The 1,022,714-nt window shown below is 41.6% G+C and overlaps 4 protein-coding genes, 3 long non-coding RNA genes and 1 other non-coding gene across 25 annotated transcripts; 3 read left to right on the forward strand and 5 right to left on the reverse strand.

Moving 5' to 3' along the window:
* Positions 1–37,413: 37,413 nt before the first annotated feature.
* On the forward strand, positions 37,414–785,284 carry RARB (retinoic acid receptor beta). 12 transcript variants are annotated; one of them, XM_053221534.1, is made up of 12 exons: positions 37,414–37,518; positions 66,676–66,751; positions 258,406–258,457; positions 306,942–307,033; positions 383,452–383,808; positions 642,804–642,952; positions 682,772–682,913; positions 756,745–756,905; positions 769,307–769,483; positions 781,050–781,254; positions 782,085–782,243; positions 783,792–785,284. In XM_053221534.1, the coding sequence occupies exons 5-12, from the start codon at positions 383,631–383,633 to the stop codon at positions 783,986–783,988; spliced, it is 1,368 nt and encodes a 455-aa protein (XP_053077509.1). In that variant the 5' UTR covers positions 37,414–37,518; positions 66,676–66,751; positions 258,406–258,457; positions 306,942–307,033; positions 383,452–383,630; the 3' UTR covers positions 783,989–785,284. The 12 variants fall into 12 exon arrangements, 11 of the variants coding, with proteins under 11 accessions (XP_053077509.1, XP_026896734.1, XP_014942176.2 ...); XR_008298027.1 differs by lacking the exons at positions 37,414–37,518; positions 66,676–66,751 and adding an exon at positions 120,968–121,084 and having other exon boundaries at positions 783,792–784,485; positions 784,963–785,284; XM_027040933.2 differs by lacking the exon at positions 306,942–307,033.
* LOC113594166 (uncharacterized) lies at positions 525,692–531,376 on the reverse strand. The gene is made up of 3 exons (XR_003414492.2): positions 531,193–531,376; positions 526,862–526,973; positions 525,692–526,519 (listed from the first exon to the last, which is right to left on the reverse strand). It is a non-coding gene; the product is annotated as an uncharacterized LOC113594166 (long non-coding RNA).
* On the reverse strand, positions 572,880–581,895 carry LOC113594164 (uncharacterized). Of its 3 annotated transcripts, none has more exons than XR_008298029.1 (3): positions 576,799–581,895; positions 575,277–575,433; positions 572,880–574,695 (listed from the first exon to the last, which is right to left on the reverse strand). It is a non-coding gene; the product is annotated as an uncharacterized LOC113594164 (long non-coding RNA). The 3 variants fall into 3 exon arrangements; XR_008298030.1 differs by having other exon boundaries at positions 572,883–574,695; positions 575,277–578,947; positions 579,581–581,895; XR_008298028.1 differs by having other exon boundaries at positions 572,883–574,695; positions 575,277–577,043; positions 578,666–581,895.
* LOC128315316 (uncharacterized) lies at positions 582,120–588,575 on the reverse strand. The gene is made up of 2 exons (XR_008298031.1): positions 583,425–588,575; positions 582,120–583,180 (listed from the first exon to the last, which is right to left on the reverse strand). It is a non-coding gene; the product is annotated as an uncharacterized LOC128315316 (long non-coding RNA).
* A 47-nt stretch (positions 785,285–785,331) lies between the features above and the next one.
* On the reverse strand, positions 785,332–850,067 carry TOP2B (DNA topoisomerase II beta). Of its 2 annotated transcripts, none has more exons than XM_027040930.2 (36): positions 849,356–850,067; positions 835,573–835,728; positions 834,612–834,702; positions 833,209–833,272; positions 828,188–828,333; positions 827,220–827,317; positions 825,876–826,088; positions 823,714–823,887; positions 821,951–822,052; positions 821,730–821,867; positions 819,965–820,103; positions 819,459–819,616; positions 819,083–819,208; positions 813,250–813,360; positions 813,063–813,168; positions 811,436–811,545; positions 810,994–811,086; positions 810,788–810,902; positions 808,627–808,748; positions 808,279–808,427; positions 807,508–807,739; positions 805,762–805,896; positions 804,991–805,191; positions 803,797–803,992; positions 803,561–803,652; positions 800,617–800,772; positions 800,384–800,467; positions 798,361–798,555; positions 796,027–796,171; positions 795,396–795,557; positions 793,752–793,953; positions 792,718–792,797; positions 791,189–791,299; positions 788,273–788,395; positions 786,703–786,797; positions 785,332–785,824 (listed from the first exon to the last, which is right to left on the reverse strand). In XM_027040930.2, the coding sequence occupies exons 1-36, from the start codon at positions 849,416–849,418 to the stop codon at positions 785,657–785,659; spliced, it is 4,851 nt and encodes a 1,616-aa protein (XP_026896731.1). In that variant the 5' UTR covers positions 849,419–850,067; the 3' UTR covers positions 785,332–785,656. The 2 variants fall into 2 exon arrangements, with proteins under 2 accessions (XP_026896731.1, XP_026896730.1); XM_027040929.2 differs by having other exon boundaries at positions 835,573–835,743.
* A 45,238-nt stretch (positions 850,068–895,305) lies between these two features.
* Positions 895,306–957,228, reverse strand: NGLY1 (N-glycanase 1). 4 transcript variants are annotated; one of them, XM_027040921.2, is made up of 12 exons: positions 956,997–957,224; positions 946,425–946,539; positions 941,700–941,945; positions 928,041–928,206; positions 917,759–917,981; positions 913,708–913,829; positions 912,587–912,732; positions 910,100–910,210; positions 908,654–908,818; positions 904,422–904,607; positions 896,375–896,552; positions 895,306–896,005 (listed from the first exon to the last, which is right to left on the reverse strand). In XM_027040921.2, exons 1-12 carry the CDS (start codon positions 957,125–957,127, stop codon positions 895,830–895,832), a joined length of 1,965 nt encoding a protein of 654 aa, XP_026896722.2. In that variant the 5' UTR covers positions 957,128–957,224; the 3' UTR covers positions 895,306–895,829. The 4 variants fall into 4 exon arrangements, with proteins under 4 accessions (XP_026896722.2, XP_026896723.2, XP_026896726.2 ...); XM_027040922.2 differs by lacking the exon at positions 904,422–904,607 and having other exon boundaries at positions 956,997–957,228; XM_027040925.2 differs by lacking the exon at positions 896,375–896,552 and having other exon boundaries at positions 956,997–957,228.
* Positions 957,229–963,288: 6,060 nt separating this feature from the next.
* On the forward strand, positions 963,289–968,621 carry OXSM (3-oxoacyl-ACP synthase, mitochondrial). The gene is made up of 3 exons (XM_015086691.3): positions 963,289–963,852; positions 964,431–965,543; positions 968,136–968,621. Exons 2-3 carry the CDS (start codon positions 964,564–964,566, stop codon positions 968,536–968,538), a joined length of 1,383 nt encoding a protein of 460 aa, XP_014942177.1. The 5' UTR covers positions 963,289–963,852; positions 964,431–964,563; the 3' UTR covers positions 968,539–968,621.
* A 37,996-nt stretch (positions 968,622–1,006,617) lies between these two features.
* LOC113594174 (U6 spliceosomal RNA) lies at positions 1,006,618–1,006,720 on the forward strand. The gene has a single exon (XR_003414503.1). It is a non-coding gene; the product is annotated as a U6 spliceosomal RNA (small nuclear RNA).
* Positions 1,006,721–1,022,714: the final 15,994 nt, after the last annotated feature.

The following is a 1,022,714-nucleotide window of genomic DNA, read 5'->3' on the forward strand; positions in this document are numbered from 1 at the left end:
AAGAGCAGATTCATGAACAAAGTATGACAATATGACTTTCCCTTCACTTGTAATTTTCACCAGAGTGATATAAAACCAGAATAAAATATTTGGAGCTGATTCATCCCAGTGGCAGCCTGACAAGGCTGTTGTCATGGCTTCAAAATACGTCTTCAAATGCTTTGACACTTCTCCCTTTAAAAGGTGGAATTTCTTACCTTTCTCCATGCATTTGGGCCACATCTAGTGCCTTGCCTCTAATGTAGAGAATGTATAGTTTCTATCTAATTCCCAATGTTAAGTCATAAAAAGGATACAGCTTTTACCTGGTTCTCTCTCTCTCTTGCCGTCTTGCCTCCCTCCCTCCCATCCTCTCCTCTCCTCCCTCCCTCCCCTCCCTCTCCTCCCCTCCCCTCTCCTCCCCTCCCCTCCCCTCCCCTCCCCTCCCTCCCCTCCCCTCCCCTCCCCTCCCTCCCCTCTCCTCCCCTCCCTCTCCTCCCCTCCCCTCCCCTCCCCTCCCCTCCCTCCCTTTCCCTTCCCTACCTTTCCCTTCCCTTCTCTCCTTCTAGGAGGAATAAGCCACCATAATGTGAGGATACCCAAACAGATCTGGAAGAGTCCACATGAAGAACTGAGACTCTTTCTAAAAGCCATCACTAGCTTGATAGTCAGGAAAGTAAATCAGCCTTAGAAGCGGATGTTCTAGCTCTAACTTGCAGATGACTACAGCTGTGACCAACATCTTGACAACAACCTCATGAGAGACCCTGAGCCAGAAATACTCAGTCAAGCCACTCGCAAATTATTAACCATTCCAATTGTGAAATATAACAGTTTTTGTGTGGGTTTTTTTGTCATTTTGAGTGATGACATTTGGGGTTAATCTGCTAAACAGCAATAGATAATTAATGAAGTTGTGGACCAACCCATGCTACTAATGCTTTTCGAAACTTCTTTGTTTCTTTTCATTTCTTTGATCTCCTTCAGTCTTCCCTGTGATTCGATTAGCTCCTCCCCAGCTCCACTCTGCTAAAGTCAGTTTTGATGGCTTATTATTAAAGGAGAAAACTTTAAGGAGTATAATTTATTATTAATTTAAAAAATTTTGGGGGGCTCCTGGGTGGCTCAGTCGGTTAATGTCTGACTTCGGGTCAGGTCATGATCTCATGGTTTGTGAGTTCAAGCCCCGCATTGGGCTCCTTGCTGACAGCTCTGAGCCTGGAGCCTGCTTCAGATTCTGTGTCCTTCTGTCTCTGCCCCTCCCCCACTTGTGCTCTGTCTCTCTTTGTCTCTCAAAAATAAATAAATGTAAAAAAAAATTTTAAAAAGGGTGCCTGGGTGGCTCAGTCGGTTGAGCCTCCGACTTCAGCTCAGGTCATGATCTCGCAGTTCGTGGGTTCGAGCCCCGCGTGGGGCTCTGTGCTGACAGCTCAGAGCCTGGAGCCTGCTTCAGATTCTGTGTCTCCTTCTGTCTCTGCCCCTCCTGCACTTGTGCTCTCTCTTTGTCTCTCAAAAATAAATCTAAAAAAAATTTTTTTTAATTTTTAGTCTGAGAAATTTTAATTCAATACCTTGGTTTACTGTGGATGTACCTACACGTTACACATTGTCAAACGAAGAGCAAAAGAGTTCACTTTATCTACTTTCGTTTTATGTCAAAAGTGATTTACCACCGATATGTATGTTTCTTGATGAACATTCTAAGACTATGCAGCAGTTTTTTTTATCACATATCATTTACAAAGAATTATGTGATCATCAGCTATAAAGAATGCAAGTATAAGCTTGTAAAATGAAATCAGATGCTTGGTTATTTAAAAATATATTCATTGTAGATTTAATTATTGAATAGTTATTTTGACTTATCCACACAAGTCATTATTTCAGATTTACAACTTTGGATATCCTGAACTTTAGCACATTACCCTCATGAGTCTGTATTAATATTATTTTATTCTTTACCACAAATAGGTAAAAACCTCAAGGAAAAAAAAAGAAATCCACATACAATGAAAACGTATGCCCCTCCCATTAAATCAAATGATTTTGTTTAGTTTATTTAAAATAGCAGTGAAGGGGCGCCTGGGTGGTGCAGTCGGTTAAGCGTCCGACTTCAGCCAGGTCACGATCTCACGGTCCGGGAGTTCGAGCCCCGCGTCGGGCTCTGGGCTGATGGCTCAGAGCCTGGAGCCTGTTTCCGATTCTGTGTCTCCCTCTCTCTCTGCCCCTCCCCCGTTCATGCTCTGTCTCTCTCTGTCCCAAAAATAAATAAACGTTGAAAAAAAAAAACAAAACAAACAGCAGTGTTTTTGCCAAACTCAGGAAAATTTTGGCCATTATTCTTCAAATATGTTTTACTGTCCTATTCTCTCTCATCGTCCTCCTCATCTGCCTTCTCTTCTCCTCTCCTGAAACTCCAATAATTTCTGTGTTACAATTTTTGATATTGTTGCACAGATCCTACCTTGTTCGTTTTCTTTTATCTCATTTTCTCTCTGTAGTTCAAATTTATAATACAATACTGCTTTCATTGAGCTCAGTGATATTTCTTATGTTGCCAATCTATGATTAAAGCTATCTTTTTTTTTCAAATATTATACTTTTCAATTCTACAACTTTCATTTGGTTCATATTTATGGTTTCCATTCCTATTCTGAGATGACCTATCAGTGTTTATTCATCATGATCATATTTTCCTTGAAAATATTTATAAAAGCTGCTTTAAATTCCCTGTCTGCTAGGGGTTCCTGGGTGGCTCAGTTGGTTAAACGTCTGACTTCAACTCAAGTCACTATCTCGGGGTCTGTGGGTTCGAGCCCCGTGTGGGCTCTGTCCTGATAGTTCAGAGCCTAGAGCCTGCTTTGGATTCTGTGTCTCCCTCTCTCTCTGCACCCCCCTCCCCTGTTTCTCAAAAATGAATAAAAGTTAAAATAAATAAATAAATTCCCTGTCCACTAATTTCAACATCTAGGTATTTGGTATTGGTTTGTATAGACTACCTATTCTCTAAAATAGTGTTCACATTTTTTTTTTTTCTATTTTCTTACTTGTAGTAACTTCTAGTTATATGCTGGACATAGTGGATCATAAATTATAAGGGATCCAGGGGCGCCTGGTTGGCTCAGGCGTCTGACTTCGTCTGACTTCGTCTGACTTTGGCTTAGGTCATGATCTCATGGTTCGTGGGTTCCAGCCCAGCGTTGGGCTTTATCTGACAGCTTGCTCAGGGCCTGGAGCCTGCTTTGGATTCTGTGTCTCCTCCCTCTGCCCCTCCCCTGCTTGCACTCTGTCTCTGTCTCTCAAAAATAAATAAATGCTAAAAAAAAATTTTTTTTTAATTACAAGTAATCTGGATTATCTCTTCTTTAAACAATAATAACTTTTTTTAGGCTTATTTATTTTGAGGCAGGGGAGGGGCGGAAAAAGAGGGAGAAAGAATCCCAAGCAGGCTCCCAGCTGTTGGTGCAGAGCCCAGTGAAGGACTTGAACTCACAAAGTATGAGTTCATGACCTAAGCCAAAATCAAGAGTCTGAGGCTTAACTGACTGAGCCACCCAGGCAACCCAACAATGTTAACTTTTTTTTTTATGGCTGATATATATATCACCAGTAGATACTTTTGTTCTTCTCAGGCTTGAATTTATTCTTTATTAGAGCTTTATCTACATTTATGTTTTTTAAATGTTTACCTTTGAGAGAGAGAGAGAACAAGCACGAGCAAGCAGGGGAGGGGTATAGAGAGATGGAGACACAGAATCCAAACAGGCTCCAGGCTCTGAGCTGTCAGCACAGAGTCCGATGCGAGGCTCGAACCAACCGTGAGATGATGACCTGAGCTGAAGGCAGACACCCAACTGACTGAGCCACCCAGGTGTCCCTATTTATGTTTAGTTTTTAACTTTATCCCGGGGACTATCCTTACTCTACAGCCTGGTCTTTACTCTTAAGATCTAATTTCTCTGAATCTCAAGTGAGTGGAGTGTGAGTGAAGATGCTTCGCTTCAGTGGGGCTGGGCCTCCAGTGAGTTCCAGCATGGTATGACCTCCAGTATTACTGTTTGGCTCTCAGTCCTGGAAAAGCAACCTTGGCTAGGCACGTGGAGTCTCTCTCTGCCCTTGGCCATAAGAACCCATAGTCAATTCCCACAGGCACTGCTGGGCCCCGCATCACAATAGCTTCTCTTTTCAGATAACAGCCTAGTGAATGGCGGATGTTTCTGTAGCCTGGATCACCCATCTCATCTTCAGATCAGTTAAGCCCATCAATCCTGTTAGCTGTATTTTCCTGCTTTGGGGAAAGACGAGGTGGGGTGATCATGGGGCTCATGTCTTCTATTCCTCTTGTTTCAAGGATCACAGTCTTATGCAGACTTTGTTCACTTTCTGAAACAATGATGTCATATTTTTTTTTCCCCGACGTAATAGTTCTTTTGCCAAGAGGACATGTCTGGTACCGGTTACTTTGTCATGGTTAAAAGTTGAACTTGCTTTCAAATGAATACCTTAAGCCAGTTTGCTACAACATTTCTGGACTTAATAGTAAAATCAAATAGCATATGAGGATGTTTTCAGTAATCTTCCAAAGAAACAAACAAAACCTAGTAACCTTTAGTACACAAACACATGCCAGGTATATTATCAAAATAGAGAACTCCCGTAGACTTTTTTGTATAACATGGATTAAACATATTTTAATAAAAATAAATTAGCTTACAAATTGCTTTGCAATTTGATCAATGTCATTATTTTATATTTATGCACATATGAGAATAGAAATATGTCATAGGAACCCTATATATTTACATTTATGTATTATATTAATCATTATATTTTAAAATATTGGTATATTTCAGTAAGAAGAACTCAATTACTTTGATATCTCTGCACATCGCCCTGTACAGAGTCTACAAATTATGCCTAATTTAGGTGCAGACCTTTGTCTCTTAAAGACAGGATTCAACTTACCAAACCAATTTCTACCAGGACCTTTACTCTCAGTAGAGAAAACTCAATAAATGATTTTGCCATTAAGCTTTCTGTATGTCTATATTATAGTAGCAACCTACTGAAAATTTAAACCTGTACCCAAAACTATATGGTATCTCAGATATTCAAGCTGAAATTTAAGTCAGAACACCACCTGAAAGAGTTTCAAAACTATTTACAACATATTTTACAGATTGTTGCTAAGAGCTTTGTACAATTCATCTTCCAGATATAGACACATTAATGAATTTAAGTGTATTAATTTTCCTCTAGCATTTGCAATTTATTATTGGCTTGGTTTGGCAGTGAGATGTTAAAAGGGGTTCAAGGTCCAAGTGAAATGATTTTTAAGTGCATCAGGAATGATGAGTTATATTCATTTTAACATCGCCACGTCCTTTTAAAGGCTCCATGTTGTCAATGTTAAGGTTTTTAAATAAGATTTTCCTTTGATAAATGCCTCACTGAAACACAAAAGATTAGGGTAGGCATTTAACAAACAAGAAAATACATTAGGCCAATAAACTTATGAAAAACGCAGTATTTTAAACATCCCCATCAATAAGCAGGGAAATGCAAACTAAAACTAGAAGGACGTATCTTTGCCTGCCAACAGATAGGCAAAAGATTTTTAAAGTCTGACAGTATGAAATGTTGCAAAGATGTGAAGCAACAAAGATGTTCATGCACTTCTTTGGGGAGTCTATGCTGGTAAATCATTTTGGAAAATGGGCTTTCTCTCTCTCTCTCTCTCTCTCTCTCTCTCTCTTTTAGTAAAATTGACTGTATTGAAGACCTGGAAAATCCACTGAATCCTTTGAAAATCCTCTGAAAGTGCATATATTAACATCAGGACACATATATGAGTAACATCAGCATTGTCTGCAACAGGCAAAACCTAGGAATAGTTCATTATCTGCCCATGGCACAGCAGGTAAAGAAATTGTGTGATATACAATTGGAATTACTATACTAAAAAGCAACCACAAAAAATTACCTGCAGCTACTCAAAATAACATGACAAAATCTCACAAACATAATATTGAGTGAAAGGAAGCAGTCGTAATATAATACATGAATATTTACAATCATTTAAATTCAAAAGAGTTAAATCAAACTACATTCTTTAAGCATGCATGTATAAGTGGAAAATCTATACAGAAGAGCAAAGAAGTGAATATTGTAGAAGTTAGGAGAGTGGTTACTGCCAAGGGGAAAGACAGGGTTGTATTGGAGAGTGGTGTTTTGAGGCTTCTGAAGAGGTGCTAGTGTTTTATTTCTTGCTTTATAGTAATTCATTATACTCTACATTCATGTTTTATTTTAATTATTTTACTTTATTTTATTTGCAACGTTTTTATTTTATTTTTTGAGAGACAGAGAGAGACAGACCATGAACAGGGGAGGGGCAGAGAGAGAGGGAGACACAGAATCCAAAGCAGGCTGCAGTCTCTGAGCTGTGAGCACAGAGCCCAATGCGGGGCTCCAACTCACAAACGCCAAGATCATAACCTGAGCCGAAGTCGGATGCTCAACCCACTGAGCCACCCAAGTGCCCCTACATTCATGTTTTGATCATTTTCTGAAAATATGCTATCTTTCATTAAAAAAAAAAAACACAACAAAAAACTCAGTACTTTCCAGGAATGAGGAGTGATTCCATAAATATTAGTTATTTTTATAATTGTTTTTAATATGTTTTTAAAAATAAATTTTAGGAGCACCTGGGTGGCTCAGCGGGTTGAGCGTCTGATTTCAGCTCTGGTCATGATCTCACCGTTCGTGAGTTCCAGCCCCACATTGGCTCACTGCCGTCAGTGCTGAGCCCTCAGGATCCTCTGTCCCATCTCACTGCCCCTCCCCCACTCGTTTGCATGCTCTCTCGCTCTCTCTCTCGCTCTCAAAAATAAATAAAACATTTTTAAAATAATTAAAATAATAATAAATAAATAAAAACAAACTTTATTCTTTGGAAAAAGTTCTAGGTCTACAGAAAAATTATATACTACAGAGTTCCCAGAAACAAGGCACCCAGTTTCCCTATCATTAACATCTTATATTAGTATACACATCTGTTACCATTATCTAATATCGACACATTGTTATTTTTAAAATATTGATACATTATTATGAACTGAAGTCCATGCTATTCAGATCTCCTTCCTTTTTATCTACTGTCCTTTTTCTGTTCCAGGATGCCATCCAGGATACCACATTGCATTGTGTTGTCATTGTCTTTACCTTCTCTTGGCTATGGAAGTCACTCGGACTTCTTTATTTTTGATAACTTTGACAATTTTGAGGAATTCTGGTCAGGTGTTTGGTAGAATGCTCCTCAGCTGGAATTTGTCTGATATTTTTTTCATGATTAGACTGGGGCTATGAGTTTCGGAAAGGAAAACCACAGAGGCAAAGGGCCATTCTCATCACGTCATCTCAAGGGTGTATACCATCAACATGAGTTATGACTCCTCATGTTGGTCGGAGGTCGTGTTTGTCAGGCTTCTCCACTATCACTCTTTCTATAACCCATTTCCTTACTATACTTTTTGAAAGGAAGCCACTATGAAAAGTCCATCCTTTAGAGTGGGGGTTTACATTCTTCCTTTTTTCCTCGAGACAAACTAATGTACGTAAATTATTTAGAATTTTCCTAATGGGAGATTTGTCTCTTCTTCCATTGATTATTAATTCAACCATGTATATTTGTACGGACTCTTTATTTTGCATGTCGATTTTTGGTCATAATCTAATAATACTTCATTTTGTTTAAATTGTTCCAGCTTTGGAACTCTTTCAGCTGGTTTCTGTGTCCCTTGGACACAGCACCAACATCCTGGGCTTTATATACCCTTTTTTCCTAGCACTTCATTCTTTTCTGGCCTCGTAAGATACTCCAGGCTCATCTTCTGTATTTTCTGCCCCGATCCTAGAATCATCCATTTCTCCAAAGAGCCCCGATTCTGTTTACAGGGGACTGGTGTTAGAAACCAAGCTCTGGGATCTAGGTGTGCTCATTGCTACTGGGGTGTCTTTGCTTCCAAATCCACTCAGTTGACAGCAAAAGGATATGCATGTGATTACTAATCAGTATATATTAATATTTCTATATGAAACTATCATAATACATAGTAAGCTATACAGGAGCTTATACTAACATCTCCACCTCCAATCCATTGATTCATGAATCATTCAAGTCTCCTCTCCTTGCTTATCTATAACCTCCCACTCTAACAGTGAGAAAACTGGCTTCCACATCTGCCATTCATTGACTTATTCCAGTATACATGTGTAGTGGTATCAGAATTATTAATCTGTACTCCAACAACAAGATTTTTAAAACATTTTTTAAAAAGTTTATTCCTGGGGCGCCTGGGTGGCTTGGTCGGGTAAGCGTCCGACTTCGGCTCAGGTCACGATCTCACGGACCGCGAGTTCGAGCCCCGCGTGGGGCTCTGTGCTGACAGCTCAGAGCCTGGAGCCTGTTTCCGATTCTGTGTCTCCCTCTCTCTCTGCCCCTCCCCCATTCATGCTCTGTCTCTCTCTTTCTCAAAATAAATAAACGTTAAAAAAAATTTTTAAAAAAAGTTTATTCCTTTATTTTGAGGGGTGGGGAAGGGCAGAGAGACAGAGAGAGAGAATCCCAGGTAGGCTCCATGCTGTCAGTGCAGAGCCCAATGCAGGGCTCAATCCCACAAACTGCAAGACCATCACCAGAGCTGAAATCAAGAGTCAGACTCTTAATAAAGACTGACCCACCCAGGTGCCCCATGTACTCCAATAATAGGATTTTATAATATTTATTAATTAAAAATTTTTAATTCCAGTATAGTTAACATACAGTGTTAGATTAGTTTCAGGTACACAGTGTAGCTATTCAACCATCCTATACATTGCTCAGTGCTCATCATGAGAAGTGTACCCTTTAATTTCCATCACCTATGTCACCCACCCACCCCCACCTCTCCTCTGGTAACCATCAGTTTGTTCACCGTAGTTAAGAGTGTATTTCTTGGTTTGTCTCTCTCCCTCTCTTTTTTTTCCATTGTTCATTTATTTTGTTTTTTAAATCCCACATGTGAGTGAGATCCTATGGTATTTGTCTTTCTCTGACTAATTCATTTCACTTAGCATTATACTCTTTTTTTTTTAAGTTTCTTTATTTATTTTGAGAGAGAGCGTGTGTGTGACCATGAGTGGGGAAGGGGCAGAGAAAGAGGGAGAGAGAGAATCCCAAGCAGGCTCTGCACTGTCAGCACAGACCCTGATGTGGGGCTCAGTCTCACAAACCATGAGATCATGACCTGAGCTGAAACCAAGAGTCAGACATTTAACTGACTGAACCACCCGGACACCCTAGCATTATACTTTTTAGATCAATCCATGTTGTTGCAAATGGCAAGATTTCATTCTTTTTTTTATGGCTGAGTAATATTCCATTGTGTATATATAACACCTCTTCTTTATCCATTCATCTACCAATGGGCATTTGAGTTGCTTCCATAATTTGACTATCATAAATAATGCTGTGATAAATATAGGGGTGTATGTATCCCTCTGAATTAGTGTTTTGTATTTGGGGGGTAAATACCCAGTAGTGCAGTTACTGGATCATAGGATAGTGCTATTTTTAATTTTTTAAGGAACCCCCATACTGTTTTCCACAGTGGCTGCACCACTTTGCATTCCCACCAACAGTACATAAAGGTTTCCTTTTCTCCACATCTTCATCAATACCTGTTGTATCTTGTGTTTTTGAATTTAGCCTTTCTGACAGGTGTCAGGTGATATTGCATTGTTGGTTTGCATTTCCCTGATGATGAGTGATGTTGAGCATCTTTTCATGTGTCTGTTGGCCATCTGGATGTCTTCTTTGGAGAAATGTCTGTTGATGTCTTCTGCCAATTTTTAATTAGATTATTTGAGGATTTTTTTGGTGTTAAGTTGCATAAATACTTTGCATATTTTGGATACTAACCCTTTATCAGATATGTTGTTTGCAAATATCTTCTCCCATTCTGTAGGTTGTCTTTTAGTTTTGTTGATTGTTTCCTGTGCCGTGCAGAAGCATTTTATTTTAGCATAGTACCAGGAGTTTATTTTTGCTTTTCTTTCCTTTGCCTCAGGAGACATGTCTAGAAGGATCCTGCTATGGCCAATGTCAGCGAAATTACTGCCTGTGCTTTCTTCTAGGATTTTCATGGATTCATGTCTCACATTCATGTCCTTAATCTATTTTGAGTTTATTTTTGTGGATAATGTGAGGAAGTGGTACAGTTTCATTCTTTTGCATGAAGCTGTCCAGTTTTCCCAACACCGTTTGTTGAAGATACTGACTTTTTCCCATTAGCATATTCTTGCCTCCTTTGTCAAAGATTAATTGATAATATAATTGGGGGTTTATTTCTGCATTTTCTCTTCTGCTCCATTGATCTATGTGTTTTAATGCCAGTACTATCCTTTGATTACTGTCGCTTTGTAATAGAACTTCAAGTCTGGCATTATGATACCTCCAGTTTTTTTTTTTTTTTTCAGGATTTCTTTGGCTACTTGGGGTCTTTTGTTGTTCCATCAAAATTTTAGGGTTGTTTGTTCTAGTCCTGTGAAAAATGCTGTTGGTATTTTGATAGGGATAACACTAAATATGTAGATTGCTTTGGGTAATATAGACATTTTGACAATATCTGTTCTTTCAATCCATGAACATGGAATATCTTTCCATTTCTTTGTGTCATCTTCAACTTCTTTCATCAATGTTTTTATAGTTTTCAGAGTCCAGGTCTTCTATTTCTTTGTTAAGTTTATTCCTAGGTATTTCATTGTTTATGGTACAATTGTAAATGGGATTATTTTCTTAATTTCTCTTTCTGCTACTTCATTATTATTGTATAGAAATGCAACAGATTTCTGTACATTGATTTTGTATCCTGTGACTTTAGTGAATTTATCAGTTCAGTTTTTTTGGTGGTGTCTTTAGGGTTTTCTATATATTTAGTATCATGTCATCTTCAAAATTTACTTCTTCCTTACCAACTTGGATGCCTTTTATTTATTGTTGTTGTCTGATTGTTGTTGCTAGGACTTCTAGTACTATATTGAATAAACATGGTGAGAGTGGACAAACTTGTCTTGTTCTTCACATTAGGAGAAACGCTCTCAGTTTTCCCCCACCGAGTATGATGTCAGTTATGAGTTTTTTGTATAAGGTCTTTATTATGTTGAGGTATGTTCCCTCTAAACCTACCTTGTAGAGGGATTTTATAATGAATGGATGTTGTACTTCGTCAGATGCTTTTTCTCCATCTATTCAAATGATCACATGGTTTTTATGCTTTCTCTTGTTGATGTGATGTATCACGTTGATTGATTTGTGAATATTTACCACACTTGCATCACAGAAATAAATCCCACTTGATTGTGGTGAATGATTTTTTTTAATATATTGTTGGATTTGGTTTCCTAATATTTTGTTGAGGAATTTTGCATATGTGCTCATCAAAGATATTGCCCTGTAGTTGTCTTGTTTTTTGTGGTGTCTTTATCTGGTTTTTGGTATCAGGGTAATTCTGTCCTCACAGAGTGTATTTGAAAGTTTTCTTTCCCCTTCTATTTTTTAAAGTAGTTTGAGAAGACTAGGTGTTAACTTTTCTTTAAATGTTAGGTAGAATTCTCCTGTGAAGCTGTCTGGTTCTGGACTTTTGTTTGTTGCAGCCTTTTGATTACTGATTCAGTGTCATTGCTGGTAATTTGTCTGTTCAAATTTTCTATTTCTTTTTGTTTCAATTTTGGTAGTTTATATATTTCTAGGAATTTATCCATTTTTCTATGTTGCATATTTGTTGGCATATAAATTTTCATAATATTCTTAAATTATTTGTATTTCTGTGGTGTTAGTTGTTACCTCTCTTCTTTCATTAGTGATTTTGTTTATTGGTATCCTCCCCCACCTCTCTCTCTCTCTCGATGAGTCTGGTTAGAAGTTTATCAATTATGTTGATTTTTCCAAAGAACCAGCTCCTGGTTTCATTGATTTGTTCTATTGTTTTGTTTTTGTTTTTGTTTTGTTGTTGTTGTTTTGTTTTTTATATCATTTATTTCTGCTCTCATCTTTAGTATTTCCTTACTTCTGCTGGCTTTGGGTTTTGCTTGTTCATCTTTTTCTACTTCCTTTAGGTGTAAAGTTAGTTTATTTGAGGTTTTTTTTTTGAGGTACGGCTGTATAAATTTCCCTCTTAGAACCATTTTTGCTGCATCCCAAAGGGTTTGGACAAGTGTGTTTTCATTTTCATTTCTCTCCATATAATTTTTTATTTCTTTTTTGATTTCCTGGTCGACCCATTTATTGTTTAGGAGCTTGTGATTTAGCCTCCTTATATTTGTGCTCTTTCCAGATATTTCTTGTCGTTGATTTCTAGTTTCATAATGCTGTGGTCAGAAAGGATGCATGGTATAACTTCAATCTTTTTGAATTTTTTGAGACTTGTTTTGTGGCCTAATGTGTGATCTATGCTGGAGAATGTTCCATGTGGACTTGAAAAGAGTATATTTTGCTGTTTTAGGGTGGAATGTTCTGAACATGTCTGTTAAATCCATCTGGTCCAGTGTGTCATTCAAAGCCACTGTTTCCTTCTTGATTTTTTGTGTGCATCATCTTTCCCTTGATGTAAATGGGGTATTAAAGATCCTTACTGTTTTTGTATTCCTATTGATTTGTTTCTTTATGTTTGTTATTAACCGTTTTAGGTATTTTGGTACTTCCATGTTGGATGCATAAATATTTACCATTGTTATATCTTCTTATTGGATTGTCCCCTTTATTATTATTAGTGCCCTTCTTTGTTTCTTGTTACATTCTTTGTTTTAAGTCTATTTTGTCCAAATAAATTTTGATACACTGGCTTTCTTTTGACATCTATTTGCATGATAAATGTTTCTCCATCCCTCACTTACAATTTGCAGGTGACTTCAGGTCTGAAATGAGTCTCTTGTAGGCAGCATAGAGGTGGTCTTTTTTTTTTTTTTTATCTACTCTGTCACCCTATGTATTTTGATTGGAGCATTTAGTCCATTTTCATTCAAAGTAATTACTAATAGATATGTATTTATTGCCATATTGTTACTTGTTTTGTGGTTATTTTTGTAGTTTTTCCCTGAATCTTCTCTTGCTGTCTTTCATGCTTTTCTGGCTCCTTTTAGTGACATCCTTGGAATTTTTTCTCTTTACTCTTTGGGTATCTATTATTGGTTTTTTATTTGTGGTTACCATTCATTTTATATCTAAGCTACTTTTGCGTATAGCAGTTTATATTAAGTTGACAGTTGGTTGAGCTTGAACCCATTCTTTACTCTTCTCCCCCTTGTTTCAGGTCTATACTATCATATATTACATATTTTCATTTTGTGAACCTGTTGCCTGATTTTTATAGACATACTTATTTTTTTAATGTTTATTTTTGAGAGAGAGAGACACACAGAGTATGAGTGGGAAAGGGGCAGAGAGAGAGGGAGACACAGAATCTCAAGCGGGCTCCAGGCCCTGAGCTGTCAGCACAGACCCCGTCACGGGACTCTAACTCATGAACAGTGAGATCATGATCTGAGCTGAAGTCGGACACTTAACTGACTGAGCCACCCAGATGCCCCCAGATATACTTATTTTAACTGCTTTTGTGTTTCCTACCTTTCATAGTCTGACTTATGGTCTTTCCACTCAGAGTTCCCTCTTAACATTTTTTGGAGAGCTGGTTTAGTGGTCATGAACTCTTTTAGTTTTTGCTTGTAGGAGAAGTCTTTATTTCTCCTTCTATTCTGAATGATAGTCTTGCTGGATAGACTTCTTGGCTGCAGATTTTCCCTATTCAGCTCTTTGAATACATCATGCCACTTTTTTCTGGCCTGCGAAGTTTCTGCTGAAAAATCTGCTGGAAGCCTTATGGGGTTTCCCTTATATGTAGCTATCTTCTTTTCTGTTGCTGCTTTAAACATTTTTTTCTTTATCATTACTTTTTGCCATTTTAATCACTATCTGTCTTGGTAGGGATCTCCTTGGGTTGGCTTGTTGGGGGATCTCGTGCCTCCTGGATCTGAATATCTGTTTCCTTTACCAGATCAGGGAAGTTCTTGACTATTACTTCTTCAAATAAATTATCTTACCCCTTTTCTCTCTCTCTACTTCTGGGATCCTTATAATCTGAGTCTTATTACACTTGATGGAGTCACTGAGGTCTCTAAGTCTATTCTCATTTTGCATATTTTTTTCTCTCACCTGCTCAGCTTTATTACTTCCCATTACTCTGTCTCCAAGGTTATTAATTTATTCTTCTGCTTCCTTTAGCCTGCTCTGTGTTCTATCTAGTGTATTTTTAATTTTATTTGTTGTGTTCTTCATATCTGATTGGTTCTTTTTATCTTTTTGTGGAGGTTCTCACTGATGTCCTCCAGTCTTTTCTCAAGTCCACTGACCATCTTTATGATCATTATTTTAAATTCTCTATCAGGCATATTACTTATGTCCATTGACTTTAGTAAGTCTCTTGGTGTGGTTTTGTCCTATTCTTTCGGTTGGGACATATTTCTCTGTCTCCTTATTTTGACTACCTCTCTGTGTCTGTTTCTGTGTGTTAAAGAAAGTCAGCTACATGTGCTGATCTTGAAAGTAGTGGGTGGGGCACAGACTTTTTTAAAAGTAAGCTCTATGCCCAACATGAATCTGGAACTCATGCCCCCAGTATCAAGAGTTGCATGCTCTACTGACTGAGCCAGTCAGGATCTCCCAGCATGCATACTTTTAACAAGGTGGTACTGGTCATCTTCCATGGGGAACAGGCAGCTGCTCTGGAGACCAAGGCTGGTCAGGGCTGATCTGCTAGCCGGCAGGCTGTTCAGTTTTCACAAAGTGTGCTCGTCTTCCTGGGAGATGACCAGTCACCACTGCTAAGACCCAGGCCCCCAAAACATATGGGTCAGGAGATGCAGTGTTGGCAGAGTTTACTCTGGTCTTTGGGAGAAGAGGACCTGGAGCCCTGGGACTGAGGCAAGCATGACTGGAAAAGGCTGATGTGCAGAAGTGCAGGGGGCAAGGCCTGGTGAAATCAAGTTGGGTAGTGAGTATAAGTGCCATGCTGGCTTATATCTCACAGATGGCTGTGAGAACCAGGGGAAGGAAATGGCTCCTTTGTTACTGGAGGGGTCTCCCTTCTATCCCTGCCTCTCTGGACAGGCTCAGACATGGGTAAATAACTGTCCCCTCCATATGCCCCAGGCGTTCTCCAAACTGCCCCTTCTGTGCTATACTCAGTGGGATATTTGTCATTCTATCTCTTTAAGAGTTAGGACTCAGCTTCCTACTTCCCTAGGGCTCTCCAAGAGCTCTGCCCACTGAGTTTTAAAATTCCTGGCTTTAAGTCCCACTGGTTGTAAGAACTCATGAAATTTGCCCCTCTCACTTTCAGCCCCACATGTTATGGGGACTCGTCTTCCTCCTGTGGGCTCCCTGGTGTGATAGCCTGTTTCTTGCCCTTCTCTGTGCCCACAGTTGCCTTTAGCCCTTGGAAGGCCACAGTTTGTTTCACTCCCCACCACTTCTCTATCCTCCATACCTTCTTGGATGTGCCCTCTTCCGTACCTTTACTGGTGGAGTTTGTTCTACCCCTATTCACTTAATTTCTGGGTTATTTACACTGATGTGAGTGTTATCAAGTTGTATCCATGGGATGAGATGAGCTTAGGGTCCTCCTACTCCACTGTCTTCCCAGCCTCCAACCCCTATAATATGATATGGAAAATCAAAATAGATGTTAAAAGGACTTCTTAGAAGAACAGGTACAGAATTCAAATGTAATAATAAATATCTGGGTTTCACATTTTGCAATTTTTTGTTTTTATTTGGAATACTTTGTGGGGAAGAGGATAGTATAAAGGTAGACAAAGTTGTCATCTCTCAAAATCATCTTTCTTTACTAGAGATGTTTCATTCTTGGTAAAGATAATAAATTATAGGTTAAGGTACCAATGAATGATGTAGAATAATAATCGGTCATTATTACTTCTAAATCCCTAGAGAGAGTGAGAGGAGAAATACTTAATCCTTCTAAAAGAGGAATTTTAAAAATTAAAACAAGATTTTAATTTCAAAATTATATCTGTAACAAATTAATAAATTTTAGCAAAATTCCCAAAGAATTTTTTTTGGCATTTTACAGCTATAATTTTAAAGTTCAGCTGGAAAAAAAAAAAACACCTCTTTATAATTGCAAGTGTCAAGAAAAATATGTTTCACTTTGGAATATACCGATTATGAAGAATTATCACCTTCATCTGTGTAAGAGTTTAGATGCTCTGGAATTATGGTCCTAAGTCCACAGTGAGCAAGGAGGGCTGCCCTTGTTCATCTTTGTATAACAGCCATAGAACACAGTGAGCACTTAGTGAACATTAAACTAAAGATGACCTTCCTTTATTTCCATTTAAGCAAAGGTGCTTGATTGTTCATAGCTTTATGTAAAATCAAGTTAATTGTGCTAAAGGATATACATGTTGCAAAAAATATATATAGTTTAGAATCGCTGGAGAGTTTTCATAGACTCTTAACAGCATTTTGAAATTCAAGCAGAAATGTGTTTATAACTTAGAAGTGATTATTAACATTAAAACAGAATTTACTCCAGGGACCCTTTAAATTGGTGGATACCACAAGTGCATTTATGTGTTGATTTTACAGAGCATTAAATACTTCGCGAGGAGACTTGATTTGATTGTAGGCAGATGTCTGAGAAGCAGAGAAGGAAAAAGGAAAAAAGACACTTGAAGCTGAATGATCAGGATTCGAATGTGGTCTTCTAGGGGCACCTGGCTCACTCAGTCAGTGGAGTGTGCGACTCTTCATCTTGGGGTCATGAGTTTGAGCCCCACTTTGGGTGTACAGATTAGATAGATAGGTAGATAGATAGAGAAGGTAACTTTAAAGAAAAGAATATGGTCTTCTAAAACTAGAGTTAAATTATCTGAATATTATAATGGAAATCAGTTACATAACTGGTATATAATTTATAGAAATTTGACAAATCTTTTCAAATACATTTTTTTGTGCGTGTTAATTGAAATTGACTTAATTTCATCCTTTTCTTAAAAGCTAAAAAAAATAGAGTAAGATCTTTTTAGGGCCAACTAAATCGTTGGATGTTTTACATATACAGACACATACGCTGTATATGCTACAGTGCCTCCAATGTGGGATATTATCTATATAATTTTAATTGAGCTTAATAATTTATGCATAAGTATAATGTGAGTTTACATTTGAAAATTTGTGTTGCATCTTTTATCTCCATAAATGTGTGTTATGACTTACATTTTAACTTTTTAGCATCTTATGGAATATTGGTTTTCAATCTGTCCAAATATTTCATGAATAGTATTATTATATACTTTGAAATCAGTCAGAATTTCTCAGGGCACCTGGGTAGCTCATTCAATTGAGCATCTGATTCTTTATCTCAGCTCAGGCCGTGATCTCATGGTTTGTGGGTTCAAGCCCCACATCAGGCTCTACGCTGACAGCAAGGAGCCTACTTGGAATTCTCCCTCCCTCTCTCTCTGCCCCTGACCCAATTGTGTTCTCTCTCTCTCTCTCTCAAAATGAATAAATATACTTCATAAATTTTTAAACATAGATCAGAATTTCTCACTGTAAATTTTTCTGTGAAAGTATATCTGATTGAAATCTAAAAATTCTTTTCTGAAAAAGTATTGCTTTACCCTCTGTAAACCCAAAAGTATTGCTTTACCCTCTGCTACTCCTAACTAGGACAGTGCCAATCAAGCATGATTCATGGAATGGCAGCATCAGCATTATCTGGTACATGTAAAAAATACAAATTATTAGAATCTACCCTAAGTCTGCTGTATCAGAGACTCCTGGGTGGGGCCCAGGTGTCTGTATTTTCATAAGCTCTCCAGGCAGTTATGGTGCATGTTAAAGTTTGAGAAGCACTGGGTTTTAGCGTGTCTAGCTCTTTCCCAAACTTCATGTCCTAGCATAAATGTCACCTCTTCAGACAGGTCATTCCTGATGATCTTCTCTAAAGTAAAGCCACTTATTTCTTTTTTATTTCATAATTTTAAAATTTGGAAATAATATTAGATTTGCAGAAAATCTGCAATAGTAAAAATATTCCTGTATGCACTCTGATTATCTAATAGTTAATATCACTGTATTTGCTTTATCATTTTTCACACACACTCACACACACACCTGTATAAACATTTGAGAGTAAGGTGCACACACATTCCTTCTCTATCCCTAAATACTCAGTGTGCATTTTCTAAAAACAAGGACAGTCTCTTTTATAACTGTAGTATAATTATCAAAACCAAGAAATTCACACTGATATAACTATTTAATCGGTAGGCTTAATTACCTCATCACTTGTTTAATATCCTATAAAGCAAAAAGAAAAAGACTGATCCCAAATAAATATGATGCTCTCGGTTTTACTGATAATTAACACAAGGACAGCCGGGGGGAAAAATTGCTTCTTTATTCGCTGTAAGGCTATTGGGAAAAAAACAGTCCATGAAATTTTTAATATTTCCCGAGAACCCAATGATAAGTTGCTTTTAGAGCTTAGAACCAGGAAAATATTTCTATCCCTTAAAAGTTTGTGCTTTTTCCAGAGAACGGAAAATTTCCCTTCTTGTCCTGTCAGGAAGTTCAAAACTAATTTTGTGGCTTAATAATCTTAACAAGATTAGCTTTCTCTGCTAATAGTTTTCTCTTTCATAGTTTTGATATTACATTTCTATTTTAACGATAATCATCCATCCACTTATCTCTATGCGTTCTGTTGTGATCTACCTCTAACACAGAAGCAAATACAGTGAATAATAATGTATAAACATAACAAATAACAATATACAAATAATTAAATCTGCTTCTACATATTCTCATTGTTCTTTAAGTGAGAAAAGTACTGAATTCCAAGGATTGTTTTGCATTTTAAAAATCTTAGTTATTGAAATTTGAAATGATCAATTTGCCTTTAAATTTTTTTTAACGTCTCTATATTTTTTTGAAACACAGAAAGAGACAGAGTGTGAGTGGCGAAGGGGCAAAGAGAGAGGGAGACACAGAATCAAGCAGGCTCCAGGCTCTGAGCTGTCAGCACAGAGACCAACATGGGGCTTGAACCCATGAACCATGAGATCATGACCTGAGCTGAAGTCAGTGCTTAACCGATTAAGCCACCCAGCACCCCTCAATATGCTTTTTAAATTGACTTTAAAAATGAACACATAGGGGCACCTGGGTGACTCAGTTGGTTGAGCTCCCAACTCTTGATTTCAGCGCAGGTCGTGATTTCATGGTTCATGGGTTCAAGCCCTGCATCCAGCTCTGGGCTGACAGTATGGAACCTGCTTAGGATTCTCTCCCCATTTCTCTCTGCCCCTCCTCTTCTCTCTCTCAAAAACAAACAAACAAATAAATAAGTAAATATACATTTAAAAATGAACACATAAAAATGGTCAAACAATGTAATAAATGAACACTATTATTTATCACCTGCTGCAGAACATATTGCTGCAAAAGTTAGCTGCTGAAGCTAAAATTATTTATTATCGCACACCATTTCCAAGGGTCAAGTATCTGGGGGGAGATGGATAGTTCTGGCTCAGCTTGCAGCCAAAGCTGCAGTCATCTCAAGAGGGCCAGAGCTGGAGGGTCCATTTCCAAGCTTATGCAGGTGGTTGTAGGCAGGCCTCAGTTCCTTACCACCTGGGTGTCCCTAGAAGGCTGCTCATGACATAGCAGCTTACTTCTATCACAGAGAAAAGGAAAGGGAACCCAAGACAGAAACTGCAGTGTTTAATAACCAAATCGGGAAGGTTGCCATACTGTATGCCAACCACCTTCATCTCTAATTGTAGAACATTTGCATCACCCAAAAAAGAAACCCTGAAAACCTTTTGCTGCGTCAAAGACACTATGCAGAGAAAACAAGCCACAGACTGAGAGAAAACGTTTGCAGAAGATTTATCTGATATTCAAGATACACAAAGAACTCTTAAAACTCAACAATAAGAAAATGAACAACCTAATTAAAAACGGACAAAAGGTCTGAACAGACATTTCCTCAAGGAACATATACAGATGGCAGGTTAGCATATGAAAGAAAATATCCTCCACATCTGAAGTCGTCAGGGAAACACATATTAAAAGAATGTTGGGATACCCGTGCACATCTATTAGAATGACCCAAATCTGGAACCCTAACAACACCAAATTCTGGCAAGGATGCAAAGAAAAGGAAACTCTCATTCACTGCTGGTGCTTTAGATGACACTTTGGCAGTTTCTGATCCTCTTCGGTTATGATCCAACAATTCTGCTCCTTGGTATTTACCCAAAGGAGTTGAAAACCTGGGTCCGCACAAAAGCCTCCACATGGATATCTATAGCAGCTTTTTCCATAATAATCAAAACTTGGAAGCAACCCAGATGTCCTTCTAGGATGAATGGATTTATAAACTCTAGTTCATCCAGACAGTGGACCATTATTCAACGCCTTTAAAAGACTATCAAGCCATGAAAAAACACGGAGGAACTTTAAAGTGCATATTAATAAATGGAAGAAGCCAGTCTGGAAAGGATATATATTATATGATTCTAACTGTATGACATCCTGGAGAAGGCAAAACCGTGGAAACAAAGGATTAGGCAAAACTGTGGAAACAAAGGATTAGTGGTTGCCAGGGGTTAGAGGGGTAGAAAGGAGCATGAAAGATATTTAGAGCAGTGGAACAACCCTGTATGATACTCTAATGATGGACACATGTCACCCTACATTTGCCAAACCCATAGAACGTACAACAGCTAGAGAGAACCCCAATGTAAAAAATACGGACTTTGGGTGATAATAAGGTATCAATGTGGGTTCATCAACTGTAACAAGCATATCACTTTAGTGTGGGATTTTCATAATGGAAAAGGCCATACATCTGTGAAGGCAAGAGGTATATGGACAATCTGTACCTTTTGCCCAGTTTTGCTGTGAACCTAAAATGACTCTAAAAAATAGCCTATTTAAAAACCAAAGCAAAACAAAAGAAGGAAGAAAAAGAGACTTTGAATCTATTAACAAGTACTCACTATTCATTCCCTGCTGCCACCAGCCCCTGGAAAACGCTAATTTACTTTCCGTCTCGTTGGGTTTGCTATTTGGGGCCGTTCTCATATAAATTGAACCTTACAGTATGATCCCTGTGTGTCTCCTTTCTTAACTTAGTATAATGTTTTGAAAGTTCTTTCATGTTACAGGCTGCATCAGTACTTTATTCCTTTCTTTATCTGAATATTGGTCTATTGTATGGAAATACATTTGTTTACCATTCCTCACTTTATGGTATTTGTTTCCACTTCTTGGCTATTATGAATAATGCTTTCATAACATTCATGTACACATTTTTGTGAGCATGTTTCCTGTTTTCTTGGGTATATATCTAAGATAGGAATTGCTGGGTCATTTGGATAACTCAGTACTTAGTATTTTGAGGAACTTCCAAGCTGTTTTCCACAATGGCCATACCGTCTTATATCTTCACCAGCAATGTGTGAAGGTTTTGGTTTCTCAACATCCTCACCAGTGCTTACTATTGTCCATATTTTTAAAAAGTATTATTATTCTTATTATACCCTTCCAAGTAGATGCAAAGTGGTATCTCAGTGTGGTTTTGATTTGGATTTCCGCGATGACTAATGATGTTGAGCATCTTTACACGTGCTTATTGGACATTTGCATATATTCTTTGGAAAAATGTCTACTCAAACCTCTTGCCAACTTTAAAATTTGGTTATTTGTCTTTTTTTTTCCATGGAGTTGTGTCATTTATATCTTCTGTATATAAAACTCTTTATTAGATATATGATCTGCAAATCATATACCTCTAAGGGTTAGTGGAGGATTTTAAAGGAAGTGGAAAACAGCCTATCTTTATGGCATTTTTGTAACACAACAAATCACTTTTACTTTCATAATTGATGCTACCCCTGGAAACCCTCCATGAAACGACTATACTTTCTTGAATCTCAAACTGTAGACCATTCATTATGCTGTCTATTTTCTACCCAAACCTGATAATGATGTATACTTGTGTTTAATGAATCATATCTATCACACTTGGTTTTGGCATAGAATGTATCTTAGAGTCATGGTCCACGTGGGAAATAGAGCAAGTGAGGCCTGGGAACAGAATCAGCTAGAAGGCAGGTGAGGGAACTCAAACAGGAAGAAGGAAAAGAGAAAACTTGAGTGGGATTGTCCAGCTGGACTATGCAGAGCATTCCAAATACTTGTGAAAACCAACAGTGGGATCATGCCATCTGCAAGGTGGCGAAATGACAATGTCTGCAAAACCGGAAGTCCTCCCAGCTTCAGATTAGCATCCGAATCAATTTCCAACTGATGGTTGTAACAATTTCCCCAAGAGTTGAGCCCATGTGCATATAACTAGAGCCAACCGTTCTAAGCAAAATAAAAAAGTATTTATGTAGATATTCTAAAGGAAATTACAGATGAAAAGTAAGAAGTGGAAACCATCCTATGCAAATTTCTAAACCAGTTTTCTTTTTTTAAGAAACGTAAAATAATTAGACTTACCCAGGGTGTTTAACCACTTGTAATTATAGCTTTTCCTTTGTGCCTTGCCTTGCTAATATTTCCACCATTTCAGAGGATGTGATAATTGGGCAGGACATGTCCTCAGGCAGTGGATAAGCCTTGCCAAGCCACAGCCATCCCAGTAAACACTGGTGTGGAGGCCCACCTAAGGTGGAGGGAGTTACTTGAGGACACATCACAGGTGGCAGCCAGGAGAAGTAAATAATTCCAAATATAACCAATTTATTGTACAAAGTGAAGTATAAACATGAAACTATTATATTTTTCTCAAACCACTGGTCCCAAATGCCTAAGTCAAATCTCTCTTCTTTACCAGGTGCGAGATCTCTTAACAAGTTCTTTGGGTAGATTCCTTAACTTCTGGGGTACTTTCAGTTACTCACTTTCACCTATTTAAAATCCATCGAGTTTAACTTTTCATTGCATCTCCCATTCAGACCTCTCTCCCTGATCACAAGCCAGTCTTTGAGCTGAGGAGCTTTAATTGGGAGAGACCATGGCCTGTGCTTACTTCTCTTCTCAGAGAAGCACCTAGGACTCAGTATTTGCTTTTGGGAGATCTCTTTTTCTTCCATTTTCAAGGCAAAACTCCCTTCTCCTCTGGTCTTGGGGGCTGGGAGGGGAATGGAGGAGGAAGGGCAAATTCTCAAAATTTAACTGCTTTTGAGGCACCTAGGTGGCTCAGTCAGTTGAGTGTCTGACTCTTGATTTTGGCCCAGGCCATCATCTAATGGTTTGTGAGATTGGGCCCTGAATCAGGCTCTGTGCTCAAAGTGTGGATCCTGCTTGGTATTCTCTCTCCCCCCACCCCCTCTCTGCCCCTCTTGTGCCTGTGCTCGCTTGCTCTCTCTCTCTCTCCCCACGCCTTTCTGAAAAATAAGTAAACGAACTTAAAAACAATATAACTGCTTTTGTGTGTGTGTGTGTTGTCACAGCTTCTCTGCTGGCATTTATACATTTCCAGGCCAGGTGGGCAAATGCTGGCTCTCACAGGTGACCATGTTATGGGGACACTGCCACATCAGCCTATAACTCAGCTCCCTGACATGACTCAAGCCTGTCCAAGATTCCTCAATGCCCCTCACCCCTGGGATGTCCCATAGCTACTTGCTGCTTTTCCAGTGTTGACCCCTCATGGGTAGGGTTTCAGCCACTCAGTTCATGCTTTGGTACATGAGCTGGGTACATATCGGAAGACACATATTGAAACAGACAAAGTCAGTGCTCAGTTCAGACCATCTAAAATCCTTTTTAGTATTTTTGTGTGATATCCCACCTCCCCCATATTTCTGAGCCCCATTGCTTTCAATAGCAACACGGACTTTTCTTTAAAGGACTACCCTCGAGCTGCTGGAGCCTACTTAAGTGCCAAGGAGTTTATTTCCCCTGGGAGGTTGTTAACCAATAAACTGTCCTGCAAAGGAATATGAATGCCCAGCTCTCTTGGCTCAGTTTGAGACAAATTAGAAGCTAAAACTCCAGACCTTCCCTGCAGAATGAGTCCAAGGCCTACTCACTATGGGACTTCGAGACTCTTGTTTGGCTTTCCCCTCTTCCCAGTCCCTCTCACCCCCAATTCTCTTCGTGGTTTTCCCTGGGAGTACTTTCTTCATAAATCACTTGCGCATAAATCCTCACTCAGGGCCTGCTTCTTGGAAACTGACCTAACAACCCTACCCTTGACAAATGGCTGGGGAAGAATGGAGCTCTGGTCTCCTTGCCCCATGATAGTTAATTTTATGTGTCAATTTGACTGGATCACTTGATGCCCAGATTTATGATTAAATATTGCTTCTGGATGTGTCTGTGAAGGCGTTTCTGGAAGAGACCAGCATTTGAATGGATGGACCGAGAAAAGCAGATGGCCCTCCCCAGGATGAGTGGGAATCCTCCAATCCCATAAGAGCCTGAATAGAACAAAAAGGTGGACAAATAGAGAATTTGGCCTCTCTCTGTTTAACTGCTGGAGCTGAAATATCAGTCTTCTCTTGCCCTCATTGCTTCTCAGGCCTTTAGACTCTGGCTGGAATGTACACTATCATCTCCCTAGTTCTCAGGCCTTCAAATTATACCACTGGGTGTCCAGCTTGGGGCAGGAGATGGTGGGGCTTCTCAGCCTCCATAATCACATGAGCCAATTAAAATAATTCTATCTCTTTCTCTATCTCAACTCTGTCTCTGTCTCTACCTCTGTCTCTTATTGGTTCTGTCGCTCTGCAGAGCCCTGACTCAACACACCTCCTCTTTTACCCTGCCATCTCCTTTCAATTTTCTTTTTGATTAACTTCTAAGGCCTGAGTAGCAATTATTGTTCCTTCCTCCTGACCTTCCTTTTTTTCTCCCTTCCTTTCGTTCTTCCTCCCTTCCTGTCCTTCCTTTGTTCATTCTTCTTCTTCTTCTTTGGTCTTTATTTTCCCTTCCTATTCTATATCCCATCTAGAATAAGCCCTGTGATGCCAGATTTCTAGATCTTTCTCTCGCAACACTAATGGAATTGAAGGGGGGAGAAGTTCTGGATTTTTGATGGACTGGATCTCTTGATAATGATGTTCCCTTTTCATTACTTAAAATGGTAATGTTACTAGTGCTGAAGCAGGTTGCCTATATATATATATATATATATATATATATATATATATACACACACACACACACACACACACACATATACATATATGTGTATATATATGTGTGTGTGTGTATATATATATATATGTATATATAAATGTTTATTTCTGAGAGAGACAGACAGACAGAGTGTGAGCAGGGGAGAGGCAGAGAGAGAGGGAGTCATAGAAACCAAAACAGGCTCCAAGCTCTGAGCCGTCAGCACAGAGCCAGATGTGGAGCTCAAACCCATGAATCATGAGATCATGACCTGAACCGAAGTCGGATACCCAACCAACTGAGCCACCCAGGCACCCCTGCCATTTTTGATGAAAAAGGAAAATAAAAGGGATGGAAAGGAGGTTTCCTGAAGGTCTGCCTGTTCTGGATACCACTGACCAGGCTTCCCTGAAGACCCAAACTTCCAGTTTCCAAATCTACCCAAAATAACAGTTCAAAGCCAGAATCAATTTCTAGAGCTAGCAGTGGAAACCAAGGCGGTCCCCTCATGTCCTCCTTCTGACAAGCCATCATCCGTTTCTCCAATATTTACTAAGGTGTGAAGTTCTGAAAAGTAGAATAAAAAGGGTGGGGGGGCTCACGACAAATAAAATGGTAAGGTGACTAAATGGCTAACTTTTGGGGGTGCCTGGGTGGCTCAGTCAGTTGAGCGTCCGACTTTGGCTCAGGTCATGATCTTGTGGTTCACGAGTTCGAGCCCCGCGTCAGGCTCTGTGCTGACAGCTCAGAGCCTGGATCCTGCTTCGGATTCTGTGTCTCCCTTTCTCTCTCTGCCCCTCTCCCCTCATGCTCTGTCTCTCTCTCTGTCAAAAATAAACATTAAAAAAATTTTAAAAAATAGCTAACTTTTTATTTGGCTTTTAGAGTATGAGCCAAGTGATGCCTCAGGAAGTTGAGAGAAAGCTGGGACAACAGTGGGGTGGTTAAAATGGCTACATTGTCAGGAGATGGTTCCCCCTGTCTCTGATGAGTAGCATTTATGAATGAAAGTGCTCCGCATCCCGGTGGCTCTCCTTTTGAACTGGCTCATCCATTACTGGGGTAATGATTTTCCATCTGGGCAACAGCAAAGCCAAAGGCTTATTACACAGGCAACATAAAGTTAAAAAGACATTATGAATAAAACGTTGGCTCATGCCGGCTTTTGCCAACTCTCTTCAGAGAAGATTGTCTGATGCCGACACGTGTTTATTACACTTAATAATGTTTACATAATTCTTCCTTGAGCTCATTAGAGCTGTCAGATCAGAAGTAAATGTGTTCCCCCCTCTGTTTATCTCTAAAGACTTCGCAGTCAATAAAGCAAGATGAATGACATCCAGGGCGCAGACAGCGTTCTCTCGGGCTTTGCAAATGCTGCCAAGTTAAACCTTCGTTCGGGTGGGCTCCTGGATCTTAGGACTGCATCTGATCAAGCCCTTAGCTCTCTGAGCAAAAGAGTAGTGCTTCTCCAACTTTAATGTGCTTGGAATCATCCCAGGAGCTTGTTAAAATACTCATCGTTAGGTCTTCTCCCTAGAGATTCTGATTCCGTTCATCTGGGATGGGGCCCATAAATTTGCATTTCTAGCAAGCTTTCTGGTGATGCTGACTCTGCTCCTGCATGGACCATGCTCCCGGTGTTCTAGAGGTCACTTCAATCATCTGGTTCCTTGGGGGGGTACCCCTTGACATTTCGGGGCTTCCTAGTCTATGCGGTGCAGCAGCAACGGCGGCGACGACTGCAGCAAAGGCGGAAACAGGGGCAGCCGCCGCTTGCCACGGCTCGCGGGCCAGCAGTACCCGGGGCCCGCGTGGCTCCGCGAGGGTGCCGGCCAGCGTGGAGGGGCGGGGCCTGGTGCTCGGGGGCGGTGCCTGGCGCTCGGGGGCGGGGCGCAGCGAGCCGGCTCCCGCTGCCTGCTCTCCGCGGCGGCGGCGGCGGCAGGGGCTGAGGGCACAGCCAGCGGGCGGCGCGCCGCGGACTCCAAGGCAGCCCGCGGAAAGGTAAAGCCAGGAGAGCGCGCTGGCGGGTCTTCCTGCCGGCAGCTGCTGTCCAAGTCCCGGAGCGTCCCCCGCGCCCCAAGCTGCGTCTGGGCTCCCAGGGTATTTGCATAGCATCCAAGGACCGCTGCTGAGCCAGGGTTTTGCGTGTTCTGCGGCGGGGCCCGGGGCTAGGGGTTTGGGGGTATGCAGCGGGAGCCTGCGGCCATCCCAGGACATCCGGACTCGGAGACAACTTTGCGCAGTGGTTCTCTTCCAAGTTCCCTTTATTGCTATTGTCTTAGCGCCTCCCGGCTGACAGTCTCCCCGGACTCCAGCTTTGTTCTCATCAGGCCAAACCCGCGGTCCCCTAGGGCGTGAACCCGGGAGTCGCTGGCAAGTTGCACCTGCCAGCCGGATCCGCCCAGGCTCCCTTTGCATCCCTGCAGGGTCCAGCGCCGTCCTGTACACAGTAGGGCTAGGCACCGTGAGACCTGGAGCCCACGGCGGGGGCAGCGATACTCGCCCCACTCCCCTGTGTTCTGGGATACCGGCTAGGGCGTCCGGCCTCTGGGATGCGCGTGATTTGGGGCTGGAGAAAGGGCGAGAAAAAGTTTGGAGCCTGGGCTGGGGCTAAGGAGCCGGTAGCGCTGGGCTGCACATGGCAGGAGTTGGAGAGAGTGCCCGGGCCTGGTGCCGGGCACAGGGACACGGACAGAACCCTGGAGGCTGAGGTTCCAAGCCTGGACTGTCAGCAGAGATGGGATGCTTGTGTGCGCGCGTTAGCGGGGAAAGGCCGGGTGTGATTGCAGAGAAGGTGGGCGAAAAAAAGAGAGGAAGAGGGCTGTACCAGGGATATACGTAATTGCAGTGTTCCTACTGTGCACTTTTCCCCCTTTCAAATATTTTGGAGAAAACTGTGCCACAGGATGCCTTCGTATACCCGAACTCCCGGAGGTGAGGGTGGAGGTGGCGGGGGTGGGAGGGGAGGGGGGATAAGTTTCACTTAGCTCCAGAGCTGGCTTTGAAAGCGAACAGGTGACAGAAGACTTCTCAGTGTGTGTGTGTGTGTGTGTGTGTGTGTGTGTGTGTGTGTGCGTGCGCGCGCGCGCGTGTGCGCGCAGCGGTGGGGATGCTGGACCGCCCGCGGAGCCTCCAGCCCTCCCTCCTCCCCCTCCAGCTCGCTACAGCGGTGTGAGTTTTTCTGTCACTCTTCGCCCAAGGCTGGCAGGAGAGAGGCTAAGCGACGGTTGCGGAGTGGAGCAGACAAAAGGGTGCACTTGGGCGACCCTCGGAGGGCGAGGCGACTGGGTGTGTGTGTGTGTGTGTGTGTGTGTGTGTGTGTGTGTGTGTGGAGGGCATCCCCTTCCTGCCGGCTGGAGAGAAAACACTGGGAGCGGAAGGATGAGTTTTGATCAGGAGGAGGGTGAGAAAGAGCACAAGAGAAGAGACAGAACGGGAGGAAGAAGGAGAGCAGAGATTGAAACGCTTCTTGCCCGATTGGCTGTAAAATTATAATTTAATTTAAAAAGAGATGTTGGTGGGGGGCACTGAAACTAAAATTTAAGGAATGGGGGCGCATTTGGTTCGATCAATAAAGGTATTGTAGTGAGCGGTGTTATTAAGTAAGTCTGAAATCTTCGCTGAAGTTGATTGCTGGTTTTAGCTAACCTCCTTGACACGTCTTTCCAGCGCCTACTTTGCAAGTACCTTTTGACTGTCAGAAAGAAGTAAAAGGCATATATACACAAATAAAATGCAACTAAAATGAAGTTTAAATGAAGCTTTGAGCAGGATTAAATGGCTTGTGTAACTGCTGAATGTTGCTAAAGTACTGTCAGGGCTATAAAATAGCCAGACAAAAATAAAGGAAAAAATAATTGTAACAAGAAAATGAAGGCTTTACAAGAACTTCCGTAATGAACACATAACAATTGATGGTATGATGCAGTAATTATTTTCGTATTTACGCCATTAACGATTGTAATTTAACGTTAATGTCCTGGTATTTTATTCCTTCTCATTTGCAGACAAAAGCACATCTGAGACACCATCAGGGAGTAATTTGGTAATATAAAGTCATGAATAGAAAACACTAAACCATGCTCAGAACTCTGACAACATAAAGCGTGAAACAAAATAACCTCATTTGCTGTTTATTATCTGTCTTTATAATTCTGTTTACCATCATTTGCATAAATGAATAGCTAAATTGTATAGTATATCCTTTTTAGGAAAAAAATACTTGATGCTTATAGATATGGGGGGTGGGGGGCTAAAACTAGTTGGTAATGCTTACATTAAGCAAGAAAAGGATAGGAAAAAAACTTTGTGGGTTTAGGAGTCATCTGGAAATAATCAGAATGCAAATTCAACCCACTTTAGGCATCCTTATTTTATTTAACTTGCTTCAAGTAGTTTTTAACAATATATATGTAATTAGTGGATGGGCAGATCTTTAACTTCTTTCCTAGCTAATCTTAAACAAACCAAAGTACTGTACCTTACATCATGAAATAATTTTGTTAACCTGAAAAGCTTTTTTTTTTCCATTCAGACTTTCAAAGGGTAAATTTTCTAAAATTGAGAAGGAAAGAATGTATTGGAGGAAGCTCAAAACAAAATTATTTCAGAAGAAACTTAAGTTATTAACATATTAAGGCAAATAAACATCAGAGTTCACACGTTTTCAAGCTGTTGTGGGTTATTTTAACTTTAGGATCGTTGCTAAAAGTGCCTCACTCATATGATAAAGAGAACAATTAATAGCTGTGTTAAAAAGCTCTGAAGTAACATGCCAGCAAAACATCTGAGTGAAACATGTAGTGATTGGGAGGAATCAGTCAATCACATGAATGTTTTAAAAAAAAATCCATTTATTCTTGTGAGGGACACAGAATATCACAATGACTGAATGCACCTTTTCCTTTCCATGCTACACATACATTGGTTTCAAGAGCACAATGAAATCAGTATTGTCTGAGAATGGATTCCATGTGGGAATAAGGATCTCGTATGTGTTTTCACCACTGAGGGAAAAACAGTGTAAGTGGCAAGCAAGCTGTTCATTACGGTGGAGACTGGTGACTGTGTAAGATTAGGGCAAGTTCTTACAGTTTTGCTGGTTACAAACTTAGGAAATGCAGCGGTGTGAACAAATACATTTTGAATACCGGTCTAATAATTATATTCACCCTTTCAGAAAGTCACTACTCCTCTGTTACCACTTTTGTATTACAAATATTTCAGGGGCTCCCCAATTCCTCTATATTTATCTCTTGTTCTTTAAATCCTTGTTCTGTAGAGAAGTTCTGTGTCAATGGCTGAAATCTGACTTTTGGTTCATTCGTTCATTTTTGCGACGCATTTACTAAATACCTGTTATTAACAGCCATTTTAGTTGCATTTTATTTGGGTATATATGCCTTTTCTTTCTGACAGTCAAAAGTCACTTCCAAAGTAGGTGCTGGAAAGATGTGTCAAAGAGGTAGATGCTGGGGATTCAAGGATGAGTTAGAATCAGTTCCTGCACTTAGAAAGTGAGGGAGGCGGTTATTGGATAAATACGTGTAATAAAATGTAATAAGTGGCCGTCTATGCCAGTGCTTCGGAATCAGATAGACTGGGTTCAACTTTCAGCTCGGCTTCTTACTAGCTGTGAGGCCTTGATCAAGTTCTTAAACCTCTCTGAGCCTTACTGTTATCTGGTAAGTGAGGGAAATAATACCTCTCTAGATCACAGAGTTGTGTAGATTACATGCCAACATATTTTAACCTCTTCCATACTTCAGACATCCCTCACTCCATTTCTTTACTCCATTCCTTGTCAAATTTCTGGTGAGGCTTGGCCATGTAAGCTGTTTTCACTTTCTGTCCCCTTTTTACTACGCATCCAACTCCAAGGTGGCTTCTGCTTCCACTGGAAACAACTTCTGTTGAGATCAGCAGTGACCCCTGTGTGGTCCGATCCAGTGAGCTGCATTTTTCCTCAGCTTCTTGGAGAATTTGATAGAGTTGACTGGTCTCTTTTCCTCCATGAGTTCCCTTTTTGTTGGCCTCACTGAGTCTGGTGTGGTTTCTGTGACACCATATCTCCAGTTTTCCTCATTAGGCTTTTATTAGTTCTCAGCCAACTCCCTTGTTATTAGTCCATCCCTAAATGAAGGTTGGATCTTTCCAACTTTGGGAGTCTATCCTGGGCCCTCTTCTTAGTCCCCCAGGCCTTTAAGTAATTTCTTCCATTCTCATGGCCCTAAATCATACTTAATGTGCTGGCTCAGTGATCCCTCTAGTTCATTCCCGGCCTCTGAGCTCCGGAAACACCTATTCAACTCTATACTTAACTTCTCCATTTAGTTGTTTCCCAAGCATCTACAGCTTCTTACATTAGAAATTAGAATCTATATTACTCCTGCGACAACAAACTCAATTTATTTTCCCTTCAGTCTTTCTCATTTGGGGAAATGGCATCACCATACACCCCATTCTGCATTTCAGGAGTTTTGCCCCTTTACCACCAACATATTTCTCAATTCTTCATCATGTACTTTGTGTTCTGGGTGGGTATTTACTGACACACAGAGATAAGCCTGCCAGTTTCCATGGCTTATAGTCTGTATCTGTTCTGACTCAGTGCTCTGGCTATGCCTGCTGATAGATATGTGTTACTATTACTCCTACTTGTATCTACATGCCTCTGTCCTTTTCCATTTCAACCTCCAGAGTTTAGGTCAATATCACCTCTCAGCTTTTTTTTTTAATTTTTTTTTTATTTTTTAATGTTTATTTCTTTTTGAGAGAGAGAGAGAGAGAAAGAGAGACAGAGCGTGAGTGGGGAAGGGGCAGAAAGAGAGAGGGAGACACAGAATCCAAGCAGGCTTCAGGCTCTGAGCTGTCAGCACAGAGCCCGACGCGGGGCTTGAACTCACAAAGTGTGAGATCATGACCCGAACCGAAGTCGGACGCTTAACCGACTGAGCCACCCAGGCGCCCCTCACCTCTCAGCTTTTATTTTTGTCCAGATGTGATGATGGGTTTGTGTGTAAAGTATTAGTATCACTCTTTGAAGCTAAACTGACTTGCTTCATTTTACATTCTGTACGAAATACATTTTACACAATTGATTGCTATCGTGTCCATAAAGAAAGGCATCTGCTTTGCAAGGTATCCCCCCAATTTTATACTAAGTGATGGGACACCTGATAAGAAGGATGTCCTTTATGGGGAAGGAAATATGCTTGGTTGACTTCTACACATAAACAACAAATTATGGAATTTTAGGTCATCCACTTTTTGCCAAATTCGGAATGCTATTCCTGCCTTTCATTTTAGGTAAACGATGCAGGTGAGGTTCTGCACTAGAGAAAGTAGGCTTAAGCATTTGTCATCTTTAATGGTTGGTTGAGTTGTGTTTGTTTGTTTGGGCCAACAGAGTACATTTAGTCAAAGAGTCCGTCTGGAAACGGAATGAAGAGATTGAGTATACGGCATGTGCACGTTGAGGTACAGATTTTTTGACCAACAGTAGAAAATGAAGGCAGAACTGGATGAGATGAGGTGGATTGTCAGTGGACTCCAGAAGTCTTTGTTGTTCCAGCCGGAAGGCCGGTGTTCTTAGCAAAATGGGCGTCCTGGAGTGAACTTCTCTTTGTGTTCACTCCCTCCGGCCTTACAATATTTTACTTGAAAGGGGTGGCGGTGACATCCACGTTACCATGTAAACAAGACTCAAGTGATTACTCAGTGATGTCATTGGAACTCAAAGATCCGGAGAAGTCTAAGTTTTAATTTTCCACAGACAGAGACATTTCCCTTTACAAAAGAGGGACAGAAATTCAAGAATTAGTTCAGTTGTAAGTGCACTTTGTATTCTCTCCTAGTTTTACACGCCGATCCTGGCTTTAACCTTTGAATTACCCCGGGCTGTAGTCTCAGCCTTTTAGTTTATCTTTTGTTTTCTTTTTTGTCTCTTCCTTTCTGATTCTCTTCCACTGTTATTTCCTTCTTTCCCCCTCCCCTGTCCTCCTCCTCCTAGCCCCCCCCCCTTACCCTCCTCCTCCTCCTCCTCCTTCTTCTTCTTGTGTGTCTCTTTTACTTCACTTTCTTAGCCCTTTCCTTTCTTTCTCTTCTCCTTTCCCTCATCCTTTATCTTTTCTCATTTTTCTTTTTCTTTTTGTAACTATTTATTTATTTTGACAGAGAGAGAGCGAGCGTGCACAGGCAAGGGAAGGGTAGAGAGAGAGAGAGGGAGGGAGGGAGAGAGATTCCCAAGCAGACTCCACACTGTCAGTGCAGAGCACGATGCAGGGCTCAATCCCATGAACCATGAGATCATGGCCTGAGCCGAAATCAAGAGTCAGATGCTTAACTGACTGAGTTACCCAGTCACCCTTCATTTTTCTTATATAAGCAAGCCAAACAAAATAGAGAGATCTACATTAGCTTTTGTCTCTTCTGTTATCACCATTACAGGATTTAAATTACCACATAACCCCTACCTTTTGTACTTGGTCTTTGCGTCTATCACTTCAAACGTATCTCAACAGTAAGTAAGATATCTTAAGGTATTTGAAACTCTTGCCTGTTTTCCCTCTGTCAACAAATAAACATGTAAGAGATAAAAGAAAGGGATTGGTAAATTACTTTGTGGATCCATGCTCCTATGCTCTGGAGTGACCTTTTTCCAGCAACTAGTCTTTATTACCAGGTGATAGAAAGGTAGTATGCCTGCTTCCTGAACCCAGGTGCCATTTTGGAAAATGCATGGCCACCTTCACAATGATGATGGCAACTAGAAAAATGGCTTAAATACTTACTGAGTGCTTGCTATGTGCCGGCCTCTATGCCCGATACATGTTGTTTTATTTATTCCTCACGCTCAGCAGGCCCATGTTGTAGGTGAGGAAACATTAAAGAAGGTTAAATTACTGAAGCAAAAGTTGCAGGATTAAAAGTATGGGAGTGAAAACTCAGATCTTCTGAGCTGCATTGCATGCTCTATCCTGCAGAAGAGGAGCTTCCTCAGCAATACTCAGGTTCTATATCTGTGAATATATTCCAGTGAGCTGCTGGAATGCCCCAAAGCTATAGTAGCTGCTTAAATATAGGCACACCACAAAGAAATGATGTGTGAGGGGCATGGCATTCATTGGTCCTGTGGGCTCAACTTGTACAAGTCAGTCGGATAAATCTTAAGGTTAGATACTTCATAGGAAAGCATGGTAAAGGCAACTCATCACAGTCTGCTTTCCAGTGTGGTTAGTGGGAGAGTTTAAAAGCTAGTGGGATTTTTAGGGTGGGATGACATAAGCACGATAGGCTTTGGAAGAGACTTAAGAGATCTAAGTGGCTCCCTGCTCTTTGTCTTTCTCGAGGCAATGTGCTTTTTAATTTGGGGGTAAACATGTTATAGTCTTTAGTGAGAATGAAACCCTGGGTTTGAGCAGAGGACAAATAAGATGTCATCATGTAGATGAAATGAACCTTGATCAAGGAATGAGCAAATGGAGCCTCCTCTCCTGTAAACTGAGGCAGTTGAAATTAGTGGTGCCGAATGTCTTCCAAGGGATTCCCAAACAAATCCTGTGCTCTAACAAAGTTCATCACAGAACTTAGTTTGAATTCCATGAGAACCTGGGCAGTCAAAAAAAAATTAGTACCCCAACAATTGCATGATTGGTGACCTTGTTTCTACCATGCCTCATATAGTAACTAGATTGCCTTTATTTCAAATGTTAATCAGAATATGACACTTACTGTGTGAGGGTCCTCCAGTGGCTTCCCACCTCTCACTCTTACTAAAAGCCGAAGACTATACACTAGTCATGAAGGTTCTTCATGATCTAGACCCCTATTCTTCTGACTTCATCGACAGATTTCCTTTGTTGAATGAATGAATGAATGGATGGATGACTCTTGAGCCAGGGAATATCCAAGGAGCTCAGTATTATTGTTGAATAACTAAGGAAGGAGAGACATACTGTTTTAATGGAGACACTGGAAAAATTAAGGTTAGAAATGAAAGGCATAGGAACAATTTAGTGAGAAGATGAATGAGGATAAAATTAGCATATCAGAACTAATGAAAGATGACCTAGAGTTTTCATTATTTATTTTCTCATTCACTTAACAACTATTTATTGAGAATCTACTATGTACCAGGCATGTTTGTAAAGGCTGGATGTCCATCAATGAACCAGAAGGCAGAGTCATTGGCCCCTTGTGGCTGACATTCTATTAGGAGACATATATTGCAATAAAGTGGACACATAAAACTATAATTTCAGGTAACAATACATCCTATGAAGAAAACTAGCAGAGAGTCAGGGGAGGATAGGTTTAACTGCAGATCCCGTACCTTCCTTTCTGGTTTTAAACACCGAGTAATGTGGTCATCAATCCCCCCTCTCTCTGTGTTGAAAATGGTACTGCTCTCAGAGATGAATACAGTTTAAACAGTCTTGTATTGAGTGAATATATTATCTTGTCTTCCTTAAGAATTTTCCACTAGTAAAATAAGCCTTACTTTTAAGATATTTAAAAAACAGAGTTTGACAAAAGAAGGTCCCAAATTGATGGTCTGTGAATGTGCTCTGCATTTAATTTTAAACCTGTAGCAAATGTTTCACTGATACAATGGCAATCACAGTATTCTTTTGATAAATAATTTAAGAAAGAAGTCAAATTTAGAGTAGAACATTCATTCTTGCCTCACACATCAATACATTCAACGTTATAGTTAAAAGAGATAATTCTGAAAAATTTAATTTGAAGAGGTTGAGTTTCCATGTGATTCATACATTACTTAATTAATTTTCTCAGTATCAGTTTTGGCCCGTTTATTTTTTGGTTTGTGTTAATTTGTTAGGGCAGTGATAGAGAATGGATACGGGCTCCAAATCAATATGATTGGCTCAGAAACATAAAAGATTAATGACAGTGTCACATCAACAAAGAAATAATGATTGCTATGGATGAAGCATTCAGATAGCATCTACTGGGGTCAGTAGTGACCATGGGGCCTGTATTAGTTCTCTATCACTACCTTAACAAATTAACACAAACTTATTGGCTTATAGTATCGCAGTATTATATCAGTTTCTGTAGGTGAGAAGTCCAGGCATGCATGGCTGGATACTCTGCTTAGGGTCTCACAAGACCAAACAATTAAGATATTGGCCAGCCTGAGTTTTTAGCTGGAAGTTCTGGGAAAGAGTTTGCTTCCAGGCTCATTCATGTTGTTGGCAGAATTCAATTCCATGTCATTATAGGACTGAGGTCCCCATTTCCTTGCTGGCTGTCAGCTGAGAATCATTCTCAACTTCTAGACGCCCTTCTTGGCTCATGGATCCTTATGTCTTCAGAACCAGCAACAGTGAGTTCAGCCATCTCTCACTTCCCATCTCGGACTTCTTTCCCTATGTCTCATCTACCTCCAAACACAGGAAGTTCTCTGCTTCCTTAAGGGCTCACATGATTAGATTGGGCTCACCCAGATAATCCAAGATAGTCTCCCTGTTATAAAGTAAACTGATTAGTAATCTTGGTTATATCTGCAAAGTCCCTTTTTCCAAATAGGGTGACATTTACTGGAATGGTATCAGGGAGTGCAAGATTTTGCCTACCACAGGGACAGACCCCATGATCTGACTAAATTAATAGGAAACCTGCAACTTTTGGTGAACAGGAATGTGGAGTTCTTTTAGTGCATCCTGTAACAGAGCCAGTGCAGATTGAAAACACTCACAGTATTGTTAGGGTCAGGCTTCGGGCAGGGTAAAGATAGGAGTCAGAGGCTAAAAAATTATAGCAAAGGCTTTATTGGGAACTAAGGTCTCGGGCGAGGTTCCGTGACTCGGAGAGAGAGAGAGAGAGAGAGAGAGAGAGAGAGGAGTCAGGGAAGTCGCGCCCGGGTGTGGTGGGAGAGGGTTTTTAAGCTGCAGCGGTTCTGGGTTTAGGTCCCGGTGGGCCTTTTTCACACCAGGTCGTGCTGTGGCTCGGTGATTGGTTGACCTCCAATTCGTTTTGGCGCGCTGTTCAGGGCTTTCTGTTGGGTTGTGCTGGCAAGATGGCCGTCCCCTCCACTGTGGTTCCAGAGACATCCTAACATTCCAACCTCTTATTTGTGATAATGGGCGACGGATCTGATCTGGCTGCTTCCTGCGGGTGTAAGGGCGACGTCATGGTATGTGGGGTCTGAGGTTGGAATGCGGGAATATGGCCAGACCACCATCTGGTGAAATGCACCTGGGAAACTTCATGAATTCGTTTCTGTACAAAACGGAGAAAACAAGGTAAGAGCATAAGTATTATACAGATAGCAACTAGTGGGGTGACTATGGTGAGGAGCCAAGTTAGGAGGGGTGATTGCCACCAGGAGGTTGGGGGGTCTGAGGATCCTGGGCGGGCGGATAGGGTTTTTTGGATTTCTTTTAGGTGTTCTATATTGGTTTCAACTAAGCCTGATTCATTGAGGTAGTAGCAACATTCCTCTCTCAGGAATAGGCATGTTCCCCCCTTTTTCTGCTGTCAAGAGATCTAGGGCCTGTCAGTTTTGTAGAGTGACCTGTGCTAGGGTGTTGATCTGTCTTTGTAAGGTGGATAGGGAAGTTGCTGAGGCTTCTATTGCAATTTGGAGCCTGTCTGACAGATCCCTGGAGGAGCTAATGGAGTATATTAGAGAGCCGGTCCCAACCCTGGCGGCCAATAGGGAGGTGGCCAGGGATAGTCCGACCGTTAGTGGGAGGAAAACAGCTCGTTTTTGGAGACGGAATTCGAGGAGTTGATGGAGTTCTTCCTGTCCATATAGGGTGAGTTGGGGGATGATGGTGACTGGGAGACAGATAGAAGCATTTTTGGGCAGTTGTTTATAAGCTGTGCCATTACACCAATAGAATCCCCCTGGGGGGGTCATGGCTAGGCATAGGCAGGGGGGAGGGGCAAGTTGGGGAGGCATGAGAGGAGTAGCATATCGGGTGAGATGTGTTGTATTGGGGGGGGGTTCTCAGTGAGGACGGGAACCTGTAGGGAGGTTTGACTTCTGGGGTGGTTGATGGAGTTAGTGACATTGGGACAGGGGTTGGGTAATGGGACGGCTATTACTGGATCCCACTGGAGGGATGTGCAAAGAAAGCAGTGTGACAGGTTAGTTAAGCCTGAGTGGTTAAGCAGGATTGCTTCTTGTCTGATTAGTGTAAGCCATGAGAAGGGATGTGGTGCAGGGGGTGTCTGTAGTCGGGTGTTGAGCTGGTTTTCTTGGTCTGTGATTACTTGGGTAAGATCTTTAAGGTTGGAGAGGGAAGGATCCATTGAGGGTTCGTAGGTTCGATAAATGGTTAAAGAGGAGATGGGGTTAGAGTGATGGCCGTTCTGATACAGTTTGCCCCTTGTTCCGGTTTGCCAGCGGATATCCCATGGATCAGGGATAGTAAGGGTAAAGTTGCCATTTTTTAAGCAGAAGCGGCCCGTCCTTGGTCCTGTGAAACAGTATAGGTTGAGCCAGTGTATGTTACAATAGTGATAGGGGCATCCTCCATATTGGTCGGGAGAGGTTTGGGAGCATATATTGTCGGTTTGGTCATGTAAAAAGCAAATGGCGGGAGTAATCTGTGTAGAGGCTTGGAGGGTGTTGAAGGAGGGAAATTTAAAGGTGACTTGATTTTGGCACCCAACAAGGGGGCAAGGGGTAGAGGATATGATAGAGGTGCGTCCATTAAAAGTTTCGGATAGGTAAAAAATCCACCTATAGGACGGTCGTGAGGGTATAAGGGGGAAGATGTTAACAAGGAGTAACAGGGGAAGTATCATCATGATATGTAAGTATGGTTAGCAAAAAGGTAAAGGAGGAGATTTCGACGGGGGAGAAATCAGAGAGAGTTCCCTGAAGCCAACAATTGGAGACCCAGGAGAGGGATGAGGGGAGGGTGGTAGGGTTGGATGAGTGGGAGAGTTGTAGCTCGTGTAGTATTGTGAGCGTGAAGGTGGAAAACTGAGGGGAAGGGTCCGTCATGAAGGGGCATGTCGGGTTAGTTTGAGGGTGAGGGGGCCGGTTGGTTGGGAGGTCCACGACTCTTCTGGTATGGGGAGTAAAGGGGGGGCCCGCTTGAGGTTGGAGGTGTGAACCCACGGGGTGTGGCCCAATAATTTAGCAGCCGTGGGGGTTGTATGACCGTGTAGGGACCTTCCCATCGGGGGGCAGGGGTTGGTTTTTGTCTTACTCGAAGGAGTACCGAGTCTCCTGGGTTTACAGATAATGGGGCAGAGGAGAGATCGGTGGGAGCTGGTAGAATAAGGTCAGCGTGCTGTCGGATCAGGTGGCAGAGCAGGCTAAGGTAAGGGAGATAGGCAGCCAAAGGAGGAGGATCTTTTGGTAGGGGTTGGGGTAACAGGAAGGGTCGCCCATATAGGAGTTCAAATGGGCTGAGGCCTGTGGGTCTTCGGGGAGCGGCTCGGAGTCGGGTGAGTGCTATCGGTCAGAGTTGAGGCCAAGAAAGCCAAGTCTCTATGGAGAGTTTAGTGAGATGGTCTCTTATGAGGCCACTGGCCCTTTCAACCTTACCTGAGGACTGGGGGTGGTATGGTATGTGGAGTTTCCAAGTAATACCCAAAGCTTTGGAGACCTGTTGGGTGACTGCTGAGATGAAAGCAGGCCCGTTGTCAGACCGTATCCTTCTCGGCAGACCAAAGCGGGGAATGATGTCCCTGAGGAGGACCTCAGCCATTGTGGAGGCCCCTTCAGATGAGGTGGGGAAGGCTTCTATCCACCCTGTAAAGGTGTCGATTACAGTAAGGAGATACCGTAATTTTTTGTGTTTTGGCATGTGAGTGAAATCTATTTGCCAGTCTTCGCCCGGGAGATGGCCCCGCACCTGAGGAGTGGGGCCTGGGCGCCTCATTCTCCCTTGGGGACTGACTGCGGTGCATCGGGTGCATCGTTGGTATGTTCTGGTGATCAGTTGTCGTAGGTGGGGGTGGTACATAATGGGCTCAAGGAAGTGGAAGGTGGCCTCCAGCCCCATGTGTAGGGTTTTGTGGATTTTTGTTAGTAGGGAAGGGGCTAGGCTATTTGGGAGGGCCAGTCGGGGGCCCAGCATGATCCAGCCTGCGTTGGTGTGGGCATCGGGATGGGCCATGTATTGTTTTTGTTCCTCTGGGGTATAATCGGGAGTTGTATCTTCGGTGGGGATGCCCATAGGAACTGGGTCGAGAGAGAGAGCTGTTTGTCGGGCAGGGTTGTCAGCCTTGTGATTTCCTATAGCTATCTCTGTGGTTAGGGGTTGGTGGCCCTTGCAGTGGACAATGGCCACTTCCTGTGGGAGTTTGAGGGCCTCAAGGAGTTTCGCCATGAGTGGCCCGTTGATGATGGGGGTACCCTTAGTTGTGAGGAATCGTCTTTCTTCCCATAAGTGGGAGTGTGTGTGTGCAATAAGGAAAGCGCATTTTGAGTCTGTGTATATTGTGACCCTTTTGTTTTTGGACAATTGGAGAGCCCTAGTGAGGGCTGTGAGTTCAGCCTTCGGGGATGTGGTTCCTGTGGGTAGTGTCTGGGCCTCTAGAGTTTGGTTTAATGTAACTACAGCGTACGTTGCTCGTCGGTGGCCCTTGCAGTCAACTAGTGAACTACCGTCTATAAATAGGGTGAAATCAGGGGGAAGTGAGGGGAAGGTTCTTTAAGTTAGATGGAGGTTTGGAGAGAATATCTCTAAGTTCGGTGCAAGAGTGGAAGGGTGGCTGTGAAGTGTCTTTGGGGTTGATTTGTGGAAGTAGGGTGGCAGGATTGAGTCTGGGGGAGAGTTGGAGAGATATCTCAGGATTTTCAACAAAGAGCAGATGGAACAATTGTATGCGTGATGAGGAGAGGTGTGCCAGGGCCTTATGTGTAAGGATTTCAGATTGACGGTGCGATGAAAGTACCGTTAGGGGGCAGTGTAGGGTGAGTTTGAGTGCCTCTTTGGTTAGGGTGGCTGCTGCTGCAAGTGCTCTGAGGCAGGGTTACCACCCCCTGATGGTAGGGTCCAGTTGTTTAGAGAGATAGGCGACAGCTTGTAACTTAGGGCCACATGGTTGGGCCAGGAGCCCTGTCGCAATTCCAGCCCTCTCATCTGTGTATAAGAGGAAAGGCTTTGAAACATTGGGGAGGGAAAGGACCGGTTGAGTGACTAGAGATGTGACCAACTGTTGGAAGGCCCTTGTTACCGATCCCGGGCTGGAGAGTGGGCCTTGGGGGGTTTCTTTGGCTGCTTTGTATAGGGGGGCTGCATGTATAGCAAAGTTAGGGATCCAGTGCCGGAAGAAGCCCACTAAACCCAGGAAGGAGAGGATTTCGTCTGCATTGGTAGGTGGGGACAGGGTTTGGAGGGCTTGGAGACGGTCTTGGGTTAGGGCCTTGGTGGTAGGTGTGAGTGAGACTCCCAGGAATGTGACTGTATTAGTACAGATTTGGGCTTTGTGTGGGGAGACTCGATACCCCAGGTTAGCCAGGAAATTTAGGATATGGATTGTATCTTGTTTGGTGTGGTCGAAAGAGGTTCCGCATAGTAGAAGGTCATCTACGTATTGTGGTAGAGTACAGTGACTGGAGAGTGGGGCTTTGAGGAGATCCCTGGCCAAGGCCTGCCCAAAGAGATGGGGACTATCACGAAACCCCTGGGGAAGTACCGTCCATGCGAGTTGGCAGGCCAGAGAGGTGACTGGATCTTGCCACGTGAAGGCAAAGAGGAATTGGGATTCGGGATGTAGGGAAATGGTGAAAAAGTCATCTTTGAGATCAAGCACTGTAAAATGGGTTGTGGGTGAGGGAATTTGGGAGAGGAGGGTGTATGGGTTGGGCACTACTGGGTGGATGGGAATTACAGCTTCATTGATTATTCGGAGGTCTTGTACTAGTCTATATGAGCCATTTGGCTTTTTTTACAGGCAAGATCGGGGTGTTGCAGGGGGAGTGACGTGGGATTAGGAGGCCTTCCTTGAGTAGGCGATCGATGATGGGCTTTAGGCCTAGTCGGTGGTTGTGGTAGATTGGGTATTGGGGTCTAGACGGGAATTGCGATGGATTTTTGAGTTTAATGAGGACAGGTTGGTGATGGGTGGCGATTGTTGGGTGGATGTATCCCATACGATTGGGTCTACTGGGAGGTCTGGGTGTGGGTTGAGGCTGTGGTCTGTGTTGTCTGTGATAACAGCCAGCAGGAGATGAGCGGGGGAGGGAGAGGGGCAGATAGCTGGTAGATGTATAGAGGCTCCTAATTTACTGAGGATGTCTCGGCCCAACAAGGGGACGGGGCAGGAGGGGATGACTAGGAAGGAGTGGGAGAAGTGGAAGCCATCCAGGCAGCAGGTGAGTACTGGTGTGCGTGGGGGAATGGAGGGGGTGCCATTTATGCCCATGACCGAAACGGAGGACGGCGTGGTGGGTGGGGCCGGAATAGCTCGGCAGGATGGAATAGGTAGCCCCCGTGTCCAACAGAAAGGAGATGGACTTACCCGCTACCTGGAGTTTTACCCTGGGCTCAGCGTGGGTCACCGGAGTTACTGAGTCTGGGCCTCGTCAGTCGTCATCCTCCCTCTCCGGCAGCTGGAAGGCAGAGTCCAATCGGGGTGAAGCCTCGCCACGTGGGGGCGTCGCGAGTCTGTCCTCCCCTGGGTTAGGACAATTGGATTTCCAATGGCCCATTTGCTGGCACAATGGGCATGGACTGGTAGGCTTTTGGGGATGGGGACACTGATGAGACCAATGGCCTTCTTGGCCACATTTAAAGCAGGGCCCCGGAGGGGGCCGTGGTCCAGAAGGCTTTACTGCGGCTGGCCTCAGGGCAGCTACCAAGGCTTGGGTCTGTAATTGTACCTTTTGTTGGAGACGGGCCTGTCGCCATTGTTCTTGAGCTTCCTCTCGGCCATTAAAAACTTGAAAAGCCATCTTTACCAGGTCGGCCATAGGGGTTTGAGGACCATCTTCAGCCTTTTTTAGTTTTTTTTGAATATCAGGGGCTGATTGGGAAATAAAATAGGTGGCCGATACCGTGGCCCCGGCGGGGGTGGTAGGGTCTAGTCTGGTATACTGGGTAAGGCTACGGGGTTTTCATTGGGGTCCTGTATTATTTCTTGAAGTTTGTTAAAATTTACCGATTTGTTTGAGGTTGTCCTCATGCCTGATAGTAGGCACTGGATCATCTGGTCCCAGCGCCGGTGCCCATTGCCTGCATGTTGGTAGTTCCAATGGGGGTCGGCCGCTGGCACAGCATCGGCCCCTACGGGCCTAGTGGGGTCGGTCACATGGGTTTGGTCTGCATGTTCCCTGGCTGCGGCCTGGATGCGCTCCCTCTCCTCGGGGGTGAGGGTAGAGGTGAGGATCACATGGATGTCATGCCATGTGAGACTGTGGGCTTGGGCGAGGTATTGGAATTCCTTAATGTATTCGGTGGGGTCTGCCGAGAATGACCCTAGTCACTTTTCGATGGCGGATAAGTCTTGGAGGGAGAAGGGGAGGTGAATGCGAACCAGGCCTTCAGGTCCTGCCACCTCACGGAGAGGTAAGATGGCCGCTGGGGTCTGTTCACTGGGAGGGGCCTGAGCATGAGTTCTGGACGATATGGGAGGTGAGGGCGGGACGGCTGGGGGCTGGGAGTACGGAGGGGGGCGAGGGCCGGTGGGCAGCGTGTCCAGATCCTCTAACGGGTCGGAGATCGGGGAAGTTGGTGAGGTGGGGTCGTCGGGGGGGTTGTGGGCGGGCAAAGAGCATGCGTGCAGAGGGGCAGGAGGAACATAGGTGGGGGCGAGACCTGAGGTCCCAAAAGGCCATGACGTAGGGTATTTCTCCCCGTTTTCCCAGCCGATGGCAGAAATTGTCCAGATTGGTTAAGATTGGGTATTGTAAAGACCCCTCGGGTGGCCATTAAGGATCATTATCTAATTTGTACTGAGGCCAGACTACCGTGCAAAGGCGGATGAGTCAGTTACGACCGAGTTCGCCTTGCAAGCCCAGGAGCCGGAAGTTTTTTTAACAGACATTGGAGGGGGATAGGAGATCAAGGCAGTTTAGACTCGTTACTCCCCATTGGCGTGGCAGGGCGAGGCGTCCCTCGCACTGCAGTAAGGGGCCTATTGGCGTGTGGACCTTGAGGCGTGCGGAGGGAAGGAGACTGACTTGAGAGATGTCTCCCGTGGGTGTCAGCGGTAGTTGGAGGAGGGAAAGAGGGGTCTGTCCTACTTAGCAGCTCCTGTAGGCGCTTTAAAGTGGGGTGGTTGGCGTCTGGCTTGGCGAGGAGGGAGCTCAGCCAAGGGAGGCGAGCTACAACCCCCCCGGGTTTCGGCACCAAATGTTAGGGTCAGGCTTCGGGCAGGGTAAAGATAGGAGTCAGGCTAAAAAATATTAGCAGTCAAAGGCTTTATTGGGAACTAAGGTCTCAGCCGAGGTTCCATGACTCAGGGACAGAGAGAGAGAGAGAGAGAGGAGTCAGGGAAGTTATGCCCGGGTGGGTGTGGTGGGGTAGGGTTTTTAAGCTGCAGCGCTTCCGGGTTTAGGTCCGGGTGGGTGGGCCTTTTTCGAGCCAGGTCGTGCTGTGGCTCCGTGATTGGTTGACCCTCGGTTCCTTCTGGCACGCTACTAGGGGCTTTTCCTTGGGTTGTGCTGGCAAGATGGCCGTCCCCTCCACTGTGGTTCCAGAGACATCCTAACAAGTATAAAATAAAACAAAACACAAAACGATTATTTCATTTTGCAAGACATGGCCTCCAAAAAGCAAGCTTAAAAAAGCAAGGAAATTTTCATGTCCTAGGGTGGAACATTCAAAATCCTTCAAGGGCCAAAAGTCAAAACGGGAAGGCAGCCAGGATAATATGGCAATAGTGTGGACTAAGAATGTGAAAGAAGGTAGTCGTAACCCAGCTCCAGGCGCTTGATTTGCTCTGGAGCAATTTCTGCCTCATAATGGCAAATCTCTGACTTGAAATGAGGGTTTAGAAATCTGGGTTTTTGTGCAAATCTGGAGATCTGTATGAAATATCCAGGTTTTTTGATGCCAACTAAATCAAAATTAAGAATAATAAGATCATGAAAACCTAATATATTTGAGATTAAACTTGCATCGTGGGCTGCCAGTTGGCAATTTATGGTTTTACTCATACTAGGTAACATGCATTCAAAAGTATTGAATATGATAAACAAAAATACTCAATTTAGGAATTGCCATTGACAAAGGTATTAAAATACTCCAATATAGGACCTTTTTGGCTGTTGCTTCTGGCTGCGACAGTATGACTTAATGTTCTACTTTTGTTAACCTATCCGGACAAAAAAGGAAGATTTCTGGAGTAATCTTGTTTCTGGAGTGTTTGACTTTACATGAATGTTTAGAATACCACTTATTCTCGGTTTATACTTCCCAAGTTTACACAAGCAGAAGGAATCAGCAAAGGGTGTGATGAATTATCGACTGAATTTTAAGGAGCGTGAAGGAACGATTTGGATAATTCAAGTACAGATCTCAGTCTAGACAAAATTGCATTTACAAAACTGCATTTGTCTTCAGTGTTCACCTTACGAAGAAAAGTCAGTTATTTTACCAGCGAAAGTGGGTTTATTTTCGAGTAACAGACACTTGCGGTTTGGGACATGCAAACTATGGCAAAACCATGAGCAACGAAGAGAGAGGAACTTTATTTTACAGGGAAGGAGGAGGAAGTTGGGAAGGGTTGTTTATTTTTGTTTGTTTATTTTTTTTTTAAATGTCTATTTATCTTTGAGAGAGAGAGACAAACAGCATGAGCAGGGGAGGGGAAGAGAAAGAGGGAGACCCAGAATCTGAAGCAGGCTCCAGGCTCTGAGCTGTCAGCACAGAGCCTGCCTGACACAAGCCTCGAACTAAGGAACCATGAGATCATGACCTGGGCAGAAGTCAGACCCTTAACCAACCTAGCCACCCAGGAGCCCTGGGATGGGTTGTTTTGAGTGAAAGTCCATTGGAGACAAGCAGGAGTTCAGGGTGATGAGGGTTTCTCACTGGCTGAGTTGCAGGGTAGTCAATTTCTTGTCCGAGATGCAATGTACATCTTTACCTTTTGGGGGCTATAATTGATGATTCTTTATTGTTGAGATTCTTTTGTTAGGGCCTGCAATTGACAGTTTTTCCCGTAATTGACCTTCCGTGGTATGGCTCCCCCTTCTAGCCTTCTGACTTCACCTAAGGAGGTTTCCCTTTAGTAATTTTCAGGAAAGATTGGGAGAACATCCTTTTAAAAAACCTGATTTACAAGGAGACTTTATTTTACAATGTACCAAAGTCCATGAAGGGGCCTACAAAATTCATTGTACAGATTGAGTTTGAGATTCCTAAGGTTTTTATAAATGTCTCCAACAGGGTGGGAGCAAAAGGTGATAGGATTGTGGGATGGTTGAGAGCACAGCTCCATCAGTCCAACTAAGTGGACTTTGAATCAAGGCTCTGTCGTTCACCACACGTGTGACTCCCTTGACACTCAGTTTCCTCACCTGCAAAATGGGATCATTCCCACCACTTGGGCTCTCGTTACATGATTTTAGATGGGGGCACCCAGCATTTCATCACCTACAACCAATTCTTGTGCTGTGGATTTAAAACTGATAGAATAGTTAACTGCCTAGATTGGAACAGTTTTTTTACCTGTCCCTCATTAAATGAAGTGGTAAAGTTGTAAAGGAATGCAAGTTAGAGTTTGAATCCTGGGTTGATGGTTCATCTCGTCTCGGCCCCTTGCTGCCTTAGTGATGGACAGAGGGTTTTCTGTCTCCCAGAAGTTCCCTGCATGGAATGTTGCTTGTGGTTTCATAGCAATGCATTTGGATTTGGTGCTTAAGGACCTAGATGCAAATGCTGCTCTTACAACATTCCAGTCAAGTTTGTTTGAATATGGGCCATACACACACGTTCTCTGAGCTGTAGATTCCCTTCATATGAAAGAGAAATCCAAGTTTCCTAACTCACAGTGGGTTTCCAAGGATTGCTTGAAGAATGTGCATAAATACTTTGTATAGATTTGTAGTCTAAGTGGCTAGTATTTGCTACTATCCCAATTTCCTTTGACCTGGCATGAGTAAGAGGAAAGGAGAATGTGAAGATGACACCCAGCATAGCCACTACTGAATCATTAATGAATATTTATTGAGCACCTATCCTGTTTGAGCTATACAAGGTGCAGGGGATAAAAGCAAAAGAAACAAACAAACGCAAGCCAATCACACAACGATTTGTGGAAGTCCTGTTCTCGCTAGGAAGATAAACATCGTAACACACACTGATTCAGATTCTTGCCAACTGTTTTGGAGAGCAGTAGGGCAGTAGTGTGGGGAGAGAATCCAGGAAGACACCCTAAATGAAATATCGTTACAGTATTTTTTGGCTGGAGATCAGTAACCGGGAGCTGTTCTAAAAGACAAAAACAACCAAACTAAAACAAATGTTTCCCTATTTGCTTTCTCGAACTTCAGATACTGTATATTCAGTTGAACTAATCCATGGACATAGTGCCGGTTTTTCCACCTAAGGTCAAATTTCAAAAAATCTTACCGGGGCGCCTGGTTGGCTCAGTCGGTTTAAGTCTCTGACTTCGGCTCAGGTCATGATCTCATGGCTTGCGAGATCGAGCCCCAAGTCAGACTCTGTGCTGACAGCTCAGAGCCTGGAGCCTGCTTCAGATTCTGTCTCCCTCTCTCTCTGTCCCTCCCCCTCCCATGCTCTGCCTCTCAAAAATAAATAAACATTAAAAAATATTTTTTTTAAATATTACATATACTTTAAAAATACAATTAGAAAAAAAAAATTTACCTGACATAGCCCTAGTGATAACATCAAGGTAGATTGCACATAAAAATTCATACACAGGGCGCCTGGGTGTCTCAACTGGTTAAACATTTAACTTTGGCTCATGTCATGATCTCATGGCTTGCGAGTTCGAGCCCCAAGCCAGACTCTGTGCTGACAGCTCAAAGCCTGGAGCCTGTTTCAGATTCTGTGTCTCCCTCTCTCTCTGCACCCTGCCCCCTCCCCACTCATGCTCTGTTTCTCTCTCAAATAAACATTAAAAAATTATTTTAAAATGCATACCAAACCCTGTTCTTCAGTCATAGCACATGGACAAGTGCTTGTAATTGGTCAGAATTGCTGCTTACGTGGGGATTACTGCAACCTTGGTAAACTACAATAGTGAATCAGAAAGTCCTTACTTAATTTAGAATATTCCAGAAGGTGTGTTGTAGTTTGGTGACTGTAAAATACCGTCTAGTATTTTAGTAAAGTCAAGCTCAGAAATAGATTTCAAAGAAAAAAAAAAAATCAAGCCATATTTATAGTAACCCCTTACATCAAAACTGGATGCTATTGCGTCTCTCATATTTTAGATGAGTAGAAAAATTAGACCAACAGAAGGCAAGTTAATTATGTAATTCTAATCCTAATAGTTTTTTTTAATATAGCAAATAACAAGTAATACAATGGTTTACTATTAACGAAATCATTAGCACACATTTTGTAATTAGAAATAGGAGTTTTTATATTGATTAGTGATAATGGATGTGCAGTAGGGATAGAAAGTATGTAATATGGAAGTTTTAGAAGTTACTCTTTTGAACTTATTTATTAATGTGTATATTTTGTGATTTTTATAGCTAGTGTCTGTTATATTATTATGTGGAGCTAATGCATAAAATAACACATGAAAAAAAACTATTAAAAATGATGCTTTTTGAGTTTTAATAACCAGAAGACAGAAAATAAATGCCAGGACCCTTGTTTTTAATTGATGCAGTCCGTTTTTGTACTCCAAAGGCCTAATGATGCATTAACAATTCTCAATTTTTGTTGGTTCGATTTTCTATTGAGCAACATTCCCGAAAGTAATCGAATGAAGCAGGGGAGGGACAAGATTGAGGACTGCCTATGACTGGCTACAGTTATGGAAATAAGCAAATGATGGGAAATAATTCAGGTTATTTTCATTTTTAGTTCTTATCAGAGATTCATTGAATTTAGATATAAAGCATGGAAACTATCCCATTATAAATTCAAAGCTATAGTTAGATCAGCATATTAAAAAGTACTTCAGAATGAAATTATTTTATCATTTTGAGTTCTTTATTTTCCTTATAGAAAAATGAATGCCAATTGGGCTGCAAATTATAGAGGATTATCTTCTCTTCTTTTAAGAGTTAGTAATATGAATATTATTTTGTAGGGACATTTGATTTGGGGATTGAGGGAATGATCTTATTAGCACCAGACTCCCTTGGCCAATAATTTCATGACTATGGGATATATATTAAATCCTTTTCTATTTATATTCTTTGGCAGGCCATTATTCATTGTTATTGTGGAAATTTTGTTAAGTAATAGTTCTCTTGAGAAATCATGGGTGCTTTTTTGAGGTCATGATTTTCTATGAGCTTAAAGAGTGGGCTATCTATCCTCTCTTTGGTTAAGAACCCACTCTGTACCCATTTTCTTTAACATGTACTTTATTTGTAAGGTTTCTGACATTCCTTTCTTCCGAGAACTTAAGAGTGATATATCACTCTTTATTTCGCGAAGTAAAATTGATTAGAGGAAACAATAAACATAACTCTTTAAGCATGAAAGTCAATATATTTTGAATACTGGGCTGGGCTGCCATAGCCGCCCCTGTGGCCATTCTCCGGAGAATGCTGGCCTGTGACATAGGCCTCCTGGTAAACACACCTCACAGTATTTCTTCTTATGGTGAGAGGAATTTCACCCTTGGCCTTTACTATTATTGCTTTGCTCCGACATGACAAAAATTCATCACTTCTAGATATTGATACCTGTTCATTGCTGTCAAGTTATTGCCAGAGGGAAAAACCAGCTAATTTGGGGGATGTGTGTGTGTGTGTGTGTGTGTGTATCTTTTTCAATGTCTAGCTAGAGGTTTTAATGGTATCCATATTTTATTTATTTTAATGTTTATTTATTTTTGCAAGAGAGCAAGAGAGTGGGGGAGGGGTAGTGAGAGGGGGAGACACAGAATTGGAAGCAGACTCCAGGCCCTGAGCTGTCAGCCCAGAGCCCGACGCCGGGCTCGAACTCATGAACTGTGAGGCCATGACCTGAGCCGAAGTCGGACACTCAACCGACTGAGCCACCCAGGCGCCCCTGGTAGCCATATTTTAAAAATTGGCTTAACTGAGAAGTGCTGTGGAGAAGAGAATCACATATTAGATTTTACTGCGTTTCAAGGGTCACATGACAGCAACTCCCATTTCTACATCTGTGGTGCTTCGATCTGTTTGCAGACAGAAGTCAGCCTTCGTGGATGAGGGGACGACGGAAGGCAGTAGGTAAAACGTGAACTTTCAGGGTGCCTGGGTGGCTTGGTCACCTAAGCACCTGACTCTCAATTTCAGCTCAGGTCATGGTCTCATGGTTCACGAGACGGAACCCCATATGGGGCTCTGTGCTGATAGTGCAGAGCCTGCTTGGGATTCTCTCTCTGCTCCTCCCCTGCTCATGCTCTGTCTCTCTCTGTCTCTCAAAAAATGAATAAATAAATATTTTTTAAAAAGCCATGTATTTTAAAAGATAGGGAGACTTTATTTCACACCTTACCTTTACTCCTTATTAGCTATGGGACAGCAGACAAGTTGCTTCTGAATTTAAGCGTTTTCACCTTTAAAGAGATGTAATAGCACGTACCTGCGAGGCTTTGTTGAATTTACACAGGCAGCGTACCTGGCACCTTACAGGCTCATTATACAGTGAGTTCCATGTGCCCTCAGCTCCTTCATGGGCCCAAGTAGATTTGATTCAGACACATTCCTCCTGCCTGCTCGTACAACCGCAGGCTCATCGATCACGTCCTCATGAAGGATACGTGTTTCACTTCTCTAAGTAGGCTCCTCACACAGGCAGCCTCGGCGTCGCTTGGGAGCCTGTTAGGAATGCAGAACCCCGGGCCCCACCCCAGACCTGCTAAATCTGAACCCGCTGGGCCTGGAGTGATTGTGTGCACAGCCAAGTTTGAGAGGCGCTGATATCGTCCATGACATTTCTCTCCTGACAAGGTCGGTCCCTTGTGCTATTTGTTGTTCATGTCTTTCCACCATTCACCTGTTGTTTCGGTGATGTCTGGGGGGGGCGGACGCACGCACAGGTATGCTCTCCACACCTGTACCTTGGGGCACATCAGTGCCTGCTCACTGCCATACACGTCGGCGGAACATCCCTCAGCGTAGGGCCTGGCACAGGTAGAACCTCAATAAATGTTTATTGGGTGAAATAAAACAGCCAACAGTCAGACAAGCAGACTCTCCCATCTGTTCTGCAGACGCACAGCAGCCCTAGAAGGGCCTGGAGAGAGATGAATGTGCTTGAGGTCTTTGCCAGGAGGCATTACCCATACCCAGTAGGGGAGGGGGGGGGTTGCTCACTGCTGTTCTTGCCAGGAGATCTGCTGAGGTTCTGAAAGCCTGTCAAATGTGTGCAGCCAGAACAAAGGACAGGGAGCTTCCTTTCTATTTTATTTCCCTTGCCTGGCAAAGCTCATGCCACGATGCTCTGGGAGCAGTTTCCTTCCAGCGGTGGCCTTTCTTGCTCATGAGGGACAAAGGAGTAGGTACAAAGGCAGTGCACCGCGGTCATATTTTCCCACCCCTGTGACTAACCGGCCGATGTCTCAACATTTCTCTATTGATTTCAGATCGTGAGGCCGCTGGTTCACAGGCTGGCATGGGGAATGGTGGCTTGTAAGGGAAGCTGGGAAGCTGATATTGCCCAGAGAAAGATGAAGTGGCCGGAGAGGGCTTGCTCTCTGGGGCACTGTGAGAAACAGGAAGCTGTGGCCTCCTCAAGGTTTGGGAAGTGAATTGTACTGCCGGGGTCTCGGCCAGATCAAACGTGGTGCTTTCCTAACGTATCGAGTTGTGATCAATATATTGAGATCAAGTTGTATCGACCCAAACCCACACTGTGTTTCCGTGAAGTTCACACAGCAGGGTCCCCGGGCCCTCGAGATCTGGAACCTGCCTCCTGGTTGGCTAGCACTCTACCGCCCCTCTGTTCCCACTCCCAAAGCCAGTCTTGGCAAAATTGCCAGGTGGAAGACGTGGAGCCCTCCCATCTCACTTTCTGACTCTGCTTAGTCTTAGAAATCTGGTGCATTCAGAATGACGAACGTCTTCCTCTTCGGCAGACTCCTCCTCCATCCTTGCTGCCAAATCTCCCTCCCTGTTCTTCTGTCCGACAATCCAACTCCCGTCTACCCAGTGTGGGCAATGCCAGTAGAAAGTCCGGAGGAAAACCATGAGATTAACGTACATTCAAGAGTATAATCTCCCTTAATCCTTTTAAGGATAGTTTTCCTTTTTAACCTAGATGGAGTCTTTATTCTTGGGAATTTGCAATGATCTGAGTGACATTTAAAGTAGCCTATAGCAGATTTTTAGGGAAAAGGGACATTGACCAGTATCAAATTTGGCTAATACCAGCTACAGTAACAGACAGGTCCCCACATTTCTGTTGATTAATCACATTAACTGTACGTAATATGGAGGCGGCTGTGTAAAGGCAGCATACCTGGACTGGGGAGATAAGAAAGACCGTTCCATGCATTCACTCAGGAGCCCAGGCTGACGAAGACTCTGCTATCTTCCACGCCTGGTTTTCTAGGTTGCCCTGGGTATGGGTATTGGCGTCCATTTATCAGATGAGGGAAGACAGAGGATCGTGCATGGGGGGTATTCATGGGGTACAACTGGTGGAGGTATGCATGACTTTTGCTCACTTTCCATTGTCAAAACCTGAATCACGTGGCCATGCTTAATGCAAAGGAGGCCGGGGAATGCAGCGAGCTGGCTGCCAGATTTGGTGATCATCCATTCATCATTGCTGCTGTACATGTAGGATCTGCTCTGTTCCTTTTTTCTTTCTCCTGCAACTCCTCAGAAAGGTTTGACATTCCCTCCCTGTCTTGAGAGTCAGTTCTCTGCGGCAGAAAGCCCCCTTCCACCCACCTGAAGAACAAAAATAGCACCTTGGCATGCCACGTTTTGATGGTTGCCGCAGTTAATCCAGACTCAATTTCTTGTATTTCACAAGGATGTTGTGAGAATTAATGAATTATTTTAGGTGATTATCATCCCTTTGATCATTGTCTTTGTCCTGTGCTTTTATAGTATATACAATGCAGGCATAGACTTACACAATACCTCAGTGAGAGGCAGAGTGATTTTTTTATTATCCTACCTGCCACAGGAGGAAGCTGAGATACACATAGAGTAAAAGACATATTCTGTCCAATGCAACAAGGTTTCTCCTGCTTTCAACACCCTTTCCATTATCATAATTTTTAAAAAGCTAGAATTTTATGGAAAGAAACGACGAGACCAAAATGATTGCATAATGCCTTTTTTATTTGTATGCTGGCTCTGGAATTTGACTGTGGGGTGGCTTTGGGTAAATTAATTAGCTACTCTGTCTCGAATTCCCTAATCTATAAAATGGGACTAATCACAATAGTTATCTCCTGGGTTTTGTGGAGTAAATAAGGTAGTGGATGTTAAGGGTTTAACATAATATCTTGAACATAATATGTGTTTCATTAATATTAGCTATTAATATATTTTTTTTAATTCCAGGAGAATTGGTATCTAGTTCAGGGAATCCAAAGAAGACAGTATAGGGTGTGTGACTTTATGTTCCTGGCAAAAGTGAAGTGGAGATAGAAAATGTGACAGCAGCGGGGCCCCTGGGTGGCTCAGTCAGCTAAGCCTCCAACTTCGGCTCAAGTCATGATCTCGCAGATCGTGGGTTCAAGCCCCGCATCAGGTTCTGTGCCGACAGCTCAGAGTCTGGAGCCTGCTTCGGATTCTGTGCCTCCCTCTCTCTCTGCTCCTCCTCTGCTCACACTCTGTCTCTCAAAAATGAATAAACATTAAAAAAAAATTAAAAAAAAAAGAAGAAAATGTGACAGCAGCATTACTTACTTGCAGGTGGGAACATGCTGCTTTTTTTAGTAAGCTCCTGAGGAATCGAACCTTCCTGTGAGCCACAGCCAATAAACGCCGCCCGTCATTCGGGAGGTGGAGGAACTTTTGCAAAGGGCAGGAATTTCTAGGTCTGGCTGTGGGCACTGGCCGTGTCCACATGTCCTTAATGGGCTATGGTGGCTTCCCCTGACTGGTTGCAGCCCTGGAGAGACCAGAAGACTGTGTTCCTTAAGCTGGTGCACGTGCTCCTTCGCTGTCAGCAATAGAGTTTTCTGTTCTTGTTGTTGAAGGTAAGTTGTGCTATCCCTTCTGACCAACGAATCTATGTAGGTATGAGAAAACGAACTTTCTTCTCCTATGGTTGACATTGCAAAAAAAAGAAAAAAATAAAGGAAGAGAAGGGCATAGAATACAGGCTCAGAGGACATGAAGCCGTTGTATTTATGGATAAGATGCAGATTTAACAGCCTCTTCACGGCCCCTGTATCAGTGCTTCTCTAACATTACTGTGCAAACAAATCACTAGGAGATCTTGGTAAAATATGGATCCTGACTCAGCAGCTCCACGGTGGGGCCTGAGATTCTGCATTTCTAACAAGCTCCCATCTGATTTGGAAGCTGCTCCTCTGGGACCATACTTTGAGCAGCAGAATGCCACATTGCTTTATTGCTGGGGTTTTGTTCAGCTTCCTGAACAGCGCATGGAATAAAAGTAGCCCTTTCTCTCAGAATGGAGAGAAGCTGGGACCCTTTACAACAGGGGTTCACGAAGTGTGAGGCTATGTGCCTCACGGAGGAACCTGTTAGGAAGGCAGACTGTTGGGCCCCTCCCCAGATTTCCCCATCAGATAGTCAGAGGGTGGGACCCAGCAGTCTGTTTACAAGCCCTGGGGCTGATTCTGACGTAGCTACAATTTGACAACCATTGCAAGAGAGCAGCTGACCCTGGCTTTGAAAGATCTGGTGATTAGGTCACCAGCCCTACAGAATGGCTCTAGCCTCCTGGAGCATGTCTCCTGGTCTCTTTCTGCTCAATTTCAAACCGGATTCCTTTGGGTTAGGGTGTCCTGGAGTGAAAGGATTTGGTGTGGAGGAAGATTGTTCTTCAGAGTCTTTGCTTTTTGTGAATCCTTACGTTCTTGTTCTGCATTATGTGGGGGCCAAAGAAAAGCAAATGTGCCTCCGAAATAAAGCCTGGGGAATTATTCCAGGGTGTGTGACCTCTAAGTGGCTGCGAGTCTCAAGTCTCTGCTGAGAACTCCCTTCGGTGGTGGGATTAGGACCAGTTGTCCAGATTGGCTGGAGACTGAGAGCTTTTCCACAGCCTGGGACTGGGAGTGTTCACGCCAGGCCCCAGGGTCATCCTAATTGTGGGCTATTGTGTGACAATTAGGGTCATCCTAATTATGCGCTATTGCTGTTCAGCTGTAAAGTGCGAATCACCTGGAGATTTTGGTACAATGCAAGCAGGTTCAGTACTTGCTGGTTGGAACCAAAGAGTGCATTTCCGACGAGCCCCCGGGTAACATCCAACTGCTGCTGTGTGGACCACACTTGAGCTGCAAGGCAGTTTGGCAGCCTTGGGATACAGGGTGGGCCTCTATACGGATAAATCGGGGTGTCCCATAACCGCTTACACCACCGATGGGCTCCTTGGCTCAACGTCAAAAAGAATTTTGGGGCCGTCTACAAGGCTTTAGGATTGTGGGTTTTGCCTGCAAATGTCCGGTATTGACAAATATCCACCCTTCTGAGCTGTGGGTCTTAAACCATCAAATCCAATGATTTGTTAAAAAAAATTGTTCTTTTTAAGGGGCAGGTAACTGCCGTTGACCTGTGAATAGGACGTTCTCATGCCTCCTATTTTCTTAGTATGTCTTTGAGTGGTACTTAATAACTTTCCTTGCTTGGGCTGAACATCTGCAAATGACCTGGGGTGGTGTATCTGTCATCTTTGGTCTTGTCTCTGCCTCACAAGTAGTTCATTTGCCCTTCAGTTTACAGCTGTGGTCGACCACAGGATCTTTTGCTATTTGCGGTGTTTCTGCTTTTCAGCATAATGAGTTTTGCTTTATCCATATCCTCCTTTACTAATTGCAACACAGCAGCACATTCTATATCCCATCTGTTTCCATGATTGATTGTCTTTTACTTCAGTGTGTCCTAGAGAGTTATTTAAAAAAAAAAAAAAAAAAAAAAAGCAGGCTTCCGTGTGACCTTTAAGATCATCATAAATTGTCTTTGTCTCTAAGTATACTGCTCTACACATGATGGCCACCCAAAGCACAGGAAATAATTTCTCTGATGTTGACTATGTGATTTCTCCTTACTCCTTATTCTGGACAGGCATGCACTGAGCCTTTTGCCCTGTTAGGTCTTCTTCATTTTGCTTTTATCCCCTGTAATTAGTATTCTTGTCTACACACTTCATCTTTTCGTTGATGAAGACAGAGAGGTCGTGCCTATGGCAGAGCATAGTAATGGCTCTCAGGAAGCTGCCGGTCCTAAGAGTTTCTGGTAATGTATAAAGTTGTTTTGATGCATAGTTAATTCTCATTATTCATGGTAGTTATGGTCTATAAAAATCCCTCAAATCTCAATTTAGCGAATACTGTACAGTTGCCCCTAGGGGAAAAATAATAGGGTTGGGTTCCTGGTCTTATGGTCACAACATTTTCATCAACTAATTAAATGTGCAATCTTGTGTTACATGTGCTTCTGTTTAAAGACACCTTATTTAATATATATTGTTGATTAATTAACATTGAACTCATGGCCAACAGCACTATAACTCATGCCTGAACAAAGCCTATCTAATATGTGTATTTTCTCTGTGAGGCATTTCCCACCCTTCTTGTCCTTAGGATAGACAGCACATAGCACTAGGCTTGGGAGTCATTTTAAACAGAGAAACCGACCAAAAGCACACAAAATGTGAAAATCATGACACTAAAAAGACCACAAAAAAGAGTATTTGTTTTCTGTGTGAGAGCTGAAACAAAAAAGCAGAATATTACCTGTACGACTTCAGTCGCTAACGTGTATAGGGTGGCCCAGATTTTTCATGGCTTTATCCATATTCACACATGACCATGAACGTGCCACAAGTATCGATTTGGGGGTTACAATTACAAATAAATTCTAGCACGTAGGCAGGTTCACAAATATGTACTCTGTGACTAATGAAGATTGACTGCACGTTGTCATATAACCATACTCTTCATCGCTGGCTCTGTGTAGTCTATGAAAAGACAAGAATTCATTGACTCTCCTTTCATGAAGGGGGGTAAGGACCTTTGCCTTCAGCCACTGAACGACTGCTGGAAGCATGTTGGTGGAGGCCTGCCTCTTACATAAATAACGATGTATCATCCCCTTGGGAGTACCTATCATATACGAGTACCCAGAGCCCTCATTTATAAGTAAACATGGCATCAGACTTTTGTCAGGTACCGTGTATAAGGCACTAAGGCCAGAGCATGGATCCCTGTGTTTCAAGGAGCTTGCAGTCTGTGTGAGAAAGGACGCTCCGATACAATATGGTAAACACTAAGAGCCTAACGGATAGTGCAGACGAAAGGTGTTAGAGCATTACAAAACCACCAAGGGTTGACCAGTCTTTGTCTTCTGTTAGACCAAAGTTCCCCATCTGTCTTTTTACCGTAGGGTTCCGGTGCCTCGCCTATAGTAGGGGTTCAAAATTATTTACTGAATGAATATGGAAGTGTTTGAGCTGGTATTTTAGGGCCTTACAAATATCAGTTTTTCAGACTCCGCTTGATAAATTGCCACGGGAGATCAATAGGTTAGGGATGAGGCTTGAAATTCTGCATTTAGTTCCCCCCCCTCATTTTATTATAAAAAATTTCAAATATACAGAAAGGCTAAAAGAACTTTACAGTGACTATCTATATAAGCCATTGTCCATTTTTTACAGTGAACGTTTTACTGTCTTTGCTTTTTCCCACACCTATCTGTCCATACCTTCACTGATTCATTTCCTCATTCATTAATCTATCTTATTTTTTTGATGCATTTCAAAGCAAATTGAAGGCATCAGCACATTTATTCCTCAATACCTCAGCTTGCATAACTTTAGCTAGAGTTCTGTTTATGTTCCTGGACATGACTTGTTAATTGAAATTGGGTAGCAGTTTCTTCATCTGTACACTTATAGGGCTGAGCTAAACTTTCAGGTGAAATTTCTGTGGTTTTGTGAGAACTTAATGTCTGGCTTAGAGGGGTTAGAATGTGGGATAAGTTAAGAATAGCCCCTACGTTTTGAACCTCGGACAAGGAAAGTTTTATCGGAACACAACCATATTCATTCATGTCTGGTAGTTTCTCACCATGCTTTCGTGCTGCCACGTAGAGGTGAGTAATTGTGAGAGAGACCATATGGCTTATAAAGGCCAAAATGTGGACACTTACAGAATACATTCACTGATCCCTGCTGTAAAGAAATAAAAATTGTTACGCAGACTGGGAGGATCCTGGAAATTAGAAGAATGATAACTAAAAAAATTTGGCAGGGTTGACAGAGAGAATGGGATAACCTAAGTTCTAAAGAATTTACATGTAAATGTATCTCTCAGTAAGATTCCTCTCTTTAAGGTATTTTTTTCCTATTTGTTCTTTAATTGTAACAGGGAAAAACAGTAGTGATTCAAGGTCCATCGGTCAACTTGTGCTAATGTGTGTTGTAATAAATGGACCCCAGATCTCCGTGGCTTTCTTTCTTTTTTTTTTTTTTTTTTTTTTTTAATTTTTTTAAATGTTTATTTATTTTTGAGAGAGACAGAAAGAGACAGAGCCCAAGCAGGGAAGGGGCAGAAGACAGGGAGACACAGAATTGAAGCAGGCTCCAGGCTCTGAGCCGTCAGCACAGAACCCGATGTGGGGCTCGAACTCACGAACTGTGAGATCATGACCTGAGCGGAAGTCGGAGGCTTAACCGGCTGAGGAACTCAGGCACCCCTGTGGCTTTCAATAGCAACTCTGCTTGCCCTCCATAGGTCACCTCTGGTTCTGCTCCATGTGGTCCTGTCTCTGCACTCAGGTGACAGAGCCTCCACCCTCTGGGCCATTGCCCACCTTGTGACAGTGGAGCAAGAGAAAGGGCAAGATGTTAACTGACTCTGAAAGCTTCTGCTTAGAAATGACACTTCACCACTTTCGCTTGCATTTCATTGGGCAAAAAAGCAAGTCAGGCTGGTAGCCCTGGATGGTTCAACTGGGGGGGGGGGCGGGGGGGGCTCTTTAATACTCTTCCAGAGAGAGGAGGCAGATGTACGTGAGCAGTAGTTCACTCTTCCTCACAGGGTCACAGGGTCAAGAGATTCTTGTCCTTGTTTAAAGGAAGTGGCTTCAGGGGCACCTGGATGGCTCAGTCGGTTAAGCGTCTGACTTCGGCTCGGGTCAGGATCTCGCGCTCGCTCTAGGAGTTGGAGCCTTACATCCGGCTCTGCTGACCGCTCCGAGCCTGGAGCCTGCTTCAGATCCTGTGTCTCCCTCTCTCTGCCCCTCCCCCACTGGCACTCTGTGTGTGTGTGTGTGTGTGTGTGTGTGTGTGTGTGTGTGTGTGTCTCTCTCTCTCTCTCAAAAATAAACATTAAAAACAAATTTTTTTTTTTTTTTTAAAGAGAGTGGCTTCACTTTTTGGAGGTGGAGGGAAGAAACCTCCGCAGAGAGCAGGAGGTGTTTTGTGAATCATAACTATCTCCTGCTGTTACTCATTGTAGGGGCAGATTTTTAGCTGGGTTATGTGAGGTTCTGGATCCGCGGGTTGGACCCGGGAGTCCGTACCAGCTACAGTTAACATAGGAATCACCTGGGGAGACAGTGCAGCTTCTCATCAGGAAATGAGGAATGAGGCTTGAAATCCTGCATTTCTAACAAGTTCCTAGGGGATGCTGATGCTATCAGTGTGTGGACCATAGTTTGTTACAACAGTGATTTTCATCACCGGATATTCTAAAACCAAAAAGGGAAGTAGGTGTTCATTAGCAAACCATAAGGCCGCCATTCTGAAATGTTGAATGTTTGTGGTCAGTGTTCAGAGCCTTTCCCAGGCAGAGAAGAGCCAGGTGTTGAGAGACCAGGACGACCTTTGGAACGATGATGAACCGGTCACATGCAGTCATGACTGGTGGTAGGGGAGTGAGCAGACCAAGAGGTGTGGCCAGAGAAGACTGAGTGACAAATTTTGAGCGAGAGCAGATCCATCCAGTGACTTTGGCCAACAGCCTCTTTGTAATGGAATGCGAGTCAGAGGAAACATCAATATACGTTAGTCACAGATGGGACTTCAGAAACTAGCAATAAATATTTTTTTGAGCACTCAGACACAAACAGTAGTTTTGTCAGAATTCCTGCCTTTAGATGGTGGCAAAGGATTCAGTGCAGTTAATAAAAACCATTGAGCAATTGCATTGCTATGCAGGATGTTTCATTTGAATTTCGATTCTCATAAATATCTTGCTAGTTAAATCTGAAGGGCAGGACTGTAACTAACTATAAGATTTGATGTTCGAAGAGAAAATGTTGGGGTGAAATTGTTCTCTAGAACTTCGGTATTGTTCCTTCAAAGAAACATCTGTAGTTATTAGGAAGAATTGAAGTTTTTTCTTTGTTATTTCCTCTTTTTAATGACATTGAGAGAAGTATTTTGGCCGTGATTCGCAAGATAAATCTTTCAAATACGTCTTGACTTATGCACGAATCACTCTTATATTTAGGTTTTGTGTCCCACAGTCTGGCATTGAATTCAGACTACCACCTACTTGCTAGGATTCTATGGGCAAATGTTTACACTCTCTGAGCCTTATTTCTTTATTTGTAAATTATGGATGATATCTTTTTGTGTTAATCATGGGCTAACCATAATCTATTTAAGGGACATAACACAGAGTGGGCACTCAAGGAATGCTAGGTGTATTTTTAGAATTGTGCTACAAATTCAAAATCACTCTTATTTCAGCATTAGAGTGAACCGTGTATTTGGCTTTAGAAAAAAACACTAGGCAATGGCAAATATTGGACAGGATATGGAGAAACTGAACCCCTCATACATTGCCGCTGGGATTTTAATATAGTATAGACACTTTGGAAAACAGTCTGGCATTTAAAAAAATGTTAAACATAGATTTACCATATGACCCAGAAATTCTACTTCTAGGAGTCTACCCAAGTGAAATGAAAATATGTTTACGAAAGGCTTGTGTGCCAATGTTCATAGCAGCGTTATTCTTAATAGACCAAGCAAAACAACTGTCCGTCAACTGGTGAATGGATAGACAAATTGTAATCTATCTATACAATGAACACTGTTTGGCAATAAAAAGGAATGAAGAACCGCGATATGCTACAGCATGGATGAAGCTCAAATAATATGCTAAATGAAAGAAGCTAGACACAAAAGATCACAGACTGTATGATTCCATTTATATAGCATCTCCATAAAAGGCAAATGTGGAGAGACAGCAAGTAGATTAGGAGTTGACTGTCACTGGCGGTGGATGCCAGTGGGTAACTGCAAATGGGCTCCAGGCTTCTCTTTGGAAATGGTCTAAAATGAGTGATGCTAAGTGCAGAGCTCTGTAAATTTACCAAAAATCATTGCATCGAACACTGAAACTGGTGAATGCAAATTATCATCCAGAAATGCTGTTTTTTAAATAAAGAATGTGTTCATTTTTTTTTAAGATTTTGATTGTTTCTGTGTAGATTCTCATTGTTGCAAGATGAAGACAGTTAGGGAAATGCTTTTTCGCTTTCCGAAACGAGTTGGATTCTGGAGCTCTTGTGACTGCTTCAGCCTCCTCAACTCAGTAAGGAAGCCTCTGGTTTTTCAGGACAGCAAGCTTAACCCTGAAACTAATAGCCTGCAGGCAGCAGCTGAGCATAGTAACATCTGAAAACAATAGAAAGTCCAGTCAGTAAATGCAAATCAATAACACTGGCTGATGATTCCACGTAAGTAAAAAGAGATTTTCAAGATGGAGTATCTTGACTCTGGCCATTAAACTTCTCATTCACCAGTTCTTCATTAAATGCCTGTCTTAACCAGGGCAATTGAATCTAAGGTATCAGACATTTTTGAATTATGGAGATCACCTACTTCGTTTTTGGCCTTGGGCGCATGATAAAAGGAACTGAATTGAATATTCCCCCCCGAAAATGATGTAAGGGGAAGTAATGGACAGTACCTGGAAGATACCACCTTGGAACAACTGCCACGGATGTGGTTACGGAAGCACAAATACATCTAAGAAGACACACTAAGTCCCGTTGTGTTACAATGCTAGGGACGTCACTCAAGCATCAGATTTAAGAGCTAGGTGTGTGTTATGCGCGCGTGCGTGTGTGTGTGTGTGTGTGTGTGTGTGTGTGTGTGTGAATTCTCTGACCTTATTTTTTGAAAATGGGCATTGCTTGACAGGTAGTTGTAGGACCGTGTGTAGTTGTTAGTTGTAGGACCACATTGTTCCATTATAAATACATAGAAAGTACAGAGACTTTCACGTTGACAATCTGTTGCTTTTGCAGGGATCTCACTGTGGGCATGCAGTCTTAGCATTCCCCGGGCATACAGACTAACATATGCACTTTATCAGACTTGCTTGCTTGGTGGTAAATGAGCTGAGGAGTCCATAGGAATAGAAGGGGTCCCCAAGTTGCCGCCCAAACGGCAACAAACAAAAACACTTCTTATTTCTCAGTGTGCGGTACAAAGATCACTGGTATGAGAATCACCTCGTGGGGGCAAGAAGTGTGGGTATCTTGTTCAAACGTTAGAAACGTGAGCGACTGTACTCTGCCATGCTCTGTTCCTGGGGTAGGAGCAGTGAGTAAAAGAAACCAAGGTCCAGGGAATGTTTTTTCTGCTAAATTGTTCTCCACGTGTAGGCCCTGAACCGGTAACATCTCCTTTACTTGGGTACTTAGAAATGAAGTTTCTGGCCTCATGATCAACCTGCCTAACCAATTAGAAACCATAAGGGTGCAGCTTGACAGTACAAATGCTAAGAAGCCCTCTGGGTGTTGGTGCCTGGTGTTTGAGAAGCACTCTTCAAGGGCAGGGTTTCTCAACTTCAGTACTATTGACATTTTGTGCTGGATAATTCTTTGTTGTAGGGCTGTCCTGAGCAGTGTAGGATTTTTAGCACACAAGAGGCCAAGTAGCTCTCCACCCTAGTTTTGACAGTTAAAAATGTCTCCAGATAGTATGAACAGGCCCTTGAGGGCCACAGTCATCCCAGGCAAGAAGCAATGCCTAGGGCCAGGCTGTTCAAAATGGCCTGCTGACTAGCATTGTTACCATCACCTTGATCAAGTCTCTGGGGGTGAAGTGAGGAATCCATGCTCTAAAAAGTCCTTCTGCTGGTTCTGACGCTGCTGAAGATTGAGAACCACCATCCTCATGGAAGAGATAAGTACACGTGTAAATCAGAGTGATTCGTGTGCTATACGTAAGATCTGTAAGATGGAGTGTCTTGACTTTACCCAGTGAACATCTCCTTTCAGAAGGATAGGGAAGATCGGGAAGGAGGACAGGGTGTTCCCGGGGAGAGGAGGGTTGTAATTTTAAACAATATGGTCACAGAAGGTCTCATTGGGAAGGTGATAATCAAAGAGGGAAAGGAAGTGAGGAGGGAGTGAAGAGAGAATGGGGAAGAATGCTCCAGGCATAAAGAAGTCAAAGATCAAAGGTCCTGGGGCAGGTGTGTATGTAGTAGGTTCAGAGGCTAGTAGGTAGCCCAGCGTGACTAACTGGAGGAGTGTATGAGGAAAGTGGTTAGAAAATAAGTAAGAGAAATAATGAATGAATGAATGAATGAACGAATTTACCTGTTTGTGGCTTTGACTTCTGTGTATATAAACCATGGCTTTGAGTATATTCTGTGGTCTTTTTGGACCTCAGCTTTCTCTTCTATAAAGTAGAATTAATACTTGTCCCCTAAGGTCTGCTGTGAACAATAAAATGCTCAAATGATGGCAGGCTTTGTGAGGGGATCATATACATTTATATTTCTGAATGTCCAGTGCATAGCAGATTACATTGCTTATAGCATGTGATCAATAACTTTTATAGGCATTATAAAAGAAAAACCTGGAAAAATTTAGACCTACCATATCAGAATCTCAGAGACTGGTAATCTACACTTCTAGTAAGTCCCGCCAAATGAGCCTTGACTATGCTATTTTGAGACTCTTTATTCTGCTCATATACTGTATTTGTATTCTCGTCCCCATTAATTATTTGAAATGCCATGGCAGTGGAATTTGCCAGGTGTGAATATTAACGCATAAGTTTCCAAGGCTTTGCTAAGAAAAGACCAAATTTTAGACCAACATGGCAGGCTCAGGGGATTACACTGAGAGTCTTTTAAGTCTCAATGGTGAAGTTTCCTGGGGTGAACATGCAGAAGATTACTCCAGGGGAACTGATCTCTTTTTGGTTTGCTCTACCCGATCAACAATATTAAGAAATACAAATACTTCCTGATTCACTGCGCAATGAAAATAACTGTGAGGTGAATACGGTATTATGTCCACCATGATGTCCCCGCGGTTGGTAAAGTTATATAAGCAAAAGATTGGTTGTAACCTGCTATCTTAAATTTTTGTTTGTTTGCTTTGTACTCACCTTTCCCTGATGGGTGGCCTGTGTCATTATGCTTTGGAACTTAATATGATAGCCTTGAACTTCTGTAACATCTTTCCTCTTAAACGCTCAGTGTTTGGGGCCATTTTCAGTTTTTAAAAATAAGCTATTCTTCAATATGTTACTCTCTGGTTATTTTGCTCAACCTTATTTGCCTTAGGGAACCTCAGAGATTAAATCTTACCAAATCTTGAAGCTGCGGTGATTTGAACTGCTAGGTTTTTCTGCCTTAATTTCCCCTCTGTGAGTTCAAGAGGTCAGACATAGTCTGAGGCAACACTTAAGGAGTCTGTGTCTTGAAAAAGCAATTGGATTAGTTGGGTTGAATCTCTTTCTTTTTTTTCCACATTGAAATGATGGGGTGGGAGAGTGTCAAGATGAGGTTTAAATTGGTTTATTTGGTAGATGAAATGCACCAAAGCTGAAGGGAAAATGCCTTCTCATTAGTTAGTTACTAAGCTGCACCTGTGAGTTCATGATGACGCCAGGAGTGGACCTGAAAGCTTTTCTTCATTTAATTCTCACATACATAAATATTACAAATTGATTACAATAATGTGTAAGATGTATGCCCAAGCAATTTAAGGGAGTTAAAAAAAATCAAGGATGTTGCAGTTTGTCTTCTGCTAGACTACATCATTACTTGTAACAACTTCTCATTGCAGGCACATGCACTATTTAATTTATTACGCCTCACGTTTCACCGACTGGGGAGCTGAGGATTCAGGATACTGTGGTCTGCTCCAAAGCTTTCATGGACTTTCACCTTCCAGGATTAGGTGTGACACAGTCCCCAAACTTTTGCTCTGCTATGTGTCCACCAAGAACCGTTTTCAATTAAAGTGGCTCCTAAGATTGTCGGAAAAACTAACAGGCAACCCGTTAAAACTAGAATTTCAGATAAACAACAAGTACATTTTTAGCACACATATTTTCCATGCACTAGCTGGGATATACTTCTCTTTGGGACATACTTACGCTAAAAATATATTTGTTGTTTATCTGAAACTCAAATTTAACTGGCAGGTCGTGCCGTTTTATTTGTTAAATCTGGAAACCCTACTTGCTTCTCTTTGGATTGAGCCTGTTGGACTTCAGGAATATCCAGTAGTGACTGTTAGGCCTCAGTCCAAAGGAATCTTGGAGAAAAGTTATTTGGCCTCTCTACCAGAAAGCAATTAAGAGCAATTTATATTCTCTGAGTAAAAGACAATTTAGAACCTAAGACTTCATTTTTTGAGGAAAAGCTATGGTCCAAAGCCATTGTCCTGCTTCCCTAAGATGGGTGAGACAATCATTTAGAGGGATTTCTCTGTCGGCCCTGGGACTAATTTTATCATGTGCAAAATGAACAAACCAAGCAAATCACAACATGTCTCTTTTTTCTTTTAAATCTTCTTGGGTCTGGGTTACGGTTGAACTTTTTATAGAATCTGCTTTCCATTTGCTCTGGGGTCAGAGATCCGTCCTACGGGTAGCTGCACTGTTAGAACATTCACCTGTGTGAATGCTTTTGCATCCTGAAGTACCTTAGTTACACCTGAGCCCAGTTAATATAAAGCTTAGCACGCAAAGGCTTCTGCCTCGTCACTTGCTTTCCTTCCTCCTGGCTGTTGGGGCTTCTGGAGACCGTCTGGCTTGTTTGGAGATTTAGCTAAGGGGCTCGGTGGTTTCTCCTCATTGTGACAAGGATACACTTGTCACATCATGGAAAAGGAGGTATCGTGAAGAAGCAGGGAAAGACTTGGAATGATGTCATCTACTTTCTTTTTTTGCCTTGTGTTGTTGAAGACTACTAACTTGAGGTATTTGTTGTTGCAGAATCGTGAATATGACTGGGCAGTGACAGTCGCCCATCTTTCGCACCCAGAGAACTGTCCTCGGGATCTGCAGAGAGGTTGGTTCAGATCGCCTTTTAAACTTCTTAATATTCTTGTTAGAATTTACCTTTGGTAATTTCCTTGGTAACCAGTCTTATCTGGCTTTTGGAGTATTTATTTCCATTAATCACTTTGATCCATGGTAACAATTTCTTGCCAGGCAAAGCTCAGAGGAAAGTATGGGGGTGGTTGTGCCATTTTATGTTGAAGTATCTCCTAAAGCAACGTGGTTTTGGGGGCTACCCAGCTTTGAGTCTGTTGAAAAAGGTGGGGAATTGAGGTGTTGCTGGTACAGTGAGGAAGGGATACTGGGGGGGGGGCATTTTGTGTTCAGAGCTATGTGAGAAAATCTGAACTAAATTTTTCTTACAAGTCCCACGTAGTGATAATAAACAGTTTAACGTTAGAAGGACCGCGGGCTTCATATTATTGGCCTCACCTGGAAGTGAAACAGGAAATCGATTTCTCACTCTGGAGGATTTTGGTTTCCAACCATGATACTCGGGCGGTCCTAAATGGGATTTAGAATTGTAAATTTTCCTGGTTTTAGCATATCCTACGAAATCCTAAACTCCACTGATATCCGTGTGTTTTTCTCAATTATTACATTTTTTCCAGGGTGAGATATGCAAAGATAATAAAATCTGAAATATGGGCTTTCTATGTTTGGTGTTGGGAATGGGAGGGCTTGAAAGTTTAGATCAGATGTTGGCAAACTTCTTCTGTAAAAGGACCAGATAGTAAATATTCTAGGCTTTGTGGCCCTTATGGTTTCTTGCACTCAATTCTGCCATTGTAGAAGGAAAGCAGTTTTAGACAAGATGTAAATGAATTAAGGACGCTGAGATCCAATGTTGATGGTCACACGTGTCCTGAATTTTTTTTTGTTTCATGGTTTTTATTATTATTATGTTTAGCATTCATTCATTTTTTGAGAGACTGAGCATGAGCAGAGGAGGGGCAGAAAGAATGGGTGACAGAGGATTTGAAGCAGGCTCCAGGCTCTGAGCTTTCAGGACAGAGCCCAATGTGGGGCTCAAACTCAGGAACTAAGAGATGATGACCTGAGCTGAATTTGGACACTTAACTGACTGAGCCACCCAGGTGCCCCTAATGTTTTTTGTTTTTGGCTAGATTTGGCCTTAGGTTGTAGTTTGCCTGCCCCTGCTTTAGATTGCTACAACAAGGCCAGTCTCCTGTGAACCTCTGCTTAGTTTGTACTCATTAACATTGCAGAAACCTTAGGCTATGCTTGTGTTCAAGTAATGGTTTCCCAAAGAGAACTGGGCCCATGGCAGGGCCAGTTGTCCATCATAGAGTCTGACAACATATCTTCACCTATGCCTTGTGCTAGAAGGAAGGAACATCCAATATTCCAGACCCTGGGAGCATCTTGGCTGTTCTTTGGTCCCAGCCTGTGGCCTGTCATCTTTCACCCACATTTAGCTTTGTTTTAGCTCTTAGATGAGTTAGCGGAATGTTACGGAGTTGTCAGCTTGGTAGCTGCTTTTCAACATAGCAGAAGGTCGTAAGTCAGAAGGTTTCTTTATATATTGTTTCTCTGTGATGAGAGGGTTTGATTCCAAACACTTGGCAAGGATTGTTTAAACCTAGATATGCTTCAACATAGGCAATCTTGAAAGGCCCAGAGTCTAAGAGACCCCCAAAAACGAACCACGAGAGTCCAGAGTCAAAGCTAAGCAGCAAGGGTCATTTATTGCAGGTTCGAACCTAGACCTCTGCGCCCCCGTTGCCGGTGATGCCAAGAGGCCCTGAGAGAGGTTTTTACACCCCTTTTATAGACAGGTACAAACAAGTCATGGGGAAATCAGGAATTTTCCACAGTTACAGAGCTGCGATTGGTTGGTGTTTAAAGTTGGACACTTAACAGTATTCGATTGGTTCCTGCCTTTAGGTCAGCCCACAACCGGGGGTACGGGTATCACAATGATTGATCAGGAGTACACGGATGTGCCAAGCAACAATGATTGATCAGGAGTACACGGATGTGCCAAGTAACAATGGTTGATCAAGAATATACGGATGTGCCAGGCAATAATGATTGATCAGGAATACATGGGCGCGCCAAGCAATTGTACAGAAGCGGAACAAGCTGGTTAAGCTTGGTTAGGTTTCAGTTTCCCATAACTTAAGCTTTTAAGTTTCAATTTTCTCAGGCCTCTCAATCTCAAGTGTAAGAGACTAAAAAACCTATGGACCTCCCATCTTTTATGCTCTGCATATAACTAAATGGACAAATCAACTGGGGCATGATAAATGAACCATAAGAATTCTTGACTAAAGAAGTAATTGCAAGCAGTTCTTAAATGTTCTCTTAATACCACTGCAAGCCTTCTCTACTCGTTGGATGTTGAAAATAAGACTATCTGTAAAAATTAAAAGCATCCCTTGTGTGAATTAGCAATGTGCTGTGTGACCTTAGATAAGTTACTTCACTTCTCTGTACCTGAGTTAAGTAAAATGAGGAATTTGAGCTGGGTGATTTCAAAGGATTTCCTGTGTACACTTGGATAAGAGAGTAGAGCATAGGGTGTAAGCTTTTAATCACCAGGAAGCAGAGAATTATTTTCTTAGCATGGTGATGGGGACTTGAGTTTCTCCACAAATAGTATATTCAAGTCCTAACACCCCAGTACCTCAAAATGTGACTGTATTTGGAGACTGGACTTTTAAAGAGGTGATAAAGGTTAAGTGGGGTTACATGGGTGGGCTCTAATCCAGGTGACAGTATTTGGAGAAAGGTCTTCAAAGAGGTGATTAACTGAGATCAAGAGGTGGGGCCCTAATCCAGTAAAGTTGGTCTTGTATTAGAAGAGATCCTAGAGGGCACCTGGGTGGATCAATGGGTGAACAGTGCATGTCTGACTCTTGATTTCGCCTCAGGTCATGATCTCCCCTTTCCCGAGACTGAGCAGCACGTTGGGCTCTGTGCTGACCGAGTGGACCCTACCTGGGATTCTCTGTTCCTTCCCTGCTCACACATGCGTGTTCTACTTCTCAATATAAATTAATAAGCTTAAAAAAGTACTAGGGGTGTTCTAGGACAGAGTAAAGGCCCTGTGAGGACACAGAAGAAAGGAACTTACTTTAATGTTTATTTTTGAAACAGGGTGCCAGCTGGGGGGGGGCAGAGATGGGAAGACACAGAACCTGAAGCAGGGTCCAGGCTCTGAGCTGTCAGCACAGAGCCTGACATGGGGCTCAAACCCATGAACCGTGAGATCATGACCTGAGCCCAAGTCAGACGCTTAACCGACTGGGCCCCTCTGGCATCCCTAGAAGAAAGGAATTTCCAAACCCAAGAGAGCGACCTCAGGGAGAAACCAGAACTCTTAATGCCTTGATGTTCCAGCCTTTAGAACTTTCAGAATTGTATCTCTTGAGGTGGCCCAGTCCGTGGTATTCGGTCAGGACAGCCTTAGAAAACTACCCATGGTGTCACAAAGGATGTGTGTGTGGCAGCATCCGCATGGAGCAGAAAACAGCGTGAACTGGTTCCCTCCCTGTTCCTTGTTCCACCTAACTCCCGGTCGGGAGTAGGATTTGAAAGCAGAAGTGATTGGACTGTGTTGACCTGATGGGTGGTATTTGGAGAGAATGCTCCGTGTTCTGGCCATCAAGGAAAGATGAAATGTTAGTCTGTTGTGAGTGTATTTTTCATCTGTCTTAGAATTCAGGCTGAAACTTACTTCTGTTTTGTTTTGTTTTGTTTGTTTTTTTGTTTTTGTTTTTTTGCTAAAAACTCCTTTCGTACCGTTACTGATCTGGAGGAGCCGTTCCCGAGTGTTAGTCTGTCTCTTCCATACTTTTCAGTCCTAGAGGACCTCAAGGTTCTTTTACATAAGGGTTTTGGCCACAGATGTTTACCATATTAGAAACTAAAAAGAAGAAATGTGCTGCTTCATCTAAAATAAGCCTATGATGCTAACATAAATAACATTTATTATGAAAAAGAATTTTCCCAAAGCAAAAACAGAAGCGTAACGTTTCCTCCAGTTTGCTAAGTTTCCTTAGCGTCTGGCTTAGTAGAAGGTAGCTGGATTTCGCATATCTGCTTCTGCTTTTAAGCTGTTGGGATGTCAGCTATTACAATGGGTTCCAAAGAACTGCAACATAGACGAGAGAGTGAAAAAGGCAGGTGACACCCTAGGATTAGGAGGAACGTCCTCGTGATTTCATGGATGTCCAGCACCGCCTCATCAGGACTTGATTAGATGAATCTGAGAACCTCTGGTAAGGCAGTATACAGAGGGAAAGGTGACTTAGGGTTTCTGTACTAAAACTTGATCACCTGCCCTTTTGACCAGGCATAGACTTCTCACTGTGGTTGCCTTTGTAAGATTGTGACCTAAGGGGCACACGGGCGGCTCAGTTGGTTAAGCGACTGACTTGTCTCAGGTCAGGATCTTGCCATCTGTGAGTTGGAGCCCCACAACAGGCTCTGTGCCGAGAGCCGGAACCTGCTTCAGGTTCTGTGTCCCCCGTCTGCCCCCCTCCGGCTTGTGCTCTTTCAAACAATAAATAAACATAAAAAAATAAAGTGTGACCTAAAAATGGTTGTCAGCTGAGCACCTTTAAAAATGTAAGTGGACATCTCAAAATCAACACTATTACCTGTGCAGGACACAGACTGCTCAACTTAAAAGTGTGGCTGCAAATAAGAGAAATGAAGGCAGAGAGGAACTGTCAGTTGTGACCCAGTTTGCCTATAAGGTGTGGTGGGGGCTATTTTTGTTTTTTGAAGTCTGGCCATAGATTTGTATTCATAGGATCTGTCTCCACCAGCCATGTGTTTGAGAGCTACTGAAGACTGTAGTGACTAAAAAAAAATAATAAAAGGCAAAGAATGAAAGCTGTTTGGCTTTCCATCTTCCAAATGAGGAAATGTCCAAACAGGTTAGATGCAGGGGTACCCAGCTAGGAAAGGTAATACAGCCAAGTCTCCATTTGTGAGACACCCCCTCCCCGCCCAACCATGGTTGCATAGGAGCAGCTGCCACACCAAGCTTGACAAGGATTCCCCCCAAGATTTTGGTCCTTTAACTCCATCGATGAACCAACTGAGCTAACCAGCCACAGATGTTTTGTTGATAACCAGAGGAATTCATGTGAGGTTGGTGATGACATTTCCCTGTCTATAAAATGCTGATAGTTAAACAGGGATACTGTGCACAGCACTTGGAATCTCTGTCTTGAGAGGCAGTTCTTAAGTGTAATGGCTTAATGGTCATTTAGCATGATGGGCCTTCGGAGTGTAATATCATTTGCCTGCCAGTTAAAATGAACACTTCTCCGTGGGAAGTCAAAGATCATGTCAGCATAACTTGGGTTAGGTGAAGGAGCCCATCAAGAAGTGAAAGCTAAAATAGAGAAGAGGGAATAAAATCGCTTGTATGCCTAGTCTGTTCATAAATCCAGTGTAATTAAAGAAGACCACAAATTCCTTCTAAAAGGGGGGGGGGCGGGGAGAGGTACTCTGAATTGGTGAAAAGTTTGACTTCCTCTTAAAGAAAGGATACTTGATTACTTTGTCTGTTCTCAGGTCCTCAACCTAATCCCTTTCTCATCTAATTTGTTGATGAGGTGGAGGTTAGTAAAAACACAAACGAAACAACAAAAGAGCTGGACTTGGTGCCCCCACTGAAGTTTGTGTCTCTCTTCTTGCTGTTGATGTGTAGGGAAGGAGGTGCACTTCCTGGTGCATAAGGCCAGTCCTATATCCTTAGGCTCTTCCTGCGACCCCTTCCCGATTCTTCAGGGACCTCTTCAAGTTACCCTTCTTTGTCCTGTTCTCTTGAATCAGTCTCTGCTCGTGGATTTTGTTTTTTTCCTTCCCTTAGATGAAAACATTCCCTCATTGTTTGGGGGGTGGGGGGAGGCTGGGTGGCTCAGTCAGTTAAGTGTCCAAGTCTTGATTTTGGCTCAGGCCACAATCTCCTGGTTTGCAGGATTGAGCCCTGAATCAGGCTCCCTGCTGTCAGTTCAGAGCCTGCTTCAAATCCTTGGTCTCTCTTTCTCTCTGCTCCTTCCCTGGCTCAGGCTTGCTTGTGCATGCTTTCTCTCTCTCAAAAATAATAAACCTTGAAAGAAGAGCTTCAAAAAAAATTACCTTGCTGTTGTACTGATTTCACCCTCTCCGCATAACTTTGAGGTATGCACATGGTCACTGGTGATGCCCTGACCGCTCCTGTGCTAGCTCCTGCTCTACGCTCGTGGCCCCACAGGGGCAGGAACTGGTCACGTCCACATTCTGGGCTGTGTGGTCAGGCTCACCATGTTTCTTGGTGTTTGTTCTTCCTTAACTGGTCAGTATTGGTTTTCCACCCCACTTGCTCATGCTCCATGTACACGATGGGCAATGTCACCTGTGCCCACCTTTTCATAAGCATTTTACCCTGCCTTTAAATCTATACCTACAGCCCTGCTAATTTTTTAAAGCTCCAGTCAGATACTCAATTGAAAATTGTCCAGATCTATCTCAAACTCTCCATCTCACAGCCAGCCTTAGTTTACCTTTCAACCTTGTCCTTCTTTATTGCCGGTCACTACTGCTGTCATCAGCCTCCTAGGGCAAGGGTCCGTGAACCAATAGCCAGTTGGCCACATCCAGCCCGGATGTAGTTCTGGAAATGGGTATGGATGTGTTCCAGGAAATCATTTTCTAACCTTTTTGAGGGAACCTAGTGACTTGCAAAACCAAAGATTATATCTGACCCTTTACAAAAGGAGTTTGCCAACTCCTATCCCAAAATGGCCAAGTCATTTGAAGAGCTTGAGAAGACCCATTGGTGGGTACTATCTCAAGGGTCAGAGACAGGAGGATTGGCATTTCCAGCACGTTCCCAGGTGAAATGCTGGTCCAGGAGCCACCCTTTAAACAAACGGAGAACGTTGTTCTCAGTTACATTGTCATTCACTTCGATCTCCCAAATGAGCTTAAATTTCTCAAGCCTATTCACTGAAAGAAGTTTTCAGAAATCTGTCTATGGCATGACGAGACTTCCTTTTACAGGTAGGTTTCATCCACTGGAACAAGTTATGGACCCCAAGGAAAGGAAAAAGATAGAAACCGCAATAATTAACAGCATGAGCTATCGCTTTTTTGTATCAAGCACTTGGCAGTGTTAACTCCCTGTTCACACTGACCTGGTGTGGTAGGAACTTGTATTATTCCCATTTTCCAGATGAGCAGACTGAGTGAGATTCAATGACCAGGTCATGGAAGAGGAAGGGATAGTAACATCAGTCCGAATCCAAGCATTTGGCTGCAGAACCAGAGTCAGAGTTCCAGTGAATCTCTTTATAGCCCGTCCCTCAACCCCTGCCCTGATCTTATTTTTGTTACAGTATTACTTTAATAGGTACAGTCATAAACCTAGATCTACTTTACTGTGCTAATAGTTCCTATACGAGTATAAAACCAAACCGAAGTGAACACAAAGACACAATTCGAATAAAATCTAAGTTAACACTAAATTGATATTCCACATGATGCTGAATATTTTCCTGGCTATTAATTGTCTTTTGCCACATGAATTAGTATGTTGGCTACAGCGAGGCTCTTGTGAGTTCAACCTAACTGCAGCCTGAGGCATGTTCTGTTATTACATTTCTTTTTCAAACTCCTGTGAAACCATTTTTATGCAATAATAGAATGATAATTTGCCTGAATATGTCATACAAATAGTGCGTTGACCTCATTTCCCCTCATTAAACTTTCTAGATCCTAAGATTTGCCACCCACGCTGCCATCCAGAAAGCAATGGCTCTGAATCCCACGGGGATTCTGGGCTCTCAGGTAGTGAGCCCTTGGCGCTCGTTTGAGGAACCCTCAAGTGGAGCTCCCAGGCGGACAAAGTTCTTGACACTAGATCCTAGCACATCCCTCCTGATTGCCTCTTAACTTTTCATCCCTTCTATTTCATCACTACTAAACTGTATGTAAGTGTAGGCATTCAGTGAGTTGCCTCATTCCTTCAGGCCTCCGTGCGAACCGATCCTCTGAAGGACTCTTCCAGTCCTCAAGCCCACCTCTCAAATCCACCGTACTCCCAAACCCTGTTCACCTTTAAAATTCTGCTTGAGCGTAGACCTCTCCTAAACCATCGCAGTGACCCGTATGCGGTGACACAAGCTAATGACTTGATAATGTCCGGTGAGGCCCTTGTGAGCAGTCTCCTGCCATACACCGTGCAGTTCAAGGTCTGCTCCACCGTGTCACAGCAAGGTTTAAGAAATCGGCTTGGTGGGAAAAGGGAACCCTTAAGAAGCCGGGATCAGCAAGAGAGGTTATGAGGGCCTCCCCCACTTTCCCTCAGCCATCAAGCGGGGCTGCCGGGTCACAGTACCTGCCGGCCTCACACTGTGGGTTTAGGTTTCAAATGTAAAGTATCCTTCCCTTTTTGCTCTTCCTTTTCTAGAGGAAGCTTCAGGGAGCATCTTGCTCACTGGAGGAATAATCGGACATGTTTGGCAGCAGGCTGACTGGACCTCTGAGTAGCAGCTATTCAGATTTGTCCGGGAAAGCCCACTGCCCGGCACCTGGATACCTTAAAACCCGTGGGAAGCTGCCTATCCCTCCCGCGGGAGGAAGGGAACATGATGAGGTTGGGCCATTGGTCCCAATGGAAGCCAACTTGGGGTGCAGTCCCTTTAATGGCCAAAGGGGGGGAACTGGCTCGATGTGCAGGCAACTCAGAATTAGACCTCCGTGTCCTTTTCAGATAGGTTTGCTCGCTCCTCTGCCCTCTTAGCGTCCAGGTCCTGTCGAGTCTTCAGTGGCCCATTAAGCTGAAAAAGCAACTTTGGATTTTCTTCTAAGAAAAAATGTACAGCAGTAACAAAAGAATGTGTAGCAGTCTGGGATTTTTCTGTTGACTACCATTGAAATCAAAGTGAGCACCAGGCAGATTTCCAAGTCATGTGTCAAATAATGATGCCCTATTGAGGGTGAGTAGTCACGGTGAGATTACAGGCGCCTGTGGAAGGGATCAGAGATTGACGACTCGTCTCTACCGAGGAAAGTGCAATTCCACGTCTCTGGATGGGTTGGGGAGAAAACAGGGCTTGATAGGTGTTCTGTAAGAACTATCAAATTAAAATAATTTTGCTGGGCCATGTTAGCACTGAAAATTCAATCTTTTCGATGCTGATTCAATAACAGTATAAAATGCATGTGTTATGCATGGGTGTTAGTCTCTTTTAAAATAGCGTCTGATAATGTTGGGATGTTGAAAATTGAGGGTTTTGAAATGAAAATAATTCATTGAATAGACAAGAATAGGAGACGCTTCAGAAACTCATCTATAACAAATGATAGCATACTTAGTGTTTGATCCGCTTAAAAAAAAAATTTTTTTAATGTTTATTTTTGAAAGAGAGCACGAGCTGAGGAGGTGCAGAGAAAGGGAGACACAGAATCAGAAGCAGGGCCCAGGCCCTGAGCTGTCAGCACAGAGCCTGATGCAGGGCATGAACTCACGAACTGTGAGATGATGACCTGAGCTGAAGTTGGACACTTAAACTGACGGAGCCATCCAGGCACCCCCCTTATTTAATCCACTTTTAAGGCTGATAAGCCTTTTAAAAAGTAAGTCACTGTCAAAATGTGTCGTATGTTACCAACACTTGTGGCTACTTTCCATTTTGTATTTCTGTGACGCAAGAAATGAACATTCAATATCTCCCTTTTGTCCAAAAATCTGAGTAATTCTTTGTATCTTGAAGCTTGTTTGAGAGAGTGCTAGCACGTGTGTATGAACATGCAAGCAGGGGAGGATCAGACAGAGAGAGAGAGAGGAGATAGAATCACAAGCAGCCTCTGGTCTCTTAGCACGGAGCCCGATGTGGGGCTCCAACTCATGAGCCGAGAGATCATGCTGTGAGCCAAAATCCAGAGTTAGATGCTTAACCAACTGAGCCACCCAGGCACCCCTCTGAATAATTCTTAATATGGTAGAGTCCTTTATTCCTTTATTCACTTGAGGTGTTGTTTTAAATGGTTTATTGTGAATGTATACTTAAAATCACGAATTGTAATTAATTGCATATGGGTTTTTTCATGATACTTACGAATCTGATGGACTGTATCATTTGTGTGCATTTTTATATACTGGAAAAATCTTAGAGGAGGCACAGAATGCACATATGGAGTTCAGAATATATGTGAAACCAATGTAAACCAACTACCGGGCTTTATGATCCTTATAACATCTAGTCTAATGCTTCCTTTCTTTTAATTAGGTAACGATAACGCACTCAACATCAAAATTTTGACAGAGGGAAAAATATAAATATGAATCACTCAAAAAAGATTCCAGCTTTCTAGAATGTACACATACGTGTTAATGCCCTCCCTGTAAATTACCACTGTGTAAGCGTATCAGGCAACAGTTCTTTAAACCGGTTGCCTGTCCTTAAATATCAGAAGTTATTTTGTTCATATCAAGATAATCATCTATCAAATGGATGTGTATTAGCATATACTATTCTTTTTTGTAGACCTAAAAATACTTCTAATTTTTTTTTTATCTTCTATGAAAATAACATAGTATGTGTTGATCATGATCATTCCTCTAGAATGGCCTTTTACAAATGGAACCAGGGGATCACTAAGTCAAAGAGGAGCTTCACTCGTTTGGCCACGTAGTTTTCAGAGAAGGTGAATGAATTTACATTGCTTTTAGTGTGTTACATTATTCATTTTACTACTTTGCCAGTGTAAAATTTTATGCTTCTTAAAAATGCCATTTGGTAAGCCATCTTTGCCATCGGTGAGATACTCTGTCATTGTGTCTATTCCTGGTTTTCTGTATTTGGCTCCATAGATGGATCTGTTGACTCATTAATTACTATAATTTATAACCTTTAATAATTGAGGATCCAATACCTCATTATTCTTGTCCGAATTTTCATGGCCAGGCAAGCCTGCCTACTTTTTCTTACTTTAAAATGTGATTCAAATTTGAATAGTTCAGGGACAATTGTTAAAGTTGTGGTGTTCAGTTTTTCCGACCCAGAGTAGATTGGCCTTTCTACTTACCTTGATAGCTGTCTATATATTTTTTTCATGTTTGAAACCTGGTGACTTTACCAAGATAGGCCTTCTTATTACTTAAAACATTCCCCTCTACCTGCTAGGACATGGTATAGATACTTGTCATTTGTTGGTTTAGACCTTCCTTTATTTCAGAAAAAAATCTTTTGAATATTACTGTTACTCCTTAAGAATATATTGATAATTTTAGGGAAGCCTGGGTGGCTTAGTCGGGTAAGTGATCAACTTTGGCTCAGGTCATGATCTCACAGTTGGTGAGTTCGAGCCCCGTTTTGGGCTCTGTGCTGACTGCTCAGAGCCTGGAGCCTGCTTCTGATTCTCTCTCTCTCTCTCTCTCTCTCTCTCTTTCTCTTTCTCTCTCTCTCAATCTCTCTCTCTCTCTGCCCCTCCCCTGCTCATACTCTCTCTCAAAAATAAATGTTAAAAAGAAATTAAGAATCAGTTTATAATTTTAGTAATTAAAATATATTTGCATTTCTTGTATAAACCTGATTTAGACCTCAGTTAAGGTTTTCTCCCATTTTATTTTTAAGTTTATGTTGACAGAGGGTGGGGGAGGGAGGGGCAGACATAGGGAGAGGGAGAGTGAGGGGAGAGGGGGAGAGAGAGGAGAATCCTAAGCAGGCTCCATGCTGTCAGCGCAGAAACCCGCTTGGGACTCCATGTCACGAACCAGGAGATGATCTGAGTGGAAACCGAGTCAGATGCTTTACAGACTGAGCCTCCCTGGTTCCCCTGTATCTCTCCATTTTAATGTATAAATTTGATTTTGCTGTTTTTCTTGGTCTGGTTTTTAAGTTGCTGATTGCTTTTTACTATGCTTGTCTGTTAAGTCTGATTTTTACCTTTTTAATAGTTTTGGTTTTTTTTTCACTTCCATTCTCTTCTGAGCTAGGCTTGATACATTTTCTCAAGATTTCTGTTGCCTGAGGTTTCTTCAAAATCTTGCATCCATATTTGTACTCCTGTTTCAGAGATGCTATTTGCTCTTTAATTGCTTTGAGATAATGGAGAGTTTTATCTAAGACGGTCTTTTGGCTTTGTACAATAAATGTATATGTAAAAATTTTTCAGAAGATTCTTTATAGTCAGAAATTTTGTGAAAGAATATGTAACAAGTAATAAAATGAAAAAATCTTTATGTTCTATAAATATAAAAAATAAAATAGCAAAACAATAAAATCCATAAATAATGGAATGTCAAAAATAATCAAATAGCAAAATACATAGTCCTAGACCAAACTACTCTCGTGTCTACACTCAAAGAACCAGAATGTTAAAAACAAAAAATAAAATAAAAACACCAGAATGTTATTACCTATGAAGTGTGAAGATTCCTGTGTACTTTTTCCACTATCTCTCTTCCTAACAGAGCCTTAGCCATGTCCTGAGCTGTGTATTCTTCCCTTGTTTAAGATTCTGTCATTTGTATGTCAGAATAACCTGTTGGACATATGAGTGTTTCTCTTCTTTTACATATTCACCAACACTTTGTATTAAACTTTATTTTTCTATATATGATTGGTTTAGGAAAATATTTTATTGTGGTTATAGTTAGCATTTCCCTAACCTACTAAAGATGTCTATTATTAGTAGCTTATCGATTGTAATGCATTCTAATTTTCTTTGACTTCAAGGAAATAAAAGTATTTTATTTTCTACAAACATCTTAATTTTGCCTTTCACATCATTCATTTGGAAGTTACTTCTGCAGATGGTGTGAGGTGGGGATTTTCTCTTTTTTTTTTTTTTTGGGGGGGGAAGCCAGTTGTTCCATAAAGTATTTTTTCATTCATCTTTATCTCAATGATAAATACCATTTGTATCATAAATCAGATTTCTGTGTGTGTTTATTTCTGGCTCTGAGTTCTGTCTCAGAACTTATAAACGTGTATTTATATAAACTATTCTTTGTAAGTTTATATTAATACTGTTTAATTTCTTTATACTGTTGATTTGATAGGTTAAGCCTCCTACACTATACTTCTTCAGGATTGTTTTGGTGTTTTTCTTTGCTTCTTGTAACTTTGAGAATCAGCTCAAGTTTCATGACAAACTCGGTAGAGATTTTTATTGGAATAGTTTAGCTGAAATCAATTGAGACAGATCTATATTGATAATATATTCATAAATAGGGTATTCTCATTTATGACTCATTAAAGGGTGTTTAAAAACTTACATTCTACATGGAAGTAACAAATTGTTTGACTTATTGTAGATACATTAATATTGCAAATGATAACTTTTAAAAAGTGTATTCTGCTAATTCACAGCATATAATTTTTATATCCAGAAAATTTTAGAAACTCATCAATTTTAATGTTTGTAGCTTCTTTGGTATAACATTATCTGTGATTCTTGTTCGCCTTTCTTTATCCTCTTACACTATATGCATACATGTAGGAGGTGGTGAGGCGTGGCTGAATGTATCTGACAGTACTGATTAAAACCTCTAGGACAGGGGCACCTGGGTGGCTCAGCCCATTAAGCGTCTGACTTCAGGTCATGATCTCCCGGTTCCTGAGTTTGAGCTCTGTGTTGGGTTCTGTGCTGACAGCTTGGGGCCTGGAGCCCGCTTTGGAATCTGTGACTCCCTCTCTGTCTACCCCTCCCCTGCTAATGCTCTGTCTCTGTTTCTCAAAAAGTAAACGTTAAAAAAAAATTAAACAAAAAATCTCTAGGACAATTTTTAAGAGGACTCATCATGGGGGCCAGCCCTGCTTATTCCTATTAAAGTTTTTTAATGTTTTATTTTAATATATTTTTGAGACAGAGATAGCGTGCGCACGCGAGCAAGGGAGGGGTTGAGAGAGAAGACCCAGAATCTGAAGCAGGCTCCAGGCTCTGAGCTGTCAGCACAGAGCCCGAGTGGGGTTCGAACTCATGAGCTGTGAGATGGTGACCTAAGTCAGATGTCGAATGCTTAACTGACTCAGCCACTGAGGTGCCCAACCTTATTCCTATTTTTTTAAGCAAATATTTTTAATCAGTTTCATGTGTCTTGTATAGTAACCATTAATTAGGCTAAGGAAGTTCATTTATATATTCTTGATTTTTCCAAGGATTTTTATAAGTGTAGCTCGTTTTTATTTTAGGCCTTTTTAAAAAATCTGAGACAGTAATGTTTCTATAAATTTTTTGAGCTGAATGATCCATTTTCATCCTTCAAGTGTAGGAGGAGAAGAAGGTAGAAGGGGAGAGAGAGGATCTTAAGCAGGGTCCATGTTCAGCATTGAGCCCAGTTGGGGGCTGGTTCCCACAACCCTGGGATCATGACCTGAGGCAAAATCGAGTCAGACACTGAACTGACGGAGTCATGCAGGTGCCCTGATCAGTCCCTCTTTTTTGATAAGAGTTCTTTCATTTGGCTGTCAAGACTCCCCTCCTCACCAACTCTCCCCTGAGTTTTTTCCCTTCTTGATCTTTCCTTTTCAGGTACTTTTCTAGTTATTTTGAGTGCCTTCGAAGTCAGTTCTTGGACTTCACCCCTTTACCAACATTGATTTTTCTAGACATTGTCTAGGTCTTTATGCTTACCTCTCTAAGTTTATATCTCCTAATTCATCCCCCCTCCCAAACACTAGACTTGAATATCCAGATAGAACTTATCACCTCTACTTGGATGACTAGTATTTTAATGTTGTTTTTTTGTTTTTTTTTAATTTTTGACAGAGAGAGAGAGACACAGAGAGACAGAGCATGAGCTGGGAAGGGTCAGAGAGAGAGGGAGACACAGAATCCAAAGCAGGCTCCAGGCTCTGAGCCATCAGCACAGAGCCCGATGCGGGGCTCAAACTCACAGACCGTGAGATCATGACCTGAGCTGAAGTCGGACACTCAACCGACTGAGCCACCCAGGCGCCCCAGGATGACTAGTATTTTAAGTGTAACAAGTCTAAAACTGAGCTCCTAATCGCTTTTACACACCACACCTGCTCCATGCATGGCTTCTTGATGACTATTAGTGACTTGATTCCTCAAAACAATCAGACCAAGGAGCACCTGGGTCGCTCAGTTGGTTAAGCATCTACCTCTTGATCTCAGGGTCGTGAGTTCCAGCCCCATGTGGGGCTCCAAGCTGGGTGGTGAAGCCTGCTGAAGAAAGGAAACAAAGTCCTACCAAGACCTTGCAACTATTTTACATCTATTTCTTTCTCTCGTACCTCATATCCAGTGAGTCGGGAAGTCCTGTTCACAGTTCATAACATATATACAGAATGTCACTACCTCCATTGGTTTTATCCTGGTCTGATCCACTGTCCTCTCTTGCCTCCCAAGGGGCCTATATTTCCAATGTAACCATTGGTGTTCCAGTAATGTAGGTACTGACACTCTTCAAAGTCCTGGAATGGTTCCGCATTTAACTTTTGTAAAAGCTAGAATCCTTACGGTGGCCTACAAGGACTTACAGACTTTCTATTCTCCTTCACCTCCCCAGAGCATACCTGTTACCTTTTTGCCCTCCTCTCCTGGTAGCATTATTTGCCTTGCACTCGATCCCAGCCTCACTTGACCATGCCTTAAACACAGAAGGTACTTGGCTGCTTTGCAGCCTTTTCCCTCTCTCTTCCTTCTACTTGGAATGCTCTTCCAACCAGATAGCCACTTAGCTAATGCTCACATTGCTTCAAGTTCTGGCACAAATCTCCCCTTCTCTGTAAAGACTACTCTACCCTACTGAACACCCCATGAACACCCCCTCCCACCCTCCTTCCCTCCCTGCTCTCTTCCTCTCCTATACCCTGCTTTATCTGTTGCTACGGTTCTTATTTGCTAGGCTTCTGTTTCAAACTTTCTCTAAGGACCAGATGTGAAGTTTTCTGCGTTGTGGACTATAACGGTCTCTGTAAAAACTGCTCAGCTTTGCCATTCTAGCATGAAAACCGTCACAGCATGCTTTATTAAAAAAAAAAAAAAAATTGGAGCTCTGCTCTAGTGGATCTTTATTTACAATAACGATGACAAGTCAAATTTGGCTCATGGGTTATTTAATATTTTGGATTTTATTACATTTGTCTTGTTCTAGGTTAATAGTATCTTACATGAATGATTAGCTTATAAAACCACACAGGCCTTACATTTTTTTTTAATGGAAAGATTTTTCTATTTTTTTAATGGTTCTAAGACCTTCCTGGTATTCTAGTTCTTTTAGAGTCTGTATTATTTATATTTAAATAGTTGATATGTTTCTTTTTAATCTCTCTACCTCTGGTTATGTTTTTTATTCTAAATATTAATATATTCCTTCTCTTGATTATTTGTGTCACAGATTTTACTGTTTTTAGTTTTCTCAGAGGATCAAAGGGATTTTAATGCTTTCTATAGTATGGTTTCCTAACTTATAATTTTCTTCTTTTTCATACTTGATTCTTTGGGCTTACTTTTTTTTTTTTTTGAATAATTAGCTCATTAATTATCAGCCTTGTTTCCCTCTAGAATTTATAGCTATAATCTTCTCTCAAATCATTTTACTTCATCCTACATACTTTGATATGTGGTATTAACAGTGTTGCCTTTATTTATTTAGACAGTTGGGTAAGGTGTGTTTCTAAGTGTAATTTTAAGATTTTCACTAATAATTAACTAAATTGTTTTTTTCATCAGAGACTAGGGTGGTAAGGAAATACTGAATAAATTAGCTGAGCCTGCTTTATGGGCTAGCATGCAATTTACCTTTACTGTTTTCTGTGTTGATGTAGATATGTATGTTTCATGCTGAAAGCATTCATTGAATTAACTGTACCAATTGTATTCCTCATTACGTATTCTTTTCACTTGCTAATATTAATTGCTAAGGCAGAGTTTTTGCAATCTTCCAGGATGATGGTGACTTTCTAAGTTTTGTTGGCATAGTTGTATTAAAATGCCCTTGAAATACTTGAAAGTCGTGTTTATAGGTGCAGGTAAGTTTACAATTTGTTTTATCTGCCTGATACATTGGCCCTTAACATTTTGCTGTGATGCTCTTTATTGCTTGCAGTACTTACTATGAAATCTATTAATAGGTCTATATAGATCACTTTGATTAGATTTTGATGTGTTTTCTGCCTTTATGCTTTTGATCCTATTTTGCTCCTTAGTTAAGTATTTTTAAGGGTTAATGTCATAAAACTGTATTTTCTTTATTGTCTTTATCTTAAACGTTAGTTCATTACTACTGATGGCAATCACTATGAAATTTCTAGCCTATTTTGTGTTTTATATTTGTCTTCATCTTTTTTTTTGCCTTTGTTAAAATTTTCTTTACATTTTTAATGGTGTACTCTGCTAGAAGAGATACTCATTGCCCTCCTCTTACTGATTGCTTTAGAAATGAATAATTATACCTAATAAATCAAAATCTAATGGAAATGAAAATCTTTACCTCTTCGCAGACAATATGCAAACCTTCAAATGCATCAACAGGAATAAATGTCTTTCCCATTTGATATTATTTTGTTAAAGAGAACTTTAATACTGTCTTACTTACCCTAATCCCACAAACTTAACATAATTCTACTTTTTTCAAAAACCTAAATGTGAGACCTTTCTTATTTTTTTAAAATATTTGGGGGATCTCATGGTTCGTGGGTTCAAGCCCCTCATCGGGTTCTGTGCTGACAGCCTGGAGCCTGCTTCAGATTCTGTGTCTGCCTCTCTCTCTGACCCTCCCCTGCTTACTTTCTTTCTCTCAAAAATAAACATTAAAAAAATTTTGTTTTTAATTTGAGCCAGAGAGTGAGAGAGCATGTGAGTGGGGTGGGGCAGAAAGAGAAGTGGGGAAGAGAATCCCAACAGTTTCTACCCTGTCAGCAGAGTCTGACAAGGAAGGGCTCTGTCTAAAAACCAGGAGATCAAGACAGCCAAATCAGGAATCTTAAGCTCTGGGCACCTGGGTGACTGAGACGGTTAAGTGTCCGACTTCGGCTAAGGTCGTGATCTCACAGCTTGTGAGTTCCAGCCCAGTGTTGGGCCTGCTGCTGTCAGCTTGGAGCCCAAAGCCTGCTTCAGATTCTGTTTCCCTCTCTCTCTGACTCTTCCATGCTTGTGTGCTCTCTGTCTTAAAATACACATTAAAAAATATTGAGAAGAAAGAGTTGCAAGCTCAACCGAGCTACTTAGATGCCCCTCTTCTAGTTTGGATTCCTTTCAGAATCTTTGTCCTTTTTAAAAAAAATTTTTTTAATGTTGATTTTTGAGAGAGAGCACGTGCACGAGTAGGGGAGGGGAAGAGAGAGGGAGACACAGAATCTGAAACAAGTTCCAGGCTCTGAGCGGTCAGCACAGAGCCCCATGCAGGGCTTGAACCGCCCCCCAGAGGTGAACTCAGCTGAAGTCGGATGCTCAACTGAATGGGCCACCCAGGCGCCCTGGAATCTTTTTGCTTCTTGATGTACATTCCTTTGCAGGTCTCTGGTGAAGGCTGTGTTGGCTGCCCAAGTTCAGTTTCGTAGCTAGGAAATTCGGGGTGTGGGCAGAGCCTGAGCGGACATTGACCAGACACTTAGCATGCCGTCTTCGGCCTTCTGTGGTGATGGAGGGTGCACAGCGAGCTTGCTGGCTCTGCCCTCAGGTTTCCTAGGGTCACATGGCAACTGTGTGATCTTGAGCAAGTTTCATATATCCTTTAAGCTTCAGTTATTTTGCCCTTATAGTAGGGATAGCTAGAGTACTCCAATGTATTGTGAGGATGGAGTAAGTTACTGCCTTCAAAGTGCTCAGATCACTACCCTGGCTAATGTGAACACTGAAATGTAAGTTCCTACATTAGTAGTATTAACTTACGTTGGTTACAACTTTTAAATGTTTTTAGGGGCGCCTGGGTGGCTCAGTCGGTTAAGCGTCCGACTTCGGCTCAGGTCATGATCTCGCGGTCCGTGAGTTTGAGCCCCGCGTCGGGCTCTGTGCTGACCGCTCAGAGCCCGGAGCCTGTTTCAGATTCTGTGTCTCCCTCTCTCTCTCTGACCCTCCCCTGTTCATGCTCTGTCTCAAAAATAAAGAAACATTAAAAAAAAGTTTTTTTTAACGAAATGTTTTCATTGTGCAATAATTACTTATAGAATGTCACCAAGATGATACGAAGTTCCCGTACGTCTTCGAGAGCATGCCTGATGTTAATGTTTCATATAACCATACTACAATTCAAAAAACCGGGGAAATGACACCAATAACAATAGTATTCACTAAATAACAGACCTTATTTAGATTGTACCAGTTTGGCCAATAACCTCCTTTTCCTGTTGGAGAATGTGATGCAAGATAACCCATATTACAGTTCAGTTGGCTTGTTGTCTGTTTCTTCCCCTCTGTGACTCTTCAGTGTTCCATTACCCTTTAAAATCTTGACACTCTTTTAACCTTGAATTTGGATGTATTTCATGACGGAAGATTGGATTGATGTTACGTATTGTGGCCAGAATACCACCGAAGTTCTGTGCCCTTCTCAGTGCCCTTCTCCTCCTACGATGCAGGATGCCAATATGCCCTCTATTTCTGATGATGTTAACTTTGGACCCGTGTAGGGGACTATGGAGATACCTTGTTTCTCCTTCAAATTTTGAGCCGCAAACTTTAGCATCTGGTAATCTCCACTGCAACACTCATTACGGGAGTGTTTGTTTAGTGGTGATTTTCTGTTTCCCACGCGTATTCTAGGTTCAGTAATTTTTCCCTATGAGAAAGAACTGTTTCTTCTTCACTTAACTGAATTGTTATAATCCAATAAAAATAAGTTAAAGTATTGCTGTGGAGGCGAGAACTGCCGACAGGTAGCTCAGAATTGTGGAGTATAATCAATGTTAATCAAATGAGCAATGTTCGAGTATGTGAACATAGTAGCCAAGCGTGTAACACTTAATTTTAAAATCCCTGAAACACTGGAATTCTAGGTATTATGAACTACATGTCTTCTGAAATGTAGTATAGACCAAAAATTTTAATTATATTGTAATTTTAGACATTTCTAAAGATGTACAGTATATTCATCGCTGGACATGTTTGGCTTTGGTAAACCAAATTTGCCATGTCCTATTATTCCGAAACATGTATGAGAAAATAGGATTTTCTCCTGTATGGAAACATAGTGCCAATTAGAAAAGTGGACTTTTGGGACACCTGGGTGGTTCGATGAGTTAGGCGTCTGACTTTGGCTCAGGTCATGATCTCACAGTTTGTGAGTTTGAGCCCCGCATCGGGCTCTGTGCTGACAGCTCAGAGCCTGGAGCCTGCTTCGGATTCTGTGTCTCCCTCTCTCTCTGCTCCTCCCCTGCTCATGCTCTGTCTCTGTCTGTCTCAAAAATAAATAAAACATTAAAAAAAATTTTTAAAAAGAAAAAGATTGCTTAAAAAAAAAAAAAAAACCCAGACTTTAAATAGTGGCATTTTGTTTATTACTATGGATTGATGTAACAACTATAATACATAGTCTCATTCCCAGGCCTAAGTATATTCAGAAGCAACATTTACATAAATTTATAGTAAAATAGTAGCAAGGCAAATAGAAGTTTATTAACCCTGGGGCTCTCTTGGAATAGTAATAAGAATATTTAGGACTGAGAGCTAATAGCACAAATTGGAATGATAGGTCTCTACTAAATGCAAACACATCTTGGTCTATCATGTATATTTCCTCTAATTTTTATTAGCAGTGCCCTCAGTTGTAAGAATAATTTAATGGTTAGATGTAGTATGTAAAGGTAATACCTATGTAACTTTTGGAAAATGGTTTCGATTTAAATGGAAGCATTCCTTAGCTACAGGTTGATTCTTAGAACTTCTCTTTTAGCCATTGAAATGTCTCTCAAGAAAGATCAATATATTGAAATTGGAAGTTTTGATCTATGTCCTTGTGTATCTGAAATTGGTCCTAGTGAGTTTTATATGACTGAGTTTTTTCAAAAACAGTATTTTTTATAAATTGTTAAATGCACAATCTCTCTACAACTCTGGAAAGGCTTAGTAATAAAGTCCCAAGAACCTTTAAAAAGCAGAGTACAGCTGTGGCCTGCTCTAGGATTTGTTGAAAGTCTGTGAAAGAAACAATCGCAAGGCCTTCAGCTTCCCGTGTAGAATCCTGAAGGTACAGTTGTGAAGGTGTTGATTGAATATGGTCACATGGTCACGGCCAAGCTACCAAATATAGCTAGGACTGAAATAGCATGCTAAGGGCTGGGAGTTTGAGTGAAAAATCTATATGCCCAGGAGGGAGATCGCCAGGTCCGCTTGTCCACTTACCTTCAGAGAACGGTAGCAGGTGGACTGAATCTTGGGAGGAGGGAGATGGAACGTCTCCTAAGGAAAATAAAAAAACCTGTAGGTAGTGACAATTGAGGGGCTGTTAATGAGATGGGAAAACTCCCTGTCTGGAGGGCTCCAGCATGCACGTAGAACTTTAATCAGCTGGTAAATATATTAACACGTTTTCCTTTGTATTTAGCTTTGAGAATAGATCCTTTGTTAGGTAGTTTGACAACACAGACATGCGTTCCAAATGAGAGGGGACCAGGCCCTTCTCACCACCCAGATAGCCCCATACTGACCTTAAGGGAAAATAAAAGTCATACTTGCACAAGGTTCCAAAATGAGAATGGTAAAGCATAGCACAGAATGAGTGTTTCAAGACTATGTTATCTGTATACATGTTTAGAATAGTTGTTTTGTCCTGGTGATAATTGTCCTCTATTCAAACTTCTGTCCTAAAGTTTCTGGTTTATATGAATATCAAATTGATTTATGTTATACTAATTTCTTTTTGTTGGTTGTTTCCTGGTATAGCTTTCCTTACCATTTAAAAAAATTTTTTTAAGTTTAAGAGTGGAGGGGGAGACAGAGAGAGACATAAACACACAGTATGAGTCGGGGAGGGGCAGAGAGGGAGACACAGAATCTAAAGCAGGCTCCAGGCTCTGATCTGTCAACAGCAATCCCGACACGGGGCTCGAACTTACAAGTAGCCACCTAAAAGTGGCCAAAGTCGGACATTGAACCGACGGAGCCACCCAGATGCCCCTTCCTTACCATTTTTTAACTTTTTTGTGCTTTATGTGTGCCCTTCATAAACCACACACAGTTCAGTTTTATTTGTGAAAATTTGTTTCCTACTTGGCATATTCCCTTCATGTTGCTTTTTAAAAATTATCTTTGATTCATCTTCCACTTAATCTTTTATTACTTAAAAAAAATTTTTTTTAATGTTTTATTTTTGCGAGAGAGAGACAGAGACAGAGTGCGAGCAGGGGAGGGGCAGAGAGAGAGGGAGACACGGAATCCGAAGCGGGCTCCAGGCTCTGAGCTGTCAGCACAGAGCCTAATGTGGGGCTTGAACCCGTGAACTGTGGGATCATGACCTGAGTCAAAGTTGGCCACTTAACCGTGTGAGCCACCCCGGTGCCCCCTTGATCTTCCGATATTTAAATTCTTTCCTCAGATAGTTCTTAAAAGTCTTGGTTGACTGTTGAGGATTTAGAGTGGGGGAAAGCTGGCTGGAGGCTCTGAGAGGTACCTGGGGCATATGGTTGGGAAGAACTGCAAAGTAGGAATTCTCAGTACCAGCACTGCTGACATTTGGGGCCAGAAAATTCTTTGTTGTCAGGGGCTGTCCCGTGTATTGCAGAATGTTGAGAAACATCGTTGGCCTCTACCCATTAAATGCCATTAGTATTCCCGGGCTGTGATAACCAACAATACCTCCAGACATGGACATACATTCTTTGGAGTGAAGGGTGGGGGGTGAAATCAATGTGGTTGAGGGCTGCTAATGTAAGATGATCGACATGCACAATTTGTCGGGGAGCCCCTAGTGTCAGAATTTTTGTGGTTCCTGATGGGCTGCTAGGATTTGTCTGTGGGTGGGGAAATGTACTATCTCCTGCCTGTAAAATAAAGACCTGGTTGAAAATTTTTTCTCCTTCTTCCATGTCTTCTCTTTGGGGGAAGGCTCATTTTGTTCACCAATATCCTCCCCCGCCCCTGCTCATGAACATGGCTTAGCCATAAATTGGCAGTCTCATTCTCTGACACATGATTGGTTGACAAATGCATGTGTGACAGAAATCTGACTAATTAGACCTAAGGGAGTGTTGTCACTGGTGATGGCAGAGTGTCTGGAAAAGGCTTCCTTATTATAAGAACACCTAGGATGGGTAGTTTTCTCATTGGATGGATGGTGTGGAGATTGAAGGTGAGGCCGGTTACTCCGTGCAGCTAAAGTTGAGCACACAGGACAGATGGAGAAACAACAAGGGTCCTCAGGACAACGATGAACCACTAAAAGAATCAACCCTGGAAACTAACTCTAGATTTGTTTGGCTTAAACTTCAATTTTATAAATTTCCTTACTTAATAGCTGTGCATTTGAGTCTGGATTTTTAAAAAATGGCACATGAAGCCATTTTTAACATTTTTCCAAAAGTAAGTTGCCGTTTATAGTTGTGTTGACCTCGAATAATTATTGTACATGCATCAGTCCTTTGATTCTCGGTGCTGAAAGGTATGCATATACGTACACCTATTTGAAGCCACTAAATACGGCTTTTTTTAGTCCACTAACGGCACAGTTTTTTAAACTGAAAAGAATAGTGGGTTAAGAAGAAAATGTGGTATTTTTTACTCCACTAAAGGAACATTTTTAAGCTCAAAAGAATGGTGGGCTAAGGAACAAATAAACTTTTAAATACCATAAAGAGCAAGAATCAAGAAACTGGCCAAAGCAGGAACACTATTGTTTTGACATTCTAATTATAAATACATTAGACTTGGTGCAAAACATCATCCAACCATCAGTCTTGGCGATGGTTAAGTTAATTCACTTTTTGAAGTTCAATAACTCATCTGTGAAGTGTCAGCAGCTGGGTCTTGTTAATGGTAAGCCTTTCATTCCTGTTGAATCAATTGTAAATAATAGAACCCCTCAGAGAACAAGGATGAAATAAGCATTGATTTCCAAATTGGGTGTCAGATACAGCATTAATAAAACACATTGCAACCAAACAAGTACCTAATATACTGTGATCACTGAAATAGTAATCAGGAGGAAAAAAAAATCAATGATTTTTGTGTAAGTTGCTAGTATTTTTACATTTCATTTGTGTCTATGTATCATGATACGAGATTTCTCATTTTAGCCCCTCTCTGGTTATTTAATTGTCATTATCCTTACCAACAGAAGCAGGTAGTTTTGTGTAATGTTAGATTTGTTTCACCCTTCTTCTAAATAGGTGACAAGGGTCTAGCCACGTGTTTTTGGTGTTTTTTTTTTTTTTTTAGTTGACTGATATCCATGATTTTGTTGGGTTTAATGTAATACAGTAATCATTTATAGCAAGGCACATAAAACTGCAGAAAAATGTAACCGCTCTAATAAAACTTTTAGGGAAAATAAAACTCCATAGCAGGTGTATATAAAAGTGCTTTATGCCTACAAACTCTATTTAATGTTAATGCCAGTGTGTTGAATACCACATGCGGGGTCTGGCTTGAAAGGAAAATGTGTCTGAACTGTTGATTCTCGAGCAAATGAGGTTGGAAGGGCAATGCCATGGTATCTATTAGACTGAAATATGAAAGCTGTTAGGGGCTCTGTTCATTAGGGATTTTATGAAGGCCTAGTTTGACGGAGAGTACATAATTTAAAAAAAATTTTTTTTAACGTTTATTTATCTTTGAGAGAAAGAGACGGAGCATGAGGGGGAGAGGGACAGAGAGAGGGGGACACAGAATTGGAAGCAGGCTCCAGGCCCTGAGCTGTCAGCACAGAGCCTGAAGCGGGGCTCGAACTCATGGTCCATGAGATCATGACCTGAAGTCAGATACTCAACCGACTGAGCCACCCAGGCACCCCAAGAGTACATAATTTTTTTTAAGCCATACATGGGACAGGGGTGGAAAGAGAAAGAGTGAAACTTTGATTTCTGTTTAATGTTTTAATGTCTTTTCATTTTTGAGAGAGAGAAACAGAGCCTGACTGGTGGAGAGGTAGAGAAAGAGGGAGAGACAGAATCCAAAGCAGGCTCCAGGCTCTGAGCTGTCAGCATGGAGCTGGATGCGGGGCTTGAACTCACAAGCTGTGAGCTTATGACCTGAGCCACCCAGGTGTGAAAGGGTGAAACTTTCAATAGAGCATCCTAAACTTCACCGAGTTAAAGAATATGGTTTTTTCCAAGGCTGTTCTCTAAAGATGCAGTACTGACACATAGTGGTGGTCCTTCTGGACTTGATTTTCTGTTTTAGTTCTGTCTCCTCACATCTCATTACTGATTGTGTTTTTGCCTCTTAGTCTATTGTGTTTTCCTTTGTATTTCTAGATTTCTTTAGAGAACTTCAAATAACTCTTTGAAATTATTCAAATAATGTTTTAACTGTTAGCAAATGGTCAAATACCACTGAATTGTAATCTAACGTCCTCCTTGACCTCAATCACAGACTAGTGACTCTTTATAGGAACTTCAATTCAGTGTAGATGGGATCCAAGAGTAGATGACATCCAGATGGTCACTGCAAAAATAGGAATGGAAATAACTATCCACAAGAAAGGAAATACTAGAAACTGAAGACAAGAGGTAAGGTGGCAAATGTAAAGCAACATACTTACAGAGTACAGAGAACGTGGGATCTGACCTCATTTTCTGAGCCCCCACACAAATCAACTACTGTGTATTCCGAAGAGGAAAACAGGATGGTTACAGACCTTAAATTATGCCAGGTGAAGAGTATTTGAAGGCCCTGGAAAATTTTAGCTGGAAGTAAAGAAGACTCAGACTCAGGCAGTAGTAATCTACCAGCGGCCAAAATCTGTTCCGTTAGGATGATAATAAAATATTCCAAACAAGGGGAACCTTTAATAAAAGGGAAATAGTGCCAATGACGAGGTTAGGACAACCATCATATACAAGGGCTGCCCTAAGCAGACAGGTTGTGTGATTATCCTCATTTTCAGGAGTGGTTTAAGGGTTTCAGTAGGAACAGTGGGTGGGGGGAGAGGAAAAGAGGAAAATGGATTGTTATATAAGGAAAGGATTTGTAAAGAACAGCAGGTGGGTGGCTGAAATAGGATTCCTATCTTGGGGAATTTCTAGCTAGTCAACGGCATTGCTCACATATCATTGTGGGCACATTTGTTTTATTTTTAGAGCACATGAGCAGTGGGGAGGGGCAGAGGGGGAGAGAGGTCATCTCAAGCAGGCTCCACGCTCAGTGTGGAGCCCAACGTGGGGCTGGATCCCACAACCCTGGGATCACGACCTGAGCTGAAATCGAGACAGATGTTCAACTGACTGGGCCATCCAGCCACCCCTAATGGTGAGGCCATTTAACAAGGACAGTTGAGTGGGGATTTGAGCATCAGAATTATGGTCTGACCAAATGAACTTAAATGATGATGCCAACCTTGAGAGACTATGGTTTTAAACTTTAAGTTTCATGGAGTGTTGTACTTTGTAGATCCGGTAGTTTTAAGATCCATTAATAGAATTGTATTCTAGAATGAGTGTACTCTAGCATGGCTGGAAGGTAGCTCTGAGTCGCTGACATCTGAATGAACTAATGTTTTGGTCAAAAATGAGCTGGACAGAAACCTCTGGATCCTAGTTTTAGGTGATGGGACCTACTGTTAGGACCAGTAGACTGAACTGGAAGACACAGTTAATGTATAGGTTGGAGACCTTGGGACATGCAGTAAAATTGCCTCCAAAGCAAGGCCTGTGATCCCTGGAATGCTCTTCCACTGGCCTTGTAGGGGGGCAGGATGATGATTCAGATAGCCCCTCTGAAATTCTTTACAGTGAAGTTGTATCATATGTGCGTTTCTGCAGTTTGAGCTAGATAGATCTATATGAAGTGGTGATGTAAAGCTGTCCTCTGGATTCATATGCATTACATGCCACCTATTTTATATGTTATGTGGTACTTCATAGAAGGATCTAGGGGCTTTTCAAGAATGAGCTTGACTTCACAATTTCGGCCTCATTTGCTGACCTAGCTCTGAACGCCCCCGCCCCCCCCACGCCCTCTGTACTAGGGTAGTCCTGACCTCTGTGCATCAACTCCATGAAACTGTAGGCTTCATATTCTTTGGGAAACCTTCCCCGCTAGTCATGGCCCAGAGTGGGCAACCCTATCTCGGCCTTTGGTGGCCCTTCTTGTCTATAAAACAAATCGTAGCATTGAAATGCACCAGCTCTGTGGTCTTCCATTTATGTTTTGGGTACTCCTGGCCTCTTGAACTAGACTGCCCACCTCCTGGTGGAGGGACTGAGTCGCTGATTTCGTTGGCATCCTCCAGAGTGTGGTACACCCTATGGGTGGTTATTCACTTGAGCTGGGATCCCCTCATCTTTAACTGAACAGACTGTCACGAGAGTCTCCAGATGCCCGATTTCCCAGATGAAAGTATTTAGAGATGAAACTTGGTACTTTTGGAGGCAGCCTGATTGATACAGAAAGAATAAAAATGTCTGTAAAGGGCAATAACGGGAAGGAGACCTCATTTGTGAATTTAGTTTTAGGCTGCTTTTCTGTTACGCTTGGGTGTCGGTGGTGTGTTGACCATTAGAAACAAAAGGTTTATTATTTTTAAACGTTCTCTCTCTCTCTTTAGGAGTTTTGCATACAAACTAGTTGATTTCATAATTAGGATTCATATTTGAAGTTCATATTTTTTGTAAAATAAAGTTATTAATAGTTAAAGTATTCTCACTTAAGAACCATAACATGAACTTCGCTAATTCCTGCTTTTTCAAATGACTGCCATGAAGGCATGAAAATTGGTGTTTTCTGAACACTTGCAGGTTCAGGCTCCATAAGAAAAGACCATCAATTACAAAATACTCTGTGCATAATGGGATTACAAAAAGGATTTAAAGTCACATTGCTTCCCTTAACTGGCATGCATGAGAAAAAATGATGGATGGAGAGCTTTTGGGGTTGGAAGAGAGGATACTTCTAGTAAAATGCAAAAAAAATCTGTACAAGCTATCTTTTCAATGTAGGATTTATATCTGTAGTATATTGGAAGGTAAATCTTGGCTGAGGCCAATTTATTGTAGCGCATCTCTACAGTGTATTAACTCTGAGCAGTGCTCCATAAATGGGCATGTTGAAGCTCACTTCAGGTTCCCTTGATCCTTTGTGTTGGATAAGTAATTGCACCTTCTTTGAAGCTTGGCACTATTTTCTGAAAGAAGGCATGGTTTTGCTTATGTAGAATATGAAATGGTAAGTACTTCATTAAGAGACACAGCAACAACTGAACAACAGATGGTTTCCACTTTAACGAAAGACTGATGTGCAGGCCAGCTTCTGGAATATTCTAACTGGCACAGCCGCTACTTGTAGAACTGATGGCCGCTATTATGGTTGACTGTGCATTGTGACCTCTTGAGACTTGTTTTTTCCTTCGAGTCTTTGCGTTGTGACGTAACCTTGCACCTGGCCCCTTGGGAAGACGGGATGTCCCTGACGACTCTGGCAGGTTTTGGCCTTGCCAGCAGTGGTTGGACTGTGGTGTTCGGACTCTGGCGTGTAGGAGGCGGCTAACCCCCTCAGAGGAGAGGCCGGTGCAGCGAGGATTGAGACCGAGTACCTGCAATGGCTTGTATCTGGATCTTGGCTCATACATGCTAGGTCACTAGCGGGTCCATCAGCAGTATTTGAGTGCCCATGGCATACAGGTACGTGTCGGATACTGTTAAGATTATGTGACTCTGTTAGTCCTTAAACTACTGTGAGTCTTCATTTTTAGGGATAAGGACCTTTTTTCTCGTGGTAATACCAGAATTGTCATATGTGGTCCTTTACCCACATGCTCCCACAGTTGTTTTACATAGTATATGAAGTTATTTTTTTTTTACAACATAATAGTAATGAAACATAATTATAATAGCAAATACTTGGGCAGCTCTTGGTACCTCCTAGGTATATATTTACTATATATTGACTTGTTAAGCTATCAGCATAACCCAATGAGAATGGAAGCCAGAAAAGTCACTTAGACAGGTACTAGTGGTGAAGCTCACAGTCAAGTTGCTGTTGCTGTTACTTTAAGTTTATTCATTTATTATTTGAGAGAGAGAGAGAAAGAGCGAGAGAGTGCGTGCACACAAGTGGGGGAGGGGTAGAGAGAGAGAGAGAGAGAGGGAGGCACAGAATTCGAAGCAGGCTCCAGGATTTGAGCTGTCAGCACAGACAGCGGCGCTTAAACTCACGAACCATGACATCATGACCTGAGCTGAAGTCGGAGGCTTAGCCATTAGAGCCACCCACGTGCCCCTCTGTTGTTCTTTTTAAATTTATTTATTTTGAGAAAGAGAGCACAAACAGGTGAGGCGCAGAGAGGAGGAGAGACAGAATCCCAAGCAGGCTCCACGCTGTTAGTCCTGAGCCCATGAACCGTGAGATCATGACTTGAGCTGAGATCAAGAGTCCGATGCTTCACTGACTGAGCCACCCGAGGTGCCTGTTAATTTGTTTAATCTGTAAAATGACGATGGTAATAGAATTTAACGCCAATGTTTTGGGAATTGTGGTATGTCTGGCATATGAAGTGCTTAATAAAAGTTGCGTTAGGATTTCTAATGATGGAAATAGAAGGGATACCAACTGGGTATAAAACAGTCTGATATGTATCCCATAGTCTATGGGCTTCGGTGGGGAAGGGACTGTGAGTGGTGTGGAGGATGGCTAAGCAGGGGTTGGGGAAGGTGAGAGGTACCCATGTTCTTATTTGGACCATGTACTTTAATGTGCTCCATTGGGTGACTACAACAGCAGAGTGCATAGAAACTTGACCACAGACCTCTGGTTTAACTTCATTTATAGCAAGTTCACTTTACAGCTGACAGTCCTGGATCTTATTTAACTGGAAAACAGCAACTGTCAGACTGATTTCCTCTTGATAATTTTGTAAGTTTCCTTCTCTAATTGGATAATAGAATTATTGGGAATTTTGCAAATAAAAAATGGGACAATCTGCTGAGGGCAGGAAGTGATAGCAACGTGTTGGACCACATGAGACCTACTGCACACAATCCAAGCCACATAATGTGGATTCAGCAAAATCCCTGGAGCTGCCATCTTGTTTTATTTTTTTTTTTTACTTCTCTCACATCGCTGGTATGAGTCCATTAACACAAACCATCATGATCTTTTAGTAGGTCTGCTTTTGAGTAACTCCTCCTGGGGCGGGTAAAGAAGATAGTCAACTTCATGCATTCAAATCTGGGTTTTTCCACTGGAACCATCTCACGAGAGAGAAATGTTGGCTTACAGAAAACCCTTGTGCTTGCAAACTCTAGTTCCTACACTGTTGACATTTTTTACTGTATTGGTTGAAGGGGGAACACTCAGATGAGGAAATAAGAGAGATGTATCATAACTTGATTATTTCTAAAGAAACCTATGTTGATGAAGTTACATGGTAGAAGTTGTTGACAATTACTGGTGATGTTGAAACTCAACCAAACATTGGCTTAGAAGGCTTTTAGATTTTAACTTTCTTTTTTTTTTTTTTTTAATTTTTTTTTCAACGTTTATTTATTTTTGGGACAGAGAGAAACAGAGCATGAACGGGGGAGGGGCAGAGAGAGAGGGAGACACAGAATCGGAAACAGGCTCCAGGCTCTGAGCCATCAGCCCAGAGCCTGACGCGGGGCTCGAACTCATGGACCGTGAGATCGTGACCTGGCTGAAGTCGGACGCTTAACCGACTGCGCCACCCAGGCGCCCCGATTTTAACTTTCTACTAGTGTTTGGGTAGTGTCTCCCTCCCCTCTTAAGATGTGTTAAAGTACCTCTTAAATAAGACCATGTATGTATACACAAACACATTTTTTTTTTTAAATTCATTTATTTTCGAGAACGAGAAAGAGTAGCTGGGGAGGGCCAGAGAGAGAGGGAAAGAGCATCCCAAGCAGACTCCATGTTATCAGCATGGAGCCTGATGTGGGACTTGATCTCAGCAACTGTGACCTCATGACCTGAGCTGAAACCAAGAGCCTGATGGAACTGACTGCACCATCTGGGCACTCCTACACAAACACATCTTAAAGGGATCTGCAGTTACGGGCACAAATTCTAATTTTTAATTCCTACTATGTGGTCCAAGATATGAAAGGGTTATGGAAAATAAATGTTTCATATTAAAAGAGTTGAGAATTTTGGCAAACCATTCAAAGAAGTTCCCTTCAGGCTATAAGAGTAAGAATGTAAAAAAAAAAAAAATCTGGAAAGTTTGGATTGCCATGAAAGAAATCTTTAATAATGAATCTTTGTGTAGCACATTGATATTTTCATGTGATCAGCACTACACATAATAAAGTCTGTTACCACTCTGTGTTACCCAGATGAAAATAGTGAAGAGTTAGGACAACCTAAGTATGACTATGGTTTACTTCTGTTTGCGTTAACAAGGATGTATTCTTTTCCCTTTTTTGAGGTTAACATTTTTCTGTCCTTGACAAGCAGTTGACTTAATGGTAGTGTCTGTTGTGGCTCAATGTCAACTCTGCTGACTCCTCAAGTCCCTGAGCGTGGCTGGTGTTGAATGAAGTTCCTTAGACCATTCTGTCGCAGTTACCGGTTGGGGGTTCCAGGAAAAGCAAGACCCACTACGTTGTTGATCATACGTCATACTCTGAGGATTTAAACTTGCGTATTTTGGGTAGCACAAAGGAGACTTTGAGACTCTGCCACGTTTCTGATAGAATATAGGCTTGAAATATGAGTCACCCCCCCCACCCCGTAGGATGTAAGGAAGACCTAGCTGAAAACAGCAAAATGGACTACCTTAAAGCAGTTCTTGCATAAGGAGGCTTGTGTTGTGTCCCCTCCTGACGGAAGAGTCGTTGTGTGGTCCTAGATGCTTCAGCGGTATCTCCTGATGCATGGTGGGGGCTCTGGAGTCTGACAGAGGCAATTTGAGTTTGGATTGACTTACCAGCTATGTGACCTGGACAAATGACTTAACCCTGATGAGCCTCCATTTCTCCAGCTGTGAAATGGGGATTATTAGGGTATTGGACGTATGCCCATCAGCAGCCTCTGTGAACTGTGGCTCAACACTCGTGAGGAATGTAGCACATGGAAAAGCTGGGTGCATTTACATCTGTCTGCAATGTTGTGGCCAATGCAGCCCATAAAATTTGACTTTATATCACTTAGTACCAAGGGTTCTGGAGCCCAGGGTGCCTGTGCTTGAATCTTAACCATAGGACTTACGAACGACTTGGGCAAGTTACTTGGCCTTGGTTGTGCTGCTTTTTTCCCATCTCCAAAATGGCAAGAATGACAGCAGCTCCATTAGAGGCTAGTTGTGAGCATTGTAACATCATGATTTAAAGGCTTTATCTGCATTTCGCCGCATGTGGTAAACATCCAGTCGGGGTTGCCTGCTGCTTACCTACCCCACTCCCTGTAAGTATAGAGTGAATCCTAATGAACATTAGCCATATTAGAACTTTCCATTGTGGCTAATTAAACACAGGCATTAATGGTTGGGGGAAGAGAGGCAATAGACACAGGGGTTGGTAAAGAAAAGTCTACCCATTTCCTGGCTTAGGAGAAATGAGGGACGAAGCAGTGAAACATTGTAGCCTTGGGTATGTTGAAGAGTTAGATGGAGCACGTACCTTCTTTACCTGTGAAGGACGCTGAGGAGCATCACCTCTGAGGCTGCCTGCAGCTGGGTGCATACCCCGAAATTTCAACTATCTTGAGTTGCCTTTGATTCAGCAGATGTGTCCAAAGAAGTAGGTGAGGCAGTGGCTGAGAGCCTGCCTGAGGGGATTGCTGGTATGAGGAGAGTGGAAGGCTGCCAAGAAGACCGTTCCTGGGGGCAAGTGAGTAGGTCAGTGGGTTGAGATCTGACATCGGCTCAGCTCATGATCTCCCAGTTCATGAGTTCAAGCTCCACATCGGGCTCACTGCTGTCAGTATGGAGCCTGCTTCAGGTCCTCTGCCCGCCCCCCTCTCTGCCCCTTCCTGCTTGTGCACACAGGCTTTTCCCAGCTGGACTTCGGAGGGAGTAGGAACTCTTCTCTGTTTACTTAACAAATGTGGGCAACCATATGTGGATGATGTCCTTTCAAAAAAAACCCCATATTTTTGCGGGGATAACGATCTGGTGGGGTAAGCCATCTCTGCACATCGGGGGATGTTCCAGGGCAAAAGTAGTCTGGTGGACCAGGACCTAGCCTCCAGGGAGCCCAACTTCTCTGTCCTGAGATGGGCATCCCTTCTCCCTTACTTGAATGCCATCTTAGGAAGAAAGCAATGTGGGTGACCCTCCCTAACCGCACTCCTGCTGCTCTTAGGGAGAAAATAGGTTGGAGGTAGAGGACTGAGAGCTTAGAGAGATGGTACCTTTTTATCCAAGGGAGCTGAACAGTGTCCCTGGAGACTTGTTAAAGCTTAGTCAAATTGACATCATAAACTGGTCAATTATTTCCCTCCGTCAACCAGATGGAGGGGACTTAGGGAGGAAGGCAGTTTAATTGAGACCAAATAAAAATACCTCCTTTTTCAACTTCCACTGTAAATTAAACTTTGCAATCAGGATAGGCAAAATGTGGCTTTTGTGAGTTTGTCTGTGAGCGTTTTCCAGGGAGAATGACCAAGACAGTCATTTCCTCGTCAGAAGAGAATGTGACTCAAAATCCAGAGTCTATGGTTTTGCCAAAGATTTACCAAGGAAATTTGGATGCTTCCTCCCCAATAAAAAGCAAAGGCCTGTGGTTACCTCTATTTTTGCCAGCATATATTCGTATCACATGTGCCACGAAAGAAACATACAAGATGCACACCAAAAAGCATATGTTAAATTCATGATCTAATGTAATAAAGGGATGGATGTTGAGAGGTCTGAGGCTTTCTCTGGGACAGAACGTTGTAAATGAACTTGGGGCAGTTGCTTTTCATACAGGACGGTATTCTGAGTCTTGATAGTGGCCATATTCAGAGTGGCTGATGGATAAAATTCTAGGTGTTTTTTCTGTGCCAGGCACGTGTGATACTGGGGTGGCATTCGGGTATTAAGGGCTAGAGTCCTTTATGTATCAGCCTAAAAGGGGAGATTCTTTGAGCCCAAATAAGGACAGCCACTTAATGACAACTTCTCACCATTCACATGGGATTAACTCGCACCTGAACTGTGCTGAAAGAAAGATTGTGTGAACCCATTCGCAGGCTTGACCTTGACAAACAATGTGGTAGTCCCATTGGAAAGGATTGCCTTTTTTTTTTTCCTAAGGGATATTATTTATGTATGGTTGCCCAGATTTGTTAAGTAAACAGAGCCTCAAAGCAGAGGAATAAAATGAGCTCTTGGAATAGGTGGTCTAATATTCATTTAAATGCTCAAGACGTTATTCACAGCTTTAATTTGTTGAACACCCACTCTGTACATGGTACTGAGAGAGATGAATAATACAGGGCTTTTGACCCTAAAGATCTTACCCTAGCAAAATAAAAATAATGCATGTATAAAAGGGCTTTTACGTATGTAGTCATGTGCATTTTCTAGGAGGAATGTTGGAGCTTACTAGCTTTTCAAACAAGCCAGTGACTCGAAAAGGTCAAGAGCAGTTGAAGTTTCAGTCTACGTAATGTAAGCCTGTGCTTTTCGGTGATCATTATTCAGAAAGTTCTGGGATTTAGTCTGCTTTAGGCTAGCCATGATAAATTTATATCCATAAGAAAAACATTCAATTATTTAGCCTATTTTTAGAGTAGCCACGATATCAAATAGGTGTTAGGTGCCAGAGAGACACGTAAGGAAGGCGTAGTACTTGCTCTCAAGGAGTCCGATGAGAACATGGGGTACAAGCTCTCGCAGAGGTTTGTGCTGAGGGGATGGGGAAGAGGAGAGGCAGTGAAGCTTCTCAAAGAAGTATCCTTTAAGTTGCAGAACATAGATGGAGGGGCTAGTTTTCCTCTTTCCTTCAGCCGGGAAGATGTACGTAAGTTATCCACTTTATTGAGTTAAGGAAGGTGAAAATGAATCATATAGGACTTACTCCTCTTTATAACACTTAGGAAAGGAACGCTGACTATTGATTACCAGGTAATATGCTAAGTGCTTTGCTAAGAATTATTTGATTTAGTCAACCTTTAAGATAAAGGAACTGAAGGTAAGAAATTTGTGGACTAGTATCACCCGGCTAATTCTTAAAACAGGTTGAGTAAAAGTAGATGTGATCAATTTATTTAGATTACAGGCAGCTCCCAGTTAGATTGGGATTATGTTTTTTTCAAAAGTTGCTTCTTTGCAACCTGAGTTCCAGATTAGTGGTTCTTAAACTTAGGTATGTATCAGAATCAGAGATCTCATTAAGCAGACTTAGGGGTCCTACTCAGTTTCTGACTTAGTGGGTGTGGGGTGGAACCCTAGAATTGGGGTCCAAAGAACATGGTTCAGTGCTATAAATGAGATTATTTTTCAGTGTTTAAAATGTACTCAAGGGGTTCTTGGGTGGCTCATTCAGTTGAACGTCTGACTCATGGTTTCAGCTCAGGTCATGGTCTCACGGTTTGTGGGTTCGAGCCCTGCACCGTGCTCTGTGCTGACAGCACGGAGCCTGCTTCACATTCTCTCCCTGCCCCTTCCCTGCTCGCTCTGTCTCTCATTCAAAAATAAAGTTTAAGGAACAATTTTTTAAAAAATGTACTCATGGACTAGTGATGAGCATACTATTTTTCTTTCCATATGCAAATGATCCCTATCCCATTTGATCCTTGCAATTGGGTCTATTCAAGGAAACTGAACCCTTTAGGATGAATATTGAAAACTACCCAAGGTAATAAGTGCTGTTAAGGATATGGAAGAACTGGAATGCATCTGTAGTAGAAGACAGTATGGAGGCTTACCCCCCGCCCCCCCCCCAAATCCAAAAAAACACAACAACATAGAATTAACATGTGTTGCAGCATTTCAATTCCCAGGTGTATTCCCAAAACAACTGGAAGCAGGGACTCCGATTTCTGTTTGCACGTCTATGTTCATGAGGGCAGTAACAGTAGCCAAAAGGTGGTAACAGCACACTGGTGTTTACCAGGGACTTGGGGGAGGGGAGAATGGAAAGTTAAAATTTGATGTGTACAGCTTCAGTGTAGGATGATGACGTTCGGGGGATGGGTAGTGGCGATGGTTGTACCACATGGTGAGTGTGCTTCATGTCACAGAATTGTACACTTAAAAAATCATTAAAATGGAAACTTTTAGGTCTATTTTTTTTATCATAAAAAAGGGACTGGAAGGAGTATTGCACATCTCCTCTGTCTAATCTCCCAAGTCATGGTTGCATAGTCTAGACCGTCTTGTTTGAATGACTGAAACTTAGGATGTATCTACCCCATCGTGGAAAGTAGACCTCTGTTTTAGACATGTCAAATACCACATTTTGAGCCGTTACGGAAACTAACCTTAGAAAAATGATGTGAATGTTGAACTTGCCCAGAAGTTAACCCTTCACATCCAGCCAGGGGGCCAGGCTTCCAGGAAAAAAACAGGTCTCCATTTGTCTGAATAGGAAGCCATTGTCCATTAAGTTGAGCTCATAGAACATGGCTGCAAGTCAGAGGCTGTCTCATTTGGCATCCCTGATGTCTGTCTCTGACACTTACGGCTAAATTACACTGCTGCTAATTAAATAAACTTGTAAAGCCAGCCTCATACCCTGCCTCTCCTCCTCCATAAAGCAGGGCATTGCCATTTTGGGTAGTTGTCCATATCTATCATCTCAGAATTTCTAACCTTAGGCATAGCTGTTTAACTCAATTAAATGTGACTGAAGTAAACTTGGTTGAAAAACCTAATCGTAAAATAAATACATAGAGTGAAATGCTCAGGGTGATTTCTGTAGCTCAACTTGAGGCTATGCATTTTGGGCAGCATGTGTGGTTCTTGATCATGGCATTTTTCAAAAGAAATCTCTTTTGTCTGAATTACCCTTTTTCAAAGGGGAAGATGGCTCCTGAATTAAATACTCTGCTTTGGCCTTAATAAAAATTTCATCACAGTAAAGTGACCAAGTTTAATCCTTGCAAATGCCATAAACTATATGCTCTAGAAGTATATTAAAAACCAAAGACTACGTTTTAAAAGATAAATTAGGGTTTAAGTATTAATCTCCTACCCAATATTTAACCTAATTTGATGTGGTTTTCATTCTTTCTGTGTCTTTCATTTGTTTTACCCAGTAAAATCTTAAAACCAGGAAGGACTTTTATCTAGGAAATACCTCGATGCGTTCCTTAGAATACGGTGTTCTGAGAGATGTCAATTAGTTTTTTCTCTTCAAGCAAGTCTTGTTTTGTCAGGTAACTATGACAAATTTTGGTTTAAATAAGACTTAAAAAACACAAACTATAGGACTTCTAAGAACCTTTACTTTCTAACTTTTACATGGTGAATTGCTGAGAAGAAACTTAAAGAATTAAGTCCTCCACAACATACTCATGGAACCTTTCTTTCCCAGAGACATCTTTTAGAGGTAGGGGAGAATAAAATGGGCTTTGAGAAGGCCCAACTTCCTTCCTAGGACAAATGGAGGAATTAAAGTCTTCAAGCTTTATGGTTTATTAGGTATTCTGTAACCTTGAGAATACATGGGTTTTCACTTCAGGGTAGAAAGGCATGGGCTGAGAAGCCAAGCCCAGAGTTGCAGTCCCTACTCTGTTAGTTGGCTGGCTGGGTGTCCTCAAACAACTCTGTAACACTGACGCTTCCTCACTGGGTTGGAACATTGGTCCCTCCCATACCTTTACTCAAAGCATTAAGATGATGCTTTCAAAGTAGCCTTGAAACCATCGAGCACATTTGCAGATCATTGTCCCGAGAATCAGTACAGTTGGAAAAACAGCTCTGATACTTTTTCCTTGATTATATTAAGATAAAAAACTTTAAACTATGTTATACTCCATGTAATCAGAGCGATGTCTAAAAATAACCCTACGTAGAGAACAAATAACATTGGAAGACTTGCAGCCCAGATGTTGACCATATTTTGCTTTGGTAACGGTTTGGGTTGAGTAGTTGTACTTTGTAACTTTCAGTAATTGAAGTACTATTTCTTCTGATCAGCTGTATTGTCTAGGATTCCTCCATCCCCTGCAGTAGAAGCTCATACTGTGGTGGCTGTTGGTAGCTTTGTGCTGCGCCATGTTCAACACGTTGTTTTTGTCTTGCTTATTGCAAGGTGTCTAGGTCCCACTACTTGGGGGAACACCAGGTCCCACAACTGCATCCTGGGTTGGAGGGATGGAAAAGCTACTTTTTGGAAGGGTTGTGCAAACTGAGCAAGGGAGGCCCTTCTCAATAAAATTGTACTCACAATTCATTGGCCAAACTTTTGTTTTATGACCACCTCTTGATTAGGGTGGCTTGGAAAATCAAGTGTGTTTCTGACTAACTGCACATAACGCTTTAAGTGTGGTCCCCAGACCAGCATCAGCATCACCCATGATCTTGTTAGGTAAAATCTTCCGCCTTACCCCTGACCCTTTGTCAGGACTAGCTACTTAATATGTGAGGTGCAGTGGAAAATAAAAACGTGGGGCCCCTAGTTCAGAAATGATTCAGAATTTCACAACAATAACAACAGAGCACTAAATCAAGTATGGGGTCCCATGTAGTGCCGAAGGTCACATACCCATGAAGCTGGCCCCGTCGTGTGTAATACAAGGTGTAAGCAGCCATGCTCAGGTTTGAGAACCACTCAAAGAATAGGTATTTAATTATTTCCCAGACCTTCCACCTTCTCAAGAAACCTGCTGGGCTATTCGTAGAAAGATTCAGTCACTGATGAGTCATGTGAGAGGCAGAATGTTCTATGATTTTCTTTTCTATCGGTGAAAAGCATCTCTTGACATCTGGGGACAAAAGCCCAGTGGGAACCGAGTAGGACCTGGAGGAGGTTCTGCCAGCCGACAGCTGTGGCCGAGGATAAATTTTAGCCTAAAAATCTGGATAGTGTTGCTCTCCTGATGAATGGCTGTTTCAAGGGGTTAAAAAAAATTGCAGATGAGCCTTCAATGAAAGTAAAATTAAAGTCATTTATCCCAGATCATTTGGAAATATCAACTTCCTTCTTAAAGAAAGAAAATATAATAAAGCCCTTTCATAAAGATATAAAATATTTAACATGTGACTTCTGCTTTGTACCAACATCCCCTCTTAATGGTCCCATTATTTTGTTGTGTTTAACTCCAATGAAAAATTTAGGAGGAAGGATGGGCAAATGGTGAACCCAAATCAGGATTCCCTCCCCCTCCAAATCTGTGATTACATCACTGGCCCATTTATATTGTAAGACATTTTTACGATATAAGCATTTTTTCATTTGGACAGCAACCATAATAAATTGAAATAAAATTCAGTCTTGATTGATGTTGTAAGTGTCATGTACAGGGCAAGTGCCATCTATTAAGTGTGGTTTGCCAGGGCAACAATAAATAGTAGCGTTTGAATGTTTTTCTTATTAAGGAGAAAACCAGTCAGTAACGTGGGTTTTGTGGACCCCAAGGCCTGCGGTAAATGGAAAATGCCTGCCGCCATGTGTGACTCCTTCCCTGGCTTTAGGACAAAGGTGGTCCAAAGGCTGCAAGAACGGGTTTTTTTTTTTTTTTTTTTTAAATTAGGATCAACTATTACAGTTTGTGGAATGAAAGCGAGAGGCTGATTACAACATAATGGAGTGTACCGTATTCATCTCTTTGAAATATGACCTCACCCGGCCTTTTCCATTTTACAATCGATTCTCTCATTCCCTTAATGAACCTTTGCGTTCATGAGTCTTCCTTGGAAGTATGCACATGAAATATTGCTGGAGCAAAGAATAATTGTCTGCCAAGTAAGTAAGAACAAAGTGCCTCTCTTGTCGTTTGGTTCAATAACATTAGAAACTGTTAATGCATCATGTTGGGCACCGTATTGTTTTGCTTAATAATTATCTAATTTGCCAAAGCTTGCTTTAAAAAATGTTTTTTGAAAGCTGGCACAATAGAGTCGTTTGCCTGTTTCTCTAAAGATGGGAGGAGAGGCTGATGTAAATGCATTTAAACACAACTTTCGTCCTTAAAAGTGTTGCCAGGCAGGTCTAATTTGGGCAAAGTAGCACATCGGGTTTGAGCAGATACTGTGAAAGGGTGTAATAAAACTGAAGGGAATAGTTATTGCTTGTAACAGAAAGGAATGCAAAACAAGAAGTATAATTCTTGGGTTTTTGAGTAATAATCCATTTGCATGATTTGGAATGCATACATACGAGGCTCATTGATCCAGTATTGGAAGACAATAGGATAGATTTTACATAACCCAAGACTTAAAATATATTCGAATCTCCTCTTTTTTCCCTCCACCAGGAGGAATTAAACTGTGCTCTCTTAAATGTTAGGTATGTGATTCTGTGTAAAGTTGGCAAAAAAGTTGGCGTGAATGGCATGAGAAAGGAAACCACAGGACTGAACTGTGATCGCACTTGTCCACGACATAAAAATTTCAAAGGCTTGTCCTTTCTCGGGAAGCAGGGCAATAGGACTGTCAGTGTGTGCCTGGCTGTTTAAATTGAGCCCAGGAATATTACAGGTGGACGCAAACCAGTGGAATTAGGAAATTCTTCACAGAAAATAAAAAGGAGATACAAGCAGTGATCCCTACTTGTAAGGGGCCCCTATCTGAGATAAGGGGAATAAGAGCCCAGAAATCTAAGCCTATGGGAAGAGTAAAAAGAACCACATAAGTGCAAGGCTACCAAAGCCTATGGTCATCAGTTCTTAAAAACATATATAAAGTGTAAACCATGCTCATGTTTGAGGATAGTGAATAACATTCCAAATACTGGTCTGGCATATCTGTTACCTCCTTTCTTGGTCTAAATCTCCTGATGCTTAGTTAGGTTTCCTTCAGGGAGCTTTTTCTGACTGGCAAGGGGAGGAAGCAATTCCTCTTTGATCTCACTTTCTTGGAGGTACTTGAAAACTATACAAGCATGAGGCCTTTATGTATAGTTGACGGTTTATTGAGCATATTTGCTCATCAGGCGCTAAATGTTTCTCCCTACGTTTTCGTCTAACCCCCTACATAGCAGACACTATTATCTATTTCACTGAGCTGCGGGAGGGTTAAGTAGCTTGCCCACGTTCCTACAGCTGGCAAGTAGCAGATCTAGAATTGGAGCACAGAATGATCTGTCTCCAGAGAGCATGAGCCCTGATTCCCCAAACACCTCTCCTTTAGTTAGGTTAGGTGTTTTGTTTGTTTGTTTTGTTTTTTTCAATGGATATGGCATGCCTCCCTACCTAAACTCTAAACCCTTCTAGAGAAGGTAAATGAATCATTTTGTCCACACTCACCTCAGCTGGAGCCAGTTCTTTCCCAGTTTTGGTCCACTTTACAAAAGATACACCACTCACTCTCCCGAATCTTGTCAGGGCTCATTGGTAGGGCATTGAGATCTAGACCTGTTGAGGGCCATCTGAAGTGATTGAATTGGGTCGTGTGTTGAATTTCTGAACTTAAACACATTGTAGAATTGATTGAGAATGATGAGGTGATTCAAGTACTTCCCCTTTTGTCTTCTGATAAAAAGGATGGTTGTCTCCTGGTTTGTCTCTAGCAGAAAATGACATGGTCCTCGAAGGAATGTGTGACCTGTGTGTTTGAAATAAAAATATTGAAATCCTACCTTCGGTAAATGTAATTTTGCTTATTGGTTTGACAGTGAGGACTGACCATGCTATAATTGGGTTATATTGTGGGTATTTATGTGAATTGTATGCTCCAAATTTGTAGTTGAGAGGTTTTAGTCAAAGTACAAAGTGCAGATGAGATCAAAGTATTTCGTCATCCTTACATGGGGAAAGGTGTTTTTAATTAACTTACAAATCTTTGAAAGTGTATGGAGATAAATCAAAGGTCTCTAAGCAAGAGTAATAGGAATAATTAAGTCATTTAAGTCTTAGAAACATGATTTAGATGCTTCCAAAGTTTACTGAAAAATTTAAAGCTTCACATCACTAAAAGGTTCTAATAAAATTCTTACGTGCAACATCTATAAGAATTTTTTCTTAATTTTTTTTAACGTTTATTCATTTTTGAGACAGAGAGAGACAACATGAATGGGGGAAGGTCAGAGAGAGGGGGAGACACAGAATCCGAAACAGGCTCCAGGCTCTGAGCGGTCGGCACAGAGCCCAACGCGGGGCTCGAACTCACGGACCGCGAGATCATGACCTGAGCCGAAGTCGGACGCCCAACCGACGGAGCCACCCGGGCACCCCAAGAATTTTTAATATTCAATGTTAAAAACAGGGTAATGATAATAATTTAATGGAAAATAATAATTTTTCACAGTAGGACAACCTTTTGACCATAGGAGATACCAGTCGAATGAGGCATGCTGGTAAGAAGTAGGATGGGACTATAAACCTACAAATACACAAAGACAAAATTCTGAAGTAGGTCACTGGAACACAGTAACTGCCGTCCGGTGATTCAGAGCTTCTCCAGAACATACTGTGTTCATGGCTGTGTGAATGACACCTATCTCGGGAAGCATTCAAACGATTTGGCATCTATGCTGAACCTTTGTTCAGAATCTCTCCAATGTTCTGGGCAGGTGATCTTACCAGGTTTAAACAGAATGGGCTGTAAGAGCCCAGGGACGCCCTGATTGATCAGGGTGATTTGCTTTGTGACTGAGCCCAGGATTACCAGCCAAGGTTCAGGCTCTTCCAGCCCTTTTCCAAGCCGAAACAAGTCTTCTGTTAAAATGAGAGTATAATGCATCAAGTTACACACATTAAATATATGTGGTCTTTTGTATCACAATTATACCTTAATAAAGCTGTTATTTAAAAAAAAAAATGAGAGTGTAACTGGGGGAAAGTGGCAAAGTGTTATCTTTTTTCTTTTTTTTAAAATATTTCTTAGTGTTTATTTTCGAGAGAGCGAGAGCCAGAGAAAGCGTGCAAGTGAGAGAGGGACAGAGGGAGAGAGAGACAGACACAATCTGAAGCAGGCTGAGCTGTCAGCACAGAGCCCGATGCGGGGCTTGAACTCATGGAACACGAGATCATGACCTGAGCAGAAGTTGGAGGCTTAACCAACTGAGCCACCAGGTGCCCCATTTAAAAAAAAAAAAATGTGTTTAATGTTTATTTTTGTGAGGTTTCTTCTTTTAATGGCATAAAGTAACTGAAAATGACCAGTAATGATGGACCGTTGGAAGAAAGTCAGTAAACTAATGTTAATGGATCACCTCTTAAGAGGAGAGAATTTTATACTAAATCTGTTCAGGCCCTTGATACTCCAGAATCAAGGGATATATCCTCTTTCTGATAACTTCTCAGGGCATGGCCAGTAAAGGGAGCTATATTTTAAGAAGCATCACTGTTTTGTGTTTGGGAAGATAAAAACTGACATTTATTTACCATGCATTTTAAAAGAGACTTTGGACTTGGGGAAAAAACAAACATTTTTGCTACTGTCATGTATAATATTTCTCGTAAGATGGACTACAAAACAGGAGTTAGGTAGGTACTCAAGTCACCAGTCCTAGAAGAAAGAAACACACTTTGAAGGAATGCTGCTACTCTGTAATTGTTGTATCCGGTCATGTTTGAAGTCATTACCAAGTTAGCCTCAACTTCCAGGTGTTTAGTGGAATCAGTCGTTTTCCTTACGGTGGGGAAAGTCGGATGTTAATTCCAAAACACTCCAAATGCTGGAATGCTTTACTCTGGCATTTGTTAACCCAATGGGGACTATGGCTGAGCAAGTTCTTTAACTTTCCTCACCCCTAAAGGGGGAAAGATCGCAGTATTTGGGGGATCAAACGGTGGTGTGTCAGTCTGTGTGTTCATCTGAGTCCTTGGAGAAGCAGATGCCGAAATGGGATCAAGTATGCAAGGATGGGCCCAGGAGACCTGCCTGTGCTCGACCATGGGGAGGGAGCTAGGGAACATCAGGAGAGCCGGGGTCTGCGGCGAGGCACAGCAGACCCCACGGCAGTCAGAGGGAGGAAGGCGTGTAGACCTCCGTACAGTCCAAGGAAAGCTCAGCACAGCAGCTGGGGGCTTTGGGACTGGAATGTTCCCATGGCTGGTGGTCTGTGAGGTGCAGTCAGTGACCCAGAACAGTTGAAAGGGTCTGGCATGGGGCAGGTACCTGGTTTCGGTTTGCATTGCTCTTTATGTTTTGAGTCCTGGTTCTTTCTTCCATGGCTTCAGTTTAGTTTGTTTTCTTAAGCTGTACTTTGCTCTCCTCCATTTAAAAAAATAAAAAAAAATTAACCAAAGCCTGTACCACCTTGCCGACTTAGAGAATGGTGAATCTCTGACTTTCTTCACAGATGGTAGAGTGAAAAGCCATCTCTTCCTTGTATTGGACCCTTGGGGGTTCCTGATTTGGTAGCTTCCAATGTGATTATAAGGGTAGTAAAAATGAGTTTCTAAAATACAAATCCAATTATATCTGGGTTTTTTTCCTCACCGTTGTCTTAAGGCCAAACGTAACCTTTTAGCACACCATGAAAACTTCTGCTTACTTCGTGTCTGACCACATCTGTTCTCACTTGGCTCATCTTTCTGCTCCAGTGATAGTGGTGATGTTACTCAGCATTCATGGACTGACTCACTCCTCTCTGCAGCCTCCTGCTCTTTGGGGATGGAAATGGACATTGCTCTGGGCAGAGCAATGCTGTGGAGGGGGGTGGGGGGATGACTGGGGCAGGGCTTGGGACAACCTCTCTCTCTCTCTCTCTCTCTCTTTTTTTTTTTTTTTTTACACTGGACAAAAGGATAGTTTAAGCTGTTGAGCATGTAAGCATTTTGTCCCTTGCCCTTCTCTCCTTCTTCCCCCTGGAAACCTGGAGAAGCAGCAGTTATCTTGAAAGAGACCACAAGATTGAGGAAGAATCCCACCTTATAGGGATTGTAAACCATAGACATTGATAGAGCCTAGATCCTTAAAAGCGTCATTGATCAGCTGTACCAGCCAAATATACCTCTTGTCAGATTTCTTCCATGAATTTGGTTAATATCTATCTATACTGGCTAGTGAGGTTTTTTGTTAGAAATGTAAGCTTGAGGGCACCTGGGGGGCTCAGTTGGTTGAGTGGCCTACTCTTGATTTCAGCTCATATCATGAGCTCACAGTGCATGAGTTCAAGCCTTATGTTTAGCTCTGTGCGGACCGTGTGGAGCCTGCTTGGGATATTTTCTCTCTCTCTCTCTCTCTCTCTCTCTCTCTCTCTCTCTCTCTCTCTGTGTCTGCCCATCCCCTGCTGTATCTTTCTAAGTAAGTAAACTTAAAATGGTAATCTTGACTATTTCACCATAGTTGTATTTCACATCTCAAAACATCTAAGATGTGATGTTTTTTTTAATTGTGGGTTTCCTTGTCTAGACAAGATAGTGAACTGACATTTCTTCTTCGGTTTACTATGTTCAAGGCATAGAGTTAATCCCTGAGACACAGAGATAAAGTCCCCAGTGCCTTTTAGAAAATAGGTACAACTTAACAAAAAATAAGACTGAAGGAATGAATTGTTGATAAACCCTACAGAAAGGGAACCTAATCAAGGCAGAGAGGGTGTTGTGGATATCTGAGTATAAAAACAGCCAAGTGGAAAGATTGAGTGATGGTAGTTAAGAGTATGTGCAATGTTCTGGAAGCCAGAGGGAGCACACCGTATTCAAGGAAGCAAAAGAAGTTGAGCATAGTTAGTGGCTAGAGCTGAAAGAAAACCGTGGTTAAGTGATAGAGAGGAATAGGAAAAAGGAGGCCTTGCAGCTGATCAGGAGTTTGGATTTTATTGGCAGTGTTGAGGATTAAGCTGGGATAGGTTAAAGAGGATTGTGTGGCCCCATTTGTGCTGTAACAAGCTTGCCGTGGCTAGTAGCTGGACAATAGGATGTATTTAGTGGAGAGGACTGTCAGATTCCAGGGAGAGATACTGGAGTTTTGAGATCTAGTTACAGCAGTGGGTTTGGAGAAGAGTGGGTGGGAACTAGTGTTTGGATTGACTGGGTGTCAATGACGGTGGCAGAAGGAAAAACCAGAATGTGTCCTAGATTTTTGGCTTAGACAAAAAAAGGTATTACTAACACTTGGTGAGAATGTAGATGAAGCGTGGAGCACAGGAATCACATTTAGCATTAACCATTTCTGTTGGATTGGGTTTAGTGAAGGAAGAGAAGGAGATGAATTTTGTATGGGGTGAATTTGAGAGGCCAAAAAATCATCAAGTGAAGAAAAGCAGTTGGAGTATTTGGTGCTGAGCTGGAGATACTCAGAATTACTCATTGAGTTGGCCAGTATTTATGGAACACCCACCATGGGATACGTATTGTACTAGGCACTGGTGTGTCAGTGGCAGTTGAATCCACAAGAAAAGGGCCATGGGCAAGCCCCTGAGGACCCAGAATATTTAAGGGTGACTGGTAGTTTTCAAACTTTAGTATCAGAATCCCCTGAAGGACTTATTACGACGAGTTGCAAGCTTCCACTCCAGAGATTGGACGCAGTAAATCTGAATTAAGGGCCAGGACTCTGCATTGGTAATGCTTCTGGTCTAGGGCTATACTCAAAGTAGACTGGAGAAGGAAGTTGGCTGTAGAGGACTGAGAAGGAAGAACTAAAAGGGATAGGGAAGAAAACAGAAGTTTTGAAAAGGAAGCAATAGGCCTGTTAAACATGGGTGACAGCGCCAAACAGTCAAACTAAATCAAAAACATGTGCATTTGGTAAATTGGACAAGAGAAGCCAAGCAGGTGGATGAGGAAGACGAGAGTAATGTGAGTAGTAAAGACAGATGGGATAATGTGGTAAGTCAACCTAAGAAATTTGCCTTTCTTCAAGTGGCTCACTCAGTTAAACATCTGACTCTTGATCTCAGCTCAGGTCATGATCTCAGGGTGGTAAGTTGAAGCCCACATGAGGCTCATTAGGGTGTGGAGCCTGCTTAAAAAAAAAAATGCTTCTCTCCCAAATAGACTTTGAACACATCAATTCCCCAAATTGCTTGGGTGGAGTAGATGAACTGTACTTAAATGGAAAGGTTCTTATGGGAAGTGTTTGGTAGGCAAATAGTTTACTATTTAACTACAGTAAAATTAACCACATTTGTTTTTAGCAACATCTCTCCGTGTTGCTACGCAAACGAACTGCGCACATTGCTACTGAAATCCACTGAGCAATGATTGCCAAAATTAATTGACAACGACACAACTTTTTGTATGACAGCCTTAGGGGCGACCAGTCCAAGAACACCCCTTGGAAATAATTCCTCTGCAACTTTGAAACTTACCTTGGATTGTGGAAGTCACTGAGGAGGAAGGTCTCATACCTTGATCCACCTCCCAGAAAAGCTTGGGATTTCAGTGGGATCCTTTGGTTCAGGGTAGGATTATGCATAAGTCAGAGACGTCAAGCAGCCTATCTGTGCAGTATTACAGTATATTCTAAGTCTTTGGATGGATGGTAGACACCTTGGAGAAAAACTGACTCTTGTCCAGGTATTTGGTCTCCTGGAGGTATACTTTGATTTTTATCATCGGAATGACTTAAAGCATTTCTTAAATTCTTCTTCTAAAAGGTGTCTGATGTAAAAGATAACCTATGTAACATACAGTAGCTATATATTTTAGTGTTATTTATTGCAAACACCTTTCTTCTTTAAAAGACCTAGCCAAATCTATACTGGAAGAGATTGCAGTTACCATATGCTCTGTACCTTGAAAGCCAATACGCGCACAGCTTCTGTCAAGGAAAATCAATGAAGCAAGAACCTTAACAATTGGGATCTTCTCATTGATAAGACTAATACTTCTTGTATGTGGCTTACTTCGACATAATGAACAAAATTCAGCTGCTTTGCTTTGGAAATGGTTTTCTGCAGAGCAGAAATAAGGTCAAATCAAGGACCTTCTTGAGAGGAGGATAAATCGAGTGGATAAATATAGGCCTTGACTAACTCTAAAATTCTGTAATTCTGGACAAGTAACCAGACCTATATTTTTGGGCAAAGAGCACTGTTAATTCACATCATACAGAAGATCTAGGGAGAAAAAATGAAAAAGGAAAGACTTTGACCTATACTGGTCCTTAGTGTCTGTCTTTACTTTCTGGTGATGTAAACTATCAATATTAACAGAACCAGGTGACTCATTGTTGTTTGAGTAAGATGTCAAATTTTACCCAGTGTCTGTGCCTTGACCCACCCTACCTTCCCATAGCCTTCACCTGTCCGGGTGCTGTCCCCCACCCTGATGTAACTGAATCCTCATTTCTCCGTGTGTTTCTTAAAAGGATGCAATGGACGTGCATGCTGTTAATATCGATCCCTATCAATAAGTTAGATGTTCTATATGTTACATATGTCTAACATATCTATCTAGAGATGTTCTACGTGTTAGAAACGTCAGAGCATTTTTACAAAGAGTATGTTTTTCATGATAACTTTGCAATCGTGATGGCCTGTTTATAGAGAAGGGGAGCAAGTTTACAAGAGGGTGAAGGCCAATAAGTGGTAAACTAGGGTCAACTCAGGATTTAGGCTACAAATTTTCTATTCCAGACTCTTACTTGCCTGTGTCTCTCCTCACTGTGCTACAGGCACTTACTTATACATTTATTCACTAAAAAAAAAAAAAAAGATGACTGAGCATCTATTTTATAATGTATCTTTCTACAATCTGAATTAGCACATACACAGTAAAACAGAAGAGTGACATTAAGGAAACATGGTGGTCATCTTAATTTTTTTTTTTCCCTCAGCATGTTGACGTTTAATATTTTAAAGTTGACTAACCGCTAAATGTAACAAGCTATGAGGAAGTGGGTTTTGCACATGGTGCCAATTTCCTATATTCTTCCTGAGTTGGTGTGAGTATGTCTTCTGGCTTAGAAACATTTATTCTCATCTTCATCTTTTCACATTTTTACTTTGTCTCTAAGGCTCAGTTTTGTTTTTTTTTTAATTTTTTTTTTTAACGTTTATTTATTTTTGAGACAGAGACATCGCATGAATGGGGGAGGGTCAGAGAGAGAGGGAGACACAGAATCTGAAACAGGCTCCAGGCTCTGAGCTGTCAGCACAGAGCCCGACGTGGGGCTCGAGCTCACGGACCGCGAGATCGTGACCTGAGCCGAAGTTGGACGCTTAACCGACTGAGCCACCCAGGGCACCCCTCTAAGGCTCAGTTTTAATGTGCTCTCAAATGTACTCCCATCCAGCTACTACTTTTTATGAGCTAAAGTCCTTCTATGTTTTTTTTTTTTTAATTTATTTTGAGAGGGAGTATGAGCAGGGGAGGGGCAGAGAGAGGGGGAGAGCGAGAATCCCAAGCAGGCTTCATGCTGTCAGCCTGGAGCCCGATGTGGGGCTCTAACATCCAAACCAAGGGATCATGACTTGAGCCGAAACCAAGAGTAGGTCGCTTAACTGACTGAGCCACAGGTGCCCCTTAAAGTCCTTTTATACATGACAGTTTCATTTACTAGGAATTCATCATGTCTTTCAACTGTGACGCTATTTTTTTTGAGATTGTTTTGGTTGTGCTCTGGTTACAAGGTTCATACATATTGAATGGTCTCCGCTGACCTAGTTTGTTCTATCCCCTTCTGATTTTGTACTGTATAATTTTGTAGGGCATAACGATTTTAATAACGAGTATATGGCATTTGCATAAATGCCTATATTTGTGGAGTAAATAATGAATATGCATATGTATAGTTGTTATCTGTAAGTGTATGTATTCACCACAGTAAAGTGTCTAACTTCCATACCTTTCCCCGAAATATGTCTCACAGAAGTAAATTGTTGGCTTTCAGTTCCATGTAGGAATTATGGAAAAGCTACCAGGTACTAGGTACTTGATTTAATTCTCAGAGCCAATGTAAATCTGGGTCTTTCCATCTCAATTTTTGGCCAAAAATTTGAACCTAGGGCAGTCTGACTATGTAACTCTTGATTTTGTAACATGTAACCTGTCATTTTCCATTTTTTTTAAAAGCTAAACATTGAATTTCGTATTATAAAAATTATTCACTGTCAGCCTAGAAACTGGGGAGGGATGCTGGCAAAAAAGTTACATTGTTTGCCTTTCTACCATCCCTTCAAAGACTTTCTAGTCAGTTTTACTGCTGCTTCCCTCGGGTCCGGTCTCTTTAACACTAATGTTGAAAGCTTTTTATTCTAAACACTCTAATAATGAAACTGCCGAGCAGAAATTCATTTTAAGAGAAACACAAAAATAACCATATGACATACAATGATCAAGTATAAATGAGCTTTGCAGTTTCTCAGGACCCACAGACCTCTGCTTATGTAAACGGGAGCCATGTTGGATCAAACAATGCTAGCTGCTGTGACAGATACCCCTCTGACTCCCTCAAATCTAAATCTCCGAGAAAAGGAAGAAAGGTTGGCCACTCACCTAACAGCCCAACTTCGGTGCTCTTGGTCTGACAGCTCTTTGCCAAGCTTGAATTCAGAAGCCTCCATTTCCTTCCATTTGCAACCCTTCAGTTGTCGATGTATGGGTCTCAGGTAGAGCTGGAGATGGCCTCCGTTGTAGCCAACTAGAGGCAGAGAAGACCAGGGAGAGTGGGGAGGGTTTTATGTGGAGACCCCAAATGACAGACATCACTGTTGCCCCGTGACAGTGGCTAAAGCTCGGTCATGTGGCTACTTAGAGCCACAAGGAATCTCCTGGGTGCACCCAAAGGAGGAAGAACTACTAGCTTGTGAGCACCTAGCCAGTTTCTGCCGCAGGGTTGACATAAGTTCTTTAACAGCTCAAGTTTTACGTCTAAAACTATTGCTTCCAGCAGAATAAATTTCTCCACGGCAAGCTGTGATAAATGTTATGACTTTATATTTTATTTTATAGCACCTCTGCTCCATTCCTGCTAAATTGCCTTACTGCGTTTCATTATGGGCACTAATGATGAATTAAGTTGGACTGCTTAATAATTAAAAGTATCTCTAGGATAAAACCGTATTTTCTCTAGGAGGAAATCTACTTGGCTTTGTTCACAGCTATAGGATTCCGTGTAAGAATTAGAATTCTTTAGAAATGAATGAACAGACCTCTCGGTAAGTGACATTGACAGGGTTATTCAGCTTGTTTGATAGTAGGGTAACTTGTATAAAAGATAAAGGGGAGACTTTTGCTAAGATAACACACAAAAATGAGTAGTACTGGGTGCCTGAGTGGCTCCGTCAGTTAAGCATCCAACTTCAGCTCCGGTCGTGATCTTGCAGTTTGTGAGTTCGAGCCCCGCATCGGGCTCTGTGCTGACAGCTCAGAGCCGGGAGCCTGCTTTGGATTCTGTGTCTCCCTCTCTCTGTTCCTCCCCTGCTCATGATCTTTCTCTCAAAAATAAATAAAGAATTAAAAAAAAAACACTTAAAAAAAGAGTGGTATGAACTTTCAAGAATAACTTTGGGAATACTAACCCTTAGATGAACAATCATGTCCAAAGGATAACTTCAGGAACCACCATTATCTTATGCATTTTTGGAGAAAGTTGGAGAAGGAATAGTCCAATGGATTGGGATGAAGCACAGGTATTACCTAACGTCAGAGTAGTTCACCACTCTGTTATTTTTTGTTTTTGCTATAAAGTGTAGTGTCTTGACATAGTAAAAATTTGATGACACTTCAACCATAGATTGACATGTTCTTCCATAGATGACGTCCATCTATGTTCCTCCCTAGATGACATTAGAGGATCCGTGTACCAGATTGGGGGTTAAAATGTGTCATTGGGGTGCATTTTTCTGAAAAGAGGGTCTATAGCTGTTTATTACATTGCCAAAGCATCTTGTGGTACTCCCCCAAAGGGCTTAGAACCTGCTGAAGTAAGGAGACTTGAATCTTAAGATTGGCAAAAACACAGAGCATATGGTTGCTTTAGTAAAGAAGTTCAAGTCTGTAGGCTAGAAGATATTCCAGAAGGCTAAACAGCATGAACATGGGACCTTAGAACCATTTTTAGTAACATTTATGCATGGACATATTCATCAAACATTGAGTGCCTTTTCCATGCCACATGCTGTGCTTGAATATTCTAATGGATGAAGGGGAAATTGCTACACATTTGAAAATGAAGGAGAGTGGTCAGGAAACAGGGCTCTATACTGGCATCCGAGAGCTCAAGTATGGGCCCTGGGTGTATCCAAGGGTTCAAAGCCCACTTACATTTATCTGTATCGTCTTGGGTGGATGGGGGAACCTCTCCATACCTCCGTTTATCTTTTTTCTTTATAAACAGAGGATAATGTACCTATGTCTTCGTGTCGTTAGGAAGAATAAATTAACAATACACATAAATACCTGGTGTGATGGTCCATGCATAGGAAATCTCAACTAGTGGTAGTTGGATTTGATGTCCCTTTAAACATTATAGCTGTCAGGTAGAAGATTGAATTAGGCTTACTATTGGGTGGCACTGGGGGTAGGATGGAAACTGAGTTATGGGAAGGCACAGTTCAGCTTAATATAGAAAATCTTGTAATAATTATAGAAACAGATAAAAAAAGAACCAGGGCACAGGGTAATGAGCTCCATCACTGGGAGTATTTAAATAGAAGAAGCCACCACTTCTCAGGGGAAGAGAAAATCCTTATAAGATTAAACTAAGTTGCCTCTGACATGTCTTCTAAAATTAGTATTCCATTAGTGTTTGCAATAACTGTCGTATCAGTGGTAGTTACAGAAGGAACTGAAATCTGGTTTTGGTGCTGTGTCTCAACTTCTCTAGGAAAAACAGGTCTTCAAAGAGTAGAACTCATTAAATGTCTCAACTCTAACAAACGACTGGAAGTCAGTCAGGAAAATTATCCCATACGGATATGTCTTCTTTTAAGAATGCTTCACTCGTGGAGGTCTGAGTGACAGTATATTAGGTAGGGATTGGCTTCACAGAGGGTTTTCCCACTAGTCTTAACTTCAATTTATAGACAACTCTATAAGGACACAGCAAATGGACAAGGTTATCTTATAAATTTTTTTTAGTCAGAGATCATATATAGTAGTGAATACAAAAATTAAATGAACACGTCTCAACTCAATTTATGTATTTCTTTGTAGAACACCAAGGTTGAAATTAAATGAATACTATATTTGAAAATATTTACAAACGCAGGTTCCCTTGTCTATCACATTTAGTAGAACACAATAAGTCAGGAAGTAGCTGGCCAAAACGAAATCACAGATTTTAAAGTAAAATGCCAGCAGTCGAAAACAAAAACAAAACAAAAAAGACCAAAGAAACTAAGTCTGTCATGGACATAGGTCCTTCGTGGTCCCATATTTTTAACGTTGGAGAAGTTTCAAGATGAATGATCAGGTCAGTAACTAAAAATGCATAAAGAAACCTGGAAGTAACGTAAGGGGATGGATGTCCAGCCCATAACAGTACTCTGGCGTCACCTAGTAACGTGGCTTTGCTTACTATCTCCTAGCGATAGAACCATTTATTTTGGAAATGAAATCTGCTTTGCAGAGCTCTTTGTAAGTCCAGCTTGTCTGTATCTATGCCATGTGAAGCAGGCAGAGGTCTGTCAGATGCGAAGGTTGTGACAGCCACAGGGAGATACATTGGCATGCTGGAGACCATGCCAGCCACGCAGGGGACAGTGTGGTCCATGACACTAGTTATACAATGTTAGAAAGGGGGGGGGGACCCGAGATGCCATCATCCCAAAGCCTATGTCATTCTGTCTTCTATAGGCCCCAAAATAATGTAGTTCAGGGATCTAAGGCATGGAATGCTGAAATGCTTTAACATTCCTTAGCAGCCCTGAAAGGACCCAAACGTGCCCAGGTCTCTTGACCAGTAACATTTTCCAAGGCTTTCCCGCAGTATCTCCATGACGAGAGGGGCCTTGGATTCCTGGAATATTCCCGCTCACGGAAGCGTCAGAGTTTGGGAAGGTGGGAGTTGATGACACAGTATTCCTGGTGGCAGGACAGGCATTTGTGCCTTCTCAGATGGGCCTCACCCTGCTCCCAGGAGCCAATTCCCCTGGATTTGGCACATACATCACCTTATGCCAATGATATTTGAAGTACAGTGGCCAGAAACCCGCGGAAATCTCCGTACTAACAGACACAAGTAACCTGTTTCAACCACATGTATGTTACAAATACAGTTCCCTGCGATCTGTTTCTGACATTGCGGGTTGGTTGTCTGACTTACTAACGTGGAGAGAATACCTTGGCTTTGCATGGGAGACACAGCTACTGTGTGAAGCTCTATGGAGATCCACATTGTGTGGCTGCAAAAGCTGATTTAAAGGTAGATGTGGCCTTTTAAAACTGTGCCCTTCGTGAAGAGGAGGGGGAAGCGACTTTCTAGAAAAGGTATTTCAGAAGCACTTGTTCTTTGGGCTTTAGATGAGAGATGCTGAGGTTGAAGTAAACATGGATAAACTATTTTGAAAGAAAGGCTTTCTTTTAAGATGCCCTAGATCAGTGCTGTCTGATAGAAATGTGATACAACTCCAGTATCGTTCTTAATTTGACTTAGAATCACATTGAAAAAAGACACAGGCGAAGTTAACTTACTCACCTTGGAATGTTGAAATATTTGGGGCATGCTATCGGTAGTTTTAAAAACGGGCAAATTGTACCTTTCTTGCTCTGTCTTGCAAGCCAGGGTACATTTCCCACTTGCGGCACATGTCAATTCTGAGAAGCCCCGTTTCTACTGGTCGATAGCCACATGTGGCTAATGGCTGTCATCATATGTAGGGCAGCTCTAGACAAAAGGCTGTGCTCCTGAATTGCTAAGAAATCATGCCTGATCCATTGAAGCGATTTCCGACTGGAGAGTAAATGCCCAAATTTTGTTTTATGAAAGAGCTTAAGCCCCTCGGAAAGGAAAAAACACCTTCAGGCTTTATGTATATGCTTGCCATGCAACATGGCCAGTGATGTGTGGCTTTGGATCTGCTCCAGCTGCCTTGTGAGATAACGTGACTTTCTCAGCCGTGGCGAGCTCACCTAACAGTACTCTTCTGGAACTGTAATCAGTTCAACCTCGCTCTGTACAAACACAGGTGGGGAAGTAGATCATTAAACTTGAGTGATCAACTGGTAGAGACAGCATCCAGTAGAAGGAAAGGGGTTTCGAGGCCAAGAAATGAAGCGCAGATTACAAAGCTGGAAAAGGGAAGGGAGAGGATGGACAGAAGCGAACTCAGAGGATTTAGGGAGAGAGGCAGCAGAATGTTACAGCGCTTCAGAAGTGGAAGGCGATCGGAAGCTCCAAGGAGGTTTGTTGACTCTGGTAGACATGGAGAGTTAATAAAAAAACAAGCTTGTCAATATCAGTTTACTTCTGTGTGATGAGAGCACAAGCAGAGATGTCTGTGTTTACCTCTGAGTTAAGAGGGAAGAAAAAAAGTACTCACAGAAGGCAGTAGGAGGTCACAGTAAAGAGAGATCTGGCTTTAGCACCGGGAGGGTAGCATGGGATTCTTCGCCGCTCCAGTCACAGCAGATAAAAGAAAGAGCTGGAAAGAATTCTAGGGACAAACAAGCTTGATGTTCTTCCACCCGTATTTTCGTAAGGCCCCACAGAGAGGTAGGAGAGTGAGATTAACATAATCTCCTGTCACGGGATGTTTTATTCCAGGGCTTGTGGTGAATCTTAGTGTCCCTTAGAGCACCTGAGGAGAAAGCTCTGGTCTCCCGTTTATTTTTATTTTTTTTAATTTATTTTTTAATGTTTATTTTTGAGACAGAGGGCATGTGCAGCGGAGCGGCAGAGAGAGGGAGACACAGAATCCAAAGTAGGCTCCAGGTTCTGGGCTATCGGCACAGAGCCCGATGCCGGGCTTGAACTCCCAGACCGTGAGATCATGACCTGAGCCGAATTTGGACGCTTTAACCGACTGAGCCACCAGGCGCCCATCTGGTCTTCCATTTATAAAATGGAAGGCTCGTCTACTTAAATTACCCATTCCCTCAAGACATGCTATAGAACTCTTCCTCTGTGTGACACTGATGATACCTGATATTCTAGCAAGTGATGTACACTCTCTGAGAAAGGGGGTTCGGGTTTCCCTCAGTCAGAAGGTACGCTGGTGGTGATGAGTAATAATTGGAAATACCTGCTACAGCTAGGAGTAGAAGATGATGGCACCAGCACTTAGGAAGAAGTCTGGTACTTGCTCATAAAATGCACATCTATTTCGGGGGCGCCTGGGTGGCTTAGTCGGTTGAGCATCCAACTTTGGCTCCGGTCATGATCTCGCAGTCGGTGAGTTCGAGCCCCGCGTCGGGCTCTCTGCTGACAGCTCAGAGCCTTGGAGCCTGCTTCCGATTCTGTGTCTCCCTCTCTCTCTGCTCCTCCCCCACTCATGATCTGTCACTCTCTCTGTCAAAAATAAATAAAGATTACAAAAACTGTTTTAAATAAAAAAAATACACCTCTATTTTATGACCTACCAATCTCCTTCCTAAGTGTTAGCTATCCAAAAAATTGTGTAAGGACGAACTTTGCAGGTTTTTCATACTCGTCCAAGATGGGAAATAGCCCAGGTGTCCAACAGGGGAATGCGTAAGCAAACTGCAGGACATCCGTACCGTGAGATGGTGTCCAGCAGCCATGTACAGGAATGTTAGAAATACTTTGCTGAGTGAAAGAATATCTACTAGAATGCACGAGAATATCTACTCGATCAGTGCATTTCTGTAAAGTCTTTATGAAGATGAAGGAGACACAGTACCAATACATGGGAAAACCAGAACAATGTTGGTTTGAGTTGGGGGGCTAAAACTAAATTTTTCAAAATGGAAACGACGTGGATTTGCTCAGTCGGTATATCTAAAATGTGTGCATGGCAACGTATGTGAATTTGACCTTAAAAAGAGAAGGGAAAACCGTTTCGAACTGAAGTGGATGATTAATGCGTTAAATTTTAATTAGTTAAATAGACTTTGAAATGCGTCAGAAAGACGAACTCACAGCTGGCTAGATAGATGAATAAAGGGACTCCATCTAACGTTACCAGAGTCTAAGTGATCTACCAGTATACACATTTTTTCAACTTTTCTGTATTTGGAAAACTTTGATAATTCTTGGGAGGAGGAGAGGGAAACAAGATTATTTGTAAACTCTGCTACTTTAGGGGGAACAAATTACTTTTATGTTCTTCCATAGACAAAAATCAATTCAAAATAGAGTATAGCCGTAAATAAAAGAGCGCTATACAACTTGTAGAAAAAAAGTTTTGCATGACCTTGTGTTAATTGGAGGTTTTAGGTAGGACACCAAAATTATTCACAGAAAAAAAATGGTAAATTGATAAATTGTTGAACTGATAAATTGAATGAAACTGAAGACTTTTATGCTTTTAACAGACCTTAGGAACGTAAGTACAAGTCATAGATGTGGGGAAAATATTTCCAAATCATGTGTATAGTAAACTACTTGTACCCAGAATATAGAAAGCACCATACAACTGAACAATAGGACGGCCCAATTAAATACGGGCAAAAGATTTGAATCTTCTTAAGAGGAACAACGATTGTCAGTGTTCTTAGTCTTTAGGGAAAACCACACCGATTTCCCAGCCACTGGACTAGTTAGGATTAAGAACACAAAGCAAATGTTGGTCAAAACATGGAGAATCCAGAACCCTCCTTACATTTCTGGTGGAAATGGAAAGAGGTACAGCTACTTTGGAAAAGAGGGGGTTTTCTAGAAGGCTAAACATTCTAATTTTATTATATGTGCTGCCAAGGTGAACACGCCAGAAGGCTAAATATAAACTGACCATCCAATCCAGCAAGTCTGCCCTTGAGATTTTACCCAAGAGAAATGAAACCACAAGTCCACGTAAAGGCTGAAGGGGAATGTTGAGAGTAGCATTATTCATAGTAGCAAAAATTGGAAAATCATCCACATGTCCAGCTGGTGAAAGGCTAACCATAATGTGGTATATCTATACGATGGAATATTGTGTAATAAAAAGGAACAAACTCCTAATACGTGCTATGACCTGGTTCACCCTCAATAGCATTCTTCCAGGTGAAAAGACCTCATCTTGTAAACTTTGGAGATTTGTAAAGAAATATTGTAAATATTCATTGCTCTGGAATGTCTAGAAAAAGCGAACTTAGAAAACATAAGTTAACTGCCTAGGAGGGAACCGATAGTAACTGAAAATGAGCAAGAGGGAGATTTTTGAAGTGATGGAAAGGTTTTACAGCTGGATTATGGCACTGGTTGGCCATTTGTGTAAATTCACTCAATCGCTGAATCGTACCTTTAAAACAGATGCATTTAATTTCTCATGTGACCTTCCCAGCTAAGACCAGCATTCGAAACTTCAAGACTGATAGCACTCAAAAAATAGATCATCTCTCAGTGATGGTTGAGTTTTGTCTTCATGAGGGTGGAATCAGGCGCATGATTTCCTTCGTCCTTACTGGGCGACTTGTAGAAATTAACCTCTTTGATTTACTTTACTCCTCTGTAGAATAGGAATAACAATAGTATCTACTTGAGACTAACGTTAAGAAAATTAAATTAGATAAACAGTACTTGGGCACACACATGGAGAGCTTAATAAATGCCAACTCTAATGACTATGATAATGATGATCTGGGAGGAGTGGCCATAGTTTCCCGGTTTATTTTTTGGCTCCAAGATCTTAAATGCATTTACTCTTAAGGGTTTGGCATAGATAGATTTCCTGAAAGAGCCTAGGATAGTATACTTCTCTAGTTCTTAAACTGACTTTTAATTTTACTCTCCCTCTTGGCCACAGTGCCTTTAATTTCTTCTCAGATTTTTCAGAGCGCCAACTAGAGCAACTTCTTACTCCTCCTCATTTGTGGCTTCCCGTGGTGCTGCTTAACTGTGAGCAGCCTTGATAAAGCCACGTATAAAAGAAAAGTCCAACGTAGCTACGTGAGGGTCCGAGGTCCTTGCCTACAAAGCGAAAAGCGTGGAATTTAATACTCCTTTGGCTATGACTTTGTTTCGACACTCATGCGGGTATTTTTTTGCATTGTAATTTTTGCTTGACCTCTTTAGAGACAGAGCCTCAGCTAGGAGAAATGGGCAGGGTATCGTGAAGCCTTTCTCGAAGTTCATGAGTATGGGGAGAGGGTAAGAGTTAAATTTCTGTTTACAGAATTGGGAGAATGCCAGTCATACAAACTGAAGACGGAATTTAAGATTATTTGAAAATGAAAAGCAGTTTTACTACTTTTCCCTGAACACTAACAATGTGAACTAGCTGTTAACCAAGTGTTTTCATGAAGAGGTCCTGCTGGGACTTCTTGTAATTTGGCAATTAGCAGCACCATTTACATACAAACAAAGAATGTGAAGTCCTTAAACAGTCTATCCCCACCCCCAATTAAGGTTATAGCCAAGAGAAATCTTCCTCTATTTGTGGAACAAATATTTCCTAAATCTAAAATAGAGTGATAGCCTCAAAGACAGCTTTGGAACAATCAGAGATTTAAGACTGGGAAGATTGGAATCAATAGATACAAATATTTAAGCTTATTGGTTTATTTTTGAGAGACAGAGTGAGCAGGGGAGGGGCAGAGAGAGGGAGAGAGAGAATCCCAAGCAGGCTCCACGCTGTCTGCCCGGAGCCCAATGCGGGGCTTGAGCTCACAAATGGCGAGATCATGACCTGAGCTGATACCAAGAGTCTGACACTTAACCGACTGAGCCACCCAGGTGCCCCATCAGATCTAAATATTGTATCAAAAATGATTATATTTTAACCATCCCCATTGTCCCCTCCCCATCTGAGGTCTCCATCACACATTGCAGCCTCAGCATTTACTTTTCCATGGCCTTAGGAGGTAAATTTAAAACCAGAGGTTAAAAATCTATATTCCATTCCCTCATTGTCAAGATAAAGTCACTAAGGAGAAGGTGATTTGACCTTCAGCACCTTCACATTACTTGCTGGCAGCTGCACCGGACAAGAACTCTTCCTGCCTAACACCCAATTCTGTCTTCTGTCCCACACATGACGGTGAGTTCCATCTGTGACTGTGCCACAGCCTGTTGCTTTGTTGGCAGATCCATGGGTCGTAAACTCCACGCCAGAGCCAACTTCTGCCTGTGGCTCAGCCTTTCATCAGTCACCATTGGTCGTGCTCAGCTTTGTCAGTCCTCTTTTAACTGGGTGCTAACTGGTCCTGCTTTTAACTGGTCCTGCTTTAGGTGATAGGGTTTCAGTGGCCAATCAAATTCCCTTTCACTCCTAATTGGCTTTCTGAGGTCCTCGAGGAAATCACTCTGCCTTCTTCGGTCTCTCATTCACAGTACTGGAGCCATGGATGTAGGTCAGGGCTTGCTGTTAGAGATGCCTCCAAAAGCCAAGGAGGTTAAAAACAGGTCAAGATGGCATCTGACCGTGTTGCTAGATATTTTTGAAAGATAGTTAAGCCCAGGTTTCTATGTAAAGTCTCCCGATTAGTAAATGCTGGGAGGTAATTCCTAATTTTTTATTTACAATTACCTAGTGATTTTTTTTATTTTTTTTTTTAACATTTATTTATTTTTGAGACAGAGAGAGACAGAGCATGAATGGGGGAGGGGCAGAGAGAGAGGGAGACACAGAATCGGAAGCAGGCTCCAGGCTCCGGGCCATCAGCTCAGAGCCTGACGCGGGGCTCGAACTCAGGGACCGCGAGATCGTGACCTGAGCTGAAGTCGGACGCTCAACCGACTGAGCCACCCAGGCGCCCCTACCTAGTGATTTTTTTTAAAACATCAAGCCGTCCGAGCAGATTCTGGGTACAGCCGGTGAACTATACGCTGTAGCGAGTGGGGGGAGGGTGGAGCTGCTTTCCCCAGTGTAATGAACTTCCTGCTGTCATATCTCTCTACTAGTTGAAGGTAGCAGTTACTGGAAGTCTTTGGTATTCTTCCCCCTCCTTTCTTCCAACTTCTCATAAGGTCAGCCCTGCCTCGGACTCTGGAGCACGTTTTGGTTTTGGTTAGATGAAAATGAGGTCTTCCTGTGATCTTGACAGAACTCTCTGGTCTTGCTGACCATGTGCCCACGTTGACCAACAAGCACCCTACCCTGTTCAGCTGTACGTTGGGTGCTGGGTTAAGGAAGAGGGAGGAATCCATCAGTGGAGGGGGTCTGTGCGGTTATCCTTCGAATCTCTGAAGCCCTCTTACCCCCCTTCCCCCTTTGCATACAGTCTAGTGCAGACGGTATCATCTCCCCCCCCCAAAAAAAAACCTAGACCAAGAAACAAAAATAGCAGAAAAAGAACTAATTTGTGCAGAATAACTGCAATTAGCGACCCCGTGCAGCAATTCTTAGATGATGGAGCGGTTCTTAAATGCAACAATTCTTAGAAATTGTACATCTCAGATGCCCTGAGTCTGGTATTGATTCATGCATTTGCTGACTAGGATAGTTGAAATTTGCCGCAGTCTTCTGTTACCTGCCCAACATGGCTGCTTTCCTTGTAGACCTCTGCACAGTCCTGGTCTGTGGCTTGTATCCTGAGGGTCAGGAGGTCAAGCTGAATCCCTAGTTCTGCCTGCTATGATCCCGTGAGCTGAGGTAAATTAATTTTGCTAAGTGCCATTTCCTCGTGTAAAACCAGGATCCCGCCACCTTCCTCGTGACGGGAAAGTGTTTTGTAAAAGAACTTCTGTGTCGGAGTTTAATAGCATAGGCACCAGAGTACAATAACCACGGTTCCTACCCCTGTTCGGCCGCTGCTGTCAGAGTAAGTTTGTAAAATGCAGATACATATGGTGGGGGGAGAAATAGTTTGCTAAGTTCTCAGTGCAAAACTGGATGCATAGAACTCTGCATTAGAGATGATGATGTTCAGGATTTTGGCAGTATTGGGTTTGGGCTGCTACCTGTACTCTTTTATTTGTAGGGAGAAGATAATAATGAAAACTAGTTTATGTATATCTAGCACTTAGACTTTTCTAGGTGCTGTGCCAAGGATTTAAAAATTCTTAAATGTTCACAGCCATCCCGTGCTGTAGGCATGTATAGGAGGTACTTTTTCCCTTTTCACAGATGAGGAGACAGAGTTAATAGATGTTAAGTATTTTGTCCAAACACCTACATGCCTTGGGAGAGCCCAGATAGACAAAAAGTCGACCTCCGATTCTATTCTCTTAACCACTGCATTAGGGTGTCTCAAGGGTGGTAGGGGGGAAAAAATGTATAGAAGGTGGGTCAAATCTGAGTCCAAACTACAGAGCCTTGCATTTGGAATGGAAAGATGAAATGCTCATTGCTACAGCTGGCTGTTTCCAGGTCTGCTGAGAATCTCCTCCCGAAAGGGGGGAGGGAGAGGGTTTCAGAGTATAAACCCTTAGGGTCTCCATCATCAACTTGGCTGGGGAACAAGAAAATCTTGGGACAATAGGAGAAGGCTAAATGTATCCGAGAAATCACTGGATAATTATAAACAAAAAATTGATGCAGATACTATATTCTTTGTTCGTGACTTCTTTATATCCTGCTGGCTTATAAAATGATGATTTGGGGCAGGTTACAACAAAAGACACACAAACAATAGAAACGTTCAGACAAGGGTAAAAGGTCAAGAGACTGGGTATTTGAACTATTCATTTAGTACGATATTTTCCCAGCTGGGAAATGTACTGCAAAACTGAACTAAGATCAGAAGGGTGCTTCATAAATATATAGGTTAATTCTAGCCATATATTTGAAGTGCTTAGATAGCAAACCTCTCCCTATTTCACTATAATGGCCCAGCTTAATTTGTCATCTTTTTTTCCCTCCTTTTAAAGCATTGCTGAGACTTTAAGATACTCATTGTGAATTAATTTGGGATTTGGCATAATAACATTAATCGTGCTAAAAGAATTCATTTGACAGTAATGCAGTATAATTAGTGATGTACTAAATCCATTGAGATCTACCAATAATTATAGAATCGCTATTTAAAACCTTATATAGACATTCATTTTTTTCTCCTCCTCACCCCCCCCCCCCATTTTGAACGTGCAGCATGTAGAGACAAAGTCATAGCTCTGACAATTTGCCTTTTGAAATACTGGGCATAGGTCTCCAGAAAAAACTTTAGTAGACTTAGCTCTAACCTTAAAGGTCCCTTGCTTAGGGCAACGTCTAAGAATTGCCTAAAAGAAGACTATTGAATCCTGAAGACAGCTGGCCCTGTCATGTGGAATTGCTGGGGAGCCTTAAGAATATGGGTCTGGAAAGACCTATAGGTGAACTTACAAAGCTTAAAGACTAGTAGAGTAGGGGCACCTGGGTGGTTCAGTCCATTGAGTGTCCAACTTCCGCTTGAGTCATGATCTCATTGTTCATGAGTTCAAGCCCCAAATGTGCTTGCTACTGTCAGCTCAGAGTCCACTTTGGATCCTCTGTCTCCCTCTCTCTCTGCCCCTTCCCCCCCCCTCCCCTCCCCTCCCCCCCCCAAACAAATTAAAATACTAGAGGAGGAAAGAATACTTGGAATTCCCATTCCTAGATGGGGGAAATGTTTCCTCTTAAAAGTACTAACAATCTAGGGTGAGAAGAGGTGAGGAAAATGTTTGCTGCTATTGTAGTTACTTAAAATTTAAATATCCCTACAACATCACGCTCCCCACCCCCCACCCCCCCCCCCCGGTATACTCAAGGAATTCAGATACTCACTACATGTAAGAATATATCCTTCTCACTTATTTTTAATCATTAATTGTAAAATTCTGGTAATGCTAGAAAACCACAGAAAACATGAGATTCCACTCACTAATAACTAGCTTGGTAGACCGTTGATATTTTGCCATATTTGTTTATAATATCTCCTTTTAAAAGAAATCTCTTCATGGTATATAGTTATGGAAGCCCCCTCCACTCTTCTAGCAATGCAGCAGGTTATCAGTAAAAATATATGTCTTGGGGTGCTCAGTGGCTCAGTTAAGCGTCTAACTTCAGCTCAGGTCATGATCTCACAGTTGGTGAGTTTGAGCGCTGTGTTGGGCTCTGTGCTGTAAGCAGAGAGCCCTCTTCAGATTCTCTGTCCCCCTTTCTCCTGCCCCTCCCCTACTTATGCATGCGCGTTCTCTTTCTTTCAAAATAAACATTAAAAAAAAGATATGTCTTGGCATTTTCTCGTACCATAGGATCCCAGTGCTTTCAATAAGGAGAATGAGGCAAAAGCAGTAGGATATTAGTATGTTAGAAAACAAGCAGAAAGGAGAATAGTAAGTGTTGGACCAGATTGCAGTGAACATAAAATTGAAACCTGGTTTCAGAGTAGAGGTTACCTTAAGTGGTGGGAATCAAAGCATGGTTTCAGAGCAATGAATTAATTCTCTACAACTTTTTAAGTTCTGTGGTGCTTTGAATAAAGATAATAAAGTCCTTGCCCTCAAATACAAGTTCATCTGGAGAAATAATACCCACAAATAGACATGCGTTGAGAAATGGAACAATTATTCGTGCACCAGGCCTTGGCAACTTAGGGTACAACTTTAGATAAAGTTTGAGCCTGATTGAGAAAAGGGGGTTGTCAAAGAAAGGGGGAAATCAAGCTATTTTTATAATAAGAACAAGGAGAATGTTGTAACAAGACCTGCAGAAAACAAGAGGGCAAGCATAAGTACATCTGTGGTATGCTTTTGAAAACCGAAGCCCCATGGGGCGCCTGAGTGGCGCAGTCGGTTAAGCGTCCGACTTCAGCCAGGTCACGATCTCGCGGTCCGTGAGTTCGAGCCCCGCGTCGGGCTCTGGGCGGATGGCTCAGAGCCTGGAGCCTGTTTCCGATTCTGTGTCTCCCTCTCTCTCTGCCCCTCGCCCGTTCATGCTCTGTCTCTCTCTGTCCCAAAAATAAATAAACGTTGAAAAAAAAAAAAGAAAAAACCGAAGCCCCAGTTTGACCTGGCTTGGCTTAGTTGGAAGAGATCTTGGGGTGGTGAGTTAGAGCCCTATGCCGGGTGCAGAGATTACTAAAAATATAAGTAAAAACTAAAACAAACCAAAACAAAACAAAAAAACAACCTGAAGCCCCTGAGTGCTATATTCTAGGCAGCTGTAAGAACAAATTATACTATTGAGATAGTTATATTATTGGATGAAGGGTAAATTACCCAAATGAGGCTTAATATGATACTCCCATCACTAACCTATTCTCAAGCCAAAGGCACTTGGCTTAAGTAATTAAGTGAAAAGGCCAGGCTTCATGTTTTCTTGCTATAACTCAGCTGAACTTCCAAATAGGAGCCATCAAGGATTGGTGGCATTAATTTATAGAGCACACACAACTCACTTAAAGATGAGAAGAATGGAGTCCTGTCCTCCTCCCTTTACTACACCAGCACGGTAGATTGATCCAGTAATACTGTTATCCCAACTGCCCTCATCCCTACATTACACTTTTCTTGCAGGACCGTTTTTGTCCTTAAAGTACCAAATCAAATATTTCATCCAATGTCTATGAGATTTAGCTAGATTCTTGGATCTGTGTAGAAAAAAAAAAAAAAAACCTGGAAATTTCCATGGAGGAGCTTAATTTTAATTAAATCTATTTATCATTCCATAGGACTACCTTGACTTGTTCTGAATTCCTCAATTCTGAATCTCAAAGTATGTGCTCCATTGTCCTAGAAGGATAATAAAAAAAAATGCATATAGTGGGATGGTTTTTATGAGGCAATTATGCATGCCACATGGCTTCCCCACAGCAGTGGGATGCAGTGACCATGATCTTTGTTTTTTGTTGGGGGATGTATGAGGTTAAAATCTCCATGTAACATCTGCTTATTTGTTGGATCTAAAAGACTTGAGTGTCTGCAGCTGTACTTATTTTTTTTTTAATGTTTGTTTTATTTTTGAGATGCAGAGAGTAAGCTGGGGAGGGGTAAAAGGGTGGGGGGTGGGGGGAGACATAGGATCGAAGCCTGACAGCAGAGAGCCCAATGTAGGGCTTGAACTCACAAATCGTGAGATCATGACCTGAGCTGAAGTCGGATGCCTAACTGACTGAGCCACTCAGTGTCCCTGCAGCTGTTCTAATATAAGCTGAAGATGTACGGTCAGAGCCCATAAACATGCAGAGGGACCTGTGACTTTGAAAGTTTCTGTAGTCAAGACCATTTACTCTCTGAACACATACTGAGAAATGCTGTTAGCCACAACTGATCTGTGTATCATGATCTGGACTCCCCAACCTGTTTTTTTTCCCCTCAACAACATGCTAATCTTGATAAAGTATACACTTTATATACTCTGAAGAGTAGATCCCTAGGCTGATTTTGATATGCATTCACACGAGTTGGTGTGAGAAGGTGCTAGCAGTTTTGCATGTTTTCTATGCACACTAATGCAGGCCTGCGGAGAATAAGGTAAAATTTACTGTGTTCTGCAGCAAAAGTGGCAAACACATCTGAGGAATCGCTTTGTTTCCTGTAATTGTAGATGCATTCGCACGCCTGATCCTCCCCAACTTTGTACAAAAGGATAGCTTTATTGCTGGGCTTAAGAGACTGCAGGGGTTATAAATATTTTTGGACAGAGCGTGTTACGTCCGAGTTCATCTTGATTGAGAGAGAAAACAACTTGGAAAGGCAGAAACCTCTCCTGATGGTGGAATTTTGAGGTGTAAGTGGGTTTATGCTGATTAGAGGTGATAACAATTGTCAATATTTCCATTGCTTACGCAGTGTTACCAACGAAGGGGTTAATTGACCCCTCAAATGTAACCCTGGTCTTAGTGGACAGGATTTGAAAGAGCCAATGCTTTTTGTACCCAGAGTATAATCCATCTGTTACATACTCAAAGTAGAATCCATACTCATACAAAGGATGATAACCCATCAATCAAGTAGACGTGAACAACTTTCTGTGCAATATGAGACATAAAGACGAAAAGACCCGAGGGCAACAGGTAGTTCTTAATTCTTGAAATGCTTTTCCACTTAAAAGCATCTTTTTCAGTTTGCAAGAATTTTTCTTTCAGCCAAGCTGATGGTTCTTTCTCTTCTTACAGGCTTAATCATTTTTAATTTAGACTCAACCCTGAAACTTCTTTTTCTGTGGTTCTGATTTGTCAATGCCTGGTGTTTTTCTCAGCAGAAGATGTTGCACTGTCTGCTTATGCTTTTCAGTTTCTCTTTGACATCTGAGTAAAGCCTGCTAGTCTCTCCAACTGTATGCTGCTGGTTAGTATACTTTCTCAGCCCCCAAATTCTCAGATTCCCTCCAATTGTAGAAGCATTTTTGTTCCATTTAGAGATGATCTCTTGTTTCTTGGTTCTCACGTTGTGATTTTAAATGCTTTGGTAAAATAGATTATCCTCATTTTGCTTAGTATTGCCTAGAAATTGGGTCTGTTTTAAGAGCATGGCTAGGTCCTGGGACCTAGCAAATTATCTTAACACTCAGGAATGATCACTATTAGAATATGGTCATGTTTTCTCCTAGTCTTTATTGTTACATTGAAATGCCTATTTTGTGTAGTAAAAGGGCTTTCTGATGGAACTGGAGGGTATTATACTAAACGAAATTAGTCAGAGAAAGACAAATCTCATATGACTTCACTCATATGAGGACTTTAAGATAGAAAACACATGAACTTAAGGGAAGGGAAGCAAAAATAATATAAAGACAGGGAGGGGGACAAAACATAAGAGACTTAAATAGAACAAACAGAGGGTTGCTGGAGGGGTTGTGGGAGGAGGGGTGGGCTAAATCGATAAGGGGCCTTAAGGAATCTGCTCCTGAAATCATCATTGCACTATATGCTAACTTGGATGTAAATTAAAAAATAAGTAAATTAAAAAAACACACACACAAAAAAGAAAAAGGGCTTTGGAAAACACATCATCTAAAAGCAGTGGTACGAATATTTTCTTATCTTGCCAAATTTAAAATCACATTTGAAGATGCTGCTTAGTTAGCGCACTTGCTTATAAAAAGAAACTATTTCCAAAAATTTCGAGAGAAAACTGAGGACAATAGGTCACTAATACAATCCCCTAAGAGATGAACGTGCATACTAGGCTTCCTTGATAGCGTAGTAAATGATTGGGAAGTTACAGTGCATAGTGAAATCTCTGTGTTGGCACATTGCACTAGCTTTTCTTACGGATAAATTATAGGAAGATCTCACCATGCTCTGAGAGTAAGCAGAAAAGTGACCGATGATCTTCAATAAAAATGCATTTTAAGGGGGAAAAAATGTCTTGAGCTGTAGTTTATAATATAATGGTTTGGAACTATCACTTTTCAAAGAGCAAAGAAGAGCAGTTTGATTCTGTTGGAAAATATGGTTTTAGGCAAAAAAAAAACCCAAAAAGCCAATAAAACCCTGGTCATTATTCATTCATTACACAAATGATTATTGAATCCCCTTAAATAATTATAAATACTATGTCCGTTGGTGAAGTTGTTGCCTTAAAAAACACCCAGTAATTTATGGCTCATTTTTTTTTATCAGCTAGATTGTTAAACTCTTACTACTCTATTCTTTTTACCCCGTCTCCAAGAGCTGCTCCTTAGCTCTTTGAAACAGAAATTCCAAACATGACCTGATGCCAAAATTTGTGTTGTTTGTATGGCCCCTGTCATGCCTCGGCAATGCTGCCGCGGGGGCCGCTGCTGCTTTGGATTGATTCCTTAAATATGTTCTTCATTATGGAAAACCAGGGGTGCCTGGCTAGCTCAGTGGAGACAGTGTGCAACCCTTGATCTTGGGGTTGTGAGTCTGAGCCGTAGGTTGGGTGCAGAGAATACTTAAAAATGAAGTCTTTAAAACAGCCATTATGGAAAAACAATTACAAAGAAGCAAAGAAGAATGCTTCTTGATTATGAAGAATAATGCATATCATTCTTATTGTAATATGCTACCTTCCTGTCCCTTCAGTCCTCGTTGTTCATAATCTGGCGTGGTTTATGGTAGCTCAGTAAATTACAAATTGAGAAATTTTAAGCAAGCGACAGTGTTGTGGAGCCTATTCAGTAGATTCTGTAAAAAATAGAAGGGAATATGACAAACAACAGCTGTCTGAATTTAGGTAGAGTGGAAAGAGCTCTCCTTTGAGGGCCGTGTGCTAGGGGTCTTCCCCTTTATGATTCTGAATGAAAGGGGAGTGGATAGGAGGTGAAATGCATCGAGGGACTGAAGCTTTACCACCATTCACTTTCTATCTATGTGTCCTATTGGAATTGAAAAATACGGCTGTACTTATGGTCTTAAAACTATGAACACAATTCCCCAAACCAAAGTAGTCTTGATGCAGTCATTAAAGAAAACCAATGAAAGCTACTAGATAGGGTCTTAGTCCTGTTTTTGCGAATGCTGTCAAAGCGAGTGGTTTCTTGTCTGTGTTTATCTTAACATCTCCAGTGCCTGGGGCATGATAGGAATTTAGTTAATACTTGTTTACTGTGTAACACTTAACACAGTGCCTACTGTGTGTCAGACACCATTCTAAACGCTTTTCAAATATTAGCTGTTAATTCTTAGAGCAACACTACGAGCTACGTATCCCTATAAAGGTGAGAATATTTAGATCCCAAAATGTTAAGTGATTTGCTCAAGATCGCCCAACTTGTAATTAGGGGAGCTGAGATTCTAAACCATGGCATTCTGACTCTCTACAGTCCATTGCTTTTAACTACCTAGGTATGCATCATTGAATTAAACGTAATTTGGGAGGAACCATTGGCTCACATGATCAATGCCTTCATTTTTCGTATATTTTAAGATATCCCTGATTATTTTTCTCTTCTGCCTGAAAAATTTCCCACCCTCCAACCGCATAAGGAAAGCTGATTTTTTCATGGCGTGTCATTATGACTTTTCTTAAGTTTACCTTTATTTTTCACCTTATTTCTTGCACTCCTCTTTGGCTAGATCCCAAGAAACATAAAGTATCCCAATGGCCTGAATAGGCTATTGGGCTTTATATCTCAGTGTTGATGACTTTATTTTGCCCAGCCTCAGTTCTACAGATTGGTCAAGAGCAGATGAGATGTCCTCTGTTCCGGGAAGTTGACAGGGAGCTGTCTAATTTGCATATATCGACTCAGAATCTGGCACCATGTCTGGTACAAAGGACTGATGGGTGCAGATACAAAAGCGTGCACTGAACAGTTCTGTAGACTTCACACAGGTCTTTGTAGGCATCTTCGCACATCTTCATTCACATCCACATTGTGCATGCTGACTCCTGGATTTGAGCACAAGGATCGAAGGCAGCCTGGCTGTTAAGTAGTTAGGGACTCAGTAAGGTTTTGCAGAATGAGCTAAGCACTTATTTTCTACCACAGACAATGTCCATTTGAGTAGTTTGGGGAACACTGACCATTGAGTCCATATCTGGACTTGATTCTAGTTTCATGTCTTGCACAAAATTTTATTTGGTAGAAGGACAGGATTCCAACTGAATGCCAAGCTGTGTCTTGAAATACCTTTGATTTCCACAACAGACAAAGATTCCCAAGTTTTGGAACCTGCTGGAAAGATACACTTTATCTTTTACCTATTCTGTGCACCGTATGCTTCGATGGGCCTCAGAGTTTGGACCTCTCACCCAGGGTGCTAGACATCGCTTCTTTGATCTCTAAGACCAGTGGAGGGAAAGAGAAGGAAGACCGTAACTCCTGGCAGTGTCTCAAAGGCACAAAATCACAGTTGTAAAATTCTCCCACTTGAAAAGCGCAGCTCCAACTTGGTGGGATAAGCACCAGGTGATGTATGGAAGCATTGAGTCACTACGACATACACCTGAAACTGATTATGCTGTGTGTTAACTAACTGAAATTTAAATTAAAAAGAAGGCAGCAGAATATGAGATGTGAAGAGATCAGGCATTGGTAACTGCAGTAGTTCTTGTTTGTGTAGTGGCCTCAGCCTGCTAGAATTGGTGAAGTGGCTAAATATATATTTTCTTCTATCTTTTCAATGGACATTAAATTCATGTTGAATAACAACTTGGAAGAGCTCATTACACCTGTGTTTTTTTAATTAAAAAATATTTTTAAATGTGTATTTTTGAGAGAGAGACAGAGTGAGCAGGGGAGGGGCAGAGAGGGAAGGAGACAGAGTCAGAAGCAGGCTCCAGGGTCTGAGCTGTCAGCATACAGCCCGACGTGGGGCTCGAACTCATAAACCATGAGATCTGAAGTTGGACACTGAACCAGCTGAGCCACCCAGGTGCCCCAAACCTGTCTTTGTAATGTGTGTTCTAAGTACATGTATACATTTATACATGTACATCAATAGACACTGAATTTTTCTGTTGTAATTTCTCCGAAACCTCAAAGTCTTCTGTGTTGATCATGGGCTATGTTTATTAAACTTATCAAATGTGACAGTTTTAATTAAAAATATAACATGGGGACAAATAGTGTTACATTCAACAAGTTATTCACAGAGAGACTGTTAGAGGCTTTGATATGTGGCCAGGAAAATATTATTTATTAATCAAGAAACATGCAGTCGGATTAAATCATAATTAATTGCTACTTTGGGTGAGAAAACTACCAGTGACTGACAGAATTCATGGAGGTGCTAATCTCTCCAATTTTTATTTCTCTCCCTGCTTAGAGAAAGTAATTAACCATTAGGGAAGAGAGGAAGCCTATATAATTTGTTTACCAATAAAATATCCTTAAATGGAGAACTAGAAGATTCATTTAAGTAGAAGAAATCCATCTTCTTTTGGAAAACTAAAATAAAATATGATTCAGATTTGTGACATTTCCGTGTGTGGCCATAATCTCATAAAAGGGAAAAATAATTTTCTAGGGGGAATGAAGACACATAATTGAACACATAAACAACTTAAGGTTATTTCCATGTATATGAATCTGTTTAAAAAAAAAACAAGGGTAAAATATGTAAATCCTGTGCAATATTCTTTCAGACAATTCTCTGCATCTTTTTTCATCTCTTAAAGGAGTACTTTTTATTTGAGGAAAAACGCAAAAATATTGCACTATAAATTTTCTTCACAGGTCTTCACGAAAATGTTTGAAATCTGAACGTATTAGGAAAGAATATTTTACGTCTCTGACAGGTTTTTTTCCAAGCCTATTTTTAAAACGTCCCTAAATGTAGTCTTTGAACACTGAGAAGGGATTGTTGGAGAAGCCAACTCAAATAAAACTGAGTGTTGAAACTTGGTAGTTTTCTTAGGCTGGTTACCGACTCACCTTTTACAGTTGGTCATTGAGCAGAGTTGTACATGTTCAGAGCATGACCCCTTGGAGCCAGGAGAGGTAGAATGGTCTGAAGGTGAGAGGTAGAATGGTCTGAAGGTTAGAGCTAGCTGGGGCTTGACGTCTGTGTGTGTGCAGCCACAACTGAGCTCGTCAGGAGCAGAAATGGTTAGAACGCTGAGCAACAGATGCTTGACAAGGTCAGAAACCTTATTCTTTATACAACCACTAGTTGAAGATTTCTAAACATAATTTACTTGAGAAATACACTATCAATAACTGGGTCTTTCATGATTACACTTTCCACCCTCCCTTTACTATTGTAACGAGTGAGATGTAGGAAAACATCAGAAAAAATATTCAACTATTGGCATTATAAACTCAAGTGTGCAAAGATATAAACGCATTTATATTTCTTCGTGTTTTCCAGTGAGCTAATAAACTACATACGTTCTATTAGGAGAATAGAAACCTTTCTTAATATCCTTGGAACCTTTAGAGAAGGACGTTTTTGTTTTCTTAAACAGACTTTACAGCTTCTCAATGAAGTTCCCTTTGAAGGGCATAATGATAAATAATGGAGCGATTTCAATTGTTATTTTGCCAAAAGGTATTGTCTGAGTTTTTGTGTTCATCGTGACTTGTGAAATTCAGCTGTGTCCTTGGTCCTCCTAGCTAGCCAGAGGAGGGAAAAGGCAAAGCCCTTCCATTGTGGCTCTCTCTAGAGTGAAAAATCAAATGCCATGCTTTAATGGTTGTTAGTCTGATAACTGCTTGCCTACCATTCTGACTGAGGGGTGGAAAAGTTACCAGCACATCTCAGTCTGAATCTTTGTAACCCAGAGATAATCTGGCAGATCTTTCTGGTAAGAATAGCTCTTTTTAATGCATTGTTTGGATGACTTTGAAGTTTTAAATTGCTTTGTCTTTCTTACTTACACATCTGCTGAGGGATCCTACCATACGCTATGAATTTCTTTTATTAAGCTGGATTTGGTCTGGGTCTATAAATTGTATATGAATAAAGCACGAAGTCTCCATTGATAGAAACTTCTGTCCTTTTGTAGTCTAGTGCATGAAACTGATAATTTCAAACCTCTTATGCTACGGCTATACTTATTTTTAGTGTTTTGGTTGCCTTCTTAATCAAAGTCTGAATTTTTCCTGTCACGAATATATCAATTTTAATATCAAAGAAGAAAATGCCTGGCTGTATTCCTTATATTGTTAGGACCAAATATCATTTTATTTCCAACTTTCTTATTGAGGAAATGGCACTGGAAAAAGTTTTTGAGTGAGCTATCGCAAAGCATAAAATGAATTTAGAGCCTATGAATGACGAATAAGATTTATCAAGCAGCAAAAAGAAAATTGGTACATTTAAAAGTTAATGGTATTTTGGAGTACCAAATTACAGTGGGGAGATGACAGAAATATTTTGCAATTCCAAAAAGCACCCTAAAGACTTGAAGTGTTTAACGAACCATATCATGTGGTATTATAATATTGGTTTACATTCCTTTTGGACCATGATTGCATTAACTTATGTTTTCCAGAGGTGGGTATTTTTGAAAGGCGGCTGTTTATTAATGTTTTGTCATTTTCTTCATAAAGCTCAGTAATGGGTTGTAGCTGGCTAATTTAATCCATAAGGCACTTTCATACTCTGTTGCAGGTTTTAAACAGAAGTCAAATTGCTTTGTTATATTTAGGAATAGAACAAAGGCATTATGTCATTCTGTATGTATGTACCCCACTGAGCTCCAATAGTTAAAGGAAAGAGGACTTAATTCCTTTCTCTCTAGTAATGATAGGTATACCACCTCCAAAGCAAACCAACAAAAACTATCGTGCCTTTAAACAAAACAACAACAATAAACAAAAATGATGCCGGTCTAGGAGAGCCTGGTAGCCTACCCTTTTCGAGCTGTGTTTCTCTCTCTCTCTCTCTCTCTTTTTCCTCTTCAACCCCTGCTCATACTGTAGTCTATTCTGACTTCACAGAAGTGGGGTTAATTTCAAAAATCTGTTAATGTTCTGAAACGTTTACACTTGTAATTCTATAGACAGATACTGGAAAACTAGCTTTGTGCTGATTTTTCACAATCCTTAGGATTTGGAATATGCTGCCATATGTTAGGGTAAGACTTGAGGGTGGGAAATCGGTAGACTGTTTTCAAGCAGGCCTGGCAGGATGAGAGAATCTGGTTTAGATTCAAAAATTGGATTGTTTGTTTTCACTTTTCTTACACGATTACTCTAATATGGCATAATCATAACAGAATTGCAGCAACATGGCAGTCTGTTGGCGTATTTTTATTGCAGGTTCATTGGCAGAGAGCTCTGATTGTTCATTGTTTCCACCCGTTTTTAATCTTTCTTGATTTCACCACCGATGAATTGGCACAGAGTAGGTGAATTTTGTTTCATGATATTTTAGGAGACTACATAAATTGAAAAATTAGCTGGAGAGGATCTGGATGTCTTTTGGAACTTAACTGTGGGAAACAGCAGAGTTGGCTGAAGAGCCAAAGTGTGCCTTCACAAAAAAGAAAAAAAAAATCCTCTTAGGGTCTCAAACTCAAAGTCTTAGAGGAGTCTCTCTAAACCTGTTTTAACTTCGCAACTCATATCGCCCTGGCCATGTTCGTGTGGAATACATGGGTTCGTTCAGATTACACAGGAACGTAAAAATATCCCAAGCCAAAATCTAGAATATAATAGTAAACCTTCTCAGGATACCCAATTTAAGGTAATCTTAGTTAAAAGTCCTAGAGTAGCATAGAGGATTGAAATCCAGAAAGGCACTTTTCACACCAGCTTAACCAAGAGTCTTATCTGAGGCAGCTAACAATCAGCCCAAATGACTAATTTGATTTTCTACTTTTCTTCCTTTCCTTAATCGGAATTCTGATAGAGGGATTAATTAGCAATAAAGCAACATGAGGAAGAAGGAAAGAGAATGAGGGCATAGATAATCCACAAACTATATATAATCATCCCTGCGTAATCAAAAGTTAACTGTCATTAACATGACATTTGCTTTTAAAGCCAGGCAGAAAATTATGATTTTTGGCACCAACCTAATCTTTAATTATAGCACAGTACCATTCTTTTCTTGTGTTAGTTCAGATAGCTATAAATTATATTAGTCTAGGGCTTTTGTGTCATTTCCTTTCCTTTTCCATGATTTATATAGTCAGAATACTGACCTATAATTAAGTGTCCTCGAGAATGGTCTCTGGTTAATGAAATGCCGTGGAGTGGGTAGGGTGTGTTTTGCTAAAATTCCAAGGGAAAAGGCCATCCTTGGGTTAAATATTTATGAGGAGTCTGGCTAAGTCTTCAGTGCTAGGGTTCTATGACATGAGCGGTACAAAGGAATTTTTCTTGACTATTGTCTGTAAAAGAATGCAAGGTTCATCTTTTTGTTTAATTAGAGGATATCATTTCAAAAAGTAATTGTGTCATGTGAGGCATGCCCTGGTTTTTCATAACCGGTGAAACAGATAAATCATACGGAAACAAAAATTACACTCTTGTCTTCTTCCTCCTCATTTTTGCCCTTGCATCTTTCTCTAGAGTAAATCTCCATTCTCAGCCGGGAGGAATTAGTTGCCACTCGGCTCGATTCAATATGTTTGAAAAGTCAATTGCGTGTGAGATGGAGAGGGGCTTTCAAGGCAGGCTACTCTTACCCGGAGAGCCTACCCACGTGCCAACAGTTGCCCTAACCCCAGGGCTAGGCTGAAACTGTGGCCCGCGCCATGCCATTTTCCCTCCCTACCGCCCTCGTTGAGCAGCATTGCTCCACCCAGATGCACGTGTGCACCAGATGGTATGGAACTTGTTTCTTTTCCAAGGTCCCCAGAGCAAATCCTAGGACCCAGAGAGGGAGCGCGGGGGAGAGGGAAAGAAGGATGTGGAGGGATGGGAAAGATTCTTGTTCCTCTGTGGTTGGATGTAGAAGGGAAACTCTAGAAGTGTCCAGGGGCTGCATCAAAACATTGATGCAGGCAGTTGCTCTGTATACAGCAGAGGAGAACACACACTGGCAGCTGAGTAGAGGGAGTTGGGCCTACAGATGTTTTCTTTGGCATGCGTAGTGTTTTAAAGAGTTGAGCCAACGTTTTAAAAATTAATATTTCAACCCCACTCCAGATTTTTGGCTTCTTTTGAAAAATTAGAAGATTAGCGACATCGCATCTGTGTACCTCTAAGCCTGAGCTGAGTGGCGGTCACAAGGGTGGCTATTCATTGATGATCAGCCTGATCCTTTAAATCACTACCTGGCCCCTGTGTCGATGGGAGTCCACAACTTCTCCCCTCCCACACACCCAGTTAACAACGTGGAGGTTTCACCCCCACACAGCCAGTTAACAACATGGAGGTTAGCGGGGATGTTTTGGATAGAGAGGTAGAGACTTGGAAGGGGATCAGCTTGAGCTGGGCCAATATTTAAGTTGAAGGTGGGGGCAGTGGCAAGGTAGCCTTCAGGTTCAGTTCAACCAAATGAAAGTGACCTCTTGATAGTTCAAAAACAATCCAGTATTGGCAGTTTCAGATGGTCACCTTCCCTTCCTTTTAAGAAATGTCTACCAAAACCCTAGAGCTTTCATTGTTCCATGCAGTTGTTACAGAACGGGTATGTTTTCCTTTTAGACCTCCAGGATTTCAGTTAGACGCTTCCATTTTAGGGAACGACTGATCCGTTCATTCCCCATAGGTTGTGTTTTTTTTTATACTCAGCCTAGTAGATGTTGTTTCTCTTTGGTTAAAAAAAAAAAAAAGGTAACAATTTATGGACAGACTCATGGCATTGTTATACTTCGATAACTTCAAACCCAGAAATCTGATTACATATGCTGTAGTAAAATACACATGACAAAATCTACCATTTTAACCATTTCAGATTTACAGTTAAATAGTATTAAGTACACTGACAATATTGTCTCACCATCCCCATGATCCACTTCCGCAACGTCTCGATCATCCCCAGGAGGAATTCTGTACCAATTAAGTAATTCCCCAATCATCCCTTCCCTAGCCCCCGGTATCCTGCATTCTACTTTCTATCTCTGTGAATGTGCCTGTTACAGGTACCTTGTTCGAGTGGAATCCTGTAATATTTTGCCTTTTGTGTCTGGCTCGTTTAGTTTGCATAATGTTTCGAGGCTCATCCATGTTGTACCATATATCAGAATTTCATTCCTTGTGAAGGCTGAATAATTCATTATATGTACATAGCCCATTTTATCTACTTTTCTGTTGGTGGACACTGGACTTATTTCCACCTTTTGGCTATTGTGAGTCATGCTGTATTGAACACTGATCGGCAAGTATCTGTTTGGAATCTTCTTTCAGGTCTTCTAGATACATATTTAGAAAGGGAATTACGGATCATGTGTTTACTTATTGTATGTTTAACTTTTGGAGGAGTGTTCAAACTGTTAAATAGTTTCACAGAAGGGACAAATGGAAATTGCCTGAATAGTCCTTTTATTTTATTTCTTGAATATTTTTTGTCAAATTGGCTAACATAGAGTGTGTGCAGTCTGCTCTTGGTTTTTGAGGTAGATTCTCGTGATTCGTTGCTTACATGCAATGTAAGCGCTCATCCCAACAAACCCATTTGCTCCTCTCCCCCCACCCCCCCCATCCACCCTCAGATTGTTCTCTGTATTTAAGAGTCTCTTATGGTTTGCCTCCCTCCCTCCCTGCTTGTAACTCTTTTTTTCCCCTTCCCTTCCCTTCCCCCCATGGTCTTCTGTTAAGTTTCTCAAGATTCACATATGAGGGTAAATACGATATCTTTCTCTGACTGGCTTACTTCACTCAGCAGAATACCTTCCAGTTCTCTCCATGTTGCTGCAAAGGGCATGATTTCATTTTTTCTCATTGCCAAGTAGTATTCCATTGTATATATAAGCCACATATTCTTTATCCATTCACCGGTTGATATTTAGGCCCTTTCCATAATTTGGTCTTTTTAAATCCCTGTAATTACACCATTTTCTATTAAAATAAAATCAGGTTGTTTTTTTTTTTCTTGTGCCATAGAAAATACTGTTCAGAGAAAAGGCAGGTTTTTCCTAGATATTCTAATTAGAGTTTTATGGGGGTCACGTATTGATCACCACTGTTTCCATTTTTCAAACCCCTCAGCAGTACTTTTTGGTTTCCTGATGACACTGTTCTTTGCACCACTAACAAAGTTAACTCTGGGCTTCTGTGCTTCTAATACCGGAAGTTAATTTATCGCATTATAACACTTAACACATAGACACCTTCATGCGATCATACATGAACTTACATAATAATATTATGTCACTAATACACAGACACACACACATTGAGGAAGAAGTTACATACAAGGCAATCTGTACACAAAAATGAGTTTGTGCCATGTTTTTCCTTGGAACAAATGTCATTAATTTTAGATAAATGGCAGGATTCTCAGCAAAACCATGTTTTCACTCATTGAAGTACACTTTAATCTTACTATGTAAATGGGTTCTGGGAATGGTTATGTAGATTTAAAGTAAGCCCTGAAACCCTTCCCTGTTGACTTCAGTAGCACAGACACGACCTTGTCGGCAGTAACCTCAACACGTCTCCTTTAAGTGGTGGCGGTGGTCTGTGTCTGCTTTCAAAGGTATAGCACATCATTTCATCTTTTCATAGTACAAAAGGAGTTTCATGTGACAATTTCATACCAAATAGTCCTTCTATTCAGCCATGGAAATAATGGGAGCAGCTCACTGGGTGGGAATGGCTTCATTGGTTCAAAAAGATCAGAAGACTAAGTAAGATACAGGTCTGTGATGTTGACAGTGTGGAGGGGAGAGTAATGTGGAAAGGAAGAGCCTTGTTTTTTGTTTGAAGATCTGCTTTCCATTTCCTCTCACTTCTTAGAATAGGTTAAGGGAAGAGGAAGGACTTGATGCCATTGTAGCTTTCAAAATAATGTTTCAAGTGAACTGTCTGCTTAGGCAACACCTCAGATTGTCTTGCCCTATAATTCCTTTGCTGGTTTGTGGTCTCATTGCCCATGGCAATATCGCATAGGGCACCCTCCTTGAGCTGGACCACACTGAGTTTCTATCCATGCATGTTCCCATGCACATGCTGGGAAAGGCATAAACCATACGATTTCATAATGCTATTCCTACAGTAAAGAAAGATGGGGAAGGTATGGGCTCTGGAGTTACAGGCTCTGAGTTTAAGATCTCATTCTGTTCCTTACTGACTTTAACTCTAGCAAGTCAATTCTTGGGACATTAAAAATAGTCACGTGATATATTCATGAGAAATGGAGGAGCTTGGGAAGAAAATGAAGTTCAGGAACCAGGGAGAGAAGGTCCTGAGGTGGAGCTGCTCAAGGGATTTGGAAGAGCAAATTCAGACAGCATTAAATTTTAAGTTAGCATCTCATACTGTAATGGAACCCCTCTGCCATTCCTAACCTCTTATTAAAAAATGTTTATTGCTGATACTTGAGAATGGGAATGAATTAAAGGAGTTCTACTTCTGAACTAACAAAGTCTGCCTAGTGGAAAAAAAAACAGCCATAGGTGAAGGATATAGGGTAGATGGGGGAATTCCTCATGAACAGAAAACTAATTATTAAGGGATTATTAAGGGAAATGGACTGTTCTTGAGCATTCTTCGAGATACTGGACTAACCGAAGATTGCTAATTTCCTTTCTTTCTTTCTTTCTTTTTTTTTTTTCACCATTTCCAAGGACGTTTTAAGAAAACATTTCTCTTAAAAGGTATTTTAAACACAAAAAGTAAGAAATAAAAGATCACAAAAGAGAGTCCCTTAAACTAGATAAATACAGCATTATGATAATTCTTTATTGTCATCTTTGAGTAATTTTCCTGTGGACTGTTGAATCCTTAATTTGTAGATCAGCATTTGAGAACTTGAGTCTAGATTCAAACTCCTTTCAAAGATGAGGAGACTGACATTTACATAAAGTAACTTGCCCAATTTATATGGTTGGGAGGCCCAAAACTCAAAGGAGTAATTCCAGGTTCTGGATTTGTAATTTTTTGTCTTACCAAACTTTCCCGTGAGAGGAAAGTGTGGCTAATGAGGATCTCAGGCTGATGGATATAATTTTTTTTTATTCTCCCGAAAGAGAAAGCAAAGTTTCCACACTACTGGAATGATTTGCTCATATTGGTGGGGAAGCTTTCTTAGATTTTGTTGGTCCTATTTCATTTTACTGACATTTTCATTTAAGTTTAGAAATGCCAAGTGATTTATTCCAGGTCACACAGCTATTTTATGGTAAAAATGGTTTGAACCGGGTTTTGTGGTTCCCAGTTCATGTAGACATTGATCCATTTTTAACACATCCTGGGTACTGTCATAGCACTGGGTTGTGCAGAAAGTGAATCAACCAAATGCTTTGTAGCCATGTTCATAATTGTTGGGAATAGAAAGATGGCATCGAGAAAGCAGTAATTGTAGATCTATCAAACGTTAAATTTAAACTGGACATTGGGGTTTATTTATTCTAATTCATATTTGAGATAATGAGGCCCTAATGTAATGAGGTAGCTTGGGATGAACAGACAGACTTGAGTAATTGTGGTGTTAAGAGTCAACAAGATGATGGCTAATTAACCATAAAGGCTGAAAGATAAGTGAAAAATATACATGGAATTAAGTTCTTGAGAGCAGAATAACATGGTGATGAAAAACAAGGCCTATGGAGTTCTCTGCCTTGAAGGGACCTTAGTTCAATTATGTGACCTCAGTTGACTCATTTGTGAAATGATGATTTCAGTTTGAGGAGATTTGTGAGCATTCGTGATACTGATTGAGAAGAAGTGAGGTGTGTTGGTTTAGAAGAATTATTTCTCCGTTAAAGATTCAGTTTTCGATTTGTGAAACCTCTAGGAACTTGACTCCGTCAACTCATTACTTTTCTTGAATCCTCCATCTGAAAGTTTTTGAATTATTAAAATAATCTCAGGGGAATATGTATATTTGGGCTACCAAGTTTTGGTAAGGCCAGCATTTGGAACAGGTGCAGTCCAGGGAATTGAATCACTGTGGAGGCCACAGTGTTGACTATGAATTCTTAAGTGAATGCCATCAAGAGGGTTTCTTGACATAGATACCTGGATCAGACCGTGTAGGGGAAAATTCTGTTGGGATAATCTTAGTTGTTAGTGCTAGTTTGTAAAATACTTCTGAGTTTAGGGGGAGAATTAGTAACCAAAAGCATCACATAAAACAAACTTCTATTTCCTTTTATTGCACTTGGTGAAAGTTATTAAGAATGTAATTCTTTCTGCTTGCTATGTGATTAGCAGCCAAACCTTTTGGGGGTAAATTTCCATTGCTCCGCTCTTGTTATCGCAAATGGAATTTGCATGCCTAATTCTCTTCCCTCCATATTGAATCCATACCCCTTTAGGTCTAACGGCATGCTAAAAATGATTCCAAATCTCCAATGTTGATTGTGGGCCATATGTTAGCACTAATTATATAAATGAGACTTGGTAGAAATGTGACATGCTAAGCATTCTGAGCTTAAGGAATTATCTAAATGAATTCTAGCTTGAGTTAGTGCTAGCAGAGGCAAGGAAATGCCAGCGCAGGTTTTGAGCAGATGTTAACAGGTCTGCATGGCTTTTCATTGTCATTATTTGTCTAACTACAAGGACTGCTGATAGAACATTGTGTCAGAGTATTTTAAGGTGCCATTTTCCTGAAGATTGCATTTTGCACCTACAGATGGATCCATTTTCTGAATAAGCAGAATGGAATGACAGAATATCAAAGATTAGAATCTGCAGCCTTGCTGTGAGTTTGAAAACTTAGCATTCATTGGGGTTACTTGCTATGGTCATGCTGTAGAAGCTGGAGATTTCTAGAAAGGCCTTTAATCTCAATATCAGACATTCTGGAATTTGAACTTTCAAAATGAAAGGGGGTGGGGGAGTAGTTCTGATTCCAAGCAAAAGTGAATCACAATATGAATACCTAAAACTCTGTGTAACACTCCAGGAAGATAGTGCTATGGTAGATGTTGATTGAAGTGGTCAGGGGAGCTTTGGGACCTTAAATCATGTCAAGGTGGAGCTCCCAACTCACCCCTTTACCTGGAACTCATGAAGTCGTGCATGTGCCAGTGATTGTCTATTTCAGAGCTCTTGGAAAACCTAACTTACGTCCTTGTTTAGTTCACTCAGACTTAAGATCAGATTGGATTGTTGTTTAAAAATGGCAAGAAACCAGCTGATAGGCAAAAAACCCCAGTTAACAAGTGTACTTTGCACATCTTTTCTAGCATGCCACATGTATCCTACTGTCCTGTTTTCTCCTATGTTTTCCATACACTTTGATCCCCCTTGAGGATGTAAATTCTCTTTTCTTCCTAGGTCCCCAGCACAAAGTTCAGTGCTTGACACACAGCAAATAATTGCTGAAGGAATGTTGGCAAAATCACAGAAATAACTAACATTTACCAAAGACTTACGGTGTATTAATATTTGACTCTCATTATCTCGTTTAATCCATACTGCTGTGTTCTTGTATGAGTGCTACACTTGTGGTTTTGCAGATGAGGAAACTGAAGCTAAGAGAGATTACACAGCTTGCTCAAAAATCATAAGGGAGTGATAGATATGGAATTGGAACCCAGAAACATCTGACGGTGGGTCTGTTGCTCACACTTGTAGGGTATGGGTTCTTTTAGATACTTCGTTGCTAAGTTGATGGTCCTTAAATCTGGGTCTCTAGGTATATGCTGGAGGGTTGCTGAGTTTCCTTGGGTGAGTTCCTCTGTATTGTTTGTTTGTGTGTTTGTTTTTTGCATTGGTAATCTAAGTAGAATGGATCTAAGCGTATTTGTGATCATCTGGATGACCATATTGTGATGCTGTTTACGATCACGTTAGTGCCAGCTAGTATTTAATTTTAGAGCATTATTCAGGGAGGAACAGTGGCAAACTAAATACGGAGATCATGTGTTTGTGCCAGTGAAGGTTCAGTAATATTAAGGTTTTGGAGCGGTATAAATTGAGAACTGGAGTGCAAAAAATTAATTTCCACAGAGCACAAAACCTTGGTGTTGGGATAATACCATAAAACTGCCATTCCAGTTTGGCCACATTCCCATGGGGATCAGTGATATCGTTTCAGTAAACTAGTATTACCCATTATATGGAAGATGGGTGGTCATTTTCATTTATTTTATAATCTTACAGCTTTTTCTTTGTAAACCTTTTGGTTTTATGGTTGGAGAGGACTTTGATGTTGGTGCTCATTTATGCAATAATCTGTCAAGATTGCAAGGGGAGCCATAATATTTTCTAACTTTCAATGGGATCTGTATACTTGTTGAGGTAAGAATGCTTATGTCAGCCTTTGGGTAACATGTGATCCCCAGGGACTGAAACGAAACTAGATCAGGGTAACTGGTGTGTGTCTGTGTGTATGGCACACTTCCATATCGGCTCATCTCCGTGAAACAAGTGTTGCCCCCAGGAGTTTGAAGGGGGTGGTTGGTTGACGATCATCTCCTGGAGCCCAACTTATCTAGACCTTGAGACCAGCAATGATCGTGAAGCACCTTTTTCTTAAAGTTACTGCTCTGCATGTTTTGTTTTATCAATTTCAAATGTATTAAAGCAAGATGGCTTCCTTGAGCCAGTATATTGCCAGGATCTTATTCTTCGTGATCCTCCTTTGCCAAGGATTAAAAGGAAGTTCTCTTGGTTGGTCACTGCAATATCTTCATATCCTGGCCTCTAACCAGACCACAAGCCTGAACAAAGATGCATTTCTTGTTCCTCCCAACACCTTTGACATTTCCCTATGGTATTACTCTCTAAAGTCCGGCCTCCAAGGGGCTCAGGGATAGTAAGCAAGGAAGCCAGTGTAGTGGTTAATATTCTGCTTTCAAACAGACACTATTTCATTCTTGAAGTTTATATGCTACTGTTCCCTTTGGACCTCAGACTCTAACATCTCAAGCCATCTTGAGAACCCTATACTATCCCTTAAGCATGGCTGTAATTGAAGTAGTTGTATAGTTACAGGACAATTTTTTTTAATTGAATGTTTTTACTAGAAGTTGGCCAGTTCAGAGTAATAATTGCATAGCCAAGCTCTTGCCTTTAAAAATTAAGAAGCAGTGGGGACAGTCAGCACATAGTGAAGAGAGTACTATGTGTTTGCTTGGAAGAATGTTGTTGGAAATAGGGTTACCAAGCTACAGCTAACACAGATGTTTCTGCTATAATACAATATATGCAACCCTGGAAAAAACTGGAGTTCTGGAAAATGACACATTAATAATGGCAAGGCTCACGGGAAAATAAAGTCAGAATAGACCACTCCAAAGATACACAACTTTGTAATCCTACCATAAACAAACCTAATTAAGAATTACTAGTGCTATTGAAAAGACATACTTCATCAGTCTTCTTTAAGGAGTAAATTATTTATGGAATGTTACCTTGAAAAACGTGAAAGTAACTTGTTGGTAGGGCTGAGACTGCTGAATTAAGGAACTCAAATTTCATGGGGTATACCACATAATTAGCCTTTCCAAGATGAGGCATATGGCCAAATTGAGGAACATGGGTAAATTGGGTGTATAGTACAATATTTATCAATAATTTTTGTGCTGGAATGTCTCATGTTCAACTATTACTTGCTACAAATTATTAATGTATTGGGAAAAGTCATATGTGACCCTATATAACTTCCTTAAGATGACATCATTCCTCTATTTACCAATCCCATAGTGCTAATTTGTTTTACAATTGCACATTTGTAACAAAACAGACTGTAAGCTTACCAGGATATTTGGGGGATAATCCACCTGATTGAATCTCAGACATTTTATGTTTGAAGAGGAATGTCTGAGCAATGCTCCATGTTGAGAAGCAGAATGTGTAAATCATGGAGTCAGGCTAAGGGAGCCTCAGGCTCTATACTGACACCATCTCTACTCCGTGAAAACATGTACATCCTTGTTGCATTTTATGACTGCAAGAAAGGCACATTTACACAGGATAACCATCAGTAATGGTGGTTTGTGGCAAAGATTCTCCACTTAGCCTAGAGGGCTTCAAGTGGTGTGGTTGGTTTCATTATCCTAATAAAGCATCATCCTTAAACATATCAAAAAGGTTATGTGCGATTTTTTTCAAAAGGTGATAAGTCACATGCGTGTACATCTCCTTAGCATGATTCTTTGTTCTATGTAGAATGGCATGTACCCACTCAATGTCCTTACCATAGTCCAAGTAATCCCATGCGCCTCCTTTGGATCCTGACTCAAGTCTCTTCTCTCAGGCTAGCTGACCTGAGGAATTGTGCTCAGATGATTAAAGATGGTTGAGGGGCACCTGGGTGGCTCAGTCGGTTAAGTATGTGACTCTTGATTTCTGCTCAGGTCATGATCTCGAGGTTCATAAGATCGAACCCTGTGTCAGGCTTTGCGCTGCCAGTGTGGAGCCTGCTTGGGATTCTCTGTCTCTCCCTCCCTCTCTGCCCCTCCCCCCACTCGGGCTCTCCTTGTAAATAAATAAATAAACATAAAAAAAATATGTTGAAAGGATATTTGAGAAGGAAGCAGCGCCCTCTTAGGACTTACAGTCTCAATGTATCCTTGAAGGAACACCAGTTACAGAAGCGGACCTCTCTGCCCACAGTGAGGTCAGAGAAATCCATACAAGGGGGAGAAGTTGGAGACAACTATGAGAAACACAGATAGGACCAAAATTCTGGGTTCAAGTCCTAGTTTCTCTGTTTCTAGGTGGGTGACGTTGCTTTCTTCCTCTGCTAGATGTGGAAAGTTGACCGCATGGTGTGTGGATGAAAAGAAGCTAGAAAGATGTTTCCATTGGATCCCTTTATCTTAGGCTAGGAAACCTCCGGGGTTTCTTCTCTATTTGCTTCATCAAGGCTGAAAGAAAATTTAAGAGGGAAAAAATACTTTAATTCTGTGACTTCGTGTTCTTTAATGTCCCATCCATATCACCCCTATAATCATCTCCTGTCCATTCCTGTAGGGAAAACACCCTCTTAGTTGTCATCTGTTTGAAAAGCCAGTTCAGAGAGATATGCCCTGATCCTGCTGGAGGATTGAGGCCTTCCCAGCCTTGCTTCACACTCTTTCTAAATAATCAGCTGCCCACCAACCTGGGAAACCTCACCGTACTTCGTCCCAATGTCAGAGGAACAGAGTAACTAGAATAACTCACACTGTAGAAGAGGACTAGAGCTATGTCCTGCTGGCGACCTTAGGTGGCAGAAGGTTAGCTCCCCGAGAGGGCGGTAGCCATGTTGCACATGACCCCACGGAAGGGAAGAACGTCACAGAACATACCTAAAGAACTTTTTCTCGAGTATGGAAAACATGTAATGCTCTTCTCCAGAGCAGATTGCGTGACGAGGTGGGCCCCGGTTCACCGAGGGGGAAGAGGGTGCACGTGAAATTGAGGGCCAAATTGGATGAAAGGCAAATTGTCGAAATACCTAACATTCTGGCAGTTAAAGGTGGTAAAGTGATGTCCTGTATCTTTATACTCTGGTAAGGACACATGTTAAAAAAATTAAAAATGAAGTATTACTGTTAAATATGAACATGAGAATATATACGCCTTGAGTCTTGATCTTAATTCTATGTAGATCCTTTTAAGCATCCCTGGGATTTTCCTGGGGCAGGACATAACACGAGAGCCTCTGAGATAGAATAGAGCTCTCGTCCATTCCCAAAGCGAGTTTCGAAATTGGATGCCTCTGAATGGACACATGATGAATTTGATTTGTTCCTTTAATTTTTCCTCCAATATCCGGCAACTGGGTAGAAAATACTAGCCTGGGTTGGCACAGGTGTAGGAAATTGATGCACGAGTCACCAGCCAGCCATATTACCGTACCTTTGGAACGCACCCAAGATCAGAGGGAAGAGTGAAGGAGCAGATTGCAGCAGTTGCAACAGTGTGTAACAAAAATATTGTGCCATTGAGATGCTAATGTGGGCGAGCATCACACTGTAGAATTCACATTGTTAGAAGGCAAGCCTAACCACTTGAATCACATAGACTGATTTTTATGGGAGACCTCTTATTTTATTCTTGGGGTATTTCATTTTCATCCTGTGTTTTCTTTGGAATTAATAGAGCCTCTTAAAAACGGCTGTCTATAAATTTTCTCTCCTACATATGTCTCGAAACAGTTTCATTTCTTCATTTAAAACATTACAGCCATTTCAAAATGCCCTATTTTGTATTTAATTTCACCATCTCATATAAAATACATGTTCTTCACATAATTATGTAAAAATGGGTTTGCAAATGCCCTAGAGATCCATATGATGGGCACATTATAGGATTCTAAGTAATAATAATCTCCTGTTTACATGAGACCTGATTTTCATGCCAGTTTTTACACTTTAATCTATCCAGAACACGGCTTTGCTCAAATATGCTAGTTTATTCTGGTCCATGAAATGCATTTGAAATATCACAGATTAGTTTGCCTGGCAGAATGTGCAGCTCTAGCTGGTATGTTAGAGGTGAGCATAATGGAGCCAGAGATGGAAGCCATTGTTGTCCTGTTGGCTTTTGAGTGCAGCTACACAAAGCCCAGCAGGGTGACTGGAGGGTGTAGGCGTGGGCAGGAAAGGAAGAAGCAGAAAAAGAAAAAGAAAAATTGGAAGAGAAAGTGGGTAACTGGGCGAAAAAGAAAATGGAAAGGGGGTTCTATTGCATAGATGAGAGCTTGAGTATGCCACAGGCAATTAATACGGAGAAAGCACAGTGTAGAACAGTGGTTTTCACTGTGGTCCTTGGACAGGCAGCTTCACCATCACCTGGAAACTTGTTAGAAATGGACATGCTCCTACTGAATCTGAAAACGATGGGCATGGGATCTAGGAATCTGTCCTAATGAGCCCTCCAGGTGATTCTGCTGTACATGTAAGTTTGAGAACTACCAGTCCACTGGACGTTTCCAGGAGCTTCGATTTGGTCTGCTGCTTGAAGTGCGGTGTCCATATGTCGGAGGGACACCAAGCCCAGTGACAGGAGGGGGAAGTCGGAGACCTGAAGAACATGTAGTTGGAGAGCAGAGTACAGCTAATGGAGAGAGATTGAAGTAGTCACTCCTTTTGGAGCAAATGCCTTTTCAGTGACTTCTATAGTAGTAACATGTCATGGCAGAGTTAAGACCATTGAAGGAGCTATATGAATGGCAGAGAGACAATCTTGTCCTAGGGGGTGGGGTTATGTGCTCATACCTACCAATCAGTGATGACCTTGCCCATCTCTTAATCATCATTGCCTAGGGCCGAGTTCATGGTGTAGCCAAATCTTTAGGAGGGGTGGCAGAAAGGAGGGTCCAGGTGTAAGACAGCCTATGCAGAAAGGGAAAACGATGGTCCCTTGGGAACTGGTTGGAATCAGGGCATCAGAACATAAAAGCATGAAGGGGCTGCTACCAGAGTCAAGGCTTAGGAGTCTTTAGACACCTAAGGAAGCAAATGAGCTTATGTGGGTCTTCTGAGAATTAAAGGAGTGAAACAAAATGCTCGTGGAGGTTTTGTGAGATTAGTGTTCCCAAGGACAGAGCTTTGGGTCCCATGGGAAAAGGGGACCAGTAGTTGCTTACAGCCCTCTGGTAGGAATGTCTTGTAGAGCTAGGGGGCCCACCTCTGGTACACTTACTCTGGAACACTTGACTTTGATTTGATCCACAGGGACTTGTCTAAAGATAGTTGAGAGAGTGAAAATCATTAGTCAGTAGAAAGCCAGTGCCAACTTCCTAAAGGAGCACAGGATACAAGAATAGAGATGCTGCTCCTTAGGACGTTCAGTTTTCTTATTCACCTTCATAAAAGTATTCAGGATAAACAATTTATCAACATTTTTGTTCATCATCTAGAGATGAAGAAAAAGGGAATTTGATTCATGCTTACTTGGTTAGGGAGCATAGTTTCTGAAAACTCAGAATATGGGAAACATATTCTGGTAAAATGCTTATGCTGTATGTGGTGCATTGCAATTCTGTATTTAGGGCCAATTATCAAAATATTTTACCATCTGTTTAGCCAGACAGAAAAAACTAATTGAGCCTTGTCCATAACTTTCCATTTTAAAAAGTAACATTTGCTTCTCTCAGTGTTTAAATTTAAACAATGATGATGGAAATGTATTGTAAATAATACTTTCATTGTATATTAACTGGGTATATTTTCCCCAACTTTACAGAATTAAACGCACACAGATTTCCTGAGATTTTTAAACTTGTCTTTGACCTCTTCTAGAAATATTTTCTAGGTTTTCCTTATCTAAAATGCATTCTATTCGCCACCAACCACCCAGTCCTTACCACTTAATAGCCCTTCACCCTTAGAATTTAAGTGGCCTCACCTCTCAGTTCTGTAAGGGCATGATTGTATGGACTTGGCTGATCTCAGCCTCTAGCACAGTGCCTGGCGCAGTAGGTGCTCAGTAATGGTTTATTAGACCAATTGCCATCAAAGATTGTTCTGCATACCTGCTTTTTAAAGCTTGTCTCTCATTGTCTTCTCTTGCCCTCTTTCCTCCCTTTCTCCCTGATGGATTCGTCACAAAGACATGATTAAACTCAGTCCTCAATTTCTCTAAATGGTACATGCAACGTGCTGAATTATATTAAAAGATAACAAAGCCCCACAGTAAAACTAATTTTTTTGCATCAGAAACAGTAATTTAGGTACCTAGCATCGTTCACTGTGCACATTAATTATGAAAGAATGTACAGTACCTACTATAGAAACAAAACATCATAGCGAAAAAAAATCTTTTTGGTTGTTTGGCGTCAAATGGACTCCCTTTAGTTGTGGCCTCTTCCAGAGAGAGACTAATAATAGAAACCACGAGCTGGGGATCGGGGGCATATAGATGCACGTAGATAAACGAGTTCACGGGCAGGGTTTCATGAAATTTGAAGGAGAAGTGGTATTATGCCTCTCTTTTATTTAAATAACCTAAAATGAGTAATTCACTCCCTAGAACATTTGATAAAAATCCTTGGAAGTTTGCCAGCAGGCACAGTGGGAGGAAGAAATGCATATTCAAAAGGAGAGGAGGAAAAAGGGGGAAATCAGGAAGCAAAAACCTAAAAAAGCAATCTATACCTGATAAGTTTTCTAAAATAAATTGAAGCATCTTGGCTACAATGACTTTAAAGGGCCAGAGCTTTACTTTACACTGCTAAGCAATGTAGTCTTCTGGAAATACTACCTTTGAAATACCAGTGCGTTTCAGGGAAGGACACGAGAACACGTTCTTTGCATTGTGTTCACCTTAGGCGGCAGATCCCATGAACTGGAAGCTTGGTTCTGGGATGTCAAAACACCTACGTGCAATGGTGATCGTTGCCATAGAGATAACTGGATGATAGATAGCTAGATGATAGATAGACACTGAATAGATAGTAGATAAATGATCTCATATGTCAGAAGAGGCCTTTGTGCCTAGGAAATTACAGATTTTTTTTTTTCGAAAACAATTCTTCTGTCAAAATCAAAAATAGAACTCTTCTTTGCAATACTCCCACTCTGTATGCATTCTTACTCTTCCAGACTTTTTTCTTATCACATTTATGATGTGTTACGCCCATTCGATTTCCTACCTGACTTCTTGTCTGGGAGATTAACTTTCTTCAGCGGGTTGAATGTGTACTACCTGTGCTAGGGGGCAAGACGGTAGACAGTGGACTGCTGAGGTTTCTTTGTTGTACAATAAATAAGGGTTTCATTTGTCCTTTTTTTTGTACTTAGACCAGCTTTGCCCCTTTTTGTTCATTTTCATTTTACTTGTTTCTTCCTTTCTATTCATCTTTTTGTTACCCCAACCCCTATCTCTTGTTCCCATCTCTGTGTCCCCCTGTCTTTTCTGCCTCCCTGTTTTCCATCCCTGCTCTTGTAATGGATCCCACTATGTATTTTTCTAATTCCAGATATTCTTAACACATGGTGAATCCACTTGATTCTTAAAATGACAATGGACAATTTCAGCAGACCTAAGCACTTTATAAAATGATAGTGAGATAGGACCTTGAAAAAGTCATCTTGAAATTGGTCATGTGCCCACTGGTCTGGATCCTGGAAAGGACTTTGTAGAATAAACAGGTAAGAAGATGAGTGCAGTCCTATTTCCTCTGCAGTGTTACTTCTGATAGCCTGAAAACTCAGACCCCATTTTATGGGCCATTAAAGAGCAACTGAGTCCTGGATTTTGCTAGAAGCCACAGGAAATCATGAAGAAATCAGAAGTCAAGATGTGTTCTTTGGGGCAGCTTTAGAAAATGGAGGAACAAATTCAATTCCTTCATTTTAGAGATTACGAACTATTGGGGTACAGAGAGCTTGTGATGTGCTCAAAGTTTTATAACTGACAATTCCAAGAATTTACAAACTGGGGATTCTGACATGTGAAGTGACTTTTCAGCCCACCCCATTACAGACAGGTGCAAGAGAGAAAAGAAAAAATAAGGGGTCATTATTGTTGATGTAGTAGAGTTTGGGTCCCTTCTCCAAGTTGGGGACAAGTAGAGAAAAATAATTAAGAGAGACATTTATGTTTATTCCGGGGCAGGTAAGGGAAGAGCAGGGACAAAGAAGATAATTAGAAATCTCTCCACATCTCTCTTTTCTCATTTGTCAAATACAGATATTTTCTTAAGTGGGTTGTCATGATTATGTAAGAAATTTAGAGGGTAAATATATAGAAGGCACTCAAGGTGGCTCAGTTGGTTAGCATCCCACTCTTGATTTTGGGTCAGCTCAGGTCATGATCTCATGGCCATGGGATTGGGCTTCATGCTGGGCATGAAGCTTGCTTAAGATTTCCGCTCTCCCCAGCTCATGTGTGTGCTTTTGCATGCATGCTTGCTCGCTCGCTCTCACCAAAAAAAAAAAAAAAAAAAAAAAAAAAATGTGTATGTGTGTAGAAGACACTCAAGTGTCTTTTTAACAACCCTTCTATGATGAGTGTAAGTCTCACTGTTCTAGAATTGCTGAGGCAGTTAAACCTCTTGAAAGTTCCGGAGGTGCGAACTAATTCTACCTAATTCTGAAACCAGAACCTGAAACCTGGCCCCAAGCTGTTTGCTCCTTGTCATTGTAACCCCAGCCACAGCCTGTTTGCTTAAAACTGTACCCAGGGAAGGGAACACACAGACAAAATGTGTGTCAAAAAGGTTGAACTGAAGCCGCAAGCATGGAAATATCCTTAACTTGGTCTTGAATTGATAGAGGCTGATACAGTGGATCTTCTTAACATTTCAGTGATGGAGCACGTTCACACAGAGGTTTCGGCAGTGGACTTAGTCTACTTCCCCAGGAAACAGATTGTCAGCTCTACACTCGCACAGGAAGGTTATTGGCATGTGCCCTAGGATTTCACCTATGAGAGAATAGGCAAGACCGGATTAGGTGGAAGGAGGAATTAGCACAGTTGTAAGATCCAGTGTGGTTCTCAGTCAATCCCTCAAGGAGTTACGGAGTTGGTTTTGTTCTTTTGAATGGTCCAGAACTGAGGCAAAGGGCTCAGGTCTTTATACTTCACAGCAACCACCCGTTTGATGCCAGCTGCCTCTGTATGGAAGGAGTGACATTGACCAAGGTGTCAGTCTTCTGAAACAAACCATCAGAGAGGGCCTGAGCCAAAAGCCAAGAGCAACCAACATTGCAGGCAGCAGGGGTTGTGAAGACCTCCCTTCTGAAGTAGGATCTGGACAGAGCACTACAGAAGCCAAAACAGAAATACAAATCTATCTTCTAAATAGACAGGAGCAGCTCGAAGAGTGGTGGCTTGTTCCATGAGTTCCAGAAAGGGACTAAGGGCTCTTGAAACCCAGGAGAACATATTTGTCCTTACTTGAGAACTGTAAAACCACAGCCCCTTGAGGTTTCAACAACAACAAACCCAAAGCATTTTTAAAATCTCACCAGTTGGACACTCATGGAAGCCTTTGGTTAAAATAGGCCCCCATCAGCGTTGTCAGTCTATGCAATTGCAGAGAATTCCTTGAATGTTCTTCCAGTTGGTTTCAACATTCTGTTGGGAGAGTGACCAAATGGCAGAGAGAAAAGTCCAGTGTATGCAATCAGAATTAAGAAAGGGAAGCCCTGGGACTGGTTCTGAGTAAAGCTATGACTCCTCATGGGATTTCCAAGAACAAAATTATTCAAATAGTAGGAGATGTACAGCTCATCGCTTACCTTCTTTGGAGGTTCCCAGGAAAGTTGTACGCTAATGAGAATTTTCTAGACAGCTTTTTCAAGTTTGGCTTCATTTTACTTATATAGATGAAGACCCTGGTTCTAGGATCCTAGCTCTAAACAAAGCCATAATCTTCTTGCATACTCCTCAAGGGTCAATAACCACCTCCTCCTAAGAGTTCTTTGTGTTAAGTCTAGTCTCCATTTCTTTGTGCAGCAATTGCCACATCAGTTGGATGGTGTTGGTTCAACTCACTCATCCATTGCAGGAGCAAAGTGAGATTAAGGCAAAGCTTTTGGTGTGGATGAGTTAAAGCATGTATGAACTCATGTGTCAATCTCCAAAGACAATTTGGATAATTCAGCCTTCACCCTGCTCTTGAGACCAAAATAGTTTTGCTAGAAATACTATTAATAATCAACTTTTTTTTTTCCATGGGTGATGGACTTACCTAATAGTCACTCTTTTAGAAAACTCAACTGAACCTAACTGAACACAGTTGAGCTCCCTGCCCCCTTCTTACCGTCTGCTCAGCTGATGCTGATCCTGCTTGGGCTTAGCAGTAAATTCTTGCTGAAACCGTTAAATCCACTGATCAGAATATAACACCATCTTGGACTCTGATGGCAAAGACAGAATGTGGGAATATTACACCTACTTTTCTCTTGTACTTTGTATAATAATGTGTCACCAGGTACTGCCCATTCTCTTTTCTAAATACCTCATGTGTATTATCTTCATATTTTTTTATTTGCACTTCCTTATTCTGGATCCAATTGACTGTTGCCTACTTATGGTAATAGGGAAATTCCTATAGCTGATTTGGCCCCCTCCCACCATCTTCCTTTCCACCGGTATAAGAATGATCTTAAACAAATCCTTCATTGTTGCCCCTTTATTTTTATTTTTATTTTTAATGTTTATTTTTGAGAGAGAGAGAGAGAGGGTAGGGAGGTGGGGGCAGAGAGAGAAGGAGACACAGAATCCGAAGGAGGCTCCAGGCTCTGAGCTGTCAGCACAGAGCGCAACGCAGGACTCGAGCTCACGGACCATGAGATCGTGACCTGAGCCAGAGTCGGACCCTCAACCAACTGAGCCACCCAGGCGCCCCAGTTATTACCCTTTAAACCCCTCGGGGTAAATGTTTGACCCCCGTGGATGTCAGACAGGTCTTCATGATGTGGCCCTTGTCTGCTTCATTCGATTTTTCTCACTCCTGGACTCCTGCTCCACCCACCCCAAACTATTTTCCCTCTCATCCCATGACATTTTTCACAGCCAGACGTGCTCTTCATCCCCAGGCCAACACCTATTCACTGCCCAAGACTCCACTTCAATGTTACCTCCTTCATAAAATGTTCCTTTGGTGTTCCCCAACCCACATTGCTTCTCTGCCAGATGGCTTGCCCCCTCTGTGCTGTCATATATGTGATAAAACATTCAAATTGTTTAAGAAATATGGTCTGTATACATGTCTTTATCTCCAATTAGAAGGGAAATAACTAAAAGGGCACAATTACCCTTTCCTCTCTACTTAGTGTCAGGAGCAGGGCTTGGCATTTAATACATGTCCAGGAAATGTTACAGCTCCTCATTTTAGCGGATAAGAATGTTGTACATAGTGCTTGTAGCTCTTTAAAGGCAGAGAAATTTGACTTTTAGTTAAAGCACAATATTAATCCCTTAGTCAAATGAAACCTAAGATAAAAATTATTTTCTGATAGGATTAATTAAGTGCTTAGAGTTCTCAGAGCTATGGATATAAGTTGATATTTTTCCTTCCATTCCCTGCAGAAAGAATGATCGATCAAAATAATTCCTTATTAGGTTCATTCTAGAATTTAATATGATTTAAAAACTTAGGCTCTGGATGATTGCGTTAGGTCTATTTTCTCCCCAAATCTGTATGGTCACTGCTTCAATTTGTATCCGGTTATATGAAAAGGAAGGGCATTCAGGGTATCACAGATGAAAATACTTAATCATAGGAGTGCATGTGGGGAAGCGGGGGCAGGGATACAAAGGGCCCCAGAAGAAGAGCCACTGTGCATTGCAGACTCAGTATGAAGCCAAGGATGTTCTGGACCAAGGTAGCTCTGCGAACATCATGGTATGCCATTCGCATGACCCAGGTCAGTGGCCAGCCAGTGGATTGGCTGCTATCGGGTCAGGTGCCCACCTCACCTGTCTGTGGGGAGAGTCCAGTCACAGAAAAATGTGGATGCCAAAGTGACCTGTGATGTGAGCAGATTCAATGTCTTGAGCAGAGCGGGTAGGTGGGGCAAAAAATGACTCCGGTCTCCAGCATAATCACCAGAGTCCTTATGCCATCATACGTGTTTTTACCTTGCAGACTAAAAAAAGATGTAAAGAAACCCCAAATAATAGTAAAATACAAAACAAACACAAAGTATAGTTAAATAGAAAAAAACAGTAAATGACGAATTTTGGTAATTACTTTTGTCTTCATATAACGTAATTGTAAGTGTACATAATAGAACTTGTAATAAACAATTGGCTCACCAAAATCCCTGAGAATTCAACATCCGGCAGTCATTAACTTCACGCCACTGGCAGGACCCTGGGAGCTCTCACTCGATAGCTTCTGACAGTTTTTTTTAACTTTGACAGTCACAGCCAAAGGTGTCATGTGTTGGGCTTGCTTAAAAATGCCACGGAAAGTGAGGAGGACTTGTGGCGTCCTCAGCCAACTGCAAGGTTTCTTCAGTCATCAGAAAGCACCCAGTCAGCTTGAGAATTAATAGTTGACTCAAAACTCATTCTCCTTATATGCCCTCTAATAAAGGCAAAGACAAAACTGCTTACTGTTCTTAATTAGCCATTTGGTTCCCAGACGTCTGCCAATGCGACCATAAACACAATTTAATTAAACAAACAAAAAAAAACCCCACAAAGAATCATTAAAATTCTCACACCCTGATTTTTAGACATGCATGCTGCTCTTTGGGGGTTTTCTTTTTTTTTTTTCTTTTTTTAATCGGTGGTAAACTTCCCCGTTGCTCTAGGATGACTACAGGCAGAGGTATTTGCCTTACACGTAAGGGGTGAACTTCATCCAGACTGTCACTAGGGTCAGCAAAGACACCAACCATGCAGTTAATTTAAGAAAATTGATAGGATCTTAGAGTTGATAAAATTGATACTCGCTAACGAGCCGTTTCTTGATGCCTGCTGGTATAAGATCTTTTGGCCATGAACACTGTACAGTCCCTCTTTTGGACATACACACCAGGATTTGCACTTGAGATTTTTCATTTCTTTTCTTTTTAAAAATAAAAAAAAAATTTTTAATGTTATTTATTTTTGAGACAGAGAGAGACAGAGCATGAGCAGGGGGAGGGGCAGAGAGAGAGGGAGGCACAGAATCCGAAGCAGGCTCCAGGCTCCGAGCTGTCAGCACAGAGCCCAATGCAGGGCTTGAACTCACAGCGGGTGAAATCATGACCTGAGCTGAAGTCAGATGCTTAACCGTCTGAGCCACTCAGGTCCCCCTCATGTCTTTTCTAACAATATTTTAAGTCTAAAAGGTACCTGGTTTTATAAAAACAAAACAAAGTAATTTTACAGTGACCTTTTTTTTTTTTAATGTTCATCAAAAAAAAAAAAAAAAGGACAAGGGGAGCGAGGCAGAGGAGAATGTACCTACTGTGTTCTTGCCCTTAATTTATATTCATCTTATTTCATCTCCACAAGAACCCTGTTGTAAGATCAAGAGTATTACCTTAGGGGCGCCTGGGTGGCGCAGTCGGTTAAGCGTCTGACTTCAGCCAGGTCACGATCTCCCGGTCCGTGAGTTCGAGCCCCGCATCAGGCTCTGGGCTGATGGCTCAGAGCCTGGAGCCTGTTTCCGATTCTGTGTCTCCCTCTCTCTCTGCCCCTCCCCCGTTCATGCTCTGTCTCTCTCTGTCCCAAAAATAAATAAAAACGATGAAGGAAAGAAAAAAAAAAAGAATATTACCTTATACTTTTAGAGTTGACAAAATGGCATTCAGAGAAGTTAGACTAATTCAAGATCTGGCAGTTGATAATTGGTTTTAAAATTTGGGTCCAAGTTTATCCGTAAACATTAAGACAGTGGCGAAACCGTGAAAGGAATGGTATAGAAACTGAAAGATCAATAAATCACAGCAAAAGAAAGGATTATGCTGACCGTGTGGAGATCATTTTTAATTTCAATCATGTTTTTTTCCCCCAGGTTCTGAACCTGAGTGTCTATTAATTATAATGGTGTATGGTCTATTTTCAGGGGCGGGGGGGACACTCATGTCATAGTAACATTGGAGTTTTTACTGCATGGATCTTTGAACATCAGAAGATTGCTTTCAAAGTGTTATTTAGATATGTGTTTTGAAATTGACACATTGGAGGAATATGTCCGTATAGTACAATGTACTAGAGTAAGTTACCCATCAGAGTGGACAAATGTTGCAATGTGTCCTGGAAAAAACAGTTTGACTTCTAGGGAAAACAAATGTTACTAGAAAGGTCTTTGTCCAATCTATGATGAGCTCAATTCTTTTCAACTGACGAGGCATCCTATTGGCTTGTGTCTGTGCATGTGGACCCACATGCTTATTATATGTACATTTGGGCTTGGGGAAGAACACGTCTGAGGGGGTATTGGCAGGAGACACTATGGGAAATAGAAAATTGTAGGAGTCTTCTGGGTATGCTAAATTCGATTGTTATAACCTCTTGCTCCTGATCAGAACAAACCTAAAATAAAATGCTGTGGGTGAAATAATTTTTGACAATGTGTCTGTAACCATAGAGTATGTAAAAGCATCGAAAATTGCAGCCTCCAGTTGAGAATTAGGCCTCCAGATATTTTCCCCCACCCTGTGTCCCATAACATTCCACATTTCTATGTATTTGGGGGTTAATGATATAAATTTATCAATTTGACTCTTCTCTCTCTCTCTCTCTCTCTCTCTCTTTTTAGTTATCTTGACAAAGAGCGAGCCTACACACACGTGGGAGGGGGCCCCGAGAGAGGGAGGAGGAAATCCCAAGCAGGCCCCGCAGTGTTCATGCAGAGCCCAGTGTGGGGCTCAAACCCATGAACTGTGAGATGCTGACCCGAGCTGAGATCAGGAGTTGGACGCTTAACCAACTGAGTCACCCAGACGCCCCTGTTTTTCTTTTTAATAAACCTTAGAATAAAACAGATGATGATAGGCAGACCATCTCTTGACATAAACATAAGATAGGTTTGGGAATGGGAACTTTGACCGGGAAAGAGAGCAGATTAAGGAATCTCTGACAGTAACAATCACTGGGGCCTGGGAGGGGGGTAGAAAGAGGGGAGGACTTCTCTTAAGTCCGTTTTCTTACTTGTCAAATGTAGTTCTTTGCAGTCTGTCTTGTTAAAATGCTTAAATGAGACAAGAACTGAGAAAGCATTTTTCAAGAACTGCAAAGCATTGTTCTATCTTGGTAAGCTAGTTTGCTCTTACAAATATTAATGATAAATGGGAACCTAGGGTCTATTGTTCAAAAAATATTTATTGAGCAACTACTGTGCTAGGCACCCTGCTAGGGTAGTTACACAACAGCTCTAATTTCCCCCTCCTTTTCCAGACCAGAAATAAATATTGTGCAAATATTGTGCAATGAATAACTGGAAATAACAGATTCACATTCTCACTGAAATCGTCCTAACAGCCTAATGGCTTCATTGCTCAGCTTTGTAGGTATTAACTGATGATGAAATTGATAAATCACATTACAATTGGCCATTTTCTATATCTGAGAGAGTTTGTAAAAGCGGAATTAATGTTTTTTAGATCAAGCAGTCTTCTACTAATAAAGGTAATAACTCATGATTTCTGTGTGACGGGTCATCTGAGACCCTTCAGGTCATTTGGAAAGAGGAATTCAGTGAAGCTCATCACAGTGTGAAGAGGAGGGTGGCGCATGGAGTTCTCATGATGATCGAGGTGTCTGAGTGTTGGAAACGAAGGACCAACTCAAAAGGGTGAGGGCTGAGGGTGGTCAGGACACAGGCTCCTAGAAGCCATGTGACCACCAACAAAGCACATGACTGGCACATAGGGTTAATTTGAGTTACCAAATAGAAGCTTGAGAACACCATGTACTCAATATCTAGAACAACAAAGCATTTTGGTTATCTAAAAGGTGTGTGTGTGTGTGTGTGTGTGAGAGAGAGAGAGAGAGAGAAACCTATCACAGACGTTGTATTCCATTTAGAGTGTCTTTGAAAGTATGTTCGTATAAAAAAATTGTTTAATGTTTGTTTTTGAGAGCGAGCATGAGAAGGGGAGGGATAGAGGGAGACCCAGAATCTGAAGCAGGCTCCAGGCTCTGAGCTGTCAGCACAGAGCCTGATGCAGGGTTTGAACCCACAAACTGAGATCATGACCTGAGCCGAAGTCAGACGCTTAACCGACTGAGCCACCCAGGTGCCCAAAAGTATGTTTTTAAATCAGGGTTTTCAGACCTTGGCATTGTTGACATTTTAGGTCAGATAATTATTTGCTGGGGGCTATCCTGTGCCTTGTAGGATATTTAACAACATGCCTGGTCTCTACCCACTAGATGCCAGTGGCAACCCCGGTCATGACAATCAAAAATATCTCTAGACATTGCCAAATATTGCCTAGGAACAGAAGCACCTCTGGTTAAACACTACTCCTTTAGCTGGTACACTAAATGCTAGAAATGACTATTATCAGGTGTCAGTCACCCTTCTAAGCCCTTTATATGTATTCACTAGTTAATTATCATGACTACTTGATAAAGTAGATTCTATTGTCCTCCCCGTTTTCAAAGAAGGAAATAATATCCAGAAAGGTAAGCAACTTGTGGAGATCACCCAACTGTAATTTTTTCAAAACCCTAAAAAGCACTATTTAAAAAACTTCAATGTTTTTAAATGTTTCTACTTTTTTAAAGAGAAAAGTTGGGTCTTTGTGGGGCAAGGTAGATCTCTCCTTGACCCCTTAGCTCTTTGAAGAGGGCTAAGCTCTAGACAAGTTCCTTTGCTATAGCAAACAAAGGAGCGCATGAATATAAATGCCAGGGAATTAAAGAGGCTCCCACAGGGGGCAGGACGCTGGGAACTCATCTATTTTCGTCCTTGGTCAGCTGTGCTGTGTCCAAAGCATTAGGGCCTAATGGCTTCCCCTCCTTCTTGTCACGCTCTTGGCTTCTTGATGTGGTCTGCCTTCTCAAGCTTGCTTTGGCCTTACGGTAGCCTCCTCTGAGAATGAGATTATTTTCTATTACATTATGGCTGTTATTTGCTTAATGAACCAAATTCAGGAAGCACAATAACTTTTTAGAATAAAACCCTCTGAATCCTCAAACACATGGTGGCCTCGAAGAATTCAAGAAAACTGGCGAAGTCTCACCGGTCAACACAGAGGAGAAACATTTCCTAAGCACCAAGTGAGGGGGAACCCACTGGGTTCCCCACCAGAGCATACACTTCATGTTCTCCGTCTTACAGATGCCCCCGTGAGAAAATGTCTAACAAAATTAGGAACCTAGAATAAATGACTCCTCTTTACAAGACAGCTTATTTAGGTTCAGTCAATATTTAATTAAGCTTCAAAAGAAAATTCAGGGACAAATAGAACTGCAAGTTGGGGGGACTTAAAAGAAAAAAAAGTCTTTTCCAGAATTCTAGTGAATTGCCTTGTATACTGTCTTGACCAGCAGAGGGCTTCCATACCTGACAAATGTTCCCTGAGTAGAACAAAAGGGACCTGGAAAATTTCTTAACGTTTCAACATGGCTTGTTGCTGCTGTTATTACCAGAGTCCTTTCAAGTTAAGTTTTTACTACAGTATAAAACACTGATATTTGACTGCATATCCTGTATAGGGTACAATCAGCCCTCCTTTGTGAAAACTAAGGTTAAAATTTTGGGAGTGTTTTCTGCCTACTTGGTTGGATGAAGGCTGTGCCTAGGGTGATTGAAATTTTAAAGGAGTTTTCAAATCAAACACATTCAAGCGAATCGGTCCATTGCTAATCCTTATTAAGAGCAATAACCTTTTCTGCATATATCACATGAAGCAATAGCCGTGGAATATCGTTAGTGTTTGTCTCCTGCCAACAGTTCTTGAATCTGCTTTGGTACCTGGCTGTCAAAGAGAACTTACTTTATCAGATCCCTCTTTTTCACGCCCCATTTTATACTCTAATTTTGTTGTTTTTTTTTTTTTAAACATTCCGGAAACTTGAGATTCTGAACGCACACACAAAGCTGGTAAGGGCTGGTGAGGGATTATTCCGAACAGGTAAAGGGGGGGTAGATCAAGAGGGAGTTCGAGGATGTTGCTGCACAGCCGTGCCCTGCGCATATAAGCTGGCGAAGTCGGAAGGGACCACTGGCCAATATGATGAACTCTTCAGTGCAGACATAATCATGTAGAGGGGGCACCCCAGCCCTTGTCTGTCTGCCAGGCATCCTGCCCACCTTGGTTGAAGTCCTGTGAAGGGAATGCCCTCCCTTGGTGTCCTTCAGAAGAGCTCTGTAAGAGCAAGCGCCTTGGGCTCCCTTAGCCTGGCGGTGAAGTTGTGGGCAGCCTCTTCACTCAATGTCACGTCGTTGGATGCTCATTGGTACTGGTCTCACTTAGGGCTTGTGTTCACAGTGATAGGAAATACTGCCAAAGGAAGATAATGTGAATATGAGGGGCCTTGTTTCAAGAAACAGAACTGGAGCTCAATTGTGGATTTATAAAAACTACGTCTTACTAATGAATTATCCTTCCTTCCCATGTTGGCCATTGTAAATGTCACAGCCACATTTGCTAGACTCAGCCCCAGTGAGGATATAGGATCTTAGGACAGCAAGTGTGCGCTCCTCATTTTTTCCGCGTACTTTCTTGTATTGAATGTATTTTTTTCAGGTATTTGGATCCTTTTGAGTGCCCAGGAGAGTCTAAAAATACAGAAATTCCAGATCCTGGAGTAGAATGGTCCTACTAAAGCATAACAAAATGTTGAAACACTAAAAAAGGGAAATACTTAAGCTGGAGTCATTTGGGGGAAGGCTAATGAATCATCCTCTCCTACTCTATGGAAAAAGTGGCATAATTTCTTCAAGGTTTGTGCATAAAATAATCAGAGCAGAGTTAAAAGAACAGATTTGGAAGCGGGAAACCAAAGTTGGCATTGTGAAGAGGCAAGATTTTATAGCCTTAGTTTTGTCACCTATAAAACACAGGAAAATTTAGTACCTGCCTTGCTGGGTTGTAAGGATTAATTAAAGTGTAATACAGGGGTGCCTGAGTGGCTCAGTCTGCTGAGCGTCTGACTTCGGCTCAGGTCATGATTTCATGCTTTGTGGGTTCAAGCCTTGTGTCGGGCTCTTTGCTGACAGCCCAGAGCCTGGAGCCTGCTTTGGACTCTGTGTCTCTGTCTGTCTCTCTTCCCCTCCCCTGCTCACGGTCTCTCTGTCTCTCTCAAAAATAAATATTAAAAAAAAAAAATGGAGGCATAATACATGGTAAAATATATTAGAAGGTGTCTGCGACACAAGAAAACATCAGTAACGGTTACCTGGTCCTGTTCCGTGATTGGAGCCATTACTATAGCTGAGTCCCAGTTTTCTCCTCCTCTCGTCCAAATAATAATAGTACCTTACAATCTTGTGAAGGTTGAGGAAGATAATTGTGAGAGAATCTGGGGGGGCAGAGCCCTGAGGAGTATGTTACAGCCTGGTTAGCTTCAGTACAGTAGATGAGTTGGAGGAATATGCAGAAAAGTTAAAAATACAGCTGCAGTGATTCCCTGTATCTTTGAAATTTTTCTTTGTTATTTTAGATTGTCAGTAAAAAATTTTTCTTAAGCACCGACCTTTGGCATTTTTAAAAACCTAATTGAAAGGCGTTCCAAAGCAGAGAGTTGACCTATCTCGATGATTGAATTTGGGGAGCTCAGAAGGAGAGGGAGAGAGGGAGGAAGACTGTTAGCCCAGCCAGGAGTAAGATGGAAGATGACGGAGGCGGGAAGTTTTGGAGGAGCTGTATCTAATCGCTTAAGGGAAACAGTTTTGGAAGTGAAAAGGAGGGAATGGGGTGTCGGTTTAAGACTTGGGGGTTTCTGTCCATATTTGTCTCTTGCTATCACTTGGGCAATATCAGCAGGTGGCTTGCATTTCTAACCAACCCTGCTCTCTCATTTCCCTAGTGATATTTTATGGTTTCCACACCTCAGTGTGTGTTTTTTTTAGCACACTCCTTGGTCTGATTAAGTACAGGAATGTCAAGGGTCACTTTACCATCATCTGTGTCTGACCTTGGTTTACACTCGTCTCTGTCTGTCTCTCTGAAGTCCCTAACAAGAAGCAGAGCAGTGAAGATATTGGGCAGATGCTTAACAGACCAGGAACATCTAACGTAATGGCTAACTCACTTTAAAGAAAAACAACTTCAAAATTCAGACTCTGCTTTTACCTTTTTGATTATAAAGGCTTTAAATACTCCAAAGATAACCTTAATAGGGTTCAGATGGCCATTACATACATTAACAATACCCTGGACCTTCCAACTACAGTGACGCCCCCTCTTGCCTGAGTTCACAATACATTTTTATTCCTCCATACTTTGCTCATCCCAGAACGCTTTCTATCACGGAAGTCACAAACCCGCTGCCTATGTTCAAAAGGAAATTCTTCGATATTCATCTTTTCTGTAGTTTTTTTTTTTTTTTAAGATTATATGTTTAGGTAATCAGTATACCCAACATGGGGCTTGAACCTACAGCCCCAAGATCAAGAATGGCACTCTCTACTGACCGAGCCAGCCAGACGCCCCTGCTTTTGTGTAGCTTTTTTAAAAAATTAGACTTTGCACATACTTCAGAAGGAAATGATTTCACATATAGTTACAGATTTTCCATATTAGCTTAAAAAAATCAAATCTGGCGACTTTGGGCCCAGGATCCTCTCCAGCAGTGGCCAGACGGTGGGGTGGGGTGTTAACTTTGACAGGGTATAAGCTCTCTAGTTGGTCCCAGTTGCCATCATTTGCTTTTCTTACCCGTGGCTGGATTGAGTCCCTGAAGTGTTGGCGTGTCTCCTGTAAGGTTTGGGTGTAGGACCATGAAGTAGAAGCTGGGCCATCCCCTCAGTGCTTCCTGGGTTTGTTCAGGCTTCTGTGTTTCCCTTAGCAGGTGGGTAGAGGAGCATTGATTTCTTTCAGATTGAGAAGAAGTTGCTTTATAAATTTGTCTCATCAATTCAAATGGCCATCTCTTCAGGGCAGAATCCAGTGCCTTCCCACTTAATTTCCGATAGCACCTCGTGTTTCTCCAACATACATGTGTCTTACAGCATATTTTCCTAGATGTAGAATGAACTGGTTGAATGATAGTAAGAGCCTAGGAATGAGTTATTGCCCTATCATGGGACTTTATGAGCTCTTCTGCAGTCATGTAATTAAGAAGGCATTCACAGTTTGCTTTATAGCACTATCAAAGTTTCCAAAATGAATAAAATAGCTTCATCATTAATAATTTGGATTCGTCATCTTTGACCCAAAGTCATCCCATGCTAGAGACTGCAAATATTATTTTAAGCAGTTTAATAGATTACTGGGAGGGTAACTAATGGATTAACAGGTCAAATAAATTAATGGGTAAATTGATGTGAACATGTGGTTGAACGACTTTCCAATTGTAATTGTAACTGTAAAAGGCAGACACCCTGAGGGGGAATTAAGCAGTAGCAACAAACACTATTATCATTAGAGTTTCCGGAAGCGAGCATAACAGACAGGATGTTTTCTAATGAAACTGTAAAACAATTATAATAGCTCTTTGGAGCTTTGGTGGGTTTTTTTTGTTTGTTTGTTTGGTTCGGTTTGTTGTTGTTTTCTTTTCTTTTTCTTTTTTCTTTTTTCTTTTTTTTTTTCCTGGAAAAAGGAAAAAGGAATCCAAAGGAAAAGGCTCTATTTGGAGTGTCAGCCAGTTAAAGCATTACAATTATTATAAATAACCATCTACTAGAGGGGCAAAAGATGGACAGCAAAGTAGACAATTAAGCATGTGCTACATAAATAACACATAAATCCAATACCATCTGCCACATTGTCCAATTTGACGAGTTGTCTTCATACACCTACCACATAAATCAGTTGAAAAGGGTTCCCTGAAGCAGTGTTCCCTGTAATGACTGGGTAAAAGATCTTCATTCTTTTAAGACTATGGTTTTCATGTTTCCCATGACAAAAATAACCTACTTTCCTTTTGGGGGTAGAGAATCCGTTGACTTTGCCACGTGATAAACCAACTTTGAACTTAATGGCTTAAAGTACCAACCAACTATTTAACTCAGGACTCTGCTAGCTAGTTCTTCGGTGCTGGGTTGAGTTCGCCTGATTTTAACTGGGCTGCCTCCTCCTTCTGTGGTCCACTGTCAGGTCAGCTCTGGGGGCTGGCTAGTCTTCCACGGCTTCACTCACACATTTGATGGTTGGTTGGCTATTGGCTGGGTCACATGATCTTTCATTTCCCTGCAGGCTAGCCCGAGCTTGTTCACATGGTGTTCTTGGGTTCTGAGAGCAGCAAGAGAGGCAAGCCTTAGCGTGCAAGCATATATTAAGTTCCCCTCGCAATTGCTATTAACCCTTTGGCTAAAGGAAGTCACGTGGTTAAGCCCAGAGTCCGTGTGGAAATGGTCTACCCTATGACACGGAGGTAGGGAGAGGTGAATGAATGAACACCATTACTCTGACTAGCTACCATAAGTAATATTTTAGATTCAACTCAAGTCACATTTATTGAATATGAATCATCTCTTCTGTGCCAAGCACATTTCTGAATAATCTTAAAATATATTTGGCCATTCTTTTCTTTCCTCTCTCTTTTTTTTTTTTTTTAAATTAAGACTTTATGTAATGAAGGAATTACCTCTTGAGGCACAGGGAGGGGAAAAACTGATGTGTGATTCTGATACAATATTCATTTTGAATGATTTAAAAAGAATGTATGAATGGTAAGTCTTTTGAATGTATGTGAATATCACACAACTATGAAAGTACTTGTCATTTTTATGCATGTTTCTTTCCCTGTCATCCTCAATTTTCTGATCTACAAAAACAATATGGTCGAAGTACCCTCCCCATAGAGTCGTGGTGAAATTAAAAGCTTAACACAGCGCCCAACACATAGTAAGCACCCTCCAAATGTTATCTGTGAGGGGCAATATGGAACAGCAGTGATGCCTTGCGACTGTTATTATTGTTAAACAGTAGTAATAAAGTCAGTTACAGCGTCTTTCCAAGAAGGGAGATTGTGATCCTATAAAAGCCACATACCGCATCTTTCAGATGTGAGGCTCAATCTTTGCATAATTGTGTACCACTTTTCCCTGGTCTCTTTTATTTATGTGCCATTTCATGTCGCCGTACCAGAGCTTGGATACTCATTATGTCTTTCTCAATACATCAAATTTCCAACTAATTTTGTGTTAAGAAGAAGAAGAGAGATAGAAAGTGGGTTGAATTTCAATTACTGTTTCCTCACTAAGCCCTCTGTGTAATTCCCAATGACTGTGATGAGACACGAAGTTCTGCTTCAGAGCTTTGGATAATAGGGGATGTGGAGAAGATGTCTCCTCAGAGTGTCCATTCAGAGCATTACGGTTGCATTGTTAAATATAGTTTTAGGTATGCATTTCTTTCCCAGCCAAACCTTGTATATAGCTCAAGAGCTCTGTCTACCACAGAATGCTCAAAGCTATCTGTAAATCTTCTATTGGACAGGATATAATATACATGACCTAATTTTAAAGGAAAAAATAAAAGGATCACCCCAAATAAGAGTCAGCAAACTTTTTTCTTTTTCTTGTCCTTTGCATTTTTTCCCTTTTTTTGGTTTTGTTTTGACTGATTGGGGGGGAAAAAAAAAAAGCCAGACAGTATTTTAGGCTTCATAGTCTGTAAGGTGTCTGTTATAACTGTTCAAATCTGCTTTTGTAGCAAAAGCAAGCCACGGACAATAGGTAAATGAAGGGTTGTAACTATCTTATAATAGAACTTCATTTAGCAGAATAACGGGGAGCCAGATTTGGCCCGTGGCCATAAATAACGCTACCCTGACCTAGAAGGAAATCTCTCTCTCTCAAGCAATCAGAGAACAGAACATGTATTTTCAAGAAAGTGTCAGATACAGATATGATACTTGTGGTGGCAGGAACTAAATCTGGCACCCGTGTGCCTGCTTCCTTCTGGAGTATGGTGTCATCAGTAAGCATTTAAGGTAACCAAAGATTATTTTCTTAATAATAATTCCATTGGCGGGGGAGGGGTCATGGCTGTGCATCTTTTAAATTTGGAGATGGATATTGATAATGGTGTATTTAACTGGACTTGTGGATGTCCCAGAGCAGTATGTTTAAATAAGTGTTGGACCAAGAGTTGTTTTTGTATTTCTTTTTTGAGAGAGAGAGAGAGAAGGAGAGGGAAGGGAGAGTAAGAATCTTAAAGCAGGTTCCGTGCCCAGCGCAGAGCCTGATGCGGGGCTCATTCCCACATCACTGGGATCATGACCTGAGTGGCTGACCACCAAGGCTCGAACGCTCGATGGACTGAGCCACCGAGGTGCCCCTGGACTAAGAGTTTTGATTAAAATAAGTTCTAAACTCATTGAAACTCTCTCCCTCCCTCCCTCCCTCCCTCTCTCACACACACGCTCTCACACTCTCACATACACACACACACACGCACACACGCACGCACACCGTCTTGTCCACCATCTACTCTCACGCCTATAAGAAAGGCATTTCATTTTAGCAGAGCGGAGAAGACTGCAAAGGGTGGTCCTTTGAGTTAGAAAAATGCGTGGTGTGTAAAAACATGGCCTGTATTTTCTTTATTGCTTACAAATACTTTGTCATGAAATAATTTAAGTTCGTAAACTTGTCTTTGAGGCTGCTCAGTCAGAAGACTGCCGTTCCGCCTACTCTGTTTGTCAGTCAGAATAGGAAGGCCTCTCCGGAGCTTGGTGGCTTTAATGTCAGTTGAATAACTTGGCACTGGGTGCCCAAACTGTTTGCTCTAGTGAGTCAGCTCTTTGCTTACAGACATGTACAAGAATTGTCCCCATTTCAGCTGCTAGTTGCAATCCTGAGGATTCTGACTGGATCGTTCTAAAAATCCTCTGAGGTAGGGGCACCTGGGTGGCTCAGTAGGTTAAGCGTCCAACTTCGGCTCAGGTCACGATCTCACGGTTCATGGGTTTGAGCCCCACGTCAGTCTCTGTGCTGACGGCTCAGAGCCTGGAGCCTACTTCGGATTCTGTGTCTCCCTCTCTCTCTGCCCCTCCCTCGCTCAGCTCTGTCCCTTTGTCTCTCTCAAAAATAAATAAAATATCAAAAAAAAAAAAAGACAATGAAAATCTGTGATGTAGGTATTCATTTGACTAATTGAAACATGAGGAAACTGAGGCTCAGAGCATTTGTGGACTTGGCCTAACTTCCAAGTTAATAAGCCAAGGTTTGAACCCACATCTGTGATAACAAATCTTTCTTTAGTTACTGGTGATCCTGTACCCTCAGAGGCCGACAGCTGTGATGTGACCCTCATACTGGGATTCAGCTCAGAGCTGGACACTTCCTGTTGCTCATGAATTCTGCACTTTGGTACTCTCAGTATCATTATTCTAGAATCCACTGCATCTGTTATCTGGTCATACTTAGAACTAGGCATCATTGACAAGATGACAACAATAATCAGAACCTAACAGATGAGGTCGTATAAATGACATCGCTCCTGATGTCTGCTGAAGGCTTATTATGATGTGCTGGGTACCACGCTCGTTGCTTGCATGCATTACGTCATTTAGTTTTCATGACAAACCTGAGGTTGATAAGATTCTCAATCAAGAGATAAGGAAACTGAAGTGAGGAGGTTAGTCATTTCATCCTTTGCTATTTGTTTTTCCCGTGAGCTTATTGTTTGGATTCTCACTTGATGTTACTTGGGGGAGAAAAAACTACATTGTGCACATAGCGTTTTGATGATGATCCTCTTCACAGAGTTTTGAACATAGATGGGACTCTAATAATAGAGTTAGAATAGCATTAGTGTTTTAAATCAGAAATAAACCAATTCCAGTCATTCCTTACGCGTCTGATATTGCGGAGTATTTCTGTAAGTGATGTTTCTAGATAATTAAAATTTACTCTGTAAGTGCCAAAACGTAAGAAAATTTTGAAGTGTTGTGTAGAGCTGTGTTTCAAAAATAAGTTGTACATATCTATCTAAGGAAGTATTAATGAAGGAGGTAAACATCACATTGGTGCCTTCAACTTCTGGGGGAAGTAAGGATATCAGTCTTCTGACTTCGTTTAATTTTTTTTTTATTTTGAGAGAGAGCACACGAGCAAGCACGAGCACACACACGAGCTGGGGAAGGGCAGAGAAAGAGGGAGAGAGAGAATCCCAAGCAGGCTCTGCAATGTCAGCACAGAGCCTGACTTGGGACTTGATCCCGCAAACCAAGAGATCATGATCTGAGCTGAAATCAAGAGTTGGATGCTCAACCAGGTGCCCCTCAACCTTCTGATTCTTAATCAGTGTTTTTTATTAGCACAACTTGGGCTTGGCTTGGTTGGCTTTTTGGCATACAAAGTATACTACCCTACTAACCTAAATCCAGAATATTAAAAAAATTGGTGAGTTCGTGTCATGTGTTGAAGTATTCTCAATATCATGAATAAAGATTAACTTTCATAACTGCCTTTAGAAAGAGCCTCCATGGGAGGGTAAGAGTTTGACTCAGTAACCATTCCATTCGCTTTTCACATCTCCTCCTTGGTGCTAGTTTCACAGAGGTTACCATTGATGATGGAGTGATGGGAACTAGCCCAGCATAAGCCTCTGAAGGAGAGCCAAAGAGAATCTCCCTATTTTATTCACTACCTCTTCAATCATTGCTGTTAAATAGTGCTGTACCCTCCCAATATCGTTCTCTGTGGAGTCATGTAGGCAAATTAATATATGTATAAACAAATGTACAATAAAATCCCTAAGCCTCAATACGGAAAGGAAATACATGAGAAATTGCAAATAGGTATCGGCACATGTAAAAATCAACGTTTTCTCTGCCACTGAAAGCCTTTAAAATTTTCAAAAGCATGAAATCTTTGGAGAGGTCGTGAGAGACAAGAAGCCATGCTACAGCACTGTCCAGTGTATTGTTTTGCCCTGATGGAGATGTTCTACGGTGTTTCTGGAGCTTCTACAGCTGCACTATTCAATATGAGAGCCATAGGTCGAGTGTGGCAATTGAATGGCCACTTAAAATGTAGTTAGTGTGACTGACGAAGTGAATTTTACATTTTAATTTTAATTAATCAATTGGGCTGAATTTTCAAAATAAATCAAGGATGCACGTCTCCATCGGAAATAGCGTAAGGATTTTAGGTTAGAATCTGATGAGTATCAGTTGAACTGTTGAAGTTAAAACCCGGTTTTCGTGGTGAGAGGTAGAGTGGCTTGGTGATTCCTGTTCCATGTGCCCTTAATGTTAATTGCTCAATAAATGATAGCTGTTAAAATTACTAGTAAGTATTATTACTAAAGGTAGTATTTATTCAGTAGTTATGTTGGCACGCCTACCACATGTCAGGCACTGTTTTGGGTGTTGGGAAACGCAACAGAGAAGAGATCTGATAACATCCCTACTTTCATGGAGTTTCCGTTCTAGTGAACTATTATTGAATTAAATTCTACTTAGATGATTTAATGAGATGGAAGTTAGCATGTGCTACACTGAGATGTGCAGAGATGACATAGGTTTAGCTTTCTTCTCATTAGATCTCCTATCCTTCCCTGCCTTACAGAATGGGGAAATATGGACAAGTTTCAATCCGTGTTTCCATCCAGCAGTTGTGACCGAGTCCAACGTGCTAATTTAAAGACTTTGGAGAGGGGGGGAAAAGGCTGGAGATAACTTACACTGAACCGGTTGAGGTAAAAATGCAGTGTTGGGTTTTGATCTTTTTGCTCCTAAACTCTAAGATGGTCTAGGAGCGTTTGGATGAGCAATTTAGTGAGTTGGTTGGGGGTGGTGGGGGGAAGGGAGGGAACGTTGGCGGTCCCTGGAGTATCCTTTTGCTATTCTCCAGGCCCTAACTGACCTCTCCTACAGCGCTGTCTCATGCTACCATGTGTGGTCGGATGACATCTACATGTGGTGGCACTGCTAACCCGGGCTCTTTCAGCTTGACCAGGGCCCAGCTCATTCCTTGCTGACTTGGCTGTGCCTCTGCTTTCCTTGGTTCCACACCCTCCCTGAGATGGGCTGGGACTCGGGCCACGTGGACCACCTCGCAGCTCTCTGCATCAGGCCACTGTGTTTTCCTTACAGTCACTTCTTGCAGCCTAATCCTTAGGCACAATCTTGGGTAATCTGTACCTCCCCTCTGAGTGTGTGGGACTTTCAGGCTCCTTTCCAGTCCAGAGGGACCAGGGCTAATTGAGAGCTACGCTCAGGCTCTCTTTCTGCCTGCCCAGCCTGAGCTGCTCAGGGAGCTTGGGTTCAGCCATTCTCCAAGTGAGAGGGGTTGGGGAGGAAGGCCCTCTCCTTTCATAGTCCTGGGTCTGCCGGCTCTACCCGTGGCTTTCCTATCTATCTGTGTAATAAAAACTTTCTTCCCTGGGCAGAAAAGAATAGAAGAGAGATGAGAGCATAAATGTCTTCACTGCTGCCCTTTTCTCCTCTTCCCATAATCCCCTGGAGTCGTTGCCAGTTAGTAGTTTTAAATGTTCCCCCTTGGCTCGGTCCCAACTCCCCTGTCCCTGGCTGTTAGTAGTCACACCATGCAGAGGGGATTTTAGAAACGTGTCAAGGTATTTTGTGGTTGGGGTATCATAATGATTGGGGGACTCTATGAGTATTTAGTCCGGGGATGTTGAACATCCTTCAAAGCGTGAGAATCCTATCCGGCAACACACATATCTTGTGTCCGCGTGACCTTCAGGTGTCCTTCCAGAAATTCACGTAGATGAGAACACTGTTCAAAATGATCTCAGCCTATGTTACAGCACCCCCCCCCCTTTACGGGCACCCATATAATAATATAAGTGTTGAGTTTTCCAAAAATGGAACAACCAAAGAAAGGGAGAGAATTTTACTTGATTTTGTTTGTAAATTTGCACGCATCACTGAGAGCAATGCTACTACTGCCATTTCAGTTGCCAATAAAACACACATGTGCGAGTCACAATTTGTAGCTGTCACATTCCTGATGATATTGCACATAGGTACACACATCTGCCAACCTCATTATATCTTCTAGTGGAATTATACCTGAGCACTTTTCATATGAAAATACCTATTTCAGCTTTATCACTTGCTTTCCTTTTGTTTTTCCTTTATGCTAGTGTTAGGGAATTACTAATTTTTTTAAAAATTACATTTGCAGATAGGTTGTATTTTCTATGAATTTAATTTCAGGCCATTTTATAAATGTTCAAGAGTATCTTGGGTTTAACCCCCCCCTTCCTTCCATGACCTGGGCCTCATGGCTAAATCATAATGTGTGGAAGAAAGTGATTAGCTTATAAAACATGGAAAAGGGGGATGGTCTTCACCTGTCTTAAGATACTAAAGGACATAACATGTAATCCTCAGTAGGATAAATGTGATTATAAAAGACATGTGGAAACAGACCGTGCAATAAACCCAAATGAGAAACCCAAACAATTTCTGATTAATTTCTATGTAGTTTTCATTTTTCGTGATTGTCGCTAATTCCAGTTACGTAGTGATAGAATTGTTCTGCTACTACTTCTGGTATCATCGTAGATGAATAAAATTATGTGGGAAAGCAATTTGGCTCATAAAATCCCGAGTTATTACAGTGTGCATTCCTATTGATCCAGCAAGCCTTTCCCGAAAATTTAAGCTAAGCCAAGTGCAAAGGGAGAAATCAAAGGTGTCCTTTGCAGTGTAAAAGTAACATAAATAGCAAAGTGAAGCACAGGTGAAAATGTTAACGGATATAAAGCAATAATAGGGAAACAGGCATAGAACAATTAGGCTCTAGAAATATGTTTGTGACCTGACCATTTAGTCACTTGTTTTTCATTTGTTCAACTGGTATTTGCTTAGTACTTGCTAAGGAGAAGCCTTGTCTTAGGTCCTGGGACTATTAGAAAAGGATAGGAGACAAAAGAATAATGCACAGGAGAGTGGGATTTTAAATAATTCACCTCGCATCTTTAGCTCAGTAAAATGTCAGTTCAAAAAGCAATAACCTATAACCTTCTCTTTTGAACTCCACTGCTCACCACCTGAGTGTTGCTGGGCAAGTCCCTTCCCCTCCTAGGGCTCAGTTTTCTCATCTGTAAAGTGGAGAGTTCGGCGTTCAAAATTCAGAGGGCTCATGTCATTTGTTGATTCTGTAGATGCCTTAAATAGACCCTTGCTTCTTCGGTCCTGACCGTTTCATAGACTGTGGTATCCACGTCATCTTGTATGGCAAAGATGAGGGGCTCTTTGCAAAATATTAGTAGTCAGTATGTCTTTCAATTCATAGCATTTTGCTTGTGGTTATTTTCGATGAGAGTGTTTCCCAACTGAACAATATCATGTTTGCGCTACGCCAAGGAGACCGATGGTGTGACTTTGCCAAACCCAAGCGGGACCCGCAAACAACAGACAAACCTTTGGCGCCACGGTGTACTTAATGTGTGATTTTACACGAAGCAGTTTTATCTTACAAGTTTCCCTCACCGGGAAAAATGTAAACAGAAATCATGATTCAAGAAACGCAAAATGCACGTCTAGTACCATTCGGTTTAGAACCTCTAGATGGGCCAAATAAGAAGAATCAACATTTCACATTTAGAGAACAGGGAAACGTGGGTCTTTTGTGTGCAGAAATTTTGTTCTTTTTTTTCCCCCCTATTTTACGCGCCATGCCTTTTCCAGAGCTCTTCCAGTCGTCTTGACTTCACACAGTAGCTACAACAGCTGTGTTAATTAAATAGATATGTCACCGCACCGAGGCCGGTGCCTGCCACCACGCTGGCAGCCAGGAGCCTCCATGCATGGCAGTGAGCTGCTGCAGTCACAGACTGACAGCAAGGACAGGGTGGACCGCGAAGAGAAAAATAATAAACTAGGAACAGAGACTTAGCGCTCATCTGTGTCCATATTAAATATACCATAAAATATTTATGGGATTAAATATGAGTGCTCTCTTCTCCCCAGCCTTGGAATATTTGAATATAATTCTAAGAACCATGGGTAAGATCACCTAGAGGGGTGACAAGCTGGTTTTAAGTGCTTGAACTATAAATTGTTTGGTTCTGAACACTGTGCGGTACAGCTCATTGACTCAGGAAATATTTATGGAATGCCCGTGTGTACCTGCCCTGTGTTGGGGCGGCAAATACAGAGGTGAATAAGGTAGAACTTTAAAATGACACAGAACATGTTCAATTCTCATAAATATTTCCAGTGTAGCAAAGATGCTAAATATTTTGTGTGCACGTGTCGTTATTCAATATTACTAACCATATGCCCCGCTTCTTGTTCGCAAGAAAATCTTTGTCTTGTGGTGAAGATCAAAGATCCAGAATATGAAAATGATGTCAGATACGTTTTTTAAGAAAATCGCACTTCTGCAGTTAATTCTTGCCAGAGTTGTGCTTCCCCCCCCCCCCCCCGAAAATTGGTCTTGGCTGTTTGTTGATTACTTTGGGATTAATGCCCAAATGGGTTTCGTGGTTTTAGTTAAAGAAATATTAATAGTAGTTAATGTTGTGTCGCTGAAATTTAATTTGTCTTCTTTGGATTCTGCTTGCATAATGCTATTTTTTGTTCTAATTGATTCATAAAGATCATTAAACAAGAGAATAAAAACAATTTGTAGTTAATTTCTGGGAGATTGCAGCGTGTGTGTTTTATGGTTCAAATAACAGATGTTATTTTGGAGAGGCTAAGCAGTCCTGTAACTTCACTGGAAATCAGCATGGTGATTCACACGGCCGTCCTCCCGTTATCTCCTGATAGCTGTGCAGTGAACTCCTGCCCCTTTGCCGAAAACAGTAGAAAAGCAAACCTCAACAATTTTACCTCTCCGTGGGGCTTTGTGCTTCAGCCGGGCTGAAGAAACCAAAAGCAGACTATCAAAACCTCATGACTTCAGAACATTCGGAACTCAGCCGTGATCATCTTTCCATTTTCAGCAATCTGAGACTCATTCACAAAATTAAAGGTTTGAAAACAAAATGTCTCTCATCCAAGAAGATTCTAATTTAACCACTCAGCTTTCAGCACTCGGACTGTTTACTAGCTTTGAGGAAGTTACTTGACTCAGTTTGGGGGCAATGAGTGGAATATATATTCACTGCACAGAGTGCAGAAGAAGTTATTCAGATAATAAGCCCTTAACAGCCTGCTGTTTCTGTTGTGCTGGAACCTGTATCTCATAAGCAACATTTGTGCTTTGAGTTTCCCTGCCCCATTTTTTATTAAAACATTTCGGGGTAAAGACTGGCCAACTAAAGCGTACGGAAGGGTCAACAGGATGGAAGTCTAGCAGGAAAGTCGTTTAGTGGCTATGAAAGGGGGACCAGCAAAGAAAAAAGGCCTTAAGAAGGAGAAATGATGTGGTGTGAAAAATGATGACCCCAGAGGGGCAGAAGGAATCTTTATCTTAAATACACTCTGCAAGGGGGGTCAGCGAAAGGAGAGGGTTCCTCTGATGTGAGGCTGTTATACTATTCACTTGCCTTGGGGCAACGTGAGAAATATATTCCATTTTTAAGACAAGAGACTTATATCCCTCCTGAGGGAATGTATAGCACAGCTAAAGGCCCAGCTTTGAAAGAAAAATATATGGAGAGATTATTTACGTCTAAATCCTTGTGGAAAATGGAAAAGAATTTCCGAATTTGACTCCACATACTTGAGACGGGTAAGTTGAAAGTAAGGTAACAGATTTGAATTTTAGCCACACACCTCTCTTTTGGCCCCCTATCCGAGCCCTCCTCCGAAATTAACATGAATTTTAAGAACTTTTGCTCATTTTCCCCATAATTATCGCCCTTAGTTGCAGTTGGAACTTTCTATAGCAAACATTAGAGAACTTGAGACATGTTCTTTATTTTGGAATGAACTTAACTGAGTTGCTAGATGCAGTTGTTATATGAGAAACCCTTAAGTAAGGCTTTTTTTTTTTTCCCCAAGTTCGTTTATTTTGAGAGCGAGAGCACAAGCAGGAGAGGGGCAGACAGGGCAAGAGGGAGAATGCCAAGCAGGCTTCACACTGTCAGCAAAAAGCCTGACATGGGGCTCAAACTAAGGAACCCTGAGACCACAGCTTGAGCTGAAACCAAGACTGGGGTGCTTAACCGACTGAGCGACCCCCGTGTCCCTTAACTAAGGGGTTTTAAACATCCTAATCACTGAATATCTCACGTCATGATATCTTCCTTGGTTACCATGTATTACCTGTTTCCTACTATATTTTTAACTCTATGATTAATACAATTCTACCTTTTTACCATTTGGGATGGTTGAATGTCAGGTCAAAGCCCTTCTCTGAGCTAAGGAGGTATGAGTAGGTGTGGGCATTGGGGTCCTGAAATGGATCTCTTTTAATAAAAGTGAAAAAAAACAAACAAAAAACAACAACAATGCAAAGCTTCTCAGCCATCTTTCTTCTTCCTGTGTATTGTTTATTTTTTTTAAGTTACAAAGTATTTCAAATATACTAGGAACTAATAAGAAAAAATCTCAGTCCTTTCTCTCAGACTTAAGATAGGTTAAATGAGAAAATGTAGATACTCCATGGGTAGTTCAAGCTTTTTCAATCTCTGTTCCTTCCTTTGCTCTGTAGATAGGTAATCCTAGCCCTGACTGTGTAAGTCTACTTCTAGCTCACATATTAATAAATTATTAATTTATTATGTTATAGTGATAGTTTTCAACCGTGCAGGATGAGCCATCCCGGCAGGATGGCATCCTGAACTTAGGAATGGACGCCAGCCATACACAGGTGTCAAAGCAGTATCCGTTAAAGTGAGACTCCTATGTTCTAGTGTTCTTCTTCGGTAAATACCCGAGACAGGAATGGTTGTGTCCTAGGGAGACCCCCAGCTACTCAGAGCTCCGACATTGCAGCATTCAGCATACACCTAGCACTACACTAGAGTTCCCACTTCCCTGGGTGCTCACCGATTCTGGATTTCACAAGCTACTTTAATGTTCACAAGCTGAGGTGTTTGAAGTATCCCCTTTCCTTGATGGTTTAATAGATACTGTTTTGATGATCAGTGACGGTGAACAGTATTTCATAGGCTTCCCAAACATTCACATTGCCCCGTCTGTGAATTACTTATTTGCTCTTTTTGTAGGCAGCCATTATTTTTCTTGCGATGATTGCTAGTTCTTTATGAAGTCTGTGCAGCGCAAACATAACTGCCCTTCCACAGTTGGATTTTCAACTTGATCTGCCACTTATTGTCATTTCTGTTTTGCATATCGGTATCCTTGAATTTTTTGTATGTCATTTTAAAAAATCACGTTTAATCTAACATCCTAAATCTACTCTGTTACACTTGTAAAATTTCAAAGTTTTGTAGTAATTATTTTTAACTCATTTGGTATTTTAAAATACATCAAAGAGGGAATCTGGTGGATTTGCTGTCTTCAAATTTAAGTCAAGTTTAAATAGGTATGTAGGTCTTTTCTGCTGCCTGTATTTTGTTCCATTATATCTATTTGTCTAGCTCTGTATTAACACTGCTGTGTACTATTACGTTGTTTCTCTATTACATTTTTTTCTTCGTTAATTTTTGTTCCGTCTCACTATTAACTCTTCTTCAAAATTTTCTTGTTCTTAGCACTTAACTCTTCCATAGGAATTTGAAATTAATTTGACAAGCATATAAGAAATCCCTGATAGGACTTTGGTTTGAAACTATATTTATAAACTGAGATATATTGACATCTTTTAATAATAAATCATTTAATCTATAACATAATATACCTTGCCACTTATTTAGGATTTTTTAAAATGTCTGTCACAATTATTAAATTTGCTTTATAGAGGTCTTCTAGTATTTTTATTAGACTGCTTCCTAACTACTTCAAGGCTCGTGTTGCTATTTTGAATGGAGTTACTTTATTTTATTTTTAAATTTTTTTAACTTTTATTCATTTTTGAGAGACAGAGTGGGGGAGGGGCAGAGAGGGAGACAGAATCCGAAGTAGGTTCCAGGCTCTGAGCTGTCAGCCAAGAACCCAACCTGGGGCTCAAACCCACGAACCATGAGATCATGACCTGAGCCACAGTCAGACACTTAACCGACTGAGCCACCCATGTGCCCCTGTGAGTGGAGTTATTTTAAAAGTCACATTTTCTAATTGGCAGTTTCTACTTCATAAGAATGTTATTGTTTGTATACTGGTCTGTAACCAGTATTCTTGATGATTTATCTTATTATTTCTGATTTTCTGCAAACGTTCTTGAATTTCTAAATGGACAGTTCTTAGGGACTAAATATTTGCGTCCCCCCAAATTCCTGTGTTGAGATCCTAACCCCCCAAAGTGAGAGTTATAGGTTGTGGGGCTTTGGGGAGACAGGTCAGGAGGTTGGAGCGTTCATGAATGGGATTAGTGCCCTTATAAAAAGGACTCAAAAGCTATCTTGCACATTTTCTAATCTTACTGTTGCTTATTCTTGCATTTTATTAATTTCTCCTTTCACTTACTTTCTTTGGGTTTATACTCTGATTTTTTTTTCCCTCATTTTTGAGTGAAAAACCATCTCATTGAATTTTTAGTGTTTCTTATTTCTTTGATATACATTTAAAGCTGCCAATTTGACTCCGAATAGCCCATAAATTATTACATGTAGTAGTTTAGTTCTTACTGAGGTGAAACTTTTGGTGTGATGCATTGTTGGGTTTATAAAACTTAACTGTATCTTAAAATGCTAGAACATAAGGATTTCTTTACTCTTTTTGTTATTTATTGCCATTGACAACATTTCTAATATAATTGAATTGAGTGCTAAATTTATTGCACTGTATACTCTTGACATAAGGGTATTTGTGGAAACTTTGCAGCCCGTTCAGCATAAATTTCTAAAATATTCTGTGTGTATATATTTTACATATATACTCAGAATATTTGGATTTTCTAAATGTTAGGTGTAATGTTTTATATATATATATATATATATATATCATTTTAATTGAGTTATTAGATCCTCCTTATTCTTTGAATTTAAATAAATGCATAGATGTTCTAAATTACTTGAATCTGATCAGTGAATGATTTCTAATTATGTAGTGGTTTTTTGTTGGTAGTAGTTTTAACTTAACAGTATTTCTTTTTTATCCAACATCAGGATAGTTACTTAAATGTTCTTTTGGTCTTCATGTGCCCTTTAATTCTAGAGATATTACTTGATTTTTTTCAAACTCATATAGTGTTGTTTTTCTTAGTCGCTTGTTCTTTGAGAATGTTTTTCAATCTTCATTTTTTAGCTTTTCAGGAATTATAAACATCCTTACAAGTGCTCATAGATTATTTTAGGTGGTTGGGTACTAATTCTCCCTATGGTTGCCCTCAGTTGACTTTTATCGGGGTTCATGTTCTTCTGATTTGTGACTTTGGGTATGTCTTTGGAGTATTGTGGACTCTGGGGCCCCAGGAGTTTTGAATCATACAAAAGATCTTGAATTTGTTAATGTGGGATCTTAGACCACTAAGTTGAAGCCCTGTGTGCATGTGATACAATTACAGTGTTGGTGGGGTTTGTGGAAGATTTTTTTGGTCACCACTGAGGTCCCTGGCTGAAAGTAACTGTCCTTTCTGCATTTAAAAATAGTTGTTACAATACTCTTTTGTGTGTTCAGCACAGCCATTTGAAAGCTTAAGCTCTAATGGGCCTGAGGTCACATGTCTGTTTCTTGGCTTTTACTTCACAGAGTTCTATCTAGTTCAATGACCTTGTTGTTTCTACAGTCTTTTGGGGATGATTAGGATTAGGTTTACATTTCTTCTTGACTTCTGTCTTCCCGAGGGTTTGTCTGTCTGTCTGTCTCTCTCTCTCTCTCTCTCTGTTTCTAAAGTTTACTTCTTTATTTTGAGAGAGAGAGCGAGCAAGCGAGCTGGGGAGGGGCAGAGGGAGAGAGAGAATCCCAAGCACTGACAAGTACAGAGCCCAATGCAGGGCTCAATCTCAAGAACCGCGTGATCATGACCCGAGCTGAAATCAAGAGTCAGATGCTTAACCTACTGAGCCACCCAGGTGCCCCCAGAAGGTTTCTCTTTTTATCCTTCTTAGAAACTCATCTAGTTTTCACATGCCTTTGTAAATTAGTTTGAAGTCCTAACATTCCTTCAAAAAAATTACTGCAAATTTGTGAAAACTCGATTGGCATCGATTCCATACCTTACTCTTAGAGTAATATTTATATATACTGACTACGTGCTGGGTATCTTGTTAGGAACTTCTGTGTGTCTGATTCTATTGTGCTGTAAAGGTCACCTGTGATTATTACCCTTACCCTGCAAATGAGAGATCTTGGATTCAACTTGTGCATAACACCAGAGCCCTAACCATCCCAACAGGAACGGAGCTTTGTCAGTCAAACTAAAACGTGCATAGCACTTTCCTGGATGGCATCAAGTTTCTTTGTATCTTCCGTATCTGTTACATTGATAAATAACCTTGAATTTGATTCAGAATGATAGACAAGAGATCGAAGTCATTTGTATATTCTTTGAATATTCATTTCCTGGTGTGAAATTAGAGATGGCTTGGATTATACCTTATGTAGCATGCATAATGTCTCCGAAAGCCTTTCCCACCCTATACTTCTGTATAAAAGTGATCTATTTCCATGAGGCAACAGATTCTGTTAGTTCAAGGGGTGCGTGGGTGACTCAGTCAGTTGAGCATCTGACGCTTGATTTCGGCCCAGGTCATGATCACACGGTTGTGAGCTGGATCCCTGCACGCATCTCTGCCCTGACAGTGCTGAGCCTGCTCGAGATTCTCTCCCCCTGTCTTTGCCCCTCCCCAACTTGTGCATGTGCTTTCGCTCTCTTTGTCAACAAAAGAAAAAGAAAGGATGCTGCTACCGTTCAGGACGGTAGTAAAGGCATCTTCTCCTCACTTACAGCCCACAACCTGTGATGGTTGTGCTATAAGGCATTTCTGGTTAAGGAATCAAAGCCTACAGATGTGCATCTGCTTTAATATGTTCTGGTCAGCAGCTGATGAAATCAAATGGTCAACCTAGGCAGAGAAGAAAGAAAGATGGGCATTGGCTGGACGGTAGTATGTAAATCAAGGACCAGTAAAACTGGTGTAATGAGGGTGCTAGAACTCGGTTCTGGTCATGTGCATTCGTGGTATAATTTAGACTTGCGTAAGCACAGAAGGACTTTGCTGGCTCCTATAGTTAAGCTCTCTGAGGGGTAGATGGGGCTTTGATCAGGGCACGGTGTCTCTCTCCTTCGCTTGCATCTGTCATGTGAACTTTAATTTCAGGTATATTCTCTCAAGTAGCAAAGATGGTCCTAGACAGCCCCAGTGTTAATACTACTGCATAGCCTCTGATGTGAGGAAAAAACAGGGAAGAGAAGAGGCAGATCCCTTTTTTTCCCCACCAACAGCCACATCAATCCAAGAAAATACTTTGACTAGCTCTGCTCTTCTTGAATCTTAAACTCACTCCTGATAGCTGCCTGTAGGCGAAAGAGTCTGCCTTGGCCAGAGTCACACACCCGGTTTGGTGGCTATGACTTCAAACACTAGAATGACAGATGGGTGATTAATGTAAGGAAAAAAGATGTCCTATTTCTAGAAGAGAGGATGCCGAGAAGTCGAAACAGATCTTAACCACAAAATTTCTACCTTGTAGATGGGTGCAATGACTGAGGAATTCTGGTACTTTCATGAATCTAAAGTACCTGGTACTTCACTTAATTTTAAAACGTAAGTGTTAGATTGACCCCATCGAATCTCGATGCAAAGTAATACAGGTGTTTCATAGACCTTACAGATTCGGGGGCGGGGGGGGCGGGGAAGAGGCAGGTCCAATAATGCCACGGGTACTCTCCTGATTCCTTTATGTACTAAATTATTATGGACCACAGTTATTTTAGCTCATTTCTCTTCATTTAAGAGGAAGATCTTCTTTATTTTGGCAGTTTTAAGGTTTCCCTTGAATTGCAAGGCTGGTTGTTGAAAGTCAAATTACCCCTGACTTTAAAATAACTTTTTTTAAACCAGTGAATGCGGTTTTGCAGTTTATATCCTTGGATTTTATTAAAATTAAAAACCTCTCCCTGAAAGGCAATGTCGAGAGAGTAAGAGAGGCCACAGACTGCGAGAGAATATTCGCAAGAGTCACATCTGATAAAGAACTGTTACTCGGAATATACGAAGAACACTTATAATGCAACAATAAGGAAATTAACAAATCAATTAAAAATGGACTAGGGGGTGCCTGGATGCCTCACTCAGTTAAGCATATGACTTGAGCTCAGGTCCTGATCTCACAGTACGTGGGTTCAAGCCCCATGTCGGCATCTGTGCGGACAGCTCAGAGCCTGGAGCCTGCTTCAGATTCTGTGTGTGTGTGTCTGTCTGTCTGTCTCTCTCTCTCTCTCTCAAAAATAAACATTAAAAACAAGAACTAAAGACCTTAGCAGACACATTACCAAAGAAGATATTTACAGATAGCAAATAAGCATATGGAAAAAATGGTTGCATATCCTATGTCATCAGGAAATGCAAATTTAACAATGACATGCCGCTGAACCCTAGAATGGTGAAAATCCAAAACTGTGACAACACCTGTAAGAGGAACTCTGATTCGTTGCTGGTGAGAAGGTAAAATTCTATTCTCTTGAACTCTGGAGTCGAGTTTATAATAGCGTAGCAGGACTATAGGGGTGTGTGTGCACACGCGTGGACGTGCAGACATACATATATGCATTTGTTCACTGCAAGTATTGGGACAGAAAATTTGGGGCATAGAGGAATCATTTCAGTTACGTGTAATTTACGCACTGAAGTTGATAAACTCGAGGAAATGAGTAGAATTTAGTCACTCTCCACAAACATGGACTCGAGCCATGAAAGAAAAAAGGATGTTTACAGACATCTTCTACAGCTTCAGTAACAACGTTATTTAGTGTTCTGTCTAATGCTTGGAAATTCATGGGGACGAGGCAGGAGAGAGACAAATGAGGGGTAAGTTAATCATGTTAAGGGAATGCCAGTTTTCTACTAACACTGCTAAAAGCAAACAAAAACAGGCAAGTCTTAACGTGTTTCTAACCAAAATATGTACTACAAAACCCGCTGTGGTTTTTGATTTCTAAAGGAAACACTTGCCAAGCATTAGCACTTCTTAGCAGTGGCCGTGTTTCAAGAACGTGAAGACATTCCATCCAGAATTCCCATTTATTCAAAGGAACAAATGTCTTTCATAAGAGGTTTTGGTATGTCCTCAGACCACGCAGAAGAGTAATACGGATATTTTTGCCTTCACTTTCAAGTGTCCCTTCTCCCCCAGGAGGGACAAAAGGGGAGTGGTAGAGATTGCCTTTACACGTTGATGTTGGCAAGCACCTCAGCGATAGACTGCAGGTCTGACCTCCTCGACTGAGCAGAAAGATCAGCTATTAGCCAAGCGTCTCAGTTTATATCCCCCATTTTTGGCTCTTCCTCCCCATTGTACTGAGGTGAAATCAACTCAGATGGGTTCGCCTGACTTGAGTAACACGGATAAACGTTGTTCCTTCTCATGTGTTGTGAATGCAAATGATGTGGACGATGTCATTTTGTATCTCACATTTTCTTGTATGTCTTTTGATTCTGGATAGGTGTTCACTAGATCCTATTATTACTGTCCAAACATGAGCTTCGTGGGGCGGTGAATTTAGGGAAGGAGTTTCACTTTAACCTGGGGCTTGTGAAGTTGAAGTGTAAAATCCGCGTTATACAGGGTAGTGTTCTCTCTTTATTGAACTCCCGACTGTCATTGTGGCAGGGTGCAGTGGCACTGAGCAGATGGCCTAGTTCCCACCTGCAGTAGGCTTCCTGTCTGCTTTGGGAAACAGACAAGATAAAACGTATGTCACTGTGAAACCTAGAACTTTCTCCTCGTGAGATGTTCACACGGTCCCTCCCCAGTGCTTAGAGTACCTGACACAAAGCCCTCACGAAACCAGGCGAGGATCATCGTGCAACCACATGCTGGGCATTGTTCAGCCTGAGATGCTTTTTAGAGTGTAATTCACTAGGTCTAGGGTTTATGTATCTTCTTCTTGGGATAACAATTTTTAGAGTGTAAGGCTTACCACAAGAAAGGATAGTTTTGAAAATAAGCAGAAAGTCACCTAACATTTGGACATAGGAGCTCTGGGAGGCTCAGTCGGTGAAGTGTCCAACTCTTGGTTTTGGCTCAGGCCGTGATCTCATGGGCTCTGTGCAGGCAGTGTGGAGCCTGCTTGGAATTCTCTCTATCTCCCTCTCTCTCTTGCCCTTCCCCCTTTACGCTGTCTCGGTCAAGATAAATACGTAAACTTAGAAAACCTGCCCCAATATTTATCAGCTGTTTGTGCTACATATATATTTGCATGTTTGTAAATAGAAATGTGTATATGAAGTACCTGCAAAATGAGACAAAATGGCATTGTATATGAAATACGTATGTAAATTGAGACTGTGCATTCTGCATTTTGTTTTACATACTGGCTCCACCATTTATCAGTTTAGGATCAGACAAGTAACTTGCAATGCCTTGGTTTCACCCATAATATGGGAGCAATGACAGTACCTGTCTCCCAGTTGTTGGGAAAGTCAATTGTGTTTATATATAAAATGCTTGGAAAAAACCCAGTTCCTGGTTACTGTTGCATAAGTATCTGCTATGATTATGCTTACGATGACTTTACAGTAGTTAAAGATGCTTGTGTATGAACTTGCTGTGCTGTATCCTTTGAATTGATGTAATGCAGTTTAGCTATTCAGTTTTTGGGCATTCAGTCATTTCTGATCTTTCTCTATTCTATAAAATGTCGTGATGGCCATCCTTGAGGTCCCTCCTCACAGTCTTTGCTTAGCTTTGCTCCTCTTTGTTTTCTGACTTAGCTTGAATTATTCTAAGGATAAAAGACGAATGTAAGAAAATTAAAAACACGCTATTGAAATGAAGCTTATTAGGATTAATTACAGGGTGTTTCATTTGGGAAGGAAAACAGAACAGATCTGAGATACAACCAGACCAGTGTGGCAGGGAACGCTCGGCATTATCAGTGGACCTGATGAGGCTGAGGTCAAGTGACGATAGCACTGAAATTACAAAATGAAGCCTGTTAACCAAAGGAAGGGGTGGTCTTCATTGTCGTCTCTCCTTTAGTCCAGAATATATTAGCACTGGTATACGTTTTTGCCAGTTCCATAGATACTGTATATATTAATGTTTTACGTGTTTGCTGAAAGTTTTCATTGCTTAGAACTACTGGCCATATTAATATGTCCAACATTTATTAGGTACTGTCTGTATATTAGGCACTCCTGGAAGCAGAAAAGACAGAGATCTTTCCTTGAAGGGATTCATAATTAGTTAAAATTAGATCTGTCTAGAATAAGGGTATTAACTAAACAACGTCTTATGAGACCAGGGAGTGAGGAACTATGCCTTGCCTGGTGGGGGGTAGAGATGAAAGGTATATAGATGAAGACCATGGAAAAGGCTCCAGATGTTTACCATGTTTTCACTGATGGGATAGGACAGGACCCATAGGACCTAGTAGGACCTATGTAGCAGGGAGAGGGTATGGTTTGGCAGCAATTTCCCGCTACCTTCTGGCCATGAAATCTATGTGAGAGATGAGATGGGTCTCCTCTCAACCTGGAGACTACTCATGGCAGCAGAGGGTAGGTTTGGCTGTGATGACAAACTCCAAATCTCAGCGGAGCCTATGAAAAGTTTCTTTTTGTCCCTTGCACAGTCTAATGCGAGTTCCTCCACCACGCTTTCGGTCTTACGATGCCACCGTTTCAAGACCTCGCAACAGTAGTGACGAAAGAGTATGAAGGCCGCATAGGTTGTTAAAGCCAGAGCTCTGTGTGATGACATCTGTCACAACCATCTTATTGGCCAGAATGCAGTCACTTGCCCCAGCCTCACAGCAGGAGCCCATAGAACATACTTTTTTCTGTATGCCTCTCCCCTCCCCCCCAAACTAGACTTTAGTGAAAATATAGTATCGTCGCTGGTGCTTTGTGGCATTTAGATTCTCATGAAACTGTTGTGCTTCCACCGGCTCTCAGCAGCTAGCCTTTCCCACATGTGGAGACATAAGAGAGGAGACAAGTGAAAAGCTTAAGTAGTTGACGTAGAAGTTTTATGTTATTATCTGTGAACGTCAACTACTGAGTAGTAGTTTTTACGGTCTGCTAAAACACGATTTTATCACTGATTTTTCAAACAGGCAACAAGGCAGTTTTGTATATTTGGTTATTTCCCATTGTAATTCTTCACTCCCGTTCTTCTTCTCAGCAGCTTTCTCTGTTCAGCCAGTGAAAACTCCATTGGTCACTGAGGTCAGAATCTTGGAGGCTATCCTGATTCCTTTCTATTTTCTCATCCCCTTTCTCAAATCCCTAAGCAAACTCTGGTCCTACTTGCATAATAAGCTGATCATCAAGCCGCTTCTCCCTGCCTCTGTTGCTATCAATGAGTGAACGAGTCCCTACTACCAGACCTCCAGCATTTCTGAAAGAGTCTCCTCTCTCTCGTATCGCCAAGCCCGGTGCTCTAACACATCCTTTGACTGTGCGGGTCAGGAATTCCGGTGCACCTTAGCCGGTGGCTCTGCCAGAGTCTCTTAGGTCACAGTCAAGTTGTCAACCAGGATTGTAAGTGTTATGTGGGGCAGGAGTATTGGCTTCCAGATGGACTCGAATTGCTGGCAAGTTAGCGCAAGCTAGCTGAGAAAGTTCCTGCTACATCGGTCTCTCTAACGGGCCTCATAGAGGTGCTCTGCCATGCGTTACGAGGAAATGATACAAGAGAGGAATAAAATAGAAGCCACGGTGTCTTTCATAACCCGGCCTTGGAAGTCGCACATTGTTTTCTCCACAATGTCTTTTTGTTTACATGGGTCGGCCCACTTCATTGTCAGGGAGCCACCCAAGAACTTGAATATTGGGAGGCAGGAAACACTGGCGCCATCATGAAGCTTGGCCACGATGCTCTCTGAGGTCTCTTCGCTTTCTAACAGTGAGGACTTTTTTTAAATATGTAAATCAGATTGTGTCCCATGTCTATTAAAAACTGCTCAGTGGTTTCCAGTTTCATTTAGTAGAAAAGGCAAGGTTCTAGCAAGTCACGTATTATGTAGCCCATTACTAACTCTCTGACTTTATCTCTCTCTTTTCCTTTTGCTCGTTTACTGTGAGTGCTCTAGCTTCCTTGCTGTTCCTGGAACAGGGAAATGGTAATCCCACCTCAGGGCTTTTGCCCCCCGTGTAGCCTTTACCTGAAATTGTCTTCATCTGGACATCCAAAGAGTTCATGCCCATATTTCCTTTTGGTCTCTACTCCAGTGTTAAGAGAAAAGCCTTTCGTGCCCACCTTACGAACTAGTCTTCCTTCAGCATACTCTCTGCTTTCACTTCACCCTACTTCATTTGTATTCATAGCATTGATATTTTAGTTGGTCTACCTCTTTAAAGTCAACCAAACTTTATGAAAACAAACCTTTTGTCTGTTTTGTACTCACCCTATCACAACGCTTGTAAGTATACCTGGGATATACTGTAGTTTGAGCCATAAGGAATTACCACATGATGCATTTTGTGTTCGTTTAAGTGGATAAAATCTTGACTCCAGGCTTTCATCTAAGGAAAGCCACATATTTTACAACGTGAATGGCTGTGGGACTGCAATTTTGATGTCCTTGTGGTTGAAAAAACTTTTTAAAAAACACCTTTTTGGCATTCTCTTCTGGTTTCCAGTTAGGAAACACAAAGTGTGTGTTGCACAAGATTTTGGAAATAGGATGGGGCCCCTGGGTGTCTCAGTTAAGTGTCTGACTTGGGCTCAGGTCATGATCTCCCAGTTCACAAGTTCAAGCCCCATGTCAGGGTCTGTGCAGGCAGCTCAGAGCCTGGAGCCTGCTTTGTATTCTGTGTATCCCCCCCCGTCCCCCCGCAACTCGTGCTCTCACTCTGTCTCTCAAAAATGAATAAATGTTAAAAAAAAAATTGGAAAGAGCACATTTCTTAAAAAAAAAAAAGGACTTTGGAAGTAGGGTATTTGAAGGTAAAATTTGATACTTCTATTTTTTAAATGACAAATACAAAATTAATATACAAAAGTCATTTGTTTTCCTATATATCAATGAGCAGTAAAGAAGTAGAAATAGAAATTAAAAACACAGTACCATTTATTGAAGAGACTGTATTGTCCCCATTCTATCTTTTTTGCCTCTTTTGTCATAGATTAAGTGACCATATAAAGTCTGAGTTTATTTCTGGGCTCTCTCTTTTGCTTCATTGATCCATGTTTCTATTTTTGTGACAGTTCCATACTGTTTAGATTACTACACCTTTGTGGTATATCTTGGAATCTATAAAATAAATAGTGCTGGGAAAACTGGACAGCAACATGTAAAAAAATGAAACTGAAACAATTTCTTACACACAAAAATAAACTCAAAATAGATTAAAGACCTGAAGGTGAGACCTGAAACTATAAAAGTCCTAGAAGAGTACATAAGCAGTAATCTCTTTGACATCAGCCATAGCAATATTTTTCTCCATATGTCTCCTCAGGGAAAAGAAACAAAAGCAAAAATAAACTACTGGGAATACATCACAATAAGAAGCTTTTGCCCAGCAAAAGTAACCAACAAAGCCAAAAGGCAACCTACTAAATGGGAGAAGATATTTACAAATGATATATCTGATACGTATATTTACAAATTATATAAAGAACGTACACAGCTCACACACACAAAATAATCTGGTTCAGGAAAAAAGACACAGAGGACTTAAATAGACACTGTTCCAAGGAAGACCTACAGATGACCAACAGGCACCTGAAAAGATGTTCAAATAAGTGATGGGGATTAAGGAGGGTACTTGTGATGAGCACTGAGTGTTGCATGTAAGTGTTGAATCCCTAAATTGTACCCCTGAAATGTATTATACTCTGTTAACTAAAAAAGGTTTAAATGAAAACTTAGAAAAATGGTCCACTAGGGAAATGCACACCAAAGCCATCATGAGATGTCACCTTACACCTGTCAGGATGACTAAACTCCAAAAGACAACTGGCATTGGCAAGCATGTGGAGAAAAAGGAATCCTTGTGCGCTGTTGGTGGGAATGTAAATTGGTGCATCCACTATGGAAAACAGTATGGAGGTTCCTTAAAAAATTAAGAGAAATACCTTACTGTCACCCTTAGTAATTCCACTACTGGGTATTTCTACTACTGTTTATCCTCAGAAATGAAAACATTAATTTGAAAAGATATCTGCTCCCTTCTCTTGACTGCAGCATTATTTACAGTAGCCATACTATGGAAACAGCCCAAGTGTCCATCAATGGATAAATGGATAAAGACGTGTGTGTGTGTGTGTGTGTGTGTGTGTGTGTGTGTGTGTGAGAGAGAGAGAGAGAGAGAGAGAGAGAGAGAGAGAGAGAGAGATGGAATATTACATGGCTGTCAAAAGGATGGGATTTTGACAAATGCAACAGCATGCATAGACTCACGGGGTATTACACGCAGTAAAATAAGTCAGAAAGACAAATATATGTTTTCACTGATGTTTCTACAGAGACAAACGAACAAGGAAAGAGGCAAATCAATTGTATAAGCGCAGAGAACAAACTGATGTTCACTAAAGGGAGAGGAGTGGGGGAATGGACAAAATGGGTCAGTGGGAATGGGGGATACACACTTCCAGTTACGGAATGTATGAGTCCTAGGAATAAAAGGCACAGCAGAAGGGATTTAGCCAATCATACTGTGACAGCATCACATGGTGACAGATGGTAGCTGCACCGGAGGTGCATATAGTATAACATACAGAGCTTTGGGGTCACTACATTGTATACGTGAAGCCATCCCGTTTCAACTACAATAAAACCTAATGAAAAAACCTTAAACCCACGACACCATTTATATTAGCACCCCCGAAAGAAATTTGTAGGTATAAAAATAGCAGTATATATAGGATCAATATGAGGAAAGTGGCAAAACTGGATAAAATCAGAGACATAACTGAGTGGAGAGAGATTCTTTGTTCGTGGTCAGGAAGACTCAATATTGGCAAGGTGTCTGCTCTTGCCCAAAGATTGAACACAATTCTAATCGCTATCCCAGTGAGTTATCGTGTAGATATTGACTCACTGATTTTAAAGTATATATGAAGAGGTAAAAGACTGGCCAGAATAGCCCACACAGTGTTAAGAAGAACAAAGTTGGCTGACTGATGGTACCCAGCTTCAGGGTCTACTCTAAGGTAAAGCTACAGTAATCAAGACAGCGTGCTATTGATGCAAACATACGCCAATCAGTGGAACAGAATAGGGGGCCCAGAAATATACCCTCCTGAATTAACTGATCTTTGGCAAAGGAACAAAGTGCAACGTAACGGAGCAAAGATGGTCTTTTCAACAAATGGTTCTGGAACAACTGGATCTTGACCTAAAAAAAAAAAAAAAAAAAAAAAAAAAAAAATCCAGGCGCCTGGGTGGCTCAGTCAGTTAAGTTTTTGACTCTTGATCTCGGCTCAGGTCACGATCTCGCGGTTTGTGTGTTTGAGCCCCGTGCTGGGCTCTGTTGACAGCTTGCAACCTCTTTGGGATTGTGCCCCTCTCTCTCCCCATCTGCATCTGTGCAACTCCAAAGGTACGACATAAATGTAGCAATACTTAAGACATCTGCGATAAAACAAAAGAGCATGGGATCTGACTCTTTTGATTGTTACATAAAGGAAGGCAAAGGAAATTAAAATATTTGCTCCTTTGATCTTATCCACATCAGTGGAAGTTACTGAGGGGTACCCGATGAATAAAGGATGCTATTCTAAATGTGGGGCTCAATGCTAGTTGCTGAAACCACACTGGTATTTCTCTGAAAACAGTGCATGCACTTGTTAGAAGATAAAATTATGGGAGGGAGGGCGTCTAGGTGGCTCAGTTGAGTGGTCAACTCTTGACTTGAGCTCAGGTCGTGATCTTGGGGTTTGTGGGTTCGGGCCCCAAGTCAGGCTCTGTCCTGGCAGTGCAGAGCCTGCTTGGGATTCTCTGCCCCTCCCCTGTTTGCCCTCTCGCTTGTTCTCGTTCAAAATAAATGAGCTTGAAAAACAAATCTTGTAAAAAAAAAAATATATGGGGGGGAAACTTTAAAAAGTTCTGATAAGTGCTGGTTTATCAAGTCTCAAGTGTCCACTGCACAATAAATAGGGGATCCTAAAAAGTAATTTATCTCTTTGGTTTAGGACTTGAAAATGCTTAATCTTCATTTCTGCTGCTAACACTTTAAGCCCTGAGAGGCTCTATACTCTGTGTTCCATGACTGTGGTACAGAATGGTCTGGAATTAAGGGTAGATGACCATGCTGACTGTGCTGTGCTGAACTCACAACGTTTCCCTGGATCTGTTAAGATAGGAAAATCGTGTAAGTCTTAATACAGCTTTTGGTGTGTAAAATGCTCTGTTTTCTTTTTATTTCAATCTTGAAACTTTTACATAGGAACTTGTATCTGTAACTCTTGTAATAGGTAACCTAGACACTGATACCTTGACCCACATGCTGAAATATGGCTCGTGAAAGTTTTTGGTTTGGCTAGTACAGAGTTGTTAAAAAGTGTGAATTTGAGTGCCTTTGGACAGGCAGGGGACACCTTAGTATTTTTTTTAACACATCCTATCATCCTCTGTGACTGTGTTATTTTTAGGTAGGAACCAACGCTGCGTAGCCCTGACCCATCCATTTATGCCTACATACTAGACCACCGCTAAAGAGTCATATCCCTGTTGGTTCATTTTGCTCTGGGGGCTTGACCTCTCAAGTCCTACTGTCTTAGCAGCTCCTAACTCTGGTTCCCTCTGGAGGGTGGCAAAAGGAGTCTGAGTAGCTGTCTTCTTATCTTTCAGCTCCTCAAGGGCGCTGCTGCAGACCCTTGGAACGGCTGGAGCAGAAAATCAATGCAGAATATTGGGCTTGCCTCAGTGAGGCTCCTTCTTAGTTCTTCCAGTCCTGGGTGCCCTGGTACTTCTCTAATGCCTTGAAACATAGGGTGGTGATGATCATCGTTATCACTATTTTATCCGAGTTTTCGAGAACTTATTCAACCAACAATTTGGTTCGTTCCAAATAAGTCCACCATTCCCAGAAGCAGCCAACTGTCTCTCTAACCCTGTCTGATTCACACATTTATTACCAGCCTATCTTCAAGGCATTTGATATGGACACTCCTGATTTAATGTAGCCAATCGTAAGTAGTTTGGTCATGTGAACAATGGTCTCCCCCCTTTCTATGCTTTCTAAATTCTTGTCAATTTTAGACTTTCAGTATATGGAAGTTTTACTAGTAAGAGATACTACAGTTAAATCTTAATTGCAGTAAGTACTATCTTCTTTGGTTTTAATTTGTCAAGAGAGACTATTACTAGGAATCCTGAATTGGCTTCAGAATTCAAAGCAATGAAGTCAAATGTGTTCGCCTAAAGAAGCAATGTCACCTGTGAGAAAGCCCTGATACATGAAGACCAGATACAGGCTTTGCCACAATCTCTTGGTGTCCTTGAGCAAATCACTTAGCTCTGGGTGTACCAGACTAACTAAAAATATCTCCAAATTTCTTTGCCTCTAAGAAGAGAAAGAAAGACCATGGGTGTGAGAGTGAGGGATAGAAAGACAGAAGATCTTTATCTACTCGGTTCAGTAGTTTGGTGACTGAGTTAATTGAGTAGTTCTTAGAAAATAATCATTCGTATGTTTCATCACATTGAAAATATGCTAATTATTTACATCTACAATTCTACGTAAACCAGTTGTCACCTTCAGTTTTTCTTCTCTTACCCTACAATTTTCCTCACACATAAAAATGGGTAGTTGTTATCAGCATAAAAACTTAAATACCATGGCTCCAGCGAGCAGCTCCAACTTCAGAGTTGAGATCTCTGGTTCCAGGTCATCCCCTTAAAAGTATGGGTGACTAGGGTGCCTGGGTGGCTCAGTGGGTTGAGCACCGACTCCTGATTTCTGCTCAGGTCGCGATCTCATGGTCTTGAGATCCAGTCCCACATCGAACTCCGTGCTGTGCGTGGAGCCTGTTATGATTCTCTCTCCCACTCTACCCTTCTCTCTCTTTAAAAATAAAAAAAAGAAGAACAGGGATCTCCTGATGGACAGGAGAAAAGTTCCTATTCACACTGTGCATTCATTGCTGGCCGTTCCCCGGAACGCTTACACATTCCAAGGGATCCAAGGTTCCGAGGGATCTCCACCCCAACCCTGGCATAGGTGACCTTTTTTCACCAGGCTTCTTTGGCCAGCTTCTGGGACTGTGAGCTGGGATGAGTCTTCTTCCAGAAAGCTTAGAAGGAAGAAGGGAAATAGGTTCATTTGCCTTGTTCTGTCTGGAAGAGGTCAGAGTGGACAGGCTCTGGTGTCAGGGTTAGGGGAAGCAGTTCACGGGAGACAGGCAGGAAGGAAGGGATAATTTAACTGAACCCAATCTGAACCTTTGAGCAGTTCAGTTCAGGGACACCACTGACGTCAAAGCTGTTTCTTATTTTATAAAAGCCAGGCTGTCTGATTTAAGGTGGCCCCTCTTACCTTCTGCCAGCCCCAAGTGCTGGGTCATGACCTTTGGTGGATTGTTGTTAATAACCTTAGATCAGGTAAAGGTTTTCCTAGGGTTACTTACCCCTTTCTTTCTAAGACAGGGTTCCAATAGGAGGGCCAAATGACAGAGGAACTCAAAAAAAAAAAAAAAATCACATCTGACTAGTTTTACATCCTTATCCCAACAGATTGTGTATCTGAATAACCACATCTCCTACGGTGATTCCATGCCTTCCCCAAACGTAAATATTCCTTTCTCTTCCCTGTTTAACATCAATAATTGAATTTTAAACATGAAATTAGGTTTTAAGTAATTGCTGTGCTAGTCCATTTTATAGCTGTGTGTATGCAACACAAGATGAAAATAAAATGGTAAAATACGCACCGAACCAGATACATGAAACATCCTTCTTGGAAAGTATGATCTTTTACTTTGCATGCAGACTTGTTATATAGCATAATATGTCCCCGTTCTAGATCTGTGTCTACTAGGTTTGACGCTTTTGAGAGCAACAAATTGTCATAGGGGTTCAGGTTCAACTAATATTGGGGAGTTTTCCATGTGGTGGTGCTGAGGTGCACATTTTAATTTAACCCTTAGAGTATCTCTGTGAGGGTAGTTTATTCTGTTTTTCTAGAAGAACAAACTGATGCTCCGGAGTTGTGACTTGCCCACGGTCCTGATTCCCCCAGGGCTTACGGCTATGACACCCCTTGCAAACCTTTCCTGATCCTTCTCTGGCCAGAGTTCAGTCCCTCATTCCTTCCAACTCAAAACACTGTGTGCAGCTCTGAGTGATAATAATGCAATTCTGCCTTGTATTGTCTTCCTATAACCCTGTCTCTCCCAGACTTGTCATTTTCCCCAGTGTGGGACCATCAAGAACAAGGCTTTCTACTTTTTCCGTGTCTTCCCCAATGCTTTCATGCATCATCACTATTGAAAACAGGCGCTTTGTTTCTTGAATCAAGTTAATCTGTAGCTATTTTATTACTTTTTGTTTATTCCTTTATTCAACAAGTCTCTACTGAATGCCTATAATATGCCTGGCCAGGTACCAGGGATGTAGAAGTAAATAAACCCGACAGAAGTCCCTATATTTGTGGAGCTTATATTCTAGTGAAGGGAAATAAGCAATAAATAAATAAATAAATAAATAAATAAATAAATAAATAAATCGCCTTGTATCAGATGATAATAGTACTATGGAGAAAAAGGGATAAGGGGAAATTTAGGGAGAGGTTGCAGCTTTATACGGTGTGGTCGGGTAAGATCTCATTCAGAAGGCAATAGTTGAATAAAATCTAAAGGAGGTGAGGTAGTGGGCTGTGTATATGTACCACTGATTTTTTGTTTTTAAATGTGATTTTTCAACTCAACAGTGAAGCCAAGTGGGGTGTTTCTGCTTCCAGTTTCAGCTACATTTTGTTAAAATTAGACTAAAAGGGGCCCTAAGAACCATCTTGACCTTCCTCCTCTTTCTCCATTTTATAGGTAAGGAAACTGAAGCACAGAGAGGTCAAGTATACATCTTTCTTTCCTTGCCCTTAGAAAGGAAACCAGTGAAAGGACCAATGAAATCTTAGCAGCTTGCTGAAAATACAGTTGAGCGTAAACATCTAGGTCATTCTTCCATTTACCCGCTTTTTCAGCAAACTCTTGTCTTCCACCTATTCTGGAAATTAATGCTTCCGGGTTGAAAACAGTGTAAAAGAAGCTGGCCTGTCCTTGGTGAGCCACACAGAGGACCAGCCCAAGGCAATCACTGAGGCATGGAGTTGGTCCAAGAGCTGAGTTTTGATCCAGTACCTAGAGAAAAGAGGCACCGTTTGGGGGAGAGAGAAGATCATTCTTTCCAGGCAAAGGACAAGACGCTGCAGTGCTGGTAGGCAAGGTGGACTGGCGTCTCCCAAGCTGGTTTGGAATTCCCACACCGAGAAATAGTGGCAACTCCTTTCAATGTAACCTACAAATTTAATGGCAGTGGGGAAAACCACAATTAAGCTTCTTTTAGTTTCTGACTAGCAGGGAGTGGATGTCTGCATGTCTCTGGATTAAAGAGGCCCAGCCTAAACACAGAACAGGAAATCAAAGTTACTTCAAAAGTGTCTGGACTCATCTGTTAAAGATTTCAAGCTGATATTAACAGCCTAGAACATTATTAATATGTAGGAAATCCGCTTTGATTTTTAAAGCAGTTTGTTTCTTATTGACGAGAAAGGGGTTCACAAATCTAGCTGACAGGCTGAATCACCTGGGAAGTGTTTAAAAAGCTATTCCTTGGGCCCCCACCCAGATGTTTTGATTCAGAAGGTCTTGAATAGGGCAACAGAATGAATATTTTTAACAAGCTCCACATGAATTCACATAATCAGGCAGGTTCAGAAATGCCCTGTAAGGAGGGGGCTCAGTATTACACAGGACTGTTAGCTGCTCACATCTACATTAGAATCTTGAATGATATACTGATTTCAATTTTAACTGTCTTATTACACTTTAGGAATGAAAAGGAAAATGTCCTGTATCATTACTTCCTCAGGTTGGCATATTTTGACTTTGTAATAAGCGAGCTTCTAAATGTTGTTTGAAGTGATTTAGATTTCTTTTAGGTAGTTGGACAAATGAGGCACCTTTTCTGAATTTTAGGGGAAGAGTAATCTACACAAACAAAATGATGTATGGGCACAAAGTCTGTGATCATAAAATGGAAAAACTTGATTTTTTTTTTTTTTTTTTTTGCCTTTAGCGTACATGAACGAGAGGATGGACACACTTGACCCTGAGAATAATGGTGAGGCCAATTCCGTAGGTCAATTAATAGATTTTATTGTGAGCCATCTGGTATAGTTTCTGGTACATTGTTAGGATATCTAATAGCAGTTACTATTATTTAAGAATCTCCTTAATATCTACTGCAGACGTGAAGATCTTACTGGACCAGAAACACAAAATAATAGGTCTATACGGAGGAAGGCTAGATGGGTGAGTCAGAGGTTTCAACTGCCACAGACCATTTTACTCTTGGAGACCTGATGGGTTCTGCACAAGTCCTAGCCCACTTGGATCAACAGTTTAATTTTGCTGAAGAATCTCAGAACTCTCTGAGATTCTTAGGTCAACCAGGGAACTACTTTTGTCCCCCTGAAATGGCCCATTTGAAAGATGCATTCGATCTTATCTGATCTTGTGTATTCCTCTAACCCCCTCTGGCACCTGCCTAGACCACGTCAGCGGTCATCACATAGGTCTTCAGAACCTGCTTTGGGTTTCATTGAATTCATGCCGAATCATTGTCCTAACGTGTTGTTTTCCTTGTTGTTCCTGACCGTCTCATTTGTGACTTTGTGATTCGTTTTTCCGTTTCCGTCTTTGCCCCGCCACGAAGACCTTCCGGTTGGTGCTGATACACGGGACTTGGCCTCTGACTTGGGCCCTTACCCGCTTTTTGCCATCACCTCATCCACAGTAGTGGAGTCCACTGTTCGAGGGGAACACTCACCCAGTTTTAATCGAGGATGATCAAGAACAACACAACCTGCATCCTGAAAGTAAACTTGCTGAATGTTAAGTGGCAAAATAAGGCCTGAAGGAGAGAGGAGCCAAATGCTGTTCAGACAGCTTTGTCTTACTCAGGGCTTTGAGGGAGTAACATAAAAGGGAAGGTTTTAAACATAAAAGGGAAGGTTTTCACTCAAAAAGTTGGAAAGTCCAGGATAGTACTAGATTTAGGGATCATTGTTCAGGTGCTTGAAGAATACTCCTGGGACTTAAGCTCGTTCCCTCTTTGAGCTCTGGGTGGACTCCACTCTCAGGTTCTCTACTCGTGACAAGATGGCAGCAAGCCCTAAATTAAATACTTTTTTTTTCCTGGTGGTTGAATAGCTGAGGTCTTTGATAAAGCATATCCCCCCCCCCCAACAAATATGGATTCAGGTTCCATGTGCTCTTTTAATAAAACCTTGTCTCGTCTTCCATCACAAGATGGAGCCTATTTTCCCACCCCCCGGGGACTGGGCTGGTCTTTTTATTTGTTTGTACCAATAGAATGTGCCAGAGTTGTCCTGGACCCGTTCTGGGCTCAGTTCTCAAGAGTCTTGGAAGCTGCGGCTTTCATTCTTTTTATCCCTTGAACCTCCATGTAAAAAGTTAAGACGCTCCATGTGGAAATAGAGGCCATTTAGAGGGAGAGGATCTGGAGGATGAATCAATGTGATCAGAACTGGAGCGGGGGGGGGGGGGGGGGTAGAGAACTGATTTTCTCTGCTAACAGCCAGCATCATGGCCCCACTTACGTGACAGTCTATTTTTGATCTTCCATTTGAACCAAGATGCCAGCCTGCAGCTGAATGAGTAAGTTCAGCCAATGCCACATGGAGTGGAGAAGGTCCAACCTCACTGAGCTCTGCCCAAATTCCTGATCAACAGACTGTGAGCAATCAAACAGTTATCATTTTATGCCACCACGTTGTAGGATATTGATCGATCTAGTAATAGACTGGAAAAGTGTTGTTCTTTTTTAATTAAAAAATTTCTTAGGTAAAAATGACACGGTATTTCAAGTCTATGTAATGATTTGATATTTGTATACACTCTGAAATGATCACCACAGTAAGTCTAGTTACCATCTGTCACCATATGCAATTATAAAATATTTTATAGTAATGACAGCTTTTAATATTTACCCTGAATAACTTTCAAATCTTCAGTACAATATGACTAATAACATATAGTCATCATGTTGTACATACATCCCCATGACTTCTGTTTTTAACCAGAAGTTTGTACTTTTTGACTCCATTCAGCCATTTAGAACATCCATCACCCGCCTCTCCTCTTGCAGCCAGCCACCTGTCCTTTCTTTGTATTTATAGGCTTGGGTTGTTTTAGTTCAAGGGGTTGTTTTGATTTGATTTTTTGTTTCATTGCACATATGAACAAAATCGTACATTATTTGTCACTTTTGGTATGACTTATTTCACTTAGCATAACACCCTCGAGTTTCATCAATGTTGTCGCAAATGGCAAGAAAGATTCGGTTCATTTTTACAGCTGAGTACTATTCCCGCCCCCCCACGCTTGTATGCGCACGTATCTATTGATATGTCTATACGTCATCTTTATTCATTCTTCAAAGGGTTATTTAAGTTTTTTTCATAACTTGGCTGTTGTAAATAATGCCCCGGTGAAAATGGGGTTGGAAATACCTTTTCAAGTTAGTGTTTTTGTTTTCTTCAGATGAAAACCCAGAATTGGAATTGTTGGTCATATGGTGTTTTAAGTTTTTGAAGAAACTTCATGTTGTTTTTTATAGTGATGCAGCAATTTACATTCCCACCGACAGTGCACAAGAGTTACCTTTTTTCCACACCTTACCAACACTTGTTATTTCTTGTTGTTTGATGCTAGGCATCCTAACAAGTGTTAAATGATACCTTGTTGTAGTTTTTATCTGCATTTCCCTGGTAATCAGCGATACTGAGGGGTTTGTTTGTTTGTTTGTTTGTTTTTCAATGTCTGTTGGCCATCTGTATGTCTCCTTTGGAAAAATGTCTATTGAGGTCCTGTGCCCATTTTTTACAATTCGATTGTTTGGAGGTTTACTTGTTTTGGGTATGTTTTTGTTTTGCTATAGAGTTATGTGTGTTCTCTATTTATTGTGGCTATTAGCTCCTTATTGGATATATGATTTGGAAATATATTCTCCCATATCGTAGGTTACTTTATCATTTCGCTGATGATTTCCTTTGCTGTGCAGAAGCTTTTTAGTTCAATGTAGTCCCACTTTGTAATTTTGTTACCTTTGATTTTGGTGTCCTATCCAAGACACCATCGCCAAGGCCAATGTCAAGGGGCTTATTGCCTTTGTTTTCTTCTAGTTTCATGGTTTCAGTTCTTTCTTTTAAGTCTTTAATCCATTTCAAGTTCATTTTTGTATAAGACATTAGTGTAGTTTCAATATTTTGCATGTGACTGTCCAATTTTTTTCCCAGCACTAATTATTGAAAAGGCTGTCCTTTCCCTACCTTATATTCTTGGCTTTTTAGTCATAAACTAACTGATCATACATATATACATGGGTTTATTTCTAGGCTCTTTATTACGTTTAACTAGGTGTTTGTTTTTATGCCAATACCATAGTGTTTTGATTACAATAGCTTTGTAATATAGTTTGAAATCAGGGAGTGTGATGTTTTGTTCTTAAGATAGCTTTAGCTATTTGGGGTCTTTGGTGGTTTTATAAGAATTTTAAGATTGTTGTATTTATGTGTCAAATGCCATTGAAATTTTGATAGGGATCGCATTGAATCTGTCGATTGCTTTGGGTAGTATAAACATTTTAGCCGTAATTGTTCAATCTCTGAACACAGAATATCTTTCCATTTATTTGTCATCTTAGATATCTTTCATCAATGTTTTAGTTTTCAGTGTACAGGTCTTTCACTTCCTTGGTTAAATTTTTTCTTAGGTATTATGTTTTTGATGGAATTATAAATGGGATTTTTTACATTTATTTTTTTATTAAATATAATTTACTGTCAGATTGGTTTCCATACAACAGCCAGTGCTCATCCCAACAGGTGCCCTCCTCAATGCCCATCACCCACCCCCCCCCCCCCGTCCCTCCCACCCCCCCCATCAACCCTCAGTTTGTTCCCAGTATTTAAGAGTCTCTTATGGTTTGCTTCCCTCCATCCTTGTAATTTTTCCCCTCCCCGACCATGGTCTTCTGTTAAGTTTCTCAAGTTCCACAGATAAGTGAAAACATATGGTATTTGTCTTTCTCTGCCTGACTTCACTTAGCATAATACCCTCCAGTTCGATCCACATTGCTGCAAATGGCCAGATTTGATTCTTTCCCATTGTAAAGTAGTATTCCACTGAATATGTAAACCACATCTTCTTTATCCATTCATCAGTCGATGGACATTTAGGCTCTTTCGATGGTTTGGCTATTGTTGAAAGTGCCTCTATAAACATTGGGGTGCAAGTGTCCCTATGCATCAGCACTGTATCCCTTGGGTAGATTCCTAGCAGTGCTATTGCTGGGTCATAGGGTAGATCTATTTTTAATTTTTTAAGGAACCTCCCACTGTTTTCCAGAGTGGCTGCACCAGTTTCCATTCCCACAGTGCAAGAGGGTTCCCGTTTCTCCACATCCTCTCCAGCATCTATAGTCTCCTGATTTGTTCATTTTAGTCACTCTGACTGGCGTGAGGTGGTATCTGAGTGTGGTTTTGATTTGTATTTCCCTGTTGAAGAGTGACGTTGAGCATCTTTTCATGTGTCTGTTGGCTGTCTGGATGTTTTTAGAGAAGTGTCTATTCATGTCTTCTGCCCATTTCTGCACTGGATTATTTGTTTTTCGGGTGTGGAGTTTGGTGAGTTTTTTGTAGATTCTGGATACTAGCCCTTTATCCAATATGTCATTTGCAATTATCTTTCGCCATTCAATCGGTTGCCTTTTAGTTTTGTTGATTGTTTCCTTTGCAGAGCAGAAGCTTTTTATCTTGATGAGGTCCCAGTAGTTCATTTTTGCTTTTAATTCACTTGCCTCTGGAGATGTTTCGAGTAAGAAATTGCTGCAGCTGAGGTCGAAGAGGTTTTTTCCTGATTTCTCCTCTAGGGTTTTGATGGTTCCCTGTCTCACATTCAGGCCCGTCATCCACTTTGAGTTAATTTTTGTGTATGGTGTAAGAAAGTGGTCTAATTTCATTCTTCTGCATGTTGCTGTCCAGTTCTCCCCGCACCATTTGTTAAAGAGACTGTCTTTTTTCCATTGGATACTCTTTCCTGCTTTGTCAAAGATCAGTTGGCCATACATTTGTGGGTCCAATTCTGGGGTCTCTATTCTATTCCATTGGTCTGTGTGTCTGTTCTTGTGCCAATACCATACTGTCTTGATGATTAAAGCTTTGTAGTAGAGGCTACACAAGTCTGGGATTGTGATGCCTCCCGCTTTGGTCGTCTTCAATATTACTTTGGCTATTTGGGGTCTTTTGTGGTTCCATACAAATTTTAGGATTGTTTGTTCTAGCTTTGAGAAGAATGCTGGTGAAATTTTCTATAAATTTCTATAAATTTATTTCTATAAATGGGATTTTTTAAGAAATTTCTTCTATGTTTTGTTTTTAGTGTGTTGAATACAACAGATTTTTGTTACTGACTTTGTATCCTGTAACAATTCATTTATTCTTATTGTTTTATCCAGAATTTTTTGGTGGAGTTTTTAGGGTGTTCTATATATAAATTCATGTCATTCACAAATTTTAACAGGTTTTTTCCTTTCCAATTTGGATGCCTTTTCTCTTTCCTGCCTAATTGCTCTGGATAGGATTTCGAATATTACGTTGAAATAAAGTGGTAAAGTGGCATCCTTGAGAGTGATGTCAGCTGTGGGCTTGTCATCGAAGCCCTTTTTTATGTTGAGGTATGTTGCTTCTATACCTACTTGTTGAGAGCTTTTATCCTAAATGGATGTTGAGTTTTGTCAAATGCTTTTTCTGCAGCTATTGAGATCATGTGATGTTTATCCTGCATTTTATTTATGTGCTATATCATGTCGATTGACTTGTGGACACTGAAACATCCTTGCATCTCTGGAATACATCCCAGTTGATCACAATACTCTTTTAATGTGTTGCTGAATTTGGTTTCCTAGTAGCTTGTCAAGGATATTTGCATGTATGTTCATTAGAGATCCTGGCCTGTGATTTTCTTATGGTCTTGTCCCATTTTGATTAGCAGGGTAATGCTGGCTTCATTAAACAAGTTTGGAAGCATTTTCTCCTCTTCAAGTTTTTGGAAGTTTGAAAAGGATTGGTATTAATTCACCTTTGAATGTTGATAAAATTCACCAGTGAAGCTGTCTGGTCCCGGACTTTGGTTAGTTGAGAGGTTTTTGATTACTGATTTAATTTCCTTACCTAGTAATCAGTCTATTCAGATTTTCTATTTCTTCATGATTCAGTCTTAGAGGGCTCCTAGAAATACTAGGAATTTATTCTTTTCTTCTTGGTTTCTAAATTGTTGCTGTATAACTTTTCATAGTAGTCTCTTAGGATCTTTGTATTTCTATGGTATCTGTTATAACTTCTTTCATTTCTGATTTAATTCGAGCCCTCTTTTTTTCTTGGTGAGTCTAGCTAAAGCTTTGTCCATCTTGCTTCTTTCAAAGAATCAGATCTTAGTTTCATTAATCTATTGTGTTTCTAGTGTTTATTTCATTTATTTCCACTCCGATCTTTAGTTTCTTCCTTCTGATTTAGCTTCATTTGTTCTTTTTTCTAGTTCCTTGAGATGTAAGGAGATTGTTTGAGATGTTTAGTTCTTAAGGTAGGCCTCTATCACAAAGACAATCCCTTTTAACACTGTTTTTGCCTGCTTCCTATAAATTTTGGTGTTTTGTGTTTTCACCTTCATTTGTTGGTAGATACTGTTTTATTTCTCCTTTGATTTGTTCATTGACCTCTTGGATATTCAGTCAGTTGTTTTTTAACTTCCACATATTTGAAATTTTTTTCATTTTTCTTCTTGTAATTGATTTCTGGTTTCATACCACTGTGGTTGGAAAAGATGTTTAATATGATTTCCGTCATCTTAAATTTATTGAGACTTGTTTTGTAGCCCAACGTATGATCTCTTTTGGAATATGTTTGGAATATGTTCTTCGTGTGCTTGAGAGGAATGCATATTATGCTTTCATACAGAATGTTCTAAATATATCAAGTCCCATCTGGTCTAATGTGTTAAGGCCGAAGTTTGCTTATTGATTGTCCATTTAGAAGATCTGTCCATTGATATGAGGTATTAAGTCCCTTACTATTATTAGGTTGCTGTCCCTTTAGGTCTGTTAATATTTGCTTTATGTATTTAGGTGTTCCTATGTTGGATGCATAAGTATTTAAAAATGTTATATCCTCTTGTTGGATTGATGCCTTTATTATGTATTATGTAATGCCCTTCTTTGTCTCTTATTACATACAGTCTTGCTTTTAAAGCCTCTTTCGTTTGATATAAGCATAGCTCCCCTAACTTTCTTTCGGGTTTCATTTGCATGGAAGATCTTTTTTCATCCATTCACTTTGTTTTGTGTCCTGACATCTGAAGTAAGTCTCTTACAGGCAGCCTATAGATGTGTGTGTGTGTGTGTGTGTGTGTGTGTGTGTGTGTGTGTGCTGTGTGTGTTGTGTGTGTTTTAAATCAGTCAGCACTGTAGGTCTACTGATTGGAGAATTTAGTCCATTTACATTTAAAGTAATTATTAATAGGTATGTACTTATTGCCATTTTGTTAACTATTTTCTGGCTGGTGTGGGGTTCTTCTCTGTTCCTTTCTTTGGCTCGTATTTTGTGGCTTAAGGACTTAGATTTATGCTTAGATTTATTTCTTACCTTTTGTGTGTCTACAGCATTTTTTTAAGTTTATTTTGAGAGCAAGTGCAAGTGGGGGAGGGATAGAGAGAGAGAGAGACAGAGTGAGAGACAGAGAGAGAAAGGGAGCATGAGTGCACACATGCATGAGAGTATCCCGAGCAGGCTTCATATTCAGTGTGGAGCCTGATGCAGGCCTCCATCTCATGACTAAGACCGAAATCAAGAGTCAGATGCTCAACTGACTGAACCATCCAGGCATCCAGGCATGCTTTGTGGTTACTTTGAGGCTTACATAACTACCTGTATTAATAAGTCTCTTTTATGTTGATAATTTAAGTTTGAACATACACTAAAAAAACACACTTTTACCCCCCTCCCCCACGTTTTATGTTTTTGATACGAGACTGGAATAGCTGGCCCCATTCCTGGAGGTGTTGGATGAGATCATCCCTCCTAGAAACATATGGACTGAGAATAAGGACTATTTTGACCAAGGAAAACTAGAATATTGTTATAGGATTAATTATGCAGACACAACCCTCAGATGCTCACCCTCCTGGTCTACTTTGGTTATATTTATATTTTTCTGACTTGAGCTAAACGACTGCCTTTATGGAGCCTTTAAAGAATAAAACCATCTCCACTTTTTTTTTTTTTGCATTTTTCTATGAGTATGACATATCTGGGAAAGAGCATTGTGTATAAGCATTTCAAATCTGTTTGTATATAATCAGAAACTTTCCACATTTTGTGTTCTCCTGTCTTGAAAAATCTGGCTTTCAGAGTGTGTATATAAGCAGATGGCCTCATATACATGCTGAATAATTGAAGTTCTGCAGCAAAAACAAAACAAACAGAGCAAAATAAAAACAGAAACACAGTGATGTGCCTTCCCCTCAGAAACACCCATTAATACCACAATAGCTTATATTAAATCACAAAGCAACAGGAGGCAATGGAAAGTGCTTATAGGATGGGATCTGTTAAACACAAAAAATTTTAACATTTGGGGTTTTTATTCTTTAGCTCATTCTAAATTTCTTACTACAGTGAGTTTTGTGAAGAGGTGTGAGAAATACTTTGTGCTTTCCAGAAACTGAATCTTTCATGGGGAGAGAATATTATCTTTACAACTTGTTAAAGCGACTGTGAAGTAAACTGAATTATTTTTGTCTTCAGAGTGGATGGGCTGGTTGACACCTTTCCTTATTTACGTGTCAGATTTTTTTTCCCCTCTGAAGTACGCATAATGGGAAACTCCTTAATAGGATCTATCGGTAATTCCAAAGTGATATAAAAAATTCATCTACTGTAATGTTTAGACATGGCCAACAAAATGAGCCTGATTCCCATATCCCCCGTCTTGATGCAGTCTAAAATTTCTAAAAGCCATTTATTCCTCTATGCACTGTAAGTTATTCCAAGGACAGAGATATTTTCTTTGTGGTCATAGATGCAATAGATTTAGTGCTTTTAGACTAAATGCACATGAATATGAACTGCAAGACATTTCAAGAAGTCAGTGGACCAGTATATAGAGTGAGAGCAAACAGCAGATTGTAAATATTATAAATACGGACCAGTCCAAGGCTCTTTGACTCCTCATAAGTAAATTTAGCTATGTCCTGTTGACTCCTCCCTCCACACTTCAAGGAACCCCAATGGATGATTCTTTAAGATTTTGCTTTTAACTCTTGTTACAGAAAAGCATTATACAAAATCATGGAATATATTCCATATTAATTTCTTTAATCTCTTGATAAGATCTTCAGACCTTTTGGTAGAAAAATTTGGTACATGCTATTTGTTGACTGAGTGTGTGGACAAGTGTTTGGAGTTGAGCCAGAGCGAATTCAGCCTGAGACAGAAGTCACCTGCTTGTAGTTGGTAACAACTTTCGCAAGTGCCAGTATTGTTGAGTCACATGTAGAATGCACTGTACTTGCAAATTTGCAGATTAAAGAAATGAGTCAGGAGTCCGGGATTAAGCTATTTCATGAGTATTTTTATTGGTATACATTTATTGGTATACACATGAGTATTGGTCCCTGTTAAACTGACTCATGTCTCAGGAAAGCTCATGAACAGTGTTTCTCAACCTCGGTGGTATTGACATTTTAGACTGCATAATTCCTTGTTGTGGGAGGCTGCCCCGTGGATCGTAGGAGATTGAGCTGCATCTCTGACCTGCTACGCACTAGCTGCCAGCAGCACCCTCTCAACCCAGTTGTGATAACAAATAATGTCTTTGGACATTGACCAGTTACTACTGGTGCAGAATGGGAGAGGAGGATCATTCCAGGCTAAGAACCGTTGGTTTGAAACATTCACAGACACCGCGCATATAGTTTTCAATCACCTGTCATGAAATACTCTGATTAGAATGTCAATAGAATTCATTTCTTATTGTCCAAGGTGGGCTCAGAAGAAAGTTTGTTCCGGGGGCATAGTCACCTGACCACACACTTAGCTGTTCTGGAAAGAAAACTTTCTGGAGGGGGGTAGTTTTATTTAATTTTTATTATGCTACTCCCTCCAGGCCCACTCCATTGGGGTGACAAAAATTTAATCACGGTCATTGTAGTTTTTTCCCCCAGAGTGTTAGGGACACAGTGCCCAGGAATTAAGGGCGGGGTCCAGCATCATTTGCCTATACTGGTATCCTTTGAAAGGTCCACTGTTCCATCTGGATCTCAGCCACTGGTCCTTGGTGATCAGTGCTAAGTCTTGCCTGTCCCCCATCCTCAAGTCTCCTCAGGTTCTGGTTGTTCTCTGCTACTTCTGTGCTATTTTTAGACACAAGAAAGTCTGCTTTCACAATATCCTGAGAGATGAGAAATTTCACAGGCTATCTAGTCATTTGGGATGGTTGGAATAAAGGTGAATATGATGGCTACAGCTAGAGGCCAATTTTGTTTTCCTAGAACCTTTTGGTTAAAGATCGACTAGCACCATATTCTATGTCATTTCCTTCCTTCCTTCCTTCCTTCCTTTTCCTCTCTTTCCTCTCTTTTCTCTCTCTTTCTTTCTTTCTTTCTGGCATCACTGGGTTTGGGGTTGTTTTTGCTTTCACTCTGTAACTGTTTCCATAGCAAGTGCTTTCAGTAAGTTACTATCTCTACTCTCTCTTGAATGGTGCTTAGTTTAGTTATCCTTAAATCAGACCCAAATTATTCTTATGCCCCAGTTTGTTCTTCATTTTCTGTCCCCTCCTTCCTCATCTCTTTCCCCTCTTCCCTTTACTTTCGCTATTCCTCCTCCTTCTCCCCCTTCCTTTCTCTGTCCCTCCTACCTTTTTAACATTTTGTCTCTATATCCTAAAGTACCTCTTTCAGAACTTGTCTTCCCCACCCTACCCTTCTGGATGGCACTTACAAGTAATAAATATTGATGATGGCTAGCCCAGACACTAGCATTTTATTTATCTCACTAGCTCCCCTACCTTCTCTGAATTCTGAGAAGAACATCCATTTCAGAAGACCAAGGCAGAAGTTGCAAGGTTTCTCTGACCTAGCCTTAGAAGCCACATGTCCCTTTCACTGCGTTTTATTGGTTACAAATGAGTCATTCCACAAGATGGAGAGAGTTCTCCATGTCTTGCTGGGGAGTGGCAGAGTCACACTGTAGAAGACGCTGTGGGATGAGAGACATTATTGCCGCCATCATTGGCAACTCCATTCACCACATCCATGTTTGATTGCTGGCCCTGTTGTTCACTAGTTGACCAATTTTTTTTCTTTTCAGAGGCTAAGCACCAAAATCTCTATAATGAGAGTTAACCTCCATTGTAACTAATTTCTCTTCTATTCAACAAAAAGTTCCTGTTTCCACAGAGACACCACATGACCCAGGTTATGCTTTCTTAAAGTTTAAACAAGTCATTCATCATGTTAACAAAGAAAAAAAAATGAAAGGAAAGAAAAATTCTGCCATTTTGATGAATCTACTGTCAACAATTAATTCAAATAGAAAATTTAGAAGGAATCTGAAGGTCAGGGTTCCCCTAGAGCATTGGCTTATCTGGAGCATTTTTCATATAGTATTCTAAGAAAGCAGTATACCTAACTGTCTTGGCTTCAGCTGTTTGATCAGATACTTTTGTGTTTAAAGATGAATGTCTAAAAAAACCCATGAATATCTATATGACAGGAGATGAGATAGAAACAGGAAGGCAGCTTGATAATACTGTGTCAACTCTAATTCTTTCTCTTTTAAGGTAAAATAAAAGGCACTCTTAAGAACTACTACTAAACTTAATGCCTCTGAGTCAGACCCAATCATTTCCTTTTTATTTATGTATGTATTTTGTTTGAGAGAAAGTGTGTGTGTGTGTGTGTGTGTGTGTGTGTGTGTGTGTGTGTGTGTGTGTGTGAGAGAGAGAGAGAGAGAAAATGGGGGGAGGGAAGGAGGGGGAGAGAGAGAGAGTCAGTCCCAAGCAGGCTCCACGTGTAGTACGGAGCGCAACATGGGACTCGATCCCATGACCCCAGGATCATAATGCAAGCCAAAAATCAAGAGTCAGACGCTCAACTAACTGAGCCACCCAGGTGCCCCCTCTTTTTCTAATTATTATTTTTATTATTTTTTTAGAGAGATGGTAATCGTTTCCTTTTTAAATGGAAGATCATACAGAATGGTCTTAACCCTTAATATGTAGATAGGTTTAAAATTTTAGAAGGCTTATTTTTCTGAGTTTAAGTGGATTGATGACATAATTACTAAAGCACCGATGGGTTGGAGTAGAACAACCTACTCACAGAGCATAGCAAATACAGTCAAATAATAATTACTGCCTGGAATACCAGTTGTGGAACTGGTTATCGTAGGCGAGAATCTAATATGTCAGTGATCGGAAAGACAAGTCAGCTTAGAAAGATGATTTCAGAGAGTTGCCAAGAATTTCAGTATCTTGACAAAGTGTTTCAAAGTCTTTAAGGAGATCCCCTTTATCACACATATTTTTCTCTTGGAAGCCTGTCGCTAATAATAGGCAGTTGTTAAGACGTTGACTCCTTTGACTTGTAAACCTAGGACATGTAAGCAAATAACGTTTATTTAAGAAGTTAGGAGATTCCATGGACAGTTGAGTTTTGAACAGCACTGGTTTAACTGCATGGGTCCCCATATATAATATATATAATTTATACGTATTATTTCCACTTTTCTTGTTATGGTTTTCTTAACTTTTTCTAGCTGAGTTTGCTATATGAACAGAGAATATAATACAAAAACCATAATTTGTGTTCATGGTTATCCGCATGGCTTTTAGTCAGCAGTAGGCTATTAGTCGTCAAGTTTTCTCGGAGTCAAAATTACACACTGATTTTCAACTACGCAGGGGATCAGTGCTCCTAAACCCAGTGTTCTTCAAGGGTCGACTTGGGTTGGAAAAACCACCATACATGAAGTCAGAAAGTTGAGAGAGCCTGGCATCGAGTCTGTAACTCATTCACGTCGGGTTAGTGCCTATCCTGCCCAAACTGCAGTTTGCTTATGAAGAACTCTGATTCCTTCTGGTTCTTAAGTTCTACCCCCTATGAAATTGTCCTTAAATAGCAAGTTTTCTTGGTGATTGATGTGCAAAGAGATTTTCATCAGCACGGGCACCAGGACCACATATTTTTGAACTCTCATTTCTGTCATTTTCTCTTACCTTCCTAACTAAAGAGTTGATGCTATAAACCCATTTAAAAACCTTAATGCTTCAAATTAACCATGTTCACACTTATGATTGGCTTAAAAGTATGGCCTGTTTAAACCATGAATAGAAGGAAAAACAGAACTAGTTTACATACGGAGCTACTTTTAAATGTCTTGACCTGAGAGATGACTCTTGGGAAATCACCTTTTCATGATAGCCATGGAATCCCTCCGTTCTACCTCATTTGAATGTTGGCCTGTAGCATCCTCTGAGATGTACTGGGTAGAGAGAATTTCACGCCTCGGATTATTGACCAATTATTTTTTAAAGTGCCCTAAAAATGTTGAATCAAATTTAGAACTGTACTTGGGCATAACAGAAAAATTTTTTTAAAAAGGCACAAAACCAGCATGATTGTTAGAGAAGCCCAAGAGAAAAATAGTATGGCATGGCACGTGAAGGATGACATAGAGCGAAATAAGCCCTGAAATTGTGGGTGGGGCCGGGTGGGGCCGGGTGAGGCTGAGCACATGAAATCTAGTTGTATGGGTGACAATACGGGTGATACCAGATTCCTTACACGTTTTTTTCTTCGTAGGTTTATAACCTTCGAAAAATAATTCTTTGTAGCTCAGGGTTCAGAAAGTTTACATTGCCTTGATACCTAATGCGTGGTGCATGTAGTATCAGACCTTTTTATCGATGCCTCTGAGAGGGAAGTGTAGACAATAGCCAGACCTGATGACTAGTTCAAAGGACAGACAGGTAGGGCATTCATTTCCATTTCCTTTTGCCGCAGAAGTCGGATGGAGGGGGCTGAGGCCTAACATGATTCTTCCCTTGCTTACTAAGAGGATCCCCAGCACGACACTCAAGGAGAGTGACAGGATGTTGTGGAAGGCAGTGTTCTCCCCCTCAGACTGACCCATGCCAAGCGGTTTGAGCTTTGGTTGGTTGGTTCCAAGCTGTGAAGTCCCCTGTGGGGAACCTTGCTTCCTAGGCATCAGGGCAGGACTCAGAGTTGGAGATGAAAGAGATTCTAGGTCATTGTCGCTTGTGAGAAGGCTGCCCCGGAGAGGCTGTTCTGTCATCCGTGTCTCCATCCGAGTCTCACTGTCTAAACTCTGGGGAACAGATCGTGTGGTGGTGATGGTTGTAGCTGCAGTGGTTGTAACTGCATCCCGCTGGGGACCTCTGCCAGCCTACACCAAGCATGCAGGCTTTCGTGCATAACTGAATGCAAATGGGAGATTTTGCCCCAAACAAGCCCTGAATAAAAGGTATAGGTTTATACTGAGGTCTTTCTAACGCATTTCACATGTGGAAGAGTCTCACGGTCACTTCATTTTGAACAACCAAGGATCCTGTTGGGATTAAACAGATTAGCCTAATACATCCTCCATTAATGCTGCTTTCGAATACCTGTAGGGGCCACGTGAGAAGAATTACTCTTTGAAAAAGAGACAAATGTAACACGGTGTTGGATTTCATTGGCTAAGAGGCTTTTGAAGTTCACTTTCAAAAGCCACAGAGCAAGTGCTAGTGTTGTGGAGATCACAAACACTTAAAGGATGAATAAATAAGTAGTGAATCCTTAGGTTTTACAAATGAGTGCTTAAGGCTTGACTTCAATTTTCCAGTGGTATCATTTTACGTGGACTCAAAAAGTCAGCCTCTCAAGTGGAAATAAAATGATAGACTGGAAAATTCTTAGCTGATGAAAGTATGGTTCTCCTGGTGGCAAAGACAGATTTAAAAGATGCATGTGGAATTTCAATAACATTGTTTGAAACGGGTAGTGTTTCTGAAAGTAGTGTATTACTACTGTAATAAATTTTACATCTTAAAGTAAGACATTTTACATCTTAAAGAAATGAAATATCCTAAATCTATATGTATTTAATCTCCATCCCTAAAAAAAACGTTCAACCTTTCTACGTTCAAGGCAGTCAAGAATTTTTTTCCAGTATTATCTGAATGGGAAAAGAAGATTGACTGACCGTGTCATCATTTGGAAACCATAGTTTATTACCTATTTCCCCAATTGGATCATAAGTGCCCTCAGGTGTCTCTTTGGAAGCAAGGTAGCAACCTGTAAATTCACAATCTGTAAATTCACCTGAACAACCAGATGCTGACGGCATCTGGGCCTGAGAGGTGATGAGAAGTGGACGTCGAGTCTGGCAGGGTGTGGTCTTGAGATTTAAGGAATGGGCTTATGAACTTGGGTGTGGCAACCAGGATGAGAGAAGTACTGATTCATCTTGGTGTTTTTGTTCACTTAAGGGTATTGTACGCCGAAAATGACACTTATTGCAATTTAATATTCATTGAGCCTTCCATTCACGCAACAAAGAGAAGCGCAAAAAAATCGAGGACCTGGACTGTTCCAAATACTGTACTACTTGCCCAAGAGACAGTGGTCAGCCAGAGACACAAGTAACTCCTTCGCTTAGCCGAATGTGTGTTCTTGCAGGATGAATTCTGGCGTGTAGGTCCTTGGCTTCCCAGTTTCACACGTCTGAGTTACTGAAGCGTGTTTATATAATCAAATCATCAGAGATTTGCAACGAGGTGTGAAAATGGGCAGAGGTGAGGAAGACGAGTATGACAGGAGTAGCCTGATAGAGCAAAAACCTTGGAGGTTTGTCTTTATACTTAGGACGACAGAAAGTCATCACAAGACTCTAAGCAGAGGAGATGATCATATTTGCTCACATTAGTCTGGCTGCTTCATGGAAGGGAAGTTAGAAGGAGCAGATGGGTGGCAGAAGGGAGATGAACACGCAGAGGCAGCTACTGTAATAGCCCAGGAGGACACCTCCAGATTTGGAGACAAGGGACTTCTTGTTGTGACTGTGTGCCTTAGCTGGGGCTTATCCCAGAAGTCCACAGAAGGCCTAATTTTAGAGCCTGACGTCACCACAACGTTGAGATCTTTTGGGATATGTGACCTATTCCTCAAAGCCATAAGGGGCTAGATTATACTCCATAGAAATTGTGAGAAAAGTCTAGTCACAATTCAAGCATGGGTCTGATTAGTAAAGAAATCCATGTTGTAATTTCTAGGCACTTTGAGGAGGAGATTGTTGATTGACTAACACAGTTACAGTGATTGGCTCCGATGTGTTTTCTTCACTTACGGGAGTGGAGATGAAAGCTGGTTCTGTCTTTTTAGTGATGAAGTCAAAGCCTGGGACAACCAGTTCAGTATGGGTTGATGAGGACTCCCAGGATATACTGATGCAGCCAAGCTTTGTTCCAACATAGAGGAATGGTAGGTCACAAGGCTGTGTGACAGAGGGAACTTATCTTTCTTGTGTTCCAGTCAAACCTATGGTGTGAATGTATAGGCCATGGGTCACTGTTATTAAGAATTTAGGATGATGTTTTGCCACTTTGTTTGGTCACGAGAGGATGAAACACGTAAATGTGGTATGTTGATGTTTCTACCCAGTATATCTAGGAAGGGATGGCGCGGAAGTTCTTTATGTGAGTTTTGGTAGGGAAACCTCAACAGATTAGAATAGCTATGTACGCAGTCATTAAAATGACAACATAATCTAGGGAAATTAATGAAGAGTAACACGAAGAAACCTCTCTGGATGTGGATGCCTTGGGGTATAGATGGAGGATATATCTGAGTGTGATTTTGTGCATGTACGTATGTGTTATTATCACGGACTGAAATTTATTATTTAGTCTTAGTGGACAGTTCACTGCTTCTCATCAGACATTGGTTTCTACATCTGTGAAATGAAGGAATTGGCCTTAGGTAATCCTTAAGGACTATCAAACTCTAATGTCTGGAGTCTTCCATTATTAATCAGCGGCAGAAACATGCTCTCTAATTAGCCCTCCAAAACAGTCTAGTTCCTTACTCTCAAATTAGAAAACCAGAATGGTTACAACATGAAGTGAATGCAATGTTCATAGATTTTTATTTGTAGCCTGAGAAAACCTAGACGGTTGTATTTTTGTCATTAGTTTTTGAAATGATTGTGAGATTTAGTGGCAGTAGCAAAAATGCAATGATTTGGTTAACATTAATTATTGATTGTTAGTCAGTAAAACTATCAGAGAATACTTAGGCCAATTCACACTCAGAAATGTTTCCGAACTTGGAGACCATATAGATGCATTGTGTTGTACTTTTCAATCCATATAAATTGACATGATTAAAAGTAATAACATTTGAACGCGATTATGGAGATTATCATAAACATTAAGGAGCAAATTGTGCCTTTGAGATCAATTTCTATTTATTTTCTTGGCTGATAAGAAACTTCTTTTAGCTGTCTTTTCTTATCAATACAGCAACTTAAAATAGGCCTTAAATATTAAAAGTAACCCAACTAACAGGCTAGAAAGGCATTGATTTAGACAGTGATTTCAGCTGCAGCATGATAGATGAAATGAGACCTTGAAATTGAAAAAAAATAGGTTAGAACCATATTGGCATCTATAAAATTTCTAAACATTTATATGCATGAAGCTTTGATATTTTTCCTTTGAGTTCCTTCTGAAATAGAATAAGCATGACATCTTCATCTACATAACACTTCTAAGGTAAACTCTGAGTGTCATTTAATTGTATTCATATGATACCAAATACTCATGGGAGTGATCAGCAAATTATTAATAACTTTGGCACCCATTGGTTTTGGGGTCTCAGAGCCTTTCTCCATTTGACTTCCGTACAGATATGAAGCAGTGTTTGTATCATGTTAAACAACCTTGTAGGGTTGCATGGAGTCCTGGAGAACCTACCCTTCTTGACCCTAGATGACTCTTCATCTCATTTTGTATGTGTCCTACTGGTTGATGAGATGTGAACCAGGTAAGGAAGTAGAAAGAGTAGGAAGAATATGTTTCAGACTTACCCATACAGATATACCTACGACTGGGCAGGTATTACAAATGGACAGCATGGCTTGTACAAGGGACTGGAACGTTCTGGAGAGTGTGCTCCAGGTTGAGGGACTAGTTGTCAGGAGTAACACGGGCACTGTATTGCCTGATCATTCATGTTCAAAAGGACCCAGAATCTCAACTTTCTTAGGGCATTTGCTCAGATTTTAAATATTGGGAGCTAAGTCAAATTGCAAATTAACACTTTGTGGGACAAACTATTTTTCTGTGGATCATAGGAATCCTACTTAGAATCTAAAGTTTGCTAAAACCCTGTAATAATGAGAAATCTGAACGAGGTCTCAAGCAGCACACGTTCTATGAAACTGAACCATAGGACATAGGTGTTCTCATAACTCAAAAAACAGTCAAATATTAGTAATTTCCTATGGTTCATATTAAATTTTTTAATGTTTTATATATTTTTGAGCGAAAGAGAGACCGAGTATGAGCAGGGGAGGGGCAGAGAGAGACAGAGACACAGAATCTGCAATAGGCTCCAGGCTCTGAGCTGTCAGCACAGAGCCCAATGCGGGGCACGAACTCGCAAACCTCTCGATCATGACCTGAGCCGAAGTTGGATGCTTAACCTACTGAGCCACCCAGGCGCCCTCCTATGGTTCATCTTAATAGTTTGCAGTTCCAAAATATTGAGAGGGATAGTTTGTGCTGTGAGAACCAATGTGCAAGTTAGATGGAATAGAATAACACATAGTGAGTTTTAAGTTCTTAATGAGAACTTTTCTCACTCTTTCTTCACCAATGAATTTGTTAAAAGCTGTGGACTTTCTTAGATACCTGCACTTTTGCATAATGTTGTGAGATACAGGGGAGGGGGAGTTACAAAACCTGTAAGTCAAGGATTTTAAATTTAGGAGCTATGTGTGAGCAGGCCTAAATACAGTGGTTGTATTAGTTTGCCCAAAGTACCATAACAAAGTTCTAATGAACTTTGGCTTAAACGATGGAAATTCATTTTCTCAGTTTGGGAAGCTGCAAGGCCAAGGCCAAGGTGTTGGCAGGTTTGGTTTCTTCTGAGGCCTTTCACTTTAGCTTACAGATGGCCACCTTCGCGCTATGACCTCACACGATCCTTTTTCTGTATGTGCGTGTTCCCGGTGTCTTTATCTCCATTTTCTTCTCGTAGAAGGGCACCAGTCAAATTGGATGAGGGCCCATCAGTAGGACTTCTTTTCATCTGAGTCACCTCTCAAAGGCCTATCTCAAAGCACAGTCGTGTTTCGAGGGAGGCACACGTCAGCCTCTAACGCGTGGCATGCTGATAAATTAGTAACAAATATCTCTCTGAGGAGAAAAATCCTTACTTACAGCATTTGCCAGTGTCTGTGGTGCAAATACTTTGACCATGGTTGGTCGCAGGTTACTGATAGGACTTCACCGAACGTGGCCTTGGGACAGTATGTGTGGCACCACACCCTTCCATAGCATTTCCACCATCCACATTCGAAAGATGCAAATAACCTCAAGGCTGTTAGATAGTAGTAAAATTTAATAAGTTAAGAGATGAGGTTTTAGTCTTTTTTTTTTTTGATAATACCATTTGGTTTCTTGCAAGTGAATACAATTGAATTTGTACTAACGGCTGTGTTTCACCATCGGGTAGAAACATTTCTGAAGAAATTAACCAAGGCTTCTCCAGAGCCAGTACAAACTAGCTTTTTAGCACGTGAGTGAGTCCTACAGTTCTTAAGTAGAATTCTATCATGAGGAATGGAAAAGGAGAACAACTTCCTCTGAAATTTTAAAGGGTGAATCTATTGGATACGACTAATAGGATTTGGGCAGAGGTAAGCAGGAAGAATCCGGAATGAATGAGAGGAGAAATGGGGTTTGGAAGGGAGAGCTGTTTAAGTAGTGCAATGAATTCAGTGAACTCAAAGGAATTCAAAGAGGGGCGCCTGGGTGGCTCAGTCGGTGGAGCGTCCGAGTTTGGTGCAGATCGTGATCTAAGGGCTCATGGGTTAGAGCCCTGCATTGGGTTCTGTGCTGACAGCTCAGAGCCTGGAGCCTGCTTCAGATTCTGTGTCTCCCTCTCTCTCTGTCTCTGCCCCACCCATGCTCTGTCTCTGTCACTCTCTGCCTCTCAAAAAATGAATAAACAAAAAGGAATTCAGTGAAGTCTTATCTTCTTTTTACCCAAATAAGTTGGTGATTTGGGACAAGAAGAGCTTCTCTGAGCCTCAGTTTGTCCTCTCTAAAATACATCCCCTGTATATGATTTCTCAGGTGACTCTCAACTCCAAAACTCTGACATCCTATCACTTATAATTGCCATGTCCTTTTCATTTCTCGGCCGGTACAAGCCAGAGACAGGTGTATATCTGCCTCTTACATACATTACGGTCACCCAGAAGAGAAATCTACTCTAAAGAAAAAAATAATTCCATTGCATCTCCTAGCAAGACTTTGATCAAAAAGATTTTTTTCAAAACATTTTTTTTTTCCCTTATGACCCTTGGTGGGAATTATACGTAAACCATTGAAATGTGTGTTTGGCTTAGAAGAACCAGCATGTGAACTGTGTCGGAAATTCAGGCAACCCCCGAAGGATCCTACTTTCAGCTCAGTAGTTAAGCCTCGGTGTATGGTTTATGTTTTGACCACATCACAGCAGGGTGTCTCATTGCTGTACTCTTGGAAATGTTTTCTAAAAGACAAGCCAGGGTTTTGCACCCTTAAGACCCTCTGGAAAAAATAAAACGTATTCTTTGGCTGGTGGATTTTTTTTTTAATTTTTTTAATGTTTGTTTATTTTTGAGACAGAGAGAGACAGAGCATGAATGGAGGAGGGGCAGAGAGAGAGGGAGACAGAACCTGAAACGGGCTCCGGGCTCTGAGCAGTCAGCCCAGAGCCCGACGCGGGGCTCGAACTCACATACCGCGAGATCGTGACCTGAGCCGAAGTCGGACGCTTAACCGACTGAGCCACCCAGGCGCCCCTCGGCACTTGTATTTTAATAATACAAGGGTGATTCTGTTGCAGGCCCTGGGGGAGAGGCTCTGCTACCAAAAACTGCATGGAGTCGGGACTTCTCTTGTTGGTTCATCATGTTTTTCATCTCCCAAGCTCAGTAGTTTTTAAAGTGAGGTTCCTGAACTAGCAGCATGAGCATCACTTGGGAACCTGCTGGAAATGCAGCTTCCTGGACCTCACTGGACTTACTCTATTAAGATTTTGAGAGACGAGGTTCAGCAAGAGGGGGAGTTACTGTCCAAGTGTGACTTAAAATAATAGACCTGGGTACCTCCGCTGGGATTGGGGAGAAGAAGATATTAGCCTGGTGAAAACACATCTGTTTTGGAGATAGAGTGGGTGTAGAAACAGAAGGAGGGAGGAGTAAGAAATGAGTCTGTGGTTTCAAGTATGTTAGAGGAAAGGGTAGTTAGCAGAGAGGAAAGCTGGCCCAAGAGTAGAGCCGTTCATGTGGAAGCAGGTTTCGCTGTCCCACCCCTTCCTGATGTTATTGTCCCAGCTCCCACCCCTTTTCTCTTCCAGTTCTGGCCTGTCACTGGCACAGGAGAACCCAGACATACTGTCACCACCATCCCAGGGACGGTGTTATTTCTTCTTCCCCAAAGTAAAGCCCAAGGAGGCACATTGTTGGACAGAACTTCGGGCAAAAGCCTGACTGATGTATATAATAGTGTCACCTCACCTTTCCTTTTGCAACCTGTTACAATGAGATGGAGCTGGCATGGGCATTGACAGGTTCTATACTCAAAAGAGGGCATTGGAGGAAAGAGGAAAGTATTTTGGAGAAGGACCTGCTCACAGTCTAACAGCTGAGTCTAAAATGCAACTCTTCTGTCCCCCAGGACTTCTCTCACTAATACCTTTTAATTCTCATTAAAAACACAGGTCAGCGTTGAGGAACCGAAGAGTCAAATGATACATGTTGTCCTCTTAAAAAGCAGAAGTTCCTAGCACCAAAAAAAAAAAAAAAAAGTGCATTCCAAGGATGAGAAATAAATTAAATGAATTGGTCTTGAGTTTGGCCCAACTCTGATTTGCATAACTGCTTCAGAACTAGTGACCTGGGGATAAATTCCAAGCGGAAAGTATTTCCAAGTTCTGTTTATAGATAAATGGCCCACGGGAGCCTTTTTCTTGGTCTTCACTGATGAGCCTTCTTAGCTTTTTAAAATGTGTGGCCGGTAGGGAGTTCCCTTTTCTCCATGTGATTCTGACCCATTTCTCAACCACTTCACCGACACCCTGAGGCACCATTTAGCACTCCAGGATACCTTGTGTATTAAAGATAATCCTTCGAGAGATCTAGGTCCATAAACCAGTGAATAAATCACGTGTGGCACAGCAGTGCTGCTTTTCATCTCAGGAATGGGCAGTAAGGGTCATGGTACTATTTCATCCAAATGGGAAAAGGAAATTAACATGGCACAGAGTAGAAGGCAGAAATCCTTTAGTTGCGTTTAGCTGCCATAGAACACCAGGTCCGAGAAATCCTACCAGAGTGAAAATACCTGCTTGATGATGTATGAGGCAGGGCTACTGAATTTGGGGACACGTGGAAACTGGTGTCAGGCAAGACAAATCACATCTTTCAGTTGTAGTGCAGTTGGAAAGCCCTTTACTCCTCTGAGAGACAGATATCTCATGCCATCAAATTGAGCTTTCGGCACTAAGAGTGGAGTCGTGCAGGGTGATCAAGTAGATTGTATTGCTGGTCAATACCCTTTCTATTATTATGTTACTGGAAAATAATTATTATCTTCTGCTCAAGCCTGTATGAGATTGAGAAAGATCAGGGAGAGGAAAAATAGTGCATTGTTCAACTTGACGATGACTTAGTATTTTTAAAATCCCCACCCTAGAGTAATTTCTTGTGCCTTTGTCTATGGTCATTAAGCTAGGTTGGGGAATGTGATGGTGAATTTTGTACTTGAGGAAAGAGTGTTGGACTTATCAATATTTAATTCCATATTCTTCCATAGATTTGGTTTTGGTTAAAAACTTGATAAAATAATGTCAAAAGACTTTTAACAAAATTGAGTGGGGAAAAATGTTTGTAATTGTATTACATTATCTCATGCCTCTTCCTGATAACGATTAGATAAATTTGGGCTCGAAAAGTTTAACCTTTTTCAGTTGGAGGGTATAAGGGAACATTCAATATTTGGTCACATAACTTGGAGGAAGTCCTGCAGCTTTCTGGAAAGGCTGTAGAAAACATGAGGCCCTGTTGAGGACTTGGTTTTTCTTTGTATCATGTTCTGGTGCCCTCTAGAAATTACTAAATGTGTCTGTCTAGTTGTTATCGTCCTAAACGTATGTCCTTCCAGAGCAAAGGGCCCTGAGGTATTTGCTTCTCGTTTGTCTTCAGTGCATTTTAGGTACTGAAATGTTAGTTAATTTAAAACTGAACAAAACAAAAACCCCTCTTTCCCCTTTCAGCAGGAATGTATGACAGAAAGTTAGTCTGAATACTCTCAACCCAAGATTTTTCTTCTGGAGGCTTCTTTGCAGTTGCCTTCTTTCACAGGGATGTAGATCCTTTGTTTTGATCAGCTCTGGTAAGGTTTCCTGATTTAGCCCTATTAACGGTAAGGGCATGATCACCTTGGCCGTGAAGGGCTGTCCTGCGTGTTGGTTGGAAGGTATGCAACCCTGGTCTCTCCTCACTGAGGGCCAGTGGCACTTATTTCCACCAAGGTGGGGCGACCAAAATAGGCCCGGATGTTGTCAAATGTGCCCCAGGGGTGCAATTGCTTCCTGCTCCCCACCTTCACGTTGAGAACCAAAGACTAGCGCGAGAGCCCCTTCTCGCGCGCGCGCGCACACACACGTGCAGGCACGCACGTGTGCATGGACGCTCACGCTACGAAACTGTTAGCAGGAGAAACATGGGCCAGTCTCTGAGAAACTTCAGTTGTCCCCTTCCTGACCCATTAACGTTCCTGCAGATTTCTGAGGGAAGAGGGCTGATTGTCTGAAGAAAAAGATGAGTGCTGCGTTTGACTACTTGACTTGCAAAGTGCAAATGTTGTGCTTATACCTGGTGTAGGGAATTTGGGAAGTGGGTGGGAAGGTCGGGAGAAGATAACATTGCAGAGAGAGTGAAGGACATACTGGGTAGCTTCATTGGTGTTTGCCTACTCTGTTGACCTCCAATTTCCTCTTAGCTAATGGATTATCTCCCCCCTCCCCCTCCTAGGTAGCTCCCACATGACTGGGGGGTGGGGGATCATCCGGAAGGGAACTATCTCTGGACAGAATGCAATAGCCACACCTGAGAATATCAAACTTGTGGTCTTATCCCGGTCTGAAGAACAACTGAAGAGGGTAGTTGTAAATAACTCCCTGTCTTTATACGCTTTTTCTAAACTCTTAACACATCATTAGGGGATCGTTCATGCTCACAAAGTAAAAATAAACCAAAAACCTAAGCCTGGCCTGAATAGAATCAGGATCAGGAAGAATACAATAAGAAAAGTAATAAATTTGACTTTCCTTATCATGCTATTGTTACAGTTAGTAACTTATTATTCCTGGGAGATCCAGGAATAATTCCTGATTAAAGTCATTAGAAGATTTTTTTCTCCCCCCTGAACACCGACATCTATCTACTAACCGTGTAATCAAGGCAGAGTGTCAATTAAGCTAAAAATATCCCCCCCCCCAAAAATATTAATAGGGCCATAATTCATCAATGTACTAGTTGTTTTTCTCATTATCAACACTAGCCAATGTTGGCAACAACAGCCACCACTGCGATTGCATTGTAAAAGACATCCGCAAACAGCGAACTGTCTTATTTATCTTAATTAACCTATAGTCGGCATAATGGAGCCTGCCTTTTCCACACCTTCCACTTACTTAATGCAAGAATGGTAAAACAAAGACAGTAAAAGCTAATGTCCCTATGGGCTGTGATAATTAGCAACAACACTTTTTTTCTGAAAGGCAGTTCCAGTCATTAGTTGAAGTGCTACATAAATGCTAAGTATCCCTTGTTGGTTTGTAAAGTTAATCCCATCCCAGGATGAGACTGGTTTATTGATTATTTGGATCTGAAGAGAAGCTGAGGTGAGAATTAAAGGCACTATTGCATATTCAAAAGCAGACTTAACTTTAAACCATATTGATACGCCATTATCCCCCTATCAGATTGGCAGAGATAAAAGACTTTGATCCTGTATCGCATCGATCAGGATATTTGGGAAACAGGCACTTTTATGCACCAATGATGGAAGTATAAATTGGCAGAACGTAGATGGAAGGTGTTTCAGCAGGCGGCAGGAATTACAACTGAGCCCTCTTACCCCAACCCCCCCACTTTGTTCTAGCAACTTGACTTCTGAGACTTTAGCCTGCAAATCTCACAAAAATGTAACTCAAGGTTATGCAGTTTGTTTTGTTTTGTTTTTAACAATACAGTCCTAGAAAAGAAAACTACACAATTGTCAATCATAAAAGAATATATTACCTCATGCAGTGGATACAGTGCTTTGTAACCTACAGGCACTCAATGAAACCTGTTTAGTTGAATTGAAAAGTCACGCATCACACGTTAACTTCTTCCTTCCTTCTGCTCATTTGCTCAATTATTAAATATGCTCTGGTTGCCAGGCATTCACTTGGGTTTTTGCAACTAACAAAATTTCTGCTGCTGTTTTCAAAACAGAGGGGGTGGTTTGATGGTGCAGATCATATTAATGTGTCTACTTTGTCAATATTTATTGAGCAGATACTATTATGAGGCTCTGGAGCCTTAAGGGGTAAAAGAATCCTGCCCCCCTAGGAATTCACAGGCAATAGGGTAGAGACAAAATAGCCATCTCTTAACTGGTGTAAAAGAGAGCTGTGTTAATCAGGGTTCAGTCAGGGAAAGCAGAACCCCCTACGAGTCTAGGATAAGGAATTCATCCTCGGAATTAAGCCTTAATTGTAGGAGGAACTGGAAAGCAAATGTTGGAAAGGGGGAAAGATGTTGAATCAGCGAAGTCGCCGACCAGTAAACATGAGTCAAAAGTAGCTCAAGTTTTCAACATGGGATGCAAAAGGAATTGCATAGAAAGACTTAGGGACGCTGTCTGTCTGCAGCTCCCAGTGTGCGGATCTCCTCCCAAGCCTCAGTGAGGAGCCTTGGAACACTGCCAGACAGTTCAGGTCAACAGTCAGTAAGAGCTCGAGGTGGATGGACATGGGTGAGAGCAAGGAGGAACCAGGACTGCGACTGAACACACGCGCTTCAGAAAGTAATGGCCGCTGCTTCATTTCTGCCTTCCAGGTCTCAGGCAGATTACTCTGATCACCTCTAACTTGAACTCACATAGAGAAAGGAGGTTCTCGGAAACAAACCTCAGCTTAGCTAATTTGGCTGAAGATAAAATACTACAAGAAATATTTGTTAGCTTAAGCCTTCTATCTCACATTACTGAAAAAAATTTATATTCAAGAAAAGTACATGGATGTTCTCCCAGACCTCATCTTACATGAAGGTTAAGAGTAGACAATTTAAGGGCGTCTGGGTGGCTCAGTTGGTTGAGCGTCTGACTTTGGCTCAGGTCATGATCTCATGGTTCTTGAGTTTGAGCCTCGGATTCTGTGTCTCCCTCTCTCTCTGCCCCTCCCCTGTTCGTGCCCAGTCTCTCTGTCTCTCTCAAAAATAAACATTTAAAAAAAGGGGGTGGGGGGGGGGGAGATAGGCAACTTAAATGTTGGTGAACTCTGTGTCTCCAGGCTACTCATTGTTAAAAATCAAGTTGTACTGAGGCTGGGAGGTACAGCCACCCTCGGAAGAACTTGTGTTGCCCTGAGGGTGTTTCAAGCTCTGCTCACGTGCTCACTTTAGGGACAAAGGATAGATGCTTGGATATATCCTATATCTGAGGTGCATGTCGGGAGCTCCAGAATGTTGGGGTTTGGAGGGTATCCAGCACAGCCTAAAAATACAGTGTTTCACATGGTCGCAAAATAAATGCTTGAATGGTTCCAGGTAGATGAAAAAGCGTAATAATGGACAGTGGTGTCTCTGGGCTGAGGAAGATGGCTGCCAGTTTTTGTTTAATGCTGCAAAGTTAGATGTGCGCCTAGCAAAACTTAATGAAAAAAGTTTTTGTTTTGTTGTCATGGCTGAAGGAAGGTACTCGATGTCAATTTCATATAAATATCTGCCATCTTCTGTGTTGGGTAGAAAAAGTCCTTCCCTTTCCTCCTCCCACTCTGTTTTACCCAGCCAGACTTCAATAACAGACAAAAGCAAGACTACCTGCCTGTATGTTGCTGTGGCTCACACGGAGATGGTAAACATTTTTAATAAGTTGCCAGCATTTAAAAATGGGCGATTTTTGTATAAGTATCCACATCTCCAGTGTCTTTCGGAAATCTGGAACACCCAGAAGTGCTGTCGCTTCCCTTCCCACAGGACAGCTTCGTGGCTGCTGCTCCCCTTGAGATAGAGGGCTCTCTGGACTGCCATGGTCCCCACTGGTTTGAATTGTCCCGTGATGGAGGGGCAGCACATCCTGTGCCATTTATCATTCCACATGTCCTAGGTGTCTTATAAGAACTGATGGGTGATGGGGATAAAGCTGCAGCAACCTATTTAACTCTTACTATGTGCCAGGCACTGTGCTAAGTGCTTTAACGCTGCAGTTTTTTCTATGATTTTTCTCACCCTTACGAGGTAGCTATTGCTTCCATCTTATGGATGGAAAACAAAAATGAAAGACCTTCCTTGAGTTAAAGGAAGACTACCGCCAGCATTTGGGTACGGGAATACAGCCTAACTTGAGAGGCCAGGTTCATGAGTAGGGTCAGCAGACCTTTTCCTGTGACGGGCAAGAGAATGAGTCATTCAGTTTTAGCTTTGTCGGCTCTGGAGTCTCTTTCTGTTGTAAAGTCTCAGCTCTGCCTTTGAAAGGGGGACAGGAGTATGTAAAGGAAAGGAGGTGGCTTATTTACGGAATCAGGCAGGGGCTGGGTTTGAACTACAGACTAGTTTGTCTACATGCACAGCCTGGGAGTGAATGCAACCACGGGGGGGTGGTTCCACATTCCGTAACCGAGTGGTCCGCTGCCACGGAGGGCGATGGATGCTGCAGCATGGTCCCTCTCGTGATCTCCCCCCAACCCCTCTCGCTGTAGTTGGTGCAACTGTATGAAATTACTGTTTGCACACATTAGAAATTTCATACCGCTCAAGTGCCATGCCAGTCTGTGGATGAAAACTGACTGATATTTACTTGGAATTCTTTATTACATACGGTTCCAAAGTTGAGTTGTTTCTGGCTCCTTCGCTTTTTCAAACACGTGAAACCCTGACCACGGGGGCAGAAGGAAAGGCATGAACACCCAAAGGCCTGTGGAGAAAGAAGAACTGTACTCTTGGAGTAGCTGCACGAGCTAGGCCTCTGTAGGTGCCTGGGCTGCACAGAGAGCTGAGGCTCCGGGTATGAGGAAGCACGTAGCCAGTCCCAGCACGCATCAGTCTACAAGGTGGAATTTGCACCTGCAGCTTTTTGTTCCCCTGGTCCAGGCCGTCTTCGTGTTACCGTGTAAATATCTGGTGTGTTTTTCCCGAATTCGCCATTACTAGGTATATCCCCCAAATAGAAACAAGTAGACCCCTAGTTCATTTCTTCTTTTCAATACGAAAGCCTGCTCCGTTACTTACTGGGAGCCTCCTGTGTGCCGGGCACTGGGAATGTGATGGCGGATAAGGTAGAAACACAGGCCTGGGGGTCAGATTTCAGTGGAAAGAGAGAGAGAGCAAGCAGATGTCTGTCAACAGCAGAACTCCCCAGCTGGCCATCTAGAGCTCTGGCGCTGGGCTCACGCCGGTACCTGAGTATGGTATCAACAGCGTGCACTGCCTTCATTTGCAGGGCAGCTTTGGAGCGGCAGTCAGTTTGCTAGGGTGTCACAAAGGTATCACTACAGGCCGTGCAGCCAACGGACTCCCAAGCGCGCTTGTTTGTGTTCAGGGCGGGGTATAGGATCTGGCCAGATTCTTCGGCATCTTGTCCAAGAGCTACATTCTTTTGCCTCGTAACTTAAGTATCGTCTTCTAACCTCTGGTACTTTTAAGGTCATGTATGAGAGGTGTCAGGTAGGGTCTGTGAAGATGGGGATTTACAAAACTTAGTGCGTTTTGTGGTTTTATCCCCCCCCCCTTTAAAAATGACCGCTGGCTCTAAGAGCGTCAAGAGCTCAAACTTGCCTGAACTCTTCAACACCTCTCCAAATTCAACAAAACTGACATTTATAGCTTCGTTGAAGCGGAGACATGGCATTTGCCTTCAGATTGTTTGGACTGTAGAGTGTCAGTATAAATAGCTTTGATTGACTTTTGTATCGTGCACATCTGGAAGCAATCTATGGCATTCCAGCTAGATTAAAGAGCGTTTTAAAGGAATTTCTTTTTTTCTTTTTCTTTCTTTCTTTCCTTTTTTTTTTTTTTTTTTTTTTTTTTCTGTTGGCCATGGTGAATAAAGTTTCAAAGAAGGTTTAGTGAGTGTTCTTAACGTAGACTGTGGTGAAGTCAAACTCAGGGCAAATGCTGGGTGGGGGGAAAAGGGAGGAGGGAGGTTTGTTTTGCCAAAAGAGCTGAACGCAGAAGCGACTTTTCCTCGATTGTTTTGTTCACACTGAAATGAGAGATAAAACATCAGACACCAGGAAGCTGCTATCACTGCACAGAAACCCTGAACTAAGTCCTTTTTAAAGAGAAGAATGGATTGACCCAGGAGAGGTGAAAATAGCTAAGTATGTGTCATTTGGCATGGCTACCAGAAGGGCCGGGAGGAAGCATGAACGCGGGCTTTCGCTTCTGGAAAATGTAGTGTGGTGCTCCTTTAGCGAGTATTTACAGGACGCCGTCTTCTAACCCGCGCCGCAGTCTAGCTGACAGCAGGAGCCAGTGGAGACGAGGACAGCCCTTGGTGCCCTCACGGAGCTTCTGCTAGAACAAAGCAGAGAGACATGACAAGGCACGCTCCCCACACATTATCTAATCACCTTTGTGATGAAATTACAGTGGAGAAGCACAGGTGTTCTGAGAGCCCGTGGACCCAACTTAGAGGGATCGGGGAAGTCTCTGGAAAGATAGGGAATTAGACACAAGCCAGGAAAGGATGGTACTCGAAGGAGAGAGGAGAAATAACATTCGGGGGGAGGGGGGGCTGGATTCTGATTCTTAAACCCCTAGAGATGGTAAGGAGCAACCCAGTTAAGTACTTTCGCATTGAGACAAGGGAAAAATGAGGCTCAAATTGGTTCTCACCTCCCTAGTTTCTCTCCCCCGTGAACTGTCATCCTCCCTTTACAGCCCCACCTACCTTGGTAGCCATTTGATCCCTTAGCGCTAATGGTCTGCACCGGGGCAAGCTGGGCACATTACATCTCTGGGCCTCGGCGTCCCCGTTTTTGTGATGAGGGCATTTGATAGATGCTCCATGAGGTGGACCTCTGGGGAAGTCCAGGCATTTACGTGAAAAATGAGGTAGCACGTAGCATCCCAAATGGATGCAAATGGAACGCTGTTGTTCACAGCGCTTAAAGGCCCTCAGGTGAACAAATTGGGAGAAACAGTAAAATTCTGGGAGGCATCGGAATGTACCCTCAAGTTTCTCTTAGATAAGAAAATGAAATATCCCTTATTAAATCAGACGCATGAACTTGGAGAGCCCGCCCCCACGCACATTGTTAGAGCTATAATATATAGGTCATCATGGCCCTTCTTTTTCTTCTTGTTGCTGAAGGAAAGTGATGAAGTGGTGCCAGGAAAGTGGCAAATTGCCCTAAAAATCACATAAAAGTGCAATTTAGCGCACACCGTTCTGCTGAAGAAAACCACCTTTGTTTCATTATTAGCTTCCCAGGGATTTCTTTCCTTGGTTGGCATTTAAGTGTGGAAACTTGTCCTTTTTTTTTTCTTAACATAATGAGACAGTTCTGATGTTTTAAGAACAATAGAAAAAAGCATGAAGAGGGATCGATACATTACCTGAGATTTATTAACTACCAACCGGAGCCTTATTGCCAACCTTTGGGTATGATTTGGAAAGACAAGGTGGCATAAACCTCTGTTGTTTTAAGTAAAAAAAAAAAGAAAAAGAAAAAGAAATCTAATCTCTGAGACCCTAGGATGAAAAATGTCCTATTAGGGATTTGCTTTGCCTTTTCCCCCCCTAATTCAGGTTCGGGCTTTGACCTATAGACAAAGGAGCAGCTACTTTGCTTAAAAGGTTTAGAACTAAGAGGAAGGTAAATGCTGAAGTTAGTTGTTGACCTCGTTTCCGGCAGTTTTTTCCCCAGCTTCTGTTGCAGTCTTCTTTCCACTTGTCTCTACAGGCTTGACAAAAATACATCAAAATAAAGCTGTGCTAATGTGATCCCATCTCCTATGTCATGCACCCTGCATTTGATTAGAAGGGTACTTAGGAGACAAAGCAGGGTGCAGTAGGGGGACAGCGGGAAAGTAGGGGTGTCGGGTCCTGTTGCTAGCAGTAGGTGGTCGAAGTTGAGACTAAATCATCAAAGGCAAGTGGGGTGTGAATTAAGACAGCGGTGCAGCAACTTAGGAAAGCCTTTATATACTGTTGGGGGAAAATAGGTGGTTCTGTATCAGCCTGGGCAGAGGAAGTTTATGGTTCAAAGGATGCATTCCCTCATCTGTTAATGTTTTAATTCAACAAATGCTAAGCGCCCCCCTTGTGGCAAGAATTCTATCGGGCATCGGAGACACAGTAGTGAGGCGCCAGATAGGATCTTGGAGCTCACGTTCTGGGTGAACGTGGACGTTGAGTAGCTGAGCACACAGTGGATTATATTGGTACGATTCGTTTATGCATTACAGAAAGGTAGGGGAAGCTAAGAAACCACTGGGGGATGAAATCTGACACCAAAAGGGTAATGAGCTCTTGTCTTTGCTTCCTTCGTTAAGAATGGTTATTGGAGGGGCGCCTGGGTGGCGCAGTCGGTTAAGCGTCCGACTTCAGCCAGGTCACGATCTTGCGGTCCGTGAGTTCGAGCCCCGCGTCGGGCTCTGGGCTGATGGCTCAGAGCCTGGAGCCTGTTTCCGATTCTGTGTCTCCCTCTCTCTCTGCCCCTCCCCCGTTCATGCTCTGTCTCTCTCTGTCCCAAAAATAAATAAACGTTGAAAAAAAAAAAAAAGAATGGTTATTGGAGGTAGAACTTTGGGAGTTGTGTATGATTTTGGCCTCTAGAGTCTTGCCTCTGTTAATAGCTTTCGCAGTCTGAGGAAGTGTCCAGTATGGAAGTAGGGATGTCTTTGGAGACAACTGGGGAGACTGGAGAAACGCTGACTTCTTGCAGAAAATCAGATGTGGCTGCTGGGCAATGTAATTCCACAGCATTCTTGGCTGGGCGGAAGACGATACAGTCTTGTAGATCAGGATAGAAAGTGCAGAAGCAACTGCTCACAGAATGGTTTAACCTGGCTTCGAAATGAGAAAGAGATGTTAACAGGAGAAAGTCAACTTAATGGTGACATTCTCCTGACGTCCTGAAGGTGAGCCCTGCCAGCCAGGCCAGGGGCATTTATGATAATATGGATTGTACATACATTTTTTTATTTTATTTTATTTTATTTTATTTTATTTTATTTTATTTTATTTTATTTTATTTTATTTTATTTTATTTTATTTATTTTTGGTCTGAAATGTGGAGACAGCGAAAAAAAATCCTGTCAACAGGGACAGATTGAAGAAAGCTATGGAGAAAAAAGTGGAATTCTTTGGGGAGCAAATTACTCAGTTTGAATGTTTCTGTGGTGACGGAATTGAGACATTCTCCGGCCTTTTTTAATACGGTCAGTGGAGTTACCATTCTCTCAACAGAATTGCATCAGATTTGGGTTAAGGTGAAAAGCAATAGAAATATTTTGTGGTTCGTAGGAGGATGGAATCCATTACTATGGGTTCCTCCACATCATGACTGTCCATGAGCTGAATCAGTCACTAAGACGTTAGAATTTGCAACAAAAGTTTGTATAGCCTTTGATGTTACAAAAAGCATTTTTCCCAGCCGTTGTCTCTAGATACTTACAACAGTCCGAGAAGGTAAATAGGCTGTGGGTGTAAAATCTAATGTCTGGTAAGCCTGAATTGGATTCAAAGACAACTCATCCACTGGAATGTGAGCTTCCTGAGGGCAAGAACTTTTGGCTGTTTGGTTCATGCTGTATCATCACCCAAAATAGTGTCTGGCCTAGAAAATGAACTCGATAAATATCTGTTGAATTTGTTGAACAATTAAAATTTTAATATGAATTTTGCCTGCTCCTTAGAAATTAAAAACGATGGGGTGATGGGCAATGGGACCATTGGTCCTATTGCGATGGTCTGTATTGTTCATTGTTTAATAACAAAAAAAAGATCTGGGGATTTTCAAATTTAAGATTGATTTCAAATTTAAGATTGTTGCCAAGGCCAGAGAGATGTCACTTACCTAGTCCCAATTCCCTACCTATGAAATGAAACCTCTTCTCTAGCTCTAACATTCTATGCCAGATTAATTTTTCTACATTTTGGTATATTTTGTTCATAAGTTTCTTTCAAGTTTGCCATTGAGCATTTAAATACTTAAATTAGACTCTCATTAAGGGATTGCATTTGAAAGGTTTCCAGAGCAAGGTCCGTGGATCTGACTCTCAAATATATATTCTGTTCTCTGCCCCCTAGCTCAAATAACATGTCTGATATCCTTAAAGGTGGGGTAGTGGGTAGGGGGGGTAGACACAGAGAACCTAGCTGAGGAGGACATAGGACAAAATTAAGGGTCTTGACCTTGCCCTCCTACAAAATGTAGAAGATCAGAATTTACGGTCTGACACATGGCTCTTTGGTGAAGATTTTTTTTTTTTTTTTGTAATCCCTGCTATTCTCTTCCACTCTAAACTCCTGTTTTAGGTTGTAGACCTCAATTTCTCTTGGGGTCAGAGATTGTGCGTTATACATCTATTTGCCCACCCCCCCCCATCTTCAGTTAGTATAAAATAATAGGTAAATATTTCTTGAATAAATAAATATGCAAGTAGTTGAGGGTGGAGTTAGAATTGCTGCAGAAATGCAGGAATTAACGAATAAAGGTGTTAAGTAAAATAGAGGTGATAATATAGCATCCATGGAACAGAATAAAATAAAATACCGAAAATCCTAGATTGTTTGTATTGATTGTGCAATTAAAGATTGAATTGATATTTACAAAGCAGCTGTCCCTAAATGCGGGGCATAATAAAGTCAGCGACTGACACCCACCTTGGCAACCTCCCCCACCTCTAGTGTAATAACATCAGCAATGGAAAAGCCTATCATAGAGCGGATGGCACATTACCATTTTAGAGGGAAGCTAAGCACCGCTGTGATCCTGCTGATTGATGCTAATATGAGAATATTGCCAGACTTTCCCATTTTTCAAAAAAAAAAAAAAAAAGATAATGTGGCTGGTTATGCAACATTTCACATTTAAGCTTTGCCATTGATTTCTAATATTTTAAAAAACATTGCATGTCTCTTCTAGACCATACTCCCTGACAAACAGATCTCTACTAATAAAGAGAAAGGATAGTACAGTATTTACAGAAGGCATTGGAAATGTAGATTAAGTTCTGAAATTGTGCCCCGGCCAGGATACACTGGCCGCTGTCTCATTCAAATGTTCTAAAATGGTATCTGCATTTTCATACCCGGTACTTTTTGACGCTGTATAGTCCTCCGGTTCGCAGAATGCCTGTCTGCCCTTGACTCTCCCTGTGGCTGGTTGATGTAGCCCTTTTGTATGATCTGAAGCTGCCGTTCAATGCCTAGACTAGAGAAATGACATTACGTTGGCATTCAGACTTCTCATGGGATGGAGCAGCTTGCTATGGAAATGACACTTCGGAGAACGTGCCACTTGATGGACATCAAATAACGCTTAACACATTTAGGACACTCTAATATGCGGTGTGATTACTTACCAAATATCCATCACCCCCAGGATATGAGCTCTGAGTTCCTCTCTGTCTCCTTCACTACCATGTCCCCATTATCTGATCCCATTTTCTCAGTTCCAATTTCAAGTGTTGTGGTTGTTGACAGACACAGCTTCAGATGTCTCACATCCAATACCTGCCTTCACAGGTGAAAATACTGAAAACACAAGGGCAGTGTTGTGATTTGGATGTGCCTTCATAATATAATGAATGAAGGTGGAAAAGTGGACTTCAGAGGTCACTGTGGAAAATAAGCTTCCACATTGTCTTCCTATAACGTGAACGTTTTCTTTTGTCCTTTTTTTTATGTCCTTAACCCACCAAAACCCTGTTTTGACAAATACTCTAACATTATTCGAGTCCATTTCTTTCTTTAATGTTGAATTCACAAGCTGTATTTCAATGACATAATTATTTAGCAGTCCCATAAAATGTGTATCTGGTCATTCTTAACAGGCTCATTTATACATGGGCCACATAAAATTTGCATTCTTACACCAGCGACTCATTTATTAATGGTAATAAATACACCCGGCAACAGACCCAAGCACACTTCAGAGGCTTGTAACCTGAGAATGGTCAGAGTAGATGTAAAATGTAATGTGTTTTTTTAAATAACATTAAAAAAAAAAAAAAGAAACACTTTCAACAGGACTTGGAAGTGAATCAAAAAAAAAAAAAAAAAAAGGAAAATTTGGAGTGATGTATTAATAGATTTGAAGAGAAAGTCTTTCTCCAGGAAGCAAGCTTACTCTAACAGAGAATTCAGGGAGAGGGAAGGAAAAGTAGGCATTACAGACGTTTTTGTTTCTTACAAAAGACTACTTATAATTACATCAATATGATTCCCATCTGAACAGCCTATTAAACCTTATAACTAAAGGCAGCCTTGACCGTTTTATGACTACTTGGTATGGTCCCTAAGATGCAAAAAGGTTCGCCCATGGGTCAGAAAAGTATAGGGAATCTTGAGACCATGGTAGGAGGTTAGACAATAAAAGACAATCATTTCATGAATATTGGTGAGAATTAATAGCAGTTTATTTTGTGGCTCACTGAGGAAATGTGTGGTTGATGCTGTTCAGAAGGGCTTCTCAATGGTTTTAATGGAAACCATGTGTGTGTGTGTTAGGACATGGCGAACAAGCCTTCCCCACTGGGGAAATGATGCTCTGCTCATTTCTCTCTCAGGCTCTCCCATTTCTCTCCTCTCCTCTCCTCCCTTCTCCTCCCCTCCCCTCCCCTAATATTTTAATTATAGTTTCAGTCCAATGAAATTTTTTTAATTAAAAAAAAAATCCAACAGAAGTTCAGGGAAGAAATTCAAACAAAAGAAACTTTGGTCACTCCTCAATAGACTGTTCCCTCTTCTTTAACCAATTTTTTATTTAATGCCTCACAGCTCTACCTACACACTCAAGGACTAATTCTAATTATGTTCTCACTTATAAGTTAAATTAAAATAAATTGAGCTCTTAAAACTACAGAACAGTGATTGCCAGAGGCTGGAGTGTAGGGGGAAAAGGGAGATGTTGGCCAAAGGATCCAAACTTCGAGTTGAAAGTTCTGGATGTCTAATGTACAGCATGGTGACTGTAGTTAATGCTGTATCTTATACTTGAATTTTCTAAAAAATATGTCTTGAGGGTTGGCCACACACACACACACACACACAAATGGTGAACTATGTGAGAAGTGATAGAGTAACATGATTATGGCAATCATTCCACAATGTATGTGCACATTAAATCATTACCTTATACACCTTCAAAAATCCTATTGTACAACGTAAATATATGCACATTTTGTTAATCATGGCTCAAAGTTAGGGGAAGAAGAGTATATCAAAGATGAATGACTAGAAAATTTAGATGTTTGTGTCATTTTCACATTAAAACCTTATTCCCAAATTGGATGCAACTTGAGAAATTGAACTTGTGTCAAGTTTTGTAAGTATGAAGCAAGAACCATACCTAGGTCTGCCCACTGTTGTATCCTCAGTACCCAACAATCTACCCTTCATTAATATATATCAGAATAAAGGATGGAAGGGAGGGATGGAGGTAGGAAGGCTATTTATATAAATCCTAGAGTTCCAAATAATCCTGGAGTTCTTCCTTGTCAGGCCCTACTATAGTAATCTGAACCTTGAACTGGTAGATCAAGGTTACTTGTGACAGGACCCATGGTGGGTGGCCAGCACGTGCCTGGCTTGTAATGAATATTCAAAGAAGGAAGTGAATGAATTGTGTCTTTAGTTCCTTGTAAACAGTGTCTTGAAAATAGTAGGCACTCAACTTTTTGTAGACTAATTAATAGTAAATTGAACTAAGTGTCTTTCTACTGTTACTGAAATACTCTACAACTTTTAAACTTATTTTTAGTAACCATGGAATCTGCAGGAAACAATAGCCAACCAACTGTATAAGGCCAGTCCTGGAATCTTTGAACCATTCCTGCCCCTAGAGAGTAGTCCTATCTCCCTGCGTCTCCATTATTTTCAGTGCATGCCGTTTGTAGCTTGGAGAGGCAGAGCTTTCTGTTCTAATCGGAGGAGTGGACCATAACCAATGACTTCGGAGAGACAAAGCCCCTAAACCCGTATGATCTAGTTTGGTGGTACCAAGGGGTCTGCAAAGAGAAAAGATGGCAGGTCTGTTGCTAGGAAATAAGTGGTCTAAAAGCTGAGGTAAGCGCAGGTCAAGTGTATCCCCGCAAAAGCAACTTTTCGCAGCTGTTTGATGGAGAAGGAGAGTCCTAAACTTCTAACAAGGAAAGAGAGTGAGATTTTGTGCATTTGTCGGTAGGTCCCTGAGTTTCCTGGCTTCATGTTCCTTTTCTTCTCTTTGCAAATTCACCAAGTCCTAAAAGATTGGGGGTCCAAGTTGGGGGAGGGGAGTGTTGATGGGGAGGCCCTTTCAGGAGAGAAAATGAGGTAACTATTGTTTTCCGAGAGGTTTAAGTTAATGGACAGTCTGTTGGCTCCCTTCCAGACATTCAAAGCCAGAGCTGCCTTCTCAGGGGGAGGGTACTGTTTCCATGTGTTCGTTGTTTGGGGGCTGTGTTTGTGTTTAACTGTCAAAAGGACTTCAGTGTTGCTACTTCTACAGCACATGCTTGGGGTTGCATTCCAGAAGAGTCAGACTTGACTGAAGGGTTTTTCAGATTTATTTATTTTTCCTAACACTGATAAAACTCAAAAAAAAAAAAAAAGTGTGCTATGAAGGTTCAGAATATAAAATTCCTGGTCATGGACCTGAATCAATAATTACTTCAGTAAATTACAAGCATATTACTAGGTTCAGCAGCGTTAGTGAAGCTTCAGAAGTTTTTCAGGTTCAATATTCTAAATAGAATTTAATGTGGCTTTTTTCTTAAAATGTTTTAATGAAGTGGAACTATAAAGGACAGTTCTAAATACAGCTGAATTATGAACATGACTTAGTATTTTATTATACATTGGAAAATGGCACGATCAGATTTAATATCGATTAGACCTAGCTGTTCAATAGCTTGGATAAATATGCATTTCTTTTTATTAGAAATCTATCATATCCAGGGCATAGGCCAACATGTTGGCTTTGTAAATCATGTAGCCTGCCCAACCCTTTAGACTGTAGACCAAAAAGAATCTTTCTATAAATCCACCATTCCTGGGGCCAGATGAGAAATTAGGGGAAGCAGAAGGTCAGGAAAGGCATGAAGAGAAGACTGTTGGGTCGGAGCCTCCCCTGGAAAATATCCTGGAGTAGACTGATGGGCTCACAGCCGGTGTGACTTTCCTCCATATTCCTTTTTAAAAGGGAGAAAAGAATCAATGTAGTCAGTCTCCTAATCTATTCCCTAAGTTAATAGAGACTGGGCAACTACAAGTTAATCATGGAGCAATTCTAGAACATACTGGAGACTTCAGTTTTCCAGAAGACAACATCCTCCAAAAGAATATATGCTAGGTTTTCACTGGGATATATCCAGCATCATTTCTCTTGGTATTGGGATTTTATCAAAACAGTTATTAAACTTTACTAGTAGTTAATATACGGGTCGACTATAGCAGATGCGTATGAGGTATAAATAAATACACATATACTGGGAATGCTTGTTAATTTCTTTAACTGATGAGATGTACACTCAGCCACTGCTGTTCTGGCTCAGGAATACTTATTTTCTAAGAACCAACAGGGAGAATCTGCCTCATTAACTTACCCCGTACCCAGAGTCTTCAATTTTCTCCCCAAATTTATTGGTGGTGTATCACTGGACCACCCTTGTCACCAGGAACTTCAGTGTCTCGTGGCAAATGATAATATTATTCTAAGTTCTCCTCCATTTTCAAAGACTTCTGGGGGAATTTCAGCCTTGAGCTTCACAGATTACTTACTGAAAAGATCCTGGGAGTTATTGCTATCCATTGGGTAATTAGGCAGTTCCAAGGAAAATAATAAAACTATTTTGTGCCTGGGAGATTAGAATGGCACACGGTGACTCATATTAGTCAGCTGAGTAATTATGTAATTACAAAGGAAGGGGAAGAAAACCCTTCAGATTGTTTTTCCTAAGAGGCCCTTTTGGAAGCGTTCCAGCCCATCAGGTACTTATGTAATTAGGTTGGGGGTGCAATCCATAAAGAAGGGCTGGGGAGGGGGATTCATTTAAAAAAATGTTTATGTAAAAGAACCTGGTAGAAGAAGAGAAAGAAGTTTGTTAAAAAAAAAAAAAAGTCTCCAGAGTGTATGAGAGAGGGCCTACCAAACATCAAGGAACATGGAGTTGCATATACGCATGTGGGCAAAGTACAATGAAGGCTGTGGTTTATTTTGGAGTAACGTCACTTGTTGTTAAGCCTATGCTAGGGCTCTTTTCTCATCACTCAGTACAGTGGCTCTTGCGTTTGCCCTGTTTCTGCAGATAAGTAAACTGAGAGGTTCAAAGAATTTAAACCTTGGTCTTTTGAGTTCTGATACCTGCTCCTCCCCCTGCGCCATGCTGCCTGCCAGCATTTCTGGACTGATTTATGCAGGTTGTTCTGCTTGTATAGATTAGCAGGACCATTGTTCATTTCATCCCTTCACTTTGTATAAATACTGTCCGCGCAGCGAGAAACAGGATTGAAAAATAGCTAAGGTGGTGATTTGGGCCATCCAGACTACCATTCTGGGCTTCCCGGATGGTTTACCTGACTTACAGAATACTTTGTACAAAGTAACTCCACCCTACGCTCCAATATGTAATACCCCAATTAAATGCATCCAACTTTCCCATAGTAATGCATGTCAATAAAAGCAGAATGTTGATATTTTGAAGGAATGCATTGTTATGATGTCAAAGGGCTTGCTTCACTGTACAAGTTTTGCTTTATACACATTCACTCAAGTTGTTAAAAAATGTTTATAATGGTGTCTGCATTTCTGAAACATTCTGTATGTGTTGATTAATCTTTATGGTGGCAGAGAACTGGTGTGGATTCTTGAGCCAGACACTTGCTCTCAGATTTCGTCACTCTTTATCTGATTGTTTTGCTTCATCCAGCCATGCTTTTACAGTTTTATGGGATAAAAAAAGATAAATCTGCAGAGAGAGAAATTAAGGCTGACGCTCTTTAGTTCAATAATGATATAATTTGTCCTTGGTGCAGAAATACAACCAGGCATATTTTTCAGCCAATTTGGAGAAGTCTTGGCGGGCAGGCCGGGTTGGAGTAGCTCCGAATTAAGCTGCGACTCTTCAGGGGTGCCTGTGCCATAACTTGAGATCCCAGGAACAGAAAGAAAGGAAATAGGTTTGGAAGGGCAGGCTGAGGCTCATCAACAGTCCTGTCCTTCTGCCAATTCTAGATAAATTTGTCATCTACAGATGCTAGCATTCGTGTGATTTGATTGAGACTTGTCAAAGGTCTGCCAAATATTGATGTAGAGTTTCAAGAATTTCAGCCTTGACTTGGAATATGTACAATTCACACTGGCAGTTTTTCCTTCTTTCTATCACTCTGACCCTTGTTTTTCCAATTTAGATGCTTGTCATGAAAAAGCTAGGAGACTGTCTCTGGGGTAGGCTGTGAGATTCATGAATGCAGGAGTGCATACTTGGAACATTTTAGCTCTGTAGGCAGCTTTGTGTAGCGTGCCTCTTGTGTGGTAAGAATGAAAGCGTGTTATCTAAGCTCAACATCTTCACATTGGCCAGACTTTCAGAGAGAAGCCGATGGTGAGCTATGGGTGATTTCCTGTAAGATTAATGAAAATTTCAGATATTTAATAGGAGCTGTCTAATTTCCTGAATCTATCTATTTGGTACGTTTTTTGGCACTGTGAATTAAAAAAAAAATTCCGTTCCCTCTCTCATATACCTCAAGGTCTAGTAAAGGGGAAGGCATGTAGAGTGGTAATTGGCCGTGTGTGATGTGAATGATCAAGCAAACAGGAAGTGGGCACCATTAATTATTTGGGGAGGAGAGTTTCATAGAAGAGGGAACATTTACTCTGGAGCTTTAAGGCCATTTAAGAATTTTCTAGGTAGTTGAGGAAGGGTTTTTCAAAGAGATGGAAGGGCATATGCCCAGCTTAATTAAGTATGGCTTGTCTCTAGAATCAGAGTTTTGTGTGACAGCCCTTAGATGGTAAGTTGAGGTGGCTGTGGAAGAATCAAGCCTGTGAAGCTGTCCCCCCACCCCACCCGCCCCACCTATTCCCAGACTGTGGTTATGGAAAGGGGTCTAGCAGGTGACATGTTTGCTATCACAGGACTGGTTTTCTTGGAACATACAAGACACGTTCATTACCTAACAACCAAAGTCTTCACAAAATGGTCAATATTTTATACAAGAAATAATCTTGCAAATGGGACCCTTGAGCTAATTTTTTTTTTAATTTTTAAATTTTTGTTTATTTTTGAGAGAGAGAGAGAGAGCATGAGCAGGGGAGGGGCAGAGAGAGGAAGACGCAGAATCCAAAGCAGGCTCCAGGCTCTGAGGTGTCAGCACAGAGCCCCACGTGAGGCTGGAACTCAAGCCTTCGAGCTGTGAGATCATGACCTGAGCCGAAGTCAGCAGCTCAACCAACTGAGCCACCCAGGAGCCCCGAGCTAATACTTTTTAAACAAAGCTTTATTTGTCAAAAGGCTCATAATTTTAGCAATATTCAAATTATGTCCTGTTACACTTGAGTTAAGTGGTGTCGTTTTAGAAGAAAACCGTTCTACGTATTCGGCTCAATAAGGGAAGTAGTTCTACGAGATGCAACAAGATATGGCAGTCGCATGAGCTACCATTTTCCAGCAGTGATTCCTGCCCTCTTGAGGCAACCATTTTCCACTTGCAGAAATTTTCTTTTATTCTAGCCTAATGTTTCTAATTTAATGGTACACACTTTGTGTTTCTGGTTATTGAAATGTAGAAGTCATTTCTGGCATCCGACGATAGAAGGTAAAGATGTATCTCTTCCGCATTATGCTTGTGTGTCCACTTTCCAATATAGTTATATCGCAGTTTTAATCACTGTTCAATATTATGCATATTCTTGTGTGTATATTGGCAGGGGGTGTCATATACTATGATTACGTTTCTCCTGGCATATAAATCGACTTGATTCTTGATGACCATCTGTTCCTGTCTGACCCGATCCACAGTTTATAATGTTTTCTCTCTGGTTTGCTAAGTTTTTCCCATAGGCTTTCCAGCTACTAATTTTTTTTTTTGATGTGTTTCACCTGGTATAACCCCTTCTCCCATTCTCTTTAACCTTACGGATTGATGCCTTTGGGGAGCAGGTAGAGATAAATGTGTGTCCTTGATATGCCATGTTAAACAAAAGTAGAGTAGAGCTTTCTGTGTGAGGCCACAGAAGAGGAAGGAGTTGAGTTTTACGTGATCATGTTTAATCCTTGCAGAGGAAAAGCAGGTGTTGAGATAGAGCAGAGTTTAAACTATTTGTCAGGGATATTAAGAAAGAGATAAAGTACATCCATGGAGGAGGAATAGAAAGGTGTAATTGTTGTGAATATTCTGTTGATAAACGTGGGAGAGAAGGGAGTGTTTGCAGCAATAAGACTGTGGGTTACAAGGGGGAAAAAAGCTTCCGAATACTTCCAAAGAAACGTCTTTTTAAAAAAAATTTTTTAACGTTTTTATTTATTATTGAGAGAGAGACACACACACAGAGAGCATGAGCAGGGGAGGGGCAGAGAGAGGGGGAGACACAGAATCCAAAGCAGGCTCTGAGCTGTCAGCACAGAGCCCGACGTGGGGCTCGAACTCACGAGCTGTGAGAACATGACCTGAGCCGAAGTCGGTCACTCAACCAACTGAGCCACCCAGGCACCCCTCAAAGAAACATCTTAAGGATGCTTCATGTCTAAAAACCAAAGTGGAGTCCAGCTTCTTTAAATTTCAAGGGCATAGAAATATGAGAAGCAAAAGGAAGCTACTGGTATTTGCAAAAATAAAGTCACAGAAATCCTTGAATTAGTAAAAGAAAAAGTTTTATTGTTAACCGAGCTCAGTTTACTTAGCTATTTTAAAATAAGCACACGTTCAATTCAGTCAGTGTTTTTGAGTATATTAATATTAATGCATTAGTGTGAGCTGTCAGACAACAGATACCCCGAGTTAAGTTACAGCCCAGAAAAGATGAGGCAAGTGCATAAAACATAAAATAAGATGAACAAACCTAAGTAAAGGGGAGGGAGAGAGTAGGAGGGAACAGGATGGAGCTGAGAATTTATGAAGATGAGGAACGACTTTCCTGCTTGAAGGAGCTAACGTCAGAAGGGCTCGGAAGCATACAGTTTCCCAGCCCTCCCTCCAAATGGTGGACCGTGGATTCTGTGCGAAGGGCTAGAACGCACGATGATGTAAGGGTATGGGAGGGCTTGATGCACTTAGAGGATGACCAGTAGTGAACTTGGATAAGAACCTTCAGGTTGATGTTTCAAAACTCTTGAAGAGACTCATGAGATCTACGGATGCCGAATTGCAAAGGGCTTTTATTGGAGTTGGGAGGGCATCGTCCATATTCCTTCACCTATGGGTTCTGAATGTTTTGACATGAATCCAAACCAGATTAGATACCAGCAGAATTGCCAATAAAGCTGGCATGGAGGGACACAGTGCGGAATAAGAGCTAAGTCATACTTCGTAACTTTGGCCTATTTGATCCCAATAGAGCCTGTCGATAACGCCAAGCCTCTAGACTCAAGGGTGGAGTAAGTGAATGAAAGGAAACTAGGGACACGTCACAGCAAACTGCTTCCAAAAAAATCAGCCTAGCCCATCTTTATCACATATATGTAGCAACATTTATCCCAGTCTTACCAGGCTTGGCAGAAAGGAGTACTCCTTCCAATGCTGCTTTTTCTTTAAAGAGGGACTGGAAATGAGAGTCCTTCTTGAGAAATGTGACGTGGAGAATTAAGCGTCTCCACAGCCACCAGCAGCGCTGACTGCCAGGCTGGAGAATTTGTATGGAGTTAGTCAAGCATGACGAGCCACTAAAAACTTTGGAGTAGGGGACAAGGGTAGAACTATGCCTTAAGGAAGAAAAAGCAGGCAACTGTGAGTACAATATTTTAGGACAGGCTCGAAGTACAGGCAGGATGAGAAGATACGATGCTAGGATGGGACCAGTAGAAAGAAGAGGCAGGGAAAATGTAAAGCAGTACACTGACAGAAGCTGTAGAAAGGTGGGACCAAAGTTGAGGAAAGAAGACAGAAAAGCACACCCTAGGACAGTCGGAAGTGGCGGACAGAAGGACTCAAATTTGCATCACTAGGTGATGATTCCATTCATAGAATTAGAGAAGTTATTAGAAGCAGGAACTGCAGAGGAAATGCATTGTTTGTGAGCATAACTTTGAGGTATCTATCGGCTGTCGGGAAATGTCCAAGGGAGTGTCGGAAATGTGGATTTACCTTCAGAAAGAATGTGACGGCTAAGAGTCCGCAAGGAGAGTAAGAAGCATCCGTAGGTCACTAGCCAGTATATGATGCACCACATCTTTAGCTGTTAAACTGTTGCTGGACACGTGGGTTACTTTCATGTCGTGGCTATTGGAAATAATGCTGCCACAAACATGGGGGTGGGTCTATCTTTTCAAATTAGTGTTTTTGTTTTCTTTGGGTGAATACCCAACAGTAGAATTACTGGATCATACAGCATTTCTGGCTTTAATTTTTTGAAATTAAAAATACGCTTTTCCTCAGTGGCTGAACCAGTTTGCATTCCCAGCAACAGTGCGCGAGGGTTCCTTTTTCTCCACGTTCTCGGCAACACTGGTGATGTCTTGCCTGTTTGGGTTTAGCCATTCTGACAGGTGTAGGGCGATGCTCCGTTGTGGCTGTTACTGGAATTCAAGTTTTACTGAATGTTCTGCCCTGTTTTGTGGCAACCCCACAGAGGAGCCTAAAATAGGATGGGGAGTATCTTCTCTCTCTTAGACGGACAATCGTACAGTACAGCCGTGTAGAGAAGTTGGTTACATTATAATTAGAAGTATTTTCCTGAGGAGTAGCAGGAAGTACCTTCAGGGAAAAATAGTAAAAAATGATAGCAAAGTACCAGTTATGTTCTCTCTTACCTTTACCCTAAAGCATCCTTTCCCCAGAGGGGGTTTCATGCTCTTTATCTGGAAAAAATACATAAGCTGGTGGCTTCTTGAGCACGACAGAGAAAGAGAAGCCAGGATTAGTGAGGATGGGGCCACAATTAAGATACGAAAGTCATTTAAAAAAAAATTTTCTTTTGAGAGGGAGAAAGAAAATGGGGAAGGGACAGAGAGAGAGAGGAGGAGAGAGAGAATCCCAAGCAAGCTCTGCACTGTCAGCATAGAGCCCAATGTGGGGCTTGAACTCACAAGCTTACACTGTCCCGCTGGGCATGTTTTTCTTACAAGCTGTTGCAACTTCCCCTCCCTGCCTTGTATCACATGTAATTATTTGAACCTCCTGGCCCTCCCTAAAGATGGTAAGCATTCTAAGGATAAGGAGGTGGTTCCTGTAGATTGATCCTTACCCTTATATATTTGTGTTTGCCTCATCCTAAATCCAAACACACCTTCCTTTGCTTAGCGGGCCCACAGTAAGCACTTCATGGACTGAACTGACTCTTGGGCAGCCGTCCGTGAGACCGAGATGCAGAGACTGTGCTGGCATTCCAGTTCGGACCCCAGTTAAGAGAAGTCACATGTCCTTTCCTCTGGGCACCTGTGATCCATAAGCAACTACAACATTCTTGCAAAGGCCTTGCAGGCAGATGAAAGGAAATCCTACACCAATAAATAGAGCCCATGTGCCCCCTAAATGTTGATGGGGTACTGAAAGGGGGTTTGGAAGTCCCTCTGCTTCGAATGGTAGGTAAAAACTTTCAAATCTTGTGTAGAGGACCTCAATCAGATCCCAGACCTCTGGGGCCAGGTTGGGGTTTGTGGGTAAGGCTCCCATCTCTCTCCCTCCCTGACCTTACAGTGGGACCTCTAACGCAGTGGTCCATGAAGCACCCTGCCTGTAATCCCCTTTTGAAGTGTGAACTTTGGAAAGAAAAACTGACGAAATCATAGGGTACCACGATCCTGTCCGTTGCACAGAAATGAACTGGAGCTCGTACTCGGGGCTTTGTGTGCCCTTGTCCTTGCCCTTGAGGAGTCCTCTGTTTAGTGGGGGCTGGGTGGGGTCTGCCTGGACACAGCACCGGTTCAACTTGATCAGAGCGGGAATCCGTGGAGAGAGAAAGGCTCTGAGGCAAGTGGGTCAAATTGCGGTGGAGGAACTGATGTGGCTTCACGTGGCTGAAATACAAGCCTCTTACCCCAAATAGTCATTAATTCCCCCACTAGTTTATTTATTCATTCAGACTTTTGTGACCAGGAATACAGCTAAGCGCTACGTGAGATCTGTAGATGAATGGCTTGTCATTTGTCACCTCGAGAAGCGGGTTGTTTAGTGGAGGGGAGAGGCATGTGAATACCTCTAACTCAGAGTCAGGAGATGAAGGGGGACAGAGGAGTCCAGTGGGGAGCCACCTGCTCCCTTCTAGCTGGGGACACGGCCAGAGGCTCTGTGGATCTGGTAGCCTGAGATGTGAACGGGGAACTCACTCCCTGGTGTATTTGGATATGCAGGCAGAGAAGGCTCCTTCAGGCACATGGTATGAGGATAAGCAAAGACAAAGAAGCCAGAAATGGTCCCCTGTGTTGAGTGAGTCCCTTGCCCCTGGGGCTGGGTGGGGGCAAAAGGCAGGGGTGGTAACTGCAGGAGAAGCCTGAGAAGTTGGAGGGACCCTACATGCCGAAGAGGCTGTGGCGAACGGGCCGACAGCACGGGGAGCAAACAGTGTCTGCTGAGTTCTTTTGCCAAAGGGCAGCTCTGCTTAAAAAATCCGAAAAGAAAACGGAGATTATTTATGTGCCACCGGTAGCAATGCATCGGGGGCCAAGAGGAGCGGAGAGTTATTGAGCTAGTTCAAAGCAATCTCGATTATTGAAAATGAATGAAATTGAATTCCACTTCCTACAGAGTCATTTATTGAGAGACAAAAGCAATTAATATTGAAAATAAAATAATTGTGAACTTCTGAACTAAATTACCATGCAGATATAATGTACTGTCTCATCAGTCTTTAAATACCTGATGTATTAGAAGATTGTAACACCAGTCTCCGAACCGCACTCCTCAACATCATGAGCATTTTTTCACTCTGCTTTGGCCAGAAAGCGGTTCTCAGGAGGCCCACATGAAAAGCCAGAGTTGCAGGAGTGCTTATTCCAAATTTAAAATTCACAACCATGTTGAGGTTTGGGATTTGAGTTTGTAAATGAATCCTGGCTTTTGGTAAATGAGAAGGAAAAAAAAAAAAAAAAGCAACAACACCAGTTCCTGAACTTGTAAGGCGTCTCACAGTTTATCGGTAGTAACAGTAATTTTTGCACATTATTACACATTCGGCATTGCCATGATGCAGTACATGCGGCCAAGTGTCATGGATGCGTGTGATGAGTGATTGTATTGTTCACCCCCAGCATCCTTGTGTAATTGATGTATATCCCGAAAGCCCTTAAGAACTGAAAGCACGATATATGTAGAGATGATACATACACTGTAACTCACACAACGTCCAACTTGAGTCACTTTGTTTTATGGGAACACTACAGGGTCTCCAGAGGGGCTGGTCGCCCGTTATCTTTGTTCCTCCACACTGGGGAAAATGAGCTGGCTCAGGTCTGCTTCCCCCAGCAGAGCTGATGAGGATTGGGAGAAAGTAACTAGGAATAGCTGGAGGGCAGTGGGACTGGGAAGAGAAGGCAGCTAACAAAGGGGCACTATCAAGAAGTCTCCAGTGGGGCGCCTGGGTGGCTCAGTTGGTTAAGCATCTGACTGCTGCTCAGGTCACGATCTCGCAGTTGGTGATTTCAAGCCCTGCTTCGGTTCTGTGCCGACAGCTCAGAGCCTGGAGCCAGCTTTGGATTTCTCTCTCAAAAATAAACAAATACGGGGGGGGGGGGGAGTCTCTAGAGAGTAACTTGGGTCCTATCTTGCTGGGCAGTTCTGGAACAAGTGTAGGACATATCCCAGAGTCCTCATAACGAGGGGCAATCAGCTGGCAGATTTATACCTCTTGTATCTGAAGATCAGCCCACAAAGTCATAGGTGCTGGCTGCTGGTGTGAAAGCACCTGGTGAACTTGTAAGAGTGAAGATGGGAAGGGATCGGTAAGAGTGCCACACAAGCCATGTCAGATATTCCTGGTTATCATTGACTACTGTGCCAAGAGAGTTTAATTTTTTTAATGTTTATTTATTTATTTTGAGAGGGCGTGAAAAGAGAGTGCACGAGTGGGAGAGGGGCAGAGGGAGAGAGATTGAGAATCCCAAGCAGGCAGCACAGAGCCCAAAGAGGGGCTCATATTCATGAGCTGTGAGATCATGACCTTAGCCGAAATCAAGAGTCAGATACTTAACCGACTGAGTCACCCAGGTGCTCCGAAGTTTAATCTCAAGCTCAGACTGTGGTGAGAATAAAGAACTCGCTATCCTCTTCCTGGGAAACATGCCCAAAACTTGGCCGTAGTCTTAGATTGAGAGCCTGATATGCAGGAAGAGGTTTCAAATGGGCCAGGAGACAGGCATCTCGGCGGCTAGGTCACACATGGTTGAGTGTCGGACTCTTGATTTCCTGTGGGTCATGATCTCAAGGTAGTGGGATCAAGCCCCACGTGGGCATGGAGCCTGCTTGAGTTTCTCTCTCCCCCTCCAGCCCCTCCCCCACCTCGACCCATGTATGTGTGTGTGTGTTTATGTGTGTGTGTATGTGTGTGTGCACATGCACACGCTTGTGCTCTCTCTCCGTAAAACAAAAGCAGAAAAACCCCAAAGGGGCTGGGAGATCAGTTTCCTGCTGGTAGTAGGCTGGTGGCAGAGGAGTGACACATGCTAGGCCCTCTAATTTAGGAAAACAGACCAGGAGAGGCGAGGTGGATACTGTCACTTTGAGAAAGCTTCCAGAAAGCTGGGTGTAAGGCTGTGGGGATGAGGAGTGCCTCTGAAAAGCCAGAGATGCACCCGTCTATAAAAGGATTGAAATTCAGTTATCAAGAGTACTGGCTGAAAACATCTGAGTGCACAATTAGACCTGTGGTCTACCAGTTTGCAACACTGAATGTCTAAAGGAAATGACCTTAATTATAAGCATAAATATGGTTGGACATTGATAGAAAACTTTTTTAGAATATGGAAACCAAGCATAAAGGGAGAAGAATGTTGTATCTACTACAGTCTTGTCACCTTGTCAGCTTGGTATTCATAGTAATGAAATCTTTAATATATTTCTAACACCTGCTTAGTTGTTTAATATTTACATGTATCTCAGGGAAGGTAAAGCTTTATTTTAGTTGAGAGTTTTGCCATCAGCATTTTGGGAGGATAAAATTCTTGGAGTCATTCAACCAAATATGGTGTTACTTGTATTTTAAAGAAAAAATACTGTCGTGGTGCAGTCCTTCCTCTTCAGAATTTCCTTGATAACCAATAACCCACTAAAGTGCATGCATATTGATTGAATGTAGCACTAATTACTAGGCTTGGAGGTAATATGAGCCTTTATTGTTAGATCTTTACAAAGTCCTATTTCAGAGTGGCATTCTCTCATGTTTATCCCCCAGACCGGGACTTTTTTGGGTTTTCACAGTGATTCACCATCAAAGATCGGGCAATTCATTGAAATGTTAGCTTCTAACCTTGAAGTTTATAGGCTGAGTCTGAATGGTTCCCCTCTGAGGTTTAAGTTTGATAAGGGTTCCCGCCAGAAACTTCTGTGCTTGTTGCATTCAACACACAAACCCAGGTGCTACTGGCAGTCATAAACCAGTTGGGGATAGACGTTTTAGGAATCCTTTGCAGTAAGCACTCTTGTGCACGGATTAGGACTTAAAGTAAGATATTCCATTATGAAGGGACTTAGGGTTACCTCTGTCACCTCACAAACTGTACTTGAGAATAGGGGTTGGCTTTTGCTATCTTAGTTACTTTTCCCCCACTTAAAATGTAAAACAAAAATTTTTATCCCGGAGACTGAATTTTAAGTCTTGAATCTCTTAGAAAACGCATAAGTAAAAATCGGTACTAAAGTAGAGCCTCATTCTAGGTTGGCTTGCCTCACTGACAGAATTTGCCAGATAACTGAGTAGTTTTCCACTTCAGTTTTTGCTCAGAAGACTTGGCATGGGAAAGGCTTACTCATTCAGGGACCCTATGGGATGAGAGCAGCTTCAAAGGAAAAAGGACGACTTTTGTTTCAGTTTCTTGGTCTTGGAATTATATTTGTGCTTGCTTTTATATTTTTAGAAGATGATGAACTGTTGTTTCAGACTCACTTGAGGAAGACTAGACCAAAAGATGGAGAAAGCTAAACTTTCAATTATTTTAAAAGAAACAGAATATCTTTACTATGGGCAGTACTTTCATTGTGGAGCTTGACCAATAAAGTCCTTGGAAAAGAGCTCTAATGTGGAACCATTGCCTAGATAAGAGTGATTTCTATAGAATTGTTTAAAGAAGCCCGTTGCTTGTACTACTAATTGCTTTGGAAGCCTGTCTTTATAGGTGATAGAAACACCTACTTCTGAAGAATAAGGATTCTATATATTTGTTTCTGAATTAAGCTATTTCTCTCTTGATAGCCCCCAAACTAATGCTTTATCATGCACTTCCACTTTGCTCAGGTTGTAAAAAATGGCCTTCAGCGTGAACTTCCTGCCCATTAACTTTCACCTGAACGGCACTGGGGTGCCATTTGGTTAATTATATTTGGAGTTCAAAGTTTTGATTAGGGCTGATTTATCAGCTGTAATCTTTTAAAGGCATAAAATTAAATAATGGGCCGTACATGTAGGGAAGATTAACTTTCCCTAAATCATCAAGATGGATAGTCTTGTTTTTCACAAATCTACTGGATGTTGATATAGTATACTTTCTTTTGTGCGTTAGGTTGCATAAGCTCCAACTGGTGAAACTCGGGGGATATTTTGCCAACCCGTGGGTCTCAGGAACAAACCAAACCAATCTAAGGACTTTGGATTTTAAGATGTTCTAAAGCCTAAGTAGTTGTGTCCTTTTATTTGGTCCCATTGAACTATCTAATGAGATCTGTGCTAAATGAAGCAAAAAGATAAACCTCCTGAACTCATGGAGCTTGGATGCGCACATCAAAACCAAGTAACAGGCACACAAGCACAGTTGTTATAATTTGTTCTGAAAAAGAGGAAGCAAACATAAAACTTAGGAACTAAAGACCAGGTGTCCTAAGATAGAGAATGAGATGGGTGTGAAGGGGTGGATGATGTTATTTTTATTTTCTTTGTTACCCATCATCGCTAATTTTAATTTTCTTCAGTACAAAGAAAAATGAGCAATTGTGCAATAGATCACAATTAGATTCAGCGAAAAGGAAATACGTGCAGAATCATTGAAATGACTAATTCCTTAAAGGTCTCTGTTACATGGCTAGGCATAATCTAGACACGATAGTTTACTGCTTCTAAATAATTTTTACAATGAATATGTGATCAGTGCAATAATCTTGAAAAGTACCAAAAGATCCACCTGTAATTCTTTGGCCAAGAGGTAACCAGTATTCACATTTTGGCAGATAACTGCTCAATCACTTTCTAACATGTGTAAATGTTTATATGTACGTATTTAAAAGAAATAAAAAAGGTAGACCTCACACCCAGCACAGAGCTCAACATGGGGCTTGAAGTCACAATCTCAGGATTAACACCAGAGCTGAGATCAAGAGTTCAAGCCTTGGGGCACCTGGGTAGCTCAGTTGGTTAAGCATCTGACTTTGGCTCAGGTCATGATCTCAAGGTTCCTGGGTTCAAGCCTGGAGCCTGCTTCATACTCTGTGTCTCCCTCTCTCTCTCTCTACCTCTACCCTGTTCACGTTCTTCTCTCTCTCTCCCAAAAATAAACACTAAAAAAAAAAAACACCAAAGAGTTGAAGCCTTGACCCACCGAGCCACCCAGGCACCCCCATAGGTATTTTTATAAGAAATAGGATCCTACTATACACATTATTTTACAGCCATTTTCTATTTTTTAAAATGAACATCTTCCCATGATCTTTTATGTTGCTTTACATTATAATTTTAATGTCTGTATTGTACTAAATTGCATCCTTGTATGTCTGTTGCTTTCACCAAGCCACTATTTATGTACATTGAAGTTTCCAGATTTTTGCTTCTGTAAGTGGGATTCCTATGTTTTCCTTTTAATTATTTCCTCAGGGCACACTCATAAAAGTGAAATGTGTTGGTTAAACTCTTAAGGCTTTGGATACATGGTTAACAACATCCCCTCAAAAGAACATACTGATGTACACACTTTGACTAGCGAGGAAACATGTCCCCCCTCTCCATATGTCACTTTAAGTACGTTCCTGTGTTGATGTTTAATTTTTGTCATTTTAACAGTCATAACAGGACTATAAAAATGATTACTTTTATGTGAAATTTAAATATATGTTTAATGATTTAGGATTTGTAATGTTGTTTTAAAATAAAACTAGAAACGAAATCTAATTTAGAGGAAATGGGAACTTCTGGGATTGGAGCATTCTGAGGACAAAGTTCAAGGTGATCCTGTTGACAAGAGCAAGTCAACAATATTACAAATAAGAACAGAAATATAATGGGAACAAAAAAGTCCTATTTAAAGAGAACGGATTTGAAATCAGGGTAGAGAATCTTTATCCCCAAGAATCCTAATTTGCTGTAATCTGATGAGAAATTTATTATTTTTTTTAAGTTTGTTTATTTTGACGGAGAGAGAGGGCGGGGGGGAGGGGGGTTGGCGTGGGGGGAGAAAGAGAATCCCAAGCAGGCTCCACACCATCAGCATGGAGCCTGACCTGGGACTCAAACTCAGGAATCGTGAGGTCACAACCTAAGCCGAAACCAAGAGTCTGGAGTGTAACTGACTGAGCCGCCCAGGCACCCCAGATGTTTATTTTTTTTAAATGTTTATTCATAAATCTCTCAGAGAGGGAGAGTGGGAAGGAGAAAGAGGAAGGAAGGAAGAGAGAAAGGAAGGAGGGAAGGGAGGAAGGGAGGAAGGAAGGAAGGGAGAAAGGAAGGAAGAGAGGAAGGAAGGAAGGAAGAGAGAAAGGAAGGAAGGAAGAGAGAAAGGAAGGAAGGAAGAGAGAAAGGAAGGAAGGAAGAGAGAAAGGAAGGAAGGAAGAGAGAAAGGAAGGAAGGAAGAGAGAAAGGAAGAAAGAATCCCAAGCAAGCTCTGTGATGGTAGCACAGAGCCTGGAGCCCGACCCAGGGCTCAAGCTCAGAAATAGTGAGATCATGAGCCGAAATCAAGAGTTGGATGCTTAACCGACTGAGCCCCCCAGGCGCCCCAAAATGTACTTTTAGATGGAATTATGAAAATATAATGATGGTATCAGGGTGCCTGCGTGGCTCAGCATCCAACCCTCGATTTCGGCTCTGGTCAGGATCTCATCAGCCCCGAGTCGGGCTCTGTGCTGACAGCTCAGAGCCTGGAGGCTGCTTCAGATTCTGGGTCTCCGTCTGTCTCTGTCCTCCTCTCTCTACTCGTGCTTGCTCACTCGCTTGCTCTCTCAAAAAGAAACCTTTTTAAAAAGTTGTTTTTCAGAAAATATGATGGTATCTTAGATTACCTGTAACTTTTCTCTTTAAAGAGATTATAGTGGAACAATCTGAGAAGTGTGCATTATCTACGAAGACTATATTCTAATAGAAACAGTAAATGAAAAATTTTAAATTGTAGGCTCTCCAGCAGACACCTGTGCTTGTGACTGGTCATTATCAAAGTTAAAGGATACTAAGAAAATTTAATTTTCATATTAAGCACAGTGACAGGATGTTGGAATTCAATGGAATTTGAAAGCTTGTCTAACCCAGCTTCTTATTTTACAGATAAAATTGAGTACTGCAGAGATACTGTGATTCGCCCAAGAAGCCACACCTGGTAAGTAAAGAAAGAAGAAATAAACACATTTAAACAATAAACATGGGCATAGATAGAAGAGGACTAGATCTGAGTTTCGATTATTTGCCGTGGGGAGAAAAGCAGAATTTTTGTAGTACGGGCATAGACGAAGCATTAGGGCAAGGAAGAATTGACCAAATTTTCTGTTACCTCAAGTCAAAGACTCGTCGTTAGGTAGATCCTCCGATAATTCACGTTTTCACATGTTTGGCAAAGATGGGTAGGCATGACTGTGCTCGAATGGTCCTGCGGTTTCTCAAGAAAAGATGAACATCCTGGGCATGGAATTTTGCAATAAAGGAAACACTGTCGTGTAATTCGTAGTGATTTAAGAAGGTGGAAGATTTTTGAGAAGGGAAATCTAATTACAGTGAATCTGAAATTTCATTGACCCATCATTTCCTCTATTATTCATTATTTTTTTTTAGGGAAGATAAGAATGTATAAGGAAGATTAAAAAGAAACGTATGAAAGTATACTGGGGAAAAAATAAAGAATTGATATAATGTTATTTAGCTATAAATTTCTCATAATCATATTTAAACTGAATGTTCAAGTGAACCTATTGGGTAAATTGGGTTGGTTATTTTAAAACAGAATTCCTATCGCAGTTCCAAGTAACTTCATTGCCTTGTTTAATTCATTTGGAATTTAATGAATTTTTAATGACTTACTACCTTTTCTTCTTCTCTATTTGGTGGAGTTATTAAATGCATTTCCTAATGACCTTAATAACTTTGTTTTCTTCTCTACTTGGTGTAGTTACACATTCTAATTGAAAACCTTAAGATTTGAATACAGTTTTCTTCTATTTCATTTTGTTGTTGGTTTTTCTTAGTTGGGAGCTGGCTTCTTCCGACTAAATTTAAACATTAACTGGAATAATTCTGATAATGTTGCCACTTAACACCAATATATTGATCTTTCATATTATATTCCAGAGAACAAGGCATTTTGTACTAATTAAATACTATTACTAATGATAATGGCTTACAATGTTGAGGAAAAAGTTAAATGACTCAAGCTGATAAAATGTGCCTTTGGGAGAATAAGTATGTGAAAGTGTCAAACATTTTAGAAAATGAAGAACTTCTCCAACTTGATAATCTCAGTACATATTATAATGAAGCTTAAGTAACGAAAAAATTTTGGCACGAGCTTAGAAATAAAGGAGATAAGTGAGCAGAATAGAGTCCAGGATGAAATCTAAATACAGGAATTCATTGTAGGAGAGAAGTGGCATCTCCACTTGGAGAAACAATGGCAGAGTCCAGAAGTAGTGAAGAGGAAAGCAGACAGCATAAAAGTATAAAATATCATTATGGCAAATGACAAAGCTAAAGCATTTTTGTCAACAAATAGGGAATATATATGTGTAGACATATCCTAACAATAAGATCGGCAATTCAGTGGGAAAATAGACAAATGATATGAATTGGATATTCCTAAAAGAAATACCAATGGCCACTCAACAAAATTAAAAAAGTATGTAAGTGTATTAACACTTAAATACATATAAAAATTATTTTGTGTTTTAGACTGGCCAAATGTATGCTTGGTAACCTTAATAATTGGGAAGACCATAGGGCTCTCTTCCACTGTCTTTCATTGTAGGTGGAAGTATAAAGTGAAATAACTTTTCTTGGAGTGAAATTGGCTTCTATCCATTCAAATTCCAGTCATAGGCCTCCTATGACCCAACTGCCTAATTTCTTAGGAAATTACTCTTAGAGATTTCTGACGTTCATAAGGTACATGTTCAAGATGTTCCTTGTGGTCTGTTTGTAATAGGAAAAAACAGAGTGGTTAAATATATCATGGTGCCTCAATATAATGAAATAATCTGTAGCTTTTATTAAAATGCAATAAATTGGGACACCTGCATGGCTCAGTTGGTTAAGTGTTTGACTCTAGATTTTTCCTTGGGTCATGATCTCACAGTTCGAGCCCTGAATCAAGCTGTCTGCTGCCAGTGTGGAACCTGCTTGGGATTCTCTCTCTGTCTCTCTCTCTCTCTGTCTCTTTCTCTCTGTCTCTCTCCCTCTGCCTCTCCCCAGCTTCCTCGCTTGTTCTCTCTCTCGATGTAAATAAATAAACTTTAAAAAGAATAATAAAATGCCGTAAATCTATGTCAGATGACATGGAAATATGTTGATAGTGAGAAATGCAAATTATATACATAGCATAATCTTATTTTGTTAAAATAACATCCTTTAGTTTTAAAGATACTTGTCTCTGGGTATGGAATTGGAGAAGTGAGTGGGTCAATCATTCATTCAGACATTCATGCATAGTCCACACCCAATGTTATATTAGTGTCAGGTGTACAATTCAGTGATGTGACAAGTTTATACTATGTTCACCAGAAGCATAGCTCTCTCTATCCCATTATATCACTATTAGAACAACATTGACTGCAATCCTCATGCTGTGCGTTTTATTTCCGTGACTTACTCGTTCCATAACGAAGGCCTACTGTGTTTCCCTCTCCCCTTCATTCATTTTGCCCAACCTCCACTCCTGTTGGCAACCGTCAGTTTGTTCTTTGTATTTAGAGTTCTGATTCTGCTTTGTGTACATTTTTTTTTTTTTAGATTTCATTAATGAATAGAATCAAATGGTATTTGTCTTTCTCGGTCTTATTTCACTTAGGATAATAACCTTTGGGTCTACCCATGTTGTCTCAGATGGCACAATCACATCCTTTTCTATGCCTGTCTAATATTTAATTGTATGTGTATGTACCACATTTTCCTTATTCATTCATCTATATTGGCAAAAAAAAAACCTGTCACTATTTTTAGACAACGTGATACTACACATAGGAAATCCTGAGGATTCTACCAAAAACCTATTAGAGGTAATAAATTCATTAAACTGGCAGGATGCAAATGGAATACCCAGAAACGGGTAGAGTTTCCATATACTCCAAAAAAAAAAGTCACAGAAGGAGAAATGTAAAAGCAATCTACGTATCCAATGCAACCCCTATCAAAATACCAACAGCATGTTTTTGCAGAACTGGAGCAAATAACAGTAAAATTTGTATAGAACCACAAAGATCCCAAATAGCGAAAGCAATTCTGAGAAAGAAGAACAAAGCTGGACGCGTCACAATTCCAGGTTTCAAGGTACAGGCCAAGCTGTAGTAATCAAAACCGTGTGGTACTGGTACAAAATAGACACATAGGTCAATGGAACAGGATAGAGGCACAGGATATACAGGAAAAGACCCTCACATAATCACTTGATCTATGACAAAGCCAAGAATGTATGATAGAGAAAGACTGTCTTTTCAATAAATAGTGTTGGGAAAACTGGACAGTATGTAGAGGAATGAAACCGGGCTTTTTTAAAACACACATAAAAATAAACTCAAAATGGATTAAAAACCTAAAAGTGAGGCCTGAAACCACAAAATTGCGGAAGAGAATACAGGAACGATCTCTCTGTCATCAGCCATAGCACCCTTTTTCTAGATACGTCCCCTAAGGCAAGGGAAACAAAAGCAAAAACTTATTGGGACTACCTCAAAGTAGAAAGCTTTTTCACAGCAAAGGAAACCATCAACAAAACAAAAAGACAACCTAATGAATAGGAGAAGATATTTGCAAATGATGCATCTGATAAGGGGTTAATATCCAAAATATATAAAGATCGCACACAACACCAAAAAACCAAACACTGTAGGGCACCTGGGTGGCCCAGTCGGTTAAGCATCCAACTTTGCCTCAGGTCATGATCTCCCGTTTCCTGAGTTTGAGCCTGGCATCGGGCTCTGTGCTGACAGCTGAGAGCCTGGATCCTGCTTCACATTCTGTGTCTCCCTCTCTCTGCCCCTCCCCCTGCTCACACGTGAGTGCTCGCTCACTGTCTCTCTCTCTCTCTCTCTCTCTCTCTCTCTCTCAAAAATAAACATTAAAAAAAAAAGGGGGGGGCAAACTATCTGATTAAAAAATGGGCAGAGAACCTGAATAAACTTTTTTCCAAAGAAGACCTCCAGATGGCCAACAGACACATGAAAAGATGCTCAACATCATTCACCATCAGGGAAATAAAAGTCAAAACTTCAATGAGATATCATCTCATGCTTGTTAGTTAAAGATAAGAAACCAGTGTTGGTGAGGATGTGGAGAAAAAGGGGCCCTGTTCGCTGTTGATGGGAATGTAAATTGGTATAGCCACTGTAGAAAACAGTATGGGGGTTCTTCAAAAATATTTTTAAAAATAGAAACAGCATATGATGCAGTAATTCCACTATTGAATATTTACCCAGGGAAAATGAAAAAACTAATTCAAAAAGATACGTGCACCCCTACTTTTATTGCAGCATTCTTTGAAATAGCAACCTATGTGTCCACCAATAGGGTACTGTCTTACAATCTGTTTTTAATATGCCTTCTGATTAAAGGTGCTTTTTAATTTGTTACAGTTCTCAAATGAAATATAGAATTAGCATATAAGCATAGAGAATAACGAAAGACTGAGAGAACAAAAAAATAATAGCCGTGGAATCCATTTTATTGTGGTAAGTCACTGGGAAATTACGTCTTGACGTATAACTTAAAATGAAGTAGTAATTAAGAATTAGGAATTCCGCTCTTGGGTATGTACCCAAGAAAAATGAAATATGCCTGTACAAAGCTTCCATTGACATGTTTATGGCGTCATCGTTCATAGCAGCAAAATAGGGAAACAACTCAGGTTTTCACCAATGGTGAGTGGGTAAATAAAATGTGGTATCTCCATACAATGAAATACTACAATAATAAGAAATGAAGTGCCAGTGCATGCTGTAACCTTAATAAACCTTGAAAGCACTGTTGCACGAAAGAAGCCAGTCACGACAGACCCACGATTTCAGTTATGTGAAATGTTTAAAACATATAAATCTACAGACAGCAAGTAGATGATTGGTTACCTGGCACTGGCGATGGAAAGATTCAGATAAGGAGTTGCTGCTAATGTGTATGGGGTTTCTTTCTGGAGACAGAAAATTGTTGTAAGAGTAGGTCATGGTGATGACCACACAACTCTGAATGTATTAGAAACATTGAATTGTCTGCTTCAAATACGTGAAGTGCGTGGTCTGAAAGTTATCTTCAGATTTTGTTGTGTTTTTTTTTTTTTAGTATGTAACTTTCCTTTGGCTTTTTAGTCAATAAGACAAGAAGCGTGTAAATGAGGACAATTTCCGAGATCATTTCCTAGACAGAAGTGAAGATTAAGAATAATAATGGATTTCAGTAATCTGAAGTCGAGTCTGGAAGGTTAACCTTCTCAGCAGCTGAGATCTATGCTGGCGGGTGTACCAGGGATGATATAAATCCCACAGTGAGGAAAGTTTTTTTTTTGTTTTTTTTTTTAATGTTTATTTTTTGAGAGAGAGGGCGCAAACAGTGGAGGTGCAGAGAGAGCAGCAAACAGAGGGTGGCGAGCTTCATGCGGAACTCGAACTCCCGAACCGTGAGATCATAATTTAAGTTGATCTCGTTGATCTCACTGAGCCAGCCAGGTGCCCTGAAAGTATTTTTTTTTTTTAGTTTATTTATTTATTTTGAGACAGAGCACTAGGTTGGGGGACGAAAGAGAGAGGACAAAAGAGAATCCCAAGCTGGCTCTGTGCTGTCTCTCAGAGACCAACACAGCGCTCGATCCCACAAATCGGGAGACCATGCCCTGAGCCGAAATCAAGAGTTGAACACATAAACTGACTGAACGGCCCAGGTGCCCCGTGAGGACAGTATTTTATGCCCCTTTCACTTCTCCTTCAAACTTGAGATTCTTCTGCTGTGAGAGGCTTTTTGATGGCATTTCCTCTTTTGTAACCCTTCTTAACAAAGATCAGTCCTGAGTCTCAGAGCTAAGCTCAGGCCATGCTATCTAACCAGGACTCATTTAAATGGTTTCCATCCTTTTCATAGTTTATCTTCTATCTGAGGTCATTGAAGCTGATATGTGGCTTGCAGATTATTATAACTTACCCACCTTAGATTTATTCAGCTAAAAAACAAGTGTGGGAACCTAAATGGAAATAATAAGAATGAAAGTTGTCGGCCAATCAGAATTCATGCTAGCGCAACCTGCTTACCTATAGTCAAAGGAGCAATTTAAAGACTATAGCAGACATAAAATCTTGGAGCTTGAAGCGGCCTGTAGATGATTTAGTTCAACACCTTTGTTTTACCTCTTTGGTCTCACAGACCCTGGGAAGTTGGGCCTTGGACAGGCTCACATTTTCATACCCAGCTTCAAAATCAGAAGCACTGGTAACTAAGAAGCAGTCTCAGAAGAAGGTGTATTTTGTGTGAGCCGAGCTGGTATTGATGACATTCCGTGATGCAACGTGCTCTATTAAGAAAGAGCTTCTTGACCAAATCCCACATTACAGCCATCTTCCCATTTCTGGTTGCATTTGGGTGTTTGTGAACTTCTGTTGTCAGGGCGGCTACAGAGCTAGAGAAGGGGGGAGTTATCAGAGGCAAGGGGGAGGAGAGGTAGGCCTCTCTCGCCTTTTCGTAAATGCCAAAGCTAATTTCAATGATTGCTTTAGCGATATAATGATAACCAAGATTAAAGCAAGCAGGAATCCACTTTAAGATATGAGAGCTGGAATTTTAGATTTCATTATAAGATTGGCATTTCAACCAAATAGTAATATAATGGCGATGGATTTCCATTTTTTCTCCATTTCTGTTGAAATATTATCTCATAAATATACTTTGATACAGAAGAGATCTCTCAATTTCATGAAAGCCCAAGAACCCTGTTTTATTCTTATGCTGACTTATCTCTAAAATATCTTTTTGATGTACAGCTTCAATATTCTTGCCAATGTCCATGACATCAGCAATCAAAAATGGTATCAGTTGTAGGTTTTTTCACATACAGTTGTAGGTTATCCAAAAAAAGGACTCCTGCTTAGCGCTCAAACATCTTTATAGTATTATCAAGGGATGTTACGGTTCATGCGGCTAATTGTTCCAAGAGGAGAAAAAAAAAATACCATCCATGAAAGGAGGCAACTTTACCCAGTGCTATTCTAAAATGTGTACATAGGGCACATAAGGAGGGAACTAATACTTTTATGTATCAGTATTTTTTTTTAGTTTTATTTATTTTGAGAGAGACAGAGTCAGTGCAAGTAGGGGAGGGGCAGAGAAGGAGGGTGAGAGAGAGAATCCCAAGTAGTCTCTGCACTGCCAACGACACAGCCCAATGTGGGGTTCAAACCCACAAAGCCACATGATCACAACCTGAGCCGAAACCCAGTCGGACACTTAACCGACTGAGCCACCCAGGCGCCCCAGTGTCTTTTAAACCAGAGGAAAGGTGGTATTTGCCCAAATTCTGTTGAGAAGATGGAAGTTGTGAGAGCACACACCTGGAAAGGAGTAGAGTTCTGCATTTCTCTACTCTGCCATGCTTACAGGTCCAAAAAGTGACCTGCAGACCACATCCATGTAGGCCGGCCTTCCCAGCCCTCAGAAATGAAATCTTTCACCCCCCAAGGTTGTTAGCTACACGGGTACCGACAAATGTCCCGATCAATGAGGATCACTTAGTTGGAGAACATAATAAATTGGTTAGGTACACTTGATTTCAAGTGCTATTCTAAAATTTCGTATTATTTTTAACTTGCTTCCCTTTGCTGGAGTTAATCCTACATTCTTGTTAAGTTCTTACTAGTGTTTTAGTTATGAAAACCCCTTGGAAGGAATCGGAGGTTCATCTGGTTTGCATGTAATTCCTATGTATATCAAATACTACTTTGGAGAAACTGGCTTTCTGAAATACTGGCATTAAAGAACTAATTGTTGGCTTAATAACAAAGCTTTTCCTCTAGACGGTCCATTTAAAAAGAAAGCTGAATGCTTTCCTCTTCAAGGAATCTGTTAAACTACAGAAAAACCTAAATGAACCTTTGAAGTGTATAAGAAACACTTGTCAGGGTTGATAGTGTTACAGTGATGAAAGCATCATACAGGTGTTTTCACTAGCTGTGCTACAAAGTCCGATCAATTTCTGTTGCTACACTCCTCATCATTTAACAACCATGACCAAGGTACAGACATGAATGTGACTGTTCCAGCCATAGCCTGAACAGAAATTCATGGCCACTTTCCTTATCATGGTAGGCAGAAACTGTAAGTCCCTCAAATGGGCAGTTAGGTAATATTTGGTACTGTATCTCGGGATCTAGGATGTGAATATCCTGTATAACCCTGCCCAACAAATGAAAAACAGTGCCGGAAAGGCTGGCTCATGGATGAAAGGCATTGGTGGTCTAACCCTGGAGGAAGAAGGAGCCACTATTACTTGGTCCAGCTCATGGTTTCACGCTTTAGCTTCGGAGATTGCTCTGTAGAATCCCTCTCTTTTAACAATAAGGAAATGATTTGTTGAAGGAATAATGTTGACGAGGGCGACATTGGTACCGCTTTCATCTGCAATCCATTAACTAGTGCAGCATCGTGCCCTCCCTCCTTCGCCGAACACAAGCATGGGAAAGTTGGACACTGCCGGCTATAGAATAAACATTTATTTTTTCCTGAATGACCCAAAGTTCCCTTATTCCTGTGATGTCTAAAGGAGCTGCTGCCTTTTCATTGTAACGTGAGAGACATAATTTTCTTGCTGTTTTCCAAGGCTGTCAGATAAGAGACAAATTGCCTTTGATAAAACATGCTTTCAATTTTTCCCATGCAATAATTCAATTTTCATTTTCATAAGGGATTGTTTATTTTGATGGCTTGAATTGGTTGACTAGGATGTCAGCATCTAGTACTCATCAGTAAAGATTGTAGTCTGGGTTATAATTCAGGAGAGCATATGTTACTATGAAATTTATTATGTACAAATGCTTTTCTGTGTTTAATTCTTGAAAATCAGGAGTGACAACTCATTTGAGTAAATGATTTCTCTTGGCTCTGTTTCTCCCTAAAAGTCACTTGGAAACAAAGGCGATTTGTGCAAGTATTTACTGAAGAATTTGGGCAGTGCTGTTTATTAAAGAAAAATGGATTTGACTCCTAGTATCTCAACTCCTATAATTTCTTCTAGTAGTTCATGTTCCTCTTTTTAATTTCACTACTCTGTGTGTACACACTTACCTTTTTCTCTGGCCCTCTCAATACATAAAGCAGGTCTCAAAAGAGCTTTAATTAAAAAAAAAAAAAAAGGTAGTGTGTATATATATGTATGTGTGTGTGTCTATATATGTATATGTGTCTCTATATATACACACACAGAGACACATGTGTATATATATATACAGTAGAAAATTTGGATATCAAAAAAAGTAAATATTCATTAAATTCCATGTTTACTTCTTTGTCCTCATTGATCTCTCTCCTAATTAAGAGATTAACATCTGAAAACTTCTGTTAACTGTCTTAGCTTGCCTGTCCGATCATGTATTCACTGTGCGAATGCAGAGGAACCCAGCACCCGACTGCGATGCTGTGTATCCTTCCCCCAAGCCCTGCCTTAATTCCAGCTGATAGCTGAGCAAACAGTGAACTCCTACCACATGCCGGATACTGTGCTAAACACCAAAGACACACAAGTAATTAATGCATAGGTCTTAACTGGCAGATAGAGACAGATGTGTACTCACTGAGGATGTGGCTAACCTTGAATGGGCATCTGGGAGAGGTAAGCATTTCACATAGGTTATAGAGAGAAGAGTCTGCCTGCAGAGATCATTTGCGTGTTCCTGGTGTATTAAAGGTAATTGAAACTGGAAGTTGAATTATATTCCCCGAGAGAGTATAGAGAAGAGAAGTAAGCACAGGTCCAAAACTTGGAGACGTTTAATGGTTGGCAAGAGGAGGTGAGCTTGCAAAAGACCGAAAAGAGACAGAAGGAGTTAGGAAACCAGAAAACGTGGTATCCGGCGGGCCCAAGGAAAGAATGTTTCAAGATGGAGGAAGTAGTAATAAGGTCTGAAATATAATCATTAGGTTTAGCCACATGAATGTTCTCGATGACACTGATGAGAGCGGTTATGTGGTGAGGTGTTACCCAGAAACCAGACAGAAGTAAACGCAAAAGTGTTAGCAGTATCATTGAAGGCCTATCACGTTTTAACATGTTGATGTAATGATTTGGTGTAGGGTTCCGATGTTTCCGCTCTTTAAAATGTGAGCTCCTCATGTGCGTTGACTGTCTTGCCTCTGATAGCCCTAGTCCTAGTGCTGTACCTGTCCTGTAGAAAGTGTTCAGTAAATACTTGATGAATAAGTCATCTTTCCCTTACCTGCTTCTCCTGTGCTTTCTCTACCATTTCCTTTTCCTGCATTTGAGGGGCTGCTAGGCTTTACCAGTTCTTCTGCAACAGCTCTCCATGTCAGTTTGTGGCTGGTCGCAGATGAACTCTTGTTCCTCTAAGAAATTAAATCTTCAGCTAAGAATTAAATTACAACATACATAAAATCCCTCTCCTTCCACTCTGTGTATCTCCTTCTTCCCCTGTCTCCCCTCGCCCTCTGTGTGAGTGTATGTAACTCCTCCCTCCCTCTCAACTGCTCTTCGTCCCTCGGTATCCTTTGCCTTTTAAAAGAAAAATTTTTTTCGTGTTTATTTATTTCTGAGAGAGAGAGAGAGAGAATGTGAGCAGGGGAGGGGCAGAGAGAGAGGGAGACACAGAATCTGAAGCAGGCTCCAGGCTGTCAGCCCAGAGCCCGACGCGGGGCTTGAACCCAGGAGCCGTGAGATCATGACCTGAGCCGAAGTCGCAGGCTTAACCGACCGAGCCACCCAGGCGCCCCTCCTTTGCCTCTTTGTAAGTATTTATATTCCATCTTGACCCAGAACACGTAGAAGTAAGGAAGAATCTCTAATGACTACACTTGTCCCACGAAGAGATATTTGAAAGCTCCTTTGAGAACCACAATAGATTGACATGAAAACTGGAATAAAGAGTAAAGGGGCAAAATCACTTAGGTTCGATAAAAAGGCATAGATTATCAAATGATGAAGATGTGAGTCTGCCTACGTCCCCTTTGGTTAATGACGCCAAGAGAATATTCCCATTTCCTAACAGAAGTTAGGGAATGGGAATATTAGCTACTGTTTTCTTTGTCCCACCCATGATGATGTTTTAATCCTTAGACACCCATTAACTAAAAGGATTTGACTGAGCTTCTGTGTCTTGTGGTGCGGTCCCTCAGTGCAGAGCGCTGCCCGGCCGCTGAAGGATGAATCTGATTGAGTCAAGAAGGACCATCTATAATGGCACCCGCCTTTACCTTCTGTAATGCTCAGGGGAGGAGCAGCTTATCTTCAGGATGGCCAATTCTTTATGGTTAGTATCAGAAATGAGCCTATCAATCAGCCACATGAGACTTTTAAAGGGGCACCAGGGCCATAAACTTTATGAAAAAGGCCAAAGATGGCATTCAGCCCTCAAGCAGATACACACTTACCTTTAAACCCAGTTCGGGGCTGGAAGATTACATCTTCTTTTTAAAAAAAAAACAACAAAACAAAACAAAACAAAAAAACCCTTACGAAGTCAAGACCCCCACACTTATCGAGGCGTTTAGAAGCTAAGAGGTAAGAGATAGCAGTTGTCGGCTTGTCCAACAAATCTTCCCTCCTACAGCAGCACAAAGGACAGAAGAAGAATGGCAAAGAAAGAAATGGTAGAGAGGAAGGAAAGAAATTGGGCTGGGAGGGGAAGAAAAAAGAAGACTAGAGAGAGATGTTCCTGGAGTCTGTAAATACTTGCCTGTTTATGAGATGAACTCATTGAGGGGACTTGAAAAATCTCATTGATTTATTCACTGTAGGCAGAAGTTAGAGAAAATCTCATTTTCATGAGCTTCCCTTCCTATCACTCAGTTCCCTGGTGACACAGAAAGTAAACCTTTTCTAAGGGTTTTCCCAGACAGGTTGACATTTTGTTGAATTAACTGGCATATATTGTACCAAATTTATATGCTGCATCTTTCCACCCAAGCAAGGAATGATTTTACATTGAATAGGGTTTTTCGGGCACCGAGAGAACTCTGGAAACTTTCTAGGGTGATCTTGCTTCTGAAGTCTAGCTGTCTGCCTCAAAAATCTCCCCCATGTCTCACTGCCTCCCTGCCTGGATATAAATGGTGAGGGCATTCTAAATCTCAGCGGAATTACTCTCTGACACCCGAGATCGGTCCCCTGAGGTTCCCTGTGTGTGCACTGTCACAATGTTTTATCTGGTAGATATCAGGAACATCTGAAATATTTGGAAAAAGGTGTAAGGAGGGAATGTTAGATGAATGAAGCATCATATTGCTGGCACAGCTGGGTCTGTTTTGATCCCAGTGGCAAATATTCCATATGTAAATGCTGAGCCAAAAACGAACAGTCTGTGTTTTGGTGTGTCTATTTAAGAAGCATATGCTACCCAATGACTGATACGAATGACTCTGGGAGGCAGAGTTGTGTCCATAGTTTCCTAGGGCTGCTGGAATGAAGCTACGTGAAGTGGGTGGCTTAAACAACAAATGTATCCTCTCTCTGTTCTAGAGGCTAGAGGTCTGGAGTCAAGGTGTCTGTAGGCGGGGGGACGATGTGGGTAGAGTCTCTACCTTTCCTATCACCCTGCAGTTTCCCTTTCTGTCCTCACGTGGCTGCCATCTTATAAGACAACAATCCTATTCTTACTTCACTGTGATTTTAAGGTAATTATATCCGCAGTAATTCTATTTCCAAATAAGATCACATTCAGTGATTAACACTTTATCCCCCCCCCTTTTTTTTTGAGGGGCAGGGACATAATTTAATCTGTATCAGCGACAACGAGAGATGTTTGTTTGCAGTCTTAATCAAATACACTTTCCTAGGTGCTGTTTGAGTTATAGGAGGTGATCAATATAAGACCCCTTCCCTGCCCCGCAAAACCTCTAGGTACCTGGAAATAGCAGTATCACATTATTATTTAAAAAAAATTTTTTTTTAATTTACATCCAAATTAGCTAGCATACAGTACAACAGTGATTTCAGGAGGAGATTCCTTGGTGCCCCTTCCCCATTTAGCCCATCCCCCCTCCCACACCCCCTCTAGTAACCTTCTGTTTGTTTTCTATATTGAAGAGTCTCTTAAGTTTTTTCCTCCCTCCCTGTTTTTATATATTATTTTTGCTTCCCTTCCCTTATTTTCATCTGTTCTGTGTCTTAAAGTCCTCATATGAGTGAAGCCCTATGATAATTGTCTTTCTCTGACTAATTTCACTTAGCATAATCCCCTTCAGTTCCATCCACGTAGTTGCAAATGGCAAGATTTCATTCTTTTTGATTGCCAAGTAATACTCCATCGTGTGTGTGTGTGTGTGTATATATATGTGTGTGTGTGTGTGTGTGTGTGTGTGTATACACACACACACACACACACACACACATATGCACACCACATCTTTATCCATTCATCCATTTGGGCTCTTTCCATACTTTGGCTATTGTCGATAGTGCTGCTATAAACATTGGGGTGCGTGTGCCCCTTCAAAACAGCACACCTGTATCCCTTGGATAAATGCCTAGCAGTGCAGTTGCTGGGTCATTGGGTAGTTCTATTTTTCATTTTTTGAGGAACCTCCATATTGTTTTCCAGAGTGGCTGCACCAGTTTGCATTCCCACCAGCAGTGCAAAAGAGATCCTCTTTCTCCGCATCCTTGCCAACATCTGTTGCTGCCTGAGTTGTTAATGTTAGGCATTCTGACAGGTGTGAGGTGGTATCTCATTGAGGTTTTGGTTTGTATTTCCCTGATGATGAGTGATGTTGGGCATTTTTTTTCATGTGTCGGTTGGCCATCTGGATGTCTTCTTTGGAGAAGCGTCTATTCATGTCTTTTGCCCATTTCTTCACTGGATCATTTGTTTTTTGGGTGTTGAGTTTGATAAGGTCTTTATAGATTTTGGATACTACCCCTTTATCTGATATGTTGTTTGCAAATATCTTCTCCCATTCTGTCGGTTGCCTTTTAGTTTTGCTAATTGTTTGCTTCGCTGTGCAGCAGCTTTTAATTTTGATGAGGTCCCAATAGTTCATGTTTGCTTTTGTTTCCTTTGCCTCCGGATTCATGTTGAGTAAGAAGTTGCTGCGGCCAAGATCAAAGAGGTTTTTGCCTGCTTTCTCCTCGAGCATTTTGATGGCTTCCTGTCTTACATTTAGGTCCTTCATCCATTTTGAATTTATTTTTGTGTGTGGTGTAAGAAAGTGGTCCAGGTTCATTCTTCTGCATGTCACCGTCCTGTTTTCCCAGCACCACTTGCTGAAGAGACTGTCTTTATTCCAGTGGATATTCTTTCCTGCTTTGTCGAAGATTAGTTGGCCATACATTTGTGGGTCCATTTCTGCGTTCTCTATTGTGTTCCATTGATCTGAGTGTCTGTGTTTGTGCCATCACATTATTATTTTTTTAAGTTTATTTATTTTGAGAGAGAGAACGAAGGGGAGAGGGGAAGAGACGGAGGGAGACAGCAGATCTAAAGCAGGCTCTGTGCTGACAGCAGAGGGCCTAATGTGGGGCTTGAACCCATGAACCATGAGATCATGGCCTGAGCAGAAGTTCAGATGCTTAATCGACTGAGCCACCCAGGCACCCCAGCAGTATTCCATTATTAAATGGGTTTCAGATATATGCAAATTTTAGTAGTTATAATATACAACACACAAAGGGTACAAACAGTCGCTAATATTTATATAGTACAAAAGTATCTGCGGGGCGCAATTCTAAGTGGTTTACATTCACTTACTGTTCATGACGGTCTTGTGTGGTGAGTACAAATCAGGTCAAGCCCTTTTCTCAGGGAACTTCTATTCTCGCAGTTTGTTTTCTAGTCCCTGTGGGTCTGAGTGGTTTCATTGGTATGAGATAAAATGAACTTTGAGAGCCTTTCCTGCATGTCTAATGCACTGGTACTGTTGTCTCCATTTCTTTGTTGCTGTGCTTTTGGGGAGGTGCGGGCACCAGAGGGTTTTAGCATTTAAAACATAGGTGGAGGGGCACCTGGGGGGCTCAGTCTGTGAAGTGTCTGACTTCAGCTCAGCTTATAATCTCACAGACCATGACTTTGAGCCCCATGTCAGGCTCTGTGCTGACAGCTCAGACCCTGGAGCCTACTTCGTGTCTCTACCCCTCTCCTGCTCCCATTCTGTCTCTCTCAAAAATAAATAAACATTAAAAAATTTTTTAAAAAAAGAAAACATAGCTGGCATGGCTTTCACTGGAGATCTTCCTTTGCCTTGGGCTGCTGAGTTGACATTTACCAGACTGAACAGACCATGTTTGTTTGAGGTCTTGAGTGCCACTGACAGAAACGAGTACAAAATAGGGTCGCTAAAATAGAAGACGACCATCTGAAAGTAAGCTCCATGACCACTAGAGTTTCTCTGTTCACTGCCATTTCTGTAGTGACTAAAAGAGTAGCTGGCCCGTTAGAAGATGTTCACTAAATATCTGTGGAACGAATGGATGATGGTAATTAGCAGGCATTTCAGACCCAAAGCTTAAATCTTGCCACGGAAAACAGAGGGTGTTCCTGGCTTTTGGTAGTCACCAACAAAATGTCGGCTGTGAAATTGACATTGTATATTACGCCCCTTTGGATAACTGATTTGAAACTTTGCTGAAACAAAACCACGCTAGAAGTCCAGCAATATTTCTTTCCCAGACACCCCAGCCAACACTTAATAATCCAAATATTTGGTCTGACCTGAGTGGTTGGTTTGTATGGCATTCCTTCTTTAAACTCCCTCACACCAAAGAAGGAAAATGTGAACCGGAAGCTCCTTTGCAACCCTAGTTATTTCACTTCTCCTCCAGACCATAGGTTATTTTCTTTTTGATGGCAGTATAATCAGTTGCCTTCGAAGGCCGATAATGAATTATGAGATGCTGATGTCCGGCATGATTAAAAAGGTGAAAGGTGCAAATGGGAAAATATTTAGAGTAGAAACCAATCTTCCAGTACAAGGAGAGACTGTGCTGAAAATCACTTTGGAGCCTAAGGAGATGAGTAAATTCAATGGTGGGACATTTGGGTAAAAAGCCAAACAAAAACAAATTCTCAGAGCCGCTTGGGAGCTATCAACATGATGTCTCAAATCCTGTCGGAATCTGCCGTTTTCAGGATAGATCATGCCATGAGTAACATATACTATTTGGAGAACACAAGTGGAGAACAAGCTGTCTCTTACCTTGCCCTGGAAATGCTCTCCTTTTGAAAAATTCTTGTTACTGAGGTGTCTGGGTGGCTCAGCTGGTTTCGCGTTTGATTCTTGATTTCGGCTCGGGTCCTTGATGTCACGGTTCGTCGGTTTGAGCCCTGAGTCAAGGCCATGTGCTGACAGAGCAGCACCTGCTTGGTATTCTCTCTCTCCCTCCCTCTGCCCCTCCCCTGCTTGTGTGTGGGCACGCACGCTCTCACTCTCGGTCTCGCTCCCTCTCTCTCTCTCTCTCTCTCTCGCTCTCAATAAACTTAAAAAAAAAAAAATCTTGTTTCTGTGTTTACCTTTGCTGCTAGAAGGTTGCGTGATGCTTATGTGCCAAATGGCCCCTGTGGCGCTTCCCCAGTGCCCCCCTCCCATGGTACAGGTTACAAACTAAAATATGTTTAATTTTAAATTTTAGAAAAATCGCTTTTTGTTTTCATTGACACATTTTTAATCACACATCTGGCCAGTTTATTATATTACCTCAGAACTGCCGGTGGTTGGAGTTTGAGCCTAAAAACATCTGAAATAAGAAATAAGGAAAGATCCCATTCAGAAGTAATGAGCCCTTTGTGGGCAGCACATGTGAACTACCTCAGTGATAATGTTGTATAACATCCCGAGATTCCTATATTAACAGGATTATGGCTTTGCAGATGCAGAAAAAAAAATGGGGGCAAATATGATTTGGATGCCAAGATAATGATATAGGCACCTTCTTTTTTGCTTGAAGTTGAGCAAAGATACTACCTCTAGGAGCTAAGAGGGGGATTTCGTACTACACTGACCTATTTTTTCCCCTGCCATTTAAATACTGGCATTCCTTTCTCCCTAAAGAGTAGTAGGGACATCTCAGTGATTGAGGTTCTCCAGGACAAGAGGTCCAAAGCCAAATATCGGCAGGAACCGGGCGAGTGATAACCACGAGAGGAATGATTTGGGGGGAAATAAATAAGAGAATGCCAGAGTCCTAATGAAGCAGAGAATGTTTGTTCCTTATAAGGGGATAGGATTGATGTTACGTAAGAATGTGGCCCTGGGTTGCCAGGATGTGCTGACATTTCTCCCTGTCCTCTCTCTTTGTGTGTGTGTCATTCAAGTTTAAAATGCCATGCAGGACATTAGTTTGTGATCACTGCTTTACGATGTGTCCCAAGGTATCACCTCAGAACATTACTTCTAAAGGAAAGTGGACACCATTCAAAATAGGTTCCCTGGGCCTAACAGTTTGAAAAACAGTGGGTTAAACAGTTATTGGCTTTCTTGACTGCAGGGCTTCTCAGAACCTTAAATAAATTACTTACGGAGTAAACCTCCAAGAGGAAGTTCAGGGTACCAGTCATTTCCCAAACCCATCTGACCTTTGGACCCCCTTGCCGTGGATACTTCGTCCAAGTACTTTGAAAGACTATGCAGTAATTTACTTTGCAGTAAATAATGTGAGTGTAATTCCTGTAAGTGAAAATCCAAGGGGGACGGTAGATGTTGAAAACAAATAACCTTCTGAAAATAAAGATGCTTGTGAGTGACCTTGACAGGTTGGAAACCAGGATTTCAAGCTGTAGAGTACAAGGGGAAACCATTGTGATTGATGGATTGATTGAGTTATGTTGGTCATCAGCTACCTTGTGAATTGGACTTTCTTGTGATTATTGGAATGTTTGCATTTTAGAATTTTGAAATGAGAGTGTGAGTGGAGATAAGGGCTAATCTATTCTGCAGTATTTGATGAAATCTTGACTTCTGATGGTCATTCATTCAACGAGTATTTCTCATGTACCTACTAAGTGCCTGGCATTGTTGCTCTCACTGAGGAGAGTCTGGGATTTCATTACTGGCCTCACTAATGCCAGTTTTAACTTAAACCCAGGCATCAACTTAAAATGTGCGTTTTCAATTCAGAATTTATCATGATGGAAAATGGCTAACACAAAAAGGAATAGCGTTTCCTTTCCTTAAGAGTGTCGCTGACATTATGGAAATGAATAGCTTGTTTCACAGCCATTTACTGAGTCATAATATGACCTGACTCAGTTTGTAGTTACCTAGATAGCTACAAACAATACTGGCTTCCCCTTCAGATGCTGATAATCAGAATGATAGGAGGGTGTTCACTTTTGCCCGGACAATTCCTCGTGACAATTCTGCATACCACTTCCCTTTCCTGTTAATTCCGAAGAATTCTCCACTTCTGTGTTCATACTTTGTTCATTCTCTGTGTCATTCTGAACCTCTAAATACTTGTAAATATCGAAGCCCAAGTCACATGCCACATCTCTGTAGAGTCCTCTTTGATCCTTCCTACCAGAAGTTTTAAAGCCCACCATTCACATCTATAACTTTGTTATGTCTGTCAATATTTCTAACCTAAGGGAGAAAATAGTAATTCAATAATGTGTTCAGTAAATGTATATTAAGGTTCTGTTGTGTATTACTGTACTACTGACAATCGGAGATGAAGTGGACATCGAGGTAAATGAGATGATCGTCAGCCTGACACTTGTAACACAGTATGTATTTGAATAAGTCTTTCCTGTGCTTACTTGAAGCTATAGAACCACTGACTAAACGATGTGATCTCCTATCTGGAGTACAGTGGCCAAAAAGTTGACCAAGTATGGGCTAGATTTTTTTCCACATTCCTCAATCTTAGTTTTCTTTTTTTTATATTAAAAGATTTTTTGGTGTTTATTTATTTATTTATTTTGAGAGAGAGAGAGAGAGAGAGAGAGAGAAACAGTGCATGAGAAGGAGAAAGCCACAGAGGGAGACACAGAATCCAAAGCAGGCTCCAGGCTCCGAGCTCTCAGCACAGAGCCCGACGCGGGGCTCGAATCCATGAACCATGAGATCGTGACCTGAGTCGAAGTCAGATGCGTAACCTACTGAGCCACCCACGCGCCCCCTTAATCTTAGTTTTCACTGCTACAGTTTGAGAATGCTTTGGCAAAGAAAGATAATCTTCCTGGAAATCCTATGTCCATTCCATTGTGAAATGCTATCGACTCCCTCTCTTTATGTGCTCTAATTTCAATTTCATTTACAGGTTAAAACAAAAAACAAAAAAAACAACCTTCTCTGTTCTTAGCCATCCTGTGCAGAGACTATGTAAGACGCTGGTGTGGGTTTCTTCCAAGAATTCAGCAAGGGCCTGCCACTTGACGAGAAAATTACAACTCCATTAGAATGTGTCTACTTAGGTTTTGTCCTCAAGTTTGCTCAGCTTGTTTTCCCGCGCAGATCCAGCTCTGTTTTCCTCTCCTCTACCCCATCTTTCTCTGTTAATGAAAATTGTCCTTCAATCTCTGTTTATCCTTTGAGCCAACAAACCAGTTTCCGTGGCAGCATTATGGTTACAGCACACAGAAACCTTTTCTGTGCAGTAATTTAGCTGTCAGTCTGGAAGTGGTAAAGCCGGAGAAAGATGGATGCTGAGCCTGGGGCATGCCTGAGCAGATCCCGTCATGTCCCTACTTGGATGTGCACTTATTAAAGTAGAAAGGAAAAAAATGTCCACCCCAATTTCTCTGGGCCATGACTACATTATAGCCGGGAAAGTATTATTTTTACTGGAACTCTGCTAACTGCTAGGAACCCTCTTATGATCCATAGAGAGGATGGGGTAGAAGGTGGAGATCATTTAGCGAGAGAATTGTCCTCAAAAACAACTGGAACAGCAAACGGCTGTGACATTTGTGGCAGAATCCCTGCATGCAATATTATATCAGTGCAATGTTTTGGCATTATTTGGCAGGGCAGAGAAAGTATGAACCTGGGAGCTTCCTGTAAAAGAATAAGTCTGCAAAAGAAATAATTTCAGGTCCATCCACTGACTAATGACCATGAGCAATCAACAAATTGACAAATTAACTCTCCTGACACTTGGGTTTGTAGACCAACAAGTTGTTTGATTGTACCATTAGATGTCTGAGAGTGCTGGAAAACCCACAGTCAGCATCTGGTCATCAAAGTAAATTTTGAATGGTTAATTCAGAGTTTATTACATTGTATTCTCAACATACTTTTATTAGGAGGAATCCGTCTATTCAGGATTTAAGCCCTCACTTAAAGTAACGAGCCCCAAAATTGAATAGTGTCTACACAAACAATTTATTTTTAAATTGGGAGCATTATATATGCCTTATACATGTAATGGCAATTACTAGGGTTCTGTTGCTTATTTATTGATCTTAAACATTTTTTTTTAAGTTCATTTGTTTTGAGAGTGAGAGAGATCACAAGCAGGGGAGCGGCAGTGAGGGGCAAGGGTGGGGAGAGAGAGAGAATCCCAAGTAGGCTCCACGCTCTGCTCTGAGACTGACCCGGGCTCAATCTCTAAACCGTGAGATCATGACCTGAGCAGAAATCCAGTCTGACGCTGTACCGGCTAAGCCACCCAGGCACCCCTCTGTTTGTTTTAGACTTGAATTTGCCCACATTTAGTTTTCTTTTTTTGAGCCCCCAAGAAGACACCAGATACTACTCTGCCCTACTATGCACCAAGTATATTTTCCCTGGAATTCCTCTTTGCTGAAATTTTTCACGAATAAATGATCCCGCGCCCAAGAGGGTTTGAAAAGTTTTCTCTATGTTCCCGTTTTGAAGAGTCCCTCTGAGCATTTGCATATTAAAGATTTTGAAGAGGTCATGCAATAAATTAAATCTTTATGGTTTTGTTTTTATACAGCAGTGTTCCCAAAACCTACTAAGCCACTGAAGGCTTTATGTAGATAAAACATCTACCGTGTGGAAGAACAGAGAACCTCACTCTGCTCTGAGAAGGAAGCTATGTTATGAACCACAGTGCTTCTTGTGAGGCAGAGAGTCTGAGGGCGGGGTTTGTAAGAAAACTCTGGTCCAGTATGACGAGAGCTATCTATGGACACCATGATACCCAAAGCCATCAGATCTCCTCTTCTCCTAGTTGTTTAGATCTTTGTGTGAGAAAGAGCCACTTCTGTCCATCATTTCCTGTGTGTCATCTACAGTAAGCCATCTCTACCTTTGGCCCCGGGAAGAAATATGTCGGTCTTCCTCACGTGTTCCAACCCAATATTGATCATTAATACGCTCCTCAGAGGAAAATCTTTTGTTTCCTTCAACTGTCCCTTTTGAACCAAATGCAAGTGAGCAACGTTTTTAATATTTCTGTTGAGGTATATTGTGCACACAGTGGAATACACATATCTTACTTAGAGAAAGCAGTGAGTTTGACCGATGTGTACATGGATGTAAACAATGTCCTTATCAAGAAATGTTTCCATCCCTCCAGAGAGTTCTCTCAATTTGACCAAACCCCTCTTCTCCACGTTCCAAGTCCACCAGGGCCCTAGTTTCTGTTATCAGAAGTTAATTTTGTCTCTTCTAAAACTTTTTAAGACAAATCCACCATCTTGTCTCTGCCTTGGTATATAATGCTTTTTAGATTCATCCACATCGTAGAGTGTTTGGGTAGTTTGTTCCTTTTCGCTACTGAGGAATATTCCATTCTACGAATGTACGTCAATTTGGCCTTGCATGTGTGGGTTTCTTGCTGTCCTCTTTGTTCTGTAGATCATTGTGTCAATTTTTCTCTCATACATACCATTTTAATTACAATAGTTTTCTAATCTAGTTTGAAATCACAAATTGTGATGCCTTCAGCTTTTCTTTTTCTTTTTTTTTTTAATGTTTATTTTTGAGAGAGAGAGAGAGAGAGAGAGAGAGAGAAAGTGACAGCTGGCAAGGGGTAGAGAGAGAGGGAGACACAGAATCTGAAGCAAGGCAGCTCAGAGCCTCGCATGGGGCTCATGCTCATGAACCATGAGATCGCGACCTCAGCTGAAGTAGGACGATTAACCAACTAAGCCACCCAGTCGCCCCTTGAGCTTTTCTTTGTCAAGACTGCTTTTGATGCCTAAGTCCAATGTTTCTCTTTTTGATCTTGGAGAGATTTTGCATCTGCTTTCATCAGGCATGTTAGTCTGTCATTTTCTCCTGGAGTCCTTGTGCTATCAGGGTAACACTGGCCTTCCAGAATGAATTTGGAGTATTCCCCTCCTCTTCCATTTTTTGGAAGAGTTTGAGAAGGATTGATATTTCTTAGTTTTAAGTTTATTTATTTTGAAAGAGAGAGTGCATATGCAGGAGTGGAGGGAGGGGCAGAAAGAAAAGGAGAGAATTCCAAGCAAGGCTCTGTGCTGCCAGTGCAGGCCAACGTGGGGCTTGATCTTATGAACTGCAAGCTCATGAGCTGAGCCTTGATAGGTCAAGAGTCAGAACCTTTCCTGACTGAGTCATCCAGGAACCCCTGGTATTTTTCTTTAAATGTTTGGTAGAATTCCCTGAAGCTATCTGGTCCTGAAATTTCCTTTATTGGAAGGTTTTTCATTACTGATTCAGTTTTCATCGCTAACTGATCTGCTCAGGCTTTCTGTTTCTTCTTGATTCAGTCTTGGTCATTGTATAGTTGTAGGAATTCATCCATTTCTTCTATGGTATCCAGTTTGTTGGCAGGTAATTATTTCTAGAAGTCCCTTATGATTCTTTATAATTTGTGATACCAGTTGTAACATCTTCTCTTTTATTTTGAGTCTTCTTTTTTGCTTGGTGAGTCTAGCTGAAGGTTTATCCGTTTGGTCTTTTCAGGAAACCAGTGTAGTTTCACCAACCTTTTTGACTCTCTATTTCACGCATTTCCTCTCTAGTATTTGTTATTTCCTTCCTTGTACTAACTTCGGACTTAGTTTGTTCTTTTTTAGTTTGTTAAAGCGTGAAGTTAGGCAGTTTGAGACCTTTGTTTCTTAATATTGGTGGTTATCACCATGAACTTCTCTTTTAGAACTGCTTTTGCTGCGTCCCGTTAGATTCGGCATGTTGTCTTTTCATTTTCCTTTGTCCCAATGTGTATTTTTACTTTCCTTTGGACTTCTACTTTAATCCATTGATGAGTAGCGTGTTATTTAATCTGCACGTAGTTGTGAATTTTCCAGTTTTCTTCGTAACATTGATGTTTATTTTTTAAATACTATGTTAGGAAAGGATGCTTGATATGATTTTAATCTTCTTAAATTTACTGAGGCTTACCTTGCATCCTAAAATACAACGTATCCTGGAGAATGTTCCATGTATGCTTAAGAAGGATGTATATTCTCTTTTAGATTGAATGTCTCATAATCGCCTGTTAAGTCTATCTGGTCTAACGTGTCATTTCGGTCCAGTGTTTGCTTATTGATTTTCTGTCTGATGATCTATGCATTGTTGAAAGTGGGATATTAAAATCCCTCAGTATTATTGTATTGCTGTCTATTTCTCCCTTTACATCTGTAATATTTGCATTACGTACTTAGGTGCTTCTATGTAGGGTACCTAAATATTTTCAAATGCTTTATCCTTTTGTTGCATTGACCCTTTTCTTATTATATAATGACCCCCTTTGTCTTGTGTTACAATCTTTGTCTCAAAGTCTTTTTTGTCTGGTGTCAGTACAGCTACCCGAGCTTCTTTAATTTTCCATTAGCCTGGAATAACTTTTTCCATCTTTGTACTTTGTCTATGTGTATTCATAAAGCTGAGGCAAGTCTCTTGTTTGGTGGTGTTTCGTTGGGTCTTGTGGGTTTTTTGTTTTTTGTTTTATTTTTATGTTCTTATCTATTCAGCTACTCTGACTTTTGGTTGGGGAAGTTATTCCATTTACATGTAAAGTAAATATTGTTAAGTATGGGCTTGCTGCCATTTTGTTAATTGGTATTTGTTTTTGTTTTGTAAGTCCTTTGCTCCTTTCTTGCCCTCTTTGTGATCTGATGACTTTCTTCAGTGGTAGGCTTACTTCCTTTATCTTTTTTGTATCTGGCATAGGTTTTTGTTTTGTGGCTATTACTCTTGAGGCTTATATTAAACATCATACATTTGTAACAGTCTATTTTAAGTTAGCAACCTAAGTTCATATGCGTTCTAAGGCTGTCCATTTTTTACTATGTTCTCCCATGTTTAATGTTTTTGATATCACAGTTTGTCTTTTTATCTTATGTATCCATTAAGATATTATTACACTTACTTTTTACTAATTTTGCTTTTCAGCCTTCTTATAAGATTTATAAGACCTTAATCTATCACCATAAGAACACTGTATTATTCCGAATGAATTAAACTACATATTTACCTTTGCCAGTGAGATTTATCCTTTCATGTGTTTCCCTGTTAGTAGTTAATACCCTTTTGTTTCAGCTTCAGGAAATCCCTTTACCACTGCAAGGGCCTGCTAGTGATGCTGAACTCTGGTCAGGCTTTGCTTGTCTGGAAAGCTTTTTCCCTCTCCTTCCATTCAGAAGGGCTGTTTTACCAAAGACGGTATTCTTGTTCAGCGAGTTTTTTTTCTTTCATCACTTTGGATATATTGTGCCACTCCCTTCTGACCGGCAGTTTCTGCTGAAAATTCTGCTTAAGGTCTTATTGGTGTTTCCTTGGATGTCACAAGTTTGTTTATTTTGAGAGAGACAGCGCCAGCGGGGGAGGGGCAGAGAGAGAGGGAGAGAGAATCCCAAGCGGGCTCCACACTGTCAGTGCAGATCTCACAAACCATGAGATCATGACCTGAGCCGAGACCAAGAGTTCGACACTTAATGGACCGAGCCACCCAGGCGCCCCTTTTCTTTTTGCTTCTCATTGGACAGTGCTCTTTGGGTTGGCCAATCCTTTCTTCTGTTTCATCCAGTCTACTGTTGAACCCCTTCATGGAATATTTCGGTTCAATAGTTGTATGTTTAGCTCTGTGATTTCTGTTCAGTATTCTTTAACATTTTCTATCTCTGTTGAGATTCTCACTTTGTTCATGCATTGTTTTCCTGGCCTCAGTGACCACTTTATGACTGTTAGAATTCTCTATCAGATAAGTCACATATCTCCGTTTCATTAAAGTCTTTTTCTGAGGGTTTATCTTGCTCTTTTGTTTAGAATATATTTCTCTGTTTCTTCATTTTTCCTAGCTCTCTGTGCTGGTTTCCATATATTAGATTTAAAAAAAAGCCACCTCTCCAAGTCTTGAAAGAGTGTACTCGTGCAGGAGATACACCTTATTTTTCAATCCTGCCCTGGCCCTGACTCTTGGTCGTCTTTCAGACCTTTGTGATTGTCCAAGCAGCCTTCACTGTTCTTAGTGACTCCAAGTAGTTGAAGTTGTGCCAAGACCTGTCAGTGTCCCAAAGGGGAGGATCTCAGCCATCATCTAGAAGCAGGTTGATTGGAAGCTGACTCTCAGGCAGCAGCTTTCCATGTGGGCGTGAATAGCTCTTTGAGTGGGAGACTGGGAGATGAGCATTTCTGTTGGTGCTCTCTGCACTGAACTTTGGAGGAACAGTCAGTTAAAAAACTTTATTTTTTCCTACTATCCTGTGGAACTAGTGAACATAAGTGCCACTGGCTACGAGAGCCAGGCTATCAAGGGATGCGTCCCCTGGGCGGCAGCCGCAAAACCTGGGAGGCCCCAGAGATGTACATGAGCTCTTTCTCAGAAGATACTAGAAACCTGGACTGAGGCAGACGGAGAGCCTGAGGATAACATCTTCTAGCTTCTGTAGTCCCTGGAGAATATTGCAGTCAGACCCTAGATGTGTGTTAAGTTAGAAGCCTGCTCCTTGGATGAAACTTTTCAGAAAAACAAATTGGCCTCTTTCACTGAGAGACTGGGTTTTTTTCAGTCTGCTTCCTCTTGCTGGGTGGTTAGCCATGGTGAGTCCATGCAAGCCTTGAAGAACTGTCTCTTAATTCACTGTAGCCCTGTAGGTCTTCTGGACGCAAGCCCCATTGGCTTTCAGAGCTGGATGTTTTAGGATCCTGTCCCTCAGGTGGAAGTCTTAACAGTTGGGTCACCAGATAGAGGCTTCAAACCCCTAACTCCTTAGAAGCTGAGAGTTTTGAGTTCCCATTATACGTTGTATGTACAATGACATAGACCTGGAAGGGATGGGGTTTATGGAAAGGTTGTGTCTTGTACTCTCTTATCTGTTTTTGGGGGGGTTTTGTCCTGTTCGCCCAATGTATGAGTCACTCTGTTTCTGGAGCTTTTTCAGGGGGAGTTGTTTTGTATGTAGCTATAGATTTGGTTTGTGCAAGAGAGAAGGTAAGTTCAGGAGTCTCCCACATCTTCATCTTGAGTTGAAACCTCATGAATTTACTGTCTTTCATTATGAATTATCCCAAATAGTGCTCTTTGTTTTGAAGTTTACTTTGCTGATGTTTATATAGCCACAGCAGTTTAAAATACCTGTTTCTAAGATATATTTTCTTCAATATTTTTCTTTTAAATTCTATGTCTTTGTTTTTTTCATGTGTATGTAGTTTAGAGAGAGCGGGGGAGGGGCAGAGAGAAAGAGGAAAGGAATCTCAAGCAGACTCCTCACTGTCAGCAAGGAGCCAGATGCAGGGCTCGAACTCCTGAATCGTAAGATCATTACCTAAGCAGAAGTCAAGAGTCAGACATTTAACTGACTGAGCCACCCAGGCGCCCCATTTATGTCTTTATTTTTAAAATGTGTCACTAGTAAAGAACATAGGGGTGAGACTTGGGTTTTTTTAAATTAGTCAATGTAGGGCCGCCGGGGTGGCGCAGTCGGTTAAGTGTCGGACTTCAGCCAGGTCACGATCTCGCGGTCCGTGAGTTCGAGCCCCGCGTCAGGCTCTGGGCTGATGGCTCGGAGCCTGGAGCCTGTTTCCGATTCTGTGTCTCCCTCTCTCTCTGCCCCTCCCCCGTTCATACTCTGTCTCTCTCTGTCCCAAAAATAAAAAAAAATAAAAAATAAAACGTTGAAAAAAAATAAATTAGTCAATGTAATTATGATATGGTTGGATTTATGTATGGCATCTTGCTCTTTGTATTATATTTCTTCCATTTTGTCTTTGTAGTTATCTTCCTCCTCTCCTTCATTTTAGAGATAATTGGAGAGGGTTTTATTGTTTTTCTCCTCTATATGTTTATTAGCTATACTTCCTTTTGTCTATTTTTGTACTTGTTTTAGGGATTATAATACATATCTTTAATTTATGCTAGTCTACTTTTTTTGGTTTTTTTTTTGTTTTAAAGATGATTTGGTTTGAGAGAGTGTGTGAGTGGGGGAGGGGTAAAGACGGAGGGAGAGAGAATGCTCCATCATGTGAGCGCAGAGACCAATGCAGGGCTCAATCCCACAAACCACGAGATCATGACCTGAGCTGAGACCGAGTCAGTGGCTCAACTGACTGAGCCACAGAGGCACTGCCATGTCTGCTTCCGTTTAATGTTGTATCTCTCCAAGTGCAAGGTGAAAAATCTTCCAGACCTATTCATTCCCTCCTATCCTTTGTGCTACGGCTCTCATATCTTTTATGTATTATGTGCACACTCAAGCACAGTGCTGTTTTTTTCTTTAAGCAACCATTTGTCTTTTAATACATTAAGAAACAAAATATATTATTTATGTTAACCCACACGTTCATCTTTATAAGAACTCTATTTCTTCGTGTAAACTTAAATCTCTCTGTACATGACTTTGACCTGAGGAAATTTATATGACATTTATTATAATGCAAGTCCCCTGATGCAGAAGTCTTTAAACTTCTGACAATAGCCAAGTGTTTTTGTATCACCTTTGTGTTTGAGCCAAGTATTTTTACTGGATATAGAATTCTGGTTTGTAACGTGTCTAGTTGTGTTTTGTTTTCGTAACTGCAGAACTTAAAGATGTTCCACTGCCTTCTTGCCTGCAATGTTTCTAATCAACACAGTTCTTATTCTCACCACTGTTTCTCGGTATGTAATATGTCTGGTCCCTTGTGGCTTCTTTTCAGACTTCTCTATTTATCGTTTGTTTTCAGCATTTTTAATGAGTACTTAAGGTTTGTTTTTTGTTGGTTTGTAGCCATTGTGTGTGAGATTCATTAAGCTCCTGGAATCTTGATAGTTTTTAAAAAGCGTAGTGTTTTGTAATATGAAATATTATTGACCATTTTTGTTCAAATATATTTCTTCCACCCCAATCTGTCTCTTCTTTATTTTGAGGACTCTTGTTTCATGTATGATAAGCCATTTTATATTGTCTTATAGATTGCTAAGTCTCTATTTTTTTCTTTTAATCTCTGTGCGTCAGTTTTAGAAAAATTCTATTGGTCTTCAAGTTCACTGGTCTTTTCTTTTGCCATTCCTCGTGTGCTATTGATCTCATTCAGTGATTCCGCCCACCCCACCCCCCGCCTTTCAGACATTGTGTTTTTTGAATTCTGGAATTTCCAGAAAAAATGGAATTTCCATTTGGTTCTCTTACAGTTTGTATGACTCCGTTGTGATTTGTCACTTGTTCACTCATGATGTCCATCTTTTATTTAAGTCACTGAAAATATTCATGATAACTTTTAAAATCCTTATTTGCTAATTCTAACATCTACGTGATGTCTGTGTTTCTATATTCCACAGTTTAAGTGTTTACGGTCATCCCCCCCCCACCCTCACTTTTATGATCTATAACTTAATATATGCTAGGTGTGATGAGTGTTTTCTTGTTGGGGTTTTGGATTATCATCCTTTAAAGATGGCTTTGCTCTAGTAGGCTATTAAGTAGCTGGAGTTTTAGGCTGGTTTTTGTCTTTGTTGGGACAACTCTACTTACAGGCCTTCTAGAAGAGTCGCCACACTTCTCCAAGGCATGACCTTTATAACGTCCCACCTGGATACTCTGGATATTCAAGTGTCAAGCCGCTTTGAACCAAATTGAAATGTCTTCCAGTCCTCTGTGACCTTTGGAATCTTCATTCATCTCTCCCCTGCCAGTAGCTGTTCTCTGCCGGACCTTAGCAAGTTTCAACCTCAGGATGAAAACCATATTTGGCTAATGATTCAGTAATTAATCTTTCGACAGTATAGAGCAAACTATTCTAAAACAATTGTTTATAACTAGAGAAGTATTGGCATTTGGGAGGGACTTACAAAATACTATTCAAAAGGGGATGTGTAAGCTGTTCTTTGAGAATTCATCAGAAAATGAAAGGAGGAATTTTTTGTGGCTGTTTGCCCAGCTCTAATTACATTGTGTTTGTATTTTCCCCCTTAATATGTTCCCTTTTAATTTTTTTTAGTATTTCCAGATCTTTGGGTTTGTTTCTATTCTGAAAATGTATACTTATTTTAATCTACAATTTTAACTAGATCGTAAAGTTAATTTGAGTACATTTTTTAAAGGAACAATTGCTAGTATAGACCCCACCATAAATCAGTTTAATCTCCTAAATATCAGCATTTTCACCACCATTTCACTGTATGTGGCAGTACGCCGTTATGTAAGGATCCTGAAAAACACATCATTTGTATACTGTCGTTTCCGTAGAAAATTAGAAGGTAGAGTTTGCACTTCTTTTAGTTAAATAGGCTACAGATTATTAGGATCTGTCATTTTGAAGATGGCGTAAGGCGTGCATCGTCCCCAAAGCACAATACCAAGAGGTTATGATTCTAGATATGCCATCTGAAGTTCAAAAATACGAGACCATTTTATCAATTGGGATTTATTCTTTGGCAAGCAATAGTGTCATCTATTTTATGAAGCAAGGAAATAAAGGATTTCTTTAACGCATGTGGCCAACGCCACAGAAAACAGAATGATTATATATGCTACTAAGAAGCATGAGAAAATCATTCTCAGGTTAGCCTGTTTTCAGGTTGTGTTCTTTTTTAATAATGGGTCTACGCTTATCTGTCATGTCATGGGATGGAAAAAAATTTGAATAAATTGTTCCTTAACGATTTTTTTTAGATTTTCGTCCAAAGTATGTTTGGGGAGGTTATTGGTAATTATATTTTACTACTTTCCCATTTCTGCCTTCTCTGCTTCCCTCTTCTTTCCTTATTCTCTTCTTTTCCTTATTCTAGCACCTCCTCAGCCCCCTGCCAAATTTTCTCACACCCTTACCCACTTAGTTCATTTCCTTTTGTCCTGAACACAACACTGAAGAATAAACACCACCAAATTTAAAACATCTAATTTCGTAGTCTTGATCAGCGCCCTCCCAAATAATGAATTAGACACTCAGCTTCATCATCTTCTTTCCATCTTACAAAGTAAGATCAGAAAGAAATTCTTGACCTGGCCCCTCCATAATTGTCCAGATCCGTCTTGAGCCCATTTGCCTGGTCTCCATTCTGAATGATATGATGAAATAATCTAAAGTGAAAGTGTAGTCACTTGCATTGTCATTGCAATAATCAGGGTAGGCAAAACCTCTGTAATAAATAGAGTGAAATATATAATGCTCAAACCAAGAAGTTTATTTCTTGCTTATATAACAACCTACCATAGGTGTTGGTTGAGGTTGGAGGCAGCTCTCCTCTGGGTAGTTATTCAGGGAGGGACTTGGGCTCCTTCCATCTGTGGCTTTGCCTATCCCCTGTACCCTGTGAGTCAGCATGCTCAAGATCAAGATCAAGATGCTTACCCCATCCAGGGTTTTGGTAGAAGAGAAAAGAGAACAAAAGAGGGTCACTCAACTCCTAATGGTCTGGCCCCAGAAATGGCCCCATATCATACCCAATCTCATTATACTCTGGCCGTGGGAGTAATGAATTGTCATTAGGCCTGCATCATATGCCCACCACTTGTCCACTTCCTACCAGAAGAACACGAAACAGGCAGTCTTCAGGAAGAAACAGACCCGTTATTAAGACGGAGAAAGTGATGGTGGACAAGGTAACTTCAGATCTACATTTCCCTTCCATATTTGTATGCAATATCATTTGATTTTCACAACTTGCTAAGGTAAGATGAGTTGGGCAAGTGAGGACTTTTTTCCTCAGGAATGAAGATTTTGAATCAGTTTTGAGCGATTGATTATGGAAGATACATTTAGAAAATTGTTTATTCTAAATGTGAGGTTTTGCATAGTGGTTAAGAAGCCCTACTTCCCGGGTTCAAGGCCACGATCCACGACTTCTTTCTTGTGTCATTTCTTAATCATGCTGCCTCAGACAAGTTAGCCTCGTTGTGCATCAGTTTCTTCTACCAGAAAATGAAAGGATAATAGTCAGCACTTCATAGGCTTGTTCCGCAGAATAAATGAGGTAATACACAAAAATTGCTTTGAAGCTTATCTGGCACATAGTAAATGCTCAATGAATGTTACAATACTAATAATAGTTGTTACTAGAATCATTCACCCAATTACATGCATGTTTTACAGGTGTGAGCACTTTGGGGGCTCTGATAGAGAAAGCTCTTGACAAATGTTCAATCTCAGGGGAAAAAAAAAACACCTAGAAAACTCCAGCATTATTTATTTAATTTCATGCCTTCTGCACTTGCTTTGCCTCCTCATGGTATTTCTATTTGTTTTCACAGAAGTCAATATTTTCCTGTTTCTCCTTATGAAATAGATTTTTATGTGGGGCATGTAAACAGTATCTGAAACAAGTGAAATTAAATTCTCCCAAGTGCAGGATCAAAATAGAAAGAAAAGTATGAGCCCGAAACCATGCTTCACAGGAAGGTTGTAAAGGCCAGTAATTTCGCTTACAGAGAACCCAAAAAGAAATGTGTGTGTGTGTGGGGGGGGGGGGGGGGGTGTATGTTTGATAATTAGGGATGTCACTGTAGGGATCAAAGGCAAGGGGTCAAATTCCTATGGATAAAAACAGTATTGGGCTAAACTCCTTTTCATCCAAGGAAGAGTTTCATTTGGTTTTATATTAGCTTATTCATACTTCTCCTTGCTGTTTTCTCAATCTATCCTCCAGCGACTTGATACACCATGTCTAATTCTTCATAAATCAGCTAAACTTTAGAGTGATATTGACAGGGGCTTGGCTGACTCCATTGTTTCCCGTCAAGAGTTTTATTCGGCTTCAAAACAATTTGCCGTGAACGCCCTTGTTTGCTTGCAACACTGGTCTTTGTTTGGACTGAAAACTTTGATTTATAACTGTATGTAATTGATGGCTGTGGGGTAGGGGGACTATAGCTCATGCTCCTCCTCTTTTAATCTAGCTTTGCCTAGAAATCCATGTAGTGGAGCATTCTCAAGGGAACCAGGCTGGGAAATTTTCCATATACCCAATGGGAGGCCATTAATCATGGTGAGGAGTGTGTTTGTGAAAGTAAAGAAAACAAAAGTCAGACCACCTCAAGATGGCTTATCAAAAGAATAGATGTTAAAGCTAATGTATTCATTGTGGGGTACTTATAGAGAAAAGCTGAGCAGTTTGGTGAACCAGATATATTTGCTATTCCAAAAGTGAAATTTGACATTAGGACTTCAAATTATTAATATTGAAAAGCCGCTCTGGAATCCCTAAGGAGTTGCTCAGTTGTTGACTGGGGAGATTTTGAAACCTCTTTTTAAATGGCACAAGTCTCTCTCTGTCTCTCTTTTTAAATGAAAAAAAAAAAAGAAAAGGAAAATACAGATTTTTTTTTTTGACAGCTGCATCACAATGTAGCTTGTAGAACCTGTCATTCTAGTATTTGCTATATTTAAGGCCCTGTTCTCTCCTCACCCTGCCCCTTTTAGGTTTGATTCACAAAGAGCCTGTGAAACTTTCTGAGGTGTACATTTCTTTAGAGTGCAAAGATTGATATGAAGATTCTGAAAGCAATTAGAGATTCTTCTCAAGGGTTGGAAAGAACTGTAAGCCGGTTGGATTTCTTTAGTATTCATCATGAAGATAACAGACTGGATCACTTATTTTTGGCTTATTTTGTTCCTTCATAAAATTATCTTGCCAGGTAAACACATTGCATGATATTTCAATAGCCTATTTAGGAAAAAAGCGATACGTGTATTTTTGCAAATGAATTATAATGACATCGTGAGAGTGATAACATCAGTAGATATGGCACATTTTAGGTGGTTTAGTTACAGAAGGTATTTGAGTGATGGAGAATGTAGCTCCAGGAGGGAGGCGCAAAGGAAGTAACAAAATCAAAGAGAGCTATAGGCACTAATGGGGACTGGATCCTATCCCACAAAAATATCCCAAATTATGACAAAAGCTATGTTGAAATACTGCTTAACATCAGGTCAGTTTCTTTACTAGCCAAACTTTTTATCATTGAAGTGGCATTTACCGTGGTCTGAGGCAACAATGTTGGAGGTTTTTTGTTGTTGGTGGTGGTGGTGGTGGTGGTTTTTTTCCATGCACCTATTGACAGAGGCATTATTTTTGTTTTGTTTTGCATTGTTTGCTTTCAGTGAGATTCAGCAATAGCAAGCCTCTCCTTGGCAGAGAAGCCAGGAATATTTTCCATTTATTTTTTCCTCTTTAAAGGAGTTTGAACTGATAAATAGTTCCCATGTGAAGGATGCTAAAGTCCAAATGGAAACAGTGCTTTTCATAGATTGTATTCCTTGTTAAATTAGAATCCTTTGAAATCAGGAAAAAGACCATTCCCAGATGTTGGTACCTTAGCACTCAGAGTCCCCACTTAATGACACAAGAATCAATGGGCCTTGGAGAACAGTTCCTTAACATTGACCTGATGTGGGATGTAACTTCAATCCAGGTCCACTGATGTGACTTATCAGAAGAATATTCATTAACCAAATGACAGAAAGCAGTAATTAAAATCCATAGTTAATCTGCATGAAAGCACAAAATAACACAGAGGTAGGACAACTTTGAAGAATTAAAAATCCATTTCCTGAAAGGGGCAAGAGACCAGCTTTGAGCTACCTTATCATCAGAAAGAACTTGGCGCTTTTGCATATCATCAGAAAGCCTTGCCCCAAATAACCTCCGTGTGGAGATGAGACACAAACCCTGAACTGTTTCTCATTAGTTCCTTCTGGAGAAAAAGGAGCGTTTGAGGAAAGACTCCAGTATGGGATACTTTTAAGCCTCTCCAAACTTCTGATATTTGTTCTTTGTTCTAACAGCTTTGCATTTCAAAACCAGTATTTGTTTTACACAAGTGTTCTAATCTTAGGAATTATTTCACTACCCATGTTTCATGTGTAACTTCCCTCCCTTACCAAAAAAAAAAAAAAAATCTCCTGTGACTGCACTCACCATCCCCTGTGCTCTTAAGAAGTTACAGCTTCAGAACAAAATAGGATTCTGGTCGTTTTCCATTGAACCACCTTCCCGTTGTCTGGTGCTGTCACATAATGTGGATGTTGTTGCCTTGGGGGACAAGATTTTTTATTAGACTTTCAGGATATAGCCTCTTAATAGACAGTCGATGAATCTCCTCTCACTTCCTGGATAAACAGTTCAGATTAGACAAAAATAAAATAAAATATTCATGGGACTAAAGAGACAAAAATGCCCCCAAATAAAGTATAATGTTTTAACCCTCAGTAGAGAAGACTCTTAGAAACAGCCAGTGTGCACTTAAATACATAATTGCTGTATGGTGTATCGTAACGGGCATCTCCTGTTCAAACTCACACTCCATTTTTCATGTGGGGGAAGAGATGGTTTCCTTCAAAAAATGTTTAAGATAATCCAGGATCTCAAAAGTACTAGATACATATTATTAAAATAAAATATGAAGGCAATTGGCTGTGTTCCAGAAAGGCTGAACTCTGTTAAAGAACATAATGAACAGTCATAGCTTCGCGTGCAATTATTTAATTGGGGAATAGATTTTTCTATCACTGTCCCTGGCAGTAGCAGCCATTTGATCCTGAAGCTTGGATTAAATGTTTCATCAGTAGTGCCTATTTAAGGATCTTTATGGAACAACAAGTCAGTCCCCTGGGCAAGCCCATGTCAACTGCAATAAAGAGATCTGCACAAGTGAGGGAGAGGTATTTTTTTTTTACAACATGTACAGAGAATTGAACGTGCACTGGGTTATCTGGATGCTTTCTGAGGTTTGAGGGCGCACAGTCTCCCGATGGCAAAGGTTGGAAGCTGACCTCAGTTTGTCCATGGGATTTTATGATTTCCTCAGGAACATGATTTCTCAAGCTACCACCCTCTTTCTAAGCACAGGTGAGTCCTTGCAAACAGGAAAATGGCACAGAAACTGTGACTTGCCTTTCTTTTTTAGGAAATAGCTGCTTTTGAACCTTAAGCTGGACGGCTGATTGCTTTATGCCTTCTGCAAAGGGTAGATGTAAATTTTATAGACTTGACAATGATCTTTTAGTTGGGTTAGGTTTTTTTCCCCACTTACTCTCTGAGTGATCATAGACCTAAGTGCACACGGATGTAGGACTAGATTATTTGTGGAGTGGGCACTAAAAGGCATTTGTTACATTAAAACAGCTGAATACATTTAAAAGCATTCCGAAAATTAAAATCTGAACATCTGCATACTTTTAAGAAGGCAAAAAAATGTAATGTGTTGTCGCTACTGTGAATAACCATGTAAAAGGGTTTAATTTGGGGTTTATTTTTCCCTCTTGATGTTGTGATCGTATTTTTTAGTCTGCATAGTCTGGAAGTTATCTCGAAATTGATAAAAATGCATCCTGCGACATGGTTGAATCCGAAGATGTTGCGTGGAGATTTATTTTCAGGATCTGGGGATGTGTTTGGGCACGCTGTTTCACTCAAATTAAGAAACCAATTGCAGCACAATGTTCTTTTATAGACTTCTAGTATTTGGATAATTGAATGGCTATGCTCTGTCTCACTCTAGCTTAAGAGGCATCTTTCCGAGATCGGGGGGGAAAAGTGGAAACGAGGGCTTTTACAGCCAGGCTCTAGGAATCTGCTGACGAGGCACTTAGGAGAGACAAGGCGGTCCTGTCGGTTGCTTAGAAAAGTTCACAAAATCTTTCCCATCTGTTAAGTGACGGGGAGAAAAGTATGCGACCCAAAAGGTTGCAAAGGATTGTGATGTTAGAGCCTTTTCGAGAACAAGACAAATACTCCAAGTGCCCTTTTCCCTCAGTTTCATGTAGGAATTTTTGTGTGTTCATTTGTTTGCCCAACATCTTTGAAAAAGAAAAAAAAAAATGAGGTTCTGTCCTGAATAAAGCATCTCTCAATTTGTAGGCGGGCATTCCTCCGGAATTTAGAAAAAGTTGAAATAGAAACTAGTGTCTCTCACTTTAATTTTTGCTGCTGCTTCTAATACCCTCTTTCCCAGTGGAGAAGAGAGGTGGGCTGGACTGGCCTGCCCTCTCCCCACACCACGGAAGGAAATTGTCATCTGGGACTCAAATTATGTCCTGGCTCCTTTCTTTTTCTTTTCTTTTCTTTTTTTTTTTTCCCCAGGAAATGTAAAGATAGCATTTACATTTGTGCCGAAACTTTGTGAACACCTTATTTATGATAAAATCTGTCTCTGAGAGGCATGTCGTCCTGCTCGGTTATTGCTGTTGGCTGTCCGAACAGTACTCCACCGAATACATTCCCAGACAATAATGTCACCTACTGTGTGAGTTCTAGGTGTGAGGGGAGGATGTGGTACGCAAGCCTCATTTTTCCTTGTGTCCTTAGTCCCTAATAGTAACTTAGGGAGGGGCCTGAGCCTACAGCTCAGAACAACTAAGGTGTTGCTCAGAGCATCCCAGGCGAGTGGGACCAGGGAGATTTTCAGTTACAGTGGTCTAGCTGCCACATTCACGTATATGGCGTCCGTCCTCACATCATGCACAAGTGTTGCTCGCGATGGTGTTGACCGTGGATTAATCTCATTTTTCCGTGGCCCCCTGCTCTGATGCCCATGGTGAGCCAGAACTCTCCTGCTCATTGTGGACGTGTAGTTCTTCATGACTTTTGCTACCATTTCCACCGGAAGATGACCTTCTACTTGTTTCAGTTTTAGTTGTGTGATCCAGGACTACTTAGAAATCTGTTTGCCTTTTGTATAGTGTCTGGGTTGGGTTGGATTTATGTTTGTGTGTACCTTAGTTTTTATCGACGAAGGTAAGGGGTGCTTCTCCGCAGGACCCCCTTTGGAGCCTGGAGTTTGTAAATCATCACCACCGTGTTCTCCAGAATAAAATACAGGATTCTGGGGCGTGTGGGTGGCTCGGTCAGTTGAGCACCCCACTCTTGATGGCTCAGGATCATGATTTCACTGTTTGTGGGATCGAGCCCCACATTGGGTTCTGCACTGGCAGTACGGAGCCTACTTAGGATTCTCTCTCCTTATCTCCCTCTATCTGTCTCTCAAAGTAAATGAATAAGCACTAAAAAAAAAAAAAAAAAAAATACAGGATTCCTCCTATGACTAGCATTATTCTGGGATTGAAGTATCTTTCGAGCACCTTCCCGTTAGCTAACGCGTGATGAATCATCCATATGCTTTCACTTACCACGTGCCTACCGCGTGCCTCTGTGAGAGTGCAGAGGTGTTCGGGACAATTATTCTCAAACGCTAGTATGCGTTCAAATTCCTCGGGGGTCTTGTTAAAATGGAGATTCTGATGCACAAAGTCTGAAGAGTGGCCTGAGGTTCTTTAGTCCTGGAAAGTACCCAAATGAAGTCAATGCTTCTGGTCTGTGGGTATTAAGGGTGTAAGATACCCTCCATGGACTTATACCATGCCAGGATTTATGAGATCTTGCACAAATAACTGAGGACCAGTTATGAGGAAGGAGACATTTAGCTAATGTTGGTCACCTATTGCTTGTAAGTCACGTGCTATGCTAAGTGATAATGGTGTGAACCCCGATATTTTTGGTACCCTCTGTCTGGTTTGAGAGGCAGGCATATAAACCACTAATTTCGTTAGACTGTGACAGATAGAGCTCAGTGGCAAGATGGCAGTGGAGCCGAGGGGAGGGAGAAGCTCTGCGTGTGGGGGTCAAGGAAGCATCACAGAAGTGACTTTGTTCATCTGAGTCTGGAAGGGTAAGAGGTTTCCAAACTGATGATGTAGGAAAGTGCCTGTTCAACAATATAGAGGCACAGTGCAGCATGCAGTGTTTGAAGGAGCTCACAATTCCTGGGGCAAGGGCTGCGTGTATAAGGAGATGCATGTGTCAGGAAATGGAGTTCATTAAAAAAAAAAAAAAAAAAAACATCAGGGGTGCCTGGGTGGCTCAGTCAGTTAAGCGTCCGACTTCAGCTCAGCTTGTGATGTCGTGGTTTGTGAGTTTGAGCCCCACGTTGGGCTCTTTGTTGACAGCCTAGAGCCTGGAGCCTGCTTTGGGTTCTGTGTCTACCTCTCTCTCTGCTCCTCCCCTGTTCATGCTCTGTCTGTCTGTCTGTCTCTCTCTCTCAAAAGTAAATAAATATTAAAAAAAAAAAAAAAGCATGTGCTAGCCATCTCACATTTATTAGTCCTTGTCTTACAACAAATCTGAAAGAAAGTACTATTATTCCCATTTTGTAGGTAAAGAAACTGAGGTTCAGGGAAATTACGGAATTCTTGGGCAGATGTAGAGTTTGTCAGAGGCTGGGCTGGATTTCAGCCCCTAATCTCAGCAACATCAAAGCCCTGGCTACTTTCTCTTTGCCAAGCTGGGGGAAGTCGGCAGAGGCCACACCACAACAAGCCTTATAAACTGCATTACGGAGGTTAAACTGGACCCCATGAACAGTGGGAAACCTTGGAAGACTTTTAAATAGCTAGCATTTGGATTGTCGAAGTATTCAATCATCCTGGGTAGGAGTAATTTTAAAGGAAGCCTTATGGAAATAGATGAGAAATTGATTACTGTTAAGCACCCAAAATTGTCAGCCCATGGGTGCTCTAGGAAAACATGAACCTCATGAAATTTAAGGAGCTTCAATCTAGTCCACAAGAACTTGTGTATACGAAACAAAAGACCAGCTACAAGCTCCGAAGCTACCTCCAAATTCAGACTGACCACCGGCATATAGGATACCCGAAGAGCAAACCATCTTGTAACTGGGTACTGGCCAGAAGCAGGAGGTGGAGCTCCGTAATTCTAAGGATGCTGCTGCCTCGAGACCCAGCCACTGAGTTATTTAAACTGAGTTGAATCTTCCCACACCCATAATTGTCTGTTGTCCACTTAAGTGAGGTCTATCTGATGCTATTTTTCAGCCTTTCCCCTGTTAATCACTAACCTCTGTTTGAAAGTCTTCCCAAGGCAAGGGCTTCTCTGTATCAAGCGACGATGGCATGTGTAATATATACACCCATCACATATGCCCTAAGAGTCCTTTCCGGAGCACGGACAAATAGCAAAATTGCTCTGGAGGAACCCCATGAGGAAGGTAACGACATCCTGGTTTTACAAAGGAGGAAAGTGCGACACCGGACAATTAAATTCACTCGCTCAGTCACAGAGCTAGTCGGAAGCTGGGTGCCAACCCAGGTCTTCGTGCAGCAAAGCCTTTATATCTCACCCAGGGCAGCTCTACCTCCCTTGCTACCCCTTACGTCTATAGGCTCCTTCCTAATGTTCAAAACCATTTTACTCATTTGATGTATTTTTCTTGCTGCTGCTGCTTCAGAGGCAAGTAAAAGGATAGTCCCCTTGTTTGACAGATGAGAAAGAGACTAGGTAAATAGGATTGTCCCAAGGTGACAGTTTATAAGGACTGTTCCTTCTCTTTCTGGCTTCTTATCTAATGCTCTTTCTCTTTATCTCCAGGCCTCCTCCCAAGGTTCAGTGGTTCTTAAATTTGGCTATATTTGGTGATCACCTGGAGATCTTTGAAAACGCAGATGCCTGGCTTTGAAAACAGCCAATGCCTGCACACACATTCTGATTCACTTGGTATATGATGTATCAGGGTTGTCAGAGTTGTCTTGGAGATTCTGAGACGCAGCAGAGTTTGGGAACCACTGCCTTATCTTTTGAGGTAGTGGGTGTGGGATTGGTTTAGAGCAGCGATTTTGAAAGCACGGTTCCTGGACCGGCAGCATCAGTATCACTTGGGAACTTACTAGAAATGCAAATTTTTGGATTTCACCCCAGACCTATGCATCAGAAACTCGGAGGGTGGAGCCCAGAAATCTGTGTTTTAAACAAGTTTGCCAAGCGACTCTGCTACAAGCCAACCCCCTTGGCCATACTTCCTCCCCACAGGTTTATGGTGTGGAACATGGTGACCAGCTGTCTGCTAGTTTTACTGAGGCCAGAGCCCAGGGGAAATATATTTAAGCCCAAATGACAGTACAAGGCCTTCAGATTTGTATTAAAGATGGGTATCCCGGTAGTGTAGGTTGCCAACTGCAGGAATAAAAAGCTGAGGGAGGATTCTGGAATCTTTCTGGGGGTGGCCAGAGCAATGCACCATCAAAAAGCAAAAAAAAAAAAAAGGAAAAGGAAGCAATGGGCCTCTGGAGAAAAAAGAAAGCATCTGACTTTACTTTTGTCATTTACAGCCCTTCCTTCCTGCACTTTGAAGTTAATGGTGATGTCTTCTTAACTGGCACCTCTTGTTTTCTCCTGAAAATCTCAATGCGGTTCGAGTCTCCGTCTTCCCAGTAGTTCCGAGGCAGAGGGCAGGCATGTATTGCCTGAGAAGTGAAGGGCTGAATTATGGATGGCAAAGTGACTTTTCCTCTGCCTCTTTCCTATTCCTGGGCCACTAATTGGCATCATTTCCCCGCTACCGCAATTTTTTTTTTCAACATTATAATTTTAAGTAATGCAGTATATTAGCCAATTTCCCTAATGCCCTCTGTTACATGTTCATTCAATGTGGCTGGTTTTTGTCATGTTTTTCCAAGTATTTCCACTGGAGTTCCCTCAGTAGCTGCCTGGGTTGGGTTAGAGGGACTCTTAGGACAATGGTTTGTGAAAGAATTAAGGATTTAGCATATTGAAGTGGGGAAGGTGTTAGTGGGTTATCATTGTTCAAACTGAGAATTTGTAAGACCCTCCCCTGGGGGGGTGGGGAAAGGGAAGTATTTATGCTAGGCTGGATACCGCTGTAGAGACTGTGGGAAGAGTTGGGAGACATTGCATCTAAATTAGTAAATTTAATACAGATTCAAGAAACTCAAGCTGGTTGACCTTAGTCATTAGTCACCAATCTTAAAATGCTTTATAATATATGCAAAATATTCCTGTCTAACTTAGTAAATTTTTCATTATTTTTAGTTGTACCTATTTCGACCAATAACTGACTTTGGGTTTTGACTCTGGCATCGTTTGACTTCCTCTGTTTTCATCATGCAGTGAGGGACCTGTGTTTAAAATGTGAAAATGCTACGAAAAGGGAGCAAAGACGAGCGGGGAAAAGGGCAGCCTAGCCTCTCTTACCTGGGCGAGGTGGGTGTTTCACCTCCTAGTATCTCAAGATGATTAATCTGGGGGTGGACCCTGCATATTAATCATCTGTCAGCTGAGGCTCCTGGGAAGACTAATCTATTCATAGACCAAACCTTGTCAAAAGAGAATAGGCCCCTCAGTAGACAAATGGTGAGTATTTCATCCGCCAAGAAGTGGTATGGGATATGAAATGATGTTTCATTTTAAGCTACCTGAAACCTCTCGAATAGAGGCTTCCCCAGCCTGAGGGATTGTGTAAGGAGGGACAGACAAACCTTTATTAATAGCCTTCAAGAATGAAATAAGCATCTCAGACATCCTGGCAACACGTTGCTTCGTGAGTTACTTCTTCTAGGTCTTTGTAGTGATTGAGCTGAGAAAGGGTGCGAGTGATTTGAAAGGTAGAGGAAGAGCAAACGGCGACAGTGCAGTGAAGATTCATGATGCCATTTTGGTACCGGAACTCAAAGACCCACTGGAACAAGAGGGTACGTGGCCTGATAGACCGATAGACAGTGCACTGAAACTCTGCAGGACATAAACCAAAGCATTTGGAGACCACGCCCAACAATTTAAAGCAGAGAAACTGAAAGAACAGCTAAAAAGGAAAGAACAAGAAACATACGTTAAAAAAGAAATCTAACCAAAGCATATCCCCAGGTGCTAAAAAAGAGTAACGTAAAACATTTGGGGTTTTACTTGAATGTTTTTATAACATAATCTTAGGACTTCATCAGGGGAGAGGAGGGAAATCGATTTCACTAAAATTGCATAGGAAAATGTCCGCAATTGAAATACTTTCCAACACGGTAATGACAAACAAGCTACTTCGCGGGGGACAGCGTCCACAGTAAAGTGACAATAGACTCCTGGGCATCATCCCATCCAGGTCCCAATGCTACTTGTGCTCCCCTACTCACTACCCTCACCTCTGTAGTCTCAGTGTCGCATCTATGTTCCAGGTCATAGTTGATTCCCCTTTTAGGGAATATCATTTTTTTTATTCTCATCCAAATCTCACCCCTATTTATGAATTTGGAAATGCACCTCATGAGTCCTGAGCAGTAGCACAAACATTGGGCTGGTCTCCAAGAGATGAAACGACACTTCCTACCCTTGAGTTGCTCATTGTGCTTTGGAGATTCAGACACGGAAATAACCAGTCTGTGGTACCATGTGATAAGCACTGTCAATTTTTGTTTGTTGGTTTTACTTTTAATAAGTATCCCATAAATGGAGTGGCTGGGTGGCTCAGTCAGTTAAGCATCCAACTTCGGCTCAAGTCATGATCTCAACAGTTTGTGGGTTCGAGCCCCGCGTTGGGCTCTGTGCTGACAGCTCAGAGCCTGGAGCCTGTTTCACATTCTGTGTCTCCCTCGCTCTCTGCCCCTCCCTGGCTCATTCTCTCCCTCCCTCCCTCCCTCCCTCTCTCTCTCTCTCAAAAGTAAACATTAAGAAAAAAAATTTTTAATAAGTATAATTTAAATGCAGAGGGGCTCCTGGGTGGCTTAGTGGGTCACGCATCCAACTTCAGCTCAGGTCATAATCTCATCACTCATGAGTTCGAGCCCTGCGTCGGCCTCTGTGCTGACAGTTCCAAGCCTGGAGCCTGCTTCGGATTCTGTGTCTCCCTCTCTCTCAGGTTCTGTCTCCCTCCCCCACTCATTCTCTGTCTCTCTCTCTCAAAAATAAATTTTAAAATGTAAATGCAGAAAAGATTGTGCATAGGACTGTGGGTTTTCACCAGGTGCAAGGAACCACTGTAGAGGGACCTCCGAGCGTGCCCAAGCATTCTGCGGTGGCTTCCCACTGGGGATAAAGCTGGAAGTGAGACCTGAAGAGTGAGTAGTTACAGGCAGGTAAGGGTAGGTAGGGGAAGAAAGGGTGGGTATTCCAGGTGAGGAATTCTTCCAGCTCACCTCCTCTGGAAAGATTTCTCTCACTGACCAAGATCTTATAATTGTAGCAGTCCAGTTAGAAATCCGAGACCTTCTAACATGCAGCACCTCCTAGGCTTGTTTTTCTCCATGTTTGTCTTATTTACCTACTAGATGAAGTTAGGGATGCAGGATGAGGTAAGAGTATTCTTACCTGTGTAACCTTAGGTAAAGGATTCTACCTAGTACAGGTTCAGTTTCTTCCTCATCAAAGGTTGTTGGGAAAAGATGAACCTAGGTCAGGATTGGCAGACCATTTATATGGGCCAAATCCAGCCTGCAAATTCTTTTCATGAAGAAAGTTTTATTGGGACACAGCCATGGTCATGTATTGGCATGTTGTGTGTGGCTGCTTTTGTGCCACAATGGAAAAGTTGACTAGTTGGGACAGAGACTATGTGGCCCACAAAGCTTAAAACATTTACTATCTTGTCCATTGCAAAAAAAGTTTGCCGACCACTGACCTGTGCTTCTTTGTCAGCATATGCTTGTTTGGGTGGTGATGGTTAGTTAGGGGTGAATCTAATTTGTAATGCTTCCTTTTTAAATTGCATCCTCCCCGACACCAATGCCCTACCCCCGCATCCAACTTAAATTATAAGTACTCTTCATTTTACTAGGCTTCGCGTTTAAGGGATTTTTAGAAATGTTTTCCTCTAAGATAGTTGAGAGACTGCAACCCTGTGGTACAACTGCTTTGAGCGGCTAGCATGTCAGTCCCATGAAAGAGGAATGTGGGGCCATTCGCTGCTGGAACCCCAAAGTATGGCTATGTGTCCAACACAGAGAGGGCGTGTAAGAATGACTCTGTGGGGGTGAAGTGATGAAGCAGTCACGACTGGAGCTGGTGAGTATAAAAAGAAAGATGGTGAGGCGCCTGGGTGGTTCAGTCGCTTAAGTATCTAGCTCTTGCTTCCAGCTCAGGTCATGATCTCATGGGTTGTGAGATCGAGCCCCATGTCAGGCTTCTCCTGACAGCAAGGGGCCTGCTTGGGATTCTCTCTGCCCCCTTCCCTGCTCGCACTCATGCTCTCTCTCTCTCAAAATAAGTAAACTTAAAAGAAAAGAGAGATGGTAGCAGAACAGGGAGGAACTGGGCCTTAAAGTGAGTTCACCTGTTAGGCACCCCAAGAAAGATTGCCCCTACCCTGCTCGGTTTTTCTGTTCCCTTGACCAAGGTCCAATGTTGCATGTCCACCCTTGTTTCAGAAGAAACAGTGGCAGACAGTGGGGTTGTTTTTGGTTTTTTTTGTTTTGTTTTGGTTTTTTATTTTTATTTTTTTTTTCAACGTTTATTTATTTTTTGGGACAGAGAGAGACAGAGCATGAACGGGGGAGGGGCAGAGAGAGAGGGAGACACAGAATCGGAAACAGGCTCCAGGCTCTGAGCCATCCGCCCAGAGCCCGACGCGGGGCTCGAACTCCCGGACCGTGAGATCGTGACCTGGCTGAAGTCGGACGCTTAACCGACTGCGCCACCCAGGCGCCCCATGTTTTTGTTTTTTTAATGGGGCATTGGGTAAAGAGGAGGTCTAGATTGCCAGAACGAGCGTCGCAAGGAAAAAAGTACTACTACGACAGAGTAAGAACATGCTGCATGAAGCATTTCATTTATAGTGTCTTAGAAAAGAAAAAAAAAAAACTTACCAGGGAAAAAGTTCATCTGAAAAATGCCAAGATTAAGATGCGTATGTATCATTGAATCAAATTACTTCTTCTAAGATATTATTACACTATTAACATTTTTCCATTACTGTCAATTTTCCTCTAACGTTTTCATGAGTGTTTTCAGAATTAAAACACACACACGGGCATACACACGCGCACAAAGGCTTTCATTATGCAGTGGATGATGACTAAACATCTGTGATGAGGTTTTATTGATCGAAGTCTGTCCACGGAAGGCACACTCCCTTTTGGCCGTTGCTGTCTATGGTTCATTTCTCCGGTGATTGGTGATCATGGTGTATCTCAGAACTACTTCAGGACAGCTGACCATACCTCCCCCTTCCATCGACTCTGGCCCTTTTTTTTTTTTTTTTTTTTTAATGTTTATTGATTTTTGAGAGACAAAACAGAGTGTGAGCTGTCCGCCCAGTGCCCGACGCGGGGCTCGAACTCACGGACCGCGAGATCATGACCTGAGCCGAAGTGGGACGCTCCACCCACCGAGCCACCCAGGCGCCCAGACTCTTGCCATTTTTTAACGTAGTCCCCTCGGTCAGATAGGCAGGAAAGCCGCAGAAACCCATTACAGGCTGTTAGCAAACACTTTTCCTAATGGACCACCTTGGCTTCTTGGCCTTTGGTTTTCATCCAGTTTAAAATATTGTCTCCTGGTTTTACCCAGCCTTTTCTCTACTAAACAGGAGTAGTACCTGCTTTGTCTTTTCCACCCCCCCCCAAAACCTCTGGCTTACCATTCTAGGGGATGGAAGCTGACAGAAAGTGTTCATTCGTTCACTCATTCCTCCATCAAAGGATTACTGAATATGTACTGTATTCTAGAGAAGATACTGGGATTAGAAACAGACGTAATTTCTGTTTTGTTTTGTTTTACAACATTTACTTTTGGGGGGGGTGGAAAACAAACCAACAATAATTGAATAAATAGCAAGCAAAGGAAATAAATGATCGTAAATAATATGTGGAAAATTTAAACATGACGGTACTTGATTGGAGGAACGAAGCTGGGTGCCATTAAAGCTGTGATCTACATAAAGAGAAGCCAACCTCGCAAAGATCATGGAAAAGAGTGTTCTTAAAGATAAGATCTTGGAAAAGAGTGTTCTACAGATAAGATCAGCTAAAGTTTGAGGTGTAGTTAGATGGTTTAAAAAAAAAAAATCTTTGAAGATGAGTGATTTAGGAAAAGCAGAGAAGAATTTAACTCGAATAATAAAGCCTGAAGGATATTCGGGCATCTGATTCTTTTTTTTTTTTTTTAATTTTTTTTTCAACGTTTATTTATTTTGGGGGGGACAGAGAGAGACAGAGCATGAACAGGGGAGGGGCAGAGAGAGAGGGAGACACAGAATCGGAAACAGGCTCCAGGCTCTGAGCCATCAGCCCAGAGCCCGACGCGGGGCTCGAAGTCACGGACCGTGAGATCGTGATCTGGCTGAAGTCGGACGCTCAACCGACTGCGCCACCCAGGCGCCCCCGGGCATCTGATTCTTAAGAATACATGTATCTGCCAGTGGCCTGACTAACTACATTGGGGTTTTTTTTTGTATGTTTCTACTGGACAGAACGAGTACTTTTAAACCTAATATTTATGTTCCAGCATTGAAAGGTAACTCTGTTCTTCATTGTCTTTCTAATCCAATTGGGATTCCAGATAAATTTAGGGCAGAGTTACGTTTTTGGATTGAATTTGAATGGGTCCATAGAGCTATTCATCCTGTGATCACTGTTCCAGTTAAACCGGGAGATTCTGGTCACCACTCAGGAAGTATTGGAGAGGATAACACACAGGTCAGTGTATATCACTGTGTTAGCCATCCATGTGAAATGCTGAGTGAGGTGGGCAGTGGGAAGTGGAAACACTTGGATCAATACAGTCAGGTTGAGATTCAGTTCATCACAGCCTCTTCTTGGTTCTTAGTGCCGCACCCAGAGCTGAAGCACAGATCATGCTGTTGGAGCAGCAAGGCAACGGTATAGTTAACATGCTTCACATGAGGGATCGTTGGAGGGGATTATTGGATTTATTTGGCCGAAGGTCATTTCTGGAATTCTGTGATGTCATCTGTGGAGATTCTTAGTACTGTAGGTCTCTGGTCTGTATTTAAAGGTCAGTGGAGATGAAGTTTAACTGGAAGGTGCTGGGAGTATTTGGTGGAGGGAGAATTCCTTTCACAGCACTCGCAGTCTCAGGAAAGATGCTTGGTGACCTCTACTGTATCTGAGCCTTTGAGAATTCCACAACCATTCTGGGAACCGATGAGAGCGGAATATGCATGTGGAAAAGACAAAGTTAAAAACCTATACCATGAAATGTGAAAGCTTTCTTCCCTCATTCTCCTCCCCAGCATTACCACCTGTGACTTTCCATACAAAGATGTGTACAGGGAAAACTGGCTCATCTAGAATACAAGTATATTCTCAGAAATTGTAAAGATCATATATACGTGTTTCTTATATGTTTACCGTTCTACAAATCGGTTGTTTCACTTCCAGATTTAGTTTGGAGACTTTTGCATATCGTTACGTGCAGGTCTACTTCATTTCTGGGTTTGGTTTTGTTTTTTTGAAAAAAACCGCATTGTATCATTTTGTGTGGTTACACCAAAATTTATTTCACCACTCTCTTCTTGATACACCTTTAGTTTATATTTTTGCATTCAATATGGCATCTCCCTGACATACTCTTTTGACTCTTTCCATGGGATACTCTGTTAGAGAATTGCTCAAACTACATAGGCATTTTAAATTCTCAAAATTGTAATAGCCTCTCCAAAAGTTGATGGAAGTATACATTTCCGCCAGTAGTGTATTTGGGCCTCTGCTTCCCATGTACATCCCCCGTACCTCCTCTTCCAACCCGGGTACTTGCAAATTTTAGTTTTTGAGTGCTCTATTGGGTGAAACTGTGTCTTTCTGTTAGGATTTTCTTCTCTTCAAAACAACTCCTATAATAGGGCAAACACGCAACAGGACATAACAGTTTGAAAGTTAGGCCTGTTATGAGCTTGATACATGTCTGTTGTTTCTCATCCAGTGCTCGTAGGGGCTGGACTTATTTCAAAATTCAAAATGTTTCCGATTTTGGAAGGTACCACGTATAGATGCCGTGAATTAGTATCACTCCCCACCCAGTGGGGAGCAGCACTTCCTAAAAGCACAGCCGGGCTTCTGTAGCAAACCGTATACCTTATCCCCACAAAGTGGACCAAGCAAAGATAATAAATACCCTCACATCAGTTTAGGGAGGGCTTTTGCCATGAGATGAGTTTGCATCAGGTAAGGTCTCGCCTCCAAATGAGTTATGAAAAAGAAACGTGGGGGTTCAGAGCTATTGGATTTCACAATTGCCATCAAGATATTGCGAGCTTTTGTAAACAAGTGCTTCATAAAGAGAGAAGGAAGAAGCCTGTGCCGGATGGGTAGATGGCACACAGGTAGAATCCTCTGCCTGCCTGTGAGAACAGGTCGAGGATATTGAAACCATGCAAAGGTTTCAATTGAAAGGAGTTGCCATGGAGTCTGATGGCTTTTCCTTCCTTCTGTAGTTTTCTTCCGGCAGGAGTGCCTGTGTCCCGTTGGCCAGTGGTTGATTTCAGTGTTGCTGGTGAAGCAGTCTGAGGACCTTGGCAAAGACGAGGTGAGTAGATGACTAGTCCACAGAGCATCAGGTATGATGTGCGCCTTCGGAAGTGTCAGGGAACGTGACCCCCCTCCTTCTGGTATTTCCATCCCTGAATCTTCCTGCATGTTTTATCATAGTTATAGATGAAATGACCCAAAAGTAAGTGTCTTGATGTAGACAAAAATCAGGAAAGACCTTGGTGACTCATGGTCATTGCCCACATTCCTGCTGTCTTCAGCAGGCTTTTAGGAAACGTACCGATTCCAGAGCAGGCAGATTCACAGCAATCATGAAAGATTTGTGCCCAGGAGAAAGCTGTCCTTGAACAAGGGGAAGGAGGTTGAGAACTGAAAATGGTACGAATCTTTTTTTAGGTAATCCTCATGGTACCACTTTCTTGGGATGAAGTAACTTGTCAGTATCACTCAGCTCAATGAATTGAACGTTGCTACCATAAAGCAAGTCACACCAACTTGAGAAAGGCCAAGGTGTCATAAAGAAAGATCTTCTTGTCTGCCCTTGTGAATGGCAGATCTGAAATTTAAACCCAGAGCAGTCTACCTTAGCCATTTCTACTAGTTCTGTCTTTCTGTTTCTGGTAAACTTCATCTGGTCAATAAGATTCCTCTTGTGAGTTGATTTTGTTTGCGTAGAACTGACCATATAATGAGTTGTATTGGGAAGGTTTTTTTTTTTTTTTTAATTTAAGTAGATTTATTTATTTTGAGAGAGAAAGAGAGGATGTGAGAGTGTGAGCTGGGGAGGGGCAGGAGACAGGGAGAGAGAGAATCCCAACAGGTCCTGCGCTCGTAGCGCAGGTTTGATGCGCAGGCTCAATCTTGCAAACGGGGAGATCATGACCTGAGTCGAAATCAAGAGTCGGACCCTTAACCGACTGAGTGAGCCACCCAGTCACCCTGGAAAGGTTTCTGAAGCTGAATCCAGGTCAGTGATCTATTGCCGTGTATTCTAAGGGTACAGGAGCGGGTGGTATGGGGGTTTAGTGGGGACAGATTTGCCACACAAATGCTGTCCCAGGAATGGGTCATCTTTGAGATCCTTTACTGTTTGAGAATTCTGTAAAATATACATTTATTTGAAACTATATCAAAAAGTCTCAGTCTGTGTAATATTATTAGTCAGCAGAGAAATGCAAATTCAGGTCATACTGCGAACGGCTACCTGAATGGCTAAAATGAAAAACACAGATCACACCAAGTTTTAGTTGAGGGTATGGAGCAACCAAGACTCCCATACAGTGCTGGTGGGAATGGAAGTTGGTACAACCACCTTGGAAAACTGTCAGTATTTACTAAACCTTCTGAACACGCATAGATCTTATGACCCATTGATGCTATAGATAGAAACCTACTAAAAAGTACTAGTGTGTGTTCACTAAAAGCATATTACACAAAACTCCTACTATTCCTAATAACGCTGGAAAATACCCAAAGGTCCGTTAAGAGTAGAATGGATTGGTGTGCCTGGGTAGCTCAGTCAGTTAAGCGTCCAACTTTGGCTCAGGTCATGGTCTCACAGTTCGTGGGTTCAAGTCTGGCTTCAGGCTGGAGCCTGCTTCAGCTTCTGTGTCTCCCTCTGTCTCTCTGCCCCTCCCCTGGCTCATGCTCTGTCTCTCTGTCTCTGTCTCTCTCTCTCTCTCTTTCAAAAATGAATAAATACTAAAAAAATTTTTTAAATAAAAAAATAAAAAGTAGAATGGAAAAATAAATTGGGGTATATTGACAACAACGGGCTATCGTATGCATCAGTGAGAATAAAGTCCAACTGCATATGACAATACAGATGAAGTTCATGTATATAAAAGTAGAAACTGATTCCAGTATGTAGATATGCACATGCAAAACTCATCTCCAGTGTTCAGAGTTCACGGAGTAGCTTCCCTGGTGGCGTGGAGGTAATGACTATAAAGGGAGCTTCTGTTTGTTGGTCGTCTTCTATTTCTTAATCTCAATTGATGGGCATAGAGGCGGTGAAAACTCATTGAGCTTAGAATTTGTGTGCTTTGCTTTAAGCACGTATCATGTCATAGTAAGTTAAAGCATTTTTAAAATTCTGAATGAAGAAAATAATCATTATCATTTTTGCGGGTTTACTCTAAAGGTACAAGATTTTCATAATGACATTATTTTCAGTGTTAGAGAATTTTTATTTTAGCTCCCTACAGTTTACACCACATACAAATATCCCGAGTCCCCACAGAGAACCTACACATGCTGGACGTTATTCCTCTCCTACCTAATGAGCTTTAGGATGTGCATCCAGGCTTCTCTGAGACCTACTGTAAAAGAAAAAAAAAAAATAAAGACAGTAAAAAGATAGTAAAACAAGTGCTTTGATAGCACTTTTAAAAAATTCATAACAGGTATAAAAAGAAGTGACAGCTGTTTAGTGTATACATGTGCAAAAAACAGAAAACAAAACAAAAAAAAAAGATTTGTGGTACCATAAAGGGTATCAGTCTTATGTTTTGCCAAGTAAGGCTCCACGGGTTCTGATACAACAGTCTTAGTTCCTTCTTTGGCCTTGTGAATAATGGATTCAGCTGTTTACAAGCCTCTGTGCATTTGGAAGGAGAGACTGGAAGAATGTGATCATCAGATTTGCACTCTCCTGAAATTTCTCTAGTATGTAGGTTCAAGCAGCTTCTATTATCTGCCTTGCAGTTGGGATTGCTTCCCATTCCACTGTTTTTACTTGTCAGTCTTTCCCCCCTTCCCCATAGGTTGGCTGGTCTAAATCATAAATGCACATTTGGTGGGACAAGCATTGCTATTCTAAAGCAAATCACACCCACTTTATAAAGTCAGTATCGTGAATAGATATCTTCTTTTTATGCATTATCAGTTTTAACGTAATAGGAAAATTAAAGCATGCCTTTCCCAAGAATAGAAATCAAATGTAATCTAAATGCAAGCCGCAGGTCGATTGCACAGTAATATTTGGTAGTATGGCTATTACTAATCCCAGCAGGAAAGCAGCACAGATCACTTACACAGTTTACAGTGTGTGCCCCAGAATGACAGCAGTGGAAAGATAACCAGCAAATAGGAAATGTGAGCCTAGGCAGCAGCTTCTGAGAATGAGCTCTTGTGATTCACATCGGCAGAAAAGGTGGTTTGTTTCCCGTAGAATGGGACAGCAGTAAAAAATGGAGACTGTTCCTGATATTCTGCATTTTATCAAATCTAAACCGCCATCTGAGTTTCCTACAGGATTTATCGTTGTGATGTTGCAAAGGACGGCTTCTTAGATAAACCAATGCACAGCAGTATTCCACCATTTAAAAATTTGCTGTTCCACCTAAGTAAATTTTCCAGCTAACTGAAACACATCCCTTAGGCGGCAGGATTCCCTTCCTTCCCTCCTGCCATTCTTTTTTTTTTTTTTTTAACCTTGACCATGTCAGTTGAAAAATATTCACAGGCATATGGTAGCACTTCCCTGCTTTCTTAAACAGAACTTGGGAAACGTGACTTTTTGGCCACTTAGTCATCATTATAAACATCAGTTGAGGGGAACAATTACACTGTGATTCCTTCGAAAACTCTAAGGGTGGGTGGAGCTCACCAAACGGTCCCACACTGCAGTTTTGTTGTTTTTTTTTTTAATATGGTTTCTATAGTCCGTCTGCCTCTTTCTTTGCCATCAAGCTATCAGCCGTTTATTGTGTGTTTCTAACGGTGATCTTATTTTTCTTACAGATAGATCTCTTTGTTTTCTTCCTCTAGCCTAATTTGAAGTGTAAGAGAATCAACTAGGCTCATTTTTGCCTCGTGCAAAGCGTAGAGAGGTTCTGAGTGAAGACCCGGCGAGGTCTTTTGCAAGTAAATACACGTAATATGCTAAGATCTAACGCCACACAGTTCCTAACAGTTTGACAAAAGCTTAATAAATATTAGCTGCCATGATTATTTTAGTATATAATATAATTATTAAAAATCATGTGTATATCGGTTAAGGGTACATGAAGCAGTGAATGCACTCAGCCATGAAATGGCTCAGTCATAATAGAAGTTTATTTCTCAAGTACAGAAAAGCCCAGGATCGGGGTGGAGGTCACTAGCAGTTAACCTTCCACAAGACAATTCATCTATCCAGGCATCTTCTGACTTGAGTCTCTTCCATCTTCTAAAGTTCAGATGTCCTCGGAATCCACCCAGAGAAGGAGGAAGAGAGGAAGGCAGGAGGGTTTTCTGGGCCAAATAAGGAAGTACGTACCACACAGCACTCCCCCTCACAGCCGATTAGCTGGGACTCAGTCATGTGGCCACACCTAACTGCAGGGGAGCCTGGGTCTGATTTAGTGCCCAGGAAGAGGGGGAGAATGGAGTGTGTGTGTGTGTGTGTGTGTGTGTGTGTGTTTATTTTAGAGCATGCAAGTGGGGGAGGAGCATAAGGTGGGGAGAGAGAGAGAGAGAGAATATCTTAATCAGGCTGCGTGCTCAGTGCAGAGCTGGATGCAGGGCTCGATCCCACGACCCTGGGATGTTGACCTGAGCCAAAACCAAGAGTCCGTTGCTCAAACTACTGAGCCACCCAGGCACCTCCAAGAATGGTTTCGATGGATTTCAGTCTCCACTGCTGTAACGTTTTGGTTTTGTTTTTCTACACGGAATATTGTGCCATTAATTTTAACGGTTTCGAAGCCACTTTGCTTCTCTGCAGTTTTTGCTATGTTCAAGTTGTGAAAGGTTTTAAACATTAACACTGTGCATGAGCTAATGTTAAAACGATTTTTTTTTTATAATTAGCTAACTTTAAAACGTTGCTACAACTGGTATCACTTGAAATTAGCTTCCCCATGTCAGTATTATTTCTGCACCTTTTCATTCAGATATTCCCTGCCAGTCTCCAGGCAGCAATTCCATACAGAATGAATCTTCATGTGGAAATCGTGAGATACGGGGCAAGATCTTGGGCTTTGCCATTATCCAGGCCAAATTTTATCCCCGCCTTGCCACATACATATGGTAGAATCTTGGATATGACACTTAAGCTGGCGAGGTCGCTCATAAATAAGTGTATGTAATATGCTGAGACCTAACACCAGGCCGTTCCTAACACTTTAATAAAAGCTTAATAAATATTAGCTGGTGTGACTGTTTTAGTATAGTTACTGTCATTGTTAAAGACGTGTATATCAGTTAAGGGGGCATGATTTGGTTTGCTTCCCTTCTTGGGAGCCCTACGTCAGCCATGCTTCTTCACCCAGGCAGCCCCAGTTTCTCTATTCGCTCCAGTCGATTCCAGCGTGTAGCTTTTCCGGCACTCCCAGAGCCGGTCTCAAAGCCACCAGCACCTGTCAGGCGGAGCCCTCTCCTCAGAGGTGTGGGTCCCTTCTTTGAGCTTTAAGTTGTGACAATTCCGACCTCTTCCCTTTGTTTCCCCAGCCTGTGAGTGAAAGCTGATTCCTGTAATTATTACCTATAACACTTCTGTTCCCTTTTTCCCTATTTGGAGAATTTTCAGTTCTCAAGTGTCTGGTTAAAAATGTTTGACATTCAGTCTTCTTAAACTATACCTGTATTGTTTTTGTCTCCTGACTGATTTCAGAAATTCTCGTCGGGACTGGTCTCAGGAACAGACCCCAAAAAATGGGAAGGTAGGAATGACCACGCTCATAGACTGACAGTTCATCATGTCTAGGCTAAATAAATGTCACCGTGTCTCAGTCTCTGGCTTTCACGGTTGCTGCTCCTGTTGTTAGCTAAATCACAAAACTAATATATTTATAGCATTCCTTAGTTTTTAAAGGGTATTCGTATGTGTTACGTTATTTAGTCCTTCCTGTCTCTGAGGAACTCCTCAAATGGGGAGACCCAGCTTCTGAGATGCTTGAAACCACTGAGTTAGTAACTGTAAGAGCCTAGGACTCAAAATCAGTTATTTCAATGCTTTTTTTTCCCTCTACCCTACAAGCTGACTTTTAGAAATGTTTTAAAAGCACCGACGGCTTCATGTAGAGCAAATTTTGTTTTAAATATTAAGCTTTCTTCCAATGAGAGAACACAGCGCCAGTTGACATGGTGAAGGGGAAAAATAATCCAATAAGTTGGCTTCGTTTAGTCATGTAGCTGCAGCCTTAGACGGCTTTAATTATGTCTTGCTCTGGAGGAGAAATAATTTTTGGCTTTTCCCATTTTTAAAAGATATTAAGTTTCAGAATCTCAGGAAGAAGGAGTATTTTCTGTATTGTAGCAGTTTAAGTTGATCAAGCATTAGTAGTAAGAATCTGTTCTTAATTACCCAACTCAAATTGAATAATCTCAGCATTGCCCCAGGTATCAAAATCTGTCATCCTCATTTCTCAGGAAAACAATGAGCTGCATTATGTGAAAGACACATAAAGCTCCAAATTTAAGTTTACTTTGACATAAATAGAGTGTGCTTTTACAAATGTGTGCGGATTATGTACATTTTTATGAGTTTGACAGAAAGGAGAACGGTGGAGTGGGGAGAAATTTGTAACATCTTGGCTCTTTTTCCAGCCTCTTGCGTTTTTCCAAAGCTTGGCAGCATTATTTTCATACCGTTTAAACACTTGTATGGCCGTGGCAGCAAGGAAGTCTAGAATACATAACAAATCCGTCCTGTTTTTTCAGATGCAAGTGATCCTTCCTAATACTGTGTTGATTTCATTTACTGAGATCTATATTTTTATAAAGGCTTCGAAGGAAAAGTTAGTGGCATCATCTTAGGAAGTGCCTCAATTATATTTGAGAGTTAAAACTATATTTAATTTTAGTTGTTAATTACCAGCTGCTATTTTTAAGTTCCCTACCATCTTTTTTTTAGGTAAAAAATGTATACGTTTAAGGGGTGCAACATCATGATTTTATATACATAGACATAGTGAAATGATTACTACAGTGAAGCTAAATTAACATATCATCTCTTCACATAGTTGCTTTGTTGTTGTTGTGAGAGCACCTGAAATCTTCTAACAAATTTCCAGTATTCAACGCAGGATTAACTCTAGCCATCATGCTCTACGTTAGATCTGTAGACTTGTTCATCCTACACGGCGGCAACTTTGTACCCTTTGACTAATATCTCCTTCCATTTCCACCCTCTCCCCGCCCTCGGCAACCACCGGTTACTCTCTGCTTCTGTGCATGTGACTTTTTTAGGTTCCACTTACAAGTGAGATCACCCAGTATTTTTTTTTCTGTGCCTGCTCGATTTTACTTAGCATGCTTCTCCTCAGGTTCATCCATGTTGTTGGAAATGTCAGGATCTCCTGTGTTTAAAAACTGAGCAATTAATAGGTGTTTAATTATGTGGACACACACACACACACACACACACACACACACACACATATCAATCAATCACAGTCTTTCAGCTCATCCTCCATCAAGAGCACTCACTTTGTTTCCATAGCTTGGCTATTGAGGCTAATGACCATAGACATGGGGTGCAGATATCTCTTTGAGACACCGATTTCATTTCCTTTGAATATATACCCAGAAGAAGTTTTGCTGGATCATTCACTAGTTATAGTTTTTGGTTTTTTGAAGAACTCTGTACCGTTCTCTGTAATGCCTGTACCAATTTACATGCCTACCAGCAGTGTTCAAGGGTTCCCTTTTCCCGATATTCTTGTCAACACTTTTATTTTTTTGATAATAGCCATCCAAACGGATGTCAGGTGATACCTCCTTGTGGCTGTGATTTGCATATCCCTGATCACTCTTAGTATATACATATTTTAGCCACCGAAATACTGTTGACACCTGCAGCCATATTTGTTGTGCATGTGGAAATGCTCTCCCTCGTTGCCTAGCAGACTGCTTTTTTATGAAATGCCACGCCCTTCCCTAAGAATTGTCAAAAGCAAACTGACAGCTCAATAATATGTATTGCAATCTGTGTTTCCTAAGTGAAATTATCTCCATTGCTACCAAATTTTATATTCCGTTTTCCTTTCTTTCACTCTGACAACAGATTAAACCTTTGATTTGGATGTGATTTGACAACAGGCATCTACTCTGGTGTGGTTTTCTGGTTTAGAATATCACATACACACCACAACCAAGGTCTTTGTGTTCGATTATAAACCGAACTGGGGGGGGCAGGAGTCCGCATTTCCATTTATAACCTAACCCGTCACACCCCGGGTATTAGGCAGTTGTTCAGTGTTTGGGTTATGAAAATTATTTTAAATAAAAGGGGAAGCAGGCTCTTATAGAGGCTAACAGTTATTTGGACATAGGTGATCCTAAACCAAAATACATAGTTGAGACCAGCCATGGTTCTGAGCTGGAACTTGGTCATCCTTTTCAGTTCACGTATTGCTTGTGAACGACTCCCCACGAGCAGAGGCCGCATGGTGAGCCTTGCTATTTAAATCATGGTCCACAGGCCAGCAGCCTCAACATCTTTAACCTAGAAGTTTGTTGAAATGCAGATTCTGGAGCCTCAGTTCAGACCTTCTGCATCATTCTGCATTTACGTGATCCCCCAAGTGATTTGTACACACTGCAAAGTTTGAGAAGCACTGATGCTAGAAGACCTGTTGATCTATTTACTGATTTGTAATTTAATATCAGCATCAAGTAAGCATCCTATTTGGAAACATAATCCACTTGAACTATTACACTGGAGTAGCAACGAGGTTTCTCAAGATCTTAGAAGATAAACATTTACCTTAACTTTGATACCAATATTAAAGAGGTATCTTCTTACATACTAATTTTTCTATCTGTACTGTGGGGCATTAAAAAACTAGCTTTTCCTTTATAAAAACTAATGGTTTTTCTAATCCTGGTGCATTGGAAATTAATGTTCAATGTCCTTTATGTTATGCTGAGTCTAACCAACCTCACGATACAAAAACCACAGGGATTATAAAATCTGTGTTCTTTTTAGATACATCCTCGATTTTTTCTTTCCCGAATGTTAGGGTATTTTCTATTTATCTAGTAAATACCTAATTTTTTTTTTTTTTTTGGTGTTTTGATAGATATTCAGCATCACTGGAAGCCAGTATTTTTTCATGTGGCTTTGTCCCGACTCACCATTTATCTTAAAACACATCCCGTTATAAAGTGATCTGTCACTTGGTTTATTTTTGTTCCGATCTTTTTCTTCTTGTTTCCATTTCTCCCTGATAATTTCCTTGCTTTTGCCCCTTTGTATTTGCATTATCTGAACTGACACAGTCTGGTACCACTGCTTTCAATTAGCTTCTTTCTGCTTTCCCTTCAGGAATTCCTCTTGGACTTGGGCACATTCTGTTCCCAGGTTCTCTTGGGAGACTGATAAGGAAATTAAATTGCTGCTGCTGCGATGCATTTCAGCAACACTGTAAATTTCCCAAAAGTCTGCATTTTCATATTGCGTCTATTTTGACAACCCTAAGACCCGATCCTTTCTTTCTTTAACAATAAATGTCCAGAGGAGTTATTTTTGGCTTGTTTGTTTTCTTATTCAGAGAATACAGTCATCTTTCAAATGCAAGGGCTAAAAAAAAAAAGATAATTACTTTATTTAGTAAAGGAGAAGGAGTTGCATCATTATTCTTTTCTGTACAACTTTCGGGTTATAATTGAGCTGTCACTTAATTCATCAAATCCTGCTAATCTCCATCGAATGCTAGTTTCAGGTCCTTGGAATCTTCTCAGCCAGAGACAGACCCAGGGTTTCACAGACAGTCTTGCCACCAAGCTGTGATGGAGACGATGGGTTTAGGAAAGAATTTTGAACTAAAGGCTGTTAAGTGGAACTCTGGCCAGAGAGTTCCCTAGCAACGAGTAGTGGCCACCAAGGCAGGAAGAGTAGAGAGTAGAGAGCAGGACAGTTTGGTTGTATGGGCATTGCCCACTCTCCCTTGGAAAATAGAGGCCGAGAGCATGTGTATATGGGACCATAAGGATAGAAAGGCCTGTCGTGTTCCCCTGGAAATTATTGGTATCGTTCCTGGATTTTATGCGTAAAAGAATTTGTGAATTAACCAAAACGTTTGAGTGATTTGAAGACGGTGTGTAAAAAAAAAATATATTCTTTGTTGGGGCACCTGGCTGGGTCAGTCAGTTGATTGACTTGATTTCGGCTCAGGTCATGATCTCACGCTTCATGGGCTTGAGCCCCACATCGGAGCTTGCTTGGGATCCTCTCTCTCCCACTCTGCACCTCCCCTGCTTGGGGTGTCTCTCAAAATAAACAAACTTAAAAAAAAAAAAAACGCTTTGTCTACCTACACTCCTACTTAACTAGTTTGTTTTCTTGGGTGTTTTAAAAGCATACATTTGTGTCGTTATTATGTATAAGGAAGGGTGGGGCTTAGGTAAGCAATGACGTGTTTAAACCAGTTGTGTTTCCAGAGTATCCTATTCCGTCCCCTCCATCGCTGTGTAGCTGGGAGAAGTGAGAAGTATTACCCTTCATAAGACTTCTGCCTCCTCTGGATCCAAGATAGCTTCTGGTGAAATTCCTCACACCAAAGACCCACGCACTCAAACTGGCCGGTTGGAACAATTATCAATTTGGGTTGATTCTATCACGAAGCTACTCTACATGCAAATAATGTAGAGTTTTAACTAGTTTGGAAATGCTCTAAAAGTATCTTTGAGTTAAAATACTTGTCTTAGAGTGAGAATAATCAAGCCTGTCTTAAAAGGATTTTACCTTGTTTCCTGGGATGAGTCTCTAAAGTTGCATTTCACGGATTCTAAGGCACACTCCCTTCCCTACCTCACACGCAAATTTTAGTATTCCTAAAATCAAGATACAGCTTTTATTTTATGGCGTCTTACAGGTGTTGTTGGGAGCAGCTGTAACACAATTACCGTTCTTTGCATGCGTAAACATGACGGTTATTTCTAGTTGCATGACCAGACAAAAGAACTTGTTCATATTTAAGATAGTCATTTAAGGACCATTGGATGAAAGGGTTAGCTTATTGTCTGACCAAGTTCTGTTGACACTGAGTAAGATCCAAAAAGCTCTTGCATGAAAACTGGCCAAATGGTTGGCAACTTAGAGACAATAATGGCACACTCTTTTTTAGAAATGCATAGTTACCGGGGCACCTGGGTGACTCACTGGAGCATCCGACTTCAGCTCACATCATGACCTGATGGCTTGCGAGTTCCAGCCCCACCTTGGGCTCTGTGCTGACAGCTTGGAGCCTGGAGCCTGCTTCAGATTCTGTGTCTCCCTCTCTCTCTCTGCCCCACCCTCTCTCATGCTCACTCGCTCTCTCTCTCAAAAATAAACACTAAAAAAAATGCGCAGTTATCAAAGATTGAATCGAAAAGTGATTTGGAAGGGTTGGACTCTGAGTACAAAGACATTTTAAGAGGACCTTAACCAGTGTATTCAACTCAGGTTTCCATTTGTAGGCAAAAGAATGACCCATGATAAAAATATGTGCCAAATCTGAAAAGAGCCGCTTGAAAGAGTGTAAAATAAAAAACAAGGAGTAAGAAGGGCTTATTTCACCGCTTGATCCACAGGATTTTTGTTTGTGTTTTAGTAATACATAGAAAACCATGTTACTTACTGTGAATGGCATTTTCAGTCTCTGAAATTCAGTTGTTCAAAAAGGGCAGACAATACCTTGGTGAGCGTGTGTACGTGTGTGAAGATGATTCCTTAATTGTGCTGAATCTGTATGCAGAAGAAGTCAGTGTTTCTAATTGTGCTTCACATGCTTTAATTTTTCATTTTTGAAGAGAATCATTTCTCTTTAGGGAGAGCCCAGACTCTCTCCCACAGAGATAATTTTGAGAAGTGATTTCTTTTTTCCTCTGTGAGCCTGTTCTGTAGACCACCTGTGTACCTGACGCCTTAGTAATGGAGTTTACTTGCTCTGCTGGGTGAGATTTTTCTTGATTGCGAGTTCGCAGAAGTCACTGAAGGAGAGCACAGAGCATCTCACAGAACTCAGGGCCTGAGATGTAGCAGAGTCCGAGAAACTGAGTCCTAGAGCAACCCAGAAGCCCCCTCTGCGCTTGCTTTGAGTAAGTGAACATTTTAACTAGTTTGGAAATGCCCCGTACACATCCTTGAGTTAAAATGTTTTATCAGAGATCACAGTAATCAGTTTGTCGGAATTTGATGGAGGTTATAACCTACGAGATCCTCCTATGTATGAAACAGGAGCATCTCATTAGAATTTATAAACGAGCCACAGTCAAGAATGCAGGAAGGAAAAGAAGTCAAACCAAGTACCTGTTGGACAATCTTAGGTCGACCTACACACTTCAGCCTCAGAATAGAAGTCTGTGATATTGCTTGGCTTTGTACTCTGTGTCCCCCCCCCCCCCCAAAAAAAAGGTGACAGTACAACTTATTTTCACAAAAAGGTATAAACCACTAATGTTATGAGCAAGTTCATACTTGCTGTGCAGGAGGAGTGGGAGGCTACCCAGTGACTTTGGCAGCTAAATCTCTATATGACTTGGTAATTATCTCTCTTCTCTGCTTTCTCTCAGACAACCAAAGTCTTACTTTAAGTCTAAATAACACAGTATCTTTTGAAAAATGGGAAGATCTCTGAAGATGCGCTTTGTCTTTATTGCTCCATTATCCTGGGTGACTTACGGCACCTGAATAAGCAATCGACCCAGGAATGACATGCTTGTGTGGATTCTTCTTTTCTCCATTTTAAAGGGAAAATATTGGGAGATAGAAAAGGACCAATCAAATATAATGAATTTGTTTTACATTAAGTAAGAGCACTTCTGCAGATTGTTTCATTACATGTGTGGGTCCACTAAAGACCCACTAACCGAGAATCTTACATTGGCATTTTCTGATTCCTCATGTTTAATGGTGATGTAGCTCATTCAGTCCATCAACCATTATTTTTTGAGTGTGCCAGGACCTGGACTAGAGCAGTGAACAAGACAGATGCAGTCCTTGCCCCGTAGTGTAGCAGAGAAAACAAGCTATTCAAGTAGTCACTGCAGTCAAATATAACAAGATATTCTTCCCAAACAATAACTCTTCTGGAAGGCATGTGTAACACAACATAAGAGTCTAGGAAAACTTCCCCCTTTGTAAGAAACAAAACAAAAACATTTAAATTGAGAACTGAGAACCAAGTAAAAGCCAGGAGTGTGAAATAAGAGTGTTCCAGGCAAAGGGAACAGCATGTGTAAATGCCCAAAAGAGGGAGGGGCGGACCTTGTACTTTTGAGGAAGAGACAGTCCGTGGGTTGTGTGAAAAAGTGCTCATTTCAGATTCTCCAGGGACTTGTAAGGTCTTTTAAGGCATCGAGACTATATCATAAGCCAATGTAGACTTTCCAGCATAGTTGAAACTCAGAGAATAGGTTGGATAAGGCAGTGGACCAGACATTGCTGATGTAGGGGTGTACTGCCTGCACCCCTTCTGCCCCACTGTAGGGGTGAACCATTGTAGGAGTACGACCAGTTAAGATACTGGAGTGCCCCAGAAGTGAGTTGCTGTTGGCCTGAAGTAGGGTGGTGACAGTGGAGTTATAAGTGAATGGATTTCAAACAGAATCAACTGTGTGGGCCTGAAGGCCAAGAAAGAGTCGAGCTTAGCTTTCAGGGTTTCGTGGTAGCAATTGGATCATTATTGGAGCTAGTCCCTTTGGCCGGGGGGAGGGGGGTTGCATATATGTACACTTCTTTATTCAGAAGATCTTAACTAAAATGCATTACTACAATCTGTTCAGTATCAGAAGAAAAAAATAGTTGAGGGGAAGAGAAAATTATAATGAAAAAATGAGATAGAATCAGGGAGACACCCAGCCCATCGCTGAAGTCAAGTCTCCTTTGTAGAGAAGGGCCACATATTGGACCCTGAGCCTTTCAGCAGCCCAAGAGAAGGGGCAAAGATGATTCATAGTGTTCATGAGTGAGATGAAACCCGTTGATTGGAGAAGCCCCATTCTGCCTGATATTGAGACCAACGAGAAAGTTCTCCAATAAGTCTTTCTCAAAAGACCTCAAATAGTGTCACAAACAACATCCTCATCAGAAGCAGTGATAACCTTCATCAGCTCTTTCCTATGATCTCTCAGTGTAGACCAGTGCAAAGGTAATTGAAAATCAATTCTGTGAGAGAAGGGAATACTCCCATCAGATTCAGCCTTACGTGGTTCTGATTGTCACTTCCTGATGATCTGTCATCAAGCCCGGGGCTGGCTGGAGCGTTGAGTGTTTTTTTCTTACATGGTGTCTGTGAGGTTCCTGAACTTGTATTAAAAAAAAAAAAAAAAAAAAAAAAAGAGTAAATGTATACCCTGTATAATTTTTTTTGGATATCAAAACAGGAAAGAACCTCTTTCTGAGGAATAGACCTGGGTTTGGGGAGTTGTCCAGAGTACATCGTCTCTCAACCAAGTTCCTGAAAGACATTACTGAATCTGTAATGAATTTAAGGTTATATTCTTGGGAAAGCACCTAGAGAAGAGCTGCTCTGTTTTTTCAGGAAGTGCTAAGCCGTGTGCTTTTTGTGTCCAGCTGGGGATAGAATTAATACCCTCCTGTGGAAGTCAGGGTATTTAACAATGAGATATGCCTCAGTAGAAGGGTACCTGGTTTTGCTTAACTATGAGCCATAAGAGTGTCCCAGGCAACACAAGATCCTCCCCCAGAAAGTCATTTTGAGTCCATTACAATGCAGGCAGATGGGAGATGGAGGTCCCAGGGTTCCTTGTTTTAAGGGACAACTTTAATCTTGATTTCAGAAAAATTTTAAAGCAGCTGTAACCAAATGCCCACTTTGGTCATAAAAATGAAAATCTCAGCAAATAGAGTATCCAGAGTATATCAGGCTTTGGGCAGTGTCATTCCCAATACAGACTGAAAAAATTGTAATGCAATTTTTAAAGGCTCCGTTAATTTTTTTTAACCAATTCCCCAGCTTCCTTCGGCCTAGGAATAGTAAATATGTATGTTTGTGTTGTTAGTAAAAAATGTGGGTAGTTCTAGAATGTAGTCTTATTGCCGTTAGATTTCAGGGTGATAGCTGAGTTAGTCGATTGCTAGCAATACCTTGGGTTTGAACTCACTTGAACAAGAAGCTTGGTTCTGCTAAAAGGCCATCTAGGAAGTGTGAGAGGGAGGGGGCTGTTGAGTTTAGTGGTCCGAGGAATATACGTTGAAATCACATTTCCTGGGTCCTCATCTGTGCTCCTCCATTTGACTTTGGCAAATTACCTTCTTGTGTCATTTCTCTTAGTTATAAAATAAATATAGTAACAGTGTGTACTTTATGACCGTATGGTGAGGAGGAAACAATAGATGTAAGAGATTTTAGGACGCCTGGCTATAGACAACGCTCCATAAACTTTGGCTGTTATTACAGGTCTTACTTGAACTGTATGCGCTGACCCGTTCCTTCCACCTCTAGCCCAAAAGCAGGCTGTAGGACACGAAGCAAGCTAGACTAATAGGTGTACCTCAGCCCAGCTCCTCTAGTGAGGCAGTGACCGTGAGGACATGTGCTCTTCTGCCAAAAGTAAGGGGGTTATCTTCATATTTGAAGTCCTGCTTATTCACTTGGGTATAGCAAGTGGCTAACATAAACGTTCAGATACACTTTCTTTCTTTCTTTTTTTAATATAATCTGTTGTCAAATTGGCTAACGTACAGTGTGTGTAAAGGGTGCTCTTGGTTTTGGGGTAGATTCCCGTGGTCCATCACTTACATACGACACCCAGTGCTCGTCCCAACAAATGCCCTCCTCCATGCCCATCAGCCATTTGCCCCTCTCCCCCAACTCCCTATCCACCCTCAGTTTGTTCTCTCTGCTTGTCTCTTATGGTTTGCCTCCGTCCCTCTCTGTGTGGAACTAATTTTTTTTCCCCTTCCCTTCCCCCCATGGTCTTCTGTTAAGTTTCTCAAGATCTACATATGAGTGAAAACATAGGATAGCTGTCCTTCTCTGACTCACTGATTTCACTCAGCGTAATACCTTCCAGTTCCATCCATGCTGCTGCAAATGGCAGGATTTCATTCTTTCTCATTGCCAAGTAGTATTCCATTGTATATAAAAACCACATCTTCTTCATCCATTCATCAGTTGATGGGCACTTAGGCTCTTTCCGTAATTTGGCTGTTGTTGAAAGCGTTGCTATAAACATTGGGGCACATGTGCCCCTATGAATCAGCACTCCTGTATCCTTTGGATAAATTCCAAGTAGTGTTATTGCTGGGTCATAGGGTAGTTCTATTTTTGATTTTTTGAGGAACCTCCACACTGTTTTCCAGAGTGGCTGCACCAGTTTGCATTCCCACCAACAGTGCAAGAAGGTTCCCGTTTCTCCACATCCTCGCCAGCATCTGTAGTTTCCTGATTTGTCTATTTTAGCCACTCTGACCAGTGTGAGGTGGTATCTCAGTGTGGTTTTGATTTGTATTTCCCTGATGAGGAGTGGTTGAGCATCAGATGCACTTTCTACTAGAACTGAAGATGCTGATGAGCTGGTGCCTGTATTTTATCATTAAAAACTAAAGGAGCATTTGCACTTTTTAAAAGAAGAATCTAGTAAGTAGATAAATGAGATCACACGAGAGGCTCACACAATCAGAAGGCAGAATCGGGGCTGGAGAAAAGCAGAAGTTGTGGTTTGAATGTGGGAAAAAAAAAGCCTGTTAGACCCCTCCCACTTTGAGGGATACAGGTATAAAATTCATTCATCACGAAAACTGGTCTGCCTACGGTGGGTGTGCAAGGAAGAAAAAATAAAACACGCATGGGTGCAAGGCAAGTCGAAGTCTTATGGTCTGAAATCTTCCAGGAGTTTTTAATACCTGTATCAGGGGTGGCAAACCCAAATGACCAGAGGACCCAGACATGTAACCTGAAGAAAGGGGCCGAGCACACGGGAGATTATAAATGGCAACTGACACTCACAAGCGGTGTTGGAGAACGATAGTGGTGGCGAGTGGGAACCTGGAGCTTCCGTGCTCCTTTTAAAAGAGAGCTACTACTCAGGTCTAATTGATGGTTACCATAAGGGAAGGTGGCTGGTATATGGCCACGTCTTCCAAGTTGTCAGGAAAGCCTTTTAATATTTTTAATAACTATTTAAAAATATTATCAATTAATCGAAATGTAAGACACTGTGTGGGCCAACATTATTGGCCAAAGTAAAAAACACATCTGTGTGCCCACTTGAGTGTGATTTCTTGAACAGGTAGCTTACCCACTTGACATTGGACGCAGATTTACATATGTTACGTAAACCCTTTCCAAAACTTCTCAGACAAAAATGGGTCTTGTTGTTCGGGTGTCCTCACAGAATTGGGAGAAATGGGTAAAGACCTAGCCTCTTTTAGGAAGATAAATGATCTAGGAGACTTTCTGAGCAATATGGGCTTCCCTGTCTTGAAGATTTGGATCACAGGTCATAAGCTGTTGCCCTTTGGCCTTCAGTCCAAACTTTACTGAAATTTAGCCACACCCAATCATTTGCTTACTGTCTCTGGCAGCTTTCCCACGGCCAGGGCAGAATCTGGTAGTTGCTCCAGAGACCCCACGGCCTGCACAGTCTCAAACATTTACCATCAGGTCCTCTACAGAAGAAGTTGGCTAACCCCTCATCCAAATAAACACATCAACCAGAAGTGGTTATATAATCCCAGAAGTACTGTAACAGAAGTACATAGACAGGAATTCATGCACGTGTAAAATCCAAAGTGCTGGGACAGCCTGAAAGAAGGGGAAGGATCAGCCCTTGTGGGAGGTGGTGTGGAAGGCTATCCTGGAAAGGTAATACTTGATTCTTGAAGGACAGGATAGAGTTTCCCCAAGTGCAGAAGGTAGAGCTTTCAGGCATTACATGTTTGGATCACAGCTAATGATTTAAGCTTGTGAAAGAGAGGAGGAGGCAAAAAAAAGGACTTAACACTTCCAGGAATATGTCAGGGAAGCAACAAAGAATTTTGCTCATGTCCCTTTCAGCTCTCAGAATCACTAGGTCCCTACTTAAGTTTATTTTTAAAATAACTCCTTTGACTCAACTTCAAGAGTCGAAAAGTAACCGAACATCACACGGCTGATCAACATGTGAATGACCCAGTAAAGATAGACAATGAATATGGTCCATAAGAAAAAAGTCTAACTGAAAAAAAAAAAAAATCTAATATTTTTTCAGGGAGCAATGTTGAAAACAGTGAACATTTGATTTTTGCTTTAATTTGATATTAGGATCCAGTTTGTCAAATGGATGCGGATCCGTTCTTCCTAAGAATACTTTGCAAAGAATATATTCTGTGTCTAGTGGTGGTGTGTATTTTCTATTTTAATACGCAGAAGTAATGGATACCTGGTGCTTAGTAAATACTGAATTACTAGAAGCCATTCAAAATCATTTGCGTTTATTCATTTCCTAATCATTCCTCAAGATTTGTCTAGGGAACACTCCAGAATTAGAATTTGATAAGAGAGCCAAGGATCAGAGACCCAGAAGTGTCTGGAGACCATCTGGAGCTTGGCCATGCTCTTTAGAGAGTTACATCCCAGAGGGCACTTGTTCGTTAGTGTTGTTGCTCGTACATTTACGCAGGTCCTAAAAAAGGGAATAGTGTACCAGGAAAACCCATGTCTTATTCTGATTTGGCATGACATTTTCTTATGTTTGAAGGCCATCCAAGAGTTTAGTCAGTCTACTAGTTAGAATAATGCTGATGGTTGCAATACAACAGCCCCAAATGCAACTACCACAGATGAGTTTCAACATCGGATCCCACGCTACACTCCTTTCGGTGATGCCATGTCTTTGCGAAGCTGGTTTTTCAGAAATGGTTGTGATTTTTAAAAGCCAGTATTGAGCAAAAGTCGAAATGAGGTACCAAGCGAGGTACCAAGTCAACAGACGCACAAATCTCATCAGTAAGTGATTACGGTTGCAGAGGAACAAGGATGCTTCTCAACTTATATGCGTTATTCTTTTCAAATGACCAGTAGGTCACGAAGACATGCATATTTAAGTGGTTTTCTTAGCACTGAATAAACATCCTCTTAATAGTTATATGACCAAATATACAACTATGCGTGCTTTGGTTAGCCGCTCTCTTCTCTTTTCTCTTTTTCACTAGCTTTTTACTTGGTGGCTTTTCTAGTTTTGCACTGATGGTTTCTGTTCTTATTTTCTTTGGATTCTTGGCTGGTTCTGAAACGATCATTTCTTTTGTCTGAGAGTACAGCAGGGGCATCTTGGCTTCTAGCATTGGAGACTTCTACTTCAGTGTCCCTTTTTATACTGTTAAGCATGATAGCTTCATGGCCGGCACCACCATTCTCCTCTTCCTTCTCAGTTTTCATCATCACCCCAGGCGTCTTCCATTCCCTCTCCAATTTGAGCAGTTACAGGAGTCCAAAGCACAGGTGTAGAAACCACTTCTTTTTTTTTTTTTTTTTTAATTTTTTTACACGTTTATTTTTGAGACAGAGACAGCATGAGTGGGACAGAGAGGGCTCAGCATAGAGCCCCATGCGGGGCTTAAACCCGCAAACCACAGGATCGTGACCTGAGCCGAAGTTGGACGCTTAAGTGACTGACTGAGCCACCCAGGCCCGCATAGAAACAACTTCTGAAGGAGGTTCAGCTTCAGCAATAATTTCTTCTGCTTTCTCTTCCACATTAGAGGTATCAATAGCGGCCTTTTCTACTGTTTTTTTTTTTTTTTAATGTCTCTCTCTTTTTCTCTCTCAAAAATAAACAGAGTGTAAGCAGGGGAGGGCAGAGAGAGGGGGAGACACAGAATCTGAAGCAGGCTCCAGGCTCTGAGCTCTCAGCTTCAAGCCCGACACAGGGCTCAAACCCAAACTGTGAGATCATGACCTGAACCGAAGTCGGACGCTTAACCAACTGAGCCAACCAGGAGCCCCTGGGGGCCTTTTCTACTTTAAATGCTGTGATTCTTTGATTTCCTATAGACCCTGCAAAGCCTAACCTTCCACCTTCTTTCTGAACTTTCCAGTCATTCTCCAAAGCCGTCTGTATTAGCTCTGTAATTTCTAGTCCTTTCACGCCGGCTATTTTACTGTATCTCAGGAGTTGATGTTTCAGCAGCGTTCTCCCACCACAGGACTGGCTAGTACAAATCTCTCGGTGCTTGTTCATGGCAATCACCAGCAAGCCATCCGTTACACGTTCGTCTCGTTTATTGGGATCCCCCAATAAATATGTACCTTGCCGGAAGAAAGCAAAAATGGCACCCATCGGCATGCGGTGGATGCTCACGGGTACAGGATCACACTCCTCAGGGGTGCACAGTGTTACTTCATCTCCTTGGACAGACGTCGGCTCTTCGGAGGTGTCGGAGGCTACGATTGGAGCGATCCTGGCAGCGTCGACCTCACTGCTTTTATTTGCCTTTAATTTCTTTCATGTTCATTTTTGGGAGAGAGAGAGAGAAAGACTGGGAGTGGGGGGAGGGGCAGAGCGCGAGGGAGACACAGAATCCAAAGCAGGCTCCAGGATCCGAGCTGTCAGCGCAGAGCCCGACGTGGGGCTCGGTCTCATGAATCATGAGATCAGGATCTGAGCCAAAGTCCGACGCGTACCTGGCTGAGCCACCCAGCTGCCCAACCTAACTGCTTTCAAATGAATCGTTCGGATGTTCCTTTCGGTCTAGGGGCACTGTGGAAAGATTACTTCGACCACATGGGCCGCCGCGAACTGTGAGAAGGTTTTGGAACCTCTGCCCCGAGGCATTCTCGCAAGCGGAATGCGAGGTCACGTTTGGCTGACGGGTGTGTCCTCGCTGAGGCTTAGGGCAAGGGAAGGGCCAGAGAGGCACTGCCCCTCTCTTGAAGGCCTCCACCTGGTACTCTCCTATCCTTGACCCATGTTCTATTAGTGATGTCCTTAAGTGATCATAAGCGGTGGCAGGCTGGGGGGTGTTCCATAGCTCGCTGACACGATCCAGGCGGCTACGTGAGAGGGGAGGATGAGTTTTGGCAAACAGCTAAGTCTCTACACTTCACTCCTCGACCCACATGTAGAGCGTTCTCCCTTTCCTAGAGAGAGAAAAAAAAAAAAAAGCAAAAGTCTTATGATGGTGTGATTTCTAATGAATACATACGTGGTTCATCCCATTTTTTGACACAGAGCTCCTAAAACCCTTGGAATTCCCTGAGGAAAGCGACAAAGGTGTCTTCTGTTATGTTAATGAGCTTTGGGGCCACACCTGGGTTGCCAGGACAAGTAACCAGGAAGTGGAGGGTTGGAACTTTCATTCCCACCCCCTTGACCTCTGGGGAGGGGAGGGGGGCTGGAGGCTGCATCACTTGCCAATGACCAATGATATAATCAATCATGCCTATGTAATGATGCCTCCACAAAAACCCCAGGAACTGGGTTTGGGGAGCTTCTGAGTGAGCGAACACGTGGAGATTTGGGGAGATCGGGGCCCTCGGGCAGGCCAAGGAAGCTCTGTGCCTTTTCTCTGTACCTTGCTCCATGCACCTGTTTCTCCTGGCTGTTCCTGGGTTGTATCTTTTGTAGTCAACCGATGATCTAGTAAGTAAAACAGTTCCTGAGTTCTGTGAGCCACTCTAGCAAGTTAAATCCGAAGAGAGGGACGTTGGGACCTCTAGTCTGTAGTCAGAAGCACAGTGATAACCTGGATTTGGGACAGATGTCTAAAGGTGAGGGAGCAGTCTCCTGAAACCCGATGCTATGTCGTGTGCACGGTGTCAGAATTGAGCTACACTGCGGGACACCCGACTGGTGTTAGAGAATTGCTTGGTGGTGTGGGGGGGGGAACCCCCTATTGACCAACAATAGACAAGAGTGCAAACCGCAAAATCAAATGTGCCCAATTATTGTGAGGCCTGAGGGACTGGCAGTCAGGAGACAGAGAGCGCACCGAAATTGTCAGTATGCTCCAGAGAGACAAAGGAGGTTAAGGTGATTTCAAGAGAAAAGAGGGAGTGTGTGAGTGGCTTTGAGCGAAATGTGAGTGGAGCTGGTATGGCTACAGTTATGCTTATCCATACATGATTGGTTGCTGGGGCTATTACTAGGCAGAAAGTCCATTTACGTCCATTTTAACATGCAGCAGATGCCTTGGCTTTCAGCTGAGTTCGGCAATGATTCCAAGAATCTTGAGACCGAAGGAAGATGTGCACAAGCCCCACTTTCACTAGGGCCTCCCGACTCCATATTAAAATGACTCTTTTAGCCATGCCTCCTCTATTTTGAATCTTCTTCCACACACCCCTTCCTCCCCCGCAGCTCTTTTGGAATTAGGTATTCTGCACCCTTGGGAGTCCCCAACAGCTTACCGCATCAAGCTCGAATCCAGAATCTCTGATAATGCCTGGTTGTTTTCATCGGGTGTAGAGTTGGCTGCTCCTGATCTGAGCATCTGTATAATAAAAGACAAGTTATCTACGCAACCCACCCCCCCCCCCCCCACACACACACACACACAGCCATACGCAAGTCACACAATACAGTGGTAACTCAAGGATGATATAACTGCGTTAACAAATTGCCGTTTAGGTAAAGAAAGAAATGGTCCATAGTGGTAATGTCAGTCTCCCGCACAGGCATTGGGGGCACACTTAGACCAGGCAGTGGGAGGTGGCAGTGGTGGGAGGATTAGCGTGTTTCTACTTCCTGGGTACAACTCTCTTGACCATTATTTTCTGTGGCCTCTGGCTCCATCCACTGACAGGTCCCTTTTTGCCCATTATCTGCCATTGTTTGATCTGAGGAAGACATTGCGACCGTCATCCAGTTTCGTAATCGAGTTTCTCCTCGTGTCCATCGAGGGCCTGAATCATCACACACGTTCTTGCAGACTAGTTCTGTGACTTCTTTGGCAGTATAATTTCCTCAGAATCATAGTAGGCTTCTCATCTGTTTATGTCCGGTAACTTCTCCTGCCAGTAACTATACCCAGTGTTCTGTGCTAGACCTATTTCCTCCATTTTCTTTGTTACCTTGCTCTAACCACGTCACTTTCACATTAATGGTGGTTCTGTTGAGGCCCCTGAAACATGAGACGTTGGTGAGAAAGCCATAACTGTATTCCCCTTTCCAGTCATGTAAATCCAGCACCCAGCCGCTAAACTACGTCCTTCCCTCATATCTCTGTTTGCGAACCAGGAACTTCTCTGAGCTTATCTCTTTTGTATTATTTTTCAGACACTCAACTGACTGGGCCATCCAGGTGCTCCACTTTTTTTTTTTTTTTTTAAAGTTTATTTTTGAGAGAGACAGACAGTGTGAGTGGGGGAGGGGCAGAGGGAGAGAGAGAGAGAGGAAGAGAGAGAATCCCAAGCAGGCTCTGCGCTGTCGGCACAGAGCCCGATGTGGGGCTCGAACTTACGAAGCCATGAGATCACGACCTGTGCCGAAATCAAGATTCGGACGCTTCATTGACTGAGTCACCCAGGTGCCCCTGAACTCCTCTCTTTCTTGGAACATTTTTGACAAATAGGAGCAAGCCAACACTCACTAATACTCTGGCTCGTTTAGATGGCTCTTCTCACATTTATAGGTTTAGTCTTTGCAAATTCATCAATTCGACCACATCATGTAGGATTTTTTTTTTTTTTTTGGTCTCTCTACCATCTTTGATGTTGATGTAGTTTTAAGGTTGTTGCTTTACATGACTATGCGAGACGCTTGCTTCCTGTGGCTTTCTCCAGAACTTTCCAAAAGGTCTGTAGCAAACATCTTCTCATAACTTCTTGGCCAGATGTCTCAGTCCTGAACTAATTAGTACCAAGGATAACTTAGAATAATCAGACATTACCCCTTTCGCAGAGGTAAATTCTTCAAACCACGTAACCAGTACTCAGGGACATGTGGGATGAGTATTCAAAACTTAAGTCTGTTATGGTGGTCCCTATACAAGACTTGTGAGAGCTCACAGATCCTAGCATGGTCAGCGTGATGGGCTAAACTGCCTTTCAAAGACTTTCCTAGTTCCAGACCCCTGACTATTTAGTGATGAAATTTGTGGAAAGCTAGGGAATATAAATGAGTATACTTAAGTTTTCCTTTCTTTATTTTCTTTCTTTTTTTTTTTTTAGCTTTCCTTTCTATTGAGTGTATTCGTTGCCATTCTTTTTAAATCAATACACTAAGCTCCTTTTAGTAGTGTTGGCAAGCAAGTATATTAAATGGACAAATAGAAGACAAATTCTATTTTTGTTATGCATTTTTACCAGCATCCATTAATCTGTGACCTCTGGTGATATTAGCAATTGTGGGTGGTGTCCTTTAATTTGCTACCTTTCATATTTTCTTTAATGATTGTTATTACTTTTAAAATGAAAAATACACATAGAAAATTAACAGATATATATATTTTTAAGTTTACGTATTTATTTTGAGAGAGAGGCAGCTGGAGCAGGGGAGAGGCAGAGAGAGAAGGAGAAAGAGACTCCCGAGCAGGCTTCTCACTGTCAGTAGGAGCCCAATACAGGGCTCACGCTCATGAACCGTGTGATCATGACCTGAGCCAAAAACAAGAGTCGGATGCTTAATTGACTGAGCCCCCCAGGCACCTCTCAAATATCTTTTAATTTTTAGGGCTCCTGAGTGGCTCAGTGGGTTAAGTATCCGACTCTTGGTTTTGGCTCAGGTCATGAGCTCATCGTTTATGAGTTTGAGCCCTGCATCAGGCTCCACACCGACATTGCAGAACCTGCTTGGGATTCTCTGTCTCTCCCTCTCCCTCTCTCAAGACCCTCCCCCACTCACACCGTCTCTGTATCTCAAAAAAAAAAAAACAAAAAAAAAAACTTAAAAGAAAATTCATAGATATTTGAACCTGAAATAGGAATTTTATGCAATGTACATGAGCTTTTCTGTTCACTACATTTACAGGCCTAGTAGATCTGGGAATTCAAATGGACTGTTGTAGAATTTCTTTTTTTTTTTAACCTTGGGAGCAAAATTGACTGTTTCAGTAATTTTTCTAAATAGTTCTCCCAGCCTCTCTGTCTTATTCCCTGTGAACTGATTAAACTTACCTACTGAAACGTAGCTTTGAGAAGTTTGGAGCTGGAGACAAATTTAGATGGAGGTATTTGCTTTCTCTTTTCACTTGATGGAAGGTTCCCGTTTGTGGCCCATTGGTTGATTTGCCCCTCTTTGGAGTCAGCTCGCCTGCAGCTGTCCTGTAGTCTGTGTATAAACCAGGAACCACTCCACATGGTCATGCTGGTGTGTGTTCCTTCCGTGCTTTCTCAACAGATTGATCTTTCCAAGTGTCTTCTTTGAAATAGATTATTCATTTGGCTAACACAGTAAAAGGCAAATAATTTTAATGGGAGGTTTTGGCATTGCTGAATTACATGTTGGACCTAATTGTTTAGCTTTTAGTAACTGATGAAGATCCCTGACCAAGTAAAGGCACGCAATTTACTACTGGCTTCCACGTCCAGATTTAAGTGAGAAAAATCAGAAATTAAACACAGCAATAAAAATGTACTAGTATTCTGTAATTGCCGGATGCTTAGGGCAGCTGACAGGTACAATCTGAGGCCTCAAACGAATGTGTTTCTTCTCTTTCAGGTAAGTGTCCTTAACACACATATGTACCTGGATACACATAGTATTTCAAGTGAATAAGCGGATGAGTAAGAAACATAAGGAAAGATGAGTTTTCCTAGGGCATCTGAAATAAGGAGGTGGTTACCAATGGGTCAGAGAAGGGATTTGGCAATTAACACCCTCCTGGATTCATTCTTCTATTCATTGGAGAGCGAATGGGACCACCCCTATTCTTAGGAGAAGTGATCTCATGGGAAGACAGAAAGAAAAAAAAGATACAAAACATGAGAGAATGTATTAAATGCCAAGAAAGAAAAGAAATAGGTTCTGTGAGAGAATAACAAGGGGAAACATTTGCCATTTGGTTGGGTGGACAGGAGAGATCTCTCATGAAGAGGGGATATTTAAGCAGTATCACCAGATTCAGATACTTGAAAACGGGGGGGGGGGGGGGGGGGGAAAGACCCAATAAATTTAATACTTCAAAAATAGGACTAAATCTTCATAGTGGTTAGTGTTTTCAATGAAGTTCACTCCTTTATGTCTTTGAAATTGTTGGTGTGGAAACTTCTCGACCAGCACCCCTCAGTAGCTCTGTATGCACATAATTAAAAATCGAAAAGCCTAACTCTTCTATGTGTCCAGTAAATGCTTGTTGAATTGACCTTTGAATTCAAAGTCTCTTCAAACTTTGGTTAATAACTTCTGCCCATGCCAATACAGAGACATCAGCACCACTGCTCCAGAAAACATCTTGACTGAATTTTGAAACAGATGGCTGTTGCACTCAGTTCTGAGGTGACTTTTTTCCAGGAAGGAAGCCCAGATTTCGAGGGAAATGCCCTTGTCAGTGAGGTTCCCCTCAACCCAAGTAAGAAATGAGCTCTATATAAACGATTCCTTTCGCAGTAGATTCACTGCCAGTTGAAAATACAGTTGAGTACATAGATTTTTTTTTTTATTATAATTTTTGCTGCTCTGGTGCGTGTGATATATTGAAGTGTTGGCGTCTTTGCCTTTTTTTCATTAAAAACATCATAAAACATTTAGGGGTCTGTGCAGGAATTGCTGTGACCTCTATTTATAATTGAAGAAAGTAACGTTTTCCTTAAAATATTACTCGAGAGCAGTATTCCTGGCCACGAGACCCTGAAGCCTGCTAACCAGATTTGTGTAGATTTCCATCCTCCCATGTGCAATTACCAAAATGACAGGAAAGGAAGACCCTTGGCAAGAGAAAGAAATCTGGTAAGCACACCGATTTGAAGCAAGCTTATGGGAGCTGGGTTTTATGTTTTGTTTTGGTATTTTTGTTGCTGTCCCAGTGAAAGCAGTCTCTATGTTTTAAGGTTGTTAATGCTAATAAGCATGGTACCTTTATATATATTTCTGAAAGCGAGGGATAGAGTCTCCAATCAGCTTGAACTTTGTGCCTCTGCATCTCCAACCTTCGTGTGTACAGGCATCCCCTGGGGATCTTGCTACAAACCAGATTCTGGTTCGGGGGGTCTGGAGTGTTGGGGGGACTCTGCATTTCCAACCAGGTCATTCAGTGCTGTTGTCCTCTGGCCATCCTTGAAGTAGCAAGGCTCCAAGCAGTGACTTGTGTCTCCTCAAAGGTAAACTGCCTCATGTGTCACTTGAACATGAGCTTTACTCCCTGTCTCGTTTTCTCCAGTCGTGGGACAGTGTCTTTCGGGTAACTTCCCAAGATCCCTCAGTCGAGTTACTCAGCAGTTGGCTGCTACTTCGTCTGAGAATTAGTCTCAAAACAGCCACAAGGCCAGGCAAAACTTAAGTCAGCTTTGATTCCCTCTTCTAACGTAACACGCTTAGTGGGTCAGCGAGTCCTGTCAGCTGTACCTTCGAAATATACCCAAATCCATCGCGTTCTCCGCTACCTCATCCCACTACATCATCCCGGTCAGATCCTTCACCATGTCTCACCTGGGCTCTGAGTGTCCCCAGGCTCCTCTCCCTACTTTTACCCTTGCCCTCTAGAAGCTAGGTGATCTTTGGAGAGTGTAAATCAAACTGTGTCACCTACTGCTCAAAACCCTCCAGTGGCTTCCCATACGCTCAGAACAAAACCCGGACCCGTGACCATGGCATGCAGGAGCTTCCTGATCTGACCCTGCAAACCTCCCTCACCTTTCTCCAGACCCCTCTCTCCATGGAGCCTCATTCCTGCCCACCAGCCTCCTGTTTACTTGTTGAACACAGCAGCCCAGCCTCCTCCTTTCCTCTGAGCTTTGCGCTGGTGCTTCTTACGTCGGAAGGCTTTTCCGGAAGGCTCTGGTGCCTTCTTACTCTTCGGGTTACCCCTTCTAAATGGCAGTCTCTGCAGCCCAGCTTAAATTAGCTGTGCCCCATTTTTCTGGATTGCATCTGCGTGCTTTATTTCATTTTTAGCCCTGATCACTCTCTGAAAGTATCTTTTTTTAAAATCTCTCTTCACTTATTTTCTGGCTCTACACCATCACACTAGACCATAAGCTCCTTGAGGACCTGGCGTTTCATAGATGGTTGTGTTGAGGGTGGGAGGGAGGGAGGGAGGAAGGAAAGAAGGAAGACAGCCCCCATTCCTTTGATCAAAATGTTCCCCATTTTTTGGTTTGATACTGAGTACTATTAGAAATTTTTCCTCTCTCGTGTTGTAGAAAAGACAGAAATCATCATATGTAATTTAAAGGCTTAAAAATATTTTTCTATAAAGAGTAGTTCCCTTCTATGTTGGGTTTTAGCAGCATCATTAACTTTTATTTCCAGAAACTCAAATGAGTTGAAAAAAAGGCACCATTTGGAGAAATTTACATAAGAACCATACTCTTAATGAAGTTTCTCCACTATGGATAGTGCATTTGTGCTGAGAGAGCTCTAGGACTGCTGGCTGGGCACACAGGGCAAACACTTGCTGCATGGCCAACTGAGGCTGGCGTGGTCCACGGTCATGGGGCAGGATGCAGTTCTCTGGCCCACTTTGGTGTCCAGTCCTTTCCTGCGTCCTTCTTAGTGGGGTGTTCTAAGCCACTGACTACCCAAGACCAGAAGAGCAGGCATCACCACCCCAGAGTAATTGAGTCTATGTTAGATGGTGCAAAGAAAGGGCCCTTTGGAGTCTCCCAGGTTGATGTTTGCATCTTGGCGCCTTACTTTGTCACATGACTCCGAGAGAGCCTTTCTGAGCGAATTCTCATCTGTAACGTGAAAACCAGAATCGGTTGTGGTGAGGTTTTTAAATCTTGAAAGTAGCTCGGCTTATATTTCTGGGGGCCCTGGGGTCTCTACAGTTCCACGAGACAGCCTTTATTCTGCATGCATGGAAATGGCATCACCACTTACACTTGATCGATGTAAATGGCTCCTAGGAGCACCAATTCAGAGTATAATTTTACATGGAATGTGGTATAAGTGGTAACCCTGGATTTATACAAGGAGGCAGGTCATGTTGAACTAGACACCTGTCATTGACTAGCAAGTCAAAATGCTGGGAGAGGTCTAAGTCAATCCCGGGGGGGGGGGGGGGATATGTGGTGGGAGTAGAGTTATATAAGTCTTGAGAGATTTAAGGAAAAAAATTAAAATTATTAAAAATGAAAACTTAATGGAATAGGTAGGCAACAGCTTGGATCCTGCTGGAAAAAAAAAAATTAAGGAGACTTTAGGTTTGAAGAAATTACAGAATTAGTTGAGGATGGCAAATAGAATACAAAACCGAAATTAAAGGTACAGAGGATACGATGAGAAGGCCCAACACAGATTCTAATGAAAAAGAGGCAGTATTTAGGGGGGAAAAAGGTTTCACCCATCCTATAAATCCAGTGAATTCGAATTTGGTATTTGGGGCATCTGGGTGGCTCAGTCGCCTAAGCCCCCAACTTTTGTTCAGGTCCTGATCTCACGGTTTGTGAGTTCGAGCCCCGCGTCAGGCTCTGTGGTAACAGCTCAGAGCCTGGAGCCTGCTTCAGATTCTGTGTGTGCCTCTCTCTCTGCCCCTCCCCTGCTCATGCTCTGTCTCTTGCTCCTTCAAAAATAAATAAACATTAAATTTTTTTTTTTTTTTTTTTAGAATTTGGTGTTTTGGAAACTCATTTTTTTTTTTTTTGTCCTTTTAGTATTGCACTAGATGTATTTCTTGCTGTTTTGTTGGTTACAGGCAATAAACTATTAAGACAGCAGGCAAGCTTAGTGAAAAATAATTCCAGTTGTATCTCCACATATTTTGGTCGAATATTTTCCTGTGTGTGAATATTGGAATTTGTGATTTTCATTTTTGTTTTTATACACAGATGGCTTTTGGTTTTTTGTTTAACCACATCAATATATATTTTAAACCATCAGTAGTCTGTGTCTTTTTTGGAGAAATGGTTCCAGGTTTCCTGAGCTTCCTTTTTTGAAAAAACAAGGTCTTCAGTAGAAATCTATGACTGGCACATTTAGAAGCAGATTAATTAGGTTCTATTTGTATTAAGATAACTAATCTCAAGGCCCAGGTGAAGTAGGTTCAATAATCTGAGTCTTTGCATTTAAACTTGCTTTCACTCTTGTCCACATTATAGACTGGGAAATACTTAATTGTAAATAAAACATCGGGGCTAAGATTAATCCTTAGCATATAGTTGCTGTTTAGTAAATACTTGTTGAATGACTGAATTAATGACTTCAAATTTTAGGAAGGTTGATTTAGAAAAATGGTTGTAAACCAAAGCACGTTTTTCCAGTTGTTTGGATTTGCTGTTTTCCTAAATGTTATAATCACCATTTGTCATCATTTAAAAACAATTTTTTTTAATGTTTATTTATTTTTGAAACAGAGCATGAACGGAGGAGGGTCAGAAAGAGAGGGAGACACAGAATCTGAAACAGGCTCCAGGCTCTGAGCTGTCAGCACAGAGCCCGACGCAGGGCTTGAACTCATGGACCGTGAGATCATGACCTGAGCCAAAGTCAGACGCTCATCATTTTTGGTGTTAATGACATACTCTTTCTGATGTAGACCGATAGAGGCAGGAAGTGATTAGAAAGTGTTTAGTAGTATTTCCTATTAAAAATTGATTTTTACATGGTTTTATCTTACAAGCCCCTCTTCATATGGCCTTCCCTTCACTGTACTCTCTCTCGTCCCCCAAATCAAACCTTTAGATTTGAAAACGTAGTTTGAAACATCAAAGCCTTGTTGAGATTTTACAACCCTTGAATGGGAAACTGTCCGTAAAAATGGTCTTTCTGCCCAGGTCATAAGGACAGACCGGCACATGAGAGGCCTGCTGAGTGTTTTGTCTGTTTTGTTCTTATGTAGCAGGGGAAGAAAGGAAGCGACTCTTCCTTTAGTAGGAGCCATCTTTGCTGAGCACTTTTGCTGTCTTGGAGTGCCCGCCCTCCTTCGGAATCTACCAGAACACTACTCATCTTGTAAAATTCAGCTAAAACCTCACCTCCAACGTGCAGCCTTCCCTGAATACTTTGAGCTCAAGTCCTAGTAGGAAATGCGTTGTCAGGTGAATAATACCCTGTGCGAATAACTTTGACAATCAGAGGCCAAAGAATTGTTCTGAGGTGCTGTTTTCTTGCACAGCTTTTGCAGAAAGACTGAGCATGTTGTGATATTTTTTAAAAATTGTGGCCAGATTAGTAATGCAGGGTTTTGCATTTATTCTCCTCCCTCCCTGCCTCCCTGTGTTTCTTCTTGTCTCTCACTCTTGCTGCCCTAGTATTACATCTCCTATTAAGCCTTAGTATATTAAAAAAAGAAAAACAAGTGGGGAAGATTTGATTTTTCTGTTCAAAATCAACACTGAACATTGCCAGTTATTACAATTACTGTTGTAAATGTCTTGACTTCCCTGCAGTAATTTTAAGAGCCAGAGTCTTGTCTCAGTCATCCTGTTATATCCCCAGTGCCATGTTTGCTAATAGAAAATGCTTGATCTGGAAGTTGGGAACAAACATATTGTGCATCCTTGCTTCTACAACCTGTAACATACCACCGTGTCCCAACCGACTTAGAAATACATATCATTAATTCTTCCAAGCCTCTCTATTGATGTATATGAAATCAACTTCTTTGTCTTCTGCAAAGCAAGCCTGGAGGGAGGGTTGATTGAGATCTTAGGACATGCGCGGAAGTAAGACCCAAAGTTATGCGAGGTGAGGTGCCGACAGAGTAAGCCACGTGTTGAGAAAAGCTCACAAGCTTAGAGCCAAGGACAACCAGAGCCAATGAAGGCCCACACCTTCCTCCCGAGCTGCTAATCATTTTGTGTTTCCCTTGAGTCCTTCACTCTTCAACATCAAGCTCTTCGGTGACTTGGCTCCTTCTGCAGATTTCACACTCAAAATAATGGGCTTTGGAAAATAAATTTGGCACAGCCTTGTTCCTTTTTAAACATTTTTTATCACATGTAGGGTTTTATGGTCACATTGTTTGTAAAATGCCCTTTCTGTACATTTTTATCATGGCAGTGTATATGTTGCATGTCTAATTAGCTTCAACATACCAGATGAATTGTTTAAACCCGTCTGGCGTGCTGTAATTTTTCGAAGTTCCTCATCTGCTTAGAAAAATACGTTTGCAAAGGTTTTAGATTTCAGGAACCAAAAGTCTATCATGGATCCTGGTCACCAGAAGAAACATTTCAAGGGAGGGAAATGGTACAGCCACTGGCCAGGCTAGCCAGTGGGAGAGAAGACAAGGCCCAAACATGTTTACAATTCTAATTTGAGACTCAGTGCCAAGATCAGCCCTCCTTCGGCTTCCCGCTCCCAGCCCTCCCTAGGATTGAGGGAAACAAATCATGGAACTGAGACGTTTCTTACCATTACCGGTGCTAAATATATTTGGGACGAAGGGAGCCAGAGGAAATCACAGGCTCTTGGAAGAAAGGGTAGGAGATGGGGTCAGGGGCGCAAAAGATGGTGAGGTTGGAGAAGAGGAGGGATTGGAGCCAAGCAGGGGCCTACAGGCTGTAGATCCATCCAGAATCAGGTTCTTGCATGCCACACATTCTTCAGTTTAACCGGTTATACAATCTCAACACATTAAACCTGATTGATACTCAATTTTTAAAAATCTTATAAATGGAAGGAAGAAATGATCTCATGCCAGGTTCTCCTCTTCTAAACCCCAGAAAAAGTTTCAATGTCTTACTTCTTTAGATCTTGGCTTGAACCCAGGGAGTATGTCCTTTTTGTACCAAGGCGCTCATAGCCATGGAAGATGGTGTCTTTGTTGTTTAATGGTGCCATTTGCTACTATAATTACAAACAATTTCATAGGTATTACTGCATTTGAACACCACAACAGCCCTATGAGATCAGACAGGAAGTTTGAGACTCAACTTGACAATTATGAAAACTCAGCATCTGAAAATTTTGTACCTTTCTCATATTAATACATATAATTCTAGCAGGAGCTAGCATTTAGAGAGTCCTCACTAAGTGCTAGGCATTGGGCTAAGGTGTTTTTCCTGCATTATTTCATTAATCCTCACAAAAACACTGTGATAAGTATTTTTATATTTTAATCTGAAAGATGGTAAAATTAAAAATCAGGGATGTGAAGGAATTCATCCAAGGACTCACGGGTAATGAGCAGGAGACTGAGGACTTACCCTAGGCTTGACTGATTTAGTGAGTCACTATGTTATGGTATTTCATCACATCCAAGATGGTATCACTCTAAGATACACCATTATTTTATGTATGTCCACTAAGAAAGAGAAGAATATTGTTTAATCAAACTGTGGCACTATGCTTCTTACCACTTAAAATTTTTGTTTCTAATTCATTAAGAGAGTTCTTTTGGACTTATTTTATTCATAGGTTCTTGTCAGATATAAAACATAGCCATGTGTAACAGGGAAGGTAGAAGTGAAACTGGTGAAGATGTCCCTAAACATCTCTACACTTAAAGACTGACTCTTCTCGATGACTTTTCAACTCAGAGTCACCAAGTGTCTCCCCAAGAGTATCATACTTTCTTTTGTCAACAACACCGGTGATACTGCACATTTTAATTTTTTTTTTTTAACGTTTATTCTTTTTTGAGAGACAGAGAGAGACAAAGCGTGAACGGAGAAGGGGCAGAGAGAGAGGGAGACACAGAATCCAAAGGGCTCCAGGCTCTGGGCTGTCAGCACAGACCCCCACGTGGGGCTCGAACCCATGAACTGCGAGATCATGACGAGAGCCAAAGTCAGTGGCTCAACCGACTGAGCCACCCAGGCGCCCCTAGGATACTGCATATTTTAAATAAGTGCTCCACTATTTTTGGATTTTTTATTCAAGTCTCTGGTACCCACTCCCCAAGTTTTGAGGTGCACACATAGGTACTGACGGCCACATCACATCATCACCCCCAGTGACGGGGATTGTAAGCAGAAATATTAAAAAGGGAGCAAATCTGTGGCTTAGAATCAATGGCCTGTGGTTTACTGCCTCCCTGCTTTAAGGCAGAGCTGAAAATAAATCCCAAGTATCTTGTATGTCTCTTAAGTTATCAAAAAACTTCACTCAAATCATAAAAGTCAACCTTTCTTTTTAAACTTATACTCATTTTTAAAGGCATTGTTTTCTGTAACCACACACGATCCTTAGGTTTAGTTTCTCATTTTTCCTCCACCCTTTAAAGAACTCAAAGAACAGCCTCATGAAGATGGGATAGAGTTTTGGGCAAAGATAAATCTACCTATTTTAAGACAAAAGGCCGATCAGCACTGATGAAAAGAAGTGTACGTGTCAATGGGGAGGAATGGGGGGGAGGGTTGGTGGAAAGATCGTTACCACTGAAACATTTAAGAAAAATGAGTATAAAATATCATCAATATGTTGATCCAGCTGTGAAGTTAATTAAATATTACAGTCCTGGTTGAACAAAAACAAAAACTGAGATTTCCTAGGGAGTACTGTTTTTGTTTAAAGAAAAAAGAAGAAGAAGAAGAAGCCATTTTGCCATTATTTAAAAGAGCATTCCTTTCCTTGCAGCAATTCCTGTCAATCCTGCTCTTCACGCTCTAATTTTCTATTTTCTGCCTAGTGCCAAAGTAGAGGAGTCGACCAGTTGCCTTATCTTTTGTTAACCAAATCTCTTTGGCATCAACATTCGTACAGATCATTAGTTGAGTAAAAATTGTTGTTCGTGCTAAAAATGAGGAGATCTGGTAACATCTGAACTGTTTTCTGAGCCGGTAAAGAAATAGTAAATGATACTTAGTAGAATTCTAGAACTGTATGAAATCTTTTAGCTGGCCAAGAATTTAAAAGATGAAAATGGTGAAGACACAGGTCCTAGAGTCAGCCTGCCTGCTTACAGTCCAGGTTTTACTGCTCATTAACTGTCCCCTGGGTAATTTCTTATCTTTTCTGTGCCTCTGTTCTTCAAGGGCCATCCGAGTATCTTCTTAAAAGGTTGTTATAAGAATAAAACGAGCTGATGTGTGTGGACTGCTGACACCTGGTAATCATTCAAAGCTATTATAGCTAGTACGTTAATATATGTCGTTACTCTTTGTCAACTAAAATATTTAATTTCTCTGAAAACCTGCTTTTTTATTCTTCCCATTAAGAGAATACAATTGGCCCTTGAGCAACACAGGGTTTAGGGGTACTGACCCTCCATGCAGTTGGCAGTCCATGTGTAAATGTGACTCCCCCCAAATTCACCAGCCTACTGTTGACCAGGAGCCTTGTGGCTAACAACATAAACTGTGGAGTAACACATATTTTGTGTGTTAACATGTTTTATGTACTGTATTTTTACCATAAAATAAGCTAGAGAAAATAAAATGTTAAGAAAATCATAAAGAAGACATAATATGTTTATAGTATTATACTGTAGTTCAAAGGCCAACATGGTTTACTTTAGGGGCAAAAGGCCCCAAAACCCTGTGAGGTCCATATTGGATTAGAATTGAATTTTCTTTCTTTTCTTTCTTTCTTTCTTTTTTGTTTTTTTTTTACCAGATTTATGCTTTATTTTATTTTAATGTTTATTTTGAGAGAGAGTGTGAGCAAGCCAGCAAACGGGGGAGGGGCAGAAAGAGATGGAGAGAGAGAATCCCGAGCAGGCTCTGCCCTGTCAGCACAGAACCTGACACGGGTCTCGATCCCACAAACCATGAGAGCATGACCTGAGCCAGAATCAAGAGTTGGACGTGTAACGGACTGAACCACTCAAGCACCCTGATATATGCTTTTTCTAAAGTCTTCATATCCATTATTGAGGAAACAGACCGTAGCCTGGAATGGATCTCACCTGAACGATCACCGCCTCTCCCTTAGTCTGAATCCTAAAACCACCATCACACCCGAAGCTCTTGTGCTGTTAAACAGACTTTTCCCCCGTAAATGGATTATTTATGCTATGAATTTTTAAGTTACTAATACTACATGAAGATTAAATTCTGTGATGCCATTGCTTAAATATGAGGTAAGGAGAATTTAGTACAGGCACCATAAAGGTCCTTTGGAGCCCATCATTTCTTTCCTTTAAGTAGTCTCTAATTTTTACCGGCCTGGAAACCTGTTTCTCCTAATCCTCCAAAGTAACACTGTCCAGCAGAACTTTCTGTCATGCCCGAAATGTTTTTTCTGCCATCTGATAAAGTAGCCACTAACCGTATGTGGCTGTTGAGTAACATACAGTTACTACAACTGAGGGACTGAATTTTTTATTTTAACTCTACTTTAAATAGACACATGTGGCCAGTGGCTACTATATTGGACAACACAGCTCTAAAGCGTTCTTCGCATCGTTGCTGTTTTTTTGGGAAATAGTCCCACTTATCTAGACGTCTGATTTTTAGGAAAGGTAAATATCTGCCAGCTGAAGGAGCAGAGGGACGTAGAAAAAACGTAGAATGACAAATGTTAGCCCTGCTACACATGATTCCTGGTGATGTCATAAGTGTTGTCAAACACTTTGAGGATAGGTTGCGTCACGCTGGGACTCTCACCTAAACGACTGTGCATAAAATAAGACAGCCAGGAAAGCCAGAAACACACTGATGTCAGTGAGAAGATAAAACTAAATGGTAGAAAAAAAGAGAGCCAAGACTTTTTTTAAAAGCAAGTGCTGCATTAAGTCATTTTTTTTTATTTTGAGACAGGAAGTGTATGAAGCACAAATAACAATGAAATAAAATAGAAAAAGTGGACAGTAGAACTATAAAAACGTATCAGTCTGGGACCATTTACCACGGGGAAAAGCTGGATTTAGGGCAAACTCCAGAGAATGTCACAGTATCATGGAGAGCATTCATTATGCCAAAACTAATTCGTTGGGGGACAAACAAACAAAAAAACCCCAAAAAACCTTGTTATCTTTAAAAAATTCCTGAAGAGTAAAGTATAAAATTTTAAATATTTTATACACAAATGTGTGTAAGAAAAGTCTTGGCTTTTGAAAGGATGAGCAATATTCGTATGTGGAACTACACCTTGTCTGACCCAACCGTTTTGGATTGAGCAGTTTTTATTTCTGGCTCCTTTTGTAATACGGGAGTAACATACAGTCTAAAACTCCCAGAATATGAAGTATTTTGGGCCCACTGGTCTCTGAGCATGCTAAGAGAATGGGCTGAACCCTTGACTGGCATATGTCGTGATGGGAAGTTTTATCCTAAGGGCTTATTGAAGGCACTATTAAAGGTAGTAGATACATCTGCCTGATAATACTCACCAAGAGCTAGGTCCAGAATGCATCTATATAAGCTCTTGTCTTTATGCTTTTACATAAAAGAAATTCCCTTAGTTTTCAATTAAGAGATGGTTGTATAAAAATTCATTATGCGGTCCCTCTTTGAATGTATGGTTCGTTGGGGAAAATGTGCTTGATTTTTTAACCTGAATTAGTGTACCTATATTTTGATAAACATTGCCCATAGAGCATGTTGGATTGGTTTGTTTCATAACTGGTTTGTTTCATAATCCAGGTTTGTTTCACCTGGATTTCTACATTGTTAGATTACTGCCTGAAAATATAATGCATGGCCAATTAGTGACAATGATTGAAATGGCCATACAAGACCTCAGTAGGAAAACCAGCACGAAACAGAATATAACCTGTGTTTTGTGACTCCAATTAATAGTACATATAATAGGCATTGTGATGAACTGGGTAGAGATGGTTTAATAGAGGTGATAGGGCTTCATTTCAGTGCTTAATGATGGGGAGAATTTGGGGATGAAAAAGAGGACCTTGGAAGAACCATCTTTGACTGAAAATTTGGTCCGGGAATGTGGGACGAGGGATTGGTGGTACCCTGTACAGATAGTTCAGTGGGGAAGCAGGAGGATATATATTTGGTGTGTTAGATTGGGCTGCGATTGTTAATGGCATTGAATACCAAATTTGTTGAGAGCCCAAAAGAGCCAACAATTTCTTTGTCCCTAGATTGTTGAAATAGAAAGTATTAGGGTGCCTGGGTGGCTCAGTCTGTGAAGCATCTGACTCTTGATTTTAGCCCAGGTTCTGATGTCAAGGTTCATGAGATTGAGGCCCGCCTCGGGCTCTGTGTGCTGACAGTATGAAACCTGCTTGGGATTCTGTCTCTCCTTCTCTCTCTGCCCCTGCCCTGCTCATGCCAGGCGCGGGCACGCGCTCTCTCCCTCTCTCTCTCTCTCTCTCTCAAAATAAATAAACTAGAAAAAATGTATTCAGGAATAGCAGATGGATTTTCAAGCTGTGTAATCAGTGAGGTGCTCAAATACTGCTTTCAGACGAAGGCACATTAGTCTCAGACTTTTTAATGTAGACCAAAATCCTATTGTTTTCTTCAAATACTGGACTTTTCCACCGTTTTAAACGTTATTATTTTTTGTTTGTTTGTTTTTGTGTGTTTGTTTACTGTGCTTAAGTAGTATTTAAAAGAATGGGTTTAGGGGCTCCTGGGTGGCTCAGTTTGTTGAGCATCTGACTTTGGCTTTGGTGGTGATCTCACGGTTCCTGAGTTTCAGCCCCGTATTCAACCCATTGCAGAGCTCGCTTCTTCAGATCTTCTGTCCCCCTCTCACTTCCCCTTCCCTGCTTACACTCCCTCAAAAATAAATAAATTTTTTATTTTTTTTATTTTTTTTTTAAATTTTTTTTTCAACGTTTTATTTATTTTTGGAACAGAGAGAGACAGAGCATGAACGGGGGAGGGGCAGAGAGAGAGAGGGAGACACAGAATCGGAAACAGGCTCCAGGCTCTGAGCCATCAGCCCAGAGCCCGACGCGGGGCTCGAACTCCCGGACCGTGAGATCGTGACCTGGCTGAAGTCGGACGCTTAACCAACTGCGCCACCCAGGCGCCCCTAAATTTTTTAAATAAATATAAATAAATACATAAAAGAATGGGTTTATATAGCCAAGGAAAACAAGCTTTAAGAAGTTAAAATTCAAGAAATTTTGAATGTAGCTAGAATGGTTATAATTTCTCCTTTCTCACATGGGATATATCTTGGTGATATAAGATAGGTTTTCTGCTTCAACACTGAGATGAGCTTCTGCAAAGAATGTGGTTTTTGTTTTCTTTGCCTTACCTTTAAAAAGCGTGGTGATGTTGAGATTCAGGAACACTGGATAGTGTGTATAGTAAGGTTTTGGTTTTGGTTGGTTGTTGATTAATATTTTACAGTGACTTATAGAAAAACTGAGTGAAATCGGTTTTATCAGATATGAAGAAAGCGAAGAAGTTTTGATTTCCATAAATAATCTTATTTTCCACATGGGTGTTGAAGTGTGAAGAGCTTTATAAACTATAAATGTATTTTTTTAATTTGACTGTAATTCTGTATTTCTGGTGGAAATTAATACTAGAGCAAAATTTACCAGACCTGTGAGTGCCTCTTAGCTGCAGCTTTATTGCCATTTAAATAACTTGTGTAATAAGAAGCCACATACTCAATGTTAAGGTCCCACCGGCATTTTTTTAGAGAATGTCTGCCAAAGAGTCCCTCATTTTAATCCCTGATTACCTCTGTCTTTTTATCCTTCAGCCTTGAGTGAGAGGTGGAGCCATTTTGTAAGACCTAAAAGCCAGGGTTCCCTGAGTTTAAACGAAGCTTCTGCTTTTGAAAGACTCTGAAATAGCCATTGTCTACACAGGAATAAAAAGGTACTCAAAACATCCTTTCAGCTCAGATCAATTTTGAGATCTCATTCATGGGATTCCTGGTGAGACAACTGAAGAAATAAAAGACTCGAAGCAGAACAAGTCAAAGAAATACAGCTTCGTTTTGACTTCGGATGATATACCTTAGGGTTACAGGGTATTCCAGTCTTCAGGGAACGTCAAGCCTTTTCTTTCAGGTAGTTCTCCAACATCTGGCATGGCCAGGAGTCAGGAGGCAACTGGAGACTGTTGGCGAATGCTCAAGTTACACTTACGTGTAGACGGAAGCAGACATGGCCGTGGTGAAGAAATTACTAAAAGTTAGCTGTTTATATCTTGCCGCCAGGCTATGATACAGCCTTTTAAAAGGAGCCCCTTAACTGCGAAGTTAAAAAAAAAAAAAAAAAAAAGTAGAAGAAGAAGAAAATGTTTCCAGTTTCTAGGTCGAACATTGGTTCAAATAGGCCACTCACTCAGCCCCTACCCCTGTTTTTTGTACCAAGGTACACAGGGTAATGCAAAACAGACAGATATGCAACTCGCATTTATGTCTTACTGTTTCTATTTCAGTTTGATGCCCACTGTTCTCATTAGCAATATGAGTCCTTATTCTGGATACGTTTGAACATGAGGGGAGCTTTAAAAACAGTATTAGTTTCTAAGAACAGAAAATCAAGGTGGCTCTTTGAGATTATTTTATGCTATTACACTAATTACCAATGATGTATAGAGATTGTCCACATACACAAACACTTTTCTGTATAGATTACTATTTTTAACTGAGGCCACGTATAAGCAAAAAAAGAATTCGTTTCGACCTTAACCCGATTAAATCAGAATTACTAATTAATAAGAGTTGTATATTTTAAAAAAGTATCTTTTATCATATCCTGTGTAAGATATGTTTTTGTTTTGTTTTTAATTTTTTTTCAACGTTTTTTATTTATTTTTGGGACAGAGAGAGACAGAGCATGAATGGGGGAGGGGCAGAGAGAGAGGGAGACACAGAATCGGAAACAGGCTCCAGGCTCCGAGCCATCAGCCCAGAGCCCGACGCGGGGCTCGAACTCACGGACCGCGAGATCGTGACCTGGCTGAAGTCGGACGCTTAACCGACTGCGCCACCCAGGCGCCCCGATATGTTTTTTTTTTTTTTTAATTTTTTAATGTTTATTTATTTTTGACAGAGAGAGAGAGACAGGGTACAAGCAGGGGAGGAGCAGAGAGAGAGAGGAAGACACAGAATCCGAAGCAGGCTCCAGGCTCTGAGCTTTCCGCGTGGAGCCCGATGTGGGGCTTGAACTCAGGAACTGTGAGATCACGAGCTGAGCCGAAGTCAGACGCTTAACTGACTGAGCCACCCAGGTGCCCCAAGATACGGTTCTTTGAGAGAAGGTTCACAAACACTGTAGGGATAAAAGTCATAGAATACCAGGCAACTGGTAAATATTCTCAAAAGATACGTGCTTCTCTGTGGATAACTTTTGACACTGACAAATAGACATTCTGCCAGCATCTGAATTAAAAATACTAGATGTGTAAGGATGGTACAAATAGGAATCAACTCTGGATTCCTTTGACTTGTTTTTAGCTTAACGTCGGATCTCTCGTGACTTACGAAGGGGCACCTGACCTATTTGTACTGACCCAATTCATTCACTTCCCAGGTGGCCACTAGTAGGTAGAGTGATTTGCCAATTTCAGAGACTCTTTGGAGGGTAGCCTCCACTGAAATCCTGCTACCAGCCGATTGTCTGGGAGTAGCTAAAAGCTTAAAGACTGTGACGGATTTAGCCAAATATGTGGTATTAACTTATAATATCCCAATTTTAGATTTTTGCCATTTTGTGAGTGGTTTCTTCTACTTGGATATTCAAAAAGTTTTTTAATGTTTATTCATTTTTAAGAGACAGAAGAAGAGTGGTGGAGGGGCAGAGAGAGAGAGGGAGACACAGAATCTGAAGCAGGCTCCAGGCTCTGAGCTGTCAGCACAGAGCCCGACACGGGGTTCAAACCCACAAACCGTGAGATCATGACCCGAGCCTAAGTTGGACGCTCAGCCGACTGAGCCACCCAGGCACCCCCTCAAAGTAGAACTTTTAAAAATCAACCCTTATTTTCCTAATAGAGGGGTTTTTTACTTCTAGGAGTCCTAAAGTGAGTGAGTTCCTTTTTAAGAGGTACAAAATCAATTTGAGAAATCCAGATTTGTTTTTCCTTTTATTTAAATCCAAGTTAGTTAACATATAGTGTAATAATGCTTTCAGGAGTAGAGTTTAATGATTCATTACTTACAGATAATACCCAGTGTTCATCCCAACACAGATTTTTTTTTTTTTAAGTTTCTTTATTTTGAGGGAGGGTGTTGCAGAGAGAGAGAAGACACAGAATCCCAAGCAGGCTCCCTGCTGGCAGTGCAGAGCCCAAACAGGGCTCAAACTCATGAACCATGAGATCATGACTTGAGCCGAAATCAAGAGTCAGCCACTTAACCGACTAAGCCACCCAGGTGCCCCTTCCAGATTTTCATCAAATGAAGTTGCTTTTATAATTGAAGTGTGTTTCTTACCTTCTACAGGCAGCCCAGTGATGACTGAGGTCCATGTGGTGTGTGACAGATTTATGGGTTGTAAGACTAGGCGTCGGAAATATTAATACTCCTGGTGATGTATATAGACTAGACACAGGATTCTTAGCTTTGCCACTCCAAGTATAGCTTGAGGACCAGTCACATAGGCCTTCTGTGCGAGCTTGTTAGAAATGCAGAATCTTTGGACCCAGAATTCCTGGATCAGATTCTGCATTTTAACATGTTCACCGGGTGGCTCACATGCGCATTAAAGTTTGAGGAGTCGTACTCTGCCTCTTTGTAAACTCTGCCCAACACGTAGTTCAAGTACTCCTCGCAATGATACCATGAGGCACAGCTGTGATCTCTGTGCACTCTGCTTTGGTGTTGGAATTCTCCTCTGTTGCAGGAAATCACTGCTATTATTTTTTTGAATAGCCCGTCGAGGGCATAACTGAGAACACATACATTTGCCATTATCATTAGCTTTGGGGAAAGGTAACTTCGGGTTAAGGAGGCAATTGGCGTTTCTGCCTTTTTAAGAGGTCACGCTGCCTCCTGGAGAGCCTGCAAGAACCCAGAGCAGAGCGTGATTGTCCGCAAACAGGCTGCAGTCCAGAGCAGACTGGTTTGTGCTTTATGTCAGGACCCGTGGTCAAGATGAGTGAGACGATGGGGCCACTGAGGGATTTGAGCTGTTTAGTACCTAAGACCAGAGCTATCTCTATGTCTAAGGCTCTTGCTGCGTGGGCGGATCCGATGTCAGAGACCATGATACATGCATGCAACATACATGATCATTTTCAATGTCATACCAGTGATATGAATCTTTTGGACTGTTGCTGAAGGATGAATTGATTACTGGGGCATGCTGATAGGTTAAGTCTTTAGCTGGAGGGCATTTATTCTCAGTAGAAGCTGGCCTGGAGTATCCACCGATAGTAGGTAAATCGTCTCTCACCAATGAGTTCTTTGCTCACCTCGCCATTCTGGAGTCTTTACCTAGACATGCACTCTTGACTCAACTAGCAGTCTCTTGAGGTTATAATTTAGCAGCTGCTAATGCATGGAGGCAAATGGAAAGAGGCAGCCACTAAGCTCCTCTGACAGTGAGGGATGATGAAGGAAGATGAACTGCTAAAGCACTTTAAGAGTTGGATTTCTTGTATAAATCCCGACTAGATTTACCATTTGTATGCTTTTTTTCCCCCTTCTTTAACGTTCCTAAAACCACTTTAGTATGCAGCTTACCTCAGCTGTGTAATTTAGTTTGGCCTAGTCTTTAGATTTAGCTTGAGGCTACCTGCTTCAATCCATAATAATGCAGCCTCCGTGGGGAGGCTCCTGAAAGTATGTGTCACACAAAGTCAGGTTAGATTTGGGTCCCTGGACGCTTCGCTGTGCGAACTAGTCATCTGCCATCCTAACGGTGCTCTGTGGCCCTCCTCCTTAGCCCCGAGGTTGCCCACAGAAAGGCTCGTTAGCCTCTTCTAGGTCTTTACCTTCCTTCCGTGATAGCACGGGGCCAGAAGGACCTAGAACTGAACCGCGAAGGACCTAGCCTTTGGGTCTATGAGCAGTACAACTCAGTAGATGAGTTCCCTCTTTGGAATTGGACTACGTGGGTTGAAGTGTTGTCTCAGCCCTTGGAATTGCACGTCTGGAAATAGGTGGCTTAACTTCTTTGTGTCCTCAACTTCCTGCTCTGTTCGCTGAGCTGGTGTGAGGGGTGAGGTAATAAACCGAAGATGCCTGGTACTAAGGGGGAAGAAAGCACAGTGTCTAAAGCCAAGCAATCAGTTTATCAATGTTCATTTATTTTTCCTCCAGTTTTAAATGGGTGAAATTGTGCTGGTTCACCTTAAATGAAAATACTTATGAACATTCAGAAGCCAATGGTCCTAGAAGAGAAACTTTTATTGTTGAAACCAATTTTTCCTCCTCTTGATCCACCTAGGAAGAATCACCTGGCATTGACCACCTTCGGTTCGGACATTCAGCAACATTTATTGAGCAACTATGCAATGTTTCTAGTCTCAGGATTAGATTACTTGCAGAGGTGATTTAACAGAAGTATCTAGAAAGCTAAAACAAAGCAGAATAGGTCAGGAGGCTTAAAAAAGGTACAGAACCAAGAAGCCAGAATCGTTAAAAGAGCCTTCTTAAAGAGAGTAGATAGTTGAATTGGGAAGCTAATGGTGTATCAGGATTTCAACCAGCACAAGTTGGGAAGCGGTTCAGAGAAGAGAAATGAGGCAAACTAGGGTTCATTGGCAGAAGGGAAAAGAAAACTGTTTGGAGGGCAAATACACCAAATGTGTAGCCCATGTGGGTTTCCCCATTTGCCCGGGAAAACGAGTCTGCCAAATCCAGAGCAGAATTTGAATGTATTCTTAGGGGAGGGTGAACTCTCTGCTTCGCCTTTCTGGGGCTCTGTGTGCTATGAGGAATGATAACCCGACCCTTGGAACATCCCGTTCCCTCTCTCTCCAGCCTTCGTCATTGCCTAAATCTGGACTTTGTAGATTGTAACATCAGCTGTAAGGTTTTAGGTCCTTGGTGGTTATCTATGCTTGTGACCTCACTTGGAAACCATTCAGATGAATGATTACTGCTCCCTTGGAATGTAGAGAAGAGGTTGCCACCCTTTGGGTGAAGAGAGGTCAGTAGTCCTTTCTGCATCCCGAGAGAGAGAGAAGCGTCATGGAAAAGGGTTCTGGAGTAGAGTTAGAGGTGGGGGCTACAAAGAAAGCTGTTCCCAAAGTGTAGAGTGGTGAGGGAGGAGAGGCTCCTCAGTGAATCAGAGACCAAAGTTCTCTGATTAAAGAATTCAGATCAAATCCACATTAAACATTAAAAAAAGAAAAAGCAGCAATGTGATATAGCAAGACCAAAAACGAAAAGTTCCACTGCTAAATGGAACATGCTTCAGATAAAACCTGCGTGGTGCCAGATCCTAAACAGGCTTGTCTTAACGGATATGAACATTGGGTAGACCTAGTCTAGCTCTTCCACTGGTGAGTAAGACCATTGTCGGCCTTCCCAGTGGCCTTACATTTTACATGTCTGTCATGCAGTAGTAACAAACACAGTTGGAATGTGATTTCCAGACAATATGAGCTTGTGGCCAGGCGTCTCGAGGCTATATAGGTCAATGAATAATTAATCAATGGAGAAATCTTGGTGGGAGAGCATGACTCAGGACTCTGTTCACCCTTCATTTACTTTAATTAGCATTTTGGCATATAATGTGCCTAATTTTAGGAACACAAAGTTTTGGAGTGCCAATTGATTAGAGAAACACAGACTTTTTGTGGCTTTTGTCCTTGCTCCTAAGATGATGTGTGCCCTACTGTGAGTGGCAGGTGATCCAGAAAACTACCCCTAAGGCTCTTTTGTGGGCTAGGTTATCTCAGCCTATAATTTATATGTTTCAATTGCTTTATTGGATCCCTGTAAAGCAAAATATTGACAATAAAATTGCTATTTTTGTCTTAGCAGCCACCGCATGATCTTTGTTCCTCTGTGTTTAATGGCTGCATGTTCTTCTCTTCCAACTGCTCCGCTGTTCCCCTGACAAACAGCCACAGCAAATGGAGATTCCAGAATAATGTCTAATCTTTACCAGCAAACTGTCTATCCTGCTGACCCTGTGGAAAACTGGGAACATATTGAATATATCACAGAACAAATTAAGGGTGTGAGGCTTAATGCAGCCAAGGAAGTGATCATAATGCCATATGTCTGGGAGCCTTGAGTGATTCTTAGAGCTCCAGCTTATAGAGTTAGTCATATTGAACACTGTAAATTTCCAGAAGAAAAAGAAAGTGTACAGTTCAGCACTTACCATTTTTCAAGCTTGAGAAAAGAATGAATCCTTTTCAGTCTGACTGCTCCAGCGGACTTTCGGTGCAAGGAAAAAGACAAGACGTGGCTTGGATTTTTCATCCATCTGTCCTCTTGAGTCACCCTTGCTCTTCTCACGCCTTGTCACAGAAGTCATGCCTAAGGACCATATTAATCCAATTTAAAAGGGACCTGCTGAGGTGCTGGAGTCATACAGCCTGCATTCACATCCTGACCCTGTCCGTTGCCAGCTCTGTGACCCTATATGAGTCTTTCAACCTCTCGTACCTTCAATTTCCTTACTGGGAAAATGAAGACTGAGTTAGTAGGCACGGAGCACTCAGCACCATGCCTTACGTATCATCAGAGTTTATTGGTGCTGGAATATCCTAGTATGTTAACTACCTATGATCCAGGTGCTTCCTGAGTTCAGGGATTGGTCAACTTTTTCTCCAAAGGGCCATAGAGTAACTATTTGGGGCCTGGTGGGCCACATGTGATCTTTCACAGCTGTTCAGCTCTGCAGTGGTTGGACAGAAAGCCGCCAATACGTAGAAAATATGTAAAGACGACATCGCTGTGTTCCAATAAAACTTTATTTCCAAAACAGGAAGAACACAGGATTTGGCCTGTGGCTTATAGTTTGACCCCTGATTTCATTCCTTTGGCTGCCTCAACTCCTTCTCTAAGCTGTTGTACTTAACATATGGATCTCTATGTCATAGCCCCCGCCTTGGTCAGATAGAGAGGTTTTTAAAAATGTAATGCTGGGCCTCATGTTCTGATAGTTTGGGTTCTCTCTGCTCTAATGAGCAGCCAGGTTTGAGAGCTACAGATGGTAAAAATGTATTAGGGCACTTGTTAAAGAAAAAAAAAAGCGGATTTTCAGGCCTCTGCCTGCAAATGGATTCTATTCCGGGTTTAGGACCGAGAATCTATATTTTTAATAAGCACTCCAAGTGATCGTCTTTCCCACAGTTGCCCTCACTTTGCTGTTTCCTCCATTAAATGCTACCTGTCCTGTAGTATCTTAACAATACCTAGGCTAGGATATCCATGTCAGGGAAGTCGATTGAGACATAGCCACATTTTGGGAAAACTATATGCTGGTGAAAGAAGTTAAATCTAGAGTAGGAATTCTGAAGTTTTTTCTGGTCTAGAGAGTATGACTACTATGTGATGTGGATTTTCCTGGGGATTGAGTTGAAGTGATAGGTCTCACTGACAGAATAAGAGTCCTAGTTTCATATTAAAGAGAAATGGTTGCTTTACCAACTAGGGAGATAGACAGTTTGGGACCACAAAGGCTTTCCATTTTTTTTTTTCTTGGGTATGGAAGCTAAACCAGAAATTACATGAGACCTGACATTTGTTTATAAGTAATAGTAACTCTTGACTGTGGAATACACAGTCATTCTATGAGTGGCAAAGGAAGTGACTGGAAAGTACTGTTCGTATGAAGTCAGCACTTTGGGTTATTTTTTGACTCTGACCCAGAGTTTTAAAAAGTAATTAGAGGGGTTCCTGGTGGCTTAGTCAGTTGAGCATCCAACTACTGCTCAGGTCATAATCTCGTGTTTGTGGGTTTGAGCCCCATATCATGCTCTATGCTGACAGCTCAGAACCTGGAGCCTTCTTTGAATTCTGGGTCTCCCTCTCTCTGCCCCTCCCCTGCTCGCACTCTGTCTCTCTCTTTCTCTCAAAAAATAAAATAAAACATTAAAAAAATTATAAAGGGAGTATAGATGAAGCTTCATATCAGGCTTTGGAAATTCTTGTACTATAAAAATAGGGTAACATGTATGTTTAAATCTGTGTCAAAACAATGTGTGATATTAACAGTCTGAAACAAATTACTCTTTTCAATCAGTACATCAATGAGGCACGTACTACCCATTGCCAACAGCCATATTAACCCTCTTCTCTCATATTGGCTTCCACTAAAGAGGCTAGAAAGCAGCTCATTTTCTCAGCTTCCCCTCCAGCAAGGTTTTGCCTAATGAGTCTCAAGCAGAAATCTTCAGAGTCCTTTTGAGAAAGCATTGGTTATCCTAGTTAACGATATATATATGTATATATACATATACATATATATATATATATATATATATATGTATGTATGTATACACATACACACACACACATACACCTTTTACACTCTCTCTTCTTCCTGCATTGGCTGTAGAGACCATCTGTGACCCCAAGGCAGAACATGTTAGTGAAGGTAGAAAGGAGATCGGGGGATCTGGGGTCTTTAATGATTTCCTTGAACTACACTCCTTTCCTGGTTTGCCTTGTCTCCAGACTGTTATCTACGTAACAAAGTCAAATACATTGACTACTTTGACCATTCAAAAATTCTGTTACATGTCGCCAAAAGAATTCCTAACGGGGCTATGTAAGCTACATGTTTCTCTGTTACAGAAGGTGCAGTGTTTAAGAGGCATCAATACCCTAATATATTGATGTAAGCCTTCTCCATGAGCCAGCCCGGAAAGCCCTCTGCCGACAAGTTTAAAAAGCACAAATTGCCCTGGCTAGAAGCAAGATCACTACCATTAGTCTTGGGCAGAAATTTGAAAAGAAAATGTAGTTGTTGACTAATACGGCAGTTATTTTTCAAAAATAGTTTTTAAATGCTTTTACAAGTGATAACTTTGATGTGTTACAAAATTATTGGGCTGGTAGATCTCATTGAATCGGTGAGGCTGGATCAGCGAGAGATGGCCCTTCCAAAGACTGGATCTTCTTTTAGTTTAACTTGCATTGAGGGTCATTTCTACAATGTATACTGTGATGATCGCTAACCTAAGTAATGACTGTGATGTTTCTTTCATGGAAGCAGCCAGTGCTGTGGGTAATGCAGGTGTTCAGACCCTGTGTAAAAACTTTGTACTTTTGTGATCTGAGCATGCTCATTGTCCCTGTGCCTCCGGTTCCTCATTTATAAAGTATGAATAATGATCCATTGGCTCTCAGCATTATTGAAAGGATTGAGTGAAATTACTATATGCCAAAATGCCATCCTAGGCCCTTTTCCCTAGAAAGTAATTGCTAGATACCCCCATTGCCTTTTCAAAACCACAGCTTGGATGCCTAGCCTTCCACAGCTTAGCCTGTGAACGTAGGGGTCGTGAGCTGTCTCCTCTGCTTTCTTTTCCAGCGTATCTCCGTCATCTCAGCTCGTTTCAAACATTGATTTCCATGTCTGGTCCATTTTCACAGCCTCTGAGCAGTAGAAAGACCCAAGATAGGAGTAAGGAATGAATTTTATGCTGAAGTGCTCTGGAGATGGACTGAAAACCGTCTAGCGACATGGCCATCTCATTACCTTTCTCTGGACATCATCCAGAAGCTCCTGAGCAGGGAAGAAAAATTAATTACCACTTGAATACTTTTAGAAGAGAGGAGGGGGAGGGGAGGGGTGGGGAGGATGATTCAGTAGGTAGGAAACACGTATATAGAGTGGCATTGTATTGAATCTTCCACAGGAATAAATTCTAAAATCTGAGACAAATGCCTCTGTTGACAATTGGGTATTATCAAAATTACCCTAGAAAATTAAATCATTCATAAAGACCATTAACGTGTGGTTTGCATCTACAATCCCTCGTAGTGATACACAGATATAAATACATAACCTACAGAATGATAAATGGCATATAATAAAGAGCATATGAGCTGACCACCATTTTACCAGACAATTTGATTGTGGACAAGTTACTTCTGTGAGCCATTTCTGTTATCTCCTACGTGGGGTGATGTTCATATATGTGCCACAAAAGCTGCCTGGGAAAGTAGGCCAAGTAAGCACATCTACGTTTAAGGCCCCCATTTCACCCTGGTGCTGGAACACAAACTCAAAAGAGAGAAGACAATCACCATCTAGTGTTTAAATTGATGGGCTCTGTCTCCCACTTACCTCCCACAGCCACAGTCCATATAGTTTAACTGTGCATGAATTAATGCGTGTACGATGCGATATTGCTCTCTCCAGTGAAGAGTGTCTCCATTTGTGCGTGTCATTCTTTGTCTGCAACTCTGCCATGGGCCTTAAGAGAGCAGGTTATCAAAAGCCTGCTGTTTATAAACTTAAGGAAATTATAAGCGCCGCACTCGTATTCGTGAGCATTAAAACTATTTGCAAAGACGCTTAAGCTTTAGATCTGAAAAATTGATCACATAGCATGTGAAAAGAGAGCAAAGGCTCAACAAAGACGCTGGCTCGTCTGACAGAAGAGCAAGCCTGGAACTGGTTTCAGGAGGAAGAGGGGCCTCCCCAGGCAAGAATAGCCTGTGTCTATAGCCCCAGTTGCCTTCTAGCACCAACTCCTAGAGCCCCGACGTTAGAGCCCCGTGCCTGAAGCTGGCACCGCTCAGTCTGTTCTCTGGACACTCAACACGGAGGAAAAGGCCAAGTTTTTTTTATTTCTCTTGGCTTAGACACTTGGAGTAGGGAGAGGCTCATGTACAGACCCCTGGACATTCCGAGAAACAGATGTAAAGAAATCATGCCCGTTCTGACCCGTGGTAAACCCTGGACAAATCAGAAGTTTTCTCCTTTACCCTCCTAAGACACCCAGCCCAGTTTCCTTATGCATGCACAGAGTAGAACCATTTGAGAAAACAGTCACAGATTGCACATTAGTGCACTGCTTGTACGTTCAAAATGATCTTTTTAAACAGAATTCCACAAGAGCAGGAAAGAACTTCTCTGACTTTCCCGGGAATAGAACAGTGTGTTGCAAAAATAATGAGAAATGCTTAAGGAATCAAGCCTTCTAGTGGTTTAAGAATAACCAACATGAGAGGCAGGACCCCGGTGGCGGCGCTAAGAGAGATGCCTGTACAGCTGTTTACGTGGGAACGAGCAATGTACACATTGAACATCTACTGCCCAAAAGGAATTTGCTCTCTTTTTTTAAAGGCCGGTCCGTGCTGTGTGTGGGGCAGGGTGCTGATCTACATAATATTTTTCCATTTACAGTCCGTGGGCGATTGGCTCAGAGGCTCGGTGTATGTACTCAGATCTCTTTTGAGTAGATTGGCCTGGAAAAACCATTCTCTGTTTTCTCTTTTATGGAGATACAGCTGGTCACATCACCCATTTTGCCCCATGGCTTCCCATTTGGCAGACACAGAATGCAGGTGCTGTATCTCTGAAGCGCTGCTTTGGTTGGAGGGGGCAGGATGGCACCTCCTGGAAATATTTAGAGTTACAGTTTGAGGGAGCATCTTTGGTCCTGCACGATTGTTTCGTTTTCACTGACTTTCTCTACGTTTTCCCAAGGCAAATAACAAGAATAACTTTAACACCTAGCCAGCTTTGGACATTTTTTTTTCCCCTACCTTTTCTTTAATCATCCGCAAAGGACCAAGTCCATTTATGCCAGGCAGGGGAAAGGCAAGAAATTAAGTTTCGCTTCATCAAAGAGAAATCTTCCCACATCTTGCAATACTTTTCTTTTAAGAGCTTCATTTCTTTTTCTCCAGATGCCTTCATCTCTTTGATACATAAGGGTACACTAAGTTGAATCTATAAACAGAACCCACTAATTAAGAGTGATTGCTTAGGAGATTGGTCCCGACGATTCAGCATTATACGCGTGTTCTTCTCAGATATCCATTAGCAGCTAATAAGATACTACAGACGTGCCAGTCTGTTTCCTGTTTCCGTCTATTGTACCTTTATTGCCATATATGGACCAATCGGATGGGCAGAACAATAAGTGGATGTCCTTTTGCTCCCTGAACATGTCTCAAAGGAATGTTTGTTATTAGATTGCTTTTTCTGTTTCACATCAGTATGTTAATAAAGAAAACATAACACTGAGAAAGTTTGGTGTGGTTTTTCTTTTCTTCACTTTTGTGACTATAACTGGCTTATTGTTTAATTAAATCCTCTTTTAAAGTAAGGACTGCAAATATGCCTGGGCAACGTGCACAGAGGGAAGATGACATTCTTCTTCCCGCTGTCTTAGAGAAAGTTTCCATCTAAATGTTTTAAGCACTTAAAAATTCAGCATGAATATCATGTTGCTATATTTGACTGATTTACACTTGAGACTTGGTAAAAAGCCTATGAATTATTCATTCCCAAGTGATTCTGTAAGCCAGAACACCAGAAATCACATCCCCCGTTGAAGTTTATAAAGTGAAATAGTTTAAATACTCTCTAGACATGTGGATGTCTGTAGAGGTGGTTTTCCCTCTGATTCCAAATCTCTGTGCTTTCAACTCACTTAGGTTTTTATTTTAGAATAACTTAGCTAAAGATCTTACCTCTTCGCACAGTAAACCTGGTTAACATATTTTTAAGAGGGTACAAAATACAATGCTATAAAGTAGATTCGTTTTTTTGTACCTTTTGTTCCTCCCAGGTCCGAAGAGATTTTATTTCATTACGAGAATAAAGCAACAGAAGGGAAAGTAATTATTGACTCTGTCTTTGATTTCTATGGAAGTAAAAGTGAGAGGAAGTGAACTGTAATTTATTAGATGGAATTAAACACTGTACCTGTGGAAGGAAACAGGTAAGGTCCCCCACACTCTCTGGACACATACACATGGTGATACCTACCAGCCTGGTACATTAAAACTACTTGCAGTATTAAAAGATTCTTTGTACTGCCTATACTCTGGAGTCTACGACTGTGGGTCTTGGCAGCTAACTTTTTGTGGGAGTATATTAATATCATTTAAAATGCTACGTACAGCAGTAACACTTTGACCTATGTGCTCATCAGAATTCATAAACTAAATAAGGTCAGGTGGGGCCGCTAGCTGGATGACACTTTCCAAGAATAGCCAAAGCTTCTAAAAATATGTAGTCTCTAGCAGTAGACAGGAGCTTTTCTACACATAATTTTGAGTGGAACTGTGACCAACCTTTAGAGGAGGGTGGAGGAGTGAAATTTCCTATGCGGAGAAGTACAGAGAATTTTGAATCTGTTGATGGGTGGGTGCCATTCCTTACTACGTTCATGGAATTCTTCACTTCTTGCCTAACATTCATAATCTAGACCGTTCAAATAGTAGATACAAGGTGTGTGTGTGTGTGTGTGTGTGTGTGTGTGTGTGGGCGCGCGCGCGTGTGTGCACGTGCACGGATGTGGAAGAGACATATCCTGAGTTATCCTTCACCAGGAAATGTGTACAGCAATTATACACACACAGAGGCACAAATGGGTTTGGTGCATATCGTTCCCAGACTCTTAATGAGAAATTTCCAAATAACATTAGTCATCAAAGTATCGCTAATAAACTGCCAAAACATGGCTCAAAATTTCATTCGCTACTAAGAACATGCAGGCGTAATTTCTTCCCAGAGAATTGATATAAAGTACCCTGACTCTGGTCCGTTTGTGCAACTTCTGTTAGTAAAGAACCAATCAGAAGCTGACAGTTCGGTGAAGTTGGGTTGGAAAGTCATGCCTTAAATTTTTGTGGGGACTGGGTTGATATCAAACAGCAATCAGAACTTATAGCTGTAGTTAAACAATGCAAATGTCTTCTAACTTGTTTTGATAAGTGGCTGCTACCGTAGTTCTTAAAGAATCTTCTATTTTACATTACTCGGGCAAACGTATATTAAATATTCACTGTGATCTGGGCACAGGCCTAGGCCCTGAGGATACAACAGAGCACTTTCTGGAAAGAACTCCAGGGAGCTTAGGGTCTAATGGAGGAGTCAGCAAACTCCAATTTTCGTTTTATGCTCAAAATATTTTCACTGGGTTCTAAAATGCATAGAACTGGTGGGGTATGGAAGGAAGGGATAGTCTTAATGAAAATTAAAAAAAAAAAAAAATACCTAGGTTACACTGGAAATTACCCTTCAATGAAACAAAATGTAAAATCCGAACTAAAGAATATCATCTATTTCCTGGTAATTCACCGTAGAGGATTTGCCCAAAAGGAAAGCGCTAATCATTGCTATTGGTTTGTTTTGAGGGAGGTGACTCTAATCATGAGACGAGTGAAGAGTAAGTCAGACACTTGAGTAACTGAGGATCAGGAAGTCACAATTTGGCCATGATGAATCCTAGTCGTTTATCTGTCCCATCTGAAATTTGGATAACTTTTCCTCAGCCAGGATTAGGATGACCCAAGTAGGGCACTCACCTTGGGTGTACAATTTAAGGTGGTGCCAGAGAACTCAACAATCACGATAATATTTTAATGCAAGAAAAAAAAAAGCTTTAAGAAAATTTAAACTAACACGGGGTGCCTGGGAGGCTCAATAGGTTGAATCTGACTTTTGGTTTGGGCTCAGGTCATGATCCCCGGGGTTGTGGGATCGGGCCCCATGTCAGGCTCTGTGCTGAGCGTGAACCCTCCTTGGGATTCCTATTCATTCATTCATTCTCTCTCTCTCTCTCCCTCTCCTCCTCCTCCTCCGCCCCTCTTTCCCACTCATGCTTCCTCTCTCTCTAAAACAAATATTTAAAAAATCAATGCAAAAAAATCTATGATGAAAAAATACCAAAAAGTGAGTAAGGACTCATTCCGTATTGTTATCCACTATTCACTTTGACTGTGTCTGCTGCCCACCCTGTTTTAAGCTCCCAAGACACTTTGTTCATTGCTCATCTCCCAGCAGGTGGTATTGTATGTTGTGGTCACTTCCATGTCTTGTTGACCACAGGGGTGACGTCTTGCTATGAGGGGCAAGGTCATGTCTGCTTTGGTATTCCTCACTTTACCCGCCATTGTACCCAGCAGCTGCTCATTCAGTGCTTGTGACGTCAGAGAGCTGGGCAAATTAGAGCTCTGAACCTGTTGACATTTACTGAGCCTTCTGAAGACCCCTTTCTGTGAAGAGATGGCTAAAAGATTGCAGAGAATCCATACTACGTGAAAGACTTTTCAATTTGAGGCTTTATCTTTTTGAGCTTTTCACTGTTACGTTCATTCTAGATTGCTGTGTTCTGTGATCATGCTGATTTTTGACGAGCCAGCTATGTTGGGGTGACTCAATTAGAAATACCTTGTTTTTCCCTTGTAAGGGATTTTGACTTATTTTAACATGGTTTTGTGCTAATGAGCATCTCTGCTAGTGTGGCCCACAGGCATCTGAGATTATTTTATCCCAAACTGGATTCATGTTTCCTTGAAACCTGTTGTTCCTTCTCTGTTCTCTGTCTTGATGAAAAGCACCATCGTTTACTTAGTGTCTAAAATAAGAACTCTGGATTGGTCCTTGATCCTTTGCTTCCCTTTAGTGCGCTATGTCCAATCCATGTCTTATTCTATCCACGCTACCTTGTTAATATTCTTGGGCTTAATCCTGGCCATGGACTGAAGTCTCAGGCTCTCTCATTGGGACCCCTGCAGTAGTCTCGTGTCGTGTTTTCCAGCCTTTGCCGCCAGTCCGGTGTCGATGCAGCTGCCAAAGTTGACTTTGTAAAATGCAAATCTGATAAACCTCACTCTCCTACTTGAAAACCACTGGTCATTACCTTCAGGAGAGCAGACTCGGTCTTCATAACAGTGTATTCTGGGTCCTTCTCTATCTAGTTCCTTCCTTGCCATTCTCATCTGGCACCGTCCCCCGGCTGATCCCCTGAATTTTCGCTGTATGGAAGGCCCTTCCTCTAGTTCAGTTGTTACCCTTCCCCTTCCATCCCTTGGCTGGCTTCAGGTCTTCACCTTCTGTGTTTCCATCATAATGGACGCATACTTGCATCAAAGCCTGGGGTAAACCCTAATGGGTTGCCTTTTCCCCCATCAAGATGTGAGCTATTTTGGCGGGTTTATGTGGCATGAATGTGTCTCTTGGTTTTGTGTCCCAGCATCCAGGGTAGGACCTCACACACAGCAATCATTCATGAAACTCGCCCAATTCATCCAACTGCTCCTTAAAATATATTATGCTCACATCTGTCCCCCGCCCCTTCCCCCCCATTTGCTCTCGGAGCCACCTTCTAGTTTAGATTTATGTCACTCTCTTCCCTCGGCGTGCTTTGTATTTGATCTAATCTGGACTAATGTTACTTCTCAAATGTATCTGTTTTCACTCATCTCTACCTGCTGAAATCCTTTTTGTATCTTTCAATATTCGTCTTCCATGGTGTCTGCTCCATCACGAATTTTCTGCTTTCCTGCCCGTGAAGATAAGCCCTCCTTTCTTTGAGTAGTTCTCTCCTCCCACCCCCCACCCCCCACCCCCAGCACACATATACTTTATTTGCATCGCATTGCTATAATTCCTGTAGCATTGGGCCTTCCCTCCTTTGAGTGTGGTCGGAGACTGTGCCTCCCTTGCTCTGTTCCCCCACAAGTCTAGCTCAGTGCTTGGTCATAGAAGGGGCTCAGAATTGAATTGGAACTGAACTGAATTGAATAAACTCTCCATTTATGAAATAATTTGCTTTAGAGTTGCCAGAATTAAATGGCTGCTCCAGTGGCAATATTACTCTAACTCAGCTAATATCATTTGATCCACTGAGGAGCTCGTTAATTAAGTAGGTGGATTAAAAATATAATCTGCTAGAGAAAGAATGTTTTGGCAGGGACCCATAGGTTGTGGTTTGTTTATTATTTTTTTTAAAAGCATTATGATCTCTCAGCTTTAGTTCCTCTTGCTTCCACCCAAAATAGCAATAGGAGTCTCAGCACATGACTGTTGATGCCTGGTTTAGGAATACAAGGTGCTCCGCAGCCTGTGTGCTACCCCAGTCCATCTGCAAAGCCCTACCCCATGCTGGCTCCTTTCTATAGAAAAGGGGGCATTGGTCCCCAGCCTTTTTACATGATAGGTTCCCTGGTGCTCGCCTGTTTTCCTTAACTTAAAACCCCCTTCATTGAATTTCAATGTCTTGGGTGACCTTTGCCAACACAAGAGGCCTGCGTCCACTTGCTTATCAGTGAGTCTGCTTTTTCTCTGCGTGTTTGATTTTTGCCTGGTGATTTTTTTTTTTTTTGACATGTTTCACCCCTTGTGCGAGCGCTCTTGGGTCTTCTGTAGCCAAACCAGCCACATCAGCATCGGCGGTAGTTAATAGCTGATCAAATCCTTAGGATTTCCACGCAATGCCTTAAGAGTGTCATCTGATATTGAATGTAGCTTTAACTGGAATGAATGGGCTTCAGTAACGAATGGGTCTGCATTGATGGGCACTGGAGACAGGATAGCTTTGTGATCTTCTTTGTTTCTGTAAGAATGCCTCTGCAACCGAATCCGGCCCATTTCTATGCCAATGTGCTAATAGTTGTGGAATCTCATTCATCTCAACCGAGGCCAGTTAGCTCCGGAATCCCATCTGTTTGAGTGGATGCAGTAAAATGTCATGGAAATGTGGCCATTCATTCCCATCACCAGTGAGAGCTTTCTCACTATTAATTTCCCTTCATTTCAAGTGACTCCAATCACACAGATTCTTCTACCCATTGAAAATGTTTACAGTGTTCACTTAATTTTTTATTTCGATTTTTAAGTGCTTGTCCACAAGAGAGAATTAAACAGTTATGAAAATATGCACAGAGTCTAAATGGAGACACCGCCATCCCTACAACAGATTCAGAAAAATGCTTCAGCCAGATTTTTCCAGTCCCTCTTAGCATACGATGCCCAAGGCTGTGTTTTGGCCCAGAGGAATTTTTAGGCTGATTTTTTTTTTTTCTCCTGAAAATAGAGTTTAAGTGGTAGGGAAACAGGAGGAATGTTAACCAGAACAGGGGTAAAAGAGTTGCTGTCTCTTACAGATTGCTGGGGTGACACAATAGTTAAGAAGGTGTCAGGCCTTCCAGTTAAACGCCTGGCTAGCTGGCCGGCAGAAAAACGAGCCAGTCTGGCTAGAAATTGTGGCAGGTGCTTGTAAAATCGAGGTCAGTAGGAAGTTTGACCGTTTTCATACGTTTGTCATTCCCTTGAGAATTGTCCTAAATTGACTTTTATGTCAAGAAATTTGACTTCTAAAAGAGAATATATGTGTATGTGTATGTATTCAAACATACTTCTGATATAAGTAGAGGGATAGATAAAGATTATAGGAGATAATCGATTATTCATGAAGAATAAATATGGGGGGAAAGAGCGTTGTTTTTTTCCAGCTACCTATGAGCATACATTTAAAGGATTTGGGCATTTTCACGGACTCAACAATGTGAAGAATAACAAACTAGTGCTTCCTAGGCTCAAGGCAGAATTCTCAGTATTTTATATGCATGAACTCATTTGATCTTTGTCGCAAAACCGTGAGCTACTGTTGTCATTTCCGTTTTATAAATCAGGAGAGTGAGACTCACTGAAATGGATGCTTCATCCGTTGCCTCAAAATTAGCTTTATTATCACTTGATTCTTAGGATGAGATTCACCTCTTTACTTGCAAGGTGTGAATTAAAGCAACGTGCCTACCAATATAAAGCAAACATGCCGGAATAAATGCGTCAGAGTACTGTTTACACAGAGTGTCTGTGATTCGATACGTTCTGAATTGATACCTTTGCCAAAATGTGGATATCTTGACTTTGAAAGAAGGCAACAGTTGATAGGTGGCATGGGATCCCCATAAGAGGATAGATATTTGCACAGCTGAAGCTAAACGCTTTGAATGTGATTTCCTGCCCAACACACGAACAACTAAGAAACATTCCAGCATGTGCATCACTAGCCAAGCTGTTAAGATACTCCTGTTATATTTTCTTGCAAACTTCGCTTGTTCTGAGGACTGGGCTGCCATAATTTCACCTGAGAGGTGGTACCGTCACTTCATACCATACATAAAACCAAACCATACGTCAGTGGCTATAATTATTAAAATGTGAACGATTTTAAGGTATTCTTATAATCCCATGGCCTGAATTCTTAATATGCTACAATTCCTTATAAATGCTGCTGTGTATTCAAGCGAACGGTTTTGGTTTTCAAAGATGATCCTTAAAGAAACTATCAATGTATTTTAATAGTGCTACAATGATCAAAATTTCTTTGAAATTCTTCTTTTGAATTTATAGCAATCATTAATTTATTTAGGAAGGTGACAACTCTTTATCCTTGGGATTTGCCTTATAAATATAATTTCTGGGGGCACCTGGGTGGTTCAGTGGGTTAAGCATCTGACTTCAGCTCAGGTCATGATCTCACGGTTCGTGAGCTCGAGCCCTGTGTTGGGTTCTGTGCCGACATCTCAGAGTCTGGAGCCTGCTTCAGATTCTGTGTCTCTTTCAAAAATAAACATTAAAAAAAATGTTAAACATTTTATATATATATATATAATTTCTAAAGACACAAATAATGAAAATATTGAATAATGAAAATATATATATAATATATATAATATAATTATGGTTATATAATTATATATATAATATATATATATAATTATAGTTATATAATTATATATATATATATATAATTTCTAAAGACACAAATAAATGAAAAGCTATTCCATGTTCACGGATTAGAAGAATGAACACTGTTAAAATGTCCATACTACCCAAAGCAATCTACAGATTAAATGCAATCCCTATCAAAATTCTGGATGGCATTTTTCACAAAATAGAACAAATAATACTAAAATTAACATGGAACCACAAAAGACCCCAAACAGACAAAGCAATCTTGAGATTCAAGAACAGAGCTGAAGGTATCATATTCCATGATTACAAACAACATTACAAAGCTATAGTAATCAAAACAGTATGGTGTCAGCATTTAAAACAGACATAGATCAATGGAACAGGACAAAGCCGCAAAATAAACCCACACATAGATGGTTGAATAATTTACAACAAAGAAGCCAAAAGTGATACAATGGAAAAAGGATGGTTTCTTCAATACTTGGTGTAGGGAAAACCATTAAATATATGCAAAAGAATGAAACTGGACCCCTCTCTTACATGATACACAAAAATTAAGTCAAAAGGGATTAAAAACTTGATTTTAAGGGCTGAAACAATAAAACTCCTACAGGAAAACATAAGCAGTAACTTCCTTGACATCTTGATGATTTTTTGCATCTGGCAACTAAACCAAAAATAAGAAAGTGAGACTACATCAATGTAAAAAGCTTCTACACGCGCGCGCGCGCACACACACACGCACACACACACACACACAAAATGGAATATTAGCCATAAAAAAAAAATCTTGCCATTTGGAGCAGTATGAAAGGACCTTGAGGTCATTCTGCCAAGTGAAATAAGTCAGAGGAAGACTAATACCATATGATCTCTCTGGTATGTGACATCTAAAACAACCCTCGTAGACACAGATTATTGGCAGAGGCAGTGGGTGGGGGACATGCAGAATGGATGAAGGGCATCAAAAGGTACAAACTTCCAGGTACAAAATAGGTCCTGGGGGTGTAATGTACAGCATGGTGTCTATAGTTCGTAATACTCTGTATTTGAAAGCTGCTAAGAGAGTAGATCTTAAAAGTTCTCATCACAAAGAAGTTTTTAACTCTGTATGGTGACACGTTAACTAGACATTATTTCAGAAGAAAGTCAAGAGGGGCAGGCAAGATTTGGGTGTCAAAAACAGAAGCACAAATATAAAGTCAACAAGTGATTATTTTATATAATCAATGATTTTATTAGTCTAGCTATAACATACGTTTCTAAATTTCAGCGCCTTCTTACAATACAGTTTCATTTCTCACTAACGTTACAATCCATTGCAGGTCGATGGGTATTCTCCAACCAGCCGTTCAGGGATCTAGACCCCTTCCATGCAGTGGCTCTACTACTGTCTAGGTTGCTAGAGTTCTGTAGGGACCCTCTGCATCCAGCCAGCAATTGAAAGAAAAGAGCATGCAGGATTCCACAGGAGGTTTGTGGAACGAGGCCAAGAAGTGACACACATCACGTCCATCCGCTGGCCAGAGCTCAGTCTCACGCCTTCATCTAGTAATGATAGGAGAAGTCGGGAGAGTCTTTCTGGCAGCGTCTCTGCCGTTTTACCTCTAGTGAATTTCTCTCCCCCCCCCCCCCAGAAAAAGTTTCAAAAAGTGCCTTGAGTGTAATCTAAACAAGGTGTTGAGCTACTTACTGTCACTGCCTTGAACAAGACGTGCCACTTGGAGGTACATTCTGGTAGATTTCTTATATTGGCTTTATGTTTTATTTATGGTGCGTGTGTGGTGCCTTTCAGATTGGGTAAGCAAAGCAGTTCCTAAATAGGTCTTTTTAAATGTACCAACTATCTTTTAGGGGTTTTTTTTGTGACAAATGGAGAGGCAGAGAGGGGGTCCCCTGATAGGATTGGGAGGCCACACAACAAAACTGCCAACCATAGAAGACAACTTAAAAAGGAAATAAACTGTTCCCTCGTGCAGGGGACCAAACTTTAGTTTTCAAGTGAGGTTGAACATTTCATTATTCTTCTAGGTACTACCTTTTTTTCCCCCAAATACAATAAGAGGAGATCTTTCAGACACATCTTTATTGAGAGAAAGAAGTCTTCACCCTAATTCTTTTCTCTCCTCTCAAGACTCTTGAGGACTAGCAATAAGATAATTAAGACAGTGAAGGAAAGTTTTAGTTGGAAAAAAAGTGAAACAAAAAAGTTGACAACAGCAACAACAAAACACTGAAATTTGCTAATCTTGTCCCAGACTCTCTACAAACGCACGCGCGCATGCCTGACCCTCTCATTCTTTCCTTTAACCTGAGCTCATGGCATCCATTTCCGCTTGAATGGCTCTATCATCTGTGTCTAAACTCTGGAAATTTTCAGGGAAGCTCTAAGGCTGCTGATAAAACAAAAACATGTTACACAGTGTTCACGTGACCTAGCAGAAAGGCACAGTAGTTCAATCAACATTTTACACACTTGTTCAGGAGTCATACGTATGTTGCCATCAAAGACAGCACACTCTTCCCTCTTCCCTTGGTACTACTCTGACCTTTGGCCTCTTGTTGAGCCCCTGTCTTCTTTAGAACAGACATCCCTTGGCTTCTCCTCTGCCTCAGTGTTGTAGGAAGTTTTCAAAGCCAACGGTGAGCATTTTCAAGATTTTCTCCCTGATGAACACCACGCATCAGGGTTTTCCCCAAGGCAGAAAAACTCTATTTTGGCAAAGCTAGCTACTGGTTTCAAGAAAAGTATTATGTCAGTGTTTGTGGTTACTGTTCTTGACTAGGTTGCTGGAGACTCCGAGTGGACTGGTGTATTCATTTCCTATTGCTGCTGTAAAAAATGACCACACACTTAGTCGTTTTAAAGCCACACAAATTTACCCTTTCAGCTCTGGGGGGTCAGAAGTCCAAAATCAGTTTCACTGAGGTAAAGGCAAGGTGTCTGCCAGGTGAGTTCCTCCTCTCTCAGAGGAGAGAATCTGCTTCCTTGCCTTTATCAGCTTCTAGAGGCTGAGTATATTCCTTGGCTTTTAGCCCCTTCCTCTGCCTTCAAAGCACATCACTCCAGATTCTGCTTCCATCATCCTAACACCTCCTCTGCTTCTGTATTCAGATGTCCCTTTGTCTTCCTCTTGTAAGGACCTCTGTGATTACAGTGGACCCCTCGAATAATCCAAGATAATCTCCCCATTTCAAGATCGTTAATTTTTAACCATATCTGCAAACTCCTTTTGGCCATATCGAGATCCTTAATTTTTAAACATATTGCAAAGTTCTTTGGGCCATAGAAGATCACATTCCTTGGTTTCATAAATTAGGACGTGGCCACCTTTGGGAGCCGTTATTTGGTCTACCTTAGCTGACTCCGTTACTGCAGAAGCCTAACTCTTTGTCTGCTGTAGCCTGAATGGTTGGGTGCCCCCCAAATTTGTATGTTGAGATCGTAACCCTCAGGGCGATGGTGTTAGGACGTGAGGCCTTAAGCAGGTGAGTAGATCATGAAGCTGGAGCCATTATAAGTGAGATTAGTGATCTTCTAAAAGAAAGCCCAGACAGCTAGCTTGCCCCTTCCACATGTGAGCACACAGTGAGAAGGCGCCGGCCATGAGAGCTGTCACCAGAGCAGGACCACACTGGCGCCTTGATCTTGGGCTTCCAGCCTCCAGAACTGTGAGAAGTTTCTGTTGTTTATAAGCCACCCAGTCTGGTGTTTTGTTAAGGCAGCCCAAAGAGACTAAGACAGTGCCCTCTTCATGTGAATGCAGGACTATAAGTCAGTAACACTTGTGTTCCTCCTTTGTGGCCTGCTCTGGCTCAGAAATGTAAAACTCCCATCATGCTCTCCCTTCCTTTTGCCTTCCCACTTTTCTTAGAACATGTTTTTGTGAATATCTTTTTGCAGAGCCAGTATTTTTTTAATTACGAGTTTTCAAAATGTTGACTGTATTTTAAGGAACACAGGCAGGTCTATTGACAAAATCCCAGGGAGAATGAGAGTGGAGAGTAACAGTAAACATACTGAATTTATGAATTTAAGAAAGCTCAGGAGAGGTAAGGAGGGAGAGAGCAGTTTTCCTAAAGGTAAATAGAGAACAGCAGTCCATGAGGCCTGTGAGTGGTGAGGACCCAGGCCTGTTCCTAATAGAATCCCCTGGGGATGAGAGCCTTTCCAGGGGAAATAGCCCTAGAAAGACTAGACCCTGTTCCCAGGGCACAGATACCAAGAAAGCCAGATGTACAGGCTAATCTAGGCTTGGGCCTTGGAAATATATCAGTAGAAACTGTGTGGACTAAATCAGTCTTCGTTGGTGGTTGGTTAATTTATGTGCCTATATCTCTTTTTTAATTTTCAAGATAGAATTTGCCTAACGTAAATTTAAACTTTTAAGTTGCGTAATCAGTGGTTCTTAGTATATTCACAAAATTAGGCCACTATCATCATTACTTAATTCCAGCGTACCTTCATCACCCTAAAAGGAAACCCTGTACCCATGAAGAGTCACTGTCTACTCCTCCTTTCCCCGAATTTCTGTCTAGGGATTTGCACATTCTGGACATTTTGTATAAATGGAATCACATAATATGTAGCCTTTATACCTCAGGCCTTTTCAGCCTTGTATGGCTTCTTCCCCTTAGCATAATATTTTCTGGGTTCGTCCGTGTTGTAGCGTAAATCAGTACTTGACTCGTTCTTTTGACCAAATAATATTCCATTGTAGGGATGGACCACATATTGCTTATCCATTCATCAATTGGCAGTCACTTGGGTTGTTCCTTTTTTGTGGCCATTATGGATAATGCTGCTCTGAATATTCACGTACAAGTGTTTGCTTGTATACCTTTTCAGTTTTCTTTCTCGTATGTTCCATTGTGGATTCCTGAGTCATATGGTAGCTCTGTGTAAATTTTTTTTTTTTTTGGCTTTCTTTTGTTTTATATTTTGAGTAACTATCAAACGGGCTTCCAAAATATGTCCATCGTTTTTTCTCTCACCAGCAATATGGAAGGGTTCAAATTTGTACATATTCTCTCCAGCGCGTGTTATTGTCTATTTTCTTATAGTCCACCCCCAGTGTTTGGCTTGCATGAGACCCCCAGGTCCTTTTCATAACCCTGCAAAAGAAAGAAAATCTTAACAACAGACCAAATTCTTTCTCTGTCAGGTGCTATAAAGATTTAGGATCCAATCAGATCTAATTTAAAGAATTTAGGTATTCTCCCACACCTGGAAAAACAAAAGTCTTTGTTTGGCTTGACCTTCCCTTTGTAGTATTGTGATTTTTTTTTTTAAGTTTGTTTTGAGAGAGCACGTGCACACGCAAGAGAACAAGAATGTGAGTGGGAGAAGGGCAGAGAGCGGGAGAGAGAGAATCACCAGAAGGCTCTGTGTTGTCAAGCACAGAGTCGAATGCAGGGCTTCATCTCACAGATCATGAGATCATGACCTGAGCCAAGATCAAGGGTCGAACACTTAACCGACTGTACCAGCCAGGTGCCCCTGTAGCATTGTAATACTAATGTATTGTTTCTCAACCTTTTTTCACATGATGCTATACTCAGATTAATAATACCTGCATGGCCCATGGTGGTAAACAAAGGAGTCTGCTAATGGATGAATATGTTGAGTCAAAGGCTTTGTTCCACCTCCTACATCCTGAGGCTCCGATCAGCCCCTGGAGGCTGAGGGGATCAGAGACAGGCATATTTCTTTTTTCAAATTTTTTTTTTAACGTTTTATTTATTTTTGAGACAGAGACAGAGCATGAACGGGGGAGGGGCAGAGAGAGAGGGAGACACAGAATTGGAAGCAGGCTCCAGGCTCTGAGCCATCAGCCCAGAGCCCGACGCGGGGCTCGAACTCACAGACCGCGAGATCGTGACCTGAGCTGAAGTCGGCCGCTTAACTGACTGAGCCACCCAGGCGCCCCATAGACAGGCATATTTCTAATCCATTGTTGAAAATCCACCGGAAAGCTCTATTCTACTGAACACAACTGTGATGTCTCTGACCTCAGGTGGGGGAGCAAGGGATGCGTGAATGTGGGAAAGAAGAAAACCTGAACTGTGATAAAGTGTCTGGCCATATAGCTTGTTTTCAGAGGCCTTAAGAGTATGACACACAGTGTCCAAAATGGGCCCTGATCCCTCTCCCTCTGCAAGAAGGCTCAATGTGAAGAAGGCTCAATCTACCAAGACTGCAGACAGGCAGATCAGGACTGTGTGGTGATAATTCCAGATTTCTTGTCCAGGTTGACATAGGCACAAAACCTAGAGACACGGGAATAAGATCTGGCTGTTGAAGAGAAGCAGCTGGCAAGAGCTAAGTAGAATATTTTCACCTCAGCCAGAGGTGCTGGGGAGTAAGGGAAGGTGATTAAGTATCAAAAATACTGGAGTTCCTGGGTGACTCAGTTAAGAGTCCGACTCCCGATTTTGGCTCAGGTCATGATCTCACGGTTCATGGGATTGAGCTCTGTACTGACAGAGTGGAGCCTGCTTAGGATTCTCTCTCCCTCTCTCTCTGCCCCTCCCCAGCTCATGCTCTCTCAAAATAAATAAGTAAACTTAAAAAAAAAAAAATCCTCTCCCAGGGCACCCGGGTGGCTCAGCTGATTGAGGGTCTGACTTCACCTCAGGTCCTGATCTCATAGTTTTTGAGTTTGAGCCCCACGTCAGGCTCCGTGCTGACAGCTCAGAGCCTGGAGCCTGCTTCGGATTCTCTGTCTCCCTCTCTCTCTGCCCTTCCCCTTCTTGCACTCGCGCGCTCTCTCTCTCTCTCGCTCTCTCTCTCTCTCTCTCAAAAATAAACAAACGTTATAAAAAAATTAAACATTGAAAAAAGTCCTGCCCTGGCTGATAAACTGATGAGAATGAGGGTATTGCCACAGGCCACTGGACATTGGATAACAACGGCAACATTGGCACCTTGCTTGTTGTCGTAAGAAGCACATAAAATGCCCTTAACCTGGTTCATGGGAGGAAGGAAACCAACATCAGTGCCAGAACCTGAGCAGACCTACAGTGGGCCTGGGCACAGTGTTGTGCAGTGGCTTTGACAATCCCCATTCCTTATAAAGGTGAAAACTCTGTGACCATTTCATTTCTGTGACCAACACAAATGTGCCTGGAAAAATTCATGCTCTTGCTGCCTTGACTTGGTAAAGGCAACTGTATAAATTTGGTAAAAATATTTTTTCAGGGAGATGGCCCGTTTTAGAGTAGATAGATACCCGCACCAGTTATATCCGTTTACAATACTTAAATATGATTGAACACTAAATACTCATTATTTAAATTCATGGCTTTGGGAATTCTATTATGACTTTTGTCACATAAATTCTTTTATAAGAAGAATAAGCAGACGATTATTTTGTTTTCAAATGTCAATGGACGTGCATACATACTGAGTTTGACTACAGCAAGGTATAGTCTCTATCCATTTTTATGATCTCCGTATCATTATAAATTGCAAGATTCCAGGGACCTCAACTGTATCTCTTTAGTGATTTTACAGCACTGTGCCATTTATGAATGGACACTTACAAATCGTACTTGATACCATTGTATCAGTCTTAATCCCAACAGGCAAGCTGACATGGTATCAGTGGTCTATTAACATAGTCACCCGAAGACTGGCCACTTTATCCTCCCAAAAGAGAAAGGGTTAAGTATTGGGATAAGAAGGATCTTCTGAGGTCTGAAGTCTAGCAGTATAATTTGGGAGTTTGTTCCATGCAAGAGAGAAAGAAAGACACAAAACAGTTGAACAAGTGAAGACTCAGGCCTCAGAAAAATCGGAATGCTGTTCTTCACACTACAGGTAACCTAGAGGCACAATCAAAGCTCTTGTGACCTGATGCATTCCTGTTTCTCTCAGTGTTTTGGTTCTCTGTCCCTCTCTGTCTCCTATTTCTTGCTCATTTAGCATCTCTAGCCTCGTGGCTTCTGCAAACTTAATATTCTGGGTATCTTTACATTTCTATGCTAATCTTTTACCTGTGTCTTTGTGTCCCACCAATGCTCAGACTGATGGGGGTAACTTGGCCACCATTCAACGTAGAGACTCCCATTGGGCAGACTACATCTTTTAGGCTACCTCGCATCCACTAACCCACCTACAGATGGCTGACTTTCCCCTCGAGAACCAAATCTTAATCCAGTCATTATGCTTGATATGGCAGAATTCCACGATGCAAAGCATGGAAACCATTGTATAAGGAGTGGTTTCCCGTCACTTCTCTTAAAAACGAGCCGTGGTACTGGCAGAAGTTTTGTCCTCTAGGTCCTCTATACCTTACCTTTTGGAATCTGTGTGAAAAGACCTTGGGAGAACACCTCTTCAGGAGGTGCATGCCATGCCAGCAGGTGTAACAACTTTGCTTTGAGGGCTGGCTCCTTAAACACTCCTGTATATGCTGCTGCTCCTATAATTTATGAAATTAAGATCTTAAGGAGTTTTCTGCTTTCTAATATACTATGTATTTCCTCATCATTTTCTGAGTCCTATTTTCACTTGGTGTTTCTTCAGCAGATGGAACCTTATAAAAAATGGTCCAAAAAGGAATGCAGGGACATTTTGTGTACGCTTTTAAAAATATGTCTTCGATATGCCAAATGACCTCCCCCTAAAGCAGTAGAGTGAGTCAGCTTTCACTTTGCTCACTTGGTGGTCTGAGGGACTCTTTGATGGCATCATTCTCTCTAAATGACTCTCTTCGCTTTCATTTCTAAATTAAAGAGCGGTAAGACATTTCTCTTTTTGGCCAAATTCAAGTTACTCGTTGGGGCATCCCCTTGGTTTAAGCTGAAGCTGATTTTACCAGTAACATTTATGAAGGAGACGGTGGTTATAAGAAAGGCTGAAAAACTACCAGACATGTAACACTGACTTCTTTATAGCCATGTTTCTATCGGGAAGGGCGGCAAAAGAAACTGCCAGAATTTGTGCTGAGTTTGGCATTTTTTGCTGAAAACAGGCGTTTGGCTGAATGCATTTGAGAAATTTTAAGTGGCATTACCTGGAACTAATGCCTTAAATAAAGAGGGAGGTTTGAGCTAAAACAAACTGGAAGAAGGGGCAATATGCATGTAGTGTCTGTCGAAGCAAAAATTTCCCCCACAACAAATTCTAAATGAGCTGAAGAAATACAGAACAGTTTTCTGTGCTTCACCGCGAGAAATTTAAAAATCTATCTTTTGTTCACTGTTGCTTGTTTTTTATGTTACCCACATCAGCCATGGTGCCACTTAATTTTAGTGGGAGGAAATGAATACAGTGTTTTCTACAAAAATCTTTTCTGCTCTGTCACTTGCATTATACGTGAAGGCAGCCTGGTGTAAAATGAACACTTCTCACCAGGTTAAAGTGTTTGGCTCCTGTGTCTCAAGGTAGACTCTCAGTAAGTACCCTCTCCCCAACTTGGAGTCTTTTAGAAAGCATATATCCAGTCATCAATGCATTAAATGGCACTTCTAGCCAGTATGCCTGTAGGTGCATGGGTAGGAGAGGTCAAATCACATCTTTATTGTATGTATTTATTAGTAGAAGGCATTTGACACAGCCCGCTGGCATGTCCATTATGGCAAGTCAGACCTCACTTTTTTGTTGTTCAGTTTCAAATTGAGACCAAACAAAAAAACCAACCCTTAAATACAGAGAACAAACTGGTGATTGCTAGAGGGCTGAGGGGCATCGGGGCGTGGGTGGGAGAAACGGATAAAGGGGATGAAGAGGTACAAACTTCAAGTTATAAAATAAGTCACAGGGGTGTCTCTCAAAAATAAATAAATAAACTTTAAAAAAAATGAAATATAAAAGGAACTAAAGGGTGCCTGGGCTGGCTGCTTTGGTGAAGTGTCTGGCTTTGGCTCTGGTCATGATCTCACAGTTCATGGGTTCGAGCTCCACTTTGGGCTCCACGCTGACAGTGTGGAAGCCTAATTGAGATTCTCTCTTTTCCCCCCTCCTCTGCCCTTCCCCCATGCACGCTTTCCCTCTCTCTCAAAAATAATTTTTTTTGTTTATTTGAGTCACAGGGGTGAAAAGTACATCATGGGGAATGTAGTCAAGATTGTAATAATGTTGTGTGGTAAGAGATGGTAACTACACTTATCATGGTGAGCACTGAGTATAGAATTGTCAAATCAATATGTTGTACCCCAAAACTAATATAACATTGTACGTTAATTATACTTCAGTAAAAGATTTCATGAAATATATGTTATATATTTATTTATTGAAATATATATATATATTTAACATAAAATTTAGTGAAATTCTAGTGAAATATGACGGATTAACAATATGTATTTTCTCCTATTCCCTCTTAAATCTTCACTAGAATGATAGGACAGGACGTAAAATGTAGAAACCATAAAATTAACGAGAGCATGAGGGACGATAATTGCAGACAATAAATGACAGTATCTTTTTTTGAAGACGAAAAGTAGATGGGCAGTAATGAATAAATTAGCCAAGTGCAGAGAGCAGAATGCTGAGTGCCTGAAGGGGAGACAGAGAAAAAGCAAGGAGATAAGCTGTAGGATTTTGGACGGTCCCAGAAAGTAGAAGCACCAGATGTCCAGAAAGATAGAAGTGATGATTGAGATAGTAAGATTGGTCGGAGTTCTGAACAAGGAGTAGTTGTTAAATTCACTCCTCCACCTGTTACATCCTGGTGATTAGTGTAATCCAACCCCGGGAGGAAAGATAAGTCTACTCTTTGAAGAAATTAAAGTAGAGAAGTTAGGGTTCTGGACACCAGGCATAAATACAGAGTGGGGCGGTAGTGTTAGACTGAATGCAGGAAGAAGAAGCGAGAGACTACATATTTCATAATAACCCCACCAGCAGCCTGAGCCTCACTGTTACATTCCCCTGCCAGAAGTCTTTTCAGTAAGACATTGTCTTTTTTCTCCATTCTAGGTAGAATCTGAGAGAATTTCTTAGTGGGTTTACTCAACCTATGGGGGGGGGGGAATCATTTCCCCTCTACCTTCTGAGTTCTTGACTGTGACCCCTGAAGTAAAAGATCAAGAAGGAAAAAGCAACAAAAGTGTACTAGCATGTATACCTCAGGTATACATGGGAGATATCCAGAAAAAAATGAGTAACTCCATGAGATGGCTTAGAATTCAGAATTAAATGTCACCTTGGTAGGGGAAGGGGAAGAAGGAGGATGTAGCATGTTACAAAAGAGTTAAGTAATTTTCAAGGAAGATGAATGGGCCTTAGAATAGACTGGAGGTCTGATAGTTTGTGACAAAGTTTGGGTGTGCTATTGGCTTGTAGTTTCCTCTCCTGTGACAAGAATCCATTGTTGCTGGTTGATTAAACTCCCAATGGAGGGTATTTATGATAATTGTATTCCTTCTGGAGGATGTGTATTTAGGCACATAAGGGAGTTCAGAAAAATTCTATCCCTACTTTTACTGTTTTTCAAGTGCTTACAACTCAAAATAATCAATATACTAAATCCTATGTTGGGGGGCATGTCCTGAACCCCTACAGTCATATTTTGGGACAGCTTATTCTACTTTTCAAGCCCCAAGTAAAAACCCCATAAATCTAACATTTGAGGAGTCTCCCAAAGAAATGTCCCACTTACAGTACTCTTTCATGAAACTCACCCATCTGACAAGGTTTGACCATGAAAACAGAGCTTGCAGTATATTCTTCCCTTTGGATATAAATGGGTTGGCCTAGATATGGACAGAAAATACAGTTGAGAAATGCATGTTATATTAAAACAAAACAACAGACAAAGTGGGAGGAAAAGTCAATGTGGAAAGCGGAGTAAAACATTCTTTTTAAGATAAGCTATTTAGAACAAAAACCAGAATGTATAAAGAAGAAAAAGAAAAAACGGGGGCACCTGGGTGGCTTAGTCAATTAAGTGTCTGACTCTTGATTTCAGGTCATGATCCTAGGGTCACGGGATCGTGCCACACTTGGAGCTCAGAACCGGGCATGGAGCCTGCTTAAGATTCTCTCTCTCTGCCTCTCCCCTACTCACACATGCGTGCACTCTCTGTCTCTCTCTCTCTCAAATAAACTAAAAAAAAAGAGTTATTTTCAATTCACAATTTCATACCTACCTAAACTATCAAATAAGTGTGAGGTATAGCATAAAAATATTTCAAAACATGAAAAGTCTCAAAAAATTTACTTCCCACACACCATCTCTTGGGAGAATCTTAGGGAAAAAACCATCAGATGAAGAAGTAAACCAAAAAAGAGGAGGACATGAGATCCAGGAAACAGGTTCCAGGAAAAAAGAAAAAAGAGACGCGATAATAGACATCTATGCATGAGACCAGGAAAGCTGCCAATCAGCCCTGGAGCAAGAGGAATGTCTCCAGTTATGGAACTACTATATCATATGACATGTCTGACAGAATTGTCAGGGAGTGGGGAAGAATTATTCATAGATGGAAAGTAATCCAATTATATAAACAAGGCAATTATTAACTCCAGGAAAAACAAAAAATTTTATAAGACCTGTAAATGTAGTATGTCATGTGGCTCAGCTGTAACAATATTTACCTAGTCATAATTAGGTAAAATTAATGTAATTGATTTCCATTGTTTTCATTGTGATGAAATTATGTTGGGAGTAAGAGAGAAAAGAGGGTTTTGCATGTGTGAGCAATAGCCTGTGAGATTTCAATCCTATTTATAGTAGAAACCAGTAGATAGTAAAGGAAATCTTACATAATTATGAAAAAAATAGTTTAAGCCCATTATCTAGAAATACAAATAACAGGAAAAAACCGAACTAGCATAGTTTCGAGTAGTTGCTTGTAGGGACGGGAGTTAAACAGTGGGCTGCTGTTTTTCTTTATTAATCTAAAGCTGGGGTCAGCCAGCTATGGTCCATGGGCCGAGTTCAGCAGGCTGCCCATTTTATTGGATTACAGCGACATCCACTCGTTTATCGATTGCGTGTGGTTGCTTTTGTCTCACAAGAAGTTGGTACAAAAGCAGAGTTGAGTATTTGTGACAAAGACTGGATGGCCTGAAATCTCAATTGTTTACTTTCTGGCCCTTTTCAGAAGAAATTTGCCAACCGAATGTCTAGGGCGGTGTTGCTCAAATGTCTGCTGCATCAACATCATCCGGAGAGCTTGTTAGAATGCAGATTTCTGCACCCACCTGAGACTCTGATTCAGTAGATCCTGTGCGAACACAGAATCTGTGTTTCTAATAAGTTTACAGGTGCTGTTGATACAGCTGGTTCAGGGACCCCGCTTTGAGAACCACTGGTTTAAAGGGAACTGGTTTTTTTTAAAAAATCATATGTAAGTATCATGTTTATAAAACAAATTTTAAGTCTTGAGAGGGACCAGCTTAGAAACCTGCCTGCAACTTTAAGCTGAAATAAATACAGAAACAACCTCTGGTAAATTAAGTGTGCCAAGAAATGATTAAAATGTACTTTAAGAACTTTTAATGGATTAAAACCATTAACAAATTAAAGTGGACAAAATATACTATGTCTTATTAAAATAATATCTCGTGGTTGTGGGCATAGATGTTAGCAGTTTGCAAGATCCCTGCCACTGCATGGGCACGTTTCTTCCAACAGCTAGTGTGTGGACCTATCATACTACGTCCTGTCATTCTGCTGTTTATCAAAGGCAGATAGATTATTGTATGACAATATCAACTATGCATGCAGTTATATAAATTTTTTTTATTTCCTCTTTTTTTTTTCATTTAAAAAAACTTTTTGTGTGTTTATTTTTGAGAGGGGGGGGTGGGGGGGTCCGAGGGCGGAGGGGCAGAGAGAGAGGGAGACACAGAATCCAAAGCAGGACTCCAGGCTCTGAGCTGTCAGCACAGAGCCCAACAAGGGGCATGGGGCTCAAACTCACGAACTGGGAGATCGTGACCTGAGCCAAAGTCGGAGGCTTAACCGCCTCAGCCACCCAGGCACCCCCTTTTTAGTTTATATCCTCTTAAATATTTTCAGTATTTTCATTTAATATCTCATAAAACACTTGTTTTCTGGACAGCACAGCCTGAGACACTTGACATAAAACCTGTTCCTCTCCCCTTAACCCGTTTCACAGAGGAGGAAACTGATGCCCAGGGAATCTCTAAGGTTGTAGATCCTCCTGATGGGAATCCCTACTTCCTTCCACTCTCTTCTATTCAGCTCCCGTTTGCTTTGCTTCGGGCTGTGAAGGAAGGAACCCTGAATGAGCCCCAAATCAAATCAGGCATAGAGGGGGGGAAAAAGCACTGCTAATATCATGAAACATCTCTTTTTTTTTTTTTTTTCGCAAAAAGCCTGAAACAAAGGAAATTCTCTGCTTCCAGGAATAGCCTTAATCAGTCACATATGTGAACATAGACCCAGCGACTGTTCAGTTTTCCAGCGACATAACAGGATTTTCCCAAAACACTGATTTTTTTTTCTTTTGCCCTATTACCAGTATAAGTAGTTTTCTTTCCTTTTTCTTTTTTTGTTTTTTTTTTATTTTCTTAAAGATCCTAGGCATGATACCAGACCTTTCATTCAGGCAGGCAGGATGCCGAAAATCGGCAGTGTTTGAAAGCAAAGAGAAATGAAGGATTATTGAGAGTAGAAGTAGTCCCTGGTTGGTAAAAACAAACAAACAGCTTTAAAAAATCTAAGAATTGTGCCCTGCGGGGGTGGGTTTGCTGAACTGTCAGCTCCACCAGTTAATGAGGTAGTTTATCTAATGGAGATAGAAAAGACCATTTTTAACAATGCTGGGCTTTGTGTGTGTGATTTAAAAATCAAATTGAGTGGAAATGCAGCAAATACTAAACGGCATTGTTTATTTTCTAATTAATTTGCTACAAACTACGAAATCACGATGTTAAATATATTAGATGGTGCATGATTTTTAGAAGAGAAAGCTCAGAAAAACATTCACCTCTTATAGTCCATTTACTTTATTTTCATCAGAGAAACAAGTTGTGGTTTTAAAGTGTGAAAAGGACATCGATATTTTGGGAGGGGCACTACTTTGGGGGTTAAGTGTGTTACATAAGCCAACGGGGACTATAGTCTCTTTTGTAAGGTTCAGCGGACTCCTGGGGAACCTGGGAGCATATGGCCTCACTGTTGATGATGCTCATTTTTAATATTAATAGGCCAGGGACTCAAGGCCCTGGGGAGAATGTCATCTAAGTGAGGACAGCCACTCACATCAGGACGGCCTGTGGACGTTTTCCTCTGTAGGGTACAACTAGGACAACTTCAGGCACTCAGTGACATAAGCACACAGCACGGTGGAGGGTAAAGCAAAGAGATCGTAGAACCTTCCAGATCTAGGTTCAAATTCTGACCTAGCCACAGGCTGACTCTAGGACATTGCGGCTAAGTCATTTAAACTCACAGAGACGTAATTTTCTCACCTGGAAAATTAAGATAATAACTGCCTCTTAGGCTATGGAGTAAGAGCTAGAGCTTGGAGCTCGTAAGCGAAGGGCCTGACACGTAGTAAACAAATGGAAGTTATTTGGATTAGAAAATTGTGAGGTTTGTAATCAAACTGGCTAATTGCACAAACTGAGAAATCCGTAAGCCTTAATGAGTCTTTGTTCTCAACTTTACCCGGATCCTACCTTTTCTTCCATGACAAAATTTGGAGTCCTAATATCTTCTTCAGGCAACTGTGATGTGATTCCCTACCCTCCCCGACCCCAGAGCCTCTTATCTTTTCCAGTAAGCTTGTTCTCAGAAGCCTATCATTTGGTGAGACAACACATATGTTAATAGCAAATTGTTACCTAGTGTTTACTCTGCCCCGGGCGCTCTTCTCATGGTATTAACCTCATTTCCTCATGGCATCCTCCCAACAGCCCACTGAGGTAAATTCTATTATGACCCCCATTTTACACTCAAAGCTGCCATATTGAGAAGTCAGATAATTGTTCATGGGGTAGGGGCATGATGTGAACGTAGGTGGTCCGATTCTGGAATCATGCCCCTGACACTTACTCTTGGCTGGCCTTGAGATACCGTTCTTGTTTTGTGTCACATGGGTTTACTTTTCAGTGCTTCCCTCAGTGGAGTCCAGAGTTTGGGGCTTTTACTGAATATTGGTCATCAGGGCCCAAATGAACCTGTGACGTCTACAGTCAGCCCACCCTAGAATCTGTTCCAGGCTTCTTCTGTCCCCAGTCTCGAGCAGTCCTAGGTGGTGCCGATCATTGCTTGCAAGTTCTTTGTAGGCGCAGGACAACTGAACCCTCCTTAACAACCTGATCTCAATTAGGAGCTGTTAAAACTAGACACTCCGTGATGGCAGGAGCCACATTAGCCTTCTTCCACACTAGTGGAAGTATATCACTAGTGACTACATCAGCACCTGGCATATAATAGTAAGTTAGGATTTTATTGATGGGTGGATGATTAAACAGACAAAGCAGTCACATGGATCAATGGATGGTGCTCTTACAAGGAAGGTGTATACTGTTGACAACAAGAAAAGATAGAAAGAATTTTGCCGATCTTTCGCTGTATCTCTTACTCACCTTTCATTAGGGTACGGTTTTCTCCTACAATTATATTTACCTTTTGGAGGTATGTCATTCCAGGGGGCTAGGTTTCAATCCCAAGTTTGTTCATATAAAATATTTAACATCTTGGAAGCACCTAGATTAGGACATGATTGCACAATCAACTTCTCTAAAAGACGCAAGAAAAAATATTCATTCACTCGGTGAATATTTAGTGAGTGTCTCTAGCCTGTCTGGTATCCTTTGAGGAGCTTGTAACATAGCATGTGATAAAACCAAAAAACTCTGCCCTCCTGGTGAGTTCATTCTAATGGGAGAGATGGACAAAAACACTCGCGTAAAAACTTAAGTGCCATGGAGAAAACTTACGCAATGTGAGGGAGATAGGGAAAGATTGGGTGTGGGGGGATGTTGCTATTTAATATTGGACAGTCAGGGCTACTTTGAAATTGTATATTTGTTTTATTCTATATCAGGATATAAGACTTTAAGAAAATAAAGGTAGTAAATATAGGGGAACAACTGGGAATTCGAAGACCTAGCTTAACATCTGAGATTTTTCACATAACTCGATAAAGAAGAAAATATTTTTGACTTATAAAATTTATATATATATATATGTTGTTGTTTTGTTTTTTTTTCCTTACAGAGTTAGCAGTTCTGGATCTTTAAAGTGCAAGGTGGTCATACATTGAACTGTTTTGCCTTTGCCCCAGAAGACAGCTCACCCTCAACCCTTGCCCTGAATTGACCTCCCTCACTTTGGTTCAAGACCTGGAGTGATGTGTTTCCACCCCAGAACACTTTTCATCCTGTGAGGCCTGAAACATGACCACCAGTAGCCACGCATGTCCTGTCCCGGCAGTGAATGGACACATGACTCACTATCCAGCCGCACCCTACCCGTTACTCTTTCCACCGGTCATCGGGGGACTTTCCCTGCCTCCCCTCCATGGCCTTCATGGTCACCCTCCGCCAAGTGGGTGCAGCACCCCATCACCTGCAAGTAAGTACCACTGCATCTTGTTCTTTTTTTTTTTTTTTTTTTATCTTGGTTGCTGGGCTTAATGGACGTGAGAAAACAGGATGCTTCATATCCAAGGTGAGTTCTCATTTTGTTAGGTTTTGGTTTCTCTCGCTCTGGAATTATACTTTTAGTTCTGTTGCAGAAATACAATTTGAATCTTGATACATGGTGCGGTTTTGAATTTGGTCTGTTCGAAGCTATGTTGTATTTTGCTTTCTTTTATAAAATGTAAACAAAAAGGAATCGGCGGCTATGACCAACGTTCTTGAAGAAGTTGGCCACTTGCTAAAAACTGTGAACAGTGAATTAGAAGATGATACTGTAAAAATCATTAATGATAATCCTGAATTTAACATAAGTTTTGACTGTGAGGTCTCCTTGAATCTCTAGCTCTTTTTCTGGGTACAGACAGTATCTTTAATTATTTAATTCATATCACATAAGCTTTCTTGAGTGTCTTCATCCACTTTTGATTCTGTATTAAGCTGCGTCTTACCTCTGATCTTCTCTAGAATGTTGGGTAGAAAGTACTATAAAATAAAAGTAGAGTTAGAATTCTTCAAGACTGATATGACTTAGTTATAGAAAGCATCCATATTATGTGATTTGGTTGTTTTGTTTTGTTTTGTTTTGTTTTGTTTTGTTTTGTTTTGTTTTGAATGTTCTGCCTGTTTAAGGACAAGCTGTCGTGAGGTCTTGCCAGTGAGCTCTTGCCCAACCTATTGAGAAGTAGGTTACGCGGTAGAGTACCTGGAGGTGAAAAAGCACATTTATTCCAGCGGGCTGCGTCATGGCACCGTAGCACCTTCTCCAGGTTCTTTCATAGCTCAACAGGAGCTCTTGAGAGCTCTACCTGGTGATTATTTCACATCTTGCTGTTCTTTAATGAGTTCCTCCACATCCTGGCTTGTTACTTGAAAGTTACTCTTGAAGTATTGCCTTCATTGTTGTGGTTTTGTGGTCTTTGTGCCTTCACTTCTTCCTTCTGCTACATTTTTAGCTCCCTGGGAGCAGGTAGCACCACCTAACCGGGGATTCTCAGCAAATGGTCCAGTACGTTCAAAAATAGTTTAGATATTCAGATGGTCTGGATGTTTGGGCAGATAGCTAGATGCATGGACAGAATTTTACTCCAGGGATGTTGATTACATTCACAGTATTATCATGCCTGGTGCATACTGACTGGTTTTCCTTCCTGGAATGACCTGATGATAAGTCTTCCTTTCTGTGTTGTGGCCAGAATGTGGGACCAATACAGGCTTTTCAGTTGCTTAATAACATTCTCCCACGCTTCTCAAGTTCAAATGGAAAATAGATATAGCCAAAGTAGTTTCTTCACTGTCAGGAGAAATAGAAAAAATGCCTGTATTCAAAATCTCTTGCTGACCCCAAGTGCCAGTTCAAACCCTGTTCATCCAACATGCAAATGATAAAATGAAGTTATATTCCTCTAACGCATGAAGGAGTCTGACTAAATGATTGTTAAAGCTATTAAAATTTCACCCAGGAGTGTCTGTACCTAATTCCATAGCTCAGGCAGTCTGATGGATAGCACATTCTAATGTATTTCTTTCCTCAGATCACAAGTATATTTTGTAGATTTAGCTAAGGAGTTAAGACGGTATTATCCCCGTCCTGAGTGATCTAATCTTGCAGTTGGCAAACCCTTAGACAGCTGTAGCCCCGAGGCCCCAGCGTCTTTGGGTTTCTTTAGGTACTTATTTTAAGGGAAATACAGAGGATAGTAAGATCTTTATGCTGAATTAGCATCCATGAACACTTGAGCACACTTTCAATATACAAATCCCTCACCCATCTGCTTGCAGATATTTTTAAGTCTAAGAATTCTATAGAGCAGTGCTTGGCAAACTACAGCCTGTGGGCCAAATCCAGCCTGCCATCTGTTTTTATAAATAAAGTTTTATTGGAACACAGCCCCATTCGTTTGTTTACATATTGTCTATGGCTGCTTTCATGCTACAATGTTAGATCCCGGTAGCCCACAAATTCTGAAATAGTTCACTGTCTTGCCCTTGACAGAAAAAAGTCTTCTGACCCGTGCCATGGAGATAAGAACATTGGGACAGGAGTCCAGTCATCCTGAATGTAATCGGGCTCTGTTCTCTAACTGTTGATGTTTGATCTTCTAATTCCTTGCTCCATTCCGAGTCTCAGTGGCTAGGCCTATACCTGAATAAGCTGGGCTAGATCCTATCTCGGACTCCTTTCACCTCAAATACAAGGTTATTTTTTTTTTCATTTCACTGTACTACTAGGGGACAAGATGCCATCACTACCACCCGTTTGAACCATAATGCAATTGCCATTTTTGTAGATCAAAATTGATCACATGTTGGCGATTTTATGTGATTCAACCTTTAGAAACAGCGGTTTTGCAGTTCAGAAAAGGGGGAGGGTGTAAATAATTACGATTTTTTTCTGAGGGCCTTGGGGAGAGGGTGCGAGTAACTTGTACACTGGAAGGTGGCTGGGGGGGTGGCAGAAAAAGGACGAGGTACTGAAAGTTCAGGCTGGAAACATCAAAATTGGCTAACTTGGTACCCTGGCTAATGTCTTACTTTATTATTTCTTGCTACAGACAAAGCACATGAAAGCCACTCAGATGAAATCACTAAAAGAAGCCACTGTTGATGTGCAGTCTGTTAGTCGGCCCTTATATAGAGAGTTGTCTTCGTCTTTGTTACAGCCTGGGGTTTAGAAAGACTGGGAACAAGGGTAAGGTCGTAAAAGTTCAAGGCAGACTTTCTCTTGGCTAAAATTAAACGTCAAGTTTTATTCACGTATTGAGGTTACTTAGGGAGGTAGCTGAATTCTATAAAGTCTCAATAACTAGCAAAACACATACTTGGGTGGAAAAGCCAGCTAATCTGGAATGCGTGTTGGGGAATGACTCCATAAAGAGGATCCTGTCATTGAGCCGTGGGATTTGCCGATGTTTCTTTCATAACCTATACACCTCTAGATTCTGCAGCTCAGCCAGAAAGAATAAATTTCCCTGCCCCAGTGACAGGGTTCTTTCAGCACCTTGTAATTAGAAAGGCTCAAGAACCTTCTACTTCAAGATCTAGTGAGAACAATTTCCATAGGAGCTACTGATATTATACCCATTCTGCCACCTCCCACCATTCAGTTCTGATTCTCTGGTCGGCCTGTTCTCCTAGGCCAGAACCTGAACTCTGCACATTAACCTCTTCCTTCCTATAGGATGCACGTTCCCCTTCCCACATACTGACATGTCCTTGACCTACCGTCTCATTTACGGTCATTTAGCCTCTGTGGATTTTTCTTTCATCAACTCTGAACTATGTTTATTTAAAGTCTGTATGATGTTTATTATAACGTAATGTAACTTTTTGTTACATTATTGTAATTACAATTATGGTAACGTAATTAATGTTATTGTAATGTAATTTACTGTGATGTGATTTCATGTAAATAACGTTTATTTATGTCCTTTATAGTAATAATATTCAAGTCGTTTAAGGACAATGGTAGGGTGTGAATTGGAAAGAAAAGTTGATCTATAAAGGGGTGAATTCAGATCATCTCCAAAGCCTTTTCAACTCTGGCAGGTGTGGATTCTGTATATTACAACTCCAGTGTTCTCCTGGTCCTCATGCCCTTTACAACCAAACAGCCCATCTTTTCTTGATTTGTGCCAATTTTGGACCCAGTTCTGCAGCAGGAGTACCTGGCCATTGGTATGACCATTTGTGACCACTCATAATTCTGAGGGAAAGATGTGGCCACTTTTTAGAAATTCTGCTCTCCAGAACTTTCTGACCTAAACGACGATAACTATGTGCAGGAGAGAAGTGAACTTAAAAAATCTCCTATGCATGCACGTTCTTGCCTTTGTATTCTGACATAATTTTTTTACATTTTGAAGTCCCCGTGAGGTTAGAAACCAGACATATTAGAAAAGAGAGTTCAGGTAAGTAATAAAAGCTACCATTACCATGTATTGAGCACCCTGTGTATAATCCACTGAGCACTGAATGTATATCATTCTTAATCTTTTTTTCCCCCCAAGTTTACTTATTTTGAGAGGGAGAGAGTGCCAGTAGGGGAAGGACAGAGAGAGAGAGAGGGAGAGAGAGCATCCCAGCCGTGCAGAGCCCTACGCGGGACTCAAACTCACAAGCCATGAGATCGTGACCTGAGCCAAAACCGAGAGTCGGACACTTAACCAACTGAGTCACCCAGGTGCCCCTTAATCTTTTTTAATCGCCTCCTGAGATCTCTGCCGAGCCATTAGCAGCACTTCCGTTTTGCAGAGGAAGACTGGGAGGCTTCGAAAAAGTAAAAAGCCAATACAGCTAGTTAATGTTGGCACCAGATTCCAAGCCCCCAAATCCCGGGGGTCCCTAAGCGAATGTCCTTCCCACTGTGTTGGGTAACAAGGCCAACTTAACCTCCCACAACTCCACCACGGGTATCTCTTTTCCATGATGCTTCAGGGAGCTTTTGGAGACGAAGGACATCTAAAGGACTTCACAACCTCTTTAGTTCCACCCATTACTGTGGAAGCAGCTGTCATTTTTCACCAACATAGGAACCGAGGGTGGATCCCATTGTCAGGAAGTCACTGTGGATGCCTCTGCTCGGCTCTTGTCCTACAGACACAGAGCCTGTCACTGCCAGGCAAGCATGACTCCCAACAGGAAGAAAGCCTGATATACTATGCCAGGGAACACTCAAAATTTAATGTTCCAGAGCCCTCTGTGAAAATTGGACAACTGTCCGTCTGTCTCTCTTTATGTTCCTTTCATGGTTGCTTGTTCTGTTTTATTGCCACACATGTGCTTTTTTATAGGTTGTTGTAAGCTGGAAAATATTATTAACAGTTTTGGCTTCAGAGACTCTCAGTTTAACTCCAGAATCTTAAGATGGGAGCTCTTTTTCCCTGCTTCTTCAGAACGCGCTCTCCTGTCAAAATCACAAAATAGGGAAAATAGGGTATTTCCTTTAAAAACTCGCAGCCTTTTGGAGAGACAGAGTCTCAGAGTTCACAATGATGGGACATAAAGTTAGTGTTATTTCTGTATCTTTTCTTAAAGAGAAACCATGATATTAAATACAGGCAGATTCATGGTAACTAAAACCTAGTTAATTCCTATTGTCCTTAAACATACACAAGGACCCTGCTGGACAGAGATCATCTCTAGTTTCAACATGTCTGGGGTTTAGTTGTTAATTGTTAGTGTTTAGGGAATGCCAAATACAATAGTATGGTCCACATACATGCATTCTAAATCTTTTTCTAGGCCAGATAAAAATAAGATAAAGTAAAAGAAACTTGTTAGGAATTTGAGTAAATAGAGTAAAACAATTTTGCTCATTTCCTCTGCCTTTGGTCAGTATCTCTAAATTTCTGAGGCTTAGGGAGGTCCAAGGCTTTCACCTGAATATTTTAGAAATAGTTTATGTTTTGGGCATGATGAAACACTTTTAGTGGTCTTAGGCCTACAGCCACATATGTCATAGGTAAGAGTGTATTCCTTAAGACTGGACAGGTATTGATTACTTGAATGCAATGCCTCTCTTCCCCAATAACAGAGGAATCTTTGTGTCTTCTTCTTGATGTCTTTACAATTTCCCCAGACTCTGGTCGAGTCCAACATGTAATCCTTTGAATAGTTCTAACGAGGAGCTGGGTTCATTGTGTTTGTTGAACTTTACCCCAAAGGGATCAGGAATATGTGAACATGAATTAGAAACAAAAAGATTATTGTTCAATTTCGTCAAATTAACTACAATGCCCAAAGGAGAGTCTCAACTCAGGAAGTACGTTCTTGAATAGAAATAGGCTCTCAGTCCACAGAGGCGATCATAAAAACAGGAATGGATTTTCCGCTGACTTATTCTTGCCAATGATTATTCCTAAGGAGAGCATGTTTGAAAGAATATATACCAAAAAAAAGACCAAAAATGGAGAAAAGAGAGAGATTAATGGTTTAGACGTAATATTAGATTCCTTTAGATATTCTGTTTATTAGATAGTTAAACAGAGACATTTTAAAAGAGCATTTTTGATCTTAGGAAAATTGAGCCTATGAAAATTGGAATCACCATAATAGCTCTGAGTTGGCTATGAGATACGAGACTTTCCATGTGTTCCAAATTTGTCTTGATGAATTCATCAATCTACAGCTCCTGTACATTTCAGATGAGCTATTTTGGTCCTACTGATGAAAAACTCATCCATATAACCTTGAGTGATAGGAAATTCAACTCCATACAGGTAGACTAACATGAGGACAGGTAGAATTAGCACCAGATGGCTGCCCCCTGGGCCGTCTTCACAAGGTGTCACCAGCAGTGTCACAGAAGCTCTGGTGATTTATTCTGTGTCATCACGGTGAGACAGCCCCCTTCCTCTGTCTTTGTTTCTCGGTTTTTCTATTTTGACTCCCACCAACGTTTGAATGGTGTTTTGGTAATTTAAATGGGGGAGAGAGAGAGAGAAGGGGGAGGAGGGTTGTATGGGAAGGAAGGAAGAGAGGGGAGAAGGAAGGAGGAAACTAGACAGACAAGAGAAAGAGAGAGACTCTAACCCCGTAATGTGATCTCCAGGCAACCTCCAAGACCTTGAGGCCACCAGACCAACCATTGGCCGGTGGTGCCATCAGCACTCTTACTTTTTTACTTTGCCATGAGAATAAGATTGAAAAGAACTGTCACCTCTCCCTTCTTCTCTCTGCCCCTCCTCTTCTCATGTGTGCTGTCAAAAATAAATATATAAACTTAAAAAAAATTTTTTTTAATGGGGGGTAGGGCACCTGGGTGACTCAGTCAGTTAAGTGTCTGACTTTTGATTTGGGCTCGGATGACGATCTCATGGTCCATGAGATCGAGACACATGTCGGGCTCCCCGTTGACAGCATGGAACCTGCTTGGGATTTCCTCTCTCCCTCTCTCTGCCCCTTCCCTGCTCATACTCTCTCTGGCTCTGGCTCTCTCAAAAATAATTTTTCTTTAATTAAAAATAAATTAATAAATAAAAGAGCTGCCACTCATGTAGTATGCTACATGCATTACCTCTGTCTAACACCCGGAAAAGAGAAATAGTGAAACAAAGACTGAGCTAACCAACTTTCCTAAGGTTGCTCAGACAAAAATGACGGGACCGGTTTCAATTCTGGCTCTGACCAATCTCTTCTTTTCACCCATCCGTGTTAGATGCAGACGTTGAGGCGATGCAAAGGTTTTTAAAACACTGTATCTGTCTTTAAAGATCTTGCACTGCTATGGGGAAATCATAATCACCTAAAACCACTTAGATCTAAAACTCTGTTCTCTGCTCTGTAAGGTGTTAGATTTCATAAAGCTTGTAACAACCCCTCCCACCCACGTACCTGCTGCTCATATGTTGATTTACTATACGTGTCCCGTCTCTGCTATCTTTGGTTGTTTTCCTAGCTTTCCCTCCTCTACTCCCGTGTTAACCTGATGCCTGGCACACAGTGGCATCTCATTTAAGGTTCACAGAATGACCAAATCAATAGTTCTTGCTGATGGGAGATTTCGACAATTTGTGGATGTCCTTTTGGATGTCACGATGATTGGCAGCATCGTAGGCATTTAGGGGGCAGCGGCTACGAGGCTGGATGCCGGGCACTGTGCACAGTAGTTGCAAAGAATAAAGAATTACCTCATACCCTCATTGACTTCCCACTGTCCCACCAGACGTTCCTGTTAAGAACCCTCCCTCCCAGATAAATGATGTTTAACTGAACTTAGCCATAACTCATTTTTACATATAAATGCAAACTATTACATGAATTTATTATACTGTAAATTATTTAGAGCTATAACTGCTGTGCAGATGGAGAGTAGGCTGCTCTTTTTTCCGTTTGGGACGTTTCTAAGGGGCGTCTGGGTGGCTCAGTCGGTTAAGCTTCTGACTTCAGCTCAGGTCATGATCTCGTGGTTCGTGAGTTTGAGCCCCGGATCAGGCTCTGCACTGACAGTGTGGAGTGTGCTTGGGATTCCCTGTCTCTCCTTCTCTCTCTGCTCTTCCCCACTTAGGTGTGCTCTATAGATAGATAAATAAACTTGAAGTTTTTCTTTTTTTTAATAGTTATTTATTATTGAGAGACACAGAGCGTGAGCAGGGGAGGGGTAGAGAGAGGGGGAGACGCAGAATCTGAAGCAGGCTTCAGGCTCTGAGCTGTCAGCACAGATCCCAATGCAGGGCTCGAACTCACAAACTGTGAGATCATGACCTCAGCCAAAGTCAGTCGCCCAACCAACTAAGCCACCCAGGCACCCCTAAAAAAATTAAAAAGGAATGTTTCTCAGAGTTATTTACTATTTCAGGTAATCATGTCACTGACGACAGGGTATTCTTCATTGATAGACTTACTCATACCACATGTTTTTATCAGTCTGCATTTGTAGGGAAAATAATCACTTTAATTCTGCATATTGAGGCAAGCATGTTACCACTTCTTTATGCCTGGACATTTATACTTTGAAATAGCTATTATTTTATTATAAATTACTTTGAATTCATCCTTGATATTGCAGTCAGGGCCATATATTGATTTCTTGGAAATTATATGTGTGGGTGGGCTATATTATCTATGGCTTTCATTTGGAAATAGTAAAGCAGATGTTATAAAACATGTTATTAAAAGAAGCATTACACCTTGAAGATTACTGGAATGAGTGGATGGATGGATGCATACATGAATGAATGAGTGAAAAATAATTAACAGGGTCAACTAAACTGCTTTGAACGCAAATGTTCTAGCCACTGAGAGGAAGTTTGTAAGGGACGTGGACAGGAAAAAGTTTGTAAAGCCAAATCCAATGATTATGCCAGGCATGGGCCAATGGGCATGGCCCTGGGGAAAGCCATATGCAGAAGAACGATGGACAGTAGGAAAGCGTTTGAAGTTTCCCATCTTGGAAGGCATGTGGGGTTAGCAAAGAGCCATCTAGCACTTGCCTCTATTTCTTGATGGGTAAACAGTGTCTCCAAGGTGTACAAAAGGGAATGAAATGTATCTTTATTCATGAATTTACTCTTCCAATCTTTATTTAACACATACGTGTTAGGTATTTGGAGTAGGCACCTTAGAATGTCTCTGATGGTTCGCTGGGTAAATTTATCCAAGTAAATGGTTCTTGTGTGTCAGGTCAGATTCTCTACCTCCAAAAGATGCTCAACATCACTAACCATTGGGAAAATGCAAATCAAAATAACAGTGAACTGGCACCCTATACCTTTCAGAATGGCTAAAATAAAAAACACAAGAGATAACAAGTGTTGGCAAAGATGTGGAGAAAAAGGAACCCTTGTGCACTGTTGGTGGGAATGCAAAGTGGTACAGCCACTGTGGAAAACACTATGGAGGTTCCTTAAAAAATTAAACATAGAATTACCATATGACCCAGTGATTTCACTAGTGAGTATTTACCCAAAGAAAATGAAAACACTAATGTGGAAAGATATGTGCACCCCTATGTTTATTGCAACATGATTTGCTATGGCCAAGATCTAGAAGCAACCCAAAGGTCCATCTATAGATGAATGAATAAAGATACAGGGTGTGTATACACACAGGAATATTATTAAAGTATAAAAAAGAATTAAATTTTGCCATTTCAACAACATGGGTTGATTTAGAGGGTATAATACTAAGTGAAATAAATCTATCAGAAAGACAATTATGATTTCACTCCTATGTGGAACTTAAGCAAACAAAGAAAAAAGGAGACCACAAACAGACTTAAATATAGAGAACAAACTTGTGGTTGCTAGAGAGAAAAGATATGGTGGTGGATGAAATAGGTGAACAGGATTAAGGGTACACTTACTGTGATGGGCATATAGAAACATATAGAATTTTTGAATCATTACATTGTATACCTGAAACTAATGTAACATGGTATTAATTATACTTGAATAAAAAAAATGCTACCTCCTATGCACCTCATCTTAGGATTTATCAGGACAAATGTTGGGAACTGTTATAGATTGAATGGCATATCCCAAAAGATGTTGAAGTCTTAACCCTCAGTATCCATGAATATGAATTTACTTTTAAAAACAGTCTTCTCAGATGATCGAGTTAAGATGAAGTCGTTAGGGTGGGTCCTAATCCAGTACGACTATGTCCTTATGAAGAGAGGAAATCTGGACACAAAAAGGGAGATAGGGAGAGAGCGCCGTGTGAAGGTTCGTGTTAGGCTTCCGGAAGACAAAGAATGCTAACGATTGCCAGCAAATGAGCAGAAACTAGCGGAGTGTCATGGAACAGATTTTTCCTCACAGCCTTCAGAAGCAAGCCTGCCTGCACCTTAATTTGGGGGTACTTCTAGTATCCAGGGCTGTTTGTGGTCCTTTGTTATTAGTTGCCCTAAGAAACTAATAAGGCTTCTAATTTGGAACTACACCTTCCTGTCACCGAAGAAGGAAAAACTATGCTTTTGATCTCTCCCTCCTCTGAAAGTATCGAGTTATTTAGCTATTTTCTCATAATTTTATGCTCACAATAACTCTTTTTCTGAATTATGTGGTTGCTTTGGCTTAGACTAATTCTATTTCAGGCAAGTTTTTGTTTTTGTTTTCCTTTATAGCCAGCCTTCCTTGATTCTGGTGGCTCCACGTCCATGGTCATGAATCACAGTGATCATATTTTTTTTAAAAAACAAGTGCCTCTCTTGGGGCACCTGGGTGACTTAATCCGTGAAGCATCCGAATTCGGCTTAGGTCATGATCTCACGGCATGAGTTTGAGCCCTGCGCTGGGCTCTCTGCTGAACAGCTCAGAGCCTGGAGCCTGCTTTGGATTCTGGGTCTCCCTCTCTCTCTGTCCCTCCCCAGCATGCATGCATGCATTCTCTCTCTCTCTCTCTCTCTCTCTCTCTCTCTCTCTCTCTCTCAAAAAGAAATAAACACTATTTTTTTTTAATGAGTGTATCTCTAATCCTCTGCTTTTATTTGGGTCCTATCCTTGGATCCTAAATTCCCACCCCCTTTCTTGACCTTTACATGTCTTCTTTAATATCTATTTTGTTCTTAATTTTAAACCCTCTGCCTCATGACTCTACCTACTCATCACCGTTATATATTGGAGCCTGTGGGACTCTCCAGAAGAAGCATTCATGTTACAAATTCACATTTCAAGTCCCGTCACTGCGAGATTATCAGTGGCAGTGATAGGATTCTAATTATTCGTTGCTTATTGTCTCAAATATCATGCTGTTGGCTCACCCGGCAACCTCTGGCACTCTTTCTTCAACCCTGTGCTCCTTGATTTTATACTTACGAGTAGTTTTGTCATATCGTTAGTTCTGTCGGTGGCCTGTTCTTTATATCTACCCCCCTTAGTTCTCTACATCTGGGATTTTTTTAGTTACTTCCGGCCAAAACCCTTTTAAAATATTTTGGAAGCCACCCAAGCTTGTACCACGTATAAATTTAAAGATCCTGGGCCTCACTAAATCCTGCCCTGGTTCACTTTGCCTTCAGTGAAGTGGGTGAGTCACCTTATATAATAACATAAATTTGATAATCTGAAAATCTGCATGTATACAGTTATTTTTTTTTTCAGTGTGTTAAAATTTCCACAAGCCATTTTACTGGTGAAAATGACTCCTTACCAATGAGCGTGCATATTTTTAATTTGGGGCTGAGATATTTTGCCAAATACCCATAGGTGTACAGATGTTTGGATAAAACAAAATTTCTAGGGAGTTTGGGGAAGAAGAACAGTGATTATCTGGGACCCTGTGGGCACCAATGACAGCAGTAAATTATGTGGCTCTTATTTTGGGGGGAGTGGCAAAATGTAGCACCGATGAGAGGTACTACTCAGATACTGCCCTTAGCCTTGGGGAGCTTACAGTCAGAGAGACGCATACTCATTAGGAAATGTTCATCCTGTTCACCCGAGAACAGTGTAATGCTGTAATTTGGGGGTGCAAGAGAGGAATCTAAAAATGGGGCAAGACAGGTTGCTCTTTGCAGGCCCCAACCCGGGTGCTCGAACATATTTTTTAACCTCTGTGTGCCTCAGTTTTCTCACCTGTAAAATAGGACAATAAAGGTACTCAAAGGGTTGTGATGAGACCTCCATCAGTTGATGCGTGTAAACTTATCTAGTGCTCGGCCACTAACAGTGCTTAGAGTATTTGTAACTGTGCTGTAACAATACAAACCCTAGAAATAGCAGTCATTATTAGTATCTGCGGTCAGAAGCTGTCCAGTCATAAGCAAAAACCTTTTCCGTCATGGGGCTGACATTCTCACAACCGTTTCCAAAACGTAAGGGTTGTTCTACACACACACACACACACACACACACACACACACATTTTTCCATATTTCTTAGAAGTCCATATCAGGCATATGGAAGATTTCACTTTACAGAGTTTGTACCCTGCCAAGATTTCCCTTTAAACCAGAATTCTCTAGCAGGTGGTCTTGCATTTGGGTATTGGAAAGGACTCTTTTGCCCGAGTAGCCATGGCCTGCTGAATAATTTTGTATTCATCACCAAGAGACCACATCCAAGAAATATGTGTGTATTTGAGGTTATCTTTGACAGATGAGCTCTTCTCAGAGTCAGGGAACTTAGGTAAGAGTTGAACTTTCCTGTCTTCCCAGAGCCTATAGGCTCTTCTGGTTACTTTTTCTTCAGAAACCATCTAATAATGCCTGGCTGAATTTTAGTGATGTGTTTAATAATGTACCTTTCTCAAGCATTGTGGTTTTTGCTTCTATTAATACCAAGCTACTCTCATATTAATCACGTAATGGTTATGAAGTTGGCCAATCCAAAAAAAACATACTTAAAGAAAAAAAGCTTATCTTGACCTTTCATAAAGTGAATAGCACTTTAATGATGACCATATGCTTAAAAAGAAAGCCAGCCTTCAGCATACTTAGTAAACCTCTTTTATCAGAATGGCGTAAAGTGATATTTTACAAAACAGGGATTAGGGATTTCCATGAGTTCTGATGGAAATCTTTGAAACGTGAGGTGAAATTCACACCACCCTTGACTCTTGCTCTGACTTGTAGGCAATTTTGGGATTTCTTTCTTTTTCCACAAAAAAATCTTATTCCAGAACCAAGGTCAGAATAAAGCAAAGGATGCATGTAGCACTATCGATAATATTTTGTTCAGTTCTGAATCCCTAAGGGGTCAAGTATACACCTATTGATGCAAAGGCGGACATCTTCTTTAGTACTGGCCACAATTTCTCGATCTCTGCTTTGAGGACAGAGAGCAGAGAGATGTGTCCAGGGTCGGGCAAACAAAGAAGTACTGTAGACTAACAGAAAACGACAAGGCCTGACACCTGGAGTCCAGCACTCCCACTGCAAACACAGCGGGCAAAGACAAAATGTGTAACAAACTTGTACAAATCAGAAGAAAAAAGACCAATCATTAAGGAAATCCAATTCAAGACCACATTGGATGCCATCTTCTATCCATGAAAGTTACATGAAGTAAGTGTGGTGACAGAACCAAATGTTGGAGGGAACGTCAGTCAACGGACACTCTGAGATATATTGCCGGTGAGAAGCTAAATTACTATCGTCATCTTGGAAATGGCTCACATTATCCTGTAAAATTGAAATATGCAGATTTCTTATGATCAAGCCATTTGTCTTCTCGGTAACTATCCTAGAGAAGCTCTTTAATATGAATACCAGGGTTTGGGGCGCCTGGGTGGCTCAGTCAGTGGAGTGTCCGACTTCGGCCAAGGTCATGATCTTGCGGTTTGTGAGTTCGAGCCCCGCGTCGGGCTCTGTGAGGACAGCTGGGAGCCTGGAGCCTGCTTTGGATTCTGTGTCTCCTCCTCTCTCTGCCCCTCCCCTGCTCCTGCTCTGTGTCTCTGTCTCTCAATAATAAATAAACGTGAAAAAAAAATTTTTAAAAATATGAATGCCACAATTCATCTTGAAAAAAGTTCATGGTAGTGCTGTTTGGAAATTGTAAAAAAAATAAAAAATAAAAATTGGATACCAACCAAATATTTATGAACAAATGCAAAAATTAAGCGGTGACATTGTCATTAAATTCAATCGTGTGCCTCACAGAAAGTGAAGCTACAGGCATCAACGTGCACAGATCACAGAAACACAGTGTTGAGTTAAACACAATTTTTGGCAATAGGACGTTAACATTTTTATAAATACAAGAGAAACAATTTTTGAAAGATATATGTAACAAAACTGTACATTAAGAAGTCAAGGCAATAATAAAGAACAAATCCAAGGTAATAGATACCTTCTAGAGGTTAAACAAAATAGATGAGTGGACAGGACCGAGAAGCAGCACAGGCGTGCACGCAACAGAGGTGATAGAGTTCTAACTGTCAAATATTTAGTGATGTGTTTTCTCCCACATGCACATATGTTTATTTTTGTAGGTGTTAAATGCACCTTAAAAAGATAAGCTATCACTCTATCCATATCACTGCTTGATGGCAGTATCCTTAAACGAAAAAGTCACATTCTGAAAAAAAGGCAAATGGACAGTGAAAATGTTTTTTTTTTAATTTGAGTCTTAAGAGTAATTGTACTAAACAGAAGAGACTCATAAAAATGGAGGACAAACAGAGGGCTACTGGAGTGGGGTGTGGGAGGGGGGATGGGCTAAATGGGTAAGGGGCACTAAAGAATCTACTCCTGAAATCATTGTTGCCCTATATGCTAAGTAATTTGGATGTAAATTTTAAAAAAATAATAAAATAAACCCTTTATTAGGATTCCGCCAGATACATTATTTTCTCACTAAAAATAAATGAACAAAATATGAAAAAAAAGTGTACTAATGCAAATTTGAAAGTGAGATGCAAAGTAAGACTTTATTTCTTATTTACAAGTAGGCAAAGATTTGAAAGAATGATCCCATTGTTATTCAGGCCGTATAGAGAAAAGAAGACTCTTGCAGCCTTGATGGTGAGAATGAAAGCTGATATATCCTTTCTATGGAATAATTTTACAGGAAATGACAGGGGCCTTAAAATATTCATACTGACGGCTTCACATTTTTGCTCCTGTGAATTTCTTTGCAAGAAGTAAATGTTTTAGTGTGCTTGGGGAAATAGGTATTAGCACAGATTTGTTTAATTAAAAAACAAAGAAACTGAAGGCAAACTTCCTCCGTAATAAGAGGTGATTGATTAAAGTAGAGAATGAAAATAAAAAGCAGACCTTTAAAATTTTGATGGAGAAACAAATATATTGACATGGGAAATGCTCAGTACAAAAGACAAGTTCCACAGCTAATAGAACGAAGTTTTCACTGTTAAGTATTCAGAATACTTAATATTCTTTATTTTAGCAGAAATATATTGTACTTATTTCAGGGTTTAGGACAGAGACTGGGGAGCATAGTTTTTAATTCTGGGTTTTAAATTCTGGGTCATGGATTATCCAAAATGTTTTCTTCATCTTTATTCAGGGGGAATGCTCACCCCGATCATCTCGCTGCTCGGTGCTTGACACATAGTAAACGTTCACTAAATGTTTGTTGTGTGAATGAGTGCATTAAATGGTAGTTCATGGAATTAACTAAACTAGAAGAAAGGAGACTTTCCATTGTGCTAATTCAGTTGCATTTACTTGAAACAAATATCTTACCTACATCAGTATCCTTGTCTTTCAAGTGTCCCATTAACGGGGTGCTCAGGGGCGCCTGGGTGGCTCAGTCAGTTAGGCGTCCAACTTCGGCTCAGGTCATGATCTCACAGTTTGTGGGTTCGAGTCCTGAGTCGGGCTCTGTGCTGACAGCTCGGGTCCTGGAGCCTGCTTTGGATTCTGTGTCTCCCTCCCTCCCTCTCTCTCTCTGCTCCTTCCCCACTCATGCTGTCTCTCTCTGTCTCTCAAAAATAAAACATTAAAAAAAATTTTTTTAAATACAAGGAAAAGGGTGTTTGTGCCTGATTCCATTTCGTTTCCAAGGAATTAGCCCTTCAGAGGTCAGAGGGACATTTGCATTTTGGAATAGTAACTTTTGAGCTAAATCCTGATTCCACAGTCGCAGAGACTCTGCAGTGGTAGGGTTTTCAAGGAGATAATTTGGAATAGGAAATTTATTCTCTCAGCTTCTTCAAAGCCTGTCCCATAGGGTATCCACATACTTGACCTGTGCCCAAGGCTTCTTCTGTTTTAATAGACTCCAGGTGGATTATAAACGTTATTAGCATCACTTTGTAAAAAAAAAAAAAATCATAATTATCAATCTTTGAGAAACTGTTATCTTGTTTTTTCACAACAAATAGGTGAGTACTTTTTAGTTAACTCACTTATATCCTATTTTATTTGGGGGAAAAAAATTTATGACAACTTACAAAAAAGTACAAGTATAACTTTTAAAAATTAGAAGTATATTTAGGAATGAGAAAATAAACACAGTGAAACCTTGGTTTGCAAGCATAATTCATTCTGGAAACCTGCTTGTAATCCAAAGCACGTGTATATCAAAGCAAGTTTCACGAACCATCGGCTCATTGGTGATCATGTGACGTTTGGCCTCACATACCCCGGGTATTGTGAGACATCGTTCGCTTATCAAGTTCGAATTGATTAGAAACGTTGGCTTGTTTGGGGGAACACTCGCAGAACAGGTTACTCGCAACCCAAGTTTTCGCTGTATTAGAAAAATGAGTTGAAACCAACTTGAGGCCAGTGCATTAAAATGCGTTGTCTGAGATAGATAATAAGTGTTGCCCGGATGTCCTGAAAGCCTGTCCCACGAAGAAGAAGGTCCATGCAGCCGTAGAGTTGATAGGGTTCCTAAAATGGAAGTGGCCCAGCTCTCAGGACAAGCGCAAGTGAAGCACATCCCAACCATACGGTAAGTCCAACTCTGTTTATGTGTTTGCGTTTTTAATAACATCCCTCATTGTGGGCCAAATTAATCATTCCGCAGCTCAGAGAAAGCAGGTCCCTGCGGGGGTCCCAAACAATGTCTCCAGGTACATAGCTCTCTCACCATCGGAACTTAATCCAAAAATAAATATTAGCGTGTCAAGATAAATAAATGGTCTTCATAGCCTTCAGGCACTTCTCCATGAAAACCCTTTCCCTCAGCCAAGGATTTTTGTGAGCATTTGAAGAGCCATGAATTTGGGGTTATACTCCCTTGACAAGGACTGAGAAGCCAAAGGCCAGCCCCCCACCCCCAACAGGGTTTTCGCTCACAGCACAGTTTTGAATCCGAGCCGAAGGGCACCAGATCATGGAAAATGTAGAGCAGTGTATTTGAAAGCATAGACCTCAGAGTCCGAAAAACCTCCGCGTGACCCAGCTGTGTGTCCCTTGGATAAATCAGCTTACCACTCCCTGTCCTCTTGGCATTGCTCTGCCCAAATCTTATCTGCCTGGAATGTAGGGCCAGCATGAGGACGGCGAGAAAGAATGCTGGAAAGTGCCCTGCACAGAGCTTCTGCTAAACCCGATTTATACCTTAGTCTGGGATATTTATAGGGAGGCAGGGAGTTGTGAGGAAGGGGGGAATGCGAAACCCTCCAAGAGAAAGTGGGAGTGGAAAGTCGTATGTGGAGCGAAGACTCTTTCTCATGGAGGGACAGCTACCTCAGCAGAAGCCACTGGACTCGAGGACGCATTTTCCTCAACTTGGGTTCGTTTTCTTTGGACGCTGGAAGGAATCGTCAGTGAATGCACTTACATGCCCCCTCACCCTCCCCACCCAGCCCCAGCCCCCAGACACACTCTTCCAAGGCTGATGGGAGGAGACGGTTGATGTTTCCAAATGTTGAAGCTGCCTTTTGTGTGGTCATTAAGGTCCCGATTTGTGCACTAGTGTGCGGTTGTTTTTATTTTGGGGGGAAATCTGAAGTATTCCCTAAGCGTCTTGTGGACTTGCATTACAGAGCACAGCAGGAGATATTTAACTGGCAAGTTCTCTCTGAGGTCACCGTGTGCCACATTTTTTTTCACGGAAAGCTTCAACTGCTCAACTAAAGAATGTGTTTCTTTAACAGGCAAATGAAAAAGCGACTGCTGGGTGATTCCTTGAGGTATGCTTAATTAATTCCAATCTATTAATGATGGCAATTTTCTAGTTTCAGATGATAAATGGCAGCCCTTCCTAAAAGGCATCTCGAAGAGAAAGGATCTTCTCCCCACCCCCAGATTTTTTTTTCTTTGTCCTTGGCTACTTCTGTCGCTTGCTGCTCAGAGTGAGCTCACGTCAGTAATAGTCATAAATGATTTACAAAAGTAATTCCTGTCTAATCACTTGGGACTTGGAGGTTTTATGATGTTGCCAGATGTGCCATCAAAAAAAAAAAAAAATCATCCGGTTCAGAAACTTGTGATAAATCGAGTCAGAATCCATTAATTCCCTGAAGGCAACTGGTTGGTTTGCATGGATTTGTGTCGGGGCCTCGCCCATCTTCATCGGCTTCTCTTTATCCTTCTGTTCAAGTGTGTAGAAGACAACAAAGAATTCTGTAAACACAAAGTTACTAAGGAACGGTTAGCATTTATTAAAGACCCTAGCACAACTTTTATGTTTGTCTCATGTGTTAAGAGGACATTTTAGTCCAATGAAAGGGGTGGGAAGGGAAAGTGTGAAAAGCCCCAGATGATCCCAGTTCTCGCATAGACTCTGTCTGTCTGTCTGTCTGTCTGTCTGTCACTCACTCACAGTGCCGGTGCCAACATTGCATAAATACTCAGTTGTTGCTTCTAATACTCTCCCCTTTTTTTGAAAGTTCCCTGCAGAATTCTTCTTTACTTCCTCTGAACCCTCACCGTATGAGCTTTCTGTCTCTAATAAAGAATTTTGGCTATTGCACCTTATAAGGGTTTAGTGGTTTAAACATTTTCCCCTCTCGTAAAATTGTCATCTTGTTGAGGGTGAAGCCCACGTTTTCTCCAACTTCACTTTGGATGATGTCTTTTCTTTCATTAGGAAGAGTCTAACTAATTTTGGTGAATGAAGGAAAGAATCCCGAAATGGATGACTGTGAATTTTCATTCCAAAACACATAGTGGGGGGGGGGGGGGGTGGTGGAAGGGGTGGACAAATGGAAAGATCCATACCGAGCTTTTTAAACCACTTTGTTGGACTGCATACAAATAACTAAGGAAGCTGAGCAATAGGAAACTTTAAATCAGCTTATATCGTCTACCCGAGGACCGAAAATGGTACCTTCCCAACCAGGAATTCTGTATTCCTAAATTACAATCTCTCCGTGGAGATTAAATGATCTGTAATCCAGTGTAACAAGGCACAGTAGTGCACTTTGATGACAACTCTCTGGGGGAAAAGTTCCCCATGTCATCTCTGATTACAAAGTCAAGGAATCCTGTGAATTTGCTGATGTATAGGTTCCCCTTTAATGTAAATGCAGGCAAGGAAGGGGGCAGGCAATGTGGAGTCCTTTAGGATAATAGACAAGTGTTGACATAATTCCGAATCTTAGCAGTTATTCTGGAAGTGCTTATTTAAACAGCTTCTCCGAATTGTCCCAGTGATGAGAGTTTTGAGTGTTCAGAATCTAACATTTGCATAATTCTTCATCTTTGGCTCTTCTCGGACGTAAAGGTAGTATTTTTGCCCAATGACTTCATAAATATCACAGTAGGAATCAGAAACCTTTTTGATATGATTCTTGAAGTGCAACTAAATAACCTCTCATAGTTTTAACAATTTATAGATCAAACAGAGGGAAGCACTCTAGCCTCTTGGGGCCCCTCATAAGCTAATGATTCTCCAGATTTCCTGCTACCCTTTTGAAAGATTTGATTGGTAGAAATCAATGTAATTGTTTTAAAACTATTAGTCAATCCTGTTGGGGAGTTAGCTCTGTTTTCAAGGACTAAATTTACAATGATACTTAGACATTGACCAATACAACTTAGATGATTTTCTCGTATTAACTATTAGTCTCGCCTATAATTTCTTTTAATGCCTGTGTTTACCGAATAGAAATAGCTCGTAAATGTCCCAGCATTGAGACATCAGAATGTATCAGAGTGTAATCTATCTAAAGTAGAACTCTAGAAAATTAAACTATGTTTTTCTCACTTGTCTATTGGTCTTGGTCCATATGCACAAACGGTTTTATATCATTGTAGTCATGGAGCAAAGTCAGTTTTTAATTATGGTTCTCTTTTTCTTTCCATTACAAATGCCTGCTCTTAAAAAAAAAATTAAAAAAAAAAGGGGGGGGCGCCTGGGTGGCGCAGTCGGTTAAGCGTCCGACTTTAGCCAGGTCACAATCTCGCGGTCCGTGAGTTCGAGCCCCGCGTCGGGCTCTGGGCTGATGGCTTGGAGCCTGGAGCCTGTTTCCGATTCTGTGTCTCCCTCTCTCTCTGCCCCTCCCCTGTTCATGCTCTGTCTCTCTCTGTCCCAAAAATAAATAAACGTTGAAAAAAAAAATTAAAAAAAAAAACAAATGCCTGCTCTTGCTGATTACCCTGTTGAATGTTGTTCAGGATATTGCTAACTGTATTCCACAATTGTGTCTTTATGAGCCATGCCAGGGGTAAGAGCTTTTCTGTTTTCTATAGCGCAAACATCACGTTTCTAGTGAGGGGGAAAAAAAATTATCTCATGGTCACCGAGGATCATTTGGCGATCACCTCTCCTTTTTGGCATGGCTTCCTGGAAGGCTTAGAGTCACCTTTGTGACTTTCCAGACTTGCCTCCCTTTGTGCATTACATTTTTCTCTGTCTCATCCAGTTCTCCTCTCTTCAACCAGTTTTCGGTTTTGTTCCAGTTTGTTTTATGTATATCATATAAAGCACTTAAAGTCTCTTTATAGAAATTTTCCTTGTATTATTTTAATATATGCTTCATAATTATTTTAGTTTCTGTGTGATAGTTTATGGAACGGAGGCAAATTATTTTATGCATCTTTGGCACTTAAGTGGTCTCTTTGTTTGTTTTGGGTTGTTGTTGTTTTAACTGATGCAGAAAGTAACTTTCACATCCAAGTTTTTTCTTAGGTCCATTTGTAAAAATTATTTTCTTCGGGTAAATTTTCAAGACTGAAATGGCTCATTCAAAAGTTTTCCTCTGACAACCAACCTCAACCTAACTTTGCCCTTTTTTGAAGGTAGGGAGGATTAATCCATGGTAAATCTGTGTTTACAGATGGGCTAAGGGATGTAGTTATTGCCGAAAATTTACTCCTTATAGGAAGTAATTGAAACTTCATGTTCCAGTCTGCTCAGTGAATATATCACTTCTGTGCAGAAATAGGCCAAAGTAAATCTGGGCTTCACAAGTCTCAACATAATGTAAAATCTTCCTTGCTTAATGGAAGAGAAACTACTGAAAATAAAATAAATTTACTGAGTAAAATATTACATAGACACTGATTTTTAATATGCCTATAATAGGAATTAAAACCTTTGTGGGGGGGGGTGGTGCCTGGGTGGCTCAGTTGGTTGGGCATCTGACTCTTGATTTCAGCTCAGGTCATGATCCCAGGGCTGCGGGATTGAGCGAGCTCCACGTCGGGCTCTGTGCTTGAGCATAGAGGCTGGCCGAGGTATTCATTCATTCTCTCTCTCTCTCTCTCTCTCTCTCCCCCCTCCCTCCCCCCCCGCCCCTCACCTGCTCAAGCATTATCTCTCTCACACACTCTCTCTCATTTGAAAAAAAGTATAGATATATAGGTAGGTAGGTAAATATTTATATGTATTTATTATATATTTATTATATACTTATATGTTTATATATTTATCTCTATATATGAATTAAACCGATTCAGCCCCTCATGAAACTTACTTTCTGAAAAGAGGCTCTTAATGAATGTTGCTTCAGGCCACACAGATGGAAAAGCAAAATGCAAAACTTCATTCACCATATTGCCAAATAAACATGCAAAAGGAAACTTGAGTTACAGGGATGGGACTCAAGTGGTAGCTAACATTCCAAGCAATTGAAAGGCATTGTGTCACTTGTTCTATCAAACCACCCCTTTTGATCTTGACCATTTTGGCTTAGTTGTATGTCTTTCTCTTCCACTGATCCCACCTTCTCCCAAACCTGTGATTTTACATGTTGTCTAAACCACAGAAAATCCATTTCTTGTGGAATGGAAGCCAACCTCCCTTGGGTGTTTAGATACCTCAAAGATTGTTCCAGTGTAGAAGGAAGTCTTCCAGAAATTAATTTTAAAGCAAAAAATAAATCTGTTAGCACTGGAGTGAAAGGAACATGAAAACATTAAGACCCTAAAAAGTTCAGAAATCACTTCTCTCTTACATTAAACTGCAATCAGATTGTGCTTTTTATTGTTTTATATCTTTCAATTAACTCAATTGTAATTGCTTGTCAGCATTTCATTCGAAGCAATAAATTTGTCATAAAAAAGAGTAGAAATAATCAAATTCCATTGTTCATCATTTTAGTGTTTGTTCCTCTTATCTGTTCTGCTCCTTCGGAATACATTCTTTTGCTAGCAGCTGTTGTGATATGTTTTATAGGGAGATGTTTCAACAATTTTCTTTCTAATTTTCTTTCACTTATACATGTAGATATTGCTTTTCAGAGTAAGAAAGGAAATGATCAGATGGGAAAGGAAAAAGGGAAATGGAGAATGGATAAAACATGGGCAATGCCTGCCTTTTATATGTTTATATGACATTGACACACTACTTAGTTTTAAAAAATATATCAATATTTTAACTTATGTATGTGATACACCAGCTAGTAAAATGATTATTTAGCTCTGCAATTTAAATAAAAATATTTGTGAATGAAGATTAGACCGCAGGATATTGTTGATATCGGCAGACCCCAGTATCAAATCGTCGCAGTGTTTTCTCTGGCCCAGAACTCTTTGAATTCTCCTCTCCTGACTGTCCTCTGACTTCTCATTAAGACATGCTTGAAAGAGGGTGGTGGAAAAGGATGCTCATTTATACTAAAGGGCAGGTGACCAATATGATTTACTATCTTAAACATCCCACAGATATTTTAACAGAAATACAGATTTTGACTGAAAATATTAAAATGTGACTCAAAAAATGCATAGTTGGCATCAGTCAGCATTTGGAAGGCAAGGGATATTTCTTGATACAAAAGATCTTTATGGTGCCACTGAAATTATATCACACAAACTGTGGCCTGTCGTTGTTGATAGAATTCCTTTTCTAAATATTTTTCACCTGCAGATATTTATTTCTTACAAGTGTACTATCTCCTTATCAATGCAGGCCTTAATCTTGAAATTATGTTACTTGAAAATACACTGTATCTTAAATGCCTAATTTCTGACACTATGATTTGTAAAACATTTTTTTCTAGCTATTCATGGGCTAAAGAAATAGATTTTTAATGTCATTGGATTTGCCTGGTAAGTTTCAGTAGTCACATGCTAAAACAATATTTCTTAATATGATTAAAAGAAAAAAAGACTTGTGGCATTAGCTTGGTTATCTCCAATATCATATTTGGTTTCTGCATTTATTCCAGATAAATCCATCAAATTCCATTCCCATTGCTCTTCCTTTCATCTCTACTGAATTTCCAAGCATTTTCTTAACACCTTGTAAAGTTCATGGAGTTTAAAATGCTTTTTATAGAACAAAGGTACATTAAAAACTTGATAGTGAATGTCAGTTCAGTGAATTGTGTTTTACCATTGACTTATTGTGAAATTGGTTACATTTTCAGAATGGAAACTAAAGGGGGATGTGCCAAATCAGAGTTAAAATTACATGTAGAAGTATTGTGAATCTAATCACATATTTAAAGAGAAAACCAGGGGCGCCTGGGTGTCTCAGTTGATTAAGTGTCTGACTTCCGCTCAGGTCATGATCCCACAGTTCATGGGCTCAAGCCCCACATTAGGCTCTGTGCTGACAGCTCAGAGCTTGGAGCCTGCTTTGGATTCTGTCTCCCTCCCTCTCTGCCCCTCCCCTGCTCATGATCTCTCTCTCTCTCTTTCTCTCTCTCTCTCTCTCAAAAATAAATAAACATTAAAAGAAGTTTTTTTAAATAAATAGAAAACCATAATGATTTCATAAAAGACTGGTAATAATATGATATAAAAATATAAACAACGTCCGTAAAATACCCAAAGATATATCAGAAGTATATGCAGTCTGTTATTTCCTAGAATCAGTGGATTCAGTGTTTGTGACTCTATTTTAAATCAATTATTTGGTTAGTGAACTAATGCCAACAAGGCTTTTGGGCAGTTTTATGGTTACGTTTCCTTTCTTCTGTTTGCTTCAAGTCATTTAAGAACCGTTCATCATGGTCATGGTCAGCATCTACCTGTAGAGTAAGTTATCAGGTGTACCGTTAATAGAATTTCACATTTCCAAAATCTCTTATATCTGTAGGTGAGATGTTCTCCTTAGTGCTTGCCTTTTAAGTGGGACATTCTTATGCCTTGCTATTATTATATCACTCAAGGGGAGCTTTAAGCAGGCCAGGAAAGAAAGGAGGAAAAAAAAAATTCCAGATGCATCTGTCAGTTTCTTAGTTTGGCTTCCCTTAGAAACAGACTCTGAGACAAAGATTTGAGTGCAAGTAATTATATTAGGTGGAGTTAAATTAGGGGAGTGGAGGAGCAGACTAGAAAGAGAAGGAAGCCAAGGACGTATGTATTATCATGCAAATTACCACGTGCTGGCACTTAACCCCTCCGGAGGACTCTGGGAGACCCTGTAGAATCTGCGTCTTTGAATGACCCCCTGCCCCCCACCCCCACCCCAGGGGCAGGCAGCTTGCTTCTTTACCCAGCATCCACTGACTGAGGTTGTCAGGTAAAGAGGCTTCATTGCCCAGCGTCTCCTGTTCCCACAGGCACAGTGGAAATGGACCCTGGTGGCCAGAGGACGCCCTCTCACAAAGAGATGCAGTTACTGGGGGTTGCAATGCTCTGGCCAGCTTCCCACCCCCAGTGACAGCGTCTGCTGAAGTAGTTACGAATTCCTGGCCACTTAGCCTTTTGATCATCAGAGAAATATCACACTGTCATCTCCCTGTAAAATCAAGGAGTCACCACAAATATTTTAAAAACAGCATGGGTACTACCTACCCAAAGATACTACCCACCTACCTACCCTAGAAAAGATGCCTTGTCTAGTGTATCTAATTGCCCCAATATCTATATACTATAGATGCTAATATCATAGCTAAGTGTTTGCCCGACTCCACTTTACCAGCCTTGGAAATAATCGATCTTGGATGACCCCCATCCCTGGTTCTGTTTGCCCATGAAGTAAAAGACCGCCCCCCGGAATTTAAATTCCTGGTGGCCTTTCTTGATGAAGTTGTAATTTTAAAGCTTCTCCAAGGGAACTTTCTAAAGAGGGAATCTCTGTTGCTCACTCGAGTTTTTACTCCTAAATCGTTCAGGTCACATTTGAACATTCAGGTAAAAATGTATGAATTGCTGATGTGTTACGTTGAATATTTTGCTGGTTGGTCCGAGAATAATGAGGTCGTTTGCCTGGGGATATAGCTTCAACTCAGGTCTACTAAGTATGTTTTTTTTATTTTGAGCCTTAACTGCAGAAATCTCTAGGGGTCATCCCCTGTGTCCATCTAGAAAACTCTTCTTTCTGTGCTTCACGTGCATTTCAGGAACCATTTCAAGAGAAGTGGATTACCATGTTAATAGTGTTTGGACACAGCAATGACACAAACCAAAGTTATGTTGGGATTCACTGTTGATTAGAGGTGCCCTCATTATTCAGTTATTCTTCTTGAAGAAAATATGTCAGGGTGAGTTCTGCCACGGTGCCAGTGTGCTCTTACAGATCCCCAGTCACGCTTGATAGCTTCCGGGAAATTTCCCAAACCCTGGCTTTACTTTTCCTCACCGACATTTCAAACTCCCCTGGACTGATGACTACCCTGAGTGGTGGAAACCATTTTTAGTGATTTTGCAGTAGTGGGTCCCAGGCATGTGGCATGGGGACCGTTCTTGAGCCCAGCTCTCCTCAACCACGTAAAAGTGGATGGATCACAAGGAATTCCGTGAAAGGAAGGGATTTGCCCCTGACAGCTTCCTTTTCCTGCTTGTTTCATTCTTTGAGTCCCAGAATCATGAGACTAAGATGAGAAGGAACTTTGAAAATACATTCTCAAGTTTTAAATGCCCTTATCCTAGAGATGAGAACCTTGAGATTGCCCAAGGAAACAGCAGATCTGGGACACATTTCCTCTTTCCTGGTTCAATATTCTTACATAGTCCACGAAATACTTACCAAAACACATAGAAAAACCAACTATTCATTTTAATAAGTGTTGATAGGTAGTAAAATTACAAAACAAAAATACAAATGCCAATATTCCTTTTATTGCTTGCCTCATTTTTTTTCCTGTACTGCTAAAACCTTTTAATATACGAGATCATGTACTTATTTATTTTGTTTCTCTGCCTCTGCTAGAATGAAAACTCCACAAGAGTAAGGATTTTTGCCTGTTTTATTCCCTGACGGTATTCCAATCACTTAGCACAGCATCAAGGTGCTCAGCAAATACTTGTTGAATGAGCGGATGTATGCAAACCAGACTCTTCATGGGGATAGTATATCTTACTGCTTTGAATTAAATCCTAAGGATCAGAAGGTATCTGTTTCTATCAGAAGAAGCTAATTTTAGAATGGGAGGAATTTCCTATTTTAATACTCTGAAAACTTGAATTATTAGGTATCAGAATAAATTCCCTTTGGATCATGATTCATCAAAAGCTCATCCACATAATGACATCAAATACTGATTGCTCAGCTTTATTCCAGGGACTCTGTTGGATTTCTGCTGTTGATTTTTTTTTTTTTTAATTTTTTTCTAATGTTTATTTATTTTTGACAGAGAGAGAGAGAGACACAGAGCATGAGGAGGGGAGGGGTAGAGAGAGAGGGAGACACAGAATCTGAAGCAGGCTCCAGGCTCTGAGCTGTCAGCACAGAGCCCGACGCGGGGCTCGAACTCATAAACCACGAGATCGTGACCCGAGCCGACGTCTGATGCTCAACTGACTGAGCCACCCAGGTGCCCTGTGCTGTTGATTTTTTAGGCAAGTTATTTGCTCTCTTTTGAGATTTCTTCTCTCGATTTCAAAATTCTGGAGGGTCGCCTGGGTGGCTCAGTCGGTTAATCGTCCAATTCTCAATTTCGGCTCAGGTCATAATGTCACAGTTCGTGAGATCAAGCCCCGAGTCAGGCTCTGCCCTGATGACAAGGAGCCTGCTTGGGATTCCCTCTCCGTCTCTCTCTGCCCCTCCCCCCACCTCTAAATAAAGAAAAATAACATAACATAAAATAAAAATGCTACCAATAAGGCCTACCTTAGGAGCTCCCCCTGCCCCCTGACCACCCAGTCCAGGGTGCAGTCTGATCCTAAACATCAGTACCACTCTTTTTTTTGTTTTTGTTTATCCTATAATCACCGTGCTCTACATTGGATCCCCGGACTTCTTATCTTGTAACTAGAAATCTATATCTCTTGACCGCATTCACCCATTTCACCCACTTGACTCCCACATGCCCTGCACCTGGAGTTGCCCTGCAACCACCAATCTGCTCTTGGTGTTTCTGGGGGTTTAAGATTCCACCTATGAGGGAGCTCATATAGTGTTGTCTGTCTCTGATTTATTCCACTTAGCATAACGCCCTGAGTCCATCCATGTTGTCTTAAAGGGCAGGATGCCCTTTTATTTTATGTCTAAATAATATTCATGTGTGTGTGCGTTTACATTTTCTTTATCCATTCATCCGTTCGCTAAGGTCGTGTCCGTGTCTCAGCTTTGGTAAATAATGATCCGGTGAACATGGGGTGCAGGTATCTTTTTGAGATAGTGATCACGTTTCCTTTGTGTAAATACCCGGAAGTTGAATTGTTGGATTATATGGTCACTCCTTTTTAAATTTTTTGAGGAAGCTTCATAGTTCCATAGTGGATGCACCATTTTACACGAACATTGCATGAGGGTGCCCTTTTCTCTATCTGCTTGCCGATACTTGTTATTTCTTGTCTTTTTGATAACAGCCATTCTAAGAGATGCGAGCTGTCTCTGGAGTTTTGATTTGCATTTCCCCGATGATTAATGATGTTGACCACCTTTTCATGTCCCTGTTGTCTTCTTTGGAAGGACGTTTTTTTCAGGTCCTCTGCCCATTTTTTAATTGAGTTTTTTCATTGCTTGAGTTGTTTCAATAGGTTTTGGAAATGAATCCCTTTTCCGATACATGATTTGCAGATATTTTCTCCCATTCTATGAGTCACCTTTCTGTTTTGTTGGTGGTTTTTCTTGATGACAGTAGCCCCATTCTCTGGAGATACATAACCGTCTCCTGTTTTGTTTTGCTCTTTTTTCTTAGGAAAAAGACAAGATGTCCACTGCACCATCCATTTAACCCAGCCCTCTGACCTGACATCTTTATCTTCTTTTCCTCATGTGTTTTCCAGAAGAACTGTATTTCCTTTCCTAAACAAAGCAGTGAGATCACACTGAACCCTTCATATTTGGCTGCCAATTCCCCAACCTGCTGAATTTGTACCTTTTCTTAACCAGCAAGGGAAAGTGACCTGGACAGAGAGCCAGCGACCCTCCTGGGAAGCACCCGACTGCTTCATTATCCTCGGAGTTCATGAAAAGGTCTTTCCTCTTATCAAGGAACTCTTCACTTAATAAAGTGTCCCACACAGAATACATAAGCAGCAAAGTACCCTGAGTTCAGTCTAGTGTTTGAAAACAAACATGAATCACTGCTCCCTGTGTTGAGATGAGGGCTTTAAGTCAAAAGGAAAACAGAAGGCTAAGGACGCGTCACCTATTCTCACGGTCATCGTGACAAGTAGCCACAAATATATGTGAGTCCACAGGCCAGTTGAGTCCCCACTTGGCTTCACGTTTCTGTGTATCGCAGCCACTTGACCCCTTCATCAGTCAGCTGGCATTCCGTTTGCAGGCAGCAGAGTCAGGTTAGTTATGCAAAGACTGCTGGAGAGCAGAAAAAGTTACTGACCTCTCCCTTTGTTGCTGCTTCCGGCTCACGATTACCTCATTTAACTTCTCTGTCTAAAAGCGTGAGCGCCTTCTTAGGCGCACATTCATTGTGGGTGCGCATTGAAGATACTCTGACGTTTATTCCTAACAGACATGCATGCAGTTGTGGTCATGAGGACCTGTAATCCTAGGCTGATCGCACACGTCGTGGCCATACAGTCATGATTCAGTCACAGATTGGCCGGGGTCCATGTCGTAAAGTCACAGATTGGCCAGGGTCCATGTCGTAACAGACGGTGGGTAAACCATAGGATGCCTTTGCTTTGTAAGAACTGAAAAAGGAAACAGTCCGGTGGGAGGCAAACCCCCTTAACTGGACACCCCCCCTCCTAGTGGGAGCAACACGCACAACTGTGCAGGATGGACCTGGGTTTTTCCTTCTCCATCCCTAGCTGTGTTCCTCACCACATCACTTTGGAAATCTAAAAACAAAGTTCTCAGACGTACATTGCGGTCCTATTCAAAACAAATTCAAAAGGCACTGAAAACAGCCTCTCCCTCCCTTGTGTTTGGAAGAAGGTTAGTTTGTCCTCAGAATGCATTTGGATCTTCTGTGCTCATTTGCCCTGTGGCGTAACTAAAAATACTGCCAGGAAGCTCTCCCCTGCCACCCTACTACATTCAACTTTGATGTCAAAGTTGGAAAAGAGAAACTCTGTCATACATAAGGTAATTTGATAATCCGATTTATGGTACATCACCGGAGTCAACATCCTACTGAAATTTACCCATGAATTGTTCCCAGGTATCTCTTACCAACATTTCCCTGCAGGGCTGCTGCTACTTTTAGAGATGAAGTTTCGGGATAGGCTCCATAACTTCTCAGGTTATCAGTTTGGGCCAGATGATAATAGCATTTGATACTAGCCAGCAGATAAGATTTGGGAAATAAGAAGGCTGCGGCTGGAGTCTCAGTTACAGCGCACACACTCTAAGTTGATTCCAGAAATGATGGCCATCACACTTTTCCTCTTTCAGATCCAACACACCCAGCACAGTGCTAGGCACAGAGAATAATCACATGTGCAGGTTAGCAGAGTTCTCTAGACCAAGGGTTGGCAAATTACAGCTGCAGGCCAAGTCTACACTGCATCCCGCTTTTTGAAAACAAGATTTGGGGGAACACAGCCTTGCCCATTGGCTTACGTATGGTCTGTGACTGCTTTCACGCTACAGAGTCAGAAGTTGCAGAAGGACCTCCTCTGACTCCCAAAGCATGACATATTTTTTTCTCTGACCCTTGATAGAAAAACAGTTTGCAGAATGAAATCTTGCCATTTGCAACTACGCGGATGGAACTGGACGGTACTATGCCAAGTGCAATTGGTCAGAGAAAGACAAAAATCATGTGACTTCACTCATATGAGGACTTTAAGACACAGGACAGATGAATACAAGGGAAGGGAAGCAAAAATAATAAAAAGAAGACGGAGAGGGACAAAACAGAAGAGGCTCATAAATATGGAGAACAAACTGAAGGTTATGGGAGGGTTTGTGGGAGGGGGGATGGGCTAAATGGGTAAAGGGGCACTAAGGAATCTACTCCTGAAATCAGTGTTGCACTAGATGCTAACTAATTTGGATGTAAATTTAAAAAAATTAAAAATTAAGAAAAACAGTTTGCAGGCTCCTGCTCTGGATCTGCCACATAAAAGTCTACTCAGTAAACAGTTTTTTAATGTTAACATGAATTCACTTTCTGACCCCGGGCCCTAATTGACTGTGTGACTTTGGGTGCGTTTCCTTTCCGCGTTACAGTTTCCTCATCTTGTTAAAATGAAGATAACTGTACCTATATGATGGAGTTGTGAGGATTAATTTATTAGTAAATGTAAAGCGCCCAGAGCCACACCTGGGACATAGTAAGCACTCGAAACATTAGCTTTTATTCATCAGATCCATTAGTTTTATTGGTCCTGAGGATACGGCCCTATTACCAAGGACCAAGACCTGTTCGAGGCATTTGATAATATTTTACTTCCGTGTGACAAGAACATGAAACAGGACAAGATCCTAAAAAGTACCTGACAACAGAGCCAGTGCAGCCGAGGGAAGGAATTTTTATAAGCTTTCTTGGTTAGCATACATTTGGGCCATTTCTACAACAACATGACAAATATTTTCTGAATGTATATCATCACAGTGCCTTGGTGATTAATGACAAAAGCAGCAGAAGGCATGGTGCTCTGCATATACTTATATTTTGTAATATATTGCAGAAGCCATTGTGGTCTGGTGGAAATTTATTAATGATGATCCATAGCACATAGGAGAAGATGTATGGATTTTACTGTAGCATGAGAACTGAAGCATCAAGAGAGAAAATAGCAACCTGGTTCATCTTCCCATGGTTCATACATGAAATCTGAAATCTGAGTGTATATGTTGTCCTTTCAACCAAGCGTCGGCCATCTTTTTCTGTAAAGAACCAGATAGTAAGTATTTTTGGCTTCGGGTATCATGTGGGTCTCTGCTACAGTTATTTAAACTGCTGTCGTCACACAAAAGCAGTTATAAACTATACATAAATGAAGTACCATGGATGTGTTCCAATAAAACTTTATTTATAAAAACAGGCAGTTTATAAATAAAAACGACAGCTGCCCCCAGAGGCCATGGTTTTCAGACCCGTGATTTTAGACAATGGCAAGTCAAATTTTATTTTTTTCTTTCTCTTTTCTCTCTTCTATCATACTCCCTTGCGCATACTACCTGCTTCCCCCAGTCAGATAGTCTCATTTGCAAGGAATATAAGGTCTGCCCGAAGGAAAAGAGGCCTCTTGTGCTATTTACATTTCACTTTGTTTTGTTAAGTATTTCTGTGCACCTGAGGTCCTGGGGAGGATGAGTATTTCTGTTTTCTTCTAGTACGTTGAAATGAGATCGTCAAACATGAATGGACCAAGAGGCAGTAGTGGGCTGAGGCTAAAACACTTATATCAAGTCCATTCCTTAGTCTATATTTTGACAATGGAACTGAAAGGAGAAAGGGTAAATTGCCTAACACAGAAATTAATTCAACAATATAGACTATGCCCAACTGAGCACCAATAACTCTAGCAACTTGCTGTTTAATACTGTGTTATATACAGGAATATGTATTTTTTGAATGACTTGAGATAGCTTTGGCATAAAGAAATTTCATGTCTATAAGGTATACAACTTGATGTTTTATTTATACACATGCATTATGAAAAGAGCACAAGCTAAGTGACTTACATCACCTCTCCATAGTTTGTGTGTGTGTGTGTGTGTGTGTGTGTGTGATGAGATTTAATGTAAAACGCGTCCTCTTAGAAGATCCCAAGTATACAATCCAATATTAGTAACTATTATTGCCATGCTACACATTCTATCTACAAGATTTATTCACCCCAAGTAACTGAACCTTTGTACCCTTTGACCAACATTTCCCTGACCTCTCAGCCCTTGGCAACCAACATTTCCTGCTCTGCTTTTATGAGTTCACCTTGTTGAGATTCCACCTAGAAGTGAATCTGTGGTGTCTCTGTGTCTGGCTTATTTCACTTGCTGTAATGTCCTCCAGGCTTACCCTTGTCGTTGGAAATGGCAGGATTTTCTTTTTTAAGGCTGAATAGTATTACTGTATATGTGTGTTGTGTGTATTTATATACCACTTTTTAAATCTGTTCATCCATTTATGGGCACTTAGGTTGTTTCCATGTATAGGCTATGGTCAACAATGCTACTGTAAATGTGGCAGTGCAGATATTTACTTGAGATACCAGAACTGTCTGAGATATTTCCAAGGAAATGAGTATCTTGTTAAATATGAGACCATGTACCATCCATGGCATCATGTTACTAAATCTGCATGTCATCTATCATATTATATCTTAACCTCGTGCTATTTTCATGACTGTGCCAATCATTCTGTTTACTGGATTTTTATGAATCTGGAAGAAAATAATCTATATTAAAACCTCTGATTATCAGCTTGAAGTCCACATGACCTAAAAGATGAAAGCACTTTCACTAAGGAAACTCCAGGTAGAGCTATGTGTAGTGAAATCTTAATTACCAGAGATCATTTACTTGGGAACCCAAACTAGGGCACAGAAAGGAAGTAAGGGATGTCCCCGAGCATCATGGCAGCTTATGCTCTCCTTTTTGGCTCATCAGCCAACCTCTCAGGCTTTCCTCAGGGTCCACATAGTTGAATTTAAATAGAATTCTTTGCTCTTTTTCTTCTTCTTGTTCACAACTTTTTATTTTTAACTTTTTATGGAAGTGTGATACATACACAGGGAAGTATGTGTATCATAAGTAAACCGTTCAATGAACTCGCAGTACCGGCTCATAAACCGGGTCACCAGAGCACCCTGGAGCCTCTTTTCTTCCCTCTTCCATCACTGCCCCCAGCAGTCTCAGTGCCCTTCTCCTAACAGCATGAATTTGTGTGGCCTGTTCTTGTACTTTACCTGCTACAGTCACACGGTCTGGGCCCTTTTGTGCCTGGCATCTTTGACTCAATGTGTTGGTGAGATCATGCCTATTGGCCCTTGTAGCTTTTCTTTCTTTTTCATTTCCGTATGGTATTCCATTGTACGTGAGTTCACCATAGTTTATTTACATATTTGATTGACGATGGGCCTCTGGGAAGTTTCCAGTCTGTAACCATTGCCAACATGGCTGCTGTGAGCTTCCTAGTATGTGTCTTTCGGTGACCACTTATGCACATGGCCACTGAGTATAGTCCTCTCTCTCTCTCTCTCTCTCTCTCTCTCTCTCTCTCTCTCTCTCTCCCCCCCCCCCCCGCAAGTGACACTGCGGAGTCATGACATATGAATATGCTCAGCCTTTAGTCCTTTTTACGAAGCACTTGCCTAAAGCTCACAGCCATTTTTAAATGGATTAGAAGTCAGTCCTGCTACAGACAGTCCTGTGACTGGCAACAGTGAGAGCTGGAGTGACATTTAAGAGTGCTTGGAACAGGGGCTATTGAGCGTAGGAGCATCGCTATACTGTGGCAGAGCAGTGGGTATTTGGTTTTAACTGTGTCGACCTTGACTCACCAAGAATGTCAAACCATGGTCAATCGCTTCTATTTGAAATGGCAAGAAAGGACACCTTCGATAACGTAACCATCATTTTTAAAATCTCCACTCTTACACTGATCAATGTCGTTTCTTGAAAAAGTCGTTCATGCAGCCCCTCATTGTCTGGAATGATCCACTCTTTCTCTGATGAGTAAATCAATGAATTCTGTGGTATATTTCTAAACTTTTGCCTTATTAGAACATAGTTACACTAATAAAACCTGTGACCGGGTAGTAAGCCAGAAGAGTCAACTCACCAAAATTGTGCATATAGAGTGTTTGGTACATTTCTGTGAAGCTGCAATATCTCTATTATAATTTCATAGTCCGAACAGATGACCTTGATCTAAGGACGTTTTAAGGTCTCCAAGCACAGCAGCAATTCAAAAGTTTGGGACTCTGAACTCTGGCGTGAAAGTGTGTGCCATGACTTCAAGGAAGAAGCTCTTCAGTGGGGTCCCATCCTTGGCTTTGCTTTCTTGCTCTGCATTGGCAGAGCTCTTGCTGACTTCAAAGAGAGAGCCTCTAGCCAGGTACAAGAAGTGCTCCTACAAGCATTCGAGTGGGGTGAGCAAATGGGCTGGGTGTGAGTTTTCTTCCCCGGTAGGGATTCTTGCTAATGGGGAGCACCTTGCTAACCCAGAGGAGTATTAGTGTTAGAGTATGTATGTCAACTACATGTAGGGAGACTGTATCTGAGGTAATGGGGTGCAGTGACTTCTTTTTCATTTAAAATAATGTCTAAGTAGATATGAATTAAAATACAAACATAAGCTATAAGTATTTGTGTAAGTCTTATATATTTTTCCACATTGAATTCACATGACTGCAAAAGAAGTCTCCCTGCTGAAGAACCCTGGGCATTTTGACAGGATGTCCTAAAATGCACTTGAAAGGACTTGAGACCTTGAGTGGGTCTGGCACAAATTACATGCTTTCCAAGGAGATTATAAGATTCAAAGTTCCCATGTTTTGTGCTCCTGACTATGGGCCAGGTTCTTTCTGAATATCATTTCTTATCTTGAAAGTAACCCTGAAACGATAACATCATTGTTCCCAATTTACATATGCAAAAACCGAGGCTAAGCCACTTTCCCAGGGCCATGTAGTTAACAAATATCAGAGGTATGTCCTTCACCAATTCCCGTTCCATTATCCCACCCTTTTTTTTTTAATGTTTATTGGGAGAGCACAAGCTGGGGAGGGTCAGAGAGAGAGAGGAAGACAGAGAATCCCAAGTAGGTTTTGCGCTCTCAATGCAGAGCCAGACGCTAGGCTCATCTCATGAAATCAAGAGTCTGACACTGGGGCCCCTTTGTGGTTCAGTCGGTTAGGCGTCAGACTCTTGATTTTGGCTCAGGTCATGATCTCGTGGTTTGTGAGTTCGAGCCCTGCATCAGGCTCCATACTGGCAGTGCAAAGCCTACTTGGGATTCTTTCTCCCTCTCTATCTGCCCCTCTCCCACTCAAGCTCTCTCTGTCTCTCTCTCTCTCTTGCTCTCTCTCAAATAAATAAATAAAAGCTATATGTGAAAAAAGAGAGATACACTTAAGTGACTGAACCACCCAAGCACCCCCCATTATCCCGCTCTTAAATTGGGGGATTTCAAAGGCTGTTTCTGAGGGTGCATATAAACTACAATGACCACAATAGGAATGACTCAGGAAGAAGGTGGTTAGAACATGTGAACCGTGAATACCAAATGGGAAATCTGAAAAGGAACAACAAAAAAAGCACCTATCAAATGGGCTGATGGATTTCAGCCACATGTGTAAAGATGCCAGGCAGGGGTTGTCATTCGCAGCTGCACACGGAATCACCCAGGGCCCAGAGTCCAGTGCCCCAAGTTTCTGTTTGGTTTGGGGTGAAGCCCCTCCGTGGTGTATTTGAAACACTGCCCAGGTGACTGTCCTCAGCCAGGGTTGAGAGCCACGGACTGCAACGAAATGCCCTTGTAGACTAAGCAATTAGATATAAATCATGAACGTAACTTTTTAAAGAAAGCATGAAAAGGAGAGCATGTACGTGAAAGGGTTTGACAAACTGCAAACTGTTCTACATATGGCACTTTAATGGAGAGATAAATGGCAAACATAATTTATGAAAGTAATTGGACACCTGGTCCATGGTGGCGAGGGGGAGGGAGAGATAAGGCATGTTGTAGGCTACCAAGGATAGAGATTTCTTTAGGCGATGATTTGAAGCCAGGCTTTCCTGGTGACTGGCCTATCACGGTCCTTCTGGCCCTCAGGCTATGGGAAGGAAACATGGGGTGAAGAGAGGCCATTGGTACCTCAGGGTGGCAAATACTGGGCTGCCTGTGTCTCAGGGTCTACAGGGCCAGGAGCGTTCCCTGGACTCGTCTACAAATGGAGAAGCTCCATGATGGAAGAAAGTAACTCCTGACATTGGGGTATGAATCTCCAGTATTTGCTAAACCAAACTGGAAGTGACAATTGATAAAAGGGACAGAACCTTAGAATTTTCATTTAGGTAAGTCAAGGTCTTGTCTTTGTTTTTGTCTTGTTTTTTAATGTTTAGTTTTGAGAGAGGGCGAGAGAGCTCATGCATGGGAGCAAGAGAGAAGCAGAGAGAGAGGGAGAGAGAGAATCTGAAGTAGACTCTGTCAGCACAGAGCCCAGCATCGGAAACCACGAGATCATGACCTGAGCCGAAGTCAGACTCTCAACCTACCGAGCCATCCAGGCACCCCATAAGTCGGGTTTTAAAAGAAATTCTCCTCAGAGGTGCATTTTACGCTTGAGGACACGGCCTCACTCTTTGAGAGCCTAGAGCCCTGAACTACCCCTTGAAAACGTGATCTTGAAGCAAGTCAGAGAGTACCAATCTCTCTCTCGGTCCCTCCCTACCCTCCTGTCTCCCTTTCCCAGTCTCTCTCTCTCTCTCTCTCTGTGGGTCTCTCACACACACAGCTGTATGTAAAGAGTCATTAAACAAAACCACGTAGCATAGTTATTAAAAGTGGATACCCTTATGACCACCACCCATGGAACGAGCTAGACTTCGCCACATACCACAGGAGCCCTCTACCTGCCCCTTTCTAAACACCCCCACGTCCAAGAGGAACCACTATCCTAACTTTGATGGTAATCAACTTTATACTTTAAAAATATATATTTCTGTCACCCAAATGAACATCCCCAGACACCAGAGTTAATACTGGTTTTTATTTTCTAACTATTCCTTCACATCTCTTTTAATCTCTAGTTTTGCCTCTTCATTTCTTGTTTACTCCCTTACAGTGTATTTGCTGAAGGAGCCAAGTCCTCTGTGCACAGTGTGGCTCGGCCTGGATTTTTGCCGGTTATGTTCCCACCATGTGGTTTAACACCTTTCTTTGGCCTCTGCGCTCCCTGCAAATCAGTCGGTGCATCTAAGGGGTTAATCACATTCGCCTTTGTTTTGTTTGGAGGAAGCAAGCGTCTGAGGAGGTGGGTGAGGTGTGTTCATCAAGAGGTCCCTGCGATCTAATTTTCTCTTTTTGTCTTGGAACTAGCCATTGATTCTCCACGCTTAAATCCTTCCTTCGTGAGGAGTAAGTGGTGATACTGCAGTCGTGTCGTTATCATTCTTCATTTGTTTGTTGAAATATTTCTGTGCAGAGAAACTTCCTCTCATCTCGTGTTTGCTTATCTGGTGGTGCAGTGTGTAGAAGAAAAACAGGATAAGTGCTTGACTATTTGATTTTTATATACCGGTGTTCACAATAAGGAGTCAGATCCCCCACATCTTCCCCAAAAGAAACCAATTAATTTCTTTTTATCATTAAGAACTCATGAATGTAAACATACATGATTTGTTTCAGTCTATCACGGTTATGATTTGTAGTCTCATTAGGAGTCTGCCTTCCGGGCTGCAAAAGGGCTAAAACTATGCCTGTGCGGTCATTCCTGCAGGGATGGGAGAAGGAGACAAACAGGGCCTGAAGTTTTCTACCCCTCCTTTCTGACCCCTGAATGTCCTCGGACCTAGGGAAGGAAGGTGGCCGGGTCACCAAGCGGAGACCTGGGCGTGAATCTCAGCTCTGTCTCCTCTCAGCTGTGTGACCTTGTTTCCCTCCCAAAGCCCGAGACTCTCTTTCCTCTTCTGTAAAAGTGAGAGGAACAACGCTTGCCTGAGCTTTCTGGAACAATTGAGAATGTGCACAAAGCACCGGGCCCAGTGTCCAACAGGTGGTAGGGTTGGGATACAAATTCCTTCTCTTTCCTTACCTCTGAAAAGCACAGCTCTGGGGGTACCCTCGGTCTGAGGGCAGAGACCCAGCTGGGGCCAAGTTTGTAAGAAATGGAAGTGGGGTGCCTGGGTGGCTCAGTCGGTTGAGCGCCCAATTTCAGCTCAGGTCATGATCTCACGGTTTGTGGGTTCGAGCCCCACTTCGGACTCTGTGCTGACAGCTCAGAGCCTGGAGCTTGCTTCGGACTCTTTGTCTCCCTCTCTCTCTGCCTCTCCCCTGCTTGTGCTCTCTCTCTCAAGAATACATGAACAAGCAACAAAAAGAGAAAACAATTTTAAGAAATAGAAGCACTTGAAGAACGGGGTCATCTCTTTGGAACCTGTTGTTCAAAGATTTAAGCCCGTCACTGCACACGGCTCTCCTTTTTTTTCTTTCCTGTCCTTGTTTGCTTTCACCCAAAGAAATTTTTTATTATTGCCATTCGATAAAATTTATTTTTACTTCCTGTGTTTTCTGAGGAAAGTTAACTGGTAGTTCCTAGAAGCCTTTTACTCTAACACAAACCAGCCTCTCTGACTTTTGAACAGGCTGATCTGAGCTACAGTGCTGTGGGCTCCCCAGGCAGACGAGGGACACCCTGGCGTGTGTGTATTTGGAAGGACTCCAGCTTGCAGGGAGGGCCGTTTTCTCTGGCTGCATTTCAGAAGCACCGTGACAGTCATCAGCCTTGCACTCCCTCTCTCCCCCCCCCAACATACACACACACACACACACACACACACACACACACACCCCACCACCGCCACCACCACCACCACTTAGGTTGCTTTTTTGTTTCCCCCTAAGGCCCTTTTCAATGCCCAGTGTGCTGCTCTACATTTTCCCAAGTTATTCCTTTTCATTTGTGAGACCATATCATCATAAAATATAAACACGCTTAGAAATTGCCATTTATTTCCAAAGAAAAAGAACTTCTGTCTGGGAAAGCTGTAACTAAAACCAGATGCACGTAGGTACATCCCAAGCAGCGGTTTACCCAGCCTGGACGACCTCTACCCAGTAGAAAAGGAGGATTCTGGGGCATTCTGCCACAGTAATATAAAACTTTATCGACACATAGATGTTTTTTCATGAGAGAGGCAGGAAGTCGTTTGCTAAGGTCTTATGTTGCTGTAGGGTTTGAGTGTATCAATGCAGAGATGTTCAAGTGCACTTGGGCCCGTGGTCCTTGCAATAATGCTGCAGAAAACTAAGGAGAGGCTTCTTTCCCATTTTATAAAAGAGAAAACCTTGAGCGGTGACTCAAGGTCACAGAGCTGTGACAGCCAGGACCAACAAACACCGAGTTATCCTTATGCCTTATCCAGTGGTCTCTGTGCTGCCCCAGCCTGGGTGTCCACTTACGTCGGGGCAGCGTGACTTCCTACCCTCACACGCACCTTGCTCCCCCCGAGGGATGGCTCCTGACCTCTGCGTTTGAACATCCAACCGATGCAGGCCTTTGAGTCGCCTCCGTTTCCCTTGGAATCAGTTTATCACAAAGAGGCCCTTTCATTCATCTGTAAGTATTTTTTCCACACCCACTATGTATGAAGCCCTGGGACCCTGTTAGGAGAGAACCAAACACTTTCAAAGTGCTTGCAGTCAAATGGAAGAGTGATTATATATATAATGAAATCAATAAAAGGATTGTCTCTAGGTTAAAAAAAAAAAACCCCGATGTGTGTCCATACATCATCTTGTAGTAAAGAGTAAGGAGGTCTCCAGAGAATTTCTTATTTTCTGGCTACTTCCGTGAGAAAAAAAAGAGAACGTAAAAGCACAAAGTGGAGAAGACACGTCTAACAGCTCCGAGGTGTTACTGTGTCTGAGCCATTTTGTCTTTACCATTTGAAATTAACATTGGTATGCTTGGGTTCTACTAGAATAATGCATCTTTTGGTGCCAAGATTGAAATCTAAGAGAGTCTGTCCCTTTGTTATTTTTTTTTTAATGTTTATTTATTTTTGAGACAGAGACAGAGCATGAATGGGAGAGGGTCAGAGAGAGAGGGAGACAAAGAATCTGAAGCAGGCTCCAGGCTCTGAGCTGTTGGCACAGAGCCCGACGCAGGGCTCGAACTCACGGACGTGAGATCATGACCTGAGCCGAAGTCAGATGCTTAACCGACTGAGCCACCCAGGCGCCCCTGTCCCTTTGTTATTTTTATATCACACTTGCCAACAGGCTATCAGCTGCCCTCCCCCACTTCCCATGTCCAAACTCTGTTTTATCAGAATCTTCAGATAAAACCCACATTCACTCTTTTTGCTTTCAAAAATGATATCTCCTGGACAATTGTCTTCAATCATGAACCACAACGTCGGGGCTTTTAAGAAGTCCCATTAGGTGTATCAGAGAACTTTATTCCTGAATGATTTTGGAATGCAGGCTCCTACATACTCACACTGCCAGACCTGTAAAGGTTTTTAGGTTCATACAAAGAGGTTCAAATGTGATCCTTGAAATGGAGAAAAAATCCGGAATCCAGAATAGAAGTAAATCTACATAGTATGGCACACATACCTCATTTATAAACTGTTATTGCTATGTTCAGAGTAAGACATTTGAGAAAAATGTGTTGATTTGAATTCATCTTTTTTCTATAGAGAATTATTGAATAGGCACAGATACAGGATTATCTTAATGCATCTGGATCATCTTACGTAACAAAAAACCCAATGCTTAACATGTTTTATAAAACCCTCATATGCAACCATTGATTTAATATTATAATTGCACTGCCTTTGGACTTCACTCTAACTTGAGCTCAACCAGTTTGACAGCCGTAACTCTCTAACTGCATGGTTCAACAGACACCAACTAATAGACAATTTTCTTCTGCTTAAAAAACAGAACAATTTTTCTTTTTCTTTTTTTAATGTTGACTTATTTTTGAAGGAGAGAGAGAGAGAGAGAGAGAGACAGAGTGTGGGCTAGGGAAGGGCAGAGAGAGAGGGAGACACAGAATCTGAAGTAGGCTCCAGGCTCTGAGCTGTCAGTACAAAGCCCAATGCAGGGCTCGAACTCACAAGCTGTGAGATCATTACCTGAGCCAAAGTTGGACGCTTAACCAACTGAGCCACCCAGATGCCCCTAGAACAGTTTTTCTTTATATGAGAATTCATTTTATAATAGCTTAGCTGTTACAGTTTTAACCAATACTTAAGTTATCAAAAGTCTTTTGATTAGCATTGTGATTCATTTGGAGAAAACACTGTGTAAGAGAAAGAGAAACAACTGATCTTGAGGTTACAAGACTCAAGTTCAAAAGCTAACTCAGCCACTTATACCTTATGTGATATTGTTAAGTAGAGATGGTCATTCATTGTCTTGACTATCAAATGGGGTCACTGATGCAGGTCAAGCGAGGTGAATAAATAGCCCTGTAAAACTGTAAAGCAATGAATAATAAGGCATTGTTTTTTTAGGTTTGGTTTATACACTTCACACACAGATACTCAACCGCTTTGCAAATTTACCTTTTTTAGTTGTGATGTGTGATCTACTTCCAAAGTTTTTCAACCGTCTGATGATACAAGACACAGATACAATAGAAGTGATCAAACAATGATGTATGGGTAACCACAGATAATGCAAGGAAAATTAGCTTCGTAGCAGTCGGGGCAAATGGAAAAACACACTTTTTGCATCGTTCTCCCAGTAGTCTTGTTGCAAGAACTCTTCTTGTCTTATACTATCTCTCACTTAAAAAATAGGCTTCATAGATCATTACTAAATATATATATATGTGTATATATATGTGTGTATATATATATATATATATATATATATATATATATATATATGAAACCAACATCTTCCTTTACTGAGATGCTCCATTTTGTAAAATGTTGTTACTGCATCTAAAATTGATTCTCTGTGATTTGGTCGTGCTCAAATCTCTTTTAGAGTAGTGTTCAATAAAAGCCACCTTTCTAGTGCTGTGCCCACACTTTGAATGAATGGAAAATGTCCTTACAATAATTTAAGCCCTACGCTTTCGTAACATTTCTGTATCACACCAGGGGCACACGTGTGCCTGATGTGTCTGTGTACTCCAGAAATAACCCTAGCCCTGAGTTGCGTTAATAACTCTTTAATTCTCGCTCTGGATTCTGTTAGTGGTATCTGGACCTCAGAGGTGATACTAAGAAATGGAAAAATAGGGGCACCTGCGTGGGTCAGTTGATTAAGTGTCTGACTCTTGATTTTGGCTCATGGTCATGGACTTGAGCCCCATGTTGGGTTCCACACTGAGGTTGGAGCCTGCTTGGAATTCTCTCTCTCCCTCTCTGCCCCTCCCCTGCGCACATGCTCACATTCTTTTTCTCTCTGTCTCTCTCAAAATAAAGAAACGCTTTTTTAAAAAGGAAATAAAAAAAATAAATGAGACTATTACCAAATTCACGCGGGTTCAAGCTAAGGCAAAAAGTTCACCCTATGGGCTCATGACGCCTTAGAGGATGCATCCTTCACTGGGCAGACCCTGGTTTTACAGCCACACAGTCAGGAGTTTATTTCCAAGGTTTGGCATTTACTGTGTGGCCTTAGGAAAGACCTGTGGTATATCCGATCCTTAGTCTTCCCATCTGCAAAATGGGCTGACCAAATCCAGCTTGCAAAGTTGCTTTATTACAGGTACAGTGGTATAGACAGTAATGAACACGTATCAGTTATTATAGTTCTACTAACCCTTACCTACAATTCTAATGCCTACAATTTTAAAATGCCCCAATTTCCAGAATCCAAAAGTACTTCTCATAACTCATTTGACAAAAATGTCTCCTCTGAAACTCAAGTGTAACCTGACCTGAGCTGATGTAAGGATACGAATAGTCTTTTAACTATTCAGGGCAATTTAGAGACAAAAGCAGAAGTATTTATGTGTTGGGTTATGCAGTGCTGTTCCAGACTCTGTTGGGGACCATACATAACGAATGGCATATGCCCTAAATTACCTTTCTAAACTCTGAAAAATTACGAATTCCCAAACACAACCAGCCCCAGTGGTTTCAAATAAGAATTGATGAATCATTTTATCCCTAGGGTTGCAAATTTCCTTAATGCCTAGCTTGTCAGAACACGCATTGAAAATAGAAATCTCTTCTGCATCCCTGATGCATAGTAACCTCCCTCTGCCCTGCCCTATTCATTTTGTGCTCTTTTGATTTGAGGGAGGTTGTTACTTGGGTAGCAGGCACCCTGGTTCCCTGATCCACTAGTTACAAAGTTCTTCTTTCTTCCAGTGAGCCAGACTCTGCCTCCTGGTAAATTCTCCTCCTTGCCCCTCTTCTGCAGAGCTGAGAAAACAGAGGATAAGCTAGCTCCCTCTTCCACGTGACTGCCCTTCAGATATTTGAAAAGAGTTATACTCTTCTTTAAGTCTTGTGAGTTTTTTTGTTTTTTGTTTTTTACAAACAGTCCCACTCTCTGTTTCCAGTCTTTATCTAATCTATTCTCAACTATTCCCAAGCCTTTTATTTTTTTTTAATTTTTTTAATGTTCACTTATTTTTGAAGGAGAGAGAGAGAGAGAGAGAGAGAGAGAGAGAGAACGCGAGTGGGGGAGGGACAGAGAGAGCAGGCTCCAGGTTCTGAGCTGTCATCCCAGAGCCAGACAAGAGGCCTGAACCCACAACCCGAGAGATCATGACCTGACCCAAAGTAGGACGCTCAACCAACTGAGCCACTCAGGCGCCCCTTCCCAAGCCTTTTCTAATTGTTCTTTATTTTGTTATTTAACATGCGCTATCTAGAATTAAAAACATTATCTTTGTCTAAATAAGTCTGTTCCCAGCCATTGATGACCAGCATCATCTTCTCTAGCTGCAAACCATATCTTCCTATTATTGACTGAGGTATACTGGCTGACTCCTACCCAGTTCGAATTTTGCATTACCTACTTTATCAGACCTTAAGCAAGTCATATTAAACTCTCAGTCTCCTTATCTTATCAGTGGGGATAATTGAGCTTTGTGGTATAGCTCTCAGGATTAAAGGTAGCACATGAAAAGTATCTATCTAGTACCTTGCCTGACAAAATAGACATGTAATCCATGGTAATGATTATTATTAAAAGCTTAATAAATGAGCCTCCTCGTCCTCTTCATCAGCATGTTTTTATCGCTCTCTTGGGCTGATCCTGAGTGCAACCCTGAGACACTGGTGGGTTTATTTTTAGGTCTGATCCACATGAAAGTAATCTGTCATTGTGAAGATAGAATTTGTATAATAAACAGTTCCTGTCAGTCTTAAAGTGAAGTCACTCTGTTTCTCCTCTTCTTTCCCCCATCTCTTTTGAACCAAATGCAGCTTCCACAGCAACTTGATTGACGTAAGCACTCAAACTTGTGTCTTTCAGGCACCTATTTAGAGATCTACAGTAAAACTGTGTGTGTGTGTGTGTGTGTGTGTGTGTGTGTGTGTGTGTGTGTGTTTCCCCAGCCTAGAGACCAAATGGATTCCAGGGTATCTTGTTACACAAGTTGAGACTGTGTATCCTGTGTGGATGTTTCCAAGTGTACAGAGTAGAGCCATAAATTCCATTTTCATCAGTGCCAAAAACTCGGTGCCAAGGAACATCTTGACGTTACTATTAGTGTATGTTGTATCCTGTAATTAAGCAGAATCGGCTTGTAGATGAGTTCTTCTGAAGACTGAGCCTGCCTTTCATGGGAGCATAATCGGAATGAGCTATTGCTCTCATTAAGTTACTTGGCAATACATCACCAGTGTGGCCTGTCATTCTAATGATGCATTAGTGTAATTCATCAACAGGGTGAATCCCACTAATAAGGTGTTACTCCAGAGGCAGGGCTGTCCAGTGCAGAAAGCATCCAGGGGCACATGCAGAATGGCTACAGCCTCAGGCCCAAGAGGCTCTCAGTAATGGACTTACCCCCTACCCTTCTTTGTACTCTATGAAATTTAGCTGTTTTTTAGACTATCCAAATTAATGCCCGTCTGTCCCCAGAGTGTTGTAATTTTTCCTTTCTGACTAATCCCAGAATCCTTTACTGGCCCATGGATATCCAACTTGAATTCCTTTGGTCATATGATCGAACCACTGTGCTCTTCGCTGAAGAGTTACACTTTGAAAACATTCAGTGTTATCGCTGACTTTGTCGGAGCACTTCTGGATTTCTATGTTTCTTACCCTACGTTATTCTAAAGTGGATGAGATTTTTTTGTTTAAAGACTCCTACAATGATACAACACCAATAAAACGGTAGGTGATAATGATACTAAAAATCAAGGCTTTGCACCTAGTAGATAAATACATCCCGGAGATCTAATACATAGGACCGGGATTACAGACAGCAAAACTGTATTATAAACATTCAACTTGCTTAGAGACTAGATTTTAATTGTTCCTACCACTAGAAGAAACGATAATTACGTGAGGTGATGGAGGTGTTTGCTAACACTACCGTGGCAATCATTGCAGTCTCGATTTGTCGAATCAGTGTGTCCTACACCTTAAATTTACACAATGTTGTGTGCTAATTGTGTCTCAAGAGAAAAGTAAAAGATTCTCTCTGGGGAAAAGAAAGAAAGAAAGAAGAAAGAAAGAAAGAGAAAGAAAGAAAGAAAGGGAAGGGAGGGAGGGAGGGAGGAAGGATGGAAGGAAGGAAGGAAGGATGGAAGGAAGGAAGGAAGGAAGGAAGGAAGGAAGGAAGGAAGGAAGGAAGGAAGGAAGGAAGAAAGAAAGAAAGTAAGTCAGACAGACAGACTAATAAAGCTGGCTCATTTGAGTATTTATCTCTGAGTTTCCTGGTAGCAAAATCAAAAAGGAATGATGGATGAAAGAATGAGAAACATTTTGTTTGGAAACTTATTTTCCAGTGTTAAATGATTTGGATCAGTATCTAAGGAACTTTAAAGAACCTTATGGGCTTTACCTTCAGTAGTGAGATCGATGAAAACACAGAAATAATCTTCCTAGTGATTTCTTATTCTCATTCTTTGATAAAGTGAAGGATGTAATTACAGCCTATGTATTTAGGGCATTTTCTGTAAAAAGCAAAGCCAAGTCATATAACTTACTTTGGGAATGGAGTTAGAAAGCCTGTAGAATGAATGGGACCATTTGTTTCTACTATTTTTCACTAATAGAACTTCTGTCCTGTGAACTTTTTTAAGGAAATGGATACAAATTTTTTTTTTACCTTTATTGTGGTATAAATCACAACAAATCAAATTTACCCTTTAGGTATACATTTCGATGAATTTTGGTATCATATAATCCATGTAAAAACTACCATCATCAGGATACTGAACGGGAGGTCCATCCTGCCACAAAGTTTTCTCATGCTCCTTTTCAGTGGATCCCATCCCCAACACCCAGGTCTAGGCCACCGCTGATCTCCTTTCTGCCATCATAATGTCACATTTTCTAAAATTCCGTACAAATGGAATATTCATGCAGTCATTCGTGTCTGACTGACTTTATTTCGTCTGTGTGTTGTGGTACGTATTGTTGTTTTGTTCATTTTTATTGCTGAGTAGTATTTCATTAGGCTTTAGTTTTATAAGAACAGAGTTTAAAGGAGATTACAAGCAGTTGCTGGAAGAATATCCATGTGAATGTAACAACAGGCATAAAGATGACAGTATGTGTTCTCGCTGAAAAAGAGAACTAATGCCTTCTATCCCAGTATATTTTTTCATATTACAATGGCAAGCTCAAAAGCTAAATGATGGCAGGAACCATGTTCTACAGCTTTGCCGTCAGATCTGCAATGTCTAGCCCAGTGTCTGCTTTTACTAGGTGCTTCATAAATCATTGTTAAATGAGTGAATGAAGACATTAATAGATGCTCACCATCCATGCACAACAGTCATGTGAAGAGAATAGTCCCACAAGATAAGGAACAGTAAAATATAAAGAGAAAAGTTACATTCATTACCACTTATTGAGCCCTTGTCATAGACGTGCTTATAAAGTGACTGGGTATTCTGTACGTATTTCAGGTTCCTTATAGACTTATTTTAAGCTAAGTGGTGCGTTTTGAAAACCTTTTTGATCTTTTGTAACTTATCCTTACTGCCAACTTTGAGACAATCAACCGAGTACATGACTGTGCCCTCTCCTTTTATCTGCCCTACAAGTACTTCTAAATATTTAGCAATTTTCTGAATCATGCACTTTTCGGTTCCAAGAATTTTTCTAAACATAGAAAAGTATAACCAAGGAATGGCACGTTTGGAAACAGAAGACCATAGAATGTTAACACCTCAAGATGGTTTCAGCTAATGGCCTCATGTGAAAAGGGGAGGAAATAACTCTCCAAACTGGGCTCCCCCGATTCACACAACTTTGGTGACCAGTGTGCAATTGAAGACAAATTCATTAATAGCTGATTAATCCCACTAAGCAAGCGGGTACTTTGCAGAATTGAACTGAAAACAAAGGAAAGGTATTTTAGTTTCCTTGATTGTTCATATTCAAACAAGAAAATTGGGAATGTGTAGTGTGTATTTTATCAAGTGGTATTTCAGAGCATGTTGAGGAAAAAATAGTGTTCTCGAAGAGAGGCTACATGGCTTGCATTAGAATCCTTGCCAAGGCAAGAAAAACAGATAAAAGAAGGCCAAATTCTATATGAAGCAGATTGAACCTAAACCCCACTGGACATCTCAGCAGATGGCAAAGTCTGTCACTTATCTGGCTTAAAACTTTTTTTGGCTTTGAGATTTATTCTCTCTGGCAAATCACTAAATACTCCAGAAATTATGTTTTCAGGTGGAATTTTCATCTGAAATCTTAATAATTAGTTTTTGCCCCTGTCATACATGTATCCATATGACTTAGCATTCATAAGGATTTGAATCCATCAGATAAAAAAAAGCTTCAAGCTTCTTCAGTATTCTGAATTTCATAGATCTGATGAACCATTAAGATAAGACTGAATTGTGCTGATTTTATAAACCCATCACGATGATACCTAGACCAGTACTTTAAACGTCCCCTTGCCACTGGATGAAACTTTGGTTTGCTCCGTCCATCCACTAATACAAAAATTATTTATCAAATGCTTGCTAAGCTCATAAGTATTATAATACAGGAATAAGTAAAGTACTCTGACGGTGCAAAGGGAAGAACAAAGGATTTCAATGTGGGAAGGGAATTTAGGAAGATTTCAAGAGAAGGCAGCTTGTGAGTTGGGCTTTGAATGAAGAGAAGAAGCATTTCCGAAGGTTAACATGATTTCTGGGAATGCAAGGGAACCTATGAAAAGAGCCAGAAGCACTGCACGATGAAGAAAACCAACAAAACTAAAAGGCAACCTACAGAACGGAAGAAGATATGTGCAGATGACTTATTTGATAAAGGGTTACTATCCAGAATATGTAAAGAACTTAGAAAATGCAACAACCAAAAATTGAATCATTCAATTAACAAATGGGTAGAAGACATGAACATTTTCCCAAAGACATCCACATGGCCAGCAGACGTGGAAAGATGCCCCACATCACTCATCATCAGGGAAATTCAAATCAAAACTCTGATGAACTGTCACCTCACAACTGTCAGAGTGGCTAAAATCAACAACACAAGAAACCACAGATGTTGGCAAGAATGTGGAGAAAGGGGAACCTCTTGCACTGTTGTTAGGAATGCAAACTAGTGCAGCCATGCTAGAAAACAGTATGGTGGCTTCTCAAAAATTTAAAAACAGAACCACCCTACGATTAAGTAATTGTACTACTAGGTACTTACCCAAAGAATACAAGAATACTAGTTTGAAGGGATACAAGCACCTCAGTGTTTGTAGCAGAATTATTTACAATAGCCAAATTATGGGGCGCCTGGGTGGCGTAGTCGGTTAAGCGTCCGACTTCAGCCAGGTCACGATCTCGCGGTCCGGGAGTTCGAGCCCCGCGTCGGGCTCTGGGCTGATGGCTCAGAGCCTGGAGCCTGTTTCCGATTCTGTGTCTCCCTCTCTCTCTGCCCCTCCCCCGTTCATGCTCTGTCTCTCTCTGTCCCAAAAATAAATAAACGTTGAAAAAAAAATAAACTAGTTTACAATAGCCAAATTATGGAAACAGCCCAAATGTCCATCGAGTGGCAAATGGATAAAGAAGTGGTATATGTATACAATGGAATATTACTCAGTTGTAAGAACAGAACGAAAGCTTTCCATTTGCAATGACATCGATGGAGCTAGAGTCAAGTAAGTCAGAGACAAATACCATATGATTTCACTCATATGTAGAGTTTAAGAAACAAAAAATGAGCATAGGGAAAAGGAGAGAGAGAGGCAAACAAGGAAATAGACTCTTAACTATGGAGAACAAACTTGTGGTTACCAGAGGGGAGGTGGGTGGAGGGATGGGCTAAATAGATGACGGAGATTAAGGAGGACACTTGTGATGAACACCGGGTGTTCCGTGGAAGTGTTGAATCACTGAATTGTACACCTGAGGTCACTCGGGTGGCTCAGCCAGTTGAGCATCTGACTTTTGGTTTTGATTCAGGTCATGATCCTAGGGTCATGGCATCGAGCCCCATGTTGGGTTTCATGCTGAGTGTGGAGCCTGCTTGGGATGCTCTCTCTCACTCTATCTTCCCCATGCCTGCCCTCTCCCCCACTTTTGCTCTCACTTTCTAAAATAAAAAAAATTTTTTAATAAAATAATAAAGTAAATTGTACACCTGAAGTTAATATTATTCTGTATACTAACTAACTGGAATTTAAATTAAAACTTTAAAAAAAAAAGCAGTAAGCAGGTGTCTTTTCCCTGGGTTCATTTTGGACGCAGATAGATCGATTGATCGATCAGCAGGCCAAAATGACTTAGTCATATTTCAGTACCAAAGAGATGGAAGTCATTCATTTAAGAGCCTATACTTTCTGGAATCCTTGCATTTCCTAGAATTAATATGCCATAACAATGTTGAAGTATCTCAAAAATGTGGTATTGATAAAACAGAATGTCATGATTTGACTCAAAAAAAAAAAGCATCACATGGAACTTGACGATACCATGTTTAATTAAAAGTAAAAGAAAAAGAACTACATGCAATATGACAATTAAAGATAGATGATACAGACATGGATCAATCTGCATAAACACGCACATACTTGTAATAGAGATAACTACACCCCCACTGACAGTAGCTACTTCTGATTAATAGGTTATTTTAATTTGCTTTAATAGTATGATGATATCTTTGAATGGACTTTAAAAAAGAAGAAAAAAATAGATTTGAGCATTCTGGTACCCATCGTTGTTTTTTGTGTTGCCAAGTTCTTTGTCTCCAACTAAGGATGTGTATATTACCCCTAACACCAGAAAAGATATAAAAGTCATTGTGAAGGCCCTGGTGGTTTCAATGTTCATGGATAACTGTAATTGATCAAGACAACTATAGCCTTTTTAGGCAAACTGCCCAATATGAACATTCAGCTTTAGGTGATGCATGAAGGATGGAGGCCCACTTTTCTAAAAGATTTGTCATTAGATTTTTGTTTTAAATGCTGTATTTTCGTTGTTCATTTAGATAATCTGTAGAGTTACAAAATACCAGTTCAACTTCATGTTTACTCTATAAAATTAGGCACTTCTATTACATTCTTGTAGTTTATTTTAGTAGGTCATACAAGAGCCTTTATTAAACAAACATGGGGCTAGATTATAATTACTTTAAAATAGCAGTGAACTTGCTCTGACTTCAGGATAATTTAGTTTTGCCCCCACACCAGCCCCCTTGCCATATCTCTCTTAGGAAAAAAGTACCATGGCCAGTCTCTTTTGAAATAGAACTTAAAACCAGCTTTATGCTGGGTTTCTCCAGCATTTTATAGACCTCCCTGAACAAGTTTTCTTGTTTTCTCAGAATAAAACCTGCAAACCTGTCAATCCTTATGTCTTAATATAATCTATATACATTTATGACAGGTGAACACGTACAACATCTGCTGAGGGACATAAATTTGATTTTACATTCAACTTGTCTTCGAGCAGGTTGACTGCTGTCTGATTTGCTAGTGGGTACTCCATCAAAAATGGCGTCTCCCTTCACTTTTCTGGCAGGTTCTCCCAAGCTCCCTGTCCCTCCTTATCTGACTGCTCTGTGAATCAAATGCAAAAAGACACACTGGAAACTGATCAGGATGTGACAGGTTCTGAAAGGCGGAATGTAGGGACTTTGGAAGGACCAACAGTCATCCATAATACCTCAGGAATACATAACGTTGTGATTTTTCTCATGATGCAGCGCATGTCACATTGTAAGATACCAGTTATGTAATAGCTCACAAAATTTAACCTTAGAGAGATGATTGTTAATTTGGTTGCATGCTTTGCTTTCCTTGATGAGCCCAATTAGTCTATTTACTGTTCCAAGCTGTAATCTTTTATTCCAGAAGCTGATGGCTGGACACTGGAAGGATACTGCTTACAGACGCTCAAGGTACCGAGGGAGCCTATGTGCAATTTGAAAGATGGCCTTTCAGAGGCTCATGAGCTCTCTTATCATGTAAATATGTCTGCTGAAGCTATATTTAAAAATTAAAGAAACTTGAAAGAAATCCATGTTAAGTCTGACTATTTTACCTTGAGTTAAAACAAAGGAAATATTTTCGGAAGATTAGTAGAATCACTCAAATAATTGACTAGACATTTGACTAAGCATGGAAGATCTAACATCCAGTCAAAAGGGGAATTTATTTGATATTAATTTTAAAGGCACTGCAGAAATCTTATACTGTTGGTGTTAATTGAAAGGTTTCTTTTCCTGGGGCGCCTGGGTGGCTCAGTCGGTTAAGCGTCCGACTTCAGCTCAGGTCATGATCTCGCACTCCGTGAGTTCGAGCCCCGCGTCGGGCTCTGGGCTGATGGCTCAGAGCCTGCAGCCTGCTTCCGATTCTGTGTCTCTCTCTCTCTCTGCCCCTTCCCCATTCATGCTCTGTCTCTCTCTGTCTCAAAAATAAAAAAAAGTTAAAAAAAAAATTAAAAAAAAAAGAAAGGTTTCTTTTCCTGCCAATGGTAACCACTACCACCCCCCAGTTCATAATTAGGATCATACTACATATATTCTATTTTTTTTCACATATCATCATACTCTCCATATGGATACATGGTGATACCTTTAGAAAAGTAATCTTTGGCATTTTGCTATGGAAGACCAAGAACATGGCTCTCTTACATTTCTTCCCATTCCCAACCACATGTTTTGTTTGTTTGTTGTGTTTTTAGATTTACCTTGTGAAGGCTTATAGTATTAACATTCTCTTTTATAATCCTAATTCTCATAGTGGTTGATCATTAAGTTTCTTCTAAATGTACGTGGGATCACTTCTCACAGACCATCCTTTGTTTTACAGTTTCCTCTCTCTGCGCTATATATCCTCTTTATTCATTTCTTGATGGGCTGGATTCCATTCTCAACTAGGTCTTTCCAATTATTCCCTTTTTTTTAGAAGGACTCACTTTGTCTTTAAGAGAGAACAAGCAGCCCCTGCATGGCTCAGTCAGTTAAGCGTCTGACTTCCGTTCAAGTCATAATCTCACAGTTCGATTCGTGGGTTTGAGCCCCGCGTCAGGCTCTGTGCTGACAGCTCAGAGCCTGAAGCCTGCTTCAGATTCTGTGTCTCCCTCTCTCTTTGCCCCTCCCTACTCACACTCTGTCTGTCTCTCTCAATTAAATAAATGTCAAAAAATAAAAATAAAAAATAAATAAAAGTGACCAAAATCTGAGCTGGGTATGTTAATTTTTGTTTTCCTTTTAACAGTCAGTAGACATAGCTTCTGTGCCTTCTGGGAGTGAGTGTTGCTATAGGGAAGTCTGAAGCCAGGCTGATTTTTATATCTCGTAGCTAATTTAGGACTCTTTGTCTCAACACCTTCAGATTTCTTTCTCTATCCTTGCATCTCAAAAACCTCACTGGAATATATCATTTCACTCATTACTTTATAACCATTTTCTTAGGGAAAACTGCCATGCTATATGGATCTGCGGATACAGAACTTCATTCTTCATAGGAAATTATTCTCTTATTATGCCTATTTTATTATGCCTTTGAGAGTTTACTGTCATCTGTGGTGATGGTGACGATTTGTCCACTTCTCTAAGGATACTCTAAAGAGTGGACAGATCTGCTGTGCCTAACATGAACTTCATTGATTTTTGGGTTTCCTTTGTATTTATTATTTTCTCATGCTTGTCCTCCATGTCATTGCCTCTCTCTCTAGCAGTATCCATTCTGCTTCTAGCTGCTGATGTGATTTTCTTTTTCCTAATAATGGTTTGACTACTTTCTTTCATTTCTCTCCTTGCTGTGGCCAGATGGCTTTGCATCTCTTTAATGACCTTTTCTTTCGTCTCCTGAACCGATTCTTTGATATTCTCCCCACCTATCAGAGGTTCCCTATTTGGTTTTTCTTAAGAGTTTAGAGGAGTACCTGTCTGTAGTGTTCTTCATTCCCAATGCCCTGAAGTGTGTTGATTGTTTTTTATGCAATTTTTAACTTTTTTGTTTCCTTCTTCAGCGAAGACAGGAAAGTGCAATGGTAGCTATTACAAGGTGTCATACTGGATCCTTGTCAAGTAGTCATCATCTATGTGTGACTTTCTCTTTGCTCACCACTAGTATAAGTAACAATATGCAGGTGGGGAGTAAATTGAGACTAACAAGGACTCTGTCACTAATGTATCTTCTGCTCTAGAGGAATGGTTCTCTTCTGTAGAGCAGATCACTAAGGCGGACATTAGGGTGACTCATCATGAAGTTTCTCACCAAGCTGCGGTTTGTTTCTCTTCATTTTTTCTCATTTCTCCTTTGTTTATCTCCTCTCTCACAAGTTATCTTGGCATTCCATGGAACCACAATTCTTCAAGGACATTTCTTTGTTCTTGATGCCCTGTCCACTAACTAATGGAGCCTCAGTCTTCTAAGGAAGAGGCTCTTACTTGAGTCTCTCACAACCTGCCAACTCACCTTTAGAAAAATATGTACCTTACCAGAGAAGTTTGCCAACAGTTACTGGCATTTTTCAAACCTCAGCTTGAAACACATGTCACTCTCCTGGACCAACTATCTACATATCTGTGATATGTGGTTGTTAGAGAATTTAATCATGAATTCTATTTTCTACCCCGTCTTGTTATTCCTTTTGTTCATTTCCATGAATCTTAGTAAAGGGGCTATACACACCTTTACTTCATCTTTTCTGTATGGATTTCATGTGACTTCTTAAAAATGTACAAAATACAAAGATTCCTGTGTTAAATTTGATAAATATACAAAAGTTTCAAGGTCTTCTCTCAAGTCACTGGTAGAAAATTATAATTTTCCATAAATTACTGCCATTTGCAGTGCCGGTTTCTAGATGTTTTACTGATTTTGCCCACTTTAATATGTAACTAAAGACTCTACCCCACTAATCACTGGCTACATGTACAATGATGTTAAAGAGATCTGTGGACCTTCTGCTACCGTTTCCCTATCCAAGGGAAAGTGATAGAACTTAATTATACTGACTGTGTTTTAAATGGGTGCCTTTTTTTTTTTAAATAAAATAGACTTTTTCGCCCCCATGCTTATCCTGAAGTATTAGCCTAGGAATCCCTGGTATTAAGATCCCCCTTCCCTCTTTCACATTCCTTCCGCCATTCTCTCTCATGTATAAACATTCTGTACTCCAAATAATTTAGTTTCAGGATAATTATTTAGAGAAGAGGGATTTTATAATTATTAAAGGTCACCAGCTTATAGCTGACACACCAACATATTTCATGCCTTTTCACAAATTGGGACCACAGAGATACATGGAAAACGAAGTAAGATAATGGTTAAGCTGTCCTTCCCTATGTCATCAAATTATAAATAAAAATGAGACACCTTCCTCCTCTCCCACTAATCCGCAAGTATCAGGGAGATAGACTGATAGGAAGAAATAAAAATAACATCCTATTCACTAAAATAAATGGTTACTCAAAACCGGAGTAGACTATTTCAGAGAAAAGTTAAATTCCTCAGTTAAATTATATTTGTCTCATGTTTAGTTGCCAATAACAACTATCCTTTTTATTAATGTCATCTGGTTTAATCATCCCAGATAACAAGCCTTCTTTCTTCAGTTTACAGAAAGCTGAGGTTTGCTCAAATCTGTAGAATGGAAACCCCAGTCTTTATTTCTGTAGTGTTGCAGTGTTGCCTGCTATGGTAACCAGTAGCTACGTATACCCGTTGCGGACACTTGAAATGCAACTGATAGGATAAGAAACTAAATTTTTAACTTTATTTAAATTTAAATTTAATAAGCCACAGAGGGCTACCATATTAAGCGACACAGATTTAGTTAGTTCTCTGTAAGATTTTTTAAAATTTTTGTTATGTAGCAATAATGCACTGAACATCGACTGATATCTATAAAAATCCATGTATCTCAAAATCTTATGAAAATAAGAAAGTCTTAGCAAAATACAAAAAAATCGCCCTATAAGTTTGTCTCACTAGCTCTCAGCTCCTGGGAATACCTTTTCCTTCAAACAAACAAGTGTTTAAAAACCCAGTTGCCAAGAACAAATTGTCCTTTTCTTGTTCATACTTTAAGGGTTACTCCAAAGAGACTTTTGAAAGTAAGGATTCAGTACTTTTGGCAAATTTAACTAAACACCTGTTGGTCAAGACCTAGGGCAGCAAGGCGATGCCTGTTTTTCTCAAAAAATAGAAGAGTTTCTTTTATTTGACTTCTACCCACTTTGGGCCTTCTGGTTTAGAAGTGCAAAGGCAAATTGCCTTTGATTACTGGGTCTCCTCCAGCTCCTGTGAAGTCAATCTCAGAAATCCTTGTAGACTTTTAGTTTTTCTTCCTTGCAGCCAGCAACACTGTTAGGAAACAATCAGGACTCTGGGACTTTTTAGGTTATTCCCTTGAGAAGTTTGTTACATCGCTGTCTGTCAATGTGGGGGAGTTCTAGTTGTTCCATGTCTTGCCAGCACTTGGAAATGTCTTTTATTTTTAACACTAGCCTTTCTAGTGTCTAACAGTATTTTCTTGTGGTCAGAATGGGCATTTCCTGAATGACTAATGAGGTTGAGCATCTTTTAATACGTTTACTTGTCATCTATATATCTCACTGAAGGATCTGTTCAAGTCTTCTGTGCATTTTTTTACTTGGGTTGCTCACCTTCTTACTGTTGAATTTTAAGAGTTTATTACATATTCTGGTTAGGAAATCTTTGCTGGAGGTGTGAGTTGCAAATAATTCCTTCCAGTCTTTTCATTCTCTTAACACTGGTCTCTTCATTCTCTTAACACTGTCTTTCACAGACCAAAAGTTCTTGATTTTGATGAAGTCCAATTTATCGTGTTTTTCTTTTCTTCTGCTGTCCTAAGATTTTGTTGCCTGACCATGTTCACAAAGGTTCTGTTCTTTGTTTTCTTCCAAAAGTCATATGCCTTTTGTTTAACATTTAGGTCTATGGGGTATTGTATGAGATTCATTTTTTTAATGCTTATTTGTTTATTTTGGGAGAGAGAGAGAGACCTCATGAACAGGGAAGGGACAGAGAGCGAAGGAGAGGGAGAATCCCAAGCAGGCTCTGCACTGTCAGCACAGAGCCTGACGTGGGGCTCCATCCCAATGAACCATGAGATCATGACCTGAGCATCGGACGCTTAACTGACTCAGCTACCCAGACGCCCTGAGATTCGTTTTTCTTTTGTGTATAGATGCCAAATTTTCCAAGAACCAGTTGCTATAAAGGCTAACAATTCTTCATTTAACTGCATTTGAACCTTTGCAAAAAATTAATTGAACATATTGTGTGGATCCATTTCTGGACTCTGTTATGTTCCATTGAACTATGTATTTGTCCTTTTATCAATATCATACTTGTTTATGTCTGTAGCTTTCTCAAAAGTCTTGAAATTAAATAGTATGGTTGTTCCTAGTTTGTTCTTCTCTTTCAAAATGTTTTGGCAATTTTAGTTCCTTTCACTCTCGATATGATTGTTAGAATCAGCTTCTTGGTGTTGACAAGCTCATTCTCAATATTCTGTTGAACGTATAGGTCTTTGGGGGAAGAATTAACATTTTGACAATATCAAAACTTCTAATGCATGATCATAGCATCTCTCTCCATTTATTTAGGTTTTCTTTATTTTTTGACCAATGGTTTATGACTTTTAGCATACACATCTGTTTACATTGTTTTAGATTTATGCATATTTATCAATTCTATTATAAATGGTACTTTAAAAAATTTCATTCTTAATTGTACATTACTGACTATAGGAATGCATTTGAGATTTTAATATTGAACTGTACCCTGAAATCTTACTAATTTCACTTATTCTAGAAGGCTTATGTGTTTATAAATTCCTTAGAGTTTTTCCATGTAGACCATCATCTCATGTGACTAGAGACAGCTTTATTTCTTCTTTTCTCATTTATATTTACTTTTATTTACTTGTTTTATAACACTGGTTAGGCCTTGCAGAACAATATTGAATAAGAATAGTGAGAACAGTTGACCTTATCCCAGTATTATGTAAAAAGCATTCAATTTTTTTACACTAAAATATAATGTAAACTATAGATTTTTTTTTAGATGCCCTTGTATTAGACTAAGGGCATTTATTTTTATTCTCAATTTTCTGGGAGGTTTTTGTTTTGTTTGGGATTTGTTTTTTGTTTTTAAATCCTGAATGGATTTGGAATTTTGTAAAATGAATTTTTTGTATTCTTCAGGAGAATCACGTTTCTTCTTTAATTTGTTAATACCTTGTTAAAATCAATTTTGAATGTTGATCCAGCCTTATATCCCTGCTTTTTTTATGATGTAATATTCTCTTTTTTTTCCAACTAACATGGTTTTTTTTTATTAATTTAAATTAACATACAGTGTAGTATCGGTTTCAGGAGTGACCCCAGTGATTGATCACTTACATATAACACCCAGTGCTCATCCCAACAAGTGCCCTCCTTAATGCCCATCACCCATTTAGCCCATCCCCCCACCCACCTCCTCCTATCCAGCAACCCTCAGTTCTCTGTATTGAAGAGACTCTTAAGGTTTGCCTCTCTCTCTGTTCTTATCTAATTTTTCCTTCTCTCACCCTATGTTCATCTGTTTTGTTTCTTAAATTCTGATATATTATTCTTTTGATATTTTTCTATATTCAATTTCCTATATTTTGTTGAGGATTTTGAGATTTTTTTTTCACGAGGGATGTTGACCTATAGTTTTGGGTTGTTTTGTTTGTTTTGTTTTGTTTTGTTTTTGGGGTTTTTATTTTGTAATGTCTTTATCTGGTTTTGCTATAAAAGTAATGCTGGTGAGTTTGGAAATATTACTTCCTTTTCGACTTTCTGGAAGAGATTGGATAGAAATGCTCCTGTTTCTTTCTTAAATATTGGTTAGTATTCACCAGGGAAACCACATGGGTTTGGAATTTTATTGAAAGTGTTTAAACTATGAATTCAATGTCTTTAATATTTATGGGCTATCCAGGTTATATTTTCTTTATTAAGTTTTGATTGTTTACACTTTTAAAGGAATTGGTACATTTCAACTCAGTTATCAAATTTTGTGTCTATAGAGTCTAGTGATATTCCTTCATTTTTTCTACATATTGGTAATCTGCGACCTCTCTCTTTGTCGGTCAGTTTGTGTAGGCACTTAATCAACTTTATTGATCTTTATAAAGAACTAGCTTTTGTTTTTATTTTCTCTTTATATTTTCTGTCTTCAATTTCTTTTCTGCTTTCATCTTTATTATTTCTTTCTCTGTTTAAGGGAAGAAAAAAGTCTTTCCTACTACCCTCCCTTTTCTACCTCAGCCTCTCTAAATTAGACGGACTCAAGGCAGATTAACAAGAAAATGGCACAGAAATTTATTTATAACAAGTTTTATATGACACAGGAAACTTCATAAAGAAATGAATACCTGAAGGAATAGTTTAACCTTTTTTTTTTTTAGGTTTGATGCAGAATGTAAAGTCATGAGTAACTATAGTAGGACAGAAAGATATGAGCTAAGAATGGTAAACTGGAGGGCACTTAGCAAGGCCTGTTCACTTGGATACCACTCTGTCCCTTTTCATCCTCCCAAAAATGAGGATGCTCCTTTCCTCCAAGTATAAGAAGGGCACCTCTCGCAAGAGGGTCTTATGACCTCCTTCAGGAGAAAAGGGAGAAATCAGTCCTTCTAGAACCTTCTGTTTCTATGACCTGACTTAGCTAAAAAAGGCGAGGTCAAAGAGTCCTTCTTGCACATGACATTTTTCAACTTGCTTTAGCCTAAAATATTCAGGATGCTGAATTACCATCTTGTGGAGTGGCCTGTTCTGAACCCCACAATTTGCATCTCTTCCCTGCATCCATGGATTGAAAGTAAGCCTGGGCTATGTATCCATTTATAATCTAGAATTAGAGGATTCCCTTCCTCAATCCTCTCTTCCCTGGGATCTTCCCATACCCTCTCATTCCAGAAGGACCCCTTATCCTGGTTTCTCTGGCCAGAAAGTTGTTTCTCTGCTTTACTTTTGCATATTTCTAAGTGACTACATCCGCCCTTGGGGTGAAGCAACAAGAGAAAAGAAGGAAGGAAAAAATGATAGGGATTCTCCCAACATGCTTCAGCCCTCAGAGACCTTTTGTACTGGTTCCTCTGTCAGCAGGGTTTTTCTCTCAGAGTTTTGATACCCGTGTCCTTGTTGCCACTGTTACTGTCCCTTCCACATCAATACAGTTCATGACTGGGACTGTTCTCAGAGCAGGGCTGGGCGAGAACAAAACACCCCAGAAACCTCAGGTATTCCCCCCCAGCAACTTCTGGCTCACAACTTCCTAATTAGCCACAAAGAAGGGTTTCTCTGAATATTGCTGCCCATGCCCCATTGCATAGTTCCACAACTCCGGCTATTGTACTATCCTAACCAGAACTTTCAGTGGAACTGGTCATTCTTCAGGTTTTCCCTTTCCTCACTAATCGATTGTTTCCTCACTAATCGAGTAATCGATTGTTTACTCTTTAGGATCCTCAGTTGCTTTCAATATTTTGTCTGAAATCTTTTGTTATAATATGTAGAGAGAACGTCCCCAACAGACTTCGTCCATCTTGGCAAATACCACCCATTATTCTCTCCATCAAATATCATAAAGAAAACTTTACTCAGAAGACCAAGAAGGTTCTGGAAGCTGGGCTTACAATGATAGTAAATCTTAAGAAATAGGGATATTTGAGGTGAGTTAGGACACGGAACTGTAAAAGAAACCTCTTTCTCCTCACTGAAAAGAGATTGGATGTATTTTCAGAATTCAAGCAAAGGAGAAGGGCGTTCATTCTTCATTAGAGTAAAATCCAACTGGCCTTTTTCCTCTGTGTCTGTAATAGCCATCAGGCCTTTTACTCACTTAAATCACAGACAAAACATTCCATAAATGTAATAAGCAAGTCTGTTGTTTCATGTGGTTGACTGCTTTTCTCTTCCTTAATTACAGCCCTTCAGTGAGGTTACAAGGTAAGAGGGCAGAGTGAAGAAACATATACGCAGATATACGCATGTGGTGAAAATGTTTTGTTACAAACAGCCTTCTTTGACGATTACTCACTTTTTTGTGCCTTACAACAGAAATTGAAAAAAATAACAAACAAAAAAAACCCAAAAAAACAAAAACAGAGGTAGGAATCTCCTGATTTTTTTTCCCACAGTACTTGTATCTGTGAGCAAAAAATGCTTTAAAGTACTCCAAAACTTATTCAGACACTAGAGACTTTCATCACCTCTGTTTTTTACATTAAAATCAACTCTGGGATTATATAAATCAAATACCTCTAGATACCCTATAAGATCAATAACCCCAAGTTGACACAGCCCGAGAAAGGACTACATTTGAATTATTTCAGGGGATCTTAGTTTTAACTCTACTTCTTTTGCCTTTTTAGATACTCTCTTTGTGTATTCCTCAGAAATATTCAGATTTCTGGGGTGCCCGGGTGGCTCGTCGGTTAAGTGTCTGACGTTGGCTCAGGTCGTGATCTCACGATCCGTGAGTTCGAGCCCCGCATCAGGCTCTGTGCTGACAGCTCAGAGCCTGGAACCTGCTTCAGATTCTGTGTCTCCGTCTCTCTCTGCCCCTTCCCCACTCACACTCTGTCTCTTTCTCTCTCAAAAATAAATAAACTTTAAAGAACAAAAAGACAATAAAGAAATATTCAGATTTCTGATGGGGTTGTAATGTGGCTGTCTGGTTTTATTCATTCAGCAAATATTAATTGTGCCAAGAACAATGCTGTTAGAATTTAACAGTAAATAAAAACGACAGATGCAATGAAGTAGCTGGGGATTCCACCTAATTTTACTCATCAACATGATTTAAGCTCCACATACTTTCCAAGACAGTAATACCCTGTTTTCTCTTCCCTCACAACAGCAGATTGGCAGTTTCTTGCTTTACGTTTCTCTGGTGAAATATTCCATCTACTGGCTTTCTTGTTTTGTTTTTAGAGAGAGAGCGTGCAAGCAGAGGAGAGGAGCAGAGGCGGGGGTGGGGAGAGAGAGGGTGGGAAGGGAGAGACAGAGAGCGAGAGAAAGAAAGAAAAAGAAAAGAAAAAGAACCCCAAGTAGGCTCCATACACTCAGCACAGAGCCTGATACCGGGCTCGATTGCACCATCATGAGGTCATGACCTGAGCTGAAATCAAGAATCCGAGGCTTAAACTGAGCCTCCCAGGCACCCCTCTCCTTGCTTTGAAAAGACTGAGAAGGCCACTTCTAAAAGGCCTCGAATGCTTGAAATGCAAAAAGCGTGAACAACACATGAATGGCCATGATTTTACAAATAAAAGAGAACAGAAGGAAGGAGTGAACTATAGGAGGTAATCAGAAGAGAGGGCAGGAAGGAGGAAAGGAAGAGAAGAAGGCACAGAGAAGGAGGAAAGGAAAATTCTTTCTCCCCTCAGTATGTGCTTCGGTCAGTGAGAGAGCTCATGCTTTAAACTACTGATATTAATATATACATGTGTCATAGAGAAAATCGATGCTAAATTTTACAACCCTACTCTTCTGTCATTCTGGTGACCTCTCGTTTCATGCTGAATTTGATATTTGGTAGAGGGCTTGGGAAAAATAGAGGCGAACTCTTCCTCATGAAATATGTTTTGATCAAGAGTCCTAGGACCAGTTTTGAATTCTGATGCTGTTACTTATCTGGAAGTTGAATTCTTAGGGTTCATGTACATTTTTAAGATTAGAATTTTCACTTATGAGCTTAGAGATCGTAAGAATAGCCTAATTTTGCTAATTGTCTGCCCTCTTATTCCTCTCGTTCTCTAACTAACTCTCAACACAGGTTATCAGTCTTGCAGTATTGAGCTAACCAGGCTGCGCACTTCCCACATTTGGTATTTTTCTGTACTTTTGGTGTTTCTTCAGAGACAGCATCTTGTGCTATTAGAGTAATTGCCATCTTTCCATTTAATAAAGTTCTCTTTTTATCTGAAAAGATTTCCTTTAACAGTTAAAAGCTTTCCTGCATTAATACCTCACAACCGAAGGATTCTATACGGAACAATATTCAGTAGACTCCGGGCCATCCATTTAGAGACTCTGGTTACTAAAGTCCTACAATGATCTTCTAATAAGTTGGTGCCATTTATCCGGCAGTCGCTTGGGATGACTTCTTAAAACAGCAGCATAAAATGATCTGAAAGTAAGCAGAGTATTATTTTAATTAACGTTCTCGTTCTTTCCCCTTCTGTCTTTTATTTTCCTCTCTTTACGTTTCAAATACCGTGGGTCATTTTATTGTGTCTTACAGTGTAGGGTTAGGGAAAGCGCATATCCTCTTAGCAGTACTTTGTTTTACAAGGGCTGGTGATCGTTTTTAAAAATCATACTCCAGGGGTGCCTGGGTGGCTCAGCCGGTTGAGCATCCGACTTAAGCTCAGGTCATGATCTCATGGTTCACGAGTTCGAGCCCCCACCTCGGGCCCTGTGCTGACAGCTCAGAGCCTGGAGCCTGCTTCAGATGCTGTCTCCTTCTCTCTCTCTCTGCCCTTCCCGCACACTTGCATGTGCGTGCTCGCTCTCTCTCTCTCTCTCTCTCTCTCTCTCTCTCTCAAAAATAAATAAACATAAAAAAAAATCATCCTCCAAAACTAGTGAATAAGTTTTTTGGTCAGTAACTCAGATATGCTCTTAAAAAAAAGAAAGAAAAAGTACCTTTATTTTAATAACAGCTTTACTGAGATATAATTCACCACATATCATGAAGTTCATCATCATAATGTGTACAATTCAGTAGGTTGTGCTATATTCAGAGTTGTGCAGCCATCACCACTACCTAATTTAAGAACACTGATCACCCCAAAAGAAACCCCACACCCAGTTAGCAGTCAGTAGCTATTCCACCTTCCCTCAGCACCTAGCATCCACTGTTCTCCTTTCTGTCTCTGTAGAGATGCCTATTCTGGACATTTCCTATAAACGGACTCATACAATATGTGGTCTTTTGTGACTGGCTTCTTTTACTTAAAGTAATGTATTCATGGGAATGCAAGCTGGTGCAGCCACTCTGGAAAACAGTATGGAGGTTCCTCAAAACACTAAAAATAGAACTACCCTACGACCCGGCAATTGCACTACTAGGCATTTATCCAAGGGATCCAGGTGTGCTGTTTCGAAGGGACACATGCACCCCCATGTTTATAGCAGCACCATCGGCAAGAGCCAAAGTATGGAAAGAGCCCAATGTCCATTGATGGATGAATGGATAAAGAAGATGGGGTATATTTATACAATGGAGTATTACTCGGCAATCAAAAAGAATGAAATCTTGCCATTTGCAAGTATGTGGATGGAACTGGAGGGTATTATGCTAAGTGAAATTAGTCAGTCAGAGAAAGACAAAAATCATATGACTTCACTCATATGAGGACTTTAAGACACAAAACAGATGAACGTAAGGGAAACAAAAATTATATAAAAACAGGGAGGGGGACAAAACATAAGAGATTCATAAATATGGAGAACAAACTGAGGGTTATGGGAGGGGTTGTGGGAGGAGGGATGGGCTAAACGGGTAAGGGGCACTAAGGAATCTACTCCTGAAATCGTTGTTGCCCTATATGCTAACTAATTTGGATGTACATTTTAAAAAATAAAAAATTGAATTAAAAAAATAAATAAAAGTAAAAAAACGTGCCAACATAAAAATAAATAAAGTAATGTATTCAAGATTCATCTATGTTTTAGCAGCTCCTGGGTGGCTCAGTCAGTTCAGTGTCCAACTCTTGGTTTTGGCTCAGGCCGTGATCTCACGGTTTGTGAGCTTGAGCCCCTCCTCGGGCCAAGGCTTGGGATTCTCTCTCTCCCTCTCTGCCCTCCCCCAACCCCTGCTTGCTCGCTCGCTTGCTCGCTCTCTCTATCTCTCAAAAACTTTCAAGAGTCGGAACCTTAACCGAGTGAGCCACCCAGGTGCCCCACTTTTCACTTTTTTGATGGTGCCATTTGAAGCATGAAAGTTTATAAAACTCACAAAGTCCAATTTATGTGTTATTTTTTTTCGTTTTGATTTTAGTGTCCTGTCTTAGAAATCGTTACCTAATCCAAGGTCACTAAAATTTAGACCTATGTTTTTCCATCTCCCAGTTCTCTAGTTTGAGTTTTTATATTCAGATCCCTGATCCATTTTGAATTAATTTCTGTTTGTGGTGTGGTCCAACCTGATGCTTTTGGATGCGGATGGATATCCAGTTGTCCCGTGATCCACTTTGTAGTGGATGAACTTAACCAATCCAGACTAAATAGCCTAAGAGCTGCAAACATGTTGCTAGAATTACATATTCTAAGGAAAACATGATGAAATGATCTGAAATAGAATGTCAGCCCTTTCAGTTGGCTGGCATGATATGAGACATGTAATGACTCACAGAAAAAGGAGTATACTATTAAAATTTTTTCCAGGTTTCTGGAGTATTATCCAAAGGAGAGTTATGTGTAGCCGGTATAGTTCATCACAGGTATGCCTTGACTGTGGAATGGAGATAGTTCATCGGTTTTTTCTACAGCCGGGATAGTAGACTTCAGATATGTTTCCTCTCCTCTTTAATATCTCCGGTACCCTGTACTGAGAAGCAGTTCGATGGAGAACACGATTTACCTCTCTGGGCACAGGTAGCTTCTCCACTTAACTTAGCAAATGAAAATCTATGTTAATAATCAGTTTCTTGAAAATGTGGTGACAGTCCAGTCATCTCTGAATCAACACATGACATCCCACTTCTGTTTTGCGAAGCCGAGAATCTGATTGAGGAGAGTAGAAATGCTTAATGCCATCAACGAGGGCTCACCTTAGTGGCCAGCTGGTTTTTCCTTCTCTGGCAACTTTCCTTAAATGCAGCACCTAAGAGCGGGAAGAGCATTAAAACCATGCTTAAAATGTGTAATATCAAGGCAAGGTGTCGGGGGATGTGTGTGGGAGACGGGGAGAATGCTGCATGATGTAAAAGTACTTGGCATCTAGTCTAGGTGTAAAAAATAAAGTGAGGTAGGACAAGTTTAAACTGGGAGTTAGCTTCAGGGTAAATACCCACCCATTTTTTGTCACCAGCTATGATCCCAACGTAAGTACCTGCTGAATTCTCTCAAACATCCTTACCCCTAACTTCATAGACACAGTAGGTTAAGACAAACGGGAATTTTCCCTGGAGATCAAGACCTACATGTTTAATCTCTTGTCAGAATTCAAGGTGGGTCCTTAGATGTATAGCCATCTCAGTAGTGGCTAGTCGTGGGTGATCAGAGATCATTCTTTGTGATGCAAACAGTTTCTTCCCTTGCACCTGAATATCATTATGAATTCCTCATGGGACGCTATTATTATCTGCTTTGTGTCACTTTTGTGAATTTCCTCCTCTGCCTTCCCCATCCCTCAGAAAGGGTGCAATTACAAATTCACGAAACAATTGAACTTGGAGTTTGAGACAGCATTTCACCCTTGGCAACCAAAATCCTTAATTATTATGCACCTTGTAAGTGAAAAAATAAAAGCTAAAAAAGATAAAATTTATCTTGTTGAGTAAGAATCAGTATTTGCCATGAAGGGCTCTCACAGAGCTGAATGTTGGGTAAAAAAAAACAAACAAAAAAAAAACTATAATTTTAGAATCTAATTGCACAGATTTTATATCATATTAGTTTATGTAGTATAGTTTTATTTATATTTAGTGGAGCTGCTAACGACTCCCAGAACCTGGTCTTTTGTATTGTTTTTGTTTTATTTTCTAATTTTAACAACTTGAGATCCTTCAGTCATATGGTTATTTTAAGTACTCTTTTGGAGAAATATTCATGGAACAAACTTTCCATGGTGACCTGATAAGAGAAATTGACGCCCCAGAGCATATACATGCATAGAGTCAGTGTGGTTTCTTTTTATTGCAATATAATTGACATATAAAGTTCCCTTAGTTTCAGATACGCAGCATAATGATTCAGCATTTGTGTGCATTGCGAAATGATGACCACAATAAGTTTGTGACCGTCTGTCACCACGCAAAGTGACCAAAACGATTTTCTTTCTTGTGATAAGAAATTGTAGGATTTACTCTCTTGGTGACTTTCAAATATGAGCGATAATATTCATCTGTTTGTGGACATTTAGGTTACTTCTGTATCTTGGCTATTGTAGATAATGCTGCAGCAAACACAGGAGTACATATAGTTTTTTGAATTCGTGTTTTTGTCATTCTTTGCTCCTGGAGTCAGACCAAAAAAATCAACAACGCCTATGTCAAGGAGCTTATCGCCTATGCTTTCCTCTAGGAGTTCCATGGTTTCAGGTCTTACATTTAAGTCATTAATCCATCGTAAGTTAATTTTTTTACGTATGGTATAAAATAGGCGAGTTTCATCCTTTTGTATGCAGTTCAGTTTGCACCATTGTCTGATTTAAACTCCGTTTATTGAAGAAAGTGTCCTTTCCCCATTTAATATTCATGTCTCCTTTGTTGCAAACTAATTTGACCATATATGCATGGTTTTATTTCTGCTCTGTCTATTCTGTTCATGGATCTGTGGGTCTGTTTTTATGTCAGTGCCATCTGTCTTGATTACCATAGCTTTGTAGTATAGTCTGAAGTCAGAGAGCATGATGTGTCCAGCTCTGTTGTTATTTCTCAGGATTGCTTTGGCTCTGTGAGGTCTTTTGTGGTTCCGTACAAATTGTAGATTGTTTCAGTTCTGTGAAAAATGGCATTTTGATAGGGAGCGCTTTGAATCTGTACCTTGCTTTGGGTAATAGGGACATTTTAACAATATTCTTTCCATTCATGAGCACGGAATATTTTTCCAATTATCTGTGTCTACTTCAGTTTCTCTCATCACTATCTTACAGTTTTCAGTGTACATATCTTTTACCTCCTTGGTTAAATTTATTCCTAGATAGTTTATTCTTTCAGTTGCAAATGGAGTTGTTTTCTTCATTTCTCTTTTGGGTAGTTTGTTGTTAGTATATAAAAATAACAGATTTTAGTACACTGCAACTTTTTAAAAAAATTTTTTTTAACGTTTATTTATTCTTGAGAGACAGAGAGACACAGAGCGTGAGTAGGGGAGGGGTAGAGAGAGGGGGAGACACAGAATCCGAAGCAGGCTCCAGGCTCAGCTGTCAGCACAGAGCCCGACGCGGGGCTCGAACTCACGAACTGTAAGATCGTGACCTGAGCCGAAGTCGGTCGCCTAACCAACTGAGCCACCCCGGCGCCCCCATACACTGCAACTTTAATGAATTCATTTATTAGTTCTAACAATTTTTGTGGGGTTTTTTGGATTTACTATACATAAAATGATGTCATTCATAAATAGTGACACTTTTACCTTTTCCTTTCCAACTTGGATGCCTGGGTTTCTTTGTTCTTGCCTAATTGCTCTACCTAGGACTTCTAATAAAATGTTGAATTAAATATTTAAGAGTCTTTATTCATGTGTTGTTCCTGATCTCATAGGAAAAGCTTCCAGCTTTCCACCATTGAGTATGTTACCTGCGGGCTTGTCATCTATGGCTTTTATTATGTTGAGGTATATTCCTCTATACGGACATTGTTGATTGTGTTTATTGTAAACGGATGTCGAATTTTGTCAAATGCTTTCTCTGAATCTATTAAGATCATAAGATTTTTCTTTATTTTGTTAATGTAGTGTGTCACACTGATTGATGTGTGGATGTTGAACCATCCTTGCAGCCCTGGAATAAATTCCATTTGATCATGGTGTATGACCCCTTTAATGTATTAATTCGGTTTGTTAGTAGTTTGTTGAGAATTTTTGCATTTGTATTCATCAGAGATATTAGACTATAGTGTTCTTTTTTGGTATCCTTGTCTAGTTTTGGCTTTGTTAAATGAGTTTGGAGAGTTCCTTCCTGTTCAGTTTTTTAGTAGAGTTTGAGAAAAAATTAAATTAAATCTCCTTTCAGTGTTTGGTAGAGTTCACCATCAAAGCTATCTGGTCCTGGACAATTGTTTGTTGGGAGGTTTCGATTACTGATTTAATCTCCTTACTGGTAATCTGTCTATTCAGATTTTCTATTTACGATTCAGTCTTGGAACATAGTGTTTCTTAGATATTTATCTCTTTGTTCCAGTATTTTCCAATTTGTTGATAGATAATTTTTGTAGTAGTCTCATGATCCTTTTCATTTGTGTCATATTATCATAGATTCTTTTATTTCTGATTTTATGTACTTAAATTCTTTCTCTTTCCCTCCCTTGCTCCCATTCTCTTTCCTCCCTCCCTCCTTCACTCTTTTGGTGAGTCTAGCTAAATGTTCATCAGTTTTGTCTTTTCAAAGAACAAGGTCTTAGTTTCATGGATCTTGTCTATTGTTTTTAGTCTCTCAATCTTCTGTGACCGTTGTTTTCTTTCTTCTAAGTGTGGGTCTCATTTGTTCTCTTTTTTTCTAATTCTTTTAGCTAAAAACTTGTATTGTTTTTTTTAGTTTTTTTTCTTATTTCTTAATGTAAGCCTGTATTGCTATGACTCTTAGAACATTTTTTTCTGCATTCCATAAATTTTAGTAAATTGTATTGTCACTTTTATTTATCTCAAGGTTTTTTTTTATTCCTCCTTTTGATTTCTTCTTTGGTCACTGTTTCTTCAGGAGCATACTGTTTAATCTCCACATATCTGTGATTTTTTATAGTTTCCTTCTTATAGTTGATTTGTCATGTAATACAATTGTGGTGAAAAAAGCATGCTTGATATGATTTCAATTTTTTTTTTTAATCTTTTGAGAGTTGTTTTGTGGCTTAACATAAGATCTCTCTTGGAGAATGTTCCATGTGCACCTAGGAAGAATGTGTATTATGCTGTTCTTGGACAGAATGTTTTATATAAATCTATTAAGCCCATCTAGTCCAATGTATCATTTAAGGCCAATGTTTTCCTATTGATCTTTTATTTGAGTGATCTATCTACTAATATAAGTCGGGAATTAAAGTCACCTGCAATGATTGTATCGCTGTATTCTTTCTTGAGGTCTGTAATATTTGCTTTTTACATTGACATACTCCTGTGTTGGGTACGTATATTTATAAATGTTATACCCTGATATTGGGTGACCTCTTTATCATTTTGCAATACCCTCCTTTTTTTTCTATTTTCAAAAAAAATGTTATTTTATTCTTTTTCTTCAGTTCAGTATAGTTAACTTAGTGGTATATTAGTTTCAGGTGTACAATAGGGTGATTCAACAATTCTACATTCCTCAGTATTGTCTTTAGCGTACTCTTAATCCCTTTCATCTATTTCATTCATCCCCTACCCACCTCCTCTCTGGTAACCACCAGAGGGGAGTAGGTAAGAGTAGTTAAGAGTCTGGTGTTTTGGTTTGGTTTGGTTTGGTTTTTGTTTTTTGGTTTGTTTCTTTTATTGCTTTCTCTCTCTCTCCCTCTCTCTGTCTCTGTCTCTGTTTTTCTGTCTTTCTCTTTCTGTCTCCCCTTCCTTCCTTCCTTTGACATATAAGTGAAATCATAATGGTACTTATCTTCCTCTGATTTACTTCACTTAGAATTATACTGTCTAGATCCATCCATCTTGAGGCAAATGGCAAGATTTCATTCTTTTTATGGCTGAGTAATATTCCATTGTGTATATATACCACGTCTTTATATAATTCATCTATCACTGGACACTTGCACTGCTTCCATAATATTAGAAATAATGTTTCTATAAACATAGCAGTGCATCAATCTCTTTGAATTAATGTTTTCATACTCTTGAGTAAATAGCAAGTAGTCCAATTACTGGATCGTGTGGTAATTCTCTTTATTTTCTAAGGAAGCTTCATAGTGTTTTGCACACTGCTGCACCAGTTTGCATTTCCACCAACAGTGCACAAGTGTTCCTTTTCCTCCACATCCTTTCCAACACTTGTTACTTCTTGTCTTTTTTTAATAGCCATTTTAATAGATGTGAGGTAATACCTTATTTTGGTTTTCATTTGCATTTCCTGATGATGAGTGATGTTGAGCGTCTTTTCATGTGTCTGCTGGCCATCTGGATGTCCTCTTTGGAGAAATGTCTGTTCGTGTCTTCTGCCCGTTTTTAAATAGCATTTTGATTATTTGGGGGGCAGAGTATTGAGTTATATCAGTCCTTTATATATTTTGAATACTAACCCTTTATTGGATATGTCATTTGCAAATATCTTCTCCCATTCAGTAGGTTGTCTTTAAATTTTGTTGATTGTCTTCTTCGTTGTGCAGAAGCTTTTTATTTTGTTGTCCCAGTAGTTTATTTTTGTTTTCATTTTCCTTACCTCAGGAGACATATCTAGAAAAATGTTGTTACGGGCAATATCAGAAAAATTAGTGCCTGTGCTCTCTTCTAGGATTTTTATTGTTTTAGGTCTCACATTTAGGTCCTCAATCCATTTTGAGTTTATTTTTGTTTGTAGTGTAAGAAAGTTTCATTTGTTTGCACATAGCTGTCCAGTCTTCCCAGCACCATTTGTTAAAGCCACCCTCTTTTGGCCGTTGCATATTCTTTATTCAATGCCCTATTTGTCTTTTATTATAATCTTTGTTTTATATATATATATATATATATATATATATATATATATGCATTTTAATTTTTTAAGGTTTGTTTATTTCTGAGAGAGGGAACTAGTATGCAAGAGCATGAGTGGGGGAGGGGCAGAGCGAGAGGGAGACCCAGAACTCAAAGCAGGCTCCAGGTTCTGTGCTGTCAGCACAGAGCATAACACAGGGCTTGAACCCACGAACTGTGAGATCATGACCTGAGCCAAAGTCAGACGCTTAACGGACTAGGCCACCCAGATCCCCACAATCTTTGTTTTAAAGTCTCTTCTGTCCGGGGCGCCTGGGTGGCTCAGTCGGTTAAGCGGCCGACTTCAGCTCAGGTCACGCTCTCGCGGTCCGTGAGTTCGAGCCCCGCGTCGGGCTCTGGGCTGATGGCTCAGATCCTGGAGCCTGTTTCCGATTCTGTGTCTCCCTCTCTCTCTGCCCTTCCCCCGTTCATGCTCTGTCTCGCTCTGTCTCAAAAATAAATAAAAAACGTTAAAAAAAAAATTTAAAGTCTTTTCTGTCCGATACAAGTGTAGGTACTCTAGCTTTCTTTTGTTTTCTCTTAGCATGGCATACCTTTCTCCCTCCTTTCACTTTGTCAGTGTGCATGTAGATTGGTCTTTCTTTACTTTTTTTTCATTCAGCGATGCTCTCTTTTTTTGATCGGAGAATTTATTCTATTTACATTAACATTTTTTTAGATGTTTATTAATTTTTGAGAGAGAGAGAGAGAGAGTGAGGACCCAAGTTGGGGAGGGGCAGAGAGAGAGAGGAAGATAGAGAATCAGAAGCAGGCTCCAGGCTCCCAGCTGTCAGCGCGGAGCCCAACACAGGGCTCAAACCCATGAACCGTGAGATCTTGACCTGAGCCAAAGTCCTGCTTAACCTACTGAGGTACCCAGGTGCCCCAGTCCATTACATGTAAAGTAATTATTGATGGGTTTGTACTTACTGTCATTTGTTACTTGTTTCCTGGCTGTTTTACAGTTCTACTTGCTTCTTTCTTCTCCTTCTCTCTTTTCTTGTGGTTTGATAACTCTTAGTCTTTTGTGTATGTACTGTAGCTTTTTGCTTTGTGGTTACCGTGAAGGGTCACATATAACAGCCTGTGTGTAACAGTGTATTTTAAGTTGATGGTACACATTCTAAAACTCCACATTTTTACTCCCCTCACTACGTTTCATGTTTTTTGATGTCACACTGTACATCTTTTTATTTTATGCATTCCCTCACTGATTATCATAGTTACAGTTATTTTTATTATTTTTAACTTTCATGTGACTAATTTACTACTTTTACAGTATATTTACCTTTACCGGTGAGATTTATACTTTCGTATGTTTTCTTGTTACTAATAAATGCCCTTTCTTTTCAGCCTAAAAAAAAAGAAACAACCCTTTAACTTTCCTTGGAAGGCTGGGTTAGTAGTTAGTGAATATTTTTAAGCTTTTATTGCCTGAAAAATTCTTTCTCTCTCCTTAAATTCTGAATGATAACCTTGCCAGATATAGTCTGAAGAGTTTTCCTTCATTTTGAATATATTGTGTGATTCCCTTCTGGCTCGCAGAAGTTTTGCTGAAAATCTGCTGATAGCCTTATGGGGGTTCCTCTGTTCATAACAAGTTGTATTTTTCTCTTGCTGCTTTTAAGATTCACTCTTTAGGTCTTGACATTTGAATTATCACGTGTCTTGGTGTGGATCTTTTTGGTCTTTTCCTATTTGGAATTCTGGGCTTCCTGGATCTAGATATTTGCTTCCTTCCCCAGGTTACGAAGTTTCCAACCATTAGGTCTTCAAACAAGTTTGCTGCACCTTTCTTCTGGAACTCTTGGAACACAAAAGTCACTCTGTGTCTTTTTGACTCTGTTTCCATAGATTAGGCAAACAGTTACTTCTTCCAGTCTTGAAGGAGTGGCCTTGTGCAGGACGTAACCTTAGCATTAAAACTTGACCTAGCTGTTGGTTGTCTCTTGATCATTTGTGATTATCTAAGCAGCCTGATTTATTCTTGACAGGTCCCATTTGTGGAGGATGTTGCAAGACCTATCAGTGTTTTAAAGGCAGGGATCCCGATCAGTTTAAGTTTCATTCTAATTGGAAGCCAGACCCTCAGGGAGCAGCTTTTAAAGCATGTGAATACAAATATGCCGTCCTCTGTGACTGCAACTGCCATACCCTAGTGGCCTCCAGCCCAGGAGATACAGTGTGCCCTTGGTGACTACTGCAAACATAGGGACTCCAGACAAGTATATGGACTCCTTCCCTGGAGGCCCCGGTGATCTGTAGAGAGGAATAGGGAGAGCACAAAGATGGCGTCCCCCAGCACATGTGCCCTGAGACCAGTTTTGTAGGCTCTAAATGTGTGGCCAATCTGAAGTCTGCTCCTTAGGGTGAAGCTCCAGGATGAATTAAATAGGCCTTTTCCATAGGAAGACTGGGGGTATGTTTTAGACTGCTGTCTCTATAGCACCCTGGGGAGTAGAAGTAGCCTACCAAAAACTGTGTTTCTGATTATGGTAGTCCCTTGGGACCCAGAAATGTAAGCCCTCCTTGCTACCAGAGCCAGGTGATCAAAGGGCACCACTTTATGGACTGCTTACCACCAGCTTACCAAGGCAGTGGAATAGGCAATGCAGGACCTGGGCACACCCACTGGCATTAGTAAGGTAGGGAGAGAGTACAGGGCCAGGGGGGGTCTGCAAAGACTACAAGGTAGAGGAAGAGTGTAAAACTGATTCCTGCCAGTGCCTCCATTTCCCGGAGAAGGTCCCACCATACTTCTGCCCCTCTGGCAGATATTTAAGATTAGCAAATGAATCTCCTTCACATATAGTCTACACGTCATTCCAAATGCTGCTATTTTGCTGGTCCTGGGGGCAAGTGATTCTGTATGTGAGCTCTTTGATAGAAGTACCTCTGTTCCCTCCAGCCCTTTCCGTCTCCTGGTTGTAAGACCTGTAGGTTTTCCACGCCAGACGTTTTGGGGGCCCATCTCCCCATCGCAGGTCCGGAGGGTTGGAATGGCTGGTTCGAAATAGGAATTCCTTGCTCCTCAGGCAGAAGCTCCCGGTTTGTGAGATGCTCCCAACTGTGATTCACCACACTGGGGGGTGGGGGTCTGGGGGAGACCATGTCTCTGCTTCTCCTACTCATCTCAATGTGACCCTCTTAGGATTTGTTTGAAGGGTTTGCTCAGCTACTTTTCAGGGTTTTGTTTTGTTTTCAGAGGGAATTGTTCCGTATATAGCTGTAGATTCAGTGTGTCCCCGGGATGAGGTGGGTGTAGGAGCTTCCTATTCCACCATCTTGGACAGCCCCCCATAACCTGGGCTTTCAACATATAACTTTTGGAAAAGAAATTTTATTAAGTAGGCTTCATGCCAGCATGGAGCCCAGCACGGAGCTTGAACTCATGACTGTGAGCTCAAGACCTGAGTTGGGATCAAGAGTCAGAGGCTTAACCAACTGAGCCACCCAGGTACCTCGAAAAAAAATTTTTTTAATGAATTGCTTTTATACTTGAAGTCTGGGCAAGTAATGGCCAATGAGTATTGTGTGTGTTTGTGTGTGCTTCTAAATTCATGTATAACATTTATTTCTTACTGATTTATTGACTTTTCAGGGAGATTTTTTAAAGATAGGTTTTCCCCTTCTAATCTTTTATTTATTCATGACTGTCTCTTGACCTATCATGTGAATGTCTGTGTTTATAGATAGTTCTATGAGGAATGGTCTTCTAGCCTACAAGGTTTTTATTGCTTCAGCCAGCGGGTGGAAGCTTATGTGCATTTAAACATTGACCCATGTTGTTGTTGGCGGCGGTGGTGGTGGTTAGTTATTCAAAAACATCTGTTGATCCTCAGAGAACTTGCCATTCCTACGTGATAGAAGCAGAAGACCTATATTCTACAGACAAGATGTAGTTCCTTCCTGCCATTGAGGAAACTTCACTCTACTTGTGAGATATGAACCAAATACACATACATGAGCATCTACAGAATATACAGCTATCTTTACTTTTTCTGTCTTTTCTTGTGTGGTTCCCTCATGGGAACCTCATGGTAGAAAATCCATTTCCCTTGGTGGTGGCACCTTTGTTGACATAATCCCCTAGAATGCGAGAGCAACAAGGAAAATTTACTTAATCGTTAAGTAAGGAAGAATTAAAGAAATCAAGAAGACATTGATTAAAGAGGTAGATTGCTCTAAGGATGTCCATGTTATCTTGGAATTTATACAGAACAAAATAAAACACTGTACTAAGAAGTGGCTCATAATCAGATATATAACCAAGACTTCAGAATTTTTTTTTAATATTTGGAGAAACGTTAGTAGAAATTTATGGACTGCAACCCAAAGCATAGTCTTCTCAAGAAGGATAGGAGAGTGTCAGAAATGAAATTCTGGGGGCGCCTGGGTGGCTCAGTCGGTTGAGCGGCCGACTTCGGCTCAGGTCATGATCTCGCAGTCCGTGAGTTCGAGCCCCGCATCGGGCTCTGTGCTGACAGCTCAGAGCCTGGAGCCTGTTTCCGATTCTGTGTCTCCCTCTCTCTCTGCCCCTCCCCTGTTCATGCTCTGTCTCTCTCTGTCTCAAAAATAAATAAACGTTTAAAAAAAAAAAAATGAAATGAAATTCTGATTGTGTAACCAGGGGAACAGAGAAGGAAAAAGAAATCTAAGGAACTAAGATTTCCGTGGCTGCTCATGGAATACGAAAATAAAAGGTTAAAATATGGGAAAAGGTAGGAAGACCCAAGGGTGAAAATAAAGAGTGACACCGACAGTTTATTTTTTAGAGGTCTTGGGTGGCAATTCTGTTTTAGCCTTGTATCATTACGCATCATTATCAAGAACTTGAAAGAGTTCATTGGCATCGTATTTATCATGCTTGCCTAAGACATCATAAAACGGGGACTATCCCAAAGCTCTTGACGACCTGGAAGGACCGCATCTCACCAAGGGAAACATTAATTCGTATGTGTAAAGTTACACGCTCACATTTAAAAGACATCTGCCTCTAAGTGGAAGAGGGAGTGAGCTTCCCAGCAGCACTCACAGTGGCTGACAGGAAGTTCGGCGTGACTCAGTAATGTGGTAATGCCTGCTTGGTAACTTCATTTGATGCTCGAATGCAGATCAAAGATTGTGCTGGTGAACCACACTTGGAATAGTATGTTCCATCTGGGTCCCATACTTAAAGGAAGTGTTGATCAAGCAGAATATGTCCAGCACAAAGGACTACGGTAAGAATGAAAAGGGGGCTAAAACCATATGGAAATACACATACGAAGAGGGACTTAAGCCTGGAGAAGAGGAGATACTCATGGAGCTGTAACAACTGTCTTTGGATTCCAGAAGGTCTGATCTATGGAAGCGTGATTACGCTCCATCTCTGTGTCTAGGAGGGTAGAACCAGGGCATGAGGCTAAGAACTAAGGTGAGGCAGGTTTTTAAGGGTATTAAGAAGACTTTTGGAACATCTAAAATTGTCTGATAGGAAGTTGGTTTCCTCAGGAGGTCTGTATCTTTAGAGATGTGTTCACTGAAGGCCCGTTTCCAGGTCCATCAGAGAGCTTTCGGCCTCTACTGCCTTCTCCCTCTCATGGGCTGCAGTAGTCCTCTCAGACCTTCCCTTTCTATCCAGCTTCCATCCATCTAACCCATTCCCCTTCAATCCTTCCCAGGTTCCTTATTCTCTCCCAGACTTTCGAGGCTTCTTCCATCCCCCGGTTCCTTGTATTACCTATAGTCTCCCCAAGCTCATGCCTAAAGATACCCCTGCTGCCACCTTAGCATCTCAATCTGGAGAACTCGGTCTTTTCCATGAAAGCACAAATCAGTATCTTCTCCCAAGGCCGGTTTAGTGCCTCCCTCATTTGTATTCCACAGAATTCCCTTCCTGCCTTAGCTGGTGCATTTACCTACGTACGTTGTAAACATGCACCTACATACCAGTCTTTCTTATAAAATTGTGAGGTCAGTAACTTACTCATCACTGCACTGTGCTCAGGACACATGCTCTTGGATGAATAAATGGTCGAGGAACTCCTGGCAGAGGCGTGGCAGAAAGGACAGACAAGAGAAACATGGGACAAGGAACTTCTGAGGTTCCCGAAGCTCAGCACCTACATGTTTTATGTAGCAGTGTCACTTAAGATGATTCCCAAAGGAGAGTTCTAAAACTTTTAAAGAAATGGTAACCTTAAGAGGCACCTGGATGGCTCAGTCGGTTAAGCGTCCAACTCTTGATTTCAGCTCAGGTCATGATCTCCTTGTTGGTGAGATCGAGTCCTGTGTTGGGCACTGTGACAGCAGCCTGGAGCCTGCTTGGGATTTGTTCATTCATTCAGTCTTTCTCTTTCTCTCTCTCTCTTTCTCTCTCTCTCTCTCTCTCTTCCCCCCTTCCCATTTGCATGCTTTCTCTCTCTCTCTCTCTCTCAATAAATGAATAAACAAACTTGTTTTAAAAATGATACCTCATTACACTAAATGGCTAGTCATGCTAAGGTGACTGCTTCGAGTGGGTAGCACTGATGTTTTCAGAAGAGTCAGGCACGTTGTTGTACGGTCACATCTGATATGGCAAAGTAGGCAGAACACATGACGTTCTAGAAGAATGTTAATAAGAGTGGAAGCCCCTGGAAGGTTTTGTTTTTTTTTTAATCCTATGTAGTTTATTTATTTATTTATTTTGAGAGAGAGAGAGAGAGAGAGCACAAATGGGAAAGGTGCGGAGGGAAAGGGATAGAGAGAGAATTCCAAGCCAGCCTCACACCCCCAGCACAGAGCCTGATGCGGGGCTAGAACTCGCGAACTGCGAGATCGTGACCTGAGCCAAAGTGGGACACTGAGCCACCCAGGTGCCCCAGAAAGGTTTGTTTGATGAAATGATTCTGATAGTCTGATCCAGCAAGAATTGAGTATTGACGAATACCTTGAAATTAGGACTTTTTGTGGTTTTCAGCCATGATAGTCCCAACCCTGAGGGCATTTGGAATCGTATAGGACTTGGGGTTGTCGTGGTGTGTGGGAGTAGTCTGGCATTAGTGGACAGTCCTCAGGGATATGAACTTACTACAGTAGGAGATAGTCCAGCAACCAAAGAACTGTCTCACCCAAAGGGACTGTAGCTCTCTTCTCAAGAAACACTAATTAAAGAGAGCAGGATGTATTGATTTGGTGATTTTCTTTCCTCTCTTCCTCTATTGTTTTTCAAACCCATACAGTAAACTGATGTGCTAAAGATCAGCAGATCCATTAGAAAATGGACATCTTGCTTCTGCCAGCGGTTGGTGTTCCCTTTCCACAATATGGAGTTTTGGCTGGAAAGTGGTTGTATAGTCAGAGGCTACATCTCCCACCTCTCCCAATACTTAAGGTGTGGCCACATGACCAAGTTCTGTCTGGCCTGTGTTATATAAGCAAAAGCATCCTTTATCACTTGTAGACCTGGTGAGGAACAATCTTCGGTGTGGTCCTTCACTCTCTTCCCTTTGTGCTAGCTAGAAGTCAACGTCCAAAGTCATCCAGGAAGCTACATGTGACAGATGATCTTTATCCTATTTAGGATCACGTGGGTCCCTAAATGACTGCCTGACGCAGAGCGTGACCTCACCTCCACCCACCCACTGGTTGGGCCTTCCATGTCCAAAGAACAAACTTCTATTGTGTTAAACCACTGAAATTTCAGGTTTCTCTGTTACAACAGGTATTAGTGTTTTAATCAGTACGTTTCCAAATGAGTGCTTCAGTTAGGATGCCTCTACATATAAACCATATAGAAGATGCCAAAGCGTCTCTGATTTTTTTTTTTCATTTTAAACAAAATCTGCTTTATTTTATACATGACCCAAAGCCATTTCCTCTCTCATTAGAGTCTGAGCTCTTGGTCTCTGTCATCGCTTTCCCAGTAAGTCAAGAGATTAGAGCTCCTTTTCCGGGCAAGTCTAGGGAAGCTTTTCTTTCTCAGGCCTTGTCTCTCACACACATTCATGTGGGGTCCAGTCAGTGTGGAGCCAGCTTCTCAGCCTGCCTTTTTCTCTCCTCAGTTTGTTTGTGGAACTTTTTTCCCTTTCTCCTTCCCCCATGGTGTGAGTTCATGTGTGGCTGGTTTTCTTGGGCACAAGGCCCAGCTGAGTTTCAGTTCTGTTTGTTGTTTGTACCGACTGTGTTCAGAGATCAGCCTCGGATACCCGGTGGTCAGAGTTCCCTGGAATAGGGGACCCTGACTGCATTCCTTTAAGCCTGTTGGAAGACAGCACATGCGAGAACACTAGGGCTTTGCCTGGCTTTGTTCACAGCGAAGAAAGCTGCCGTATTCTGTGTAGAGTACGAAATATATAGATACATGTTTCTGGAGCCTCTGTCTTCTGCCATAAGCCAATAAAGAATCTTCAATTTAATAACTGTCCCAGATGTTGCCTACCACGTAGATAGGAGTGAAACGACCGCAAAGTTCACTTAGTTGGGATTCGTTCACACTCCTTTATCATGAGGAACAAAAAATAACAAACCTCCAAAGGGCAAAATGGAATCTCCCAAAATCCCACAGGAGACAGACAGCCAACCGCCTCCTAGTCAGAAGCCTGAGAGGCTATACCTAAAGGGTAAGAACAAAGCAGAATTGAACTAAGTTTTAAAAACTGCCATCTATCTTCAATGAGCTCAATTCTTAATTGTATTAGATGAGCCCCTCACCTTGTCTCCCAGTTAAGAGGGAGGAGAGAACCCACGTCTTAAACAGAGGAAAGGGAACCCCATGTCTTGTGAGAGATGTCGTCTGGGGCCTCCTCTCTCCAATCAGACTGGTATTGATTAGATACAACGTACAGACCAGTTCACTCAGCCTGATATCAGCCCAGCACAGAAGCTGGCCAAAGTTGGTTAACTTCACTAATCCGTGGTTACTTTATCTGTAATTAGGATGATGATGGGACCTACTCATTGGCCTATGTATGGTGAAAATTAAATGAGACGGGATGTGAGGGAGCAGTGCTTAGTGGTTAAGAAAGTCGCCCCTAGAGAGTCTTGGCCCCATCGCTTGCTGAGTAATTTCAGACAAGTCACTTAATTTCTCTGTGTTTCTATTTCGTTACCTATAAAATAGGGTTAGTAATAGTACCTACCTCATAGGATTGTCATGGGAATTAAAGAAGCTCAACCTTATAAAGCACTGAGAGTAGTTTCTGATAGGAAGTATGTGGTATATGTGTGTTGGTTACATAAATCTCATAACGTAATAGTTGCTATTATAATTATTATTATCATTATATGATGATCACCACCATCATCATCATCCGGTTGTTGTCTTTCTTTAAAAAAATTTTTTTTAGGGGCGCCTGGGTGGCACAGTCGGTTAAGCGTCCGACTTCAGCCAGGTCACGATCTCGCGGTCCGTGAGTTCGAGCCCCGCGTCAGGCTCTGGGCTGATGGCTCAGAGCCTGGAGCCTGTTTCCGATTCTGTGTCTCCCTCTCTCTCTGCCCCTCCCCCGTTCATGCTCTGTCTCTCTCTGTCCCAAAAATAAATAAACGTTGAAAAAAAAATTTTTTTTTAATTTTTTTACTGTTTATTTATTTTTGAGAGAGAGAACGCACGAGGCAACAGGCGAGGGGCAGAGAGAGATGGAGACACAGAATCTGAACAGACTCCAGGCTCTGAGCTCCGTCCGAGCTGTCAGCACAGAGCCCGATGTGGGGTTTGAACTCATGAACCGTGAGATCATTACCTGAGCTGAAGTCAGATGCTCTCCTGACTGAGCTGCCCAGCCATCCCCAGTTATTATCTTTCTAAAGCCTGCTACATTTGATCCTGTGTCTCCTTCCCTTCTTGGAACTATCGCCTTCTCTCTGGGATGCTACCCTTGCTGGTTCTCCCAGCCTGTTTCCTGCTCATTTCTCCTTCACTTTTTTTTTCATGAGCATCCTTTTTTTTTTTTTTTTTTTTTTTTTTTTTTTTTAGAGCACCTCTTACATGCCAACGTCTCCCAGGGACCTACACTCAGCCCACTGTTCTTCTCATTCTGGAGTGATGTCATCCTTCCTACTTACCGATCAAATTGCCCCCCATAAACTGATGGTGACTCATCATTCTCATGTCAAATCCATCACATTAGCCCGGGCTCTCGCAGGTTCTAGATGCACCTCATTGGCTGTCAGCTGTGTGTTACCTTATGGTCATCCCAGATCATTCCGAACGAAACTCATCATCTTCCCCCTAAATCAACTCCTCTTCCTGTCCCATTCTGTATCTCATTCGTGGACACCTTCATCTCCCCGGTCATCCAAACTAGCAATGCAGAGGTTGTTCTAGATTCCATCTTTATCCTCACAACTTGCATTCAAAGCATCATTAATAGGCAGCCAGTTTTTCTGGCCGATACTCCTCCAGATGGTACTCCCTTTCCCTTAGGACTCCTGCAGCTTTAATCCAGACGCCACCACCCTCACTTGGCCCTCTCACGTGGTCTCCTTTCTCTTAGCATGCCCTTTTCAAGACCATTCTCCATCTTGCTACCCTAGTAATGTTTCTCAAACACAGAGACAACCCAATATTCCCTAGATTAAAGCCCTCTGAGGCCTCCTTTCTTATCAGTTGAGGACTGAATTACCCTATTATGTCAAGTTCCTTATGACTAGTCCTCATTTAAAATTTCAGTCTCTTGGGGCGCCTGGGTGGCGCAGTCGGTTAAGCGGCCGACTTCAGCTCAGGTCACAATCTCGCGGTCCGTGAGTTTGAGCCCCGCGTCGGGCTCTGGGCTGATGGCTCAGAGCCTGGAGCCTGCTTCCGATTCTGTGTCTCCCTCTCTCTCTGCCCCTCCCCCGTTCATGCTCTGTCTCTCTCTGTCCCAAAAATAAATAAACGTTGAAACAAAAAAATTAAAAAAAAAAAATTCAGTCTCTTATATTTGGTTCCTTGGATCGATGAAACTATCATCTTTATCCACATTAAAGCTTCTCAAAATGTTCTCACTGTACACGTCTACTGTTTGTTCCTCTAAATGAGTCTCACTGGACTAAAATCAAAGCTTCCACTGGGCTTGTCCCTTTCTGTAGGCTTCACATAGGATCTGTTTCCTTGACTTTTTCAGGTTCTACAAGGCACCCGCATTCTTTGGTTCATGGTCCCCTTCCTCCAACTTCAAATCCAGCGATGTCTGGTGGAGTCTTTATCACATCACATCAGTACTTTATTCAGCTTCTCTTTCCCACTTTTAAGGATACTTCTGTTTACATTGGACACACCCAGAAAATCCAGGATAATCTCCCTGTCTTAAAGCCAGCTGTTTTGCAATCTTACTTCCTCTTTGACATAAATGTAACATATTCATAGCTTCTGCAGGTTAGGACATCTCTATCTCCAGACAGGCTGTCACTATGCCTACCATGATGTCCCTTCCCATGTTCCCATAAAACTCTATGTATCTCTGTCATTCCACATGGTAAATATTGCCATGGCATTTGGGTTTTGGTTTCTGGTTGTTGTTTTTTTCAATTAATACGTAATCGAGGGGCGCCTGGGTGGCTCAGGTGGTTAGGTGACCGACTTCAGCTCAGCTCATGATCTCACAGTTTGTGAGTTCGAGCCCCGCGTCGGGCTCTGGGCTGACAGCTCGGAGCCTGGAGCCTGCTGCAGATTCTGGGTCTCCCCCCTCTCTACCCCTCCCCCACTCACACTCTGTGTCTCTCTGTCTCTCAATAATAAGTAAACGTTAAAAAAAATTTTTTTAAGATGTAATCGACACACAACATTGTGCAAGCTTCAGGTGTGTAACATATTTGATGCATTTATATACTGCTTCAGTATTCGTGTGTTGGTCTGCCTCCCTGACTTAAGTTTTATTTATTTATTTATTTTTTATTTTAGAGAGGGAGGTGGGAATGGGGGGAGAGATAGATGTGGGAGAGAGTGAGAGAGAGACAGAGGGAGGAAGGGAGAGAATCTTAAGCAGGCTCCACGCTCAGTACAGACTCCGACACAGAACTTGATCCCACAACTCTGGGATCATGACCGAGCCAAAATTAAGAGTCAGACACTCCATCGACCGAGCCATCCAGGTGCCCCACTCTGACTTAACTTTGATCTTTTAGCGTCTTACTCGTTTTTTTTGAATCCCTATCTTAAGAACAAATAGTAGACCCTCGATACATGTGTTTGAAACAATGTAGATAATTCAAATCCCTAGTGACAACCTGAAATCCCTTTAAGGACCAGCATAGAAGAGGGATTGCCCTGTACACAGTATTACAGTTATCCATGTTAATAATGAAGTTTAGATGGAGATTGGCCCACCAACATGTGAGAGGAATAGTGTAAGTGGAATTATTATTATTGCTATAGCTAACACTTATTGTATCTCTTATTTACCGGACGTCGTTTTCAGTGCTTTTCATGTATTAATTTAGGTTTTACAGCAACTTCCTGGTATAGGAGCAAGTACTGTCACCCATTTTATGAATGTGGAAACTGAGGCATTAGAGATTAGATACCTTTCTTCGTGTCAGCCAGCTTGGTAGACAAGAACTCTGAGTTAATCATTTTATTCTGCCAACCCAAACAATCCCTTCTGTGGCTAATCTGCATACATGGGAGGTCGGTGTGGTTAATTTGAAATTTTGTTTATTTCTCATGAAACCCAATAGCCTTTAGCCTCATGGGTTTAAGGAAAGAACTGAGTGAATTAGCTGGCTCCATCTGAGATTTTTCAGCCAGCCAACTTCTAAGACACATAGGCTAAGGGCCTCAAGTGTAAAAATGAGCTGTGTATTATCTTTCAAAGCCACCTTGGTCTTTGGGAAAATCCTCGGGCCTAACCATGAGTCCACACACGATCATTTTGTCAGCTTGATGAGAGTCAGTCCCAGGGGAAGGCCGGCGTGCCAGGGAGGAAGGATGGAGAAAGAAGCACATTAAATCCACAGTTGCTTACAGCATCTGCCTTTGATGCTGTCTCTGGGGGACACACTGATCGCCTTCTCTCAGTCAACAAATTCTATGTCTTCTCAGCAGTTCTGAAGGGGGAGAGCCCTTTAAGGCATTTTGTACTGACAAGCTTATTTCTCTTAAAGCTCTAGAATGTAATAGAAGGCATCAAAGGCAGGGAATATTAGGAGGTTGTTTTGCACGACGGCAACAGAATTCATGTTTTCAGGCAACGCTCTCACTTTTATATCAGCAGTTCAATTAGTGGCAGGGTAAACTAATAAGACGTATTTGTTTGTACACTGGTTTTTTTTTTTTAAGAGGATGATGCTGTTTTGTGGCAAACAACTTTGTTTAGAAAGCTGATGATATCTTTTCCCTGAATTCAAAGCTCTTGCTAAACAGTAACCTGGTTGATTTATAATCTGGGCAAGAGGGAAGACTGTGTGAAGAACTTTAAGGGGATGCCGTCATCCCAGCATGCCTTCCGGAACCCTGGGGTGAAAAGGGAAAGTGTTTTTCCTCCACCCTGTAGACGTGGTCGTCGAGAGCCTCTGTTCTGTTGTCTTATGTGGGAGAGAGGCTGAGACATACTTTCTGGAAAAAGCTTGACAGTGCTATGTGGATTTAGTCCTTCTCTCGGTTTTCTGTTACTGGCATCTTCAAAAAGTCTGAAAGAGCTAATTAGACAACTTATTCCCAGGGAGCTTACTCTCTTAACGACTTCGGGGCCAAAATGACTTCTTACTCACTTTCGTGCCATCTGACGTAAATGTCGTTTCTCAGATAGAAAAGTAACGTGCGTATTAATTTTTAGGGAGTTCTAAACATTTCACAAAACATATAGTTATCGTGGAAACCATCCTTGCCCTCTACTCTTGCCCCAAGGTTGACTTCATACTGAGTCAGTATTGATGAAGCACCTCCATTTTACCCCGATGGTATTTATCAAGTGCCTCCTCCTTCATTTTGAGTAGCCACAGTGTGTTAGGCCTTACGGGGAAATGGATGGTTCAAGCAGTGAAGGGAAACAAATCCCAGCCCTCTCTTCCTCGTCACATGGCTGCTGCCAATCCACCGTCTGGATGATTCCACTGTGTTTACTTGTCGCCTCTCTCTGTATGTTTAAACTGTTTGCCTAACTCTTCCCCTTCCTCCTTTGATGTGTCTTGGGTTTATCACCTCTTGTTTAGCGTCCTGTTTTTCAGAATAAAATTCCACGCTTGGCAGGGGTATTTGGAGGGCAGAGCCCTGGAGGACCCTTTCTTTTCCACACTTGACTGAGGTTATTTTTATTCTGTGACAAACACGACAAGCTCTTTCTGGAAAGAGATTTTGCATGTTTGCATATTATTCTAAAATAAAGGGGAGCCTGGGTGGCTCAGTCGGTCAAGCGTCCAACTTGGGCTCAGGTCATGAGCTCATAGTCTGTGGGTTGGAGCTCCATGTCGGGCTCTGTGCTGACCACACAGAGCCTGGAGCCTGCTTCAGACTCTGTATCTCCCTCTCTCTCTGCCCCTCTCCCACTCATACTCTGTCTCTCTCTCAAAAATAAATAAGCATTAAAAATTTTTTTTCATACAATCACTTAAGTTGTTCCAATTTGGGAGTTAGTTATCTGGGTGGGAGTTCATTCTATATGAGCCGAAGAACTATAATTTGTGGTTAGTCCACTATTTGCAGTAAAAATCAGACCATTATATATAATAATGGCATAGAGTTAAGTACTCTTATTTCCAGTGTGTATGGATTGAGATCATCAGAAATAACTATAGAAATCCAATATGGAGAACTGGCAGATATATACACATAATACTGAAAGGAATATATTTTCTTTATTTTGATTTCTCAAGGTTTTTTATAAATGCTAGCAGGGTTATGTTTTTCCTATATTACCTGTGGTTCTAATGTCAAATGTTTTGGAATACCCATTTGGATGGTAAAATTTTTTTTTGAACAAAAGCGTACCATAAAAAAATTGTATTTGAACTCACAGATGAACACTCACATATGAATCCTCTTTTTTTAATCTTTTAACAAATCTCAACCATAGACTTATTTTTCCTTTCTCCAGTACAGAGGATTTGGTAACCATCATTGGTTTTTTTGAAAGAACATATGTATCCAATATTGAAGGGCTCGTCATTTGATGTAGAAGAAATTAATCTCAACTTCCTGTGCGGTGTGTGCGTATGTAGATACATGCACACAGTGTCTTTAATCCAGACCAAGAAGTGCCTTTTCCCCCTGGATAATTCTTTTTCATAACACTTCTGATTCATGGTCCCCCAGGTGAGATGTGGGTGTTATGTGTTCTCCAAAAGCGATCTATGCTTTTTGTATTATTGTTCCCAACTCAGATCTTAGATATGATATATTTCAGCTCTGGTACCCACTTAGCTCACCGCCATTTGGTAAATTCTATTGTTGCCAAGTTGACAACAGAATTCACAGAACAGAGGAGTTGATGAGTTTTAGCTCCCCTTTTATGCTCTTCTACTCATCCTTCCTTCCTTCCTTGTTGTTATACAAAGAGTCCAGGGAGACTCTTGCCTCAGGGCCTTTGCACTGGCTGTTCCCTTTGTCTAAAATGTTCTTTACCCATCAGTCACTTTCTTATTTCCTTCTGGTCTCTCTCAAACATCATTTCATCATAAAAGCTTTCCCTGGAAGGCCTGTCTAAAATGTCAATCCCTCTCCACACCTCAGAACCTCTTTCTCCTCTCACCCACTTTATTCTTCTTCCTTTACCCCACCATTACTCGATACAGACATTTTTATGCAACTCCATATTCACTGCCTGTCATATCTTCCCTCAACACCCATTAGAGCAAGGCTTTATCTGTTTGTACCTGGAATGTGGAATAGTACCTACCACCCGATAGGAACTCAGTAAAGATGTGTGTGGAAAAAATGGATGAGGTGCAAATATGTTCTTCCAGTAATATATAAGAATGCTGAATACCAAAAGGAATTATGCTTTACCTTTCTTCCTCCAGCAGACTATTAAGCCATGACAGTATGGTGTTGTAGAATATAATTTTTCAGCCGTATTCCAAAATATATCTCATCTTTGGGCTATTAAAAAAGAGCAAATGATAGCCATATTGCTGGATCACTTCAGAAGAACATAGAACAGTCGTCGAAATGAGTCCATGAATCTCCTTAAGTATTCTGAAATGAAAGATCATGAGCAATAACCTGTTATTTATTGTTCCTCAAACATGCATGTCCCATAAGGTTTGTCAGTATATCACTGAGGAGCATCCATCATTGAGAGGTGGTATGTGTGGTGGTGGAGAGCAGGGACTTTGGCATCTGAATGCCTGAGTTCAAATTCCACATCTTCCACGTACTGGCTGCATGCAACTTGACCAAGTTGCTTACCTTCCTTAAGGCTCAGTTTCCTCAACTGTAAAATAGGAATACTAAAAATTCTTGCTTTGTCAAAAGGCTATGAAGCTCCAGTAAGTACGCACTGTTGCACTCCTTAGCTCAGTGCCTGGAACGTGGCTAGTATTCAGTCATTTTAGATTAAATAGCAGTAGGAATGATAAAGATTAAAATAATAATGATGATAATATGGAGTCGTGTCACAGTTACTTTGAAGGATATTATGACTTGGCTGTTAGATCCTAAACTATCTTCTTGACGAAGTGCATTCTCATTGACATTAAGAATGTCATGTTTAGGGACACCTGGGTGGCTCAGTCAGTTAAGCATCTCATTCTTGACTTCAGCTCAGGTCGTGATGTCACGGTTCCTGAGATTGAGCCCCTTGTTGGGCTCTGTGCTGACGGCACGGAGCCTGCTTGAGATTCTCCCTCTCTGTCTGCCCCTCCCCTGCTCGCACTCCCTCTGTCTCTCTCCAGATAAATAAATAAAAATGGCAACAAGCATATGAAAATACATTCAAATCACTAATCGTTGGGGAAATGAAAAGCAAGACCAAAGTGAGATCTACCCTCATACCCGTTCGGATGGCCCTTCTCCAAAATGAAAACAAAAACAAAATAAAACAAAAGCAAAACATAACTGTGAGGATGTGGAAAAACTGGGATCTTTGTGCCCTGTTGGTGGGTATGTAAGGTGGTCCCGCCTCTATGCAAAACAACATGGCAGTTCCTCAAAAAATTAAAAACAGAACTACCACATGATCCACTTTTGAGTATAAACCCAGGAATTGAAAGCAGCGACTCAAACAGATATTTGTACACACATGTTCACAGCAGCATTATTCACAATGGACAAAAGGTGGAAACGAGCCAGATGTCCGTGACTAGAAGGAGGGATAAACAAAAGATGGTCTGTACACACAATGGAATATCACTCAGCCTTAAAAAGAAAGGAAATTCTGACACAGGCGACAAAACACAGACGAACCTTGAGACATTAGAGACACTAGACGAAGTGGAACAGCCAGTCTCAGGAGGGCAAATATTGTTCAGACTCTCCTTATGATGAGATACCAAAATAGTCAAATTCGTAGAGACGACAGAATGGTGGTTCCCTGAGGCTGGGATGGGGGAGGGCGGAGGTGGGGGTGGGATGCAGAGTTATTGTTGAGTGGGTGCAGAGTTTCAGTTGGGAAAGATGAAAAATTTCTGGAGATAGCCAGTGGTGATGGTTGCACGATAGCGTGAATGTACTTAACGCCATTGAACAGTTCACTTAAAGACTGCTAAAATGGTCAATTGCGTCTTACATCTATTTTACCACGAGAAAAAAAATTTAGGAGTATCATTTTTGAGTCAAATGAAATGTGCACATAGTGGGTCCAATCCACCATGGACCCCAAAATGAAGGTTTCTAGGCAGGATTTGGAAAATAATTGGCCATGTTACCCCACCCTGATAGTTCACACCTAGATAATACTTTCAGTTTTAAAAAACCACATAAATACAGAGATCACCTTATACTGCTTTCACCACCACCCCCCCCCCCCCGCGCCGCCGACCTTGAGGCAATATTGTTCTTACTATGCAGATAAGGAAAATGGATCTCAGAAAAATTAAATGATGCAGTACCCAAGGTTACATTACTGGTAAGTTTGGTGTCATGGCTTTAACTTTAGCCTTCAGGCATCTGGTTCTGTGTGCTCCCCTCTGAATTATAGCACCACCACCACCCCGCCCCGACTTGATCTTCTTTTACTCCATAAATGAATGGCCCGTTCCACCTTTCAGTGAAATACAAATACTGTTCATACCCCAGCTGGCAAAAAATCCGGAATCTCTCATAAAGCGAGGTTGATCAGAGTTACTACAACCACCGAGTGTGAGGGACTATGGCTTAAATTTATTATCCCTCAAAATTTAGAATAAACCAAGTAACTCTATGGAATATTTAAGGATGAGATAAAACACCAAGATATAGCAGCAGGTTTGCATTTCCATGGGCATGATGCGGTTTTTCGTATGAAAAATAAAATGCTAACCAAAAATAACTAACCGTTGGAATGTTTTATAGAATCAGCATACTGACTTCCCAGGAATCTCATCTGAAATGCAGGGCCTAAAAGAGTCTGTGTCTTGAGCAGAAAGAAGTAATCCGAAAAGTTTAGTCACGTTTCTTGGCCAAGGGTCTCCGCGTTAGGAGAATTTGACGCTGAAGTGTTTCTGGGAGAATAAGTTGATATTGGCATTCACATAACTTGCTCTTGGAAGAGTTTCCATGGAAAGGTTGTCATTGGATGAAACAATAGCCCCATCGTTCCTGCAACCTGAATCTCATGCATGTGAGAGCAAGGCCGTTGCTATAAAATACTTGCTGTTCCTAAAACTTATTGTATACTGTAATATTCCAAAGCAAGAATGTTCTCATTCAACTCCGGGATCTTGTCTATATGGGAAACCAAATATGCCAAGCACTTAAAAAAAATAAATAAATAACGTTACTTGTGCCTTTCTTGTCACAAAGCACTGCCTGCTAAGGTTTTGTCTTTTCATAGCCAGTCTTGCTGAGCAAGCTAATGACATGTATAGAATGATGAGGCAACAACACGGTTTAAAATGAAAATATTTATCTGCATCATTTACAAATTCTACATCATCTACCTGGTTGGGACAGTTCTGAGACCACATTTTGATTGTCCAGTGCAGTGGTCACTAAGCATGTGTGGTTATTTGAATTTGATATATAGAATAATTAGAATAAGAGTTAAAACGCAGTTTCTTAGTTCTCCTGCAACATTTCAAGTACTCAGTAGTCGTATGTGGCCAGTGCCAAATGGATAAGACAGTGCAGATATAGAATCTTTCTGTCATTGCACAAAGTTCTATGGACAGTCCTATGTGTGCCTTAAAAACTTGTTCATCTTAGGTTGGGTACCATCCTGGTCACATGCCAGTAGGGTGGGAGAATCCACCGTCGCACCAACTGAGAACAAAGCTGGCATTAGTGGGTCGGAGCTCACAGATGTGCCATAATCTTCTCTGGGCACCAGTAAGGTGACTTTGCAACCTACCAATGTCAGTCTGGCTAACAAAAAAGTCTCGAGGTGAAGATAATATTGTCGGTTTGATCTCCACCTCCGGTACATCAGAGGCTTCTAGATCGGCCTGGACATGACAGTCCTCTCAGTCAGGGGATGTCCTGCCTTTGAAAGCAGCGTCTTCTCTAAAATCCTTCAGGTACCCTGTTAGGTGGTAATTCTCAACTGCAGACTCGAATTTGCCTGGAGAGATTTCGTTAAATGCAGATATCCGGGTCCCAACCCCAGAGAATCTGAATTCCTGGCTCTGGTTTGCAGCCAGGATTTTTCCAGAATTCCTCCAGGTATTCTAGCATGTGGCCAGAGTTGAGAGTCACTGCCCAACGCCAGATCCCAGCATCGCAAGTAGTCTTACCTCAAGGTGTCTCAGCCTCGGGATCAGCCACAGGTATCAAGTCATGAAAGAACACTGAACAGGGACACAGGAGACTCAGGTTTGATTTCCAGCCCACCACCTGGTGAGGAGCGGACCTTGGGTGAGTCACTATCTTGCCTGGGCCTCAGTATCTCCCCCTGTTCGATGAAAGGATTGACTGTCACTTATTCCTAAATTCTCCCAGCCTGTGAAATACCAATTCCCACTCAATCTGGTCAAATAGAACTATTTTTTTAAATGTTTATTTATTTCTAAGAGAGAATGCACGTGCGTGCAGGTGGGGAGGGGCAGAATGAGAAGGCGACAGAGGATCCGAAGCAGGCTCTGCGCTGACAGCAACGGACCCGATGTGGGGCTTGAACCTACAACCCTTGAGATCATGACCTGAGCTGAAGTTGGGATGCTCAACCGACTGAGTGTCCTAAGCTCCCCCGAATAGAACGCTTCATATTAAATCGTGGGAAGGAATATCTTTTGACGTCCGGAGTAATACAAGCCTCAAACAGACCTGATCTTACCCAGTCAGCCCCCAGCTGCCCTGGTGTACTGGGGATATTGGGCAACCTATTCTATACAGTTCCATCCACTGCGATTAGAATCCAGCTCAATAGTTAGTGGCTTCTGTGTGGATCCACGAGTTGTATTAACTGTAGAACCATCACGAGTTGTATTAACTGTAGAACCATCACTGATGTTCGCGCCTCTGACACAGGGCTCTAACTGGCCTCTGATATTGGGCGTGAAAAGCTAATGTTTCCTTTTATGTCCCAAGTAATTTCCAAGTGCTCACTTGTACAATCATTTCATTTCCTTCTCCAGAAGTTTTTACAGCTTAGCCTTTAAAATCATCACCTAATGGGCACTGAGGTGAGAGTTGTATTTCCCTGACGTTCTAATCTGGTCATACCTTGAGTTTCTTCCTCCTCGCCTTTTGCCAGAGCAAGGCTGGCTTCCTTAGTGGCTGCCCGATTCATCTTCGAGTGCGCCCATATCTCACGGGGCTGTTGGAAGTGACATCTCCCTGCGCATCCTGTCAGAGACCGTGATGGGATAACACCTTTCAAGGTGACAGTGTATGTGACAGCAGGCAGAGGGGAAAGTGCGCTCACTGGTGAAGATAAGGAATGTGATATCGTTTGGTCTCTGTGTTTCATCACCGTAACTGCTTATGGGTTCAAATTGCCCATGAATCAACCTGTAAGTGCCTCAGAATAGGAAGGCAGTTGCTACCCAGCACTCAACTCCACTATTGCAAATATCTCACTTCTTCAGTATCTGCCAGTCTCCTCCTATAATCTCCCACCTAATGTCTTTGCAATGCCCTGACTTCCTGCTTTTAGAAAGATCCTTTTCTATCCCCTCCAGGAAATGGCTGCAGCCCTCAGCATGGTGTTCAGGCCTCCGTAGCCTCCCCCCTGTGAATCCTCCTGGCCCACTTCCCTGCACTGTTTGCCCTGTAGGTCCCAACCACGCTGCATGGGGTAACCCGGCCTCCAGCCCTGGGGTGTTTCTCCCTCTGGGCTTTGTGCCTTTGTCTCATTGGCCTGAGAAACTCTGGGGCCTGGAGCTTCCCAGAAGATAGGTTCTCTGAGTCACCTATACGTTTTTAAGCTTGCTTTTTTTTTTTTTTCTTTTTTTACCTTTCTTAATATTTATTTTTGAGAGAGAGTGTGTGTGTGAGCGGGGCAGGGGCAGAGAGAGAGAGGGAGACACAGAATCCAAAGCAGGTTCCAGGCTCTGAGCCATCAGCCCAGAGCCCCACGTGGGGGCTCAAACTCAGGAACCGTGAGCTGAAGTTGGCCACTTAACCGGCAGAGCCACCCAGGCGTCTCCGGTTTTGTTTTTGTTTTTAATTTTTTTTTTAACGTTTATTTATTTTTGAGACAGAGAGAGACAAAGCATGAACGGGGGAGGGTCAGGGAGAGGGAGACACAGAATCTGAAACAGGCTCCAGGCTCTGAGCTGTCAGCACAGAGCCCGACATGGGGCTCGAACTCACGGACCGCGAGATCATGACCTGAGCCGAAGTCGGCCGCTTAACCGACTGAGCCACCCAGGCGCCCCAGGCGTCTCTGTTTTTAAGCTTTCTTATCACTATATTAAAAAAAAGAAAGAAGAAGCAGGTGAAATTAATTTCAACAATATGTGTTTTAACCCAGCATATTCAAAATACTATCTCAACATGTAGCAAATACAAAAATTGTGAATGAAAGAGCTTACATTCCCTCTTTCATGCTGACGTCCTCAAAATCCAGCATGAATTTTGCACTTCTCGCACATCTCAGTTTGGACTAGGATGTTTCGGGTGCTCACGTGTCGCGGGTTGCCGTAGGGTGCCCTACTCGACCTAGGGCTTCCAGCCCCTCCCACCCCCATCGCCAGCCTTGTCCCGACGCTCCTTGTAGGATTCTGATCAGCCATTGTTTTGAGAAAGCCGTGTCTGACCCCAGCCTCCATCACCCACGTTGTTCAGTGGTTCTCGGTCCCTGCTGCACATTAGGATTAACCGGGGAGTGTGCTTTTCAAAGCCCAAAAACCAGGCCTCACTACAGATCAATTTGATCTGCATCTTGTTGGGGCCCCGACTTCAGTTTGGGGTGAGAAAGGAGGCAGGCTTGAGGAGACAGACAATAAATAAGTGGGTCATATATAAAATGGTTTTCTATACTATCAGGAAATATAACGCAGTGAAAAGAACACAGCCTGATGGGGGCAGGGGCTCTGCCCCTCTGTAGCGGGTGATGGGGGAAGGCCCGTCTTTCCCAGGGCTGCTTTGATGATGGGGAAACCAGGACAAACTTCTGGAGCCTGACTGTCTAGAAATAAGACATGAGGCACATCCTGTGTGTACCTGCTGGAATAACGCTGTGAAACAAACAACCCCCAAGTCTCAGTGCTCATGGCAACAGACATTTTTTTTTTTTTTTCTGTCGGTCGGCTGGATTCCGCAGGGCCTTACGGGACTTGGTGGGAGTCAGGGGTTGATCCAGCTTGCGGGTTGGAGTCAGCAGTGTTCCCCATGTCTCCTTGTTCTGGGGCCAGCAGCTGCCTCTCTGCATTTTCCTCCCACAATGGTAGCAGATGTACGAGATGGGGCGGGGGCGTGGCAAGAGGAAACATTCAAGGCATCTGAAGGCTTAAGACTGGCACACTGTCACTTCTGCCCATATTGGACTAGCCAAGGCGAGTCGGTGACCCACTCCGACAGTAATGGGGTGGAGGGGTGTCCTGCACCCACAGTGAGCATGGTGAGGGCAGGAAAGGAAAAGGGGTGAGCCAATAATCAACCCCATATGCCATCTAAGAAAAATTAGCTGGCCAGCTTTTGCTTGGAAGCTTAAAAATGTTTTGTTGGGTTTTGTTTTTTATTTTTTTTTTTTTAATTTTTTTTTTTTTGAGAGAGAGAGACAGAGTGTGAGCGGGGGAGGGGCAGAGAGAAAGAGGGGGAGACACAGAATCGGAAGCAGGCTCCAGGCTCCGAGCTGTCAGCACAGACCCCGACATGGGGCCTCTACCCGCAAGCTGTGAGATCATGACCTGAGCTGCAGTCAGACGCTCAACTGACTGAGCCACCCAGGCGCCCACTGGTTTTGTGTTTTGAAATAAGACCTAATTCTCTTTTGTACCATGCGCTCATGTGCTCCAAACGCTGAACTCTGAGTGGGCTTGCACATTTCTCAACTGCAGTGATTACCTTATTGTATTCACAGGCTCTCCATGCAGCACCCTTGAGAACTTAGAGTCTTAACTCATTTACATAGGGATATTTTAGCAACTGCCTTGGGCCTGAAGCATCCAGAAGCTACCCCCTTACACTGTCAGCTACAGGAAGACCCTCTGCTCTGCCCCTTTTGATAATATGTACCATTCTCAGAATCATGCATATTCAGTATTTGTATGTATGCCTTAAAGTCTTATAAGCCCACTGAGGGTGGTAACCAGACCCACTTGTTCACGGTTGAATCTCCAATGCCAGGTTCAGTCACTGGCACATTGTGGGCTCTTTACAGGTGTTGGTTCAATTGAAGAAATTATCCCAAAGTGGCCAGCAAGGTCAGAGTGCTGTAGAGGGTCTCATATGAAACTAAGACATCCTTAGGTCACTCAAATTTCCTCTTCTGTCAAATGAGGTAATATGAAGTTTACATCATGGGGATGATGTAACGATTAAATGAGATAATTCATGTCAATGCCTTAAAATACACGTACGTCATAAAAAAATAAATAGGTGATTTGTGGATTGGGAATATAGGAAACCAAATGAAGTGAAATACAGTAGAAATAATTTCATTTAGACTCATTCTACACCTCATTTGCTCTCTCTTAGCAACTAGGGAACTAGTCAAAGTAATCCACAGGGCATTAGCTGGTACTTAACAAGTTTGGGGAAGAAGAAAAAATGTCAGAAGTTAATGCCCCTCTAATTTCAAAGTAGGGGCAGGGGTGGTCACAGAAATGATAGGCTGAACACTTAGCATGAGAAAGGTCTGGGGAAGAAAAACAAAGCGAGCTCAAAATGCATTTGTAGATGGGGCGCCTGGTGGCACAGTCGGTTAAGCGTCCGACTTCGGCCAGGTCACAATCTCGCGGTCTGTGAGTTCGAGCCCCGTGTCAGGCTCTGGGCTGATGGCTCGGAGCCTGGAGCCTGTTTCCGATTCTGTGTCTCCCTCTCTCTCTGCCCCTCCCCCATTCATTCTCTGTCCCAAAAATAAATAAACGTTGAAAAAAAATTTTTTTAAAAATGCATTTGCAGAGACGTAGATGATTGAAGAGTGGAGGCCCTCATAGTAAGCCAAATGGCTGTGCAAAGACAAAGTGTTGTCACATCACTTTCTCCTCCCATGACTGGTTGTCAGGTCTGGGGATCAAGGGCGCTTGATTAATACAGAGTATCTGGACTTCACTCTGTAGTATAAACATTTTATAAACTGGAAACTTACGTCCTCGGTCCAGCCCCGGTCATCTTTTCTGGTTGGACTTAAGAGTTTAGACAGGAAAGGAGAAAACAGGAAAAAATGAAAAGATGGATAAATGAATGAATATTTGCATAGTTGAAAAAGAGAGTAGATAAAGGGTATTCAAGGCCAGCAAGAATAATAGTAGTAAAGCCTATATCCAAGTGTTACCGGAGAACTTCCAGAAGTTAACGGACTAGTTGTCCAAGGAGTGGAGCGGAAGCTTAAAGCTGCAAGGCATGATTTAAGGTGGAGCTGGTGAGGAAGAATTCTAGGCAGGTGTAAAGGAATTCGTAGTCTGTCTTGTGGAGGCCAGTAGAGGGGGAGGGTGGGCAGCCTGAAGCCAACTGGGCCACTGCAGAGCAGCCTGGGGAATGGGGTCCAGGATGTTTTCAGCCACCCAAAAAGCATCTTGATTCGCTCACTCAGCCCTCATAGGTCACCATTAACATAAGCTTCTCACATGTAGGAGTAAAGGGAAAAAATGCATATGAAATCTCCATGCAAATAATGAGAATTCCTGCCCAGGGACTGGGCTTTATTCTGGGTTTTATCTAGATCCCCAAAAACATTGGCTTTCGAATCACAGTTTGTGAATGGGGGTTGACCTTGGCAGAGTCTAGAGTCTAGAGATCTAGAGTCAAATGAGCAAAATATGGCTAATGTACAGATGGTGAGTTTTTCATAAAGTTCATTTATGCAGCGTAAACCCTTGAGTCTTTCCTACTTTCTTAGTGTGATTCTGTCCTTTCTTAAAACGTATAGACTGTGGTAATAGAAGGTAATTGGTGGTTGGTTTATTATTTTTTTGTAATACCATTAATGAAACAGAAGTTGACCACCTTGTGTGAGTCCCTCTGCCTTTTGTATGTAAATTTTTACTGAACTCTAACCCGTAAGTGCACAGCTTGATTAATTTTTGCAGAGTGAACACACAGGTAACCAGAAACTAGATTAAGAACAAAGCATGCCTTGTACTTCTGAAGGCCCCTGCGTTGTCCTTCTTTGTCATACCCTTCCCCAAGCATAACCACTGCCAGACTTCTGACAGCCTGTGTAATTTATATAAATGGAATCATACGGTATTTTCTCTTTTGTGTCTGTCATCTTTCACTCACATGACATTTGAGAGACCCGTCGCTTTTGTGCAGCTTGTAGGTGGTTCATTCTCCTTGCTGGGAGGATACAGTGTTCTGTTCATGTGTGTTTCTTCATCCTGAGGGAAATTTGGGTGTGTGTGCTTTGGGGCCGTTGTGAACATCGTAGCTATTGATCATCTTGTACATGCCTTTTGGGACACGTGTACACGTTTTTGTGGGGATACACCTCTAAGTACCTCTTTAGAGCCAGGAAATGAATGATCTCAGTCGCACAGGCTTGTTCTGGAGATTACACGAGATGACATACGTGAACCTGTTGTGAATTTCAAATGTGATGCACATGTAAGAATTGGCACTTTCAGGAAGACCCCGTCCCATTTTTCTGTACCCATTACAAAGTCCAACACGTTTCTTGCAATATTCTCCAGTCACTCTCAGGGCCTTCCAAACCCATCTAGCAGATGGCATCCATAGCAGTGGTTCTCGAGTCTCGGTCAAAAATCTCTAGGTACACCAATGTCTACCTGGGGACCATTGCCAAATATCTATTGACATGTAGATTGTATTTCTCTGGCTGCAACTCCATTAGGTTACAACAGCCTCTGTCAAAAAGAAACACTGGACACGTTATATACACAGGTGGAAACTAAGGCAGCTTACTCAAAGTGAAGAGAAAGCTGGCAAAATACCAACCCATCTGCAAGGCAATTTGCATATTTATTAGCTTATGTGTGAACTTAGCCTCACGAACACATAAGAGAACATAGTTGGAGAGTGACATTCTACTTCACCGGAAACACTGCCAAAGGAGATCAAGTAGGAGAGTTGAGAATGCTTTTGTAGATTTCGGGAGCTACCGAGATATGTGGCTGTGGCTTTATTGTAACAGTTCTCGATTCGTGTTTAGTTTCCTTAGTGCCCCAACCGTGACACCAACTTCTTTAATATTTGAGCCCAGAAAGATTGTGCATCAGTGGGGAGTTGAACTTATAGCGGATTATCGTGTGTTATTTCTCACATGGTAATCATAGCACTACTGGTAATCGTACCAGGCTTTATGGTTTTGATAACACTTCTTCACACCTCATTCCCTTTTATCCTCACACCCACCCCAGAAGCGAAGCAGGGAAGGGAGTGTTCCTCTCCCGATTTTACTTAAAACTGAATCTCAAAAAAGTTGCCCGTCTTGTTCATGAGTACAACATTACAACGCAGCAGATACCAACATGGGACCATGGGTTCCCTGGCTTCTGATGTTCTTCCACTCACTACACACCCTTTTGGGTGTATATCCACCTCTCCCACTATACTATAAATGCCCAGAAATCAGAGGGAACCCCTTACCCTGTGTTCTCTTTCTCTTCTGCACCTGCTTCTGCATCTTCAACCTAGTGGGTGCTTAACTTGGGATTACACGTTCTTCTTCATAAGCTAATTGCAGTTACACAGGTTGCTACAGGAGGTCAAGTTGCTAGCAGAGAATGAAAGGCATTCTTGATTGAAAAAAAGCTCTTAAAGAATGTTTTGACGATGCAAAGAGAGACCCCAGAGCAAATCTAGAGAAGAGACAGATTATTGTTGACCTATGGGGGAAAAAAATATTGGTATTTTTTTCTCCGACAATGTGAGAGGAAGCCTGGTACCAAAAGGGAGGAGATAAAAAGACGAGAGTGGCTCTGAAAAATAGGTGGTCTGTGTTAAATTTTCCGTGGTGAGAAGTTTTGGGTGCTAGTGATGTCTAATATTAACTATTAGGCATCTCCCGCTCCTCTCTTTGTTGTAAGACCCCGCCGGACGATTTTGCCCTGAGCTTCAGTAAAATTATATTATATATCCTGTGTTAGTGGTGCATTAGGAAGTGAAGTAAGAGGGGTCAAGTCAGTCTTTGGGCTAAAGAGAGAGGACGAGAGAGGCCAGCTGCCACAGGAGGCAAGACAGAAAGAGAAGGTTGAGCGATGGGCCAAGAGCAGGAGAGCTGAGTGAAAATAACCTGGATGTAAGTCTCATCAGGAATGCTCAGAAATGTGGAAAGGTCAGTAAACTTACCGCAGAACATGGGGTGTTGGGGTTCAAATCCTTGTAGCTGGACATTGAAAAAAGCAGTAACCCCAGAAAGCTGGAAGACTTGACGACATAAAAGTTACATCTACATTCACTGAATGATTCACATTAAGATCTAGGTCCCTTAATCTTTGGTGAGTTGACAGAGTTTTATTTTGTACTTTTTCATCTTCTATTTTATTTTGTTGTTACCCCCTTGTTCTTATTCTGCTGGGAAATGACTCAATTTAACGTTCTTTGCTTGCTCGCTCACATAACAAACCAAGGTCATGGGCACATCCAGAATCCTAGTGGTATGGGATCCTTCTATGCTGTATACCACCCTGCGTCTCAGAGGGGTGTGTGTGTGTGTGTGTGTGTGTGTGTGTGTGTGTGTGTGTGTGTTCGTTCAAGGAAGAGAATAAGCAGGGTCACAAAGAGAAGGAAGATCACTTACCAGCTTAAGGACAAACTTGTTTACTCTTAAATATACATTTTTTTCAGAGTCAGCAGAAGCCAGAGCCATCGTGCCTATGAAACTGCATTTGCATTTATAGTACAAATAAGAAAAATGAATTCCAGCTAGAGCATGTCCTTAAAGAGATTATAAATCCACTCTCTTGACTGGAGTGCGGGGCAGTACTTTGATTGGTATATGAGCGTGTGTGTTGCACTTGAAAGTTAAGGGAAGCGAGAAATTTGGGAAAGGAGCCAGTGGGGCCTTTTTACCATGGGAACAGCTTAGTCACAGAGAGCCATCTCTTCTGTTTGAAAACTGCTTATACCTGGCTTATGTTGTAGACATTGAATCCACAACAAAGTTTGGCTTATGGTGGGTTAATAATTAGATACTCTTTGTGTATAGTTCAAGTGAAGGCCACTAGCTATGACTTCACTTTGGCTGGGGTTTCCCTGTAATCCATTTAGCAAATTAAAGAGATTACTTTGATTGGTGCCATTATCTCCTATTCTCTTGCGGGTGAACCACTTAACCTGTGCTTAATTGAAAGAGATAGAGAGGGTACAGTAACAAATACAATCAAAAGGAAGGGGCAATAGGATCTGTAGGCCAAACAAATGATGGCACTGGGCTAACAATAGCAGATTAGAGGTGAGATCAATTAATTAGAAGCTATTGTAGGGGTTGGGTGCTTGCCAAGGTTTCTAATAGCCTAAGCCATCATGCCAGCTCTGTTTAGGAGGATTTTAATGACTGGGAGTTGATGTGGTTATTTCAATAATTACTTACTTTTATAATTACTTCATTAGAATACTAAATGTATTACTTCAAGGAGGAAGATCTTTATCCCCCACACATCCAGCCATATTGGAGGCTCCATCTTTCCGCAGAGAAGTCTCCTCTTTGGAAGAGGCACCGGCAGCGGTTTGGAAATAGTTGTGCTTGTATGGTATTAAGAATTTGATATATACAGATATATGATATAGGTAGAGATAGCTATCACACCTGCTCTGTAAGGCCCTGGGCTAGGCATGCGGAGTACAGAGATAAATAAGGCACTGCTTTTTGCGGTGGGTGCAAACGCAAAAGCATAGTTTCAATGCAACTGGATAAAGACTATGATAAAGTGATGCAAAGGGTATGCAGGTATCAGTAACCGTTTAGTAGAGGAGACGAGTGGTCATTCTAGTTGCTTCAAGCAGAAAGGGATTTAATATAGGGGGATTAGGTAGCAGGTCTAGCCTGCTGTCACGTGACTGACCTCCTCTTCTGCCCTCTCTCCCCCTCACCCTGCTTCAACAGGACTCCTTTCTGTTCTCTGAATTGCCAGCCACGCTCCCAATGAGAGGTCTCTCAGTAACTATTCCATCTGTCTAGAATGTTCTTCCCTCACATACCACATGGCCAGTTCCCTCTTTCTTCCAGTTTTTCCTCAAAGGTCACCTCTTCCACAAAGCCTACCCCAGCTTCCTGATTTAGAGTTGCTCCTCACTCTCACTTCCAACATTTCTCATTGCCCTTACACCCTTTTCCTTAGCAGTTGAAATTGTTTTAAATACCAAATACTTGCTTACTACGCTCATTGTTTATTCCCACATACATGGTGGAATGTCAAGTCCACGACGGGATTCGGTGCCTTTTGATCACTGCTGATGAGTCCCAAAGGCCTAAGTCAGTACCTGGTATATAGAGGGTGTTTGATAAATCTTCACTGAGTGAATCGGGTACCTATAGCGTCCCTGGAAAAGCTGGTGGAGAGGAAGCCAGGGCGCTGCTGCTAGACCAGTGGGTTGAAGGTCACACAACTCTGGCTGGGCTCCGTAGTTCAGGAAACTGTGGCCAGTGCACCACCGAGGCCACTTGCACTACACCCCACTCTCATGTTAGGGAGCTTCCTCATCAGCGTTTAGGGCCATGGGGAGATGGCTTCTGCTTCTCTTCTGTCTTCCAAACCTCAAGAAAGACACTCTGGAAAATGTAGGATTTTACCTTCTCCAGACAGGAGGGAGGTAGAATGGTGACTAGAGAAGCCAACTCAGCTGTCATAGGACCTTGTGAGCACGTGAATCAAGGCCACCCATCCCCCCTTTCCGGTGGGCAACCCAAGGCTCAAGGTTGCATACTGTGCTGTAGGTCTCACATGTCACAGAGCCAGGCTTACCCCACCTGTCCTCCTCATTCTGAAGCCCTTGATCCACTCCATCTCCTCTGTCACAGCAGAGTACCAATAAGACCCAAATCAAGAGCTTCTGTGCCCAGGAAGGCTTCGCTTTCTCCTAGAAGGATGGCGGTGACCCCTCACTTTTGTCAGTGGGGACCAGACCAGAAGGCGGAGCTGGTCTTACGGACACTAGTCAGAACCCTGAGCATAGCGACTCAAAGCGTCGGCCTTTTCCTTGGCAGCTTCTTTGTTATTATACCCAGTCCACTTAGGAGGAAGAACGTGAAATGACTTTCCTCTCTCTTTTGGGCCTGACCCCAAGTGGAAATTCTTCAGTTCCTCTTTTTCTCAACACTGGTGTCACATAAATCTGACAGGAGGCCACATAATTGCTGAAATTAAAGCATTATACCTGACACCTTAGAGGTAGCTCGCCAGAGTCCGTGAATATTTATTTAATGGAAATGGGGTAAGTATGACCTTGCTGGGTCAAACTGACTGTTTCTCTCCCTGACATACTTTGCGAAGAAACAGAAATTTTGAGCTGCAAATCAGTAGGTCATCCGCTCTGGGGCTGCTATACCGGGCAGGATTATTCCATCATCAGGAATAGTCGCAAGCATCTCTAAGGGGCCAGTTTGTGAATTGCACTAGCTTAGGGTCCATTCAAACAGGATTAGAGACGTGGTCACTAAGTAATCCAACCTTTGTGCATCTCTGTGAGTGGGGCAGGCAACTTTCTAAAATGGCTCCCAGTGATCCCCACCTTCTAGTGTTCACTCTCTTGTGTAATCCCCACTCCCCCACCCCCGTCTTGTGTGTGCAGAGTGGACATACTGACTCCTCTAATAACTAGCACAAGTGAAAGTGATGAACTGTTCTTCCAAAGATTAGGTCATAAAAGACTCTCCCTTCTCTCTTGCTGGCACTCTGTCTACTAGAAGTCTTCCTACCCTCCCACCCTCCCTCCATCATGCTTATTTTGCCAGAGAAAGTCACCATGATGGAGAGGCCAACGTGGCAACAAACTGAGGGTGGCTTTCATCCAGTGTTCGCTAAAGAACTAAGGCCCTCAATCTACCATCTCCGAAGGAACTGAATTTTGCAAAGATACAAATGAACTTGAAAGGGGACCTTTCCCCAGTCAGGCCTTAAGCTGACTATCGCCCAGTCAAGACCTTGATTGCAGCCAATGAGAGAGTCTGGAGTAGAGAGCCCAGCTAAGCTGCGCTCAGATCCTTGACCAAAAGAAGCTGTGAGTATATAAATGTTGTTTTAAGCCATTCAGTGCAGAGTAATTTTTTATGCCGCCATAGATATTATAATGAGGGAGGTAGCATTCTAAAATATGGACACTCATAGCTCCATAAATCCGTGTAAGATGAAAAGTAGAGGAGGGTCTCATGATGCTTAGTGAATTTGGATGTTCATTCAGGAATATTCAGAATTATAAATCAGAAGCTTGACTCATGTTTGAATAACAATTATGTTTACCAAAAGTTCTTACAGCAGCTCTGTGAGATAGGTGCCCCAATATTCACTAATTCATGTATTCATTCATGTACTCCTTTATTCCCTCATTTATTTACACATCTCCAGGTACTGTGTTTGGTGAATGGAGCCCTCTTGGAGCTTCCAGTTTATAGGTGAGGGCAGCATCGTCTCAATCATCACAACCGTGAATGTATAATCACAAGCTGGAGTGTCAATGCATAGTCCTACCGAAGGAGATTGAAGCATATCAGGGAGTGTTCAGGAAAGATTTCTCTAAAGAAGTGATACGTTGAATACCGAAGAATGAGTTAACTAGGTGACTTGGGAAAAGAGAAGCAATCCAGTCAAAGGGAATAGCGTACACACACACACACACACACACACACACACACACACACACCCTTAGGCCACATGTTGGGAAGGCCCATTGTTTGCACTCAAGAGAGATGCAAAGATATAGGTATGGCAGGTAGGTGGGGACCAGGCTGTGCTGGCGTTTGAACGAAACACGATCATAGGAACCCATTTGAGGAGGGCAGTAGGTGGTGACGTGATCAGATTTGCACTGAAAGGTCACTTTGGATTCAGTGTGGGAAGAAGTCAGAGGAGAACCTGAGTTTATCCTGGGAGACCAATTAAGATACTCTTGGAAGTAACCCTGGTGAGAGGAGGGTGTCTTACACCGGGGTCGTGGCTGAAGGAGGGGGCGTGTTTTGGGAGACCTATCTGGTGAAGGAGACAGACTGAGTAATGAACTGGAGGTGATGCAAATTAGGTGTAATGAGTATCTGCATCTTAACAGATGATGCGCTGTGGCTTAAGGAGAGTGACAACGTACGCAAAGTCAATGGCAGAGCCAAAGAAGCAAGAGGATAGATGCTAAGTTCCACTTTAGACAATAGAGCTGGAGACTAGACTTTCTCTTTGTTCTGTCCCCATCTCTACGTAACCACTGATTCACACATACGGATATACTTACACATGCTCACTCTTGCTCAGTAACATAGGGGTCCACAGGGCCACCCTTGCACCTCTGCATGGGCACACACACAAATGCAAACTGAAAAAATATTGCTCAAAGCCATTTTTTTCCTGCCCTCCCTTGTCTGTGTTTCCTTTAACCCTTCTATTTCAATCAATGGCCATTATGTAGCTCCCCTACCCCATTCAATCGCTAACCCCTAATCCTTGTCCTACGCTCTCTTGAGTGTATTTTCTTCTTCTCCACTGCCATCCCTCCAGTAGTAGTGTAATAGCCTTTTCATTCCTCTTCTCTTCTCTGGCCTCTTTCTTCCCTGGTGTGCCCTGTACAGAGCATTGCTGGATTGATATTTTTTCAACCACATCTTTCTTCTTAACACACCCTGCTAAGAAAACTTCAGGTGCTCCCCAAGCTTCCAGTTTCACCTCCTTAGTCTGCCCCTTATGCCCTCTATAGGCAACTTCCTAATGATTTTTCTTTGATTTTTGGTTCCCCCAAACTGGCTTAGTCTTTACCCATTTGAACATTTAAAAAAAAAAATTAATGTTTGTTTATTTTTGAGAGACAGAGAGCATGAGCAGGCAAGGGGCAGAGAGAGGGAGACACAGAATCCAAAGCAGTCTCCAAACTCCGAGCTGTCAGCACAGAGCCCAACGCGGGGCTCGAACTCACGAACCACGAGATCATGACCTGAGCTGAAGTCGCCGCTTAACCGACTAAGGTTCCCAGGTGCCCCACCCATTGGAACATTTTAATAGTACCCAAGAATTAACAAAGTTCTTCTCGTGTTCACAGCAACCCTACAGGCTGGCATTTGCACCTTTCACAGGGGAGTAAATTGAGTCTCACAGAGATTATTCCACCGTAGTGAGTAATTACGGCCCTTGTACTATTACGCTCTCAATGCTTCTCTTTGAATAAGCATATATTTTTCCTTAAATGCATTCCTTTTACAAGAAACTTTATATATCATGGCCACAAATGAAAAAACGTCCCTGTCACTTGTGATACTCTGTCTGTTATGGGGAGACTAGAGACATGATGAAGACACATTGCAACTATGAAGAGTTTCTTCTGGCTGTAATTAGAAGAAATGGAAAAGACCACTTGTTTCTCACTGGGTGACTCTGTTTTCTCGTTTGTATTTGTGTGCCACATCGACTCATTTGCATCCAGCAAGTGACGCAGGGCTCACATCTCGGCTGCAGGTGCATTGTTGAAATGCACATCATCTTGAACGCAGTTAACAACCCATGGTGTTCTATAGATTCCGGTGCTCTCCTGTTTCCAGCAAACATTAAATATATCCTCTCTTTTCCACCCCAAATTCATTTCTGACACGGCTTTGTTTTTTCCACGCACTCTGTACCCCAAACAACATTTCTTCCTATGTTTCCACATATAAGCAACAGAAGGATGCTAAATTTTTGGAATAAGCAATTTCTCTCCAGAGAGTCCCAAGGCTGCACTCACATCAAAGCTAAATAACCTCTCTTTCGAAGGGACGTTGGTCCCTCAGGCCAGGGCTGAGGTCATTAGCAGTGCAGAAGGAGGAAGCATGGATGGTAAATGCTTCCATCTATCCTGGTCCCCACACGGACACCCTCGGCCTCTCCTAGCCTCGCGCCAGCACCTTTCCCAGTATTAGGAGTCACCTGTCAAATTCTAGCTCCTTTATTCGGAGTTCAAACATTTTAATTGTTCTTCCCGTTTGTCATCCGATAAAATGCACGGAAAGCTTTTTGTAAGTTACACAGTGTTCTACCTAAATATAATGTCTTCTGTATTTCATATTTTTTTTTTCACTCCTCAGGTTCTTTTGAAAACTAAATCCAGGAGGGATGCAAATAAACATTTTGAGAAATGATTGTAGCTTGTGATACAAACATTTCTCTTCATTTTTGTTGAACATATTCACTTAGAGCTTGATAAAAGTAGATAGACTGTGGTCCTAAACATTCTGGCAGTTCATGTAGTCTTAGAGACTTAGGCATTCAGTGTGCATTAAAAAGGGGAAGGGGGAAATCTTTCACTATTAAATTTTCCATGAATCTGGTGAATTTTTTTAAAAAAATAAATTCCTATGTAATAAAAATTAATCCACTTATATAGCTAAAAATATCTAACTTAGTGTTGAAAGTAAGTGGCAAATATAGCAAAACATTGTCAAAGAAATTCAAGCTGTAGGTACTATAAAGCAATGACAGGGAATGGTTCATGTGGATTACAAGCAATACTGCATTTAGCAGTCGATTTTGTTCGTACCATAGCCCCAGCTTGGAAAGAAGGAGCGGAAATGGCTAAGATGTCCTGGAATATAAAAATAAACAAACAGCAAAATAAATGATCTAGAGAGACTTTGGAACCGAGTTCAAAAGCACACTATAAAGCAGTTGGTCATTGCTTGTTCGCCTAATCACGCCAGGCTGGTGGGAGAATTCCTGTAAGACTTTTGGAGCTCACTGAAGCAGAGAGGACACAGTCAATGTGCTATTTTCTTTGGTCCAAGTCTTTGGTGCAGAATATTCTCGGTATTTTTGTTCCCACTTGATATCAAATCCCAGCTGTGTCCGTTGAAGTAAGCCATGAGCCCAGGACGTGACTTGGGCCAATTTACATGTGTGAGGGACTCTACCCCAGGTGGTAGCCATTTGGTGAATGATTACCTGGCTGTGGCCTGCCTTTCTCCCCTGGAGATGCTTCTGTGCCTGACCATCAGCAGAATTCCCTACGGCGGAAACAATGAAAGAGGACAGCCAAGCAAATTCATCCCAGAGTCGCCATCTTCAAAGAGAACCTGCCATCCCTTGGAGCTGTGCTCTCCTCTTCCATGTCTCCTCCTCTCCTCAAGATTGAAATTTCTCCTTTCAACTGTCTCTGCGGACATTTGAGACCCTGATCTTTACCCCACGTGTCCACTTCGGCTTAACCTTCCCTTTTATGCAAGTTCCCATCCAGTGGCCCCTTTCCAACAGGCAGAGAACCAGAACCCCCTTTCTTATTCCTCATACCTCACGTGTATTTGGAGGCCTAAACTTCTGGCGTCATCCTGCAAAGAGCCAGAGGTGTTAACTCAGTTATACTGTCCCACCGTTGAGGCAGTGCTTCAAAAGGTCACAGTGCATGCAGTTGCCCGGACCAGCAGAGATGGTCCCCTGTGCCACGTGGTGCGTGAGATTCCCAGGTGTAGAACTGAAGTTGAGTCCAAATATCAGCTCCAGCTCCCACACACTGTAGAGCACCGGTCAGGTGCCTCGGTGTGTGTGTGTGTGTGTGTGTGTGTGTGTGTGTGTGTGTGTGACCTAGTTTTCTCATTCGCCAAAAAAGATGAGTCAGACGTCTCTCATAGGGATACTGTGAGGTGGAAGTGAAATATGTTTGTAAAGTATGGAGCACCGTGGTGGACACTGGGCAAATGCCTAATGAGGACAGCTTTCCGAACTGTAGGCTCTTAAAGAGACCGAGCATCCACATTCCCTGTTACCGCCAACCACCTCTCAACCACAAAGAGTTACGGCTCTAAAAGGCCAGGGGTGTCCACCGATGTCTTTATTGTGTATTTGTGTATGTTTCCTGACGAAACTGAGCTGCGAGGAAGTGTAGACCCCCAGAAGGGCATGTTTTCATTTATTCAACTTTGGCAAAAACAGATTGCATTAGCCATAGCTCATATCCACTTGAAATGATTTCACTTGACTTCATCGAGCTTGAAGAATTGCACTTTTCCTTCACCCCTTTCTTCCTCATACTTACTTAGCCTTTACAACTCAAAAGATAATTGCTCTGTTAACAAATGTTTATAGCATAATAAAGGGGTGGGAGGGAGGAAAAGGATTTCTTTTCTTTCTTTCTTTCTTTCTTTCTTTCTTTCTTTCTTTCTTTCTTTCTTTTTTTCCTGTCTAGGCCATTCCCTTTAGTTTCTTGGAAGCACTGTAGAACAAAGGAATATGCCATATATTATTTTTGGAATTCAACCAAATGATTCATTTTTCAGCCACTAGCAAATAGTCCTTAGCCAAAAGACTTCAAGACCTTGTGGGGAATGAGGCTACCAGGAATTCCTAGTGGCTGAAAGGATGTCACCACCACTCTAGAGCTGTGAAGAAATCTTGGCTTTACTGGAAATCAGGAAAAGGCGCTGGCAGGTATTGGTAGAGCCAGTGGAAATCCCCCTCTGGGGCCTGAGGTTGGGGGATTTAGGAGAGCTTTCTGGAGAAAGCTCCCCTCTTCAAGCTGATGAAGTGTTAGACTTTTCCAATAGAAATCTCTTCTAAGTGTCTGTTATGAGCTGAATTGTGTCTCCCCCAACCTCCTGTGTTGAAGTCCTATCCCTCAGTAGCTAGGAATCAGATTATATTTGGAGATAAGGCCCATAAAGAGATAATTAAGGTTAAATAAATTCTGTAGGGTGGGCCCTAATCCAATCTGACTGGCCTCCTTGTAAGAAGAAGAGATTAGGACATGTACACACAGAAGACCATGTGAAGACGCAGAGAAGATGGCCATCTGCAAGCCACCGAGAGAGGTGTTAGAAGAAACAACCCTACCAACACCTTGACCTTGGACATCTAGCCTCCAGACTGTCATTTAAGCCACCCAGTGTGCAATATGTTGCGCTGGTAGTTCTGACAAACTGAGACACTGTGTTAAAGGACACATGCTACAAACTGTCATGACTAAGAGGATGCCTTCATGGTCTCCCCGAAAACATCCACAGGACTTCACAGAGAGTAGCTCTGACATGAGGAGTCTCCATTTGGGCACATGGCAGCAAGGTTCAAGAGTCAGAAGTGACCCTCCTCATGCACTTCACCTCTTTGAAGAAACTGTGCTTTATCAGTTGATAACCAGCGTCTTGAGCTGTCTTGACTTCTTTCTAGGACATTGTTTTCTTTATAAGGGCCTTTGACAGTGAAGAGAGTACTTAACTTCCTGCTCACTTTTCAGTTTCTCCCTCCTCCTTCCCCCTTCCCTTGCTCTCCTCCAGAATATAAATTTTGTTTTGTCTTTGACCCAGTGATAATATTTTCCTTAAGAATTACATGTGAAATTACCCCATCCTCAATATCCAAGCCTTCTCCTCACCTCTGACCCTGGAATTTTCTATGGTTTGCTCTGCCGTAGGGATTCGTGGCCAGAACGTTGATGAAGAGGCAGTGTCTACTCTACCATGAATCACCTAGGTCAGACAGGGCATATCCCCTCCGTGCTATAATGCCTCAGTTTCCCCTTCTTAAGATAGGGGGTCCAGGCAAACTTTTCTTTAAGATCCCTCCAGAATTAGCACACAATGGCTCTAATCCACCTGCTCCACAAAAATATACACCAGTACACACACAGATACACACACATCTCTCTCCGCTTGGATCACAAAGGCACAGCCATATTTGAAGATCAGTTTGAATTCAACCACCAAAGGCCATGCGTTCTGTAAAGTCACGTAAGCAGTAAGCTGCACTTACAGAAACCAGTCATTAATGGTCCCAAATAGGACAGTGAACTTTTCTTTGTACTCATCTCTTTAAGGGCTGCTACAATGCTTGTCCTAAGTCTTGCATATAAGTCATGATTTAAGAGAGACGTGTGAAAATGTTTGATCCAGATGTGTGATTTTTTTTTTTTTTTTTTTTTTAAACACACACAGCTTGTTTGCACACTGCCTTTTACCCACTGCAGCAGTTTGGCCTCTGAGGATAACTAAGAAAAACCTCTGAGATTGTTCGGGGGAGCTTCACCTGCCAGTCTGGGCTGCACGATCTCTATAGCAACCAAACATAAATCAAGGAAATGGCCCCTTTTGTAAGTTGGTTAATAGGCACAACATGCTTCTTTAGAAAATCCAACCATTCTTTCAATAGACTTTGATTGAAAGTCAGCCTTTTCTTCAGACACATTCACATTCACATGTAGTAGCAGCTTGTATGGCTGTCCACGGGCTAATTTATTACCCTTTAAAGATCTGGCAAAGAAAAAATGGCTCTCAGAACAATGTTTACATTCAGAGGCATAAGCACAGAACCACAAAAGAGCATCCTTTTGTTCTGAACTTGGAATATTAATCTTTAACCTAGGACTTTAGCGTTCCCCTTCTTCTGGGGTTCAACAGAACCTTCTCCTCTCATTAAAATTTTACCAATTTAATAGGACTTTGTTTCTAATATGAGAGAAGGGAGAGTAAGCCTTCCTCCCATTGTCTTGCCAAACCTTGATAGAGATTAATTGTTCCTCAGGCTCTCCGCCCTTTGCCTGTGGAATACTTGGCTTTAGGGACTGCTGATGAGGAAAGTTGGCTCTGTTGTCCATAAGAGAAGAATTTGGCTAATTAACAAAAATGCAAGGGATTCTCCTCGTCCGTCTTCATGAAGCAAGGGAAGGGCCATCAGTTGGTGAATTGGCCCCCTCTTATCCCGTCCCACCAAAATGTAATTTGGAGATGGATCCAAGAAACGCCCCGCACTGAGCCCATCTTCCAGTGTCATAGGGTGTAAAGGACAAGTGGGGACACACATGAAAGGACTTCTCCTTTCATGCAGGCAGGGGCACATCACTAAGTCAATGGTGTGCTTTCCCTCAAGCAGGGAGCCAAACTCTGGACCCTGTCTTCCTTTGAGGTAGGGAGGGGAGATGGGGAAAAACCCGTAGAAACAGACCTTTGTAGTTTTTTTTTTTGTTTTTTGTTTTTTTTTTTTAAGTAGATGAGGAGATGAAAAAGTACTTCTAGAACAAGAGGGAGCTTGCTCTGCTCTCTGTAGTTTCATATCACAGAGGAGTTGGGCAAGAAAAGATTTACATTAATGCCTCCCTCTTTAGCTGTCTTAAATCTTCAGAAACCAAAGTCTTGAGAAACCAGACTCTTCAGGAGCTCCCATTCCTTTGATATGGTCGGCTGTCCCCACTGGCATGAGAGGAATAAAGAGTTGGTTTCACAATGTGCGTGTTCAAACGTGCTCTCTATTATAGTCCTAGCACTGTGTTATAAGAAAAAAACCGTCTCATGCTCTGTAGGGCTGGCCACTTAGAAATAGTTTTTGCCTTAGCATTAGCCTGGAAATACCTTTGGAGTCTGTCAAACTGATGGGCCTTCCAAAATGTAACGCAAAATAAGAACAGTGTGTCGGAGATCCTCTCCAAGGCAGAAAGAGATCCTAGGCATTCAATGAAGCCAAGTGAGTTTTCTTTGTGCCTGGATGTCTCACGGAGCCAAAAGGTAGCTATCCTGGTTATCCACAGCCTGGCCGGATAAAACACATCGTGCGTAATTTTTCACCACATGCCTCTATCCGTCTTCTGACACCTCTTGGAGAGGCAGAAAAGTACAGTAGCCTAGCCAAAATGGCGGACAGGGCACTGAATAGTCAGGGTCCAAATCCCGGTTTTGCTGCTCCCGGGCTCTGTCAGTTTGGACAAGTTACCTTCACCTCCTTCTGCTCAGCTTCTTCATTTGTAAGATAAAGTTAAAGTAGGGGCGCCTGGGTGGCGCAGTCAGTTAAGCGTCCGACTTCGGCTCAGGTCACGATCTCGCGGTCCGTGAGTTCGAGCCCCGCGTCAGGCTCTGGGCTGACGGCTCAGAGCCTGGAGCCTGTTTCCGATTCTGTGTCTCCCTCTCTCTCTGCCCCTCCCCCGTTCGTGCTCTGTCTCTCTCTGTCCCAAAAATAAATAAACGTTGAAAAAAAAATAATTTAAAAAAAATAAATAAAGTTAAAGTAGTACCTGCTTCATAGAGCTGATAAGAGGACTCAGTGTGTTACAAAAACCGTGTAGAACAGTGACCGGCCTATCCTATGTTAGTTGCTGCTAACGTTTTTAGTGTTTTTGCTGTGGTTGACGCTGTTGTACCGTTGATATTGTTGGACTACAGAAGAAAGCACCTACGTTTTCCAAGTTCAGCTGACATTTTGCAGCGACACTGGCCAAAAAGAAAACAACTTCCCCAGGCTGGAGTAACTTCACCAAGAAAATCCCGACATAGGATTCAGCTTGTGTCTGCAGCAATGATTCATCCGATTTGCCTAAAATCGTTGTCACCTGATATCCCCACCCTTGCCTCTAATCCTATTTGATGGAAACCCCTCAAGCTCAGGAGTTCTGGCTCAAGAGGCCGTGGACGTGTGCCCCACGTCTGTTCTCTGCCACCAACATCAGGACCTGGTTTCAGTGCTGCAATTCGAGTACAGAATGCTGGGGCCCAATTTTGCATGTGCCAGAGCCTGCGATGGTTAATCAGGGCTCATTGGTCCTCACCCCTGCTCGTTTGTTCAAAGGGCTTTTGATCCTTTCAATAAGCCTCCTCAGCTCCAGCACAAGTATAAAGGAGACAATAGCTTCAGAGGAGGTAAGAAGGAATACTCACCAATGGGTTCACAGGGGAAAGCACAGCCTGATTTCCAAGCAAGAGCCCCACATCCGTAAGAGTTTGATGAACGAGTCCGAACTTGCCGAAAGGATCGGTGGACTTAAAAAACAAAGAGGTTGTTTTTGTTGTTGTTTTTAGTTATTTTGTCACCAGTTAAGAATTAAATTTTAAACACTGGTTGCTCACTGAGGAGCAACAGCAGATTCTAAAGGGAGGGGTTGAGGTCTTGGAGAGAGACTGTCGAACCCCAAGAATTCAACTTCAGTTGTTGTGGTGTGGCCTGAGGCAAGGCCTCGTCTTGAATTCATGTCAGCTGTCCATCCGTCAGTATCCAGTGAGGAAAAACAAACACCATTTCAGCTATTTCTACCAGAAGGACTTTAATACAGGGAATTGGTTGTACAGTTAATGGAAGAGCTGAAAGAAGAGCCTCAAAAGCTAGGACAGCCCAGATGTTCACTGCAACAGAAAGCTGCTTCCGCCCCTGAGGCTTCCGGGGCGAGAGGAAGGGGTAATGCTACCAGAGCCTAAGACTTTAAGACAGTGGGATCTAGAACCCTGGAGAGGATTCAGTCACATGGGAGAAACCCCTAAGGCAGACGGAGAGAGGTCCTGGCTTCTCATCTCATCTGCCCCCCGTGGTGGAAATTTCCCCGAAGCCATTTGGCCATGTCGTCTTGTTTCTCCAGTCTTTCTCCCTCTGTTACTGTCAAAATAGAAGATAAAACCTTTGTTTGTTTCTTGTTGTTGTTGTTTGCAGATTTGTTGTAAGATTCAGATTGCCCTTCCCCCGCTCTGCTGCCTATCAGGGTCCTGTGGCATATAGGTAGATAATGGTGGGTCATTAACCCTGTGCTATGTGATCAGTCCTGTACTATGATCCCATGGTATCCCATGGACACCAGAAAGTGTTTCTATGTGTTTTCCTCTAAAAGCAGTCTTAATATGTTCATTTTCCCGAAAGGACCATGGAGAGCCCTAAGTGGTAGACTCCTACGGTTTCCATTTACCATGTAACTCTCTTCTGCTGGAGAAGCAATATGGTGTGGTGTTCAAAGCCTGGCTGTGCCTGCTGTGTGATGTTGGACCGTTTGACTTCTCTGTTCCTCAGTTTTCCTCATCTGTAAAGTGGGATTAAGAGTAGGCCTAGGGCACCTGGGTGGCTCAGTGGGTTAAGCATCCGATTCTTGATTTCGGCTCAGGTCTTGATCTCAGGGTCTTGGGTTCAAGCCTGGCATTGGGCTACACTCTGGGCATGAAGCCTACTTAAAGAAAAAGAAGGGAGGAAGGGCGGAAGGGAGGAGGAGGGAGGGAAGGAAGGCAGGCTGGCTGGCTTAAAAAATGGGGCTTCTAGGTGACTCAGTTAAGTGTCCGACTTTGGCTCAGGTTATGATCTCACGGTTTGCGAGTTTGAGCCCCGCGTTGGGTTCTGTGCCAACAGCTCAGATCCTAGAGCCTGCTTTGGATTCTGCATCTCCCTCTCCTCTCTCTGCCCCTCCCGTGCTTGTTCATGTTTCTCTCTCTCTTTCTCTCCCCACCCCCGTCTCTCTCTCTCTCTCTCTCTCTCTCTCTCTCTCTCTCTCTCTCTCTTTCTCAAAAACAAACAGGGGCACCTGGGTGGCTCAGTCGGTTAAGTGTCCGACCTCAGCTCAGGACATGATCTCCTGGTTCTTGGGTTCAAGCCCTATGTCGGGCTCTGTGCTGACAGCTCAGAGCCTGGAGCCTGCTTCAGATTCTGTGTCTCCCTCTCTCTCCGACCCTCCCCTGCTTTCACTGTCTCTCGCTCTCAAAAATACATAAACATTTTAAAAAGCTAAAGCAAAATAAAATCAAGGATTAAAAAAAATAGTATAGTCCCAACCTCATGGCTTTTTCTTGCTTGCTTTTTTTACTCTGCCTGATGATCCAGGGGTGTGTTCTCCTAGGTATTAACTGAAAATTTGCTCAGGCCCTGCTGTAAGTCCCGACCTGTCAGTGGTCTGTTTTTATTGCTGCCATAGGATGATGAAATGGGACTTTTTCTGCCTGGGTTCAGACTAAGGTACCAATATGCTAGATACCAGATACCAATCTGCGTGTAAGGCAGATCATCAAAAGCAAGAAGGAACTTGTTGAGAACAAGTTCCATGAGTCTTCAACCCAATCCCCACCAGCAGCCACAAGGACAATTCAACAGTATCAAGGGAGGAAGGGCTCGTGGGTGGTGCAGTTGGTTAAGCATCCAACTTGGTTCCTGCTCCGGTCATTATCTATTTGTGGGTGTCAGCCTCATGTCTGGCTCTGTGCTGGCAGTGCAGAGCCTGCTTGGGATTCTCTCTCTCTCTGTCTCTGCCCCTCCCCTGCTTGCACTGTCTCTGTCTCCGTCAAAATAAATAAATAAAACTTTTCAAAAAGTACCAAGGGGGAGAACAAGCATCTGTGGTGGATTTGGTGAAAGGGGAGCTTTGCCTCACTCACTGAAGATGTTTCTCAAAAGTTTGTCTCATTGACTGATTCCATAAATGTCCATCAGGGACTAGGTCTAATTGAGTTGTTTGTCCAAGAAAAAGAACCCTCAAAAATGCATAATCTAACCTAATATTATACGTCCAGGGTATGGTCAGGTACCAAAAGAGGCAAAACTTGAGATGAGCCTTGAAAGAAGAAATGTAGAAAAGGATCAGAAGAGGAACATATTATGAAATGTTCCAGAATCAAGGAAAAGTCCTCTTAGCCACAGAAAATCTGAAGGGCCAGGCAAGCTGGAATACTCCGAAAAGACTCTGTCCCAAAGAAGCTGGGAATTAGGGTTTTGTTAGAAACTACTGCTCAAAGGAAAACCGAGATAGATAGATCCGTGGGAAAAGGTGGGTGGGGAATAAATTCACCAATTTCTAGCTTGGGAACCTCAAGCAGAGTACGCCCCTGTGTCTCTATTTGTGATGTGTAAAACTCTGATTTTACCCGTAGCTCCCTCTTGATGTGAGATTAAAATGAGTTTGTAGGAGAAAGTGTTCAACATGGTACCTGGTGGGTAGAAAACATCCAAAATCCTTAGCTCAGTTATTTCAATTATTTTGTGGTAAAGGTCTGGTAAATTTAGGGAGGAAAGAAGAAAAGGATAGGAGTGATGGGAATCACTGGGGGGAAACAACCTCATTCTACTTAGGAGGGCAATCTTCTTCCCTGTCCAAATTGTTTTATTATTTAATTCAGTGATTCACAGGTTCATGTCCAGCCTGACCCATGAGCTGGTCCGTGTCATTATTATTGGTTATAAGTTGAAAGTCCTACTGCTTTTATCTTCTTGACTGGATCATGAGATTGGCCAAGGGGACCAGCCCTCTCATTAGCCTGCCATCCCCAGAAGCGCTTTCTTTCCCAGATGTTCTGGAGAGGATGTTCTACAGGAGCAGGGAGATACTCTTTCCGCATCGTGGGAGGTCCCTCAGGCCTATGGACCAAGATAGCTCCTGGAGACTTTGAGTTTGGTTTAGGGGCTCTCAACTCTGTGTGCCTATCATCTAGAGAGAGAGAGTTGAGTGGACTATGAAGTGGCTGAAGATCCAGTTCCTTTGTGTGGCCTCTGTGACCTTGTAAAAGTCTACACATGTAAACCTCACGATATTCACATGCCTCTGCGATGGGACGCAGGTTGGTGCGTGCCCTCTGTGGGTGTACATCTTTCTTAAGAGAGGATTCATTGCTTTCTTCATATTCTCAAATGATTAAGAAAATAATAATAACCGGCCTAGGATAAAACAGGGGAGTTATGGTCTAGATTCCCCACCAGCAGAATAGTCAGACCAATATCTGAAGCATAGTATATCAGAGAAAGGAAGGCGCTTATAATCGACTCACTGAACCCAGCACCTCCCCCCACCCCCTCACCGCGTAGTTGAAAAAAACTGCGGACCCAGAGCCACTTTCCCCTGTCCAACTTATGGTTTACTTTTAATTTTATTTTGGATTTAGGCTGGTCAAAGGCTTTCCTGCCTCCTCGGCAGAGATGTAATACAATATGAACTCATAAGAATCATGGTTTGTTTGTTTTCTTGTAATCTGAAACAGCTTTTATCAAAAACCTAATTCATGAAGACAAGATCATCATGGGCAGGAAAAAGCAGATCTTTGTGGGGGGCTTTTTCCCTTTCCTTTACGATATAAGGACTCCATAAAGTATTTTTGCCCCTTGTTTTCTCTCCTATGAAAAGCCAAGAGTCCATGCAACTTTTTTCCCCTCGTCTTCCAGTCTAGTCTCACATGGGATTAATTAGACAAGCCGAATCACTGAGAGAACATTTCTCTTTATCCAGGACATTGTTTGCAGAATTTTTTGATGTTGTTCTGGCATTTCCACTTTTTTAGCGGCTTTTTGTAATGACGGATGGGCTCCACTGTTCTAATGCCTGGTGAGGCAAGCATTCACTTATGTATGTGTATGTACATATGAGAAACATTAATTTTTAATTTACTCTGTTTACCTTGAGACACTGCCAGTGGGTGATTCAAATATCCCGCAGAAAGGGGCTTTTCTTTTGTAATATAGGACAAAGGACAGCTAAGCTCGTGTTCTTTCTTCAAAGCAGAGGTTTGGAGGGAGGGACAATGGTATTTATTTGTGCAGCTTAGAAAAGGACTATTTTGAGGATGTAAACACTCATATAATTGTATTAAGACTTGCTACCAAATCTTCTCATCTGGTATTCGCTTAAAAACTAGGCTTAGACACAGTGATAGAGAACCGGCATGGGCTGTTCCCACGTTCCTTTAATTTGACGATTCCTTGTGTGACTGTATTTAAGAAGTGAATCTGGGGATAGTGATTTGCATAGTGGTAAGTTTAGGCTGCTCTCTGATTTCTAGACCCGGGTGTGACAGCGACATCGGGACTCTTCCACCATCTTCCCCGCCTGTCTTGGACTTGGGTGCCCCAGGAGCCTGGATGCATGGGGTCTGCTCATTCCAAGGGGGAGCACAACCTCTCAGCTTCTTCCAGGAAGGCTTGGGGATGAAAACTGGAAAATTCCAAAGGCTTTCCAGTAACTGTGGTAGGCAGTCCTATACAAGAGATTGGAGGCCTCAGTCACCTCTCCCCCAGGTTATCCAGGCGCTACCCGGGGTATACTCAGGTGCAAGAGGCCAGTCCTGGTCCCAAATGCCAAAAGAGAGCTGGAGGATCTGAGTGAATCGTTACTGTCACAGCTGTACGGGGCCTCCTATTCAGGCTTCCGTGTCTGGTTGCGCTGACGTGCACTGTACAAGGGCAACACGTCTAAGGGGATGCATTTCACTTTGTTGATGTCATAGACTTGTGTCATTATTAAAAAGGTTTCTCGCAGATGGCATCGTGGTGACTTTTTCTAACAAAATCAGTGTCTTAGCTCAGTTTTGCGTAACAGAGCAAACTTTTCAGTGAGCATTTACTGGAGATGCTGGTTAATTACTTTGACGTCTCCCCTCAGAGCAGCCTTCTTAATATAAATTCAGAGGATCGGTCAGCTCTGGTGAGGAAAAAAAAAAACAAAATGTATCCTTATTACCATGCACTCCTAACTGAAATTTAGAATTATGAATGGAGACACTGACCACAACACTATGAGCAGTGCCTAGGATTTCTTTTTTCATATCACATCCAAACGGTCACAATATCTCAAAATACTATTCATGCCTGTCACTTTTTCAGAGTTGTGATAGTTGTTAAGACCTATCCCTAGTATGCTATTTAAAGAGTTCATAAAAAGGGGCATCCATTGCTACATCACAAGAGTTTTAAAAAAATATTTCAGCTGTTTTTTCATAAAACTGGCCTTGTTTAAAATCCTGTATGTTTTATCTTATGAAACATCATGCTGAGAAAGGGGTTTACAAGACTCACCAGCCTACAGAAGGGTCTCTCTCTCTCTCTCTGTCTCTCTGTCTCTCTCTCTCTCTCTCTCTCTCTCTCTCTCTCTCTCTCTCTCACAGACACACAGACACACAGACACACACACACAGACACACACACACACACACGAGGCAGAGAGAGAGATTTTGCTAAAAGAATTTAAAGAATAGAGAAATATTAATTCTTGTCATTTCTCCTTTTCAAGAATCCTTTGGCCACCCTCTTTCCTCAAAAACATCCCGGAAAAGTCGTAATTACGGTATGAATCCATGTGAACGGTTTGCCTTTTTTGTCTAATGGCCATGCAGCATAATTACAAGCCCGTATGGCATAAAATATGTGTCCAATTTATCTTCAGTTCATTTTATTTGATTTAAGTACCAAAATGTGGTCGTTTTAGCAGCTTCCCTAGTTTTGTAGTTTGTGCTTTAGGAAGATCCGCTTGAGGGGGTAGAAGAGATCACATGAAGTCACTTGAGAATCACTGCTCTAAATTTAACCTGTGCTCCCTTATCGCTGCTGTGGTGTCTGACACTCTCTTGTGTAACAAAAAACGACCGTTTTCTGTGAAATGTCCTTGCATTATAATCTGTCTAACATAAACACATGCTCTCCTTAATGTGGAAAAATGATTACGATGCTTCGCAACGTGTCACAACTTCTAGGTTGTGTTTCTGCGGAGGAAGGACAGCAGATGTAGCCGAGCAATAGTCTGATCGTTCGGTGCACAAGACGGTCGCGTGCAAATCTCAGTCTCTATAGCTCCTGAATCCACATGGTTTCCTTGTCTGGTATTAGCAAAGGCGATCTAGTCTCTGAATCAATCAGTCCAGATTCTAGAAGAAACTGTATGATTGTCCAAGTCTGATGTCCTCCTGGGCCCATTCAGGACCCAGGGAGACAAGGTCCCACAGTAAGAACAGTCCTGCGGGGACCCCCGTAGGTAGTGGGCAGATCTGTGAGAAAATGAAAAGAGCCAGAGCTTTCGGTAACAAGACCATCAAGACTTAAAAAGAGAGACCATAATGGTTTCTTAGAGAAGCCAAGACTATATGCATCAGTGCCCATGAGTGTTGACAGTACATACCCTTGGTGGCCCTGAGTGGCATGGAGACCTGAGCATGAAGGACAGGCTAGCAGTTCTTTATATTTTCAGGGAACACGAGAAGGCCTTTTATGTGAGTGTCTCTGTGTTCGGCAATTTTTATGTACATTGTCTCGTTTAATCCTATTTCCTGAGGCAGCACCTGCCAATATTTCTGTGACATTAATCTCCTTTCTGGAATGTCTTCGTAGGATTTCAGTCCTTTCCTTTATTGCCAACTATTTACGGGAGTCCCTCACCTCACACACATAACAGCTTCCTGGCACCTCACATGTGCTCCCCAACTTTGCCTTTTGAGTCCTTGTCCTTCTCTTCTGCTTGGCCCCCTTGAGTCATGGCAGTAGCTGAGGACTCTGCTGCTTCTGGGGCTGCTGGAGGGGGGAGCCACCACCGTGATCCCTGTGCTGTGCCAAAGATACTTCTCTGATCTGGTACTACCTTCACCAGAGGTGGTTGAAGCCATTGGTGACAGGAACTCCCACCACAGGAGCCTCAGATGCTCAAGATAACACCGAGATCTTTGTCCTCCCCAAGACCAGGACCTTAAGTCCCATTGATATTCTGGAATTTTAAACATTCTGAAGTTCTGCTTGAATTCCAATTCAAGATGGTGGACGAGACATGTGCAAACACTAACACTCCCAAGCACAATGCAGAATTAAGAAACGCAGTTGACAAATATTTGTCTACACCCCACAACAAACCTGAAGAGGGTATATTTTCTACTAAGTAGAAATGGAGGGAGTAGACAAAACCTCATGGGTATAAGCAGCAGGCGCCCATGTTTACACAGCTCTGCACAGAGCTGTGAGTAACTTAGCGCCTCCCGAGAGCCAACAATCCCACACGACCACTTCACCTCTAGGCCATAACAGTGCAGGACACAAAAGGGAAAATCCTCCTGTGGAAGAAAAGCACAGAACTGAGAGTCTTCAGATATCCAAGGGAGACCAGTTGTAAGGAAAAGAAACTATAGGCTCAAGAAATGGAAGAACTAATCCCATATGAGATCAAAATATTAGAATAATGTGTAAAGGATTTTAAAACTAAAAAAAGAAAGAAAGAAAGAGAGAGAGAGAGAAAGAGCTTCAGTGAGCCATAGGAGGGAATCCTATCACTAAAGTCAGAATAGGAGGTCATATTCATATAAAAAAAGAGTTTAAAAAAATCAGAGATCTTAAAATGAAAAAAAGTAACATTGTTATTAAAGTTTAAAACTCAATTACATTAGTTGAATTGTATCCTGGACTCAAGTGGAAGGTAAATCCCTGAGCTGGAAGATAAATAATGGGATAAGAATTATTAAAAGAATCTGAAAAGACCAACATGCACCTTGCAAATGGTACCAAAAGAGAAAACAGCATGAAAAAAAGAATTGTGGCCATATTTTTTTTTTCAGACCTGAGTTCTCTCACTAAATTTACACAGATGCCAATCTGAATAAATAAAAGCAAGTCATAAGCCCAAAGAGGTATTATTTCACACTCACTAGAAAGGCTAAAACCGAAAAAGCTGGACAATAAAAAGTAAAGGCAAGGGTGTGGAGAAATTGGCACCCTCGTACGTTGTGGTGGGAATTTTAAATGACATTTAAATGACAAGTTTAAATTTGTCTGGTAGTTCTCCAGAGGTTCCACGTGGAGTGAGCATTTTCACTAGCAATTCTACTTCGAGAATACACCCAAAGAGACGTAAAAACAAAGAGACTACGCAACCTTGACCCCAAAAGTTCGCGCAACACCATACCTAACAGCCAAAAAGTGGGAGCAGCCCAGATGTTCCCTAGCGGGTGAATGGATAAACAAACGTTGAATGAATGGGTAAACATACAATGGAATATTATTCAGGCATAAAAAGAAAGTACTGATACATTACCACAGCACAGATGAACCCTGGGAACATTATGCCAGTGAAGGAAGCCAGTCGTGAGAAGCCACATATCCTATGATCTCATTTAGATGAAACGTCCAAAGTAGACCAAAATGACAGAAAGGGTAGACGAGTGGTCGCCGGGGGTTAGAGACAGGGCAAAACAGTGAGTAACTGTTAATAGGTACGGGGTTTCTTCGGGGGTGGAGGGTTGATGAAAATATTTTGGAATTAAATAGTGCAGATGATCGCACAACTCAATGACTATACTTACAGTCACTGAATTATATACTTTAAAGGGGGAATTTTATATTATGTGAATTACATCTCAAAATATTTAAAAAGAAAAAACAAAAAAAGTCCTCGTCAAAGCTGGGCCGCGTGGAGGTCCTACTTGGCCCTGTGAGCAGAAGTTCCTCTTTTTCTGCACTTCCGTGGTTTGGGTGTTAAAGTACTGTACTCCACTTATTGAAACCTGTTTGTGTGTGTGTGAGAGAGAGAGAAATGGCATTTTCTGTATCTTCCTTTACATTGTCGTTTCTCGGTTTCTAAGGGGACTTGGACTGCAAGATCTGAATGGCAGGCTCATACTGTCCTTAGAATGGCTCCAATGCTCTGATCAAACAAGTGTTTTTCATGTTTGTTTATTTCTTGAGAGAAACAGAGTGTGAGTGGGGGAGGGGCAGAGAGAGAGAGGGAGACACAGAATCAGAAACCGGCTCCAGGCTGTCAGCATAGAGTCTAATGCGGGGCTCGAACTCACAAACTGCAAGATCGTGACCTGAGCCGAAGTCGGACGCTTAACCCACTGAGCCACCCAGGCGCCCCTCCGATGCTCTATTCAGAGCCTGAATTCATTCCTTTGAATTCTTTCCCACGAGGCCCCTGGGTCCTTTCCTCGAACAGCCTCTCGGCCCGCGCAGCAGCTCCAGCCAGAAGCCCAAGGCACTTGGCAGAACTTTGGGAGGTATCACTATCTCCGTTTGCAGGTGAGAAACCCCAAGCTCAGAGAGATTGTGACATGAGAAGCAAAGAAAACCGACACTGATTGTATCCTCTCAAGCCTGCCGAGCCCCTTTCACCTGATTCTTCAAGTGCTTTTAACCATGAACCCCCGTGGACTCCACTTGTCACAGGCCTCCATGCTCCATAATAGCTACAGTTAAGCTAGAACAGAGTATTTAACAACAGTGGCAAAGCTGAGCTTCCGTTGTATTTTTGGACACCCAAAGAGTCAGTAGAACAAAGGCCGTGACTGAATGAATGCAAAATGAAGACACATTCCTGTCTGACTTCAGATTTCCTATCTGATCTTTCGTGACCTTTTCTCTGGACAGACACCAGCAGGCAACCCCCCCACCCCCCGACACACACACACACACACACACACACACACACACACACACACACACACTCTATTGAAAAGTCACCGTGTAAAAATGATTCCTACGTGGTGGTGTTCGTCATCTTTCATCCATCAGTAAATACGTTGTATCAGTGCTCAGGTGCCCTACTTTGTGAAACCTGGCTGTAATAAAAAAACTTCCAGAAAAGAAAATAGCATGAAAAAGAAGAGTGGTCATACTATATATTTTTTTAGTACAGTCCCTGGCATAATTTCAGTAGAGTTGCTTCTGTGCCCCACAGAGCTACCGCCAGCCTAGCAGAATGTTTTTAGTTTGTTTTATTTTATTTGGCTTGGTCTCGGCTTGTTCCTTAACTGCCAACTGCAGAGTCCAGGGTTTAAAGGTGAAGCATAACGGTGGATGCCCACCGGTTTAACAAGGCTTGTGAATACTGCCAGGTCGTAGCCAAAGTAGTCCTGAGGCTGAGGGGTGCCTGGTATGAGAAAGAGCATAGAGTGGCTCAGATGTTCCAGAAAAACAAAACAAAACTCAAAACCTTGTAGTTCTTCCTAGCTCTAGCTCCCTCCACCCGGAAACGTGAGAGAAGACACATTTAACCCCCTGGACTTCCGTGATATGAGTACGTGCGCACCTTTCCTTTGCTTGCCTTAAAAATAAAAATAACCTTAAAATAAGCAAAATAAACTTAAAGGAGTTCTCAAACGCTCCAGCATGTTAGAAGAACCCCAGGAGATTTTAACCATCCTGATTGCCCAGACCTCATCCCTGATCATAATCTCTGGGGGCAGGATGCAACCGTCACTCGTTTTTAAAACTCCCCACGTGATTCCAATGTGCAGCTGAGACTGCAAAGCCGTGCTCTGAGCAAATTTGTGTCTTATTCAAGGCTTGCATTCTAGTATCCAAGGCCAAGATTGAAAATAGAAAAAATTACTCTTGAAAACTCTTCTAGATTGCCCATAAAGTAGAGTATAAGTGGCCTTGCTTCCGCAGCCCTGAATGGTTAATATGTGTAGATGCCTAATGCACCTAGAAATGTAGAACATAGAGTAAATGGTACATATGCAAAATATAATTTTGTTGTATTAATTATGTAACCGAAAGCACACACTCGGTTCAATTCAGGTTATTAAAATGCACAGAAGATGATTCCATGGTCCAAATGTGGAGTGAAAGTAGTGTTTGTATAAATGATTAAGCTGTAAATTTTAGGTGACCTAATGTCAATTTCAAGGGAGTTTTCATGACATATCTCTTGTAGTATTTTTACAACTTCCTTGGGGTTCACGAAGCAAAGTAAACTCTCTTGTGATGCGCAGATCACGGCTAAACCTAGAAGCCAGCCAGTCTAGACTTCCAACCCACTGGGGGCCAGAGTAAGTCTCGCAGATAGTCAAGGCCTCTCAAATCCCAGCTCACCTGACTGTTGTGGCCTTAATTTCAGTGCTTCCTAGAAAAGCTGCTTTATTCAGTTCTGCTAGTCTCCTTTTCTTGGCATGAAATGTTCGTTCCATTCCCACAACTTTGTTTAGGCTTTGCTACTTGCTTTGAATGTCCTTCAAATGCCCTCCACATGCCCACGATCCCACTACCCACTTCCATGCACCATCGGCCACACCTATAGTGCTCTAAGTATTGTTCCCTTCGGCTGCCTAAGGTGGCCTGTTCCTTCATTATTCAGCTTGTCTCTCATCTTCGCTCTTTGGGACTTTTTCATTGACCTTGATCTCTTCCACAAGGCCACAACTACAGTGCTCTAAGTATTGCTCCCTTCGGCTGCCTAAGGTGACCTGTTCCTTCGTTACTCAGCTTGTCTCTCATCTCCGCTCTTTGGGGCTTTTTCATTGACCTTGATCTCTTCCAGACTGATCTGGTCAGTCCACACTTGGAATAATCTTTGACTCTTTTCTCATTCCTAATATTGAATCCCCCCATGAGTCCTGTGGGCTCCCACTTGAACGTACCCCAGAATCTAATCACTGCCTACACTGCCACAAGTTCATGGTACCCTATAAACCCATCTGGGATATCATAATAAGCACCAAATAACCTCCCTGCTTCTACTCTTGCCCTTAGAGATGGGCTTCCAGAGCCCTCTGGCGACTCCCATCACGCTGAGGATGGAATCCAGAGCTCATCAAATTCTGCCAGGCCACATTAGCTAGCAATTCAGGCTTTCTCCATAGAGTTTTACCGTTCGTATTAGCAATAATAGCTGGCACTGAACAAGCAATTAGTCTATATGAGGCACTGTTGGAAACCTTTGACGTGTTTTGCATGTTAGGAAACTGAGGCACAAAGAGGTCAGGAGACTTTCAGCAAGTACACAGCCAATAAGTGGTGAGCTGGGATTTCACCTTCTCGACCACTGCCCCACCCTTCCTCTGGGCAAAGGAGACCCCAAGATGTGCCTCAACCCACGCTGTCAGACCCTCGTGTTAATTTCAGATATTTCAGGAAGGATGCCAGTGCTCTGTTTGTTTTCTTGTGTTTGCGAATATATGTGTGTGTGACTTTAACCGTAGGAGGAAAGGTTTTAAGGAAGGAACGGGAGAAGAGGGCTGGAGCCTGAATTAATTAGGGGAGCCCAAGTGGCTCAGACAGCAATGCCCCAGAGCCAAGCTGGAAGCCAAAAAATTTGTTTGAAAAACATGATCTCTCCCAGGCTGAAGATGACGTCAAATATATGGTGATCTACCACCCAAAAGGCAAAACCACAGTTTGCTTGTTTAAAGGCTGCTTTAGGTTTGTTTGGCTGCTGCAAACAGCAGGCTGCCGTGGCCAGCCAAGGGTTCAAAAGTTGTCTGGAGGGAAGAAACCCAGGTCTTGCCAGCTCAGAGGCTCTGTGTCTGCAGCGGGGTCAGGCCCCAGCCCACCTGTACGGGCTTTCCCTTTGCCACACCACCGAGCACCGGTGTCCTCTGAAGCCCCATTCGTTGAGTGGCAGAGAGCGCTTTGGCTCCGACCGGAATTTCTTCCGAAAGAGTACAATGTCCCCCAGTGGCATACACAACAGAGAGAACGGTCTTCAGCCGTTGCACTGAAGGGTGAGCAGCACAAGGCAAGGGACCGGTTGGTTGAAACAGTCAAATATTTCAAGTGATTTCAGCCTGTCCGGTTCCCCTCTTGTCCCCAGTGCCCAGGCTGTTTGGATCCTGGCACGCACTTCAGTGACACACAGGTGACCTAAGTGGAGCCGTTGTGAGTATTTGGGGGGAAAGAGTGGAGGAGGCTGAGCCCGCCCCCCCCCCCCCCCCCCCCCCGCCTTGACTGTATTCTAAGCAGTTGTTATGGGAAACAATTAAGAACCTGGGAGGAAAGGCCAGTCCCATGCCAAGGAGTGCAGCAGCACCCTGTTTTCGGCAGAGGGGCGTGAACGGCCGTGGGGTTCCACTGATTGGGTCTCCGTGGCAGGCCGGCTGCCCCCCAGGAAGGCCTGGTATTCCTGTCCTCTCGGTGAACCTGCTTGAAAGGGATACAGGAGTTATTGGGTAATCAGGACTTGTCAGCGCCTCGGTTATGCAGGATGGTTCAATCCGATAATGTGAATGGAGCCTGTAATAGTGCTGATGAAAAGCACTCCAGTTTCAAAAGGGCCTTGAATGATTTTTTGTTCATTTTCTGTTTACATGTAATGTGTTATTGATGTCATTACCTTATAATACAGCGGCTTGTTTCATAGAAAAACCAGGAATTATTCATTCTTTAAAAAAAAAAAAAAAAAAAAGCCTAAGAAGAAGAAAGAAGGAAAGAAAGAGACCCTGTTACGTGAGGAAAATTGCATCCGAATGCTACGACTGAAGCATATTGATTTTCTGGCACCAGACTTTTTAGATTAAAAATGCCAATACTAAATCCTTTCATGACCTATAGTTCATATGAAGTTCGCATGTCATTTACTATTATTCTGGGGGGAAAAAAAAAGCTGAATCTTTAATGAAAACATAGTTGGAAAGAATGTCTGCTGTGTCTACAATTTGCATACCATTATAATAATGCCTGATTATGAGCTAAGCATGCTGCTTGCTGGTGAGGTGGGATGAACGTTTTTCTTAGTTCAAATCAAAAGCCACTTGTCAGTTTTAATTGTCTGCTTGTCTTGACTTCATCCTTGGAAAGAGCTACAGATGGACACAGTTTTGATTGTCCAGGCCCATGAAGGATTTGGCATGTGTAGGTGAGCCCAACACTAGGACCCATTCCTTCACATTCCGCCAGGGTGGGAGACCGATGTCTGGTCTCGCCCGAGTCCAGAAACACTGATGGAACTGATGAGTCATTCTTCCCAGTTAGTTAAGAACTGTAACGTAGCCACCTAAGTCCCTGACATGGTCCTGATTTTGTTGCGTAACTACTACCAATCTCAAAAGTCTCTCAGTCAACACGGGAATGCCCCAGTGGCACGTGTGGTTGAGATTTTTGTTTTCTCATGGCACGCCATGAGCCAGCTTTGAAAGTGCAGCACAAATACCTTTCCTGAAAATCTGTTTCCTTTTACTATATTCTTCTGTGAAAGCCTAACATATTTACTGTCTGGCCTTTCACAGAAAAAATAAAAAAACTGCAAATCCCTGGCCTAAGTATTTTGTTCCTTTAACATCTTCTCCTTCATTATGGTGGCCAAGGGTAGGTACAGCCGCCTTTCAGAGTTGCACTGCAAGCAGCTAGCATAAGAGAAGATTAAGTTATGAATTTTAAATCACGGATTTTTGAGTGAGATGGAATGTTAATGAGAACTCACCCAATCCTACTTCCCAACTGACTGATGTTTGATTACCCCCACTAACATTTCCAGTATTGGGAAAACGATTTTGAAGCCTGCCATTCTGTATTTTGATAGTTCTGTTAGGAATTCTTCCTTGTATCAGATAAAAATACATCTCCTCACAGGTTCTTTCCAATGGTCAGATTCCTCTGCTTTGCAGACGTGGGAACAAGTACGAACAGTCTCCAACACGGCTAATCATTCCGGGATTGAAAGCCATCACTGTTTTCCCCCTAGTGTTTTCTCCTTCGAGTTAGATATTCCCGTTCTCTTCCTTTGTTCCTTTTATGCTAGAGTATTGAGCCCTTGAAAAACCAAGCCCTTGAAAAACCAAAAAACATTGTCCAGATGCGTGAGTCCAACACCGGGTACAAATGCAGTATTCCAAATACAGTTCTACCAAGGGGGAATTAGAATCATCACCTCCGTCGTTCCAGAAGTAATATTCCTGCTTCCGTAAACTCTAAATTGCCTTTGGGGAGACCACATCTCACTGGTGAATCAGATTGGGCATGAAATCAACTGTCTTGATCTGCTCAGACTGCTATAGCAAAAGACCACCCATAGACCAGGTGGCTTAGACAGCAGGCATGTATTTCTCACAGTTCTGGAGGCTGGGAACTCCAAGGCCAGGTGCTCGCAGATTCAGTTCCTGGTGACAGCCCACTTCCGGGTTTGCAGACAGCTATTTTCTTACGGTGTTCTAGCATGAACTTTCATTGTGTAAGGATGAAGAGAGACCTCTCTGTCTTCCTCTTCTTGTAAGGGTGCTAATCCCAGCAGGAGGATCCCGGCTTCGTGACCTCATTTAAACCTAATTACCTTCCAAAGGCCTCACCTTTGGAGTTGGGACTAAGGTGGGACTTCACTCTATGAATTTTGGGGGGATAAGACATTCGGTCCATAACTTCAAGTACATTACCTTTGCTGATAAATAGGAAATTATCCTGCTGTTTTCCTACCTTTGTTCCCTTTCCGTCCCCGGTCATACCTGCCTGCACTATGCCGTTATTTTCACAATGGAGCCTGATTCCTTAACTTCTGATAATTGCTTCTTAATTGGGAAGGAAGAAAATGAATGTCTCTCGTTCTTCCTCTCTTCATCCATCCATGTGAACAGTGGCTTCTTCCAGACTAATTATTCTCTTCCAACCTACTTTACCTCTGTAAATGGAAGGGAAGTAGCTAAAAGCTAAGATTCTTTATGGGAATCATAAATGCTGTTCTACACATATTTCTGACTCTCTTCCTTTCAGCAGCCGGGTAGGATGGCCAGGCCAGAGGATGCAATCCGGCCAATGAATTGGGAATATGGAAATGATGTGTGTCACTCCAAGACTGTCACTGAAGTGCCAATTCAAAACCCCGCAGACGTCTCAGGGTGGCTCAGTCAATTAAGCGTCCATCCTTGGTTCGGGTCGTGATCTCACCATTCGTGAGTTCGAGCCCCGCTTTGGGTTCTGTGCTGACAGCTCAGGGCCTGGAGCCTGCTTCGGATTCTGTGTCTCCCTCCCTCTCTGTCCCACTCCCACTCACATCCTGTCTCCCTCTCTCCCTGCTTGCTCTCCCCCTCTTGCTCGCTCGCTCTCAAAACTAAATAAACATTAAAAAAAAATTAAAAACCCACAGAACTCTCTCTCTGGTACGGTGACCAGCTTTCAGGATAGTGGCTATTTTGTCACTCTGGGTCCCAGAATAAGGTGGCATGGAGCACAGTCCCCTGCTCAGAGGACGGACACGGAACCTAGGTGGGAAATAATCCTTTGTTTCTATAAGTGGAGGCTATTTGGCTGTTGCTTTTGCAACATCTGGAAGTGGTTTTGCCTATCTGACACTCAAATTTTCCAGTCACTCATCCATATCGCATTAGTCAGCTCTTTTTGTAGTGCCTACTATGTGAATGCACTTGGACTCTCACAGCGAACAAAACACAAGTCTCTTTCTATCCTTGAGGAATACAGGGTTTGGACATTGCAATGGCCAAACCAGACCGGACTCCTCCCAGTACAATGTGGCGGATAGAATGTCGTGCATTTGGACAGAGCATCTTCAGACGTATGATGATCAATGAATGTGTTACAGAGAGGCCAGGCGAGGAGTAGGAGAGCCAGGATTTAAAGTGCCACTTTGGGGGCACCTGGGTGGCTCAGCCGATTAAGCATCTGACTTCAGCTCAGGTCATGAGCTCACGACATGTGGGTTCAGGCCCCACCTTGGGCTCTGTGCTGACCACTCCTAGCCTGGAACCTGTTTTGGATTCTGTGTCTCCCTCTCTCTCTGCCCCTTCCCCACTTGCACTCTTTCAAAACGAAATAAAAATTAAACAAATAAATTGCCAGTTTTGTCACTCACCTGCTGTGTGACTTTGGGTTGACCACTTTACCTGTCTGGGCCACTATTTCCCTTACCCGTTTCCACTTTTGCTCGATTTCACTCTATCCCGTTCATGCCGGTGGTTGTCCAGCCTCTGTTTTAAGGCTTTCAGAAACAGGATACTCACCACTTCCCAAGGCAGCGTTGTATCTCTGAGCCCCTGTGTCTGCTCAAATGTTTTTCCTCTGAAACTCTTAAGCTCTAAAAGCCTGGACATACAGGGATTTCCATCTTGTTGTGGAACCCTCCTTCCCCCACATGCCCCATTCAGAATTTCCACGTAAGTAAATTTTTTACTGAGCTCCTATTCTGTGCCAAGTACAGCCTTAGAGTAGACGCTCTGGGGACTAGAGAAAAAGTATACATGATGGCCCTGAACTTAAAATGCAGTTAGATGAGAGCAGCACTTAGATCCCAGGGCACAACGTATCGTGCTAAATTGTGCAGCAGAGTCAGGGGCCAGGGAGGTATAGACGGGATGAGGGTAATCAAGGAAGCCATCATAGAGACCGTTGAACTATGCCCGGCTTGGAAGGATTGACGATTCTAGGTAAGGAAGGAGAGGCAGATCAGACAGGGAGAACAACTTCAGGGAAGGCAAAGAAGAGCTGAACGTGGTAGATGATGAAAACACAGTGGAGTCCCACCCGGCAAGAACAGAGAGTCGGAATAAGCCCCAGATTCGGACTGGCCCAGTGCAGACAATTTTTAGAAGAATTCAGTGACAGAAATTTTCAAAGATAGAATACCAGCCATCTAGGTGGGTAGAAAAAGATATCTTCATTTCCTTCTCTACTGAAAAGGCCTTGCAGGTTTTTGGTTTTTTTGGATAGAGTGGTTTTGTTTTTTTTTTTAAGTTTATTTGTTTTGAGAGAGAGAAAGAGGGCACAACTGGGATAGGGACAGAGAGAGACAGGAGAGAGAATCCCAAGCAGGCTCTGCATTGTCAGCACAGAACCTGATGTGGGATTCGAACTCACAAACTGTAAGATCATGACCTGAGCCAAAACCAAGAATCAGATGCTTAACCAACTGAGCCACCGAGGTGCCCCAGTTTCTTTGGTTAAAAAAGAAAGATCTTTGCCGACATGGGCCTTTTATCACAGGTTCTCCATTTGTTTACAGCTTTTATTTAATGAACGATAGCTGCAGTATCGAATTAAAGATGTACCTCCCTGGACATTCCTTGTGTTGATGGCTGATACTGCACATCAATATAAACGGGTCAGTTAAGGGCTCCATGGGGATGCTGGGGGAGTTTGGGCTGTAACAAGACATGTGGAGAAGGAAAATGTGGACAGGGATACCTTTGCCAAATGGGTTCCATCCTTTATACAAGTGATGGCTTTATTTTGGCTTTCAATGAGAATGGCTTTCCCCGAGGCACATATGGGACATAGACCGTTCAGGCTCATGACACAAACTCTTCAAAAAAACACAAGGCATGACAGTAGGGGATGTGAAGACACAACACTCGAGCTGCCCTTGCTCGGCCTCTGAGCTGACCTACGTACTTCCGTCTCCTCCTTCAAGTTAACTTCTAGTCTCCAAGAAAAAGTCAAGTGAAAACAAAAGTCACTCATGTCGTATTTAGCTGAGAAAGAAGGAAAGCAAGAAGATACATGAAAAAATAAATGTCGTGTTCAAAATGGAAGTTGGATGCCGCAGATGAGTTGTTTCCCGCAGTGTGAGAGGAAGTGGGTAATGAATGTATTGAATCCGAGGCAATCATTTATGAAATGCCAAGGACTATGGGGGTAGAATCAGAAACAGCAGAAAAATTAATGTGTTACTTTCTATAAATGGGAAGGGGGAATTTTAGCTAATAACCTTTTGGAAAATTAAGGTTATTAAAAATAATAAGCTGACTCTTCTATAGACCTTGATAGTTTCCAAAACACATTCGGAGGCATTATTTCATTTGATTCCCGTAACAACCCTAGGAGGTCTGCAGAGTGGTGTTTTTTTGTTGTTGTTGTTGTTTTTGTTTTTTTTTTATTTTTTTTTTCAACGTTTATTTTATTTTTGGGACAGAGAGAGACAGAGCATGAACGGGGGAGGGCAGAGAGAGAGGGAGACACAGAATCGGAAACAGGCTCCAGGCTCTGAGCCATCAGCCCAGAGCCTGACGTGGGGCTCGAACTCACGGACCGCGAGATCGTGACCTGGCTGAAGTCGGACGCTTAACCGACTGCGCCACCCAGGCGTCCCTGTTTTTTGTTTTTTTAATCTTCATTGTATAGATGAGAAACTAAAATTTGGAAAGGTTAAGGACTCACTCTAGATGACACAGCTAATAAGCAACAAAGTCAGGGCTTTAAAAATCTCAGTCCTAACTCTGGTCTGGTCAAGTACAGAGGAAACGCAAAGCCTGTGAGTTATCAGCGGGTTTATAAAAAGTGATCCACTTGACAGAGATAGAATAGCAATGTAGTTTGGAGGGCATGGGCTCACTCTGCAGCAGAAATTGCAAATCAGATGCCTGAGGTCATAATCTAGTAGTAGATGAGCTTGTGCAATTATGGCCCAAACAATATTTACAGTTTATTCAATTTTTAACAAGATTTAAAAATCAGGATGTTTTATAATAAAATCTGGGTATGTGGCTTCTCTCTTAAAATTGGCACCCCCTCTGGGGCACCTGGGTGGCTCAGTCAGTTAAGTGCCTGACTTTGGCTCAGGTCACGATCTCACGGTTCGTGAGTTCGAGCCCCGCGTCGGGCTCTGTGCTGACAGCTCAGAGCCTGGAACCTGTTTCACATTCTTAGTCTCCCTCTGTCTGCCCCTCCACCGCTTGCACTCTGTCTCTCGCATCGTCTCAAAAATAAACAAACATTTTTAAAAAAATTTTTTAATTGGCACCCCCTGGTCCCACTGACCAGTGTTTCCACGTGACCATAAGCAGCAAGGGCTTAGGAGCAGCTGTCTCTCTTAGAAAGACACGCACTTTGTAGTTTGCCACAGTCCCCAGCACTCCGTGTTGTCCCCTGTCCTGGAGTCCAAGGATCAGTTGATGTTTCTCATTGTGTCTGTGCTGCTATTTTTTTTTTTTTACCTACCCCTCTGTATCATTCACTGGATTCTTCAGGCATTTGAATTTATGTCCTCACATCTGGAGGCAGCCTCTGGGCTCTACCAATTTCTGGCTGTGTGACCATGGGCGGTTACTTTCATCCGTAATGCCCCCCATTTCTATTTCATTCTCTAAAAAAGGAATGATAATGGCGGCACTCCAGTGGGTATTTGGCATTTTCTTGTCGTTGTTACTTGTTCTTTCAACATTATTTCTTTCTTTGAAAGTTCCCATCTTATGGGGATAAGGAAATCTATCTAGTTTTCAAGCATTCCTAGCGTCTAGGGCACAAGTGAGGGACCCTCATCCTCCAATAAAACGGAGATGAACCAGACTTAGGCTGAACCTAGCTTGCAACCCGAAGAAACATGTGTGTGCCATTCATCTTGCAAGAGCCACATGTCATGTCTGGGGACAGCATGGCAGATGTGTCACTTGTACCATTCAAAACCTATCATCGGTTTGTTGGGATATGAGCTGGGATGTGTGTGCCCATTATTGGAAGCATCTGGGCTTCCTCCATGCTCTGGTATGATGTTAGCCACTATCTCTGGTTGTGTAACTTCCAAGCCTAGTTCTCTGGCCCTCCAGAAGAAGCTATGAGCTCCGGAAGATCCTGTAGTGGGTATCTCTTGCCTTTTGCCTCTCAGATCCACTCCACATCCTTCCCCTGTGCTGTATGTGTTGCACAAGGTGACCACTGTAAAACTTTTTTTTTAACGTTTATTTGTGAGACAGAGAGAGAGAGACAGAGCATGAGCAGGGGAGGGGCAGAGAGAGAGGGAGACACAGAATCCGAAGCAGGCTCCAGGCTCTGAGCCGTCAGCACAGAGCCCGATGTGGGGCTCGAGCTCATAAACTGTGAGATTATGAACCGAGCTGAAGTTGGACGCTTAACTGACTGAGCCACTCAGGTGCCCCTCAAGGCGACCACTATAAAATACATTTCCCAAGCCCCTGTGTCAGCAGGTTGGTAGAGCCTAAAGTTCATGCACTCTGGGGGCTCTCTTTTATACAAATAATTGAAGATTATAAATACAGAATGATGTACAAAAAGAGTGTTTATTTTTACTGAGAAAAAAAAAAATCACAACAGATTACAACTCTTAAAAGTTTAGAATGAGAAAAAACAGAATAAATAAAATATTGAAAGCCAGAAAAATAAGATCTGTTTTTATTTGCTGTCGAGATCTCTCTCTCATACTTTCTTCCGAGAATCTTTGGCTTTACACTCTTTGACTTTCTTTTCCTAGGAAATAATTTGCTGGAGACAGAAGCAGAAATATAATTCCATCTTCCCTCAGTATGTTGACTAGAATTCACTTTTTTATTAATGACAGTTTAGAAAAGTTTCCATTCTCAACTCCTGAGTGGTGTGGTTATGTAAATTTTTAGGATCGGTTTCCTTTGAGGGTAAGCCTCTGTCAGGCTGCTTTCCTGGAAGAGCTAGAAGAGTTTAGGGCAGTTTGGGCTTCTCATGTCGCAATCTACTGCTTTGTCGTTGGCATCCTCACGGTGAGACATCGAGGGGAGAGCCAGGGCCAACGGCCTGGTGGACCCTCACGTTTTACCGCAGGCTATTCGGACATCCGAAACCACACTTTTCACCTATCTGAATGTCTGGTGGGACATTTAAAATTCATGAAGGAGGTGAAAAAATTCTCAGCGGGGTGGGACAGGCTGATGTGTGCAGGCGTCTCCATCCTCTACGTACTCCAGGGTTCTCGGAACCCCCAGTCCTCCTGGCGACCACACTAGACTTAATTCCACACAGAAATAAGTGTGAGCCACATGCATATGTCCCACTAGACATCAACTAAATCAACTTCCCCAAACCAGCCCTTGAAGCATACCCCAGACCACTCTAATGCCCCCTATTGGGAGAGGAGGTGTGGTAAAGGGGATGTCAGAGCACAGACAGCCGTCAGAACCGGGAATTAAAATGGCTTATTTTCAAGTCCTCTGTGTAGACCCGTGGATACAAGTTGCTCAGGCCCTTAGGAGGCCTTGTGAGCGGTCTCTACATGGTAAGAGGCCCTTAAGCTTGAGCCTCACTAACTTCCCCCTCAGCTCCTTTCTTCCAGCCTCGTTTGGCCAAAAGGAGGCATTGGCAAGGCCTTTGTTAACATCCTCCCTTCCTTTTACCCCTCCAGGCCTAGGATGGGTAGCGGCCTCCTGCCTGTCACTGCCCCATTCAGTTTTCAGCTCTTATAAAACATTGGCGAAAAGCAACTGTATTAAATTCATTCTCTTGGGTCACCTAGAATAGAGTTGCTTTCCCAACTGAACTCTGATCCATATTCTTTTTCTGCTTAAAAGAATATGCTCGGAAAATTTTGTCTATTTCTGAATTTGGCCTAAATGTTGGTATAAACAGATGCCTATCATCCTCAGTCAGCTTTTTAGACGTGGCACCTAGTTGAGCCCACAGGTTAATCTGAGGGCCATTATACCCATAGGTTCTTTTTGTATTTACATATTTTCTGCTCTATCTGTTGAGAGATAGGAAGTATCATTTTTCTCTGTAATTGACAGATACGTAAAAGATGACATATTGTATTAGAAGAAAGCCTGCACTGTCGCTGAGCACAATTCAGAATCCCTGTAGGCACCAGACACAACACCCGTGATAGAACCAAACCCCTGAGCCTGGGTGGCTCCGTCGGTTAAGCGTCCAACTTCGGCTCAGGTCATGATCTCACCGTTTGTGAGCTCAAGGCCTATGTCGGGCTCTGTGCTGACAGCCTGGAGCCCGCTTCAGATTCTGTGTCTCCCTCTTTCTCTGCCCCTCCCCCCCCCTCTCTCTCTTTCTCTCTCTCTCAAAAATAAATCTACATTAAAAAAATTAAAAAAAAAAAGAACCAAATTCCAAAAAAATGGTACAAAGTAGTATCTGTAAATATTTTAGGCCAAGGAATCTAGTGGGATTAGAACTAGAAACGGAAAATGAAATTTTATTTCATTTGGAAAAGCATGCCCAAGAGGAATAATGTATAATTCAGACACATCGGTAGCAGAGGAACCCAGGACGGTGCTGGTGCTAAAAGAGGAATAGAATAGTGGTGAAGACCACTTTTGGTGCTGTGCTGTAGTCAGATCGTAATAATATTTTAGGACCCTAAACTGGACTGGAAATCGATGAGAGAACAGCAGATGGGATGTTGGCCATAAATGGTGAAAAGAAAAGGCAAAACAGTACAAACTGCATTGCAGAGGACTAACCCGTACGACGAGATGTTGTCCTTTGTCTTTTTTCTGTATTGGAGACATTTTCAGAAATGGGACACTTTATTGTAAGGGACCGCAAAAGTCATTCAAACCCTAGAATTTGAGAAGGAATCCTAGAAACTATTTGGTTGATCCCCTCAGTGTACAGATGAAGCAGTGAGAATCCAAGAGAGAATCGGTTCGCTTCGGGTTAGCCACATGGGCCAAACTAGGACTTCTCTTTCCCCTCAGAATTTTACTTCCGTAGGAACTTACAACTCTATAAATGCTAACTGAGAGAAAACTCATAGCTAACCATAAGGATTTGCTGATTCTAATTAGCGTAAACAAAATCCACGTTTGCAGAGATAAAAAGAATAATGCAATAATTAAAGGTATCTTGTTATAAGAGTAGCTGCTGTGTTTTGTTCTCCACTGTATCCATAGTATGTACCTTGTGTCTGACACAGAGAAGGCATTAAATGGACGTTGGATATTCATTAGCTGGATCATTGGTTGATGAGTGGATGATTAGATGGTTGGATGAGTGGGTAGGCGGGAGGGTGGATGGGTGGAAGGAAAGGTGAGTGACCTTCGGGGGGGGGGGGGAATTTAATCTGTTCCCTCATTTCCTGAGGAACAACTGACCTTGGCAATTCTGGGCCATGCTATCTCAGAATGAACACAGCAATAACCACATTTTGTAATAATCCCAAACAGCAAGGATTTCGTATCAGGTAACATAATAAAGCCAGTCTCATTTTCATGATCAGTAGACTTGAGATTTCCAAGAGAGGAGCCCAAGAGTGTCAGTAGATGGATAGTAATCATTTCCCTAAAATTACAAACAAGACCTCACTATGTGTGACTAAGTGGGCGAATGCCAAATTAGTGAAGAATCTGAATTCTACAACACGATTTTATGGCTTTTAGAAACCTACAGGCAAATGGGAGTAGGCTAATAAAATATGATCTGGAAGAGATCATTGGGGGAAACGCTTCATTAATTGATAAGGATGTGTAATCATCTAAGTAGAAGAACACCTCCTATCAACTTCAGCGTGCTTTTAGAGAGTTCCCTGTATGAAAGCATTCTCCGGGCACCTCTTTTACACTTTTAATTAGGTATGCAAACCTTTTTCTTCACACCCTCCAGCCTCTGTTTGATTATTCACAAGTTTGGGATTAGTGGAATGATTCTCAATTGGCGATGTTTTCTGGGACACCACCGTAGATGGAAACAACAGGCATCCTGTTGAATGGTTAACTCGAGATCGGGAACATGCTTCACTCGGAAAAAGTTTCACTTGAGTGTACCTTCCCCTTCCCCCCCCCCCCCCCCCCGCCCAGTAAGGTTTGTCTGTCTCACTGATTAATTGTGTAATTATTAATCTTCTACGTTTTGTAAACTGATGAACAGAAAATGAGTCTGCCATTTCTTTCCCCGTTTTCTCCTCCGTATGTAGCTGAGTTCCGTCACCATCAGCACTAAATTCCATTCGGAGTTCACAGCCGTCACGATAGCTAGTGCAGTTTTAGGTTAAGCATATTTTATCCATAAATTGCTATATTTGGTTCTCGAGTTATTATTGCAGTTCCTTGGGGTACATTTAAATCCACCTTATTGTAATAGATTATGGAATATAGTGGCTAATGTGTCTAATGTAAAATAAATGACTATAATGATTTATGATGCGACACTTCAATTTTATTGAACATAAGGATCATTGTACTAAAATGGATGGTGTATTGCTGGTTTAGCATAAAATACTGAATAACATATTCAAGAAAATGAATGGCTTGGCCAGTTCATAATATTCTGCCCCTTCAGCTGAGAGGTCTTTAATAAGCAAGAGTGTCATTACACTTGAAAATGTATGTATAGGTAATCCATTATCTAGAACAATGACAGGGATCTGCTTCAGTCCTTATTAAAGAGGGGACTCTTTGGAAGAAAATGCCATTCTTTGGTCTTCCTGAAAGAATGATTTCTACCCAACCACGGGGCAACTGTAACAGTGCTTAGCAGAGTTGTAAGTGGCCCCCACATTTAAAAATTATCGCCTTAAGACTCTCTCATAACCTGTGAGACAGAGGGGAATTTCAGGAGGGTTTTGATTTTTTTTCACCATTGTCCTCGGGCTGTATCCTTAATGTTCTTTCCGTGTCCATTCGCCAACCTTTTGTTTTAACTCTTGCAGCTCCCGGCTCTTATAGGAACTCGAGCCCGTGTCTTTCCCCTGAACTCCATGTTTGTGTTTGATTACTGATTCATAAGGCAGATGTAAGAAGACCTGAGTGAGCTGTGAATTCTTATTAACGGTGAGACTACAGATAGTTTTCAGTGATACACTGGGCCCATGTATTTGTGTTCTCACGCCAGATAGATAAACGGAAATGCTTCTATAAAAGTTCGCAAGTTTAAATTGATGGTACAGTTCTGTCTTGCAAAAAGTGGGGGCACATGAAGCATACGGGAATTGACAGGACCCTTTTCTGACTCTCTCCCCTTTGCGATCCTGTGATTCTGCCCTCTCAGCCCCATGATTCTCCTGGAACCCAGTGTGATGCCATAGGCACGTCCCACCAGAGAACCACCTCTTCATAGAATCGTCTCAACAGCCTCCATCTCCTTCACGGGAGAATAACCAGCTTTCCTCCTCCAGTGTGAGGGAACCCGAATATTTGGAAGCCAGCTGCCGCATTTTGGGTAGGGCTCCTAAGTTCATTACCTGTGCTCCCTTTCAGCGTGTGCTGAGTTCATGTCCATCCTCCAGCCCTCAGCCCAGACAAGCTTATCTGACCAGCCCATACTGAGGCGTGGTCAGGCACCACACAAGCCTGTGACTGGGGGTCTTTTCCTTATGGGCCAGAGAACTCGGGTCATTAGGATGCTAGGCATCCCCGGGGAGTTTTGGCTTTCTTCTCCTTAACAGCAGGTTTCACCACCGCCTGAAAAGGCACGGGTCCCCACGAGAAAGTGATAGGACCATGAAGCGAACACGGTGTGTGTGGAGTTCGGGAGTTTTACATTCCAGAAGTAGAACATAATGTTTACAGCGGATCCTGCATTATGTAGATTTCAGGCCTTTATTCGTTCAGGATACACTCTCGGGCTGGTTGTTGTTGTTGTTGTTATTGTTTTGAAAAGGTGACACAGCCTGGAACTATTCACTGCAGAGAGTAACGAAGGATATCTTGATATCCTAACTGAATTTGGGAGGCTTATGGTTCTATTTCTGGAGCATCATGGATATTTTCTCTGTAGTCGTCTAAAAATGAAAGCGATAAGGACCACCTTTTTTGCTAATGGGTATGTTGCTTTTGGATCTCTTGCTACATTAATCTAGAAAAGACCAAGGCAAGGGGTGCTGAGATACTTATGGCCCCACAGGTCTCCCGACCTCTACAGCTCGCCCATCATCTGTTCTAGCCTCAGGATTCTTTTCCACCATAAATTCTATGCTGTCATCGAAGATCATCAGCCTGTTTTTGTTTGGGGTGCCTGGGTGGCTCAGTCAGTTGGGCGTCCGACTTCCGCTCAGGTCATGATCTCGCGGTCCATGGGTTCGAGCCCCGTGTCGGGCTCTGTGCTGACAGCTCAGAGCCTGGAGCCTGTTTCGGATTCTGTGTCTCCCTCTCTCTCTGACCTTCCCCCATTCATGCTCTGTCTCTCTCTGTCTCAAAAATGAATAAACATCAAAAAAAAATTTTTTTTTAAAGACTGTTAGGGTGTTTTCTTTTTTTCTTCATACCTTCATATTTTCTCTCAAAATATCGTAGTCAATTTAAAAGGTTCATAAGGTCTTACCGCTGCCCCAGAAGGTCTTATTTTCTCTGCATTATGCCCTCATACCAGCTTCAGTTTGAATCCCTGTCTGATCATCTGTGGGAACTATTCCTCAGTATTATGGCTACAGAAAAGGAATTTACCGAGGCCAAAACACACAGTCTAAAGATTGGCCATTAAAGGGCTTTCCTGCTCTAACTCCATTACCAATGCAGCAACCCCCCACCCACTGTTTCTAGCTCCTTCCCCATACTGTGCTACCCCCACAGTTTTGTTTTCAACTGTTCATCATGGCAAACATCTACTTTCTTCTTTCTAAATTCTTATGCTTGACTTCTTAGTGCCAAAGTAGTATTTAGAATCCAGGCTTCCACTTGTGTGGGTACACAGGTAGAATTATTGATGTTAACGTGTTTTTCAAAGTGCTAAAGGGGCTTTTTCTGAAACCTAGGATTTACATACATATTTTGACCCGAGATGATATTTGGCTTCTCTCCCAGTGAATTCATCCAACTATTTCTTCTTTCACTCTTGAAGCATGTATTATGAGCCCAGGTAAACCCTTGATGTCCTTCACTTAATCCCTTCAGAATACTTTGATTTACAGAACAGAGGCTTTTACCTGAGACATATTGAGGTATCCACCCATCATTGATACTTAAAAGTATTTTTTTTTTTTAAATCTGTATCCTCCTTCAAATGATAAGCTATATATACTCATCAAAGGAGCTCTGGGTTTCTTTTGGGGAGTGTTGTTTTTCTAAGCATTATAGCGTCTCTGAGGAAATCTGCCTCAATCTGCAGGGCAGATCCCGCAGTCCTGGGCACAATAAGCCTGGGACAAGTTTTGGAAACGATAAAGGCAGTCAACTGCAATTATCCCAGAGTTAAGCAGGGAATTCTTCTAATAAGTTGTGTGAGACACATTTCCCCAATGGGAACTTGACCGCTTGGATAGAGCAGTAATGTATTTGCTTCCTCCAAGCCAGAGGTACCTAACTACTTGTGTCATAAACTGCTTCCTATTTTTTTTTTTTTTTTTGCCAAAAACACGTTAACATATCTAGGATACACTTTACAGAGACCAAATGAAGAAAAATTTTAAATTGTGCCATCAGCCGTGTGCTTCTTGAGTAAATGTGAAGATACCTTGTTCCTGGGTCAAGAGGGCTCAGTGTTAGAAAGTCCCGGCTTCTCCCCTGAATGAGCTCTGAGTTCAGTGTGATACCTTCCAAACTAAAAAACTTGTTTGGGGAGTTTGTGGACTCAGGCAGTGGGAGGATGGGTGCTACCTTGATGTAATGATTCTTAGGCTCATCTGGAAAAAGGAAAAGATGATCATAGTTAAAGGCAAAAAGTTTGTAAAAAGGGACCAAGAGGGTAAGACCTTCTTTCCATATAAAGTGCATTATAAGCAGTGGGAATTCAAACAGTGAGCCAGTGGTGTGGGAGTAGCAAGATGGGTGGTGCTGCCCTGAGTCTAGAGGTGGTCCCAAGTACATCGGGGAGGTCAGTACATGAGCTGGCCAATCAAATGGTGAGATGGTATACTCTTTAATACGTGTTGGAAGAGAAATAAAGCAAGCTTTCTGCTCCATTCCTTCCACCTGAGCTACACTTTAGATAAATCACGGAGGGATAAATGATGGTAATGGGAAAAAAAAGAAAACGTTCCTACACAAAGTTCTGTAAGAAATCATGAGTGTACTTGATGCTAAAGAAGGGAGGACCTTTTCGGGAGGGACATGAAATGCAGGAGCTATAAAATAAAATATTTTATATCTGACCACAAAACAAAATTAGGTTCTCCTCAAAGGTTAAAAGACAGACAGCAAACTACTGTATCATATTTCAAAGATCTGACTTTTATACTCAGCAGAGTCATTCATTTATATATGAATATACATACGCAGAGAGACACGTGTGTATGAATGCACAGATACCATTTTAATTTCTCCAAATAGATTCATAGTATTTATGTACTTTGGGAGGATACACACCAATTTTTTCCCCGTGCTTTTGGGGCAGTCTTTTATTGAATATACTTTTGTACTCTTATTCTTTTACTAGCATAGCATGGATTATTTTCATAAACAAAATGAAAACCTTTGTTGGCGATGGTGTTTAACTTTGAATGACCCATAAATCGGTGCTTCTTAGTCCTTTTGGAGACAAAGACTCCATTAAGAATCAGATGAAAACGACGGATTCCATTCCCCGATAAGGCTCAGAAGTATAGACACTCCAAATACTGCCTGAGTTATGAATCCTTGCTCGAAGTGGTTCTCCTAGAGTGGGCTAGCCACTGTTTCTGTTGCTGTACAACCTCACCCAAACATAGGGGCTGAAAACATGAACCATTTTATTGTTCATGATTCTGTGCATGAGAAATTCAGGCAGGATTCAGCCAGGTGCAGCTTGTCTCTACTTCCGTTGAGGTTGTCTGGGTATAACAGGTTATCTGTGAGGATCCAGTAAGGCTTCACGTATAGCCTGGGGCCTTGGTCCGGTGTGTCCGCTGAGGTGCTCTCCATGTAGCCTCTGTCCGATAAAGTCCCCCGTGCTGACTACATGGAGGCCTGGGGCAGAAACAGAAGCTGCATGATCTTTGGAGAGCCAGACCTGGCAATCACACAGCCATCATTTTCACCACATCCGTTGGCCAGAGCAAATCACAGGGTCAGCCCAGATTCAAGGGGAGGAGAAATACACTCAACAGTCTCTTTGGACGGAGGGGTAGTGTGCTCGTCCTGCAAAAGGACTTAAGGGATGGGGTTGGGAGTGCTGTGAGCAGTTTTGGAAATACACTACCACAGTTTGACTCTGAAAATGTGGTGCTTTTAGCCAGCGTGTGAATTTGTCCGTCTGTGACCTAACGTTCATATTCAACAAGAGTAATCTAGGGGTGACCGTAAACTGACAACAGTCACGTGCTCGATTTAAGTACCCGAGGGGGGGGGTGGTGGTTGTCGTCGTTGGTTGGTTGGTTTTGTGTCTGTTTTTGTTTGCAGCTTATTCAAAATGACTGTATGTCTGGAATGGAAAAGTAGATGCCGTAAGTTTAATTGATATATTGTATTCCCCCCCTTTTTATATGAGATGTTTTGCCCGTAACTTTGAAAGCTTTCATTTGGGAAGTCTTCAGAAAACCTGTATTATCCTGGATAATGGAAGGTCATGCATTTTGATGCTAAACCTTCAGCCGCACACCAAGGAGAAGAACCTGGGGACAAACCAAGGGACAAAATATGAGCCAAGGCCCCACAATGGATTAATGGCAGTGATAAGACTTAAAAATGAAGGTCGGCTTGCCTGGGTGGCTCGCTTGATTAAGTGGTAGACTCTGACTTTCTGCTCAAGTTCTGATCTCATGGTTTGTGCGAGCGAGCACCACGTCGGGCTCTGCACTGGCAGCGTGGAGCCTCCTTAGAATTCTCTCTCTCCTCTCCCTCTCTCTCCCCCTCTCCCACTTTCGCGCGCGCACACACACACACACACACACACACATGCATACTCTCTCAAAACAAATAAACGTTTTTTAAAAAGGTCAATTTATGACCCCAAAGCCCAAGAGAACTTCCAGTTACACATGATACATTAAACCACAAGTTTATTTCCCTTCCAATACACCAGTCAGACACTAGTAATTCACTTTTCAATCATACCAGACAATCAAGAATTGCTAGGCAAGGAGGAAAGCTTCTAATGTAAAATAGACTCCAAAGTAAACCAACAAAAGGGGAACTTAAAACAGAGAATAAAGGAAACAGAAGAAACAAAATTACTGCTTTGAGGTCTCTGATAAATTGAAAGATATTTTAACAAAGATCAGGAAACTGAAAAGAAGAAGCAAGAAAGAGCCTATGTAAACAAAAAAAATCACTCAAGTGAGAAAAGATGTTAAACGCAAGTTTTCTTGTGGTCGCAGTTTTATCTAAATACAAGATCCACAGACCCCAGATCACTTTTTAGTCCCCATAAGAGAATGTGAGATGGTTTTTCATCCTTATCATCACCCACCTTAAGCATATGTGAGAGAAGGTGAGGAGATTTATGAAGGAAGGACAGTAGTGAGTATTTCTCTAGAGAGAGTCAGTGTGTTCTGTGTGGCTCATTCCCCCTGGGGAAAGGAAATGAACTTTTAGAGAAGCACTCAAAGATGTCGCTACGTGTCTCCCTAAAATGTGGGAGGACAGTGAGCCCCAGCAGGAGAACAGAGGAGCAAGGGTTGCCGTAAGAGCACACTCCATCCCACCAGTGCTCGAACAAATCTCTGTGTTTCCCATGGGTCACATGGGGACACTATGGAAAGGAGCAGAAATGGCATCATCCTAAAAAGGACCCCTAGATGGGCAAGATGTCCCCAATTGTCTATTGAGACAGTGGCGTAACTGAGACTATTTTTAATACCTGGAAGAGGCCCAAGTTTCTTTCAAGGGCAGGAAGAAAACACTCAAAATAATACGGTTGACAGAGTAGGGTATTAAAAAAATAATTTCCTTAATTTCCTGATTTCAGCCTTGCAAGTCCAACTTTTTTTCAACAAAGTAGATAGGTTTGTGGTCTCAGCGTCTTTTAATGTGTTCTTACCAGATCTCTAGCTCTTGTTGTTAGCCCCTGGAGTCTCTTCTGAAACTCTGAGACAGTCTGAAAGTCAAATTAACATCCTTTAATAGAAATGAAAATATTTAATAGGTAGGATAAATGAGATATCAAGAAACTTAAAAAAAATGTAGAATAAAAAGACAAAGGGATTATAAAATAAGAGGGAGAAATAGAAAGATTTAGATCAACCCAGAAGGCTTAACATTTGACAGGAGCTCCAGAAAGAGCAAAGAAAGCAAGGGAATGGGAGGGGGATAAAAAAGTTTCTAAGATCCGAAGGACACAAAGTTTCGGGCTGAAAGGACACAACAAATGCTTAGGTACGGTAATCAAAAAATCAATAAATACAAAGATCCACATCAAGGAACACTACTGGGATATTTCAAACTGACACATAAAAGAAGACTCAGAAAGCATTCAAAAAAGAGGAAAAAGTCATACTGAAAGCAATTGGAATCAGAAAGACATCAGTCTTTTTCAATAGACACATTAGAAGAGAAAAAACATAAAAGCAGTATTTTTTTATAATTCTGATTGGAAAAGGTTCTCAACCTAGAATTCTACACCTGCCCAAACTTTTCATCGAGGGTGGCCATCGAATAAAGACATCTTTAGGTAAGCATGGTCTCAGAATAATTTCCCTGCACTTTCCTAATGTGATCTTCAGGGTATGGCTTTAGTCAAATGAGGCAGTTAACTCCAAACTAGAAAGGATCCGTGAAATAGAATGTCCCACACAGGAAATTAGAAGTGTAAAGCAGGGTACAGATTGGGAAAGATATGGTACCAGACAGCAAACGGCACCATGCGTCTAGAGAGAAAAGAGTTCAGGTTCGATCAAGAGAATGAAGTGCTCTGGGAAGTTCTCCAGGGTGTGAAAAGGAATTGATATATTATCTGGTCTATTCAACTGTTGGAAAATAATACCTATAAGGGGGCATTATTTTTTAATTATTTTTTAATGTTTATTTATTTTTGAGACAGAGAGAGACAGAGCATGAATGGGGGAGGGTCAGAGAGAGGGAGACACAGAATCTGAAATGGGCTCCAGGCTCTGAGCTGTCAGCCCAGAGCCCGACGTGGGGCTCGAACTCACGGACCGCGAGATCATGACCTGAGCCGAAGGCGGCCGCTTAACCGACTGAGCTACCCAGGCGCCCCATAAGGGGGCATTTAATAGCAAATTAAGGAGGTGCCTGGATGGCTCAGTCAGTTGAGCATCTGACTCTTAATCTCGGCTCAGGTCATAATTTGATGGTTCGTGGGACCTAGCCCTGTGTTGAGCTGCATGCTGACAGTGCAGAGCCTGCTTGGGAATCTCTGTCCCTCTCTCTCCGCCCCTCCCCATCTCATGCTCTCTCTCTCTCTCTCTCTCAAGATAAATAAACAAACATTAAAAACTAAAAGAAATTTAAGGATATGCAGAAAACTGAGCAAAATTTTAAAAAAGCAACTATGAACTCATTTGTACAGGAAATGAAAAAGAATCATAGTACACTACTGGGCTCTGCAATAAAGAGTAGACAGTAAAACTTTATTAGGAATTATAAATATTCCTTATCTATCATTATAAATATACATTTAAAAATGGAATGAGGAGAATGACATAAAATCTGGATCCTCATATCTCATAAATAATATCAACATACAAAGTATAAAATCAATATGCTAAGAAATATCATTATAAAGATTTTGGCAATCTGGAGACCAGGATAAATTACTAAAGGATATTTAAGGAAAAGAGATGAGAGTTTAGGGGTATGGAGAGGGAGGGGCTAATGTTATCTTTCTTTTGTCACCAATTTTTTTTTAATTTTTACATTATTTATTCATTCATTCATTTTTTGAGAGAGAGAGAGAGTGTGTATGTGCATGAGTGAGGGAGAGGTGCAAAGGGAGAGAGAAAGAGAATTCCAAGCAAGCTCCATGTTCAGCACTGAGCCTGACACAGAGCTCAATCCCAGGACCCTGGGATCATGACCTGAGCCAAAATCAAGAGTCGGATGCTCAGCTGACTGAGCCATCCAGGCACCACATGTCACTGTTTTATTTTTTTAACAATACGTATAAGGGGCGCCTGGGTGGCTCCGTTGCTTAAGCGTCTGACTCTTGATCTCAGCTCAAGTCTTGATCTCGGGGTTGCGTGGAGGCTATTTGGGGAAAACAACAACAATATATGCGTATTATTTTGACAAATTAAAAGGAATCAAAAAGAAGTGCATCCAACATGACTCGCTTTGACGCCATTGATTCCACATTATTTGTTGGTCACCAGTTTTTAAATGTTTTAATTTTAGTTCATTAATTTTCTTCCAAGTTTTCATTTAAGTGCAAGGTAACACGTAATGTAGTATTAGTTTCAGGAGTGGAATTTAGTGGTTCCTCCCTTACATATAGCACCCTGTCCTCATCACTCATTGAGTCTGTTCCCCTACCCACCTGCATCTATCAACCCTCAGTTTATTCTGCACCGTTAAAATTATCTTATGGTTTGCCTCCCTTATTTTTTTTCTTACCTTTGTAAAGTCAAGTCTGTTTTTACCTTATTTTATTTTTCCTTCTTTTTCCCTATGTTCTTCTGTTTTGTTTCTTAAATTCCAAGTATGAGTGAAAGCATACGGTATTGGTCTTTCTCTCACTGACTTACTTGGCTTAGCATAGTACACTGGCTCCATCCACATCGTTGCAAATGGCACGCTTTCGTTCTTTTTTGATGACTAAGAGTCCACTGTATTTACATACCACATCTTCTTTGTCCATTCATCAGTCGATGGCCGTTGGGGCTCTCTCCATGGTCACCTTCTTTTTTCTAATCAGTGGGCGTCGTGGAGGGTGTGAAGATAAGACACAACTATTTCCCTGTGAGGGTTGCTTAGGGAGGAAGACGGGAGTTGGGTGAAGTGAAGAACATGAGTCTACCTCCCCCAAGACTGGGTGGTTGCTGAGCAGCTCCTCTGTGCCTGTTTTCTCATCTGTGAGAGAACAAACCTGTGCTGTAGGTTTTGGGGGAGGATTAAGTGACCGGATAGAGAGAGTACTTCAGTACTTAGCAAATACTAAATGCTTAAGAAGCAGCGGTTATCACTGGATTTTAGCTAATTACGTACACATCATAAGATGGTAAGTGCCGTGCTAGAAAGCCATCCAAAATGCTGAGGAAGCAGAGCCCATGGTTTTTAAACACATAATTCCCTGGTGAAGGTCATTGGTAGTTACAGGGCCCCGATCATGAACTGAAAAGCTTTGCAAAAGCAATCCACCATTTGACAGGCTTCCAGAACCCAACACATACGCGTGTTTTTGCTTGGCCTCTGTCTTCCTGCATTTTGCATGTCAGGCCAGGTTTGGCACTTCATTACCTTCCCTCGGCTCCGCTGGGTCCATTCGTACAGTTGTCTCTTAAGGTTTCTGCCCCAGCATAACCGCTAACAGCATTCACCCCATCTTCTGGCTGTCAGCTGAAAGGCCACTGAGAGTTTACTTCCTGAGAGGGGAGCTGCTGAGAAGTAGATAATCCAGCCAAATAGCCAGAATCCCACATGCTTACTTTTTACAAGGGCAGGCAAGCAAATACCGAGCATGTGCCTCTAAAGTCCTTGTCTTTATGTTCTCTGCTCTGTTCTCCTCTGGAGCTGATTTTTCTCACCTACGCGGCCAGGGAACAGACCAACGGAAAGCAGAGTAGAGAATGTGAAGCTCCAAATACAGAAGTTTTGTTGGAGTGTGTGGTAATATAGCCATTCGTAAACTTTCAAAGTCAAGTTAATACATCGTTCACTTGATTACTATTTAGCCAACAAACAGAGGTTTCTCAAAACATGCCAAACATGCTGTGATCTTAAGAGGAAAATAGGAAGTAAAATTATGTATTCCATATGATCTTATCTATGTAAGAAGAAAGGGAAAAAAAAAACTGGAAGGAAATAAGCCAAAATGTTAAGAGAGGTCATTCTGAGTTCAGAGATTATGAATAGTTTTTATTTCCTTCCTATTCCTTTTCTTTTTGTTTTTCTTTAGGAAGTCTGTTATTTTGTCATGAAAAAATATGTATATATGATTTAAAAATAAGTAGTAATAGCTTCAAGATAAATAACAAATTTACTTCCACAAATACCTGAATACTTATTTTCTGTTATTTTGTCAGATGCTTTTAGAATTCAGTGCCCTTCGGTAATGAAATGTATTTTATTCATTTAGTATTTAGGTTAATGGTATCTTATTTTTGCCATTTTCCTCAGTTGATTTTCATCCCTTTGCAGACAAGAACCAACTGTTACACTTCTCTGTATCTTGAGTGCCTGGGCTGGTCCTCTTCTGGTATCAGGTTCTTACAAATATCCCAGCTTTGGAGAAGGAAGGAAGGAAGGAGTGTGATGTTCCCACCAACTTAAGATACTTAGGACAAATTCCCAACAATGGCATGAAGCATTGGAATATGGCCACCTCTGTCATTACTTGGAACTCCACGGAACTGTTCCTACGTTTAGTGCCAATTACCTAAAGGTTAATGTGCTGAGCAATACCAGGAGAATTGGGGTTTTCCCAGGAAATGGTCTGTAGCACATTATGTTCAGGATGAGAGAGTGTGATTGCTTGCTTGGGAGCCCCAGAGTGTCCTGTGATGCTTTTCTCCAAGTGGTGTCCTAGTCTGTGAGGCTTAAGGAGAGGAAATCAAAACGACTGGGAAATAAACGAAGCTGGGAACAGTATGTACATATACTCAGTAACTATTTGCAACTCACCATGGGTGCAGTGATGAACATACCCCTGCCCTCATGGAAATTACATTCTAATAGAGAAGTTCCATTGGATCCCAGTCTGTTGGAAAGGGATACCATTGACAAGCTAGACAGTGTGAAGAGAGAGCTTTAGAGCTATGTGCTAAGTGGGAAAGACAGGAATTGGAAACGCATATCTTACTCTATTTTGTATTTGGTTTTCAGTTTAGATATGTCAACCACTGTCACCACCATCCCACACCCTACTCTCACCCATGAAAGGAAGGAAGGGAGGGAGGGAGGAAAGAGAGAGAAATTTAGAACCTGTTAACTATAAGGTTGTATGGAAAGTCATTCATGTACCAACCAACGGTAAGAAATACATTTTTTTTCAGGCACACGATTCTCCAAATCAGGATCCTAATCACCACCGCTATAGCTATTTTAGGAAGCATTTAGTTCTTCAGAGAGAACTCACAGCATGTATTTGCAGAGTTCCTCCACTCTGACAAAAGGCCAAATCTTGAAGGGCAAGAGGAACAATCAGCCTTATCTCCTACACTTGCACCTTGTTCCGTGTGCTCCAGAAACTGGATTTCTTGATCCACCAGGATCCTTCCCACTTCATGGCTTTTGCTGTTAATGTCCTCTGTGCCTGGAGACGGCTTCCACCAAATAGGCACTGGTCTTTCCTGGACACATTGTTCACTTTCTTGTTCAGAGATCTCCTCCTTACAGAGGCCTTCCCTGACCACGCTAGCTAAGATGTCCCAGCCACCCTATATCTTGCTTAATTTTTCTTTAGAGTACTTATTCTTTACTACAATGATAAGTATGTACTTGCTTATTTATGTTTTTCCACTAAAATGTAATTGCTGTAAGTAGAGATTTCTTGTTTGTCCTCTCCCCTTCTCTATCCCCAGAGCCTAAAAGGGTAGATGATGCAGTGGGTACTCAGTAAATATTTGTTGAATGAATAAGTGGATTTATTTAATTGAATTGAGTTTACCCAGAGATAATAATTGAAAGCTCAAGAAAATGAGATCTAACAATTGTTAAGTTACCTCTGTAAATAATTAACACTATATCTTTCATTCACTGAATCATAGGCTTTAAGAATAAAATCGCCATTAATGAGCACCCCCAGAACACACAGAATTTAGCAAAGTACCAAAACATAAAAGGCTTTTTGGGCCTGTTTGCTACATTTTGGTCACATGAGATGACATAACCCACATAGGATGACATAACCTATCTCCAAACCCACTCAACTCAGACTCCGCCTATTTTGCAGGAGGCATCCCGTGGGGGAGCCAGAGATAGCATCTAGAGGCTATGTTTACCAAGGGAAGGCTCTGGACTGAAAGTCCCCTGGCTATTGTCACTCTGTTTGTTTTTCATGATTGGAATGTGTAGCACTATTTGGGGGTGGGCTAGTGTCTAAACTGAATGGGTGAGGAGAAACAGAAAGACATTCTCTTTGCCACCTTTGTAGAAAAGCAGCTGGGAATATATGTACTGAATTACCCGCTATCAATTATTGATGGCTTTGGCTGGAGTCATTTACCCTCTCTGGTTACTTTGACATATGGCCAAAAGGCAGCTGTCAGCCTGCCTTGTTCTTCAGCAGCCTCTTATCCATAGGAAAGTTCTTAGGAAAAACTCTACACACTGAACTCACCTTTAGAAGCTTCTGTGGATTTCTGCGGAACTCCAGACAACCTGATTATCCCTCGGAGGATAAGTTAATCATCGATTCATTTATTTCATTTCTTCCAGGAAAGTAAGGCTGACGTTCAGCAGTTTATAACAATATAGCTGTTATTAAAATAAATACTTGTAAAGAGCCATTATCCTGAGCCCTTACCACCAGAGTCACCTGGGTTTTCCCACAAGAACCCGTCGCTAGACCTTCCCCAAACCACCACTAAAGGGTTATTACCTCACAACAGGGAGCCTTCTGGAACAGTTCTGTGAGAAAATAGCTAAGGTCTGTTCTGAGTAGCAGTGCCCGTTACCTTTCACATGAGAAATATTTGAGTATCTCCCTGCCTGACACTGTAAGTAATGAAACCTTCCTTTGAAAGTTCTATGTCCTTTACTTCATAACAATCCAAGCATAGCTTAACAGAGATGGAGCTCATGTAATCTGAAAATATTGATCTATTTTGAAACATCCTAAAGGAGCAGTCTCCCAGGATCTATTTCTGTTGCCTTGCCTTACCAAAACAAACCTCACACCCTTTGCCTAATTTGAGAGCATTTCCAAAGAAAGGACGTTCTGATTTTAACACGTACGCCCACAAGTGCACAGAGATCTCTCTCTCTGTTCCTGCACTGCCACCATGGCTGGGATAGATGAGTAAACTCTATTAGATTCCCAGGCTCCACAGTTACACTTCCAGAGTAGGTCTAAGGACTGGATCCAGCTAATAACATACACTGCAATGCTTGGCATCGCAACCTGTTCATTTTCTGCAAAAGAAGTGTGTCCTTGGTAGTTTCCACATAACGCTGTTTGAATCTCACATAACTCTGGCCACAGTTTCTGTGCTGTGATTTAGACCGTTTCTCAGAAATAAATTAATAAGATCCCCACTGTGGCGATGAGCGGCAGCTTAAGGCATGCATGAGGTCCTGAGTAGTTGAAAGGTTCCTGCACAGGCATATGAAAAACAAGATCTCAGCCCGTTAGCCGCTGGTAAGGAATGTATAAAGCAATAGAGAACGCTCGAGACCAAATGTCATTGATGTTGACGTACAGATACCCACTGACATCTTTCTTCCTCTGCATTAGAGTGTTGGGTGCTGATCTCCTCACTCATTATCCTAGGCTGACTCCAAGGGACTGTGAAGGGCCAGTGGAAGGAAAGAGGAGGGGACTTGAACTTCTGTTGTTACCATGTTAGCAATATTCATTCCTTTGGGGAGTTCCTTGGTGAGTTGCTTTGACCTCCATGGGATAAAAGTTACCCTCCCCATTACTTGACTCCTACATTTAACCATCCCTCTAGTCTGAGTCCTGGTTCCCTCAAAACTTCAAGTCCATTCTTTAGTACACAAGGGATGAGCCATTACCATCAGGTTCTTATCAGTCCTTATGCCTCTGGTTTTATTTTATAAGCAGCCTGGATATGTAAATCAATGCATTGTATGGGCAACAAAACAAAAACAACCCCATGACGTAGAAAGCAAAAAAAAAGGTACTTTTTCACTCAAATATATGGTTCCCCAAAGCAGTAAAGAAATTCTTTGCCTCCCTTCAATCTTCCCGGCCTTGGCAGTCTGACTTGGCTAGACAGGTGATTAAACAAGCAAGATTTTAGGGGGAAGGTCTGTCTTGGGGAGAAGAGACAAGAAGGAGGTAGGTGAAAAGCCTAGCAGGGAATTTTAGGAGAGCTCTCACTTTGGGGAAGTTATAGACCAAATGCGAAGCAAATGAAAACCAAGTGTCAGTTGGTTCAGCAAATAATTATGAAGCTGAGTGGAATTGCCACTTTGGTACCAGGTTGTCTGAGTGAGTGTAAAATCATTGTCATTAATCATTTAATATCACAATTATCGTCCATCAAATCTTCTACTGATATTCTCTCTATAAAGCCAAGGTGCTGAATTGTGAACTAAATAGGCATCGCCCTTGCCTCTCAATCTGTTTTCATTTGAAAGAACATAAGGACAGCAGAAACTAATGGATTGAACATGAAATGTTAGCCTTATAACCCCATTAGTTTTGTACCTGAGCGGATTAAGAGAAGGTGTTCTTGAGATCACGGATCTTTTTGTTGTTGTTCATATTGATCCTTCAGCATCTAGAACAGTACCTGGCATGAAGCAGGCCCTTGGTGCCTATCTGTGGAGTGGTCAAAAGCAAGGAATAAGTACACGGGGGTACCTGTAAAGTCTGGACACCAAGGTGAATATACACGTTGTCCTCAAGAACATCTTCCTTCTGTGAAGAAGTGAAATAACATGATCTATGTTTCCGGACTTCGCGGGTACCCTGTCGTTCGTGGAGTCGCGAGTAGGAGAAGATCATGGGACTTACGTTTTGTTCAGGGTGTGGACAGAAGGAATTTAGCACCTGTTTTCCGGTTATTCAACATACACTTCAAGAAGTGATTTTTTTCAAGTTCTTTGAATAAGGCTAGAAGGCGTTAAAATGTTATCGGGGAAGATATTTGGCACAACCCAAATCGTCCACCTCTCCCTTTTGGTGTGACCGAGCCTCCCATTTACCTTTCGAGTCTTTGTTGAAATCAGTGGGTTCTGGAGTGGGAACGCTTGTGCCCCACCCCCCAGAAATGTTTGTCACTGTCTAGAGCTGTTTTGGGTTGTCACCGCTGGAAGAGGAGAGCTGTCAACATTTAATGGGTAGAGGCCAGGGTTGTCACTAAATACCCTATAATCTCTCACAACAAAGAATCATCCGACCCCAGATGTCGGTAGGGCCGAGGCTTAGAAAACTACAGTTTCAGTGTCGTTTGGGGAAGCTTTCCCTGACAGACCTCAAACTCCGCTAACTTCCTGTAATATCTGCCAGTCACTTCTTACTTGTCTTCTGTAGTCTTGAGCATAATTATAATTAAAGACATCCTCTTTGTTCCTTCCATTAAAATCCAAGCCTCCCAGAAAAAAGAAACTGGATCTCTCTCGTTCGCCACTGCGTCTTATCACAACACCTGGCTTATAGTATGACCTCAGTACACATGTGTTGAATGAAGAAATCAACAAATGGCTAATATTGGAGACTAAGCAAAATAGATAGCTCTGTTAAGTAGAGTTGAGGTCGTAGCAATTGTCTGACGTTGGTCAGGTCGTCCTGGATTTCTCCTCTATTTCGCTTCAAGAAAGTGATATGCTGACAGGGGAAGGTAGAACTGTTATTCACACTCCTCTGTGTATACACTTTTAATTGACAGACCTACTGTAGTATTTCAGCAGGTTAGTTCTTTGTCAGTAAAGGAACTGGGGCATCAACCATGACCAAAAAAAAAAAAAAAAATCTTTGGAAGTTGAATGAGGATTGATCTTGTGGCAAAGACTCTTCCTTGGCTCCCACTGTACCCACTGAGGTTCATCTTCTCATTCTCTCTGGCAGCCATGTGACACGGCACTTGTCAGTGGGATAAAAAGGAGATGGGTTAAGACAGGGTTTCTGGAAGAACCTTGGCTTTCCTCACAAAAGGAAGAGGCAAAACTGGCCCCAGATGTCTTTCTCCCGATGAGAACCATCAACGAAATGCTTACCGTGGCAGTAGTTATTCAGTGAGAAAAGTAACCCAGCTCTGCCTAAGCCAAGCCACAGTAGTCAGGTGTTCTCTTACCTGCAGCTGAACACAGTCTGGCCCGATGACACGTTCTTTTGCCTTGGCAGTCGATCTTTCTCTGATCTTGTTAATGATGCAAGAGCAGAAACAAACACGGCAGCCGTCATGGTTTAGTCTGGGCTTGAATCTCACCATAAGCGTGAGGTAAAGAAAAGAGTCTGAGGTAGCAGAAATTGTGGCATTGAAAAATTAATGGAGGAGTCCAGTGTATATTCTAGTGAGCACAGCGAAGAGGTGCCAGAGCTCATAGTTTAAGAGGGAAAGTGATCACATACTTACGAAACTTATGACACAGAGTGTACTTGGCTGACTTCCCATGTACGTTTTGCAGACCCCCTTTTTTTTTTTGGTTCTGAGTGGGTGACTAAATGAGAATTTCAGATGGAGGTTTGAAGGTTCTGCATGGAATGGAAGACCTTAGTGTAAAGCAGCTACCCCACAAATTTTCATGGGTCCAGACTTCAGGGTGCTGTTTCTTTCTGCTCCTCTGTTTTTCTCCACAAGATTGTAAGAACCTTGGAGACAGGGACCATGTCTTCTTGATCTCGATTTCTCTGCTCCCGGCAGAGTGCCAGGCCTTCCGGCCATTCTCAGCCTGTACTCTTTCCAATGATCACTTAGTTTTCTTTCTTTGGTGTTCACAGGGCATAATTCTAAAAAGAAGAGACCATTAAAGTCTGGAGGAGGAGACAGATTTCATTTTTTTTCTCTTCTCCCTTCTAATAGCAAGCAATAGTTGCTATATTTTGTGTTTCTTTTTAAAGTTTATTAATTTAATTTGTGTGTGAGAGAGAGAGCGTGCACTGGGGAGGGACAGAGAAAGAGGGAAAGAGAGACTCCCAAGCAGGCTCTGCCCTGTCAGTGCAGAGCCGGGAACAGGACTCCATCTCACGAACCATGAGATCATGACCTGAGCCAAAATCAAGAGTTGGACGCTTAACCCACTGAGCTACCCTGGTGCCCCAGTTGTTCCTATATTTTGAATAGAAGGTTTAGGGAAAATCCTGAAGGGGAAAAGCAATTTACTCATAAAAAAGAATATTTTGAAAAGGAAATTTTCCCAAATTCTTTTCCCCAGAACCCAGTTCTTTAAATAAATGAGTAAATACATTTTTTTTAGTAGGAAATACTGAGTTTTACAGTTCCTGCCTTTCTTATGCCAGTGTGTGTTATGTCTTTGGTTTGCTACTATTCCAAATCCTATTTATGTAACCCCAAAAGGTTCCAAGACAAAAAAAAAAAAAAAAATCAGGAAATAATGATTACCTAATCGTTTGCTCACTTGTGGCAAAGTTTGGGAACTGCTGTTTTACATCATGAGGCCATTAAAAGAGCATATAGAAGAAAGGCCTAAAGAGAACAGGGAAATTCACAAAATTGGAAATTCAAGCAGACAGACACAGAAGTTGGGAGACGAAGGCTTGAGTTACATGCTTGCCATAATCGTCTCTAAATATGTAGCTTAGCATAGAGACCGAAGAAAGAATGTTGGCAGAAGTTTTAAGCGAAGAATCAACCTGGCAGTATATTCCAGAAACTTCCTTGGAGTGACTTGGATCGCTCCTCTAAGTGGATTGCCTCAAGGGTAATGGGATAATAAAACCCTTCATTTCTTCTTTTACATACTCATACCTGAAATGAGTTAGAAGCTCAAACGGGGTGGGGAACTGTTGAGTCAGTGGAAGAAACAAATAACATGAGAAAGCTTGGTACTTTGTGACAAAGTGATGTTCATTAATTTTTGAGTTTCTGAAAATGTTGGGCAAGTTTTCGCATTACCAAATCAGGAACAGCTAAACTTCTGAGCAGTGTCTAGGTCAGAATGCAAGTGTTTGGTCACTTAGCAAATTAATGAAATCACTTACAGTCTATACTATGCGTGATGACCACTGATGAGTCAGGAGTGGGCCTAGCATTCACGTGGCAGAAGGGTTGAGTTTGCTACTTGGTGGCAGATTTTAAAGTTCAAGTGAACAAACACATGGTTTTTCCTTTTGACTGAATTTGAAAGCTCCAAGCCGGGGAACCTTAAAGCCATAAACATTTACGCAGCTTGGCAAGCTCTTCGTTATGTAAATACTTGGTGAAAACAACTTTGGTCCGTAAAGTATTAATGCTATTTGGTAAAAATCAGTTTTTGTTTGGTGTGTGTTTTGAAGCTAGTGTGGCTCCTGGTTATTCTATATGACTATAAAAGCTTTCGGGAATCAAATCCTAATCCCAACATGTTTTTCTTGTTCATTTAAACCTTTTTATATACATGTGGGAGCCAGAGAGTAAAAAGCTTTTAGGGATTAAGCTTAAACTTTTTTGTCATTCTCATGCACGCTCTCTGAAAAGTATGTGCCGTGTTTGTGTTTGTAAGTTAAGATACGCATTTGTGTTTTTGAAGAATTTTCTTTCTTTTCCCTTTATGCTCGTTTGATTTACAAGCGTAGACCGTCTTAAGATGGGAGGCCAGACACGATGAAGTTTGGATCGTTTGGCCTACCACCTTGTAAAAAGATCTGTGGGTGTTGATTGGCTAGGTTAGCCCAGGAGTCAAGCTTCTAAAGAGAAAAAGTGTCCTCAACCCAAAATCAATAGTAGAAATGCCCCCAGGAGCATAAAAAGCCTCAAGAAACAGACCTCACCGGAGCTCCCTGTCTAGTGCTGTGGGAGTCAAATGTCACCTCTGGGGTATTTTTATTTTTGTTGTTTTTGTCATGAAAAAGAAGCCACTGAGGCTGCCGGGCAGAAATTCACAGTACTTTCTGTCTGGGTCCAGTAGCCATAATATTGGCCGGTTGGGTGAAACTACAAGAAATTCATCCAAGGATATTTAAACGGACTCAGGATAAACTTAATACCATTTTTTTCTTTTGGTACAGCTGCGAATGGAAGCCAATAAGCATTCGTTTCTCACAAGCTGATCACGTGTGAAATGAACTGCATCAGTTAGCTTTTGCTCTCAAAGGAACATCTCCAAAACTTTGTAGCTTAAAAAAAAAATCACCATTTAATGAGTTCATGATTCTAGAAGTCTACATTTGGGGCTAGGCTCTGATGAGTGGTTCTTCTGAGCTGGGTGGGCCTGACTGATCTTAGTTACGTTTGCTTATGCATTTGTGGCCAAACTCCTGGGTTAATTGTGGACTGTCTGGTCTAGGATGGCCAAAGCAAGGACAGCAGAGGCCTCTCTCCAGGTGATCTCTCAGCCTGATCCTTATTCGGATAAAATGTCTCTACCTTTTCCATTTATCTATAATCTGTCCATGTCTCTCAATTCTTTTTCCGATTTCCTTAAATCTGTGTCATATTAGAACATCCCCAAGGGCAACATCCTCTAGCCTGGTTGCCCAATTTTTCTTGCGACAGGTTGTGAAGAGAAAGGCAACATTTCTTCTGATTTATTTTTAATAACTGTTAGGGTTATTTGTGGGCTGTTTTGTTTGTGTGTGTTTCTGTCACCAGCCCCAAATGCTTTCCGGAAGGAGCCACAATCCAAACAACACTAATCAGTTAGATGGTCAGATGATTAAAAATGGAGGGCTCAGTGAATTCACCTTATTATTGAATTTATTGCATTTTATTTCTACTTCCCATTCCCTGGATGTCTCAGAGAAGCTCACCAGTTCCCGACAACATTGCCTTTAGAAACATCAACCCACGGCTAGCATGGGACACCTCTTATAAACTCTGCAACCACTGCAGAATGTGCCTTAGCTGTTCCTCACCAACTAATCAGGAAGCTTGAAGTGACTGATTGCAGGCTCCATCAACACAGGATGTTTTGACAAAGCTGTTTGGACAAGGCTGTTTGAGGCCCCCTACGGGGCCTGCTGGCATTTGGGAGGGGACGCGGCCTAAGGCTAAGGGTGGAGGTTTGAAAGCAGTCACTCACCTCTCCTCAAACAATCACTATTCAGATGCTTGCGGAGCACCTACCCGGGAGGAGTCATTGGTGAGCAAAATGGATGCCGGGCTCTGCCCTGGTGCGGCTGGAGTCACGTTGGTGAGAGAATGGTTCACTAGCAATCTTCCAAAGAGGAATAAGCGGAAACAATTGTTGTGAAGAGAAAGCTTTGGGGATGCACGGTTTGAGGACGGGGAAGAATGTTGAATATTGTGGCTGTTGAGAAGGAAAGAGCAACATTGACCAGGAAGATGTACCAGATTACCAGATGGCGACAGGGACACCTTGCAGCTACCGTGCTATTCTCCCCCCGGAGGGCTTGGCTGCTCGGGTGCAGAGCATGGGAAATTAGACAGTGGGATATGTCCATGGCCAGATTCACGCTCCCTCATCTGACGAATTTACCAAGGCACAAGGGAGTTGAAGGCGTAGGCAGAAAAGTTCTGAAATGACGAAACATGGAATATAAGCTGAATAATGTAAGTGAAAAATGATGAGATGTTCCCCCCAGCCTCTAAGGGCAGCTTGACCAACTATCTTAAGCCTGTGAGGAGGTAAAGAGTTGGCTGGAGTAACCGTCCCATCTAAAGGCAGTCATTGCCACTCACCTGAAAGTGATATTTGGTGGTATCCTAAAAAAAATTATCGATGATAGGTAACAAAGATTATTGTCTATAGACATATTTAGAATAAAGCTTAATTTATGGACGTGTGTCCATTTGCTGCCTGCAGGACGCGTGGCAAACTCGATTAATAGCACTGGTGATGTTGTAAGAGACTCCTCTCAGGAAAGATCTGCCTCCTTTGGCCTTTCTGTCAACTAGTCTATGAGGACACTACTGGCCCTATCTTCCCAGAATCTGTGCGGGTCCTCTGATCAATACAATTTTCATGGGATTCATGGGGTGAAAGACCACATTTAGGCTGTCACCTTATAACAACAGGGGGTGGGGTCCAACGGATATTCCAGAGGTTAAATCTTCCTAGATTAAAAAAAAAAAAAAAATGTCAATGTTTATTTACTTTTGAGAGGGAGAAAGACAGAGTGCCAGTGGATAAGGGGCAGAGAGAGAGAGAGGGAGACACAGAATCTGAAGCAGGCTCCAGGCTCCAAGCTGTAAGAATAGAGCCCAAAGTGGGGCTTGAACTCATGGACTGCGAGATCATGACCTGAGCTGAAATCGGACGCTTAACCAACTGAACCACCCAGGTGCCCCTCTTTGCAGATTTTTTTTTAATGTTCATTTATTTGTTTTGAGAGAGAGAGAGAAAGAAAGAGAAAGAATATGCATGGGAGGGGCAGAAAGAGCGGGAGAGAGAGAATCTAGGAGCTTGATCTCACTACCCTTGAGATCCTGACCTGAGCCAAAATCAAGAGTCAGACTGAACCTCCCAGGTGCCCCTAGATTTTATTTTAATGGAGACATAATTAGTATATAACGTTATATTAGTTTCAGGTACAATATGACAATTCAATTTATGTTTATAATGGAAAAATCATTGCTACAATTAGTCTAGTTACCATTGATCACCACACATAGTTAAAATTTTTTTCTTGCGGTGAGAACTTCTAAGATCTACTCTGTTAGCAACTTTCAAATATACAATAGAGTATTATTAACTATAGTCACCATGCTGTGCATTGCATTCCCAGGAATTATTTATCTTATAACTGGGAGTTGGTACCTTTAGAAAAAAAATGTTTTTAATGTTTATTTTAATTTTGAGAGAGAAAGAGTGTGAATGGGGCGGGGGGGGGGGTGGAGGGGGGTGAGGGGGCAGGGGGAGAGAGAGAAGGAGACACAGAATCTGAAGCAGGCTCCAGGCACTGAGCTGTCAGCACAGAGCCTGAGTCAGGGCTCGAACTCACAAACCATGAAATCATGACCTGAACCAAAGTGGGATGCTTACCCGACTATGCCACCCAGGCACCCCTGGAGTTTGTAGCTTTTAACTACTCTCACCCACTTTGCTCACCCCCTCCTTCTGCCTCTGGCAACTACCAGTGTGTTATCTATATGTGTGAGTTTGGTTTTTATTTAAGACTCCATATGCAAGTGAGATCACAGAGTATTTATCTCTCTCTAACTTACTGCATTCAGCGTAACGTCTTCAAGGTTCATTGCCCTTGGACTTTTTGATGAATGTATATAACTTCTCGGATCCTCAGTTTCCGCATCTGTCAAATAGGGATGATCAAGTCCTGATGTGAGATAGATAAAAGCTATACCAAGTCTTATTTATAAAATGCCTTGAATCTTAACTATTTCTATGTAGCAATTTCTGCTAATTTTATGGCATTGATTCTGCCAAACGTAACCATCTTTAATATTTCATATTTGTATACCACATACGGGTACCTGTGTGTCGCATTCTGAAATAGTTTCTGATTATTCTAGTAGATAGCTTCCCCTTACCCTAGGATAAAAAATGTAACTTAGCTGTAGAATCTCCAGAACCGACTGTGCACATCTGTCTGTATGCTACCAAGAAATATAATTTCAAAGAGCACAACAGAGTATATTAGTATACCCTATCAGTGAAAGATACTTGAGACTGAGTCCCCAAAATATGTACAGGTATATACAAATATTAATATATTTTTATATTATCAAGTCATACAATAATGTATAGATTAAAGGATGATTTAAGGTAAAGTGTATAATAGTTTAAATTTCATAAAATTGAAATTTTGGTACTCAAATATTATTTTCAATAAAACTTACGGTGGGGACAATGTCAGAGCTTATAAAAGTGTGAGCAGATTGTAAAACTGTCAACTCTGCCCATTTTTTTTTAATTTGCTTCAGCCTGCAAGTCTCTTTGCAGGAATCCTTTCAGCCACATGGCCATTTGAGACAGGTTAGTGAAATTAAGATTAGGTAATATAATTTGTAAGTCCACCAAGGGGCATCAGTAAAGAGTGATACTTTAAAATAAGCTGAAATCAAATGAACAAGCAGGGATAATAATCTTAAATCCTTTGGGTTGTGGAAATTTCTTATCACCTATGATATAAGACTTGGGGGTTAAATGAGAACAGGAGAGCCAATAACATTTATTTACTTATTTTTTTAAGTTTATTTATTTATTTTGAGAGAGAGAGAGCAAGCGAGTGAGCTCACACACAAGCAGGGAGGGGCAGAGAGAGGGAGAGACAGAATCCCAAGCAGGCTCTGCACTGTCAGCACAGAAGCCTGACGCGGGGCTTGAACTCACAAACTGTGAGATCATGACCTGACCTGAGTTCAAAAGTCGACTGCTTAACCGACTGAGCCACCCAGATGCCCCCAACCGCATTTAAATGTTAGTAACGCTTAATGTTATTCCTTTTTAAATTCCAAATCAATATACATAGAAGTTCTAAGTTTTTTCTTTCTTGATTTCAGTGTATCAGTGGTTCCCAAACTCGAGTGTGCATCAAAATCAACTTGGAAGGCTTGTTAAGATATAGATTGCAGGGCCCCACTCCCAGAGTTTCAGATTCATTTGAATTGGGGTAAGGCCCAAGAATTTGTGATTCTAACAAATTGCCAGATAATGCTGATGCCGCAGGTATTAGGGCCATACTTTGAGAACCTCTCTAACAGAACACCTTGAAGACCCCTGGGCTGTATCCTGTCCCAGCCTTTGATATACATAATGTCCTAAACTTCTGTACCACACGCTGCGTATCATCCTTTGCCCTTCCCCCACAACGGGGTGGGGGGGGGGGGGCGGAAAGAGCCCAGGGGACAGGGGAAGGATGGTGTGCCCTCTCTGTGAATGCAGCTGACAGTTTGCACTACCTGGTGAATTCATGGCCTCAGCATGTTTCCCTAGGGTGAATTAATTGCTTTGCTTTATCCTTTTCCTTTGCATAAAGCCAGGCAGATTTGTCCCCTGTTTGGACAAGACCTTGTTGCTAGCACTTTCCGAGGATGGCCAGAAAGTGGCTGCTGTATGAGGTTGATAGTGTTGTCAGGAATTCCAGGGCGGGGTATTGTCACTTGAGTTGGGAAATGCTAACTGAGGTCAATTCTAGTTCAGTTTCCTACCTACAGAATTATGGCAGGACGTAAGTTTGGCCCGCGTGAGATGAATAGGTCAGCAGAAACGTATTCTTGTCTTCCTAATAGCCGACAACTCTATTTTTAAGCCTTAAGTCAGAACATATTTTTTCCCATCTTTGAGATCCAGCAATTCATGTCCTCAGATGAGATGTTTTAAAATCAAAGGCATAGACAACAAAACCAAGAAAAATCTAAATCAAAAGAAATTTTTTTTCAAGTAAACATTGTGTATAAAAAGTTATTAAGTGTAATCCTTGAAATGGGAAGTCATTGTTTTGGTTAATTATTGCTGAATAACAAAACTAAACCACCCCCCCCCCCAATTTAGAGGCTCGAACCATCAACCGTTTTATTAGTTGGCTCATAGTTCTGCGTGCTGTGCAGTGCTCAGTAGAGTAGCTGGTCTCTGCTCCACTTGGGGTCACCTAGGGTGGCTTGACTGGGACATGACCATCCATTTCCAAGTCAGCTTCTCTCACCTCTCTTGACTAGTTGATGTCAGGACTGTTGGCTGGGGCCCAGATTTTCCTCTTCGTGGTCTCACCAAGCGGTTAGGCTGGCCTTCTGACAGCATGGTCCTCTCAGAGCAGTAGGGCTTTATATGCGGCCCAGTGTGCAAAAAAGCGGAAACCCCAGACCTTCCTTAGGATTAACCTGGCAGCTGGCACCGCATTGCTTCCATTACATTCTGGTGGTTAAAGGAGTCACAGAGCCAACACAAACTCAAGCGGACAGTCTACATGGGGCATAAGCACCAGGAAGCATGGGTTATTGGAGCCACCAAGGTGACAGTCTACCACACTCACAGTGACTGGATTTTCTACTCCGTTTGGCTTGAGAACTCTTTGCATTCCACACCACATATAGGCTGTTCAGCGTAAACCAGAACAGAGCATCAATCTCACGGTGGACATCGGTGCCTCCCAAAGAGAGAAGTGGCTTTGGCTCCATCTGCCAGATATCTTTCAAAGCATAAGGATGTATATCTGCTGAACAGGCATCTCTGTTTAACTTCCTGCCAAAACATCCTTCTAGTGCCTTCTAGTGCCAAAACACCCTTACTTACCCTGTTGTCTGTTTTTTCTTCATAGCACTCACCACAGACCTAATACTTTATCAAGTTGTTGTTTGCCTAGTTATTGTCTGTCTCCTCCTATATAACATTAATGGAATGTAAAACTCTTTCATGGTGGGGGGGGGGGGGACCCAGCACCCACAACATTGCCTGACACATAGAAGGCGCTGCAAAAATTATTTATTGAATGAATGAATGAATGAATGAATGAGTGGATGAATGAATATAGAAACGTGGTATTTGAGAATATGTCTACGAGGCAGAAATGAAAACGCCATAGGAAGCTGTTCTAAACCAGAGGATCCGGCTAGGGTTTGCGTCCCCTCTACAGGGCTTGGGCTGCGCACCTCCTTGTTGTGTATGGTGTGCACCCTCTGCCAGTTCCCATGGTGTCATTGTTTAGAGGTGTCAGTGGACATCAATCATGGGTTTAGAGGGTTTTCTATGGAGCCTACAGCTCCTTTATTTGGCCAATTAGGCTTTGTGCTCCTGTTTCCAAATACAGAGGTGGGAGAAACATGAACCTTGCTTTATCTAATGCCTTAGTTTTAAGGACTGGCTGCTGGTGCAATGCTATATCATTTCCAATTAAACCTTGGATATCCTCACGCTTGCTAAAACTGGTTAGTGAGCATTAGCTATTCATTCCTAAAAAGAGGCTTAAGCAGATAGTTTTTCATTATGTTCTGCCTTCCACTGGGATACAGGGAGGGATTCTCTTTCTTCCTCTCTCTCTCTTTTCCGCTTTCTACCAATCTATATATTTTTCTTTCTTTGCCTGTTTTCTTTTTCCCCTTGAAAAGTTGGTGTTATCGGTTAGAATCCTTGTTTGCGCTCATTCCCCTGTCCATTTGCTCTTTTGATTGTTTATCGATCACAGAAAAACGAATCAGATTTCCTTAATGAATTTTATGTGCTTGCATCTGATTTGGTTACAAGTCACCTGTGCCTGTCATTTGTGGGGACTCTCATTGGAGCGCCCAGTCTGTTTCTTACCCTTTAAGGAGTCTATCAGAAACCTGTTCATGTTGGCTGGGTACCAGTGGTCCTCAGTGCTGTGGTTTTCAACCTTTTTACCAGCCCAGGAGCATTTGTAAAGCGTGTTCCAAAGAAGCTAAGAAATTGCTTTGAAAAAGCATTTTCGTTGTTGCCCTTGGAGTGCGTCCTGCTCATTTTCCTCCTGGTCTTTTTGTTTTCCCTTGTTCCACCCCCCACCACATCCCCATTCCCCATTCCCCGGCTCTGCCTGTAACTGTTAGAGTACGTCAGCTCATTCCGCGGGAGCCTCAGCCCTGTAAGGTTGCAAAAGGAGGGCATCTGGCTAAGGTTGTTTCTCAAAAGCACTATTGTGAGTGTTGTTTCTGATTACGTTAACCGTAACCAAATTCTTCAAACATGCTGTAGCGGCCCATCAGAGTTTTCTGGCATTTCAGACTCTAGGCCTACAGTTGCTCAAACACAATGGTGTGTTTTAAGTTCAAATAAGAGACCATACGTGTCCTGTGGAGTTTGCACCCTTTATGAAAACACCACTCCATGCCACTTACCCAGACCCGGCTTGAAGTTTGCAAATCTGGAATTGTGCATTGCAGCGGTGCCGTTGAGCTCCTGAAAGCAAATCCAGGCAAGGCCGCAGACATGGTGGGACCTCAGCAAAAGAGAGAACGTGAACCCCGGCTCCTTTCGAATCCTCCTGGCTTCCTCTCTCTGCCCATCTGAATATCCATCTTTTCTGCTATGAACGTCTCCTTAGGCTCTCTGAAAGTAGGAGAGGATAACCTGCTGGATTCTCTTGGGTTTGGCAACAGCCTTGAAACTCTGATAACTAAAGTCTACCTGAAGCTAGGGTAAAACCACTTAGTTATCTTCTCTACTCAACTCACCTTTGGCAAGCATGTCTGCCTTAGGCATTGCTCACTCTGATTTTTGGAGGTCCCAGTTTTTAAGGAACTTAACGCCTTCCTTCATTGTCTTTGATCTTTTTCTCCTTCAAGCTGGTTTCCAGTTCAGTAACGATTAGCTTATTGATCATTTCTCTCAAAACCTGCCCATTTAATGTCAGCAGGACAAAATTACCGGGCAGTTCTAAATAGGACTCAGTGTAACTTTCTAAACCCTCACCCTCCATGATTTTCTGCATCCGTTTCAGGAGTATTTACAAACCACTCATGACTTTCCACCTCCCTGTTGGACAGTGTGTGTACTGGGGGGAGCACCGGACTGGGAGCTGAAAAGTCCTGAATTCGACACATGGATCTGCAGTGTGTAAACTGGGCTACCTTCAGATATTCACTCATACTCTTTAAGACTGAGCTTTTCTCAGGGCGCCTGGGTGGCTCAGCTGGTTAAGCCTCTGACTTCAGCTCAGGTCATGATCTCACGGTTTGTGAGTTCGAGCCCCGCGTCGGGCTCTGTGCTGACAACATGGAGCCTGGAACCTGCTTCAGATTCTGTGTCTACCTCTATCCCTGACCCTCCCCAGCTCGCGCTCTGTCTCTCAAAAATAAATAAACATTAAAAAAAAAAAAAAGACTGAGCTTTCTCATCTGTATAAGAGGAATAATGATGACGACCTTGCCCATGGTAGAGTCATTGAACCAAGTAAGAAGCAAAAACTTTCATCTATTCGGTAAACACTAATCACGTACTTATTTTGCGCTAAGTAACATGAGGCGTTTAGAATACAGAAATAAAGTGAAGACGCTTCCTGTCCTTTGGAGATGGTCTCATCATCATCATCACCGCCACCACCACCACCAACCCACAGCTGCCTTTATTCAATATTCAGACCCATGAAAGCCCACGGTTTGGCTTTTGGTCTCATGATTCAGTTGACATCAGCAGACAGGAAACCTGGCCCTGAATATCCCCAGTACTTTCTTGTCACTCCTGGACAGGAGCTGTTGAATCAATTTAGAGTTTGCCACTTACCAGAGTCTCCATGGAAAGTCACTCAAATTAATTAATGGATAAGTAATGAATGAGTAAATGAATTATTAAATTTTACCCTGGACAATTTGCATTTGCTTCCTATGCTTGGCAGCGTCAGTGGGGATCCCTGTGAAAGTCTTATTTTTTTTTTTCCTGTTTTATCTGATTCCAGCTGGTTTTCACTGGAAACTGAGTCTCTCTTCTTAAACTTGACTGTAAGATTGACACTCTCTGGGGTAAAACTACCACTGAGACTCTTTCATGTGACCCCAAGCAGATTCAGCAATGTTTGTGCAAATTAAGTGATTAAAACCAAAATTCGGATTATCCCTTGCCTCTATGTTAACTGTTAACTTTGGAGGTGGAAAACCATAGCTGGGTATTTCCATACTTCCTACTACCCTCTGGCCGGGTGATTTTGTGGAGACCAGAGAGTTGCTGGAGTTGGGAACAATGACCTTTGACCTGGTTGCAACAGTAAGCCTCACTCAAGCCGTACCATCATCTTCAACCATCTGTGGAATCCCTTTAGGACCTGCATACGTAACATGGTTTCTAAGGACAGGGGGTCAAGAGGTTTGTGAACCCGTGAAATAAAATGCAGTATATTATAGCTCTATACCCATGCATTTTCCTGAAAGTACATTCATATACTCCCCAGCTTTCCTCAGATTCCCAAGGGGTATCTGTGACCCTTCCCATTCCCACTACCAAAAAAAAAAAGGGGGGGGGAGGAGGTTAGGAATGATTGATTGAAAGATTCTGGTCCACTTGGAGAATGTGATTTCTTATGACTAACAGATTTTCCTTTTCCCAGAACTGCTATGTAGCAGTAATAAAACTGTAACCCTCCCAATTGCCTGGTGGTAGACTTCAAATTAGACAAGTCTATCGTGTGACTCATGGAACTTTCTCATGCTTTTGCATTCGATAATCAGGAAAATCCCATGCAACTTTTTCATGCTTCTGAAGACAGTAATCAGGAAAATCCTGGAGGAGACTGTGGTTTTAAAGGATGCTAAATCAGGTTATGATCATGTGTACCCTGATAGTATGTTTTTCCTCTCTGGAATTTCCTCTTGGGGGTGGTCTGTTCTTCTCATTTCCAAAACTTGTATCAACATCCTCTTGGACCCAGAAGTACGTAAGCTACTAATTTATTTTATGTTGTATTATTTGGTACAAGGGAGAAAAGGACCTATCATAGGCCATCGAAAGCCTTCCCGTGGTACAAGCAAACTGCATTATTATTATTTCTCATCGTGCCTTATAGAACCGGAAGTAAACTTGCTTGTCCCCTCAATGCCGGCCTTTCAGCGCCTCATTGTAAACGAAACCATGCATCCCGGTTGTCTACTCTGAGTTAAATGCCCCAGTTATTTTGTCTTGCCTTTGTTGGGTTTGATTTATTGGTAACAGAGTTGTACACACTTAGGGAACATAGAGGTGCTAATACTTAAAAAACAGCCTGTGCTTTGCTGCCACTCAACTGTTGAAGGATGAAGGACGCTCCCTAGGAGTTTCATGAGGTGGGGGAAAATAGGCGTGTTGAGTCACGTAAATTTGTTTGCAGGGTTTTTTCCATTTGCTTCCAGCATAGCAGGGTGACCATGAGCACACAGTCTGGTTTCAGAATGTCTGAGTTAGAAACCCAGCGCTGCCGCTTGCAAACGGTACAACTTTGGGCGAGTTTTAAGACCTGTCTGTGTCTCTAGCCCTCGTCTGGAGACCAGAGATACTTAGACCGCTTACCTCCTAAGGTGTGCGGGAAAATTAAATATTTGTGAAGCTCTTAGGATACTGCCTGACATGGGCAACGTGCTGCATATGTATTTTTTAAACCGATTTGCTTACAAAGGGCAACGCTGGGGCTTGTGTGGATACATACAACCAGGAGCAGGACTGAGAAGCCAATTGCTACCTTTGGGCCAATTGTGGTTTTGTTGTTCTTGTCTCCATCTTTTCCGTCCATCTCTTCTGAGGGCAAGGTTTTCCTTGGCTGGCCTCCCCTTGCTCCAAGGGCTTTCAAATCTGAGATAATATGATGGAATCCCTATGATTTTAACTCCTTTGTCACACAATGAGGCACTTCAATCAAAGCCACTTAGCCTGTTCTTGTCAGGAGTTTCTTTGTCTGGAGGGGTATTTGTTTGTCTGTTTGTTTGTTGTGTCCCTCTTCTCTACCTGTGGTTAACTTCCAACCACTGAGCCTTATCTCACCTTTTTATTTTAATTACCATTATTCTACAGGCAGTGTCCTTCCATCGGTTTTGAGGAGAGCCATTTGGAAATTAATCATGATGTTCCTGATTAAATGTAACCCCCTGTTAGTAGGCTTGAACAGAAAAGCAAGATGTGAACGCGATACTTTTCAAAACCTCACAATTAGCTAAAATAGTTTTAATGTAAGAATCACAAGATTCAGTTTAGTAATGCAAATTGTATCCTAGAGTCTCGTGAAAGACACTCAGGCCAGAACACAGAATAATTTTGTTTGCCTCGTGATTAGGTTTATTTTTTTTATGGGATGCATCTATAACAGACTTCGCTATTATTAATTAGGGGGAGAAATGGTAAACAGGAACTCGGAAAAAGAGTCTCTTTAACCTTTACACAGAAAATGCTCATTCACACATACACAGAAAATATCATTCTTGGGAATTTCCTTTTATTTAAAAAACAAAATATTCTCTATTTGCAAGCTAATAGAAAGGAGTTGCAGAAAGATTACTGACTGCAAGATCTAGTCCTTACTGATATTTATGCTGATCACATATAATTTTAAGCGGAATAAATGGTGTATTGCCAGTAATTTAAGTGATTTAATAGAGCAATTCTGTTTTTTTCGAAAAGAAGTATTTGTAGAATTTTAGACTCTTCTAGCCAAGTTTCTTTATCTTTTGGATAAGAAACTTGAGACCCACCAAGCCACTAATTACACCCAGCTAAGTGAGAGCAGAGTACAAAAGCTTGTTTTCAGGGAAATTGGAAGAGGGGATTATTTTTTTAAGTTTGCATTTTGCCTTTTGACATCTTTTCTGTTTTATTTACAATAAATATTCTTAGTGTTCTAAAAATAGTGTCTTTTAAAGAGAAAATTGGTTTGCTAATGATTTACATGAAAGAGAAAATGAAAACAGAGCCTGAATTTTATGGCAAATGTTGAGTAAGAAGAAAAGAAATCAAACTTCTTACTTTCAATCCATGTACAAGATCTTGGCAATTGAAATATGAAAGCCTAATGGAGAGGGGCTTAAACCAATATTTTCTGGAGGCCAAAGCTGGATGGAACACAATTTAAGGACTTTGTTGTCCAGTAAGGCAAGTGAGAAAAATATATGGAAAACTATAGTACAAAGAAGAATGTAAAAATTTTCACTAGAAAGTACAGCAAATTGTCTTAGAGGATCAGTGAAGGAATGTAGGCCACTGGGGGATGGCTCTCCTTAATAACTATAATTGATGGCTCCCAAACGCTTATCCCCAGCTGACCCTTCCCCTGGAATTTCTGACTCATCCAGCTGCCACTCGACATCCCCACTTGGATGTCTAACTTAGCATATCCAAAGCAGAATTCCCAAACTTGCCCCCCAAAACGTGCTCCCCTTCAGTCTTCCCCATCTTGGTTGACGGCAGCCATCCTTCCAGCCTTCCTTCAGGCTACAAACCTTGGCTTCATCCTTGTCCCCTTTCTTTCTCTCTCTCTAACACTACATCTGATATATGGGGAAATTCTATTAGCTTTGCCTTCGCAGTGAATGCAGAATCTGATAGCTTCTCCACCGCCATCATCCTGGGCCAAGCCACCATTGATTCTCACCTAGATTATTAAAGCAGCCGACTAACAGTTCTCTTTGCCTTCACCCTTTACAGACCTTACAAATTCTTCTCAACGGAACACAAATCAGATCTCATTATTCATTCCCCAGAATCGTCCTAGCCTCCCCATTGCTCTCAAAGTTTTACATGATCGTAGAAGCCTCACAGCCTCATCTCCGATTACTCTCTCCTTCCCTGACTTTGCTTCACCCAGATTGGCCTCCTTGCCATTCTCTTACATGTAAGACCAACTCCCCTGTCAGGCTCTTTGCACTGGTTTTCCCCCTATCTTGAGTGCTCTTCCCTCGGATTCCATATAGATCACTCATTAACCATCTTCAATGCTTTGCTTAAATGTCATCTTAATAGGGGCTGTTCAGAACGTTTGACTGACTGATTGATGGATTGATTGATTGATTGAGAGAACACGTACGTGTGCACCCATGCATGCAAGCTGGGGAGGGGCAGTGGGAGAGGGAGAGAGAGAATCTCAAGCATGCTCCACACTCAGCAAGGAGCCCAACACAGGGCTTGATCTCATGACCAACCATGAGGTCATGAGATCATCACCTGATCCGAAATCAAGAGTCAGAGGCTCAACCAAGTGCTCCTGAGGATTTTATTTAAAGTAGAATTCCTCCCCACCAGCACTTACGAGTCACCTTAGAGACTTTTTTTTTTGCATAGAACTTACATTTTGGCATACTCTATAATTCATATATCTATTTTTTATGTCTATTATGTGACCTATTGTCTATGTCCTTCTGCTAGAATGTAAATTCCCAGAGAATAGAATCCTTGTTTGTTGTGCTCACTCCTGTATCCCAAATGCTTGGAACAGTGCCTGGCACATAGCAGGCACTAGATAAACATTTGTAAATAAATTAATAAGTGCATTCGTGGAGGAATTGGGGTTATTGTGAAAAAAAGAAATAGTGTTTAAACAGCTTTGGATTACAGTCTCTTTTGTAGACCTGGTCATTCTCATGGACCTCCTTCCCATGTGCAAATTTACACAAAATTTTATATTCACTTCCAGGAGGCTCACACACACCCTGAGTCTCATCCATGATCCCAACATTAAGGACCTGTGTCCTAGACAAAAAGAACAATATGCACAAAGGCTCAGAAGTGGGAATGTGTGGTTTGTGTTAGAGGCTCAGCGGGAACCGTTTAGCTTGAGTGGGTGGTAAAGTAGGAGAGTGGTGGAAGGTAAGTTTGTGCTGTACTGGATGGACCCCGGAACGCCAGCGAAAGGGTTGCTTGTATTTGATGTAGGAGGTGAGATGGAACCACACAGAGCCATGCGTGGTATTATTCTTGCCCTGTGTTTACCTCTAACTCAATGTGAAACTCTGCACTGTCTCCATTTGCCTTTGAACAAGGGAAATTAATAGAATTTCTGGAAGACTCTACAAGCCCCCCCCCCATTTATAAAAGATATGGTTAAGTACTTTAGAATTATGACAAGGAAAATGCATCCATGCCCCTATTAAAACTATTTTAATTTGTCAACGTCCATTATACTTCTGAGAATATGTCTCAGTTCTGTTATTCTCCGGGTAACTGATTATTATTACCATCATTTTATTCATTAAAACTTGTTTTCAATTTGATATTACCCAATTTGATATTGTTTTGATTGTTCTTTTGGGGATATCTGAAGGAAGTTTCCCATCACTCAAAGGCCCTAAAAACCCATCTGAATGAGGAAATACATAAAATGAGGCCATCTGGGCTCCTAGGTTCCTCGCCCACAGTGTCCTCTATACCATAAAGAGGGTAAATAGGGGCACCTGGGTGGCTCAGTCAGTTAAGCATCCGACTTTGGCTCAGGTCATGATCTTGCGGTTGGTGAGTTTGGGGCCCACTTCTGGCTCTCTGTTTTCAGTGCGGAGCCCGGTTCAGATCCTCTGTCCCCCTCTCTCTGCTCATCCCCTGCTCGTTCTCTCTCACTTTCTGTCTCTCTCTCTCTCTCTGAATAAATAAAACTTAAGAAAAGAAAAGGGTAAATAAACCATCCCTGTTTTCTATCCCCCCCAAACTGAAAGAATGTCCTGTGTTTCAGTTACAATTGTCATGTCACAGACTACCCAAAACTTAGTGGCATAAAGCAACAAACCTCATGGCACTTGGTGTTATAAAGCAACCATTGATTCTCCTCACAGATGCTGAGTTAAGAGTTTGGACAGGACACAACAAACGTGGCTTATATTTCTACTCCACAATGTCTAAAATCTCCGCTAACAATACCTGAAGACCAGCAGTGACGGGAAGGCTGGACATTGAAATCACATGGAGGATTATTCAGTTCCTGCGTGATACCTGGGATAGAAGGACTTGAAGTCTGGGATTGTGGGCCAAAGTGCCTCACTTTCCTTATGCTTTGGGCTTCCTCACAGCATGGAGGCCTCAGGGAAATCAAATTTGTTGCATGGTAGCTGTGATGAACAAGGTGGAAACAGCATAGCTTTTTGTGACCCAGCCTTGGAAATCACATGGCAACACTTCTGCCATATTGAAAGAGCCACACCGTGCCTCCATTCTAAGAGAGGGAACAGAGACCACACCACCCCAGCATTGAGAAGGTGTCCCAAAAAATACGGCTAATTTTTAAATTTTATTTATTTACTTTTTAATTGAAGTACAGTTGACTACCATCTGTCACCTTACAATGCCATTGCAGCAACACTGACGATATTCCCTTTGTTGTACCGTTATTCCTGTGACTTGTTCGTTCCACAATGGGAAGCCTGGATCTCCCATGATCCTTCACCCATTTTGCCCATCCCCCTCCCCACTTCTCTCTGGCAACCATCAGTTTGTTCTCTGCATTTATGGGTTTCTTTCTGCTTTTTTGCTTAGTTATTTGTTTTGTTTTTTTTAGATTCCACATAGAAGTGAAATTCTATAGTATTTGTCTTTCTCTGACTTATTTCACTTAGTATAATACTTTAGTTCCAATAATGTTGTCACAAATGGCAATAACTCATTCTTAGTGTGGCCATTTTTTTTACACACCACACTCTTAGAAATGTAAGCATCCTATGGAGAGTATAGGAGAGATTACTTATTATGGACATTTTCCTCTGAGACACAAGTAAATTCACCATTTATTCAGTGCCTATACAAAAATGCAATTAGGGGCGCCTGGGTGGCCCAGCCAGTTAAGCTTCTGACTCTGGCTCAGGTCATGATCTCATGGTCCATGAGTTCGAGCCCTGCGTCAGGCTCTGTGCTGACGGCTCAGAGCCTGGAACCTGCTTCCGATTCTGTGTCTCCCTCTCTCTCTGCCCCTCCCCTACTCATGCTCTGTCTCTCTCTGTCTCTCAAAAATGAATAAATGTTAAGAAAAAAATATTTTCTAATGCAATTAAGTTCCAGTTGTGAAGCAAATAATCAAATTAACAGAAACAACCTATGTTTTGAGGGCCTGTAGAGTCTATCTAGATAGTGCTAAGATTCCTGGACAACTATTGGAACCAGACCTTTGTAAATGGGTGGGGGGAGGGGGGGCGCGGGGGAGGGGTGAGGGAGGATATCACTAAATAAATGAAGTAATTTACAGGGCACAAATTATTTATAGTTCATGATTCCTAAATACCTGTCAACCAGTCTTTTCAAAAGTTTTCCTTTGTGAGGGGGATTTGTTCTTACTAATCTATATTGAGAGTGGTTGTTATATTGCCTGCATATGTTGGGGCTCTGCCAATGAACTCTCTGTGGGACAGAGAAAATGGGTTATTTCAAGGGTCTTAGGGGAGAGCATTTCCCTAAGATATTACCATCACATCTGGAATAGTTCACAGGCTTGAGTTTACTCATGAGGTGAGCAGACTACTCCCAGAGTGGTGAGTATATAGTTAAGTCCAAGCTTAGCCACTTTTGCCTTTTCTGTGGTAGAATAGTCAGGATTATAGCAACAGAATGTCATTTAAAAATGTTGACTGAGAGAGGGGAAGGGGAGGGAATGACCATAAATGGGCAGTGTCTGGTCCTCTCTTTATGCCAGCCTAGAGTTCATGTTCCATCATTTTCTTCACGTCAGTCTGAACATGTGAAACTTGAGTTCTAAAAAGACTCTCCAGCATTCCCTCGGGGTAGAATAACCCCTAGGCAGAGCAAAAGATAGATTTGCTTATTAACATGTGTTTGAAAATTGTGTTTGCAACGTTGGCACGGGGCATTATTTTGGCGTGAAGTTCCAAGCTATGGTGGCATTTGAGCAGTCTCTTTTGCCACCCGGCGTCATAGCATCCGTCACAGCCTGTCATAAAACTTTTCTGGCCATATTCTGGTCTTTGCCAGAAACTGCTCTGCCTGAAATGGCAAAAGTAAGGGGCAGGACTGGGCACATCTTCACTTCCAGGATAGCATTTCTGCTTTAGTGTCGTTTGGCAAAGCACATACCTCAGGTCTGAGCACAAAGTAGGGCTTCAGTAAACGCTGGTAGAATTGCATTGGCCTCCTAGCCCAGTGAAACGTTGGCCATATTGGATTTCACAGGAGAATTTCAGAAGATTCAAAGGAATAAGGAATATGGAAACAGCCAAGCTGGGAGGGTAGTTTTCCACTACTGGGGCCTGTAGGCAATCCAGTCTTCAATGCTCTCCTGTGTAACAAGAAAAGAGTTTTCTAAACTTAAATTTTTTTATAAACCTGACATCTTCAAGCTAAAAGACTTCCCTTTGTTCTGAAAATGTCCTTCTGACCTTTCTTTTTTTTTTTTTTTTGGAGTGGGAGGGCCTAAAAATCTTTCCTTTTATGAAATGTGATGGCAGTAAATAACTGTTGTTTTTCTTTCTGAATTTCCTTCCTTGTCAAAATGAGAAGTTGGCCAGCTATTACAAACCCCAAATTTGTTTATGGGTTTGCTTTTTTAATCATTCCGTGGAATGTGAAGATCGCGAAACTTGTAGACCAGGCAATTGAGACTTTTTCTCTTCCATTTAAGAGAAACTAGAGAATTCTTTAAGCAATACAATGGGCCACAAAGCGATAATAAACAGCTTGCCACCTTATTTGAGAAAAAAAATTTAGTATTTATCACTTATATGTGTCATAATTAGGATGTGTATTATGTTTACAGCCCTTGGACACAAGCAGACAAGTTCAGAGATGTTTGTTATAACGTGTTGTTGAGTTACACATACACTCTCTTTCATATAAAGAGGAAAGATACACCTGCCCACAAATGCAAAAGGTGGCATTCTGCTTGGAAGGAATTGTGTGTGTTTTCACTGAAAACCCACGTCAGGCCTTCCTGGTGCTGCTGCCTGAGCCGCTGACATACAGACCTGGCCTTGATAGACGAGTTCATTATCCCTTTCCAGTTGCACGCGGATTTCCAGGTGGGTTCACTACATTTTAAATGCAATCTTCCTACTTGTATGTGGTGCAAGCCCGGGGGTCAGCCAGTGGGATCCATGGCTGCTTTTCTCTCCCCGGCCTCTGTGTCTTACCTGCAAACCTAGATGATCTCAGCTCCTACGAGTAATTCCGCACTGTGGAATCAACAGTCCACATGCACCGCTTCAGAAACACAAGTGAGGAACCAGAAATATGCACCATGGCTATGTGCTCTTGTAAAGCCCTACTTACACATACGGTGAATTACGTATTCAAACTACTGGTGGCATTTTGTGACTGGATGTGTGACATCTGCAATGATAATTGCTTTCATTTGGGCAGGGAACTAGGGGAGAACACAGTTTCCGGTTTTTAACTATATAGCAATTTGTTTTGCTTATTCTGATTTCGATAAGCAGCTAGATGGTAATCTCAGAACTGAAGAACCACACACACACACACACACACACGCGCGCGTACATATAACTCATATATTTTAAAAAACACAATAATATTATACATTTTCTAAGATTTATGGACACAGGGGAAGGAGGTTGGAAAAATATAAGCCCTGTCTCTGGGGAGAGCAACGGGGTGGGGGTGGTTAAAGGGATACTTCAGCTTTAACTGTAATGTGCTTTTTAAATAAGGATATTGTATTCATGAAATACTTCATCATTAAAATCAATTAATAAAAATCATCAATATAGTAGCATAAAAAAATTAGTGTTATAGTAAAAGTAGGTATTCCAAGATATGGAGATTCCCCACGGGACTAACTGATGCCATACAGTAAGTAGTAAAGTGCTTCCAGAAGCATCTTAAGTGAAAGTGAGGAACCAGGGCAATATAAATTGGGCCTTGAAGGATGAGTAGGAGTTCACTGGCTTAACTAGAGTGGGAAATGGGTAGATGAACAGGGCAGGCAAAATGACCAGCTTAAACATAAAAAAAAAAAAAAAAGAGTTTTTAGAGAACCTGTCTGACTCAGGCAGGGCTTATATGCCTGGGAAAAGGTATGGCATGTGGAAAGCAGTTACAGAACCTGAGATGAGACTGGAAAAGCAGAGGCCAAAGCCAGAAGAACCTCGGGCGACAAGCTGAAGTATTAGTTGTATGTGGTTGTAAGTATTTCTGTTAGTGTCCTGTGACTGCCCTCAAGAATTACCCAAAACTTGGTGGCTTAAGACAATGGCAATTTATTATCTCACAGTTCTGAAGGCCAAAAGTCCAAAATTCAGCAGGGTTACAGTCCCTCTGGGGATTCCAGGAGAGAATCTTTTTTTTTTTTTTTTTTTTTTTTACCTCTTCCAGCTTTTGAGGCTGATAGTCACAACATTCCAGTCTCTGCCTCCATCTCCAGAACCCTCTTCTCTTCTGGCTGTGTCTCTCCCCTTTGTGTCTCTTCTAAGGACACTGACCCTTGGAAATAGGATAATCCAGGAGGATTTCATCTAGAGATCCTTAATTATATCTGTAAAAATTCTTTTTCCAAATAAGGTCACATTTCCAGGTCCTCTAGGTCAGGATATGGGCAGATCGTTTTTGGCAGGGGGAGTTGGGGTGGGGGGAGGGATGTGATGGGAGATACCATTCAGCTCACTACAGTGCTGATGGGGTAAACTACATGCAGAGAAAAAATAGTATCATATTTGATTTCTTGGAAGGTGGTGCAGGCAAGCCATGCCTGAGAAGTTTCTCAAGGACAAGAGATGTTTTTTGTCTTTTGTTAAGAGCGAAGGATCTTCCATGGTCTCTGACACACTAATTATTGAAATAATAAACACATGGATAAATTTGCAAGCCCAGTGAAGAAAAGATTGTAAACATTTAGAGATGAGAAGGGTACTTGTCCTGTGGGAGGTGCTCATGAAGAAAAATGGTTCTTGCAGACAGGTGTTCCTTGGTAAGGCACTCAAAAACACACAAAGGCAGGGAACCCTTATGGTACAACCATAAAGTTAATCTATTCAACAAATATTTATGGAGCATTTACCGTGGCTTTGTAGATAAAGGGTAAGAATATTCCCAGCTCTCCTGAACTAGTAATAAATACATAAGTGATATGGAAACCAGACAAGACAACAGAGTAATAAATGCAAAAATATGGCATGAAAGAAAGGACACGAGAAGGAAAGAAAATATGATGGTATTTGAGACTGAGTGGTCAGGGAAGGCCTTGCCAAGGAGTTGCATTTGAACTTGAACCCTGGGAAAATCTGGATGATGGGCATTTCAGTCTCACAGCTATGTCAGTAAGTTGAGAAACAAGCCTGGGCTGCTTGAGGGGTGGTGAGAATGGGGAGAAGGTTTATGTAATGAGACTCAGTAAGCATTTAGGGACCATATCACGTAAGGCCTTGGAGGCCATGGTAAAAAGTATGGATTTTAAATACAAGCAGAAGCCATCAGAGCATTTTAATTTTTTTTTCTTTAAAAAAATTTTGTTTAATATGAAATTGATTGTCAAATTGGCTTCCATACAACACCCAGTGCTCATCCCAACAGGTGCCCTCCTCAATACCCCTCACCCACCCTCCCCTCCCTCCCCTCCCTCCCACCCCCCATCAACCCTCAGTTTGTTCTCAGTTTTTAAGAGTCTCTTATGCTTTGGCTCTCTCCCACTCTAACCTCTTTTTTTTTTTCTTTCCCCTCCCCCATGGACTTCTGTTAAGTTTCTCAGGATCCACATAAGAGTGAAAATATACGGTATCTGTCTTTCTCTGTATGACTTATTTCACTTAGCATGACACTCTGGAGAGTCCATCCACGTTGCTACAAAGGGCCATATTTCATTCTTTCTCATTGCCACGTAGTACTCCGTTGTGTATATAAACCACAATTTCTTTATCCATTCATCAGTTGATGGACATTTAGGCTCTTTCCATAATTTGGCTATTGTTGAGAGTGCTGCTATAAACATTGGGGTACAAGCGCCCCTATGCATCAGCACTCCTGTATCCCTTGGGACAATTCCTAGCAGTGCTATTGCTGGGTCATAGGGTAGATCGATTTTTAATTTTTTGAGGAGCATTTTAAAGAGGTGCATGACATGGTCCGATTTCTGTTCAAATCATGGTTGCTCACCCTTGGCGCTGTTAACATTTAGGGCCAGACAATTCTTTGTTTCGAGGGCATCCTGTACATAATAAGAGGTCTATCAGCATCCCTTGTTTCTACCCTCTAGATGCCTGTAGAACCCATTCTCCCCAGTTGTAACAGCCAAAAAGATCTCCAAACATTGCCAAACGTCCCCTGGCGGACAAAATCATCCCCAGATGAGAACCATTGACTTAAGTCAATCGCTATCTGGCTATCCTGGGGAGAAATGTTTGTAGGGGAGATGACAGTGGAAGCCAAAAGACCAATTAGGAGGCTTAGTATTGGCCACGCAAGAGAAAATCCTGGTTTCTAGTTGTAAAGAGAGAGAAGTAAGTGAATTTGGAATGTGTGTTAGAGCTGGAACCACAGGACTTCTAGTTTAGAAGTGTGGGTGTAAGAGAAAGAGAAGAATTAAAGAAATTCTGTGGCCTGAACAACTGGCTGACCAGTGGTATCTTTTACCGACATGAAAAGAGCAACAGAAGAGCAGGTTGGGTGGAGAGCACTGGGCCGGAAGGAAAGTCGCGTGTTCTGATGTGGATGTATGTGTTTGGAATACCTATTAGACTTCCAAGGGAGAAAAGAAGTCAAGTACGCTGTTAGACACACAAGTCTAGAGTTCAGGAGAGAGGTCAGGCTAAAGGTAGAACTTTTGGAGTCTTTGGCCCATAGATGGTTTTGAAAGCCATAGTCAACATGAGATTTCTTGGGCAGGGAGGGGAGACACAGGGAGAGAAGGGAAAGAATAGGAGTAGAGTAGAGGCAAAACGGTCCCAAGACTGGGCCTGACGTTCTGTCAGAGGAGAAGCCAACATAAGAAATCAAGAAAATCAGGAGAGAGAGCCCAGTGAATTGGAGGGTCTAGAAAAACAGTGAAGGCTGTTAGCAGGCAACTGAAAGACCTCATAATTCTAAAATGTTCCTTTTTTCAGGCTAGAAAGAGAAGGAGTGAGGAGCAGTTGCTGGAAGTGAGAATACACAATCCTATGAGTGTTGAAAGATCCTAAATATTTCACCTCCTCTAATCATTTTCGGTGATAAGGACCAGTCTATAAGGTAGTTGCCCAATATCCTGAAGCACTTAAAGAACCAATTGCCTCAGAGTGTAGGATCTGCATTTTGGGGGTATTGTTTTTCTGGTAAACTAAAAGGGGACTATAGACTGTCTTTTACTACGAGAGCAGAAGATGAACCACATCACTTCTCACGGTTCCTTCTAACGTGTGACTCAGTGTTACATACCCATCAGTGACTTGAACTGTGTCCAGATGAAAAGCCATGTTTCTTTGTCATGGTTTGATTTTCTCCCCCTCAGGTGATGGTGGACTCATAGGCAGGGGGAGAACAATGAGCCAGAAATCAGAGTAGCTCACAGACGAGAAACCAGGGTAGTATATGGCTCAATAGAGTACCTGTTTGGGAAACCCCTCGATGTTAAATCACAAAAAACAAAACAAAACAAGAACGGTGAAGGAGGTTTGTGATTACGTTAAGTCCTCTGGTGTCTTTTAGTATTTCAAACCACTGGCAAAGAAGGGCAGGTTTGAACTGGAATCCTCCTAAGCCTCCAGAGGCATGAACAAAAGTATGGGCAGGTCAGAGTAGAGAGGCTGGTTGGACACAGCTGGATGTGGAAGCCAAGGACCGGAGTCAGCATTTAAAGAGCATAATTGGGGGCCCCCCGGGTGGTTCAGTTGGTCAAGCGTCTCACTCTTGATTTCGCCTCAGGTCGTGATTTCGGACACCGTGAGATTGAGCCCCCAGTGGGGTTCCGTGCTGACAGTGTGGAGCCTGCTTAGGATTCTCTCTCTCTCCCCTCTCTCTCTTGCCTCCTCTCTCTCTCTCTGCCCCTTCCCTGTTTGCTCTTGCTCGCTCACTGGCTCTCTCTCTCAAAATAAGTAAATCAATAAACTTTAAAAAAGCATACTCAGACATGAGGAAATGTTCACATGTTATATCACGTGTGAAGAAACAGTGGGCAACAGGAAACAGGGTCTGAGGATTGGGAATAGATGAGCAGGTCTCAGGATCAGTTGTTTCCGGACAGGACTTGGTATCAGCCACCTTCCCTGCAGAAAACAGGTGGGTTCATTGGGAAGAATAGAAAGGTGTGGGTAGGTTAAGAGAGATGAAGAAGTATTCTGGTACTAACAGTAACAGGGCTTCATTTTCATGTCTAGACCCGAAGAGTCGGGGAAGGAAAGAGTGAACGGGTCACAGGGTAGGAGAGAGAGCCTCCCGGCAGGAGCTGGAGCCTTCGTGATAGAATGCTGCTAACCTGCCTTTCCCTGGGAGGGAGCTGGGGGTGCCTCAATCTCAGTTTCCTTTGACCTGAGTAGGTCAAAGCCGGAGTAGGTGTTTGCCTCGTGGGGCAAGGAAAGTAGAGAGGGGCTCTAGAGGGACAAATGGAAGATGTCCCCCACAGACTCTCTCTGGGATGAATGAAGTCAGCCTAACGAGTATGTTCTGCTCTTGAGACCCAACAAGCCATCTGCCTCCAGGCGTCGAGGGCTTTGGCAGAAGTTTAGCTACACTGAGAAGTTCTAACCTTGACTTTGTCTGCGAAAGAGCTACAGGACCACATCCAGAAGAACTCCACAAGGGAGAACGGACTCTACGATCATGTTCTGTTTCTCCTGTTTTCCCGAGTGTCTTTTCTGAAACCCATAGCTTTTATTTAGTGCAGGAAGCACCGTTTATCTCCCAGGCTGAGAACAGCCTTTCTGAAAACTTAAAGCAGAGAGAAGCGAACCGGGTTGTCAAAAAGCAATGAAAAATCGTTAGTCTAAGGTGCCAGGAGCCAAAAACTGTTATAGCGTATCTGCCAGGGAGAAAATAAAGCCTGGAAAATTGTTCTCCATCAGCATATTCCACCTCAGAAAAACCATTAGCTTCAAACTAGGCGATACATACGGGACCCTAAGCATAGTCAGCGAGCCACTGCCCTCTCAATAATAACGATGTGTTTTGTCGGAGCCGAATGGGCTCTTAATGATGATCTGTTTTATGTCTAGGGAAGTGTAAGTGTCGTAGGCCACATCAGAGCCATCAGTCCTCAACTGTGAGGTTTCCTGTAGGAGGTGTCATAGTTGTTTTAACACCAGTGGTCACCACCTTACAGAGGAGCTCTGCAGTGATGGGGTGATTGTTGAGTCAGGCAAGGTGGCTTGGTTTCTTTGGGGTCTTTTGACTCTTGTAACTAATTGTTGGAATTGAAGACGTACCATTTTAAAGTTCTCATGGATAAGAGGGCTAAAGGGGGCCGTCACATATCGGTTAAATAATGAATACATTCCTTTGAAGCAAACCTAGATCCTTGAGGGGCCTATATTTTGTTATCTAGCAGTTAATAGACGGTCCCCACCTACTGGAGGAGAGAATCTCTGTAATCCCTTTTACCTCTAAACTGTCTAGGCACGAACGTGGATGTATGCTGGGACCCCTCTACCACGATCAAAGCTGAGGTTCTGTTTGTGATCAGCTGTAGTCTTTTAGCCATACCACTTTTTTTTTGAATAAGCATGATTAAAAGCATGGACTGACTCCAAAGGCCAACTCCGAGGAGTCAAGTTTCTACCAACCATTTGCTCGCTCTGTGGCCTTGAGGGACATTACTGAACAGAACTCCCTGTGGTTCAATTTCCTCATCTGTGAAATGGCGATAAGGTTACACCTACCTCTTTAGGATTAATGAGGAAGAAATGAGTTAATCCATGTAAAGCCCTTAAAACCATGCCTGACCCATAGGGAGTACTCCGTAAATGTTCGCTCTTCGCTCTTAGAGTACTATTTTATTGCAGGTCTAATATGGTGCACTGTTTATTAAGGAAACCTCAAAGATAAGCTGTTATTGTTTCTGTGTGTAGAATCAGCCACATAAAATGGTATTTTTCTCACTCCACTTTAGCTATCTTTCCATCCCTCTACTTACCACCGCAGTATCACCTTCCTACCTCCCTGTAAGCCCCTATCCACCGCCCAGAAGACTGTCTGATGTGTAATACGTAGTTAAGGACTCCGCTAATGTCTGTGAGATGCAAGCAGTCCAATAAGACATGCTTCCAGTTTGTATCAAACTGTTGTCTCTAGTGTAGAGAACACGGAGAGAAGAAGGAACTTCGGTCCGTGAGTAGTTACCTGTCCCCGTGGTCCCGGATACAATCATGTCTTCATGTCACCTTGTAATCCATGCTTTACTCTAAAACTGAAGTCCTCCCGGGAAAGCCAACAGTCCACATGCTGTTTCTGAGTAGTAGATGTTTGTTTGTTTTATTTGGAAGCAGGCTTCTGCTGATAGATGTGTAAAAGTACGCCTACCTGTACAATTCTGCATCACCTTGACCGCTGTGAATAGCCAGGAAACTGCACTATTTCTTCTTCTTTGGCATTAATGGACACTGGAATTTTTCTTCCTGGGTCTGCCTGTCTCTGATGATATCAGGCTGTCCCAAGGACTGTTTGGCTCATTGCATCCATTTGGGTTTCTTGGGGGAAGCAATTCCAACATAAATATTGAAGACGTGCCCATCTGAACTTTGTTTCCTTCTGGAGGAAATGAGAGCTATCAAGGTGTCCTTAGGTAGGCATTGGTCCTGTTTCTAAGCCCACACGGTCCCCAGAGCCTACCCAAGACACTGTGCTTATAAAATGTGGACTTGGTGGGACTTGGGTGGGCTCATTTTGCAATAGTGAAAAATGCCTTGTTTTTCTGTGTTATCTTCTCTCACTCCATTATGTTCTCCCCCCACCCCCCCACCCCGTGTTGTTGGAGAAATACTGAGTAAGTGATTAATAACCGTCTTGGTCTTTTGCTCTCACCGGCTTATAGAGAAATAAGGACCTACAGATGTTTGGACAAATAGTACATTGTGTTAATGCCAGATTCCGCTCAGACATGCCCCACGCAATTGAGCTTTTCAGCACTGAAAGAACAGGTGCTCCTGGACTTTGTCTAATCGTCCCTTCTTTGCTTTTCTTGTTAGACTAAATACCAGCCATTCTGAAAAGAGGACTGGACAAAAAGGTGTTCAGAGCTGTGTGTATTGCTTTTGTCTTCCCCGAGGCAGACAGCGGGAGAAATGCGCAGATAAGCATATGAGGAGGTCATATAAACAGTCCTAACGGAATAGAAGCATTCTTATGTGTGAGGCATGGCGCTGTGTAGGTGAGATATTTCTTTATTTAAATTGCTTTTTATTTTTACTTAAAGTACAGTAGCGGGAAATGGGGTTTCTTCAGCAGATAAAAATTACCAGCCAGAGTTAATTAAGTCATCTTTTATACTATGTAGTTTCATTTAAAATAGGTGATTAATGATAACCTAAAATCTCTGGGCTGGTTTCTATAAAAGGTTAGCTGGGATTTTCAAGGAAAAGGAAGGAGACCCTTCCAAATTGAGTCATGTTCCCCGGATGAGAAAATTCAAACACGATTAGAGTTACCCATGAGGAAAAATCGTTAAAATTCAAAATCCAAATTTTAGAGCGCCCTTAAGTCACCTAACCCAACATGCCCATTTTACAGACGGGGAGCACGAGGCCCAGAAGGTTCAGTCACATGCCAAGGTCAAATGACTCACCCGCAGCCGAACAATAGTCAGAATCCATTTGTTTATCTGAGAGCCTTATCTTTTCCCCACATTGCTGCCTAGCACCTCTTCCTAGTCACGGTCTTTTTTTTTTTTTTTTTAATTCAAAAATATTTGAATTACATACTACACAGAGGCGCCGAAGCGTGGCAGTTTTAGATGGGCGAGTAGAACGTGAGAGTTCATCACGTCAGCCATCAAAGTAATGTTTTTCATCTGCACCGTAGAGACAGCTGCAAAGCATTTGATCTTAACAATGACAATTAAAATGAGCCTTATTTGAAGTTGCAAAATCACCACACTGCATTAGCGCAAGGCACCAGCATGCATGCACGAGGGCACTTTGCAGATGGCGTGCAGAGACTTAGTTTATGTAGGCACTTTAGGGAACAGATGGAACCCATGGCATCCCATGGTAAATGGGGATTTATAGCACTACAGTCACAAGCCAGAGTGGCTCTCTTCTACCTGAGGGAGCAGCTGAAGTGATGTGATGCCTCTGGCCTGTGAATTGCTAGCACAGGAGTCCCTGAAGAAAATGTCACCCCCAACGCTAGCACTGTCTTCATCCTGCACCCGTGCAGTGCATCATTAGTGGGGGGTTGATGTCAACGAAAGATCCATTTTATTTAAACTGTGTAAAGGGAAAATGGACATCACCCAGAAGGCTAGAAGATGAAGAGATAAACGCACGTTAGTCTAAATGTTCATTATTGTCATAAACGCAACCTAGTTTTTGTTTTCCCTCAACTTCTAAGTTTGGTAGGTATGGTACCTACCCCCTCATTCATCTACCCCTAAATGTTTTAAGCACTTGAGATTAGAGAATTGAAGGAAAAGTACATAAAGAGGCAAGTTTAGAATATTTTTTTAATGTTTATTTATTTTTGAGAGACGCAGAGCGTGAGCGGGGGAGGAGCAGAGAGAGAGGGAGACACAGAATCCGAAATAGGCTCCAGGCTCCGAGCTGTCAGCACAGACCCTGACACGGGGCTCATACTCACAAACCGCGAGATCACGACCTAAGCTGATGTTGGACGCTTAACTGAGGGAGCCACCCAGGCGCCTTTAAAAAAAAAGCCAACTTTAAAAAAACGTAGCAAGACAAAACTGAGCTTCATGAAGACTCTGCTAATGGGTAACATCAGGGTCTTTTAGTCTGTAAAATACCGAGAAGAATGTGCATCTCAGTTCCTCGTCAAGTAGAATTTCAGCATCTCATAAAGAAGCTATCAGAGAAGATAGCCGCTTTGGAAAAAAAACAAAACCAAACAAATCCAAAACACACACACACACACACACACACACACACGCACACAATATCAAACAAAAGGGATCAATGAGGTGAATGCCAAAACTGTTACCATGAACGTAGAATATCCTCTGTATGATGGCGTCTTCCCTAATTATTTAAGATCACTTGTGAAATTGATTTTATGTAAACACAACAACACTCAGCAACAGCCAGCTCCTTGGAGGCAACGTAAGTTGTTGGGGATTTATTGACCTGTCGTTCACATGCGTTACTTTACTACCACTTAATGGCCTGTTTAGATAGCTTTGGTGTATACAAACTCCCCACCATCAGCTCTGAGCACCGCGCATTGACAGGTAGCTGCCGCAGAGATAAAATGAGGGAGCCTCTGCTGCAGCACACGGAAGCACGGGAACTTTCCTTCTTTTCTACTCAGACGCAGCATTTTTCTCAGTAACTGGAATAAGAGGTGGACAGTGTACCTTTCTACTTTCTGCTGCGTCTCGAACGTGGAAAGCGCAGAAAAAGGCTAAACTCAGACCTAGCTTCAGGTTCTGCTTTTAACTCCTACGAGTGATGCGATTGTGAATATGCCATAGCACAGCTCTGGGCCGATCAATTATATGCCGGGGAAAAATTCAGTACGTGCCCGGTGCCTGAATTTCTTGGGGAAATTTAAGGACAAAATGAGTGCAGTGTGCTATGCAAATGCATAATCAAACACAGATTCTCTCTCTCTCCTCTCCCTCTCTCTCTCTCTCTCTCAATTTAAAGCTGTTAGCAAGATAGCTTTGGAAATACAAAAAGGTATTCTCTGCCTTGGGGGTGACTTAAGAGACGAGAGAATAAGGCACGGTCACTACTTGCAAAGAGCTTCCAGTCTAATAGAGGAGATTCCACACTTCATGGATCCTAACACAGCTTTTGTTTAACATTTTGTAACTTCTCCCCAGTTGAGATAAATCTGGTAACTGACGATGTCTCATGGTTGAGTAAGCAGGCTTTTTCTTTCTCAGCGACACATGAAATAATGAGGCCTCTTTCTGATACTCAACATTGTCTTAGATTCAATGAAACACAGTAATATGGCCTCACAGATCACTCTCCCCCCAGGACCGAGGGAGCCGGGGGAAGAGGGAGAGGCACCCCCAGAGGACAGCTTCTGAAAGACTTCACAGGAAAAGTCACCCTGTACGGTACGGAGCTCGATAGGAGTTAGTTCTGAGGGAGAGATAATAAGTGTTGTGAACGTTTCATTTTCAAATTTAAGAGCTTCCTACTACCTCAAAGGAGAAATGTGTAGAGATGAACCAGACGACTGATTTCAGGAGGTAACATAACAAGTGAATGCTGCCCTCCTCCCCACCTGCCATCCGTTGCCCCATTTAATGGAACAGCCACCTTCTAGAGAGGTTCCGGCGTGATGAGATGCTCCCGTGCAGGACGCGGGCCCTCAGACTGGAGCTGACATCATCCACACTCTTCCCCACCCTGTACCCCTTGTGTGAACCCAGCTCTTAATCTAAAACAGAACGTTCAGAGTCTCGGGCTCAGTGACTGGCCTCTGAAGCGACCCCAACTCGATCCCAGGGCAGAGCAAACAGCCTTATTGCAGGTTTCATTTTCCGCAGGCCTTTCCTCTCAGGAATGCAGCGATGTGGCCATTTCCCTGACCTGGCCCTTGTCATAATGAATCCTTCCTTCCCATTGAGTTATTTCCCCTTCTTTCCTCTCGGAGATTTATCCCACATGCCAACCTTTAGTGAAACTTCTTTTGCTCGAGAAAAAATAAACAAGCAACCAGAACTTGAGTGGCCAGAGCTGGGACAAAATCAAATGGCATTTCCTGTATTTTGAAAGATTGCAAAATATTCTAAAGATGAAGAATAATGTTGATATAGCTTAAATGCCCAATTATAATAACCGGAGTTCAAAATCCAATTAATGGCATCTTTGTTTCCCTCCCCTTCCTAATTTCCCCTCCTTGTTTCCTGTATTCTCTCGTCTTAACCGGTTTCTACTCCTTATATTTGTTTTCTCAGGGTGACATCTGCCCAGAGTTTAAGTTTTCTATTATGCATACTTGGTTTTGAGGATTTTTTTTTTCTCCTGTAGAGTCCTTATTTCCCACGTTTTATCTCCCTCGACCTTTCCATCTGGTTATTTTTACCCTTCTTCCTATTGCCTTATTATTTTCTCTTTCCTGTTTACTATTTCTCTTCCTTCACTCAGGTTTCCATTCTTCTATTTGTTGCGTCCTTCTCCACCCTGTGTAAAATAATTACTAAGTCGAAGCTACTCTTCGAAATGTCAAGGTGTAGCCGATAAGAAACTGTGCTCTGTTACAGTTATAGGTATTCAAAATAAACTTGACCAAGGCGACTGGCCAACAGTATGGAGGGTGTCAGCATTGCATTTAGGGGAGGCTCCCGGTAGTGCTCTCTTAAAGGAACATTGTCCTCTCTCTGCCCTGGGGTGAGGACAAAGATGGGGAAAACGGGGGTGAGGACAAAGATGGGGAAAACGGGGGTGGGAGGGAGAGGCAGCGTCGTGCAGTGGTTCTAGCCTCTGGTGCCAGGACGCCCGCGTTCAAACCCCAGCCCTACTTTTCGCTTTGGCTGCGTTACCTCAGAAAAGTTACTTCTCTGGCCACATTGGCCAAATAGAGATGACCGTATAATAGTTCTCTTATACACCTTTTGTGAGAATTAAATGAGTTCATGTATTTAAGCACGTAGAACCGTGCCTGTAACACAGTAAACCTACATAAGTATTAACTGTTATCATTATTCGCCTAAATTACTTGAGCTGCTATCGGGCATAAGAAAACACACACTTTGGGAAATACGCTTTCTCTTGAATGTGTCCACGCGGGATCAAGTTTGAAAAGTCTTAAAAGTCGTGATTCTCAAAGTGTAGTCTTGGGACCAGCAACAATGGCATCTAGGAACCTATTAAAAATGCAAATTCTCGGGGCACCTGGGGGGCGTAGTCAGTTAAGTGTCTGACTTTGGCTCATGTCACGATCTCATGGTTTGTGAGTTTGAGCCCCGCATCAGGCTCTGTGCTGACGACTTGAGTCCAGAGCCTGCTTCAGATTCTGTGTCCACCTCTCTCTCTGCCCCTCCCCCACCCACATTCTGTCTCTCTCAAAAGAAAATAAACATTAAAACAAATTTTTACACAAATTCTCTAGCCCTACCTCTGGCCCACCCCCAGCCACCTAAATCAGCAACTTTGAGTGGGGCCAGGCAATTCAAGCTTCAAGTGATTCTGATCATGCTAAAGTTTGAGGACCACAGCCCTGTGGTGAATATCCTCTCTATTCTAAAGGAACATTCAAAACCCAGAGTATAGCTGTATCCGCCCCACCCCCACCCCCACCACCCCCACCAGCAACATGGCGGACCTTTCAGTGGTCCATGATCATGCTTGTTGGAGCAACTCGAAGACAAGCAAGTTAAGTAGGCACAAAGTAACTCTATTCGACGGAGGAATATTAGCAGCATCTCTTCCTTTCGCACACAGTAGTGAACTGGTAATTTCTTTGGATCCAAAAAGTAGGATCCCAAATCATAAAGTGGATGAAGACAAAGAAGGTCTTTCATTCTCATGGAACAGGTAAGCAAGACTCGATGGTCCATTCCTAGACTTAAAGATTAGGACTTTTCACCTCTAAAAATAATCAGTTTACCTGGCAATAAATATGCAATGACCCCTGATGTTTCTAAGTTGTTCATTTTGAGGTATGTTTCAGACATTTTGAAGTTGGTAATATTTAGGACAACTCACCAGGTTCTCCTTCAGGAGCCTCTTGGTTGAAGTTGCCCTTTCCAGGTACGTAAACTACATAGCCTCATCCATAGGTGTGACATGTGGCAATTGTCCTGATGAGCCCTGGGTGATCCACAAGGACCTGTGAAGTTTTCTGTTGAATACGAGGGAAGGTCACATCCATCTTTCTTAATTGACTCAAGATGACAGATGACAGATGACATCTGCTGACATCCTCAAAGAGACAGTAGCCCACAGGAGACGTCCCAGAAATCCTCATAGAAGAATCAGAGTGAGAGTATCTAGGCCAGAAGGCCCCGTGTCCACCCTAGAGTCTTAGAGCCACAATTCCAGAAGGCATGCTACCAGTGCAGCATTGTGCAAGTATAATTTCTAGTGTTTGGTTAGGGTGTTCTACCTTTATATTTACTTAACCAGCCAGATTCGTTGGGTTGTCTCCATTTTATAGATCCAGAAACTGAGGCTCAGAGAGGCTATGAGGACAAGGCACAAAACTGGTCATGGAACCAAAGTGAGAGCCCATGTCCCCGGAATCCCATTCCAGGGCATTTTCCACTTCATCATGTGACATCTCTCTTCTAGCCTACAACACAGGATGGCCTGTAGGTCATCAGCATAAAAAGAGCATGGATCCTCGATGGGCAGGCCTCTTTCTAAATCTTGGAAATGAACAGGTGGCTTCCTTACTAGATTTGGCAAGCCCCTGTGTTGACAGCTTCTGCTATCTGCCAATAATTTTCCCGGACGTTAACTTAACAGAACGAGGGGGCTTGCAGTGCTAAAGAGGATGGCCGCCATTAGTATATCACAGGGCTTTCCAATAGAATGTTTGTGGTATAGACAGCTCTGTATCTATGCTATCCAATATAGTAGCTCCTAGATGAGTAACTAAATATTTAAGTGAATTTAATATAAATTTAAGTAGCCATAATGTAGGTAGTGGCTACCATATTAGACCACACATGCCTATGAGATCATTTTTTTTTTTAATTTTTTTTTTAACGTTTATTTATTTTTGAGACAGAGAGAGACAGAGCATGAACAGGGGAGGGGCAGAGAGAGAGAGGTAGACACAGAATCTGAAACAGGCTCCAGGCTCTGAGCTGTCAGCACGGAGCCCGACGCGGGGCTCGAACTCACAGACCGTGAGATCATGACCTGAGCCGAAGTCAGACGCTCAACCGAATGAGCCACCCAGGCGCCCCTATGAGATCATTTTTTAGTCGGGTGCTGAATGGGTTCTTCCTGAAGGAAGTAAGAAATTAAAATATTTTAACCTCTATCCCCTCAACCACTCAAAATCACTTACCCCCAAATATTCACATGTCTATTTAGACATGTGCCCCCAGCAGAGCCCCATTATAGCATGACAGTTACTAAATTGTCTGGTTGTTATCTGCAAAGTCAGTACAGTGGTTTTCTCTCTCTCTCTGACTCTCTCTCTCTCTCTCTCTGTCTCTCTCTCTCTCTCTCTCTCTCTTTGAGCAAGCTTTGTTTACTGTCATTTCCTATTAACCAACAGAGTGGGGTAAGAGCCAGTGTATAGACTAACAATGAAAGAGCTGTCCTCTGCATTGGACAGAGGCCTTGTGTTAAGAATTATAAACTGGACTCTGAACTCCTGCCTTTCAAAGCGAAAGGAATAGATGTTGATGGTCCTACATAGTTGTTTGATGACAGAGCGTTAGAAATTAGGGTCGGGACCGGTGTCTCAGCTCTCGCTCTTTTCCCTTCGAAGCCTCAGAACCCGGCTGCCTAATCACACCCACACCCACACACAAGACTGGCTCCCCTTTCTCTGCGGTGAGGCTGGCATTCCTCTTCACCTGAGACTGTTCCTTTCTCTGCGAGACTGTTCTGTTCTCTGTGCGGAGTTGCAGTGGCAGGAGGTGGGCTGATGTGTGATACATTCAGCAGCAGTGAATCGCGGTTTATCTCAGCAGTCTGCGTACTTTCCGTTCCCCAGGAAGTCCAGCCTTCTTTCTGCTTGCAAGGGTAGAAGAATGGCTAGCCAGACTCTGCCCATTCGGAAAGCTTACAGGGATTAAGAAATAGCTTGTTTTCCCAATTAAGTGCACTCCTTTCCTGCGTCAACATGCTGATGGTAAGAAATTGGGGGGGGGGGGGGGGGGCGGTGCACTGGCTCCAAATCGTTACATGCTGCATAGCATCTACAGTCTGGCCCTAATGCATCATCAACTGTTACCTGTGAGTCGTATGTTGGGTTGTACCCATGGCCCTAATAACAGGTACTTGCAGACAGAATGACACATACACCCTCCACTCCATGCTTGTCCCCAGTTTATCTTGCTAGCCTGTGGCTTGCCATGTGTTCCATAAACGTGACACTCTAGTCACACACATCCATTGGTTATTTCTGAGTTGTGCCTTCTCTGTTCTTCCAGGGGACCCAGACTATTGCCTTTGTCTCAGCTCTTTTTCCTGACTTCTCCACTTGCCAAAGGTTTGAAAAAAGAGAACTGAGCTCTCGACATTCGCTTACTTGTTCAAGTCACGTTTACGGAACACCTGTCCTGTCAGTCACCGAGCAAGACACAGACAATGAGAAGACGACAGACTAGATTTCTGTGTCCAAATCAGGCTTTGTCACCTTCTAGCTGGATAGCTGTAGACATTCGACTTAAAAGAGCCCATGTGGAAAGTCATGAGAATACTCCTCCCTCTCGACGAAGGGGAATAAGATCACGGCCTCCACTTAGTTGAATGGCTGGCATGTAGTACGTGCTGAGAGTCCCTTCCATCCCTTTAAAGTTCTGCTTAAATCCCACCCGTTCCGAGGCCACTTCCTGAGCTTACCTAGTTGGAAATCATCTCTCCCTCTCCATCATGCCCATAGCATATTGGCTGAACTAAAGGAGCATATATTTCTTTCTGTTTTGTGCCAACGGTTTATCTGAACTTTAACCCCCTCAAGGAGATTTCAAGTCCTTAGAGGAGATGACTGAGGTGCCTGTCCTCTATAACCCATTGATTGCTTACGTTAAATTCAACGTACAATTTCTCACTGCTATCTGTGTGCCAAGCACCGTGTGAGATGGGGCCTACAGAAACAGGTATATAACCACATTTTCTGTGTGCACAAAAGTTATAGCGTAACCAGGGAGAAAATAATGAGCATTATTGTTTTATTTGCTTAGCACCTGTTCCTTCTTGTGGAAATTATATCATCCTTCCTTCGAAAAGTCATTCCTCTAGTAATTGGAATCATCGGTCCCTTATCTTCACCCCTTTCTGTATCCATGCCCTTTGCCCTTTGCCTGCTTTGGTCCTCCCCACTAGTGGTACAGTACTCTTTGACTTTATGCTCAGGGACGTAACTTGCTTTACCCAGTAGAATGGTGTAGATTTCAATGTGCCACTTCTGAGTCTGGTCCTTAAGATGCATCATGGCCTTCCACTTCCTCTCTTGCACCTCTGCGACTGCCATAAGGAGAGCTTCGCGTTCAGCCTGGTCACTAGAATAAGGCATATTTATAGAATATGCCTGAGTTTAACCCACCAAAGAACTTTTCAGCCAGATCTGCCACTTAAAGCGGAGCTCCCTGGTCTGTATCAGTCAACCTCTGGCCAACCTGCAAATGCATAAAAAATAAATACTTATTATATTTTACCATTGAGATTTTGTAGCCGTTGGTTTCCCAGTAGTAGGTGATCCATATACTGGCTCTCACTCTTCTCTTCTGTCCTCTTCCATGTTCTCTCTACCCAAGAGCTTGAAATGCCTCAATGGGATGGCCATCTTCTTATCTTCTCCTGAACAAGAGTCATAGTCCCCACTCTAGGGCAAGCATGTGACCCACGAAGGAGCAATCAGAGTTCTTCTGTGAGACCTTTAATGTTCGAACTGAGGAAAATGTAAGCCTAGGCCTACCTGGTAGACACAATTCCACTTTTCTGGTGAGAGCTAGCACATCATTCACAGACGAAAAGGGAGAGAGCCTGAGATAGATGGAGGCAGGAGGCAGAAACAGACTGACATACCAAGGGCAGGTCCTTAAGGCAGCATCTGGGGATCTGGGAGGGTTCCCAGTTTCGGCTTTCCTCAAACTTGTTGGCCAGCATTTCCCTCAATTTTGTGAGCTAACCTAGTATCCAAGAAGTTTCCTTCTTAGCTTAAGCTGATTTGAGTCAAGTTTCTATTCTTTACAATCTTGAAAAAAAACAGAGACTTGGGGCGCCTGGGTGGCTCAGTCAGCTAAGAGTCCTGCTTCTGCTCAGCTCATGATCTCACGGTCCATGAGTTCAAGCCCCGTGTCAGGCTCTATGCTGACAGCTGGAGCCTGCATCGGATTCTGTCTCTCTCTCTCTCTCTCTGTCTCTCTCTCTTTCTCTCTTTTTGCTTGCTCTCTCTCACTCAAAAATAAACATTGAAGGAAGGAAGGAAGGAAGGAAGGAAGGAAGGAAGGAAGGAAGGAAGGAAGGAAGGAAAGGAAAGGAAGGAAGAAACCAGAGACAAAATAAATAAAGAGGCAGTTCAATCTGAGAACACTGTCCCAGAGGCACAATGGGGGCTGTGGGAGCACAGAGGGAAGGGACCTAACCAGCTGGTAGCATCAGAAAAGCTTTCTGGGGAAAGGAGCAGTTCTGCTAATGTCTGCAGAACAAGTAAGAGAAGGTCTGAAAAGGGAACAGCCTGTGAAAGGCTTGGAGGCCAAGGGTCAAGGTGAGAAGCGAGTTTGGGAAAATAATACGGGCCAGTGTGGGAAGACCTTGTCAGTCAGCCTTCTAATGGCAAGTCGGAGCCCTAGAAATATTTTAAGCAGGGGAGTCGTAGCCTTTTAGAAGCCCCTTTTTTTCTGGCTGAGGGTGGAGACCGAAGTCAGAAAACCAATTGGGAGGCTGTTAAAAGCATCCAGGCAGGAGATGAAGGGCTCCTGAATTCTGGCAGAGGCCTCAGGCTTTCCAAGAGGGCTTTCTCAGAGTCCATGTGCGGTGTTTATCTGTCGAATTGTGAATTGGAAAATTGAAGCCATTTTCTCCTTTGAAGGGACTCGCGCCTCCCACTTAAGATTGTGAGGGGCCGTGCTGGGCCACAGGGACAATTGTTTGGCCACTTGTTCCCTAGTTCTTCTCCCAGGAGACTCTTCTGAAGGCGGACAACCTGGGTGTCACCGCCCTCGGGCCATCAACTCCTCATTGTTCAAGATGTGCTGTGTTGCACTTACCCAGAATAAAATGATTCTCATTTACTTACCTAGCAGCTGTCAAAGCCTGAAATTTCATTCTGTGGGCGTAAGCAATTTTTCCCCTGCAAATGTGGCTTCATCTCGAGGTTGTTATCTGCCAGCAACAGAGAACGGCGGTGCTACAGTCTCTTTGCCTTTTCTCCTACAAGCAACAATTAGAGGCCAGTTCTGCCCGGGTACAAATGCATCTGTTAGCGATTGTCACTCCTTAGTCACGCGCTCAGGAGCCTCACTAGTTTTGCCGGAAGACCTCCAGATGACAAAATGGGATGGGGAGATACAGCGAAAACCTGAGAGGAGAAAATAGTGGCTTAGCTCCTTTGGGAACCAGCAAAGGAAGAATCATTTTGTTTCCTGGGCAGACAAAGGGACACTGACTTCGGGAGGACTCAGGATCCAACTCTTTATTGAGGAAGATGAATTCAAATGGAAGCCATTGGGGAAAGTGCTTAGATGAGCAAAATTGAATTTCACCCAGGTTGGCCTCAATCCCGTAACACCTATAGATGCAAAACACATTGGCCGGATTACAATCAGGGAACTGAAGTGGGGAGAAGGGGAAGAAGTAAGAAGAAGAAAACATTTGGTTTCTGGATTTGATCGGCAGGCTTTCCAGTTTTTGTAGAATCGTCTTTGTGGTGTGGTCTGTGCGTTTCCCTACGGGCCCTTTTGTAGGCAGGGGCAAGACATGGGCCACGGCACCTCCCAGCCAGTCTTCAGGACACAGGAGGGCCTTGGCTTTGACAGCAGGCCCTGTGAGTGCAGAGTGGCTCGCCATCAGGTCCCGTTCCCCATCGCTTTGGGTTTTTGACCACACACGTAATGAGGTCGCTCTTTTAGCGATGCCTTTGTTGGACCCCAAATGATGTTCCCACCCTCCTGACCCAGGAGCTTTTGTGTCTTATGTCAGAATAATCACTTACCCAAAATGATGGCTAGGCTCAGAAATATCCTGCTTTAACCTTAGGGAATATAAAAAAAGGAGTGTTAAATATTTAACCTGGATTGATGAGGTTTGCTGAAACTATTGGATAAAATGAAAACTTTCTTTGAGGCATAAATCACTGGGGAGATTTCCCCCCTCTCATTGATTTTTGGGCTCGGTTAATGATTCCAGCACTGAGAACGTAAGACTAGGTGGAAGTTAAAGAAATGGAAAGCCACATTAACCTCTAAATTTTACCTATATGTTGATTTTTGACAGTGAAATACTATAATTAACCCAGACTATTTTCTTAAGATTTAATTTTTTGCTGATGTTCAAAAGTATTGCAGAAAAGCTGATTCCTAATTATTACATACAGCATTGCATAAATTTCTTCCTAATTAAAAAGCCTCTAAATTCTAAATAATCAATTTATGAAGACATATGGTTTTGAAAAATTAGGCATTTAATTTCTAAAGATTTATTGGTAATTTGTACCATAGCTAATTAATTATGGTTATAATACTATTGCAGTCATAGTAGAGATTGATGTGATGATACAATTGCAAATTTATTTTGATATGTCTTCTTTAATATCAGAGCATTACATTATACTTAGTTTTCCAGCTCCTTCTTAATTATGCTTGAAAGCATTAGTTTAATGAAAGATAAGAGGGCTTGATAAGTGTACCATCAGAATTTATTTGAAAAACTATTTTCAACCTGAAACAAACAAATTGTTTTTTGCCCTGGCAGAATGCAATTTGCAGTTGGTCATAAATTAGCCGGCAGAAATGCCTTAAAATTAAATAGTATTTGGTACAGAATTTCCCATTAACCATTGTGACAATTTGCAGAGAGCTTAGCATGAGAAAGTAGTTAAACTGTACAGAGGAAGTCTGCAGACAAAAATGAATAGAGCCCAACATAAACAATGATGGCATTGTAAACTTACAAACACATGGGCTAGGTGGGGAAGGCTTTTTCCTATTTCCTTTGTCATGTGAATTTCTAGGCATTAAAAAAAGAACCTCGCAACCGTTTTGGATATTACCAGGGCTTTTCTTTGAAGTTGTAGGAAGAGAGAGATTTTTGATTTAGGGGTAGAAAATGCTACTCATCTGTTTTATTAAATAGAAACGCATGACCCTTTGGAATCATGGCACCGAACCAAATCGCCGGTTATAAGGGAAACAGAAAGCAAGAGGGCGAAAGTCGCCTCTGCGCTGTGCTCAGAGTGCAACACGCCAAATGCAGGTTCGCTAAAGAACACGTGTCCGCGTGGAGGGCCCTCCCGGGGGAGGCGGCAGAAACTCTTCCTTTGGACATCTTCCTGATGAAATTCCGGGTATCAGAGTGGACAGCCCTGCCTCCCTTGTTTTACATGGGAACAACTTGGGCTGTTTTCTTCTCCAGTGATATCCTTGCTTTGGATTGCTTTTGTTAAGTCCTGGGGCTCTCACCAGGCAGCGCGCATTTGTTTCACGTTTCTTCCCCGGTGTTTCCACGGCACAGTCCTTCTGCCTAGCGGTGTGACTTTGAGAAGGTCACCAGGTGTCTCCTAAGTCCCAGTTTCCTCTTCAGTAAAAGGGCGCTAGCGATAGAATCATCGGTAGTATTACAGCGAGGGCAAAACGTGGTCTTGTGTGCCCACCCGCGCTCTGCAAGCACACGGAAAGCTCGCTCTCATAGTACACGGAGGGGAGGACCAGTAGGGAGAACCACGTGTCCGGTCTGTGGGAGGGCTTGGCATTGTTCATTCATTCATCTTACAGAGACTGCTTGACCATCCACTCTGTTTTCAGCAGAGCTTATTGGCTCTGAATACAGAAGTAAATACAATGCAGGGGTATCTGATCTCTTGGAAACCCTAATCTAACAGAAAAGAAAATTGTGTGCATAAAAATAATTAAAATAATAGTGGCTATGCCTGGGTTGCACGGGGGCACAGAGGGAAGAGCCTTAGAGAGCTTGAGAAGGCCTAGAAGAGAAGATAATGAAGCTTTAAATCTTGAACAAAGGCAAAGTAGGTGGGGGAGAGTACTGAAGCGGTTAGTAAAGCAAGACGGAAGGTTCCATGACAGGTGTTAAGGAGCTTCAAGAAACTTGGTTAGGGCCAAAGAGGTAGAGTGAGGCTGGTGATAGAGGAATTTGAAGGCTTGGCAGGGCTTGGGATGACCTATTGGATACACGCAAAAATGCTAGAGGTACCTGTGTGAATAGTAGTGGGCACATTGATTTTTCCTCTCCAGAAATATAGCACAGGCTTTACTTTTATTTTTTATTTATTTAAAATTTTTGTATATGTATTAATTTTTTTTTATTTTTTTTTAACGTTTATTCATTTTTGAGACAGAGAGAGACAGAGCACGAGCAGGGGAGGGTCAGAGAGAAAGCGGGAGACACAGAATCCGAAACAGGCTCCAGGCTCTGAGCTGTCAGCACAGAGCCTGACGCGGGGCTCGAACTCACGGACCGTGAGATCATGACCTGAGCCGAAGTCGGCCGCCCAACCGACTGAGCCACCCAGGCGCCCCTATATGTGTTAATTTTTTAAATTTACCTCCAAGTTAGTTAGCATATAGTGCAATAATGATTTCAGGAGTAGATTCCAGTGATTCATCCCCTACATGTAATACCCAGTGCTCATCCCAGCAAGTGTCCTCCTTAAAGCCCCTTGCCCATTTAGCCCATCCCCCCCCACCCCAAACCCCTCCGGCAACTGTCAGTTTGTTCTCCTTTTAAGAGTCTCTTATGGTTTGTCCCCTTCCCTGTTTTTATATTATTTTTGCTTCCCTTGCCTTATGTTCATCTGTTTTGTATCTTATATTCCACCTATGAGTGAAATCGTATGATATTTGTCTTTCTCTGACTTATTTCGCTTAACACAACGCACTCTAGTTCCATCCATGCTGTAGCAAATGGCAAGATTTCATTCTTTTCGATCACCGAGTAATTTTCCATTGTATGTATATACCACATCTTCTTTATCATTTGTCAGTCAGTGGACATTTGGAATCTTTCCGTAGTTTGGCTGTTGTCAATAGCGCTGCTGTAAACATTGGAGTAGCACAGGTTTTAAAATATGTAGTGGGACTTCTCCAAATAGAATAACCAAATGCATATCCTATTATATTTATCAAGTTTGGGCTCCGCGATAATACTTGTCATCAAAGGAAAAAGGGGGTATCTTGGTGGCTCAGTTGGTTGAGCTTCCAACTCTTGATCTCAGCTCAGGCCTTGATCTCAGGGTCGTGAGGTCAAGCAGCACATTGGGCATGAACATACAGTGTATACAGTGTGCTCTTGGTTTGGGGGGGTAGATTCCCACAATTCATTGCCTACATACAACACCCAATGCTGCGTTTTTAAAATGCAAAGAACAGAGATCAACTGATACAGAATTGTCAAAATTTTTCATGTTTTACTAAAAAGGACTAGAAAAAGTCAAACTCACATAGTCAAGCAGGGTTTAGCAGGATGCTTAGCACATAATAAGAGCTGAATAAATAAATATCTGTTGACTGAAGGAAATGTTAAAAGTTTATCATGCCTGTGAGAAAATACCTCAAAAGAGTACTTTTTTAAAAAATTGACACTCTGGGGCACCTGGGTGGCGCAGTCGGTTAAACGTCCGACTTCAGCCAGGTCACGATCTCGCGGTCCGTGAGTTCGAGCCCCGCGTCAGGCTCTGGGCTGATGGCTCAGAGCCTGGAGCCTGTTTCCAATTCGGTGTCTCCCTCTCTCTCTGCCCCTCCCCCGTTCATGCTCTGTCTCTCTTTGTCCCAAAAATAAATAAATAAACGTTGAAAAAAAAAGAAAGTTGAAAAAAAAAAACTGACACTAAATTATATTTAAAAAATTAACTAAAAACCCAGTATCGAATTTCTTTAAAAAGTATTTATTGAGTCCTCACTCTGTCCCGAGTATGCATGTATATAGTTGTTTGTTGGTCAAGTTCCACATTATAATCTTTTCTGTATTCATGGTCAGGGATTAGTATTAACTGTATGATGGTGGATAATTCATGTAACTTCAGTGGGCATCACTTTCCTTTTCTACAACATTAGTCCATCTCAAAAACAAGTGTGATTTTTGAAAATGGATAGTATCTTTTGATGAAAAAAATATATTTCCTTGTATCAATCTCAAAGACTGATATCTGTATATAAAGTTTAATTGAAGATTATATAACTTTTCATGTACTTTTTAACTAAAATTCAGGCTAATGCCAAGGTAAATATTCTGGGTGAAAATGCCCCTGATTTTACATTTTGGAGATCATACAATTTTACATGAAATTTGTTGTCATTCCATCTCACCTAATTTATGTGTTCGTGCACTAGTTTTTGCCCAAATAAAAAGGCAGAAAAGCTTCAAGTTTGGGGGCTTGCTGAAAGAGCACCTTCTATTCCCCCAGAGCTTAAATAACTGAGGCTTCTGGACTCCAAGCCATGGTTCCAAGGCTGGTCAATCACCATAAACTGCAAGAGCCACATAACCACCCCGTATGCTCCAACATAGCTCCCATTATTATCGATAAAAGTTACACTACTATACCGAAGGGAGAGAAAGGCCACAATAAGGCTTTTAAAAAGCTATTTAATATATCAGCTTTCACAAAGATAGACGGCATCACTAAGACAAAACAAGAAAAGATGTGCCCAACTTTACAAGGTATTGGCACTGTTAATCATATTTTGAAATATTGCTGGCATATATCTTGGAAAACACAACAGAGTTGCCATATTTCCAACAGGAGAGATGACATTTTTAATGTTGAGATACACCAATAATTCCAAGCCCTCTTTTTTTCCCCCCTATATGGGAAAAACCAGAGAAGATTAGACAGTCAGGTTCCAGAAGCTTAAGTACTAAAATTGAACATCATAAATTCTGCCACATTCCATTACAAAGTTATCATAAAACTTCACTAAGCAAATAACTATATAGGTGTGTGTTTTGTGTGTGTATATGCTATAATATTATACAGTTATTTAGATTAGTATTTCACTTATACATACAAAATGTTGAAACATACATTTATATGCATATATAATTTTAGATGGACTTATAAAAAGATTATTGAAATAATTAACTGGTTTCCATTTATACTTCTCCATTTCCAATTTTTAAGTATCTCATGAGAAATAAGCTACATAGGTCAGTAGATCTCACAGCTTTTCCACATGTATTATTTTGGTCATCCATATTCTGTGAAGTGGGTAGGACACAGGCATTTATGCCCATTTTACTGACAAAGAATGTGATGTTCATATCTTACCCAAGGTCCACAGATTATAATTGGCAAAAGCAGATGTGATCCCTGATCTCCTACCTCTGAATTCTGAGCTCTTCTCACTATACCATCATAGCTGTATAGCATGAGATGATTTACAGATGGGAGATACATAGACCTGATCCAGGGGGGCATGGGGTCCTTGCTCAAGCCCCCTGTAGCATCAAGAAATATGGCCTACTGGGCATGCAGATGTTTGATGAAGTTCTCTCCTATGGTCCTCTAACTTCACTTAGGACTTTATTCTTTTTTTTTTTTTTTTTTTTTTTAATGTTTATTTATTTTTGAGAGAGACAGAGATAGAATGCGAGTGGGTTGGGGCAGAGAGAGAGGGAGGCACAGAATCTGAAGCAGGCTCCAGGCTCTGAGCTGTCGGCACACAGCCTGACACGGGGCTCGAACTCACGGACCGCGAGATCATGACCTGAGCCGAAGTTGGACGCTCAACGGACTGAGCCACCACCCAGGCGCCCCCAGTTAGGACTTTGTTAACCATGGCTAATATTTTGGATTGCTGTTGCCCTTTCTTCCTTCTTTAAAAAAAAAAAAAAAAAAAATCCTTATTTTCTTCAGTGTAGCAATGTACGCATTTAAAATATCCCATCTCCCATAATCCTTTACAGGTAGAGGTAGCCATGTGACATGGTCCTGGCCAGCTAGATGTGGAGAAAGTCCCCGGATGGGGCTTCTCGGAAAGCTACCTAAATGGGAACAGAAAATTGGCTTAACTCTATCTTTTCCTCTCCTTCCTCCTGCCTGAAATATAAACATAGTGCTGAAGAGGTAGCGGCCAGCTTGCAAGCATGAGCGTAAAAGTTACATATTTAATTAACGAAGTAGAAAGGTGGGAAGAGCCCGGATCCCTCAGAGTGTTATGGAGCCATGTCAGAAACCTAACTGCCTACCTCCAGACTTCTTACTCTGGGCGGGGGGGGGGAATATAGACCCTTAGCTTCTCAAGCCACTGTAGCTGCTGTGACTGAATTTAATTTGCCTGTTGGCAAAGTAAAAGGAATTAAAAATGAGAAGAAGAAAAATGTTAGACGGAACCAGAAGCAAACCCAGTCTACCTCTCAGGCAAGGATTGTTATGTATAATTAGCCAGTCCCCCACCAACTAACCACAGCTGGAGGCCATCACCAGGAATGGCTCACGCTAGGACAAGGGTCCACCACAGGCAAGGCCTTGAATTAGAGTCTCAGCTGATATTTGCAGAGAAGTGAGCTGTGGGGTTGAGTTTTTGTTCTGTTGCTATTTTATGCTTCTCTTTATTTATCTTCAAAATAAGGATCATAATAAAACCTCTGAGGACTGTTCTAAAGATTGAATGAGAGAACGAATACATGTAATGAACTTAGAATAATGCCAAGCATACTGGAAGCACTTCGTAAATGCTGTCCTAAGATCTGGGAAAGGAGAGGCCAATCATTATTGCTTCTGCACACACAAGAACTAACTTCCAGAGACAGTCACAACAATTTTCCCTTTTCTACAGACAGGACTCTGTAAAGAAGGGTCAATTCCTTCTCCCCATTCTTTCCCCTACAAAAGATACTGGAAGTATGGAAGTTTGCCCAGGAAATTATCATAATTAAAAATAAAATCCAAAAATATACATTGGGTGATTTGCAGGCTACAGCATAAGTATCAAACCTAATTATTCTCTTTAAAAGAACACAAGTCTGATGTGGGAAAGGGAGTAGGGGGCAGTGTATTAACTCGGGCTTTGTGGTGTGTTTCTTTGCCAGGTGCTGATAATAAATAGCATGAGGTTTCAGAGAAGAAGGTCTCAATATGCCTTAGTCTTTCAGGAAAGGTTTATTGGTGATCTTGAACTTGAGCAAAACAGGGGGATCAGAATCGAATAGAATTAAATATACCTTAGAAGAGGTCTTATAGGATGCGAATGCCCCCAGGGTAAGGATATTATCTTACTCCTTTTAAAACCCAAGTACAAGTACACAGAGAATGAATTTCCCCAGTTGCATTTTTTGATAGTTGTCTGCCTCTGGGATTTTGTTTTTGCAAAAACCACAGTTATTCAACACTACTACATATGGAACTGATGAAGTAGCTTATAGCAGACCCATGGTCCCAGGGAGAATATCTAGAAATACCAGAGAAAATTAAAACAGCAATCTTTTTCAAGCCATCAGAGATCTACTAAGACATCCAAGACTTGAGGGGCCAAGCTCTCTGAGAAAGGAAGGCCTCCAAAGCTTTCCCCCTTGGTTATTTTCTCATTCTTCATTGCATAAGGCAAGGAGTTAAAAAGCCAAGCAAATGAAAACTTCTAAAAAGCAGAGTGAAGTTTTCAGAATCTCATGGTGCCTAAAAGACAAAAACGAGAATTCAGGAGAGACTCTTGTAAATATCCCAGACTTCTCTTAGAATGCCTAGAAGGCAACACCCTAGGAGAAGGTGAACCCACAGTAGACCCCCCCACCACCCCCCACCCCCCAAGAAAGGTAAAACTATCTCTCTGGCCAGCTGAGCCCTTAATTAGATTGAGGGAAGCTTCCCCACCTCGAGATATCTAGGTTTACCTATTGCTTTCATACAGGGTAAATACTTTTTGAAGGAATATAATATCAGCCAGAGCCTCTAAAATTTTTCATATACAATGTCTCTCATTCTATCAAAAATTACCAGACGTATTAAGAAACAGGACCGAGACGCAATAGATAATAGAAACAGACCCATGGGTGATCCAGATATTCGACTTATCTTTAAAATGAATGTGATTGGTATTTTCAAGAAATCTATGACAGGATGGAGAATTTCACCAGAAAACTAGGCTTTACTAAAAAGGAATGAAACCGGAATTCTGGAACGAAAGATACAGGAACTGAAATGAGGATGCAGACCTCAGTGGAAATGTTTAATAGCGACAGAATACCACTGAAGAGTGGATAAGTGACCTGTAAGCCAGGTCAAGAAAAATTACCCAGACTAAAGCATACATGGATGGAAAATACAGAAGAGAGATATAGGAGACATATTGAAAAATTGTAACGTACGCATTTGGATTCCTAGGAGGAAAGAAGAGGAATAATGGGACAGAAACAATTTCCAGGAGAAAAAGGCTGTGATTTTTTTCCAAAACTGATGGGAAGACAGTACTACAGGTTAAAAAAAAAAACAGAATTTGAACCCCAAGCTGCATAAAACCTAATCACTTAAAGCTAGTTTCATTCAACACTATTGATTTGTTCATGATTTAGAAGTAAAATCTTGTGAAGCTTCATTGAGTACATGTGATTTCAGCTGGAGAATAAGATACTAGTGTTAAATTTGACCTTGACTTTGCCTTTAAACCAAAGTAAACCTGTGAAGATTGAGCTAGGGTAAAGTTACTCTGGCTTAACTTTAGAACCAGAACAAAAATACAGATTTCAGCTCTGTGATTTTATTTCATTTTTTACGAAGTAAGAAGAGACTGTGTCCCAAACTCTACTGCCATCCTAATAACTTTCTCAGCTTTTTTTTTTTATCGGTTCTAATATTTTCCTGGAAAATCTTGTGTTTTTGACACTTGAGTATTGGCATTTAGCACTTTTATTTCCATATCTTTTTTTCTTTTATAAAATCAGTCATCATCTTTATTTAAAAAAAAAAAAGTTGCCAGGTTTTACAAGCTGTGAATTCCTTTTTCAGGACAAAAAAAAAAAAAAAACAACAAAATCTAGATTTATTTTTTCCACTAGTTCCCACCCCCCCCCCCCCACTCCCACCAGAAGCTTACAGTTGAAGGGCAAAGCCTCCCTAATAACTTTGTACTGAATAGTTCAAGGTTTCTTCTTTTCCTGGACGGAATCCACCTGCAGTCTTCCAGAGACTGTTGATAAGGCAAGGAAGAGCCCCATCTTGGACTCTGAAAACTCTGTTTAGAAATTACTCATGCTTTCACTGCTTGATTCTGATTTGAGGAAAGCAGGGAGGAGTGCTATTTGTCAACATGTCATTGGATTCTCAGATTGTTTTACACTTTCTTCAGTGATCTTTGTTACTTCATCTTTTCCAGTGGACTCTTCTCAGTGATGAGTAGTCCTGGCAAAGCCCTGACGGTTTCCTTCCACATTCACAAGGTATTGGCCGCACTGTGTTTAACATTCCAACAGGGTTAGCTTAGCTGGCCTGGAGTATCGCGTAGCCAACAGCAACATGCTCCCTGGTAGAAGGCTGACTTGCTAATGCTTATCCCCCTTTAACTCCCTGGAGCCACTGTTTTCTTTCCCAAGAGTTACTGCTTTATAAGACCAAAGGAAGACTAGATGGCTGACTTAGTATTCTCCATTTTTAGAAAGGTTTTGGTTCTAGGGAATGGAGAATTGACCCAATGGACAGAAAGTAAGCTTAAGTATCCTCAACATTCTCTCCTTTTCATTCTCTAGCAGACTTTATTTAATCACTGTTATTGGCAAGGTCCTTAGAGTGGGGGGCAAAGATGGAACAAAGAGAAGGGGGCCAAATGAAGTGGACATGACCTCTGTATTTCAAGAGTTACCCACAAAGAGAAAGACCCTCTCTGATGGTAGATCAATGTTAGAGGTACAGTTACATAAGAGAAGTGAACTTATTTTACGTTTCTATCCTGGAAGACCACCCCTCACTCCTTCTCTGCTGTTACCCTCCAGTTGTCGATTGCTTCTCAGGGAACATAATTTGCTTACTGCATTTTGTCAAGGATCCTAACAGCGTTCATGCCCTATCAGCATTTATTCTCTGTGTGGTTTTCATTCTGAGGAAAAAGAAAATTGATTCTATCGGGTCTAAGAAAAAAATACTAGCAGTATAACCTAAAGGCCCTTCAGGCAAACTGCAGGTCTGCCTAAATGGTATTTGCATTCACTTCTCTGCCTCTGCTCCCTTCGACCTGAGCCCTTAGAGGCCGAGGCCATATTTTAACCATGCCTTCATCTCCAGAGACCGCAGCATCTAGTGGAACTCATAAAAGCCATGAAACATTTGTTCTCTTGAGGCACAAGATGGATAAGTAATCTATAGCAGTGATCAAAGATAAAATGGCAGCCAAAATACGCTCACAAACGAGTTATGAGTACTACTATACGTCGCTACTGAGTTTGTTGTTGTGGGACTACGTAATTAAGAGAGAACCCCTCCCCCCCCCTTCCCTGGCCTGAGAGAATATGGCGGGAGAGCTGAGACATGTGCAGAAATACCCATCGCCCAAAGCTGCGTGGGACGAGGCCGGGAGCAGCACAGCGAGCACTCTAGCTCTGTGTTGCCAAACATGTCAGCCACTAGCACCGTGCAGCTCTTTAAACTTAAATGAAATCAAAAGTGATAAAATTTAAATTCTCTCCCTCAGTCCTCCTAGCTGAGTTTTGAGTTCTGAGTATCCACCTGTGGCTAATGACGACAGTGTTACAGAGCACAGGTAGGTTTCCCTCATCACAGAAAGTTCTGTCAGGTAGTGCTGCTCCAGAAGTTCAGAGAGACAAGAAAGCAGTTGTCAGGGTGCTCCGGGGAGGTTTCGTGGGAGGTGGGGCATAGGAGGCAGCTTTTGGCGGAGGGGCGGGACACCGATGAGAAAAGGGAAGACCTTCCAGAAGAATGGTGTAAGCCAAGGGAGCTGTTAAAGCATGTTTGATGGTGGAAATAGTGGCAATGATACCATAGTCACTCTCCTGACCGAGCCGAGTGACAGAGGCCACAGCCACCACCCCTGCACCAGATCGTTATGCTCAAATATTTTGCATCGCCTCGACTCGTGGTGATGACAGCTGAGTTGATCATTCTGGCCAAGGCATGGTGATGACTGCTAATCACCCACCACCCCGTTGTCTTGTTGTCTTTAGGTTATCTTTGCCTCCCTCTCTCTGCCTTGATTGTGGAACAGCTTACCAATCCTGTCAGCTTTTCTGGAGTAAACACCGTCTGTCTCAACTATCTTTTTTCTCTTTTTCTACCACCCACACTTTTTGACAGTTACCTACCTGGCTGCCTCCACCGTCATCTCATCTTTTCAGGACATTTTTGCCAGCCACGTTATGTGCCTCTGTCTTTAACATGCCTTCGGTGGTTCCCTGTTGCCTTTGGGCCGGTATTTGAGATGTTTCTCAATAGAAGCTAACTTCCTTTCTTTTTTTTTTTTTTTTTTAATTTTTAAAAATGTTTACATTTATTTTTGAGAAAGACGGAGACAGAGCGGAAGCAGGGGAGGGGCAGAGAGAGAGGGAGACACAGAATCTGAAACAGGCTTCAGGCTCTGAGCTGTCAGCACAGAGCCCAATGTGGGGCTTGAACCCATGAACGGTGAGATCATGACCGGAGTCGAAGTCGGGTGGATGTTCAACTGACTGAGCCACCCAGTGCCCCGAAGCTAACTTTCTAATATCTGCTGCAAGCCTCATTACAGATGAATCAGCCGGCTTACCGGGCAGTGTGGTAGTCAAAAGAACACAGTCTTTAGAATGAAAACAGATTTGGGTTCCAATTCAAACTGCTCACTGGCATTTGAGACTTGGTAAGGAAAACCGAGTTCCCTCATCTGTGATACGAAAATAATAACACTTCCCTTGAATGTTACTGGGAAAGATACTTTATAATGTATAGAAGGTGCCTGCTTGGCTCTAATCATGTTCTCAGTTAAAGGTGCAAAAATTATTATCATTCCTGACTCTACTTTGGTTATCTTCTTTCTGTCCCTTTGCACATACCGCTGCACCTGCTGCTGTGACCTCTCTCCTTTTCATGCCTATCTTAAAAAGCTCCATTCTTCAAGGTCCATCTCTTTTTTTTTGATGCCTGTGCAGACACACACATGCACGCACACACACACGCACACAGTTGCAGAACACTCTCAGAGTCCTGTTTGTATCCCTCCAGCCTCCCTTCTGCACACTGGAGGTTGTGTAAGGGAATACCTGCTGTTCTGCGCCTGAAGGCTGCTTTCCCGGCCACGAGAGCATTCTCGGCTCTCTTGCAGTGCAAGCCCAAAGTGGCAGAAAATTAAACGGCCCTCAGCAAGAACAGAGCAAGGAGTCGGTGGAACCTTTTTGCTCTTTTGGGGGGAAGCTCTCAAGCGCATTCTACACTCTTTCCCAGGGTCCGCAGACAGACTGAACTCCACTTACCCACAATGGCACCTTCTCAGTGACACACCCTGTGTCCGGCTGACCCTTCACTGCTTCCCTTACCACTGCTTCCTGGGATTCCCCCAGATCAACTCCATGCACTGAAAACCTTCACTCGGTGCCTGTGTCCGGGAGAACCCAGCCTGAGACCCAAACATAGCACCTGTCCTCTTACACCACCTGCACAGAAGAGGCTCAGTCCTTCGCTCCTGGACTCCTGGCTAGCTCCTCGCGTCATGGGCTGCAAACAACAGGCGCTCACTGCGAACAGCTGCCACAAGCAAGTTGGAATCCACGCATCCGCAGCGTTACCAGAGGGTCTTTTTTCCATTGATGAATTGTGTAGGTCTTTCCTCACAATTTGTTAATGGAAAAAAGACCCACGGAGCAGGCAAAGCAAGCAAGGACCCAGTAAATGCCACCATGGCATATAAAATACAACCGCGACAAGTAGGATGCTGTTAAATGTTCAAGAGTGACAGTGCCCATGCAGCAGGCTCTTTGTGATTCTGATGACCTGGTGCCCTCTGGCCTGAGCTCACTGCCGCGAACTCGCTCTTCCTCGTTCTTTGATACCAGAGGGAAAATGTGCCGCTCACAAGCATCTTCTACTGACCCAACAAAAAAGAATTTTTGTACCTTTATTTTCTCATGGTTTTCCTGAGAGGCCACACAACTACTTTGCTTTTGTCATTGAGCATCTGCTAACGAAGGTTCTGCGAACCTTCTTCCCCCTCATCAGATCACACACCATATGCCATTATCTGCTGGGGTTGCACATTTCCCTGGTTGACAGTCGCTGTAAACTTCTGCGTGTCTGCAACACATTCATCATAAACTCAAGGCTGTATTCACAATTGTGTTAACTCTATAGTGCCGTGGGGTGTCAGGCCCTCTTCTGATCAACTCAAATATTTAGGGTTCATAGAGAATGCAGCACCCTGGAATCGTATCTTTTTTTTAACATTGGCCATTCGAATCTCTCAACTGGGACTGCGCTGGAAGTTTCTGAACACTCGAAAGCACTAAAAAGGTATGCAGAGTGTAGACTGTATAAAATTTTGCTTTCTTTATTACAAAGGACTTCGTGGTGGTGTCCTCTCCAATAATATGCAGAATTTAAATTAGCCAGTAGAAGGGCGCCTGGGTGGCTCAGTCGGTTAAGCGTCCGACTTCAGCTCGGGTCATGATCTCACAGTTCGTGGGTTCGAGCCCCGCATCAGGCTCTGTGCTGACAGCTCAGAGCCTGGAGCCTGCTTTGGATTCTGTGTCTCCCTTTCTCTCTGTCCCTTCCTCAATTACACTGTCTCTCTCTCACAAAATTAAATAAACATTTAAAAAAAATTTTTTTAATAAAGTAGCCAGTGGAGGGGTGCCTGGGTGGCTTAGTTGTTAAGCATCCAACTCTTGATTCTGGCTCAAGTCATGATCTTGCTGTCGTGCAATCCAGCACCACGCTGGGCTCTGTGCTGAGTATGAAGCCTGCTTAAGTTTCTCTCTCTCCTTCATCCCCTCTCCCCTCATCGCTCACATTCTCTCTCTCTCTCCAAAAAGAAAAAAAAAGAGAGAGAGAGAGAGAGAGAGAGAGAGAGAGAAAGAAAGAAAGAAAGAAAGAAAGAAAGAAAGAAAGAAAGAAAAAAGAAAAAAGAAAAGTAAATAGCCAGTAGAACCTGGGGTCCATATGCAAGCCAGTCGAGCAACTCCCCATGTCTGTTCTGTAAAAATTTCACTTTTCATGTCCCCTTGCATACAGAAAATACTTTAATGCCATTTATACAATGAGGTTTTACTTTCACATCCCAGGAATTCTTCAGTGATCTTTGTCAGGAGTTACAGAAACAATGGGCATATTGCTAATTTTGGTCATAGACAAATTGTAGATCAGACATGCATATGTGTTTACACTGGGAAGTTTCCCATTGCTACAGATCTTGATCGTTTTTTCACGTTGGAGCACCATTTACACCAATTCGGTTCTTGTTTTCACCCATTCTGTTAGCCGATCATCCATCCATCATTCTCTCTTGGTGAGATTTTGTACTCTGGCCAGAACTGTGTAGATACTCCAGTCCTGAAATTGACCAGTAACAGGACAACTGAACGTGGGTTATCCCACTGCTCACAATAGGCCGCCCTTCCCTTGATTTAACACCCATTTACAAGCTAAGTCACAACCAAGTCGGCCTAGTCTGCAGCCCATGAATTTCCATTGCCCGGCTAATTAAATGATGCTTTCCCAGGTGCTTCGCTTGAACTGTTTCACCAATGTGTCTCCAGTGTTTTCTTTCAAATCAGCAGCAGAAAAAATGCTAAGAACATCTTGCCATGTCCCCTAGTTCTCGTCTGAACAAGGTACTTCTTTTTATCCTGGAATCTCAACTGATTGCAGCTGATTTCATGAGAATTTTTCAACCCTTGCCTGTCTTTGTTTCTTTTGATTCTTGGAGCAGTGAACTATCTGAGCCTCGTGGTATCTGTTGTCACCCATATCAGGTTGTGACTTGTTTGTTTGTTCCATTTATTTATTCTTTGCTTACCTGGCTTCATGGTCTCCTGAGCCCTGTTAGAGAAAACCTAGAAAAAATTAGGATGGCATCTAAGCATAAATTTGGTAACTAATGGGTGATGGGGTCTTCTTACCTGTGCAAAAGTTCACAGGATCTAATTTTTGGTATCTCACTACCCAACTCTATGTCCAGTGATGAAATGTTACATGATTCTTGAAATTGGCTATGATCAGAGTATTTACACCATGGAAATCAGCAAACACTGCAAATCAGGGCTTCTCCTACCTCCCACCCAGAGAGCCAGTTGTTAAATATTTACTAGCAACACCACTGAGCAAAGGTCAGCCTATATTTGGCATCGTCAGGATTTTATAGAAGCGTTTGAAAACGTTTCAGAGGAAACTGCCGCTGTTTCTCTAAATCCGTGGATCCCAACCCTTCAGACCCAGTATCTCCTTTATATACTATTTTATTACACATTCTTTGCCATTCTGAAATGAAATTCATAGATGATATACTCTATCTGCACAAAACTTTTTTAAAGCAATCAGTATAATATCCAATGATAATATAAATAAAAAATAAAAGTTATTTATAATAGATTAATTTGTACTTTAATCAGTAAATGTTTGGGCAGGACTACCCTGAAAGGCAAGATGAGGTTAGCCAAATGCTCATACCCTTATGTAGAACCAGTACGAAAGCATCAGCTACGATGCAGACTGTGGACGGAAGTGAAGTTTTGGTGAATCAAGGTAATTTTCTGAAATGATGAACCCTTGGTAAAATTCTCTGCAATACAAAATGTAATCTCCCCTCAGTGCACAAGGTTAGTGCATCTTGGAATTTCCCGTAACTATTAAAACCATACAAAGAAACAGTCTGTGTGTCTGTGTAAGAAAGAATTTGTTTCTAGGTTCAGGTTATTTACTTTTGTAAATTACCTACGGTCTGCAGTTGTGTGCAGTGTAGGTAGCTCTTCGTTGCACAGAACAGCTGACCTTCTAGCAGCAGCCAGCAAATGCCATCCGTACCCCTGGTCATAAAGTCAAAAATATCTCCCAAAGACTCACAAAGCAGCCTAGGAATAGTACTGCCTTGGTTGAGAACCAGTACTCTTAATCAAGGCCAAAGAATTGCTCTTGAGGGCCCGGTCGGTACCCCTCTGTTTTGATGGGTTGATATCAAAAAGGAGAATTAACCGGCTGAAAGGACGGTGAACGCTAGGCATCCAGAGAGGACGTCCCAAGTTACCCACACTCTCAGCAAGTTGAACAGGTGCAGAGATAACTGGGAGAAATAACGGGGGGCTCTGAAGAGGAGGGACACTACAGAAAAGACTCCTGTCTGGGAGGGGCAGTGCAGCAGGAGCCCAGGAACTAGGAGGCTGGATGAGGAAGAGGGTGGGAGCAGCTGACTTTGGGAAAATGGGAAACTCCAAATGGAAGATCCAGTCCAGCTTTAAAAATTGTGTGTTATCCAGGAATTGTGGTGGCATAAGAAATAGTCATTATGGGGCATTACAGAACTGGGGACTCCTTGGAAATGACTCTGTAAATTATCTGATGGCTCTTGACTTCTGTTAATACCTGTGCTCAAGGTACATCTTAGTGGAGAATGGATAGCAGACAGTTACCTAAAGGAAAATTAGTATTTGCTTTTTCTTTTGTCCTTTATGCCTCATTCCCTTTTTTCTCCTGCATTTAATTTCTTAGATATTCAATTAAAAGATAAAAATTATGTGCTGATATATTGAGGCTTGGTACTTCTTCAGTAGGTGTTGTTAATTAACCAAGGGACCTAGTTATATAGATGCTGATGTAAGGTTTCATCAAAATGCTCTTTGCACTCTAGAGTTAAATATTCAAAGCTAGTTCTGTAGTGACTCCTAGCCTTCCCATCTCCTCTTGTCCCAGTGTTTGATCTGCTTATGGTACAAACTCTTTACCTTCTCAAGATTGTTGACTAGAGTAATTGTTCTCAAACTTCTTCAATACAAGGACCAGTTAATTAACTGAATTTACTGAATTAATTGAATTATTTAAAAATTCTGTGAGTCGTGTGTCCCATCCACTATTTTTTAAGTAAACCCTTTCATTGCAATATATGTAGACATGCATAAATCATAAGTACACAGCATGGTAGATATTTTTTATGACTGAACATACATTTTTAATTTTTTTTTAATGTTTATTTTTGAGACAGAGACAGAGCATGAGTGGGGGAAGGGCAGAGAGAGAGGAAGACACAGAATAGAATCTGAAGCAGGCTCCAGGCTCTGTGCTGTTAGCACAGAGCCTGACGCGGGGCTCGAACTCACAAACCATGAGATCATGACCTGAGCCGAAGTCGGTCGCTCAACCACCTGAGCCACCCAGGCGCCCTGAACGTACACATTTAACCAGCACCCAGATCAAGAAACAGAATATGACCAGCACACCAAAAGCCGCTTTGTACCTTCCTTTATTCACCAATCCTGACACGAGAGTAACAGGTGTCTTAACTTCTAATAGCATAGATCAATAAGGCCTATTTTTGATCTTTATATAAATAGAATCACTGAGTTGTACTTTTTCTGTTTGGACTTTTTTCACGAGATATTATGTTGTAGCATTTATCTACACTTAAATATAGTGAAGTTCATTCATTGTCATGGCTGGAGAGAATTCTATTGCCTGAATACCTCATATTTTATTTATTCATTCTACCATTGATGTATACTTCTAATACCATTGATGTAGTTTTCTGTTTGGGGCTATGATAATTAGTGCTGCTTTGACCATTTTTTTGGTACACGTCTTTTTACGTAAACATACATAATACGTTTCTGCTGGGTATATACACAGGAATGGAATAACCACATCCTAGAGTTCAAAGAATGTCAGATTTCAGTAGATACCAACAAATGGCTTTCCAAAAGGTTTATGCAAATGTCCATTCCCATTGGCGGTGTATGAAAATCCAGATTTCTGCATATCTTTGCATACCCTGGGTGTCATTGCTTATTTGTTTTAATTTTAGCCATGATGATGTAGTGCTATTTCATTGTGGTCTTAAATTTTGTTTCCCAGAAGACCAATGAATACCTTTGCAGCCATGGCTGGTTGGTATTCAGCTGTACCTCACTCGGATGGATGGGCCAACATTATCATAATAGAGATTAATGTCTGTACTGTAGTGGTTGTTAAATATTTTGTTAAATATTGTCTTCTATGACAGCTTTATTGAGGTATGAATGACATTAAACTGCATATCTTTAAAGTGTAAAATTTGGTAAGTTTTGAGATAGATACATACCTGTGAAACCATCACCATAATCAAAATAATGAACATATACAACAAAGGAACCCATAAACAAAATAAAAAGGCAATGTACCAAATGGGAGAAAATATTTGCAAATCATGTATCCAATAAGTGGTTAATATTCAAAACAAATAAAGAACTCCTACACCTCAATAGCAAAAAATAAATAAAAAATTCAATTTAGAAATGGAGAGAAGAAATGAATAGAGCTTTTTCCAAAGAAGAAATACAGATGCCCAATGGATTCATGAAAAGGTGCTCAACATCAATAATCATCAAGGAAATGAAAATCAAAACCACAATGAGGTATCCCCTCATGCCTGTCAGAATGGCTATTATAATTTTTTTCTTTTTTAATATCCATTTATTTATTATTTTGAGAGAGAGCATGAGCAGGGAAGGGGCAGAGACAGGGAAAAAGAGAATCCCAAGCAGGCTTCACGCTCACCACGGAGCCTTATGTGGGGCTCGATCTCATGATCTTGAGATCATGGCTTATGCCCATAAATCAAAAATCAGACCCTTAACCAGCTGAGCCACCCAGTCGCCCCATGAACGGCTATTATAAAACAGACAAGAGATAACTGTTGGAAAAAATGTGGATAAAGGGAACCCTTGTGCACCATTGGTGGGAATATAAATTAGTGCAGCCATCATGGAAAAAAATATGAAGTTTCCTCAAAACATTACAAACATAACTACCATACGATCCAGCAATTCTTCTTGTGGGTATTTATCCAAGGGGAAATAAAAACACTAGCTTGAGAAAAAAAAGAACTTGAAAAGATACCTGCACCCCCATGTTCATTGCAGCATTATTTCAGTAGCCAAGACATGGAAGAAATGAAGTGTCCATCCATGGAAGAATGTATAAAAGAAGTTGTGGTATGCAAAAGTAGACACTTCCAGTTGTAAAGTCCTGGATACGTAACCTACATCCTGGTGACTATAGTTAATAATATTTCATTTTATGTTTGGAAGTTGCTTGGAGAATAGATCGTAAAAGTTCTCATCACAAGAAAAAAAATTGTAACTATGTGTGATGATGAATCTTAACTAGACTTACTGTAGTGTTCATCTCCCAACGTATACGTAAACTGTATCATTACGTCGTATACCTGAAACTGATGTCATATGTCAATTATATTTCAGTTTTTAAATATAATGAACATATCACCACCACCCCTAGAAGTTTCCCCATATGCTTTTATAATCTTGTCCTTCTGCACCTCTCTGTTTTCCCAAACCCTGTCTCTAGGTGACCAATGATCTGCTTTCTGCCACCATATATTAGTTTGGATTGTCTAGAATTTCCTTGTATAAATGGAACCATATGCTAACTATATTTTGTGTCTGTCTTCTTTCACTCAGCATAATTATTATGAAATTCATTCTGGGTTGTAGCATGTATCAGTAGTTCATTCGTTTTTATTGCCAAGAGTTTTCCATTCTATGGATACACCACTGTTGGTTAATTCACCTGATCGACAGTTGGGTTTCCAGTTTGGGGCAAGAAAAAATGGTTGTATGATTTTACATTTCTAAAACTGGATGAGAGTTTTCAGTTTCCCTGCATCACAGCAACATTTGATGTGGTGACTTTTTCATTTTAGTGATTACAGTCGATGTGTTGTGGTAGCTCATTGCGATTTTAATTTGAATTTCACTAATAACTAATAATATTGATGTTTTTTCACGTGTTCATTTGCCATCCATATATTTGATGACATTTATTTTTTTTAATTTTATTTAAATTTTAGTTAATATAACATGTAATATTGGTTTCAGGAGTAGAATGCAGTGATTCATCACTTACCTACAGCACCCAGTGCTCATAACAAGTGCCCTCCTTAATACCCATCGCCCATCTTGCCCATCTCCCACTCACCTCCCTCCGTCAACCCATAGCGTGTTCTCTATCATTAAGAGTCTCTCGTGGTTAGTTGCCATCTCTTCAGTTCCCCTCCATCTTCCCATATGTTCATCTGTTTTGTTTCTTAAATTCCACATGAGTGAAATCATATGGTATTTGTCTTTCTCTGATTGACTTATTTCACTTAGCATAATACATTCTAACTCTGTCCACATCGTTGCAAATGGCACGATTTCATTCTTTTTGTTGGTTCAGTAATATTCCTGTGTGTGTGTGTGTGTGTGTGTGTGTGTGTGTGTGTGTGTGTGTACATCCTACATCTTCTTTATCCAGTCATCAGTCTATGGACATTTGTGCTCTCTCCATAGTTTGGCTATTGTTGATATTGCTGCTAGAAACATTGGGGTGCATGTACCCCTTCGAGTCCATATTTTTGTATCTTTTGGCTAAGTTCCTAAGTGCAATTGCTGGATGAGAAGGTAGTCCCATTTTTAGTTTTTTGAGGAACCTCCATTCTGTTCTCCAGAGTGGCAGCACCAGTTTGTATTCCCACCAGTGGTGCAAGAGGGTGCCCCTTTCTCCACATCTTCAGAGACACCTATTATTTCTTATGTTGTTAATTTTGGCCATTCTGACAGGTGTGATATGGTATCTTTGATGACATTTCAATTCGACTTGCTCACTTGCTTGGGGTTGAGGGTAAGGGGTTTACTTTTCTGGTTTTGAATTTGAGTTTCTTTATTCTGGATATAAATTCATTATCTCATATATGTATTGCATAGTTTCCTTCTAATTTTTGGCTTATCTTCTCGTAACTCAGAGCCTTTCAAAGAATAGAAGTTTTTGTTTTGGTTTGATTTTTTTAAATAGGCTGCATGCCCAGCATGGGGCTGGGACACATGACCCCAGGATCAAGAGTCACATGTTCCACCGACTGAGCCAGCCAGGTGCTCCTCAAAAAAATAGAAATTCTTAATTGTGGTGAGATCCACATGGTTAAGCTGGTTTATTATCTCATACTTTGGTTGCCATTTCTAAGAAATCTACGCCCACCCCAAGGTCATAAGACTTTCTCCTATTTTTTTCTTCTCAAAGTTTATACCTTCATGTTTTACATTTAGGCCCATGATCTTTGTTGAGCTAATTTTTGTATATAGTTTGAGCTATGGATCAAACCATACTGTTTTCTTGGTTTTGTGGGGGTTTTTGTTGTTGTTTTTGTGGGTTTTTTGTGGCTTTTTTTTGCAATGTATATCTAAGGTGCTTGCTCTGTTTTTTGACAAGACTATTTTCTTTTTCCTTCTGATCTTTATATAGGTTGAACTTCTTCATCAGTGAATTAAAGCACAAGGCTTATGCCATGGATTTTATTTTGCTATTGTTCATTTATTTATTTTGGCAAAGAGAGAGAGAGAGAAAGTGAGCAGAGGAGGTGCAGAGAGAGAGAGGGAAAGAGAATCCCAAGCAGGCTCTGCGCTGTGGTCTCTGTCTCATGAACCGTGAGATCGTGACCTGAGCCAAAATCGAGAGTAGGACACTTAACAGACTGAGCCACCCAAGTGCCCCATAGATTGCAGTTTTTAAATTATATCATTTAATAATTAGTCCCAATTTTGTTTTGCATATAGTGGGGCCATTTTAATTGCATTGAAACAATAGATCATAGTTGGCACCAATTTTAAATTTTTACCAAGTTGTACATGACACTTAACAGTGTGTGCCAAGAAGGGCGATGTGTTCAGTCATTCATTTATTCATTTGACAAACATTTGTTGGATTACTATGTGTCATGAAATGTTCTTCTTGTGAAGAACAGTGAAGTGGATAGAGTTCCTGCCATCAAGGAGATTACTTTCAATTATGGGAGATATACAAAGAATAAGTGTTTGCCAGGTACTTCTAAAGGCTGTAAAATGTAGGGTCAAGGGACAGAAAGTGATGGGCATGACCTAGGAGTCTTGTTTTTTAGGATCATCAGTGTCTCAATTAAGGCAACATATTCAAAAAGACCTAAAGAAAGGGATGGAATAAGTCATATTTATATCTAAACAAAATATTCCAGGCAGAGCAAAGACAAACTCAAAGACACCGAAGAGGTATATTTGGTATGTTTTCCAAATAGGCACAGAGCGTTCTAAGGTATTTGAATTAAGAATTTTATCTTATTTCATTCTTTTAATTTTTTTTTAACATTTGTTTATTTTTGAGACACAGAGACAGAGTGTGAACAGGAGAGAAGCAGAGAGAGAGGGAGACACGGAATCCAAAGCAGGCTCCAGGCTCCAAGCTGTCAGCCCGGAGCCTGACGTGGGGCTTGAACCAGCGAACTGTGAGATCCTGACCTGAGCCGAAGTCAGTCGCTCAACCGACTGAGCCACCCAGGCGCCCCTTAATTAAAAATTTTAGACCTTAGGGAAAGCACCAATACTATCCAGCTCTAGGATTGCCGGTAGATTTCATCTTCAAAGCCCCTTCAAATGATTGGTAGTAAATGCCGGTAGCTGGACTCAGCCAGTTTTTTCTGTAAAGATCCATACCATAAATATTTTCAGCATTGTGGCACATAATGTTTCACTCGACTCTGTTGTTTTCTAAAAGCAGCCATAGACAATACATAAGCAAATACATGTGAGAGTGTGCTGTGCTCTAATAAAACTTTATTTCACAGCAGGAGGTAGGCTGGGCTGGGCACTTGGAGACTGCCATCCTCTGGGCTGGCATGGTGTTGAGCGGCCTTGCCGGGATCTTTCCAAGGGAGGCACCTTAGTGAGTCTGTCATGGGCTCAAATGGAGCACCTGAGCCGTGTCCTGGCCGCTGTGAGTTACAACAGGCTCCTCATGTTACTGATCAGACCCGACAAGTTCTCCCAAGCTGTTAGTGGAAAGTTAGATCTCTGGGCTGTCTGCTCAGTTTTATTACACTAGCCTGCCCTTACCCCCTTCAGATTCGCCACAAATTACTTTACGTATAGGACACCAGCAGAGTTCCGAAGGTTACCTCCCTCCCCAAGTGCAGCCCAGATGGCCAGAACCAGCCCAGGCCTGGATGGCAGTGTTTCCTGGGAAGCTGCTGGTAATGTCCAGGGTTAGAGATGAGGGCTTCTACAGAGCTTTCTCACGTTGTGTCTGTGCCACAGAAATGCAAATGAAAACCTGCCGTTTCTCTCTGGATCTGGAGCATGGAGGCCAGTGGAAACCAGCTATGTACCCCTGCTGCTGGCCAGTCCTCACAGTGGGAAAAGAGAGAGGAGCCTGGTCTAACTAAGGAAGAAAAACAGGTCTTAAACACAAGGCAAGGGGCTGGGCAATTGTATAAGGGAATACCAAGATGATCCTTTTTCTTATTTTTTTTTAAGTTTATTTATTTATTTTGAGAAAGAGAGTGAGGGAGAAGCAAAGAGAGGGAGAGACAGAATCCCAGGCAGGCTCCACGCGCTGAGAGTAGAGCCTGAGGCGGGGCTCGAACACAGGACTGCTGAAATCAAGAGTCGGATGCTTAACTGACTGAGCCACCTAGGGGCCCTCCTTTTTCTTATTGAACATTTTAAACACATAAAAAGGGGTTTGGTTAATTAGAATATAAACTAAACTTGATTTTAAAAGTCACCCAAAACCATGATAGCATAAATACGATGGAGGTTTCATTTTTTCTCATGTAATGGTCCCGAGATAAATAAGCTGGTAGGGTGGCTGTGCTCCACATGGACATTCACATCCCAGGTTTCTTCCATCTTATGGCCTTGTCTTCTCCTGGGCGGGTATCCTCGTCTCTTTGGTCTCTACAGGCTCCCGTGGCATTCCAGTTGGCAGAGAAGGGGTGAAATTGCAAATGGAAGGCGGGAAATTACTTCTTAAGGAAGTGATGTGGAACTAGGGCAAAGCACTTCTGATCATATTTTGTTGCTGACAGCGTGGTCACGTAGTAGCCATACCTAGCTGCAAAGGACGCTGGGAAATGTGGCCCCAGTCTGGGGAGCCCTGTGCTCAGCTAATTAATAACCTATTGCGGATTTTTAAAGAGGATTATCCATTAGACGAGAGGTTGGAGTTAGCTGTTTTCCACAGAGTTTATAAGGGAGTTGAAAATATTTTTTGGTCTGTTTTCACCTCGTGTGTGAATAGTCATGCCTGATGTCACACAATACTTCAGAGACTGGTAATTATTTTTCTCAGACATTATTTCACTTAATCCTTTAACATTTGCTTCCTCTGAACTACACATTATCATTGGAAGCAGACGGTATCTTCATATACAAGAAGAATAAGGCTCGGGAAAATGATGGGATTACCCAAAGGCATACATCCGTCGAGGACAGAGCCAAGACTTTAGTCCGGGCTCGGAGCTCTGCCATTTGCAGCCCTCGCAATCTTTCTTAACACCTAACCCTCTGAAGGGTTTCCTGTTCTTTGGCGTTCGCCAAGTGGAACATCCCAGGGTAGCAGAAGTCTGACACTTTAGTGTGCAGAGTAAGCACCTGAGGCCCTTGATTAGAATACAGATTACTTTCCCAGAACCTGAGAAATTTTCCTGAGGTAACCCTAGGTATGGAGCCCTAGCACTGAAATGCTTTGGGAATCATTGCAGTGATCTTACATTTTATCATTGCATTTGCTTGAGCACACAGAGGAGATACTTCCTATTTTCTGTCTGTCTGTCCCCTCGCTTGTCCTCCCGTGCTTATATGTGTTACCTTAAATTTTGGAACTATTGCTTCTGAAAAATCTTTGCTAATCTCTTTTGAAGCACCTCTAACTCAAAACGAAAAGGCAAACAATGACGAAATGTCAAAACCCAATTATGGAAGCCACCGTGGTATCCCTTTCAAACAGAAGTTTTCCAAGTCCTTGGTTAAGGTAGATGTCCAGAAGGTGGCTTTATGCCCTGCAGTTTGAAAGGACAGACAACATTAGTTTTTCATCAAAAATATCGATGTTGAGTTCATAGTGAGTGAGTGTGTGTGTGTGTGTGTGTGTGTGTGTGTGTGTGTGTAAGGTACATATATACATATCATTGTTTCCCCAACAGAAATTTCACATAGATTTCTACTTGGCTCCATGTTACCCTCAATTCCCATTAAATCACATTGGGCTTTTTTATTTGCCTTTTTCTCTGTCAGACACCAGGATGAATTTAAACTCCAGTCCCTCTCCAATGGCCTCTCTGATGTATTTGCTACTTTTTACATTCCCTTTCCCTGTAGAATCTGATGGAAATTCCTTTTGAGCCTTTAGCTTTCCCTCAGAGTCAAAAACTTTTGTGTTGCTAATAGAACTCAGCTTCATTAGCATTTCAAATCCTGAGATGCTTTTAGAGATCCGTGTGTTAGATCTGAGGGGCTCCCCAGCCACAACCTGATTTATCAAACTTGTTTAACTAAAATCTCCAATGGCCTGTGCCTTTGACCTTATTTCTGCCAGCACATCTCATCAGGAAATCCTTTTCAAGGAGTCTAGAGAAAGACACATGCATAGTCTTAGAAGCTTTACTTTTGTCCCTCTCTCTGCTCTATATATTGCCTGTTGAAAAGCCATACTTCATTACTTTTGGTTGTTAGATCATGGGTAGATGGTGAGTAGATAGATGGACAAGTAGATGGTGGGTAACTAGAAAGGCAGATGGATTATTAGATGGGTAAATGGAGGGATGGGTGGGTAGGTGAAGTACATGAATGAATAAGAGGATGGGATGGATGGATGGATGGATGGATGCATGGAAGGAAGGAAGGGAGGGAGGAAAGAAGGATGGAAGGAGGGAGGGAGGAAGGAAGGAAAGAAGGATGGAAGGAGGGAGGGAGGAATGAAGGATGGAAGGAAGGAGGGAGGGAGGAATGAAGGATGGAAGGAAGGAGGAAGGAAGGGAAAGGATAGAAGAAGGGAGGGAGGAAGGAAGGGTAGTTAATATTCAAGTCTTCCATCTTGTACAATTCTTGCCATTTAATTAACTATAATTGGCCGTGGTGTTCTTGAGACTGAATACCATTTCTGCAGAAAACAGCAAGTCATATATGTGTCCTGCATCCCACAGGAGAGGGGTGGGGCTTGTAGAATAATCCATTGCCATTCTGACTCAGTGTCTTATTTGTAAAATAAAAGAAACCATTCTCTTAAACAAATATATAAAAATGCTTCAATGCAGCGCTGTTTAACCAGACATACACAGCAAAATCTCTTGGGGAACTTGCCCTAACTGCATATGCCTGCACCCCAGACCCTGAAATGTGCATCCTGATTGAAAATTAACTGCCCTGGCAGAATAGTCTCTGTGCCTGGTAGCAGTAGCAATTGAGCTATGGGGTCCTGACTTGATTTTCTTCTTGCAGACATTCCACTAACACTTTTTAAGAGCTTACTATATCTCAGGCAATGTTGCAAGTGCTTTTTACTTGTATTACCTCATTTAATCTTTACCACAACCTTTTAATATGTTTACCATTAATATCTCCGTTTCATAGGTGAGGGAATTAAGGCGTGTAGAAGTTAGGTAACTTGCCAAGGGTCACACAGCTAGGAAGAGGCAAAGCTTGGGTTCTAATACAGTCGCTGTCCAGACTCTATGGCCCTACTCACCATGCACCCCTCTGAACACTAAACTGACCTTTCAGTCCAGTAGAATGTTCTGTGATGGTGACAGCGTTCTATATCTGTGCTGTCCCAGGAACACAGGAGCCACTAGCCACAGGAAGCTTTTGAGCCCTTGAAATGTGGCTAGTGTGACTGAGAAACGAAGTTTTTAGTTGTCCTGTATTTTAATTAATTTAAACAGCACAGTTTAAGAGCCAACTAATAGCCTCTCTTCATACATACGATTTCAAAAAAATGAAGTGCTGAAGTAGGTATTAAGGTAGGCATTTCAGTTATAGACATTCTCCTTTATTAATAATATTAACGTGAAATAATTACAAAGCAGCCTTAGAAACCTTTGTGCTTCTTTCCGTCATTGAAAAGAGTCTCGCTGCTCTATTAAGCCCTCTGCCAAGTAGGTGGCACATCTCCTCTTAGCTCATTGGAAGATATAACGAGATGAGACAGAAAAAAATAATTCAGGCAGAATAATACAGGGACATCATGGGCAAGTTGTAGCATGGTGGTGCCATTGGCATTTATTCTTAGAAGTCATTGTTATATTTTCCATCTCCTCAGTACTGCCCTCATATGTTAGGGGGACGAGGGCTTCATGGAAATAATGGACTTTAAAGCAGGGTTTGGTGGTGGAGGAAAGATACTACAGGGGAATCTGGGCTCATGTGAAGGAGAGACGCCATCCTGCACCCCCTTCTTAAGGAAGTGAAGTGAGTGAAGTAGGAAAGTGGGAAATTTTGAGCCAAGAGAGAAGAAGAGGGGATTCTGGATAAAACAATGTAATGAAGCAAAAGGGCCATATCGTTCTTCATGTGATACACAAGTTAAAACTGGGTAAAGCTTTAAAGGAGAGGAGAAATTAAAGTATTAACAAAACAAAAGTATAGAGCTGCGAGCTTTTTTTATGTTTATTCTTTTTTGAGAGAGAGAGAAATGGAGCATGAGTAGGGGAGGGGCAGAGAGCGAGAGCGAGAGACAGAGACAAAATCTGAAACAGGCTCTAGGCTCCAGCTGACAGCACAGAGCCCGACATGGGGCTTGAACCCACTAACCGTGAGCTCATGACCTGAGCCAAAGTCTGATGCTCAACCGACTGAGCCACCCAGGCTCCCAGAGCTGAGTTTTAAACAGATAGAGACAAGGCAATATATAATTTGGTGAAGTTGTTAAAAAAACAAAAATAGTTACAACCGAGGTAGAAAACTATAGACCCTGAGACAATCCCAGTCCACTGCTGGTTTTTGTAAATAAAGTTTTATTGAACACACCCATGCCCGTTTACATTTATATATGGCTCCTTCATACTATAAAAGCAGAATTGAGCAGTTGCAACACAAACTATATAGCCTACAAAGCCCAAAATATTTCCTATGACCCTAAACAGAAAAAGTTTACTGACTCCTATTTTATAACAAAACGGGAATATATATTAGCACAACCTTTTGGAGTGCAATTTTGTGTAGTCACCACATTTTAACACGCACATCATCTTTGACTTGGCAATATTACTGCTAGAATTTTCTCCAGCTCGTGTTTTGAGACACACACCCACAGGGCTTCTTAAACACTGAAGAACTGGAAACAAGGTAAATAGCCAGGGCACTGGCTAAATGAATTACAGTGCATTAATGTAAAGAGATCCTATTTAGGTTTTTGGGTTTGGTTTTTTAGTGGGAGTTCTACCTACACTGTTTATTTGAAGGGATCTTGAGAAATATTGCCAAATAGAAAAATGTTACAAATAGTATGTATTATTTGTATAAAAGCAACATACGACCCTCACAAAAGATACACAGATCCATGCCCAGCAACTTTTCATTTTGTATCTTCTAGACTAGACGGAGTTTTTATGATTTTTAAAATTTTTTATTTTAATTCCAGTGTAGTTAACATACAGCATTGTATTAGTTTCATGTGTACAATATAGTGATTCAACTAGTCTATATATTACTCAGTGCTCATCGTGGTAAGTGTACCCTTAATCCCCAGACCCTATTTCAGCCCTCCCCCACCCACCTCTCCTCTGGTAACCATCTGTTTGTTCTCTATAGTTAAGAGTCTGTTTTTTGGGCTTGTCTCTTGTTGTCTTTATTCCCTTTGTTCATTTGGTTTGTTTCTTAAATTCCACATATGAGTGGAATCATATGGTATTTGTCTTTCTCTGAGTGCCTTATTCCATATAGCATCTCTATCAAATCTATATTCTCTAGATACATTCATATTGTTGCAGAGTGTGTATTACTTAAAAAAAAAAATCCGAATTAGGAAAGTGGAAAAGTAGGGGCACCTGGGTGACTCTGTTAAGCGTCTGACTTCGGCTCAGGTCATGATCTCGCGGTTCGTGGGTTCAAGCCCCACATCGGGCTCTGTGCTGTAGCTCAGAGCCTGCTTCGGATTCTGTGATTCCCTGTCTCTCTGCCCCTCCCCTGCTCACATACCCTCCCTCTCCTTCTTTCCAAAATAAACGTTAAAAAAAAAAAAAAAAGAGGAAAAATCCTGAAAAAAAAAAGTAGAAGAATGAACAAGAGGGGAAAACCAAAGATAGGTCTTCCCCAAACGGAGGGATTCGATATTGAGGCATTCAGGAAGGCAAGTATTTAAGTTTCAAGTTGGGAGCGAGGGAAACTGTTGGACTTGAAGAGATGTCTTTATGAGTCATGCACGGCAAAAGCAGAGACGTGCTAAAGAAACAAATCAAGAGTGGAAAGAGAGAAGCGTGCACCATTGTCCTGGGTAATGTCGTTCATAAGTACCCAGGTGGAAAGGCTTCATTGAGGAAACTGGGAAAAACAAGAAGCTGCAGAGAAAGGAACCAAATGAAAGAAGGACGCGGTGGCCAACACTCAAGAAGGAGAAACACTTTTGAGGAAGAACAGATGTTCCTCGGGGTTCTGAGAAGACCCAGTCTCTACACAGATGCGGAGAGCCGCTCTGCAAGTTCACGTTTGCAAAGTGCCTTAATGTCTTCTGGTAGAAGATCCATGGCCATCGACAGCCCTGGAACATTAGCAGGTGTTCAGATGGGAGGGCCAGAAGCAGTTTCCACGTGTCGATTAGTGTCAGGACTTGTCCCAGCCACCAACACAGCGGGCAGCTCTGCCCGGTGGCGCAGAAGCCCTGGGAACAGCCTGAGCGCTTGCCTTGTGCTGGCGGCACATCCCTGCCTTGGCTTCCCGGCCGAAACACACACGTGGCCCGGGGCCAGCTATCTATTTTTCTGGCAAAATTGTGGCAAGAGGCGTTGATGGGAGATTAATGGTTTAAAAAACCCCCACAAATATATAAAAATAAAGCAAGCAAACAGAAACACATGGAAGAGGCAGGTGTGTGTGTCTTCTAGAATGATCCACGTCTACCTCCCCCCCCCCCCCCCCCGTGTCTGCCTGCACTTTGCATGACTTGTGCCTCGGGTGGAGATGTCTGTGCCTGTGAGAATCTTTTTATTTAGACATCACAAGGCATTTGACCAGTTTTGAACACGGCCGGCTTCAATCCTGGTACACAGACATGCCGGCTCTGTCTTCACGAAACTCTCCCGTCCAAACACGTTTGCAGAGCATGATTCATGGTGTTTCCTTCTGGATTGTCCAGTGGGTAATTGCTGTACGAAAACCAGAGAAACAGATGTAGACCCTGAACCTTGGCTATAAATTTTTGTTTTATGATTATGGGTTTCAAATGCGCTGTGTCACACTGACAAATATACAGTTATGCTGAAACAAAATGGATTTTGGTCCCAAAACTTTGGCTTTTTTTGTTTGTGGTTGGACATACTTTTATTAGAGTTTTCTTTTACCGTTGATGAAACACAAAATGGAGGAGATGACGCATATCAGAATGTTACTTTATGCCGTACCAAGAGAATATTTGGGAAAGGTTTCTTCTGTTTGATTAATGTTTAAAATAGGCGTCAATTATTTAAACCTCATTACCAACAAATTAACTAGGCCATTTTTTACCTTCTACCTAGTCATTAGTCTTTATGGTACGTGAATACGTATTTAAAGACGTGTGGCTTATTTGTAAATCTTTCCTAAATTTTACTTAAGATAAAGAATTTAGAGGAAGCCCGGTTTTCAAGAAATGTGAGAATTAGATTCCCTGATGAAGAAATGATAAGAAACATGTAGCTAAATTTGGGGTCTGCTTTATAAATTAATACTTGGATTAAATAATAGCTCTAATAGTTGCTATCAGCATAATTAATTCATGATGAGAAATGATGAATAGACGAGTAAGTGCTGTTGCACTGTAAGAAACCCATAATATTCTATTCACACAGATTGAAATAAAAGATCAGTATTCAAAAGCCCAAGTTTCTTCCTCTACTAGTGAAGAGAACCCCAAGGTGATGAGAAGTTTAAAATTTTCTGGTGCGGAGAAAGAAAACAGCAAACCTAGCGCCATCCCTCCCCACCCCACCCCCACCCCCACCCCCTGCCCGCTTTGTTATTGTTTCTTGGGCCATGACATAGTATTGAGGGTAGAGATTTGGGAACAGTCATTTCCCTTCCTAGATGAGGCTGAAACTGGAGCTGAAGGAATGAGACTAAGTGGAATTGGGGAGACGCCCTCCCCATCTTCAGCATGCGATCGGAGCGCCCTACCCTTTGGAACGATGATTGAACAAGGGGGGTGCGGTGGCGTCCCCTGGGTAAAAGAAACCTGAATACACGCAGCTGGCAGTGGGGCCACGCTTCTCCTCTCTTAGTCCTTCCTGATGTACTTTAAATGTAGCTGCTTCTTTCTCTCTGCTCATATACCTTTTCACCCACCTCCATTATCGCCTGGGAGTCCACACAGGAGTTTCCAAGGAACGCCGGAGGGAGGGCCGGAAGTAAGCACGGGGAGCTGTAAGTCCATGCACGCAGAGATTGGCACATAATGTGGTACTTTGTGTATCTTTACAACCATCTTAACGACAGCGTGTTAAACGTTTTGTTCATTCCTCTGTATTCCTTGCTTAAGGTGTGTGTTTTCTTTGTAGTTAAAGGGTTCCTTACAAACCTCCGTTATAAAATGACGGTCCTTTGAAAAAGAGAGAATTAACAAACACAGTTCAGCAAAAGCTCGCCCCGCTGTCGTCCTGGACTTTTCAATGGCAAGAGCTGAGCTTGCTGGGCTGAAAATTGTTTTAATGTACCTTCATAAAAGGATCTTTGACTTGGTAAGTGTGTGTGACGCATACTTTTCATGTTACACCACGAGTGCCACTTAGCAACTCCTGGAGACAGAGCAGCCTTTCAGCATGGGGCGAGGTGCCCCCTGACAGGCTTCTAAAAGGCCTGGATGCCAATGCACATTCCAGCACTATCCACAGAAAGGAGCCCAGGGCGGCTCTCTTCTCTGCAGGGGGCAGGAAACCTTCCCTCTTGCCTACCCACTTACCTGCCCTGTTCTGTAGGAGAATTACAAGTAAATATCAGTGGTAGTGGAGGAGGTAGGGTGTTTTCATTACTCCCGGGAGTTTCCTTTCTCAGATGTGCATTGCATCCTTTTAAACAAGTTGTGCAAAACGGCTACAATGTGGATTGGCTCTCCCTTTGAAAGCTAGCTGCCTGGGTTTATTTGTAAATACTGCATCTGTCCTTCTGCGTCTTTTTTTTTTTTTTTTTTTAGCATTTATTATTATTTTTTTTTTTTGAGAGGCAGAGAGAGACAGAATGAGCAGGGGAAAGGACACAGAGAGAGGGAGACACAGAATCTGAAGCAGGCTCCAGGCTCTGAGCTGTCAGCACAGAGCCCGATGTGGGGCTGGAACTCACGAACAGTGAGATCATGACCTGATCCGAAGTCAGGCACTTAACCGACTGAGCCACCCAGGCGCCCCTGTCCTTCTGCGTCTTTTAAGACTGGCTGAAAAGCTTCTCCTCCCTCGTGGTTGGGCCAATATGGCCAGTATAAAAAAGAATCTCTTTCTCTTCAAATTATTCTAATAAATAACCAAGATTGAGCAGGGGACTAGCGTTGGGGAAATTTGGCCCATGGAAATATAAAACCTTCACGCTTAACCAGTTTTCAAAATATGTGTTTAATTATGTGGTGGTTGGGTATGCGTGTGTGTGTGTGTATGTGCATGACATGACAGGTCACCAACAGGCTATTCGGGGTCCAAGGCTGTGGAAACAGCAAAGTAATTTCCACATCAGACTAGGATTGCAGGGAGTAAGGTTCCAGTCATGGCTCTGAGTTTTGTGGCCTCTGACAGGTCTCAGCCTGTCCTCCTGGGCTTCTGTTTCCCGGGTGAAAAGTGAAAGCATGAAATCACAGTGAGTACTTGTTTCAGGATACAGTGTCCTACAGTACTTTTTGGGGGGAGGTGGGGGGGGGGCTCACAGCAGCCCTATATCCCCAGTTTACAGATGGGAAAACTGAGGCTCAGATCAAATACTTGTCTCAGATCACACAGCTGGTTTAAAGGTCGAACTGAAAGTGGCACCGATTTCAGTTGGAGCCCCACATCCACTCTAGACCACTGTGTCTTCTCAGATCCTGAAATCCTGTATATACATGTGATTCCATGTGTGAGTGTTTGGAGCAGGAGTAACCAATTCTTGACTGCTGCGTATAGACTGGAGAGAATTTTTTTTTTTTTTTAAGTAAATGAATCCAGAAAGCTAGATTATTACTCCAGAGCAAATGCAATCCCTCCGCCCAGGGCTTTGCAAGAGGGATAAAGAGGGGGTATTTAAAAAAAAAAAGAAAGAATCAAATGGAAAGTTTCTCAACCCAAGGCTTCCCCGAGGAGTAGCTCTCCTCTCTGCTCTACAGTTGAGGGCTTGCATGTGCTTTTTCGGGAGTGGAAAAACACATAAGTTACGAGGAATGTAACAGCCAGGCGCGCGCACGGAGGAATTTAAAGGGTGGAGGGTGGGCTGGGGGCGCGGGGGTGGGCAGGAGGCGAGCGGGCGAGGGGGACACGCGCTTCCAAGCTAAGCCCGCGGCGGATAAAAAGGCGGAAAGGGAGAGAAGTTGGCGCTCAACGTGAGCCCGGAGCGGTGTCCCGGCTCCTCCCCTGCCCGTTTTAAAAGCACTTCTTGCATTGTTGTTCAGGTGAGAAATGGGAAAGAAAGAGGCGGCTTGCGCGCTCGCCCGCTGCCTCTCTGGCTGTCTGCTTTTGCAGGGCTGCTGGGAGTTTTTAAGCTCTGTGAGAATCCTGGGAGTTGGTGATGTCAGACTCGTTGGGTCATTTGAAGGTTAGCAGCCCGGGAAGGGTTCACCGAAAGTTCACTCGCATATATTAGGCAATTCAATCTTTCATTCTGTGTGACAGAAGTAGTAGGAAGTGAGCTGTTCAGAGGCAGGAGGGTCTATTCTTTGCCAAAGGGGGGACCAGAATTCCCCCATGCGAGCTGTTTGAGGACTGGGATGCCGAGGACGCGAGCGAGCCGGGCAGGGTTTGTCTGGGCACCGTCGGGGTAGGATCCGGACCGCATTCGGAAGGCTTTTTGCAGGCATTTGCTTGGAAGGAGAACTTGGGATCTTTCTGGGAACCCCCGCCCCGGCTGGATTGGCCGAGCAAGCCTGGAAAATGGTAAATGATCATTTGGATCAATTACAGGCTTTTAGCTGGCTTGTCTGTCATAATTCATGATTCGGGGCTGGGAAAAAGACCAACAGCCTACGTGCCAAAAAAGGGGCAGAGTTTGATGGAGTTGGGTGGACTTTTCTATGCCATTTGCCTCCACACCTAGAGGATAAGCACTTTTGCAGACATTCGGTGCAGGGGAGATCATGTTTGACTGTATGGATGTTCTGTCAGTGAGTCCTGGGCAAATCCTGGATTTCTACACTGCGAGTCCGTCTTCCTGCATGCTCCAGGAGAAAGCTCTCAAAGCATGCTTCAGTGGATTGACCCAAACCGAATGGCAGCATCGGCACACTGCTCAATGTAGGTTTATTTTTTCCCTTCTTCTACCAAGAAAAAAAAAAATGAATTGTCTCTCTTGCATGCAATAAAGACATTGGAAACAAACTGCATTGGTAGCAAGACAAAGGATTTAATGATTTAATGCTGAAAGGGTGTGATATGCTGGCGTGCATATTGATTCCCTCTTGCTGAAAATTTCCTGTTAGATGTTTTCTTCCCAAACAGCCCCTCCCGGCCCCCCGCTCCTCTCCTTACCAACCTTACAGTCTCTTGAAAACAGTTTTAAAAAGATGCATGGAGTGGGGGGGTGGGAGGGGGGGAAGTAGAGTGTGACCACAGGACTTTGAAACATTCTTCAAGTAAGGCAATTTGACACATTGTGCAGTTTTTACTAAGATGTATGCAGAGGGGAATTTAACTTTGCTGTTCTTTGGATTAGCTGCTAGTTGTATATATCCCCCCCTTGTGTGTTTCAGCAGTCCAAAGTAATTAAAATATGACATCGTCCTTGCAAGGAATTTAGCCTAATTAGGGTGGCTCCTGCTCTTGCAGTTCATAAACCACCCGTTAAAGCTGCGGCTTCCAATGTTTTCCTTGCTAAGGAAAGGCAATATTTCTTAGCATTGACCCTGCTGCCACCTTTCCGAGTCACTTTGTTGCTCTAAGAAGTTGCTGTTTTGCTAGAAAACTACTGGCAATGAACACCCCTTGGGCTGAGCCATCCATTATTTCCATATCTTGCAATTCAGCCCAGAACCTGGACATCATTTAAAAGGGAAGGAAATCTAAGTGGAGTAGCCCAGTTTTTAAAAAAAATATTGACTATTTGGTTATCTGATCCTGACACGATGCCGAGGCACGCATCTGGTCAACAGTAGTGTGGCTGCAGGCTTGAGAAATGACCAGAAGTCCCAGAAAATCCCACGTTCGGGTGGCTGTGGTGGGAGCCTGCAGGATGCATCGCCCCCCTGACAGTGATTTAGATAAATGGCTCAGCTATCTATCAAAATGTTTTTAGTACTTTATTTGACAATTCATTGGCGCATTAGCCTGAAAATGACATTTTAAATCTTTGTTTTCAAAGAGGTCAAAGTTTAACTGGAAGAAATTGAGTTTTCCTAATAACATGGTGGCTTATGTAAAGAGGGAGAAGAAAAGGGAGAGAACGGGGACAGTGACCAGATTTAAATTGCTCTCTGTGAAACTTTTTCTTAGCAATAAAGACTTGCTACTTGGGCCAGGAAATCAACAGGTTTGTAGCTGAAAAATCAATAACCATTTGATGCCAACCGATTGGCTGTCTGACTTAATATTTGTTAGAGCCATAACCAGGGCAAAAAGAAAATAATTTTCAGAAGGCGTCTTCATCTCAAATGCCTTCTCTTTCCTGCTGCCTGTGTTCTTTCTGAAGAAGTCAAAAGAAACTGAGTTACAAAATAATTGTACAACCCACCAACAGATCTTTGAAACCTGTCCTCTGTAGCAGTTAAAACAATGTGAACAATTTCACTTGGAATCTCAGGGAACTGGAGCTCTTGAGAAAACTTTTTGGTACAAGAAAAAGTTCTGTAAGACATATTTTTTAACGAAGGGGAAAAAAATGTTCAGGACCCTTGGCGGAAAGCTATTAGACTTAATAGAGCCTTTATAAGTAGACAGTCTCCCTTTGTAATTAACCCTCCAAACATGCCTATTAAGTTGTAGGAGTAGGGGGAAAAGCTTTGTTTGTTCTTGAACAAGTTAAACAAGGGATTTGCCTTATCTGGGGAGAGCGAGTGGTGAATGTGTCATTTGCCTAGGGCCAGCCGATAAGCAAGAAGTGTCGATAACAGCAAAGTTCAGCTAATCAAAGAAACTTGCATTAGAAAAAGTAAATAAAGGCATTTGACAAAGGGATTTCAGAAATTCCAGTGTCTTATTTTTGTAAGCAAAGCAATTAGTGTTTATTGTGGTCAATTTCGCAAGGGCTGGAAAAGCACACCCCAGCTATAGGCTAAATGAATAAATTGTAAAAATTGCTTTTGCCCCTGCAGAGTTGCTTTATCCTCCATAAACCACTCTATGACCCTGCGTTTAGTTGTTCAAGAGATTAAGTTTTTAAGCATAAGTAAAAATTCTAACAAATGTCTGCCACATGGTGTTTGGTTCAGGGTGGCATAGCTACTTAGGACTTGCGAAGTAAAAGCATAGTAGGGCTTCGTTTGGATAAAAAAGAGCATAAAAACCACAAGCTTTTCCATTGTACTTAATGACTGTTTTGACGAGAAACAGATCTGTTTACGCTCTTCACACAGAGGAAACAGTGGGCAAGGAGAAAAAAAAAATCGTACTAAATCCAACCAAAAGTATTTTCTGCCTTGAGATTCTGTTTTTTCGTGTGTGTGTGTGTGTGTGTGTGTGTGTGTGTGTGTGTGTGTAGTAATCAGAGTAAACCCTTTGAATGTAAAACGCACCAGAAGCCGTCTTTGAAAGGTGTTAGAATATTCTTTTTAGTTTCTTTTGTAATTTTAATGACAAAAATGGCATGTGAACCAGCTACCGGTTTGAGTAGGGCCTGTGAATTGCTTGTTATAAAAATTTGAAGTCAGGATTAGCGGGCTACTAAGGGAATGTGGTATAAATAATACGATTTAAGACTGCCCCTGGAAGGTATCATAGTCACAAAGTTTGTATTCAGATGCCTCGTGGATTATCTTGGTTTTAGGGCCTGCTCCAGATGTTTTCAGCATTAATTGCTCAGTGGGCATAGGATAAATCCTAATATTTGTGGTCTAAATACAGTTGCTTTCGGTGAAATCATGAGTGTGACAACTTCTTGGCCTTCTTCCCTGTCCTCTACATACTCAGCACATCAAAAGAAAAAAGAGAAAAGAAATATTTTCTTTTTGAAATAGTATTTTGCCCATTAATGAGGAGAAATCTGTTTTAAAAACAAACAGTCATGTGTGATTAAGGAAGGAAGAAAAGTTCCCTTCTCAAAGCCCTGGGACCTGAATTTTAAGTATTAAACAGTATCCAAATCCTCTCCTAGTGAGATATAAATTGGGGTCAAAGTGGCAAAATCAAAGATACCCATTGAAAGAGAGACTAAGTAAAGACTGACAGCCACCGTATGAATTGAATGGGGTTTTGAATAAATATTTCGATGAAAAGGCTCAATTGTTTTTCTAAAGTAGGACATAATTTTCTGCTTCTCAGCCACATGACAGTGGTAACTAATACCATCAGAAAGGAGAAAGAAAAGGGACTTTTGCTTACATCTCAGAGTGCAGGATAGGGTCGTCTGAAAATAAGCGGAAATTTCACCAAGTTTTCCTTCCCTGTAGGAAAAAAAAAAAAGAAATACTAAAATTTTGTACACATGCTGATAACTTGGTACTTTGGGTAGGGAGGTATTGATGTGTAAGTTAGAAGGAAAAAAAAAACCAAAACATGAGTTTAAATTTTATCGCCAGAAAATTGTAGATTCCAGAAAATAAAACAGGAGAGGTACACGTCTGTCCGCTTAAACTTCGGCTATGGAATTGGTCTGCAAGCGCCAGTTAGAATTTGATTTGCCAGCCCAAATGCAAAGCCGTGGTTTTGAAAGAGGCCTTTTTTTTTTTTTTTTGTCCTAATTAGATAAATGACCAGAATGGCCATTTCTGATAGGCTAACTGATCTGAATCAAAAGTTTTCTTCTCATTTCTGGAAGCCTGGCTCTGACCGTATATAACCAGTCAGTATTGTCATGAACTTTTCTTTAAAACAAAAAAGTAAAAGAAAGTTCTTCTGGATGTCCGATGCTTGTAATTTGCCTTCAACATATTAAGCCCCTGGGATGATTGAAAAGGGAAGAAAATCTTACCGTTTTCCCTTTTGTACATTCCACAAGCATCAGTAAACTATCTCGGAAGAGAAATACACGATGAATGATAAAGATTGCAGCTTCTGCTCTCAAGGCATTTATAATCTTTGAAATCAGATTTTTTTTTTTTTTTTTATAAAAGGCTAGGAATTTTTTAAATCAGAGCGTTACTCTCAAGGAGAAAGATGGAGATGTGAAACCAAGGTGCAAAATATAAAACGCTCTTCAAATCACATAGGGCTTATTAAACAATAAATGCAGTATTCATTTTAGAACATCTTAAAAAGAATCTTCTATAGAGTTTGAGTTACATGTAAGTGCCAATAAATTTATCTTTAAATGACATTTTTCTACTTTAAATGTTCTACTAGAGATTCAGTTAACTATCAATTAAATACATGCTTTCAGAAATGGGAGCTTTTGAGGAAGGTTAATCAGAAAAATCTTGGCTGAAAACCTTTCCAAAAGATATTAATGTAGGATCTTGCCTTTCAGATTATAGTGTAGTTAGGGCAATCGTACGTCTCTGATTTTCTAGAGTAACCCACTTTCAGATATACTGCCACAATTCCCACATAAATCATTGAAATATGCCAGATATTTCAATATTACGAGATTTCCAAGGCTGCCCCTTGAACCCAGGAGTGGCACAGAATGTCTTTGTTTGGATTCTCTGGTCAATATAGCTAGAGCGCTCACAGCTTCATTTTTCCATTATGACTGAAGATCGCCTTGTGCTTCTGGGTCATCCTTCTGAACATGAATTCCTTTTGTGGCACACTGTAGTTCTCTAAGTAGAAGGCATCCCCTGCCAAACCTGATTTAAGTACAATGACTGTGGTTCTCATTCCAGCATGTTGTATGTATTGGGAGTGGGGGGAGGGAGAGAATTATTAAATTGAATTACTATGAACAAAGCTGTATCAGTTCTTGGCTAGCTTCTTCTTAAAAAGTTGAAACGGGCGGTGATGGAGAGAGGAGAGTGGAGTGAACTCAGGTTCCAGATTTATCAGTATCCTGTCTGTAAGTGGCTTGGCCTAAGTACCTCTTGTTAAATAGGACATGAGATAACCTTCCCCATCTGTAAGATCTAATGACACAACCTCATCAGTCAATATGTTGCCCCGAATTCTCCTCTTTTCCTTTCTGGCTTCCTTACTTCGTCGTTAAGAACCATAATCCCCGCCTCACCCCACACCCCCGAACCCCTTTAAATGAATAAAAGTTGTGCAAGTTCTCCCGACCTAGGAAGCAGTAAGGGTGAGTCTGCAGGTATTATATTATTTATCTTGAGCTTTCAGAGCTTCTTAGAGGAGAATTCAAACAGGCAATGGAACTGCTGACTTGCTTTTTTTCTCTGGACTTGCAGGGTGGGGAGCTGAAAGGGGGGCCATTCAGTAAGATAAGACTCTTGGTCCCCTGCACGATAAGGCGAGGATAACAGGAACTGACGTCAGCCAGGCAAGCCAGCCTGGCCAAGCATTTCCTCTAGTCAGGGCACATGGATTCCAGGAGTCTCCAGGCCTCCCCCATTGCTGACACACTGAACCAGCGGGTGGGGGGGGGGGGGGTGGAGGCACGAGGAAAGCTAATTTTAACAGGAGTGACAGTGGGTGACCACGTACGTCCCTCACGCCCCAAAGGAAATTTCTCTAAACAGAACAAAGAGTCACTTGGGTGGGAGTGATTTTAATAAAAGCAGATTCTGAGAGTATAATTGCAATTTTATGTTGTCCTAGAATAGATCCTTGTTTCCCAGCTGTCCACAGTTTCCCTCTGATTTGTCTGGAGAAGGTCTCTGCAGCAGTCCCCAAATCCTATCCCCCATGAACCCCGCCAACTGCCTCTGTATAACAAAATGGGAAGGAATTCACATTGTCAGAGTTAATCCCTGGTGTTCCTATTTACTTTCCTAAGTACCAAGTTCCCACCCCCATCCGCATCATATGACAGACAGCTTTGCTAAAGCTATTTCATTTGCCACCAGCCCTGACAGCCCCCAGCAGTGTTTGCTCTCCTCTTTCGGTCTTCCTTTTTTCTTAAACTCACATTATTCTTGCCTTTGCAAGTATCTGCGATTTGAGGTCTGGGGGAGACACTTGAATGAAAGAGCCGGTTTTTATTTTTTCAAGTTTATAGGTTCTCGTGAGTCTACTCTTTCCTTAAAGATAATTGTTGTTGTTGTTGTTTTAAGTATTGAATAAGGGGTTACTCTCCTAATTTGACTCAGATGTAGTGAAATGTTTGGTTTTGTTATTATTGATCAATTACCGTTCACCACAGATCACAGTTTACCAAATCAGAAAAATCCAAATAGCTGAATCCAAAATACTCGGGTGGAAATAATGCAGGCAAGACCAGATAAGACGGGGACATCCGTTAACTGGGAGGAGAAGATTTGGATCACGTTTATCTCAGTTTTTCTCTGATTTCCAGAGCAAATGAAGACCTCGTCTAACCCATGCCTCCTCTCAAAAATTGTAAAGCTTTTGGGGCTACGGTACCTATGTCTTGTTATCAAGGTCCATAATTATAAAAAGGCTGGTGATCTGAAGCCTGTTTCAGCTTCAAAAGATTTTTTAGGGTCTGGTCTATTGAAAAGCTTGGGGGTATAATTAACTAAAATGGAAATGGAGGCAAGCGAAATTTAGTTCCTGATGTTTTAATTTAGCTCAGTACTGCCATGTGTTATTGAAGAGAATTCTTAAAGGCAAACATAATTATTTCATTATGGTCCTCAGAATGCTTTCATTGGCTTTAATGACAAGAAGCTGTATAAAAAGGCATACATTTTAATTAGTCCTTCTTATATTTACATCAGATAAATAACAAATAATTGATGAAAAACAAGTCTTTGGAATGGATGATTTCACATAGTGCGCTGGTTACAGTTTAATGACGAAACGTTTCTCTGTTGCTTTGCATTTTAATTATCCAGACATTAACAGCACTGGTGCCATGGTGCTAAAATAGCGTTGCTGCCATTTTATTACGAAAAAATCACAATTAATGCCTATGAATCAGAAGCCGAAAAAGGTAGCTAGAAGCGCATCTCAGAGGAAGCAAATTGCCAGTCCCATTAATTTCACTATGCTTGTTAGCACTCCTTTTGGTCACTTTTATCTTTTATACTTCATCTCTTTGGATGAGGACTGTCAGGGGTTTCACGTGGGCTTTTATAGCCACCTCTCCTCCTAAATACCTTTCTTTCTCTCCTGCTGCCTGTTTGGAACACTTGCCCAAAAGTACCTTGCCGAATGTGTACCGGAAATTCAGAGAGCCTTTTTCCAGGGTGCAGTCTGCCTTACCTTTGATTTTATATGAAAACCCATTTCACATGATTCATCCGTTTTGGTGTACAGAACACTAATTGTTATTATTGATTTTAAATTCCGTGACCATTACAAGTAACCCAGATGACTGGCAGATAAAGGGTAATAATCCATGGAGTTCTGGAACTGTTTCGTGTTTGTCTGGAGTACTTTATGTGATCAATATTAACTGCCCCATTGAAACTAACTGCTGTATCAAATAACAGTCAATCAAATGAATGTGCTTAGAGATTATTTATTGAAAGCTTTAATTGTTCACTGGGGCCCTGCTTATCAGAGGGAACAATAGGAATTAGAGATAGGATGAGCAGGTTTGGATTTGCAGAGAAAGTTGGAGGATGCAGATGAACAGGGCATCTCTCGGCTACTTGGGCAAGCGTTTCCAGAAACCCATGCTGGGCTTCTAGTGGCTGCAAGTTGCACGTACTCTTGCAAAGGTTTTCCTATCACCTGTCCATCCAGAGCTCTGTACCTATACCACAAGAAGGTATAATGATTTTCTGGCTCTCAGACCAGAGGCTGTGAAGAGTTGTCACTCTCTGAAAGTTTTACTGCTTCTGCTCTGCGTGCCCACTCACATCTCGTACCCTCCCACGTACCTCTCCACCTGTATTCCCTGCCACTGCCCGATGGTCTGAGATAATGAAAGTAGCCCGCCTTGACCCAGGACCGATTTCCACAGCTATGAGATGGGAATAATGATGTCTACGGTGCAGGATTTGTAGAAAGATCAGAGCTCATGTAAATGAGGAGTCTATTCTCGCCCAGAAAACAAAACAGAAGCCACGGAGTAGACTTGTGCTCTGACTCCAGCGTGACACCTGTGGCTCACGTGTCTCTGCTCATAGCGAACCTGCTTTTTTAGTTGGTACGTCTTTTCCTCGACGAAAAGGTTCCTCTGTCTGTGGCTCATAACCTGGGTCACAGTCCGTCCCGTTTCTGTCACCATTTGGGTAACACGGGCCCTGATTTGGTGGCATCCATTTACCAAGCCCCCAGATTTACTACAGAGGACCGACTTTTACAGGGGAGCCTTGTCACCTATGAAACTGTCACAGTGCGACTTCACCCAGAGATGCTGTCAGGGGTACAGTCCGTTTTCATTGCTCACCGGTGGATTCGATCTTGTGGGGTCACTCACCAAACAGCTCTTGGGTGTCTGCCATGTCCCCCTGATATGTTCTCTTCTCTGGATGACACCAACATGATTCCTACCCTGTCCCTGCTCTCTCTGGACTCCTAATGTCTGGAGAAATTGCATACACAAGTCCCTGTGACACAACCCTCTTATATAACACCAACACAAGTATCTCCTTGGGACTTTGAACGTGAGTCTGATCACGGAAAGAACTGAAACACCCCCGAGAACCACAGCTGCTGCAGGTGAGGGATCGGGCGGGTGGAACATCTTTGCCACAGGAGCAGGCAAGAGGTTCTCCCGAGTGGAGGCCTCACGGGTAATTTCCAAACGTGGTGTAGGGAGCGCTGGAATGAGCGCGTGCCTTCCAAAGTTGCTTCTGGAAGACCCTTATGTGGATATTTCTGGAGTTAATATGTTAAATGATGTTCTTTTGGGGTGGGTCTGATTAGACTGGCTTTTAAGAAAACGATCGCTTATCTCTCGATCATTGTTCCCGTGACTTCCTGCTCCGTGCCAAGCCGCCCCCGAAACTTAGTGGCCTAACAATTTATTATCTCATTAGTCTGTAGATGGACCGGGCTCAGCTGGGCAGGTCTTCTGCTCCACACGCTGTCAGCTGAGGCCTGCGTCTCTCCAAGTCCCGGCAGGCTCACTCCCCTGGCTGGCGGTCCGCGTCGCTCTCGTTGGCAGGGAGCTCAGCTGGGCCTGTCGACTCGAGCGGCTGCACGTGGCCCGTGCTTGTCCCAGCAGGGCAGCAATGATCGGAGAGGGAGGGAGGAAGCGGAAGCCCCCAGCCCTCTGAAGGGCCAGATCCAGGGCTGGCACGGAGCCACTCGCGCCTCTGCGGGCGAAGCAGGCACCGGGGCCAGCCCGCATCCCCAAACTCTGCCTCTCGACGGGGCAGTGACAGAGGAAGTGCGGCCATCCTCCGTTCCCCGTAGCGATCGTCCCACGCGTGCCTTCTGATAAGAAAGAAACGATTGTCTTCTGACGATAGAGACTGCACTGAAGCACCACGGAGGGGTTTTCGTTCGTCGGTTTTTGGCTGGTTACACGGTTTCCATGGTTCTCCTCTGCCGCCTGTCGATGCCTTCTCGCCAGTCGGCCCTCACCGCTGATCCGGCGTGGAAGGTCCGATGCTCCTCGTTTTACAGGAGAGGCAGTTGTGTCTCGGAGAAGGTGAGGAGTGGGTCTGAAGTCACACAGTAAGTTGTAGGGCTGAGGCTGAAACCACGGGAAGGGCTTTTCCCCATCGTCCGTGTGGACTGACGCACTTCCAGTTTAGGTCTGTCATCTGCATCAGCTGCGTGAAGAATTCCTGGAACGCGTTCTATGCCCTAACAAACCCGAGAAGGGGCCCCGGACTGTTTTGGCGTGGGGGAGATGTAGAAAAGAGAGAAGTAAGGAACCGTAACTCGCATGAGTTCCTCTGACTGCGTTATTTCTCTGATAGCAGCCACGGCCTCTTTTGTCCCCTGTCCCATCCTGTTTGTGGCTGAATTCTGCATTGGCCCCTTCCCTCCCTCCGTCCCTCACAGGAGTCAGGGTCTGCATGAGTCTTGTGTTTACCGGGGAATCGCAGGATGGTGAGAGATGAGAAATGAGGCTTTGCGTCTTCTCCAAGTTCACCTGTAACGCTCCTCTAGAGACCACTGCTAATGATTCCTGCTGGGGGTGCCTCATAGTTAAGGATCACTATTATAGCATCCATTACTTAAAAAAAAAAAAAAAAAGCAGGGTGTGGGGTGGGGGGAAGCTTCCTAAGAGAGGATGAAGTTAAATTGCCCTTTTGGAATTCGCCGCCTGTTTTAAAGTATCTGTTTTCTTTAGAGGGTCCCAAACCTAAGAAAACTATTACTGCTTGATGAAGTTTCCATAAATAATCATGACGGTTGTTAGCCTCTCCCATAATGCTCTTATTTCACTGATTTCAGTGATACCTGAAATGTGATGTATTGCTCTCTGTTTTGGATTTTTATAAGCCATGTTCTGCCTGTTTTTGTTGTTTGTTTGAAATCTAATTGTTACTGAATTACGTATTTTGAGGAAATGGAGACAGATGGATGCATTGAAGTGACTTACTAGAAGTCACGCAGTAGGTTCTGAATGGAACCTGTAAGATGCCGTCACGTGTTCGGGGGGTACGGCGTGGTCCTATGCAGTGTGTCACATGGTGGAGTTGGGCATTCTCCACGCGCTGCCTCGGCTGTGGAAGCTAAAGCTCCAGTCCCCTCAGTTGTTCCGTCTATAAAATGGATCCACAATGCTTACCTTGCAAGCTTACCATAGACTTACATAAGAGTGTATTTAAAGTACCTGATAGGTAATATTCAGTAAATAGATACCTTCCCCCTTACTTTATTATGAAAAACTTTTTTAACACAGAAAAGCTCAAAGATTTTATGGGAAGCCCTTGGATACTCACTACCATATGTACCGTTAAAGTTACCAGTTTGTTTTCTGTGTTTCTACCCATTTCTCCTGTGTGTGTGTGTGTGTTTCTGTTTTGTTGTATTGACTGGGCTCCCTTACTAACCTGGGACGTTTTGGGGATGAGATATTGTGTCCTTCTGTCTTCCAGTCCTAGTATGGTGGTACTTAGTACCTGGTCAGTACTCAATTAACTGTGGTTAAGTCGGTGGATATGGTCAAGCACACCGCCGTTTGAGTGTACTAGATGTCAGCACTGTCCAGAACTTCCTAGAGTGATGGAAGTGATCTGTAGTTCTGTGTTGCCCAGTATAGTAGCCGCCAGCCTTGTGTGGCACTGGATATGGGCCTCATATATCTGAGGGACTGAATTTTTTATTTTATTTAATTTTAATCTGTTAAGGTTTCAATACCTACACGTGGCTAGTGGCTACTGTATTGAACAACGCAGCTCTGTATACTCCAGCCATTAATATTTTTTCAATATTTGTTCTCTTTCTTTCCCTTTCGCCATTCTTCTTCTTTCCTATTGCTATTAAGGAGCTTTAATTATCTCTTTATGTAGAGGGTAAATAGACTGCAGGAGAACGTAAACAGAATACCAGAGGGTGGGGATTTCAGTCATTGTTTAACGTGTTTTCCTTCTGGGTGGAACTATTTTTCCTGGGGCCTGGCAAATGCATAGCACTTACTTTACTAACATTTTACAGAGCTAAACCAGGATTTTCACAGAATCCCAGTGGGCTGGACTTCAATTATATTTCTTGCAGTCATCACATCACTGTGGCATCACATTCTATTCCGGTGCTCCTGTGTCCTTGTTGACTTTCAAATGGACAGAGTATCTTCCAACATTTCCAAGCTACTTTCAACTCAGTTGAAACGTCTTAAACTTAAGGGAGGCAGAGAGGAACCGGCCACACTCTGTGGAAGGCTCACCATGTGTTCTAGAAAATGCCATCCTGTCTCTCCCAGGAGGACCTTCTTCTGCTCATGTGTGTGTGCTCTGCTTTGCAACCTGGTGCCTGGCACACAGTAGGTGCTCAGGAAATAAGCTGAGAATAGTTCAGTAGTAACAAACTTACAATTCAGAACATCTCAAATGGTTTCCGCTTTGATACATTTGTGTGTTTTAGAGTCACTCAGAACACCTGAAGGTAAACTTCCAGGGAGCTGTCAAAACTTGGGAAGTTCAGGTTGGCGGTTATGGTGAACACTTATGAATGCGTTAGCCAGAAAACTGGCCTGAATGGGCACAGGATATTTCCTTGGGCTTCTGGCGTTCGTTTTGATATCCGAGAAGCAGATTTTCTGATGGTCCTTCCTGTTAACCAGGACATGGTCCCTCCTTCCCCCTTTTTATTGTCGATCCTTAGAAATGATGAAGGTAAATAGACATAAGACCAGATTAACAATCAAGAGAAACTTTTGAACCAGGTTTGTTCCCTGGACCTGGGCACAAGTTGTGATGGATTTTCATTAGAATGCAAAACCACCATCATCATAATTATTATTGATGAAGCTCTTACTGCCTGCCAAGTACACAGAATGAACGCTGTCATCTGGGAAGCCCTGTTATCGCACCATTTTACGGATGAGAGTTCCCAGGCACAGACTAGATCAGGTACCCAACTCCGGTCTCCCAAGTAGAAGCGAGCCAGTTGCAAGTTCCCATCCCGGCTTTGCATTATGTGGGTTGCCTTCCCTCTGCCAACTATGCAAAGTAAACTCCTATGTGCTTTGCAGGAAGGGGCAATAAGAAGGTTGGAAGCCTCAGAACCCACAGAATAATAAAAGGGTTTCCAAGTGAAAGCTGGAAACAATACATTTTTAACAAAATGGGCAGTTACTCTAATTGCTGTGCCCCTACTGTTCAATTCCTTTTTATGTCCTAATTCATTAAATTATGTGCACACACAGGCTTATTATTTACAGATGTATGCACTTTTAACTGGCTCATATGAAACAGATGTTTCGCGAAAGGTAACAGAGAGCAAGTGATCTAAACCGTCCTTTAGTGAGTATCAAGTGAGTATTATAGCCCATTACCTGCAAGTCTTTTGCTATTATTTTGAACGGCAATGTCCAGTGTGGGGAGGAGAATTCAATCTGTCCCCTGGAGGAACAAATAAAAATACAACGACCCTATAAGCAGACATCTGCATCTCAAAATAAAAGAGGGTGTATGCAGGTGACAGGCAGGTGGTGTTCACATGTGGGCTCAGGTGGATATGAATGAGCTTTATAAGCAGTTTGGGGGGGGGGGGAGACACATTGCATTACAGCCAACTTTTAAAAACAACTTATTTATTTTTTTAATTTTTTTTTAACGTTTATTTTATTTTTGAGACAGAGAGAGACAGAGCATGAACAGGGGAGGAGCAGAGAGAGAGGGAGACACAGAAACAGGCTCCAGGCTCTGAGCTGTCAGCACAGAGCCCGACGCGGGGCTCGAACTCACGGACCGTGAGATCATGACCTGAGCAGAAGTCGGACGCTTAACCGACCGAGCCACCCAGGCGCCCCTAAAAACAGTTTTAAAGGGCCTTGTTCTGTGATATTTTAATCATTACTGTCTTGGAATATGTAGCTGAGCAATTAGCACACTCCTTTTATTCAGAACTTCATTATTTTTTAGATGGAATTAGTCCATTGCTCTTGTATCTGGAAGGAATGCATGCAAAGTATACAGTCCATGTCAAATTATTGTCTCCCAGATTCTAAAAGAGTGGAAATGAGCCTTTCTGCGGGTTCTTTGTGGCTCCACCAAAATAATCTTTAAAAAAATTTTTTTAATGTTTATTTATTTTTGAGAGAAAGAGAGAGAGAGACAGACCGAGCATGAGCAGGGGAGGGGCAGAGAGAGGGAGACACAGAATGTGAAGCAGGCTCCAGGCTCTGAGCTGTCAGCACAGAGTCCGACGCGGGGCTTGAACTCACGAACCACGAGATCATGACCTGAGCCAGAGTCAGTCACTTAACTAACTGAGCCACCCAGGCGCGCCCCCCCCAAATAATCTTTAATTAATAATTATAGAATTAACGTATTGCTATGTAACAGACCAACCCAATACTGTGTAGCTTAAGACACAGTTTATTATTAACTTTCAAGGTTCTGTCTCTCTTGGGGTCCTACACGTGGCTGCAGTCAGAAGCGACTGAGGCTGGGGCACCTAGGTGGTGCAGTCAGTTGAGCGTCCGACTCTTGGTTTTGGCTCAGTCACGATCTCACAGTTCATGAGTTCGAGCCCTACATCGGGCTCCACGCTGATGGCGCGGAGCCTGCATGGGATTCTGTCTCTCCTTCTCTCCCTCTCCTGCTTGTGCTCTCTCTCTCTCAAAAATAAATAAATAAACTTAAAAAAAAAAAAATAAGAAGAAGTGACTGAGGTTAGACTTGTCTATGGGTTTGACCCCGGTGGATGTTCCAGAAGCCTTCTCCATTCACATGTCCACTTCCGCAGCTGACATCGCAGCAACGGCTGGAGGCTGCCATGGCATCTCTCTCTCCACATGGCCTCCGCTTATGACATGGGCTCCCTTACAGCACGGTGGTCACGGGGCTCTGTACCTGGCTTCCCCTAGAATAAACATCCCAGGAAACCCATATGGAAGCTGCCAGGCTTCTTAGGGTCTAGCCCTATGTGTAACACAGCATCACTCTTGCCACTTTCTGTTGATCAGGATGAAATCAGAGTAACAGCTCAGATTCAAGAGGAAGGGCCTTACGCGTTGGTGTGGATTCCTGGAGGTGTGGCTCATTGACCAGGCCATCTTTGGAGACCACTTACCATACGACGAGCCATAAAAATAAATGTACACCTCCTTGTCAGTGCAGTGTAGCATGGCCTAATAAAAATAAACGTGACCAGTTCACATTGCAAGGAACTGGGTGGCCTACGTCAGCGAACAGTCATTTCAGTGCCCCTTCAGAATATTAGGGAGCAGTAATAGTCACCCCTCAGAGTCCATTCAGATTTGTTGTTTGTGATCTGTTCATTTTCTAAACAAACACACAAAATCAGAGCAAAAAGATGGCTGAAAATATGTCATGGTGCATGTTGAAAGCTGGGGACCGTCACAACTGAAATATAAAATGGGGCATGAAATATTAAGTGGCATATCAGGTTTATTGCATATATGACCATGAGAGTGCATTTTATTTTGTCTTATGGAGCTCTAAAAAAAAAAAAAAAATCCATGTAATGGATTAAAGGTATTAAAACTCCCATATTCTGCCTGGCTCGGGGCCAGGGAACAAGCCACGATAAATAATCCCAGTGGAGAGAATATGTAGGAAGGAATTTTAAAATGTATTTATGATAGACATATTGACCTCCCTAACTAATAAAAATGTGTACACGAGGTTAGTTTTGAAGGAAATGTGCAGACCTTACACATTTATAGTGCATATAAATACTGTATGCTCTATAGCGTTAGCATCCTTAAAATATTTCCCACATCTCTGTGACATATGGCTGTCATACTCTATCTTTACCCTGGAAGCAAAGGAAAGCATGGATTTTATAGTAACATGTACAGTTTACCATAAGAAGGGATCGTTTTAATTTCCTTTATCTTAAAGCAGGGGTCAGGAAACTAAGCCAAATCTGGCTCGGAATATGCTTTTCTAAATAATGTTTTATTGGTACATACCACGCCTGTTCATTTACGTCTTGTCTAGTGCTCCCTTCTCCCTACAGTGGCAGAGTTGAATCGCTGTGACGGAGACCATATGGTCCACAAGACCGAAAATATTTACTACCTGGCCCTTTTCAGAAAAAGCTTGCTGACCTTGTCCTAAAACATCAACACATTAATAAAACGGCTTAGAGTAGAAACAAGTAGCTTTGTGTCTCGTTTAGAGTAAGCCTGTATGTGGATTCAGGAGGCCCATTCTAGACCAAGCCATGGCCCAGCCGTGTGACCTTGGCTAAGTCATTTAACTTCTCTGTGCTTCAGTTTCCTCCTGTGACTAATGGAGGGGAAAAAAACGGATAATGATGATAATCCCTGCTCTCCTTCACACTCTTGTCACAAGCAAGCACGCGGGGTGGAGGGAGTGCAAACACATCTCAAGTCCCACGGCCAGGTAATACGCGCTTGTTGGCGGATAACCGCCAAACCGGCCACAACAATCATCATTTGTTATCTTGGTGCCGCGTGGAAGAATTTCTGTGCAGAGTTCATTCTTTCACTCGTGTTTTTTTTCAACTGACGCTCATTGAGTCCCTCCTGTGTACTGGGCGCTCTTTCAGGCACTGAGGAGCCCTGAGCGGGGCGTGAAGAAGCGGTTTCCGGGGGTCCTCTGCGCGGGGACTGCGGGTGGGCCGGGAAACCCATGAAGAGAGGACTGTAGTGGCACTTTGGCTTAATGCCCGAGAGGCTGGGAAGGAAGGGACTGTTCAGAGAGAGCGTAAGGCAACAACGCTGACACATACTGCTTCACTTGTCCTGGCTTTCAAGAATCTCTTTTGGAAGGAGGGATGGCCATTTGGGAAAGGAAAGTGGAAGCGAGGGTCAGCGAATCAAGACGTGAGTCCACCGTGTGCAAGAACGATGAGAAGGTGAACAACGCTGAGATTCGCCAGCCCAAGTGTGATCCTTGATGGTGGTACTTCTACTTGTGTAACACTGACGTGTGACCGACCTGGCGCGTGTGCGTGTCATCGCGTCCCTTCACAGTGGTTTATCATCTGACGCCCACAGTGATCCGATGAGGGGCACACTCGCATTTTCTGCAAGGAGAAATGGAAGCTCAGAGAGGTCAAGCTGCTCACTCACAGTCACATGGTAAGTAGCAGAATTAGGATTTGAACCCAGACAGGCTGGCTTCAGAATTCACACTTCCCGTCACATGCCTTGACTTATCTGTAAAGATGGAAAGTTCCCTTGCAGGAAGGAATATCCAAAAAAGACCTGAGCTTGGGGACCGCTCAGAGTTGGAAGACTGGGGAAAATTTCCTTGTTCTTTCAAGTTTTCTTTAGCAATTTCTTTTTTAGGAACCACAATTCAAACACTCTGCACCTCTCATTCTTCTCAAGAAATTTTGAAAAATCACTTACAAAAGAAAAAACACAACAGTTACAGCATCTCCATAAGCTTAATTCCATGTGGAAACTCCAGAATCTTTTAAAATGCCACCCAAGTGCACCCTTTTGACCTGATGATGTGCTATGCTTATCCCCGGCACTAACAATATCTTCCTATTCGTGAACTAGAAGGTGCAGGGAGGGAGTTCACTGTCGTCCTGCTTCTAGAAGTCAGTAGACAATGACTGAGGGGGCTGTGGCACAGCTTTAGAATTTTGGATGTTGGTTTCATTCTTGTGCCAGTTAAGCTTTGGTTAAAGGAGTATATATGGCCCGCTGGCAAGAGAGAAAACCAACTTAGGGGCGGGGCGTCCAGCGCTGTCCCCTCCATCCCCCACCGCCAGCCCCAAAATCTGGCAGTTGAGCAGGCCACATTTGGCCTGAGTTACTGCTCCTGACAGTGTGTAGAAACACGCCCTTGGAGCACTGCCAAAGGCCTCTGGAACCTCGGTTTTAGCTGCTGCCATTCTGCCTGCTGGGGGTTGGTTTCTCAGCAGGGAAGATGTGGGAGGGGTGTGTGTGTGTGTGTGTACCTTCTAATTCCTGTGTTTGCTTCTGGGGGACTTTCCTACTTTATTGCTCTGACTGGAAAGAAAAGAGGGCATTATTTCTGTACCCTTAGCTGCTTTCTCTTTTAGATTTCCAGTTTTACTTTGGGTCCTTATGCTGGGACAACTGTGTGTCCGTCTTAGACGTAGTCTATATATTCTGAAACTCGCTGGCAGGGATGTGCCAGCCTCTTGCCGAAGGAGTTCTGTGTGGTCATAAGGATGTCCCTGTCTTCCGCCAACCCCAGGGTTGAACACTCCTCCTGAACCCCAGACCATTTGCCTTCTAATCCCTGCTCCTGGGTTCTCATCTGTGTGGTCTTGAACAGTGACATGACCACAGTGCCCCCGGTTTCCTGCCTGTAAAGATGAAATACTCAGTCTGCCTATCTCCTAGGGTCAAATGAGTTAAAATATGGAATATGCCTAGAATCTAATGGGGGCAGTGGCTGGCTCATAGTACATGCTGCACAAAGGTTAGCTATTAATATTGTCGCAATGTTAATATTTGACTAGACTCTAGAGACGTTTCTTGTCATTTTCTCAGGTAACCATATGAGTCACATTCTTTTTTTTTTTAAGTATTTATTTTGAGAACATGAGTGAGTGGGTGTGAGTGGGTGAGGGGTCGAGAGAGAGAGGAAGAGAGAGAATCCCAAGCAGCTCCATACTGTCAGTGCAGAGCCCAACGTGGGCCTCGAACTCACAAACCATGAGATCATGACTTGAGCCTAAATCAGGAGTCAGACGCTCAACCAGCTGAGCCACCCAGGGGCTCTGTTAGTCGAGTTCTTAAGATCGGACTTAACCCATCTTTTCCCAAATACTCTGAGAAGTAAGTGTTAGCTATTATTTTTGTGTTTGTATTTTGTGTAGAGTTCACAAATTGGAAACCCTGCTGTGTAGTAAGTATGCTTGCTATGTCCACTTTCCAGATCAGGGAAGCTGAGGTTCCGGAAGCTAAAGGGACTGCTAGTATGTGGCAGAGTTAGGCACTTGGGTTATGCCTTCTGTCAGCTGGGATGCCAGGCCCGATTCTCTGGCGCTGTGGGAGATCATCTTATCTGCTGCCCCACTGCTTCGTCCTAAAGCCTCCGCACAGGGAGCATCCTTACCCTAGATCAGGGCTCTTGAAACTCAGCACTATTTATAAATTGGGCCAGAGAATTCATTGGGGGTAGGGGAGCGGAGCAGGGCAGGCTTGTGCATTGTCGCATGTTTAGAAGCATCCCTGGCCTCTACCCACTAAATGCCAGTCGCGGCCCCCAGTTATGACAGCCACACTGTCTGGAGACAAAATGTCTCTTGTGGGGCAAAACCGATGCTGGTTAAGAACCGCTGCCCTCGATCAAGGAAGATGGAAAGAAATGTGTGGGGGGGAGGGTGGTGGAGATGTAGGGGTTGGCTCTTACTTGCTGAGCGCTTACTGGGTGCCAGGCAAGTTGCAAACATTACCTCCCTTTCGCCCACAGGACTTTGAGGATGGTCTGCGTTTTCATGAAAGAGATACAAGGGCTCAGAGAAGTAAGGAAAACTGCATGGCCGTTAAATTACTGGCAGAAGAGGGATCCAAATCCAGGGTCATCTGGCAGCAAAGCCCACACGCTTCCCAGCACTTCCTACATACGGTTTTCTGCGGGCTTATGGTGTTTTAGTTCTTTTTAGGAATCAAGAAAACCCACACAGTGAGGATTAAATTGGTTTCAAAGTTATTTTCAGGCCACTCAAATGAGCGCACACCTGGAAAAACAAAACCAAACCAAAAAACTTCTTTGCAGCCTAAGTGGGGCATCATTTTGTTGAGAACCGTGGCTTTGGCTAAACGGTGGCGTAATCGCACTTAGCGTTCTCAGACCTGAGAAGATAGCAAGGATCCCCAGGTGACAAAGCATAATTTCATCTCCCTCTTCCTTGAACACAGTATTCCAAAAAGTATCCCCTCATAACTTTTCCGTTAGGCTGGTATCGACGTGGTTTTTAGCGTATATTAACAGCACATACGCAAAGAATTTTGTGTCTGAGATGGTACGTATTTTAATGCCCCAGTTTTAATCAACTTTATGTGCAGGAAATTTGAACAGATAATAGGATGTCATTTATTAGTGCAATAATTGCTTTTTTAGAAGTTATGGGGATCCTGATTAGAAGTGGAATATTGAACTGAATCCTTTGGTGTTGAGATAAACTCTTCAGGGGGACCTTAATATTGCGATGCAATTAGCTTCATCTATACATGACTCCCGAGACCGGTTCCCGCATTTGTTCAGTTAATGCAGATCCAGTTCTGATGCCTCTCAGTTCAGATCATTAATAAGTAGTTAGATGTGTCGGCCTGTTAAGTGGTTTTAAGGGAGAATTTATTTGAACCCTGTCATAAGCTATCTTAGTATGTCCTAGAAAATAGTGATAGAAAGCATCGTCTGTTAAAAATGTCACCCAAAACAACCTATGAGATACTTTTCGGCTATGTTCCTTGAAGCAAGAAAGCGTATTATAAAAATGAAATGTAGGTGTTGAACGTGTCATGGTCCCTTATGAAAATATGACAGCACTTCCCATGGTAAAAGTCAGTCCCAGGAATAATTTCTGCTGGCCGTGAGCCCAGGCAGGTGTAGCTGTAATGCGGAGTGATTAGTGGATTCTGAGCCTCTCTCTCTCTCTCTCTTTTTAAAGCCCAAACTATCTCGTCACATTTAACCATGTCTGGAATCAAATCAGTGTTTGGAAAATTATAACCATGAATTAAAAGAAAGGGAGGTACATAATCCCGCAGTTCTCAAATTTGAGTAAATAGCCCTGAGCAGACCATACCCAGTGATGTTTCTAGCAAAGAAAATAAATGAGGGAGATGGAGAATGAGAAGGTAGAAAAGCTGTGGGTTTTAGTGAAATAATAGTGATGTGTATTAAGCCATTTCAGTCTCTTTCGCAAAGGCTGAGAGCGTTGTTGTGCTTTTAAATTCCTAATTCTAAAGTGCAGAGTTCCTGGTCCCTCCCCTCCCCGTGGTTTTGGGGAGGAGTTAGACGAGTTAAGACACGTTAAACAACTAGCACAGCCCCTGGCACCTAGTAAGTGCTCAGTAAATAGCAGATACTATTAGTTCAGGCTCTTCCTGTGCAACTTTGAACCCGCTGCCAACTAAAAGCCACTGCCAGAATTCCGTGGGAGAGAACGAAGGCTTCTGGCTTCTGGTGAGCATAAACACACACGCAGCCTGAAGTTCTCAGTGCATTAAGTACTTCACAAGGTGGAGTATTTAGTAAGGACCTGGGCAAAGGGGAAGCTGACAGAGTTCCCATGCCAAATGGACTCAGCAAAATGTTTGGGATTCTCGTGAGGTTAGGGCGGTAACAAGGCATTTTTATGCCGTGGTGTCTCGAAAGTTACTAACGTGCTTAGGTTAGGAATTACCTGGAGTGGGACGGGGGTGGTTACGATGCCTGTTTCCATGCAGCAGGCGTATCTGGGGTGGCGCTGAGAGTCTACATTTTAACGAATTCCCAGGTGATGGTGATACTGCCGGCCCGGGGATCAAACTTTGAAAAGCATGGCTTTCTTTTAAGGACTCCGAAATCAAAGTCTTCCTCCCAGGCCCCAGCCCCTGTTGTTGTCCCCTGCTTGTGTTCGGCACCTGTTGCATGTGTGGTCAGAATAGCAGGGATTCTCATAACCCAGCTCCAGCCCTCGGCCAGGATCCCGGGTGACCCGGGCAAACACACACTCCTTCAGGGTCACGGGCAGGTTACTGAGTCAAGACTGCCAAAGCCCCGCGTTGATGTTTTCCTTCTCTCCCCACCCCCTCCCTCCTTTGCCTGCCCCAAACCCTGGACTAATCTTGGAGCTGCTTAATAACAACAAAGCCAGCAGCCGAATGAGGCGAGACCATTTCAAAGCAAAGTTTTTCTTGTTTGGCAATTACCTAATTTCACAATGTGATTCACAGATTTGCAAATCCCGTGCGTGTGGAAACAAACCGCTTCTCCTGAAAGGTGATTAAAAGAGCTGATCCTCCCAATCCCTCCCCCACCTCCCGCCCCAACGAAGAGGCGACAGGAAAATTAAATGAGCGACAGTTTGTACGGGGTTTTTTTTTTTTTCTTCTCGCACGCTAACGTTTCGAGCCATGTACATTACATTTTAATAAAACGTCTACACCCGCGCTCGCACGCGCATGCGCACACACAGGCAAAAGGAGAATCTGGTTCTAATTACTTGTACTTTAGTTGAACTTTGGCGTTTCCTTTGACTTTCTCCCTAATGTATGTGAGCTGTGGGCCTTGCAGTCCTGCAGTGTGTCCACAGAAAAAGGGGGAAAAAATCCAGACCGGCTCTCTTTGGTGCCAACAAAAATGAAGCCCCACTGAATGTTTTGACCAAATGCAACACTTTGCTATTCTCCCTTAATTAGCTGAAATTATTCCCTCCCACCGGGTCCCGGAGCGCTGGGCTCAAAATTCCCCTGGGGCCATGCAGGAAATGCCTTTTACTTTACAACTCCTTTTTCTTTTAAGGCTCAGCTGCCCAGAGAGTGCATTAAAATACTGTCTTAATCACCGAAGGTTCTAGTAAAAAGGCAGGGCTTTCATAATGTTTGATGCCTGCCTGCCGCTAATCAGGCCCAACATAAAATCCTGAAATCTGTCAACATGGTTTAGGCAGCGCTAAATTAGTTCTTACAAAGAAAAAAAACATAGTATACAGTGCTCTCTCTTAAAAATGTTATCTGCTACTTGATCTAACCTTTAGAAAAATGCCAAGCATGTTAGGAATCGTGAAGGGAGCTATTGTTGGAGACTTTCTGTGTGTTTAAATGACACTCAGGTGTGTTGTAACAACAAGGGCATTTATACTGTGTTTTCTCAGGTGAGTTAAGTCCGCCAGTGCCAAGGCCTCTTAAACAGGCAACAGCATTAATTCTTTCTTCGGTGTTCTTTTATTTGGGGAACGACTTAACCCCCCAGAGTTGTGCGGCGTTTAAAAAAGCTGTGTCGCTTGGGAGCACTGGCGTTCTGCTTTCACACCATCTCAGTCTGTGGAGAGTCCCTCTAGTTTGTTTTTGTTTTGCCTGCAGACCTCTGGATTTGAAGCCCTTCACAGAGTAGGGCTCCTCGAAGTGCTGGCTGCGGACCGGTGCCGGTTCCTAAACTGCCCGCTGCCAGTCCGTCCGTGGTGAGACAAGGGCGGAACTGAGAGCAAGTGCTTAGAAACCCTCACAGCAGTTTGACAGAGTTAATTTTATGTCTAGTACATCTTTCTTTTTCCCTTAAGTCGTAGCTTGTGTTTCAGGCATCTCCTTTCCGATGCCTTTTTTTTTTTTTTCTGAAAATTAATGTTTTGTTTGTACGTTCTTTTCCTAGGGATTTGTTTTCAGTGAAGTTTATCACGCTGTGAGGGACTGGGGTGGGGAGTTAGAATGGGTCCTCCTCTACCTCAGATAGTCGGAAAAGTCACTGATTTCAAGCCAGTGCCTTCTCCCCCCCCCCCCCCCCCCCTTACCCTCAGGAATTCTGTGGCTGGTTGCTGATCTGGACCACCCTTTGAGGAGCATTAATTTAAAGGCAAACAAGACCTGTAATGAATTTTTCTAGAAGGAAAGGCGATTCTAGCTTCGTTTCCCTAGTGACAGCCATCTCTGTGTTGCAGGGATGGAAAGGTTTCAAACGCGGGCTAGAAGCTTCTGCCAGTGCAGGTTTGGTTGGCCTCACTGTCTCCTTTGGCACGTGTGCAGCCCAGGGCACCCCTGGTGCTGACTCTGCTCTGGGCAGGGACCCGCGGAACCAAGCATCCATCTCGCCCGAGCGGCAGAAGCTCTTCTGTCTTGGCCATTCCCTGACGAAGCAAGGCAGCCCATCTGGTCAGCGGTTCGGATGCCACGTTGGAGGCTGCTGCTTACTGGGGATGCAGTCACCAGACAGAACTGAATAAGTCAATAAGTAAGCAAGGAAATAAATAAAAGCAGGAGGCAAAAAGCAGATCCAAATTATTCCTCAAAGACTGCTTCCCCAAACTGAACAGGATGGCTGGAGTGCAGTTGTTTTATTGAATGACACAAGCCTCTTGTCCCCCTGGGAAGTCTAAAAACTGCTTTTTTGGCCTGCCCGAGATCGCTGAATGAGCTAATACAGGACACATTGTCTGCTGAGCCTGCAGAGTTTTCGAGCAAAAATTTTATCATTCCATAGACTGATTGTGCTTGCCTGGAATAAGGAACAAAATGTTTGAGACCTCTCAAGGGCATTTGATGAATCTAACTCTAATTTAAAGGGACTAATAGATTATTGATTTAAGCAGGATGACAGTGAACAGATCAATGGCCAAGCACTGTGTAGCTCTCTTAAATACCAACAGTGGCTAGCGAGAGGGGAGCCCCGGGCTGTCCCCCTCCCTTGTCTCCCACTGTCTTTACTGGTGGTGGTCGGAGGGGAGGACAAAAGGGGAGGAGGAGCACTAATAAACTTTGCCAAAGTATATTTTTACTGAAAAGTCTAGAGGTTGCATTGAAGCACAAATCTGCTTTTATATTGATGCCATATCCTGGTTGTAATTCTAGAACTTGTCTTGACGTGTTTGCTTAAGGCTAGCTTTGGCATTCAACCATACCACCGAGATTTGCTTTTCTGTTTTGCTTTGCATTGTTCTCTGTGGTATAGGCCACACAAAGGAAATACAGGACCATAGATTATCAACTTGGAGGGGGTATTTGAATATCTATAGCACCGACATTGAATTCTTTGCCACCGGTGGGACCGTTTTTTTTCTGAAGATGATTATTTCTTGGCATGTATGAGTCTTTCCTATTTATGTTTGTGTGGGATTCATTTTCGGCATTTTTAAATTACAAATTACAAACCACGACAGAAAGAATTAATTCGTGCTTCGAAACACAGCCTGGTCACCTCCTCTGGGAGGTCTTCTTTGATTTCACTGGGCTCAGTAGGGCCGTTAGCTCTCTTTGTCATTGTGCTAGAACCGCCACAATTTGGACTCACCTGGGATTTTTTTTTTTTAAGTTTATTTATTTTGTGAGAGAGAGAAAACGAGTGGAGGAGGGGCGGGGGGGGGGGGGACACAGAAGATCCCAAGTGGGTTCTGCTTAAAATAGCCCAATGGGAGACTTGAACTCGCAAGCCTGGTCAGATCATGACCTGAGCCACGGTCAGAAGCTTAACTGAACTATCCCTGTGCCCCAGGATTTCTTTGTTAAACACTGATACCTAGCTCCCGTTCCCAGACGTTCTGGCATGTTAGTTTTGGGATGCAATCTGGACGTTAGAATGTTTAAAAGCACCCTAGGTAGTTCTGATGTACAGCTAGCTTTGAGAACCGCTGTATCGTATTCTCATTGTTGGTTTACTTTCCATTAGGCCGAACCATCGAGGCTAAGGGACATTACTGGTGAAATCACCATAGCCTTAATAAAAGTGTAGAGCCATCACTATTGATTGCTTACAATGGAACATTTCCTTTCATGGCAACTGTTCAGGAAAAACGTGCTGAATTCATTCATTTATTATAAGTGATTCTGATCTGTAGAAGAAGACTTTTACCAAACTTTGTGAAATGTTTTGGGGTTGGTGAGGTCTCTCCCCTTTTCAAAAGTGTGCTTTGCCCTGAGTTTTTTGGGTATTAAATTGCCCAACTTCTCTTTCCTCTCTTTGGGAGGGTGAAATGCTGGATTCCCTTTAGGACATGTATTTAAAGTGACATATTTATGGAAATTACCACCCACTTTTGAAATTCAGGGCATAACTCTGACAGCTGAATCCAGCCCTAACAGAATTCTATTTACAACTTTCCTAGACAAGCCAGATTAGCTGTTCTACACGAGCGAGTAGAACGTGGAAACACACAAATACACACACCACACATTGCTTCTGGGGAGAGCACAGTGCAGGCTTGATCATGGTGGTGACGACACAGCTCCGTCAGCGTTGTTGAAGCAGTCGGGTGGAGGTGAAGCCATACAAATAAAATCTGGGAGTTTGGGGAGGCATTTAGGGAAGGACTCGCTCACGTTGATGTATTAGGAGTGACACAGCCTTTCTTGAAGTCAGTTTGTCAACGTGAATTAAAAACTAACAAAATATTGTGAAACAACCATACCTTTTGAGCTGGTAATTCCACTTCTGAGAATTGATCTGCCACAGGCATGTGCTGAGATTAGCTACAAAGAGGTTCATCATAATGGAATGTTTTGCAGGAAAAATATTTATGGACGAGGAAATAAACCCATGACACAGTAAGTTAGAGTCCCAAACAGAATCTACAGTAGAAGTCCACTTTAGTAAACAAGCAAACGAACCAAAATCATTTATATGCATAGAAAAGTGGTCTGGAAGGATATATGCTAAGATGATGACAGCACCTTTCTCTAAGGAGATGGTTTGGGGGAGATGCTCTGCATGTTTGTTTTCTTAGATTGTTAACACAGAGCAGTATATTATTCTGTATTTTGAACAAGTACTGTTTTCTTGTTGATGTCATTATTTCTCATTTGCTTTCAGTGAAGCTGATTAGCTTAGTGTGAGGCCTGCTTTTGCATTTACAGCTTGAGAGCTGATCTGATAAGCTTTAGTGACATCTCAGATGCCAGCCTTTCTGCAGAACACTTGTCACAATAATGCCAAGCTGCCCAGAGTAAGAGCCGTCTTTGTCCCAGATACCTTGCTTCTAACCGGTAGAGACTGTGATATAGATTTATCTACTAGACCTGCGTTACTCTAATGAATTCATTCCAAGAAACTTCTGAATTATGAAAATACTATAATTATAGTTGATTCTACTCCAAAAGGATAATTAATTTTTTTTGAGGAAGCAAATGAGTATATAAAAGCTATTTGATTTGTAATCGGGTTACCTAACAACCTAGAGGGGCTCTTAGTGCTTAGAATAAAGAAAAAAAGAAAAGGGGACAAGTTCATGTATTAATTCAACAAATATTTATCGATTGCCTACCTATTGTGTGCCAGGACCACTAGGCCTGGAACACAGCTGTAAATGCTGCACGTAGGTAGGTTGGCGTCATGAAACCCATAGTTGGAAGGAGGCAGAGAGAGAATATAAAGTTGTACACAAACTTTCTAAATTTGAGTACTAGTTAGAGTTTTACAGAAAATAAAATGATGGGATGTAGCGATCAGGAGTGGGAAGGGGCTTTCTGTAGAAAAGCCATCTCTGAGGAGGTGACATTTGCTCGAAGAGCTCTCCAATTAGGGGAAATGGTTTAAGGGCAGTAGCCTTAAGTTGGTCGGAGAGCTTGGCCTCGTCAAGAGATGGAATAGAAGGCAGGTGTTTAGAAATCGATAAATGAGAATGATTGAGTTCAGTGATGTTGTTGCTAAGGGGCTGTATCGTGAAGAGCCTTGTGGAACACAGTAATGAGATTGGCTTTGATCTAACTGGTGACTCTTGGAGGGTTTTCGACAAGTAAGGGAGAGGGATTGATTTTAACTTTTTGAACAGTTATCCGACTGTGCATTTGAGGAAGGGATCCTCGGGTAGAAGCGTAGGGACAGCGAGACCCTTGAGTAGCTAAGGTGAGAGATGATGGTGGCGTGGTAGCAGGATTATAAGATATGGGGGTGGATTCACAGTGTGTGAAGGGGTAGAGTTGCCCCAGCTTCCTGAAGGCTTAGCTGTAAGACAATAACGTTGGTAGAATATCTCGTCTGGAAGATTGTGAGTAGTGGAACAACTGGAAATCTTACTCTCTGGGGAATCTACTGTATATTCTCAAGTAATTTGGAGATTGGAAGATTCTGGAACATTATTCGATGACTTTGGGTGAGTCACTCCCTTCCTCATTCCCACCATACTTCATGAGCACTTTTGCCTGTGATAGGAAATGAGCCAGGTCTTGCTTTGGCTTTGAACATGCATCTGGAGACAAGGGATGGGAGAACCCTCGGATCTTAAATTCTATGAATTCCTATTAACCATGGAATTTGGGTGGTTAGAAAATGAGATGGGGAATTGTGGTTTTTTGTTTGTTTGTTTTTGTTTTTGAGGGAGAGCGCAAGTGAATGAGGGGCAGAGAGAGGAAGAGAGAGAGAGAAGTGGGGTTCACCCGGGGCTCGTGTTTGACCCAAAGTGGGGCTTGTGTTCTTACCCAAAGCAGGGCTCACGCTCACCTGAAGCGGGACTCGCGCTCACCCGATATGGGGCTTGAAATCACAGACTGTGAGATCATGACCTGAGCTGAAGTCAGATGCTTAAGGACTGAGCCAGCCAAGCACCCCGTGTATTTTAAAATCTAGAATAAAGAGCTGTATGACTCTCCTATCATTAGGATAACCCACTGCTTCTCAAAAATAAATTGTATGTTCGGCAATCTGAGGGTTTTGTTAAAATGCAGATTCTGCTTCCGTAGGCTTGAGCTGGGGCCTGATGGTATGTTTTCTAATAAGATGCTGATGATCTTAGTAGATGGTGATGCTGATTAGAAGGTGATGCTGATGCTGCTGGTCCAAGGACTAGTCTTGGAGTAGCAAAGGTCTTACCAGTGTTTTTTTTTTTTTTTTTTAATCTTTATTTATTTTTAAGAGACAGAGCGTGGGCAGGGGAGGGGCAGAGAGAGAGGGAGACACAAAATCAGAAGCAGGCTCCAGACTCTGAGCTGTCAACCCAGAGCCCCATGTGGGGCCCGAACTCACGGACGGTGAGATCATGACCCGAGCCCGAGTGGGACCCTCAACCCGACTAAGCCACCGGGGCACCCCATCCATATTGTGATTAATGAAGATCCCTTAAGGCTGCACCCTGCAGGCCCTCCCCATATGCTTGCCCAGTAGCTGCTTCTGGCATTTTCTTCGTTTGTCTTAGGAAATTTACTTTTGATTAATTAAGTGAGCAACAGGGTCAAACAAGTCATTGCAGAGACTCTCCGTGAATCGGAAGCGAGGGGCAGCAGAAGAGCTGAAAGAAAGAGCTTCGGGTCTGCAGTGTGAAAATCTGACTTTGGGTCTTGGCTCTTGCGCCGCGCCATTGATCCGGGACAAGTCACTGCGCCGCTCTGAATTCCTGGTCCTCTGGAGGGTGGCCTGGTGATAAAATCCTCTCCCGCACACTGCTGTGCTGCGCTGCAAATGAGAGAGGCCTGTGGGCTCTCCCTGTGAACCGCACAGCTCCGTGTCCCTGTCCCACTGCTGTGCCCACGGTGACAGGTGTTCTTGTGGGCCTATCCTTGCTCGGGTCGTTGCTGAACTTGGGGCCGCGGCCGGGGATTTCACTGGTGAGAAAGAAATGAACTGACAGATTATCTTTTTTTCTCCCCACCCCCCCACCCCCTCTGCACCACAGCGATTGAAACGCAAAGCACGAGCTCCGAGGAACTGGTCCCCAGCCCTCCGTCTCCGCTTCCTCCCCCTCGTGTGTACAAACCCTGCTTCGTCTGCCAGGACAAATCATCCGGGTACCACTATGGGGTCAGCGCCTGCGAGGGCTGCAAGGTGAGTACCCACAGGCCTCTGCGCCCAGTGTGCGCTCACTCTCCACGTGCTCGGGGTGGGGGCGTGACCTGCTTGGCTCCAGAAACAGGCTGCTTTGCCCTGGGCAATGTCACCCCCAGTGTGGCGCGCTGTGTTTATTTGATGGTTTCATTCCTTCCTTGTGTCTCATGAGTTGAAAATTCAGAAACTCCTGCAAATGACTGACTGGGGCCAAATGTTCTAGGGCCCTTAAAATAACATAACAGGTCTTTGCAGGTAACCAGAGCTTTTTGAAGGAGTCCAGAAAAGCATCACCCCGTTTCTCTTTAGAACATGCCGTCTGCTGTCTTTGTAGTTTTATTTTATTTTTAAATATGACTGACAGTCCACTAAATCAACTTGCTCAGAATCCAAGGTTAGAAATTGGGATTTATCTTCTGGCTGTTTCCTCAGCCCTGTGGCCTTTGAGTTACAGTTTGATTTTCGGCCTGTAGGGACTTGCTACTGTGTGTGTGTCATAAATTCAGGAGAGCTGGATTTAAAATTCCAGCCTACCGAGTAGGGGAGGCTGAACATGTGTCAGAGAGGATATGGCTGCTTTGAATCAAGTTAGACAATCGCTATGGAGTCCAACAGTCTTAATTGAATGAAAGAGCTTATTTTTTTTTTTTTGAGAGAGAGAGAGAGAGAAAAGAAACAAAGAATGACTTCATAGGCAAATCCAACTCATCCACAGGCCATTTTTCAAAGGAACTATGGCTGTCTCGAGCTGGCCCTTCCCCCGATATACAGCTTCTTTATGTTCTCTAGGATGGTTGGTCAGATCCGTTCTTCATATGTCTACATTGGATGATACGTTGTAATTATAAACACGTTGGAATAATATGACAGGTGCTCCCATCGGGTGCTTGGTGGCATTTTGTACTTGGCTTGTCAGAGTTAGTTATTATTTCTGTTTGTACTGGGTAGGCCCTGTCGTGTAACAAACCATCCTATAGCTGAATGAATGGCTTAAAACAACAAGCTTTTATTTGGCTTATGGTTCTGTGGGTCAGCCCTGCAGGCCAGGTTCCTCTGGGTGGTTCATCTGCTCCCAGCTATGCTCCACTGTGCGTTCCTGGTCAGCTGCAGGTTCCCCAGTTGGCTGTTCTTCTGGGGGTTGTCGAAGGCTCCTGTTGGCTGGGAACTTTGGTCTTTCCCCCATGTGGTCTCTCATGCCTGTAGGGCTAGTACTGGCTTATTTGCACAGGCAGGATTCTGGAAGGACACTCAGGGTCTCCAGAGGCCTAGGCTCAGATGTGACATGCTGTCACTTGTGACACATTCTGTTGGTCAAAGTAAGTCGTAAGGCCAGTGATGCTCAGCTGGTAGGAACATAAACTCAACTTTCTTTCTTTTTTAGCATTTACTCATTTTTGAGAGACAGAGAGCATGAGTGGGGGAGGGGCAGAGAGGGAGAGAGAGAGAGAGAGAGAGAGAGAGAGAGAGAGAGACAGAATCCAAAGCAGGCTTCAGGCTCTGAGCCGTCAGCACAGAGCTCAACTTGGGGCTCCAACTCATGGACCGGGAGATCATGACCTGAGCTGAAGTCAGACGCTTAACCGACTGAGCCACCCAGGTACCCAATGTAAACTCAACTTTCTAAGGCAAGAAGCTGGAAGGTCACGTTATTAGAGGCAGGAATACAGGGTAAGGAGAAATGGAGTCAGGTTTGCATGCAGTCTACCGCCCTGAATGCCTTATTGTCTGTGACACAAAATGGATAGGGGCCCTAGCTTTCCTGCACAGTAGCTCACACACAGTGTGGCATATAGTGGGTGCTTAAAGACCTCGGTTGAACAAACACATAAATGTCACTCAGCCCCTGAAAGAAATTATGTGAGGTTTCCCTTCTTTTCAAGTCCTTTGAAAAAACATGTATCGTTTTACTGAGTGAGGCTAGTTGCGGGGAACCCACGGAAGACCTAGGAACATCTCTCTACCTCTGGCATTGTGTTGGTTGCTTTAAAGGCGTGTCCTTTCCTCCAGTAGCTTCGGATAAGGTGGTCAGGCAAGTTCACACAGCAGCCAGTTGGCAGCTGGGTGAAAAGTGAAACATTTGCGCGTCCAGTGGTCGCTTTTATTGTTGGTTGCTAGCTGACCCCGCTTCGCCTTGTCCTGAGATTTGGGACATCTGTGGCAGAACACCAGTTCACTCTGTCCACTGGTTTGGCAATATGTAAATAAACCCTTTCCTAACGACCGTTTGAAAGTTAGAAGGCACTCCTTTATTTAAAAAAAAAAAAATGTTAAGTCATGTCCTGTCCAGAAATCTGAATGCGGTATGTTGTAACCCAGCTTACCTGCTCCCGTTATGTCCTGGGAAAAGAAATGATCCAGCGTCTGTCTTCCCCAGCAGATTTCAGGCCCTACGCATTAAACTCTTTCACAATCCGCACGGTACACGCTGTTTTCATCAGCTCTTAGTCAGCTAATTCCCCAACCTCTTGTCGTAATTTTGGATTCTGACTCTTTTTAGGAAAAACCCCAACAAAAACAAAACCCGGACCAGCGCAGGCAACTTTGATAAACTTGGTTCCGCTGTACAGAGTGCTGTTATGGCACAGCTTTTTCACAGAGTGAAAGCCCAAGAAGGCTGGGCAGCCACTCGTTGAATTTGAGGGGATTTGCCTGGTGGGTTTTGTCGAGCTCTGAAAACGCGGGCTGCCTTTCCCCTAGGTTGTCGAGAAAGACTGTGTTTTGGGGCGCCTGCGTGGCTCAGTCGGTTAAGCGGCCGACTTCGCTCAGGTCGTGATCTCGCGGTCCGTGAGTTCGAGCCCCGCGTCGGGCTCTGTGCTGACAGCTCAGAGCCTGGAGCCTGTTTCAGATTCTGTGTCTCCCTCTCTCTGACCCTCCCCTGTTCATGCTCTGTCTCAAAAGTAAATAAACGTGAAAAAAAATTAAAAAAAAAAAAAAAAAAGAAAGAAAGATTGTGTTTTGGCTCCCTGGGACAACGAATGTTGTGCTAAAATTCACCGAACTGAAAAGCGTAAGTCGAAAGTATAGTGTACAGCCAAAGGAGAAGAAATAATGATTAAGACAAAATTAAAGATAACAGTCATCATTTTTAAAAGCCACTAAACTAAAGTTCATTGTATACAAAAAATAGAAAATTTAAACCACCATAGGTCTACCCTGGGAGAAAACCTGTGTTAAGTCTATGTTTTTATGAGGACGTGCGTGTTGTTTTGTTTTTTATAAAAATAGAATTTTATGTTGTATGCTGGCTTTAATCTGCTTTTTAAATTTAATAGTCTTTCATGGCCAAAATTTAAACAACTGCCTAGTGTTTAGGGTTATAACATTAATGTGGTAATTTATGGCTGTATCGTAATGTCTTTTTTTTTTTTAATTTTTTTTTCAACGTTTATTTATTTTTGGGACAGAGAGAGACAGAGCACGAACGGGGGAGGGGCAGAGAGAGAGGGAGACACAGAATCAGAAACAGGCTCCAGGCTCTGAGCCATCAGCCCAGAGCCCGACGCGGGGCTCGAACTCCCGGACCGCGAGATCGTGACCTGGCTGAAGTCGGACGCTTAACCGACTGCGCCACCCAGGCGCCCCATGTATCGTAATGTCTTTAACGAATTCCCTGTTGTTCAGTTAAGGTGTTGGCAGTTTTCTCTCTATTATAAATAATAACGTATAGCCTTGAGGTATATCTGTGATCATTTTTTTTAGGATAAATTAGTAGGCTTGGAATTTCTAGGTCATTGGCTTCGTACATTTTTAAGGCTTTTGATACAAATTGCCAAAATGCCCTCTAAAAGAGGCCTATCAATTTAATATCTGTGAGTCTGTTAAAAGTTAATCGTATTAGAGACTATCTATTAGGAATCTCTCCCAATGTGATGATAAGGTAATGAATCAAGAAACAACTTCTGTCCTGGAATTCTGCCTACATTTAATTAGGTTGTTTATAAGGGGCCCCATGCATGTTATCATTTGGAGCTACGAGCAGATATACCAGGGTCCCTGATCGACCGATAAGGGCTGGCCCATTTTTTGGCTAGAGATCAAAGATGACTGTTCCGGGTTGGGAGCCTCTGCTCTAAAATAGGACTCCCTAACAGAACCGAATTTATGTCTGGAAGAAGTAATGCCCACGGTGGCTTCAGCCTGTCATGACCAGGACGACCTTACTGACTCTTGTTTGGGGAAGAGAACCTTCTTTCTTCTTAGGGAATAGGTGGCAGTCTCAGACTCAGAATTTAATGAATGGGTTGCAGTCGACCTCTGGGAATGGCCAGTGACCACTGTGTTGACACAGCATCACTATGGCAACATAACCACTAGATGCACCATAGGGATGTCCCGTTCAGGGAATTTCCAGCTGAGCAATGACAGGTTTTTTGCAAGGGACAAAGAGGACATAAAGTGAACATGTGGTGTGGCCAAAAAGGGTAAGCAATGTAAAGTGATAAAGTTGATTTTCATGTGCCTTCAAGAAACCGTCTGATTGCTCATAGCTAGAATTTATGCATAATTTTGGCCTTCATCATATTTTATATTGATTATGGAGTTGAGAGTGAGAATACCAGTTAGGCTGATATAAATACTATAAATGTAAATACTAACTAGGTATTTGAATCCTAGTTAGTCTACTTGATAGCTTTGTGACCTTGGGCAAGCATCTTTAATTGTCTGCGTCTCTCTCTTCTCATAGGGAAAAATGGAGGTAATAATACTGTCTAGTTCATGATATTGTTGGGAGTATAAAATGAGTGACCATAAAGCAAACAGTATCTGGCCCATGGGAAGTGGCCGGTACACTCAATTATGGTTTGTGTTGTCATTAACTTAATAACTTTCACACAGTGATGTAGCATCAGTTATACTCTTAGTATTCTTTCTTGTAATGTTCTTTCAGCCTTTCTCCATTTCTTTATACCAAAAATAAACACCGCCTTTTTCTTTCAAGACTCAGGTTAAGACCCAACCACTCCTTAGAACCTACCCTGATTATTCCAGTACAGGGGTTGGCAAGTCGTTTCCGTAAGGAGTCAGATAGTAAATATTTTAGGCTTTGAAGGCCATCTGGTCTCTGTCACAGCCACTCAGCTCTGTCGCGGTAGTATGAAAGGAGCCATAGACAATACGTCAGAGAATGGCCATTGATATGTTTCAATCAAACTTTATTTATAAAAATAAGCAATGGACCACATTTGGCCCTTGGACCTAGTTTCTGGGCCTTTGCTAAATACGTGGTGATATGTTCTTTCTCACAATTTGTAAAAGTCAAAGGCTGGTGGTCCAAAGGACTCATGCCAAAGGTGCCAGGCCAGTTGTTTCTGGTGGACTGTAGGCCCGGGAATGTGGTGCTTCCTTCCCACTTCCTTCAGGAATATTGTTGAACAGAAGTTCATGTCAATTGCCCAGGGCTCCATGATGGGAGCTTCAAGACCTCCGCCTCTCTCTCTCTCTCCCTTTCTCTCTCTCTCTCTCTCTCTCTGTTTTTACTGTAACCCCTCATTCCCACTCAGCTCCCACTTCTTCGCAGTTTCCTTATAAGTGAGCTGCTTCCAGAAACACCTAGCATCTTACTTTGGAGAGGTTTATGGGATGTATTTTATGAGCTGCTGTATTAGTAAGCTTTTCTTGCTTATAACCCACGTGCTTGTTGGCTGAACAGTAGACATGTATTATTTGTCACAATTCTGTGCAGGTTTTCTTGTCTTGGTTCAGGTGGTCTAGGTGGCCTCACATGACAGAGTCCTTGGCAGAACGACTGGATCCTCTTCCTGTGTTACCACTCCTCATCCATTAGCCTAGTCTGGATTTGTTCACATGGTGGTGGATGGGTTCCCCATCATAAGAGAGGACAAGCACCAGTGAGCAAACTTCTGGCTGCATCACACTTGCTAACGTCCTATTGGTCAAACAAGTTCCATGGTCAAACCTCAGCCTGAGGGATAGAGAAATAGACTGCACCTTTGAAGAGGAAAAGTGGCCAAGTCACCTTGCAAAACGGGGGAGTATATTAGAGCTGGAATTTCACTGTATATGGTCTTTTTTTTTTTTTTTTTTTTTTCCCTGAGAGAGCACGACCGTGAGCAAGGGAGCATGCCAGAGACAGAGAGAGAGACAGAGGAGAGAATCTTATGCAGGTTCCATGCTCAGCATGGAGAGTTCAATCCCGCGACCCTGAGATCATGACCTGAGCCAAAATCAAGAGTTGGACGCTCAACTGATTGAGCCACCCGGGCACCTACCGTCTTCCATTAACTCCTGATTTCATGTGTTAAGTCTCTTCTCACAACTGTATTCACCATTCCATCATCTTTTAGCAGATAATTATTGAACTAAGTTTCAGGGCGTAGGCCATACCCTGGAGATACAACAGTAAATGCAAGAGAGATGGTCCTCCTGGAACTTCTTGTCTCACACAAATGATGAACAGATGATAAACAATCCAAAGTTGGAAGAAAAGGAACAGGATGGTCTGGTAAATAATAGTGGAGGGATACCTGATTTATTCAGGAGTGAGGGGAGATCTTATGGTTGGAAGGAACCAACTGTGTAACAGGGGAAAGCATTTTAGATCAAAACTGACTCTAGGGCAATTTCTTCTTTCTTTGCTGTATCTGTTACCTTCTCTCGGCCTTAATACATTTGTGAAATTCTAATTCACAAGTATGAACCCAACCCTACACCAAATATTAAGGTAAAACAGAGTTATTGTACTCATTTCTTATTAGGATGGCTTATGCGGTGTGGGTATTTGTAAGTCGAGGGGTGGGTAGGGGGAGGAGAAAACTGGCCTGTTGAATACCTTCTCTATACCAGGCATTGGGGCGTTTGATACGCTTGTTTCGTTTAATTCTCACAAGAGCACTGTAGGGAGTAGGCTTAAAGATGCCCATTTTACAGATGAGAAAACTGAGGTTCAGAGAGGTAAAGGAACTTGGTTAAGGTCACACAGCTTGTCTTTTTGAAGGCTGGGATTGAAATCTTATGCCTGTTGGAAAGCACCCCGCTGCTTTAGCTGCAGGGAAACAGCAGGTAGGAAGCGATGGTAGGTTATGTTCTACAGTGGGGGTTTCATGGGGTAACAAATTAAAAGCAGGTGGGAGAATACTTAAAAAGAAAAACAACCCTACTGGATCAATCATTTCATAAAAGAAATGGCATTTTTACAACAAAAAGCAAAAAAAGGAAGAGCTTACAAGGCCGGCTTTCCCAAGAAGGGCCGGTTAACAGACAGGACCCACCCTCGGGCACGCTCCCAGATGGTGTTGTGTCCTTGTTCTCTGCTTTGCCCTTGATGAGTGGAAACTTCCCATCCACAAGCTAGCGTTTGGGAGCCACTGTCCAGCCCCCATGGGGAGCCCCTGGGTGCCGCCATGATGGTGAGCCTTCCCCACAAGGGCACAGAGGAAATGCTTGCTTAAGGTCACGCTGGTAGCCTTCTATTTAAAGCAGCCTTTGGGAGTTTAAACTGCACTAGCCCCCTCAGTCCCTCAGGGCTAATTTTGTCCATTTTCTCATCTGCCTTTGTTTTCCTTGCCTCTGAAGAAGGGAGGCCCTCATCTCCACGACAGTGTTCGGCCAATGGGCTGTTTTTCCCTGGCAGACAGCAAGTAATATGTTCTGTCACAAAAAGTTTTGCAATCAGGAAGATGGATGTCTGCACTTAATTTTAGAACTTCTATTAAATACTATAAATGTGCTTAGTGATTTTATTTGACTGAGGCCACTTAAAACGACATTGTTTTTTTGTTTTTAATTGGCATGGATAAACACGAGCGGTATGCTCTGTTTGGAGAACATTTCTGGCTTTGCCACACTGATCTTTGCTTCTGTTCAGAGGCCTCCCACAGCATTGGGCCCCAAGAACAACGTACCATGCTAAAGGCAATAGCTAAAACTGAATTATGAAGCTCGCCATCGATTTCATTAAGTTTTCGAACCCTACAAAGTCGGTCCCCTCATAGACCCAAAGAGCCATTCGTATTCAAATCGGCCAGTAATGGAGAATTGACTTATTCTGCCATTAATCAGACACCTATTTAACACTTTCTGCGACAAGGCTTAGGTACAGAAAGGAAAGGTTTTATGTATTTTGTTCCCAAAGTTGTATCCCAGTGTGTATAAAGTACGTAGAGAGGTGCTTGTTGAATAATAAGGGCATGGTAAATATTTATGGCCTGAGTGGATAGACAAACAGTGCGTGTACCATGTTCTTTGACCCTTAGGGGGCTTGATGAGCACAGAGGTTGGGCCTCACATCCCTCTGACACATTCAGGGAAGGCTGTAGACAAGAGACGATTTTGTAGATGTGTTAGCATTTTCCAGATGGGGAAGAGGAGAGGAGTGTCTACGGCAAAAGTTGAAAGCAAAGGAACTTGGAATAGCCTATGAAGAATTAGGTGGAAAAATGGAAACATATTCATTCCGTCGACACTGGTTTTGCTTTGTCCTGTGCAGGCATCTGGGGATCAGCCAGGCATTAAAGACGCTCCAGAAGACTCATTACATATCATGTCTTCTCCAGAATCCCCCAGCTAGATCTCCCTCTTTTACATTTTTTATTGTTCTCCTTTGTAGCCCTTACTGGGACTGTAATGAAGTTATTATTTATGGAAGCATTGGTTTGATACCCTCTTCTTCTTTCAGACTATAAGCTCCAGGAGGGCTGGGACTGGTCTTGGTGCCCAGCACAGTGCTCTTCACATAGTAGGGCTTCGGTGCATGAGTGATTTTTTTTTATCACAAATTACTTGTAATTATACAGTAATTGATACAGTAATAAATAACATAATCAAGCAGGTATAATTCTGTGGTAATGCACGTATAATTTTATACGTCCTATCTAATATCATAATTGCATCTCATTATATAGGGTTTGTAACGATGCCTTAATGAAACGCTTATAAATTTTATAAACAGGAAAAGGCCTTTTATGGCCAAAGTGCAGCTCATTTTCTTAGTAATTTCTGCCTTCCACCTCAGAGTTAACCCTTCTCTTCCATACTGTCTTCAAGCAGACTCTTAAGGGCTAGTACCTGTAATGATATACTCAGGAACACTGTGGGCTCTTAGTGCTTTAATGTAAATAAAAATCTCAACATCTAGAAATCTACTTCCGTGTCTAGAAACATTAAGAGAGCTGAAATGGCAATCTGGCTTTTCCTAGTAATAGATCCTACTGAAGGAGAAAACACATTTTTTTCTTCTGGATAAATGTTATTCTAAATTGAGAAATCATTTTGGGTTGAAAAGGCAGAGAAGTCTTTTTTTTTTTTTTTTTCCTGGTGTATGAATAAACAGGAAGTGGAGGGCGAATTTTGAATTAGCTTGCAACCCTGTATTTTTTTTTCTCATGTTGGCTTGGTGAAAACAGTCGATTTAATTTGGTGGTTTTAAATGGTTTATGCATTTTCTAATCATTAGAAGTTCAGAAATGCTTGTTGAAATGGTTACTTTGCTTGCTGTTTAAAAATATCTGGAACACTTTCGTTTGCTGTTTTTATTAAACAAACTAATGGTCTGCCATTTTTGGTAGAGGTTTCACCACTGTCACATACTAGAGAAGCAATTCCCAATGTTGATAGTTAGCCTGTTGATTTGAAAATGGCTCACCTCCCAGTGATGTCTCAAGTGCCCGTTTCATGTTTTGGTCAATTAAAAAAAATTAATCAAAAATCAACACTCTTTTTTCTGATTTTAAGCCAATGAGGGATGAGAAGCAAAAGAAGTTGCTTTGACAAAATTTCTAGAGACCGTCTTCTAAAAATGAATGGTGACGATGTATTACAATTACACCAAACAAAAACAAAAGTGTATTTTTGTCAGAGAAATAAAAGAATATTTTCAGGGTTTCCTGAGAGTAATATAAACTATGACTGAAAATCATTTCCGTATAAATCAAATTTGTACCATCATCAGTGGTGATTTAGTTACTTTCGGGAGATGAGTGTTATGGCCTTTTTTCTTTCTAAAGCTTTTACCAGAGAGGTTAAATAGAGAGCTTTCAATTCTATATTTCCTTCTCCTGGGTGAACTCTTGGAAAAAAGTAATAAGAAGGAAATTGGCAAGGGCATCCTGTTTTCGCAGCCCCTTTATTTCTCTTCATGAGGGCAAGGCTGTGAGCCCCTAGTCTTTCTCCCTCTGTGTGGTTGCCTCTCTTCCCACCTGCAGACCTGTGTAAGAGCACAGAAACGGTGAAAATATCTTACACTGATATTGCCTCTTAGTTTCTAAAGCACGCTCACATATGGAATTAAATTAGGCTGAGCTTAGCTGCGGTACAAAACAAAACCAGAAACACTCCAAAATGTGCAAAATCTTGTCCAGAGTTTTTTCTTTTGCACATGTCAGTTCAAGGCATGTATTCCTGGTTGGTATCGTCTCTCTTCTGTACAGGGATTAGGAAGTCTGGCTCCTGCCAGCATTATAGCTTGGCATCCATTAGGTCTTTAGTTATCATCTGGAATGAGAGCGAGAGCATGGGGGGAGGTCGCCTGCCTGCTCCTTAAAAGCCAGGGCCTGAAGTGGCATGCGTCATTCGGCAAGAACTGCTCCCATGACCAAAACCGATTGCAAGACGTGTAGTCTAGCCTTGTGCCCAGGTACAGACCTGCCGTCGTGGAAGGAAGTAATGAATTTGGTGGAGCGCTAACAGTTTCTGCTGAGGCTTTTTATTTGACCTTCATACCTTTTGGAGAAGTAGGTGGCATAGGTTCCCCCCCCCCCCGCATTTCACAGATGTGAAAACTTCAGAGTTTCTGGGACCAAGTTCCACCGTCCACGCTCTGGACTTATCATCTACTTCTGTTACCGAAGTGGTTATTGTGGGAACCAATTTGGATACGTTTCTGCATTTAATTTTCCTGAATCTTATCAAACTGTGTTTTCAAAGTTTATGATTCTAAACATCTCTATATTCTTGATCTGTCCTCTTTTGACATTTTGAGAGACTGGCAAGGCTTACCCAGGAGAGCAAGACCTTTCGCAGGGCTTAGATTCCACAAGGCACAAATCACACGTAGCCAGAATGACCCCAGAAAATCCCTGTGGCAAGCAGACTGTTGGAGACTGACATATGTCTCTCATTAAGACCTACAAAGCCAATTCTTCCTCCAGCTTTGGAAACATTGTTGCTGTCCCTTCTGCGGAGCACCAGATGAAGCCGTTGCTTTGTTTTCCTGTTGTACCAAACCTGTGTGTCCTTAAGCCCAAGAATCGCACTCCCGTCATGAAAATCACACATCTTCCTAGATGTTTCTTTGTTACTGAGTTGCTCTTCCCCGTGGTAGTTTCCTTGGGGTTGGAATCTCTCTTGTGCCGTATACGAACTAGGTCCTTTTGTTTTTGTCTTTCTTCGGTATTTTTCCACTTCGGAGCGGCGACTAGATGTGTCATATGGAGAAACAGTGCCAGAATGGAGAAGATTTTGTTGTGTGGCCCCTAGAACTCATCCCTGAAAAAACTCTACAGAGGGGGGAATAAAACTCCATGTGCCTCTCCGCCTGTACAATGCTGGCATTGTCCGGGGTGGAGGGAAAAAGCGGGGTTCTGGCAGGCGTGCCCCATTAGAGCCTTGTTCCTTGTTCCATATTGAAAAGATGACATTCCTTTGCTAGCAACGTCCTGCCCGGATTTCTGGCACCAGTTCTGTGGCCAGCCCTGTCGCCTGGGGCATTTTTGTTTGGGTGGATTTTGTTTTATTTCAAGAGCAGCGAAGTGCAGGCTACAGAAGCGTACAAGGTAGAACTGTTTTTATAGAGCTTGTTGGTGAACTTGTGAGTACAGTCAAGGTGGCCCGTCTGCCAGGGCGTCTGCTCCCGAGTCACCGGTGTCAAAATGCAAAAAGTTGCATAGGGTGAACTGAACTGCTTAACTTTTTCTCAAGTGTCCTCGAGGCAGTCTTTGGGTTTTAACATGGGCTCCCTCCTCCCTCTCAGGATGTCATGTAATGCTTCATTTATAACAGAGATTGGTGGATTTGCAGAGTAAATATTCCAATCAGGGAAAGCAAAATCTTCAGTGACCCTCTCAGTTCTTCTATGGAGGCTTTTTCTGTGTCTGGGAAGAGACATCCTTTATACTGGCTGCAGCTTTGAACCGGAGCATGTAAAATGTACTTCCCAGGTTCCGTGAGCCTTAACATAATGAGCAGTAGAAAACTCTGAGGTAGGCCAGTGAGGGGGAGAATGCTTTGGTTTCATAAAGCATTTTCATGGCTACACAGATTTGGAGAAACTAGGGTGAGCAAGCAAGTCTGTGCCTTTGAATCGGAAATTAGCAGCCTCCTAAATATACAACACCACTATTCATACGGGCCTGGAAAGTCCCCCAAGCCGTGAAAGTTATCCTTATCAGTCAGACCCAGCAGGGATCATCTGACTGCTCCTGAAGGGAATGAGAATTTGAGTTTGGATCTCACGTCCATATGTCAAACTCAAACAGTAAATGAGCTACGCTCTATCTGGGGACTTTGGGAGCGTGAGTATACTTTTAACCAACAAGTACTTTTGAGAGCGGCTGCCCTAATTTATATTACTCCTCATTAACATAAATAATTAGTTTCGGAGTAATAGAGTTTGTGGGGAGGCGTGTTTCTGATATTTGTTTGTTTCCGGAGGCGTGCTCTGCTGTGTTAGATGCTCCTTCGAGTGGTTGGTACCCTAAGTTAGCAAATTTACAGACAACATGCTCCATAGGATATTTCTGATGGTCTCCATTCCATGTGAATATATGATATATTATGTTTATTATTGCATCAGAAACATAATGCTCAAATGCTTGAATAGTTCTCAGTGTATTTGTTGTGTTGAATTGGGACAGAAAAAGTATGAAACTTACCAGTCCCGTGCCAGACGTTGTGGGAAGAACGTATTAGAAATAGAGCCCACGAATTCTGGTTATTTTCCCAAAGTGGAATTAAATGTAAAATTTCTCATTCAGTTGTGTTTTGGTCTTAAGTGATTATTTCCCGCTTTGAGAGTTAGGTGGGAAAGCTGTTTCAGTGCGAACTTGGTGCAAATTCTTAGCTGTTGACCGGCAGTTTCAATGTCCCGTACATATCACACATACAGATATGGTATTTATTTCCGTAAATGTTTGTGGCAGGTAGCACCTGCATAAAATTGTGAATTGCATAGCAAGCCTAAATGAGTCCACCACCAAATATACTTGTTTTTAAACATAAACTCCTAATGAGGCCATTTGTTTCGGTATACCCATGTGTGGAAAGTTTGCTGTGAGAGGGCGCACAGGATTGCTATCATGGATCTGGTGGTTTAAGAAACATAAAAGAGTGGGGCGCCTGGATGGCCCAGTCGCTTAAGCGTCCAACTTCGGCTCAGGTCATGATCTCGCAGTTTGTGAGTTCAAGCCCCACGCAGGGCTCTGTGCTGACAGCTCAGAGCCTGGAGCCTGCTTTGGATTCTGTGTCTCTGTCTCTCTCTGCTCCTCCCACACTTGTGCTCTGTCTCTCTCTGTCAAAAAGAAATAAAATGTAAAATAAATAAACAAAAAAATTAACCATGAAAGAGTATTTTTGAATTAGTGAGTCTGGATCAGGTCTTCCTTTATTATTTGATTCTGTTTCATCCATCGCATGAGCTCTAGGCCTCAGAAATAGTATATTCCTTTTCTCTACTATCACAGGAGAAATAAGAGTATTGGATGAGAGATAATAGTGACCTCCAAGGAATTAGTCTTTTCTGTATTATGTCAAGACATTGTCAGTTACTCTAGGCATGCCCACAGAACAACAGTGGAAATGGAAGAGAAGTTATGTTTAAGTATTATAGTATTTAGTATTTGAATAACTTATTTATTTATTTTGGTGTTTAGCTTTGAGAAAGTGTGTGGTCAGGGGAGGGGCACAGAGAGAGGGGGACAGAGGATCCGAAGCAGGCTCCGTGCTGACAGCAGAGAGCCCGACGTGGGGCTCGAACTCACAAACCAGGAGATCATAACACAAACCAACTGAGCCACCCAGGTGCCCCTTATTAATAACTTATTTTAAAATAATAAAGCTGGGATTCCTACAAGGACACACAAAACAATTTAAACTGGAGAGAAAAAGTGACTTAGGTATTTGAAACTTGGTATCTTCTGAACACTTGCTTTTTGTTCAAGCCATCTGGGAGCACCAAGTGGTGTGGACTAGTGTTTGATTCTGGAGCCCGCTGGGACGCCAGCCTCCTCTCTTCTCCCCATCACGAAGGCCCCTTCTTTGTTGGAGGCTCTGTCACTTCTGTGTATCATGTACCGAGTAAAATAACTTTCATGGCCCTACCTCATGCCAATGGAACAGAAAAATGCAATCATCCTGTGTGTCTAGAAGGACGGGCGATATTGGTATATATCACCAGTCTTTACCTCCCACTCTCTGCTTCAAGAATCACCACCGGTTTTTTTTTCCCCCCCCATATCCATGTGACTATCAATGCACTTGTCTCATACATATGGTTACATTCACATGCCCTGGAAGAAGAATTGTCTCCCCATCAGTATCAAACTCTGTCCCGCCCTTAGCAAGGGGTTTATGTAAAACCCCTTGTGTAAAACCACTCTTATTTGTCTGTGTCTCTTGTTTTTTAGACCATTAGTCTCTGCCAAAGAAAAAATTTTTTTCTGCCAAAAAGGTTTACAAGTTCCGTAAGCATTGTTCACAGATTAGAGTTAGGGGAAAAAAAATTATGTCCTACCCCAGGGGCACCTGGGTGACTCAGTCGGTTAAGCATCCAAGTTCTGCTCGGGTCATGATCTCACGGTTTGTCAGTCTGAGCCCCGTGTCGGGCTCTGTGCTGACAGCTCGGAGCCTGGAGCCTGCTTCGGATTCTGTGTCTCCCTCTCTCTCTGCCTCTCCCCCTCTCATGCTCTGTCTCTCTCTCTCTCTCTCAAATAAATAAACATTAAAAAAAACTACAAAAATAAAATTATGTCCTACCCCAAGCTGCCTCTCTCTGAGCTGATCTTTATCATAATGTATCTCTCATTTTATTTTGTAATAAACTTTAAGTAAGAAAATGTTTTAATGTTTATTTTGAGAGAGTGCTTGCAAGCAGAGGAGGGGCAAAGAGAGAGGGAGACAGAGAATCCCAAGCAGGGCTCGATCTCACAAACTGTGAGATCACGACCTGAGCTGAAATCAAAAGTCGGACGCTCAACTGAGTATGTATGTATGTATGTATGTATGTATGTATTTATTTAGAAATAAATAAATTTTAAATAAATCTGTGCCCCTCTGGGAAACTCCCCTAGAAGTTAAAGGACAGCTGCTATCTCTATCTTTATGTGACAGACCCAGTCTGGGCCTACAACTTAATCCTTTTCTGTGTAATTAACATTTCTCCATTGTGGCCTGTTGAATCTTCATTGAAATAGAAGGTGCTGGCAGCCGTCCTGATGTGCCAGGATTCCTGCAGTGGAGTGGAACTTCCTTTGTAGCACTTACGACTGTTTGCAATTATTTCCTTGTCAACTGGTTTTCTCTCCCACTAGTATGTAAGTTCCAACAAGAATAGGGACTTTGTGTGTTTTGTTCACCTCCGTATTTCCAGTGCCTGTGACAGACTTGGCATGATAGAGGCACTCAAAATATCTGTGGCGGCAATTTATAATACATAAAATTGGGAGCAATAGGAAAAAAACCAAATGGGATTAGAACTCTTTCATACCCCGAGATAGTGTGAGGTCCAAGTTATGACCACAGGGCAGAGGCTAAGGGGCGGATGGAAGAGAAGGTGTTGAGGATGACGTTGGCTGAAAATGTCCTCGCGGACAAGAAAGGAAGAATGACAGTTTCGGCCAGCATCCTTATCCACGCCACTTTTACTTTTAGGAGACTCCTCCTCCAAGCACTCCACATTATACAGGGGCGTCCACCCCGTCTGTCCTGCAGGTAGGACAGCCTCTTTCTTGCTTCCTGTTGCTGCACTGCTCTCTGACAGGGGGTCGATGGTGCGGGTACAACGTTTGGGTTCGCTTTGCCACCCGATGGGGTGGCTCGTTAGTGCCTGCCAAGGGTGACTGTTTTCTTATCAATTATTAAAGTCACTTCTTGGCCTCAAGTTGAACCGGTTTTGAATTTCAAATATTGGTCTTTCCCCATTTGTCACATACACCAGTGAAATAACAGATACCTTCTTTTCATGATGAAATGATAAATCCTAGAACGATAAGTACAGGGCATCCCGTAGTTCACTGACGATTTCCAAATACAGTATCTCCTTGCTTCGCGCAGTCTTATTGTGTAGGTAAGAGGGCAGGACGAAATCCCTTTTTCTTTAGGGTTTAATTTCTAAATTCAGTGTACGAGGGGAAAATTGCATAGGGTTAAAATGACCCTGAAGCATCCAAACAATTGTGTTCCGTGTACCCTTGCGTAACAAGCCATCACAAATCTTAGAGACGTAGAACAACTTTTCCTTTTTGCTCACAGATTGTATGGGTCAGAAATTCAGATGGGGCCCAGCGGACATGGCTTGTCTGTGCTCCATGGGCTCTGGTGCCTCAGCTGAACAGATTCAGCATGTGGCAAGGTCTCCACGCCTAGGGGGGGTAGAATCATTTGGAGGTGTCTTCAGTTATGCACCTGGCAGTTGATGCTGCGTGTTGACAAGGACCTGAGCTGGGGCTGTGGAGCAGAACATCGACGTGTACCTTCTTGCTATGGCCTGTGCTTCCTCACAGAACGGCGACCTCAGAATTATTGGACTTACTGCATGGTGGCTCAGTGGTCCAAAAGCTAGGGTCGCAGAAGACAAAGTGGAAGACATGTAGCTTTGTATTTCCTAGTCTTGGAAGCCCCATAAAGTCCCTTCTGTCAAATTCTGTTGGTTAAAGCAGTCACAGACCCACCTGGCTTCAAGGGGAGGGAACATAACCCCTCCTCTCATTGGGGACAGCCACGGGGTCACTTGAGAAGAGCTTCTGGGAAGGGAGATCTCACTGTGGCCATTTTTGAAAAACCCAGTCTGTGGCAAACTGGGTTTTGTTTTGAACCGCAGGCTCTTTCTGTAGTTAGATGCCAGATAAAGTAAGTGGCCTGTTCTTAGGATCCCATTGTAGGGAAAACATGCATCTTTGTAGACTAGCAAGGCTCATGGCTCACCTTGGAAAACAGGTGGGAACCAGGAGAGACCAAGGGAACTGTGGCGTCCCAGCACCAACCTTCACTGTAGGACACACACTCACTGAGCTAACGGGCAGGTCACCACCTGCAAACCACCCACCTTTAAGCGGCCGTGAGTGGTTCCTTGCTTCACAAGTAGCTAGGAAAAATGAACTACAGTCGGGGGGTAGTGTCTGTGACAACAGAGAGGGAAAGAATTTACTAGAAGGCCCGAGTGAGACCCCAGTTCTGCCAGGTCTCTTCAAACAGCGGCCAGCTCATCTCCCCGGGAATGGCCTCCGGTTCAGGCCCCCTGCCTTCCCCTGGCTTGCAGTAGATCATACAATTATTATCGTATTGATTCTAGGCCACTGAATGAATTTTTATTTTTACTAAATGTGGGTTCTATTGTTTGATGCTCCCATCCTTGTGTTTCCCTGTGCTCCCTGCCAGGATAGTTATTTATTCCTTTTTGGGTGAGCTATTCTTGTGCAGGGTCAGGGTGCTGAACTCCCGCTGACTTTGACTGCAGTTCTTTTTGGCCTCAGTTTTGAAGTTGTCTGTGGGCCTTTAATTACACCCTCTGGCAAAGGAGAAAGAGCGCTTGAAACATGCATAAATTCTGTACATATTTCCAAGGCTGGCCTGTTTAAAAAATGCTGTCTGTCTGTCTTCTTCTTTTTTTTTCCCCCCCTCTTTGAACTTGGACATGGATTTTTTTTGGTAAAGTACAGTATGTCAAGGGAAGGGCAGTGAGAAAATATGCAGAGGCATTTGCTTAAAAATTACTTAGTGAATCCATCACAGTGTGATGGTTTTAGTATGATATACCGTATTCTGAAATGAGAGGTGTTTTACTATGTTTATGTAGTATATTCTATATGTTTATATGCCTTGCTGTGTACAGGATAGTGTTAGGCAACCCATGCTCCTCTCTGACCATTTTATTTTCCTTTTTTACAAATGGCATGACCCCTCCCATTTGATTCATTTGTTCCTGTTTAAAATTTAAACATCAAATTGTGAAATGTGCTGAATTTTATTCAAGTCCTTATCCGTAAATACTTGCGATGACCTTGGAAAGTAGCAAGTTCCATGGATTTTAAGGAGATCTGTAGAACGATGTAAGTGTTTTTCGTTGTTGGTTGCTTGGGCAGAGTTGTGAGATCTTGGAAGCCTTCAGATCTCTTAGTTGGTTAAAACATTTCATCTGGTTACCACCTACCAAGCCCTGCTGTCCGTTGTAGAGGAAGTCTGGATTATCACTGATCGCAGAATCCCAAGGTCCTGTGAATCCCTCTATATTTCAGCCCCTCCTCTACTAGATCTTTTGAATAATAGCCGCATGGAAGTGAAGTAGGCTGATTCAGCTTCCTCTCTGTCTCCTTTCATGCATTCCCAGCAGCACAGGGACCAGGAAGCTGGAAAAGAACTTGAATGATCCACAAACTGACCATTATCCCTGAACAACAAAAGGTTGGTTGCATTCCTTAGGAGAGGAGAAATTTGTATCCTTCGCAACAGACTCGATTTTGGTGAGATGGCATATTGCAGTGATGTGATTCCTGCTTTTACTATTAATGGTTTGCACCCCCTCAGCCTGAGTCAGTGATTGCCATCGGATTGGGAGTCATGTGGCCTGGGTTCATATCCTGGCTGCTCCACCTTCTTGGACAAACCACTGAAGCACAGTTTCATCTTCTGTAGAATACAGAGAATAACATCAGAGTGTCATTTTGAGGAATAAACACTGTAGTGTATACCCAATATTTCTTTAGTGAGAAGAGCACTCGTCTGGCACTTCCACTGTGCTGGATATATATTTTAACTCTGTTAATCTTCACCACAGGTCTATGAAGAACGCACTGTTACCGCTCACATTTTCCAGCTCATTTCCCTTTCTCCTTTCCTTTGTGGACCTGATTCTCCACCTGTGATGTGAGCCAGGTTAGGTTCAAATGATAACTGAGGCTGCTGGCTTTCATCTTTGAAATACTGATTCATTACTCTTGCGGGCTAATTTGGGACAATAGAGAGCGGTGGGGAGTGTGACAAAGAAACAGCGGTCTTCTCATGGATTGCTGCTCTGTGTTAGTGGAGTTCAAGCGTTAGCATGGATCAGACTCACCAGGATGGCCTGTTAAACCCCATAGATTGCTGGGGCCTACCCCCCCCCCCAGAGTTTCCGATTCAGGAGGTCTGGGGTAGAGCCTGAGAATTTGCACGTACCAGCTCTTAGATGATGCAGGGTACTGGCTCAGGGGCCACATTTTGCCCTATGAGAAGGTGGGACTAGCGTTTCTAGGTTTTCCAGTATTTCACATGAGTCTATTACTTGAGGACTGTGGCTTTTTCGGGGTCTTTTCTGGTTCTCCAGATATTTCACTACCGAAAACACTCAGACCATACAATGATGAGTCGAGAAAACACTAGGTAGAAGCGTGAAGCCAGTCTCTTCTGTAATTGAAATCTCCTACTTTTTAAATGTTGGCAACGCATTTAAAAGTCTTCAAAAGTCTGTGCCGGCCACCGCTGTCTCGGCCAAACATAAACATGCCTTTTGGCTCCATTCAGCGTGCAGATCAGCAGCTTGCAACTTCTGCTTTAGATGCTAAGAAGACGCAATGAATGAGAATAAAAGAACTACATTTCGAAAAACTTTCTGTGATTAAAAATCTTGTGAAAAATTTTTGCAGAATGAAAGAAAAACTAGTCCAGAAACCCACAGCATGTACTATTGCTTTGATAACCTGAGACGGAAATCCAGAAACTATTAAAATGCACAACAGATCACTCCCTCGGTTAGGCGGGTGCAGCCTAGCGCCAGGCAGGGCTCGCGCGAAAGATCCTCACGGGGCAGCGTCGTTTTCATCCTCACGTTGCCCTACCTGCGGTACCTCCTAGACTCTTCTCTGGGCTCCACCTACACCCAGCTTGCCTGCTTTCCTGATCTCGATTCAGTTTTGCTTTCAGCTTTTCCCTTTGCACCTCTTACCACTTGCGTTTGCATTGTGAAAGCTTCTGTCTCCCCTTACAGCTAGGCTAGTAAGAGTTAAAACGGCACCAGCTAATATTTGTGAGCAGTCGTACTGCTTTAGGCTCTCCACATGTTTGCTTATTTAATCTTAACTAACAACCCCATGAGATAAAAAGCATCACCATCCCCATTTTATTTTATTTATTTTATTATTTTTTTTAATTTTTTTTTAACGTTTATTTATTTTTGAGACAGAGAGAGACAGAGCATGAACGGGGGAGGAGCAGAGAGAGGGAGACACAGAATTGGAAGCAGGCTCCAGGCTCTGAGCCATCAGCACAGAGCCCGATGCGGGGCTCGAACTCATAGGCCTCGAGATCGTGACCTGAGCTGAAGTCGGACGCCCAACCGACTGAGCCACCCAGGCGCCCCACCATCCCCATTTTAAAGATAAGGAAACAGTGGGACACCAAGGTGGTTCAGTTAAATGTCCCAACTCCTAAGCGTGGAGCCCGCTTGGTATTCTCCCTCTCCCTTTCTCTCTGCCCCTCCCCTCTCACTCTCGCAAAATAAATAATAAACATTTTTTTTTAATCTTAAAAAAAATAAAGATAAGGAAACAAGACACAGAGAAGTTATGTGACTTGTCAAAGATCACTCAGTTAATAATAGGAAGAGATGGGACTTTAATCCAGGCCGACCAGCAGCAGGACGGAAGCCCGCAGCCACTAGCCCACCTCTGTGATGAGGGTTCCAGCCCCTCTTTTGTCCTGTGGGACCTGGACCAATGGGGAGGCCGAGCTCACCGCAGCCCATTACAATCATCCTTCCTTTCTCTGTATCTCCAAGTGAACGTCTGGCTCATCAAACTTTTATCTCAATAAAAATACGATTATGCATTGTGTGAGACCAGGCTTACTGCTCTTTGAAATGTCTGGAGTTGCCCGATGGGACTCATGCAGGATTTATCTGATCAAAGGCTTTACTTGGTTTGGCCTTTTAATAATAATCATTTTGGTCAGTAGCATAGCCAGTACTCCACAAAAATTTTCAGGCATCATTGCATTTAGGACCCAGTAGACCAGCCCTACCGAATAAAAATAGAATACTAGCCACAAATACAATTGTGATATATAACGAAACATTTCCTAGGGGTTCCTGGGTGGCTCAGTTGGCTAGGCATCTGAATCTTGATCTCAGTTCAGATCTTGATCCTTTGGGTTGTGAGCTCAAGGCCCACACTGGACTCCGCATTGGGCATGAAGCCTACTTAAAAATAAACAAACAAATAAATAGATAAATATTTTCTAGTAGCCACATTTTTAAAAAAGTGAAAAGAAATGGGATTAGTTTCAATACATTGTTTATATTATCAGTATATTATATTATCTAACAGTCCAAAACCATCAATTTCAGCAATTAATATAAAACTACTGGGAGATTTTACATTATTTTTCATACTTAGTCTTCAAGATTTGAGGTTACTTTTACCTTTACAGCATCTCCCAGTTTGGATCAGCCACTTTCTGTCCTCACTAGCCATATGTGGCTAGTGGCTATCTTATTAGCCAGAACAGCACTGTCCCAAAGAGATGTGGGAGTTACACACAGTGAGAAAGCCCTGAAATGTCAAGTTCAAATGGGAGAGGAGCCACAAAGGAGAGAAGAGTCAAGAAAGCATCTGGATATACTTATCATAAAGGAGTGATTTTAGAGAAAGATAATGAGAAACTTTGGGGAAATGTTGCTAATTGGTGGAAAATCTAGTTGGAAAAAAAAAATATATATATATATTTGTTCTTTGCCGATTTATTTGGTCAAGTTGATTTTTATTTGAAGCTAGGGGAAAAAATTGCACATACCATAATTGAGGATGTCGGATCCTAATGAGAGAGAACTTCAGAAAGAATTATTTGAGGACCAGAGTTATTCCGTTTGAGTGACTTAAGCTTCTTGACCTCTAGACAGACCCTTTCAGTTTTCTGGATCAGATGCACATAATAAGTGTTTAAATCATAGTTCTTTTTTTTTCTTCTTCTGGCAAGAGCCTGCACCTTCCACTCTCATGGCACTTCGGGTTCGGACGGGACAAATAAAGCATTGGCTTTCTAAGCCTTGTTTTGGTAGCATGGAAAAAAAATAACGGAGATAAGAACCAGGGAGACTGGAGGACGTGATTATGAGTAAAACTTCTTTGGATACGTAATGTCAGCAGCACAAACTGTTTTCATTCTCCACGTTAGTTAATGGCTAATCTAGAGATTGTACTGCCGTTTGCTGATAGAGCACAGTTTAAAATATTTTATCATTAATGTGACAGGGAGTTGGATAAAGAAAATGAAGCGTGATTATAAAATGCTAATTATCGTTCTCAAGTGCATATTGGGCACTCTCGAATATTTGCAGCGTAATTTGCTTTATTTATTATTTCAGTTTGGTTATAAATGTTAATTCAATTGCAGATGGTATGTTGGCAATTTACAGAGCTATAAAGTTATTTGGAAATCCTAATATTTTCTACCAAAATGTTCTGTTGGTGATGGATGAGCTAAATTAAAAAGCCCCTGCTCTTTAGAGTTAAATACATTAATTGGCAAGTAGGCTGCAGGGATTTCCAGATCCGTGCTGGCTATGTTAACTCCTTAAAGGAGTAGAGGACATGATTTGTATTTTAGAGTGGGAATTTTCTTCATGAGAGAGGTCTCTTTTTGCCTACCACCCTGGTAATGTTTCTTCAAGGCTAAGATTTTCTTCATGTTCTGGTCCACAGATCCAGATACATGCTTGAAGTGCCATTTTTGCTATACTACATCAGTGGTTTCGGAGACCATGATGTTGATAACAAAACTGTATTTGTGTGTGACTGTGTGTGTGTGTGAGAGAGAGAGAGAAAGAGAGAAACAGATTGTGTTTTCTGAAACCTTACTGATTACTTTAAAAATGTACACATGTGTTAGATCACTGGTTGCCAAACTACTGCCCACAGGCTAAATCTGGTTTGCCACCTGTTTTTGTATGGCCAGAAGCTAAGGATAATTTTTACATTTTAAAACTTGAAAAAAATTTAAAAAGTAGACTGTTTTATGACTCATGAAAATTATGTAAAACTCAAATTCAGTGTCTATGAATATAGTTTTCTCAAAACACAGCCAGGCCCATTCATTTATGTATGGTCTCTGGCTTCTTTCATCCGCCTCCCCTCCCCCCCCTCCCCCCGCCCCATGGTGGAGTTGAATACTTGTGGCAGAAACCATATGGCCCACAGCCTAAAAAGTTTACATCTGGCCCCTCACAGAAGGAGTCTTCCAGCCTCTGGGTCAGACTACTAGAGGTGTAGTTTATAAAATGAATCCTAGGGGCGCCTGGGTGGCTCAGTCAGTTGAGCGTCTGACTTCGGCTCAGGTCACGATCTCACGGTCCGTGAGTTCGAGCCCCGCGTCGGGCTCTGTGCCGACAGCTCAAAGCCTGGAGCCTGTTTCGCATTCTGTGTACTCCCTCTCTCTCTCTGATCCTCCCCTGTTCATGCTCTGTCTCTGTCTCAAAAATAAATAAATGTTAAGAAAAAAAAAAATGAATCCTAAACCTCTGTGTGTGTGTGTGTGTGTGTGTGAACTCACTACCAAATTTATGGGAACATAAGTAATTTAGGGAGCAAACAGCTTCAAAACACAACCCTTCATTTTTGAAAGGTGAGCAGGAAATTATAAATAGGAACGCTGGTTTCCTTCTTTGGTGGTGATGTTGACAATTCAAAGAAGTAATACCATATTACTAATGTAAATAATTTTGTGCTTCGCATACACGCGGTATGCTCAGAACATTCTCTTTGCCCCCAAAATAAGGATAAAAGTAAAGATTGTTTTCTTTTACTGTCAAATTAAAAACATAAACCAAGCCGTGTTCCCGGATCATTCTGTTTGTATTAACAATTAAGGATCGTACACGGAAGCACAGTAATACCAGAAAATACGGCCACCTTATAGAACTCGTTTGGAAAAATGTCATTCTTTCCTAAGAAATACTGTGCTTAATTAATTCTTGCTCCTAGGAAGTCAACTTGGGGCACTCATTATGGCCTTAATTGGTGGTATAAATTCTGAGACCCCGGAGGGAAACACATTGCATGGTTACTGGTCTCTGGCCCTTTGGGTGAGCATGCGCTGGGTCCAGACCCGTCTCGGAGAGTGACAGCTTCTGGTTTTGATGGCTTCGGGTCTGGCCACACTGATAATAGGTTGAAAGGCCAATGTGCAATAAGAAAAGAAATGCAATGACTTGTCCCGGTGTTTTGCATTAAACAGTGTGAGACAACCTCCAGACTTGGAAAAATGTGTTTCTTTGAACTCCGGTTTTTTCGTATTAAATTATATTCATTATACGGCCCATCTGGAATCTCCTGCCAGGCCAGAAATCATCTTACAGACATTAGCAAAAGGAAGTTAAATGTAATTTTTTTTAATTGTATACTTTTCATTTCCATTTATTTTTTTCCCTTTTATTGGAGAAACCAGATGGAAAGGAAGGCAGGAACCTCTCCCTCGCTCCGTTTCCCTTCGGGAACAGAGACAGAACATTCCTGGCCGTGCTCCTCTCACACAGTGACTTGAGGTGACGACGGGGCTGTCTAGATTCCGGGGATAATTGCTGGAAAGGTCAGGAGTTCAAGTCGAAGCACACAGCCGATCGGGGTGGTGGGGTTTGGAGAGTAAGCACGGTGTGGCGGCTAACTTTGGGCTTTCCCCGACGTGGGTTGTCACCAATTATATTTGACAGTGAGGAAGCGAAACTCACAAACATCACGTGTGATGCCGTCCATTTTTGTGGACTGGTATTGACTTGGTTGTTTTGCTCGGAGGTGTTTGCTGGATTTTGACTCCGTGTGAAAAGGACCCATATTTGGGAGTCTTCTGGCTCTCGCAAGCCCTTTGCTTCTTACCGAACCAGACACATCCCACAAAACGGACAGACCCGAGGCTCATACTGGGGGCGTAGGAATGTGTGTTTCCTTGTTCAGATAGGTGGAAATCTCAAGTGTCAGCGCTAGAAGGTAGAGAGATAATTTCAAACATGTGAAATGGAGCCTCAGGGATGGGTCAGTAGTTTGCCCCCAACATCCCAGAGCCAGATAAAGGCAGAGCATAAACTGGCCCACAACTCTTTGGACTTGCACTTCTGGCTTTTCTCTTTGGCCATCCCCGGTGCTGGCAGAGGATCTTTGGCAAATGGAGTCATTTCCCCCATGCAACCCTCCACCCATCTATAGGAGCGAATATTTTCGGAAAGCTGGGTTAAGTACCGGATTTGGTGCTGAGCAGACACAAGCTTAAGAGTTAGGACACGCCTCCAGCTTAATAAGCTACATCAGAACAATTCTAGTCTTTATCTGTGTATTCCCGACCACTCATCTGGAGATTCACTCAGATGAATTCCGAGTTGCCATCTTTTGAAGGAATATTTTATTTTATTTTATTTTATTTTTTTAATGTCCATTTATTTTGGGGGGGGGGGCACACGAGCAGGGGAGGGACAGAGAGACAGGGAAACACAGAATCTGAAGCAGGCTCCAGGCTCTGAGCTGTCAGCACAGAGCCAGACATGGGGCTCAAACTCACAAACCACAAGATCATGACCTGAGCCGAAGTCAGATGCTTCACTGACTGAGCCACCCAGGTGCCCCTTGGAGGAATACTTTAAATTCAGATAAGGGCGAGGTACTTTTTGGCAACATGCTGACATAGCTATAGAACCTGTGGTCATTTCTTGATGATGGTCTTTGGAGGTCCAAAGGGAGGAGAAGGACTCGGGCTCACTTTGAGTTTCTAGTATTGAATCCCTTGTATCCTGTGTATGATTTCATTGTAGTCAGGCTCCCATCACAGATTAGCAGTTTTATTATCTAAATATATTTTCATCGCTCTGGATATTTTCTGTAGGACGACGTCCTCAAGCCTACATAGAGATGACCTCATCTAATTGATGTTGCTTTTTACCACACACTTGAGATGTGGAGGGCAGAGGGGGGGAGGAATGCTGGGTGATCCCCCTTGTCACTCACACACAATGGGTGTCTTTGTGCCTGGATGCTGGTGTGAAATCTGCTGTCACTGATTGTCTCATGTAAGAGCTCCTCGTTCACGTTTGACACGGTAACAGACACACATTACAAACCTGGAGTTTGTAGGTTTTCTCTTCCTTAGCAGTGTGTTAAAAGGTACTTCCACTAAATGGGTTACTTTGGCTTTAAATAATAGACCCCATCGCTTCTCTGTTCCTCAGCGTGTGAGGCGGTCTCACATACCACTCTCCACTTTCAACAAAGCAGCTAAGGTATCAACACAATTAAAAGTGAAAAATAATCTGTCTGCTTTGCCGGTAGTGAATGCTTACAGAACACACACTGATACAATAGATTTTAAATAATTTATGTCCGGCACTTTTTTTTTTTTCTCTTCAATCTGTAAATGAGGACACCTAATGCGGAATGGCCGGCATGATACTCTATCCTTCCCCCATTAAGATAACAAGATGAGGGGGCAATGATTCAGATCGGTGTATTTGGGGAGCACAGCGCGGATAAAAATTAAAAATTCAAAGAGATGATGCTCTGAAATGCTTTGGGTGAGCAAGCCCATAAAAGCCATTAGGAAACCCAAAATTATAAATTAATCCAGACTCTCCTTCTGAGGGGCTCCTAAAAGCACTTTACGTTTCCTTGGCAGGATCAAAACATTACTTTTGTGTCGCTGCCTGGTGTTTTTACAAGGTCTGTTCTAATGCCCGCTAAGGTGTAGTGTTCAGTCCTAATGTGTCTCTTGCAGCTGTCGTTGGTCTGAACCAAGCAAACGTCGGGTGATGTTAAAAACAAATAGGAATTAATATATGATACATTAGGTCCCCCTCCCCCATAGATACATGAACTCTCAAATTACCAGGATCATGCGATTCAGGACCGCTTTTCCATCCCCGAAGGGGTGTTTCGTCCAATTCTGAAGGATTTATCCAGCTGCTATCACTCCCGTTGGCAGTAAAGGGAATTGCCCCCACAAATCCCCGAAGTCTAGGGACAGTGCTGTCCCACAGAAACAAAATTGCTAAACTGTTTACAAAAAGTCATTCAGTCCTTTGGTGGTTAAATATAGCTTGATCATGATTTATGGGGGCCCAGCTCTTTTTCCTACACCTGCCTGTGGACATCTCCTAATTATTCATTTGAGAAAACTCTGGATAAAAATATCAATCTTGAAAACACGTGTGTTCCAAGGAAGAAGGCCAACCATGTCCAAGGAAATTCTTAGTCCTGTTTGATCTAAGGAAAACCATTCCCAAATTCCACAGACAGGCCGATGCTTAAGAGAGGCCAGTTCTTTCAGATGGGTTCAGAATAAGCACACCCTCCCAAGGACGTATCTTTCACGTCCTTTTGAAGAAAATGAGGAGGGTAAGTGAAATTCCAGGGAATGATCATCTGAAGAGAAGAGAAATAGGGTGAGGCACCCCCAGAACTCCCACATGAGCCTTCCAGGCCTGGGGGGAGCAGATCTGATGGCCCATCTTCTAGAGTAGGGTGTAGTGTAATGTCAGGGACTCCTGTCCGTTAGCAAACCCATCCTGAAGACAAATGGGAAGTAGCCCCTGAGGAGAGAAATACAATTTTGATACAGGAAATAGAAGAAGAACATAGAGCTTTTTGTTCAAGATGTATGTTTCTTCTGTCTAAAGCCAGCAATTTTGGAAAATGAAGCTAAGAGTTTAAAAATAAGGGCTCTGTTAGGGAAAATAAAACTGGTCCCCCTACATCCATTAGGCTGCCTTTAATTGAAAACTGGAGAACAATCTGACTAATTGGCAGGTACCTCTTTTATTACTGGGCCTATTTTCCCCCTTCTCTCCAGTGTAATCAAAAGACTGCTCCTCTCTTTATCGACCAAAGTCAGGTGTGAAAGGGAAAAGCAGACAAGTAACACTTAAAAATTGATTGTGTGTGTTCTTCCAAATTTTCTCGTGTAAAATAGGTACAGAAGTTAAGGTCCTCAAAACAGCAGAAGCTCCAGGAGTGTATTTTTATATAGCAGAATGCTGAGGTAGAAGCTGTAATGTGCTTAATTGCAGGCAAGTTCATGTTGTTTAAAAGAACTTTACCTTTTACATTGGGGACCTACTTCATTTCAAATCCGGGCACTGTGCTGACATTATATAGCAACTTTAATTTTAAAGATCAAGAAAGAGGAGCTGTGGGTGAAATTTGAGCCTGTTTCTTGCTAATTTGGCGTAAGAAAGAAAGGAGGTTGGCATAAATCATGAAGTTAGTATTGCTGTCTGAATTATGATGTTGGAGTTTCAGTATTGCAAGTACAGCTTCCTTTTGCCTGTTCCTTGAATCTGTTTTGGTGGTGGTTGTATTTACTGAAGGTAGCTTTCTCCACTGATCTTTTTTGTCCCCTTCCACATGGAACTGAACTGCCGTGTGATCTCTAAAAAGCAAAATAACTTGCAACATGTTACTTTTTAATTGTCAAAGTCAGACACGCTCCATCACAAAGGTGATTAAGATGCTACCCTCACGGTTCTCCTGCTTTGAGGGAAGAAAGAGACACAAAGATGGATGGTTACAGTGTTTTAACAGCGAACGTTACAACAGAGCCCAGGCCTAAACTCAAGGACAAGGCAGGGAAAGGACTGGGGCGCCGGGGTGGCTCAGTCGGTTGAGCGTCCGACTTCAGCTCAGGTCACGATCTCGCGGTCCGTGAGTTCGAGCCCCGCGTCAGGCTCTGGGCTGATGGCTCAGATCCTGGAGCCTGTTTCCGATTCTGTGTCTCCCTCTCTCTCTGCCCCTCCCCCGTTCATGCTCTGTCTCTCTCTGTCTCAAAAATAAATAAATGTTAAAAAAAAATTTTAATAAAAAAAGAAAAAGACAGGGAAAGGACTTTTCAGGCATAAGGAACAGCATGTGTAAAGGCCTGGAGGCAAAGGAGAACACTGTAGTCTAGAGAGCCTGGCTAAGTACGAATGCACAACGGACCCATGGGACTTTGAGGGACCAGCAGGCTCTAAACCATTTCGCTGATGATCGAAACCATTGTTTAGACACGGCAGGTTTGGGACGATACGCCATATCAGGTCTTATCCTCGAGTCGCCACGACTTTTCCATACAAGGGCAGAATCCGTTTTGAGAGCTAGAACTTAAGCAGTATTTTCTCAATAAACTGTTAGTAAGCTTTTTGCACTGTCTGAGCAGGGTCTGTGGTGAGGAGAAGCAGAAGGGTTACATCCGATAAATGCCCACTATTTTACAGTTGTCAGGCTCTTGAAGACTTCAATGTAAATGCCTGACGGGCTTCCCTCTGCTCCCACATCCTCTGCGATTCCGTCCTTTTCACTTTGGATTCGGGACGTCACCACCTATAAAATAAGCAAGAAAGATTCCAGTGAGAAGATCCCAGAATGACCCTGGAAATTAAATTTACTTGGCAGAAGTGCCAACAAATTGTGGACAAGTATTTTTGTCTTTTCTATTTTAGGTCCTCCTTAGCATCATGAAATAATATAAGTGGTTCATGATTATTGGTTTCTGTGAAAGGCTTTTGAATTATGTGATAGAGTTGCCATGGTGATGTCCGGTGTCGTCAACCCACGTGTTAGGACAGAGCTAAGACCCGGCTTTGTTGATGGTAAAATGTTGCATGCCAAACTTTTAAAAGACATTTAAAAATTTATGTTCCTCTACAAAGAGTTTAAGCGTATTTGAGCATGCTTTGGCTCTGTCTCCTTCTGCTTGCTTCCCCCCACCCTCACCCCTGCCTTTCAGTACGGATGAGGATCTTGAATTTGGGTCCAGATAAGATTTAGTAATTAATGTGCAAAGCACCTGGGGTCTGCTAACTCCTGGGCTGTAGCTGAGGAGCTATTTTGGGGCATTTTCTCAGTTAAATATTTGAGAATTAGAAAACTTAAAATGTGTTGGCTTCTTGCCCAGTTATATTTAGAGTAATCCTGATAATAAATCGGTAACTATGGGTTTCACCATGGAAGGGCACAAAATAACTGACCCGAGTAATCTAGAAAACAGATGTCTTTAGTTGGTTTAAAGTGAATTCTCAGGACCAGATTTAAAGAAAGCTATGTGGAGCTCGGTGAAATCATCCATTGCAGACGTTTTTTTTTTTTTTCCTGTCTGAGGGTTTTTCTCCCTACCGTATCTCAACTCAAATTCTTGAGAAGAGCGGAAGTGGTCCCCAGGATACAGTCTTGATGAAAGTACCCAAGGAGATCCTGGGAGACGCGTGACTGTGGTAGACTTGTAGAATTCAGTCTCATCCACAGTCTTGAAACTAGCCTTAAGGTCAGCCACAGGAGAAGAGAGATTACCCAAGGCTTCCACGTCCTCATGAAGGAAAAACACAGGGAGCCTTTGCTACAGAGGGGATTCAAGAGCCAGGAGCGGCTACGTAATTTGCAGGACCCAACACAAAATGAACATGCTGGCCTCTCGTTCAAAAGTTATTGAGAATTTCAAGACCGTGACAGCAGAGCAGCAGACGGAGCGCGAGGCCCTTCCAAGTACCAGGCTCTGTGTGCGCCCAGGTCACGTGCCTGCGGAGCTGGCCCTGCCCACATCAGATCCCTCCACTTTTTGAAAACGGCCAGTTTAACTAGTAGTGCGTACCTGCCTTATGAAGTTCTCTCCCCCCAAATTTTGTTTTGAGATCATTGGTGCCAAAACCTGGTGGATTAGAATGGCGTTAGAATAATCAGACCCGTGGGATAGCTGGTCACTTAAAAAAGTTATTTTATCCAAGGTCATGTTTTAGAGATCTAAAAACACACGTTTTCACCTAAATTAAAAGACGTTTTGTCCATCTGATTAATCTCTCCTTACTGTTGGTTTCCAGTTTATATTACCTGGTAGCATTTCTTCCCTGGATCACGTTCCTCTAAAATAAAGGACACTGTGAACTGAATGCATTGGCTCGGTGCCCTTCCTGGGACATTGAAAACTTGGGAAATGTAGACCTTGATTGCGATGTCGTGAGTTCAGGTTCTTAGTTAAGAACACGGGCTGCCTATTCATTGGTATTCCTTCCCAGGGAGTTTTAATTAATTGGGGATTAAAAGGATTGAGAGCATTGGCCTGTGGGTCTCACAGGGGTTGAGCTCTCAGGGGCGCACCTGACAGTCCAGGAAAATGCCATCATCACACTCTTCCGGGATGACTGGTTCCCACAGAGATGTTGTTTTTGCTAAATCTGTAGTCCTTGCCTCTTTAGTACCAACCTTCTAGACCTGTCCCAAAATAAAGGCTTGCCTTGCTAACCCAGGGAAGAGTAAATGTGCCAAGGAAGCTTCTGGTCCAAGGGACTTGAAAGGAGACAGGCCTAAGCTATATGGTCACATTCTGAGCACAAGGATAGGAGACACCGTGCCAGTGAGCTGGCACGAGGCACTCGAATGATGGGCCTTCTAGAAGCCATGGCTGTTAAACATCAGAGCACTCAGCCTTCATTATTGTCATTCATTCATCTTTACTGAATTCCCAACAGTGGAACCTTATCCTGTTGGAATTTTTTTTTTTTTTAAAACAAACAAACAAAAAATAACTCTAAGCCTCTACCCCTTGGGACAACTCAGCTTTCTTGTTTGGAGTCTGAATCTTAACGTTGTTTTCCTCTTTGCGGTGCCGAGTGTGGCCCCCTCCCTAACTCACTGTGTTCTCTGAGTTACGTTCATGCCCACCCTTCCCTGCTCAGGAGGAAATTCTGTTTGTCATCAAAATAGTAGGCTGTTTTTCTACTTTCTCCCTCCCTCTCACCCATTGTCTTTCAGTGGGGTGAAAAGGTCTTCACTTTTCTCTTTCTCCCCCACAAATCTTGCTATTAATAACTCTTCAGACGTTGTCACGCATGGACTTCCACTCGCTCCAGAGGGTGTTTTTTGTTTGTTTAAGGCAACGTGTTTCCTGGTCTGAAAACCGTGTTTCCCAAAGTAGCTGTGATGGGATTATTCCATACTCACCTCCCACTGGCAGAATCTCTGCTTCTGGCTGGAAATGGGAATCTCAGCTCTGTGCTGGCCCTAGGCTATACCTCCTCGGGTCCCTGCCTTGCTGGCTGGGGAGGATGACAGCCTGGGGCAGCCACCTGTTGCTTTTTGATTGAAATGGGGTTGAAATATTTTCCCTTCAGTGACCAACCGGAGAGGACTGAGTAACACTCCTCCCGGTCTCTCTCTTCTTTGTCTCTGGAAGGAGAAATTACCCTGTTGAACTTTGCGTGGGATAGAAATTAACTCTGCGAAAGCCCAGTGCAAACAGATGCGCTTCCCATATTACTTTTGGGGTGGATTTCTCCTGATCCACTGCTTCTTAGGACTAATGTAGTGCCAAGTTGCCCAGTTTTTTTAAATAAACAAGTTTTTACTCTGCACCTTGCTTCAATCACGACGCGTTCCGCGCACGTTAAACCTGATGTAAATGGCTCTGAGGCTAAAAAGCTACTTCCCTTCACAACACCGCGGTATGAATTCTCACAAGTAGCTTTATGTTAAATGTGGGCCAGGTTGCCCTGTTGTTCAGAAGTCAAGGATTCTTTGGGCTACATCCTTGACCGGACCTGAGGGCAGGTTTAGGGTTTTACGTATTGGTATTCATGCCCAGAACTCACTATCTACTTTAGTATGGTTAAATTAATAGTATAGTTAGATTAGTATGATTAAAATAGCTCGGTTAAATTAAATTAATTCATTGAGTCGCAGCTTCCTGAACAATCTTGGCAGAATAGGGTTCTGACCCTAGCCTCCTCCTGCACATTTGCCTCCTTGGTAAATGCCTGGCACGGCTGTCAAGATCCTGCCCAGTCCAAACCAACCTCTTTCAGCTGTGCCTTATACACACACACACACACACACACACACACACACACCCATCATTTACGTCTCTGCCAGCCTGGCCCACTGGCCCTTCCCTGTATTTCCTCACCTGTGATCGCTCTAGCTGACCCAGAATGTTCCTTGGGGGAAAGCTCACCGTTTGAATCCTACCCCTCCATTAGAGCGAGAATCAAGGGCTGACTCCCTTCTAACTCCTTTGCATTCCTATGGCTTCACCTCAGTAAATATGTTAAGTGTGCCTGCTCTCTGCCAGGCACTGTCCCGGGCACTTTTTCACTTTCTCACTTTCTGCTTCTGTTAGACGTTCTTATCACGCTGTGTGGTGGCGTGTGCCTTGGAGTGTTCACTTGATTTCATGTTCTTGATAAGTCGAGAAAGGGCAACAGCCCTGCCTTCCATATCCTTGTGTGCCCCAGGAGAGCCTACCACATCCACTCCAGTTAACTGGCATTGGATGAATGAATCCGCAGAGGAATGAGTATATATAGAGGTGGCCTTTGGAATCATGAGGATATCCACCCACAATAGCCTGTGTTGTTCAGAGGTTCAGAACCGTGTTCTGTCCTATTTGGGAATCTTTATTTTCAATACCAAATGTATATTGGAAACTGTCCAGAAGAGAGCTTTGGAAAGAAGAGGTCTCATCACTAACAAAAGCTACCATTCACTGGGCACTTGCTATGTGCTGGGCATTGGGTTAACACTTTGTATGTGTTCCCTAATTGGGTATACTCCGTAATGCCATGAAGCATAGGTGTTTTCATTATCCCCACCTTACAAATGAGGAAACAGGCCTTAGCACAACTCACTTAATGTCACAAGGATGGTAAGCAGCAGAGTCAGAGTTAAAATCCACAGGTACTCAAGCTAAAGCCCAATTAATTTTTTTTAATTTAAAGCAAAATTTTTTTTAAATTTTAGAATGTGTGTGCGAGCAGGAGAAAGGGCAGAGGAAGCGAGAGAATCTCAAGTGGACTCCAAGCTCAGCATGGAGTCTGACATGGGACTCAATCCCATAAACATGGGATCATGACTGGAGCCAAACTCAAGAGTCAGATGCTCAACCAGCTGAGCCACCCAAACGTCCCTGGAGCCCAATTCGTAATCACTAGGCTAGCATCTAAACCAACAAAAATCACTCTTTGTGGGAGATGGTGGAGGGATCTCACGGTTTGTGGGTTCGAGCCCTGCGTCGGGTTCTGTGCTGACAGCTCAGAGCCTGGAGCCTACTTTGGATTCTGTGTCTCCCTCTCTCTGCCCCTCCCCCTCTTGTGCTCTGTCTCTCTCTCAAAAATAAATGTTTAAAAAAAAAAGGTTTTGAAAGCCAGAAGTTGAAACATGGTCCACGAAAGGAAAAAAAAAATCACAAGAATTAGAGCAATGATTTGAGAGTATTAGAGGAGAGAAGGTGGTCCAACTTAATCTCCTATCAAAACATGAAGAAGGGAGTAAAATGAGCCACTTTTATCCGTGGCCTTTATATTTTGGGACCTATGACCAGTTTATCAAGGTAATTAGGAATTTTAGTATTTGGGTGTGGGAGAATGTTCAGGCTTAAAAGAGATGGTTTCCCTTTTGATTTAGGACTGTGTCTGTACTGTAGGTAACAGAGGATTAGGTAGAACACTGGTGCCTCATATCCCCAAGGGGAGACAGAAGTAATCTAAGTGGGCATTCTGTGATTATTCCTAAGACACTCTAATGCAACTGTGGCCTTCTCTACCATAGGAGTGTTTTTTTTTTTTTTTTCTTTTGGTTGGGTCCCAGTTCCTTGAGAGCAAGAATAGATGAGCGTGAGATAAGAAAGGTTGAAAACACTATGGTTAGAAAACACTTGACTCAGTTCGTGAGGCAGATCTGTCTTCTTGACTGAAGTAGCTAGAGTGTTAGGGGTGCGTGGGTGGCTCAGTCACGTGGGCATTGGACTCTTGATTTCTGCTCAGGCCATGATCCACGGTTATGAGATGGAGCCCCGCATCGGGCTCTGTGCTGAGCGTGCAGCCTGCTTAAGATTCTCTCTCCCCCTGCCCCTTTGCCACTCGTGTGGGTGCACGCACATTCTCTGTCTCAAAAAAAAAAAAAAATAGCTGTAGTGTTGTGTTACAAACAGTAGAAGTCATGATTAACCAACAGAAGTCATAATTAAGAGAGATCAAGGTTAACCAGCAGAAGTTAGAATTAACAACAGAAATCATAACTAACCAACACGAATCATGGTTAACCAAGGGAAGCCTTGATGGCCTCACCTGATTACATCTCCAATTGGCGGATCTTCCGCTAACTTCTGAGCGATCTGGCTGTTCAACTACAGACAATATCATCCTCAAGGAATATACTAATATTGAAGAATATTTTATTGAAGGAAGGTGTAATACATCCACGACTCTCACTCTATTTTTGCTTATAGCTGAGGACATCGTCATTCATTCGTTTGTTCATTTAACAACCATTTATTAAGCTATCAATCATGTGCCAGGTCCTGTCCTAGTCCTGGGGACATTTGGCTAATAAGGCACCGATACGGTTTTATTCGGTATCGAAATACTGAAATACTTTACTACCATTTGTAGAATAGCCATTGCCTTGAGTCTTTCCCTCACCCCACCCAAGTCCCCTGTCTTAGTTCTGGGGAAGAGACATTAAGTACTGACTTGAGGCCACGTTGGGGCCTACCAACCTGCCCACTCTAGTTCCAGGAAGCTGGCCCCCATGTTCCTGCCCTTCCTCTGTCAGGACATCCTAGATCTCAGCAAGGAAGATGTCACACTTGCTGGTGGTACTGGGACACCCAGTTGTAGAAATCTAGTATGCCCATTGGCTCCCTGAGGCTGTGACTGCTGGCCGTAGGCTGGCATTCCCCCGTGGCACCCATGTATCCTCTGAAGTCAACTGTACTATTGTCTGTTATTTTAAATACTATAATTGAACAGGAATAACATAGAAGGGTCAGCAAGATACCAAGGTTACCTGGAAGAGGAAGCATTCCTGTGTGCTTGGATCACTCAGGGAAGGCTTCCTGGATGAGGTGACCTAGCTCTTGAAGACTTGACAGCATTTTTTGGGGTTTACTGGGAAAAGGATGTTTCGGGAAAGTGAGAAAATTGTGATGCCAGTAACTCTAGACTAGTCCCCGCTAGATTACGGTTTTTGCCCACGCAGGTGGACGGCCTCTTCTTCCTTAGTCTTCCTTTTCCTTGGCCATTTTCTTTGCTTGCAGAAATTCCTTCATCTTCACTTTCAAGGCATCCCAATTTGTCACTCTCTGGTGCGGTGGCACACTTGGGATCCCAGAAATGTACAGCCTGAAAGGAAAATCTGGGAAATAAGCTGCCCAGCCCCTCACTTAGAAGGTGAGAGAGCTTCGCCTCCTAGGGCTGTGACTGGGTCAAGGCCACACAGTGATAATGAGGAGGCTGCAGTCCAGCACCTGGACCTCCTCTCCCGTGCCCTTCCTCTACTGCCTCCTACCTATTCCTACCCGCCCCAACCCTGGGCTGCTCCTCCAAATGGAACCAAATCCTTCCTTCCTTTCCTTTTTTTTTTTTTTTTTTTTTCCCTTCTAAATGTATCTATTTATTTTGAGAGAGAGCTTGCACGCAGGGTGGGTAGGGGTGGGAGGGGCAGAGAGAGAGGGAGAGCGAGAGAATCCCAAGCAGTCTCCACGCTGGCAGCCCAGAGCCCGACGTGGGGCTCTGGGGCTCGATCCCCAGAGACCATGAAATCGTGAGCTGAACTGAAAACAGGCATGGGACGCTTAACTGACTGAACCACCGAGGTGCCCCTGAAATCCTTCCTTTTATATGCTCAACTTTTCAGTGTTTTCTCCTCTAGTATGTTTCTGCCCATCTACTGGCTTCAAGGACTATCACGCTTTGAATTCAGTACTTCTAAACCCATTTTTACATGTGACAAGATTTGGGTTGCAGTTTTGTTTCTCCAAGTATGAGGCTTCCGATTTTAGGTTGGCACAGATTTGTGGCTTTAACTCTCGCTGAATCACCGAATGAGAAACATTTTCTCTGAATTCCTCAGTGATAGTCTCAAGTCAGTGGTGATCTGTCTCAGGAAGTGATAAGGTCTGGAGCTTTAAGCCCCTAGCAGATCTCGTATCCAGGGAGAGCGAAATAACATCTGATTATTGTTTCGTTTGACTTTTGTGTTTTATTTGCCTTTTAATATTGACAAGCCAGTGCTGGCTTTCGAAGGAAGCCAGAGATTAAAGGTCTCCGTTTTAAGTAATGTTAGAATTTAGAGTCAGCCTAAGAAAAAACATTAAGCAGCTAAAATTTAGGTGGCACGGGGCACAGTGTCACACACATGCACACGCTAGGTCCTCAAAGCAGTCAACGAAACGAGGCTTAAATAATAATTCCCCACAACTACCGGGAGGAGAATTTGTAGAATGCAGATATCACTCCGGCCTCGGGGGGGTTTCTGTTTACCCAGTCCATGTATCAAAATACCTCCCAGCATCTATTTTAGTCAGCAAGTATTCCACCGTGGTGGGAATGATTTACTGAAAACTTAGACCTTCTCCTGATATCTAGCCAAAAATCTGATTTGGAAAACCGAGTCCTGTTTAGTTTCTGCCATCACTGTTACTGAACCACAATGGCTGGGCAAGTAGCGGCAACATAAAGTTCTTCAGTTTTCTCCTCTTCTTTCATTTGAGCATCACGAGATTGTTTTGGTCCCCCTCTTGGTCACTCACTAAGCATCTGCTGAACTAAATACTTAGTTTTTAATAAACGGAGGAGGTCACCTTTGGCCACGTGCTTCACACATGCAGGAAAGACCAGATCTTCCATCGGGTCAGTGTTTCTTGGCAGGAGAGCAAGGAAGTTTCTGTAAATTGAGTTTGTACATCTGGCAGCCAAAAGTGTCCTGTAGGTATATTTTTTGCATAAAAAGATATGTTTGAGGTGACCGCTCTGCACAGATGCTATTAAAGGTTCACAGTATTTGTAACCTGTTATTTTAGATTTGGGGCATATTTGTAGCTCCAGAGGTACAAAAATAAACTGCGTTTTCTTGGAAGATGTGCGTGTCTGGGATGTGACTGGAGTTGCAACCTTAAGCAAGATTTCTAGGCGTTTACAGTTGAACCATGCCAGTAAAAATATGTTTATTTAGACATTAAAATCCTAGGGTACCCACGTAAATATCCTAAACAACATGTGTTACACGAGCTTTCGTTGTTAATGTGCTTCAGCTTTAAATGTTTTTAGTTCTGGTTCCTGGAGTGTGAACGTATTACAGGGAAAGTTGAACTCAGTGAGTCTTCTGTGCCACTCAGCACATTTGGTGACGTGTCTCTTAGATCCAAGAGAATTGTTTCTGATGTGGGTAAAAGTCACATCACAGTTGTGAAGGCAAACCTCCCTGCTCTCAATACTCTTAGCAACATAGAGGTTTTTGTTGGGCGATCAGGAGAGAGAAAAGACAGCAGGTATGTGCCCTTCACTCACCGTTCATTCGTCTGCGTAACAAGCATCCCTCGACTATCCATCGTCTACAAAACTGTGCGGTAAAAATGGTGAGGACAAAGAGGAAAAGGCAGTCACCATGGGCTCATGAGCCTACCGTCTGCTTTATTTCATCAGTATTTCACAGAAGTCAGGATAAATTGCTGCTCTTGCCAAAATATAATTTTCAGAAAGTTGAAAAGTAATAACTCTGTCAAATATTCAGTGAGCACATATTTGAAGATTTGTCGAACCCAGTCATGAGAGAAATGGTAGGATAACAAAACTAGTTCAAGGTGGGATTTGAGCAAAATGTCTAGGTAGGCAGGTTGATTGATAGATAGAGTGAAAAGAAAAGAGAATGCCGGAGTAAGACTTCAAAGTTAGGTACAATACTGGTTAATGTCCTCCAAGGCGATAAAACAGTGCTCTCTGGTTCTATTTCAGCCAGACAGAAATCTTTACACCGGTCCTTAACACATATATTTGTAATTTATCTGTCTTCTACAGTCGTTACAGAGTCTGTGGCCAGTCGATAGTAAATAGTAAGTCAAACAAAGTTACATTTCCCAAGAGTGTTAGATGACTCTTAGGTAAGTTTGTCAAAACGTCCCTGTTGGAGGACAGTGCTGCCCGAGAGAACTTCGTTCCAGGATGAAAATCTTCCATGTGAGTGCTGTCCACTAGCTATATGCAGCTATTGAGCGTTTGAAATGTGGCTCCTGCAACTGAGGAATCGAATTTTCAATTTTGTTTCATTTTTATTAGTTTTGATTTAAATAGCTCCCTGTGATTGGTGGGTACCATGTTGGACAGCGCAGCCCTCCTGCGCCATTAAATGGGCGGTCATTTTTACGCCTTGTTTCCAGTCTTGGATCATATTTGCCTAAACACTGTGTAAATTACATCATATCGGAAATATTGTAATGAGCTAAATATGTGGGGAAAAAATTGGAAGAGACTTTTTTTTTTTTTGAAAAGACCAAATTCTTCCGTGAATCTTATTCCTTTTGCAAATGTGATGCCTCGTGTATTGTGTTTCTTGACGGTAGGCTCACCTGAAACCATTCTGGCCAGCAAGGGGGCCGCTTATGAATTAAGCCTGTTTGGAGGGAACCCAGGTCTTGCGTTTTGTTTTTCAAGTGACTCAAGCTGGTACTAATTTCCCTTTAGCAAGACGCTGACCGTCATGTCTAGTTTTGATTAAAAAGGGGCTTTCTGATTTGAAACAAAGGGAGAGCTATTAATATGTCACAAAGATTTGAAGGCTTAAATAAGTTAACTTTTCTGCTGCCCTCCCTTCGTCACTCAGACCAAGCAATCAATGCATTGATAAGGCTGGCTTTGATCTCTCACGAAACTTACCAGTTCTCTTTCTTACTCGTCTTCTCCCTCGCTTGCAGGGGTTTTTCCGCAGAAGTATTCAGAAGAACATGATTTACACTTGTCACCGAGATAAGAACTGTGTTATTAATAAAGTCACCAGGAATCGATGCCAGTACTGCCGACTCCAGAAGTGCTTTGAAGTGGGAATGTCCAAAGAATGTAAGTGGAGTCTCAAAAACTTTTCTTTTTCCTTCTTTGGCTTACCTATATATAGGACTTGCTCAGCTTCCAGAATCAAGTTGTGGAGGGCATGGCATGCGGAATTCCCATATGACACCAAGGTTAGATTGCCAAGGCTAGGTGTAAACAGAGGTGAGCTGAAAACAGAATAACCGTGGGGATTTTCAGATCAAGCCTGAGTGGCAGCTGGGGACAGGGCTGGAGCTGTGTGCTGCGGATGGCAGGTGTGTGTTTCAGAGCGGTCCCAACTCACTGTGTGTTGTCGTAGAGCCACCAATGACTAGCACATCGCATCGCCACTTAGAGACGCCATTTCCCCGTCCTGACCGTGGGAACAGAGTTGTGCCCGTGTCCCTGAGAACAAAAGGAGACAAGAGGCATGAATATTAACAGTAGTAATAATTAGCCCTTTCTCAGAGGGAAGGGAGTGTAAACCTTTTGTTGTGGAAGAAATATTTAGAAACTTGGTGCGTTGGCATGTTTCCAAATTCGATTTAGCTTTTTTTTTTTTTTTGTCCCACCCACCCCCCCCCCCGCCAAAGAATTCTGCAGGGTTTTTTTTTTTTTTTAATGCGAAAGAGAACATTTTAATGAATTAAAAATGAGTGGTCCAAAAACATCTGATAATGGGGACTTGAAATGTACGTCACTTAATATAGACAGCGTATATATACACTGCCAACATTTTCATCCTTACGTTTCTCTCTTTGGTGCTTTCACGTGAAGGGAACAAGGAAGCGACAACGGGCAAATGGCCTGGCTCAGGCAGGCCTAAGGACGGCACAGGGTTGTGTAGAAGGTGAAGCCCTGAATGTGATGGCTGTTACTTTATTCATCTTGTTACTCGGGGATTTGGTGAAGGCGAGGTGTGAGTGAAGCACTGGGACAAAAAGCCAGGAACCTCAGCCGTGATCTTGCAGCCTGGTTCAAAGGCTTATGTTATAGGTCCAGGGCTCTCGGACTTTGGAACTGGGAAATGTGGCCGTTGGGTGGTGGGGAGACCGAGGACGGAAAGCCCCCAGGGCCAAGCAGCGCTGCTCAGCTGGCCGACTGGCTTTTTGCCTGGAACTGTTTCTAGGGAATGTTGCTTGGCTGCCCAGTAGCCATTCTGTCCCTTCACCTCTCTTAAATGTGCCTAGGATTTAGCATGCTTTTCCGTTTCTTGGGTTTCCGTACTTGAGGAAAAACAGCAGGACGGGGAACAATTCCGTTGACTCAAGCCAAGCATCCTATTCTGTGTCCCAGCCACCCGTCATATTCCATGTCACTGGTTCATGGTGGGAAGCTGTGATGTAGGCCAGTCCAACGAGAATGAATTCAAAACTCATGCTCAGCCTCCACAAGAAATAAAAGGATAAATTAGACTTTATCAAAATAAGAAAGATGTCAGCTCTCCAACAGATACTATGGAATTAATGGAAAGACAAGTCACGTACTAGAAGAAATTACTTACAAATTGCACATCTGATTGAGGACTTGTATCTAAAATACACAAACCTCCTGGGGTGCCTGGGTAGCTCAGTCACTTAAGCGGCTGACTTCAGCTCGGGTCATGATCTCGAGGTTCGCATGTTCGAGCCCCACATCGGGCTCTGTGCGGACAGCTCGGAGCCTGGAGCCTGCTTCGGATTCTGTGTCTCCCCCACTCTCTGCCCCTCCCCCGCTCACGCTCTTGTCTCTGTCTCAAAAATAAATATTTTTAAAATATTAAAAAAATAAAATATACAAACCTCTGAAAACTCAGTAATAAGAAAGCAACACAATTAAAAAAAAACAAACTAGTGCCTTCAAAAATGCCAACATTATGAAAGGCAAAGACAGACTGAAAAACCGTTCCAGATTAAAAGAGACATGCCAGCTACCTGCAATGCATAATCTAGATCGGATTCTTGGCCAGAGGGAAATAGTTCTAAAGGACATTATTGGGACAGTGAGTGAAATTTGAATACGGATTATAGATTATAGCACTGTAATATACTGTTCTATATTATTACTTATGAAGAATTGTGAATCTAGATGAAGGGCGTACAGGAGGTCTTTGTACTATTCTTGCAACTTTGGAGCAAACTTGAAATTTTACCAAAATAAAATTACCCAAACAGGACAAAAGACTCAAGCTTAAAATATTAGGACAGAAGTGCCCTCCTTTCCGACGTATGTGGACAAGGAAGCAGGTAGCCACAAGTGCCCCTCGTAGCTATCCTCCAACTCGAGGACAAAGAAGGCACTGTAGATAGAAGAGTGGAAAGGCAGAAACTGGGCCCTGAAGAGCTGGACTGAATCGCTAAACCAACTGCCTTCAGCAGGTTTTGTTATATTTGCCAAGAGGTGCCGTTAAGGCAGTTGAGGTTGGCGTCTTAGTCATATTTTAGGGTCCTGATGAGCAAGAATGGACTGGGTCATCAGATAGGGTAGCGTCCTCCCATACCTCCTGGGAAGGTCTTTTTCCCCTGGAAACTTCTATCTGTGGATGATGGGTCAGTTGACCACATTTCAGCCAGTTCTCTTTGCTCCCTCCAAACTTTAGAGCTATCGAATTACTTAAAATCAATGAATATGGAGATATAGAGCTAATACTAACTTAGCTCGGGCCCCAGACCCTACCGCTGAAAAGCACAACGTTGCCCTGAAATAGCCAGATTTTTTTATATGTGTAAGTGAGACTCACAGAATCATCCCCTGACACTCCATTTTTGGTCTCACATTCTGTAGACATGGATGTCAGTCACGCTGCAGTTCTGTGGGAGAATTTTAGTCTAGGCTGAAATTATAAATGAGTAAGCCAGATGTGGACTCAGGGTAAATCAGTACTTTTGCATTTATTTTGTGTGGGCTGGAGACCCATTTCCTGCTTACATTACTTAAAACCCATATCCTGCTGCTCTGTAAAAACTGGCAGCTCGGTTGCCAATTAAAAAAAAAATAATGTTTACACCCACAGGAAAACTCTAGTTTCAACCCTCAAGGAACTTATCACCTTAATTAGATTTAAAAATATATAAATGAGAAGAAAATGGGATCATTATGCCCAAGTATACAAAAATAAATATATTTTCCTTCGAAGGAAATTGAAGGGGAAGGAATAAACGCTTGGAATAAAGAGACTTAGGGTCTGATAGAATATTTTTTAAGCTGAAACAGAAAGAAGCAGGAAAATATGAGAATCGGTAACCGGTTATACCAAGATATTCGCAACCGAAATGAACCCACGAATAATAGAGACTCCTAGAATGTTAGAACTGAAAAGGGATCTTAGAGATTGATTTTCACTCACCTCTCTCATTTGACATACAAGCACACTGGGACCCAGAAAGGTGAAACGGTTTTCCCAGCAATCCCCAACTGGCTCAAGACAGAACGAAGACTACAGTTCAAGCCTTTCCTCTTCTGGCCGTGCTTTCTCTGTGGTACCAAGCTGCATAAGATTTGCATGCAATTCTTGCCATAGGTCATGACGATTCATTAGTATGTGTCAGAACTCTTCGGGTGCAAGCGACAGAAAACTCAGCTCAAACTTGGCATAAGCTTAAAAAATCGGCACGTGCAATTGGACAGTCCGGAGTAACATGACTGCATGCAAGGGCTCGAGGTCGTTTTGGGGGCGTGGCTCCTCGTTGTCTCCCATAGATGGTTTTTTTTGTTTTTCGTTTTTTTTTTTTTTTTTTTTTTTTTTTTTTTTTTTACCATGTTGGTTTGGTTTTCTGGAAGATTTTACATATGGCTACTCAAGATGGCCACCAACCTGACAGAGAGGTGCGGGTCCCCATCATTTCATGAGTGCTCAGGAACTGGTTCTCATTGGCCTAACTTGGATCACGTGCCCTTGTATAACTGTCTCACCTTGGGGGTGATGGAGGGGTAGACTGCTGTAATTGGCTAGGTCTCAGTCATGTACCAATCTCAGGAGCCGGGCCTCGAGGTCTACCCCACCCAAACCACATGGGGCAGGAGTGTGGGAGGAAAGAATCCCTATGTAGCTAATCGGAAAGACCTGAGGCAAAAATTTACAATGTCCCCACCAAGGCCTATCCCGTCCCACGGTGCTGTTCCCGGTATTCTTTGTGCTGTTGAAGGAAAGAAAGAAACCTGAAAATCCTATTATAGTAATAGCTAACATAGGCAAGGTGTTTTCTGTTCGCCGGGGACTTCTTAACCATTTTTAATACTTTGTCCCATTCAAGCCGAACAATAGCCGTATGAGAAAGATGAGTTACAATCCCATTCTTCCCCTTTTTTTTAGGCAGATGTGGAAACTTAGGTGCAGAGAGGTTAATTAATTTAGAGTAACGCATTTAGTAAGGGCCAGTGCTGGGATTTGGATCCCGATAGTAATATATACTACATGCCATAAAAAGCAGCTTTTAAACCTCTGACTTCTCTTTTTGACTCGACTCTATTCCAAGTGGTTAATTAAACAATAATCACACTCCTTGTTGTATATTAGAGATGTACCCCCTAGAAAGTCGTGTGCAGGTTTAATTTTTATAGCCCAAATTTGGTTTTAAACGTATAAGGGGATTTACTAGTAAAAGAAATCCTTGGGTGTGGGGGGTCAGGAAAGCAGGATTATTTCTTCGCTCTTCTGTTCTGTAAGTGCTGGTGGGTATACCTTATATTTGCCGAGGGCTTTGTAAAGCTAAGGGAGTCTTTCTGCAGAGAAATAGCTATTTGTCAAAGCATGAGATTCGAAAGCGGTAGCAGCAAGTGAAAAAAATCGATTTTCAGCAGCATTCTGGAAGTGGTACAAAAATTTATGAAGAACTTGGGGAGGAGGCAAAGGAAGCAAAATGTCTCAAAGTTGAGTGATGAGCTTCTGCCGGTGGGGTGGGAGGCTTGAAATGATGTCCACAAAGGAAAGTATGTGGCCCTAAAATAAGAAATAAAAAAGAATGAATGAAGACGTAAAATGTGGGATCGTGAAAGAGATGTCCCGACAAGCTTATGATACAGATAAACCACTAATTGTCCATGATGGGGAAGGGGAAGATTTAAGACGATGCCACTGAGAGACTGTAGGAGTAGAGAAAGCCTGGCCATATGCATTTGGCCAGCTACAGGCATCCAAATGCATAGCTGAAATCCTTAAGCCAGGGGTCAGCAAACTCTCTGGCAAGGGTCAAATAGAAACTGTTTTTGGCCTTGTGGGCCATGTGATCTCTGTAGGAGCCCCAGAAAGTACATAAACAAAGATTGGTTGTGTTCCAATAAAACTTTATTTACAGGAACAGTAGAGAACTGGGTTTGGCCCAAAGGCCATACTTTGCCTACTTCCGCTTTAGGTGGCTCCCCCGGTGGTCCCATATGCCACTCTGGCTGCTCCATGAGCTCACGCTCAGCTCATCTCCCAGGGACAGTTGTTCCTCTCCTACCAATAGACACCCGCGGCCATGCGGCCGCCATCCTGGGCCATGCGGACCCGCGAGCCTCACGGCTCCATGTTTCTGTAGAGGCTGTGCCCTGGACTGGAGTTTTAGGAGCCAGCAGAAATGTCTTTTCTTCTGAGAAGACTCCCTGAGCCCTACCCCACATTCTACACAATTCATTCTGCCCCATATTTCTATAGAGCTTTGAACATGCCTCCGTGAACTGCCAACCTATTATAGTGTGATTCTTCGCACAGCATGGGCTCCCTAGCTTGATTATAACCTCCTAAAAGGCAAGGCAAGCATCATGTCTTCCTCACTTAGTAGCCCTGGAAGTTAGCATGATCGTTTGGTCAATGAAGTTAGATTACTGAAGTGATTAAGTGTGGTTTGCTTATCTATCTATCTATGTATTTATTTATTTAGATTGTAAGTAAGCTCTATGCCAAATGTGGGGCTTGAACTCATGACTCTGAGATCATGAGTCACATGCTCCACCAACTGAGCCATCCAGGTGTCCCGAAATGTGGCTATTTTAATTTTTTTAATTTTTTTAAGTTTATTTATTTCTTTTTGAGAGAGCACAAGCAGGGAAGGGACAAAAAGAGAGTGGAGACACAGAATCCAAAGCAGGCCCCATTCTCTGAGCTGTCAGCACAGAGCCCGGCTCAGGGCCAGAACCCACGAACCGTGAGATCATGACCTGAGCTGAAATCAGACATTCGACTGACTGAGCCACCCAGGTGTCCCCTAAATGTGGCTATTTTAAAAGACAACCAAATCTGACATCTCCCTAGCTTCACTTCCTGAAAAGTTGCCAGGCACAAAACAGTTCTGGGCATGCCTCTATTGAACTCGAAGGCACTCATTTCTCTGCTGCGGGCCCAGAACAAATTATTCAGCTTCTTTCGGCTTGTGTTTTCTACCTGAGTAAGAGAGCCTTTAGTGTTGACTGACAGCCTGGGCGTGATGTGAAAACCGATGCTTTTAATCCTGTTTAGACAACAGTGTTTCTACAATGAGCTTCCTCTTGTCAGTTCTCTCCCTGGAGGACATTAGATCTTCTCGTGGATTTGCTATGGAAAATGGTGGGCATCTTGTGTAACTGTGCATGGCAAAAGTCCAAAAGGGTGCAGAGGCTAACATGGGTAAGTGGTGGCATTTGGCGCTCACCTGGCCAGTCCTTGGCTGTCAGGTTGCTCACTGACAAAAAAGGGGGATCCAAGGATTAGCTAGAGATTGGGGTCAGGAGGCCAATAGGAAAATGGCAGATAAAAAGCAGATCAGAAGCAAGACTCATGTGCCATGATAAAGGGGAAGTTGTGGGCTGTGGATGCCTCTGACGTTTGCCCAGGTTTCCCTGGGTCTCTGGCCTTAGAGATGGGATGCCTTTGCCCCATGTATGTAACAGAAAAACCATGGAGGTTACTGTGGCTGTCACCCCCATTCTGTTTCTTTTCTTTCTGAAAATCACTGGCCATTAATTTATAAAGGAACCTCTTCAAATTGCCTTTGAACTTACGTTTATGTGGGCCGTGCTTTTGAGTGGTGGGCAAAACATGCCTTTGATTTTGTTTGAGAATGTGGTTTAGTGTTAATTTCACAGCATTTTTTTCCTCTGACAGTTGCCTAAGTATATTTGTAGAATAAAGCGATTGAATAATCTCTGAGTTTAGGAGTCCCTAAGTGCTCATTGACACCTTCTCATTTGGGGCATATTGAGCTTAAAAACAGCTTTTTATGAAGTCTCTAAATTCTGATTTATACTTGGACATGAATGTCCCCATGGGTCGATTGGATAGAATGAATATGCTTTGCACGGACACTTTGATACTTCCACGAGAGGTTTTTGTTGTTCTGTGTTTCATTTCCCCTTTACCGTTAAACTTACGTTAAAACAAACCTTTTGGATTAAAGGCACTTAACCTCAGTTAAAATCACTTTTGTTGATGCACAAATTATATCGATGTGCTCATTGGTTCTACGGCTGGATTTTACTGGCTTTATAACGAGGAAATTCGTATTGTAGGTTGCCTTGTGTACTTGGGAAATTGCATAAAAATCATCATCAGGGCACTTAGCGTCTTTCTAATTTTAGTTTATTTCTTCATTTGTTCCCATGTTATGTCCTAGCCTGTTACTGCGTTCCCAAGGTTCGGCATGATCTTTTTGTTCTTCTCAACAGAGAGGTGGCAGTAACTCCCACCTTTCCTTTCACCCCGCCACACACAAATCCCCAAAGAGCTCCCCAAAAGTAAATGAAAGGCTGGAAACTTTATATTTTTGTATCTAAAAATGTCACGGAAGCTGGAAAGTAAAAATGTGCTGTCCCTTTCCACTTGCCAAATGGTAAGGTTTTCCTGCATCTGTTTGGGAGTTTAAAAAAAAAAACAAAAACAAATTCCGTTTGGGCACTGGCAGCCCAGTGATGTCAGTGCCACTGTGGGACTTCAAGCCCATTAACACTCCGACTGCAAAGGAAGTATTAAAATTCCTTCAGCTTTACTAACACATTTCTCCCTGCAGCCTGTCTCCTGGTACAGGGGCGCTCAGCACATTCTCACCTTAGAAAAAGGAGAACTTTCCATGACACCATAGGACAGAGCAGAGCAAAGGAACAGAGGGCTTTGAAGGTAGCCTGAGCTGGGTTCCAATCTGACCCCACCCTCGAGCTGCCTCATCTTTGGCAAGAGGTATAATTTTGTCCTACGTGCAACTGACTGACTGCTGGCTGACGACACCGTGGGGCAGGCAACCTTGCTGGATTGTTTCGTGCATTGGACCTTATGAGGGTGGTGCATTTAGCACCCTGCTTGGCCCACGGCAGACCCTGAATAATGATAGCTGTTCTCTCGGGGTTCTTCTGCTGGTGGCACCCAGGCTCTGCTCTGGGCCCTGGTTGCTGCTGCCACTGTAATAACTTTTTACTGCTTTTTACTGTAATAACTACACAGCCCTGCTCCTCCTTCAGGAGAAAAGTGAAGGGCACAGGCTCTACTCGTTTTGAATTGTTTATGACGCCACAGTGTAGATATACAGCCCCAAATATTATGTCACAGCATTAAAAATCAAGCTTGTAAGCATAGTTTCTAAAATAAACACCCGCCTTCCTCTGCTACTGTAAACTGGGAGGCAGATGGCTCATTTGCCCGGAGATGCTGGGACGTGTGTAATCAGAGAACGGGATGGGATCCTGGTATCGTGGAACCCAACTCCATGGAGAAAGCCGAACTGGGGTGTTAGAAAGGGCGCCTGGGCCCCTCCTTGCGTCCGTCAGCTCAACGTGAGGCCATCGGGGTCTCCCGGGCAGTGTCCGGTTCGCCCCAGATCACCAGAGAAGCAAAGTCTCTTTCACTCCCTGCTTCCTCCTTTGTTTGCCCCTGTGGCACCTGCCATCTCTCCCCGACGTTTATTTGGGACCCTGTGGCCCACCCTTCCGGAGTCCATCTCACTTCACGCAACCAAATCTTACCCGCTGGCCTGTTCCTCAGCACCGCTTTAGCTGTTGGCCGTATGGCAGGAGGACTGCAGGGAACATGGGTGATAATATGACAGTTGATGGTCACAAAGCGCTTTACCGACGGCAAAGTCTCCCAGGACTTTGAGTCATCTCCTGTGGCAGGCAGGAAGGGACTAATGCTCGGGTCCTCGGTGTCCTGACGTTCGGAGACACGAAGAAACCTGCCTGCAGTCTCACTGGCGGCTTCAACCCGTGCGTCCTAAACCCAGCTCCTAGTATCTTTTCAACCACGCTTTGCTTCTCTACCAATGCAGTTCTTGTGCGCATTTAATGCTACACCGTTTCAGTACCTTCACCCCCTTGTGCTCCCAAATCACACTTTCGGGCATTTACGTGTGATTTAATTTAACGCATGTACTGGTTTAATACAGTATTTTCCCTAGAGTAAATGCTGCAGGCAGCGTCTGAAACCTAATTTCGGGGAGTACTAAACTTAGTACGCGGTAATATCAAATCGTACAGTGATAAAGTCATTCCCTTTTCAGTGGTCACCCCATCTATTTATTACTCATGGGAAAACCTCAGTTTGATGCCGGTCCATCCTTAATTAGTACCTCTTGAACGTTTGCTACTCCCTCTTTTTAATGGAGACAAGACAGGCAACCAGCCATCCTAACCTAGTTAGGACGAAGTGCTGTTTATTTCAGAGGAATGCAAGCTTTCTGAACGACCAGACGCTACATATCTTAAGCTCTGCAGACGATTCAGTGATTGTTGCAACTCTTTGACTCTCCCATTGCCGCATGAAAGCCTCATGAACGAGCATGGCTGTGTTCCGATTTATGTCAAACGATACTGCTGTCGTCTTTAGAGTCGTAATATAAAATTCTCTAAATTTTATTTAGGCCAAAAAAAAAAAATCAATTTAGAAAGAGTATAGTGGCCTCTAATGTGAGATATCATCAAGGTAGGACAGGAAGGGCAGAAGTTAGAGAAACTCTGGTTTTATCTGTTAGTTGGTCAGGTGTTCTTGCATCTTGACAGGAATAGAACAGATCCTGGGGGAGCCTCAGCCCCTTCCAGAGCCCCCTGTATTGCTACGGTTGTTGGTGAGTAGACCATTGACCTGCCTTTGTCTTGCTGAGGTCCCCTCTGCCCTTCCCCCATCCTGAGCTATGCACAACTCAAGGATGGGCCGCTGGGTCTTGCTTTTCTTGGATCCTCAGGGTTTAGTCCTGTCCTGATACAACAAAGGCCCAGTGAGCAGGTGGATCTGTCCTGGAGGGATTTCAAGGGTCAGGTGAACTTTGGAGGGGGAATACGAGGAACAGGGGAGACCTCAGACTGCACTGTTTACTCCCCCTTCTGAAGAGCAGCAACGTATTGTTGTGGCTTAAAACACAGACTTGATGGACAGCCTGGATTCTGATCCCAGCCCACTACTCACGTAGCTCTGTGATCTTGGGCAGGTTATTTAGCATCTCTGTGCCTCCGGTTCCTTGTCTGTAGCACCGAGATGATAATAGTACCTACCTCACGTGGGTATTGTAAGGAGTAAATGAATTAATATATAGTAGGAACCAAAGGCATTTCTTAGCCAAGTGTTAGCTCTTGTCCCTCTTCGTCCTGCTAGGATAACGACCCATTCTGGCCTCCAAAGATTGGATCATCAGTACCGTCTTAGTGACTATGCAGAACAGCTAATGTTCCTTCTGGCCCAGTGGTCCGTTTACTCAAGACCAAAGGTACTCCTAAAGTTGATGTTTGTCCTTGGGGCTCAGGCCTGACACCCACAAACCAAAGTGTCACTTCAGCCAGAGGTGACCCTGGGATTCGTGGCCTTTCATCACTTACAGAATCCATTCCAAGTGTATCTGTGGGCAGGGCCCTGCACAGCTGGCTCAGCCTGCCCCAGCCTGCCCAGGACACTGACCTCCTGTTATGCTTCTCCAAACTCCCCCCGCCCCACAGTAGTCACCACTGACTACTCGGCATGCCTTTCGTGTGATGGAGCCTCAGGGTGTGCCTGCTGCCCTCTCTGCCTGTGATGGCCGTCCCCGGCTTTCGCTGTTGCCCATCTTTCAAGCCACCGTACTCCCAAATACGCGTGCATGTTTCTCTAACAACAGGAAGCAGGTGTGGGTCAGTCTTACCTCTCTACAGTGTGACATGTTAGTGACCCCTCTGTTGGGTGTTGGGTGACTTCAAAAGTCAGACTTGTTTTTGAGTCCAGGAAGTAGGTAGGGGTGTGTGTGTGTGTGTGTGTGTGTGTGTGAGAGAGAGAGAGAGAGAGAGAGAGAGAGAGATTGAGAGAGAGAACATACACAAGTGTTCTCTGCACTGGCTATAAGCATCTTGAGGGCAGGCACAGAGTGTCTTTCCTATCTGAGTCTGCAACCAAAAGCCCAGTGCTTTGTACTTAGTAGATATTTCTGGAGTGAACTGGAGGTAAAGAGAAATTGAAGAGTAGAGATTCTGACTCAGGAACTTTCATCTGATCTTTCTAAGAATTACAGATTTGAATTCAGCCCCACTGACATAATGAGCCCATTTTTACATTTTCCCTTTTGTGTCCTTCCTTAACTTGCACCATACCAATTCTAGCATATTATCCCTTGCATAAAAGGAAGCCTCACCCTTGTCTAGTTCCGTGGTGGACGTAGCCAGATGGAGCTTGTCACTACGTCCTAACAGGGAAGACCTGCTGTCTCTCAAAGCTGTACACACACACCATATTTCAACAAATCTATAATTTGTTCAAGCGCACTATTATTTTATGTGCCACTAAAAACAAAACAGCAGGAATTAAACAAGGACATGCCAAAGATTGTGAGACAGGTGGCGATTGCAGAGAGGGAGCGAGGGAGAAACCAGATACCAGCGCTGTAAGAAAAGGAAGCATCTCACATTCTAGGCTGGAAATATTCTATGTTTCCATCTTGAGCTGTGTTTCATTCTGCTTTAAATAGACGTTGATAAAACCTCAGTGCCCAAAGACAATCCCCAGCACAGAGTTGACTGAATAAATATGCAAGTGCTTCTAAAATAGCTGGCAGAGAGCCCTTTGTTTGGAAACAAATGTCTCCGTTGAAAATAGCAACCCGAAATTTCCCCGCAGTCCCTGTGTTCCGGGGCGATGAACATGGCCCTTTAAGTACCTTCTCCCAGTGATAGCAATTCTCTGGAGGGTGGCTACCTAAATTGCTCGATAAATCCGTGCATAGAGTACAGTCTGAATTTGCTCTTCCTCGAGTGGGATTGAGCACTTAAACCGGTTCCTTCTCCCTCTGCCATCGAAAAATATTAACTCTCACCGCTAGGTTATTTCTCTCATCCGTCTCCCTTTAAAGCTGGAAAACAAAGAGTTGAGCAATTATCCGATGAACTAGATTAATGGAGACAGGCATCTTTTTAGTACTGGGACCAAGGAGAGTCAACACCCTATTTCGTCATGAGAAAGAATGTTTGTGTCCCGAATTCACACTTGACTGTTCTAGGACTTCATTTCACCAACATAAAAATACCTACGTGGCCTTTAAAAATTTCTGTTTGATTTGCAAAATACTTTTAGGACAGAAATGTTCTGTTTTGATGCTGGAGAATACAAGTCCTCCATTTTTCTTTGCTTGTTTTGGGGGTTGGGGTGTTTTATGACATTACTTGGTCAGGCTTATGAAACAGTGTTTTGGTTCAGCAACGTTGTTTAAATCTGTTTTAAAATAGCACTAAGGATTTCCACTGGCCTTTCAAAATGGACCCACTTAGGAGCCAGTCATATGATACAGCTCTTCCAAAGGGAAAGATAAAAGTTGCTTCTAGTAAACTCTGTCGACTCAGGGGATTTAATGAGGACAGGAAGAGAATCCAGTGCAAAATGTAATGAGTGAAGGAATCCCAGTTTGTGTCCTGCAAGTGACAGAACAAAGCGCTTGAGCAGTTTTAAACCGAATGGAAACTTGGCTGAGGTGCCCTTGGACTTTGAGCTCTCAGAAATCTGAAAATATGCAGGCCCAGAATGTACTCCCCGCCGCCATCCTCCCCCCCCCCCCCCCCCCCCCCCCGCAGTGGATGTGGCCCAGTGAGTTGTTTCTGGAAGAGAGACATCAGGACTTCCTCCTGCCTCCTGGGGCTGAGCAAACTCTTGGAGATGGCTTTCCCCACATTCCCCAGGATGATGACGGGATCCAGGTGTACAGAATGCAGACCCATTTTGTTTTTGCAAATAGTGCCTTTTTCACGGCTCTGTGTTCCCGAAATGGTAGAGGTACATCCAGGAAATCGAAATGTGGTGCTTTACTCCGCCAGAAGGTCTGACATGAAAAGGACTGACAACACCAAGTGTTGGTGAGATGTGAAGCAAGTGGAACTCTCAGATGTGGCTGGTGAAAGTATAAATCGAGCCAGAGTTTGGCAGTGTCTCCTAAAGCGAAACATATCTGGGTGACTCAGTGATGCTAGTCCTGGGAACATCTTCAAAAGAAATGAGCGCACAGACCCACCGAAAGATCTATACAAGAATGTTCACAGCAGCTTACCCATAATAGCCCAAAGCTGGAAACAAGCCACATATCCATCAGCAGTAGAATGTGGAAATAAATTGCGACATATTCAAATAATGGATACGCCTAGCTGTTAATAAAAAAAGGAGCTAACTACTGGTAAATGTGGACAGCGTAGATGAATCTCATAAACGTAACGTTGACTTAAAAAGACTCAGAATAAAAGAGAACATTCTTTACAATTTCGTTTGTATAAATATTAAAAAAGGGGGCGCCTTGGTGGTTCAGTCGGTTAAGCCTCGGCTCAGGTAATGATCTCACGGGTTCGTGAGCTCAAGCCCCACATGGGGTTCTGTGCTGTCAGCTCAGAGCCAGCTTCGGATCCTCGGTGCCCGTATTTCTGCACCTCCCCCCCCCCCCCGCCACTCTGAAAATACACAAACGTTAAAAAAATTCTTTTTAAAAAGGTTAAAAATGAGCAAAACTAATGTCCGTGATAGAGGTGAGTGCAGTGGTTACTCTTGGGTCTTGAAAGGCATACCAGGGAGGCTTGTGGAGTGCTGGGCACTCTAATCCTTAACTGGTATATACTTAGCTACGTGTGTAACGTTTTACCTCAGTCAAAAGGAAAAAAAAGATGGAAACGCGGAAGGAATGTTGGAGAGGGCCACGCCATCCTGTGCATGAAGAAATTGTGTTATCCCCGATGAGAAGCATAACATCCTCTCATTAAAAGAATCCTCCTCCCTTTCAACACATTAAAATATCTTCTGAAAGTGTGTTGACCTTTCTGCCTCTGCCTTTTCATTTCATTTGGGACCTTTTTCACTTGCAGCTTTGAATGTGTAAGGAGCGCCAGAGATGGGATATTATCCCTGATTTACTCTGAGTTCTCCAAGGATGGTTATGTAATACCTGTAATCCCATCGACTCACCTAAAGAGCTTTTTCCCTTTGGTGCCCTGAACTGCATGCACAGTAATAGCCCAGGGATCCTTTTACAGCTTGTTGTGTTTGGGAAAGCTATTTCAGCCATCAGCTCATAAAGGGCTTTTAAAAAAGATGAGTATTGTTATTTTTAAATGTTAAATTATCAGAAGTGTCAGTAAATCCCACTCAGGTATGTAGGATGAGCAAAGTTGATTTATGAGCTTGGGTAGCGACTAGTTCAATAATTAGCTGACTGTCCTTTTTTCCCATAATTTGAAAAAATCAAAATAAGGTGTCTTTTCATGTGGATTCATTTTAAAGGCAAATGGGAACTTGAGTAGGTGATCAAATTGAGACTGCTTTAGAAAAGTTAACCCGAAGGTTTGACTGATAGCATAGGCAACATGCTTTTTTTTTGTTTAACAACCATCAGAGTAATTTCTCTGTGAGATCGTTCCCGTGCAAAGAAACAGGTTTAGATTTACAGAAAGCCTATCTTAATTTCCTTGTCCTTTTATTACTTTTTAAAAAGTGTTTAATATATACCGACAGCAGAAAAGAAAGCCGTAAAAACGGCACATCCTTTCCTAATACCCATTGGCAGTTGAACAATTAATTCCGCTTCTGAAGTGTAGACATAAAGACATAGGTTTGGTGGGGTGGTGTGTTAGAGCTAAGTTAGGATAAAGAATATGACTTTAAACCTATCAAAACTAATGGAAGTGGCCTTTCTGTAAGTAGATAAGTATAAACAAACTCCACCCCTTTTTATGGAGATTTCTCTCTCAGTGCCATCTCTGAAGAATGCAGGGGAGTGTTAAAAAAGATTACGACTGAGGCACCTGGGTGGCTCAGTCGGTGAAGCGTCCTAAGCATCCGACTCGGTTTCTGCTCAGGTCATGATCTCACACTTGCTGAGATCCAGCTCCCCATTGGGCTCTGCACTGACAGCACTGAGCTTCCTTGGGATCCTCTCTCTCTCTCTCTCCCTCTCTCTGCCCCTCCCCACTCACCTTTGCTCTCTCTAAATAAATAAACTGGAAAAAAAAAAAAAAAAAAAGATCACAACTCTACAATAAGACGACCCAATTAAAAAGCGGACAATGGATTTGAAAAGACATTTTACCACAAAAGATACAGAGATGGTCAGTAAGCATGTGAAATGACGCTCAGCATCTTTAGTCGTGGGGAAAATACAAATCACAACCACGATGCCCTATCACTTCACACCCACATCAGAAGGACGATAACAGATGTTGGCACAGATAAACAGAAATTTGAACCCTTCCACGCATAAAATGATGGCAAAATGGTGACGCTACTTGGGAAAAGAGTTTGGCATTTCCTCAAGGAATTAAGCATAGAGCTTACTATATATAGCCCATCAGTTCTACTCATATGTGTACCCAGGAGAAAGGAAAACATGTGTCCACTCAAAAACTTGACAGGAATGTTCATAGCAGCGTTATTCATAACAGCCAAAAAGGAGAAACAATCAAAATGTCCATTCATTAATGAAGAGACCAATGGAGGGTAGTATAACCCATGCAGTGGAATACTCAACCATAAGACGGAATGAGGTACTGATACATGGTACAATATAGATGACCCTGGAAGACGTCATGCTGAGTGAGAGAAGCCAGGCACATGAGGCTACCTACTGTATGAATTCACCTATATCCAATGTTCAGAATAGGCAAATTTACAGGCATGAGAAGTATATTAATAGTTGCCAGAGGCTGGAGATCGTGGGGAATGGGAGGTGACTGCTAATGAGTTTCTTTTGAGGGAGATAGTCTTACAACTTCATGAATATATTAAAAACCACTGAATTTCACACTTTTAAAAGTGTGAGCTCTATGGCATGTGAATTATATCTTAATTAAAAAAACAACAACCATAGCACTAAAAACAAAATGGTTAGGCTAATTGACTTAAGGGAAAAGAGGAGAATGACCTTTGGAGTCAGATGAGGTTAGACGAGGGTCGCATATGGTTCTGGTGTTCTTGGTGGAGCAAAACAGGGATGAAGTCCGTGGCAGGATTCTCGGTGTCTACAAGATGAGAATGTCCTCATTATTCAGAAGAATCACATATTTTCCAGACACTGATGTTGGAGATGAATGTCTCCTGTGAGTCCTTATAAAGAGAGTACTGGGAGATGTCATTTAGGATGTCCTTGACATTTTTCGTTGCTCTTCCTTAGGACATCCTTCCATGTAGTGAAATCTCATCTGTTTTGCAAATTGGAATAAAAAGAGTTTAGAAAAGCAAGACAATCTTTATGACCATAGACTCCAAAAGAGATAATTATGGACGTGAAATTGAAGAGTCAGTAAAGATTGCCACCTCAAAACAAGGGTTGGCTCTCCTCTTTGTTCCACTTCAAATTTTATCATTTAAAAGCTCTCTCGTTGGGGTGCCTGGGTAGCTCAGTTGGTTGAGCATCTGACTTTGGCTCAGGTCATGATCTCATGGCTCGTGGGTTTGAGCCCCGCGTTGGGCTCTGTGCTGACAGCTCAGAGCCTGGAGCCTGCTTCGGATTCTCTCTCTCCCGCTCCCTCTCTCCCCCCACTCCCCCACATGTGCATGCACACTCGCTCACTCTCTCAAAAATAAATTTAAAAAATTTATAAAAGCTCTCTCCATCAGATATTGCCGTTCTGGGTATCTTCCCAGTTTTCTGTTTGATCTTCCCTTTTAAGGCAAAAAAATAAACATTTTAGAGTATTTTTCTCTTTATTAAGGTATAATCTACACATCTTAATGGTATGGACTTTAAACAAACTGTTTAATAAGTTTTGATAAAGGTATATACATCCTTCTAACCACCTTTCAAGTCAAGATACTAGAAAGAGACTAAAGATTGGGTTGGGGGATAGCTCAGGGTTAGAGCATTTGACCGCAGAAAGAGACTAAGGGAATTTTCTGGGTTTGGAACATCCCGTATCTTGATTTTGGTGGTGGTTACGCTTTAAGGTAAACTGTTCTGATGTCTTTCACCAGAGATTAGTTTTACCTGTTGAACTTTATATGCGTTGAATCATACAGTTTGCACTCTCTTGTGTCCCATGTCTTTCCTTCAATATTTGTTTGTAGGCATTTTTGATACTGGTGCTAGTTTCAGTTGTTTGCTCCTTATTTTGTGTAGTAATATTCCTTTCGATAGATGTGAGTTCTCAGTCCATCTCAAACAGTAGAAGTTTGGGCTGTTTCCATTTTGGACCTATTGTAATTGAAACTGTCACGAAGATCCTTGTATATGCTTTGTGGGGGACACAGACCCTTACCTCTCGTAAGTACGTACAGAGGAGTCGAGTTACTGGGTCATTGGGGCACGTGTGCTTAATTTTATAAAAAATGGCCAGCTTTCCAAAGTGGTTGTACCCACCATTTATACTCCATCAGCAGTGTATGTGAATTCCTGGTGTTCCGTGCCCTTGCCAAACCTTGGTATTTCAGTCTTTTCAATTCTGATACCATACTGGATATGAAACAATATCTCATTGTGGTTCTAGTTTGAATTTTCCTAATGACTGATGATATTGCATTGCTTTTTAATTTAGCAAAAGCTCAATCTCTTGTTAAATTAGAAAATATAAAACAAAACTATGCATGTTTTGATGCATGTTTGATCTCATTTGTAGAAACAAAGCTTGGAAGATATAGCTCAGTGTGTTACAAAGCTATTGTTATTATTTTTTTTTTTTTAGCTTATCTGTGTTTTTATTTAACCTCTGTGCACATTTGTTGGTTGTGTGACAAAGTAGAAAAGCTATTTTTTTTTAAAGAGGTGAACCTTTAGAGCGGTCGAGGTGGAACTTCTGTTTTCCTAACTGTCTAGCACTTTAGGCTAAGTAACATTGGGTATTGACAATGCTTTAGATAGAAAATGGTTGAGAAAATAGATGCCAATACTGTTTTGCATTTGTCTGTCTTTTGCCCGGGGAAGAACAAATCCATTCCTATACATTTAGACGGCTTGATTTCTGAGGATAACATCCATTTTTACCTGAATTTAATAGACCATAAATCAGGGGTCAGCAAACTTAAGCCTGTAAGCCAAGTCTGGCCCGCCGCCTGTTTTTATCAATAAAATTTTATCGGAATACAGCTGCGTACATTCATTTGCATATTATCTACAGCTGTTTCCCTGCTATAACGGCAGAATTGAGTAGTTGGGATAGAGATCATACAGACTGCAAAATCTAAGATATTTACTGTCTGGCCCTTGTCAGAAGGAGCTTGCCAACCCCTGCCATGATCCATTCACCGTCTTTAAATTTTCTATTTTTAAAAAATTTTTTATCCATTTATTTATTTTTGATAGACAGAGAGAGACAGAGATCAAGTGGGGGAGGAGCAGAGAGAGAAGGAGACCCAGAATCCAAAACAGGCTCCAGGCTCCGAGCTGTCAGCACAGAGCCCGACGCGGGGCTCGAACTCACAAACTGCGAGATCATGACCTGAGCCGAAGTTGATGCTTAACCAACTGAGCCACCCAGGCGCTCCAAAATTTTCTATTTTAATTCAAGCACTGGTTATGAGAGTTCATGGCAAACATATGTGCAGGTTATAACTGCATCTTCATTTCTGTCCAGTTCATATAAGCTACAAGTGGTTATGTGCCTTACAACCTTATCTCGATAATTCAGTAGAGACCGCATCTCATTTCAACTTTGGGCCGAAAATTCATAAATAAATCCTTTCCCAGCACCACCCCCAAATCCTTTCATGTTAGATGCAGGAAAATTAAAAGGATTTGCTTCCCTGTGGGAATGCGTCTAACTATATAAAGCCATCTTTCTTTCTTAAACACACACGAGAGCTTAAACATCTAACCGATAACTCTTTTTAAGGTCAAGTAAGTAGTGACTGAATAAATGAGCTTGGCTTTCGTGCCTAGAAATTGTCTCTGAAAGCAGATCTAGAAGGAGAGAGAGAAATGTGAGCGGTGGCATCAGAGTAGAGACAGGTAACATCCCAGGATGACTTCTCTTTGTCTAAATGGTTACATGTTACATTAAACCTCATACATTATATATAGCGAAATGCTTTAACGTTTGCATCCACTCATGACAAACCTATTACTCTCCGCCAGCACCTTTTAGAAACTACCAAAGAGGAACTTAAATACACTCAATAAACTAGCATTATGTCCTGGTCCATTGTAAAGATGGACCCCAGGCAGAAGGACAGCCAGCTGCCTTTGTTTTATAACTTGTAATCTGTAGCTATGCATTCCTGTCCTTTCCACTAGATATCTAAGGACTTTGTGAGAATGAAATATCAAGAGTATGGAAAAGCTCTGAAAGTACTTTGAATCAAAATGCTTGAGAAACAGCAGACGTAATTGTGGCTAATTTTATTGGCCCACGGCTACAGAGGAATTCCCTCGTCAGAGGGCAGAACCGTACTTCTCTCTTGAAATCCCATCACCCAGGACTTCCCATGTGCTCAGTGCAGAGCCCATCCCCCATGGGAAAATGGACTCTGTGCAGATTTTTGTCCCAGTAGAACTCCCTCCACCTACTTAGCATTCCAGCTTGGCTCATCTAAAACAGACAACCATCTTTCCTAGAGTTTCTTCCTAGAATCTAATTATATGAAACGGGGGGGTGTGCTGAACATGGCCTCACATCTGAAATCATCACAGAGGTTTCTACTTCAAGGGTGAATCAACACGTGCACTCTGCTGCTGCAGGGAGCTGACAGCTTCTAAGTTATTCCTGGTGCCTCTAACAGTTTCTAGCACGTTAAAACGAGCAAGTGAGCAAGCAAACAAACAAACGAGAAAAGGGTTTTAGTTCTGCTGGGCTAACTCGTTAATAAATGGAGAAGAGATCAGCACACTGGGCATAAATCTACCCTCCGCAACCTGCTTCAATCACGGTCTGTTAAAAAGCAGTACACTTAGAAATCCAAAGGTGAGACCTGGGGCGTAGGCATGCCCCTAGCTAGCTGGGTGGCCGCATGCAAGTTACTCACCTATCTGAGCATCCTTACATCTGTAACTGATGTCTCTGTACATCTGTAACTCTGTAGCTGAACATCTGTAACTTGGGCACTGGGGCAGTGATTGGTAGGATCCTTTCCAGACATCGCCCCATCTGAGACAGAAGACTGTAACATCCCTTTCATTAGAATCGGTAAGACCTCTTCACTGAAAACCATATTTACTTCCAGGACACAATTACAGTGAAACCTAATTCATGCTGTGCCTTGCTCCCAATAAAATAGACAATTGTCAAGTGGTTTTGGAACATATGATGTACCAAGATTGACTTGGCTTGCTGCCTTTTCTTCACGTGTCACCTCTTTCTGTGGGGATTTCTATGTATGTATGTATGTATGTATGTATGTATTTAAGTTTATTTATGTTGAGAGAGAAGGCGAGCAGGGGAGGGGCAGAGAGAGACAGGGAGGGAGAATCCCAAGCAGGCTCCTCACTGTCAGCATGGAGCCCGATGTGGGGCTCAAACCCACGAACTGTGAGATCAGGTTCTGAGCCGAAATCTGGAGTCGGACTCTTAACCGACTGAGTGACTCAGGCGCCCCTGTGAGGGTTTCTGTCGTGAAACATTCCTGTCGTGAGCTGCTATGCAAGAGTAACGCCATGTTAGAGATGAAATACCTGAGACCAGAAAGGTTAATTGCCTTGCCCAAGATAACATATAATACAAAATAAGTGGAAGTGGTCAAGAGGCGGAGTTACAGGCTTGACATGGGAGCCCAGAGAAGTGAAGTCGTAATTATGCACTCTACAGTTTTAGGGATTCAGCATGAATACGTAGATTTAAAAATCCCTGAGAAGATTTGTGTTTGCTCTGTCCTGAGGCTCTCTAGACAGTTGGGAAGGCACAAGCTAAGAGAATGGGTGTAGACAACCTCTGAGGAGGCATGGAGGGCCAGACATATCCGTGGGTGGGAGGCAGTGTGCCCCCCCCCCCCCCCAGTCCCAGGCAAAGCCCACTGCATCGCTGGCTTCCCATCCTTGATTTTGAAGGGTTCTACACTTAGCGGTGAGATTTTCTTTGTAATTCCACAAAAGTAAGGTCTCTCAGGGAAAGGTGGCAGATTCAGTCACTTTTTTTTTTTTAATGTTTTATTTATTTTTGAGACAGAGAGAGACAGAGCATGAACGGGGGAGGGTCAGAGAGAGAGGGAGACGCAGAATCCGAAGCAGGCTCCAGGCTCTGAGCTGTCAGCACAGAGCCCGACACGGGGCTCGAACTCATGGACCGTGAGATCATGACCTGAACCAACTGAGCCACCCAGGCGCCCCTCAATCACTTTTTTAGAGGAAGTAAGTGCTGACTCCTGTTTTGTGAGCACATTTGGAAGAGGGAGTAAAGAAGAAAGAAGGTTTGGGGCACCTTGGACGAGGAGCAAAGATGGAAAACACTGGGGAGGTCTGGCCCAGGATCAACCATGGCAGGAAATTTGGTGTGGAAGCCCGGCTCTGGGGAAGTGAGAGGTCTCCAGAGCCTCACAGAGCCCCCCAGCATCCCCATTCCTGAGGTGCCTCTGTCCTGCCCTCCACGCCCATGTCTGTAGTAAACCTAGGGCGGTTTGGGTATTATGAGTTATGGCGCCACATTCTTGGCTCATGGTTCTGTCCGCTGAGCAGGAGACCCAGGTTGGCTGGTCTCCAAGAGTCCATCCAGTCATGGCCTCCATGGGCACTGGATAAGGAACCGACAAATATGTGATCAGAATCCAGTTTAAATGATCCACATCTTGGGGTGCCTGGGTGGCTCACTTGGTTAAGTGTCTGACTCTTGGTTTTGGCTCAGGTCACGATCTCGTGGTTTCATGGGTTTGAGCACCTCATCAGGCTCTGCACTGGCAAAACAGACCCTGCTTAGTTAGGATTCTCTCTGTCCTCCCCTCTTTCTGCCACTTGCACTGTCTCTGTCTCTCTCAAATAAACTTAAAAAAAAGTCAACATCTTTATGGCACTATCTAGAAAGTTCTGTTGGTCACCATACCGCAGCTTTAACACATGGAAGTAGTTCATTGAGTGACAACTTTGCTCAAAAACCCAGCGCCCAGCCTATTGTGGTGTCGCAATAAACATGTACCTGAACGTTTTGAAAATATCTCTGGTTTCCAATAAGTTCTGCTGACTCAATCAGAAGCATTTTCTCTTTCCATGTGAATAGTTGAGGGATGTCTGCCCAGGAGAATGGTTTCCCACCCTTGTTTCTACTTGATTTCTAACCTTTGATTTCCTGTTGGAGGACAAATCAAATCCTTCTAAAGAGGAAGACTTTTTTTCAGAGACACGGTTGAGGTAGGACAGTCACTGTTTAAGGGAGGAGTGGGGTGAGGTTTTACAAAGTGAATGGTCCTTAACATGATCAATCCCCACCTTCAAGTAGTGGGATCTTGGCAGGTATCGTGTGAAGCAAGCAAGGGAACTATTGAAAAATCCTGTAAGACTCAGGAAAAAGCTTACCTGTCACTTTCTTTGAATAAAAAAATCCGTCCTTGCTCACACTTTCTGAATTAAAAGGGGAAAAAGAATAACCATAAAACTTCCCGCCATGATTTTTACACTCTCCCTCTTTCACAGGACCCATCGGTAACGTTGCATATTTTTAAAAAGGGGCCATTTTTAGCAAGAGAAATAGGAGGGAAAAAAAAGTCTCTCGGTCCCATTCCCGTGTAAAGTACAATTTGAAAACTGTCTCTTTAAAAGTTGTAGCCTCGCATCCTATGGGCAATGCCTAAGGCTGATGCACATTTAATTTTCTGCGGGGTTTCACTGCTGTGCCCTCAATACAGAATAGGTTGCTCATTGCAGCTGGAAGGGAATTTGTTTAAAAAGTAAAGGGAATTCTGGAGATCTCTAAGAAGCATTTTGAAGTCAGAGCTAAATGGAACGCTGCCTTTCCCCTGTACAATGTGTGGCTGACGCAAACACTTGCTTTCTGAGGAGTTTGAGCTTGGATAGTCACCTGACAGCTCTAATGGAGTCAGAAAGACACGCAACCAAATCATGGTGACCTACTTTTGTTACCACGGCACCCAGCATAAACGTTCATTTTAAACGAACTCCTTGAAAATTCAGATTGAACAAACGGTAAAAGGCATTAGTAGTTTTCAGGCCCCTTTCGTCAAGGTGCTGGCCAGAAAAGGAAGATCAAAGGATAATTTAACCAGAGCCTTTTCCCAGGAGGAATCAGGGTCAGATCTGAAAAGTGTCAGTAGCCCCATTGTTCCTGCCATTTTCTGCATCTTGGCTGGAATAAAGATGAGCCTCCTGAGTAATTTAGTACAGATCTTTTTCATCTCCTACCAGCGAGCGTCAAAACCGTAGTCTAACAAACACCTTCAAAAGAAGTTCTCTCTCTCATTCTCCCCCTCCCTCTCTCTCCATTTTGAAAGGTTTGCTTTTATAGCTCGGGCATACAACAAGGAATGAGGCTTCATGTGGAAGTTTTTCAACTTTCAATTTATTTCACAGCCTCATAAAGCGTTCTGACAAAGCTCTTCAAAAATCCCCAAACTTGGGTGCTAAATGGATCCCCCACAACAAAACACTCAACAGATCTTTCATGAAAATATAATTCTCAGGATGCTGGTTTCTCCTGTCCATCTTGGAGCGAAACACCCAACAGTCGCTTGATGGCAAAAACAAGATAAACAGAATTAAAGCCTGGCGTCATTTTGAAGGGAGAGGCAGGGGACAGAAGGGGCAGAGAGAGCTGGTGTGGAAGAATGTAGGTAGGAGGGTGAAGGGTAAATATTTATGTGACACCAGGTTGCCCCTGTCTCCTGTCCTCGATAGTAAGGTTCTCGAGGTCAGGAATTTTAGCTTCATTGTCTTCATAGACCTTCCCCCATGCCTCTTGCAAATACAGTTTCTAGCTCATGACTCCATGAATTCACTCATTTATTCACATATTTCCTGTGTATTTACCATTTGGTCTTTCAACAAAAAATGTTTATCGCGTGCCCACTCAATGTCAGATGTCCTAGGTGGTGGGAATCAACAATGAAGAGAGTCCCTGTCATGGAGCTTTCGTTTGGGGGTGGGGGAGCGGGTAGACAGACGTTACTCGCAAGCAATGTTACATAACACATCAGATGGTTCTCCCTGCTTAGAATTGGGCCGTACAACATGGTCGCCAATACATATGGCGCCTGAGCACTTCAAATATAAAGAAAAACGTAAAGCAGGGTGTTTGGAGTTGATGGGGGCTATTTTATAAAGGATGGACAGGGACAGTCTGTCTGGCAAAATACTGTTCAGGCAGGAAATGAGGGAGTGAGCCAGGTAGACATTCAGGAGCGTGTTCCAGGCAGAGGAACAGCGGGTACAAAGCTCCGTGCTGTATGCTGAAGGTTGGGTGGTAAACGAAACAGACCCAATCATGGTCTGTGCTCTTTCACTCTGCAGGTCAAGTAGACATTAAGAGGCAAAGAAACATATATACAATTGATCCTTGAACAACGCGGAGATTAGGGCCACTGACACCCCCCCCCCCCCGCACGGTCAAAAATCCATGTATAAATTTTGTCTCCCCCAAAACTGACCTAGTAATAGCCAGTCACCTACTGGTGACCAACAGCCTTACTGGTAACACAAGCCATCAATTAACGTATTTTCTATGCTGTATGTATTATATACTCTAATCTCACAGTAAAGTAAGCTAGAGAAAATAAAATGTTAAGAAAATGCTGTACCGTGTTTACCGAAAAAAAAAAATCTGTGTGTAAGTAGACCCACACAGTTCAAACCCATATTGTTCAAAGTCATCCGTCTAGTTAAAAGTCAAACTGTAGAGGGAGGGGAGGGTGGGTGATGGGTACTGAGGAGGGCACCTGTTGGGATGAGCACTGGGTGTTGTATGGAAACCAATTTGACAATAGATTTCATAGTAAAAAAAAAAAAGTCAAACTGTAGTAGAAAATAAGTGGGAGAAGGGATTTAGAATTGGCTGATGAGAGAAGACCTCAATGAGGCAAGTGCGAAAGGGAGCTGACCATGTATTTGGAGGGGAGATGCTATTATAGGCAGTGGGAAGCCCTGGAGAGAAGGTCTGAGGCTGGAATAAATCTGAGGTCCTCTGGGAGCCCACAAGAAAGATCACTGGGGCTGGATTAATGAGCAGGGGGAGGTGTGGTCTAGCTTGCCATTGGAAGGGAAGACAGAGGCCGGATTAGCGGGCTTTTGTAGCCCACCTGAAGGAATTTGATTTTGTCCTTACTGTCACGTGGCATCACTGATAAGTGATAAACATTGAGGGGCATCACATTTGTGGTTTTAAAATATTAACTGCTTAGCCTACTATGTGGGGGAATGAGTTGGGGAAAGAGCTGGGAGTGAAAGTGAGAGATCACCACCAGTTAAGAAGTCCAGGCAAGGCTTGGTGATGGCTTGGACTGAGATGGTGGCAGTGAAGATAAAGGAAAATGAAAAATTAAATTTGAAAATGAAGAGGAGTGAGTGGATTTGGGTAAATAAGAGGTAGAACCAACATGATAATAGCACGTAAAAGGGACACAGAGAATGCTGGATAGATGGATGGATGGGTGGATAGATGGGTGGGTGAACGGATAGATGGGTGGGTGGCTACTAGGTCTTCTTCAGTATAAATCTGACGGGCCAGTCTCAACCTTTGCGAGAGGACAGAGTAATATTTAAGCTAGTTTCTAGAAGTGTTCCCCTTCCTCATGTGGGTCCCTAGTATCCCATGATTCCTCACTCATGATTTTAGTGATGGAGTTCTGCTGGTGAAGGTGTTACATTACTTACCAGTGATCTTGCCAGGAAACCTTACGTGGGGTTAGGCACGCAACTGGGTGAAGGGTCGGGTGTGTGTAATAGCCTGGGAGCAAAGTGTGTAAAGAGCCAGCTTTTTTGCACGCTTGCATTGGGCGAGGTGGTGTCCTGGCTGTTTTTTTATAGGTTTACTTCAGTTAATCCTTAGGACTGTCCTATGAGGTTGACACCAGCCCCTTGTACAAATAAGGAACCTAAAGCTTAAAGAAGGCAGGTCACTTGCTTGAGGTCACAGGGGGTCCGTGGCAGGAATGATTCGCTCCCTAACTCAGCTATGTAGTTAAGAACCTCCTATGTCTATTCTAACTTGCTAGCCCTCCAAATTCTGATTTTCCATAGTAATTTAATGACCGAAGCTTTGAACCATAGCCCTGAACAGTCACTGTTCTAGCTCATTCTTCAGTGAGACAAAGGCTCTAGAGATCCTTGTGAGCCGCTGCCGATGTAACTCAGTGATGGGCACTTTGACTCAGTTTCTTCCCTGGGGAGACTTAGCTGGGAATCCCTCAGTTGAGAAGCACTAACAGTGGTAGTGAAAGAGCGTTGTATGTTTCCAGTGAACCAGTTCCCTAAAGGGTAGAGGTCAAGAAAGCTGGGCTTTGAAGGCGGTCAGCTCTAAGTTCAATTCCAGCTCCAAGCTGTCTGTGAACTGGAGTTGCCTTAAGTACAAAATGGGGCTCAGCCAACCTCAGTAGTGTGTAACAGGATTAGCTTCTACATGAAGCATTTAGTCCAGATCCTTCCAAGCACGGGGTAAGTAGAACAAAGGACAACTATTACTACCCTTATGTCTTAAGGTAAGGAGGGTTGTTTTTTTCTTTTTGGGGTAACTCGATGTTGTTGGCATTCCTCTAACAAATCTAAATGCGATTATTTGTCCTTGAGTGAGTAAAAATTAACTGTAGGTAATTACCTTTGCCTCCACAGAATTTAAGAGAAAAAAACCAGATCACTATAAACCTCAGAAAAAAAGGCCTTTCTCGCCAGATTTCTTGCTGTTTGTTTCTTTACCTCGGTCTCTCCTATTCAGAGCATAATGAGCAACAAGAAGCCAGGCGGGAGGCCTGTGGACGAGGTGCTCCGCAGGCCGAGCCAAAAGCCTGAGGAAAATGCTTGCCAAACGCTGATGTTTGACTAATTGGTAATGTCTGGGGAATTGGCACCAGGAGAGAAGAAAGTAACGAGGCCGGTGGATGTTGAGGAAGGAAGACAGACAGACGAGAAGCCAAGCATCGAGATTCTGGAGAAAGAGCCTGGCCAACATGGAGTTCAAGGAAGTTTGTCAAACAGTTTTGAAATGGTCAATTAAACCGCTGATGGGCAGCTGGCCTAAGTTTCCAGCATTAGCTCTAGTGGAGTTGGACCACAGGAGGGGTGAGGCAGGAGAAGTGGAGTTTCAGGTGCTCCCTCTTGAGGCCAGACAACTCCATGCAACATCGGCCTGAGGCCCCCGTTACAACGTTTTAGTGGCACCGAGCTAGCGTGGTGCGTCAGGAGCCTAGGACCAGCCCTCTTCCGGGTTGAGCTGCTGAGGTGACTCAGACATCACATTCCCTATGCTAGTGAAGCTGGCGATGAGCAGCCTTACAGAGGAGAAAGGTTACCAGTGTGCTGTTTGCTCATCTCCAGCAGGCCACTCTATATAGCATCCGCTAACAGGTCCATTTCCAGAAGTGGGCCAGCAACTTTTAACAGGTTGCACTCTTCTTAAGACAGAAGCGTAAAGACCCGCTTCGCTCGGAGCCCTTCTGTGAATCTGGTCTACTCAAGTCAGAATAGTCTGTCCTTCACATTCTTCAGGCATGTTCACTCTCTCATTTTTTCTCTTGGTCATCGTGGTCTTTCTGAGGCAAAAAAAAAAAAAAAAAAAAAAAAGCCAACTATGGCTCTCTCCTGCTGCAAATCGTTCAAAAGGCAGTGGGATGAGGAGTAACGAATATTATTCACAGCTATTTGGAGGGTGAACGCGACAGCTTTGAAAAAATAGTTTAGCATTATTTGGTGAAGCGGAGGGTATGTTTATGTAGTGACCTAACCATATTCTCTCTTGCTCTCTCTTAGATGTAAATGTCCTAGGTATATGTGTGTCTTTTTCTGCTAGAAAAATGCATGCAGGAATGTTCTCAGCCAGTAGTATTCAAAGGAGCCAAATGCTGGAAATGATTCCATTTTCCACAGCAGTAGAATACATAAATAAAGTCAAAGCATGAAATACTATACAGCAGTGAAATTGTACAGAACTTGAGTGAATCCTAGATTGCATCCTAACAGGATTAGGTCACAGAAAAATATGTAAGTTTCCATACACACACACACACACACACTTCGAACCATGTAAAACAAAAACTGCCTTTTCTTTATGGGTGGAAATGTGGTAAAACTAAAAAAACCACAGAAATGACAAACATAAAATTTAGAACAGAGTTACTTCTGAAGAATGAGGAAACAGGAAGAGAATGGGGAGTGGGGGGCGCCCAGGTGACTTCCAAGGAAGACCAGGTGTGCTTTGTCTTTAAAGTACCCAATGGGATTTGTGTGGGGGCAGGGGGTGATGGAACTCTTCTATATCTTGATCTTGGTGGTGTTTACATGACTGTATGTATTTGTTAGAACTCAGAGAACTATACACCGAAAAGGGTGAATTTTTTTTAGTATGTAAATAATAGTTCCGTTGAAACAACACTTGTTTTTGTGTGTGTGTGTTTATTTATTTATCTTGAGAGAGGTGGGGGACAGAGAGAGAGGGAGAGAGAGAATCCCAAGCAGGCTCTGCCCTGGCAGCATGGAGCCTGACACAGGACTCGATCCACGAACCGTGAGATCAAGACCTGAGCCAAGGTCAAGAGTTGAACACTTAACCGACTGAACCCCCCACGTACCCCAAAAACACCACTTGTTAAGAAAAGTGTATGGTAGGCACATGGTATGTTTATTATATTGTGATTTTTTTTTTATACTTCATATGGAATTTGTATTGTTTTATAATCTACCCAAAAGTAATTTTTAAATATTTATTTTTTAGAGAGAATGTGAGCAGGGGAGGGGCAGAGGAGGAGAGAGAGAGAGAAGCAAGCAGGCTCTGCACCACCGGCACAGAGCCGGATGCGGGGCTCAAACCCACAAACTGTGAGATCATGACCTGAGCCTAGGTCAAGAGTCCGATGCTCAATCGACTGGGCCACCCAGGCGCCGCCCCCCGCAAAGCAGTTTTTGAAACCCCTCAGGCGTTTGTCATTTTCCTCAGGTTAGCCTCACGCTGTTACAGTGGGTGACCAGTAGTCCCTTCGTGTCTCCCCCCCACCCTGCTTGCCTGTGCTGCCCTCCTTCCCTCCGCCCTGGGCAAACCCGTGTGCCTGCACAGTCCTCCTTGTCCTCGCCCAGTGCTGACCTTGCTGGCTTGTAATCATCTGTGGATTGCTCTGTCTCTCACTAAACTAGGAGCTGCCTCCGTATTATCTACCCCATCAACCCCCCAGTTCTAGCACATGGTCTCATCCGTAACAGGAATTCAAAGATTTGTGCAGTTTTGTCAAGATACAGGCCTCCCCTTCGATTCTGTACAGGGCAATGGGAAGAAATGTGGGGGGGGATGAAAACGATACGTGGTGATATTTCCTTCAGAGTTGCCAGCTCTATAGGGCATGTGGTATTTTGGTTTCCTCTGGCCCTCACATGACCACAAGTGTAGTCACTTAAAACAGATGTATTATCTTTTATTTCTGGAAGTCTGAAACGAGTTTCCGCTCATATCAAGGTGTCAGCAGGGTTGAGTTCCTCTCTGGAGGCTCCAGGGGACAATCCATTTCCTTGCCTCTCCTGCTCTTAGAGGCTGCCTGCCTTTCTTGACTTGTGGTCCTTTTCCATCTTTAAAGCCAGCAAAGGCTGGTGGTGCCTCTCTCACACTGCGTCCATCACTCTGGGGCTAACTCTTCTGGCCCCTCTTCCATATTTAAAGACTCTTGTGATTGGTCCACCTGGATTATCCAGGCTAATCTCCTTATTGGAAGGTCAGCTGATTAGCGTCCTTAATCCCATCTGCAACCTTAATTCCTGCCCTCCCCCCCCTTCATGTAATTTAGTACATTCACACATTCTGCAGATTAGGATGTAGACATTCTAGGGAGCTTAGTGGGGAGCAGTATTGTCCCCAGCACGTGTAGTAAAAAACTGATGAAATTGTCCGCTGAAATTTAAGAGAGCGACAGCATCTAGCAAAGCATCTGCTTCCTGGTTTCAGGGTGTCATCGGACTTACGTTTTAGTTTGTGCACCCTAGAATCACACCCAGAGGATGTGAGTGCGTAAGGTTGGTTTTTTTGGTTTTGTTTTTCGATAATCCCCGGAGACACTGATGGGACGTGAAGGGAGATAGGGAGGAGAAGACAGCAGTAAAGAGGGTGTTATCAAGGTACTTGCCATGCGTGCAGTGGGATGTAATCTGGGAACTGGGAGGCAGTGGGGAGCGTGAGCTTCAGAGTCACCCCTCAAAAAGCGTTCGTTTTTGGCACGAGGTTGCTCTTGCGGGAATTTAACTCCCAGGACCTACGGACCATATACACTCCAGGCCAAAGACAGCCCTCAGGCAAAGTGCTGGCAGTTGGAAGTTGGGTGAGAATACACTGAAAAAGTCACGGTCAAGGGAATATTCATATATATATATACACACACACACACACACACACACACATACACACGCACACATATAATATCATATATATATAATTTCATATATATAATATATACACATATATGAATGTCTTATATATATATGAATATCATGTACTGGCAATGTCTGTTACAACTTGCATTGGCATTTGGAAATCTGAATGTAGTAAAATCAACATGCTGAGTAACTAAATGGGTTCCTTGAGTGATAGTTCATCAACTTTCCAACTTGTTTTCTGAAAGATGATACAGAGAAGTCCCAAGGCTCCTTGCTGGAAAGTCCCCAGCCTACCCCTGCTTCAACCAGAGGCGCTCCTGTTTTCTGTTTTCTATGTTGATAGATTTTGTTTGAGAGAAAGAAAAGATACAGACACTTAAAGAGAAAGAGAGAGAGAGAGAGAGAGAGAGAGAGAGAAAGAGGAACAAAGAACCAAAAACAAAGAAAAAGAAGAGAAAAGAAAAGAAAAGAAAAACCACATTCTTGACCTACAAATTATAAAAATTGTGTGTCAGGAATCTTTTCTGCCAGGTAGGAATTTGGGGAGCAAAGAAGAGCTCGATTTAATTTCCCTCAGGGTCTTTGCTGAAGGGACAAGAACAGAAATCTGGATTCAGTTTTGTTGGTAAAAATAATCTTTCCACCAAAAAAAAAAAAAAAAAATGTAAAAAGCGACATTGTTCACCATCTTTGGACTTAATTCATTTTAACAGAGGCTGGGAGGTAGGAGTGAGCAGGGGAGATTTTGAGCTGTTTAGTTTTAATGAAATGTTTAAGGCTGAAATAATGGTTCTATATAGCTTTTGACATAATTTATTCTATTTTGTGTCAATTTGCCTGAAGAGTGTAATGTTGCAGGGTGGGGGGTGGGGAGCAGCAAAGGGGCTCTCGCCGAGCCGTGGATTATAATTTACATCTAGAAAGTCTACATATTCCATAATTATGGTGTGCTATGAATTAGTAGAGTAATATTGAATATCTCCAAACCCCTTATTATGGCTTCTCACTTGAAATATGTTTTCAATATACATTTATTCAGCAGTGCTTAAACATGGCAAGTCGTAAACACACGCTTTTTAAATCATGTGGCTACATTTTCTTCCTGCTTAAATGTAAGATCAGATGTTATTAACAGCAGAGGGGGGGGGGGCAGAACCAGGAGAGAGGAGCTGTTAAAAAACAAATAGCATTTTTTATTTTAAAAGAAATGTCTCCTGTTTATGATACTCGTTCCCCACGGCGAAAGAGGAAAGAGTGCTTAGAGGCTTTTGGTAGTTTCTCTTGTGATGATTTATTTTATTTTTGTGGCACTTTACCTTCTAAGACCAGTATATGTTTGAAATCTGCCATATATTACACGAATATGCTTGACCAACCGATTTGGTTAGTGGTGCTCTCTGGCTAAGGTCCAGGAAGAAGCACTAATGATCCAGCTCTCAGATGATTAAGAACATGGTCCAAATGGCTGAAGCCCTGAAGAGGCTTCCTATAACTGTCTCTGAAGTGAGAATTTAGCTTCATTCTTGTGGCAAGTGGCCCAGGCACTGAGCCACAAGATGAGGGAATTCCACCCAGGGAACACAATTAAGTATTTTTGGAAAGAGCCATTGCTCTCCAGGACATTTAAAATTCGCTTTAGAGGCTAACCTCTCCATGTTTGGCACTCCTGAATGTGCTTATTTGAGTCCTATGCTTGCAATTTCAGCATGCTGACACCAGGGGGCAGGCAGTCCTGAGGTCATGCCACATTTCCTATTCAACACAGCTAGGCTCCCTTCAGTGTAGCTATGAGTTGAAAGGTATTGAGGAATCAAAAGAGAGTTCTTTATGAAAAAATTAACACTTGCTAAAAACACTACAGAGGTCACCCCCACTTTTAAATCTAACACATTCATTGTAAAGGCCACATGAATGTGCACTAATGAAAAGCTTTCCCTATTTTTAGAAATATACTGAACTTAATTATAATGTGGTCTTACAGGGGAAATATTACTGTGTTTATGTAAACACAATATTTTCTCTACCACAGTTCAACAAGCTGTATCAAGTTTTGGATAGATGGTTATATTTTATTAACCTTGAATAAGAGATTACGTAGATAAAATAAATATATTGGTGTCAGGAAATAATAGAATATAGAAAGATTATAATAGGACTAAAGGAAATCTAAAACATTATAAAAATAAATGGCCAAACTTAACGTCTAATGAATTGCCTGGCTTGTTATTTCACGAGAGGATCAAAATATTATTTTACATTTTGTGCTTTTGGTTTTCCATGGGTGGTACAAGCATATAGAATGTGGGTTAATGTTTGAATATATTTTATCAATGAGGAGGAGAGGAGAGATTGCATTCATATGCCAGCAAATAAAATAAGTACTTGCTGGGGTGCCTGGGTGGCTCAGTTGTTTGAACATCTGACTCTTGATTTCAGCTCAGGTCATGATCTCACGGTTTCGAGTTTGATCTCTGCGTCGTGCTCTGCACTGACAGCATGGAACCTGTTTGGGATTACCTCTCTCCTTCTCTCTCTCTCCTTCTCTCCCACTCAGTGTGCTCTCTCCCTCTCTCCCTGTCTCAAAAGAGGTAAATAAACTTAAAAATAAATAGGTGCACCCGGGTTGCTCAGTCGGTAGAGCGTCCAACTTCAGCTCAGGTCATGATCTCACTGTTTGTAAGTTTGGGCCCCGCGTCGGGCTCTGTGCTGACAGCTCAGAACCTGGAGCCTGCTTCGGATTCTGTGTCTCCCTCTCTCTTTGCCCCTCCCTGGCTTGCACTCTCTCTCTCTCTCTCTCTCTCCCAAGAATAAATAAAAGCATTAAAAAAAAACTTAGATAAGTAAAATAAGTACTTACTTTACAAATGCTATATCCAGGTTTCTACTTGGTCAGTTTGATATTGCTCAATCATTGGCAGAAATCGTAAAATGATCTGGTAGAAGGAGCAAAAAATAACCCACAGGACTTGATGAGTACTAAATGGATAAAGAAAACCAATGACCAAGTTTAGGTTAAAAGGAGGGACTGTCTTCTTTAACAGTTATTAAGTTATATAATCAAGTGCATGATTTAAAGAAATATAAGCTCATGGGCAAAAGTTAATATGATCCTTCCTAACACTTTAACTCTTTGGAAGTAATCTTAAATTGAACACTGGTTTTGTCTCTCTTTATTTTTACTTTTTAAATGTCTGCTTATTTATTTTGAGAGCGAGCAAGTAGGAGAGGGGCAGAGAGAGAGGGAGGGAGAGAATCCCTGAGCCGAAGTCAAGGGTTGGATTCTTAACTGACTGAGTCACCCAGGCACCCAGCTTTTCTCTCCTGTGGTAGGGACGCTGATTCCTGCTAAGCCTCCCAGTGCCCTTCGAGGGCTTCTCACAGATCCACTGTGGAAGTCCTTCCTCACGTCTTCCATGTATCTTAATTTAAGAAATACTTTTTGGGCGCCTGGGTGGCTCAGTCGGTTAAGCGTCCGACTTCAGCTCAGGTCATGATCTCACAGTTCACGGGTTCAAGCCCCACATCAACTCTGTGTTGACAGCTCAGAGCCTGGAGCTTGCTTTGGATTCTGTATCTCCCTCTCTCTCTGTGCCCTGCCCCGCTTGCACGCTGTGTCTGTCTCTCAAAAAGGAATATGTCCAAAAATTTAAAAAACAAACAAACAAAAAGAAATCATTTTACCATGTGCTACTTGAAGGCCCCAGATGATGTTTAACTCAGCTCTAACTTCTTGTAGTGTTAAGCATTCACTTTATCCTTTTATAACCAACAGTCAGAAAGCAAGAACATTGTAGGTGTGGACTTCGAAATGAGTCAGAACACGAAGCGTTACCATGAGCCGGCCATAAAACTTGGAGCAAATAACCAAAGCATTTGTAACATTAGAGTAATAATAGTACCTACTCCCAGGGTGGAGAAGGTTGGGTGGGAACCTGTGAAGAGTGGGTAGGTTCTCTGTATTTGATTTAGAGTAAGTATTCAACTCAATAAGTGTTACTTATTGTTACTGTTACTATTATTATTTATAATAATGGGTCTTTACTTCAGTTTCCGAATCTGAGCATTCTGGGTTCTTAAACCTGTTTTTATACTGTAAGTAAACGCAGAGAACAGTCCCTGCTTCACAGATCCTGTGGCAGTAGAACATGGGCTTTTCCGCATCTCCCCCCTTTCCGTTAAGTGTCTGAGTATAAGCACACATGCAGTGTCCTTAGCAGTGATTTTCCTGGGTCCCTCTGGCATCATCTTCACTAAACACAGCCGTCTGGATACCGACTTTTTCTTGTCAGAGAATATGCTGCTTTTCAGAGAAAATGTTACAAATAAACGCATCTAGCCGTGTTTCAAGTTTGCATTTTGTTTTAGGTAATGAGTGGATCATTTGTTTTTAATTGGAGTATAATTGACATTCAATGAGACGTTAGTTTCAGGTAAACAACACAGTGATTTGACAATTCTGTACATTACTCACTGCTCACCATGATAAATATAGTCACCATACGTTATTGCAGTATTATTAACTATATTCCCTATGCTGTACTTTTCATCTCCCTGAGTTATTTATTTTATAACTAGAGGTTTGTACCTCTTAATTTCCATGATCTATTTTGTCCCTGCCCCCCCATCCATTTCCCCTCTGGCAACGACCAATCTGTTCTTTGTATTTAACGGTCTTCTTTTTGTTTGTCCATTTGTTTTCTAGATTCCACATATAAGCGAAATCATACGGTATTTGTCTTTCTCTGTCTGACTTTTTTCACTTAGCATAATACCTTTTAGGTCCATCTATGCTATTACAAATGATAAGATTTCAATCTTTTTTATGGCCGAGTAATATTCCATCTTCTTTATCCATTCATCTGTGGCTGGACACTTGGCTTGCTTCCATATGTTGGCTGTTGTAAATAACGTTGCAGTAAACATAGAGGTGCATTTATCTTTTTGGATTCGCGTTTTAATTGTCTTTGGGTAAATGCTCAGCAGTGGAATTACTGGAACATATGGCATTTCTATTTTTAATTTTTTGAGGAACCTCCATAGTGATTTCCACAGTGGCCACACCAGTTTGCATTACCACCCACAGTGCTCAAGGGTGTTTTTCTCTCCATTTCCTTGCCAACACTTGTTATCTCTTGTCTTTTTGATAATAGCCGTTCTGACAGGTGTAAGGTGGTGCGCTATTGTGGTTATGATTCACGCTTCCCTGATTGTTAATGACGATGAGCATCTTTTTTATGTATTCGTTACCTGTCTGCATGCCTTCTTTGGAAAAATGTCTCTTCAGCTCCTCCACCCATTTTTTTCATTGGACTTTTTTTGCTGTTGATTCATAGAAGTTCTTTTTTTTTTTAATTTGTTTTTAATGTTTATTTATTTTTGAGAGAGACAGAGACAGAATGGGAGTGGGTTAGGGGCAGAGAGAGAGGGAGACACAGAATCCAAAGCAGGCTCCAGGCTCTGAGCTGTCAGCACAGAGCCCGACGTGAGGCTCGAACTCACGAGCTGTGAGTTCATGACCTGAGCTGAAGTCGGACGCTCAATCGACTGAGCCACCCAGCCGCCCCATAGGAGTTCTTTATATATTTTGGATGTTAATCCCTTTCCGATAATATCATTTGCAAATATCCTCTCCTACTCAGTAGGTTGCCTTTCTATTTTGTTGATTGTTTCCTTTGCTGTGCAGAAGCTTTTTATTTTGATGCAGTCCCAGTAGTTTATTTTTGCTTTTGTTTTCATTGTCTGAAGACACATATCCATAAATACGTTGCTAAGGCTAATATCCAAGAGACTACCGCCAGTGTCTTATTTTAGGGGTTTTATGATTTCGTGTCCCACATTTAGGCCTTTCATCCATTTTGAGTTTATTTTTGTATATGGTGTAATAAAATGCTCTAGTTTCAGGGCACCTGGATGGCTCAGTCAGTTGACTGTCCGACTTCAGCTCAGGTCATGATCTCACTGCTAGTGGGTTCAAGCCCCGCATCAGGCTCTGTGCTTACAACTCAGAGCTCGGAGCCTGCTTCAGATTCTTTGTCTCCCTCTCTCTCTGCCCTCTCCTGCTCACACTCTGTCTGTCTGTCTCTCTCTCTCAAAAAAAAAAAGAATAAACATTAAAAAAATTTAAAAAAAACAAAGTTCTGGTTTCTAGTTTTTTCAGCACCATTTGTTGAAGATTGTCTTTTTCCCCAGTGTATATTCTTGCCTCTTTGTTGTAGATTAATTGACCGAATAGTTGTGTGTGTATTTCTTGGTTCTCTATTCAGTTCTCTTGAGCTAGGTGTCTGTTTTTTTGTGCCAGTACCATACTGTTTTGATTACTGTAGCTTTGTAGTATATCTTGAAATCTGGGTTTGTGATGCCTCCAGCTTTGTTCTACTTTCTCAAGATTGCTTTTGCTGAGTGGATCATCTTTAACTAAAAGGACTGGCGGGTATAGGACCGCCAGTGCACTGAAGACTTGAGGAAGTTCCTTCTCCTGCTGAGGTGGGGTGAGTGGGGGCCTGCTTAGCCCCTCCAAAGACTCCTCCATGAGGGCCCAGCTGTATTACTCTGAAGCATAAACCATCCTCTCTATGCTTGCCAATAATGTGAATGAAATGATCAAATATAGATGTGACGGTGGGAGAAAGAAAATCCGAGCAGGTTAGATTTATTGCATTAACCATACAGAGTAGGGGGAGGAGAAAATAATCAGATTTCTTTCCCAGTGGAAGAGAAAAAGTAAGGATGCAGGCTGGATTTTAATTTAGCCACTAGTTGGGCCAGCTGAATGTTCTGTTGGTTACTAAATTTCTCAGGGCTCTGGGTCAGTAACTTTAGCTCTCGGTCCTCCTTTTTGTTTCTCTGTCAATGAGTATTGATGGGTTCTGAATTAGAGATCTCTTGGTTGAGGTCCATGGTCACTTGCTTGGGGTGATGTCAGAGAGGAGAGTATTATTTGGTGATTAACTAGCTTTAGCTCCTGTCTCTACCACCTACCGGCCATGTGATCTTGGGCAAAAAAAACCTCTCCAGGCCTCAGTGTCCTTATCTCTATAGCAAGAGGGGAGAGGGATTCCTATGGCATTAGGTCGCTCTACAAATTATAGGAATTTCTATGTAGGGTGCTGGGCCCTGAGGAAGTCTCTGTAAATGTTCAGCTGAAGTGAAGAGAAAGTCAGAGATCATGATGGTGATGCCAGGGGTCCCCAATCCACCCTTACTCCCCCTACACAAATTTTTTTTTTCCTATCTGCTATTTCACTCATGTTAAGGCCGATGGGATCACAAAAGAGCATATACTCTCATTTGAAGGGCATGAGGCTAGAAAGAGTGGTCAAGTGTCTTTTCTGAAGTCACACAGCTGGTTAGGAACACAGCCAGGCCCAAAACCGTGGTCTACAAAATACCACTCTTGTGCGAATCACATCTGCCATGCCAGATTCCCACCGGAAGAAGGCATTTTAAAGTGTAAATGCCCAAGAAGACTTAACAGGTCCAGTTTCTTCAAGACTGAAGCGGAAATTAGATTATACCCATTCATATCCACCGCATTGATGGCTTATAGAAAAGCCCATGGGGGGAGAGAGAGAAAGACGGAATGGAATTGAGACGTTTCGAGGAGGAACGATGTTCCAAGCCAAACCATTCCTCACAAAGTGGAGTGCAAAACTAGGTAACATGTGCGGTTTCAAGAAAAACACTGAGTTTTTTTTTTGTGTTTTTTTTTTGTTTTTAATCTTTAGGCTCTGGCGAATATGGGGAATTTAGTTTGGTACAGCTAAAAAAAGGTGAAGTGCAGTGAAAAATAAAATGCAGATGTCCTGCTGTTCTGAGCCAACGCGGCTGGGTATTTCTGGAAGAAACAGTATCTCAGAAATTTATTGGTGGCTGGAGGCAGGAAGGGTGAGGTTGCTGAGATAAATGGGGGCGGGGGGGGCGAAGGGACCTGTCTGCGGGAGTTTCATTAGCTGCTGGGGATGGGGGGTGCATCACCATGAGGCAAGAACTTTTGTAACCCTAGCAAAAGAAAGTTGGGGAGTTTTCCGGTGACATTTTGGATTGAGAAAGAAAAGAAACCCACATTTTGCTGAGCAAGATGGCCGGTCCAGTTCAGAGAATTGAGTAAGAGATGAAATTCCCAGAATCACAGGAAAAACTCGTCTAGGACTTCCCTGGGGAGCACCCAGATCAAACACTGACCCGAGGGATCTCCTGCAGTTTGCTGACTGGGGCGCCTACTGCAGTTGGAGGCTTGGGACTGAGTCCAGAAAAGACCCCAAACCCGCAGGGACCCAGGGAGTTGAAAGTGTGGTTTGGCCCTAGTGGAAAAGAAAGGAGGTTGGTCAAGAGAGGTCTGCTAATAGAAAGGCGGCTGAAAACAAGAAGCATCTGGAAAGGGCCATCGAATGCTTTAAACTCATGCCAAGCTAATTGAGTAATGTGAGTGCATGTTCTTGTAAATTATTTCAACTGTATATAGTTCTTCCCCTGAGATTGCCTTACCCTGCAGTTCGACATTGGTTGTGTGTTTGAATAGACTCTGCACGGGCTGTTGCTGCCTATGTGCACACATGGTTTATAGATTAGAGTCTGCGTTCCCAGTACTGTGCACTGATGGGCTGGGTTCTCACAACGCATTGTTTAAGGTGGCAGATAGTATAATTCCCATATTGCAGATGTCAAAACTGAGGCTCTCGCAGGGCTGTTTGGCTGTGGTGCTCTTAGTTCCTTACCCCACACTGCCATGTGTCCTGAAAATGCTGTGGGGGGAGGGGAACCCACAGACAAGCGTGCATTTCTGAACTCTTTCGATAGGAGGCTCTCCTCCTTTGGCCAGCCTTGGATGACAGTGTCTTTTCACTTAGGAATCCCTGGATTCCTTCTTTGGGAAAGCCTGGTAGAGACCCCTTCAGTTCTTAAACCTGGGGATGAGAGTTCTAACTATAATCACCATGAAGAATCTTACTGTTCTTTACACAGGACCTTCTCCCATCCCTGCTGCCTGGTGTCCTACCCCTTCTGCTCTCCTCACGGACAGCTCCCCAGATGTCCGCCAGCCTACTGTGCTTCCGCATGGAAGTCAGAGAATCTAGGTCAGTTTATCCAAGTAGAAAGTGTTATTTTATTGAGTTAACTCTGTGCAAACTGCTGCCTCAGTGCTTTGTAGAAACAAAGTCCCTTGTGTCCAGGGCATTTTCTCTGGAAGTTTTCAGAGGCCTCCAAGTAATCACTTAGACTTAAAATCAAACAAAGAAAACCCTTCTTTTTTTAGAAACGGTGTTTCCCGGTAACACATGTCTCTCTCTCTAACTGTTTTGTCAGACACTAAATCAATTCAGCCTTTTGGGTGGTGGCAAGGCTGTAAGTGAAATTGCCAGGAGTACTGAATCAATGTCCAGAAAGATCGGAATGCACCTTACGGAAGGGGAGACTGAGACCCACTTCTCGATGACGCAATGTCCTTATTATTCCCGTAACTTGACCCGGTAGATACCATTAAGCCCAAACCGGTCATCAAATGAGAAAGGGAGCCTTTTGGTTGCTGGACATTGTTTTGAATTCTATCTTCTCATCGGGAATGGATGTCTTTATAATGGCAGGCTTTTAATATCTCTTTAAAAGTTTATTCATTCATTTATTTTGAAAGAGAGAAAGAGAGAGCCGGGGAAAGGCAGAAAGAGTGGGGGACAGAGGGAATCCCAAGAAGCCTCCACACTGTCAGCACAGAGCCCGACACAGGGCTTGATCTCACAAACCGTGAGATCATGACCGGAGCCGACATCAAGAGTCGGGCACTTAACGGACTGAGCCACCCAGACACCCCCTGGTTTTTTGATGTCTTAACACTGTAGTCATGCTCTTTTACAATAATACTTTCCAACATTTTAGAGTAGCGTCACTCAAAGTGTGGCCTGTAGACCAGAGCCAGTCCACAAATACTGTTACCAGACCCGGTAAGATAGGCACAGAAATTCAGAACAGGCATGTAGAAACTTTAGCAGCGTGCTCACACCGTATCATCCAAGCAGCATTTCGTTTTTCTAGCAATTTCTCTATGTTTTATTTTATTAAAGTATTTATCGTAGATTAGAAATGGGCCCCCTCCCCCCACCCCCACACACAGAATTCTGGTCCTTCCCCCATAGATAGTTTGAGAAGAACCATTGTTAAGACATCCAGCATCTCATTTGAATGCTGTCTACAGTTTTATGAGGGAGATCAGCGTCGCACGTTAAGGTCCATCTTACGGATAAATAAAGCCAGGCTCAGAGAGGTCAAAACACGTGGCCTTGCACATGTGTGGTATTGTGATCTGGTTCTTCGTACCCGGAGCCAGCAGTTGACGAAGGCATCACTCTGCTGATCACAGACAAGTTAGAGCAGGGTCATCTGCGAACACTGTTGCCTAAGCCCTTTTTTTCGAGGAGGTATCTCTGTGTACGACTGACCTTGAGTGATCAATGAACAGATAACCTTTGATAACATTGGAGTTCTCCTAATTCAGAAAACAGTTACGCACCTACAGGCTGGCTAATTTCCTGTGCTTTGCAAAGTGGTCAGAAGATAGTAACTGCTAAGAAGCTCGAGGTTTGGAGGAGCACCTAGGGGACCCTGCAGCCCCTTGGCATTGACCTCTTGACGGCACCTGGGACAGCCCTGCGCCGCGGGAGGAATGTGCCAGGCTAGAAAGCATGCGGTTGGGAGAATCAGGGACAGCTACAAAGTCCTTCCTCATGTCCTGGCCACCCCTTCTCTGTTTTGCCTGTTGGCCTGAGATCTACCTCGTCAAGATACTAAGAACGAGGCCCAATATGTACTTGTAGGCGTGGTGCCACTCCTGAACCATCTTCTTCCACCCAAGGCAAAACTCCCTAGTTTATTGAAGGATTCCTTGGTTGGCAGGACTTCAAAAATACCCCACCCCAGCCTCCTCATCCTAGCCACGCCCTGCATTCTCTTTAGTCAATGTCCATCCTTAAGTGGGGAGTCCCCCCACCCCAAAGCTGAACCTGGCATGCCAAAGCGGGTCTGTTGAGATTATGGGAAAGGATCATTTTCTTTGATCCACACACGATTTCGTAGAATGTAGTCTGCATGACCTGTTTTGCAGTCACATCCTACTGCTGTGTTGTAACAAGATAAAGATCCTATGTCTTTTTGACGTGAACATCCGCATTTGGCTAGTAGTTATTCTCTTTGTGGGATTTACTAATTTATTGATGAATGTATTAATCGATGGATTCCTTTCTTCACCCATCATCCAGGCCAGCCAACCAGTGGAATTCTATAATACTTGCTTTCGGATTTTAATCCTATCATTTATTTTGGGACAACCTACTGCTCAGTGGAAGGAGAGCAGTTTTAGGTCTTCTAATCCTCCTGGTTATTTTGGTCCGGAATCCCAGTGTCTGGGTAGGCATCAGCCTCTGGTCCACACCTCGGGGTATGGGTAGCCAAGTAACAAAATTCGAGCTAGCTGCTGAGCTGTCTGAGTTTATCAGTGAGCTCCCCAGGTGGACTCTCCATTGGTTTTAGCTGCCTCCCTCATCCTCCTTCCGTTTTAGAATCACCGATCAAGGAGGTCTTTTTGCGGTGACCTTTGTGACATCTGTTTCTGTAACATCCAAGTGTTGCCTCTGATCGTACCCAGCGTCCCAGCCTCTGATGGCCTGGTCACTGCATCTGAGGACCACGCCAGAAACTGTATGTGGGTTGCCTCAGGGGGTCCAGAGATGGAAGAGGAGTAGGAGGGAGATTATTTCACATGTTATAATAAGCTTATATGACTTCTAAAATTAAGAAGAGTAATAGAAAAGATGAAAGAAAAAAGAAATGAGCCCTCCTTGCTTGTTGGCTAGAATTCAGTCCATAGTAGAACCCTCCTCTCTCAGTGGCCACCTGACTTACTCATGACCCACTCTTCTCCTGACTCCTCACATTCTGGCCTATACCCTCTACAGAGGCAATAAATGCTTCTTCCAAGTTTACTCAGCCAACTTCGGCCCATGGGCCAAAGTGGGTGGATCACCTGTTTTTGTAAATAAAGTTTTATTGGAACACAGCCATGCGCATTTGTTGATACTGATTGCCTATGGCTGCCATCCCAGTACAACCACAGAACTGAGGAGTGGTGACAGAGACAGTTCACAAAGCCTGAAATATTACTCTCTTGTCCTTTCCAAACTCAGTGTGCTGACCCCTGTTCTATGTTAATAAATGCATCCATCTAGGGGCGCCTGGGTGGTTGAGTCGGATAAGCGTTAGAGTTTGGCTCAGGTCATGATCTCACGGTTCATGAATTTGAGTCCCGCGTCAGACTCTGTGCTAACAGCTCAGAGCCTGGAGCCTGCCTGCTTTGGATTCTGTGTCTCCCTCTCTCTCTGCCCCTCCCCCATGCGCACGCTCATGCGCTCTCTCTCTCTCTCTCTCTCTCAAAAATAAATAAACACTAAAAATAAACAAATAAACGCATCGATCTAGCTACTCTGATGGTCCTGATTCCCTGCCCACTCTCCTCAGACTTTCCACTACCTTGGCTCTCAGGACCCACGTTCCTGATGTTTCTTCCCCCAGCCCCTGTGACACTGAATCCTCATTATCCTTTGCTGCTCACTCTGGCCACTTTTTCTGTCTTCCACACTGATCTTTACACTTCAACCATAAGCATACACGAGGGCATGGTTTTTTTGTCTTCTTGTTCACTTCTGTCTCTCTAGTGCCTAGAACAGTGCCTGGTACATGTGTAGTGACCAGATGAGTGACTCTAACTCTGTCTGGAGGAAGGTTGATCGTCACGTCACCTTGCAGAACGCTCTTGTTTGGACTTCACAGGTAAACAGGTGTATCCCAGTAAGAGTCTGAAGAGAAGAGTTTAGCTTGGAGTCATGAACATTTCCGCTTACAGAGCCAAGACCTGGGGCCTTAGGGCACTGCTTTCCATTTAATTGGTGCCAACATTCAAGCCCTTATTCTGACATAGCATGTGTATGATGCATGAAGGTAGTGGTGAATTTGTAAATCTTCCTCAGTTCACGTCCACATTTGGTCCAGTCTGGAGATGACACAAAGGAGAGTAGCTTAGAACCAGTAAAGTTCACAAGGAGAGAAAGTAAGACGCATGAAGTTGCCGTAAAATGGTTCTCTGGCCCCTTTCTTCACAGACCCCTGGGTCCCTTTGTAGCCACCACCCTAATGACAGCTGAGGACTCTGTTCTTCATTTTGTGGCAGGTGGTTTATTTTTCCCTTCTCTCTTTGTATAGTTGATTTAGATTATGTTTTCAAACAAATTACCATCTGAAAAAGGAAGGAAGAAAGAGAAGGTGTGAAGAAGAAAGGGAAGCTAACTTAAGTCTTTTATTATTAAGGTCAAGGTTGGCAAAGAGGTTTCATTTTCTGTGTTAATGCTGATCAATTAGTAGTGGTTGCTGGGATCTACTTGGGTCACTGCTGAGAAGGATTCTGGGGCTATCTTCAGGTTCAGTGACAAAAAGCTATAATCAATTAGTATCGATTGCATGGATGTCTGCATGGGTGTGAAAGAAAGGAAGTTGTGGCTTCCAGAAAAATTAAAGAGGCAAAGGAGAAAGTGAGCATAGTGCAGGCACTGGAGGGGGAGTATTATTAGTTGAGAGAAGGTAGCCCAGGTAGGCCTCCCTGGGAAGATGATAGTTGAGAACAGATCTGCAGGTGAGGAATTGAGCCCAGTGGGTGTCTAAGGGAAGAGCTTTCCAGGCATGAGGAAGTACAAGTCCAAAGGTGCTGGTGCAGTCAGGGAACAGCCAGGAGGCCATTGTAGCTGGAACAGAGCAAGTCAAAGGGGGGCTGAAATCGTTATACTTCTGTTACTGATCTTAGGAGAATATATATATCTATATCTATATATATATATATCTATATATAGATATATATAGATATATACATATATACACATATATATGTGTATACACACACACACATATATATACACACACACACACATATATACACATATATGTGTGTATATATATGTGTGTGTGTGTGTGTGTGTGTGTATATGTGTATATATATATATGTGTGTGTGTGTGCGTGTATGTATATATATATGTATTCTGAGTGGCCCAGTTGGTTAAGCCTCAGTTGGTTAACTCTAGATTTTGGTCAGGTCGTGATCTCGCAGTTCATGAGTTTGAGCTCTGCATCAGGCTCTGTGCTGATGGTACAGAGCCTGCTTGGGATTCTCTCTCTCTCTCTCTCTCTCTCTCTCTCTCTTTCTTTCTCTCTACTCCTCCTCCACTCAAGCTGTCTCTCTCTTAAAAAAATTTTTTTAAAAATTTTTAAAAAGAAAAATGTGTATATAATCTTGGAAATTGTGACCATCTGCCCTCTTGTTGGAAACTTAATCTTTAGCGATACAACAGACATTACTGATTGAGGGAACAGTGATGGCTCTGTTCTAGATGGGCCAAATGTCTGTCTCCACAGATGTGGAGTTCAAGACTGATGATAGTAGCAAAAGCAAGAGTTTTTTCTTCCTAGTACTATTCCTCTCCCATATTATTTTGCATTTAAATCAGCTAACAGTGGATTCTCCTGTTTCTGCAGAAAGTGTTTCTGTATCTCTATCACCTCGACCATTTCTCTAAGTTTTCTTTTTTTCCCCTTAGAATTCTCCGTGAGTGTTCATTCGGGGTTGTTTGGTCATAAGCATCAGAAACCAACTTGGCCAACTTAATTAAGCAAAGAGGAATTCATTGGAAAGCAACTAGGGGCTCCCAGAATAGCCTAGAGGCTAGAGAACCAGATTTGGAAAAGAGCTGGAACCATGTGGCTCTGGAGGCTGGGAAGGTAGCCTCCTGTAGACAGTTTGGCCAGAATGCCACCATTAAAAACACTGAACCCGGGTCACCTGTTTCATCTTCCAGATTCTCAGCGCCGGGAAAGACAGCCCCAATGGCAAACTGGGACCACTCCCCTCTGACCCTACAGAGGAAAGGGGGGATGACTGGGTCTTCCTATCCTCTATAATAAACACATGGAGCAGGTACTATCAGAATTGTAGAGGTAATTGGGGTAGAGGTAATTTCCCCAAGGGGAATTAAGGTAATGATAAGGAGGAGAAATTGATACTAAGAACTGCCCCCATCCCTCCAGCTCTCTAATGTCTACTTCAGGGTGCAATCAAGAGTCTCCTATTTCTATTGCAGGATTAAAAAAAAAAAACTGTTCTGTTCAGTTGGGTCTTGATTCATCTAAGAATGGCTCAAGACAGGTGAAATTTGGTCAAATTACAGAATTTGATGTAATGAAGCTTTGCAGCCATCATCTGTCATCATTTCCCAGTGTCTGCAAAGAAGCCCTCGATATTAGTACCTGCCGTCTCTGCAGTGCTTTTCAAGGACCTTGCAAGTACTTTCCAACCATGTTCTTGCGTCATCCTTATGGCTCTGTGACATATGTATTATTGTCCCTGTTTGCAGATGAGGATCAGAGGCAAGGAAGGCTAAGTGACTGGCTCACATAGTGCTGGTGACAGGTCTGCTTCCTAAGCGTGTGCTCTAATCACTCAGTAATTCAAGATGATGACATTTATGTATACCGGTGGGTCTCAACCCAGGCCATTTTTGCCCTTCAGGAACATTGGCAATATCTGGAAACCTTTTTGGCTGTTACATACAGCTGGGGGAGGTGCTGCTGTCTTCTGGTGGGAAGAGGCCAGGGGTGCTGCTAAAATGTCCCACCGTGCGCAATACAGGCCCCACAACAAAGAGCTGTCTAGTCCCAGATGTCAGTAATGCTGAGGCTGAGAAAACCTGCAATATACACACATGGACACATGGGCTGTGATTGCACAAAGCGCCTATGGTGCTGTGGGGTCTGAACATGCCCATGAATTGGCTCTTAAAAGATAAAACTCCCTGTGAGTGGGAATCAGCTGCTAATACTGTCTTAATTAACTATGCATTGCCATAACTAAATCTCACCCAAAGACCCCCAGCTTCTACTGTCCCTTGACACACATCCTCCGAAGAAGGCAAGGGTCGGTGGGCCTGCCCAGACGGTGAAACTGAAGAAGCCCTGTGCTTCAGGATGGGCCGGGGCCCTCTGTGAGTGTCTCAATAACTCTGCATGGCCGGGCAGCCTGGCAAATCTACTCCCTCTGGGCAGTGGCTGTTTGCAAAGCGAGGCTGAGGTTGGCCAAAGAGGTCACAGTTGTCCTGTAATCAGATTATGTTGCTATATCCGACCATTGGCCATCTGTGGCCCAATAGGGAACTGTTAAACCAACAGCACTGACCTAAGTGAGATGGACGATAGCAATGTTCCTTGGAGCGATGGAATGACCAGAGACGCCGTGTAATAGCCCTGCTAACGGGGGTTAGCAGATGGGCCTTTTTGACAGGAATAGAGCTTATCTGCTCCCACAAAGGTGAATGAGATTGGAAATGCAGAATTAACCTCGTTCTATAGAATGTATCCCATGATCTGCAAAGAAGGGCAAGAACCAAGCCTATGGCAGATTGACCCAAGGTTAGTACTAGAAACTGCTTGTGATTTGGCCATGTGTTTCAAAAGCCTGTATAGTCCCCCCCTGGAAAGCTGTTGTTGTTGTTTTTTTTAATATAATTTATTGTCAAGTTGGCTAACATACAGTGTATATACACAGGGTGCTCTTGGTTTTGGGGGTGGATTCCCCGTGACTCATCACTTAACATACAACACCCAGTGCTAAGAAATAATTTAAAAATATGTGCGATGATGACGTACAGAGATGTTCATTGCAGCATTATATATATAAAAGAGGCGGGAACATAAAGAACTAACAAGAAAAGAATGGCTATATAAATTAATTCACACCCATAGAAAGGAACATTATGCTGCCATTGAAAAAGCAATTTTTTCATGGTCTGGGGAAATATCCACAATGCTGAGTTGAAATGAGAAGCAAGATTTAAAAATTTGGATATTCTGTGACCTATAATTCAAAAAATATATATATGAATGCGTAAAACTGCAGCATAAAATAAATCAAAATATCAACAGGGGCTTCTTTCTAGAACACGGATTAATTATAATTTGTATTTTCTTTTCTGCAAATTTCATTATTTTCCAAAGAATCTACAGCGAGCCTCTGTTGCATTTTATTTCATTTTATTTTATTATTTTTGTTGTTGTTGTTGTTGCTATTTTTAAAAAGGTGCTCCCTTTTCCTTTCAAAGGAAAGAATCAGGTCCTCGTATTGTGTGGAGACTCTAGGAAACTAGTTGCCCAAAATCTACTTTAACAGCTGTCTTCCCCAAAAAGCAGTTTCTACCTAAAAAATTAAGTTGGTCTTGTGCCTTCTGCCCCTTGTTGTGCTCACACTAGTATTTATTTGGATGCCCTCCTCCTCCTGCTGGTGAATTGCATCCCTGCCTGTCCAGGACTTGGAAAACAGATGAAGGTTGCTGTTGGCCTGTGGGATCATCCCGGAAGTGCTTCGCCACCTTCCTGAGCATATCCAGCGGCCGTTCTTCTTGGCCTCTCTCTGCAATATTTAGATCTTTTTTCTAAATAGAAGGCAGTTTTGTAAGCAGCAGCCTACGGCCCATCTGTGGTCATCAGAGTTGCATTAAGTTCACCTGAGTTGTTGGTTTCAGGAAAGAAGGTGGAAGAGTTTCAAGAATTTTGTTCCATTCTCTCCGCATTTCCACCTGGCATAGCTTTGCCCTCTCCTCTTAGGAAAGGTGGCAACGGCTCTCGTAAACCACAAGGATGCTTTCTTTCGTCTGTTCCATATGCGTAGCCTAGTAAAGGTGCCTGGGGTGGCCCAGCGTCTGTCTGCAGAGGTTCACTCTTGTGTCCCTGTCTCCCAAGGCAGAAGCCTCATGAGAACTTGGGTTGGGATTATTCAACACTGTCTGACTTGCATAGGCCGTTCTCCACAGGCCCAGCCCACGATCAGATGTTCACATGCTCTTTGCCCTCATTCCCACTAAACACAGCTGGCACCGTTCTGAGGCGCTGGTGAAGACGGAAAGCAGGGCCGCCTCAGGACCTGGGCTCTCAAGAGAGACAGAAGGTCTCCCTGCCGCCCGCACCTTTGCCGCAGCTCCTACGTGCAGGGCTGAGCCATGCCTCTCCTCCTTGCCTGGTGCTAGGCTCCCGTTCCAGAGCCTTGGCAACAACCAAGATGGGTCAAGGGCCCCGAGGCACTGGGCACTGTTGTGGACGTGTTGTGGTGATGTGAACAATTCCTAAAATTCCCGCCCTCCTGGAGCTTCCGTTCTAGTGGAGGAGAAAGATAAGAAAGAAGACAAGTACGGTAAGGAGATAAATAAAACCAGGAAGGGTGATAGGATTGTTGGAGGTAGGGGTTGTGATTTTTGATGGAGTAGCCTGATGGCACCTGACTGTGGATACACTATTCCCTAGTTTTTGAGAAAAATTTTCTCATGTCTGTCTGTTTTTGAGCGAGATGGAGCACGAGTAGGGGAGGGGCAGAGAGAGAGAGAGAGGGAGACACAGAATCAGAAACAAGCTCCAGGCCCTGAGCTGTCAGCACAAAGCCCCACGTGGGGCTTGAACTCAGGAAGGGTGAGATCGTGACCTGAGCTGAAGTTCAGATGCTCAACAGACTGAGCCGCCCAGATGCCCCTCCCTAGTTGTTTTACTTTTTTTTTTTTAATTTGTATTTATCTTTTTAATTTACATCCAAGTTAGTTAGCATATAGTACAACAACGATTTCAGGAGTAGATTTCTTAATGCCCCTTACCCAAGTTTATTTCTTTTTTTAAATTTTTTAAATGTGTATATATTTATTTTTCTTTTTTTTTAATATAATTTATTGTGAAATTGGCTAACATACAGTGTATACAGTGTGCTCTTGGTTTTCCCTCCTTAGTTTTTTAATACGGCCTCTGAGGAAGGCCTCTTGAGAAGATGACCTCTGAGTAAAGACTCGAAGGAGGCGAGGGAGAGAGGTGTGGGGATATGTGGGGGGAGGGGAAGTGCTCCAGGCCGAGGAAACAGCCAGTGCAAAGACCCTGAGGTGGGAGCCTTCCCCTGTATGTTTGAGGACCAACATGGCAGCCCATGTGTCAAGAGGAGAATCAACAAATGGGCATAACACAGGAGGGGGAATCCGAGAGGCCCCACGGGGCTTTGCATAGACCAGCTCCTACCCCAAGTTTGATGGGAGGCTGTTGGGTGTTGGGGCAGAAGGGTGACATACTTTGGTTTTAGTAGGCTTGAGATGGCCATGAGGCTGAAACTCGACCACAGGGAAGGTAAGGGCAGAAGCAGAGAGAGTGGTTGGCAGGCTCTGACCAGGTGGGCAGTGAGGTGGTGGCAGGGTTTCCAGGAATCACATGCTCTCTTTTCTCTTTCTCTCATGGATTCGTTCCTAGTGGAGAAGCTGCATAAATCAGAAGGAGATCAAAATATCTGCAGCTTGTTTCTAAGAGTCTCCTTAGAGTCTGAGAACCTTACCAGTGATGGAGAAAAGCTACTTTCTTTTAAAAGGAAAAAAAAAAATCTACATTTTAAAAAATAATTGAAATAGCATAGGCTTGCTATAGACAATTTGGAAAGTGCTGAAATTGATAAAGAAGAAAATCGAAATCACAGTCTCCTATCCCAGATATAGGCCCTATTAGTATCTTGATTTATTTTATTCTCCCCTTTTTTCTGTTCACATATGCGTATATATTTATTATTGTAGTTAAACTTAACATAGTGGCTATTTCCCCATGTTATTAAACAGCAACATAATGTTCCTTCCTTTGATTTTCTTTTTCTTTTCTTCTTTTTTTCTTTTTTTTTAAATTTACACGTAACTTAGTTAGCATGTAGTGCAACAATGATTTCAGGAGTAGATTCCTTAGTGCCCCTGACCCATTTAGCCCATCCCTCCTCCCACAACCCCTCTAGTAACTCTCAGTTTGTTCTCCATATTTATAAGTCTCTTATGTTTTGTCCCCCTCCCTGTTTTTATATTATTTTTGTCTCCCTTCCCTGATGTTCATCTGTTTTGTCTCTTAAAGTCCTCATATGAGTGAAGTCATGTGATTTTTGTCTTTCTCTGACTAATTTCGCTTAACATAGAACACTCTAGTTCCATCCACGTAGTTGCAAATGGCAATATTTCATTCTTTTTGACTGCTGAGTAATACTCCATTGTATATGTATATACCACACCATCTTTGTCCATTCATCCATCGATGGGCATTTGGGCTCTTTCCATACTTTGGCTATTGTTGAAAGTGCCACTGCAAACATGGGGGTGCATGTGTCCCTTTGAAACAGCACCCCTGTATCCCTTGGATAAATGCCTAGTAGTGTAATTGCTGGGTCGTAGGGTAGTTCTATTTTTAGGTTTTTGAGGAATCCTTTCTATGATTTTAAATTAATTAAAAAAAATTTTTTTTTTCAACGTTTATTTATTTTTGGGACAGAGAGAGACAGAGCATGAACAGGGGAGGGGCAGAGAGAGAGGGAGACACAGAATCGGAAACAGGCTCCAGGCTCTGAGCCATCAGCCCAGAGCCTGACGCGGGGCTCGAACTCCCGGACCGCGAGATCGTGACCTGGCTGAAGTCGGACGCTTAACCGACTGCGCCACCCAGGCACCCCTAAATTAATTTATATAGTCACTTGCTTATTGGAGGCTGTGGCTTCCCTGTGTGGCCCCGATAGACTTGCTAAACTACACCCTCAAGTCAGATAAACATAAGCACACTGTCACGGGCAGGGTTGACACCTGAAGGCCTCCTCACAGGGCAGGGCCTGCCCATGGGAACTTCCACATCATGGAACCCAGGCCTGCATGCCCTTTCCAACAGGCAGGTGGATGTTGAGAAGGCCCAGAGGGGCTTGAGCCCAAAACACTAAGTGCCTTCCTTCAGACTCATGAAGACAAATCCCTGCTCCTCCCTGCAGAAAGCAGAAGGAGAGACAGGGAGAAAAGTCAAGAATGTCATCCTCCTGAAAGACCCACATATGGAACCCCAAGGCCAGAGAAGCAGAAGTACCCTCCTACCACTGAGGATTTAATACGTAATGAATGTCAAGTTCTCAGTCTTGGCAACTTGTTTGATAAGTGTCATCTTCTCCCTTCCCCTATAATTGTCAGGAAAATACCAAAATTCCATAAAGTAAATAGTCATATGTGCCGGTGTAAACACACAAGCTGAATGAGTGGATAGTCATTCCTAATTGTGCCAGTCTGGTGACCCCTCTACAGACTAGGATCAGTTCAGTAATTCTCCCCTGGATGTAATTTCATTAGCTGTCCTTCTCACCTTGGCCATATTTGAATATACTCAAGACAAAAAAAGAACCCCAAGTTGGCCAGTCTCTCAGTGACCTCAGATGGGGTTGAATAATTGTTTATTGGTGAATGAAGGGTGGATGGATGGATGGATGGATGGAAGGAAGGGAGGGATGGAGAGAGGGTGGATGATTGAAGGAAGAGTAAATCAACACAGTCATTTATAATATTCTTTTCTTTGTCTGAAAAAATGAAAGTGGAATAATATTTTTACACAAGCCAGTGTCTTTTCCATTTCACAGGTGAAATAAAAACCCAATATGAAAATCCCTCATTTCTGATGGAAAAAAGTAAAGAGCCACATTATGATCTAAGTAGCATATTTTATCTGTTTGAGCTGGGGGGAAGAAGATTGGGGTTGATTTTGTAGCTTGAGTGACATAAATCTGTGCCCCCCCCCATCAAATATATTGTTATTGCTGTGATTCATCTGGCTTTTTTTTTGAAGTGGACTATGGTTTGTGTGCAGTGGATGAAGTAATTGGAGTGAGTGCTTCTCCCTAGAGACAGAATCAATCACCGTTGCAGAAGATGATGACATTTTAGAAAGAAACTCTGAGGAAAATGTCATGCTTAAAAAATTAGATTTAAACACACTGGCTCCAGATTGATTTTTATTACACTCAAATGGATACCCTGATTGATTATCAGTCTTACAAATGTTTAGCACATTTCTCACTTCTCTAATAATCAGAATAATCTAATTTTCAATGTCATTTAATGTACTGTATTCAAGGTTATAATAGATCATATTTCTAATAAAACACAGCAATTATGTAATGAATAATACAGGAGGACCAGCTTTCAAACTCATTGGGTTTTGAGGCAGTGCCAATGGAAGGTCTCAGATAAGCCCATTCCTTTAAATGTGATGTACATTCTGTGTCTTTGACTGCATCATAAAGGTGTTTGGTTTTTTTTCCTGCTGGTGCTCTGAATGGGACCTTGCCAGATTTGACCCCCCCAAAAAAAAAAAACAAAAAAAAAAAACCGGGAGGAAACCACAAGGTTTGAATCTTTTTAATATATGTTATTGGTGCACCTGGAGAAAAGTGACAGGTTGCCAAGTTATTTATTGAATTTCTCTGGTAATTGCTGCTTCCCCCCTCCCCCATTCTTTATATACATCCCCTGGAGAAATACCATGTTTTAGTTCTAAATATTTTTCCAATATCCATTATAGCAGGCAGCTGACATTACAGATGTTTCACAGTAAGTCGCAGGATATCTAAATTTAAGGGGGTTTGACTCTTTATTTGGAGCCTAATATTTACCTGATGATGTTTACTTGGTGGTGTTGTTTTCCTTTTCAAGAAGCCTGACTCACTTTAGGAAGTAAGTTGTGGCTTCTCATCAATTCCAGTCATGTCCAAATCTGGGTCAGGAATTACAAATTTCTCTGTTACGTCTTGTGGCTCAGTTTGATGATCCAGCATGTATGAAATGGCATCGAAACCTGAGAGGCTAACAAGAAATAGCACTTCAGGACGTTCCCCTTTTGTGCTGTGCTCTTTGGCGAGGGCATCCAGGGGCCGCGGGAGGAGCAAAGGAGGCCAAGAAGCTGTCAGGACTCAAGACATTTGGAAACTAAAGGGACGGGCTTCAGGCAGAGGGCTCACTCCTAAAACAGGCCCAAGTATGAACCTGGTAGAGTGAGAACCTCAAAAGATCCAAAGGTTCCAGAAGATCTTGACAGAAGCAGCTGATGAGCCAGTACAAACAGGAAACCATTTAACAGAGATGAGTATTTAATCCTGATTCAGATTCAGCCAGGTTAGCGGTGGCGGGACAGGCTGGGGAAGCCAGCAGTGAGGACGAGATGGCCAGGGCTTGCTGTGATCTAACTCAGGTAGTAACGTGTCTTTCTTCTTAAAAGACTTGGCTAATCAGATCATGAAAGACCACCAAAACCCTCTGTATTTGTGGCTGGTCTGAGCACATCTTGGGACATTACCATTTTTTGTTCTGAGCACCTTATTTTAAGAGTTAATTTATCTCATGGAGCACCCGGGTGGCTCAGTCGGTTAAGCCTCCAACTTTGGCTCAGATCATGATCTCACGGTTCGTTGAGTTTGAGCCCCACATCGGACTCTGCTGACAACTCGGAGCCTGGAGCCTGCTTCTGATTCTGCGTCTCCCTCTCTCTTTGCCCCTCCCCCATGTGCACATGTACACATGTTCGCGCGCTCTCTCTCTCTCTCTCTCTCAAGGATACATAAATATTGAAAAACCAAAAAAAGCTACTTTATCTCGAACTGAATATTCTCCAAACCAGGATGTAGTAGTATGGCATGAGATCATCAAACTGTCTGCTGTGAGATGTAATTGGAAAGTCATAGGGTGGAGAAAAACCAGATGTTGGGACAAGATAATTACTCTAACCTGTTGGAGAGGTCATGAGCAAAAAAGAAAAATTTGCTACCATTTCTTGGGTGCTAGATCTTTTCAACACCTCTATTAGATTACGGCCATTTTTTAATGGTCATGGCAACTAACCTGCCCAAACGTACACAACTACTGTGCTAGAGAGTTGAGATTAAAACCCAGCTCTCATGATCGCCATGACTGAGCAATCACAGTTGTGGTCACTTGTGATATGCCATAACTGGGACTCTTCGTAGACTGATTCCGGAGGATTGCTAAGGTCCCTTCCAACTGTAAATTTGGTAGGTCTCCATTCAGAATACATGTTCGAAATCATTTCCTGATATTTGGAAACATTTCAGGCATAAGGAGGAAGTACTCTCTCACAGTACCCAAAATAAGGTGAGGTTCATCTGGGAGTACTTACTGCTTAAATAAATGTAGGTTGAGAGGGTGAAGACACCTTTTCAATTAAGCTGTCTACACTGGCAGTAAAATTCTCTACACTGTTGAAAATGGCAGTTCCTGAAGCTGGTTTACCACTGTGAAATTTCCTGGAGCCTCAAGGGTGTGTGTGTGTGTGTGTGTGTGTGTGTGTGTGTGTGTGTGTGTGTGTCGGTCTGTCTGTATGTATGAAGGGGTTGAGAAGGACATGGCTTATAAAATTAATGAGAAAAAACATTTTTAAAAGGCTTTAGTGACAGAGTCTGAGCAGGGTGCTTATAATGGGAAGGAGAGGCTTTAAATGATGTCCTTGTGGTAAGGACCAAAGGTTATCTGAGTTCACAGGACGTTAGTGGGGCTCAGCAAGAGAGAGTAAGGATACTCATCTGTAGACACAGCCTGTTTTAGCTCTAACAGTAAGATTTTTACTTTTACTTCTTATCGCATTGTATTTTCCTACCGCGTACGGATGAGCTGATGTCTGCAAAGCATCATTCAGAGAGAGAATGGACCTGGGCAATAGCAAGTAGACTAAGTGGCCCTTGGCAGACACATAGGATGAAGAAGAGAGAAGGATGGGTCTGCCTCTCTCCCTGGGATTTGGGCCCCTGGATGGGCTGTGGTTCCAGTCACGGAGATGGTGGCATCAGTGGAGGAGGAGTCATGTAGCGCAGCTCAAGAGTCCCTTTTAGGAGACAGTCAATGTGAGGGGCCGGGAGACGTCTAGTGGGAAGACAGATACACATGTCTGATGCTTAGGAGAAAGGCTGGGGCTGGAGCTGGGGATCCGAGCCTTCTGGATGTATGTGCTTGATAGAGGAGGGCCTGGGCGTGGACTTTGTAGGGTCCTGGACATGAAGAGTGAGAAAGGACTAGGCATCCCCGAGGTAGGAATCCTTTCAGCGGGCTGCCGGATAGGCCTTGCAGGGCTCCCCAGATGAAAGTGTCTCCGTGGGGTGTTCCTTAGCTTTCTTGATCAAGCCCTCAGTCTCCCTTTTGTCCACCTGGGAGGCCGTCGCAGTTCTCAGGAGAACACGGTCCATATCCACCAGCATTCTTCTTTTTGAAGTTAGCACAAAGTACTTTTTAATAACCATGTGTCATAATTCTTGCTAGTTTGTAAAGTCCGGACACGTCCTAAGAAAGTCCCAGAGCCCACCGACCTTTCCCTGTTTTGAAATAAACGTGGGCATCAGCGAGAGCCCTGGGGCGAGAAGGTGAGGCTGATAATCAGAGCTGACCACGGGCCCCTCTGCCGTTAAGGTACATGGTAGCAAAAACATTATCCGTGATTGAAAATGGCAGTTCCTGGAGCTGACCAACCGTTGTGCAATTTCCTGAATTCAGTCAAAAGATTACGAGGTGAGTCGGGGAACAGGCTGGGCAGGGGATTCAGTGGCATTAATGAGAAAAATATTATTTTAGAGCGCAGCATTCCTTTCCAGCTTAAGGTCTGGCCAGCCTTAAACACGGGCAAAGTTATGCCATATGTTTCTCAAGATAATGAAAATGGGAAGGGGAAGGGGGCTGGCTGGGGGCAGGGGCGGCCAGGTCTTGCTGAAAGCAGCCTGGTTGTTAAGTGGACAGGACTTGGTAAAGAGGAGGAGGACATCCTCACGTCAGTGCTGGTTAGGACAGCTTGTGCACTCTGCTTATGTTCTGGATGTTTCCAGGACAGCTGCCTCTGCGCTGAGTACATCGAGGTCAGGTGGGCACCTCGACCTTGGTTTCCCCTCGCGTGTTTTTAGCCGATCATTTCTCACCTTTGACCTCTCTCCCTACTAAAATCTACTTGAAGGAGACAACATCTCCCCCTCCCCCACAAAGTGAGGCGAGGGCATGATAAAAAGTGATGAAAGAAAGGAGTTTGGAATAGTTACAGATGCAAACGTCAAGGGTTTGCTTCAAAATAATCTGGAGGAAGGGATGGAAGTGGAGAGGAAAGACCATGGGCCACAAACTGATGGTTGACACTGGGCATTGAGTGGATGAGGGCTCATTTCATGTACGATTTTCTCTACTTTTGGTATGTTTGAAATTTTCCATAAAAATTGTGTTTAAATATAAATACATATGTCATCGTCAGAATAGGAAAAGTTAACGATGGACCTTTTTTAAGGTATGATTCTGTGTTTTGAAGCTTTGACATATAAAAACGGAAACCTTACAAAGGAGGTTGTGCAAAGTGTGTTTCACTTGATGAATTTTATGAAACACATGAAAGGCAACAGTGCTTAAATACTTAAAAATTTTACTCGTAGGGAGATAATACTTTTCTGCCATCTTTCGTGGTTTTTTTCTAGGACAGATTTAGATAAATAAAACAGAACTCTGTTGGTTGCAATCTGTAGACTTTGCTGGCTGTCCGAACTCTTTCTGACTTTGCGTTGGATGGGAGCCTTCAGGGCCGAGGGTGGCCTTTGCCTCCGGTGCCCAAGTGCAACCTTCAACATCCCAGGGGGATGACAGGCATGGTGGCAGATAGCTTTTCTTTAGAGAATTCCCAGAATCTTTACATCTTCCCCCCAGGTCTGCGTGCATTTGATTTAGCTCTTTGTGAGGTTCCTTTTTTTGACTCAGCTGCCTTCTAGAACAGCAGCACGTAATACAAGGACCTTGGAAAATCTGTGAGTACTTATTGAAGAAGAATTAGAATTTGGGAAGGAGAATATCACTGGATGTGACTGTAACCTGGCAGGTTTGGAGGCCAAACTTTTTATGAGGCTTGGCGAGAATTGAAATGTTCTCGTGTCTCCAGAACACCTCGCACTACCACAGCCTCAGGTCCTTGGGTCTCTGTATGTTCCCAAGATCTTGCTCCTGCTTTCCCCTCAGCCTGGAATGTTCTTCATCTGCCCCTCAGCTCAGATCTTCCTTCTCATGGGAAGATTTTCTCTGGCTACCCTCCCCTCTCCATCCCCCGTTGGGTGGAAGCCAGTGTTACTCATCTCGGTTTCACTATTGCCCTTACTGCTCTGGAGCATAATAACCCATCATTCTGTGTGTGGTTGAGTGAGGAGCATCTGAATGTCCCCAGAACCAGGGGTCTGGAAACACTTCAGGCCATTATCAGGGCAAAGGAGGGGGGCGTTTCTAGAAGAAAATGTCTATGGGGCACGGGTGTGTTGCTGGGCAGAAAGAACAATGGACACTTCCTATGTTGCCTGATAACTGAAATCAAATAAGAAAGCAAACATGGGAGAAAGTGGGTATTAAAATGTTTTTTTTTTTTTTTAAGTATACTTTCTTCCCTAATTGGGATTTATTGCACAAACAACTTCTTAACAATCAAGGACATTTTCTGAAGTATGGGAGTGCAAAGTACATTCAGCGTTCTATATCGAAATCTGGCCTCCAGCTGGTTTTGGGAATAGAAAGTTCCTTTGGAACACAGCCATGCTCCTCACTGACATACAGCCCCGCCTCCTCATGCCCTACAGTGGCACAGTGGTTGCAGCAGAGGCTCTAAGGCCTGCAGAACCTCCTACCCGTTGACTACCTGGCATCTTAGAGAAAAAGCTTGCCATCCCTGGTCTAGACTGGGACTTCGTCAGGGAACCACATGGCCTCCTTCGCCATCAACATCTCCAGCAGCTGTCACGGTGCCAGGCATAGGGTGGCATAGGTTCCCTGTATAGATCTGAGTGAAATTATTGAATGAATGAACAAGCAGATTGACCAATATCTATTCTAGCTCGCGTCCCGAGTATATGCGAGAAGCTCTCGGCCCCGGAACGTGCGATCCTTTTTGCTCCTAGCCACCCACATTACTGCATTACTACATCTTTCTCCCTGCTCATCAAAGTGGCCTCTCCTGCCCACGCTTCCTTACCCAACTTCCCCTGTCCCTCCTCCCCCACCCCCCTTCATGATTTTCCTTCCCGATACTTGTCATTATCGGACATTATATCGTATATTCCATTGACGGCTTTCTCCAAGAAGAAAATAAACTCCAAGAAGCCAAGAACATTGCTTTGTCCACTGTTCCATCCCCGGCACCTGGAACAGTGCCTGGAACATAATGGGCACCCGGTAAAATTTTTTAAATTAACGACCACATTTAGAATTGACGGCAGGTACCCCAGGGCTCCCTAGTGTTGCTCCCCTGGTTTCTTGGATGGGAGCTGTCTTCCTGATAGATCCCAAACGCTGCCTTGTACTGATGGCCACACCCCAGCATATGGATTAGTAACAAATAGGTGGCCACGGGTGGGAGGTGGGAATCTTCCACCACTTCCTCGCTTTCTGTTTTAGGCACTGCTTTCCTCTCCCTGCTGAGCCCTGAAGGCCGTGTCTACCTTAGAAGGCATGGGCAGATGTCTTTTTGATTAAAAGGAGAGAAAAGCATGTTCTGGGTGTGGGTGTTAAGGGAAGGGCAGAGGGAAGTGAATTGTGCAGGTCTGGCAGGAACGTCGTGTGTTATTTCTTGGACTTCTTGCATTTTTTTTTTTTTTTGACCCCTCGGCTGAAGCGTTCCCAGGACGAAGACTTGGTTCTCTGTTCATGTCAGGCATCCAAGTACGCAGAAGATGGGGAAGATGGCTTTATTTCTTTTCCAGACGACTCTCTGGAGAAATAAATACCTGCGAATTAACGTGGTGTAGGCCAGAAAGAGGATTTTTGTGAACTAAATAGCATTTTAGCGATCCTTCACAGATGAGGACAATTTGGGATGATTTATTTATATTGAGAAACTGATAAGTTCACTCAAGGGAAGGCTAAGTTGGCTCCAATCTGGCCGACGCTTCACGTGCTGAGATGGACTTGGGGGGCGGGGCGTGGCATATTTCTGCTGTTTCATTTTTAACGTTTTCCTTGAGAGTGGCCTGAGAGTGACCTCTCACTAGGGTTCATGGCAGCCAAGGCCAAGTAGGAAAATTCCTTAATTATAGTCCTCGTTACATTCTTGGTAACACGAATCTTTTTAGAAAGCCAACCAGTTCAGGAATTATTCTGTGAGCAGTGTATGGTTTGGGGTTGGAATGGTGTTTGAATTCTAGCCCTGTCGGTGACTGGCCATGTGACAGCTAAGGCACACAGGCACCGAGAATTCGGCACATCACGTTCCTCTTTCTTTGTCCCCTCGTCATTCTCCAAACTGGAAACCAGCTGGCCACCCCTTTCCCCTTCCCACCGCTTGTCACCCCACATCCCTTACCCTGACCCTTCCCCATAGTCCCTCCCTGGCTCAGACAGCCCTCTTCTTGCGCTTGGAACATCCAGCAGCCACCTCAGAGCTCTCTCCATCCCCGGTCATTTCTCCACCGAGAACAGAGCGACCTTCCTAAAAAGGCAAGTCTGATCATATCACTGCCATTGTCACCCCAAACGAACCTAAAACCCAAGTCTCCTTGGCAACATTCACGGGATCACGTGAGCTATGGCCCAGCCTGAGCCTGAACTTGAGCCCCGGCCCTGTGTGCGGAGCTTCAGAGCCTCCCCGATGCTTCTGTCCAGCTCTTCAGACTTGCTCTGTCCTCTGCCTGCAGAGCCCTCCCATCTTCCAGCCTTGGCTTACCTGAAGCTTCCTCTTCCTTTCGTTCTCTGCGTAGACAGACCTGAGGGAATGCATCTTCCAAGATCTTCCTGCTCCATGCTGCCCTTCCAGTGGGCCTCTACAAATGAACAATTTCACATTCCCCCGGAAATTCGTACAGCTTTTCATGTTTGTAAACGTGGATGCTTCTACTGACCTCCCTTACAGGTTTGATTATAGAAAAACAAGTTTTCAAGTGCCTGGACTCAAGGGTATTTCCCAGGTTGAGTTTTGAAGGGCTTTCTCTGGCCTCCTCCTAACCCTCCCCGCCCCCAGTCTGCCTTCCACCCTCGTGGCCCTGCTATAAATGTTCTCTTGAAAGTCGTCGCTATCTCCATTGCCAAAACCAGTGAACTTTGCTTCCTCTTCTTTCTTTCTGACTGTCAGCCACAGTGGACACTTGGCCAGGCTGCTGCCGCTTTGGATCCTTTTCTCCGTGGAAATCCATTTCCATGATTTTTTTAGCATCCCAGTTTTCCTGCCCGCTGTTCATCTGCCTCCACCATTGTGTCCTGTTCCCTTTCCCACCAACCGCTGGCACTTCCCAAGGCCCAGTTCCTGAGCCTCATTTTTTCCTTCCTCTCTCTCCCGTTGCTTATCTCCCTCATGACCTCGATGGTCCTCCTAAGATTTCGGCTCCTAAATGATCTAACTTCACACCTGTCCTCTGGCCTGATCCATAGAGCCATCGCTTCCCAGATTTGCCGTCTGTTTCTGGTTCCCTCCCGTTAAGCCAGACTCATTACCTTCCTGCCCCACACTGGATTCCTTATTCCCCATCAGCTTCCCCAGTTTCCTTTTATTTGGGATACCATCCATATCCCAGTTCCAGCGTTAAAAGGCTTTTTCTTCACCCCCCACATTGAACCCATTACCTAGCCCAACGTATGTTTTCATTGCGGGGTTTCCTAAATATCCCTTTCCCCCGCCTCTCCTCATTGTCCCTATATAGATTAGATATATCTAATTTTCTCTCCCCACCGATCCTCATTCTGCACGTCCTCTACGGACACCAGCCACCCTGCTCTCCTACAAACCTGATGCAGACATTGCAGGACGCATTTCCTCATATCCCCCACGTCCAGAATGTTCTTCCCACCTCTTTCTGCTTCCCCACTGAGACCCATCCTTTGAAGGCCATCAGAAACCAACTTCTGTCCTATAACTGTGTTCTGTCCCATGCTCAGGCCTTTCCCAGAGTGTTCTCTTCATCAAGAGTGGCTCCTGCCCCCTCAAGCCTTATTCCTTCATTGAATATTTGTTGAGTGTCCTTGGAAAAGACACCACACTAGGGACATGAGAATGAATAAGACCGAGGATACTCCTATAGGGCACTCAGCTCAGTATTCCTCTACCCTGTGATATTTTTCGTGACTCCCACAGACTGAACTGTCAGCTCCCTCATCTGTGGATCTGAGTACCATCTTACAACGTACACCTTAGGTTTCGTATTCCTGTTGCTTCAGTCAGTGAATTAATATTCTGACATGTAACTCATTGCATGATAGTTATTTGTTGAGGTGACTATCTTTTACTAGAATGTGAATCTCTTAAAAATAGTAGCTATTTGAACAGATGAAAAGCTAAATAAAGATGAACACATGGGTGGCTGGGTGGATAAATAGATGAAAGGTTAGACCAATGGATGAATAAATGGATAGACCAATGGAGGAAAAAAAGGGGGAGGGAGGGCTAAATGATGAACACATAGATGAATAGCTGAATGGATGAACAGATGCATAGATGATGAAAAGATGAACTGGATAAATAAATGGATGGATGGATGGATGGATGGATGGACAGATGGATGGATGTGTGAAAACAAACCTATAGTTAAGAGAGACTTCAGTGGTAACCCTCCCATCCATTGTAAGAATACCTTTTAAAATAACTTTGAGAGCTAAGGTAACCTCCAGAAACATTAACAGTAAATTTAAATTAATTCAAAAGTTTTCATGTAATGATCTTTTTTATTTTTAAACTGAATTGACTAGCTATATTTTTTCTTCTTTTTCACTTTAAAAAAAATTATTTAAATCCAAGTTAGTTAACATCTAGTGTAATAATGGTTTTAGGAGTAGAATTTAGTGATTCATCACTTACATATAACACCCAGTGTCATAGGAAAGGAAGTTCTGGTTAATTGACTAATCATATCCAACAGTAGGCTAGCATGTATCTCATATGTGGATGGCCAATTCTCTAAAAATTAAAATTCATAGAATGCCTTTAGAACAACAGCTGTACTGAACAATACTCATTTGGTGATTCTGAAAACCCTTAGAATCCTTAGAGCTTCAAGGATACCAGTGAGAATCACTTAGGGATATATAAGTTGGCATAAATCATTTAAATGCCTTAAGGTGAGAGTTTTGCATTTTAACTAGGTATGTAACGTCCACCCATTCATATGTAGACCCTTGCTCTGGTGATTTGGGTTTCCGAAATTGATTTGACAACATGCAGGCCCTTCTCTGCAGCAATATCCTAAATAGGGTGTTGGGCACACATCAGCAAACATGCCGACGTTTGTCTCTCTCTCGGATACCTCATTGACACACGGATGGTGCAGGCAGAGATTCATCAGGTGTATCAGGCAGTATCTGGAAAAGTTGGAGCCCAAGGAGATGAACATGGCCGCATCGGTTTACTAAGTCAAGTTCACATGGAAGTTCCTGCCATGGAGATGAACCCGCTGAAAGTTTAAAAATTGCTCAGCTTACCTATCCTCCACCCTCCCCTTAGTCTCCAGTTACGTGGGCCCCAGGCTGGAGCACTGGTCTTACCTTGGATGAAAATTCTTTCCTCCCTCCCTCCTTTATTTCTTCCTTCCTAATTTTCATTATCGCTTTCTCTTTCCTTTCTCTGCTGCTGTCTTACATTTCACATTTGAAAGTAGTCCACGTATATTAAACCCTCATCGTCTGTATTATGTGTCTCCTACATTTCATTTGAGAAATAAAGCATACTTTATTTGACTTCGAATTTTCAGTAGCTCCAGGACTCAATAAACGTTTGGTGAATAAGAAATCAGTGTAGGGCTCCCACTACTTTAGTACATATTACAGTGTGTTGCAATTATTTGCGTATCTAAATATATATAAGAATTCTGTGTGTGATGGAAAAGAAAGAATGTCCCCATTTTTCAGATGAGGAAACTGAGGCTTCAGAACACTTAGGGACGACCCTGAGTTTGCACGGGCAATAAATGATGGACTAAAATGCAAAACTTTGGAATTTGACCCTTGTCCTTCCCACCTGGCAGTTGTACCTTTCCTGCTTATTTAAAACCCATAGAGAACAATTTCATAATTTCTGCATGTTGTAACAGATATGGGCAGGATCTTGAACCTTGTGTTGGAGGGATAACAAATTGTCTTCTTCCTCGCCTTAACCACTGAATAAAAGCAACCGTTGATTCAGACATACCAGGGGGCAAAAGCATACGTGGGTATGTGCTGCTGTCGCCATAAACACACTCTTTACCGACGCTGTATCAGTTAGCTATTGCTGTATAACATACTCCCCCAAAAGCTCAGTGGCTTGAAACAATAAGCGTTTATTATCGCTTATAAAACTATTGATCGGCTGGGTGGTCCTTCTGGGTCCACCGGGCTCTCTCGTGAGACTCTGGTCGGCTTCAGATAGGGTAGGCAGTTCTGCTCATCTTCTCTGAATGCCCTCCCAGATTTATGGGCACGTTGGCTCTAGATTGATCTCAGACGGTCTCAGCCGGACTCACTGGGCTCTCCTCCGCACGGTCTCTCATCTTCCAGCAGGTTAGCCCAGGCTTGTTCAGACGCAGTGATGACGTTCTGAGAGGGGCAGGCAGAAGTGTGCGAGATCTCTCGGAAATGGTATAATATTACTTCCACTGCATCCTGTTGGTTAAAGTGATTCACAAGCCACCCCAGAGAGGTGGGCTGTGGAGTTGTGTCCACCTCTTGATGGGAAAGGCTGCAAAGTCAATGCAAACGGGGTGAAATAGGAAGACACAGAGGATTAGGGCCACGTTTGCAGTCAAACCACCATGCAAACATGGCTCCCCTTTCCAGGCACCCCCCATCTGATGCTCCCGTTCTGCAGGGCATGTCAAAGGGTCATGCTCCCCAAGAGAAATTCCTGAGCCTCCTCAGAGCTTTCTCCAGGCTAAATGCCTCATTTCTGTTTTTAAAAACATGTTTTGGGGCACCTGGGTGGCTCAGACAGTTGAGCGTCCGACTTTGGCTCAGGTCATGATCTCACAGTCTGTGAGTTTGGGTTCCGCGTCGGGCTCTGTGCTGACAGCTCAGAGCCTGGAGCCTGCTTCAGATTCTGTGTCTCCCTGTCTCTCTGCCCCTCCCCCACTCAGGCTCTGTCTCTCTCTCTCTGTCAAAAATAAATAAACATTAAAAAAAATAAATTAAAAAAATAAAAATTAAAACAAATGTTTTAAGAGGGAAAATATAACAGTGTCACGGAGGGGTGCCTGAGTGTCTCAGTCGGTTAAGCATCCAACTTCGTCTCAGGTCATGATGTCACAGTTCATGGGTTCAAGCCCCACCTCGGGCTCTTTGCTGACAGCTCAGAGCCTGGCACCTGCTTTGGATTCTGTGTATCCCTCTTCTCTTCCCTTCCCCCACTCATGCTCATTCTCTCTCTCTCTCTCTCTCTCTCTCTCAAAAATGAATAAATGTTAAAAAGAATGAAAAAAAATGTCAAGGAGACTACAATTCGTTTTCTGAAAATTGGGTTTAGAGAACAGTAGGAATAAAAATTTTGACCATTAGAATTTATCATGATAGACATTGTTGTTTAATATTTGGAAGCACGTAATTTGCCATGATACAGGTTTATCTGGAAAGTCTTTTGAGAAATTTCTTTTTGTCATCCCCCTCCTTCCAGTCACATACTGCTTTGAAAGGCAGTCCATGGGCCTGGATCTCTGTTCATCATTTACCCTAGATGTACGGATCCTTACTCTAAGACAGTTGATTCCTGAATCTGACACTGCCCGCATTTTTACAAAGAAGTTACGGTTAAAAAAAAAAATGCACCAGTCTTTCAGATACAGGAGGGTAGGTTGAACTCAACAGAGTGAACTTCAGCTTGATATAACAAAGAACTTCCTGCCCACGAGTATGGCTTATGGGAACAGATACTGAACTCTCCTTTTTGTAAACTGGAGATAATTTAAAAAGAACATGAGTTGATGATGCCATAGGTGTGAGGGTTTACTTACTCCTGAGTAAGACACAGAGGGCGACAACCTCAGTGTCTTAAATTTCCATTAAAAAAAAATTTTTTTTAATGTTTATTTTTGAAGGAGAGAGAGACCGAGCGTGAGTGGGGGAGGGGGAGGGGAAGAGAGAGAGAGGGAGACACAGAATCGGAAGCAGGCTCCAGACTCTGAGCCATCAGCACAGAGCCCGATGCGGGGCTCAAACCCACGAACTGTGAGATCATGACCTGAGCCGAAGTTGGACGCTTAACCGACTGAGCCACCCAGGCGCCCCTTAAATTTACATTAAAAAAAAAATTTAGTGTTTATTTATTTTTGAAAGAGAGAGAGAGAGAGAGAGCACTCTCTCTGAGAGAGAGAGACAGGGGAGGGGCAGAGAGAGAGAGAGAGGGAGACACAGAGTCCGAAGCAGGCCCTAGGCTCTGAGCTGTCAGCACGGAGCCCAACGCTGGGCTGGAACTCACAAACCCCCAGATCATGACCTGAGCCGAAGTCAGACCCTTAACCGACTAAGCCATGCAGGCGCCCCTTAAATTTCCATTTCCTAATGTTCAGTTTTATGCCATCAGTTAAGACCTTCCTCTCAGCCCTCGTTGTGTGGGATGGCTCTGTCACAAGCCCAAAGCCAAGGGCACATCTGCCTCCCGCAGACAGGATTTGGTCACTGAGAGTAGCCCATTGCCATCCAGGGGAACGTGCAGAGAAGCTCCACTAATTATGAAGGAAGGTGTCTCAGAGGCACTTCGCACCTTCTCACCTGCTCGTTGTCAAAGCTCCCGCTTTTATACCTCATGCAGGAATGTTTTATTGTCCCTGGAGTTGAACTTAGGATGTTTCCTATGGTTCGTACAAGACTCTTGCCCAAAGGAAAGGATCTGTCACTTGTAACAGAGCTTTAAACTCTTGCCTTGCAAAGATGCCCACCACATGGGGCCTGCCTGGAAAGGAAGATGGCCAGGGCAGGGCTGGCCACGGCTGGCCACGGCTGGCCACGGCTGGCCACGCAGGCCAGACAGAGGAGGAAGAAAGGATTTGGAAATGAAAGGCAAAGGGGAGGCTCTCCACTCGAGAGGAGGTAAAACCTCCATATCTACAAGCGACCAGGGAGAGGAAACAGTGTTTCAAATGGTTTTAAAAATTTTATTAGTATAATATTCCACTTTAACCGGAAAGAGGTATTTGGCATTTGGTACATTATGATATTTCAGAGATTTTCTGTAAGTGCTTTGAATAACTTTAAGAAGCTGAGCTAGGCTGGTAGATCCTTGTTAAACTCCGAGAATACTATGTCCAGACTGCTTCTCTTATGACTTGCATAGTTAATATTCTGTAAAAATTCTAAGTATGCTCCCCTGCTCCGTCACTGGCACTGTGAACAGCGAGGCCATCCCTTAACACGTTGCACTTGTGGGGGGCCGGGGGGGCACATCGCCTTTCCAAGTCCCCACCCACGTGCTGCTGCCTCCCAGGTTGGAGCCCTGCAATCACAGTAGTCACTTAACAGATACTCTGGTGCCCCGCCCTCAGTCTGGTCCCAAAGGCCTGTGTCCCTGGGTGTGGGGGGGGGGGGGGGGGATCTTCCTTGTAGCCTCATTCACTAACCTCCTTTCTCTGTATTTGCGCAAACTTCGACTAGTGCTTACGTGGTTAAGTGCTGTGTTAGGTGCAGGACACGGTCTCCACCTTTAAGGAGATTCTGATCTTGAGGAATATTCACTCGCCCAACTCCGCCCACCTTTACCGTGGGACCTACTGCGCTCCACGTTTGAGCACCAAGCCCCACACCCCGAAATAATGGGAAAAGTCTGTCTTTGTTAGTCCTACATCCATCTGCCTTCAGATCCATCGGTTTACGGTTCATCTACATAATTAATTCAGCAAAATTATTTTTAAACTCAACTCTATTTTTGTGGTTTTAAGTGTGTGGGTGTGTTAGTTACAGGCTCTCCCCCATGCACAGCCACCAGATAGGTCACATCACCAACTGTGACCCATTGTTTCTGTAGTTAGCAAGGTGAAGACTCCAGATGAACGAATCCCAGACTTTAATATTCGAACAAGAATAAACAGACCGCTATGCTTCCTTTGCTACTCTGAACATAGAGAACGTTATGGGCAAAAACGCCGTCGACGGTATTTTCCTTTTTCTCTTTCTTTCTTTTTTTTGCCGTCATGGAATCTTTAGCGAAGCGTTGTTTTCATCTCTTCCTGAATCCAAGTGAAATCCACAGCTTTTGCATGTTTCCCACATTACATTTTTATTGTGTGCGTGGAAATCAATATTCTAGATACATGCACAAGTGCACACATTAAAATGAACATGACTTCATTTATTTCCATGATTAGACATTCAAATAAAAGTGCTTGGGTGTCTGTTTTCATATTCATAGGTCGAGATCCGTACATCAGAGGTATTTGTATAAGTGACACTTTTATTACGTTCATTTCATTTGCAATATGATAGTGGATCATAAATATGTTACTTTTACGCCACCAAGTCTGATTTGTGGCGCTTGGCCCTCACAAGGAGAATACTTGATATTTTATGGAGCACCTTGCGTTCCAAGAAGCGCTTTGCAGACATCAGGCCCGGCTCGCCCAGGTGTGTAAATCATACTCGTGACCCTGCGGGCGCCCCACCTGCTTTGTCAGCCTGCTGGCTCTGGCCGCGGTGGCTCGAGTGGTTCTTGAATGCCCCGCGGGCCCCGACATGGAGATGAGACCTCGGATTTCTGGAAGGAAGAGGCTCGGGTGAGCTCTTGTTGCACACAGAGCAGACTCCACATTTAGTCACATGCTCACCTTGTCCCTCACAGAACAGTTTCTGAGCCCCCACTGTGGGCCAGACACTGTTTTCGGCCCTCGGGAGACAGAGACAAAATGTGACGTTGGCCATCCAGATATTCAGACCGGGAGGGGATGGCCCTGTGCGACGGTAATCGGCCCCCACCTTGAGATAGGGGCTCCGACACAGAGGCGACGGTATGTGCCCCCACCATCCCACTGCCCGTGCCTGTGGGATGGACTGTGCCTGAAAGCCGTCGGTCAACCCTCGGATCCATCACAGGTATATTGGTGCCCGTGGCAGCCAGCATCCCTTCCGTGGGAGTGGAGGGAGAGGCCAGCCACCAACGTCACAGGCGGCCTTTGGGGCTGAGCATCAGTTGTACAGCCCGGACTCCCTAGGCTCCCACCTCCCTTCCCATCCCTCCCCTCAACTCGCTCTCCCCTTTCCCCAGCATCAGCCTCCCCATCCTGGATCAGAGCCCCTTGTCCCTACACACACACACACACACACACACACACACACACACACACGCCAGTGATACACATGCACCATCCTTCATGGCACCATGTGGCAGAACTGTGAATGTGTATGACATGACCAAATACAGTGGTTAAGAATGAGGACTCTGGGGGCGCCTAGGGGGCTCAGTCAGTGGAGCGTCCGACTTCAGCTCAGGTCGTGATCTCGCGGTCTGTGAGTTCAAGCCCCGCGTCGGGCTCTATGCTGACAGCTCGGAGCCTGGAGCCTGCTTCGGATTCTGTGTCTTCCTCTCTCTCTCTGCCCCTCTCCCGCTCATGCGCTGTCTCTCTCTCTGTCAAAAATAAATAAACATTAAAAAAAAAAAAAGAATGAGGACTCTGATGCCAGGGTGTCTGAGTTCAGATCCCCACTACATCATTTCTAAAATGCATGGCCTTGGGCAGGCTGCTTAGCTTTCTGTGCCTCAGTTGTCTCATCTGCAAAATAGGCATGATAATGATAGTGATCGGGTTGTTGTATGGCCTAATTATGAGTAGAAGGCTTTGGGGAGTGCCCCATAGCTGCTAGGGTAGCTGTAAGTAACTCTTTCAACATTGTAAGAATTCTCCAGGATGAGTCACGGTAGGTATCCTAATAGCGATGCCCTGTTCTCGTTATTATTGTTACTGTTGCTGTCGGGTGATGAATGTCTGGCTCTCACCATAGCAGGAACCATCTGTGTGGCTCCACTGTTACTTCCTCCCTGCAGCAGATGGTCCCTACTAGAGGCTCAGACCACATTTGAATGAATGAATGGCCGGAAAACGAAGAAATGAGCCCATCTGTTCATTTGGGGCCGCTCCCGTGTGGCTTCTGGAGAAGCATCACTGCCACTTGCAGCCGTGGACCTCGTGATAAAGCCCACAGATCCTCAGTGTTCGGGCCCACCATTTCCACGTGGAAGGGCCTTAAGTTCTTCTTCCTGTATGGCCAGGCCGTGTGAGCCTTGATGGTAGACTGGCCGTCCCACCTAGCAGACGTCCGTGCACCTCTGGGAGGGCGCCGCTGCCTTCAGGGAAGCTCTGAGAGGGGCTGAATCCCCCGGGCTGATGATGAAGCCAGTGTCCGTACCAGGTCCCTGGCCCCCTGCAGCACCTGTATCACCCCCTGCCCCATACTGCCCCAGGTGCTGCTGACCACGAGTCCCCCGAAACTGGACGAAGCCACCGTCCCCAAGCCCTCATGGCGTCCCATGTACTGCATCGCCTCCTTGACTCTGGTGGCTCTTGGCAGCCATCCCCATGCGTGGCCCAGATCCCACATCTGCAATCCACCGCAGTTTAAAACCATTGAGCAAAGCAGTTGTTGAAGCCATGTGTTTACGAGACACATCCACCAACTTATGAACCTTTCTGTGATTGGAGCATCGTTACCAGCGGGTCATTGCGTCTTGCTGTTGGAGAGGAGTACCCGAGAGTCCCAGTAGCCCTTCGGTCATGGAGACAGTAGGAAGGGCACTCCGCCTTGGGAGGGCAGGGAGCTGTCTGGAAGGGAGCCTATGGTGTTACACACTGGTCCCTGGCAGTCAGTCAGCTGGTAAGAGTGCTCTGAGTTTGGGCCTCAAAGCGCAGAAAATGGAGCTCTGGCTTTACAGCTTGTTATTTTTGCAAATGGCGGGTGCTGTCTGCACAACCCAACTGAGTGCCCCCACTCGGTGCCCTGTTACAGCTCACCAGGGTCCCCTTCCCACCTGACCTCACCTCTCACTTTCGGGCTTGGTACAGATGATCCGTGGGGGCAGCTCACGGAGTGCCCCCCCCCCCACCTCCCAGGTAACCTCCAGGGCTGGTTTTCCTCGCATGAGTTTTCCAGGTGATGGTCCAGGGGGCTGTGGGTGGATGGGGGACGGTGAAGCAGAATGCTGAGAAGCGCAGATCCTTCTCAAGGTCCTGCAGACTCGCCTGGGGATGTGATCATGGGTAATTAGGTGTGTGTGGTTCCTCTGTCTGCTTTTGTGTATATTCCACTGAAATCTTGGCTTGACTACTGTCAAAGAGGGTGATCTTGGGCCTCAAGCTTCTGAGAGTGTAGAAATGGAATTTTAATGCCTACCTCACCCGGTTCACGGTGGAATTCAGTGAACTAGAATTCTTGAATTGCTTAAGGCGGTGGCTCGCCCTTGCTAAGCAATCAAAAAGTGGCATTACCGTCACTGCTCTGTTGGGTGGTCACAGGTCGCCATCTTGGCTTCTGATTCTAGTCACAGCAGTTCGTGGTGTTCAGTGACTTGTGGCCTCCCTCAGGGGGCTGGGGTTTTTTTTTTCCCTATTTTAAGGTATAATTCACAGAGCGTAGCATTCATCATTTTAAAGTATGCGGTTCAGTGGTCTGTAGTATATTCACAAGGTTGTACAGCCATTCCCACTACCTAATTCCAGAACATTCACATATCCCTAAAAAGAAAATCCCGTTAGCAGTCAGTGCTGATCTTCCATGAGCCCCAGCCCTCGGCAACCACTGATCTGCCTCCTGCCTACCGGTTTGCTTTCTCTGTACGTCTCGTATAAATAGAACCACACAACACGCGGCCTTCTGTGACTGGCTTCTTTCGTGGAGCATAACGTTGTCAGGGTTCATCCACGTTGTAACGTGGGTCTGTACTTCACTCCTTCGTGGCCAAAGATATTCCGCCGTGTGGATGCGCCACGGCCGTTTATCCATTCGTCAGGTGATGGACACGTGGGTTGTTTCCACCGCGGGGCTGTTTACGGGAAGGGCTGCTGTGAACACTGGTGTACAGGTTTTGCATGAACGCTTATTTTCTGTTCCCTTGGGTGGACCCAGGAATGGGATTGCTGGATCGTGTGGCAACTCTTTAGCTTCTCCAGGGACTGCCAGACTGCTTCCTTAGAGCTCTGTTTTGGAAGGACCCTCACTGCTCACGTAGGGCTCCTGTGTTAGCAAATGACGAGGGTCACGGGCAGGGGTCAGGAAAGCCCGCTCACCTGCATGGAGAGCCCGTGGTGCTCACACACAAGGCGTCAGGCCCCAGCCTCCCCTCGCAGACCCAGACTCCGTCCTTGAGGAGCGTCGTGGGGGCGTCTCGGCTGCCGTGCGCTACCCCCTTCCTCAAGGTCCCTCCTTTGCTGACCGTATCCTTTGCTTTCTAACTGCTTTAAACCATATGCTGTCCTCCTCCCCCTGCGTCCCACACCTGCTAGGAATGGTCTGGGCACTTGGCCAGTCTACACGGAAAAGTAATACATTTGAGGCTGAGTTACTTCACACTGTCGTTACCACTCACCTTAATCTGGAAATGTGCTGAGCCAAAGAACAGTGTCATTTCAGAGTCCTGGGGGAGGAAAATCCTCTGGAGAGGTATTGTTTTCTCCTCAAACGTGTCCGCTCCCTTAAGAGCGAGTGAGTCCAAGCGAAGAGAGAACTTGTCAACTGTGTAAACATTCTTCAGTCTCTCTGACACTCAGTTTCTTCATCTGTAAGATGAGTTTAAAATCACCTCCCCGATCAGGGGATTAAGTGAGATGCTGCGGACACGGCTCCCAGTACAATGCTTAAGATGCTCGAGAAATGTGAATATTCGCCCCGGCTGCCCTCCCTCCAGGTCAGGAGTAAGTGACTTATACAGACACTGGGATCCTTCAGTACTGTTCACGCACTCCCTCCCCATCCCCATCTGTTTCCTTCCGCCTTGCTGCGCTCCCCGGCTCCCCAGGCCTTCATTTCAGTCTGCCCCATATGGGGCCTCGGGATCCTCACCGTGTAGACCCAGGGAGCTGCCAGTTCTCAGATCACCCCGGGTGCTCTCAGGGAGGCAACACAAGCCAAATCCTCTTAGGGCAGATCGGATTATGACCTGGGTCATTTTGCAGCACAGATTCGCAGGTCATGGCGGTGGCATACACGGCCAGGTGGTGTCCAGCCTGGCCACCCCCAGGTCCCCGGGGAATGGGGACGCCCCGGAGGGGCTTGCGCGGTCTGGTTTCACCTGTTGGCCTCCCTGGGTTGCGGTTCCCTTCGCCGGGAGATCCTAGCCCGAGGCCAGAGCTTTGCGTGACCCTCGGGTTTGAAGTCATCTGAGAGCTCTGTGCTGCGAGGGGAAGCGTGGGTTTCCACAGCCCCGGGTCCTGGGACTCGACTCATCCTGGCGTCACGCTCAGCTGCGAAAGTGCTGAGGCAAAGACCGCACCTGCCGAGGGGTCAGTGGGCCAGACAAGGTGTAGAGTGGAGCGGCTGTAGATGAATAAGCAAATGAGGGGACCAATCGTTTTTCAGGCCAGGGGCCCACAACGCATAGATTATTGTTTTAAAATAACTTTTTTTAACAATAAGTGATCATAAACATTTTATTTAAATGTTATATATGGTGTATACAGTGTGTAATACGTTAATACAGTATTTGCAAATAATCATACAAGATTATGAGATGAATACCAGAAGTCTAGGAAGCAGAAAAGCACGAAGGGACAAAAATCACCATCCCATCACCTTTGAGATGAATCTCTTCAAAAGGGTCCGTTCATTCAGGAAACTAAAAGACAATAACAACAACAAAAACAAACCAGAAGGCTTGGCTAGGAATCACGAATCATGATGCAACAAGGCTTTTTGTTCAGCAACGTGCCTCCCGGGCCTGAGTGGTTCCCTCGGAGCCTCTGGAACTGGGTGGGAGGGAATGGGGAGGCAGTTGGAAAAATCCATCTTTTGAGGACTGGTCCACATAGAAAGTTCTGTCCAAACAAACTGAGGCTCTCAGCCTTTTGGGCGACCCTTAAAGTAACTCTTTAAGAATTACTTGGCAGGTGCGCACGCAGACAAACCTTCCTCTCTGCCTGGCCCTTCTGGCCGCCAAGCCTCTCTTCTTGGGAGATGTGTTCATGGCACCTTTTCCCACTGTTCCTGTTCCAAGTGTCAAGTGAGTCCAGGCAGCGTCGGGAGATGGAAGCTTGCAGCACAGGCCCGGCCGTTAATGACCCCTGGTTTGCCTTCTCTCTCATTTCCAGCTGTCAGGAATGATAGGAACAAGAAAAAGAAGGAGCCTTCGAAGCAGGAATGCACGGAAAGCTATGAGATGACGGCTGAGCTGGACGATCTCACAGAGAAGATCCGAAAAGCTCACCAGGAAACCTTCCCGTCACTCTGCCAGCTGGGTAAATACACCACGGTAAGAGACGCTTCGCCCGAGGCTGCTGGGAGGGTAGGTGCAGGCCCTTGCATGCGTGTTGGCTCCCTCCTTCCCTCTCCCCTTGCCCTGGAGGGCACGTCCACCCAGATTCAGCCCAGACCATGTAGGTGGACGGCGTGGGGCTACGCAGTGGCCGCCTCCCTTCGTGTGGTGGCCTTGGCACAGTCACTGAGAAGGCTGGGTGTTTCCTCCCATCCAGTCCCACAAGCATGCGTGCGCCCAGGAAACACAGACTGAGCACTTACTGTGTGCAGGCCGTGTGCAAGGCACTGGCGACATGAATGACCAAGATAAGGTCGCTCCTCGAGGGGACACACAGCCTGGTGAAGGAGACAAGGGAAACCGGTGAGGTGTTGCAGCCGTCATGACAGACGCCTGTACAGAGCCCGGGGGGGGGGGGGGCACATAGAGGGGACACGGGGCCGTCTTTTAAAAACCTACCTCCAGCTGTGAAGTCCAACCAACGTTATGGGGCCCTCCCCTGGGCCGCGGTCTGGCTTGAGAGAGGGTGTCAGCCCCCTAAGCCAGGGCTGGGGAAAGCACAGGCGTGACTCCTCCCCGGGGAGGCGGGAGCACCCGCTGCGCTCCCAGAGCTGTGCCAGAAATGGCTCTCACTGCGCGTAGACATGAGGACAAGGCAGGAGGGGCAGGATGTGGGATCAAGGGTGGGTGACGTATATTGACGGGTCTGGGATATGTCACTGAAGACCCATGAGCTACTTCCATTTTTTAAAGCTGGTTTTTGCATGTATTATGTTCACTGAGACCAATTCCCAGTGCATGGCACGTAATAGGCACTCAGTAAGTTGTTGAGTGAATGAGTGAACGAATGAATGAATATAACTAGAATGCTGTTCTGGCCTCCTTAACTAGCTTACGTTGCTTGCCTAAGATGCTGGTAAATGTATCTTTTAGAAATCCAATTATCTGCGGCACCTGGGCGGCCCAGTCGGGGAAGAGGCCGACTTTGGATTCTGGTTCAGGTCATGATCTCACGGTTGTGAGTTCGAGCCCCACATCGGGCTCGGTGCTGACAGTGTGGAGTCTGCTTGGGATTCTCTCTTTTCCTCTCTCTCTGCCTCTCCGCCCACCTGAAAAATCAAGAAACATTCAAAGAAACTTTTTTAAACCCAGTTATAGCCTTTGCCGGTTGGGTGACTGGCACGCCGGGAAGAGAAGAGCGTGAAAGGTCCCGAACGTAAAGAGGAAACGGTGATGCAGAAAGACCAGGAACAGTGAGCGCAGGGGCTGCGAAGCCGCTTTGGGGAGTTTGCGGGCGTGCCTTTGAGGGTGCCGTCACCGCTTTTCCTGTAAAACGGGAATGGTAACCGGAAGCAGGCGCAGAGGGTTTGCCATGAGATCAGTCCGAGAACGCGTCGGGCGGCTTCTCGGGCACGCGCGCGGCTGGCCGGCGGGTGGCCACAGTTCGGCCGGGCCACACCGAAGTCTGGCTCAGGGGGCGCCGGACGGACCCAGAGCGGTGCTCCCCAGACCTCAGCGTGCTCACTTCTGAGGCACCTGGCTGTCTTGCTGACGGGCAGGTTCCGATCCAACAGGTTCAGCGTCGCGATGGGGGCCGCGGGGGCGTTTCAGGCGCGGCTGCAGACCACACTCTGCCTGGCAGAGGCCGTGAGCCAGACTCTGAGTAGCAAGACCCAGGAGGACTCGGGGGCCCACCCAGGCCCTTGGTGTCAAGGAGGAGAGACGTTTGGTGTGCTTCACCCACGGATGCGTAAAGCCGTTGACCTGCCCTCCCGGGCCCAGGGAAGGGCCTGATTCAGCGGACAGGCCCCCACCGAGCTTGGGGAATGGCATCCTAGCCCAGAGCAGACCCAGTGCAGGACAAGGCTGGACGCCATAAAGGAGCTTTTCTTTTAAACCGAGAGGCAGGGGCGCCTGGGTGGCGCAGTCGGTTAAGTGGCCGACTTCAGCTCAGGTCACCATCTCGCGGTCCGTGAGTTCGAGCCCCGCGTCGGGCTCTGGGCTGATGGCTCAGAGCCTGGAGCCTGTTTCCGATTCTGTGTCTCCCTCTCTCTCTGCCCCTCCCCTGTTCATGCTCTGTCTCTCTCTGTCCCAAAAATAAATAAACGTTGAAAAAAAAAATAAACCGAGAGGCAAAGTAGGCCCGTGGACGAAGAGGTGGCACAGGGTGACTCATCAAGAGCAAGGACGCTCGAACCAGATGAACGTGGCTTCACTCCTGCTCAGCCACCGATCGGCCATGCGACTATGTGCAAGTTATTAACTTCTCTCGGCCTCATTTTTCCCTTCTGTGGAATGGGGATGATATAAAATGGTTAGAAAAATTCAGTAATTCCTGAAAAGCTTCAGCAATAGGACCCGTAAAAAAGCAGTGATGTGGCAGAAGCCACAGCCACTACGTATCCATTCGCTGTGTGTGAACTGATGCTCCGGGCACCTGGTCCCATGCCAGGTGTTTCTGGCACTACGGAGAAGCAAGGTGATTCATTACCGGTGCCAAGGAGAGTATCACCTATTCCTTTTAGAAATACTTCCAGGCACTGTCTGGGGCTTAGTATCAAGGTGCACGCATCCTGACCTCAGCAGCCAGGAAATCAACTGAGGATGGGCCCAGGGAAAGGACAGAAGGAGGTGAGGGGAAGGGCAAGACTAAATTGGGAGTGACCGGGAAGTGAGAAAGAAATAGCCTTGCAGAACCTTGAACGCTCAGGAATTTGTATTTTAGTTTGTAAATAATGGAAAAGAATAGACATTTGTCATCAGGAGCCTTTATTGTTATCGCCATTATTACTACGGCTAATATTTATTGAGCATTTACTATGTACCAGGGACCATGGTAAATAAATATTAAATCTTTGACTCATTATGGGGACATTGTGAAGTGGGTATGTTTGCTTCCATATTGCAGATGAGTAAACTGAGATGAGAAAGCTAATTTACTTCCCCCCGGGTCTCATGGCCAATAAGTGGGACTTGACTGTGAACAGCCTGAGTCCAGGGACAGCCCTTTTAACCATGCCATACACAGGATATATGAAGAGGGCGGATGGCAAGGTAGAATGGAAGGAGGAACCACTGGGCATCTAGGTGAGAGGGGGTACCTGTTCTCAAGGAATAAATACACCGCGAACTCCGGAAAAGACAGAGTAAAAGAGAACAGTCAAAGTAGGGAGGGCTTTCTGGAAGTGGAGACGTTGGAGCCAGGTCATGAGGTGAGAGACATTTTCTGACAATATCCGGGATCATTTGCTACGATATTAGGGGTCTCTCCCTTCTGGCCCAGGCGGGATCCCTTAGTGTGGTCTAGGCCGTCCCCCAGGCCCTGACTCACCTGGTAACCCGATGAAATGGCGTCCACTCTACTCTCGGGGAAGGCTGGGCAAACACAAGGTGTAGCATTGCCTCTGCCTAGAACACATGCCCTGGTGTGGCCTGGCTTCCTAAAGGGCCTGGGACCAAAATGCTCCTTCAGGACAGACCTCCCTCTGAGAGTCGGCATAGCTCCTTCCCACCCCAAAAGCCAGCCCAGGATTCTGGTCGGCCTCGGCCTCTACAACCTTCCCTTCCCCCGGGCCTCCCTCCAAACCCGGTAGCCTCTCCTTTTGGATTCTCTTTACACCACAGGTCTGGTTCTCCCTGTGTCCAGGCTAGTGAGGCTGCCTGCCCAGCCTTCCCAGAGAGCGCAGCAAGGGCTGGCAGGGCCCCAGCCCTGTCCCAGGGCTCACACTGCAAGCGTGACCCTCCCTGAAGGCTTGCTCTGGCTGCCGGAGCTGCTTGGCTCACGTGGGGCACTAATGCCCCACCCAAGAACAAGTAGAAGCTGGTGGGTGAAGCCGTAGCTTCCTTGCCCCTGGGGAGGAGACCCCTTAGGTATTCTCTAAACCATTTCCCAGGGCTTCCCAGCAAGAGGAGCCCACGTGCCCACAGGGATGGTCTTCCTGGACCTCTTTCCCCTCACCCCCCCCCCCCCCCAGTGCTTCCTGAGACCTTTTCCCAGTAAGCTGCTTGCGTTCAGATCCTAGTCTCGGGGTCCGCTTTTGAAAGGCCCAAGGCAGGGGGCTTCCCTGACGGCCTCCAGGACCCCTCCCCATCCGTCTCTCTTTGGTGAGACACCGTCCGTTCCCATCATCCTAAGCACTTTGTGGGGACTTTCTACACCTCTTTTGGATCCAACAGGGAAAGTGGAAATACACCTGTTTTCCCTCTCCGAGGGAACTTAACCACACGTAGGGCAGCCGACCTCCTTCCAGAAGCACGCTGCCCATTTGTGGAATCAAGTCTGCTCGGATACAGCCTCTCATCTGGCTTTTCTCTTTATTTCTACTCTGTACACAGATCTAGCTCAGTTTTTATTGTAAGCAGCTTCAGATCCTTTCTGGAAGTAGGTGGGGATATAAATAAATAACAGCAGCCATAACACATTCTCAGCAAGCTCTTAGTTCCGAGTTGAGCTTTTTTTTTTTTTTTATAAAGAGCTTTTTTTAGACAGGCAGTTGCTTCCACTGCGAGGAAACTTCCTGCCATCTTCACTAGCCTGGCATCCCTGTCAGATGCCTTTGGAATAAGTGGGCAGAGAGGAATTAAAAAGGCAGCTAGCCACCCACCGACAGACCTTTGAAAGAGTAGTTCCTTTTTCTTCTCGAATTAGGGTAGATTTGGGACAAATGGTCAGGCCCAAGGAGGCAGCGGAAATGGGTGGGGAGGCAGGAACATATGTCCCCCCACCCCGCCCTCCACACCCGGCCCGGGCAGGGCTCTGACCTCCAAGCTTCAGAACTAGTCTCCTTGGGAAGATTCCTAACCAGTGACCACCCCTCCAAAAACCAGGAGGAGCGAGAGGGGGATCCCAAGGGAAAGGTGGAAAACAGGGCAGGGCTATTTATAGAGGAGTCTCCAAAACAGAATGAAGAAGCAAACCAGAGGAAGCATCCTAGCTCTGAGGAGATTCCCTCTGTTTCCATAGGTCCAACTCCAGCAACTGTGTCATTTGGGTTTTTGGGCTTCGTAGACCTACGGTCTTGCCTGTGCATGATCCACCAGAGGAGCCTCGGCCCCCTCCTCTGCAGAATTGGATTTGCACGGTGCCCGCCTCACGGGATTGCTGGGAAGGCTAGTGAAACAGCTGCTCCAGAGCACCCAGTGCAGGTTCTGGCGGAGAGAGGTGCGAAATGGGCATGTCTCCTCTGGATCGGGTGATGAACGCCATGTGGAAATAAGCTGCCCTCCGCGGGGCTCGTGAGGTTGAGCTGTGGAGATCTAAGGAGCCCTTAATCGACTCAGAAAAGTGGCCACTAACCGAAACATTAAACAAAGCTCCAAAAGACTCCCCAGGAAACGAGTGCTTTAGAAAAGGAAGGGTATTGTAAGCGGTTCCGGCCATTTGCAGACTTGGCCTTCATTCTAGAAAACTAACCCTGGGATCAGCCCAAGAAGCAGGACCTGACGCTCAGGAGATCAGCCTCCCCCCCCCCACCACCAAGAGAGATGCATGGTGGGGGCAGTGGGGGGAGATGGGGGCATCTCGAGGCCCGAGTTCTAATCTCCACTCTGCCACCTCCCAGTTGTCTGACCTTGAACGAGCTCTTATCTTTTGTGAGCCTGTTTTCTGCCAGTAAACATACCTGCCCTGTCTGTATCACGTACACCGTGCTTTCATTTTCTGACACACATTGACTGTATCCCTACTGTATTCGTCTCCTAGGGCCTCCATTACAAAGTACCACAAACTGGGTGGCTTAAGCCAACAGAAATTTATTGTCTCACAGCTCTGGAAGCTGGAAGTCCAATATTAAGATGTCAGAAGGGCCATGCTCTCTCTGGCGGCTCTAGGGAAGAATCCTTCCTTGCCTCTTACAGCTTCTGCTGTTGAGGGCAATCCTTGGCACTCCTCGGCTTGTAGAAGCATTACTCCAATCCTCTGTCTTCACGTCCGTGCACATCTATCTCTGTCCGCATTTCCCATTATCACTGGTCAGACTAGATTGAGTCTGACCCAGTGACCTCATTTTTAAGTTGATAACCTGCGTGGAGACCCCATTTCCAAATAAGGTCACGTTCTGAAGTTACTGGTGTTAGGACCTCAACATAATCTTTGCGGGGAGGGGGACACAATTCAACCCAAAACACCTGCGGAGTGCGGAATTGGAGCGCCTGGACATTCACCCTTCCGTGCGTTCTGCTCTTCTGTGAAGTCTGGCTGAAAATCAAATGTTGTCACATGTTTTGTGAGCTTTTAGAAACCTCTGGCAGTACACGTCACGAGTCTTTGGCTTTTAATGAAAAATGCCCTCTAGGCACTGTGCTACATTTCCCTGGATCTTACCGCGCGGTGGGGAAAGGAAAAGACATTTCCGGTCAAGGGAATAGCATGAGCAGGGCCAGGCGTTTGGCAAAGAGAGGACTGGATGCAGAGCCGAAGGAGAGCGGTCAGGGCTAGCTGGCGGGGGCCTTTGTGAGCTGGAATAAGGTATGTGATGTGAGCATTGGCAACAGAGAGCCCAGTGGGGTTTCTAGACAGGAGAAGCAAGCCAAGAGGGTGAGCCCTGGCTGTTCTGTGCCTGGCCGGAACGCTTTGGCAGGTAAGCAAGGCAGAGCTTTGGTTCATTCTCAGATGTGTGCCCGGAGTTCCAGAAGCCATGAGTGGCCTTTCAGAGTAGCTGAGACCACCCCAAAATCTAGCATCTCCTGGACGTCCTCTGGAACACTGATTCATACTCTGGTATATTCCAAAGGCTACACCCCGACACTCCGCCACGGTCCCCCCCGAATCTCTAAGATCACCAGCCGTGAAGGGGCTGCAGCCGTCCAGGGGCACCTCATGTGTTGGTCCCAGAATCTTAGGCAGGGAGGGTGCAGGAACACCCCTAAAACATTACCTTCAGGGATATCATGCTTGCTTCTAGGCAGACTTCCAAGAAACTCTTGGGGAGGTCCTGGGTTCGAGACCCTTGTTACTGCCCACGGCCCGTTACTCAGAGCCCTGGCTACCCAGGGGCTGCTCCCTCGCCTGGTGGCTGGATGGCTGCCAAGCTGCCTCTCCCCACCTGTTGGAAGCGTCCGGGTCTAAGGAGAATGCGAAATGTGTGCTGAGGGCCTCTGTGCCTCCCTCCTCCCACTGACGGACACCCCCCAGCTGGTACATTCCTAAGGCCGTGTCGTCCTAGCGCCTAGATGCGTGTTTGCTGACCACAGAGAGATGCTGGCCTGGCACAGAGTGCTGTCCTCATAATGAGGCCACGGATCTTTCAGCCACCCGCTGGGAGCATCCAGCACCTCCAGCCAGGAGGGACATGGCAAGTGCAGTAGCAGTCCCTAGAAGACGGCAAGGTCAGGCCAGGAGCAGATACGAGGTGACCCCGGAGCGAGGGGGTGGGCGAAGTGGCGTGACGGCAGGGACTGCCAGCACCGCCTCGTGAGGCCCCTGTGCCCTCCGCCTGATGGCTGGGCGCCTTGCACAAGTGACTTGACTTCTCTGGGCCTCCACCCCGGCCACATGGGACAAGAACAGCTCCCACCGGATGAGGGTGCGGGGAGGAGGAGAGGGAGCTGGTTGTGAAGCTCTGGGAACCGCGCCTCCCTCTGGGGGCTGTTGGGTGGGACATCGGGCCATGTGCCCTGGCGTGTGGAAGACAGGAGCGTCCTGCAAATACAGCTTGGGCATCAGCCTGTCCTGTGGTCGACGGGCAGATTCAGGCCTAGGGAAAGGGATGGGGGGGGGGGGGGCGGGCACCCTAGCAGACGTGCCCAGCGTTCCCTGGGAGACTTACCTGTTTATTATTTGGAAGAGTTTGCATCTCCTCCTTGGCTAAAAAAGGAGCAACACGCAGCCTGTCTGAGCCGCCTCAGTATCCGAGAGCTGCCACAAACAGGACTTTAAGTCACTGGTGATTCCGTCCCCGTTCATGGGTCTCTTTCTGCAAGCAGCGGCAATCGGGACAGGGATCCCTCTGCGTGACAAAAATGGCCGTATAATTGGATTTCATGGCGGGGTTGGGCTTTGCTGCTGCTAAAGATGGCCCTAGGGTGGCCCCTCCGTAGGGTCCCGGCCGCACAGCATTCTGGGAAGGCAGGCTGGGGCTCCCACCTGGAGACGGGCTTCCCCCCACTGAGGAGGAGTAGGGGAGGGAGAGGGGGGACATGGGGGTCGGGGGGCGAGAGTTGGAGGAAGGCCTGCCTTCCCCCCTTGCTCTTGGCTGAGCTTCTCCTTAGCTGTTAGCAAGGGCCTCCCCCACCACCCCAGCTTCTCACTCTCTCCTTCTCCCCCCCCCGCCCCCCCCCCGTTTCGGAAGTGCCGCGGAAAACCCACACTTCCCTCCGTGCTCCCCGTAACCGCCTTCCTTACCGACTCAAACAAGCAGGGCTCTCCATTTGCTGCAGCTGGCAGATAATATATAAGCCATTTTAAACCTCATGCCTATGAATCGAGCAACCAGTATAATAAAACACCAGGTTATTTTGTGTTTTATTAACTGCCTCTTCCCTTCAGTTTGCATAATAGTGAGTTAGATTTACATGCCATTAAGACGGCGGTGCATTATTTTTAATAGAAGGTACGACAGGCTTCTCTCCCTCAGCCCAGAGTGTGGTGAAGTAAGCTCATATGATGCTGATGAAGGCTGCGTTCACACTCGCTGGGTCGGGGCAATGGCTTTTTTTCCAGATGGATACTCTGTTGTCAAATGATCGCCCGCCGCAAGCTCGCCTCTCTGTCCCTCTCTTCCGTGTCATCTTCCTACAAACGGGATAAACTGCCTATTAAATTTAATTACAGCCCGAATGGCCTCACGTCTTGCTCTTGTGTTCCCCTGAGTGTACTGTGCTCCACCAAGGTCCTTGAGGAAGGAATGAAATCAATCTGGAGGATGCGCGCCCACTTTCTGCCGGGGGGTGTTGTGGAAGGTAACGTTGGCGGCCACCTTTTGGAGGCCTTCTGAGGCGTCCCCACCCCCACCCCCAGCATTAAAAACGAAAGCTCGCTTTGCTGACGCTCTGGGCTGATTTTCACAGAGGTGAGGAACCCAAGATTGGGGTGCACGGCACCCTTCTCTGAACTGTTGACATTTGTCCAAGGCCTGAACACCAGGCCCAGGGGGCCTCCCCGTCCATCGGGGTGGTTCAGTTCGGCGTCCGGAGGCAGCGGCGGCCTCGTGACCAGGCCTAGACCCCCGCCCGGAGACCCCCATCCTCAGAATTCTGGTCTTCCCGAGACCTGAAACTAGCAAGGATTTAGGGAAACTTCATTCCTCGCTGGTTCATTTAACGCGTGCTTACTGAGCCTTACTGAGCCTCTGTCTGCCGTGTACCGGGCAGTGCTGTAGACACTGAGGACAAAGCAGCGTGAAATGGGACAGGGAGACCCCGCGTAGGTAAGTGAAGGCCAGTGTGTCAGGGGACAAGCACAGTAAACTTCGAGCAAGGTGGGGGGCACGGGGTGCCAGGTGGGGGGGTCCTGTAGTTTTCAGTAGAGGAGGCCAGAGTGGGGCTCAAGAGAGAGTGACATGTTTGATCAAATACTTGGAGGAAGGAGGGAGTGCATCATGTGGGTAGCTGAGGGAACAGCAGTCCGGGGGGATGGAACACCCAGTGCAAAGACCCAGAGGCAGGCATATGCCCGCCTGTTCAGGGCAAGCAAGAGACCCGTGAGGCTGGGTGGAGTGAGCTGAAGAATAGTGGGAGGACGGGAGGTCGGAGAGCAGGGCCCGGATCTGGGGAGGCCTTGCAGGCCAGTGACATGACTTTGGCTCTTGGGATGAAACGAGAAAGCAGTGGAGGTTCGGAGTAGTACGTTGACTTGCTTTGACTTTTGTTTTCAAGGGATCCCTTTCGTTCCTTTGATCAGAATAGACTATAAGGCAGCCAGCGTGGAATGAGGGAAGCCAGGGAGGAGGCTGTTGCAGTGATCCAGGCAGGAGATTCTGCTCTGGAGATTAGAGAAGGAAAAGTAGAAGAAAACCAGCCAACCGCTTTCTTGGGTGTGTGTCAGTGCGGTCCTAAGCAGAAGCTGAGACCTTCAGTAATTTCCGGCAAATCCTTAGTGGCGTTCTGTTTCCTGTGTGTCCTCCGAGCATCCTCCTTACTGGCTAAACGAGGAAAGCCAGGTTGAGGCTCGTAACGGGCCATGGAGTGGGAACCAGTACGGGGACTTGGCTGGCCATGCCACCTCTGCTCCAGAGGACAGAGGAGAAGACGGTCATTGCCGCTGTCTGAACCCTCCGGCAGTGCCGTTGGCAGTTGGCACTGCTGAGGAAAGGGGTCCAACGCTGACCAAACCCCCCGGGACACGCCAGGCACCGCCTGCGCCCCCGGGACCCTGTGCGTCTCCCTGCAGCCTTGGAGGGAGGCTGTCCCTCCTTACCCCCGGGAAGACTGAGGCGTCGCTTCCGGAGGGCTCGCCTGTCGGGGATCAGGTAGACCTGGGAGCCACTTCCGGCCCCTCGTGGACAAGTTAGCTCTCCTCTCTGAAAGGGCTTTCCCTGTCTCAGGATGACTCGGAGAACAGCCAGCCCCTCCTTGGCCGGTGACCGTGGGGTTGGGCGAGGTTCCGGAGCCCGGGGCCTGCCTGGATGGCTCCTGCCGTGTGGCACGTCCCCAGAGCACCGGGCGCTTTCCCTGCCCCGCTGTCAGCTCACCAGGGGAGGGTGCACGTCGGGTGTGCTCAGCAGTGCCCACCCCGGCCCCTGGCGGCCTGAAGGTGGATCAGGAAGCATTGGTGGAACAGAGGGTGGGAGCAAGAGAGGAAGTCGAATGCGTGAGTGAAGGAAGGAGTATTCGAATAGATGGAGGAATCCGGCCAGTAGGTGCCCGGAGTCGGACTGAAATCTAATCTTCCCGTAGGGGGATGAGAGGAGGGCTTCCCCCTGATTTCTTCGGCGGCTCCCCCAGGAACCTGGGCCTCGGGGTCCAGAATGAAAGCTGCTGGGGGGGTGAGAAGGCCGGTCCCTCCCAGAAGGAGCAGCTGTGCCCTCCTGGGGCTCCCCTCAGGGAGCTGTGTCCTAGCACCGAGCGAGCGTGTCCCGAGAGCCCAGCCTGGCGGTGGGACCCGGGGCGCCCGGGGGAGCGTGCCTGTGACCGTCACAGCACTGACGTCCGCTAGAGAGTCTGTGCTCTGCTGTTGTCAGTGTAGCATTTTGTTTTAATTCACACCGTCCCTTTCTTACCTCTTTATTACGAAAACCTGCGGACGCAATGCGGACGTTGGAGAGACTCGAGTAACGAACGCTGTGATCGCTCCCCAGCCTATCTTACTTCAACTCCCAGCCCTCATCACGCTGTCTCCCCGTTCTATGTTATCCAGAAGTCAGTTACGAATATGTTCTTTGGCCTGTGAATATGTTAATGTTCTCGGGGGGGGGGGGCGGGAAGAACTGCCACCAACAAAAGCGTAGCAGCCGTGTTTTCGTTACGTGAAAGTAGCATCTCACACCTCGCAAGTAGCATCTCATAGTGAGATCTCACATTCCCATTCTTGCGACGGGTGTCTGTGTTTTTAGCTTATTTGAATCAGAATTCAGCTAAGGTCTATACGTCAGAATTGATAAGCCTCCTAACTTTTTTTTTTTTTAGTCCCCTCCTGTGCCTCTGTCCCTACCTAGCCCCTGGACCCCAGTGGTCTTCTCTCTCCCTTATAGTGCTGCTGTTCTCAGAATGTCCTGCAAGTGGACTCCTTCTGCGTGCAGGTTTTTGTGTCTGCCTTCTTCACCTGGCCTGATGCTTCTGAGGCTCATCTGTGCTTGCGGGCTGTGTGGGTGCTCCCTTTGTTGTTCCCACAGGCCAGAGCGGGTGTGCCGTGATTTGCCCATTCGCCGGTCCATCGGCGCCTAAGTTGCGTTGCTTCTAGTCTGCAGCTTGCTCTTTCCATTTCTTTTTATCCCCTCGCAATGTGTTTGTTGAAGAAACCAATTCGTTGCTTTGACAGAGTCTCTAGCATTCTGGGTGGTGACAGTCGCATCGCACATAGCGGAACTTAGCACATTCCTCTGCCTCCTGGATTTCCTGCGGTTCCGTGGAGAGGTCCACTCGGATGCTGGCGTGACTGTTTCATAGATGGCGGGTGTGTGATTCCATGGCGGATTGCCTCTTTGGTCAATGCCTCGAGCCCGTAATTCATCAGGGTTCTGAAACGGTGCATCTTTATTCCATCATTCGTTCACTTCTTAGCTCATTCCTAATTCACTTTACTTATTTTTTCATTTCTGTATCTGTCATTTGATGATCCGTTGGGGCAGGGATATGGTATTGAGCATTTGAAAAAGAATCCTAGCCAAACGCAGCCACCCCAACAGGAAGCTCCCTGGTCAAGACTGAAACATCAGCGCATTAATCGGAAATATGCTGCGTTCCTTGCCTTCTGTTGAGCTTTCCAGAAACTCCCCTGACAGTGTTTTTTCCTTCCCTCTTAGAACTCCAGTGCTGACCATCGAGTCCGACTGGACCTGGGTCTCTGGGACAAATTCAGTGAATTGGCCACCAAGTGCATTATTAAGATTGTGGAGTTTGCTAAACGTCTGCCCGGCTTCACCGGCTTGACCATTGCAGACCAAATCACCCTGCTGAAGGCCGCCTGCCTGGACATCCTGGTATGTGCCCTTGTGAACTCGTAGGCGGGGGTTGGGTGGGGGGAGGAGGGGACAGCGATGCTTTGAAGACCTGCAGAGGCTTTGGTCCTCCGGCCTCTCCTCCTGCTACTCGCATTGCACACTGAGCCCCGTCCTTCCCACCTGAATCTCCGTCCCACTCCTGAAAGCTCAGAGACCCCCTCCCCTCCCCAGAGTTGGGCAGAACCTCCTACCTTCTCGACCCTGGTGTGGGAGCCCCCGCTGCACAATCTTGGGGAAGGACCCAGCCTGGCTCGGCCACAGGCTTGCTTGCTCCCCCAAAGCCCCTTCCGTGGGCCAGTCCTATAGGTCTTTCAAAGGCCGTCACACTTCTCGAAGCCAGGGCGACAGGAGGTGGCCCATGGCACCCTAGTTATACCCTCTGATCTTAAACCACCTGTCAGTGGCCTTGGGAAAATCCCTTCCTTCCATAGGCCTCAGTGTCCCCATCTGTGCAAAGGGAATGGATTCCTGGTGCCTCTCTCCCTCTGCCGTTCTCACACCGTAGCTTCTAGGGCCCTAGAGAGGGTAATGACGACTGTCATACCTTGCCCCTTGTGGGTCTACTGGCCGGATACCTACCCTCTCTCTTCCTGATAGGGGCATCAAGGATGATATGATTCATTCTGGCTGGGTTGGTTTTCTTGGGCAGGGAAGCAGCTCTCATTGGAGGGGACGGGGGTCTGTCCCGCCTGCAGGGGGTAGTATAGGCTGATGGGCCTCTGGAGGAAGTGGGAGGGGAAGCTGGCCTGCGGGGATGCTTCAGAAAAAAGAGAACGTAAAATTAGCTTTCAAAGTGCTTTAAAAGCGTAGATTTTTCTTTTTATTACATCTTTCATAGCTTTGGGTATAAACAGTTCTGCAAAGCAAATATAGTTACTCACTGTAATTAAACACACAGTCTTGCTCAGGAGGAGAGAAGACCTCCGTGTGAGGCAGTCGTGCAGGAAGCACGAATGTTTATGTGTCTTTCCACTTACTGGTTGGATCTTAGGAGGAGTGGTAATGGTTACTCGATAAGCTACAAGTTCCAGGGATCCTGAGAGTATGTGTGGTATCTTTTCACCTTATAGCGTCAGAGGGTCTGGGACGAACGTAGGGACGTTCAGGAAAAAATGAAACATCAGAGCAGCGTTCACCTGTCACCTACCCACACCCCACAGAGTCTGCAAACCTCAGCTCCTTGGAGCCTCACACACCTCAGTGAGCCTGGCTGGGGATGGCGATTCATCCCATTTTACAGATAAGGAGCTGGAGACTAGGTGAGTCACCAGGGTCAGGTGATTGCTGGAACCACACCCAAGACCCACATCTTTGGACTCCAAAGCCATGAGAGGATTAGAAGCATAGACAGGGAGTGGTGGTAGGCGGGCCCTGGGCAGAGAACCAGCCAGACCACCAGGGAATAGCAGAAGCCACTTGAGCAAATCAGTAACGAGGTTAGTAAGGAGCTATTGGAATAATTAACAACAAAGCCTGGGCTTTCTTATCCTTTCCTCACGAGTGCTTAAAGTGTAGCTCCCAGGAGAATGTCACCTAAGCCTCAGGACACCCCCGCGATATTAGTAGAGACTGGAGTCACCAGCGCATGGGGAGAGGTGCCCCAGAGGCCTCGAGTCGCCGAGGGACCTGTGAGGTGGCATGCAGCAGGTCGGTGTCTGCACCAGGGCATGTGGTACAATTCTGACTCCCTGCATCACACGGCCACCCAGCAGGGCCCAGAGCCTTCCTGATGCTTGGGCTCTGACTTCGGTTCTTTGCTTGTTTCTCAGTCCTCCTGTTGTCTGGCTGCCAGGTGGTGATGGTTTGTGGTTCCTTCAACTCTAGCCCTTTGGGAAAGAAGGAATGAGAAGGATACTTTGAGATCCTCGAGTGGAGCATTTGTTTCTACAACACCCTATGCCTAATGGTTCACGGTGCTTAGATCCCTCCTTAAAATCCCTGTCCAACCTCCCGTGGCCATCTTCCCACATCCCACCTTTATAATGAAAACTAAGCACTCCTCTGGTTTGCCTGTAGGTCCAAGAATCGGCCCTTAGCCCCTTGGTGGAAACAGGTAGAACAGGAACCAGTTCCTTTTTTTTTTTTTTAAGTTTATTTATTTTGAGAGAGAGAGAGCAAGCACGAGCATGAGTGGGGGAGGGGCAGAGAGAGAGAGAGAGAGAGAGAGAGAGAGAGAGAGAGAGAATCCCAAGCAGGCTCCACACTGTCAACAGAGCCTGATGTGGGGCTCGAACCCACGAACTGTGAGATCATGACCTGAGCCGAAATCAAGAGTTGGATGTTCAACCAACTGAGCCACCCAGGCTCCCCCAGGAACTAATTTCAATGACCTTCGTCAAGTTATTTAACCTCTCCCAGCCTCCATTTACCTAGCAGTACAAATCAATAAGGTGTTAACTAAAATAAAAGTAATTCTTTGCAGGGGCTTAAGTACAGACATGAGTATAAACATGGGACATGTAGTAGATCCTCGGTTGGTGGCGTTGAAATCAGGGACAAAGCTGTCATAAGGACATGGGGGCAATTTCAGCCCCTGTGGCCACGAGTCGGGAAACTGTCAACCACTCACTCCTTCCTGGCTCCACAGGCTTGAGGGGGGTTGGGGTTGGCACAGAGCAGCCACAGGAGGAGAAAACTCTACCCGGGGAAGGGGCAGAGACCTCCAGTCATATGAGATGAAGCAGAAGGGGTACTTATTTGGCCCCAGACAAGAGCTCATTTCCAAGAATTTGTAGCAAAGGCAATTAATCACGAGAGCCTGAAAAATGCACAACTTCAAAGAGCATCTTTCGGATGAGAATCTTCTCAACTAGCTGAGCCATTTAGAAGAATCTTCTTATCTAAGCCATTGATGTCTGGAGAGAGTGAGACAGAAAGACCAGGAGGACACACAGACAGAGACGGGCTGAAGCTGTTGTCAGCCCCTAGAAAGGAAAGCCACGGTTGTCCCGACGCTGTCACGGCCACTAGCGCATCGTGTTGTGTTTGGTCCGAGACGGGCCTCTGTGTCTGAGCGCGGGGCCGCCTGCCGGGGCCGGCGCTGTGCTGGGAAATCACAGGCCGTGCGGGACGTGGTTTGCTTTACAGTCACGAGGTGGGAGCCCCTTAGGAAGGAGGTCCAAGGACAAAGAGTGCCCGAAGCCTGTCCGGCCTGCGCCCCCTGCCACACTGCCCTCTAGAGGGATTTCCTGTCCCAGCGTCTGCCTGCTGGGGGGACCCTTTGCTGTGGGGACCACAGCCAGGCTTCCCTCAGGGTTGGAGCCCTGCTCTGAGCCTCCTGATTTCCCACAGGGGTCAAGAAGCCGAAAGGTCTCTCCTAAGATGGGCCAAACTTCGAAACCCTTGTGGATAGAAGTTTACCTTCCTTTTCTCGCCCCAGAGTTGTGGCATTCTAAGTTTGTGTTCAGGACAAGAAAGGGAGGCCCCGGAGGAGTCCCCTCGCCTGAGTTCTTTCTCACGTGTTCCTTCTTGCTCACTCTCCTTTATCTTTCTTGTCCTGTTTCTTCTCCTCCTCCCTCTAAACTGCCTCTTCTCTGCAGGTAATTGGGGTCAAGTCTCTGTCAACCTAAAAATCGTAAGAAACAACCTTTGAGGCCATCTGGCCTTCACGTTGCTCGCCCCTGCTCCTCCCGGCTGACCTCCTTCCCTCTCTCCCTTTTACAGATACTCACTGAGGCCCTGCTGTGTGCCAGGCGGTGTTCTAGGCTCGATGCCACAGCAGTGAACAGGACAGACAAAAATCCCTCCCCTCATGGAGCTGACTTTCTGTTGGGAGTAGACGGACAGTAAATGAATAGGCAGGGTCTTACGGGGCCACAGAGAAAAACAGGAGCAGGATCGAGGCCAGGAACGTGTCTGCGGTGGACCGGGCTTGATTTCTGTGGTGTGGTTAGGGAAGAAGATGACCCTTAACGAAGGGATAGAAAGAGCTGGAACAGTAAAAGACACCAGTCAGAGACATGTGCGAGTGAGGGGTCCTGGGGAGTGTAGTTGAAAGGCCCTGGCAAGCTGAGGAGCGGTGAGGAGGTGAATGTGCCGGGAGGTGAGCGATAGGGCCGGGCCTGAGAGGAAGCGAGCACAAGATGGCCGGTACATTTTCATCCTCGCTGTTAGGAGTCACCACCAGCTTTGGCTGAGGTGTGCCACCGTCCAGCTCTTGTTTCCACCCTTCACTGGTCTCTTCGTGCAGCGCGAGGGAAGAAGTCACACACACAGTTGTCGGGCACTTCCTGTGTGATGGACCTACCTGGGGAATTTGATGGCGGGGAGGAGAGGCGAGCCCTTGCCCTTCCAGAGTTCGTGGTCTGGCCCTGCCACCCTCCCTGGGGAGCTCCCGCCTTTCCTACAGACTCGTCTCCCAGGCGCCAACATGGCCCCACAGCCACCCAGCTCCCCCTTGGCCTGCCCCAGCTGCTGACGGTAGTAGTTACAAGTGTGGGCTCTGAAGCCAGTCTGCCCGGGTTCCGAATCTGGGGCTGCTGCTTATCTGCTGTGTGACCTTGGGAGAACCACTCCCCGTCTCTGAGCCTCGGGCGATAGAATAGAAGCTGCCTTTTAGGGACTGGAGAGAATGAAATAAGGGGCTTGGACAGTGTCTGGAACACCGTAGGCTTCAGTCACCTCACACTGTATTGAGCCTCACTACACCCTCTGGGGGATTTTTGGTCTCATCTCCAGTTTGCAGATGAGGCAGCCACAGCTCGAGTGGAAGCCGGAGGCCCGTAGGGCCCCGGCAGGCGTTCCTTCTCTCTAGATACTGTCCCGCCACTTTCTTCTTGGCCAGCCCCTCCGCTCAGCCGAGATGCCCCCTCCTCAGGAAAGGTTTTCCTGACCAGCTGCCCAGTTCCTACCCGCTCCCCACTGGTCTCTCTCGTAATTAGAAACGTGTTCCGCAGCGTCTTGTACGCCTGCTTGTCGGCTCGGGGAGGGCAGGGACCGCGTTGGGGTTGGTCCCTGGAGCAGGCTTTCAGGCACGCTGGAGGCATTCGTTGAGGACTCGGGAATGAACGGGTGTGCAGATGAATTAGAGATCACAGTGGGAATCCCAGAATCCGTGGGTCAGCGCCAGTGTGCGGTCTTCCCCTGACAGTCACGCGGGGCCTTCCTGGCTCCTGCCGCCCACGGCTCTCACCGCCCTGAGGGGACACTCCCACGCCAGCGGTAGGAGCACCTTGCTCTGGTGCTCAAAACACGATCTGTGGCTCCTGGGGTCCTGGGGACCATGTGGCTACACAGCCACGGAGGGCCATTCCCACGTGAATCTGTCCTTCTCCCTTCCAGGGGCTCAGTAGAGACAGGACCCAGCCCGAAGAGTGGCAGGCTCTGGCCTCGGAGCCCACAGCCTGGGTTCAGGCTTCAGCACTGCCTCGGGCCACCGGTGCCATCGGGTCGAGGCCCCGCGTCTCTCTGACACCCAGCTTTGTCACCCGTGGGTCCAGACCCCTGGCCCCGACCGTCACCAGAAGTCCCCGCGAGGCACTCAGCGTGGTGGTTAAGGGGGCCGGCGCTGGAGCCAGTCCCCCTGGGTTCAAATCCCAGCTCTGCCCTATAGAAGCTGCGTGAAGTGGGGCGGTCATGTGACCTCTCTAAGCCTCCGTTATCTGCTCGGTGAAAGGGGTAGAATGGCGGCTCCTCCCTCGTAAAGCTGTTCGGATAATTAATTAGGTTAATGCATGTGAAACACTTAGTACCTGGCACACAGTAAGGGCTCCTTTAAATTAGCATCCTTTAAATTAGATGGTAGCGAATTTGTATTGTGAGCTGTTGACACACCAGGACATATGTGTATACACACACACACCCAAGCTCGAGCTGTGCCGCCTGGTTCAGCAGCCACAAGCCACCTGTGGCTGCTGAGTGCCTGAAATGTGGCTGAAGAGCTGTCATTATGAAATAGACACTCAATTTCAAGCACTTAGTATTTAAAAATGTAAAACACCTCCTTAATGATGTTTTATATTGATTACACGTTCATACAAATATTTTGAATATATCCGGCGACACAGAATATTGTATCAAATTTAATCCCTCGTGTCTCTCTTGACGCGTTAACGTAACGGCTCCTCGCGTGCTGGTCTCAGAAAGGCAGGCTGGTGGCAGGTCTCACCAGGGAAAACATTTTGTCCCGATGAGCTCATCATAATAGGTGCTATGTAGTGCCAGGGAAGACGGCCTCACAAAGCTGTGTGTGTGTTACTGTTGTTGTTATTGTCACTACTTCAACAGTCCCACAAGCGCTGGAGGAGAGTCAAATCCGATCAGGATCTGCCCACCAGTTGCCAAATACAATTAGTGCACAGACCGAGATGTGTGAGCAATTTGAGCTTTTCTCCTTTGCCTGGAAACTCAGAAGTCGCTGGCTGCCCCCCTCGGGGGGTTACAAGGTGGGAGAGATTCCGAGGAGGGAGTCCACTCTGTTAATAATTGAACAGATATTCATTAGCCACCTGCTCTGTGGACAACACTGCCCTAGATGCTAAAGATACAGCAGGGAGCAGGTCAGATAAAGAGCCAGCCTCCTTCTAGGAGCTCATCTTCTACAGGGCCAGTGGTCAGCAAGCTCAGAGAGTGACGGTGCTGCGGGGAAAAGAAAGCAGGGCGATGGGGCAGACTGGAATACTACCCGGCAAGGAAAAAGAACCGGGGCTTTATGCGCTACGGCGGGGAACGTCAGAGATGCTATGGACTAAGTAAAGGCCAACACAAGAGAGACTATAGTGTAGGATCCCCTTTATGTAAAGTTCAAGAACAGGCAAAAGCGATCTGCGGGAATCGGGGTCCAAATAATGGTTATTTGCGGGAGGGGATTGGATCAGGAGGGGCCAAGGGAGCCTGTAGGAGCTGGAACTCTTTGTGTCTTGATCTGGGTGGGTGCACCCTTAGGGGAAAATACATGCAGCTCTACCTGTGAGCTGTGTGCACACTCAAGGCCAGCACGTTATGCTCATTATCTATGGCTGTACGTCAAGTTGCCACAAAACTTAGCAGCAATAAACAATGAGCGTTATTATCTCACGGGGTCCCTGTGAGTTAGGAACAGACTCAGCTGGGTGCCTCTGGATCAGGGTCTTTCATAAAGTTGCAGAAGGGCTGCCGGGGCAGTGGGGGGCGGCTCCTCACAGCTACCTGGCAAGATAGTGCTGGTTATTGCCAGGAGAGCTCGGTTCCCTCCCGCATGGACCTTTCCATGGGGCTGCCATAGTGTCCTCATGACGTGTCAACCAGCTTTCCCCAAAATGAGATTGAAGAGAGCAGTCAGGGAGGAGTCCACGGTGCCTCGCCTCCTAGGACTTACTCTCCAGAGTCCTACCCGTTGCTTCTAGTGGATTCTATGTTAGCACCAAGTCACTGGGTCCTGCCCACACTCAAGGGGCAGAGGAATGAAGCTTTACTCCTTAAAAGGAGTAGTAGCAAAGAATTTGTGGGCATATATTAAAACCACTGCACCTGCTATACCCCAGTTTTAAAACGATTTTATATTTCAAATAAAAGGGGTGATATGATAGAAAGTAATAGGTTTTAGGAAGTGTGTTCCCTGTGCATCCTGAGGAGGTGACATTTGAACTGAGCTCTGAGTAGGGAGAATCATGAAGACCAAGGGAAAGGCATCAAAGGCAGAGGGAACGGCAAACGCATATGCGTTGCTGCGACACTGAGTTGCTAGAGATTCAGAAAGACCAATATGGCCAATATGGCAAGGGGAAAAAGGGGCGGGGGCGGGATAGACAGAGGTCACGGACGCTGCTGCGGGAAGAAGTGTGAACGTCCTGGGTCTAAAACGGCTCAAAGCCATTGGAGGGGGATTAGCAAGGGCGAGGCCCCTCTGGTGAATGTTTTGGACCCTGTGCTGTGGCTGTAGGAATGGGAGTGGAGGCCATCCCCGGAGGAGAGGCGATGGCGGTTTGGATTAGAGCAGTCACAGGGACGAGGGGAGAAGGGTGTCGACTGGTCCCTCCTCTGTCCCTGGGATCCCATGTGCTCAGATCTTGCCACAGCTCCAATCTCTGGCAGTCTGCTCCCCGGGGGCACCCAAAAGGCAGTGGAACGATACTCCGTTGTCCTTGCTGAAGGCAGGAAGGCTGCAGTCTCAGGTTTGGCCCTCAGCAGAGCTCTGTGCTGCCCGACAGGGCTCTCCTTAGGGGAGTCAGCCTCGCCCGGGCTAATTTTACCCACCTCGTGGGACTTGCGTGCTCCTCTTTCAGATGAAATACCCTCATTTCAAACAAAGGGCGTTTTTTAATACCGGCGAAGCACTTGGTAGTTGCCACTGGCATTTGACTTGAACAAAGTGAAAGTCCTTGGTTTGTGCCCAGAGGCGGGCCTGGCCGGAAGCCGTGAGGAAGATGCCCGCTGCCCACTGGGCTCAGCCGGGGCAGGGTGGGCGTGGCATTCCTCCTGATAAAAGAAGGCGTTGACCGGTCTCCCATCTCAGGCCATGTGCCTTCGTCTCCGGACAGCCCGTTGATCCTTGCTTCTGGTTTTGAACTTTTCTAGAGAGAGAAAGGCAACAGAACATAAACGCTTCATGAGAATCCAAACACTTTCCAACTCCTGAGGAGGGACCCCGTTCAGAATAGGAGAGTCTGTGCACTGCAGTTTGGATTTGGATTTCCAAGTGAGCTGTTGACAGCTTGCAAACGCCTAAATCTTGGTCTTCTGTTCCTTTGCAGCAAACCCTGGTTTCTTTCATTATTGCAGGGACAGATCTAGAGCATTCACTTCTTGGCAGCGTGCTACGGCTGCAAAGACTTCTTTAGTACCTCCTTGATTCCAAACTGGAAAAGCGCCTGGAGATTTTGAGCCCATACGTACTGAGCCTACTCGACTCTGCCCATCGCACGATACCTCCCTACGCAGGCACATTTCCTCGTGATCCTCCAGGTGGTTGAAGGGAACATGGGCTGGGGGCTAGGAGTCCTGTGGTCTGCCCTGGCACCGTTGCTTGCGTGACCTTGGGCACTGTACCTCCCCCCCCACCCCCAGCCCCCGCCCTGCCCCCCGCCAAAGGCTTTCAGGGGAACTCAGGTGGACAAGTAACTCTCGGTTCCTTTGCTGCTCTGACTCTGGCAATGGCTTCATAGCCCATCAGCTACCAAGATGAAGTGCAACAGGTCAGCCGATCGGGGACCCAGAGGAAATGGCTCAGAGAGGCCCCTGGGCAAATACCTGAGAGGCAGAAACAGCCACCCATCCAGAGAAGAGGAATCTTTGTAATGGTTTAGTGACCACTCACATTCAGATGCTTTCCAGTTCACGGTGCCGCTTGGTCACAGAATAGGAAATTAAGTTTGAGGTTGTGCCCCTCTCGCCTCAAGTTTGTAAAATTTTCCGTTTCCAGACCACAGGCCGTGCGCTCCCGTATACCGGTAGGTCACCATGGATAACTGTTCAGGTTGTACACGGTGCAAAGGCACCCAGCTAAGAAGGCAAATGAGGCTCATATCCAGATTAACGCCAGGCCAGAGGTCATCTCACCTTAGGCGGCTGGAGCGGATAGCGGCCTGCGGAGGAACGAGGCAGCTGTGAAGCAGAGGCCAAGAGCATAGCGGAGTGCTTCAGTGCTGGAGACAGGTCGCCTGAAGCGAGTCATGCCATCTCGTAGTTAGGCGACCAAGGACAAGCTGTTAATTCGCATTGGTTTCCCCGTCTGTAAAATGGGATAACAATAGTCCTAACTCCTGGGTTGATACAAGAATTAAACAATATGTTAAAAGTTAGCATGGCACCTGGCACGTAGTCGCTGATCAATAAAAACATTAGCTACTATAAGCTGGAGGCGGGAGTGCTAATCATTCACCGTTCTCCTCTCAGGAGATGTCCTGACCAAGAGTCGGACGTTTTTTAATCCGCGAGCGTCCCATGCCCTCACTTTACGGGGCGGGACATCCTCATGCTCCTGCCCAAGTCCGAGTCCTGCATGTAAGAGGAGGGCTGGCTCCTGGCCCAGTCTTCTTGGAGGTTCAGGGAACACCAGAGCAAGGACCCAAGAACATGCGACCTTTCCAGTGTGACCGCCCTGCCCCCTGGCTAACTGTGCTCCAGTGGCTATGAGGCCTTTGCGGTCACTTAGCCAGTCAGGATGGTCCTCTGCACGGGAGCTGTCCTTACCCCCCAACCCCCCAGCACTTGCCTTCAACATAAAAGATTTGACCTAGTTCCTGCTTTAGGAGTCTTGGTGAGAATATGGAGAGTGGGGAGGGCTGTACGTCTGGGACTTCCCTGCCAGCTGGGAGTCCTGTGGCTTCGTCCGAGAGCCACCCCCTCTGCACGTGGCCGCATCACAGGAAGATGGCAGACCCTTCTGGTCACATCTGTCCTCTCGGTTGACACTGAAGTTCATGGTGACCACACCCAAACTGAGCACCAACATCTGGGAAAAAACACTCAGCTCCATCCACCTACTGGGTTCTTCACTCCTGTCCAGGTGGAATAAATTTGTCTCTGTGCTTCGTGAAGCTCTGAGACTTTTTTAGGTGAAAAGGTCAAATGTGGAAACCTGGTTGGCAGAAAGGTCCCTCACAGTTGTTGGTGCAGAAATATGCTTCTGGGTGGCTGAGTGTTCCAGAATGCACGGAGCGTCTTGCCCGCAGTGAGGACTGACAGGGCAGCAGGAACACCAGAGAGGTGTTTTGGAGTTCACCATGCTGAGCGAGGCCCGAAGGCCCCGAGCCCGGAGCAGGCAACTTCCCAGTAGCAGGTGTGCTGGGGTGGCGGCAGAGTTTTCTATCAAGGCCGTGCGAGGTGGCGTTGCGAGACTGTGGCATCGTGACCAAGGCTGCTTACCTAGGATCCCAGCCATATTTCTGAGCTTAGTTGAAATGTTGCCTCTTCTGGGTGTGTGCGCCCTGGACTCGCTCCCACCGGTGTCAGAGGACGTCCGAACGCCCAAATGCCTTCCCGGTTCCACCCCTGCTCGTACTCTCCTTGTCTGTGGAGCTGCGTGACCAGAGGCATCACGGAAGAGGGGGCCTCGCCTGGGTTTGAATCCAGTGCAGCCACATGTTAACTGTGTGACACTGGCCATACGGCTTCACCTTTCTGAGCTTTAGCCCCTTATCTGTAAAATAGGAATAATACTCACTCTAGGGCGTTGTTTGAAAGATTGAACGTAGGGCATGAGAACATTGGGCATGTACCAGGCATTTAATGGTACATATTGCCTTTTTTTTTTTTTTTTTTTTTTGTAGACTGTAAGCTCTTTAAAAAAAATCTTGTTCTTCTTATCCCCAGCACCTGGCACAGTGCCTGGGACATAAGTAGGTACTCAGTAAATGTTTATTCAAGTCAAATGAATTACTTTTAGCACAAGTGGTTCTCAAAATTTCTTTTGTCCTTTTATTGTTCCCTAAATAACGTTAACCCATGTTTTGACTTCTGTTCTTTTAATGAAAGAGCTGCAGAAGACATCACACATCCCAAAGCGGGACCGTGTGCGTGTGATGCAAGAGGTCTTTGGAAATCTACGTGCCTAGATCTGGTTGATGCTGTAAGAACAAGCTGGCTTTGATGACCCATCAAATATGCTTTTTTTTTTTTTCCCTTCCAGATTCTTAGAATTTGTACCAGGTATACCCCAGAACAAGACACCATGACTTTTTCAGATGGCCTTACCCTAAATCGAACTCAGATGCACAATGCTGGATTTGGTCCTCTGACTGACCTTGTGTTCACCTTTGCCAACCAGCTCCTGCCTTTGGAAATGGATGACACAGAAACGGGCCTTCTTAGTGCCATCTGCTTAATCTGTGGAGGTACCAACTACCTAGAAAACCCTCATGAGATTCCATGAAGAACAACTTGCACTTGTCATTTATGGGAAATTCCCATCTCCATTCCAGAGTTATTTTGCATGGAAAAAGACACGTGAATAAATAGCTAGGCACGCATGCTTGGGGTCCGTTGCATTTTTCCATATGGTTATAAATTAAATAAAGGTACTTGGGATCCTGTTGCTCTGAAATACCACAGTGCTATTTCTCCAGTTGCCACAGGTATTATTTCAAAGGTAGGATCAGACTGTTGTAAAATAAACTGCCCAGGGACATTTTAATGATAATGCTAGGGACTGGATTGTGCTGTTTGCTACTTTAGTGGCTGGGACTACAATTCATTGGTTTGTCTCCCCCAACCCACCCCCACCCCAACGCCCAAACCTCGAAGGACCAGGATAAACTATGGCTTTCTGCTCTGTACTGACCCCTACTGGCTCACAGGAGGTTGAATCATAAGTGGTTAAAAAGTAATGGCTTTGATTACGGGGCCTGTTTACCTTGCTGTTAGAACCATCCTGCTCAAGGCTTGTTTGAATTCAGTTCAGTAGTGACACCTCCTGGTCACAAGGAGTAATTCTCTTCCTGGAACAAAAGCAACCAGGCATCAGAATGTGCTTTTGACCAGCAAGAGGGACATGTTCAAGTATCACTGCCTAAAGCAGTTCCCTGTATCTTCAAAGTTGTGTATGTGATGGAATCATCACATTAATAAAATGATAATGTGCTGGGAGGAACAAGGACGCACGCTCACCTGGCAGGTGCGTGACTCTTGCTGCCCTAATTGTTTATCCTTCATTCCTGCTGTCTAGACCGCCAGGACCTTGAGGAACCAACAAAAGTAGATAAGCTACAAGAACCACTGCTGGAAGCACTAAAAATTTATATCCGAAAGAGACGACCCAGCAAGCCTCACATGTTTCCAAAGATCTTAATGAAAATCACAGATCTCCGCAGCATCAGTGCGAAAGGTAGGTCTCGAAGTCTATGTTGTATTCACCAAGTGGTCCTGACTTGTTTTTAAACTGATGTTTTCATTCAGGATGTTTGATAATAGCTGTCTTTTTGTTGTTGTTGTTCCGGAATTCATTTCTCACGGAAATCAGAAGGAATATAGTATTCACCCTTTAAAAAAAAAACAACAAAAAAAAACCTTAAATCTTACCCTGCTCAATGATCTTAATAGATTGAGTTTATAATTCAGATTACTAAGTAAATAGAAAAACTGTTTTCAGGAGAATGTACTCTATGACAGCCTTTTTCACCTCATGCCTTGGCACACATGCTCTGGTTGCTATAAACTTGACTCCAGTTTTTCCTGACCATCCAAACCTGGGGAAAATGAATAGTACTTAGGGCAGTTGTTACTGGGTGAAGTCTCTCTCTCCATCGGTGTTGCCGTTGCTATCTCGCGTGTAGGCAGATTTACTTCTGCACACTTCTCAGCAAAGGAACTCTTGCTCTCCTGAGAGGTATAAATATTCTTGGCCTAGTGATTTTCAGTTTGTGTGGCAACGCGAGCAATTACGGAAGTGCCTAGAGCTATATCACAGTTGAGTGTTAGCGTCCGGCTTTGCTGTGTGGAGAGAAAACTCAGCAGCTATCCCTGGTACCCAGCCTGCTGCGGTCCTCCTCCTTCCCCATTAGCGTGCTCTGCCCCTGAAGGCCTGGCCGAGCCAAGGAACCAACTCTGCATTTCACAAAGTGCTTAAAAAACACGGTGAATTTGTTGGACGAGGAGTCTCGATTCTTGAGCTACTTCGAAGAGGTTTCCTCGATGAGCCGTTCCAGAGTTCATCCTTAGCATGGGGTTCAGAGTCTCTGCAAACAGCAGATACCAGTGCTTGGCCATTAGAATTACGAGGTCTTTGATTTTAAAAACAGTGAGGCTGTTTAACTTAATACTGTCATTGTCTAGATCTAGCTAGGCCGGTGCTAACAGAATTTACTGTGATTATGGACATACTCTCTAATCTGCCTTGTCCAATACAAGGAGCCACTAGCTACACGTGGCTCTCGAGCACTAAAAAAGTGTCTAATTCAATCGAGGCACTGTTTGTCCTGATTGTAATGTAGCAAATTTAAATCGTCGCACGTGGCTAGTGCCTGTTGCCCTGGACAGGGCAGTGCTGCGTCCAAGTCGACAAGCCGCCCATTTGTTAGTTGTTACCTGTCGCTTCCTTCCTTTGCGGGTAACTGGTATCCTTGAAAACTGTCTTGTTGGAAGACACCCTCTTTCTGGTCTTTTATCAAGAACGTCTCTTTGTAAATTAAGTGCATATATGTTGACACTGTTTCCTACAACTGACTCGGGCATGGGAGCAGCACATTAAAGGAAGTCACCGCATCTGTGCTGCTTTTCTATAGACGGAGTAGAAATATTTAAATGTCGTAAAATTAGGGTAGCCTCTGGAAGGCACTGGCAGCACGGTTTTCACCAAAACCCTCGTTCGGTGGAGCCTTAGTTCTTCAGCTTGACTCCTTATCTCTACCAGATTTCTATTATCTCTCTTTAAAAGGTGCAGAACGTGTAATTACCTTGAAAATGGAAATTCCTGGATCAATGCCACCTCTCATTCAGGAAATGCTGGAGAATTCTGAAGGACATGAACCCTTGACCCCCAGTTCGAGCGGGAACCCAGCGGAGCACAGTCCCAGCATCTCACCCAGCTCGGTGGAAAACAGCGGGGTCAGTCAGTCCCCACTGGTGCAATAAGACACTTTCCAGCCACTTCAAACATTCCCCAGTACCTTCAGTTCCAGGATTTAAACCGCAAGAAAGAAACATTTTTACTGCTGCTTAGTTTTCGGACTGAAAATATATTAAAACTCAAGAAGGACCAAGAAGTTTTCATATGTATCAATATTTACTCCTCACTGTCTAACTTACCTAGAAATACAAACTTTTTAAATTCTAAAACTCAGCCATTTCGTGCAACCAGAAACTAGTTAAAAGCTTCTATTTTCCTCTTTGAACACTCAAGATTGCATGGCAAAGACCCAGTCGAAATGATTTACCCCGGTTAAGTTTCTGAAGACTTTGTACATACAGAAGTATGGCTCTGTTCTTTCTATACTGTATGTTTGGTGCTTTCCTTTTGCCTTGCATACTCAACCAAAACACCGAGGTTGCGGAACAGAACTACTGCACGCGTCCAGCTAAGAGAGGCTCAAAAAAATAACTTGCTTTCACAGAGTAATCAGGACACCAAGGTAAGGAAAGGGGACTGTTGTACAGTATGACAAAGCTAGAGAGAAGTCTGATTTAGTTAGTACAGAAGCTTGTCCTTGCTCTTTCTGACGCTCTCAAACTGCGTCTTCTATTTCATGTTGCCCAGTAAAAAGATACAAATTCACTGCACTAGCAGAAGAGAATTCTGTATCGGTGTAACTGCCAGTTCAGTTAATCAGACGTCATTTGTTCAACTGTTAATGTCACTTTAAGAGTGGTTTATCTTACTGACATAACTACACAATTTTTTTTTTTAAAGATACGTTTTTACAGTAATGGTAGCCTCCAAGGCAGAAACGCTTTTCAGTGTTAATAAGTTTTTGTTTACCTGTTCACAAGCCATTAGGGAAATTTCATGGGATAATTACAGACTGGTCTACCACCTACACCGTGTAACTCCAGTGTCCTTCCTCATTCATGCCTGGTATTGAGGGTTTTTTTTTTTCTTTTTCCCCTAGCCTCCTTGATGCCCGGGGGCTAGTATGAACCCCTAAAGGCATGGACAGAGAATCTGCATCCTTTGACCTTGTTCAATCACTATGAAGCAGAGTGAAAGCTGTGGTAGAGTGGTTAACAGATACAAGTGTCAGTTTCTTAGTTCTCATTTAAGCACTAGTGGATTTTTTTTTTTTTTTGATATATTAGCAAGTCTGTGATGTACTTTCACTGGCTCTGTTTGTACATTGAGATTGTTTAACAATGCTTTCTATGTTCATATACTGTTTACCTTTTTCCATGGAGTCTCCTGGCAAAGAATAAAATATATTTATTTTAAGAGTGTATGGGAGCTTTTACTACACTTCCATCTTTAGTAAAGACACAGAGTACACAGTTCCATTTTTAATGTTTAAATTTCATTTCAAAAAGCAGGTCTGTAGTCTGCAACCATGACAATTAAAATCTGTGCTAATGCACGGCAGTCTATAACAATTCTACAAGCCAATCAGACAGTACATGACATTTCAATGAGTAAAAAAGAGCATAAAACCGTATGTGTAAGAACAAAATGTTAAAAGGCCTACCACAATAATAAAAAACCATCAATTACATCATCACATTAAAATAAGCCAGATGTACAAAAGTCTGAGACAGAAAAGACAAAAGGACAACACAATTTATCTGTTGAAAAATGTTTCTGTGCTCTTTGGGCACTTAATTAAACATTGCAAAATCAACATCTTCTTCATCATCGGACTCTGCAAAATATTTTACTTCTTTCCTAGCCCGACCGCTCCGTGGCAGAGAAGGTGCTTCAGAAGTGAAATCTGATGGGAAGATGTCCACATCTGAATCCTGATCAAAAGAGGTTTTCTTCATTTTCTAGACATGGTTTAAAGAAAAAAAAGAAAAAAGGAAAAGACTAATGTTAAAAATAATTATTCCTTATACTTCACTTACATTTGAGAAATAATACAAATAACGAGGCTTCTAAAATCATAATTGTAATGCTAACTTAAGTTACCTTTATAAAAATGATGAAGTGTTATAATCTGCCACCGTGGTGGTATTTTTTTCTGAATTCCTCTATTACCAAGCAACTATGCACAGTACCCAGATTAGTACAGATTATTTACTTGTAAGTACCTCTCAATTCATGAAAGGAAAACAAAACTTATGCACAGTATTTATTATAAAAATGCAGAGAGGAGTCACCAAGATGGACCAGACACATGGAAGACTGGATGGAAAAGGCCAAGGTGGAGAATGGCGTGAAGCTAAAGTCATGTTTGTATTTTTACATTTTAATAGGGAGAGAAGAAAAAGGACACTGGATGTTTTTCTTTTACCTATAAAAAAGATTGTGTGCTCCTGGAGAAAGGTCAGACTGTGAAAATTAGCCACAAATGAATTCAAGTTAAAAGAAAAAAATCAGAGCCTGGGCAAATAAATCCAAGCTAAAAAGAAACAGCCTTTATTTGGTCTGAAAAGTATTTCAGACACATAGCCAATAACTTCAATCGTTCATTGGATGAAATAGAATACTCTTAATTAAGTAGGCTCATTTATGCCAGACTTTTACCCAAGAAATAGTCCTGATTGTATGCATCTCATACTTGGATAATTCTTTTAACTACACATAAGTGCCGTATGCGTAAGAGAGGCTAGGTTTAAAGTGTTAGAAGACCTTATAGCAATAAGCCAACTAAGCCAGTTGTAGATCATCGTAAAACAATGCATAAAAAGATGTTCCTGATTACCTTGCTTGGTGTTTTGGATGTTTTCCTGCCAGGGTTATAATCCCCTTCATTTTCAGAGCCAGATGCTTTCCTTTTCTTTGCTCCTCGGCCTTTACCTTAAAATGATACAAAGGGGTTTTTTCCTCCCAAGGTTAAAGTACAGTATAAAAAGATAAATGTCACAACATTATAGTTCACTTCTTTGGCATGCCCCAATCAGTACTGCAATCCTGGTCTCGAAGTATAAATGATGTAGAAACTATTTGGTGGCATCATTTCAGTTTTGGGATTGATGGGACCAAAGAGTATTTCACAAATACATTTAAAACTAGTTGGAAGGTCCTGGTGACAAATTTTAATGACCAAACTCCTGGTACACAAGAGAAAACATTTACATTTTGAACATGTGGCCTTTGTGCCTAAAAAGAAAATGTCTTGTTGCTTTTTAACTTGTATGTGATGAAAACAAGTTTTAGTTTCTAATTTGTCATAGACTAGTACCTTTAAAAATACAATATGAATTACTAGAAAATACATATTTTCTTATTAGCACAAATTATGTTTAAACGTGTAGTCCAAATTTTACTTACGCACTAGTAACAACCAACTGCAGATCCCATCTTAGGTAGCACAGTCTTAGAATAAACCCCGAGTATTAATCATAATCTGTCAAATCCATGTTCCTTCTCAGACTTAAAAGCACCACATGCAGCTATTTTTTTTTCTACCTAACTAACCTCTTATTCTCACTGGAGGAGAAAGGGGGGAAAAGTAATATGCAAATGGTGACAAAATATTCTACATCCTACAATGATGCCAGTGAAAGAGAAAATGGACCTAAACTGCCATTCTAAATTTTATAAATTCTTTAAGAGCTATGACGAACCAGATTGTACTAGTATGGATAGCCTAAACAATCTTGGGATGTCCTATTTTATCAAATGAATCAATGAAATGGCACTTCTGAATCTTTAACAGTTTCAAGCCAGGCCTAACAGAAGTACTGATCTCCTCAATCACTGCTTCTTTTTTGCCCCTATTCTCCCTTGTTTCCATGTAGCTATCTCCTTATCCCAATCACCACTCGAAATACACTGATGGTAAATCTGTCAGTTGGGAGAAAAGGCTGAGCGGCTACCCTCAGAAAAAACTATCTTACACATATTTTTTAAAAAGCACCTTTGAGGACTTTTCTAGATTCTGGAAGGAAATGAGGGTTCCAGGATGAAGAACTGGATCCTAGATGAGCAAACAACAGCTCCAGTGTACAAGTCCCAGCTCCTGGGAATGGTCACTCTCCACTTGGCAAGGAGCCCTCATCTGCCTTCTCAATAACTACTCCCAGTGAGTCTGTGCAGGGGGTCTCTGAACCATTCTTAGGTATGTAAGTTGTTTACTTAACTTCCGAGTCGTAATTCCTTGATTCCTAAAACAAAGCACTAGACTTCCTCTGGACTCTAATTCAGCACTAATTCTTAAACATATTCCTTGTTGAGGAGTAAAGCAATTTAAAACAAAACAGTACAGTCTTTCTAAATTCAATGAGAAGAGACGAAATGACATCCATTAGAGGGTTAAACATAATCCTCACCTTTTGGGGGTGTACTCTTCTTTGGAATGCCGAATTCTGAATCTGAGTCAGAGTTTATAGTCTCTACTTTCTTCTGTTTAGGGGTTCTCTTGGGCTTAGCAGTTGTATCTGAAGATGGTTTTCCTATTAAGCAAATTTCCATTTCATAAATCAATGTAATACACTTACCAGCAAACCATGCTCAAGCGAATCCTGTAACAATGGAATTTCTTACTGCTGATAGGAAATTGAGTAGCCTTACATAACAAAATGGTTTCTCTTCCCTTGGTGCCAGTATAAAGCCAAACAATTTCTCACAGATGACACCATGCTTTTTATTTAATTATGAACAATATGCCTTTTGCTATTTCGTGGGAGATTATTTTACACAATGGCCATTAATGTGAATTAAGCAGGAACTTTTAATATTTTTATTTTTTATTTATTTTTGGGACAGAGAGAGACAGAGCATGAACGGGGGAGGGGCAGAGAGGGGGGGAGACACAGAGTCGGAAACAGGCTCCAGGCTCCGAGCCATCAGCCCAGAGCCTGACGCGGGGCTCGAACTCACGGACCGCGAGATCGTGACCTGGCTGAAGTCGGACGCTTAAGCGACTGCGCCACCCAGGCGCCCCAAGCAGGAACTTTTAAAAAGCAGTAGTAAAAATATAGTCATGATAGAAAAGTAACATATTTGACATTAATTACAACTCAAGTATTAACCACACGTTACGTTCTAACTTCTAAAATGTTTTAGAGGAAGGAAAAAACATTTTTACAGGACCCCCAAATACCATGAATAGAAGCTGATTCACTTCAATTCAAAGTTGAAAAGTTGAAATCCAAACATGGCACTTTTATGTAGAAAGAAATGTGAAAATTCCAGGTAAGACAATAGGCCCAAAAGCCTTTGTTTTATGAATTTTGCTTTTAAAATAGAATGTTTTTCTGCTTCATTTACATTCTATGTGAAAACTGATAAATCAGACTTCACTTGTGTGATTAGTAAAAATTAAAAAACAAAAACCGGAACAGGCTAATTACATGGAAAATGTATTCCTGGGCCCAATCTGAGATGCTAGGGTAAAGGCCCCTCGTTAGGACGCCAAGAGAGTCCACACTCATGGCCGTGGCAACCACAGGTTTTGTGGCTTTTCCCTGAATCCTTATGACTAAGTCCACCACAAGAGCCACGTGGCAGGCAGCTCCTAGCACCAGTAGAGGCTTGACAGCAGTGTGTTCTAGGAACCAGCTTTCTCCTTCGTTAGAGTTTCCAGGCTTGAGTGTGAGGTGGCAGTTAAAGTTCCACCAAGCAAATGTTAAGTCGATACCGGAGTACCATGAGCTGCTTCTGCTGTCAACGACTGGAGTTACAGAGGTTAACTTGTATAATAATACATATAATTTGGAGCTAACAGAGATAATCTCACAGAGGATGGAGGAGGGGATGCATCCTCTCCTTGAAATGGGATTTTGTGGGAACTGTATTTTTGGAAGGCGGCTAGAGGAAGACTGAGGGCTTCAACTGTTTCACGCAAGCATCACCCATTCAACTGACACAGGCTAGTTCAACTGGTGAAGCAACCAGACAGGACAGGGGTTGTGGTATGCTAGCCTGTTAGTTAACACTCAACACTAACTCATTCGCTTCAATAGGAGTGAACAGCTCGATGAAGGAAACAGGTCGATACGTTCCAAGAAGTGACAGGGCTCCCAAGTTCTCGGGGTGGTTATAAAGTGCTCACGTGAAGACAATTTTAAAAAAGATGCAGAAAGAAAAACTATAGGGCCTGTCTCAGTTTGAACTCCCAGAAGCAGACCCCACCTGGCCCCAAAACAAAGACTCCAGTACAAGTACTTATTTGGGAGGTGAAAAAAAACGGAGAACAGAACTGAGGCAGCGAAGCGACAGCAGCCAGTAATGGGTACGGTACCAAGCCTGTCATCACCCTGAGGGCTCACCACGAGCAATCTCTGAGCCATGGGAAGTCACACATCTCAGAGCCGGCTAACCAGAGAGGCAAGAGCACTAACGTATTTGCAAACCAGCTCTCTTCAATTACTGAGAAAGAGCGGCTGGAGTGGGGAAATACTAATATTCCAACATAGTAACAAGTCCTGAGGCAAAGAAATACAGGCACTGGCTGATGTGTACGGAAGAGGTGTGGGTGAAGGGATGCAGACAGGGCACCTGGTGTGTTGGCCAGAGAAGCTGCGGCAGTCAACCAACTTCTTACCGTGGTGCTAGTGCACTCAAAATAAGTAGGGACTTCTGTTGTTGTTCCCCTTCATCTAATATGTGCGTGTCTACAATGGAATCTGTTTTACATTTTTGAGGTACTGAAAAGATAGTCCATACTGTATGTTTATTTACTTGCTGTGTAAGGAGCACTTATCTTTTAAACACAAAGCACTAATACTGGCCTTCTTCAAAAACACCAAGAGTATGTCCCTTGGGACTAATAACAGATTCCTATGTCAAATCAACTTAGATTTATGGAGAATCTAAGGCTATGGAAAAGAAAGAAGCTACATGACTCAGAAAGAAAAAAAGAAGACCCCAGCAGAACTGAGCCATCATCCCAAATGGGGTGTGAAGACATGACCTACCTAGATAACACAATCAGGCTACTAGCCAGACAAAATTTTCATCTATTTTACAAGCTAACACCTATAGGAGAGCTTACCTAAAAAGCTATCTTTAGATATCAATACACAGGATTATTTTATAATTACAATAGTTTTACAATAAGGTCTTACATTTTAATTATTGCTTCATACGGTTAGAAAGCAAGAGAATGGATTCTCTTTATACACATTTATACTATTTTCTACTGAAATCCACATGCAAATAGTTTCAAATTATATTAAATTTCCTTTAATATCAACTACATATAGTCTGTAAGATGCTTAACAACATCAAATCTAGGTACATACCCTTTTTAGCAGCTACTGTTTTACTTGGAATTTTATCTGTTTGTTTCAGACCAAACGATGGTGAAAAAACAGAGGCAGAATCTTCTTCATTACTGTCAAATTTAGCTGAATCTAAAAATTATAAAGCTTTCTTTCAGTAAAGAGACTCTATAAGGACCACTTAACAGTTAAACTTTGATTCTTTTTACTGATGACTTCTCTTTAGCTAATTGATCTTATAAATTTCTATTTTGTGATCATATAATCCATAACATACAAACAGCTGAAAACAAAAAATATAACAATGTTATATTTCAAAAATGTTAACTCTGTTGTAAAACAATATAGAAATGTATACAGTAATAAATTTCTTAATAGTCCCAAATGCTAATCATTTAAAACATAACTGATCAGCTCAAAAATACTGACTTATTTTAAACTGCAAGATCTCACTGTGATTATTTTACTATCTACACATCTAATGCTGTTAACCATTTCAGGAATATCAGTAATAATGTTCAATCTAAGAAAGTGGTAACTTCATCTTTTAAAAACCAATTTTTAGTCACTGAAGATCAATTTAAAAGGCAGTAGGCATGCTCTGGTTTCTCTTCAGATCACATAAATCTTTCGCCTTTTAAAAGGCAGTAGGCTTCAGTTTACTCTTATACTCCATTTTGATTCAACAATTCCGCTCTCCATCCCTCCCTCCTTCCCTTTGTCAAACCAAAACAGGGATTCGATATGTCTACTTAGATGTGGCAGTTTTACATAACAGTTTTGACATGCTCTCAAATATGCATATCTATCTATACACTTAGAACATGTATCAGATCTATGTCTGTCTGCCTGTATGTGTGTGTGTTTTAAAAATGCAAGACAGTTAAGTGTAACTAGATTGTTTTGACCTTAAAAATTCCCCACATAAAAATATAGGAAATAGGGGCGCCTGGGTGGCTCAGTCAGTTGAGTGTCTGACTTCAGCTCAGGTCATGATCCCGCAGTTTGTGAGTTTGAGCCCCGTGTCGGGCTCTGTGCTGACAGCTCAGAGCCTGGAGCCTGCTTCACATTCTGTGTCTCCCTCTCCCTCTTTGCCCCTCCCCAACTCACACTCTCTCTCTCTCTCTCTCAAAAATAAACATTAAAAAAAATTGTTTTAATAGGAAATAATATACACCCTGATTAAATTTGCTTCTTTCAGCTACTACAGTTTAGTACAAATCCAAATATCAGTCCCCTTGTAGCTTAAAACAAAAAACTGTCACATATACATTCACATTGCCATGAAAATCAAATTTCATCTTCCAAGATTTCTTTATCTTTTTCTCCCATTAGAACACGACACGCACATCTATACAAACATCTATCAACCTAACGAGTTCCATAATGCCTATTTTGACCAATTAGTTGGTACTCATCTTAGAAAAAGTAAATAAACCTTATTACATTGAGGGAAATGTAAAAAGAAGGTAAGTTTTCCGCTCATAAAAAAAAATCCACAGCAATAATACAGTAAGTAATTAATCAATGAAAAGATTAAAGGAGCATACCATCTTCTGACTTCTGAGAGTATGAAGGAAATGAGAAGAGATTCCCAAAATCTTGACCTTTTTTGTCATGTGAAGATTTTCTATTAGAAAGAAAAATTAATCACAATTTAAATATAGTTTCAACCTTGGTAAATTATATAATGTGCTGCAGGATTATAATTACAGTTCTCTCATTGGTTTCTCTTTGTCAAAGACAGGGGAACCAAACTTTTTTTTTTCTGTCTCACATGCACAGGTGTGCATAGAAATACATTCAGAGACACCAGAAAAACCAATGATTTAACATAAAAGAATGGAAACTGAGCAAAGGTTAAAGTTATCCAAATTATCACTACATTAAATTTTATGATTAACAGAACTGTTCCAGAATTCAACATCAGTAAATTATGGCCAGAAACCTAAGGAGAAAGTCAGCATCTCTGTCAGAGTCCTCAATAATCCTCTATTTTTAACCCTAGACTGCCTATGATAAAACACTTCCTTTAAAAATCTAAAACAGCTTACAAACTTCACATCTTACACATTAAGGTTCAATACTCTCCAGAGGCAAAAAAAAAAAAAAAAAAAATCAAAGCCAAAGCTAGGGAAGAAAATTAAATCCTCCCAGTTCTAAAGAATTAGTAACTTCTCTGAACCATGTTGTCAATGTCCCGTAGGCCTGCAGCCTATTTTTCTAAAGTTTTGCTGGAACATGGCTACACTTAGTCATTTACATACTGTTTATGGCTGCTTTCTTGCTACAGTGGCAACAACTGAGTAGCTGCAAAAGAGACCATATGGCTTGCAAAGCCTAAAATATTTGCTATAGAGCCCTTTATGGGGGCGGGGGGGGGGGGGGGGACGCTGCCAATCCATGCTCTAAACTATAGACAACAGTTCTGTAAACAGCTGCAACATTACCCAGATTTTTTCCTTTGTGAGGAGGACCTTATCTCGAATGATAATAAATTCTTAGACACAGTTTACTAGGAGATCTTTGATAGATGCCTAAATAATGAATTGTACCATATAACGAATAGTACTTTATTACTTACTCTGGAGTAGCTTTTGATTTGCCAGGTGAAAATGTATATTCATCTTTATCTAGGCCATCTGAAGGAACAAATTCATCTTCCCCATCATTTGTTATGGGAGATGCTTTCACTTTCAATTCCTCTAAATCATTATTGTCCTCGTCATCATCAGCATCATCATCCTCCTCTTCTGAGAAGTCAAACGTGTACTTAGGCCTTTCAGCTAAGAGGAGAAAAAAAAACAGGAATGTTAAATCCAGCTTTATATACATGAAATATTACAAATAATGCATTTGAAGATATTCCAGCTATCTCTAAAAAGAACAAAAGGGGGGGAAAAAGACAAGCATTCACAGCAAAAACCAACAGCTTTGGCCTCAGTTATTTTGATAGCGTCAAGGGTTAATCTTGTACTTCCCAGGAGGCTAATGCTGCATATGGTACAGGGGAGCACAAACTGATTAATAAGATTGTTAGGGTGCAGTTTGTCATACTTAAATATTACTCAAAAATAGGAATATAAGCCATTGTAAAAGGGACTACTAAGATTTCCCATTTCTGCAATTACAAAAGACAAATTTTACTCATCTTAGAAAGTGCCGAACGTTCTCTCAACCTCTTACATAAAAATTTCTATCTTCTATTCACAATAGTTTTACTACAAAATAACAGACCATAATTCTTCAGATGAATGAGAAATACAGAGATAATACCTCAACGTATTACTAAACAATAATAAAAAAAGCATAAAAAGGTACCAAGTATGGGGAAAGGCACATTGGTATACTGCAAGTCTTATAATTTCTAGCATTATACTATGGAATAAAATTTTTAAATAATTTGGATGCTGTGTCATTTTATACTTCATTTTAGGTGTACGAAAAAGACTAAATACAATTTAATTTTCACATAAGTTAAGTTACTCTATTAAAAATTCACCTACATTGTACTACCTGTGTACATTAGGAAAAGAAATTCAATCACTGGCGATTAGAGCACCAAAGAATTTAAGGTCTGACATATATTTTAAAAAGTATCTCGCAGAAATAAAACAACCATAATAAGGTATCACTCATTTTAACTAAATTAGGACTTAATAAAATTTGAGAAGAATCTTTACAATAGGACACTCAAGTTTTAAATATTTGAAGACTTCAAATTAATGAATATTCGGAAAGGATAAAATTGCATGCTTAACAGCCATACAAAATAACAAGATGATATCTTCATCCTAACTCTAGCACTGCAATTATATAAATTATGCTATGTGCATGGAATCAGACTTCTAATCATGAAACTTGTCGTGATATATGGGGTAGAAAACAAAACAAAAACTACAAAGCACTTCTACTGATCACTGTTGATATTCTACCAAGAAACAGTTTTTACCAAACATCTTCAAACTATGGATGGATTAAAACCCAAACTTTCTAACAAAAACCAATAGACAACATGATTCACTTTAGAGCAATCTGTGTCCAACTTTGCTAAAAACAACATTCTCTAAAGCAACATTTTTGTCTTCATGAACTGTAACTTCTGAAATACTAACAATTTAGTACTTTAATGACATTGACAGTACTAAATATACCAACTTATAGGAGTAATACCAACTTGGGCAAACTAGAATATACAAGAAAATAAAAACAAAATATATCAAAGTACCAGCTGCTCTCCTAAGCAAAGAATCTCTGGGAATAACCACAGGCTCTGTTTCTTCCAAGTCACTTTCTGACTTGGATTCATCGTCTGACCAAGGATTCCGTTTCTTCACTTTCTTTGCAGTGGATTTACCAGATGATGTAGGTGTTTTTCTCACCCTGGTACCTAAAAATGAAAGAATATGTATCAATATTTATACAAATGTCATTACTAAAAATAAAACTCATAATGAAAGGTTAATTATAAAATAACAAATGTTCATGAAAATTTAAGACATTAACATCAACTACTAGAGGAAAAAAAAAAAGCACACTAAAAAAAAAAAATCTAGCTATACCCTGTACATATATATATTTCTTCCCCCCCCTCACAAAAACACTTTGCAGGTAGGGGCACCTGAGTGGCTCAATCAGTTAAGCGGCAGACTCTTGATTTCAGCCCAGGTCATGATCTTGCAGTTCATGAGATTGAGCCCCACGTCAGGCTCTGCACTGACAGTTCACGGAGCCTGCTTCTCATTCTCTCTGTCCCTCTCTCTCTGCCCCTCCCCCACTCACACTTGCTCTCTCTCAAAATAAACAAAAAATTTTTTTCTTAAAAAAAAAACAAAAACATCTTTGTAACAGTTCCTCACCAGGCTCCTTTTTCTCCCTTTTGGGTTTGGGACCTTTATTTACAGGAGCTGACGGGATCAATGCCTCTTCTCCTGTACCCTCTACTGGTGTTCCACTGAATTCTTCATCAAATTCTACTTTTACTGCTGTGGTATCGAGATCACCCTATACATTAAACAAACAAACAAATAACTAGGAGTAAAAATAAAAATTAAGACCATACATTTCCAGTCAATAGATCACTTCTTCATATCAGATAAGTAATGCAGAGGACTTTGATCAGACCATCTTCTACTTTATTTACCTGCGGCAAATGATATTGCTTACACTCTACTATTCTGATACACTCTGTGAGATAATAGCTACTTAAAAGTAACCATAAAAAAAATAAGATGGCAGCTTTTGATTATCAAAGGGGCTTTCAGACCAATAGCAAAATACACCAAAGAGTACCTGCAAAATAAGTTCCTATATTTCAGGTCTCTCACTCATACTAGAAAAAAATCACAGATTATTGAAGGAAGATAAGCAACACATGTCATGCACTGCTAGGTATTAGTCAAAGTCTCCCTACCCTAAGATTATTAAAAGACAGAGAAGGACACCAGGACAAGTCATTAGAATACAAATAACAAATATGGAGGGAGGTATAAAAGTAACCCAGGGGGAGAAGTGAGCAACTCTGCCCAAGGCAGGGTCAGAGATGACTTCATGGAGAAGGAGCCTTTCTGACTGGGTTTTGAAAGAATCATGTATGTTTGCCAAGCGAAGAGAAGGACAGGAGGGAAGAGCATCCCAGGCAAAAGACACAGAGGCACGATACCATATTATGTTTAGCAAATTTCAAACAGTCGGGTAGGATTCGAGGAAAGGGAAAAGGAAAGAGTAGGCCCATGGAAACACAGGGAGGTATGCAGTTGCTATATGACTGGATACTAGAATCTGTGCAGTCAGCGGGGAGTCACTGAAAACTTTTGAGCATCTGTGCAATAGTCAGACTTATTTTTGGAAATATCACATAGGTAGTAAGAGACAAAACAGAGAAGAATGAAGTACAAAAATGTAGAAGTCATGGTAACGAGAGACAGGAAGGCTGACTAAGAGGAACACTTTACGTCGAAGAAAACTTCTGAAATTCTAAGACCGTATCAGTGGAGACCAAGAAAAGCGGGGCAGTGGGGGGAGGATCGTGGAACTGCTACACGGGCAGTCAGGACGATTCAGTTACTGATCAGACGAGAAAGTCCCAGGTTTTTGGCTTCTTTGTGATGGGTGACAAGGCACAGAGGTGGAAGAGGTTTTGAAATCAGGATAATGGGCTCAGCTTCAGTTATGTGGAGTCTGAGGGGGCTTGGGGCAGTCAGGAAGCTGTATTAACCTGGCACTCCTGAAAACACTGTAAGTTAGGGACAAAGATTCAACAGTCATCAGTGTGAGTGAAAAAAAAGGTCTGGGCATAGATGAGGTTACTTGAGACTATGTAAGGTGAAGGGAAGAGTGCTAAGAACAAAACACCAACGAGAAAGGAGAGAGGCCATTTCCTAAGGAGGAACCTGCGTGTGCTAGGAAGCTAGGTAAGAGGCAAATAGTACACACGTCAGTTTATCAGAACAGTAGAAGAGAGTGATCTCTCTGGTATCACAAAGTTCCTATGCTTTCAAATATTAGCTCGGTACACTCCAGCTCTGAGGCTCATTTCTCAAGCTCTAACTAGACTAATGGACGTATCTATATATTCCCTAGGCTCTAAAATCAACCTGCCCAGAAAAATCTGCTTCTTTCAGACCATCATGCCTCCTGTTTCCTCAACTCTGAACAGCCTTCTCAGTTTGACTAACTCTTGCCCAACAACCTTCTGGAGGGTAGCTTAAGTCCATACTTTTAAATCCTCAATAGAACCAATCAATGCCAATGACATGGGAGGTGCTTGATAATTTTTTAACTAAGGGTAATAACAAATAAATAGTAAAAGCTTACTTTGAAAACCACATATTTTTCTGCTTAAGAGACTTCCTTAATTGGTCATGATGTAGAACTAAAGTTCGTATTTTAAAGCTGATATGTTTTTGGTTGTTGTTTCAGGATTTTAATGTAGAATGCTGCTAAATAGACTATTTCTAGCTCTCATTTTAAAAACTCCATCAACCAAGTACTTCTTTACATATATGTGGATCCTTGACTAATGTTTTCATTTTGTGGACCAACTGCTCTCATAGAACAAATGATTTCCTATCACAGTGAAATATATTAGAAACAAAGCATGATTTAATAAGCGCACAGTAAAACTGAATATATATATATATAATTAGGAAGATGGAGTCTACCAATGAGTTAAAACAAAAGAAATGTCATACCTTTTTCCTCTTCAGCAACTTTTTGCTGGCATCTGCCTTCATAGCAGTAATTTCAGGAACTATTCTTCTCCCATAAGGGGAAGGCATCGTCTCTTCCAACTGAAGTTTCTTCACCTTAGGTTTGCCAACTTTACCTTTTATTGCTTTCCCAGCCATTCCAGCCAGAATATCTTCTCGTTCTTGCGCCTCCACTTTCTGAAGTATAATTATAAAAAGGGTGGGTGCAAAACAACTCATTAGAACAGACAATCAGTACTGCATAAGAAATTAAAACTACAGTAAAACCTTGGTTTGCAAGCATAATTCATTCTGAAATGTGTTTGTAATCCAAAGCACTTGTGTATCAAAGCAAATTTCAAGAATCATGGGCTCAGTTGGGATCATGTGGTGTTCGGGGTCACACGCTACTCGTATCACTTGTCTTGCAGATAAACAGGAAATCTTTGTAGTATAATAGCTTAATGGAAATAACATAAGCTTTGAAATCAGACAGACCTGGATTTCAATCTTAACACTTCCATTTCTTAGTTTAAACTAATGCAAGAAATAAGTTATAATTTATTGAGCACCTATTAAGTTCCAGGCATTAAAACTCATGTAATCCCCATTTTATGAATGAGGAAGATTGGGACTCCACAAACATAACTGCTCTTAACCATAATGATATAATGCCTCCCCTAAACAAGTTATTTAACCTCTCTAAACTTCAGGATCTTCATCTAAATAACTCTTTAATAAGCTCTTTCATTTGGGGTTGTGACAGGAGTCAATCTGAGGATTACACAGAACACAGTGCCAATACACAAGATACTCAATTAATGGCGTAAGATTTTAAATGATACAGAGAGACATGAAATTTAAGTCTAAATCTTTTTAGATGTAAAAAGTTACCATATCCAGAAAAAAATAAGTTGTCTGGACCTATTTTGCTAATTATCAAGTAATAAAATAAGGTGACGAATTAAGAGAGTAATAAAAAAAGCGGGGGGCGGGGGAGAGGAGGGAAGAGTAGTGTTATTCACTGGGACTATTCTGAGTGATGATATTTCAACAATCAGGAAATTTATAGGCATAGCCACAAAAAGCTTTCTATGTCTCAAGAATCAGTGATCAAACTTCAAGCAGTATTAGACTATCATTAATATTAATCAGAAACAATGTCTTTTTAACATATGCCTGTTTCATGTATCAACAGAAAAAGGGTCTAATTTTAAAAAATCTAATTCATTAATCTAAGTCATATTATGACACTTGAAAGATGATTAAGGAAACCCAGAACAACAGCACTAAAAAATTCCAGAAATTCTATAAGGCTACCACCCTCATTTGTAAGAGTCCTAATTCTGATTTAGGTCATGAAAATAAAACTAAAACATGTGGACAAAAATCAATGAAACAACTAAAAAGTAAAAAATGTACTATCATACAAGTAATGACAAATAATAACTGACCTTGTGCTACTCAAAATCAGATGATCATATTGCTAACCTTAATTTAACTCTAATATTTTAAGTGAGTTAGTTGCTTCACAACAAATTGGGCAATTTTAGAAAAAGTTTACATTTTCTATCTTTCTCTACATTTTTTTAAAAAAATTAGAATTCTACCTGGAGAAAACTAAGTTATAAAAACTATGTTAAAATTTCTCTGTTATAAACCTAAAGTCACTATCATTCTACTTTGTAAAAGTTAACATACTTATATTCAATCGTATATATTTTGTTCTTACCTCTTTGGGGAAAAACAAACTGAATCAATAAGCTATTTTGAAGAAAATTTAACAGAAAATATTAGTATTCAATTTATTCTAAATTTAACTTCATGTAGGTTTTTACACTCATCTATACCAAATATGACTTTTCTTTATAACTTCATAGAGCTGGAAGCTTAATCCTAATGCACCTTATAAACACATTAACCTTTACAGACTTAAAAGAAACTGAAATAATTTAATTAAAGAACTTTCATCCTTATTTCATAAACATTACTTTTCCAAATATAGTTTAATGGAGACTTAACCTACATCCAGTTCCTCAACAAATGCTGCTAAATCTTCTTTCCAAAGATCTGAAGGAGATTTTCTTTTAAGATCATTGACCTCTCGCCCCTATAATAAAAAAGTAGTAAAATTTAAACATTCAGTAATTTAATAAGGTATAAAGGGTAAATCAAAATACTTCTTTTTGTAAAAAGAAAAACAAATAAATGGATAATACTGAAATAGTTTCAAATTATTTAACCCACAAAAGTTCATACTTTTGCATCTCTCTGTTTAATCAGTTCTTCAACTTTTTCTTTAGTAAGAGACCACAGAGACATATTTAAAATATAATTAAAATCGGGGCCTGAAGGAGTTCCTGAATCAGAGGAACTATCATCATGCTGGTTTTGTGTTTCTTCCTCTTCTGCTGCCTGTAAAAAATAATAAACTTTATATTAAAGTCCTGTATAGTATCAAATCAACGCTGAATTTTATTGAATATGGAGTTAAAAATTCCACAAATGCTATACTCTTAATGCTATATTCTCAGGGTGGTTGGGTTATTTTAGATTTCTATCTTCAGGATTACAATATAAAATATGTATTTGTTATAAAAAGTTTTCTAAAAATACACAATAATAAATCTTCAAAAGGAATGTATAGTCAATCCCTATTTATCTAGGAATCTGATGAAAAATTAACTGCTTTGCCCAGGCACTAAGTCATAAAATGAGAAGATACCACATCTTGAAATTAATAGAGTGGAACTAATGTTTTATCACTGCATCTTGTCAGATTTTTATATTGGTGAGTGAATTAACAATTCGAAACCCGAAATAAGTATCACTTATAAAGAATGTTTTACAGTTGTAATATAAATATGCTAAGGTGCAGTCACTCACTAAGTATGATTTCTTAATAAAAATTCTCTAAAGCAACAATACTCATGTCAGAATGAACAGAAAGTTCAATTAAGAATTTAATAGCTGGTGAGTTAGAGTAAGAATTGTGAGGGCTATTCTAAATTTTTATTTGCAAGGTCTTTTTTCATAGAAACGGTTGCAATAAAAAATCCTCTTATGCTAATATTAAATTTCAAAATCCAATGAATTTAATAGAAGTTATTACAGGTGACATCACCTTTAAGATTTTTGACATAACAACAGCCATTAAATAAAATTGCATTTAAATTTTTTAAGGCACTCAGATAATTAAAAATGACTGAGTTAACCATGACATCCCAAGAAACAAAACGTTCGCTTTTGGTAACCAAAAAAAGAAAAAAATCGCTTTCAATTTAGTTTAAAATTTTCAGTAAAATGATGTATATATACACAAAGTAAAGTTTAGTGTACTTTAGAAGGGATAAAGATTAAAAATTGCAAAGCAACATGCTTCATTACATAAACAAAACTATGAATCCAATTAAGCAACATTAGCCAAATAAGAAATGCTGTTGCTGAGCCAATAAATGATCAAAAAGTACCCAGACAAATAGTACTTACGACAAATTCGTAAATTCTACTGTTTTCAAAAATTCTTCATGAAACAGTGTGTTTCTATGGAATATTTAGGTTGTTACGCTACTATTAAAATATTATCAGGCTGTCATGAAATCCTGTTTAGATCCACACTCTAGAAGTCTATTTGCTCTAGGTTTTGATGACACCCAGAATATTGGTAACATTCTATGGATATATGTGTATCTACCACTGTTAGCATGAAGACAACTAAGGATACTTTCAGAAATCAAGAATAAAAACTTTAATCTCATAATTATCTGCTTTGTAATTCTCTCTTCTCCAACTCTACACAATAGGACACTCTTGTAAGAGCAGCTCCTTTTGTTACCTTCACCCCCAAAGTGAGCACATGGCCAAGATGCTGAAAAAATTTTGATGGTGACAATGAAATTATTGAAACCAACCACTAGGTTTTACCCATGAAGTCTACTTCCACTGGAAGGGCACTCTCAAACCCTAAACATCTTTATCTTTTAAAACTAAGCATTAAATTTACTAGCTTACTAGTTAATTTTTTTTAAGATATAGTTTAAACCAACAATGATACAGAAGGGCAAGCAGTGTATAAACCATAATTTGGGGTTTAAAAATGCAGTAAAACACACTGAAAAAAGCAAAGTGCTTGGATCATCTTAATTCTGAACACTCCCCATCTTCCCCGAACGATAAATAAGCCTATTATCTTAATATATAATTGCTAAGCATATAATTTATTCTAAATTTACTCGCTCTAATATCTGGCATTCTATAGACTGTTCAAACTTTTAAAAAGCTTAAATAATAAAAACAAAAGCAACACTTCAATGTAGTTGATAAAAAATCTGAAAAACATTGTGGGTTGAGAATTCATAAATGTAGGGAAGTGTCAAGTTTCACTTTAAGTTATGTCATATAATCATAACTGTTATCACGTATACACAACATTCTAATTAAGAAATCAGTCATTTCCATAACGTTCTTCCTTTTGTACATTTGTGTTCTCAATCACAATGTTGTATTGCCTTTTTAAATTTTTCTTTTAATTATATACAACAGAAAGAGACTAATTCTTGAGAAGAATCTCAAAGTTTCAATGTTCCATTCACTGAATACTAGTACTTTATGATCTGAAATGGACAATTTAATAAATAAAAGATCAGATTTCATCTGAAGTTCCAGGGTTTAAACTTCTAGTCAAAGATCTAAGCGTAGGACACAGCACATACTTGGTGCTCAATAAACCCTCTACTACTGAAGATTTTGTCTCTAGTCTTCCCAGCATAAACCAAAACCATACCAAGTGAATGGTGACTGGATACCATACTATGGCAATCGTCAGACCAGTGTGAAATCATTTATGTGCTACCAGTATAGTTCCCGGGTTGTACACATGCACCTCACAAAGACCACCACCACGAGTAACACCCTTTAATGGCAGGCTCAGAAAAAAGGCCAAGGAGACTGAGCTACCTTCTCACACCTGGAGTCATTTCTCCAGGCCCTGGTTGGGTCACACTGGCAAAGGGCTCTGTGGTGGGTGTGCACTGCAAAGTCCTGCACTGTATCTGTTCTGCGGATGAACAGAAGACTTCAGTCTCCAAACAGAGAACTCGGCACCTTTACAGCAGCATTAAATTTAAAATTTAGGGGTTGGGTTGTTTGTTTTGGAATTTGCTTTTAAAAGCTTCTCTGAATGTCTTGTTCTGCAAATGATTACCTTTTCTTGTGCTTCTTTCCAGGCTTTCACTGGGTCAGATTCATAACCTCTCTGGACTAACATTTGAATCAAATCTTTCTTTGACCTATTCTCTATGTGAGGGAAAAATAAAGTTAGGATCAAGAAAAGAGATTCAATTTGTATTTGTTTATATTCTACTGATAAAAATGTCTTCTATTAATAAAGTTTTTTTTCCATTTTAACTAATGTTTAAATTTTTAAAGGTTGCATCTTACCTATGGTAATTTTTCCCTGTATCTTCTCTAAAATGAAACGGGCTTGATTGTTAAGCTTTGTAGATTCTGCTCCCAACATTCCTACAAGCCACTCCTTACGTAAACCGTAATAACTTAATCGTAAATCAAAGAATTCTTTCAAAATGTCTTGCACAGTTTCATATTTCTTGAGACATCCCATATGATCAAAGAGTACCTAAGGAAAACACAGTTTTTGAAGATGACATAAATCCGTACTGGTATTTTTAACTTGTAGGACATCTACGGTATTTAAAATAACTACAACATACTTAAATGAACAGACACCACCGCTAAATGCTTGTTAAATAGAACCAAAATTATTAAGTAAATATTCCTTTGGTGACTCCAAGAAACATTCAATTCTCAAAACTATGACAATATTTAAAATAATTCTGAAAGATAAATAGGTCCTTTAAAAAAAGGTTCCTACTCAAAATGGCTATGAAACCAACTAAGAAATTTTTTTCAAACTAAAAATAAATGTTAAAAGTTTGTTTACAAATGTTGAGTTCACAAATGTTCAAGTTCTCTCTCCCCCATATACCTAATAGAGGTATATTTGTCTCTTTTTTGTTTTTTATAATCATGCTATAATCCATTCAAACTTCCTCAATTTGGAGGAAAATTTTACTTCTTCTCTATCCTTATTCTCCTTTTTCCATCTGCCTTTCTTAGCAGATTATGGCAGTTTGTCTCAGCCACTGTGCTATTGGACTTTTTCTCTTACTCTATTTTATGTCTAAAAGCTAATTTGGAATGGAATGAGGGTTACTCATACAGGCTCACTTTCTACCTTTCTCTCCAATTACATATAAACACAAATATACAAGTTTAGTAAAGCAGATTAGAGCTGTGGGGAGAGAAGTACTCCACAATTAAAATGCTAACAGAGACAGGAATAAGGAACATGAAAATCCTGCACCAATCATTCTCGTAACTTCTGGTCAGTGTACATATCCTCTGTGTTCAAGCCCAGATGCACAAATGCAGAGTTGGAATTAAGAGTAGTGGGTAATAGGAGAGGAAAAGGAATGTACCTCTAGATTCTTCAGCAAATATATAGGGGGAAAACCATTCAGACTTATTATAGCCACAACCATCATGAAGCCAATCGCAAAATCCAACTCATGGCATGGAAGAAACATTAAATTAATAGTAAATCTAATCAATTACCATGGAATTACAAGTAAGAGTAGTTTGAAGTTTAAAAACTTTATGTAATCCAGCAGCTTCTGCTTGTGCTAGCTTCTCTTCAGTCATTTTCACCACAAATTTCACAGTTGTATCAGTATGATATTCTTTATAATCAGAAATTAATGCTGGTGTTTTATCTGTTCCATTTAGCATAGGTTCCAAAACCTGTTCTTTGTATACCTACAAAAGATATAAAAGTAATTCTTTTCCTGACACACACTTGCATTCTCATACTGTAAGTCACGCAATTCTTAAAATATTCCCAATTCTGGTGGGAAAAAAAGAAAAATGCCGTCTCTGTCATCTCCTGCCCAGCATCTATAAAGGACAATATATGGGGGGTCTCAGTGGTGAAAGAAGATACACAGTAACGGTTCTGATCTGCTCATACACCAAAGCGCAAGGAAAGGGCTAAGAGTATGAAGAGGATGACATCAACCACAGCTGACAAGAGATGACAACGCATATATACTTTTAGATCTTAATAGCTGATACTGACACGGATTTATTGACCATATTTGTAAGGGTTCAAAGCTAGCTTAAGTCATTTTACCTTTTAAGGAAATTAAACTTTTAAATTACTACTTCAAATTCAAAGCACAAATTCAATTTGGAGGGGTCAAAAATGTATACAGGAAATTTTAAACACTGTACAAACTGAGGACAAACAACGACGGAATCATATTCTTACCAGAAAGCATTACATAACACACTGCCCTCCTGACAGGCAGCTCACACACGTATACTGACCTGTGTCCAAGTTCTAACTGGAAGCTCTGTAATCTCTACTGTGTTTCTATCCACCACAAATATTTCACCACTGACTGCATATTGATTTTGACCAAGTTCTTGGATCGTTCCTTTAAAGTTTTTGTAGTTTGGAAGCTGCAGAGAAAAATAAAAATAACTCAAGGCACTGACTTGACTTCTCTCTTAAATGCCTATACCACACTTGAATGCCCCTTAGTCTACGGTCTACTGCTACTGACAGATTAACATGACTTAAACTAAATTCCTCACCCTCAATAGTCTGTCTCCAAATAATCACTCAATCCTGAATTCACAACTTCTGTTAATATAATCTCAACATCTCCAAATGTCAAAACCTTAGCTTCATCTTTCCTAGTCTTCTTAGGAAATTTTTTTTCAGCCTATTGCCTCTATCCCTCCTTCTCCCCTAGATTAATAATCCTTCCAAATCAAACTCTTTGGATGTTATATTGAAAGCTTTCCACAACCCACACCCAATCTGACTTTCTACCTTTTCTCCAATGATGTGCCTTCCAGGCCACTACTCTTCTTCCACACTCTGTTTAAACATTTTGAATACTCTTACAATATATACATATATCTATATACACGTAGAGAGAGAGAGAACGCGCACGCGCGCACATGAAAAGCAAATATTGACCAAATAGACTGACTTAATATTCTAAAATGCATCTGAAAAAATTAAGACACAATAATCATAAAACATTTTTTGCTTCTATTAGAAATATTTTAGAGTACTTTAAAGTATTTAAGGGGAAAAAGATTTTAAATCATACTTTTAGCCTAATATTTTGTTTGATTTTAAAAGAACGAAATAAAACTTGGAGAGAAATACATAAAAATATTTTGTTTCCATATGCTGGTTTTATTAAGTGTTTTTTTCCTCTGCTTATTTACATTTTCTACAATGACCACTATAATTTTTTAATTTTTATATTAGAAATACAATTTTAGGGGTCCCTGGGTGTCTCAGTCAGTTTAAGCATCTGACTTTGACTCAGGTCATGATCTCACAGTTAGTGAGTTCGAGCCTTGCGTTGGGCTCTGTGCGGACAGCTCAAAACCTGGAGCCTGCTTTGGATTCTGTGTCTCCCTCTCTCTCTGCTCCTTATGGGCTCATGCTCTCTCTCTTTCTCTCTCCTTCAAAAATAAACAAACATTAAATAAATGTAAAAAAAAATACACTTTTATTTAAGTGTATCTTTATAAAGGGAAACTTCCAAATGATTTTAAATCAAGTCAAAAAAGGGAAGACATCTTTTTAAGAAGTTTTTCTTGGAGAGAGTTTGGGGCAAAATAAGCACAGTGGATGATATAAGGACAAAAATAAAAATTATGAGGATACATTAAAATATATACAATGTGTTAAGTGTCCTTACAACTCTGATAGGATTTATTAGTTTGAGAACAAAAACAAAGTTGCGTATAATTTTGTCATGAAACTATTATTCTCTACATAATTTAGATATTTAAAAGCCTGAAATGAGTTATTTTTAATTTTCAATAAAGTTTCTCCCCATAATCCTTATTCTCCAGGCTTTTTCCAAAGCTTCTACTTTTTACCATAAGCACATATCAAGTTACACACTAATAAGGTCTTTATTGTCTACAATATGTTCCAAAATGAAAATGGTTCCAATACTTTTCTAAAATGACTAGACTTTGTAGTTTACACATTATCATTTGTTAAATAAACAATATAAGCAGGAAGTTCTAAACAATTACCATAGGATGAGGATCCAAGCCATCTAGCATTCGTCTGACGTTGTTCACAATTTCCCTAGCATCATAGTTGGGTAGTTTACAAGCCCATCCAGTGCCAATGCCCTCAGCACCATTTATTAAAACCATGGGAATTATAGGAATATACCACTCAGGCTCTACACGTTGATTATCATCATAAAGGAATTTAAGCAGGTTGTCATCCACAGCAGGAAAAAGCAGTCTTGATAAAGAGCTAACGAAAGGGGGAAAAATATGGAAAAATGGCTTGGTTTTAGGAAATAAAACTTTATACATAATTAAAGACTATATTTCAAAAAGAGGAATGCATTTTTTAAAATATTTGATTACATGTACTTAACCAATTTACTAAACTTATTACCAAATAGATTTTTCAGGCAGAAAGCCAGAATAAAATAGCCCTATTTTACTTATGTGCTTACTTACTAGCCTACTTAATTTCTTAGTATTAGTAAATAATGTTTTATGGATTGCCTCTTACTCTGACTAAACCCCAAAACCCCTCCTCAGCCTATAAAGTAAAGTTGGATCAGAAAACATCCTTACATTAATTAGGACTGGTTTCACCAATAACTCCCAAACACTGAGATCAAAAAAACTTCATTCTGTTTGCAATCAAATAATTTGGAACGTTCGCCCCCACTACAGTACCCAATCATTTCCATATTACCATTCTGTTAAACATTTAGTTACTTCCCATAGAAACTTCAAATAGAACTTTACACCACCGTATCAGCAAAAGCAAACTGTTACCTTAACATTGTGAAAATATAACGAGGGCTTGCAGCATCTTTGCCACCATGAAGCCGAGTTCCAAACTGACCAATTGGCTGAAGCAAGTTAATGTTGTTACTTCCCACAAAGTTCTGAGCCAAATTCACAATAGTCATCATCAATGCTTGCTACAACACAGAAACAGAATATGACGTTAATATCCTAAACTTTGCATACATATTCCCTAATTGTTATTAAAGTCCAAATTCTTGATTCTCTTACACATTTCCAAAGAATTTATAAAAGAAAAAATACTTTATTATGCTTAATTATCATTCTTCATGCCAGTAAGTACAGTTCTCAGTTGATTCCAATCTTAATGCTTACCTCTCCATGATGATAAGCAGACATCTCAGCAACAGATCCAGCCAACTGGGCAACTTTTACTTCACGTTTATCATTCCTCTTGAAACAGGTAAATAAAACTTTACGTTGGCCTGGTTTAAAGCCTATTTTTAAAAAGAACAATGCCTCTTTTAAAAATATTACTTGAGATATAGTTGCAATGTTTCTTTTAATGACAACAATGCTCCATATATTCAAGAGAAAAAAGCAAAGATAACAGTTTCCTTTTGAAAAATAACTAAAATTGTTACCTGAGATTTCCTAACAGAATAAGTACATAGTAACATGATTTTACACCATCTCAGTCTATTCCAAAAGTGAAGTACCATGTAAAAGCCCACCTGCTGGTGGTCTTAAAGAACTGCTCAGTGGTACCAAATTCCTTTCACAGGAGTTGCCAAACATCCATACACCCAAATGTCAGTTGTAACTAAAGTAGCAACAAACCATCGATGATCTTGAAAAGTATATTATTAGAGTATCCCAAATCAGAAACCCTTATAAAGAAGAGATGTGTTATGGCAGTTAAGAATGCAGGCTTTAGAATCCCACTAATCTGTATACTCTTCTCAACTTGTCCATTTACCATTTGACTTTTTGCAAATTACTAAACCAGTAAGCCTCAGTGTCCTCCTCAGTGTAACAGAAATAATTACCTTTCCTAACAGAGTGATCACAAGGATTACATGAGATAATGCAAGCAAAGTATTCTGCTTCCTTATCATTTTTCTTGCTCTAGATCAGTGAACATAGTAATAAGCTTTTTCAGTATAGGCTAGCTATCATCATCATTGTGGACCCAGAGCAGGTAGAAACAAGAGGATGACAAAATATGGCCACTTTCCTTGAGAATTTTATAATCTGAGGAGGCAAAATTGACACAAGTAAAATAACAGGCACACAATAATGGAATAAAAGTTTAGGCATCTGAAACCAATTTGGACTGCAGTTGTTAGAGAAGACTTCACAGAAGGGATGTAACTTAAAACTGAATTACATGGATGGGTAAAACCATCTGCTATTAGCTGAAAACCCAAGGAACACAAAGATCAACTTGCTAAAAGTTATAAAATGAAAATTAAATGTTTCTAGATAGAAGACAAAAATCTGCTCTAACTACTGGGTGCCAGTTTCTAAAGATTTTTTGGCATAAGTTTTTGGGTACTGAGGTATAAAGGTGTTTTTAAAATTTAGTCTCAGGGGGTGCCTGGGTGGCTCAGGAGGTTAAGTGTCTAACTCTTGACTTCAGCTCAGGTCATGATCTCATGGTCGTGACATTGAGCCCCGCATCAGGCTCTACGCTGACAGCACAGAGCCTGCTTGGGATTCTCCCCTCCTCTCTCTCAAAATAAATAAAGAAGCATTTTTTTTAACGTTTATTCATTTTTGAGACAGAGAGAGACAGAGCATGAATGGGGGAGGGTCAGAGAGAAGGAGACACAGAATCTGAAACAGGCTCCAGGCTCCGAGCTGTCAGCATGGAGCCTGATGCAGGGCTCGAACTCACAGACTGAGAGATCATGACCTGAGCCGAAGTCGGACACCCAACCGACTGAGCCACCCAGGCGCCCCAAGAAGCATTTTTTAAAATTAGTCTCAGTTAAATATTTTAGAATTTATCAAAATCTGATTTTACTTTTTATTTTTAAAAGTCTGCAATCTGGGGCGCCTGGGTGGCTCAGTCAGTTAGGCGTCTGATTTCGGCTCAGGTCATGATCTCACAGTCCGTGAGTTCGAGCCCCACGTCAGGCTCCGTGCTGACAGCTCAGAGCCTGGAGCCTGTTTCAGATTCTGTGTCTCCCTCTATCTCTGACCCTCCCCTGTACATGCTGTCTCTCCCTGTCTCAAAAATAAATAAACATTAAAAAATTTAAAAAAAAAGAAAAAAAAGTCTGCAATCAACTTGAGTTAAAACTTTCAAAACTTTGCCCTAATTTTCCTAAAAAACTTTTTAAAAAGAGTTTAAAAGATTCTAAAGAATCAAGGACTATAAAAGATTTCAGTCCTACCTACCAAAAGATCTCAAAAACAAATTCAGAATTTTAAAATTCATTGTAAGAATGGCTTAGAATACATGATATTAAGAATATACTCAATAACTACATACAAAAGTGAGAAAGATTTTCAAACAAAAGCTACTTACCATCAACAAGAGATGGTATAGATCTTTCATTGTCGGAGTTTGAGAAGAGAATCAATTCTTTGTTGATGAAATCATTGTAAGTCAAATGCTTTGTTGCTGTACCATACAAAAATTGCTAAGAAAAAAGTTACACAGCAACACAGTCATTAGTCCTGCATGACTTTTAGTTTCTTTCTTCCCCCAGACCACCACTCTTTATGACTAACCTCTGGTAAGCCATGTAACCTACGCTGTCTCCGATCTTCCATAAAATTTGTTAACCATTCTTTTCTGTCATCAATCTTCTTCTTACTGAATGCCTGAAAGATTCCAGGTAACAATTTAAAATATTAAAGATTAAATGAATTTCATTATACCATTAAAATTTATAATGGCAAATAACTAATTATTAATTGCTCAGAAATTAAGGGTTTTTTTTTTAAATATGCTTCTGTCCAAGATATACTTGAACAGAAGTCTTTTAATTAAAGAACTCTGAAAGCACAGCTTAATTTGTGTGTGAGACTGGGCTGAAGAAACACTAAGATTAACTAGTTTGGGCATTTGAGTTCAAAAGAGACTTATCACAGAAAACCAAGACTAGAAAGAAAGGTGTGGCAGGTAGAGAGATGGATATTAGGAAAAAAAATTTTTAATTAACTTGATTACCAAAGTAATGGCAGCATCATCTTCAGGGCCAGCATATCTAAACAAGATGCGGTGCCTTTCCATATCAGCAAAATATTCCTTTGCTTCTTTAGCTGTACTGGTACCCAAACCTGCACAATTTAAAAAATAAAGTTGAAAATAATCCAGACAGAGAACAACAAATACTATATGATCTCATTCATATGTAGAATCTAAAAAAGTTGAACTCACAGAAAGAGAACAAAATGGTATTTGCCAGGGGCTGGGGAGAGGGGCATATGGGGAAAGTTCAATCAAAGAATACAAACTTTTTGTTATAAGGTGAATAAATTCTGGGGATTTAATGTATAGCATGGTGCCTATACTTAATAATACTATATTGTATACTTGAAAATTACTGAGAGAATAGATCTTAAATGTTCCCTCTATAAACAGAAAAAATTAACTATGTGAGGTAATAGATACATTGACTGTGGTAATCATTTTCCAATATATATATCAAGTCATCATGTTGTACATTTTAAATATGTATAATTTTATTTGTCAATTATTCTTCAATAAAGCTAAAAAAATTTACATGAATTGTGAACATTAACAGTTGTTTAAACCTATTAGGTTAAGAGCTGATAGGATCAAGCTGGCAACACCTGTAGCAATGGGTCAATCTTAACAAAGAAAACTCAGATATTACAGGCCTCTTGACATAAATATACAAAGTCACCTATTAAATGTTTTTGCCACATAAATCTAATCCAAATCTATATAAAGCCTCTGATCTAACTACCAATTTTTTAAACAGAAAATAAGGGACAAAGGAACATACTATATATTTAATGAAATTACAGTGATAATCATCAAAATTCAGAATGCAGAAAATTATACAGGACAAACAATCCGACCTTTTGAACAAATGAACTGCAAGAAAAAAAAAAATGCAAAGAGAAGCAATAAATTAAGAGTTAACAGATTTATCAAACCAAATGCAACCTGTGGACCTTGATTGGATCCTAACTCAAAAATAATTCTTTTAATAATTAGGAGATTTTTAACACCAACTGAATATGTAAGGTTATTAAAGAACGGTATGATAATGAAATTAGGGACATTTTTAAAACATTCTTTTAGAGACACATACTAAAGTATTATGGAGGGGCACCTGGGTGGCTCAGTCGGTTAAGCATCTGACTCTTGGTTTCGGCTCAGGTCATGATCTCACGGTTCGTGAGTTCAAGCCCCACATCGGGATCCGCTCTGACAGCATGGAGCGTGCCTGGGATTTTCTCTCTCTCCCTCCCTCACTCTCTCTGCCCCTCCTCTGCTCTCTCTCTCAAAATAAACTTAAAAACATTTTTTTAAATAAATAAAGTATTATGGAAATAACAGAACGTCTGGAAGTTATTTCAAATTAATGGGAAGGTGAGAAGAGTTTTGATAAACAGGATTGGCAATGGGATGGTGACTGTTAATGTGCATGGGAAGACCATCATACCACCCTCTCCACTTCTACAAAATTTTCCAAAATAATTCTTTTAAAATCAGCAACAGCTATTTTTGTAGTCTAAAACAAATTTTCAAATTATTTTATAATGATCTCAAAACATATTTATGTCAGTAGTAACATCACAAATAAGTATTTTAAAATACAGACCTTTGTAGTACTTTATTTTCCAGGCTTTCTGGTTTTCTATATGTTTTTTCCACTCGTCAAATTCAGGAATACTATAGAAGGAAAGTTCCTGCTTATTTTTGCTAGCCTTAAATTAATAAAATAAAAAAATTAGTTTTCTGCTATTCTTTAAGACAACAGTATAAAAATATATTAATGTAAATAGTACCTTTACAATAGGAGTAATGAACTCTTCAAGAAAACCATGCTTCAAAAGTGATGGCCAATTGTGATGGATGAAATTAATAAGCAGGCCTTTTATGTGAGAACCATCTTGATCCTAAATAAATGTTAGTACAGAGTGCTATAATAATTTTATGAAATAAAATTACTTATATAATCAAATTTTCAAAGGTATGAATGCAACACAGGTAAAATTCCATTCAAATTTTGGAACTGCATTTTATAAAACAGTAAAAATTATCCTTTAGATCATCACAGTAAATATTTTCTTAAAATTCAAATAATGAATATGGCTAGTTATACACTAAATCTTCTTGTCATTACAAAATATACTACCGTTACATGTTTTATATAGATTGGGGGGGGTAATTATTCTTAAGTGTTTTATTTTTTTTTCAATGCCCATCACCCACTTTCCCCTCCCTCCCACCCCCCCATCAACCCTCAGTTTATTCTCAGTTTTTTAAGAGTCTCTTATGGTTTGCCTCCTTCACTCTCTGTAACTTTTTTTTCTCCTTGCCCTCCCCCATGGTCTTCTGTGAAGTTTCTCAAGATCCACATAAGAGGGAAAATATATGGTATCTGTCTTTCTCTGTACGATTTATTTCACTTAGCATAACACTCTCCAGTTCCATCCATGTTGCTACAAAAGGCCATATTTCATTCTTTCTCATTGCCAAGTAGTATTCCATTGTATATATAAACCACAACTTCTTTATCCATTCATCAATTGATGGACATTTAGGCTCTTCCCATAATTTGGCCATTGTTGAAAGTGCCGCTATAAACATTGGGGTACAAGTGCCTCTATGCATCAGCACTCCTGTATCTTATATAGATTTCACTAAAATAATGATTTAAGGATGGAAATACATAAAGTGTAGTAATCCACGGAGTACAGGTATTCATAAGTATTCTCTTGATATAAAAACAGCCAAATTTTTGCTTAAAACTATACAGCAGCTTTTTCAGTGGAAGATTTTCTCTACAAATGTTTTTAATTACAGTACCTGAGACATGCAGTTGGATGCATACGAAATTCTTCCTTTTCAATTTTCTGGCTCATTCCTAATTATTGCCATTTTACTATTCGAGTCCTACTTTTTGCACATCCCAAATTATATCATCATATACAAATATTAACCAATATCCTAAGTGGTTAAGATGGCAGAGTAGTAGAGGGATCCTATGCTTATCTCTCCCTCGAACACAGATAAATATCAAATCATTCTAAACACCCAAGAGATCAATCTGAGGACTGAGAAAACAAACTGCACAACTAAAGGGAGAAAAGAGTCCACATCATGGAAGGTAGGAGGTGCCGAGACGTGATTTGGGGGAGAAAAGAATCGCGGGTGCTGCAGAGGGGAGGAAGCCCTGATCATGGAGAGAGGAGCGGGGTAGGGTGAGAGAAAGAGAAAGAGCATGCATGCACAGGAGAGAGAGAGCTCAAGCGAGCGAGAGCTCGTGAGCACACAGCACATGAGGCTGCACAAGAAAAAGCACTCCCCCAAAACCACTGACTGAGAAAATGAGAAAGGCTGATAATCACAAGTTTTTACAAGCAACAGAGCCCAAAGTCTGGATTTCTAGAAATCTGTGCTTTCTCCAGGGTGGAGCCTGGCAGACACAGCGGTACTGCTGTGGAGAGGTCGGGAGCGAACAGCGAAGTCTGTGGATCCTCTGGATTGCACTGGGAGAGACAGTTCCTCTTCTTGGAGTGTATTTGGGAGAGGAGGCACTGCCTCTCAGAGGACAAGAGTCGGCAGGTGCCACTGAGCTGCCCTGTTCATTAGCACAGGAGCAGAGTAACCTGCTGAGGGCAGCTAACCTGGATGCTGGTGCTAACAGAGAGGTCCTTTTGTCCCCACCCATCAGCACTGATGAAATTCAGTGAGCAGCACAGTGCCCACAATGGAGGCTTGAGATGTCTACACCAAGCTCCGCCCCTCTGTGCTCTGCAGGTACTTTTTCACTAGGGCAGTGTGCCTGAGAGTCAGAGAAGCAGCACAGTGGGCCCCTCCCCTAGGAGACCAGCACACCACCACCACCACCCCCCACACTGCACACACCAAGTCTACTGACCACAGAGTGCTGCAAAGCTTCAGCTCTAAGGGAAATAGGATCTAGCTTGTTTTAACAAATAGACCAAAACACACTTAGTTAAAATTCACCACACACGGGACAAGGTCCAAACAGTTCCCACTGCAGGCAAGGAGAAACTCTGCAGCCGATTGACCTAAGGGAAAGAACAGCCAAAACACAACAGCCAAGTGCATACAACATACATCAGAAACACTTCCTGAAGCACCAGGCCCTGGACAATATACGAATTCTTCTTAAAATAGCCATTACTCTCAGGGCCAGGAATCATAACAGGTTTTCCTAACACACAGAAGACAGAGACCTAGACAAAATGCCAAGACAAAGGAATTCATCCCGAAAGAAAGAAGGGATCGGGGCCAGGGAATAATCAAAACAAATATAAGTAAGATTCCTGAAGCAGAATTTAAAACAACTGTAAGGATACCAGCTGTGCTTGAGAAAAGCATAGAAGACACCAAGGAATCCCTTATCACAAAGATAAAAGACCTAGAAACTAGTCGATCTGAAATTAAAAATGCTATAGCCAAGATGCAAAACTGACTGGATATAATCACAAGGATGGAAGTAGCACAGAAATGAATAGGTGATATAAAAAATAAAATTATGGAAAATAATGAATCTGAAAAAGAGGAGGGAAAGAAAAATACTGGATTATGAATGTAAACTTAGGGAACTCAGCAACTCCATAAAGAGTAATAACATTCACATCACAGCAGTTCCAGAAGAAGAGAAGGGAAATGGAGCAGAAGGTTTATTTGAGCAAATTATAGGTGAAAAGTTCCCTAATCTGCGGAAAGAAACAGACATCCAAATCCAGGAGGCACAGAGAACTCCCATGAAAATCAAAAAAGCAGGCCAACACCAAAACATATGATGGAAAAATCTGCAAAATACATAAGAGATAAAGAAAGAATCCTGGGGGCGCCTGGGTGGCGCAGTCGGTTAAGCGTCCGACTTCAGCTCAGGTCACGATCTCGCGGTCCGGGAGTTCGAGCCCCGCGTCGGGCTCTGGGCTGATGGCTCAGAGCCTGGAGCCTGTTTCTGATTCTGTGTCTCCCTCTCTCTCTGCCCCTCCCCCGTTCATGCTCTGTCTCTCTCTGTCCCAAAAATAAATAAACATTGAAAAAAAAAATTAAAAAAAAAAAAAAAAAGAAAGAATCCTGAAATCAGCAAGGGAAAAGAAATCCCTAACCTACAAGGGAAGACAAATAAGGTTAGCAGCAGATGTCTCCACCAGAAACTTGGCAGGCCAGAAGGGAGTGGCATGAGATATTCAACGAGCTGAATGGGAAAAATACTCAGCCAAGAATACTTTATCCAGCAAGGCTGTTATTCAGAATAGAAGGAGAGATAAAGAGTCTCCTAAGCAAAAATTAGAGTTTGCGACCACTAAACCAACCCTGCAAGAAATATTAAAGGGGACTCTGAGTGGGAAAGAAAGACCAAAAGAAACAAAAACTACAAAGGAACAGGGAAAATCTCCAGAAACAACAACTTTATAGGTAATACAATAGCACTAACTTCATACTGATCAATATCCACCCTGAATGTAAATAGACTAAATGCTCCAATCAAAAGAAACAGGGTGTCAGAATGGATAAAAAACAAGACCCCATCTACATGCTGCCTATAAGAGACTCATTTTGGAACCAAGACACTTCCAGACTCAAAGTATGGGGATGGAGAACCATCTATCATGCTAATGGACGTCAAAAGAAAACTGGAGTAGCCATACTTATATCAGACAAACTAGATTTTAAACCAAAGACTAACAAGAGATGAAAAAGAGCACTATATAATAATAAAGGGATCTATCCAACAGGAAGATCTAACAACTGTAAATATTTATACCCCCAACTTGGAGCACCCCAATATATAAATCAATTAACAACATACATAAAGAAACTCATTGATAACAATACAATAATACTAGAGGATGCTAACCCCCTACTTACAGCAAAGGACAAAGAAAATCAACAAGGCAACAACGGCTTTGAATGACACACTAGACTGGATGGACATAACAGATATATTCAGAACATGTCATCCTAAAGCAGAATACACGTTCTTTTCCAGTGCACACGTAACATTCTCCAGAAGAGATCACACACTAGGTAACAAATCAGGTCTCGACCAGTACAAAAAGACTGAGATCATACCATGATTATTTTCAGACCACAACTCTATGAAACTTGAAGTCAACCACAAGAAAAAATTGGAAAGACCACAAATACATGGGCGTTAAAGAACATCCTATTCAAATATGAATGGATTAACCAGGACTTTAAAGAAGAAATAAAAGAACACATGGAAACAAAAGAAGATGAAAACATGACAGTGTTTAGAATGCAGCAAAACCGGTCCTAAGAAGGAAGTATATAGCAATATAGAATATGTAGCAATATAGGCCTAACTCGAGAAGCAAAAAAAGTCTCAAATACACAAACTAACCTCATACCTAAAAGAGCTAGAAAAGGAAAAGCAAGTGAAGCCTAAAGCCAGCAGAAGGGAAATAATAAACCTTTGAACAGAAATAAATGACATAGAAACAGACACATGAAAAGAGGCTCAACATCACTGTTCATCAGGGAAATACAAATCAAAACCACAATGAGATACCACCTCACACCTGTGATAACAGCTAAAATTAACAGCATGGTAAACAACAGATGTTGGTGAGGATGCAGAGAAAGGGGAACCCTCTTACACTGTTGGTGGGAATGCACACTGGTACAGCCACTCTGGAAAACAGTATGGAGGTTCGTTAAAAATAGAACTAGCCAATGACCCAGCAATTGCACTACTAGGTATTTATCCAAAGGATATAAAAATAGTGATATGAAGGGGAATATGCATCCTGAAGTTTAAAACAGCATTATCAACAATAGCCAAGTTATGGAAAGAGGCCAAATGTCCATCCACTGATGAATGGATAAAGAAGATGTGGTGTGTGTATGTGTACACACACACACACACACACACACACACATACGGAATATTACTCAGCCATCCAAAAGAATGAAATCTTGCCATTTGCAACAACGTGGATGAAGCTAGAGTGTATTATCCTAAGCAAAATAAGTCAGAGAAAGACAAATACCATATGATTTCACTCATATGCGGACAAACATAGTGGAAGGGAAATAAAAAATAGAGGCAGGCAAACCATAAGAAACTCTCAACTGTAGAGAACAGACTGAGGCTTGCTGGAGGGAAGTTGGATGGGGGATGGGCTAAATGGGCGATGGGCATTAAGGAGGGCACCCACTAGGATGAGCACTGCATATCATATGTGAGTGATGAATCACTAAATTCTACTCCTGAAACCAACACTAAAATATATGTTAACTAGAATTTAAATAAAATCTTGAAAAAATTACTGCATTGATTAATCTTTCTTGCTTATAAATCTCACCATTTCCACTCAACTTTTAGGTAGGCTTCAACCCCATAATACTACTACAATGTGTTCTACTCTTCTCATACTTAGTGCATTTAAAAACATTTTTAAAATAACCAAAAACACCACTTTCCAAATAAATCAGAAATGTAAAATGTGTTTCACACAAGCAGTACCATTAAATGTTTTCTCCCCCACTTTGACGTACAATCGTTTTCACTTTTACTTTCTTGAAGTAAGTCTCATGAAACAAATATCAAAAGGGCACTCAAAAAGATGTACGTTTTAAATATGTGGCAACCTTTAAACCAACCTGATCAGTCATAATCATAATCTTCCCATAGCGTAAAGTTTTCAGCGATTCTGCATCATCGTAACTTTTCTTGTACTGTAGACCAACTATTTTGATAATATTGTTTATTTCTGCATTTTCCATGATCTGTGCAAAAAGAAAAAGAATTCAGAGTATGTTAAAAGTGTTGAAGGCCGCCTAACTGGCCCAGTCACTAGAGCATGTGACTGTTGATCTTAGGGTTCTAAGTTTGTAGAGATTACAAAATCTTTTTTTTAAAAAAGTGTTGAAATACATAAAAAGTGAGTCTGAATTTACATTTAAAAATTCAGCAATTTTAATAAAATATTAAGATATCATATATATGTGGAGATATATGCAAGAGAGAGAGAGATACCTGTTTATGGGAAGCTTCTCGGACGTTAAGAATTTTTCCCCTAAGTGGAAAGACTCCGTATCTGTCTCGCCCAATCACACCTAATCCAGACACAGCCAGCGACTTGGCAGAGTCTCCCTCTGTTAGTATCAATGTACACTCCAGGGAATGTTTGCCACCTGAGAGGTATTAAAAACGACATATACTCCAAATTCCTCAATTTTACCAGTGAGAAAAATGAAGCCAGAAAAATTCATAATCACAGTGATGACAGTAAGACTGTAAGAGTAACATGATATAATAGTAGACTTTAAATACTAATAGTATAGTTAAAATATTAAGAATATTTTATTATTGAATTCCTATCTTGAGGAAATTGATGTGATGCATGTGACAATTTTAATGAAGTAAAATTATATTCTTAACATAAAATCATATAGTCTAACTACATGTGGAAAATGAATACTTTCTATAATTGGATAAATAAAAATTTAAATCAAAATCTTGAAAAAAAATATGAACCTTACCAGCATCATTAGCATCATCCAGCTTGGGAATACCTTTGATTTTACTATACTTTACTGAGGAACACTTCTTGTTCAGCTGAGTCTGAGCCTTAAATTTCACCCAGTTCAGAATACTTTCTACAATGCCACAGTTAGAGGCCTAAAAACAAAGAACAAGCCAGAAGTTCATACACTTAGCTAAAATTAATGTAATACTTGGAATCTGTGCAGTTATATGGCCTAATGATAATAATGATACATACTAGCAAATTTTACTCTCAGTAAAGCTAACTCAGGCAGCTATATACAATAGCTTATTGTACAGAAACAAAAACATGAATAAAGAAATTTCCTAAATATGAAAAAAAACTCTATTATAATAAACTCCATGAGAAACACACACAGCTTTTGATACAAGTTAATTTTGTTAAATTAACAAGTAAAACCTGATCCACCATAAATTTAGTAGCTGGGAAATTCTATACACTGACATTTCTCATATCCTTCAAAAATACAAATCTTGAATTCACTATGACAAAAACTATTAATACATAGGAAACATTAGATGAATTCAAGAACTCATGAATAGTCCTTATGCTTTAAACAAGTTTGGCAACAGGACTCCAACATTATATATTGTGTGTCACCACGCAGGGAGTCAACGTGTGACGAGATGTTAACACAAAAAGAAAAAAGTAAAGTATCTCCAAGTTGAAGGTATTTATTTTTCATTATCCTAAAAAGTTTGTTCCAGGTGTATGAAATAGATTTCTGGAATGTCTGAGATATGGACTATGTTGCCAAATCTAAACTTAATCCTCTCAAAATGAAAAAATCTAAAATCTAAAATCAAATCACTTCATCATGAATGTCATAAGGGCAGAAATTTGCAGAAGCATTAATGCAGGGTCCTTTGTATTCAGAATTCATTATTAGATCCAAAAATACTATTTCTATAGACTTTATGCTAGAACCTGAAAAACAATTTTTGTTTTTGTTTGTGAGAGCCTACCTTTGAACTTCCCATACCAGAATGTGATAACGTTATTTCTATGGCAGTTACACGGCACTCCCCCACCAAACTATAAACTTCAAAAGAGGAGGGGCTGTGATTTACTCATCTTTATATTCCTAGTGCAAATATATTTAAAGGTACTTCACACATGCTTCTTTAATATATATTTACTTATGGTACTGCCAAACAAAGGAAGTGAAATAAATCTTGCCGATATACAACAGATTTTGAGAAATTATTAACAGCTACAAGGATCAGTTAAAAATCTAACATTATTTATTTGTACTCTCACCTAGTTTCAGAAAGTTAAGCAGTCTAAATATGTACAAAGTAAAATCGAATTATAAAATATGTAGAATATGGTAAATTTTATATTATGCAGAGGTTACCACAATTTTTTTAAAAAACTATATAAAGGTAAAAATCAGTAGATGAAATTGAAAGGAGTAGAAAAGATGAAAGCAGAAGTCCTATAAGGACCTATCTACATTTGTCAGAGGAAAATCGGGCTGGATAATGACCAATAAAAAGCTAAAACACAATTAGTTACGGGATTCCCTTATTTTATTCTTGGCAAAACAATCCAATGTTTTACAAAACAAAGTCTATCCTTAGTAGTTTTCAGAATTAAGCCATTAGTTTGCAGTATAAGTGCCTATGCCCACAGTTAGTGTAAGAGAGAAACTAATCACAAGTAGAATAAATAAATCAAGAAAACGAAATCAACTTTCAATAAAAACACACTGAAAAAATAATACAAATTTTACTCACTGCTTTAAAAAATTTTTCTGACAGTTGGCATTTGGACCCAAAACTTTTGGGCTGCAGAGTCATGTTTTCTTTCGTCTGAGAATCAAAAGTTGGATTTTCGATAAGGCAATTAATAAAAACCCATATATGGTTTTTTACCTGTTGGAAACATACCCAAAATAGGTCAACATCAGAACTGGTATTATTTAACAATTCAACAGACTATACAAAGCATTACTTACTTGAAATGGTTTTACTGATACCCCAGCTTTGTTCTTTTTCTTAACTACTTCAATCAGTTTACCAACAACTTGATCTACTACGTAATCCACATGACGTCCACCCTAAAAAGGAACAAAAAACCAGAATCCAAAATCATCTATAGTTAGGGTAACAAAATACTTACATATTCATTATGTTCTCAAATCAGCACTTAATCTTTACAACTTTGTGGAATTAGTATTACAAACCCAATTATGCAGAGGCATAGGATAAATCTCAGAATTACAGAGTGGGGATTTAAAAAATAAGGTATTTTTGGTTATAGGGCCAATTAACCAACTGCATAAAACTATACGCAAAGTAAAATCAATCGAATAAAAAAACATGGAAGTGAGAATGAATACTGGCATGACAGTGGTAACAGCACTCACAAGATTTAAAATTTAGGGACTGTGACAGCCATTGCCAGTTGTCTATCCAATGACTATTCTCCCCTTTATTGAAAGACCTAAATTTGCTTTTACCTGGCAACATGTCCAATTGAAAATATTAACCAATCTAGGGGCACCTGGGTGGTTCAGTCGGTTAAGTGTCCGATTTCAGCTCAAGTTATGATCTCACGGCTCATGGGTTTGAGCCCCGCGTCGGGCTCTGTGCTGACAGCTCAGAGCCTGGCGCCTGCTTCGGATTCTGTCTCCCTCTCTCTCTACCCCTCCCCCGCTCACACTTTGTCTCTCTCTCTCTCTCTCTCTCTCTCAAAAATGAATAAACATTAAAAAAAATTTTTTTAATATTAACCAATCTAGACTCCCTTGCAGCTAGTGGCAGCCACTTAACCCAGTTCTAGCCAGAGATGTTCGTGAGGTCTACCAGATGGGATTTCCAGGAAAACTACTGTATTCCTCATAAAAAGGGAGAGATTTAGTTGGTATATGCATTTGCCCAGCCCCTTTCTCTCTCCCTAGAACTTGGAACTGAGGCATCTTAAAGGCATGAGAAGGAAAGCCACATGCTAAGGGTGGCAGAAAAGAAAGTCAGGAAGAGCATGGTCCCTGATGATACTGGGGAGTCACAGTACAAAACTAAGAATGAGGAAAAATAAAACTTCTACATCTTTATGCCACTGTATATTAGGTATCTATTACGTAGGACAAAATGTCACCATTAACTGATGCAAAATGTGTTGACTTGAGAAAGTGATGCCAGATTATAAACACTGAATATTAACAAAAAAAATTAAAACTTGAACAAGAGTGACAAATGATCAAATCATTGCTTTAGATTATTCTAGGATATATGTTTGTATTGCCTAAGACTTTATTATGATCGATGGACAAATGCTGTTAGATGAGAACAATTTCATTTGCTTTTGAAATCCAAAAGCCTACGTAAGACAGTTCACACTCCTTAGAATGGCATATAACACGTTCCACAATCTGATCCCAAAACAGATTCCTCTATTATTCTTTTACATTCTAAACTAGGAACACAGAATAAGGAATGTGTTAACACTCTAAATTCATAAAAATGTGTTAACATTCTAAATTCATGAAACATATTCAACCATAAAAACTCAACATATAAACTTAATGCTCAGTGAGTGTTTAAATAAATTATAAGACAGCTATTTTCGTAGAAAATAAGCTTTCGTTTTCATAAGCCAATTCTAATTTCACAAAAGCAGACTTGTGGTTTTTTGTCATTGTTATTGTTGTTTATTTTGTTGTTTTTAATGAAGCACTGTTCTACCACTGACGTGGCAACACAGCACTAGCATACTTACTTTAGTTGTTGCAATACTATTTACAAAGCTGATTTGCTGGAATCCCTTTTCACTCAGTGTGAGACAAACATCCCATCTTTCATTTGCAAGTTCATGAATAACTTTCAGGGCCACTCCAGTTTCGTCCAATTTGTCTTTCACATAAAGATCTACATAACTGCGAAACCCATTTACCTATTCATTTGAAAACAAAAATAAACAATCTTAAAATTGGCAGTTCAACTAGGTGAATGCCATCAGGTACTCTTATACTTTTATTTCCCCTCAATCACAACAGCTCTTACTCTTCAGATCCAAACCTTCATGACTTCCCCCATTCTATTCCTTGATCCCTACCCTTTTTAAAAAGGAATCCATTTCCATATGTACTTGATAAGGAGAGGTTATGAAGGAACAGCTGGACAGGTGAATTATTATAAAATCTTTCAAAAGTTTAAGTTTTAAAATGACAAAGTAGACTTCCAGTTGAGTTCAGACACAGAGAAGGCTTAAAAAAATAAATAAATAAATAAAGAGGAGCGCCTGAGGGCTCAGTCGGTTAAGCATCTGACTCTTGATCTCGGGTCAGGTCAGGAGCTCACATCCCAATCTCAAGGTTTCTGAGATGGAGCCCCACATCAGGCTCTGCACTGACAGCACCAAGCCTGCCTGGGATTCTCTCTCTCCCTGCCCCGCCCCTGCTTGCTCACGCTTTCTCTTGCTCTCAAAAGAAAAATAAACTGAAAAAAAAAAATTCTTTAAAAAACAAGAAAAGAAATTTCTGCCCTTACAAGAAAATCAGACAACACACTGATTTTTCAAGAACTGTCAAAAAATTGAATTCATAGGACAGCTGGCCATCCTAAGTCTGAAGAGAAACAGGTATCTATAGAGAGACACAGAATACTAACCAATTTGCTTAAGTGAGGCAGAAGCTACCTAATGTCATAGAAGTGAAAAGGAACCATAAACAAATAGACGAATTTGACCAACTGTTGTAGGACAAATGTGGACAGTATGGGTGTGTGATGCACTTGAAGGATGTCACCATAAGCGGTTCCTACACTTACAGGCTTTTCCTCCAGAAACCCCAGCAGGTTCTCACAGGGAAGGTGAGAGAAAATCTAGAGCAAGTTCCCCACCATGGTGCTGCTGGTTGGGGGAAGAGAATAGCAACCACTGGGAATTTCACCCAGAACTGTCTCCTTTACCCTCATCCTATCCACAGAAAAGTGGGGGGGGGGGGGGGGGGAGAACCACCTTAATTTGCAGGGGGGGAAGGATACTGCTGGAGAGTATTAAAATATTACTATAGCAGGAATAAAATAATTCTACCCAGCCCTTCCTCAGCCCACCCCTATCTCATTTAAGGATAAAAAAAGAAGTTTATTTTACGGAGGAGGGAGCCTGGAGAATACTAAATGAGAATGCTGGTGGACACTTGTTGCAGTAGAGCACAACATGTAGGAGCTTAGGACAATACCAAACTGTATAATATACGTGTAACTGGAATACCAGAAGAATAGCAAAGAAATATTTGAAGAAATAATAGCCAAAATCTTTTCAAAATTAGTGACAGACACCCAACAACAGATCCAAGACGTTCAGAAAACCGAATGAAAAAAATACAGTTATCAAAAAAACAAATTGAAACCCCCATATAAACACCTAAGCATATTAAAAGAGAGAGAGAGAGAGAGAGAGAGAGAGAGAGAGAGAGAGACAAAATCTTCAAGTCAGCCACAGGGAAAAATAAACACCTTGCCAACAGAGGAAGAAGGATAAGAACTACAGCCGACTTATCAGAAACCATGCAAAACAAGAAGACAACAGAATGACATTGAAAGAAAAATATTATAAACCCCTATTTCTATATCCAGTGAAATTCCGTACCGTTTGAAAGTGAAGAAAAATACTCTTTCAAACAGAGTAAGAGAATTTATTGCCAGACCTACCTACAAGAAATTAGAGATCTCCAGGCAGAAGGAATATGATTAAGATCTGAAACTAAAATCTACACCAAGAAATTAGGAGCACTAGAAATGGCATAAATGAAGGTAAAATAGAATCCTTTGCTGTATTTTTAATTGTTCTATAAGATAACTGAGGGTGTAAAGCAGTTAGATTTAACTATAAGCTGCCCACAAAATAACAAAGCATTTACTATTTTAGAAGACACTTACAGGCAATTTCTTTCCATTAAACATGACCTTGACCCCTTTGCATGAACCAGCCAAATCATAAGCTCTTCTGGTCATGAGGGCCACAATATCCTTGTCAAGTTTTTCCATCTTAAATTTAGACAGATCTGGCTGGAATGTTATGCATGTGTAATCTTCACCATCAAAATGTTTAATTTTGGCTTCAGAAGTTTTCATCATGTTATTCATCCATGTCTTTAAAAGAAAAAATATTTAAATATTTAATACTTCTATATTTTATAATACATAAAGACTCAGCTCATGAAAACAATCATTTACCATAACTACATCCATTTTCCAGCTTCACAATAAACAAATCCTGGAAACTGATAATATCAGAGATGAAAAAAAATTTAAACACTACTACAGTATTCCCCTTTCTCTATGTTCCAAGACCTGCACCATGGATAGTATCAAATCCTACATATACTGTGTTTTTTTCTGTATGTACATATCTAAGATAAAGTTTGATTTATAAATTAGGCACAGTAAGAAATTAACAAAATGGAATAACTACAATATACTGTAATAAAAGTTATGTGAAAGTGGTCTTTTTCTCTCTCAAAATACCTTACTGTACTGTAGTCAACTTCCTTGTGATGAAAAATGCCTACATGAAGAGATGAAGTGAGGTGAATGATGTAGGCACTGTGACCTAGTATTAGGCTACTAACTAACCTTCCAAATATGTCAGAAGAAGGATCATCTGCTTCTGGACCACGGCTTATTGCGGATTAACTAAAACCATGGAAAGTGAAACCACTAGATAAGGGGGGGTAGGGGGAACGCTACTATATTATAATAACCTCATGTTGAAAATAAGCAAAATGAACTGCACAACTTTATACGCTGTTAATAACTTTCAAATTCTTCAACATGACTATTTAGAATTTTACAAAAATAAGTATGATGCTTTTCCTGACAAAATTATTTTAGCTATGTAAAATTTCAAACTTTTTCAAAAGCCTGCCAGAATAAAAATAAGACAGAATTCTGAAATAGGAATTTGATGAACTGATGAGGAATTTTTCAAATATGCTAAGTGGATGCATTTCAATTAATCTGTAAGGTTAAGGACATTTCCAGTAATGCTCAATTAGATTAAAGGAAAAGTCTATTAAATAAAGCACTTTGCTTTCAATGAACAGGAAAAAGGTTTATGTAAAAATCTAGGCATTCTTAAGTCTTTTCACTCTATTGATGTGCTTAATGCTTAAAAAAAAAGTTGTACAGGCATCATCAATGCAATTTACCTAAGGTTCTATTATCTTATTAGCAAAGCAACAAAATACAATTTTAAAAAAATTAGACACATTTCTATCATACCTGCTTAAAACTATGCTTGTATTCTTTGCAAGCAGTCTCTACTGTAAACTTTGTACTGAAAATATTACAAAGTTTTGCACCATAACCATTGCGACCACCTGTAAGAACAATTAAATGTGAAAGGTTTAACGAAAGGGATTTTAGGGAACTTGGTTAACTTATCTACCATAGAGCAGATCTGTTGCAAAATAGTTCCACTTACTGCACTACCTTAATAATCACGAATTGAATATTTCAGAGTATATTTGGATTTTTTCATTTAAAGAAAAATACAATTAAGATTTAGCACATATGATAATACAAATAATATGCACTTTGCAGATTCATTACCTTCATCACAAAAAAATTAAACTTGCTATCTCCTATAATCAAGTAAGTGTATATGAGTACAAAACCTGAGCTTTCTATCAAAGTTACTTCTCTATTACAAAAATTTAATCTACGTCACTTCCTAAAGCCTTGGTTTTGAAAATAAATAAATAAAAACCATCAACCCACTTGAGCAATGGAAATAAGTAGGGAAACATTTGGTTTTGATCAAAGCACTTTTAACTCTATTTACAAAGCCCAGATTTCCAATCTTGACCGTCCTAAAACAGTTCAGAAGTAATTTAACTGATATCAAACAAAAGACATGGTGCTTATGTAACAAGAAATTCACATACACAGGAATTATACATCTGACTTTCATTAGTACTCTAATTCAAAACTCAAACTGTCAGCCAGGTTAGAGTTCCAGGAGTTCTAGCATGAGCCAATGTACTATCAATTAAGCTTTTAAAATGTCTCTGTCAGACATAATACTTACACATGATAGTTTTTTATAGACATTAATTCTGAAAATAATTTTTTCACAATAAAACTACATAGGTTTCCTTTTCTGTAATATTTAATATAGGAATAGTTAAATTTTATGTTGAAAGCATAAAAAATTCAATAAAAATTCTGATCAGCCATTTAGACTTTACCTGTTACTTTTTTCTCATCATCGTCATAGTTACTGGATGTTAAAAGCTGTCCAAAAATTAATGCAGGAACATAAACTTTCTCTACTTTGTGTTCTACTACTGGAATGCCTTTCCCATTATTCCAAATGCTTATAATGTTAGATTCACTGTAAATAAACAAGCAGAGTTTAGAGCTTAAAATGGTTTAAAGATATGTTAATTTCCATAAAAAATAAAGTAATCCAGAACAAACCTGAGTAACCGTAAGCTAAACTAAAGCCATTACTAATTAGAAGACACTCCTCTTTCAAGAAAATACTTGCTGAGGATATACATTTCTATCCTAGTCATAACTCAAATTAGGGCCACTAAGACCTGCAGGTAATATTGAAAATTTTCTCAGGAAAAGAAACTTCTTAACCTCCCAGAAAACAGTTAAAGCAGTGAAGATTTTACAAGAAATCAGCTAGCTACAGGGGCGCCCGGGTAGCTCAGTCAGGCGTCTGACTCTGGATTTCTGCTCAGGTCATGATCTCACAGTTCAGGAGTTCAAGCCCTGTGTCAGGCTGCTTGGGATTCTTTCTCTCTCCCTCTCTCTGCCCCTCCCCCCCCCCCATACACTTAAAAAGAAAAAGTCAGCCACAGATCCGTTTCTTTTCAAATACATTAGCCATGATCTCTTCCTGCTGCATTCTACCAGGATACCACCTGTGAATCACAAGCTCTGCAGAACCAGCTGCCATTGCCATTTTCATTTCCTGCCTGTTGCTGCAGTACATATGGAAGAGGACAAACAGCCTGAAATGTATTCCATTCTCAGACTAAATATTACAGGGTTGTTTTGCATTGTGGCAATCATTGTTATAAACTAATTTTAATGGTTTTAAAAAATGTAGATGTTACCTATTTTAGGTTTTTTGGGTTTTCCTATCACAAAACCATCCATTTAAGCCCCGAATGGTATACAACAGAGGCTCCTATAGCTAACATTGACTTGATGTAGGCAATAGTCCTGATGGAAAATTTTGCCTACTCTATCATTTTGAGTAGTACATACTATGATGCTTTAACCCATTTAAGAGCCAAATTTGCAAGGAAACACAGCATCATAACCAACACTGAGAACTGGCTCTAAAAGTTACCATTTGCCAATCTAATTCATAATTATTCTTAGATATACTAAGAATTTAATGTGAATTTCACTCACATATACATACCTTAATCTCTGAAGAATTCTTAGAAGTAGTTATTAAGACTAAAAAATTGCTATAAAAGCCAAAATTAAAATCATATATCCAGAGGGAAATCAGTTAATTAAATCAAGAAAGAAACAAACTAAAAAATAACTTTTAGCAGCACATCGTCTTCTTTCCCTAAATCAGCAACCAACTTTTCTTTCCCTCGTTCTCCAACACAGGTTCTATTCTCCAAATGTCCTAGGCTCAAATTTTGATAGCATTTTTTATTCAGATCTCCTGATCATTCTCTAGAGTCCTTAGTCATCAAGACTTATTAGTATGTCCTTAGATTCATTTCATATGAGTATTCAGTCCTTTCTTCATTCCAAATACTAATACACGAAGCTAGCCTAGTTATCACCTTAAATACTGTATACAAAGCTGAAAAGTCCTCTACTACATGTTTACAGCCATATCCTTAATTATAGTCAAATTTAATTGCCACTGTTCTGCAACACATATCCTATTTTTCCTTCAGGTCAGTTTTAATACTTGTCCATGTTCATTCTCAATTCTTCCATTTCTTTGTTTACTGGTCTTTCCTTTGCCTTTTTAGTCTCTTTGGCCAAAATTTACCCTAACTTTGAGAAGTCAGTTTATGACTTCAGTTCTCCATGAAGCCTTTTACCCAGCCAAAATTATATACCAAAATTAGAAAAAAAAATCTAAATTATTTATTGGGGACCTCAGGAGATTAGATTATCTCACTTGTAGGTAAACACCCTCTACAGAATACACAGCTGAATGTTTAAGTATGTAGCAGTTTCAAATTGCCTATTGTACCTCCACTTGTGCCTCCTATCTCCAGAGGTAATAGTGGGCCCTGGAAACACAGGCCAGAAACTACACTACTTTTCTAACTTCCAAATACTTCTTAGCTTAAGCTTAAAACCTGTTATTATTAAGTACCTATTTTCTATAAGAAACTTCATGGAGCTTAAAGTTAATAGAGAAGAATCCTAAAGGAAATAAAGGCAATGAAAGTTACAGACCTTAAATATCTCAGAATGACACAAAAGCCAATACAGTCATGAGTAAACCTTTAAAATGTTTTTCATCCAATTTAGTATATCATATATGGTACTATAATTAAGATAAGCATTTTGTAAATTCATTATCACAGTTAAAAAGTAAATAAATAAGGCTTCACATCTACATTCAGTAAGCCTAAGTATGAAATTTGAACTTTCTATCGGTCACCCCTCGCTACTGAAAAATCCCAATCTACATCACTTCCCAGATCTGGCATTTATTTCTGTAAGCTCTAAACAATGCTTCAGAGTTCTATAATATAATCTTTGTTCCATTAATAATCTTCACGGAAATATTAGGAAAAAGAATACTATGTTTGAATGAGCTACAAATAAAGTTTCAAAATAATTAAAACCAGAAAGAAACCTGGAAGACAATCTAAATATCTAATATTCATCAACTGGAAAAAGGTTAAATTATGATATATCAACATGATAATTAGTAACAGTTACAAAGATTTAAGTAGATCTATATAAGTTAATAACAATGGCTGTCCACAATATGTCAAATAAAAATGGAAAAAGCATACAATCCCAATTTTTAAAAAATAAAAATATATCTGTTGATGTATTTCAATAGGAGTGTGTACTATTTTATAAAGCTATGGATTTAAGAGATTTAACCCTACATAAACAAGGACACTTAAACTAGAGGGAGAGTTAGAATTCTGGTTAATATGCTTTCCACATTTGTTTTTAATCAGATAGCTGCCAACAAATAAGTTGTTTCAATACTAACCATCATATTCTATTACTTAATGAGTTTTAAGTTCTTCTGTAAACAGTTGCTCCAAATTCTAGCAAAGCTGCCCAAATTCTGCATGGCACCCCCTGCTAATATATTCTTATGCCTTTTACAACCATGGCTGCTACTTAAACTTTACCTCCACATTAGAGTACTATTGAAAAAGAATAAGAGCTAAGCTACCCACACTTAACCCATTAACTATCAAAATTTAACCTCTCCTTTACAAAGAGTTCATGTACACATGTGCACAAAGAAAATTTTAAATCTGCTATACAAAAATGTTAAAAAGAATGAAACTCAGAGGATATCAAAAATGAACAGCAGAGAACACTGGGTCAATGAAATAAATAGCAGAAGAGCAGTTTCCCATTTCAATTCTGCTTTTAATAACTTCTTTAAGGGCGCCTGGGTATCACAGGCAGTTGAGCATCCGACTTCAGCTCAGGTCACGATCTCCTGGCTCATGAGTTCGAGCCCCGTGTCAGGCTCTGTGCCTACAGCCCAGAGCCTGAAGCCTGCTTCAGATTATGTGTTTCCCTCTCTCTCTGCTCCTCCCCCTCCCCAGCTCGCACTCTGTCTCTCTTTCAAATATTTAAAAAAAAAATTTTTTTTTAATTTTTTTCAAAAGTTAAAAAAAAAACGAAAAGGGAAAAAGATCACTAAAGGCACTAGTTACATAGAATTACTTTGTCCAGAATCTATAATAAATTTAAAGGTAAAGCACTCCACCAAGAGCCACTATTCAGTCTACAGTGTTGTTTTATAGCTCACTTCTTCATCACTTTGTTATGACGGGATTCTATGTAAGCTGTTTTAAGTCCATGTTGTTGGATTAATGTGGCCAAAACAATTAAGATAAAAGAACCAAACAGCTGTAATCATGTTCATCAAGAATGTATTTAAGAGCCCCTTCTTCCTTAGTTTTCAGTCAAAATCTTTCCACTCTGAACTTTAAAAAGTTTAATGTTATCTAACATTCAACATCTATTACTCCTCACTAGCTAGCTCTCCTAAAGCACATTAAATGATACTGTTTTTAACTGGTAATTTCCTAAATATAGAAAAAAAGTAATCTTGAAGCTAAAATTTCATTGAAACTATTTTAAACCCTGCATAAATTACAATTTATAAGGGTCCTATGCACTTTACCACGTAAATCCTCAAGAATGTATTTGTTACAGAAAGGATCCAAAGGAGGGAAAAATGGAAAGAAAAAGAAAAATCTAGAACTTTAACAGCACAGTTATGCGGTAATATTTTCATATAAGATACTGTTTTATATACATATGTACATGAATCATAACCATACCATCTAAAATTACATTAGTGACAGTAAGACTAAACCTGAATTATTAAATGTTCACATTAGAGAAAAACCGTAACATCATTCGAAATTACTAATAAGATTATAAATGATATAAGTAATGCAATATTTTACAAAAGCATGCTGGCAAAAACAGGATAAATGTAACAGTAATATTTCTATCTTAAAACTGTATTATTTTCACTCCCTTTCAATTCTCCAAAACAAATCACCATAGTGAGATCTAATTAGCTGAAGACCTGGTATATATTCTATAATACCAGCAGTTCCTAATTTACAAATGATGTTATAAATAATGGAAAAGTCCAAACACTGGTCATAAAAAATAAATTTTACCCATAATATAATTGGAAGAGTACTAGCAATAGCCCTTAGCCTTGACTCCTAAAGCAAAGACAAAAAAGGAAACATCAAGCGACCACTGTATCACCTGAAACAATAGCCGCAGCACCAAAGAGAGAGAAAAATGGTTTCCAAGTGTTCCCATAAGGAAGTGCTTTGGAATAAAACATCATGAATGAGAGAGAAAACTATAGAAGTATACTATATTATGGCTAAAAGAGGCAAAAATAACAATGTCTCATGCAACAGGGAAACTTTAGGAGTACTAATTGTATACAGTATTTGAAGAGTATTCAAAAGCTGGGGGCTATCAGAATAAAACAACTTAGCATAAAAAATTAAACTTGAAATATACTTACGGATCAATAGAAACTTTAATACAGGTCATATTCTTATCCCTCTGTTTATTGTCAGCTGCATTAACTACAAATTAAATATTGTGATGAGTAATAAAATAAATACATGACACAACTTCATGTGCATCCCAACTTAATATAAATATTTACAGATAGTAATAGTTAATGAAAATTATTACTAATTTCTAATATAAAACTTTATTTTCCAAATAATATTCTTAAATTTGTATCACACTAAATTACTATTGTGTTATCTACTAAAAACAAGGGGTAGGGGAAGGGTAGATTTTGTGATATATAAAAATAATTAAAAACAAACATCTGCAGGCTATAACCCCCTAATCCAGGTGAGGCCCAAAAGAAAAAAATTTGAATTTAATTATACTGTATCTTTCTCTTGATATCCTTCAATAAACTAGTGGTTTTATAGACAGGTTGAGATAAAATAAATTATTTTTAAATTAAAAAGGCAACGTCTTCAGCATCCTTAGAAATCAAAACTAAATCTTATGTACTATAATAATATATTTTCATATATTAACCACTGCTGTGGTTAGACACATGACTACACAAATTTGAACGCAAGCTAGCTGTCAAATTCAACTTCAGTCACAGAACGACTATGTTCCTGGTAAACACTATGTAATATAAAAGTAAAAGTGAGTGGATAGCTGGGAAGCAAGAGTGAAAGGTATAAAATGCAAGTAATCAGGTTTACTCCCCTATTCTTTCCCCAAAGGAGGAAAGCTGGAGGAAGCTCAGAGAGACCCACATAACCCAGCTGTCGAGGAAATCTCAAGTGGCTGATGCGGTAGCAGAGCCCAGAGGCTCTAGAAAGTCCTTGACTAAAAATATTTCCAATGTGCACGCATTCCCTAGTAATCAAATGAGCATCCACATTTCGTTGATTTAATTAATCCTATGATTTGGGAAAAAAAACAGAGATCATTCAGAACAATGATTGCTTCTGCCCAACAGAAATGACTGATCTGTTGGTAAAAACCACAATTTTACATGTCTCACTGCAAACTCACTAAATCTTCAAGGATCAGGTCCTGTAATCTATATTTTTAACATGCCGCCCTAGGTAAAAGGGATGCACACACAACCTGCAATGACTACACATACAAGATACAAACCAACTTTGGATTACTGATCAAATACAACAAATTCATTTTATAAATAAATTCAAAGATATGTGCACAAATATGAAAATATTACAGCAAGTGACAAATTTTCTAAAGAACATTATATTCAGCACATAAGCCCAAGATATGTCTTTAAAATTTATACTGTAAGTCTAGCTTTATTTACATATTGATGTATGTATGTATACATATATATATATATATATATATATATATATATAATCAATGGAATGCGTTAAATCTTAAGCAAGTACTCACCCAAAATTTCATCAAAGATCTTGTATAAACCTGGCACAAAGGTAACCTCTCTGCAATTCATTCCTACATCTTCATCATATACCCACATTAGCTGCATTACGAGAAAAATTCAAAAGGAATTATTGGGTAAAAAAGCATTTAACATCAATTTTACATAGTATAAACCCACATCTGTCATTTCCTCTGTTAATACTTAGACTTTCAAAGTAAAAACACATACACTACTTCAGTTCCAATCATCTTCACTACATTCATATCCAATTTCAAAAGTTTCAAAATGGATAAATTATTCATTTTGTATTGAGTCTGTATTCTTACACATAAAGTCAGTTTATTAATACAAGGCACCAAGAATTGTTAGAAACAATATTTAAGTAAAATAGGGGAAAAAAACAAAAATATATACATATTTTACTTCCTGTTTTAGATTTTTCTATAAAGAGCACAGATTAAAATAATATGAATACAGCATGACTTTAGAGTCAGAGACTTAGCTTTGAATCCCAGCTCTTATTGGCTGAGAGATCTGCGCAAGTTATTTACATTTATTTAAACTTCAGTTTCCTTGTCTATAAAAAGGGGGTAACAGTACCTACATCCCAAAATTGTTAGAATCAGATAATATGTGCAAAAGCCAAGTTCATAGTAAGCATCAAAGGGTCATTAGTGTATATATATATATAAACTCTACAATTTGAAGCAAACCACAGCATAAACTTAAGAATTTTTAAAAGGTTCACACGCTACCATTTTACTCTATACTCCTGACCTCTAATAGTTTTTATCCTAGTTTTTTATCTTCAGCAGGAAATGAAGACATTTCTACCTACCTTAAATCTCTCTCCCTACTTTACATATGACCACAAAGACATGAAATTCTGTACTAAGCATATAATCACAAAAATTTTATTAAGTAGAACAGATATACATCTCCTAATCTCAAAATTTAACAAATAATTACCTGTGTCAACGGCTCCACTGACCCAATATACGTATCAGGACGAAGGAGAATATGTTCAAGTTGTGTCTTTTTCTGATACACTCTCTCAACAGACAACTTCTTTGAAGAATCATTTTTGTTTGCAGTTTCTGACTCTTCTTTTTTTGCAGCATTGTTCTGATCAAAAAGAGTCTAAAATTAACCAAAAAATCAAATTTAAATAACCTACCAAGGGGTAAACTAAAATGTATATGGACACAAGACATAGGCTTTCTTTTTAATTATCATATTATCTCTCAGGCTCACTGATTTTTAAGTCTTTAAGAGAACACAGGTCTATTTACTGACAGTCCAGTTCTTCTAGTACAGTGTAAAACTGCAGTTTTGACTCAGCCCAAAAAGTAGGTAAAGTCATATGCCTACACCTATATAATCCACAAATACAAATATTTCCCAATTCTGTAAGTTTTCAAGATAATTCTTACAGTCCTCAAAAACTTTCGAAGGAACAGGAGTTCTGGTCAGGTTATAGGTTCACAATGACTAAATCTGGCTAGCTGCAGGAGTCCCCAAGTCTTCCACATACCAACGCCTTGCCATTAAGCTACTGAAAATTATAGTAAAGAGTAGACAAAAGTAACCTACACAGAATAGTAACCTATGTAGTTAATTAATATGCACTGATATTGCTGAAAATACTAAGCATGGTTTATGAAATCTCAAATTTCACACTTTTTAGAGGTCATGCCAATAATTCCTTATATATCAGTGCTAGGTACCTCATTACTGAGGCATCCCATGATTCTAGTTTCTATGCCAATTCCAAAGAGACAGAGGTTGGTGATCTTAATCCTAACCATTCCTACAGTAGATAAGGATCCCTAATCCAATTCCCGAGGTCTAGAGATTTCCCTGTCTTCTTAATAGCAGCAGAGAACACATGCTTCTTCTGGAATTCCCTAATGTTGACAAGCAAGACATCTCACTAAAAGAAAGGTGTTATACTGACATATTTTTTTACAACCAAAAAATAATTCACATATAAGACACAATGAAAATTGAGATATCTTCACAGGTCTTTGAATTTAGTAGAAATGAAGCGGTCAGAAGACAAACAACAAAAGAGGTTTTGTTTTGTTTTTATGCATTTGAACAAGTCACTTCAATTCAGGTCCTACATATAGGACCTGAATACATACCATCCATACATACCATTATCTTTAAAGTTAATATTTGAAAAAAGGTCATTACATAGTCTTGAAATTTATGTTTAAAAATCAAATGCAGAACCTCTGAGCAGTCTAAACCAGGACAAGAACTGTAACATACAAACTCCATGGAAATTCAAACATTAATTAAAATCTTCCAGTGCCATAAATTTAACATAAAATTAAAGATAATAATATTTCAAAATAAAGTATTATAAATAACTCATTTTCTATATTTTAAACTATATTCTTATACATTCTTTCATTTATACATTACACTGCTCAATTAAAAACAGCTTTGGATAAAAGAAAATAATTGTTTCATAAAGTCTTCACATTCTATTTCTATCAAGAGTTAGATGATGAACTGGCCAGAAGTATGAATTATATTTTAAAAATACCAGACAGTCTCCAAATTTCTAATCCTGGCTTCTCATGAGATAGCTCATTAATTTATAGAAACAAATCTAAAGGTAAAAACATAATTGATTTTTTATAATGGGTCCTCAGAATAGTAAGGACTAAGATCACACTCTTTTAGAAAGTGTTTAAAGGCAATAAATGCTATGGAATAAAAGTGAGCATTAACTTAGAACTATTTGCAATCATTGGCATAAAGGTTAGGAACTTATAATAACCATGCAAGTAAAGGCTTTCTGATCCCAGGCTACTACTCCAAATCCCACAACAAAGAAAACATCTTTGATTTGACTAAACCAAAGACAGGTCTACCTAATTTGGGCTTCCACATTTAGCCCTGACCAGTTACACTGAACTAAAAGGGCGCGCACACACAAGTATGTAAAACAAGGGTAAAGCCCTTCAGCACTCCTTTAAGAATTAACAACTTTTCCCATATCCCTTCTTCCTCCCAAATGGATTACGAGAGAATAAGGAATGTTTGCTTGCACCTAACAGATCCCTATCAAGTTCAAAAGTTGTCATTCTTGATAGGATAATGTCTCAAAAATGAGAGAACAAATGAAACATAGTTGGCTTTGTTAAATTACTACCTGTAATTTTCTCTAAGAATAATATATAAATGTTAGAAAATAAGTTGACAAGTGCCTGTGTGGCTCAGTCAGCTAAGTGTCCAACTCCTGATTTTGGCTCAGGTCACGATCTCACGGTTTGTGGGTTCAAGCCCCACATCAGGCTCTGCACTGACAGTGTGAAGCCTGCTTGCTTGGGATTCTTTCTTTCTCCCCCCCACCCTCTCTCTGCCCCACTCCCACTCACATGCTCATATACACACACACACACACACACACCCTCCCTCTCTCTCTCTGCCCCACCCCCACTCACATGCTCATACACACACACACCACACACACACCCTCCCTCTCTCTCTGCCCCACCCCCATTCACACGCTCATACACACACACAGACACCCTCCCTCTCTCTCTCTCTGCCCCACCCCCACTCACACGCTCATACACACACACACACACACACACACACACACACACACACACACACACACACCCTCCCTCTCTCTCTCTCTCTGCCCCTCCCCTGCTCATGCTCTGTCTGCCTCTCTCTCAAAAATAAACATTAAAAAAAAATTTTAAGTATTGAAAGGCCTTAAAGAACACATTATTTATAGAATATAATAAAACAAATGTTTTGAGATCTGTCGACAATTCAATATTAACTCTCAATTTCTAAAACTTGCATTTAAAACTTTAAACCTAAGTATTTCATTGAGTCAATATTTTTAGTTAACTTTACCAAAAATTATTTGTTTTGACTATATAAACTCTATTGCTTTAACTTTTATGTGAAAATGTTAGTAATCAAGTATTTTTAAATGGGTAGCTTATTAAAACTACACTGTTTAGTGAACAAAATTACAAGAGTATATAAAAAATATGAGCCCATTATCATCAGAAAAAAAATTACTCATTATACACGCATAGGAAAAAATATAAAATACACTCAACAGAATATCATTCAAAATCATCTGTGAAAAGTAGAAATAAGTTATTTTCTTTTTTTAATGTTTTATGTTTATTTATTTTTGACAGCAAGAGAGACAGAGCATGAGTGGGGAGGGGCAGAAAGAGAGGGAAACACAGCATCCGAAGCAGGCTCCAGGCTCTGAGCCGTCAGCACAGAGCCCAATGTGGGCCTTGAACTCACTGACCAAGAGATCATGACCTGAGCCGAAGTCAGATGCTCAACCGACTTGAACCACCCAGGTGCCCCTTTCATTTTTTTTTTCTGATACACATTTTCTAGTTTTCTACAATGAACATGGATAGAAGTATTTTTAAAGTTTATTAACCCATGTATGTGAAAATGTAAATAAGCTAGAATAAAACTGAAGGTTTCTCTTTTCCAGCGACACTGTTAATACCTACTTATTACTTCCACACTCCCAACTTTCTCACTAGAATCTAAGCAAAAAGTAAAACCAAAATAAATAAGATTGGCAGGCTTGGCATAGAAAATAGAAATTAACACTGTGGTCAGATTTGTCTTTTACTTTCCCATTCTCAACAAATGGCTGGCTCACTAACAGCAAACAGAAAGAGAAGGTTCTCTCCTGAGAGGTCTGTAAGTTTTTCTGACAGAAACCTGGAATAATGTCCTGTTTGTTAGCAGAAAGTTGTCCCCTAAATAATGTCCAGGTCACTAAAAATCAAAATCTGGGGGTGACGGGACAGACAGCAACTGCTCGCCGCCCCCCCCCACCACCACAATGGGATGATCCCATCCCTAGAACAGGTATAAGTACAAACATCTTGGGCCTGAGAACTAAGTAAAATGAGAAAAATCTATTGATCATCTTCCCTCCAGCTGTTATTACCACTATCTCTAGCTAAGAGAGAAAGAAAGGAAAGAAAGAAATCACCAAGTAGTTCTTCAGTTTTAACACTATTACTGATAATATCCAGAAAAGAGATCACGAAACTAGCTTAAACAGAAACAGACCAGCAAACCCATATCTACACATTTATAAAAACACTCAAACCCACAAAGGATAAAGAAGACTGATATATATTTGACACTTGTAGGCTAAAAGAATTATGCTCGTTTCATTTGGGGAGGAGAGGTGTTAAACTTCCCATATTAATGTCAGTATGTTTGGGTTTTCATTCACAACTTATGTGGTTTACCTGTAAATCTACAAGTTTTCCCAGTGAATCTCTTGTGTGATTAGCACTATTTGAGAAGCTGAAAAATCCTTATTGAATTGCAATAATCCCCTCATCCTCCTGTTTAACTGAGACAGGTAAATGTTAGCAGAGGTTTGATTTTTAAATTTTTGTTGTGGTTGCTGTTGTATTCATCTTTTGCTTTTCAAGTCCTTGTTTCGCTATCTTCTTAATTTGCTTTAAGTTTTTGAATTATGCTCATTTGAAAAACTGAAAAGAAGGGGGTCTTTTGATTCAAAAATGGTGATTTAAACTTTTCTTATTCTTATATGTTCATAGTAGTAAAATACTTTGTACTGTCGTGATTGCACTAAGTACTCCACATTACATAAAAATTCACAATATGCCTGTAAAAATAATCAATTACCAAAAACATTCTAAATAAATTTTAAGGTTTGATAAAAGTGAAAACTTACAATTCAAGTTTATTTGTAATTTATTTTACTGTCTAAATTTGTTTATGTGGACAAAATACCGAGCTATTTATAGTAATAAATCCAGCATCTAGTTACAATGGAATATAAGAAATCAGAGCAACATTTTGATTTCCACATAAAACTAAAGTCAATGAAAATGTAAAATAACCCCATCTGAAAATATCCTTCACATATGTAAAAACGTTTTAATTCTCTTTGTGGTTTACACATGATGCCATACACGACTTTTTCTGAAGTTCAAAAGCTGGCTGCCAAATTAATGCATTGTTGGGGATTTTTAAATTATAACAAAAATATCAAAATAATTCATGTAATTGATATTAAAATATTATTGTATAGCACTTTTGCAATATTGCTAACTCCTAGTGAAAGAATATAGATATAACATTTATCCAAGATTCAACCTTTATCAAGAATACTTCTCAACCACCAGAAGAGAAAGAAAAACATTCCAATAAAACAAATTTTTTATTTCAGAATGAGTATGTACCAAGATCATTCTGTTTAAGAAAAAAAAAAAAAAGACTGTTCCATGCACAGTTCCAGAGCTGTCACGTGAGATATAGCAATTTGGGGCAATCACCCACAGTTCCTGTTTTTCTGTGAGAGAATGAATTGCTGCCAAGGAGGGGAGAGGAGATGGTTTGCCAGTTGGTGCTAAAAAGGAACTGAGCCAGTCATTCACATAATCGGCACAAAAAATCTCACCATCACCAAGCCAACAAGAGTGGTGCTAGCAAAACCTTGGCAACAAGCCTTTTCTCCTAGACAAGCCTGTCTTCTATAAATGACCCCCTTAGACTTCACATTACCCTTTTGTTACATCTCCTCCCCTTCCTTTCTCCCTCAAGACTGCCACGCTTTGATGTTCCTTTCACTCATATTTCACCTATGTAATAGAGAGGGCCATGCTACAACAAAACCAACACTTTGTCTTCCATCTATGCTCCTCAAGAGATGCCCTCCCAAACCAGGGACAGGGAAAGAGATGGAAGGTGAGGGATACTTAAGATCATAAGGAATGTTTAAATGTCCACTGTGAAAATAAAAAATACACTTTCTCTAAAAGGCATCCAAATTGGAAAGGAAGAAGTAAAACTGTCACTATCTGCAGACGATATATTATATATAGAAAAATCTAAGGACTCCACCAAAAAACTATTAAAATTAACAAATTCAGGAAAGATGAAGGATACAAAATCAATATATATAACTCTCTTGTGTTTCTGTACAATGACAAACTATCAGAAAGAGGAATTAACAATCCCATTTACAACTGAATCAAAAAGAATACTTCGGAATAAATTTAACCAGAAAGGTGAAAGACCCATTCGCTGAAAACTAAGACATTGATAGAGAAACTGAAGACACAAAAAAATGGAAAGATATTCTATGCTCATAGAATTAATATTCTTAAAAAGTCCATACTACACAAAGCAGTCTACAGATTCAATGCAATCCCTATCAAAATTCCAACAGCATTTTTCAGAGAAACAGAACAAACAATCCTAAAATGTGTATGGAACCACATAAGGCTCTGGATAGCCAAAGCAATCTTGAGTAAGAAGAAAAGACGTAGAGGCATCCCACTCACCACAGTTTCAAACTATATTAAAAGCCATAGTAATCAAAACAGTATGGTATTGGCATAAAAACAGACACAAAGATCAATGAACAGAACAGAGAGCCCAGAAATACACCCACATATACATGGTCAATTAATTTACAATAAAAGAGCGAATAATATACAAGGAAGAAAGGATTGTCTCTTCAATAAATAAATGGTGCTGGGAAAACTGGACAGCCACATGCATGAATGAATGGGAGCCCTATCTTATACCATACACAAAAATGAACTCAAAATGAATTAAAGACTTCAATGTAAGCTCCTTGATGTGGGTCTTGACAATGATTTTTTTAATGGACACCAAAAGCAGAGGCAACAAAACAAAAAATAAGCGAGACTACATCACACTAAAAAGCTTCTGCACAGGGGCACCTGAGTGGCTCATTCCATTAAGTGTCCAACTTTTGGTTTCAGCTCAGGTCATGATCTCACAGTTTGTGAGTTCAAGAGAGCATGCAGCCTGCTTCAGATTCACTCTCTCTCTCTTTCTGCCCCTCCCCCATTCACACTCACACACACTCTCTCTCAAAATACAGAAATAAACTTAAAAAAAAAAAAGCTTCTGCACAGCACAGGAAACCATAAAAAATAAAAAGGCAACCTACCAAACATGAAAAAATACTCGCAAATGATAAATCTGATAAGGGGTTAATATCCAAAATATATAAAGAACTCATACAACTCAATAGCAAGGAAAAATCCAACAAAAAAAAATGGGCAGATTTCCTGAATAAACATTTTTCCAAAAAAGACATAGATGGCCAATACACACATGAAAAAACATGCAACATCACTAATTATCAGGGAAATGCAAATCAAAACCACAATAAATAAATAAATAAATAAATACATACATACATACCACAATAAGATACCACCTCACACCTATCAGGAGGGCTATTATCAAAAAGACAAGAAATAAGGAGTGCTAGCAAGGATGTGGAGAAAAGGGAACCTTAGTGCACTGTTGGCAGGAATGTAAATCGGTGCAGCCACCATGGAAAACAGCAGGAGGTTTCCCAAAAAAAATTACAAATAGGGGGCACCTGGGTGGCTCAGTTGGTTGACTTCAGCTCAGGTCATGATCTCATAGTTCGTGAGTTCAAGCCCCCTGTCAGGCTTTGCACTAGCAGTGGGGAACCTGCTTTGGATTCTGTCTCCCTCTCTCTGTGCCCCTCCCCCACTTGTGCTCTCTCCCAAAAATAGATAAACATGAAAAATAATAATTATTTTTAAATAATATTTAATAAAATATTAAATAAAAATATTATTTTAAAATATTATTATTTTTAAAAATTAGAAATAAAATTACCATTGGATCCAGCAATTCCACTTCTGGGCATTTATCTGAAGAAAACAAAAATACTAACTTGGAAAGATATATGCACCCCCATTTTCACTGCAGCATTATTTACAATAGCCAAGACACATGAGCCACCTAAGCGTCCATTAATAAATGGATAAAGAAAATGTGGTACATACGCACACACATACATACGCGCGCACACACACACAGAGGAATATCATCCATCCATAAAAAAAGAAGGAACTTTTGCCATTTGTGGCATGAATGAACCCTGAAGGCATTACGCTAAATGAAATAAATCAAAGAAAGTAAGACAAATACTGTATGATCTTACTTATATTTGGAATCTAAAAACAAAGCAAAACAAAAACCCTGAATATGGAGGGTGAAGGGAACAACATGGCAGAAGGTGACCTATAGGTACAAACTTCCAGTTATAAAATAAGGAAGTCCTGGGAATGTAATGTAAAACAATATGACTACAGTTAATCATACTGCACTGTGTATTTAAAAGTTGCTAAGAGATTTGATCTTAAAAATCCCAATCAAAAGAAAAAAAAATTGTAACTGTGTGGCGATGAATGCTGACTTATTGTTATTTCACAATATTAAAAAAAAAGAATACTTAGTCTCTGAGACAAAAGACATGAAAATTCTTTTCAATAGACTTGAAAAAAAAAGACGCATGCATGTGTACACATCTGAGAGATTATGTGGCAGCATTATGTGAATATGTGGATAATCTCAATCAGTCCTCAAAGAGCTCCACAAAGTAGACACCCTTATCATAATTCTCCTTCTATAGATGAGGAAATGGAAGTCTGAAGAAGTGTTTTCCCAAAGCTAATAAACTAGTACTTGAAGAAGCTGAATTATGAAACTATGTGATCTGATTTCACAGCCCATTCTCTTAAAAAGCATTGTTACACAAGATACATATACCCTAAAAAGGAAACATATTCCCTAGCTTTCTGTGTGAAAGTAAACGAAAGGTTAGTAGAAAGAGATACAAGTATACCCCAGAAGACTTTTTAATCCTGTTACATCAGGATATAAAAGATGAGGCTTTTTGGTTTTTAATGTTTTTAAAGTGGGAGGTTGTATTGAATCATGGTTACAAAGATAAACCTGGTTTCAATCCCACTTCTGCCTTAGTCAGGTGATTAATAGTTTGTTACCTAATTCTCTAACCAGCCCCACCCCCATTTCTTTCTCTGCAAATGAAAATAATAAACTCATCATACCTTTTCTCTAACGGGGGCCCTATTTTTAAAAACTATAAAAGAAGCTTAGTTTTTAAAAGCTGTACTTAGTAAAATACAACTACTGGCACTGAAATAATTAACAGATCTAAAACTACAGGTAAACACTCCCATTCAGAAAAGTTAGCACCAATTATAACATTTTCTAAGTGCTGCTTTATGTTACTCGACAATGTATCTAACATCGCTACCTGACCACTTGTCTTACTAATGATAGACTTTTGAGGAAGTTATATGTCAGTTACCCAATTTGTTAACGAATAACTGAGGTTACGGGCACCTGGATGGCTCAGTCTGTTCAGAGTCCCACTTCAGCTCAGGTCATGATCTCGCAGTTTGTGAGTTTGAGCCCCTCATCGGGCTCTGTGCTGACAGCTCAGAGCCTGAAGCCTGCTTCGCATTGTGTCTCCTCCTCTCTCTGCCCCTTCCCTGCTCATGCTGTGTCTCTCTGTCTCTCAATAATAAATGTTAAAAAAAATTTTTTTAATAAAAAAAAATAACTGAGGTTGGATTATGAATTCAGCTTTTTGCTAAACACTATAAAGGATACAAATAAGTACAACACATGGTCTCTGATTTTAGGGAGTTTATAATTTAATTGTTAAAGGCAAAATTATGCGTGAAAGTTATATAAAAATACTTTTTTTGTTTTGTTTTGTTTTGTTTTTACCCATAAGAGTAACAGGAAAGGATGAGTGTAAACTGGAGGATAAGAGTTTGGTGAGACTCTGAGCTAGCCTTGAAGAGTAATTAAGATTTAGACTGGTCAAGAGCCTTCTTTTCAGAGGGGGATGAGTAATGCCATGTGTTGCTGGTATTAACTTCTATTGGGATGCTTGCCAGCATGTAGTATTAACATTGTCATTGCATGAAAGTTCACATTTTTTATAGGTATCTCTCATGACATATATTTTTAAATGCTTGTTTATTACTTTGAGAGACAGAGAGTGAGAGCAGAGAGAGAGAGAGAGAGAGAGAGAGAGAGAGAGAGAGAGAATCCCAAGCAAGCTCCACACTGTCAGTGCAGAGCCCAACATGGGGCCTGAACTCATGAACTTTGAGATCAGGACCTGAGCCGAAATTAAGAGATGGACACTCAACCGACTGAGCCACCAGGTGCCCCTAAAGCAAGGTTCTTAATACAAATCTTTAAATAATATTTGAATATACAATCATGTTTTCTGAATTAGAAATATTCACAGTAAACAAAAAAAGTATTCCTTGTCTCTCACTGAATTTTACTTTTCTAAAAATTTTAAATACTTATTTATTTTTGAAAGATAAGAGCACGAGAGGGGGCAGGCAAAAAGAGAGGGAGACAGAATCCAAAACAGGCTCCAGGCTCTGAACTGCCAGCAGAGCCGGACGTGGGGCTCCACTCACCCCACTCACGATCTGTGAGATCGTGACCTGAGCCGAAGTCGGATGCAATGCTTAACTGACTGAGCCACCCAGGCACCCCTCATTGAATTTTACTTTTTAAAACACTATGTTAGTTGTGGTTTTATGTATTTTTTAAAGAAACTTACGTTTTAGAGACAAATACTGAAATATTTACAGATGAAGTGACATAATTCCAGGATTTGCTCTACTTCAAAATAATGAAAAGGGGCAAACTGGGTAACCTTGAGCTGGTAATCGTTGAAACCTGGTAAATAGAAGAAGGCTTCTTATATTATTCTGGGCACCACTTTTTTATATGCTAATATTTTTAATCATAATATCTTTTAATCTACCAAATTAGAGTACTGCTAGGAAAAAAAGATCAATATTCATATGGTAATTAACTATATTCTAATGTTTCCACAAAAGTTTTTACAACCACTTACAAATGATAAATAACAAAATGAAATTGACTAGAGGGGCTACTAATCAAAGCTTTACAAACTAAAGGTTAATTCAAGAAACTTTGCTTAGTTCAGGAAGCCTTCAGAGCTGTTGTCAGTGTTAACTCAAAATAGTTCTACTATATTTTTCACTTTTTTTAATTTCAAAAAATTAGCTTAAAATGCTATAAATCAAGCACAAGCCAAATACAGTATCATAAGGAGAAGTTAATGTCAGTCTTAAACCACCCTGCTTTGTGGTTTCAGGTACTGAAATGTAAACTTTCAGGGGGCGCCTGGGTGGGTCAGTGGGTTGAGCTTCTGACTCTTGATTTTGGCTCAGGTCATGAACTCATGGTTTGTGAAATCGAGCCCCAAATCGGGCTCCGTGCTGACAGTGCAGAACAGAACCTGCTTGGGATTCTCCCCCCCCCCCCCCCCGCTCCCCCACCCCCACCCTCCCTGCCCCTTCCCTGCTCTCACTCTATCTCTCAAAATAATAAACAAACATTTAAAAATATATGTCATGAGAGATACCTATAAAAAATCTAAACTTTCATGCAATGACAATGTTAATACTACATGCCGGCAAGCATCCCAATAGAAGTTAATACCAGCAACACATGGCATTACCCATCCCCCTCCCAAAAGAACGCTATCAGGGACTAATTCCATTTTTATTTCTTCCTGTTACCCACAAGCAGGTGGCAACATAACACCAGTTTCAATACAGCAGGCAAAGTTACCCCTCTTCAGAAATAGACGACCACTGAAACAAATCCCTGAATTCCTTCAAAGGAATAATTTCCTTTCACCCGGGTTCAAAAGCATTTCATGTAAAAGCAACTTCATTATTCTGAGTGTACATTTCTTGAACTTCACCACCACCAACAAAAACCGTTTATTAAACCCAGAACTGGCTACCTATGTTTAATTTCATTTAATTCTCAATGTAACCTTATTTTATAGATGAGAAAACAGACATAGAAAGGATAGGTCCCTTTTGGAGTATGTGTTGGAGAAAGGATCTGAATCTACAGCAACTTGACATCAAAATCCATCCTCATAACCACCTCACTATGTTGCCTCCCATAAAATTAGTCTATGATCAATGATGTTGATTACGGACATAAAGATGGTCATATAACCTGACAAATTTAAAGCAAGCATCAAATCTTAAAGTGGACTTCCGGAGTGATTAGCGTTTCAATAAACTTCTAATCCAACAAGAGGATACAATCTATAAGTAAAAGATTAAGTGACTTTTACTGTATTAGTTTTGTATGAAAAAAAAAACCTTTAATAAATCAAAATTATCAAATGAATTTTCTGATACTGAATGAGACCCTCTAAGTTTCATGAAATTTTTTATGTAAGTAAGTTTCCTATTGAGCTTGACAGAAAAAGCAGTCATTTAGTTATCTACAAAGTTAAATACCAGTAAATTAAATATCGCTATCAAATGTCAAATGCCAACCAATTCCATCTTGGAGCAAAATGTTTACCATTACAGAATCAGAAGTCCTCAGGAACACAAATCAGGCCTGGACACTTCCAAACAGTGAATGAGAACCATCTGGCTAACTCAATTTTCAGAAGTTGTTTGATTTTAGTAACAGGGGTAAGGGCCATCCATTTGTAAAAATCAGTGTTTTGCATTTATGCATTCTCCCCTCCGAGAATGGGCCGCATGGACCAATAATTTATAACCTCACATGTTATCTATTCTGGCTCTGATCTGTTCACCATGCTACATTATTGGAGCAGCATACAAAATTCGGAAAACTCAACAATAAAAGCCTGGCAAGTCACTTTGCAAAGCACCCTGGCACCCAAACGTAAGTGGTTAAAATGTTTTTCTGCTACCAGTAACATACTTTTTTTTTTTTTTTACAAGGAATACTTTTCAACACAGAACTGCTACTCAACTCCCCTCAACCTGGCCCAAGTGAAGAGAAAATGAAGCAGTGGTAATAAAAATGCCAATATGAAAGTGTCCTTGGGTGTTTTGAAAAAGGGAAAATCCATCGAAAGTCCCTGTAAAATGTAACGCTTTTTAAATGTTTCTCCTGGAAACCAAGTCAGTTGGCTGAGCTGCGCTTTTTTTGTGTAGGAAATGACCCTGCTCTGAACTCTATGCTGAGCAAGTGAAATGCTGGTGAATTATCGATCTGCCGTGGGAATCGGATCTCTCTGGGTCTTCCCTCCTCTACTACTTCCCAGCAGGAACGGAGCGCCGAAATCCTTTAATTCCGGGGCTAAGCACTTCGGTCACCTCTCCAGCACCCTCCATTCGGCCCCCACCCCGCTTCACCTGCGATGCTGACGCAGGTGAACGCTTCTTTTAATAATCCCACCCGGACAGATGGACGACCTACAGCATATTAGCTGCTGCGGAAACAGCCATTCCGAATGCGCTTTCAACCGAACGAGACTCTGAACTCAAGTGTAAATTGCCTTAGACGAATCCCCCACCAAACCCATTCTTCTCTGAGAGGTCAGAGAATCAGAAATGGATGCATTTGCATTTCCAGGACGGACACACACACACACACACACACACCCCTTTCTCCGGGATTTTCTCAAACCACATTTAATAAAAGTGCTGACCCACAGAGAGACACAGGCATTACTGCCATACCCATCATCTCATGCCTGACTGACCTGGAAGAGTCTTGAGAAAGAGGAAAAAAGATGAAGCGAGGGCTTCCTATCGGATTCATGGTCTGTCCCCCTAAGTTTAAGCGCACGTAAGCCCCAGCAGCGGAGCCTCCATAGAGGTAAAGAAAGAAAAGGGGCGGGGAGCGGGGGGTTCTGCTGGCAGAAGCCCCGACGGGGCGCCCGTCCGGGGCGCCGGATTTCCCTCTCTTTTCCCTTCCTCCCCACCCCCGGTCCGCCCGGCGGAATTCCTCCCCCGCCGCGGGCCGGGAACAATGCCGCGGCCAGGACCCCCGCCCTCCGTCGCCCGCCACTCACCACCCAGGTCAGTGCCCCGTTGCCGCCGGCTCCCGCGCCGCCGCCGCCGCCCGCCTTGGCCATGGCGGGTGCCTCCGCTCACAGGCCCCGAGGCCGCGGCCGCCGCTCCCGCTTCCCTGCGGGCCGCCGGCCCCCGCTGCTCCGCACCGACCGCTCCGCTCGTCGTGTTCCTAGCGGCGCCGCCCCCCGCGCCCCATCGTCGAGACCCGGGGCGGACGCCCGGCCGAGCCCGCCGAGGAGGCCGCGCCGCCCGGCGCCCTCAAACTCGAGGCGCGGCGGCCGCGTCGCCCGGGCCTAGGGCCGCCGCTGAGGAAGAGGTGGAGGAGGAGGAAGCAGGAGGCCGGCGGCGACAGAGCCGCGGCGCTTCCTCCTCGCCCGCCCGCCCGCGGGCGCCGCAGCAAGCCGGGCCGAGGCCGGGAGGTGCGCGCGGCGAGCGCAGCCGGGGAGCCCGGGGCGTCCAGACGTGGCGGGGACGCAAAGGCGCCTTGTCCTTCCTCACACTCCGCGAAGGCCGGCCGCTGGGGTTGCGGGAGTCGCCGCCGCTGGTGCCGCTGCCTCAAAGGCCGCCTTCGTCGGCCGCGCTGCACCCCGACTTCCTCACATCCACACACCGAGAGGGACAATAAACAGAGCCACCACCGTCGCGGTCGCCTCCCTCTTGTCCGGCATAACACCGCACACACACATTCGCACACCAGGGAGGGCGGGAGGGAGCGGCGGCCGCCCCGCTGTCAGTCAGAGCCTCGGCGCCCAATCGGGGCCTTTTCGCCGCAACCCCTCGGCCAATCCCAAAATTCCAAGCCCCCGGAGGGGCGGGACCCGAGGGGGAAACGTCATTGCGGGTAGCAACCGAAGGGAAGACTTGGGGTTTTTGTTTGTGTGTGTGTCTGTGGGTTTTCCATTTGAGGGGTGAGCGGGGGCTGCTGTCAAGGGTCGTTTGAGGGCGGCAAAGGGAAAGGGTCGAATTGGCCTCGGGTCGATTGTACTCCGAGTGCGCTGTTTACTATAAGATCGGCTGGCGAAGCCGAGGCATTTCTTTGCCTGGGGCCGCTGTGGGGGGAGGAGGGAGAGAAGCCGGGGCGGGGGGTGGGGGGGGGGGGTGGCAGGAAGAAGCCGAGGGCAGTCCCAAAGGGAAAGTATTTTTAAAGAGCGGTTGTAAACCGCAGGCAAGACGTTGTAGATCACTGGTGCAAGGAGGGCCCCGTGACCCCGGCCTCCCCAAGGCCCCGAGTGGACGCTGCTGTCGGAAGAATCCTCTGCTCAGACCTTCCCCTCCTCCATCCCTTTCCCTCCCGCTCCTGTCCTCCCCTCACCCTCAAAAGGGATCCGGTCAGTTTCAAGGAAACTGCATTTAAAGAACTTGCATGATAAGACGCACAGAGAACGTTCCAGGGGAGGAATGCAGCGTGGGTTGAGGGTTCTGTTTCTACTCTTTGTTGACCTGTCTCCGCTGAACAATGCGGATTTGCCACTGTCACTTGTCATTCTTATCTGTCCAACTACCTCTAAGAAGGCATGTTTAATTTTTTAAACTGCTTTCAGTGGAATTCTCAAACGCACACTAAGGAATAATTTCATTCCCATTAAAGCTTTCTAAGAAAGAAAATTACCCGTATAGCCGCACCAAAGTCTGGCAGAAGGAAGAAGGAACTACCTCACCCTGCTTTTCAGTGTGATTCCATTCAACAAGTATTGATTGGATGCACACCCTACCAACCCGTGCCAGGCTCTGCGATGGGTTCGAAATAAAAAACAGGACCCCTGATTTCAAATCATGTATAATCTGGCTTGTGAGATAGACTACACGGGGGTTAACTATTGCTAAAATGGGTTCTTGGGGGCATAAAGTGCCACCAAATAGCTGTGAAAAGAGAGCTTTTTGAAAGATAAAAAGCCGTATTGCTGCTCTGTGGAAAAGGCATTTTTTGTGAACTTCTCTTCCAACTGTGCATTTCCTCTCAAGGGAAAACAAAAATGTCTCAGGTCACATATTTTAACTGCCTGCTGAGTCCAGAGAGGTGGGGAACTCTGGAACATGGAAATAATTTAAACAGTTTTTCTTAATTAGCTCTCTAGTGGCCATGTAATTCTGGCATATTTGGGACTTTGGTTTAGAACAGTGAAGGCTTTCTTTACCTTGAACTTGAGGTGCAAGCTTGTAAATCAGACCGACCAGGGCTAATCTGGGCTCTGAACCTGACCAGCTAAGTATTTGTGCCTTGTTATTTAACTTCCCTGAGCCTCTTTGTGCCTCGTTAAGATGAGGATTTTTGCTCTTGTGCTTAGTGTGACTTTACACTTCAAAGTACATATAGTTTATAAGTTTGAAAGGGGTAAATAATTTTAGAGGTTGTGAGGTTTTTTGTAGAAAGATACGTGCATTAAGTAGAACCCAAGCTATAAAATATACAACCGTCTCCTTTTTTAAACTTCAGTTTTCAAAGCTCTTCAACCTCAGACTTTAAATGAACAAAACAATATATTCAAAAGTCAGATAGGTTAATTAATGGAAATTCGTGTTTATCTTTTCACTTGCTTCATGCATGACTTTTAGCTAAGTATGAAGACTCTGTAGTAAATATAACTTGTCTTATTTTTATGAAACTGACTTACCTAAAGGAATCACAAATAAAAACGTAGTTGAATATACATGCAAATCAACAGCTTAAAACAGAAATTCATGAGGAATGGGAGAAAGTATCTAGATCAAAAATATCTCCGCTCCTGGGGTGCTTAAGTGGCTTAGTCGATTAAGCATCCAGCTTCGACTGGGCTCAAGTCATGATCTCACAGGTTCAGGTTCGTGGGTTCTAGTTTGTGCTGACAGCTCAGACCCTGGAGCCTGCTTCAGATTCTGCGTCTCCCTCTGTCTGCCTCTCCGCTGCTGGCACTCTGTCTGTCTCTCAAAAATGAATAAACATTAAAAAAAAAAACAAAACAACACTCAGCTCTTGAGGAACTGTTGTTGTTTTGTTGTTGTTGTTTTAGCGTGTGTAACAGACTTCATATATCTTTATTATAAAATTGGTTGTACCCAACTTGAGCTTATCTTTCCCTTCTGGGCTTTTGTCAAATAATTTTCATTCATGTACTGAGTCATTATAGCAATAATTGCCACATTAAAAAGCTTCTATATCAGGTTTGTCGTGTTTGGAATACTACTTTATTCGTAGGTGCATGTTACATTTAAAGATTTAATTTCCACCCTACAGCAAACAGCAGCCAAAATAAAAAATTGTACAAACCAAAATCAGTTCTGTAAACTGTAAAAATAAAGGCCTTTAACCAAACTTACTGAGTAGCTTCCATGGGAGCGTATCCTAACTACTTAAAAATTTTTATTTTTAGATTTTATGTTTCCCTATTATAAAAATCAAAGAAATCTACTTCTTAAATGTCTTCTGTGTGTTGGATACTCAGGACCTGGGAATACAAAAATGTGATGGGGGCGCCTGGGTGGCTCAGTCGGTTGAGTGTCCAGCTTCGGCTCAGGTCATGATCTCGCAGTTTGTGAGTTCGAGCCCCATGTCGGGCTCTGTGCTGACAGCTCGGAGCCTGGAGCCGGCTTCAGATTCTGTGTCTCCCTTTCTCTCTGCTCCTCCCCCACTCGTGCTCTGTCTCTCTCTCTCTCTGTCAAAAATAAATAAAACATTTAAAACAAAATGTGATGAAGATGTGGTCTCTGCCTTGACTTCACACCTTGTGTCATATAGTTTTGAGCTAGTATTTTAAGTCAAAAGCTATTTCATATTTATTCATTTGCTATTCAATAAACAGTCTACCTGATGCGTCACACCTATCATTGCACATTATACACAGCAGGTAATGTAATCAATAAATAAATCATCTAAGCAGATTGTAATTCAAGACTATACTTGAGGTACCTGGCAAAGTTTCAATGGAGTTTCCACTTAAATCATGTATTGTTTCAACATTGAGATTCAGCTGGGGAGTTGGGGAAGGAATCTTTAATCTACTAAGCATTTAAATAAGTTAATGTTTGAGTTCAAGATTCAATGCCTGCCAGCTGACCTCTCCACCCCACTGTGTCAGTTTTGATGGATCCTTTATATATACAAGTAGCTAGGCAAAGAATGAGAAATAATCATGTCTGGCCTACAGTTAACCCACTAAATGGTTGTCTAGGTAATATTGTCCAGATAGACATTGTAAATGTAATTTAGTGTGTTAAATTTCCTTAGGAGTGAGCTTCAGGTAAAGAAGAAAGCTACCATCAATGTAATTTTTTGGATTTCAGCATTTCTATAGTAAATCTAATAGACTATTAACTGATTTTTGAAAGTACTTAACTGCTGCAAATATTTTATAAGTATATTTTTACTTTTAAAAAGTTACTTAAGAACCAAAGGTAACAAATGTTTATGGATGGCTAAAGATATCAATGACTACCACATTCCTGAGTGTTATCACCACTGGGAAGACAGATAAAGGCTAAGGGTCTCCAATTTGTACCTATAATAAGTATGAGATGTTTGTTTTGTTTGACTTTTTTTGGCCAAGTAAGCTAAGCTGATCCTCTGTTGATGCCTCTAATTACTTATAGAGACAGAAGGGACATTTTCAGATATTTTAGATGATATAGGTCAGCAATAATTCACGGCTCTTAACTACTCTGCTGAATTATATAATATGGAGAATATAATTAGCTCATGCCTGAGTTAAAAAGGCTGTACTTGCCCTTTAAATGGGATTTGGAAAGATTGGGACTCTCAAAGAAGCATTTTCATTCTAAGGAAACCTTGCTTTGTGGGGGACATTAGATGCTATCATTCACATAATCTTCACCAACAGAATATTATATGATCCTACCATGTGTATTTCTAAGCTGTCCGGAGTCGTCTAATTCAGTTACTCAGTAGGTTTATTTGTTTTAAAGAAAGAAGATAGCAGTGGCTTTCCTAACTCAACTGTTTCCACCTCATAAGAGCTGGGAACTCTAAAGCTAGAGTTTCCAAGTTGTTTTCGTTCTGTAGTATATTTAAAACTTAAAGGTTGTGGGTGCGGGGAGCCCAGGAAGTATGAAGAATATCTACACCAGAAGAATCTAATATATAAAGCCTACAGTTACAGGGGTTTCTGGAACAGAACAAAAGAGGTACCTGCACCTTATCTAAGGTGATAACTAAAAATCAGAACTTTGAAAAGATCTTTAGTGAGCCAATTAATAGCAAAAATGCAATTGTTCCCTATTTCCAAAATAGTTAAGCACAGATTAGCCCAAATATCTTATATAACTGATATTAGTCATATCAGTCATAATATTGTCTATAATATAAACTAATATTGTCTATTAGTTTTCTTGTTTGCTTTGAAAGTGCTGTCTGAATGTGGAAAGATCTAGAGGGCCCAAGAATGTTGACTCTTCAAGAAATAGATTTCTGGTTTAAATATTCTTTGAGAAAACTTAAAGAACAAGACCAGCCTGTTCAGTAGCACCAGCCAAACCTAGAAAGCACCTAGCATGTAGTAGGTGTTCAATAAATAATCACTCAAAAATGAATTTGAGACATATCAAGCAGTTCCCCGAAGCAACACATTACCATCAAAGATAGTCCTAAAACTTGATCAGGATCCTTAAGTCTTTTGTTCTTTCTTTTTTTTTTTTTTTTTAATTTTTTTAACATTTATTTATTTTTGAGACAGAGAGAGACAGAGCATGAACGGGGGAGGGGCAGAGAGAGAGGGAGGCACAGAATTGGAAGCGGGCTCCAGGCTCCGAGCCATCAGCCCAGAGCCTGACGTGGGGCTCGAACTCACGGACCATGAGATCGTGACCTGAGCTGAAGTCAGACGCTCAACGGACTGAGCCACCCAGGCGCCCCAGGTCTTTTGTTCTTTCAAGCGTTCTTGGTTGAATACCAGAGAGGGTAAAGCGCCTTACATTTTATCGTTACCATTATCCAGAACTGGCCAAAGCATGGTTTCTCTTGGGGAATGAAAATCCAGGATGGTACAAGGAAAGAAAGAAGAGGTTATGGTATCAGGAGAAAGAATTGGGGATGCGGTGGGGGGGAGACAGAGTGAAAATAAAAGCATCCAATTGTGTGAAACTGAGTGGAGCAATAAATACATTTTGGCTGTGGCCTAGATCAGCTGCAGCCTTGCCAATGCTTTTATTTCATTTCGTCAAAGAAGGAAACCCCGTTCCCTGAGAGCCCTGCTATCTTTGGTACCTTATTGGGCAGGTGCTTTCACGCATATTAGATTAATTCACTCTCAACAACCTAAAAGAGAGGTATTATTTCATTCTTATTTCACACTCAAGGAAATTAGAAGTCATAGAAAGTCACACAACTGAGTAAGTGGTGGAACTGAAATTTAAATCCAAGTCTCTCACTCCAAACCACGCCCTTTCGTAACACTGCCAAGTTGGCTAACATTCTTGGCGATGTAGCATATTTGGCACTGTTAGGAACTTGGCAACACTGGGGAATAATTCTGGCCCTCAGTAAAACCCTTTGGTTGTTAAATTTTATTGTTGGATATGGTGACAAGTATCTACGATTTGCACGACCAACTAGGAGTTCTCTTTGAAACCGGCCTAAATCTGCTTTGTCTTATCTTGTTACAAGAAATAAGTTGGTGTTGGAGTCCAAAGAATCATCAGAGAAAGCCTGAGGTCCGAGATCCTGTGGGTCCTGTGACCTCTGTCTCTCTATATGATTTTAAACCTTATAATCTAAACCCAGGGTTATAATTACCGAAGACACTCGAATAGCTAACTTTCCAATACAGGGGGGCAAATAGAAAAATACCATGGGATTGGCGTTTTGGATAACTTCAAATTCACTTAAAGCAGCATAAAAATTCTCAGTGTTCAGTCGCACAGGGAAGACTTGTTTATGGACACTCCCTCTATTATAAGGATTATTTGCTTTTGGGGGAAACTATTTTTATGTGTTACATTTTTGTATCTCCCATTTTAGCATTTTGCAAATAATGTTTCTTAGTACACTAGTTCCTTGAGGTAGAAATGGGTATTTTGGAAATTGTAAGTCCCAGAAACCATACATGCTATTATATAGCACGCATGTGTAAGGGATTTAGAAAACACATTAGCATCTCTAAGTCTGAGCAATCTTGTAATGAACAAGTCATACTTAGCCTTGAAACTATTTTCAGGAATATCCATTAACATCCTTGGAATTTATGTTTTAATGAAAAGACTTTGGGAAATACTACCACTTTTATATTATTTCTGTTATCATAGCATGTTCATTTTATAAGTTTAAAACATAGAAATAGGGGCACCTGGGTGGCTCAGTCGGTTGAGTGAACAACTTCGGCTCAGGTCATGATCTCGCAGCTTGTGAGTTCAAACCCCTCATCGGGCCCTGTGTTGCCAGCTCAGAGCCTGGAGCCTGTTTCAGATTCTGTGTCTCCCTCTCTCTGACCCTCCCCGTTCATGCTCTGTCTCTCTCTCTCTCTCTCAAAAATAAATGAACATTAAAAAAAAAGGTAGAAATAAATATAAAGCAAAGAAACAAAATGACCCATAATTCTACCACTCAGATAGTTACTATTAACAATTGGAATAGCTTTCTACCAAAAAGTAACACACTCAAAAACATACCTTTTTATAAAAGGAAACAATAGGCTCCAGTAAGTTACTTAACATTTAAAAATGAGTTATATCCTACCAGAATAGCTAAAATTAAAATACCAACTCTCAGTGAGGATGTTGTGGTGCAACAGAAAATGCTCATATATTGCTGGTAGTATATAGCTTAGTAAAAAAATCACTTTTGAAAACTGTTTAGTAGCAGCTGCTAAAAGTAAACACTCACATAGCATATGAGCCCAAAAGTCCACTCCTAGGTACATATAAATAGAAATGCATACTTATATATACCAAAGACGTGTAAGAATGTACATAACAGCACTATTCATAGTAGCCTCAAACTAGAAAATCCAAATGGCCATCAACGATAGAATGGATATATTGTGTATGCATACAATGGACTACTGTTCAGCAATGAAAATGAGTGATCTGTTACACCTAATGTGGGAATTTCTCACATATAATGTTAAGTTAAAGAAGTCAAACAGTAAAGACTATATACTGCATGATTCCCTTCATGTAAAGTTTAGAAACCAACAAAACTAATCTATAATGTTAGAAATCAAAGATGTGGCTACCTGTGGAAGGAGGGTTCTGGGTACTGGTAATTTCTTTTGTTTGAACTAGGTACTGAATACATGATTCTGTTCATTTTGGAAATTTGTCCAGCTTTTGTATACGAATATTATGCTTCGATTTAAAAGTTTACTCTATAAAGTGCTATATCATGAACGCTTGACCAGAAAGGGTGTGTGGAAAGACCAAATCGACGCCTCTGAGGTCATCAGTGATTAGAAGATTTGTACTCTGAATGTAAAGTGGTATGGATACTTTTATGTATTTCATGAGTGTTTTCCCTTTTCTATGTGTACAAAATGACATAAGATGAAGAGTTCTTTCAATAAGCCCCAAATGAAACTTATGTAATTTCTAATGACAAATAATAACTGTAACTATTTTCGGGGGGCTTATTGTATATTAGCACTTTGTTGACATTTCCTGTATTATCTACTTTAGCCCTCATAAGAACTGTAGGAGCTCAGAATTTATTTTTAAAAGTTATCAAAATTAGAAATGTAATACCTTCTAGTTGTAAAAATCCATTAAAAAGTGTGACGATTAAGAAATGCAAACAGTCCTTAACATGCCTTTTCCCCATAGATGCCACTGATTAACAAGCTGATATGTGTCCCTCCAGATCTTTTATGTGTATGTGGAAACTCACACAGGCACATAGAAAAGAGGTTGGTTATTAATGGCATTATATTATAAATACAACTCTGTAAGTTGCTTTACTTACTTTAACTACACCTCCTGGAAATCTTTCTATGTCTGTCCATAGATCATCTCCTCATTCTTTTAATGACTGTAGTGATTATTTAACCATTTCACTATAAACAGGGTTTTTCAGCCTCATTATAAACAGACACCCAGCCAGGAGTACTATTGACATTTTGAACTGGATACTTCTTTAAAGAGCTGTCATAGCATTTTGAGATGTTTACCAGCATTCCTGGTGTCTACCCACTAGAAGCCAGTAGTCACCCACCTCCCCAAGCCATCTACCCACCCACCCCCACTGGAACAAAATGTCTCCAGACATTTTGTCCCCTGAGAGACAAAACCCTTCCTTCCTACCACTATCAAGAGCCACTGGTACCGAAGGATATTTATGTTGTGATTTTCAATAATGTAAAATGGATTCACCAAACGTTGGTGTTGCTTATTATAAATCGCATTTTACAGGTGAAAAAAATGGAGGCTAGGAAGGTTGATGTGCCCAAGGTTGATAGGATACCCAACTGCTATCAGTAGTAAAGGTAAGATATGAACCAATTCTGCCTCCTCCAGAGTTTGTGATTTGAACCTCCTTCCCAATCCTACTATAATTTTACTACCCAGCAGGTTGTTTTAGGGACCACTCTAAAGAAGATAGTCAGAACAGTGAGTATCACTATTGTTGATAATGGATATTAAAAAATATCCTAGTTCTGGGGGTGCCTGGGTGGCTAAGTCAGTTGAGCATCCGACTTCAGCTCAGGTCATGATCTCATGGTTCATGGGATCGAGCCCTGCATCAGGTTCTGTGCTGACAGCTGAGCCTGGAGCCTGCTTCAGATTCTGTGTCTCCCTCTTTCTCTCTGCCCCTCCCCTGCTTGTGCTCTCTCTCCCAAAAATAAATAAACATGAAAATATTTTTTTTTAAATATCCTAGTTCTGGGGCACCTGGATGGCTCAGTCGGGTAAGTGACCAAGTCTTGATTTTGGCTCAGATCATGATCTCAGGGTTCATGAGATCGAGCCCCAAGTGGGGCTCTTTGCTGAGAGCATGGAGACTGCTTGGGATTCTCTTTCTGCCTCTCCCTCCATGTACGAATGAGCTCTCTCTCTCTAAATAAATAAACTTTAAAAGAAATTTGTAAAAAATAATGTCTTAGTTCCGATAAACATTCTTCAACTTCTTTCGACAGAACCAGGAGTTAAGACTTTTCTGCTTTCTAAAGGTACCCATAGCAGAACAAGTCATTTCTGATAAACACTTAAAGAAAACCTTTCTGAATTTTTAAACAGATAACTAATGTAGTATCACTTTAGTTGATGTACTTAACAATGATGAAGTACCCTGAGAGCTAACCTAGTTTATAGAGATATTAGGCCTAAAGCCAGTGTTTTAGATTTTTCTGGGCCAGGCAGCTTTGCCATCATCATCATTAGTGAGTACAGATGTGTATTAAGCTCCTATTGCATATGGTGGAACACCACTCGTCCTTCATACTCCAGATTTCCTCCCAATGCTGGGTAGACATCTTGTAACTCCAAATAACTGGTAAGGAAAATCAAGCAACAGAGGGAAAGTAAAACAAATTCAAAACTAACATCGCTGTTAATATCGAGTATTTACTATGTATTGCGTATTTAAGTCAGCTGTTATTTCATTCCACAAATATGTAGGCACCTACCATGTGCTTGATGGGACACCAGGTGTACGGTATCGGCGTAAACAGGCGGCATAGACCATGTCTCTATGAAAGTGTGTGAAGGACATTAACTAGTTGCTTACATAACAGCGATTAATGGGGGAAACGTAATGAGGTAGGGGGTGAGGGAAGGCTTTCCCCCCAAAATATGTTGAGTTCTAAGGATGGAGGATGAACACTGAATACTGGCAATAGTGTATGTGAAACTCTGAGGCCGAATGGATCATGGTATAGCTGAGGAAGTGAGAGAAGACTATGGCCAGGGTCAGATCAAGCAGGGGACACTAGTATATGTTAGGGATTTTTATCTTTTTTTTTTTTAAGTTTATTTATTTATTTTGAGAGAAAGAGAGAGAGAGAGGCACACATAGAGGGAAACAGAATTCCAAGAAGGCTCTCCACTGACAGGTACCCCTAGATTTTATTTTTAAGTAATGTCTACACTCAACGTGGGACTCAAACCTACACCCCAGGGATCAAGAGTCACATGCTCTACCAACCAAGGTACCCAGGTGCCCCGGGATTTTTATCTTTGGCCCTAGAAATTCCATGGATAACATTGAAGGATTTTTAAGCTGCAAAGTATCATGATTACATTTGGAATTTCCTATTGTATTTGCTCTAATGTTATTAGTATTATCTCATTCTTACAGAAGAGGGTTTTAGAGACCATGTCTTGGAAATTATACTAACTTGCTTACTTCAATATATTCTTTCATTACTAGAAAAATAAGATAAAATGGGTCAGGGTTATTACCGTCTCCCTCTTTCTAACAAGTAATGGCTCCTTCACAGTATTAGCCTTGAAAATTTCCCCTTATTAAGGATTATGGGACCTCTGGCTAAACAATGAATCAAGGCCTTGGAAGCTTAACAGAGGACATGTTGCTATTGATTCTCTCCTTCCATTTTGTTCTTAATTTTCATACCTGTAGAATGAGAAGATCCCTTCTGATAAATAATCTGATGGAGAATAACATGATGAGTAAAGAATGATCGCTAGTAGAGCTCTAAGAACAAAAAATTCTAATTCTTTATTAGATTCTAAGATTAAGTCCAGGCAACCACCATTTATGGGCTGTCATTTAAAAAATCTCTCTCTCTGAACACATCATCCATAAATTCACCGCTTTCTTCTATTACTGGTGGTGAAGTAATCTCCATAATAGCCCAGCTGACCCTTCCCAGAGGGTCTCTGACAACCGCATAATGATGGCTTCACCTGATTATGGATATGCGATAATACAGAATGGTAAAAGCCTGAAGTGTTTTGCCATGACTCCGGTTATGAATTTCTCTCAGGAATTTAACACACTGCAAAATTCTTCCTTATTAATTAAGCTCTCTCCCACCTTTCCTTTTCCACATTTCACGTTTGTTCCATTGTCTCCAGGAAGTAATCACAAATGATGTTTTTCACAGCTGTTTTTAATTCCCGGGCATCAGTTTCACAGGTTTTATGCATTAAATCATTTGTTCTGAAGCATAATTTCTCCGGATCTCTAGTTTCTTCATATGTGAAATGTAAGGAATTTGGATGCAATGCTCCCTTCTAGCTAAATAGTTCTATGATGTGACTCTTACCATTACTCAAATGTAAGAGGAGTAATTTGAGAAATCGGACCAATGAGTTACATTCTCCATTTCACAGCTTTAGAGAACCTTCTTTTCTGTAACTTGACACAAAACATTTCATATTTTGCCTAAACTATTGGCGTTTGAAATAATGAATACAGCCAGGCTTCTTTCAACAGCACTGAATGAGAGCATCCATTGTTTGCCAGTAAGGCTCAAAAAAAAAAAAAAAAAATTCTAGTTTAGCAATTAGGAGAAAGATCTGTGACTGGATCCATATTGTGCTTGGTTTGACAAAGTCAAAAATGCCTTTTGGTGTTTAAAAAAATTATTTTGGTATCTAGCCCTTTTATTAGACTGCCCTCTTCAATGGTCATGGGGGAAAAAGTCATGACTCTGGGAAACTTATAGCTTCGCCTGACTGCATCATCCAACTTCTTTTTCCACTGGCGGGAGTTGAGTCTTGAGTCCCAACAAAAGAAAGATCTTGACTTTAGGGCTGTTAGGGCCCTGAATGAGCTAACCATTCATTTCACTTCTCCCAAGAAAGAGCCACCTAGATTTTCCCTACTCCTTAAAGGCCTCCTCATGGACCGGGTAAATTTTTATTGAATTGATTAGTTCTCACTTCTGAAGCTCCCTTGTTCTATCCCTTGAGTGATTTTTTTTTTTATGTTAAACTTTAATCATCAGCTTAAAACAAGTCACAAAATCGTTTGCTAATAAACTTAAATTGTAGGAAAGTCAAGAATGAAAGAAAAAAAAAATCAATGCCATAGCCCCCAGTAACTTGCTATAATTCTATTTTCATGTCAACAAATATGTTTGGAGAATTGTTATTTCCCGTACAAAAAATAAAGGTTTTAGAGATTGTAATAACAAAGACTAGCAGCCACATTGTTATGCTTTATTGTTAGGTCTGAATTCGGTTGATATTTTCCATCTGTCTACTTAGTCTCCTTGAAACTAGCTTTTCTCTTCCCAGTCCAACTTCCTAGCATCGGACATAAAGCAAGAAAGCATCAAAAACCCAGGGTTGATGCTTTTCTTTCCCACAAAGTTGGTGACTGAGAACCAAGTAGAAGAGGTTTAATGGAATTGGTCGTCAGGCACATATAATAAAACCAGAAGCATCAGGAAAGGATCACCTATTCAAAATAGAATTCATACCTTCTCATGGCCTCGAGGACAATGTTCCAACATTTCTTTATCTAGAAATAATGCCTTTTGGTCCCTAGAGAGAAAAAATTGCAAATAACATTGCTACAGGTAACCTGTTGGCTCAATTTTACATTATGCTATAGTTTGAATTTTGGTGTCCTCCCAAAATTCATATTAAATTCCCAGTTCCCAATGTGATGGTGTTAAGTGGTGGGGTCTTGGGGAGGTGGGTAGGTCAGGAGGGCGGAGCCCTTCGAAATGAGATTAATGCCCTCATAAAAGAGTCTTGACAAACACTAAATATAATGGCCCTTGAGGAAACCACACACCCGGGAAGAACAATCTACAAAACTCTAATATGTGTGTTTAAAATAAGAAGAAAGAGGGGCTCCTGGGTGGCTCAGTTGGTTGAGCGTCCGACTTTGGCTCAGGTCATGATCTCGCGGTCCAGGAGTTCGAGCCCCGCATCGGGCTCTGTGCTGACAGCTCAGAGCCTGGAGCCTGCTTCAGATTCTGTGTCTCCCTCTCTCCCTGCCCCTCCCCTCCTCATGCTCTGTCTCTCTCTGTCTCAAAAATAAATAAAAACATTAAAACAAATTTAAAAAAATAAAATAAGAAGAAAGATAATACACAAATTGTCTCATAGGATCCACTGATACAGTATATCAAGCAATTGAAGCTATGGAAGACAAGAATAACTATAAAGGCAGTGAGGTTGGGTGGTGATTGCCAAGGTGCATTGATGTTCCTCAGCAATAAACTAGATGCTAAGGGAAATTAATTAAAAAAAAAAAAAAAAAAAGAGACCTGACAGGGCGCCCTAGCCCCCTGCATTATGTGAGCACACAGCAAGAAGTTGGCAGTCTGCAATCCAGAAGAGAGTTTCCACTAACACTGAATATGCCAGTGCCATCATCCTGGGTTTACCAGACTCCAGAACTGTGAGAAAAAAATGTTTGTTGTTTATAAGTCACTCAGTCTCTGGCATTTTGTTATAGCAACCCAGACAGACTGACACATTACTTCTTCCAGAAAGTTGATTTTGTCAGGACAGACTGGTATTTCAGAGACAGGGAGGGAATGAGGTACAGGGAAAGCAGATGGGAAGAAGAGTCGGGGAACACTGACGATAAGTTGCCCAGTTCTGAATTATGCCTGGGGAGGCTTTGAGTGTAGCTCAGATGGGTGGAACGCTTGGATCCACTCTTTACGCAAGGCCCTATACTGATGCCAGATTTCAAACTCCAGTGTTCCTTCAAATTAGATCCAAACTGGAAGGATACAAAAAAGCATATGCAAAATGGAATAATAAATACTATATCCTTACTTTAGGGAACAAAGCCATTTTACATTTGAGTGATGCATGTAGCATTCTATGTATCTGATAAAGTGACACAGCTATTAAGACAATTTTAGGGGCACCTGGGTGGCTCGGTTGAGCATCCGATTCTTGATTTTGATTCAGGTCAGGATCTCATGGTTTCATGAGTTTGAGCCCCTCATGGACTGTGTGCTGACTGACGGTGGAGCCTGCTTGAGATTCTCTCTTTCTCTCTCTCTCTCTCTCCTCTCTCTCTCTGCCCCTCTCCTCACACTTTCTTTCTCTCTCTCTCAAAATAAATAAACTTAAAGAATTTCTTTTTTTTAATATTTATTTACTTTTGAGAGACAGAGACAGAGTGTGAGCGGGGGGGAGGGGCCGAGAGAGAGGGAGACACAGAATCCAAAGCAGGCTCCAGGCTCTGAGCTGTCAGCACAGAGCCCGACGCGGGGCTCGAACTCACGAACCGCGAGATCATGACCTGAGCTGAAGTCGGCATTTAACTACTGAGCCACCCAAATGTCCCCCCACACACAAAAAAGAATTTCTTTAAAACTAGAGACCATTTTAATGTGACAAAACTGAGATTCAGGAGGCCCTTAGATATGTCCACTCTCTCTCAAGTGATACATGTAGATCTAAGAGACAAACACGAGCCTGTCCGACTCTTCAGGCTATGTTGCTTTTTTATACCTTACCTACCTAAACTTAAAATTACTGTGTGCTTATTATTCATCTAATTGTTCCCCAAGGCCCCATTCCTCCAGTCTTAAGTATCCTACTCTTATTATTGAGTATTGATATTAACATTTAGTTAGGAAACCGATTTCAAAAATTTAATCCAAGGGAAAAAAATTCAACAAAAGGCCATATTTTACTGACCGAATTTAAATATCACTTTCAAAGAGAACTATCTCCACTGGCACTTAATGCATTTTACAACAAATATCATGACCAACCATTAACTATTACTCTAGGCAAAATTATGAAATGACTTAATTTTGTCTTTCCAAGACCTCAGCCACATAAATTCTGTATCTTATCGCATTGTAAGAAGGATCTGAAAATCATTTGCATTCAGGATTATGTACTTCAAATTAGACAAAAGAGCTTTGCTTTTTATAGGATTTAAGGCTTCAAGGTGCTGCCTGACTTCTCAGACTCTTCTATATGTTTACAGGTATCATGAAACTTTAAGAAAGTCAACAACTGCCAAAATTATTTGACACAGAACACTTTCTTCACATAGACTTTGAAGGAATACGTTTTGAGAAATGTTGATTCACAGGCTATCAGCCAAGTTTTCCCTGCAACTACAACAGTGGGATTCTCCTCTATGTGTCTCTGATGAGTAAAAAATTGTAATAAATGAATGATTCAAAGTGAAATTAAGAAAACAATTTCATTTACAATAGAATCAAAAGTAATAAAGTTTTGTATTCATTGAACAAAAGTTTTAAACTTATACTCTGAAAACTATAAAACATTTTTGAAAGAAATTAAGATCTAAATAAATGGAAAGACATCTCATGTTCATGGACTGGAGGACTTCATATTGTTAAGATGACAGTACTCCCCAAATTGATCTACAGATTCAATGCAATCCTTAGCAGGACCCCAACTAGCTTCTTTGTACAAATTGGCAAGCTGAACCTAAAATTCATATGAAATCCAAGAGGCTCAAAGTAGCTAAAATAATCTTGAAATAGAAGAACAAAGTTGGAAGACTCCCAAATTCCAATTTTAAAAGTTACTACAGGGGCGCCTGGGTGGCTCAGTCAGGTAAGCATCCGACTTCAGCTCAGGTCAGGATCTCGAGGTTCCTGAGTTCAAGCCCCGCGTCGGGCTCTGTGCTGACAGCTCAGAGCCTGGAGCCTGCTTCGGATCCTGTGTCTCCCTCTCTCTCTGCCCCTCCCCCACTGATGTTCTGTCTGTCTCTGTCTCTCAAAAAAAAACCCAAAAAGTTAAAAAAAAAAGTCACTCCAAAGCTACAGTTAGCAAGACAATGTGAATCCTCAGGACTGTTAGTGGAAACGCAACCTGGTGCAACCATTGTGCAAAACAGTATGGAGAGTCCTCAAAAAATTACAAATAGATTTACTATATGATCCCCTAATCCCACTACCAGGTATTTACCCAAAGAATAGGAAAACACGAATTCAAAAAGATATATGCACCCCTATGTTTATTGCAGCGCTATTGACAATAGCCAAAGTATGGAAGCAACTCAAGTGTTCTTCAATAGATGAATGGATAAAGGTGTGTGCGCACACACACACACACACACACACACACACACACAGGATTATTACTCAGTCATAAAAAAGAATGAAATCTTACTATTTGCAACAACATGGATGGATCTAGAGGTATAGTGCTAAATGAGTAAGTCATACGATTTCACTCATCTATAGAATTTAAAAAAGAAAACAAATGAACAAAGAAAAAAAACAGACAAAAAAACCCCCAGACTCTTAAATATAAAGAATAAACTGGTGATTACCAGAGGGGAGGTGGGTGGTGAGATGGATAAAATAAATGAAGGGGATTAAGAGTACACTTATCATGTGAGCATGGAGTAATGTATAAAATTATTGAATCACTATATCATAGACCTGAAACTAATATAAGACTGTATGTTAATTATATTGGAATTAAAAAATTAAATTGACTGATTTTTAAAAAGACAATATGGAACTGGCAGAAGTATAAACATTATTGGTCAGTGGCATAAGCTGAAAGTCCAAAAATAAATCCTTATATTTACAGTCAACTGACTTTCATCAATGGTACCAAGATTATTCAATAGGGAAGGAATCATCTCATCAACAGACGATGCTGGAACAGCTGGAAAGCCACATACCAAAGACTGAAGCTGGGCCCTTCATACCGTATACAGTAATAAGCTAAAAAGGAGATCAAAGACCTAACTGGCAGAGTCAAAACTATAAAACTCTTCGACAAAAACACAGGGTAAATCTTCATGACCTTGGATTTGGAAGGAATTTTTTCTAAAGATTTTACTTTTAAGTCATCTGTACACTCAGTGTGGGGCTCAAACCCACAACCCCGAGAGCAAGAGCCACATGGTTTCCCAACTGAGCCAGCCAGGCACCCCCTGGAAGGAATTCTTACGTGTGACAGCAAAAGCATGAGCATCAACAAAAAGTAGACAATTTGGACTTCATCAAAATGAACTTTTGTGCTGCAAAACATACTGTCAAACCTGAAAGAACAAACCACAGAACAGGAGAAAATCTTTGCAAATTGTGTATCCGAACGACTTGTCTCCAGAATATATAAAGAACTCTTATAATTAGAGTGCTTGTTGTGTGCATCCTTGAGCTCCATGGCGAAAGAGCAAACTAGAGGAAGAAGCAGAAAATAATTGCAAGTGATAGTGTACTTCTGAGATCTGTGAAATCTCTAGAAGTCATGGGAGGACTCTTAAAACTGAAGTGGAGTCAGTTTTTTTAATAAGAAAAATCTATCCTTAACCATTTTTGCAACATCAGCCTTTGATTTATTCTTACTCTAATTAGAAATCAGAATTTTAAACAAGTCCCTGTTTTTAATTCAAACCTTAAAAGCAGCATGTATTAATAAAGGATGTTACCATGAAATAATAAAATGAACGATAAAATTATAGCATAAGCGGTTTTCAGTTTTTCTCAGTTTAGACTCATAGAGGTATTTTCAATAATGTCTTACAATTAAATAATTTTATTAGGCTAACTATTGGGTTAGAGCCAAGAGAGCTATGGGTTAGGGTTCAAATTTAAAGACAGCTACAAACATAGGAAAACTAGCCCTTAAAAATCAACCAACTTACAGGTATTTATCGAATACCAGCCACGTAACCATCATTATATAGGCACCGTGGAAAGAAAGACAAATTTAAAACATTGTCCTTGGCTCCAAGGATACTATAAATATGGAGACAAGGCATTTAATAATAAATGAGAATCATTTATTCATTCAACAAACATTGAGTATCTGCAAAGCTGATGACTAGTATGAAAGAATATTTTGTATTTGTTATATTATTCTTCATGCCTTTTAATATGTCTGAAATCATTTATGATGATTTTAAAGCAGTCATTAAATTGTTCAGTATTAGTGCTAGTTGATAACTAACGACTGCTAATAGTATTGATTTCAGGTTTTGAAAAAGAAATACAGCACTCAAGGCAGAATTAGAGCTGACACTAATTGGAAATGATGTCTTCCAATTATCCTAAAGTCAAAAAAATCTGGTAACTCCTTTTTTGCTTTGAATGACTTGGATTTACCTTTCTTTTCAAGGTGTGTTTAGGATGAACTCTTCATTCATTAGGATGCTTAATGAACATGCTGCCATGGTGTCGTTTGTAAGACTTTTACACAAGTGTATTTTGGTCTCTGAATAGAGCCGAGGGAGGGGATCCCTACGTTATGCCTGTTTGTATTCCCATCATGCAGCACTATATCCTAAAGATTGTTAATAATGTCATCCAAATATAAAAGATCCTTGTTAGGGGTGCCTGGGTGGCTCAGTCGGTTAAGCATTTGACTTCGGCTCAGATCATGATCTTGCAGTTCGTGGGTTCGAGCCCCATGTCGGGCTCGGTAATGACGGATCAGAGCCTGGAGCCTGCTTCTATACTGTGTCTCCGTGTCTCTCTGCCCCTCCCCCACTTGATTGCATGCTCGCGTGGTCTCTCTCTCTCTCTCTCTCTCTCTCAAATAAACATTAAAAAAAATTTTTTTAAAGGTCCTTGTTACAAAAATAATTAAATTGGACAGTGTAATACTTAGACCATGGCTTGCCATATTATTTCAGTCTTTTACAAACAGAGCTATGTTTCTAAGAATGTAGGTGATGCCCTATTCCAAAGAAAAACGGTGAAATAATGGAATTATGCTGTTTTACAGAGAAAGATGGTAACAGGTTTTCCTGATGGAGAATTATTAGATTCATGGATCATTTAAGTCCATGTGCTTGCCCAGAAGAAAAGTATTTGAATATGCTGATCAGCCAAGCTTCCTCTGCAATGTAGGGCTGTGTAAATGTTAATCCCAAAGTAAAATCTCTGCCCGGTAGAAATGTAAAATCCAGAGCAAAGATAACAGGAAAAAAGGAGGCGTTTCTTTAAAAAGAAAGAGGATAAGAATTTTAATGCACTTGATTTAACATGTGTGTGTTTAGAAAGTTCTATGACCTGATTGTGGGTGGCATTTTTCCTCCAGTGTTTGGCAATATTAGGGGCATTCATATATCAGACTCTGGAAACTGCGCCGGTTGTTTTTGATCTGTCTTGCCGAGCAAATCTAACAACTCATACCTAACTTCAGTTCTCTGACGTCTTCACTTCCACCCCTCAGAGGCCAACGTCCATCTTCAAAGTCTTTCTCCACATTGGGCCTGTGACTCCTGGCATCGGGGGCTCCTCTTAACCTCCTCAGCTTTCCTTCCCCCCTTTCCCTTCTCTGGAGCCCATCTGGCAGAGCTCCAGCCCGCGCTCCTCCTCTGCACAGGTCCACGCTGACCCCTGGGCTGCTGAGTGTGGCTGGAGCAAACCGCAGAACCACCTTTTACTCAACGGTCCTCAGCGTCAGCATCACCCGGGGAACTTGTGGTACCTGCAGAATTGCAGCCCTGTCCCAGACCCACTGAGCCAGAATCTGTAGGTCAGCAAGATCCCCAGGTGATTCCTATGCACCTGAAGACTGGGAGGAATCCGCACGGAACACTGGTGTGGCTACAAGAATCATGGTCTCCAGTCCCAGCTGGCCTCTGCCACCTCCGGACACCCTCTGGAGGTTTCCCTTAGCTGCATGCCTTCCCATTCCCGGGAGCGGGAATTTCAAAGCTGATCCTCTCTTGAGAAATCCACCCATTCTTTCTTTTTTCCTTCCCCTCCCCCATGGTCTTCTGTGAAGTTTCTCAGGATCCACATAAGAGTGAAAACATGTGGTGATCTGTCTTTCTCTGCCTGACTTATTTCACTTAGCATCGCACTCTCCAGTTCCATCCACGTTGCTACAAAGGGCCATAGTTCATTCTTTCTCATTGCCACGTAGTACTCCACTGAGTATATAAACCACAATTTCTTTATCCATTCGTCAGTTGATGGACATTTAGGCTCTTTCCGTCATTTGGCTACTGTTGAGAGTGCTGCTATAAACATTGGGGTCCAAGTGCCCCTATGCATCAGCACTCCTGTATCCCTTGGGTCAATTCCTAGCAGTGCTATTGCTGGGTCATAGGGGAGATCTATTGTTAATTTTTTGAGAAACCTGCACAATAAATTTCATATTAAAATAAATAAATAAATAAATAAATAAATAAATAAATATCAACTCAAGTAAATTGACCTAAAAAAAAAAAAAAAAAAGAAATCCACCCATTACTTTTCCCTTTTGCCAGCAGGGGAACGTTACCTCTTCTTTTGAGAGAGACAGAGACAGAGGGAGAACGCGCCTCAGGCAGAAATTCTCCCATTGCTGCCCCACTGCCTAAGTCCCACCTCGGGGTCACTTACCCCCGTGCCTTCCCCTTCTCCTTCTCCTCAGCAACAGAAGAGGTGCTTTACCACTGACAGTGGTCAGATCTTCATCCGTAGCCTCAAACCCATCTCATCCCTCTGCCTCCTGGGTTTCACTCCCTCAACAGACAAATTTTCACGGCCATCTTCACTCAAGTAGGCTTCTGTTACCGCCTCAACTAACTGTTCTTTCGCCACCAGCTTCTACCCTTACCGTCTCCTCTCTGACTTAATCCCCAACTCATCGCCATCTGGCTTCTCCCTCCACTCTTCAGGGGACCCCGCTCCAAGGACCCAGTGTCACCTGCAGGATCTGACACTGTCATTGTCCCATTGGGGCCCCCTCTGGAGCTCGCTTCTGGGATACCCCTCCCCCTTGCTTTGATTTTCCATCTCTCACTACTCCTTCTAAGTTCTTTTTGTAGATTCGTTCTTTATCGGGACCTCCAGATTGGTGTTCTGAGGAATGTATCCTTGGCTTTTCCCCTCTCTCCTTCCTCGCTGCCTGATCTCATGCACGTCACAACATATGCTGCTGATTCCCAGTCGATAGCCCAGACCTCCCTAATGAACCTGCACTATCCAAGTGCTTGTGTGCATCCCTACTGAGAGGTAACTGAGGCAACTAATCATTGAGCATGTCCCAGACTGATTTCATATGTTCGTTCAAGAACTGTTTGTGAAGCGGGGTGCCTGGGTGGCTCGGTCGGTCCGGCGTCTGACTTCAGCTCAGGTCATGATATCGCGGTCCGTGAGTTCGAGCCCCGCGTCGGGCTCTGGGCCGACGGCTCGGAGCCCGGCGCCTGTTTCGGATTCTGTGTCTCCCTCTCTCTCTGCCCCTCCCCCATTCATGCTGTCTCTCCCTGTCTCAAAAATAAGTAAACGTTAAAAAATAAAAAGAACTGTTTGTGAAGCATTTACCATGAAACAAGTCTAGGTGCCGGAGATATGGTAATAATTAAGCATATCCTCTCCCCTGTGTCTGATGTTTACATGAGGGGAGCGTCTGGACATAAACCAACAGCCACTGGGTGGTGGCATCGGAAGACCATTCAGCCGATTGACCCCCACGAGCTGAACCCAGGCACCTGGAGGCTCCTTCCCCGCTCCCCTGTCCTTGGAACGTGGGTTCTGCTTGCATTTCCCACTCCCAGAGGCTGGTCCAAGGACACAGCCTTGAGACAGCAAAGTGGTGTTGAGAACACCTGCACGGTGTACGTGACTGAACCCAGCTGAGGCCTCTTCCAGAAATGTAAAGTTTGACAGGTGGGTGTGGAGATCCATCTGTCTTGCTGCCGTGCAAGACAGGCCTCATGTGTAAGTTCGTTGGCCACCCTGCACGTGGAGTGACCTGCCTCTTTCTTCGGTCTCTCCCTGCCCTCCATTTACAGGGCCAGTTCCAGATTTCACCTGGGAAGCTCTCAGGAGGGTTGCAAACCAGTAGGTGGTAAGGGTATGAGGGAAATAAAGGCAGGTGAAGGAGAGGAAAGATGCTGAGTGAGAGAAGGTGCTCAGGAAAGGCCCCTTTGATATGTTGGCATTTGAGTAGAACTGGAAGAAAGAGACACAATGAGCCACAGCAGGGGAGAGAATTCCAGGATTAGGGAAGGGCAGGTGACGAAGAAGCCCGGGGCTAGAGAGGTATTCCAGAAACAGGCAGGCTGGTGCAACAAGACCAAAGGGAAGGAGGCAGGAGGTGAGCCGGAAAAGCTGGGCCATGGGACACAGAGTCCAGAAAGCTGTGGGAAGGACTTCGCTTTTATACTTAGTAGAGTAGGAGCCACTTGAGCAACAGAGCGGCATGTTCTGACTTGAATCGTATCCACCCAGACTCCACCCTCCCCGGCCTGCTTTTCTTCGTGTTCTCCGTCCCAGGGAACAGCTTTCCATCATCTCCACTCTTCCAGTTCCTATTCTCTTTCTTAAAGTGCATAGGCCCCAGTAAAATCTTCCCATTTTAAAATATACCATTATTCTCTACAAGGGGTCTTGGTTGCTTATAGCTCACAATTTATAATTCCATACCATAGTTTTAAAATTAATTTTCCAAATCCAGCAAGTAATAAAATACTTCAAATCTAAGGATTGTTTTAAAAGGAGAAAACACAGGAATTACCTTAGCATTAGAATAACAAGTCTTCGGGGCACCTGGATGGCTCTGTCGGTTGATTGGTTGATTCTCCGACTTTGGCTCAGGTCATGATCTCGGGTTGGTGAGTTTGAGCCCAGCCTTGGGCTCTGTGCTGTCAACACCCAGCGGATCCTCTGTCCCCCTCTCTCTCTATGCCCTAACCCCGCTCATGCACATACACACTCACTCTCTCTCTCTCAAAAATAAATAAACATACAAATAAACGAATAAATGTGTCTGTTCCAAATTGAGATGTGCCATAATCATAAAATAACACATAGAAATGTAAGATGAAAAAAAAAAAAGAATAACAGAAGTCTTCGAGTAAGGTAGCGGGTTTTTCTTTTCTTTTTAATGTTTATTTACTTTTAAGAGAGAGAGAGAGAGAGAGAGAGAGTGCGCTAACAGGAGAGGGACAGAGAAAGGGAGACACAGAATCCGAAGCAGGCTCCAGGCTCTGAGCTGTCAGCCCAGAGCCCAACCCGGGGCTCGAAACCACAAACCGTGAGATCATGACCTGAGCCGAAGTCAGAGGCTTAACCGACTGAGCCACCCAGGCGCCCCGGTAGTGGTTTTTTCTGTATTATGAGACCATATTTCTCACAAAGGAGGAAATTTCCTAAGTGTTCTGTTAGAGATCCCAGAAGATTTTGCCATGAAGTAAAAAAAATTGATCATTTACCAGAAGAGGAAACCGAAGCCGGGAAAACAGGGTGACCCGGTTCACACTGCACAGTTCATGGGAACATAAACGGTCTCCTGGCTCCTTGCTTTTTCCACTTTAACATGTCCCTGCAGAAAAGCCAAGCCTTGACAGGTGCACCCTTATTTTTGACAACGTTTATTCAGAAGCAACAACCAAATCATCATGTTTTTTTTTGGAGAGAGAATGGCCAGATAGGTTAACTGCAGACCTGAGGTGTGGGTGTGCTCAAAGGCCACGGAGCCCCAAGACTCGTGTAAGTCTAAGCAATAGGTACAGTCAAGTCACCCCCAGAATCTGCCCCACGACTCCAAACCTTCTCCAACTGCTCAGCCCTTAGGCAAGATTTCATCACACCTATCTCTCTTCCCTGGCTGCAGTTTAGGATGTTCCCCTATTCAATGTGGCATTCATGTTTTATCAGTCACAAAGGAAATCAATGGCCTTCTTTATGACCCCCTTTTCACAAACTATTCCTTCAGGATAATGCTTTAAATACAAATCACTCACACAGTAGGAGGGGAGGTAGGCAGTGTAAGAATTTAGAAGGAGTGTGTATATCCCAGAGAGACTGGTTATTCAAGAAATGTTGAAGATCTCCCAGTGCGTATAAAGAAAACAGCACACTCAGATATTATTTATCTACATAACTCTCCTTATCCCAGGTCCATATCTGGCATCATTAATGACGCCTAATAAATGAAGGAACATGTTCCATCCTGAAACCCTGAACTTGTGCATACAACGGCTTAGATCCTAAGGTTACTGATGAAGGCATAAAGCAATGCCAACCTAACTTTTGAAGCACTAGGCTCTAATTAGCTTCGGATGAGAGTCAGAGGCAAAGGACTTCAGTTTCCTGGCTTTTGATTTATTGGCTTCCCCCCACCCCCTCCCTTCCAAAGATCTTAGGTCTGTCAATAGGGGGAGGGGCAGATTTGAGAGAGAAGATGAATTCTGTCTGGGACATGTGAATGAATCTCTCCAGTAAATGGGAGGAGATGGGTCTGGAACTGGAGTACAAACATTTCAGATAAAATGTTGCAACATGCGGGCACAGGTCTAGTAGATGAAATCGTGGAGATGCGCTGGCCCAGGAAGAGCAGGCAAAGTGGGAAGAGGCCGTAAGGCGGGATGATCTTCCTGACGCAGTGAGTTTTACCAGCAGCCTGACAAACTGCAGTTAATGCAGGGAGGAGTGGATGGGTTGAGGGCTGAGGGATGGTGGAGCGAGTGAGGCAGAAGCTGAAATGATTCAGCCCAGAGTCTAGGCTGGTTGGGGAAAGAAGCAAAGCCACGAGCAGGTTGAAAGCCTTGGAGAAAAGGAAGAGGGTTGGTTGTAGCTGCTAGCCGTGTAACCTTGAACTTGGCACTTAACATCTCTCTCATCATGCACTTCCCATGTACAACTGTGCCAAGGTGCTAGCCTCTGCTCTTTGAGGTGACGGATAAACTCTCTGATCAACATGTTAAGAGGACTCCTCAAGACACAGTACCTTAACTCAAGCTAGTAACTCTCTCTATGGGTAGAAGCCAGGCCATTTGAAAAGAATGGGAGGAGGAAAAAGGAGGTAAGATATCCCAGAATACGGATAATCTTTCTATCTCCCCCACCCATGACAAAATAAGTTACACACAAGTAAGTTCAACCTCAGCGGGCTCTCTTGTACCCATCAAGGTGTGTGGTTCCATTCATAACATGTCTTGTGCAAAACCTAGATGTTGCAAGATACACATTTCTGGCAGCAGCAACAAGCACAGAGGCCCCCTGCTCCCATAAACTCCACATTCTTCCTCCAGCTGCGTGCCAGACCAACAATAACCAAACTATACTACTCCCTCAGGACAAGCAGGAATGTGAAAATAGAACAGAACTGAAATCTATTAAGATTCATATCCATAGACGTTTTTATGAGGCTAACAAAGGACATTAGAAAAAACTAAGACCAACTGTAACACAACCCCCATCTTTAAATTGCTCAGAGGTTGAATCAAAGTGCTTGAGTTAATTAGAATTTCCTTTGTGGAGAAGAGAACACAGTTCAACAAAGCTATTAGCTGCTTGGGCATTGGAAGAGAAACCCAGTAATATATTATGCTTTGGAGAAAAGTAATAAAACCCACTCATGATCTGAATCCTGAAAACATCAAAACCCCCCATTTATTTAATCACAGATTCTGTTCTTAAAATGCTGTGAACACTGCAAAAGGGGGGGAAAGTGAAGCCATACTTTCTGCTCTTAAAAACAAGGATGTATCCTAGATATTCATGTGTATGTCGTTTCAACATTACTAGAGCTCACCAAAACAGGAATGCAAAGTTTTTCTTTTTTCTTTCTGTTTTTCACTTATAAAGCACTTAAAAAACCTTACTATTTATTTTTTTTTAAGTTTATTTATTTATTTGGAGAAAGAGCACGAGCCGAGGAAGGGCAGAGAGAAAGGGAGAGAGGGAGAGAGAGACAGAGAGAGAGAGAGAGAGAGAGAGAGAGAGAGAATCCCAAGCAGGCTCTGCACTGTCAGCGCAGAGCCCTAGGTGGGGCTTGATCTCACAAAGTGTGAGATCCTGACCTGAGCTGAAATCAAGAGTCAGATGCTTAACCAACTGAGCCACCTACGTGCCCCTTAAAAACCTTTTATTTATTTTTTAATTAATGTAGCTTTTATAATAAGACTTTTTTTAAATGTTTATTTATTTTTGAGAGAGAGAGAGCGAGCCGGAGAGGGGCAGAGAGAGAGGGGGATAGAGGATCTGAAGCAGGCTCCATGCTGATAGCAGAGGGCCCACTGTGGGGCTTGAACCCACGAACCATGAGATCACAGCCTGAGCCAAAGTTGGTTGTTCAACCAACTGAGCCGCCCAGATGCCTCTTAAAAAACCATTTAAAGAGAACAATATTCATAGACTATCGCCGAATTGTAGAAAATAAGACGCCTTGACTTTTGGTGCTTCAAAAAGTGGACTAGACCAACAGTTTGTTAGTGGTCAACTATTATGTAGTTAAAAATAAAAATAGGACTTTCTGGAACTGCCAGCACCCCTCTGCCTTGGTGTAACAAGAAACCTCTCTGGTTCTGAGAACTTTGGCAATCTGTGTGGACGGTCGGGGAAGCACCCCCAAATTCCTATATTGAAATCCTAATACTCAGTGTGATGGTAGTAGGAGGTGGGGACTTTGGGAGGTGCTGAAGTCATGAAATGAGGGTGAGGATTAGTGCTTTTATACAAGAGTCCACAGAGAGTGCCCTAGCCCCTTCTACCACTTGAGGACACAACAGAAAAGCCTGCAACCCAACGAGGGCCCCTCACCCTCACCCGTGACCCGGTCACGCTATCATTGATGGCGAGCAATACATTTCTGTTGTTTCTAAGCTATCCAGTTTGTGATCTTTTTATAGCTGCAAGCAAGGAGGGGGCCTTACTTGCTCCAAACAGAAAGGAAAATCCTGGAGGGGAAGGTCTGTTTTGTGCGTGGTGTTGGGAGAGGGGACTGGAGTGCAGGGTGGGGGATATAGTTATTTCCAGATCCCCAGTATTAGCATACACTTGGCAAACGTTTCCATGCATTAAACGAACTCATTCTAGTTTCTGTTTTGCTGTTAATTTACCATGTAACTTCAGGCAAGTGAATTTGCTTGAGCTTCAGTTTTTCCATATGTAAAATGGGGATGACCCCTACGATAATGCCTATGAACAAATTTATGAACCCTAAAGCTCTATGCGCATGAAAGGATGAAGAATTAGAGTTTCCTCTATTTTGCTTCTTCTCAGATACTGTCAGATATTAAACTTGCAATGTCAAAAACACTGCCACTATTCTCAGTGACTTCCTTCTTTTTTTTAATTTTTAAACTGTATTTATTTTTAAGAGAGTGCATGTGCTAGCGGGGAAGAGTCAAAGAGAGAGAGAAAGAGAGCATCCCAAGCAGGCTCTGCACTGTCAGCACAGAGCCCAACGTGGGGCTCGAACCCACGAACTGTGAGATCATGACCCAAGGTGCAATCAGGAGTCAGACGCTCAACTTACTGAGCCACCCAGGTGCCCTTGGTGACTTTCTTCTGAGCAAAGTCTTTTTTGGCAGGGCACCTGGGTGGCTCAGTCGGTTAAGCATCTGACTCTTGGTTTTGGCTCAGGTCATGATCTCATGGTTTGTGAGTTTGAGCCCCACATCAGGCTCTGCACTGTTGAAGCCTGCTTGGGATTCTCTGTCCCTCTCTCTCTGCCCCTCTCCAACTGATGCACGCTCACACTCTCTCTCTCCCTCTCTCTCTCAAAATAAACAAATAAAACTTAAAAAAAAATTCTTTGGCTTGTAAAAGTACACATTCTTCCCCATAGGTTAAAGCTAATTTCGTTACAAAACTGTAAAAATTTAGTCTGAAGTGTTTTTTCAGAATTGAACCTTATTTGTTAGAAAACATGTTCACCCCGGTTTTAAATAAGATGAGGTTTCTAGACTATTCTACAGAAACTCATTTTAATGCATAGTGTAGTAACCCATATTCCCGCTGTTAATCCTAAATTTTGACAACAACTGCCCATTACAGTTAATCATTGAATACTTACGACATCCCAGGCTCTATGCTTTGTATATTGTACACATTCTCTTTTAAGCTTTCTACAACTCAGTATGGAAGATGTTATCCTTTTCTACACATGTAAAATGAGGCCCTGAAAGGTTGAGGGACTTCATCTAGCCAAGACATAATAGAATCAAGATTTGACCAGGCCTGACTTACTTAAAAGTCCTTGGCATTTTCACTGCGTCCACTGGCTGACTTCAAAACACTCTTACGGAGCACAACCCACGGGTAAACCAGAGCCTGTATTTATGAATATCAGAATCACTGATTCATCTTAAAAAAAGAAGGGAAGAGCCCATGTAATAGGTAGCTTTTCCAGAAATCTATTTGTGGTACCTCAAATCACCACACTCAATGCTCTTTATTTATTATTTGGTGCAAACGGAATAAAATCAACAGTATGCACTTTTTGAACAGTTTCTAATTCAAAGAACAAAACAGTCTTGATGATGCTAAAATAAACTAGAAAGTTTGTGGTGAAGAAGACAATGCTCCCCGTGTAAAAATGATTTTGGAGGACTTGAAAAATAATGCCCATCAGAGATCAGACAGGAAATCCCTGCATCTCTCCTGTATTATATTATATATGGCTGCTGGTTTCCTCCTCAGCAGGGAATAACTTGCTTGGTGGTCACTGGTGGGGCTTTTCAGATTCAGCCCCAGGCGTTGTCTTGTACTTCACGATGAGTAACTTCTAGTGTTATCACACTGGCTGGAGGCAAAATTATCAAGAAACATGTAGTAGAACTTGGCTTAGAGCCTTCTGAATATATAATTACTCGCTAAAGTTCCAATCTACACAATAGCAATTTACAGTAGCAACATCATCCCAGCACACCGAGAGAAATGTTAAACTTAGCCTATTGGCAATAGAGTCTAAAGCAGCTTCAAAGAGCGATACATGTTTTAAATAACTTTGAAGCATAAGCTAAATTCCCACATTTCTCCCCAGTCTGCTTGGAACATGGGCAACTTGACACAGCCTACAATTAGAAAATTTGGAGTGTGCAATCAGAAGAGCTAAAAGAGCTTATAACTGTGAACCAAAGAGATAAGCATATTCCAGTCAATTATTCAGGAGCGAATTATCCAGAATCGTTCAATATTAGCCAGAATAGATCTGGCTAATCGACCTCATTTCCCTCATTTTCAGTCACTGATCAGCAAGTTGTACATCTTTCAGAAGTAGTGATAAAAACGAAGCTGAGAAAAAAGAGAAATTCTCCCTTCCGCTGATATTGAGGGCTCTAAAACCTGGTTCTGGTAAAGAGTCAGCAATGGTTACCTACCTGGGTGATGGAGAGGACACGATACACCATAATCACCCTGTGAACTATGTCAACCAACTAACTGGTTTTGTTCGGTTTGTGAACTTTGATCATATGCATCATTTATAGCTCTATGACTATAGGTTCTTACCAAACCTTGCTTTAAAGTTAAATTATCACAACCTTTGGAAATCTTAAGTGGGAGAATGGGGAGGAGGAGAAGGACTTCCACTCCAAATGCAAACATTTAACGTTTCATGTAAAACTTCTCTTCAGTGTAAAACAATTAAACTCCACATGCTGAATGTATTCAACTGATTTACAAACATTTATGCAGTAACCAAAAACCCTAACGTTACAATCCTGTTTAGTGACGGTCTTGCTCATGAGCAGTTCATAGACAGATGATTGGCAGGTTGGCTGGGTCTAAAAATAAAAGAATGGGGAAAAAAGGGTTGAGCATACACAGAGACGTAGGAAATAATGAGGCTGATTTGCAAGTGAGGATTATGGAAATCAGTATCTTCACCTTAAAGACACACATTGTGAATGATTCAAGTTTTAATGAAGCACACGTTAGATTGTGACTCCAAATTATTTCACAAGATTGAAGTGTACTTAAAGCTTTAATCTCCTTAGTTTATTTTACTGCCAACAATCATTTTACAATGCCACGGTTCGTTTATTAGTTGTAAATGAAAATAACCTGGGAGAAGTATAGTACCATAGTTAAGAATTTGAGCTTAGTGAATCACATGTTTAAGCTAAAACAAAACCATAACCTCACATTTGGGAAACCAACCAATGAGTTCATGAAGCATTCAATGTTTCTTAAAAACCTACTATGTGCCAGGAATTAAATTTTGGGGGGATTCAAGGGCAAGTTTGAAACTGGGTTTATCTGATAAAATGAATATTTTCAGAAAGACAACATACCGTGTTAGCAATGGTAGGTGGAATATCTTGGGAAGAGGGACATACCAGAGGCACAGAAACCTGTTAGGAGGGGGTGAGGGCCTGGATTGTGTTGTGGGATTAGAAAGGAATGGTTGGAAGACAGAATATTTGAAAGGAATAGTCAACAATAAGGACTTGATTGTTTCATGTGGCGTTACTGATGGAGGAAACATGGGGAATGGAATCACTCGGAGATGAAGAATTACATTTGGGGTTGGTGTAGAATACCTTTAATTTAAGATGATGGTGGCTCATCTAAATGGTCATTAGATCGATTTCATTAACTATAAGAATCCAAACTATGTGTAAGCTCTTCCCAGTGGTGCCTGCCACAGTTTATACAGTGATTAGTTTTGAAAGAAGCAATCTATTAGTTATATTTTACACATTTACCTTCTGTTGACTAATACTAGTCACATATAAGATCTATTGCAGAAAGGTGAGATTTAACTGTATTTTTGAAACCATGCTTTCTTCTCCAATGAATATCGTCTACATCTTACCAACATATAGTCAACAGTTTCAAACTTTGCCCATGTTGGCAACTTGTCAGAAGACTGGGGGCTACACCTGTCTTGCATCATGCTGAGTTAATCCTAGCTTGCCATTAACTTTAATACAGCTCACAGAGGCCAGTGTGTTTAACGTGGATCTCTGAATTCTAGAAACTGGAGCCTCCACATCTATGATTTCTTGTAAACAGGCTACAGCTCCAGGACCCCAGGCCTATACTTAGCCATCAGGCTCTATTTTAATCTCACTTCCTCTTCAAAATTACTGTCATTCTGCAACGCCAAACATATCTGCCACTGATTATGGAGCCCTTTCCAATTCTTGTGATATTCAGCTAATCTTTTTGTTATGTGAGAATAAGCAGTAAGATTATCTTTTGTTTTTTAGGCACGTGCTAAGTAAAATACAAGAAGACTAGGAAATGGTATGTTTGATATTCTGTATGTTTAGACTAGTAATAAATTTGAGATTCAAGTTTAAAGAACATCTCTGCACCAATTATATATGTACCACAAAATCTGGCTGTTTAACCTCTATTAGAGTAAACCAAAAATGCCTTCTTAAAACCCTTGCTTAATAGAAACAGACCCATAAATACAGAGAACAAACTGATGGTTGCCAGAGGGGTGGGGTGTGTGGGGATGAGACAAATGGGTAAATGAGAATGGGAGGTACCAGCTTCCAGTTATGAAAAGAATAAGCCATGGGGATTAAAGGTGCAGCATAGGGAACATAGCCAATTGTATCGTAGTGGTGTGGTATGGGACAGATAGTAGCTACACTTGCAGTGAGACAGTATTACATATGGTGTTATCACATCACTATGTTGTACACCTGAGACTGATGTAACACTGTGTGTCAACTAAACTTCAACTAAAAAAATATATTATGCTTATATATATGAAAAACAAAGCAAAACAAAACAAAACAAAACCTTACCTAAGTATTTCCTCCCCCCAAAATATTAGTCCTATGCTAAGGAGTCGAGAAGCCCCTTGAAGGCTGGGCTGGTGTCCTCCAGTAAGTGACAGAGGAGGAAGGGAGGAGGTAAAGGCCTTGGTAATGGTCACAGTGAATTCGTGACTGATGTCCCTAAGACGTTACTAAACAAAGTGTGGGAAACTAGACTGAGTCTCTATCATCTCAGGACATGTTATGGGTATTTTGACATGTTGGGAAATATTTGCTGAGAGCCGCCTTTCCATTACTTCTTCTCTTAACAAAATGTGGCCAAAAACCACAACGAAACAGCAAACAAATTAAATCACTAAAAATCCAACAAGAGATCGGTTTGCTTCAAATTATATTGCATTGTATAATTGACTACTGTGCAATCCTAAAAAATGATGAAAAGCACATTATGATTCATGCACATATCTAAGTTATAGAACATTATATATGGAGCAATTCCATTTTTGAATAAATAGATATATTTTCAAATATGTATCCTCATTTATATAAAGACAAATACCAGAATCATCTAACAGTGGTTATCTCTGAGCAGTGGGATTACACGTAATTTTTAACTTTTGCTAATCTCTATTTTAATTTTTTCTGTTGCAAAAGTATTTATAAGTTAGGCCCAAGTGTACATCGATTGATGAATGGATAAAGAAGATGTATATATATTCATATATATATATATATATATATATATATATATATATATATGAATACTATTCAGCCATAAAAAAGAATGAAATCTTGCCATTTGCAATGACATGAATAGACTTAGAAAGTATAATGCTAAGTGGAATAAGTCAGTTGGAGAAAGACAAATACCATATAGTTTCACTCATATGTGGAATTTAAGAAACAAAACAAATGAGCAAAGGAAAAAAAGAGATACAGACAAACCAAGAAACAGACTCTTAACTGTAGAGGATAAATTGATGGTTACGGGGTGAAATAGGTGATGGGGATTAAGGAGTGTACTTGTGATAAGTACTGGGTGATGTATGGAACTGTGGAATCAGTATATTGTACACCTGACACTAATATAACACTGTAGGTTAACTAACTGGAATTAAAATAAAAACTTACAGTAAGAAAAGGTTACAAGAAAAAAAGTAAGAAAAAGTTATAAGAAAAAAAATCCAAAAATTTCATTGCTACTGCATGATATTAAATTTCTTCAATATCTCTGATATTCTTGCTACCATTTTGAGAACAAGAGCTACAAATTAACAAAAAGTTGTGAAAAGTGAAGCAGAATTATGAATGAGGAGAAAAATATCTAAGCAGGAATGGCCAAGGCCAAAATTCAAGAAGAAGGTATGATTTGGTCAGATCTGGTCCTCTTAAGGAGAGGGAAGATCAATCACAATGACCACTACTGTGCATTGAGTCTTATTATATTTAAGCATCGTGCTTACGCCTTGCATTCTTGAAAGGCTGGAATCATTTCCAGCCTTTGTATTGCACAATAACACAGAAGGAAGTTACTTACAGCTACACAATATTTCATAAAGTTGCTGCAGTAGAGCTGATAAGATATCGTGAGACCAAAGTGAGAGACCAAATTTGACCAAGGTAGAGATGCAGAGATGTTCATAAGCACCAAGTTTCACTGCCATGTTCCTCCTCATCAATATATGTTCAATGGCACTAGGCCAAAAACTGGTCCTTCAACAAGCAGGTCCACAGTTAACATCACTAACATAACAGATAGGAGAGCAAAGGATTTTGTATGGCAGAACAGGTGCACTGGGTTTATCCTGAGGACACAGTAATGTGTGGGCAACCCAGTGTCAAGGAAAGGGAGATGCTTGTGGTCAGCTCAAGAAACTGTTCAAACTCCGCAGCCCATCTAAGTTATTCAGTGCTTGCAGTGAGAGATACACAAGAATCACAGTGGGATGGTAGTGTGTTCTTTGTAGCTCTCATCTGCTGGGCAGAGAGAGGCAAGTGTAGGCAACAAAGCCACACCAAAATGCCAGCCAGTCTGCTCAGAGGTTGGACAGTCAGCTAGATTCATAAGCTAAGCAGGTCATTCCTGGTTCATCAGCCTAATTTTGTTCTGGTAAAATAATAATCATGGTTTTTTTTTTTTTTCTCTTTGGAATTGATCACTATCTAAATACCAATCTACATATTTATCACAACCTAAATGCACATACGAATCTTAATTAAAACCCATCTCCTTCTCCATAGTATATATGCCCCGAGGGCAGGGAGTTTCGTCTGTCATTGTTGCTGTCTTCTCTGTAGCTAACCCAATTTGTAACACAGAATAGGACACCCATAATATTTATTGAATGGCTGAGTTCACTATGTCATTAACATCAAGAAGGCACATCCACAGTTGATACCCAGAAGGTTGCCACCGTGGAGGTGGGGTGTGACTGCAAATGGTAATGGGATATCCATGGAAATGGACCTTGGGTGGCTGGAGACATGGAACTCAGACATCTCTGAAAGGTCAGCATGAGGCTCAATTGTGGGAGTCATCTGTGTTTAGATTGATCAGTGAAACTATGAGATATGTTCAATTCTATAAGAGAAATAGTGAATTAGGAAGAAGACTCAATGGAGTTTTGGTTAAGCACTTCTTTGGCAAAGAACTGAATGGTGGACAAGAACTGACCATGACAAACACAGTTGTAAGAAAGATGTGGTATGTGCCACTAGCTGTCAATATCCCAGGGATTATTTTAACCATAGATTTTGATTTAAATAACATATCAATTTTAATAGATTACTACTTTGGGGCGCCTGGGTGGCTCAGTCGGTTGAGCCTTCGACTTTGGCTCAGGTCACGATCTCACGGTTCGTGGGTTTGAGCCCCGCGTCGGGCTCTGTGCTGACAGCTCGGAGCCTGGACCCTGTTTCAGATTCTGTGTCGTCTCCCTCTCCCTCTGCCCCTCCCCTGTTCACGCTCTGCCTCAAAAATAAATAAACATTAAAAAAAAAAATAGATTACTACTTGTTGGATGGATTAGGGTAACAGGAAGTCAATTTATATTATGCTGATAGATACAATCAAAAAAAAGAGCCAGAATGTGGGTTGAGAGAAAGCGGGTCCCAGTGACTAATGAAGAGTGAAAAGATACATATGTACCTGAGACTATTACCTAAAAAAAAAAAAGGTAAAGAAGAGCTCAGGAGCAGATCTTCAATGACACTTCACAAGTTTATACAAGAATCACAGTGGGTGCAAAATTTTCAAAATGCGTCCTGGGGCAAAACTGCTAAACATACCCCCAAAGAGTAGCAGTCCCCACTTGGGGTTCCTTTTATTCTGGAGCTTATCTGCTTATCCTTTGCTGTCTCTTACTGCAGTTAACCCTTGAACAACACAGATTTGAAGTTCATGGGTCCATTTACATGTTCATTTTGTTTCATAAATGCAGTATAGTACTGTAAATGTATTTTCTCTTCCTTATAATTTTCTTCATAATGTTTCCTTTCCTCTACCTTACTTTATTGTAAGAATACAGGATATAATACATATAAGACACAGAATATGTGTTCATTGACTGTTTATGGTATCAGGAAGAATTTTGGTCAACAGCTAACCAGCCAACAGCCAACAGTAGGCCATTAGTGGTAGTTTGTGGGGAGTCCAAAGTTATACAGGAATTTTTGACTGCATGAGTGGTGGGTGCCCTTGACCCCTCATGTTGTTCAAGGGTCAACCGTAGGTTGCTTCTGGGTGCTGTCCTAGGTATAGCAGGGGCAACGAAAAAAGAATAGGACATAGGTGCTGGCGTTGAAGGGGTTTGCCATCTTGTGTTTTCAGCAGAGTACAGAACAACGAACTGTAGTTCATTCAGAGTGAAACAGGATGTGAAGAAATGGGCTCAGTTGATCCGGAACACCATTTTTCTTTCTTTTCCTTTCTTTTCTTGTCATCTACCTTTGGAGGTCACCTTGGTCTGCTCTAAGAATTGAGAGAAGAGGACCAGAAAAAAAGTTCTAAATCTTTTCTACTAAAAAAAAAAAAAAAAAAAAAAAATGCAGCTGGCACATAACAATGCAAGGAAACAACAAACCACACAGTGTTAGTAAAATGTTATAAAAATGAGAATGAAATCAGGTTAGCAATAGAAGAGACTTCCAAATATTAGGCACTGGGCAAAGAACTGCTAACTTGTGTGACATTGGGCCAGGGTCTTGACCTCTCTGACCTTCAACTTCCACATCATGAAAATAAGAGCATTAGGTTAGAACAGTATTCTCAAAGGTTTGTTCATTTAAGAATCAGGGGATTGTTAAGGGATACAGGTGTGCTGTTTCAAAGGGACACATGCACCCCCATGTTTATAGCAGCACTATCAGCAATAGCCCAAGTATGGAAAGAGCCCAAATGTCCATCGATGAATGAGTGGATAAAGAAGATGTGGTGTATGTACCACATCTTCTTTATCCACTCATATATATATATCCACTCATATATATATACGTATATATATATATATATATATATATATATATATACGTATATATATATACGTATATATATATATATATATATATATACGTATATATATATACGTATACACACACACACACACACACACACACACACACAATGGAGTATTACTCGGCAATCAAAAAGAATGAAATGTTGCCATTTGCAACTACGTGGATGGAACTGGAGGGTATTATGCTAAGTGAAATTAGTCAGAGAAAGACAAAAATCATATGACTTCACTCATATGAGGACTTTAAGACACAAAACAGATGAACACAAGGGAAAGGAAGCAAAAATAATATAAAAACAGGGAGGGGGACAAAACATAAGAGACTCTTAAATACGGAGAACAAACAGAGGGTTACTGGAGGGGGTGTGGGGGGGGTGGGCTAAATGGGTAAGGGGCACCAAGGAATCTACTCCTGAAATCATTGTTGCACTATATGCTAACTAATTTGGATGTAAATTAAAAAAAAAGAAAAAAGAAAAAAAGAATCAGGGGATTGTTAATAAACTCAATTTGCTAGCCTAACCCTAAGGGTTTTGACTCAACATTTCCTGCAAGAGGCCCAGGAATCTGCATCCCCTCAGATGGTGAGATGCAGTCCATGCTCTGGGGAACACTGCCTGAAATATCCTGAAAAATCCTGAGTGATCCTACCCAAAAGATGCTCTGGGACCTAGCAGAAGTATTAAATACACATCTTGTGATTTCTTTTCTTCCTGTTTCTTTTTTTTTTCTTTTTTTTTAATTTACATTCACATTAGCATATAGTGCAACAATGATTTCAGGAGTAGATTCCTTTTTTTTTTTTTTTAATTTTTTTTTTTTTTAACGTTTATTCATTTCTGAGAGACAGAGTGCAAGCAGGGGTCGGGTAGAGAGCTGTCAGCACAGAGCCTGACGCTGGGCTCAAATTCACGACCTCAGCCAAAGTCATCCGCTTAACTTGCTGAACCACCCAGGGGCCCGGTTTCAGGAGTAGATTCCTTAATGCCGCTTACCCATTGAGCCCATCCCCCCTCCCACAACCCCTATCTTCCTGTTTCTATGTATGTTTTCCCATCATAGTACATTCACAAATACTTCAGGAGTTATTTCATAAATTGTGTAAGGGAATCTGTATGCAACTCGTTCTGCAGTGAGGGAAATCAAACTTATGCCTTTATCAGAAACTGTGGCTTAAACACAAGAGTGCATTCGAAGTAAGAAATACAATTCACCTGCCCTCACAGAGCAAAATGAAAAGGTTCCCCCGAATACCATGACTTACGATTTATGACACGCAGAGTAGCATCTGAGAAGTCAAGTGGAGACTATTTCCACTCTCCCACTGAAAACGTGCTTTAGGCGTAATGGTTGTTTACCATGCTTGCGTATGTGTTAACGGGCATTCCTGCAGCTCCTCTGGGATCCAGGGACCGGCAGGGAAAGAAACAGTCCATGGCGAAGTGGAAGGAGAGCAGGAGGTGAGGCACCCACTCTTGGCTGGCGGTTCAGGCAGAACAGGAACCTGGTGACGCCTCAGTGGAGACACACGTTCCCACACATCCGGATAAGGGGAACACAGCACCTCGGTTTGCGCGCTTTCTTTTGTGCAGCTCCTCTCCAACCTGGCACGCTCAGGCCGATGATATTTGTCCGTAGAGGTAAAAATGGGTGACTTTGCATGACCATTCGGGGCTGACACTCCTTATCCTGTCCAGTGATTTGGATCCAGCCGAAAGGACAACACTCCTTTCTTCAACCGTGAAGTTTTCAGATGCGACCACTTCATGATTCCCTTTACAGAGTTCTCCCACCATCTTTCTCCCTTGGCGTTGAATCTGTTTCAAATTTAAGTTTGCACGAAGTATGAGAGCTTTGATGATTCCATATTTATTAAGTGAAGATCAAAGGCCCTCTTTGCTTTTTTTAGCCTTTTACATCTGGGAGGAATGACATAACCCTTCAGATGACAGTCTTTCTTTCCACCAAAGAATGCAGCAGCATGAGAATGCCTTCATTTCCAAGCACTTGCCTCTTTTCTAAGCCGAAATGTTCTCCAAGTTATAAGCATGCTGCCATCACACATGGAATTGCATTCCGTGTTACATTTCAAGAACACCAGGAATATAACACACCATTCTGTACTGCCACCAAATACTGCTTTTTCCCTTTACTTTGCACAAAGCCCTGTGCCCAGTAAGACTGGCTTCAGGGCTTATGAGAAGTTTAAGTCAAAGATTGTTATCTTCGTACATTGATCTTGTTGAGAAGTGGGCTTTTTGTTGTATTACGTTGTTTCCAGCAAAGGATCGCCAACAGATTTAAAATTTGGAATTTAATACAAATTTAAAAGATTACTGTCCCAAATGCACAAAGACCTAAAAGTCAGTAAGAAAAGGACAAAGAGCCCAATAAAAAAGGGAGCAAAATATCCGAGCAGGCGTTCACAGAATAGGGAACCCAAATGATCAATAAATGTGAAAGCATACTCAGACTCACCAGTAATCAGGAAAATACAACAGTAAAGCAACACAATACTATTTCACGCAGATCATAATGGCAAACATTATAAAGCTTCATAATACTACGTGCCGGCCAGGATGTAGAAAAAAGGAAATTTGAGTAAATTGCCAATAAGACTGTTAAGTTGGCAGTAAACATCTCGGAAAACAATTGGCAATAAATGTGAAACTGTGCATAGCCTGTGACTCGGGAGTTTCATTTCTAAGATATATCCCACTTACTGCACTTACCCACAAGGAGATACAGATAGCATTGGTTGTGATAGTAATGGTAACTGCTTGTCATAAACTCTGAGCATCAGCTGAATATCCATCAAGCTGATAAGGGAGAAATAAATTGTGGTACTTGTAAATGATGGCATCTATATGGAGTTAAGATAGTTAAGACCTATGTGTATCAACGTGGATATAGAAAATAATGGAAAAAGCAAATTGTAGAACATCAGGTACTGTTCATAATGATACAAATCAATACAATTAAATACTGTATATAGTCAAAGGAAAAAGTCATAAAATAAAGAAATTCTAAATTTCTGATGATAATCGCCTTTGGAGAAATAGAAAGGGGGAGTGGGATTGAGAGAGGAGTCACAAGGCACTTCAACTTTGTAAGCGCTGTTTGGATTTTCTTTAGAAGATAAAGCAAACACAACAGAATGTTGATGGTATTTCACTTTTGAGTGGAGGTTACAGTTTTTTTGTCATGTCATTCTTTGTACTTGTGCGTGTGTGTGTGTGTGTTTCCCAAGCAAAACATTAACAAGTAATAAGAGGGGATGTCTGGGGAAAAAACGACTGAAGATACCCATGATCATCCTTTTAAACCGTGAGGGTACTGTGGTGGGGCTGGCCACTCAGCAGAGCTGCAAATGGTGATGTTTACAAAGCATTCCGAGCATTAATTGCAAAGATCGAAATAAAACTACAAGAAGTGAGTGTATTTGCCTCCCAGAAAATTTAAAAAAACTTGGGGAAAGGTACAAGTTGTAGAAATAAGGCTATACAAATTGGTACATTTCCTATATTTTGTTTTTGAGCACAGGAATGACTCCGACAATCTTTAAGTAGTTTACTAATGAATTTGAAGTGCCTGAAAATTCAAAGTCAACAACCCTCCCGAAAGCTATTCAATATGCCAATTATCTTGCTTTTAGCAACTAGTAATATAAAGTCATTACTTTAAACTTGGCTGAAATATGCACAAATAAAATAGTGTGTCCCTTTAGGGCAGTCACATACTCTAACATGTATAGGCAGATGACTTTTATAAATGACTGTGGGTAAAAATGAATTAATGAATAACAAAAAAAGACAAGGTGCAAGTGTCTTTTGTGTCTATTGTGATGGAAAGGGGGAGAAATGTAAAAGACAAAAACCAGAATAAACCCAAATAAGTAAATATGATCACCTGTGAGGGTGGAGTAGGTGGCAGAAGAGAACAGGAATAGAAGCAAGACTCTATAGCAAGTGCTTATCCACTTTGTTGTATGGTTTTGACTTTGGAATTATGTAAATGTTTGATCTAAGAAAACGTAAAATTAGATTATTAAAAAAATAACATCAAATCCCTGAAACAAATGAACCTCTGAATACTGATCAGGGAGGGACTAGGTGTGAGAGGCCCCAGCATGTCTGCCTGCTTGATGCCCTGGCACCCAAGGGTGACACTCACTGTTGACCTGCCACACCACCACCTCCAGTGTTCTGCAGTCAGGCCTCCCAACCAGGGGAGGGGCCTGGTGAAGAAATACCCTACACCTGGAGTGAGAAGACCCGAACCAGCTACCTGGCACCAGCTTAGTCCTTAATTATACATGCAGTGGAACAAACATTTAAAGAAAACGAATAGCATGAAAGAGAAACCAAAATGAACAATATATGGTCCAGAAAAGAGAGGTAATTATTTAACAAAGGAGACTTCTAGAAAAAGTTCTAATTAATAATCTTGTAGAAATAGAAATAGAAAGGGGCTCCTGGGTGGCTCAGTAGGTTAAACGACTAACTCTTGATTTTGGCTCAGGTCATAATCTCAAGGTCGTGAGACCAAGCCCCACATCAGGTTCTGCACCGGCCGTGGATCCTGCTTGAGATTCTCTCCCTCCCTCTCTCTCTCTCTCTCTCTCTGCCCCTTGCCCACTCATGTATGCACATGCTCTCTCTCTCTCAAAATATAGAGGGGCACCTGGGTGGCTCAGTCCGTTAAGCATTAGACTCTTGGTTTCAGTTTGGGTAATGATCTCATGGTTTCATGGGTTCAGGCCCATGTGCTGTTAGCACAGAGCCTGATTGGGATTCTCTGTTTCCCTCTTTCTCTGACCCTCCCCCACTCGTGCTTCTCTGTCTCTCTCAAAATAAATAAACTTAAAAAAAGTAAAACAAACACAGGAATAGAATATTACAATCACTAAGCAAGCACAAGATGATACAAAGGAATTATAAAGAGTTGGATGTAACAATGATTATCAAAGACTCACCCAGTAGGCAAATATACAGGCACACCTTGGAGATACTGCGGGTTTGGTTCCAGACCACTGCAATAAAGTGACTATGTCAATAAAGCAAGTCAAATGAATGGATGGATGGAGCTCTATTCTCACATGGTGGGAAGCAGAGATAGCAGGCTCTCTTAAGGGCACTAATCCCATTCAAAGGGCCTCCACCTTCATAACCTAATTATTTCCCAAAGTCTTCACCTGCTAATACTAACACATCGGGGGGTTAGGATTTCAACACATGCCTTGGGTGGGTGGGTGGAGAGGGGGACACACTTAGTCCATAACAATATCTAATGCTGTATAAATTATTCACTCCCCAAGTGTCTTAAAAATCAATTATCTCTAACAGTTTCCGCGCATTAGGAATTCAGTAGTGGTTTGGCTGACAGTTTCATCTGGAGGTGTCTCGCTCTCATGAAGCTAGTCATTGAAGGCTTGGCTGGGGCTGGAGGATCCACTTCTATGGCTGACAAGTTGGTGTTAGAGGTCGGAGGGAGCCTCAGTTCCTCTCCACAGACCTGCTTGAGTGGCCTTATGGCAGGGCAACTGATTCCCGCCCCGCCCCACCCCGGGGAGGCAGTATAAGCAAGCAAGGTTTTTATGACAAAGTCTCAGAAATTCCACACGGTCACTTTCACCATATTCTATTGGACACACACACAGGCTGGCTCTAATTTAGTGTGGAAGGGACAGTACAAACACAGGAAAGCCAGGAGGTGAGGATCAGTGCAGGCTGGCTACCACAAATGCAGTATTTCGTGTTGGCAAGAATGGGCAGAAATGTGTGCCCTCATACACTATCACGGACGCACCTCATTTAGAAAATGACTTGACGGTAGACAGGGAAGATTTAAAATGCACGTATCTTTGCATATTTTCTATGTGAAAGAAATATGTGTGATGATTTTTTTACTGCAGTAGTGTTTGCAACAACAACAAAGGGAAAAACCTAAATATCTGTAAATAAGGGAATAAATAAAGGAATACTGTGGGACAGTTAAAAAGAATGTGGTAGATCTGTGACCACCTGTGGACAGCCTTCTTTGAAGACCTATCGTTAAGGAAACAAGCAGAAAGAAAATACACTTCCATTTACATAAAAAGAAAAAAACCCAATACACAAAAGCTGATTTTGTGTGTATGTGCATGCACGAAAACAAAAGTCTCCAGGAAAGCTCTGGAAAAACAAATGTAAACATTTTGGCAGTTGCTTCTGTCAGCGGTGGGGAGTGGAGGCAGCACTTTTATTTACCGTCTTGTTTGAATTAACAAAAATGGCTTCAGTAATTGAAAACATTAAAATCAGTAAATGACAGACTTTGAGTGACTACTCCAAATGCTCTCACAATAAAGAATATAGGCTTCAGTGATTAGACTTTATTTTGCTCTTCAGAGGCCCTTTCTGGCTTACTTGTAGATTTCTAGTTGCTGCTACAATTGTGTTGATCTCAGAGCAAGTCTTTAGAAAACTAAGAGAGCAAGGTCTCAAGTTTTGAGTCTGTATTCACTTGTGTTGTGATGAAAGGGAATGGCCGATAGACAGGCATTAAAATACTGCCTCCCCTTAGCCTCTCAGTTTCAAAATACATACAATGCCACTACGACCAAATGAGACACTCAAGTCTTTGGCACTGATTAGACACTAAAAAGGGGACCATTGTTAGTTTAGGTCCGTTCTAAATTTCTTATCAGAAATAAAGCGCTGTTGTGGTCCTTATAAAGATGTGGCTGGAATACATGCTAAGTGGAATAAAACCAATCGCGACTTGTGTTGGTTTATTCTTGTTCTTCCCCCAGGAGTATTTAAGGAAAGAATGCCACCTGAGTCAGAGTTATTAGCTTCTAAGAGTGTATTCACTTGGACTATAAAATCAAAATGCACTTTATTGTTACAGAGGAAAAAATCTTTAAAAATTATTACACAAACACTGAAGCATTCATATCTAGTACAATGTATCATCAAATTACAATAAATTTGTTCTCCAGGAAAGCTGAACTGTAGTTAGAAAAATCATTGGTTCTAGTGTGAATTTTAACAACTCAACTTGAATATTCCCATCGAAGTATCTATTATTTGTGAAACACCTACTAAAACAGCAACTCATTGCTTAGGTCATTTAACTTCTCTGGGTTTGAGTTTCCTCAGTGGAAAGTGAGAAGTCTGGGTTAAATTATCACAAACAACCTTTCCTATCCCCCAAGTCCATGATACACTGTTCTCCTAGCCCTCCTTCAACGTGAGGCACTTCTTTTCCTTGTGAACCGATAAAATTGTGTTGTATCAGCTGTGGCTTCTTGTGTATCTTGAGAATGTGAATTCCAGCACAAGTGCTTTTTTAACCTCCCCCCCTGCCCCCGCCACCCAAACCCACTGTCATACAAAGCAGACTGTCTGTAAAATTCATCATGATGGGATTTGACCTGACACCAAAGTAGAAACCCATTTTAAACAATGAGCAGTGGCAGGAGAGGGCTCATCGACCGGCCCCGGTTTCAAGAAGGTGGTGTAGTTATGCCCTCAGCGCTCTGGCGTGCACTATGGGCACAGCACACGGCATACTTCTAAGTGAGCAGACCATAAGCGACTGCTGCATAAACCGTGCTCTACTTCCGTGCCAGTACGGAAGGGGCCTGTCCTACTGCAGCCCTTCTTTGCCTTACCGGTTGACGGTCACTTAGCTTTATACACACATCCCTGAGAATTGTTTCGTCCCAAAACTTCTGTACTATTTCCAAAATGTTCTGTGTAGTATCTCTTAGCATGTATTGGATACCCTTGGGGTTGAGACTCTGACGGGACACATTTTTAAAAAGTGTGCAACAGGGTAGCTGGGTGGCATAGTCGGTTAAGGGTACGACTTTTGATTTTGGCTCAGGTCAGGATCTCATGGTCAGATCAAGCCCCGTGTCAGGCTCTGCACTGACAGCATGGAGCCTGCTTGGGATTCTCTCTCTCCCTCACTCTCTGCCCCTCTCCATCTCTCTCTTTCAAAAATAAATATTAAAAAAGGTGCAACTACTTTTCCTCTTCAACATTGCAACTCTATAAAAATCCGACATTTGAACTCTCATCATTTTTCTGCTTAAAGCCACAGTAAAAATTCGAACGTACCTTTTCACAAATGAGATACATTCAGTTAAGTACTGACATTTTTCTTACCATCTTTACAAAGCTGCTTGCCAACCTCTAGGTTTTCTCACGAAGGTTAAGAGGGTTGGTCCACCTGCTCATCACAGTACTCATGTGCCAACAGCAGACACCTCAAGACAGGTAAGAGTCAAGTCTCTTCCACTTTATGTATTTGACCACGACAAGAAGCTGACTCAGGAGGGAGAATTCCAGAAAACTTCCTAATATTTAAGACTTACTAATAAATCACTTTAGATAATACAAAAAATTTTTTTGAAATGTAACTTTTTAGCAAGAAACTGATCCTCAACAGTCTGACTACAATTAAAAAGCAAATATAAGACCTTTGTTCAGGATCTTAGTGCATTATTAATAATGCATATGAATGTCCTACGAGTTGCAGAGTGAGAATCTCTGAGAACGTACTTTTCTTGTATGAAGAGTTGAGAACTCGGGTGCTGGGTGGCTCAGTCGGTTACGCGCCCAACTTCGGCTCAGGTCATGATCTTGTGGTAAGTTCGAGCCCTGTATCAGGCTCTGGGCTGACAGCTCAGAGCCTGGAGACTGCTTTGGATTCTGTGTCTCTCTCTCTTTATGCCCCTCCCCTGCTCGCGCCCTGTCTCTCCCTCTCGAAAATAAACAAACATTAGCGGAAAAAAATTAAAAAAAAAAAAAAAAAGATTGAGAACTCGCTTTGTAGAACATCACAAAGATAGTGAGAGGACAGGAGCCTACCCTTCTCACCACTGCCTCCTTCAGCACTATCACCACACTTGCACACAAATGCTTAATACATTTAATTGGAGAGGTTACATGGAACACACCAAAAACTCTTGAAACAGCATGTACTGCATAATCTAGTTACACAGTTTCAAAGACAAGAACAGATATTTATTCAATGAGGTAGATAGAAATACTCAAAAGTAAACTCCAAAGTAAAGCATATTCTACAGTGTCTACACATGGATTTATAATGTATCTCTGAATTTATGCAGCCAGTGTTAAATGTTTTCATAACTCTTATCTATCCCAGCAGTTTTCAATGTTTAGCATACTTATTAAAGATTCTTATTTAGTCAAAGTAACCACTAAAATGATACGACAAAATAATTCATTTTATTTCTTAAATGCCTATGTATTTACAATCATAAAAATGTTCATGCATTATAACTTATGAGATACTATACTTTCACATTTATTAAAAATTAAAAATCTTAGGAAACCTAATTATTTATGAAGAAATTAATGGCCAATCAAAAAATGTCAAATTACTATTATTAGCTTAAGATTATATCATAATCATGAATAGCATTTCATCACGAATACCTTCATTTTACTTTTAAAACTATACTTACAGTTTTTAGATTAAAATCTCATATTGAGGCAATAAGACTTTACTTCAAATTACAGTCACATATGGAAGGGAGCTTTTAATTCAAGGTTTCGATGGTCCGTAGTACAAAGATATATTTTCCTGAGGGGTACATGATGGACAGCTAGCCAAAGAAATAGGCTAGCAGAGGGTAGTAAATAGCCAACTAAGCATGCACTGAACCCACAGACTACTTTAGAACACAGTAAATCTTTGATTATTGTCAGCTTTTCTATAATGTTCAGGTTCTCAAAGGTCACTGAATTTTATAATTATCTCCAAACAATTTTCTTCATGGTCATTTAAGCTTTGTCTAAACAGCTGAGTATGTTGCCAAGCAACAACACCATCTCCTCTGCTTAATTCTGCTTCCAAAATAACTTCAGTGGCACCAGAAAAATCATGATAGGAGCGAAGAGTTTTATCTGTTGGAGGAAAAAAAAAAATTAACACTCTGCTTTTGGTAACTTAAAGAATATAAAGAAATAGCTTATATATATTATATGCCTAACACGTAGGTAAAAACCAACCCTTAAAAAATAAATACAATGATTCCTTAGGGAGGGAATGTGTCCTTTGAAACAAAGAAATAATCTTTCTTCATCCGTTTGTGTTTCACAATAAAAAACGTAAGCCTTTCTATCAGAATGAGGTTATACAAGTTTTAATTAAATTTTTTTTAAATTTTTTACTGCAGAGTACGAATGGCTCTTGGGTATGGAACCCTCAAATAAGTACGATTATTCTTCAGAGTGTTAACTATATACATCGTGATTAATTCTCCAAATGCTTACCGCCTGACAGTTCTACTTGTGCTGAGTCAGATCGCAATTTCCACTGTATTGTTCCAGTTTGAAAGGTTTGACTACTCGTTCTAATGGAAACGCTATCTACTTTGAAGCCAACTGACCCACACTCAAACTTCCAGGAAATGTAAGCGTAAGACGATCCTTCTTTTCGGGCTAAATATACCTACAAAGGAGGAGGGAGAGCAAGAACTGTCAGAAATAATAAAGTAGTGTAGAATACACATGTAGTCAAAGTCTTACTGTCATAGGGTACTATACTACAGATGCTCTGAACACCTAGTTTTTTCCCACTGAGATTTTTACTGGTAACATTTCTCATCTTGTCAGCAATTTTTCCTACAGCATCTTTTGCTCTGGAAGAAAGAAACTTGGATACAGGTGCCCCGTTAAGTACATTGCTAAGGGGTGCATGCTAACCAAATTTTGGTAAATCTTATTTTTTTTTTTTAAATTAGTAAAGCCCAGCTATTTAATATGAACTTTAGGAGAAGTCCTGCTGAAAATGAAGAATCCTTTTAAATGCAATTATTCTATATCTTCTTTTCTAAGTGTGGATTTTCAGACAAGCTTTTCTAGAGTGAGAAGTCAAGAAAATAACTCAGTCAATGCTAAGTAATGGTTTAAAAGGTAGTATTCATGCTTGCCTCTTCAAATAGTATGCCCCCATTCCTTCATTATCAGTGATCCTTACCACTTTAAATGTATACTACTTAAGGCAGCCAAGGTTACTGGCTGCTTTCAGCTCATTTCCTTGCATAGTTTCATCTACATTCTAGAAGATGTGGACATTAACATTGACATCCACAGCCTTGGTCTTTCACAGTAACTCCATTTCAATCAGGCTCAACCCCCGAGAATCTCTTTTTATTTACTTCTTAAAAAATATATATTTTTTAAAGTTTATCTTTATTTTGAGAGAGAGATAGACAGCAAGCAGGGGAAGGCCAGAGAGAGAGGGAGAGAGACAGTCCTGAGCCACCCAGGTGCCCCAAGAATCTGACTCTTTAATCACTTATCCCTGATGTTCAAACTCACACAATAATCATGTATTTCTTTGAAATAAGTCTGGAAAAAAACCCTTTCCTCATTTACACTGCACTTACCATGAATAGTCATGACTTTATGCTCATCTTTCTCCAACTGCCTAATTAATGTTTTTATTTATTTTTTATTTATTTTATTTTTTTAATGAAATGTATTGTCAAATTGGTTTCCATACAACACCCAGTGCTCATCCCAAAAAGTGCCCTCTTCAATACCATCACCCACCCTCCCCTGCCTCTCACCCCCCATCAACCCTCAGTTTGTTCTCAGTTTTTAAGAGTCTCTTATGGTTTGGCTCTCTCCCACTCTAACCTCTTTTTTTTTTTTTTTCCTTCCCCTCCCCCATGGGTTTCTGTTAAGTTTCTCAGGATCCACATAAGAGTGAAAACATAAGGTATCTGTCTTTCTCTGTATGGCTTATTTCACTTAGCATAACACTCTCCAGTTCTATCCACGTTGCTACAAAGGGCCATATTTCATTCTTTCTCATTGCCGTGTAGTACTCCATTGTGTATATAAACCACAATTTCTTTATCCATTCATCAGTTGATGGACATTTAGGCTCTTTCCACAATTTGGCTATTGTTGAGAGTGCTGCTATAAACATTGGGGTCCAAGTGCCCCTATGCATCAGTACTCCTGTATCCCTTGGGTAAATTCCTAGCAGTGCTACTGCTGGGTCATAGAGTAGATCGATTTTTAATTTTTTGAGGAACCTCCACACAGTTTTCCAGAGCGGCTGAACCAGTTTGCATTCCCACCAACAGTGCAAGAGGGTTCCCATTTCTCCACATCCTCTCCAGCATCTATAGTCTCCTGATTTGTTCTTTTTGGCCACTCTGACTGGCGTGAGGTGACATCTGAGTGTGGTTTTGATTTGTATTTCCCTGATGAGGAGTGACGTTGAGCATCTTTTCATGTGCCTGTTGGCCATCTGGATGTCTTCTTTAGAGAAGTGTCTATTCATGCTAATTAATGTTTTTAAAGGCTCACTTCCTTCCTATCATTTGCATGGTCTAGGATGTACAGCAAGTAACTGGCTCATGCACTAAACCTAAACTCCTGGCCATTTACAGGGATTATCTGTAGCTTAATTACTCTTTCAAAGGAGTGGCTAGTAAAGGGGGTTATCTGGAAAAGATGAGCCAAACAGTTATTGGAAGAAAGGTGGCTAGAGAAACGAAAAGACCAGGGGAAAATTATCTTAAGACAAATAAATACATTCAAATTTATGTCTCTCTCTCTATACATACGTATATATGTCTCTCTCTATATATATACATATGTCTCTCTCTCTCTATATATACATATATATATTTTATGTTTTAAGTCTTTTTAGAGCTCAGTAGTCTAATAAAAGCTCCCCCTCCCCCGTCCCACCCTTGCCAAAGTGTGGACGTAAAATATGAAAGATTGATGTTAGGGTAATTTCAAATTTCTAGCTTACCCCCAGAACTTTTTTTTTTGTTTTTAATTTTTAATGTTTATTTGTTGTTGAGAGAGTGAGAGAACATGAGCAGGGGAGGGGCAGAGAGAGAAAGGGAGACACAGAATCCGAAGCAGGCTCTAGGCTCTGAGCTGTCAGCGCAGAGCCTGGTGTGGGGCTCAAACCAACAAACTGTGAAATCATGACCTGAGCTGAAGTTGGATGTTTAACCGACTTAGCCACCCAGGTGCCCCGAGATTAGAATTATCTTAATTATACCAAGAGGGTCTGGGCCACAACTTTAACTATCATAAGAAGGTTTTCAATAGCTGTTGAACATGTCTGACAGAACTGCTTTTTCTATAATTTACATTTTTCAGTCCTAAAGGCATCAGTTTTTAAGACCAAAAAAGTTAAAGGACAGGATGGAATTCATCACTGAACTCTTAAATGCTTAAATAAACATTCAAACACATTGTGAAAAAATAAAAGGTCTCCCAGGCTAAAGAAACAGTATATGGAAATAAAAGACTACTGATATTGAAAATTCATGTCACTTTTTTCTCACAATATTATTTTCTGTACCATTTTAACCAAGTTATTTTAACTCAGCATTTTTATTTAACTAATTAATTTATTTTAATGTTTATTTATTTCTGAGACAGAGAGAGACAGAGCATGAGTGGGGGAGGGGCAGAGAGAGAGGGAGACACAGAATCAGAAGCAGGCTCCAGGCTCTGAGCTGTCAGCCTAACATTTCCTCACGAATACTTTCATTTTACTTTTAAAACTATACTTACAGTTTTCCCTTACATTTTACTTTTAAAACTATACTTACAGAGTTTCGACGCAGGGCTCGAACTCACAAAGTGTGAGATCATGACCTGAGCCAAAATCGGTCGCCCAACCGACTGAGCCACCAAGGCACCCCTAACTCAGCGTTTTTAGAGGTAGAAGTTACCAAGCATATATATACTCAGTTTGATCATTTGAAATATGCCAAAACAGTAAGATTTATATAAACACCCAACCGTAGTCCTCTCTGTATAATAGCAACAGAACCAGTACTTATAATTTATTTAGGAGAAAAAAGCATTTTATAAGCTCTCAAATATTCAATTGCTTTGTCTAGATGAAAAAACAAACCATTTTTTTTGTAACTACTGGTTGCTCCTAACTTCTTGAGTGTTACCTTAGACAAATTTTTGGATGTTGGTTTTTTAATGCATAGGTATCACTTGCTGTGGGCAAGTTGTACCTGCTTGGTCTTGCAATTTCAGGGACTACTGAGCCACCTCACTTTCGCAGCAGGGACAATAAAATCAGAAGTCATGGAGTTTTCCTTCCACAGACCCGAAATCTACACAGCACCCCACCTCTCCCTCCGGTGACCTATCCCTGTCCCTTTTTGGCAACTGTAACGCACACACAGAACAGGCAGATCACAACCTGTGGGTGAGAACAAAACCAGTCTGTCTGTGGCTGGAAAGTCTAAGCTTTGCCCCTAACAATGTACACAATGTAAACTTGTCCTTTGGATTATGGCTGTAACCACTATTTTCAAGATTGAGAACAATTTGCATGTCAGCTTCTTTATGTTTTATGTATTTCACGTCCTACAGATCTTCACTTAAAGGGTGTCTGATTACTACATGCCAGGCTGTTTTGTCCACTGTTATGGTTTTCCGGAGGTTTGTGCTGCACTGTTGAAGCTGTTCTTCACTATACTCTTAAAATGATTCTTCTGTTTTGCCTGTCAAGATGAACTCTAATTAAGTTTACTGTGCAGCACTCTACAGTTAGTCATGCCTACAGATACCTAAAAGAACAGCTATATTTCAAGAGATTTTAATTTAATACTTATAGACTGGTTGGTATTGCTCATTAATCTTATTTCGGTTATTCCATTTTATCACTGAAGTCAAACATGAATCGGTCAGTCCCCACTGCATTAGTATCTTTCTATACTCTGTCTATTTCTCCTACCGGCAGCCTCTGAATTACCTCTGATCACTAGTGTGATCTTATCCTTCCTTTGTCTGAAATCTCTCGTGGTTTCCTGTTATATAACTGCAAGGTAATCAAAGTCCTTGGAACTTGACTACTGTTTACCTCTCTAGTCTCATTTCCCACCATTCTCCTCCATATTCCCTACTACTTTCCCCTGAATATACCAGACGTTTCTCACCTCAGTGTTTTTGCACATGCTCTATCTCATGCTCCTTCTACATCCTGTCTCCACACTGAGAAACTCGTCCACTGCCTCCTTCTCTAAAAGCCTATCCAGATATTAGTTCTTCTGCAAGGTCATCTCTGACTCAAGAAGGGAGAGTGGCTCTTCCTTCTGTCTTCTCTCCCTTGGAGTCATATACAGACCCATATTCTTCTACCAGTCATCTCACCAATCTAAACAGCTGGTCCATGTCTTTTTCCTTCACTAGTCTAAGCTCACCTTGATGCTTGACTCTTAATTTAACATTACATCATGTCCAAGCACATCCAAGCACATCATATCACATCCAAGCACAATGTCTGACAATGCACACTTACTGAATGACTAATGACTAATGCCATACCCCAAAAAGTGCTAAAATGACTCTACTGACAAAAACAATACTTTGCAAAAATGCAAAGTACTTAAAAACATGCAAGGGGCAATCCAAATGAAGATAGATTATTTTTGATACCCTACACAGTTTGAGGGTGGTATAGAATTTACGCCATATACATTCAAAAATTCTTTCTTGCATCCAGCCATCTTTACTAAATATTTCTCAGGCACTATGCTAGATAGATGCATACTGAGAGGACAAGGGAGTAGAAAGACAAAGTCTTTTCTATGAGAATGTTTACAATCTGGTAGGATAGAGACAAATAATCTATTATATTTGTTGAATAAATGTCAAGAAGGAGGGGTACATGGTACAGTGAATAAATAAAGGGAGAAATGAATCCAGCTAGCTGGGACTGGAGGGAGTGAGGCTTACACCAAGCTCGAAGGAAAGGAATAAGTGAATCTAACAAAAAGGAAAGTAAAAGAAGTCCTGTGGAGAGGTGAGAAGGGCAATGCAGCTGCAATGCAGAGCAAGAGGGTACCATGGAGCAAGGCGAGGCCAAGAAGGCAGAGGCCAGACTCAGAAGAGACTTGAGTTGTTTCTTGTCCTAAGAGCACTCAGTAATGACTGGGGTTTAGAAAATGCTTTTCTGCCTTACACCATGGAAAACAACTATGAAGGGACCAGAGCAGATGCAGAAAGACTAGTTAGGAAGCTATTAACACTTTTATCAAGGTGTTGTCACCTGCCTCCTAAAAGGCATACTGGTTTTCTTGATTCAGCTTTTTATATTTCTTCCAAATTAGACATCACTGAACAATGTATTTGCTAAGTAGTAAAATTTAGTAAGTCTCTGTGTACCTGGGAGACTAGCTCTTTGAGACGGTAAGAATCTGTTCTAAATATCTGAGAGCAGGCTGCATGTGCTGTCATGATTCCAGGCTGGAGGTTACTGAGGAAAGGTGTGGTGGGAAATAGGTAGGTTAGGTTTCTTTTTCTATTTAGTGGACCTAGAGAATCCCTAATTGGAAACATGCTAGTACAAAACTAAAAATATTGACTTATTTCTAGGTGGAAAATTCAATGTTTCAATGGCAATATATTACTTCTGAGTTATTAGACTCTATAGGGGTAATTAAGATTCAACTATTTTTCTTCATTTAGTATTAAATATTATAACTGGACAAAGATTCATTCAACTTTTAAAAAGTGATACCCCTTGTAAAGGTAAATCAAGGCATAAACTTTAATTGAGTAGGAGCGTTTTTTTATTTAATGGCCTCTGCATCTCATTTACATTATTTAAATCTTACTCATACAATATACCCTATGGGCACAATGGTCTATTTAGAGAACTCAAAACATGCCATGTAATCTATGCTTTTCCCCTACTGTTCCCTTGCTTTATGAACACCTACTCATCCTTCAGCGTCCAGCTCAAATGTCTCCTGCTCTACAGAGCTATCCCCAACTCCCACAGCCAGAGCTAATTACTCCCTCCTTGGTGTTTCCATAGCAATGTGTTGATATCCTTATTATAGCACTCTGCATCCTGGGTAAGATGGCTGTTTGTGCTTCGGCTTTCCCTGTTAGATTGTGAGGGCAGAAACCGTATCTTTATCTTTTTATCCATGGAGCCAAGAACAATGCCTGACATAACAGACATTTAGTAAATGTTTGCTGATGAACAAATGAGTGAATAAGACAGAATCGACCTGCTTCTCATCACATCACATCTTCTGCAGCATGTCATTGTTTTTTTTCCATTAATTTTCTCCATTAACACTGCTGGTTAGGAAAAAGGCATACTTTTTCTTTAGTTCCGCAATGACAGCTTAGTCCTTGGATAAATAACATGTCTATCCTATCCTGCTTTCTGTTCAGAAGAACTTTCAGGCTAAGGATAGTCTTCCAGAGAAGTTTACCCTTCCTCATTAACTGTATAATCAATTATAGATATACATATCTTAAAATTTAAATTTTCACCTTGCTCTATTTTTTATGTTCTTCTTTAACTCAAGAGGAATAATTTATACAATTTTATTAACGTTGGCAAGTTATTCTTAGTGTAATTTAAAAAGGTCACCAAAACAAGCACCAAGGTAAATTTTACAACAAAAACTTATGACTGGAAAAAAAAAAAAAAAAAGCAGGGATCTTACCCTTACGTCTTCTGCACTTTGACTAATGCCTAGCACGGTGACAAGCATATTGTAGATGCTCCTATACACTAGCAGCTGCTAACCTGTGACTCGCTCTTTAAATCTAGCCAATGTGTCCTGCAAATGAGCAACTTCCCTTCCCAAACATCCTGGCAAGTTAACTTTAAAAGCTCCCTCTAAGTTCACTAATTCCTATGAAAATCTATCAATAATATGGTTAGATCTGCTGAGGTCATGTGAATAGTTTTGAGTTTATTTTTGGTGTGTGTCTAAGTGGTAGGACACTTTAAAAGCAAAGCTTCTTACTATTAACTGGGAACATGTGAAAACAATGTGCAAGCTGGTATAAGTGAAATATTATAGTCCGGCATCCATTTCTTTCTTTTTCAGGACACAAAGAAGAAATAGCCAGTATTACTGTTCAATCATCCACATTCTTATGAAATGAAAGCATGTTAAATGCTTAGCTCTTGGGACTTTGGATTAAATGTGCATTTAGTAGGCAATCAACAAGTATCTGTGAAAGGATTAAATAACAATGTATTTTATATATTCATGCAAAAAATCAGTCACAAGTTGGTCATATATGTGATTCTTTTTCCCCATGAATGAATTAAATTCAGCCTCTTTGATGAAAATGGATGCTTCCTTGATATAAATGCACAACTGTTTTATGGACTTCTGATTAAACATTGGGAGCAGGATTTCTTTTACAGGTTTAAGGATTACTAAAAATACTTTTGATATATCAGTTTTCACATTATACACAACTGAAAAATGAAGCCAATCTATGTTTGTTTAAAACCAATGACAAAGTTTTTAAACAGCTTCATGCAGGAAATTACCATGTTCCAGTCTGTTTCAACTTTTCTGAATATGGATTCCATTTTCCACACACCATTCTCCCATCCAGAAATGGTTTGATTATTATTTGAAACTCGGACATAACGATCTTTCACAATATTATAACAAAGGTGGAGCTGTTTGGAAATCTTCTCATTTTCAGAGGGAATGAGCAGGGTTTCTTTTCTCTTAAAAAGAAAGCAGAATTAGTTTTTCAACATAATGGAAGACTACATATGAAGAACTGCTACATCCAGTGGTTAAGAGATTCCTTCAACTTGAAAATGAAGACTTGGTGCCATTAAAAAGTTTGGAAAACATTTTATAGGTTAAATATGATTAGTATGATGTGGATATAGCTCCAAAAATTACTAAACAGAAAATGAGAAGTATAAACCATAGCTCTGATTTATATTGTTGTGATTTATGTTCAACCTAAATTCATTTACTTTTGTTCATTTCTATCACCAACATCTCCAAACTGGACTCCTTCAGTTGTCTCCTAAAGTTGACTCCCAGCTATCAACTCTTACCTTTCCTATCCAAGCTCCACATAGTAATGAAAGTGATTTTCTAGAAATGTAAATTGGGATATGTCACTTTCTTGCTTAGCTCACTCCAATGACTTCCCACTGTACTTAAACTCCAAACCTTCACCAAGGCTAACAGGGCTCTAAATGATCTATTCCCTGCTTACTTCTCAAACCAATCTCATGGTAGTCTTCCATTAGCTCCTCAAAAAGGTCCAGCTAGTTCCTGCCTCAGGGTCTTGACATGCTGTTCCTGCTATCTGGAATGTTGTTTTCCTACTCTCCATATACTTGATTCTTTCTCTTCTTTCAGGCCTCAAAGCCATTCATCAGTGTCCTTTCTTGATACTCTAAGGTAGGAGAGTGCCTGGGATACACAGCTTGAAACAAACTTCTACATGTGTGAAGCTCATGTTTTACCTTAAAATTCCAGGAAAAATTTGCATCCTAGCCCCCAAATAAATCCATGTTTATTGTAATGAAAATCAATCCCTAGAAATCTGAAATCACTGAGGGAATCTAAAGTTTGAGAAAGATGATACATTTATCCCACATCTTAAAAAAAATTTTTTTTTAATATTTATTTATTTTTGAGAGACAGAGACAGAGTGTGAGCGGGGGAGGGGGCAGAGAGGGAGAGAAAGACACAGAATCTGTGTCTCCAGGCTCTGAGCGGTCAGCACAGAGCCCGACGTGGGGCTCGAACTCACAAGCTGTCAGATCATGACCTGAGCCGAAGTCGGACGCTCAACTGACTGAGCCACTCAGGCGCCCCTATCCCACATCTTTATATGCCACTAAAACACTGGTCCCTGTCCTTTAGACATGGGCATAGTAGCATCTGGGCCAGACAATTAATTCTTTGTAGTAAGGGCTGCCCAGTACATTGCAGGTTGTTTAGCAGCAGCCCAGGCCTCTGTCCATTTGATGGCAGTGGCACCCCTCCGCCCAGATGTGACAACCAAAAATGTCTCCAGACATTGCCAAATATCCCCTGGAAGGCGAAATCAACCACCACTGAGAACCAGTGCTCTAGTCTGTGTCAATGTCTTGCCACAGTATTTGCTAATCAATCAAAATAGTAGGCAATGCTTTCTTGTTAAACATTGGGTACTAGGTATTAAACAATATGAAAACTTCAAATGCATTAACAATCAATAAGCAAAATAGAAAACATCTTAGAAACAAAAAGAGAAAAAATAATGTTTGTGTGTGTATATATCACTGTTGGAATTATTAAACAGTAGTATAAAATGTATGAAAAACAGAATTCCCTAGTAGAACCTATGAATATCACTGTTAACAAGGTTTAAAAAAAAAGCAGCTTCTTTTTAGAAATTGATTTATAATTACGGATTATAACTTCAAAACAAGCATATAACAAAACTCCGCAATTCTTTTCTTCTTTATCAAAAATATTTTAGGGTGCTGACATAAACTCAATGGAAATAAAATTCAAAAGTAGCATTATCTACTATTTAACAAAGGATAACTAATTACCAAAGAGAAAAGAAAAATATTTATGCTACTGAACATAATTGTGTATGCAACTGAATAATCTAGATTCAGAATAACATTAATATTTCATAAAATCTTTTAATTCTAAGATTAAGATAAACTTTTCTTTCTGAAATGATATCACCAATGTTTCCTTCTTTTTCCAAATGATTTCAAGGTAGAGTTCCATAATTTTTTAGGACTAACATTTTTCAATTAACTTTTAAAATGAACATCTACTTCTAAAGAGGAAAATGATTTTTTAAATCCATGACCCTAATGGTCTCCAGTAACAGAAGTTTTAAAAAAAAATTTCAAAAGGGAAGATAATCCAGGCATATGACCCAATTCATATTTTTAAAGTTTAATCAACTTATATGCCATACAAGAGGAAGCACATCCATCCATAAAAAGAAAAAAGAATAAAGACCTAAATAATATCGACGTTTTATTTAAATTGAACACAGCTGTGAATTAAATTAGCTCTTTTAAATTGGCTTCATTTAGATTTATACTTGTAACTTGCACTGCATCAGCAGTGATTTGAATTATCTGTTGAATTTAGATCGTGTAATTCTATGGCTGAACCAACCCTTCCAACTGCTTCCTAAAGATGATGAAGTAAATTAAAAAGCAAACATAAAGTTTACTGGGGATAATCAACCCATTTTGGACATATTCCTTTATTGGAGAAATTAGTTGCAACAATGGCAAATCTAGAAAAAGTAGATATAAACTCTATTTTGTTTGGAATTGTTTGATATGATACTGTGGTGGGTATTTTCCTTCCAAGCATTTTTCATTACATACCTTCTTAGACATTTATGAGTCAACTTTAAGTTCCCTAAGGGCAAGGGACAGTCTACTGTACTTTCTTACTGTTCATTACAGACACATTGCTTCTCACCTAGCCCCTAACTACAGGCATATGTCCATTGTTCAGTATTTAATTTGGGGACATTAATCAAGAGAGAATGTCTTAATATAAATTTGGCAATAGTAATCACAGCAGCAATGATCATTTCTAGCCAATAACAGGTATAGGCAAGTAAATAACAAGAAATAAACACTTTCCTTCACTGAATTATCCAGATTCTATTATTTGTCTCATTGTACTATAAAAAAATTTCTAACAAGGTAAAACAAGCCTTTCTAAAATGTATAAAATCTTATTTTGAAAAACTTAAACAGGCACTTCCCAAAAGATGATATCCAAAAATTTACAGGACAGGCATTCAACTTCATTAGTCATCAAGGTAAATGCAAAAATGCAAGGTAAAGCCACAATATAATAGTACTACACACCACCAGAACTGCTAAAATGAAAAAGACAATACCAACTACAGGCAAATATGTGACAAACTCTCACTCGCGGCTGGTCAGAGTGTAAACTGGCACAACCACTTTGGAAAACTGCTTGGCCATATCTACCCAAACTGAACATACTGCTACTCTATGACCTAGCAATTCCACTCCTAGGTATACATCAAAGTCAAATGCATAAATACATTCACTGAAAACATGTACATAAATGTTCACAGCAGTACAACTTTTAACATCCAAGACCTGGAAACTCAAATGCCCATCAATGGTGGCACGGATAAACTGCATTTATACATTATTATATATCAGTGAGAAAAAATGTGCCATAACCATGCAGCAACAAGTCTAAATTTCATGAAGTAATGTTAAAAGAAAAAAACTCCTCACCAAAGAGTACATATGGTACAATGCCATTTACATAAAGCACAATAATAGGCAAAATCAATCTATGAGGTTAGAAACCAGGATAATGGATACTCTTAGTGGTGGGAGAAGTGACCGGAAGGGAACTCATGGCCATTCCTGGGATTCTGGTGGCCTATCTGCCACTCTGGTTGGTGGTTACATGGATGTTCAATTTGCACAAATTTGTTAAGCTATACACACTTATAATTTGTGCATTTTTTCTGTATGTACTTTAGTAACAGTTATACTATACTAAAAATTTACATAGGAAAATCCCATTTTAAAATGCTTTCCTTACTCCTGCATGTGAATATACTATGTCAATCAATTATTGCTTCTCTTCAAACGTTTATGTCTTTTCACAATTACTGTAAAAAGTTAACTGAAAGGTCCTGGCGAATGCATTTTTCTGTAAGTAAAGAGCACACTATAGGAAGCAGTCAAGTGAAAAGATTATGATGCTATAATGAATTAAATACCTCTAGACCCATTTCACCTCGGGCTATTCTCCAAGCCACTGACCCAGATATTCTTCCACCAAGTTCTCCAGGCTTAGGGGTTTTGGGAGATATAAATTCAACAAGTTCCACGATTATCCTCTGGAGAAGTTCTTTTCTTCTGTTTTCCGACAAAGATATTTGCCTCTGTAATTCATGTTTTAAAAAAAGTCATTAAGATTAGGGAAGTGCAGAGGTCCATCTCTAAGTAAGTGCATACTTAAAACATTCATATTTTAATGGGATCCTGACAGACGTAACCAACTTTTTGTTCACATGTAGTTATTTGGAAAAGTAATAGGTCACTGTGGAAAACTGAAAATAATTTTACAAATGTTATGTGAAGAAATCATTTAAGATCCATATCCAACTCTTCATGATCTTTACTGTCCTACATTTAAAATGAAGGTGGCAATTTCTGCTTCCAGCTACGATAGACTACCTTGTGTCAGACCAACTGTCCTACTGAGAAAAGGTACAAAGCTGGGCAAAACATTACATGCAGACACAAACAAACCCCTGTTTAAATGCAACAGAAGGCTACCAAGGCAAGCACAGCTGTAGAAGCTAAGATCCCAAGGAAAGAAATGAATTCAGGTGAACTGAACATGCTCCACCTCTTTTCCCTTCCAGGCATTTGCCAATTATTAACTGGTAGGAGCTAAAGAGGGAGAGAAGCCAAGCACAAAATGACAGCTAACGTGCTGAAAAACACAGCAGAATTTTTACAGAATCACAGTACTGTGGAGTAAATACAGCGGAGTTCAGAGCATTTCAAGGTGAGAAGCTCTAGTTAATACTCCAGATATTCAGTTTAGGATCTTTGAAGGGCTGCACATCAGAAGGTGAAATTCCAAACAGATGGAAACTTCACCCTGAATCTCAACCACCGGGTTAAGGTGATTCTAACTGCCTGCCAAGAAACAAAATTGATGGTCTGGCTTTTAAATCACAGAAGAACCCACACATGTGTAATAGTAAAAAATTTCAATACTACCAAACGGATATAAAATAAAAACCAAATCTTCCTTTTTGAACTTCCAGTTCCTCTTTTCAAAAGTAGTCATTGTTAACAATTTCCTGTGCTTTGTTTCAAAAGTTTCCACACTTGGACAAGTGTGTGTAATTATATTCAAGACATAATTTCTTTGAAAAATAAAGCAACATACTTTTGATGCCTAGTATTACATACATTGAAATTTTGTTTCACTAAACTTTGAGATGTGACAATTTAATGCATAAAACACTCACAATATTTAAAAGGGGTCCTCAAAATTTTCAATGAACGAAAAGACATTTAACATATTAAAATACTTTTGCTTGCAAAGTAATGCTATTACTTTAAGAACTTCAATGGGTTAAAAACTGGCCATTCTTGATTATATAAAAAACTTCAAATGTCTTCTCAAAAATGACAAATACCCATACCTGCTTATTAAGTCCATTAATAGTTTCTCGAAGTAATTCTTCTTTAACCTCAGTTCTTCTGGAGATTACCTCCTCATGTTTACAAGAGTATCGCCAAGTGACATCAACCACCTCAAATTACAGAATACAACAGTTGACAAGATTACAACCATCAACCTTAATCTGCTGTCTAGAACGTTTGTAATTCTTATCTGTTTTTTTTTGTTTGTTTTTTTTAAGTAGACCTCATGCCCACGTTGGAGCCAAAGTGGGGGCTTAGCTCATGACCCTGAGATGAAGATCCGAGCTGAGATCCAGAGTCAGACATTTAACTGACTAAGCCACCCAGGTGCTCTTAGAATGTACAGAATTCTTAAATAGATTTTTAAAATGCTATCCTTTGCTTGAAATTTTAAAACCTGCAGAGAAAAATAAAAAATATGCTTTTTATTCATTTTCTAACATGTATATATGTTTTTAATTTTATGTTTGTTTATTTTTGAGAGAGAGCGTGAGTGGGGGAAGGCAGAGAAAGAGGGAGACAGAATCCAAAGCAGGCTCCAGGCTCTGAGCTGTCAGCACACAGCCCGATGCGGGGCTCAAACTTAGAAACTGTGAGATCATGACCTGAGCTGAAGTTGGACGCTTAACCAACTGAGCCACCCAGGCACTGCTCTAACAGGTATACTTCTAAGAAAGACTGATAAAATGAGATTTTCAGAATACTTAGCTTTTTAAAACTTATCTACAAAGTTAATTTCATAATATTCAACTAATAAAAACTTTTTCCATTTTTACTGTATTAAATTTATATCAAATAACTAACTTTTGACAAAGGTACAAAAACAAGTCAATGGAAAAAGAAAACCTTTTCAACAAATGATGCTAGAACAATCTGTCATCTATCTGGCAAATAATGACTTTCGATCCACACACTGTACTATACACAAAAATTAACTCAAAATGGATGACAGACCCAAATGTAAAACTGAAAGTATAAAACTTTTAAAAGAAAACACACGAAAAAATCATTCTGACTTGGGCTAGGCAAAACTTGCTTAGATATAACATCAAAAAGCACAATCCATCATTTCATCATCTATACGAATACTGAATCGTTATGCTGTATATGTGCAACTATACAGTGTTATATGCAGACGATACCTCATTTTAAAAGGAAAATAGCACAATCCCTGAAAGAACAAATTGATAATCTGGACTTTCTCAATTTTGTCTCTTCAAAAGTCACTCTGTAACAGAATGAAAAGACATGCCACAGACAAGGAGAAAATCTTTGCAAAGCATTTATTTGAAAAACGACTTATATGCAGAATATATAAAGAATTCTCAAAACTCAACAATAAAAAAATGAACAACCCAACTTAAAAAAAAATGGACAAAGAGGAGGATGCATGGCAAATAAGCACACAAGAGGATACCTGGCATCATTTGTCATCAGGGAAATGCAAATGAAAACCACCATGAGATACCATCTCACATACCGACAACCACACTAAGTGTTAGCAAGGATGCAGAGAAACTGACAACTCTCATACTGCTGGTGAGAATGTAGAACGGCACATGATTCTGGAAAACAGCTTAGCAATTTCTTATGGCTCTACCATATGATTCAGTCATTCTACTTCTAGGCATTTACCAAAGAGAAAAGACAGCATACGGCAATATAAGGACTTGTGTTTAAGTGTTTACAGCAACTTTATTTGAAATACTAAAAAATTGGAAATTATCTAACTGCCCCTCAACAGGTGAATGGATAAACAAACTAGGGTACATGCATACAATGGAATACTACTCAGCAATAAAAATAATAAATTATTGATACATGAGAATAACATGGGTGAATCTCAAAATAATTGTGCTGAGAAAAAGACACCAGATCACGCCCACCAAAAAGAGCATATATATTGTATTAATTCCATTTTATATAAAACTCTAGAAATGGGATGCTGGGGTGGCTCAGTTGGTTAAGTGTCTGACTCTTGATCTGGGTTCAGGTCATGATCTTACGGTTGTGAGATTGAGCCCCATGTTAGGCTCTGTGCTGACAGAGGGGAGCCTACTTGGGATTCTCTCTCTCTCTCTCTCTCTCTCTCTCTCTCTCTCTCTCTCATTCCCTCTCCCCCCACCCCCACCCCCGCTTGCATGCTCTCTCTCTCAAAAAAAATAAACACTAAAAAAAAAAACCCAAAATGACAACCTAGAAATCTACAGCGAGAGAAAGCAGATCCATGGTCCATGGTTGCCTAAAGAGGGGCAAAAAGGAGGGATAACAAAGGACATAAGGAAACTTCCAGATATAGTGCATATGTTCACTATCTTGACTGCAAAGATGATTTCATGGGTGCATACAAGGGACAAAATTTATTAAACTGTACACTTTAAATGTATGCTGCTTATTATATGTCAAATATATCTTCAAAAGCTGTCCAAAAAGGAAAGAAATTCTACTTTATTCTTAGAAAAAACCCTTTTTTTCTTATGCTTTACCTCATCCTTAGAAAATGCTATGACATAGGAAAGCTTCTTGCCCCACCCTACTTCATAAAGGAGTGGCTTATCACAGACATCTTCACATGCATCACAGTGCAGCCACCGCTGCTGAGAAGGTGAATAGACTTCTGTCCAGACATGGTCTACTCAAGTAAGACACAAGAAAACAGCAGGAAGAAAGAATATAAAAGTTAAGTTTATAAAACCAGAATGATTTCCAACAACTACATACAAACTGCTAAGATAAGGATCATATAATAATTTCTAACAGTCTAAATTTTAGCTAATAGGACTGAGCATTTTGGGGCACACAAAACTCCAGAACATTTGTTTTCATTTCTCTCTTTGAAACCCTTAAAAATATTTTTGGAAAATGTCCTTTAAGGTGGTTAGTTTTAAGTGTCATTAAAAATTATGTGAACCATAACTCTAAAAAGGTGAACATATTGAACAACGGCATCAGAAACATGGGCCTCAGCTTTTGCTAATGTGGAGCTAATGCCACTTTGGAAACTGCAGTCTCTTTTGACGTTTATGACTCAGAACAGGTAGGAGGCCTCCCAAAGGATCTCTGGCTATTGATGTTCTATATTTGACTGTAAGAGAACAGTAACTCTTAAGTGAAGGTTTCATTTTATCCTACAAAACAACAGAAACACAAGTAAAATTCTAAGAACAAGGAAAACAACTTTTTAACGTGTAGATGATAAATCATTTCTAAGTAAGAACAACATAAATTTCACACGGCTTTTATTGATTTTTTTTGTATACTGAGGTTTAAGATTACTATGTCTTTTATACTAATCTCTACAAAAATAAAGGTTTCTACAGCATATTACATGTTATTACTCATACAGAAAAAGCACTGTTACAAATGTCATGGTAAATGGTTAATAAAAGAATGTTTACAGGCCATGTTTAAAGTACCAGGCAAAATGGTAGGTGTACAACTCTATACAAAAAACTTACAAGTTGGTATTAGTGTTATTTACAGAAGGCAAATGGGAGCTCAGACTGACAAGGCCAGAAAGTAATAGACAAAAAGCGATGAGCCCAGACTGTAAACCCAAACCCGAAGTGTGCACAGCTCTACTACTTCGCTCACACTAATTCCGTACCTGTATAATCCCAAACATAGCGAGCTTCAAACCCTAAGGCTCGACAGCACAGCGTAAAACAATTGGCCCACTCGCCACACCGTCCACATCTCGTTTCCAGAAGTTTCTCAGGGTTATTATACCTGTTTAAAAATAACCATAGTTATCAACTTTGCAACCAAACTCTGCAAAGAGACTGAAAGGGGGTGTTCTGCACGTAGGGCCAACTCAATCTGCACTGCAGTGAGTTCCAGTAATGAAGGGGATCCTTGGGATTCTGGCAATGGTGGTGGATTTTCAGGTTCTGTTTACCCGGCCCTGAAGATGATGTATTTTTACGGTCTGAGGGTGAAGATTAAAGCTTTTATGATAGTTTTGTACATTCGGGGGACTTGTCCTATAGCTTTAATGTTCACTGAAGTATGTTTCCTTTTAGAATTTAGTTTGTCTTGCTCCCGGTAAAGTATTTGCTTTTTTTTAAAACGATGAGCATAACACTGGGATTCAGTTAAGTTTGTTATGTTTCGTTGTCAGTTTTTCCTGAAGTATTATTTTGTGTTAATAAGCAATGGTATCTTGCTGGCATTTTACTCAAATGTATTGTGATTTTGCTGATTTTGTACCTTTATTAATATTTGCTTTTTAATCATGTACTATATGGAACTTCATTCCTAATTGTGGTTAACATCATGGCTTGCTTTTTCACTACAGTCCCATTATTAGCTTTATATTACATGCATGGTATGAGATTAAACTCACCAGAAATTTGAAAATAAAATAAAATAACCATAGAAAAACCTTGATTCATTATCATAATCAATAGTTTAAACAATTTATATTACCTCTGTGCTAAACAGCAACATTTCTCAATTTCACATTTTTAAAAATTAATTTTTTTGTTTTTTCTTTTTTATTATCATTTATTTATTTATTTATTTATTTATTTATTTATTTATTTATTTTTAATTTACATCCAAGTTAGTTAGCCTACAGTGCAATAATGATTTTAGGAGTAGATTCCAGTGATTCATCCCCTTTATATAAAACCCAGTGCTCATCCCAACAAGTGCCTTCCTTAATGCTCCTTCCCATTCAGCCCATCCCCCCACCTATAGCCCTCTAGTAATTGTCAGTTTGTTCTCTGTATTTAAGTCTCTTGTGTTTTGTCCCCATCCCCAAAATTATTTTTAATTGAAATATAGTTGACATACAATTTTATATTAGCTTCATTTCACATACTTAAATAATGATTAAAGAGCCTAGAATATATGAGGCATTGTGTTAGAATCTATAGTGGAAAATGGTTAAACAGTGGTACAGCCTTAAAGGAGTTTACAGGCATTAACAGGAAGAAGGCAGAATGTGACAAAACCATACACAACAGGTCAGATTTAGTGTTACAGAGTGTGGTTGGGAGGAAAGTTTGTATTTGAACTGGGACCTGAAGGACAGATAAGATTTGGACAGGCAGAGATTCTCTAGGAAATCTGCTTAAAGCATTAGTATTATTCTAACAAGTGGTATAATTAGCTCATGTATTTAAAAGGTAAACAACTTTAACAAACTACTCAGTAAAGATTTTAAAACTTAAGTGAACTCAATTCTACTTAAAACACTACTATTCTGGGGGCGCCTGGGTGGCTCAGTCCGTTGAGCATCCGACTTCGGCTCAGGTCATGATCTCACAGTCCGTGAGTTCGAGCCCTGCGTCGGGCTCTGTGCTAACAGCTCAGAGCCTGGAGCCTTCTTCGGATTCTGTGTCTCCCCCCCTCTCTGCCCCTCCCCTGCTCATGCTCTGTCTCTCTCTGTCTCAAAAATAAATAAAAACATTAAAAAATTAAAAAAAAAATTAAATACTACTATACTGTAGAATGATCTTTTTGATGGAACTTTTTTCTTCTTAACCACTTAAAGATGCTTGCTAATTTGAAAATTATTTTTTGAAAGATGTTTGCCACAATCTTTTAAAAAGTTACTGTAATTATAAAATAATCATAAAACTGGAGAACACCAAATTTTGCATAATGCATTGAGAAGGATTTCACTGATAAAGCTAAGCAAGAAAAGTGCCCTAGCTGAGCACAGATGTTGGCCATAAGCTTGTAGAAGGAAACCACTGCATGAATGAATTGGCTTTGCAATGATAAGTTTGTCTTAAACAGATGCCATTAAACTACTTAATTTAAATAAATGTATGACCAACATAATTAGAAGTAATTGAAAACAGACATAAATTAAAAAAAAAATTTTTTTAACGTTTATTTATTATTGAGAGACAGAGAGACACAGAGCGTGAGCAGGGGAGGGGCAGAGAGAAAGGGGGAGACAGAATCTGAAGCAGGCTTCAGGCTCTGAGCTGTCAGCACAGAGCCCGATGAGGGGCTCGAACTCACAAACTGCAAGATCATGACCTGAGCTAAAGTCAGTCGCCCAACCAGCTGAGCCACCCAGGCGCCCCAAAAACAGATGTAAATTTACATGAAGCAATAACAGTGGCAGAATTAGCACATCCTATGCCTCCTCTATATACTACTTGTGCCAAGTTGCATAACCAGCTTAGCCTAGAATTAATACTGTTCGTCATCCCAACTCTATATGTAGGACAAAACTAAGTCCCTATGTGTCCAAAATGAGGTATTTCAAAACTTGGTATCTTTTCTTGACTGATGATACAACCAATGTTTAAGTATTGCCAATTTAAAAAATCTGATAAGAGGCTTGTGAATTAAAGGATGAAAAAAGTTAATTGAAAAGTGTAAACTTCCTTAGTTTAAAATTTAAATAATGAGGATACATTAGATTGGGTGGGGAAGGCACCTGATTAAAATTCTGTCGTTAATATGATGGCATTATACTTCTACCTTCCATATTAGCATCTGATGATTATTTTATGTACCTCATTGTGTTTACTATCACAATGTATCAGTAGTATTATTAATGTCATTAGTGTTATTTTTATGTGCTATCAATTATTAATAAAGTTATCAGAAAGTTACAAGTTATGTAATTAAAAGAACAATATAAGATTTACAGCATTAGGGCAGCTGGGTGATTTAGTCAGTTAAGCAACTGACTCTTGGTTTCGGCTCTGGTCATGATCTCGCAGTTTCATGAGAGCCTTATGTTGGGCTCTGCACTGACAGCATGGAGACTGCTTGGGATTCTCTCTCCCAACTCACTCTCTGCTCCTCCCCCACTCATGCTGTCTCTTTCAAATAAGAAACTTAAAAGAAAATATTAAAAAAAAAAGATTTATAGCATTAAATGTGTTAAGACCACACTTTATTTATTTATTTAAATTTATTAATTTATTTATTTTTCAGAGAGCCCAAGCTGGGGAGGGGCAGAGAGAGGGGGACAGAGGATTTGAAACAGGCTTTGCACTCACAAGCTGACAGCAGTGAGCCTGATGAGGGGCTCTAACTCATGAACCATGAGATCATGTCCCGAGCCCAAGATGGATGCTTAACTGACTGAGCCATCCAGGTGCCTCTACACTCAATATTTGCTAGAGAAAGAGTAAACAAATTTTTCCTATAAAAAGACAGTAATTGGGGTGCCTGGGTGGCTCAGTCGGTTAAGTGTCCAACTTTGTCTGAGGTCATGATCTCACGGTTTGTGAGTTAGAGACCCACGTTGGGCTCTTTCTGACAGCTCAGAGCCTGGAACTGGTTTGGATTCTGTGTCTCCCTCTCTCTCTCTCTGCCCCTTCCTTGCTTGTGCTCGGTCTCTCTCCATCTCTTTCTCTCAAAAATAAATAAACAATCAAAAAAAATTTTAAGACAGTAATTACTTTAGACTTTGTAGGCCATATGGCTGCTGTTGCCAGTATTCAACCCTGACATTATAATGTGAAAGGAGTTATAGACCATAAGCACACAAATCAGAATAAATGTGTTCCAGTATTTACAAAAATAGGATGTGGGCTGGACTTACCCTACCAGCCATAGCTTGCTGACCTCTGTCTTAGAGGAATATATTTCTAATAATTAAAAAGCTCATTTAATAAAAATTCTTTTCTAACCATTCCATTAAGAGATCACTCTGACTTTACTGTCTAGGGGACACTCACCTTGGGAATCGATTGCTGAACTGGCATGTATCACAGTAATGATCTTCTACTCTGTTTGCGCCCCACTTCAGTTCATCATCATTGGGAAATAATGATTCACCTCTAGACTTAGTCTGGCCACCACATTTGCTGCACAAAATGTCATTCACCCATTGAAAAAATTCTTCCTTAAACCAGTGTAAAAGCTCCAGCAGAAGAAAATCCTCTTCACTTACATCAGTACCTGAGAAGTTAAAACAGAACCAAGTAAGATCTGAAGCTGACAAAAACTAAAAATACACACACACACATATTTTATTCTAAAATATGGAGCTGAAATATATGAAAATATAAGATGATCTAAAAGGTATTCTCAAATATGATGCAAGAAAAGAACTGTCAGCATATCGTGAATCAGGATGAAATACGACATAATGCCTTGCACATTTATAGTAGTATGCCATTTACCACTGTAACTGACATTATGTACTAAAGTGAGCTGAACATAACCACCTCTCAGGGAACTATGGTTAATGTGGAATTGATCTTGAAACACAGGGAGGTAAGAAAATCATTCTGATTCATAAAAATATTTAAAAATGACTATATTCAATTTGTTATCAGGTATATATACCAGTAAACGTGAAACAATCACAAAATCACAAGCAGAAATCAGAGAATTCCAGACACCTAAAAAAAATCACCCTATCAACTTTTCTTAGTCTTTCAACTACACAATGTAATCTATCTGTAGCCACTCACCACACATCAACTAAAAAGAGAACAAATGCCTACAATGTATGTAACAACCCCAGCAGGTATGTATGGCCTGTTAATATTATATCTACTTTAAAAAGATTTCTCTTGATCATATTCAAGACTGTGGTATCTTTGGAAAGAAGGGAAGGAGAGGAGAAATGAATCTAGAAGACATATCTAGGGAGTTCTCATTTCTATCTTTTCATGTTTTATTATTTAGAAGTGATAATAAAACATACTTGAAGGAAATATATGGCATAATGTTAAGATCTAATAAAGTTCAATGCTGGTCATAGGTGTTCTTGTATTTCTGTTTGATATAGTTCAAAATAGAAAAAAACTGTATTATACAAAAACCTAGAGACTATAAAGGCTAGAAACAGATTATGTTCCCGGATGGGAAAACAATATTCTAAAGTTGTTAATTACCTACTAATTAATCTGTAATTTAATGTAATACCAATTAAAATTAAAAATAATTACAAATTTTATGTAATTAAAATTTATAAAGTAATCTTTCATAAAATTTGACAAACTGCAAATTCACATGAAAGACAAAATGGTCAACATAACTTTGAGTAAGAACAATAAGATAAATTCATCTAATACATGTCAAAACACATTACAAAATCACAAAAATAATTAAAATATTGTGATATTGGTGAAAAATAGACAAAGTAGATTACTGAAACAAAGGAAGACTCCTGAAAAATAGATTTCTAAGTGATACATAATGTCTGATGAAGTTAGCCTTTCAAAGTAGTTCTAAGAGGATGGACGATTCAATAAATGATTTGGGGGGTGCCTGGGTGACTCAGTAGGTTGAGTACCCGACTTCAGCTCAGGTCATGATCTCACGGTTTGTGGGTTCAAGCCCGATGTCGGGCTCTGTGCTGACAGGCTGGAGCCTGGAACCTGCTTCAGGTTCTGTGTCTCCCTCTCTCTGCCCCTTCCCCACTCATGCTCTGTCTCTCTCTGCCTCTCAAAAATGAATAAACGTTAAAAAAAATTTTTTTTTAAATAAAAAAAAATGATTTGGGTACAACAGAATTTACATAACATACTGAGAGGAGGAATACTATAAAGGCAGAAATTACAAAAGAACACGTTTATGGTTTTGTGGTGTAGAAGGGCCTTCTTAAGCAAGATGCAGATTGTGAAATTAATAATGGAAAAAAAATAAATTTTCTTATATTAACTTTGTAACATGAATTTCAAAAGATATACTACATGAAATTAAGCAAAGAACACTGGGAGAAAAAAAGTAACATGTTTAACAAAGAAAAGTACGCAGAATATATATAGAACTTCTATAAATCGGTAAGAATGTTAGCAAACCCATTAGATAAATTCAAAGTCCATAAAAGAAGTCCAATAATTTCATTAAGTGGAAACAAATACTCTCAAGACACTTTTTATGTACAATGGAAGGCAATTTGTTTGGCAGGATCCATTACAGTATAAAAGTATCAACACATCCTTGACATTTATATTTATCCCAGAGAAACACTTGTGCATATATATACACCAGGAGGCATGCTTTACAGGAATTCTCACTGCAGGAATACTTAGAATAGAAAAAAATGGTAAATAATCTCCATGTTTATCAATAGGGAACTGTATACATAATAGTACATGCATACTATAGAACACTATGGAGAATTAAAAAGATTTTTAAAACACATTAGTAAATGAAAAACATCAAGAAACTGAAGATATATGGGATGATAAATTTTATGTGAATCCACAGAGCTTAAACTATTTTTACAGGTAACTATGGGTGTATTTCCTATGTATTAACATAGGAAAAGATATGAAAAGGAACACATCATATGATAATAGCTGTTAACCTATGGAAGAGATGTGACTGATTGGCAGGGAGAGTCTAGCTTTTTTTTTTTTTTAATGCATTTTTAAATAAAGTTTATTTATTTTTGAGAGAGAGAGAGAGAGAGAGAGAGAGAGAGAGAGCGCGTGTGCTGGGGAGGGGCAGGGAGAGAGGGGGAACAGAAGATCTGAAGCTGTCAGCACACAGCCTGATGCGGGACTCAAATCCACAAACCATGAGATCATGACCTAAGCTGAAGCTGGATGCTTAACTTGACTGAGCCGCCTGGCTTTCCAAATCTAGCTTTACTTATATAATATGAAAGTTGGTATTAGATTAAAAATGAGCTTAAGAAATATAGCACTGCCATCCTTCTCCATCAAGTGCCTACAGCAGAGTAATCTTTTCAAAAATGCAAGGTAGATTATGTCACTCAAAACCCTCCAATGGGTTTCCATCTCACTCAGGATACAGTTCAGTTTCTACTCTTGCCCTTTCTTACCACAGTTGGTTTCCTCTGGGAGGCTGAAAAATGGTCCACCAAGAGATACGCATATTTTTTTTTAAGATAAGCATATTCTAACCCCTGGAGTCTCTAACTCCTAACATAGCAAAAAAACAAAACAAAACAAAACAAAAAACAAAACAAAACAAAACTTTGAAGATATGATTAAGGATATGGAGATGTGGGATTATACTGGATTATCTGGGTGGGCCCTAAATGCATGCTGTACCCTTAAAAGAGGGAAGCAGAGGGAAATTCTACACATACACAGAAGGTGATGTGATAGTGGAACAGAAAGAGATAATGAAACCCTGTTGACACCTTGATTTCAACCCAGGGATTCTGATTATGGACTTGCGGCTTCCAGAACTGCAAGTGAATACATTCCTGTTGTTTTAGGTCACCAAGTTTGTGACCGCTTGTTACAGCAGACACAGGAAACTAATGTACCCCCTTTACTTCTCTGACCTCTGTCTTGTTCATTCTGTGGCAGGCACCATGTCCTCCCTGCCATCCTTTATACGGACCAAGCTCACCTGCACCGTGGGGAGCCTTTGCAGTTGTTGGTTCCCCCTAACTGCAGTGGAAATCCCTGCTTTCCAGAGAAGAGAAATCCCTGCTTTCCAGAGCATCCTTCCTAGTCACTCTCTATTCTGTTATCCTGATTTGTTTGTCTTCCCAGCACTTATCACTACGTGCTACATTTGAGTATTGGGTTTTTTTTAGTCTCTCACCCAATGACAGCAGAGACTTTGCTCTGTTCACTGCTGTATCCCCGACACCTTGAACTGTGCTTGTCATGCAGTAAATACCTGAATGAATGATGGAAGGACTAAACAAACAAGTCTCATAATATTACTTAGAATTAATACTGTTCACCAAATAGTCATTATCAAAATGGGAAAAGAAAGGCAAGGAAGACAGAATACTTGTATTTCTGCATTCTAGGTACTGCAGCCTCCCAGCCAGAAGTAGAACTGGCACACAGAGTGTGAGGCCCACCGGGGACAGTGCTCCTTGATCAAGCAATATCCTTAATTATGGCTCAGAGAAATGCAAGTGGAATCCTGTCTGTAGAGGATAAGAGCTCAGAAAGCTCAGAGTTATGGGGCTTAAAGGAAGGTTTGACTTAGATGCTAAATTCTTTTTTGTTGTGTGCCTGTGTTTGGTTTTTTTGTTTGTTTGTTTTAGATGGTAAATTCTGGGAAAATATGGAGAACATATTAGAGTATGGAGTGTATATTTTAAAATTATAATCAAGACTTCAAGGGGGTGCCTGGGTGGCTCAGTTGGTTAAGTGCCTAACTCCTGATTTTGGCTCAGGTCGTGATCTCATGGTTTGTGAGACTGAGCCCTGCATTGAGCTCTTCTGACAACATGGAGCCTGCTTTGGATTCTCTCTCTCCCTCTCTCTGCCCCTCCCCCATGCACTCTTTCTCTCAAATAAATAAACCTAAAAAAAAAAGAAAAAGACTTTAGATTAATAAATTTAGCATCTTCAAAAATAACATACGAATAGATTTCTGGTAATTTTTCAGTGACAAAAATAAAATCAACAACTTTAGGTCTTAACTCCATCCTATGAAAACCAGACATTAGTGTACAAAAGAGGGAATAAGAAGAGAACCCATTGGGGCACCTGAGTGGCTCAGTCGGCTGAGTGTCTGACTTTGGCTTAGGTGATGATCTCGCGGGTTGGGAGTCTGAACCCCACATTGGGCTCTGTGCTGACAGCTCAGAGCGTGGAACCTGCTTCAAATTCTGTGTCTCCCTCTCTCTCTGCCCTTCTGTCACTCGCAAGAACATTAAATAAACATAAAAACAAAAAGAGAAGAGAACCAGTAAAACATCTGTCTAGGTAGCCTCATCCTTAGACACACCTTAATACTCAACATTTTTCTTCCCATGTCTTCATATTCAATTCAGTAGGCCAACATATATTTTATTTCACTTTTCTAAAATGACAGTGTTCTTCCTCTTTGAAAAAGGTGTTTCACCTATATTTGGAACACTCAATCATGACAACTTTTCAGTCTTCCAAGCCAGAGCTATGAAATCACACTTCTCTGAGCCTCAACTATCTCTAAAGGTATCTCAGTGGGCAGTGTTCCAAGGTTCTCACTTCTGCTTCAAACCAGAACACTTTTCCTAGTTCAGAAACCCAGAAGATTTAATTTGAGGAGGAAATGAAAAAACAAACAAATAACACACCAAAAAAACCCACAATGAAGGAAAATCACCAACCTGGACAAAGGAGGCTTTGTAATCACCTCAGTGCCAAAGGTGCTCCTTGCCATACAACATCCATCTGTCAAAACTTTATTTACAGATTCTGATTTATTTAGGATGGCAATGCATTAGCTAAAAAGACTACAGGTCCCAGCCTCCCTTGGAGCTAAATGAGGCCAAATGACGAAGATTGGTGTGAGATGCCAAGGAAGGCTGCTTCAAGAGAATAGGCTCAGCTTAGAGGTACCTTTTGCTTTCTCTCCTTTTCTTCTTCCTGATGCCTGGTCTGCAGATATAATGGCTGGAGCTTTAGCAGTCACCTTAGACTATGAGACGTAACTTGTGGAATGGAAACCATGTATGCCAGCACCAAAAGATGAAAGAACCTAGCTTCTGATAATGTCTCAGAGCCTACCAGTAGCATCAGACTGCCTCCCTCAATAATTTCTTACATGAGAAAATAAATCTTAAGCCACTGGGGTCAAATCCCATTGCTCACAGCCCACACTAACCTGAAATAATATATCCATTATGTCTGTAATACCACTTATTTCACTATATATTTGGATTTCTCCCACTTATGACTCTTACTCTTTCATCTTTCAGTATCCTACTGTTTTTGTAGAACAGCAGCATCCAATAGAACTTTCAGCAATAATGGAAATATAGTTCATATCCACACTGTCCGACAAGGTGGTCACAAATCACTTGTGGTTAATGAGTACTTAAAATGTGTTCATGTACTCATTAGTACATTAGTAACTAAAGAACAGGATTTTTAACTTCTTTAATTTAAGTGTGAGAGGATATATAGACAAATCTTAAGTCATACTCTGATGAGATGAAGTTATAGATGCCTTATCTTATTCCTATTTTCCAAATCTTCTACCAAAAAGCCACATATTACCTTTATAATTAGAGGGAAAACATGCCAGGCAAATGTCAGCAGGGACACTGCTGTGTCTCCCCTGCAGGGCTTAGCCCAATGACTCACACACAAAACACGCTTCAGTTAGTACCTATTAGACAGGCATTTATGTCAGGCATTATCTAAAGGAGGACAGTACTTTAAAGTGGACAGGGTCTTTGTGATCACATATTAATAAGCATTCTTATCTCATGAATAGTAAAAATATATTAATCCAACATGAAGAATTGTCTCAAGGTCTCACAACAATGTTGCTGAATTTAGACTAAGGCCCAGACTGGTCATCAAATACAAGGAAATGACACAGTATAATATTACAATAAAGACAAAACTACCAAAATACAATGGGCAGCAAAAGATCTACATGATATATGTAAGAAGTGATTAGATGATTAAAAAAGGAAAAGAGACACACTACACTGTTAATCCCTCTGAGAGACTTCTGGTTTTAGCTCTAACACGTAAAGAGCTTAGAGTTTTCATTTGCTTGTTACAACAGTAAAAAACTGAATAAACCAAAATCACTGACTTTTCTTGAGTTCAAAAGAGTTCACAGGGCAAACTGTCACCCTGAAATCTGGAGAAACAGACAAATACAGAGAATCACAACCAGCATCTGCTATATGGAAAATAAGCCACCGGAGTCATAAATTGGTAAGAAACACTTAAATGGTAATTTTGACAAACTGCTGGAGGCTGAATATGGACTAGCTTGAATAAGAAACACAATCTTAGGAGGGATTCCTAACACGTTTGAGGGTTTTCCCTCCAAGAATTCCATCAGGTTTTCTTGGTAAAGAACCAAAAAAGAGGGGCTCCTGGATGGCTCAGTTGGTTAAGTGACTGACTCTTGATTTCAGCTTAGGTCATCATCTCACACTTGTGAGATCAAGCCCCATGTTGGGCTCTGTGCTGACAGGGCAGCATGGAACCTACTTGGGATTCTCTCTCTCCCTCTCCCTCTCCCTTCACCTCCCCTGCTTGCATGTGTGTGTATGTGTGTGCACGCTCTCAAAATAAATAAATTAAAAAAAAAAAAAAGATTCCTTCATGGCTCTGGGAAGGAGAGGAGAAGATCAAGAATTGTAAAGTATGCCCAGATTATTCTCTACAATTAAGGCCTATTCTTCAGGGAAAAAAGATTTTACCAGAGCCTTTTCTGAAGTGGGGAAAGGGGACTTCCCTGGCCCTAGCTGTCTCTAGCCTTCTTATCTTGCCTATGGGGGGGAAAAGTTAAGAAAAACCTGGGAAGGTCACAGGCCTGAGGATACAGGCCCACTAAAACTTAATTGAGATTTACTCAGAAGATGACAGAGGGCTTCTCCTCCCCTCTGCATTATACCAACAAGGCTCCAGTGTAAAAACAATGGAATACGCTAAAAGATACAGACTCTAAGGAGTTCTTAGAAAAGCCCAAAGACAAGAGGGAAGACAAGAATACCAGAGGAAATCTGAAGCTTCTGACACCTATGGCAAACATTAAACATAGCCCAACTCCTCATTAAATGGACATAAAACCTTACATAAAAGGCCTATTCACCTCAGCTCCTATTACCCAATACATCATGTCCAACTTCCAACAAAAAATATAAGATTTGCTAAAAGGCATGAAAAGCAGTCTGAAGAGACAAAGCAAGTATCAGAACTACTCAGATATGGCACAGATTTTGGAATTAACAGACAAAAAATTTAAAATAATTATGATTAATATATTAGGTTTCTCATGAAAAAAGTAGACAACATGTAAGAATAGATGGATAATGTAAATAGATTTTTTTGTTGTTATTTAGAAACTTTTAAAAAAATCTAAAGGAAATGGTAGAAATCAAGAACACTTAAGAATGCCCTTCATGGGGGGGTACCTGGGTGGCTCAGTCGGTTAAGCATCCAACTTCAGGTGGAGTCATGGTCTCGCATTTCGCAGGTTCGAGCCCCCACATCGCGCTCGGAGCCTGGAGCCTGCTTTGGATTCTGTGTCTCCCTCTCTCTGCTCCTCCCCTGCTCATGCTCTCACTCTCTCTCTCTCTCTCTCGCTCTCTCTCTCTCTCAGAAATAAAGAAACTTAAAAAAAAAAAAAAAAGAATTCGCTTCATAGGCTCATCAGTAGATAAGACGTAGCCGAGGACAGTGAGCTTGTAGATAGGTTAACAGAAACTTCCCAAACTAAAAACCAAAGAGGAAAAGAAAGAATAAAGGAAAAAAAAAGAAAAGGGGCACAGGACATCCAAGAATTGCAAGAGAATCTCAAAATGGACCAGAGCACTAAGAACTGCAGGAAACTGAGGAAGAGATAGATGAAGGTAAAATAGAGTATCTTCATTTTGGAATACCAGAAGGAAAAGGGAGAAAGAAACAAAAGAAATATCTGACGCAATAATGGCCAAGAATTTTCCAAAATTAATGAGATTCCAAACCACAGATCTAGGAAGCTCGGAAACACCAACCAAGAAGCTGCACCTAGGCTTGTCATGTTCAAACTGCAGAAAACCATAGACAAAGAGAAAATCTTGAATAAAGCTGGGGATGAGGAGCTGGCAGGTGTGGGGGAACCTTAACTGTTCAAGAATAAGCATGGGGACCATAGCCAACTTCTGGTCATAAACAATGCAGGCAAGAAGACTGTGGAGTAAAATAAAGTGTTGTTGAAAGAAAAGCCTCACCAACCTAGAATTCTATATCCCAGTGATACTATCCTTCAAGCGGGAAGAAAAAAATAAAGGCTTTCTCAGGCAATGAAAAAGTGAGGGAATCACCTCTGACAGAGCTGCCCTGAAAGAAATATTAAAAAGAAGTTCTTCAGGAAGAAGGAAAAAGGTAAAGGTCAGAAACTCAGATCTAGAGAAAGAAAGTGTCAGAAAAGGAATACATGAAAGTAAAAGAGAATCTTGTGTTTTTCTTATCTGTGGCCTAAAAAGTAACTTGTTTAACAACAACAGCAATATATTATTAGGTGATTGCAGTATATGACAGCAATGTCATAAGGACGGGAGGGAAGAATTGGGACAATTCTTTTAAGAGGTATCTGCACTATACATGACGAAGAATAGTGTTTTTGAAGGTGGACTTAGATTAGTTAAAACTGTTTACTGAAACTAAGGCAACCACCAAAAAAATTACATCATCCCCTAGAAAATTTAGTATTAAGAAATGACTTAGATAAAAGCTAATTACATAAAAACCCAAAGTAAAAATGCTGATGTTGGAAAAATAACTAAAATTCTAAAACCATTAATGATAACAAATAATTATTGGTTGATGAGTGTGGCAGGTATCATTCCGAGCCATTTACTTGTTCTATCTCATTTACTTTTAAAAATCACCTTTTTTAAAACATTTTTTTACATTTATTTATTTTTGAGAAACAGAGTGAGACAAAGTGTGAGCGGGGGAGGCGCAGAGAGAGAAGGAGACACAGAATCCAAAGCAGGCTCCAGGCTCTGAGCAAGTGGTCAGCACAGAGCCCGACGTGGGGCTCAAACCCAAGAACTGTGGGATCTTGACCTGAGCCAAAGTCAGACGCTCAACTGACTGAGCCACCCAGGTGCCCCCAAAATCAAATTTTCAAATGAAGAAATTGAGACCTAGAGATTAAATTACTGGCTCAGTGATGTACGGTAAAGTGGCAGAGCTGAATTTCTTCCCAGGCAGTTGGCTTCAAGATCCATACTCTTAATCAGTAAATACTATCTCTTTATTAACCAAAGTGAGTCAATGGTCTAATCATATAGATTAACCTTGAATGTGTTTTCTGTCTGATTCACATTAAAATTTATTAAAAATGCTGTATGTTCCACAGACTAAAGTTCTACTATACCTAAAAAAATTCACATACCAATGATTAAACTGCAAATACATACTGAAGTAAGAAAAAAAAAAATGTTAATAGATGTGTCCATAAGGTATGTGCAATAAAATTTTACTACTGTTTTAACTTGAGACATCAACATATTAATAGGTTAGAATTTTATGATGTATACAGCAAAAGGCATCATTTCAGTATTTCTATTTAGCAATGATGTATATTTAGCAATGAACGGTTATATAAAGCCACTACCTTTATCCAATTTTCTAGCTCTAGATAACTTTTCTTGAGATCTCCTTTTTAGTTCTTGGACTGGAATACAAGCCAGTGCTTTTTCCTGGAGAGCAAGGTTCTCATAGACCAGCACATGCTGAATGTTGGACTGCAGAACTTTTAGAATGACTGAATCAGTGGTAACCTAATAGAAAAAAATACTGAAGTTAGCTTTTCTCCATATGCTGCAAAAATAACACGTAACAGAAAACAATGGTTCTATGATTTCACAGATAAAGAGGAATGTATGAATTTACTGAAATACATAACTATACTCAAAACCTTTATAAAATTAGTTTTAGGAGATACCCATATCTGGGTCACAGTCTAAGATACGTCTATTTTTTTCCTCTGAATATATTGTATCATTGAGGATACATTTAAACAAGAATATGCTAAATGCTTGATTACAAGTTTGGATCAACACACTGCTCTGAGCAATGCATGTGAACAGTAGCTTTTCCACTTCAAATCCCTGGCAAGTATCATAATTTTTGAAAAAAAAATTTTAATGTTTATTTTTTGAGAGACAGAGAGAGCGAGCAAGTGCATGTAGAAGAGAAAATCCCAAGCAGTCTCTGCACTTTCAGTGCAGAGCCTGATGTGGGGCTCAAACTCATGAACTGTGAGATCACGAACTGAGCTGAAACCAAGACTCGGATGCTTAACTGACTGAGCCACCCAGGCACCCCAGTAACATAATTTTTTAAGAAAACTCTATATGGCATTAACAAGGGAGGAGTACTCTTAAGGGATCAGGAATTTTGAGAAATTCCTGAAGGAGAAAAACAGACACAAATGGATTAAAGGAAAAAACCATGGCAATATGCACCGCCCTCCCCCCCGCCACCAAAAGAGTGGTTACAGAAACTAAAAAATGTTCTCAAAATAATCCCAAGGGTAGAGGAGCCACAGGATCCAGAGCAAAAAAAGCCTTGGAACAAGCATTAGGAACACTGGCTGAGCTCTGCAGGAGGAACAGCTAGCATTTTCTCCACCCTATCCCCATCACTCCTTGTCAACAAAGAAGTATACCTCTCAGCAGTGAGGGAGGATGCTGAGACTCCCAGAAGGAAAGAAAAACTTCCAAGCTCAGAACTGCTGCTTCTGGTACAGCCTACCTGGTAGCATGTGCTACCCCTCCCTACAATTGCTAGAAGAAGATGCTGTATTCACAGACAGGCTCGTGGAACTCTCAAGACTCACTGGATCTGCAACAACCCATACTGTTGAGAAGACATACTAGAATCAACATCAGAAGAACTAACCCTGTAGCCATGGCAGCAAATACAGAGACAGAGTATACAAAAGTCTATCTTCAGAGATTTGAGAGTATACTGTATTCAGCAAAAGACAACTACGGATCCTGGAAATTAAAAATTTAAACACTGAAAGGACAAAGTACAGAGGGTGTCAAACAGTAGAATAAACATAGCTAAAGAGTGATCAATTAGAAGACTGAACCAAGACATTTTCTGAGAATGTGCCCCCCCCCCCCAAAAAAAAGCATCCCTCCGCCCCCACCCAAAAAACCCAACAAATAGACACTGAGGATAAATCCAAAAGTTCCCAAATCCAGCCAACAGGAAATCTAGAAAGTAGAGTAGAAAAAGTGGAGAAGAGAAACTTCTCCAAGAAATAGCAGAAACCAATAGTTGAAGAAAAGAGCCACTATGAATGGGGGGATAAAACTAGGCATATAATAGGGATATTTCATAAATAGAAAATAGAGAAATAGAAAAACAAAATCCTAATATGCCCTAATGAATCAGACATCTCATTAGAAACATTTAAACAAAATCTTTGAAATTCTGAGGGGTTGGGGCATCTGGGTGGCTCACTTGGTTAAGCATCTGACTCGGTTTCAACTCTGGTCATGATCTCATGGTTCATGAGTTCAAGCCCCACAATCGGATCCACACTGACAGGGCAGAGCCTGCTTGGGATTCCCTCTCACTCTCTGTCCCTCCCACTCCCCCTTATAAATAAATAAACAAACAAACAAACAAACAAACAAATAAATAAATAATGAGGGGGCGCCTGGGTGGCTCAGTCAGTAAGCCTCCAACTCTTGATTTCTGCTCATCTCGCAGTTTGTGAGACAGAGCCCTGTGTGGGGTCTGTGCTGACAGCGCAGGGCCTCTTGGGCTTCCCTCTTTCTCTCGCTTGCTCTCAAAAATAAATAAAGAAACATTAAAAAAAAAAAAGGAAGAAATTCTGAGGGAAAATGACTGGGAAACAGGATTCATACCCAGCCAAACTAATCACACAAAAGGGCACAAGAAATGTTTTCTGATATATAACACTGTAGAAAGTATACCACTCCCAAATCTTATCTAAAAGAATTCTTAGGGAAGTTATTTTCCCCTCAAAATATAATATATTCAAAGTAAATAAACAGATCACCCAGTAGAAACTGAGATAAAAGAAGCAGGAGCAAGTTAAAAAAAATAAACCAGTAAAACCTAAGTTCTGATTATTACAAACAGTAACTGAACAGCAATATCTCAAATCTTCTCATAAAGAAGGTAGCAGGGAAGAAAGCAGAAAAAAGTAAAATCTTTCTGAGGTTCCTGTCTTGTTATAACATGTTGGAAAAAAATACATTTATATATCATATATATATATATACATATATATGATATATATGTGATTTTATATATGATATATAAAAGTAAATATATATATGCACAAAATTAAATATTTGCATTAAAAACTTAAGTGCAATAATAGAAAACCAAAAAGATATTTAACATTTTTTAACTTTTAAAGGGAAAATAATTGAAGAAAATGTTTTCAATATAAAACAGAAATGGGAAAAAAAACAAAAGCAAGGACACAGGCAACACAAAATAAGATGTCAGAAATAAATTCCAATATATTAGCAGTTATGATAAATATGAATGGGTTGTATGTGTGTTTATTAAAAGGTAGCCAAGGGGTGCCTGGGTGGCTCAGTTGGTTAAGTGTCTGACTTCAGCTTAGGTCATGAGCTCACGGTTCAGTTTGTGGGTTCCAGCCCCACATCAAGCTCTCTGTTGTCAGCGCAGAGCCTGCTTCAGATCCTTTCTCTCCCTCTCTCTCTGCCCATCCCTTGCTTGTGCTCTCACACTCCCTCTCAAAAATAAACAAACATTGAAAACAACTTAAAAAATAAAAATAAAAGGTAGCCGTAGCCAGATTAAGTTTAAAAATACAGAGTATTATCTGGCACAAAAACAGACACTCAGATCAATGGAGCAGAATAGAAAACCCAGAAATGGACCCGCAAATGTATGACCAACTAATCTTTGACAAAGCAGGAAAGAATACCTAATGGAATAAAGACAGTCTCTTCAGCAAGTGGTGCTGGGAAAACTGGACAGCAACATGCAGAGCAATGAACCTGAACCACTTTCTTATACCATACACAAAAATAAACTCAAAATGGATGAATGACCTAAATGTAAGACAGGAAGCCATCAAAATCCTCGAGGAGAAAGCAGGCAAAAACCTCTTTGACCTTGGCCGCAGCAACTTCTTACTCAACACATCTCTGGAGGCAAGGGAAACAAAAGCAAAAATGAACTATTGGGACCTCATCAAAATAAAAAGCTTCTGCACAGTGAAAGAAACAATCAACAAAACTAAAAGGCAACTGATGGAATGGGAGAAGATATTTGCAAACAACATATCAGATAAAGGGTTAGTATCCAAAATCTATAAAGAACTTATCAAACTCAACACCCAAAAAACAAATAATCCAGTGAAGAAATGGGCAAAAGACATGAATAGACACTTCTCCAAAGATATCCAGATGGCCAACCAACACATGAAAAAATGCTCAACATCACTCATCAACAGAGAAATACAAACCAAACCCACAATGAGATACCACCTTACACCTGTCAGAATGCCTAACATTAACAACTCAGGCAACAACAGATGTTGGTGAGGATGCGGAGAAAGAGGATCTCTTTTGCACTGCTGGTGGGAATGCAAACTGGTGCAGCCACTCTGGAAAACAGTCTGGAGGTTTCTCAAAAGTTAAAAATAGAACTACCCTATGACCCAGCAATTGCACTACTAGGCATTTATCCAAGGGATGCAGGTATGCTGTTTTGAAGGGATACATGCACCCCCATGTTTATAGCAGCACTATCAACAATAGCCAAAGTATGGAAAGAGCCCAAATGTCCATCGATGGATGAATGGATAAAGATGTTGTATATATATACAACGGAGTATTACTTGGCAATCAAAAAGAATGAAATGTTGCCATTTGCAACTGGAAAAATAATGGAGACCAAAATAGTCAAGGACATTATCCTCACAAAGTAGTCTATGGATGCAGAAAAAAGTACTGGTACAACGATATTAATTTACTCAAGTATTTAATGAGCCTTTATTATTTGCTACGTACTGGGATATAATGCTAAGTTAGACAATTTATTCACAGGTATAAGAAAAGTTATAAGGAAAATACAGAGGATAATGACACTGTATAACAGGGATTCCAAACCTAGAATTCCCTGAAAAAATGGTATTTGTGGTAAATTATGAAGGATGAGAAGAGGCTAATAAACAGGAAAGTGAAAAGACCATTCCTATCAGAAGGTACAGCACAGAGATAGCTGGGGAGTGTGTGTGTGGGGGGACATGCTTAGCAAATTATAAACGGTCAGAGAGACTATCAGGGGGTTGAGAGCATGGAGAACCAAGGGGAAATGGAGAGAGAAAGCTGAGGATGAAGTTGATTGGTAAGCACTTAGATCTTTTTGGTCTCTTTCCATTGTGATGGGAAGCTAGTAAAATACTTAAGCAAGGGAATAAAAGGATCAGATTTGTGTTTTCAGAATATTATTCCAACTGTAGAGTGGAGAAAGGAGGTTATGAAAACACCCAAAGGGGTCTGTAGAACTGAGAGCTGATGGCTTCAAGTAGATGGCTCAGTAGTGGTAGAAAAGTAATAAAAAGAATTTAGGATTAACAGTCTTGGTGACTGAATTGGGAAGTCAGGGGGCAGTTAGAAAACTAGAAAAATACATCAGGAATAATCTGTGAATTTTGAATGAGCAACTAAATGGGGTAATAGTTGAGACAATTACAGTAGAAGGAAAACCAGGAAATGATCAACTGAACTAAAGATGACAAATGGTCAACTAAAAATGAACTGAAGAAAAAGGTATATTAAATTTAGCAGCATGGAGATATTTGACAATCTCAGTAAGAAGTTTTGTAATAATGTTAATAAGGCAAACAGGTTGTAAGAAACTTAGTTGTGTAACTGTGTCCCAAAGTGGTCTAAGTGTACCAAAGCAACTCCACAAAATGGTCCACTAGAAAGTACACAGAAAATATTAGAACTTCTATTTACATTCTTCTTTTGTCCGAAAAATAAAGCAATTAAATTATAATAATATTTAGAATTTGGATTATCGGTAGCTCCCCCCGAGGTTAGAGAAGCTCACCTGAGGAGAGAAAAGTACCACAAAGTACAGGGGGAGTTAACAACTGGCACGTTCACTCCTACTACTACTTTCACCATATTACAAGGTTTTGCAATTCGTATGTGCCTGGCTAAGTGAATTTACAGGTTATATTATGTAGTTTTCACTAATTAACCCTCAACCTGGCTTGGAAATAGTACAAAAACTTGGGGTACTTGGCTGGTTCAGTTGGTGGAGCATGCAGCTCTCGGTCTCAGGGTTGTAAGTTCGAGCCCTGAGTTGGGTGTGGAGGTTACTTAAAAATAAAATTAAACAACAACAACAACAAAGATTCAAAGACCTCTAGGCATGGAAGCTAATACTAATACTGCAAGTATATGTAAACAAGAAGAAAATGGCTGGGCTAACTCATATACTTTTTTTTGGTATGAGCCCTTCAACAGCTACATTTTAATGCCATAAATCACAATCTACTTAGATCTAACAAAGTTTGCCCCTAAATTCAAAATTATCAAGACTATTTAAAATACAGTTATACCCAAATTAATTCATTTACATCCACATCAATGATATATGATTAATACGTTTTTAAAAATTAAAAATATTATTGGGGTGCCTGGATGGCTCAGTCGGTTGAGCGGCCGACTTCAGCTCAGGTCATGATCTCACAGTCCCTGAGTTTGAGCCTCGCGTCGGGCTCTGTGCTGACAGCCTAGAGCCTGGAGCCTGCTTCGGATTCTGTTTCTCCCTTTCTCTCTGACCCTCCCCTGCTCATGCTCTGTCTCAAAAAAAAAAAAAATTTAAAAAATTAAAAATATTATTTACTTGATAGCTTCTATTGACATTGTCTTATGATGAATATAATGGCATAATAGTATATATTTATATATAATTTGTGAACAAAATAATAAAAAACATATATATAATTATGTATGTAATTCACAAACAAAAATATACATTGAAAGGATATGCTCAACATTTTACTGACAGGGCACATGATTAAAGAATGGAAGGGGCGCCTGGGTGGCTCAGTCGGTTAAGTGGCCAACTTGGGCTCAGGTCATGATCTCGCGGTCCGTGAGTTCGAGCCCCGCGTCAGGCTCTGTGCTGACAGCTCAGAGCCTGGAGCCTGTTTCAGATTCTGTGTCTCCCTCTCTCTGACCCTCTCCCGTTCATGCTCTGTCTCTCTCTGTCTCAAAAATAAATAAACGTTAAAAATAAAATTAAAAAAAAAAAAAAAAAGAATGGAAGCTCACGGGGCGCTTGGTTGGCTCAGTTGGTTAAGCGTCCAACTTCAGCTCAAGTCATGATTTCGTCATTAGTGAGTTCGAAGCCCACATCAGGATCTGTGCTGATAGCTCAGAGCCTGGAGCCCGCTTCAGATTCTGTGTCTCCCGCTCTCTGCCCCTCCCCCATTCAAGTTCTGTCCCTCTCTCAAAAATAAACACTAAAAATTTAAAAAAACAAACAAAGAACGGAAGCTCACTACACCAGTGTGTAAAAAGTAAAGATACAATGATGAGTACAGGGGACTGACTCTTCCTGAAACTTTCTGCCAAGAAGAAATGAGAACCACTGGACGTGAAGGATCTAGGTAGGGATATTTGTATGCTGGCTTGTTTCTAAGACAGGGGTGCTTATAGGAAAGGTTCTTAAACATTAATCCACTTGTAAAAATGGAGATTTCCCAATTCCCGAATCTTCCTTTCTGAGTTAGCCAGTTTGGGGTTACACCTAGGAATCTGAATGTCCAGCTCATTGTGATGCAAACAGTCTAACATTAGATGAAAACTGGTCTAATGCAAGGTTTAAATGCCACTGAGAAGAATCCCCAAGAAAAGAGGATTCAAGACTGTGCACAGTCCATGTAAGATTACACAGGTAACAGAGAAGAAGGGATGCCGGGACAAAGGAGGAAGTGGCTTTTATTAAGAGCAGACACACCTCCCCGATTTACAGAAGGGACAAGTACAACAGATGGATGAGGAAATTTATTGAAGATCTGGTGATGACAAATCCAGGCTCTTCACAACAGGGAGGAATATGCTCCTTTACCAGGATGGATACAGAAACACAAAAAAGAAATGTCTCCATTTTTACTTTAAAGAATTCTTACAAAAATGAGGCACAGCAATATTTTTGTTGTTGTTCTTAAATGCAAGTTTTCATTTACTGAGAGTAAGGTAAGAACTCATCTAGAGATTTTTGTTTTCAATTTAATACTTCCAATCTGGAAATTACCTCATTCGTTGTGGTTTTAATGGCACTCAGACAATCCTGAACAGTTTATTTTCTTGCCTTATTTCTTTACATATTCTTTGGCACAGCTCCATAAACACTAAGTGGTAAAACTAGAAGTCTGCTGATTGCATGGCGACCACAGCAGCTGGGTAACCATGTACACAAGGCAGCAGTTAATTGCCTGAGAGAGTTGAAGTAATATTTGGAGTCCAAATAGAAGTTTAAAATGCGCAATCTGTCTGGTTTTAAGTCAAAAAGATGTTTTTCTTCACTGATCATACTTGGATTCTAATTATTTTGGTTTCTAATGTGAACTATATTTAAGACACTATATATGAAAAAAAAAGATAATATGTATATTTTGCCAAATCATGCGATGAGACCCATGGAAGCTGTATTAGTAAATATACTTTTTTAGTAAAGAACCAACGGTCCCCAGGCCCATCAGTCTTCCTTCTACCTTTATGTAGCTCTTTGCTTTTGTGGCTTTTAAATTTAGAACCTGTTTTTAAACACAGAAGTTCCATTTAATAATTTTTTAATTATAGTTTTAATCAACTTGTGATTTTAATTACCTTATTTCTTACAAAACCTCTTTTTTTTCTACTTATCAAAGTAATAAGTGTTGTTATGAGAAATTCTCAGGAAATACTGAGTGGTGTAAGTAATATGGAATCACCTGTAATTTCACCCCCAGATAAAATAATGGCTAAGAATTCATTGTATAGCCTTCTAGGCCTTTTTAAAATGAACGTATGTGTGCGCATTTAAAAAATTTATTTATTTATTTTTTAAGTCACATCCAAGTTAGTTAGCATATAGTGCAATACGGATTTCAGGAGTGGATTCCAGTGATTCTTCACCTATGTATAAAAACCCAGTGCTGATCCCAACAAGTGTCTTCCTTAATGCCCCTTGCCCATTTAGGCCATCCCCCCACCCACAACCCTCCAGCAACCCTCAGTTTGTTCTCTATATTTAACAGTCTCTTGTGTTTTGTCCCCCTGCTTGTTTTTATATTATTTTTGCTTCCCTTCCCTCTGTTGATTTGTTTTGTATCTTAAATTCTATGTACGTGCATTTTTAATAAGAAAATTGAAATATTATACATACACACATGTTGTGTAATTTTGGAATTCTGAGTTTACCTTCTTTCCCACATAATAAGTCTCTTAATGTCAAAACAGACCACATCATCATTTTTAACAGATGCTAAAAAAATTCTGGTATATGGGTGTGTTATAATTTAAGTGGTCCCTTATTGAAGGGTATGCAGACGTATTTTACCTTTAACAATGTTAGGTTCACAACAAGAAATTAGACATTTAAATCTTATGTCCAAATAGAAGACTTTTTCTCTAATAAAGATCATATATAGATACAGACTAAAAGGTTTCTTAAGAGATTAAGTTAGTTCAAAAATAAATCAACTCGGGGGTACCTGGATGGCTTAGTTGGTTAAGCATCCGACTCCCGGTTTTGGCTCAGGTGAGTTCCAGCTTGGGATATCCCCCCCCTCATACTCTTTCCCTTTGCTCTCTACCCCATGCTCACAGGCTGGTCTCTCTCTCAAATAAATAAACATTTAAAAAATAAATAAATAAACTCATAAAAAAAAATCAACCAACTCATTTTGTTATCATCTAAAAATATATTATATTTATAATTCCAACAGAATAATCTCAAATGGCAATTCTTTTGCTACTTTTTTAAAGTTTATTTTTTGAGAGAGAGAGAGAGAGAGAGAGAGAGAGAGCGCGCGCAGGGACGGGCAGACAGAGTGGGGGCCAGAGGATCGGCACTGACAGCAGAGAGCCCAATGTGGGGTTCGGACTCACAAACCTTGAGATCATTACCTGATCCAAAGTCAGAGGCTTTACTGACTGAGCCACCCAGGTGCCCCTCAAATGGTAATTCTTTTAAATAAATAAATGTATACCCACATACACAATGGGCAATAATTTCTAGAGTGGTTGGAGTTGATGAAAAGTCCTTTAACAACTCCACATACATTTAAAAAATTAGGCATATGCCAAATAAAAGTATGCACATAAACTAGCTGTATAATAATTGCTAAAGACTTATTTTAAGCAAATCATACTCAGAATCATGTTTTCAACCTAAATTGGAAATATAATGCTTTTAACATTCTAAGGTTCTATGTCTTTGAGAAACTATTTTTGTTATTTTGAAACTGCTTTTGGAGAGCAAAGGGTATAAAAATATATAAAGGGTTAACAGGAAATTATGTCCTATAGGAACACTACACACTCAGCATGTATAACCAGCAAATTTAAAAGTCAACTGAGTCATTAGAGAAATGCAAATTAAAGCCACAATGAGATACTACCTAACATCCACTAAAATTGCCATAATAAAAAAGACAATAACAAGTGTCAGTGAGGATATTGAGAATTGTAACATTCACACACTGCTGGTGAGAATGTAAAATGGTGCAGCAACCTTGGAAAACAGCTTGGCAATGTCTTAAAACATTAAGCATAAACTTACCATACAACCTAGTGGTTCCACTTCTAGAAATCTACCCAAGAGAAATGAAAACATATGTCCACACAAAGCCTCGTATGTGAATGTTCAAAACAGCAATATTCATAATTGGCAAAGATGGGGAAACAACCCAAAAGTCCAACATGGAATACTATCCAGCAGTAAAAAGGAGTAAAATACTGATACATCCTACAATATGAATAAGCTTAAAAAGCATAAAAGTAAAAGAAGCCAAAAGCAAAAGCTACATACTGTGTAATTTACTTACATAAATATTCAAAAAAAGCAGCAAAATAAGTTTCTAGCAACCATCACCTTTTATTTAATACCAATATATTCCAGTATTTTATATCTTAAAGGAAAAGCTTATTGGCAAACTTCAACATCAGTGACTATCACCTTGTTTTATAATTCATGATTTTACTTGATGTAATTTTAACGAAAAATATTATAATAGCCGCGAGCACATCAGTGCTCAGGATTTGTCTAGTTTATATGCATGTTAAATCTTTCTCTTGCTGCTTGAATTTGGTCTATTTTAATTAGCAATTAGTACCCCCATTCAAAATGGGCAAGGCAGGAGAACATAATTATCAAATTCTGTAGTATAACAAGTAGTGGTGATGGATGCTTAAATAACAAAATACTTAAAACATTTTTTTAATGTTTATTTATTGAGAGAGAGAAAGAGAGAGAGAGAGAGAGAGAGAGAGCGAGCGAGCATGAGTGTGTAAGCAGGGGATGGCAGAGAGAGGGAGGCACAGAATCCAGAGTAGGCTCCAGGCTCTGAGCTATCAGCATAGAGCCTGATGTGGGGATTGAACCCACAAACCATGAGATCATGACCTGAGCTGAAGCTGGACACCTAACTTACTTAGCCACTCTGGTGCCCCACTTTTTTAAACTACGTATTCCAGTGATCTGCAGATAACCAAGACTTGGCAATAAAAAACAAGATTCATTCTAATTTCTCCCAATTCCCTTAAGGAACTCAAAAATGGTTACTGTGTTCCAAGGACCAGAGAAATAGGAGTCGGTAACAGACTGCCTACTAAAGGGATAGGTCTTTAAGAAAGTTTATTTTCTTCTAAATTCTGTATTTGTTTTGTCAATAAAATGGCATTTTGTTTTTAGTACAGCATCCAGTGGCTTTCTGGTGATTACAGAGTTTTAAAGACCTCAAAGTGTATCTGAATTGCAAGGTTAAGAATCAAAAAAAGGAAAGAGGTTACAGATGAGATGGAAAATGCGAATGGGTTTCCTGAGCCAAAACAGTACTTAGTCTAGGAAACAGCTATTTTGTAAAATAAAATGTTTTCGTATATTATATGCTTTTCTGTAAAACTGGTTACTACTGTACATTTTAACCCGTAACAATGAGATCCAACACAAGATGAAGTAGGGAATCTTAAAACATATATTTTAGCACTATGATTAGAAAACATAAGAAATGGTGCTAAAAAATGAAGGAGTGAAAGGCGCTTCTGTATCAACCTTACCTGCCAAACTGAAGACGTCAGGCAATCTATGATGGAGCACACATGCTCATGAGAGGAGCACAAAAGAATCTACTGGGTGCATCTTAGATTTACTTTTTATTTCACCTTCTTTACACAATTCTTTTATAAGGTACATAACAGATTAGAAGTATATAATTTATAAGGAAACAGATGCCAGGTCAGGTACTCAACACCTGTATTACTGTTAAGATGTGCAATCAAGAAAGAGTGGAAACCACTGTTCTAAAGAATGGACTGATTAGGGTTACGATTCTGTCACATTAGAGTTAAGCAGTCACATTTTTCTGTTACTCTGTGATAATTCTGCCACTTAATGTAGCAGCTCAGATACTTTACAGAAAGAATTATTATTACCAAGAGCAAACCTTTATAGTTAAAAAAAGTTTTCACGTATGCTATCTCACGGAATGGCCACTGCCACTTGGTATTATTACTAGTTGACCTAATGTATCCAGTACCAGTTTCTTGAGAGCATTCACAAACACTAGTTGTATTTATTATTATTATAAATAAACATTAGCTGTAAGGACGCCTGGGTGGCTCAGTCAGTTAAACATCCGACTCTTGATTTCGGCTTAGGTCATGATCTCATGGTTCGTGAGCTCGAGCACCCTGCTGTCAGCGCAGAACCTGCTTGGGATTCTCTCTCCTCCTCTCTCTGCCCCTCCCCCACTTACACCTCTCTCTTTCCACCTTCTCTCTACCCCTCTCCCGCTGGCATGCACACATCTCTTGCACACATCTCTCTGAGCTCTCTCTCTCAAAACAAATAAACATTAAGAATAAATAAAAATTAGCTGTGAAGTTAATGAGAGGAATAAACATTTTAAAGACTTCAAGGTTAATTTAAGTAAACTGAAGCACTAATATGTTTCAGAGGAGTTAATCCTCCACAAAAAAAAAAAGTGTGGAAACCACTCAACAAGAATTACATGAAAGGACAGTGACTCTGTCTATTCCCCTGACAGCCCTTACCACCTTTATTCTTTATTTTTTAAAGACAAGTTTAGGGTCTTCTCAGCATAAACAAAGAAATGCCCACTAATCATTTGACTACTAGGGAATTAATCAGCTGAACATTAAGGGTAGATTTAATAACTGACTCTATATAGAAGTTCTGCTTTATGGAGGACAGCAACAAGATGTTTTACCAAAATTAACACAAGAGGATACGAGTTGAAGCTGGCTACTGATAAAATTACTAGAGAAAAAAAATCATGAAATTTTTCTGAGAGTGAAAATTCAGAGGAAACCTTAAGGACTTGTATCAAAAGGGATTTTTGTAAACAAGATAGTTTCCTATTACATGAGATCAGTTAAGTGTACCAGGGATGCCTATAAGAGATCACAAGTCTGATATCAGTTCTATAGAAGCATATATCTGTGTATGCCACTAACTAAGCTTCACTAATCTGGTAGCACCACTCTTAAGAAGTGAATGCATTACTATTTACTTTAAACTTAAAGAAGTTGGTTCCTTTCACTAAACTGAGGGGTTGATAAGGGTTTGGTTATTGGAATTAATAATCCCCAGAATGAATGGCAGCAGGTAAAATTTAGACCAGAATTGTCAATACAGTAGAGGAAATCTCATATGACTGCCATCGTCCTGCAAGTCTGTTATTGTGTTTTAGGTTAAAGACATACTAATTTATATGACTGATTTAAGTACCAAGGCAACGGGTACATTTATATGATAAATGATGAATGGCTAAAAGGCAATAAACTGAAAGTTAAGATTTAAAAGTATAAAAAAAGATGGTCATTTTCCCCACTTGTTACAAAATGACAATTTTTTAAAGAGCTAAGGAAATCTGATGTATTATAATTTTAAGAGCCAAGAATATGAGGGCATAAATCCAGGAATAAATCACATGTTTCAAAGCTTTTGCTCTTTCAATACTCTGAACTGGTTAAGAAAGGTTTAATTCTGACATTACCATTGGAGCAGATGGTGGATTTGATGATTGTCCTTCACTGTTCCCTGCATGCTGGGTTAACCCATTAGGATTTGAAGACTGTGTAATGGGAAGCTGGGTACTGGGTGCAGGTTGCTGAGATAATTCTACTTTGTAAGTCTTATTTGATTCATCCAATCTGCTACTTCTTTCTATGGCAATCAGGTCACGAATTTTTTGCAGCTGTTCCACTGAAGCTTTTTTAGGAAAGATAAGATGTGTTTCTCCCTGGAATTTATAAAAATGGGAAAATTTTTAACTTTTGCTTTACACTGACAGTCATTCATATATAGATCTATAAAATGAAACCAATACTATAGAATACATCAGATATTAATAATCATTTTGTTTTTCTACCATTGTGGCACTTTTAAAAAAAACAAAGGTAAAACTGCATAAATGTAAACCAGGAAATTCAGAAAATTGGTCTCTTTCTTAGCATATAATGCTTAGTTTATTTGATCGATTCAAAGGCCTTTAGAAAAATATTTTCTGTTAGGAACAGTAAGTCACAAAGTCTCATAAGAATTACAAAAATGTACATTCCTATCTTCTCTGCAATAGTATATAATACTACTATTCCCTGTGAAATCCCCTATGAAGTAACAGTAATTACTAGGGATGCAGCCATACACAATGATCAGGGGGTCACATAAAACCAAGAAGTTATAAATCTCCTTTCTTTCTTTGAATCTCCTAAACCCAAGACTTTAAAGAATAGCTATATGACTAGCAGTCTGTATATGGGGTCCACTAATTTTTCCAAGAAGACAAAAAGCACACCCTGATGATCAATTCAAAATTATGGATTGTTCACAGTAAATACAAAGGTGTCCAAACAAAACAATCAAACCATAAAAATCCCATTCTTCAAGTAGTGATTCATTTAATGAATACCCACAATATAATCAGAGTGCTATAAGATACAATAAGCATTACAACAAAGCTCACAATGTAAAATAGTCAGCAAATTACAAACAAGAAAAAAAGTGAAATGAAAATATATTCAATTAAGTTTCAAGGCACTGAGAAACAAGTGTTAAAATAGTAATTCCACCAGCTGCATATATATGAGAGAAAACTATTGTTAACGTGCAGTAGTAAGACTTACAGATTGTGAGCATTTAAGTTAAGCTCCATAACTGAGAATGACCTTATTTCCCTGGTGATGGCAGACCTATCAGAATGAACTGACCAAGACATTTCTCATTAATGACATGAAAATTAATTCCATATGAATCCCTTTTAAAAAGCCAGAAGGGGCCAGTAAGCTCTCTATATTCATTACCCATAATAGCTGTAAAAACAAAACTATCATTTATTGTGTTTATGTGTTCTAGGTGCTGTACTAAGCATTTTGCATACATTATCTCAAGTAATTCTCACAACCACCCTGCAAGGTAGGTACTAGGTTTATCCCTACTCTTTATATGGAAATATGAAGGCTCAGAGAAGTTAAATAACCTGCCCGATGCCACAGAACAATTGTTGGAGTAAGGATTCACACTTAACAAATCTTAATTGTTATGCTATAATTGAGTCATCTTAGACTGATCAGAGACCAATAACCACAAGCTGGATTAAAAGTTGGAAGTATTGAGCAAAAGAAAATATTTTTATAGCCGTGATAATTACATATATGATAAGCACAAATCAGATCACAATGAGTTTCCAACATCAGAAAGGAACCACCTCGCATCTCTGATGAGGTCTGGGAAGAGAGACCAACATTTAATTCAAAACCAGATACGGAGGTTTCCCATCTCCTACTGTTAGTGGAGCAGCACTGAGAAAGGTAGAAGACACCACGGACAGAGGTGGAAACACAGCATAATAGGTTTCTGGATCTATGTTCAGTTCACACCTCAGAGAGGGCCCGGATAAGACAGAGATGCTGCTTTCCTTTCCAACTTTGCAGGATCAGTCCTAAAAGAATGTATGATCACGGCCAAAGTGTACCAAAAAGTTTAATCAGTGGCACTGTATTTTCATGAAAGGACAAAATCACAGGCTTTGCACTAGATCCAGTAACATTATAAGAAATCAATGAGAATTCTAGTATTTAACAAAATCCCTATTTCTTAACATATTTTTGCTAAGACAATTCTCCCTGCCAGATGTTAAGCAAACCTGCCCCCTCCCTGCCCACTAAATGCTGGTAATATCTTCCAGTCACCAAGACAACCAACACTGCCCACCTCCTGTGGCACCTGGCGGGAACCATCCCACTCAGCAAGCCTGATGATTCACACAGCCATGCGGATCCCGGTCTTTCTCAACCTTCTTCTCAGAATTTTCACAAAGAGCTCAGCCTCAGAGGCAAGTAGGCCCAAAAGTGCCCAGGATTTTAATATACAAAATATAAACATTTGGGGATGGGTCTGAGAGATCCCTACTTCACCGTAACCTACCAAAGTTTCTTTCTGATGGCCGAGTTCAGTTGCAGTTCCAATGGTTCCTTCTGCAACTTAGCCACACTGATATCACACAGACTTCAGACGGGCCCTGAGGTGCAATGCCCAAAGCCAATCAGAAACTTGAATCAAAACATGTTACTCTTTTCTGAAACTGTGGCTCTATGTGGGTCAAATACTACTGCAAGTCTCAGCTTGTTACTAGCACTCATGTGACTAATCTTTGGGTCTGCCTGAGATGGGTTTTCTAGGATGTGGGATTTTGAGTGCTAAACCCAGGATAGCCTCAGGCAAACTGGGACAGTTGGTCATCACACCCGGCACTCAAATATTTGTTGAATGAAAGACAAATATGATCCCACAGAACCTGTGACACTTCAAAAATGAAAAATTAGTATAGTTTCCAGTTGTCATTTACTAAATTTTTCTGTCATTTGACTAAAAACATCTGTATTTTCATGAACAAAATCAGCAACGTTCTCAACTCTCCCCTCTACACTTTTAAATTCTTTATGTTCAGATGTCTGTGAGTAACTACAAGCAGATACCACAATTTATATTTCCGGCCTGACCTCTCCTTTCGAGTTATAGACTCATATATCCAATTGCCTACTTGCTATGTTTAACAGTTTTATCAGTTATAATTATCCACAAGTTGGGTAGTGATTTCTCCCAGTATCTGCCACACTCCCAGATTTCGCAATCTGAATGGTACCTGCATCCACACAGATGCTCAAACCAAACCTAAAAGTAACCTACATTCCTTCCTTTCCCTTGTACCCCACATGTAGTTCATTAGCAAGTCCTACAGACTCTGCTTCAAAAAAAATTCTGGATGCCTCCACTTTCCCCCATCTCCACTGCTATCAGTCTTTAATTCAACATTTACTGAGTGCCTCAACATGCCAGCAATATTCTAGGAGCTAGCAACACAGGGAACAAAAAGACAAAAGGCTCTGCCTTCATGGAACTTATACAAATCATTACTGTTTCTCCCTTAGGTTAATAAACACTTTCTAACTGGTCCTTCCTGCTTCACCCCTTGCCCTCATCCCAGAACATCCAGAACATTCCCTTTACAACAGCTAGAATAACCTTCTAAATATCCTTCCCTGCCTAAAACCTTCCTATGGTTTCCCGTTTCATTTAGAATGAAATCCAAGTCTTTACCACAGTCCTCAAAACCCCATGCCCTGGATTTCTGCCTGTCTGTGCAGCTTTCTGTGCCAAAGCTACTCCTGCTGGAAGTGCTTTGGACATGTGAATCGTCTGAAGTACTTGGACTTGAGGGCTTCAGGTACCTGAAATACTTCTTTTCACTTAGGTCCCAGCTCAAATGTTCTCTCCCTAGAGGCCTTCCCCGACCACGCATCTGTACCTAGCTGCCTGCCTCTACAGCTGCTTTGAATCGTATCACCATGCCTTATTTTCTTCTTTGCACTCATCTTTGTGTTCATGTCTACTATTTGTCTAACCTATTAGAATCCAAGCTCCACATGAGATGGGATCTATTTCTGTAGTTCGCTATTGTACCCTTCAGAGCCTGGAACAGAATCTGGGGAGAAAAGCAGAGAGGCAGAAAGGAAACGACCTCTTATGGCAACTCAGCATATCGCTTGAACAATTTCTACAGCCTTGCCAATTCAGCCTCTGTGGACTACCGAGTATCCATAAGCTGGTTCTACTTCTTTCAATATTCCATGAACTAGAAATGGCTAAGCATATACACAGACAGAAAATTCACGGTATTGATAACTACTTTCACTGTGGCATAGAATTGAACTATGCCACAAGATTCCGGAGGATGAAAACACCAAACGTTTACTTTGACCTAAAAACCAAAAAACATACTGAGATTCTTCTCTTCTGTCACAGAAGAAATTCCTTACAAGTGGCAACTAAACTCAGCTTTTCTGTGTCTACTCTTCTCATTTCTTAACGGAGACAGGTGGTTAGACCCTATTCGTATTCATGTGTGCTCACAAAGCAGGTTTTTGTCAAAAGTCTAAAGTGACCCACAATGGGGTCTCTAGGTTGTATATCTGACCTACCTGTTCTAAAGGATTAAGACTTGTAAGAATTTTCTCTGTGGGAGAGTTGTTATATTGTGATTTTAAAGCATATTTACTGTGACTTTCAAATGTCTAACAGGTGAAGAAATAACTAGCTGCACAGATTTCCAAACTGATCAATTAATTAAAAAAATATTATCTTATTTAGGTAATTATCCATCAACACTACAACAAATTCTTTGTACATGAATTGGGGAAAAGAAACCCTTCAACATACTCACCTCTTCAAAGCCCATTTCAAATAAACATTCAACGGCTCCTCTGACAGGTAAGAGTCTAGTAGAAAAAGCTGTGTTTCCAATCCGGATAGATCTATATTTTTCATCATTAGGGTTTCTGATTTAAATAAAAAAAATTTGATTATATATAACAATTTATACTTTCCACAGTGTTTTTGCACTCCTTTTCACATTTTATATTGGCTATATTGCTACAAGGTAGTACAGATCCCAGCTTTACAGAAAGAGGAAGAACAGTCTGGAAAAACAGCCTGATTTTGAGATTCTTACCTCAATATACATTTACTACCACCCTACTGTTTAATTTCAGTTGATAATATTAATGCTTCCATAACAGACATCCATGTGACTCTGTAATTCTGTGCTATTAAGGCTACATACTTTTGTGAGTTTTTAGGGTGCTAAGAAAAAAAAATCCACATAAGCTCCAGACATGGGGCAGAAGGTTTTGCCTATTTTGTTCTGATGGACCTCAATCATCAAGAATGGTGCTTGATGCATAGACGGTGGTTAGTAAATACTTGTGAAATGAATGAATGAAAGAAACTAAAAAGCTGCATAAAAACTGATCACAGTTCCTGGAAGATTTTACTTCTGAAAAATATAAACCCAGGTACACCTTGATTTTCTTTCTTCCCTAGACTGGTGATTGTTTTTACTCTATGTTCTGCTTCAGCTCAAGATATATTTTAGTCACAGCCAATTTTTTTTTTTTTTACGGTGATTAAGATTTTGAATAGCATGCATGGGATAAGACCAGCATATGAAAAGCTTTGAGATTTTTAATAACGTTGATAAATCAGAAATGCTGTTTTTAAAAAATCAGAAAAAAAAAAACAAGGTTAAGATAATCACAGTATTATACTCAAGACCATCAAACATAATTTAGGATAAGCAGATTTCATATCTGACACAAACTCCCTTCCAATGGTAGTGGCTTCCATTACTATTTTAAGAAGGATTCTGAGGCTGTGTCAGGGGTCTATGGGAAGGAGTGCTGAGGCCATCTGCCTGGGCTATTGAATGGGGATGGCAGACAAATGCTGGCAACTATTAACAACTCATTAACCATTTGTGTCCTAATTTAATTGTGGAAGTTTTAACATATTTCACATTTGTTTTCCATTGAGCAACTCTCTATTGCCCAATTGTCATAAATACATGAATCTTTTTAAAACTTTTCCTTAAGTTCCAAAATTATACAAGTTTATTACAGAATATTCAGGGACAAAGCTCTAAAATAGTGCTTTTCAAAATGTCCATGGACTGGAGCCAATCTACAAACTCCTTGCTATTCATTCATGAGAATGTGCAGAAATTGAGAATACTCAGCAATTATTATAACAATTTGATGTGCCATGAAATTTTTATTGTTATTTTACAAAAGGTATAGGTCCACCAAAGACTGGAAATTAAAAACAAAAACACTTGTTCTTCACCACAGGTCATTTGAGCATCACAGGTGGTTGAAAAAACACAAAGAAAAAAATGTATGTTCTGCTCTTTTACTCTGTGTGTTAAATGAGAGCTTCTCACCCTTGGCATTATTGACATTGGAGGTCTTTGCTGTAGGGGGCTGCCCTGCACACGGCGAGATATTTAGCATCCCTGGCTTTTATGCCACACTAGATCATAAGTGTGCCTCCCTTTCTTACTACTTAAAACAAAAAACATTAAACCATACAATAACCCTACATTTACCAAGGCTAGTTACAGATAAATGTAGCATCTTTTCATGATATTCAACACGTTTCACACGGTTATAAACATATCACTACCATCAGTATGACAGAACCTACTGGTGCAAAACTGCTTGAGGTTGTTTTGTTTGTTTTACGTATTTTTTCCCCAATAGCTTCCAGATTTTTACATGATCAAAGTCTTTCACTGGCCTTAATTTTCTAGTTTTCCCTCCCTCTTTTACCACTGTTTAAAAAATTCTTATAAAACACTCATTAGTTGATCTGATACATGTTTCAAAATAACTGTTCATATGGCTTTTCTATTATAAACTATTTCCCATCTTTTTACATCTATGGGCCTCACATACCATTTATGTATTTTTCTCACTAAAAACATAATGCAAACAAAAACAAAAAAAACCCAACAGTAATGTCCAGTTACCCAAATTCTATCTATCTCTTTTTTTTTTTTTTAATTTTTTTTTTCAACGTTTATTTATTTTTGGGACAGAGAGAGACAGAGCATGAACGGGGGAGGGGCAGAGAGAGAGGGAGACACAGAATCAGAAACAGGCTCCAGGCTCTGAGCCATCAGCCCAGAGCCCGACGCGGGGCTCGAACTCACGGACCGCGAGATCGTGACCTGGCTGAAGTCGGACGCTTAACCGACTGCACCACCCAGGCGCCCCCTATCTATCTCTTTTAAAATGTTGAGCACACCAGCCATAGTCTTGAACATAAAATGGTGCCAAAAGTTCATCCTGAAGCCCTCAAAGACTTAGAGAAAAAGCCATTAGGCCTCAAATCCATAAGATCCCACTTCCTGTCCTTGGAAAAGTACCACAAAAACACTTTCTAAATCTCTAGTTTTACAGCCTCTCACCCCAGTGTATCCACCATCCTTGAACTCATTACTACTGTCCTTATCTTGCAGTGTCTAAATTACCCCTAACGATCACCTTTATTTTTGCTTCATCTTCTTCTGTTAATTCCTCTGCAGACTTTTCTCAATATTTTTTGCTATAATTCTTCAATGTGTTTTTTCTGCCTCTGCTGACTCTTAACTATTTCTACAACTGGTAATATTTATCTTGCTTATTAGAAATAATTGTTCACATTCACTTGAGGTGTTTGTTTAGTTGTTTGCTGGATAGTATTGAACGAATGAATAGGGTCTTGAAAGGGCAACAAAATTTCCTGCACCTCACTCACTATCACTTTGAACACATTTTAGTATCTTCCTAGTTGTCTTACCCCCAGGTATCTACAAAATTGTTTAATCTGTAGAATGTTAATTATTAGTCTTTACTTTTACAATTGAATGGTAGAAAAGTCATGCTTTTCACCTTGAAAGTCAGTATCTACCATATATTTAGGATCTTAAGGCATGTTAAACAGTAAGCTTCCCACTGAGGTCACAGACTCAGGAAAAAAAAACTTAAATGTTTCTATGTCAGAATTTCAGAAACGCTGAGAATAAACATAGCTGACCATTCACTAGCCCTCTTTCTCTTTAGAATGCATAATCCCAGAAAGGGTTTACAGAAATGGAAACTTAGTACATGAGAGATCCTATAATCTTGTATTTTTATTACTAATCACAAAAATTGGTTTGTAGGCCATTTAAAACATATTTCTTTTGTAAATAGTCCTTTTCAAAATAGTTCTTTACAAAATAGTCCTTTTGTAAATCAAAATAATTGAGATACATGTAAATTTTTCTTTAAAAAAAATTTTTTTTAATGTTTATTTTTGAGAGAGAGAGCACGCACAAGTGGGGAAGAGCAGAGAGAGAGAGGGGGAGACACAGAATCCGAAGCAGGCTCCAGGCTCCGAGCTGTCAGCACAAAGCCCAATGCGGGGCTCGAACTCACAAACTGTGAGATCATGACCTGAGCTGAAGTCGAATGCTTAACCCACTGAGCCACAGGTGCCCCGTATTGTGTATATTTTTCAAAAACATCTAACTGCCTTTAGAACCAGCTGGGAACCATCTCTGGCTGTCTACCATTGTATGTAGCTGACAATAAGGGAAACATACACATAACCTAGCTTGTTCAGAGTGAAAGGTTGAATAATGGTAACAATAGATAACATATGTGCCTTTATTTCTCTTTTGCAAGAATCTCATAATGCAGGCATTTTTTCTTTCCTCTTAAAAATGAGGAAACTGAAAAAAAATGAAGAAACTTAAGTCCAGAGACTGTACATAAATTGACTATAGCCACACTCTTAGGAAATGGTTGACTGGGGTTTAAAACCACTGGTTTGATTACAAAGCTTACATACTCTTCACCATACAATACACCAACAAACTCACCACTCCTCAATTAACCCTCTTTCGATTTCTCCAGTTGTCAGTAGTAACCTAGATTGGAAATCTGAAGTTATTTGGGTTATTTTGTCTCTTCCCATTTCCAGTTCTACTCCTTGCATTCAGTCATCAAGAACTACCAATCCCTGCCTCCAACAGTTCTCTTCTCTCCGCATTTATGTTTATGATTACTGTAATAGGCTCCCAAATGAAATCCATGCCTTGTGTCTTCTTACATCATTATTCTACATTAAACTCCTTCGTTATATTTCTCTTTGACTCTAGAACGTATAATCACTTTCTCTTGTCTCCTATGTCAAATATATGTTCTCTGCCATTCCATCAACCTGTCCCATCTTACCAAACCTCTGTTCTCAAAACTCTTCCACACTAGGTCCCCCTGCTATCTCCAGACATGAACATGTAACTCCTTGAACACTGTCTTGCAATTGTTCTCTGGATTTTATACTGTGGCTGTTTCCCATACTTGTGCCTTTCTCCTAAACATATTTATTTATTTTCTTGGAAAGAAGAAACCACTTTCCATTCTTGGCCCTCCCCAATCATAGGCAGTTTAATTTGTAACCAATAACCGTGTGCAGTTTGCAAAGGAAATTAGTAGAACATCAAACATATTTTTTAAGGAATAAATGGAGCAAATTACCCAAGGAATAATTCCACACACGTGGAATGCTAGTCAAACTATTTTAGAGTTTGAAAAACAGATATTATTGAGTACAGCTCATCTTTATCTAGGAGTCAGTAAACTGAAAAAAAAAGTAAAAGGTTCAAACCCATGGCATACTGTGTGTGCAAATTAGCTTATATTTTATTCTGTAGTTTCATTAACTATGACTCTTAGTTGGGGAATAGGTTAACATCACCTGAAGCAGAAATCTGAAATGTAACCAAAACCATAATCTTCACTTGAGTGTAGTGACAAGTGCTGCTGTTTATAAAAAATCAAACAAAAAACCACAAAAAAACCCAGCTATTAATGAAAGTCTCATTTCAGCACTCATTTCATAAAATACTACGTCAAACACTGAGGTAGGAATAAGATATATTAAGACAACATCCCTGACACAGTCCCTTATCTTTAACACTAATGGATTTCCCCAAACAGCAAAAGGAACAGAAAACTTTGGTTTTCTCTACTCTCAAATAAGTGAGATTAGCAGATCTGTAACAGAATGTAGTTAGAGTAACCTACATTAGAAATCTCTGAAGAAGAGATCAGGGACTTAGAAGTGGAAGAAAGAATGTTTTTTAACTTCCTGAAGCGTAAAGGAGTTTCAATTCAAAGAAAATGAGACCAGGATTACTACTATTACAAGCATACCTCAGAGACATTATAGGTTTGGATCTAGACCAATGTAGTAAAGTGAAAATTGCAGTAAACCAAATCAAATGAATTTTTAAAATTTCCCACTGCATATAAAAGTTATGCTTATACTATATTGTACTCCATTAAAAGTGTAATAGCATTATGTTTTAAAAAAATGTACATACCTTAATTAAACAATACTTTATTGCTAAAAAATGCTATCATATGAACTTTCAGTAAGTTGTAATCTTTTTGCTGGTGGAGGGTTTGCCTCGATGTTAATGGATGCTAAGTATTGGTGGGGCTGCAGCAATTTCTTACAAGACAATAAAGTTTACCACATCAATTGACTCTTCCTTTTATGAATAATTTCTCTGTACCATGTGATGCTGTTTGATGAAACATCTTTCAAAACTGGAGTCAATCCCCTCAAACCCCGACACTGTTTTATCAGCAAAGTTTGTTATATTCTAAATTCTTTGTTGTTATTGCAACAATCTTCACAGCATCTGCACTAGGAGGCTCCATCTCAAGAAACCAATTCCTTTGCTCATCCATAAAAAGCAACTCCTCATCCATGAAAGTTTCCTTTTTAAAATGTATTTATTTATTTATTTTGAGAGAAAGAGAGAGAAAGAGCAGGGCAGGGGCAGAGAGAAGGAGAGAATCCCAAGCAGGTTCTGCGCTATCTGTGCAGAGCCTGATGCAGGGCTCCATCTCACGAACCCCAAGACCATGACCTGAACTAATCAAGAGTCAGACGCTTAACCATCTGAGCCACCAGGCACCCCATTCATCCGTGACAGTTTTATCATGAGATTGCAGCTGTATCTTCAGGCTCCACTTCTAATTCTAGTTCTTTTGCTATTTCCTCCACTGAAGTCAGGAATCCCTCAAAGTTATCCATGAGGGTTGAAATCAACTTCTGCCAAACTCCTATTAATGTTGACCTTTTGACTGCCTACAATGAAATCACAAATGTTAATGGCATCTTGAATGGTGAATCCTTTTCAGGTTTTCAACTTTGCCCAGATCCGTCAGAGAAATCATTATCTATGGCAACTATGGCTTTACAAGATGTAGCTGTTAAAATAAAAAGATCTGAAAGTCAAAATGACTCCTTGATCCATGGGGCTGCAGAAGAGATGTGTTAGCAGGCACGAAAACATTATGTCATTGTACATTTCTATCAGAGCTCTTGGGTGACCAGGGCATTGTCAATGAGCAATAATATTTTGAAAGGAATCTTTTTTTCTGACGTCTCAACAGTGGCCTTAAAATATTCAATAAATCACATAGTAAAGAGACATGCTCTCATCCAGGCTTTGTTCTTCCATTTAGAATTTTCAGAATGGTTAATAAGCATTGGCTTCAATTTAAAATCACCAGCTGTGTTAGCCACTAACAAGAGAGAGTCAACTTGTCCTTTGAAGCTAGCAATTGACTTCTCCTCCCTGGCTATGAAGTCCTAGATGGCATCTTCTTCCAATAGAAAGTTGCTTTGTCTATGTTGAAAAATCTGTTGTTTAGTGTAGCCATCTTCATGAATTATATTAGCTAGTTCTGGGTAACTTTCTGCAACTTCTCATCATCATTTGCTGCTTCACCTTGCACTTTTGTGTTATGGAAACAGCTTCTTTCCTTTAACCTCATGAACCAACCTCTGCTAGCTTAAAACTTTTCTTCTTCAACTTCACCACCTCTCTCAGTCTTCACAGAACTGAAATTTAAGAACTTGCTCTGGATTAGGCTTTGGTTTTTAAGGGAATGTTGTGGTTGGCTTGATCTTCTTTCTAGACCACTAAAAGTTTCTCTATTAGCAGCAAAAAGGCTGTTTTTCTTTCTCATCATTTGTGTGTTCACTCGAATGGCACTTTTAATCTCCTTCAAGAACACTTCCTTTACATTTGCAACTGGGCTTTTTGGTACAATAGGCCTAGCTTTTGGCTTATCTTGGAATTTGACACAGCCTCTTCACTAAGCTGAATCACTTGTAGCTTTTGATTTAAAGTGAGAGATGCGTACCCCTGCCTTTCACTTGAACACTTAGGCCATTACAGGGTTATTAACTGGCCTAATTTCAATTATTATTGTGTCTCAGGAAACAGGGAAACCTAGGAAAAGAGAGGGGACAGGAGGCTCAATGGGTGGAGCAGTCAGAACACACACATTTATAGATTAAGTTTCCCATCTTATGTAGGTGCAGTTGGTGCACCCCCAAAAATTACAATAGTAACATCAAAGATAACTGATCACATGATAAAGAAGATATGGTGTGTATACACACACACACACACACACACACACACACACACAATGGGAATATTACTCAGACATAAAAAAGAATGAGATCTTGCCATCTGTGACAACTTGGATCTAAAAAAAGCAAAACAAATAAAGAAAAAAACAGAAACAAACACAGAGAGGGGGATGGGCAAAATAGGTGAAGGGGAGTGGGAGATACAGACTTCCGGTTATGGAATAAATAAGTCATGGCAGCAGGGGACATCTGGCTGGCTCAGTCAGTAGAGCATGTGAATCTTGATCTCAGGCTCGTGAGTTCAAGCCCCACACTGAGCATAGAGCTCACCAAAAAAAAAAAAAAAAAAGTAAAAAAGTCACAGGGATAAAAGGAACATAACAGGAACTATAGTTCATGGCTATATTAATATAGCTTTATAACAGTTTTGTATGACGACAGATGGTAGCTACACTTGTGAGCATAGCATAATGTACAGACTCGGGGAATCACTATGTTGTAATACTGAAATTACCGTGACATTGTGTCAACTATATTTCAATTATATAAAAGAGCTCAGGGGCTCCTGGGTGACTCTGTTCCTTAAGCATCCAACTCTCTGTTTCGGCCCAGGTCTCATGATCTCACAGTTCATGAGTATGAGCCCGGTGTTGGACTCCACTCTGATAGTGTGGAGCCTGCTAGGGATTCTCATTCTCTCTCTCTCTCTGCCCCTCCCTTGCTTGATCTCTGTCTCAAAATAAACAAATTTAAAAAAATTAAAGAACTCATTGATCACAGATCACCATAACAAATAATGAAAAAGTCTGAAATACTACAATTACCAAAATGTGACACAGAGGTACAAAGTGAGCAAATGCTGTTCGAAAAATGTCACCGACAGGTTTGTTCAACACCATAAAATTTGAATTTTGTAAAAATTTGTAAAATTGAATTGAATTTGTAAAAAACACAATATTTGCAAAGCACAATAAAATGAAGCGCAATAAAACAAGGTATGCCTGTACTTAAACTAACAAGGGTAGTTTTTCATACCATCTCCAATTATCAGTTCCAAACCTCTAATTCCCTTTAAAAAAAAATTTTTTTTTAGATTTATTTACTTTTGAGAGTCAGAGACAGACAGGGCACAAGTAGGGGAGGGGCAGAGAGAGAATGAGACACAGAATCCGAGCAGGCTCCAGGTTCTGAGCTGTCAGCACAATGCCCGACGCGGGGCTCGGACTCACAAACCGTGAGATCATGACCTGAGCTGAAGTCAGACGCTCAATCAACTGGGCCACCCAGGCGCCCCTCTAATTCTCTTTTTAGATAAAGCTTTTCAAGATCAGAAACATAAACCATAGTAAAAACTGTAATATGAACTGGCAGCATGCCAAGCTGCCTCTACGAGTTTGATAAATATTCACAATGGTGATTATACCAAGTTATTATTTGCATTCAGAGGTTTTCCTTCCTCAAAACATCTTGATCTTAGCATTCTGGGTTTCACTAGATTAAAAGCAGAAGTGAATCCTATTACAAGGCCACTTCCCTTTTCTGAATAATGGGGTTTAAATAGTTTGATGGCTTTCCAGGTTGGAGCTCCCAGCTGCTAAAATCCGGAGGACTCAGTTTATGGGTTCATTCATGCACAGTCCGCTGGCATCTTTGTGCTTTGAAGAGCTGTTAGACCTCACAGGGTAGAGGTGAGCTGAAGAAGGTGTCACAGAGGAGAAAGGCAGTCCCCCACATAGGTCACAATTGTGTAGCTGTGTACATTGCCCAGGCTGTATCCCTTATAGCATTTGGCAAATAATAAAGGCTCATTTTTCCTTCAATTTACTTTTAAAAGCCTTACTGTTACCTATATAAACAATATATTGCCATGAACAATGAACTGCCACGGGTTGAAACACTACACTTGTAACTAAGGTCTCTAAAATTGGGTCATATCAAATCTATAACCATGAAACTAAGAAGCATTTCCTTTCAGCGTTCACACCAATATACCCGCCACTCAGCAGAACATGTGCACCAGGGGGTGGGGTGGGAGAGAAGCATAGACAGTAATCGTGGTGACCTGATAAATGAGGTATCACCACTCAAGTATCTGCCACCTAGAACTCCTTTAACCTCGCTTCTATCTCCCTCCCCCACACATCACATTCTCAAGACACTACATGAATTGATCTAAGAACTGATAAATGAAAAGGATTCAAAATGAGGAATCAAACTTGCCTCCCAATTCCCCAAATCTGTAAGGTCCCTTTAGGATCTATCTACAAGTGTACTTTTGCTCACAGGAGAATGAAACAAATTACTCTCAGCCACGGTAATCTTCACTCATTCTTATTTAAAAGGTCATGTTGAAAACTACACTACAGGTATTAATATAAAAACTGTAACTTTAAAGTAACACGGTTAATATGTCAGTCGACAAAACTGGACAGGAAAAGACCATAAAGAAATGTAAAAACCCCACTACTTCAGTTAGCATGATGCTTTAATATTAAAATATTCACAAAATGTTGCGGGGAGGGGGATTTTGTCGGAGACTAACTTCTCATAAGCCTGTGGCAATTTAAGGCACTACGGTAAGACCCACGCAGCGGGAATGAGACGCTGTCATCTGCGCTGACACCAAGACAGTTAAACAACTCGATCGGAGGCAAGTGTTTCCGGCACGCCTTCTCACCTCCCTCCGCCCTGAGCTTTCCCCACCACCTCCAGTTCACCCTGGAGCACCCCGCCATCAGGTGCCAAGTCACAAGTGCAAAAGAAACTTACTCTTCTCTGGACAGAGGGGCCTGGCCAAGTCTCCAGGCCCTTAGCCAGCGGGCTCCGACACGGATTCGGAACCAGGCTCAGGCCCCGCTCCTTCCTGGCCTCGCGGCCCTTCGGGGCCCTGGCGGGGCGCCCCCAAACCTGCGCCAAGCAGGTGCCCCTCACCGCCCGCCCAGGCACCCCGTCCCACCACGCAGCCCCGCACCTGAGGATGTTGTCTGCGTAGGTGAGCAACAGCTTGGAGGCCTCCAGAAAGGTCTCTGGCGTGTTCTGGCACAGCTCGGCCACAGCCGGGGACGCAGAGCCCGAAGAGCTGCCCAACGCGGCTGCCGCCATGCTTGAGCGCCCGCGGCCGTCGCCGCCCCTCGCGCGCCGCGTCCCGCACTGAGCAGGCGCCACAGCGCGCGGCCTCCTCTGCGGCTGGCCAGGAAGGGCGGGGCGCTGGGCCGGGAGGTGGGGGGCGGGGGGGGGGCGCTCAACCCGGCTGGGTGGGGGGGTTCTGGGAAGGTCGAGGGTTTGGACCTGGAGGGACGGGGGCGTCGTTGCCAGGCCCTGGGGGTCCAATCAGAAATTAGGGGCGGGGTGCTTGGTCGTCCTGGCACGGGCGCTTCGGCGAGGAGGGCCCAGGAAGCGGGTGTTGGCCTGTGCTGGCCGATGGGTCGCAAAATCCCAGGTCCTTCGGCGTCCCAGAGTGGGTTTCGATTGAGCCACGAAGGTGGGTAACCCCCACGTACGTCTAACCACGCCTTTTACCCCCAAACAAAACAATCTTACCGCTTCCTCCTCGTAGACGGCCAGGCATTCCTAAATACGTGTGAATGAAAGACCTCAAGGAAGGAGCAACAAATGTTCCAAACCTAATGGGTGGCTATAAACTCTGCTGGGTTTCTGGTATATACATTCTTTTTAGAATTAGATGAGTGATTGAAAATCCTTTTTCATAAGTACCAGCTCAAATAGTATGATGTTGCTCTAAAGAAGTTTTTAAACCACAGGTTCAACATAGTGAGTTGTGGGCTCAATTTACCGTGTATATTTACCAGTATAAAACATATATACAATAACGACAAAAAGGAATAGACTAAAATGGGGGGGGGACAATAAAAAATAGTCATCTCATATAGTGTGGGTAGGTATTGTGAGTTTGTTTTGAAGTTAGATCATGTGATTAATTTCCTTTATTCCTTTTAGAAGATAGTCCTAACTTATTTAATCCGTTCTTGGCCTCACCATGGCCTTGAAAGTGTACTTTTACCAACGGCTTCCTTCTTTGCAGACAAACATTTCCAAACCTCAACAAATATTTATCTTGACCTTATGTTTTTAAGGTAAATTATTTGCGTAAGTAGCTTCTTTAAATGTTCTTGATGCTTTATCTTCTATTTGCTTTTTACATTTGAAGTTTTCTTTCAGTACTTCTGAGCAAGACCTTGAGTTATGCTGTCTGCTTCAATTACCATTCATCTGCCAGAAACATGGGGAAAGTTTTAAATAAATATGTAGGTTTTTGGACCAGCTTCCAGGACTAGTGTGTTTAACTGATAGAATGTTCCTAGCTGCTGTAACTAAAATTTTCAGTGACTTAACACAAGAGAAATTTCTTTCTTGCTCACATAACAGTTTAGTAAAGCAGATATCTTTAGTCAATGGGCAGCTTTCCTCCATGTAATAATTTGGACTCTCAGGCTCCTTCCATCCTGTAGAATAGCAGTCAACAAACATTTTTTGTAAAGGGCCAGACTATAAATGCTTAAGGCTCTGTGGCTTTAGGGTCTCTTAGGGTCCCTGTTTCAACTCTTTACTTCTGTCTTTGTACTTGTAGTTCTATAGACAATACTCTAAAATAAATGGGTATGCCTGTGTTCCCATGAAACTCTGTTTACAAAAACAGCCTGCTGGATTGGGCCTGTAGTTTGCTATTCCTGCCATAGAGCCTCAGAGACTTCTGTATTTAGTTGGTGTTTGGGCAAAAAAGAAGACATACCTGCTTCTTAACCACATGGGCCCCAAAGGATACTAAAACCTTGGTTTGCAAGCATAATTTTTTCCAGAAACATGCTTGGAATCCAAAGCACTTGTATATCAAAGCAAATTTCCCCATATGAAATAATGGAAATTCAGATGATTTGTTCCACAACCCAAAAATAGTCTGTAATGTAATATAAAATAATAAAGACAATAGAAAATATAAAGAAAAATAAACAAATTAATCTGCACTTACCTTTGAAAACCTTCATGGCTTCATGGTGAGGGAGACAAGAGATGGGAGGGTTATTGTGTAGGACAACTTTCACTGTCACTAATGAAATCATGCTATCTATTGGCTCAATGGAATCTTTCCAATGATACTTGCTTTTGCCTCCTTGTGAGGATTTCACGGAAATGTGACATTGCATTGTCATTAAACAGATTCATCGCTCACACTGCTACAGCCTTATTTGGGTGGTGCTTTCCTACAGAATTTTGCAGTTTCCTACATTTTACACATCTCCCTAATCTCATTTGAAGTAAGGGATTCCTCTGCCTTTTTCTCCTCCTCCTCTGCAGATAAGATCGCCTCCATAACCTCTTGATGTTGCTTGCAATACAGATCCATCAGTTGATCGGTGGTCATCATGGTTTGAGACTGAGTGTGGGAGACGATCACCCACAATCCCACAGAGAGAGACAGAACGATTGGCTCAGTTCTAATCATGTGACTTTCAGTGTTACGTAGTACTCCTATTGCATACTTGTAAGACATCGCTCGTTTATAAAGTAAAAATTTGTTAGAGATGTTTCCTCATCTTGTGGAACACTCGCAGAACAAGTTACTCACCATCTAAGGTTTTACTGGTATAGCATTTTCTCTACCATATAATTGAGAAAAGGAAGCCCCATCTAGATAAAAGAGGGAAGGCTGGGAAATTTAGTTCCTAGCTGGACATGTACCCACAACTCTAAAGGATAAAAGGTGCAGGGAGGGGGGCCTGGAGTTATAACTAGCTGTCTCTACCACAAACTATAGTCACCTTAATTTGAGGTGTTTTTTTTTTTCACATTTATTTATCCTTATAATAGCATAAGATTATTACATACTATGTAGTACTTTATTTTACTTTTAAAGAAATAGAACACTTTTTGTTTTCAAATAAATTCTTGGGAGGGAAACCAGTATATATAAAACACCAAAGTGGAGATGCTCTAGAATTGAAGCAGGAGAGTGTGGGAGGCAGGAAGGATATAATGCCATCAACTGAGCCTGCCCTTTGATGGAGATAATGTCCATCAGGCATCTTTGTGGGGAACACGCAAACACAGTGTGAAAACCAATGCCGTGAAGTTAATACTGTGATAATAATGCAGGGTCTAGAAAATCATGGAAATCATCATTTCAAGGGTAATTCAGTAAGTTATTGTTTATCTTAGATCACCTGAAATTTAAATCCTTCCAAATTACTGTTTACCAATGTTTCTGCTGAAGTTCTTGAGTAACTACAATCTCTCTTGGTTACCACCATTTATGCAACTGTTAAGAGAATTTATTATTAAAAAAAAAGAGAATTTATTATAAAGGACTTTGACTCATTCTTTTCCCTGTCTGCTTCTTCCACTAAGTCAAGTTGAAAATATTTTGATTTTTCAGTTCCTTTAGAAAAGTTGAAGATAGTAAGCTACTCTTAATTTCTTTATGCTCACCATTGCTTCACACAACTAATGGGTGTTCCAATATTAAATCAGCATTGAACTTTCTATTCTTTTACTTGGCTTTTGTTTTTTTTTCTCCAAATAATTTTTTTCAGTATTCCTGCTTTAAGTACACCATTGTTAAAGTTGACACATGGTGGCACTATTCTTAAATAGAATAGAACAAAGAAATAACCCATTAAATTTCCCCAGGATCAGTTTTGCCATAAAAAAGAAAACATTGACCTCAATAAAGACTATAGCACAGAGAGGGGTTGAAGCCTTTCAGGAATTGGTGTAGTGACTTATTATGGTATGATTGCATTAAGTGATTACCCAACAACTATTTAGTGAGCACCTGTTGTGTACAAAGCAGTCTGAGATGGAGGACATAAGAGACTTTTATTCTAGTAGGAAAGACAAAACTAATGATAATATCTTGCATACAGACAGCCCCTGAGCTGATGAGACAAAAGTTACTATGAAAAGAAAAAGAAGTCATTTGGTAAAAAACACAAAATAGTGTGTGTATACTAACCGATAGAAGGGTATGTGCTTATTGGTTTATTTCATAATTCAGTCAGTCACCAAATATTTATGAAATGGCTACTGAATCCCTAGCTACTGTGCTAGGGGCTGTGAAGCAGTGAATCAGATGAGCATGAGCCCTGCTTTCATAGAAGTCCTAATGAGTTCACAGCAGTGGTTAGATCGGCAGCAGCAGCATCACCAGCAAGGAATATGGTACTAGACCCTAGTACAGCTATTGGAATATCATAAGAATTCCTACCTCTTTCCAAACCAAAGGAAAGGAGATCAGAGGTAGAAATAAAAATGAAATGACTTTTTGGTGGTTTTACTTTTCTACAGGATTTTAATTGATTTGTCTAGATCCAAGATAATCTTGTGATATTACAAAAGAAAAACCAAGCAGCACATTAAAACTGTTTCATAGGAGTTTGGCTTCAAAGAATATATTGTAGGTCTTTTCCCACTGTAATTTAGACATATCATAAAGCAATGAAAAGGGACAGCAAGTTTGCATATTTCTACTAACCAAGTTTTAGTTATTTTATAACCACATGTGTTTGTTTAATCCCTCTGAAATTAACTCTATAATTAATGAATGAAGGTCATGCTAAGAAGTAACTGAATAGGCCTAGGATCAAGGATGACTCAAGGTCATATTGGGCTTTCCTAAACTATTTTAGGCAAAGTACATTTCCAAGCTCATTTAAATCCAGTACTTGACCAAAATTCTTCTCTAGAGCTGGGAAAGAAGGCAGAGCATTCAGAAACAATCATTCGAGAGACACTGTCCAGAAAGAAACAAATATGGCTGGGAGGTTCAAATGCAGATTGTATGTTCAACCTTTTATCTAAAGAAGAAAAAAAGGAGGTGCCTGGGTGGCTCAATTGGTTAAGCATCTGGCTTTTTTTTCTTTTTAATGTTTATTTATTTTTGAGAGACAGAGCACAAGCAGGGGAGTGGCAGAGAAAGAGGGAGACACAGAATCAGAGGCAGTCTCCAGGCTCTGAGCTGTGAGCACGGAGCCTGACACAGGGCTCAAACCCACAACAACTGTGAGATCATGACCTGAGCCAAAGTCAGACGCTTAACGGACTGATCCACCCAGGTGCCCCAATATCTGACTCTTGATATTGGCTTAAGTGGTGATCTCAGAGTCATGAGACTGAGCTTTGAGTTGGGTATTCTGTCTCCCTTTCTCTGCCCCTTCCCTGCTTGAGCATGCTCTCTCCCAAAATAAATAAACTCAAAAAAATAAAGAAGAAAAAAGGACATAAACCTCACACCTGGGACAGCATGTGAACAACAGATGGTCATCTAAATAAGTATCTTGCTGATTTCTTGCTTTTTACAATTTCATGTTCTATTTTCATAGATTCACAGCTAGCTCTGAGTAAATGAAGTTATTATATTTTTTAGACACTTAGAAATAAATGTCTACAATCTCTATTCTTGTCTCCATTAAATTTTTTTAAAAATATTTTTATTTTGTATTTATTTTTTAGAGTAATCTCTACTTAACCCCAACACGGGGCTCAAACTCCCCATCCCAAGATCAAGAATCTCATGCTCCACCAACTCACTGCCAGGCGCCCCTTCTTGTCTCTGTTCGTTGGACATCCATGTGGCATTTTGAGCCCTGCCCCAATGCATATATACATACATACACACACACACACACACACACACACACACACACACACACACCACATATATACATTTTTTAAATGTTTTCTTAAAAAAATTTTTTTTAATGTTTTATTTATTTTTAAGACAGAGACAGAGCATGAGTGGGGATGGGGCAGAGACGGAGGGAGACACAGAATCTGAAGCAGGCTCCAGGCTCTGAGCTGTCAGCACAGAACCTGACGCGGGGCTCGAACTCACGAACTGTGAGATCACGACCTGAGCCGAAGTCGTTCACTCAACCGACTGAACCACCCAGGCACCCCAAAATGTTTTTTTTCATTTATAATATGAAATTTATTGTCAAATTGGTTTCCATACAACACCCAGTGCTCATCCCAACAGGTAATGTTTTCATTTTTTAGAGAGCACAAGCAGGGCAAGAGCAGGGAGAGGGGGGACAGACCACCTGAAGCAGAATCTGTGCTGACAGTAGCAAACCTGATGGGCTTGAACTCACAAATCAGGAGATCATGACCTGAGCCAAAGTCAGATCCTCAACCGACTGAGCCCCTCAGGTGACTCATTACATAAAATATAAACATTTTGTGTGTGTGTATATATATATATATGCACACACACACACACACACATAAATTTAAGTGGATATATGCCATCTTGTAACCTGTCATCTCCTAACATACTTTTAACATCTTTCTATATAGTATTAACTTACAAAATTATCTTAAATGGCTGCATAGCTTTTAGATGTGCTGCAAAATAACCCATTTCCTGATGTTGGGCATTTTGGTTAGTTCTACTTTATTATTATAAACAACCTTAGGAGGAACAGTAACAACTTTGAGGCTCCTGTAGTTTCCTTAATTCTTTACAAAGATTTCAGTAGAATATGGCGGTGTCCCTTCTTCCACAAGATGGAACTATCTGGACATCATCTTTACCGACAAAACAAAAGTCCTTTTTTTGATGGGCAAAAGGGCTACCTCATCGCGTTCTGTGCGCGTTCTTGTCTAGCTTACAGTCAGTGAAGTCGAGGGAGGGGAGGTTCCTCCCTAGCAAGCTGAGCGCCGCCACCTCCCGCGGTCTGACCTCCGTCAAGGTGACAGAGAAAGAGCAACCGGCAGCCCCCACCCCACACGTAGCGCGTGCGTGGGCGCGCGCATGAGCGGACGTGCGAATGCAGAGGGCGGCTGCGCGGCCGGCGCGACGCCTGGTGAAGGTATCAGCGGCGTGCTAGCGTTCTCCTTCCGCCTCTCCACCGGCAGATCGGGTGGGGGTTGGATCGGGAAAGGGGAGCCTGATGATCTTCGCCTGACTTCTCTTCCTCTAGCCGTGCTTTCTTAGTGTGTGTGGTGGTGCTTGAGAGGCAGGGGGTGGGGGAGAGGGGGAGAGGGAGGGAGGGAGGGGTGGGAGGAGTTGGCCACGCCCCTCACTTCCCGTCTCCTGATTAAAAACCCTAATTATCTCCACGTTTTGAAATCAGTAAAGTTCACTTACCCGTACCTCAGAGAATAGGCCTTGAAGTGGTTTTTTTTGTGCCACTGATGCCAGAAATACTTAGAATAAGGCCTCGATAATCCTGAAAAAGGCTCCTTCCTTTATGCAGCCCCTAAAGGGCTGGGAATGCCTTTGTAATTTACCTAGTGTAATTCTATTTTGGTGAATTGAGTCATCATTTCACCTCTTCATCTTGGAATGTGAGGGTACTTACAATCAAAAAAGGGAACTCCAAATGGTTCGTTTAATAAGTATAAATTAAAATGATGTTAACGTTATTTTCTCTGTGTTCATTAACAGCTCACACCTAGCACCTGAAAGAACCGTTTCTGCTATTGTTTCCTAGGCCTATAAGCTATTTAAACAACAGTGGTTACCTCCTGGGCGTGTTGTGATGTACAGGAATGTGTTTATGATCATCTGAATCTCAACCATGTTGTCAAATTGCTTGCAAAATTTCTTAAAAATTACAAGCCCTCATCTATATTCAAGATTATGCCAGCAATTAATAGGAAATAAAAGGAGGTTTTTTGGAACTGTGCCAACATCCAGAATTCGTAGGCGGGTTGTCATTACAGGCATTGGTTTAGTGACTCCTCTTGGTGTTGGAACGCAGCTGGTATGGGATCGTCTTATCCGGGGAGAGAGTGGAATTGTTTCACTGGTGGGTGAAGAATATAAGAGTATCCCTTGCAGTGTTGCTGCTTTAGTGCCAAGAGGTTGTGCTGACGGTCAGTTCAACGAACAAAACTTTGTATCCAGGTCAGATATCAAGTCCATGTCTTCTCCCACCATTATGGCCATTGGGGCTGCAGAGTTAGCCATGAAAGATTCTGACTGGCATCCTCAATCAGAAGCCGATCGAGTGGCTACTGGCGTTGCAATTGGCATGGGAATGGTTCCTCTTGAAGTTGTTTCTGAAACTGCTTTGATGTTTCAGACAAAAGGTTACAGTAAAGTCAGCCCATTCTTTGTCCCGAAGATTCTGGTCAATATGGCAGCAGGGCAGGTCAGCATTCGATATAAACTCAAGGGCCCCAATCATGCAGTGTCTACAGCCTGTACCACAGGAGCTCATGCCGTGGGAGACTCTTTTAGGTTTATAGCCCATGGTGATGCTGATGTGATGGTGGCTGGAGGGGCAGATTCTTGCATTAGCCCTTTATCTCTTGCTGGGTTTTCCAGAGCCCGTGCTCTGAGCACAAACTCTGATCCTAAGCTGGCCTGTCGGCCGTTTCACCCCAAGAGAGATGGTTTTGTAATGGGAGAAGGTGCAGCTGTGATGGTACTGGAGGAACATGATCATGCTGTTCAACGAGGGGCCCGGATCTATGCAGAAGTTTTGGGCTATGGCCTCTCAGGTGATGCCGGTCACATAACTGCACCTGATCCCGAAGGAGAAGGCGCCTTAAGGTAAAGACTTGCTGTTTTATTTAAAATATTTCTTCACATAAGGCATCTTAATTGGAATCTCAAATTAGGGGAAATTGTAGTATCTGCCTCTGGTACACAGTATCTTTGGTGTTTTTCCGTTTTAAAAAGGTTTTGAATTCTTTGCTTCAACACGTTTGAAATATTTGAAAGCTTTTAACCATCCTTAATAAAAATTGGATTTTAGTTAAGGCCAGTAAAGTTTTGAGAAAGGCCATGTGTGTCTTTGCCAACTTTTCATACTTTCAATTGTGCTTAACAGCTGTCAGAGTGCTCCCTCCCACAGTCCTCCTCTTTGGCCCTTCATCAGACTCAGACAGTAAAGTCAAACCTTTCTTCTAGTTGTGTCTGGTCTCTGCACCATTTCAACAGGGTTCTACTATTACTAAATCAGGACTTCCTAACTTGTAACTATCCAGGGATATTAAAATGCAGATGCTGATTCTAGGTCTAGGGTGGTGGTTGAGATTCTGCATTTCTAACAATCTCCCATGATGCCGATGCTGATGCTGCTGGTCTGAGGACCACACTTTGAAAAACAAGTTGATATTGCATAAGAGATAATTAAGTTAAAAAAAAATCCGTTAATGTGTTAGCTATAGGTTAGCCTGCTTAGATCATAATTTTTTTTTTTTATGTTTATTTTTGACAGAGCGCGAGCAGGGAAGGGGCAGAGAGAGAGAGAGAGAGGAAGGGAGACACAGAATCCAAAGCAGGCTCCAGGCTCTGAGCTGTCAGCACAGAGCCTGATATGGGGCCCAAACTCACAAACCGCGAGATCATGACCTGAGCTGAAGTTGGACACTTAACCGACTGACCCACTCAGGCGCCCCGATCATATTATGTTTTAACCAGTCAAATTGACCAGGGGTTGGCAAACCTTTTCTGTAAAGGGACAAAGAGTATTTTCAGCTTTGTGGACCATAGGGTCTCTGTCACAATTACTCAATTGTGTCTTCTCTTGTGAAAGCAGCCATAGACAATACATAAATGAATGGGCGTGATCTAGTGAAACTGGAGTTTACTCTTGAACAAGGGGTCACTGACCCCCATGCAGTCAAAAATTTAATGTATAACTTTTGACTCCTCCAAAACTTAACTAATAGCCTACTGTTTACAAAAAAGCCTTACTGGTAATATAAACAGTCAATGAGCACATATTTTATATACATATTATGTACTATATTCTCACATGGTAAGCTAGAGACAAGAAAATGTTATTAAGAAAATCATAAAGAAGAGAAAATACATTTACAGAATAGTTACGTAAAAAATCCGCAGGTGGACCCACCCATATTATTTAAGGGTCAACTGTATTTGTAAAAGCAGGTATCTGGCTAGAGCCATAGTTTACTGACCCACTGAATTACCCTTTTGAGTTTCAGTAAGTAGTTGCTGGTGCTAGAAATGTCAAACATAGTAGCCAGCTAGATGCAGAAATAGTTGTATTTAGGTGAAAGTTCAAATTACATTCTAAGCTGCCTCTTAAGGAAATATATGCAACCCAGAGATCAGGATCTAAAAAAGAGGGTGTTGACATTCCTGAGATTTTCAAAGGTTCTTCGAGAGAAAAGTTTTATTTTCGTATTTGTTTGTTTTGGCTTGGCTTTATGCTTGCTCACTTACTTAGAATTCTTATAGCTTAAATAGAATTTTGAAAGGTTATTTGTTAAAAACGTTTATTTATTTTGAGAGAGAGAGTGTGAACGGGGTAGGGGCAGAGAGTGAGAGAGAGAGAATCCCAACTAGAGCCTGACGCAGGCCTGTGAGATAATGACCCGAACTGAAATCGAGTCGGACGCTCAACCAGCTGAGCCACCCAGGTGCCCCTTGAAAGGTTATCTGAAGCACCAAAGTATTGGTACAGATGTTTTTAGATTATTGGGAAATATGCCAAGTTTTACATTTAAATATGAGAAGAAAATTAAAACATGGTTATAAAATTTTTCTCCCTATTTGGAATCACTATACACACACACACACACACACACACATCCCACCGATGAAAGATTCCTAGGGTGGCTCAGTCAGTTGGGTGGTTGGGCATCTGCCTTTGGCTCAGGTCATGATCTCACAGTTGGCGAGTATGAGCCCCGCATCGGGCTCTGTGCTGTCAGCGCACAGCCTGCTCTGGTTCATCTGTCCCCTTCTCTCTCCCCGTCTCCTGCTCCTGCTTGCTGTTCCTCTTAAAGAATAAACATTAAAAAATTAAAAAGAAAAGAAAAGAAAAGAAAAGAAAGAAAAAGAAAGATTGCTAGAAGAAAAACTATTCTAGGCTGAGTCAATGTGGTTTTTCTCCCAGGGAAAGATATCAATCCAAATAAATGGAAATATATTTTATTAGAGGTTTTAAAACCCATAGGCTTGTGTATTTATCTCATGGTGTTGAATTAGTCCAGGGTACTAGGCAGGTGGCATGCTAATGCGTATGGTAATCCAAGTTGGGGTTTTGTTATTAGAGCAAAAGATTCTTTTTATCCTGTATATATGTGTATTTCTTTCTCATAGGCCATATAATGATTCGTGTGTTAAAATTAGACTTAGTTCTGATCATTTTTTTCCCTATTTTATTAGATGTATGGCTGCAGCTGTAAAAGATGCAAGTGTACAACCTGAAGAGATATCCTATGTCAATGCACATGCTACTTCCACACCATTGGGAGATGCTGCTGAAAACAAAGCTATCAAACATCTTTTCAAAGACCATACCCGTGCCCTTGCGGTTTCTTCAACTAAGGGAGCCACGGGACATCTGTTGGGAGCTGCAGGGGCAGTTGAGGCAGCTTTTACTGCTCTGGCTTGTTATTATCAAAAACTACCACCTACTTTAAACCTGGATTGTACAGAACCAGAATTTGATCTCAATTATGTTCCACTAAAGGCACAAGAATGGAAAATTGAGAAAAGACGTATTGGACTCACCAATTCCTTTGGTTTTGGTGGTACTAACGCAACACTTTGTATTGCTGCCATGTAGGGCAAATTTTTTTTTTTCTTTTTTAGGGGCAAATCATTTGTAATTAGACATTGATTTTTAAAAATGTTATAAACTATCTTAAGTGAAGAAATAAAATGTCTATAGAAATGTATCAATATTTATCTCTATATATCTATATAGATATATATATTAATGCCCAGATAACCTTTATCTGTGTCAGGATTTTTCACCCCTGCCACTACTGATATCTTGGGCAGGATAATTCTTTGTTGGGGGAAGGGGAGGTGTCCTATATATTATCGGATGCTTTGCAGCATCCTTGTCTTGACCCACAAGATTCCAGTAGCACCCTCTTCTCTAGTTGTGACAACCAAAAATGTCTCTAGACCTTGCCAGGTGTTTTCTGGGTGGCAAAATAGTCCCCGTATGAGAAACACTGATCTATATTTTCCTCACACTCTTGGTCAAACAACTCTTTGATATTTCACCTGCTCTTGTCCCTTCCACAAACATTTGGTGAGTAGCTGCTCTGTGCTAGGCAAGGTTGTTGCACTGTACCACCCCAGGCTTACCATTCACATACAACATAAGGAGAAGGAATGTGCATATAACTGGGAGTTTGCATCATTGAGCAACATTCTTTGAATAAAGCAGTCATCCAACGAGCTGTTTACCCCTTCTACCTTTGTTTTTTTTTTTTAACCTTTATTTATTACTGAGAGACAGAGAGACACAGAGCGTGAGCAGGGAAGGGGAAGAGAGAGGGGAGACACAGAACCCGAAGCAGGCTCCAGGCTCTGAGCTGTCAGCACAGAGCCCGACGCAGGGCTCGAACTCATGAACTGTGAGATCATGCTCTGAGCCGAAGTCGGTCGCCCAACCAACTAAGCCACTCAGGTGTCCCCCCACTCTCTCTTTTCTTCATACTATCTATACAGAGATAAAATTAGTGAAATTTCCCTAAACTCCCAAGTCATGAGTTCTCTGAAAGGAGGAGGTCAAATTGGTTTGGTGTTTCTTATTCTTCTTGTACTTATGGTGGCACCTAGTGATTCATGGAGATAAAGGTCCTCGGGAAGTGGGGCAGCTCAGGGCATTAACCAGCTCAATAACTCCCTTTACTGGGTTCTTCCCCCTTCCCTCTCCTCCCTCCCTGATTTTTAATCCTACTCCCAGGAATCATCTCCCAAACTACCTACCTTGTGTTAAGGCTCTGCTTTGTGGGGGACTGAAACTAAGACAAGAAGTATCTGTTGCAATGGGGGTTTATGTAGCAAAGGGATAGAGTGAATAAGGGGATAAATGGAATGTGTATATTTCTGCAGGAGTGAATAGTGTTCCACACATTTTAACAGGCTGAATATATTGCCTACCCATAGACCTTCCCTATAGCACTTTATCCCCTATGTGCCTAGGGCTGCAGCCCTGTTCATTCAGCTATACTCAGTTTTGTCATTGGCACATACTAATTTATTCAACTGAAATTTGTTGGGTTCTAACTATGGACCTGGTTTTGTCCTGGCCACCAATGGTAAAGGGATGTGTCAGGGAAGGTTTCCTAAAAGAAGCTGAGCCCCTAACGGTGAATAGGTCTCAGCTAGGTTAAGGGGAAGATAGGGAAGGCAGAACAGTATTTCAGCCAGGAGCGATAGTGTGAAAGGGTTAGAAATGTTCGAACATTTGTACTGAACACAAATACATAATGGCCTCAGATAGGGGGTGGGGGGAGTAGAAGATAAAGCCAGAAAGTCTGGTGGAAGACAGCTCACAAAGAACCTTACAAGTTTTGTTAAGGATATAAAAGTAATGGGAAGTCATTCAAGGTAAGGGTCTGATGGTTTTGTAAGGGGTCAAGCTGAACTACATACATTTCCTAGAATTCTCTCTACTGTATGTTTTTGGTCAGTGCTGGCCATAAGACATTTCTTGTGGGAGATTTGGAGTGGGGAAGTGAAGCAGCCTCCTTTTTATAGCAGATACATGTTGTGGCTTTGCTGGCTCACCTTGATGAGAAGGCAGTGGCTGAGCCTTGCAACTGCTTCCCCTTCTGTCGGATCTTTTCAGCTTCCTTGACTTCTCGGCCAGGTGTGTGTCTAACTCCGTGGTAATGGAGGGCCCCAGCTTTGCCCCATACCACCAAGGTCACAGGCAGCAAGGTCTGAGAGGTTTCAGTTCATTCTTGTGGTTGTGAGTTCTAGCTTGTTATTGAAGGGTTACATCCATTTTGCCTTTCCAACTGGCTGCCCTGTGGACTTCAGATTCCAGCAACAGAAGATTAACAGGTGAACACCCAGTTCTCATAATTGTGTAAGGTCAAAATTCTATAACAAGTATCTATGTCTGCATACCTACATCTATTTTAGTGGTTCTCTTTCTCTGAGCCCTGACTGATATATGTGAAGAAAAATGGGAGTTACTGGGAGTAACTTAATCACTCTTTTGGAAACATCACTCGGGCTTTAGAGTGAAGAACAGATTGGAGGGAAGCTTGATTCCTAAAAGAAAATCCAGTCAGAAGGGTATTACAAAACCCAGGTAAGAAAAGATGGTGGCCTGGATGAGGAATCTTATTCCAAGATTATTCCAAAGTTGAATATCGTGTTTTGTTTTCTTAAATCAACTAAGGCATAATTTATACATAATAAAATGCACCTAGTTTAAGTGTACAGTTAAATAAGCTTTGACAAAGATGTACACACAACTCATGTAACTGCCACAATCGAAATATGGAACATTTCCATGACCACAAAAATTCTCTCATTCCCCTTGGCAGTCAACTCCCCACCCAGCCACCCCCCCCCACCCCAGCTCCAGACAATCACTGAAGAGCTTTCTGTTACTATAGAGAAGTTCTGCCTTTTCTAGAATTTTATATATATGGAATCATACAGAGTATACTTTTAGTATCTGGCTTCTTTCACTCAGTGTTTCTGAGCTTTTTCAATGTTATTGAGTATATCAATAATTCATTCCATCTATTGCTGACTTTTCAAAATTCTTCAGTCAATATAGATACCCTTCACTTTTCCTGTCCCTAATCCCCACTTAACTTGTTATAACATTTTACTTTATCTCACTATTATTTTTAAATGAATATGTATTGCCTTTTGAACAAAAGACATGTTTTTAAAAATATACTGGAACTGTGAGAGCTTTTAAAGCAAAGAATCCTTCCTCTGAAAATCACAAATGTATAAGGATGTAACAAAGGATATATATACAGATAGCATATATATATATATATGTATATGTGTGTGTGTATGTATGTATATATCTATATATATACTCCTATTACTGAGAATACTACAAATGTCTAGAAATTTGAGAATTACTTCCTATGGTATAGTGCCAAGTGTATATAACTATTTTTAGACCCAATTATCCTCTCCCCTCTATCCCACCAGAGTTTTTACAGTTAAAGAAAAAGGTAGAGGAACTTAAGATAATAAAAATAACAGTTAGCTTTTATGTCAATTCAGGTCCCCTGAGAAACAGACACTGAGACAGGATTTTCTGTTCAAGAAATTCATTGGGGGAAAGGCCCGTGAAGGACAGAGAAAGAAAGCTGGAGAAAGCAGAGAGTATCTTGCGACTCAGCCGAGAGTTCCCTCTGTAAGGAACGAAAGAGGGGATTGGTAGAAGGGTCTCAGACTGAAGTAGCATTCTAAGAAAGCTTTGGCGAGGCTAATGAAGAGTTGCTGGTTAAAATCTCTTGTTAAAGGAGTTCCACAATTCTCAGAACAGGCCTTCATTAGTACCTATACCATGCTTGGTGAGTGGCTGGGAGCTGCCTGGGCACAGCAGGAGATCTGAGCTGTATCCTTTAAAAAATGTTTATTAGTTTATTTTTGAGAGAGAGTGTGTGCATGAGCAGGGGAGGGGCAGAGAAAGAGGGAGAGAGAGAATCTTAAGCACGTTCTGTGCTGTCAGCAGAGCCTGACGAGGGGCTCGATCCCATGAACTGCAAGATCATGACCTGAGCCCAAATCAAGAGTCCGACACCTCACCAGCTGAGCCAACCAGAGGCCCTTGAGCTGTATTTTTAATGGTCAGCAAACTCTACTTCTTACGCCAAAGAGATCAACTTCTTCAAGTTCAGGGGGAGGCTCCTCCATGGTTCCTGTGGCCTCTCTTTCTGAGGGAAACCTTTGAAGAGGAAGGTTAGTGGGACAAACAGTAGCTCCTAGTGCTGTGGTAGGTTTCAGGTCCTCATCCTCTCTCTAATCCATTATTCATTCCAAATCCCCACCCCCCCACCCCCACCCCACATACACACTCAGCTGTTATCTTGGCAAGCCTTGCTGGCTCCCCTGGTGCTGTGACTCAAACTTTCACTCCTGACAGCCTGGGGCCTTGGCAATCATACCACACCTTTTTTTCAGACAGCATTTGCTGTTTGTGTCTAGAACACTGGAATCAGGAGGCAAGGAAACACGGGAAGGTGCCCAAGTACACCTCCTAGATTCGACACATACTCTCCCTGTCTTCATCGTAAAGCAGCACCACCTTCTTCAGCTGATTAGGATCAAATACCACAGCCAGCGTGTTGACTTTCCAGGCCCTGGGCACAGTGAGTCCAAAGTGTCCTAGTGGTAAGTACACTTTGTTGTTCAATGAGACACTTTCTGTGTCTCCTGGTAAGAGTCTGTATTACCCTGTAGAGACCAGAATTTTTAGCACTGAGGAGCTCAGAGTTGCAAGGATGGGAGGCACAAAATTCCCCATTGTGCCTGGGTCACTGGGAGCGATGGTAAGCGGGGCTGCTCCCGTTCCCTCTCCACATACAAAGGTTGTGTTCTCTTTGCTGGGGACTGAGCCCCACATAGAAGTATAGAAGTCTTTCATGTAGGAATATACTGCATCCTGGGGATGGCACCGCATTCACGATATTGCCTCTGAGTTGCTGATTCAGGTGTGCCTTTAGAGGGGGCTGTTCCAGCATTCTCTGAGGCTGGCTGCTTCAGGATGGTATAACATGTAATATAACTCAGGGAGCCCATGCCCATGTCACCGGCTGACTCCCATGGTCAATCTCCTGTGCTGTGCAGGAACGCCCTCTGCTTAGTATTGGAGGAGGTCATCACGAGGACAGGTGTGTCACAGAAGTAACCAAATTTCCATGTTGATTACATTGTAATCTTTTTAAGTCTTTTCTCCTTTACAGAATGTTATTGTTTTTACTCTGATGCCTTTGCGAAGGTGTTCATGCAGACAAGGAGATTCATGGAAAAGACGGACAACTACAGGTTTCTGATAACTAAAGTCATACTACTGAACTGAGTAAGAATTTACAGAACTCTAATGGAAAAACTGATGAGGATGACTGTAATTTTTATGACTTTTTATTGGAAACATTATAGGTTTTTTTTTTTTTATGTTTTGATTTTCCAGATTTCAGGAAACCTTTTCTGTTTCTTTTTTCTTGAGCTATCAGCAATTTGCCAACATATACCTTTATGAACAAAGACGATACATTTATCTTTTCCTCCCTACCTGGTCCCTCCAGAATTTGGAAATCTTAGTGAATATTCTTATTTTCATGTCCACATAGTTACTTGCATAAGTTCAATAAGAATCTGTTCTCTTCATAACAGGCAAGAACTACAGCAAACCAGTAAGCTCAGAGCAATTTGTCTGGTGATCACTCAGAGCCCTGGCCATTAACCCTTTGTACTGATAGCTGGACAATTCTAGAGGGGGATTAACGTCATGGGTTGAATTTGTGGGAGGCTGAGAGGTAGATGATCATGCATAAGCCCCTGTGAGGTGGGGATATACGGAAAGACATTTGGGTTCAGCCTGAGACATTCCTCACTGTCTTCCGCATCCCAGCTCATAAGGCACTGACACCTCCTGGCAATGTGGAGGTTGAGGCCATCACTCTGTACAAGCCCTAGTACTGACCCTTCAGTAGATGCCACTTACTGCCTATCCAGGTGGGATGGCATATTGCCAACGATGCCAAATTGCCCTTGAAATACAGTGATTAACGCAGTAACATGTCTTATATGTGCTAAACAATGCCCAAGGCAACTGCCAAAGGACCCTGGGGCCATTCACTGGAGTTCCCAACCAATGAGGGATTGGCAAGTTGATTATGTTGGCCCCCTCCCTCCAAGTGAGAATCCTAAATATGTCTCAGTTTGTGTAGACACGGTGTCTGGACTAACCAAGCTTTCCTCTGTCACTGCACAAACCACACTCCCACCATTAGGGGATTAGAGAAACTGAGTACCAGGTAGATACCTTCATCAAATAAACAGTGATCAGGGGTCACATGTCAAATGCCATGATGTACAAACCTGGGCAAAAGAGCATGACATTGAATGGAGGTTCCACCTTTCCTATGACCTGCAAGCAATAGATAAAATTACTAAAGGGTAAAACTAGCTTGCCTGGGTAGACTAAGGTACTACCCCACGTTTTAATACATTTGAATGACCAACCAGTAGCCCCTGTTGCTCCGTATGCCAGACTGGGGACCCTGCGGAGACACCCAACACCATAAAGGTATGGGAATTGTGGGAAACTAGCCCCCTCCCTCCCCAGCTGTCACTGTGGATTTATCTGCTATGCTGCTGAGAACACCAAGCCCCATGATGCCTGGGAAAGGTGTTACCTACCGAGTTTCCCACTGGAATGAATGAATAATTACTATGGAATTTCCCACCGGAATGGATGAATAATTACTGTGTCCCCCTTGGGTGAGAAGGAACTATATAATCTCCACTGGGATCCACTTGTCCTGCTGCAGGCTGGGCCTTTGGAATGTACTATACCTGGAAAGAAGCATGAACCATTTTAAAAGCGGAGAAGGTAGAGGTTCTGGTCTGGCATGGCCCACCCCCAGTCCATCTCCTCATGTCTGACAGTGCTGCCTCCCCCAGGCGGCATGCTTGGTATTACAACCAGGTCAAATTCCTAAAGCTGTCAACCTCACTCTCCTCTAGGCCAGATGGACACATTCTGTTTTCCACTGGTACAATCATTTGGCCATTGTCTTTGTTTCCGCCATTGGCCTGGAGGATGTTATAGCTCACATACAAGGCCTTACTGAATTCATCTAAGTCTTAAATGATGCCAACGAAGCCTGTCCTTATTGAACACTGAATTGTCTCTAATGAGAAAAAGTATGGCTTTGAACGTTATTACCGCCTCCCAAAGAGGCACCTATGCTGTTAACCTAACAGAATGCCGTGTTCATAGGTGATGACTCTGCTAATACGTTAAGTAGAGTCACATGAAGATACCAGTGAATGTTCTGAAAAAATCTGACACCGTTCCTAGGTTGGTTAATAAACTGGTTTGTATCATGGCATTCTTGGTGGAAAAAGTCATTCCTTATGTTAGGAATCATTATCTTAATTTGTGTTTTCTCTTGCATGTGCCTGTGTTGTTGCTGTACCTGCCACCAATTTTGCCAGGTAGCTGTTAAAGGAGTCACCTCCATCTCAGTGAAACTCCTGGCTCACTGCTGAGGGTAATTTGCAGAAGAGCCAGAGTGGGGGTGGGGGCACCTAAGATGGTAAAGGCAGGTCAGGAGGGGTAGGTCATCCAGAGGACACAAACGCCAGTTGACCCTCGGGCTAGATCCCGGGCAATTTAGAAGCTCCTGACTCCCTCCTCTGTCCTTGGAATGTACATTTAGCCCTGTGTTTCTGCAAGAGGAACCAGTTTCAAGGACACAGCCCCCGTGGGAGCAATGTGTTGTTGAGACTAGCTGGGCAGTTACACGGCTGAACCTCATTAAGGCCTCTGAATATACTTTAAAGATTCTGGCAGCGGATGTAAAGATCCACTGGTGCAGAGATCCAGTGGAAACAAGCCTCGTAAAATCCCCTTGTTTGTTAAAGCAGCCACACCTACCAATCTGGAGTGGCCAGCCTATTTCCTGAGTCTTTCCTTGCTCTCCGGGTAAGGGGCCACGTCCAGGTATCGCAGGGAAGCAACAAGTTGGTGAAGCAGCCCTCAGACGCGGTGTTGTATGGGGTGCCAGGCGTGCGGATGGGGTGTTCCATAAGCCTGCAGATAGTGGTGCTGGCTGACGCTCTCTGGGCAGGAAAGGCACGCCCACACCTGAAATAGGTATCTATACCTATGAGGATGAAACACAGATACTTCTGAGCTGCGTTGGACATTCAGCGGCAGCAGTGTGGTAGTTCCCCCTCACCCGCAGTGTGGCATTCCCCACGGTTTCAATCACCCGCCTGCAGCCACCCCTGGAAGCTGGTGAGCCTTGCGAAGAATCCTCCAAGGGTCGGTAGGAGCCCAGTGTTACGTCACAAGGCCCGCCTACCACGTTCGCCTTACGTCATCACGTAGGCATTTTGCGTGTCCCGTCATCGCAGGAAGGGTGAGTGAGTACAGCGCCGTGAGGTGTTTTCAGAGAGCACGTTCACATACCTTTTATTACAGTATATTGTCGTATTGTTCCTTATTATTATTCTTAATCTCTCACTGCGCCTAATTTATAAATTAAGCTCTATTGTCGGTTTGTATGTATAGGAAAATACGTAGTATATACAGAGTTAGGGGGCTCATGGGTGGCCCAGCAGGTTAAACTTCCCGCTCTTGATTTTGGCTTAGGTCATGATCCCAGGGTGGTGGGGTCGAGCCCTTCATCGGGTTCTGCGCCCACAGCGTGGAGCCTGTTTGGGATTCTCTCTCCCTTTCTCTCCTGCTTGCACGCATGTTTTCTCTCTCTCTCTCTCTCTCTCTCTCTCTCTCAGTAAATAAACTTAAAAAAAAGAAAGCGTATATATAGAATTGGTACTATCCTTGGTTTCAGCCATCCTCTGGGGTCTTGGAATGTATCCCCTTGGATAAGGGGGCGATGCTTGTAGCTACACTTAGTAAATGTAGGCAGCAGTAGCTAGATCCATCTTGGTAAGTGGGAGTCCATATTGTTGGGCCCATATGTAGCCTCCATTTCTGCCACTGTGACTGCTTCATTCATGGGTCTTCCATGCAAGTTCTGAGGTGGCCAATGACAAGACTGATCTCAGCTGGCAGAGTCCTGTTGTCTACTTGGTTGTTCAGTTCCTCTACAGTGGTGGATGCTTTCTGGTGGGTTTAAATATGTGATACAAAAGTCTTTAGTCTTCAACTAAGTGTCCGTATGTCCACCTGCCTGACTCTGCCCCAGATAGTCTTTTTTTAAAAATTTTTTAAAATATTTATTTATTTTTGACAGAGAGAGAGAGAGAGAGAGAGAGAGAGAGCGAGCGAGCAGGGGAGAGGCAGGAGAGAGGGGGACACAGAATCTGAAGCAGGCTCCAGGCTCTGAGCTGTCAGCACAGATCCCGACTCGGGGCTCAAACTCACGGACCGCGAGATCATGACCTGAGCCGAAGTCGGTCGCCCAACCGACTGAGCCACCCATGCGCCCCCCCCCCCCCATATTCTTATCTCTTATCTTTCTATCTTACTCTTTCCAGACTCCTGACTAAAGTCCAGACCTTTGTCTACTCTCTAAGAATCTTTGTATGTTCTCACTTCTTGGGCCTCTTTTGTGCAAAAAGTGGATGGCCAGTTGCATTGTTTGCAGCTCTGCCTATTAGAAAGACTTCCCCTCACCAATATCTCTCAAGTCTACTCCTCATTAGAAGATGAAATGAGATATACTAAAAATTTCCAGTTTGTCTGAAAATTTACTGATTCGGATTGGCCAGTACTAAACCAGAAATGGTTAGGAGCGTTCCACCAAGAGCTCAGGGAGAGACTTTGTAGAGAAAAGGCAGAAGCAGAGTAAGGAAATTATTGATTGGCTGTAGTTTAAATCCTAGTTGGCTGTCTGTGTTTGGTTGTCCTTAGGTTTCTATTTAATAACCTTGAGGCATGGTCAGCCTTAGATTTTGGTTTGTTTACATCAGCTGCCATGATATTGGAGTCACCTCAGTCTAATATCCTTTTCATTTAATTAATTTTACAAGGTAATTGTGACTTTAATGCAGCCATCATCCATTTCAACTTGAACAAGAGATACTTAGGAGACAGAATCCACAGGATCTGGTAAATGGTTCCCTCCAGATTCTTTGCTTCTGCCTTAATCTTCTGTATTCTCTCTTCCCCCCCAGAATACAAATTTCACTAGAGTAGGAATTTTTGCTGCTTATTTTATCGCTAGAGTTCCTGGTGCCTAGAAGAGTACCTGGCACTCAGTAGTCTTAGAAAACCAAAAGAGTTGTTATTAAAGTAAGAGATGCCCATTAAGGGTAAGTACGGGGATGGACCTCATAACTATAATTAATTAAAACTGTCAGGTTTTTTCTCTGGTTAGTTACTTGAGACTCAGCTTTGATGTTTGGGATCAAATAGAAAGGGTTAATATTAACTCAGTAGGTCCTCAGTAAACACCGAGTGAACGAATGAGTGAATCTCAGAAAATTGCTCTACCAATCACCTGGCTGCTCAGACCATGAGACTAATAAGTGTCATCCTTGATTCTACCCCTTTTGCTTTCCCATATCAGTCCTTCAGCAATTCCAGCTGTTTATATCCCCCACATATACCCCGAGTAGTCACTGCTTTTCACTACCGTCACCTCTCCCCCGAACTAGTTAGTACAAGAGCCAACTTTTTGGTCTTCCTGCTTCTGCTCTCCAATGCTTTCCAAACACCATTCACTCTTGTCAAAGCTGCCAAATTGATCTTTATATGATATAGATCAGATCATGTCATTCTCTGCTGAGAAGCTTCCCGTGGCTTCCCATTGGATGTAGGATGCCGTTCAAACACCTTACTGAGGCGTGTGAGTCCCTACATGGTCTGGCCCTGACCTCCGTCTCCAATCTCATCTCATACTACTCGCATTCAAGCCACATTGGTGTTCTTTTTCTTCCTCAAATGCACAAAGCTCACTTCCGCCTTTATGCTTACTCTTCCCTTGTCCTGGAATATTATTTTTTATTTTGTGCAAATTGCCTTCCTCTTGTTATTCAGGTTTCAGTGCAAATACCTCTTCTTGGGAGAGGTCTTCCCTAGCCACCCAGTCGAAAGTACCCCCTCTCTTCCTTACTAATCCGCCTCCATCCCAGAGCCTGGTTGTGGTGGTGGTGTTGTTTCAAATCTCTTGTCGCCATCAGAAAAGATCTCCTTTTAATGATATATTTTCTGGCCTTTTAACAAATCTGTTAGGATATAAGCTTCCTGGAAAAAGAAATCTCACCAATATTTGGAACAAAAATTTGATCTCTCCCACCCCTGCCAAAAAAAAAAAAAAAAAAAATTTGTATTCCCAGAATACAGCAAAGTGTATGGGACACACAGGTGTCACACATACATGTGCACACACAAACACGCCCACCAACACAAACAGAAACATTTTAGTGCCAGCAGTGACTAAACATTTCTCTGTTTTAGGAAGGTAGTAAGGAAGAGCCATGCAGGCTTAGTCTTAGAAAACCAAAAGAGTTGTTATTAAAGTAAGAGATGCCCATTAAGGGTAAGTACGGGGATGGACCTCATAACTATAATTAATTAAAACTGTCAGGTTTTTTCTCTGGTTAGTTACTTGAGACTCAGCTTTGATGTTTGGGATCAAATAGAAAGGGTCATGGTTATCTTGGTAGTTTCTTTAGGATTGCTTACAAGAAATGCTATCTTGAACTGTAAGAGACCAAATAAATGTGTTGTCTTGAACAAAAATGCCTTTAACTCAGGGTTCAGCCAATTTTTTCTGTAAAGGGCTGGATGGCAAATCAGCCCTTTTTGGTTTTGTGGGTTATATGGTCTCAGTTACAACTTCTCAGCTTTCCCCTTATAGTTCAAAGGCAGTCATAGACAATGCATAAAAGAGTGGGTGTGGCAGGATTTGACAGAGAGAGGGGGCAGATTCGGCCAATGGGAAGTATTTTTACAGCTCCTGCTCTAACTCTTCAAGGAAGCACATTCTCTGAAATGTTTAGCCAGCTATTCTTTCTGCATCAGTGAAGTATCCAGACATTTTGCAGTGTGACCATAGAAAACTGGATTTCAGTACACCTGCTGATGCTTATATGCCAGGTGTTGTTTCAGGTGACTTTTTAAATGTCTTCTTATGTACTCCTCGTAAGAATGATGTAATTTTGGTAATATTGTTGTCCTCATTTTATGGATAAGGAATTTGAAATTCAGTGAAGTTAAAAAGCTGGTGCAAAGTCACACAAAGGGTGGCAAAGGAGGGACTCAGGAATATTTTCTGACCCCAAAGAGCAGCTTCTTAATCTCAAGAATACACCACTTACTCAAAAAGCAAGGGTTGAAGCTCCCTACTAAGGGAAATCCTATAGAAAGGGGTGGAGATAACTCTTTTGGACCTGGTTTTGAGTTGGGACAAGGGCCAATTCAAAGTTTAAAGAGTGGCTCCTTTTGTTTATTTGGAAAAGAATAAAGATAGGACCTGTTTGGTTTTTGCAGGTGTTGGTAGATTACATTAAAATGTTTAAAGTCTGATAACCAACCCCCAACTTGAAAATCAAAACGATCCTTCTCTAGGTGTGAATATTCTCTTTCTAGGTATAATATTTGTATGTCTTTATTTAGAATTTTTAAATTCATCATAGTGTCTTAAAGGAAGGACCTATGAACTTATAGACAAAACCACTGATGGCATATTTTTCATATGCCACAGATGGCGTGTGATATATGCTTATTTTTAAAAATTAAAGCGGTGTGGAAGAATGTAAGTCAGCCCATTCTCCACACTCCTCACCACTGGCTAATAATATTTTATAACCTCAAAGTAACTGAAATATGTGTTGCCATTTTGGTCTGGCCTAACTTCAGCAACAGCACATGAGAATTTTCCTTTCACTGCTTAATTCTACCCTAGCCAAGCTCCGTTAACGATGGCCCAGTGGTGAACAACCCACCTGAAGATCTTGCTTTCCAGAGTGGTGTTGTGGGCAGAATAAGAGATTTGGACTCAGTAGAACTAGATTTAAACCACTGTCCCGTGGCCTCAGTTTTCTCATCTGTGAGTGGAATCAGTAATACTACCTGTGCAGCAGTGATTTTGAGCCTCAGTTAGGTTGGTGAATATACTAAGTGTAATCCTCTGTATAAAAAGGGCTGTTAATTAAGAGACAAGTATTCCTTATTAAGGAATTCTCCATGCGCTTTGTTGCTACATCCAGAAATTTGGTTGCTTTTGGATTTTATGATTATTCTTATATTTTAGATCTATATTTATTTATTATGACTGTTATTATAGTGTCATCCTTGAGACCTGTCATTAAATGGAGAAAAGCTTTGTCAAGGTAAAAAACACCACATCCAGACTTGAGGAATTTTCCCTAAAATAAGCGGTTTGAAGCATAGAAACCTTAACAAAGAAGCTTATGAAATTCCTTGTGAAGAGATGAAAGGTGGCCTCCCTTCACTGGCTCGGGCCCACCCCTTCCTAGCAGCAAGGGGGATTAGATGACCTCTCAAGGTTCCTTGTAGCCTGGGTTTTGTTTTTTGATGTCTATTTAAAGATTATGCTAATACTGCTGATGTGAAATCCTTTGTACACAGTGATGGTTGAAAGTACTGGCTCCTGACCTGAATCTATGCCTGCCTGGTTAAAATTGTATACTTGAGATTAACAGGTCTCAAATGCTCATGTTTTATACAAGCCATTGGGTCTTTTTTCTCCTCAAGAAGGTTTTTTTCATTGTTGTGTTTTGGATGAAAGCAAGGGGGAAAGGGTTGATTAAAAATGCCTTCAGATACAGAAGGATTTAAATTATTTTAATAAGTAAGCTTAGTTATCATATTGCAGTTCAGAAAGATGAATGAATAATAATGTAGAATGCAAAGATCCAGGAGGTAATCCTCCCAGACTAGACATTACTGGAGCAGCATATTAACTAGAAAAGAGTCATTGTTAACAGAGAACAGAGGGGAGGATGGGCTGTGGAGTCAGCCTTCCTGGGTCAGATGCTGGTTCTGACCTTTTATGAGCTCTGTGACTTTGACGATTTAGTTCACCTTTTTGTATCACCTGCTCCTCATCTGTAAAATGGGGATAATAGTGGTGCCTACTTCTTAAGGTTGTTGTGAGAATTAACTGAGTTAGTACATATAAAGTGGTTAGCACTGTTCTTGGAATATAATGTGTCCAATAATAGCGATTAATTCAAAATCTTAAGTAGTGTTGTGTTTTATTTTGCTTGCTTTTGTTTTGCTTTTTTTTTTTAATTTTATCATGGGAAATAGCAAACATTTAAAAATATGTAGAGAAGTATAATAACCCCCCATGTATTCATCAGTAGTTATCCATTGATGGGCAGTCTTGTTTTACCTAAATGCCCATTCACTTCCCCTCCTCCTACTTGATTATTTTGAAACAGATTTCATACATCATATTATTTCATTTATTAATATTCCGATATGTGTGTCTAACATAGTGGTAGCGAATGATAGCCCCTGTCTGTTTTACAAATAAAGTTTATTTTTGTAATAGTTTTTTTAATGTTTATTATTTATTTTTGAGAGGGAGAGAGACAGAGTGTGAGCGGGGAATGGGCAGAGAGAGAGGGAGACCCAGAATCTGAAGCAGGCTCCAGGTTCTGAGCTGTCAGCACAGAGCCGGCTGTGGGTCTCAAACCCACCAACAGTGAGATCATGACCCGAGCCCAAGTCGGATGCTTAACCGACCCCCAAGCCACCCAGGCACCCCTGTTTTACAAATAAAGTGTAATTGGGACACAGTGAAGGGGCCCAGAATATGCCATGTGGCATAAAAATTATTTTGAGTTGAAGTAATTTAAGAATAGGCTTTTCTTCTGTCAACTCCCTTATCTGCCTAAGAGCAGAGTCTCTCAAAAGAAGCGTTGTCATATATCCCCTCCCCAGGAATTTCAGGACTATGAAAGATTGGCTCTTATCACAAAAAAGTTGGAACCACATCTAAACAGACATTGTCACAAAGCTATCATGTCTGTTACCTATTTTCCTAAGGGCCCATTTATCTTTCCTAAATGTCATTTCGTCTCCCATAAGTGTCCTTTCCCCGCTCCTTTTCCCTTATTAAGGTGATACATGAGTCCCAAATTCTCACACCTCTTATGTATGTAAAGTCTTATGTATGTACATGAGTAAAAATCTGTCTTTCCTAATCCGCTTTTCAATCAGTTAACTTCACAGGCCCCCAACAAGTGAATCTAAGAGGGTAGAAGAAAAGATTTTCTTCCTGAACAACAGTGATTGCCTACTTACTTATTGTGGATGGTTGCTTTTGTGCTGTAATGGTAGTTGTTGACAGACTGTATGATCCACAAGCTTAAAATATGTACTATCTGACCCTTTATGGAAAATGTTTGTCAACTCCTACTCTAAAAGACAAAGATACTCTTTTTCTTTTAAAAACATAAACCATGATCCAGTTTCACACCTTAAAGTATTAACAGTAAGCCGTTAATATTATCAAATATTGAATTGGTGGTAAAATTTCCCCAAATATCTCAAATTTTTTAAAATATGGATTTATTAAAAAAACAGGATCCAGATAAGGTCAACACATTTGGTAGATAAAGCCTTTTTTTTTTTTTTTAGTTTATTTATTTATTTGGAGAGAGAAAGAGAGCCTGAGTAGGGGAGGGGCAGAGAGAGAACCCAAAGCAGAGGCAGGGCTTGAACTCACAAACTGAGAGATCATGATCTGAGCTGAAATCAAGAGTTGGATGCTTAACCAACTGAGCTGCCCGAGCACCCTGGAAGATAAAGCTCTTAAGATGTTTTCAGTCTAAAGGAGGCAGTCCTTTTTCCTCTCTGTTCCCCTTGCAATTTATCTGTTAAAGAAATAGATCATTTGTCTTACAGAGTTTTATGCATTTGTATTTTGCTGTTCGCAAGGCGTATCATTTAATGTGTTTTTGTATCCTCTATATTGCCTAGAAACTAGTGGTTAGAACTGGAGACTTGACTTGAACCAAGTTCACAAGAGCACACACTCTTCAAGGGTAGTACGTACCTTCACGAGGCAGCACATAATGGCTATCTTTTTGTGATGTTAGCAGACAGGCCAAGTTTTATAGATTGCTAATTCTGAATAAAAATCAGCAGTGGAGGCAATGCTTCTTTGAAAAGGGCAAGGCCCACCCACTATAATATTGTGAAACTAATCCTATTTATCTTTACTGATTGGGCGTGACGGCAGCTGGAAATAAAAGGGGATGAGCGCAGCAAGCCTCTGACTTCTACCCGTTGTAATCACCTTAAGATATATCTGGAATCTGTTTCTTGCCATTTCTCAGGTCCCTGCTACCCTGGTCCATGTCACCATCACCTCCTGTCTACATCACATTTTTAGTGGTTTAAAAAAACTTCTTTAATGTGTCCCTGTTTGTGGACTTGCTTCCCTACAACGTGTTCTTGACCCAGCAGCCAGAATAGCCCTTTTAAAACCCAGGCTATGTCAAATGAAACCTCTCTTCAAACCCGTCCTATTTTACCTGTACTACTTAAAATAAGTATTGAAGTCCTTGCAGTGACTTACCATCCTCTAAATCATTTGCACCTACCTCTGCTCACTCTACTCCAGCCCCAATGATCTCTTTTCAGACCCATAAATGCACCTGTCCTATCCCTCCACAGGGCCTTTGCAGTGGCTGTTCCCTTTGCCTTTAGTGCTCTTCTCCCAGATACCTACATGACCGATTGTTTCACCTCCTTCAAGTCTTTGCTCAAATGTTACCTTCTCAAGAATCATTCTAGGGGTTCCTGGGTGGCTTGTTTGGTTCAGCATCCTTCTCTTGATTTTGGCTTGGATCATGATCCTGGGGTCATGGGATGGAGCCCTGCATCGGGCTCTGTGCTGAGCACTGAGCATGGAGCCTGCCTGAGATTCTCTATCTCTCTTTCTCTTCCTCTCCTCTTCCTCACTCTCTCTTTCAAAAAAAAAAAAAAAAGAAATCATTCTATTTCTAAATAAGTATTTAAATACTATATTCTTCTCACCATCTCCACACTACTGATCACACTCACCTTGTTCTACTTTTAACTTTCCAAGACATTAGTCCCCTTCCAACATACCTTATAATTACCTTATAATTTATTTATTTGCTTCATCTGTTGCTTAAATATTTGTTCCTGCCAGAAGGTAAGCTTTCTGGTGGTAGGCTTCTTTGTTTTGTTCACTGAAGCATCTCCTGTGCCCAAATCAATGTCCGGCACACGCATAGAAAGTGCCTGAAACGTATTTGCTGAGTGAATGAATGAATTGCTGTCACTTATACCTATAAAGAGAACACAATGAATTCCACAAACCAAAAGACCTCTGACTCAATGGCCACCCTCTGCCAATACTCTTAGATTTTCTTCTCCTGGCAATCAGTCTGCATGCCAGGCACTGTGTTAAATGTTTCCCATGTATCATGTCATTTAATCCTTCAAACATCCCTAAGAAAGTAGATGCTACTATTATTTTCATTTCCAGAGGATGAAACTCAGGCCTAGGAAAGTTCAGCTCCTGCTAAACTCAAGCTCACATAGTTGCAGAGCCAGAAGTGGAACTCAAACCCATCAGACCCCTAAATCAGACCCCTAAGTTGCTTTTTTAAACCACTAGGCTGATTACTTCCCAATTGGGTGGGATTGCTCTGGGTTGGGTCATTTATGGCAACTTCTCCATTCATTCAACAAATATTTACTGAGCACCAACTATGTGTCAGGTCCTTAGAAGATCTCAGTAAACCAAACAAAAATTCTTGCCCTCACCAAGTTATTGTTGCATCTACCTCTTTTAAGAGCTATGATTCAGGGCTAATGTAAAGGGGGAATCAGGTAGTCTTTTAGGCAGTATGATCTTAGGGTCATAGAGAAAGCTTCCTCATCTAAAATCACTCTCCTTCATCCCAGTTGGTCATGATATTCTGTCTGAAGTACCTGGATTAACAATACTTTTGGTGAGATTTGAAAGGCCTGCCTTAAAGCACTTTTTTTTTCCCTGCTTAAATTCGTCTCCACTTTATAGATGAGAAAGCCAAGGCTTAGTATGATTATGAGACATTCTTTAAACATTTTTTTTTAGCGTTTTATTTATTTTTGAGACAGGGAGAGACAGAGCATGAACAGGGGAGGGTCAGAGAGAGGGAGACACAGAATCCAAAACAGGCTCCAGGCTCTGAGCCGTCAGCACAGAGCCCGACGCGGGGCTCGAACCCACGGATGGCAAGATCATGACCTGAGCCAAAGTCGGCCGCTCAACCGACTGAGCCACCCAGGTGCCCCGAGACATTCTTAAAGTCAGTTAGGAAATGACAGAGCTGGGATTTCTGGCTTCAAATTTTATGCTCATGATACCATAGCAAACACTGGGGAGAAACATGGTGAGTTAAGTGGGATGTGGGGTAGCCAGAGAGACAAGAGGAAAATAGAAGAAGGGTCCCAGGAAGCCCCAATTTGCCCATGTGTTTTCCTGGAGCTGGGTAACAGGGTGAGTCTTTGTAGAACAAGAGGTACAAGGGCAGGTCAGGGTGCTCATAGGGTAGTTGATCAATGAGAGAACTAGGGAAGGGGTGAGGCCCTACTGGATGGACACTCTGCTTGGAAATGCCAAGATACTTACTTCAAACTGATTTCCAGAGGGCGCAGCCTTGGGGGAATCAGAGAGGGGAGTAGAGAAAGTCACCCTGATCTGGTCCGTGACCCTCCATCTTACCTCGCACGGGATGGCTGGATCCAGCTGGACTCAGGTTGCACCAGAGAACTTCGCCTTGGTTTAGATCAGAAATGACTAAAGAGCAAGGATTCTGTTAATTTATATTCTGTTCTTTGTGTCTACACTGGAGAAGGAGTAAAATGTCCTTGAATGTACCAGGTGTCCTAGACCAGGCTTTGGAGTCAAAAAGTTTCTTTCAGTTCTGCTTCTCTCATGTGCTATGCAAGTTATTAAATTCTTTAAGTCCCATTTTTCTTATCTATAAGAAGGAATATTCATTCGTTCATTAAGTATTCATTAGCTTCTATTATATATAAAGAACTGTACATAATAAGTATTGGGGATAAGATAATATAACGTTCTTGGCACATAGTAGTTGTTCAATAGGTGGTAGCTATTGCTATTATTTTTAGTGTGCATAAGGAAATCAGCAATGAGTCTTTGGAATGGTAGTAGTACAAATATTATATCAGCTAGCTTTTCACCCAGCTAACTAGAGGTCCCCGCCTAGTATCCTTGTGAAGCTTTATCTGCCAGGGGGAACGATTGTTTTCCTCTCTAACTGGAAGTACCACATCTTTCTGCAATGGCTGCGTGACTTCTGACAACCCTGGTCATCTGTATCCCAAAAGGAAATTAAGCTAGCTGCCCTGAGCAACATTCTGTTTCGTGACGGATGGTTGATGTGGATTTGCTAATAGTTTTGATCCGGTGAAGAGTCAGTCAGTAGAAAATTAGAAATTTTAATGAAGATTCCCATTAGATGTTCCCCACAAATAATAGAGCTGTAATATTACGTAAGATTCTTGGCAAAGCAATTCTCATTTCCATTCTCACAAGTGATTATTATTTAGTGTTTACATCACTTTGTATTTCTTAAATGTGTTCAATTATTTTTACATTATTCTTGGGCAAAAAAAAAGCCCCAGAAAACAGAACTCTTTGAAGCATCTTAGCGTGTTAATCCCCATTTCACAGATGGTGGAAGGTGGGATAGTTCTTGAACAAACACCAGTGTAGCCTCTTATACTTACAAAAATAATGCAAAGTTCTGGCCCAATGAGTAGCCACAGCCAGCACCTGCTATTAAGCAGTATATTTGCACACACACACATGCACGCATGCACACACACAGTAGAAAAGATGTTCTTGGATCAATGATTGTAATGCTCAGTAAAGAAGGACTCTTTCTGCATGATTTCTCTTCACAAAATTCATGTGTTGAATAAACCTGATTTAAGACAGTGATTCCATCACGTCTTTGCTGGTTTCCTGCCTTCAGAATTCCCAGTCTTCTCCTTGTCTTTTTGTTTACTCTTTTAATTCAGTTTATCAATAATTCATTTAATGTTTGCTGTATAACAGCCACCCAATTTCACCTACATACAACAGTAAGCATTTGTTTTTATATCACGCACCTGTGGATTGTCTGGGCTGGTTTGCTTCATGCTGAAAGACAGTGTCTATTCAGGGTGTTTTTCTTGTGGCCAAGTTCTAAATGCAATAATATAAGCAGTGTGTAAACACATTTTAAATCTTTGCTGGTGGCACATGTCATTGGCCAGAGCAAGGCATGTGGATCTCCCAGAGTCAAAGGGCGAGGCAATTTACTCCCCCACCAAGAAGCCATAGGAAGGGTTTTGGATGTGTTGATGGGAGTTGAGAGACAATGAAGTCCTGTAGACACTGGCAGCATCTTCGTCTTCTCCTCTTGAGCTATCTTTTTTTCTACCTTTGCCCTTTGGGGTGTAACCGCATCTGCAGAATGAGGCCACGGTAAGAGAAAGTCTCAGCAAGAACATGATCCCAAGGACGTGCCAGGTAGAAGTGTTAATACCCAAGAAGGCTATCCAGGGATTTCCTATGAATGTTAAACTGACTGATTAAATACTTTAATAATGTTCTACTCCTCTATTTAAGACCTTTGCAATGTGATTTTAAAATCTTCTCATCAGAAAACCCTAAGGGACTCTTAAATATAGAGAATAAACTGAGGGTTGATGGAAGGGGTGGGTGGGAGATAGGCTAAATGGGTGATGAGCATTAGCGAAGGCACTTGGGATGAACACTGAGTGTTATATGTAAGTGATCAATCACTCAATTCCACTCCTGAAGTCAGTATTACACTGTATGTTAACTAACATGAATTGAAACAATAAAATCTTCTCATCAAAGGTAGAATCCACTTTCCTACACCTTGAATCTGGGCTGACTGGTCACTTGCTCTGGCTAATGGCATGCAGCGGACCTGGCAGGATGTCCATTCCAAGCCTAGTCACTAAAGGGTTTTGCATGCTTCGGTTCTCTCCTTGCTGCCGCCCTAAGAGTAAGCCCAGGCCAGCTTACTGATGGGTAAAACCACAGGCAGGAGAGTTGACACCTCCAAGTTGTCCTGCTAGAGCCACTGCTAAAGCACAAGCTTCAAGCACAAGCAGCCTGCCAGCTGACTGCAGACACAGAGATGGGTTCAAGTTGACTAACTGCCTGGACGACCTGTACATGTGTAAGGTGTAATACATGGCTGCTGTTGTGAGCCACCGTTTTAGGTGGCTCGTTAGGCAGAGGTGGTAACTTAAACACTCTGACACTCTGCATCTTGGGCGCCTGGTATCGCACAGTGTCATTTTCCTAGATCCGACATATTCTTTAGGCAGACCAGAGGTGATAACATATTCATCGAAGCCTTTTCCTATTCCCCAAACCTGTGTCTCCATAGTCTCATGAGATTCTTGTGTGTGAGAGATACACAAACCCAGTAACTTTTCCATAGTGAGCATGTATAGCGGGTAGCTATTTATTTTTATTTTTAAGTTTATTTACATAGAGAGAGAGAGAGAGAGAGAGAGAGGGAGAGAGAGAGAGAAATGTGAAAATGTGAGCTGGGGAGGGGCAGAGAGAATCCCAAGCAGATTCTGCCCTGTCAGCTCGGGCCCCCACGTGGGGCTCAACCTCACCAACCATGGAATCATGACCTGAGCCGAAATCAAGAGCTGGACGCTCAACCAACTGAGCCACCCAGGCACCCCTGGGTAGTTATTTCTTTGGGAAGATTATAGGATACTAATTGATTTTGGAGAATGTATTACTGATACGATGAAAAGGAAAGCAAAGCACACAATGTTTTCTGTTCAAGCTGACAGATGCATTCCAATTTCTATAACAACGGTAATTAATTTTAGCTGGGTAGAAAATCCATTTTCTTTGAGGAATCAGTGAACTACAGAGAAATTTGTCAGTAACCATTGTTTGGAATTTTAGTCTGCATGTAAGAGGCACAATAATTTTACAATGACAGCTAATATACAGGGAAACCAACCCAAGATAGAGAAAGCTATTTGGCGCTATTGTATGTTTCTGGAAATACGTGATAATGGGATTGAAATCAAATCAAAAGGTAAGAGGCATGATATCAGAGCTCTACTTTTTTTTCTTCCCTATTTTATCAGCACTGAAATGCAATATAAAAAGAGAACTGTAAAGAGATAAGTGTGGTGACTTACAGTTGGAATTTTTACAATTATCGAACATATTGAAGGGCATGATCTTTGGGGTTGGAGGCAAACATCATTTTATGAAAGTGTCAGGGAAATGCTCCATTTCTGCAGTTAATCTATAATTCCCCTGTAAATTTTCTGTGGCTTAGTGTTTTGTTATCAATATTTTTCTGCTCATAAATGAACTCTAATAGACTTACTTTCACAGTTGTAGACATGTGTCACATACTCATTTTTCATGGAGCATTATTGTAGTTGAACTATGGTGGTGGTTTTAATTAGTCTATAGTTTATTAGAGCAGTGGGGAATGTGCCACAGATGAAATCTGTATAAACTAAGAGATACAACAGAATATTTCATACTGTTTTATATGCACTGATAAACCTATTAATGTACTTGGAAAACATTTCTCAAGCATGGTGGTGGATTTCCATTCTTCATGGTCATTCACCTCCTGCCCCTGCTGGAGGGCAGAGATGTTCTTTTTTGTTGTGATATCATGGTCCAGTGTGTATAAACACCGAACAAGTGCATCAGTCTTTCTGGGGTGCCCAGGGGGTCAGCTTCCAGCAAGCCTCTTTGTAGAAGCAGTGGGACATGAAGGATTCAGGCCTTTTTGGCCTATAGACACTTACTGGTCAGTTTTCCTAATATAAAGTCTTGCCTTAAAGTGTTTCAAGTGATATTTTGTAATTCTTAACTGAACCTTGGAGCTTGACAGGGGGTTGATCACACAGGGACTGAACTTGCGTGATGACTTTGTTCTAAATGAATCATTAAGGGGAGAAAATTAATATTTCTACTAAGAATGTTGTGTTTTGTTCTTTGCTCTATGGCCAGCACTGGGAATAGTATCTGACATATAGTAGGAGCTCAGTAAATATCTGTTCAGTGAATAAAAAGAAATTTGAAGAAGAAAGACCAAGAGGTCTGGGTGAATTCTCATACCAGCTGAAGAAACCTTAAACAGTTATCTCTTCCTTATGTTCCCGGCCAGGAGACTACTGCTTCAGGATAAAAGGGTTCCATATCAATTATGAAGATAAATGGGCTTTGTGCTTCCTGTCACTTTTTATTTACATGAATCCTGGTCTTCCCTGTCCTTTTAGTCTCATGACAAATTCAACCTCAACTCCAACATGTTCTTTTATGATTACTTCTCTTTCATGATCTTCCCTTTATCTAAACACATGAGATCAGATGTGCCTGTGGGACCTTAGTAAGTTTCATGTGCCTGTTGTGCCTAGGAATCTTGTTCAAATGCAGATTCTGATTCAGAAAGTCTGGAATGAGGTCCAAGATTCTGAATTTCCATCAAACTCCCAGATGATGGCAATGCTACTGGTCCATGGACCACACATGGAAAACAAAAGAGGTAGATGATTGATACTGAAGGAACAACATTTAAATAATAGGCAAAGGGGAAAAAACTGCAAAGAAATTGTCAAAAACCAGAACAGGAAGAATTAGAAGTTATTGGTGTCATGGAGTCAGGTGTGGAAAGATTTTCAATACACCAGATGTGCTCAACTTGGGTCAAATGTTGCTGAGAAACAATAACATAAAGATAGAACATGCTGTGTTGGATTTTCCAGGAGGAGGTATCTGATGATCTTAGGACAGTTTTAATGGAGTAAGGAGGCTAGATTGCTACGAAAGGATGCAGAGAAAGCAAGCAGCAGCAATAACTGCTTTTATATAATTTCAATACAATAGAAGTTTGAACTTTAGATGCTGAAGAGAAAGAGGAAGCAGAGAAGAGAGGTTGAATATGCAAGGAGTGGTGCAACTGATAGAGAAAAAGGCCTGACAAAGGTGGGAGGTGACTGCAGTTAGATTTAGATGAGAGGCCAAAAGGGATTGCTAAAGGTTGAAGCCTGAGGTTTGAAGGAGGAAAACAGGTGTCAGGAAGTGAAGGAGGCTTTCATTTCTCTATGAAGATTGGAGTTGCCCATGGAGGAATGACAGAAGAAGGTGGTATTTAAAGGCAGTGGACTGAAGGAAAATGGTAAAAGTGTTAAATAGTTTTTGAGGACAATGGCAAAGGGAAATAAATGATCAGGGGCAGGATTTTTTTAAAGGTAATGCTGAGTTTCCAGTTGAGGTTTGAAGCCTTGAATTTGTAATGATACCAACGCTCAGCATTATATGGTTTTTCTCCAAGAGAGAGCTCAACAACCTGGGGGCAGGTGCAGAATAGATGGCTTGTGGTTGTGTTTTTGCTCTTGGCACATATGGGGGTGTACCACTCCCACATGTAATCTTTGAATTTGCCATTTAAAATATCAAAGATGGAGAGGCACCTGGGTGGCTCAGTCGGTAAAGCGTCTGACTCTTGATTTTGGCTCAGGTCATGATCTCACGGTTCATGGGATCTGGTACCATGTCAAACTCTGTACTGACAGTGCGGAGCCTGCTTGGGATTCTCTCTCTCCCTCTCTCTCTCTGCCCCTCCCCCATCTCTCAAAATAAATAAATAAACATTTAAAAATATATCAAAGATTGAATTTTTATTTATCATATTGGTAAGTGAGTCTTTGGATTAGAGGAAATCACCTTGATTCCCAGATCCAAGGGATAATAGGGAGCTGCCACCTAAAATTATAAACCAGGATATTTTATTCTCTAGACCTTACTATGCAATATAGTAGCCTCTAGCCACATGTGGCCTTTGAGCACTTGAAATATGCTTAGTCTGAATTGAGATAAGCTGTAAGTTTAAAATAGACATGGGATTTCAAAACTTATTACTAAAAAAAGAATATTTCACTAATAATTTTCAAATATCAATTATATGTTAAAATGATAAGATTTGGGCTATATTAGGTTAAATAAAATATTGTTAAAATTATTTTTGCCTTTAATTTTACTTTCTGAAATACATCTACTAATTTAAAATTACATAGGGGTCTCACATGATATTTCTGTTGGATAGTGCTGCTCTAGATTCTTTGGATTGACTAACCTTTACTCTCAATTACTCTCTGTTTCTGCTTGTTATGTTAATCAGTGTTCTAATGGTATAGCTAATCCAAGTCTTCCCTAAATTCTACCTGCATTCAGATGACAGCTTACTTTACCACCCACCTTTTGCTTGCTATCATCTGGAGGAACAATTGAGTCACACCCTTGGGTTAACCAGTGATTTTTTTGCCAGAAGTCATTTGGATTGGCAACCTGCCAGTTATCAGCAATCCCAGGATTGCCCCAAACAATGAAACTAGTTATTCAGTTCTATGTGCTGAGCTGATTCTCTCTGATGGAGATGAACTTTTCTTAACATTCATATAGTAAATCCAGAGTAGGATTCTGATTGGCCCTTCTTGGGTCACACGCACGTTACCGAACACTGGGGTCAGGAGGGTTTTGCACTTCACTGATTTTGTTTATGAGGCCTAAGCCTGTGACTAGTGGGGAAAGTTTGTTGCCAGAAAAAGGAGAGAGGAAAGTGTATATGTCTAGTAGATGAAATAGTAGTTACTACTATCTGCTGTGATTAACAAGCCTCTCACTTAGGGCAGGTTGAGCTGCGCCTCTGCTTGTTTGAGTTGAAGCTGCCTGGAGTTTACCCACACAAATGTGTGCAACTAAGAATACCAAATCATCCTAAATCATAGACTAGGCAACCTGAAAGTAAAACACTTATGCTTTTCCTCCATTTACTCTTCTAAAGTCTGTTCTTTAGTATTTGCATGGTTTCATTTGGCAAAGGCATATAGAGTACTTAGCTATAAATGCTGAGTAATTATATGCTGTTGTAAGTGACTGAGCCATTATCTACAGTAAGTGTGCAACCTGTCATAGGAAAAACAGCCTTTGGATTTATCCTGTAATTAGTCCATATTGCTATAATTATGTTCCAGAAAAATGTCTCTTGGCCCACTTTAAACATATATACATATATACATATATATGTATGTATACATACATATGTATACATATATATATGTATATATATATATATATATTTTTTTTTTTTTTTTTAAGTAGGCTTCATGCCCAGTGCAGAACCTAATGTGGGCTTGAACTCATGACCCTGAGATCGAGACCTGAGCTGAGACCAAGAGATGGACACTTAACCAACTGAGCCACTCAGGCACCCCTAAACATATTTTAAGAAGACTAAAACTCATATTGTTTAAAATCATGTTATAGTATTTTTGTGGGGAAAAAAGCACAATTCTTGGAGTTGGTCAAATGAGGCTTGGGAGTTCTTTTTGATAAAAAGATAACCTAGAGATATAAGAAATTTAATTGCTTCTGTTTGTCAGCAGATTTTGATTTTGTTTTTATGGTATGCTTTTCTTTATCCGTTGATTTTGAGATTTGAGGACATGACCTGTCAACAGTCATTGAAAAATATGAGGATATCTTTAGTTTCAACTTGCAATTAATTTTTATAGCTGTTTACTGTCCTCAGTGGTTCCCCATTCATTATACCATCCCTGTTCAGTAAGGTTATGATAGGTAGAGAAACAAAGAATCAGAGATTAAGAAGTTTTTCTAAGGTTATGTAGACAGTAAGTGGCAGAGCTGGGACTTAAACCTACACCTTCTGCGTCAAATAGTATGCCTTTGGCTACATATGACAGTATATTTGGCTAATAGTGGTGTAAACAAAGAAGACATTTAATAATCTTACATTAAAAGAAGACTGGAAACAAATGGCTCCAGGTTAGTTCAAGGAGCTAGACTGATGTCTCTGATTCTCTCCCCCTTTCCCTCTAGGCCACACTATGATTACAGGAGCTCCAAACATCACATCTTCACAGAACAAAATCAGTCTAAAGCAGAAAGAGAAAGATAGGAGACCTCTTTCTCTCTCTCCATCTTTCCCTCTGCCTTTTCTTTTTTTCTCCTCTGTCCTCCTTTCCTGTCTATTTCTCTCATTCTCTGTTTCTCTCTCTCTCCCCCTTCCCCTTTCTTTCTTGATTTTGTCCACCTTTCTCTCTTTTTTCTTCTTCTCTTACATTCTTTCTTTCTTCCTCTCTTTAGTTAGGAGATACATCTTTCCAAGAAATAATTCTCCAGACATTTCTTCATATATCTCATTGGCTAGAACTTGGTTATATTTTTAACCCCAGTAACAAGGGAGGCAGGCAAAGGAAATATCTGGAACTTTTAGTCTCTGTTCCTGGAGGCAGATTTTGCTATAAAAGATGATAGCATTGCGAAGTGTTTTGGTAGCCGACAGTGTCTGCTACGTCTCTGTACTCCAAGTCCAGTGCTCTTTTAATCTTATCTCATCGGATGCATTTTTATTGCTTAGAAATAGAAATAGCATTAGAATTTTTTCACTTATTTAGAAAGCATTTATTGGCACATTACTAAACGATGTGGTATGGATTCTGGGGCTGCAAAAATTAATAGATACTCTTCTTGTCTTTAAGGAATATATGATCAATGAAGGAACGTAGGACCTGAATGAAAATGCTTTAAACGTAAATCAACATCTAAATGCAGTTGTACTGAAAATACGAACTATAGGAGTTTGGAGTAACAACAGTTGGAAGGCAGAAAATATTTCCTTCAATTGGTATTTAGTATTCAAGAACTAAAGTGAATGTATCACCAACTCGGTATCCTACTAGGAAATCTGGCTGCAATTTGGTATTTGGTAATGCTGCAAAGTTCTTGCAGTGCTTATTAACATACAGATGGAATCCCTATTTTTGGTGGAAAGTGGAGGGCAATGAGTTGAAAATGTGGCAGCTCAATTTGTGTGCACAGTCACACTAAGCTCAGGCCAAGTTTTATACATTGAATTCTTTTGACAAACCATTCTCAGGAGCTTTAAGTAGTCTTGGTGAATAGTCACGTTGGGATATTGGCCAGTTTTGGATCACCATACTAGGCTTACTACTTAATACCACTCTTTCTGTTATTTTTCTTTAGTATACATTCTGTTTGGTGCCCTGTAGCCTTTGGGGCATAAAGTTGCCTATTGACTGTCTGTAGATTTTGGAGCAAAGTTTCAAGTTGGTAGAAGCATGGGCCCGGAACACCTGTGTGGTCATTTCAGGCCAGCGATGCTAACATGAGTGTCCAACAGATGAGATGGATCTTCTCTATGAAATGTAGCTTTGATACTTAGGTAATTTTAGAATTAGAAATTCTTCATAGCATTTTGTACTTAGGATTCTTCAGAATATGAAACTTATGGCTCTTTGACAGTAGATTCTTTGTCATGTACATTAAAAAAGCCTCCCATAGCCTTTGATACTGTACATTATATACAGTAGGAATTCAGTAAGTGATTATTTTATTAAATGAGTGATTATTTCTTAGAGGATTCCAGAATATTATTAAAAATAGTTTCAAATTGAAACATCTTCCTTATTGGACATCAAGTTTCAGACTAATAAAAAAATATTGCATTTGTGGGGCGCCTGGGTGGCTCAGTTGGTTGTGTCCAACTTCGGCTCAGGTTATGGTCTTGCAGTTTGTGAGTTTGAGCTCCATGTTCTACTCTGTGCTGACAGCTCAGATCCTGGAGCCTGATTCAGATTCTGTGTTTCTGTCTCTGCCCCTCTGCCATTCATGCTCTGTCTGTCTCTCTTTCTTTCTAAAAATATGAACAAAATGTTAAAAAATTGCATCTGTGATAAAAATACATTGAATAGTGAAACAAGTTTGGCTTAAAATTTTTTCAAAAATGTTTAATATGAAATAATTAAGACACAAAAGAGTGTAAGCATAGATAACACATATCCTTGTACTTTCTATCCAGTTAATAAAAAAGTAATTTATTTTATTTTATTTTACAGAGCAAGCAGGGGTCAGGGGCAGAGGGAGGGAGGGAGAGAGAGAGAGAGAGAGAGAGAGAGAGAGAGAGAGAGAGAGAATCTTAAGCAGGCTCCATGCTGAGCATTGAGCCCAGTGTGGGGCTCGATCCCACAACCCTGGTGGAAATCAAGAGTTGGATGCTTAGCCAACTGAGCCACTCAGGTGCCCCAAAGTTTGTTTTTAAATGAATATTAACTCTCTTTTTGTGGATAAAAATTAAGACTTCCAATCTGCATCTCGACAATGAATCAGGAATAAAATTGAGAAGAAAGATCTGTTTTCCCCTGTAGTTAACCTTAAAGATGAGTAACTTATTATTTTTTGACTATTTTATTACTTCTGTAAAATAATTACACATTATAAAAAACTCAAATAATACAGAGAAAGAAATAAGCATCTGAAACTCAATAGTTCAGAGACAACTACAGATGACATTATTTGAGATATTTCATATGCATACAACACGTGGAAATATGTATGCATTTTACATAAATGGGTTCATACCATTCATTTTACTCTGAAAGTTGCTTCCTTTCTCTAACACCCGTCTGCTGCATGTAGTGGATATTTTTCCATTTAAAGAGGAAAAGGATCTACACTGATTTTAATAGTGGTACACATGATCATTTTCCTGTATCATGATGTGCTTAACAAGGCATCTATTCATGGCGATGTACACTTCTAATTTTTCCATATTACAGTCTGTGTTTAATAAATAGTCCGAAGCATGGTTTTGTTCTTTTATCCTTTTAAAACAGTTCCTTGGGTAAATTCTTAAGAATGGGTATGGTGGATCGTCCCAGCGTCTGGATGTTTGGCCTCCTCACTGCATCTGTACCCTTTGCCATGTTACTTTCCAGCACTTTTCCTTGTGAGCAGGGTGCCACGTCCCAGCTTTGGGCTTCAGTGACTCGCTTTGGTCAACGGGATGTTAGAAACGTGGTGCAAGCAGAGTCCCAAAGGTGTTTTTGCAATTGAGTTGCTGCCGTCGCCATGAGAAGGACATTCCGAGCCAGCCTGCTGGTTCCGGGAGAGTGAAAGCAGAACGAGCCCAGTTAAACGTATTCAGTGAAGCTCTAACTGAATCAGAGTCCTCACCCAGCCCGCAGGCTCCTGCATGAGCCCGGCAAGGTCAGCAGAACCGCACAACCCATCCTCAGTTCTGTGAACACTAACAGATTGTCTGTGGATGCCAATGAGGCTTCGTGGGTGTTTGTTACAAAGCATTAATGTGGCAATAGATAATTGATATAGTGGGATTTGGCTACTGAATTTTTTTTATTGGTACCTATATTGATTTGTAGTTTTTCTATCCAGTTTTCTATCCAGTTCTATCCAGCCTTGATACATTTTTCTGGATTTTTTTTTAAAGGTGATAAATGCAGTTTAGTGGAAGTGATTTCATACATCCATTATAATTAGATGAAAGTAAAAGACCAAATCCAACAAGCAAAAACTTCCTTGCTGGTTTACAGACCTCATTTCCATCTTGGGTTTTGCATTTATCTTGGCTATTTGTTTTTCATGTATATGAAAATCATGTTAATAGTTAATGTTTATTTATTTATTTATTTATTTAAAAAAATTTTTTTAACGTTTATTTATTTTTGAGACAGAGAGAGAGAGAGAGAAAGCATGAACGGGGGAGGGTCAGGGAGAGGGAGACACAGAATCTGAAACAGGCTCCAGGCTCTGAGCTGTCAGCACAGAGCCTGACGCGGGGCTCGAACTCACGGACCGCGAGATCGTGACCTGAGCCGAAGTCGGCCGCTTAACCGACTGAGCCACCCAGGCGCCCCAATGTTTATTTTTGAGAGAGCATGAGAGAGAGAGACAGAGCACGAGTGGGGGAGGGGCAGAGAGGGAGGGAGACACAGAATCTGAAGCAGGTTCTAAGTTCTGAGCTGTCAGCACAGAGCCTGATGCAGGGCTCGAACTCACGAACCGCGAGATCGTGACCTGAGCCGAAGTCAGACGCTCAACCGACTGAGCCATCCAGGCACCCCAAAAATCATGTTAATAGTTAAAATGAAGATGAGTGGGGCGACTTCGGCTTAGGTCACGATCTCGCGGTCTGCGAGTTCGAGCCCCGCGTCGGGCTCTGGGCTGATGGCTCAGAGCCTGGAGCCTGCTTCCGATTCTGTGTCTCCCTCTCTCTCTGACCCTCCCCCGTTCATGCTGTGTCTCTCTCTGTCTCAAAAATAAATAAACGTTAAAAAAATTAAAAAAAAATAAAATGAAGATGAGTGATTAGTTGTTCAATTACAGAAAGAAAATAGAAAAGTTAAATTACTAAGAAAAAGAAAAAATTACCAAATTGATAATCCAAATTTGTTTATTTACTTATTCATTTATTTATTTGTAAATGTTTATTTATTTTTGACAGAGAGAGCGTGTGCACATGAGCAGGAAAGGGGCACAGAGAGGGAGACAGAGGATCCGAAGGCAGAGCCAGATGCAGGGCTCAAACATACAAACTAACCTGAGCTGAAGTTGGATGCTTAATAGACTGAGCAACCCCAGGGCCCCTAAACTAAATTTACTTTTAAAGTTGTATTAAAAGATTGTTAGTTTACTTATATTTGCATCAGTCTCATAAACTCTTATAAATGTTATAGCATTTAGTTTTGACCATCATTCTAATTAATTTTAGGGCTGTGATTCTGGCCTTATTTTTCTAGCCTTGTACCCATGGCCCCATATTAATATTTATGCTGAACTAATAGAAAGTTTTTGTCCATTCTCACTTTAGACTTTGAAATGAGATCATTAGTTCCCATCAGTTAAGCAGAATTGAATTTCATTGCATATTCAATCCAATTATCCTTGAAATCCACCAATAATCCCCAAACTTCATCAGAGTGATTAGTATCCATGTATTCTATGCCAAACCTTCCACTTAGAATTGTAATTAAGAAGATGGATATTTTAAAGTTTCACCTTTTTGTCCCTTCTCAAAACCACCACTTTTTGACTGTTTTGATTCTTTTAGACTGTGCATTGTGTGTGGTTTCTGCACCTTCCCCATCTGAGTCCACGATCTATCCCTTCAACCACATCCTTACATCAATCACCATGTTCCCTTATCTGTTAGCCTTCCTCTGCACCTATTATAAGCTGCTCTCAACCCAGGGCAACCCACCCCTCCACAGGAGGACCCCACTGAGGAGGGTTACATCTACCATTCCCCTGGGGCCCTTGCTCTACTTCTGTGTCCAGCATTATTGGCAGATGATCACTTTTGAGGAGAAACTAATGATTGTTCAGAGTGTATATTCTTAAAAACATTTTTTTTAATGTTTATTTATTATTGAGAAACAGAGACAGAGCATGGGAGGGGCAGAGAGAGGGGGAGACACAGAATCTGAAGCGGGCTCCAGGCTCTGAGCTGTCAGCACAGAGCCCGATGCGAGGCTCATACTCACGAACTATGAGATCATGACCTGAGCCGAAGTTGGACACTTTACCGACTGAACCACCCAGGCACCCCAGAGCGTATATTCTTAAACTTACTTTGCTTCATGGCTTCAGACTTTCTTCCTCCCATCTACCATCTACACTGCCATTGGTTATTTTTCCAAAATATGATCACATTCCTGCCCTGATTAAAAATATCTAATGAATCTCTTCTGCCTAAATTCTGGGCATGGCACCCCAGGCCTTTCACAATCTGCTGGCCACCTGTTTCTGGATTCAATTTCTGCTCCTGGCTGTGGGGAACAGAGGGAGCTAAAGGGGCAGCCAGCATAGAACCAGCTGTCAATCAAGGCCGTGTGTGTGTGTGTGTGTGTGTGTGTGTGTGTGTGTGTGACAATTGTTGACATTCCAGGTGGGCATCACATTCTTAGGGGACTGCACTCTGGAGGAATAAGGTCATAGTTTGAAAGTGTAGGGAGGTGTCTTGGGTTGGATTTCCCCTAATTTCCCTCAAGTTCCTGCAGAACTTGAGATATGTTTGTGTGAAGTCAGTTTATTTGGAAATATGGTCTCAGGGAACAGGAATACAGGATGGAGGAATGAAACTGGAAAGGAGTAAGTCAATACAGGGGTAGATGATTGAACTGGACCAGCACTAGAGGCATCTTGTGTTGGATCCAGTGAGATGTCACGCGGAGCCTTATGCAGTGCATCTAAGAACTGTTTTCTTGGTGGCAGTGCAAGAGGGAGGAACGTATTCATTGACTTCTGTTCCCCATGGTCACGAGTGGCTTCGCTGATACTCATTTCCTTGTACATCTGGATTAAGAATTACGAGTGAGGGGCGCTTGGGTGGCTCAGTCTGTTGAGCGACCGACTTCGGCTCAGGTCATGATCTCACGGTTTGTGAGTCGAAGTCCCGTGTCGGGCTCTGTGCTGCCAGCTCAGAGCCTGGAGCCTGCTTCTGATTCTGTGTCTCCCTCTCTCTCTGACCCTCCCCCGCTTCATGCTGTGTCTCTCTCTCTGCCTCAGAAATAAATAAACATTAAAAAAAATAAAAAAAAAAAAAAAGAATTCCAAGTGATTTGGAAGACATCTTGGTTTGGCCTCAAAGGGATCCCTGGGCAGAAAGCACGTGGTATTTGGTGCAGCTTAAGGCAGGGCATATGCTCTACTTGTTCTGGGACAAAGGAAGTCAAAGAGCTAGTAACTGTGAAAGTGGCCAAAGTAAGAGGCGGGGTTAAGAAGGTTCCGAAATGTGCACAAGAAGCAGATGACTTAGGTGGTATGTTGAGCTAGCGTCATCGAGGGAACCCCCCCTGGAGTAATGAGCAGTCAAGCTGGACACGAGCCAGGCCTCTGCTCAGAACCTTGCTGTTTGCTCATGACCAAAGTCCTTCCGAGTACCTAGGAGGACGGATGTGATCCGTTTCTCCCTTTTCCCCTCTAATCTCATCTCCATCTTCTCTCCCATCGCTTATTCCTTTCTGACCACACTGGTCTCTGGGCTGAGGCTCTCACATGCTTCTGCCTTAGGACATCTGCCGAGGTCCTGCCCCAACCACTCTGCATGATGAGTGTGAGATTCCTAGAGATCTGTCTCTTTGTTCCTTAACATCTTCGTTCACATGCTACTCTCCCAAGGAAGCTTAGCCAGATCGCCTATTAGAAATGTTACCCTCTTACACTCTTGATGCTCGTCACCTTTACCTTTTCCCGTAGCACTTTATTACCTTCTAACATACTACAACATTTGCTTCCTTACTAAGTTTTTTATGATTTTTTCTCTCTCCCTCTACAGAAGGCAAGCTCCACAAGAACTGGCGTTTTGACTGGTTTGTTGGCAAATGTATCCCAAGCACCTGACATATAGTTGGTGCTCAAAAATGTTTAATTTTGGGGGCACCTGGATGGCTCAGTCGGTTAAGCATCTGACTTCGGCTCAGGTCATGATCTCACGGTTCATGGGTTTGAGCCCCACGTCAGTCTCTGTGCTGACGGCTCAGAGCCTGTAGCCTGCTTCGGATTCCCTGTCTCCCTCTCTCTCTCTCCGCCCCTCCCCCACTTGTACTCTGTCTCTGACTCTCTCTAAAAAATAAATAAATATTAAAAAAAATATATATATATATTTAAAAATTTTTATTTTTGAATAAGAAAATAAAACAACAACACCAAAGTGAACTCTTCTTTAGAGAAGAGGCTCACAGTTACTGCCTTTTGTGCTTTTTTTGAGTCCACAGTTTGTAATCCAGTCAGTAGGAACAGCAGCTGCCTGCTCCTAATTGGAGCAGGGACAGAGATGGGCTAGAATTTTAACCATGACCTTCCTTTTATTGAAATTCAAGCAGGGCAGTGGTGAAAACTAAGCAATTTGTTGTCCTAACAGATTTACGAATGACAAACCACAGCTGAGAAGCTTTGAAAGGAAGGCAAAATCTGTCCTAGAGAGGAAAATAATCATGATTATGATATATTTGATCATGCTGTATTTGTACCGTGCTCTAACTTTCTGTGTATCATCTAAGCATTATAACAGGCATTTACAGTAGGTAGAAATTATAATCCCTACCTTAGAAGGAAATGTTTATTATCTATTTGTACTTAAGAAGAACTGAGGTAAAATTCACATAGTATAAACTTAACCATTTAAAGTGTGCAGTTCAGGGGTGCCTAGGTGGCTCAGTCAGTTAAGCATTCGACTCTTGATTTTGGCTCAGGTCTGGATCGTACGGTTTCGTGAGTTTAGGCCCCACCTCTGGCTCTGCACTGACAGTGCGGAGCCTGCTTGAGATTCTCTCTCTCTCCCTCTTTCTCTCTCTCTCTCTGCTCTGACCCCACTCGCACTCTCTCTGTCTCTCTCAAAATAAATAAGTAAACTGAAAAGAAATTAAGTGTGCAATTCAGTGGCATTTAGTATGTTCACAGATGTTGTGCAACCATTCCCTCTATGTAGTTTTCAGAACATTTTTATCGTCTTATAAAGAAACCCCATACTCGTTATGTAGTCAGTCTTCATTACCCTCTCCCCACAGTCCCTGGCAACCACTCGTTTGCTTTCTGTCTCTAGGGATTTACTTATTCTTGATTATTTCGTCTAAATGGAATCATACAATATGTGAATTTTTGCATCTGGCTCCTTTTACTTAGCATAATGTTTTCAAGGTTCATTAGGTTGTGGCGGGTATCAATATTTCATTCCTAGTAATGACTGAATACTATTCCAGTGTGTGATGTACCACATTTTGTGTATCCATTCATCTTTTGATGGGTATTTGGGTTGTTCCCTTCTTTTGGCTTTTGTGAATAGTGCTGCTATAAACATCTGTTTTTTGTTTCAACACCTGGTTTCAATTCTTTGGGCTTTATACCTAGGAGTGGAGTATACTTTTATTTTTACCTACTTTGTGCTGGGGGTTTCTTTTCTGCAAGACAGAAACACTAATTGAGGTGGTATTAGATGTATTAGCTAGGTCAAATGTGAAGCAATGTTAAGAAGAATGTTGAGATGAGAAAGCAAAAATTTCAGATGAAAATATGTAAACCACAGGTTCCGCATGGTTGCTATGATTAGACTGAGAATTTGACTCTTAGGCACCTGGCAGGTGCCAAAGGCTTTTTAAAGTCAGAAATGAAACCTGGAAGTAAAATGTTTACACAAGCCATGAAATCTAAGAGATGGGTTTGTCGGGGCACCTGGGCAGCTCAGTTGGATGAGTGTTTGACTCTTGAGTTCGGCTCATGTCCTGGTCCCAGGGTCATGGGATTGAGCCCTGCATCGGGCTCCATGCCCAACTTAGGTTCCCGCCCCCACCCCCCCCCCCCCGCCTCTCTCCTCTGCTCATGCGTGCTTTCTCTCTTAAAATGAAATGAAATGAAATAAAAATTTAAAAGATGTGTTGTCTACATAACAATGAAAAACTTCTGTACAATCAAAGGAAAAAAAAAGTTAAAAGGTAACTAGGAAACTGGAAGGAGCTATTTACAAATTGGTAATGAAAGGTCAATGTATAACATGTAAACAGATAATTTAAAAATGTCACCCAATGCCTGGGTGACTCAGTGGGTTAAGTGGCTCAGGTCATGGTCTCCCAGTTCACAAGTTCAAGCCCTGCGTCAGGCTCTGTGCTGACAGCTCAGAGCCTGGAGCCTGCTTCAGATTCTGTGTCTCCCTCTCTCTCTGCCCCTCCCCCACTCGAGGCCTCCCTCTCAAAAATAAATAAAAACATTAAAAAATTTAAAAATGTCACCCAAGACATTAAAGGGTAAGCAGGCATTTTGAAAAAAAAAAACAAGTTTTTTTTTTTGAAGGGAGTAGTCTAGTAGATTAGAAAAGAATTTAAAAGATAACATTCAGTGTTGATGGGGATGTGGATAAAAGGTCAACATAAAACAGTGTTGGTGGGAGTTTATATTTGCAGACCTTTTTTGTAGGGCAAACTGATAGCATAGATTAGCATAGATCAATGGAACAGAATGGGGAGCTTAGAAATAGACCCCGCAGATCTTTGACAAAGGAGCAAAGGCACTTCAATAGAGAAAGAATAATCTTTTCGGCAAACGGTGTTGGAACAATTGGAAATCCATATGTCAAAAAAAAATGAGTGGACACACAGACCTTATACCTTCCACAAAAATTAACATATTGTAGTGAAACTTCAAAACACGAGGGATGGAAAGAAAATCCTAAAGACTACCGGTGATAAAAGACAGATTACCTACAATGGAAAGAAAATCAGAATGATATCAGACATTTCATCAGCAATACTTGATGCATAAAACAAATATTCAGCATATTCAGGGGCAGTGGGAGGAAGAAATGGACGCACGGATAGAACTTAACGTACCTCATCTGGTTGTGAGAGGAGGTATTGAATTCTGTAGCTTGCAAATCCAGACTTAAACCCATACAGAAAGCTAGAGTGTAGCCTAAGCCTGGGGTCGGGGGTACAATTAACTTGTAAGAAAGAGAAGCGAAAGCAGGCATGTTAAGGAGAAAATGATTAGTGTGTTTAGTCGAGGCTAAGCTAATTCAGTGGTGTACGTCTGGATAGCTGTAATTTTCCTCAACTGTGTATTTATTCTCTTTATACCAATCGTGACAAGGCAGTTACCAAAGATACTCATTTAATCCCTGTGCCATACTGTACTTTCTATAGAGGCTCTAGCAAGTGACAGGCTTTACTGTAGAGAAAGCCTTCTGGTCAGTGTGATCGCTCAGAGCATGACAGCTCCTTCTGCTGTAAAACATGATTTGGGGAGAAAGGCTTTTGCTCAGAAACAATGGAGTTTAGCCTAGTCAGTTAATCAAAAAGTGTAATGCTGGGAGATGTAATTTCATCATGTGGAAAACTTTGGGCGTATTATCTCATCCACTCACCAAATGCGGTCTTGCAATTAAAATCCCTCCATATACCAGCAGATGGAATTTTATGCAAGCACACATAGACGTGTGCCAGGAGAGTAAGAGAGGTTCCAAAGCACAGCTGCCTCCTCTACCTGACATAGGACTGAAAGAACCAAATTTATAAGTGAGTGCTTGCCAGACGGCAGACCTCTCAGCCTACCCAATTATGTAAGTGGAACTGGAAGAATGATTTGTACCAGGCACAGTTTCGGACGAAAGCCCCATTGTTGTAAAGCCCTATCCTTGGTCTACGTCGTTTTCAAAGTTTTTTGCTTTCTTTCCGCTTTTGATTTGACTTTCCTGACTTCTGGAGAAGCAGCTGTGGGCATACAGAGTAAGACCTTTCTTTGATTGATAATCTTCATAAAGACATAAGATCGGCAGAAACAGGGCTCAATTCGGCAGCGCATGCACTAAAACGAACCATACAGAGAAGATTAGCATGGCTTCTGCTCAAGGATGACACACAAATTCGTGAAGCGTTTCATATTAAAAAATCAGCAGAAACGTTGGGAGTAAAAATTTTTGGTTTTAAGTTTATTTTTTTGAGAGAGACAGAGACAGCATGAGTCGGGGAAGGGCAGAGAGAGAGAGAGGGAGAGAGAGAGAGAATTCCAAGCAGGCTCTGTGCTGCCAGCACAGAGCCCAGTGTGGGGCTCGAACCCATGAACTGTGAGATCATGACCTGAGCCAAAACCAAGAGTCAGATGCTTAACCAGACTGAGCCACCCAGGGGCCCCATGAAACATTGAAATTTTAATCACTCACTGTGGTATGTTTATGAGGTCAACAGGTAGGGATTTTCAAGAATTGGCTAAATATATTTTAAAACATTGTCTTTTGGTTCCTTCAAGCCAAATCAAAGCCTAGAATATGTTGATCATAGAACATGCCTTCAGGACTGTAGCAAATGCCTTATTTATTTGTGTCCAAAAGTTCTCTTGGGACCCCCATAGATTCAAAAAGAGTAATTTCTATGGCAGCGTCAGACCAGCACAGTTTTTACATATTGTGCTCCTGCCCAAGTTTCATTTGGAGAAAGCTTAACAAGTATGTGAACAATACCGTGGCCTAGATGGAGACCGACTTTAGGAACCTTAGTTCACAGACCACATAGTTACTTACTTGATTTTGTAAAACTGTTTTCTTTCCAAATATGTGTAATTTTATGGTTCCCTACTCTCTTTTCCCAGGTGTTTAGCAGTAAAATTCCCCTGAACTGCAGTCATATTTAATAGCTCCTCTTGGGGTGTGGAGAAGGAAATATAAAAAATAGAAGGGGTAGGAAATGAAACTACTAGAAACAATAAGATGATTCATTAAGAAGCCCAATTATAAATTAACATACAAAATCAGGAGATTTCTTAGGTAAAAATGTTAATACATTTTATATAAACTGTATAGAAATTTATATAGGAAATATAATAGAAAAATATGTTCCATTCATAATGGCATTACAGGACATAAACCATACAGAAATAAACTTAACTAAAACCGTAAAGGTCCTTTTGGAAGAAAACTGTAAAATTTCATTGTGGGGCCGTAAAAGAGGTCTTGAATAAATACATTAAGTACTTTGTTTTAAGTCTCTGAATATTTATCATGATTTTGTTATTTAAATACAAATTGTGGACATTTTCTTAAGGCAGTAGATGAGTTACAACAGGCCTTTATCACATGCATAGAACCTTACTGAATGGGTATACCTACTCTTAGCAGTTCCTAATGGCAAATATTAGAATGTTTCCAATTTTCTGTGTTGGAAACAATGTAACAAGAACTTCCTCATGCATATATTTCTTTTTTCTTTATTTTTATTAAAATTTTTTTTTAATACTTATTTTTGACAGAGAGAGAGAGAGACAGAGACAGAGCATGAGTGGGGAGGGGCAGAGAGAGAGGGAGACATAAAATGTGAAGCAGGCTCCAGGCTCTGAGCCGTCAGCACAGAGCCTGACGCGGGGCTCCAACTCATGGGCTGTGAGATCATGACCTGAGCCGAAGTCAGATGCTCAACCGACTGAGCCACCCTGGCGCCCCTCATTTTTTTAACGAAGCATGACTTTTCTTTTTTTTTTTAATTAAAAAAATTTTTAAAAATGTTTATTTATTTGAGAGAGAGTGAGAGAGAGAAAGAGAGACAGAGTGTGAATGGGGAGGGGCAGAGAAGGAGGGAGACACAGAATCCGAGGCAGGCTCCAGGCTCTGAGCCATCCGCACAGAGCCCGTCTCAGGGCCCAAACCCACGAACCATGAGATCATGACCTGAGCTGAAGTTGGACCCTTAACCAACTAACTGGGCTACCATGGTTCCCCTTTATACCTGTATTTCTATATATTCACTTACTAATTTCTAGAAGTGGCTCAAAACGCCTGCATGTTTAATATTTTGGCAAATGCTGTCAAAATGTACTCCTACCAGTGCTGTTTTACGGTGCCTTTTTATCCATGTTCCTTTAATACTGAATGTTATCTCTTAACATTTTTTCTCAATCTGCTAGATTCTCCCTAAATACAACTATTTTTTTTTTTTCTAAATGCCTGTTTATACTCAGGTTGTCTTTTTGAAAAACATGATTTGTAGGTGTTATTTATGTATTATGGACATTGAACTTTTGATACCTTTGCTGCTAATAATTCCCTCCGACTTTCTAGTTATCTTTTAACTTTTTCCCCTTTCGTTTTACAGAACTTCTTCGTTTTTATGTAGTCATACCTGTCTTTTAGATTTCATGGCTTCTGTAGATATTTGACTTCGGGTTTCATTCCTTACTTGGAAAAGCCTTTGACACCTGTCAGTTGCCTGGGAGTCAAATTCTCTGTGTAATTGTAGCAACCATGGGGACCCTGAGGCTACCAGTTTGTGACTCCAGTGGCTTCTCCTCCTGGTGAGCAGGTCTTGGCTGTAAGTCACTGCATGCATCTGTCTCTCCAGATTACAGGGTGTTATCTGCCTTGTTACCTCAGTTCTGTGATGGGTCCAAGGAAGGCCATTGATTTTCAGTTTGCTCAGCTGTTTCTTGTTGGAATGTAAGCGTGATAATTTCTAATCTTTTTGCATCTGGGAGCAGAAACTGGAAGCCTTTTACCGTAAATTATTTGTATGTAAGTGCTGAATAGGTTTATGTAGATCCAATTTAGCAATCTAGGTTTGGGCGGGGCATGGAGGGGGTGGCATATCAGGAATCAGTGTTGTCTAGTTAACTGCCTAGGTGACATCTGAAAGAGTTTTTAGACAGCCGGGAGAAGACATCGAGTGGTTCTATATCCAGGTGTGAGTCAGGTAAAGAGCTAGGGCTGCAGATAGATTTTCCGAGTCAGCGTAAATGCGGTATTGAAAGTCTTGGGTAGCTTCCTGTCTCCCAGCTAAAGTCCTTATTAGTACATTCTGTGAGAGTCTAAATGGTCTGGCTCTTGGTATTTCCCTGACCTCCCCTTCTCCCCTTGTTCACTGAGCTTAAACCACACTGACGTCTTTGCTAGTTCTTAAATAAACAAGGTCTGCGCTGGCTTCATGGCCTTTGCCCTTGCTGTTTCCTCTGCTTGTAATGTTTTGCCTCCTGGTGTCTTCTCTCACTTTTCCTATGTCTCAAAACCACCTACTCAGTGAGGCCTTGCCTAAAATCACTTATGTCAAATTCAGCTGCCTGTCTGCGTGCCTCATATCGCCCTTCTCCTTAGCGTGCGTCACTATCTTACATACTCTGCGATATATATTGTTTATGCCCTGTTTCTCCCATGAGATTGTAAGCACCACAGGGAAAGGGACTTTTCCTGTTTGCTTCACTGTATCCTGAGGTTTTAGGGCCACACTGTAGAAGTAAAAAGAAACAGGTGAAAATAAATTGAAACTATATTGTATTTAGGAGCACCTGTGTGGCTCAGTCGGTTAAGCATCCAACTCTTCTTGATTTTGGCTCAGGTCATTGATCTCACGGTGGTTCGTGGGATCGAACCCTGTGTTGGGTTCTACGCTGACAGCTGACAGTGTAGAGATTACTTGGGATTCTACCTCTCCCTCTCTGTGCCCCTCCCCTGCTCGTACTCTGTCTTTGTCTTTCTCAAAATAAGTAAACATTAAAAATTACATTGTATTTAACCCATTCTATACCAAGTATTGTCATTTCATGTAATATAATCATATAATCACTATAAAAATTAGTAATGAGATAATTTACATTCTTTTTTTTTTTTTATGTTTGAAGTATTCAAAGTCTGGGGTGCATTTTATACTGACATCGCATTTAATTTGCACCAACCACATTTCAAGGGTTCCAGAACCACATGTGGCTAGAGGCTGCTGTGTTGGACAGCTCTATGAGACTTGTGGGCTATGTTAGGACTGGGACATTTTTCTTAGGAGAAGTTGGATGTAGATTCAGAAGTGACATGATCAGTTTGGTGTTAACACAAATAACTGTGGCAGCAGAGTAGAGAATGAATTGGAGGGACTCAAGAGTCTGTGCAAGGAGATCGGTCTAGGAGGCTGTGAGAGAGATTTGCAGAGAAACAGATGTGGTGCCTGGACCAGGGTGCTGGCTGTGGGAGAGCAGAAGAGAGAAGATTCAGGAGACATTTAGCCAGGACATTCCACAAGGCTGGACAAAAATTGGTTGCAAAATAGTGAGGTAACTTTATAAGTCAGATAATAGTTTGATTATAATTATCTTTTGTCTCCTGGAAGAGAACAGATTGGAAACGGTGACAGTGGCACTTAGTTTTTAGTGGATAAATCTAAATGGCCACATGATGGCGCCAAAACCTCGATAGTTAGTGTGGCTGTTCAGACCTGCGGGCAAATTCCTTCCACAGAAATGTCGCCACCTTCACTTAGTTATTTTATTTTAAAAAACAAATTCATTGAGTATAAGTGAAATTTTGTCAAAGTAATGTTTTAGTTCTAATCATGTTCTTAAGTCAGTAGGTAAAACTGACTTAGTTCTCATTATTTTATACTTGCAAAACTGGAGTTGTCTAACCCAGAGTGTGCCGAAGAAAGATGAAGTTCAGTACTTATTTATTTAAGTATGAGACCAGTAGGATCTGTGTATAATAGCATCGCCCTTTTTTTGGGAATGCAAACATTTCTCCAAAGTGCATCGGGAGAGATACCAAGCTTTAATAAGAGACGATTATGAAGTTGGTGAACCCAGATACCTCAGTATAACACTTGAAATGATTGGTTAGAGGAAGTACCCTACCCTGTACATAGTAGGTTCTTAATTAATATTTGCTCATGGTGACTGCGAGTATGAATTAAGGAAAACCCAAACCACCTGTTGGCCCAAGTTGGTTACTTTTTCCAAATTAAGTAGTCAGTTTTTGTTGGATACAAAGCATGGAATTTAGAAATCTGTAAATGTTAGAGATCCAATTTTAGCATACCTTGAAGACCCAAAAGAGATCATTTATTCACTCGACAAACATTCTCTGAGTGTTTACTATGGATTCAGGGCTATGACTTCAGGATCGGCACATGACCTTTAGTGCTATTAAATGATTACCTTCTAGAAATGTAAATGCCACAAACACTCACAGCCGCAAGGATCATCAAGCGTAAAACCTCAAGTGCTGAAGGTCAAGAACCATAAGTGCCACCCGGTCCCAGCAAGTCTTCACCAGGGGTTGGTTTCACAAAGTGCCAGAAAACACTGGGATAGTATGTACCATTAAAGTATCATCAAGGGCTACAAAGTGCCAAGATACTGACATCCAGAAGTGCAAGTTCTGTTAGCTTCTAGACCAGAGGTCAGCAAACTCTGGCCTGCAGGCCTACCATCTGCTTTGGTAAATGAAGGTTCAGTGGGACAGAGCCACACCTACTCATTTACACATAGTCTGTGGCTGTTTTTGTGCTGGAATAGCAGAGTTGAATAGTTGCAACAGAGACCTTTTGCTTGCAAAGGCTAAAATCTTTACTATCTGACTATTTAAGGGAAACGTCTCCTGACATGCTCTAGACCCACAAATGCCCTCAGTCCCTAACCACAAGTATCATTAATTCCTGGAACTAGATTTGCCTCAAATACTTTTTTTTTTTTAAATTTTTAATGTTTTTGTTGTTTTATTTTTAAGAGAGAGAGAGAGAGACACAGTGCGAGTGGGAAAGGGGTAGAGAGAGGGGGAGACACAGAATCCGAAGCAGGCTCCAGGCTCCAAGCACAGACCCAACACAGGGCTCAAATTCAGAAACCATGAGATCATGACCTGAGTCAAACAAAGTCAGACGCTTAACCTACTGAGCCACCCAGGTGCCCCTGCCTCAACTTTAAATCACGGTTGCTACCAAGTGCAGCCAACACCTAGAAACACAGTTCTATCAATGAGTAAACTTACAGAAAACCATCCTGGGAGGAGTGATTAAGAACTGGCAAGAAAGTTCGTAGACTCTGTCTTTGCATTTCAATCAGAATAGGTTATAGAATGTAGACAGAGGTTATAGGTTTTGTCAAAATTCTCATGTTAATTATTCTTGCCTCTAATTTTGACCTTTCTTGCGGATATTGTTTTTGTAAAAGAAGAAATAAAGGGGAGGAAGTATTATATTTTTCATATGAATTCTTCTTGGATATTAATTCTCAGTTTCAGGAGTACTGATTTCATTAACCTTGAACTATCAGAATGTGGATAAAAGATTATGAATATAAATGAACTCAGAGTTAGAACTTGTCGACATCTACTTTAATAGCAATCTAAATACTGTCAGAAGGGAAAGGACTGCTCTGGCAAGTTTAGTGACTAGGCTGATGTGAGGGCTTGAAGGCACAAATGTTATGTCATATAATGCTCATTTGTTTTTGAATTTAAAAAGTAAAAAAAAAAAAAAAAAAAGTACACCAGGCGTAGCAGGTGGGGGTCCCAGTAGGGTCTAAGCATCTGGAAGGAACAAATTGGCTGACATCTGAGACTTAGAAATCAGTCTGCAAATGAAATGCCCCTGAGAGTGAGCAAGGAATCAACACTATTTCTATACTCAAAGTCCCAGGAGATCCTGGGTGCCATCAAAGAGAAACAGAAAAAGGCATGAACTAGAGTCTGAAGTGCTCTTTACCAATTGCGTGGCCTGGGGCAAGACTCTTAAATCTGAGCCTTGGTTCTTCACACATAACTTGAAGCTCATCATCACTGTTATCAGTCTCCCCATCAGCATTTCATAGCATCCTCACTGGTGTTTGGAAGTTGCTCAGTGTGATCGACTGTCTCTTTTGATTCTCACGGAAGGCAGAGATTATGTTCCTCTCTTGACAGGTGACATAATTGAAGCTTAAGGTAGAGGTGACTTCCCAAGGTCCCACCGGAGACCATGACAGGGCCGGACTGCTCCATGGCCCATTGCTTTCACCCCGTGCTAAGGAAACCTGCTTTGGTATAACTTTTTTTGAAAGGTGTTTCCAAAGCATATTAGTAATCAGAGTGTTACTGTACTTTATTTGGTAATTTCACTTCTGGGAATATCAAGGAAATATTCCTATAAAAGTAAAGTGAATAAAGACATTCACTGCAGCATTATTTATCATGGTAAATAATTGGAAACTTCCTAAATGTCCAACAAAGGACGTATGTCACAGATAATGACATACTACATAGAATCTTAAATATTCACCCTGAGGCCTATTTAGAAATATGGTAGAATGCATAAATCCACTCTGTGAAAACCTGGAATGTACCATTTTATCCACATTATGATGCCAATTCAGTGAAAGTTTGCCTAGATATGGAAAAAAAAGAATTGAGAAGTACAAAGAAAAATGTCAACATTTTTTTCCTGAGGTAGTGACATTTCGGGTAAATTTTTCTTCTGTTCATGTCATTATAATCCGTACAAAAAGTGAACAGGTTGGAAATGCAATGCACACTTACACTCGTTCCTCGTATCTAATAGAATCATTGTGAAGACCAAACAAGAGAATATGAGTGAGTAACTGGATAAACTTGATACGCTGTGAGACAATTCCGATACTATCATTAAGAAGTCTGACCTGTGCGTTAGGAGATGTCTCGAATTCAAAGGGAAAGAAGCCCTGGGATATCTGCCCTCACCATCTAGGTCAGAGATCAGCAAGCTATGGCCCCAGGGTCAAACCCTGCCTACCACCTGTTTTTGTATGGCCCTTGAGCTAAGCGTGATTTTTACATTTTTAAATGGTACCCCCCCCCCCCGCAAAAAATAGAAGAATATTGTTTCACGACACATGAAATTATATGAAATCCAACTTTCAGTATCTATCAGTAAAGTTTTATTGAAACACAGTAACACCTGTTTATGTACTGTCTATGGCTGCTCTCCTGCTACAAACAGAGCTGAGTAGTTGCCATAGAGACTGCATGGCCCAGTTTAAAATATTTACTATCTGGCCTTTTACCAAAAGAGTTTACTTACCTCTGACAGAGGCCAGCTCAGTTCTCCTCTCTTGTCCAGGCCTCGTGAGATTTTTATTCCATAGATTTTTCTCCCTTGCCCTTACATGGTTACAAATGCTGTCTTCTTAATATTTAGATTTTTAAAAATGTTTTTAACACATTAGGGATGAAGGCCAGTGAGCGGCTAGGACACTGACAAGGGTTACATGGCGGTGTTTGCCAACCTGCAAATGTATGTTCCGATAGCCGCTCACTGGGAGGTATAAGACCCATACTGGTCATCTGGAGATCCAATCTTTGATCTGTTCAAAGTTTGAGCCACATGGGCCTCTTTTCCTCCATCTGTAATAATGAAGTTGACTGGATGATTTCTGAGACCCCTTCCCGCTCTACATTTCTGTTAAGGACTGTGTCATTTCGATACTTGGTGGTTCTTCATAGCATTGAGTGTTTGGCTCTTTTTATGATCTTCCTGACTCTGGGACAAGTAATCAATCAAGTTTAAGACCAGGAATCAAGACTTAAATGCCTACCTGGCTCAGACGAGTCAAATAAATGAGAGCACCCACCTGAGGTAGTACAAAGGTCATGTTAAGCATGATGGTGAGCTACAGAGTGCTTGCCCCATCTAAAGGGAGCGGCTGTGACTAGACTGCAGCCTAGTTTTGGTAGATCTTTCATATTTTCAGGAGATAATAGAAAATATGGATTTTGATACGAAATCTTCTAACGTTGGATGTTTAAAAATTTTTAAAAATACAAATGTATACAGCCCTCACAGGCCCCTTCCCTTTTTCTCAAATACAGAATGGGCCTCTGGGTCACCATTTTAAGAACTCTTACCTCCGCGTGTAGGAAATTCTTACATAGCCTCCCACTGAGGTTACCCAGCAAAGTTTCTCCAGGAACCCTTGTCCATCACAAAATCCTATCTTCAGACGTGACATCAGGCTGACGTGGCTGAGCATGTCTCCAAATGGACTTGGGCCTTGTGGTCACTTAGAACTTGAAGGATTTCAAAAGGCTGTTAGTATCAGGGCTCTGATTCTCTGACAATACTGTGTCCAAAACTTTTCAGATGAGTAATCCTGACCCAACTCTCCCACCACCGCCGCCTTTGTACTCACTTTGAAGTTGATCTTCTCTCTCTTTGGTTTCATGCAGTTAGCTAGATGGACTGTTTAGTCGATCTAACAGTCCTGGGAGCGGAGGGCCTGGGCCTACACTGTAAACAACTTGTAAACACACTATCCTTTTATTTCTTCTTTTTGTCTGGTGGTGGGCACATGCAAAGGGTTTATTTATTCAATAGATGTCTACTGAGTGTCTGCTGTGTGTAATAGGAGTTGCTGCAGGGACTGCGGACACAACATTGAACTACAGAAAATCTTACTCTCATGGGACTTACAGTCCAGAGGGGAAGGTGACAATGATGTCACATAAGGGGAAAGCGTGTAGTATTTTCTGTGGTGTGGTTGTGGAGGGCTTCTCTGAGAAAGTGACATTGGAGGAGAGGCCCAAATGAAATGAGCAAGCCATTAGAGTATTTCTAGGTAGAGGGAACAGCAAATACAAAGGCCCTGAAATAGATTTCTTGTTGTGTTGGAGGAATTTCAAGGTTACAAATGTAGATGGAGAGCAGTCGGCCATGGGAAGAGTTATAGGAAATTGAATAGGTAGCCAGGTGCCAGATCACACAGGTTCTTACCAACACAGTGAGGACTATTCTTTTAAGGATGTAGGAAAGCCATTGGAGGGGTGATATCATCTGATTTACCTTGTAAGAGGCTCCCTCTGGCTGCTGTAGGGGTGCAACAGTTCACAGCAGGGAGACCTGTTAGGAGGCTCTGGTGGTGACCCAGGCAGGTAGATGATGGACTTGGCTGGTAGAGGTGGATGTGTGGAGAAGCAGTTGGATTTGAATATATTTACGGTAAGTAGAGGTAACTTGTGTTCACCGTTTAAGCTGACTCAAAGGCCATTTTCTTTGAGAAATACTTCTTGTACTGTTCTTCCATGCTGGGTTTCCCTCTTCTGTGATTCCCGCAAACAGCCCATGATCACCTCTGTTAGACACATGATATTGCACTGAAATGCTATGTCCTGTGTTCGTATCTGTCTATGCATTCTGTTGTTTGAGATCCGGGACGACACCTTATTTCTTTCTAGTGCCTGGTACTAAGCCTGCACATAATTGGTGTTTAATGAATGTCTGTTGAGTAGATATATAAATCAACAAATTAAGAGGAAACATTTGTTAGGAAGAAGGAAATTTATTGGGCGATAGCTGAGTTGAGTATCATACCGTCAGTGGCTGGTAATTTTGGTGGAAAGCTTTTGTGAACCTCAGCGAGCCTAGGTTTATTTGACTTCATTGTAAGGCTTTTCTCGGTCGTCTTCTTATATATCCCAATCAAACAATTAATTGAAAACTTCCCTTCTGGTAAATAAAATCTGGTAAATAAAACAAAAGACACTTCCTGGGTCTTAGGACTTTATGATACAACAAATTACTTAATATGCAACTTCTGAAGTTTCATAAAAAATACTTCAACATTTTCTCTACCTTTGAGAGTAGATAGTAATTTGAAGCTTATTGATGGTGGAGGGATAATTATAGATGTGCCATTTATCTCTCAGAGCCTCTGAAACTGAAGCATTTAAAATGGTATGCTATATGTTTATACAGCCCCACAGCCCATGTGTCAAATTTTCCTCTCCTTTGTACATGAGATATAGAAGAAAAAAGTGTCAAAAATGATCTTACTGGAGAAATGCTTTGCATGTTGTTAATTTTCATGTGGCGATACTATAAAAGGAATGATATGAATATAATTTTGAAATGAAAAAGGGAAGAATAAGGTGAACAGATTTGAGCCAAGGAGTGGGCAGTTGGGGACCAGACTACTTTTCGGGCTTTATTCCTTTTTATTGGCTCACTTTCTGGATTTTTACCAGGATATGCGAGATAAAATACTAGTAAGAATTATCGTTCATTTGTTCATTTACTCAATCAGTAAATAAGCAAACAGTGGCCAAGGCATGGTATTTGCAGTGGGCACACTAAGTGTCAACTGAGGGGGGAGTCTGTCAGCTAGGGTTGATGTTGTTCCATTGCAGATAATAGAAAACCAAATAGAGGTTACTTTTCTCATAAGATGAGGTCAGAGATAGGCAGTCCAGGGCAGTCATTACTGTCCCATGAAGGCTCTTTCTGGCTCTCTCTCCTGCCATCCCTTGGATTGTTGCTTTCATTTTCATGTTTGCAAGATGGCTGCTTTACCCTAATACTGTGTTGTGTTCCAGATATTTTTCATGTATTCTTTACGAAGCACGGTGCCCAGCTCATGGGAGGCACTCAAATATTTATTGAATAAATGAGTAAATGGCGATTCAGTGAAAATATCTGAAGCACAAAAGTGCATAAAAGCAAAAGCTAAGTATTCCAAATTATTTAATAGCCTATCATTGTCAGATGATCTGAGCAATTCATTGTTGCAATGTTGCAGGCTGTGTTCACCGGACATAGGCACAGAAGATGTGGTTTGGGGCACAAGATAGTTATCAGGGATTAGTACCTTGAAACGAAGAGGGCTGGAAGCAGTGGGGAGAAGGTGATGTGCGGTGAAGGCCCAGCAAAGCTCTAGAACAAGCATTGCCTGTTGTAATTGTCATGCATTGAGTTGAAGTGGCCTGTCCCTACTGACCCTCCCGGCACCCGTCAGTCACCTGATGCAAGCTGCTCTGGGAAGGGCATGGGCTTGAACAAGGGCAAGGGCATGGCTCTCTGTAGCTCGTACTGGGAGGGAGCTGACAGCTGCCCACTGACGATTATACTCTTCACAGCTGGGCAGCCTGTCTTTTCCTGAAGAATAATCTGGGTGGCATATCTCCATATCTGACATTTCACTTGACTTGTCATAACACAAAAAGCAAATAACAAGATCCAGGAAATAAGAAGAAAGGAGAGAGAGGGCGAGCCATAGAGCTCAGTTCCATAGCAGAAAGCTCAGCTTGAGGAAAGAAAATGATGGCTCTGGATGCTGCAATGTGGAGGTGACTTTGCCCACACAGACGTAGCATCAGTTAAGGAGGGCTTCTCCTTGGACAGAACTCTGTATTTGTGCAGAGTGTTTCATTGGCAGAAAGTTCTGTTCAAAACTGAATTGACTGAGGGAGTATGGTTTATAGATGGGATTTCTAATGCAAGCTTGCCATTGTCTCAGCTCTAAATATGCAGTCCGTTTGCAGATCCTGACGAGAGCCGCACCTTGTGGCTGGAAGTAGCTCGTTTCAGGGACTGAACGGTTTGCTTTGTGTGCCTCCATAGAATGGGATCGTGTGGATGCTTCCTTGATTTTAAAGTGCATCAATTATTTTTCCCTGGAATTTCATGATTCTATCCATCGTCTGTATATGGATACCTCGCAGTGCTTGCTTACAGTCCTTTTTCTTTGCCTTTCACTTCCCATATGCTTCCCATATATATGTCCTTGGTATACAGTCCCCTCACCTGGTATGGTTGTCTTGGTCAATTTCTGACTCTCAGATGACTGCAACTAACCAAGAACCAAGCTGAATTTGGCTCAGAGAGTATTCGCTTTTAAGTAATGAAGATTCTTGATAAAGTAAATGCGATAGGACCCCAGGGAATGACTCAATAATGGTGTAGATGGTCCCTTTGGCATGAGGTGGCAGAGATATTTGGGAAAGGGAGAAGAACAGGAAGAGGGGGCCAGACTTGCTTAAACTTAACTCTGTTTAATAGACGACAAATTGATGGTTACCAACGGGGAGGCGGCAGGGGCATCAGTCAAATAGATGATGGAGGTTAAAGAGTCACTGATCATGGTGAAAACATAAAATAATAAAAAAAGAAAAAAAATCCTAAATCAGGTTATACTGTTTGTAGGAAATAAAAAAAATAGAGTACATTTTGAAATTAATTATCTGCATACAGCGTATTTTCTTTCTGAATATTGCAAATAACAGGTTCCCATTTTCACCAATCATAGTCTTCTTTGTAGACAACCATGTGAGCCTTCTCAGAGCTATCTAAACACAATCATGAAAGCATTTGAGAGGAAAATGGAGTCATTTTGGTGTTGGCATTCTCAAATCAAAACTATTATTAAAGACAATAAAGTCCTTCTGATGAGACCCTAGACATTTTCAACAGTAATCCCTGGTTTTTAAAGAGATGACCTTGTTTTGATTTTGTATTTTATCCTTTTTATTGTGTGTTTTATTCTGTTGCTCTTACTCGTGTTATTGCTTTTGAAGATTCTGAATAATGTCTTAATTATTTTGGTAGGAGTTCATCATCAAAAGCAAATTGCTCTTATTAGAAATGTAACTGTTGTGTTTTGCTTTGGGAAGGAATATTTAAAAAGGCTCTCCACATTTCTGAATAGGACGGTTTACTTCTGGCCACATGGGATCAGCCACCACCTTTGTGGCCTCCTCGAATGGAATCAAAACCTGTGTGAATTCATTCTGCACATAGACAAGATGAACAGAAATAATGCCTTCTCATTGAAAGCTTTGCATTTTTATTTTAACATACTTGCTTTTCCATTATGAAAATAATGCAGCTTAATTTATTATGGGAACTGTGAACAATAAAGAACAACACGTATGTGTACAACCTGAAAATCTCCTATAACCCTACTCAGAAAGGGCTGCTGTTAATATTTTGGTGTGTTTCTGATGAGTATGTTAAATTATTTCTATTATGTGTTATATATAATATGTAATGTTTGCATATCTAAAACTGTATAGATAAGTAAACATAATCTCATAATTTGCCCTTTCTACTTAATTATTCAGAGCATTACTGCTTTGTTAGAGCACACTTTCTAGTGGTTGCAAACAGTTATGACATGGATGGATCAACTTTCTTTAAGCAATTGCTACTCTTGGATATTAGGTGTTTTCAGTTTTTATTGATGCTTTTGTATAAATACATTACTGTTCATAGTCTTTGAGTTCTAATATTTGTCTTAGAATATATTCCTAGAAGTGCAAGTATTGGGTCAAAAGGTAGACAGATGTTTGCATTGTTTGGTACTATTGACTAATCGTGTTACAGAAAATATAGTCCATTTATATAGTCACTTGCAAAATTAAGAAAGCATATTTCCCGATATCCTCCACAAACCCTGGTTGTTGTCATTAAAGAAGAGAGAGGGGGCAACTGGGTGGCTCAGTCAGTTAAGCGTCTGATTTTGGCTCAGGTCATGATCTCTGGTTTGTGGATTCGAGCCCCACATCGGTCTCTGTGCTGACATCTCAGACCCTGGAGCCTGCTTCAGATTCTGTGTTTTTCTCTCTCTCTCTCTACTCCTCCTCCACTCACGCGTGCACATACTCTCTCTCTCTCAAAAATAAATAAACATTAAAAAAATTTAAAAAAAGAGAAAACTTGCAGTTGGATAGAGAAATACCAGGGTTACTAACAAGGATGGACATTTTTTTCCTAACTTTATTTGGAAAATGCACTTCTCTTCTTGTTCTTTGCCCTTTTGCTGTTGACACATTTAATGTTTTCTTATTGCATGACCTCTTGAGCTATTAAGAATAGTAACTCATACATGTCACACATGATTTCCAGTTTACCTTTATTTTTGGTGTTACTTGCCTATATGTAACTTTCAATTTTTCTGTAATGTGGTATATCTCTTTTTCCTTCATTATTTATTTGTTTTTAGGTTTGAATATTTTCATTGTACTTGACACCAAAGTTTTCCTCTTGGAAATTTTGGGCCTTAGTAAAGCAAACAGGGCAGCATTTTGGGGGTGCAAATGTAGGCAGGTCGAGAAATATATGTTTACCCTTTTTTTTTTTTTTTTGGTATCATACTCTGGTCCCAAATGGGTTATTGTTTCATCTTCAGACTTTTATGTAGCATGGAAAAAAAGCAGTACTTCGTGGGTTTTTTTTTTTAGGCTGTTTTAATGCGCGCTAATGTTTTTGCTAAGAATTTCATGGCAGATCTTGGAGTGCCTGGCTGGCTCAGTTGGTAGAGCATGCAACTCTTGATCTCAGGGTTTGTGAGTTCAAGCCCCATGTTGGGCACGGAGCTTGCTTAAAAAAAAAAATAAAATAATTAAAAAAATTTTATGCCAAAATCTTGAAAATGTGGGATAACCATGTGATGCAGAGAACATATGCTTTGGACCCAGACCCACCTGAACTGGAATCCTAGTTCTACTTACTAACTGATGGTCTGGGGTAGTTTATGGGGTCTTGAGTTCAGTTTCCTCATCTGAAATATGAGATCAGTAATCCACCTCATGAGTATGTATGACATACTAGGGTGTATTTTCCCTTCCTCCTTGTCTGTTTTCCTTTCTCCTTCCTTTTCTTCTCTTCTTTCCCTCCCTTCCCTTGCACCCTTTCTTTCCTTGCATATTTACGTTGCATGGGTGAATGAGTAAATGATACTGGAAACTAGAATTTATTCAATAAATAAAAGTCTCTATTAATCTTTTAGGTCATAGGGCTGTCACGTCTTTATCAGTTTGAAATTCTCTTCAGTGCATCCAAGATTATGCTCCTTTGGTTTTTTTTTTTCTTTTTTCTTTTTTTATTTTTTTTTAACGTTTATTTATTTTTGAGACAGGGAGAGACAGAGCATGAACAGGGGAGGGTCAGAGAGAGGGAGACACAGAATCTGAAACAGGCTCCAGGCTCTGAGCTGTCAGCACAGAGCCCGGCGCGGGGCTCGAACTCACGGACCGTGAGATCATGACCTGAGCTGAAGTTGGCCGCTTAACCGACTGAGCCACCCAGGCGCCCCGCTCCTTTGGTTTCTTAGAACCAATGGATTTAGATCATTTGGATTTACTTAGCCCTGGTATTATTACCTTTCCCTTACACTCACCGAAGTTCATCTGTTGTCATTTTATTCCTACCACCTTGGCCTACTTATACTCCAGAGATCTTTGTTTATCTGCAAATGTGAGTTTTGTTTTTGTTTTTGTTTTTTTTGAGCTTTCCCTTTTCACATAATTTAGAAAAATATTAAGTGCAGAAACTATGATGTAGCCTGGGGAGATGTTTTTTAGACATTGTCATTTATCCAGAGCAGCTGTTGTGTTTCTCTAAATTAAATAAATGGAGTA

The sequence above is a fragment of the Acinonyx jubatus genome, chromosome C2 (genome assembly GCF_027475565.1).
Source record: "Acinonyx jubatus isolate Ajub_Pintada_27869175 chromosome C2, VMU_Ajub_asm_v1.0, whole genome shotgun sequence".
In the NCBI taxonomy this organism is placed as follows: Eukaryota; Metazoa; Chordata; class Mammalia; order Carnivora; family Felidae; genus Acinonyx; species Acinonyx jubatus.

What these genes read in the sequence shown, in the direction of transcription:
- OXSM (XM_015086691.3), top strand. Translation starts at nt 964,564, where the DNA reads ATGTTGTCAAATTGCTTGCAAAATTTCTTAAAAATTACAAGCCCTCAT. An exon ending in GAAGGAGAAGGCGCCTTAAG is followed by an intron (nt 965,544 to 968,135) that starts GTAAAGACTTGC and finishes CTATTTTATTAG; the next exon opens with ATGTATGGCTGCAGCTGTAA.
- RARB (XM_053221534.1), top strand. Translation starts at nt 383,631, where the DNA reads ATGACCACCAGTAGCCACGCATGTCCTGTCCCGGCAGTGAATGGACAC. An exon ending in GCGCCTGCGAGGGCTGCAAG is followed by an intron (nt 642,953 to 682,771) that starts GTGAGTACCCAC and finishes CCTCGCTTGCAG; the next exon opens with GGGTTTTTCCGCAGAAGTAT. An exon ending in CCGCAGCATCAGTGCGAAAG is followed by an intron (nt 782,244 to 783,791) that starts GTAGGTCTCGAA and finishes TCTCTTTAAAAG; the next exon opens with GTGCAGAACGTGTAATTACC.
- TOP2B (XM_027040929.2), bottom strand. Translation starts at nt 849,418, where the DNA reads ATGGCCAAGGCGGGCGGCGGCGGCGGCGCGGGAGCCGGCGGCAACGGG. An exon ending in CAGAAAAATTTTTTAAAGCA is followed by an intron (nt 820,104 to 821,729) that starts GTGAGTAAAATT and finishes CTTTGTTTTTAG; the next exon opens with GCCTCTAACTGTGGCATTGT. An exon ending in TATATTTTCACAATGTTAAG is followed by an intron (nt 807,740 to 808,278) that starts GTAACAGTTTGC and finishes CCCTTTCGTTAG; the next exon opens with CTCTTTATCAAGACTGCTTT.
- NGLY1 (XM_027040921.2), bottom strand. Translation starts at nt 957,127, where the DNA reads ATGGCGGCAGCCGCGTTGGGCAGCTCTTCGGGCTCTGCGTCCCCGGCT. An exon ending in TTGAAATGGGCTTTGAAGAG is followed by an intron (nt 941,946 to 946,424) that starts GTGAGTATGTTG and finishes TATAAATTCCAG; the next exon opens with GGAGAAACACATCTTATCTT. An exon ending in TTGAAACAGACTGGAACATG is followed by an intron (nt 896,553 to 904,421) that starts GTAATTTCCTGC and finishes CCTCCTTTGTAG; the next exon opens with GTATATTTAGCCCGAAAAGA.